The 1,153,433-nt window shown below is 38.0% G+C and overlaps 4 protein-coding genes across 5 annotated transcripts in view; 3 read left to right on the forward strand and 1 right to left on the reverse strand.

The window, feature by feature from the left end:
- The window catches only part of washc4 (WASH complex subunit 4), a 122,184-nt gene extending 310 nt beyond the window's left edge, over positions 1-121,874 (forward strand). Inside the window, exons 2-33 of the mRNA XM_028817659.2 lie at positions 1,321-1,460; positions 20,313-20,366; positions 24,395-24,460; positions 26,629-26,674; positions 31,753-31,820; positions 32,315-32,397; positions 32,532-32,574; positions 36,758-36,861; positions 45,683-45,803; positions 49,860-49,983; positions 53,296-53,423; positions 55,323-55,483; positions 63,300-63,426; positions 67,210-67,335; positions 69,168-69,275; positions 69,642-69,788; positions 70,558-70,637; positions 76,542-76,647; positions 76,811-76,927; positions 77,122-77,290; positions 79,290-79,444; positions 80,639-80,713; positions 80,812-80,916; positions 82,076-82,210; positions 86,759-86,867; positions 90,294-90,360; positions 97,220-97,306; positions 103,381-103,528; positions 108,679-108,775; positions 109,773-109,969; positions 117,728-117,824; positions 120,523-121,874. Of these exons, the coding sequence (XP_028673492.1) occupies positions 1,321-1,460; positions 20,313-20,366; positions 24,395-24,460; positions 26,629-26,674; positions 31,753-31,820; positions 32,315-32,397; positions 32,532-32,574; positions 36,758-36,861; positions 45,683-45,803; positions 49,860-49,983; positions 53,296-53,423; positions 55,323-55,483; positions 63,300-63,426; positions 67,210-67,335; positions 69,168-69,275; positions 69,642-69,788; positions 70,558-70,637; positions 76,542-76,647; positions 76,811-76,927; positions 77,122-77,290; positions 79,290-79,444; positions 80,639-80,713; positions 80,812-80,916; positions 82,076-82,210; positions 86,759-86,867; positions 90,294-90,360; positions 97,220-97,306; positions 103,381-103,528; positions 108,679-108,775; positions 109,773-109,969; positions 117,728-117,824; positions 120,523-120,590 (3,458 nt within the window). The 3' untranslated portion in view covers positions 120,591-121,874. The remainder of the gene's footprint in view (positions 1-1,320; positions 1,461-20,312; positions 20,367-24,394; positions 24,461-26,628; positions 26,675-31,752; positions 31,821-32,314; positions 32,398-32,531; positions 32,575-36,757; positions 36,862-45,682; positions 45,804-49,859; positions 49,984-53,295; positions 53,424-55,322; positions 55,484-63,299; positions 63,427-67,209; positions 67,336-69,167; positions 69,276-69,641; positions 69,789-70,557; positions 70,638-76,541; positions 76,648-76,810; positions 76,928-77,121; positions 77,291-79,289; positions 79,445-80,638; positions 80,714-80,811; positions 80,917-82,075; positions 82,211-86,758; positions 86,868-90,293; positions 90,361-97,219; positions 97,307-103,380; positions 103,529-108,678; positions 108,776-109,772; positions 109,970-117,727; positions 117,825-120,522) is intronic.
- A 1,543-nt stretch (positions 121,875-123,417) lies between these two features.
- Positions 123,418-158,249, reverse strand: samm50l (sorting and assembly machinery component 50 homolog, like). Its single transcript, XM_028817670.2, has 15 exons — positions 158,087-158,249; positions 155,419-155,529; positions 152,795-152,896; positions 151,421-151,508; positions 145,865-145,971; positions 145,422-145,552; positions 142,594-142,681; positions 136,211-136,339; positions 135,803-135,874; positions 134,755-134,841; positions 133,485-133,555; positions 131,867-131,934; positions 129,835-129,981; positions 126,187-126,328; positions 123,418-123,595 (listed from the first exon to the last, which is right to left on the reverse strand). The coding sequence occupies exons 1-15, from the start codon at positions 158,105-158,107 to the stop codon at positions 123,550-123,552; spliced, it is 1,410 nt and encodes a 469-aa protein (XP_028673503.1). The 5' UTR covers positions 158,108-158,249; the 3' UTR covers positions 123,418-123,549.
- Positions 158,250-199,751: 41,502 nt separating this feature from the next.
- Positions 199,752-727,059, forward strand: scube1 (signal peptide, CUB domain, EGF-like 1). Of its 2 annotated transcripts, XM_028817682.2 has the most exons (23): positions 199,752-200,165; positions 212,641-212,763; positions 269,523-269,648; positions 346,570-346,704; positions 420,487-420,612; positions 459,944-460,060; positions 471,054-471,143; positions 514,933-515,049; positions 569,657-569,779; positions 644,854-644,970; positions 658,339-658,461; positions 668,076-668,195; positions 685,216-685,308; positions 704,264-704,380; positions 709,814-709,972; positions 712,022-712,225; positions 712,470-712,631; positions 714,880-715,047; positions 719,204-719,365; positions 720,187-720,384; positions 725,137-725,289; positions 725,422-725,501; positions 725,768-727,059. In XM_028817682.2, the coding sequence occupies exons 1-23, from the start codon at positions 200,078-200,080 to the stop codon at positions 725,918-725,920; spliced, it is 3,054 nt and encodes a 1,017-aa protein (XP_028673515.1). In that variant the 5' UTR covers positions 199,752-200,077; the 3' UTR covers positions 725,921-727,059. The 2 variants fall into 2 exon arrangements, with proteins under 2 accessions (XP_028673515.1, XP_028673522.1); XM_028817689.2 differs by lacking the exon at positions 471,054-471,143 and having other exon boundaries at positions 199,753-200,165; positions 725,768-727,058.
- Positions 727,060-788,428: 61,369 nt separating this feature from the next.
- On the forward strand, positions 788,429-1,142,773 carry mpped1 (metallophosphoesterase domain containing 1). The gene is made up of 7 exons (XM_028817697.2): positions 788,429-788,696; positions 851,609-851,948; positions 890,310-890,491; positions 975,739-975,964; positions 1,130,782-1,130,897; positions 1,138,095-1,138,208; positions 1,141,975-1,142,773. Exons 2-7 carry the CDS (start codon positions 851,794-851,796, stop codon positions 1,142,091-1,142,093), a joined length of 912 nt encoding a protein of 303 aa, XP_028673530.1. The 5' UTR covers positions 788,429-788,696; positions 851,609-851,793; the 3' UTR covers positions 1,142,094-1,142,773.
- Positions 1,142,774-1,153,433: the final 10,660 nt, after the last annotated feature.

The following is a 1,153,433-nucleotide window of genomic DNA, read 5'->3' on the forward strand; positions in this document are numbered from 1 at the left end:
AATTAATGTGTTTAGTTAACAGCCGATCGAACAGTGAGACATTATATCCTTCATGCGGCTTCTTCACTGAAGTGTACAAGTTCTGCACAAGTTCATTCAATATGATCGACTTCACCGCGCTGAGTCTTTACTCGCAGCATCTAAAATCAGTGTTTTTTTTACTTGTTGTCAGTCTTACTATCCTGTTATTTTAACTATATTAACTGAAATGTGTATTTACCTTTAACTGAAAACAGTTCACAATAGATTCCTTGAACTAGAATAAGTTAATAATCAATTGACCATAATAAAAGGTTAGGTTTTGGTTGTGGCTAAAGTAGGAATGAAACACAGTGTTTATTAATACTGTAATACATCTCCATGCGTAAGGTTCTGGCACGTATGTACTGTATCGAAAGATTTTTTTATGTTCTCGGTACGTTTGTTTATCTGCTGTCATGAACTGTCAAAATTCCAATATGACAATTTTGTGAAAGTTATTTACTGTGTCTGTGGGAATGGTGTATGAATGAAGAGATTATCTGAGCCTTTCCTCATTCATTCCTCTAAAGATGAGTTGGATAAGTTGATTCCAACTCAGAGAGGAGCCGAATACTCCAAACGTTTGATGCTGAACAGTAGACACACTCACAAATGAGAAAGGTGACAGTGATCAGTTGGGTGCATAGAGTTTCACAGTTGAAAAGGGAGGCAAATTCAGTGGTAAGAGAAGGATTGATGTGTTGGATTGGTGCTTTGCACAGGTGAAGGAGATGCTAGAAATAAGTGACCAAAAGGGACACCAGTAGGGAAAGAGACTGCAAGGGAGGCCAAGAAAGAGGTAGGTATATTGGTGGTGGTTAATAGTAGCCTTACCCATGAGTTCACCAAAGGTCACTAAAATTAGATTAAGGAATATTGGGAGGCATCCAGCCAATCTGGGTAAATACAGTTAATGGCCACAAAGCTGCTTTTTGTTGTGGTCTTGGATAATTAATTATTTGCTCCTAACATCCACATTTGGATTCATGGATTTAGAAAATATGTTTCCTTCATGTACAGTATCTGTACTCGTTTTGGTCATAGAAAGTGTTTTGAGGAATTGTTCCTGATGAAAGTTTATTTTAGTCTGACTAGTAACTACAGGCAACTGTGGAATTGTTACTATCTGAGCTGTTTAACAATAACACCTTTTTCAGTTTTGCACATTTTAAAATTATTAATAGCTTGATAAAAGTTTGTTTCTGTTTCACAGTTTATATAAACTGATGTGTATTTTTTATTTATTTGTTTTGAGAATATTGTGCAGTGACACTATGACAATTTTCTTTTGACACTCAGAAATCCATGCTGAGGTACAGCTGAAAAATTATGGAAAATTCCTGGAAGAATACACATCACAGCTAAAAGGCATTGAGGATGCCTTGGACGACACAATTGGAGATGTTTGGGATTTTACTCTGGATCCTGTATCACTGAAGGTATTGTAGGCATGATTGTGTGCACCATTTTTGAATACCCAACATTCCTGGAAACCTTTTTGTGTTTCTGTCACAATATGATTTTATTTTTAGAAACATTTTAATATTCTGCTGATCCCACAATGACTAACTCTGGGGCTTTCACCAAACTGCTTAAACTTTAAGTGCTCCAGGTGAAAAAAAATGTGAAAATTTCTCTCCATCCATTTTCCTTTAATAGAATCTAGTTCTCTGTAACCTGTCATCCTAGCAGTGAGATCAAGCCAAAATCCAGTTATAGCTCAGATGTTAGTTGATCATAGGGTGCACTTTCACCTCCAACCACATTATATTATTTTTTAGATTAGGGATTATAATATATTGAATTATTCTTCTTTCATATTTAAACTGGATCTCTGTGAAAATCGATAAAGATTTAGGGCAACAATTTAGCAAAAAATAAAACCTTCCTTTAACTGTATTGCATTTCCTGTTTATATTACCTAGAGCCAGTAAAAGATAATACTGTGTTCTCAACTTAAACATATTTCATTTATACTATGTATTAGTTTAGGCTACTGTAACAATTATGAAACCATATTGTATTTAAATATCAGCATATCAAGGAATATTTTTCAACCACCAGAAAGCTAATTTATGCATGACTTTTCAAAGTAGTCACCATCAACATTGAAGCATTATTTCTCAGGTGCTTAATCAACCGGTATAAGCATGACACAGAATCCTCCTTAGTCAATTGGTCATTTACAGCTTCAATGAGATAATTGTGAGTTTCAAAAACTTCCCCACACAGAAGTCATTTGATTTTTGAAAACAACCAAAAATCGTAGGGTGCTAAGTCAGAGGACTAGGGAGGGACGTCCACCAACTCAACATCAGAAAGTTGAATGGTAGCCATGGTCAACTTGGCAGTGTGAGCTAGCATGTTGTTGAAGTGGAGTAAAGATCTGGAAAGGGGAAACCTCTCTTTATTCCACAGAAAACACAGAGCAGGCAGTTTTCTGAGTACTTCTTGGCTGTCACTTTGGCCTGTTCCTCCAGCATCACTGAAGTGGTGAGATGTTTCCAAGAGGAAAAAAAAGGCGAACCTTGTTTTGCTAGCTTATTTGCAGGGCCTGGCCTTGGCTGGGGCCTTGGAGTCCTTGGGCAGCCACTCTTTGGCTGATTTTAAGTTTCATTCTCAATAAAACTAAGCCAGGCTTCATCTCTAATCGCCAAAAATCAAATTTGGGGAACTGACCCTCTTGAAAGTTTTGAACAAAGACTCAACAGAAAGTTACTCAACACTGCATCAGTTCTTCTTTCAGAAGACGTTTCACCCAGCAGGCAGAAAGCTTGGAAAAATTCAGCTTCATGACTTCCTATGGGGATGAATTTTTTTAAAACTATGGAATAATGGTGCTCTCCTGGAAAATCAATGTGCACACCAGAAAAGCTCAAGGAAGACTGATGGCTCAAGACTTTCTGAAAGCCCCCGTATAGCATTGGTTTACCCATAGAGCCTTGCACTTTCCAGCTCCAACAAATATTGTGCATATCTTACTAAAAGCACAATTTTTCACTATACAATATGTATTTTATGACCTGTTACAGTATATGTTTATTAAACTTAGGTGTGGGCAGTATTATATTTTACGGTTGCAACTGGTACAAAATATGGTGACATTTTGAAAAAGGGAGAGGTTTAGGAAGAGAGAGAGAGCTATTACTTGAATAACCTGTTGTTGACAAGAATTTCAAGACAACGATGCATTGTCCCACATCTTTTAAGTTGTTTTGCTCATTTTTATAGAAGGTACAGAAAGATAACTTTCCATGGGTCAGCAACCTAGCAAAAAGATACTTTTGCATTTCTGCCACACGTACATCTCCGGAGAAGGTATGCAGTTCTGATGCCAATTTTGTCAAATATCAGAAATCATCCCTCCAGACTGAGTGTATAAACAAAGTAATCTTTTTCACTAAGATTTCAATGCCTGCCTGTTTGATAGACTGACATAGCAGATAGAAAAAGCACTATGCATCAGCTTGTTGTAGTTTACTTTAATTCACATTCTAACTAATGGAGGGTTTGTTATTAATGTTAATGTTGGCTTAGAATTTTAGATGCGGAACAAGACTACTAACTTAGAATAGCTCGGTTGGATATGCTTCTCTTTATTTTTGCAAACATTTAATTAATTTACTTGCTATCAATAGTTACATTGCCTCCAAGGAGTCCATCAGCTGTGTTACCAGACACGAGAAATTATCTTGTTTTAGTATTTAAAAAAAAAAAGTGTTGATTTTAAATTCTGTTTTGTTAAGTAAATCATATATAGATGACCAGAGTGGGCGGCACAGTGGCGCACTGGTAGCGCTGCTGCCTCACAGTTAGGAGACCCGGGTTCGCTTCCCTCCCTGCGTGGAGTTTGCATGTTCCGTGTCTACGTGGGTTTCTTCCGGGTACTCCGGTTTCCTCCCACAGTCCAAAGACATGCAGGTTAGGTACATTGACGATTCTAAATTGTCCCTCCTAGTGTGTGCTTGGGGGGTGGGTTTGTATGTGTGTGTGCGCACACGTGCCCTGCGGTGGGCTTGCGCCCTGCCCAGGGTTTGTTTCCTGCCTTGCGCCCTGTATTGGCTAGGTTTGGCTCCAGCAGACCCCTGTGACCCTGTAGTTAGGATATAGCTGGTGGGATAATGGATGGATGACTAGAGCCTCCTTCTATACTGAAGTGGCATTGTTCTTGCCATTTTACTAGCTATTTGTTGTTGCCATGTAGCAGCACAATTGACGGAATATTGGTGACTCTCAGCCATGTTCATTTTCATATAAGTGTGGACCAATGAGCTGGTTGGCTGATGGGAAGCTTTTTATAGTGGGATCCTCTTTTTCATATAGTGAGAAAGATCATTTCATAATGTTTGCTTTAATTACAATTCTGGTACATTAGAGCATAGTTCAGTAATGGATTACAGCACCTGACGAAGTATTCTGGAAAAGGATGTGCTGTTGACTAGAAAAGGAGAGATGTTATATGTATCAAATTTAGTGTGATAGCAAATTCATTTCACTTTTATATTTTTCTATAGGTTTTCCAATCTTACATTAACCTTTAACGTTAATTCGATTATTAGAACAATTTTGACAAAAAGGCCGTTCAACACAAAAAGATAATCAATGCTGTTTATGTAATCTAATATCCAAAATTACATCAAACTGAGTTTTAAAGGTTCTCATTATACAGTATATTATATTTCAGATGTATTTCAGTGACAGCACACACAACATAAAATACACTTTGAAATGATAACTGTCATTTTCACATGTAAAGTTTTAAAAGCGTGAGCTCTGCTGAGTACTGTTTTTTGATTGGCAAATTGTTTGGTAGAGTGCATGTAAATGTACATTTATAGACATATACAAATTCCTGAGAGAATGGGGAATTCTGGACTGCTTGAATTAAAGTACCTGCTTCATGCAGTGATTCTGGCCAGCTTTGTCCTGCACTCTGGTCTGCCACAGACAAGCAGAGTCACAATTTTGAGAGTGTGTTTTACTTGCCTGTGGCTCATCGGCATGTGCAAAGTTGCAACTGTGTGTAACCCCTCCAGCTCAGTACACACTACAGCCCACCCTCTCAGCTTTGCTGGGTGAAAATGACAGCTTTCATTTCAAGGTGAATTTCATTTTGTGAGATGTCACTGAAATAAATCTATGAAAAAATAATAAAATAAAGAAAAACGCTACAGAATGTATTTCATGAAATATATAATTGCTTATGCTAACATCATTGTTTTTGCTTTGCACCCTCCCCCATCATAACCTGTCATCTGTGGGGAGGAGCAAAAGCTTTAGATTTGTCAAAAAATTTGATCTCTGGTTTTTGACAGATCTCAAATATTTAGGGTCCTCTGATACCAAAAACATTTATATCTCGATGATGGGTGTGTCTATGTGTCAAAGTTTCTTGAGGACAGGAGCTAAAATGGCTGGACGGTAAAATACTAAACACGAAACTTTAGCCTGTTATGAGATGACGATGTCTTGATTAGTCTTTAAGCCAAATCGTGCAAGAGAAGAGACACTCAAGAGCAGTGTTTCCCAAACTCGGTCCTGTGGCCCCCCCGTGACTGCAGGTTTTTGTTCCAACCAGATCCCTAATCGGTGACAACACCCGATATCACTGATCTCATTTAATTAGCTGGTATTATTTTTCTTTTATTCTACATTCAGAAAAGCACAGCAGCATGATTTTTACATTTATAAGACATTTAGAAATATTTCTGCTTTTGCTATGGATTTAAAGGCTTAACTCTGTTTTGTTGATTTCATTATATTTTGCCCTTTCTCTGTGCACTTTTTCCCCTTCATTGTATTTTATTAATGACAATTAAAAATGAGCAGAGCAGACATGCTGGCAAACAACACTGAATAATCAAAGGCTGTAACTACTTTAGCATCAGACCCACTAATTAGTAAATGATGGATTAATTACCCCTCCTTTAACCGCCACCTTATCGTGGTGGAGGGGTTTGCATGTCCCAATGATCCTAGGAGCTCTGTTGTCCGGGGCTTTATGCCCCTGGTAGGGCCACCCAAGGCAAACTGGTCCTAGGTGAGGGATGAGACAAAGAGCGGTTAAACAAAACCTCCTATGATGAAAAACAATTTTGGACGGCGTTTTCCCTTGCCCGGACGCGGGTCACGGGGCCCCACTCTGGAGCCAGGCCTGGAGGTGGGGCTCGATGGCGAGCGCCTGGTGGCCGGGCCTGCACCCATGGGGCTCGCCGGGCACAGCCCGAAGAGGCAACGTGGGTCCCCCTTCCCATGGGCTCACCACCTATGGGAGGGGCCAAGGAGGTCGGGTGCAGTGTGAGTTGGGTGGTGGCCGAAGGCGGGGACCTTGGCGGTCCGATCCTCGGCTACAGAAGCTGGCTCTTGGGACGTGGAATGTCACCTTTCTGAAGGGGAAGGAGCCTGAGCTAGTGCGTGAGGTTGAGAGGTTCTGGCTAGATATAGTCGGACTCACCTCGACGCACAGCTTGGACTCTGGAACCAATCTCCTTGAGAGGGGGCTGGACTCTCTACCACTCTGGAGTTGCCCCCGGTGAGAGGCGCCGAGCGGGTGTGGGTATACTTATTGCCCCCCGACTTGGAGCCTGTTCATTGGGGTTTACCCCGGTAGACGAGAGGGTAGCCTCCCTCCGCCTTCGGGTGGGGGGACGGGTCCTAACTGTTGTTTGTGCGCATGCACCGAACAGCAGTTCAGAGTACCCACCATTTTTGGAGGTCCTGGAGAGGGTGCTAGAGGGCATACCTTCTGGGGACTCCCTCGTTCTGCTGGGAGACTTCGATGCTCACATGGGCAGTGACAGTGAGACCTGGAAGGGCGTGATTGGGAGGAATGGCCTCCCCGATCTGAACCCGAGCGGTGTTTTGTTATTGGACTTCTGTGCTCATCACGGATTGTCCATAACGAACACCATGTTCAAGCATAGGGGTGTTCATATGTGCACTTGGCACCAGGACACCCTAGGCCTCAGTTCGATGATCGACTTTGTGGTCGTGTCGTCAGACTTGCAGCCACATGTCTTGGACACTCGGGTGAAGAGAGGGGCGGAGCTGTCAACCGATCACCACCTGGTGGTGAGTTGGCTTCAATGGTGGGGGAGGATGCCGGTTAGGCGTGGTAGGCCCAAACGTGTTGTGAGGGTCTGCTGGGAACGTCTGGCAGAGCCCCCTGTCAGAAGTAGCTTCAACTCCCACCTCCGGCAGAACTTCGACCACATCCCGAGGGAGGTGGGTGACATTGAGTCCGAATGGGCCATGTTCCGTGCCTCTATTGTTGAGGCAGCTGACCGGAGCTGTGGCCGTAAGGTGGTCGGTGCCTGTCGTGGCGGCAATCCCCGAACCCGTTGGTGGACACCGGCGGTGAAGGATGCCGTCAAGCTGAAGAAGGAGTCCTACAGGACCCTTTTGTCTTGTGGGACCCTGGAGGCAGCTGATAGGTACCGGCAGGCCAAGCGGAATGCGGCTTTGGTGGTTGCTGAGGCAAAAACTCGGGCGTGGGAGGAGTTTGGGGAGGCCATGGAGAACGACTTTCGGACGGCTTCGAGGAGATTCTGGTCCACCATCCGGCGTCTCAGGAAGGGGAAGCAGTGCAGTGTCAACACTGTATATGGAGGGGATGGTGCGCTGCTGACCTCGACTCGGGACGTTGTGGGTCGGTAGGGGGAGTACTTCGAAGACCTCCTCAATCCCATTAACATGCCTTCCAATGAGGAAGCAGAACCTGGGGACTCAGAGGTGGGCTCCCCCATCTCTGGGACTGAGGTCACCAAGGTGGTCAAAAAACTCCTTGGTGGCAGGGCCCCGGAGGTGGATGAGATACGCCCGGAGTTCCTCAAGGCTCTGGATGTTGTAGGACTGTCTTGGTTGACACGCCTCTGCAACATCGCATGGACATCAGGGACAGTGCCTCTGGATTGGCAGACCGGGGTGGTGGTCCCCCTCTTTAAGAAGGGGGATCGGGAGGGTGTGTTCCAACTACAGAGGGATCACACTCCTCAGCCTCCCTGGAAAAGTCTATTCAGGGGTCCTGGAGAGGAGGGTCCATCAGATAGTCGAGCCTCGGATTCAGGAGTAACAGTGTGGTTTTCGTCCTGGTCGCGGAACAGTGGACCAGCTCTATACCCTTAGCAGGGTCCTGGAGGGTGCATGGGAGTTTGCCCAACCAGTCTACATGTGTTTTGTGGACTTGGAAAAGGCATTCTACCGTGTCCCTCGGGGAATCCTGTGGGGGGTACTCCGAGAATATGGGGTACCGGCCCCCCTGATAAGGGCTGTTCGGTCCCTGTACGATCGGTGCCAGAGCCTGGTCCGCATTGCCGGCAGTAAGTTGAACCCATTTCCAGTGAGAGTTGGACTCCGCCAGGGCTGCCCTTTGTCACCGATTCTGTTCATAACTTTTATGGACAGAATTTCTAGGCGCAGCCAGGGCGTTGAGGGGGTCCGGTTTGGTGGGCTCAGGATTGGGTCACTGCTTTTTGCAGATGATGTTGTCCTGTTTGCTTCATCAGGCCGTGATTTTCAGCTCTCTCTGGATCGGTTCGCAGCTGAGTGTGAAGCAGCTGGGATGAGAATTAGCACCTCCAAATCCGAGACCATGGTCCTCATCCGGAAAAGGGTGGAGTGCCCTCTCAGGGTTGGGAGCGAGATCCTGCCCCAAGTGGAGGAGTTCAAGTATCTCGGGGTCTTGTTCACGAGTGAGGGAAGAATGGAGCATGAGATCGACAGGCGGATTGGTGCGGCATCCGCAGTAATGCGGGCGCTGCATCGGTCTGTCGTGGTGAAAAAGGAGCTGAGCCACAAGGCAAAGCTCTCAATTTACCAGTCGATCTATGTTCCTACCCTCACCTATGGTCATGAACTATGGGAAGTGACCGAAAGAACGAGATCGCGAATACAAGCGGCTGAAATGAGTTTCCTCCGCAGGGTGTCTGGGCTTTCCCTTAAATATAGGGTGAGAAGCTCAGTCATCCGGGAGGGGCTCAGAGTAGAGCCGCTGCTCCTCTGCATCGAGAGGAGTCAGATGAGGTGGCACGGGCATCTGATCAGGATGCCTCCTAGATGCCTCCCTGGTGAGGTGTTCCGGGCACGTCTAACCGGGAGGAGGCCCCGGGGAAGACCCAGGACACGTTGGATGGACTATGTCTCTCGACTGGCCTGGGAACGCCTTGGGATTCTCCCGGAAGAACTAGAAGAAGTGGCCGGGGAGAGGGAAGTCTGGGCATCTCTGCTCAAGCTGCTGCCCCCGCGACCCGACCTCGGATAAGCGGGAGACAATGGATGGATGGATGGATTAATTAAACAATTGGAACACGTAGAAAAGGAGAATGAAAATCAAGATGAAAATATTGTTAAATAGAAAAAAATACATTATTTCTATATAACTGCTTGGGTACTTTTTAATATATATATATATAATATATATACATTTTTTATTTTATTTTATTTTTTTTCTTACCAAACTTAGTTTTCTAATTTCTGTACTGTTCTCAAAACACAGAACTTGGGAAATAACACATCACTTAATTAGCCAAGGTCGGGGCACAGGACCAAGATTGGAAAACAGTGCTCTAGAGGAGCCCTCAAATACCATAATTCTGCAGTTATGAATTCTTCTCACCAATTGCTATTGTAATGACCTATTTAATGATCAGAAAGATCAGCATCTAGTAAAGAATTACTGAAATGTTATAGAATTGTTTGGGTAACTTGATTCCTAGGGTGCAAAGCCTACTGCCACTTCTGTCCAAATTATTTTAATTTTATTGCTGCAGTTCACAATACATTTATTTATTTACTTTTTTATTTAATTTTTGTCCACAATATTCCTCCTTAGTGTGAATCCTTTTTGTAATGATTTTATTATCTTGCTCAACAAGTAATTATCTCTGTGTCAAAAGAGGTTTGCTAATAATTCCAATTAAAGCAACATGCAGTATGCCAGTGTCTCTCTCTTGTTTTATTTCTTGAAGCCTCCTGACACTGATGTTGATGTTTGCATGTGTTTATCATGTTCAAAAGAATTACTTATGAACTCTTGTCCGGGTCCTTCTCACTCACCAGTATGAGAACATCCCACATATAATATACTGTTCTACATGTCTTGATGTCTAGTTATTAATCATATTTTTGGCCATCTAGACTTGAAAAATCCTTTGTTTTTTAGGACCATATTTTGTGCAGAAAATTAACCCATATGATAGAGTAAACCAATAGGTGTCTTCAGCAAAAATGATCAGAAAGATTTGAAGTTGTGCATCCCTCATGAACCAGACCTATAGGATACAAGAAGTTAAGATTCCTCCTCTTCACAAAATTCAGAAAATGGGAATTTGTAACACAGTATATAGGCATGTGGAATGCTGTTTTGAGGTTGTTGATCTTGAATATGATAAGACCATTAACGGCGCATTGCACGATAAAATGCAGTGAATACACTTGACTTGAGCATTCAGAATTTTCATATTCTTTCTCTGTACGTTTAGCATTCATTTGCTCAGAGGTTGATGTCCTTACTGCTTCCTGAGCAGCTCTTGTTTTCTCCACACTAGCGGCCCGCTTCTTCTCTTCTTTCTTCGGCATCTTTTTACGTTAAGATTAAGTCAGTGTTTGTTTTTCAATTATTTAGTACGTTTTCCTTAATTTTTCATTTAAGCTGGCACTTATGTCTTCAATCTGCCTCAAGAGTGATTTAAGATATGAAGAGAGAGGGGATGTGACGACAAAGGTGGTAGGGAATGAGAACGGCACCCATATACATGCACTGCACAGCCGCCCTGCTGGCCGCTGCCAAGAGTTAATTCTACAATAAAATAAAATAAAAAAGAGGAATAACCTTAAAGATCAACCATCACCCTGAAAGCGCATAGTAGACGTCACATACAACAACAATAACAACATTTATTTATATAGCACATTTTCATACAAAAAGTAGCTCAGAGTGCTTTACATAATGAAGAAAAGAAAAATAAAAGACAAAATAAGAAATTAAAATAAGACAGCATTAGTTAACATAGAAAAATAGTAAGGTCCGATGGCCAGGGGGGACAGAAAAAACAAAAAAAAAAACTCCAGACGGCTGGAGAAAAAAATAAAATCTGCAGAGGTTCCAGGCCACGAGACCGCCCAGTCCCCTCTGGGCATTCAACCTAACATAAATGAAATAGTCCTCTTTGTAATTAGGGTTCTCACGGAAGGACTTGATGATGATGATGGTCATGCAGACTTCTGGCTTTTAATTCATCACTGTTGGAACATCACGGTGCTTTGAGTAGATGCGCCACCACCAAAAGGACCCCGGAAAAGGAAACAGAAGAGAGAGTAGGGGTTAGTACAGATTTTAGAGCCACCATGAATAGTTATTATAATGAATTGGATATCCAGAGTATCAGGATTAAATTACAGTGAAGTTATGAGAAGGCCATGTTAAAATAATGTGTTTTCAGCAGTTTTTTTTAAAGTGCTCCACTGTATTAGCCTGGCGAATTCCTATTGGCAGGCTATTCCAGATTTTAGGTGCATAACAGCAGAAGGCCGCTTCACCACTTCTTTTAAGTTTTGCTCTTGGAATTCTAAGGAGACACTCATTTGAGGATCTGAGGTTACGATTTGGAATATAAGATGTCAGACATTCCGATATATAAGATGGGGTGAGATTATTTAAGGCTTTATAAACCATAAGCAGAATTTTAAAGTCAGTCCTGAATGACACAGGTAACCAGTGTAGTGACACCAAAACTGGAGAAATGTGCTCAGATTTTCTTTTCCTGGTTAGGATTCTAGCAGCTGCATTCCGCACTAGTTGCAAACCATTTATGTCTTTTTTGGGTATTCCTGAGAGGATTGTATTACAGTAATCTAGCTGACTGAAAACAAACGCATGAACTAATTTCTCAGCATCTTTCAATGATATAAGAGGTCTAACTTTTGCTATGTTTCTTAAGTGAAAATATGCTGTCCTAGTGATCTGATTAATATGCGATTTAAAATTCAGCTTACAGTCAACAGTCACCCCTAAGCTTTTTACCTTCGTCTTGATTTTTAATCCTAATGCATCCAGTTTATTTCTAATAGCCTCATTGTATCCATTATTGCCAATCACTAAGATTTCAGTTTTCTCTTTATTTAGCTTGAGAAAATTACTATTCATCCATTCTGAAACACAAGTCAGACATTGTGTTAGTGAATCAAGAGAATCGGGGTCATCATGTGCTATTGATAAATACAGCTGTGTGTCATCAGCATAGCTGTGGTAGCTCACGTTGTGCCCTGAGATAATCTGACCTAACGGAAGCATATAGATTGAGAAGAGCAGCGGACCCAGGATAGAACCTTTGTGGAACACCTTATAGGATATCATGTGTCTTTGAGTTGTAATTACCACAACTAACAAAGAATTTTCTCCCTGCCAGGTAGGATTCAAACCAATTTAAGACACTGCCAGAGAGGCCCACCCATTGACTAAGGCAATTTCTAAGAATATTATGATCAATGGTGTCAAATGCGGCACTCAGATCTTAGAGGATGAGAACAGATAAATGGCCTCTGTCTGCATTTACCCGCAAGTCATTTACTACTTTAACGAGTGTATTTTCTATGCTGTGATTTGTTCTAAAACCTGACTGAAATTTATCAAGAATAGTTGATAAATAGGTTGTGTTATCAGAAAGTTTTGAAAGCTACAAGATCAAAATTTTTTTCTGAAGTTATTGGGTCTAACTCTCACAACCCCGTGTACTTTTTAACACATTGAGTTCTGTACTTAATGTTCATGAACCTGTCTTTCTGGAAGCCTCTAGGGAAACTTGCGATAAATTTCTTTACTTTTTCTTGAAGAAGGTTGTAAGCGCTAGGGACCTCATTTCACCACCTTCTCATGATCCATCCATTTTAATACCCTGTTTGGCTGTGTTTGACCACTTCGAGCCTGTACTTTGTCCTTTTTAAAGCAGCTTGTTTTCAGTATGAAGCTATCTGGCTCCCCCCTTGATGTTGTTCCTCCTCGACTTCTTAAGGAGGTCTTTTCTACCTTGGGTCCTTCTATTCTTACTATTATTAATAGTAGTTTAACCTCTAGTGTGGTGCCTAAAAATTTTAAACATGCTGTCGTGCAACCACTGCTGAAAAAAAAAAAACGGGTCTGGACCACTCTGTTATGTCTAACTTTAGGCCTATTTCCAAGCTACCTTTTTTGTCCAAACTCTTGGGAAAAAGTCATCTATACCCAACTGAAGTCCTTTTTGGACGATCATGCAATTCTGGAAGTGTTCCAGTCTGGGTGTAAAACTCACCACAGCACTGAGTCCTCTCTGTTAAGGGTTTTTAATTATATTCTTTTGACAGTGGACTCTGGTGACTGTGTACTACTTATGCTTTTGGATTTAACAGCTGCATTTGACACGATAGACCATGAGATCCTCATCTCTAGGCTGGAGCAGTGGGTGGGCATCATAGGTTTAGCTCTCCAATGGTTTAGGTGCTATCTTTCAGATAGAAGTTTTTGTGTCAGTATTGATGATTTTACTTCCACCTCTGTTGCCCTCCCCTGGGGGGTACCACAGGGCTCCATCCTGGGACCTCTTCTGTTCTCCTTGTACCTGCTGCCACTCAGCACTATTTTTTGGAAACACAGTATTTCCTTTCATCTTTATGCAGATGACTGTCAGGTGTATTTCCCTCTGAAGCGCCAAGGTCCATGTTCTGTCCAGCCCCTGCTTGATTGCCTTATTGACATAAGTAGTTGGATGGCATTAAATTTTCTAAATTTTAATGACAACAAAACAGAAGTCATGCTATTTAGGCCCAACAGCACCAGTGGGACCCCCTGCATCAACCTTTTCACTGTGGCTCAATTTGAGAAATCCATGATCACAAATTTAGGTGTAAAAATGGATTCCACTTTAAAACTTGATAGCCATGTGAACGCAGTAGTAAAATCTTGCTTTTTCCAGTTGAGGCGGCTGTCAAAAATCAAGCCTGTGTTGTCTAAGCGCAACCTTGAAACAGTGATACATGCTTTTATAACATCTTGTCTAGATTACTGCAATGTGCTTCTTTTTGGAATTAGCCAGGCCTCCATGGCTCGCCTACAGCTGGTGCAAAACGCTGCTGCTCGATTTTTAACTGGCACAAGAAAGCATGAGCATGTTACCCCAATTTTGGCTTCCCTCCACTGGCTTCCAATTCGTTTTCGAATCTATTTTAAGATCCTTGTATTTGTTTTTAAATCTTTTAATGAGTGTGCCCCTCTTTATTTGTTGGAGCCGCTGCACCCTTACGTACTGTCTCGCTCTCTCAGGTCAGCAGACCAGATGCTTTTACGCGTTCCCAAGGCACGATGCAAACTCCGAGGTGATCGAGGTTTTTCAGTTGCAGCCCCAAAACTCTGGAACGATTTGCCATTGCACGTTAGGCAGGCTCCTTCGCTAGCTGCCTTTAAATCCTATTTTTAAAAACACATTTTTACTCTCTGGCTTTTAACCCTGTATAATATGTTGGCTATTTGTATACTTTTTATACTTTCTATTAAGAATCTCTTCAGTTCTTATGTGTTTGTGTTGTTTTCTTTGCACAGCACTTTGGTCAGCCTTGAGGTTGTTTTTAAAGTGCTTTATAAATAAATAAATAAATAGTATGTTTATTGAGGTGGTCATTTAACTGCATAATGACTGCCTTCTCCAGAATTTTACTTAAGAAAGGCAGGTTAGAGATGGGTCTAAAATTTTCAAGAGCAGAGGGGTTGAGGTTATTTTTCTTAAGTAGGGGTTTAACTACAGCAGTCTTAAGACAGTCTGGGAAGACCCCTGTATCTAATGACGAATTTACTATGTCAAGAACATTATCAATTAGCACGCCCGATACTTCTTTGAAAAAATTTGTTGGCATTGGGTCAAGGACGCAGGTGGAGGGTTTCAGTTGAGAAATTATTTTATGTAAATCAGGTAAATCTATCCTAGTGAAAGAGTTTAATTTGTTTATAACGGAATGCTGGCGTTTAGGAGGATCCTTAGTGTTGGGGAGATATACTATGTTATTTCTAATATCATTAATTTTTTGATTGAAAAATACAGCAATAGCCTCACAGGTTTTACTGGAAGTACTTAGGAGGCATTCCTTTGAGTTACCTGGATTTAGCAAACGATCAATTGTCGAGAATAAGACTCTGGGATTACTAGGATTGTTATTTATAATCTTAGAGAAATAGCAGCGCCTCTCAAGATGGACTGTGTTATTGTATTCTGTTATTTTAACTTTTAATATTTCATAGTGGATAGTTAGTTTAGTCTTCCTCCATTTACGCTCAGCTCTACGGCATGTTCTCTTTAAATCAGACACTCTTTGGGTCTTCCATGGTATACCAATACTAGAAGATTTTTTAACTGTCTTTTCAGGTGCAACTATGTCAACAGCAGCTCTCACTTTAGTATTAAATCTTTCCACCTTACTATTTACATTATCCTCGCTATTATAGTTGGCATTACAAATGGACTGATTGCTTAGAATGTTTGTAAGTTTTAAAGCTGCTGATGAGTCAAAGAAGCGTTTTTTTAACAATATGCTTCTCATGAGTGTTTTCTATCATTATTTCTATATTAAAAAGTAGAAGGAAATGGTCTGATAGACCCGTATCAATGACCTGCTTTATATCAACTTTTAGTCCTTTTGTAATCACTAAGTCTAACGTATGACCTGCTTTATGTGTAGGCTGATTAATGAGCTGTCTCAAATCAAAAGAGTCCAGGGGCCTCATGTATAACGCCGTGCGTAAAATTCACACTATAACATGGCGTAAGCACAAAAGCAGGATTGTGCGTACGCACAGAAAAATCCAGATGCAGGAATCTGTGCGTACACAAACTTTCATGTTCTTCCACAACATAAACCCTGATCAGCGTGAAAAGTAACGCACGTGCACGCGCCTTCTGTCCCGCCCCAACTCCTCCCAGAATTACGCCTCTTTGAATATGCAAATCAATATAAATAGCCTTCTGTGAAAAGACAATGGGAAAAGCACAGGGGAAAATATAAAAATTTCAGCGAATACCAAGTGGAGGCAAAGGAAAAACGTACTATTTGTTGGTTTAAACAGTGGTATAATCAACAAAAGGAAGTTGATCGAGTGACAGAGTGTCGGAGAAACTCGAAAGATCAAGTTCACAAAGTCGCACAGTGCCCGAAATAAAAAAGAAATCACATATCAAAGTCGCCGTGAAAAGGCAAGTCGTAGCCCACCGTCTGAGTGTCATATGAAAGCTTATTAGGGTACAGACAAAAAAAATAGGCACACAGTGGGGAAAAAAGCACGAAATGTCAACTTTAATCTCGAAATTTCCACTTTAATCACGTAGTTTATTTTGCCATTAAAGTAGAACATCATAAACTTCATCTTAAAATCGTTTATTTTACTAGTTTCTCAAGTAGCACGTTAAATGCTTTGTTCTGTATTTGATCTTCTATGTGCTCTATGTGTGTGAATCACTACGTGCTTCCTTTCTTTCTCTTTCTCCGACAGGACACAGAATCCATTACATTTGTGATATTACAGCTCTCTGAATAATTAAAATACTGAGATGTATATGTGATATCATTTTCATGATGATAGGAATGAAAGCATGTTATTAAACATGGGAACACGGTGGTGCAGTGATTGTTCATATCTCACGCAAGAGGCTTGCTGGCCATGTGCGACCTTCGATGAAATAATTTATTACAGAAGTACTGTCTCTTTCAAATGTACTAATCTCCAATTCCTGTCCTTACTTTTCTTTCTCCAAATACCCAATCGGCACACAATCAGCTCTGTAATAGACGTTAAGCCATCTGTAAGCTTAGAACGCCGATTCTTCAAAACTTTTAAGGAACATTGAAATATCTTCATAGTACATGTTTAATTATGCTATCCGTCTATCCTTCCAGTGTCGCGTCAGCACGAGCAATAACATAGCGCAAGGCAGGAGCTATCCGTGAACTAGCTAGCGCTGCGGCACCGTGTCCTCATGTTTAATATCTGTATACTATAAGCAACATATTTTGCTGCATTTCATCTTAAAAATGATGTTGTCATCATACGCGCTTTATAAAGTGGCGCAGGTTGTGCAATATTATAACTGTAGTGCAAGTTTACAGTAAGGTGATTGTACTTATAAGTACAAACAGTTCTACAAGGAGCACTTGATGGACTGATTGAGTGCGTTTATAGTTCTTGGGATGAAACTGTTTCTGAAATGCGAGGTCCGTACAGGAAAGGCTTTGACGCTTTTTGCCGTGGTTGAGGTAGTGTGTACTTGAAACTGTATACCGATAATTCTCTTTCCGATCAGCTGCTGCTGTGATTCCCCACTCAGATACAGTGATGTAAATACTCCGAGTAGTGCAGTGAGAGTAATATGGAAAAAGATGATCCGCAGTGGCAACCCTTAACGGGAGCAGCTGAAAGAAGAAGATGCAGTGAGCGTAACAACGCTAAAGCAGTTATGGTGTTTGGAATACTATGGCTATTCCCTGGACCATTATATTGCTACAGGTTAATTACAATCAGATGCATTACACTAATAAACAATATGCAGTTAATTTCAGTGTATTTATAAAGCCGCGTCAGGAACGTGGGTGTAAGAAAGAAAGGGTGACCACACAGGAACAGTAGCACTTCTTTGACGCTGGGTGCCGCCAGTCTGCAAAACCGAGCGGAGAAATTGCTTACGCCAAGGTATGAGGTACCGTGGAAATGTGCGTGGCTTTACGCCAAGTTTAGGTTTTATACATCGCAATTTGAGCGTGGAAACGTTCGTACGCAACATTTCTGTGTGTGCGCACCGTTTATACATGAGGCCCCTGGAGCTTCATAAATTCTTTTACTTTTTGGTCACACTGATTATCTATATGAAAATTAAAGTCGCCGACTATTAAGAGTGTGTCATAGTTCGTAATAGAAAATTGACATTAAGTCAGAGAATTCCTCAAAGAAAGACAAGTTGAATTTAGTAGGTCTATACATGGATAATACTAGAACGTGAGAATCTCCATGGATAACAACAGCGAGATACTCAAAGGACTTGAATTTACCAAAACTGACATCTTTACATTTTAACCGGCTTGAGTAAATGTTTGCCAAGCCACTGCCTCTTTCCTTGGCGATCAGCACAAGTAAAACTGTAATCCGGAGGCGCAGATTCGATTAAAACAGCTGCGCCATCTGAGCTAAGCCACGTTTCACTTAGTGCAATAAAATCTATTTTTCTATCACTAATAAGATCGTTGATAAAAAAACGTCTTGTTAGTTAAAGCTCTAACATTTAATAATGCCATATTTAATGTTTCGGAGAGGCAGAGATGAATACTATGTGCCTTATTGATATTTGGCACAGGAACTAAGTTATTTTTATTAGCGCCGCTCTGTGTGTATTTTTTGTTTAATCTATAGTCTGTTTTTATAGTTTTAATACATTGTTCATCTAAAGTAGTAATTTTAATTTAATTATTGGTGTTTATGCCGTATTGCCTAGATTTTCTATGTGCATTGAGATTGGTTATTTGAGTATTAATTAATTAATAGTATATGTGTACCAAATTTCAGGTCAATAGTTCAAACGGTTTGCGAGCTACAGGTGATTTAAAATCCTCAACAGACAAACGGACAGACATGGTAGCATATTCTATAAGAAGATAGTTGATTATTTATTTCTAAGAGCCACTCTCAGAAGAGTAAAAATGACAAATTTTAAACATAGGCATGATGGGTATGGTTTCAGACAATTTAAATGTCAGTGATTACGAATATGGTGTTATTTTTGATTTTTTATTTAGCTATGCACCTCTATCAGTGCATGAAAAATGAGAAAGTTGTAATAAAATTTAGAGTATTTTGACTTTAAACATCATGAAGTAAATCATTTGATTTCTTATAAACTCTGATTTTCTTTCAAAAATTACTCCTAATACGCAGTTAAATATAATGTTCAGGGTGCATATTAAATTTAGAGGCTTGTTGTTTTGACTTTCCAAATCATGGTGCTTTTTATATTTATTAGTTTGTGTTTTATTTAACATTGATATATGAATTGAATTGAATTTAGTTTTGTCAAGTTTCACTTGCTTGTATGGAATGTTACTTACTTTTAATAAATTCAATAAAATGGAATTAAATCATTGGTATTGTCAATAGTGTTAATATGAAGCAGATTGAATAACTAGAGGAGCAGATTATATACCTAATAATTGGCAAATACTGGTTTCCAGGGAATTGTATCAATTCATAATCAAGTTTAATATTTATTTTTTCTTAGACTGTTCTTAATCCAAAATTTAGTTTCTGTGACCTTTTTGAACCTAGTTCATTCCAAGGTTTTGTGATTGTTGCTTTCTTTTTCTCCTTAACAGTGCAATGCTTGAGGAGGAAATATAAAGCATAGATCTAAGCTTATGGCTGAGCTCTTGCAACATAAAAGGCATCTATGCAACTTATTAACTGAGTGCACACCTCTTTAAGACTTTAAAGTCCATGAGGCAAAAACCCCTTCAGACAAAGCATCAACTGAAGTCAAACCAAGGAATGGGGCATCATCCAGTAGACATATTTGTTGTTAAGTGCAGAGAACCTAATTGGGCCAGAAATGAGTATGCACAGCTTTCCCATTAAAATTCTTTATTGTAACCTAGGTGCTATAAATACCGTACAAAAAGCTCAGGTATTAAAAATTGCTTTAATGATGCCAAGATTAGTGAAACTTCTTAATCTTTAGTAAATGTCCAATAAAAATATTTCCACTTATTTCTAGTTGATTCTTAAATGCATATTTGTAAATCATGACTTGTAATTAATCCTATGAAACATTTTTGTTTCTGTTGATACATTTTGAAAGCTTATTACAAAATACATTTGTTTATTGTATTTTGCTTTCTTTTGTTTATTTTCATGTAAGTTTTGTATTGAAATGTAAACAGATGTCTTATCCCTGATTGTTTATTAAGAAAAATATTTATTCTGTTTCTGAAAGAACATAATTCATTTGCTTAAGTTAAGTCTTAAAGTGCAGATTCCTGACTAATCTAAATATTTTTTAAGCAAAGTGATCATTTAAAAATTCAGCCATATTGATGCTTTTGGCTTGTTGTTGATCTTGGCAACTTAACAAATGCAAAGCTGTAATAATGGTCTTGGCAAAACCATCATAGGAGATGCTGCATTTTAGGATCTTTTTACAAACAGCATGTTTATTTATTAAAGGCATGCTAGAATTAAGGCAGAAGTCAATTATTTCTGAAACCAATGCATTTATTAGTTTTTTTTATTTCTCTTTCAGCTTTTGCCATATGAGCAGTCAGCATTGTTGGAGCTGATTAAGACGGAAAACAAAGTAAGTCAACTTTACTCTGTACCTGTTCCACCACATATCAAATAATAGTGATTTGGGTTTTAAACTATAGTTTTTGATCACATCAATTTCTCTTACATATAGTGGGTGGTGAGGAGTGGGGCAACTGTTTTACTCATTGTTCCCAAAAAGCTGGTATAAACAGTACTGTAGATGCTACTGCATTTTTTTTATTCTTCTTGAAAGATTCACAAAGCCCATTAATTGGGTAAACTTTCTGTTCCACTGCCACTTCACCACCACCTGAGCATGTCATTGCCTCTTCTACTGAAAAACAGTGAGTGTGAAATGAACAGTGCAGTCAGTTGTAACCAGAATAACAGTTTTCTCTTGTCTTGTATGGAAACCATCTCACTTATTTCAGAATGTATCCAAATTGCAGTTCTTTTAAATAGTTATCCTTGGTGAACAAAAGTATTAATAATAAACTGATTGAGTAAGTTATAGTCATTTCTTCTCAAAACTTAAATCCTTTATGAATACATGTCGAGTGTCTTCTACATACTTAACCCAGCTGTTTTTTAAGTTTGTTCACAAATAAGCAGGCCTGGTAAATTGTCTGGGATTTATTCTGAACCCTAATGCTCGTGTTAAAAGACTGTTGTTTGCAGTAATATCCCAGTTAAATTAATGTAAAGCTTTCACTGAAAGAGAAAACTCATTGATGCTCTTCCACAGGTATGTCATCTATACCAATGGCCTTTCCATTCTTCATCCTCTTTATAGCTGTCCTTTCTTCCTCCTTTCTAATCCTTTGCATTTCCTGATTCACTATCTCCACATCATCCAATCTTCTCTCTCTCTCTCATTCTCTTCATTCATCAGTCTCACAAAGTACTCTTTCCATCTTCTCAACACGCCCTCCTCGCCTGTGAGTATGTTTCCATCTTTATCCTTTATCATCCTAACCTGCTGCACATCTTTCACAGCTCAGTCCCTCTGTCTAGCCAGTCCTTTTCTCCCTCCTTACTCTCTAACTTCTCATACAATTCATCATACGCCTTTTCTTTAGCCTTTACCACCTCTCTCTTCACCTTGCGCCTTATCTCTTTGTACTCTTGTCTATTTTCTGCATCTCTCTGACTATCCCACTTCTTCTTCACTATCCTCTTCCTCTGTATACTCTCCTGTACTTCCCCATTCCACCACCAGGTTTCCTTTTTCTCCTTGCACTGTCTAGTTGTCATTCCAAGCACTCTTCTTGCTGTCACCCTTGCTACATCTGTTGTCTTGTAACTCTTCACTGCCACCCAGTGCCGGTCTCACCTAAACTCAACCTTGCAGTCTTACTTTTTCAACTTCCACCATTTGATCCTTGGCTCTCCCCTCACTCTCGTCCTCTTCTTGATCTCCAACGTCATCCTACAGACCATCATCCTATGCTGTTTAACAAAACTTTCCCCTGCCACCACTTTGCAGTCTTCAATCTCCTTCAGATTGACTCTTCTGCATAAGATATAATCTACCTGTGTGCATCTTCCTCCACACTTGTATGTCACCCTATGTTCTTCCCTCTTCTTAACATACGTATTCACCATAGCCATACCCATCCTTTTTGCAAAATCCACTATCATCTGACCTTCTTCATTCCTCTTCTTGACACCATACCTACCCATCACCTCCTCGTCTCCTCTGTTCCCTTCACCAACATGTCCATTGAAATCTGCTCCAATCACCACTTCCTGTTCCTTGGGTACACTGTTCATCACATTATCCAACTCACTCCAGAAATCTTCTTTCTCATCTATTGCACACGCAACTTGCAGGGCATATGCATTAACAACATTCATTATCATACCTCCAATTTCCAGCTTCATAATCATTACTCTGTCTGACACTCTTTTCACTTCCAAAACACTCGACATACTGTTCCTTCAGAATAACTCCTACCCCATTTCTCCTCCCATTCACACCATGATAGAACAATTTGTATCCACCTCCGATCCACCTGGCCTTACTTCCCTTCCATTTAGTCCATTTCTAGTTTATTCAGCAATTTATTAAAATTCCAACACTTTTTAGTTTGAAATTTCCACATATTACATTGTATCGCTAGGAAAAGGCTTTACTTTTAACAGAAGTCTGTTACAACAGATATAATATATACAGTGGAAAATTAAATATTGTGTGCATTACTTTTGATTTTCTGCTTATCTTATGTACTGGCATCTGTCAAAATATTATTTTTAGGCTCATGAAATGAACTAAAAATGTAAGTTAATTTATGGTTACAACAGTCAATACAGTTGTAATTTATACATTGAACATTAGAAAGATTTAGACTTGAAAAATCCATTCAACCCAGCAAAACTCTCCAGTCTCAATTTAACTGTTTTGAAGGTTACTACTGTCTACCACTCTGCTTGGTAACATTATTCCATGTATCTGTGGCTTTCTGTGTGAAAAAAAAAAAATCATAATATTTGTGCAAAATTTACACTTAACATGTTTCTAGCTGTGACCCTATGTTCTTGTTGAAGTCATTTTAAAGTAGCAGTTTCGATTCATTGTACTTATTCCTTTCATGATTTTTAACAATTCATTTATGTCAACCCTTAATCTCCTTTTGCTTAAACTGAAAAGGCCCTGATGTTCTAATCTTTCCTCATAACTCATTCCTTGAATCGGCCTATTTGGTTTTTTTTGGAATTTTCCAAATGCTTCTATGTTTTTTTTCTATCCTGAAGACTAAAACTGTACACAGTACTGCAGATGAGGTCCAACCAATGAGTTATAAAGCTAAAGCATAACTTTCTTTGACTTGTGCTACACACAACAGGATGCTATATAACCCATATATAAATCTGCTTTTAGGGTTACAAGGCTGAGGGAAGCTGGGACCTGTCCCAGAAATATCCAGTGCCAAGTTGAAAATAATTATGAGAGAGATTCCTTTTGACCACAGGACACTCTTGTGCACATTCTGAGTTATTTTTCAAATGTTTGTGAAGCTAACATGCAGAAGTATTTAAGATATGGAAGGAACTGTGCAAACTGTTGCTGAGAAAATGTACTAAAATGACAAAAGTAATAACAGGACAAGGACTTACTAGTCTTATAATATGTAAGACCACAGAAATAGCTACAGCACCCGCTCTATGTGATATAGCCTGTAAATAAAGTTTCAGAAGCCAAACGGGCACCACAGAAATGAAATGCTTCTTTAGAGTACTGTTGTATTTTGCAGACATAAAAAACACTATGCTTCCTGAGGAATGTTTAAAACCTTGATAAAGGTTTTATCTAGTTTTGCACAGAGGAATTTCTGTCTCCTGCCTGTAATGTGAAATTCTTAAATTCCCACCTTATATACCAACACTAAGTTTTTACTCTTATGCACTGTGAACAACATGGTCTGTGTTTTTCCACAAACTCGTGTGAATGTTTTCCCAAAAATGATGCTGTACTTTATTTTTATGATAAATTTGATAAAATTGATGCTTTTAGATAGATAAAATCTATCTATCTATCTATCTATCTATCTATCTATCTATCTATCTATCTATCTATCTATAAAATAAAAATGGTACAATAGGCAGGAGTCAGTTAAAACAAGGCTGAGAAAATACTAATGAACATATTTTTCTGCTTTTTTACAACTTAGGCTACCTTTCCAATATGCTTAAAATTACATACATGAAGTAGATCATAAATGTGTTATTCTTACTATTAATTTCCAAACACTCAAATATAATATTTTGCACAGTTTCCTATTCCTATATTTGTACTTGCAGAGCTCCAATTTCCTTTCTGTGCATCTTAGTTAAAGTAGATAGAATGAAGCTTTTAAGCAGAAGAAGGATACCCTGAAAATAGTTTTATAATTTAATGACTGCATGATTTTTCCTGCCTCATTTCTTCTGAATCTGCCTTCCACAGCTGTTCAATGCACTTATTGGTTAAATTTGTAATCTAATTTTTAAAAGAATAGATACATTTTTTTTTCTTTTAATGAACACACACTTTTTTTTACTTTTTAATGAATATTGCTTTATTTTTTCCTCTTGCAGGTGTTTAACAAAGTAATAACGGTTTTTGCTGCTCTCTGCTGTGAGATCAAGAAATTAAAACATGAGGTAATGTTTAAATGTTTTAAGCTCAATCTTCTTTATAAAACATTTGACAGAAATTAAAGTCATAGTACATTTTCAATCTTAAATTGACACATTTGTTTTATTTTAAATTTTTGTTGATCTTTTCACAAAGTAAAGCACAATTGATCAAACTACAACAGAGTGTTAAACTGATTCCTGTTTGTTTTGTGCCTTGATCCCTTAAATACTTAAACAAAAATCATATAGATAAAGGATGATCACAACTAGGGTTGATTAGCAAAATTTGCCAAAGTGTTTTTTGTAGTGTCGCAGTAGAGGCTGTTATCAACCTCTTGAATCCTCGGGTACCACGCCAAACACCAGGTAAAAGTCCAAGACTTCTTTATTTTATAATAATAACGTGCACAAAGCACCCTCCACTCCACACTACTCATATAATCAATAAACACTACAATAATCACAATTCCTCCACTCCCAGACACTTAGCCACCCTTCCTCTCAGCTCAGTTCAATGTCTGGGCTTTCCCAGAGTCCTTTTATACCCCCTGACCCGGAGGTGTTCCTGCCCAACAGTCCACAAGTCCTTATTACTTCCGGGTCAGGGTAAAAGTCCTTTTCTTCAACCTGGAAGTACGGCATTTCTCCTGTTCATGTGACCAGGACGTACTTCCAGGTTATAGGGCACATAACAGTCCGACAGCCTCCCTACAGCGACTCCTGGTGGCCCCCATGGTATCCAGCAGGGCTGTGCATACAAACTACAAAGTCCATGAGGCCCTGCTGGAATTCGGGGAACTTCCATGCTGTCAGGAGAGCTCCACCTGGCAGCCTGGGGGTGAGGGCCGGAATATTTAGCCGGCCATCCACCACAGTAGTGAATTAAAGCATTTGCCAATGATCTTGTTCGATGAATTATTTCTTGAAATTCCACTGTGTGGCAGGCTTAAATGAACATGTTTGGTGCTTTGCACTATCAGTGTGACTTCACAGAGCTGTAGCAGTGGATAGGGATGTCACTACCTGATCACATATTATACCACTGCCCGATGTGCATTGAGCATGTGTGAATTATTTATGGCATATACACACGTTACTTCTCAAACAATATTCCAAAAAGATTTGTACCCCAGTATTTTCATTTAAGTTGTACTTTGTCAACCATAATGAGAATATTAGGAAAATACTTTTTCTTTGCATAGATTAATTATATGTTGCGACATCACTACATGATTAAGAATGTTATGTTTCTCGCTTTGTTGCACTTTTTGGGGAGTGCCAATTTCTGCATGGCACCGCCGGAAAGTGTCACAAAGGTTGGAACTCTGTGAGCACACAGAGGTCAGCATTATGTACACTCTGTAGCAGTAGTTGACTTCCCTTGAATACAATAACTGCAATTACTCTGTAGCTCAAACAAGGAAGCGATGTAACTCAAGTACTGCCAGCAAATGTATAATGCGGATCCCTGTGTGATCAGAGTTCCAATCTTCAATTTTTTTTTTTTTTTTTTTTTTTTTTTTTTTTAAGTCATGGGTCGAAGTGGCTGGCACTTCTATTTTGTTTCTATTCTATCCGTGTAGATTCTTTGCACATTTATCTTCCATCAGGAAGATAGAAACAACTCGTAAATAGTAATAAATCTTTTACTTTCTGAATCAGAGCTTGGAGGGATCAAGCTCCTTTAACATTTATTTTGACTTAACCTTGCTGTGCCTGCATGGAGCTTTGTGAGCTCAAAGATATATTTACATTTGTTTAAATTTATAGCTAGTGTGTTGCCATTTGTTGTATTTTGTTTGTGGTTATCGTTCAATCAGTGTTTACAACTCAAGTAACATTTTTAGTCATAATAATCCATCCAGTATAGTTGGCAGATGCATCCCTATCCCTCAGGCATACGTAAAAGACCATTACATTACTGTAATCCACTCAAAACTAGTTCAGTTCCTCCTTCCCATTTAACTTCAAAATTCATTTTGGCAAATTTGGCAAAGTTCTGGAATATTCCCACAATTTTGATGAACTTGAGCTAGAATAATTGTTGCAGTGAACCAAGTATAAGCTTAGAAATAAAGAAAGGATCAATGTATATAGTTACTTTTTTGTCTTGTGGTATTTGCAGTTTGATATGTTAATAGCATAATGAGTGAAACTGCTAGCTTATGTGCATCTTTATTATTCTTTTGCAGGCAGAAACCAAATTTTACAGTGGCCTCTTATATTATGGAGAAGGAGGTATTTACTGTTTTGTATACATTTTGGTTTAAATATGACATTGAAAGAAAGAGTCTTATACTATCTTGTTTTCTTAAGAGAACATTTTGCTTCCGTTACTTAAACGGAAATTAATGAGACTGATTTTTTTTTTTTTTTAACCTTTTGTTACAATGCTACTCCTTGGGCCCCCAGCAGCTTGTTGTGCGATTGACCTGGGGCTCAGCAAAGGATGGATGGATGGATGGACTCTGTTTAAATTCAAGCGCTCAAAACCTATACCTGAGTGATAGTTAAATGATGCCACTCGTACCTTGAGGTGGGAATGCAGGTGTGCAGAGCGTAAGTGGGGGAAAAAAAACAAGCATCAGGTGTTATTTTAAAGGACAGTTTGTCTGATTGTCAGAAAGCTATAAAATCTCCTACGATAAAGTACTTTTCAGATATTGGAGTTTTATTTAATACTATTAACATTATTGTTCACCCGTCTGTTCCTACATGTCCTGACATTACACCAACTGTCTGAGAGGTTTTTCTCCAATTTTTTGTTCAAAAAATTACTATCATTAGATCCCACATTACACATTCTGTTGATGACCCATCTGTCCCTCCTACACGCACAGTTATTTTTCATCAATTTGACCAATTTTTCTCCCTTTTTTGGCAGACGTAATTTGTCACCTTAAATTCACAACTTAGTCCAGTAGATATTGTTCCTGCTCCTCTTCTTAATGATGCTTTTGAAGTGGTCAGACCTAGCATTTATTACATTATAAATAGTTTTCTTGGAAAAGGTTCAGCCCTTTGTAAACATGGTATTGTGCAGCCTTTAATTAGAAATCCAAATCTGGATTTTACACACTTGTCAAAATTCAGACTCATTTCCAAGTTGCCCTTTCTTTCTAAAATTCTGGAGAAGGTTGTCTTTCTACAGCTGCAAACTTTCTTAAATGAAAATGGCATTTTTGTTGTACTTCCGTCTGGTTTTAAGACACACCACAGCATTGAGTCTAAAGGATCTAAACAATATCTTTTTAATAAGTGATTCTGAGGATACTGAAGTCTTATTGCTGTTATATCTGAATGCAACATTTTGTACAGTTGACCATGACATCCTTATTGCCCATCTTGAGCAGTATGTGGGTATACAAGGAACTACGTTGGAATGGTTGCGGTCATACCTCACAAGCAGGAGCTTTTCAGTCAGCCTGGCCAATTTCTTCTCATCCTCTGGTCCTATCACCTGTGAGGTTCCTCAAGGATCTACTCTGGGACCTATTCTTTTTTCACTTACTGTAGGATCCATCTTTAAAAAACACAGTATTTCCTTCCATTGCTATGCAGGTGATACTCAGATATATTTTCCACTGAAACAGATCAAAACAAATTCTCTTAAACCTTTATTGAAATGTCTAGAAGACATTAAAACATGAATGTCACTAAATTTTCTTAGTCTAAATTACAAAAAAAAACCAAAAAACAAATAGTGTGGTTTGGACCTTCTGATCATACTTGTACTACAGAAGTTAATCTTGGCCCCTGTACAACCTACTGTAAGCCCTTTGCAAAAAATCTTGGTGTGATTTTTAGGTAATGTGCTCAAATTTGATAAGAAAAAAAAATGAATTCCATTGTTAAAGCCTGTTTCTATCAATCCAGGGTATTGGCTAAGGTCAAGCCTTATCTTTCTATATATGATTTTGAAACACTAATTAATGCATTGGTCTCTTCTCGGCTTGACTATTGCAACTCATCATACATTGTGGTTAATCAGTCATCCCTTGCTTGTCTTCGGCATGTCCTCACTGGCGCACAAACACAGAATCACATTACATCAGTCTTAGCTTCTCTTCACTGGCTTCCTGTTCGCTACAGGATTGAGTTTAATGTTTTATTGTTTCTTTTTAAGTTCCTAAACTGTTTAGTCCCCTTTTATCTTACTGAGCTCTTACACCCTTCACAATCACCGAGGTCCACTTACCAAAAGTTATTGGTTGTGCCAAATTCTAGACTTAAGCTTAGAGGGGACCGTGCATTTGTAGTAGCTGCCGCTAAGCTTTGGAATAGTCAACATTTTTATATTGGGTCAGCACCCATTTTGGTCACTTTCAAATCCCACCTGAAAGCCTATCTTTTTAACCTAGTTTTCTAAACTTGTATACAAGTATTTATTTTTGGTGCATTTATTTACTGTGTACACAAATACATGCACATAATAAATAATACTATACAGTGGTGTGAAAAACTGTTTGCCCCCTTCCTGATTTCTTATTCTTTTGCATGTTTGTCACACAAAATGTTTCTGATCATCAAACACATTTAACCATTAGTCAAATATAACACAAGTAAACACAAAATGCAGTTTGTAAATGGTGGTTTTTATTATTTAGGGAGAAAAAAAAATCCAAACCTACATGGCCCTGTGTGAAAAAGTAATTGCCCCCTGAACCTAATAACTGGTTGGGCCACCCTTAGCAGCAATAACTGCAATCAAGCGTTTGCGATAACTTGCAATGAGTCTTTTACAGCGCTCTGGAGGAATTTTGGCCCACTCATCTTTGCAAAATTGTTGTAATTCAGCTTTATTTGAGGGTTTTCTAGCATGAACTGCCTTTTTAAGGTCATGCCATAGCATCTCAATTGGATTCAGGTCAGGACTTTGACTAGGCCACTCCAAAGTCTTCATTTTGTTTTTCTTCAGCCATTCAGAGGTGGATTTGCTGGTGTGTTTTGGGTCATTGTCCTGTTGCAGCACCCAAGATCGCTTTAGCTTGAGTTGACGAACAGATGGCCGGACATTCTCCTTCAGGATTTTTTGGTAGACAGTAGAATTCATGGTTCCATCTATCACAGCAAGCCTTCCAGGTCCTGAAGCAGCAAAACAACCCCAGACCATCACACTACCACCACCATATTTTACTGTTGGTATGATGTTCTTTTTCTGAAATGCTGTGTTCCTTTTACGCTAGATGTAACGGGACATTTGCCTTCCAAAAAGTTCAACTTTTGACTCCTCAGTCCACAAGGTATTTTCCCAAAAGTCTTGGCAATCATTGAGATGTTTCTTAGCAAAATTGAGACGAGCCCTAATGTTCTTTTTGCTTAACAGTGGTTTGCGTCTTGGAAATCTGCCATGCAGGCCGTTTTTTGCCCAGTCTCTTTCTTATGGTGGAGTCGTGAACACTGACCTTAATTGAGGCAAGTGAGGCCTGCAGTTCTTTAGACGTTGTCCTGGGGTCTTTTGTGACCTCTCGGATGAGTCGTCTCTGTGCTCTTGGGGTAATTTTGGTCGGCCGGCCACTCCTGGGAAGGTTCACCACTGTTCCATGTTTTTGCCATTTGTGGATAATGGCTCTCACTGTGGTTCGCTGGAGTCCCAAAGCTTTAGAAATGGCTTTATAACCTTTACCAGACTGATAGATCTCAATTACTTCTGTTCTCATTTGTTCCTGAATTTCTTTGGATCTTGGCATGATGTCTAGCTTTTGAGGTGCTTTTGGTCTACTTCTCTGTGTCAGGCAGCTCCTATTTAAGTGATTTCTTGATTGAAACAGGTGTGGCAGTAATCAGTCCTGGGGGTGGCTACGGAAATTGAACTCAGGTGTGATACACCACAGTTAGGTTATTTTTTAACAAGGGGACAATTACTTTTTCACACAGGGCCATGTAGGTTTGGATTTTTTTTTCTCCCTGAATAATAAACACCATCATTTAAAAACTGCATTTTGTGTTTACTTGTGTTATATTTGACTAATGGTTAAATGTGTTTGATGATCAGAAACATTTTGTGTGACAAACATGCAAAAGAATAAGAAATCAGGAAGGGGGCAAATAGTTTTTCACACCACTGTATGACCAACACCTTCCAAACCTCACCTCATTAATCCAAAAAAAAAAAACAAAAACCACCTACCCCGTTCTCCATATTTTGTTATATATTGCCTTGGATTCCTGTATGTCTAATATTTTTCCTCTGATGATGACTCCTGAAAGGAATTGAATGCTTAGGAATAAAAAACTATTTTAAGATAAATGATTAACTTTCTCCCTTTGTGGATTTCCAGCTGCAAATATGCAAACTGTATCACAGTCTGTCGCCTCCATATATACTGTATCTACTATATGTATTTGGTGTATTTATGACAGCTGTGCAGCACTTTGGTCAACTTTTGTTGTTTTATAATTGTGCTTTATAAATAACAATTGAATTTGAGTTGACTTTTAAGTAAGTTTTGCAGTTCTTTGATGACTGAAAAATAGGTTGTTTGAAAATTGAGTAGAAAAAGAGATTAAAGGTAAATAAAATACTGAAATCACTTTTAACACCAGTATCAGTACCATTACTGATATTAGAAAGCCACAGATATACTGTGTCAGCAATCTTTTTCTTCCTTGATTTGTTTTCTACCAGATTTGTTACCTTAATTGCAATATCCATGACTTCGCTACAGTTGAGGGCTTTCTTGAAAGTTATGCTTTGTTATAGTATACAGTGCATCTTTGACTTCAAATCTACTCCTGTCACTGATAGCCTCCAATCAGTTACAATTCTTGAAAGTTTATCATATCAATTAAACTCTGTAACAGTACCTTAAACATCTTCACAAATTTAATGTAACAGAACTGATTTGAACATGTCTTAATTTGTGGTAAATTATGTGTAAATTGTCCTTGTGTACATATGAAGTATAAGAAAAAGGCATTTCTACCACAGTTTCTTCAAGATTACTTACCAGAAAGGCAGATATTGGGGCAGCATTTTTAAAATGTTGTGGATGTCAATATCTTTCTATATTCAAAGACCTTTAGTAAGTTCAAGGCAAAAATATATTAAAAAGGTATGAGTGTGTGTGTGTTTTATTTATTGATGAATGCTGGTATTCTTTTTGCAAATTGCTAGATTGATGCTAATGGTTTGTTTGAAGTCTAAAGTGGCCCACAGTGGTCAGAAAGAGAAGAGAAAGATGATTTATTTCTTTCTGCCCCTTTAATTTTAGGTGTCTTAGGCTACAGTAATGGGTGCTTAAAGGGGACTTGCCTAGGCACCTGCAGTTGAGGATACCTGTTTTTAGATGATGAATTGTATTTTTTTCTTTCAGTTTCAGACACTGACGCGGTAGAAGGGGAGAATCAAATACAGATGGGCAGATTTATTGCATTTTTGCAGGTTAGTCTTTATTCTCATCATCCTTGTTCATTTTAATTCCTAAAGATAATTTCTGAAAATTCTGATCATTTTAATGGTAAGAGAATATGTGTTTCAGTATTAATGTTGTTTAGGTCTTTGTCTTTGAATGAGTAAGTATCTAATGCTTGACCAAATAATAAAAATTCTTCTGGTGTTTATTGTTTAGTTAGTTTATTTTGTGAGTTTCACTTTTAAATTAACCAATCAGTGTACAGGTTTGGAATGTCTTTTGGTTTTACAGAATCCAGGGAAAAATGTATCAAACTTGTATTCATGACTAGAGTGTCTGCTGTATATTTCAGAATAACTATGGAAGACCAGAGCAGTAATTTCCTTTATACAGTAACTTTTAAGTCTCAAGGTGATTGTTACTTTGAGAAACATTGCATATTAGAACAAAGTTATTTATTCTTTTTTTCCCCTTTGAATTATTTCATACCCATTTATGTTAAGTTAAATGTTATCACTTGCAGGAGCTATCATGCTTTGTGACAAGATGCTCAGAGGTAGTAGTCAATGTAGTTCAGCAACTGGCATCCCTCTACTGCAGTAACAAGTAAGCCTTTTATATTATAGTGTTAGCATATGTCATTGCACTTCTTAAAATATTCAACTTTAAACCCTGAAAATGTTACTTTTTGCATTTTAAAAAAGCCCTTGATTCACTCTACATCTTCTTATTTTTTTTAGGACTGCAACAAAAATCATTGAATCATCTGGAGTACATTTTCAGGTATATCCCCATATAATTAAGCATCTTGCCTTCTTCTTTTATTATGTGGTTTTCTTTTCCCAATTAAAATGTAAAATACGAAATATGTTTCCTTGCATGTGGTTTCTAAGCTAAAAAGAAGTGATCCCAGGTATTCACTGTAATGCACCATGTGAAGAGAATTGTATGCTGTATGAATTTGTATGATGTAAAAGCAATTTCCTGCTGCTTTAGTTAAGGACATAACATTGACAAGATATTTTAATGTTATTATACGCTAAAACATCTCTAATTGCTTTAATAAAAAGGTCCAAACATTTTAGACTGTCATGAAGGATTGACCATATTCTTTGCATGACTTCCATGTCATAAGCAGAAGCACATTGTCATCTCCATTAGTCCCTAAAGGTGCTTTTAATAGGACTCATTTCTGTTAATGTTTTACTTGACTTTTTTTAGATGTTTTTTAAAGTAGAGCACTCGTGATGAGTAGACCCAGATGTGAGTAGTCATAGTATTCATTTGTAGGATTCGTTCTTTTGTTGCGCTTGCAGGGTGTTTAAGTTTTGTAGATTGGTCCAGAATTTTCACATTTTACTCACAGCAGCCGTAAATCCCAGCTGTATTACTTTTTTCTTCACTGATTATAATATTCGGCCTTCAAGAAAAAATAAAATTATCAGAAATGAATGTCGTCGTCCAAGAACAAAATCGGTAAATATTGGCGAAGTGTCTTCACCTCCAAGTTAGTGAGGTAATTTTAGCTGAGTTCCAACCAAACGTTTGTTTGGATGGGTCTGTATGTATCATACATAGATTAGACAATAATTGCTTGGTGCTCATTACAGAAATGTTCAAGATTAATCAAAATACAAGGTGGAAATAAATGGATTGTGGTATAATGTTTTATAGATTATAAATTGCAGTATGGTTTGGGCTGTGAAGGGGCACTTAAGGGTATTTACTTATGTGTTCTTTAAGTAGGTTAAGGTTGGTTTGAGGAGAGTCATTATTGAAGGTAGATAGATATAATTTCCCCTGGGGAAATTTGGCTTTTTACAGAAAAATTTTAAATAAATGAATACATAAAAAGCTAGATAAATAAATATATACACACAGTATGGTGTGAACACACACCAGAAAGACTAAAAAGCAAGGAAATTAGAAAAACTATGACTTGCCTGTATGGCATTATGCAAGCATATATTTATTGGTATAAAGGAGCCCCAGTAGTGTACCCTGACACACTCTGAATTATTCATTGACTGAAAGTCCTCAATGTTAGTGTGTCAGAGAGAGAATGTACAGCATTGCTGCTACCTCCAGGGGGTCCAGTGTACTATAACTGATTTTGCCCTTTTATTTAGCTTTTTGATTCAGTGGGCTTCTCTTGAAGTGATGTTAGCAGCCCACCACACCACAACATAGAAAATAGAACTGGCCATCACAGAGTTGTAGAAGATGTGAAGGATGTCGCTTCCAATATTAAAGCATCCTTTTCAGTTTCAAATCTGTTGCACAAGAAAACTGGTTTTCATCTTCTAGATGCCCTGGGATGCATCTTCCTGTGGTGATGGGGTGTTTAGGGTCATTCAGCATTAGACACCCTCACCCAGGTGACCAAGCCGGGGTTGATCAAGCCACGACTTGGGTCCCAGTAGAAGCCCTCTTAATCCAAATCTCCTGGTAGCTTTCTCTGTGGCTTCAGTCATTAATTTAATGGCCCTTGCCTGTCCTGTAATGCCCAGGTGATTGAGGACTTAGAGTGAATGCCTTGCAAATCTTCTACATCCAACTTCCAGAGCATCTTCCAGCCTCTGTCCCGGTACTTCTCCACCAGTTTCTGGTACATTGTACGTTTCTTCTCGTTTGCTTCTTCCATATGCTGTTCCCAGGGCAGTGTGAGTTCCACCATGACCAGGTGTTTTGTTACCTCAGAGATGCCTGCTTGCACCTTTTCCTGGATAAGACGGTGTCTCTCCTTGTCCTGGGCTTTGCCATCCTGCATCTTTGGGAGATATCCATCTGTCAAGTGCTATGTTGCCCAGCAGCCCTTTTTGTCTTAAGCGTGATTCTGCCACTTCCACTGCTTTATCTGCCCTTCATATTCGCCCTGTCCTTACTTCAATACCTGCTGATGACACCTTCTGGTCACTGGAGTCCCTGTACTATTGGGTTTTCCTTGTGTCCACAGCCATAAACTCTTCTATGAGGCCACTGAATGGAAGTTGCAAGATGTAGCCACATGTGGAGAAAATGACTGATTTTACTTAGGATTAAATATTGCTAAATCCAAGCCTTAAATCTGCCAGGCAGGCCTGACTTGCTGACCCTGGTGAGCCAGGCTTTATCTCTGATGGCCTTCTGAATGGCAATGTTGTGTTTTAAACTTGAGTGACAGAGCTTCCCTAGCCTCTAGTTGTTCTGTTATGGAGGGGATGGTAGTTCTGGATTCTGAGGAGCGGAATTTATCAACCATCTTGCCCTTTTTCAGGACCATGGACCTTGACTTTGTGGGCTTAAAACTCATTCTAGCCCAGGTGATTTTTTAAAGTTCTTGCAGGATCCACCTACTATCTGGAACTGATACCATTGTTATCATTAAGTCATCCATAAATACTGTAATGTGGGGCAGGCATACACCAAACCTGGTTAGGGGACCTCTGTATTTAATCTCAACTGACTTTGCCACCATGTTCATGGCTAGGGCAAAGAGAATAACAGAGATGGTACAGCCTGTTGTTGTTCCTTTTTCAAACTGGTGCCAGTCTGATGTTTGTGACAGAAGTAATCCTCAGCCTGAACTTATTGCAGTAATTCTGGATCAGATCCTAGATCTTGCTAGGAACATGGTTGTCATGTCGTGCAAGCTCACCCAGTCAGTGCAGAATTAATCTATAGCCATTGGCCTGGTCCAATCACAACACAACTAAGTCTCCTCTGTTTTCATGAGCTTCTCTGATGAGTTGTGTATCTAGTCCAGTGTGCTCCAAACACCTCCAGTAATCCCATCCCTTCTGAACTGAGGAGTCAATGTAACTATTTTTGAGGAGACGTTTGTACAAATAAATGTTGCTTTTGCTCAGCTTTACAGTAGAAGTTGGGCTGTTGAAATCATGTGGTATATTGAGCATTTTGACATTTTTTTCCTTAACTACATTTTTTATGTTGAGTTTTTTAGGCCACAAATTTATCACATGGACCTCTATATAGTCTAAGTGTTATTACTCTATGTTTATGTATTTTACATAGTGACATACTTCTTTCCAGCTTCTAATGCAACTTAAAATTGATTTTGGTAAAGTTTGGAGTATTATAGAGTTGATGACCAGAGATCAGACATTCTTTCTTTCTGATCACTTGTTTATTCTGTAGGAGTAGCCCCATGGAAACAAGATATTGTTGAAGCCATCGAACTTTCTTTTCACAATAATTCTACTTAGTCTTTCATTGAATGTTGGAAGCTTTTTGAACGGTTCTTGTTCTCAATGTGCCAACTAGAATAGCTTTTTTTTTTTTTTTTTTTTTTTTTTTTTTTTTAAATTATTACGTTTTTAGAATGGTTATTCAAAGTTATTGTCTGTTTTTATCTGCATTTTTATTACTCTTTAATATTGTTTTTTGTATCGGTATGCTGCTGCTGCTGGAGTATGTGAATTACTAATAAAGTATCTATCCATCCATCCATCCATCCATCCATCCATCCATCCATCCATCTGCCCCTAGAGGCATCATTGATCCCAGGACTTGTGCACAAACAAAGCAATTTGATGTTAATTCATTCACCTACGATGCCATCCTTCTCAACAAGTACAACTTCAAACAATGAAGCCTGACTTTGGCCGCCAAAAACCTCTTTCACATGTCCCAGGGAGATTTTAGGGTTGCTATAAAGGAAATTAAAATGTTTGTATACAGTGATGAACAATTTTGCTTTCCACTTAACACCTCATGTGGTGTGTCTCAAAATAAATGGTTTGATATTTGAGTTTTCTTAATAAAATTTGAACAATGTCTCAAAGAACATTTGCATGATATCATTAAAATGAATATGCTATGCACAAGATATATGGGAAAGGTTTTCCTCAGAGCTCATTATTTGCAAACAACAGCTATGCTAAACATGAAGTGCATTGTTTTCAGCAAATTGTTCAATTGTGCTTATGGCATGCTATGCATAAAACAAATGTATCTCTATGAGCAGACTATGTATGAACACCTGGGAGAGCTTCTTTGTGTTCTGCTGACACTGGATGAGATCATCGAAAACCATTCCACACTTAAGGATAACTGGACTATGTACAAACGGTGAGAGTGTGATTAATTTCATTCGATTTGTCTTTGTTCCTTTTTTTTCCTATGAACGACTTAATGGTTTGTAATTCAGTTGCTTACAATATAAATAAATATTTGCAGAGTGTGTTAAAAATTTAAGAATTGCTAAAGAAATTGCTTTGGTTATAGCTTTAATACTATGTTTACAATAGGGTTATTTAAAAAAAAATCACTGTTTATTTAGGTGGCAAATAATCAGTTGCAAATTTTTACATTACGTTTAGTTTTTTTCTTTTGTTGTAGTTGATGAAAATTTTTGTAGTTGATGAAATATGTAAACTTCAAGCGTGAAAAACATATTCAACTCTCTTGAACAGATAATGACAAGTAATTTGAATGTTTTGGATATCAATTAGCCCTGGTCCATTAGAAAGTGCTTAATATGTATGGCACACAGCAACCCTACATGACATTTTCTAGAGATCAAACATTCTGTTTTCAAATTAATGATTAGTATTAATCAGTAAAGAGTCTAGGAAACCCAGTCAGAACCATATTATATTTGACCATAGTTGGTCAGCCCGCTATGGTTGTTCTAAAAATGTCACAAAAAAAGTTCAGCATTAGCTTCAAAAAAGACATAACAGTGATAGAAAAAGTTCAGAAAACAGTGCTTTGACTGATTCCACTGCTACATGAGGTGAGTTATGAGAAAATATTAAAAGAGCTGAGCTTTTTCAGTTTAAGCAACAGTAGATAAATAGGAGACATACCTGAATTGTTTAAAATTATGAAGTGAATTAGTACAGTGGATCGAGACTGTTATTTTAAAATGAGTTAATCAAGAACATGGGGACACTGTTGGAATGTTGTTAAGGGTAAGTCTCACACAAACATTAGTGCGTTTTTCTTCACAGATAGACCCATAGAAATGTGGAATAAATTACCAAATATGTTAAGTCCCTCCAAGAAGTTGCGATGTCATGATTGCAACTATTAATGCAAATTAAACCAATCCCCGCAAATTTTGTGCAGCCTTGCAATTCTGTCCAATCAATGTAATTTGTCCTCAAATTTGACCACTCACCTTAGTCCCCCCCCAGGTTCACTTCCTTGAAGCCGAGCCTATAAGATGTCCTACGTGAAAAGATCACATTTGCCATCAAATATTACTGCTAAAGTCTGCAAGTCAATTTCCTGAAGTATTACACGAAAGTGGCAGTAAACTGTTTTATATCATGTGCAAGATTGTGGTAGAACACAGACGAAAGTCATCGTTTGACAGGCACTTTTCTACTGCAAAACATGTCAGCAGAATGGGGAGGACTACAGACACGACAAGTGACCATGACAGAGGCTGTTGCATCCAGGTCGGTTGCAAGTGCTGAAAGAAACATGGTGAGTTAGATTAAAATACACGTTTATGGAATACAGTATGTTAGAGAGGCATGCTTGTCAGTCTGCTTCTCAAATGATGTAGGTGCAAGTGAGCGAGTATGAGAGAAATAAATATGTTTATGGATAAAAATATTAAGTGAGCACATACAGCATGTTTAATGTTTTAAAGTTGTATGTGTGAGTATGTGTGTCATATGTCACTGTTGCAGTGATGCAGAGGATAGAGCATACACAAATAAGCTCACACATATTTTATTAGTGAGGGTAACAGTGAAGTGGGTAACTTATCTTACCCAATTTTATTCCATTTGATCTGTACTAAATACAGATGTACTTTTACTTTTGTAAATTCATTTGTTCTAGCAATGTTATGGAAAAAAAATAAAGCCTCAAAACATCACAACTTCCACTGCAACTTTTTGAAAAAGCTGCCGCAAAATCAGGCATTTTAGACCGCAACAATCACAAAAAAAGCCTCCAAAATCCTGGAGGGACTGGTTAAGTGGATAGGGCTGGTGAACTTTATTGGGCTGAATGGTCTTTTCACATCTAGATTATTATAATGTTCTAAGATTTCTCAAGAAAAAAATCATCAGAATGGTTAAAGAACAAATTTTTACAATTTTAGAATGGACTGGTCGAAGGATAGATTTAAATCATTTTGAAAAATGGTAGCATACCCAGAAATAAACAATTTGTGGTCTAAACTGAGTATAAGTCATTAAAATAGCATTGCTCTTTTTAAGGAATTGTGCAAAATACCTCCTTGGGGAGAATAAACTGCTAAATAATTATTTGAAATGTGTGGCTACAGTAATTGTGGCAAAAAGGTAGCATAATCAGTTTTTCAGTCAGGGAAATGATGTTTTTATTTTGGATGCTGCATTTTGTTTTTATATAAAATATGAACACCTTGTTCATGTCTAACTCTTTTTATTTAACATTAGGTTTTTGGATGGATGTCTAGGTAGTTATTGAGTCAGTCAATAAGAATGTTATTTGTCACAAGAGTAAATTTAGCTTTTGCAGAAGCTCAAGAAATAAAGAAATATTGATAAAAGACAGCAACAACCTCTCAAACACACATAAGCATAACAACAAAAGAAAGCTTCTGAAATGACTAACAATAAGAGAGCAGTCCCAATGCATTTCCATAGAAGAGAAGGAGCCCCAGTAGTGTTTGGTTTTTTTTATTGAATTTATTTGTAACATTTAACATTCCATACAATCAAGTCAAACTTTCAAAAAAAAAAAACTTAATTCGATTCAACCCCCACCCATGAGAAAGAGAGAGAGGCCAACAGGCAGACTAAAACTTTTGAAGGTATTACGGAGGGAAAGGAGTCCTTCACCTAAATATAAGTGCTTATTCTAAAATATTGTTGATTAGATCCGCCAGGTTTTAAAAAAGTTTTGAACAGATCCTCTGAGAGAATTTGATTTTTTCCAGTTTCAAAAAGTATGTAACATCAGTTACCCACTTACTTAACAGACGTGGGTTATGATTCTTCCGGTTGAGCAAGATAAGTCTATGTGCTAATAGTGAAGTTAAGGCAATTACAGTTTGTTTGTCCTTCTCCACTTTAAGTTCACCAAACACAGCTATTAATGGATATGAAATGATTGTGACATCAAGGCTGTCTGATAGGAATTTAAAAATTTTAGTCTAGAATGATGTTAATTTGGTACATGCCCAAAATATGTTGCCTAGTAAAGCTGGAGCTCGATTGCAACGTTCACAGGTTGGATCTTGCCCTGGAAACATTTTGGGCAATTTTAAATGAGACAGATGTACTCGATAAAAGAACTAAGTTGAATACTTGAATGCTTTGTGCATATGGAGCTAGAGTGAATGTCTTAGATGTTTGCACCCCTGTAGCTGAAGACCTGACCAGGTGTGGATTTAAAACACAATTAAAGTCTCTGTCCATTATAATTTTGTGAGTGTTCAATTTGGGAATCGAGAGCACGTCCAAAACAAAACAAGCCCCCAATCAGTGGTGTAGAAGGAGTAGAGTAGAGATATCTATTGTCAATACAGTCCAAATAATATAAACCTAGAATATAATCTTGAACACACTCAAAAAAATAAACCCTCGGAGATGCAGATAACGTATGATAGTACAATCCTATTACAATAAACCAAGGGTGTGATGTTAAACAGTCCTGTTTGGAGAAAAAATGTATATATACACACATATATATAGAATTATAATTAGCTGTCCTGCAGTGGGTTGGCACCCTGCCCGGGATTGGTTCCTACCTTGTGCCCTGTGTTAGCTGGGATTGGCTCCGGCAGACCCCCGTGACCCTGTGTTCGGATTCAGCGGGTTGGAAGATGGATGGATGGAAAATGGATGGATGGATTATAATTAGCAGGGAAGTAAATAAAATGTATAATTATGGCAAAAGTCTCTCTTCAAATAGGCCAAATTGTGGGTACAGTCTTCTTTGCCTTGCCAGGGCACGATGTGGCTCACAGTTATATTTAAAAAAAAAGTCTGGATCAATTTTTTTAGCTCTTTTTCTGATTCATCCGAAGAACTAAAAATGTAGAGCTTGCCTTGAATATCGACTCTTAATTTAGCAGGATACAAGAGGCCGTGTCTAAATTCGGCTTTGCGTAAGAACTGTTTAATGGTGTAAAATATGGCACGTTTAGCAGCTGTTGAAGGTGAAAAATCAGGGAAAATGGGAATGCCATTGTTTTCAAATATAATTTCTTATTTAATTCTGCGAACCAATATCAGATTATAGTCATCCCTCACCTATCACGGGGGTTACGTTCCAGAACCCAATAACGAAAGGTGAAAATCCGCGAAGTAAAAACCATATGTTTATATGGTTATTTTTATGTATTTTAAGCCCTTATAAACTCTCCCACACTCTTATAAACCTTTCCCTCACAGTTATACAGCATAAACCCTTTGTTTTTTCTTGGATATTAGGTAAGATTCGTTGAAATTATGTATGTAAACACACTGTTTATATACAGTAAAACCTAAATATTATAGATAAGATATCGAGCGTCTCTGACATCACATATGTTGCATGTTATGTTACAGCCATTACGATAGACAGGCCACCAGCAATAAATACGTACAATGCAAGAAAAATTTTATACAGTAAAATGTGTGTACAGTGACACTAAACGTACGTACATATACTAAGTACTGTACGTAAAAAATTTAATTATGGTTACTCACCAACAATGACACGACGACTTGTCTGATAACAATGAGTTTAATTTTACTACACAACAAAGGAGAGCATTACAGCTCTTCTAAAGGAGCCTCTTCATGCAACTGTGTAGCACCATCATTGTTCTTCTTCCTGGCAGTCTTCAATCCAAATCCCTAAAGCAGATTCCATCCGGACTACTGCCTTATTACGCCCACTTACAACTCATTTTGCACCCTGGTTAAAGGAAACTACGGCTGTAGATCTTATATTCTTTTCCTCCTTTTTAAATAAAAAGAATCGTGGACTCATTGATGCCGTAATGGCGTCCTACAGCAGTGTAGCTGTTCCCTTCCTTCAACATATCCAAAACTATTACCTTTTCGGCAATCGTTAGCATCTTCCCTTGGCGCTTGCGCATGGCCCCTGAAGCAGTAGCAGGAGCAGATCGTTTTAGAGCCATAACGAAGGGCTTGACTATGCACAAAGATAAACACAAAAGAGCACAAAAGTTAACTCTTTACACAGCGAAACACGTTGATGCTGAATGAGCGAGACTAGTCTTCCTGGTTAACGCAGCAGAATCGAATTCGGCGCTCCGACGCTGAGCCAATCAGCACACAGGAACTTAACTGCATGCTCTGATTAGGTAGCTTTTCAGCCATCCGGCATTAGTGTCTCTTGTATGAAATCAACTGGGCAAACCAACTGAGGAAGCATGTACCAGAAGTAAAAAGACCCATTGTCCAAGCAAAAACCCGTGAAGCAGCGAAAAATCCGCGTTATATATTTAGATATACTTACATATAAAATCCGCGATAGAGTGAAGACGCGAAAGTCGAAGCGCAATATAGTGAGGGATTACTGTAATTTTATGTTGTAATTCATTGAAACGTACAATAAGGCCTCTAGGTTTTGAGACGTTCGATCCACATATGCAGTAAGCTGCTGATATTCCGGTGTTTGATTTAAAGTTCTCTCCAATTATTTGAGAAAGTAGTTCAGCGATGAATTTCACTGGGTTTGGGCTTTCATGGTTTTCATGGAGACTTTCAATTCTGAAATTATTTCTTCTATATCTGTCTTCCAGCACATTTTGTCTGCCTCCAAGCACTTTGTATTCTGATTTAGTAGATGTTGCTTTTTCATCACCGGCAGAAGCCAATTAATTATTCATTTCAATATGAGTCGTGAAAATTTGCTTAACATCTTCAAGCTGAGCATCAAGTACTCTAAATTTATTTTCAGAACTACTTGCATTTTCCTGTATTTTTTCCTCAGTTTTTTCTAGCATACCTTTTAAAGGTTGCCTGAAAACAATTACTTAAATGCTTCTCGGAGTCTTTAACATCTTGAAACAGCTTCACAAATGTCATGTTATCTTTCCTTATATCATTTGTGATCTTCTTTATATTACATTTATTTCATTTATGTCCTACCCGAGTGTGGTAGTTATTGCAGTGATCATTGAGGTGGTCATTACATTCAGCTCGCACGGTGTGTTTTGGTCTTCTCCAAGCTCCGCAAGTGGAGTAGCAAACCCAGTTGGAGTCGGTCGGCACTGGCTCACGGTGGGTAGTTGACAACGTGGAAAATAAGGCCATTTTCGGCTTCAATGCACCCTCCAGAATCGACAAAGTCTCCCGGCCTGACGCGTTCGTACTTTTGCTCTCTGCTGGAGGCGATGCTGTGGCGTCAGGTCCCGTAATATTCACTACAAATATCTATGTATTTGTGTAGATCAGACATGGCAAATATGTCTCTTGATGGTTCTTAAAAGTAACTATACAGACACCTGCTTCAGAATCACTTGCTAATTATTTGGTGCTGGAACATACAGGAACATACAGGTGCTGGCCATAAAATTAGAATATCATGACAAAGTTGATTTATTTCAGTAATTCCATTCAAAAAGTGAAACTTGTATATTAGATTCATTCATTACACACAGACTGATGTATTTCAAATGTTTATTTCTTTTAATGTTGATGATTATAACTGACAACTAATGAAAGTCCCAAATTCAGTATCTCGGAAAATTAGAATATTGTGAAAAGGTTCAATATTGAAGACACCTGGTGCCATACTCTAATCAGCTAATTAACTCAAAACACCTGCAAAACCCTTTAAATTGTCTCTCAGTCTAGTTCTGTAGGCTACACAATCATGGGGAAGACTGCTTACTTGACAGTTGTCCAAAAGACGACCATTGACACCTTGCACAAGGAGGGCAAGACACAAAAGGTCATTGCTAAAGAGGCTGGCTGTTCACAGAGCTCTGTGTCCAAGCACATTAATAGAGAGGCGAAGGGAAGGACAAGATGTGGTAGAAAATAGTGTACAAGCAATAGGGATAACCGCACCCTGGAGAGGATTGTGAAACAAAACCCATTCAAAACTGTGGGGGAGATTCACAAAGAGTGGACTGCAGCTAGAGTCAGTGCTTCAAGAACCACCACGCACAGACGTATGCAATACATGGGTTTCAGCTGTCGCATTCCTCGTGTCAAGCCACTCTTGAACAAGAGACAGCGTCAGAAGCGTCTCGCCTGGGCTAAAGACAAAAAGGACTGGACTGCTGCTGAGTGGTCCAAAGTTATGTTCTCTGATGAAAGTAAATTTTGCATTTCCTTTGGAAATCAAGGTCCCAGAGTCTGGTGGAAGAGAGGAAAGGCACAGAATCCACGTTACGTGAGGTCCAGTGTAAAGTTTCCACAGTCAGTGATGGTTTGGGGTGCCATGTCATCTGCTGGTGTTGGTCCATTGTGTTTTCTGAGGTCCAAGGTCAACGCAGCCGTCTACCAGGAAGTTTTAGAGCACTTCATGCTTCCTGTTGCTGACGAACTTTATGGAGATGCAGATTTCATTTTCCAACAGGACCTGGCACCTTCACACAGTGCCAAAGCTACCAGTACCTGGTTTAAGGACCATGGTATCCCTGTTCTTGATTGGCCAGCAAACTCGCCTGACCTTAACCCCATAGAAAATCTATGGGGTATTGTGAAGAGGAGGATGCAATACGCCAGACCCAACAATTCAGAAGAGCTGAAGGCCACTATCAGAGCAACATGGGCTCTCATAACACCTGAGCAGTGCCACAGACTGATCGAGTCCATGCCACTCCGCATTGCTGCAGTAATCCAGGCCAAAGGAGCCCCAACTAAATATTGAGTGCTGTACATGCTCATACTTTTCATGTTCATACCTTTCAGTTGGCCAACATTTCTAAAAATCCTTTTTTTGCATTGGTCTTAATTGATATTCTAATTTTCCGAGATACTGAATTTGGGACTTTCATTAGTTATCAGTTATAATCATCAACATTAAAAGAAATAAACATTTGAAATACATCAGTCTGTGTGTAATGAATGAATCTATACAAGTTTCACTTTTTGAATGGAATTACTGAAATAAATCAACTTTGTCATGATATTCTAATTTTATGACCAGCACCTGTACACTTTGTTATATTAGAACTTTAACCCAAGTTATGTGTTTCTTTTATGTTACACTACCTTTTAATTAAAGCTGTGTTATCATGGCCACACAAGACAATTTTGTACTGTATCTTAGAAGAAAAATAGACATACACTGTTGACATATAACTTTCATTTTCTTGTTTCTCTCTGCAAGCCCTGTTTCTGATATTATATATACATATTTAATTTTGTGTTAATTGTGTTTGATAGATTTATAGCCTTATCTACAATATTGTAATATTGTCTATACTTGTACTGATGACTTATAAAGGAAACACTTATTTGCAAATGCTTAAAATTAGTAATGAATAATGTACAGTACTATACTTTCTTGTTTACAGGTCTGTCTGTCTTCTAAATATTGATTGCATCTTTGTCTCATTCTGTAATGCAATATTGTTTCAGAATTTTGGTGTTTTTTTTTTATAAAAGATGGTATGAAAAATTTATAATGGTATATTTAAAATGTGGGGAGTATTCCAAACAGAAAGAACACTACTCTGTTTCTTTTAAATGAATGTGACTGAATGTTTGATAAATGGAGAGACCAGAATATATTGGAGTTTGGGTAAATGATACATAAAGGCTTGAGAAAAAATAAGATCAGTTGTCTTAAATGGTTGGTAAATTGACCTGAGGTGGTAAAAGTAGTTACTGCATTTAGAAACCATTAAGTCTTGTTTTGGAGAGAATTTCATGAAGGTTGACAGATGGCTTGTAATATGTTTTGATTTCTGAGCCAGTATAAAAGCCTACCATGTTAGCTGTGCTTGTTGACATGCTTTCCATTTCTTCAGGTTGCTGAAATCTGTTCATCACAACCCATCTAAATTTGCAATTCGGGAGGAAAAATTGAAGCCTTTTGAAAAACTTCTTCTAAAACTCGAGGGCCAGTTGATGGAAGGAATGATTTTCCAGGTGAACAGAGTTACTGCAGTTTATTGATTATTAACAGTTTGTTAAATTTTATTAAGGCAGATCATAAAGTTAATTTTGAGGAGCATTTTCCGACAACTAAAAATGATTGCTATGCATATATTTGCTAGAAGAATGTGAAGAATATTGGACATCATTGTGAAATGGAGGGAATAACATCTTCCCTTAGTCCTTAGAACTTCCCCTCTATTTTTGGGTATTTTCTTGGTTTTTGTACCATTTTAAAAATGTGATTTAGTATTTTTGTCGGAGATGCTACATTCCTAATGTGTTTAATATATAACTTTCAATAATGACCCAGGAAATGGCTTGCTGGTAATGGGATTGAATGATATACAAGGAGGCGCCATTCAGCCCCAAACCACAGACATCGTAATACCCAACACAATTTCAGTTTCAAATAAATGATTTTTATTTGAGAAAGCACCTTCATTTCCAGAACACCAGCAAAAACACCATTTAAAGTTGTCTCCTTCCTTCTCCAAGGGCTCGTTTATACTCTACGCTCAGATCACGTACGAGCAGGCATCATGGCTGCCACGTATTTCCAGCATTCATTTGACGCATCCTCTGAGCAGGTCCTCAGAAATTAATGTGACGTGTGTGCGAGTTGCAGTACTAGCAAAAATCAGAGGGCGCTGTGTGATAAAAGTTGGACTGTGACATCAGAGTCTCTGCTTACTATCTACATGTGACAGAAAGTCACTATGTGGATCCTACGGGATTGATGTGTGCGCTTCTATGTTTGATGAATGGTTCGATATGGTGAAGCAAAATGCCGACATACAGTTGCATTCATGGTGCTTTTATATTTAATCGTCGCATATTCCACATTGTAATGACACAATACATTTTAAAAGTCTCACATACCATCTTTTGTGCCGTCTTTTTTTTTTCCTGGGGCTTCCTCCTTGACAGTAGCGGCAAACAGCAATAGATCACCACACAGAACACATTAAATGTATGATATTCTAACTCTCTGCACATTTAGAATCCTTAGGTTTATACTTGATACCACTTTCATAATGAAATGCATTAAAGTATGTAAGTGTTCATTATATGTGAAATGTAACAGTTAATGATTACACACATGGAGGTGACCCGGTGGCAGAGGGGTAGCGTTGCTGTCTTGCAGGGAGTCACATCCCTGGTGTTCCCTGCCTGGAGTTTGCATGTTTTCCAGCTGGGTTTCCACAGTGTGCTTCGGTTTCCTTCTAAAGATATGCAGATTTAGTGACACTAAAATGACACCAGTGTATGTGAGTGCTTGTATTCACCTTGAGATGAGCTGATGCCCCATCCAGGGATTGTTTCTGCCTCGTGCCCAATGCTTGTTGGAATGGACATATACCTAGATTGATGGATTTAATCATTAAACATCCTTTTCAGAGATATTTTGGCAAGGTGTCCTCGGAATTTAATGGGTGTTTCAGGCAATTCACAACACAGCGAAGCCAAACCTGTTCCCACCGTGATAATATCTCGCACTGCCGCCTGGTGGATTCTTGTTATGAATTATGTAAAGTACACGCGCAAGTATAAACAGTAAAACGCTTGCGTAGCAGGAGCGTCCGCTGGAGCATGCGTTGCGTCGCCTGAAGTATAAACCTGGCCCAAGAGTGTTGCCTATTGCCTCCCAACTCTGACTCATTTAAGTTAGGTGGCGGGCTCCCTATTAAATCGACCCAGGAACTGCATCCCATCTCCTGCCCATGTCATCCGGAGCATTTCTGGGTCACACAGAAACTAGGACAGTCCTCCACCGGCAGCACCTTCTGGTGGGCCCCAAAAGCTCCCACAGAGCTGCGTTTTCGGACTCCAATTCCCATGCCACTCTGTGGGTGTCCTTACTTGGGTTCAACCCTGAGGAACACTGCCACCTGTTGTGTGGGGGAATGATCTGCTCCTGGTAAGCCCCGTTCACCTGGTCCTTCCCTTATGGCCTCCTGGCCCGGTATGAATCCTTCCTTTATCCCAGCCAGGATACCTATTCTTCCTTTCTGGCACTTACATTGGGTAATGATTTTTGACAATAGTCAGGAAAACGTTTGACACACCCTTTATAAATTTGTGTGTATTATTGTGTGGGCCTACAGGGTGCCTGTAAACATTCCCAAACTAACAAGGAAAATAAAGTAATAATTTTTCTTGGAGTGCAAGTTAGTGTTTATGGTCACACACAGTCTTGTCCATGACATAGCTCAGCTGCTGTAGTTATGATGTGAGAAAAGCATGTTCAATTGTGCAGATTAAATGACTAATGTTTTTTTCGCACACGTCATTCATTTTACATTAATTTTTCACAAATGTCCTAAAACATTTACTTACTTTTATCCTAGCTGTGCAGTTACTTTTAATATACACATCAGAAACATTAGTACTACCTTTGTATTCATACATCATTTGTGTCTAGTTACTCTTTGTACTAATGTAAAGTTCATGTTCTACAAACAGACTTGCCCTGTCTAGCTATATTGGCTCCTTCACAACTTTGCACTGTCATTGTCTACTGCAGCTTCTGTATATATGGCACCAAAGGATTAATGATCAGCTAGACCCTTGCTTTAGCAAGCCAGATGTGTTGCCTTTACATACAGTGACTGTTACCTCATGTACATATTGTTGGCTAGGCTGGACTATACAGAAGCTTGCACCAAACCTAGGTATTTGATGGTTGTCTTTCAGCTTCATTCAAGTCCTTTTCTGGGTTTTGTTGCTACACAATTGAAAGCATCCAAAAAGCTGAGGCTGAAAGCAGAGAAAACCAAATGTTTGGTTGTACAAGTTTTAAAGAAAAGTGGTGACAGTTCTTGAATTCCTGGATGAGCCTAAATTAATCATTTTGTGTGGTAATTGGTACATATGTTTGTCCATTATGTTTTACTGAAGTGAGATGACTAGGTCAGTGAGGTGCTTGGGAATCTGTAGGATACTAACTTCTCTGGATAAACACTCCTGTTAATTGCAAGGAATGAGCAGTTTGTACAGCTCACAAAAGGTCATACACAGCATGATCAGAAGCTTCCAGTCAATGCAGCAGAAAACTGAACTATGGTCATATTCCAATACTAGTGCCTTTTTATATAACTATGCAAAAATTACAATTCAAACGTGGAAATTTTTGTAATGTTTGTTCCCCAAGAACAACAAATACAGACAAAACTATACACTTTCTGGAAGTATACGGTATATCAAATATTACAGACACTATAGTTCCAAAACTGTTACTTGAGGTGGAAGGCAACGGCCATGAAAAATTCATGCAGCAACAATGAGAAGCTATAAAGTTCTACCAGAACATTTTTAGGCATTCCCAGAGTTCCTTCCAAAGCTATCTCACTTTTTAACAAAGCTGTAACTTGAATTCCTGGTGGAATATGTAATCTTGCTAAGCAGCTCCCCTTTTTGGACCATACAATGACTTTTGCCTTGATGCCAGCATATACTACTATTTTTCTGCACACCTACTCTTGTTACCATCCCCTGGTGAAATGAATACTTTAGGGTTGAAATGGTATTCTGTTGACTACGTAAAGGTGCTGCTCACCACTATCACAATTACATAGGAAAAGAGAATTGCATTGAGGAGGGCTAACAGGTATAAATGTTGTTTATATGCATGTCAATTGCTGCAATTTCAGTTGTCAAATGTTGATTCTGTATGTACTAAAAGGTCTGCTAATTACCAGTTCTCCAAATAGAAACTCATTTTTTGGTGTAACAAATTAACTTTTACTGTTGGGAGTGTTGTTGATGTTAATTGTGTAATACGATCTTTAGCTTACAGGACTTCAAGAAAATAAGGCCTGATTTGCCAAGTCAAATGAAAGGAGTAGGTGCCAGCTGGTACTGCAATGGATTCAAGATTGAATTTTCCAAATTATTTATATTCTATGAATCTGTGAAGTGCATTTAAGGCGTTATTAGATCATTTTTTTAAATTTAAGACTGATATAATTTTGCATAAATGTAATAGTATAAATTAATGTGGATCAATGTTTATTTTTTGCATCTTATTTTCAATTGTTTTGTAACTAGACTTGTGTAGAACAGCAGTTTGATACACCAGGAAATGGTATAACAGTTTCCAAGAACAGTGCTTTTGCAGAGGAATTTTCCGTCAACATTCGTACCATCTTTACTAATGTGGAATCAAAACTTGGTAAGGGCAAAAATCATCATTCTTTTTTACATTTGATTAGGAAATTGATTGGCTATTTAATTTATTTTGCTTTATGATTTAGGTGTGTATGACAATGCTCCTTTTTTCCAGATTTGTGCCAGAGTGACTTCCAATTTCTTAATTAGAAGTCAATTACTCTTACTAATGAATCGTGTAATTTATTACAAGTTATTTATCTGACTGATGCATTTATCAAAGGTTACTTACAAAAACAGGATACCTTACATTTTTAAACTAGCTTAATCTAATTCAAAGTTGTAGAAAATCTGAGTCCATCTCTGCAACTGCAGTCCAGTTTTAAAGTCAGGAAACTTGACCCTGGACTGGGATCCATTTGAATGCATGGTCCATAATTGCACTCATGTATTGGGGCCATTTTAGAATTGCCAGTTAATTTAACTTGCACATTTATAGGGATCTAGGAGAATAAGTGGATACCTGGAGGATAATCCAATGCAGACACATGGAGAATGTGTGAAAACTACACATAAACCACAACTGGGTGTGGACTTTGATCCAGGATGCTTCCTGTATTAAGCAGCAACACTAGTTACTGCACTACTGTGCCACTATATATGACATTGTTTGAATAAGTTTGAGTAATTTCTTTCATCAGTGGCTAACATTAAAATTTTGCTCTATTAAATCTTATGCATTGTAAGCCACAAAACATTGAAAAAAGTATCAGACTCTGCAAAATCCTTATTTATTGCAGGAATTGATCTCATAAAGCAATATAATCCCAGAGTGTTAATTTTCTGTCGTTGATCAGTCAAATACATTAACTACCCGATGCAATGATAAGTCTGAAACTTTTTTTTCCTCCGGAACTATGTAAATTATTTCTGCATTTTATGGAGAATAAGCTTGCTCATGCAGCCTCATGAATTTAGCATTGGTGACATCACTGTATTAGAAGTTCACCAGTTTATTCCTTGAAACTCCCGTTGAGGTGCTTTGAGCATGTAGATAGAATACTCCCATGACATCCTTCCCTGGGTGCGTTAAAGGTTCAGCTAAATTGTGACATTTGGTAGCCTCTTGAACCTGCCACCGCTGATAACGAACCTGAAGGATGAGCCAGTGGATGAGGACAAAACACACAAGGCAAGTGGTTGGTGTGAAAGTGCTCCAGTGCTTTTATTAAAATCAATCAAAAATTGAAACAGTGTTCAAAAATTGCAGTACAAAAAAAGTTCAATAAATAAATAAATCCATAAAATTAGCGTGCTGGTGGAAGTTAAGAATAATCCAATAAATAATCCAATAAAAGTAAGGTTAAAAACACAGGATGGAAACTGTCCATAAAAACATGTGTCCTGGTGCAACCATTTAAAACCGATGTCTCCCTGGTTTATCCCTATTCGGATCTTGCAGCCTGCAGAAACATCATGCAACAGGTGCAGACATCTTTCTGTCATGCTTGTGCTATCACCACCCATTCCTTGGTGTCCATGGGGCACCACCCAGCCTCCACCCTGACTCTCGGCGCTGTCCTGGACTTACATGTTGAATTCTCTGAAGTAAGTTTTCCAGCTGAGCAGCCTGGAAGCAGGAGCAACCCACAGCCCCCTGAAACAATGGCCACACAGTTCTCTCCCAGGAATCTATTCCCATCTGCCTGCTTCCTGTCTTCTGACATCGGCTCATTTCCTTGCTTCTGCCTTCCTTCTCTCTATCAATTAACCTCTGTTATTTCTCTTTTCTGTTCTCTTTTTTGATTCCTCCTTTTTTTCATGCTTGCTCTTCCTTATATGCCTCCATGGGCACAGCACCTCAATTGTGCACTGCAGACAGCCGATGAAGCAATTGAGACGGACCGGACCCTAACGTACAGGTGCGACTTATTTACCCCACCAGCTTGCCACAGGTGTGCGGATCCCACGCAGATCGAGCTGGACAATTAATAATTTGTTAAAACGGACCCCTAATTGTTAAGCCATGGACCTGCAATACCAAAGGGAGAAGACCCAGAGGCAAACTCGCATCATGCTATAGGGGAATTATATCTCTCCGGTGGGCTGGAAATGTGTGACCTGGTCAGGTTAGCATGTTGCTATTATGACCCACATCAGGATGTGCACAGTGAAAATAATGGCAACTGCTTTGCTTAGATTTTTACTAGTTTTTCAACCTTCTGTGTTTCATGTACTGCTCAAATTAGTAAGATAATTATTTGTTAAAAAAGTGGGCTTAATTCCTCCAGGACCCTGTGCAAGCATCAATAATAAAGTAATGACTTTCAGTCAAAAGCCTCCTCATGGTGTTTTTTTTTTGTTTTGTTTTTTTTGTATAATGTAAATTTAGAATTGCTGGATGGACCTATTTATACAGTATTTATCTCTTTGAACCATGGATGTAGCACAGGTTAGGTCAACTTGGGGTTGGCAACCCCCCCAGACAGACATGTGGTCCAGGTTTTACCCTTCGGAAATGACCATCTATCTGTTGCAGCCAGATGTTACATGGGCATCCCCTTCACATAGTCCAGCCACTCGGGTCTCCAACAATAAGGATCCTGTGATCTGGATCACCCTCAGGGAATCGTGTCACATGGCCATAGTGACATAACTAATGCTCCCTCACAATGCACATAATGTCTTCTGTGGACCAAGCTTGTATTTTCTGCTGAAAAGTTAGAAAAATGCTGCTGAGGGAATTGGATTGCTCAGAGAAAGTTCAAAACTATTTTAAAATACTGAATCAAGATATTATTTATTTTTTAAAAACATATGCTTAGTTCCTAGAGGATACATACTGTCTGTGTGTGTGTGTGTGTGTGTGTGTGTGTGTGTGTGTGTGTGCATGTGTGTCTGTGTATGTATGTATGTATGTATGTATGAATCTGTATATTTATTTTTAATTTTTTTAAATTTTCAATCCAGTTTTTTTTCCAGGCACATACCTCTCTACAGTCACATTCATGATTGGTGTGACTTTCTGGCAATATGTTTTTTCCAAGTGAAATATAAAGAATTATTATATATTTATATAGCACTCTTTTCACTACTCAAAGTGCTCTGTGCTCCAAGCAGGGATGACCCGGGACATGAACCCATGTTCTCCTTACTGCAAGGGAGTAGGGGTACCACTGCGCAACCTGCGAGGATTCATAATAAATATATACTGTATTACTGTTGCAGTTGTTTTTGAGTGCCTGGCACTTGTATTATTTAGTAGACATTCCTTTTGCTGTTACATTATTTTGAACATCTGATACTTCAATATTACTTACTTCAATATTAAGTTAAGTATTGAAAGACTGGAGTTAAGAACGTATTGTACTTTCAGGTGAACCTTCAGAGATTGAACAGAGAGATAAATATGTTGGGGTATGTGCACTGTTTGTTCTGCACTTTCATATCTTCAGGACTGTTGATAAAAAGTTTTACAAAGGGCTACTGGATGTGTGCAAAAAGGTGAGGAATATATATTTAATTTAATATGAAAAGTTATTTGAAAAGAATAGTGTAAAACTTTTTATACTAAATGATTTGTTATAATAGTGGGAAAATGTTTAAAAAAATAAGTCTGCAACAGATGGTCAGTCAGTCATCTTCCAACCCACTATATCCTAACACAGGGTCATGGGGGTCTGCTGGAGCCAATACCAGCCAGCATAGGGCGCAAGGCAGGAACAAATCCTGGGCAGGGCGTCAGCCCACTGCAGGGCACACACACACCCACACACCAAGCACACACTAGGGACAATTTAGGATCGGCAATGTACCTAACCTGCATGTCTTTGAACTGTGGGAGGAAACTGGAGCACCCGGAGGAAACCCACGCAGACACGAGGAGAATATGCAAACTCCACGCAAGGAGGACCCGGGAAGCGAACCCAGGTCTCCTTACTGCGAGGCAGCAGCGCTATCACTGCACCACCATTCTGCCCGCAACAGATGGTTCTGCCTTAAAACATTTTTAACAGAAGGTTTGTCGTATAGATGCATTTGATCATGGGGATGCTACTGATAAATAATGGGGACAGAGTAGAAAGTGATTATGGTGCTTTTCACATTTGTTAGGTGTGCACTGTGCCAGTGTAAATAAGTTTATTCTTCTCCCAAGGTGTTAGCCGTGATTGCTTATTTATTCAGATTTTTCTCAGTACCCTTTAGACTAACTGTATCCTATGCAGGTCTCATCATGAAATTCACACCACTCAGACTCAAGACAGTTCATGCCCAAATAAATCATTTCTTCAGAATGTCTGAAAATGATTCTGCAATACCACAGAGACAGACTTGAAATTAAAAAAAAAAAAGATTCAGTGCTGCCATGCTGGAGACAGACTTGAAATTAAAAAAAAAAAAGATTCAGTGCTGCCATGCTGCTGTTACTAGCATATAACGTCAGACAATAGAACAGGCTGTCAAGACTAATTTCTCTGTGTTTTTTTTTTTTTTTTTTTGCCCTTCCTGTCCTTAGAAACCCAATGGATACATGGACACACATACACAAACACTTGTGCTTTTATTAAGGTGGATGGCTTTTATAATAAAAATGAGCATTTAATCCACTAAGATAGATGTTCTCAGACTACATAAGTTAAGTATTTATAATACTTATAATGGTTAATAATTCGATAATTTAAGCATGATGAGCCCCAAATAAATGTTTTAGAAAATTTGTGTGGCTATTTATTGTTGCTTCATATGTTTTAGGCATCATCAGAACAAATATAACTGTAGACATGCAAATAAGAATTTTGCTGAACTCTGCACCTGTGACAGTATTACTACGGGGGCTTGAATTGGGTCGGTACACTTCCGTTGTTTATATAGTCTACTGGCAGTAAACAGTTGCATACTATTGGTTCCTGGTCTTGTGTTCAACAGACACCTCCCAGCCCCGTTCTCTGATATAATGTAGTAGTATCATTGAGCTTGACACTCTACCCTGACCCACCCCTTGCCAGCTTAAGGCTTCAGGTATAATCAGGCGGACAAAGAAGCTGACAAAAACGAGTAATGGTACATATTTGTTTCAAATTCATCCACTGACCACTATTTCTATTATTACTTTTATTATTATATGTGCTGAATTTAAGTATATATATTTTTAATATAATGGTCCTTTTCATGTATCTAAATTCTGTCTTCCAGAATTATTTAAATAAAAGAACACTTTGGAGAAAGTCAACTCAATGCCTGGAAAAATGTTTAAATGAAAATAAATAAGAATTATTCCAATTTTTCAGGTTCCAAGAAAAATGACAGACTTTCCCAAAAGTTAATAAATTTTCAAAACCACAAACCTGACAGTTCAACTCCCATGTTATTGCATTCTGGTAATCCAAGTGTCTTTTCTCACAGGTACCTGCTGTCACCCTGACTGCTAACATCATCTGGTTTGCAGATACATTCCTGGTAGCAAAAGTGCCAGCCGCTGCAAAGCTCCTGGACAAAAAGAATCTTATTTCTATTCGGACCCAAAGAGAGAGCTTTCTACACCAGAAAGCTCAGACACTACTCAAGTGAGTCTTTTTTCAAGGTAGATGTTTATGGCCTGCAATTACAGAAGTTTGCAAAATTTCGAAATAATGTTTCTTATTCAGGTGTTGATTTATCTGTTTCTTTAAAGTCACTTGACTTATTCTTCCTATCTAATGATACTGTACAGTGGGGCAAAAAAGTATTTAGGCAGCCACCAATTGTGCAAGTTCTCCCACTTAAAAAGATGAGAGAGGCCTGTAATTTTCATCATAGGTATACCTCAACTATGAGAGACAAAATGAGAAAAAAAATCCAGAAAACCACATTGTCTGGTTTTTTGAAGAATTTATTTGCAAATCATGGTGGAAGAAAAGTATTTGGTCAATAACAAAAGTTCATCTCAATACTTTGTTATGTACCCTTTGTTGGCAATGACAGAGGTCAAACGTTTTCTGTAAGTCTTCACAAGGTTTTCACACACTGTTGCTGGTATTTTGGCCCATTCCTCCACGCATATCTCCTCTAGAGCAGTGATGTTTTGGGGCTGTCGCTGGGCAACACGGACTTTCAACTCCCTCCAAAGATTTTCTATGGGGTTGAGATCTGGAGACTGGCTAGGCCACTCCAGGACCTTGAAATGCTTCTTACGAAGCCACTCCTTCGTTACCTGGGCGGTGTGTTTGGGATCATTGTCATGCTGAAAGACCCAGCCACATTTCATCTTCAATGCCCTTGCTGATGGAAGGAGGTTTTCACTCAAAATCTGACAATACATGGCCTCATTCATTCTTTCTTTTACACGAATCAGTCGCCCTGGTCCTTTTGCAGAAAAACAGCCCCAAAGCATGATGCTTCCACCCCTATGCTTTACAGTAGATATGGTGTTCTTTGGATGCAACTCAGCATTCTTTCTCCTCCAAACACGACGAGTAGAGTATTTTTTCATCTGACCATATGACATTCTCCCAATCCTCTTCTGGATCATCCAAATGCTCTCTAACAAACTTCAGATGGGCCTGCACATGTACTGGCTTAAGCAGGGGGACACGTCTGGCACTGCAGGATTTGAGTCCCTGGCGGCGTAGTGTGTTACTGATGGTAGCCTTTGTTACTTTGGTCTCGGCTCTCTGCAGGTCATTCACTAGGTCCCCCCGTGTGGTTCTGGGATTTTTGCTCACCGTTCTTGTAATCATTATGACCCCACGGGGTGAGATCTTGCGTGGAGCCCCAGATCGAGGGAGATTATCAGTGGTCTTGTATGTCTTCCATTTTCTAATAATTGCTCCCACAGTTGATTTCTTCATACCAAGCTGCTTACCTATTGCAAATTCAGTCTTCCCAGTGTGGTGCAGGTCTATAATTTTATTTCTGGTGTCCTTTGACAGCTCTTTGGTCTTGGCCATAGTGGAGTTTGGAGTGTGACTGTTTGAGGTTGTGGACAGGTGTCTTTTATATTGATAACAAGTTCAAACAGGTGCCATTAATACAGGTAACGAGTGGAGGACAGAGGAGCCTCTTACAGAAGAAGTTACAGGTCTGTGAGAGCCAGAAATCTTGCTTGTTTGTAGATGACCAAATACTTATTTTCCACCATAATTTGCAAATAAATTCTTTAAAAATCAGACAGTGTGATTTTCTGGATTTTTTTTTCTCATTTTGTCTCTCATAGTTGAAGTATACCTATGATGAAAATGACAGGCCTCTCTCATCTTTTTAAGTGGGAGAACTTGCACAATTGGTGGCTGACTAAATACTTCTTTGCCCCACTGTATATTCAGCCAAATAAAATGCTTTTGAGGATCTTCAGGTAAAAAAGCTACTAACTAAAACCCCTTGATAAATAAAATATGTTTTCAAAAACAAATGTGTTTTGGTCAAAATAACCTTTAAGCAGTCATCATTTTGGCAATGAGTTTAATTCTAGATTCCACCCCTGGATGCCTGTCCTTCATAGGGTTGCTTGTTTACAATTTTCTGCCTTCTGAACCAGGACAAATTTACCTTTAGTCTTCAATACACAAAGCAATGGCACCTGAACTTTCTGCCCCTTCAAAATCTTGAGTTTGCCTTCAGCTATGTTCTTCTCACTCTATGTGACAGTCAGTGGGCTCTTAACGGATTAGTGTGTCCTCTATAAGCCTTTTTTTGTCATTTTATCTATTTAAAATTTCCATTATTAGGTTATAGTGTTGGTTGTATATGCCATCTGTTGGAGTAAAATATGCAATTCCAAAGCACTTATTTTCTTTCATTATTTAAAACACGCGTACAGATCTCTGCCTCCTCACCCACTCCGTCTACCACTGTTGCTGCAGAAGTTGTAGTAGGAAGGGAGAAAAGAAGAAAAAAACTATTTTGGCAGCTGTTTAAAAAAACGCAACAATTCAGTGAAAGCGAGTCTCTTTGAAAAAGAGATCAAGAGGTATTTGATGATACCTGAGGTAGACAGTGATGTAGAAGTGCATTTTCCTAAATTGGGAAAACTTGTAAAAGGTACCTGTGCATCCCTGCCTCAAGCAGCCCTCCTAAGAGGGCTTTCAGCACTGGAGGAAATGTTGTAGATAGATAGATAGATAGATAGATAGATAGATAGATAGATAGATAGATAGATAGATAGATAGATAGATAGATAGATAGATAGATAGATAGATAGATAGATAGATAGATAGATAGATAGATAGATAGATAGATAGATAGATAGATAGATAGATAGATAGATAGATAGATAGATAGATAGATAGATACTTTATTAATCCCAAGGGGAAATTCACATACTCCAGCAGCAGCATACTGATGCAAAAAACAATATTAAATTCAAGAGTAATAAAAATGCAGGTAAAAATAGACAATAACTTTGAATAATGTTAACGTTTACCCCCCCGGGTGGAATTGAAGAGTCGCATAGTTTGGGGGAGGAACGATCTCCTCAGTCTGTCAGTAGAGCAGGACAGTGATAGCAGTCTGTCACTGAAGCTGCTCCTCTGTCTGGAGATGACACTGTTTAGTGGATGCAGTGGATTCTCCATAATTGATAGGAGCCTGCTGAGCGCCCGTCGCTCTGCCACGGATGTCAAACTGTCCCGCTCCATGCCTACAATAGAGCCTGCTTTCCTCACCAGTTTGTCCAGGCGTGAGGCGTCCTTCTTCTTAATGCTGCCTCCCCAGCACACCACCGTGTAGAAGAGGGCGCTCGCCACAACCGTCTGATAGAACATCTGCAGCATCTTACTGTAGATGTTGAAGGACGCCAGTCTTCTAAGAAAGTATAGCCGGCTCTGTCCTCTCTTGCACAGAGAATCAGTATTGGCAGTCCAGTCCAATTTACTATCCAGCTGTTCTCCCAGGTATTTATAGGTCTGTATCCTCTGTACACAGTCACCTCTGATGATCACGGGGTCCAGGAGGGGCCTGGGTCTCCTAAAATCCACCAGCAGCTCCTTGGTTTTGCTGGTGTTCAGGTGTAGGTGGTTTGAGTCACACCATTTAACAAAGTCCTTGATGAGGTTCCTATACTCCTCCTCCTGCCCACTCCTGATGCAGCCCACGATAGCAGTGTATCATGTAACCGTGCTGTTCTGAAGCCAGATGCTGTGCAAAGACTGGTGTTTCTGTCATGCAACTTGAAGTTTCCTCAGTAGTTTACATTTTTTTTTCTGATGTCTTTGTGCAATTTTGGACCAAACTTGAAATTAGTAATTTGTTTCAAAATGTTGTAGGTTTGGGGGGTTTTTTTGTATCTTTGTGCAGTATATGACTGAACTTGTTTACAAATACTAGTTTTTTTTCCTGTGCAGTATTTGACAGAATTTTGGATTTTTACACTATAGTACAATATGTTTGATTTTTTGTTCTTGCTTAGATGATGCAAAATTCACCTTATAGCAAAGCAGTTTGTGTTTCTCCAGACTGTAGTGTTCATGCCCTGTAGTTAAATTATGATTAGTGTTTTTATTCCCTTTGGATCTTATTTACCGTAAGGCTAAGTGTCTGTTTAAAATGCTGGCCTTATAATTGTTTTGTTGGTCTTAGTGCAATTTTTTGTGTAAATCCTGTAGGCCATTTTGAGATAGTTGCTCATACTTGCACGTTTGATCCCAGTAATACTTTGACTGGTGATTTTAATGTTTTTGTGTTATTTTACTTCAGCTTTAAGTAGATAAATAAGACCTGTTTTCCTTAATGGTTTCCATTAATCTCATTAGTAAACTACAATTAATATCTGAATAAGACTTTTACAGGTGCTTTTTTTTAAAGGATGCAAAATAATATCTAATTATCGTTATCGTAAGTCCCAGAAAATATCTAGATATAATTTTTGGCCAGTATCACACATCGCTATAAATATTTGCAATTTATGTAGATGGACAGAAAAGTATATAAATGAACATAAATATAAGGGAAATATAAAAACCTGTCTCATTCTAATAGAAAATTTGCAACTTCTTTGTGGATTTTAGTGATACAACAGAAAGCTGCAAAGGTTGAGTCGTTATCACCTTATGCTTTTCTAGTGCTAATAAACAACTTTATAATATTAAAAAGAGGAGGAATTGTCTTGACCTGATATTCAATAATAACCAAGACAGCATTATAAAGTTATAACTGGCACAGAAGTTAATGACTTGCCAGTGACTCCATGGAAAGTTTGGATTGTATTAAATAATTTGAAATTTATGAAGGGTGATGAGCTGTAAAGATAACAGGATGACAAATAAATTGCTTAGGACCAAGTGACTCTGGAACCATTAAAGAAGCCTTTACATTATATTATGAATGTTTTAATGGAACCCCAAGTGATTTAAGATGGGTAATGTTACACTCTCGCACATAAAAAGGTGATTGTGAGGAGTTGACCTAGATTAATAGTGCCAGCTTAACATTTGTCATGTTTAAATAAATGCAGGTTATTGTTAAAGAGAGTTTACACAGTGGAGACCCAGTTATTATAATATACTGGAGTTTTAGGAGGAAGCAATTATAAGCCATTTTTATATAAACATTATAAATTATTGAAGAGATTTATTATCTACTTTGATTTTTCAAGAAATGCAGGTTAGGTGCATTGGCAATTCTAAATTGGCCCTAGTGTGCGCTTGGTGTGTGGGTGTGTTTGTGTGTGTCCTGCGGTGGGTTGGCACCCTGCCCGGGATTGGTTCCTGCCTTGTGCCCTATGTTGGCTGGGATTGGCTCCGGCAGACCCTCGTGACCCTGTAGTGAGGATATAGCGGGTTGGATAATGGATGGATGGATGGATGGATGGAAGTTACTGTATAAGTAATGTGGTTAAATACAGAAAACAATATGTTATAGCGTAAGGAATTTTTTTTTTCTGAATTAGGGCGAGTGTGTTCTTGCAATCAACTGTCATCCTGTACAGGAGTTGTTCATGCCTTATGCCTGATGCTTGCTGAGATAGGCTACAGCTTCCCCACAACTCTGGTCAGGATAAGTGGGTTAGAAAATGGATGGATGTATATGAAAATGTAAACATTCTGCAAGGATCATTGCTGTTGTGGCTGCATTGTTTAAATGAGTAAATACCAGAGATAGAAATGATGCAAATATGACTCTCTAAATTCGTTTTCACTTCTTAAATTATAAAAATAAAACAATACCTGCTTCAACAACATATTTTGACAGTCTCTTCTTTGGTTTTCACTTCCCCCTTTATAAAGAACATTTCCTTGTTCCTGCCATGAATACAATGATAGAAACGGATAGTATATATATTCAATTGCATTTTTAAATTTTAGAAATCTGCTTATTATTTCTGCCAATATGTTTGAGAGTTTTAAAAATCTATTTTAGGTCTTAGCAAGTCTTTTTCATCTCAAAGTTATAAATGTATAGCCTGTTTGAAGAAAGCATGTCTTTGCTAGTTGGAAATGCAAACACAGTTTTCACTATGCAGTTTTTAGTGTATGTATGTTTTTTATAGTGCTGTGATCAATTGTACATTTTTACAACAACAACATTTATTTATATAGCACATTTTCATACAAAAAGTAGCTCAAAGTGCTTTACATAATGAAGAGAAGAAAAATCAAAGACAAAATAAGAAATTAAAATAAGACAGCATTAGTTAACATAGAAAGGAGTAAGGTCCGATGGCCAGGGTGGACAGAAAAAACAAAAAAAAACTCCAGAAGGCTGGAGAAAAAAATAAAATCTGTAGGGGTTCCAGGCCACGAGACCGCCCAGTCCTCTCTGGGCAGAGGGGATTAAGAGATTTTAGAGAATTTTAGAGATTAAGCAAAACCTTGCTTACATTTCCATATTTGAAATATTATTAGATATACTTTTATATATGCATGAATTTAAAGTTTTTCCTATGCTAACTAATTAAATATTAATGTCTTTTCCTGAAGTTATTAGCAGATTTGATCAGTTTTACCCCAATCCTAGGCAGCCTATTATTAAGTTGAAGTTGCATTGTCCTTCTTGACAGCTGCCCTGAATTTCCCCTGACACCACTTAGTTTTTGCCTTTTTTTTTTTCTTTATTCTTAGTGCAGCTCTTCTTCACTGACACCAACTTCTCCCCAACAAAGACCACCACCAGACTTAATTACTGGAATTTTTTGTTTTTTTTTTTTTTTTTTTGGAAATCCATCATAAGAATAATGGTGTTTTACAGTGATTGGCTAACAAATTGACATAGCTGTGGGCAGTTTTGCAACTATTGGGCTGTGCTGCTAAAATATAACCTTCATCCCCATCCTCAACTATAGCCACAAGGTCAAGCAACCAGAATGAGAATCCTGTGCAATAAAATAAAGGATGACCAACAAGGTTAATAAAAAAAAATACTGCTTCCTTCGCTCTAGATCACCCACTAAGAATGTTGGGACATGCGCTGCGAGTATACTTGTAGGCACATTCCACAGAAAGCACACCAGGCACTGTCTACAATGAGAATACACAGAGGCACACTTTGCATACCCCAGAGGGTCTAAATCTGAGTGCTTTAAGAGCACCTAAGAAGCATGTGAAGATGGATAAGATAACCTTGCCTGGCCCGGCCAACATGTCTTATTGATGCTGTGACTTTCATCAGGGCAAGTAAGTGGACAGTAAAGTGAAAAGAAGAGTTTGTGCATAACTAGCAACAAAACAAAAAAAGTAAATTAAACATGCATTGTAATTAATTTACTTTCATGGCATTAACTCTCAACTGTAGGAAAAGCTGTACCTACCTTCCCAAACAACAGACTTAAGTTTTTTGAATTGTGCGACAATCACTGAGAAAATCTTCTTAGAGATTGTGTGTTTTTTTTGTTTTTTTTTTTAATTCAAAAGAGAACACATTAGTAACCTGCTAGACGGTGATTACTTTGCACTTGCCATGCTGCTCTCACTAGTTATAAGAGCATAGCCAAGTCACTTCAAGATCCAAGCAGGCTTCTCTGAGATCAGAGATTAGATTTATGCTTGTAGTGTCTTGCCATGGAGGAATGTACTTTTAGCATCTCCAATAGGTGATTGATAGGATCTGCTTCAAAAGATTACAAAAAGGGTACATTTTTCATTTACTGTAATAACAAATGTTTATTTCATGTTTCCCTTTGATTGCTCTTTTTATACTTATAGTGCTCACATTATAAGTAATATTAAATTCTACATTGGTTAAGAGGTATTCTTAGGTAGGTGTGGGTGAAGGTTACCTTTAGTTGTGTAACTCTGAATATACTTAGAAGTTAGTAATGGTCATCTAGCAGTAATAATAACCAATCACCATTTGGAGTATTTTCACATTATGTGTATATTATATTTAGTATGTAGAAATCTCTGAAAATGACAACATGAAATTAAAAAGTGATATGCAATTTGTAAAAACACACTTGTTGATTCTCTGCAGGGATGTACAGTCTTACTATGTGTTTGTTACATCTTGGTTAATGAAAATGGAGTCTATATTATCTGCTGAACAGAAATCAGAGAAGTTTGCTGATCACCTGAGCAATAGATGCAGTATTTTCATTCAGGTAAGCTGAAGCTCATAGCATCACTTGAAAAAAATATATACATTTATGTTTAAAACAAAAGTCAACATGAGAGTTCATGGAGTGTTCTATAAGGATGTGACTACCAAAATTTGATGTTTTGAAATACAGTTTTTTCTCTGCCAGTTTATATACAGTATTTATATATACTGTGTATAAAAGATGTTTTCCCAAATGGATTCTAATCATGAGGCCTAGACAAATCTAGTCACGCCGAAAAAGTTCATTTTAATTGTTAAAGGGTAACTGTAAAAATGCTTGCATTTAATAGATGAAATTGTCATCTTAATTGCAATCTATGGTATACAGTAATCCCTCCTCCATCGCGGGGGTTGCGTTCCAGAGCCACCCGCGAAATAAGAAAATCCGCGAAGTAGAAACCATATGTTTATATGGTTATTTTTATATTGTCATGCTTGGGTCACAGATTTGCGCAGAAACACAGGAGGTTGTAGAGAGACAGGAATGTTATTCAAACACTGCAAACAAACATTTGTCTCTTTTTCAAAAGTTTAAACTGTGCTCCATGACAAGACAGAGATGACAGTTCAGTCTCACAATTAAAAGAATGCAAACATATCTTCCTCTTCAAAGGAGCAAACAAATCAATAGGGCTGTTTGGTTTTTAAGTATGCGAAGCACCGCGGCACAAAGCTGTTGAAGGAGGCAGCTCACACCCCCTCCGTCAGGAGCATAGAGAGAGAGAGAGAGAGAGACAGATAAAAAATCAATACGTGCCCTTCGTGGTTTTAAGTATGCGAAGCACCGTGCAGCATGTCACTTCACGAAGCAGCTGCACAGAAGGTAGTCAACGTGAAGATAATCTTTCAGCATTTTTAGACGAGTGTCCGTATCGTCTAGGTGTGCGAACAGCACCCCTGCTCAATCCCCCTACGTCAGGATCAGAAAAAGTCAGCGCGAGAGAGAGAGAGAGAGAAAAGTAAGCTGGGTAGCTTCTCAGCCATCTGCCAATAGCGTCCCTTGTATGAAATCAACTGGGCAAACCAACTGAGGAAGCATGTACCAGAAATTAAAAGATCCATTGTCCGCAGAAATCCGCGAACCAGCAAAAAATCCGCGATATATATTTAAATATGCTTACATATAAAATCCGCGATAGAGTGAAGCCGCGAAAGGCGAAGCGCGATATAGCGAGGGATCACTGTATGCCGAAGAAAACAAATAGTAGGATGTCCAAGTGCAGGTCAGCAGGATTGTGGTTCGACGCCTGTAATTTTTTTTTTCTTATGTTTCAAATGGGAAAATATGATCAGCCCTCACTTTTGTGCATTGAATAATTAATAAGTTCCCCCATTTAATGGACTGTAGAATGTGTGAAACCATGGGCTGCATGGCTGTTTGGGAGATGCACAGAGACTGCTGTAGGACTGACTCCCTACTATACATCACTGGACATTTCTGATCAGCATTCAGTCATTTTAATTTAAACTTTCTATGTTTGACAACTCTATACTTTAAGTACCCTATATATGAACCTTCAGGTTATGAACTTTCAAAGATGTGAACATGCATGTCCTATAAATTGATTTAAATAAGTGAAAAGTAAAAATTGTACCGTAAGTTCAAATTTCAAGGCAGCACGTATGTTAGGTTGCTTACATTCTCAGTCACATGTGTTCTTCTTTTACAAGTAGTTTTTCTTTTGGCTATATCTGTTTACGTTGAGTTAACATGCTTGATTTCAAGCCCAAGATGTCCAGAATTAAGCTTAAAAGCAGCAGTGATGTACAGCTGTGAAGCACCAGGAAATAGTGATAGAAGTAAAAGTGAAAATAATTGAGATGATGGTTGACGTCACTCATTTGTATAACATGAACCATTCAACCATCTAAAGAACACGGGCAAGATAATAGAACATGGATTATGGAATATATTTTTGTTACGTATGCCAGCTCGCAAGCTGTAATCGAGTCCATTGAGATCAGCTAACTGAAAACATGGAAGAAAAAAAAGAACTTGGTTGTTGGCTTTTAAAATGCATTTGAAATCAATACAAAAATACTGCACATAAATAATATGTGGGTCACAGTCTTGCACAGTAGAGAAGAAGGCGAGTCTAGATTTCTTAAAACAATAAAACTGATTTTTTTTTTTTTTATTCAAAGTTATCCAAACAAGAGCTGTCTCTTCAGCACTCTCAGAAACCCCAGCATGCACAAATTAAGAGTAGACCGACTTCATGCACAAGTGAGAAAACTGCAAGTGACCACATAGCCAAGTCAGTGGCTGGTTTTAAATTTTCCCCGCATCAACTAGCAGGCAGCAAACATGTAATGTGGCGAGCCTCTGAAGTTGCAGTTTCACTGGCGGCGGACAAGCAATCCCTGCCTGCATTAACAGAGTTTCTCAGCACAGAGCAGTAGGAGGGTTCTCAGATTCTCAAAATTCTCACAGTAAAAATATTAACTTTTAAAAGCTATCTGTACTGTATGTACAGTGCAAATAACATTTTCAATAAGAGTTGATGAGAGAGGTATGCTAGGTCTGCATACGTAATATTGTTTGTTAGTAGTAACAGAGTCTATTGTACTTAAATCAGATGGAAAACAATGGGAATAAAAAATAACTTTCAGTTGTTTATTGTTAAAATGCATTAGAAATCTAGAACAAAAAATACAAATACATACTAACTTTTAAAGGCACTTTCTTATGTACAAATAGCTGTTCATGTACATGTTTTCAATAGTAGTTGGAGGTTGGGGGTTAGGGCGAGGGTTGCATTGTGTTCGTTGGGTGCCTAAGCTAACTTTGCTGGACTTTTGAACAAATTGGACTTGCGAACACGCTCTTCAAATGGAATTTGTTCCTATGTATGAAACTTACTGTATTGGCATAATAGCTTAAAGACAGCATTGTTTCATTATGTTACTGTCTTGATTAAGTTTCAACCAACAAGATACAGTAAATGTTACTAATTAGTATTATTCAAACTAGACATGTTCTCTTTCTCTCTACTATATTCTTAGGTATATTTTCTACATTTTTTTGAAAAAGAGTCCAGCTGTAGACACCTACAGGTCCATGCACATTTTTTTGTTTTTTTATTTTTTTCCCCTCTATGTCCTCCATTCTTTCTTATAGTACATGCACAAGTCACAGACAGTATTTAATGCAAAGCCAAGTGTTGATTGCTATTGTGAACTCAGTAACCAAATGCAGGTAGTCAATGGTGTTGGCGAAGATCCAGTTACCTGTAACTGTAATTAAATATGATGCTTAAATGTTTTCCTAGTTTAAGTGCAAGTGAGCCTGCAATTAAAATGGTCAGGAGGGGGCTTTGGAGGAGTATCACTACTGGTTGTGATAAAAGCAGGACATTCCTTCCTTCATGTTTGGGGATATACATTTCCTATTAATTAATTCACAGTTCACTACTTTTGCTGGAAAGAAGCAGAAAAAAGTTGCCAATGTTTTGTTTCTGGTACTCCAAAAAGCAGCAAAGACAAACTCTTGAGTGCATAATAATGCTCAAGTTAAATGGACATACCCCTCAACATTTAGATTGAAGATATGTGGTTGTTTGTTGTGATAGTAATTTATTAAAATTCTGTAAAAAGCTAAATATCCCCCAGGAACTAATATTGATTTGATCAATTGTGTGTGGAGTGGAACAGTACCAATATCTATTTATGCATCTACTGGTTTTCTACTTTTTGCTGCACATAAAAAAAATCTTTTCATGTAAATTGTGTATTTATTCCTTTAGTTGAATAGATGCAATCATCTATGTGTTTTATGTTTTAGGGTATTCTATATGCTTATGGTATCAGCACCATCATTAAAACAACAATGAATCTCCACATGTCACTACAGAAACCTATGACCAAGACATCAGTTAAGGCATTATGCAGGCTTATTGAACTGCTGAAGGTATTCTTTTATGGCATTTTTTTTCAGCCACACTTGCTTTTCAACAAAGCTGGTGCTGTAATTTTTATCATTAGAGTGTTATTGGTTTGTTGTGTATTAGTATGTTATTGCCTTTTTTAATGTGCTTTGCAGGTCTTCAAAAGTTTGTTCTTTAAACAGTTGATGACAAGTAAATATGACATATTTAGAAATGACTTTGTCTTTTTAAAAACGTTTTGTTCCTTCTGCTGAAGTGGTCTTTAGAGTTTTACGTTTGCATGATGCAAGATAATAAATTAATTATTGTTGCTCAAATTTAGCTTATGTATCTAGCAATTGCAAACTTCACAAAGGTATGTTCTTTAAATGTACAGTATATTGTATAATGTATATATTTAAAATATTTATTTTATTTATAATAATTTAATTTATTTTGTTAGTATTTAAATAAATAAGTAAACCTTTTTCTTATTTCTATCTATGTAATTCAGTGTTTCCCAACCTTGGGGTTGTGACCTCATATGTCAACTAATAACAATTGATTTCAGGCAAACCAAAGCACTAAATCAAAGTACAGGTCTGGTCTAAATGTGACTGATGAGGTGAGATGTAGTCTCTCGACAATACCTCTTGACTCTGACAAGCTGCTGCCTGACATGTAGGCACAACCATCTCATTAGACATGGTGATTTCACATGATCATTCTTGACAACATATTATGCTTTGGTTTACTCTTGAGTAAAATAATATATAGCAAGACCTTCACTTATCTGCCCTCCTATAATCCAGTTTCTTTGCTAATCCAACATTAGTGTTTCATCAGTACTAAATTAACTTTATAATTGATACCAGCGTTCAGACCTTAGTACCAGTACCAAATCAGTCCCGAAGCAATTGGGTACCTCATGAAGTCTTGGATGTATCACAGCAACAAAGGGGATGGAGTCCTCTTGTGAACTCCAAATTGCTCTGTACTTTGCACCACATCTCTTTTCATGGTCACTTCCCAGGAATGCACTGCCATGCACCACATTGAACCAATAAGAGGATTGGAGGGACCCCCGTGAAGTCACAAGTACATCAAAGCAATAACGGGGGAGGGGCGTTGGGACAAGTGGCCTGTGTACTCCCGATTGCATTGTAGTTTGCACTACCCCATCACTTTTCGTAGCCACCACGCTGGCACATCATGCCATTGCACCACACAAAAGCAATAAGAGGTTGGGGGTAGTGGGTCCCATGTGAAGTCATGGTTACTTCAGAGCAGGATGGGAGATGAGCATGTTGAGGCAAAAAGGGGTGAGTGTTGTGTGAGCTTGAGTGAGTCAGAGAAAACCCAACATTTACTTCTGGTACCAAAAGTGATGGTACTGTGCAGTTTTCAATTTTGGGTTTTTCATACCTTTCCAGCACAGGTACATTTACTTCGCTGTATCTTTTAATGTTTGTGTTTCCTTTATTATCCATCTTGTACTGATTTACATGATATTTTGAAGGGTGACGAGGTATTTAGCTACTGTTTAGAGCTGATACTTCTTTAATATGGCATTTTCACTAATCTGGCACTCCTCAGGGACCAGTGATGATGGATTAGTGAAGGTGTACCTGTACTAAAATATTCTCTAATTTATACTGTAGCTCACCCTTAAGCAATGTATTGTTAGGAAGGGAATGCCAATATTTTAAACAACTGGGGCTGTATAAAAGTTCAGATTTCAAAATGGGGTCACAAGCCAAATAGGGTGGGGAAACTCTGATCTGATATGTGTTTATCAAATTAGTGTTAATTACATGACAGATGATTTTCATAAGAAAACATATATAGGATAATTTTCTCGCAAATGATTCATTAGGCCGTGGAGCACATGTTTCATAGACGTTCAGTGGGGACTGCGGACTCTGTATCTCACATCATCCAACATCTCCAATATCAAGCGCTGAATTCTATTTCAGTAGCCAAGGTCAGTATGATTTTCTACAGGATAGTTTTAGAGCGATACAAGTAAACATTTTGCTAATATGCACATTTTTATTAAGACTTCTAGAAACTGTTGCTTGAACAGGGATACCTATAGCTAAACATTTTATGAAATGTTGTCCCTTACAATGAGGGTGCAGTTTTAAACAAATTGCCTTCATCTAATACAAAAAATGTTGATGGAATTAAAACTCTTGCAAACTGTTACATTTCCATTTTTTTATCTGTCTCCCTCAAACAGAAAACCTAATATGTACAGGTAAAAATATACCTGCATAAAGTATATACCTAAAACAGGGATAATAAGGTTTGAAACCCATGACCCTATTTTTTTTTTTCTTTATAACAGAAAAGAGTTATTTCTGACAAAAAATACAGCGAGCAGCGACTGGATGTATTATCAGCTTTGGTGCTGGCAGAAAATGCACTTAACGGTCCCAGTACTAAAGAGAGGAGACTAATTGTTTCGCTAGCAATCAGTGTTGGTACCCAAATGGTGAGTAATGAAATCTGTATACTGTGATCTGAATGCCGCTTAGTCCATGACTATTTAGTTGGTGGTCAATTATGGTTATAAACTTGACTGTAGACGCTAGCTTAGTTAAGACGTTTGCTGCACTCATTTATTGGGTTAAGACCCTTTAATGTAAACCTTTATAGACCATGCCTCCAATCTGTAAGGTAATTGGTTCCACTTGTTAAATGTTTTTGGTGTCTATATACATTTCATAGTTCATGTTAAATATGCCTTGAAGTATTTTCCAGTTGTTTTTTCATACAGTTTCAATTAGTTTACTTGAAACTAACATCTAAAAAAATAAATTAGTATATGTTTTATTCACTTTCATGCTTTGAGAACATGCCTAAATTTGTTGCATTTGTAGGTGGTTCATATATAAATCAGTAAGTTCAACATTTATTTCAGATGCATTGTTGCTGCATTCCATGTTTATATAACCAAATCCAGGTTTTAACAGATAAACACATTGCCTTGTTATTGGAAACTACAACATAACAGTGTTGAAAGCACAGTAATTATATCTTAATTACTGTTATTTGTTTTAATAGCTGTCATAATGTTGTGATGTGTGTTTTTGTTCCGAGCATGCATGTAATGTGTAAAATGGTGGAATGATAAACCTGTTACAAGTATTAGGATTTAAAGTTGATAAAAGATGCAGGATTTATTTGAAGTGATGCTGAAAGTGATGGTGAACAACTGTCACTTCAAATATCGTTTTTCATTGGTCATTTTTATTTTTCAGAAAACCTTTAAAGATGAAGAACTGCTAAGCCTGCAGTTGATTCTGAAGAAACTGGACCTTGTAAGTGAACTGCAGGACAGGTAAGGGGTTCTAGAGCGCTAGAGGACTTATACCACATATCTGTTGTTAAGATGTGCAATAGTGTCATTAAATCTACGCTGTTTAATATTAAAGGTATTGTTTTCCTTCAGCTGAGTACATGTGTTCCTTTTTTTTTTTTTTTTTTTTTTTGCCTAAAAACTTGCCGCAATGGTCATATTTTTGGAGGAGACTTGATCATGGAAGTCCCTGAATATTGACCTTTCAATAAAGTGTAATTTCTGCAGAGAGAGCTTGTTCAAAGAGATGTATTAATTTCATAGCCCTTTCAGTAAAAACAACTGGAACCTTGCTGGAATTTAGGAATAATTCTTGTGGTTCCAAAATTTTCAGTTATTGCTTGCACTGTGAAGTATAACTGAATATAGAGATTGTAATCGTGATTGTTTTGTTTTAGTGTAATTCTATGTCTTTACCCTGTCTATTTTTTTTTTGTTTTATATAGGCTTTTTGAGCCTTCACAGAGTAAATGTGTGAGAGGTGAGAAACAGGTGTGTGTGTATGTATGAATATGTGTATGTATAAAAGAAAGTGAGTCTTTACTGTGTCCAAGATGGCCAACAGAAGCACCTAAACTGCATTCAGTATGCGAAGTATATTCACATAGATTGTTCTGTAATATATACCGTAACCGTGATAATTTTTAATTATATTATGATATATTTTAATATTCATCCATCCATCCTCTTCTGCTTATCCGAGGTTGGGTCGCGGGGGCAGCAGCTTGAGCAGAGATGCCCAGACTTCCCTCTCCCCGGCCACTTCTTCTAGCTCTTCCAGGAGAATTCCAAGGTGTTCCCAGGCCAGCCGGGAGACATAGTCCCTCCAGCGTGTCCTGGGTCTTCCCCGGGGCCTCCTCCCGGTTGGACGTCCTCGGAACACCTCACCAGGGAGGCGTCCAGGAGGCATCCTGATCAGATGCCCGAGCCACCTCATCTGACTCCTCTCGATGCGGAGAAGCAGCGGCTCTACTCTGAGCCCCTCCCGGATGACTGAGCTTCTCACCCTATCGTTAAGGGAGAGCCCAGACACCCTGCAGAGGAAACTTATTTCAGCCGCTTGTATTTGTGATCTCGTTCTTTCAGTCACTACCCATAGCTCATGACCATAGGTGAGGGTAGGAACATAGATCGACTGGTAAATTGAGAGCTTTGCCTTACGGCTCAGCTCCTTTTTCACCATGACAGACCGATGCAGAGCCCGCATCACTGTGGACGCCGCACAGATCCGACTGTTGATCTCGCGCTCCATGAACAAGACCCCGAGATACTAGAACTCTTCCACTTGAGGTAGGATCTCGCTCCCAACCCTGAGAGGGCATTCCACCCTTTTCCGGCTGAGGACCATGGTCTCGGATTTGGAGGTGCTGATTCCCATCCCAGCCACTTCACACTCAGCTGCGAACCGATCCAGAGAGAGCTGAAGATCATGGCCTGATGAAGCAAACAGGACAACATCATCTGCAAAAAGCAGTGACCCAATCCTGAGTCCACCAAACCGGACCCCCTCAACAACCTGGCTGCGCCTAGAAATTCTGTCCATAAAAGTTATGAACAGAATCGGTGACAAAGAGCAGCCCTGGCTGAGTCCAACTCTCACTGGAAACGGGTTCATCTTACTGCCGGCAATGCGGACCAAGCTCTGACACCGGTTGTACAGGGACCAAACAGCCCTTATCAGGGGGTCCGGTACCCCATACTCCCGGAGCACCCCCCATAAGATTCCCCAAGGGACACGGTCGAACGCCTTTTCCAAGTCCACAAAACACATGTAGACTGGTTGGGCGAACTCCCATGCACCCTCCAGGACTCTGCTAAGGGTGTAGTGCTGGTCCACTGTTCCGCGACCAGGTCGAAAACCACACTGTTCCTCCTGAATCTGAGGTTCAACTATCCGACAGACCCTCCTCTCCAGAACCCCCGAATAGACTTTTCCAGGGAGGCTGAGGAATGTGATCCCTCTGTAGTTGGAAGACACCCTCCGGTCCCCCTTCTTAAAGAGGGGGACCACCACCCCGGTCTGCCAATCCAGAGGCACTGTCCCTGATGTCCATGCAATGTTGCAGAGACGTGTCAACCAAGACAGTCCTACAACATCCAGAGCCTTGAGGAACTCTGTGCATATCTCATCCACCCCCGGGGCCCTGCCAACAAGCAGTTTTTTTGACCACCTCGGTGACCTCAGTCCCAGAGATGGGGGAGCCCACCTCTGAGTCCCCAGGTTCTGCTTCCTCATTGGAAGGCATTTTAGTGGGATTGAGGAGGTCTTCGAAGTACTCCCCCCACCAACCCACAGCATCCCGAGTCGAGGTCAGCAGCGCACCATCCTCACCATATACAGTGTTGACACTGCACTGCTTCCCCCTCCTGAGACGCCGGACGGTGGACCAGAATCTCCTCGAAGCTGTCCGAAAGTCGTTCTCCATGGCCTCCCCAAACTCCTCCCATGCCCGAGTTTTTGCCTCAGCAACCACCGAAGCCACATTCTGCTTGGCCTGCCGGTACCTATTAGCTGCCTCCAGAGTCCCACAGGACAAAAGGGACCGTTAGGACTTATTCTTCAGCTTGACAGCATCCCTCACCGCCGGTGTCCACCAACGGGTTCGGGGATTGCCACCACGACAGGCACCGACCACCTTATGGCCACAGCTCCGGTCAGCCATCTCAACAATAGAGGCACAGAACATGGCCCATTCGGACTCAATGTCCCCCACCTCCCTCGGGATGTGGTCGAAGTTCTGCCGGAGGTGGGAGTTGAAGCTACTTCTGACAGGGGGTTCTGCCAGATGTTCCCAGCAGACCCTCAGAACACGTTTGGGCCTACCAGGCCTGACTGGCATCCTCCCCCACCATCGAAGCCAACTCACCACCAGGTGGTGATCAGTTGACAGCTCGGCCCCTCTCTTCACCCGACTGTCCAAGACATGCGGTTGCAAGTCACAAAGTCGATCATCGTACTGAGGCCTAGGGTGTCCTGGTGCCAAGTGCAAGTATGACCACTCCTATGCTTGAACATGGTTTTCGTTATGGACAATCCATGACGAGCACAGAAGTCCAATAACAAAACACCACTCAAGTTCAGATCGGGGAGGCCATTCCTCCCAATCACGCCCTTCCAGGTCTCACTGTCATTACCCACGTGAGCATTGAAGTCTCCCAGCAGTACGAGGGAGTCCCCAGAAGGTATGCCCTCTAGCACCCCCTCCAGGGACTCCAAAAATGGTGGGTACTCCGAACTGCTGTTCGGTGCATACGTACAAACAACAGTTAGGACACGCCCCCCCCAAGGGCGGAGGGAGGCTACCCTCTCGTCCACCAGGGTAAACCCCAATGTACAGGCTCCAAGTTGGGGGGCAATAAGTATGCCCACACCCGCTTGGCACCTCTCACCGGGGGCAACTCTAGAGTGGTAGAGAGTCCAGCCCCTCTCAAGGAGATTGGTTCCAGAGTCCAAGCTCTGCATCGAGATGAGTCCAACTATATTTAGCTGGAACCTCTCAACCTCGTGCACAAGCTCAGGCTCCTTCCCCTTCAGAGAGGTGACATTCCACGTCCCAAGAGCCAGCTTCTGTAGCCGAGGATCGGACCGCCATGGTCCTCCGCCTTCAGCCACCACCCAACTCACACTGCACCCAACCTCCTTGGCCCCTCCCATAGGTGGTGAGCCCATGGGAAGGGGGACCCACGTTGCCTCTTCGGGCTGTGCCCGGCCAAGCCCCATGGGTGCAAGCCCAGCCACCAGGCGCTCGCCATCAAGCCCCACCTCCAGGCCCTGGCTCCAGAGGGGGGCCCCGGTGACCTGCGTCCGGGCTAGGGAAAACACCGTCCAAATTTTTTATTCATCATAGAATGTCTGTTGAACCGCACTTTGTCTCATCCCTCACCTAGAACCAGTTTGCCTTGGGTGGCCCTACCAGGGGCATAAAGCCCCAGACAACAGAGCTCCTTGGATCATTGGGACACACAAACTCCTCCACTAGGTGGCGGTTCGAGGAGGGGCCACCTCCCCAATATATTATATATTTTAATGTATTATTTTTAATTATAATTGTAATATAATACTGTCCACCCATGAAAGAACTATATAGAACATAAGTGTGTCAGTCAGTGAGTTTGTAAGAAAAGGAGGTTTTAGAACTTGGAAAGTCAATGGAGACTCTGATGTCAAGTTAACATTATATGTATTGCACCTATGTTAATTCACAGTAGGTTCACGGTCTTGGGTTTCTCTACTGAAATTTCACATATAAACAAAGCATTATTTGGCTGTCTTAAATCAAAAGAGATGAGGGTTTTTGTTTTTTTGTTTTTTTTAAGAGATTTGCCTTTTGATCATAGTACAAAAAATTATTTCAGCTTGCAAAATTATTTTTATAAATATTTTTCCTTTTATTCAAATAGAATAGCTTTTAATATACAGCAAGAACCCGGAATTCATTCCTTAATATTTTTTCAATTCCAGCCATTATAATTGTTGTTTTCAGGTAGTTAATGAAGAATACATAAAGTCTTAATCTATAGTTATTAGTTCTTCATGATCATAAGCAGTGGTGTTCTGTAATTTTAATGACGCAGTTCAGCTCAAGTAAGCCTTATAGATCTTCATGCAGCCTGTGTTAACAGAATAGGGTTCTTTATTTTTTCCAACAAAGTGTTCCATGAGCTCTTCTTCAGCAGAGAGCTTTCTTTGGTGAGCTGTGGGAGTGAATTGAACTTCATCCCTTGAGTTTTTCCTTTAAAGTAGTTATGTGATTGTAAAAGGTAATCTTCTTTATAGTGGTGCTTTCAATGGGTGGGATATAGAGGCTTCCAGTCTCATCATCTAAAGGCAGTAGAGCTTTCTTTAAAGCATTTACAGTTTTTAATCCAATCCAATTTAACCAATTGTATCTCAGAAATTGTAAGTTGCTTTGGATAGTGTGAGTTCCCTTCATCCTGTAATCATGTCAAAAAGTGCTAAGTGAACGTTTTATGGGTCTTCCTTAATGCTAGATGATGTAATGCACTTGACCAAACCTTGTATCATAGAGGTTTTTCACAGTATATGTTATTCTTGGAGTATTCTAGTGTAAACCATATGACAGATTTTGATCACAGACATCAATTGTCTTGGAAGATTTTTCAGTGGTAATGTAGAGTATGCACCACTGTGAAACTATGTTTCAACTTTTAGAAACATGTTACAGAAAAGCCTGAATCAGAGATCTCTAATATCCATGTACTTCGTCCAGGATATGATATACGCAGCATATGGAGGATGAAAACAAGAGTAAAGAAGAAATTGTAAAAGGTTAGAGAAAAGATCACAGTGAAGAAATTACAAATATGAAAACTTAATGTCCAAGTAGTGCAAGACTCTGGAGCAATGTAAAAAGAGGCAGAAAAAATGCAGAGAAGATACATGACTATACTTTCATTTGCCTTTCAGAGTAACTGCTTAGCATGGCTTAAGTAATACAGAGAAAAAGTTATAGCTGAGAGTCATAGAAAAAAAAGCCTGAACATTTTGCAAGTTGATTAAAATATTTGGTTAATATTTCATCAAAAATGCTTTGGTGTTACAAATATAATTTGTCATAGATTATTTTTTCATTTGAGCACTTTCTGGGATGGAGACTGCAGGGGACTTCTACATTTAAGCAGGCCATAGATGATGCACCAATATTTTGTTTGTTTGTTTTTTGTTTTTTTTGGTGTATTTTAGTAATAATAACATTTGACAAAAAAAAGTAATTAATCTTTTTTTGGACATCAAATTTCTAGTTATTTATATCCAGAGTGTAAGGTGCATCTCTATTTGTATTTTTAATCTACCTCTCCTTTGGATTTACCTTTTAATTATTTGTTTTATATTTGTCCATAAATAATACTGGGTTTCTTTATTAGAGTACGGATTCATTGTGACTGCAGTTTTTTGTACTGGCACAGAGCTGTATTCCCCATCTATCTAGATGACGTTTATGATAATGCTGTTGATGCATCTCGAATTCATGTAAGCATTAATTTTCATGTTTGGTTTTTGTTCAAGAAGTTTGTATAAAATTTATGTAATTCAAGATAAAAGGATCAATGCATATTTAAAATTATAACATTATTCATTTCACTTTAGGTAGAAGTTTGAATATTCATATATTTTGTTATTTATTTATTGACAGTACATGTTTAGTGCTCTTCGAGACTGTGTACTCACAATGTTGGGCGCTCGGCACTTGGAGTCTTGTGAGCAGTTGCTGGAGAATTATGATCGTGAAATTATGGATGTTTTCAAACAGGTATTCAGAACTTCATTTTAATTTGGACACTGCAGTTCATTTTCCATTCTTGTTTTTTGTAAGATTTTCTTTATTTTATTAGTGAAAAATCGCTTTATTTTGCCAATAGGTACTTTTTTGTAAATATAGGGGTTATGTGGCTTGTACAGTTTCTGATATGTGAAATCTAAATGTATGACTTGTCATTGCAACAGCACTTGTTAGATAAGCTGTGTAAGGAGATTGAGAAAGACCTGCGCTTATCAGTTCATACTCATCTTAAGCTGGATGACAGAAACCCCTTCAAAGTTGGAATGAAGGATCTTGCACACTTTTTTTCTGTAAAACCAATCAGATTCTTCAGCCGCTTCATTGATATTAAAGGTGATTTTAAATACTTATTTATTAATTGAAGATAAGTTTGATTTAGTGGAAAACTTAAGATTATCAAGAGTAAAACCGTTACATTTAGTACTATCAGTCAGAGGGTAACGTTTATTTGTCTGTATCAATTCTCTGCTGCAGTTTTTTTTGTTTTGTTTTTAATAGTATGATTATATAGTTCAATTGATTTCATTAACTATGAGTCATGCACATATACCCGAAATAATAGTCATTACTGAATTTAAACTCCACCATATTTCTCAGTGCTATGAAAGTACTTCTAATCCATATTACTAACCGAGAATGGTAAACCGGAAGGAATGGACGCAGGTACACGGTGATGGGACCATGAGACATAGTGCGCAGGCGCCGAAAGCGCGCGTCTCATAAACCGCAAGCGCGAAAACGAAGGAGTCACGGCCCAAAACCGAAAGAGCTCAACTAACGTGAATGAGAAATGAAGCAACAACGCGCCCATCGCTAATGACTAACGACACAGCCACACAAAAAAGCGGATTCTGCGCTGCACCCCAGAGTCAAACGGAAAAGGCTACGGAGGCCCCACAGGTACACAAAAATAGTACGGAAGGCGCGTGAAAGTACGAAAGGCGCATGCGCCTACAACGCGCTTCTGAACTAAACGGCCACACTACACAGCGTGGTCCACGCGCTTCTAACACACCTACAGAGGCCCCACAGGTCCACAAAGATAGTACGGAAGGCGCATGAAAGTAACCGAGAATGGTAAACCACGAGCCCGCCTGGATAGAATCAATGAACGCAGGCGCCTACAACGAACTCTCCGTATTAAACGTACAGCATCCTCACACGTCCAAACCATATAGCATATGTAAATCACATTACAGTGATGCAGCATTGCCCCACAGTTACACAAAGAGAGTACGGAAGGCGCGTGAAAGAACGAAAGGCACATGTGCCTACAACGCGCTTCTGAACTAAATGGCCACACTACACAGCGTGGTCCACGCGCTTCTAACATACCTACGGAGGCCCCACAGGTCCACAAAGATAGTACGAAAAGCGCGTGAAAGTAACCGAGAATGGTAAACCACGAGCCCGCCTGGATAGAATCAATGAACGCAGGCGCCTACAACGAACTCTCCATATTAAACGTTCGGCATCCTCACACGTCCAAACCATATAGCATATGTAAATCACATTACAGTGATGCTTCATTAACAGTACAACCACAGAAAACGCTCAGTATTAACAGTATAACAATAAGTGCAATTATCCATATTACTAACCGTGAACAACGGATAACTAATGGAGTCACGGTCACGGCTCCAAAACGATCCAGTTCGACTAACAGAGCTACAAACACGAGCCCGCATGGATAAAGAAATTAAACGTAGGCGCCTACAACGCGCGTCTGAAACAAAACTGTCTCGGCTCCAAAACCAAAGAGCTCGACTAACGGAGCTACAAAAACGCGCCAGCATGGACAAATACATTGAACATAGGCGCCTACAACGCGCATCTGAACCTGCGGAAGCAAAGCAGGCACGGGTTCAAAACGAAAGAAAACGATTCAGCATATTAGAACTCCAAATATTCTAAATATTGTTTTTATATAAGTTCTGAAATAAAAGTGAAACTAATGAAATAGCAACAATTCAAAGAAAAAAAAATCTTAAAAATTTGGATCCGGAAAAACAAACATGAGGGTTGGCGAGCGAAGCCCCCTAGTTATAAAATATGACAGGGAAAATCATTCGTGCTTTGTAACAATTTGGCTGAAGATAATTGTAAACATTTAGTTTAGAATGACCCTGTAAATTGTGCCTCTTGTTTTTTCGATAGAAACAACATACTGTAGTTGCTTCTTAATATGAGCTATATATGCTGCCTTGTGAAGTACTATTATTTCTTTGAGATATTCTCTTGCTAAATCAATGTAATATATATTTTTTAATGAATTTTAATTATTGTTTTCTTGTCATGGTGCTAACTGCTTCTACTGACTTACTGGTTGCAGCCTATGTGACACATTATCTGGATAAAACATTTTACAACCTGACAACAGTAGCTTTACATGACTGGGCCACATACAGTGAAATGAGAAACCTTGCGACCCAGCGCTATGGGCTGATGATGACAGAAGCACACCTCCCCAGCCAAACCTTGGAGCAGGTTAGTTGAGTTAGGAGGGAAATTATAAGTTGATGTCAGTTTTTTTTTTTTTACAGATTAAACTCTTTCCAGAATAAAAGAGACGTATTTTGTTAGTTCAATGTGCATTTACTAATGTGTCCTAACTGTTGGGAGGGCTAAAGCCTATTCTGGTAGCACTGGATATAAAGAAGGAAACGGTACTGGACAGCACAGAATGCCAGTTCAGTGTGGCATACTCAAACCCAAACTCATACTAAGGTCAATTTTCAATTGCTAAGTAACCTAACATGCATGTTACTTAGGATGTGCTACCATGACACCCTGTTTTCATTTTATTGAACATGATTTCTTGGGAATTAAATTAGGATGAGGAAGTATAAATTAAAACAAAAAAAGTTTGATTTTCCACATTATATGCCCTCTGCTCCAAAATACATTGCATATGTGTTTGTTTAGATCCTCTGTACACTGAACCTTAAAAAAGTATAAATGAACACTTTGTGTTTTGGTAGTTAAAATACTGGTAGGGTGTTGTACCATGTTAGCCATTATGGATGCAATGAGAAGTCAAGCAAAATGACACCTTTTATTGGCTAACTAAAAAGATTGCAATTTGCAAGCTTTTGAGGCAACTCATGCCCCTTCTTCTGTTTATAAACCACCTGAAGAAGGGGCCTGAGTTGTCTCGAAATCTTCCATATTGTAATCTTTTTAATTAGCCAATAAAAGGCAGTTAAAATATAAAGAAAACACAAAGTAATGCAAGAAAATGGTTCAGTTTATGTTAGAGATGTGGTCAATCATGCCAAGGTATGACAGGGAGGAGCAGTAAAAAGCATATTAGATGGAACCGGATTGGTTTTTGGTCCCTATGTTTTAAGAGAGAGTATTGTTTATTTAAGGGTATTTTTTCCTTTTGTGCCCAGTTATTTACACCCCTGGTACATATCCCTTTTTAGTCACAGTGTCATCATCAGGTGGCACAGGTTGCAGTCTGACACAGTACCTTGTGCAAAACATACCTTAGTATTCATGGCATCATCACATGCTTCCTTTATGTTTTAATTGTTTTTCATAAATGTCAGATTCTTCAGAATTCATTGACGTATACAAGAGATTTTGGCACACAGTGTTAATATAATTATTCAAAAGTATATGGCATTATGGATTAAATACAATAAAGGGAAAAATTAATAACATTAATTGTTTCAGGGTCTTGATGTGTTGGAGATCATGAGGAATATCCATGTTTTTGTGTCCCGTTACCTTTATAACCTTAATAATCAGGTGAGTAATCATTGGCTGAAAGACTTCATTTCTGTTGCTGTTTTTTAAATTCTTTAAGCAAAACATTATATTCTGTTTTTCATATTAATTAATTGCAGATTTTTATTGAAAGGACTAGCAATAATAAGCACCTGAACACCATTAACATCCGGCATATTGCAAACTCCATCCGGACGCATGGGACAGGAATAATGAATACCACGGTGAGGTAGTTCTTTAATCAAACTCTTCGTTGAGAAAGTAGAAATCTATATATCTAATACTAAATTGTGTTGTTAGTTGCATCATGTTATTATGTATATCTTATTGTCTGCTTTAGTACTTTGTATTAAGATATTCATGAGTGGAACTGATAAAAGCATTTCTTTTCAAACACTTGTGGAACTGCCCATCCACCAGAGAATAGGAAAGATTATGGTTCTTTGAGGACAGGTAGATCGGTCATTCAGCAGATTAGAAAGAGATCCACCATTATATGTAGGTAGGCCAATAAGAGCTTTTTTTAGCTGAACTTTTACACTTTCATTGTTACCTGACCCTGTGTGTTTGTTGTCTTTTTGCTAATATATATGTGAATTTCCCATTGGGATTAATAAAGTATCTATCTATCTATCTATCTATCTATCTATCTATCTATCTATCTATCTATCTATCTGTCTCTCTGTCTCTCTGTCTCTGTCTGTCTCTGTCTCTCTCTCTCTCTATCTATCTATCTATCTATCTATCTATCTATCTATCTATCTATCTATCTATCTATCTATCTATCTATCTATCTATCTATCTAAACTGAGTCCATGCCTTTGGACCTGAGGGGCACAATTAGTAATCATTAACTCACTTACAGTGCCTTCAATATAAATAAGCATTAATTTTTATTGAAGTATATAGTTCCTTGCAAATATAATTTTTGTTAGTAAACTTTGTACATTCTGAGTTCGATGTCAGTGACTATGAGTGGTTGTTCAAGCACATTAACACCTTCTTATTTTTAAAGAATCCAATGTTGCTTTGGGCTGTGGTCCTGCTGAAAAGTAAACTTTTATCCTAGTTTGTCCTATAAACTTTGTCCAGCACTATATAATAAGGATATGCATTTTCTCCTTCAAATAGGTGAGACTTTGCAGTACAATAAGTTTTCTACTGGTAAAGGCTGTGCTTTGAATTTAGCATTCTGATCATGGGAAGCAGTAAAACAAATGCATATATTTGCCTGGGTGATTATTAGTATAATACAGTGTTTATCGAGCTTTATAGTGTCATGTTAATTAAGCAGCCTGAGTGAAAATGATAGAGGGCATTTTGGAATTTGAACTGCCTTTCCTAGAGGTATTTTATTTTTTTAATTATCCATTGTCTTAACAGGTTAATTTCACATACCAGTTTCTCCGCAAGAAATTCTACATATTCAGCCAGTTCATGTATGATGAGCACATCAAGTCAAGGTTAATTAAAGACATTCGCTTCTTTCGTGAAATGAAGGACCAAATTGACCAAAAGGTATGACAAGCATTAGGCCACTGAGTGTTTACTTTAATTCAGTATTTTTTGCTAATATCATCTTAAGATGATATCTAACATATAGTGTTACTGTACATTTTAATGTTTTAGACTGTAGTTTTGATTTGAAGTAGTGGTAGTGGTGCAGAGTGATAGAATCAAGAAGTAAAGAAAGTTGGTTGTTCATATTGATGGCAGTATGATGTAGTGGTTTTGGTCTCAAAGCATGGTACTGAAACTATGTGACCATGAGGAAGTTAATTTGCCTGCCTGTGCTCCAACTGGTAAAACAAAGTGGGGGACTTCAAGTATGTATGTGTGTGTGTGTGTGTATATATATATATATATATATATATATATATATATATATATATATATATATATATATATATATATATAATACACTAAATGTCAGACTAAATCTGACATATATGTATTATAATATATTGGTGAACTTGAACCCCAGACACAGACACCAATTGTCCCAATGCACACACGTTTATTTTCTTTTCCTTTTAACAGCACACAGTGCACCAACCACCAACAATGCTCACAGTCCTTTCTTTGACTCTCTTTTCTTTCTCTTCTGCTACCTTCACTCCTCTCTTGCAAGCTCTGTCCTCTGCCTCCCGACTCCAGCTCTACTATTGGAGTGAGGCAGCCCCTTTTATAGTGCACCCAGAAGTGCCCCAGGGGCTTCCCGATTAACCTCCGGCAGCACTTGCGGGTGTGGCGGAAGCGCTGCCCATGAATCCAGCTCCTCTTCAGGCAGCACTTCTAGGTGTGGTCCAGAGCTGTCCAGGCGCCCCCTGATGTTGGCCATGGACCCCAACAGGTTTGAGCTTCAGAGCCCCAAGCCCATGGCCCCAGCCATCCCATATATATGTATGTATGTATATGTGTATATATACAGGGTATGTGTATATATGTATGTACAGTGGTGCAAAAAAGTATTTAGTCAGCCACCAATTGTGCAAGTTCTCCCACTTAAAAAGATGAGAGAGGCCTGTAATTTTCATCATAGGTATACCTCAACTATGAGAGACAAAATGAGAAAAAAAAAATCCAGAAAATCACATTGTCTGATTTTTGAAGAATTTATTTGCAAATTATGGTGGAAAAAAAGTATTTGGTCAATAACAAAAGTTCATCTCAATAGTTTGTTATATACCCTTTGTTGGCAATGACAGAGGTCAAACGTTTTCTGTAAGTCTTCACAAGGTTTTCACACAGTGTTACTGGTACTTTGGCCCATTCTTCCATTCCTCCTCTAGAACAGTGATGTTTGGGGCTGTCGCTGGGCAACACAGACTTTCAACTCCCTCCAAAGATTTTCTATGGGGTTGAGATCTGGAGACTGGCTAGGCCACTCCAGGACCTTGAAATGCTTCTTACGAAGCCACTCCTTCGTTACCTGGGCGGTGTGTTTGGGATCATTGTCATGCTGAAAGACCCAGCCACGTTTCATCTTCAATGCCCTTGCTGATGGAAGGAGGTTTTCACTCAAAATCTGATGATACATGGCCCCATTCATTCTTTCCTTTACACGGATCAGTCGTCCTGGTCCCTTTGCAGAAAAACAGCCCCAAAGCATGATGTTTCCACCCCCATGCTTTACAGTAGGTATGGTGTTCTTTGGATGCAACTCAGCATTCTTTCTCCTTCAAACACGACGAGTAGAGTTTTTACCAAAAAGTTGTATTTTGGTTTCATCTGACCATATGACATTCTCCCAATCCTCTTCTGGATCATCCAAATGCTCTCTAGCAAACTTCAGACGGGCCTGCACATGTACTGGCTTAAGCAGGGGAACACTGGCACTTCAGGATTTGAGTCCCTGGCGGCGTAGTGTGTTACTGATGGTAGCCTTTGTTACTTTGGTCCCAGCTCTCTGCAGGTCATTCACTAGGTCCCCCCGTGTGGTTCTGGGATTTTTGCTCACCGTTCTTGTGATCATTTTGACCCCATGCGGTGAGATCTTGCGCGGAGCCCCAGATCAAGGGAGATTATCAGTGGTCTTGTATGTCTTCCATTTTCTAATAATTGCTCCCACAGTTGATTTCTTCACACCAAGCTGCTTACCTATAGCAGATTCAGTCTTCCCAGCCTGGTGCAGGTCTACAATTTTGTTTCTGGTGTCCTTTGACAGCTCTTTGGTCTTGGCCATAGTGGAGTTTGAAGTGTGTCTGTTTGAGGTTGTGGACAGGTGTCTTTTATATTGATAATGAGTTCAAACAGGTGCCATTAATGCAGGTAACGAGTGGAGGACAGAGGAGCCTCTTACAGAAGAAGTTACAGGTCTGTGAGAGCCAGAAATCTTGCTTGTTTGTAGGTGACCAAATACTTACTTTCCACCATAATTTGCAAATAAATTCTTTAAAAATCAGACAATGTGAGTTTCTGGATTTTTTTTTTTTCTCATTTTGTCTCTCATAGTTGAAGTATACCTATGATGAAAATTACAGGCCTCTCTCATCTTTTTAAATGGGAGAACTTGCACAATTGGTGGCTGACTAAATACTTTTTTGCCCCACTGTATATGTATGTATGTATGTATGTATATATGTACTGTATGTATGTATGTGTATGTATGTATGTATGTGTATAGTTAATCTGTATATACTTTCAAGGGTACAAATGTACATCCAACTACAGAGGGATCACACTCCTCAGCCTCCCTGGAAAAGTCTATTCGGGGGTCCGTCGGATTGTCGAACCTCAGATTCAGGAGTAACAGTGTGGTTTTCGTCCTGGTCGCGGAACAGTGGACCAGCTCTACACTCTTAGCAGAGTCCTGGAGGGTGCATGGGAGTTCGCCCAACCAGCCCACATGTGTTTTGTGGAATTGGAAAAGGCGTTCGACCGTGTCTCTTGGGGAATCCTGTGGGGGGTGCTCTGGGAGTATGGGGTACCGGACCCCCTGATAAGGGCTGTTTGGTCCCTGTACAACCGGTGTCAGAGCTTGGTCTGCATTGCCTGCAGTAAGTCGAACCCGTTTCCAGTGAGAGTTGGACTCCGCCAGGGCTGCCCTTTGTCACCGATTCTGTTCATAACTTTTATGGACAGAATTTCTAGGCGCAGCCAGGGTGATGAGGGGGTCCAGTTTGGTGGACTCAGGATTGGATCACTGCTTTTTACAGATGATGTTGTCCTGTTTGCTTCATCAGGCCGTGATCTTCAGATCTCTCTGGATCGGTTCGCAGCTGAGTGTGAAGTGGCTGGGATGGGAATCAGCACCTCCAAATCCGAGACCATGGTCCTCAGCCGGAAAAGGGTGGAGTGCCCTCTCAGGGTTGGGAGCGAGATCCTGCCTCAAGTGGAGGAGTTCAAGTATCTCGGGGTCTTGTTCACGAGTGAGGGAAGAATGGAGCGTGAGATCGACAGGTGGATCGGTGCGGCGTCCGCAGTGATGCGGGCTCTGCATCGGTCTGTCATGGTGAAAAAGGAGCTGAGCCGTAAGGCAAAGCTCTCAATTTACCAGTCGATCTATGTTCCTACCCTCATCTATGGTCATGAGCTATGGGTAGTGACCGAAAGAACGAGATCGCGAATACAAGTAGCTGAAATGAGTTTCCTCTGCAGGGTATCTGGGCTCTCCCTTAAAGATAGGGTGAGAAGCTCAGTCATCCGGGAGGGGCTCAGAGTAGAACTGCTGCTTCTCCGCATCGAGAGGAGTCCGATGAGGTGGCTCAGGCATCTGATCAGGATGCCTCCTGGACGCCTCCCTGGTGAGGTGTTCTGGGCACGTCCAACCGGGAGGAGGCCCTGGGGAAGACCCAGGACACGCTGGAGGGACTATGTCTCCCGGCTGGCCTGGGAACGCCTCGGGATTCTCCCGGAAGAGCTAGAAGAAGTGGCTGGGGAGAGGGAAGTCTGGGTATCTCTGCTCAAGCTGCTGCCCCCGCGACCCGACCTCGGATAAGCGGAAGAGGATGGATGGATGGATGGATGAAAGTGTACATGTTGCACAATCATTTAAATCAGTGAATGATTTGTCCTATTCATCTGGTTTTTACATGCAGTAGTTACACAAGTCTTTTGTAACCAGCGCTATGATGCATAACTCAGTTTTATGCATCTCCTCCACATCCACTATTTGAAATCACTTCAGGTTTCAAACCAAGGTCCATATTTGATTTGAAATATTTGATGATTATGGTTACATTAACAGTTACCATCTTTGTTTCAAAGTATGCAAAGTTTGTTTTATTTTTTTCTGATCTGCATACATGTCAGTAGCCTTTCAAAACATTTTAGTGAAATTATAATTTTTATTGTTGCTCTGTATTTAAGCAATTCAATTTTGATGTGAAAACTGAATATGAGCCTTAATTATACGTATAAAATTCATATACAAATTAAAAATTTTATGTGTAAATTTCTTGAAAAAGAAATGTAATGCATGAAGAGTAATTAAAGTACACTTTTCTTGTAAGACATTTGTCACTTGTATTTTCACTGATTATCTTAAGTTAAATAGCAAGGTAAAATACGTATGTGAATAATCCAGTATTTTATGCATGGATTTGTTAAATTACATTTTTTCAGTATCCGTTTGAAAGAGCTGAGAAATTTAACCGAGGAATTCGCAAACTTGGAATCACACCTGATGGACAGAGCTATCTTGACCAGTTTCGGCAGCTCATCAGCCAAATAGGTATGGCCTGCTTTTCTAACCATAGTCTGTTATATGTGGTGCACGACTTTTTCATTGAGAGTATAAGTGCCCATAGATTTTCAATGATTCAACATTTTATGAAGAGAATAGACTCGAATTTAACATTAAAAAGATAAATCCTTCTGAATTTACCTTATTGATTTCTTTTTAAAATATGATAGATTCTTTAAATGTAATAGGTATAAATTATGCTGTAATCATGGCCAGATTCACTGTGAATAAATCACAACTGCTTTTCATCCTCTTTAATAAAACCCCTGTGTGCGTCCAGTGTCCGTGTGTGTGTGTCTTCTGGTGAAGTGCGCATGCGCGGGGCACGGTGCAATGCTTCAAAGCAGATGCTTCAAAGGCTGCCTGACGCGTCACACAAGACAGTGAGGGCGGGACCTATAAAATATCGCGAGGAAGATTCAATCGGATTTCGGTAAATGAGGTAAGACCTAAAACAGAAAACACGAAAAATCCAATCGGGTACTCGAGACGCGGAGACCAGCGTCCCCATTGTTGTGCAAGTGTTCACTCTGAGGATGTCAGATTTGCGATTAAGAAGCTTGACCCAGTAAAGTGTAAAGTAAAAGTAGATTTATTTTCACGTACATTACATCAGTTGCCGGGGAGAATCTTCTGATTGCCCACTGTTGTGACAGAAAATTAAACACATATTACAGACAGCAAAGCCAGAGAAAATTACAGGCATTTTATGGAAAAAATTTAATGAGGTAAAAGGTCCCCTGCCATTTAATATAGACTGTTCCTACTAATGTTTATGGACTACTGTTCTAGCGCCCGTTACTGTAACGGGCTTAATGTCTAGTATGACTATAATTTTGATGGCTTGTCATGTTAATGGCTCAAGGTGAATTATCCTGCATTTGGGAAATCTACCATTATGTTACAATGAAGTGAATTACTCTTAAACAATTCTGTGGTAAGGTATAGGCAGCCATTTATACAGTGCTGCTGGTAGCCTAGGATAGCTAGACAGCTGCACTGTGTAATGAGTGACTGCACTGCCAGATCTAAATACTAGCGTGGAGAATTACTCACATACTGAAGTGACTTTAGCTGTAGGTGGAAGTCCCATTTTACTTATGGTGTGGTGCAGCAGTCTATTAGCCAGTGAAAGTGCTGTGAAGAAGCTGTCTGACGTTACGGTTCTGCCTTTGTCCAGTCTGATAGCAGTCATGGGACATCATATCTTTGACTGCCAGTACAACAAATAATTATGAGCAGGCATCAACCACAGTAACAACTGTGATCATCGCTGCCCTTGTGAAAAGAATGATAAACGGCATGAACTTAGAGATGGAGAAGCAAGTTTGTTGTACCACATGAATGTGACTGAGAGAATAAAACTGAATAATAAATTAAAAAAAGCTCAACTTTTACAAGTAGCAGAAATTTACACTGGGTGTTAGACTCAAATCAAATGTATGCTTTTATTATATTATAATAGTAATAATAATAATAGCAGCTCACTACTCAAAACACGGAGCACCAGAACTCGAACCGGCAACCTTTTGATTATAAGGCAGCACTTCTTACCTCTGCACCATCCTAGAATACGTATTAATTTTCTGTCAATTGATATTTGAGCTTGGGTTTGTAACTCATATTTAAACGCAATATTTAAATTGAATAAGGTTTTTTTTTGCTTTGGTTATGTTCTTGAATACAAGCACACGTGTTTATTTGATATTTTAACTAAAGTTCTTCACACATTATACAGTTCACATTATTATTAGTATAACATGGAAAAAGTTTCTGCTTTAGGTATGTGTTCAGCTTTTCTTTCCTCACATTTCCTTTCATCCTGCACTTACCCAGATCTTTGTAGACACGGAACATACATGAAATGCATGTATTCCAAATAAAGATATACTGTACTATTTGCCCTATACATCTCCAGGCACCTCACATACAGATAAGGAGGAACTTTTTGCCCAAGTTGAGCTCCGTCGAGGTAGGGGATGGGATAGCAGGCTGCTTGCTGTTTTTGTGCTGATCGAAACATTTATAAAACAAGACTCTGAGGGAGAGGTGCGAAGGAATTTAGGGTGGCCAGGGATTACGAATTTTTTCGTAGGCTACAGGGATTCTAGTGTTAAGCAGGTTTATGAATGTTATGTTTTCCATATAGAAGATTTATTTATTTATGAAAGCAGGTTTATGAATGTTATGTTTTCCATATAGAAGATTTATTTATTTATGAAAGTACTACGGGGCTTTGCCCCCTGCTCGCTTCCCTCACCAACACCTGGGCCGGCGCTACATGCAAGCCACTTTACGGTTCTGCTGCTCACATATGGGGATGCGGATGTACAATATAAACAAATTGTTATTTTTATGGGAATTGTTACATATGCATAATAGAACTATATTACAGCGAGTAATTAACCATATTAAAAAATAGTAAAATGTAATAATTTGAAAGTAAATTGTTTCATGTTGCGTTCGAGTTTTTCGTTGCATGATTTCGTTCTATTTGGCTTTGAAATTAACACACAAATATTTTATAATATAATATATAAACTTATACTTTTACTGTAAAACTTCAATAAAAATTTTTTTAATAAAATTTTCATCAATATCGCATTGAATTTTGATTCTGTGTTTGGACTTGCACTGTGAAAATGCAACGTATAACTGCCTTTGAGAGAATTTCATTTCTTTCTCTCTAATAAATAAACCAACTTTTTCAAATGTTTATCTCTGTGATTTGTTAATTATCTTTGCAAAATCTATTCTAATGGGAAACGGTTAACATTTTAATACAAATGGCATATCAAGATCTCCTTTATTGTCTAATGTTATCCAGGTAAGATGTACTACATTACCTTTCTTGGATACATCCTTCTTTCAACAGTAATTTGGGTGGTGGAAGACCGGACGGTTTTAACGGTTGTAGTTATTCTTTGGAATATTTTAAGTTGATGTTTTCATCTTCTGCACAATCACCACCAATTGTTTTAGCAGTGTGTTGATTTGCCATGTAACTGATCTACAATTTTAGCGTTAATTCATTTGACTTAATCATTTCTCGGTGCTAGGATTGCCCGTGTACTCATTTATTCTGTTGATATCCCTTCGGGATGAAATTCATTAATAAGATTTGGACATAATACATCTTTTTAATTGGGAACTTAAAGTGAGGAAAACGTAAAGATTTATAAGAGCTGAGAGAGCAGGAATTGTGTCTGTCATAAGCATTCACACGAATGAGATGTGAGTGGACCATGTGTGTGTTTGAATATGGTTGAGAGGAGGGGTGTGACTTGAAAAAATCTCATGGCCAAAGTCTCGTCTTGCGGGACTTGAAATTATCTCTTTCATAAAGTCTTGTCTCAGGATTTCCTTTTATGATAGAGAGATTATGTATCCTGATTTTCTTTTTTCTCTGTGCAGGCAATGCTATGGGTTATGTGCGGATGATACGTTCTGGAGGTTTACACTGTTGTAGCAATGCCATAAGGTGTGTTAAATTTCATGAAATTTGACTGTTTTTTATAGAAAAAAATGGATACATTTTAAAGTCCTCTAAAAAATGCAATACAGATCACAAATAAATGTTAATTTTCATGTATTTTATAATCTGTATTATCTACATGATCAACAGTAGTCATTTTCTAACCTTTTTTTTTTTTCTTGACTGTCCCCTTCAGATTATTTGTCTAATCATAATAGTGACCTCCACTTGGCCTTAGCCCCTACTGACCTCTTACTGATTACATCTTTTAAGCATTTAGTTTTCTGATTTCTATAATGTACCAATGAGTTTTGGAATGGGGGTGTGTAGCAAGTCATTTTAGGTGCCCTAAGTTTAGTCTTATAAGGCCGGAGTTATACTTCACGTGACGCAACGCATGCTGCAGTGGATGCTCCTGCTACACAAGCATTGAAGTGTTTATACTTGCGCGCGTACTTTACGTAAATCTGGAGGAATCCGCCAGGTGGCAGTGCGAGATATTATCATGGTGAGAACATGTTCAGCTTCTCTGTGTTGTGAATTGCCTAGAACACCCATTAAATTCCAATGACACCTTACCGCAATATCTCTGAAAAGGATGTTTATTGATTAAATCCAGGTATGTGTCCATTCCAGCAAGCATTGGGCACGAGTACACTAGCGTCATTTTAGCGGCACCAAATCCCCAAATCTGCATATCTTTGGAAGGAAACTGGAGCACACTGAGGAAACCCAGCAGGAAAACGTGTAAACTCCAGGCAGGGAATATCAGCGACGTGACTCCCCGCAAGACAGCAGCGCTAACGCTCCGCCACTGTGTCACCCCATGTGTGTAATTATTAACAGTATTCATTATTTAAACGAAATTACCGATTTATCTGTAAAATGTAATATACATACTTTAATGCTTTTCATCATGAAAGTGATATCAAGTATAAATCTAAGGATTCTAAATGTGCAGAGAGTTGGAATATCATACATTTAATGTGCTCAGTGTGGCGATTCGCTGCTGTCAGGAGCAGAGGAAGCCCTAGAAAAAAGAGAGCACAGAAGACGGTATGTGAGAATTTTAAAACATTTCGTGTCATTACGATCGGGAATATGCGATGTTTGAATATAAAAGCACCATGAATACATCTGTATGTCGGCATTTTGCTTCACCACATCGAACCATTTATCAAATATCGAAGCGCGCACACCGATCTCGTAGGATCCGCAAAGCGGCTTTCTGTCACATGTAGATAGTAAACAGAGACTCTGACGTCACATTCCAACTTTTAGCACACTGCGCCCCCCGACTTTTTGCTGGTACTGCAACTCGCGTACGCAGCGCGTTAATTTCTGAGGACCTGCTCAGAGGACGCATCAAATGAATGCTCAGAATGCGTGGTGGCCATGATGCGGGCGCGTACATTTTCTGAACGTGAAATATAAATGAGCCCTAAGAGTCAACAGAGCAGGTGACTCCTTGGTACTCTCATGCTCTTTTTACATTGAGCTCCATAATCAACCAGAAAACGGCCATTTCTGAATTGCAAATTTGGTCAGTGACACTGAGCATTGGCACCTGCCAGAAGGTGAACATCTTGTTTTGTTTTTAAGGGTAGAGCAAAGTAGATTTGTGTTTGGATTTGTTAGTATAAATACTGTAGCTCTGCCTTTCTACAAGATTAATCCTTTAACAAACCTTGCAGGTCTTACTAGAAGGCAGTGGTCTTCTTTTGGACACTGTGCCACCAGTTTACCTCCAAGGTCCTCTTCAAAATCTTTATCCATTCCAGGTGATCACCAAAAGTGCTATCATGTAACGAGTTAAGGACCTCTGGAATGTGAACCTTGGGGACATGAGTTGGCACTTGTCAGCCACGACCCTTGATAAAACACAATATGGAAGCGTATTAGGGCCACGGTGAAAAAAAAATACGGACACAGTGAAGAAAAAAAAAACTAAATGTCGAGATTAAAGTCGACATGTTGACTTTATTCTCGACATTTCCACTTTAATCTTGACGCTTATGACGAGGATAAAGTTGACATGTTGACTTTATTCTCGTAGTTTGTCATTAAAGTAGAACATTGTAAACTAAATTTCATCTTAAAATGAATATTTAATTTAGTAGATCTTCCCAAACCCCGTCATAAATTATGTAGCGCATGAAATGCTTTGTGTTAAGTGTTCCCCGAGCCATGTTAATCACTACGTGCTTCTTAAACTGATTTCCTCTGCACTAAGAGGAGGCGCAGGCAGCAATCACCACACAGAATACATTAATGTCATGATATTCCTGCTCCCTGAACATTTACAATACTAAGATAAATACTTGATATCATTTTCATGATGAAATGCATTAAAGCATGTACTAATCATGAGGGGGCACCCTGCCTTGAGTTTGCAAGCTTTCCTGGTGGGTTTACTCAGCATCAAAGTCATGTAGGCAGTGGGGTTTTGTTATGCTATATTGACCCTGGGGTACGTGTGTGCTCGTATTCACCATGCAATTAGCTGGCGTCCTGTTCACGATTTGTTCCTGCCTGGCACACAATGCTTGCTGGGATGGGCGCAACTCTGAATGGATGGCATATTTAAAAATGTATAACAAAGATTTTTTAAAAGTTCTGAACACTCCGTGGTCTAAGTTTATAACTAGTTTTAATTTCACAAAGACGTTTATCGTGTGGTGATTGGTTACGTGGAGAAAGAAAAAGGAAGGATAGGAACTGGGGGTTTGGTACGTCAGACAGAGACAGCACGCATGCAATAAAGAAAGCCCATTCAGAAGAACATCCATTGAATTCTGTGTTTGTGTCTCCGACAACCAGATCACGAACCCAACATTTACACAATATTTCAGTTAAACCGGTGCGATACCCATTCATACATCCAGTTTTTTGGAGCCTTGTTACACCTGCCATAAACTTCTCTACACTGAACGTACACCTGGAGACCCCTTACTGTGAGGGAGTAGCACTACCGCCACACCACCGTGCATGTTTGATACCTGCTTTAATGCATTTCATCATGAAAATGATGATATCTTAACATTCTAAATGTTCAGAGAGCAGGAATATCATGCAGTGAATGTATTCTTTGCGGTGATCGCTGCCGGCGCCTACTCAATGCAAGAGGAAGTCCGTTTAAGAAGCACGTAGTGATTAATAACTGGGTCGGGGAACATTTAACACAAAGCATTTAATGTGCTACATAACTTATGGCGGGGTTTGAGAAAATCTAGTAAATTAAATATTTATTTTAAGATGAAGTTTAATTTAAGACATTCTACTTTAGTGACAAAATAAACTACGAGAATAAAGTGGAAATGTCGACTTTAATCTCTACATAAACAGCAAGATTAAAGTCGGCATGTCAACTTTATTCTTGTCATAAGCGTCGATATTAAAGTGGAAATGTCGAGAATAAAGCCAACATGCCGACTTTATTCTTGTCATAAGCGTCGAGATTAAAGTGGAAATGTCGAATAAAGTTTTTTTTTACTTTTTTTTCTTCTTCACTGTGGCCCTAATACACTTCCGTAACACAATGTCTCAACACATCCTTTAAGTTCCTTAAGGAGTATGTGATGTTTTCTTGTCTGAGTCTTTCCTTATCCACCCCCAAACAACTCAGAAATACAAGACTGATGGATTCTGCTCAAACATTTTCTAGTGATTTGGGAAACAAGGCTGAGCCCCATGTTGTGACTGTGGCCGCAGATGACCCCACATTCCCACAATTGTTTTGTTAAATGAACTTAAAAGAAATATTGCTTTTAACAAAGAACCTACCCTCTAAGCCTTGACACCATCTTTGGGCAATTAAAGTTGCAGGTCTGAGGATTTTGATGAGATGCTCCTTTTCAGCTGAGGACTGCTTCAGCTCAGGGTTGCGCAATAAACCTTGAGACATGCTAAGACCTTCTTTATCTTCATCATCTTTTACCTGTATCTGGCCCGGTTTTGGATGTTATTGTATGGGATTTTAGCAAAGCTTTTATAAGAAGTGGTGATTCAGGGTGCAGTCTCTAGGTGGGTATAAAATTGGCACAAACGCAGGAACAAAAGGGTAATGGTGAAGGGAACTTTTTCAGAATGATATGGTCAGGTCAGGGAGCATGCACTGGTACAGCGTGTTCTGCACCACACGACAAAACAGCTCAGGATCCTGGTTGGCAACCCCCCAAGCAGACACGTGGTCTAGTTCCCCAAGGAAATCACTCATTGCAGTTGGAGCATACACTGAAACAATAGACAAAGCACCCAGAGTGTGCCTTAATCTGAGTCAGCTAATCCCTGAGTATGACTGCCATCAGAGCGATCAGACCAATAAAAGGTGTATCCACCTACAGGGATCTGACCAGTTCCAGGTCTGCACACTTCAGAGAGTGCCACCGCTGAAATGTTAAGTTTACAAAGCTTCTCCAACAACAGGGGAAGATGATTTTTATGCCGGAGAGATAAGACGTTCCACACGCCTACCCGGTTGGGCTGCCTCAAATTGTGCCCCAAGTGCTGCCATGCAGCAGGTGACGCCTCAGCACCACACCAGTTCTGATCCCTAGACCTGACGCCATTGGCTCTCCAGCATTTTTGACCCTTCTGGGGACGAAGCTCCTGAGGGTTTTCCCCCATCCCCTTCATAATACGAGATGCCTTCCTATGGGCAGCTGCAGCAGACCTACTCCCGTGGAGAGCAGAAAGGAGTCCTGTCTGTCGTTTTGGAGCTGTGTGAAGTTTTACGGTGGCCAGAGTGGCAATCCTGCCACCGACCCCCCAGATTTCCTTGCAAGTTAGAGACCAGAATATAATCAATAAGCTGGTGACATTTGCAGAAGATAGTGTGGAAGGGCAGTTAATGTAGAATCAGAATATTTGTTACAGAGAGGGACTTGGATAACATAGAGGCTTAGGCAGATTTGTGGTTGATGAAATTTAATTTAAGTAAATGTAAGGTGTTAACACATAGGTTGTTGAAATGTTAAATTTAAAGTACACAATTGATGGGTCTAAAACTTGAAAGAACACATTATGAGATGGATCTAGGAGTCATAATGGACTTACCACTATCTATATCCAGGCAGTGTGCAGAAGTGATCAATAACTAATAAATGTTTATGTTATATACCATGATGTGTGGTGTATGTGTTAAGGGAGGTTATGCTTAATTTTATATAATGCACTAGTGAGACCTCACCTGGAGTACTGTATTCAGTTTTGGTCTCCATATACAAAAACGATGTGGTATTAGCAGAAAAGGTTCAGAGAAGAGCTACTATGCTGATTCCAGGACTATGAGTTATGAGGAGAGACTGAACCTTTTCACTTAAAGCAAACAGAGATTAAGAGGACATATGCTCAGAGTGTTTAAATTTATGAAAAATATTAGTACAGTGGATTTAGCCTGTTACATTAAAATGGGTTCAACAAAAATATGGGGACACAGTAGTTGAGGACAGATTTCACACAAATTACATCTTGCCTGAAGAAGGGGCCTGAGTTGCCTCGAAAGCTTGCATATTGTAATCTTTTTTGTTAACCAATAAAAGCTGTCATTTTGCTTGACTTCTCACTACACAAAAGTTAGAAAGTTTTTCTTTGCTTAAAAAACCATAGACACATACATGGAGTAAATGACCAAGTATTACGGTGCAGAGTAGGACTTTAAGTACCTTCAAATCCAGACTTGGAAGTTATTTTGGACAATCTAGGTGAATACAATGGGTGAGTTTCTGTGGGTGAATGGCTTGTTCTTGCCACAATTTTTCTAATAAGTAATTATATCATCAAGGACAATCTGATTTATCTTAAAATGTGCACATTCTGGTGTGGTGGCATCCTCCTGGACATGAACATCAACTTCTCAAATTAAAACCACATCAGGATGTTCCTAGTACTACCGTAACTGTTTTTTTACTTTACAAATTATTACAATGCCAAATTATGTCATTAATATGAAATACGGTTTTGTTTCGCCTTTCGATATGTTCAGTCATTTCATATCTCATTTCCTCAGTTAAAAGAAACTAAGTATCAGTTACTCGAAAGAAAATACTCAAGTTCAAAGTTCTGAACTTGTTCTGCAAGTTGAGCTAGGACTTGTACCCAAAAAGATTAACACATTTTATAGAACAGCTGGGCAGTTTTCTTTGAGTTAACTTTATTTTTCATTTAGAGTTATTATAATATGTCCATACCTAATGGTGTACTAGAAGGTGATCCGAGGTTCCTCCAGCTTAGCAAGACTAGGAGGTGAGCTATGAATGTGACATGGGCCAGTGCATTTAAACATTTTTTAGTGTGGGTGTTTCATCTGGAGACAGTTCCACAAAGAGAAGTTAGTGGATAAGGGTCTGTTGAGGATTCAAAAGCCTCTAATAGATCAGGAATAATGAATATAAAAATGTAATTAAAGTAATGCAAAAGCATATAGTCAAAAAAGAGACTGGTGTTTGGTTATACCTCTCATAGGTAGTATCTTTTTTGGGCTTTGAGCTTAGTTTGAGCTTGATAGAGTTCTTTATGATGCACACCTTAAACTTATATTAGTTCATGCCTGATAAAAAGAATTTAGGAAGAGTGTATCCCTTGAAGAATGTCTTAATGGCATAGGAATAAGTGATTATGTAACTTTTGATGTGATTTTTTTAGATGATTTATTCTCTCTTGATAACAATGACTGTATAGTTGTTAAAGGTGTGGATTATGAATTTCTAAAGCTTGTGAGGTTTATGCTTTGTCCTTCCCAGTCCTCCAGAAACATTTACTGTTATTTTCTTTTGTACATTTTTTCATATATTTGTCTTGTATCCAGTGACTGCAGTTTTAAAATAATTTGAATTTAGTATATTTTGTTTGCCACTCTCTTTACTAGGTTTGTTCCAGACCTTGAAGACATTGTAAACTTTGAAGAGCTAGTGAAGGAGGAAGGCCTGTCTGAGGAGACACAAAAAGCATCCAGGTATGACAGCATCAGATAGGATACATCTTTAAATACTTTTACAGAATATTTTCCATATACAGTGGAACCTCGGTTCACGACCATAATTCGTTCCAAAATTTTGGTCGTGAACCGAAGTAATTTCCCCCATAGGATTGTATGTAAATACAATTAATCCGTTCCAGACCATACGAACTGTATGTAAATATTTTTTTTTTTTTAAGTTTGTAAGCACAAATATAGTTAATTAAACCATAGAATGCACAGCGTAATAGTAAACTAAATGTAAAAACATTGAATAACACCGAGAAAACCTTGAACAACAGAGAAAACTAACACTGCAATAGTTCGTGCACTTTTTTTTTTAATGAATTTTAAGCACAGGAAAAAAAATGAACATTTGAAAAAATATATAATTTAATAAACCACCAAGAAAAGTAACATTGCAACAATGCACGCTACGAACCGATCGCTGTAAACAGAAGTGAAAACAAAATCAAGCCCAGTGGATTCTTTAACTGCCTTCCTATCTATGCTATGCGTCCAGCCCCCTCTCTCTCGCGCTGCCTGTGTGTGTGTGTGTGCGTCTTTCTCTCGCGCTGCCTGTGTGTGTGCGGTGTGTGTGTGCGTCTGTCTCTCTCTGCGCTGCCTTTGTGTGTGCTTGGCTCTGTCTCTCACGCTGCCTGTGTGTGTGCTCTCTCTCTCTCTCTCTCTCTCTCACTGCCTGTGTGTGTGTGTGTGTCGCGCTAACTGCACAGGAAATGCACAGGGAGAGACTGAACATATACAAACCGAAAGGGAAACTGGCTTGTTTGTATACCGAGTGTGTGGTTGTGAACCGAGGCAAAAGTTTGGCGAACTTTTTGGTCGTAAACTGATTTGTACATGTATCGAGACGTTCATGAACCGAGGTTCCACTGCATTTGAATGGCATTGTTTTAAACCAATAAACATCAATAAAAATATGGAGACACATTTGTTGTATCAACTGTTTAATTTCTTTCATTATGATTTTATTGTGATGTAATGTCAAAAGAGTGGACTGTTCTCTTGTTTGCTGTAAATGAAGAGAATTAAAAATACACTGTGGGAAACACACAAGAATGGCATATAAGCTCAGGAAATCTCAACAGTAGCTTAGTTATAGTGAATGAATTGTAAAAGCTTTCCAATCTTGAGGAAGTGACCAAAAATGGAAAATTTTCTTTCCCAACAAAACTTATTCTTCTTGACACAAAATGCTGTCCTCTGTGCAAAACTAGCGCCTTAGTACAGTACACCCCCAAAATTTGCGGGGGTTACGTTCCTAGAGCACCTGCAAATTGTGAAAAACTGCAACTTTTGGATGTGATTAAAAAATGCGTTTTAAATGACTATTTTTATAGTTTAAACCCTAAATACAGTATGCCCCCAAAGTACTTTAATTTAGTTGCAAACTCAGCTTAATACATTAATACATTACCTAAAAAATTACCTTAATACATTACCTAAAAACAGAATGTAAAGGTAAACCCGTATACTGTACAGTACTGTACTGCTATGTCTCCCGCGGTGCTAGAATGTAAAATACCGATGTTACCGCAAGATGTACTGTAATTCATGCAAGCATGTTTTCCTTGGTATGTGCTGTCGTTTTCTTTGTTATAACTAGAGTAAATACATAATAATTTCATTTAATTAAAGTACAATAAAATGTACGGGTACTCACCAATGATGAATGATGATGATGAAGTAGTTGTGCAGTACAATGCAGAGGATTTAAAGCTTTTCGGGTGGCGCCTCTTCTTCAGGCGCTTCAGGAGGAGTCGTATCTTTTGATAGGTCTTCTTCTGGTGTGGTTTCATGCTGGCTTTTCTTTATAGGTTTCAGGAACATTGTGATGGGAAGTTGCTACATCATCTCATGTAGCGAACTGCTGGTACAATTTCCATGCTTTCTCACGGATGATGTTACCGTCCAAGGGGATGTTCTTCTTCCTGCAGTCGGTGATCCACAATGCCAAGGCAGATTCCATCCTGACAATATTTTCATTCCTTACGGTCGTTACGTTTTTGGCACTAGCACAGAAACTTACAGATACGGTACTGCAGATCACTGCTTCATTCTTCTTTATGTAGCGTGCGGTGCTTTCATTAATGCCATAGTGGAGCGCTACTGCAGCATAACTTTTTATTTCCCGGAGCAAATCCAGTAGTTCTGGAGTGTTTTAAACCTTCTGGCACTTAGGCTCAGTGCCAGAAGCCTTAGAAGGTGCAGGGCGTTTCGGCAACATCTTGTGCATTTAAGAATAACAAAATGAATACAATAACAAAGTGGAAAACACGAGGACATTCAGTTAGAGACACGTCACAGGGCAGCAGTCAATCAGCATCAAGTAGAAATGACATTCAGCTAGAGACACGTCACAGGGCAGCAGTTAATCAGCATCAAGTAGAAATGAATAACGCTCTCGGATTGGCTACTTTCACCATCCCCAACCACGTTTCCCTCTGTGGTGGTAAACCCACTCACCTGGAGATGCGTCACAGGGCAGCAATCAATCAGCAGCAAGGAGAAATGAATAACACTCTAGGATTGGCCACTTTCACCATCCCAAACCGCATTTCCCTCAGCGGTTGTTTCCCGTTCTCTCTACAGCACAGTATTGCCACGAAAAAAACCATAAAAAATCGCAGAGGATATTTGTGCTTTCCGGTAACAATTAATAGTTAGGTTCTAAGGAAAGTTTCCTTCTGCGGTAGTAAACCCACTCTCCGGTAGATGCGTCACAGGGCAGCAATCAATCAGCAGCAAGGAGAAATGAATAACGCTCATGGATTGGCCACTTTCACCATCCCAAACCGCATTTCCCTCAGCGGTTGCTTCCCGTTCTCTCTACAGCACAGTATTGCCACGAAAAAAGCCATAAAAAATTGCAGAGGATATTTGCGCTTTCCGCTAACAATTAATAGTTAGGTTCTAAGGAAAGGTTCCCTCTGCGGTGGTAAACCTACTCACCAGTAGATGCGTCACAGGGCAGCAATCAATCAGCAGCAAGGAGAAATGAATAACGCTCTCAGATTGGCCACTTTCACCATCCCAGACCACATTTCCCTCAACGGTTGCTTCCCGTTCTCTCTACAGCTCAGTATTGCCACGAAAAAAGCCATAAAAAATTGTGGAGGATATTTGCGCTTTCCGCTAACAATTAATAGTTAGGTTCTAAGGAAAAATCAGTGAACGACTGAGTCCGCGAACCATGAACCGCGACTTTACGGGGGGTCTACTGTAGTTTGAAATCAATGACCGAGCAGGAAAGTCATCCTCTGATTTCTAACATGAAAACTAAAAATGGCCAGTTAGAGTAAAATCAGTTTAATTTGTTACTAACTTACTTACGTGGCTTTAATTCACCTATTATAGCTTATAAATGCATATTTATTGGCTGCTATTGTCCCTGAATCCTGCAAAAAAACATTTTTTAAAAACTTTAATTAGTCCATAAGCTGACTCTAGGGGGCAGGTAGCCCATCTGACATTGGGGACCTCTAGGTCTCTAGTTAATAGGTGGTTATAGGGGTTCGATAAAGGCTAGGGTGAATTCTCCCACACTGCCAGGTAGCAGCATGGGTGCAATCCTGTGTCTTAATAGGAGTAAAGAAAGGTCAAAGACACCAAGCATGCTTGGCCATTTAAGTGTATAGTAGGACTCAGAAGGTGCTCGTGAGGGATATTTCTGACCCCAGACGTTCTGAGGATTGTCCCAGAACTAACTCCAACCAGGAGCTTAAAGCCAACCCTTGAATGTGGAGTCAGAAGATGAGGGAAACACTCAGTAAAAGAAAGTGTTAGAGAAGAGTTTGAGGTTAGTGAGAGAAGGGAGGGAAAAAATTGGTTTTATTTGGTGATTGTGGCACAATACTTTGTTAGTGGGCAATTGGTTAAGGCATCACAGTTTATAGGCAGGTAAGACTTTGATACCATATGTTCACCCTTTTGGTTACCCCTTGTGTGTGTGTGTTCTTTTTATAATAAGCACCCTTGTCATTTTGGGTTTGGAAAGCACTTCCCTCTCTCACTTTTATTCTGTGTGTATATATTAAATATTAACTTATGTTTACTACCCCTTCAAATTAATTTTCTGTTGTTGTGACTGTTCTTACAGTTGATACTCTTTTTATTCTCATTTTATCTGTCAATAGTTTCTGTATTTTCTGTATCACTGGCCTCCTGCTTGGCTTTGTCCCCACTAGTATTGTGCCTGCAATTTTCATTGAATTATCAGCAAACCTTAGGATTTTACCCTGGAAATCTTTTTTTTTTGTGCTAATTCTGCATACAGTGGAACCTCTGTTCATGAACGTCTCGGTACACGTACAACTCGGTTTACGACCAAAACGTTCGCCAAACTTTTGCCTCGGTTCACGACCACACACTCGGTATACGAACAAGCCAGTTTCCCGTGCTGCTGAGAGAGAGAGAGAGAGAGAGAGAGAGAGAGAGAGAGAGAGCCTGCGCATGCAGCTGAGAGGAGACGGGGGAGGGGGGCTCGTGTGCTGCTGAGAGAGAGAGAGAGCGCGAGAGTGCGCGTGCAGCTGAGCAAGGAGCCTGGGTGTTTGTGTCAGTGTTATTCAATGTTTTTACATTAGTTTACTATTGCACTGTGCATTCTATGGTGTAATTAACTATATTTGTGCTTAAAAATCTTTAAAAAAAATATATTTACATACAGTTTGTATGGTCTGGAACGGATTAATTGTATTTATATACAATCCTATGGGGGAAATTGCTTCGGTTCACGACCAAATCGGTTTACGACCAGAGGTTTGGAACGAATTATGGTCGTGAACCGAGGTTCCACTGTACGTCCATTTGTCATTTACTGTTTAAGTAATGCTCTCTAGTGAGAGAAAAAAAAATCACCAGAGTAATTTTTTGTCATGTATAGAACCTGTTGAACTGTGTGTGTTGTGTTGTTCTGGTAGTATGATGCCCACTTTGCCAGTTATGATTACAGACTTGGCAGTCACGATCCTAATGATGCATCAGATGCAGAATTGATACTTTGTACATTCCTTCTCAGCATTTGGAGTGTGGGTTAGGGTTAACACAGTAGTGTGTGTGTTCATGGGTTTTGAAAGCAATTTTACTTGCTTTCTGCCCCCCCAAAAAAAACCTTTTTAATGAGTTTTGTGTTTCTTGATTGCAAAATTACCTGTAAAACAAATTTTAGTGTTGTTTTCACAAAACTTTATGCAAAACGAAACTTGTCTGTTCCACTCAATAAACTAGTCACTTTAGTGGGTCATCTGTTCACCCTCATTCTTTGACTCCATTTACAACATGATTTTTCGGCTCCAGCTTCTAAAACAATTCAAAAATAATAGAATAATTTGAAAAAATGGGGGTTGACAAAAATCGTTCATTGACCATTTTTTAGTTCAGTGATTCTCATTTATTTCTCTCTGATTTAAAAGTATGTACAGTATCTGTATCCTGACCAGTTTGTCTAGTTCAGGGTCTGTCCTCTCAGCACTGGGTACAAGATGCAAGCCAATTCTGAAATTTGTGACAGTCCATGGTGAAGCATATTCATAATCATATCCAAGTTACCTCACATGGGACAAATTCAAATTCACCATTCAACCTGTGTTGCATTTGTTGGAATGTGAGGCGACACTCGGGAATAAAAGTGAAAACTACACACATGCTGTTCTCAGCCAAGGATTCAAAATAAAAGACCTGAAACTGTGAAGAAGTAGCACTAACCACTGTGTTTACCTGGTTTAGAGGCATCTATCATGTTAAAGAAAATAAAGAGAAACCCAGACTGTACATTCAAAATTCTATAACTGCACATCATACAGTACATATCATTATATATATATACAAATGTTGAATCATTTGTTTGTGTTTTGTCTCCTTCTCCAAATAAACAGAAAGTTTCATTTGTAAATATTACTTTGTACATTACTATTAGTCCAACTTAATGTGTGACATTAAAGGTGTTTTCGTTTTGTTAGTTTAATTCAGTTTTTCTCTTTGCATTTTATAGGCATTTCTTTAAATTTTGCTCCTTTGGATAAATATGTTAATTGCTGATTTTTGTGCTTTAGCATTCTAGATTCTGTTCTGAGTGACCTGACTAGCAATTCTGCAGAAGGGACGGAGTACTTCAAAATGCTAGTTGATGTGTTTGCACCAGAGTTCCGCAGTCCAAAAAACATGCACCTCCGCAATTTCTACATGATTGTTCCTCCATTGGTAAGAATGCATTCAGGGGGGTGTATGTGAAAAGGTTGTCAAGGTTTCAAATTATTGGTTTTGTCCACCTATTGCCATTTATATTTATTTTTTTATATTCTGGATGTTTTACTTCACAAATCTGATACTTAAGAAACATTTTAAACAGCATATTTTCATTGTTCTTTTCAAAGCATTCAGTGAGCTAAAGTAGCCAGGCAATAGTTTTGTATTTATAATAGTGTCTCAGTTCAGTGAGTGTTTGAAAAAACAGTCAACCTGGGATCCTACTGGTGTACTGTAATTAATTTTATTTTTTATTACAGTGTATTTATTGATAGATTTATTATGTATTATCAGTTAATGTTTGTTTTATGTAGTGCGATCCATCACATGTACCATCACAAGGAGCTTTACAGTATCAAATACACTAAGTGATTAGAACAGAGAACACAGGAATATAACAGATAAAAGCAAATATGAGTTAGAACCCCAAAATTCCTACAATTGTTTAAAAAAAAAAACATCTTTGTTATAAAACTTACAATCCCTTTTTAGTAATCTTCAAAATGCTGTCTTTAAGATGCAATACACTTGTCCCAGCACATCTCCCATTTCTGTTAATATTTCCTTTTTTTATATTGAATTTATTAAAAGCAATTAACATTCCTTACAAACAAGTAAAACCCAACAAAACTAAATTCACTTCAACCCCCACCCAAAAGAAAGAAAGGAAAGCCAACAGTCAGAGTAAAACTTTAAGAGTAGAAAAGAGTGAGGAGACTCTTTTTTTTCCCCCAATATAGAAGGTTATTCTAAAATGTAACTCATTAGATCCTGCCAGGTTTTAAAAAGGTTTTGAACAGATCCAGTGAGATTTTGATTTTTTTCCATTTTCAAATAGTATATAATATCGGTTACCCACTGACTTAAAAAAGGTGGGCTAGGATTCTACCAGTTAAGCAAGGTAAGTCTAGATGCTAGTAGTGTGGTAAAGACAATTAGTTTGTTTGTCTTTCTCCACTTTATTATATGGGGGGCTGTGATGCAGCAACCACATTGTTTTTGATTAAAATATTTTGACTGACAATGTGATGTATGCAGGTGCATTGTAATGCTGCTAAATCCAGTTTTGCATGTGACACTTCTCTAGACATTTTTTATACCTCAGCAGTTTTATTCTGATGTCACTAGTTAACAGTTCACAGAGAATGAACTCTTTATGAATAACTGTCAGTGTCAAAAAACAGAATCTTTACTTTCCATTGAAAATCCACCATGAAGGAATAAAATCATCAAAGTCACCTGTACGGTTGTAGAATAAATGTCAGAAATATGCATTTGATCAACTCCGCACAATGCCACTCAGTGGACTAAGCTTGTAATTATATGATACCAAGGAACATAATCAAGAAATACACTCAACTCCCAGTACTCTTGACCAATGTTGGGGAATTTTTGGGCCCCACCTCGTAAACAGCTCTAGCAGACACCAGATAGTTATTCTTTTAACCTCCTTAGCATTAGACCTGAACAGTAAAAACAGTGCTGAAAGCGTAGTCCTAAGTATCACTCAGGCAAAAGTATAGACACGTATCACATAAGACCCGCAGATTACTCGGGCTATAAAAGTGTCAACGGCGTTGGTACAGAGTATTGCTCAGGCAATGGTATAGGCATGTCTAGCGTAAGTGTCAGGCCCGAGCGTTACCCTGGCAAAAATGTAGATGTACCTTCTCGTAGCCTCATAATGGTGTCTTGTAAGAAATACGCCTTGTTTCTTACGTCTTGTAAGAAATAGGCAGTGAAATTGAAACAGAGAAACCGAAACTGATTCTGGTGAATCCGAAAATGACTCTTGTGTCATTTGTATATGTGCAGTGTGCTGTTCATGTTGTTGTTATTATTATTATTATTAATGTCATTATTATGCTTTCTGCACTTTTAACTTTGTACTTTTAGCGTTTAGCAAAGTGTACAAATTTTGGCAGAGGTTGGTTCAAGGGTGTGGATTTGTTTACGAGATATACACACACACACACACACCCTGATTTTGAGCTTTGTATATTAGATACAAAAGAGGTGCCTGACAGATTTGATAGATAAAGCAATAGTACAGGATAAATTGATCAGTTGTCCACATTAGTATGGTACTGATAGCAGTATCCTGGTGAATAGCAGAGATTAGACTGATGGCTAAATAAAAGTGTCTGTGTATGAATATCATATCAAAGAAAATCTTGCTAATAGACCTTGTAGCAGATCTCTAAACAGATGAAGTCACAAAACATACAGAGTGTTATTTAGGAATTATGGATCCACAGGTTTATATGTTGTTGTAATGTCTTTCAAAAACACATGTACTATGTAATCTTTGACAGGAGCTGTGCCTTTATTCATATCCTTGCACAATTGTTCTGAACTTCAGCGGTTACTTTTTTTGGGCTGATACAGTGCATCCGGAAAGTATTCACAGCGCATCACTTTTTCCACATTTTGTTATGTTACAGCCTTATTCCAAAATGGATTAAATTCATTTTTTTCCTCAGAATTCTACACACAATACCCCATAATGACAACGTGAAAAAAGTTTGAAGTTTTTGCAAATTTATTAAAAATAAAAAAATTGAGAATGCACATGTACATAAGTATTCACAGCCTTTGCCATAAAGCTCAAAATTGAGCTCAGGTACATCCTGTTTCCCCTGATCATCTTTGAGATGTTTCTGCAGTTTATTTGTAGTCCACCTTTGGTAAATTCAGTTGACTGGACATGATTTGGAAAGGCACACACCTGTCTATATAAGGTCCCACAGTTCATGTCAGAGCACAAACCAAGCATGAAGTCAAAGGATTGTCTCGAGGCACAAATCTGGGGAAGGTTACAGAAAAATTTCTGCTGCTTTGAAGGTCCCAATGAGCACAGTGGCCTCCATCATCCGTAAGTGGAAGAAGTTCGAAACCACCAGGACTCTTCCTAGAGCCGGCCGGCCATCTAAACTGAGCGATCGGGGGAGAAGGGCCTTAGTCAGGGAGGTGACCAAGAACCCGATGGTCACTCTGTCAAAGCTCCAGAGGTCCTCTGTGGAGAGAAGAGAACCTTCCAGAAGGACAACCATCTCTGCAGCAATCCACCAATCGGGCCTGTATGGTAGAGTGGCCAGACGGAAGCCACTCCTTAGTAAAAGACACATGGCAGCCCGCCTGGAGTTTGCCAAAAGGCACCTGAAGGACTCTCAGACCATGAGAAAGAAAATTCTCTGGTCTGATGAGACAAAGATTGAACTCTTTGGTGTGAATGCCAGGCGTCACGTTTGGAGGAAACCAGGCACAGCTCATCACCAGGCCAATACCATCCCTACAGTGAAGCATGGTGGTGGCAGCATGTATTTTCAGCGGCAGGGACTGGGAGACTAGTCGAGATAAAGGGAAAGATGACTGCAGCAATGTACAGAGACATCCTGGATGAAAACCTGCTCCAGAGCGCTCTTGACCTCAGACTGGGGCGACAGTTCATCCTTCAGCAGGACAACGACCCTAAGCACACAGCCCAAGATATCAAAGGAGTGGCTTCAGGACAACTCTGTGAATGTCCTTGAGTGGCCCAGCCAGAGCCCAAACTTGAATCCGATATTGAACATCTCTGGAGAGATCTTAAAATGGCTGTGCACCGACGCTTCCCATCCAACCTGATGGAGCTTGAGAGGTGCTACAAAGAGGAATCGGCGAAACTGGCCAAGGATAGGTGTGCCAAGCTTGTGGCATCATATTCAAAAAGACTTGAGGCTGTAATTGCTGCCAAAGGTGCACAGACAAAGTATTGAGCAAAGGCTGTGAATACTTATGTACATGTGATTCCTCTGTTTTTCTTTTTTTAATAAATTTGCAAAAACCTCAAGTAAACTTTTTTCACGTTGTCATTATGGGGTGTTGTGTGTAGAATTCTGAGGAAAAAAAATGAATTTAATCCATTTTGGAATAAGGCTGTAACATAACAAAATGTGGAAAAAGTGATGTGCTGTGTATACTTTCCGGATGCACTGTAGTTTACTCTTAAGTCAGTGCTTCTTAAACTTTTTTTTATCTTGGGACCCAATTTTGTGACCCACAATTGCTGCAGAGCATCATCTAGGAGATTCCTCCACCTTGTATAATCACCACTGATTGTTGACCTTATTGTTTGTTCTCCTTGGAAAATCACCTATAATCGTTGTCCCTTGCCCCTTGGTAAATTGTTGCTGATCATTGTCCTGGGTTGGCTATTTCCCCCCCAAAATAGGTTGTGACCCATAGTTTACGAAACACTGCTATAAATTAGGGGAACTTTTTTCCTAGTTATCTTAGGTCACATTGCATTGTTGTCAGCATTATTTTTTTTCTCCTTTCAATGTTTGTTTGCTCCATGACCATTGTGGTTTTGATTCTGTGGCGTAATTTACGACAATCCCACTCTGCTTAGATTATCTTAGATTTGCTTGTTCTGATTGGATCAATTATTTTACATCCCATGCACAGCACCTAAATGGATTTACAAGCCAGTATTGTGATTGTGATTTTGTACATTCAGATTATAAAGTACCCATTTCTTTCTAAACCTCCAAGGTAGTTGTGATATCTTGATTTTAGGTAAAACCCAGCCCAGCAATGTAAATACCTACCAGGGTTAGGAGTACGTGTTATACCAGCACTGGAAAAGTAACGAAAAATCCAAATTTTAAAATGGTACGATACCTGCATTTTATTATTTTGGCACTGGAAGTAAATGTTTGCTGTTCTGTCAATCACACCCCCACACCCCCTTCCCTCTACACTCACTATAGCAGTTGTGAAAAAAAACCCTCCAATTCATAGAGTGATGCAGTCTGGCCCTCATGGGGGCTGTCCGATGGGATGCGATGCCTGGAGCTCCAAAACACTAACCAGGACTCAGACTCAAGTTGTTCTATCAGCATAGTTTTGATGGACTGGGTAGTTTTAATGCAAGTCTCACCAGGTTTCTTTACAACTTGACAGCACACAGTTTAAATGTGGATCACAGACTCTTTCTTTCAGTCTTTCAAAGTTGATTTCTCACTATACTGAAATGTTAAACACTGACGTACCTTATTTGTCTATTTTAAGGATTGTTTTTTTTTTTTAATATTATAGCAAATATGTTTTCTTCTCTTTAGACTGTCAACTTTGTAGAGCATTCCATTGGTTGCAAAGAGAAGTTGAATAAGAAAAATAAGGTGGGAGCAGCCTTCACTGATGACGGCTTTGCCATGGGTGAGCTTTCAGTCACATTCTTTCTGCTTTTCTGAAAGATGATTACTTCTAGCTTGTTAGGATTTGTGTTATCAGCTTATAGTTGATACAGTATGTGTTTCTGGTAGTAAATATGTGTTAGTTTATAAAAATATGGACAATTCAATTCACATGAAAATAAAAATCATGAATGCGTTATTTGGACAGTATTGAACATTTTTGGCCTTAAAGTACACTTCATACAGAATCTGTGTACAGTAGCCTTCGGGTAACCACCTCTTTCGGTCATAACCTTTGGGAAGACTTTGCAGGTCTTTTGAAATAAGAACCAATCATCGTGTCACTAGCTCTTCCCTTCAACAGGCTTTGACTGTCCCATTATAGGACCTTCACTTTTTTGTGCTTTAGCCACTCCCAAAGTTCCTTACACCTTATTTTTGGGCTCCTTTTGCTCAAACTGCTTGAAACAGGTTCTCTTTTTGACTATTCATTGTTCATTATAATTTAATCAGATGTCCAGTCCATGTTGATGAAAAGCAGCCCCACAGCTCGTAATGAGCTACCATCACCATGCTTCATCACTGTAGGGTGGGTGTTTTTGGAGGTGTGTGTAGTGTTACTTTGTAACCATACACATCTCTTTGAATTTTGGTCAAAAAAACTGTTTCTTGGTTCATCTAAGAACACAACCTTTTGTCTGTTTTGTTTATTATATAGCTGTCATAATGTAACCTTTGCTTATTCTTAATATGTAAGTACTGTTAGCATTTCTTTGAACGCTTTGTGAAATTTAAAGTGTGAAATTCATTGTCAAACTTGTATTCCCAAATTTGGACTGTATTTCTTACTTTTTTTATTGACTGTCATTGCATAATTAAAAACAACAGTAATGACTATATTTAAAACTCTAACAGTAGATGATGTATCTAAAATGCAAACGGTAATGCATTTTTATATTTCCAGACTCTGCTAAGGTATATTTTGTTTGTTTTTTTTTTGTTTGTTTTTTTGGCTGCAGGTGTTGCTTACATTTTAAAGCTTCTAGATCAGTACCAAGAGTTTGACTCCTTGCACTGGTTCCAGGCTGTTCGTGAGAAGTATTTAAAAGAGAAGAAAGCGGTCGTGAAGGAGCAGAGTGTCCAATCCAGCAATCAGGATGAGAAGCTCTTGCAGACCATGAATTTGACACAAAAGAGACTTGAAAACTACTTGGAGGTACTAACCGTGATTTATGCAATTAAATAAAAAACTTAAAAGTGTAGCACACTTCCAAGAATGAGAGCTGAGAAAATTTAGTATCACAATGAGGGAATATTGTTCATACCAGATGTAAACTTACTAAAAAATTTATAGAGTTCAGAGCAATGTCTTGTCTAAAAAGAAACATTACACTTTAAATTTGTTGTGCATTTATATGGTTGCTGATATCTAGTTGTGTTGCTTCTGGATAGTTTTCGTTGACATAAGAAAATATGTTATATTTTCTTTGTTTATATCAATTTCTGGCTAAAAGAGATTATGCAAGGAAAGTAAGGAAAGAATCCTATTACTTTTCATACAAGGTGTGTTTAATAGTTTGTCTCTGTACACATGAGCACACTTGGAGTATTTCAAGCAACTTAATTTAAAAAAAAAAAACATTAGCAACCGTAAATAGGCCTACAATGAGCAATAGTGTTGTTCTGCCATGTTGTGGGTTGTCACCGTGTCCAGTGTTAGTTTCTGCTTTCTACAAATGCCGCCAGGACAACCTGTCGCCCATAATGCACCTGAACTGGATAAGAAAGATGTTAAATGGAGGGAAAAATGGAGGTTACTCTAGCCATTATTAGTATAACATTTTATAGCTGTGTAGTGGAAAAGTGGCCCTATGATGCTTTTACTTTTATATGTCTTGCCTTTTATAGGCATTTAGCAAATAGGAATTGACAATTTTAGCTTGGAGAACAACATTACCTCTCTGATGCTTAATAGGATTTAATTGTGGGTTTTACGTAGCTACTTTCAGGCCAGTGTTGCAGTACAGGAGTCGACACCACTTCTAGATAGAATTGTAGCTGGTGACTCTTGCTGCCCCCAAAGCTGCAAAAATTGAATAAGTGGTCAACTTGCTTTAATAAATGTAACATTATGTTAAAATATTTATAGCAAACTCAATTTAGTACTCACATTAGGATTTGTCAGATTTTTTTTATAATATCCCCAATACAATTTATTATTATTTCTTTTCAGCATGATTGAAATTATGTTTTCCCTTTGACCTTGTAATATGCTAGGCGTACTTCTGCTCAGGTGTGCGCATGTGCAGCCTGAACTTTTCAGTTCTTTAGGGCTTAAAGGTTTGAGACTTTTAAGCAACCCATTGATGACTTTTTTTCACAGTTAGCATGAACATTTAGCTATTCTGGAGTAATCATTGTCATATGTCACACTGATTAGTGTTACATACAATATAGCACATTGACCATTGAACAAAAATGAGAAATTCAAGAATATTCATTTGCCTTCCCACTTTCAGTGTTGAGTATTTGATGCTGAGATAGCTTTTAATGCTGTCCTTTGGTTATAGTACAGTGTGTCACAGATCCCACATATATCATGTCACATACAGTGAAAGACTCAATACCATTGAACAGACCTTTTCATTGATGTACAGATGTCTATGTCTGGTCACCTGTACTACGTGGCACAGCTGTATGTGCAAGACAGGAAACATATTGCTCATGTGACATCACTACACACCAACATCTCTTGAGACCGCATGTGGATTGTATGGTTGATGAGCAAGAAGACCCTATGGTACAAAATGTAAGTTTTCTCTCAGTTTAATGAGAACCAGAAATTGCTTCAAGGACAGGCATGAAAAATAATTATAGTTTTTGTATTTATGTGTTGTGTATGTATAGTTTTTGAGAGATTCCATAGGTGCAAGAGAGCAAATGTTTCCAAAAAGGGGCCTCCCTTGTGCCAGACAGTTTAACGTTCCAGTGCAATGGGACATGACATCTAAACCTGGTTCAGTGATAGCTGGCAATTTATTCCAGGGTTGTGCATCATAAAATGTCTCGGTTTATGTACTGTAAAATCCAAATATTTAGAAAACAAATCCCTGACATGCAAAATATTTTGTGTTTTATTTTTAGTTGATATCGGTTTAACCAAAGGTTATTAATGATTATAAATATTTCCTTTAAAAAATGTGGAGTATTGTACTCACTGCTCCTCAGGCATTTCCAGCTCCTTTATTACAGAAGCAAAATAATAGCTGTTCATTTTTGGGTATGCAATTTAGGCACAATAATGCCAAAAACCCCTTGGTACATAAGGAGTTAATTATCCTTGATGTGTCTAGAACTTAATTGGAGTCCACCTGTGGCAAACTGAATTGATTAGACGTCATTTAGAAAGGCACTCACCCCTGTATATATAATTTTCCTTGATTTGCCCCTCTGCTTCACAGTTTAAAATTACAAATCAAAGTATTCAGGCGTGATTAAAGTGCACATTGCAGACTTTAACTTAAGAGTATTTCCATACATTTTGATATCGCCATGGAGAAACGACGAACACTTTTTATACATGGTCACCCATTTCAGGGCACCATAATGTTTGTGACATAGCAATGGCAGGTCTATTAAAGCAGTCATATTTAGTACTTTGTTGCATATCCTTTGCATGTAATGACTGTTTGAAGTCTGAGATTCATAGACATCACAAAGGGCTGAGGATCTTCTGCCAAGCCTCTAATTCTGCCATCTTCAGCTCCTGCTTGTTTTGGAGGCTTATCCCCTGAAGTTTTCTCTTCTGCATATGGAAGGCTTGCTCCATTGGATTTAAATCAGGTGACTGGCTTGGCCATTCAAGAATTTTCCAGTTTTTAGCTTTGAAAAACTCCTGTGTTGCCTTAGCAGTATGTTTGAGATAATTACCTTGTTGTAGGATGAAGCAACGTGCAATGAGTTTGGAGGCATTTACTGGAACTTGAGCAGATAAGATGCTTCAATACACCTTAGAATTCTTTGTGCCATTGTAGTTCAATCATTAGTGAAGAGAAGTGTGCCAGTATCTGTGGCAGCCATACATGCCCAAGTTATAACACCCTCACCACCATGTTTAACAGATGAGGTGGTCTGCTGTGGATCTTGGGCAATTCCTTTTTGTCTCCACACTTTGCTCTTCCCATCACTCAGATACAGGTTCATCTTTGTCCCGTATGTCCACAAGATATCCAAACATGATGGTGCAATGAAATGTAGGCACAATGTATAAAAAGTGTTGTCATTTCTACATGCTCTGACTGAAATGCATGCAAATTCCCTTACATTAATCTCTGCAATGTGCACTTTAATCTTGTCTGAATTGTTTGATTTGTAATTTTAAATCAAGGAAAAATATGTGCATATCTTATATATAAACGTCTACACGTGGAAGTGTCTGTGTCTGTCTGGCCTGGAAGTGAGAGGTTGTGTCAGGGTAAGGGCTCAGCCTCCAAGGAAACAGAAAATTAAACGTCTACGCGTGTTTATCTGGAAATGCGAGGCTACTACAGCATGAAGCTCAGAGAGTTGGCAAGGCAGCCCCAAGTTAACGAGTTGGAAGAAGAAAGCGACTCTGTTGTCAAAGTAAAACCGTTGAGAAAAGAGAGAAACTCCTACGCAAGCGAGACAAGCACATCTGCAAAACGGTATCCCTTTTACTTTTCCTCCCGCCGCTAATACACAAGTGAGGCGAGCGCGTCAGCAAAATGAAACCTAGGAGAGAGACACCCAGAGTAGTTCCTTTCAATTACCTGACATCTCTACATTTCAGTTTTTTTTCTGATGATTTCAATAGTTTCTATATATATATATATATATATATATATATATATATATATATATAATATAGAATTAGCTGTTTATATATATATATCACATACGAATATAAAATATATCACAATTTTCTGGTAACTCTGAATTTTGACAATTTTTCCTTATTCAGTCTCAACTAGTTAAATCTGCATCTCATGGACTTTCTTGACCAGTTAACTACAGTATTTTGCCTTTTACTTGTGCTTTATTTATACTACAGTTAGGGTGGGGCAATAAAATGACAAAGATAATTATCACAAAATAACTTTTCTTCAACAGAACATAAGAGATGGTTGATACAACTTTAATAGCACTCATTCCATCCGTGTTTCACAGAGAACATGAAAAGATAGTGATAATGAGAATAGTGCTGTGCCAAACCAGTCATGTTGCTGGAGGAGAGTTACAGCCACTTCAGGTTAGGTTGACGCGCACAACACTGAGTGTAGGAGTAGCAGCAGCAAACATGCTAATTGGGCTACAGCAGCCTTGCACACCAGTACGCCAGGAGTGGGAGCGACATAACAGACAAAATGAGGACAGGAAATATTAATGAAACCTTGAAAAAAATCAGCGTTACCAAAGAAGATCCCAATGGACACAGCTCAAGACTCAAAAGATGAGGACATTGTTGAAAAGAAAGGTCCGAGGAATTTGGTTGTGTGGAGATATTTTGGCTATTTAAAGTCCAACAAGAAGCAGAATAGCATGCACTGCAAATTGTCTCAAAAGCATGTTCTCATGAAGACAGGTAAATACCACTAATCTATTGTGCCATCTGAAGCAGGGCCATCCTTTAGAGCAGTGGTCCCCAACCTTTTTGACAGCAAGGACTATTATCGTTTTTTTCGTGTCTGCCGTTTCTATAGGAGGGTGACAATGAGTTAAATTCCAATGGATGTTTTTTCAAATGTTGACAAGCAATAAGCAAAAGGAATCAATGAAAACCACAGAAAACAAAAACAGCAAAAAAAAAAAAAAGGGTACAAGGAAAGTTCGAAGAAAGAGATTTTTTTTACAATGTTTCTGTTTGGGGATCATTGTGCAAACGTGCACAACTGAGCTGTGACCACAGATCTAACTGCTCTGTGGATGATTCGTTCAAGCATTTCAAGGTCACTTCGTTGTAATGAAAGCATCTGCTGAATGTACTTCGTAGTAACGTGATTTCTATAGACTCGTGTCATATGGGGAAACTGTCGGGACCGTAACAATACTTTGTTGTAATACTCTGTCACCTCGGTCTCTCTCCTCTCTCTGCGCCGCTGCAAAGCCCCGCCCGCCAAGCGTTCTGAAAAGTCTGAGTGAGTCGCCGTTGCTGGCAGTTCTCTCGCGGTCCGGCTGTCAGACGGCTGCGGACCGGTAGTGGGCCGCGGACCGGGGGTTGGGGACCCCTGCTTTAGAGCACACACAATGGAAGACTTTACAGTTCCAGACCCAAGCTAGTGCTGCACTAATGGAGATTTCATGTGTCTGTTTTTTTTTTGCCTTGGAGCATAAGCTGATGACAAACGAATGAATATGTCAATTTTGTTTATGTTCTTCTTAATTTGTGAATTTCCCCTTGGGATTAATAAAGTATCTATCTATCTAGATTTGAAAGCTGCTTGAATTTGTACTGAGGATATATACAGAATGCTTCTTGTCTATTTATTTGTGGGTTTGTTTCCCAACCATGTAGAACAGTTTGGATCTATACAAAGGAAAGGATACAGTATAGAGGTAGATTCCTGAGATTTTATTTTGTATTAATACCTACTTTATTTTGAATTGGCCAAATAATTTATTTTGTGTTCTCATGTTGCCTGAAGAAGGGGCCTGAGTTGCCTCGAAAGCTTGCATATTGTAATCTTTCTAGTTAGCCAATAAAAGGTGTCATTTTGCTTGGCTTTTCTCTACATGTAAAACATGAAAGCTTTAAGATTTTAGTTTTAGATTTAAGATTTTAGAATTTTAGTGTTCACCTGTAAAACATGAAAGCTTTTGACAGGTCAGAATTAAAATTTCAGTTTATTATATATACCTATTTTATTTATTTGAAATACAGTTGTTTAGTGTTTTTGCACTACGTGTCATATTCAACTTCAAATAGAAAATAATATTTAAACCAAAATTAACCTTATGATATCTTCACATATCAAAGGAACCTTTAAGCTTGACAAAGTTATTTGATTTATATTCTGATAATATATTGATATCAACTGGTACAAAAAAAATTATTGTGAACAATTATTTCCATATTGCCCAGCCCTAACTACAGTATTTTGCCATCAATTTGAAGCCTAACACCACCCCTTACAATATTTCTTTAATATAGTAAGTTTGCTTCAGTTTAGAAGTATGATATTTAATTGTGTGTGTATGTATATGTATATATTTATATATGTACAGTTAGGTCCATAAATATTTTGGACAGAGACAACTTTTTTCTAATTTTGGTTCTGTACATTACCACAATGAATTTTAAATGAAACAACTCAGATGCAGTTGAAGTGCAGACTTTCAGCTTTAATTCAGTGGGGTGAACAAAACGATTGTATAAAAATGTGAGGCAACTAAAGCATTTTTTAACACAATCCCTTCATTTCAGGGGCTCAAAAGTAATTGGACAATTGACTCAAAGACTATTTCAAGGGCAGGTGTGGGCAAGTCCGTCGTTATGTCATTATCAATTAAGCAGATCAAAGGCCTGGAGTTGATTTGAGGTGTGGTGCTTGCATGTGGAAGATTTTGCTGTGAACAGACAACATGCGGTCAAAGGAGCTCTCCATGCAGGTGAAAGAAGCCATCTTTAAGCTGCGAAAACAGAAAAAACCAATCCGAGAAATGCTACAATATTACGAGTGGCAAAATCTACAGTTTGGTACATCCTGAGAAAGAAAGCAAGCACTGGTGAACTCAGCAACGCAAAAAGACCTGGACGTCCACGGAAGACAACAGTGGTGGATGATCGCAGAATCATTTCCACGGTGAAGAGAAACGCCTTCACAACAGCCAACCAAGTGAACAACACTCTCCAGGGGGTAGGCATATCGATATCCAAGTCTACCATAAAGAGAAGACTGCATGAAAGTAAATCCAGAGGGTGCACTGCAAGGTACAAGCCACTCATAAGCCTCAAGAATAGAAAGGCTAGATTGGACTTTGCTAAAGAACATCTAAAAAAGCCAGCACAGTTCTGGAAAAACATTCTTTGGACAGATGAAACCAAGATCAACCTCTACCAGAATGATGGCAAGAAAAAAGTATGGAGAAGGCGTGGAACAGCTCATTATCCAAAGCATACCACATCATCTGTAAAACATGGTGGAGGCAATGTGATGGCTTGGGCGTACATGGCTGCCAGTGGCACTGGGACACTAGTGTTTATTGATGATGTGACACAGGACAGAAGCAGCCGAATGAATTCTGAGGTGTTCAGAGACCTACTGTCTGCTCAAATCCAGCTAAATGCAGTCAAATTGATTGGGCGGCGTTTCATGATACAGATGGACAATGACCCAAAACATACAGCCAAAGCAACCCAGGAGTTTATTAAAGCAAAAAAGTGAAAAATTCTTGAATGGCCAAGTCAGTCACCTGATCTTAACCCAATTGAGCATGCATTTCACTTGTTGAAGACTAAACTTCGGACAGAAAGGCCCACAAACAAACAGCAACTGAAAGCCGCTGCAGTAAAGGCCTGGCAGAGCATTAAAAAGGAGGAAACCCAGCATCTGGTGATGTCCATGAGTTCAAGACTTCAGGCTGTCATTGCCAGCAAAGGGTTTTCAACCAAGTATTAGAAATGAACATTTTATTTCCAGTTATTTAATTTGTCCAATTACTTTTGAGCCCCTGAAATGAAGGGATTGTGTTAAAAAAATGCTTTAGTTGCCTTACATGTTTATGCAATCGTTTTGTTCACCCCACTGAATTAAAGCTGAAAGTCTGCACTTCAACTGCATCTGAGTTGTTTCATTTAAAATTCATTGTGGTAATGTACAGAACCAAAATTAGAAAAAAGTTGTCTCTGTCCAAATATTTGACCTAACTGTATATGTGTGAAGTATGCTATGTGAAGTAAGCAGTCTGTTTTTTTTTTTGGTTTTTTTCTTCACTCTCTCTTTCTGTCTTTCTACAGGAGTTTGAGCTGCTTTATTTTTCATTAAGCAGTGCGCGGATTTTCTTCCGGGCAGACAAAACAGCAGCTGAGGAAAACCAGGAGAAAAAAGACAAAGGTGAGGAAAGTGTGAGAGACTTCGTAGAAAGTGATTAATGACTTTTATATGAGAAAAGCTTCAGGTTCCTTGACTTTTATTGGAAAAAAAAATGTTTTGTTGTCTTTAAATCAGTGCAGTACTATATTAATTACTGCCATTGGTGAATGGTACCCAGGTCATGCCACCATGTATGTCCCACAGGGAGCACAACTGGACTGAAGTGGAATCGGTCAAGGCCCTGAACTTGATGCATGCTGACAGAGTCCCCCATGTTGACAGTGGGTGCTGTAGTTTCCCTGTGAGATACGTCTTGGCCTTTTGGCCTATCTGGAGCCCACCTGTTTATATCTGCAGAAGCACCTGGTGCCCCTAGGGGGGTTCTAACTAATGGACCCAGGGCTATGTGGAATCCCAAAAGGAGTAGACAGAAGTAATTACAGTTTATTATAGATATATGTATGTGCTGATGAAGCAAAACCTTAATGCCACGTGCCTAATATACCGTTTACTTCTCCATGTGCCAGCAAAACAGCCCTGACCTGCTAAGGCACAGACTGTTAAGATCACAGAAAGTGTCCTGTTATATCTTTCACCAGGATGTTAGCCAAAGATTCTCAGACTCCCGTAAATTGCAAGGGGGAGCCACCGCAGATCAGACTTGTTTTTCCAAAATATTCCACAGTTCCTTGATTAAATTGAGATCTGGGAAATTTGGAGGTCAGGGCAATACACTGAATTCTTCGTCATATTCCTCACACCATTGCTGAACAATTTGTGCAGTGCGTCAGGGTACATAATTCTGCTAATAGGTGCAACTTCCATTGGTGAATACTGTTGGTATGAAGGAATGTACCTGATCTGCAACAATGGTTGGGTAGGTGGTACTGTTAAATTAACATCCACATGAATGTGGGTACCCAGGGTTTCCCTGCAAGACAGTCATGCCACTGGCTAGTTGTCTTCTTCCCATAGTGCATTCTGTTGCCCCAGGTAAATGCCATACATTGTCTACACAATGCAACCGTGGGTGGGTCCATGTGGCAAGGCAACCTTCTACTCTTCCGAGACCCAGTTCTGATGCATGTGTTCCTATTGTAGATGCTTTCAACAGTGAAAAGGATTTGGCTTTGGCAATCTGAACAGCCTGGCCTACAGTACGCAGTCCAGACATGCAGCAGGGGCACATGCACCGTGTTTTGTGACAAATTACTCCCCTAACCATCATTAAAATGATCTGTGATTTGTGCCACAGTAGCCCTTCTGTTGGCACTTTTTGATTTTCCCTCCTTAGACTATTCTCAGTAGGTACTCATAGTGGCCGACCTAATGTCAGCTGACCATCTAATATGTCCCTGACCATGACAGGCACAGTTGTTCCAAGATAGTTGATATCTATATAGATTGGAACATGTGTCAGATTAAGTAAAAAAGGCAGTTTAGTGTAGTAGAGACTTAGCTTGCAGAGTTCTCTGCATTTTCCTGTTTTTTATCACTTTCCCATCATTGATTTCTCGCATAAGATACAAGGATATTCTAAACTGATAAATTCTATCTAACCATGTAACATAATTTTTAACTCAGTATGCCATTACTCAGTTGTGATTTGCTTATTGCATTTATGGCTTTGTTTGCTTCAAATTTTGGACTCTCTTCATGTTTGTGGTTTTGATCTAGCTGGCCTGTCAGATAAAGCAGCACATAGGAACAAATATCATATTCTTAATGTCAGGAATTCCCTGGAATAAGAGGAAACCCGTGTTAATGAGCGTTTGGGTAGGGGGTTTGGTATTGGATATTTCCCCAAACCCCAAAGCGTACCACTGGGCAGGTGTGCTACAAACCCAGATGACTTGGCTAACCTTTCCAGTAGCCCAGCATGTTGGGTGAAGTAAGTGAATCAAACATTGTGCTTCAAGTCCATCCTGTTGAAATCTCAAGCCCTTCATTGCACCGCCATCTTAGTTTATGCGTTCAGCATCTGGTGAAGGGTGAACAGACTGTGGGATCCTGCCCACAATGGCACCTTCATACCCCCACTGTCTATAACTCAGCCTTCCATATGTGAAACAGCACTGTGTTATATCCATCAGGTTCTGAGCTGGAATTTTCCACCCTTGGAGATATTAGTTGATGGACGTTTCACTCTGTAAGGTGACACAATGGAGCCCCCTTTTTTTTTCCACATCTCTCCTCAAAGTTTCTGGAATTCCTTTGTTCTCACTTCTTCATTCATCCACTTCTTAATGTTTATGAATTCACTGCTTGTTATACTCTTTTATTGGAGTCGCATTTAGTCCTCCTCCATTCAGTTAGAAGGACCTCACCTCATCTGTACTTTACTTATGCAAGTAATTACGTTCTATTATCAGTTATTTTGGAATATCACTCAGTTACAAAAATATGTAACAAACTGTTTGATAAAGTGTCTAGAATATGTACAAATACTCGCATTTTCAAACTTGCTAACCAGGTTTAAGAACACACCTGAATACTTATGTCATGCAGACATTTTCTTACTTGTTTATTTTTGCCCATGATGTATACAGTATAGACTGGCAGTGGTACTGGGACTGGCTACCCTGGTGTCCCATTTCCACTGAGCACAATTTATTGCATTTTTTTTTTTTTTTTTTTTTACATTTCTTTAAAACAAGACAAAGCCAACACTGAAAAAAATACACAAGACTGAAATTTCTTTCACTTTTATCTCCTCCAGACGAAGCACCCAAAGATGCTGGAGATTCATCTGCTAGTTCGTCTTTCACAGACACAGGCACAAAGTGACGGAGACGGCAGAGATGAGCACTAATCCAAGTGTCCTGTCGGTGCACTAACTGGAAGGATGACTGGACATTGGGACTGCGGGTGGGACACAACACTGTTACTGCCATTTCAGCATTTGGAGCCTCTGGTGCTTCACAGAGCAGACATCAACGTTTCTGGTATTTGCCAGTAGAGGGCACCGTCCACGTGTCCAACTCATTTGTGTACCTGCTGCCAGCCTGTCCCTGCCAGTGACTTCAGCGAGCGAAACGGTTGAGGAAACGTGCTGTTATTTTGCTAATTTGTTCAGCGTTGCTCCATGTGTTTTCTATTCCTGCATTATGGCACCATGTTATACAGGAATTTTCTGTTTCTAAAATGTCCATGTTCATAGTGTTTAATTTACAACTTTGATTATATTAACATTTTTTTAAGAATATTGCACACCTTTAGCTATCCTAATTTCTTTGTGTTCTAACCATTTTCTTTTCTTTGAAGCCGTATGTTTTGTTAATAACAATTGTGGACATGTAGATGATTTTTGGACTCGATATTGGAAGGTAGCCTGGCTGATGGACAGCATCCATCTGCATAGGTTAGAAAATACAAACATTTGTTAGGAGTGTTTAGCTTTTTACCCTAAAAATGTGGCATTACAGGTGGTTGAAAATACTGTGCCCATTTTATGTGGCTTGGTTTTCATTATCTACAAATACGTTATTGTGGCTTAAATAAATGGAACGGCTCCATCAGCAGTCTTTGGTGAACAAGTGCAGCCATGCCAGAGAGGACAAGTGACATCAGACTGACAAAGCTGAGCCAGGAGGACAAATAAAGGTAAAATATCTCCAGCAGTATCTCAATGTGTTATTTGCAATACAATTTTTTCTGACATTTTAATCGTTGAATTGGGTACAAAAGACTTTATATTTGTATTGATATCTACATTTGATTTTGTTTTGTAGTACTCATTTCTTTTTCTTTTTTTTTTAACACGTTGATTACTTTTAAGAATCCCTACTTACTAAAATGGAAATATTTGTGCGCCTTTGTATGAGGGAGGTTAGAAAGTACAGTGCACTGTAATCTGTGATCAGTTGGTTTTGTTTAGGTATTTGGACAGGCTGGCGTACCCCGGACGTTATGACCGCAAAAGATGGCAAGCTGCACACTTGTTTAATTCTGTTCACATTATACACTCAGTCCCCATGGTGGCACAGAAGGTGTACAGTGTCGACTCAAGAGTTATACAAATATATACTTTGTAAAATAGCAATGTAATAAACTTACTGAAGGTACAAAACAGCAACTGCACCCGTGTATTCTATTCTGTTTTTGCAAGGGTAACAATGTGAGGTACAAGAACAGGGGGCAAAAAAAAAAAAATTTGTACTTTTATAAATCTGATTCTAAATAAGAAACCTGCATTCAGCGGTAGCCCCCTATTTCTGGTGGCGGCCACTTGTTTTTGGCATTTTTATGAAAGTGTTTTGTTTTTGTTTTTTTATATTATTGCACCTTGTGTTTTGACAAGGCATACATCCATATTCAAAGTCTGCTCTCTTCATGTAGTGAGTGTTTAAGAATCCGTTGCATTTCTTTGGAATAGCCCCATCTTGGGCTCTTATGTTGCCCATGTCTCGTACAGTTACGGCTGAATACAAAAGTTCTAATTGCATAGTGTTAATATTTATTAGTTAACCCAAAGGTGAACTGCTGTCAGTTTTTATTTGCATTCTTCTCATTATGTCTCCCAAACCGTATTCTCCAAATTAGGATGAATATTTCAGACCAAATTTAAACACTGCAAGTTCATTGTGAGATGTGAACTGTATACTGTAAAACACAATGATAATTAATTTACAGTGTCATAACAATTAATGCTCTCCCTTTTATTTATTTCAGTAAACCTAAAATATGCCTGTCAGAGTCGAGAGGGTGGTCTCTAGTGAGTATTATGTTTTGACTGCACACCTCTAGCAGATATGAGTGCAAAGAAAAAGTTACCCAGAATTACTGCATGAGGCGGCTACTTTAATTCAAGAAGCCCTGCAGTCCACACCTCGAAATGTGACACGTGACGGCCAGAGGGTTATCTCCACTTTGCCAACAATTCACCATTTAAAACCCAGTCCTTCACTATAGCCCACCTTCTCAACTTTGACTTGTGAAAATGGCAGATGTCATTTCATATCGTATTTTGTGTTTGCGAAATAAATGAAAAAATGAGCTACAGCAAACCTTTCATGACACATTGAATTATTTACATTGTTGAATTTCAAAACGCATTTATTTATTAAATTTTGCCCAAGCTATTCCTTGAAGATGCCCCTTTAGTCAGTAAACACATGTACCTTTATGAAAATTGTCCATTTTGCATTACTGTGGTGCTATCACTGCTCTGTAACAGCTGCTATAGTTTAAACTAAGAAGCCTAGGACCCCCCCCTTTTCTTTTCAGCTAGCCCCTCATGGACAATGCCTGCTTTTTACACTCGCTGCCTCAGGTACGTACACAGCCTTAAATGCCCCACCACTCGGACTCTAGGAAAACGCTGGAGTGTTCAGAATATAACCCAGCGCCACGTAGGACCATGCCTGGAGTCCACCTCTAACTATACGGGCATAGAATTTTATTTTCTTTACAGTAATTGTATCTTGTCAATTGAGTCATGACAAGCATTTTCCAAACAAAACATTCATCCTTTCATATTCTGTAATTGGATCTGTTAAGCCGTGGCTGGCACATCTAAACAAATTGTGAACTTGTATGGTAGCTTTGAGATTTAAATTACTTTTTATAAGTCCCGTAATTTTTACTGTTTCATTTTCACACTTAGTGCAAACAGTAAGGGAAAATATCATGCTTTATTCCATATTTCAGAACAGGACATAATTAAACAGATAAAAAAGGTGAAATGGTCTAATTCTGTTTTTGTTGCTGCCACCAGCAATCTTCAGCCTTCATCTGTGGGTATAAATTACAGAAATCGGATTCCTGCCCCAAACTGGACGCCATCACAGATCCTGAAATCAGAAGCAGATTCAAGTTCAGTCACTCTTGAGGTTCTCATCCCACATATCACTAAGCTTACAGCCTCAAACTCCAATACTGCACACCATTTGAAAAGCATTTCTGACTCTCACTAATTTCTTAATTCTGTGCCTTCCTAAATTTTGGGTGTTCAGTTTACTCATTTACTTGTGTCCACTCCCACTCATCCATTAACTTAAATTCCATCCCCAGAAAGGCCAGAAACTGAGCAGCCAGCAGTGCCCATACCATTTCCTACTACGAGCCTGTAAATGTGCATCAGGGTCAAAGAAAAGCCACGACCACCATATTGTGTGGCTTCAGCTCCTGTGCTATGCCTCAGTTTGTGTACAGAAGAGCTACGCGACTCATCCTGACTGAAGGCCAACACCTCACACGTGCCAGCTTCACTTTTCATGAATTTCAGAGGTTTTAGAGAATGAGACACAAAGTAAACATGAACACAGACGTTTTGGCTTAAGCTCAGAATAAAATATGCAAATAAAAAAACAGGTTTCCAATGTATAGCAGGACCAATTGTAAAACGTAAAACACAAAATATACATTCACTTGTAAATACACAATATTCAGCCTCAATTCACATCTTTTAATTAAATAGTCACTCCTTGAACTGTGCACGGTTTTGTTCTTGGAGGCTGTAAAGTAATAAAATATCAAAGATTCTGAATATAGAAACACAACACACCCAATATGTGGAAACTGCAGGTTAAAAGCATTTGCACAACTTCACTTTTTATGATGCAGTCATGTCTGCCAAATGTATTATGAGAGATTCACATAACAATAATCAGCTGTGCTCAAGTTTGCCCCTATTGAGACATTACTGTATTTAGATAACTGACAGATACAAGATAATAAATATCAGGACTGGACTTATTGCCAGAGATTGAAAGTTTACAGTGAGGTTTACTACTCCTTACTGTAACAAAGTTCGATTTGCATACTACATACTACAATTAACGTACCGCAAAATATACATCAAATGTCTTTTTATTTGTAAGCTCAATGACACATGGAATCCATCGACATTGTAAGAAAATTACTCAACCATCACTTATTCGTGTATCAATTTATAATCTATGATTTACCATATAGTTATTTTAAATTCATATAAAAAATAATTAGCTTTATGTCCCTAATTATAGCCCCAGTTCCAAAAAAGTGGAGACAGTATGGAAAATGCTTAAAAAACAAAGGACTGATTTGTACATTCTGTCCAACCAGTGCCTCATTGAAAACATTACATTATCATACTGGAAAAGACAGTGCCTTGATGGCAGCATATGTTACTCCAACATTTGTACATACTTTTCTGCATTAATGGTGCCCTCGCAGATGTACAAGTTAGCCGTGCCCTGGCCACCGACACCCCATTATGACAGGTGCTGGCTTTCGGACTGGACACTGATAACAGCTTGGACTATTTGAAACTTTGACTCGTCAGACTACAAAACACAATGCCACTGTGATAGTTTCCACGTCCGATGAGGTAAGTCGACAGCACTTTTGGACAGTGTTGACGTATGGCTTCTGCTTAGCACTGTAGAACCTTTATTAGCACGTGTGGATGCAGCGATGAATGCTGTTGATTGACAAAGTATTCCCAAGCCCACATCATTATAGACACGTAATGATGGTCTTTAGGACCGTGACATACAACGGATCAAACATAATGCACATTAAGAAGTGGTTTTTTGCCCTGCCCTTTACACACCAAGTTTTGAACAGATTCCTCCACTTTTTTCATTACACTGCGCACTGTAGTGGGTGGAATGACCAACATCTTACGGGTTTGTTGTTCTTAGAGTTCAGGATCATTGAGCAAATTGGCGAGCTTCAACCCATCCTTGCTCTTCAAAGACTAGGCTTTTTTGGAGACCCCTTATATACTAGAGCATAATTGTTTTAACTTGTCACATCACTGTTAGTCCTAAACTACAGTACTACTGTCCCAAATTCTCTGGAATGTGCTGGCAGGCATCAATTTCAGAATAAACAAAAATCTTAAAAAAAAACAATGTAGTTGATTTGGTTAAACGTGAAATTCCATCTCCTTATTTGAATACAAGTCAAAGTAAAATTTACAAATCTCTCCTTTTTGGCTTTATTAACATTTTCCATACTGTCCCAACTTTTTTGGAATTGGGGTTGTATACACAAACATAAATGAATCACGATTGAAATATAAGCAGACAAGTTACTGTAAAAGGACTGCCTATGGCATGCTCTGAGTGTGCCATTATGCTGCACATCCTCTGTCCGACACACTGAGGACATTCAACCAACGAATCAAGTGTGTCAAGAAATGCGACTGGGCCTGCACCATACCAACGACAACACGCCTGCATAATGCTTCATTGCGAGTGCTCCTTTTATCTTTTAGCAAGGCAGAGGTTTTACTTTCTTTTTAGTTATTCTGGTGTGTAGATGAGGAAGGTGGTTGTTGTTATAATACTTGAGGCTCTGAAAAGCCTAAACTCTCCCCTTAGCGCCTTATTTTTCCTATGTACTGTAGGCACTCTGCGATAGTCAAGGTGCTATTAAGACATTCCTGTACTCATACCTGTCCCCGCTCTGTACTCCCATAGGAATGCAGTAGTTTAATTCCAGTCTTGCAATATTTCCCAGTCTCAGTACTATGCCAGCTCCATAAGACCAGCGGATGCATTCAGCCAACTTCTGAAGATGGGCATGTGGCCCTTCACCTAATTATAAAAATAATAAAAAAAAAAGTTTTGTATTTCAAGTTACCATTTATAGTTTTAGACTCCATTATTTCTTTTCATGAGTTATGTAACAAGTGTCATTACACAAAAGTCTACCAAGAACAAAGGATTATACTTCAAACAATCTATATATAAATATTACATGGCCATTTTTTAGATCTAGTCGCTCACTTTCAGTCCATATTTGTTGTCTGTTCCACAATATGTCTCAAAATACAATTGCATCCAAAACAATGTGTATTAATTAGCTCTATAAACGGGTGGACAACTTGTATAAGAGCTATTGGCATAAATCTGTAAAACCAAATAGCTAACCCTGAAGTCCTAAATGAAGTGTCTGCCTCAGACAACCAATGATGTGATTCTGCATCAAAAAAAAAAAAATGATTAATAAATTCTGCACACTTTTCCTAGAATGAAAATCGCCACTGTTTTGGTAGAGGAAGGTAAAGAGAACTCAGGCACATGCAAGCTCTCTCAGCAGTGAAGTGGCAACTGCTGAATGACATGAGGCTCCCCAGCTAGTGATGCTGATTAGGCTTTCAAAAGGTAGGCCCTGGGGTTTAAAAACGGCCTCCTCTGGCCAAGGCAGGTTGTAAGACTTCAACTTGGCTGGAAAGAGAGGACTTGTCTCAGTTGATGGGAGTCAGCAATTCCTATGCTGGTTGTGTGAAAGATCATGGCTAAAGTTTGATAGCCTTTAAAGTTATATGGACTGTAACACCTAATTACTGACAAGAGAGGCCTTTTGGCCATACTGTCTTCCCATTCATACAAATAGTAAGCGGAGTTAATCTAAGTTTGCAGTGCACCATCTATTGGCATCTATTTTGTAATGCATGTAGTAATGAAATGCTTTACATTTTTCATTTCAACAGATGGCACATCACAAACATTAACACTGCTTTTACAAATCTCATAACAAATGGTATATAACAGAAACATAGCAACCGGTCAGACACACAGATACAGACACTTGGCCTTTTATTAATGTGGATTATTTGGTACTCAGTTTGAGAAGGTGATGATCACTGTCCTGAGGTTTGGGGGTGTAGTTTCATCACTTGTTTTCAGAATGAAATACAGTAATCCCTCGCTATATCGCGCTTCGCCTTTCGCGGCTTCACTCCATCACGGATTTTATATGTAAGCATATTTAAATATATATCGCAGATTTTTTGCTAGTTCGCCGATTTCTGCGGACAATGGGTCTTTTAATTTCTGGTACATGCTTCCTCAGTTGGTTTGCCCAGTTGATTTCATACAAGGGATGCTATTGGCAGATGGCTGAGAAGCTACCCAACTTATTTTTCTCTCTCTCTCTTGCGCTGACTTTCTCTGATCCTGACGTAGGGGGATTGAGCAGGGGGGCTGTTCGCACACCTAGACGATACGGATGCTCGTCTAAAAATGCTGAAAGATTATCTTCACGTTGCTACCTTCTGTGCAGCTGCTTCCTGAAGCGACATGCTGCACGGTGCTTCGCATACTTAAAAGCTCGAAGGGCACGTATTGATTTTTGCTTGTTTGTTTTTCTCTCTCTCTTTCTCTGCTCCTGACGGAGGGGGTGTGAGCTGCCGCCTTCAACAGCTTTGTGCCGCGGTGCTTCGCATACTTAAAAGCCAAACAGCCCTATTGATTTGTTTGCTAGAGATTGTTTTCTCTATCTATGTGACATTCTGTGCTCCTGACACGCACTCCTTTGAAGAGGAAGATATGTTTGCATTCTTTTAATTGTGAGACAGAACTGTCATCTCTGTCTTGTCATGGAGCACAGTTTAAACTTTTGAAAAAGAGACAAATGTTTGTTTGCAGTGTTTGAATAACGTTCCTGTCTCTCTACAACCTCCTGTGTTTCTGTGCAAATCTGTGACCCAAGCATGACAATATAAAAGTAACCATATAAACATATGGTTTCTATTTCGCGGATTTTCTTATTTCGCGGGTGGCTCTGGAACGCAACCCCCGCGATGGAGGAGGGATTACTGTACACCTGTATTTCAGTAACCGTGTATAAAAAAAAAAAAAAAAAAAAAAGTTATATTGATTGGGTGAGTAAACTGTAAGTGCAATTGTTTCTATTTCACTTTGTTAAAGCACAGGTTGATTTTGCTTTGTTTCCATTCAGTTCTGCCTACCACAGTGATGCAATGTTTGGTATACCAGTTTAAAAGCAGGGACAAGTCAGTCCCTTTCTTTATTGTGCTTTTTCTGTGTTCGAGTATTAGAACTCCCCAATTTAACATCCCCATATTTAGTGTTCTTCCACATTTAACATTTTTGTATGCTTTTGTAGACATAAAAGAAAACCATGTCTGAAAATGCCAAAGTCTTTTAAGACTATAGTCACTAAAAGTGTACAAATAGCAGTATGGTATTTTAATTGCTTTCATTTTTGGTAATTATTTTCTTTAACTTACAAACACATATGGTACATACATAATTTATTTTGTACTAGCAGCAGTATCTGGTGTTTCCGGGGTAAGTAAGCCTGTCTTCAGTCTATTCTGGTGTTTCATTTGCTATTAGCCACCAAAAGCCACCAAGTCTCACTGAAGTAAAAAGGAAAAAAGAATAAAATAAAGGTACCCCTCCCCACCAAGGGTAAAAATTTTGGGATCCAATGTAGTCTTAGTGTCTCTTCACGACAACTGCAGCTCTGCCCGAGAAATGTTCTATGGCAATGGGCCTCGGTTAGTGTGCCAAGGGTATCGGATTTATCAGATGTACTATGTAAGTAACCGCATTCTTTTCTACACACAATACAGGTTGAATGTCCCTAATCCAAAATGTCTGGGACTGTAAGTATTGCAAATATTGGTATACACATAATGAGATATCATGGGAACACTCATGATCAAGTATGGAAATGCAGCATAACCAGCTAAATGAGGACTCACATGTATAATTCATATCATCAAACCATTGTTATAATGTGCATTGACGTGACAAATATACTAAACCACAAAAATGATGGATGTGATGTACAGACTCTAATATAGTTCCCTTTTAAGAGGACAGACACTACGTACTACCTAAGAATACCCCACTTGCTAAAGCTTCATTATCGGCAAATAACAAGAAATAAACACCACGTGTTGGCTAATTTGTTTGTTTTTTTTTTTCTTTTTCTAAAGCGTTATCAAATTTCAATTACATCTATCACAGCATTTTTGAGATTTTGGAGTATTTAGTTTTTCTAGTGGTTGGTTTTACCTCCACATATTGATATATCAAAATGTCCTTTCCTACCGGATTCCTACTAACTTAGATATGCCATCCTGCCAACGTTTTGTTGATGAGTGAGAGAATGACTCGGTCAACTTTATATTTCATTATTTTATTATCATGAAGTAAGATGGAATGAAAAAACGTAATGGCTTTTGATCTTAAGTACATATTTATTATTCACGTTTAGATAACGAAATCTTAAGAAAAATGAGAGGATTGGGACTAGCTTAATATATTTAATATAACAGACCTACCATAATTCAGATTGCACAGATTTCCCGCATTGAGAAAAAAGTGTGTCCTGAAAAGGTCTCCAAATCCACCTCGTCCTGGCCGGAAAGGAAGCGGAGTATACAGGTGCACACCACCAGCCCAATAAGCTTCACCACCAAGATAATCTCCTGTAAATAAAAGTGTATACTTTAGTAAAAAACAGAAAAGCAAAAGACCTACTAGATATCTTTAAACACAGAATGAGATTATGTTTCGTATTCAAAGTGAAAGAGAGGTAATCTGTTGGTCAAAAGATACCATGACTTTAATCTATAACTTGTCAATATACAGTATTTTCCCTCTCATTTATTCTTATTGTGGGTGACTCTACAAAATCTAGCAAATCAGGGGTCACAGGCAGTAGATAGATAGATATTTTATTAATCCCAAGGGGAAATTCACATACTCCAGCAGCAGCATACTGATACAAAAAAACAATATTAAATTAAAGAGTAATAAAAATGCAGGTAAAAACAGGCACTAACTTTGAATAATGTTAACATTTAACCTAACCCTGGTGGAATTAAAGAGTCGAATAGTTTGGGGGAGGAGCGATCTCCTCAGTCTGTCAGTGGAGCAGGACAGTGACAGCAGTCTGTCGCTGAAGCTGCTCCTTTGTCTGGAGATGACACTGTTTAGTGGATGCAGTGGATTCTCCATAATTGACAGAAGCCTGCTGAGCGCCCGATGTCAAACTGTCCAGCTCCATGCCTACAATACAGCCTGCCTTCCTCACCAGTTTGTCCAGGCGTGAGGCGTCCTTCTTCTTAATGCTGCCTCCCCAGCACACCACCGCATAGAAAAGGGCACTCGCGACAACCGTCTGATAGAACATCTGCAGCATCTTATTGCAGATGTTGAAGGATGCCAGCCTTCTAAGGAAGTACAGCCACCTTAAATACCTTTTCTCATGATTGGACACACCTGTCTATGAAGTTCAAGGCTTAACGAGCTAATCCAACCAATTTGGTGTTACAAGTCATCAGTATTAAGCAGTTTCATGCATTCAAATCAGCAAAATTACAAGGGGACACACATTTTTGCACAGCCAGTTTTTCACGTTTGATTTAATTTCATACAATTAAATACTGCTTCACTAAAAATCTTTGTTCGGAAAACACCCCAGTACTCAGATGTTCCTAGGAAATGAAAGACATACCACAGTTATCTTTTTTTGTTGAAAGTAGTGTATATTATTATGCAGGCTGAGAGGGGTGCCCAAACTTTTTCATACAAGTGTATACGCTTTCAAGGCAACTCACTGCCTGAAAAGTAGGGGCCTGAGTTGCCTCGAAGGTTTGCATATTATAATCTGTTCAGTTAGCCAATAAAAGGTGTCATTTTGCTTGACTTCTCATTGCAGTCTCTAAAATGGTAGACTCGTGCACTTTTGACATTGACAGTGGCAAGAGCTTACTGTAAGTCCCATTATAAAATTCTGAGGTTCTTAGAGACTTCTTTCAGCATAATGGCAGCTGAAGATCAAATCTTAATATGTCCAGATATGTTTATAAAAACATTTCATGAATTGTACTTACTTCTTTGATTTTAAATTCTATTTAAACACTGGAAAGTAAAACACAACACATTTCAGTAGTGGGATATGTATATGCTACAGGCTGTGATGGCAATTTGAAAGACAATTTCATTAAGTTTTTCTAGAACAGTGGTCAACCTGAACATACAATTCAGTCTGGTATAGAAATTAATAGAATCATACTTCGTCATCACCCAAAAGGTGCAGGTATACCATAACATAAATCTGCCACTTGGATTTAAGAACACATTAAAATAAGAATGGCAGAATGCATTATATATATATATATATATATATATATATATATATATATACACATACATACAGCACTCTTGTGACTTCAGATATTTGAAATAGTTCAACAAGTTAGTACTTAAAGTTAGTTGTCTAGATCTGTTCATTTTTAAAACTTTAAACTATGTCTAAATTAATTTTGGTAAACGATTGTTATATGTTTTAGTAAAAGGGCAGCATACCTTCACTTTGTGGTCCAATGCTATACATACTGAAGCCTCTCACACTTGTGGGGCCACCTAAGTAAAACCTAATGCAAAGAAACAGGGACATCAAAATAAGAATACAAATGCAACTGTACAGAATAACATTTACATGAAAGTTCTTTTTTCAACGCAATTTGCATATCTGAAATGCAAAGCACAGTTGTTTCTGATTATCAAACTACAATGTGAAAAGTGTAAAGGTTAAGCAGCTTGTTCAGGGATATTTGATAAGCAACTGCACCAAGCATCTAGACTGAGACAGAAAATTTGCAGAATCAGTTCTGTGCCAGTCACTAAAAGGAAAACTGCAGATTCATTGCAAACTTCTCTGAGCTAGACATGGTTTAAAAATAAGTATGATGAAAAATTACTTTGAAGTTATGAAAATAACTGCCTCTCAGACACGTCACAAGAGACGCAATGCATATCAGTTTAAGACCCACAGTGTACAGAGCATGGCACACTACATATTTTTTAAACCACCCTTTCACTAAATATCTTAATCTAATCTTTGCTTTAAATTGTGGGTCCTATTCAGCTTACTTATATTTTTTACTTAATAACATAAAAAATTTGACAACCAAGAGGAGACCATTCAGTCAATCAAGTTAATTTGGTTAGTGAATAGCTTAGTTGTCCCAATATCTCATCCAGGTACTTCTTAAAGATGATCAAGGTCAGCTTTAATGCTATTTTCATTCCCCCGCACAAATTATTATTGCATTTAACACAAAACAGGGTTCCATACATTAGAGTCATTCAATTCAATTCAGGTTATTTTGTATGGTGCTCTTCACTGAGTGCAGATGTAGAGCGCTGTGACAGGTTACGAGGTAAAATGCAAATACAAACTTGGAGGAGAGGAAAACAAAAACTCCAATCGGCACCATCCTTGGAGAAAATAAACCCCTAGGAGTCCCATGCTCAGTTATAACAGAGAAAGTTAAACCCAAAGTCAGACACTGTCAAAGTCCTGGAGACCTCATTCAACTGGCCACCCAGCCCTTCATGGCACTATATAATACAATCAATGCTAAGCCATCTACTCTAATGACAGTTCTTTCCATTCATTCAATTCTGATTTAATTAACTGTCTTTGCATCACAATTTTTGATTGGAAATTATATTACTTGGAAATTACATCTACCTTTAAAAATAAATATAATGGGGATATTGCCACTGCAGACAGCGAAAAAATTGATAAATTAGTGTTTTCTTATGAGCTACGTGTAACTTTTTCCTACCAAAGCTACAAACCTCAGCCATAGGTCATTAATATAACTGAGCTGAACAAGATCCTACTGAAAAGCGGCATCATAACATTAGCACAGTGTTCAGAGCTCAAGCAACAGCAGAGCCAGCAGACACATACCATGCCTGTGGAGATAAACCTGGGCCAATTGAAACAAAACGTTTTTGAAAATGTGTAGAATTACAATGAAATGAACCTTCCATAACTGCCCAGACTGAGTTGGTAAATGGCCCAAGTAAATAAAAAATAAAATCATAACAATTTCTCTGGCTAATGATGTTTCATATGAATTATGGCTCTTGCACTAACAATATAAATGTGCAATTAAGAAAATATACTTGCCTGTCAGCAATGCATGAAGGCTTTTCGCCAATTGGAATCAGCAATCCACCCCAAAGAGAAGCTGAAAAAACCTGTGATCAGCATAAAAGGATAAAAAGTTGTGTGTGTTTGCTTTTTTTTTTTTTTTGGTTAGGAAGAGCAGCTCATATTGGCTAAGCACAATAAATAAAAATGTCAAATGTTAAAATTTGTTTATAACTTCTTGGAATTAATGCATATAAACTTTAAATTAGGGAAGAGTTTGATTTATTGATTAATAGACTGATTAAATCCGCCTGAAAGTTCAAATGACACATTCACAAAAATCATCTTCACGTAACATTGTCTTGTGCTTGACACTATCAGGCAGTAAAATCAATTAATCAATAGTCTGCTGATAAAACCAAACAGCAATGTAATGTTGAATTCATCCCTACTACAAGATGATATGAAATTTTAAATCACCTGCAATGCAGACATTAGGAAGAAGTAGTGTCAACACTAATCAAGATGTATTATGGAATTGTGTACACAGAGAACAACAGATACATGGAATTATGGGTTTCTATGGTTACGTGTTTTATTACCATGCAGTGCAATAGACACTGACATTTTGTTGTAGTAAAAAACATACTACTAGTAGTCTGTCCCATGTAGCCTGCTCAAACCCCCTATATTAACACATGCTGCATTTACTTGGCACAGTTCAATATATAAACTTTCCTGGTAATGTTTCCTTGAAGAACACATAGTGACATCATTCAACACTAGAGTTTCGTCATTACTGTATTGAGCCAGTTACTATTTGTGAAATACAGTATATATCACAGAGTATATCACTTGTTTATTTGCTTTACTGAGGGCAAATGTGAAAGAAGAATTGTGGTTGCAAAATAACTAGCTAATAACAGATTGAGTATGTATAGGCTAATTTGACAATCAATATCTTACATATTGTATTTTAAATAACACAAATAATTGCTGACATAAAAAAAAACACTTAACTATATATAGGATTAAATAAGAGTTTTTAAAATTATCTGAACTCTAGGGGAAGAGAAGCCAAGTCTATAACTAGTATTTAGAGACCTCATGAAAGCATTAAAGTAAATCTGGTTCAATAATTAAAGAAAAGAAAAATCTCTGAAGAAAAACACCCTTTCACATTTGACTGACGCAACATAAAAAATAGTTTGTGTTATACCAATAGTAACATGTACATAACTACCCTATAAACTTACATAATTCCAAGTATCTCCATTTCTTTTACAACTTTAACAGATATTCTTACCGAGTCCCAAAAAAGGCGTCTGTTCAACTGAATCTCAATATCCTCTTTCAGAAAGCTGGCGTCGCCCCCAGTATACCCTGCAAGTTCCTATTGACAACAGAAGCTTGAGTATTAATTTCAAATAATAAGTCAAAACATATTTTCTTATTTCACATTTTTCCCAAATCAGGTTACTAAAGGCTACATCACCATAAACATATGGTACTAAAGGTTTAAGCTAAGTCAGGATGCTTAATAATAATACATTTTATTTATATAGCACCTTTCCCATGCTCAAGGCACTTGTCTTACCTTACATTATTATTACATTTGTGGGGGAGCATATATTTGCATACTCATAAAAAGTTAGTTTGAAGTCTACAAACCCTCTAAAAGCATGACTAACTCAGGAATGTTTACCACAAGACATGGAGGACTATAGTGGCTGAAAGTTATCATTGTAGCCACTCATAATTGAGACTTGCTTTACTGAGTTATGTTTTATTTATCCTTTTTTCACTTTCTACATCAAGGTGTCTCATTATTACTTCCAGGAAGGCACATTAACTGAATATTTTGCAAGTAATATTTAATTTGGATTATTAGTCCTATACAGTATCTGAGCAGAACTCTTTTGTCACTGAACTGCTTTGTTGCCCTTCAGCTGTAGTCAGTTCAGTTTAGCTTGACTGTCATGTGCGCACAATACAATAAATTCTTACTTGCACATCTCCCAAAGATGAATGATGGTGTGATAGGAGCTTGGTGATCTATCTTAATGGAATTAGTGTGTTACATACTGAGCTCCAGTCTATAAACAGTACTCATCACAGACTCAGAAAGCAATGTGAACACAACAGATTTAAGCAATACAAGCATTATTACTAACTTGTCTTGATACAGAGAAATTGATCTGTTGCCTCACCTGCTTGTATGTTACAAACACGCACACAGTTTGCAATAAAGAAACAAAGCCAAACTGAAAGTCACTATACAGTATATATAGACCCATGTGTGTATATAAATCCCCTCTGCAAGAAAAAAAAATGTTTACATCCTATTTATTTACCTGGTTAACTTTTAACAGGAAGCCTTGTCTAGGTAAAATTGTGGAGTTTCGAGTATCAATCACCATGGCATGCTAGAAGAATAAAAATATTTATTCAAAAAACTAAATTCAAAATTTCAGTCATTTTAAAATTTTTTGGCATAATTAGTTCCTTCAGAACATAATAGCATACAGCATGTTATCATTTTTGTCAAATTTTAATGTCTTTATTGTATTTTAATCTCATCATTTCATCTATTTCTAGCATTTAAAATGTTTTGAAGTACCAAACCAACTGAGCATGCATTACAGTATGCAAGAAAATAAATAACTAGTCGATAATGTAACTTATAACTATAAAACACAATATTAATGTTACTAAAATATCTTGCAATTTTATAAAATTTAACCAATGAAGCAGTTACATACAGAGATGGAGGACTTGAGTGAATGCCCACTTTCTTCTCTTATTGCAAAGGAAGCTGTTCTGGCAAGGCAGCCTAGCTCTCTCCAAACTCCTTCCCATTTAAGCGTGTGGTTGGTTTTCCAGATGGGAAACTAAAATATAAAAAAAAAAAGTTATAAAAAACTAAACAGAAAGCTTACAAAATTGGAGGGAACAGTGCTTACAAAAATCAAAACATCAGCTAGACAGGGAAACTAATGAAGGATTTTTTTCCAACAATGATTGCTTCTCTGTCTGGAATGCCATACATAGGATTAATGGTTTCTAAAACGCCCAACCACCCAGTGTTTCTCTCTGTGTCTAATGGGATAAACCATTTCTACTGCAGGTTTGAGAAAAACCCTAAGTTCAGTTTTCAGTCCTAAATCATCTGACATCTCTCTTGCAGTCCAACTACGCCCACCTAAAATTCTGAGCAGGAAATCCATTTGGCCTTCCAAAGACAGTAATGGCCTAAAGCTCCTGGGTCCAGACAATGTCTCTTCCTCTATAATAAGTCACAGTGCTATCAATTAGCACTAGTATTTACAAACATTTTCACTCAGTCTTTGATTCAATACAATGTTCCTGCCGGTTTCAAATAATAAATATTTATCCCCGAGGCAAGAAGTAAGATATTTCCTGTGTTTTATTATAGGCCAGTGATCTTGTTCTTGGACGTCACGGTGGCGCAGTGGGTAGCGCTGCTGCGTCACAGTTAGGAGACCCGGATTCGCTTCCCGGGTATTCCCTGCGTGGAGTTTGCATGTTCTCCCCGTGTCTGCGTGGGTTTCCTCCCACAGTCCAAAGACATGCAGGTTAGGTGCATTGGCGATTCTAAATTGTCCCTAGTGTGTACTTGGTGTGTGTGTGTGCGCGTGTGTGTGTGTGCGCGCGCGCCCTGCCTGGGGTGTTTCCTGCCTTGCGCCCCGTGTTGGCTGGGATTGGCGGGTGAAGCGACTTGCTCAGGGTCAGTGGTGTGATTTGAACCCACAACATCTGTATTTAAAGTCCAAAGCCTTAACCACTATGCCACATTGCCTGGCCTTAAAATTAAACCTGTTGCCATTAAAGTGGTTCACAAAGAATCCTCACCTTCTCCATAACTGTCAAGTATGGCAACATATCTGCACATTCAGAAGGTAAACTACAGAATGTCATTTGGACAGTAGAAAGGATTTTAGGCCTGAACCTGCACTCTGTTTAGAACCTGTATACATCATGGTCAGATAATATGCAGGAAATATAACTAAAGACTACTAGGGCTGCAACAACAAATCATCATAAATTGATAACAATTGATTATTAAAAACACTAGCAACAATCACATTCATTGATTGATTATGTCATTAGGCTCACTACATCATTCAGTTGTGAACACATTTGAAAAATGCCAGAATGCAAGAAACTGTCAAAAAAAAATGGTGTGACCTAAGACTTCTAGAATTTGTGAGCACATCACTTTGAACGTAAAAAAAAATTGTGAGTTGTACAATGCGTAGGTTTGGCCTTGTATGGCACGAGAGCACATCGGTGATGCATGAACATTTGAAAAGGAAACATACCATTATAGGCTCTGTGTAGGAGGAAGACTCATAGTTAAGGGTGGGCGGTATGACCAAAATTCTATATCACGGTATTTTTCTAAATTATCCCGGTTTCACAGTATTCGACGGTATTTTTTCCCCATTCATGAGTGCATGTTAACCACATTTTCCACTGCAATTACTGGCTAAGAATAACCTATTCCACTGTCAAGAGTATTGTACATTGTACAAAAAAAACATTTTAATGTGCACACAAGTATTAATACAGGTTTGCATTGCCCCATAAAGTGATCGTTTTCAAGGGGGTGGCACTAATGGAGAAGGTATTACATTGCATGACAGATGCAGTCAAAATATAGAACCTTTTTATTGAACAAATTTTGCAAAAACTTAAACTATAATTTTGACAACATATTTTCAACCATAAAAAGAGGCATTTAGACTTAGTAAAATATCCAGCAGTGCTTGTCAAAAGTTGTATTGCACTGAATATTTCTTAGAAAAGGAATAAATAGTAAATATTTTTTGTAAACAAACTACACTTTCTGTTAATGTTAACAATCTCTGTCCACTGACACGTTAAAGTGACTTTTTAAACAACTTTATTATCATTAAACTGCATAATATTTAAACTAATAAATAATAACAATACAATAAATAATAGTATTATTACTGATAGTTGCACTATTACTTCAAGACTTCAAGCCCAGGTGCATTACACAGTATTCACCAAATTAAAATAAAATAAAACAAGTGCAACTTGGTGATGACATCTTTACCAACTGAACCATCATTTAGGCAAACTGCATTAATATGGACCTTGCTTCAAGCTAAGCTATATGCATAAATAATAAATCTGCAACTTGCATTTATAATGCTATTTGTGGTATAGCTCTACGGAATCATATTAGGGCCACGATGAAGAAAAACAAAAAACGGACACAGGGAAGAAAAAAACAAACTATATGTCGAGATTAAAGTCGACATTTCCACTTTATTCTCACCGTTTATGTCAAGATTAAAGTTGACATTTCCACTTTATTCTCGCCGTTTATGTTGAGATTAAAGTCGACATTTCCACTTTATTCTCATAGTTTACTTCATAATTAAAGTAGAATGTCATAAACTAAACTTCTTCCTAAAATCAATGTTTAATTTACTAGATTTTGTCAAACCCCGTCATAAGTTAATGCAGCACATTAAATGCTTTGTGTTAAGTGTTCCCCGACCCAGTTGTTAATCATTAGGTTTCTTAAACTGACTTCCTCCGCACTAAGAGGAGACAGCAATCACCGCACAGAATCCATTCACTTCATGATATTCCTGCTTTCTGAAAATTTAGAATGCTAAGATAAATACTTGATATCATTTTCATGATGAAATGCATTAAAGCAGGCATTACACATGCACGGTAGTGAGGCGGTAGTGCTGCTCCCTCGCAGTAAGGGGTCCCCAGGTGTATGTTCAGTGTAGAGAACTTTATGGCAGGTGTGACGAGGCTCCAAAAAACTGGATGTATGAATGGCTATCGCACAGGTTTAACTGAAATATTGTGTAAATGTTGGGTTTGTGATCTGGTGGTCGGAGACACGAACACAGAATTCAATGCATGTTCTTCTGAGCGGGCTTTCTTTATTGCATGCAAGCTGTCTCTATCTGACGTACCAAAACCCCAGTTCCTATCCTTCCTTTTTCTTTCACCACATAACCAATCACCACACGATAAACGTCTTTGTGAAATTAAAACTAGTTATAAACTTAGCCCACGGAGTGTTCAGAACTTTAAAAATATCTTCGTTATACATGTTTAATTATGCCATCCATTCAGAGTTGCGTCCATCTCTGAACGAGTCGCCAGCACATCGCAGGATGAATACGAGCAAAACATACACTAGCAGGGTCAATATAGCATAACAAAACCCCACATCCTACATGACTTTGAAAGGAAACTGAAGCACGCCAAGTAAACCCACCAGAAAAACATGCAAGGCAGGGTACACCCAAGACACCTTTGCTGCAAGGCAGCAGTGCAACCTCCACGCCGCCGTGCCCCCATATGATTAATGCAGGCTTTAATGCATTTCACCATGAAAATTATATTAAGTATTTATCTTAGCATTCTAAATGTTCAGAGAGCAGGAAGATCATGAAGTGAATGTATTCTGTGCAGCGATCGCTGCCGGCGCCTCCTCTTAGTGCAAGAAGAAGTCAGTTTAAGAATCTCGGAGAACACTTAACACAAAGCATTTAATGTGCTATATAACTTATGACGGGGTTTGAGAAAATCTAGTAAATTAAATATTCATTTTACAATGAAGTTTAGTTTACTATGTTCTACTTTAATGACAAATTACGAGAATAAAGTCGACATGCCATCACACTATTACACAGTACCCAGGTACATTACACTGTATTGAAAACAAATAAAACAAGTACAACTTGGCTTGCAGTATTATCCAGTAGTATAGAAACAGAATTTACACATCTGACCTTTTAAAACTAAAGTATCTCCAGGCAACGGACGCGACTCGTTTTTCTCGGCAAAAGTTCTTCTGTGTCATCATGTTCAACTTTATCGCCGGCTTCAGTTTCGGAATGTTCTCTGTCCATTTTCACCGCGCAATACCTACACCACCACTACCTATTTAGTGGTGTAGCAGTGAAAAAGAGCCCCCGTGCAACAAATCTGTGTTTAGTGGTGTAGCAGTGAAAAAGTTCCCCAGTGAACAGTTTCCCGCTGCGCCACGTTCTGAACGTCGTTTAGGCAATTTAAACCGGTGTTGCGGTATAAGAAAAATCCATATCATAAAAAAAATAATAAACGTTTCGGTATGAACCGGTATACCGCCCTGCACTGCTCACAGTCATCCCAGTAAGTTGAATGTTAATTTAGCGTTTTGTGATATAGATACATGGACACAATGTTTGCTATGCTAGGCATAATGACACTTGAAGAAAGATATAATTCGGGTAAAAGTTCAGCCCTCCACAATGTGAATAAAACACTTTATGCCAGGTGACTAAAAATATGTCTTTAGCCACTAGTTAGTAAATATTTACATTTTCAGTTTGCATATTTGATTTGATTTTATGCGGTCACACGTTTAAATTATGGTGCTGCATAATATGCTTACATATACTGTATGTGTGACATATGTGTGTGCTTACAAAAACTTGTTTTTTTTTCCCCAGCCTCATGTGCAAAGGAAAACAAAGATTCCAGTACCATATAGAGAAAAAAGCAAGTACAGCAGTGAATCCAGCAGTACATCAACCGTGACTGAAAGGCATATGGCTCATTCCGAGTCAAACGATAGGAGCATGGTAGAAAAGTGAAAGTTCCAGACTAGTTGTCTATCAGGCTCTAACTGGCTTTTATATATCTGGAGAGAGATATGATAATGTGCAAGTACTTGCAGCAAGCCTAGTTCAGCTAGTAAACAGATTTTGTAGCAGGATCACAGAGTTTCAAATGTGAAAATCTTACAGAACAATCCCGACAGCAAATGACATGCAGCAGGCTACAACAATGTGTTACCTGCAAACAAATATGCCTGTATCTGAAGTGGCAAAAGGTTTCCAGACACAAAAAATACAAATGATGATGCAAAAAGAACTTTTATTTAAATTTTAATTAAACTGAGTTTCACACAAATGAAACCACTTGTTTTGCTACAAAAGAAAAACAGTCTGGACATTACCCCAATATACACCACCGGCGTTTGTTGTACTGAACTAATTTCAAACATTGCTGCAGATCTAAAAAAGAAGCTGCGGCACCGTGTAGTTAAAGTTAAAGTTTTATCTGTATAATATAATCAACATATTTTGCTGCATTTCATCTTTAAAATTATATCGTAATCATATATAAATATGCACTTTATAAAGTGGCTCAGGTTGTGCAATACTGCGGTGGGTTGGCACCCTGCCCAGGATTGTTTCCTGCCTTGTGCCCTGTGTTGGCTGGGATTGGCTCCAGCAGACCCCCGTGACCCTGTGTTCGGATTCAGCGGGTTGGACAATGGATGGATGGATGGAGGTTGTGCAATATTATAACTGTATCATAAGTACAATTACCTCACGGTAACTTGCAAGTACAAGCAGTTCTACAAGGAGCACTTGATGGACTGATTGAGTGCGTGTATAGTTCTTGGGATGAAACTGTTTGTGAACCGCGAGTTCCGAACAGGAAAGGCTGTGAAGCGTTGGTCAGATGAGAGCAGTTCAAATAGCGAATGGCTGAGGCAGCGAGTGCTTGATGCTGTATACCAATAATTCTCTTTCCAATCGCTGTAGATCTGTGATTCATACTCAGATACAGTGATATAAATACTCCGAGTGGTGCAGTGCACGAGTAATATGGAAAAAGATGATCCGCTGTGGCAACCCCTAACGGGAGCAGCTGACAGAAGAAGAAGAAGGTGCAGTGAGAGTAACAACGCTAAAGCATTATATTGTTACAGGTTAATTACTATCAGATGCATTAAATTTATGAACAATATGCGGTTTAAAGGCACTGAACTACAGTAAACTAAATTGAGAAGGAATCTTAAATTCTGTATATCTCAAACTTCAGACACATTTATATTTCAAGTATTACTGTACTGTTAAAAATGAAAAACTTAATTTTGGTTAGCATTGCTCTTTTTATCATGCATTATCACCCTAGCTTACTTCTTTCAAGTAGTCTACTCTTTTTTCAAATTAGAAAAATAAATAATGAAATATAATCTGTTTCTAAATGTAACAGATGACATAATTATACTTCCAAAAAGAAAGTCATTGTTTTTAAGTGCGCAATTTGTAAAAGTGTCACTTACATTAATTTCAGTAGAGATACCTCTATCAGTCTCGCGCAGCGAACTCCATGGAAACTGTCCAGTTACTTTATAGAGATTAATAGCAAAGCTGGAGGGAAGAAAAGAATTCATTTGAAAACATGTTAAAACATATGAAAAAATTTCATCCAAACATATGACACTACACACTTGCTTAAAATAAACTTAAAACAAATTCAATAAGCATAAACCATTTTTGATGAAGTGAAGATATACAGAAAGTCTCAGACTTATGTTGGGTAGCAGCTTCCCTAGAGTCTGAGCATAAATGCCTGGTTCATTTTCTAACTGCTGTTATTTATTGCTGCATATATTTCAGTTAAGTAAACAGGTCTAATGGATCAATGTAATAAAATGTACACGTCTCCTTTCACTTCTGGGCATTTATTCCTATACTTTATATTTTTCTTCAAAACTTTGTTTTTCCCCCAAACATTTTACTCTTAATTACTAAGAGAAATTAACAAAGCATATTACAATATAAAAGTTAGTATTAAATTGCTAGTTTTTTGCATGAAATAAATGCATCTAGACTCTGATTGACAGTAACGATTAAGCCCTTTTAACGTACAAAGCCTTTATAGGAAATTGTTTCTTTTTCAGGAAAATGAAGAGTCCAAACACTTTGATCTCCTTGGCATTGTGTTTTACCATTCTGCTCCATCAAGAAGCAGTGATAAAAAGGTCTAGAGGAATATTATTATTAACTACTGCTATTACTACTGCTTATTTGGAAGCTGCAAGCTTGAAACCTATAAAAATAAGAAAGAATGGTGTTTATGAATGACAAAAAGAAATACAAAAAAAAGAAAAACAGACAAAAGGATAGGATTTTAGCCAGGTTGACTTGCTAGTCTTATTATGCGCCATGTGCCCTAAATCTTTTTATAATCTTAAACTGGAATGAATTCACTTGAATATAAAACACCTGCAACCTAAACATATATTATATATAGTATAGTATACATTGGTGCACCTTTAGGTTAGATGTAACCCGTCACAGCAGAACAGGTCCCATCTGTTCCAAAAGGAGTCCCAATGCCCCATAAACCTATACCCTTCTACCCTGCACCAAGATTTGAGCCACGCGTTAAGCTTTTTAATCTCCTCAATCTTACCTGGATTGGCGTGTGGCACAGGCAGAACTTCGGAGAAGACTACCTCATCAGTTCTGCTCCTCAGCATGGCACCTAACTCTTTGAATTTGGTTTGCAGAACTGACAGACTACCCTTATGCATGTCATCTGTTCCAACATGGACAATGACAACTGGATCCACCCCCGCTCTGGCCCAGAGCCTATCCACCCTTCCAGAGAGGTCTCCCACCTGTGCTCCCGGAAGGCAACACACCATGCAAGACTCTCTCTCTCTCTCTCTCTCTCTGGAGCACACCTGCGCTTCAATCCCCCTAATGATTGAGTCCCCAACTATCACTACCTCTCTCTTTTTGGGAACTGGTTTTGAGGTGGCCCGTTGGGGCTCCTCATCCCTGCCTACCACCTCAGAATTATCAAGAGACACCGTCCAGCTCCGCAAGGACATGATAACGGCTTGACACTTCTAATTCTGGGGTTGATGACCCCGGACAGTGTGCACCCATTGCCTTACGCCTTGTGACCATGACCCACCTATTTCTACCTGTCTGGTCTGGAATCTCCTCCCGCGCCACCTTGAGGGTGCACACTATCTGTCTAAAGGCCACCTGGGCCAAGTCCGCCAATCCTCTATTACAACGCAGGTCAGCCAACTCCTCCTCCAGTTCAGTGACTCTGAGCACGAGGTGCTGGATCAGCTGGCATCTCTTGCAGATGCAGCCCTCATAGACAAGTGGCTCTTCCAAACCATCATCTAAAAAGTCCAACATCCAACAGGACTTGCACTGCACAAGCCTCATTATTAAAATTTGATGTGGGATTAGTAAAATTGCCTTTTTTTTCTTAAAATTAAATAATTTAACTTGAATGGTAACACTAAGATCTGCTACGGCTGTTTAACACATATTCCCCTCAAGCTCCTGTACTGTTCTCCCTCTCAGCTGCCTGCTATTTGTGTTTCTCGTTGAGGTTAACTTTACTTTTCTCTGTCTCTTCTCCTACGTTTGCGCTCCTCTTACTTATAAGCGCTCCACTCGCACTGTTTGTATTCCCCCATATTAATGAACCCTTACGCTGTCGCCCACTTAACTGCTGTACCTCTGGACCGCTAAGGACTGTTCAATCTAAAATAAACAAATAAATAAAACTTTACTACCTTATCTGCTACTACAGCCCCTTGTGCCTGATCGGCGTCTTAACGATGGCCGCTTACCTGCGCACCGCAGTCTCTGCCTTTTTCTTTTCTTTTAAACTAAGGAATCGCTGTTACGACGATGCGGTTATTTGCTTACAAATGCCGATATCAGTTACTGCTGCTTTCTACCTTGCTTCCTCAATGCCAATTCAAATACAGATAATAAGAACAAGCACACGTACAAATACAAGTAACTTTTCCAAGCACACCTCCAAACACCCAGCTACTTTTGCTCTTGTGTGGGCGAAAAAAAAAGCAAAAAAAAAAACAACCCTTCTAAAGGGAAAAAAAAGCTTTAAAAATTCAAAACGGTTCCTTAGCGGCAACCAAAACACAAGTTTTTAAGAGCAAAATGTATTTGTTTATTTAAATCTCACACCACAGAACAGACCAAAAACTCTCCAACAGCCTCTAGCGTTTGCAAAGCACACGTCAGCACTGACATTAAGTCTGTAATAAGTCATAAAAAGACTACATATAAATCCCGTAATACTCACTGGACGTTAAACAACATGTCTTACTTTCTTTCAAAGTATCCAGGTTGAGGTTTAAAGAAAGATAATCCATAGGAGGTCTCTTTGGTACCATATGAGAACTGAAACGTGAGCTTCTCTGCACGGCCAAAAAGGTTAGGCAGCTTAAGTCCTAGTACCTATACGGGATGGGAGAGGGGGGGAAAAAAACACTTTCTTAAGATTTCCTCAATGATGACAACAATGTTCATGGAGTTTAAAAATAATTGTTTCTTGTATATAAATTGTTAACATTCTGATTAAAAATCAAACCAAGTCAAGTTAAATTTATGAGTAGTACAGATTCTCTTTTATCAGCTATTATTTCTTCAAACAAATTGTGTGTAAATGTTTTTAAATGTTGTCCTTCCAGTAGATCCTTAAAAATCTCAATAGTTTTAATTGCAAAAACTATAGTTTGCATGGCAACCATTACTCTGAGCTGAACATACCATGCTACCTTCATTGTTTCCAACCATTGTATTGTAGCTTCCAGTTAACCTTCTCATTTCCTTAACCTCAAAGGTGACATCTAATCCATTAGGCAGAGCATCTTCTTCTACAAACAAAAAGAAACCAAACATACACTACACTTATACATAGAAGATACTGTACTCAGTTATAAGTTGGTTGCCCTGGCATAAATCTTCATTCATTTGCTATACATAGTTCATTTTAAATAAATGTACATTTATAAATAGGACTGTGTATTAAGAAATGTGCATTTTTCTCTTTAAATATTATTAAACAACACACTAAGGAAACAATTTACATTTTATAAAGAATATACAGTACAGTTTTTTTTCTCCTGAAGATTGTGTTGCCTTACATTTATTTCTAACACATACAGTAATATATCCCGTAAATCCTGTTTTTAGCCTGAAAACACTAAAGTCAAAAGTTAAATATTTGTTTTCCTTGCAAAGCACAGTATACTCCATGACGTTTCTGACAATGACAAACTGATTTTCTTTATTTGGCTCTGTGCTCCACAGTTTTCGATTTATAATTTAACAATTCACATGTGATTAAAGTGTGATTAAAGTGAACACTCTCATTTTTTATTAAAAGGTATTTTTAAACATCTTGGTTTCACCCTATAGAACTTACAGCACTTTTTATTCATAGCCCATCCCCACTCCCACATTTCAGAACTCCTAAATGTTTGCGATATACCAATGGCACAGTATAAAGTATATATTAAAGTAGTCATGTCTAGTCCTTTTCTGTATATCCCTTGTATGCAATTACAGATTGAAGTCTGCAATTCACAGACATCAGCATAGGGTGAGTATCTAATGTAGCCATATTCAACTCCTTCTTGTTTTGGGGGGCATCTCCACTCAAGTTTTCCCTTATGGATATGAAAGGCTTACTCAACTGGCTTTAGGTTGGGTGAATGACTTGGTCATTCAAGAATTTTCCAGTTTTTAACTCCAAAAACTCCTTGAGGCATTTGCTTAAAATTTGAGTATATGAAATATTTCTGTACACTTCAGAAATCATTGTGCTACTGCCATCAGCAGTTAGTTCATCAATAAAGAGAAGTTAGCCAGTACATATAGCAGCGCTATATGCCCAGGCTGACCCCGACCACGTTTCATAGATTACGTGGCATACTTTGGGTCTTTGGGTGGTTTCTTCTCTCCTCTACACTTCCATCTTTGACATCACTCTGATACAGGTTAATCTTGTTCTCATCAGTCTATAAGACATTTTGTCAGAATTCAGCATGCTCATATAAGAACTTTTTGTCAAACTGTAATCTGTCCATCCTATTCTGAGAGCTGACTAGTGGTTTAAATTTTGCAGTATAGCCTCTGTATCCAAACTGTCTGCCTAAAGGGTGTTTCTGATCTGTTGGACAGACATTTGGGGATTTTTCTTCATTATGGTGAGAATTCATCTGTCATTGGTAGTAGATGTCTTCCTTGGGCTCTAAGCCCCTTTATGATTATGAAGCTAACCAGTACGCCTTTTCGTCTTAATACGTTCCACATAGTTGTTTGCGGTAATGCCCAGTTTGGCCAAAGGTCTTTTAGTGAACCGATTGCTTTTCAGCCTCATAATGGCTTCTTTGAATTTCATTACCATAACTCTAATCATCATGTAGAAAAATAGCAATAATAGACTCTAAAGGTGATCAAAAAAGTATTTATAAAAAGTGCTGCAATTTCTATCTGGTGAAACAAAAATGTACAATATAACAATATCATTAAATAAAATCTGAGAATGTGCACTTTAATCATGTGAACTTTTTGATTAAAAATTTTAAACGCAAATCAAGCACAAATATGTCTTTGTTCCAAATATTAGGGAGGGCACTGTAACTTCTGTAAAACATGTATATGTCAGCTAAATAATGTCATACTAAAATAAAAAATGTGCTTAAAACAATATCATTTTTCACTCAAGGAATATGGCAAAAAATACAGACAATTCAAATTAAAACTGGACTCTGGTCTACACCAACTCCCTAGATACGTTGTTGAAATATACAGACTCATCTATGAATAAATACCTTAATTGACTGAAAGCTTTCTTCTCATTTTACACAGTACTTTCTTACTGGGGATAGAATTGCAAGGAATTCCACAATACAATACTATTAAAATACTTGGGTCACATTATAATTGCATTTTTTAAAATGCTAATATATTACATCTAATTACTAATATTACCCTAAGTTCTTGTCTATAAGCCGCGGCTTATCTAAGGAAAAAAGTTGTGAAAATGAAAAAATAGAATATCGGCTTATACAGAAGTCCAGCTTATACAGTAATCCCTCCTCCATCGCGGGGGTTGTGTTCCAGAGCCACCCGCGAAATAAGAAAATCCGCGAAGTAGAAACCATATGTTTATATGGTTATTTTTATATTGTCATGCTTGGGTCACAGATTTGCGCAGAAACACAGGAGGTTGTAGAGAGACAGGAACGTTATTCAAACACTGCAAACAAACATTTGTCTCTTTTTCAAAAGTTTAAACTGTGCTCCATGACAAGACAGAGATGACAGTTCCGTCTCACAATTAAAAGAATGCAAACATATCTTCCTCTTCAAAGGAGTGAAGCAAACAAATCAATATGTCTGTTTGGCTTTTAAGTATGAAGCACCGCGGCACAAAGCTGTTGAAGGCGGCAGCTCACACCCCCTCCGTCAGGAGCAGGAAGAGGGAGAGAGACAGAGTTTGTTTTTCAGTCAAAAATCAATACGTGCCCTTCGAGCTTTTAAGTATGCGAAGCACTGTGCAGCATGTCTTTTCAGGAATCAGCTTTACAAAAGATAGCAACGTGAAGATAATCTTTCAGCATTTTTAGACGAGCGTCCGTATCGTCTAGGTGTGCAAACAGCCCCCCTGCTCAATCCCCATACGTCAGGATCACAGATAGTCAGCGCAAGAGAGACAGAGAAAAGTAAGTTGGGTAGCTTCTCAGCCATCTGCCAATAGCGTCCCTTGTATGAAATCAACTGGGCAAACCAACTGAGGAAGCATGTACCAGAAATTAAAAGACCCATTGTCCGCAGAAATCCGCGAACCAGCAAAAAATCCGCGATATATATTTAAATATGCTTACATATAAAATCACAATTTAAATGACCGCTACGCGCGTGTGTTGACTCGGCGACGCCCAGAGCAGAAAGAACGCGCTCCGGCCGCTCCAACCGCGCCATGCGGGGAGTGAGAGAGACGCCAATATCTCACACTCTCTCCCCACTTAAAGAAATTAAATGGGTGCGAGTGAGACCACTGACCTCCCTCCCTTCTATTAGTTATAGGTTATAGTACGTTCGGCTTATCCATGAGTCCGGCTTATCTATGATACGATTTTATTTTATAAATTCGTATGATTTTTGGTCTCCGGCTTATACATGAGTCCGGCTTATAGACAAGAACCTAGGGTACATCTTGCCTGAAGAACGGGCCTGAGTTGCCTCAAAAGCTTTCATACTGTAATCTTTTTAGTTAGCCATAGTCATTAAAATACTAAGTAATGTGGTTCTATACTGCAATACATTTCAATGTATTACCCCCTTTTATATGATTGAAGGTAAAGTTCATACATGAAAACTATGTTAATTGAGTGAAAAATCTTATTCTCCATTTTTGCGATGACTAATGATTTGCTATTAGGCAATTTCTACTATGTTCTTTGACTTAAACAAATATAGCTTTCATAAATGAATGCTCTCGTGCTGTTTTGTATGTTTGTTCATTTGGTGATTCGGCTATTCATGCTAATATTCTTTTCCAATACTTTTGGACATTTTTCTACTTCTTCCAAGTTGTACTGTAGACTAAAATAGTACCATGAACATTTTTGGTCTCACTGCAACCTCACTCCCTTGACCCAATAAAAGCCTGATGGTTTGAACGCACACCTCTGGCTAATAGACTCAACAATTAATTCAGACTACACATTCAGCATTATTGCGATGTAGAAATGTAGAAAATAACAGCAAGAATCACATATTCAAACATCATAAAGTTCAGGATGTGATGAGCAACACCTGAAAGTATTTAAAATAAAATAAAATGTTGGGGGATGTTTACAGCGCATTTCTTTTTATTTTAATGGCTGATGTGACCAGACTGAAGGTATATTTCGTTACTGCCAACACCACGATTCCAAACGATTTCCGGGCCCATCTAAGCAATGGTCTTCTTTGATTTCTCTTCTTACTTAGACTTTAACACTAACCTATGTTTGAAACTCATCCCAAAATCAGAATGACAAAAATATGTTTATACTTAAATTTGTGAATTACTTGAACTCACAGTTAATACAACTTCACTTTTTTTGAAGAGTAATTTATTAAGTGCAAAAACATCAGAAATTTATAAAAACAAGTAATTTATGTTTCATAGCAGCTATTTTTGCATAGAAGATGTATGCACTAGCAAAGAACTTAAGCAGATAACAGGACTTTTACATGATGCCTGGGTAATTCATATAAACATGGATCAGACAGCAATGAGATGTAAATGTGGCACAGAATTTTCTCTGCATTTTCATACACTGAACTCAAACCTGACTGCATTATGGATGATGTACGGTTTATCAACACTGCTGTAAATAAACACTGAAAACTTTCCTGCCTAGCACAACTCAGCTGAACATTGATCAGTGAAAAAGGACTAATGAATGTGTAAAAGAAGCATTTCAAAATAGGCAAGTTAAGTGGTTTTCTCGGAATATCTAAATGGTGGGGATTAAAACCAAAAATCTAATACTTTCAAGATAAGATCTATGTCCACAGGTGTTTGACAATCATGTAAAATTCTGGAGATTCAGAAAGTCTAATTTTTAAGACAGATGCATACAGTATCTGCGTGACTATAAAAATGTGCAACTCTATACATGCAGCAAGTACCTCAAGCTGTGCTGATTAATCATCTTAACAAATATATCCAGACATTTTTTTTTATCTTCTTCTTTCCTCTTTCAGAAATGGATACTATGATGTAATGTTATTCAAGTTATTTTTTATTTAGAATAACATAACTTTTACATAACAGTCCAGCGTATACAGAAGAAATTGTAATAAAAACACATAACATATTCAGAATAAATTTACAACTGCTTTAGTGGGGATATTTAGTGAAAACTGCAGTGTCCGACTAGCTCATGTATGCCTGCTGTTATGTTCACTGTGATGAGCATGCAAGGACATGATGCATTCCAAACACAGATTTTTTTAGGCATAATATACACAAATAGATGTTATCATAATATGTTTTATTTCAAACATTGTCTTTATTAAATGAAAGTTTAAAATTCATATGATAGTCTGCTACCCCAAATTCTACCCATTCAAAATTATAAATACTGATTTTAACAGAAGTATTTCCTGAGGGCTTTCAACCATGGTAATAGCCACTGCATCACACTAAAAGATGCAAACATGTATGAAGATACGTAACTTATGTGTAAAAGATGTCTACAAATTTAAGAATAGTTTACACTTGTAACATTTTTATTTAATTCTTTAATAAACAAATGGTACCTTGACAGGTATCAATGACAACTTCTACTTGTCGAAAAATACCCAAACGTAAAAGCTTCTCCCTAGCTTCATGAGCCTTTTTCATGACCTAAAAAAACAAAATCAGGAAGAGATCAAAAATGTACTGGAGGAAATTCAGTATAAGTGATAAAAAAAAAACATAAAACACTTTTCATATAATCAATTTACTGTTTGGCTAGAATAAAATTTTCAGAAACATCATATGTAGGGAAATGGTGGCCAGTTTTTTGCTGTTGCTAGTTGGGGGAAAAAAAGGAAAGAGAGAGTGAGATTCCATGTGAACAGTATAAGCTGAAAATACATTGCAGTACAATTAGCAGCACCCTATCCATGTATAGTTTGCACACTCTCCCGGGGTCTGTGTAAGTTTTCCTCCATGTACTTCGGATTTTCTACTACTTCCAAAATTATGTATGTTGTAGGTGGACTGATCGCTCTAATTGATCCTGAATAATTGAGTGAGAGTGGGCATTCATGCCCTTTATGGGACTCTGTATGCTATCACGCATATGCAGCATCTGCTGTATGTACGTACACAAAATCAAAGTTCATGAGCCAAATTTTTACAAAGTTTTTCAGCACTCTAATCAAGGGCAACCTTATTAATTTTAAAAACTTGTGTTCATGCCTCACTTCCCATTTGTGATGTGATGATACTAATTAAATTAAATTTCCTAATAGCTAACATATCAGATTTAACTCGATACGAATAAATAAAAATAACTTAAAATTTTAGTATGGATTAATATGCCTCTTGTGGCAAAATACACTTCATGATATTATAAATTACAGGGTTACTGTCAAACAATGTAGGTGCATCAATTCAGAGTCAGGGCAGCAGCACAGTGCTTAACTTTGCTGTCTAAAGGACACATCATTCTCAATGTGAACTCCATGCATCATCACTTTTTAAGGACTTTCTTCTGACATCCCAATGATGTGTGTGCTACGGTAATTGGCAATTGTAAATTGCAATGTGTGAGAATGGATGTGGGTGTGTGCATAAATGGACTCTGCAATGAACTGTAAACTTAGTGAGTTTGTTCATCATCATGGCAGCAAAAAAAAAAAGTAAAGATCTGAGAATTGCTACTCTGCTACATTCCACTAACCATATGTATTATATTCCCAGAGATAAAAAATACAATTTAAGAATAATCTGATGAGGTATAATAAAAACAACAATGAGACATAAATAACATATAAAACAAGTTAGGCAATTGGATTTATTTCAAATTAAGCAATTGGGTAGGAACAAAATTGTAAACTGAACTTTGGACATTTTCCAAACCCATAGACAATTGCCGTTTTATTTCACGGCAAACAAGCATACACTAAGTAATTAAGACTTACGTCAATAAGGTTTTTTGCTGTAAAGAGTTCAGCAATTTCATATCCAAGGAAATCTTCCTTAGTTCTACCCAGGCCATCAATATGAACACGTTGGACTATAACCTGTAAAAAAAAAAAAAAATTATTATAAAAACCCTTAAGGGTTCAGGTAGTAAAGTGATCTCCTAATTTAGGAAATATACAACTCTGAGAAACCATGTGCAATGCCACTCTTTATTTAGGAGAAGATCAGTTACATAAAGTGCGACAGCAGCTTCCACCAGCAGCTATAGACACTTCAGTATGCGAGCGACTCTCCACGCTAGTGTTTAGATCTGGCAGTGCCATGCTGACGGTGTATATGCCCACAAAATGAAGTCTGACTGCATACTCTGTACCACTGCTCACATACATGTACTTTGTCAACATGCCCTTGTTGATCAAACACAGGAAGCTCTGCAGTCTGTTTGAGACTTTACGCTATAGGAAGATAAGTAAATAAATATAGATAGACAACATTCGATGTGGCGTTTATATAAGTAACATATAAATGTTTTTCATATAAAGACCATCAAGAAACATAATTGCAAACAGAACTTTGCACAATACCCTGGCGAGCTCTGTAGATCCTGCTGTTTCATTGAAGGACATGGGTGTGGCAGATTCACTGGCAGAATGACGCCCAAAATGTTGCTGCATCCAAATGGTGTCATCTTTCACCTTTATACCTGGTGCAGCTGCGTTGTTCTTATGTGTAAGTGGACGTTTCTTGCAGGGAGGGCTTCTGTTCTCTTTCTCTGATGTAGAACCCACATCCTCATCTGAGTTCACCTCTGTTATAGCACGTCTTTATTTGAAAACAGCAGTGTCAGTTTGGGGGGGTGCACAAATGTGACTGTGAGAATAAAACTGAATTTAAAAAGAGCTAACCTTTACAAGTACCATAAATTTACACTGGCTGTTACTGACTCAAATCAAATGGATGTTTTTTTTTCTATAATAGAAACAATAAGAGCAGCTCACTACTCAAAACAGTAAATCTAGGAAGGGCCCAGAATCAAACCCATAACCTCTTGACTATGAGTCAGCAGTTGTTACCGCTGCACCACCCAAGCAGTCGTGTCAGCATCGTACCCTAACCCGATTTCTTTTTCTTTGGTTATATTCTTGAATAAAAGCGCACTTGTTTTGTTATACTTGTACCTTTTGTGAAAGTGTTTATTTGATATTTAGACTTCAGGCTTTACACATTATACACTACATGTCAAAATTTTGTCATTAGTACTATAACATGAAACTTTTCTGTTTTAGCTATGTGTTCAACATTTCTTGCCTCGCATTTCCTGTCATCCCACATTTACCCAGATCATTGTAGACACAGAACACAAATGAAATGCACGTATTTCAAATAACGATATATTATTTACCCTATATAAGTCCAGGCACCTCATACCCAGAAAAACAGACTTGAGCTGGGAGAACTTTTTGTCTGACTTGAGCTTCAGTTGTGGCGAGGATGGGATAGCAGGCTGCTTCCTGCTTATGCTGATCGACACATTTACAAAAAAACAAACAAAAAAGACACTAATGGAGAGGTACGATGAAATTTAAGATGACCTGGGATTACGACTTTTTTCGTAGGCTTCAGGGATTCTAGTGTTAAACATCTGCCTAGTAGCGTGTTGATGACATGAACATCTTAAACTCACTGGATCCTGTTAAACATGCAATACAAAAATGCATCCCACGGCTGTTAAAAGCAGACAGTGATGGAGGTTTACTTGAAGTAGCTCATTCCATCTCATCTCACAGGTGGCCAATCCTTGCTTTTGGCTGACAGAGGTAGATTCTGAATGTCTGTTGTCATATGACATTTGTTGAAATTATTTGTGTTTGTGAATTTTTTTTTTTTTATGTGCTCCACCATTGCGTGTGTCTTGTCATTATGATGTTGCGTGGATAGTATGCCGCTGTATGGCGGTTTAATGAAATAAAAGCCAATTTTCGTGGGGCATTTGCTGCTTGCACAGCAGTGGAAAATATTTCAAATATGCAAAGAAAAAATCAAAACAACTGCGAGTGTAAATGCAGACTCTCACACAGGCACTTTACAGCACAATGAAATCCACCTTATAAATGAAAAACATAAATTTGGTTTCTTTCTTCTCTCAGACCTTCTTTATATATTGTATCAATGACACCCACGTGAAGTCCTGAAAGATACTCCCAACCTTCAACTGTTTGATGAAATAATTAGACCACCCAAAGGACAAGAAAGATTAACTTCTTCTTTGGACATTGTTACGGTGCTTTGGAATTACTTTCTTAATGGTTTTCTAGCTTGTATTTTCCAGAAGCATATCTAAATGTAGAAACTTTTAAATTCTTTGTGCTGGAACAAACAAAAATTAATGTGTGATAAAAAATTGATAACACTTATGTAATGCTGCTTTTTAGCACACATTTCTTCATTCATTCATTTTCAGGTTTTTTAGGATAACTCAATGTTAAAAAATTATATTTGAAAAGTTATATATCAATTATCACTTAAACATATAAGAGGAACCCTTACAAGAAAAAGAAGTAATGTATTAAATGTAAAATATTACATGAGGAAGGATATTTTTTTAAATAAAGTTACTCACATCTTTGTTTTCTAGGACTTCCTGCTTACTTTCAGGCTGCACTTCAACAAATTCAACATCGTCTCCATGAACTCCAAAGTCAGGCCCTGTCATAGGGAGGGGATCCAGACTCTAGTAGTGAAAAAAATTTAAAATATTCCAACAATAACTTAAGTAAAGATTGTACAATGGCAAAATTAACTGTTTTTGTAGAAATACAACAACCTTTACGTTATTCAGCATGAAATACAATAAAACATAAATGTATGTATATATTAATCAAAAATAACATAGGATAAATGTACCCGGTCTTGCCCTATACAGATCTGGTAAGGACAGGGCACCTTAACCATATATACAATACATACACACAAACATATTGTATATACAGATTTTGTACATATACATACACAATATAATATATATATATATATATATATAAAATATATATACTGTATTTCACCAGTCATAGCAAAATCAATAGCCTAGTTACCGGCGAGTAGCAGTGACCATTCCCACCAGCATTCACTCAAACCGAAAGTTGCCATTCCCTCCCGTAACCTTAGATCCTCTTCCTCCATCCATCTGACCGTCCCTCTCGCCCGTCTAACCACCATGGGGAGCAGAGCATTCAGCCGTTCTGCTCCCAAGCTCTGGAATTCATTACCTACCGAGCTTAGAAATACCAAATCTTTATGATCCTTCAAATGTAAACTTAAAACGCACCTGTTTAAAATGGCTTTTTCTTTATGATTACAGTGGCTTTGTTTGGTTTTATTTTTTATATTTTCTGATGTTTTAAGTTGTTTATAATGTGTCTTTTATTTATTTATATATTGTTTGTTCGGTGTCCTTGAGTTCTCAGAAAGGTGCCTTGTATAAATAAAATGTATTATTATTATGTTATATATCTATACACAGTGCCATCCATAATGTTTGGGACAAAATCAAATTTTCCTTGATTTACCCAATCATACTTCAATCATGTCTGAATTGTTTGACTTGTAATTTTAAACTGTGGAACAGCGGGGTAGATCAAATGAAAAAGGTGTTTTTGTCCCAAACATTCTAGTGGGCACTGTATATAAATGAAATGTTAAGAAGGCTGGCTCTCTGGCTCCCCTCTGCCTCTCCCGAAAGTTACTGCTGTGAAATTTTTCCTGCCTACAAGGCATAAAGGACACTGTCTCAGGATTTAGTGAACAGGAAACTTGTGTGTTTTAAGTCAGTTTCTTTCAAACTGTGCGAGACTATACAGTAAGTTAAGTGAGTTATTAAGGGATGTCATGTTCTGCGATGGTGCTGGTGTTAGATTGTTCATTCAAGGATGCATGGTGGCTATGGTTTATGTTTAGGAGCAACGAATAAATGCAATTTCTCTGTATAAGATATGCAACTTTTTAAAATATTTATTCATTTGAGCTTGATAATTTTGTTACATTTAAAGCAGATATGCTAATGTAGAAAGAAAATTGTTAAATTTCAGATCCACGCGTTAATATTTTAAACAAGGACATTCCTTCTGAGCTATTTCAGTAAGGTACATTATCGATCTATTTCTGCCATCTAGTGGATATGAAGGGCTAATAATTTGTTGTTACATCAAATATGTTTGCTTAAGAAAGTTCATTTTCTGCCTTTCAGAAAACCAGGCACTTATTGTATATTTAAGTACATATAAAAGAGAAAAACATTCCTTATTGCTAGTTCCATTAAAGTGTTGAAAGGTTTAAAGAATAAAAGTGTTGATTTCCCACGTCTCGTGGTCTCTACACGGACACGTGCAGTGTGTTCAACTTGCCTGATTCAGCAGTGCATACTTGTGAATGTTGCTCACTGAGCAATACCTTCTGAAGCATCTTTCTTTTCTAGCCACAATAAAAAGCTACAGGACTAATTTGTCAGTAATCGAGTACTGAATTTTAAAGACGGTGTAATTATTTCAGATGGCAATAATAAATCAGAAGCTGCATCGCAAACCAATGGCAACAGAATAAGCGGTCAACGCTCCATCTGTCATCACTCTGCAACAAACAGGAGTCTCTCTGATCTAAGTAAATATATAATTTAACATATATACGTAGCAGAATATTGTGTCTATTTATCACTGAATACGTTGCACCGACTGTATGCTTGCGGGACACTGCCTCCAATGTCCCCTTGACCCTGCTCAGGATATAACGAAAATGGATGGATGGATGGATGAGTGAGTGAGTGAGTAGGTAGCAGCAAACGATGTAGCTAACTTCAGCCTCGTCCAATGGCTAAACTATGCATAGTTTTAACAATTTATTTCAGAAGAAGTTTTTTCACCCTTGGTTTGCTAAATAACGATTTTTGTCGGGGGACAACAGAAAATGATTTGCGGAATACCAGTAGTAAAATATACAATGATTCGTCAAGCAGCTTATGTTTTATCCAACTAGGAAAGTATAATCTCTAAATAACGTGCATTCGTCCGTCATTGTTTTAAACAACCTTGATATCGGTCTGTTCGCATTTTAAAAATACTAGCAATAAATTATTGCTGTCACAAGCTAAAAGTCACAAAACTTTTGCTCTTTGACAGGCAAACCCGCCTTTCGCGGCTGACACCCAGCCACTCTCTGGCCTACTACTGAAAAGGCACAAAGGACAGGCATGTCATATTTTACAAAAGTCACTTTTCATATTCACATCTTTTTCTTACCCGGGCGTGAACTGTCCCCATATTTCTTGGCGCCTTGTCTAATGGTACTTATGACTAAAAGCAGCAGTCTCCTTTCCACCCAGCTCTATTTTTTCAAGAAGAATACGGTCAGCGCCATGACACTACGAAGACCCACCCTTCTGTGCTATCATTGGGCGAACGGCAGTGACGAGTGCTTCAAAGGTTGAATGTCACTTGGTTGTAACGACAATGATTGCGTGACGTCATCATCACAGGCTAGCTTTGGGGGTGGGCGTGACTCACGTGTGGACGTTGGGAGCAGGAAGTTACTGGGTTGGATTTAAGCCAATGTTCTGTCGATTCGTCTTGCTTTGTCGGTAGTTATGTCTGTCAGGCTGTGGTACTGTATTGAAAAATACTACTGCACACAGTTTCGGCAACATTAGCAGCTAAAATTAATCAAGGGTTATTTGTAAGTTAGAGGAAGGTGCTTCTAAATAAATCATATTTTTACTTTAATTAATTTGTAAAACAAACTTGTTAACTATGACACACTAACTTAATTATGTGCGCAATAATCCTGAGCACCACTGTTTGACAAATAGCATGTTTCGATAGAAACACTTGCCGCACATTCGAAACCTACACAAAGTCGGCAAATTCAACAAATGTTAAAAGAAAAAGTCTGGACTCCTTAAAACATGACTTTCGTTAACAGCACTGCCTTGCTGTTCAAAGCTGGGTTCGATTTCAGGCTCGGTTTCATTATTTGTGTGAAGTTTTCCAGTTCACTTCTCCACATATTTTTCTTCCCGCAGATGTACGTTATAGGGTAACTGAAGGACTTTAAAGCGTGTGCTAACTAGTGGTTCCTTTTGGGATGGCCCTGCACTGCAATGGATGTTGCTGCAGTTTCCCGATAGTGGAACGTTTAGAAAAAGGATGGAATAACTTTTCGTGGTAGTAAATTCAAGAAACCTTTCGCCCGTTATTATTTTAACATTAGGGTGTTAGACTGTTGGATCGCCAATAGCGAGTTGTATTAACGGAGCATAATGATTAGAGTTCCAAAATAAGAGGAGCATGGTCAGAAAAAAATCGGTATGGAATGGACCATACAGTACTTCCATGTACATTTCACTTTAGTGATACCACAGGAAATCACTCAGTTGAAGCTTTTACAATACAGTAAAACCGATTGCACAGTAAGAACATTAACTTGTATAAAATTTGTATAAAAATGTCAAGTGAAATGATCAACAATTTGAATCAAGTGAATAACTTAAATATTTAATTTTAAACCAAACACATGACATAAACAAATTGTGTTTTGTTGACTTTTACAGATCTGTTGCGATGTGTTTGTGTGAGTTTGTTTCTTTCTCTTTAAGTCAAACAAGCTCAGTTATTTTCACTTATCAGTTTCTCAGAGTATGTGAGCGTGTGCTTCTGTGTGTTCATACATTGTGAAAGAAGCCCGGACACAGACAGACACAGCCAGAAGTCCAAAACACACGTTTTTATTTCTCCCTGTTCTTTTACAGCACACACAGAGCAGAAATCACCACAAACTCAGTCCTTTCTTTTCTTTTGTCTTCCACTGCCTCTACTCCTGTCCTCGCAAGCTCCATCCTCTGCCTCCTGACTCCAGCTCCCTGACTGGAGTGAGGCGGCACCTTTTATAACACACCTGGATGTGCTCCATGATGTCCTTCCTGCAGCACTTCCTGGTGTGGCAGGAGTGCTGCATGGGTGCCCGGAAGCACCCCGGGTGTACCTGCTTCCTGTTCTGGCAGCACTTCCTGTTGCAGCGTAAGTGCTGCAGCCCATGTCTCCGGGACCACCCGGGTGGCCATGGGCCCCAACAGGGTTGAGCTTCTACACTCTGATCCCGTGGCCTCCATGCAAACCAGGGTGGCTGCCCTTGCGTGTCCCGGGGTAGATATTGTCCCTCTTGTCCCTCTCCCAGTCCTTCCACCTTCCAAGCGTCCGACTGTTCAGGCTCCCCAGCCATCCGCCACAGCATGTATATATAAATATCTCAAAATTATATTATAAGTATATATAAATATGCAAAAATTTCGAAAATTAATGGGTCTGGTCCAATAACTAAATGGAGCAGACTGAAAAAGTCTGGTTACATTAAATGGTTCTCCAATATTTATTGTTGGACATAGGTCAAACCTTTTTTGAAGGATATGGGGGTAAGTACTGCACCACACGACCAAAATCAGACTTGGAGCCTGCGACAAGGCAAACATGATGCAACTTGTCTGAAAAGGTCATATGTTTCCACTGATACACCTAAAGACACTGTGCTAAAATCAAAATTTCTTGATGTTTTGAATGTCATAGAATCATCTAAACTTAACTGAATTGTGAATTTTTGATCACCTCACCAAACATCCATTATGGAAGTAAAAATAATTAGCTGGATTTAAGAGAGGGCATTAAGCTATTATGAAGAAAAGTAGTTATTTTGTGAGAATACCATGTTGTAGTTTCAAAAAAAGAATATTATCTCAAATATGTGCATGAAATGTCCAAGAATCTGACAGGCAGTACAAACCTTTTAAACTAAGAAATTATTGTGGTAGTTTTAGATACTGTACTTTCAGTTGTTGAAGGCCTGTCTCAATTGGGTTTAATAAACAATTAAACTTTCCAGCTATTATATGTGTATAACAGTTGAAAATAGGATTTAACACATGAACTTTTACCAAATATTCTTTACAATCCATTTGTACCAATTCTTTGGAGGTGAGAGACGGAGGCAGGGATTTAGTACTCTAACAATGTTGGTGGTTCTTTAAAGGGCCGTTGGTTAAGGGCCAAGACTGCTATCATCTTCTGTGGCATCAGTACTAACTTTCCTCAGCTCCTTTCATGCAGCTTCAGTTGCTCTTGACTACCTTGTGCCTATCTGTGCATTTACACCACTGGCTTTGCCTTGCCCTTCTCATTTACTCCATGTCTACAAGCGAATCAATCCAGGATTGTTCTTGAGGCTCACCAGATACAATGCACCAAAGGTTATGAATTTTAATAGTGGAGATGCACTGAACCATTTGCAAACACATGCTGTCAGGGTTCCCTTCCTAATGCTGTGTACGGGCTACTTTTATGCCAAATTCTCCAGGCAGCTGTACTCCTTCTGATTGTCTGTGGACACCCGAGTAACATGCCTCTCTCAGGTACAATCCATGGACATGGTAATGTTCTGTATATACAAATTGTAACAAGACTGGAGGAGCACTTGCAGAGACAAAAATGTTCAACACAAGAAATACGTACCTAAGACTAGGGGCCGCATGTATGACACCATGCATAGAATTTACACTAAAACATGGCATATGGACAAAAGTGGAAATGTCCTTACGGACAAAAAAATTCAGATGCATAAAATTAAGCAATATATACAAATCAATATAAGTATCACCTTCCAGTTAGTGTTTGGTTAAAACATAAAAAAGTTGCAATTCTTTAGCAAACTGTCTAATCATTAATGTCCATTTGTATTCTGTGTTCGAGTTCATGATCAAACACATTTTAAGATTTAAAAGTACTGGGAAGAAGATTTTAGAAATTCTTGTAATGTTTTAAAATTTTTGTAGAGATGATCATATCTCTAGAAATATCTGAAGGAACACTTTGGGAAACACTTAAAGTGGAGTGGAGAAACCATTTCAAATGTTTTGCACAAAAGATTATCAACTAGAAGAGCATCAAACTTAATTAGATTAGAATTCTAGGATTGCAAGATTGCCATAGATATATATTTTTTATTTTTCCAAAAAAAGGCTTTCATTACAAGCAATATTTAACCCTTTGACGAAAAGGAAAATAGGGCAACTATTTTTTCATCAAATCATACTTATTATGAGCACAGAGGAAAGACAAATAAGGTTTTTACTCAACAAATGCACAAAAAAGTAAGTTCAGAATATAATTACATTCCGGAACTAAAGAAACAAACCCAAAGAAATAACTAAAATGATGATATAAATTATTTAAGATTATTATAAATCTTTTTACATTGTCACACACATGTGATTGGGAGGCAGCTAGAGGGCCTGAATAAAAGTAACTAACTCTCTCTCTCAATCCGCTGCAGACCATCCACGGGAAATCCCACTAGCTTCCAATGCCATTGATGACATCACTTCCGGTTTCGGCACAATTGATGATATCACTTCAGGTACCGGCGCCATTAAAGATGTCACTTCCAGGTCCAAAGACATCACTTCTGGGTCTGGTCCCGATGAAATCACATCCTGTACCTTTAAAGCCGCCATGTTCTCACTGTCAAATCAGTTCTGTTTTGGACGTTGTACCATTCACAACTCATCAAAATTTCCCATTTTGCAACCAGGGATATGATAAGGGTGGCAGCCCCAAACCTTTGATGTTTCCTGTGTCTTATTGTGACAGTAGTGTAGTCGGCAGGATGGATGCCCAGAAGAAACAGGGACAGACCTGAACATTACCCAGGTGGGAGAGTACCAGGGCCATGTTTCCGAGTGGGGGTGATCTTGTGGTCCAGAACGACCCAGTGCAGTCTCTGCTCCCAATATACTTATCCGGTCTATCAAAGAAACAAAGGGTGAGTATGGGAAAGACACACAGGAATGGGCTGGTTCCTATGGGGGAAGCGAAGGGGGTTAATTATACGCTTTTGGAGGAGAGAGCTGTCCACCCCACAAGGGTCAAGACCCTAGCTAAATGTGGGGCATCCCCAGACCAGCAGGTAGAAAAAATAAGAAACTGGACATCGACCCAGAGTGGCCGACCCAGGAGCAAGCCTTTGCTCTCTGGAAGAAGGTGGCCCTATGGCTAAGGCCATTTGAGTGCACCACAGTCCAGATAGTGCAGCAGACAGCCTGTTTTCTATTGCTAAAGACCCTCTCTGAACATTTCACCCAGCCGGTCTGGGGAGAATTTCAAAACATGGATGAGCTCATCGAGCTCATTGAAACATCTAGCACGGCCTCACAGTCTGGGAGAGTATAACGGTCCTTTAGTGGACCCTATGGGGCTTACGTCCCACAAAAGCCTGTTCCGAAGTCCCTGGATTTATGGGCATGCAACTTACTTGGAAATGAGGAGGAATGCAGGTGAAGAGAGAGAGGAGGGTTGTATGCACTTACAAACCCCCTGACGATATCACACACAGGAGTCGTGATTGTTAATGGATTTAAAGTTGAAGCACTCCTTAATTCCAGCAGCAACGTTTCCATTCTTGATTGCCAATATGTACTATCATGACAGTGGATTAAAGTAAAGACCAGTATTACATGTATACACAGAGAAATCTGAAAATATACAGTAAAACCGCCCTATGTTTCATCAGCCATGGAGGATCGCTAAAAAAATTCTCCATAGTGGTTCTCCCCAATCCACACTTTTCGGTGATTCTAGGGTGGGACTAGTCTAACAATAAATGCAGTGTAGTACTGACTGCTACCAATCATAATTTAAGTATAGTTATAGACTGGAATGACCCAACTCAAGCTGTCTCCACGCTGTGTAATCAGCCAGTGGAGAGAGATATTGAAGTCCAATAGCCGGATGGAGAGATTCCTGGACCGTCGCAGGCAGAAATGTCATCAACCCATGCCTCAACGAGCCAGGAGGATTCCCCGCCCCTTGAGGTTAGACCAGACCCTCTCTTCAGGATGCAATTTCAATTTAGAGAGACACCAGATTCTTTCAAAAGGGAGCAGTGGAACTATGACTCCCTGAAATTTGTTAAAAATGCAGTAGAACTAGTCAATGGCCATCGTACTCATCAGCCCATGCCACAGGGTCCTCACTTTGTAATAGAAAATTATCTATTATATGGTCGCAGAACATGAGGGAGAGGTGCGGAAGCTGTTGTTAATCCCACGAACCTGCAGGCGACAGGTCTGTGAATTGGCGCACACCCACCTCCTTGGAGGCCATCTGGGCTCCGAAAAAAACACTAGAGCATATTAAGCTCCGATTCTATTGGACGGGAATTAATGAGGAGGTTCACTGGTTTTGTATCTTTTGTCCAGAGTGTCAGTTGCGTCAAATTCCTAGGTGGGACCGAGCTCCTCTCATTCCCCTTCCCTTAATTGGTGTCCCTTTTGAAAGGATTGGGGTCGATATAGTAGGATCCCTGGAGCCCTTAGCCCGAGGACATAAATATATATTAGTTCTTGTGGATTATGCAACCAGATATCCAGAGGCTGTTCCTTTGTGCTCAGCCATGTCTGAGGCTATGGCACGGGAACTTGTAGTGGTGTTTATCATGAGTTGACATCCCTAAGGAAGTCCTTATGTATCAAGGGATGTCCTTATGTATTTGGATATTTTAAAAGAAGGATGGGAAGGAGAGGCCCATCCCCTTACAAATATATTAGAATATATCACACAGTTGCGTGATTTATTTGAGAAAAATTCAACCCATATTAAAAAGTCACATGGAATAGGCGCAAGCAGCACAGGCCCACTATTACGACCATGGAACAACTCTCTGAGAATTCCATCTGAGGGATCATGTTATGGTTTTAGCTCCTACCTCTCATTCTAAATTGTTAGCCTATTGACAAGGCCCCTATGAAGTTAAGGAGAGGAAAGGTCTCGTTGATTATTTGGTAAAACAACCCAATTGTCAGCCGAGTGAGTGGGTTTATAATGTAAACTTGCTGATCCCTCCTCCGCTCAGCCCAGCTCATTCTTTGCTCAGAAAAATACCCTTAACTTCAGTGCTGAATGAAATACCAGACTGAGACGAGAACTCGAAGCAGCTATCCTGGCCATCCTGGAGGTAATGAGCGAAAAACCAGGAAGGACCACTCTGATTGTACACAGCATTGTGACTGAGCCCAGGGTTATTGTTCGAGACACCCCTATCGGCTTCCCGAGGCAAAGAAGGCAGAGGTGGAGCTTGAAATCAAGCACATGCTGGAACTAGGAGTTATGGAGTAAAGTCATAGCCCCTGGCCCAGTCCAATAGTCTTGGTTAGTAAGCCTGATGGGAGTTGAAGGTTTTGCAATGACTTCCGTCGACTTAATCAAGTCTCTCAATTCGATGCTTATCCAATGCCTCGAGTGGACAACCTCCTTGAGATACTTGGACAAACAAATTATTTGACCAAGCTTGACATGATGAAGGGGTACTGGCAGGTTTCTTTAATGAACTCTGCTAAGGTTAAGACAGTGTTTAGCACCCTTAGGGAACACTGGCAGTATTGTGTCCTTCCATTCAGGTTACATGGGGCTCCTGCGATTTTCCAGCATCTGGTGGATAAAGTTCTCCGCCCTCATAATGCATATAGTGTTGTCTATTTGGATGACGTTTTCATTTATTCCAGCACATGGAGGGATCGCATACAGCTTGTCCGATCGGTATTGCAGACGCTGGGTAAAGCCAGGCTTCAGATCAATCCAAAAAAATGTTTTTTTGGGTTGAAGGAAGCTAAATATTTAGGTTACCTGGTGGGTCGGGGTACTGTAAAGCCACAGTGCTCAAAGGTAGATGCCATTTTGAAATGGCCCTGTCCATGAAACAAGCTGCAAATACAAGTATTTCAAGGTTTAGCCAGGTATTACAGCCAGTTTGTACCTCGGTTTTCAGAGAGAGCATCGCCTTTGAGTGATTTAACAAAGAAGAGGGCACCTAACAACGTGGTATGGACTGATAAGACAGATGCTGCATTTTGTGACTTTAAACAGCACCAATATTGAAAGCACCTAACTTTTCACTTCCTTTCATTCTCCAGATGGACGCTTCGGACACAGGCCTGGGTGCCATACTAAGACAGAGTGTTGATGGTGTTGAACACCCCGTTATGTACCTGAACCGGAAGCTGTTGGATCGGGAGACCAGGTATGTGGTGGTGTAGAGGGAGGCCCTTGCGATTAAATGGGCGATTACGCAGTTGAGGTATTACCTCTTGGGCCATGAATTCACTCTTGTTACAGACCATGCACCCCTAAAGTGGATGGCCCTACACAAGGAGTTGAATCCACGGGTCACCAGGTGGGTTCTTGACCTTAAGCCGTACAAGTTTTCACATATTCATCGTAAGGGTTCTCTCCATGCCCTTTCTCGAGTTCATGACCTGTCAGTCAGAGCCACACATCCCGATGGGTCTGGGCTGAGGGGTTGGCCTTGTCACACACGTGTGATTGGGAGGCAGCTAGAGGGCCCGAAAAATAGTAGTACCACACCAGACCAGGGGATGGCGAGCTGCACTAACTCTCTCTCTCAATCCTCTGCAGACCATCCACAGGAAATTCCGTTAGGTTCCGACACCTTTGATGACATCACATCCAGCACTGGTGCCGTTGATGACATCACTTCCTGTACTGGCACCATTAAAGACGTCACTTCTGGGTCCGACGCCATTACAGATGTCACTTCCGGTCCTGATGACGTCACTTCCTGCACTTGCTGCCATGTTCTCACTATCAAATCAGTTCTGTTTTGGATGTTGTACCATTCACAACTCATCAAAATTACCCATTTTGCAGCCAGGGATATTATATGGGTGGCTGCCCCAAACCTTTGATGTTTCCTGTGTTTATTGTAACAACTTATTAGAATGCAATGAAGGGGAAGTTCATGGTAACAAATTCCATGAAAAAACAGAAATGCCATGGGTCAATACACATCGAGGAGTTGGTCAAGTTGTTGAGGCTCTCCAAAATGCAATAGGCCATAAAAGCTGCAGGTCCAAATTACTTACTAGAGAAATCTTTTAAAAAAAAAACAGAAAAAGCATGTCCATTAGTTTAATTCCCTTGATTCTAGCTATGTTTACAGACTAATTTTATTACTGGACAACAATATTAATATTCTGGGGAAATCTTTAGCTAAAGAATATAAAAAGTGCTTTATTTTCTAATATCACAAGATCAATCCGCAATTATTAAACGTAGAAAATCATAATCAACTCTTTGTAAAAAAATGCCCCTACAGTATCTGAGCTTCTAGAGGTTCCGATACCCTTTGGATACAGATAAGGGGCCTTTGACAAAATTAAATGTGGATATCACTTTACTGTACTACGCATGTTTAGGTTCAGACCTAATATGGTAGCCCTAAAGCCCCTGATTGTACAAATAATATAAACTGTGACTATATCACACTAGCACATAGAGCCAATCAATGAAGCCAGCTATTCATCTCTGGAAGAAGTAAGGGGTAAAGGGGGTAGGAGCACTTGATCAAAAAATCTCTTTCTCTATGCTGATGATGGTCACGATGTTCTGCTCATTTCTTTTAAAATCATTTTGTTATGATGTAGTGACGAGACTCCAGTGAGGTGTCTTTTTAATAGTTTATATACACTGAGTACTCCTGAACAAATGTTCTTCTGATCAGGCAGACAATTTATTTTTTCTAGTCTTTTTAATACAATCGAATTTTGCTCTCTTTCCTTAAGATTACTTGACACTACTAGCATGTCACTGAACTCCTCAGAGGTGAAAATCTTTCCTCAACTTTATTGAATGCAAATGTTTCTTTTTCAAAGTTTGTATATTCCCCATGTCTGAATGGGTTTTCCCTAGTATATTCTGGTTTTCCTCCAACATACCTAAACACATGTTCTTAAGTAAGAAAAGAAAATCTGAGCACATCTCTCCAGTTTTGATGTCACTACATTGGTTACCCGTGTCATTTAGAATTGACTTTAAAATACTGCTTATGGTTTACAAAGCCTTAAATAATCTTACCCCATCCTATATCTCGGAATGCCTTTCATCTTACACTCCAAATCGAAACCTTAGATCTTCAAATGACTGTCTACTTGTAATTACAAGAGCTGAACTTATAAAGAAGTGGTGATGAAGCCTTCTGCTGTTATGCATCTAAAATCTGGAATAATTTACCGATAGAAATTCACCAGGCCAATACAGTGGAGCACTTTAAGAAACTGTTAAAAACTCATTACTTTAACATGGCTTTCTCATAACTTCATTTTAGTGTAACTCTAATATTCTGTATATGGATTTAATTATCTTTGTTTTTTCATGGCTCCAAAATCCCTACTAATCCCTACTTTCCCTGCTGTTCTCTTTCCGGTTTTCTGCGGTGGCGATCTGTGCCACCACCACCTGATCAAGGCACAGTGCAGTTCCTACATTGATAGATTGAAGGCCAGAGGTCCACATGACCTTCATCGTCTAATTCTTCCACATGAAGCCTGAAAACCATGAGAACTGATTTAGATCATTGATGTTAGGTAGAATGCCTAGTGGGGGCTGGGTTGTGTCATGGCCTTGGAACCCCTACAAATTTTGTTTTTTTCTCCAATCCTCTGGAGTTTTTTTTTTTTTTTGTTTTTTTCTGTCCTCCCTGGTCATCGGACCTTACTTTATTCTTTCTTAATTATCCATCCATCCATCCATTATCCAACCCACTATGTCCTAACACAGGGTCATGGGGGTCTGCTGGAGCCAATCCCAGCAAACATAGGGTGCAAGGCAGGACACAAACCCCGGACAGGGCACCAGCCCACCACAGTGAGCTACATCATTTGTATGAAAATGTGCTATACAAATAAAAAAAAAAATTGGTGACTCTAAACTGGCATTGTGGACTGGCTATATCCGGGGATGGCTCCTGCTTTGTGCCTGATGCTTCTAGGACAGACTGCATTTTCCAATGACACTAAGCTATTTTAAACATATTTGAAGAATGGTATGTTATGTCACATTTTGCTGTCTTTTCTCAGTTAATTTTAGGATTGGTAAAACTACCCGGGGCAATACCGCAGGACTTTATTTTGGGACACATTGTTCACCACATTTTCAACTGCTGTGTTTTTCAGATCTATGTTTGTATTTGTGTTGTGTGCTTTTGTTAATTGTTTGGGGGCAAGGGAGAGTTTTTTGTAAATATTTGTGTTATTATATATATTAATTAGTCACTGGTGTTTTGGGGATAAGTGGTAATTTGCGCACCCATATACATATTTATTTATTATTGAATATTTGTCTTTCATTTTACAATATATCTGTGTTTAATCTGACATATCCATTTACTGTCTCTGGTTATTTTGTCGTGTCAGGAAAATAAGACATCTTGTAAGGAGTACGGCTTGTTATTAGATCAAGAAACCTCAAGTATTCCAGGTTATAGTCTTGGTAGTGTAGTGACTGGTCTGGGTAAGGGGTCGGCCGTTACAAACTAGCACAACTAACAGAAACAGCAAAATTGATTCCTTGTTGCTCTATGCACTTGGATGCATGTGTGTGTGTGTGCGTTTGTTTGTGTGTGTATGTATGACCAACCTGTACTTTCTAGTTTAGCAATGGGGCTTGAAGGTCATCACCCGTATCAAAATGAGGGCTGCCTGTTATTTTTTAATAGGGCATTTATCTTCTGGTTCAAGCTTTTCCCAGTTGAATGTATGTAGCATACATCAGCAAAGAGGAATGAAAAATCAAGTATGATTTGCTCCTTTAAAGGTAGTCACAGTTATTTGATTAAAGGACTGCATCAATCACAAGACATCCTACCTTCTGATTTTCACTTACCGCTGAGGAGGGCCGCACTAATTTGGAAAAGTCACCAAGGAAGCCTGAGTGCTCCTTCCACTTTGTAGAAAAGAAGCCAGCAGTGTGATGCTTCTGTTTTAAAGAACAAAAGTATGGAAAGAACAGTTATGTTTGTAACAAAAAAACAAAAAAAAAACATTTTGTCAATTATTTGTTGGCCAGGTGCTGACAAACAAACACCTGGCTGAATGATGTACCCTGCTACTTTATGTGCAGTTTGAAGTTTGAGTGATGTGTAGTCTGTGTATTCTTTCCATGATATTGTGGCTTGTTCTTTCCACCTCAAAGGTGTTCATTTCTAAACTTGGGGTGCTACCATTTAAATTCAGGCAATTTGTGAGCAATTTATTTTAATGAGCAGTGGATGGTTATGAAGTTCTCACTTCACCTAGCTTAAATCTATATTGCTGTGTGTTGTCAAATGATGAGGCTGTCTGGGAGCAAAACAGTAATCTGATGCCAGTGAAGACAGGTCAGGCACCAGCATCCAATTGTTTGATTGATTTTTTTTTTTGCGATGTGAAAGGTGCGTGAACCTGCATATTTTCCTAGTCATTGGCAAAAGATGAACAGATATTATTAGTTAAGAGTAGGTAACATTTATATTACAGCAGTATACACGCATATGGGACATATGCAATTAGAAGTTTGTAAAGATTGTAATTTCATTTACTTTTAAATGTATTATAGTGCTGATCCTGCAGTCAGTAAATTGTGCTCTAGAAAAATCTACTGAATTGAAAGTAGGAAAATAATGATATGGCCCAACTAGGATTTTCATGCCATTGGTTATAATTTAGTGGTGGGAGGTATGGTGGCATAATGGGTAGCTCTAACTCTTCACAAATCCAGTCTGACTCCTCATCAGTTTCCATTGAATTTTTGCGTCTGTATGGGTTTTCCTCTGGTAGTTTGGCTGTCCTCCCATATCTCCAGAGATGTGCAGTTAACTTAACTGGAAACTGAATTAAATAAATGTGTTTGTGAATAACATTACATTCTCAACTACACTTAATCTCCACACTGATGTACATGAAAAACATTCAATTTTTTATCTTTTCAAGTCAATTTCTTCCCAATTTACTGTGGGCAATGGAATGCTTATTAATGTATAAATCTTCTCAAATTAAGCATAAGCAATATATGATATTTGTATTTTGTCATGAGGACATCAGCTTCTTCTTTTATACTGCTGGGAACAGTCTCCTTGCTGCCTAATTAGGTGGGCTTGTCCCCTGCAGTTCTAAATACAAGAGACAGGACAGATGAAATAATTGAATATGTTTAAAGTTAACATAATACAGTATTCTACAATAACTAAGAAACAATACGATATCAATAAAATCAAAATATTGCAAATAGCATAACGCCTCTGGCTCTGCACCGAAGGACATGCCCCTCAGGTGGCGACAGACTTTATAAGGGGGCAGAAATACTAGGAGAACCTGGCTCTAAAGTGGCCATATGAACAGCGTTTTTCACCACAGATACAACACCTAAAGAACACTTCGATCGGACACATCTCCTGGCTCATGAAGCCCAACAACTTAAATGCGAGCCTCAGATTAGAGTCAGGTCACAGAGAACCTGGGGAATAGTGTGACATACGGATTGCCTCTGAACCCCATAGAGGCAAATCCAGGTGGCATGTTGAGCACCAGAACGGACAAAGCACTTGGGAACTTGTGTCACTGCTGAACATCTGGCAGGCGGAAACATCACTGAAAATGCCAAATGGTCCTTTTAAGAGCCACTTACCAGCAATGTGCATTATAAGAACTAATGTTTCTCCGTCTCTTACACCCCATGGGCCATTGCAATATAGCAATGATAGAAGACCACAATCAAAATTAACAGTTTTAAATAAAAACTACAAAAATTAAATAAACAGCAAATAAAATTGAGTTATGGCAAGAACCCTGGCAGTTCAAGAACATTGTTAAGCAGAAGTTAAACTGCTACACTGTTGCCGGGTTTTTTAAAGGAGTGTACATTTTGAGAGATGGAATTTCATGGGAGGTTTGGGGGGATTTCCACCAATATAATTGCAAATGGGAGATTTTATTGGCTTGGGGTGGATTCAAGAGTAGGGTTTATACTGCAAATAATGATGTGATTATACCTAATTTATTTTTCATGTAGTGAATTTATTCTGTGCCATTTTCTGTCAAGTACCTGCAAAATAAATTCTGCTTGAAATCAATAGTTAAAATGAAAAATTCTCTTAATAATGTATAGATAATGGCAGTAGGTAAAATATGTCACACTTTTGTACAAGAGAGTGTATTATAAATGACCTTATAGACAAAGAGCTTGATTCCTTTTTGAGGTCATGGTTCTTGTAGATCTGATGGCTCAGTTTTATGAAATTGACATTGGCATACCTGATGCAGTTTTGAACTTCCTCCTTGATGGCTGCCTTTTGGAATAGTTGGTTGCCAAAACATGGAAAATCATTAACCACTTTCAAAGTTTCTCAACATATGTTAATTGCTAGAGGTTTGTTTACCCGACCAAGAACAATGTGGTAAAGAAACGTGCCCTTTCTAAATGTTGAAAATCTTTCCTGGACTCCTGTGGGTTTGGCAAAAAAGGTTGAAGTAGTCTGTTGTTCTTCCATGGAGCAAAGAAAAATAGCACATTCATCTAAGTACATAAGGGTGAAGATTATTGTAGCTTTTATTACTCCTCGTGACGTTTCTCTGAGATTTGCTGGAATACAAATATACTTTTCTGTTAAGCTGGTCTTATAGTGTCCCACTTACCCAATAATATCAAAAGGATTCTTCATTCTCCAGGCTAAGCCCTAGAAGCCCTTCTATGTTAAGAAAGAAGCTATTTTGCACCGGGATCATAAGTCCACAGTTGACTTTGTACCCCTTGCCCTTCATATACAATAAATGGTCAGGGTTTAAGGGAAGCCACCCCACTGTGTATTTTAAAAAGTTCCCCTGGCCCTACTTGTCCCAGTAAGACAGCTGGGCAAGAAAGTAACTAGCTTGCTACTAGCCTTCCTTCTTTAATGGACAGAATGGTCTTGGCTTGCCAAACCAGAGACCACCTATTGACTTGGAATCTTTTGGCTTCATTCTATCTTTCCCTACCCCCCATTGCCATAGGTTCTAGTGAGGTAACATTTCTGTGCTGGCAATTAATATGCAAAGTCTTCTGTTCCCATCTCCTATCAGCTGGGCTGCTCACATATGTTTCATTACCATCTCTTCTATGCACATCGTGACTGCCCTCAGCTTGCTGCCAACCAAAAACCCTATCACAGGCAGTAGATTCAGAGTGTTGTAATTTTACACTACAATTATAGATACAGTACTAACACTAAGCTGTGCACTCACAAGGCATTTACAGTATTTGATTCAGAGTTGTAGCTAACAGTATTTAATTTCTCACAAATTCACAGAATTTGCTTAACTAAACTGATGTTTTGTAAATTCCCTTTTTGGGAGAAGTTGAGACAAAGCACAGTAGAATGCAAAGACCTTTTTTTATTATTATTTACGTTATATTAAAATACAGTAGTTATATGTGCTTCTATATGTGTACAATGGCTTTGTGTCTTTATCTGTCATTGTTTATATTTCTAAATCTATTGAAGCAAGTTTTTAAAGAGGAGAAATGTGACAATTAACTGAACTGAACATTCATATTTTGCATGAAAGTTACTGGTATTGTTTTAAAAAGTTATACAGCTTTTATTTTATGTATTGAATTGGCAAACATATTAGTTTACATTCAATTCTAAATTTGCTCTCCTATGTATCATCTCCATGGCATATCACTCAACTGTCAGAAATCTTCTTATATTGTATGTTGGTATACTTACAAAGTCTTCTTTTGTTTCTTTGGGAGCATGTTTGTAATTTTACTTAATAATAATAATTCATTACATTTATATAGCACTTTTCTTAGTACTCAAAGCGCTATCCACACAGGGAGGAACTGGGAAGCGAACCCACAATCTCCTTACTGCAAAGCAGCAGCACTACCACTGCGCCACCTGTGAGGACAAACGATTGTCTAGTTGAATGAAGGACAATATGATATAACATTATGATATATTATTATGAGTTGTAAGTTCCTGACATATCAGGTAAGGTTTGGATCAAAGGAATGGATTTTAATCAAGTGAAAACAAACAGGCAACCACAGATTCTGCTTTATAGAATATTTGCTTAATTAAGAGCAGTAGAAATGAGGAAACAATCCTACAGTATTATAGAGTGACTACAGTACTTAAGTCAGTGGAGGAGATAACTGATATTATAACACCCTCAAGAGACTAGGAGGTTTTCAGTGTGACAGGGGCTTAAGGTGAGGAGTGAAAATATTAAGCAAGCTATAATAGTCATGTGAGAAACAGTAGAAAAGAAGAATGTTTTACATTCAAGTGCAAAATAGAAAATGCATGGAATTAGAATATGGTGGAAGGGTATTACTATTAAATTGATCTACTAATGAAATACATCAGATTATAAAAAGAACAGAGTAATGGAAGAATAAACAAAAATTTGTGGCTGAGATTAATTAAAGTTTAGATCACCTCAAGCATTATATGACAGGGTGCATAGAGAGGAGTTGTGGTATTGTATGAGGAAGTCGGGAGTGGCAGAGAAGTACGTAAGAGTTGTACAGCATATGTACGAGGGAAGGGTGACAGTGGTGAGGTCTGCGGTAGGAGTGACGGATGCATTCAAGTTGGAGGTGGGGTTATATCCGGGATTGGCTCTGAGCCCTTTATTTACAATGTTGATGGACAGGTTGACAGACGAGATTAGACAGGAGTCCCCGTGGACTATGATGTTTGCTGATGACATTGTGATCTGTAGCGATAGTAGGGAGCAGGTTGAGGATACCCTGGAGAGGTGGAGATATGCTCTAGGGAGGAGAGAAATGAAAGTCAGTAGGAAAAGGACAGAATACATGTGTGTAAATGAGAGGGAGGTCAGAGGAATGGTGAGTAGAGTCGGCGAAGGTGGATGAGTTTAAATACTTGGGATCAACAGTACAGAGTAATGGGGATTGTGGAAGAGAGGTGAAAAAGAGAGTGCAGGCAGGATGGAATGGGTGGAGAAGAGTGTCAGGAGTGATTTGTGACAGACGGGTATAAGCAAGAGTGAAAGGGAAGGTCTACAGGACGGTAGAGAGACCAGCTATGTTATATGGATTGGAGACAGTGGCACTGACCAGAAAGCAGGAGACAAAGCTGGAGGTGGCAGAGTTAAAGATGCTAAGATTTGCATTGGGTGTGACAAGGATGGATAGGATTAGACATGAGTACATTAGAGGGTCAGCTCAAGTTGGACAGTTGGGAGACAAAGTCAGAGAGGCGAGATTGCGTTTGTTTGGACATGTGCAGAGGAGAGATGCTGGGTATATTGGGAGAAGGATGATAAGGATAGAGCTGCCAGGGAAGAGGAAAAGAGGAAGGCCTAAGCGAAGATTTATGGATGTGGTAAGAGAGGACATGCAGGTGATGGATGTAACAGAACAAGATGCAGAGGACAGAAAGGTATTGAAGAAGATGATCTCCTGTGGCAACCCCTAACAGGAGCAGCCAAAAGAAGAAGAAGAAGAAATGCAATATTTAAATCACTCATACATATATTTTTAATCTCATTTAGTTCAGTTCTTGAAATTAATGGGATCAAGATGAGAAACAACCCTGAGCAGGACACCAGTCCATTACAAGAAACATTCATGCACACATTCACAGTCACTCCCACTGGATCTAATTTAGAGTTGCTAAATAAAATCTAATGCACATCTTTTTGGGGATTTGGTGGAAAATTGGGAGGATGTGCAAAAGTGTGTTAAAATAAACTGTTCATGTATTTTCACTGAACACACAGAAGGCAACTTATATTCAGTAAAATAAGGATGGTATTACAATAGATCTTGTCAGTGATGCAGTGTTATAATAAAAGCTGACAGTGTTAAAACAACATCCCCATCTGTATCAGCACACACAAAACGCGGTCAAGAGTACACAAATAATGCTCAGTTTTTCTTTTAGAAATTATTATTTTTGCAGTTATTTCCATGACATAATTTCACTTCCAGTATGAAAGATTATTTTTTTCTTGGGTGCCAACTTTTTTTGTGTATTTGCTTTATATAAACATTTATATTTGTGGTGTTGGTTTTAATGAGTGCTGCTGTTTTGTTTTTCTGGTCATGATGATCCTACAAGGTTGCTAGGCATGTGATGCATGTATCATGTGACCTGTGGCAAAGAAAAGAAAAAGTATTGCATTAAACAGTATCCAAACTTAGTTTCTAAATAATGGACTCTTCTGATTAGAATTTTTGGGTTTAAAATATGGTTTTGGATATGACATTAAATTTAGCGATCACCATTTAAATTTGATTAGTAATCTCCTGAGCTTTAGTTTTTTGGGCTTTGGCAATATCTGACTTCCTCTACATATGCTTCTACAAATATCTTCCTCTAGATTAAAAATTTGGTCTGCTTCAAAATTTATTACAGCTTCCAGAGTTCACAACTCAACTTATGGATCGATTTGCCTCAGTCCATTTACTGTTCATGAGATATTACATACAACCCAGTCAATATATAGACATTTATACCTAAAATGTGATGGAAGTAAATTTTTTAACTTCAGCCGTCCATTAAAGGAAGGATTTTTTGCACTCTAGTAATACTGCATATTGTATGTTTTAATGTCTTTTTGTGATCACAAAATTATAGTATACATACAATGGACTTCTAGTTGACATGCAAACAAATGCATGAAAGGCCAAATCTATACATTTAAAACCTATACAAAATAGGGACCAAGTTGTTAAAGGTAATGGGAAATAAGAAAAGAAAATCCAAATTTCTTGGGTTTTTACTAGACAAAGTATTGGCCAAATGTGTCTGTATTGCAGCAGCCTCTTGGATTTTACTTACTACTGTACTATGACTTTGATGATCTATTGGGAAGCCATTCACCCAGGTAATATGTAACCCTTAGGTCCTATTAAGCTAACTTTGAAAAAGTTTATAAAATTGATTCTATGAAAAGTGCAGAATGAATAAGCATTTTCTACCTTCACCAATCAGCAAATACAAGTAGGTTCTTTTGACATCAGTGTTACTAGCTTGTTTAATTTGTTGTTTTTAGTTGTCATTTCAGTTTTGCCCACCAGTGACAATTCATGTTGATGGTTCCTTTTAAAAGGAAGGCTGCTAACCAAAGAAGGGAAACAACAGACAAAGAATTAAACTCAAGGCCCCAGTGATATGACTGGGGCTCAAGGTCTTCTCAAATAGGAAAGTCTAATTTCTGTACACCTACAGAATTACTGCATGTACTTTTGATTGAATGTCTGTAAAGATGAAAAAATCTTATGGTATCCATACATTACTGCACAATAATCAAGGTCTCAAGCCAGAAGAGCAATAAAGAACCAAGTCACCTTAATGTTCAAAATTAATAGAATGGCATACATTGAGAACCTTAATAGAATGGCATACATTGAGAACCTGTAAAATTACAAACTCCCTAATGAAGAATTAGACATTCCATGATAAAAAATGTGAATGGTGTTAAATTTATAAAAAAAAAATGCAAATATAATTTTTATTTCTGCCTGATTTCACATAATAGTCTTCCACTTTCATGTATGTACAGTTTAAACCTGTCACAAAATTTCAGAAATAGATTAAATAGTGTGAAAGTAATAGGGACCAACAAATATGGTATACACCCTTAAGTATGCAGAACAAATCATACAAAATAGGGGTTATAATATAATTGACAATTTGTAAATGGTAAAACTTTAAGCTGTAACCTTGATAACACAAAGGTTTTTAGAAAGGAGAAACACAAAGTAGCAGACCATTTCCTGTGGTTACATAAAATTACATCTTTAATTACACTGACTGCTAAATATTTTCTTATATTCATGGATTTATCCTGTGTATTATGCGCTCCTTTATTCAGTAACATATACTATTGAGTTCATGCATCTAATTGTTTGTTTTTTTTTCAAAACCATTAATACAGTTCAGAGTGGCATGTGGTCAGAACCTACCTTGGCAGCTTGATGCACAAGGCAAAAACCAACCCTGGGCATTCTTTCAGTCCATCAGATTAAACATAAATTACTGAGTTAACTTAAAAATGAAACTTAAATAATATTTGTAAAAGAGCTACTATTATGTTTAAAATGACTTAGCACTTTTCTCTCACACTTACAATCTAAGAGATTTTTGTGACCATATTTGAATGCATCACCCTTACTTTGGTGATACTTACAAAACACTGATTTTTTGGAGAACTCCAACTCTAACTCAAAACTTTAAACTTACTCAGGCAACATTAATCTTATATATTGGAAGGACTAAGCAGGTTGAATAAATTAAGCCTTGTAGAACTGAGCACACCGAAGAAGCTATGTTTTATCTTGCAAACCGTGAGAATGGCATTTTTCTTTGCTTGTTTGATAGCTTAAAAGGCTATTAAGTTGGACAAATGACTGGTTAAACAGCTGGAAATGTAAATAGCAATTGATACAGTTCATTGCTTCTCAATCCAATCGTGGAATGTTTAGAACAACTTCAAAACCTGCTCTCGCTCGTTTTTGTTATATTGTGACTGGTTAGCGGTTTGAGTGAGGTTCCTTTCCCACTGACATGAATGGGGATGTGTGTTTTTGATTCAGTTGTCCTGCTCTCTTTCTGGCGGCGATTGGGGGGGGGGGGGGGGGGGGGGTTTGGTGGGGGAGCAACTGGCTGCATGATTTCCATCCCTTTCACTGCAGGAGAACTCTAGCCTGTCTGTGTTCTTATTATCTGGAAGTAATGAAGTGCTTTCAAACCTTAAGACCTCAGCCGAATCTATTACTTTTCAGATAGTTCAGGCAAAAGGGATCCCATGAAGTTTACTTTTCTTTGTACCGTATAAGGGCACTTTGCAATCTGGAATCACAGAGGTTTTTTTTTTTAATATACTTGTTTCTGTTTTTTAATAAACACTGCCTACATATATCAAAGCCATTGCAAAAATTCTGAAGATATGAAAGATTTATTCTCCATTTCTTAATGTATGTGTCTCCATTATGCATTTATTAACAATTGTATAAATAGTTTAATATATTGTTTTGCAGTATTGTTTGTGTAACACTAGTAGTAATATAATACACTGTAATATAGTATAAAGCGTGGCTGATTATTATAGTAAGGGTGTAGCATCCTGGGTTTGTATCCCATGCTCAGTTGATGTCTGTGGGGTTTGCACATTCTTCACGTATCTGTGTGGGTTTTCTTCTGGGTACTCTGGTTTTCCTCCAACATTCCCAAACACATACAGATTAGGTTAACTGGTGATTAGAAATTTGCCCCATGTACAGTAAGTGTGATGGTGGGTGTGTTTATGATTGCGATTGATTGCCTCCCTATTTCTGCATTGGCATAATATAATATAATATAATATAATATAATATAATATAATATAATATAATATAATATAATATAATATAATATAGGGTAGCACGGTGGCATAGTGGTAGCACTGCTGCCTCGCAGTAAGGAGCCCCGGGTTCGCTTACATGTTCTCCCTGTGTCTGCGTGGGTTTCCTCTGGGTACTCCGGTTTCCTCCCACAGTCCAAAGACATGCAGGGTAGGTGCATTGGCGATTCTAAATTGTCCCTAGTGTGTGCTTGATGTGTGGGTGTGTGTGTGTGTGTGTGTGTGTGCCTTGCGGTGGGCTGGTGCCCTGCCCAGGGTTAGTTTCCTGCCTTGCGCCCTGTGTTGGCTGGGATTGGCTCCAGCAGACCCCCGTGACCCTGTAGTTAGGATATAGCGGGTTGGATAATGGATGGATGGATGGATAATATAATATAATATAATATAATATAATATAATATAATATAATATAATATTCTTAAAACAATTCAAGATCATAGAGGTGCAAAATTCCTCAGATATCTAGATCTGAAGCAGCATACATGACTATATATAATGTGTGGACCAGATATACTCAGTTTTGTCTGTTTGGCTAGATATGACATACATCTTAAAGCACGAACAAGGAAACATGCACTCCATTACTTATTTTCTAATAACTAGTACTGCAGAATACTGCCCTTAACTTTTGCAGTTTTATATTAAGCATATGTTATTTTCAGAGGCCACAGTTTTCCTAGCGCATACAAACCTTATTCAAGATGTGATTTCCCTGTAGACCAATTTAGTTGAAAGCTAAATGGCCATATTTAAAACAGTAAATTAATTAATGGATTGATTTCTGATACCTTCTTGGCATTTATTGCAGGATTTATGGATAAAGATAAAACCATTGTGAGGTTTCATCCAAAAGGATGGAGTAGGAATAGATAATTACAGCGAATAAACATGTATCAAACTTTGATCATTAATCATGCTAGAATTATTTCTTCATGAATATATATTTAGAAACAAAATATTAATTAACTTTTTTAAGGAGTAATTTTTAATTGGCATGAACTATTTTTAAGGCAACCACAATGTGAGGACCTATAAGGCATTTGTTTGTCAAACTACAGACTCTGATGTACTTATTCTCTTATGCAGTTGTCCATCACGGCCTTCTGCTTCATTTTCTGTCCTGGTTAGATCCAGTTTGCTCTCTTATCTCAAGACATTAGTAGACACCTTTGTATGTAATCTTCAGTTTCTAGACCATCTATTGCATGGGACAACCTTAATTTCTCAAAACAACAATAGACTGATGTCTTTAATGAGAACACTGTTAGATTTTGATCATTCTGAACAAGAACTAAACTTTAGGAATGACTGTACATTGCAATGCAAGAAAAAACAGTTTACTTTCTTTACCGAATAGAATAACAGGTTTTGACTGTGCTGTGAGGGATGGTTGGTAGACTTACTCAGCTGGGATGCCCTCAGAATGGAAGGACCAGGGGAGAGAGTGTGCACAGGGCATTATCTCCCTTAGAGCGCTAGATGGAAGTCCCATTGGTTTGCAGGGGTGCCTTGGATTCCCACAGAATAAGAGGAAACTTGGAGTTCTTCAACTCAGCCCTGTTAGGTTCTATGGGTGCCGCCAAGGGGGGCTGTAGGAACTTGGAGCACCTTCTTCATGGGGTTTCTGCCTCACCCAGAAGTGTTTTTGAACCACATGTGTGGAAGACCAGAAGTAGTCCCAGGTGGAAGATAAAAGGAGCTTCCTGCCTCACATAGATGAGCCAGAGTTGGGAGGAAGGTGGACAATGTTTGTGAGGAGGAGTGAAGGAGGTAGTATAAGAGTGACACAGAGAGAGAGAGGACAAACAATGTGCTATCTTGTGTTTATTACGTACACTTGTGGCTGTGGTGATGGGAAATGCTTGCTGAGAAGAGTTAATTGCCTAACATAATTGCAAAAATTTCTCTAATAACCAGTTAGCATTTAAACTTGATTAATTAAGAATGAGCTAAAGAAAGTTTACAATAAGGACACTGGAGTAATGACTGGTAAAAGTGGGGCTTTGCAGTCATAAGTGAATAATACATAAATCAATAATTTCAAGCAGCAATAGCCATTTGTAACATTAGTAATGTCTTGGCTATATTTTTAAATTAATGTAATGGCACTATGATAAAAAATTTTCAGTTCCTATAAAAAATATGGACACTTGTGAGTGATTTTAAACTTTTGAATGCTAGCATGTACAGTAGTAGAATATATTGTTTGGAGGAATAGATATGGAAATGTACAAAATCTGAGTAAATAAGTTTAAACGATACCTTGAAAAAAATTTAATAGGGCTTTAAGTCATCATAAAAATTATATATACAAACTATAGTAAGTTTTTGATTGCTTACACATGTAAATGGAAAGAAAATCCATGGCAAGGCAATAACATTTGGCCATAAAGGATAGCTTGTCTGGTTTCACATTCTGAAAAAATGAAGAAATTATATAACTTACACAAAATGAACTGGGCTGCAATAATAATATCCATGTAGTTTAAAATCTGAACCCAAATTTTCATAATGCAGTGAGTAAGTAACTCCATTCAACTCTATCAGAGGCTTTTTCTATATGAAACCACAGTGGGACCGCAGGGTACTTTGTTGCTGCAAATTAATATATTACATTGAGCACATGTGGGCAATTTTCTGACTTTTGATCTGTTAAAATGGTAGACAAACACTTTCTGTATTATGTTAATGAGGGATTAGGAATAAAACTTAACATCGGTGTTCAGTAGAGAAATTGTTCTTTAGAATGTGCATTCTAATGGACTTTTATTTTTTTGTGAAAGCACTTGATGTAATATTTTAGGTAGGGGCTACACCTGTCTGTCTTCAATAAACATAGGTAACATTAATGGACCTAACTTAACAGGGAGTATTTTTTTTATTTAATACAGTACTGCTAGGTAAACCTTCCGTTTTTCCATTCTTCTGAGATTCAACAGCATCATTTTGTAAAGCCACTCATTTCTCTACATGGATCAACTGCAGGCAATCTTGTATATTTCAGTTTTAAAGATGTGATCCTTATTTCTTTTGCCTCCCGGTTTGCAGTTTATTAAATATTTATTATAGCTTTCCTATCAAATAAGTTTTGAATGTTTAAGTGTTTCCAGAGACATCTGGCAGATGCAATATCTGTAGAGAAGCATAAGTTCCAAGTAAAGAAAGACGATTTTAGTTGGAAACCATACACACCTTTTAAAGATTAGGAAAAAAATCTCTAAAATCTACCTAGGATTGGAAACCACCTGCAAAATGTGCCTTCTATGTTTTTAGATTTAATTTCAACTCAAAATTCTGTAAGTATCAGTTTAAGAAGAGCACCTGGGAAAATATGTGTAACCTGCGGCAAGATTATAAGTTGAGCACAGATGCAAACTAATAGAGTGGCTGTGAAAGGACAAAAAAATACAAGCATCTGCTGTCTTCAAGATAAGAGCTGAAACTTTAGTCAGTAACTTCCACAAAGAATTAGGTTTATAGATTTGGCAGGTAGATTTGGCTTTCTAACCTGCTTATTTAAGAATCCTACAGTTTTATAAGTGCCAGAATGAATGTAAATATGTGTTGTATGCTAATTCCAATTTTTCCCAAACACATTACAGATTGTTTTACCAGTCATATTAATTTTGTTAATTAAGACTTGGTGGAAACCATATATAAATAGATGGATAAAATACTATTAAAATTAAAAATTAGATGTAGGATGTTTCTTTTCATTCAGTTTCATTTAGCCAACTTCACTTGTCTTTCTGGAGCCCCTTGTATGACAAACAAAAACTGTCTGGACAATATAATTGAAATTTGTTGAAGACATCCTGTTTAGTCCAGCCAGACTATATTTATCTTCTAATTTCAAAATTTCAGATGTTTCCAGCAGGGTTTGATTCTGAAGAGCTACGGACAATTAATTCTGGAACTTTTTTTAGTCTTAGTATTATTAGCACTCAGTGCTAAATGTATGTTTTATCTGTTGAGAGCATGTTTGTATGTTGTGTATCTCACAGTATGTAAGGCTTAGGTTATCCTTGGTGACATTACAAACATTTATAGTTAATTTCTTGATGGAAAAAATGTGCACTTTGATGGAACACTTTAGGAAACTGATTGTGATTAGGTAAGATGAATATTGGATCGATAACAATATAAATTTTGTTTTGCTTCAATATGAAGAATGAAAGAAATGTGTCAAGATTCTGCAGAGGGGATGTGGTCTATAACAGATGTTATTCCCTTATTTCCCAGTTAGGCACTTGATGTAAAAAGAAAATTACAACCTTTGTTAATAACTGGGATTATTTTGGGGAAAGACCTTTTTTGTAATAAGAGAGACTGCCTTCATCCAAACTGGAGAAATAATTTATTTTATCCTAAAATATGGCAACAACATTTTCTGTCTGACTAAATAGAGCACCAAGCAAGCTGCAGTCTTGTGATATTAACTAACAAGCTTTCTTTTTTTGGGCGTAGAATTGAAATCAGATTCTCCACTATGGTTTTTGTATTAGTAACTTCCATCCATTTTCCAACCTGCTGAATCCGAACACAGGGGTCTGCTGGAGCCAATCCCAGCCAACACAGGGCACAAGGCAGGAACCAATCTTGGGCAGGGTGCCAACCCACCGCAGGACACACACAAACACACCCACACACCAAGCACACACTAGGGCCAATTTAGAATCGCCAATCCACCTAACCTGCATGTCTTTGGACTGTGGGAGGAAACCAGACCGCCCAGAGGAAACCCACGCAGACACGGGGAGAACATGCAAACTCCACGCAGGGAGGACCCGGGAAGCGAACCCAGGTCCCCAGATCACCCAACTGCGAGGCAGCAGCGCCACCGTGCCGCCCCTATTAGTAACTTACTTTATATTAAAATAAAAAGTATGAACTTGGCCTAAAACATATTTGCAGTTTAAATTGTGTTTAATAAATATTCACTCACTTGAAAATAAACCTGCTATGTTGAATTAAGTTAGTGTTGATTGTTGATCTTAATATTCAGGAATAATGGCTAACACCTTCAGGAAAGGTTTTGCTCGCCTGCTAAATTTGGTTGGGTTTTCCCAGGGTATTAAAGGGCGTACTCATTATCGGAATCATACATTGGATCTAATTACTACACATAGAGTTGAGATACATAATTCTAATATTCCTGCACTAAATTAAATTGTAACCGATTACTACTTAATTATATTTGGCTTCTTCCTACCCTTAATAAAAAAAAAAAAACCAAAGTGACTAGAGGACATAGAATCTCACCCTGGTGTAATGTGAATGTGGACAGACCGTGTTAAAAATAATAAAGAGCTCTTTTTCTGGCCCACTTTGACTGTTGTTCCAGACTAATATATGAAAACATAAATAATCATAAAGTACATTTTAGAACAGTTGCTAATCTGACAAATGGGAATTCTGAACTGCCATGCCACAAAAACCTATTGAAAAGCTGAATCACTTAGCACCCATTCTAAAAGATTAGCAAAAGACTGTTATTGACTGCTACAGTTTATAGTATGCTAAAAGTGCCTGTTATCAGATCACTATTAATAAAATCAGATCTAGAACCAAACATGCTTAATAATTATAGACCAATTTCATATTTATCTTTTTCTTTCTATAGTATAGCAGTATAGTTTTTACACTGGTCACAGCATACAAATTTCAGAAACTAATTTTGAAGGCAACATGTTAATATCTTCTGATGAAGAAAATGTTACATTAATTAAGTTGTTAAGTTTAAGAACAATCTTCAACTCCACTGACCACTGTTACATAGGCTGAAAAATTATGTTGGGCTCCTAGGCATCATTCTTGTATGGTTTAATTCATAATTGTTAAATTAATTTCAGCATCTACAGAAATGTGTTGACAATGATCAATCATTATATTCAGAAGTTACATTTGCTTGATCATAGAATTCTCTACAAGTGAGTGGAGAGCGACAAAGAATGATGTAGCAGGTGCAGCATAAGTAATATGCAGAAGGCGGCAGCTATTGGCCGAATCCTGGCAACATTTAATAAAACCACTCTAATCATAGGTGACATGCAAGTAATGTGCAAACATCTTTGGCAGCAATTACATGTCTGAATTAATCAGTGATAGAAGATGTTAGTTACAACAGCTGGTTTCTTTCCAGGTTAGGAAGAAGCATAATTAAAGCTTAGTTCTGTAGGTACCCTATTGGGAACAGTTGCATTCTGTGATCATGAAATCCAAACACTCACTAAGTTTTAAGAGAGAGAGGAGGGAGTCTAACATAGAGGTTTCATCTTATTTGATTACCTCAGGAAGGTTAGTTTACTTAAAAATGATTTAATATCTGAACATTAAAATTGTTAGTAAATAAGTCAGAGTAGCAATACAAGAATCTGTTATTTATCTCAGAGGAATTATTATTTAATAGAAGCAACTAGTTTTTAATTGTGGAAAGGGATCACATTGGGTAGGTCTTAGAGCCAGCACTATCTGCCTGCATGTATAAGAGATGTCCCTTCAATCTCAGTATTTAAGTCCAGAATGAAAGGTCACTACAATGTTCTGGTATACTCTGATTAGAGCTGCTGATTTTTGATTAATTTTGTTTGCTTGTCATTTGCACAAAAATATAAGTACAGGTTGACATTCAAAAATCCGGCAACCTCCGGACCGGAGGAGTGCCAGGTTTTCGAAAATTACAGATTTTGCATGGTTATATATGCTGTATATATTTAACAGAAAATGACTGCCTGTACAGTCCTTAAACACTAAATGAAAAGCAAATGAAATTTTAATGTTCACCAGCTAAATACAACATCCATCCATTATCCAACCCGTTATATCCTAACTACAGGGTCACTGGGGTCTGCTGGAGCCAATCTCAGCCAACACAGGGCACAAGGCAGGAAACAAACCCTGGGCAGGGTGCCAGCCCACTGCAGGGCACACACACCCACTAGGGACAATTTTGGATCGCCAATACACGTATCCTGCATGTCTTTGGACTGTGGGAGGAAACCAGAGCACCTGTAGGAAACCCACGCAGACACGGGGAGAATATACAAACTCCATGCAGGGAGGACCCGGGAAGCAAACCCAGGTCTTTTTACTGCGAGCCAGCAGCACTACCACTGCACCAGTGTTTCCTCCCACAGTCCAAAGACATGCAGGTTAGGTGCACTGGCGATCCTAAATTGTCCCTAGTGTGTGCTTGGTGTGTATGTGTGTGTGCTCCCTGCGGTGGGCTAGCGCCCTGCCCGGGGTTTGTTCCTGCCTTACGCCCTGTGCAGGCTGGGATTGTCTCCAGCAGACCCCCGTGACCCTGTTTTAGGATATAGCGGGTTGGACAATGACTGACTAAATACAGTAAAATAATTACCATGACGCAATCGAAGCTTTAAACCCCGATGGCGATTCTGCATCCTCAGTTGTTAGAGTTCTTTTTGGTGTACATCTCCAAAACAAGGCAGTCTCGTCAGCAAAGTACACTTGTTCAGGACTTAACTGTTCATCACTAACTAACTTTGCAAATTCATCCACATATGCACTAGCCGCATCTTTGTCTGCTGAACGTTTTTCCCCACACACCGCACGAAACTTAAAGCCATGTCGTGACTTGAAACGATGCAGCCAACCTTCTGAATATTCACACTTGTGTTGCAATCCCAGCTCTTCATGAACCACTTTGGCTTGTTCCTTTAATAAATCACCAGGAATTTCCACACCTTCACTTACATGAAGATTAAACCAGGTTATGAGAACTTGGTCCAGTTCTGAACTTTTCTCCCCATCACTGACTTCCTTACAAACATTTGCTTTTTCGATCCACTGTCACAAAAAAGAACTTTAACAGTTTTTCTTTCTGTTTTTTAATATCATACACCGTTGAAGAGCCAAGGTCATATGTTTCACAAATGGTTCACATAGACACGTCGCTATCAAGTTTTTTTAGCACTTTCACTGCGATCGACAACGCACGATGTTTATGTTTTACGCCACCTCTTTTCTTTGCTGAATCCATAATGGGGCTATACAGCAGCAAATAAATGATATAATGAGAAAGAATGACCAGGAATGGCTGTCAGCAGGTGCAAACAAGACCCAACAACTGTTTATCGACAACAGCGCCATCAAAACACAGAAAACAGTGGCGCACCAACGCGGTAAATTTGAAAATGCGCTCCGAAATCCATGCCGGAAATCTGAAGGAACCGGATTATCGATGGCCGGATTTTTGAATGTCAACCTGTATTACAGTAACTATGAACTGTTACTGACACTTCTATATTTTGTTTCTCCTCTCAATACCCTGCTGTGGTACCATTGCTCTACTTCCAAGCTGTTTTCCTTCTCATGGGAAGAACACCCGAGATGTTGAGAGCCTTTGAATCCAAGGATGAATCCAAGGATTAAATAATTTATGTTTCTTATTAGATGGCCCAGTGCAGAATACTGTGCAATGCCCAGGAACAGTGGCTAGGGCCAGTTACTACTGTACAGTAGGTCTGACTTTGGCTGTGACTTTGCATTTTAATAATGCTTCTACTGACTCACAGAAACGAGAATATACATTTGGGGGCAACCCATTAAGAAGTGTGTAGTGAAGAATGACAAAATCCTTTGCTGCAAAAGTTACATCCACAGGACTTCTTCCTAAAACACCCGCCTCCCCCCAGTCTGCGTTTTAAAATGCCCACCAGGGTATCAGGGAGAGAGCAAAAGATACTGAAGACTTGATGCTGAGAGAAACTAAAAAGCTATAATTGCAGCAGCTCAGTAGCACAAGGTAATAATTCATTTGCACGCAGACACACATAGACCACTGCAGCCACTGGGCTCCACATATTTAAAAAGTCTTTCTGTTTGCTTTGATGTCTTTTTGTCATTTTAACTATTGAATCATTATAAGACATAACAACAGTAAACAGAGTTCAGATAAGCATTGTGGTCTATGGATATACACTGTATTAAAACGCTGTGACTATTTTGTCACGGCATGTTTGCATTTCCACTTAGACAGTAATGCAAATTTCTTTAGTCATTTGTTTAGATGTGCAGTCAGAAGGTGGATACTGTGCAGCCTTCTCCTGATTTTGTCGGTGTCCTTGGGTAGATTTGTTGATTTGGGTGCTTTGAGAATGAAATCTGACGTTCTGTGGCTCTTTGTTGTCAGTCCTTTTGATGGGGTGCAAAAGTAGGAGTGGAAAGGACTTGGATAAGGTTACCTCTAAATGACACAGAGTACTGTTAGAATTATGTACTGTAATGCTGAATTGACAAGTGGAAGTGTAATGTCTGTTTTCAAGTTATGAAAAAATGTATCTTATTTCTTTTTTTAAGATGTATAGTAATATTTGTTTATATATTTCTTCCGCAAATACATTTACATCTTAACATAATTAAGTGCACTTTCGTTCCTACCAACAATTCTATCAATGTAAACACTGAACCTATTGAAAAAAAGACTTCCACTTCTTACTCACTGTAAATTAAGCATAAATAATGTAAAAGGATTTGGGTGGCAGGTCAAATAATCTTCATTTATTGGTATCCTCATCGGCATACAAGTGGTAAACAGTATCCTTTAGCTGTAAAATAGATTAGGTATGCTGAGCTGGACGATTTGCAGTGACAGACTTGTGGGGTGGACAATAGGCAGAGAGTGGACAGAGCCAAATAAGGATCATTCTTCTTCATCCAGGTCTGTGAAAGAAATGGGCACAATTATGATACAACTGGTTTCACATACAACTCCTTCTTGTGTTCCCATTAATGTCACATTCTTGACAACAAATGAATTCTATTACAGGCACTCAAACATGTAAGGATTCAAATTTAAATAATAAAGGTTCAGAACAGCATTCAGCAGTATAGTAGTAATGAATACTCAAATACTTCCTCTTTTAACCCAACAGTGCAAGTAAAATGTTTTCCTGGAAGTAGAACATCTTACGCTGAGGCAATATTCTACATTTTTACTAACAAGGCCTTTATACTGGTTCTGTATGTTGATAATAATGCATTTTTTCAACAATTAGATTTAATAAAGATGTACATCATATCAGAGGATTAAAAATCAAGAAAGTGGTACAATGTATTTGAAAGTGTTGATTTGATGATCCTGTTTAGAAAAATCCCTATAGGTTTGAATATTTCAAATAATTGTAATGAAATTACATTATATAGTACAAATCTGATATTTGCATCTTTTCTACTGTTTATTTTTTTAATTGTTCAAAATTACTCCTCAGAACTAAAAATGTTGCACTTAAAAGCACTTTCTAACTTTCATGTCAATTATAAAAGGAGGTCAGCATGGTCAGGTTGGCAAATAAATTGGTTTGGATGCCCCTGTGCTCATGATTGCCACTACAGAACTTTTGATTAGACTTACCATAAAAAGCCTATAACCAGACAGAGCTAAATTTCTGCTACCTTTTTGGTGTTATTTCTCTGCTGAAACACACCATGAGTTACCTGACAAAGCATTTGTGAGATGTATGAATAAATACTTAATTTTGAGAGGGATAAAACATTAGGTTTTCCTGTGGCCAGGTGGTCAGTCTGGTGTATCTTGACATATTTTGCCTTTACTAATGTCACAAAGTAAGAAAGAAACAACAACATGGAAGATGTAGCATAATTTGTAATACAGCCATCAGAGCGCTTACATCAGTGCTTTCATCCAACAAAGGCACAGTCAGTTACCATGCCATGACTTAAAAGGTTTCTTTTGAATATTGCTCAGTTTCTTACTTTCTTTAAAAGAGGATTAATTTCTTTTAAAATTTCAACTTAAATTTTGACTCATATTAAAAATAAATTTATATTCAAATATATTCAAGTTTATTCAAACTTAATATTTACTGTATATATGCATATGTTTTTTTGAATTACTTTATAAATATTATTAATATTGTACTTTTTTGCTGTGTCTTCAAAGCATGAATTACTAATAATCTGTGCATGGATTAGAACATGAGAACAGTCTAGACAAGAACTGGCTATTCAGCCTAGCAAAACTTGCCAGTCCTATCCACTTAATTCTACGAAAATGACATCAAGTCGAGCTTTGAAAGTCCCTAAAGTTATACTGTCTACCACACTACTTGGTAGCTTATTCCATGTGTTTGTTATTCTTTGTGTGAAGAAAAACTTCATAATGTGTGTGCAAAATGTACCCCTAACAACTGCATCCCTGTGTTCTTACTGAACTCATTTTAAAGTGACAGTCTCGATCCACTGTACTAATTCCCTTTATAATTTTAAACACTTCAGTCATGTCACCTGTTAGTCTCCTTTTTCTTAAACAAAAAAAGTTCTTAATCTTTCCTCCTAACTCATCCCCTGTAGCCCTGGCATGAGCCTAGTCACTCTTCTCTGGACTTTTTCTAGCGCTGCTGAGTCCTTTTTGTAGCCTGAAGGTTAAAACTGCATATAGTACTCCAGAAGAGGCCTCACCAGTGTGTTATAAAGCTTGAGCATCACCTCCTTGGACTTGTACTCCACACATCATTCTATATAACCTAACATTCTGTTAGCCTTCTTAATGGCATCTGAACACTGTTGGGAAGTCGATAGCTTAGAGTTCACTATGACTCAGTCCTTCTCATAAGGTGTACCATCAATTTTCCGACCGCCCATTGTGTATTCTAATCTAACATTTTTACTTCCTATGTGTGATACTTTACATTTACTTACATTAAATTTCATCTGTCACAAATCTGCACAAGCCTATGCTGTCCAAATCTCTCTGTAATGATTCAACAAATTCCATATTTTCTGCAACAAGATTGTCTAGGCACACAAAGTGGCTTAATCAAAGAGAAAACAGAATGGGGCACAATTTACAGTTTCAGCAAAAATGTATTACAGGTGACTTTAAGGTTTATTTTTCAACAGCGCAAGAATGCGTGTGAAATTGACTTTGAAAAGGCTTTTTAAAATTGTGAGCTTTAAAGATATTATAATAATGAAAACAAAATCAAAAATGTGGCAGGTATGTTCCATTGTTTTTAATAAGAAAGAAATCTGTCTTGTTGCAATAAATGATTAAAGATTTTAACATAAGACAGAAAGACAGCTTCACATCAATATCCCTCCTCACCAAACTTCAGCCCATCTGACTGCCAAACAGAGAAACATGATTTGTCACACACATTTCCACCGCATCTGACACTGGGCATTAGAATTGGTGATGTGAGGCTCAGCCATTACATGAAGTTTTTGTGCTTACATTAATGCCAGTGGAAGTTTGGAGCTCTTCAGCTATGGACTCACCAGAGCATTGGCGACTTTTATGCAGCTTAGCAGTCATTGACTCTGCTTTGTGACTTTATCTTTCGCTGAGCTAAGTTGCTGTTGTTCCTAAATGCTTCCACTTTCTAATAATACCACTTACAGTTGACCGTGGAATATCCAGCAGGGATGAAATTTCAAGAACCGTCATTTTGCAAAGGTGGCATCCCCTCACAGTACCACATTTGAAGTCACTGAGCTCTTCAGAACAACTCATTTTGTTTCACAAATGTTTGTAAATGGAGACTGCTTGGCTAGGTGCTTGATTTTATACACCTGTGGCAGTGGGTCTGATTGAAACACCTGAATTCAATAATAAGAGGTGTGTCCCAATACATTTGTCCATGTAGTGTATGTAAATACACCATGAAAGATACTTCGAAATCACTGGTCTAAAGAGGTGCTACAACCTTACAAATTAACCAGAGGTAATAATTTGGTGGTGTTGCAGCACCCCAAATCCCAAACACAACCACACTACACAAGTCCCTCTTTCAAATAAAACAGGTTTATTAAGCAGAGTACCTTACAACAAGGTTCTTAAATGTTGCATCTTCAGAAATGTTCTCTTTTCCTCTCTCTTTCACTCTCTCCTGACTCCAACTCATCTGGATGAAGTTGAACAGCTTCTTTTACCTTAGAACTAGGAGTACTTCTGGTGCTAGGGCACAGCCTGATGGAAGCACTTCCGGGTTAGGGGGCAGTTCCTGAGAGTAGGGATCACAAACCCTCACAGCATCCTCAGAACCCAACAAGGCTGCCCCATTGGGCTACAATTTCCAGCATACCTTGTGGTATACAAGTAGCAATGCCCAGGAATACTGCCACCTAAAGTATCGGCAGAGCATGTAACCTTGACCAGTTGTCTACCCCGGTCCTTCTGTCACACTGAACTCCCAGCCGAATATAGGTATTTGTCATGACCCTGCCGGGAGGCCAGCATACCCAGTCCTGAAGTGGCATCTACTGACATCTTTGTGGCTAAGGCAGGGAACACCCTGTCTTTCTTTTTGACCTTCCAGGTAAGGAATCTTTCTCTATCTCAACTGGGACCCCTACCCTGGATTCTCCGTATATATATATATATATATATATATATATATATATATATATATATATATACACACATTCATCCATCCATTATCCAACCCGCTATATCCTAACTACAGGGTCACAGAGTCTGCTGGAGTCAAGCACAAGGCAGGAAACAAACCCTGGGCAGATGCACCAGCCCACCTCAGCATATATATATATATATATATATATATCTATATATATAGATATATATATATATACTGTATATATATATATATATATATATATATATATATATAGATATAGATATTGATATAGATATATATAAATTTTCGTCAATATCGCATTGAATTTTTATTCTGTGCTTGGACTTACATTGTGACAACGCAATGTATAACTGCCCGTGAGAGAATTTCATTTCTTTGTCCCTAATGCACAAACCGACTTTTTCAAATGTTTGTCTCTGTGATTTGTTAATTGTAATTGCAAAATATTTTCTGATGGGAAATGGTTAACGTTTTAATACGAATGGCATATCAAGATCTCCTTTGTTGTCTAATGCTATCCGGGGAAGATGTACTACAGGATACATCCTTCTTTCAACAGTAATTCGGATGGTATTAACGGTTGTAGTTATTCTTCCGAATATTGTAAGTTGATGTTTTCATCTTCCACACTATCACTACCAACTATTTCAGGATAGCCTATTGATATGGATTTAACCAATTTGCCATGTAACTGATTGATTTCATGTTAATTCGTTTGACTTCATTGTTTGATGCTAGGATTGCAAATATACTCATTTCTTCTATTGATCACCCTTTGGGATGAAATTCATCAGTAAGATTTGGACATAATACGTCTTCTTTAATTGGGAACTTAAAGTGAGGAAAATGCAAAAATTTATAAGCGCTGAGAGAGCAGGAAATGTGCCTGTCATAAGCATTCACACAAATGAGATGTGAGTGGATCGTATGCGTGTTTGAATATGGTTGAGAGGAGGGTGTGACTTGAAACAATCTCATGTCAAAAGTCTCTTCTCGCGGGACTTGAAAAAAATCTCTTCAAAAAAGTCTTGTCTCGTAGCAGGATTTTTATTATATAATAGAGATATATATTGTATTGTTGAATGGTACACAATTTGCATTCTTAAACAATGCACAATTAACTGCTGTTGTAGTACCCTACACACAATACACATCCGGACAGCAACTCAAATAAGCATTCAGCCTCCAAGCGTTCTTTCAATTGTGTGAGAAACCCAATGCAAACAATGAAAGATCATGCAAAATTCACACAGAAAGCACACAAGAGTCCATCAATGTTATTTAACATGCTATTATAGGTTTGCTGCCAAAGACAAAGAAGCAAACATGCACCATAATTTATTTTTATATACACTCACTTTATTAGGTTCACCTAATAAAACACATATCCATTCAGTCAATCACGTGGCAGCAACTCAATGCATTTAGGCAAGTAGACATTGTCAAGACAACCTGCTGAAGTTCAAACCAAGTATCAGAATGAGGAAGAAAGGTGATTTAAGTGACTTAGAACATGGTATGGGTATTGATAGATAGATAGATAGATAGATAGATAGATAGATAGATAGATAGATAGATAGATAGATAGATAGATAGATAGATAGATAGATAGATAGATAGATAGATAGATAGATAGATACTTTATTAATTCCAAGGGGAAATTCACAATTTGATAATATTTTAATTATTTTAAATATTTTAATAAATTAATATTGGTGCCAGATAGGGTGGTTTGAGTATTTCAGAAACTACTGATATACTAGGATTTTCATGCATAACCATCACTGGGATTTACAATGAATTGTCCAAAAAAGGGAAAATGCCTTGTTGATGCCAGAGGTCAGAGAGAATGGCCAGACTGGTTTGAGCTGATAGAAAGGCAACAGTAACTCAAATAATCACTTGTTACAACCGAGGTATGCAGGAGAGCATCTCTGACTTCACAACACGTCAAACCTTGAAGCAGATGAGCTACAACAGAAGAAAGACACACCAGGTGCCACTCCTGTCAGCTAAGAACAGGCAACTGAGGCTGCAATTTGCACGGGCTCACCAAAATTGCACAATTTAAGTTTGGAAAAACATTGTCTGGTCTGAAGAGTCTTGATTTCTGCTGTGACATTTGGATGGTTGGGTCAGAATTTGGCGTCAACAACATGAAATTATGGGTCTATCCTGCTTTGTATCAACAGTTCATGCTGCTGGTGGTGGTGGTATAATGATGTGGAAGATATGTTTGCCACTATCTGGGTGCCTTACCACCAATTTAGCATCGTTTAAAAGCCACAGCCTACCTGAGTGTTGTTGCTGACCATTTCCATCCCTTTATGACCGCAGTGTACCCATCTTCTAATGGCTACTTCCAGCAAGATAATGTGCCATGTCACAAAGCTCAAATCATCTCAGACTGGTTTCTTGAACATGACAATGAGTTCACTGTACTCAAATGGCCTACAGAGTCATCAGATCTAAATCTAATATTGCACCTTTGGGATGTGGTGGAACAAAAGATTTGCATCATGGATGTGCAGCCAATAAATCTGCAGCAAGTGCTTGATGTTATCATGTCAATATGGACCACAATCCCTGAGGAATGTTTCCAGCACCTTACTGAGTCCATGCCACAATTACATCAGTTCTGAAGGTAAAAGGGGGTCAAACCTGGTACTAGCAAAGTGTACGTAATACACTGGCCGGTGAGTGTATATCTGAAAGGGAATGTATATTGTTTTATATGTATATTGTCACAGGCATGCTCATAGGAAATAGTTTATGGGATCTGGTGATGGTAATTCTCCGCTGCTCCAGGGGCTGGTGTTGTGTGATAATGCCTTCTATTTTCCTCCCTGTGTAGAACATAAAGATTGATGGCTTTGCCACCATCAACATCACTTCTGGTGGCTCTTCTGACAGACGTCCACATAACGCAGAAGCTCCGTCATTTTCTGATCAGTCAGAACCAGATTCCCACCTGAAAAGACTTTTTCGTTAATGCAATTAATCATGTTTTTTTTTTCTGAAAATCAGTTATACGGGGTTAACCAATGGGTACCCCAACATTCTTTACTGTGTCTGCTTGTTGTTGTTTTCATAACGAAAAAGTTTGCTTTTTACTAATCATTTAAATTAAAAGAAAATGTAAAAACATGTGCCAAATCCAGTATGTAAACAAACTAGAAATCAAAACTAAAATGAAAGATTAAAAAAGCAACATCTCTGTCTCTGAAAAAGTTCAACACAAAATAAGAAACCTATAAATCAACAGCATCAAGACTTAGAAAAATAATAGCTTACCACATCCACTCAAATAAAAGACAATTTGTCAGAAAAACGAAGTACACCATAATTATGAAAATGCCAATATCAAAGTGTTGCCAAGAATTGATATTTAAGCTCCCAGGTGGACTCGTAAAAAAACAGGTGTAATTATTATACTTTTGGATTATTACTGTTGTAATCATTTTTCCTTAAAGGCTTAGTGAATATAATCATTACACCGTATTTTTATAAGCCTGAATGTCAGTGGCTGAACTTTTATTTGTTTAAAATCTGTTATTATCTGCTATATGTGTCTTTTTTTCTTGTTGGAGGTTATCTTAATGTCTTGGTGAGCTGTAGCCTGACCACCAGAAAATGATATATAGTATGTGGGACCGAGCCATAAACAGAGGACCATTTCTTACAGGTCACGATCACATACTGGGCCAATTTAAAGTCATTACTCAAGCTAAAACGCTGTCTTAGAAAAAGAGCAGCCGTCCATGAAGGAAATAGAAACAAGTAAGCTGTTTAAAAAATCTGCACCTTAGTCTTTCTTAGTGGAAAAGTTACATTCTCTATCACAGTGACACCCAATATGATTTGTATTGCAACAGTGCAATTTTTCTGAAAAATGTTTTTTACAGTGTTTAAGTTTACATCGTAGTATGATGGCCAGCATTCAAATTTGGCTGTAAACATCATAAAATCAACTCTCTATATTTAAAATCCTAAACCTAAGAGTACAACGGTGACGTTTTTATGTCAAGTTTTTTGTCATGGTTTATCTCCTTCTTATTTTAAAACCTACATATACTGTATATGTTTGGTATCATTCTTTTCAGAATTTATTGAACTTTAACGTGATGTTGTTAGATTTTCAGATTCATATATATAAAATATCGAGAACTCATGTCTTGCGAGACGGGACTTTGTACCAAAAGATTTAACCACGCCCAGAGCCGGAAATAAAACACAAAAGTAGGACAGCTGCTGTACAGGCTTTTAAATATTTGAAGCACCACACGACATGCAGATCACGTGGCACGGCAGCAGCTGTCCAGCAGCTGATCGATCAAAGAGGAGGTAAAAAAAAACTATTTGTTTCCCATTGTATCACCGTTTAAGAGGGGGTTTCGGAGGAGTGACTGTGTCTCCTTGGGGATCCCCCTAGTATTATATACAAATGACATAAGTAATTATCTGAAAGAGCTATTAGTTATTGACTTGTAAAATATCTTGATAAATTCATTTTCGAAACCATCAAAAAACACTGACACCAAGCAACAGAAACCAAACATAAGACATTTGTTTGCAATGCTACCTATAAATTTGAAAAATGTTTTCCATTTGGTAAAATCTCCAACCAGATAATGACTAGATTGAGATTCATTCAGATTTCTGGAATTTGAGGCAGTGGAACTCACCATCATACCACCATGATCCCCCAACACTCCCCAGGACATCTAGCCTTCCACTATTCCTCCCATTTAACTGTCTAGTAAGAGAAGCATCAATTATAATATCATAAATTACAATAGAAGATTAACTGCTTTGCACTAATCCTGCAGCCTTGGTTCCTGGATTGAACTCTGTGTTACCAGGGTAAAATTGGTTTATTAGACTTAGTTAACGTTCCAAAGTAAATAATCTGAGGCAAAACTGATATTATCACACAACAAAGTACAGTATGGGCAGTGCAATCACTTCTAAAGTTAGGCAAAGTTTCTTGGAGAAAAAAATGACATTAATATTTCTAAAACTAGAGAGAGCTCTTAAAATAAATGACCAACCTTTACTCAGAGCCCTTCACTAACTTGATTATATAAAAATATATTGTGACTAGTACGGGAAATAGCAGTGCCCCAAATCCCCCAAACACAACTACACAACACAATCCTTGGTTCAAAAACAAGATAGTTATTTATTGTATAGTAACTACAAATCTTTCCACAATAGTACAATACACAATCTTCATACCTCCTTCTATGAATATAAATCTTCTTATCTCCTTCCACACCTCCCACGTAGTCTCATCCACTTTCCTCCCGCCTTTGACTACCCATACAGGAAACTCGGTTACTTTTATGCCAGACCTGGGAGTATTTCTGGTGCTGTCACATCACATCCATGGAGTCCTTCTGGATCATGTTAAAATTCTTTAAAGTGGGGACAAACTGTTCCTGCAGCTCATCCTGGTGGCACCCATGGACCACAACAGAGCTGTCTCATGGCACTGCCTTTCTCAGCCTTCCCTGCAGGTATCCATGTAGGAACTGTAGCTTAGGAAGACTGCCACCTATTATATCGGGGGAGCAAATAGTCCTTTAAACTGGCCTCCCAGCTGGGTAAGAAACACCCATGCCCATGCCTGGTGTCCATAACAATGTATATGTGTATGTATCTATATATATATACATATATATATATATATGGCAACATTTTAGTGTGCATCTATGCATCTATTACTCATTTACTTTATGCAACAAGACCTTAGCAAACATTTCTTTGGGTCTTCATAACACTTACCAAAGCATCAAGAGTGTGTTCATCTCTGCGATGTGTGCTCCTAATAAATTTCACTTTGGAGTGGTCTGAGGTAGCTTAACCGAGACAACACTATTCTCTTGATATTACATATTTAGTAGAAGACTTGTGAATCCTTCATATTAGCAAGTACTTTTACCATAATGCCAATATGCCACACTGCACAGAGCTGAATAACCCAGCTACTAATATTAATAATTTAAGACCAAAAAATGGTCCAACTTCAAAATGTTTCAATTCCTGGAGGTAGTACACCAAGAAAAAAAGGTTGAGAACCCCTACTGTAGAGACGTGTTCCTACATTTGATCATATACTGTATACGCCAATAATCTGCAATAGTTAAGCAGTTGCTTTCTACTATTATCCAGACTCATGATGTGTGACTAATAGATGCATTCTGCAGTACCTAAACTAAATTGTTATACCACACACACACTCGGTATATAAATATAAACTCATAATTGGTGTCAGTTTGATCCTAAATGTTCATATCATATACACGGCTTACTCTTTTTTTTCTGAAACCACATTTTACAATTCAGGGTCACGGAGTGGTGAGGTAGTGAAATATAATCAACAATTAAAATATTAATTAAAAACGTAAATCAAATGAAACAGTTTATTATTATAGACAAAATATTTATGAATCAATATAAGTATTGTAATGTAAAAATGAATGTTAAATTAAAAAATTTTAACTTTATAATGCCCCACTTTGAAAGACTGCTTTTTAAAATCTTTATAACTCAATTTAACTAGCTGTGGGTAGAATGAGATTTGTAATTCAATTAAATGTTTCTTTTATAGCACTTCAAGTGAAGTTGGAAGGTTAATACTAAAGGAGATAGAATATATTATAGGTTTATATGTCATTATTATTTATCTTTGTTTCATATATTGCATATCCCTCCGGTGACTACGCATTTTCTTTGACTTCTAGTAAAAATTACTGTGCGTTAACGTCGCCTTTAAGGTCCATGTTTTTGACGGTCTAGGGTGCTGTCTTGATTGCAGGAGTCTCGTATTGCGTTACCACTGTTTCGCCACTAGATGTCAGACACACCACTCTTCTTATATTTTTGGCCATGCCTGTAAAGTACCTTTCACCATAGCCTATAAAGAATTACGGGTGCTTCCATTGTTCCAGGATTAGAGGTATAATAATGTAATATATCTAGGGGTGGTAATTCATTAGACAGATCCGGAGAAAACAGAATTGGAACTTAGCACAAAGCATTTAAAGTTTAAATCTCGCTCTGGGTAAATGAACTCTATCTATCTATATATCTATCTATATATCTATCTATCTATTGTCCAGCTCAGGACCTTAAAAAAAAAAAGTTATTATAATGTATTATAATATAATATTATAAGTATTTATAATGAAGTACATAAAATCACGGCTTAACTTACAGAAATCATTTTTAATGCACAAATTCAAATGCAAATAAATAAATCTCCAAGTTTAACTAGCAGCGAGTTTGTATTTCCAAAACAGAGTGCAGTAGACAGCAGGGACTCATACGGCGGTCTGTATTCTTTATTGATGAAGTTAGGATCACAGATGAGGTCCCACCCATCGCTGATCAATGGGACTGGCTCTCCTTAACCCCCCTTTTCTCCTCCTTAAATATGCGGCGTCCAATCAGGTCCACCCTTCACTGCTAGTCAGTTTTCTTGGATTATCCGCTGTGCCAGTCTCTATAAACGCTGCTCTTATCAAAGAAACGCACTCAAAAAAAAAGAAAAAAAGGAAAAAAAAGGAAAAAAGAAAAAAAAAGAAAAAATAAGAAAAAAGAAAAAATTAAAAAAGAAACTTTTATTCAATAATAATATTATCATGTGGACTGTTTGTGGTACATGTCATTTGTGTCTTCTTTTACTTTTGTTGGGTAGTTGTCATGGGACAGGAAACGGTGGGACTACAGGTAAGAGAATCCTTTAATAATATTGTCGCGCTGGTGTTTCTACCTTTTCTGAAAATACTGTGCTTAGTTTTTTTCTTTCAACAGTGCTTATGCAGAAGTGTATGTAATGAAGAATTACATCTTTAGAATTCGCACATGTATGTGCTATATTGTGCATATTAAAACAAGTACAAAGCTTTTTTGCGTTAAGTAAAATAAATAACTTTTTCGGAACTGTTGAAATGGTGCGCAGCCTGTATAATCCAATATATAGTCTAAGACATGTTAATCGTCATAATATAAACTGAATAAACATTTTTCCAATTGATTATTAAATAGGTAATGCAATGTCTAGACGTCTCTCGACTCCAGTACAATTCGGATAAAAGTGTCTCTCGAGTGAAATAATAGAGAGAAACAGAATCGCTGTATGTCGCGTGCAACTTTCTGCGCTCTTGTACAGGTACGACTGAAAAGCTCGATTGACTAAAACTCAGGCTGATCCCCTTTTATTATAACTTTGGACAGTTTTTCTTTGGAAGGTGCGTTAAAAGGTATCAACCGATCGTTTATTTAAACAGTTTTAAGTCGAGAGCTAGTTGTCGCTGTTCCTCTAGCGCGACATGCGGTTCTTTTTCTTAATAGGAGATGTCAGGCTGGTATTTTTACGGAGTTCTGTAACTTATCATATTTTGTAAATTGGGAACCCATTGAAGGGCATCATTCTGAAATAGCGGTGCCATACTGTGAAGTCCATAGACTGGACCTATGAGAGTGAGCCTGCTAGTGACCGCGCACTGTGGAAAGGAATCGTTACAAAATATATTCCCCCTAATAATAACGCTGGGAATCAAAGTGGTGCCTTGCTTTTGTACGGAAGTAAACAGTTTAATGTACTGTTTTCATAACTTTTAAGCTGCAAAAGTTGCGCAAGTATTTTGTTATTAAAGTTTTAATTGTATGCCTTTAATCAGAAATTGTATGTCATGCTTTTTTAGATGAGGTTTCCATTTGCTGAAGCGCAAAGTAATTAAGTGAGACTGTCCCTGTAAACTCAAAACAGAGTTTTGTTATCTGCACCCCTAAATTCTGACTATATCTTAAAACCACAGTGAGCTGCATTTTGGGTGAAGTCCAGAAATCGGATATCACTTTGTTCCGTTAGCTAGCTTTATAGTATATGGCTTATAGCAGCTTTCATCTGGTTAATATTAAAACTAGCAACATTTAGAATGCTGTTTAAAAATGCTTTTGAACAAATCTATCTATCTATCTATCTATCTATCTATCTATCTATCTATCTATCTATCTATCTATCTATCTATCTATCTATCTATCTATCTATCTATCTATCTACATTATTCAGAGTAGACTGACCCAAGGTGGGCTTATAGACTAATCAAGTCAGCACAAACTGAGATGCAAAACTAATGTATACTCACATATTGAAAACTTTAAAATGAATGAATATTGGGCAATCATATATATGCAGTTAGACTATTTTAAGAAATTTAAAATGATAAAAAAAACCTATATGAATGTATTTTTGCTGTATTTATTGCTTAAAATTGATTTCACAGTTTCAATTCAAAAATCCATTCTCCGTGAACCCATAGCAAAAATTCATTTCACAGTTTGAATAGCCTAATGTTTTCTTATTTGCTATAGCATTTAGAACAACTGTCAAGGTATAAAGACAAAGGAGTGCCTAGACTTACAAAGAAATAATGGATTTCTGACGAATGAATGTAAAATGTCACCGTATTGATTGCATAATATTCCGTTTCTTTGAGAAGCATCAGATGTGTCTTGAGCATTAAACTGTGAACAAATCAATTATAAGCTAGTTCACAGAATGGTTGTCTTTTATTAGCAAATAGAAATCAATCTTTAACCCTGAGGTGAATAGGAATAAATATAGCAGAATGATTTCTTTAATATCATAAAGAAACAGTCTGCTACCACAAGAATATATTGTTACATGGACAGCTTTACATTAATGCTACCTAAAGTAAGAAAAATCTTTTAAGGCCCTAAGATGTTATTTTCCATTAACAACTTCTTGTTAGTGATATGTAGGATTTGCAGTTCTTTAAGGTTAATTTTAACCCTAATTCTGCCCCATCAGGAGTTTAACTAAAAAAAAGGCATCTAGTTAAAAAACAAATCACAGAAAACTTGCTGGAAATAAAAAAGTAATAACTTTCATTTTTTTACATATATTGAAACACTTTATTTAATATTTCAAATTTCCTTGCTCCACTATAAAGTACAGTACCCATTTGCCATATGAATACAGACAAAACAATCTGATATTTGTTATATTTTAGCTTTTCTCATCTGATGTGGTAGAGAATATGTAATATCTAATACTAATATTAAAATACATCATAATTTTTTGGGGAGGTTCGTGGTAAAGTAATCTGGCAAATAATAGCTAAGAAATGTGCTTTTCTGTGCAGTGTTTAACCCTTTTAATTACAATAGTGGGAAAATCCTAGCATTTTGGTACAATTGTAACATTTCTTTGAAAGATAGTTGATTGGTATCAACTCTGCTACAATTGTAAGAATTGCAAATTTTGTTGGCATTTGTCTTTGAATGTAAATTGTAAAAGACAGCATCACTTTCAAGATGTAATTTCCATTTGTCCGGTCAAACCATTTTTGTAAATTGATTGACTAAAGATATGGTTATAAAGTCACAGATTAGGCCATTTGAGAAAAGAAATTTTGAACAGAAATGAATATATTCTGCAGAAAGAATAATCAAGTTGAATAATGGCAAGAAGATTTAAGTGTTAATCATAAGAAAGTTCAGTCATGCCTATTTTCCAAAATCAAAGTGTTTTCCGACAACATTTCTGACTGTTTTCTATGTAGCTGTCTTTAGGGCTGCTATTTACAAAGCGGCTTACATCAGTTAATGCTACTGTTGCCTGTAGACTTCAGAACACAAGGTTTTCACGGAGTCATTGTTTATTGTACTGTGTTAATAGCCATAACATTTAAATTAAATGGGTCAGGGATTTGGTTTGAAAAAGTGTAGTAATGTGCCAATTTTCACTGAGCAGCTAAGAGATCTGAGTTCATAGTCGCCATGCTGAGCGTTGGTAGGTTGCTGCTCTGTTTTCACGTCTATTGCTGTATTCACAAAGCTGCCTGTGACAATGGCTGTGACATCTGGTCTTATTATAAATGAAAATATATTATAAGTACATCATCTAACCATTGAAACAGTTTTTCATTTACTCATGTGCTTTATTTTAATATTGCACTTCACTAGTTAATTTCAGGTTTTGAAGAGTTTAATTTTTATGAAAAATAAAACCACTTCACTATGTTTTTTAAAATTGGATTGCTCATATAACCCTTTTTTTATTACTTTCCCCTGACAGCTTAAACCAAATGGACTTACAATTCAAAGTAGATTTCATATGCTCTAAAAAACGAATACTATAAGATTCAATTAATCACTAAGGTGAAGAGTCTGTGCAGCATGGTGGCTCTGGTCTTGGCCGTGTTACCTCAGAGTTCCTGTAGAATGACTTTGGATCTCGGCCTGATTGTTGTCTTTGTGGACTTTGCACTTTCTCCCTGTCTCTGTGTGAGTTGTCCTTGGGGTACTCCAGTTTTTTTCTGACATCCCAGCGATATGTGTGATATGTTTGATTGTGGGGCATCGGATGGGCCTGTCCTGTGATGAAATGGCCCACCCTCCAGTATGTTAATGTCCTGCACTCAGTGCTGTTGTGATAATGAACTTCCATGAACTTTACACCTGAGGCCTGTCACGTGTGGTTCAGCTACATGGACATCCAGACCACTGCTTACAGGGGGGTTGAAGGCTCAAGGCTGAGGCTGAGTAACTGAATTGTAATTTTTGAATTGTCTTTCCCCTTGAATCTTCCATATAAAGGTCCTAATAATTTTATCAGCAGACTTCTTTTATTTTCATTTTCTCTTAAGCCTTTAATCAGTGGTTCAGAGAATGTGTTGGATTAATGAATGATTATTATCTGCTGTCATAATGTGTTTGTTTAATTTATAATTAATTAATTAAGCAATCTGTATTTTATATAGCACAATTTGGATCATATTTCATCACAAATTGTTTTACAAGTAAATGTAAATTACAATACAGCAGCAGACTTCTAACACATAAATAAGAATGTATTTATAACATTATTAGTTTTTAAAATGAAAGTAGGGTAGTCATCTAAAATTTCATGTCACCGCAAACACATTTTCAAAATATTGCCTTTAAAAATTTGAAGCTTGCAATAAAGTTTAATATTGGTTCCATCTACCGTATGCATTAAATCAATCATAAAACACAATGCCATATTTTTAATGCTGAATCAAGGTGGTATGTGTTTACAAAAACTGTAAGAGTCTGCAACAATAAAACTATCAGCACAAACCATTTATGTACCCAATGTGTATTTCTTGATTAGACTGTGTTATGTAGGATTTATGATTTAAAGAAAATAATCAATAAAAAAGTCTTTCATAATAAATGTACACTCCTGTAAACAAATGTTTAAATGAAGTTAAGAATTTTATCTTTCTTTGCCTTACAACAGGTTGCATTTACTACAATAAATTAAGCTGAAACAGAAATTCATTGGCTATTGCAAATGATACAACAGACAAATCAATAAAATACAAAACATTGATTTATAAACATAACATTCAATACAATTCTGTTACGGAAAAGCACCGAGTTAACAAATGAATTACAGAACTAAAGTATCTTCTGGTCATTAAAAATATAGTAAGCCAACTCAAAAATGGGGAAAAGGTTGATTTTTTAGGATCTAAATAGTATGACTATCCGTTTAATTATCAAATTTTAAAGGCAATACCTCCAATAGATCTAAAGAAGTTAATAACAGAGGAAGAAAAAAAAATGCTGTAAATTAATAGGGGCATTTTAAGGATATATATGTTTTAAGAGCCTAGCAAGACTAGCAAGTTTGAAATCAATACCTTTAACAAAGTGGACAATGTTAACACAAATTGGTGGAAAAAGTAAATCTGTGACACCAATAGGGACTTCATATTATATGTGCTTAAGTTATCTATACAGACATTAAATAACGACCTTATTCAGCCAGAAACCCAGCTGCTCAAAGCTGTCCTTCATAAAGGTCAGTCAGTCACTAATAGACTCCATAATAGACTGATAGGCATAGCCTGCAGTCTCTCTTAAGTTGCAATTTTAGAATTGGTATTCAAATTTAAAAAGATAATGGAGTACAAAAGACTTATGTCTTATGTTAAATGATTCCCATTTATTAGGCTGATTTTATCTGAAACAGATAGAACTAAAAACAAATCTTTTTTCTCCCTGAGTGGGTTCATTTCTCATCCAGTTTTCGCGGCTAAAATTTAAGTGTATACTGCGTGTCTATTAATGGGTCTTAGAAATCAGAATTGCAATTTTTTGGCAATCCAAATATTGTAAATATAGAGCAAGAAAAGGTTCCTGATGATTATACAATGAGAGTTTTAATGTGATCTTGAATAACTGTTGGTCATTCTGGTTAGAAATAAATTTATGTGAAAAGTGCAAAGTTCAATGTCATTGAAAGTGGAGTTATTAATTCATTTTTATGTTTAATAAAGAGGTAACTTTCATGATTGCTCATCTTTTAGTAGAAACACGTGCAGTCCCACATCCTAAAAATGCCTCATGAATTAATCAACAAGCGTAAATATATGAAAATGACAATGTTTTTATTGCAGCATCACATTTACTATATACATTTAAATCAATCAAGAGCAACCTTACATCAAAATAATGATGAAAATGATCCAGTTGATTTTTTAAAATGATTCATTTATTAGAAACTATCTAGGTGAGCCATGCAGCATTGCCAGTCTAGCTGCCACCACATGTCAATTAGTTCACCTCTGGAGGTCTAACAAAGTGAAGGGCACCCTGCCCCTGGTGAGTGGGGGTCACGTTCACAGATGTTCATTGAAGGAGTCTCCCGGCCCAGTGTAAGACTTCTTAATCCTTTATGAGTCTGAGAGAATATGCATATGTGTGTGTGCGTGTGTGTCACCCTGCAGTTACCCTTAGTCACTCCTCCCCTTTTATGTTAAGTCAGCCTCTCTCTCTCTCTCTCTCACTCTGTATTAGGGCAGGCTTGATGGTAGTTTGGCTCCATCTTTCAGATAAAACAAAAAAACTCAATAGTTGAGTCCTGCAGTCTTATTGAACTCTAATTGCCAGTTTTCAATTAAACTACAATAGATACATAGAGACAGCCCAGTAAAAACTAACAAGGTTTTTATTGTTAATGCCTTATAATTGGGGATAAGTCAATTAAGGATTATTTTATACTGAGCAATAGATTTAGCTGCAACACACTTTAGCCATTTGTTTTAAGTCCTGAATCATTTCACCCTTCCCCAAGATCAAATTTTTTCAGCTATAAGAGTTTGTAAGAAAAAAAAAATCAGAGACTCAAGGAGAAAGTAGAGAATATTATGGCTGTGAGCGATAAGAGAGATATTTAGCCTACTACTACAGCCATGATTGAGCACTCTTGTTTAGACAGACAAAACAGTTACATTACCTTAGATACTCAAAATATGTTAAAATATTTATGTATATTTTACAGCAGAATTAAATCTTTTATGAATGGTTCAGTAGTTCAGCAGCAATACTATTGGTTACAAGGAGAATTAAATACCATAGAAGTGCTTAATATTTTCGGTTTTATGATATAATCCTGGCAATCATTAAGGTTGATGACATGACACAAATCTCACAATCAGAAAAAAGATACATGTGTCTAAATGATTTTTACATTTAGGTGTGCGACTTCCGACTGAAGGGTACATAAACCCTTATGTTTCCTTTTTACATAGTGAAGTGCTACCAGGGTGTTAGAGGAGAATAGCTGCTCACAGTTTAAAGGCAAATATGTGATCCTGATTGTTAAATGACAAAAGCTACAGAGTCACAATGAAATGTGCCAGAAGTCTCCAAAGAATGGATTTATTTCTCTGGTGATGTTAAATCTATAAATGGTTGACTGAGTGAGGGTTTAAAAGAGTGTCCTCAGCTGTAATCCCATGAGCTTTCACTTGGAAGGATGCAGATAATGACTCTCTGCTCGGGTGGTAACAGTGGACATATCACAAGCCATGTGTGTTGATACAAGAAAAAAGAAGTTGAACATTTTGTTTAAGTAAAATATTGCATTTTGGGAAAGCAGGCTAACTGCCTTTTTTTGTTTTTGTAGAAGGGGAATTTAAATAATATTTAGGTCAAATAGCACCCTTACCCTGAGATAGGCTCTGGTCTATGTAAAGCTGAATTGGATTTTTTGGGTTAGAAAGTGAATGAATGGATGGATGGATAGATTCTTGTGATAAAATATGGAGAAAGTATTGTTTCAATTAAGAAAAACATATCATATCCCAACCACTTGTTTTAAATAATCTTTTGAAGATAGGTGTCCTTATTCCTGTGTATATACTGTATGTATATACTATGTTGTAGCCATATTCTAAAATCCTTTAAATAAATTTTTTCGTTCATCATCAAACATTCAATAAACTAGAATGACAAAGAAGAAACTAGATTTTAAATTTTTTTACAAATTTATCAAAAATAAATTTTTCTTTTAATAGATTTTCTTTTAAAGCAGACCAAAGTGTGAAAGTAAAGGTCAGTAATATTACATGCTGCATACTGTGAGATTTGGTAAATTCACACTGTCTGTTGTACTCACATTGTAAACATGGAGAAAGTCACATGCTGGCCACATTAGATTTTTTTGTTATTTTTCATCAATTTGTTTTATACATTTTATTTCTTGCCTTTTTTGACAGTTAATTCATTCTATTACTATGTACTTTGGACTGAGACAGTTAAATACTGTGGATTTCAGAAAGTGAAAATGCATATGGGGAAGATTTTGCTGAGTTTAAATAATCGAGTGTTGCTCGATTTGTTTCTTCAGGGATTTTCATTCCAGATCATTGTTTGTATGATGTGTTTTTCATGTCCGTGTAAGTTTTCACTGGATATCCTTCCAAATTTCAGAGACAAGGATGTTATGTTAGCGAGCAACACAAAATTGCCCATCTATGAGTCAATGTGGGTGTTTATGTAAAAGTGTCCCCCAGTAGGCTGATAGCCTGTTCAGGACTAGTTCCAGTTCCTACCTTGTGGCTTCCTATTGCTCCCTAATTGAGTAATCAGGTTCTGAGAATGGATGTGTTGATGATGATAACTGAATAATTCATCATGGAGTGCCCTCCTTTATTACCTTATCCTTTTATGCCTAAGATTTTTTTCTATTTGTGATTTATGGAATAGTAATTATTCACTCTTCAATATAAAGCTTTTTCCAACAAACACCATCACAAGGAACTTATCGAGTGGCTGTTTCAGATATGTCAAATGTAATATAATCACTATATAATTTGAGGCTTTTTTGTGTCCTGACATTATTACTGGAAAAGCACAGTGAAGTAAATAAAGGTTATAAAACACAGCAAAATAAGGTAGGGGCAGTAGAGCCCATTAGGATACCCATTAATCCAAGTAAATTCAGAGTTTTTTTTCTACTTGATTAATTTTATTCAGAGATGGAGAGGAAGCCTGAGATTATCCTGGCAATAATAAATACAAGGCAGGAATCAGCCCTGAATGTAATGCCAGTCCATCTTAAAGAACACTGATTAATTTAACACGCACACACACGTGCATCTTTATGATGGTGGAACTAGAAAAAAAAGGCAGAAACAGGGAGAACATCCAAGGTATCTGCAGACAGACATTGGACCAGGATTTAATTCTATTCCAATGGAGATGATTCAGGAATAAAAGATTTGAAATGGAAGAGAAAGAAGTTTGCACCAAGAACACACACAACTGTGTTTGTACATTTAACAGGATGCTAGATAAAATAAAGACTTATTTAAGCTAGTAGTATTTTCCCTAAACACAGTGGTCTCAAACTCTGGTCCTAGACGGCCGCAATGGCTACAGGTTTTCATTTTAACCCTTTCTTAATTGGTGACCATTTTTTGCTGTGAATTAATTCCTTTTTCTTTCATTTTCATTGAGTTGTTTTTTTAAGATTTTTTCATCGTTCTTCTGAATTGCTTTATTTCTTTCCTTAAACAGAAATGAAATGTGAAGTGAGTGAGCCAACAGAACACCAACTAAGTCAGGGCCTCAAACTCCAGCTAGTTGCTGAATTAGGCGCAGATTCTTGTTAATTAAACCTGTTCTTTAATTCAATGGCTTGTTCCTGCTCTCATTGTGCAATAGCATAAATTTCTGAAACTGTGGATTTATCTTTCTGAAGAACACTTTGAAAAATGTTTTGAGCAGATCAGCATTCCTGAGACATTCGTCTTTCTTTATTTTCAGATATTGTATGATGGACACAGTTTGCTGGTATTGTTTTGGCTCATTTTATTTCTCATTATTGTTTGACTGCTAATTAAGGAAAAAGAAACAATTGAGGGGTCTAAATCTTCAAGAACAAGTCAATTAAAAATAATTCAATTGATGTTAATTAGCAGCAAAAACAGGTCACTAATTAAGAAAGGGTTAGAATGAAAATCTGAAGCCACTGCGGGCCTCCAAGACCGAAGTTTGAGGCCACTGCCTTAACATTTTCTTATATATTTCAATAGTTATTAGGGTGGTTAAGAGGGAAGTGGCTTTTGCTTCTAGCAACACTTAAATTGGATTGAACAGATTTGGCGAGTGAATAGTTGAACACAAGAGTACTTACAGTGGGTATAGAAAAGAATTACCCTCCTTCAAAATATTTCATTTTGTTGATTTGCAGCCTGAAATGGAAACATACACAAAAATATATTTTTCCAGCTGTATTTACTCAATGCAACTTATAAGAGCCAAGTGAAAGATATAATAGCAACAGTTCAGAAAAAAAAAAAAAAAAACAGAATCATTGAGATGATTAAAGGATCATGCCCTCAATCTGGTGTAACTAATCACCTTCTCCACTGCACACCAAGCTAACTGGCTTCCACCTGTGATCAACCGTAATCATTCTGATTATTTTAGCATAAAAATAGCAATTCCTAGAGCATTCAAGTGCTTGGAAGTGCAACTGAAAGCAAACAATCAACTGTGGGTGGCAGGGCGCTGTCAAAAGATCTTACGGATAAAGGTTTGGACAGGCACAAGTCACGAGATGGATAAAACCAATTCAAAGGCTTTATCAATCCCTAGGAACACAATAAAATCTATAATCAAGAAGTGGAAAGTGTCTGGTACTACTAGGACCTTTTCCGGATCAGGCCGTCACTCCAAACTAGTTGGAAGAGCAAGGAGGAAACTGGTCAGAGAGGCTACCAAGAGGCCTTTGGCAACTATGAAGCAGTTAGAAGTAGTTTTGGCAGAGTGGTCATGGTGTGCATGTGACAACATCATAAATGCTCTGCTAATGTGGCTTATATGTGAGGGTTGCCAGAAAAAGCCACTCCTCAAGAAAGGCCACATCAGGTTTCTATTGAGCTTTGACAAAACGTACCATGAAGATTCTGAGACCAAATGGAAAAAGGTGTTATGGTCAGATGAGACCAAAATCAAACTACTTGGCCTCAACACCAAATGGTATATCAGGTGAAAAACCAATTCAGCTTACCAACTGAAGAATACCATAGAGGTGGTAGAATCCTGTTGTGGGGGTGTTTCTCTGCAGTAGGAACTGGAGCACTTGTCAAGATAGAAGGAAAAATGGATGGGACAAAATACTGTCAAATTCTGAGGAAAACCTGCTGCCCTCTGCCAGAAAGTTGTCAATAGGAAGAAGGTTCACCTTCCAACATGACAATGACGCAAAGCACACAGCAAAGTTGACCACACAGTGGCTGAAGGAGAAAAAGTTGAATGTCATTGGGTGACTTAGTTAGAGCCCAGACTTAAACCACATATGACTTGAAGATTGCAGTCCACCAACGGTCACCATCCAATTTTACTGAGGCTTGATCAGTTTTATAAGGGACAGTGGCCAAATACTGCACAGTCTAGATGTGCAAAGTTGAGAGAGAAGTATCCCAACAGACTGATGGCTATAATCAAAGCAAAAGGGGGTTCCACAAATACTGACACAGAGGGCTAATCCTTTATCTGTCTCAGTGATTCTGGTTTTTATTTTTTTCCTGAACTGTTTCTGTTGTATCTTTCAATTGGCTGTTATAAACTGCATTGTGTAAATACAGCTGGAGAAATATTGCTTGTGTGTGTCTTCATTTGAGGCAGCAGAGCAACAAAATGTGAATATTTTGAAGGCTGAATGGAGGAGTGATTGTTTTCTATACTCGCTGTATAATAAACTGTTAAAAAATAAATAAACAGTTCAGGAAGGCCCAGTTACATTATAAAACTGAAACTAGTCTCACTACACACAGTGACAGAAAAGAGGAAGACGCCATCATAACTAATGCTGCTCATCCAATCCGTTTTGCATTATCCTCAATAGTATGTAATGAAAGGTCAAGCAAAATGACACCTTTTATTGGCTAACTAAAAAGATTACAATATGCAAGCTTTTGAGGCAACTCAGGCCCCTTCTTCAGGCAAGAAGATGTCTTGATGTCTTGATTACATTTTGCCTGAAGAAGGGGCCTGAGTTGCCTCAAAAGCTTGCATATTGTAATCTTTTTAGTTAGCCAATAAAAGGTGTCATTTTACATGACTTTGCACTACAATCATAATGGCTAACACGGTACAACACCCTAGTACTACCTCAATAGTATGCTAAGGGATGCTGCTGGGGCTGTTTTGTTGCCTACGGACACCAAACTCTACTGTGTCCCCTCCTATTGTACCCATTTTTACACTTGCCAATTATGATAGTTGGCAGAGGTACAGTAATGATATTCTTCTCGGGGAAATTATTTATTAAATATACACAAGGTAAATTGAGCATGTAGTTTTGGTCTTGTGCTTATGTAGATGAAAACACACTTTTTGAACTTTGACTTTTTATTGTATGTTGGCGCTGGAGGAATGAAATTTCATCACAGGGGGTGGTAAAGTATCTATCTATCTATCTATCTATCTATCTATCTATCTATCTATCTATCTATCTATCTATCTATCTATCTATCTATCTATCTATCTATCTATCTATCTATCTATCTATCTATCTATCTATCTATCTATCATCTTTATTGCCGTAGACCAGATCACAGAACTAACATATTTAATCTAAACAGTCATGGCACATATATATATATATATATATATATATATATATATATATATATATATATATATATATATATATATATATATATATATATATATATATATATATATATATACTGTATATGGTTCCAATTTGTAATCTGTAATCAGTGCATGCTCCCAACCCTCCTCCTTCTATGGTTATAATTGTCCTTTTTTATCTTTCTACCTTTACAATATTATAAGTTGTATTTTATTGTGACACAATACTGATTTTTTTTCTTCTTTTCAACAGAATTAGATGAATGTGCTGACGCAACAGATGATTGTCACATTGATGCCATTTGCCAAAACACCCCCAAATCCTTCAAATGCATCTGTAAACCAGGCTATAAGGGAGATGGGAAACAATGTGAAGGTAAACTTGACTTGATTGTTTGCTTTGACTGCAGGTTCTGTAAACAGAGCAAATTCCTAAAAGGATTTGTAGATGCATTAGCTGCTTACTCAAGAAAATCATTATGTGTGTTACTTGCTGGTCCCTGGCTGCTTCTGTTAATTGTTTTTATCTACGAAAACTTGATAATGATCTAGAGGAATTTGCAGGAGTACTAGAAAAAGGTTTATAAACTGTAGTCTTCGTGATTTTATCTGTGACGGAAAATGAGAATAAATAATAAACTTACTCCTACTAAGGTTGACAAGTCACAACCAAAACATAATTTTCAAATTTTGTAGCCTGAAGTAAGATGTAAATATGGCACATTTAATAATTATCTGTGCTGCTCTGGGAGGTTGCTGGTAATGCTAAGGGGTCTCAGCCTGGTTGTAAATGACTGCAGAGAAATTACTTTGTGTAATAAACAGCTTTTTGTTTCTCTTGGTGAGCATTCTATGTGGTGTGGAGTGGTGTAGAGCCATACTGTCTGTAAGGCTTCTGTAAATTAGTTCTAAGGATACAGTTTAGCTGTTACTTACTTTATGGTGAACCAAGTTTCTGCCCCTTTTGGTGGGACCCTACTATGTACATTGTTGGAAACATAGCTTTGCATCTGTTCTGAGGGTTATTTCATACGATGCGATACTATACGAATTTCTGTTTAATTTTTAACACCACCAGGCAGAAGTAGACTATGACTTGTGTTTTTCAACTGCTGTTTTTTTCCCCAAAAATTCCAACCAACCATGAGATTTCATATATCTGAAACCCGAGGACACAATAATGATGTGGGAGACACTGAGAGATTCTAACTTATCTCAGAGAGATGAAGAACACATTACTCAAAACATTATCTACTCTGTGTGCCATTACAAACATTCATTTTAATTTTTAGCTTTTATTAGGGCAAGCTCACATGGTTGGAAACTTTTATCCAAATTGAAGTACTGTGTATAGGCAAATGCCATAAAAGTTGGCAGAAGCAGAACTCTTGTCTAGTGTTAAACAGTGACAAAATGAAAATTCAAACAAGAGTATAAAAGAACTGTTAGGATTATGGGCATTTACTCCATGTGTACTATAGGGGTAAGCACCTAAATATCTGTAACTTATGCCTGAATTTTGTTTGATGTCTTGCTTGCAATTGAAAAGTACTTAGGATGAGGCTTTGTGTTCCTGGTTTTTAACAGATAAATAGCAGTTTAGTGATTACTTATGCTGATCTTCATGTTCGCCCTTTTGGTGCAAGCCTACCAAATGTACTAGGTATGGCTTTTTCTTTGCCCTGGTTTATGTTTTATATGCTGCAGAGTTAGGTGGAACAACTTGGAGAGTAGCACTGCCTTTTTTGCTATGCAAGTCTTTAATATTAAAGATATAATGAGTCTTTCTATACTGTGCTTTTAGAGACAATATTGTGTACTTCTTATTACTGTATATTCACATAAAATCCTGTGCAGCATTCTGTTGTGACTGAAGGAAAGGGCATCATCATCATCTTACGTTTCTACCATGAGAAACAGTTTTTATCTGGAAATATGAAAAGTATGCCTGTATGCCATAAATACTGTATATTGCAAACATAGCATATGGTATAGCTGGAGAAAACCAATAGGTTAGATATCACTGACAAGAAGTAAACTAATGGTGAGTGGTAACTAATTGAGCTTAATGCTGCTGGCTCAGAAGTACAACAGACCATTACTATTGATTCTAGCTTGACAGTTAATTCCATTCAATCATTTAGTATAATTTAAGTTGATCATTTTTTAGGTATTGCAGTTTTTTTGGGTGTTTTTTCAGTGAATATCATGTAGATTGTTTAATGTATACAAATTTGTCATTCTTTTCTTCTATCATTCCAAATAAACAACATACTTGTTAAGCAACTTCTATTGTACTGGTAATTTCCTCAATAGTAACAGTGAGTTCTTTCTTGCAGTAGTTAATGACTTAATTCTTTTTTGTAAGCTATCAAAATGAATATATTTTTAATTACATAAGCACACCTGGCCTTTTTCCCTAAAAGTGAACAATGTCAAAAATCAACATGAAAATGTAGGTGTCAGTTTTCTACTCCCTATGCAATGCAAGCCAGCAGACTCAGTGGACTGCTCAGACCAGGGCTGAAATATGCTGTCAAAAGAGTGGTACAGTAAATGTACGACTTTGATACTGAGGGATGGTCATCAGCAACTTTAGATTTTTGTCTCAACAAAAATTTGAATTTCACATCAAGAGAATTAAAAAAATTCTGAAATACAGAATTTAACAAACAATTTTGTACATTTTTATGTACTTATTCATTGTAAAAGTTAAACCTTACGATGAAATATCTGATAAATAATACATTTATGGTTTATTAATTATTGTTTCTTTATTACTAATGTCTTTTCTTACATATTCATAATAATATAACGTAAAATAAATTAAAATTAAAAATTGGATTCAAGTAATAGAGAAGAGCCAATAAAATGAGTACTACTCCCCCAATTAAATATAAAATGAAAATTGCTCATTACCTTGTTCTAGTGTTAGCCTGTCTTTCTTAAAATATTAAACTCACAGATTCATTATGCTCTTTCCACTTGACTGATCATGTTATAATCATGTTTTTCATGATAATCTGTGGAGAGGATATCACTTAAGAAAGCAGCATTTAAAATAGTAAAGCTGCTACGAAAATGTTTCTATAAAAGCATTAATTGATTTCATGTAACAATGTTGATACTTTTTTCCTTAATGAATCTGCTCATCCTCTCCAATGTAAAATCCCTTTTAGCAATGCGGTATACAAAAATGAGATAAAAGCAATTAAATGGTAATATTTATACTTCCAGCGTAGTGGTACATGCATTTTAATGGCAATGTTGCTAACCATAATTTAGAAAAATGACATTTTATTTAATATTTCTTGCCTTACAGAGTAAGAATTTGATTTCATTGTGATTTACATTTACATTTATTTGCTTGGCAGACGCTTTTATTCAAGGTGACTTACAAAAGAGGTAAACATGATCAAGTAACATTAGACTATGGCCTGTTTGTTTAGTAAGTGTAATAGGACAAGTAACAAAAGTTGATTCCCACAAGTGAAAAGATGTGATAACTAATAATTTACAATCCTAGATAATAATCAATAAAACAATTAAACTTAAACAACAAAGTAACCGACAATATATAGGATCACAGAGCAAATGATTTTTCTGTCAATTTGACAGATATTCACAGAACAGATGGGTCTTCAATTGCTTCTTGTAGGTGTGAATCCTGTTTCACCAAGTGAAGGTGGCATAACCAGATGCTGTTCACTGGCAGACCTGAGTGGGCAAGAAGGAGTATAGCCCCTGACCAGTATCTCCATATACTCACTTGCTGACCCATTGACTACTGTGTAGGCAAGCACTGGGGAGTTGAACTTAATGCATGTTGCTACAGGGAGCCAATGTAGCGATTCAAAGAGAGGAGTGGCATGTGCCCATCATGGCTGGTTAAATACAAGACAGACAGCTACATTCTGAACCATCCGTAGCAGTTTGATAGCACATATGGGAACTCCTACCAGAAGCAAGTTGTAGTAGTCCAAATGTGATGAGACCAAAGTCCAGACCAGATGTTGTGCTGCATACTCTGTCAGATTAAGTCTGATCTTGCGGATGTTGTACAGTGTGAACCTGCATGAACGAGAAACAGTAGAAATGTGGTCAGAAAAAGATAGCTGCTCATCAATCACCATCTCAAAGTTGTGTAATGACTTGGTAGGTGTTAGCGATAGTGAGCCAAGCTATATAGCGATGGGGAGTTGAACAGACTGGCTGGCTGGGCTCACAAGAAGCTTGATTTTTACCAGGTTGAGCTGTAGATGGTGGTCCTTCATCCAGGTTGAAATATCAGTAAGACTTGTAGAGACTCTAGCTGATACCGTAATGTCCTCTGGAGGGAATGACAGGTACAACTGTGTATCATTCAAATAGCACTGGTAAGAGACACCATGGGGTTGGATGATGGAGCTCAGTGAAGTTGTGTACACAGAGAAAAGTAGAGGACACAGCACTGATCCTTGGGGTACACCTGTGCATTTCTGGTGTGCCTGTCCTTTGACAACTCTCCTCACAAGGACACACTGTAGGATCTGCCCGAGATGTAGGACTCAAACCATCTGAGAGAAGTCCCAATGATGCCAGTGTCAGATAGGGTGGCAAGAAGAATGTCATGGTTGACCATGTCAAAGGCAGAAGAGATGTCTAGCAGGATCAGGACTAATGACATGTTAGTAGCTCCAGCAAGTCGTAGCTAGTCGACAACAGTTAGTAGAGCCATCTTAGTCGTGCAGTTCCTCATGAAGCCAAATTGGTTGGTATCAAGCATTCCGTTCTGTACTAGGAAGAAAGAGACCTTGTTAGAAACAGCACATTCAAGTGTTTTGGAAAGAAGCTAAAGGAAAGAGACAGGACTGTAACTGTTAACTTGGGATGGATTGAGTATTGTTATTTTGAGAAGTGTGGTTATCAGAGCATGTTTGAAGATGGTAGGAAATGTGCCTGAGATGAGTGAGGTGTTAAAGATTAATGGAAATGCAGGATTGAGTGAGGGGGAGGTGTCCTGAAGGAGATATGAGGGGATAGGGTGAAATGGACAGGTAGTGAGGTTATTGGAGAATGTGGTGAAAGTTTGGTGATGCTTGGAAGAAGGAATAATGGGTGGCAGTGATAGTGAGAACTGACTGCTGAAAGCAGGTACCGATTCCTGGAAAAACGTGCCGAAGTCATAAGCAGACAAGGAGATTGGAGGAGGAGGTGGAGGAGGGTTATGGAGGAAGGTGAAAGTGGAGAACTAAGAGTGTGTGTTGGTTGTGCTGTTAATTCTAGTCTGATAGAACTTTACCTTAACATTAATGTTGGCAGAAGAAAAGGATGTAAGAAGGGAATGATACTTAGCCAGGTCTGTCTGAGCCTTTGACTTCCTCCATTTTCTTATAGCTGCCCTGAGCTCCGTCTGTTGATTGCAGAGTGACAGGGACAGGAGGGACTTTAACATGCAGGCCTGGAAGAGAGTGAACAAACATTGTCAAGATGCCAAAAACAAAACAAGTAATTGACATAATAACTAGATGAAATAAAATTGACTGGCATATTGCAAAATAGCAAACAAAAAAGACTTTAAGCTTACTACAGCTTCTTTCTGGAGTAATAAACTTGATATTTACCTTTATAACTAGAGGCAAAGGGGGGGATTCTTGAGCAAATGCTCACCCAATGCAAAAGCATGGAGGTTAATATAATTTCTCAAACCAATGACATACTCTCTTCTTAAAATAAAGATTTTGCCATTATATTACCTTTACCAAGTTGGCAGTATTACACAGTAGCTATCTTTAAAAGCAACTAAGAAATTTCTTTTTGAATAGATAAAATTTATTTCACAGATATATGACATAAGTCTTTTGTTTTAATTTACAATTAACAAACAATATTTTGAGGTCCGCTTATTGCAAGATAGTGAAGTTATGCTTTTCAATGGTACTGTAATGTCACACCAATTTAGGAGTATTCTAGAAATGTGTTTATTTCATGTTTTTTATGGATGATATATTTTATTGATTAATTATGTTAAAAGAAAGACAATGAAAAAATCAAGTGTTTTTAATTTCAAACAATATACATAATTTGTATGCATTTAGCCTGTATCAGTACTATTTTTTTGGTTTAAGAATGAAAATGGAAAGGAGTACCTTCTATCTGTACCTTTTGTTGTTCTGAAGAATTTTAACAAGCAATTTATATTCAATTTGCATTGAAGTTGCAATATAATTACATACCAACAGAGTTGTAAAAAACAGCAGCTTTGAAGCAAAAGCTACTTTTCAGTAACTGCAAGAATTCCTTGTTGTGTGCCAACATTGAGGAATTCATCTTGTCAACATGTTACAAATTCAGATTCCGTAAGTGTTTTTGCCTGGGACATACTGAGTCTAGTGAGTCCAAGGATAATACCTACAAATCATACGGTATTGAGTAATACACAAGAGAGCCAGTGTGGATGTGAAAATATGTTTTAAATATCAGCATTCATGTTCATTTACACAACTAATGGTCATCCATTATCCAACCCACTATATCCCAACTACAGGGTCATGATGGTCTGCTGGAGCCAATCCCAGGGCGCAAGGCAGGAATCAAGCCCTGGGTAGGGTGCCAGCCCACTGCAGGGCACGCACACCCACAATTTAGAACCGCCAATGTACCCAGCCTGCATGTCTTTGGGAGGAAACCCACGAAGACACAGGGAGAACATGCAAACTCCACACAGGGAGGACCTGGGAAGCGAACCCAGGTCTCCTAACTGCAAGGCAGTAGCACTACCCACTGTGCTACCATGCCGCCCACAACTAATGTCTTTTTTAATAATACAAAAATATGATATTCAATTTATATTTTGGTTAAAAATTAAAATGTATGTTCATTAATTGGTTTCATGAGAATTGTGTGGTCTTGAACAATGTAACATTCCTAACTGGTTAGCAATTAACATTTTTATTGAACAGTGTTGCTCTGAGATTGTTACAAAGGACAATATCTATAGTCTTGTGGTATAAGTAGGTGGTTAAATTCCAGTTGGATAAGGGAAGAACTTTTCTTATGTTTGCAGTAGATAAAATGTAATAAATAAAGTGTAACATATTATATTTCTGGTTTAATCCCCAGCAGTGATTTTTCATATGATTCCATGTAAATCACTTAACCTACCAGGTCACACCCTGAACAAAATGTACTATGATTATGAAGAATTGTGAGGTAAAGTTCACTATGGAAAGGTACCATACACAGCATAGTAATGTTCACTAGGCATGCTGCATATTACCCTAGGGCTTCTAGTGTAGTAATATAGAGACACTTGTACAATGATTGTAAAGCGAGTTACTTAGTCTGCTCATCCTCAAATGGGAAGAACTGTCTACATGAGTGTACCTTCATGATGAGTAAATCATTTTGGAAAAAAATTATTTACAGTGGTGCTGTGGTAGTGCTGCTGCCTCTCAGTAAGGAGAACTGGGTTCGCATCCCGGGTCCTCCTTAAGTGGAGTTTACATGTTCTCTCTGTGTCTGCTTGAGTTTCCTCCCACTGTCCAAAGACATGCAGGTTAATTGAAATGGTAACCCTAAATTGGCTACCTCAACACCTAAATTGGTGTGTTTGCTGTGTGCCTGCGTTGGATTGGTGCTCTGTCCAGGGTTTGTTCCTGCCCTGTGCCCTATGCTAAGTGCAACAGGCCCCAGCACCCCCCATGAGCCTGGTCTGGATTAAGCAGGTTAGAAAATGACAATTATTTACATACATATCATAACATGCTTAGCCATCGTAAATTGTAAAGGAGTGACTAATGTTTAGAGAAGGGGTGCCTAATACGTTGATCGCGATCGACTTGTAGATCGGAAAGGTAGTGCAGGTAGATAGCGTTGCATTCAAAAAAATTTTTTTTAAATGTTAGTCTATCATATATCTTCCCAATGGCATTTGCCACTTGATTGACATACAGGGCAGCCAGTCTGAGATCTCTTTTCTTCTAACACACTGGTCATCCCGCACGCACAATCAAACACACGAGCTACTGCAAAATTCTAAGTCTACGTGATCTAGTTAGCCTTCCAACTTATATCGACTAAAGAAGGGATTTAAAAAAAAAATTTGTTTGGGGAGGGTATGGGCTGGATGTGGAATTGGAAGAGGATTTTTTTTTCTCACAATGTCACAATCGAAGTGCGTTTGTCTGATCTGTCAATCTATCATTGCTATTCAAAAGAAGGAAAATGTGGAAAGGCACTTTTCGAACTGTTCATAAAAACTACGAAACTGACTTCCTTCCGAAAAGCGATCTGAGAAAGAGAAAGGAGAGGGAACTAAAATTGCAGTTAATCGGACAGCCGCCATTATTCACTCGGCTGAATTCAAAAGCAAAGGCAGACACACTGAAGCATCGTTCCGGGTGAGTCACTTGATCATTAAGCATAAGAAGTCCTTCCAAGATGGAGAGATGATAAAAAAGCCTTCGTTGAGGCAGATGGCTAGGGAGGAATTCCTGCAGTGATTTTGTGACCTCTGGCCGAAGATAAAGGAGTTTCTCCCTGGCATTAAACATGCAGTATACAAGTAACAATCAATGGCCGCTAGACTTGGCATTTTTTTTCCGATCTGACCAACATTTTGAATGAGCTTAATTTACAGCTGCATGGAAAAGACAAAACCATGGTTGATATGATTAGCTTAGTTAATGCTTTCAAATGAAAAATGCAACATCTGTTCTCAAAGCTGCAGTGCCTTGATTTGGGGAACATCCAAAACCTTGCGTCAGAGCTGGAGACGCAATGGAAGGCATGTGCGCAACTTGACAGCATACGCTACACAGAGCAGATTGAAAATTGTCTGTGAAACTTTGACAGATGGTTTCAAGACTCAACTTTACTTGAGCCAACCGCTACATTTAAGTGCTATCCATTTAGGGAAGATGTTGAGGGTGATTCACCCGCATTAAAAATTGCAACACTGTTTCACCTAAAACTCCTCTACAGTGGAGGATGAGATTTTGACACTACAGGATGACATTCAGTTGAAGTATGGGGCTCATGGTCAGTTTTGGAAATTACTCACAGAGGAAAAGTACCCAAACATGAGGAAATGTGCTACCTCCTTGACTGCATTATTCGGCTCTACTTATTTATTTGCTCACTTATTTCTTCACAGGTGGTGCAGTGGTAGTGCTGCTGCTTTGCAGTAAGGAGATTGTGGAAGATTGTGGGTTCGCTTCCCGGTTCCTCCCTCTGTGGATAGCACTTTGAGTACTGAGAAAAGCGCTATAGAAATGTAATGAATTATTATTATTTATGCGAGTCAGCTTTTTCCCACAGGAAGATTATTAAATCCAAATACTGTAATGACCATAAATGTATTGAATTGTTATTGTGCCATAAAGGTTATTCAGTTATGCAAGATACGACATCATATACTGTATTTTATGTATAAAGTATACTCAGTATATATATATATATATATATATATATATATATATATATCCCTGGTTTAGAGCATAACAGAATGTGACTTAACCTCAGTTGTGCAGATATACTGGAGACGCTGCTGTAATCAAGACTATGTATTATATGGGATTCCAGCCACCCTAGAAGCAATCTTTATCTTTTATTGTAGACTAGCAGACTGTATGTATACCTGTAGTTTTCTTCACTATATTATACACATTGCATTATGTTGTATTAGTTTGTATGACTACATTTTATGTTTTATTTCTTACTGAAGGATCAAACACAAATAATAATTGTCTTACACTAACTACAGTAGGCAAATAGAACACTTGAACACAACCCAAACAAACTAAACAGGTTAGGTTCAGGGTGAATTTAATTAAATAATTTTAGAAGTAGTACAAACAAGAGTCATCAAGGTTAAATAAATAAAAAGCAAAGACAAGATAGAAACATTACATAACATATAAAGATCTGGAACATAATCAGGCAATGTCATGACCATAGTCATGACCTGAACTTGTGTGTCCGCTTCAGTAAATTAACTGTTTAGTGTTCTGCAAACCAGACACCCTCAATGAGGTTCATGTATGTGCACCACAGCCTCTCAGCAATGACTTACCTAGAAGGTAAACCAAGACATGGAGCAGTAGTGTGGCGCTCCATTCCGTAAAGCACAAAAGACAGTGGCAAAGTCGGTTGGTTTAAAGATCAAGATGAGCAGACTTTAAAAGGGGTGCAATGGAATGAGTAAGATAATCAGTGTTTATGATCAAGTCTGTTATCAAATAAATACTCAACAAACCAGGGAATAGTTTTTCAGATTAAAAGGCAAGGTAATCAGGCACACAGATTCTACAAGGCAAAAGGCAGAATACAAAACAGACTTAAACAGATCAAGACACATGTATCAATGCACCAGGGGAGCTCAAAACAGTAGCTGTTGCAAATGCACAAACTGCATGCTGCTGGAGCAAAGTTATTTACATTCTACATTTTTATTGGCGGGTTTACACCAGTAAGTATATTTGTACCATTTGCTGGATGAAGGAAGATATTCCTTATAAATCTACTTCCTTCGATAGTTATTCAGCCCCTATGTCACTGGACTACTTTTTGTTCATTCAATTCAAAAACATATATTTGGTATTCCCTTTTATCCTTTCAATGAATTATTTCCAGAGTAAAGCAGTCAATGAAGTAAAAATGTGTTCAACAGATTCTGGAATGTCACAATTCTAATGCTTTCCACTCCTTTGTTTCCTAATAACGTATAAATCACAATTCAAGGCTCAATGGCCTATTCTACATCTGCAAATGATAACATCTTATTGGCATATATTGATACATTATTTTATATGTACGGTATAATGTTTTTATATATTAAATATAAATGTCTTGCTTTCGGCCTTTATCCAACTCCTATTGCCATAAACCTCCCACTTTCTCTTTAATAATAGCTTTACATTCTTGATATGCTCATTTCACAAGATTTCTACCATTTCTTTCTTTATAGAATTCTTTTAATAGCGAGTCCTCCATCCTATTTCTTATTACTACAGAATGAGCTTGAAACCATACAAAACTTACAAAAAAATCCTAAGCTTATGTGTGGCTGAACACTAACTTATTTCTATGGATGAGTTTGAACAGAGGATTACATGAGGTAGTTCACTCTCCTGAATTGTTTATTAAACCACTAAAGTATGGAATGAAAACTTTAATCAATTTTTCCTAGGTTTTCTTTTTTTAAAGAAACCGGGCGCTCCGGTTTCCTCCCACAGTCCAAAGACACGCAGGTTAGGTGGATTGACGATTCTAAATTGGCCCTAGTGTGTGCTTGGTGTGTGGGTGTGTTTGTGTGTGTGTCCTGCGGTGGGTTGGCACCCTGCCCGGGATTGGTTCCCTGCCTTGTGCCCTGTGTTGGCTGGGATTGGCTCCAGCAGACCCCCGCGACCCTGTGTTTGGATTCAGCGGGTTGGAAAATGGATGGATGGATGGATATATATATATCTTACCACCTCCAAATAATGTATTTCTCAACTCTCCACAGTCATTATGTCTCATTATTTGACTTTCCATTTTTTATTAAAGGTAAGAAATTGGAATCAAGTAGAGATCCTCTTTAAAATTAAAGAAACTTAAAGCTAAGAAATTCAAAAGTAAGAAACAACTTAATAACAAAGGGATGTATTAATAATTACCTCATCTATATTTTTACTTTTCTTTCTAATACCACTAAATGTAGCCTCAGAATAATGCTTCAAACAAAGAAGCATTCTCCACTGGAAAATCATTTGCCTACTAATTAGAAGAGCACAATAATTCAGATGTAATGATAATCTGAGTTGCATCTTCTATCTCTGTGTCTCTCTCAGTTTTACTTGCAAGGAATGTTACAGAACCACCTAAACATATTTGTAAAACCTGAACCAACACCATATCTAAATAATGTAAAAAATGTTTGCTGCTAATCCATAGGCATTACATCTATAATCTGATATCGATTTTAATAATAATCTGTAAATAATCAAAATAGTAGGTTTAATCTGTACCCCAGTTTTGTTCATAATGTGAAAAAGTATTCTAATAGGAATTTGTTTTTTCGATGTGCTTCAGTTTATTGTGTTTATTCCAGAATAATTTATTATTGAAACATGAACCAAAGAATTAAACAGTTAATTTTTTATGTTAGAACATTAGAGCAATATAGATGAGAACATGCCATTCAGCCCAACAAAGCTTGCCATTCTATCCACTTAATTCTTCCAAAATAACATCATGTCTAGTTTTGAAAGTCCCTGAAGTCCTATTGTCTACCACACTACTTGGTATCTTATTCCATGTGTTGATGGTTCTCTGCGTAAACAAAAACTTACTAATGTATGTATGAAATTTAACCTTAAGAAGTTTCTAATTGTGTCCACACATTCTTGATGAACTCAATTTTAAGTAACAGTCTCGATACCCTGTTGTAATCCCCTTTATAATTTTAAACACTTCAATCATGTCTCCTCTTAATCTTCTTTTCTTTTAAACTTTCCTAATAATTCATCCCTTGTAGCCCTGGAATCAGCCTAATTGCTCTTCTCTGGACTTTTTCTAGTGCTGCTATGTCCTTTTTGTAGCGTGGAGGAACAAAATTGCATGCAGTAATCCAGATGAGGCTTCATCAGTGTGTTATAAAGCTTGAGCATAACCTCCTTGGACTTGTACTCTACACGTCAGGGAACTATATAACCTAACATTTTGTTAACTTTCTTAATGGTTTCTGAACATTGACTGGTAGTTGATAGTCCACTACGACTCCTAAATCCTTCTCAAACATTGCATTTTTAATTTTCAGATCTCCCATTTTGTATTCAAACCTAACTTTTTTATTTCCTTCATGTAATACTTTACATTTACTTACATTATATTTCATCTGCCATAAATCTTCCCAGGCCTTTATGTTGTCCAAATCCCTCTGTAATGATTCAAATGATACCAGATTATCTGCCAATCCACCTGTTTTGCCATCATCTGCAAACATAATCAGCTTGTTGCTTACATTCCAATCTAAATAATTTATATACTGTATTTTAAAAATAACAGCGGCCCTTGTACTGACCCCTGTGGAACACCACTCTCAATATCAGCCAATTATGATAAGGTTCCTCCCACCATAACCCTGTGCTTCTTGTGTCTGAGTCAATTTTGCACTCATCTACACACAACACACTAAACTCCCACTTATTTTAGTCTACTTCCCCATCTCCCTTGTGGCACTTTATCAAATGCTTTCTAATACAATCAAAGGGTCTCATTATTATGTATCTTTGTATTGTAGAACAAAAAATTGTCCTTAAAATGGATTAAATACTTATTGTTTACAGTTCATTGCATGCTATACATTATTTCTACTTTCTTCCGTATACCTATATTTATATAGAAAGAGTAATTTAAACCCTTTTCCAAATATTAAATGTACAATTGAACATAATAACAAATAAAACAAGGCTAATTACAGTATATTACATTATGGATTGCAGTTATTAACTTTAACTCTAGAATTACCAAAGCCTACGAAAAAACTCGTAAATCCGGCCCACTTTAAATCCATTCACACCTCTCCGTCAGCATCTTTTGTCCTGTAAATGTCCCGATCAAGACAAGCAGCAAGCAGCCTGCTATTCCATCCCCCACCGTCGCAGAACATACACAAAGTTCTCCTAGCTCATGCCTTGATTATCTGGGAGTGAAGTGCTGGAGTTTCGAAGTGGAAATAATAGATCATTATTTGGAACACATGCATTTCATGTGTGTTCCGTTTCTACAATAATCTGTGTAAATACATTGTTAAAAGAGAAACGTTTTTCATATTTTAGCAATAAATGACAAAATGTTGGGATAAACTATATAATGTGTGAAGCCTGAAGTCCAAAGATCAAATAAACACTTTCACAAAAGGACAATACAACAGCTTCCGTGGCGTAGCGGTAAGATTTGCTGACTTGTAATCAAGAGTCCCTGGTTTGATCCGGACTGCCAACTATATTTACCATTTTCAGTAGTGAGCTGCTCTTATTGTTAATATTATACAGTACACACATACATTTGGTTTGCATCTGTAACAGACGGTGTACATTTATAGTACTTGTAAAAGTTACAGTTTTTATCACTTTTATTCTCTCAGTCACGATCACGATACATACTATAGCCCCCCCCACCCAGTGATCTGATGCTGTTACTTTTTATCTGAAACTGGGAATAACTGTAGATGTGAGTGGTGTTTTGAGGCAATGGAACTGGACATTCTCTGATCTGGATGGATAAAAGCTGACACACAAAATGCTGGTGACTCTGCCTTCTTCATATCTCACCGTCACTTGATTTTTTTTTATTCAGTTTTATTGAGTGTTGCTGCTCACGCTGAATTAGTATGCACCTTATGGTCCATGATGTCAAGGCCGCACTGACAAAATAACAGAGACATACTGTAGGTATACATGATATTTGTAATAACTCATTTCAGAAAACATTGTGGCATGGATGCAACATTATTCATATTTTTCATATTCATTCGCATAACATCTTGCGGTTGTAATCAGTGACTGCGTGTTCCCCACAACCCCCCTCCCAACCCGATCTTGCCGACAAGCTTCTGTTCCAAGACAGGCGCTTTCACCAAGAAAGTAAACTGAGTCAGTGTTAGGTGCCCTTTCAATATAATAGGAACCAAAGCACAGAGAGAAGTGTGCGCATTGCAACAGGTACACATGTCGTAAATGTATGAAGGATGGACTTTGCGTGTGTGTGAACTGTTAACATTTGAATCTGATGATTGCATATAGCGCTGAACTGACCTCTCTGTACAATTCTTTCCTCTGCATGTCCTGGAGTACAAAAGAAACAGCACCATACAGCAACATGGAAACTGGCAAGATGGGGGGTGGCGCAAAAAACACGTGGTCACTGATTACAATTGCAAGATGTTATGCAAATGAATATGAATAATATGAATAATGTTGCATCCGTGCCACAATGTTTTCTGAAATGTACTATACAGGTCATAAAATGAGTTATTCCAAATATCATATATACAGTACCTATGTCTTTGATTTCTGTCAGTGCGGCTTTGACATCATGGACCATAAGGTGCATACTAATTCAGCGTGAGCAGGAACACTCAGTAAAACTCAATAAAAAAAATTCAAGTGACGGTGAGATATGAAGAAGGCAGATTCACCAGCGTTTGTGTGTCAGCTTTTATCCCTCCAGATCAGAGAATGTCCAGTTCCATTGCCTCAAAACAACACTCACATCTACAGTTATTCCCAGTTTCAGATAAAAAGTAACAGCGTCAGATCACTGGGTGGGGGGGGCAGTAGTATGTATCGTGATCGCGATTGAGAGAATAAAAGTGAAAAAAAAATGGTAACTTTTACAAGTCCTATAAATGTACACCGTCTGTTACAGATGCAAACCAAATGTATGTGTTTATTGTATAATATTAACAATAAGAGCAGCTCACTACTGAAAATGGTAAATATAGTTGGCAGTCCGGATGGAACCGGGGACTCTTGATTATAAGTCACCAAATCTTACTGCTACACCACGGAAGCTGCTGTATAGTGCTTGAACCTTTTGTGAAAGTGTTTATTTGATCTTTGGACTTCAGGCTTCACACATTATATAGTTTATGCCAACATTTTGTCATTTACTACTAAAATATGAAAAACTTTTCTGTTTTAACAATGTGTTTACAGAGATTATTGTAGAAATGGAAAATACATGAAATGCATGTGTTTCAAATAATGATCTATTATTTCCACTCTAAAACTCCAGCACTTCACTCCCAGATAATCAAGACATGAGCTGGGAGAACTTTGTGCGCATCCTGCGGCGATGGGCGGATGGAATACCAGGCTGCTTGCTGCTTGTCTTGATCGGCACATTTACAGGACAAAAGACACTGACAGAGAGGTGCAAACGGATTTAAGGTGGGCCGGATTTACGAGTTTTTTGGTAGGCTTTGGTAATTCTAGTGTTAAATACCCTGTGGTGAGCAGAGGGACTTGTTGGTGTTCTATAGGTCAAGTATGTCTTTTCTTCATTTAATCTTTATGTTATCCTTTAAATAATATTTTGTATGTTGTGTTATTGAATATCTCCTTATTGTCATTTTATCTGTGTACAATTTTGGAATATTATTTTGTTTCTAAATTATTTCGAGTCTTTTCTTATAAACGTATGTTTATGTTCTTTGTCTAGTCTTCTGTATTTGAAGCCTAAGGAGTCGGGTCCACTTAATGATACAACTAGTGAAGTGGCCCTAGTAGTATTAGAAGCTGAAGTTCAGTATTGTTTTAAACTGCAGGTTTTTTTTTTTTGTACTTTCTTTTTGATATTTGAATTTCCAGACTTTGATCTCTCAATTAATGTAAATTTATTATTTCTGGCAGAATAGTATTGGATTTGTTGACTTTTTTGTTCATGCTTAGCTTTTGTTATTTAGTTTTTTCAATCTTTTTTTCAAATCCATTTATTAAATCCTCAAATATGAAGGGACTTTGTTTTCTCTCCTGCCTTTATGGACATTATTAATATTTTGATACTGGGGCCCTAATGGGGCTTTTAGACGGCCTAGTTTGTGGTTAGGCAGCCTGGGAAATGTGAGACTTGCACCTTTGTTGCAGGGTTCTCTGCAAAAGCACGTCATCTGTCTTTTGTGTTTTTGAGGTCTACACTCCTTTTTTGATATCTTTCAGGGGCAGGATTCCAGGCAGTTAGTGTCAAATGATGGAGCTATGGTAGCTCTATTGCTTTGCAATAAAGTCACTAAGGTTCAAGTCTCAGGTGCCCTCTGTGTGGTGCTTTCTTCTACTCCCCATGTCTGAATGGGTTTCCTCTGGGTTCCCCAGTTTCCTCCCACAGCCTAAAGACACGCAGGTTAGATTAATCGGTATTGTTAAATGGGCCCCTAATGTGTGTGTGTGCGTTCACACTAAGATGGACATGTGCTTGCCCTGTGGTATTCCTGCTTTGTGGCTGATGTTTGCTGGATCTGGATCTTAGTTAAATGTAGAATTTTCATATACATTCCATGAATTGTTCCATGCTAGATTATTTACCTAGGATAAGGGTCAGGCAAGACATAGGATGAGTTTGAATATTAAACAACATACCTTGACCATCTTTTAGGCAAACTAGATTACCTCTAGTCTGAACCCGGTGAGAGTTTCTAACCCCAACAACCATTTCAGTATCATTGTACCTGCAGTTGAGTTTTGCCTATCAATGACAAAAATAAGGCCAGAGAAAGCAACTGAAAATACAATCCAAGAAAGTATTTGGTATTGCTTGGGCCAATTAGGAACTCAGATATAAAATTACAAATGATCTTACAACAAATATTGAAAAAGCAAATTAAATGCAAAAGCTGTTTGCCTTTCATTTTTGTGCATTTCCTTGTGTATGTCTTCAAACAAACATAACCTCTGTGAAAGTGTGTATAAGGTTGCCTATGTGAAATGAGTAGAGAAAGGCGCACATCATTTTGCTTATTGTTGTATACTTGACATAATGATTGTGACACTCTACTAATGAGAATTTCAGCATGATTTAATGGAAATTGGAAGTCACCAGCTCTGTCCTGGGGAGTCCAAACAAAATATACAACTTACTGCATCTAAGGGGCCAAACAAATACAAAAAATACATTACCGGTACAAACACTTATGAAACATTTATCACATACAATAATGAAAAATATAGATATAAAAACTGGTCAATTCACATTACAGAAGGAAAAATCCTTTTTAGTTGATCTAAATTGTTTTCTTAGCTATAATAAAATCATTTTCCAAACCTATTTATCCTGAAAAGGGTTGATGGGAAGCCGGATCTATCCATGTAAGCATCAGGTACAAGGCAGGAACAATCCCCAAACAGAGTGCCAGTCCATTTCCAGGAGAACACACTCATACACAAACTCACACCAGAACCAATGTAGTAATCTCCAAATGTGCACGTTAGTGGACTATGGGAGGAAACTGGTGTACCCGGAAGAAACCATAGGGGAGACATGCAAACTCCACCAAGGGAGCACCACTGTGTCACTGTGAAGCCCCAAAAGTTAAATTCTTCCTTTTCAAATAAATATTCTAAGTATTGGATATGGTGTCACTGGTTAGGTTATATGAAAACATGCTAACATTTCCAACTGTCTATGTTTAACTTAAAATAACTTCCATGGCAACAGCAATACAAACATGGTTGTTCTCAGGAAATTTTTCAGGGGGAGCAAAAATTCATGTGAAACTCAACATTAAGGGATATTGATACAAACCAATAATCGTAATATGAAAGAGAGCAGTCTAAAAACTCAAGGTGTGGTGGCAAAAAGATTGACACACAGTCACCAGCAGAGGTTAATATTTGGAATGATCGTTTATTAGTTCTTTTATGATCCCCAGTAAAATCTTGATTTTCCTCATGCCATCTTCGTGTGAGTTATTGAGCATGCTTTTATTCACCTGTATTGCTCATCTTTATTTAGTTAGTTTTTCTCATTTTTTGCTGCTCCAGTACATATTGCTCTGCCCCTACAGACCTTCACCTGCATATTTCCTAACAGGTCAGTGTCACCACAGTGTGCAGTCAGTTGACATCAAATAATAAATAATAGACATTAAACCCAAAATAAAATGTAATTTATTGATTATACTGATTTATCTATAGTAATCATGTCAGTTAGTGATATATAACAATTAAATGATAAAAGTCAAGCTTACATGAACAGCGAGGAAATGTCTGTGTGGTGTGTTATTTAAACTCCTTCTACAAATAAATGCTGCAACATTACCAGGTGAACTCTGTTTCACACATGCAGCTTGTTGCAACATCAGATCAACTTTCCTGGAATTTTGATTCCTTCTTAAGAAATTATTTGTGAATAAAATTGCATGTGTGAAAGGAGTTTTACAAACACGGATGTCACCCTTTTCATAAAATTAACTTGACATTTAGAAGCTGACATTCACTTGCTGTTGCATACATAACATGGTTGTTTAGGAAGCAATGCCATTTTTTGTTGATATTATTTTACACTAATATATATGGTAAAAGGCGATGACATGTGTTTGACGTTTTAATTTTATATATTGAATTCTGCCAGAGGGCGGCACGGTGGGGCAGTGGTAGCGCTGCTGCCTCGCAGTTAGGAGACTCGGGTTCGCTTCCTGGGTCCTCCCTGCGTGGAGTTTGCATGTTCTCCCCGTGTCTGCGTGGGTTTCCTCCGGGTGCTCCAGTTTCCTCCCACAGTCCAAAGACATGCAGGTTAGGTGGATTGGCGATTCTAACTTGGCCCTAGTGTGTGCTTGGTGTGTGTGTCCTGCGGTGGGTTGGCACCCTGCCTGGGATTGGTTCCTGCCTTGTGCCCTGTGTTGGCTGGGATTGGCTCCAGCAGACCCCCGTGACCCTGTGTTTGGATTCAGCAGGCTGGAATATGGATGGATGGATGGATTCCGCCAGACTTATTTTCTTTGCTGCCAAGTTATTTACTTATTGTACTTTTCACAACCACCAGTAGATGGTGCGCAGATGTTGAAAGAGTCATATTAGTAGCATATTTTATTTTATTAATTAAGTTAATCATAATAATGTAATTCAAATTCAATTCTTATAAGGACATAAGAAATTTAACAACCTTCAGTCTCTTCAGTCCGTCAAGCCCGTTTGCTTAGCTAATAGTTAAGCTGTCCCAATGTGTCATCCAGATTTTTTTAAAGGTTGTCAATGTTTCTGCTTCAACTCCATGTCTTGGTAGTTTGTTCCAGAGTCCCACAACTCTTTGCGTTAAGAAGTGCTTTCTGGTGTAAATGCTCTTCCCTTTAAGAAGTATGGTTTCATAAAATATTAGGGCTCAACCACTAACTTTCAAAAGTGGTTGCCAGTCTTGACATCCAGGCATCAGCTTTTAGTTGGTGAAACTGAGTGTTCTGGAGGGGAAAAGAATGTCAGACAGAGTAATGATTATGAAGCTGGAAACTGGTGTGATGATGAATGTTGTTAGTGCATATGCCCCTCAAGTTGGGTGTGCAATGGATGAGAAAGAAGATTTTTGGAGTAAGTTGGATGAAGTGATGAACAGTGTACCCAAGGGACAGAAAGTGGTGATTGGAGCGGATTTCAATGGACATGTTGGTGAAGGGAACAGAGGAGATGAAGAGGTGATGGGTAGGTATGGTGTCAAGGAGAGGAATGAAGAAGGTTAGAGTATAGTGGATTTTGCCAAAAGGATGAACATGGCTGTGGTGAATACGTATTTTATGAAGAGGTAGAGGAACATAGGGTGACATACAAGAGTGGAGGAAAATGCACACAGGTAGATTACATCCTATGCAGAAGAGTCAATCTGAAGGAGATTGAAGACTCCAAAGTAGTGGCAGGGGAAAGTGTAGTTAAGCAGCATAGGATGGTGGTCTGTAGGATGACATGGAGATCAAGAAGAGGAAGATAGTGAGGGCAGAGCCAAGGATCAAATGGTGGCAGTTGAAAAAGGAAGACTGCAAGGTTGAGTTTAGGGAGGAGGTGAGACAGGCACTGGGTGGCAGTGAAGAATTACCAGACAGTTGGGAAACTACAGCAGATGTAGAAAGGGTGACAACAAGAAGGGTGCTTGGCGTGACATCTGGACAGAGGAAGGAGGAAAAGGAAACCTGGTGGTGGAATGGGGAAGTACAGGAGAGTATACAGAGGAAGAGGATGGCAATGAAGAAGTGGGATAGTCAGAGAGATGCAGAAAGTAGACAAGAGTACAAGGAGATAAGGCACAAGGTGAAGAGAGAGGTGGGGAAGGCTAAAAAAAAAAAGCGTATGATGAGTTGTATGAGAGGTTGGACACTAAGGAGGGAAAAGGACCTGTACCGACTGGCTAGACAGAGGGACCAAGCTGGGAAAGATGTGCAGCAGGTTAGGGTGATAAATGATAAAGATGGAAACGTACTTAGAGGCGAGAAGAGTGTGTTGAGCAGATGGAAAGAGTACTTTGAGAGGCTTATGAATGAAGAGAATCAGAGAGAGAAGAGGTTGGATGATGTGGAGATAGTGAATCAGGAAGTGCAACAGATTTGTAAGGAGCAAGTAAGGACAGCTATGAAGAGGATGAAGAATGGAAAAGCCGTTGGTCCAGATGACATACCTGTGGAAGCATGGAGGTGTTTAAGAGAGATGGCAGTGGAGTTTTTAACCAGATTGTTTAATGTAATTTTGGAAAGTGAGAGGATGCTTGAGGAGTGGAGAAGAAGTTTACTGGTGCTGATATTTAAGAATAAGGGGGATGAGCAGGACTGTAGTAACTACAGGGGGATAAAATTGATGAGCCACAGCATGAAGTTATGGGAAAGAGTAGTGGAAGCTAGGTTAAGAAGTGAGGCGATGATTAGTGAGCAGCAGTATGGTTTTATGACAAGAAAGAGCACCTCAGATGTGATGTTTGCTCTGAGGGTGTTGTTGGAGAAGTATAGAGAAGGACAGAAGGAGTTGCATTGTGTCTTTGTGGAACTGAAGAAAGCATATGACAGGGTGCCTCGAGAGGAGTTGTGGTATTGTATGAGAAAGTCAGGAGAAGCAGAGAAGTATGTAAGAGATTTACAGGATATGTACGAGAAAAGTGTGACTGTAGTGAGGTCTGCGGTAGAAGTGACAGATGCATTCAAGGCGGAGGTGGGATTACATCAGGGATCGACTCTGTGCCCTTTCTTATTTGCAATGGTGATGGACAGGTTGACAGACGAGATTAGACAGGAGTCCCCGTTGACTATGATGTTTACTGATGACATTGTGATCTGTAGCAATAGTAGGGAGTAGGCTGAGGAGACCCTGGAGAGGTGAAGATATGCTCTAGGGAGTAGAGGAATCAGTAGGATCAGTATGAACAAGACAGAATCCATCCATCCATCCATTTTCCAACCCGCTGAATCCAAACAAAGGGTCACGGGGGTCTGCTGGAGCCAATCCCAGCCAACACAAGACAGAATACATGTGTGTAAATGAGAGGTAAGTCAGTGGAATGGTAAGGATGCAAGGAGTACAGTTGGCAAAGGTGGATGAGTTTAAATACATTGGATCAACAGTACTGAGTAATGGGGATTGTGGAAGAGAGGTGAAAAAGAGAGTGCAGGCAGGGTGGAATGAGTGGAGAAGAGTGTCAGGAGTGATTTGTGGCAGGTGGACATCAGCAAGAGTGAAAGGGAAGGTCCACAGGACGGTAGTGAGACCAGCTATGTTATATGGGTTGGAGACGATGGCACTGACCAGAAAGCTGGAGACAGAGCTGGAGGTGGCACAGTTAAAGATGCTAAGATTTGCACTGGGTGTGACGAGGATGGATAGGATTAGAAATGAGTACATTAGAGGGTCAGCTCAGGTTGGACGGTTGGGAGACAAAGTCAGAGAGGCGAGATTGTGATGGTTTCAACATGTGCAGAAGAGAGATTCTGAGTATATTGGGAGAAGGATGCTAAGGATAGAGCTGCCAGGGAAGAGGAAAAGAGGAAGGCCTAAGCGAAGGTTTCTGGATGTGGTGAGAGAGGACATGCAGGTGATGGGTGTAACAGAACAAGATGCAGAGGACAGAAAGATATGGAAGAAGATAATCCGCTCTGGCAACCCCTAACGAGAGCAGCCGAAAGAAGAAGAAGATCTTTAACAGCCTTTATTTAGAATAATTAAGATGCAATGAAATTCTACATCAGTTTATTAATGAAACCATAACATAAAAGAATATTTAAACCTTATTGCCCAAGCGAAGTTATTTTTTTTTAACTTTATTTATACATTTTGCATGTTACCAAAACACATCATGAAAAACAACTGAGTGAAAGATGGAAAACAAGGTTCACTCATCCTCTATCTGCACCAAACATTGTCTGATGTAGTTAGGGACTACACATAAAATCCATTTTTGCAAAGTAAGATTAGCATACATATTCCCAAATATAGTTCATATAGAATATTCCCAAATATAGAACATGTGATTGGTGTACACAAGCCCCTAGCACATTAGCACATTTATTCTGGAACTGCCCCACCCTGGGCAAATTCTGATCTTTTATTCTTAACTCACTGTGTGCTATTTTGAGAACAAACATTCAACCAACTGCTTTGTTAGGTTTTCTTAGTTTTGTCCCAGAGAATATCCCACTAAATGAAGGGCATGCTGGTGCGTTGTCTTTTGTAACCCTTTCTGCTAGACGTCTCATTTCAAGATGCTGGAAACAAGCGACTTGACATTAAATTCTCACTACAGCTAAGTAGCTGCAATCTGTTGTGCTGTGCTGATAAATGTTAGCAACTGCTAAACTCAGAATTGCCATGTGTATGTGAGACATGATGAGGATAATGGAGATGTATTTTATTGCCAGGTGTAAATGTAATCCAGCTAAATTATATAAAATCTATATGTGAAATTGACTGTAAAGGGGATCTTTCAGAAGACTAATAGTCATTGCAGACCATACTGTAACATGAAACAGGCCTTGAATACTGATGAAGCAGACAGTGTTTTTGTAGTTTTTAAATATTTTCTGTTTTGGTTTTTATGTTTTAATTTTATTTTTTATTTTTATCTAGTTTTTCAGCATTTTCTACTTTTTGTTTTTAATTTAAGCAATTAACTTATAGCATTTTCCAAATTAGTGTTACAATTTTGCAGGTGTAAAATCAGTCTTGTCTATAGTTGTCAAACTGTATATCACTAATGTTGTACCTGACGTAATACATACAGTTTTAATGTTTGTGACAGAACTCACTTTTTCCTAATAGTGTGACAGTTCAAGGTTTAAGTATAATAAAAAAATACAAAAAAATCAAAAAAGTTGATTGAGTTGATGTCATTTGTTACTTTAACCTTCAACAAGTTGAAGCAAATGGTTATTTAATTTCAAAAACTCTTTATTACTTTTGAGGTTCCCTTTGCGAGCAGTAATATCTCCAAACACATGTATTGTTTTTATTTTATACTATATACATCTATCTATCTATCTATCTATCTATCTATCTATCTATCTATCTATCTATCTATCTATCTATCTATCTATCTATCTATCTATCTATCTATCTATCTATCTATCTATCTATCTAAATACTGAACAGAATTTCAGATCATTCACTTAGTAAGCAACATGCCAAACCTGGGGAGCTCCCTGTGAGTTCTAAAATGGGGGGATATCACATGAAGGAATAAACAGATGTTGGCAATTGAGAGTGCTTAATGACACACTTCTAATATCCAGCTATAAAACAATATCTGAAGTTACACACACTCTGTACACATACACATGGGGAGAACATGCAGACTCCATAGAGACACTGATCAGGCTAACAATCAAACCTGAACACATGACACTATGTAATAATAATAATAATAATAATAATAATAATAATAATAATAATAATAATACATTTTATTTATATGGCACCTTTTCTATACTGAAAGTGTTTCACAAATATTAAAAGGTTTACAATAGGAATAAAAGCAGAGATGATATTAACAACACAGGATACAAACTAAAATTAAATTTTAAACACCAAAAAAATAGATAAATATTTGAAAGGCAAAGTTCTGAAATAGACTGCAAAACAAGCAGGAAAAAAGCCATATATAAAATATATATAAAATAACACAATTTGTGTATGAGTACATGTAGGAATATAAATAAAAATGTTACAATCATCAACAGTGTTAAAAACAATAAACAGGATAAGAGCGGATTTCATTATCAGTTTTACAAGCAAACATCAACTATTCAATGAGTATTCCTTTGCTGTTCAGTTCAGACTTGACAATCTAAGGTAGACCTCCATGATATTGCTAAGCAAACACCCAGACAGAATCAAGAATCCAGAATTTAGAGATGTGGACTATTCAAGTTGTTTTTTTTTTTTTTATTTTATTATTATTATTTTTTTTTGTATGATGTATCAACATTGCAATCTGCAAGGAGTCAGATAGCTCTAGTGCCTTACCACTGATATGTTGAATGTTAAGCATGGTGATGTTAAAGAAAGTTTGATGCACACAGATCCATTCAATATCCATCCATCCATTTTCCAACCCGCTGAATCTGAACACAGGGTCACGGGGGTCTGCTGGAGCCAATCCCAGCCAACACAGGGCACAAGGCAGGAAACAATCCTGGGCAGGGTGCCAACCCACCGCAGTCCATTCAATATTGCAGATTTAATTAATTACTCTTGTTAAAACAAAACTGTGCAGGATAACAACACAATCCCCTGTTAAAAACTTTGCAACACTGCGGAATTCTAAATACTGTATATTAAGAAAAGTGCAGTCTGTTATTAATGGAGCATTTAACAGAGAGAAGTTAATCATGATAATGTGACATGAATTCGCTCTGTGATGTTACATGGCCCATACTAAAACATCAGAACTAATAACCTGATTAAAACTAAATTTATGCATGTAATGTCATCTCGGTTGAAGCTGTACACCTTCCTAATGTGTCACTGTAATGGTGCTGTCAGCAAACAAGCAATATCTGTATGAAATAAGGCTGAAATTCCTACCTGCTTTGACGCATACAGATAACATATTTTTCAGTATTAATACTGACTGAATGTGAAGCATGTGGGTCACTCTTCAAGCTTGACAATTCCCCTATGACTCTAATTGTCAAACTACTTATCTATATCTTCCAAAGCAACATGTGGCATGTTTTAATTTTCGTGCCTCTTAATAGGAGTTTGATTTATGCTATCATTTGCAGGGAACCAGTGGGACATTTCTGACTGATGGTCAATTACGGCAAGTGAAATACATAACAAAAGTTAATAGCTAATTGGGAAGCTTTGGTATTTGTTCTCAGTTCAAGAATAAAAGTTGGCTGACAGCTGAAATGACCAATGAAATCCACAGATTCTGATGCCAGGAACAAGGGATGCTTGCAGAAATCAATGCTAGATCCTAACCAAATTTACAGCTGCGCAGCTTTAAATAATGTTTAATAAATATACTTACAATTACACACTCACATGTGGTGAAAATCAAAATAAAATTACAAAAACTAGTTTATTTTTCATCTTTATTTTCTTGCTTTCATTTAGTTTAAGTTTTCAGAATTTTTTTCATTTTTATTTTGGTTTAAGTTAACAAATTATTTTTTTCATTAACAACATGTTTTGTTTTAGTTTTTATTAATGGGAATGACACTGCTTTAAAAAGAATTCAGGGCTGTGGTCTTTAGTTTAACACCCCTGCTGTAGCTTGGTGTTTAGTGATTTTATTATTTCACTGTTATTTTGTAATTATTTTCTGTCATCTTGCGACTCTGCTGGAAGTTTACTCCAAATGAGAGACACTGCTTTAACGGACTATCACACAGCAGAAATATTGTAGTGGGTGGGGGTTCTGTGGGATTTTTTGAGCCCTTCATGTCTGTCTCCCAGATGCATTCATACTTGGGTGGCTCCAGTTACAAGAGAGAAATTTGTTAAACAGTGAGAGTTACAGGAAACTTTCAACATTCATTTCTTTCATATTTAACTTTAAAAGTTCATCAGAAGAGTATTCATGTGTTGTAGCTATACATTAAGAATGATACATTCCAAATCACTACTTTGTGTAATTGCTTGAAAATGTAGCAACGTGTAATACCAGCATGTGGTATCTTAGTTATTTCATAGATTTTTATACCTCACTGCTCTTACAGAAACTCTCAGCTCAGTTGCTCATAGCTGTGGGTTGGGAGCTGTCCTTGTTAGGCTTCACTGCTGCTGGTGCTGAAGAGATTCTGATTGCATAATGGTCCACTAGATCAGAGCATTATTCTCTTTTTGCCTTTAATAACAATAATAATAATTCTTTACATTTAAATAGAGCTTTTCTCACTACTCAAAGCGCTCTTTACATGGGGAGGATCTGGGAAATGAATGCTAGATCTCCTTACTGCATCTTCATTCTCATAAACTCCTACACCACCACTGTTACTGATGGTGCCATTACTTACAACTCCATTTGAGCAATTAGCTTTCTCAGTGACTGGCTTCAAAGTTTCACAAATCGTGGATAGACACCTACAAGTGGCAAGGAGATCTGTGCTTGGGCTGCTGATGAACTGGGTGCGGCAGTGGCTGGAGTTTCTGGCTGTGGTGTGGTAGACCTACACTGTCAGGTTGATCCATTTCACTCATATGGTGGCAAGGGGCCAGCAAATTGTGGTGTATCACCACTGCTTAGCTTTTTAAACCTATTCACTGCCTTAGAAAACTGGACCAGAATAGTGTAGTGTCCATTCCAATTATCGGTCAGTTTTAGGTGGAGTCCTTTCTTCCACCACTGGCTTTTAAAACAAACTTGGTTGCCAGGGGGTAGTGGGCTTCCTTGGCTACAGCTGTCACATGTCCTCTTTTGTATATCTTTAGTTTTCTTCTTGGCATCTAAAGCAAGGTCATGGGTGACCTTCAAACTTCATTGCAGGTCCCTCACATACTGGGACCCTGGCCACTGGGCAGCTCATGCATAAATAACAACAAGGTGGGTGTGAACCTAATAGAATTCTGGATGTCCTCAGTTGCTCTGATACTCTATGTGACCAAGGCCCTGTTAAACCTCTTCACAGTACTATCACTCTGGGGGTGTAGAAGGGTGGCGCAGGACTTGTGGATGTGGAAGAAAGGCAAACCTCTTTCACCACATTCAACTTGAAATGACACCCTAGTAACTGTGCTGGTTTTCAGGAGTACCAAAACAGACAAACATCTTTTCAGGGAGCTTCTTGACACTGGTCGCCACACTCTGGGCTGGGATCACTTATGCCACCATCCACTTCATAAACTAGTCTGAGGCTACAAGGACATAGCAGTTTCCAGAGTCTGTATATGCAAAGGATTTCCAAAATGTCTATAGCTACAAGCTGCATATAGGCTCCCACCTGGAGAGACCTGTGACTGTGGTGAGGAGCTTTTGTGAATGGCGTACTCTTCATAGCAATGGACAAATAGCTTCAAGTTCTACCTGCAGACTATCCACTGGAACCATCTAAACCACTGCAGTGTTTTTGCAGCTCCAAAGTGTCCCATGTAGACCTTGGTGGACTTGACTCTGAGGTACTTGCAGCTGCCATGAAAGAATAACATTTTACATTTACTGTACTGCCTTTATCCAAGGTGACTTACAACATTTCTGATAGAACTGGTTACATTTCTTTTGGGTTTCCAATTGGAGCACAGGGAGGTCAAGTAACTTATTCAATGGCCACACAGTGTCAGTAGTGGGATTTGGATTCACAACCTCTGGATTTGAAGTCCAAAGCCTTAACCACTACATCACACTGCCTGCCAAAGGGGCTGTCTAAGCAGAGGGTTTTGTCAGTCCAGACTCTCACATCACTGTAAGACATACAACAATTTCATAGCACCACCCACTACTGTTGATTTTGTTGTATATACTACAATATTTTAAGGGTCAATTGGATTGGGTGGAATTAACTTGTTTTACATGCTTTACCTACATTTGTTTCACAAGATGACATTATTGATTTCATTCTCCACAATACTGTTAATAGAGTATCGCTGTGTTTCCAATATGTGATGACCTGCTGGTTTAGTTTTTCCCTCACTTTGATGGCTATAGAGAATGGTGGAGAAAAGAAGACACTGGTGGTTCTTAAAGTGTTGTCTCAGAGCCCCATTCTTAAGAAAATGGGGAGGGTTCCTTAGTCCTATGCTGTGTTTCCAGGTGCTGTAATGGTGGTGCCATTGCCACTCTGCTGCTCTGTTGTTGGCAGCCTGTTTCTTTTGATTCTTTTTTTCTCCTTGGTTTGCTTTAAAAATGGCTAATCTATCTCTTACTTCAAATGGGGCCTCAAGCTTGTGACTTGCTGTTCATGCTGTCTCAAACTTCTTTATTGCTGCCAAAGAATGAATGATGTCAGACCTCGCAAAAATTACCCTCTTTGTCAGCTCTTATAAAGAAATGTCAAAGGGAGCAAGAGCTGTGAGAGTTGGACTTTTGAGAAAAACAAATGTACTTTGCACAACACTGTTTATGGGAGTCCATGTGACAAAGAGAATGAGGCTATTTTAGTTACATGATGAGTTACACATATATTCAAAAAAGTCATTGGTGCTGTCAATACAAACAAGTGATTTTATCAGTGTTATTTAAGAGGCCTTTGACAAGGTGTGTAGATGACACGACAGACACAAGGACTAAGTGCACCTGCTTTTTATTAGAGCCCACACTGATTTCCATCACCACCTTCTATGCCTATTCTAGTTTTTAAACTGGGGGCCAACCAGGCTGCCCCTGGGGGTTGCGGCAGTCCTGGCGAGGTTGGTGTTCTTAAAGAAATCAATTCCAGTTTTAAGGATTGTATTTACGTCATCTCACATTGTTTTAAAGTAAACATAACTCAAAGTGTTCTTCAATTGTTGCATAAAATTAGGCTAATATAAATGTAGTTATAGCTTAGAGCAGTAGTTCTCAACTTGTGTATTGCACAAGCAGCTTCCAGGTGGTGGTATGCAATGGAACATTTAAACACAAACTGGTGGAAAAAGTGGGTTTTAAAATGAGTGGTGATTACACAACTGTCTCCCTGCTCATTTCCACTTCTATTCTGCTCACTACATTCCTGTCCTTTCTCCCACCTGGCCTAATCCTCCTTTTTCATGTCCACCACCTGTGCCAACTGCTCATGTAAGGTCTGGATTAATGGTTTTCTCTCACTCCCCACCTCCTTGAGTCGAAGCCTACCATGATACTGAACACTTGGGAACCACATGCCAAGGCCAATGAGTTTCTGCAAAAGCAAACATCTTAATGGGTATTTGCTTTCTTTCTCACCTCTTTCATCCTTCCATGTGAGCAGTCTGCACAGTGTGTCTTTATCCTTCTCTATCCCTCTCAGGTCCAGCCCATAAATGCTAGAATATATTTTAGATTTGGTATGCTATCTTTTTTAATAAAAGTTTTAGAGAGGTTATGTAAAATAACCTTATACTGTACATTTCATTGGGTGTTCATAACACTTAGAAAGCATCAGTGAAGTGTTTATTCATCTCTGCAATGTGACAAAACTTTACTTTGGAGTGGTCTGAGGTGGCTTAACTGAGGTACATTTTTTGATCTTTATATATAATACGCTAACGTGGCCGTTTGTTTGTCTGTCCAGGTTTTTTAATCAGCTGTAACTTGCAAACCATTTGAGCTATTGACCTGAAATTTGGTACACATATACTATGTGACGTCTACTATCCACTTTCGGGGTGATGATTGACCTCCAAGGTTATTCCTCTTTTTATTTTTATTTTATTGTAGAATGAACTCTTGGCAGGGGCCAGTAAGGCGGCCATGCAGCGCATGCGTATGGGTGCCATTCTCATCCCTACAACCTTCGCCGTCACTTCCCCTACCCCTTCATATCTTAAATTATTCTTGAGGCAGATTGAAGACCAGCTTGCCAGCTTAACAGAAAAATTACGTAATCGTATTAAGTAATTGCAACACAAACATTGACTTAATCAGTTTTAATGCGAAAAGATGCCAACGAAAGAAGAGAAGAAGCGGGCCGATAGAGTGGAGAAAAGAAGAGCTGCACAGGAAGCAGCAAGCGCATCAACCTCTGAGCAAATGAATGCTAAACGTACAGAGAAAGAGTATGAAAACTATGAATGCTCATGTCAAGTGTATTCACTGCACGTTATCGTGCAGTGCACCGTTACTGGTATTACATATTTAGTGTAAGACCTGTGAATCATTCATATTAACAAGCAATTTTACCATCCTGTTAATATGCCATACTGCACAAAAATGAATAACATATCTACTGATGTTTTTAGGTGCTATGAAGACCAAAAGAAGTATTTCTTAAAGTCTTGTTCCACAAGAGTAAAGAAGTAATAGAGGCATTTTTGCAGTTTCAGAAATTGGTTTACACCTTAAGTCTTAAAGTTCAGTTTTTGAATTCACATTTGAAATTTTTTTTGCAAGGGATAGTAGTGGCCAGATATGTAATATATTTTTTATAACTAACTTAACCAGTACTGGATATTTAACCTCCTGCAACTTCCACCACTACAATTGGACCAAGTCAATGTCAATTTTTTCTTTATGTCTGTACCAGTCAACACCTGATTTCATGGAGGAGAGAAACATCAGTGGCTCATCTTCAGTGTCTGATGATAATTTGTGCATTTGCATTTACTTTCAGGGAGGTGCTTCTTGTGTATGTTGGTTGTTATCAAGAAATAAAATAAGAAACAATCAAGCAAATCTGATCCCCGTGACCCGGAACTATTATTAATAAACCTGAATTCATTTGGCAGTACTTCATTAGCAACATGTGAAGCGCTGTTATATTAACTGGTGTGAAGGATTGCCGGTTTTTTACTCAGGCCCTCACCCCCTGGCCGCCAGGAGGAGCTCTCCCAGCAGCGTGGACATGTCCCGAATTCCAGCAGGGCATCATGGACTCTGTAGTTTATAGGCTCAGCCCTGCTGTATACCATGGGGGCCACCAGGAGTCGCTGTAGGGAGGCTGTCGGACTCTTACGTGCCCTATAACCCGGAGGTGCGTCATGATCACATGACAGGAAATGACGTGCCTCCGGGGTGAAGAAGAGTTTTTATATGACCCGGAAGTGTTCCTAGTCATGTGGACAGAGAGGGCGAAATACTTCCGGATCAAGGACTATAAAAGGACTATGGGAAATCCCAGACGTCGAGCTGAGCTGGGTGGAAAGGTGGCAACGCGTCTGGGAGTGGAGGATTGGTTATTGGTTTATTGATTATTGATTTATATATGAGTATTGTGGAGAGGAGGGTGCTTTGTGCACATTATTGTCTAAATAAAAGAAATATTTGGACTTTTACCTGGTGTCTGACGTCTAGTCTGTGGGTTCAAGGGGTCACGGAGACCTTAATCTATCACACTGGATTAATGCATTTAGGGGCGACACGGTGGCGCAGTTGGTAGCGCTGCTGCCTGGCAGTTGGGAGACCTGGGTTCGCTTCCCGGGTCCTCCCTGCATGGAGTTTGCATGTTCTCTGCGTGGGTTTCCTCCGGGCACTCCGGTTTCCTGACACAGTCCAAAGACATGCTGGTTAGGTGGATTGGCGATTCTAAATTGGCCCTAGTTTGTGTGTGTCCTGCCCGGGATTGGTTCCTGCCCTGTGTTGGCTGGGATTGGCTCCAGCAGATCCTCGTGACCCTGTGTTCGGATTCAGCGGGTTGGAAAATGGATGGATGGATGCATTTAGGTGTTGCATTAAAAATATGCAATTTAAGAACTTTTTAAAATGATAGGTGCACACATTAACAGAGATAAGTCTTTTGTGCTAGTGGTGATTATTCATTTAAATGGAATTAAAATGCCAGTTCCTTTGTTTTAATCCTTAGACAATTCTTAACCTAAGACCTCAAATCATTCTTTAAAAAATGGCATCTGCAGTGTTCACAAATGAGCTACAAAGCAACCATGCCCATAGGGATGAAAGGATGATGTGGAGGGAGATAAGCAAAGACGTGAAAAGCTTAGCTGGACTTTTTAAAAACTAAATCTCACACTTTTTTTCCAAAAAGTACATGAATATAGTGTTTTATAATATGCGTGCAATCTGAAAATGCATATCCAATCAATATTATGAGCTTGAAAATGGTTATCAGTTTTAAGGCTTTTGTTTTCACATTTGCCCCAGGGTTGAATATACTCCTTTTTCTGAAAAGCACACAAAGTAATGGATTTATACACAAATCAACATAAAATACTTATTCATGACAAATGCCATTGTTTTATTTTTCATGAGCCCCTACAGTATGTAAATTCACATACTTATTACAGCCTTATTACATACCTGTTTGTCTCATCACTCATAAGCTGAAAGGCACTTTCTGGAAAAAAACAGCTTGAAGTAGTTGAGTATCTGATAATCCGCAGTGTCCACTAGCATGTCGTGTCTTTTGGTGAAGTCCACGTGCCAGTTTGCCCCTCACAGATCTATGTCTGTATAGTCCTCCCAGGGTGAATGTTGCTGGTGGCACATCAGCTTACATGAGTGTGTTCAGCTGTATGACTGGGGGCCGATCAGCCAATGCAGGTACCTGTCTTTCATTTTTGAATTTCCACATCATTTGCATCAAAATCGGAGATTGATAAAAGTCTGTGTAGTTCTCCCAGGTGAACGTTGCCGTGGGGCATCACCTACACAATTAGCTGGGGACTGATCAGCTGATGCAGGTACCTGACTTTCGCTTTTGATCTCCAAATCACTTTCATCAAAATCAGAGTTTGATAAGTCAGACTGATTCGGCATAATACGCATAAATAAATAAATAGATAGTGTGGTGGGCGGCCGGGACGCCCCTTTGACACTGGATCTGGGGGAAAACCCATGGGCTACACCCTAAGTTCCCCGGAGCACTTGGTGGCAGCCCCCCTGGGTTGCATTGGGGCCACAATAGTGGAACACTGGAGCTCATCCCTGTTGGGTTCCATGGCAACCGCCAGGGGGAGCTGCATGGCTTAACGAGCCCATGTGGGCTGGACTGCAGCCACACCCGGAAGTGGAGCCTGAAGTAGGTCAATGAACACCTGGAACACTTCTGAGGGTGGTATAAAAGGAGCCTGCAGCCATTACTCTAGGTGCCAGAGTCGAGAGGAGGAGGATGAGGACGAGGACGAGGATGAGGACGAAGCTGCCTGGGATCAGTAGTGGAGGAAGAAGAGTGTGGTTTGGGGTGATTTACTTTGTGTGCTGTGCTTGGGACTGTGTAGGGCCAGTGGGGCATGGGGAAGATATGTCCCATGGCTGAAGAAAATAAATCCATCCATCCATCCATTTTCCAACCCGCTGGGTCACGGGGGTCTGCTGGAGCCAATCCCAGCCAACACAGGGCACAAGGCAGGAACCAATCCCGGGCAGGGTACCAACCCACCGCAGAAGAAAATAAATTCTTTTGTTTATTTTATCTGTGCCTCTGGTGTCAGTCTGTGTCGGGTCAGCACCAATAAAGTGCCTTTTTTCACAATAGATAGATAGATAGATAGATAGATAGATAGATAAAAAGTACTTTGCTTTGTGAATTTGCTTAGCTCCCTTGTCCAATTTCGATGCCATTCCAGATGTTGTTTACTCTGCCCTACTCATGCACACGCAGGAATTTGATGTCAAGCCAATGAGTTTAACAATCTTTCTTATCAAAGAGGGTCTACCTATAACATAACGGTGAGTTTAATCAATGGTTACAGCTTTTTTTTTTGCCCTCTGCCCCTGAATGCCAATTTTAGTTGACATCTGCCCTCAACCCCTTGTGTCGATAAAAGTTGACATCCACCCTAAAAGAGTTAAACTATTAGAACAGGCATGGATTTTTTACATTTATAAAACTGTTTGACTTAAGATCATTAATATAAATTTAAATTAAGATGTACTACGACGGAGAAAAACTGCAATTCTTTGTCTTCAATAGTTTATTATTTCCTTTTGAAAAATCAAACTTACCTGTAAAGAAATTAATCTTCCCTGTTTAAAATAGACCATATGAACTTTGGTAGAAATTGGCCTCAAAACCTGCATGTACATAGTAATAACATGCAATACACAAATATTGTAATAGTGCAATTTGATAAAATAGAGACGAAAACTTTACAAAGCTGCTGTGAAGAAAATTAACAAACAAAAGTAAAATCGTACCATGGTAAGGATTAATTTTCATGGAATAGAAATAACAAATTAAATATCCAATAAGGATTGAGTAGATCGACACTTAACAAGTATCTCTTGGAAGTGTAGAATATTTTCTGTTTTCTTGACAGAATGACTCCCTAGTGACATAGGCATTCAATTTCCACTACTGACTCACTCAATAATTGAGATTGAAAAAAGCGATATCAGAGCTTGGATATTACAACTGTGAACTTGAGAGATGTAAGTCACTATGGATAGACACATCAAAGTAAATATATGTGTTTTTCTCAAAGGGTTGCTGCCTTTTTCAAGATAGCTATCAGAATGCAAAGAAAAAAGTAGCAAAGAATTTATAAATACACCTTAATTTATTTAATATGTTACTATAGCACTTTCCAGGTCAGATTTTGGAATGAGAGTGAATTTGTGACTATTTACATGTCTTGCTCTGACTGTGAAGTCCTGACAATCTGTAAAGAAAGCAGAAAATTTGTGTTAGAAATGTATAATCAATTACCTTTTCATAGCTCTCCCAGTATATTTATTGTGATTATATGAGAGATGTTAAAAGACATTTGCTGAAGAGGTCAGAAGTTTATATCAATAGACCAAATATGCCAGTTTTCCTTTAGAAAATTGCTTGATTAGCACTTTATTCCTTAGGCTGCTTATCTTTGCTCCCTGGTTGCTTGAGAGTTTATTTAACAGTTTTCAAAGAATGTGAAATAAAATTCATGACATACTCATCAAATGTGATTTGCTCGGCTGCAATTACTTCATATGGTTTTTAGTGAACAATTTTGCTGATTGTTATGATAATTAAGTTGGCAGGCTTTCCAATCGTATAATTTATGTCGCATTCTTAAAGACTGCATTGTTTGCAAACTGGGTTTCTCAAGGATTTGCTTGATGAAGGTCTTAAAGGTCTTCAGAGCAGCATTCACTGTTTCCAGAAATGCTCTTAGATAGAGTTACGCTGATATGAGTAAATTGTTTTGAGTCATGAAAATAAAATTAAGTTTTACAAAGTCTTAATTAAAGGGCTGAGAGGTAGTAATATATTAGTATTTGGGACTAAATGATATTTTAATGCAGATTAGATCTTTACATGCTCTGTGGGATTTAGTGACCATTCAAACAATAACACTTTCTTTTATAGTGCCACTAGTTGCCTACTGGCAGCCTTTCAAGCCTACAAATACTGTATGACTGGTGATGACTAGTTTTATTGTCCACTGAAACTCTTACATTTTTCATGTAATGAGTCTTGATATTCTCTACAGTCCTTTCTTTTCTATAGTGTGCTCCCTCTCATCTTCAGGAGATTCATTTTGAATCCTTGACTAATTAACTGTTTGTGGGAGGTTTGTATGTTTACCCTGGGAATTCATGGAGTTTTCTTCAGGATGAAACTTCACTTTTCCTTCCACAACAAAAGAAATGTGTACATGGGGTGGACCAGTGAAATGGTGCCTTTAAATTGGCCTAGTGTGGATGTGCATGAGACTGCCCTGCAGTAAACTAAAAGAATGTCCTGCATTGGTTCCAGTATTGCTGGAATAGGCTAGACCTGTTTTCCCCAAGACACTGAGGTTGAAAATTAATCAATGATCTTATCATTTTTTTCCTTTCTTCCTTTTGTTGATTTCAAGACGAAAAGAGATGACAAAGTACAGTAGTTACTAATCGTAAACATGATTTTAAGCAGGCAGTGCAGCAAAAGGGTATTAGAGTTTAAAATCTTGCATGTTCAATCCTCAGCTTCTATCCTCCATTAAACCCTTATTTGTTTCATATAACCTTCCTGCAAACCAACAGTAATATGTCTCAAATTTTAAAGTCACATTAGTGATTATTAGTATTGTGATTTTGTAAGTCACATTAGTTAAAGACATCTGCCTAAAGACATTTGTAAGATATCTCTCTATTATAATAAAAAAATCTTGGGTTGAGACATGATCTTCTCGGAAGACACTTTAACGTTCCGTGAGACAAAGCAGTGAGACAAAAGGACAGCTGCTGTACAGGCTTTTAAATGATCAACGCGCAGCGCTATAAGCAGAACATACAGCTCGGCAGCAGCAGCAAGCCAGCAGCTGATCCCGCATCTCCTTAGCATGAGTTCAGCCCCCCCTTCCACCCCCCCCCCATCACAATGCGAGTGGCAGAGACTCAAAGTGGCTGTCCCTTTTGAGCGAAGCGATTAACCCCTACTTAATAAATATTTGAAATATTTAAACAAATGGAAAAAATTAGGACAAATAATAAGCTAAAATTCTTTCATATAAATGCATTGTCACGGTTCACTATGCTTCAACCTCTGGGATGGCAGAAATAAAACACTGAATTGTCTTTAAGAACCTCAGATGCCTTTAAATCTGTCTTTCTACCTCAGCAAGGAGCTGGAAGTACAAGACTCCACAATCTCTTTTTAACTCTTTTATTTCAAAAAATCTGGGAGTGCAGATAGTGCCTTCTTTGAAGTGGCATCCCTGATGATGTGATTGCACATTAGAAAACCAAAAAAGGAAGCTCTGCAATTTGATGATGATCAGGAATAATAATTGGTTTTATCTCATCCTATTCAATGTCTGTATCACTGATGTTGCCTATAATTAGACTACCTTCTTTGATGAAGGGATTAATCGTTTCAAGAAGACTGCCTCTTGAGATGCATTTTTTTTCCTCTGATCCATTGGATCTTTTTACTGAAGATTTCTTCTTGCACTCTTCAGTTAATGACCACTTTGTGTGGCTGTCTATTACACCTGATTTTCTACAGAGCTGCCATCATTTGTAATGTCAAGGACAACTATCTGTCTTCTTCTTGAACAGGCAGGCAAAGTGGATAATGCATGACATAGTATGAATTAAAGATATCCACCTGAAGAAACTATCAAAGCATTGGGATCCACATTGATTTTCTTTTTGTGAGTGTATTACATGTCAAACACCTACATCTTGTGCTTGGTCTACTGAACTATTTTGCATCTTTGTGGTGTGCTGCCTTGACTGATCCTGTATTACGGCCTTTTGGATTATTCTCAGTGGGCACATAATATCATTAATTTGGAAAAAAATGTCTTGTTTTCATGTTGAAATATGTTGCTGATAAAAGACATTCAATTTTCTCCTTCCATTGAAGATGTTCACTTAAGTCAAAGGGCCTTCAAAGATTGCTGAGGCATTAGGTGAACTGTGAAACTTTGACTTTACTCTGACTTTACTGTTTGGTGCAGGAAAGCCTCATTTACATTGTGCAAATGATATGAGTAGCACAAGCATTATCTTAAGTAAATACGGAAGCTTTTGTGGCAACTCAGACCCTTTCTTCAGGCAAAGAAGGGGCCTGAGTTGCCTCGAAAGCTTGCATATTGTAATCTTTTTAGTTAGCCAATAAAAGGTGTCATTTTGCTTGACTTCTCACTACATCCATAATGGATAACACGGTACAACACCCTAGTATTCAAGTAAATACAAAACATTTGTGACATCTGTACAGTAAGGCTCTTTTGTCAAGATGACCTCAAGTAAAAAACAATAAGACAGGTTGGCAAGCTCTCCTTTAATGAGCATTCTAAGTAATATACGCTTAACCTGCACAAACTCTACAACACAATAGTTAAATGAAAATACATGTTCTCCTATCAATCCACTTAAAAGTACACCTTCTCCATGTGATGCGCCTATATTAATGCTGGCTCTGTGTGACCCTATGTACAGATTTTATCTAACCAGGAGTTATGCTGATTTAGACTGCTAAAAGTTAATTATTTTGTGTTTAGTATTACCTTAACAAGGCCATGTTTAAGCTCATCTAACCTTACAGTAGTGCTCACAGCTACATCAGAAGAAATATGACTGCAGTATGCATTATCTCTTCCAGGTACATCAGTTCTTCAGTCTGTAATGACTAAGATGTAGTTTTCCTTTGCTGTCCCACACAGTGTTTGTGCTTTAAGTTCATCCACTAAGCATTCAATAAATTCAGCACATATGTCTTTTTAATATGCCTTCTTCTATACATCAATTTCATTCCTTTTCAATAGCAAGGTTTACAATATATATTATATGAATGATAATTCCTAGCTAGTGATCACATAGGTTGCATTACATTTTATTTTCAGTTCTGTAATAAAGTCCTTCTCATCAGTTTGTTACAGGCATTAGACATGGTTCGAGCTAAAGGTATGTCCTTTGGGGCACACTTCCCATTCATACCCTTTGTGTGTGTGCATGTCTGTGTGTGAGTGTGTGTGTATTTGTTAAAGTGAGACTTGCTGCCTTGAAAAGCTAGGTTCTTCCTTCAGTTAAAGAAGTCACACTACGTCAATTTTTAACTTTATCACACTTAAGTCAAGAACATTTCTAAAGCCACGAACTCTTTTGAATTAATCACGCAGTTTAGATGGTCATTCAGATACACTGTTGTTCATACTCACATTAAACTCGCTATGTGATTTCTGAGATCAATTACAGTAGCCAAACTGCCACTGGGGATTCACCATTACTAACAAACTAGTCATTTAGCCCATTACAATAACGGGCGCTAGAACAGTAGTGCATAAACATTAGTAGGAACAGTCTATATTAAATGGCAAGGGACTTTGACCTCATTCTTTTTGTTGGTCGTATTTTTCTTTCTTTCAGCCTTTCTTTTGTTGATGTTTACTTGCTGAGCTGACCGTTCTTCATGGGCTGCCGCCGTGTATTGTGTGTCTTTAATTTTCTGTGACAGTAATACTGTCTTGTACGTCCGCTGGCTTGTATGTCCGTAATATACCTTTAATTTTCTCTGGCGGTAATACAGGCGTGCGCATCGGTAATATGCCTTTAATCTCCTCTGACAGTAATACTGGCTTGTATGTGGCTGTAATATGCATCACTGTATTGTGTACCTTTAATTTCCTCTCGCAGTAATACTGGTTTGTATTTCTGTAAAACGCCTCTAACTTTCTCTGACAGTAATATCGTGCATCGCACCATGCCCCGCGCATGCACACTTCACCAGAAGCCCCGCGCATGCGCACTTCACCAGAAGACACACACAACCGGACACCTGGACGCACAAAGGGATTTTATTAAAAAGGATGAGATAGCACCCGAATACTTTGTAGAAGCCTGTATTACAGTATATAATGGGAATCCTCCATGTTTACTTATTTTTCTCAAATGGTCACTCACACATTCCGCAATAAAGGGCCGCTTCACCATCAAACATTAAAAACATTATTCTAGCACCATTTATTTTTTAAAACCCACAAGAACAGAGAAAAGAATTAGAAAAAACAAAAAAATGACAAAAGTACTCACTATGAAGTTTCTTCCACGTTAACATTCAATGTTGATCTAGAGGGCCGATCCTCTGCCTGAAATAAATAGGCAGAGGGAGGTCCTCCAACTGAATGCAACGGTGGCCCCTGTCCCCTGAAACTCTGCATAAAGGGGATAGGGCACATAACTAAACACACTAACACAAAAAAAGTACATAATATACACAAAATGATATTCAAAACATAACATTCAAAAGGCCAAAAACATAATATATAAAATAAAGATATGTAAAGAACAATAAAAAAATCACAATAAGTTAAATTAATTTTAGGCCAGGATTAAAAGTTCAAGTTTAAATATAACAGCTACAAGCTTGCGGAAGCTTCAGTATAATATCCTACCCTGTACTGTGTGCTAAGCGTTGATTACTGTCTTTCCAAAGAAAGAAAATACCTTTTAGAATGTACATCTTATGGACATATTTCAATATTAAATAATCATGAAGTTTTTGGCAAAATTTTAGTGAATAGAATACAGAAATTCCTTCATTAATAACACAAACTTAATGTAGTTATATAAAAGATACAGTTCACATCTACTATGAAAATTTCCCATGAATGTTTCATGCATTATATACTCCTTCAGCGTTTGAGCTTTCAGTAGTCTTCGTATCTCTGAATGCAGAAAAAGAGTTTGAAAGAGTGGAAAGGGAATGTCTTTTTGTTGTACTGTGAAACTTTGGGTTTTGGTCAGTTTTTGTGCTTAGATCAAACTAATATATTGTAGCCAAGAAGCCTCTGTTTGAAGCTGAGTGTGAAACCACATAGTCATGTCCAATATAAGCTATGGTTTTTGCAAATGCTATTAAAGTGCAGGTTATCCACCATTGGTGAAAGTCTTTGGACTTACAAATTTGTCAACTGAAGGAGAAATACCCAAATGGACAGAGAATTCTGTGTCTGTTGTGCAATAAATGGTGCATTCTCCCAAAGATGGCAAAGCCCAAGAAGAACTTTGCCTTCTGGAACATTCTGTCATGGTGGTAACTGATAAGTCTTACACCTTTTTTTTCAAAGAGGTGGAACAAACCTTTACGATGGAGCTCTGATAACAGCTCCTAGAAACAGACCGGAGTTAAGCAGCTACACTTTTGTAAATCTGTAAGTGTTGTTAAAGGAAGCAGAAAATATATTCTGCAATCTCTGTTAAATTATTAGCACAAACAGATGCACAAAACAGGTTGAACTTATGTTATCTGCAGTAGGCCATAATATATTAAACCAAATTACAATAATGACTGGTTTACAATGACATAAACATAATATTACAGAAAAACTGGTAGCAATGCTGTTATTGCACAGAGCATTCATTTAGCACAATGAAAGTAATTTTTAAAGGCTGCTGAATGACATTGCTAATATCAGTAATACATGATTTAACTACGAGTAAACCTTGCAATCCATAAGAAGAACTTTTCAAGACACTTTTAAACGATTTATCAAATACATACTTTTAGGCAAAGAGGCACACCTAATTGGTTTAGAACCACTCGGCAAGCACAAAAGAGTATGGTAAACAAAAATAAATTTAAACTAATAGGAAACTGAATCGCTATAATTTGCAATACTCTAATATATTAAAACGTAAAAAAAAGTTTCTACACAATCTCTGGACCTCATCAGTTGTTTATAATAGCTTCATAAGCTACATGTTGTTATACATTCTAGCTGGTGCTATATAGCTAAACCACTTGTTCATTAGAGTGATAGTTACATACTATTATTGAATATTACCTAATAATTTCTCAAGACTTTGTGACGCACTGGGGATCATCACAGAATATGTTAGAGAAAATTTCAAAGAAGCCCTAGTGATTAAACGAGTGTATGCTAACAACAGCATCTAAAGTCCTCTACTGAACCTGACATGGCAGGGTATCAGTGACCTGGAAGCGGTCAACAGTGCACTCAAACCCCTTGCTGAATTTTGCTTAAATAGATATCTGTAAATGTGCTCGATGAAATCAGAAATTGTCTGTTCATGTTTAGGGACTGTATTGAACATGGTATTAAAAAATGATTCATCATGTCATCACTTTATCTTCTCTTACAACTTTGTGACATTACTAACTGTCTGATTAAAACTTACATGTGATCAGTCATATCACGGCTCGCTTAAAGCACACATGAATCTACTTCTGAACCAGCTCTGTAATGGGATAAAAGTTGCAACAGCAAAACCCTTTGTTTGTTTTGGATTTTTTTAATAATAATAATAAAACGAAGAAGCATCATTCCCACCAGCATGCTCTGAAAATCTTCTGCCTTGAACACAAAGCACTTCCAGACTTGACCTCTGCCACTTTTCTTATAGACATGCATTGATGTGGTGTTATATTATCAACACTGTGAGCCATTTTCATATTACGTTTTTACTCATATTATTCTTGTGTATTTTTGTGGCTTCCTGAGTTATTTGTCCACTTGCAGTCACACATGTGTGCAGTACAGACCTTCACTTGCTACTACCGATACTGTAAAAAAGCTAGTATTGCTACATTTCTGGAACTCCGGTATCAACCTGGTGCCAAAGTATTGGTTCTTGTGACATCTCTAGAGTCAACATTACTTACACTTCTCAATTTTTCTGGACGACATTGCAAACAAAAATGAAAGAAATTCATACTTTTTGAAAGATGTTAGAGAGTGGATTCCTAAAAATGTGTTCAGCACTGTTGCCTTTATAGCCATATGATATGAGTGTCTTAGATTCGCAAATACTCTTATGTTTAGTGACTGAATCTGAGATTGATTACAATATTTATTTCCTGTTTAGGGCAGTTTGTAGCTTGAAAATCTTAATCACTGACAGTGTACTGTAGGAGTATTAAATTGGATGCAGTAATTTGCACATTTTGTGATTAGCACATTGCAGCAGTTATAATTGTAATCATGATGAATATACAATTGGGCAACCCTACCTGAAAGGTTATATGTGTAATAAAAAATCCGCAAAAACTCTGGCAACAACTTTTAAGAAATTAGATTTGCAGAGTGCTTATAGTCTAATGCATGAGAAGAATAACGATGAATGGAAAACTAACTTAATGCTTCATGTCATGGTCTTCCCAGGGTTCTGTTCCTGGTCCCATTCTTTTGTTACTTATTTTGTTCATTTTGTTATTATCTGTTAATTATTTTGCAACATCTGTTTATGTTAATATTCTTGTCAGTTTATTATATTTGATAGATTGTTTTGTCTTTATTGCTTTAAAAATTTTTTTTTCTAATTGCAATTATATTCATTTTCTTTGTATTTTTGTTAGTTTGTATGTTGAGCTTAAGGAGACAGGGCCTCTTTACACAACATTGCCTGATACCTATTCCTAGACCCAGTAGGCCTCAGGCAAACTGCTGATGCATTAGTTTCTACTTCTGTTGATTTATAATTTGGGATTTGATTGATTTTTTTAACCCTTTGCTTTCGTTTGTTAGATGAAGTATTTTGGATTTTGGAAAATATTTGTTGTAATAGTTTTTACGTTTAATACTAGATTCATTATGCATGTATGGATTTCTTTAATGCTTTTTGAATTTTGGATTCTTTTATTATTTTAGTTTCCTTTAGTTTATACAGTTTGTTGTTTGTGGACAATTAGTTTACAGTTCTATACCACCATTTTGATGTATAGGTTCCAGACATTTCTGAAAGTATTCAGGATATTTGTTTTATTTTTGTTAGATGTGGATCACAACACTTAATATGTCATCATGTGATATGAGCTTGCCAATGCTCTGGTAGTTTTCCAATCATTTGTTAATGATATCTTTCAACATATTTTAAAAGTATTTGTTATGATATATATTGATGATATTAACCTTTTTTTGCCTGATATGAAGAGAAATATTTACCATGACCATGAGGTTCATTCCTATTTGAGGATAAACCATTTATTTGTTAATCTAAAGCAATGTGAATTTCATCAGTCATGTTTTATTTTTGGGTTATCAAATTTATCATTAAGGATTAAGTATAGACATGGCTAAACTACAAGCAATTTGGAGTTGGTTAGGGTATAATTTGATTATGTGCAGAAAAATCATTAGAAATAGTTTGGACCAGTTAACTGGAGGATATGTTCACTTGAGCTCTGGTCGCAACAGCCAGGTTGCTTTTTTTGCAATTTAAACTATAAGTAGATGTGTCTAGTGTCTATATGGGGGGAATGTTAGTTTCTAGATTCAGGAACACTGCAACCAAGTTCATTCTTTAACAAGAAACAAAATGCTAATGAATAAAACTACAGTGTTGATTACAGTAGCATAGCTAACTTGCTAAAGGCCCCTCCTGTCTACCATAAATGTTAGTAATTTATCCGCAACTAGATCCTAAGGGCCGGCTTGGCAGTGGCATCCACGACCACGACACTATCAGGTCACACTCTGGTGACAAACAAACTGGCTCTCCAAATGGAATTTGTAATAACTTTTTTAATTACTTTATTACAGCAGCTGTAAGTTAGCAAAAATAAAATAAATTGTGGGAATGGAATGTGGGAGGTGTGTGTAGTACACTAGTAGTAGTAGTAGTACATAAAAATATGTAAGATGTGGACACGCTTATTTTTCCAAGAAAACTTTGTGAAGGAAGATGATTAAAATGTAACGTAAGCTAGAAAGTAGAAACTGCTCTGTGCTATAAAATGAAGCCATTTCAATCTGTAACAAATTAAAATGACAACACCTGCTGACACGATGCTACTATACAATCAACTCTGTTTTACACAAGTTCAGAGAAAATGGACATCATAAAGTGAGGTGTCAGTGGTTCCAAGAAATTTGCCTTGTTGGTAGGAAATTGCTTGGTCATATACATTGCTTGCTTGTTTCTCCATTTTTAACGGTTTTAGCAGAAAGCACATGATCTGAAGCCGTTGTATCGCTACTTCCAGACTCGATAGTTGCAGCCATTTCACTCACTGCACTGTTTGCATAACCTGCTTGTGGCCATCGTAATGATTCACCAGCATCAGCATTCTCAGTTACTACCGCTGGCCCTTGCTCAATTTTGAGAAGGGTAGAAATCTAGGTACGTTTACCATTTTTCAATTCCTGTTGCAAGCATGCCTTACGTTTAGCAGCACCACTCTTATACTGTTTGACGGATCTGCTGCTACTGGCCAACATGCTGTCATATGGCAAGAGTATAAAAATCGTCAAATTGTTCAAATATTTGGCATTAGCCGACTAACGGGGACCATAACAACAGAATTGCTATGATTTACCATTTACGAGTATGAATTCTGAAAACTGTTGACATCAAATCAAAGTACAAAAGTAACAATTATTTACGATAATGTATATTTACACTATTCATGTGACGTCATTCAAAACGTCTTCTGTTCATGTTCACTATGGCACGCCAAAGGTTGCCAAATTTGGGAATGTGCACTTCTATGTAAGGTGGACTAGGACATGTTGTGCCTCCAATTAGGCTCCTAAATTCTAAATTCGTGTAAACTGTAGGCCTGCCGAATAAAAATCATCATGAAGTGGATTGGACTTACCTGGTGATGGTTCCAATATGTCACTGAAACTGTGAATTAATTACGCAATGAACTTTGAAAGTGATTTAAGTTATTGAATTTAAACAAAAAATCTATCCGGCCCCGCGTGGGCCCCCAAGCCCGTAGGCCCTTGTGCTTTGCATAATCTGCACAATCCATTGCTAGGCAACAGGTTGATTATCAACAATTATTAGTGATAAATCTGTCTCTGGAGGAATGAAGACATTGGTTGGAGTTTGCAGATTACCCTTTTAGATATTCACTGAGTACATTATAAATGACAGCAAAATGACTTAATGGCTGAAAGCAAAGTGGTCCTTTTTCAGTCATTTTAATATATTATTCTTTTCTTTTTGTCCAGGAAATTAGATTGTTGAATCTGGCACTCTTTCCCATCAGTTTGATTAAAGTGAAATTGACAGAGGGCCAGAGCTCATTAACCAGGTGAAATCCTTAAATAATTGCTCAACAGGTCTTCTTCAGCTGTTGCCAAAACCACATAGACCATGACAGCATCCCTCTTTCTTTCTTATTGGTACTATAGATTTTCAAAAAAAACCTTTTTATATTGTTAGACAAATTACTCTCCATTCAAGAAATGGCTAAAACATTCATAACTGTATGGTTTCTCAAAGTCCATGATGTCTGATCATGAAGCCTTGATTTATTTTATATTTTTCTCAGAGTCTTTGTCCCAAGTTAGGAATAAAACTTAATTCAACATCTGGTTATCATACAGTGACTAAAGAGTAAAAGGAGTAATCCAAGAATTAGAAAAAATATTAACAGTTATTTAAAAAATAGGAATAAGTGTTGAGATTTCCAGAACACAGCAAAGGCAAGGCCTTTGATACAGAGTGTTAAACAGGCCAGCGTCCAACCAACCCTGCCCAGTAAAAGCTAGCTTTCCAGTACCCCAAGGGACCATTTGAAAGAACTGGCTTTGGCCTACACCTGGCTAAATGTCACTTTGCCTTGAAAATATTGAAGAATATGAGGATTGTCCCAAAAAATACTCAAAGTGCCATACAAAGGAGAGAATAACCGTCAACCCCTGGTTTGTAATGAGCATGGCAAAAATGAATCTTTATAAGTGGGAGGCTTTATTTAAAATAACAAAAAGTCTGAAAAAACGAGTAAACCCAGAGAGCAAAAAGAGCATAATATTGACAGGATAGACAAAACCATTTTGCCAGAGCACATAAACTGTAACGGACTACATTTTACAGCGTGCCTTTATTTGCTGGCGGTAGTTCCTTAGAGGGTTGCCCTGCCTTTTGAAGACCCACCCACAAAACCCAAGGAGCATAATCTTCTTCTATAATACGCTACCGTGGCTGTTCGTTTGTCTGTCCAGGATTTTAAATCACCTGTAGCTCGCAATCCGTTTCATCTGTTGACTAGAAATTTGGTACACATATACTACGTGACATCTACTATCCGTTTTCAGGGTGATGATTTTATTACTCTTTTTATTTTTTTCATTTTATTGTAGAATCAACTCTCGGCAGCGCGCAACAGGGAGGCTGTGCGGCGCATGCGTATGGGCGCCGTTCTCATTCCCTGCCACCTTCGCTAATCATTCTTGAGGCAGATTGAAGACTTAAGTGCCAGATTAAGTGAAAAATGAAAGAAAACATACTAAGTAATTGCAACACAAAAACTAACTTAATCAGTTTTAACGCGAAAAGATGCAGACGAAAGAAGAAGCAGCGGGCCGCTACGGTGGAGAAAAGAAGAGCTGCTCAGGAAGCAATAAACGCATCAACCTCTGAGCAAACGAATGCTAAACGTACAGAGAAAGAAAGAAGATGAATACTATGAATGCTCAAGTCAAGTGTATTCACTGCATGTTATCGTGCAGTGTGCCGTTACTGGTAGAACATAATTGCACACATAGAAACTAAATTAACATTAAATAGATAATTAGAAAAATGAATACATAGTGCGTTGTAACACGGGCTGTGATTGTTACATGGGAGGGAGACGACAAATCACAGCTTCCCGCTTTCTAATCGGGCCTGTGATTGGTGCTTTGACGGATGCCCAGATCCCACAGTATGTCCCCTTAGGAGAGGCGTTAGGCAAGTGTAATTGATTAGCGGTGCTGCAAGTTTAGCTTTACACCTGTTTTTAAGGCTTATTGACTGAAAGGGGCTTTCATGAAAAAACTTAGGGCTTTGCTACAGGATACACCCTCCACAAGTTAAGGAAGTAAAAATAAAGGTTAGGTTCGTAGTTTAATCAATACACAGGATTGAAAGATATAATAATTTTTTAATAGACAGACTTTAGAGACATTTACTGTACAAGTTACTAATCGTTCTTTAGTTCACACCCATTCTCCTACTTGCATCGGCATTCACAGGCATTACTAATCATTCTGTAAGTATCCCTTAATAGACCTTACTAATCAACTATCATTACAAAATCCAACGTGGTTTGTGCCCTTCAAAATGAAAACAGTTAGCATTTACCTTTTTAATAAAAGCCTGATTAATCACCCCGTAAATGCACACGTTTAATTGCACGTGTTAATATGTATGCTTACACAGTATTAAAAGACACTCAAAAATTAACGTCATTTACCTTCGTTCCCGCGTTTGACTCGTGCTGTAAATCTCTTCCTTGTTTTTAGTTCAAGTGATTACGTAGGAGGTGTGATGACGCGATACGTGACTCTGCCTCCTCCATTAGAGTATATGGACAAAAAACAGGTTCCAGTATGACCATTACGCGTAGAATTTCAAAATGAAACCTGCCTAACTTTTGTAAGTAAGCTGTAAGGAATGAGCCTGCCAAATTTCAACCTACACGGGAAGTTGGAGAATTAGTGATGAGTGAGTCAGTCAGTCAGTCCAGTCAGTGAGTCAGTGAGTCCCTAATTTAAATATAACATCAAGGGCTATGGAAGTCTTAAATTTTCAATGTGTCTGTAGTTATGAACCGCCATTATTGCTTGACTCCTTACCAGCATCTTCAGTAACTAGTGTGTCTAATTATGCTATTACATTACAGAATGTGGGGCCAAGTGCAGGAGGACCAAACAAAGTTCTGGACCTTCTGCAAAAAATATCTGCTGATTTGCATACAAACGAAGGTTCCTAGTTATAGATATAAACAGAAAGAGCCTCTTAGTAAAGTCTGGTCTGGTTTAGGGTTCTTTACCACAAATCGGTTTATAGGTATATTGGTCCTTTAAGATAATTAAGCATAGTGACCAGTTACCTTTTAGTTCACATTACCAGTTAATTATAAAATCCATGTTCAGGGGTGGGCAAATTGTAAATGCATGTGGTAGTTTGTAGGGCTACCAGTTTGCAAATATGGTGGCCATGGAGTGCTTCTTGGTAGCCCAGCTTTATATGTATATGTCAATTGAAGAGAGTTACCTGCTGTCTCAGTGTACATCTTTGTTTCCAAGTTGTTCTTTTCATATAATCACTCAGCACTATTGTTCATCAGCATTTGTTTGATCTTGCAGGCTTTCTAGTATAGTGAATTGTCTAATATAGTGAACTATCTAATGTCACTGTGCTTCCTCATCTTTTCAACCCGAAAATTAGTTTTGCCTGCATGTTCTCTGAATACAGCAGAGTATATTTTCTTACTTGGTCATGATGCTCCCCCTCCCTCATTCAGTTAATGCTACTTAGAGAAATATCCTCTGTAATCTGCTCTAAAAGGTTTCTCAGTTTCAAACGTTTCAAAAGTTATTCTCCATTTTTTTGTTATAATGCAGCTTGTAATTATGAGTTCTTTCACTTGTAACTGGATTTGAAGTAGCAGTGGAATGGCACTCCTTCTCCTCACCTTTTATTTTTTTTGAAGTCTGAAGAATGCGTTAATTATTACCTTATTTATATTGTGGTAAATGATGAGAGATGTGGTTAACTTTTGTCATGTTTGCCCTCACTGCTCCACTTGCTATATTCCGCTATATTGCTTACTAGTGGGTGTGTGCATGTTAGACAGTGATTACGTCAGTCCAACGAGTTATAAGCCGCTGTCTTCATAACATAATAGCCAAGTTAAGATTGAACTTGAAGAATTGGGTCTTTTGTTTTTATCAAATTGTTTATGATGAGGAAAATATTGCATGGACCAAAGATCCTGGTGCTTCCTGTCTTGCTATATGGTTGCGAGACATGGACACTATCCAGTGACCTGAGACGAAGACTGCACTCCTTTGGTACTGTGTCTCTCCGGAAAATCCTTGGGTACCGTTGGTTTGACTTTGTGTCGAATGAGAGGTTGCTCATGGAGTCCCGAATGAGGCACATTACCTGCATTGTGAGGGAGCATTAGTTACAGCACTACGACCATGTGGCGCATTTCCCCGAGAGTGATCTGGCTCATAAGATCCTCATTGTTGGGGACCCAAGTTGCTGGACCAGGCCAAGGGGTCACCCATGTAACACCTGTCTGTGACAGATAGAGGGTCATTTCTGGAGGGTGGGACTGGACCTCGTGTCTGCCTGGGGGGTTGCCAACTGGGATCCTGAGATGTTTCGTCGTGTAGTGGGTGCAGCAATGCATTGTACCAGTGCATGTTCCACAACTGAACTTGACTTGACCAAAGATCTGAAACATCCTGTAGTCTGCTGGGCTTTGTAAATCTGCAGTTTGGTTGTCCAGAATTAAAAACTAGTAGTCCCGGATATCTGGGAAGTTGATTTGTGCACCCCTGATGTTTCATGTTATGTTTTCTAGTTGAACTTCATGTGCTCAAATACTTATTCTTCTTCTGCTATCACTCCTACTTCTATTACAAACAATGTTGAAATACAGCACAAAATTCATCTTGGTTATTGTCTGCAATTTGCAGCCCGTGTTTAGCATTACTGACATGAAGACTACACTTGGGATCAGGCCAAAGATGTAAATGTTCTCAGGTTACTATAGCAGGTTCATTTCAGACAATTGTTTAAACCTAATGAGCAATTTCTGTGCCATTGCATTGGAAGAGGTGCTCTTTCAGTATTAAAAAAAATGCTCAGTTTTTGTGTTATTTTGTGCTTATTACTTTTGATTTTCATTGGTGCCACTATGTGTTGTGTTTGCCTCCCCAAGCAAATGATGCATGTGCTATGTTGTATATGACATCATGGCGATCACATTATAAGAGATAGCTGTGCAGTGAGAATTTCAACTGAACTTTCAAGTAATGTAGATTGGTCTCTCTGTGAATTGGTCCAGTGTACGAATTGGTGTGTGTTAGTGTACCCACCTGGGTCTGAGTTATTGGTTATTTTTAGCAGAAAGGCTGTAGCTTCATGTAATATTGCGGTGGAAAAAATCCACTAATGGATAGAAAGATTAATAGATTAATCAAATGAAGAAGAATAAACTCCAATCATAACATCAAGAATCATGCATCATGTAAAACCATTAGTCTGCTGCCAGTGTACCCTGCTTAGGTTCAACTATTTCCATCTTTCAGTCAACATGTATTGTTTCCATGCCAAAACAAATTAATAAATTACAAAATAAGGCAGACTACTAGATATTAGGTTACTCAATTACACTTCCAATCTTTTGTTTGTTGAATTCACTCATCACACCTCTTTCACTGTGTCATGTTCTGTGCCAAATGTACATAATTTCTTCCTCACATATTTTTGATTCTATGTCTTTACCCCATAGGAACAGTGTATCCTACTGACATACTTTTTATATGGTGTTCCTGGTGAGGTCATGGTAGCAATATGTTCGCCCTATCCTCAGCACTAGATTTTCCTGGGGAATTCCCAGATATTCCTGGGCCAGTTGAAGGACATAACCCACCCCACCATGTCCTTGGTGTTCCTAGTGTACTTTCATTTTGCTGTACTTGGTAAACCTACCATGGGAAATGCCAAGCAGACAAACAAATATATTTGTCATAACCAAGTTGATTGGCTCTTCTTCATCTGAAAGCAGAAGTTTTACTCTGACGTTGTACTATATTGCTGAGCTCCTAGTCCTGCCATAAACAGCGAACTGATCGAGAATATTTTGGTTCCTTGTATGTGAGATATTATTCATTCATCTGATACCAAGAGTTTATGAGCATAGGTGAAAATGGCTGTAGTATATAGACTAGCCTGTAAATTAAAAACTTTGTTGGGGTGTTTTGCTCCGCTACAATGGACACAAACTGTCACCACTGCACTAATTTGCTGGTACTTTTTTCATATGTGCTTTATTTTCTATGAAAAATAGCAGAAATACTTCATATTTTGTTGAACCCTTCAAAAGCCTAAAATTTTTAATAGTCATATCGATATATATATCTTTAGATATAAGCGTAAGAACTCAAGTTTTTTAAACAACCAAAATGTTGCAATGCTCTGTACCTCTAACAATTGTAATGGATGGCACACATGGACTGGCATCCCAACCACGATTGAACAAGTATCCTTACCTGGCCAGGAGACCACTGCAATAGAAGGAACTGGGGAGCTGAGTACTGTTGAACATTTTCTGCACCAATACACCAGATAGCAATAACCCTGGGTTAGGATTCCCACACAGACACCCACAGGGCATACTGGGATCTGCACTCCTTTGGAGGCAACCCTATTGGGTTTTGTGGGGCCTGCCAGGGGGAACTGCTGGAATTCATAGTACATACTTTCCAGGACTTCTGGTCGATTCGGAAGTTCTGCCAATTGTCTATGCCCTAGCACCTGAAGTACACCTGGATCTTGGCTAAAAGGAGCTGCCCGATCTCAGCCAGGCGTGTCAGAGTTGGGTGGAAGAGGACGAAGCTTGCCTGGAGGAGTGAAAGAATTGAGAAACCAATTGTAAGGTATTTGGATGCCAATAAACCCTTTTATAATATTGGGACTTCTGTCTGTGCAATTGTGTCTGGGGTATGGGGTCACACAATTTACTTTCATGTATGGCTTATTTCAGCTACTTTTAAATATACCTATTTCCTTAAATTTTGCATTGCACTGATGAAAGACTTTTCCAAAAGTAAAATTTTAAGTCAGCATATTTTTTAGTTGAGGTGGGCTGGCACCCTGCCCGGGGTTTGTTTCCTGCCTTGTACCCTGTGTTGGCTGGGATTGGCTCCAGCAGACCCCCATGACCCTGTAGTTAGGATATAGCAGGTTGGATAATGGATGGATGGATGGATATTTTATAGTTTATTTTGGCTTGTAAGTATATAAGGTCCTTTTCTTTTCTGCTTTTATTTTACTTCTTCTCTGCGATTGAAGTAAAAGAGCAGGCAAAAGGCAGGCAGATCGATGGTGGACTTGCTTTATTAAGTTGGAAGTGTCCAATGAACAGTGGCAGGGTACAGTTTTTTATCATTCAGAGTTAAAAGCCAGTTGAAACCTATGGAAATGCTGGATCATCGCAGTATCGGTTAAAAAAAATATTCTTAGCCCGAAAGCGATTTAAAACTTGTGCCAGATATACGACTGGTAAGACTCGACTTTCAGCACTAGCTCCCATGGCGATTGGGTCTTATTGTTAGAAGTGAAACACACAGATAATCTGTAGAACAGAGTGATTGAACTGTTCTTGAGGAAAGAAAAGAGGATGGATTTTGTGTACCAAACAATCAGTATTTTTGGTGAGTAATAATAATAATAATAATAATAGTAATAATACATTTTATTTATATAGCATCTTTCCCATGCTCAAGGTGCTTTACAGAGTTTAAGAAAAAATGGCAGGGTATACAGTATATAGCATTGTACTAAACCAGATAAATAAATAGAGAAGAGTAAGATAGTGAATTCAGAGAAAAGCCTAACAGACAACATAACTGATGGTCTAGCACACGAGCATCTTGACATATAGCAGCGTTTGTCAACCTTTAAGTATTTCGACCCGAGTTTTCATAACAGTTTTAATCGCGCCCCTAATGCTTTTTTGAAACCCTAATAAAATTTATTCCTATATTTTTTGCTGCCGATACACCACTACAAGTTAGAAATTTCCCTACGAATAGCGAAATTACGCCACATATGGCAACATTCGAGCCCCCTTTTTTGTTACTTTGTGTGCCCCACAGTTTGAGAACTTCTGACACAGAGGTAAACTGGAAGAAGGGTAATAAAGTCAGGTAGAGTTAAAAGCCTTCCTGAACACAATGCATTTGGCAATGCATTTTATTTATATTTTTGTCATTTTAATAGATTGATATTGATGCTTCTGCTAGAGATGATGTATGTGGTGCATCTGTGGCTGCAGTGAAATGAGACTTGTTGAATTATGTTAATTGGGTTTCTTGTTTTAGTAATGGCATTCATTCCCGCTTCCTGAGATACCTATCTGTGATGCAATGCCCTGTTATACTGCATTTTTGTACAATATTTTTTATTTTATTATACTTTATTAATCCCAAAGGAAATTACTTCGTTTTTTTTTTCACATACCCCCTTGGGGTCAGAGTGCAGGGTCAGCCATTGTACAACGCCCCTGGAGCAATTGAATGTTAAGGACCTTCCTCAAGGGCCCAGAAGAGTAGCGTCTCTTTTGGCAGTGACAGGGATTCGAACTGGCAACCTTTGGGATACCAGTGCAGATCCTTAGCCTCAGAGCCACCACTCTGCCCCCTATTGATGGTTTCTATAGTCGTGGCATCATAATGATGTTTTTAAGAGGACATGGAGGATTAATTCAGGTAGGACACCACTGAAGGCCTAGGTGTGAAATCCACATACTAAATACTAAATACTAAAGTCAATGTTTCCAGTGTCCAGCAATATGATTGGTCAGTTTGGCTTTGGTGATGCAACAATAGAGGAAATGTGAGTGTGAAACATACAAGGAGGAGAAACAATATTTGAGACATGCAGAAAGTCATCTTCAAAGACGGCAAGTATAAAAGCAGATAGGATCTGAGAAGCAGACTTAACAGGAACACACATGAGAGATGAAATGGCGATGAAGAAATGTTCACACACATATGAATACCGAGGAAAGTAGCTGAAACTTCATGTAGGGCAAGAAATAAGACCTCTGGGGGCCTGTTCTGCTTTTAGACAGTTCAATGCTTCCTCCCATCAACCCATCCTTCACTCGATCCAGAAGACATAGGAAAAGAGTACTAACTGCAATTTACTACTGCTATTTTTAGCATAATATTTATTGTATTATATATTTTATTCTGTTGTCTTATATTATACTTTGAGTCTGTGTATTTTATTTTTTTAAGTGTTTTGTTTTGCTGCAGTATGCATTTGAATTTCCCTTTCGAGATTAATAAAGTACATTAAATCTATTCTTAATAAAGTTTATCAAAGTGCTTTACCTAGACTTTATTACTTCTAGTTTCACATTCAAAGCAGTGGCCTTTTGGCTTTTCTTGGGCTTTTCCAACTGTTTCATGATCTGTTTTAGACCTGTGATGCCCAGGATAATGTGGGAAGACATTAGCAACACACATGACAAGGTGAGTCAACCACAGCACATGAACACACAAGCCACCTCACCTTACTGTGGCTTGCCAGATCATGTCCCATCCCATTTACTATGACACTAAGACATTTTATAAATGCTGAATTATCTGCTGTGAAAGTAATTGAGGCTTGAGGATTGCATGTCAGCAATATTCAGACTTATCCGTCAAACATCTAACTCTACCCTGTTGCACAGATTGAAGCAAGGTATACTTGAAATGACTGCGTAGATGATCAAGTGTTAAGCCACAGAAGTGCACATATGATTTTTCACATGTGCAACGTTTTATAAAGCAGTTGTTCCTAAAGCAGGGGAAACCTGCATCTTAGAAAACTGACTCAGTAAAGCATTGCACGTATTTGTGTGGCCCTATTTGTTTTCTGGCTTAATATTGTAGTAATGAATGTTTGTAGCAAAATACTGTGTATTGGAATAAAAGCAGCCAGATGCATTTGAAAATACAGTAAATGTGAAAATACACAGAAAATTTTGCACTCAATAAATTAGAAATATTTTTAAAACATACTTAAGTACTTTGTTATTATTGTTATATTATATCTGGGGTTCCTTTCCTAGATTAAATGTATTTTCAATTTATGGGCATTTTTTGTTTATTTTTATTTATTTATTTCATGTTTATGGTATTTTTTAAATTTGCTTATTATTTGTGTTTTATGGACTTTAAATATAGTGCCATTTTTCTGTGCTTTGTGGGGTAACCCCATAGCTAGGTAAGGGGTCACTTTGATGTCACTATTGCTGGGTCCTCTTTCTAGTTTTTGTATTCAGTCAGAAAGGAGACTCAGCAGTGGGAGCACTGGGTGGTTTGGAAGGTCTATAAGTAGCATGTTTTTTTTTAATTTACAGGTTTCTAGATTTTCTTGCTCGTTTCTTGATTTGCATTTGGATTTGTGTTATTGAACTTGCTTACCTTTAGATTGCCCTGTAGGCATATCTTTTTTTCCTCCTGTTGAGCATTTCTTTCTGTTTTTGTTAATGCATTTCTTCATTGACAAAGATTATTTGTGGGATTTTATCTCTGTAAGCCAGAAGTGTCACAGTTCTTCTCCCTGTAGCACTTTGGAGAAATATTTTTGAAATTCCTTTATATTTTGTACTTTTAAGCACTGCTCTCCTTTTTGGGCCAAAGCCCAGCAAGTAGTAGTTGGGGACTGGCTGATTTTTGAGGTGGCCGCTTCTGAACAGATTAATGTAAGGTCCTAGCTTTACTTTATGATCATTTGGAAACCTCACAAACCCTTTTCACATATTTGGAACTCCAGCTCACAAAACTATACAACACTGGCATTACAATCTTGACATGTCAGTCTACTGAATATTCCAAGGATTAATAAACAGTGGAATGATCTGTCTGTGTGCTTAAGAGATGCTGATTTGGTCTCATCTTTTAATTCCATTTGGAAGACTTTTACTTTAGTGTATAATTTTGTGCACTGATTAACGGTTCTTATTGCACCTCTACTTGTGAGTAATTTGTAAGTAAATATTACAATAACTATGAATAAGTTAGTAACCTCTGATCTATTTTTCTCGCTCCTGTTCTACTACTTCACTACTTCAAAGCTGCATATGGGAAAGCTGAAAGAAATATTGGGAGGCTAGGAATCCAAGTAGAAAATAATTTTATCTGTGTCTTCTTTATCTTATAAACTTGTTACAATGCTCTAAGCCTGCACTTAGCAAAGAGCACTATACAAAAATTTAACTGAACTTAATTTGTCCAATTCTAACTTTTATAGCCTCCATCAAAAAGTACATTTACAAAATGGATGGGATGATATTCAAGTTATGTTTGATATGAGACCAACTGAAAAAATATAAACATTTAAACTCTTTTGTAGTGTAATATACAATTTATATTCCTTGTATGTATGCATCAAATACTTAGCCTAAGGTCAAAGTTTAAAGGTTGCGTTTATCCAAGGAGTATTATTCTTCACAGAATTGTATATACATGATACTGCAGTAGTGGCTGAGACTCCTGTGTAGTTCCCTGTAAACCCACCCCCCCACCACATGACCTCTCACCCAGCTCTGCTTCTCATTTTGCATTGAGGTGTTATTCAGCTCTGCTCCCATGAGGGCTGTTTGCTGTAGCTTGTTTGTACTATTCAGCTGGAAACTGTGTCTGCTAGAGCTATGAAATACCTTCACTATGGTGTTAGGCTCCAAGCACTAGAGACTGCCCTTTTCCTCCCCTCACGTCTAAGCCTCTCATGAAAACTGTCTTGTTAACTGTCTTTCAGACATTGACGAATGTGATAATGACTACACTGGCGGCTGTGTTCATGAGTGTATCAACATTCCTGGCAACTACAGGTGCACTTGCTATGACGGCTTCATGCTTGCACATGATGGACATAACTGTCTGGGTATGTACTTCTGTTATTTCTTTCTTTTTTTTTTTTTTTTTTTTGCTAATGCTTGGAGAGTTTTTTTTTTTAAATATACTTCCATTATGTTTGATTATAGACATGTTTTCTTGCCCTAACTTAATACTGGTGTATCTTAATGCTGGATCTTTTCCTTAAATATCAAATAAACCTTATATGGATATCCTGTGGATGTTGTTTGATTTCAGGAAATTTACATGTGCTTTTGAAAAAAATTGTGAAATGTTAATTCAGTGATGTTTATTTAGGATGTTAGAAGAACAGAATTTAAAGAATGATGAACTGGAGCACTAGGTGCTAGGGTGACAATGTGGTCTTATGGCCAGCAACTTTGTGGATATGACTTTAGTAATGTTTGTTTGATTTGGAGGGTTTTTTACTTTAATATATGACACAATACTGTTCTATTCTGTTTAGTATTTATGGTACTACTCTCTATGTTTTATGTTGTGTTACATTTAACTATTCAGATTTTATATCTAGTTGTATATTTTCATTACCCATAATCAGATCTCCAGCCAAATCATAAAAATGGATAAAATGAACAAATGACACCAGAGGGAGAATAACTCAGATCTCCAATAGCTACTCCCAAATGTAACCTTCTGTTCCAGTGGTCCTGAAGCCTATGAGTTCAGGTGTCACTTTTGTTTCAAATGGTCACTGATGATGAATAAACTTGTTTATAAGATATCAGAGAAATTCTGTGAATGTAGAAGCCATCCTCCAATATTTCAGTATGGAAGAAAAGTCAATCCAGTAGTAACTAGGCCCACCAGTACAAATTCATTGATAGAAATGCACTGTCAAATACCAGTGAACAATGGACATAGCACTACATTCTAACAGAATCATGGGGAAAGTTGAGGATTGATTCTGTAAAAATAATATTTTTCATGTGTTTGCATGTATGCCTTATCAGGAAGTGAACTTTCTTGGCCATACAGTTCATTCTACACACCACAGGTAATGTCAATATTACAACATAAGGGGTTGGACAAAGGGCATGTGATGGTTCAGTCTAATAGGTTCATTTGTTTAGCTAATTGCAAACTGCCAATATCTCATCCAACTATTTTTGAATACTGTCAAGGTTTATGATTCAACTGCATGACTCAGAGTTTGTTCTTCTGAGCATGTCAATGAGAGCAAGATATCCAATATGTGAGACTGAATTTGTGGTTTAAAATTGCACATGCTAACACATATCCTAAGCTGAGACAGATATAAAGAGAAAGCCTTTTGCGTATGTCTGAATGTTGCATGTATGCATTGTTTGCTTCCATCTCAGAATGAATCATAGACATGGATATGGAGAAGTGCAAACATAATTTACAGTAATTTTGGTGTGCTACTTGGGGAACGGAAGAATCCTGATACCCTTACATCTATTGCTCCCCACCTGACATAGATCTTTTGAGCAACAGCAGATAGCCAAGAGAAAAATATGTGGCAACGCTCTAATAGCAAAGCAAAATCTCACCCACAATGGAAGTAGGGCTATTCTTTTCAGCAGTGTTAAAAAGAATGGCCAGGGAGAATATATACAATTTGTTACATATAGTTTGACATGTGCTTTGTTGTTTCAACAAAGACTGCATGTAGTGTTGCAGTATTCTTCAAGACAACATGAAATTGGCAGACTCTTCTGATGATAAAGGTACTCCTCCACAACAAAGAGAACAAAGCCTATTCTAAACTCATAGGGAAAAGGTGTGTAAAATTTTAATCTTATAGGCACGATCATGTATACTCATAGTCTGCCAATACTGAAGAAAAGAAAATGTTGCATGCTTCATAGAAACCAACTGAACATTGCTAGAGAAGTGTTTTGTTGAGTAATCACACAATGATCCATCCTTGGTCACACATTTTGCACTGTGGTCACCATCAGTGTTCAAAACCCTTGATATCTGAATTACAGAGGCTCTTAAAAGCCTTCCCTTTTTCTGTGCCGTGAGCATTAGAAGAACTTTCATCCTCAGGTGCGTAGAGATACCCTCAAAGCACTGAAAGTGGAGTGCTCCCTAATAATTCCAGCTGAGCTCTGTCTATATTACTCAGTTATCACCTTCATGTACAGCACTGACTCTATTCTCCACTTGTGAACAGAGTAAATCCTGCTGACTACGCCAAGTGTTTTGTGTGGAATCACACCATGATCTATCCCAGGTTGCATATTTTACACTGTGGTAACTGACATAAAGACTCTCAGAAGCAGAGTTCTTTTACTTTAAACCACAGAATAACTTATATGCTCGTGCACACAGGGACTGCCTGCAAGCACTACAACCAGAGTGCTTCCTGGTGATGTCAGCTGAGTTCTCCCTCTCTCACTCAGTCCCTGCATTTTGACTTAGGCATCCAAATCTGGTAGATGGGTGAGATAAAGAGAAGAAGACATTACATTACAGTCAGCAAAGAGAGTAACTGTGCCTTTAACAAATGTAAAAGTATACCTTCTGCAAAGAAGGAGAGCAGCTTGAAGTAAGGAGGAGTGAGAACAAGTTTTTAGCCCAGGAGAACAGTGTTCTGAGTCAACAAGTTGAGGCCTTTCCCTCCATAAGAGTGATGGTATATCAGCTTCTCCACTGGATTAGGAAGCATGATAAGGTTAGTGTGGGGAAAAGGATCTAGTTCTTGCAGACGCACAGTGTCTTGTAACCTTTTAACTGACTGCAAACCCCTAAGTGGGGAAGAATAAACTATCAAAGACATTATTTAGAGTCACCAGATTTACGGACGTAAGGGGAAGCAAGTAGTATCCATTACCTTGTGGGGGCCAAATATGAATCATAATTATTAGAAACCAAGGGGAAACAAAAAATAACAAAGATTGGTAGATTGGGTAGGGTAGTCTTCATGTCAGAAACCCCTTCCAGCACGCTTCCCACCCTCAGGCCAGTGGTCTTAAAAACTAGGGTAGAGATGTCACATTTTGGCAGGAGACCTTGCCAGGAAATATATAATTAAAGACTTTATGCCTGTAACATTTCAGACATGAGCAAGTCAAGGTAGTGGTCCTCCATAGGATAAAATACCCCTGTCAGAATTAAACAATGGCCAGGTCACCACCAATTGAGCAAGTCCAGAGGTGGAGTACAGGTGTTCCTTCCTGGTAGTTTGATTTTCACATGACAGGTATGTTACCTATGGGAATCAGTGAGCAAGAAAGAAGAACATGGAGCAAGGGCTGCTATGAAAGTCACTATGAGATTTCAAGATGAGAGAGGCTGTAATCTTAGTGCTGGTAGGTAAGGGTGATGAGAGGTTATGTAAGGTCTTTATGAACAATTATTTATTAAAACTTCTTTTACAGCTTTTGTTATAGCTAGAAATCTGTGGTATAATTATATTACCACATAGGTCATGCTATATACCAGCTGTCAATCTTTATATTCTTGGACATTGATTTAGATAGGAGATTTAGACTTGTACCGTATATATCAGGTAAGTTAGAAAATTCTGCAGAGAACATAAATTAAATTGCTTCATCTTACAGTGCTTTAAATACACATTGCACTTAAATCAATCACAGATATAATTTCTGGAAAATCTTTGTACCTTTCTGTAATTATGTTAGTGTATTATTACTGTATGTTCCAATGAAGTACTTAGTTTGCATTTCTGGAATTATACATTACTGTGACCAGGGTTCCGCATTGCATAAATAAATTATGAAAACAGTCCTTTTATACGGCACACTTGATTCCAGAGGTGTAGACACAATTGTTTGACCATAACTTAAAAGTACAAAGGAAGTCTTAGTGAATCTTGAGGAACACGTTGACTCAATTTTTGTCTCATCACATTCAAAAAATTTCATACACATCTTCTTCAGAGCAGCTGCCATGCATAGGGATAATATGCTGCTGTCCATGTGGATCTGAAAGACAGAAGCATTAAAGACGGCAAAGAATATATATTCTGCAATAATAAGAATGTTTATGAGACTTGTGCATTGATAAAGATGACTTTGCCTTTTTGTGACTTAGCTAAAGCCTCCCCAGAAAGCAAAGACGCTGCTTCCCGTGGCACAACATCGTATTATCCAGTTGTTGCAGTGTTGCATTCTGACCCCAAGTGAATGGGTACTCTCTTGTTGTTTATGACCCATTACTTGATAAGCTGCTAAAAAAGCCGTGTTTAGTTAGCATTCTGTCATCAAAATGAGAATGATTTTCATGATCAACCAGTCATGCCTTTAATGTACTATAGGAGGGCAGCAGGTTGTTTTCAAGTAACCTTTAAATTTTTTACTGCTTCATTCAGATATTCCAGCAGCACTGGCATTGCTACAATAACTGACTCTTTAGTTCAACCATTGGGTGGGCTACCCCTTAGGTAAATAACTGAGACACATTTTATGTCTTTTTCAGTTAGATAATCCTATTGTCAAGAAATTCTGTGGAATCTTGTCATGGCAATCAAAGAATGATGCGTGGAACATGTCAATGTGTATAGTAATAAACTGAACATAATTTAACCCTTACCTCCTTTAAAAATTATTTATTTTTGCCCTTTAACCTAGATAAAAAAGCTAATAGTTGAGAAAAAATCTTATTAACTCCATTGGGCCTTTTATATTATATTTTGTGGGACAGGCTCTTGCTTTTCTGTGATATTTTGGCTGCCGTTTTCTTTTGGATTCCATCCAGGAAGTTCCTTGGAGGCACTGAAACTCTGACTGTGCTTGACATCTTTATAGTGGAACGACTAAGATATAACGTAAGAAGAACTATAGGGAATTGAGGCCGTAATGGTATGACTCTGAGCCCAGAGCTGCTACATTAATGATCCTGTTTACTTACAATGGTTTCCATTAAAATTAGGCTGAGTGATTTGTGATGTGACATTGAAAAGACAGATATTGGCTACCTGTAATTATAATGAAAAACATTTCATATTAACAATTTCTGTTCTTTTTTATTTACATGAAAGTTTTATTGTACATTGTGATTTTACCCAGATGCTATATACTGTGACAATACTCTACACCAGTAAAAGATTAACAAAGTTACGTTCAAAATGTTGCATTTGAAAGCTAATACAGTTGTAAATATTTATCTAAATTCAGGGCACATTTGGCTTGTGAAAGGAAACTACTAACTTTGAAATCAGCACATACTGTAATTTCATTCGTACTCTATATCTAATTAAACAAGTTAAACCATTTGACAAATAATTAAACATAATGTACTGTATATATTGCCCTTATTCATTTGCCCAAGGAATAATTCAATCCATTTAGTCACTTAATGCAATCTCAGAGTCAGAGAGAGGGACCTCATCACCTCAACTATTCAATTTTTCTTAACTTGTATAAGGTGACTTCAGTGGTACAGACTAAGCTAATTTGAAAATAATTACTAGAGTGGGAACAGGAAAGTGTCACATTAGTGGCTAATCATAAAAAGTGAAATTGTTAAAAAATTCTGGTATATTAACGTCTGAAAAACATTTTTATACATATTAATACATTTTCTGGAAATTAGAACATAATAGAAATTGTGATGAGAATACACCACTCAGCCCAATAAGTTCATATATCCTTGTCCAAAATAACCTCAAGCAGAGATCTGAAGGTCCTTAGAGTCCTGGAGCCCCATGTATAAACGGTGCTTGCGCACAAAAATGTTGCGTACGCTCGTTTTCACAGTCACATCGTGATGTATAAAAACTAAACTTGGCATAAAGCCACGCACATTCTCATGCAAGCTCAAACCATTGCGTATGCAGGTTTTCAGCTCGGTTTTTCAAACTGGCGGCACCTAGCAACAAAGAAGTGCTACTGTTCCTGTGTGGTTTCAGTTTATTTTTTAGATTCACATCTCTGACGCGGCTTTATCAAATACATTGAAATTAATCACTTAATCGTTTTTTGTTTAAGGCATCTGATTGTAATCAACCTGTAACCAATGGTGCACGGAATGGCCAAACTATTCCAAATACCATAGCTGCTTTAGTGTTGTTACTCTCAGTGCACTACTCAGAGTATTTTAACCCACTGTATCTGAGTGTGGAATCACAACTGTACTGCAGCTGATTGGAAAGCTCTATGGCAGATTGTGTCAAGAGCAGAGCGAATTATCGGGATACAGCTTCTAGCACAAGCTGCCTCAGCCATGCTCACAGTTTATTTGAACTTCTCCCATTTGGCAAACACTTCAGAGCCTTTCCTGTATGGACCTTGCGTTACCTTATGGATCAGTTTCATCCCAAGAGCTATGAACGCACTCAATCAGTCCATCCAACCGCTCCCGGTAGAACTGTTTGTACTTATAAGTGCAATTAATTCACTATAAACTTGCATTACAGTTGTAATATTACACAACCTGTGCCACTTATGCTTCCATGTTGTATATTTTTCATTGTTTTTTATTGTATTATTATAATTTTATTATCATTATTATTTTACCATTTTATTGGAAAATAAGTTTATGGAGGATTTGCATATTGAATCTCATTGTACCATACAATAACAATAAAGGAATTCAATTCAGTTCAATAGAAGAGAGCACATATTTACAGATGATGACGACTGGCTTCGATTTTGATTTCCAAGCGCTATATTCTTAGTTGGCGCAATGGGAAGTGCTGCTGCCTCACAGTTAGGAGATCCAGGTTCGCTTCCCGGGTCCTCTCTGTGTGGAATTTGCATGTTCTCCCTGTGTCTGCGTGGGTTTCCTCTGGGTACTCCAGTTTCCTCGCACAGTGCAAAGACATGCAGGTTAGGTGCATTGGCGATTCTAAATTGTCCCTAGTGGGTGTGTATGAGTGTGTGCCCTGCAGTGGGCTGGCACCCTGCCCGGGGTTTGTCTCCTGCCTTGTGCCCTGTGTTGGCTGGGATTGGCTCCTGCAGACCCCCGTGACCCTATAGTTAGGATATAGCAGGTTGAATAATGGGTGGATATTCTTAGAGCTGTTGAAATGCAGTAAAGTATATATATATATATATATATATATATATATATATATATATATATATATATATATATATATATATTTATATATATATATATATTACATTATACAGATGCATTTTTATTATCATTTAAGTAATGTACACTACTAATAATTAAACGTGCACATGATGGACAGTGGTAGCGATGATCCCATTCAGGGATTGTTCCTGCCTCTATATACTTGCTGGGACTATCCACGAAGATATTTCAATGTTCCTTAAACGTTTGAAGAATTGGTGTTCTAAGCTTACAGGTGGCTTGACATTTATTAAAGAGCTGATTGTGTAGCGATTTGTTACTTGGAGAAAGAGAAGGAAGGACAGGAATTGAGGGATAGTACGTTTGAAAGAGACAGTACTGGTACAATAAATTATTTTATCAAGGATTGCGCACAGCGCAGCAAGCATTTTGTGGGAGGCAGGAACAATCTCTGGACAGGGCGTTCACTTGTTTAATACATGCCTTAATTCATATCATCTTGAAAATGATATCAAGTATACATCTTAGCATTTAAATTGTTCATAGAGCTGTAATATCATGAATGTAATATATTCTGTGTCCTATTGGCATAAGAGAAAGCCCGTTTAGCTAGCTAGATAGATAGATAGATAGATAGATAGATAGATAGATAGATAGATAGATAGATAGATACAGTGGTGTGAAAAACTATTTGCCCCCTTCCTGATTTCTTATTCTTTTGCATGTTTGTCACACAAAATGTTTCTGATCATCAAACACATTTAACCATTAGTCAAATATAACACAAGTAAACACAAAATGCAGTTTTTAAATGATGGTGTTTATTATTTAGGGAGAAAAAAAATCCAAACCTACATGGCCCTGTGTGAAAAAGTAATTGCCCCCTTGTTAAAAAATAACCTAACTGTGGTGTATCACACCTGAGTTCAATTTCCGTAGCCACCCCCAGGCCTGATTACTGCCACACCTGTTTCAATCAAGAAATCACTTAAATAGGAGCTGCCTGACACAGAGAAGTAGACCAAAAGTACCTCAAAAGCTAGACATCATGCCAAGATCCAAAGAAATTCAGGAACAAATGAGAACAGAAGTAATTGAGATCTATCAGTCTGGTAAAGGTTATAAAGCCATTTCTAAAGCTTTGGGACTCCAGCGAACCACAGTGAGAGCCATTATGCACAAATGGCAAAAACATGGAACAGTGGTGAACCTTCCCAGGAGTGGCCGGCCGACCCAAAATTACCCCAAGAGCGCAGAGACGACTCATCCGAGAGGTCACAAAAGACCCCAGGACAACGTCTAAAGAACTGCAGGCCTCACTTGCCTCAATTAAGGTCAGTGTTCACGACTCCACCATAAGAAAGAGACTGGGCAAAAAACGGCCTGCATGGCAGATTTCCAAGACGCAAACCACTGTTAAGCAAAAAGTACATTAGGGCTCGTCTCAATTTTGCTAAGAAACATCTCAATGATTGCCAAGACTTTTGGGAAAATACCTTGTGGACTGATGAGTCAAAAGTTGAAACTTTTTGGAAGGCAAATGTCCCGTTACATCTGGCGTAAAAGGAACACAGCATTTCAGAAAAAGAACATCATACCAACAGTAAAATATGGTGGTGGTAGTGTGATGGTCTGGGGTTGTTTTGCTGCTTCAGGACCTGGAAGGCTTGCTGTGATAGATGGAACCATGAATTCTACTGTCTACCAAAAAATCCTGAAGGAGAATGTCCGGCCATCTGTTCGTCAACTCAAGCTGAAGCGATCTTGGGTGCTGCAACAGGACAATGACCCAAAACACACCAGCAAATCCACCTCTGAATGGCTGAAGAAAAAACAAAATGAAGACTTTGGAGTGGCCTAGTCAAAGTCCTGACCTGAATCCAATTGAGATGCTATGGCATGACCTTAAAAAAGGCGGTTCATGCTAGAAAACCCTCAAATAAAGCTGAATTACAACAATTTTGCAAAGATGAGTGGGCCAAAATTCCTCCAGAGCGCTGTAAAAGACTCATTGCAAGTTATCGCAAACGCTTGACTGCAGTTATTGCTGCTAAGGGTGGCCCAACCAGTTATTAGGTTCAGGGGGCAATTACTTTTTCACACAGGGCCATGTAGGTTTGGATTTTTTTTTTTCTCCCTAAATAATAAAAACCACCATTTACAAACTGCATTTTGTGTTTACTTGTGTTATATTTGACTAATGGTTAAAAGTGTTTGATGATCAGAAACATTTTGTGTGACAAACATGCAAAAGAATAAGAAATCAGGAAGGGGGCAAATAGTTTTTCACACCACTGTAGATAGATAGATTCTTTATTAATCCCAAGGGAAAATTCACGTTTAAGAAGCACGTAGTGATTCACACATATAGAGTACATAGAAGAACACACAGAATACAAAGCATTTAACATGCTACTTAAGTTATGATGGGATTAGTAAATTAAATGATTTTAATATGAAGTTTATGACTTTCTACTTTAATGACAAAATAAACTACATGATTAAATTGGAAATTTTTACCTTTTTTCCTCTGTATATTTTCTTTTTTTTGTACCCTAATACGCTTCCATATGACACTCAGACGATGGGCTACTACTTGTTTTTTCATGGCGACTATGATAACTGACCACTTCATTTTTATTTCAGGTACTGTGCAACTTTCTGAGGTTGAACTTTCGAGTTTCTCCACTCGATCAGCTTTCTTTTTTTGTTTATACCACTGCTTAAGCCAACAAATGGTATGTTTTTCCATGCCTCAACTTCACATTCACTGAAATTATTTTTTTCACGTGCTTTTTCCATTGTCTTTTAACTGAACACTGAACAGAAAGGGCTATTTATATTGATTTGCATATTAAAATATGCAAAATTCTTGGAGGAGTCAGGGTGGGGCAACAGTCATGGGCACAAGCGTTACTTTTCATGCTGCTGGGATTTATGTAGCAGAAGTCCGTGAAAGCTGGCTTACGCACAGTTTTTGTGCATCTGAATTTTTTTTGTGCGTAAGAACATTTCCACTTTTGTCAATACGCCATGTTTTAGTGTGAATCCTATGCATAGCATTATACAGGATGACCCTGCTCTCCACAGCATTATTAGGCAATTTATCCAAGTGTCAGTGATTCATATATATTAAAATGTCCTTTCTTAGCAGATACCCACTGTCCTAGATGTACCATCCTGCCAAATTTCAGCTTTTTAACTGAACAGAAAATAATGTTTTTGTTAATGCTTGGGTGAGTTAGTCAGTCATCTTTGCCTTGTTATATACAGTACAGTATATAAATATACATATATAAAGTTTTAGAACACCTCAATTTTTTGCAGTTTTTCTTCCAATTGAGTCAATTGAAATGAATTGAAGGGTTAAAGATAAGCAGTAAACTGTCATGGGTTTAAATTTAAAGTTTAGCTTAGCACAAATTAAAAAAAAAGGAAATCTTAGAATAGATATTATAGATAGAATAAGTGTATATACTGTATGTATTTATATATGTGTGTGTGTGTATATATATATATATATATATATATATATATATATATATTTATATATAGTAGCTTGACCCAAAGGCTATGCCCGCGTAGTAGTGAAACAGGAAAGTTAGGAGAGCCCTGCTCGGCTCCCTACTCTTGACGTCACGCTTCACCCTTCCCTCGGCCCTCAGCCTCTGTCTCAGATTAGCCCGAATATATCGCTCCTGCAAGTGAACTATGCGGGTTTGAGAGAAGTCACAAAATCAACCGAAATGTTCAAGCAAATTATAGAAAAAAAGCCAATCTAAATCTGTTAATTAGTTCTCTCATTCGCATGCTAAGCAGAGGTAAGGAACGCCCTAAGGCTGGCGTGTCAGTGAGGAGGGTCCTGCCCCCTCCCCTCAGCATGCTGCATGTCTCTCGGATTCACACAAATAAATCAGTACCGCAAGCAAACTATGATGTATGGCCTAATGAGAGAAGTCGCAAAATCAACCGGTATGTTCAAGCAAATTATAGAAAAAAACCCAATCTAAATCTAAGTAGTTCTCTCGTGAAAAGCAGACAGACTTACAGACAGACAAACATTGGATTTTATATATATACTGAGAAAATTTCTCCATATGCAGATGATATGGTCTTATATATATCAGACCCAGAAAACACTGTCCCCGCTGTTTTAACAGCACTAACAGAATTTCAAAAGATATCTGGTCTTAGAATTAATCTGAATAAAAGTATACTCTTTCCAGTGAATTCACAAGCATATAATATTAGATTAGACACCCTACCTTTTACCATAGCAGATCAGTTTAAATACCTAGGGGTAAATATCACAAGTAAACATAAAGCTCTTTATCAACAAAATTTTGGCGTCTGTATGGAAAAAATTAAGAAAGACTTGCATAGATGGTCAACCCTTCATCTCACTCTAGCCGGAAGAATTAACATTGTTAAGATGAATATCCTTCCTAAACTTCTCTTTTTATTTCAAAACATTCCAATATATATCAATAAATCATTTTTTAAACAGTTAGATTCAATAATAACCTCATTCATTTGGAACTCAAAACACCCACGTATCCGAAGAGCGACCCTACAAAGACCTCAAGCAGAAGGTGGCATGGCTCTACCGAATTTTCAGTTTTATTACTGGGCAGCAAACATACAAGCCATAAAAACCTGGACACAAATATATGAACATACACAGGCTTGGTCCGCAATTGAAGTAAAATCCTGTAGTACTTCTTTATACTCTCTGCTCTGCTCTCCAATAAATGAAAGTTATCGCAAATATACTAATAACCCAATTGTGCTTTACTCACTCAGAATATGGAACCAAATTAGGAAGTATTTTAAGATGGAAAATCTTTTATCAGTGGCACCTCTGCAAGAGAACCACCTCTTTCAACCTTCGCAAGTATATCCAGTTTTTAATACCTGGAAAAGTTTTGGGATTAAAATGCTCAGAGATCTTTATATAGACAACATATTTACATCTTTTGAACAATTACGTTCAAAATTCAACCTCCCAGCTACACATTTCTTTTACTATCTTCAAATTAGAAATTTTGTTAAACAGAAATTGCCCAATTTCCCCCACCTTGCACCCTCCACAATGCTGGAAAAAATACTGCTCAATTTCGAGGAAACAAACACTTTTTCCACAATATATAAAATCTTATTAGAGTCCCTACCTTTCAAAGATCCAAGAGGACATTGGGAAGAAGATCTCTTAATCAATATATCAGAAAAGGAGTGGAAGGTAGCAAAGCAGAGAATTCACTCGAGTTCTATATGCGCAACGCATAGAATTATTCAACTAAAAATTATATATCGAGCCCATCTGTCTTGCTTAAAACTGTCCAAAATGTTTCTAGGGCAGGATCCAACCTGCGAGCGCTGCAACCAAGCTCCTGCCTCACTGGGTCACATGTTTTGGGCCTGCACTAAACTAACATCATTTTGGACAAAAATGTTTAAGTGCCTCTCAGACAGCCTTAGTATCACAATCCCTCCTAACCCACTAACAGCTATGTTTGGTGTCCTTCCAGATGGACTGGAATTGGAGAAGGACAAGCAAATGGTGATTGCATTCACTACACTTTTGGCACGCAGACTTATTTTGTTAAATTGGAAGAATCCTAATTCTCCTCTTATAAGTCAGTGGGAAACCGATGTTTTATATTATTTGAAATTGGAAAAAATCAAGTTTTCAGTTAGAGGATCTGTACAAAATTTTTTCAAAACCTGGCAGGATTTAATCAATATTATTTTAGAATAAGAGAAATAACTATTATCGCATTTAACTCCCTTCTCCATCTCTTATTTACATAGGTATATACTTCTCCCTTTCTTTTGTTTAATGTTGCCTTATTAAAAAGCCTTAAGCAATTTTCCTTTAGCTAAGCTCTCCTTCTCAGGGGTGGGGTTTGATTAGTCTTCAGATTTGTTGGGTTATAAATTGATCTGTTTGTATGGAATGATTACAATGAAAATTAATAAAATAAAAAATATTAATAAGATTTAGATTGGGTTTTTTTCTATATATATATTTCTATATATATATATATTGCAGTTGTAGATCCACAAAGGGAGAAAAAATGAATCACGTATCACAAAGTAATTTGTATTCCTGAGCTTTCAACCCCTGCCAGGGGTCTTCATCAGAGGATAATGCGTAGACTTACAAGAATCAAAGGCAATATATAGCAAAAAATTACGTGGGGGGGGGTGGGGGGGGGGGGGGTGGTGGCTAAATCAGTGCAATCGGGGGGGTGTACAGTTTATTTATTATGAACATGTTCTTCTTAAGTTTGCATATGCTGGATTTATGTCCAAGTGTCTGTTGATGGCATTCTCATTTGATAGCCAAGATTCGGCCAGCTCTCTGGCACTTTTAGTACTGGCCTTAAATTTTATTTGTACATTGTCCCAGTTAAAAGCTCAGGAATAAAAACTACTTTATGATATTAATTTTTTCTCCCTTTGTGGATCTCCAGCTGCAAATATGCAAACCGTATCACAGACCTTCTCTTCCATATACAGCATATATATATATAGTGACAGATAGCCGCAAACCCTGGACACAAACAGCACAAATTCAGTCACGGATACAAAATAGAGGTTTGTCCATCCATCCATTTCCCAACCCGCTGAATCCGAACACAGGGTCACGGGGGTCTGCTGGAGCCAATCCCAGCCAACACAGGGCACAAGGCAGGGAACCAATCCCGGGCAGGGTGCCAACCCACCGCAGGACACACACAAACACACCCCACACACCAAGCACACACTAGGGCCAATTTAGAATCGCCAAACCACCTAACCTGTATGTCTTAGGACTGTGGGAGGAAACCGGAGCACCCGGAGGAAACCCACGCAGACACGGGGAGAACATGCAAACTCCACGCAGGGTGGACCCGGGAAGCAAACCCGGGTCTCCTAACTGCGAGGCAGCAGTGCTACCACTGCGCCACCGTGCCACCCATAGAGGTTTGTATTATAAAAAATCACACAAATGGTTTATTTCTCTTCTCTGTCTGTTCATCTCCCTCCAATGATGCTGCCCTTCTTCCTCTGGTCTCTAACTCAACAGAAGGAAGGTGGATGGCTCCCTTTTATGTCAGATCTGGGTGTACTTTTGGTGTCAGGGCATGGACTGATCAAAGCACTTCTGGGTCAAATGGAATTCCCAAAAAAGGGATCATGAATCCCCCGCAGCACCCACTGGTGGCACCCATGGGACTTAGCAGGGCTGACTCACAGAACTACCACTCCCATAATGCTCTAAGACAGGGGTGTTAAACTCCGGTCCTGGAGGGCCGCAGAGGATGCAGGTTTTCATTCTAACCATCTTCTCAATTACTGATCAGTTTTTGCTGCTAATTAACTTCTTTTGCCTTTGTTTTAATTGACGTGACTCAGACCCCTTTAGTTGATCCTTTTTCCTTAATTAGCAGCCAAACAATAATGAGACGCAAAACAAGCCGCCACATGACCAGCTAACCTGTGCCCATCGCACAATATGTGGAAATAAAGAAAGGTGAAGGTCTCAGTAAAACAGAAAATCAACAGTTTTGGAAATGTCTGCTGTGGCAGAATGAAAGCAGCAACAAGCCATGGAATTAAATGGCAGGTTTAATTAACAGCAAGAATCAGCTTCTCATTAAGAAACTGGTTGGACTGAAATTGGTTGGAGTTTGAATCTGAATTCTTAAAAACACTAAAGAAAAGAAGTTAATTAGCAGTGAAAACTGGTCACTTATTACGAAAAGGGTTACAACGAAAACCTGTAGCCACTGCGGCCCTCCAGACCTGAAGTTCGACACCCCTGCTCTAAGATATCCCCATGGTTACCGAGGTCCTGGGATGCTGCTGTATAGCAGATGGGGATAAACATATTCCAAAATAGGAGCCTTCCCCCACTGCTCCTTTGTTTTGTTCTGCTGTGCAGGTAAGGGTCCAATACCCATCCCTGATGGGATGCCAGTCCATCACTATCCTTCTATTCCGGCTTTTCTTCTCAGACAAGGGTATACGTATAGATATTATATAGAAAGAGAGAGAGTGGAAAATCACGAGGTCATTCTTGATTTGTTCTATTATTATCAAACCTATGATGATTTTTTTTTAATGAAAAATATGTTCCTGTAATATTGAGTACACCAGTGGTTTGGTATTTCTGGATGCACTAAATAGTTTTGATACAGCTGAATGAGGATATCTGTTTACTGTCTATTTGTATAATGAATATGAATTTAGACTATGTTTCTGTTCATTATCATCAATCCTTCTCACAACTGCAATTGAGCCCCTGGCTAACCACCTCTGCAAACGCCAGGAGAAGTTGGACAAAAATGATCTCTTTATGCTGATATGGTCCTCAATTTTACTGACCCATTTCTTTCTTTAAGGTAAGACTGTACTGTCCGTGTGATGGAATAGTATCCTGCCCAGGACTGTTTCATGCCTGCACCAAGTGCTGGATGGACTTCAGCACTACGTGACCCTGAACCAGATTAAGTGTGCTTGAGAATGTCACATGTTATATTGTGCCTGCTATTACCTTTAGAACTGGATGACTTTCCTGTCTTAAAACAGTTCTAATATTTAGGAGTTATATACTTACAAAAAGCTTAAAACTCATGGCATCCTCATGGCATCCTATTGTCTCACATTAAGTTAGAGAATTAGTATTGTTAAAATGAATATTCTTATATCTATATAATACAGTATATAGTACTGTGCAAAAGTTTTAGGCAGGTGTGAAAAAATGCTGTAAACAAGGAATACTTTCAGAAATATAAATAATGATTGTTTATTGTTATCAATTTACAAAATGCAAAGTGAGCAAACAAAAGAAAAATCTAAATCAAATCAATATTTGGTGTTACTACCTTTTGCCTTCAAACCAGCATCAATTCTTATAGGTACACTTGCACAATGTCAGGGATTTTGTAGGATTATAGTCTGGTGTATGATCAACCAATTATACCAAACAGGTGCTAATGATCATCAATGTCACACGTACGCTGAAACACAGTCATTAACTGAAAAAGAAACAGCTGTGTAGGAGGCTTAAAACTGGATGAGGAACAGCCAAACTCTGCTACCAAGGTGAGGTTGTGGAAGACAGTTTCATGTCATGGCAAGATTGAGCACAGCAACAAGACAAAAGGTAGTTATACTGCATCAGCAAGGTCTCTCCCAGACAAAGATTTCAAAGCAGACTGGTGTTTCAAGATGTGCTGTTCAAGCTCTTTTGAAGAAGCACAAAGAAACGGGCAACGTTGAGGATCGTAGACGCAGTGGTCGGCCAAGGAAACTTAGAGCAGCAGATGAAAGACACATCAAGCTTATTACAGCAACAAGACACAAGGTAGTCATTCTGCATCAGCAAGGTCTCTCCCAAACAAAGATTTCAAAGCAGACTGGGGTTTCAAGATGTGCTATTCAAGCTCTTTTGAAGAAGAATAAAGAAACGGGCAACGCTGAGGATCGTAGATGCAGTGGTCGGCCGAAGAAACGTAGTGCAGTAGATGAAAGACACATCAAGCTTATTATCCTTTGAAATCGGAGATGTCCAGCAGTGCCATCAGCTCAGAACTGGCAGAAACCAGTGGGACCCAGGTACACCCATCTACTGTCCGGAGAAGTCTGGCCAGAAGTGGTCTTCATGGAAGAGTTGCAGCCAAAAAGCCATACCTCCAACGTGGAAACAAGGCCAAGCGACTCAAGTATGCATGAAAACATAGGAACTGGGGTGCAGAAAAATGGCAGCAGGTGCTCTGGACTGATGAGTCAAAATTTGAAATATTTGGCTGTAGCAGAAGGCAGTTTTTTCGCCGAATGGCTGGAGAGCGGTACAATGATGAGTGTCTGCAAGCAACAGTGAAGCATGGTGGAGGTTCCTTGAACATTTGGGGCTGCATTTCTGCAAATGGAGTTGGAGATTTGGTCAGGATTAATGATGTTCTCAATGCTGGGAAATACAGGCAGATACTTATCCATCATGCAATACCATCAGGAAGGCGTATGATTGGCCCCAAATTTATTCTGCAGCAGGACAAGGACCCCAAACATACAGCCAAAGTCATTAAGAACTATCTTCAGCGTAAAGAAGAACAAGAAGTCCTGGAAGTGATGGTATGGCCCCCACAGAGCCCTGATCTCAACATCATCGAGTGTGTCTGGGATTACATGAAGAGACAGAAGGATGTGAGGAAGCCTACATCCACAGAAGATCTGTGGTTAGTTCTCCAAGATGTTTGGAACAACCTACCAGCCGAGTTCCTTCAAAAACTGTGTGCAAGTGTACCTAGAAGAATTGATGCTGTTTTGAAGGCAAAGGGTGGTCACACCAAATATTGATTTGATTTAGATTTCTCTTTTGTTCATTCACTGCATTTGTTGATTGATGAAAATAAATGATTAACACTTCCATTTTTGAAAACATTCTTTGTTTACAGCATTTTTTCACACCTGCCTAAAACTTTTGCACAGTACTGTACATAGAGACAAATCCTATTTAAAAATATATACAATTGTTATCTCATTCATTTAAAACACAAAAAGACCACATATAAAAAAGACTTTTGACAAGATCTAAAGTGATGGGGATAGAGATATTACCTAATTTTCATTTTTTTACTAGGTTTTTTACTAGGCTGAATTTCCTTCCCCTTGAATTTGGTGAACATGTAGATAGGTTTATGAATTTCAACACTTTTAGAAGTTGGTTGAAGAAGGGGCCTGTGCTACCTCTAAAGCCTGTATATTGTAATCTTTTTAGTTAGCCAATAAAAGGTGTCATTGTCAATGGACAATGAGAAACTGAGCTAGTTTTGAATAGATTATAATGTTGCACTGATCTTTTAAGTGTTCCTGAGCAACTATTAAGTGTCGGCCAACTATGCTTGACTGATTATTGCAGAGAAAAATGTGACCCGAGCTGTTCGGCAGCAGTGCTAACCACTGCATCACCATGCCTGCCTGAAGTAAAATTTTATCATGAGTGTTATAAACTCAGGGGGCTTTCCATGTCACTACCCAATCTGCACTACATAGTGCGGAGCATGACATGCTTAATCTATTAGTGAAGATTTCACATACAATGAATCTATTCAGAACAACAAAAGTTTTTCATAATATTCTTTTTATGGTCAACTAATATACCCTCTTAATTGGATATAATGCAAGTTACATATCCACAAGCGTGTTTCAGATTGTACCTTTTTTAAATGCATTCAGGTTGCAATTATGGCTGCTGTACTGATTGGGTAGTTGTTTTAGTTTATCAGAAGGAGAAACCAGAAGATAAATGCCAGGAAACACAGAAACATTAAAACTGAAAGACTTTTATCTTTCAGAATTACCAAATCACTAATCAATAATTAAAATCTATGAATCAGGAAAAAGGGTCAGAAACAATTTACTTTAAAAAAAAACAAAAGGCTTTCATGAATTCTTTTAAATTGTCAGAAAACCCGGATAAAGAAGGAATGAGTGAACATGGGTCAATTATATACTGTACTGTAAATTATTCATACATACACATGAAGCAAACTAGGCAGCACTGCAAAGTGTGAGGTGGAGTAAACTTACAGTTTAGATGTGTGAAAGCCCTATTTATGTGCAATGAAAATCAGGCACATACTGTAGTTCAGATCAGGTAGTGACATCCTCATCCAAAATTACCTGCTACAGCTTTTTGATGTCATGGTGACTTCGCATAACTTAATGGGGTGCTGGGGGGAAAAATTTTGCCGAACCTGGCCATGTGACAAATTTTAAGGGAAAAAAAATCACAGCTAATTCACTGTGAAATTTTGCTAATCAACACTAGTTGTGAATATATTTACAGTACTTATATACTATACACCACATGCTATTGACAAAGATAGAGGCATCATTACCAAATTATCAATTTATTTCAGTAGATGATGTAAGTGTTTTTTTTTTTGGTTTAAGAATTAGAATTAATAACCACAATTCCCAAAACTGAAATTAGTTAAATTGATTTAATTACTTTTTAATCAATCAAAATTACCAAACAGCACAGGGGCCACATATGAAAATGCAGTTTTGTAGAAAGACCAAGCAAGATCAAATGACCAAAAACAAAGACCAAAATACAAAATTAACCAAACAATTCTTAATGGCCAAGCAATATCAAAAACTAAATCACATTTATCTACTTAGACACAAGGTGTGCCGCCTCTGGGACACCACCATATTTCAAAGTTGCTTGTGTATTTTGCAATAAACTCAAAAGTCAATCAAAACCAGTAATGGTATTTTTTCAAATAAATCATAAATTTCCATGTTGTCAACTCTTTTCATTAGTAAAATATGCAATTTATACATGTGTATTGCACATCGCAGTTAACTGAATCTACTTCTATCAAAGATCCCACCAACATCAAGCCACATACAATGAGATACTCGTTACCATTAGATAGTTGAGGTTTTGAGCATTCCAGTGATATGTAATTGTCTGTGATTGGTCACTAATATTTCAGCTGTGTGAAAATGGCAGGAAATAAACTGAGTGTTTGGCAGCTCATCTTATCTCACAAAACTACTGTGAGAGTTCATTGGGGTTGTTCGACAATGTGCAATAAGACTAAGTATGTATTAGGGAAGTGTCTTCTCTAATATATTGTGCATTGTGCCATGCCACACAGTTAAAACATTAAAACAATCTAGATGAGAACAGGCCATTCAGGCAACAAAGCTTGTCAGTCCTAACCACTTACTTCTTCTAGAATAACATCAAATTGAAAGTTTCTAAAGTCCTTTTGCCCACCACTCTACTTGGCAGCTTATTCCAAGTGTCTGTGGTTCTCTGTGTGATGAAAGAAATTTACCCTTAACAAGTTTCCAACTGTGTCCCCGTGTTCTTGTTGAACTCATTTTAAAATAACAGTCTCTATCCATTGTACTAATTCCCTTCATAAATTTAAACACTTCAATCATGTCTCCTCTTAATCTGCTTTTGCTTTAACTGAAAAGGTTCAGCTCTTTTAATCTTAATCTTTAATCTGTGTAAATTGTTGTGTGTGTTCTGTCCAGGGTTGTTTTCTGCCCTGCATACAAGGCTGCCAGTAAAGGCATTGCCCCCAGCACTGGAAGAAACTGGTATGAACTTTGTATGTACTTAGTTTATTCCATGTGTGAAATGCAAGAAAAAAGCAAAAAATATAAAGACACTCTAAATGAGGCAACTTTAACAGAAGGAAGGAGAAGAAGAGTTACATAAGCAGAATAATAAATGTTCATTTTTGGGTATGTAATTTAGGCACAAAAATGCATAAAACCACTGAGATGGACATTAAGCAGAAGAATCCAATCTCAATACCCTAACTTCTCTTGAATCTAATTTTAATACCCCAGCTTCCATTCTTTGATGGTGAAATTTACTGAATAAGTGAGGGGTATGGGGTTAAATGGGGTTAAATAATACAAAGGTTTAGTAATATGAAAGGCAAAGTTTCCAGAATTATAAAAGAAAACTAATTTAACCTTCACATAGGTAATCCAGATTTTAGACCACATACAAAAGGGAAGTCACATGACACTGAGATAAACTAAGTATCTCAAAAATTAATCTATGGCACTGTGATGGCCCTGTCTCTAAATGCTCAACATAAAGAGAAATCAAAAAATTACACACTGAAGTAACATACAGTAATTAAAAGACAAATCTTTACAAGAAAGAGCTCTGTGGAAAACAATTAAATATAAAAAAGAAGGGGATTTGGGCAAGGTTTACGACCTGAACTATTTTTTTAATAGATTTTCCCTCCTACTGCCAGGTTCTTGCAATAACTAGACTCCACACAGAGTCCCTTCTACATCAACAGCTCCTACTACTTCATTAGGAATGCCCAATTATCAGTCCTCCTCTGACCATCACCTCTGTGGTCTGTCCATAACTGAAGACCAAGTGAAGTGACACCTGTGGAAGTTATACATAAGAAAAGCTGTGGGCCCCCTCAAGTTCTTAAGATCTGTGCTGACTAACTTTGTGGTGTCCTCTGAAACCTGTTTAGTTTGACCCTAAGGCTCCAAAATGTGCCACAGCTGTGGAACACATCCTGCATTATTCATATTCCAAAGAAGACAGCCACCTCTTCACCTAATGACTACAGACTAATGGGATTTATGTGTCACATCATGAAGATGTTTGAGAGGCTGGTCCTTGACTATATGAGTCCTCTTGTGGTAGACCACCTGGACCCACTGCAGTTTGCCTATCATTGAAGGACTGGAGTGGAGCATGCAGTTATCTATCTGCCCCACAAGGCTTATTCTCACCTGGACAAAGCTAGCAGCACTGTGAAGATTATGATTTTTGTATTCTCCAGTGCCTTCAATACCATCCACCCTGCTTGTTAAGGTGTAAGCTCAAAGAAAGGCAGGTGGATGAGCCAATGGTGTCTTGGATAATGAACTATCTGTCAGGCAGACTCAAGGACTGTGTCTCTGAAATGGATGTGAGGAAAACTAGAGCACCACAAGGAACAGTCTTGCCTCTTTTTCTTTTCTTTTCACTCTGTACACCTCCGAATATGAATATAACACCAGGTCATACCACTGTCAAAAATTCTCAGGTGATTCTCCACTTATGGAGTGCATTGAACAAGTGGATGAGACAGAGTATAGGAGACAGGTGGAGAACTTTGTTTCTTGGTGCAAAGGGAATCGTCTGCAACTTAACATCAGAAAAACTAAGGAACTGGTTTTTGACTTTCACTGCACCTCGATGTCCAATCACTGTTCAGGGAGTGGATGTAGCGATGATGCACTCCTGAAAATACTTGGGTACTAACACATCAATGATGGGTTTGGCTGGTTTTGGAATACAGAGGAGCTGTATAAGAAAGAGTAGAGCAGGCTCTTTTTTCTTAGGAGACAGAAGTCTTCTTTCTTTTTGAATTTTCTTCCTTTTAGTCATTCTGGTCTGTGTTCAGACCATGGTGTGCATGTGTATATCTTTCTATGTATTTATTTAATGAGCTTCAATAAAAAGCCAAAATTCCCCTGGTGACAAATGAAGTTCTATCTTTCAAAAAAAAAAACAACATTTTCATTAACAAACATAAAAAAATAATTACAAGTATAAGGTAAACAATGGTGAAACCATAACATTAAGACACTGCTGGGAATGGGATCTTTCAAATAAAACCTCTGATTATTAATGGAAATTAGCTGTTGTCAAGATAGATATTTCATCAGTTTGTGCAAAGCATACTGTAAACAAGTAAAAATGATAGATTGTACGTATTTATCTTGAGTAAATTTTGCAAAATGTGCAATGCACAAGGTATTTTGTCCTAGTTTTCACAACAAAGCCTCTTCATAAATTCTAATTAACTTTTCTAGAGTAGTTAGGGGAAGAAGTCAAAGTTAGTGCAAGTAATTCTCTCTGATATTCAGACTCCAATTTGGCAAATGACTTTGTTTCTGCCTTTCCCTTCTCATGAAAGAAACAGCTATTAAAGCACAGGAAGAGAGCACATTATCAGAATAAGACACACAGGAGCACAGGCAAGTTTCTTCTCTATATCGGAGGTCTTGGCTCTTCTGCTACAGCAGCGTCTTTCTAGTTCTCAAACTTTTTTACTTTCCTCAAATGTATTCACAACTCGACTCTGGAATTTTTTTGGTTGTGCAATGGTACGAATAAACCTTATGCATATTCTGACTCGATCTCTGAAATTTACGATAGTATGTGAACACATCTTACTTACATTTTCAACTGTAAGTATTTTCTGACTTCTTTTTCCTTTCTTCTCTACTGTTCCTGACTCCAACTTGCCTTGGTGAGGCAGAAGGCTCCTATCTGGTAACGAATCCAGCGGGTAATAAAATGATTTGACAAAAAAAAAAGGCATAGACATTTCAAGTGTATTTAAGTGCAAGTACTCATGGCTGGGAATAAAGAATAAAATAACACATGGCACTGTAAGAGAAGTCAAGATTAACAACCATACATACTGTATATACAATCAACCAAATGAGTCATTTATGTGAGCATGTAGGCTAGAAGCGCCAAAGATACAGGATAACTGTGCAATGACCAACTTAATGGCATATCTGTTTACTGTGTAAGGGGAATCCTGAATTCAAGGGAAACAATATGTATTATAACACAGAAAGCATACAAAGTATCCTTACCCAAAACTGGCTTGGATTTTATTTGAGGTTGCAGAAATTTACACTGCACCACCAAGAATTCCTTTTTATACTGGTGACATTTTAATGCCAGTCTAGTAAGTTTCATAGCTTATTTTGAAAGGTGCACTGGGTCTTGTTTGAGATGGATGAGGGGGTTAAAAAATGGATAAATGGATATTGGGTCTTTTGATGGAAATGGGCTTCACTTTACCAGTGCATATGTATAAAATCATTTACAAGTCACACTTAGTCTCTTTTCTTACCTCTCTTCTTCTAATGATGCCAACTCTTCACGTGTCTGTTGCCATGCTCATACCTCTCCTCCCCAGGGTTGGAACACAGAAATACAAGTTTGTATCTATAATTTTGGATAATCAGAAAGTGTGTGGCACTAACCTTTAGGCTGGGTTTATAATTCTGTGAACACTTCTGCTACGCAAGCATTGTACTGTTTATACTTGCGCATGTACTTTACGTACATCTGGAAGATTCCACCAGGTGACAGTGTGAGAAAATGTTCAGCTTCACTGTGTTGTGAATTGCCTGAAAATTCCGAGGACACCTTGTCACAATATCTCAGAAAAGAATGAATGTTTAATGATTACATCCATCAGTCCAAGGATGCACCCATTCCACCAAGCATCGGGCGCAAGGCAGAAACAATTCCTGGCCAGGGCATCAGCTCATCACAAGGTGAGTACAAGCACAAACATACACTAGCATCATTTCAGCGTCACCAAATCCCCAAACCTGCTTGTCTTTGGAAAGAAATCGGAGCACATTGTGGAAACCCACCAGGAAAACATGCCAACACCAGGGATGTGACTCCCATTGCATGCCAGGCAACGATACCACTCTGCCACCATGCCACCTCCTGATGTGTAATTATTAGCACTAATCATTTAAACTAAGTTAACGATTATCTGTAAAATGTAACATACATACTTTAATGCATTTCATCATGAATGTAATATCAAGTATAAATCTAAAGGTAGAGAGCTGGAATATCATAAATTTAATGTGTTCTGTGTGGCAGTCATTGTCGCTGCTGTCAGTTCATGAGGAAGCACCAGAAGCTTGTAGTTATTAACAACTGGGTCGGTTTTAAGATGATGTTTACGATGATCTACTTTAATAACAAAATAAGCTATGAGATTCAAGTGGAAAGTTTGAGATTAAAGCTGAAATTTCCACTTTAATCACAAAATAGACCTTTTCACTGTGTCCCTAATTTTTTCTTTGTGGCTCAGATATGGTGCCGTACATTCTGATGCTGTTCGGAAGGTGCAAAAAAAAAAAAAGATGGCACAGAGGATGGTACGTGAGACCTTTACAATATATTGTGTCATTTTGATGGGAAATATGCGACGCTTGAAAAGAAAAGGACCACGAATACATTTATATTTCAGCATTTTGCTTCACTACATCTAACCATTCATCAAACATCGAAGCATGCACCTTGATCCTGTAGGATCTGCAAAGCAGCTTGCTATCACATGTTGATAGTAGTCAGAAACACTGACGTAACGTTCCAACTTGAACACACTGCTCCCCCTGAATTTTTGCCGGTAGTGCAACTCACACAGTCGTTGCGTTAATTTCTGAGGACGTGCTCAGAGGACATGTCAAATGAATGCTGGGAACTCTTGGCAGCCATGGTGCGTGTTTGTACACATTCTGAGCATGAAGTATAAACTGGCCCTTACACTGCTAAACCAATGATGTCAAAGGTGCCAACCACCCTAGCAACAATACATAAAGAGCCTTTGAAATGTTGCTGGAAAAGATACAGATTATTTTCAGTTTTTTTAAAACAAGTTCAGAGCTAAAAATAAATGTTGGAAACGGAGTCAGCATCTCCCCAAAGAAACTTACACATATGAAGTTTCAAATAAAGGCTTAAAATAAAACCAATTCATAATATGTAATTGATCAAAAATTGGCATCACATTAGTGATCAGCATAGACTAAAATGTCAAAAGTGAATTAATCAGGAGTCATTGCATTGCTCTTTGGCCATGGAAGGCTGATAATAAATTCTGACAAATGCCCTGTAGTAGCTATCATTTTAGAGGTTTATTAATGTCTTGTTAGCAAAAAAAAAAAGCAAAGAAAAAAAAAGTTGTTTATACTATTTAAGTTGTTGAATGTTTCAGTGATTTCACTTTCACTGATATGTTCTTCATCTAATTGTTTTGAATATGTAAGTTTGTTTATTTTTTCTGGCTTTAGGAATTTTCATTGTTATAGTCAGGTGCTAAGGTTTCACGTTTCATCTTCTGACTCATCTTTTATTACCTATCAAGTGAGGCAACTAAAATTCTGTGTTTAAAATAGCAATAATAAAAACACCAATGTCATGACCTGAATTTGTTCTTATAAATTACTGAGGAAAACATTGTGGAGTTGAATCAATTACTTTGTTAAAGAAGAAGTCATTCAAAAGTTTGATAATGGAATAGTATTTAAGAAACTCACTTCTGCTGAGCATGGTAATCATTAAAGAGGGGGCTGCTGTTATTAGTGTGGGGAATTGGGACATTATAAATGCATTTGTTATATAGGTTTTGAGCCAAACAGAGAAACTCAATACAAACTAACTGTGAAGTGGCTGGTGACCATAAACAAGATTTAAACAAAGTCATTTTTGGTCCCAGTTATACTAGGTACTCGAGATATTCAAGTGCAAATCAATTCTACAGCAGCAGAAACTTTATCATGACCAGATTAATCACAGATTCGTAACTACCAATTCTCACATTAAACATACATATCACACATATTGTCTGTTGATGGTAAACTTTTGGGCACATAAGTAATTTGCTGAATAGCTCCTACAATTTTTTTCTATGTGATTCCAAGGAAGTATCCTTGAGTTATTCTTAGATGCCTGTGGCTACAAAAAGGAAACCCAATAATTGACTACCAGTTAAAGGATATAAAACAGGGGTGTCCAACTCCGGTCCTGGTGGGCCACAGTGGCTGCAGGTTTTTATTCTAACCGTTTTCCTAATCGGTGACCAGTTTTCACTGCTGATTAACTCCTTTTCCCTTCATTTTAATAGCCCTATTTTTAAAGGATTCAGTCCTCTGAATTGATTTGTTTCTTCATTAGATAGATAGATGAGCTGCTCCTCTGTCTGGAGATCACACTGTTCAGTAGATGCAGTGGATTCTCCATGATTGACAGGAGCCTGCTAAGCGCCCATCGCTCCGCCACAGATGTCAAACTGTCTAGCTCCGCGCCTACAATAGAGCCTGCTGTCCTCACCAGTTTGTCCAGGCGTGAGGCATCCCTCTTCTTTATGCTGCCTCCCCATCACACCACCACGTAGAAGTGGGCGCTCGCCAAAACCGTTTAGTAGAACAACGGCAGCATCTTATTGCAGATGTTGAAAGACGCTAGCCTTCTAAGGAAGTATAGTTGGCTCTGTCCTCTCTTTCACAGAGCATCAGTATTGGCAGTCCAGTCCAGTTTATCATCCAGCTGCACTCCCAGGTATTTATAGGTCTGTACCCTCTGCACACAGTCACCTCTGATGATCACGGGGTCCATGAGGGACCTGGGTCTCCTAAAATCCACCACCAGCTCCTTGGTTTTGCTGGTGTTCAGGTGTATGTAGTTTGAGTCGCACCATTTAACAAAGTCCTTGATTAGGTTCCTATGCTCCTCCTCCTGCCCACTCCTGATGCAGCCCACTAAAGCAGTGTCGTTAGCAAACTTTTGCATGTGGCAGGACTCCGAGTTGTATTGAAAGTCCGATGTATATAGGCTGAACAGGACTGGAGAAATTACAGTCCACTGCGACGCCAATGTGCTGCTGACCACAATGTCGGACCTGCAGTTCCCGATATGCACATACTGAGGTCTGTCTGTATGATAGTTCACGATCCATGCCAGCAGGTATGAATCTACTCTATCTCTGTCAGCTTGTCCCTAAGGAGCAGAGGTTGGATTGTGTTGAAGGCGCTAGAGAAGTCCAGAAACATAATTCTTACAGCGCCACTGCCTCTGTCCAAGTGGGAGAGGGATCGGTGTAGCATGTAGATGATGGCATCCTCCGCTCCCACCTTCTCCTGGTATGCGAACTGCAGAGGGTTGAGGGCGTGGTGGACCTGTGGCCTCAGGTGGTGAAGCAGCAGTCGCTCCATGGTCATTAAATGGCAGCTAAACAGAAATGAGTTATGAAATGAGCCAACTGATGACCCGCTAAGCTGGAACATCAAACTCCAGCTAATTTCACTCCAACCAGTTTCTTAACAAGAAGCCAATTCTTGCTGTTAATTAAAGCCGTTATTGAATATCATGACTTGTTGCTGCCCTCATTCTGCTAAAACAGACTGATTTTCTGTTTTTTCTAAGACCACCGTCAAGATGTTTTGATGACCTGAGCAGACCAACGTGACAGAGACCTTCACCTTTCTTTATTTTCAGGTTAGCTGGGCATGTGGCGGCTTGTTTTGTCTCATTATTGTTTGGCTGCTTATTAAGGAAAAAGAAACAACTAAGGGGTCTGAGTCACGTCAATTAAAACTGAGGCAAAACAAGTTAATCTGCAGCACGAACTGTTCACTAATTAAGAAGAGGCAAAACAAGTTAATCTGCAGCACGAACTGTTCACTAATTAAGAAGATGGTTAGAATGAAAACCTGCAGCCACTGCGGCCCACCAGGATCGGAGTTGGAGACCCCTGATATAAAAGAACTGAGCTCCTTTTGCAAAAGCAAGTGCTCTACCTCCTCCATATTAAACTGTGGGACAATGGAATCATTAGCATCAAATTATCAAGATTTCAGTTATGTATTTAAAAAACAATAATGTATGGAACTTCCCCAGGACTGAACATATGATCCTGGCATTGATTTAATTTTTGGTGCACTCTACCCAAAACAGAAAATGTATGGCCTGTATGGGAGATGCTTTAACCGTTTCACCTGACAGATTTCAGGTATAAGGCTTAAGCTGCAAAGTCTTGTTATGCTGAACATAATTGAAGTGTATGCTGGTAAAGTGGATTTAGGATATTTTGGTTAATTAGAAAGAACAGCTTTAGGTTCCAATGGGAATAGACATTGAACTTGTCTGCTCTGTTAGTGGAAGGAAATCTAGATGCTCACTTTGGGCGAGAAGAGAAAGTGACTGCAATTTATTACACTTTTTTTCAAAAAGAATTTTCTCAGTTTATTTGGAGCTTTGTTGAAAAAAAACGAAGCATCTAGTTCAGTTACTTTCTGACACTTTGGTAAAGACCCCAGTGTGGTTGTCAAAGATGGACACTTGTAAGGAGCCTTTGTCTATCTGCTAACAATTAAAAATGAACCCTTGCAAAGCAGCTGTCTCTTTCAAGAAATCTTTCTTTACATTTTTTAATTAAGGATATATAATCTGTAAGTAAGGAGCTGGATCATCTGAGATATGTCATCTGGGTCTGAATAAATACTGCATGAACCCAATCAATTCATTATATTGATTATATTGATTTCATTTGATGCTATTGGTTATTATGCAAATAAATTATTCTTAAGTGAAAATGTAAACTCAATATCTATGTCTGAATTGCTACTAGCAATGCCAAGAAGCTAGATCGATCATTCCTTCTCTGGCTCCGTTCCCTTAAGTGCAGAGAATCCTTTATGCAGACTCTGTTAGTGGTAAACTGAGGTGAAGAAAAGGAGTGAAAGTAAACATATTCTCATTGAGCAAGCAACCTGCTGGTAGAAGTCTGTAGAGTTGAATAAGCATGGTCCAAAATGGACAGTAAGACAGGTAGGAGGTTACAGGTACAGATATAAAGCTAATTGTTGACATTTTGTTCTGTCCCCCAATACAAAAAATACCTAAAATATAGTTGGTACCTTTCATGTTGTGTGCATATCACAGTAGGATCTTGTAACATGATAAAACATGCCATTTCTTGTCTAAAAAACTCAAACAAAGAACAAATACATAGAACAGAATTTAAAAACAGGTTTTATGCAACCATCCAGTAGTCTAGTAAGGATAGGCATATTTGTTATTAAGAAAAAGGATGGATGTTTGTGTCTATGTATAGATTATAGGAACTTAAATAGGATAATCATTTAAAAAAAGAATTCCTTTACTGTCATTTCTTCTATATTGAATCAATTGAATGTGTCTACTGTCTTAACCGAGTTAGATTTACGAAGTACATACAGTATGATTTAATAGGAATATAAGAAGAAGATAAATGGAAGACTGCTTTTAATATATTTACATGTTATTATGAGTATAAAGTAATGTCGTGTCTTTAGCCACATGCAGCGGATGTATTTCAAAACTTTTTCAATGATATATTCAGAGATTTATTAAGAATTAATGTTTTTGGTATATATATTAATGACAGTTTGATCTTTGTAAATGGTATCAAGAATCATGTGAAACATGTAAATCAGTTATTAAGCAGTCTTAGAGCCAATAAACTTTACAGTATTTAAAACTTGGTAATTGTGAATTTCATACAGAATCTGTTTTATTTTTGGGATTTGAAATTTCTAGAGAAGGATTCGGAATTGGGCAAGCTAAAATATCAGCTTATCTTAATTTGGAAACCTTGAGAAACCTTCAAAGAAGTCAAGATGTTTGTTTAGTCTGAAAATTATTGTAGACATTATATCAAGAATTTTAGTTCAGTTATTACCTATTACCTATCTACTATTAGTGTTAACTGCCTGTTTTATTACCTTACCTCCCTACTTCTTTAACAAAGAAAAGTCACTGAAACATTCAATGGACACCTGAAGCACAACTATCTTTTGAGTTATTAAAACATTTATTTATGTCTGTTTTTGTTTTTCGACATCCTGATTCTTCCTTACAATTTATAGAGAAGTTGATACATCAGGTTAAGTTGTAGGTGCTATACTGTCACAAAAATTAATCGATACAGAAGACATTCACCCCTATGAGTTTTTATTCTAAAAAACTCTCTTCAGCAGAACAGAATTATGATGTTAGTAGCAAAAAATTATAAGCTAAAAATGATGGGTATTAGAAGAATGACATCAATGGTTAGAGTCTAAAATGCTATATCTAATGTACACCTAGCAGTGGGGGGTATGTCCAAGAATTTACTATATCATGATGTAATAAAAAACTATCACAGTTAATGGCACATATCATGGTATGACCTATGTGTATATATTTTTTCAGACTGAATCCAGTGCAATGTTATTGCCTTTGCTACTGTAATTGTGGTTATTAATTTCAATTAATAGAACTACAATGAGACTCATATTTTGTGTTGCCAACTGCATATATTGTATTCAGTGTACACACAGTTCAGTAGAACCTCCATTGTACAGTTTTCTAGGGGACTACTTAAAAATTGTTGTTAAATACTGTATTTTTTTGTAATACAGTAAGAACAGTAAATTTTAAAAACGTAAAAAATAAGAAAATGTTAAATTAGGTTCTGTTGTGTTTAGACAAAAATTTGCATGATTATGTAAAATCAAAGTGCAGAGTAAAATCTTATTTGATAGTAATGCAAGATTAAGAAATTTATGCAAACAACACCTGATAGTTCAGTTATACAGGTATGAAAGTATTAACTACAACAATATTAATATATAACAAGCTCAAGAAGTGTTTAGAGGTTACATGCAACAATAATGACAGTAAGTTTGCATGGTTACAGTTAACAGGGTGAATTTATTGAATGCCTTTGCTTTTGATCCAGACTCCTGAGTTTTGGTCATATAAGCTGTGCTTAGCATTGGTTTAGTATTCAAAGACATTCACGTTAAAGCTAAACTGGGTGTTAAAAACTTTTGAAAACCTTTGATAAAAAAAAAAAACCACAATGACTTCTGTTATCTAAATTTCCATTTGGTAGCCTGCTCGATACTGACATGCATTAGCGTAAATAAGCAGTTAACAGTTATCTTTGTTGTAGACGTAATGCTTTTGGGACTTGGTGCTGCTTGCTTAGCTTTCATGAGTCATGTTGTTGACTTGTAGATGGCTGTATAAATGTATGAGTGCAGTGCACTGTATTCTTTAATCAACATCATTGCTATTGGAAACAAAATATTACAAAAGATTCTCTTTAGTTTGATATGGAAACATCTAAAAAGTGCCATGTGATCTACGTTAAATATTACTTAAACTTTTCAGCATTTTTGTAAGCTTCTACAAGTTTAAGAGAAATAAATTCACACTTTTTAAAATATACTGTTGGTGAATAGATTCCTAAAATTTCACACAGCACAGCCATCTGTACAGTCATATGAATCAAGTCAATCAGATTTGCCAATGCATTCGTGCTTAGTGAATATATATGCAGTTAATTACAGCACTCATTTACCATTTAGAGCATTTCATAACTGGGAAACTTGATCTCTGATAGAGTGAGACTACTAAACAGAATGCGATAATCTGTACTTTTCGTGACTAGTTTATGAATAAATTTGTATATGATATATGGTATTTCAACTTATGTGGATCAAAAGATGTGAAAATAATACTTTTTGTTTCCTCCTTATAAATTTATTTATATTTAAAGTTTTCTCCTGTATTTTCAAAAACTCTGGTGGTGCCCCATTTTCCTTGGTGCCCTAAGTATGTATTTATTTTGCTTAATAGTTAATCCAGGGCTATCATTGTGATAGACTTTGGAAAGTATCTGCATGCTTACATTAAATCACATCACACAGTCATTTTCTGTAGGCAGCACTTTGTCCTAACAACATCTTCATAATTGTCTTTGGTTTATAGTACTTTATTGTCTTAACTTTTCGCGTCTCTGCAGAATTTTTAACATTTCTTAAATACATCCAGTGAGCATACTGCAGAAAGAGTGTTAATGAGTCTGAACTAACTCCTTTAAAAATGTATACTTTTAAATTTTGATAAGAAAAAAATTGTGATGTTGTGGCATCAAGTCATACTGCAGACAAAATACAAAGCAAAACACAAATTTATAACATTAATCAAAGTAAAGTAGCCAAAGCCCTACTGTTAACCAATTCATCTGTCCATAAGTACTTTTATAGACTGCATTTTCTGCAACACACACGTTAATTTAAACTCAGTCACTAAAACGAATACTGTTTCAATTTTAGGACATGTACGATACTGTATATGCTACTTAATTGTATGTGAACATTCAGATTTAGCTAATGCAAGTTGAAACCTGTGTGGACTGAGCGGCACCTTGTTCCTTACCCAGTTCTTCATTTTGTTTATCATGTGGATGTGAGGCAGTGCTCAGTCTTCACCTTCTTTTTCCATTTCGACAGTTGTACTGCCCCATGCCATGTTATATCAGAAGATAACGGAATGCCTGCTCCTCACTATGCTATTGAAGCACTTTTGTGAAAAGTAACAAAGGCAGCTTCCTCATGTGCTAAAATAAAAATTTCTCCCAGTTGAAAAATTGTTGCTGCTGTTTTGTTTCTACTGGTGTACCACACATCACATACACAGTCACAAAAACTTAAAAAATCTGTACCTACAATCAGCTAAATGTTTAAATGCCATACAAGTGTGGTGGGCTTTATTTTGCAGTCACTTTGTTTTTGTTATTTCGTGTAGACCATGAAAAAAAAAAGCAGGTATATTATCCACCATAAATGTTACAGTAGAACCCACTGATATGGCTGTGATGCAGAATCCCCATTATTAATATCAAGAATTTACTCATCCTCATTTCAATAAGTACCAGAAAATGTTACAGTGGGTGAATTATTTGTACCTGCAGAGTTTAACAGGGGTGCCCTCACTTTTTCGGCTTGAGAGCTACTTTTAAAATGACCAGGTCAAAATGATCTACCTGTATTAAAATGCTAATTATATATACTAAGTATACTTTATATATAAAATATATGTTGCCGTACCTTGCATAACTGCATGAACCCTTATAGCACAATACAATTCAATACATTTATGATCACTACTTTACTCTCTGATGACTTGCACTGAATGGAGTCACCAAGGGTTGCATAGTCCAGAGAGTAGCTGCTGGTAGCCAGCCTCAAGCAGGCTTCCAAATGATCATCAGTCATGGTGGAATGGTATTTGAACTTAATAATCTTCATGTGGGGAAAAGGCTGACTCGCATAAATAAGTAGAGCTGAATAATGCAGTCAAGGAGGTAGCACATTTCCTCATGTTTGGGTACTTTTCCTCTGTGAGTAAGTTCCAAAACTGTCCATGAGCCCTGGACTTCAGCTGAATGTTAGCCTGTAGTGTCAAAATCTCATCCTACACTGTAGATGAGTTTTAGGTGAAACGGTGTTGCAATTTTTAATGTGAGTGAATCAACCTCAACATCTTCCCTAAAAGGATAGCACATAAATGTAATGATTGGCTCACGTAAAGCAAAGTCTTGAAACCGTCTGTCAAAGTCTGACAGATAAATTTCAATTTGCTCTGTGTAGCGCACACTGTTAAGTTGTGCACACTCCTTCATTTGTATCTCCAGCTCTGACGCATGGTTTTGGATGTTCCCCAAATCATGGCACTGCAGCTTTGAGGACAGATGTTGCATTTTTCATTTGAAAGCATTAACTGAGCTAATCATATTGACCATGGTTTTGTCTTTTCCTTGCAGCTATAAATTAAGCTCATTCAAAATGTTGGTCAGATCGGTCTAGCAGTCACTGATCATCATTAAGTTGCAAGTTGCTTGTATTCTGCATGTTTAATGACAAGGAGAAACTTCTTTATCTCCGGCCAGAGGTCTCAAAATCACTGCAGGAATTTCTCCTTAGCCATCTGCCTCAACGAAGGCCTCTTTTATCATCTCTCCATCTTGGAAGGACTTTTTATGCTTAATGATGGAGTGACTCACCTGGAACGATGCTTTGGTGTCTGCCTTTGCTTTTGGATTCAGCTGAGTGAAAAATGACTGCTGTTCGATTAACTGCGATTTTAGTTCCCTCACCTTTCTCTTTCTCAGCTCGTTTTTCTGAGGGAAGTCAGAGTCATAGTTTTTATGAGTAGTTTGAAAGTACCTTTACACATTTTCCTTTCTTTGGAATAGCAATGATAGATTTACAGATCAGACAAATGCACTTCGATTGTGACATTGTGAGAAAAAAAGTCCTCTTCCCATTCCGCATGTCCAGCCAATTTTTTTTATATCCCTTCTTTAGTCGATATAAATTGGAAGTCTAACTAAGTCACTTACATCGCTTGGGTTTTGCAGTAGCTCACGCGTTTGATCGTGCGTGCGTGATGACCCGTGTGTTAGAAGAGAAGAGATCTCAGACTGGCCGCCCTGAATGTTAATCAGGTGGTAAATGCCATAGGGAGGATATATGATAGACTAACATCTAAAAAAATTTTTTTTGAATGCAACACGATCTACCTGCACTACCTTTCCGATCTACCGGTTGATCGCGATCGACGTATTGGGCACCCCTGGTTTAGAAGACAGATTGTTAACATAGATATTAAATATTTGGTCAACAAGGTATTACACAAACTCTAGAAATTCTACAAAGATATTTCTTGTAACCAAATATGTACCAAGATATTCAAAATCACATATCGGTGTGTGACACACGTGTAAGAGATAAACCTGAGCATGGCCTTTCTATAAGTCTGTTACAACCTATTGCTCCTCCTGACAGATTTTGGGAATCTGCATGGATTTCACTAAAAATTATTATCACTTTGCCTCCGTCACAACAATTCACCACAAAGGCAAAAGCAGCAGGCCTGAAAGGGCAAGGAATAAGGGAAAGCTACAAGGGAAACATACGAAAAAAAGCCTGAGTCAAAACTATGAAGGCTAGATAGGCAACTAAAACCAAACATTAGGTAAAGACTGAATCCAAAATGCATAAGTTAACAGTTCAAAACTAAGAATTCTATAAGCTTTTAGGAAAGAGGCTTTTGGGTTAATCCAACAATCTAGGATAGTGCAGGTAATTAAACGCCAGCTTGAATATCATCATGCAAACTCATGAACCCTCCAAAGCCACTCTCCTTGCAACATGTCCTGATGAAGATACTGTAAAATGATCCATCCATCCATCCATTTTCCAACCCGCTGAATCCGAACACAGGGTCACGGGGGTCTGCTGGAGCCAATCCCAGCCAACACAGGGCACAAGGCAGGGAACTAATCCTGGGCAGGGTGCCAACCCACCGCAGGACACACACAAACACATCTACACACCAAGCACACACTAGGGCCAATTTAGAATCGCCAATCCACCTAACCTGATTGTCTTTGGACTGTGGGAGGAAACCGGAGCGCCCGGAGGAAACCCACGCAGACACGGGGAGAACATGCAAACTCCACGCAGGGAGGACCCAGGAAGCGAACCCAGGTCCCCAGATCTCCCAACTGCGAGGCAGCAGCGCTACCCACTGCGCCACCGTGCCGCCCTGTAAAATGATGTCCTTGGAAAAAAAAGATGGTGAAGCAGTAGAAGGTAATTAATTATTAACATTGTTACATATTCTTCAAAGAAGGAGTTTAACGTTGGTGTAAAATTTTCCATAGTAAAAAGACCGCAGAATGAATTCCAGAAGTTAGCACAAAAATGTATTTAAGGAGAAATACATTTTCAAATTATGTTGATTCATAACAGGAGTCCTAAATTTATATCTGTGAATAAAAACGGCGCACTTTAAATTTGACATCCAGGTATCCCCCAGAATTCATCAATCAGATAGAAAAGGTTAATAGAGATCTACAGAAGTTCCTACATTGTACTATCGATGCCTTCTAGGACAAACTGGAAAACTATGTTACCCTTGGTGGAACTGACCCACAACCTCTTGTATCATTTCACTATTAAAATGTCACCATTTGATTATTTGTGTGGATACAGACTCATCCTTGAATTGGAATCTGTGTACGCAGTGGGGCCTACTTTGGTACAGTACTGTACTGGGTTCTGCAAGGAGAATCTACAGAAGGCTGGTACCTCAGCGAGGCAGACTGCAGACAGCAAATGTTGCTCATCCCCAGTGTTTTGTTTTCACTTGCCTTACGAGACATTCACCCAAGGGTTTTATCCAAAAAACTAGCTTAACGCTTTATTGGTCCACATGCTATCCTAAAGAAAGTGGGTCCAGTTACTTACAAATTGGCCCTCTATCTCATTTTAAAATGCACTCTTTTTTCATGTCTCTTGATTAAAACCTATTCTTTGTAGCCCTTACTATAATACGTATTTCTCCACCACCTTCTCTAGAAGTATGTTGTAGACAGGGAATGCGAATATGAAATCCAAAGATTTTTGGGTTCATATTGTTGAGGTACAGCTATTGAATATTTAATGCATTGGTGTGGTTATGGCCAGGAGGAACTGCCTGGGTTATCTGTGTGATGTACATGCTGCTAATTTACTGTTAATATTAACATGCTGCCAGAGGAGCGATTTCACAGTCACAGAAAAAAAAACAAAAAAAAACAAAATCAAACTTCACTGCTGCCCAATACAGTTTTTCTTTAATGGTGTCCTGGACTTGACTTTGCTGGGCTACATCTAGTCTAAAGAAACCTCACCACTGAAGTTGTGTTGGATGATGTGGCAATTTATAGCCCAGTGGCAAACAGCTATTGCTGTCCAAGTTGCTGAATTCTGACTTAATTATGTACACACTTCAGGTTTTTGATTCAAGGCAAATGATCTGGCAACTGTGTTTTCAAAGTTCAATTTTTGGCTAATGTTCTGTTTCTGATGAATCATGTGACTGAGTTACTGCTTTTGACCTTAACATGTTTATTTCACTTTGTATATTTTGCCCCTTCTTTTACCACCTTTCTTATTGGCAGTACATTATGTACCAAAAGAATGTAACCTCAGCTGAGTCCACAGCTAAATTAATTAATATGCTCTTTCAGGAGTATAACTCCTACAAATATGTGCTCTGAGCTGACAGGCAAGCATCTCTCCCTATGAAAAATCTATACAAGTTAACTTAGTTTTCATTATCCTCCTGTTTTTACTGTAAAAGTATCAGTAATGAAGCAATTATATTTTCAAAAAGTAATCAAATAGTCCAACAAAATTATACTCAATCTAATGCTGTAGGATAAAACAGATACTGTAGACATTGTAAAATGCATGTAAATCTTTCTTTTTTACATAAAAACACCTCCAAAACAATTGACTTTGTTTATGTGGTTATGCAAAAATTAATTGATGTTTGGAGGAAAAATATCCTTCAGAAAGGGCTGGGAAATACATATTTTTTGTTTTGATTCAATATTTATGATTAATCAATATGCAAAAGCCAGTATCAAGATGTTCAGCACTTTTATTTGATGTTCTACAACTTCTTGTTTCAGCAGTCTTCACGGTTTTCTTTCATGCGATTATTCAGTGTTTATGTATGGGGTAAACGACATTACTTGCCATTTTATTTTTCTTTTGAGTTTGTATTTTTGTTTAGCAGGTGATTTGAGTTTCCTAACTAACATAATGGATACAGAACATTTAGCACATTAATGTTGCATTAACTTTTATAAATATGTTGTCCTGGTGAAATTTGAATCTGTTAAAAAAAAAAGTCAAATGTACAACCATATCATATTGTGAGCAGAGGTTAACTGTCAGTCAGTCAGTCACTACCCAACCCGCTATATCCCAACACAGAGTCACAGGGGACCGCTGGAGCCAATCCCAGCCAGCATAGGGCACAAGGCAGGAACAAATCCAGGGCAGGGCGTCAGCCCACCGCAGGGCACACAAAAACACACACCAAGCACACACACTAGGGACAATTTAGGATCGCCAATGAACCTAACCTGCATGTGTCATTTTACCCTGCATTGGGCTGGTGCCTTATCCATGGATTGTTCCTGCCTGAAGCTTGCTGGGATAGGCTCCAAGTTCTCCATGACCATGCTCTTAGTAAGTGAATGAATAGACAGTTGTGAGATTCTTTGAGTTATTTACAAAGCAGTTTTGGTATGACACATTTGTGATGAATAAAGTGAGTGTGAGCTATACACTAAGTAGATTCAATAATAATGTAAGGAATGGGTGACCTGGAATTTCCATTGTAATCTTTCTTCACTTGGGTCTGTATTTTTCCATAGCAAACAGACTTGTCATTTTGAAATAAAGCAGTAACTGAAAAATCAAAGATGCAGTGGAGCTATTCCAAAATAAAAATTAGAATGATTGTAAAAATAAACAATATACTTGGCAGAAGATGAACTTCCTTTGTTTGCAGAAAAGCAAAAAATAAGGAAAAGAAAATGGAAATAAATTCAACTATTCATCCTCTGATTGTAAATAATGTAAATCTGTGGAGTAAGCTATTTGTTTTGTAATTATTAAACATTATTGGTGAAATGTTTATAAGAGATGATGAATTCAAATATTCTTTTGCTGCTTTGTGTCTGTGTTATACTCATTGTTCCTGGGGTCCACTCTCTAAAGGCTTCCAACATGTTACTCAATATTATCTAATCAATGTCTTTAGATTTTAGGACTTGTGACTTATTTTGAGCTGAACAAGAAATTATATAAAGCAAATTATATGTGCCAGGTCTTACAACATTTATCTTAGTTTATTCACTGTGGAGCTGTTAGTTCCTGCAGAGTGACTTTAAGAAATTAGGAAAAAAAAGGGGGAAAAAGCTCTGCAGCTGGCTCCATTGTGGAGAAAGCTCCTGACAGCATTGTACTAATAGACACTCTATCTTTTCTTGAAAATGTCTATGAAAATTGTAGAATCCTCTTCCTGCTGGTAATGGCCTTCTGTGTGATAAAGCATCTGTGAAATACTGTTCAATTCAATATATAACGGGTTCAGTTTTCAACTGAGCCAGCCTCTGAAAAGTAACCTTCTAGCTCTATGTTTCTACAAAGTAACCAAAAGCAAACAATCATTGTTATTGAGCTGAAAGAATATTGTATTAGACTGAAAAGTATCCTATTAAGTGGCACTTTATGAATTCCTAAATTTTAAATGTTTCTTGGAGCCACATATTCAGAGTAAAGAAAATACCATTAAATGTTTAGATACATACTTTTAAAATGTTATGTCTAACATCTGTTCCCAGGATATACAGTCATCCATTTTTTTTCTAACCTTCTTTATCCATTACAGCCCACACTTCCTATAGGCGTACTTTACAAACAGAACACTATTAAAGGGTATTAAATGCTTCAGGAGAGTTACAGAATTTTAAAGCTAGCAGATATTAGATTCTTCCTTGAAATGAAGACCATTCCTATGTATATAATATTGCGCCTTCTTTTGAGGTACATTCTTTGTATGAAAATGTGCTAAAGAAATAAATGTTGTTGTTGTTCCTATAATGAATGGATTCCCATGAAATGTTACTAGTGTAATATTTATGCAATATTTATAATTAAATGACTGTTTAGAGACACAAAGTGAATCACAGGCAGGAATTAAATATACCCTTGTGGTTTAAAGTCCATTACCTTAACCACTAGGTTACACTGCTAACAGACTTTAACTGTATTATAGACTTCTTCTATCCCACTACTCTCCATTTGCTTGGGATCAGCTGCCTTGATGAGTCTCTTCTATATTTTTCTATCCTTCACATCCTCTACCGTCAACCCCCAACCCACACACATACAGTACCTCCTCCTGTCATCATAGCTTCTGTTCTTCTTCAAACGTCTCCCTGTGACAGGTCTTCTCTACTAGAGAGATAGAATTTTAATTTTATTTTGTTCACATGGAGAAATGTGGATTTCTTACAAAGGTTTTTTTAAAATAAATCATTACAGGATGTGCAGCATTGTTCATAATAGCACTCAGCTTTGTTTTCATTTTCTCCTTTGCTATGACTTCCAGGGGGTCCAGAGTATACCCCATAACTCAGCCTGCCTTTTAATTAGCTTGTTGATTCAGTGGGCCTCTCTTGAAGTGCTGTTACCAGTCCAGCACACCACATAGAAGATGTGAAGGATGTCACTGACCACATAAAAGGAACACAGTCTCCTAAGAAAAGAGAGCAGGCTGTGCATTTGTTATGTAGATTCAAGTACTATTGAGGAAATACAAGCCGAATCTTGGTTAGAGTCAAAAGCCAGCTTCTTGGTTTTGCTGATGCTAAATTACACCCGACTCCTATACTCTGTCTCATCAATACACCCCATAAATGACATGACTTAGTGATATATTTATATTCTGAGGTGTACAGAGTAAAGAGAAAAAGACACAGGATTGTCTCTTGTAGTGTTCTATATCACAGACACACTTCAGTCTTCCAAACAGATAGTCCATTATCTAGACCATCATAGGTTCAACCACTTGCAAATGTCTGTGCTTACCCCTTAACAGGGATGGCTGGATCCTCACAGTTCTTCTGGCTTTGCCCAGGTGAGAATAAGCCTTGTGGAACAGATGGAGAATTGTATCTTCCACTTAATCTTTGTCTGACAGGCAAACTGCAGTGGGTTCACTTGGTCTACCATAAGAGGATTTTTATAGTCCAGGACCAGCCTCTCAAGGGTCTTTATAATGTGAGACATAAGTACCACTGGTCTTACTGGTCTGTAGTCACTAGGTGAAGAGGTGCCTGCCTTCTTTGAAACATGAACAATGTAGGATGCTTTCCACAGCAGTGGTACTTTCTGGAGCCTTAGGGACAGACTGAACAGATGACAGAGGATGCCACAAAGTTGGTCAGCACAGGCCTTAAGAACTCGAGGACTGGCTTCATTAGATCTTGCAACTTTTCCTGTGTGTAGCTTACTCAGTTGTCTCCTCATTTCACATTGAGTTATGGACAGCCCATACTGGTTGACTTATCACTGGCCTTTCCAGTTGAAGCGGCAAGAGTTATTGATATAGTAGCAATAGTGTTGGTGGACCGGTCCTTTGAAGAAAGTGGCAGTGTGAGGGAAAATCTATTAAAAAATTGGTTCAGGGCATTAGTTTGCGCACATCCACCTGAATTCTGGATTGCTTGAATTCAATAATTACAGTATACCCAGTCCATTCCAGACACCTTTCATTTTATGCTGAGTGAGTTTGTTTTCTATTTTAACTTTGTAAGCTTCCATCCCTTCATTCAACTTTTTCTTCAGCCTTTGCTGTGTGTGCTTCAGATCTTCTATGTCACCAGAGTTGAATGGTCACTTATTTTTTCTGGAGACTTTTTAACTCCTTAGTAATCTAGGGCGTGTTTGGAAAGCATCACACTGTCTTTGAGGGTTCCATAGTGTTGAAACAAATTATAATAATTTCAGTGATACAGTGACTGCATTCCTCAGTATCATCCCCATGTGACTCACACAGCATTTCCCAGTCTGTCATTTGGAAACTGTCATTCAGGACCATTTTAGCCTCCAGGCTCCAATTGCTCACTATTCTTGTGATAACTGGTTGGCGTCTAATTCCGGCTTGTAGCCAGAAAAAAGATGAATCAGGTTGTGGTCAGATCTGCACAAAGGTGCCAGAAGTTTACACATAAAGATATCTTTAAGATTTGAATAGAGCAGGCCCAGCTGGCTATTTCCTCAAGCAGAATATGACACAAACTGAAGGGAATTTTTTGGAAATCCATATTATAATTTCAGGGTCAAAATCAGTCATCATTAAAGTGTTGGTGACAGAGTGAATCATTTCCGTTGCTATGTCCCCATTTGCAGAGGGAGGAATATAAACATTAACTAGGATGATGAAACTTGTTCTCCCTGGGCAAATAACATGGACAAATTCCAACAGCCAGAATTTCAATGTCTGAATTACAAACTATAGTTTTAACTGTAAAATTCTCTCTTTTATACCATTCCTCATTCACATAGACGACCAGCCTCCCCCTTTTTTTCTGCACCGCACTGGATCTCTGTCTGCTCGAATAAGATTAAATCCACCCAGCTTTAAAACATAATAACAATAATGTTTTATTTATGTAGCGCCTTTCATACACTCAAGGACACTTTACAATTTAATACACACATTAACAAGGCAGTAGAAATTACATACAGAAAAAAAGAATAATACTCATTGAAAAGATGTGTGTTTAACAGAAGTTTGAAATGAATAATAGATTTTTCCTCACGAAAGCTGAGAGGGAGAGAATTCCAAATTTTAGGGGCTATCACTCTGAAAGCTCTGCCATCCATAGTTACTAACCTGTATTTAGGTACAGTGAGTAACTTAGCGTCTGATGATCGTAATGCACGGGCAGGAGTGTAAGGAAGCAGCAGCTCAGACAGATCATGAGGGGCTAACCCATGAAGGGTTTTAAAAGTGAGAAGAAGAATTTTATATTTGATTCTTGAAGAAACTGGTAACCAATGTAAATCATAGAGGATGGGAGTGATGTGAGCAGATTTTTTAGTGTGTGTAAGTAAACGAACAGCAGAATTCTGAACATATTGCAATCTATTGATATATTTAGTCGGGAGGCAATAAAACAAAGCATTGCAATAGTCCAGGCGGGTAGTGATGAAAGCATGAATGAGTGTTTCAGTATCTTTCACACTGAGGAAAGAATGCAGATGAGCAATGTTGTGAAGATGAAAAAAGTCTGTACTATTGAGCTAATGTGTGATTGAAAAGTAAGAAGCTGATCAAAGATGACACCCAGATTACGGACTGATGCTGAGGGTTCAACCAGGATCCCATTAATGTAAATATTTAGCCCATGAAGGGTAGAGAGGACAGGTTTGGTACCAACTAATAAGATTTCTGTTTTATCAGGATTGAGTTGTAAAAAATTATCTGTCATCCAATGATTGATCTCCCGAATGCAGTCAGTCAGCGTAACAGGATGTTGCAGTTGCATCAACACTTATACAAAGTTGTGTGTCATCGGCATAGGAGTGGAAGCTCAGATCAAACAGTATCAGGCATATCAGGTTTAAGCTAGCTCTCCCTAAAACATAAAAAGCCACTGTACCAGTATACACAATGATCCGCTATGAGAGCAGAAAGTTCATCTGTCTTGCTTTTATTTTTGTACTAGCATGTCACTGTCTCCATTTTTGCACAACAGGTTGTAGTAACCATATGGGAATTCACAGCCAGTCTTTATTCTCACACACACCTCACATACCTTAAGATAATCATTAATATTTTAAAGAATATTCTTCTCCAAAAATATTTGTGGATTTACTTTAACGTTTGTTTGATTCCTGGGTGCCCAAATATTTTACTCTGATAGCCCTTCCAATATTTCCCTATGAAATTCAAAGAGAACGTAAATTCTTCCTTTCATTATCTGATTTGTAAAAGAGTGGGAATTCACCTCAGTGACTTTTTTTTATTAATTCTGTGTGGTTTATCAAGAAAATGATGGCTCGAAAGTGTTCTGGGGGCAGCATATATTCAGGGATGTCAAATGATATATCAGGATCAAATTTACATGATAACACATTAGCCTTACCATACTTTTTTCAGGTGTATAAGAGGAAACAAAATTAAATTGACTAACGAATAAGACACCACCTAGCCAGTCAAGCATTTAAACTTTGTGCTGATTTTAAATATGTTAACTTCTTTGATAAATAGGAATCGAGCACCTCCCAACGAGTGCTGCTGTTCTTTGATGCAAGTTTTATTGCCTTTAACTTCTTATTCCCTAAATCATGATACAATTCAGCTGATGTGTTTGGTTGAAACAAAGGTACAAGGGTTTAAGTTATTAGGTTCATCAGCCTTTTGAGAAAGGATGGCTCATTTCCAAATACTGGAAGCATCAACATCCAAAACAAATTATTTTGTTGATTCAGGATGACAAAATATTGGTCCTGTGGTAAACAATTGTTTTAACTGATTAAAAGACTCTTGAGCTTCAGATGACCAAATAAACTTTTTGTGCACCATCTTGGTTAGAGAGATAACTGGGTAAATATTAGAACTAAAATTAAACTTACAAATCTCTGAAACCATTTTTTATAAATGAATGGATTAGGCTTCTGTTATATTAGGAAATTCTCCAATTTTGCATTGCTGATACAATAATAAATTATTATTATAATTCTTTACATTTATATAGCGCTTTTCTCACTACTCAAAGCACTCAATAGTTTCGATTAAACTTATTTCATCGTGGAAATTTTTTTTATCCCAAAAATAATATTGAGCCTTTATGGAATTCGCACTTCTCAAGCTTAACAATTTATTCTAAGTTGGGCCAGGACACCTTTAAAATGTTGTACATGGCTGTCTGTACTTTTAGAAAATATCAGTATTTCATCAATAAATATCAACACTGAAGTGCCCAATAAGTCTGAAAACGTTTTATTAAAAAAATTCTGAAAGACTGCTGGAGCATTATCTAGACCACACAGCATCATTTTATATTCATAATGACCGCTTGTTGCATTCTTCTATTCATCACCTTCTTTAATACAAATTAAATTGTAAGCAGTCCAGAGATTGAGCATAGTAAAAACTGTAGAAGCATTGACTTGAGTAATGCTGATATTCATGGCAGAAGATATTAATTCTTAACTGATATCTTATTAAGCCCCCAGTAATAGATACAGGGATGAACAACTCCATTGTTTTTGTTTTTCAACCAAAAAATCATATGCCCCTAGACAACTGTTGACTGGGTTTATAAACCCAGTAGCTTGCTTCTCAGAGATATATTCATATCTGACTTTAGGTTCTAGTATAGAAAAGGCATAAAATTTACCTTTAGGTGAGGGAGCACCAGGCAATAACTCAATTGCACAATCATATGAACGGTAAGAAGGTAGTCCTCTTTACTGAAACTGAAGGATTGCTGTCTGTAAACACTTCACAGAGTGGGTGGGGCGAGATGTTTGAGTGTCAGAAAGCACAAACACCGCATTCTTTACATTAGCAGGATTCGATGAGAAAGGTGGCCGAGACTTCTTAAGAAACACATAAATAGGAACGTTCAACAATGTGGGCATTTGCAGTGTAGCTATGAAAGAGAAGTCAAATGAGGACTCAATTATGCAATCGTGGCAGGCACACTGATGAAATAAGTAAAGATTCTAAAACACAGTGTCAACTGGCAGCTTCTGCTTTACGTTTAGTGGTAATGGTAGCCAGTTACTTTTGTTCTTCTATGTAAATTAATCATTATACAGTATTGTGTTAGAGAAAATGCATTCCAGTTACACTAAATAAAACTTGAAATGTACTCATGCCAATGTCAATTTATTTTCATAAGACATAATAATCTAAACATTCAAATTAAAAATAAACAAAAGTAAAGTAATCCAAATGCATGCAAACAAAATACACAAATTAATAGAAAGAGAATGGGCACAAGAACCCAGAAAAGCCTTGGAAAATAAATAGGCCTTAAGATGAGACTTACAAGCAACAACAGAATAATCTTATATAATAAATATGTTTTCTGAAAAGGAATAAAAATGATTTTGTGATGTTGGGTGTTCAGTTCAGTTCTAAAAATGTGATTCTCTATTAAATTTTATGATACATTCTAGTTTGGTATGTAATTCTCAGTATAAAAAATGCTGATCTGCTTAATCTGGGGGATTAGAAAATGACATTATTAATTTTATTATTAATTATGCCTTCATTTGTAAAGGAAGCAAATCAGTTGGTATATCATTGCCAGTTAAATACCATTAAAGTCCAAATGTATGGGTTGCCCTCTGGATTGCAGCAAATTCCCAATTGCCAGATTTTCAAAACTTAAGCTCATTAAAACATACTTGAGGTTATCCATGGCAGAAGAACGTAGAAGCAGCTTGGCTGTCATTCGCACCAACTCGGATGTTTTAACAGAAGCTATTGTGTGATGATCGCATATATGATTTTGCCTTTAGAAAATGTAGATGTGTGCCCTTGTGATTTGGAACAAGAGAATAAAAAAAATCCTAAAGATTCACTTTCAAGTTCTGATTACTTTTACAAAAAGTATTTGTACTTAACGCTAAAAGTTATTAAGTTTGTGATGTCTGCTTCTTTGTTTTGTTGTATTGTATTGAAACCCCAAGAAGACTCCATTTAGTGCCCCTGTTTGGCTAGAAATTGCACTGATTACTGTTTAAAAAAACACATGATTTCAACGATATTTCAACGACTGTTTTATTCTGTAACCCACCCATCAATGTTCTCGATCCATTTAAGAGCATAGCAAAGTCGCATGGGGCAATACTCAATCCCTTAACATGCTCCATTCCTTTTCTTGTCACATGTTACATGATAATGGTCTCATTCACCAACACTCACAGCACAAATTGCTTTGAAACCTCAATGAGTGGGGACTAAACCTTTTTAAACAAGCATTAAAATGAGCACTTTGTACATGTTAATAACCATTTAAGTAAATCACTCCTGTATCATGTCTGTGCAAATGGGAAGAAAATCCTGTATGACATGGGGAGAAAATGCAAACTTGACACCTACGATACCATGCCCATAATTAAATACAATGGGGTTGGCCAATGTGCTTTTCAAAATCCATAATGTTTGCTGCATATCCAATTTGTAGCTATGTAACAAAATATTCTTTAAAGAGCATAAAAGAGCATTGCAAGGTAACTTGTGTGTAACATTATGTTCCTGGGAAAGAATAAAAAATGATGGAGTAACTTAAACTTTATAATATCAGAAAATATACAATTATATTAACATTGATAATGGAATGGAATAACATGTTTAGCTACATTATTGTTACCATCTGTTTACACACTTTATGGTTTTATATTGTAATGTATTGTTGAGTGTCTTGAAAAGCACAATTAAATAATTTACATTATTATTAGTGTTTTAATTTTAATTACCAAAATTTGCTTTGATATTTTAGTTGTGTGGATGGAAGCCTGAAAAACACATGATGTCTACAAAATGCAGCATAATAACACTTTAAAATCAATAAAATGTCTAAAAAGTTTACAAATTAATTCTATATGTGAACAAAGAACACCGCTGATCCTCGATCGAGATTCAAACCCATTGTTTTTCGGTAAAAGCTCAAGTGTTACACCTTCCGCTTCAAGCTTTCACTGCTTCTTCTGGTGCATTTATGAGATACTGCAATGACATTACAGTAGATTTATGAAGGCCTGTTTTGTTTGCAGCCTGTTGCAGCGAATGCACCACACCACAAGATAATGCAGTATTCCTCACTTATTCTACTTGGCTGAATCTGCTATTTTACCATCTGCACATTTTAACTCTCCTTTAGTGTTTCTGATACACTTCACCTCCTTGTTGATCATTCTTTTACCACTAAAATATTGAAAGAATCTTTTTGGGTCATCCTTTGCCTTTTCTGCAATATTTCTCTCGATCTGCCTTTTAGTGTCCCAGGTATCCTTTTTAATGGTTACTCTGATGCTGTCATATGCCCTACGGTTATGGAGTTGTTGGTTTCGTGTGTCTTTTGTAAGCCAGAGCCTTACACTACACTCCCACAAAGTTTATTATTAAGCAATATGAAAACAGAGGTTTTTGTGTTTATTCTGAACAATTGCTTCAAGCTGGGAAGCTTCATTACGCAACAAACACTGAGACAAGCTGCATTTCAATGAAATTCTGAATACATTAGAAAAATACTGCACAAAATTTAGATCTGGACATCTTACTATTTGTACTAAATGAATTTAGTTTGCAGATTTTGTTTTGGGCCATAACATGAAATTGGCAGAATATTCAGAACGTCAGAGTAGAACATATCGTTCTTAGTTGCAAAGATGGTAAAGAATATGTAAAGGTCTGCTCCATATGCAATACTGTGAAATTAATTCACTGCTGCCTATGAGGGCTTCTTCATCCATTTTTCAGTGCCTGGCAAGCCTTGGTCAGAAATTAACAGCTAATGCTATACATCTGTCCATGTCATAGTAGATTTCTGTAAAGCATCTCATTTTATTCTGTGAAAATGATTCACCACTACTGTATATCAGCCCCTGCTATTTTTCTTTCTTTCTTTTTTTTTTTTTTTAAACATTTATTTGGATTTCCTAAATCCACTGTTTCTGGTTATGGTTATTGATTTATTTATTTTTCTTCTGGAAATATTTTTGTTCTAACTTAGGAATTATAGTGAACCTAATTTCCATCACTGCTATAGATAGAGAAGCAACCAGAACCTGGAAAAACATCTAAGCTGCAGTGTTAATGCTTTTCAGAAAATTTGGTCCAGAATTCTTCCTCTGTCACAATTCTGCTACTATATTCATAAATATCCTTTTACTGGAAATATGCCATTTGCATATGTGTGTGAATTTCATTTTTTTCTGTCTTGTCAGTACCTAATCCTATTACACCAACTCCGAGTTGGAACACAATTTAGTGTAAATGACTTGTCTGTTGCAAATCAATGTCTAAATGCTTTACTTTCAGTATGGGCTAAAGGTTATGAGAACCTGAAAAAAAGAGCAAAAATTAAAGCTTTCCTGACTACCAACATTATCATCATCCAACTTATAGAATTGATCAAAGAGTTTGGCTTTTGACTAGGGATTTGCTGATGAGATTCAAACCATGATGGACCAAACAAAATAATAAAATACATTGAACAAGATATATATTTGGTGCCACTTCCTGATTGGTTTTTTATTTATCCTTCTTTTAACTGTTCACATTAAAATCTGTTTATACTAGTAGCCTAACACTCCGTAACTCCGTCCACTCCCTACTCAGAATGGAATAGAAATGACAGCAGACCTTAGATTCATGATGTAAGAGTCTGGTTCCCCAGTATCTTATTTACTTGAAAGATTATATGCTAGATGTGTCTAGGGTTTCCTACAAAAAGTCGCATCCCCTTGCTCTGTTGCATCAGTTTCTAGGAAAAATGGTTATGAACAGTCCACATCTTGGGTGAGTTACTATGGTGCTTTGTTTTGGAATTTTTCCATAATTTATTCTTTTGTAAATTAATTTTATTCATTGTTCCCAATAATTGTCAGTATTTTGATGATGTTATGCAGTGTATCAAACCATGTTTCACATCCTAAGATGCATTCTCATTGCTTTGTTTCTGTTTGCTTGCTCATTTAAGAAACCAAGAACAGCAGTAAGACTTTCACTGTACTGTACTTAAAAATAATGGAAAGATGCTTTTCAAAAAGAATTTAAAATAACACTTCGGAGTATTTCAGCACTCTAGACTACAATTTCTATTTTGACCTTTAAACAAATATTTGATTGATTGTCTGATCCTTGCCTATTCCTGACTGTAATTTCTGTGTAGTGTGCTCAGAAGCTCTGCCACCCATGAAAAGTTTACTAGGAATTTGCAGTTTTTCATGGAAATAATCTCTCACCATGCTGCTTCAGTATCTTCCCTACTGTTATTGTTAGCACCATGGGGAAAACCGCCAAAGCAACTGGACCAGCAGGTCCCTTGCACTTTGTTTTAAGCCCAAGTCTCACTGGTTGTCCCTGCCCTAAATCCCTGTATTCTCTCTCTTTTTCCCAATCACCACCGAACCCCTACCCAATTGGGCTACATCTCTTAGGTTCCCCAATCTCCTCTGAGTTCTTCATCACAAGATCACACCACATACCCTTTTATTTGCCTGGTGTTTTCATCTTTGGGGACTGTGGTGCGGCTCGTGTATATTTTTCTAGCTGCCATATTTTTACAATATGTGTATAAATACTTAACATAGTACCCAGAATTATGTAAAATGAAAATGTGCAGAATTATGTGAAGCGCTTGGTTAAGTAACAATATTTACATGCCAACTTATTTGTCTTGATTCAGATATTAAAATATTATCAAATATTATTTTTTCTGATTTAAATTATTGTTGCTAAATTCTTTTGGAGAATTCAATTTTTAATGACAAGAGCAACAAAAGAGAAAAGAAAACACTCTAAAAGCATAAAATGCCAAGAGCTATAAATGCCTAGAGATTTTACTTATAAAAGCTAGCCAAAAATGTTTATATAGTTAAAATAAATATCTGTCAGGCTAGTGAAGATAAGATCAAAAGATTTAAACAGAATGTCTATATTTGAAAAAAAAACCATAAATGGTCTTAACTATTTCAACAGAAAATTTATTACAAATTACTTCTCTTGTTTTTTAAACAAATAATATTTCAAGGGATTTTGTGGGCGACAACTTAGGTAGCAAATTCTTAGACGATTTTTGCAAACCTAAGTTTTCAGAGATTTATGGTATGCATATTCTCCCACATGTCTATCTAAAACATTAGACTTGTATAGGTGATTTTAATTAACATTTGTGAAATTTTGATGTAAGATGTGATTTTGTATTTTAGTCTGTAGATAGCCTATAGAGAAAAGTAATGTAAGTACTGTCATATATTTAAATAACTATTAGTTTTTGTTCTCTTAACACCCCGGTTTTTCCCTTTTAGGTGCAGGTGCTTTCACTAACAGCCCACAAAGCATCAATGTGGAATGACTGGGTTGATTGCACTTGCATGTGAAAAAGCAATCAGGCAATTCTGTCATTAAACACTTTTGGGGGGCTGCATGGCTTTACGCCAGCAAGCACCTACACCCACAAAGTCTAGGCTGCACTGTTTTTAAAACCATGCACCAATACAGACCCCTAATGAGCTTTGCCATGCTGTCATTAAAGCACGTGCAAACAAGAATTACCCTGCACTTTGTACATATGACAGTAATGACCCTGTAAAACTGTAATGCTGCTGTATATTAAAGAAACTGTATATAGCTCATAAAGAAAAACAAAACACTTTAACACTGCTTGTGTCATCACTGCCATAGTTCTAATCAAGGATCAGTCACTAAAATATGCACTGATAAATAAAAAGATCAAAAAGTCACCTCTCTGGGTTATTTAGCAGATAAATATGCTCTTTCTACAGAATGAGATAATCCTCTTTGAGCCCATTTTCACAGTATGCAGACTTTCAAGCTCAGTTCACTAAAAGTAGGATTATTCCCAGAGTGCATTGCTACAGTACTCAAAAAAGTGACTTAAGAAATCCAATCTTCAAGTGAACATGACAAACTCATCAAGTATAACATAAATACATGGGCCTCATAAAAGCCCATAATGATTGATATGAGGTTTAAGCAAGCAGAGATATTTGGGCAAGAGTGAACAGGTGGCTCTGTCCAGACAGGATTTATGGTAAAGATAATGTTATATCGTTACTTTAATCCAAAATGCAAACTGATTTCAGTTACAAAAAAATGTGTCTATTTCAAGTGTATTGCTACTGCATATTTAAATAAATCCTAATCTTTCTAAAGAATTATTTGCAGCTACTTTGAAAAATTAGCACACACACACTGGACAACTAAACACAACTAAACAGTAGCTCTGCCAAAGTAAAACAGAAATCAAAGATTGATGCAATCTATACCATACCATACTATACCATTTTCTAAGTCCTCTTAATCCTAAGCAGGGTTGTGGGGAGCTGGTGCCCGTCTGAGCAAAGATAGGGCGCAAAGTAGGAACAATCCCCTGCATAGTGCTCCAGTCCATTGTGGTGATGCCATCTGCATTATTAATATTTCTTTAGTCCACAATTGTTTTATACTTTTTTTCTGATTTATAAATGAAATAATCTGTTCTGTCAATGAACCTGCAACAAACATGATAATGTTAGAAGGTTGCTTCAATGCACAATTGTTAGCAACATTTTCATAACTGTGAAAGTATAGCAAAAAAAGTGCTAAAAATGTCAATAATATTGTGGATTTTTGAGAATATTTTAAAAAGACCTTTCCCCCCTTGAGTCACTCAGCAGACTGTAGATAAATGTACATAAAGCTATTGATAAGAAAAAAAAGAAAAAGTAACACAACTTAAATCAGCACCTTGGAGATCTTTTCCTACACTGCAAAAATGCATATACAAAAACTAGACAAAAATATTTAAATGGGAGTTGTTTTGCTTTTATTTAGCAAGAAATCTGTCAATGGGGTAAGCAGAAGTTATTTGACAAGATTTACTAAAGTAAGCTAAATAATTGTAGATAGATAGATAGATAGATAGATAGATAGATAGATAGATAGATAGATAGATAGATAGATAGATAGATAGATAGATAGATAGATAGATACTTTATTAATCCCAATGGGAAATTCACAAATTGTAGATACAATCTGATATCTGATAATATCTTACAATAAGGAAAACAAAATTTAATGTCATGATAGAAATACTTTTCCACTTGTTTAAATTTTATGTTTTGCAGTGTACTTGACAATATTCTTGAAATAATGGATAACTAGTAAATGAAAAATGATGTTAGACTGAATTGATTGTTCTTACGTACTTGGAATTCAGATCCATATACCATGAACAACTTTCACTTGCAATATGATTCCCAATTTCAGATTGTAATCTGTATGAGAAAGATTTTAAAAGTATTTTTCCTATTCTATTATTTCCTACATATCTAATTTGTGCTATAAGAAGTGATTGGCACTGATGGTCCCTGATGTAATGGCTTAGTGACATGTTTATTTTCACGTGGGTGAGGAATGCATCTACATATTGAAGCAAATGTCATATCTGCAGTGCCAGGCAAAGATTAAACACATTTATTGTTGATGTGTGTTTAAGTTGTTGATCACTTGTACATGCCAGTTCTTTAAGGAAGTTGCCTGCTTTTAAAACAGAAGTAGGTGCACCTAAAATATACAGTATGTAAGAACAGTCACAAAAAATCTGATTGAAAAATGAAACTGTGATTTTTACTTCTTAAGTGTAAATACAGGCTTTGTTAAACTTTCACAGTTCAAATGTGCTTCTTTTACACTAGCAATAAATATGTTTTCTTGCCAGCTTAGAATTAAAGCTTAGTAGAGAAACCCTTAATTATATCATAAATGCAAAAAAGTAATTTAGTGATGGTAAAAAGGAGTTTAAAGTATATTCTAGCTGAATTTGGATTTTTTTCACATTTCTCATTTAAAACAGAATCTGTGTCAAATATGTGAAAAAAAGTTAAGCAGGCAGAAAACATGAGAGATAATAATATAATATGCTATTTATATACAGTAGAAAGATAGCTACTTGTGAAAAGCCCCATTCACTTTATGGCTGTCAAAGATAACGTGTCAACGCATGCAATTCATTTTCAAACGCATAATGCTTTATTTTTACTTAATCACGTTTTTCAACACTGTTATCAAAGCCAATTGTTTTCAAACGGAGGGCTGCAGCATCTGCATGGTTGACATTATTAAAAAACTTTCACTTAGATTTTAATTGCCTAGTTTTTTTAAATACAGGTAACTGAAAATGTTCTTCAGTTGTTACATAAACATAGTCATCAGTTGCCATCCCAGGTGGTATGGGAAGGAACAAAAAGATAAAACAATTAAAAGTGTGGCTTTAAAGGACACATAAAGGTCTTTACATGATGCTTCTGCTGTGGCAATCAATTCCTGCCTTTCCAAATTGAACTCTTAGAATGGTCACATAGGCTCTGAGAGAACAGCTTTCTGTTTTTTCCACACCTCGCTTGAAGACCACTAGATTTGTGTCAAAGTGAGCACCTCATGTGAGTGTTTTCTTTCCCAGTACAACCCTCCAGCCCCAGTCTCCCTCTCTCAGGTCTGGCTTGCCAACGTTGCAATCAGTTTTAGTTTTGGTGAACTTGTTTTTTAGAAGTCTTTGAAATTAGCAGAATAAGGCAGTGAAGACACATTTTAAGAACTTTTAATAACAGAATACAGGTATCTAACATAAAATTTTAGTGTTACACATATAAGTCAACAACGGAAAGCTATTGTTTCAGAGAGAGTTGTCAACATTTTGTAGCCTACATCCGTCCTTTAAAAGCAAACACAGGAATAGGCTGAAGTTAGAAGCAGACTTGTGCTTAAAATGATCAAAACTGGAACCTGACAGTGACAATAACGACCCCACAAAACATAAAGAAGCTCAACATTCACAATTGAGTTATTTTCCTCTTTTTTAACCTGGAGTTTTATGTAACTTTAGTTTTTTTCTGCTTCTTTTGATGTGGATTCCTTTATAACTGTATATTTTTTAAAAATTACAAATATGAAAATATCATTTTTATTCTTTATCAAACCACCATACTGTTCTTACACTAAAACATCATAAATTTAAAAGTACTTGATGTGCATAAGAACAACTAAAACACATACACAAAAACTCTTTGTAAATCAACTCTTAAAATCCCTAAATGCAATATTAAGGGGAGTGGTGGGAGTTGGGAAATGACACTATTAGTTGTGCTTAGTTCAGTACTTAACAATTTAAGACATGAAAGAAAATTATATTTCTATATTTTTTTCCAAAAATGTCCAAAATGGAAAAACAAAATTTTGTGCAGGCATTCTGGCAAAGTAAATTGTGAATATCCATCGGAAAAAGGCTAGGCGATGCATTGAACTTTTGTGGCACAATATATTTCCAGCACAGTTTGCCTTGGAAAATATTGACAGGGAATCTTGCAAGTTCTCAGGTAAAATTCAATTACAGACTTTACAAGTGACTAATTATATAATGCATACACAAAAAGATACAGGTTTGTTTAAACCACATGTCTGTATCTGACTTGATGTCTTAATCATTGACACTGCTGGTCTCAAGATAATCCTTCATATTGGGGAACACACTGGGCCAAGTTGGCCAAGTTGAAAAAGGCGGCAGGTGGGGGATTTCTTCAAATCCTTAGTTTTGCAGAGCAGACCTCGTCATTGATAATAATAATTAAAAGAAGAAATAGTGATCTATGCATTGCTGTTTCGAATCCGTTGTACAAGGTTAAGGGTCAGCAGTGTTTGCACCCTGTGGACTCAATTGAACTTTTTCACAGTGAATGTGAACCATTTTATTCATTTAGGCCTAAGTAACATCTTGTTTACAGTAATTTATTTAGTGGTCTTTTCACACTTTTAGTCTAGTTGCTTTGGGCAGAATCAGGATAATGATCACTGAATTTGTTTGAATCTCCAGTTTGTTTGGCTGCATTTCAAACAGCAAATTTTCAAGCAAACCAGAAGTAATAATAAATGCCATGCCGATGTGTTCTTGATTTATTTTATTGGGCAGAAGCAATTTTTTCCAGTGTAAAATAATCATAAGAGCTTGACAAGAGTGGAGCGTGTGCACCGGCTCATTTGCAACAATAATTCCAGTTAAACAGTACATGTAGCAGATGATTTTAGTTTCACTGTGTGATGTTGCATGTTTACTCTACAGTAGCCTAAACATCACCTCACCTGTATGCTGACTTTAGGATTGTAAATATCTGTCAATAATGTCAGTCAGTCATGATCTAACCCGCTATATCCTAACACAGGGTCACAGGGGTCTGCTGGAGCCAATCCCAGCCAACATAGGGCACAAGGCAGGAACAAACCCCGGGCAGGTCGCCAGGGCACACGCACACACCCACACACACTAGGGACAATTTAGGATCTTCAATGCACCTAACCTGCATGTCTTTGGACTGTGGGAGGAAACTGGAGCACCCGGAGGAAACCCACGCAGACATGGGGAAAACATGCAAACTCCACGCAGGGTAGACCCGGTAAGCGAACCCAGGTCTTCTTATTACGAGGCCACCATGCCGCCTCCGTTAATAATGTTCACTTGGGAATATTTGATTCACATAGTATTAAAGTGAATGTGTTTCCAGTGTTCACCATAAGTACAGTAGCAATGGACCCTGCCTGTGCATGTCATTTTGTGGTGTAAGATTAGGGGGTTTGGTCTTTGGTGGCAAAGGTCATTCATTTTTCACCATGTCAATATATCATTATTTTGATCTACATGGTTACAAGCATAATATACATCAGAGGCTGAACTGGTGCTAGGACTGATCTGATTGACTTCTACATATGTCAGTTGTTGTATGCAAACTGGTATGTGTGCATGGATTTATTTATATGCTTAGATTGCTAGTTACTAGTAGAAATATTTCTGATAATGTACAGTATTTTCTGTACTTTGAAAAGTCCAAGGTTAGTTTGGTACCACACCAAGAACACCTTTTCCAAAGTGTCTCAGTCAGGTTGTTTTGCTCCATTCCTCAGTTCAATTGGCATGTTCACATCAACCTCTGTTTCATTAACTGTGCAGTATAAAGACAGACCTATTAGAGCTGGAATTTTAGACTAAGTTAGTATTATTTGGAATGTACAGTATCTGATATTTTAGTAAATGTAATTGAATTGATTTTCATATGCTGTTTGGTTTCATCACTAATAAAGTGGGTTCAGGTCAGTGCTTTTATGTCAGGTCGATGGTCACAGGTTAATTTTTCACAACTATGGAGTGTGTGGGTGTGAAGAAAAGAAAGGCCAACCCATTGATCACTAGTTCCGGTTAATGTGACTGACAACTTTAAATGGGCCTCATGAGTGTTTCTTGTGATGAACCTGCAAGCTTATATACTACTGCATCCCACACTGAATTGCCTTTTTTGCAGACTAATAAAATAAACTTGTGAGTAATGATACGACAAGTTGCTTCACTGAAACAATACAAGATGATGTGACTTTGAATGCAATTTACATTGACAAACTACCTGTACAATATCTATAAATATGTGAACAGACAGCTAAAAACACTCATCTGGAAATTAACATGTAGATTAGGACAGATGATTTTTAAAATTATAATGTATCTCATACATACAGAAAAGTTTTACATACTATAGTATGATATTAGTGTAATATCCATAGTTTTTCACTGTGGAGTTCAAAGCCTTCATGACTTCCAAACTATTATAAAAAAACACACCATACACGCAGGCACAGATTTGTATCTTTGAAGCTTAATCAAATGTAATAAACTCTTCCATGGGAAGTGTCCCTTCTCCACATTCGATTTACTGCTCACCAAATGATTTTGGTTTGTCACATTATACTAATTTTGTCCCAACCAGTGCACAGTTAGAATCTTACAGAATATAGGTTGCTATTATGCACATTAACACCTTTGCACACGCATGTGCTTCCCAACATAACGTAGTTTTGTTTAAGCGCGTTCCTGTTACTTAGCTCCCAGATACCATCTGGTGATGAAAATGCTGCAAATGCATTAAAGTGGCTTGTGTCTTGAACGCCCAGTCTGCCGCATGCCAACTCAGGCCAGAAATGTCCACAAGTTATCAAGTAACTAGTAACTGTATGTCCACATTTGATCACTTCTTGCCTTTTGTGTAGAATCCATAAACAGTTCCTACAAGCACAAATCTGTTTCAGCAGATCTCAAGGTTAATTAGGGGGTGAAATTTGTGTAGGCGTCAGTGGTCCAGGATGCTAGAATACTCAACTGTTGTCTTGTGGAGTGGTAAGGTTGTCATGAACTACTTACCTTTTCCTTTATGGTTTGTCAGGATGTCAATATAGTTGCTGTTTTGTTTTGATTTATTTTCTATCGTGCCTATGGATTCAGTCATGGCCTGTGCCATTTTACGCATCTGTTTCTTGCATTGTATTGCTATTGAATCACTGGATATACAAGTATGTGCACATGGATGTGCATTTTGTTTTGGTATCTCTACAAAGAGGTTATGATGCTTTGTAAATTAGCATCTGAGCATCTGCACTTCAAATTTCAAAAATGTGAGCTTTGGCACAAGAAGACAAGGTTCATGAGTAATTTTATTTGATTTTTAGGTATTCTTTTCTGGTTTAGACTTTTTGCTTATAAATGACTTTCCTTTCTTCTTGTTCACTTTAATTTCTGTGTCTGTGTTTATTTGATGTGCTGCAGATAGAAGAGAGAGTTGTTGTATTATGGAAAAGTCCTGCGTGTTTGCAGTGGATTACTTAATCAGTGTAAAATCTCCTTTAACTTGGAACCCAACTAACTTAGTATCGAGAAAACAAGGATTTCTTTTATTATTTCTTTATTGATTGTGAAGACTCCTGAGTGTGACTGCTGGCCACACAGTAATAATCCATGTTTTAATAGCCTAGAACAGCATTTTCTTTAACTATACAGTATATCACACACATATTTGTGATAGGTTGCCACATGACTTCTTCTTCTTCTTAGGGGTTGCCACAGTGGATCATCTTCTTCCATATGTTTCTGTCCTCTGCAAATTGTTCTGTTACACCCATCACCTGCATGTCCTCTCTCACCACATCCATAAACCTCCTCTTAGACCTTCTTCTTTTCCTCTTCCCTGGCAGCTCTATCGTTAGCATCCTTTTCCCAATATACTCAGCATCTCTCCTCTGCACATGTCCAAACCAAAGCAATCTCACCTCTCTGACTTTGTCTCCCAACCGTCCAACTTGAGCTGACCCTCTAATGTACTCATTTCTAATCCTATCCATTCTCGTCACACCCAATGCAAATCTTAGCATCTTTAACTCTGCTACCTCCAGCTCTGTCTCCTGCTTTCTGGTCAGTACCACCGTCTCCAACCCATATAACATAACTGGTCTCACTACAGTCCTGTAGACCTTCTCTTTCACTCTTGCTGATACCCGTCTGTCACAAATTACTCCTGACACTCTTCTCCCCCCCATTCCACCCTGCCTGCACTCTCTTTTTCACCTCTCTTCCACAATCCCCATTACTCTGTACTGTTGATCCGAAGTATTTAAACTCATCCACCTTTGCCTACTCTACTCCTTGCATCCTCACCATTCCACTGACCTCCCTCTCATTTACACACATGTATTCTGTCTTGTTCCTACTGACCTTCATTCCTCTCCTCTCTAGAGCATATCTCCACCTCTCCAGGGTCTCCTCAACCTGCTCTCTACTATCGCTGCAGATCACAATGTCATCAGCAAACATTATAGTCCACAGGGACTCCTGTCCAATCTCGCCTGTCAACCTGTCCATCACTATTGCAAATAAGAAAGGGCTCACAGCCAATCCCTGATGTAATCCCACCTCTACATTGAATGCATCCATCACTCCTATCGCAGACCTCACCACTGTCACACTACCCTCGTACATTTCCTGTACAACTCTTACTTACTTCTCTGCCACTCCCGACTTCCTCATACAATGCCACAACTCCTCTCGAGGCACTCTGTTATACAGTATGCTTTCTCCAGGTCCACAAAGACGCAATGCAACTCCTTCTGGCCTTCATCCTCTTCATATCTGTCCTTACTTCCTCCTTGCTAATCTGTTGCACTTCCTGATTCACTATCTCCACATCATCCAACCTCTTCTCTCTCTCATTCTCTTCATTCATCAGCCTCTCAAAGCTGCTTTCCATCTGCTCAACACACTCTCCTCGCTTGTGAGTACGTTTCTATCTTTATCCTTTATCACCCTAACCTGCTGCACATCTTTCTCAGCTCGGTCCCTCTGTCTAGCCAATCGGTACAGGTCCTTTTCTCCCACTTTAGTGTCCAGCCTTTCATACAACTCACCATATGCCTTTTCTTTAGCCTTTGCCACCTCTCTCTTCACCTTGCGCTTTATCTCCTTATACTCTTATCTATTTTCTGTATGTCTCTGACTATCCCACTTCTTTTTTGTCATCCTCTTCCTCTGTATACTGTACTGTACTTACCCATTCCACCACCAGGTTTCCTTTTCCTCCTTCATCTGTCCAGATGTCACGCCAAGCACCCTTCTTGCTGTCACCCTTACTACATCTCAGTTTCCCTTCTGTCTGATAATTCTTCACTGCCACCCAGTGCCTGTCTCACCTTCCTCCTAAACTCAACCTTGCAGACTTCTTTTTTCAACTTCCACCATTTGATCCTTGGCTCTGCCCTCACTCTCTTCCTGTTCTTGATCTCCAACGTCATCCTAGAGACCACCATCCTATGCTGCTTAACTACACTTTCCCCTGCCACCACTTTGCAGTCTTCAATCTCCTTCAGATTGACTCTTCTGCATAGGATGTAATTTACCTTTGCACATCTTCCTCCACTCTTGTACGTAACCTTATGTCCTATCCCTCTTCTAAAAATACATATTCACTACAGCCATGTCCATCCTTTTGGCCATCTTTTCTCTCCTTGACATCATACCTACCCATCACCTCCTCGTCTCCTCTGTTCCCTTCACCAACAGTTCCACTGAAATCCACTCCAATCACCACTTTCTGTCCCTTGGGCACACTGTTCGTCACTTCATCCAACTCACTCCAAAATTCTTCTTTCTCATCCATCGCACACCCAACTTGTGGGACATATACACTAACAACATTCATCATCACACCTCCAATTTCCACCTTCATAATCATTACTCTTTTCACCTCTGAAACACTCTTGACATACTCTTCCTTCAGAATAACCCCATTCCCCATTTCTCCTCCAATTCACACCATGATAGAACAATTTGAATCCACCTCCGATCCACCTGGCCTTACTCCCCTTCCATTTAGTCTCTTGCACGCACAATTTATCAACCTTCCTTCTCTCCATCATATCTGCTATGTCTCTCCCCTTACCAGTCATACTACCAACATTCAAAGTACCTACCCTCAGTTCCACTCTCTTTACCTTCCTCCTCTCCTCCTGCCTCTGGACACATCTCCCCCCTCTTCAGCCAACAGTAGCCCAATTTCCGTCAGTACCCTGTTGGTTAACAGTATTGTTGTCCTCATATTGATTTGGCAAAATTTTACACCGGAATTGAAGAAAGGGAATCTTATCATTTCCAAACAGACTGAATCTAGATTTAAATGGTTTATTGGATAAAAAACAATAAGGCCAAGTAATAAAAAATAAGACAAGGGAATGAGGCCAAGAAACACAAAAATGATCCACGAGAAAATAAGGCCAAATAGCATGAAAATCATCTAGAAGAAAATAAGGGTAAGAAATAAAAGATGAACCACAAGAAAAAAAATAAGGCCAAGCAATACAAAAATAATCTACAAAAAGTAAGTAACTCAAAAAATCTTCATAGTAAAAAAGGTCTTGAAACTGAAGCATGCCAAAGGCCAAAATATTTAAAAAGTCTGAATGGCCTAAAATCACTAATGCCTAAATACTATAAACAGCTAAATTCTTAACTCAGAAACTCAAAAATACAAAAAAAGCAAAACTAACCTTAAGATTCAAGAGCAAAAGCAATGTCTTAGCAGTCAGCCCAGGGCTTTTGCAGACTTTAAAGACTGCTGCATCAGAAGTATCCTCTAGGCTCAAAATAAAGAGGAAAGAAAAAAGACTGAACTAACATAATTAAATGACAACAAAATCATTACAAAATAATTTGCAAAGAAGAACAAGAAACAAACAATTAGATATGACAGAAAAGCAATCAACATAAGCAGAATCACATTAGAATAACAGACAAACAATCTAGATGAGAAGAGGCCCTCCAAAGTCATGTTTTAAAGGTCCTTAAAGTCCTACTTTATCACACTACTTGGTAACTTATTCCAAGTGTGTATGGTTCTCTGTGTGAATAAAAACTTTCTAACATTTGTGCGAAATTGACCAATAAGTTTCCGAATGAGTTCCTGTGATCTTGTTGAAATCAATTTTAAGGTAAGAGTCTCAATCCACTGTACTAATTCCCTTCATAATTTTAAACACTTTAATTGGGTCATCTCTTAATCTACTGGAAAGGTTCAACTGTTTTAATCTTTCCTCATAACTCCCCAATAGCCCTGGACTCATACCAAATTGTACACAGGAGAAAGTAGGGTGAAATGACACCTTTTATTCACCCTACTTTCTCCTGTATCAATCTATGGCTAACACGGTACAACACTCTACTGCTACAAATTGTACACAGTACTCCATATCACGCTATATAACCTAACATTCTGTTAGTCTTTTTAAAGGAGTCTGAACACTGTCTGGCAGCGGATAGCATGAAGTTCATTTCGATACCTACTGTAAGTCTTATCAAAATCAGTACTTTCAATTTTCAGACCACCAATTGTGTATTCGAATCTAGTGTAATAATTTCCATTTAATTACAACTGCCACAAATCTGCCCAAGCCTGAATGCTGTCCAAGTCCATCTGTCATGATTCAACAGATTGTAATTTATCCACCAAGCTTGTTTGAGTACAGATTTAACCAGCTTGTTATTTATATTCCTATCAAAATTAGCTATATATATTTAAAAAACTTTCCTGGCACCAATTCCTGTGGGACACCACTCTTAACATCACTTAACGCTGATAAGGTTCCTCAAAACATAACTCTACTTCCTGAGTTTTAATTAATTCTACACTTATCTACACACTACCTGTGCATCCTTAAATCCCACCTCTTTTAGTTTGATGCGCAAACCTCTCATGTGGGTCCTTATCAAATGCTTTCTGAAGATCAAGATAAATATTATCATATGCATCACTCTTATGTTATCCTTGTATTGCTCAATCTTATCCTTCTGTGAATTTACCTGTGATGCATGTTAAGCTTACAGTGCTGGCTCATAGTTACTTAGATCTGTCTGATCACTCTTTTTATATAATGGGATAATATTTGTTATTTTCCAGTCCTTTCATTTCCCCAGGGCACAGTGACTTCTTAAAAATATGCATCAAGGGTTTGATAGTATATAGTATAGGCACTCACTAACTTTCTTAAGATCCCAAGGATAAATATTATCTGGTCCTGGTGATTTGTTTGATTTCAGCCTATTTAATTTGAGCAGTACTTCTCCCTCTACAATTTCAAAATCACTTAGTATCTCCCTAGTAGTCCGTTTTACCGCTGGAAGGTTATCCCCTTCCTGACACGTGAAGACCTCAGAAAAATGCAAGTTTAGAGGTTCTGCTGTTTAAATGTCTGTATATTTTAGTTCCCCTTCACTATTCCTTATACACAGTCTTCACTGACTGTTCTTTTTCTGTTCAAATACAGAAAGAATGGGTTATCTTTGGCCTTGTTTGCAATATTTGTCTGTCTTTTAGCTTCCCTTAATGTTTACCCTACAATTCACATTGGTGTTATTAGACTTCTATATCTTATACAGTTGTTTTTACATTTGCATTTTTTTTAATCTCCTTATTTACCCAGTGCATTTTTTAATTTCCTACTAATTCTAAATTTGAGATGTACCTGTTTTGCATTTTATGAACAATGTTTTTAAACATCTTCCATTGCTCCATGACTTTCTCCATGTCTAAAAGCTTACTCCATTTTATCACTTTTAGACTTTTCCACATCTATTTAAAATTTGCCCTACCAAAGTCAAACTTAGCAGTTTTAGTCTTTGTACCTGGGCTCTTCAAAAACACTGAGAAATGTATAATGTTTTTACAAAATACTAAATCTAGACAGGCTTCTCTCCTTTGTTGGTACTTTAATATACTGTGTTAAAAAAAAAACTATGTATATAAACTCCTGCTCTTGTACTAAGCACTATTCATTTAACTATTTGCAAGGTTAACCCTGTTAATATTCAGGTAGTTAAAGCCCCCATGACTATAATATATTCCTGTAAACTTGCCTGATTTTTAAAAAGTTACTGTCTGCATTGGAGGATCTACAGTATATACTGTAACACACTCCTAAAATAAGGCCTCTTTCCTTAATTCTTTCCTGACAAATCCAGATGTCCTCACTAAGATGTGCATCATTATCCAACTAAAGAAGACTTGCATTTAAATTGCTTTACATAAACAGCAATACCTTCCTTTTCAGTTCTGTCTATCCTCCTATGTTATGCTCATCCCCATCTTTGCTATTTAGCCAGTATTGCTATAATATCACAATTATGCTTACCTATGTACAACTCCAATGCACTTGTTTTATTTTTGATACTTCTAGAATTAAGGCAAGCTATTTTAATGTATTATTTATTTTACTTTTGGCTTAAACTTTCAGGTTAGAATTTATACTACTAGGCATATTTGTTTTTACACCATTGTTCGTCTCCTCATGTACAGTTCTAAACTTAGCTTGTCCTAAACTCCCTGCCACCACATTCCATACTTTAAACAATCCCCAACTAACCTTCTCATTTGCCTCCTCAACACATTGGTGCACAGTCACAGTGGAACAGGTCCCATCTGTTCCAAAGGAAGTCTCAATGCCCCATAAACCTATACACTTCTGTCCTACACCAAGATTTGAGACATGTGGCACAGGTAGAACTTCAGAGAAATGTCTTATCGGTTCTACTCCACAACCTGGCACCTAACTCTTTAAATTGGGATCGCAGAACTGACAGTCTATCCTTATGCATGTCATTTGTTCCATGACAACTGAACCCACTTCTGCTTCAGCCAAGAACCTACCCACACTTCTAGGAGGGTCTCCCACCTGTGCAGCAGGAAGACAAAACACTATGTGAGTCTCTGGAGCAAACCTGCATTTCAGTCCCCTAAATGATTGAGTCCCCCACTATCACAACATTTCTATTTCTGGGGACTGATTTTGAAGGGGCTGGTTGGGGTTCTTCATGCCTGCCTACTACTTCAGTGTCTTCAGAGACATCATCCAGCTCTTCTAGATAGATAGATAGATAGATAGATACTTTATTAATCCCAATGGGAAATTCTAGTCCCTGAAAATGGTTTGACACTTGCAGTTCTGGGGTTATTGCCCCATGATAGTGTGAAGCCTTTGCCTTGCACCTTGGGACAGTGACCAAGCTTTATAATAATAATAATAATAATAATAATAATAATAATAATAATAATATAATATATTTTATTTATATAGCACCTTTCCCATGCTCAAGGCACTTACAAAATATAATTAGGAATTACAGTGTATACAGTATATAGCATTGTACAAACCAGATAAATAAATAAAGAAGATTAAGACAGTGAATTCTGAAAAAAAAAAGAAACAGACAACATAATTGATGGTCTAGCACACACACACATACAGGTTACATGAGCATCTTGACAGAGAAGTAAACTGAGAGAAGGGTAATAAAGTCAAGTAGAGCTAAAAGCCTTCCTGAACAGATGAGTTTTGAGTTGTTTTTTAAAAGAATTCATGGAGTCAGCTGACCTGATTAATTTTGGTAGGTCATTCCAGAGTCTGGGCGCTATACAGCTGAAGGCCCTGTCACCCATGGAGTGTAGATTAGTGAGGAGCACAACAAGATTGCCAGAATCAGAGGACCTTAGTGGGCAGGCAGGCACATAGTGATGGAGAAGGTCACTGATGTAGTTTGGCGTGAGGTTATTTAAGGCTTTGTAAGTTATTAGTAGGATTTTATATTCAATTCTGTATGACACAGGGAGCCAGTGGAGACGGAGCAGGATGGGTGTGATGTGCTCGCTGCTGCTGGTTCGAGTAAGGACTCTTGCAGCTGAGTTTTGAATAAGCTGGAGCTGTGATATAAGATTAGAAGGGGCACCTGCCAGTAGGAAATTACAATAATCGATGCAGCATGTGATAAAAGCATGAAGAAGTTTCTCAGCGTTAGAAAAGGAGAGGAAGGAGCGAACACGGGATATGTTACGGAGGTGAAAATAAGAAAGTTTCTTAATGTGATTTATGTGGGCGGAATAAGAGAGGGAGGAATCAAAAATGACACCAAGATTTTTTTACAATAGAGGCAGGTCTGATGAGATCACAGCCAAGATAGACTGGGAAGGAGCTCATTTTATTAAGTTGCATTTTAGTCCCAATTTGCAGGAGTTCAGTTTTATTGCAATTTAATTTTAAAGAGTTCTGCTCCATCCAGGTTTTAATTTCACTAAGGCAGGTTGTGAGCTGAGAAAGCTCTGATGAAGTTCCACTTTTAACATTGAAATAGAGTTGAGTATCATCTGCATAAAAATGATAACCCAGTCCATAGCTATGGATAATATGGCCAAGGGGAAGCATGTAAATACAGAAAAGCAGAGGACCGAAGACAGAGCCCTGAGGAACTCCTTGTGTGACTGGCGCTGTGCTGGATCTGCTGTTGCCAAGACTAACAAACTCTTGCCTATCAGTCAGATAGGACTTGAACCACTGGAGGGCAGAGCCAGAGATACCCAGCATGTTCTCCATTCTGGACAGTAGAATGTCATGTCTGACAGTGTCAAATGCTGCACTGAGGTCTAACAGAATTAATATGCTGGTTTGTCCAGAGTCTGCTGCCATAAGCAAATCATTGGTTACCCGTAGCAGAGCAGTTTCACAGCTGTGCCGCGCCCTGAAACCAGACTGAAAGGGTTCCATCAAATTATTAGAGGTTAGGTAATTGGTGAGTTGGGAAGCTACAACACGCTCAAGAACTTTTAACAGGAAAGGTAAGTGGGAACTAAGCCGGAAATTGTTAAGATTGTCAGCATCAAGACCAGACTATCTTAACATTGGGGTTACAGAAGCAATTTTAAAAGTGAGCGGCACAGAGCCAGTGTCAAGGGATGATTTTATTATTGTTGTAACAGTCGGGATTATGGCATGAAGGCAGGATTTAAGTAGTGTGGTGGGGATGAGGTCCAGTACACAAGTAGTCAGCCTCATCTTACAAAGCAGGTTATTAACAGACGCAGATGTGACTGGTGAAAACTTAGAGAAGGAGCTGGATGGAGTGGGAAAACAGGGAGAGATATAAACAGATGATGTATTTATGTTAGTTGAATTATTTAGATTGTTAATTTTGTTACGGAAAAAGTGGAGGAATTCCTCACAGACTTCAGTAGAAGAGGTAGTTGGGCCAGATGCGGGTTCGAGTAGTTTATTAACTACAGAGAACAGAACCCTTGGGTTATCGTGGCCACTTTCTATTATTCTGCCATAATGGGTGTTCTTGGCAGCAGTTAGTGCTTCTCTGTAAGCTCTTTGGTGGTCAGAGAAAGCCTGGATGTGCACGGTGAGGCCAGTCTTACGTGACATTCTCTCAAGGCGTCAGCCAGCTGCTTTCATAGATCGCAATTCTGAGTTATACCAAGGAGCTGAGCGTTTAAAGGAAACCTCCTTATGTTTTAAAGGAGCTGTTTTATCTAATGCTGAATGAAGGGCTGAGTTATAGTGGTGAACAAAACTATCTAGTGTTGGTGGAATAGGTGAAGACAGTAAAAGATCAGAAATGGATCCAGAAAGGATAGAGGGACAGATATTTTTAAGGTTTCTGTAAGAAATTTGTCGTTTACAGGTAAGAGGAGTGAAAGGCAGTGAAACAGTGAAAAGTACTGCTTTATGGTCAGAGAGTCCCAAATCAGTGCTGTAAATTTTGGCAACAGATAGTCCAGAAGTCAGTCCAAAGACATGCAGGTTAGGTGGATTGGCGATTCTAAATTGGCCCTAGTGTGTGTGCTTGGTGTGTGGGTGTGTTTGTGTGTGTCCTGCGGTGGGTTGGCACCCTGCCCAGGATTGTTTCCTGCCTTGTGCCCTGTGTTGGCTGGGATTGGCTCCAGCAGACCCCCGTGACCCTGTGTTCGGATTCAGCGGGTTGGATAATGGATGGATGGATGGATAGTCCAGAAGTGCAGATCAGATCCAATATATGACCGCTAGAGTGGGTTGGAAAATCAACATGTTGTGTCAAGTCAAAACAGTCCAGTAAGGATAGGAATTCATTCCTCAGTTTAGATGTGGGGGTGTCAATATGGATGTTGATATCACCAAGTAGGATAATTCTCTGAGAGTAAGAGCTTAGGTGGGTCAAAAGTTCAATCAGATCGGATAAGAAGGATGCATTGTATATTGGGGGACGATAAAGAACAATGAGTGAGACAGGACATGATTTCGTTATTAGTTTAAGAGCTGGGCACTCAAAAGACAATGGACAGTCAATCGGGATTCGTTTAATGTTTAAGTCAGCTCTGACAATTACTGCAAGCCCACCGCCTTGTCTTGAGCTGCGAGGCTCTGTGTGGAAAGTGAAACCAATTGGAGTAGCCTTTGTGAGAGACGCAAATTCGTTTGGTTTTTGCCAAGTCTCCGTTAAACACAGAATATCAAGTTTGGTGTCAGTGATGAGTTCTGACAGCACCAATGCTTTGCCATTAAGAGACCTCGAGTTAAATAGTGCAATGTTAGTTAATGAGGCTTCTTTTTGCACAGAGCCGCAATCAGGGTTTATTTCCACATAATGTAAATTTGGCACACTGACACTTCTATTTCCAGGGTCATGAGAAAGACGGCGTATTCCTGAGCAAATGCTGCCGGTGGTCTTTTCATTCGCAGCCCGGCGGTGGCAGCGACCTGACCCGCGATGTATATATTTCGGGCGTTGCAAAATACCGGCGTCTTTTAGGATGTTCCAGTCAGACCATTTGCTCTGGACAAGCTGTTTAATAAGAAGGAGTTTGTCATGAGAGTATTTCAGCATGGTACTGGGCAATACTTAACTGAATAGCACTGGAGAAGCAGCACAGCACAGCAGAACTGGTAGGACAGGCGGGTGTGGTAGCGTAGGTGAGCGGCGATAGCAAAGCAGCAGAAAGCGTAGCAGGAGGAGGTAGCAGGATTTGGAGGTTCCAATACACAGCCACAAGGAGTAACGCTTGGTAATTTCAGGCGTGATCACCCCGGAGCCAAAAGCCAGATTAATATGAAAATCAGATCAGTTTCCAGTCGTAGAGTACTGTAAGATGAAACGGGAGCAGATCAGCATAGCAAATTTAATATAATCATGGAGACAGATCATCCCGAGGTCCTAGATTGCCAGGTACAAAGAAATTTTCGTAGGTTCTCGTCCCGTGATCCACAGACTCAGCTGTTCCCAGTCAAAGTAGAGTCCATAAAATCTGTAAATATTAAGCCAGATCCATACAATTTGAGTCAGCTGTATCCACGAACTATATGTACAATAAAAGAAGCGTAAGAAAGTGTAGAATTAAGGCGAATTTTGTGAAAAGTGTTGTTAACAGGGAGGAGCGGCAACAACATCAGTGCGCCAGCGTCCCCTCACCTAAAGTTATCTCTACCTGTCTGTTCTAGAGTATTCTCCTGTGCCAGATTAGGGATGCACACTATCTCTCTCACAGACACATGGGTGAGGCTGGCCAATTCTCAGGCCAGCCAACTACTGCTCTAGTTCAGTGTGGTGCTGGATCAGCTAGCATCTCCACCATACATAGCCTTCAACGTGGACTGACTCATTCATGCCATATTCAAAAAAAGTCCAAAATCCAACAAGGCTTGCATTGCACTGGCCTCATTTTTAAAATTTGTCTTTTTATTACTAACCTGCTCAACTTTGTATTAAATTTAAATGTTTTAACTTAAATTATTAAAATTAATAAACTTATAAATTAAAGAACAAATGCAGTTATTTAACCCTTGGGATCATCCTGTATTACTCTCCCCTTCAACAGCTTGTTGTTTATGTTTATTTAAAGATTATTCAATTTAACATTTTGTCCTAACTTTCTACTAGCACTAACGTGTTATTGTTTAAGGGCTATATGCTCTATCCAGTTATTCTTTATATGTCTTAGTATCTTTCCACTAAGGAATCACTGTTAATTTAAATTATTAAATACTACGACTTTGGTTATTAACTTATGGATTTGCCACTTTCAGCTACCACTTTCTGTGCTTTCTGCCCCACCTTACCCTGCTGATGCTAGATTTGAATACAAAAAGAAGCATAAGTGCAAATAACAAGTAACTTTTCGAAACACTCAGCAACCTTTGTTCCGGTGAAAAAATGGCAAAAAAACCCTACTAAAGGGAAAAAAGCTTTAACAATTCCAGCATGACCCCTTATCAGCAACCAAAAAACAAAGTTTTTAGGAGAGCAATTTGCATTTTAAACTCTCACACAGCAGTATCACAATACACTCAACACTTCTTCCAGTTCAACTCGTAAGGATGACTTCAGCACGCCAGGACATCTTAGTCTCCAATCCTCCAATAACAAAACAATTTTCAAAAATTAACGAAGTAAACAAGAAACAAAAAACAAAACTCAAAGAACAGTCAAAGTCCCAAAAACACCTTGACATGAGATAGAGACGATATTGGGTAGTTCCTCTGTTGCATTTCAACCATACATGTGCTCAGCCTTATCTATAGGAAACAAGGAAGGGTGGTTGCCAGGGAAGTAAAAGGAGCAGGCTTCCTGTGTTTTGTGATATGCATGATGGAGTGTTTTTGAGTGCTTAAGTTCAGAAAATATATAGTATGTTGCATTTTTTTTAATAACTCCACTCTTCTGCAATAATATGAACAGTAGTTATAGAGCACAGGTGTCGAGCTCCGGTCCTGGAGGGCCGCAGTGGCTTCAGGTTTTCATTCTAACCATCTTCTTAATTAGTTAACAGTTTTTGCTGCTAATTAACATCTTTTGCTTTTATTTTAATTAACTTGACTCAAACCCTTTTGTTGTTTCTTTTTCCTTAATTAGCAGCCAAATTATAGTGAGACACAAAACAAGCTTCCACATGACCTGCTCACATGTGCCCATCACACAATATCTGAAAATAAAGAAAGGTCTCAGTGAGGTTGATCTCTCAGGTCACTAAAACATTTTGATGGTGTCCTTAGAAAAAACAGAAAATCAACAGTTTTGGAAATGTCTGCTGTAGCAGAACGAGAGAAGCAACAAGCCATGGAATTAAATAATGAGTTTAATTAACAGCAAGAATCGGCTTCTCATTAAGAAAGTGATTGGAGTGAAATTGGTTGGAGTTTGAAGCCCAAATTTAGCTGGTCATCTGTTGGCTTGTTTCATGTCTCATTTGTGTTTGGCTGTCATTTAATGAAGAAAAGAATCACTTCAGAGCACTGAATCCTTAAAAACAGGACTATTAAAATGAAGGGAAAAAGAATTTAATTAACAGTGAAAACTGGTCACTGATTAGGAAAACAGTTAGAATGAAAACCAGCAGCCATTGCAGCCCTCCAGGCCCGGAGTTTGATACCCCTGTTATAGAGAATTGACTTTATTGGTGTGCTATGGATTACTTCCATTGTATGGTGGCGCAAATAATACAGAAATGCAGAAATATAAAATTGTCCTTAATGAAGTTGAATGTGAAAACAATTTACTAGCTCACACATTCGTCGGAATATTTCGATACACATGCTAAAGAAATATGCAACACGCTGTTTGATGTTTGAAGTTTCAAAATGGCTTGGCATGTTAGACATTTGGGCAAGTTACCTCAGGTAGCATCTCTTTGCAGTACAATATCTTCCAAGTATACCAGGCAAGTCTCCCTCTTCATGCCAACCAGGACACAGACCATTAGTTGCTGAAATACAGTAGTTGTAGAGGTATTGCATATCCCTCATGATATGGCATTCTGTCAGAATATTCTGGGTAACAGTTTCACCTGCCAGTAAGCATCTTTTAAGTCCAAGGTGGAAGGCTTTTTGAATGGGGAAAGGGGGGGGGGGGGTATATATCCTTTAACCTATGCTCATTCAGGGGTCAGTAATCCACATAGAATAAGTTGGTTTAATTCTTTTTGTGCACTATCATAGCTGGTGTGGCTAGGGTTGTAGTACTTGAATGTGGTCTTGGGCATGAGTTCAGATTTAAGACTTTTTTTCTATTATCTCAGATTTGTCTTGGTCTTGGCCATTGGTCTCACCATATGTGGTCTTTGGTCTTGAATCAAGACCAGCTGTTTTCCTTAAGATTTTTCTTCTTTTTTCACTGCATGTGAGACAAGTTTGTTTCAGGATTCCATTAGTACAGGTCTGAGCTTGCCATACTTTGACTGCAGGTTTTTTTTTTGCTGCTACTGTTTAGAATCACATCTGAGCCTGTCCTGATTAATTCTATTTAATTTTAGGAATTACCTTTGGTCTCCATTTCTTTATAGTAAACTCTTATTATTACCTTTCATGGGCACTGTTAGCCAGAAGAACTGACTGTGCAAATAACACCACATCTGAAAACAAAGGTGAAGAGCATTTGTATGAATTTCAGTTCCAGTTAGAGTAGTACTTGGAAACTGCCTTTAAATTAGATTTTGGATTAGCATCTTGGTCTTTATTTATTAAACTGTAAGAATTTCAGCCAGACAGACTTGTTAGAAAACTGCTCTCTTGACTTGTCTTTAAAAGAACAACACCTAGATTTGTCCCTCCGTTGCAATAATACCTACAGCTTCATTTGTGTCAAGGAACTTTAGCTGTTAGAAATACAGCTTCATTTGGTTGAACGCACATTTTTTCAGAATTTACATAGTATAAGTACTTATAAAAAAACAGTATTAGGCTTATTCAAAAACGTTTTGACTAACTAGATATGATAAATGCTGTCCATCACTATGCACATTATTTGGTCAAAAAGAAGAAGCCTTTGATTTCAGTCTGTAACAGCTGGTGTAAAGTCAGAATGGTGCTGTCAGATCTAAATACTAGCGTGGCAAATTGCTCGCATGCTGAAGTGACTTTAGCTGCAGGTGGAAGTCCCGTTTTACTTATGGTGCCAAGCAGAGTTGTGTTGTGGTGCAGAGCAGTTTATTAGCCAGCGAGAGCGCAGTGAAGAAGCTATCTGTTGCTACGGCCCTGCCTTTGTCCAGTATGACAGCAGTCACGGGACATCACATCACTGTATGCCAGTACAACAAATAGATCTGAGCAGGTATCAACCACAGCACCAACTGTGGTCATCACTGCTCTTGTGAAAAGAATGGAAATAAACGGCATCAACTTAGAGAGGGAGAGGCAAGTTTGTTGTACCATGTGAATGTCACTGACAGAATAAAACTGAATAATAAAAAAACAAGCGTTAACTTTTACAAGTAGCCAAAATGTACAGACTCAAATCAAATGTATGTTTTTATTATATTGTAGAAATAATAATAGTAATAGCAACTTACTACTCAAAACATGAAGCGTCCAGTCTCAAACACAGGACCTTTGGATTATAAGGCAGCAGTTTTTACCTCTACACCATTCAAGAATATTTGCAAATGCCCCGGTCAATTGACATTTGAGCTTGGGTTTTTAACTCATTGACAGTCACATGTATGTCATATGCTTTTTTCCCCTTTTGTTATATTATTGAATAAAAGCACACATGTTTATTTGATATTTGGACTAAAGTCTTCACACATTATACACTTCTTGTCATTATTAGTATAACATGGAAAAAGTTTCTGCTTTAGGCATATGTTCAACAGTTCTTGAATTTATCATATTTCCTTTCATCCTACACTTACCCAGATCTTTGTAGACATGGAACACACATGAAATGCATGTATTCCAAATAACGATATACTGTATTATTTATCCTATACAGCTCCAGGCACCCCACATGCAGATAAGGAGCCTTGGCTTGAGCTGGGAGACCTTTTTGCCCGAGTTGAGCTCAGTCAATGGCAGGCTGCTTGCAGCTTGTGCTGATCGAAGCATTTACAAAACAAAAGACACTGATGATAGAGGTGTGAATGGATTTAAGCTGGGCCAAGATTATGAGTTTTTTCATGAGCTTCAGGAATTCTAGTGTTAAGAAATATGTTGTTTCTGTAATTTAAAGTATGATCACATTGAATGGTGTATTGTATTATTGCCTCTTATCTGGAGAAAGAAGTAAGAATTTCATTGTACTATGCACATATCACAATAAACTTGAATAATCAATCTATACAATGGCCACTTTCTCATAAATGTTGTCTCACAAAACATCCATCCATCCATCCATTTTCCAACCCGCTGAATCCGAACACAGGGTCACAGGGGTCTGCTGGAGCCAATCCCAGCCAACACAGGGCACAAGGCAGGAACCAATCCCGGGCAGGGTGCCAACCCACCGCAGGACACACACAAACACACCCACACACCAAGCACACACTAGGGCCAATTTAGAATCGCCAATCCACCTAACCAGCATGTCTTTGGACTGTGGGAGGAAACCGGAGCGCCCGGAGGAAACCCACGCAGACACGGGGAGAACATGCAAACTCCACGCAGGGAGGACCCGGGAAGCGAACCCAGGTCCCCAGATCTCCCAACTGCGAGGCAGCAGCGCTACCCACTGCGCCACCGTGCCGCCCCTCACAAAACATGCTGAGCGAAATTTTTATGAATCACTTTATATGTTTTTTTTTAAAAAAATTGCAAACTTTAGCTCAGCTCTAACACCATTATAAGAACTCCTTTGATAAAGCACAATAAAGTGTACAAAAAATTAAGGGCTCTGAATACTTTCAGAATCCACTGTACATCCACACCCTAAAACAGGGGAGCTTCTTTTTCACACATCCAATCATGCTAAGCTACAAGGCCACGCCTTCTATTGGTCAACAAACTGTGCCTTACAAATTGGCAGCAAGTATGTAGCAAGCTAAATTTGAGAGTCGAGTAATGAAGTGTAATGCTAACTAAAATGGTCACACTTTTTAATATTAACACCTTCTAGCACTAAAACCCTACTCAAACGATCACTTAGAGAATTAACTGGGCTGCAATGTCCCATTTAGCACTAGTCACATTCCACAAATATTGAGAATCTGGTTTGATAATTAATTAAAATTTTCAAATTTGCACAAAGTTCAGAAATTAAAATTAGTTTCTATTTAAATTCTACATTTTGGTACATTTATGTATATTAGAATGTCCAGAAGGGGCTTGGGGGTGTTTTGTCCTTGGAAGTACTAGAGATTTATTTTTGGAATTTTTGTTTTCCTGTCCTCCCTGGTCATGTGACCATAGTATTTATTTATTAAAACTGACATTCACTATCTCAGCCTTAAAAACATATAAATAATTTTTGAAACTCTCTTGTTTTAGTAATTATGATATTTAAGCAATTTACAAGCATTTGCATATATGAAAATGTGCTATGTAAATAAATGTTATAATCCAGCCTCGGGCAAGTTCAGGGTCATGCAGGAATGGAGTTTATCCTGGTAGCACTGGGTGCAAGGCAAGAGCGAATACTGAGCAGGAAGCCAGTCAATTGAAATACACACTCACACTCGAGCACACACACAGCTAACTGACATACTGTACAAAAAGTGACTGGGTTAAATATTAAAAACAAAGGGTCCATCAAAAACAACTCTCAGGTTTACTGCGCATAGGATCAAACATTTGAATTGAAGACAGGATTCTGGACCAGTGAATTAGGGGGAGAGGTGGATCTTCAAAAAAGCTTGATCCCATTTAAATATATTTCATGTTTGTGATTTCTCATTTTCCAGAAGTATTTATTTAACAATATTTTAGTAAAAAATCATGACTTTTGGATGACTAAATCAATAACTGTCGTGTTGATTATCTGACAAAAGTAACTTGAGGCTTTTTTTTAATAAATGTTTTAATATTGTTTACTGTTATTCAGTATAAGCTCCTTGAAGGTTCCAATTGAAACCAATTATAAAATGAACTCTGTTATCTCCATTTTCCATTAAAACAAGAGATTAAACTTTTTCACAGCCATCATTTCAAATAACACTGGGTAAGTAACATGAAATAAATGTAATTTTTGGGAGCAGGATTCCTTTAAAGACAATTAAGGACAATAAAGAAGAAATATAATTTGGTTTGATAGAAAAATAAAGTGCCAGATGCATATGAATGAAAATTAATGCAATGTTTTCTAATGCTAGTTCCCAGTTGAAGCATGTATAGTAAAAAAATAAAGGTCTTAGTACTGAGCCCTGCAGGACACCATGTTCATCTTCTTAATGTAATTCAGTAGAGACTGAAATTGACTTGATACATCTAAATGAAATCACTTAAAGATGGTGCCTAAGAGCCCAACAACATTTTCTAGTTTATGTAGTAGAATACAGTTAGAGGTTTGTAACATCATTATTATAACATGTTCAGAGTACATGTGTTGTGACTGTTGCTTTATCCAGGGTAGTCTAGTAGACTGCAGCATAGGCAGTGTCCACTTAACTCTTTCAGTTTCTGCCAACCACATAATTTGCCAACCATTGTGATGGGATACCAAACCAGGAGATCCACTTTAATTCTGGAAATTGTAATGAGGGTTGATATCAAAGGAAAGATAACTATTGTGAAAATGTGGAAAACAAAGCTCTAAACAGTGAAGCTCTGTGACAAATACGGTTTATTTAAAAACTCTTTTCATTACATGCAAATTACACATTTTTTAATTGTAATATACTTGAGTTTCCAAAGCTGTTCCCTTATAACCATAATACATTTATATCAGTGCTTGCATAACATTTTTCCCTTAGATTTAATCAGACAATCAGGAGTGGCTACAGTTCATAGCATACATTCTTGTTCAATCTGTATTAGACATGGAAAAGTGCAAATTAAAGCTGTACATCATACTCATCTAAAATATACCCCAGATGAGACTCGGATTGTTAGGTTTTACTTCACCCCCTTGCAGTCTACCTTCGAAGTAGTATTGTTCTTGTGTCTCTTTTAAATGAGATATTCCATTACTTATTGAATGACCCTCATGCATTTTCAATTAGCAGTAGATTTGCTTTTTTGTATTTGCCTTTAAACACAACTCTCAATGAAGGATGTGCTGATGTATGTTCATTACAAAGTTTTTGTACTATAACTCTAATTGCCATTGCATAGCAATTAATTTTAAATAATTATTGAAGTCAAATATGATCATCAATGTATTGTTTATAATCACATTACATTTTTTATAGTGAGAAATGAAAAGATTAGCGCCATCCTGAAGCCAGCATTCTGAGTTCAAATCACCATAATGTCTTTGTGGTGTTTTCCAATTCTCTCCATGTCTGGGTGGGTTTTCCTCCAGGTACACCCTTAAAAATGTGCACATTTAGGTTAATTGGCAGTTATAAATTGTCCCATAAGGGTGTTTACATAAGTAGGCATATGATGGACTGGCACCCTATCCAGGATTGTTTGCCACTTTGAGGATCTGGCCTCCTGTAAATCTAAGTTAGATTAAGAGGTTGAAGAGTTAAGGTTTGAGAATATATGAATGGTTTTATTTACACTATATGACAAACAATGTGGCTCCGCAGTGGCCAAGGGTTTGGATTACAAGTCACATCTTTTCTGTTCAATCACCATCCGTGACTCATTTTGCAAACCTTGAGCATGTCGCTTTATTTGGTACAGTTTTACTGCTAAATTTGTTTGTCTTTGATGAATTTTAAATATGTGGTTGTTGTTTTATACTGTTATAGTTAATTGTTTAATACTTGAAATAACAGTGACCCATTGCTATTTTCCTGATAAATGCAATCATGTAGATACTCTTATAACGCTTTTTTATTTTTTTTTTTACAAATTCCAGATGTTGACGAGTGTCTTGACAACAATGGTGGCTGTCAGCAGATATGTGTGAATACAATGGGAAGTTATGAATGTTTATGTAAGGATGGATTTTTTTTAAGTGACAACCAGCATACCTGTATTCATCGCTCTGATGGTAAGTAAAAGGGGTTTTACCTTCCATCTATTACAGTTCATAACATTTCATTTAGAGCTTTAAATCACTGATGGAAATCCTATATTCTAGAAGGGTCAATAAGTAATTTTACAAATATCATATATTTCAATTGCAAGGTTTGTATAAGAAATTGATGTTTGAAAATGTTTGAAAATGTATGAAAAGAAGAACAAAACATTTAGTGCAGTGTAAATCAATGTGTATTTATTCACAGTGCTATAATAAATATCAATTTCAGATTAAAAAATTAACAAAAACATACAAAATAGGTATACCAAGCTGAAAGATAAGGTGCATTAAATTGCATTGTATTGTTGCTTGTTAAAAAATGTAAAACTTGCTTAATATAACAGCGATGCTGTTGTAAGCCGGAGACAAAAACAATGTCAATGTTTTGGGGCACTACCCTGGTGACCCCATATGATTGAAATAAGAAAACAAGGAAAAACAAGCGAAAAGTTGCAGATAACATCCTTTCAGGTGAGAGTTCAGATGGCTGAAAATCCGGTCATATGGGTTCCATGCAGGAAGGGGCGGGTCCAAAAGGACAGATAATGGAAGTGTCGTCAGTGGTGGAACAGCTTCCATTCTGCAAAGGAAGGAAGAGAGAAGGCATTAGAACATAGATAGATAGATAGATAGATAGATAGATAGATAGATAGATAGATAGATAGATAGATAGATAGATAGATAGATAGATAGATAGATAGATAGATAGATAGATAGATAGATAGATAGATAGATAGATAGATAGATAGATAGATAGATAGATAGATACTTTATTAATCCCAAGGGGAAATTCACATACTCCAGCAGCAGCATACTAATAAAAAACAATATTAAATTAAAGAATGATAAAAATGCATGTATAGTGTGGGGGACAAACGATCTCCTCAGTCTGTCAGTGGAGCAGGACAGTGACAGCAGTCTATCGCTGAAGCTGCTCCTCTGTCTGGAGATGATAATGTTTAGTGGATGCAGTGGATTCTCCATGATTGACAGGAGCCTGCTCAGCACTCGTCGCTCTGCCACAGATGTCAAACTGTGCAGCTCCGTGCCTACAATAGAGCCTGCCTTCCTCACCAGTTTGTCCAGGCGTGAGGCGTCCCTCTTCTTTATGCTGCCTCCCCAGCTCACCACTGCGTAGAAGAAGGCGCTTGCCACAACCATCTGATAGAACATCTGCAGCATCTTATTGCAGATGTTGAAGGACGCCAGCCTTCTAAGGAAGTATAGTTGTCTCTGTCCTCTCTTGCTCAGAGCACCAGTATTGGCAGTCCAGCCCAGTCTATCATCCAGCTGCACTCCCAGGTATTTATAGGTTTGCATCCTCTGCATACAGTCACCTCTGATGATCACAGGGTCCATGAGGGACCTGGTCCTCATAAAATCCTCCACCAGCTCCTTGGTTTTGCTGGTGTTCAGTTACCAAGCACCAACCCTTGGTAAGTACTATCACCACAGCTTTTAAGCTGTCTCCCATGTGCAAGTAGGTGACACTGTATTTAAAAATGGTATCTGATTATTTTGAGCTGATTTAACTTAACACACTATTTCTCCAAGAGTTTTTAGTAGAGTCTCTACTTTACTTCGCCTTGCTGAAATGTTTATAGCAGTGCAAATAATGTATGCCTGTAAAATGATCTCTGTGAGTACGTTCACATTTCTGGGTATTAATGGCTTATGTGTATATCTATTGTGACAGTACCTTCTAGTCAGTTAAAAAAACTAAAAAGAGGTAAATCCCTGGTATTATACTGTTGACATTGGCAGGATTTGCCTTATAAAGGTACTGCTACTGGGCATAAAGTGGAGTACTATCGTACAGGATTTTAGCGTCAACATGTGTTAGGCTTACAAAAAATTTGGGATGGACTGGAAATTTGTATTCTGCTGTGCCAAAATAGAGTTTGTTATTGACTGAATTGATGGCTAAATTCAAGTGCCAGAGTGCTATTCTCACAGTTTAAAACCTAGCAGTGGTAAACAAAAAGTTTGTGGTGGTTAGAGCAACAGTTTTCTATATAAAACAATAGAATGATCCTTTTTATGATTTTTTTGTTTTAATATAAGACGTTTCTTCCCCTGAGCTATAGGGTTTCTATGTATTTGAAATTTATTTTAAAATTGTAAATTGCAATAAATTCACATATGATAGATTAAGGAAATTTATTCAAAATGATCACGTGCTGTTTCTCCTTATGTAAGTTGTTGCTTACTTTTCTCTTTGTTCTTATGTTCTATCTGTACAAGTAAAATTCTCTATGAACTTAATAACATACCTTAGAAGTCATGCTAACCACCCCTGACCATCTAGTGTTCAATTTTGGATCTATTTATGGGACTTAAGTAATTTTGGGACTCCCAGCTGTTCATGAGATTAAACCCTTGAGGATAAATATATTTGTGGCTCATTAACATTTAGTTTGTGACTTTAATGTTATAGTATGTTATAGTATTAACTATGAGAATGTAAAGGTGATAATGTATGCCCAAGATGTTTGTAATTCTTTAACATCGAAAACCTGTAATCGATTGTTGCTACCAGTGTAGGCATCTCCTTATGCCACTTGAAGTTGTTTGAATCTTGAAAATTTCCTCTTTTACAATCGATTCATTTAGGTTTTTCTAAGCAGTTCTTTTTTGTGCTTAACTTGCATGATATGTCAATGGCAAGTGCCATTTGGAACTGTTAGTTATGGTATAATGCATAATGCATATTGTCAGGAATTTCTTGGTAATTCTTCTGGGTCCACTGCATATTCCATTGGTACTACTGCATATTTGATTTTATAATTATGTGTAACTGTTTTCTTGAGATTGGTTAGATTGGTCTATCTAATTACTATCAGACATTATAAGTAAGACTTTCTGTTACCAGCTAGTTATGTGGAGTTATGGTTGTTAAACTACAACTCCATATGTTACATTAGCTCTCCTTATTTCAAGCACAGTTTCATCCAGAACGACCTAGAATATTGAACAGTGAGCAAAGAACTGGATGTTGTTTGGACTCCTTGGCTATCTCGATTCATGTTTCATGCTTACAATATAGATATTTAGGTCAGGTTAATTCCCTAAATGATGCCATTAGACCATCGATTTATTCCTTTTCTTGGACCTGTTTGATTTGCTCTCAGCAGTTTTGAATTGAAGCAGAAATCAACCCTGATTAAAATGCTTATTCAAACAACACATTCCCACACAAGCATACACACAAAATATCTCCATTAAGTTATGAAGAACCAAATTCAGAGTCACTAGTAAACCTAGCATGAATGTCTTTAGGGTTAGAATTAGAAGGAAGCTAGAATAACAATGACCATTCAGCCTTTGTTTTTTGGAGGCTCACGACCATGCCAATTCTGTAAAATAAATATTTTAATTGAAATAATCATTTCATAAAGTCTACTCATATCATTGTAATTATCCTTTCATTGGAAATCATGACTAAAACTGAATCCCCTCATTAGGCAATGACAATAGCATAGCATGTTATCAACTTTTAAGTGCCACAGTATTGGACTTGGAATGCAATATTTCCATTAATTACATTGTGACACCATTGTCAAAAAGCTCAAAATACTTCACAAAAAAGGTTGTCCTCATTCAGGTCTTAATATCATATACTATTTTTTTTCATTTGAGTGACGATTCAGAATGATTGTTTTTAACATCTGTGCCAATCAGCTTGCGCCAGTGTTCACCATAATACTTAATCTTTCTTTAAGGCAGTATGTCAGACCAGTGTGCTTTAAAAGATCCACCATTGTCCCTGTACCTAAGAAATCACATCCAACCTGCCTAAATAAATATTGTCCCATTGCACTAACACCTATAGCAATGAAGTGTTTTGAGTGGTTACTCAAGAATTACATATGCTTTTCACTGCCCATAGAACTGGATCCATTACAGTTTGCATATTGCTCCAGTAGATCCTTAGATAATGGCATCACATTCATCTAACCAATCCAAATCATATTGTGTGATATCATCTACTGTTGGATTCTGCTCTGTACTTGTAATATTTCTATTGCAGTAGTATATTGTATTGAGGGTTACTTGTGTTCTGTTCTGTGGATTGTATTGTATTTACCCCCTTTTTCTGACACCCACTGCATGCCCAACTTACCTGGAAAGGGGTCTCTCTTTGAACTGCCTTTCCCAAGGTTTCTTCCAGGGTTTTTTTTTGGGAGTTTTTCCCTGTCTTCTTAGAGAGTCAAGGCTGGGGAGCTGTCAAAAGGCAGGGCCTGTAAGAGCCCATTGCGGCACTTCCTGTGTGATTTTTGGCTATACAAGCACCACCCGCCCCACAGTTTCAGAACCACTGTTGTAGACTATAGCTCAGCCTTTAACTCCCTAAGCTCATCACCAAACTCAGGTACTTGCATCTGAACGCTTCACTGTGCAGTTTGGTTTTAACTTAATAATAGGCAGACCCTAGTGGATGGCCACACTTCATCATCCATCACCCTCAATGCATGGGCTCCAAAGAGCTGTTGTCTGAGTCTCCCTCTACACTTATGACTGCATGGCTGTACATGACTTTAAGGTATGATTAGGCTTACCTGGATGAAGTGGAGAGTCTGTCACGCTGGTGTCTTCTCCTGAATGTCAGCAAGACAGATGAACTGATTATGGACTTTGGGAGAAAACAGCAGAAACACTACCACTACCACAGAATTAACAGCTGTCAGATGGTGACAGGGAACAGTTTCAGATATCTCAGTATGCACATTAGAGCACTTGACCATGTTCAAGAACATCAACACCTTGGTGAAGAAGGCACTATAATGTCTTAACCATCTCAGATGTCTCAGAGATTTTAGAAATCTCCATGAAACTAAAGAATTCTGTAAATCCACCATCAAAAGTTTACTGACAGTGCAGAGGTATTAATATCTGGTTTAGAAGCAGCACACTGCAGGACAACAAAGCTGTTCAGAGTGGGGTATGGTCAGCTGAATACTGGGTGCACACTCTCTAACTTCCAGTATATCTACACCAAGTGGTATCAGATGAGGTTGATGAAAATGATCAGAGATTATAACTATCCCAACAATGGCCTCATCTCTGCATTGCATTCAAAGAAACGCTACCGCTGCTTGATGACCTGCTCAGAGAGACTGAGGAAGGGCTGCTTTCAATAGCCCATCCACATTCTAAAAGAGGATGGTGCCTAGAGCAACATCATACTTTGTTGTTTATTATGCTTTATTATGTATTTATTATATTTTTTTTATAATTTTAATATAATGCTGTCATTGTACATATTGATATTTATCAATTAAGCATTTCACTACATGTTATACTGTGCATAATTGTATGTGATAAATAAATTTGATTTGCTTTAATATGATGATGTATTTGTTTGTGATAAAAAGACAAAAAATGAATAACAGTTTTTGTCTTCACTATTTAGTCCCTTTCATTTCTTGTATTTCAATGACTGAGCTTTAAGTCTTAGTGATTTTTGAGAATTTAATTTTAAAAGACTTGTTTATTTACGCAGCTGGCATGGGTCTTGGTAATGAATGCCAACTAACCAATGGATCTCTTTGTTTGATTATATCATCTTGCCAGGCTGAGAGTAGGCAGTACTCTTGACATTTAATACATTTTTGCAAGTGTGTAGTTCGGCGCAGTTACAGTCTGTTTATTGTTATTCTCCAGGAAGCCTTCAGGTTTTTAACTCAAAACTTTCAGGGTCTTTTTTAATAATCTCCATTAAATTTAAACCAAATATGGATGGAGCAGAGCTATATGTAACATTATATAGTGGGAAATTTAACACATACTTATATATCCTATCATACACCTGGTAATAAGTATGGTTTTTGGGCTCTCTCAATCAAATAAAAGTAAACTGTGAAAAATCTATATTAAGGTAAATAGTTTAATCTGGACCAGAATTTTAAATTCCCTTCATTGTTCTTGCTTGTTTACACAACGGTCAAACCAATGATGAGAAATAAGCATTCTGTTCCCCAACTTTAATGCTATAAGTCTTTGAAATCACCCAATAGCTTTTGTACGTTCTTCTCTGTAAGGATGGATAGGCTCTTGGCTGGAGCAGCTATTATTGTTCACGTTGGAACAAATGGAACAGTACATAAGGGAAGGCAATCAGTTCTGCAATCCACATTTAAATAGTGAGGTGCGAAACTGACAACGTGGCCTTCTCTGAAGGTCTGCCAACCAAGGTAAGACTGCGGAGATCAGAAGCCTTAACAATGGCTCAGATCTTGATGTAGGAAAGAGGGGCATAGGTTTATGGGGCATTTAGATTCCTTTAAAACAGATGGGACCATTTCCATCATAACAGGTTACATTTGATCAGAATGGGTACCAATATATTGTGGAGGCTATATAAGTAGGTAAGGAATGGGCAGGGATTTTAAGGAGGGTCAGGTTTAGAACTTCACATAAAGGGACAGGCAGTAGTATAAATGCAAACATGCAAGATAACTTTGAAAGCTATAATATGTTGTTAAAAATCCAAAGTACAGTATGTATTACATCAAAAATTGCTTGCCTTAATGGCAGGGGTATTAAGAATAAAATAAATGAATTGGAATTATATGTAGTTGCACATTACTTTGATATAATAGGAATAACAGAAACATGCCTTATTAATAGAGATGAGCAGAAGTATAACATAGACATGTACACATTATTTAGGAAAGTACAATCAAAATTGAATGGGCATCATTTATGTAAAACAATTTAAATGCACGTCTTCAATTATATGGTGAGCCACAGTTTAGTGAGAATTAGGGTTGTAAGATTTAACGTCACTATTTGTACTTAATTCAAATGTATTTAAAAAACGGATTTATTCGAACATAAAAGCTGACATTCCATCTTAAAAGAATGGTTGTTTGTTTTACTGTCACCAATTTTACCATCAAGTTACTCCAGTTATGCTACGTAAAGCTGCAGTATTCTGCAGATCTGTTTTTACACTTCACTTTCACAATCAACATTTTTGGAATTGGCTTACGCATCTAATCTTAATTAGTATAACTTAACACCAGACTCCTATATAACATTTTCTTTTCTGTTTCTATCCCACTACCCCTCTACTTTGCACATTGACCTAAATGTGTACTCAGAGCAGTTTTTCTAAATGCTTCTCAAGTGTCCTAAAAGTATCATTTTACTTCTCATTCTGTCCCATTCACTTTTAAACCTGATTTCCCTGTCTGCTGTTTAATACTAAATAGAAGATAACAATCATATTTATTTATTTGTTTATTTATAATATTAGTTTAATAATATTATAATTATATAGGTGTATTTAAACACTTTAAAATCCCCACTTTAAAGAGTCTTGACAGTGTCAGCCAACATGCTGTATCCCATGATTAGTTAGGGTATTGGTATGACACATAATGCCTTAAAAAATGAGGTTTAATTTAAAATATTCACGCCATCTTTATTTTTAAAGATGAAGATATTAATCTTTATTAAAAAAAAATTTGCATCTATAAAAGAGAAAAAAGTGCACAGATCTCACGGTCCCTGACTCGATATTATGACAATCCCGCTTTTCCAGGTAAGTCTACTGGTGCTGACTGGCTTTATCTTTTGAATGCCCTAATATACTGTAAATGGTACCTCATCTCTGTCTATTGGACACCTCAAAAATAATAAATCAAGTTCACCTTCCACCTGCCTCCTCTTTTACTTTGCTTGCTGTTCTCTTCATATTTTGGTTTGACTAACTGAACTGTATTACTCCTGATCCTTATCAGGAGCAAGCCATAAAAGTAGCCACGAAAAGGAGCTTAAATTATTACAAACTTGTCATGCTGCCACTGTGCTTCACAACATTATTATTAATATTTTTACATGCGACTGGAAGGCATGAAGCACTTTTGACAATGTTGTTTGGATCCCATTTGTAGCACTCAAATGTACTGTAACTCTTCTTGCTGCTTCAAGGGTAGCTGTCAGGAATAGGAAGCAAGGTTCAGGTGGAGTCTAGGGGAAAGCACTTTTTTGTTGAGGTCAATGTACACCTCCGTAGTAAGAGTTGAGTAACAGGGGTGAGGGTTTAGTAGCATTTCTTTTCTCACCAAACAGACTTGCACACCCAGCCACGAGTACTAAACTGAAAACAAGATGGCGGTGCAAAGGCTTCCCTTTTATGGAGTGCAGCTGCTTAGGAATTTGTTCACTATTACTGTGTTTTGTGTCTTCTTTGCCCACTTCATCTTCAGTACACGACTATCGATGTCCATGGTTTAGGTGAATGCCAGCTGTGGGTAACCCAGGCATCACAATTTGGTCCAATTCTGGAGCACAGGAATTGGGTCACTAGTTTAACAGGCCCACCTACATTACTCCAAAGCATCAAAAACAACACCTTTATTAACAGAAAATGAGACTATAAAAGACATTTCATGGTAAATTAGCAAGGCTTTTAAATTTGTCTTTCTCCTGTGGCAGCCATCTTGTACAGATATGAAGCAAAGAAAGAATATCCTTCCCTATGATGTATATAAAATGCGTTTCAATAGCAAACACAATTTCATCCTATGTTCAAATCTCTAGAATTTACCTTTGTGATTTACACTCCCTCTGGTTGTTTGTGAGGATCCTTTAATCTCAACATTCTGGGTCATGGACAAATTGAATTTTAATTGAATGTGCTTTAATTTTCCCTGCAGAGTGTACTACTCATTCATTGCTTGATTCATTTTACTAAGTTCCTATGCGATTTACTGCTTTATGAAAAAGTCAACATATTTTAAAATGGTGGACTTGTGTTCAGAATTGTTCAAGAGAATCTAAATGAACATGAGCCTGTATCACAAAACTAGTAGAATCTATTAACATCCCCCACCACCAAATATTTAAAATGAAATATTAATTCAAACCATTCACTGCTCTATCACACACATATAACATATAACACATATAACATAACATGACTTCAGAAAAAACTGGCAAACATGTCCCTGTAATTTAAGTTTGGTTTTTGTTTTGTTTGTTCTGTGGTTAGACAGTTTTAGAAATCATTTTTTCACCTGACACTGAAAAAATAAACAGTGTAGTTATATTTTTAAAACTTTATTAAAACAAGAAAATGTTTGTAGAAATCTAACAGACTTCTTAGGAGAATACTAAACCACTTGTCCTGTGCTCTATTTAGTTTCTGTTTAATTTATGGTTTATTTCTGGGGATCTTTTGGTAAGCTTTCTGGGCTTGCTGTAAATAGGTACTAAAACATGCATCTTGGAAAAATGAAAAGTTTGGTTAAGTGATATGTTGATTTACCATGAAAATGTGTAAAGTTATTTAAGAAATTAGTGATTTTGTAAAACAATATCTATCTAACTATATTGGTTTATTAAAGTCTTCATTGTCTAAAGTCTTCTGCATTTTATTCGAAATGTACACTAATTAAATATTTTCAAGGCTTGATTGCATTGAGCGTTCATACTCTTTGTCATTCAAGAGGCAACTTAGCCAAGGTGCCACACGTTGCCACATTATGATTGGATTTAATCAATTGTTAATGAATGAAATTGAAGGTGCATTTGTCAAATCTCACATGGTGCTAAGAGAAAGAAATGGGTTGGCATGCACAACAAAAGAGAAGAGTTTATTAGGCTAAAGCAGTTAGGCTGCTCCCAGTAACTGTTTAGTGGGTTACCAGGAGGCTGTATAACCAGGGGGTGACAGTCCATGATGTGTATTCAGAAATTGAGGGTGTGTATTCAAAGTGTAATTAGGTGTTGGTTGTGTTTCGTATCTACAGGGTTGCCAGTTCAGTTCTAAAGACTCACTGTGGCTATAAGAAAGTCACTTAATCTGTTTAACCGCCAATCGTGAAATAAAGATGTAAATCTTTTTATTGTATCTTAATTCTTTACAGACGTGGTGCCTCACAGGCTGTTTTAGAATTTTTTCTCAGGGAGCAGTATAGTTGGAGGTCTGGTCACAAAAGACTTTGATCTTCCAGTGTCACTAGTATGTGAAGTGGAGAAAGGTAGAAGGGCAAGGGTTTGAGTTGAGAGATAGGAAGTGATATCTGCTGTCCTCTGATGAGACCTCCTCCATTCTGGGGAAAACAAAAATTATGCTCCATGATGCCAGAATTCTTCCTATAACCCTTTTGGACAGACTCAGAACCATGTAACACACCACAAGTTCACATGCCTGACAACATATATATTGTTCAGGAATAAAAAGTACTTCATGATACATGATTCATCTTCTCCCTTTGTGGATCTCCAGCTGCAAATATATATATAGTAAAGAGGAGACAAAACAGTATCAAAGAGTTGGGGTACCATCCTGGTGACCCTGTATAATTAAGAAAGTTGAAAGCATGAAATACATGCAACAACTTGCAAATGTGCCTCTCCAGTCAAGAGCTCAAAATAGAACAGATTTCAAAATGGCATAACTTCTGGTCATTGAGTTCCAGGGATTAAGAGGTGTGTCCAGGAGGGCGGACAAAGTTAGTTACATCAGTGGTGGAACAACCATCAATATTCTGCATTAGCACACAGTGCCAGCAGGTAATTACCATCACTGGAGCCCTTAAGCTGCCTCCCATGCACGTGCATGTGACAATATACATACACACACACACAGTTTCAAATGTTACTATTGTAAAACAGGAGATAAGACAAGTGTTGGGACATCTCGAAGGAGAATCCCATATAATTGGATGGAAAAAAAAAACAACAAAAGACAACAATTTATAAAGTGGTCTTTTCAGACTGCACTCAAAAGCAAGACTGATTCAAAATGGTGGAGCACACTTAAGAGGAAGCCAGATTGGAAAGTGCGGAGCCAGGAAACCATAACCCAGAACTGATGTCACTGGGACTGCCAGTTGTGTGATCTGTAGGACAGAAAGGAGGAGCAGCATTAGGCGATATCGCCAACCCTCAACTCGGGGTGGAATTACCATTAGATAAGCCTTTAAGCTGTCTCCCAAGTGATACTATATTGTATTCTTATGATCAGAGGTGGGTAGTAACGAGATACATTTACTCCGTTACATTTACTTGAGTAAATTTAAAAAAAAAATGTATTTCTAAGAGTAGATTTACTGCACCATACTTTTTACTTTTACTTGAGTACATCTGTGAAGAAGAAACATTACTCTTACTCCGCTACATTGGGCAACACTCGAATCATTAATTTTTTTCCATTATATACGCTATATTTTTGCCAGAGAGAAGCCGCCAGTGGATCTACTGCATGACTGTTTCACCAATCAGACGTAGCAACAATAATCACAAGACTCCGTTTTACCAATCAGACGTAGCAACAATAATCACATGGCTCCGTTTCACAAATCAGATGTAGCCATGCAGTCACATGATCACACACAAACTGTGGCGGCATAGTGGCACAAACTCCTCACAGACAGTGGACAGGGAAAGAAAGAATACGTGAAAAATGAGAGCCAACTCCTGCTGAAGCTTAACCATCACTTCACTGAGTGAAGAACAAGAATGTTTTAACCAAACATGCACAGACAGTCAAGGTAAAGTGAGACTTCTTGTACGTGCACAAGCTGCCTTGTGCTAATGTTATTTTCTATCAGCTGTGCTATTTGGTGGGCAAGTAAATATGCAGTATTATACTGTCAGTGTACAGTGTATCTCGTCACTGCAAGTAGTTTGCACTGTTCAAACATACATGTTACCTACTGTAGGTATTGGCTTCAAAAGCTTTGTTGTGAAAAACTGAGATTTGGAACTTTGTGTTATTTGTGCATCTTTATTTTGTAAAGATGTTATTTAGTTTTACTCATTTTTTATTTTATTATTTGAAAATAGCATAATTTGCACATTATTTTATATTTTTGTCTGTCTTATGACAACATTTCTAAAAAAATAAATCATTTATTATGATCAAGCAGTTACTCAGTACTTGAGTAGACTTTTCACCAAATACTTTTTTACTCTTACTTGAGTAATTTTTTGGATGACTACTTTTTACTTCTACTTGAGTAATATATTATTTTGAAGTAATGCTACTCTTATTTGAGTACAATTTTTGGCTACTCTACCCACCTCTGCTTATGATTGACTGTTAAATCTGGTTTGAAGACCATCCCAAATGTGTGATAGAAGATATGAATTTTAGCTCCTTCTCCTCTAGTTTTTAACATTTTAAATTAAAGAAACCATGAGGAAATAAATCATTACAACATGTATTATCTTACAGTTGAACTGATTCATTAACTAATTTCTCAAATTAGATCAAAAATGTATGTTAAAATATTTATTTTAAACTTTTAATAGATTTACATTTAAAGACTAAAATAAAATATAACCCTAAAATATAATCTTGTGTATATTTTGGTAAATTCACATTTTATTCTGCTCTCATGTTGTAAATATGGATAAAGACTTGTGCTGGTCACATCATATTTTTAAAATAAATTCAGTTTTTTTTCTGGTGTGAGTTATTGCTACTTATTAGACTACACTGTAATATGAACACATCATAATGTTTTTAATATGATTTGCTTATGAAGGGTTATTTCTGCACTACATTGTAAATATATAGAGTTACTCTATGTGTGTATTCTGTTATTCCGTTCACCACCACATCCACTTCTTTGCTTTTTATTGGGTATAATTGCTCCTAGGATGCCCCTCTAATCTGCCTTGGTGATTTAAGGCTTAGGGCCTCTCAAACTACACAACTTTTTCAGTGACTTTCAGTTGTAGACTTTATTTACATAATCTTAGCGAGTAGTTTAACATCCCCAGTCATTTAGTCAGACAGGTCTAAGATTGGCTTCAACAAAATCCAAAAAGTTTGATTTTGTCTTAAGGTGTAGAGGCTGGTTTTCCTATGTGTCCTGAGCTTTGACAACTAAAACTGATGGTTTGGGTTGAGAAAACAGAAGGTTTGTCTTTCTGGTGTGTTTTGTTTGTCATTCCACAACGGAATGGATAAAGGTTAAAGATAGGGTGAACCTTCGACTGAACTCATCATACCTGATGAATATTCATGTACAGTAGTTATTGACACTGTCAGGTAGCGTATCAGATGGCTGCCAAAATGCGAGCTAGCAATACTTAGTTTTAAACAGAACTTTTAGAAGTTGTGAGGCAGTCATGTAATTGATTATTCCTTGAAATTTTTAGTCCTGTATTCTGACATCTTCAAGGCAAAGAGATTCGGCAACTGCAATCATTAAGTCTGACTTGCTCTCCAGCTAGAAGATTTGTAATGTGCTACTGGCCTTACACTCCTGAAAAATATCTAGCTTATGTATCTCTTCATGTGTTTCTTCCTTAAGTTTCCATTTTTACTGACTTGTTTTTTCTCCTTATTGTCCCTTTTCTAGCCAACATTTTTGGTCCAACCTGCCCTAATTTACTATGTTAGTACTTATTTTTGTTAAAACTCTAATACAGCTTTTTTGTTATTGAATGTTATTTTCAGCTCACTGTTAAATTTGCACAGCCATGCAAAGCACACATATGGATTGTAAATATGTTTAGTGAAGGCTTCAGATAAAAAACTAGTTAACAAATAAATGAATAATAAATTACAATTTTCACTTGATTTTGGAAGTCTGAACGTAATATTAGAAAGGTTTCTTAAGTACATAAAATGTTATTTTGACAAGACCATTTGGCCCATCAGATGTTTTATTTACACTATAGCTAATAGCTAAGGTGTCTTATGATCTCATCCAGGTTTTTTGAAAAAGAGTCTTAATTATTTGACTTGGTAGACTTCATAATTCCACCACCTTGAACGTATGTAAGCAAATCCTTGCTATAATTAGAGTTACCACATTTCCAAAGTTTTTCTGCATGTCAGAACGGGTTGTTGTCCCCATTGGAATTTCTAGGGTTTGGGGTTTGCAATTACTTTGATCAAGTCCATAATGTGTATGATAACCACATATCTTTGGCATTGCCATTGTGGGTTCATCTGATGTCTGCTATGAATAATATGGTAAGTAATACTTTGAAACATTGTGATGAATTGAAAAAAAAAGTAAACCTGTATGGGAACGATGGGCCACAGAGTGAAAACCTCAGACAAACTGACAGTTTTATAAAAATCTGCACAGACACTCACATAGGCACCTAAAAAAGCGTATATTTCCTTGGAAACCTGGACATATGGTAACTCTAGTTATAGCAAAGATCTCATACTATATAGCCTTGGCCTCCTTTTTGTTCCATTTTCTTTACACATGTACATTTTTCATGAAGCTGCAGAGGGGAAACTGTAAGTAGGTGTAATTATATACAATTTAATAGAAAGTACAGTAAATTATACTCTATGATTTTAATAATTTGTTGTATTTTTAATAATTGTGCCTAATATGTGCAACCCAGCCAAGTACCCCTTGATAGTTGTTTGTTTGTCAATGCTCAGCTTGTCTTTCTGACTGAGATTTCCAAGCAAGGCAGCCGAGATGCGAGGATGGAGAGCTTATCAATGATCTTTTGCGCTCATTTGGCAACAAAAGTGGATGTGTAGATTTGAATTAAAAATATTTAAAGAAGAATAATGACTAGTAGTTCATAAACTAATATATAAAGAGTAGTTAAAATACAGAAAGGAGATCAAAAACATGGAAAAAGTACTAACAGGCAGAATATCCAAAACACATGCTAAAAGCAAAAAACAAAAGGTGTACAAGAAGTTCAGAAACAGTACGACCCCTCAACTCTGGGATATAAAACATTTTCAAAGCTTGGAAAGACTTTTTTTTACATATTTTGATCTGAATACTACATTGCCTGAAAGTCCTCAGTGGTAGATTTCAGAGAGAGGATGTGCAGCATTACTCATAATGGTTTTGTTTTAATTCTCTCCTTTGCTAGAACCTTCAGGGGGTCCAAAGTGCATCCTATAGCTGTGCCTGACCTTTTAATTAGTTTGTTGATTCAGTAGGCCTCTCTTGAAGTGATATTACCAACCTAGCACACCACTGTGTAGAAAACTGCACTGGCCATCACAGAGTTGTACAAGATGTGAAGGATGTTATTTCCCAAATTAAAGGAACACAGTCTCCTTAGAAAAAAGAGCCTGTTCTGCCCCTTCTTATATAGTTCATCTGTGTCTTGAGACCAGCCCAACCTGTCACTAATGTGGACCCCCAAGTATCTGTAGGAGTGGAACACCTCTACATCCATTCCCTGAATAGTGACCGGACAGAGGGACTCTTTAGAGCAGCGAAAGTCACCACTTTGTTGAAAGTTGTCTACAAAGATATTTTACTTTGTATGCCACAAAAATGAAACAGCTGCATGGTTGAGTGTCACTAAAACACAGAGTTTCCTATCTGGACAATGTTTTGTAACTCTACACTCTCCTGATTTGACACCCTGTGATTTCTGGTCATGGGGTATGGTGAAGGAGCGCGTGTATAGCAGGAAAGTTCATGATATCAATGACCTGAAGGGCAGAATATGGACTGTGGTATCATCTATTCCTTGCGAAATGTGTGTCCTGGGTTTTAAATGGTGCTGTTGCTCGTTGGTTTTTGTGTGTTGAACATAATGGCGAACAGGTTGAGACATTCCTGTATATCATCTTGCACATATGAAGTATGTTTTGTGAATACATTGTTTCCTCCATTCAAATGTTAACATAATTTTGACAGCCTTGCAACCATAATAACAATTTACACTTTTATTCACTGCTTCAGTGAACATTTAATAGTTTTGCTATGCTTCCTTGACTTGGAATGGAACAGGGAGCACTTTAATTACATGATAGGACCATATTCTCAATTTTTTATAAAGCAAAAAATTAAATATTAATATATGATATAAATGTTTCTCATTATGGGATGTCAACTCACATCAGGAAATCCAAGAAAAACATAAATTTCCCAGTAATTTTTGTCTGAAATGAAATCTTGAAGTTAGGAGCACATTATAAGGCAAGGTAGTGAAATGAGGGTACTCTGAGTATACCCTGAGTATTACATTGGGTATTACTAGGTTTACAAAAAGAAGTAATTTACCCAAATGTAGCTTCAATTTCATTCACTACAAGTGGTTAATCACAAACATAATGTGGCAATGTGTGGCACCTTAGCTAGGTTGCCTCCGGAATAATAAAGAGTATGAAAGCTCTAAGCAATCAAGACCTAAAATTACACAAAGAATATCACTGGAATGTATACAGAGATTTTAAACAATAGCCTTTCAGTTAAACTTGACACTATATGACTTGTCCTATTTTGATACAGAATGTTGAGAAATATTAAAAAATATAAATATTGGGTTTTCAATGTCCTGTATACAGGCCTTATACACAAACACATTTTTTGATCATCTATAGGTGTTTGAAAACTGTGAAAATGTAAAATACTTACAATCCTTTTCATCTCTCCTTTTTATGTGGATTTGATAACATTTTCACATGTAATTTCAACTTTCAAAAACATTTCCCATATCAGCATGACTACAACTCATAGCTTTTTATGGGAGAGGGACGAACATGTTAAAAAATATGTGCAGATAACCAGCCAGCATATTTCTTTTTGCACTGGTTCACCTGTAGACACTAGATTTACTGTCTGTTAGGTTCCATCACAGCTTTTAGACAATGAAAGTGAAGACAATATTTAGTTAGATCATCATTATGTTACATACTCCACTGATGGCAGTGTGTCCCCTGATGATGAAACTCCTGCAACCTCTTGGCCACTAAGAAATGAACTAGTGATTTTGGCATGGAAATCATTGTGGGGCCACACAATAAACATATAAGAAATTTGATTATACAATTGCACCTTGGTAATATTAGATTAAACTGATCTATACTTGCACAACATGTCAGAGTGTGAAGGAGAGAAACTGGGCTTCCACATTACCAGTAGATTAGGCTACCAGCAGCAGTAACGATAAAATGTCATTTGAATAATGCCATCAGCAATCACTCAAACAATAACGATCAATAAACATATCTAGTTACACCAAAGCACAATGTTAATATATGCCACAATATCAGACGAGTGACACCATTGTCAATGTAGGGATACCATAAACGCATATTAACATTCATGGAGTAAATGGGACACCTTCAGTACATACATTGCCTATAAAATGAATGGAGGTTTCCAAATTATATCATTAAATAACATTGAATCACATATTTATTTTGACTTTTTTGACCCTGATCAACAGAAAAATATTATTTGATGTCAAAGTGAAAACAGATCTCTGCAAAGTGATCTAAATTAATTACAAACATAGAACACAAAATAACCAATCACATTGGTGCAGCTAATTGTTTTTAGAAGTCGTACAATTAACTCAGTGGAGATCACCTGTCTGTAGTGAAGGGATTTCCATTGATTGTAGCCTAAAAGCACAATATATTGTGGTGAGTCAGTATCATGGCCAGTCTTACACAATAAATACAAAATAGCACCCCAAGCAACTCAGCGTAAAGGTGGTTGAAACGCATAGCTCAGGAGATGAACACAAGAAAATATCCAAGTGACTGAATATCTCTTGAAGTCCATTTAAATCAATCATGAAGGAATGGAAAGAGTGTGGTACAGCTATGAATATGATTAGAGCCAAAAAAAACTGAGTGATCATGTAAGCAGAAGACTAGTGAAATAGTTCACCAAGGGACCTATGATAACCGTCGAGGAGTTACAAGCTACAGCAAATGAGACTGGAGAGACTGCTACAACAGCTGTTTGCCCAAATGCTTCACCCATCATATTTGTATGGGAGAGTGGCCAAGAGAAAGCCAGTGTTGAAAAAAAAAAAACTTAACATGTGAGACTGAAGTCAGGTGGAAGAATGTTCGATCTTCTGATGCATTAAAAATGGAGCTTTCTAGCCATCTGGCTGCACACCCTGTTTGGTGTCAGCCAATTATTGTACATCATAAAGACCACACCATTTCCACCATGAACAGTGGTTGTGGCAGCTTCATACTGTGGGGATGCTTCTCTCCAGAAGGAATTTGAAGGAATATGAAGGAAAAATTAATGCAACAAAATCGAGGGAAATCACTGAGGAAAGCCTGATGTAGTTTGCAAGAAACCTGTGCCTTTGGAGAAGGTTTGGTTTACAACAAGACAATGAGCAAAAGATATACATGAATGTATTAAAAACAACAATGTTAATGTCTTGGGATGACCGAGTCAGAGTCTAGATCTCAATCCAATTGATTATTTGTGGCTAGACTTAAAAAAGGGTGTTCACTCATGAATCAATGCAACCTGAGAAAGCCTGAGCAGTTTGTGCAAACTAGAGTGAAGAAAAACTGCAATTTCCAGATGTACAAAACTGAGAGAGAGAAACCTGTACACATAGACTCAAGGCTGTCATGGCTGCCAAAGATGCATATACTAAATACTGACTTGAAGGGAGTGAATACTTGTGAGATCATTATTTTATGTTTTATATTTGTAATTAATTTACATCACTTTACAGAGATATATTTTTAACTTTAATGAGGAAAATTGGCGAACATTTGTGTTGATCAATGTCTAAAAAATCAAATCCACTGTGATTCCATGTTGTATGCTAAAAATGTGGAAACTTCCAAAAGGGCGAATACTTACTATAGGTACTGTACTAGTCAACATACTAATTGATCCATGAGGAATATAACAATAAATTCATCCGTTGTTTGGTGGACAGTTTGAGGCTGACAAACCATGGAAACACAATTTGTGTAGATGCTTTTTCTTTTCTGAACCAGGATTTTGTGCCTATTTGAAACAAGTGCATCATACCCAACACACTTTTCGAGGTAATTGTCCTTTACTGGCTTTTTTTTCCATGATGTGGAAGCAGTATGTTTATGACGTCTTTGGTAGCTTTTTAATTGTTTTTTGGCAGTATTCCTTGAGAGTTGGTCTCGTCCGTTGTGAGAGATGGACGTCTGAGACAGTGCTCCACTGGCAGTGGTGTTATTTAGTCTATTTTATTATCTATCTGAGATCTATCTATCTGAGATATTATCTATCCTACATTTAATTATCCTGAGAGGATTCAACTACAAGTACATTTGAAGCATAAGTATGTGATCAAAAGGTCAGAAAGAGAAGGAAAATGTAGCTAAAGTTATATCACAGTCTAAGCTGGTCTCCAGTTCACGTTATGGCCTGCCATAGACTGACTTGGTAGAGACAGATGAAGGAATGGATCTGGCAGGACCTTGCTCTGCAGCATCTGCTACAGCCAACAGCAAATGTGTGAGCAAAACTGCGAGTAATGCGGGCAATCTCAGGTGGGATATCGGCAGGGCCGGATTTATATGAAAAGAGGCCCTAGGCTATTCCACTTATGAGGCCCTTTCACCTTCCATTTTTAAGTTTGTAAATTACATGAGAGATAATAAAATACGTAATACGCGTTCATCTTAACCAATATATTTTTATGTTTGTTTATTAGTCATATGCGTAGAATTTCTCCTTATTTTCGGTTCAGTGTTTTAGTGTTCACTGTTTTTAGAATAGTGTAATTTTAATTTTGCTAACAATTTGAATGTAGGCCCCTCTTGATCTTGAGGCCCTAGGCTGAAGCCTAGTTAGCCTATAGGAAAATCCGGCCCTGGATATCGGAACCGAGCATGGCCTCTTTATCTCCACCATCAACTGCTACCAACACTCCCTGTGAGTCAACAGCATCAACTCCAACAGGATACGTAACTCCTCCTTTGCAGCACGAAGAAGATGGAAATGAGCTGTCTGAGTTGAAGGCATTGATTAACACACTCAGGGTAAAGTAAATGGTGCAAAGGAGGATATAAAAAAGAATATACTCAAGAGAAAAGACAGAACAGAGAACAGAACAGACAAGATGTTTCAGGATATAAAAGAAAATAAGAAATGGCACTAATCCCCAGCTTAACTAGAAAGTTCACACAAGCAATAAAATCAACCCCACCAACAGCAAACTGGCCAGGAACACCAGACACTAAGACAATTTCACTTAATAAAAAAGCAATATTTTCTAGGTAAGAAATTGCATTGAGCATATAAGGAAATTGTGAAAAAAAAATAACGAAGAAGACAAAGCTGAGTATACTATAAAGAGTTTTAATAATAATTTATTGAAGGAAACTTACTAATTATTTCGCACAAAAGCCCCATATGGTGGGCCGTGTGTCACTGGCCTTTACCGCAGACATCACTGCTTCACTGCCTTGACCATGTTATAGCCACATGCACCTGGGAGCACAAGACTTGTCCTTTTCTGCAATATTATTGATGAAAGTGCCTGCAATTTGACTCTGACATGACATCTATATCTCCAATAGTTTAAATTTCATTAACTTTCCCAATTTTAAGGGCAACAACACTTCTGAAATACTCAAAAAAAAAATGTCACAAACAAAAGGCGAAAAGATTTACTGAAGTATATATGGCATTTTTTGTATGACAATAAGGATAATGATAAATAATATAAATGATAAATGCTATATAAGAAAAAAAATGTGTGTTCCCATTAATATTTTGAGGTAATAAGTTGTTCAACAGAAAAATGTAGCATGAAATCATAAAGTTGAAAACATATTGTTAGATCAATTTTGTCTACTTTGATTGGCAATTCCTATTTTTGTTTAGATGGTCACTGTCTGATTAAAATCTGCAGATTACTTTTATATCTGCTTGGATTCTTGGGATCCTTCAGCTTTCTTCCAACAACACCCAGGCATGCAGTTGGGTTAACTGGTGACTCTAAACTGGCACAGCATGAGTGTATGCTCTGCGATGGTAGGATTTTTTCCTGGCTTGCTGCAAGTGCTGCTGAGATTGGCTTCAGCACCAAACTACTGTGAACTGAATTAACTGGGTGAGAAAAATGGATGAATGGGATGATTCAAGGTGGCATCATGATGCCACAGAAAGTGTTGCTAAGCTATAGTGCGTTAAACCAGACTTATTTCTCAGCTCGGGTGACTTCTGTGTGAATTTTTATCTGGCATTCCAATTTCTGCCTACAGTCAGAGACACAGCTAACTCTAATAGTTGCTCTAAATATTTCTAGTTTTTGTGAGGGTAGATGCCTTGAGATAAACTGGCACTCTGTTTCAGTTCATCAGAAAGTTTGCCTTCAGAATATGGCTGGATTAATCATTCGACTAACGATACAATCTATGGATGTGTTTTCTGCATGATCATTCGAAAAGTCTTCAAAACCTTTCATATGCTCTTAGAATTTAACTAAGTACAGAAGGCTATCAGTGGGTGAAGAGCCAAACCATGATTCATGACTCTGTCTTCCCACTGTAGTATTTACTGATCAATAAATTAAATGGCAGTTATACCTGGATTAGAATCAAACTTTCAAATTAAGAGTAATGTACTTTTGCCCCAAAGCAGTCTGGAGTAAAAGCAGAAATTGACTCAGATGAGAGGCTTTGTAATTAAAAACGTAAATCTAAGTTGGTTAAATTATTTGTCATGAAGGGTAAATACATCCTTGACTGGTCACTCGTGTAGGTTCACTAACATACTGACACCATGAGAAAATATGTTGCTATGAGCAGAGCTGTTTGGAAGGGAACTCACACACTTGCCCATCTAACTAATCCATTATCAGTATAGTAGTGTAGAGGAGGCACTTTACTTGAGTGGCTGACAATCAGTTCAGGTCAGTCAAGTTTGTTTTCAGTGCATTGAATGTAACATACTGTATGCATGCAAGAAACAATCGTGCATTTACTAGTATGTGCCTATTTAGGATGTCTGTGGTTTTGTGGATTTTTATAATACATTTTGTCTTAGTAAGGCAGCTATGACAGAATCACAACATGCTGGCCTATAAATTGTGTGTAAACCACAAGGTCACTTTCTACCAGTTTCTCACTCTGCTATAGGAAGCTTACAATGTGGACACTGTACAGGTGGAGGTCATCACTATTCAGTTTTTATTCATAAGAGTGAAGGGTCTAGGAGGTGAAAAATACCAAAAGGGATCAGGTAGAATTCTAGTGTGAGGGGCAGCAGGGTTTATTATACCAAACATCTAAAAGAAATCTAATAACCAAATTCAAAAAGCATTAGACAAAAATGGGCAGAGGTCAAAAGCAGACTTTCAAAAAATGCCCCAAACATTAGCAGTTCTGCATTAAGAGCCAGTGGTACACAACCCCACAAGATGTTGTGCAAAATAAAAATCGGCTTCCAACGGTAATTTAACTTATTATGAAACTGTTTATAACAACTGTCAGCTTAGTAATTTTTTCCAATTTCTATAATATACTCATTGCAATCATTTTATCTAGAAAAATATTGCTTCTATGAGAAATGCATCTTTGTGCCAGGTGCTACAAGCCTGTTTCTGGCTGAAAGGCTTCACCAGTTCGCCCTGCAGTGTTGGGTGTATGTGTGCTTGGCAGCCTGAACCTCCCACTTTAGTGATAGGGCTTGAAGATAATCACCTACTTTAAAATAAATGATGCCTGTTTTTGTTTTTTTTAACTGTGTTTTCACTACAAGTTTGAACTTTACCCAGTAAAGGCTATACAGCACGTATCAATGAAAAATGTTAAAAAAGAGAAATGAGATCAATGTTAGGATCACATCGTTCTCAAAACATCATGCAGCTTCTTGATTTTCACCCAATACTGAGGAGGATCAAATTAATTTTGCAAAAGCCCCTAGAATGTTTACGTGTGTTCCTTCCACTTCATGGAAAAGAAGTCAACAATATGATGATTGAGTTTTAAAGAAGTACAGGATCATGGTGTGCAAAGAATATGTATGTAGTGTGTATAAAGAACAGGTATATACTGTAGTAATTTTTTGCTGGCCTCTCATTGACATGTTATTGTGGCTGATCCTTTTTACCACCAAGCCATTTGATTCTAAAATGATCATGCTGCTACTTCAATATTAACAGTTTAAAGCATATTTATTTTCCTGAACAGTGGGTGGTTGTGAGACTTGCAAGCTAATGTTTAAATCTATATAGCCATGGCCATGAAAAAAATGCACAAGATTACGGCAACCAGAAAGTGGTGAGGTCACTAAACACTAGGATAAAAATTAATAACAATACAAAATAATGCTTAAACATGCACAAAAAAGGGCAAAAATGAAATACAGAATAGTATGAAAAAAACTTGAGGTCTTTTCTCCAGGCACTCTGGTTCTCCCCCACATTAGAAAGATAACTTTCTACATTGCATTTAGTGATGCCAGAATAAGCAATGGCGTCATGCAGCCTGGACTTAGTGGGTTAGAAAATGGATTCAAGGATCTTGTTTAAAAGCTAGACTATGAAAAATAATGGAATTACAATAATGTGGAATAGTTCAAGATTTTCTAACTACTTATTTCATTATTTTTTGGCTCAGAAAATGTTTTCTTTAGTTTTGATAAGCCCAAACATGAATATTTTGATGTCACTTCACAGTTCAGTCTCACAGCTGTATTTCATACTGTTTGTTTGACTGTTTTTCAATACACATTGCAACATCCAGCACATAAGATATTTGACAAACGAGAGGTTACCAATCAATCTATTAAGCCCTTTTGTTTAGCTGATAGCTAAGCTGTCCCAGTTAAAGACAAAGATCCTCTGGGATGCAAACTCGAGGCTCTTTAAGGCCTGGCAGCAGCGCTAGCTCTGCACCACCTTCAGTAATACATGTCTCAATTATTAAGTTACCACAGAATATTTACATGAATTATACTAAAGACTTTTATATCAGATAAAGTAAGAACTAATAAATAGAAATCCAAAAATTGATGAACTATATTTAATGGTGATATACAGTATACAGTATTTTCATTTTGACAAATGGAAGGAAACTTACTATGTATCACTGTTTTGCTAAAATCCTCCAAAGTTGGCCTTCTCATATATTTTACAAGACTACATTAAATTTAATATTTAGTGCAGCAGATTATTGCAGGTAATTAAAGACCGGAAAACTGATTTTTTACACTGGTAATTGTTTTCATTTTCTTATTGCTTGTAATTTGCCCTGGTAAAAGACAACATACAGACTTCCTAAGTCTGTAGTGAACTAGTAATTTTCTATTTGTATTGGTTATTTTACATTTATTTGCAGGAGAATACAGGTGATTCATGAGATAAACTAAATAACTATAAATAAATGAGTAAAATGTACTTTTGAGACAAAATTGCAGGCAGCCCAATACTGATAAAACAGTGCTTTGTACTTTAAGCTCCAAAGCATATTTTGGCTGTGAGATTATTGCATAAAATTTAAGATGATAAATGCTCTCTCATTCCACAAAGCAATTCACATGCTTATCATACCACCTGTTTTGAAGTTTTTTTTATTTCTATGATCATGATTTATGTACTAACTAGCAGCAGACTGTAGCTGTGTGCAAAGAAATTAGTGTCTTCTGCTTACTAACCTGTTCTAATGGCAATTCTGAGAGTTTTTACTAAGCCACAAACTAAAATGTACGCACGTTAAACAGTAATAGTGAGATTATATTTGTTTTCCTGCCCACAGCACATCTTTTTGACAAATGCACAATTTCTCACAGTACTTGTTACAAGAGCTGTACATGATTAATTAAATACCCATATTTTTAAGTGTTTTCATAAAGAAAAACCAAGCCTTGGTCGTTGGCTAGATGGAAAAAATAGATTTTGCAGGGAGATTTTTTTTAATTGAGACTTTTTCAGAAAATGTATTGTTTGGGTGAAGTTGCACATCTTACTAAAATCTAAATAACATTGTATTGTAATTGTACGTATTGTAGTTATATGTATTGTATTGCATTAAAATCAAAGCATTTCAATACCAAGCAGTTCATATAATATATATAATTCATACAATCTCATATTTTTTTTATCCTATCCTGGAACTCCTAATGAGTGCTGCACAGGTTCTTTCTCTTGATCAAGAGTTGAGTAAGACCCATTAACAATAGATAACAATAGACAATAGACCCATAGATGGGAATAAGCATAAAAAGAAGCCCGCTGAATCAACAAGCTAATTAAAAGGGCAAGATTATTTATAGGATGCACTCTAGACCCGCTGGAGGTCGTAGCAAAGGAGAGAATTAAAACAAAACTGAGTGCCATTATGAACAATGATGCACATCCTCTCTCGGACACACTAACACTGAGAACTTTCTGCTCACCAATTATTTAAGCAGAAGTGTGACAAGAAACGCTACCGGGGCTCCTTTATACCAACAGCAATATGTCTGCATAATACCTCATTGAGATTGTGACTGTCAAGTCAGGATTCGTTCTTTTCATTTCCCTGCTTTATAGTCATTTTAGTGTGTGTTCAGACTAGAGTGTGTTTATTTATTTATTTACCAATCTACTTATTTATGTATTTATTTATTTAAAGAGCTTCTGTAAAAGCCAAATCCCCCACCGGGGACAAATAAAGTTCTGTTTAGTAGAGGTAATTTGGTTAGAGCCTGTATTAGCAACTATTGGATAACATTTGTAATGGGCAAATCTTAAAGGATGCTAGAATAGAAAATAGACAAGCAGAATCAGTTAAATTATTATACCAGGGACATGAATATTATGGAAGGAAAGTGAGAAAAGCATACCAAAAGTTTATGCAACCCCTACCCTTGTAGTTGGCGATAAAACAAGGCATTTACTGAATTCTCTGCAGGGTTTCTTACACTTTTGGTACTTTTGGGTGCTGTCAGAGGGAGCTCTAAGCAGACAACCTTGGGGATTTTGTAGGTCTATCTCTAGTCTGGAAGTACTTTAGGAGGAGACTAGAGGTGACCTTTAAAGTGTTCTGTGAACCAGACTTTAAAATAGCCACTGGCCATTGCTTTAGTAAACTTAGAGCTGAGAAGAATTAAGTTAGCAAAAACTTTACTGGTGGAAGGAAGAAGTGCCACCTTAACACTAGAATTACCAGAGCCTACGAAAAAACTCGTAAATCCGTCCCACCTTAAATCGCGTCTTAAATCCGTTTGCACCTCTCCGCCAGAATCCTTTGTCATCTAAATGTGCTGATAAAGCTACTAGCAGCCAGCTATTCCATCCCCCCACCGACTTAGAATGAACTTCTCTCCTAGCTCAAGCCTTGCCTTGATTTGATTACCTGGGATTGAAGTGGAGTTTTACAGTGGAAATAATTCTAGCGTTATTTGGAATACACGCATTTCATGTGTGTTCCATTTCTATAGTTGGCTGTGCAAACACATTTTTAAAACAGAAACGTTTTTCATATTCTAATAGTAAATGACAAAATGTAGGCATAAACTATATAACGTATGAAGCCTGAAGTCCATATATCAAAGAAACACTTTCACAAAAGGTACAAATAAAAGAACACGTGCGCCTTCATGCAAAAAAAAAAAAAAAAAAAAAAAGCCGCGTTAGCATGCCACATTGACTTTCTTACTACAACCGCCGTGGTGGCGTAATGGTATCAGCCCCTGACTGGGAATCAGAGGGTGGCGAGTTCGATTCCGCACGGCTCCACTTCGAAAAATTAACTGCTCTTATTCTTACAATTTTAGAATAACAATATAAATTTGATTTCAGTCTGTAACAGGCGGTGTAACTTATGATACTGGTAAAGGTTAGCTTTTTTTTTTTTTTTTTAATTCACTTTTCATTCTCGCAGTCACATTCAGAATCAATCCATACAACCCCATCTGACACAGCTGGTTTCACATAAATAAAAGTGCACTTTTATTCAAGACTATAACCGAAGAATAAAGAAAGCAAGTTACAGTTGGTGGTTGATACAACAGCTTGCGTGGTGCAATGTTAAGAACTGCTGATTTCCGATCCGTGCTATATAAAATCATCACATTCAAATATTAACAGTTCCCACACACCCAAGGTCCGCCATTCCTACATTTACAACATGTGTACTTGTTGCAGTGTACACACCTCTCTGTGCTATGGTTCCTATTACAGTGAATGAGCACCTGACACTGTACTTTCTTCCCTGGGGGAAGCTGAGGTCTTAGAACGGAAGTTTGTTGACGCTGTATCATCTTTTCTTTTTCCATCGCCTTTTCCTGTAAGAAGCGACGACGAAGTTCCTCTGCAAGGTGAGCCATGAACACTCTTCTTTTCTCAGCGGACCCCGTGCATGCCTTATACAGTACGTGTGCGTTCATCGCTGCTAGGTCAAGGATGTTGTACAACACAGCAACCGGCCACCTGCGTGTTCCTGTGCGCACTGAACAAGCACGCACCGTCTGGTCCATGATGTCAACGCCACGCTGGGGAAAAAAGAAAGACAAATATATGTGACATTTTGAAGAAATCATTTTATCACCAGAAGAGCACCAGAGTACTTCGTCACACTAATATTTTTTTCATTAGCATACCTTCATGTGGTTGTAGTCTGTGACCGTGTTTGTTTTTTTTTTTTTTTTATCTTGCCCAATCTCCACATCATGGTGCATTGTGCTGAGAATGCAGACAGACTTCATCTTTTTGGGCACATACACTGTCAGCATGGCACTGGGAGATCTAAACACCAGCGTGGAGAATTGTTCGTGTACTGAACTGACTTTAGCTGCAGGTGGAAGTTCCCGTCGCACTTTATTCATGGTGCCAAGCAGAGCTGTATTGCGGTGCAGCAGTCTATTAGCCAGCGAAAGTGACGTGAAGAAGTTGTCTGTTGTTACGGTTCTGCCTTTGTCCAGAAATGGCTCCATAAGCTTTATGACCACAGACTCGGAAAGTCTTTCTCCCGTGGGACGACTGGGATCTTTTCCTAAATAAGGAGTGGCATTGCACATGTACTTTGTCTCCAAATCTGCCGCAATCCAAAAAGGCAGAACCGTAACAACAGACAACTTCTTCACGTCACTTTCGCTGGCTAATAGACTGCTGCACCGCAATACAGCTCTGCTTGGCACCATGAATAAAGTGCGACGGGGAACTTCCACCTGCAGCTAAAGTCAGTTCAGTACACGAACAATTCTCCACGCTGGTGTTTAGATCTCCCAGTGCCATGCTGACAGTGTATGTGCCCAAAAAGATGAAGTCTGTCTGCATTCTCAGCACAATGCACCATGATGTGGAGATTGGGCAAGATAAAAAAAAAAAAAAACAAACACGGTCACAGACTACAACCACATGAAGGTATGCTAATGAAAAAAATATTAGTGTGACGAAGTACTCTGGTGCTCTTCTGGTGATAAAATGATTTCTTCAAAATGTCACATATATTTGTCTTTCTTTTTTCCCCAGCGTGGCGTTGACATCATGGACCAGACGGTGCGTGCTTGTTCAGTGCGCACAGGAACACGCAGGTGGCCGGTTGCTGTGTTGTACAACATCCTTGACCTAGCAGCGATGAACGCACACGTACTGTATAAGGCATGCACGGGGTCCGCTGAGAAAAGAAGAGTGTTCATGGCTCACCTTGCAGAGGAACTTCGTCGTCGCTTCTTACAGGAAAAGGCGATGGAAAAAGAAAAGATGATACAGCGTCAACAAACTTCCGTTCTAAGACCTCAGCTTCCCCCAGGGAAGAAAGTACAGTGTCAGGTGCTCATTCACTGTAATAGGAACCATAGCACAGAGAGGTGTGTACACTGCAACAAGTACACATGTTGTAAATGTAGGAATGGCGGACCTTGGGTGTGTGGGAACTGTTAATATTTGAATGTGATGATTTTATATAGCACGGATCGGAAATCAGCAGTTCTTAACATTGCACCACGCAAGCTGTTGTATCAACCACCAACTGTAACTTGCTTTCTTTATTCTTCGGTTATAGTCTTGAATAAAAGTGCACTTTTATTTATGTGAAACCAGCTGTGTCAGATGGGGTTGTATGGATTGATTCTGAATGTGACTGCGAGAATGAAAAGTGAATTAAAAAAAAAAAAAAAAAAGCTAACCTTTACCAGTATCATAAGTTACACCGCCTGTTACAGACTGAAATCAAATTTATATTGTTATTCTAAAATTGTAAGAATAAGAGCAGTTAATTTTTCGAAGTGGAGCCGTGCGGAATCGAACTCGCCACCCTCTGATTCCCAGTCAGGGGCTGATACCATTACGCCACCACGGCTGTTGTAGTAAGAAAGTCAATGTGGCATGCTAACACGGCTTTTTTTTTTTTTTTTTTTTTTTTTGCATGAAGGCGCACGTGTTCTTTTATTTGTACCTTTTGTGAAAGTGTTTCTTTGATATATGGACTTCAGGCTTCATACGTTATATAGTTTATGCCTACATTTTGTCATTTACTATTAGAATATGAAAAACGTTTCTGTTTTAAAAATGTGTTTGCACAGCCAACTATAGAAATGGAACACACATGAAATGCGTGTATTCCAAATAACGCTAGAATTATTTCCACTGTAAAACTCCACTTCAATCCCAGGTAATCAAATCAAGGCAAGGCTTGAGCTAGGAGAGAAGTTCATTCTAAGTCGGTGGGGGGATGGAATAGCTGGCTGCTAGTAGCTTTATCAGCACATTTAGATGACAAAGGATTCTGGCGGAGAGGTGCAAACGGATTTAAGACGCGATTTAAGGTGGGACGGATTTACGAGTTTTTTCGTAGGCTCTGGTAATTCTAGTGTTAAGGAGTACTTTGGTCAAAGAAACAAGCAGTGGTTACAAAAAGACAAGTAAGAGAAGCATCAGTCCTATCAAGCACAAAGAATAACATCTGTGTAGTCATGCCCAGGGAGGCAGCAGGTTAGTTGTTTTGCCCACATAGTCTCTGCTTTGTTATCCCTGTAAATCCTTCTTTGTTTATAGTCCATTTTTTTACATAATTAATTCCTCTCTTAAATATCATTTTGGCCTCCTTGGCTATTTTTCAGGTGGATGGAGGTTCTTAGTTCAGTTGTGACCAAGGTTATTATAGTTAACGAAAACTAAAATCAAAACTGAAACTATTATTAAAAAAACATTTTCGTAAACTGAAATAAAATAATTAACAAAACCGAAATAAAAAACTAAAACTAAACGAAACTATTAAAGTAGCTGGAAAAACTAACAGAAATAAAGTAATAATTTACTGAAATATTTTTAGTTTTTGTTTTTGAATGAATATTCTTGCAGTTAGTCTTTAATCCTTGTAAGTTTTAACTCTAAAACAGAAAGTCATCCACCACAAGCCGTCCACACGTATTCATCCAGTGAACGGTGACTGGTGACGGAGGGCGGCTGTTCACACAGCATTTGCAGTGACAGAGCAAGCTGAGTGGGGGTGCGTAAAGCATAAGAAATAAAAAGCGATTTGTGTGCCGCCTTTCTTTGCCCTTGTTGTATATCAAGATGTAATTCAAACGGCTGAAATCAGAATGTGCTGGTCAACAAAAATTTTACCGTATGGACAGAAAAATCACGAGTGAGTAACATTTCAGTTTATTTCTCTGGTGACTGCTTTTTGTTGACAGCAATTCACCTGCCACTTCACACAGGAGAAATCGTTTTTACTTTCTCATATACGAAGTATAGAGAAAGTATAATAATCATGAAAAAATTCGACCTTGATATTTTGATGAATATTGACGTTATAGACCTCCCAAAGTCCAAAAATACTGTTTTTTGGAGTTGTGTGGTATGTGTGCGCATGTGTGTGTAAACACAATAACTCAAAAACGCAACTGGATAGATGGATGAAATTCGGCATGTGGTTGTTACACCACAATTGTAGATCTGTATTAACTTTTGGGCCAAATCCATCACCCGGGAGTGGTACTTTACCTGAGCACATATGATTTTTTTTTTTTATGTAGCTGCAGAGTCCGATTTATTCAACATTACTTTTATAATAATTGTTCAATATATTATTAATTTGATTTGTTGGTGATGGTTCCTTAATGTACATAATATAAAAATATAATCATTGTCTTGCGGTTTACTCCTCAAATATCCATCCCCATATCTGAGTATACAAGTCGAGGGTAGACCACTCCCGGTTTTTGAAAATAAAACGGCAGTGATCGAGAGACTGACTAGGTCATCATACAAGATCAGCATATTGTTGCTGACCAATCACTTTTCCTTTAAAACATCGTTTAAGAACAAATCGATACAAACAAAGGTAGAGTCTAACAAGTGATGAAAAACTAAACATACTAATGGGTTTTTGTATTGTAAAGAAAGAGACAAACTGCGCATAAAGGGTTGGGGTTTTCCGGCCCCGTATACTGTACAGTATGCAGAAAAAAAATCAATCATACATTCCAGAGTACTTTGCATTACACTACTGAACAACAAGATGGCGTGATGGGGGAACATTTATAGGGCGGACCGGAATAAGCAGAGGAATGGTGGGTAATGAGTCGTGTTGCATTCTGGGATCCTGACGTCATCAGAGGGGAGGAGGATGAGGAAGTGAAGGAACGGGGGCCGGCTCAGGGTGTCGGCGTTTCCTTCTTTCTGGGAAAAATAGAGAGAGAAAGGTTAGTTGCCTGCCAGTCCCTTATGGCCTTCGGTTTTGCGCTACTTCCTGGGTCGTTCTGCGGCTCCCCATGCGCACGTGTGTGACAGTATTTATTCTATATTTATTAATTTATCTTTTTTAGTTCATATTCACAACTCAAAATACCTGATATTGTGAAAGTAATCCATTAGCAGAATTATATTTTAAAATATTTGTCTCCCTTTTTTCAATGTTTTTCTCTTTCTCTCTGAAAATAGACAGTTGAAATATCATATTCTTTTTGTTCTTAACATCAGCCTTATCATACATATTGCATAGTAGGGAGTTTTCCTGCCTTACATCCAAACCTGCTGGGGTAGGCTCCAGGTTTCCTGTGATCCTGCAATGGATGAACAGGTTTAGATAATGTAAATATTGTTCTTAAACTCAGATGCTGTCTCTGTTGTTTTATGCCCTATTACCTTATTATGCCCTAACCCTATTACCTGTTCTTACTCTGCTTATTATGGGTTTACTGTCCTTTATGTTGGGCTATTCAAGACTCACCACCTCTAACCTTGACACTACATGCTTGTTGTTCTTTGTTTCCCTCAATACAGCTAGATGAGGTCTGCACACTGATTCAAGTCTAAGAGCCCTGTTCTTCCTAAACCCCCATGATTTTCATGAGAAAATATTTAAAAAATTATAAAATTGTGTAAAATTGTTCATATTCAGTATCTAGTTTTGATTATGCTTGTTTTTATCAGACAAAAACAAAACCAGATAGTAAACCAGGCAGTGTACTTAGCTTCCACTAACATTAAACTCGTATCCAAATCTGTTAAGTGTACAGTTCTGTTTGATTGTGACACAAAACTAACTCCATAGGCGCTCCATGCCATAATTACTAAAACTAAAACTGAAACTAATATATATATAAATAAAATAGAAATGTCTTTGTGAAATAAAAACTAAACTAAAACTAAAAATACATGATGAAGGAAAACTAAAACTAAACTGAATTTCCAAGTAAGGTCAGAAAAAATATAGAAATAAAAACTAATATAAAAAAGCAAAACTATAATAACCTTGGTTGTGACTAATATAAATACATACATACACACATGCACACACCATATTTATATAAATAGTATGTACCTGTACAAACATAAATGCCATAAAAGTCAACATTAAAGTCAATGAGAAAGCTTGCTGAAAAGGATTAGTTTTGAGGTGTAACTTAAAAGCTGAAAAGTTATGTGTTCCAAAGCTTTTGGACCAAAACACTAATTGCTCGGACACCCACAGCATGAAGCTTAGGGGAAGGGACAAAAGAAAATGAGACTCAGAGCAATGCAGATAATATGGTGGCTTATATAACTGAGTGAGTTTACTGATAGGCCAAACCATGAGTAGATTTGAAAATTACTAAAATAATCTAGGACTGCATCTGAAAATTAAATGAATTTGTAGGAGTGTGAGAGTAATAGGTTTAGTATGGCAGAGAATTCTGACATCTGAATTCTATACATACTGCAATCTCCTAAGGCCAGGAGAAGAAGCACCATATAGAATAATTTTAGTAATGCAAACAGGAGGGAATAAAAGCATAAATAAGAGCTTCACCTGCACTGTATATCAGAAACCTATGGAGCTTGATTATATTTTTCAAATAAAAGAAAGCTGTCTAGGTAATAGGCATAAGAGCCCATTACAGAATATGATATTTTCATGAAATAATGGCTGTATGTTTTTTCTGCTTGAAAGTCCTTCTGATCTGTTATCTGTGTGTCCTGCCTGGGTCTATAAAGAACTTGGAATGTTATATTCCTTATTAAGCTACGTTTGGGGCCCCCAACAGAGTGACTAATTACTCTGGAATGGTATAGTTACTAACTGTAAGCTCACCAGTGGACTAATTATTATTCTTTGGTTTTTATTTCATTCTGTACATAGTTGTATTATGAAATGTCTGGTCGGCCATTGTTGATTTAAACCTTCAAGTAAAGAGAAAGTTTTCTTTTCCTTAAACTAGGAGTAAGTGATTTGTTATGTGCTAAATGTTTGGAGATGACTGATATTGTAAAGTCTGCTATTGGGGTGGCGACACCACACTAAAGAACTCACAAAAAGGCCTTAAAAAGGAAGTGTGGTGCAAGGGGGTTACACAGGATATCGCAGATAAATAATAAAAGAATCTTAATATACACCGCTGCCAGCGGAGCACTGTCTCAGATGTCCATTTCTTGCAATGGACAAGACCAACTCAATTCAATTACAAGTATATTAAAAGCATGAGCAGGAGACCAAATGGTCACAAAGAGAAGGGAAAGGTAGGTAAAGTTACATCAAAGTCTAAGCTGGTCTCAACTTCACATTACGACCTGTCACAAACTGACCTGGAAGAGACAGACAAAGGAATGGACAGCCAGGACCTCACTCTACTGCATCTGCTCCAGCCGACAGCGAATGTGGAAGCAAAACTATGAGTGAGGGGAGCTATGAGAATCTTCTAATCTCAGGCGGGATCTCGGAAATGAGTATGGCCTCTTTATCCCAACTGTCAATTACTACCAACACCCATGTGAGTCAAAAGCATCAACTCAAACAGGGTACGTAACTCCACCTTCGGAGCATGGAGAAGATGGAAACAAGCTGTCTGAGATGCAGGTATTGATTACCACACAACAGAATAGACAAACAGAACAGACAAGCTGCTTCATGAAATAATTCATGAAATAACGCACTACTTTTTCTTTTACACATGATTTAAAAAGAATAAAAGTATTCTCTCACCTAACAGGCCTAAATGCTAAGATAGTATTTACTACAGGAGACTCACTTGAAAAGTAAGATTCAGTTTCGATTACAAATAGGTTGGATTGGCCATATTGTTCACTCAAGTTATAAAAAGAAAACTAGAGGTGTGGGAATACATAAAACAGTTTCATTTTTAGCATCAGAAGTAGTATCTGATCCTGCTGGGTGATATGTCATGATGATGGGTAATTTATTCAAATCTAAAGTAATTTTGATGAATATTATGCTAGGTGCATTACACAACCTTATTATGCACATACATTATTATGCACATACATTAGGTATTATTATGCACATACATTAGGTATTATGTACTTTTGAGACAAAATTGCAGGCAGCCCAATACTGATAAAACAATGCTTTGTATTTTAAGCTCCAAAATATATTTTGGCTGTGAGATTATTGCATAAAATTTCAGATTCTAAATAAATTTATAAATAAATTTAATTATGCACATACATTAGGTATGTGGATGATAGGCATTTTATCCAAAATGTATTTGCATCTATTCCCAATTTGAAACCTCAGAACTATAATGGCTGGAGACTTTAATTGTGTTTTAGATCAGACCGGGATAGGTCTTCAGCAATAATATCTAATATCGCAAAAACAATCACACAGTTTGTAATGGATCAAAATTTATCAGACACATGGAGATTCTTAAATCCAAACTCAAGAGTATATTCCTTCTTTTTACCAGTATATCATTCGGGTGGAAATTGAATTCTGTTTTGTTAAGTTCAACTTGATTGTATGTAATGTTATCTTCATCGTTTTATATGTTTGACTTGATTGTATGGAAGATTATTTTCTTCAAATTAAATTAAAAAGTGTATAATGTGTGAAGACTTTAGTACAAATATCAAATAAACACGTGCACTTTCATTCAAGAATATAACCAATGAAAAAAAAAGCATTACACTTCACATCATTATTAGTATAACAAGGAAAAAGTTTCTGTTTTAGCTATGTGGTCAGCAGTTCTTTTCATCCTACACTTACACAGATCATTGTAGACACGGAACACACATGAAATGTATGTATTCCAAATAACAATGTATTATTTACCCTATACAACTCCAGGCAACTCACTGCCAGATAAACAGACCTGAGCTCTGAGAATTTTGCAACTGACCTTAGCTCCGTTTGTGGTGGGGGGAGTTGGGGTTGGGGTTGGGGGGGTGTGGGCTTGGTGTAATAGCAAGCTGCTTGCTGCTGGTGCTGATCGACTCATTTGCAAAACAAAAGACGCTGATGAAGAGGTGCGAAGGAATTTAAGGTGGGCCAGGATTGCAACTTTTTTCATAGGCTTCAGTGATTCTAGTGTTAATAGATGAGAAGGTTTTGGGTGAATTCCAATTGTTCAGATTACAGCTTTTAAAGTTAAAAAATCTTTAAGCTGATACCAACAACAACCAGACCACTCCTCTGAAGTTCACAAAATTTGCAATAGGATAATCAGGCATACCTGACAGATTTTTGAAAACAATACAAGCGGAAAATCTCAGGTTAGGCTTCACCAGTGTGTTATAAAGCTTGAGCTTAACTTCCTTTGCCTTGTACTCTATACATTTTGTTATATAATCTTACATTCTGTTAGCCTTCTTAATGGTTTCTGTACACTGTCTTTATGCACTATAGATGTAGTAATGACAAGTCCACTATGACATAAGGGGTACTTTCAAGTTTCAGACCGCACACTTTGTACTCAAATAAAAATTTTACTTTTTTTTACACTTACCTTACATTTCATCAGCCACAAATCTGCTCAAACCTGTATTATATCTAAGTCTGACTGTAATGATTTGGATCATTCTAGATGTCTGCCATTCCACCTTGCCTGGTATCACCTGCAAACTTAACCAGTTAATTTATATTCCTATCCAGCTCATTTACATATGTATATAATAATAATAATAATTATTATTATTATTCTTCTGGCTACACCCTCCTCTCAGTACACTAACAAATGGTGGTGTGTTTGCCAGAGGTCAACCAGACCACTCAAGCTTTGAACTCAGCTTGTTGTTCAGGTGAGGACCCATCATAAGAATGTGGTCCATGTCAAGAAGTGCAATCTTCTGGATCTCTTACATGCTGACCCTACATGGGAGTTTGCTGAGCTGCTTTTGGTCTTGATGGTTCCCAGTGTGCCTATGACTACTAGAGCCACTCTTTTACTTGTGTTCCACATGTGTCTAACTTCAATTGCATGGTCTTTATACTTGAGAATCTTCTCTGCCTTCAATGTATGGTTTCTTCGTCTTCTTCTTTTTATTATTATTATTATTATTATTATTATTATTATTATGTTATAATGTATTGAGATGAACAGGCTGTGTATAATAATTGTTACAAGAACCAAATGATGAGGCGCTTATTTCAGTAAGTTTTACTTGAGAATCTTCTCTGCCTTCTTCTCTGCCTTCAATGTCTGGTTTCTTCGTCTTCTTCTTTTTATTATTATTATTATTATTATTATTATTATTATTATGTTATAATGTATTGAGATGAACAGGCTGTGTATAATAATTGTTACAAGAACCAAGTGATGAGGCGCTTATTTCAGTAGGTTTTCAGGTGGCACTGCACCAGACAGGCAGTGGTTGCTCACAGGCTCTGAGTATCAATGCATACAAATATACTCTGTGGTTCGGATTAAAGTGCCACAAACCTTAACAGTGACAATAGGAGGTTTACCTACATTGTTACATATTATTGTGTAGAGGAAGGATTTGAATAAACACTTTAAACTGGAATCTGTTATCACTTGAGTATTTCATCTGTGCCAATAAGGAGGAAGCACACAACAGCATTTTGCTTGCTACTACTAGTAGCCCAATTAAGCTAACCCTCACTGCTGTGGATAGTTTTTGTGTCAAGAATACAATGACTCAACTTCATTTCGATACGCATTTAGTCACCTGGAAAAGCGGATAAGAGACACATTTTGAAAGGTTTAGCTACCCTTCATCAATCAAATGCAGCTCATGCCTTAAAGGCAGACAGTGCCCATGCTTTTATTTCAGACTCCTGTCTATTTCAGACTCCTGTTAGACACATTCAGAGATAGTGGCAAAGGAAACTTCTGAGTCAGCAGCTTTTATGATGTCACCATGGTGATGGAGCTGAAGCTGGAAAGCTTATGAACATTTCCACAACAGAAGACTCTGGAACGTTCTGCAACTGTATTAGGTTCTTTAGAGAAAACTTTACTATGTTAGATTTTTAGGCAAAATTATTGTCATCTCTTTCCTATTGAGAGTCGGAAAACAGATTATGATATTGCTTTGAACATGTCTGTTTTTTAAATTTGTTAGTTCCGGATTATAAGGGAATGGTGATTAATAAGAAATTTATGTTTTGTAGTTCTATTCATGATTAATTTGTATGAGACTCATTGTGATTGTTATCTCAATAAATTAAAGAATAAGTATGATGTGACAATTACATACTGACTAATACTGACAATCTATGGTTTAAAACTGAAATATTACTTTCAATGCATAATACATTTGTTATATGTGAATGATTTTGAATGTCAGTCAGAATCATGTAATTTAAAAAATTAATTCTGCTGTCCTTGCTGAAGTGTAAAACAATTATTTGATTCAAATGTATTAATGAGAAGTATTTATTTTGTTGAACTAAGGTAAACTAATATCACTCATCTTTGCTCAGTGTAATTATGATGCTTGCAAAATGTTACGAAATATTTTTATTCATGAACATTTCTAGGCAACTTTGCTTTCTTTTTTTTTTATAGATCCAGGGATAATTTACTTTGATACTGATATTCATTCATCACTTGTTAATAGCAGTGCTGTTTGATTACTCCTAATATTGCATATTCATGCCTTAAGGCCAAAAATCTGTGCATAATCATTTGTTAAACTTTATGGTTATATTACATCTTGATATATCTTTAAAACAGAATGATTTAAGCAGACTATTTCATAGGAAAATTAAATAAGGTGTACCATACAGTACTTTCGTTGACCTATTGTCTGAATCCCTTCTCTATACTGTCATCTTCCCAGCTCCTGTTTAATCTATTCTGCTAGTGCATTTTTACAGCTCAATGCATATTAAACTAAACTCCACCTAAGTGGACTTTTTGTAGTAATAAAGAAGAGAAGATCTTAAGCTGAGCAAATACATGCAGGCATTTTAGGAAAAGCTCTCATTGAAATTCATAGCTGAGAACCTATAGCATTGTGAGTTTAGTGAGGCCCGGACAAAAGATGAACCAGTAGAATGAATGGCCAGATAGACTTCAATTAAAATGGTGTTTGCAAAGCATGAGGGCATAGTGGGGGAGTACTTTTCTTGAAATGAATTTGAAAGATTAGCCCTAACTTCTACTTTTTTTAGTTCACCAGATATTGAGTAGGTAGCGTCTTAACTGTGGCGGAGCATTTAGCAGACTGTCAAAACAAGAACAGACAGTCACTTCCAGGCTTTTCTTTAGTGTATCTCATTCATTTCTGAAATAATGCTTTCATGCTTTCCACTGAAACAGGCAACTGTTTGCTTGCTTACCATTAAATAGGCACATTTTGGGCTCTTTTTTGCATTGTATATAGTATATAATTGAAAATGCTACCGTTGAATCAAAATACAGTAAGTAATGCATAGAAAACTAAGAATGCATTTTCTCAATTAGCAGGTCTTACAAAAAACAATGATAGTTATTAGTGTGAGTATGCCTTAAATTATCTTTTTTAGTATTCTTAGTATTCTGTATAAAGCTGTTAGTGGCTTTGGGCTTTTTTACCTAGAATATATTAATGTCTGTGCTCCACAAATCACAGGTCTTATTATGGGTCATAGAATAAATACATCTTCTGTAAAAGTTAGGCCTTTTGCGGTAGGGCCCCAAAATTGTGGAATGACGTTAAAGTTGTCCCATTAGTCTCAGTATTTTTAAACAGTCTAAAGACTCATGGTGTACCCTGGGAAGAGCTACTGATTCAGCTTTTCATACTGTAAAAATGTTTTTTAGTCATTTCTCTGAAATATAAGTGTTTCATTGTGATTGGTGTTTACTGAGCCATTCTCATTGACTTTTTCTCTACTGCTAAATTCTTTGCCATTTCCTTAATTATGACTTGTTTTGGCAGTTTAGGCAAATGCTTTATGATGTGTAGCCTTTAGCTGATAACTGTATTGAGGTGCTGCACTATCAATAACATATCCAATTATAGTAAAATTCTCATGCAGTCATCTGAAGGGCTTCTGAGAAAATATCAGGCTGAGTACAGCCTTTTGAATGTGCTGTGGTATTGAACTGCTCCTCCTCCTCCTCTTCTTCATCTTTCTAGGGAAAAATCTGTTTCTATTTGTTATCATGGTTGCGGTTTTAGTTACGTCATTGTTATTATTTTGTTCATGGTTATATTTTCGTTGGAAACGGTGATGGCGGGAGGAGTAGCAATTAGGCATTAAAGATTTGATACAACGTTGGGAAAATTGCATTGCAAACGAAGGTAACTATGTAGAAAACTGATGTAATTTGTTTTTGAAATTATTAATAAATAGAGTTAAAAAAAAGTACAGAAACTTTTTGAACGTCCCTTCTACAAATGACTACAGGAGTTTACACGAGGATAGACACATCCTGAAAATTGCAGATAACTTTGTCATTGTAAGTCTTCCACAAGATAAGGAAGACAGCCTTGGACCTATTGTCAATTTGTTTGTGCAATGGTGTGATTACTCTAATTTATGACTTAATATTTCTAAGACAAAAGAGATTTCAGGTGCTCTCTACAATCCACTGTCTCAACTTTAATTAAAGGGGAGAAAATGGAAATGGTAGAGCAGCACAAATATCTGTAAACAGTCATTGATAACAATCTAAACTTTGATCTTAACACATCGCAAATCTGTTAAAATAAGGACAGTCACAACTTTTCTTTCATAGGAAACTCAACTGTTTTAAAGTTGACAAAACCATAATGACACTTTTTTATAAGTCCTTTATTGATTTCATTATTACATGTGCTTTTATCTGTTGATTTGGCAACCTCAGCAATAAGAACATAAATCATCTTAACCAGTAAAATTACTGGTTCACAGCAGACCTTTATCACTGATATGTATCACAAACAGGTTAGAAAGAAAGCCAACTCAGTTCTGCCAGACAGTAGTCATCCTCTTTGCTCTAAATTCTAGCTGTTATCATCAGGCTTCAGATTTAGGTTTATAAAGGTAAAGAGTAACAGAACTCTTTAAGAACTCTTTTATTCCTAGAGCTATACAAATTTTAAATTCTGTACTTGTAGGGATGTTGCTAAATGTTAAATTCTGCATTATTATTGTGTGTACTGTTGAAACTGATTATTCTTCTTTGTATTGATCTTGAGTGTGTGTTTATACAACAATATTGGTTGTCAGATGTTTTGTCTTTGTTTATGTATTGGATCTGTGTAACAATCTCTTCTGTTTTTGTACTTTCCTGCTGCAAACAAATTTCTCTCTGAGATAACAAAGTCTACCTAAACCTAAAACTAAAAGTATTCTGATTGTGCATACCATTTTGATATAAACATTTGAACGTACTACTCTATGACCAAACCTAAAGAAATATGAAAGAGATATGTAAGACTTAAATATAAGTTTCCTTTTCTTGTAATATCAGTTTTAACTCTATTTTTGAGTGAACTGTTCTGCTTTAAAGTTTACTAAAACTTTTAAAACAAAGATACTTGGTTTGTGGGATTATTTGAAAACACATCACACTATTGCCTGAAACATCCTATGAAGCAAACTAAAAGCTGCAGAACTTTGGTCATTTTGGACAAATGCAGCTACAACAATAGAGTAGAGAAAAAACAAAATTTTCAGTCAGCAGCAACACTGAAGAAAATAAATCTCTGAGGTGTCCATAAAAAAGTCATAGACAAAGTTGGGCAAAGCCACAGTTCCAGACTCCCATTCCCTCAAGGTAAATTCAAAAGTATTGCTTTAGTTTAACCCAGAGTGAGTTTTTGTGTGCTGTAGTCAGATTTCATTTAAGGAAGTTTCTGTACCCAAAACACCATTCAGAGAGATTTTCGATGCAGAAATTAAACATATATAGTATGTTTTTTCCATAATTAAATTTGAGTTTCTCAAAATATCAGCCATTTCTAATGTAAATTTGCAATCTAAATGTTATGCTGTCCTAGATTTAATTTTTGTTGGTAAAGTCCAGAACAAATTAAACATAATTAAGTAGTAATCTGAAATAATTGCATTTATTGAAGTACCACTTACATTTTGAATCTCATCTCCATAACTAGTAGATCAGTTTTATGTTTATAACCATTGAAAGTCTGGAAAATCCCACTGGGTTTAGCAGATGACTAATACTTTAGCTATAAGTTTCAGTTGCCACATCTATGTGAATTGTAAAATCCACTATTAACACTATATGATCAGATTTGATAGCCATGTCAGACAAAAGCTATGAAATTAAGGCATAAACAGTGATTATGGCCCTGGTGGTCTGTAAATTAGTACTTCAATTGTGCTGTTTTAATATGTAATATGAGCACCTGAAAGGAATTTTCCTACATTTTTACAAGTGTTATATAGTTCATCACACAGAATTATCCCAAGGCCACTTTTTTGACTAATATATCTTGGTTTTTGAGGGAATGTAAAACAAACAAACATATAGCAAACCATTTATATCCATACAACAAGAATATACTATAATGAACTTTGTGGGTACAAATTAAAAGCAGCTTTAAAGCTATTAAATGAGTGCAGGGATGTATTGAACATACACACGTATATTTTAAACAAGCAAGGATATCCCTGGAAAAGGACTGTGTCTTTAACTATATATAGATATTTGGTAATCTAATTATCATTTATATGCTATCAATTGACTATATCTAATAAATAAATTTTGGATATTCCTGAGTAAGAAATATTTAATTCATCAACTCAATTAATCATGTTCCATCATGATTAAAATTTAGAATAAGTGAACCAAACAAGGTATACTTCATTTGTTTATAAATGCAGAATAGCTTGAATGGCCCAGCTTTACTTATAGATTACTCTTAGTCAAGTAGTCTTAACTATACAAAAGTGCTAATAAATCATGCCAAGATCAATAGAGCCCACACAGATCATCAGAGGAGAAATTGGTGATACTTAGGTGTCTAGCAGGGAGTTGCACAGCAATTTCATTACAATTAAAGTCAGTCTTTCTATAACATAATGTATTATCAAATGAAAACTATACCATACCATTTTCCAAACCTAATGAATCCTGAGTAGTATTGGGGTGGTATGGAGTCTATACCAAAAATCACAGGGTGCAAGGCAGGAACAATCCCTGCACAAGGGCGCCAGTCCATTGCTGGTTGACAACACACACCCAACCTGGGGCAATTCAGCATCGCCAGTCCAACTAACCTACATGTCTTTGGACTTTGAGAGCAAACCGAGGCACCTGAAGGAAAGCCACGCAGACAAGGGAAGAGCCAAGGATGTGAGCCCTGGTCTCCTTACTGTGAAGCAGCAGCAGTACCACTGCACCACTGTGCTGCATTTAAAACAATATTCATGAAATCAACCAAGAGTAGGCTGCTGCTTTGCAGTAAGGAGACTGTGCAAGATTGTGGGTTCGCTTCCCGGTTCCTCCCTGTGTGGATAGCGCTTTGAGTACTGAGAAAAGCGCTATATAAATGTAATGAATTATTATTTTTATTATTATCCCTCAAAATGAGCCCACATACTCAAAGAAGTCTCCTAGAACCATGGGTTACCATCAAAGGTTTTAAACACATTTCTTTCCAATGTCAAAGTCATGGTGTATGAGTCAATTGTCAAAACCACATAGACCAAAACTGACCTACAAGGGAAGTCTAGAAACTATAATCCACTCAATAAAGATAAGTACATGACTAAAGCATTGTTGAGATTATCTGGTTGCAGAATAAGACCTTGGATAGGTAAGTTAAGCTTGAAGTTATTTTCAGCAAATAACAGATGTCATTGTTAGCCCAAACAGTAAACTGTTTTTGAATAAATGGAAGGACCATTAGGAGAGAGTATTAAACATTTGGGGCTGCGTTGCTGGTTCAGGAACTCAGCAGTTTACTCTTACCAATTTAGTCAAGAATTCCAAATTGTACCAGAGATTACTTCAAAAGAAAGGGAAGATATTATAAATTTAAGCACAAGCAGACATAGACCTTGCATGAGTATACTAATCTAAAACAGTAATTTTTAAAACAGAATTGCTCAAACAAAGAAAAAGAATAAAAGCTTTTTGGAGGGCATGGCAGTCAGTATGTGCTATCAGGATTCTCAATTGATGGGCCATTAGTGAGAGCAAATGAATAAGAGAGCAAACAAGTCCTTTTTTTAAATTCAATTGTATTTGAATAGCAATATACGATCTGACAATCCCTACTGCACTCTTTCAGTGGCCACCACCTTGATCTTGCTTGCCATGCAATGTGCTGTGAAAACATAATTATGTGTTTGAGTCAACCACATTCTCAAAAAGTCTTTCCCCAAGATTATATTTTTAGGAAACAGTGTTTAGCATTTGTTTGCTATTTACATCAGCAGCTATCCACAATTTGATGCAAAACCTGACTGGATTGCATTCCATTTGAAAGGGTATCCATATGGTATTTGGGTAAAAATTGTTCATTAATGGTTGTATTCATCATGGCTTACAAGAAATGATGCATTTCCACACAAGAACAGTTTACCTTGTTCCAATAAAGTGGAAAAGCTATCTATATTATATGAGGTGCCATTTAGGAAAACAAATATCAAATGATTTGAGAACCATTGTGTCTGCACATGATTCAATATGTGTGCCAGTCCTGGTGGTATTTGTGTCCTCAAATCATATTTTTTTTTCCAATGCATTGCTGTTGCACATATTAAATCACATAAAGACACAATGTTTTGATAGCAGATGTTTATCCTTATATTTTCCCTTAAATGGCATGCCATTTGGTTGCATCAGTTCTTCTGACTTCACCATGGTACAGCCCTGGTTTGTATTAAGAAAAAGAAAACTGACTTTTTATTGTTGCATTTTCATTGATGAGTCTGCCAAATCTGTGAAAACAAGCTAAGAGAGATGCCTTCCAAAGTTCTGTCCACTCTGTGCCATCCGTTATTTTCTCCACTTGGAAATTAATGCAGGCTTTATACTTTATATTTCAAGTTGTGTAAAAAATAGTGATGTTATTTCAGTTGAGTTTATATTGGGTTTACACCTAAATGAAGTCATAAACTGCAGAATTGGATGGTGGGGAGCTACTTCTTTTTTATTACATTAAATAATACTAGCATACTAATACTAATACTTCGCTGCGGAGAACTAGTATGTTAAAGAAGTTATGAAAAAGAAAAGGAAACATTTTAAAAATAATATAGCATGATTGTCAATGTAATTGTCGTAGGCTTATTTTAGTACTGAGAGTGAATTTGATGATTGTAACAAAAAGGCAGGAGTCACCAGCAGGAAGACATGAAGGAAGGTGAACAATAACTGGCTTGAAGTGATATTTAGTGGTATTGCCAAATAGCACTTCTGGTGCTGTCTCCATTAACTCTTTTAGGGCGGTTGTCGACTTTTGTCAAAAGGAGTGGTTGATGGTGGTAATTAACTGTAAATGGTGACAGAACCCGCCGTTATGTTTTAGTTGGACTCTCTTTGCTAGAAGGAAAGTTGACTTCATTGGTTTTACCAAGATTCCCTGCTCTCACGAGAGTAGCAAGGAGGAAACAGTGGCAAAAATGGCACTGACATCTGGCAAGAGATCAAAGCGAATGTGCAAAGCAAAATACTCCATTGAAGACATTTTGTATAGTAGCACTGAATTGGACTCTGACTTGTCAAACTCTATTTATTATATAAAAAAATCTTGGGTCGAGACGTGATCATTTCGTAGAGACATTTTGAAGTCCCGCGAGACTACTTGCACTTCACGCCCTACTTACAAACAATTTCTCGGAGACAATTTAGCGGCCCACGAGACAAGGAAGTGAGACAAAAGGACAGCTGCTATACAGGCTTTTAAATGATCGTTGCGCAGTGCGACATACAGATCATGCAGCACATCAGCAGCAGCTTCTGTACAGGCTTTTAAATGATCAACGCCCAGCGCGACATGCAGAACACGCAGCATGGCAGCAGCAGCTGCTGCTCAGGCTTTTAAATGATCGACATGCAGCACGACATGCAGAACACACAGTTCGGTAGCAGCAGCTGCAAGCCAGCAGCTGATCCGTCCACAACTCCTTAGCGTTCGTTCAGCCCCCCCTTTCACAATGTGTGCGGCAGAGACGCAAATTGTTGAGCGTGAAGCATGCCCCCTGGGGGATTGGGGGATGGGTGAGCAAAGTGAGTAGGGGGCAAAGCCCCCTAGTGTATATATATATATATATATATATATATATAAATATATATTAATATGGGCGGCACGGTGGCACAGTGGGTAGCGCTGCTGCCTCGCAGTTGGGAGACCTGGGGACCCGGGTTCGCTTTCCGGGTCCTCCCTGCGTAGAGTTTGCATGTTCTCCCCGTGTCTGCGTGGGTTTCCTCCCACAGTCCAAAGACATGCAGGTTAGGTGGATTGGCAATCCTAAATTGGTGTGTGGGTGTGTTTGTGTGTGTCCTGCGGTGGGTTGGCACCCTGCCCAGGATTGGTTCCTGCCTTGTGCCCTGTGTTGGCTGGGATTGGCTCCAGCAGATCCCTGTGACCCTGTGTTTGGATTCAGCGGGTTGGAAAATGGATGGATATATATTAATATATATATATATATATATATATATATATATATATATATATATATATATTGTAGAACTTGACACAGACAGACACAAACTCAGAATGTCCAAAAGCACACACGTTTATTTCTTCTTTAATTCCTGCACACAACACAGTGCACCAAACAGCCACACTAACTCAGTTCCTTTCCTGCTAAGCTTCATCCACCTTCCACCTGACTCTGGCCTCCCGAATGGAGTGAGGCAGCCTCCTTTATACTGCACCTGGAAGTGCTCCAGGTGTCTCCCGATTGACATCTGGCAGCACTTCTGGGTGTAGCAGAAGTGCTGCATGCCCAGACTCTGGAGCTGTCCAGGCGCACCCTGGTGGTTCCTGATGTAAACCAAGGGGGCTGCCCTCTCGTGTCCTGGGTGAGGTACTGCTGGTAGTATGTCTGTTCCCCATGTCTTCTCTTCAAAAGAGTGTCTTGTCCGGGAAAGATCCCCTGCCATCCATCACAATATATATTGTAGCAGTTAAGGCTTTTGTCCACCTCTTGGACCCTCAGGTACCACTCTGAACACGAGGTAAAAGTACAACAATATTTTATTTTGTTGTCACGTGCACAAAGCACTCTCCACACCACACTCATATAAATCACCAACTCTCTCAATAAACAATAAACTCTCCTCCTCGCCCAGACACTTTGCCACCCTACCTCCCAGCTCAGCTCAGTGTTCTGGGCTTCCCACAATCCTTTTATATCCCCTGACCCGGAAGTGGTTCCTGACACAACCCACAAGTCCGTTTCCTTCCGGGTCAGGGCAAACAGTCCTCTTCTTCATCCCGGGAGCACGTCGTTTCTTCCGGACACGTGATGCTGACGCACTCCCGGGTTATAGGGCATACAAGAATCCACTAGCCCCCTACAGCGACTCCTGGCGGCCCCCAAGGTATCCAGCAGGGCTGTGTCACAACACTACAAAGTCCATGAGGCCCTGCTGGAACTCGGGGCACGAATATGCTGTCCGGAGGGCTCCTCCTAGCGGCCTGGGGGTGAGGGCCGGACTGGGAAGCCAGCAATCCTCCACAATATATATATATATATATACACAGTATATTCAAATTTACAAACATACACCACATACGCATCATACTTTTTGGTTTTGGATCCATCCGGGTGGGTTATTTCACTGTTAAATCCAGCACACTGGTAAAATATAACACTGGCATGTTTCCCCTCTTCAGTATAAAGGAGCATTCTCACTGGCTTGGAGACAAGTCTTATCCTGGATGCCGAAGTCCACCTCACCCAGATGTAATGGCGTTAACGTCCCTCAAATGGAAGATGCAAGTGTAAAAAATAAAAGGCAGCGCTGTGCACACCAATGTCCTCCACTGGTCAGCCAGCACTCTTTTTTGTGTGTGCCTGAACCAAGCTACATACGGAGCCTTTATACCTTTCAGAGCACTTCCTTTTTAATCCTGTCTCCCAGCTCCTTCTCCTCTCCTTTTCAAAATGCGCTCCTCCTTTTCTTTTTGAAGATGGTCCCTCGTCTTATGACATACACCAGTGGATTTATGTAATTACCCACAAGCATGGTTTGGTCCCCTGCTCCCCTTAAGAAATATCCTTAAAATACTTAATACCTAGGACATATATTCCAAAGGGAATAAGGAGCAGAAACAGACACAGCACATAAAATATGTAGCAACCATTACAGTATTGACCAGGCAGGGACTCAATAAGAAGCCCACTCCCACCCAACGCCTTTCCCCCCCAGGCAACCCCAGAGTGAAGTAGAGTTGAGCCTCCTTCAAAGAGTTTGGTTCCAGAACCAAGTGAGTAAATGAACGTGAGCCCAACTATATCTAGTTGGTATATCTCCACCTTACCCACCAACTCCTTCCCTCCAAAAGAGGTGACATTCTATATCCCAAAAAACAGCTTATGTGTAAGGGTTCTCGTCCACGCCCTATTCCTCCTGCAAGTGGTGGGTCTGCAGGAGGGCAGTTCCAAGTTGCATTTTTGGGCTGTGTGTAGGCCCAGGCCACCGGTCACTCGGCTGCAGGCAGTAGGAGGAGGCCCTGGTAACCCCATACTGGGTGTTTTTACCTTTATGGAGTTGCATTATTAAGGGCTTTGAATCGCTCCTTGTCTGAACCCTCACCTGGAACAAATTTGCCTTGGGAGGCCCTATCAGGAGCTTCTGCTCCAAACAATCTAGCTCCCTGGTTCTCAAGGGCACTCAAACCTCTGCACCACGATAAGGTAGTTCTCAGTGAGTAGGGTAGCAATCTCATTACATAAATCATTTGAAAATATTAATTTACTTTTGCTTAGTTATAACATGTACAGATGTTTTTAAATGTAGATCTCTCCACAACTATAACTGCTTGCTAGTCACACTTCTAAGATGCTATTTTTTTAAATCTCCATTTATTTATACATGAACCACCATTTCCTTTGTGAATGTCTTTTATATAAACATTTTAAATAAACATTACTAGGTTCATATATGCTCAATTGTGAAAACAATTACAACTTAATTAAAACAACATGTTTAGCACTGTGTTCATTATAGTTTATTTGCTAATTGTTACTTTTATGTTTTCAAAAATTGTTTTAATGTCAACTTTGAAGTACTCTGTGGTTTGACTATGTTATGCAATACCTTTCAAAATATTTTTTTTTTAGAGTTCATTTTTTTATAAATATAACAATTATACAATGGAAAGGCGTATACCAGTGAAGCCTGTCATTTGCTTTCCACCATATTAATCTGCCTCTTAGGAAATGTCTGCATTACTCAGCATAATACTAATATATCTTTGATGTCAGGAAAACAGAAATGTATTAGTAAAAAATGTTGGAACTTAAAACGGCAGCAGATTTTTCTTGGCCAGACCTTACATTGTAAGGTCCATTTACCCTGCCATTTATGAAGTGATAGTGGATCTGTATTTTCAGGGTTTTTTTTATTCTTTTTCCTAAACTGACACCTACTGGACTTCTTTGCTGAAATGCAGCTGTCACTGGTTCAAACTAACACAGTCATACGTATGTAATGTATACTTTTATGTAACTCTATTTAAACGTGTTGCATGTTTTTTACCACTAAACTAAGAATTTTCATTTTTGGAATAATATCCTACTTTTTGAATAAAACAAACAATAAGAAAAGCAGGTTAAATTACCCAATTACGGTCATCCTGTGGTCAGCAGGGGCAAATAAATTGGTGTAGTTTCTTGGGCACCTGGCTATTCTACATTTAAGCTTTGTTTTATGGTTTAGTTTTTCATATGTATTATGATGGATTTCTTTTAAATACTGTACACGCTCCAAAGTCATTCTGAAATGGGTTTAATGTATATGTTTGTTTATTTTATTTCACTGATCTATTGGAGAGTAGCCAGTGAACTCTTCATTCTACTTCAACTATTTTGACTAAACAAAGACATTCCTACAATTATATACAGGTGCTGGTCATAAAATTAGAATATCATGACAAAGTTGATTTATTTCAGTAATTCCATTCAAAAAGTTAAACTTGTATATTAGATTCATTCATTACACACAGACTGATGTATTTCAAATGTTTATTTCTTTTATTGTTGATGATTATAACTGACAACTAATGAAAGTCCCAAATTCAGTCTCTCGGAAAATTAGAATATCAATTAAGACCAATGCAAAAAAAAGATTTTTAGAAATGTTGGCCAACTGAAAGGTATGAACATGAAAAGTATGAGCATGTACAGCACTCAATATTTAGTTGGGGCTCCTTTGGCCTGGATTACTGCAGCAATGCGGCGTGGCATGGAGTCGATCAGTCTGTGGCACTGCTCAGGTGTTATGAGAGCCCATGTTGCTCTGATAGTGGCCTTCAGCTCTTCTGAATTGTTGGGTCTGGCGTATTGCATCTTCCTCTTCACAATACCCCATAGATTTTCTATGGGGTTAAGGTCAGGCAAGTTTGGTGGCCAATCAAGAACAGGGATACCATGGTCCTTAAACCAGGTACTGGTAGCTTTGGCACTGTGTGCAGGTGCCAGGTCCTGTTGAAAAAGTTCGTCAGCAGCAGGAAGCATGAAGTGCTCTAAAACTTCCTGGTAGACGGCTGCGTTGACCTTGGACCTCAGAAAACACAATGGACCAACACCAGCAGATGACATGGCACCCCAAACCATCACTGACTGTGGAAACTTTACACTGGACCTCACGCAACGTGGATTCTGTGCCTCTCCTCTCTTCCTCCAGACTCTGGGACCTTGATTTCCAAAGGAAATGCAAAATTTACTTTTATCAGAGAACATAACTTTGGACCACTCAGCAGCAGTCCAGTCCTTTTTGTCTTTAGCCCAGGCGAGACGCTTCTGATGCTGTCTCTTGTTCAAGAGTGGCTTGACACAAGGAATGTGACAGCTGAAACCCATGTCTTGCATACGTCTGTGCGTGGTGGTTCTTGAAGCACTGACTCCAGCTGCAGTCCACTCTTTGTGAATCTCCCCCACATTTTTGAATGGGTTTTGTTTCACAATCCTCTCCAGGGTGCGGTTATCCCTATTGCTTGTACACTTTTTTCTACCACATCTCGTCCTTCCCTTCGCCTCTCTATTAATGTGCTTGGACACAGAGCTCTGTGAACAGCCAGCCTCTTTAGCAATGACCTTTTGTGTCTTGCCCTCCTTGTGCAAGGTGTCAATGGTCGTCTTTTGGACAACTGTCAAGTCAGCAGTCTTCCCCATGATTCTGTAGCCTACAGAACTAGACTGAGAGACCATTTCAAGGTTTTTGCAGGTGTTTTGAGTTAATTAGATGATTAGAGTGTGGCACCAGGTGTCTTCAATATTGAACCTTTTCACAATATTCTAATTTTCCGAGACACTGAATTTGGGACTTTCATTAGCTGTCAGTTATAATCATCAACATTAAAAGAAATAAACATTTGAAATACATCAGTCTGTGTGTAATGAATGAATCTAATATACAAGTTTCACTTTTTGAATGGAATTACTGAAATAAATCAACTTTGTCATGATATTCTAATTTTATGACCAGCACCTGTAGAAATGGATATAAGAAAGACAATTAACAGTTGAAACATCATACTGTAAAGTATGAAAATTTAATAGAAAAGTCAGAAACTGAAATTAAACAACTTATCTCATGATTCAGCCTATGTTGTTTTCTTGGTGAGGCTAAGAAATCCTTTGCTCCATAATAGCAAAGTGTATACATGAGTATGCAGATGTATAAAATTGTTAGTTTAGGTGCTACAAAAGTGCATCTATTACTCATTTACTACTATGTAACAAGACCTTAACAAACAATTCTTTGGGTTGTCATAATAATTGCAAAGCATAAGTCAAGTATTTCTTCATCTCTGCAATGCAACCTCCTAATAGAACTTTTCTTTGGAGTGTCCTGAGGTTGCTTAACTGAGACTTGTTTCTCTTGATAGTCCATATTTAGTTTAAGACCTGTGAATCCTTCATATTAACAAGTCATTTTGCCATCATGTCAATATGTCACACTGCACAGAGATGAATAACTTTTCTTCTGATGTTTTATAAATGTTATGAAGACCAAAAGAAGTCTTTGTTAAGGTCTTCTTACAGATACATTTTTACAGTGTCTAAATTAAAATATTGCCAAAATCGCTTTAATATCTATCTATCTATCTATCTATCTATCTATCTATCTATCTATCTATCTATCTATCTATCTATCTATCTATCTATCGATACAAAAAATTACATTCCTTCACAGTAAACAACCATCAATGCATGACTATGCATGTTCATTTCCTTTAATCAAATATGAAGTCATTTTTGCTGCTATTTTTTGTGCTATCAGTTTGTCAAATTCTTTTCTTTGACATTATAAAAGTTAAACATAAAAACTATGATGTCATCAACTTTTATTTCCATATTTATTTTCATAAAATCAGTCATATGCAAAACTCATAAATCAGTCTAAGTTTTAAAGGGCCTGCCCAAAGGCCTAAAGCAGGGGTGTCGAACTCCGGGCCTGGAGGGCCGCAGTGGCTGCAGGTTTTCATTCTGACTCTTTTCCTAATCAGTGATCAGTTCCATCCATCCATTTTCCAACCCGCTGAATCCAAACACAGGGTCACGGGGGTCTGCTTGAGCCAATCCCAAACAACACAGGGCACAAGTCAGGAACCAGTCCCGGGCAGGGTGCCAACCCACCGCAGCAGTGATCAGTTTTTACTGCTAATTAAGTCCTTTTCCCTTCATTTTAACAGCCCTGTTTTTAAAGATTCAGTTCTCTGAATTGATTCGTTTCTTCATTAAATGGCAGCCAAACAGAAATGAGATGTGAAACGAGCCAACAGATGACTAGCTAAATTGGGATTTCAAACTCCAACCAGCTTCACTCCAACCAGTTTCTTAATAAGAAGCCAATTCTCTGTGTTAATTAAACTTGTTATTTAATTAATTCCATGGCTTGTTGCTGCTCTCATTCTGCCACAGCAGACATTTAAAAAACTGTTGATCTTTCGTTTTTTTCTAAGAACACCGTCAAGATGTTTTGGTGACCTGAGAGATCAGCTTTACCGAGACCTTCACCTTTCTTTATTTTCAAATGTTGTGTGATGGGTGAAGGTGAACTGGTCATGTGGTGGCTTGTTTTGTGTCTCATTATTGTTTGGCTGCTAATTAAAGAAAAACAAGCAACTAAGGGGGTCTGAGACAAGTTAATTATAAATAAGGCATAAGAAGTTAATTAGCAGCAAAAACTGGTCACCAATGAAGAAGATGGTTAGAATGAAAACCTGTAGCCACTGCGGCCCACCAGGACTGGAGTTCGACACCTGTGGCCTAAAGTATTCCTTTATGGCATGTTCAGTATCAGCAAATTCCACAATCTAAATCACTTTTAAAGGCTTGGCTCTCACATACCTCTTTTGCTCTCCACACTAGTCTATGTCTAGATGGATCTCCATGGTGTATTTATCTTAGCAGTCTCTGTTACAGAGAAGCCCTTTAATCCAGTGACACAATGATTCACCCAATGATATGTGCTTAGGGTTTTGTGTGTCCTACATGGCAGTAGTTTCTCACAGGTCTTTCCTGGGTAATATTTTCTGCTGTCATCCCCAAACTATCATCTTACACTAGGAAAAAAGTGATAGAAAATAGTTTCTCTACAATGGTTAGCACATGCAAGTAAGAATTTCACTGTACACCTTTGAATTTCCAAGTTTGTAATTAACTAAAGAAATGTAATAAAAGTAAGTTTTTCTGGAAGAATGTACATCTTTAAGTATCATCCATCCATCCATTATCCAACCCGCTATATCCTAACTACAGGGTCACGGGGATTCTGCTGGAGCCAATCCCAGCCAACACAGGGTGCAAGGCAGGAAACAAACCCCGGGCAGGGTGCCAGCCCACCACAGGGCACACACACACACACACCAAGCACACACTAGGGACAATTTAGAATCGCCAATGCTACTAACCTGCATGTCATTGGACTGTGGGAGGAAACCAGAGCACCCGGAGGAAACCCACGCAGACACTGGGAGAACATGCAAACTCCACGCAGGGAGGACCCGGGAAGCAAACCCGGGTCTTCTAACTGTGAGGCAGCAGCACTACCCACTGCACCACCGTGCTGCCTTAAGTGTTTCAGGTTGTTTGAAATTAAGGCTACTATAAGTACTCTGAGGATTTCATATGGGTATTGTCCCTGATCTCTTTTGTTATTTCATACAGTCTTTGTCTTGATTGAATATATACACTGTATACATCTATCAACAATTCTTTTACTTGAGTGGTAAATGTATATTACTTAAGATGCTTGAAAAAGTTGTAAGAGTAATATGGAACATGGAAGAATCAGACTTTTAATATCTAGGGGCTAGGCAAAATACAAACAGAAATTGATTTTAGAAAAATTTTTTACTGACAAGAGATGCAACAAAAAATTCTATTTTGATCAATGAAGTCCCCCCCCCCCCAATAAAATTATTTAAAGTTTAGACTATAAGCAGCTTCTTCCTTATATAATAATAATAATAATAATAATAATAATAATAATAATTTATTTACATTTATATAGCAGTGTTTTCACTACTCAAAACACTTCAGTGAGGGGGGAACCACTTCAACCACCACTAATGTGTAGCATCCACCTGGATGATGTGATGGCAGCCATTTTTGCACCAGTACACTCACCACACATTAGCTGTTAGGTAGTGAAGTGGTGAGAGAGAGTTATTTAGAGACATTGGATGATTAGGGGCCAGAACGACTAGGCTGTGGTGGGCAATTTAGCCTGGACATCGGGATGCACCCTATTCTTTACAAAGGATTCCCAGGGATCTTTTATGACTATAGAGTGTCAGGACCTCAGTTTTACTTCTGATCTAAAGCACAGAGCCATTTTTACAGCACAATGTCCCTGTCACTTCACTAGGGAATTGGGATCCACAGGGTAAGCTCCCTCCAAGTACTGGCCAGACCTTAACATGCTAAGCTTCATGTGGATGACTTGTTTTGAAGCACAGGTGGTGTGGCTGCTGGCCAGATGACTTTACCTAATGTCATGTCCAAACCTACTTAGTAATGGGTTAAAACCAAAAAGTGTTAATGTCATTAAAGATTAAGTCAAAAACAGATTAAAAAAGATTCAGCATCAGGTAATCAAGATATATTAATTTCTGAAAAGCCAAAAAGCAGGTTATGCTAATAAATGACAAACGTTACAATTGCTCTTTTAAGATATGATGACATTTTATTGTAACATATTCTGTTATGAGTTTTCATTCATTTTCTGGGCTTTGCCTTGAAGTGTTTGATCTCTAACTCTAACAGCATTATTGTAGTTAGTCACAGGGCTCATTGACTTTTGTTCCATTATTAGTTGTTTTCCTTTGTTGACCTCACTGTTGTTAATTAACATTTTGTTCCTTTATCAACACATTTTTCATAAATGTTTATTTTACTGTCTCTAGTGTCTGTACCGTGGTAATGATTACATTCTTTTGCTTTATCCACAATTGAACTGAATGCTTCTTTATGAATTTGTTAATCTTCATGTTGGTTTAGGTTGATTAACAAAGTGTAAAAGCTTAAATCAATACTGTGCATTCACAGTTCTCATATACAGTATGTGTGCTATCATTGTAACAGGATGTACTTGACCAATAAGAAATATATAAAATCCATTTGAACCAATAGTTAGGGAGGAACAGACCACAATTCCATTCTGTACTTCCATCACATGTTTTATCTCAAATGTAAATTACTTGTGTATACTGTATATCAAAACCTGCAATTTTTATTTTGATCTCAATCACAGACTAAGTGTTGTTCCAATAAAAATAGATTACATTAGATTACATCAGATAATCTTTATGAATGATAAAGGGAAATTTAGATGAATACATTAGCATAAATACCGAAAACAAGAATACAGACTCACAGGGTAAATAATACAGTTATTCAATCAATCGATCGATCAATCCATAAATCGAAATAAAGTTGAGTACATCGTATGGAAACATTGAATTGCCTGATAGCAGTGGGCAGAAATGACCCCCAGATGTGCTTCTTAGCACTCCTTGGTGTAATGAGCCCGTGTCTAAATGTGCTCCAAGACAGCGCACTGTAGAGGGAATGGAGGGGATTTTTCATGATAGTGTCCAATTTTGCCAACGTCCTCTTTTCCACAACCACTTCCATTGTGTCCAGAGTTCACCCTATGATGGAGCAGGTTTTCCTAATAAGTTAAGATATGCAGTATATTAGATATTAGATACTCTCATGCCAACTGGCATTGCTAAATTGCCATGTTCTGCATGCCTGCAAAACATTATGGTTGTAAAATAGCAACATAATACTTTTTTCTTAAATCAGGCCAACACTGGTAGTTACTTTATTACTTCTGTTAAATGTTGAATGAATAGCCCCTGGAATAAAAGAAGCTGGTTATTGTTTTCTGTTTCATGATCTGTAGTTTTTAATTCAGATTTTTTACAATATACACAAAATTTTCTAAGGACTCCCTTTTGAAGATAAAGATGTGTCTTTGTTTTTCTCTTGAGTAGGACATAAAAGATAACAACTAGTTAAATGTTTGTTTTACCTTCAAAGGCTTGTGAAGACTTTAGTCAGTCCTGAATTCTTCATGATTTGTTGTAATTATTCACAGGAAGGAAAAAAGGCCTTTGTTAGTAACAGGCCTCTTGGTGCCTCTCGCAACAGTCTTTTATGATGCTTTTCTATATTATTTTGTACTAATGAGGTGAAAAAGGACCTTTGCACTGCTGTTAAGAAAGAAAAGATAATTGTCCTTTTATATGTTTGCCAAAAAAAGCTCCTTGTGTTCCTTAAGTGTTTAAAGGACAAGGATACCGAAAATGATGTTATTGATGGGGTTGCCGTGGTGACAGTTCTTGTAGTACAATGAATTCTGTGGCATTGTTAGGAGAAGGACAGACTGTGTCCCTTTGAGGTATACCCATGACCTACAGTTTTTTAGTGTTTAGTATTGTGTAGAAACGGCTGGTTTGGGCAAAGTGGGCTTCCTGACATCATGTACTCTTTAATGAATTAGCACACAACAAGAACAAAAGATTGTGACCTTGTGAAATCAAAAAAGCCTCTATTAGACAAAGAAAGAGCACAATAGCTACAGTATTGTATTCTGTCTATCTGTTTATCCCTGAGCCTTTTATTATATATATCTATCTTAAAAAAAATAAAGGCTCTTATTAACCATAGACATTATGAATGCAAAAGTACAATCACAATAGCAATATTGACAGGTCTGAATTTAACAAGACTTAGTTTCTGGAGTTTCATCACAAAGGCGTGCCCAGCGTTGTCCATCAAGAATCTGGAACTTTTCAGTGCTCTTATTATCAGACTTATTTATATTTGTCACCTTATTTTCCTAACCCTACTGGTCCATTCAGGATAGAATCAAGCAAACATGTAAAATATCTGTTGAAGTCCTTCATTAACATCTGCTTGACGCACTCTGTTCCCTAAAAGGAGAGCCCATTGAAAGAGGGGAAGCCAGTTTGATGCAAAACACCATTAGATAACAGATCAAAGAATTTGCACAGAGGACTGTTGCACACCATTTTACTGGTTGGATTTCTAATTTTTTTTGTTTGTTTGTTTGTTTGTTTGTTTGTTTGAAGTTCCTAAAACTTCATTGTAATGAAATTGTATGAATCTTTGATTTAACTAGATATGTGAGTATAAATGATGAATGGTTATTATTTTTTTTTTTTATTTATTATACAGTATTTAAAACTATGTAAACACTCTAGACCTGTCTATTGTAATAAGGAAGAATAAAATTATCTCAACTGAATTATGTTAGAGAGACTGTTTCTTACTGCTTTAAGTTTATCAAGTAGATTATGGATGTTCATGACATTAATCAGAGCGCTAATTTAGATCCTTAAATTGTTATATTCTGCAAAGTATTGGATTATAATTAATTAATGACAAAACAAAACAAAGTCAATGACAGTAGAAACATTTAGGTTTGGTCAAGAAATTTTGACAATATATAAAAATAAAATGTATTATGGAAGTGGATGGGTGTTTTTTATATGTATTAATGTTTTCATGGTTATGTTTAATTTGGGGCAACTTGCATTTACGTATCTAAAATAACACAAAAGGTGTTTTGGAGTAGTCTAAGAGAGTGTGATTGTTTATAAAAGGCTGTGCAAAATTTACATACATTTGAATTTCTTTAAATCTTCTTAAAACATATTAGAATTGAAAACAATATGGTGTGTATACAATGATACAATAATAGTTTTCAATTCAATTGATTTTGTTTAATTAACTGTATTGTTATTTATTTGTTGATGTTACGCTTTTATAAATAATATAAGTCATCAATAAATCTTTGTTTCTCTCACTTAGTATTTATCTATAATGTCTTTCTTTATCTTTTTATGATTTCACTATCTGTCAATCTATTATTAGTCAACCTTTGTCTATCTAGGATTATTTCAGGCTTCCACTTCATCCCACTCTCCAAGTCCATGACTCTTTATTTCAAGTTGTTTTTCTGCATTCCTTACTTTAACAGTGTATCATTTTACGTTTTTCTATTCTGGCCCTAATCTAATCTGCTCAGTTTCCATTTTCTGCCCATGTTCCCCAAATCTTAACTTTTCAAGTATCTTCTGTAATACACATATTGTAAAAGAGACATCTCCATGTTCTACACTAACCTCTACCAAAATGGTAAAGCTGAAAATATACAAAACACAAGGTCAACCAAAGGCATTAACACAATGTTAGCTGCCTAACGGGTGCTAACTAAATACATGACGTATTCCAATCTAAACAGATAGATTGGCATACCCATTTGTTCCTACCCATGAGACTTGTTATACTCTTCATTGTTAAACTTCACTTATGTCTTTTGATGATCTAATGACTGACTGATTTGGCACCAAACATAACTCATCTAAATGAAAAAGCCAACTTCCTATCCACTTCAACCAAATGAGTCTAGTGATCTAAATGACTATTCTGGTCTTTCTCAATGGTGACTGGGACTTCATGGTCATTTTGTTAGAGACTAATATGCCTGAGCTCTGTTACACTGTAACCATGCTAGACTTCTATTGTAATTCCCTTAGCAAGGAGTCAACAGAAAATTTCCTTCTGATTTATTAGCTTTAAACTATGTAATGACTAGTGCCTAGTGGCGTCTAAATACCCATGCAGTCTTAAAAAATAATGATAATTCCTATACCTATCTGCAACCATATATGTAATGTACATATAAACTAAACACACACAATATGGAACTAGTGTAGGTCTATATACTAAGTCAAGTCTTTTTTTGCCCATTAAGAAGGCTTAAGCAAAATGTACATCATATGGGATTGCAGATATGTTTGTTTTTAAATTACCTGACTGCTGACACACAAAATGCAATATACCTGATTACGTGAGTTTAAGAATCTTATGTTATGTTTTTATGTATACATTTGAGAGAAAGAAAAAAACAGTAATAACTATATTAATGCAATTACTGAATTCTGTCATGAATATCAGTATATAAAGTAGTATACAGAATTAAATAAATTTTATGATTTTTAACCATTATATAGTAAAATATGAGCAGTAATTAGCATTTTTCTTAATATACAAGCTCTTTGGGAAGCTTGTTGTGGGTGTCTACTAAATTAATTGATGCTTTTGGAATCTAATTAGAAAATGAGTGGTATAGCCCTGAATATCTGAAAAATATACTAATGATTTAGAGTTTATTATTTGTACTGAATGTTAATGAAAGATTTAATGGCTTTGCACTTCAAAGCATTCCTCAAATTCAGTAAACATCATTTTGTTTAGACAATAGTGTAAATAACAAAGTTTTATTGGATGGCAATATCCCCTCCCCCATCCACTATTCTCTTTGTTTAACAGACATGCTGGGCCTGGTAAATTGTTTGACATCATTGTGAAAATGCATGCATCTAAGTTGTCTGTAGACAGTTACATCTCAGGAAATTATAGCATTACTGAGAAAATATACAGAATTTGCCGAAAGGTTCATACAGTTATTAAGAAAATGTTCACTGAATTTGTTGGTCTGTGAAAGAGGAAAATATATGTATTACTTTATTCAAGTTATTTCATCTTAACCACCTTCAGTTCTTTTTGTTTCTTGATGAAGGGCCAAATATTAAAAAATACAAACAAAACTCTAACTCTATCTGTGTGATATATTCTCGGCGTACTCAGGAATAAGTGGGGTAGAAAATGAGAGACTGGCTGACATTTACTTTATGTTATACCACACTTAAACTGTTGCTCCTATTTCTGTGGTTTATAAATTATCTACATAAATTCAGCATGCATATAGTTCCTAAGCAGCGAAGGAAGCCCAAGAAAAAAATTTAGAAAACTGTTCAACATAAAAGCAGTAGTCCCTTTACAAAATCCAAACTGGAGACAAATTTACTTTAAAAAGTACTTTTAGATAATCAGAGACAACTCAGTAATGATATAAGATAGATAGATAGATAGATAGATAGATAGATAGATAGATAGATAGATAGATAGATAGATAGATAGATAGATAGATAGATAGATAGATAGATAGATAGATAGATAGATACTTTATTAATCCCAAGGGGAAATTCACATACTCCAGCAGCAGCATACTGATAAAGAACAATATTAAATTAAAGAGTGATAACAATGCAGGTATACAGACAGACAATAACTTTGTATAATTTTAACGTTTGCCCCCCCGGGTGGAATTGAAGAGTCGCATAGTGTGGGGGAGGAATGATCTATTAAAGAGAAGTTCATAATTTTTGAAGTCAGATTTACTTTTTCATATACAATATGTGGCATGCACTTTTATTCCTGGAAGCTTGCATTGTTAAGTGAAACACTATTTCTAATTAAAAAAACAGAAGTCTCTCCCATTGGCTTATTATTATTATTAGATTGAACACCTCCCTCTTATCATTGCAGATCAGTTTAAATACCTAGGGGTAAACATCACAAGTAAACTTAAAGCTCTTTATCAACAAAATTTTGCCGTCTGTATGGAAAAAATTAAGCAAGACTTGCATAGATAGTTAACCCTTCATCTCACTCCAGCTGGAAGAATTAACGTTGTTAAGATGAATATTCTTCCTAAGCTACTTTTTTTTTATTTCAAAACATTCCAATATACATTAATAAATAATTTTTTAAGCAATTAGATTCAACAATAACCTAATTTATTTGGAACTCAAAACACCCACGTATCCAAAGAGTGACCCTACAAAGACCTAAGGCAGAAGGTGGCATGGCTCTACCCAACTTTCAGTTTTATTACTGGGCAGCAAACATACAAGCTATACACAGGCCTGGTCCGCAATGGAAGTAAAATCCTACAGTACTTCTTTATATTTCCTGCTTTGTGCCCCAATAAATGCAAGTTATCGGCAATATACTAATAACCCAATTGTGCTTCACTCACTCAGAATATGGAACCAATGTAGAAAGCATTTTAAGATGGAGGATCTTTTATCTGTGACACCTCTGCAAGAGACCCACATCTTTCAACCCTCGCAAACATATGCAGTTATTAATATCTGGAAAAGATTTGGAATAAAATTGCTTAGAGATCTTTATATAGACAACATCTTTGCATCCTATGAACAATTACACTCCAAATTTAACTTTCCAGCCACACTTTTCTTTCACTATCTTCAAATTAGAAACTTTGTTAAACAGAACCTGCCAGATCTTGCACCCAACTCCATGCCAGAAAAAATATTGCTCAATTTCAAGGATTTAGACACCATCTCTGCAATATATAAAATTATCTTGCAGTCTCTCCCTTTCAAAGATCCAAGAGGACAATGGGAAAAAGTCTCTTAATCAATATATCAGAAAAGGAGTGGAAAATAGCAATGCAGAGACTTCACTTGAGCTCCATATGCGCAAAGCATACAATTATTCAATTCAAAATGTATATATCGAGCACATCTGTCTCGCCTAAAACTGTCCAAAATGTTTCCAGGGCAAGATCCAACCTGCGAACGCTGCAATCAAGTCCCAGCCTCACTGAGTCACATGTTTTGGGCCTGCACCAAATTAACATCATTTTGGACCAAAATTTTTAAGTGCCTTTCAGACAGCCTTCATGTCACAATCCCTCCTAACCCTTTAATGGCTGTGTTTGGTGTTCTTCCAGATGGGTTTAAAGTGGAGAAGGACAAACAAACTGTGATTGCATTCACTACACTTTTGGCACGCAGACTTATTTTGCAAAACTGGAAGAATCCTAACTCTCCTCTTTTAAGTCAATGGGAAACCGGTGTTTTATACTACAGTGGAACCTCGAGATACGATCACCTCTGTATACGAGAAATTCAAAATACGAGGAAAGTATGAGCGAAAAATTCAGATCTAAATACGAGCATTGGCTCACGTAACGAGCCACGAGCCAGGCTGTGGGTATAGCTCGCGGCTTAGGTAAGGGGCGTGGTAGCTGTAGCGAGCCGCAGGGCGATCTGCGGTGTCTGCGTTTCTCACCTAAGTGCACAGGTGGGAAACTGCCCACATCCATGATTTGTCCTGTGGCTGATGGGCTGGGCAGGGTTGCCACCCGTCCTTTAAAATACGGAATCGTCCCGTATTTGAGAATGAAATTGCGCGTCCCGTTTTGAATCAATACGTATGCGTCCCTTATTTTTTTGTATTAAAAGTGGTAACCCTAGCAGCTGCCATGTCTTCCCCGCATATATAGAGAAGCGCGAGCCGGTTAAGGGGGAGAAGAAGTAAAAGAAAAGAGAGGAGAGGAGAGAGAACGGAGGTTGCAGGAGGAGGCAGGAATCTGCAGCAGTAGGAAGTCGGTGCGAGCGAGTACAGGCGAGCCAAACAGCTGAAGCAGGACGGTGTAGAGAAGGTCAGCTGCATTAAGTGTCTCACCTATTGCAGAGCCCGCATGGGAGAAGCAGGTGAGACGCTAACAGAGAAGAAGCACCGGGGATTGTCATTTGTTTTTTGAAGACTGCTTCCTGTTGACGTTTTAACCTCGTGTTAAAGGATTGTTATTCTTATGTACTTTAAACCTCCACTTCACAACTGTTTTAAGGATTATTTATTTAAAGATTTATTGAATGCTCTACTGCACTTTGGACACCTGTTTTGATTCTTTTAATAATCAGTTATATTATTCACCAGTGTTATTTATTAAAGGTAGACTACAGTATATATAATTTATCAGTGTTATTTGTTAGGAAAATTTATTTTTATGTTAATATATTTGGGATGCGGAACGGATTAACTGGATTTCCATTATTTTCAATGGGGACGTTTGTTCTAGATACAAGAAATTCGCTATACAAGCTCAGTGCTGGAACGAATTAAACTCGTATCTAGAGGTTCCACTGTATTTGAAATTGGAAGAAAACAAATATTCAGTTAGAGGATCTGTACAGAATTTTTTCAAAACCTGGCAGGATCTAATCAATACAGTGATCCCTCGCTATATCGCGCTTTGCCTTTCGCGGCTTCACTCCATCGCGGATTTTATATGTAAGCATATTTAAATATATATCGCGGATTTTTTGCTGGTTCGCGGATTTCTGCGGACAATGGGTCTTTTAATTTCTGGTACATGCTTCCTCAGTTGGTTTGCCCAGTTGATTTCATACAAGGGACGCTATTGGCAGATGGCTGAGAAGCTACCCAACTTACTTTTCTCTGTTCGCACACCTAGACGATACGGACGCTCGTCTAAAAATGCTGAAAGATTATTTTCACGTTGCTATCTTTTGTGCAGCTGCTTCCTGAAACGACATGCTGCACGGTGCTTCGCATACTTAAAAGCTCGAAGGGCACGTATTGATTTTTGTCTGAAAAACAAACTCTGTCTCTCTCTATCTCTCTCTCTCCCTCTCTCCCTGCTCCTGACGGAGGGGGTGTGAGCTGCCGCCTTCAACAGCTTTGTGCTGCGGTGCTTTGCATACTTAAAAGACAAACAGCCCTATTGATTTGTTTGCTAGAGATTGTTTTCTCTATCTATGTGACATTCTGTGCTCCTGACACGCACTCCTTTGAAGAGGAAGATATGTTTGCATTCTTTTAATTGTGAGACTGAACTGTCATCTCTGTCTTGTCATGGAGCACAGTTTAAACTTTTGAAAAAGAGACAAATGTTTGTTTGCAGTGTTTGAATAACGTTCCTGTCTCTCTACAATCTCCTGTATTTCTGCGCAAATCTGTGACCCAAGCATGACAATATAAAAATAACCATATAAACATATGGTTTCTACTTCGCGGATTTTCTTATTTCGCGGGTGGCTCTGGAACGCAACCCCCGCGATGGAGGAGGGATTACTGTAATATCTTAGAATAAGCTCTTAATGCACCAAGGAAGCAATTATCTCCACATTTCTTTTTCTTCTCTGATTTATCTCTATTGCCCTATTAAACTCATCAATTTAGGTATGTCTACAAGCCTTAAGTTTTACTCTGCTGGCCATGCTCTCTCTCTCACTCGTTGGGGGGGGTTTCAGGGGATGGGGTGACTTGTTTTCAATCCTATCTTTTGTAAAAATCGATCTATTTGTATGGAATGATTACAATATAATTAATTAAAAAAAATTAATGAAAAAAAATTTGATTATTTTTGTTATTCCATTTATATTAAAAAATATTAATATATGTGCTAATTACAAATTTAATGTTACACCAATAAAAATTAATAAGTAAATACACCCACCTCATCACATCAAACCCATCCATCCCACAAGTTAAAGTAGCAGGAGATAAACTCAGAAGAGGGAAGGCACAGCTGAAAAAAAACACACACACTATGCAGACATCAAATCACAACTCAGGTTGCATGTAGAACTGCTGGTTACAAATGTTAGAGCCATCCACAACATTAATTCTTGAAACAGATAATTCAAGTAATGAAAGATCAACCAAAGAGGATTTACAACAAGCTCATCTACTAGGGTTTTGTACCGTGTTAGCCATTATGGCTGTAGTGAGAAGTCAAGCAAAATGACACCTTTTATTGGCTAACTAAAAAAGATTACAATATGCAAGCTTTCGAGGCAACTCAGGCAAGATGTAATACAGAAACTGGAATTCACTATGTTCATATAGACACCAGGACAGATACAGCATTGGAAATTTACATTTTAGATGTAAAAAATTAATAAACCTCATTTCATTTAGCAAGAGAGGAGAACAATATACGATATAGTCAAGATCTTTTGATAAGATAACTGCCCAAAAGAGTCTTTTGAAGTTTTTGATGATGCGTTTTTCCACACAATGTGGATCAGTAGTCAGTTTGTCTGGATCATTCTGAGAGATGGATAGAGAGTCAATGAATTTCAAATGCAAAGGCAGGTGTAACTTTGCATAATTGTGTCTAAAGAGAACAGTCTGTGCTATAAAAAGAGAAAGAGCAGAACAGCCGAGGAGAATGAAGACTTGAATAATTGTGATGTTACAGTAAATTGAATAATGCATTTCAATTTAATATAGTTTATTTTTGTATGCTGCTCTTCTCTGAGCGCAGGTATGGAGTGCTATAATCATTTCATTGATAAAATACAATTTCAAACATTACAAATTGCTAATTACGTAATAAATACAGTACACATATTGATATATTTGAACACAAAGTAACACAAAGCAATTACAAACTGATTAACATAAAATGACCTTATCAATGTATGTCCATTGGTATTATCATTGAGCTATGGCTTAGCTACCTTGTCAAAAGCATCTCTTGAGAAAATAAACTCCTGGGGACTTCACGATCGGTTATAATAAAAAGTCAAGGACAAGTCAAACTCTGGCACAGAGTCCTGGGCCAACTGGCAGCTCACCGCATCCTGGATATTCTGCATTTTGTGTTATTTTACACACTGCCACACTATGTGCCACAGCAGAATATTGAGATGAAAGACAGAGTAGAGGCTAATATTTCTTTTATAGTAATTTTTATTTTTTTTATTATTGTTTCCATAGATTTTTGCTCCTGTAGTTAAAAGCCTGAGCTCTCAATGATATTTTGCAAATGCTTAAATTGTTTATTAAGCTGGTATTTTGAGAACTGTACGAGTGCTGTGGTTTGTATGTAATAATACGTTCTTGTAGGTAACTATGGCCTTGGCCATTTAATGCTTAATACAGTATGTAAGTAGAAGTATTTTGAAATAAGTGCTAAAGTGAACTGGAAGCCAATATAATGGTTTAAGATCAGGCGTTATTGAATGTGATCACACTTTCTTGTTCTAGTTATAATTCATGCAGCAGCATTTTGAATTACTTGAAAGCTGCATATACAGTACAATAGATCTATTTGAACGGCCTGAAAATAACACATTGCAGTAGTCAATTTTGCTGAAAGTAAATGCATGAGTAAATACTATAATCTCCAGCCAATGCCAATTAGCATTGTGTTTATAAGTCTTTGTTCAGTGTGCATGTCATGACTCCTGTCCTTCCTTGACTTTTCCTAAATTCCTGCATTTCAAACTCTGAAATTCTATTCAGAAAATGTCAGTGATGATATTTTTCATTGTTTTTTTTACACAAAAGACACCCTATTACCAGCACAAGCAACACCACTGAATGTTGCTACCCAGGTGTGAATAACTGTCCTCCTCCTCCAGCTTCAACTTGTCTGCATTTCTCCTGTGTATGTTATTGACATTACTTGACATTGTTTCTTAGATTTGAATTGATGTCTGTCTTCAGAAGACAACTATAAAATAGTCAACAAAAAATGGCAGACTTATAATCACTCACATTGTTTCAATATGTGTGATGAAGAAAAAAACAAAATTGAAAATTAACAATGCCTTTCAGGGGAAAAAAATATGATTTGAGTGTAGCTCAATTGAAATGCTGGTGCATATACTGAATTACATACCCACACAATTGCACATATTGAATCACATGCATACATTTGATGGCAGATGTGTACCCATGCAAAGAACCCGACTGTTAATTCTTGTATTTGCATCACTGTCAGGTTGGCCTGTCTGTGAAAACATCGCAATTGAGCTACATTTACATGTGGATTGCTTCATCCACAATGTGCCATCTCGCGTGTTCTCCTTTCCCCATATAAAACTGATTCTGGCTTTGCACTTTGTATACCTACAACTTTGCTGCTATATCAAACACTTGGAACACTTAGTGTGAAGTTGCTTATTATGTTATATGTAAAGGCAAGCATACCCATTGATGATCAGCTGTTCCTGATGAAATGTTGATGCTCTTTCACATAGTGAAAGTTAAACAAACATGACAAGTCTGGAATCAAATTTTGGATAGCTGCTGATGTAAATATACTAGATACTATTCCCTCTTTGAAGAAACATCACACTTAATTGCCAGAGAAAGACATTTTGACTATAGTGATGTGACTCAAGAGCTTTTCACTTGCATTGTGAAAAAAGTCACTGCTCTCTAATGCTTAAAGTGTGCTGGTACACATTGGCACTTCTCTTTTGAGCTGAGGAGTACCGGCAGTATGCATACTACTGCATACCAGCACTTATGACAAATTTTTGCACTACCAAGGAGAACCCTGATACCTATGCATTCTGAAACATGTTATGTATTTCAGCATGCTCAAATCCCCAAGATGGACTGACACCCCACCACCCCATTCTCAGAAGAAACACTATGAAGTACATTCATCATCAGGAATGTGAAGAATCAAAAACAACAGGGAGTACCATCAGTTATTTTATTCATCTCGTGCTGGTGACAATATTTTCACATAATTTTTCATGGCAAATTCTTGCCTTAAAGACAAGTCAGTGCTTTGCACTGGAAACAAAATAAAGAAGGAGTTGCCAGCCCACTGTGAAAAGACACAAAAGATAGTCAAGGAGACAGACACAGATAACGTACAGAGGCAGTAAGAGAAAGCATACAAATCAAAGCAAAAGTGAATACAGTGCATCCATTTTTGGTGCATGAGCTGCTCAGACAGCAAAAATAACATTGGACTGATGATGTGGACAATATTATACTCAGTCCACCATGCTGACTTCCATTTACCTAACTAATCTGTGAAATATGTAAGTAATGCAGTAATTTTATAAACTATAAACTGGATATAGAAAATTATTATTTGACTTAATATAAAACTTTATGCTTCCAGCTGATTGAAAAGTGTAATTTTGCTTTTTACTGTTAAATGCTTAAGTGGTTTTATGCTGAGACCAAGAGCAATTTTGGAAAGCAGCTACTATTACAGCATCCCTGTGGGTCGCTCCTAATAGAACAAAACAGTGCAGAAGTGTCATCATGAAAATTAGTTTCTACTTCATGTATTAATTTATGTGCCCAGCTAATTTAAATGTATTATTTTTATTTTCACTAATAAATACTGAAGCTGTTTTCTGTTCCACGGTTGTACAACCCTAGATGTATTTATATATATATTTCTTTGATTGAAAGGGTATGCTAACATTTAAAGTGAAAAAAAAATATATATATATGCAATATATTCTGTGTGTCAAGAAATTACCTGTTTTCTATTTTAACTCATGCTGTATTAGGCTACTTGTGGTTTTTGGGATTGTGGCAGTAGGAATGCATTATCAGGATACTGGGCAGATTAGCCACTAGTGAGAACAAAAGGAATCAGACGCCACTTGGCGTAGCCTTCTAATGTTAATGTTTTATAAAAGGCACACTTATGTCAAAGATAATGTCTAAGTTGCATGCTGATTTAGACATCAGATCAGATGTAAATGTATGGTATTTGTAAAAGTTACCTTTGTTTTTCAGTTTTATTTTCTCACTCACATTCACGCTCTCCCTCGCCACCCCCCTCTGATCTGACTCTAACTATTCACACCCGACTTGACGCTGTTCATTTTCAAATAATATTGCGTTAGTGTGACAATGTTTTCTGATTGGTGCTATTCAGGTCATAAAATGATTTCTTCAAAATGTCACATATATTTGTCTTTTTCTTTTTTGCCTGGTGGTATGAGCTTATTCAGTGCGAGCAGAAGCAGAGCGAGCAGGTTGCTTGTGCTATAACACGATTGACTTGGTGTTGGGGGGGCACAGAGAAAAGAAGAGTGTTCATGGCTCACCTTGCAGAAGGGCTTCATCATCGCTTTTTACAAGAAAAGGCGATGGATAAAGCAAAAGAGGATGCAACATTGATAAGCTTCTGTTCCAAGACCGCTGCTCCCCCTTAGCCCCTTCAGTGTAATAGTAACACAGCACAGAGAGAAGTGTGTACATTGCAACAGGTACACATGTCGTAAACGCAGAAAGGATGGTCCTTGGGTATGTGGGAACTGTTAACATTTGAATCTGATGATTGCATATAGCGTGGAACTGACCTCTCTGTGGGCTACTATTCTTTCCTCTGTATGTCCTGGAGTACAAAAGAAACAGCACTGTGCACCAAAATGAAGAGACTGGGCATGGGCAAGATCAAAAAAAAAACACGGTCACTGATTACAAGCGCAAGAAGGCATGCGAATGAATATCAATAATATGAATAATGTTGCATCAGTGCCACAATGTTTTCCGAAATGTACTATATCATATATACCTATGTCTTTGTTTTTTTCTCATTGCGGCTTTCACATCATGGACCATAAGGTGCATACTAATTCAGCGTGAGCAGGAACATTAAATAAAACTGAATAAAAAAGAATATAAGTGATGATGAAATACAAAGCAGGCAGATTCACCAGCGTTTGTGTGTCAGCTTTTATCCCTCCAGATCAGAGAATTTCCAGTTCCATTGTCTCAAAACACCACTCACATCTACAGTTATTCCCAGTTTCAGATAAAAAGTAACCGTGTCAGATTTGGGGCGGGGGGTGGGGTGGGGTTTAGGGACGGGACGGTGGGTGATTGCGACTGAGAGGATAAAACTGAAAAAACCGGCAGCTACACACAGAAATCAAATGTATGTTTTTATTGTGTAATATTAACAATAATTGCAGCTCACTACTCAAAATGGTAAATTTGCCAGGGAGCTGGATTTGACCTCACGATTATAAGTCAGCAGTTCTAACCACAACACTACAGAAGCTATCGTATTGTACTTGCACCTTTTGTGAAAGTGTTTATTTGATATTTGGCCATCAGCCTTCACACATTATACAGTTCATGTCCACATTTTGTCATTTATTACTAAAACATGAAAAATGTTTCTGTTTTAACAATGTGTTTACATAGAATGTTGTAGACACAAAACACACATCAAATTATTTCCCCTTACAATTCTGGGTAGCTCACTCCAGAAAATAAATCAAGGCAGGAACTGGGAGAACTTCTTGCCCGTTCTGAGGTGGTGGGGGGGAATAGTATAGCAGGCTGCTTGCTGCTTGGGCTTATCGACAGATTTAGAAGACAAAAGATGCTGACAGAGAGATGCAAAGGGAATTAAAGTGGGCCGGGATTACGAGTGTTTTTGTTGGCTCTGGTAATTCTAGTGTTAAGAAGTGCTCTCTTACAATAAAACAGGTGGGAAGACAGAGGGAATGTTAATTTATTTATATAGGACATTTAAAACAACATAGGAATGCTGTGGCAAAAATGCTTTATAATAAAAGAAGAAAAAAACATACAATTAACATAAATAGAAATAAAATAAATGACCATAAAAAATAAATAATAAATAGAAGTAAGATTATATAATCACAATGAGGAAACCATCAGTATTACTGAAGGTCACGGAAAGCAAGTGAATAGAAATGAGTCTTTAATCTTGTTTTGAACAGTTCAATTGTAGACGACTCCTTTATATATTGAGGTAAAGAGTTCCACAGGCGAGGAGCAGCAGCTGCAAAAGCCCTATCCCCCTTTGTTTTACACTTGGTACGACAGACAACAAGAGACAACTGACCAGAAGATCTAAGCACTCTAGATGGCTGGTGTTAAGCACATAATTCAGATAAATAGGCAGGAGCAAGACCATGTAAAGATTTAAAAACTAGCAACAAGATTTTAAAATCAATTCAAAAACTGATAGGCAGCCAGTGTAAAGAAGTTAATATTGGAGAAACAGAATCAGACTTTCTTGTCCCAACCAGAAAGCGAGCGACAGCATTCTGGACCAACTGTAACCTGCGTATCAGGGATTTGCTAATCCTAGAATGCAGCGAGTTGCAGTAATCAAGGCAAGAAAAGATAAAAGTATGAGTAGCTTTCTCAAGATCCCTAGAAGATAAAAAAGGCTTGATCTTACCTAAAAGATGAAGCTGGAAAAAGCAACTCTTGACTACAGAATTAATCTGTTTCTCAAAAGAGAGGTTACTGTCAAAAATAACACCAAGATTGCGGACTAAGATTGAGGTTTGCAAAAGACAGAGAAAGAGTCGAGAATTCCAAGACCAATTTGGTCTTTAGCTGATGGACCCACTATAAGCACCTCCATTTTATTTTGATTCAGGTCAAGAAAATTATTAGCCATCCAGGATCTTAGTTCAAAAAGACAGTTGTGCAGTTGATTCATTGCAGAGTTGCAGACGGGAATATAAACCTGAGTATCATCAGCATAGCAATGAAAAGAAATGTTAAATTTCCTAAAAATAGCTCCAATAGGGTGAAGATATATAGAGAATAAAATAGGACCCAAAATGGATCCCTGAGGAACACCATATTTAAGAGGAGAAGTAGACGAAAAAGAGGAATTTAAAGTCACTGAAAAGTGTCTACCAGTTAGATATAACCTGAACCAGTTAAGAGCAGCCCCTTTAAGTCCAACAAGGAGGACAAGGACTGCAGCGCTACCTGAGTCAGTAATAATAGAGATGTCATTGAATACTTTCAGGAAGGCCGTCTCAACACCATGATAACGCCTAAAGCCAGATTGGTAGCTCTCAAAATAAATTATTGAAGTTAAGGTGATCAACCAATTGATTATAAATAATTGTTTCTAATATTTTAGCCAGAAATGGCAATTGGGAAATCGGGCGAAAATTGGCTAAAACTGCAGGATCTAATTCTGCCTTTTTTAGACAGGGACACACCGCAGCATGTTTAAAAAATGAGGGCACAACCCCCTCACTAATAGAACCATTGATAATGGCTAGTAAAGGTGTACCCAAAGCATCAAAGGCATCAACTAAGAGGCGTGGAGGTACAATATCAAGAGGACTGAGAGTAGGTTTAAGCTTGTCAATAGTACTTTTTAACTGTGAAAGTGAGACAAGATCAAAAGATTCCAAGACAATGCCATGATTAACAGTAGGAAGTTCATAGCCAGATGGAACAATACCACAGCGGATTGGATTAATTTTACTGACAAAGAATGAAAGAAACTGCTACTGTATTTAATCCCGTCACAAAATGAGGGTGAATGGCCGCATTAATTGAATTAAATAAGACCCTAGAATTCTTAGAATGACGGGATACTAAATCAGCGAAGAAATCATGTTTAGCGTTCTTAACTGCATCCTGGAAGTTGATTAGTGAAGTCCTAAAAATCTGTTTAGAAACAATCAGTCCATCTTTTTTACAACGCCGTTCTGCAGTTCAACTCTTGACTCTTGGGTGAGAACTCAGGAAATGCATATGTAATAAATTGAGACTGGGACTGATTAATTAGACCAAGACTTCACAGAACTTGCAGAGGGAACAGAATGAGTGAGGAAAATGCTCCTACAGCAAGGCAAGACTTATCAATAAGATGGTCCACAAGAGAGTATGCATTAATATCTATACATAGCTTATAGCCATGAAAGTTAAGAAATTGACTTTCTTTATTAGACAGTTAAAATTCTTAATATGCAGTTGGTACAAAAATTCTTGTACTCACAATCTTTTGTGCTCCAAGCACTGTGCACACATAACAAAAGCCACCTATCTTATTTTTCTTTGAGACAATGAAATTGCTTGAAAATCTTGGTAACAAGAATAATCAATAAGGTAACAACTCACTAATATATTCATTAGTGGTACAATATCTAACATCGGCATTTGTTATCTTGTAACATCACTAGATGTTACCCAGAGTAAATTTCAGGGATGCTGTGTAAAGCAGGTATGATTGCAGTCCATCTTCCTTTTGTTTTTGATACCCAGATCTATCTATCTATCTATCTATCTATCTATCTATCTATCTATCTATCTATCTATCTATCTATCTATCTATCTATCTATCTATCTATCTATCTATCTATCTATCTATCTATCTATCTATCTATCTATCTATCTATCTATCTATCTATCTATTTTTTCTGGGATGTCACCACTTAATACAGACCTGATGGTGAATATCAGATGTTTCATGGGCCTTGGCCAGCACATTCTACCTATCATCATATATTAAAAACCCAGAAGATAAGAATATTGGGTTTAGCCAAGTCTGTTTAATTTAATAGAAAGGAAAAACAAAGTAAAAAGAAAATATTTCTGTTTTTTCCTTTTGTTATTGTTGGCTTAAATGCAAGTGTCTCATCCATCTTCTACAAGTTCTCTGCTCTGATAAGTGAATAATTTGTTCTTTTCTGTATGTTTGGATTCCATAATTGACATAACTCTTTGCTGGGTTAAAACCATAAATGCTACTTCTTTGTGTTTCCTGGTTTATTGTGGCTTTGAAATAGATGTTAAACTTCACATTAATAAACTGGATAGCTTGTTAAATAACAGAGTAATTGATATGACATACAAGCTGGGCAAAAATACAAATACACCCTTATTATACCCTACTCCCTGGTGAAATTTTTGAAATGCCATGTAGCCTAGGTTGGACCAATAGCAACCTACATACCAACATGTTATGAAAATCAATTCAGCCTATTTTGTTTGATTGGCAAACTAGATGTGATGTGAGGGTTGAAATAAGGTCCTTAGCATGCAAAATACATAAAAAAAAAAACATTAAACAAAGTCAAAACAAAAATCAAAAGACAGGAAAAATGTATTGATATTTTATTTATATAGGTAATTTTGTGTGTATATCTTTATATATTTGATGCTCAGTATAATAAAAACGCTGCTACCTTCGCCCTGCAAGTAGCAGAAGTTTAATTTAAAGTTGTGAAAATAAACAGCACAATTCTGTCTAAACTACTCAAATGTCAAAAATACTTGGGTCCTGTTATTTACTATTCTACAGTATGAGCCAACCGTAGCTCAGTTTCTTTGTCCTCCCTGCATGAATGCTGTCTTTGGGAATGCTGAACTAATTTACATGATCATAAAAAAGCCACATCACTATAAAAAACATGCGTCTGTGATTTGCTGTAAATTATGATGTTTGAAAACTCATTGCAATTCCCAAGTTGTCACTTATGTCTAGATTTTTTTTTAAGATTTATTTGATTGTTCTGACAGTGGCATAATTGGAATATGTGTTTACGGCCAGTTTGCAATTTTATGTTTCTTTTTGCTTTTTTCCTCTGTTTTTTTCACTTCAGATGGAATGAACTGTATGAACAAAGACCACGGATGTGCACATATATGCAGAGAAACACCCAAGGGTGGTGTAGCTTGTGAATGTCGGCCTGGATTTGAACTGGCAAAAAACCAAAGAGACTGTACACGTATGTTATTATTTATATTTTCTTCACAATTGCAATGTGGATATCTGTTTTTTAGACTTTGAAAATTAAACAGAAGAGATATGTTTATTTAGATACAAATATTTATCAATATTTGTGGAGTATAAATAAATGGATAGCTCACTGTTATTGAACATGCAAATCTATTTTATAACGTGCACCTTAGTATAATCATTTAGACATTGAAGATGGAAAACTTGTAATTGCTTCCCAATACCTACAAAGAAATATTTTTAGCTTATATCATGGTAATAAAATAGGCATGTCTACCTACCCCCTAAACAGCTGTTAGCACTCAGTCCTGAAATAAAGCAACTGAGTACAGACAAACTCCTCAATTTAATTCACTTGACAATCTTGCTGATAGGGATTGGTTACTCTAAGTTCTTCTTTTAACACTAGAATCCTTGAAGCCAACAAAATAACTTGTAATCCCGGGCCATCTTAAATTCCTTCTCACCTCTCCATCAGTGTCTTTTGTTTTGTAAATGTGTCAGCACAAGAACCAGGCAGCCTGCTATCCCATTCCCTCACTGCTGCAGCTCAACTCGGGCAAAAAGTTCTCCTAGCTCAAGTCAAGCAGGGCTTACATAGCTCACCAAGGTATTGTGCAAAGTTTTGTTAGTTATTATGTTTTGTGATGGTCTTGATATTAAAAACATGTATACCTGTATGTTACTTATATAAAAGCCACATTGAATGCTGATTAGTTGTGACTTTACGCTTCCTACAGCATAAAGTCACAACTAGACTGTAGAACTTCCTGTGTTTGATCTTATTCAGGAAAAGATCCCAGTCACCTCATGGGAGAAAGACTTTTTGAGACTAAGGTCACAATGTTTATGAAACGGTTTCTGGACAAAGGCAAAACCGTAACAGCAGATGCGTAGAGTGTGACAGGAGCTTCCACCTGCAGCTAAAGTAATTCATGTACTGAAGTAGCATTGCACATGTACTTTGTCAGTATGCCTGTGTCGATCAAACACAGGAAGCTCTGCAGTCTAGTTGTGACTTAACACTGTATGAAGATAAGTAAATAAGTCAAGGTAAATAATATTCGATGTGGCTTTTATATAAGTAATATATGCATGTTTTTCATATAAAGACCATCACAAAATATAATCACAAACTGAACTTTGCATGATACCTTTGCGAGCTCTGTAGGTCCTGATGTTTCGTTGAAGGACCTGTGTGGGGCAGACTGATGCCCGACCTGTTGCTGCATCCAAACGTAGCCACGTTGTTCTTATGTGTGAGTGGACGTTTCTTGTGGGGAGGGATTTTGTTCTCTTTCTTCGATATAGAACCTTCATCTTCATCTGAGTTCACCTCTGTTATAGCACGTCTTTATTTGAAAACAGCAGTGCCAGTTCGGGGGGAGCATGAACATGACTTAGAGAATAAAACTGAATTAAAAAAAAAAATGCTAAACTTTACAAGTACCATAAATTTACACTGGCTGTTACAAACTCAAATCAAATGTATGTTTTTATAGTGTAATAGTAACAATAAGAGCAGCTCAAAACGGTAATTCTGAAGAGCACCTGGAATCGATCCTTCAACCGCTTGATTATGAGTCAGCAGTTCTTACCACTTTACCATCCAAGCGGTCATGTCAGTGTTGTACCCTAACCCGATTTCTTTTTCTTCAATTGTATTCTTGAATAAAAGCGCACTTGTTTTGTTATATGTGTACCTTATGTGAAAGTGAATATTTGATATTTGGACTTCAGTCTCCACACATTATACACTTCTTGTCAAAATTTTGTCATTAGTTTCAATTTTAGGTATGTGTTCAACATTTATTGCGTTTCTCACATTTCTTGTCATTCTACATTTACATAGATCACTGTAGACACGGAACACACATTAAATGCATGTGTTCCGAGTAATGATATATTATTTACCCTATATAACTCCAGGCACTTCACACGCAGATAAACAAGACTTGAGCTGGGAGAACTTTTTGCCTGAGTTAAGCTCTAGCGGTTTGGGGTAATTGCATAGCAGGCTGCTTGCTGCTTGTGCTGATTGACACATTTACAAAACAAAGATGCTGATGGAGAAGTGAGAAGGAATTTAAGGTGGCCTGGGATACAAGTTTTTTCGTAGGCATCAGGGATACTAGAGTTAAAGCAGATGTTCAGTGTTGTTTAAGCCAAAGTTAATTCTCCAAATATATGGTATATATGCATTTGTCTTGTGAAATTGTGTCCTAATGTTAGACAATGTAACTCCCAGAGTCATTGGAAACATAAATCTTTCCACCATGATAAGGTAGAGATTCCCAATAAGAAACATAAGTGTTTTCTACACATTTTGAAAAACACATATCCAGTCCTTGTGATTAAACTCTTCTTCTTCTTTCGGCTGCTCCCATTAGGGGTTGCCAGAGCAGATCATCTTGTTCCATATCTTCCTGTCCTCTAAATCTTGCTCTGTGACACCCATCAATTTCATGTCTTCTCTCACCACATCCACAAAACTTCTCTTAAGCCTTCCTCTTTTCCTCTTGCCTGGCAGCTCTATTCTTAGGATCCTGTTCCCAATATACCCAGCATCTCTCCTCTGCGCATGTCCAAACCAATGCAATCTCGCCTCTCTGACTTTGTCTCCCAACCGTCCAACCTGAGCCGACCCTCTAATGTACTCATTTCTAATTCTGTCCATCCTCGTCACACCCAATGGAAATCTTATCATCTTTAACTCAACCACCTACAGCTCTGTCTCCTGCTTTCTGGTCAGTGCCACCGTCTCCAACCCATATAACATAGCTGGTCTCACTACAGTCCTGTAGACCTATCCTTTCACTCTTTCTGATAACCGTTTGTCACAAATTACTCCTGACACTCTTCTCCACCCATTCCACCCTGACTGCATTTTTTTTTTCACCTCTCTTCCACAATCCCCATTACTCTGTACTGTTAACCCAAGTATTTAAACTCATCCACCTTCACCAACTCAATTCCCTGCATCCTCACCATTCCACTGACCTTCCTCTCATTCATACACATGTATTCTACCTTGTTCTTACTGACCTTCATTCCTCTCCTCTCTAGAGCATATCTCCATTTCTCCAGGGTCTCCTCAACCTGCTCTCTACTATTGCTACAGATCACAATGTCATCAGCAAACATCATAGTCCAAGGGGACTCATGTCTAATCTCGTCTGTCAACCTGTTCATCACCATTGCAAATAAGAAAGGGCTCAGAGCCATTCTCTAATGTAATCTCACCTCCATGTAGAATGCATCCGTCACTCCTACCGCAGATCTCACCACTCCCGACTTCCTCATACAATACTACAACTCCTCTCGAGGCACTCTGTCATATGCTTTCTCCAGGTCCACATAGACACAATGCAACTCCTTCTGGCCTTCTCTATACTTCTCCTTCAACACCCTCAGAGCAAACATTGCATCTGTGGTGCTCTTTCTTGGCATGAAATCACACTGCTGCTCACTAATCATCACTTCCCTTCTTAACCTATTTTCCACTACTCTTTCCCATAACTTCATGCTGTGGCTCATCAATTGTAGATACTACAGCTCTGCACATCCTCCTTATTCTTAAAAATCTGCACCAGTACACTTCTTCTCCACTCCTCAGGCATCCTCTCACTTTCCAAGATTCCATTAAACAATCTGGTTTAAAACTCCACTGCCATCTCTCCTAGACACCTCCATGCTTCCACAGGTACTCTATGTCATCTGGACCAACGGCCTTTCCATTCTTCATCCTTTACTTAGCAGTCCTTACTTCCACCTTGCTAATCCGTTGCACTTCCTGATGTCCACATCATTCAACCTTCTCTCTGTACCATTCTCTTCATTCATCAGCCTCTCAAAGTGCTCTTTCCATCTTCTCATCACATGCTCCTTGCTTGTGAATATGTTTCCATCTTTATCCTTTATGATCCTAACCTGCTGCACATCTTTCCCAGCTCAGTCCCCCTGTCTAGCCAATCGGTACAAGTCCTTTTCTCTGTCTTTAGTGTCCAACCTCTCATATGCCTTTTCTTTAGTCTTCGCCACCTCTCTCTTCACTTTGCGCCTTATCTCCTTGTACTCTTATCTACTTTCTGCATCTCTCTGACTATACCACTTTTTCTTCAACATCCTCTTCCTCTGTGTACTCTCCTGTACTTTCCCATTCCACCACCAGGTTTCCTTTTCCTCTTTCCTCTGTCCAGATGTCACGCCAAGCATCCTTCTAGCTGTCACCCTTACTACTTCTGCTGTAGTTGCCCAGATGTTTGGTAATTCTTCACTACCACCCAGTGCCTGTCTCACCTCCTCCCTAAACTCAACCTTACAGTCTATGCATTCCTGCTCTACATATGTTTAGAAAATGAAGGGATTGATGGGAAGTTGGAGTATTTTAAATTTTTTGTTTATTAAACATTTATGTCACAGTGGTGTCTCCTCAGATCACCCCCCCAACGCTGTTTGTACACATGGTACATCATTGAAGGATTGTGTGTCCACACGAACACACACACACAAATTTGGGGTAATTTATATAACTCCTTCAGGATCTGTTTTGCCACTATCTGACATGTAAAAGAGGAAAATAATGTATACAAAATATATAAATTGAAATGACCTGTCTCAAACTTAATTTGAATTTGTAAATGAATCCATAATTTATACACAATGTTTCTCTGTTTTAAGGGTAGGTGGAACTCAAAGGAGACTATTTAGGATCAATTCAATTATCAAATTTGTTGATTATTAACATATTTACATTAGCTGTGCCCTTAACACTTTTGAGGAAATTAACAACCTTTAATTTTATTAACATAGTGCATTCATTGGGGGTGATAACCATGCTAAGCATGGTTTAATTCTATGATTTTTGAATCCAAATTACTGAGTTTGGAACAGCAGAACATTAGAACAATCTGGATGAGAACAGGCCATTCAGCCCAAAAAAGCTCACCAGTCCTATCCACTTAATTCTTCTAAATAACATCAAGTTGAGTTTTAAAACTCCCTGAAGCCCTACTGCATACCACACTGCTTGGTAGCTTATTCCAAGTGTCTCTGGTTCTCTGTGTAATGAAAAACGTCCTAATGTTTGTGTTACCTTAAAAAGTTTCCAACTGTGTCCCCATGTTCTTGATGAACTCATTTTAAAGTAATAGTCTCAATCCACTGTACTAATTCCCTTCACAATTTCAAACACTTAAATCATGTCTCCTCTTTATCTCCTTTTGCTTCAACCATAAAGGTTCATATCTTTTAATCTTTCTTCATAATTAATCCCCTGGAATCAGCCTAGTTGCTCTTCTCTAGACTTTTTCTAGCACTATTTTTGTAGCCTGGAGACAAAAACTGCACCCAGTACTCCAGAGGAGGGCTCACCAGTGTGTTATAAAGCTTGAGCATAACCTCCTTGGACTTGTACTCCACACATCAGGGCGCTATATAACCAAACATTCTGTTAGCCTTCTTAATAGCTTCTGAACTCTGTCTGGCAGTTACTAGTGATGAGTCCACTGCAACTCCTAAATCCTTTCATAAGGTGTACTTTCTACTTCCAGATGTCCGATAGTGTATTCAGCCCTAACATTTTTTACTTCCAACATGTAATACTTCACATTTATGTACATTAAATTTCATCTGCCACAAATTCGCCCAAGCCTGTGTGCTGTCTAAGTAATGATTCAACAGATTCGAGATTATCTGCACACTCTCACCTAGCTTTGTTCTATAATATTTTAATTATAGGACAGCCCATCATTTATTTTGATTGAAAATATGATGGTACCTGAGGAAAAATGTTTTACAGTTTAATGGATAATGAGGGGACAACATTTTGAAAAGCATCCATACATTTAGGAGTTTCAAAACCTCTAATAATAATAAAAATCCTGTCTAGTTACTGCTTTATGACACAACAACCAAATGTTACAGTATTCTTGAACAGAAAAACAAAGAGTATGTTGATTGCCAGGGGTAAAATTAAAACCATAACAAATATCATTTGTACCTGACCTCTAAATGTGGAGAGGAAAGTGAAGTTAAATAGTACCGATTACATTATTATCTAATTTAAGAAAATTAAAAGTATGGTTGCATTGAGGTTGCAGAGTGTTGCAGTGTTTAGTACTTCTGCTTCATAGCTCCAGGAGATTGATGTCCCCATATAGGCAGTGTTTGTGTGGAGTTTGCATTTTCTCCACCTCTTTACAAGGGTTTTCTTCAGGCAGTCTTCTTTCCTTCCATATCCTAAGAATGTGCATTTTACATTGGGTAGTGTGCCCTTTAATGGACAGGAAAAGTGTTTAGAGATGGTGTCTGCCTTGTGCTTGATGCTGTTGGGATGCCCCTTTGTAACCCTCAGTTGGAATGAACAGGTTATTATATAAATTTTTTTGACAATTATTTTTTTGAAGGGATGCTGTAATATGAACCTTCCTACTAAAGGGCAACATTTACAAAAATGTTGATTTTATTATGTAAATTAACACAACAAACAGGAATGAACACATCAAGAATAAGTGCTAAAGTAATCAAGAAAAGCAACAAATCTGTAGACTCTCTGGTCTTACCTCAACAGTCACATACATGCCAGTTAGCTGGGTTGCTGAAGTGCCCACTTCTAAAGTAGCAGTAAGCATCCCCTTTCCTCACTACATCTCATCTCTCTCTCCCTCTCCCTTCCTCTCAGTCTTGGAATACAATAAACAAACAAGTCATTGCTCATTGTTATGCACTTTGAAGGGCATGAAGTGCATCTTTACAGTAGGGCCTCACAGGTGAAAACTGCCTGGTTACTGGGCCAAACATCACAATAAATGGAACATGTACATGTTTGCATAGTATACATGTACAGTTAGACCTTCACCATTGCGACCTGAGGAGTACTGGACTAGTGAAAATGCCAGATTACAGAACAATCACCTCTGAACAGTATCTAAACACCTCAGATTTAATAAATCTCTATGAGCCATCCTTTTGTCTCTGAACTCTTTTTTTAAGAATTACATCTGGTGGCATTTACAAATGGCTATCCAAATATGTTTGTACAAAAATTATATTCTGTGCCACGAAGTATTCACATTAAAGTCTAGCATTTTTATATTAGAATTTTTAGTAGCATTTTCTTCGTTGTTATACCAGTTTTTAAAAAGTACTTGTTAAGAGAGACAGACAAATGTTAAGATGTAGAAATTAATGGGGCCAGTGACTGACTTTTAAAATCAGTAGTGTATAGTCTATTTCTGGCTAATGGTACAGAATAAATATGTGGTCATTTGCTTTCATATGAAAACACAGAGTGTAATTTTTTATGATGGCACCTACATTATGTTGTCTTTTTGGAAAAAAAAAAAAGTTTTAACTTTATGTGGCTTATTTTATTAGGTCTTGAAAAAATCAGTATCAGTCTAGCTCAATGATGACTTATAAATATTGTCTGTGCCTGTATTGTTGTGTTGGACCTTTTAGGCCAGTCTCATTGCTGTAGTGGCATCACTATGAAAACAGCTTTCCCACCAGTGTAACTAAAAGCAGGTTCATCTTTAGTGTCTGCCAAGGTTCATCGCCAACATTTATTTGATCTATACCTACATAATTAAAGAGGAGATCATTGTATTAACTGTATCCCTTTTTTGTTTATTTTACTGTTTTCATACCAGTTAATTTGTAAAGGCCAATGGATCTGAGTATGAAATGGCTACTTTTACTTACATTATCATTTACTGTTACTAATGCTAAATATTCATTTCACTCAAGCACACTAAAAAGTTACCATATCTATCTATCTATCTATCTATCTATCTATCTATCTATCTATCTATCTATCTATCTATCTATCTATCTATCTATCTATCTATCTATCTATCTATCTATCTATCTATCATTTCTCTGATCCAATTCACAGAATCATGGGGAACTTATTCTAGCTCTATCAGACCCGGATAAGAGTTAGTACATGTAAATCTCCATTTAGACAGCAGTTTGATGAAATTCTTACTAATATGCTATTTTATACTGATGTACAGAAATTGTATTTACTTACAGTTAAAATAACTAGTCATTTAATAATAAAATTATCAGATTTCATTTCATACTAAAATTGTACCAGCTGTTTATATAAGAGCATTCTCAAACTTGAAAGCTCTGTGTATTTACATTTACAAAGCTTTTGGAAACTCCTAAAGTGAAGGTTAATTAGGAAACCTTACTAACAAGAATGCTACTAATTATTGTCATTTTATCTCTGTTTTTATCTTGCTTTGCCTTTGTTTAAACTTTTTTATGTAGCACTTCGAGATTTACTACTAATGTAAGGTACCCTATAAATAAAATGTATTATTGTTATTATTATTATAAAGTAAACACGAAACTAAACATGCCATAACCTTGATTCTTTACAAAGTGCCATTACATGTACAGCATATTGAACATTTTTCATTTTACAGTCTGTAATGTCAACTGGCTCCTAATGGGATCTCACAAATATTTTTTATTGAGAAGATTGACATTAAAGGGAGTTTTGTTATATCTGTCATATTCTATATAAAAAGCTGACACTAAATCTAAGCACCAAGGTAGGTGTTTAAAATATACTTGTATGTACTTATACATATTTTAACCTTATATATTTACAAAGTCTTACAAACTGCTTTTAGTGCTAGGCACATTGTACTACTACAACTACTACAACCAGGAGCTATATTCAGAATTTTTAAGTCCATATAGGCGCACAACATCAAACACTACAACAACATTTATGTATATAGCACATTTTCATACAAATGATGTAGCTCAAAGTGCTTTACAAGATGAAGAAAGAGGAAAAATACAAAATAAATAATAATTAAAATAAGAGAACACTAATTAACATAGAATAAAAGTAAGGCCCGAAGACCAGGGAGGAAAAACCTCCAGATGGCTGGAGAAAAAATCTACAGGGGTTCAGAGGCCACGAGACCATCCAGCCCCCTGTAGGCATTCCACCTAACATAAATGACCTCAATCAGTCCTCATTGTATTCAGGGTTCACCAGGAAGAGTTGATGATGACGGTCATGTGAACTGCTGGCCTACTACTACAACACTACTCTGCAATGCAACACAATTCTGAGGAATACAAAATTTAAGCAGTGTGTTTAAATTTTATTTTAATTATAATCAAACAACATTACAAAACTAAGTGATTTTTTCACAGTACCAGTATTTTTGTAAGCTGTGTAGTGTGACTTGGGAAATTGCTCCCTTATTGGAGAATATCTTTAAAGTCAGGGATTTACAAGGTAACTACTATAAGTGTTATGTACCTTGTGTTCTGTAAATGCTGACTGGTAATAAAATTCATGTCAGATATTGTGTCTTTATTGCAGTCATTGTTTATGTGTATTCAGGGTAATGTTAAAATAAACATTGTCAGCACAACAACTACAATTCTTCAATTAGTGGAATAATAACTCTCTGGAATATTTACATTCTGCTAACTTTATTCAGTTTATCCTTCAACATTTTATAATTTTGATAAATCAATAGTTTCAATCAATAATGATGATTGGCTGAAATTTGGAAATTAAATGTTCCATTGCCTTGCACGTACTCATCAGATATTATGAGGAAAGAACACATCTCTATATTCTGCACAAACCCCTGCAAAAGACTAAGAAAAAAACATTTTTAGTGTGACACGTTGCTATGAAAAAAATTTTGTAGATTCATAATAACTGTCCTCACTTCAGTCATCTGATAGCACAGCTTTCAATTATGAACAGACATATGTAAAATGCAGTGCTGTTCTTCAAACATACAAAAAAGTCTCTTTGCATGCCATTGCAGCTGCTCTTTCAGGTGTTATTGAAAGTATTTTGAAAATATTAAATCCAGGTTTTTCAATAGCTGTGAAAGTGTGGAAACCTATCTTCACCCCTGGTTTGTTTTTTAAAAAACTGTAATGTTAACAGATCTTCAGTAAAGGTAATGCCACAGAAAAACACAGCTGAGATAAATCCGTTCCATGGGTAGCATTGGCCTAGCCAGGATTACAGGGGTGGGTGGGAGTTGGACTGGAAGAAACAGTGTGTATCCTAATCATCATATTTCTTTTGTAAAGTAAACTGAACATATGCATTGATTTAATCTGTTTTATAAATATTGAGATATATATATATACTGTGTGTATATATATATATATATATATATATATATATGATACAGTACCTACCAAATAATACAAACAGTACACGACACATGTTTGCCCTAATTGGGACCCATCAGGTGTACGCACCTTTGTTTCTCCTTACGGGGATCGAACCTCAGATGTCTGCACCTAAGGTGAAGCCTCTGACATTGCACTATGTTGGCTGGTTCACTTACTTGAGAGGGTAAAGATCGAAGTATTACATTCATAGGTCTGAATCGCAATCTGATTATTTCTATGATTACCTACCAGGTAATGCTTGTGGTTGATCAGCCAGTCAGCAAATATCCACCATGTCCTCAGTTCGATCCCCGTAAGGGGAAGCAAAGTTGCGTGATGAGCCCCAATTAGGGCAAAACACGTGTTGTATACTCTGATCTGTGATCTGCTTCTCCCAAATGAGAAGATGTGGTGGATATATATATATATATATATATAATATATTGTAACAGATGAAGTGTTTGTCCACCTCTTGAACCCTCAGGTACCACTCTTCAGACCAGGTGAAAGTACAACAATATTTTATTTTATTATTGTACAGTAGTGCACCAAGCACTCTCCTCCACACACTCATAAACACAATTCTCTCTATAAACCACAATCCTCCACTCCCAGACACTTAGCCCACCTTCCTCCCAGCTCAGCTCAGTGTCTGGGCTTACCCATAGTCCTTTTATAGCCCCCGACCCGGAAGTGGTTCCAAACCAAACCCACAAGTCCATTTCCTTCCAGGTCAGGGCAAACAGTCCTCCTCTTCATCCCGGGAGCACGTCACTTCCTCAAGTCACGTGACTGACATGCACTCCCGGGTTATAGAGCATACAAGAGTCCATGAGGCCCTTCACAGCGACTCCTGGCGGCCCCCAAGGTATCCAGCAGGGCTGTGTATAGAAACTACAAAGTCCATGAGGCCCTGCTGGAACTCGGGGCACCAATATGCTGTCCGGAGGGCTCCTCCTAGCGGCCTGGGGGTGAGGGCCGGACTGGAAAGCCGGCAATCCTCCACAATATAAATATATATATATATATATATATATATATATATATATATATATATATATATATATATATATATATATATATATATGTGTGTGTGTGTGTGTATAATTTATATTTCTGTAGTGCTTATGATAGGTACATAAGCTAGATATGCTCAAGTTAAGCACATTCCCTTAGTGCAGGCCTTCCTGTTGGAAAACCTGCATCATGGTACCACTGGCAGCATGAACTCCAATTAAATTGCAGTTTGGAATGAGCTATAAAAATACCATATCTACACCAGCATATCAGGAAGACTTTCTTTCACAAGTTAAATGTCTACTGCTTCTATTCCATTTATAAAGCCATGGATTAGCACTTTATCCCATTTTTTAAGTTGAATTTCACAGTGACACTTGATGCAGTCATTACCATCAGAGAGAGAGATTGCTCTCATATATGAGTTCAAGCTAATGTCAAAATCAAACAAGTCTTGTTCTGCTCTTGAAAGGGTAAATTTGTCAGTAGACTCAGCCATGTTTTCAAGAAATTTGTTTCAACAATGTAATAGCCATTTCTGATCGCATGAATGCAAGTCTGTTATTTTCTGGTAGTTTGAAGGGACAGGTTAGTGTTATGAACTAAAGAGTTCCCAAGCATACAGAGTCCCAGAATTACTCAAAATGCTCACTAAAGGGGGGATGGGGACCATCAAACCCTGGCCAGTTAGAGAAAGAACTAATGTGGTATCAACAACATTGCCGCTCAACAACATTGAAGCCCCAAACAGCACAAAAACACAGAAGGCAATGTCTTCTAAATCGGCAAAAGTGAATAAAGTCTCAATACTAAATTCAAAGAATGGTCGAAATCCAGTAAACCACAATAATTAAAGAAGAGCAATAGACACAGGAGAAACCACCACTGCAAGCGCATTCACAATGACCTGCAAGGGACTATGGGTTTTTTCGGTCTTTATAGGGCAGTTCCATGCAGTGATGGGCAGGTGGCCCCGCCTCTTAATGAACCACCCAAAAAACATGGAACATAGCAGAAGATACTTTGACACACAGAAACTAATAATCAACAATGTTAATGTAGGAATCTAGCAAAATAGGCATAAATTAAATTCTTGAACTCCAGCCATCCTGGTTGTGACATGTCAGGGGATGGAATGGCCTTGTACATCATAGTTCATGCTCCTACGTTGATTATTGGAATGTGAGTTCTTCAATACTCAGTACTAGAACAGAGATGTCACTTTTTCTGCCAATTTGTTTGAAAATAGCTGCATCCTTTCACAGCACAATTTTTTCAAAGCTCTTGCATAAAAGAATGAAATACAAATTATTGTATGCTTCTTAACGTCCAGAGTCCAGACCATCTATTACTGAATCTGAACAAGCCAATATAACAAATATATATATATATATATATATATATATATATATATATGCCCGGGATTGGTTCCTGCCTTGTGCCCTGTGTTGGCTGGGATTGGCTCCAGCAGACCCCCGTGACCCTGTGTTCGGATTCAGCGGGTTGGAAAATGGATGGATGGATGGATGGATATATATATATATATAAACACTCAGGAAAATAAATTAACAAAATAACAATTTCATTTAGATAGAAATTTAAGTTAAATTTCAGTATCGTTCAGGTGCAGTGGCAAACCTGAGCTGTACATAAGTGCAATAGTATAATAACAAGGCAAAGAGTCTTTTTGTTTCAGGAAAACAGTTACATACTAGAAGCATGGATTTGATATGATTTTGATGTTTACTAAAAAAAAGCAATGTCACGAAAGTAGTTAAGGGGTTTATGTACACATGTGCATGTGCATACTGTATGTATATGGTGCATTTTAGATGGAGTAAGATGGCACTGAAGGAAATTAAATAATTCAAATAAGACAAAGCAAAATAAGTTCATTCAACATTATTAACATGCAGTATAAAATGTTTATTTTATATATATATAAAATATATATTTATTTATTTATATATATTTTTAAGTGTAATCCCCAAAATATTATATTTACTTTACAAGGTATTGTTTGTAGATACATTTTTCGAAATCTAATTTTTTTTAAATCTTGTAACTATGGAATCCAGTTGTGGGAAGCCAAACATGTTTAGAAAGATTAGCTGGTTTGATCTTACAGAGCCATCTAGTGGATTTTGGCCACACTCATTTGAATTGAAATTTGAAATTCATTTCATAATTTGAATTTTTTTTTACATTTTTTAAACAATAAACTTGTAACTTTTGTATAATGCACTGCGCTCATAAGTAGAAGTGGAAAAGAATGAATTGCGTTGTTGTGGTGAAGCAGGTTTATTATACAATCATCCCTGCCTATGGCCCCACCCCTTTTCTAACACAGATCCTGGCACTAAAATATTATGATTACATAGTGTTCCGTCTAGCAAGATAAATGAATGAATGTGCACAGGTCCTGCCCACTGCATTGTTGCCTTATAAACAAACCACCTAATTGGATAATAAAAAATTGTCAAGCCATTTTACTTTCCCCACAGTAATAATCACCTTAATAAACACAGCAGGATCTGTGATAGCATGCCTGATTGGGCAATGAAATATTGGAGGCAACCCTCACTCAACTAACCACAGTTCTCCATTTCCCAGTACTGGAATCTTTCATTTTAATTTGAAGCGATTGGTGTGTTGGTAGTACTGCACAGGGCTGTGATGGCAAAATGGCATCCCTGCATGTATAAAATATATTTTTGAAACACATTTTAAATAGAAAGACAGAAAAAGATCAATAACATGGTACCACAATATTGTACTTTATTTTACATGCAAAATTAGAAGGCACAGAATTATTCACAAATATCAAAATGATAGTGTATTATTTTAAGGTAATTCCTACTTTCCTTCCCCTGCTCTCCAGGTCATTCTATACCAGCCACATGCTGACAATATTGGGGTAGATCGAGCCATCCTCAAGTCTGAGTCTTCCCCATCGAATATAATATGCTATGTGCTTTTTCATCATTAAGTCATTTACTTTCCAGGCAATTTCACATTGACCCACCTTATTTAACTGTGTTGTGGTGACACAAAAATGACATGCCAATGAAATACCTAAAAACTAACTTATGTAACACAGAATAAAACAAAATAAAAAGCTAACATACTGTAGCCTTTTTCAAACCCACTTAATCCAACTGAAGGTCTCAGCAGACCAGAACCTATCCTGGCAACCCTGGCTGTATGGCAGAATCCTGCCCTGGCCAGAGCATTCGGCCATCACAGGGCCTACTCACGGTCATACACACATTCAGGTTTGATTACTATTACACTCATGCTCACAACCTATCCTGCACTTCTCTGGCAATAAAGGAAGAAAGCTGAAGTATTAGGAGGTATACTTTGAAACAAAATCATGTAGGTAACCACAATTGGTGATTTTCAAACTCAAAACTAATTTATTTGTTAAAATTTCTTAATTGCATCTTTTAGTCTTAGCCAGCTGTATACACTAAATATATTTGCCTCTTGTTTTCTTAACCAGCTGCAACTTAAGAAAGAGATTAAAAATGACAAAGGAACCAGTAGTGCTCCACCTAATTTGGTGCCATTTACACCCACATGTGTTAATCATTAGGTATCTATTTAAATGAAATACATCGGGCAAATGGAAGAGAAAAAGAAAAGTTTTGAGAATCTTTAATCTGCTCCCCAGTCATTTGGATGACGTTCTGGGAAGCTATAACTCTACAATATAAGAGGATACAAAAAAGCAGCATGAACGACATAGATAAAAATAACAAATTCTGTAGTATTCAAGGATTGGACTTTTATTAAAAAACTGGGTTGGAACAAAAATCTGTAGCTACTGCATCCCTGTGGTATAGCTGGTCCGCAACTCAGAAAAGAGGGCCGTTTTTATAAATAAACAAGTGGCCGGCTCCTTCTCCGTGGGTGTGTGCGCTCATGCAGCTGCGGGGAGATGGTGGAGTAACTGGGGTGAGATACACCTGCATGTCAGGGTGTTCTATGTCTCAATTGCTTCATCGGTGCTCTCATCCTGCACTGCACGATTGAGATGCTGCACCCACAACGGCATATAAGAAAGAGCCAGCATGAGAAAAGGAAGAGAAAGAAAAGGAGGTTAAAGGAGGGAAAGAGAAAGCAGAGGTGACAGAGAGCCCGTTACAAGTGGGTGAGACAGAAAGAAGGCAGACATCTGGGAGGAAGTTCCACTGATGGCCAGTGACCTGGGTGACCTGGCAGCTGGAGTGGCAGAAGAGCTGCTCAGTTGGAGAGACACAGCGGAGAGAAGCAGCGCGGCTGTAGGAAAATGAGGCTCAGAGAGGTGTCCTGTGGGTGGTACTATGGACCACAGGGATGCAAGCCTGGCAGCGAGAATCGGAGGCAGAGTGTAGTGCCCTAGGAACAGGTGCAGAAGGTGGGCTGATCTGTGAATGTGCCTTCTCCTCGGCTGCAAGGACCCACTTGGGGTCAAGCTGGAGAGACGGCCGTTTTAAGGTGATGCACCGGGACCTGAATTTTTTAGGGATAGTTTCCTGCCACGTTTTTAACCTCCATTTCAATGGATTATTTATTTACGTGATTTTAGTCTCTCCATGGACATCATTCTTTTTATTGGATTATTTATAGGACATTTTAGAGTAACTGCACTTTTTGAACACTGTTTTGAACTGAATTGTTTTAATAAAAGCACTAGAGCATTTTTACACCATCCCCTTGCTTTGTATGAGTGTCCTCAGCTGCCTGGCTCATTCATGTGGGACATACTTGAGAAGTCCTGTTTTCAACCAGGTTGTTCAACAATATCAAACTATACAAAACAGTGTAGGATAGTGAATTCACACAACATACTGTAAATATATGGGTGGCGCAGTGGTAGCGCTGCTGCCTTGCAGTAAGGAGTCCTGGGTTCACTTCCCGGGTCCTCCCTGCATGGAGTTTGTATGCTTCCTCCGGGTGCTCCAGTTTCCTCCCACAGTCCAAAGACATGCAGGTTAAGTGCATTGGCAGATCTAAATTGTCCCTAGTGTGTGCTTGGTGTGTGGGTGTGTGTGTGTGTACCCTGTGGTGGGTTGGCACCCTGCTCAGGCATTTGTTCCTGCCTTGTGCCCTGTGTTGGCTGGGATTGGCTCCAGCAGACCTCTGTGACCCTGCGTTAGGATTCAGCGGGTTGGACAATGACTGACTGACTGTAAATATATATTGAAATTTTAATATTTTTTAAAATATAACTACGATGCAAAAAATTAAATTAAATCCATCCATCCATCCATCCATTGTCTCCCGCTTATCCGAGGTCAGGTCGCGGGGGCAGCAGCTTGAGCAGAGATGCCCAGACTTCCCTCTCCCCGGCCACTTCTTCTAGCTCTTCCGGGAGAATCCCAAGGCGTTCCCAGGCCAGTCGAGAAACATAGTCCCTCCAGCGTGTCCTGGGTCTTCCCCGGGGCCTCCTCCCGGTTGGACGTGCCCGGAACACCTCACCAGGGAGGCGTCCAGGAGGCATCCTGATCAGATGCCCGAGCCACCTCATCTGACTCCTCTCGATGCGGAGGAGCAGCGGCTCTACTCTGAGCCCCTCCCGGATGACTGAGCTTCTCACCCTATCTTTAAGGGAAAGCCCAGACACCCTGCGGAGGAAACTCATTTCAGCCGCTTGTATTCGCGATCTCGTTCTTTCGGTCACTACCCATAGTTCATGACCATAGGTGAGGGTAGGAACATAGATTGACTGGTAAATTGAGAGCTTCGCCTTGCGGCTCAGCTCCTTTTTCACCACGACAGACCGATGCAGCGCCCGCATTACTGCGGATGCCGCACCGATCCGCCTGTCGATCTCACGCTCCATTCTTCCCTCACTCGTGAACAAGATCCCGAGATACTTGAACTCCTCCACTTGAAGCAGGATCTCGCTACCAACCCTGAGAGGGCACTCCACCCTTTTCCGGCTGAGGACCATGGTCTCGGATTTGGAGGTGCTGATTCTCATTCCAGCCGCTTCACACTCGGCTGCGAACTGATCCAGAGAGAGCTGAAGATCACGGCCTGATGAAGCAAACAGGACAACATAATCTGCAAAAAGCAGTGACCCAATCCTGAGCCCACCAAACCGGACCCCCTCAACGCCCTGGCTGCGCCTAGAAATTCTGTCCATAAAAGTTATGAACAGAATCGGTGACAAAGGGCAGCCCTGGCGGAGTCCAACTCTCACTGGAAACGGGTTCGACTTACTGCCGGCAATGCGGACCAAGCTCTGGCACCGATCGTACAGGGACCGAACAGCCCTTATCAGGGGGGCCGGTACCCCATACTCTCGGAGTACCCCCCACAGGATTCCCCGAGGGGCACGGTCGAATGCCTTTTCCAAGTCCACAAAACACATGTAGACTGGTTGGGCAAACTCCCATGCACCCTCCAGGACCCTGCTAAGGGTATAGAGCTGGTCCACTGTTCCGCGACCAGGACGAAAACCACACTGTTCCTCCTGAATCCGAGGCTCGACTATCCGACGGACCCTCCTCTCCAGGACCCCTGAATAAACTTTTCCAGGGAGGCTGAGGAGTGTGATCCCTCTGTAGTTGGAACACACCCTCCGGTCCCCCTTCTTAAAGAGGGGGACCACCACCCCAGTCTGCCAATCCAGAGGCACTGTCCCTGATGTCCATGCGATGTTGCAGAGGCGTGTCAACCAAGACAGTCCTACAACATCCAGAGCCTTGAGGAACTCCGGGCGTATCTCATCCACCCCCGGGGCCCTGCCACCAAGGAGTTTTTTGACCACCTTGGTGACCTCAGTCCCAGAGATGGGGGAGCCCACCTCTGAGTCCCCAGGCTCTGCTTCCTCATTGGAAGGCATGTTAATGGGATTGAGGAGGTCTTCGAAGTACTCCCCCCCACCGACCCACAACGTCCCGAGTCGAGGTCAGCAGCGCACCATCCCCACCATATACAGTGTTGACACTGCACTGCTTCCCCTTCCTGAGACGCCGGATGGTGGACCAGAATCTCCTCGAAGCCGTCCGAAAGTCGTTCTCCATGGCCTCCCCAAACTCCTCCCACGCCCGAGTTTTTGCCTCAGCAACCACCAAAGCCGCATTCCGCTTGGCCTGCCGGTACCTATCAGCTGCCTCCAGGGTCCCACAGGACAAAAGGGTCCCGTAGGACTCCTTCTTCAGCTTGACGGCATCCTTCACCACCGGTGTCCACCAACGGGTTCGGGGATTGCCGCCACGACAGGCACCGACCACCTTACGGCCACAGCTCCGGTCAGCCGCCTCAACAATAGAGGCACGGAACATGGCCCATTCGGACTCGATGTCCCCCACCTCCCTCGGGACATGGTCGAAGTTAAATTAAATTAAATTAAATTAAATTTTTGTTATATCAAGCCGTTATATTTTGTTTTAGTGACTTACCAAAAAATTTGTATTCCAGGTTATTTAGCTTATTTTAAAAAATCTTTTCAAGTACATTTTGCTTACCTAATTGGCAGATTTATCACTGAATAAAATGTTTTTCTGTTATTTAGCAAATAGATTTACCAATGGGATAAACAAAATTTACTTGACAAGATTTCTTTAAATAAGCAAAATACTCTTAAATTCTAATTTATTGACAAGTCAGTAAATCTTACAATAAGGAAGACAAGATTTAATGGCTTGATACAAAAAAGGTTTTCCCTTGCTTATTTTTCATTATTTGCAGTATAGTGTTTATTTATGCGCAAAGCAACTTAAGATTGCATTTTTCTAAAGGCATATGCTCTCAGTAAAAAGCTCTTTTACAATTGATTTTTTTTTTTTTACTAAAAACTATACTTTATTCCACATTGCCAATTAGCCAGTGACGAAAGATCTAATATCTCATATATAAATATCTAGTATATGTTTGGAAAGCAGTGCATCATGAGGACAAGGCCCTGCAGTTCCCTGTAGTGAAGGCCAGAAGAAGACACTCATTTTGTTTGCACAAAGTCTGACAGGTTCTCCATCTGAAAGTGACTGCATTAAGTTTGCTTCTTAAAACAGCTGTGTAGTTGGGGTGGAGGTCATCAAGTAGGAGACACCAAAAAAGAAAGCATGCTGCAAAATATGTTTATTACCTTATACAGATAAAATGTTAACATCATTTAAATAATCTATATTGTTAATAATTAAACATGTGAGGACACGGTGTCGCAGAGCTAGATAGTTCAGGGATTGTTCCTGCCTCACGCTGTATTCTTGCTGGGGTTGGTGTGACACTGGAAGGACAGATGGATAGAATAATTAAACGTGTACTACGAATATATTTCAATGCTCCTTAAAAGTTTTGAAGAATCGACAATTTTAAGCTTACAGATGGCTTAACATCTATTACAGAGCTGATTGCATGGCGATTGGTTACTTGGAGAAAGAAAAGGAAGGACAGAAATTGCGGGTTAGTACGTTTGAAAGAGACAGTACTGCTGCAATAAATTGTTTCATTGAAGGTTGCGCACGACACAGCAAGCATCTTACAGGAGGCAGGAACAATCTCTGGATGAGGCGCCAGCTCATCACTATCCTTGTGCCACCGTGTTCCCATGTTTAATAACATGCTTTAACTCCTATAATCATGAAAATGATATCAAGTATACATCTCAGTATTTAAATTATTCAGAGAGCTGTAATATCATGAATGTAATGGATTCTGTGTCTTGTCAAAGGAAGAGAAAGCCAGTTTAAGAATCACGTATTGATTCACACACATAGAGCACACAGAAGAACAAATACAAAACAAAGCATTTAACGTGCTACTTTAGTTAAGCTGGTATTTGAGAAACTACTAAATTAAACGATTTAAAGATGAAGTTTATGTTCTACTTTAATGACAAAATAAACTACATGATTAAAGTGGAAATTTCGAGATTAAAGTTGATATTTCAAGCTTTTTTCTCACTGTGTCCCTATTTTTCTTTCTTTTCTCTGTACCCTAATAAGCTTTCATATGACACTCAGACGGTGGGCTATGACTTGCCTTTTCATGGCGACTTTGATATGTGACTTCTTTTTTATTTCGGGCACTGTGCAGCTTTGTGAACTTGAGCTTTCAAGTTTCTCCGACACTCTATGTCACTCGATCAACTTACTTTTGTTGTTTATGCCACTGTTTAAATGAACAAATAGTATGTATTTCCTTGCCTCCACTTGGTATTCACTGAAATTGTTCTGTTTACCCCAGTGGTTTTGCCATTGCCTTTTCACAGTACGCTGAGCTTAAGGTCTATGTACAGTATATTGATTTGCATATTCAAAGAGACGTAATTCTGGGAGGAGTTGGGGAGTGGCGGCAGGCGCGTGCATGTGTGTTAGTTTTCACGCTGACCGGGATTTATGTAGCAGAAGAACGTGGAAGTTGGCAAACGCACAGATTTATGCATTGGATTTTGTTGTGTGTATGCACATTTCTGCTTTTGTCCATATGCCATGTTTTAGTGTGAATTCTACGCACAGCGTTATGCATGAGGCCCCAGGTCTGTTGTAACATAATCCTGCTAAGAGTACATTGGTATAAAATCCTTACTTATTTATCAGACAGTCTTGAAATGATAAAAATCATTTATTCACTTAAATCACTGCTTTGTAACATAATGCTTAAGGAACAATGTATCATTGATAATGTGCACTGTTTTGCTAACATCTCGTCTTGCCAAACTGAAAGAATCCTAACCCATTCACCATAACACAATAGGAAAATGGATAAAATTAAAAAAAAAACAAATTCACTTTATAAGTAACAGTCCAAAAATTGTTTAGAACTTGATAGTCATTTATTAACCCTTTAACCGCCAACTCCCTAAATATTCCCCAAGCCAGGCGAAATCTGAACAATTTTTGTTTTTTTACTTTTTTACATTTTTTTTACATTTTTTACATTTATTCAAGCAGTATTGACCACTAAATGTTGTGCAAGTTGCCAGTGTATACACGAAATCTATAAATGTAACCTGAATTCTCAGCTAAGCAAAACATCTTGATACCAAACCGTGCCCTTTTCAATGGTAGATACTGTCGAAACTGTAAGCGGCCCTTCCACGACAATAAACTTTCATCAACTGCAACTGACGGTCCTGGCATGTAGGGGCAACTGAAATGCTTCAAATAAATGATCAATCAAAGGACGTAGCTTGAACAAGTGGTCGCGGTTTGGATCTTTCTTATCTGGCTCGTTTCTGTTGTCATTCAAATGAAAGAATTTCAGCAGCAAAGAGAATCGGTTACGTGTCATCACAGCTGCAAAAATAGGTGTTGCATACATAGGATCTGTAGACCAGTACATCTCAATATCTGGTTTTCTGATTATTCCCATCAACATCAAAATCCCAATGAATTTTTTCATTTCGTTTTCATCAGTGTCAAACCAAGCACGAACACGGGAATGTGGAGGTAAATTGGGATTTTTCTCAATAAACTGTGCTGCATACAGATTTGTCTGATGAACAAAATGTCTAATCAAATCAGGTGACACAAACAGCTCATAAAACTGCTCAGCAGTGTAATTGTTTACATCAACAATAAAGCCACACGTTCCCTCAAACGAATGCAGAAAAGGTAGTTCACCACGGGCAGCAGCCCAGCTGAGATGCTGGGGATACACCCACTCAGCGCCGTCATCCGATGCGTCTTCATTCACAATATCATGCAGCGCACGTTGCTGCTCATCACTGTCACTAAAATCTTCTTCAGAACTGCTACAATCATGATCAGAACTGTCCAAAATCGCCTGCAAAGCCTCACTTGAAGTCAGTTTACGTTTCGCCATATTCACAGCTGTTACATGCGAATCACGTCACATGACCGGCCAAAACAACCACAGACTTGTCGAAATACAATGTAGTAATAATACCCACGCCAAACCGTCAGTTATACTACTTGCCAGGCATTCATATAACCACAGGCAAATGTGCCGGATAATTCCGGCAGTATGGCGTTAGCATTAAAACAGCGGTGCCGGATATATCCGGCAGAGGGCGGTGAAGGGGTTAATATTGTCTTCAGTTAACTGATCATGCTGAGCTATTGCTATCTTTTTTTAACACTATGTCACCTTCAAATTATAACCTCAAATTAATTCTTCTGAGGGGAGGTGGGTATCTTTTTCTCTTTAGATTAAGATCTACTATTATATACTTTAGTGACATGTAATTTATTTACTTAAAAAAAAAAAACCTTAAACTCAATTACAAAATCCAACAAAAAACAATTACAAAATGTCTGTCTGTGTGTCTGTCCACTTTTCACGAGAGAACTACTTAACGGTTTTAGATCGGGTTTTTTTCTATAATTTGCTTGAAAATTCCGGTTGATTTTGCGATCTTCTCTCATTATGCTAAGTATCATAGTTCGCTTGCGGTACCGATTTATTTGCGCGAATCTGAAAGAACAGCTGCAGGCCAAGGGGAGGGGGTGGGGCCCTCCTCACTCACGTGCCAGCCTTCATTCGATTCACTCTACCTCTTGTCACATGTTGGAGAGTACCTTGCTTGTGCTTAGCTAGCGATACCTGTTTGTTCAAGTCATTATCATCTACAGATTGTTAAGGAGTAATGTTTGATGTTTTTGAGAGAGAGAGATCAGAGCTACATGTGTTTTAGAGGGTAGCTGCTGATTGCCAGAGATATCATGGCCACATGCTTTTCTCCCTACTTGGGGGATGCTCTCCCATCAGAGATGAACACAATCAAATACAGTGCCAACGTTTGACGTTTGAGCATACCTACTTTCTGCTTGGTCAGAATTACATTTTTAAAGTTTGTCCTGTTTCATTACTATGTGGGCGGAGCCGTGGGGGACAGCTAGTATATATATATTTATATCGAAGGAAGAAAGCAGGGTTTGAGGCAATCGAAGGCAAATCCCATATAATTTGAAAAATTTCATGTTCTACAAAATAGCGTTGAGGACGTTTTTTCAGACATAAATCTAAATGTCAACTGCCTAAGAAGGCGGATCTGGTTTTAACCACTTTTGTCAGGAAGAGTCAGGTTCAGCAGGACAGACACCAGAAGTGATATCATTGTTGCTAAGGACATTATTCTTCTGGTCTGAAGATGGAGTTAAAAAAAGGCCAAACCCTGGAGTGGCAGGAAATTACAATCACCATAGTCCTTAAAATGTTCCCTATGTGCACATGCATGACAATATTTAATATATTTAAATTGATAACTAGAATTCACCTAAAATATGAGAAAACATAATTCAAGAGTAATGGTATAAAGTGAGGGGAACATCATTCAAATCTGGCAAGCTAGGAAACTACAAGCCCTTCCACTTACAAACCCAAAGAACTACACATATGTACAAATATAGCAAATGTTAAGTAACATACAAATAAACACATAATATATACAGTATGTATTTTTAAAGGAATATCCAAAAGTATACACAGATATATATAGATTTGGAAAACATTTTTGATCATTGAGTTTATGGGTAAAAACTAAAGAGAAAACTGTTACATGAGTTGATCATCATTTAGCAAATTACTCACGTTACAGAACCCACAGTGAATCCTCGTGACTCAATCATTTACTGTGAATTTATATATGAGAAGGCTGCACTTTTTTTTTTTTTTTTTTAATCAACAAGTTAATATGCAGTTTGTCAGGATCATGCAGGCAATATTTTTGTTTGATTACTTATTAATTATTTTACAGTTATGACAGTGACATCATGATCAGTGGTAATTAGTAAAATTATTGTTTCTTGGGTACCACCATTTTGTAGTGTTGTTTGTTTGGCCAAGACAATTTCCTGAGTCTCTGTTATGATTTGTACTGTAATTGATAACAATATGATATACAATTTGTACCACTTGATACATGACATTATGCTGTCCATGTTACATATGTATAGATATTGATATAAATTTGTTAGAAAATGTTCTTTTTGAGCATATTTTAGTTAGAATCTTCTGGTTTTGAATCTAGTTTAGATAATAAGCTCTTTTCTTAAAATCTTAACAATCTCTTGACCTTTAGTGTTACTTACTTTGTGTATGGCTTACTTTTATTCCATAATGTCTCAAAAGAATTCACTTCCACTCACTAAATAAACTTATTCTGTCAGGGTTTTTTCTTTAGAATCCTAACAGTCACAATATACAGTACATCTGAATTTGATTCAGCAATAATGACTCAGAAATTGTGAGGCCATAAGAAAAATAGCAGCCCTGCAAAACAACAAGATCAATCTGTTAGCAAAGGTCTTGAGGTTATTAACTATGGACCCACAACCCATACTTGAATTGGGTGCTTTGCAATAGAATGTGTGATCTACTGCTGCCACACCACTGTCACCAGTAGTAATTATTAAAGAGCCTCAAATTCCATACCCAGCATGTTACTGGGAGAAACTGAGTGGCTCAAGGGTCTTTCTTAATCACTGGCCGCTAATGATTCACTTGAAACCTAAATCATTCGTAGCAGAAATGCTTAAAGCCGCGTTTATAATTTCACTTTTGTTTGGAAAATTTTGGAATGTGAAGTTTGTAGTTAATAGTAACGGTCACTGTGGTGACATTTTAGAAAGTCTCTTTAGGGGTTTTGTGGAACGTTTCATGCTCCTAAGAGGAAGTTAATGACATCCAGTAGGGTAATCCAAACAAATCAATCAGTTAATATGTATTAAATTTTAAATTTCTGTTGGAAGACTTAGGATCAAGTGTTAGCATGTTAATTTTAGTGTTTAACAGGCTTACTGAAGAACTTAAGGGTTACATATCAAATAATTTTGTAGAGGAAGCCTTGGAGGGAGCCATTAGTCAGACCTTAAAGAGAAAAAGAAGAGAGAGAGAAATAAAGAAATGTTTCGATGTATTTTTCTGTACCCCAATCAGAAAGCTGAAGTAGTTGTCTCAAGACCCATACCCCTAATTGGCTAATGTTCCCACTCTCTATTTAAAACAAAGTACAAATCCTAGCAGTAACTGACTCTGGTGCCATGGAAAATTGGATTAGTTCTGCCTTGATGCACAAGTACAATTTAAACAATAAATTGTACACAACATAACATTAAAATTCAAGCTATGGATGGAAGGTTAGTTACTTCTTGTTTTATTTTCCCACTCCAATGGAAATCATTGCTGGTTGTAAACATCAACAAATGATTACTTTTAAGTATTAAATCAAATTGACCTAAGGTAATTTTAGAATCCAAAAATCAATTTGGAAGCAAACAAACCATAGGGAACAAGGTTTGTTTTTTGTGAAATCAAATATCCGCGTCCTAGTATACATGTTCTTCATATGTGCCCGGGATGCCAGCTTGCTTGCATACTCATCCTTGAACCCAGGACATAAATAACCATAAACAAAGGATGGACTGGGCAACAAAGGACACATAATAACTAGAGGTAGGTGCAAAACAGGGCTTTATGCTTTTATGCAAAACACTGTCAACAATAAATAAAGTGCAGTTCTAAATCCAAACTTCAATAAATAAATATTATTTATTATATTATTATTATATAAAAGAATTAAAAAATCAGCCTCTGTATCTCTTTCCAAATCAACTTCTTTTCTGCTCATACATTACCATCAACTCAGCAAGAGAAAACATCCTTTTGGTACAGTCAACGCTTTATCAGTTTCATGTACCCTCGGCAAACCTTTGGCATCTGTGGGACCTCTGCGAACTCTGCTCCCTTTCCCTACCGCTATCCCTCAGCATTCTGTGTGACTTTGTGGAGTAGTTGGTAGGTTGACTGTTCCTGCTCTCTGGATGCTCAGTAGGAGCAACCCTGCCCCATGACTGCTGTCCTCTCACTCCACCCAGGGCATTGTTCCTGACCAATTGCCTCCTCTTAGCAGCATGGACTCTACAACAATTATGACCTTCCTTTCTTTTACTTTAGATTTAACCTCTGTTTCTTTTCTTTCTTAAATCCCTCTCAAACTCTCTTTCAGGTTCCCCTTTATATTTCCGTGAGTGCGGCAATTTATTTACGACCCACAGAGTGCTGATGAGGAACAGCTGAGCTAATTAATCAGGCAGCTTGCCTCCACACCCGACACCCCACGGCTGCCCATTTTCACAACTGCTTGAACTCCTAAAGCCCAAAATCTACACACCATGATGCACCACCACAGGAGAAATATATTCCAGTTTTACAAAGTAAAATCATTGGAATTACCCCTTTAAAAACATTATGATTTCAATATAGGGATACTGGGTGAAGATTTTACACATCATCAGTCAAGAGCAACACTTTGGAGTATAACATTAAAGAAAATTTAGCAAATGGGTTTGTTCTTACATCTAATTGTCGTATAGAAGAAGCAGGACCTTTCTTCATTGAAAGCAATGTTGCTTTTTGTATGTGTATAATTTATGAGTAAAATAAATAATATTACTTTTAAAAAAGCCCTGCGGTGGGCTAGCTCCCTGCCCGGGGTTTGTTTCCTGCCTTGCGCCCTGTGTTGGCTGGGATTGGCTCCAGCAGACCCCCGTGACCCTGTGTTAGGATATAGCGGGTTGGAATGACTAAAGGAATTAATTCCAGGTTTTCTGGTGTCCTTCATTAAAACAGGCTATTAATGGCTATTTTAAAGCATGTGGTAGGAATTAAATAATCAAACTCTTGTCATACAAAGCTTCTCCAACCATTACCTCCACCATGCAAACCATGGAATCATGTTACCATTGATTTTATGGCAGACAAACTGCCACATTACTTGAATTTGTTAGATTTTTTCAAACGCTTCCAGTTTTGTATCCTTAAAATTATCTCCAACTCCACAATTAGTTGAAGTTTTCATAACTGAAATATTTTTTATTATATAGTTTCCCAAAATTATATGTACCTAAATTGTGGTCCACAGTTTCTCTTTTGGTAAAACATTGCTTCAAGAAATTTTCCACAAACTAATTTGCAAACAAAGAATTGGAAAAGTTTCTTAGATGTAATATTGACAAAGCTTCATTTTTGAGATTGGATTTATATATGAATTTGAAGTTTATTTCAGTTTCTTACATCTTGCCTGAAGAAGGGGCCTGAGTTGCCTCGAAAGCTGGCATATTGTAATCTTTTTAGTTGGCCAATAAAAGGTGTCATTCTTCCTGACTTCTTGCTAAATTCATAATGGCTAACATGGTACAACACTCTAGTATTTCAGTTTCTGAGAAAGATTTTAATCTTCTTTTGTGTAAAACGTACCACTTTATAAGCTGCTATGGGCAGAGAAGGGATTGTTAGGTGATCTTGCTATGTTGCTACAGTCCTCCTCCCAGACAAGTTTCACAAACACTTACTAATAAAGTAAAGGGCAGCAAAGGAGTCCATTTGTTCAAGATATGGATTTTTAATCACTTAACAAGTGTAGTTACATGATTTTAAGTTTCCAGTTTCAGGTCATAGTTCTTTTGCTTTCACTCATTTTCATCTTGATGTTTTGCCTCTGGTAAAGTAGTAGAATTTTGGTGAACGACTCATTGCAATTCATGTCCAACTCCAATTGTGGTTACACCCTCTGGCTTATGAAACAACCCAAACCCCATAGAAAATGCTTTCTTCTGTTTTAACTTTAAGCCTTTGACAAAGACTTCTTTTTTGTTTTTGATTTTTCTTCCAATAAGAAACCAGCATCTTCTGGTTAGCTGGTTTAGTCACTTTTGTCCATGTCTAAATTTCATTTCAGGGTCAAGGAAGTTTTAAGACCACAATACAACTTTTCTTTCTGTTGATTACTTTAAACAACAAGATAGTTTAAATAAAGAATTCTGTGCTAGTTTCACAATGTTAAATTAACACTTCCTCCTTCCATCTAAATAACAATCCATTATCAAATTCAGTGTATCCAGTTCATGGAAATGGGGTCTCAACCTGTTCAGCAGCAAAGCAGCAACTAGCCCTTGATAGACTCCAGTCCATTTAATCACATGGTACTAACACATACTTCTTATTAAAGATGCATTTTAGTCTGCAATTGCAATATTTACTCTGAAATGCATCCAAATTCTTTGTTGAATACACCATAACAATTTTTTTCATTGAATTTACATGAATTATGTTGAAATTTATTTCTTCAGGTAGGAGCAGTCAATTTCCATGTACAAACTAATCTATTATCTCATTCTTTTTATTTGTTTGGTGGGCAATTATTAATTTCTGCATGAACTTCACTAATAGAGATATGATTTGTGCTTTCACAAGACAGATGTGTGAAAAATGAGGCAATAAATACAATATTAAAATGTGCATTATGTTCTTCTGCATTGACAAAAGTTTGACGGGAGTTCTTCAGAATTAAAGAGTGTTCACTGAGTTTTTGCTATAGAGAATGTACACCTAGATTTTGTGGGAAAAAGGACCAAAAAATGAAAGGATAAATGAAAAGAGCAAACTCATAGTTAAATAAGAAACAGAGGAGTCCCTACATTTTTAAGCAAGAGAAATTTGTGACAAGACAAAATGCTAGACTGAATCAAAAGTCAAAAAATTCTGAATTAACGTAAGCCATCCTAATACAGAAATGTAATGATTTCCTTCATGAGGTAGAAGTATATAATAAACAAGAATAACTGTATCAGATATTTGCAATATTAAAATGTGTGCTTCAATTTAAATGTTTAAAGGGATTAATAAAGTATCTATCTATCTATCTATCTATCTATCTATCTATCTATCTATCTATCTATCTATCTATCTATCTATCTATCTATCTATCTATCTATCTATCTATCTATCTATCTATCTATCTATCTATCTATCTATCTATCTATCTATCTAAAGGGTAAATATTCTTGATTGTAATAGAAATGTGTTATTTTTCACCCACTAATAGAGCCCCATAGTAAGTTAGATGCCTAGTAAAGTATCAAAATAACATTACATTTGTAATCACTGAACTTGAAATAGTCTAAAATGATACCCCTACATGGTTGTGTTTGAAATTTGTCATTTTTAACCTTCTGGGAATGTCTCTTAGAGGGCTAGGACCACCAGTAAAGAATCAGATGTCAAAAATGTTATACTCATAATCAGCTACCTCCAAATAGCATAAAACAACATTCCACATGCCTATATTAATGAGACCCATTTTTTTAAAAAGTTTTGTGAAAATGAGTAACTAGATAGATAGATAGATAGATAGATAGATAGATAGATAGATAGATAGATAGATAGATAGATAGATAGATAGATAGATAGATAGATAGATAGATAGATAGATAGATAGATAGATAGATAGATAGATAGATAGATAGATAGATAGATACTTTATTAATCCCAAGGGGAAATTCACATACACCAGCAGCAGCATACTGATAAAAACAATATTAAATTAAAGAGTTATAAAAAGTCAGGGATAACAGTTAACAACTTATAATGATGTATTATGTTACCGTTTACTGCCTGGTGGAATTGAAGAGTCGCATAGTGTGGTGGAGGAACGATCTCCTCAGTCTGTCAGTGGAGCAGGACAGTGACAGCAGTCTGTTGCTGAAGCTGCTCCTCTGTCTGGAGATGACACTGTTTAGTGGATGCAGTGGATTCTCCATTATTGACAGGAGCCTGCTCAGCGCCCGTCGCTCTGCCACGGATGTCAAACTGTTCAGCTCCATGCCTACAATAGAGCCTGCATTCCTCACCAGTGTGTCCAGGCGTGAGGTGTCCCTCTTCTTTATGCTGCCTCTCCAACACACCACTGCGTAGAACAGGGCGCTCATCACAACCGTCTGATAGAACATCTGTAGCATCTTATTGCATCTTATTCCTTATTCTAAGGAAGTATAGTCGGATCTGTCCTCTCTGGCACAGAGCATCAGTATTGGCAGTCCAGTCCAGTTTATCATCCAGCTGCACTCTTAGGTATTTATAGGTCTGTACCCTCTGCACACAGTAACCTCTGACTATAAGTCCCTGTAAGTAATTAGGCGGTGAACCCCAGGGGTTAGTTGATGTGGTATGCACAATTTCAAATCCTTCTGATCGTTTTTGCTGAAGACACTTATTGATTTACTCTGTATCATAAGGGTGTTCTTTCCTGGATAAAAAACTGTATGTTTGAAAAAAAGTCTAAAAATGAGGGTTTTTTGAGGCAAGAGGGCTAAAAATAAGGGTAAATCCCAAAAAGCTTAATGTCTTGCATAACTTGATATCAAGATGACTTAAACGGAATTTCATATGTGCAGGTTTTCTGGTACCAGTAAGTCATTAGGCACCAGACAAAAACACTTAATTGATTTCAAAGTATTCATAAGTAATCCTTATGAACACAACAGGAGAGCTAAGGTCAAGAGCCAAATCAACAAAATGAATTTCTGTAATCAAAAAAAGAAAGCAAAAGAAACACAAGCTACAAGATGAGTATGTAATGTTGCCTTCGTATATGGGGGTGGAATGATGACTCGGTATGTCATGTGACCCTACCCCGTGTTACATAAGTGGCAATGGGTAAAGCAACTGTAAACAACATGACTGTGACCATGCAAAGATGGCCAACAAATGGCAATCACTACCTAAAAAATAATAAAAATAATTAAGATAAAAATAAATGCTTAAAATAATATATTTATGAATAAAAAATAGACATAAACAATCCAGCATTAAAAAAATAATAGGACTTGTTACCGGCAGGGGCCTAAATGAGCATAAAAGACTAAGAGAAACAAAATGATTAATGCAGCCAGTAGTCAAAATCAAAAGCTAAATGTCAAAACCAGGCTAATAAGAAGTTTCCGAAGCCATAGCAAAATGAGAGCACAAGCGCAATTTTTTTAAAAAATTTATCCCAAAGCATGAATACCAGTTAAATTCCATTGCTTTTATAAATAGTAATTTTATGATGATAACTCTGTTCTGCCATTAGATTGAAAAATGGCAGACCACAATGATAATTAGAAAATGACCAGGGAGATACCTGTAGATGTAAGTGGAGAAACCAAGCAAAAAGAACTTTAAAAAAGAGAGAAAGAATATATCCATGGCAACAAATTTAAAAACATATACGTACCACTTGATTTGTTTGCACCTTCATACTGTCACACCAGTAACATGCACTTCCGGTCATCCTATCTTGGGAACCCTTTAACAACCGCTAACCAAATTATCCACAAAATGTTTGTATCTGACATTGCAGGAAAACTCTCAAAACAGAGTAAAAAGTTAGTGTTAAAAGAGGAATTGAAATTAACACCATAAATAACAGTCAGGAACATGACAAAAAATGAATTCAGATTATAACATAATGCTGTTGATCATGTGGTTCAAATATAATCATCATAAACGACAAAATGAATCCAAAAAAGGCGATGGATGATGTTGTCATCATAACGGTAAAACTAAACAATAACAAAAAACAAAATATTAATTTAAACAGAAAAAGAAGATATGCAAAAATGATTCTCACGCTGCCAAAAACAAGAATCATGACAGATTTTAGCAGCGATGAGGAGAGAAAAATCCAAAAAAACGCAATATTTTGTTAAAGCCCAGACAAACCTAAACACTAACCTGAAAAAAGGAGTTAATCACAGAGGACATACTGTATGGTCAGCTCTGTTGCTCACCTGTTCCTGCCTGGGTAGATATGAGTAGCTGTCTAAACATAGACTAGATACAAGAGAACTAAAATAAGCACCATTATGGCAAAATAGCGAGAAGGCAACAACCTTAATAAACAGTGGCATGAAATTGTTCAGTGTGCTCAAAATACTAAAGAAATGTATGTGTATAAGCACAGGCACATGAAAAAATATCCTCAAGTTCAAAACTACAGAGTCTGGCAAATTAAAAAAATCAGGACCAAAGTTATTATAGTTAACAAAAACGTCAAAACTGAAACTATTATTAAAAAAATATTTTCGTAAACTGAAATTGATAAACTAAAACCAAACGAAACTATTAAAGTAGCCTGAAAGACTAACTGAAATAAAATAATACTTTACTAAAAAATATTTTTAGTTTTTGTTTTTGAATGAATATTCTTGCCGTTAGTCTTTAGCCCTTGTAACTTTTAACTCTAAAACAGAAAGTCATCCACCACAAGCCACGTGAATGGCTGCTGGTGATGGAGGGCAGGTGTTCACACAGCATTTGCGGTGACAGAGCGAGCTGAATACGGGCGCATAAAGCATGTGAAATACAAAGCGATATATAGTGTGCTGTAGACAGTTTGAAAAAAAACCCCCTCAAACCTTAAATTTCATTACAAATTGGCACATTCTGGGCAATTAAAGGAAAATATAAAAAGTGCCAGCAGTGAGTGCAGATTTTTTCAGCACAAATGACATAGAAAATATTTTAAAAATTATAAAATTGTGTAAAATTGTTCATATTCAGTATCTGGTTTTGATTATGCTTGTTTTTATCAGACAAAAACTAAACCAGATAGTAAATCATGTAGTGTAGTAAGCTTCTACAAACATTAAACTCGCATCCAAACCCGTTAAATGTACAGTTCTATCTGATTATGACACAAAACTGAAACTCCGTAGTAGCTCTTTAACCTTACCATAATTATTAAAACTAAAGCTGAAACTAATAGATATCTCTCTATAATAAAAAAAAAAAATCTTGGAAGGAGACAAGATGTGATTTTCTCAGAGAGACACTTTCATGTCCTGCAAGATTTTGTCACACACATTTCTTGTAGAGAGAAAGAGACGATATTCAGTTATGGGCCGTTATACGTTGCATTGTCACGATGTAATTCTAAACACGGAATCAAAATTCATTGCGATATTGATGAAAAGGAAAAAGTGAAAAGAGATTGAATATATGGACATAGGTGATATGACAGAAGTGCCCCGCGCAACACGCAGATCACATCACATAGCATGGCAGCTGCAGCAAGCCAGCTGCTGATCGAGCAAAGAGGAGGTTAAAAAAAACAAAACTGTATTTGTGTTCCATTGTACCACCATTTAAGAGGGTGTTTCGGAGGAGCGACCGCATCTACTTGGGGTACGTTCTGCGCCCCTCTTCACAATGCGAGCAGCAGAGACGCGAAGTGGCTACGCACAGGATTGTTGGGGGTGGTGTTGTCTCGCGAAACGAGCAGGGGGCAAAACCCCCTAGTGAAAATAAAATAGAAATGTCTTTGTGAAATAAAAACTAAATTAAACTAAAAATATGATATGAAGGAAAACTAAAACTAAACTGAATTTCTAAATAAGGTCAGAAAAAATATAGAAATAAAAACTAATATAAAAAGGCAAAACTATAATAACCTTGATCAGGACAGCTGACGCACCATACCATTAAGCAATTTTCTTCATAAAGTGATGGAAATCCCCTACAGCCATTTTGGGATCTGTGGGGAAATGTCAGCCCACCAGTGTAACAATAAAAAATAAACAAAAAATTTAAAAAATAAGCAAAGTAAATAACACAAGGCACCAAAACGGCACAAAGATGTGTTCTTACCCTGAAAATGTTTAGCTTTGCCAACAGGACAATAGTAACAAGCAGAATATCATCTTGCTGCTAAAATCTGTCATTATGTTTTGAGCTTGAGCCCCTAGTATGATAAAGTTCAAAGGAGGAGACATCCCCAAAAATGGGAATTTGGCTGCATTGCTGAAGCTTTTTGTCTCCATTTGCCGATAAATGCGTGCCCAATAAATAAACTGGACTGTTTATAAAATCAAAAACAACAAATATGTTCTTTCAGTTCTTGTCCATAACTTGATTATGGCACGCAAATATAGGGGAGGGCAAAACTAGGTTTACAATTGTTTATGTGGAAAAACACATTCAGGTTATGATTATTATAACAGCTTTATTAACTCAATTAACAAAAAAGAATGTCACAATGGCACAGTGCACTTAGGTGCAATCTTGTGAGTGCTCAAATTGCCAGCCTTCATTATTTACACATTCTTCAAGTCTACTTGCTAATAACAATAATAATAATAAGAAGAGGAAGAAGCAAATAAGAACACAAATATTACATATAAATAATATAATTAATTAATAAATAATAATGCAAGAATAAACTGTGTTTCACATACTCACAACTTTAAACCTTCATTTGTCCACTCCTGTTTATGTAGTTGCATAAATATGTATATACATTAATGCCAACAAAAAATTTGCTTTGGTTTAGGAGAGGAAATGGGGAAAATTGTTCTTTATCTGTCTGGTTTTTATAGAAGCATAATAAGTTAGAAGACAACCTCTTTGATGTCAATTGTTTTTTAAGTAAAAATGTTTTTAATAAAATAACCAACCCATTTACAGTATTTTCTGAGCTTGCTTAGTACATCAAAGTGGCATGGGCAAGTTGCAGTCTATCCCTGTAACACCTGGCAAATACTGCACACAACTTGAGAAACACTCACAATGGGCCAATTTAGTGCTGCCAATCAAATAATGTTTCTTTGGGTTGTGAAAGGAAGCTGGACTACCCATAGAAATCCAACCAAGGAACAAGTATAGCATGTAAACTCCACACATTTCTGACAGGAATCCAAGCCCAGGTCCATAGAGATATAAGGCATTAATGCTGAGTATTGTGTTATAATGTTATCACATAAAATTTGGAAATGTCCAGTCCAATATTATCCATCCATCCATCCATTTCCCAACCCGCTGAATCCGAACACAGGTTCACGGGGGTCTGCTGGAGCCAATCCCAGCCAACACAGGGCACAAGGCAGGAACAAACCCAGGCAGGTCCAATATTATCTCATGTTAAATGTCTCATTTTCAAACATATTTACTCTGACTAAAAAGTGTCCTCCTGTGGAGCTTCTGAACATGAAGGTGACATTGCCAGTCTGACTAGTGTCTGTTTTTTCGTCTGTGAATATTGTTAGGCAACTGTTTTTTCTTTTTTCCTTGTACATTCCTCATGCTTCCCTTGTTATATTTTACTGCATACAGTTTTGTTTTGTATTAGTTTTACTTGACTTTAACAAATGCAGTACAATTAGTACAGCCCATGAAATAGAGTGAAGAGCTGATTTGGTTTAGTTTGATTTTGTCCCAGTTTGCCTTTTGTAAAAAGTTAACGTAATTGATTTTTTTATTATTGTTTTCCTGATTCTTTTACATATGTAAATGTGTCATCTCTTGTTTAAAAGAAGTTGGCCAGGCCATAAGATGGCATCATGGTTAATGGTGCTGCCTCACAATTACTGGGATCTGGGATCAGTTCCCACATCAATTACCATTTGCATAGGCTTTGTAATTTCTCCCTGTGTCCATATGGATTTTCTCTGGGTAATATGTTTTTCTGACACAACTCTGAGATGTGGGTAGTAGAGCAACTAAACTGTCCAGGTGTGACTGAGTTTAGTTGTGTGTTGAGTATAAGCACCCTAAATCTATCCACTTAATTCTTTTAAAATAACCAACTCTAGTTTTGAAATTCCATAAAGTTCTGCTATGTATCATAGTAGACTTGGTAACTTATTCCAAGTGTCTATGGTTCTCTGTGATAAGAAAGACTTCCTAATGTTTGGACAAAATTTACCAGTTCTTGATGAACTCTTTCTAAAGTAATAGTCTTGATCCACTGTACTGATTCCCTTAATTATTTTAAACACTTCAATCATGTCTGCTCTTAATCTTCTTTTGCTTAAACTTAAAAGGCTAAGCTCTTTTAATATTTCCTCGTAATCCATCCCCTGTAGCCACGGAATCATGTCCTTTTTGTAGCCTGGAGACCAAAACTGAACACAGAACTCCAGATGAGGCCTCACCAGTGCATTATAAAGATTGAGCAGAACCTCCTTGGACTTGTACTTCACACATCGTGCTATATAACCTAACAGTTCTGTTAACCTTCTCAATGGCTTCTGAGCACTCTCTGGCAATTAATAACATCCAATCTCTCTCTCATGTGGATGGAGTGGTGTCTCTGAGGCTTGGGATCTGTGCCAGCAATCAGAAGGTTGCCGGTTCGAGTCCTGCAAATGCCAGAAGTGACTCTACTCCTTTTTTGCCGTTGAGCAAGGCATTGACCTGAAATTGCTTGGTATGACATTAATTTGCAAGCAGATCCTCCAACTTGCAGAGAAAACCTGAGGGTTGGTGGCAGGATTGGCACCCCAGCTACTGTAAAAAAACCTCACACTGTTCCTGTGTGGTGCTGAGGTGTCACCTGTTGCACTCGGGTCCCAATAAAGGTGGCTCATTGTGTGGTGGGTGTGGCAACGTGTTATCAGCACGCACTTCCAACCTCTCTCGTAAAGGTGTACTTTTGATTTTCAGACCCCCCATTGTAAATTGAAATCTAACATTTTTACTTCCTACATGTAATAGTTTACATTTATTGACATTAAATTTCATCTGCCCAGATCTGTATGCTGTCCAAGTCCGTCTATAATGATTCAATTGATTCTAGGTTATCTGAAAGACCACATAGATTGGTATCATCTGCAAATTTAAACTTACTGTTTACTTGAATTACTGTTCATCTGGAAACTTACTTACTGTTGACATTAAATAGCATATCTTTTACTGATGATGACATTGTCATTTTCTGACCATAACTGGGAATTAGATTTTTAATTACTACATATTTAACTGACAATCTATCAACTAACCCATTATAATTAGAAAGTTCCTTTTTTTCCAAAATTTCCATTTTAATTGAAACAAAGGAACCATTTAAACTATCTGGTGTAACATGTAAAGATTGGGTAAAATTTCTTTAATAATCTTTTTATTTTCATGTAAAAATAAATTGCAAACACAATCTCAAAAATTGATAATGAATATTTAAGTGCTCTACATACAGTAACGTAGTTTATTGACCATGAAAGAAATTGTGTATCTCCTAAGCATGTTAGTCTTTTTATGCGTGTGAAGAAAAGGTTAATAAGAGGCTATCCCATCAAATACATAAAAAAACTTAAGAAAAATTTTACAGTAAGGGTGTGCTGCTACACAAAAATGAAACTCATGCTTGAACCAATCTATTTAAAATGTAAAAAAATGTCTTTACTTCCAATAAGTCTCTACAGCTGACTGTCAAATAAACTTTGGAGGAGCTCTCAGCAATGCTACATGTCTTTCTAGAGGTTTTTCCTAACAACAGCAGCTAATCTACTATTCTGTGGAAAACTTTTAGTGTTATTAGATTTGTCAGTCAGTAAATTACTAATCCCTAGTCCCCATCATAAGGAAGTAGACTATTTGTAACAGAGATTGCACCTACTGCAGGTTGGAGTTCCTCATTCTTGACCAACTAGACATAATCTGACCTGCTTTCTTGTGGGCTGTCATATATTGTCTTCCAAGGTAATATGACCTGACATATCCAATTTGGACCTCACTGGACAGGTCTTTTTTCTTTAGACCTGCGATTTCTGGGCATGTCTTGGCCTCACTGCTTCCTCGATCTTAGCTGATAAAAAATGAAAACGTGTTTTGAGGTGTGAGGTGTTCCTCGGTTGTTTGACATACTTGTGAGTTTTAATGAGATGAGACCAATTTAATGATCTATGTAAAGCTAATTATACCAGTTTGAGGGATAGTGTTATACTAGGTATTATCAACTGGCTGTGCGTTCATCTTACATTATATAGGAGAATTACTGTAACGGTTTAAATGAACGGCCCCAAAGAATATCTATTTTATCACATTCCCATATCTGTTTGTAGCATATTACAATTTAGATCTGGAGATGTGGCTATAGATACCTTACATGCATCCTTACAAAGACTGTTTAGTGATAACATTATTGCAATATAGTACAGGATCACTGTGGTGGCAGTATTGTGACACTAACTGGTGCCTGGAAAATGTCTGGACAAATAGTTAATTCATTCAGATGTTTGAATTAACAGCTTGGAGTGTCATAGAAATCTTTAAATGTTTTAAAGATGACAATCCATTTATGTCACTGAGATCCTATGACAACGGTAAGCTGAGACAAAGATCTATATACTGTATGCTACCTTACCAAACACTAGTTTAATTGGTCTCATATAATAAACTCTGTATAGACACATATTACTACATAATTTTTAAAATACTGCATTGTTATCATAAGCCAAAAAATCAGTTGCTAGAAGCTAAATTTCTGTTTCTAATTATCCCATTGCTGTACTTACATTATGGTCTAATTATGAGTTATATAAGATTTTCTATTATGTTTGGTGTTATGAAATTATAACACTTCAAAGCAACGAAGAAGTAAAATATATTTTAAAGAATGATACATTTATTAGAACGTTCTGGAAATAAATGATCAAATTTATATCATGTAATGATCTATTTATATAGCTTTGTTCATTTATTTATTTTCTGAACTCTTCTATAACAATGCATGGTCATGGAATCACTAGAGTCAATCCTTGTGGCATTAGATAGAAGACAGTAACCAGCCCTGGATGGAGAAGAAGTTCATCCCTGAAGACACTAAAATGCACACCCACAATCACTCAGGTTGAAGTATTTAGGGTTGTCGGTCAGCCTGACACTTAAATCTTAAGATGTAGGAGGAATCCAGAGTTCCCAGTGGAAACCAATATGAAAGCAGAGGTAATATGCAAACTCTAAAAAATTAAAGACGACATTCAGAATGACTGGGCCAAAATTTGAATCTATGAGTTTTGAAGTGTAAGACAGCAACATTAACCTAATTTTATGGAGTGTGGCACACAGCATAATATTTAACTGTACTACATTACTGTGATGTGGGTTCAGTTCATGGCATGGTCACTGTCAGAACTGAGTTTACATTTAATAGCATTTCTAGATGTTCTCGTTTATCTCAGCATCCCAAAAAATCTGCATGTTAGGTTAACAGGCAGCTCTAAATAAGTGGTTATGTTTAAATGTGCCCTGAAATGGAGTAGTGTTCACATCTATGGTTTCTTCCTGCCTTGTACTGAATGTTCCTGTAATGCTCCTGTAATGTGCTTTGACTCCCTGTAGCCATGTAATGAATACAATTCTTTCCAAAATTAATAGATAGACTTCTATTAAAGTAATTATGTCAGTGAAATGGAACACATAGTTTAAAAAGTGATTTTGTGTTAACTGCTCTCCACTATATATCAATAGAAAGTGATTTATAAATATTGTTTATTTAATTTTATCAGTTCTTAAATTAATTATGTGACAATCAAAGGGTTTTCTGTGATTTCATTTTGTTTTTTTGGTGCCTAATGCAGGGATAAAAATTTACTTTTTTGTATACCTTACATTTTTCTGTATGCAATTAGTAACCTGTAACTATGGGAATGGAGGCTGTCAGCACACATGCGATGACACTGACCATGGCCCGGTTTGTGGCTGTCATCAGAAGTACGCTTTGCACTCTGACAGTAAAACGTGCATTGGTAAGTAAACAAGAGTATTTTTTTTTTCATATTCTAAATTTCACTGTAGAAATGTGACATTGGTAAGTAAACATCACTATTATTGTTTATCATGCTCTGTAAAAATGTAGCTCACTTGTTATATTAAACAGTAACAGAAAAGAAAATAGCTAGAATTTCTTTCAGGTTTTCGTCTACTGCATATATATACATTTGTATAAATTTAGAATTATTTATAGCATTTTGAAAGGACTGAGTAGAAAGAACACAGGTGAAAGTAAGGAACAATAACCCCTATGGCTATGTAAGCTCCTGGTAGACAGTTTGTATGCTCTTGCTCATAATCTTATTGTTCATAAGGGTCTTCAAGCTCTGTATCTTTCTCTTCTTCAAAAAAAAATCTCTCCTTCCTTCCCTGTTTACTTTCTTCGTCCCTCATTAGAACACAGATCTAGGATGAAGATTTATGATCTCAATTATGAAGGAAAAGTTTAAATTCTGTGGAGAGAGGACAGGCAAACAGTTTTGCCTTTTTCTGTGTCCCCTTGAACTCATGACATTTTACAGTGTATTAGGGAACAGACGTCTGTACACAGTTTAAAAAAAAAAAGTTAGGTTTTGTTTATTTTTAGATATTTTTAGATTATTAATGGAATAATAAAAAGTAATACCTTAATGAGAAAATCCTGGTTGCTAGAACTGTTTCAAAAACCCCAGGATCTGAACAGTTTTCCCTCTTCATTTGAAATTTCCATTCAGAAGAGCATGCATGCATGTTATTTATTCAGATATGTTTATGGAGGAACATGATTGGTGGTAGGAACATTGAGCAAATTGCTCAGCCATGTTGTTCAAGTGGATAAGCTGTGTGGCTGAATCTTTACACGCAGCTTACCAAATGTGTAAGACAGAATAAATAATTTATGCATGTAGTTAATTAATAATTAATAATTTTGAGTCTTGTTTATAACCTATGTATCGTTTATACTAGTGTATACTATATTCCTACTAAATATATCAGAAATTCAAGGTTGTAGGATAACAATGGGACATTATGAAAATTATCAGTGACTCTTGTTCGTATATTTCTATAATGTCTTTTGTGTTCTGTGGAACATGTTTAGGTTCTTGTGATTTATATTTCCTTTCTTCAAAATCATATGCAAGGTAACAGTCAGCTTTAAATCATTAACTAAAAAAAAGGTGCTTCCAGTGATGCACTTCCCATTTCCAAATCTTAATATGTATATAGCAAATATTTCAAGAGCATTTTAAGAAAGTATGGACTGTATATGAAGAAATTCTGCATTGAACACAGTATTCTGGAATCTGTCTGTTAGGCTGTTTATCTGTTGAATGTATTGATCTCTAACGTTCTTCCATGTGGAGATTAAAAATGGACTGTACTTTCTGTCCTCGTCTTCCCAAAGAGAAAAATATATAAGCTTCCACCATGTGAAAAAGTAAGTACACCTATGATTTTTTAGCATATGTGGTCAATATGAGACTTGGTCTTCATTTAAATGGTATGCTTATATAAAAGTAATGTAATAAATTTGCAATAGTTTACTGAATAAAAAAATGAACACATATACAATTCTCTTGGAAAAAGTACACCCTGCTGCATTGCTGTTTTTGGCAGAAACAACCTCAAGTAATCATTTTCAATAACTGTCTACCGGATTCTGTCATCAACTGGGAGAAGATTTTTCCTCTTCTTCTGTGCAGAATTCTTTCAGCTATACGATGTTTTGGGGATGTTTTTAATTCATAGCCCATTTCAAATCCCCTCGACAGCATCTTGATTTGATTCAGATTTGGACTTGGACATTCCAGAATCTTCCATTTCTTTCTTTTCAATCATTCCTTAGTGGCTCATTATCATGTTGCAAGATCCACTTCTGGTTGAATTTCATTCATCTGACAAATGGTCTCATGTTATCATCAAGCAGCCTCTGCTACAATGAAGAAATCATAGTAGATTCTATGATGGTGAACAGCCAGACCCAAATGCAGCAAAGCATCTCCAAACCATAATGCTTTCATCACCATGCTTTGCAGTTTCTTCTGTCTTTCAGGCACTGCAACCAAAAATCTCTGTCTGAGTTGTCTGTCCAGAGATTATTGTTCGAGAAGTTCAGGCCTTTGCCTAGGTGTTCATGAGCAAACTTTAGTTTTGCTTGGTTCTTTCAGGACAGTTTTCTCCTGCCATACCTTCCACATAAATTTAAATGTGCATCTGATTTATTATGGTAGACTCATGCACTTTGCCATCAACCGTAGTAAGATCTACCTGTAAGTTCTTCAATGAAATTCTGGGATTCTTAGAGACTTCTTTCAGCATCTTGAGTTTTGCCCTCAGACTTAACTTGCTAGGATGCCCTGGCTCGGCTGTTGTTTGAAATCTTGTGAATTTGTGGATAATCTCCTGGAGGGTAGAATGATTGATTTCCATTTGTTTGGAGATCTTTTTAAATCCCTTCCCAGACTTATAGTCATCTAAAACCATCTATTTGAGGATCCGGAGAACTTTTTCGATCTAGGCATGGTGATAACGCACACTTCAACAACCGCGAGCAAACCCAACATAAAATCTGAGGTTTAAGTAAGACAGATATCTCCAAGGTCATCTCTAATGATGTGCAATTCATTTCCGCCTGATCAGGTACACCAGGTTCTAATTTTAGGTATTTGAAGTAGTGATAAATGTAGGGGCTGACTTACTTATTCCACAGGTGAAACTTATATTTATTTTTACTCAAATTATACATTGGACCACAAAATGTAAATAAGGCATTATGTAAGTTATATTATATGAGATTTGTTTATGGTTGCTGTTTAAATGATTTCCAGATCTCGATATGTTCACATATGTTATAAAAAAACATTTCAATGGGTATACTTACATTTTCACATAACTATATATTACAACCATGGACGGACCTACATCTTTGGGGCTCTAAAGCTTGAACAGTTATTATCCCCCATATATTTAGAATATATTTAGAATGAAATATCTTTAATTTTAATGTTTTGTTTTTGTTTATGGCTAGCCTACATTATACTTTTATTTTAACTATTAATTTGTATTGAATTTTGCTTTATCATTAATATTATTTTTTATAAAATCCTGTTTTCATACAGTAGACATCCAAAATTTTTAAGCAATGTGGACTAAAGTTGCCTCTGGGACCACTCAGGGATTAGGCGTCCTGAAGCTTAAGCTTCATAGAAATTATTGCATATCTGCCCCTAACTACAGTAAATAAACATGTATTTTTAATTCTGTCTATGGCTTCAGGAAAATTTTAAATGGTATGCTCTACTGTAGAAAAAGTGTGCATGCATTTAACATAAGGATTTTCTTTGTCATTCTGTGCCAGTAACATGGTGACAATTTGGAAGCTGTGACTGCAGGTTCAACTAGCAGTTTCATACAGCTCTATGCTCTTATTGTTTGACTGAAGAATGGTACATAAGAGCCTTTGTTATGTTCTTTTTTATTTTGAGTTTTCTCTTTTTTCATTTCCTAATGAAAAAGGGGCTTCTTCTGTGGTTTTCAATAGTTTGGACTTACACTTATTTAATGCAACACTCTTTAAATCTCAAATGAATAATGGGGGAAACTGGTAACAGCTGAATTATTTAAAAGAAACTGATCATTTGATAGTATGAACAATCATTCCAATTTTTAAAAAAGGGGCTGAATATTAAATGTGCTTTTAAAGTTTAAGTTGGGTATAAAGTCATTTTGGCTGAAGCCAACTACTGCATACAGTAGTTGTTGAATTAGCTATAGAAGGAGCGGAAAGAAAGTGCGTAAGGCTGTGGCAAGGATTTCTCCATATAACAAGTGTAACTTCTGTTACTGTCTTAAATCAAATGTCCTATTAAACCACACCTTTCCGTTTTTTTCCTAAAGTAGTTACTGGGCAGATATAAATCAGTACATTTAAGTGAAAAATATTCAAAAGAAAAACGTCAAAATGAAAAAATAAATGCTGAATTTTCTCATTATTTTCTTTGGACTTCAACTACAATAGAACATCTTAAAAATTTAAATTACACTCATAAAAATTGAATAAGCTGTCATATGGAAAAATTCCATTTTTCATGAATTGCTCATGCATTGAAATATGTTTGTGCAAGGGGAATGATTTCACATAATTGTCAATATGATCATGTAACTTAATGACAAAATCCAGTGCCACAGCTGAATAAAAGGCCCATATGGTTTTACATTTCAAAAAGACAAATTAGTGGTCAAAGGTAAGTTATCTGCTGCCGTCCTTCTGTGCTGAGATAAACTGTTTTACTTGGATGTGATTGTACCTTATTTTATTTTTGAAGAACTGAAATGACTTAAGAATATGCCAGATGCCTTCCTCCGTCTTTTATAAATGAATGGTTATGATTTACAAAGTGACTTATATTGCAATTTCTAAATGATGTAAATGGGTTTTCATAATCAAGCTTGAAAAATGAATAACTTTTCTTTAATATTTTGATATTTCTAGGTTTTTTGACAAATGCTTGCTAGAATGTTTATTTTCTTGTCTTTCTGTACTTGTAAAGAATATACTTAAAACTATTATGTTTTGCTTTGGATAATTAGATTTTCAAAACAGAAAAGAAGGTCACAAGCACTAAACCATTTTGTCTCAATTTGTTTATTCAATGTGCTTTCTTGTTTTAGTTCTTATAAATTAAGTGACACAACTGTATTCTTTTCACCAGCCAGTAGCTGTTTTGGACACATAAGGTCCTTATTTTCAAGAAAGGATGGGATTTTTTTTTTCTTTGAGAAGTTGCTGTTTTTCAAATTATAAAGTGATCCTTTTTCTTTTGCATCTTTGCTTGGCAGACTGTGAAAGATTAATAATTAATTATCGTTTTAATTTCTACTGCACAAGATTTTTAAGTCACAAATCCTGGCAGCGTGGCCCCTTAGTTGAACTGGTCTTGAACTAAACCTGAAAGGTTGTTAATTCAGTCTCTCACTACCAGCTTGCTGTATGACTCTGAGTGAGCAACTTAAAGTAAGTGTTAACCTGAAATTCTAACCACTGGTCATTTAAAAAAACAAAAAAACTTGTCTTTGTCGCAGAAGAATCTTTGCTATTTATATAATGGACATGATCATTGTATAATGTGAGTTAATGGACCACAAAAGGATGGCATTAGGTACCTTTGCTACCTCACAGATCCAGCATCCTGGATTTGAACCCTGTTCCCAGTCACTCTGTGGTATGCACACATTCACTTCATGTGTTTGTGAGCTTCACTCCATCTACTCTGTTTTTCCACCACATCCCCAAACACATTCACTTTAAATTAATTTGTGGTTGCAAACTGACCCAGGGTGAGGTTGATTGTGCTTGTCAGTGGGCCCTTTAATGGACTGGCACCCACTCTAGGACTATTTCTTGCCTTGCCCCTAGTTCTGTTGAAGTAGGCTTCAGCCCACTGTGACCCAGAGTTGGATTAGGCAGGTAATTATCCACAAAAACATAAATAATTTCAAAATCCAGGTCCTTCAAATCCATTTTCTTTCTGTAAAATGCAGTTAAACTACTCAGGTTAGGCTTGCCCATACCAACAATGTAGATTTTCCAATTAAAGTCATTTTGACACCAGAAACACATATGTTCTACATATTCTAATTAAGCACACTTCCACTTATGAGCCCAGCCGTAAATACAAATAAAAAAGCAAAATGCAACCTAAACAGAAAACATTATTTTGGAGCAAAAAAAATATATACTGTATATACAAGATTGCTTTACATCCAAATTTCCAATCATTATACATCTGCCAAATCCTGAAAGCACTGCTGCTTAATCAAACTGCAGTGTCATTTGAACAGGAGAAATGGTCAATCATATATGATCATCCGAGTCCCACAACAAACACTGAAAACAGAAAAAACAGTTCACTAATGGTAAATCAAAAACAATTGTCCCTATTAATTACTGAGTTAGATAAGATAGTGATATGAAAGATCTTCAACAGTAGCTAAAAGAAGATTGCTCTGTGGTAAAAGAAAATAACGTTCTCTCCACTTGTTACTTTTTGAGTGAAACATTATCACTCCTATCAAAGGCAAATTACCTAATAATAATTCATTACATTTATATAGCGCTTTTCTCAGTACTCAAAGCGCTATCCACACAGGGAGGAACTGGGAAGCGAACCCAAAATCTTCCACAGTCTCCTTACTGCAAAGCAGCAGCACTACCACTGCGCTACCCTTTTGGTGATTTTCCAAAGTAAACACAGCACTACCCCGAAGCAAAATTATTAGGAAGAAAATTCTGCCATGAAATCATGCATAGACTAAAACCATCTCACGTACCTCCATATTAGGATCCTGCACAATATTGGCCTTGCACGGTTGGAGGTTTATGGCAATTTACTTTAGAATGGATTCTTCTGGTTTTAAAATATTGAAGATAAACAAAACAATATAACATTTTAGGTTTTGGAAATTTTCTCCTTTAACTGTGATCTTAATTGTTAAAATATGCAATTAATAGTATGATGATCTCCAGTTTCCCTAGAACAACACAAATTGGCTGTTTCTTCAATTCAACATAGATGACCCAGAGTGTTGGCCATTTTCTGCTTCATGATGCATAGTAGTTATAAATCAGCTGCTGAAAGATAATACTCTAAAAAGAACATTTTGTTTGTACCTTCAAATGTTTAACTATCTGGTGATAAGGAGGTCACTATATTGTCCTAAATTCAACATCCTCTAACTAAAACTTTACCAGTGTAACATATTATTTGAAAAGCCAGTTTTCAGATGGGTGCACTACTTCTTTCAAAGGTGCACCAGAGCATCCTCATATTGTTCTGCTTATATAAAAAGGCCCCAGTTTTGGTCATGAAAAAATCACATTTTAATACACCACCACCACTATACAATTTTTTTTATCATATTCTCATCCTATTATCAGCCAGAATCACCTGTAACTGGGATTTCCTGTCGTTCAGTGTTTAATATCTGTGTTTCTTAGCCCAATTCAAATATATTTTGTTTTTAACTGATAGCTGTTGAATTCAAATGGCAAGGCATACTGTAATAGATTTTTCTGCCTGTTGTGCCTCAGTTGGTGCTCAGATGCTCACCTTTAACACGATCCAAGGCATGTCCTTCTCTACTGGCTGCTTTCATCAACAGTTTGTTTCTGGGCTCATGGCTGCTATTAGCTGAATGTTTTTTGAATGGTAGTCAAGTCTCACTCTACAAAGTCAAGAAGCTTCTCTATTCCTGATACCACCATGCCAGTGGATCAGCTGCTAAGCAACATGCTACGCTCAAAGCCAATTTAACCTTAAGTTTTAAAAAATCTCCCTAACAATTAAACAAACACAAAATCAATTTGTTGTGTGCTTTGTGCTGTCAATACTGTCAACCCAAAGGTTACTGTCAATAATTTGACAGGCAGCTGCTTGATAATGACAGATGAACCAAATAAAGTGGCTGCTTGGTATGTGTAAGCAATTACACCATTATAATTTGATTTAAGTAAAAAAAGAATGTAATGTATTTTTATGACTGTGTTTTTGCAATTGTGGCACTTACTCTGCAGATATGTCTTCAGTTCATGTGGATGTTGCAAAGTGCTTTGAAGGGACGGATGAAGATTTTGGGCTCACTCTCTCTCCTTGTCTCCTCCTCATTTGTGATTTTTTTCAGGTCCAAGGAACATTCATTTCCTGAGAAGAAAGTGCCATTGTTTCTACTCTTACACAGGAACCCCATTTCTCCTTTTTGTGGTCCAAGTCACATTAATTACTGTCTCAGTCTTACTTTTCCATGAAGCTTTGTCCTTTTATCTCTTTTTTCCCCTTCTTTATGCTGTCTGGTGATGGTTACTGATTGCCTGTCTTGTCCATGCATTAATATTTACCATAGAGAAAACAAGACAAAAAAAAAGAAAAGTAGAACGAACTCTTCAATTGCAGCCTGATCTAACTAGAACTGAGTTAGTCTAAAATGTAAATTAAACCAAACTCAGTTAATGTTTTATGCCACAGAAAAAAGAATGAAGCCAAACCACTAACTTCCTTTCTTCCTTTGACTTCCTTTTGTCTCCTGTTTGCGGAGGTCTACATTCTGATTGTCATGGAACAGGAATACAGACCTCCGCAGTGCTGTACTACCAACATAAATTCTGTCTAACCCATTGACATCACACCTTTTGGCCTGCATTTATTCAGTTATTTGCATGACTGTGTGCTGTATGTCTTACACGCTGCCATCTTTTCCTTTTACAATGACAAAAATCATGTTAACTTCTTCATCCTTTCTGTCTATTTAGTTTATTGCATTTTTATTTCTTTATCTTTTGTTTTAATTTTTTTCCTCACAACCACCACTGCTCAATCCATGACCTTCCATCCCTACTGAAAAATTTGACGTATTGATTGCTCTTGTTCTTGGTGTGATGTTGTCAGCTGCCTCCTGCCAAATGCACTTTCCTGCTCTGTTCCCACTTCCTGTCCTTACCCCTTCCAAAGAGTTCAATGAACTCCTATGATCTTTTTTGAGGAAGGTTCAAATATAAACCGGATCTATTCTAAACGATTCTCTGTACCTGCTATAAGGTGTTAGGTTTGTTTTAATCAGCAGTTATCACTATGAGTGAAAAAGTCATTCATTTGGCCAGTACACAATGAGGTTTTGAACGCATTGAAGCAATCTAAAAGGAGATCTAATCAATCAAATCACTTTTTAATTTATACTTCTTCCTTGCAGAGTTATGCTGATTTAAAAAAAAATATTAAATTGAACAATCAGATGATATATACATCCTCCCACGTTTTGAACAAGAGTATTGGATTAAACCAAGTATGAAATGCTGCACGATCCCATTGATAATATGAATCTAGTTCCAAAACATTTCAAGTTTGGTGCTGTTAAAAAATTCAAGAAGGAAAGAAATTTCAAGCAGAAAATAAACTTTAACTATTTAAAGCATATGTGTTAAAATCGGCTGATTGACAACAGTCATTGGTAGAGGAGTAGGGAACAACATATGGAAAATATCTTTCAAACAAAAATTGTGAGAAAATCTGGTTTATATTTGTACTTTTTTGATAAGTATTTCAAAAAAGGTTACTTTGAGACTTGACACAACATAATTTTGGCAGGTGGAAAAACTCATAGGCAAAAAAAAACAAAACATTTATAGTCTTTAACCACTAAAGACTAGTCAGTGCCAGTTCAGCCTAAATTGTTTTACTCAACATAAGTTCTTAACGCTTTCATTTTTTGCTGTCATTATTTTGGTCAGGAGCAGGGCATATGATATTTTTGCATTGAAGAGCATAGTATGAAATACAAGATTCTCAGTTAGCTCAAAACAGTTTAAAAGAACAGAGGAAGGTGTATTTTCAAAAAAGCTCTTTATAAAAGCAACACTCGTTATATAAAGAAATTTGTGAATATTTTACAAAAGCTATGCAACACTCTCTAAATACAGAAATAAGTATAAAAATCTTACAACAGCTATGCAATACTCTTTATATACAGAAATAAGTGCCAAAACAGTTACAAAAGCCAAAACACATTTGTTTTTTGACGGTCTGCATACTTATGCATTAAATATTTTAAAGACATCTTTCACCTCTGCCTAGCTATAACTAGATGGCCACAACACATTGTACCACCGTAGGCAGTATTGTCTTAACCATAGTGTAGTGAAATATCACTTGTAAGAAAAGGTACACTAGAAAATAGCTTGATAGTGGAAAAGGGCTTTTAGCATTCCTCTCTTTCTTTTTAAAAGACCTTATTAGAATTATGGGGTATTCTTCTGTGGCATCCAAGCTATGCCCTTACTGTAAAATTGGAGAAAATGCTTCTAAAAGTCTGTTGTTTCATTGTCCATATTATTTTAACATTGCTACTAATTCGCATGTCCGTTTTAACAGTGACCCGGCTTGGGAGCATTGTTTTAAGCATTGAATGTATAGCAAGTTGTGATGTTTTCCATAGACAAGCAGGCAACCAGCACTGTGCCAGCTGATTTCTTCTTGTTTGCATGCTGTCTGGTATAGTAATTTATTTATTTTTTCATCTATTTACATTTTCTGCCTTATCACATTGTGTGTAGCTATGGGAGATGACAGTCTTCCTTTCTTCATCAATCACTGGGTCCACCAGATTGTAGGTCTTTCCAGTTTTTATCTCTGTCATTTTCTAGTATTTCCTTGCTGATCAAATTCACCTACCAAGTGTTCTGTTTTCATGTCTCTTACTTCAAATTCATCGATTTCTTTTTCCTCAGCTTGTCTTTAATGTGACTGTTCATCCTCTTGTGGTCATTTGTGATATCATTACATCTGTATGTACTAAAAAAAAGATTCTGCAAAGGTACTGTGCATTTGGTGGAGTAGCCGGCTACAATGCTAAGGTGTCAATATTTTAATAGATGTTTTGCCAGCTGGAGTTGCGGAGTCCCTGAGACCTTGTCAGATTGGCTAAGCACTGTTCATTGATGGGAGGACAAAGTCACTTTAACCTCCGAACACTTTTCATTACCTCCAGTGGCAGGCAAGAAATATATTGGGGCCTTCAGCAGATGTGCCGGGGCTCTATGCATCCGAGAGAAAAAAGCACTGCTGGATATTGATGATGAAGAACGGCAGTCGTCATTAGATCTTTTTTGCTGCTGGTACCACAGGATCATAAGTGCTCAGTGAGCAATACGCGTAATTTAAATTGGCCATTTCAAATTGTGGGAAATAAAAGATGACAAAGACAACAAAATATTTTTTTCCTTTGTTTTAAACTTTGAATGTGTCCATCTTCCCCTTCTTTTTTGTTTTAATTTTCCTCTGGGACTTCATATGGGATTAACACTCTAACAGGGGTTTCAGTGCTTCATGGCTTGCTTCTTGGCTTTTGGTTTGCACCATACCAAGAAACTTTCTTAGAGAGCGGAAAATTGGGCTTTTGATTAACCAAGTGCTCCATGTTTGTCCCTTACTTGTGTTTTAGAGAAGGATGAGGCTGCAATTGAGAGCTCTGAGTTCAATGCCACGTCAGTAGCTGATGTGGACAAGCGGGTGAAACGGCGGCTCCTTATGGGTAACTCTTTTCTTCCACTTCCTTTGTTTGTGCTAAAGCGCTTGTGCCTGTCTGTTTTTATTGCCTCCTGATTGCCTGGCTTTACTTCATACATAATTTCCACCCCACCCCCTGCCCCCACCAAAACAGTTTGCTTCATTTGACAGCAAAACGTTTCCTATTAATCTCTCTGTTTCCACTCTTTATTCCTATTAAAACATGTCTCCAACACTAGGTGTCTGTATCCTGTGTCAATTAAATGTGCTAACTTTTTGGAGAGTCATCCAAAACAAATGAAAAACAGAAAACTGCAGAAATGCATTTGTTTGACATTGTCTTGTTGTCTGTTCCATTTCAGTGTATGGTAGATAATACAGAACATCATTTGAGTGCATTTCTGTATCATGTACTTGTAAATGCAGAATTTTGGTCATGACCTGAGCTCTCCAATGTTTCCTTATAGACATCAGATAGTCCTTGCTTATCCCAAATTCAGTGTGTTTGCTCACTGCTTAACAGCTAACCAAAACTGACTTTTTTGTTCTGTTGTATTTATTGGCTGATTGATTATTATAACCCATTCAGCCAGAAACAAGATGTTAAAGAGCTGCCAGTTTTATGAGTATTTCTATATTGATGTTTTCCAAACTGTTTGTCTGCAGCAGGGGCTCAAAGTACGTGAGGGTGAGTATATACTTTGTGTAAGATAGGTTACACATAAATCATGGTGGTTACATTTTGCAGAACAATGAACTAAAATTTTCTGAAGAATAGAAACTTGAGACAGACAACCTGAGAATGTATAATTTGTGATAGGAGGGAAGGTGTAAGGAGGTGAGACAGCCACATCTTCATAAAGGTATACATCCCAAGGAATGGGGATTTGTTAATTTAGCCATCTGCAAAGCAAAAACAGGCTTGACAGATTTAGCAAGTCTTGAGTTTAATTTGAAAAAACAAAGTTCTGGTAAAACTAAAAAGGCCCATTCACTAAATGAAAGTCAATACTTTAATGCCTCAGTGTAGTATCAGCTTCCTATTGGACAGGGCTCAGAGCCTTTTCCAATAGTGAAGCCTTTAACAAATCTTCTGGAGGCGTTCCTCTCTAAATGGGCCCCAGAACTGCAATGCTCAGCTTTTTGTTCTTGGCTTTCTTGTAAATGGTTTCAGGGTGATATGACCAAGTTTATCATCTCTTTCTCTGATGACCTTTAATAGCCGGTGTCACATTCCCATCTGTGGATCTTCTTGGATGGAAGCAGTTTCAAGTCCTGTCCTGAAAAGAAAGTAGAACATGCTTTGTGGCGTCCGGAGTTCTTTGTATTCTCAGTATTCCCAGGGTCCTCCTTCTGGTCCCACTGTAGACGACTTTACACAAAGGCAGAGAGAACTGTGACACAAAGCTAGGTTTTCTCCTGTGCTTATAAACTGAATTTACTGTACTGTTTTTTTTAAATATTGCATTACATTTTTTACATGTCTAGTATAACAAGACAAAGAAAGAAAGATGAAGATTTGGGGGATCCACCCTGTATATTATTGCTAACAAACAGAATCAATTGAGTAATCATAAAAGACTGAGTCAAAATGTGACTGAGTTGGTTAGTGGAGGCTTGGGCTTTATAAGTGCTGGGCAGGAAGAAGCGGGAAGTGAGGTCTGCAGGAGTGTGTGGTCTGGCAGTGGAATTGGGTTGATCTTCCCTTCTGGAGATCTGTAGAAGAGGGCGAAAAGACATTAGTGCAGTCCATTGACCTGTGACTCTGCATCTTACCCTCAGTTAAGACCTTAGACTGCTTTCCATGCGTGCATGTGTCACAATAGGATCTTCAACCCAACAAATCTTATCAATCCCATTCACTTAATTTCTCCAAAATAACATTAAGTTGTGTTTTGAAGGTCCCCAAAGCACTAGTATCTAGGACACTAATTGGCAATGTACCTACCTTATACAAAAACAAGTAACACTTTCGTTTAGGTGCTGCAAAAATGCATTTGTTGTTACGTAACAAGACATAAACAAAGGCTTCTTTTCCTCTTCATAACATTTACAAAGCATCAAAAGTAGTAGTTAATATCTCTGCAATATTGCCGATAACTTCATATTGCAACGATCAGTTAATATGTCACACTGCACAGAGATGAATAACCTATCTACTGATGTTTTATAAGTGTTATGCAGACCTAAAAGCTTTATAAAATACTTTACCTGGACAAAAAGAAATCTTTTCAAACTCAAAAATCATTAGGAAGATGTATGCATTCTGTACCTATGTTTTCCCAATTTTGATTTGGGCTGCAAGATTGTTAAAGTAAATAAAGCCCAAAATCCCCCTAAAGGCTGACATTCAAGAAGAAGTGAGTTTACCGCCTTTAGATTCTCACAATCTACAAGAGACGACATTTGACGTTCTGTATATGCTCAATGCCGACTATTCAGTTGCTGGTAGAAGAGAGGCTGCTTTCATGCATCAAAAGAAAAGAGACATTTGTGCAAACTGCAGATTTTAGGCACACAAAATATTATTAACTGTTTCCAAAAGTAACCAAACAATGGAAAACCATTTAATTCTATTTTTTTCTTATAGTAAAATCACCTTGTATGAGTCTTTAGACATGAGAGTGAAGTGTAACCTTTCAATTGTAACAACTTAGAAATCTTGACATGAAATAAATGAAAGAGTAAAAAGAAACAAGTAAACTGATGAAATTACGCAGACTTTTCCCTTAAAGCTTCCCTTTTTTCCCTTCTATTGGTTCTTTTAATAATGAGTATTAAACACAAAGATGGAATGTGGGAATTGATATTGTAGGAGCAATACCGTATTTAACAATCACTTCATTATGTTTTGTATACTGTATTATGCTTTGTTGCATTTGATCAGCGCCAACATGTTAAAAAGAAGTTTTTACTTTTTGAGCACTATAGTGGCATACTTACTGCATAAATTGAGATGAAACATGGGCAGAAATTTTGGTCAAGGATGTGTATTCTCTCAAAGGAACATTATTTTGGGAAGCTTCCTCCCCTACTTTCATGGGAATGTTTCTGCCGAGGTTGTGTTGGACTGATGGCAGGACTGCCTGAAGTTTAAAAAAGAGTTTTTTTCACTAACTTTAAAGAATTGTGGCTTAATTTATTGTAGTTTGCCCCTTCGCTTGAACTTTCTTCTTTAAAATGCCATAAAAAACACGCACATTTGGTTGTGATTCTTTGATCTTTCTAAGTTTTAACTATTAGTATATTATGAATCTGTATTACAGAATTGTTTCAAAGTATTTTATTTCCAGGTTAAAGGTCAGTTGTTCTAACAAATTTAGTTAATTGAAAATAAACTTCTGTTTTGAACTTTGAGGTGGCAGAGTGGTTACTGCTGGCCTCTCCTCTGCTCCAAATTTGTCAGAATCAGCTTTACTAAATACACATATTAATAAGAAATTACTACTGGTGTGTTTGATTCAAATACAGTAATACGTGCATTTTACAGTAGCTGGCATTCCATGAAAAATACTCCAAATGTTCACACAAGGTTAATAATTAGTCCAAAATTCTAAAACATGTATTAGAGATGGGAGATGTTTACAGTAAGAAAAGCAAAGCCAGAGGATCATTCCTGAATATACTGAAGTAATATCATGATGTTTATTGTTATTACCATGGCAGCCATAAGGGAGGTTGGCTTGGAGGACTGAGTCAGTAATGCAACAGCTCAAGGATAAAAACTTTTTAAATGCTGTGCAATGTTTTGGAGTACGTATTGACATTACCCAAATTAGATAGATAGATAGATAGATACTTTAGAGATTATTAAACAGATGGTGACTGGGATGGGTGGGATGAGCAACATTTTGTTTCTGCTTGCTTCTTTTCTTAGGAGTTGTCAATATGTCAGATAACAGCTGATGACTTTCGTGGCAGTAAAGATGAGTTTCTTGTTGTTTGCTCTTGGAGTGAGTGGATGCTGTGCCAAACCATACCATGACTGAGAACGTGATGTTGCCTAGTAAAACTGGACCAGTATTGGCTATGTGACGTGCATTTGCTGTGATTTACTTGTTTATCCTAATTATACTGTATGATTATCCCATTTTAATGTGGTAACATGACCTGTAATGTCTGCCATATTAACTGTTACCTGTAATCATTCCTACACATTTCCTCCTGATGAAAATAATGAGTATTGTAATATTACAAACTTTAGTAATTAGACTGAGGAACCTCTAAATGTTTGTATATGTGGAGGTTTCAGATTCCTCCTGTGCCCATGTCTGCTTTCTACTTGTACCTTGTGTTCCTCTAGCTTTTCTCCCAGAGATGTGTAGGTCTGGTTAGCTAATGAATGTAGGTTGTTCTCAATAAGCAAGTCAATGTAATCTGCGGTCATTTGGCTCTTTCTTCCACCATCTATTTCTTGAAAGGTCATACATTTTGGAATTAAAATGTAATGTTTGGAAGGATTACTGTAATAGTTACAAAAATGAGTAATAGTCATTATCCGTGATACCTAACAAACAGGACATCATAGTGGTTCAGTAAATAGTATGGAACCCTTATAGAACCTTGATTCTTGGCCGGTATTCCCTCTGGATCAGACTGTAAATCCACCAAAGGTAATTTAGGGCTGTATATTCACAGGTATTGTATGTGTTCATCAGTAATTTATCAGTCTTTATCTGCTTAAATATGGTAGTCATACTACTGAGCAAGGAGCCAAATACTGTTCATTCACCGAAACATCCTGTAAGGTAAAACACTAGAGCTTTTTGAACTGTAATTGTAGTCCTCAATAATAATGACAGAATTAATGATAAGCAATACATCCGTTATACCACATCCAATGGAAATAAGTCCAAATAAGCATTTCTAAAGAAGAACTACACTGAATGTTTTTGGACATTATAGTTCATTTCAAAATTATTTGATAAAAATAAAACTACTTGATATTCTGAGATGTTTTTGTTATTGGAAAAAATGTAGCGACTAATTGGTAATATTTGTTATTTCAGAGTATGATGGGAACAACTTAGTTACAAGAACCTTTTTCTATGTTTAAGAAAGCCCCTTCACAACATTACTTGCATATTGCATATGTGACTGATCACTTTATCCAAGTCACTTACAAGATCAGGATAAGACTGTTTACATATTTTTTGCAATTGGAGAACAGATAGGTTAAGCGATTAGCATTTTCATGAAATATTTTTGGCACAATCACTCTAATGACATTTAGAAAGAGAACAGATGACAGTGGTAGCATTACTGCCTTGCAATAAGGTGCTTTGGCTTCCTCCCACAGTTCAAAGATATGTAGGTTAGGTGAATGCTAGATTAGGCTTAGTGTGTGTTTGGTGTGTGTGTGGGGGGGGGGGGGGGAACGGGTGTTTGTGTGTTTGTACAACCTGCAATGGACTGGCGCCCTGTCCACAGTTTGTTCCTGCCTTGCGCCCAATGCTAGTTGAGATTGGCTCCAGCACCTTCCTATGACCCTGGTTTTGATTAAGCAGGTTAGAAAATTTCATGACAGCATGATAGAAATTGCTAGAAGAAAACAAACAATGTTTGCAACAAATAACATAGTGTAAAGAATATAATTTCAACCTGCAGAGGGTTGGCGCCCTGCCTGGGATTTGTTTTCTGCCTTGCGCCCTGTGCTGGCTGGGATTGGCTCCAGCAGACCGCTGTGACCCTGTGTTAGGATATAGCGGGTTGGAAAATGGATGGATGGATGAATATAATATCAACAGTGTGAAAAAAGTTTAAAGAATGCTTCAGGTTTAAAACTTTGCAATTTATCCTGTCTCTGTTAGAACTATGAAACAGACAATCATAAATCTAGTGTCCAGTTTTAATCAATTACAGTACAATACAATCCAGCTTAGTTTTGTACAGCATTCCTCACTGAGTGCAGGCACAGAGCACTGTGTACAAATTTGTAGGTAAAGTACAAGTATACCGCAGATTATACCAATCTGTATATAAATAAAATCCAACGTCTGTCTGTCGGTCTGTCTGTCCGCTTTCATGAGAGAACTACTTAACGGATTTAGATCGGGTTTTTTTCTATAATTTGCTTGAACATTCCAGTTGATTTTGTGACTTGTCTCATCATGCTAAGTATAATAGTTTGGTTGTGGCACCAATTTATTCACACAAATCCAAGAGACAGGCTGCGGTACGAGGGGAGGGGGAGGTAGGACCTCAGGAGTAGGGAGCCGGGTGGGGTCCTCCCGCCAGCCTCCATTCGAGTTGCTCTACCTCTCACCACGTGTTGGAGTGTGCCTTGCCTCTGCTTAGCTAGTGATACCTGTTTGTTCAGCAGACATTATCCTCTAGAGATTGTTAAATAGTAACGTTTGATATTTTTGAGAGAGATCACAGCTATGTGCGTTTTAGAGGGTACCTGCTCATTGGCAGAGATATGGCCACGTGCTGTTCTCCCCATGCGGGGGATGCTCTCCCATCAGAGCTGAAGATGATCAGATACAGTGCCAACATTTGACGTGGGAGCGTACCTAGCTTCCACTTGGCAAGAGATACCTTGCCAACTTTTTACATTTTTGGCAAAGAGATCACAGCTACATTCTCGCCCCTGATAGCAAAACCAAAAATATTGTATATCAAGAGGCCCTCGGATATGAAAGCTATCAATATAAATTCTTCTCAATACAAATTTTTACATTTTTTTAAATTGATTTTTAAAGTTTGTCCTGTTTCACTACTATGTGGGCAGAGCCACGGGGGATAGCTAGTTCGAAATAAAATAACAAATCAGAACATATAAAGATACAGATTTGTTAAAACACACATAAAAACAAGGTAGAAAACAATTAACATAAAAGTAAACCAACAATATCTTTGTATCAGTTATTTAATAAACTATGGCCAGTTGACAATGAAGACCTTTAGTAACTGGCTACCTACTCCTTCCTGGCCATTCTATAGTGGCTTTTTAATTGCAAAAAATATAAAAAGCCAAATCTCATCTTTGTTTAAAAAAAACAACACCACACTAATAAATGATCCTATCGTACCTTCACCACCTCATCATTACACCACTGATGCATTTGCAAAAAAACATAAATGTGATATTAGCCAGCTTGCAAAATAAATTGTTTTCCATGTGAAATTTTAGTTTATCCCTAAGCTACATGAATAAAACTTATTTTAAAAAGGTGTTGTTGGCATTTATCCTGCAACTGGTATCAACCCATCACAGGGCATATTCATACATACCCACATACATACAGGGCCAATCAACCTAACCATTACATCATTGGCAATGTGGAAGGGAAAACTGGAGTACACAGTGTGAATGCCAAGATGGAAAAATAGCAAATCCAAGGACTAGTCTTGAAGTCGAATCAACAGAAACTTTGGGAACAGCCAGGAGAGTTATCAGACCTCTATCTGAAACCATAATAAACAGAAGAAAAATAATCGTGAGAATTTAAAACTTAAGGCAAAATGTACAGTGTGAAACCAAAGCCCAAACAGTCCTAAACATTTCTAATATCCTTTCCCTGTCTAAATGCTAGAACAACTGCAGTCTTCTTTAGTTTTTATCCTAAGTGTAGTGCTAATCAGAGTGCACCGTTGTGTGGCAGCACAAATAGGTCATGTGACTTTCTATGGCCATCATTATTAACAGCAACATGGTTACAGCTATTAAATTAAGTTACAAAATGGGGGTGCCTCTGACTAAAAAAAGACAAAATGGCACAATGATAATGTCAATTAAATAACATTAAAATAAATAAACATGTAAAAGGTGAAAAATTGATTACAGTAATCCCTCCTCCATCGCGGGGGTTGCGTTCCAGAGCCACCCGCCAAATAAGAAAATCCGCGAAGTAGAAACCATATGTTTATATGGTTATTTTTATATTGTCATGCTTGGGTCACAGATTTGCGCAGAAACACAGGAGGTTGTAGAGAGACAGGAACGTTATTCAAACACTGCAGACAAACATTTGTCTCTTTTTCAAAAGTTTAAACTGTGCTCCATGACAAGACAGAGATGACAGTTCAGTCTCACAATTAAAAGAATGCAAACATATCTTCCTCTTCAAAGGAGCAAACAAATCAATAGGACTGTTTGGCTTGTAAGTATGCGAAGCACCGCGGCACAAAGCTGTTGAAGGCGGCAGCTCACACCCCCTCCGTCAGGAGCAGTGAGAGAGAGAGAGACAGATAAAAAAATCAATACGTGCCCTTTGAGCTTTTAAGTATGCGAAGCACCGTGCAGCATACTTAAAAGCTGCACACAGAAGGTAGCAACGTGATCAGCATTTTTAGACGAGCGTCCGTATCGTCTAGGTGTGCGAACAGCCCCCCTGCTCACACCCCCTACGTCAGGATCACAGATAGTCAGCGCAAGAGAGAGAGAAAGAAAAGTAAGTTGGGTAGCTTCTCAGCCATCTGCCAATAGCGTCCCTTGTATGAAATCAACTGGGCAAACCAACTGAGGAAGCATGTACCAGAAATTAAAAGACCCATTGTCCTCAGAAACCCGCGAAGCAGCGAAAAATCCGCGATATATATTTAAATATGCTTACATATAAAATCCGCGATGGAGTGAAGCCGCGAAAAGCGAAGCGCGATACAGCGAGGGATTACTGTATAATCAATAGAGGTTTCCAAAAGATTTTTACAACACCAGGAGAAAAGTCCACACAGACAAGGTAAGGCCATACACAGACTATGACGAGACACAGAATTTGAAAGCCACGACACTGTGTTCCCCCATCGTTTTACAGTATATATATGGTAAAATAAGCACAAGTAAGGCTCAGAAAGGTTTGAGGTCTCAGGATTAAAGCCTCATTTAATATCATTGTATTGATGTTCTCAAAGGTACAGTATAAAACAAATACTTCTTCATTAATTGTCAAGCAGACAAGCTTCTGAAGTATGACAGTGTCCTTTTAAACAAGAGTTAACTTGTAAAGGGTGAAGAGATAGCTGGAGTTGGTGCTGGAAGATCATGGGATTTTCTGGGTGTAGACACATAACGTAAGTTCTCCGCCATCTTCTACAACTTTCTGCTGTGGTTTCCTTCTCAATGTGAACCATTTTGAAGTAACAATTTTTTCAAGCAATACCTCAAGTGTTTTAAGTTTCTCAAATGCATTTAGACTGGGTTTAAAAACCTGACCTTGACTTAGTTACTATATAAAAAAAAACTGAAGTTCTTCCTCAGTCGTTTGATTGTATACTTGAAAGAATGTCTACAACACTTAGGTCCTGATAAAGCAAACCACCCTCAAAACTATGACACTTTTTTTTTTGTGATGCTTACCGGCTGACATAATGTCATTGTTCTTTAATGCTTTTTTTTTGTTTGTTTGATTTGTTTAACCAAGACTCTACTTGTTTACCCATTTGTTAATGGAACATTCATCAGTAATTTGGCTCAGTTATATATGATTATTATTAATTTTCTTCTGGTAAATCATGGTAAGAGAACTAGAGCTTGCAAATTAATTTTGTGCTTTGTTACAGAAGTAAATCTGGTAACACACCTGTTATTGAGAAGGCTCAGAACTGACCCAGAAATCCTCCTGTTCAGAGTCAATGCCTTTCACTTTGCTTTGTTGGGGTTCAATAGTTTTACAAATAATTTATTATTGCCAAAATAACTGGTATCAGTTTACATTTTTTCTTCACCTTTTCAGGCTTACTTTTTTAATTGGGCCCTGACTTGAGCCTGGAATCTGCACTGCACTGTCAAAATGAGTGGTGTTTCTGAGATCTCCAATGTACTGTATGCAGTTGAGCAGAACTGACTCATTTTAGTGGTGATAGGATACTTGGATATTCATATTGCTGAACCTAGCTGCTTTTTTGTAATATACTTTAGTTTGCTTTTCTTACTTTGTACTTTCTGTTTATTTATCTCGGACCTACATGAAGAGCTGAAGAAAAATATACAAGGGGTCAGGAAACTAAAATGGTCACATAGAGCATGTTTTCATGGAACACTCCACTGTAGTTTCCCTACAGCTTTTAATATGTTAGAGTGTAACAAAGTAATAGGTCATTACGCTATGCACAGTAAAGCAGATACTATAGTATTTTATCAAATTGTGCTTATTCATTTTTTAATTATACACAGAACATTGTGTTATCATTGCCAGTTTTTATTTTGGAAGTCATTGCCCTTGTTTTAACACAGTGTGATGTTAAGTAGTAAGTGGGAGTGACGTAGGCTATGCAGTTTAAAGCCAGGAGCCATAGCCCTCTCCTACAGTATACTGTAGTTGTCATTATGTCATCTATTTGCAATTGCTCATTACATTATCTGTTTAAGGCAACAGGTGTATTTCCTTGTTCAGTATACTGTATTTTAGAATATTTTTTCTAAAATATTTTTCCTCCTTTCATACTTCTTTGGAGATGCATACCCAGGACTTCCAAAGCTACATGGCCAATTCTGTCATGGTACGTAAAACATATCAGACAAACACGCTTCTCTTCTGTTTGTCAGGTCTAAAACACCTTCATTCCTTATTCCTCTCTGTTGCATTATATGCATTGTACTTTTGGATAAACATTCAGTGGTTGTCAGGTCTTATGCACAAACAGCCCTCCTTTCCAACAACTCAAAGCAAGGCCTGTAAGATGTCCAAACCACCTCAATTGGCTCTTCTCAATTTGGAGGGTCAGCAGCTCTACTCTGAGCCTCACCTGCATATCTGTGCCTCTCATCTTACCTTTCAGCTTGCACCTGTCATCTAATCCTTTTGGTCATTACCCAAAGTTCATGATCACAGGTGAGGTTAGGGATGTAGACAACTGATAAACCAAGAGCTTTGCCTTCTTGCTCAACTCCTGCTTCACCACTCTGGATCTGTATAGCAACCGTATAACTGTGCTCAATGCCTTGTTCCATTTGTCAATCTCACCATCCATTTTCCCCACACTCATGAACAAGACTAGCTAGATAGTTTAACTCATCCACTTGTGGCAGTAACTCACCTCCAACTCGGAGAGGACAGTCCACCTTTTTCCAAATGAACTCCAGATCTGGAAGTGCTGATCCTCATCCCTGCCACTTCACAATTAGTCGCAAATTGCCCCAATGTGTGCTGGAGTTCACAGCCTGATGAAGCCAACAAGACAACATCATCTGCAAAAAGCAGTGATGCAATTCTAAGGCCACTGAACTGAATGTTCTCTCTTTGCCAGTTGTGCCTTGATAGCCTGTCCTTGGAAATTGTAAACAGGATATGAGACAAAGCACACCTCTGGCGGAGTCCCACACCTGCTGAGAATGGTGCTAATGTTTTTTTGAATATATGGACACAGCTCTTGCTGTGATTATACAGGGATCGAATCGCCCTTATTAGGAATCCCAAAACCGTACTCTACCAGCACCCCCCCACAGACTCCCTCAAAGAACATAGTCATACATTTTCTCTGATTCCACAAAACACATGTAGACAGATTGTGCATACGCCCATGACAACTCCCAGGATCCTTATGAGGGTAAAGAGCTGATTCACGATTCTTCGGATTGGACAGAATCTACATTGCTCCTCTTCCCAGATCTGAGGTTCCACAAATAGACGAAGTCTCCTTTCCAGTACCTTGGAATAAGCTTTCCCGTGGAGGCTGAGTGTGACCCTCTGATAGTTGGAGTGCACACTCCGATTCCCTTATTTAATGATGGGGACCACCGCCATAGTGGTTTTCCATTCCAAAGGCCTTCCTCCTGATGACCACACAACACAGAAACAGCAATGTCCAGAGCTTTCAGCATTTCCGAGTGGACCTCATCCATTCCTGGTGCCTTGCCACTGTGGAGTTGCTTAACTACCTCGGTGACCTCCCTCAGGGAAATGGACATTGATTCTGACTCTGCCTTAAGCACCAATACCCAACACAACTAAAATGTAAATAACACAGGAATGATATAAAGTGTATCAAGTTTTGAGCTTGACCTGTAATTGGATGGTAGACCAACCAGAGATTTGCTGGATTGCTGCTGAAACAGAAGTTGGTGAGACTAACAGGGGATGCTTACCTAGTAGTCTAGTGCATGGATTCCAAGTGATGAAGAGTAGAATGTACCTTGATGTCCTGGCTAAATTGCTCACCTTTCTGGTCCTCTAATCATCTCCTGTCTCCAGTTGACAAACTATCTGTAATCGCTAGTGTGTGGTGAGTGTACTGGTGCAAAAATTGCTGCCATTACAGGTGGATGCTGCACATAGGTGGTGGTTGAAGTAACTCCCCACTCTCTATGTAAAGCATTTTGAGTGTCTAGAAAAGCTGCTATAAAAATAACTAACTAACTATCAGTTAATGCTTTTTGGTGCAGTTTGTCATGGTGAGGAGGTCCCGGTGAGGTCTGGGACTACATTAACAAGGTCCACACAAATACGTTAATTTTCAGAAGTCATTTTATTTACTATAGGAGAGTTAGAAATTGTCAAAGAAGAAGCATCTGTAACACTGTATAGCAGGCAAGCTCTTCCTTTCTGACTCAGGTCCGTTATTTCTACTTTTATAGGCTATATATTTAAAGTTACAATTCTGCTCTTTCTAAACAACACATACACAGACAATCATACATATTTTTATTTGAAAAAAAAAACTTACATTGATAAAGCATATTTTCACTTCTGTTAGGGTTCAATTTAAAAAGAAAATATTGTGGCTTTACCTTTTCTATGTGCATTCTTTTTTTGTCCATTGGAGTTTTTAAACTTTCAGATTATAATTATCCTATTAGTTTAAAGGAAGAATAACATTTTTGACTTGTTAAAATTTGTTAATGTCTTTTTGCACCACCATTGGATGTAACCCAGAAGTCACATTGTGTGATGTCACTGTGAAAACGATGTAAAGGTCACTGTCATGCACATCCAGGTTCTCCAAGTTTCTGAATACAAACAAAAAGCTCTTGCAGTGTTAATAGTGTGAAACTGAGTTTAGACACAGAAATTCTGCATGTTTTTTTTTTTTTACCTTTTACTTGTCTATTCTTTCTAGTAGCGACCCTCAACTTGCACTGTTTTTTGTTTTTGAGTTTTGATTTGCTCATTTCTTGGTCCACTATCTTTTGTGCCAATATGTTCTTTTCTGACAGAACAATTAGTTGCAGAAGTGTTTCTCTTGCTCTCCCTCACCCTCAACATTAACATAGCCTTGGAGAAAAGAGCCAGAAGTTGGAAATCAGCTACTTTCGAAGTTGGGCCCTGCAACTTATTAACAGTCACAGGTAAAACAGACATTCTTAGGAAAATGGCAACATTTGACTGGGAATGGGCACCTCACAGTGCTGTTACTGATGTGTATCTCATATCCTGGTTTATATGTAACACATGAAAGCCGCTCATTAATGATTTATCCTTTAACTTGTTCACCAGCACAAATTAGGTTTGCTATTTTCTAATGCAGTAAATAGATGTTGCCCAGCATGTACTTGTCATTATCTAACAAGTATGTGTTTTAACTACATTTACATTTATTTGCTTAAAAGAGGTATTAACTCAAAGCAACTTACAACTTAAGAGATCAACTTAATCAACTAAACTTCAGTCTGGGGTACTATTTGGGAACAACTGTTATAGGAAAAGTTTACAAAACTGATCATCACAAGTCAACAATTCAGAATAAAATACAACTGAATTACAATTCCTATGTTGCAAAAACCTAGAAAACAACTAATATCAGTTAGACAAAATTACCAAAAAAATGCTTATTAAACAATGTAAAAATTTCAAATGGCGGTGGGTAGCTCATTTCATCAGTTAGGAGCTACACGTGAAAGGAGTCCGGATTGAGATTTTGTGTCATCACCAGATGCTGTTCATCAGCAGACCTGATTGGCTGAGAAACAGAGGACCTCACAGCTATCTGCGTATATACAGGTGCTAATCCATCGTCTGCTCTGTTTAATTTATAGTCATTAGTCCTATAGATATTATTACCATATTTTAACTATGATTATTAAAAAGACTTTATAACTGCAGTATGAAATGCACTGTTTTGATGCCATAACATTTTTATAAATATGATCTGTTAATAATATCTGGGATATAGTATCTGGCTCTAAAAACTTTGAACAGTAACTGTATCCTCAAACTTTAATCAATAAAAGAAAAAATCTAATTACACACAATGAGTGCTTGGATAAAACATTATCTAAGCGAAACAAGCTGACTGAAAAATATGCATCTAGCACCAAAGAAAACTAACATTTTTACTGAAATCTTACTAGATGGGAAAGAGGCCTGGCAGCTCAGATTGCTTAGCTATCTCTGGATGGCTAACTACAATCCGGGTTGTTTACTTTGGCTTAAATTTGTGGCTAATCTGCTCCATGGCCCTGGCCTTAGCCGCAGCTGAAAAGCATGATTTCTTAGACTGAGCATTAGGTTAAATCCTTAGTGAAACAGTGAATAATTTGTCTTTGTGACCCAGAAGATGCAAAAACAGAGTGAGAGAGAAAATCTGGGCAAGGTAACCGTGGTAGGTGGTTGTTATACAATTTCACTTTAGAGCTAGCTGTAACTGCTACAGTATTAATTATTATAATTATTATGTGACAAGTGAACAAAAACACATCATTTTCTGAAGTCAAGCTTAAGTGAAGGCATAATGTGTTCTTTCAAAATGTCCGTATATAAAGTTAATTTACAATAACTACAATTTCGGTTATTGGCGACCCAAAGAACTACTGAGCAGATTTCACTTTTTTGTTGTAACAGTGTTAATGTTAATGTCTGCATTTTGTTTAGTGGTTTATTTTTATTGAGTTAATTAAAATTTCTAATACAGAGATAGATAGTTAATATTTATCAGATTATACAGAAAATATGTTAGAAAATAATATATAGTTTGTGCTTGCAGAGAACACCAATGGTATCTGAACGTGTTTTTGAAATACACTTTGTAGTACAGTAGTACGTTTTATTGCTGCTATTACTAAAGACAATTTATATCTTCTGTTCATTACTAAATGTGCAATTATGAAGTTTTTCACCGTGCTAGCCTAATAAGTTTTTAATGCGGCTATAACTTTTGATGTGTTCCAGATAATTATGTTACTTTTTAGATCCCAGTGTGCTTACAGCATTACGATCAATTTGCTCGTGTTCAAAGAAAAATAAGGTAACTCAAGCACTGATGGCTCAAAATTGTCTCGATGAAAATCTATTCTGTTTTAAGAAAAATGCACTATGCATGAAAGTGCAGTAAGAAATAAGAATATCATAAAAAACATTTATTTATATAGCTCATTTTCAGACAAATGAGATGTCAAAAAGATGTCAAAGAGTTCCCTTTGTTACAAACTGATATGCAGGGTACAGTTAAAGCAACACACACTTGCTCCATGCCTTTTTCTACACACAGTGGTCCCCTGTTCTTCTTCTAGATTTACCTGTCCCTTGATACAGTCTATCAACCTGTCAGGCATACTTCATATTTGGCAGCGTGCCCTTCTGTGGGTGGTCCTCTAAATGCCATGCCTGTTCCCTCACTAGCAGGTGTCCTGTGAATGCTGCTCCAGTATTCAAGCAACAGATTATTGGACTGCTGCCTTCTAGTGGCATCCAATTCAGGACTGAAAATGTGGGAACCACTTTTTTCCACACCTAAGACACCCACACATGCATTGTGCCACCCAGACAAAACTTTTTAGCACACGTTTTCTTTTCTAGCATGACCTCTCGGGCTCCTTTTCTTATGGGGCCATTTTCTTCTAGTAACAACAGAATGAATCCCAATACAATGTATGGGTCACACTGTAGCAAATAATTAGGAAGTTAAAGTGATTCCAAGAAAAATATGTATATTACTCAAAGTTTACATGTGGTTGTTTTTTTCAGTGAAAGGTAAACAGAGCTTTTTAATTTATACAGTATTTGTTTTATTAGAACATTTAGAACATTCTAGACGAGAACAGGCCATTCAGGCCAACAAAGCTCACCAGTCCTATCCACTTATTATATGTGTATAGTGCATATACATGTTTATTTAATAAAAGTCATGGCAATCCTTGAGGAATATGTGCAAGTTGTTTACCTGTATTTTATCATTGCTAATCTTTGTGATTAAATTAAAAACACAGATTAAGTCATGCTGAATTCACCAGAGAAAACATTCCTATCACAAAAAGTGAAATTATTGTGATATTAACCGCAATAGTGGTACAATACAAAGATTTTAAAATAATTTCATTATACAAAGGGTACTATACATATTATGAATATTACACTACACTATTTTAAAGTAGTTGAAAGCAATGGCATTGAACAATGATGACAGTACTCACATATGCATATTTTTCTTCTGGTTTTTAACAAAACTTTCAACTTTCCAAATCACACTTGCATTTTAACACAGGCGGTCAATAATGAAAGTCATTGGCCTATTGTTCCCTGTAAACAGTGTATCTGCAGGTGAAAGAAATGCTGACTTTTTCAGCCATTTAAATACTACGAAATAAGCTATTTATGCCTATGCTTCATGAGTACCAGGAAAGAAAGGCATAGTGCATGCCCCATGGGAAATGTGGTCTGTAATTGAAGCAAATTGAGTTCAGCAGGTAGGGGATCTGGTCAACATCTCTGAAAGTGCTGCTTTACTAATAGGAAAACAGATAATTGTCTCAGCTTTATGACCACAAAAGAGAAAATGACTTGTATATTGTACTGAGTAAGGTGAGACAAACTTACATTTGTGTTTGTAACTTGTAAAGTTATTACAATTATTCCTTTTTATTAATGTCGTATTTATTTATCGCCTTTAACCATAGGAAATGTACCAAAATAATTCAATATGCATTTAATACCTTTGAGTGTTTTACTAGAAAGTATAAAGTTAATAGGTTATTGAGTGCACAATTTAAGAACATGAAGTTTATTACTATAGATATTAAAAGACTAAAAAAAATTAGGTTTGGAATATTAAACATGTCTAAGAGTTTTTTTTTTGGTGAAGATATGGGTTTTCAAAAAGAGTATAAACATATTAGATTTATTGAGGACATTGTAATTACGATGTATATTTTATGAATAATTTTCAAACATGCAACCATTACAACATTTAAAACATAAATAACAGTATGTGACAGATAGGGGCCTCCGTGACCCCTTGAACCCTCAGACTAGACGTCAGACACCAGGTAAAAGTCCAAATAATGATTTATTAATAATAATAATTGTGCACAAAGCACCCTCCTCTCCACAATACTCAATAATCAACAATACACAATAACCAATCCTCCACACTCCCAGACGCGTTGCCACCCTTCCACCCAGCTCAGCTCAACATCTGGGATTTCCCATAGTCCTTTTATAGTCCTGATCCGGAAGTGTTTCGTCCTCTCTGTCCACGTGACTAGGAACACTTCCGGGTCATATAAAAACTCTTCTTCACCCCGGAGGCACATCGTTTCTTCCTGTCATGTGATCTTGACACACCTCCGGGTTATAGGGCACATAAGAGTCCGACAACCTCCCTACAGTGACTCCTGGAGGCCCCCATGGTATCCAGCAGGGCTGTGCATATAAACTACAGAGTCCATGATGCCCTGCTGGAATTCGGGGCACGTTCATGCTGTCGGGAGAGCTCCTCCTGGCGACCTGGGGGTGAGGGCCGGAGTAGAAAGCCGGCAATCCTTCACAAGTAGTATTGTATAACATTGAATAACTTTTAAGATTAGATTAGATAAACTTTATTAATCCCATGGGGAACGTCAAATGCATACAGCAGCAAAAACAAAAATAACAAGAATACAGACGCACAGGACAGATAATACAGATAATCAATCAATCAATTAATCAGTCAATACATGAATAAATAAATAAAAATAAAGTTAATGAGTACATCTGTTGGAAGCATTGAACTGCCTGATAGCAGTGGGCAGAAAAGACCTCCAGACACACTTCTTAACACACTGTGATGGAATGAGTCTGTGGCTGAAAGTGCTCCAAGAGAGCGCCTCCTGGAGGGGATGGAGGGGATTTTTCAAGATGGTATCCAATTTTTCTGTCATCCTCTATTCCACAGCAGCTTCTGGTGTCTCCAGGGTTTGGAGCAGGCATTGTGCTTCTTTTGAGCTCAGGTTGTTCCCCCGGGAGACTGCAGCATAGCACAACACACTGGCTACTATAGACTGGCTGAACATTAAATAGAAATAGCTATTGATTAAATACAACTGACCTAACTATAGGGGTTTGAAACAACATTGTTATATGTGTCTTCTTATTTATCTTAAAAACTAGCTGTAAAGTATGTCCGAATCTTACTAATAATAAGTAATAAGTGCACAATAGGTACACTTTAAAATGCCTATTATACCATATTAAGATGTTGTTACTTTTGATAGTAAGAGATAAGATGGGATGAGTCCATTCTTCCACCTTAGGGTTACACCTGATACCACGTGTACGGTATTTCCTCTGTCCACAGTGGAGATCCATGTGAATAGAGAAAATACCTGCCACTCACAGAAAGCATCTTGGTTTGAAATGATTTGAGTGCTTAATGACTGTGCAGCTTTTTTCTTGTAGTAACTGAAAATGCACTACTTTAACCAGATGATACAGTTAAAAGAATAATTCACTTAAAAATGGGCAATAGGTGGTTAAATAGAACTAACCTAAGCATACTGCTTAAAATGCAAAGGTAAATCAAGAAGTAAAGGCAATTTGAAAATTATGTAGTAACCACAACAGGTAGAAGCAGATGCAGTGCACCAAGTTCATGGTGGTTTATGGATAATTCAGTCACACACTGTCAACAGTTTAAGTGTGTTCAAAATCAAATGAACATGGACACAATGCTATGGGAAAACAACATTAATGAACAACGATCTGTAGTAAGATTTCTTTGAGTGGAGGGAGTGAAAGCTGATGAAATTCACCAAAGAACGTTGGCTTGTGCAGATCAGTAAGCTGAATGGGTACCCATCTTGTGCAAAATTCAGAGTACCTCAAATCATCATGTACTATGGCATGTGTAGAGCCATAGCTGATATACCTGATCTTCCTGCTCACACAGAGCACACAGAGAAAAGTTCAGAATAAAATCCCTTGTAAACATGTTAAACATAGTCAATAATCATTTCCTCATTGTTTTTTAGTAACTACTAAAAGAGACAAACAAAATGCTGTAGGTGGATGCAACGTGCATTAGCCGACTTGATAGTTTGCACCACAGGTTTCCAGTAAAAGTAAAGTAAAATTAAGTACATTCAATTTCTCATTTTTCTCTTTCCTAATTACAGCAAAACATGTAATAGAAGTGGCCTGAATATTTTATGTTTTATTGATATTGTATCAACTGTTTGCAACTGCTTGTAAATTGTGCCTTAGATAATTCAAATGAACATTATTCACATTGAAAATGCTCTTTAAAAGCAGATGTAATAGCAAAGGAAAATCAGAAATATGGCAGTGATAAAGAATGTACAGTAGTTATTGCTTACTGTGAAGGACATTTGACACTTCTAACACAAAGCAACAGTAGGTCAGAGATCTCAGACTTAAGAAGAGGTAATCTGTCCATTTTATTAATGATGAAGCAAGCTAACAGGTAACTTAAACCATTTTTATCCTTGCAGTTTGTGGCTAACTTTTTTGAGGGTGGTAAATGCTTTTGATTGGTGTTGCAACATTTTCATTTTATGTTTTCTCATATTCTTGTATTATTTTTGTATTCCTTGGGAACTAATTTTTAGAGCTGGATTTGATTTCTGACTTGGCTTTGGCTCTGGTGAATTTGGTGTATTTGATCATGAATGAATTGATGTAAAGAAAATATTAAATGTTAAAGTAAATGAAATAGATTTCTGGTTGGTAGTAATTTTTGCAAGTCCAAAATTTGATGAGGCAGTCCACTCTGTTTTTTGAAACAGATGACAATGCAATATTACAATTGGTAGCATTTTTAAATCAATGACTTTTTAAATAATCTGTTTGTAGGTAACACACTCATTTAAAAAGGTACATGAGCAAGTTACCGTTGCAGTTTTTTTAACTTTAGGATTTAATGTATATATTAATACATTATATGGACTTGGAGTTTAAATAAAAATGCAACTTTAACAAATTCATTTTAATAGGCAGTTACTGCTGATTAAAAATTATATTATTCCCACTTTATTATGTAGCCTCAAGCTGAATCTGTTGGGTTGAGGACTAGGTTAGGTATAAAGGTTAGGTTAGGTATAAAGAATCTTAAGGAATAAGAATGCCGAGTCAGCACAAATGCAACATGACAGTTTGTTGTTATAAAGTAGCTGGTGGTAGATCCCTGAATTCCTTGTTCCATTTTATCAAATGGTCCTAATGACTGTTAAGAATACTGCATTAAAAAGATATTTTTAAAAAAATGCGAAACCATTCCAGACATTCCCTGTCTTTGGAGTGTTGACAGTTATCCTATTACTGATATTTCCCAATCCCAGGCACAATAGGTACACTGCTGTCATGAAGGGATGCCCATGAGTGACAACTAACCACTTATCCTGTGGCATTAGACCATTGAATTATTCATAGCAAGAAATTTAAACCATGCTACAAATACATACATCTTACCATTACACTGCTATAACCAGCAGGTTATATTTATAAAGTTGTTTAGCTTGTAGAATTTCTGCTCCTATACTGCAACTGTACTATATTTTTTAATTTTATAGAATGTATGTCATGACATAACATTTAAATGTACAGTGCATCCGGAAAGTATTCCCAGCACATCACTTTTTCCACATTTTGTTATGTTACAGCCTTATTCCAAAATGGATTAAATTCATTTTTTTTCCTCAGAATTCTACACACAACACCCCATAATGACAACGTGAAAAAAGTTTACTTGAGGTTTTTGCAAAATTATTAAAAATAAAAAAATTGAGAAAGCAAATGTACATAAGTATTCACAGCCTTTGTCGTGAAGCTCAAAATTGAGCTCAGGTGCATCCTGTTTCCCCTGATCATCCTTGAGATGTTTCTGCAGCTTCATTGGAGTCCACCTGTGGTAAATTCAGTTGATTGGACATGATTTGGAAAGGCACACACCTGTCTATATAAGGTCCCACAGTTGACAGTTCATGTCAGAGCACAAACCAAGCATGAAGTCAAAGGAATTGTCTGTAGACCTCCGAGACAGGATTGTCTCGAGGCACAAATCTGGGGAACGTTACAGAAAATTTTCTGCTGCTTTGAAGGTCCCAATGAACACAGTGGCCTCCATCATGTGTAAGTGGAAGAAGTTCGAAATCACCAGGACTCTTCCTAGAGCTGACCGGCCATCTAAACTGAGCAATTGGGGGAGAAGGGCCTTAGTCAGGGAGGTGACCAAGAACCTGATGGTCACTCTGTCAGAGCTCCAGAAGTCCTTTGTGGAGAGAGGAGAACCTTCCAGAAGGACAACCATGTCTGCAGCAATCCACCAATCAGGCCTGTATGGTAGAGTGGCCAGACGGAAGCCACTCCTTAGTAAAAGGCACATGGCAGCCCACCTGGAGTTTGCCAAAAGGCACCTGAAGGACTCTCAGACCATGAGAAAGAAAATTCTCTGGTCTGATGAGACAAAGATTGAACTCTTTGGTGTGAATGCCAGGCGTCACATTTGGAGGAAACCAGGCACCGCTCATCACCAGGCCAATACCATCCCTACAGTGAAGCATGGTGGTGGCAGCATCATGCTGTGGGGATGTTTTTCAGCGGCAGGGACTGGGAGACTAGTCAGGATAAAGGGAAAGATGACTGCAGCAATGTACAGAGACATCCTGGATGAAAACCTGCTCCAGAGCGCTCTTGACCTCTGACTGGGGCGACGGTTCATCTTTCAGCAGGACAACGACCCTAAGCACACAGCCAAGATATCAAAGGAGTGGCTTCAGGACAACTCTGTGAATGTCCTTGAGTGGCCCAGCCAGAGCCCAGATTTGAATCCGATTGAACATCTCTGGAGAGATCTTAAAATGGCTGTGCACCAACGCTTCCCATCCAACCTGATGTAGCTTGAGAGGTGCTGCAAAGAGGAATGGGCGAACCTGGCCAAGGATAGGTGTGCCAAGCTTGTGGCATCATATTCAACAAGACTTGAGGCTGGAATTGCTGCCAAAGGTGCATCGACAAAGTATTGAGCAAAGGCTGTGAATACTTATGGACATGGGATTTCTCAGTTTTTTTATTTTTAATAAATTTGCAAAAACCTCAAGTAAACTTTTTTCATGTTGTCATTATGGGGTGTTGTGTGTAGAATTCTGAGGAAAAAATGAATTTAATCCATTTTGGAATAAGGCTGTAACATAACAAAATATGGAAAAAGTGATGCGCTGTGAATACTTTCCGGATGCACTGTAGCTCATTGGAAAACTGGAACATTTCATTTTTTTAGATACTTTATCAAAATCAGTAATTCTGCTTTTGTAACAGAGAGTCATATTCAAATAGATCAGCGATAAAAGAATGCAATTACATGTGTTAGTAGACTACATTAAATACATGCTTTTTAACAGTACCTTACAATATCGTGTACTTAAAAATGTAGCTCAAATAGGCTTGTGGTGGCCCAGTAGCTTTCATAGACAGCACATTCCAATTCAAGTGATGTAAAAATATCATCAGCTGATGTCCAGTTGTTAGTGGTTCTTTGTGGAAGGTCTATGGCTAATTGTAGCTTAGTGTCCATATTTATCTCAGCTTCTCATAGTAGGAAAATGGTCCTAACTGGTTCAAAAATAAATTTGTCCCTGCTCTTAGAAGTAGGACTTAAAAACATTTTATCAATTTTTGTAATTTAGGAAACTCCTCCTAACTTCACCAGGATTTAGGAGAGCTTATGATTTGTCCTAACTCGCTAAAATCTGCCAGAAGATGGTATTCAAGCAGAGAACGGTAATATGCATCCCGGGAAAGGCTGAATGTTTTGGAAAAGCTGGACAACAATGAACTTCTAAAGAAATATCAGTCTGACAGAGATGGAATAATATTCGTAACAAATCTTGTTCGTTACATGATTACTTTATCTATGTGGAAAAGCCATGCACTTTCAGGAGAAATGAAAGTTTTGGTAACATTATGTTCTTTGGCCACAGGGGAAATGCAGGTTTGCAATAGTGATAATTATATCAATGTTACAACCAACCATTTATCATGTTTTTCACCAAAAGTTGAATGCCCTTACAACTTATGCTAGATTTATACATTTCCCCACTGCTCCACATGAGGTAATGCTAAAACAAGCTACAATCGTGCAAATTATCACGCACATAAAGCCCCAAGTGTGGATGAGCACACATATGTGAATTGCTAGCAAGATCACACTATCAATACACAGGTGTGGAACGGATGCATGGATGCTGGTGGAGACTCCTGGGCCATTGGATCAATAGAGCCTTGCAGAAGATAAGGGGGGAATCACAGAGACAGGCATGGCACGTGACTCTGGAAAACAATCAGGAACACTGGAAGAGTGAATGTAACTTCAGAAACAATACTGGGATAGCCATAGCTAGTTTCAGTAACTGTTAATTTACAAGGTGCCATAATAGTAGAGAGGTGATTCTTATGAAAGTACGGCTATGGATCATTCGTTTTTAAATAAACATACCTGTCATCAGGCTTTACTCTCATTCGGTGCATATTTTTTTGCCTTTCCAGATCAGAGCTCATTCTTGATTTTGTTGTAAAGTGGCACCAATTACATTCAGCTTAGCACAATATTCTACCTTATTATGTTGTCCTTCATCTTGTTCTTTTTCTTCTCCTATTACTTTTAATATTATTATTATTATTATTATTATTATTATTATTATTATTGTCTTTGTGGTGAAGCCTTGGCCTTATCAGAATCAGGATCATTTTTTTGCAAGTAAGTGAAACATACTAGAATTAACTTTGGTTAGGTGCAAAACTTGAGATACAAGACATAGCCATCTCAAGATAATATAGATATCAAATAGTACAAGATAAACAAGTATGAAGTATTTACAAACAGACAAACAGCACAGTTACCAGTTATATGTTGCAAAAACAGTTAGGAGTAACCCTATGTAAGTTTATTTAGGATCTGAATAATCTGAGGAAAGAAGCTGCAGAGATTGTGTGTAGTTCAGGTTGCAATAGACCTGTATTTAATGAACAGTTGGCTGCTGGGGTGAGTAGAAACAGCTGTAGAAAAATACAGATAGATACAGATTATCAGAAATTACAAATAGTCATCATGAGTGCCACATTGCAGCTTGTGGTGCCGTAAAATCATGATGTCATTCCTTATCAAATGTGAACACCTATGTGATTTGATAGTAGCAGTAGGATGTTTCCTAAATACTTCTCACATTCCACTAGTGCAATCCTGACTTTTGACAAACCATCAGAAGCAGCTGCAAAAGATTTAAATAGGAAAATATACAAAATATTCAAGTTAAACTAACCACTCTCAAGGTAAACTAGAAATGGTAAATCAATCTGTAATTAAAATCACACAGAATACTTTTTTTCTCAGTTCTGCCAGTAGTCCTCACCCAAATGAGCCCAAATACTACTGCTAAATATGAGTCCTGAAATCAGTTTGTCTCTTTTCTTTTTTGATAATGAGCAGACACACATTCGGACATGGGCACTCATTCTCATAGACAGCTATAGTTTTAAAATGCATTTCTGGGGTGCAAAGAGCTCAGGTTAATACTGGCTGTGAGCTGTGAAACAAACACTTATTTTATAAACCTCTAATTCTTTTTAACATTGAGGAGTGGCTGATAACTGTAACAAGCCAACATGAAAAGTTAGTTTTGAACACCATGACATCATACAACATGAACAACACACAGAAATTTATTATCAGTTTTATTTACTTATTATCATAAACCATACTTTATTTCCATATGGGATAGTAAACCATAGATTACCTAGTTTTAACAAGGCACAGAGCTTATGGCTGCTTTTTCTTGGTTTCTTTCAAAGAAAAGGAGGCAGACGCTTGAAAGTGATCAGTTAGGTCCTAATGGGAGAGCAGGGCACTTGGGCAGTTAGAAAAAATGGGCAGGGGCTTGAGCCATTGTAGCCACCCCCTCTATGCAGGTACCTTACTGAGAGATAGTAGAGGAATATTGATTTGGAAGGGAAATCAACAGTGACCTCTAGAGGCACCTGGAAGATTTCAAAGTGTAACAACTGCTGGCTTTGACTACTGCAAGTTATAAATAGCTACTTGCTGCATAAGATGTATACGTGAATCTCATGCTGAAGTGTATGGCCATACACTTTTACTTTATACTACATACAAAAACAACCATTTTTTACATGTAGGCCACATTTTAAACTCAGTTATGCTATTTGAACATCACCTTTACATTAAAATATTTATTATATTAAATTATACAGTCTTGTATTTATTTTTACGTCATGTTCTTCAATAAATACAGTCAGTCAGTCAGTCATTATCCAACCCGCTTAAATCCTAACACAGGGTCACGGGGGTGACTAAAAGTATTTGCCTACATTAAATGTAAAAGTACATAATCATTAAAAATGTACTTACATGAGCTCACATATACAATGTGAGAGGTAATGAAAGAACTGCTCAACTGTGAGTGCTTCATAATGGAAGTCAACCCTTTCTGCAGAGACAATGTACTCAGAGGAATTGTAAACATGTAGTGTGCCAAGGATGTGAGGAGCTGAAGAGAAAGTAACTGAATCAAATTTCTTGTGTAAAAAAAAAGCTTTTAAATGTGAAATGAAATTGGAAGAGTTTAGCAAAACCAGCTTTATTCCACTTGAAACAGGAACAGCGTGGTTATTTATTGTAGCGGGGTTTATCATTCTCCTATACGCAGACACAGCAATCAGGCAGGGTCATGGCCAAGTAATATTGTTCCCTGCATTTATAATGTCCCTTGCATCATCCATTGATGACAGGCACTTATAGTACAAACACAATCGGCTCGGATTTGCTTATGCAGCAAGCCGCTACAGCCCCGGGAGCCTGCAGTTTCCCTGGCAACTGATAGACTGTCTTCCACAGACGTCAGCTTCGGGATGCTCTTTGGCATGTCGTCCCCTTAGGGGGAGTCCCAGAAGAGTTGAGAAACCTTACAGGGTATATATTGCAGTATTTCCTTGCACTCTGAATATACATGTTTACATTGTATATCTTGTATTTATCTCAGGTGTGTACTTACAAATTGTGTGTGTGTGTGTCTGTCATGTAACTATACTTGGAGAGTCATCAAAAAACTGGAGTCAAATTCCTTGTATGCATGCATTCTTTGCCAATGAATATGATTCTGATATTTTATACAGCTCAGGTACAAAGCCTAGATGGGAAGAGAAGAAATGGCCTTCCACCCAGCAGAGAAAAATGTTGGCATAACTTAGTTAGGTTCCATCATAGCACCCATTGTGTCTATTATAGGCATTCAAAAAAAGCTGAATTATGAGTTGTTATAAGTGAAAAAACTATACGGCATCCAAAAATTTTTAATTGTTTCGATTCTGCCTTATAAATGTCTTTTTGCCAGGCAACCAATACCACCTTTGTCATCTCATTGGCACAACACCCATAGTGCCTGTAGTTCACTCTTCTTATGGTTGGACCTGTGTTTGTTGGGATGAGGACGTTAAATAGGAATTTGGTTAGGTAATTTTTGGATGAAGTAATTGACTGAAGTCAAGCTGGCCACTGTCTAGAAACTCTGCTTGAGGAATTTACACAAAATCTGCACATGCAAAATATTTTATCTGTAGAATTAACTGTGATAAGTATGACCCTCAAGCCAGTCCAAAAGATAGGTTAGTTACTAAGAAACCTGTTTGACTGTAAACAAGAGAGGGCAACAGAAAGAAGTAAAAGAACACAAAATAGAATGACAAAATAACAGTCATGCCGTTTGGACCTTCTGTATATATTTCTGGTCTGTCTTACTTAGTGGTGGCTTGGCCATGTGTACATTTTATTACTGTGGTTATTTGTTTCCATCCTACCTCCAGTTTCCTTTTATTTAACACTCTGAGTAAGTGGAGGCCCTTATAAACCTATACATGGGAGTCCTTGTGGCCTATAATTTTGACCAGTAAGCACTTTCTGGTTGCCTATAATTTTGCTGATATTTCTGCAATCACCACTTGCCAACTCTCCCTGTAGGAATCTGAACCACTGTAACAGAGTGCTGCTGCTGCAGTCGAGGGGATTTCTGCCCTTTTATTGTGCATCTGCACTTGAGGAAAAATAATATCTCATCAGGCATGTGTAACTTTCTGCAGTTCACTTCATCATCCAAAACAATAAAGCCAATTTGTGAGTGAAAATAGCAATTCATCTTGGAACATGCTTCTAAAATGATCATGCTTAATTCTCCATTACTTCTCATGTCTTGTGATTGTGATGGCAGTATTCTTTAATTGCTTAACTTAATTAAATACAATTTATTTGATTTGATAGTAGCAGCAGCATCCGGCATTGCCCGGATAAGTAATATAAAGCTCTGGTCCTTTTGTCTTCTAGTCTGGCTTCAGTCTGTTCTGTTGTTCCACTTTCTCTTAGCCACCAGGTGGCATTGTCTTAAAACTGTCTGTATTAAAAAGGGGGAAAAATTTCCAAATTAACTCCAGGGTCAACTGTTTAGGTTCCAAAGTAGACTCTGGTCTGTTCTTGACAAAGTGGGATATGTGTGCCAAATTTTGTTGAGATTGGACCAAGAATGTGGAATTGTATAAAGAATACATTGTGACACTAGAGGGCGCTGTCGCTCCTCAAACCCCACAGACAAACGTCCATGACACCAAGTAAAAGCATCAAGAAATATTTTAATTTCTTCTTTCTTTGATATTGTGCCACAGTGCACCACAATCACCCCAATAAACAAATCAATAATCACAATAATATTCCTCCTCTCCTCCCAGCAGCTCTGTCACACTCCCTCCTAACTCCGGCTTGCTTGCTGGGTCTCCACCTGTCCTTTATGTAATTCTTGACCCGGAAGTGCTCCTGTCCTTCTGTCCATGTGATTCATTAGCACTTCCGGGTCAGATGGAGACTTGTACTTTTCTTCAGCCCGGAAGTACTTCTGTTCCCGTGACTAGGGAGTACTTCCGGGCTATATGGGAAATAAAAATCCCCGCTTCTCCCTGCAGCGTCATACGGTGGCACCCAGCAGGGTAGTGAAGCCGAACTCCATCTCCCATGGTGCCCTGTGGGAATCCGGTGCACCGCTATGCTGCAGGGAAGTCTCCATCTAGCGTCCTGGATGTGTCGGCTGGGTTGAGCTGCCGGCCGTCCATCTCAACATACACACACATTGATCTTTATATACTAGATGACAGTGTCAAAGATTTATGCTGGGGAAATCATAGGTACAAAATGATAATGAGGTAAGAATCTATTTATTAAGATGCAGGAATCTCTTTTGCATAAACATGCAGGGAAACTAAATTTGAAGTAATTAAATGTTACAAAAGCTGGTTCCTAAAATCCTTTATTACTACAGGTATTTTGATTCAGGATTTATTTTTTTGTTGAGTGTTTGCCATCCTCTAGATAATATATTCAGAATAATTCTTAAAACTTGAATGAAGCGCCCACCATGACATTGCATACAGAAGCGTTTGTACACACATTTTGCTGGGACGCGCACATCTTGATATTCCTGTTTCTAGTAACTGCTGCGACAGCAAAGTTGCTCATAATGACATAGATGTGTAACACCTAAACCATCAAAACATAAATGAGCGAACAATTATAAATTAACGTTGAACAAAAATTTTAAACAATGGTACACAAATAATACCCGATTGTGCCCTCAATGTGCCAGTCAAAATTTTTCAAATCATCTGTATTGTAGAGTCTATCCTAGCTCTTATCTATGGAGGAAATTGCATTAATAAAAAAGGTGTCCAATAGGTTCTTGAGTTTGATCAAACCCTGTTCTCCTATTAGTATGTCGCTGGAATGGAAAATCACATGTAAACATTAGAAAAACATTTGACCTCCCCACAGCATATAACTATACTGGTGAAAAGTATCGCATATAGATACATTAACGTAAAATAATGTTTTCAAGGCTGCTGTAAAATTAACAGAATTAAATGAACGGTGCACAAGTGGTTGAACAAACAACTTTAAAATATTTCTGTCAGCTGGCATTAGTGAGACAGTTGATCAGACTGAGAAGTCTTTTCCAAGGTAAATAGATATGTCAAAAAGCTTTGGAAAGTTTTTTTTTTAATTTAAAGAAAAATACATTGCCTTTACTTTTTTACCTTAGATATGATATGGAGTCAGGAATACACCAAGGTGCTTAATGTGAGTCAATTCATATTATTTGTCTATTTTTAATATATGCAACTCTTCACATTAAATTTGCATAATATCAGTGAAAGAATGAACAACCAGCAGAAAATTCTATGAGCTTTTTTTATGAATTTAAGTACCAATGTTTTATTAAAGGAGGCAACGAAGAGAACAATACAAGAAAAAAAAAAAGTAAGGACTTTACTAAGTGTGCCAGCTTGTTTCTATAATATTGTTTATATCTTGTAAATATACAATATGAACATACAGATGAAATATTTTGTGTTTCTGCCAAAATGAAAAATGTTAATAGTGAATGCTTAATGTGTACAGACTCTATAAGGCTAGTCTTAAAGCCACATGTTTAATAGCGCTTTCATTCAGTATTTTGGTATGGGACATGAGCACAAAGAATAATGATTGTCAAGAGGGAACCCCTAAAGGCATAGGATTTTATGGCATCTTTTGGATTTTGCTGTGCCAAGAGGCAAACTGTACCTTCTCTGTTGGTGGAGCTCTCTATAGGGACTTTCCGCCAACTTGTGCTAGGGGAATTTTTTAATTAAAATATAAAAAGTGATGTCAGCACCTGAATCTGCTTCAAAACAGGGCACTGAAAGCTTCCTACATGTATATAGAATAATCCTTGAATGGGTTCATTTTTGAATTGTATCAATTCGTTTATTTATTTTTCATCACAATGAAAGGATAAGTCAGTAATTAATGCTAATTATATGTATGCTTTTCCATTTTACAATGAGAGCTTTCATTCAGTATCCTTTCCTTAACAGTTTCAATTTTCAGATAGACAAACTAAGCTTAAAGTATTAAAAATATTTTGAGGGTCTGTCTTGAACAATGTAGAAAAGAAAAAAAACAGCCCACCCTTTCATTTCTCTGACATGAAGTTGCTACAGGATATTGAGAGCAACTCAAAATAAAAGTTCATATGTTTTTTCCCCAAGTCTTTTGCAGAACATGTTTGCTCATTCTTCATTTCATGTGCTCTCCTAGAGTACTGGGAAATTTCAGTGACACAGCTTGGAATGAGTTCAGTGACCTCAGTCCTGCCCTCCCATCCACTTCAAACTGCTTTCAATTTGCAGAAAGCCTTAAGTGGACAAAACCCAGATGCCTTTTGCTGTGTAGATCAGTGAGAACAGGCTGGGCATGTAGAGTCCTGTCAACTTAATAGATACACTTTCAGGCCCTGTTAACCCTTTGTAGGCTTTTTGTGAAACTCTGTCAGTGTTCTGGTATTCCAAGGATGCATACTGGCTAACTCATTCTCCAGGCTTATTGTTGAAATTAGAGGTAACACAATAAACAGTGCTGATTTATAGAAGATTCCAATTTCATTCCTTATGTATACCTTGCATTTTCATTAAAGAGGTATGTGTATTTATAATTTGTAGTAAAACTGTAAACTTATAAAAAATACACAGCATGGAAGAGGTGCCAACTTGGATTGCTTACAGACCTTCCATCATTTTTTGACCAATATCTTATTATATTCTGATTGGCAGAAGTTGACATATAAATTGAAAACACCTGTGTGACTTTTGAACAAATAATTGTGCTGTACGCATCAATTTTCTCTGTATGCCTTCTAGCCCCATGCATGACTTGAAACAAGCAATTGGACCATTAAATACAAGTGTCAATAAACACACAGATAAGAAGCTGAATAATATATTTTAAGTGTCTGAGACCCCAAGAGGCCTCTTGCACATCACAACGTAAGCTAGAAAGCCTTTCTTTTAATGTGACTAACTTTTTAGACTGAAGTTGTGATTAAACTTTATAATGCAAATTTAATCTAATCACCTGGCTAAGTGCACACAATATGTTATTTTTTCTTTTAGATGTCAGTATCATCTAAGCAATGGAGCAGAGTGGTTAGTATGGCGCAACATGGTGTCATTTTTTTGCTCTGGGAAACAATATGCTGCACACTACTTACTATCTCGGGCCCACCACACCCTATCTCGTGCTTACAGTGATGCACATCAGATTGTTTCCCATAAACAAAAAAAATGACACCATGTCCCTTCAGGGGCTCCATAGGTTAACATAACGGCTGTGTGTTAGTTTTCAAAACATTTAGAAGTCTAACAGTTGTCTTTATAGGATACAAACCCCTGGTTAATTTGCTATTAATTCTAAATTAAGGAGTTAAGCGAAGATTACGAGGGCAATCCCAAAAGTAAGGTCTCCAAAGCAGTGGGGACGTAGAGAAACTGTTGTGATTTGTGCTTCCTCCACTCCCAAACAAGCATGTGCGGCTTCGCTGGAATGCTCAATCTTGGCTTGGCAGCCCTTGAAAATGGAGCTCCCGTTGAACGCTACCGCCAAGTGCGAAGTTCGCGCAGGAGACCGTCAATTTCTGATGAGACAGTCGCGAAGGTTGAGGAAAACATGCGTAAAGATCGGCGGTTGGAACTTCATCACCCACCCTTCCTATAGTCCAGGCTTGGCACCCAGTGACTACCACCTGTTCCCTAAGTTGAAAGAACATTTGTCCAGAAGGCAATTCTGCTCTGATGAACAGGTGAAAGATGAGGTTCAACACTTCCTGAAGGACATGGCGGCGAGCTGGTATAACATGGGCATTCTAAAACTACCACAGCGTCTACAAAAATGCATCGACCGAAATGGCGATTATGTAGAAAAATAAATAAGTCTTTAACCTTTAAAATGATGTAAACATTATAGAAAATAAATGGTTGTTTGTATTTCTAAAAAAATAGGAGACCTTACTTTTGGGATTGCCCTCGTAGATTAGATTAGATATTCTTAATTGATCCCCAGGGTTGTTAGCCCCCTTTATGAAAAAAGGTTTTGGATAGAAAAGAAGAATACAAGCAGTGATGAAAAATAGACAGCCTAACAATAAATACAGCACATAACAACAGTAGAACAATTTTGATCAAAATAGGCCATTAGCCCAACATACTTTGGTGTTTCCTTGACGCCTAATGTCTCCAAAATAATGGTGGATCACAATTTGACAGTCTGAAAAGTATTACTTTCAAGTACTCAACTATGTATTGTATCACATGTATTATATAGTGGGTGAGAACTTTCCATAAAAGTCCTTATCAGTGAATTGGTAATAAGAGTGAGGAGATCTTCTTTTTTGTTTTATAATGACGTACCAATTGGATTTTTAGATGAAGCAGAAATCAGTTTGAAGTCATTCCTTTAAATTTTAAGCTTTAAAGTTATTACACTTGTTTAATGTGAGGAACCATTTTATATGTCTCTTAGTCATTAAATTGCAGCATCATAGTGAACAGAGATACAAAATGTCAGAACCTATGAATCAAATGCAAAATGACAGTAAGTCACATAAATAAAAGAAATAAACAATGAAAAATAAAAATTATTAACACACAGAAGCAGATGCCAAAAATATTTTTAAAAATGAAGAATATGTTTCTGATAGTCACACTCATAATGGTAAACATTACAAATAAAAATTAAAAAACAACAAAACATTAACTTATGCAGTCTTTTTACAACCCATATAATAAGGCAGTGCTCTGAATGCAGCCATCTGGCTTTAAAAGATGTCTCAGATAAAATTGATAAATCATCTGTTGAGCATTAATATTTGTAGTTGGTACCCATAAAGCATTCTTAAAACCCTTACAAAAACTCAAATGATGTTTATTATTAATATTTTGGATTTCTTATTATGCTTTTTCATCAGCTATACACAGAATTACAAGAAACATAAACAATGCCTTTGCCTGGTGATTTCAAACTTCTTTCCTTTTTTCGGTACAATGTTCAGATTTTATGGAGACCAATGTATTTAGAGGCAAGACAGAAACATCCATTTATTACTTTTCTTAGGCTTTGTAAATTTTTCCTGAGAACAATTTATTTTTATTAGATTTTTGAATTATAAGTAATTTGTTTTCTCTTTAATTTTAAAACTTGATTTTGATATAAATTTTCTTTTTTTTTTTTTGCTATGCTTATGAAAATTTGCAGCACCATCTTGGTGCCTTTATTTGTGAGGGTTAGTTGCTGTTGTGTGGTAACCTTTTGTTTGGAGCCACGGTCCTGAAAGCCGTGCCATGTTTCATCATCGCTTCTCTTCAGATTCAAATAAATATTAGTCTAGATGTACTTAATTTTTTTTAGGAAATTATAAATAAATGGAGTAGAGAATAACTTTGAAGTAGAGGATATAGAAAGTTTTAAGGGGGTATAGCTATATAGAAATTTAAAAGATTCCTGTATAGAGAGAATTTCTTTCTTACTGACACTATGAATGAATGCCTTCAAACTGATAGCAGAGTGCGTCAGCATTATCGATTTTTTCACAAGGTCTATATGATATTTCAAAATTGGCTGAAGAACAAAAGCTATCTGAACTCATTAACATTATTTACATCGGAAATATTTAATTCCTGATTCACTCCCTTGATTTGCTCTATAGATTAATTGGGTGTCCTCATGATGAATTTCTTTAATTCCTATTTCAAATAAAAACTAGAGAAATATATTGGAGACAATGATAAAATTCTATGGAAGTTGGTAAACCATGCAGTTGGAAGTTTCAGTTATAAAAATGCCTCCTCATACTTGGCAGATGTTATTTTTTTATGGTATAAAATGAAAAAAAAACTTTAGAAGCTTTAGAAAAGCTTTAGAAAACCTATCGAACACCACCAAAATTTCAGTAAAGCCATAAGAAGATCTATAATAAGGAGGTGAAAGTGATTGCAGAAGTCTAACTGGACTGTAATTTGAAGACTTCATTCAACCTTCACATGCCTTCATTTTAGTTTTCAACATCTGAACTAAGTATAGACCATTAAAAATATTTTTAAATGGATTGCTCAAAATTTCAAGAACAAACAATAAACCTTCCCAAACACCTTATGATAAGGAGTTATTTTCTAAGGCACTGGACACCAAGTCTTTAATATCTGTTACTTCTGGTTACTTCACATGTACTGACATCTTTTCAATTGGGCTAATTTGTTCAGACTGACACTCAGCATTAATACCTTCAAACTGAAGGCAGACTGCATCAGCACTATTGTGTTTTTCCACTCATTCTTCATGATATTTCAAAATTGCTGAAGAACAAAGGCTACATGTAGCTTGCCTGCTGTTTAATATATAAGCTTTTTCTTGATCTGTAAAGACCAAAATGGGCTGCTCAACTCTCCAACCTATTCCTACACTTTATCAAGGCTAATTTCATGGCTTAAAGTTCTGGAATTACCAACATTTTTGTCCTGCTGGAGAGAGTTAAAATAATGTGATTTCCCTGAATGTTGCAAGGACTGAGGCAGGATTACATCCATATTGACATTAGACGTCTCCACTTCCAGTTCATTACAATTTGATCTTGGTAATCTTGGTGCAGCAAAACAAGTTCAGTGGTAACCAAAACTATATGTTTATCAAGATATTCTTGAGCTTTTTTGAGTCTTTTAGATGTTAGTTATAAGTTAATTAAAATTCTTACTTAAACATCTGTAGTAGTTGGCAAATCTGACAAAAATCTGTACAGGTATTTACTTTACATAACTGAGTGTATGCCAGTTTTTAATAGTATGAATTTTAATTTGTTCATACTGAGTTTCTGTAATGATATTTAAAGAAGAAAAACCAAAAACGTTTTATTTCTCCAATTTAATGTTTACTTAATTGCAACAAAGCTTTGTGAATATAGGATGATATGCAAGTTTTTAAAGCAGGTTAATAGATGATAGTGTCATTCATATACTGAATGCCAACACAAAAACATTCTCAAAGAATTATTAACAAAACACTGAAAAATGTTTTAAACATTGGCTAACCAAAATGTATTGCAAAGTTTTCATAATGTCTAGAAGGATTATGCACAGTTTTCAATTTATCACAATTTCCACTGCAGAATAAAGTGGATCAACTTCAATAATCTTGTTTTGTGAATATGGCAGACTTACTGATTTGGCTTACAAATGACATGATTAAAGGGAATGGATAATGCTAAATCTTTAATAAAAATGGGAAGGAACAAACTATTTGTGTTTTTGCACTAGAAACAATTACTCTAAGAACCTAGGCACAGGGAGATCTAGTCACACAGCACCTCCACAATAAAAATATTTCCCCTCTTAAATTCTACCTCACCTTTCAATTAAACTGATAATGGATTTTCTCAGTTGCATAAGTGCTTTAGTACATATTTACAGTAACAAGTCTAACTTTGGGGTTTAGCACAGTTGCAGTGTGCCTCAGAGCTGTGGACGAGCAGCAGACCAAGACTAAGACTATGCGCAGTTGCAGTGTGCTTTCTTCAATCAGAAGAGGACAAAGTTGTATTCTAATTTAATTTAATGAACATTAAATTTGGGAAATGATAAAAAATGAATCACACACACATCAGACAGACTGTTACAGACATGAAAAAGCTCAAATATACCATTTTAAAAGTATGGCAATCATATTTTATATTTATTTGGACTGAAGTATAGCATGATGCTGAATCAGATACATTTAACTCAATACCACAGAAAAAAACCAAGTGATGCATAGAAATATTTGTATAACATGATATGAAAAATAGACAAATACAGATCACATTTTATTTAACATTTAAACTTTAGTAAAAAGATGCAGTGTCAATGTCCTTAATTAAGAAATTGCTTGACCACCAGTTTGAAAATGTGCATTGAAAGATGCTGCCAGTTTCCTCCATGCTGTATTCCTTTGGTGTGTCATGGAGGTATCTCCAGATCTGATATGAGTTAATGAGCAATCAGTGAACCAAATGAGTAAACCAAGGAGAAACACAAAACCAAAACAAGACTAGTTGTGGATTATTTAAACTTGGTATTGATCTTGTTGTGCTGTTCTCAACAACAGTATTTCAACCCAAGGATCGCCTCCTCTTAGGACCGTACTACGTGGTCTAGTCTTGGTCCGCAACTAAAATGGTACTCAGTTCTGTCTTGTTTCACTATGTGGTTTTCTGAATATTTTTTATCTTGTTTCAGAAAAAAAAATTTTTGTTAATGTATTTTTAAATAGAAAGACATTTCTTAAGTTAATAAAACCATTTATTTTTTTATAATAAAAAGCAAAGCCTAGATATATTCTAGGAGACTGTAATAGTATTGCTAAAGAGTGCAATAAATATTGTTATATTTTTCCCTAGACATGCCTGAATGGTTTGAAGTAGAAGACCACTAAACTCTGTCAGCCTGTATTTCAAAGTTGTCTTCTATGTTTAGCTTCTTCATGAATAGGTCAAGCTCACTTCAGGAAGATAATGTAGTTTATTTAAACAGTAAAATATATTCATGATTTGGCAGGCTTTCCCCACACATACAGTAACTGTCACAATTTCTGTCTCCTATTCAGAATAAAAAGCCCTGTTCTAGAGATAATGCAAATTAAATATTTTACGAGGTTACAGAATCATAACCACAAGAACAACTCAGAAAAAGCACTAAATCAAAAATAATAATAAAGAAATGTTAGGCAAAGAGAAAGGAAGATTTTTTAAAGTATACACAATGCCTTCTATTTAGAAATTACCCAAAAGAAGAAGGATTTGTGGTCTTGAGCATGTTTGGGAACTTGAGGAAAGAAAAAAAGAACACTATTACAAATGGTATAGTTTTATAAATTTGGTGGGTAGGAAAGTCAAATAATTGCCATCTGATCAGGTGGGCTAGGCATAGCTTTGGTTAAGAATAAAATTGTTCTCAAAGTTTAAATACTGCTTTGGAAAGAGAACTATAAAAATAAAGGTGATTTGACAGATCTCATTAGAAGCCCTTAAATCCATCAATAAGCTGTATTACTGACAAACTAGTCATGCAGAACTGCTGAGTAACATGTAGAAATGTACCTCCTATTAACTGCTCACAAGCATAAATGATGTCAAGAAGTTCTAAATGTTTTCTTTAAACTAACATTCCACTTGACTCACTCCTAGGATTTCAATCCTGCCTGCTCACCCAGATCTGCACTCCCATACCAGAATGAGCTTTGTGTTTAGTGGTAACAGAAATGATCAAGTGGGAAGTGTGTTAGGAGCTTCTGGGTAAACTGAAACCAGGAAGCAAATAGTGAGAATCATAGATAAAAACCCCAGTTGCAGTTGGAAAATAATTTTTTTTCTTTTCAGTACTCTTTTTAAAGAAAAGCCCTGCTCATTTTTTAAGATTTTACAATCATTTTATGCATTGAGTTAAGCCTATGCGCTGGCACTGTATGGAAGATGATTTCCTAGATTCTGGATTTTTCAAAGAGCTTTGTTGAGGGTTTTCTCTAGTTCTTGGTTTTGTTTTGGTTTTGATATGTGTTTCTTTTGACTTCTAGGGATTAGACTAAAGCCTGTCCTTAGACCTTGGTTTTGTTTACATTCATCTCCTGCTTCCCCATACAGTACATAATCTTGGACTCAAATGAAATCAAATGCTGAGATGGATTTTCTCCTGGATGAGCTCAATTTGTTATTGAGTCAACAGAAGAATTTAAAGAAACAATTGGGAAACCTAAGTTCAGGCATGCTATTCAATGTAGAAAACATAATGGAGTTAGCAAAGATGTTTGCAGGAAAGAAAGAAAGAAAGAAAGAAAGAAAGAAAGAAAGAAAGAAAGAAAGAAAGAAAGAAAGAAAGAAAGAAAGAAAGAAAGAAAGAAAGAAAGAAAGAAAGAAAGAAAGAAAGAAAGAAAGAATTAGATTTTTTATATACACTTTATTACTCAGTAACAATCATTACTAAAAACAAAATACATCTTTTCAAAAAGCTCAAATACCGAACTTGTTAATAAAATTACAAACAAAAAATCGTTTCTCATTCCTGATTGTACAAACTACCTCATTCATACACCACTGGCAAATAAAAATTTGCAAGCTAAAATTCTTTTTATAAAATGTATAATCAAAAAATACTCTTGCTATTACTAAGGCAATAAACATTTTACCTAAATCAAATTCTCTTTTAATATTGATTTTGTTTCTTTTCTTGACTTATAAATAGCCATTTTTGCTTGGCCCAACAAAAAATCGACAACCCTGCTATTACTCTTATTGTTCTTCAATATCAGATACTCCACAAATAAATACAGATATGTTAAAATACAAATCCAAAGCATTAAAATAAAATTAAGAACAGTTAAAAGTGTCTGAATTCTAAAACAAAGCATAAAACGGCGAAGGACAGCTTCTCTTTCACAGCAGAAAGGGCACTTATCACATACCCTAGGATCAATTAGACATACAAATGAGTTCACCGCTATAATCCCATGTAGGATTCTCCACTGCAGATATTTATCTTATTCAATGGTGGCCTGTACAGACTTCCCCAAGCTGGGCTGTAATTCTCTAATTCCCCCAGGATGTCCCTCCAAAGTATGTCTAGATTCCTACTGAGCTGACTAAGAAAGAAAGAAAGAAAGAAAGAAAGAAAGAAAGAAAGAAAGAAAGAAAGAAAGAAAGAAAGAAAGAAAGAAAGAAAGAAAGAAAGAAAGAAAGAAAGAAAGAAAGAAAGAAAGAAAGAAAGAAAGAAAATATCATTATCTTTAAGCCCTGCAGAAGGATACAGATGTTTAAAAGATGGTCATTGTTTGTATTGTGAAGAAGTAGGTCATTTCTGTTCTGTTTGTATTAAGTTAGGAGGCATATTGACGCATGATGGAATTATTGTCGGTAGATAAAACCTTTTTCAAAATTCAAGGTTTGGTTCTGGTTACCTTTGGAAATGGGTGGAACACAGGAAGTGGTAGATCCTGGAGAAGATAACTTTATTAGTTCCAAACTTTTAACAGAACATCACGTTAATAATGAACCTTTAATATTCAAACTCAAAAGTCTAGCAAAGGATGGTAATTGTATTAAGAATGGTTTGTGAGTTTATAAAACCACCAATCACACTTCAAATAGGAAGTTTGCATAAAACGTCAGTAAATTCTTTGTTATCTCCAGCTCTTATTCCAGATTAATTTTAGGGTATTCATGATTAAAGAAGCATAATCCCACAATCAATTTGGAAAGCAAAGTGAATACTAAATTATGTAATTTTTGTGAGCCTGTCTAAGTCTAGCAATACCACCCATACCTTAGTGCAGCTTCTTAATATCCTTCCATAATGTTACAGAGGGCTTCAGAATATATTCTGATATATTAAGCAGTAATCCTCAGAACTCCCTCCTAAAAGAGAATACTGCTGTGCAATTGCTCTGTTACCTTAAGGAAAAATGTATGCCTCATCTCATTCTGAGGGTAAGGCAATAAATCAGTAAGCACAAAAAAATCTCCACATTGGATTTATTTAACCATCATCTTGTGCCTTTGGTACTGGTTTGTTTTTTGTGGAAAAAACTATGGAAGGTTGTGACTCTGTATTGATTGTCCAAAGCTTAATAAACGCACCATTAAAACAATATTACCCTCATCCACTAATATCATCTTTGCTGATTCAGGTCACAGGATCTACTATTTTATAAACACAATTTTCAGAGTGTCTATAATTTAGTTAAGATAATGGAGAGGGAGAGAGGAAAAGCACTTTTAACATTACCACTAGTCATTATGAATAAAAGGTTATGTCATATGGGCTAGATAATGCTCAACCGGTATTTCGGACTTTTGTGTATTACATTTTTAGAGATATTCTAAGACAACATGTGTTAGAATATATTGATAACAGTCTGATTTTCTCCACTGAATTTAATTCTCATATCATATGAGGGAAGTTTTGAGCAGGAACTGTAAAAATAATTTATTTACAAAACTTGAAAAGTGCAATTTTTATAAGGAAATCTTGGGGTAAACATTTTCACATTTTGGTCTTAGCATAGACCAGTTCAAAGTCACAGCAATGCTGGTATGGAAACCACCCAAAATGACAATGATTTGTGGGTTCTGACAATTATTACCGTTCATAAAATAATTTTAGTTTGTAAAATCCTCAATTATAGCTTTCAGCAAGAAAACATTTTGTAATTTGTGTAGACCCCTGTGGCCCACAAACACCTTTGAAATGCTGAAGACATAATTGACCTCAGCACCTATTCTAAAACATACTGATATTTCAGCTTATAACGGAAGTTGATGCCTCAAGTATCAGTATGCAGGCTTGTTTAATGCAAAGAAAATTCATCCCTGTCTTTTTCCTCCAAAAACTTACTCAGACTGAACAGAATTATGATGTTGGGTATTGGGATCTACTGTATTGGCCGTCAAACTGGTACTGGAAGAGTGGTAACATTGATCGGACAGTGCTCAGAATCTGGTCTTGAAAATCAAAAAACCTCTTGCTAGACAAACAACTCCCAAACCATCTCCACACAATATTACATTTACAAAAATCTTAGAGGTGAAGTGCTAGAGTGATTATCATTTAGTGATGAGTATGTCGCCATTCAAGTATCTTTATGGTTTTAAATCTTCTCTTCTTTATCCTTTTTCAGTGAACTTCTCACTTCCCAGTTTAACTAATTTCTTGGGAAAGTTAAATAAGATGTGGGTCAAGGTTTGAGTGAACCCAAAGAAGATGAACATCGCTGCCAAATAGCTTGCTGATTTCAAGAGCTGCAATGCTCCTAAATTCAGAGTGGGACACACAATATGGCTTGCCATGACATCTGCGTATAAACTGCCCCCAAGTTTATTGGACCTTACATTATAATCAAACAAGTGGATACAATATCCAATGGATTGACTTTGTGTAGATATTTTAAGAGTCATCCATCCTTCCACATTTCTCAATTGAAACTCTCATTTGTGTCAAAATGCCAGGAATAAAGAACTCCCACCTCCAGTTTTGGTTGATGGCAATGAAGAATTTTGGAAAATTTTGCATTTGAGATGGCGAGAATCCCATCTGCATTATTTAGTTGACTAAAATGGGTACAGTTTGTTCCTAGGATAGTCAAGAAATTTCATTTGTATCTCCCTGAGAAACTGCATGGATATGTCCACGGTCCTCAACTTAGGAGGGGAGGTTTATCACTAATCAGAATTTAGGGAGTTGGTTTTGTTTACCCTTTTTCTGTTTTTTAACAGGTTTTTTCTATTGTTATTATAATTTTGTATATATAATATTTATATTATGGAATGTTATGCTTCGCTTTTGTATTTCACATACTTTTCTACAAAATGCTAAATACATTTGACTGTTTTTTATCATTTGTCTTGCAATGCCATTTTTGTACTCTCATGGTTGTTGGCACTGTGCACTACTGTTGCTTTGACATGGCAGCAGGTTACTATGGTAGGCAAGTGGTAGAAATCACACCAGGTTGTTCTGCCTGTAATGGATGACGAAGCAGTAAATTTAAAATACAGGACCACAAGATGAATCAAAGTCAAAACTGTCAAAATGTGTAACCAGAAAGTCTAATAATCAAAGTGTCAAGTCCAAAACAAAATCCTAATTCTTGGTCAAACAGGTACTGAATGAAGTCTAAATACAAGAAGTCAAACAACAAAAAGCATGAGAGAAACATTTTAGGTGTTGATAAACTTGAATGACTAGGATGTGCATGACACTGACCAATTATACCTTTGATATTTTAGATGTTTGATCCTGTAATGGCATTAAATTCACAATGCCTGTTGATCCTACCCAGCAACAGCATAGTAGAACAGTGGTGCCCTTCAAAAAACAAAATAGCATCGCAGGAGAGCACATTTAATGCTTAACATTGTTAAAAATTACTTGAACATATAAATGTTAAATATGAATTCCATGGTTTTCAAACCTCTACTTTAAATGCATATTTTTAGTTTGAAGCCAAAAAAAAAAAAACAGAAAAAAATGAAATAGAACAACTGATCATAACTGATGTGATGTAATTGATACAACAGTGTGGTGCACCTCTGAAGGTACTTGTCCAAGACTCTGGACTTTTTAAGGAGCTTTCATGTTAGTACGGGCTTCCTAGTGGAATTAGAGCAGACATTACTAAGGAAGAGAAATTATGTTACGCAGGAATGTGCTAATTTATTTGTATAACTTTAATATTAATAGTCAATGTGCAATGCTGAAATGATGCATTGTTGCAATGTAGACTCCTGTGTAAAGAGAAAATTCCAACATGGTCAGGTTAGAATATATTCCTTTTCCAATTTAGTAAGCAATGGCCCTTTTGACCAGGTTTTACCATATACAAGATGTCCTGAAGACTCCAAAGATTTTCACCATGATACGAATTCCTTCCTAATCCTTTAATACAAGCTATAATCCACATGGTTACTTGCAGTGGAACAATGCATCAGTGTGTTTAGAAACCTTAAGCATCAATAATTAATTACACTACAGCAGGTCATAATATTTTACAATACAGTACATGGACTGCAGAATATGGTGAATAATAGTGTTCAATGCCTGGAAAAAAGAGAATAGCCATCTGGTCTTAATCATTCTATTGATGTCTTGACTTGTTTCAAAATGCATTGCCCAGGAAGTTTATTTTCTTAATGATTGCATTATTCTGTAGTTTTTGTTTTCCTTTATTCTGCATGAACTAGCCATATGGTTTGTTAGCTGGTTATTTAACTAGATGTGGGTGTATGTGTATGAACATGGTATGGTTAAGCAGTTCTCTGTTGCTGTGTCATGTCCGTTAATCTTTGTTAGGGCTCTAATCCTGTGCCCTTGTGTAAAAATAAAATGAACTGTATTTAATTGAAACTGAGAATTAATGAGTATTAGACTAATCGGGTTTAGTTTCTACCATTACATCAGCTACATTGAAGGAGATGTCCTGGGCTTAGCCTGTGCTTGCTCATAGTAATGGGGATGTTGTCATGTCTTTTGAGTCCTTTACAACCATTTTCCTTTGTCATCCTCTCTGTGTCCCCTCACCTGTATGGATAAAAGAGTACACAGTAGCTGTGACCATTTCATTCAGGGTCAAAATGTGATTCCAACTGGCCACTGGACAAGCCTGTTTGACGTATCCCCTCCCACACCTGGAGGAAACCAAAATTGGCAAACTCTTTAAGCTGTCCTTCTTCTCATTTCTAACATTTGAATGAATAATTAATATTATTCAAAAATGCATCTGCTTTGTTCTAGTGACCCAGCTTCCAGAAGAATGCATTGCTGCATGACTTTAAATTAACAGTAAACTGAGCTCTTTTATCCTAACTGTAAAGTTTATTTACAAGAATGAATTACAAATGTGGTGCTGAATCTAAAATTAACAACTAACAGTTCACAACATTATTTCATTAATAAATATTAAATAAACATGCAGAGTTGATATTCTTTCATATTTCCTAATTTTAGATTATATTTGCTAAGAAGTGAAAAGATTGTTATGTTGTCTTAAATCAAGTAAACATCACAGAACAAAGCACTGTGTTAATTAACCCAAAAAAGCCCATCTGTCTTATAATGTTAGTTTATATTTTGCAAATGTGAATGTGTGCTCCATGCATTTCCTGCCACAAACCTAATGTTTTGTTTATAAAAGCAAGGACAGATTCTTAATACTTCTATGACATATGTGGCTGCTTATTAATATTTTGCATTTCCCTGCCCTGCCCTGCACCCCCTTCTCTCTTTTTTTTCCCACAGAAACCTGTGCTGTCAATAACGGAGGCTGTGACCGCACGTGTAAAGATACGGCCACTGGTGTGCGGTGCAGTTGTCCAGTTGGATTCACTCTGCAGCCTGATGGGAAAACATGCAAAGGTCAGTCAATGTGTATTACAAATGCATTATTAGCACCTTCCCGTTCCCCTTGCAATGGCTTCTTCAGTAGCTGTATTCATAAGATTAGTTCAGGTTGGCATAGAAACTAGCAAGCAATTGATCACAAAGAAGACCATTGTTTGCACAGTGATTCGTAAAAATGGAAAACCCATTTTGAAATTCTTCTAAATTTCTTCCTCTTTTTGTTAGCTTAGTAACTGCTATATCTTATGCTTTTAAATTTGCCTCCACAACCTCAAGGACATCAAGAAAGCTCTTTGGTTAAAAAAAAAATATATGAAAAAATTAGCTCAGTTTTAGAACTATATTTGATTTTTTGTATGAAGGAAAGTGAAGTCTTTCACTTCATTTATACTACAGTTATGTCATTTGTACAGCCGTAGGGCATAGGAGAGGTCTGACTCTCTTTAGGAAAGAGCCAAGTGTACAAGTTACAAAAGATGTTTAAGTCAAAAGAATGCAAGCATGATTCACGTTAAAAATAAATATGCAGTGTAAAGGTGTAGTTAATTACTCAATTATTCTTTTTTGCAACATGCTGGAAAAAAAATCTTTGCTTAGTGAGCACTTGCTATATATAAATGTATACAGCATATGCAAATATGTATGTAGAAATTAAACATTCACACTTTACAGAATTTTGTGTCACATAGCTTCTTCTATGTGTTAACGTTGCTCTGCTTGGTTTTTGTGTGACTCAGAGTAGGGGATTTCAAACTACCTGTATGTGGAGTGTCATCAACCAGAGGTAAGGACTGTAATTCAGACAAAATGTTGGGGTGCCAACTGGGTTACTCCATTTACCGAAAAAGGCTTTTTAACAAAAATAACCAATGCTTGATGGTACAGAGACAAACAAAATGTAAATAGCCGTTGGTTAATGTAAGGGTGCATTATGCAGTTGTCAAGCTTTTGGTTTGGAGATCCATTGTGCAGATTGTTCGTCTTCCAAATGAAATGCCACCTTGTGGAAGAGCCCTGTTTTTATAGGTCCTAGACTGGAAGGGGTAGGACCAGTTGTTCTCACTGGGTGTCTCCAGAGAGCTGTGGGTGGAAAAGGAGACAAAGTGGTCAGCAAACACAGCCTTTGTTATCTTTGAAACTTTGGAAAGCCCTGAAAGTGACGCTGTGATGTGCATGCGTGACACAAGTTATAATGCAGGTTGTAAAATGGAAATTCAGCACCTTAGAGTTAGGGTGATAATGGGAAAGCATCCAATAAGACAACACCTTAGCACAAATTTGATTCTAAGTTCTAACTTGCATTTATTGTCGCAGGTTCAGAATAAAGGGGCATTCTTATTTGAGAGCAATAATATTCTGTAGACTTATGGTACATAGATTAAATGAAAAAGTGGTTCACTAGCAAGACCAGTGCTGGAGTGGCCAGCAACTATCAGAACACATACAGTCTCAACATTATAAAATATCATGCATATTTACTCCATTACCTGAGTGAATCTGCTTTACCACACAAATACTCAACAATAATGAGTGCATCAGTGCAATTGTTGCCCTTTTCTTAATCTCAGATCATGAAGCTACCTCTCCCTATCATCATCCAGGTGTAGTTCTTGGTTTTCACAATGTTATGTAAGACCTACATAGGTCTTTTTTTTTTCTTAGGTTTCCAGACCATCTATTCTAGGTGTTATTAAGATTAATCTTTTCCACACTTTATCAAGAAAACTGATGTCTTTCCTGTAATATCTTTTATAGGTTAATAGGACATTCATCTTCTTGCTGGTCTTAGTGCCAATTGCAATTGTAAACTTTTTTCACCATTATTATTATTCAGTTGACTTTTGACTTAACACCTCACAACATATTCAAATGCATTCTTTTTTAATAAGTCACCTTGAGAAGTGGCCTGTAATTTAAAAAAATAATAAATATTTTTGAATATAACTTTCATGTATTACCCCAGTCTCTACAGCAATGTCTCATAACTTTTTTTAGAACCTCAGCATTATTGTTTCTTGTTGATGCTCCATTGTTCTGTTGATTTCTTAGATTTCATGATGCTTTCGGATGTTTAATTTATTTGCCCATAAATGCATATACTTTTAGTTTTATCAGTGTTTTACATATACACAGCTGTGAATTTCTATCCTGGATACATATTACCTTACATTTAATAAATAGCACCCATTGCTTTAAAAATATCTGCACTACCATCAGAATTTATTTCACAATCTTAGATAATATCTTTATCAGTCATAAAACCCTACAACCTGATGAGGATTGCATGCAGCAAAATCATTTTGAGGTGATGTCTGAGAAACTGGTAAATCAAGAGATACTAAAAATAAACAGGTGGTGTTGCATCCTGAAAGATACCACTTTATCCACTATATAATAAAACACCAAGGTCTACGTGTCCAGTTGTTCAGAGCAATCTGATTGGTCAGTTTCGCTTTAGTGACACGGTCAAAAGAGCAAGTGTGAGTATGAGACAAACGAGGATAGGAGGCATGCTGACAGGGAGTCGCCTTCAAAGATGGGAAGAATAAAACCACATAGGCAGCAAGAAAGGTGCACTGAAAATAACGAGATAGTCTGAGAAGCAGGCTTTATGGAAATGCAGCTGAGAGAGATGTTATTAAAAGTGAACGGGGCATGCTGAGAGAGTCACCTTCAAGGATGGCAAGTATAAAACTGCACATGGGGCATCTCAAAAATAAGCAGGCTTTACGAGTATGCACTCGAGACAGCGAGCGCCAGTGAAGAGACAATCAGACACACAAAAATAAAGAGAAAAGACACTGAAGGTATACATAGGGTAAGAGATATATTATATTATATTATATTATATATATTATATTGGCAAATGTTTTCAAATTATTCAATTGCCTATCTTTGAAAGGTACCGTGACTAGTTCCTACATAAAAAGAAATGTACTATGCAGCTGATGGATGAGCTTGGAAGGACTTGCTTCATCTTAACAGTTCTATGGAAGTTGGAATTATGCATCTTCCTATTATAAAGTATATGGCTCCTGCCAACAAAAGCAAATAAGAGACCTTGAACAGAACAGATAAACGTTAAAATTAAGACATGAGCAGAGGTCTATGCCATCACTCACACAAAACCAATGATTAAAGCATTGCACCCAACAACATGCTTTTCTTTCTGTAATTGTAAGCAGTAATGACAGCCTATCTTGGGACAAGATCTTATTTATTCAAAGATCAGCCACAGCCAAACCCAGTGGCACCTGTGTCGTTCAGGGATCAAGTGGAGGCAAGCACAACAAAGGGCACAAGGCAATAGATAGATAGATAGACAGACAGACAGACAGACAGACAGACAGACAGACAGACAGACAGACAGACAGACAGACAGACAGACAGACAGATAGATAGATAGATAGATAGATAGATAGATAGATAGATAGATAGATAGATAGATAGATAGATAGATAGATAGATAGATACTTTATTAATCCCAATGGGAAATTCACATTCTTCAGCAGCAGCATACTGATACAATAAATAATATTAAATTAAAGAATGATAATAATGCAGGTGAAAAAACAGACAATAACTATGTATAATGTTAAATATTAACGTTTACCCCCCCGGATGGAATTAAAGAGTCGCATAGTTTGGGGGAGGAACGATCTCCTCAATCTGTCTGTGGAGCAGGACAGTAACAACAGTCTGTCGCTGAAGCTGCTCTTCTGTCTGGAGATGATACAATTTAGTGGATGCAGTGAATTCTCCATAATTGATAGGAGCCTGCTGAGCGCCCTTCGCTATTCACCACTACTAGTCCTACAAATCAGCTGCACAAGCAAACCATTTACAAAACCAAAGGAAAAGATAAATGAACAGGTTCAACTAACAGAACTAACTAATGGAAAAAATTAAGACAACTTCTGAACAAGACATTCGTTAAGAGTGCCATTTCTCCATTAAAGGCCAATGGGGCACAACCCCATAAATGTTGTGCAAAGTAAGTAATAAGCTTCCCCCACTAATTTAACATTATTAAAACATTCATAGCAAACCTCAACTGTCTTCTTAAGCGCATTTTTAGGTTTCTATCATATTCTCAATGTAATTCCTTATCTAGAAAAACATTACTGTTTGCAGTATGTGAAATTGTCTTCAAGTCGGATGCTGCAAGCCTGCTTTCTGCTTGATGTGAGCTAGCTCTACTGGCCCTGCATTGTTCAAGGTTTACTCCTGAGTGTGTTATCACATGCAACCTGAACTTTCTAATTTAGCAATGGAAGTTGAACCTAGAGCCCTTATTCTCGGCTTTAAAATAATAATAAGGCAAACATTTCAAGCTTTTCCTAATCAAGCATTTGCAGAGCAAGTCAGTGAAGGAGAATGAAATGTCCAATACCATTTGCTCCCTTAAAAGTATCCATGATGATTGAAGAAGAAATAAAGTAGATCAAAATCAGGAATGCAAAAAGGACAAGTCATTATGCTGATCAGAATGGGGCTGTACAGCATCTTGATCTCCATACACTGCTCAGGAGGACCAACTAATGGCATTAAATTTGAAAAAGCTACCATCTTGCCTGAAGAAGGGGCCCGAGTTGCCTCGAAAGCTTGCATATTGTAATCTTTTTAGTTAGCCAATAAAAGGTGTCATTTTCCTTGACTTTTCTCTACATTCATAATGGCTAACACGGTACAACACCCTAGTACTAAAAAGTTACCATGGAAGACTTACATGTGATCTTTCCACATTGTTGGAAAGTAGCCATCAGTATGATGCAACTGTTTCAAAGAATTGCCGGGTTCTGGTGCAGAAAGAATGGGTATATAGGAAACAGGTTTTTCAGGTGTTTGCTAGCCATGTGCAAACACTAAGCTGCACAGTGATTAACACTGGTACCAGAGCGCCCTAGAGTCTTGAATTCGAGTCATGTAGTGTATGCTTGTGTAGTCAGTGTTTTCTTTCCATGTTATAGTGACCTGTCCTTTTACACCACAAAGCCATTTGATTCTATAATTGAGGTTTTGCTATTTCAGCTTAGAAAAGTCCATAGCCAATAAATCTCCAGGGCTGTGGTAAGAATCAGCTAGCAGATGTCTTACAGTAATGTATTTTTTTTTGTCTTCGATAACTGTTTTCTGTTCAGCTGTTGTGAATATTGTAAAACCTTGTGTGTTTTAGATGAATTGTTCAGTTTGAGAAATCATTTTTTTTCATTTAATTTTAATTGTGTTACACCACCATTTCGCTCTCATCTGTTTGTTGGTTAGTTGCTACAACGTGCACCATTGTTAATGAATGCTTCCCAAAAAGCACTATGCATCATGCCACCAAAAGTCAGCTCAATGCTTCAGCTCTCTGTTTGGGATGATGGAATTAAACCTTGAACAGTGTTAGTCTTTAGCTCTTAATGTTACAAATTCTGGTTAAACTCTCACAGCTTCTCACATTTCAAGTCAGTACACAGTCTTATTGATTTGGTTTTGGTTAAATTCTCCACATTTTGGAAACAATAATGATTTTGCTTATGGTTTAGCTCTCTGAATTTTGTTCTTGATAGCAATCCTTTGTATTCTTGCAAACTGTTTTTTGTTCCAGTTTTTTGAAAATGTGCATATCTCCTGGTTTGTTTTTAACAACTTTGTGGTTGCTCACAATCCTTTGAGCGAGCTGACAATACAGTGACAATACAAATAGTACTTCTGGAATTTAGAAAAGCAGGCAGAGTGAATCTGTGCTATGGTCCAGCTCAGCTACTAGGAGTATTCACTACTGGCATAACAGAATCTCGGACCTGACAAAAATAGTAACCCTGAGATGACACTTGTGTCATCAAAGGGATGCAGGAGAATTGAAAGATCAGTTGAGAGGAGTATGCATGCCGACAAGATAATCCTCATTTCAACAGTTTATTGTAATGTTTAACTGGTTGAACAACCAGTGCAGAGGGCAGTGTTGTCCAGTTTTTGAACTTAAGCCACAAACTTATGCTTCTAATGTAGCAAAAGTAGCATAAATTAGCTTCTTGTTGAACGATAAGCCCTCAGAATGGGTGTCATTCCATTATGATGCAAATCATCCAAGTTCCTATTCTTTAGACTTGTTCATAAAAGACTTCTAAAAAATCTTTGATCTTCCAGTCAGGTCTGAAGTAGTGATTAACAGATTAAGTTCAGGTTAGTGAAATGTGGACATAAGGGAATATATAAAACATTACAAACATCAGCAGCAGACGTGGGGTTGGAGGAACACACCCTCACATCCTGTTCAAGAAAGGCGTATCTTTAGAAATTAAAGACAACTTGCTAGTATGGAAGTTGGTGCTACTTTGGAAGAAGTGGTAGATTTGGCTTTAAAGAATTATTCTCACATTAAAGAAAGAAGGATAGAACAGAAACAAGAGAGGGCACTTTTTCAAAAGTGCTAGTACAAAGAATAGATGCAGGGGAGTCAATGGACATTGGAAAAATATTAATTACTGACAAAGAGCATCAGAGAAGACCTGTATTTTTATTGTGGAAACTCAGGACATCAGGGTGCTAAATGCCTCAAACAATGACCAGTAAAAAACGGTTACTTCATGTCAGAGTTGGCAAGACAGGTTCATAGGTTTAAATCCTGTAAAAGAACTCCTTAGTGATACCCATCACATTACAAGATTCAATGACACTTGCTCTTTAGATTCAGGAGCAGTCAAAAATGTTATCAGTACTCAGTTAATTAAGAAACTGCTTCTTCCTAAACTCTCATTGAAATGTATACCCAGTTATTTTTTTTATGTGCAAAAGTTTTAGAAAACATCATATGCTTTCAAGTTATGAGTGACAGTTCTCTATTCTGTATCAATGATGACTTTTGTTATCCCAAATCCTCACTCATATACAGTATGGTATACTGGGTATTCTATGACTCCAAAAACAAAATCTAATAATTGCTTGGAAATGGAAAGAAATTTTTAAATGAAATTGTCCATGTCAATTAAACTCTCTAGAAGGAGTTCAGCCATTCTCAGTCAACTTTTGTACAGTTTGGCTGTTGCCTATCAAGACAAGGAGATGTCGTCAGAGCTTTGCCCAGAACAGAACTACTTGTCAGGAGCTACATTTCTAAATTTACACAGTATACTAACCAAAGAGCTTAGCAATAAACATATTTATTTAAGAAAACCTAGTGAATGTTTTTATTCAGCTTTCTCTCAGTCCTTTGGGACAGAGTTCATGTACGTCAAGAAGAAAGGTGTATTAACAATAAAAAGTTCAACAAGATCATTGTGAAACACAGTTACTCTCTTCCTCTGATATCTTTCTGTGGGTACCACAGTGTTTATGATATTTGGCCTTCATTGCTTTTACAATGTAGCCCGAATCAGACAGGGCGATGAATGAAAGGTGGCGTTTAACACATCTGCTGGCTATTACAAATATAAAGTAATGCCATATGTTCTGGCCAATGCTCCCGCAGTTTTCCAAAGTTTTATTAACATTTTTCACAGTCTACTGCAGATTACGGTGACAATATGTATTGATGACATTTTGATTTTCTAAAAGAGCTTAGAAGAGCATACAGTATATCACATTTGAGAAACGTGTTGAATAGACATAGTTAGAGCAAACTATACACAAAGTTTGGAAAGTGCAAGTTTCTTAAAGATTACTGTTTCCAGGGTACAAAATATCAAGAATAGGGTTGAACAAAACTAAGGTATCAGCAATCTTAGACTGAAAACCCCTAGAGAGTGTAAAACAAGTGCACAGGTTTGGAGGCTTAGAGAACTACTGTCAACATTTCATAAAAAATGTTTAGTTCAATCATCATTTCCCCAATTACATCACTAATAATAAAAAGTTTGTTTACTCACAAAATGTGCCAAAAATCTTTAGATCAACTTAAATAACTGTATCTGTACCCTTCTTGTGCCATCATGATTCTACTTAACAGTTCATATTTAACAGTTCATATTTATTTAGCAAACTCTTTTCTGAGTAAATCTATGATGTTGGAAATAGAGAGCTGTAGACAATAAGGATGGCCCTGGAGGTGTGGAGACAGTGGTTGGATGCCACTCAGCATCCCTTTATTATCTATAGCAGAGGTGTCGAACTCCAGGCTTGGAGGGACGCAGTGGCTGCAGGTTTTCATTCTGACCCTTTACCTAATCAGTGAATAGTTTTCATTGCTAATTAACTCATTTCCCCTTCATTTTAATAGTCCTGCTTTTAAGGATTCAGTCCTCTGAATTAATTGCTTTCTTCATTAAATGACAGCCAAACAGAAATGAGATGTGAAACGAGCCAACAGATGACCAGCTAAATTGGGGCTTCAAACAGCAACCAATTTCACTCCAACCAATCTCTTTAACGAGAAGCTGATTCTTGCTCTTAATTAAACCCATTATTTAATTCTTTGGCTTGTTGCTGCTCTCATTCTGCCTCAGCAGACATTTCCAAAACAGATGATTTTTCTGTTTTTTCTAAGAACACCATCAAAATGTTTTGGTGACCTGAGAGATCAACTTACCGAGACCAAAACCTTCCTTTATTTTCAAATATTGTGTGATGAGCACAGGTGAGCTGGTCATGTGGTGGTTTGTTTTGTGTCTCATTATTCTTTGGCTGCTAATTAAGGAAAAAAATACAACTAAGGGTCCAAGTTAATTAAAACTAAGGCAAAAGAAGTTAATTAGCAGCAAAAACTGGTCACTAATGAAGAAGATGGTTAGATTGAAAACCTGCAGCCACTGCACCTCTCCAGGACTGAAGTTCAACACCCGTGATCTATAGGAACCATAAGAATCTTATCTATTTGAAAACAGCCCAAAGAATGAGCCTTCATCAAGAACAATGAGCTCTGTTGTTTTAGCCATTTTATTTACATAATCTGAAATCAGCCAGGAAATAACAATTTCCACATAAATATGACCCTGACCACCCTGAAGAAGTTTCCAAAATTATTATTTCTCATTATAAATTTCTAGCAGCAACTCAAGTCACTAATTTGACAGGGGTGGGCAAAAGTGGGTTTATAGTTGTTCATATGGAAAAAAACATGTTTTTTTATAGGTTATGATTATTACAATGGTTGTATTAATTCAATAGCTTTATTAACTTTATTAACTCAAAAGAATGTCATAATGGCACAGTGCACTTAGGTACAATCTTCTGAGTGCTCAGATTGCTTTGCGTACTCACAACTGTAAACCTACTTTTGCCCACCCCTGCGTATGTTTTTGCTTGTGGAATTTTAGTCATGGCTAAACTTTTACATGATTTCCCCACTGGGGTATTGCAGCCCATCCCATCTCCTGGTCATCCATGTCTACTATATCCTTGTACTTTACTTCTGATCTTCCACCACCTTATATGGTAATTCTACCAATATTTTAGTATCTTTTCAAATGTGTACATTTTGTTTCATTGGAGGAACTACCCTATGGCTCATGAGCTGGCAGACACTTTCATGAAAGAAACTGTTCACTTACGCAATTTTCTTTTATCAGTAATTTCAGACTGTGGTCCCCGTTTCATACCCTGATTGTTGATGTGCCTTTTAGACAAAAATAGGTAATTATTGTAGTTTAACATCGCCCAGAAAAAAGACTCAATGAAGATTTAGAACCATCCATTACATGGTTGAATACAGTCATAGTAATTGGAAGTATATTTTGCCTGTGGCAGAATTTACTCATAATGCTTTATATCATTAAGCGAATAAAGATTTCTTCTTTTGAAGCTTTGTATGGTTTTAAACCTCCTCTCATTATTTTGCCTTCTGTGGCTTGTTCAGTTCCTGTTATGGCATATTACCATCTATTCTCTTTGGCAGTTGGTTCAAATCTAAAGAAGGTGGCCACCTCTACAAAATGTTTTGCCAACGGTTAATGTAAATTGGCTCCAGAAATCTGGGAAGGACAGAAGGTGTGGGTCACTGCTTGAGACATCCACCTAAGGGTTCTGTCACAAAAACTGTCTCCATGATGTATAGATCCAGATATGATTTGCAAAATGGACATTCCTTTGTCCTATAGGTTGGTCCTTCCTGCTTATTTTTAAGGACTTCTTACTTTCTATGTTTCCAGACTGAAGCCTGTGTTCCATAGTCCTTATTATAGACACAATTCTCCTTCTCTTTCTCTGATTCAAGTTAAAATAATGAGAAATATATTTTGGATTCTCATCGTTGTGGATCATGTGTTGAGTATTTAATCCACTGATGTGGTTGTGATCCTGACGATAGTTTTTGGGTTCGCTTGAACCATTTTCATGCTCCCCAGTTGCTGTCTTGCTTTCACTCTCCGTACCCTTTCAAGCCATGTCTAGAGACACTATGACTGGTTGCAGCTATAATGGGCTTTGACTTCTCAGATATGGTATTAAAAAATTGGGTTTGGAAAATAAAAGGATGGAAGATGTGAAGGCTAGTGGGCACCAGTGAACCCCAAACATGAACACACAAGACAGTCCCATTTTTTACAAGTTTCTTCTAATTTTCTCCTCCTCTCTTCTCTCTACTACCACCGCACTGCTCTCCTTCAGGCGAATGTTGCCTTCCTGCCTCTTAGCTCCAACTTGTCTGGACAAGTCAGTGCAGTCCCTTTTACTGAGGACCCAGGAGTACTTCTGGTGGTGTGACATAGCCAGTTATGAGAAAGCCAGGGAGATCCTCTCCCAGCAGCAGCCCCTATCACCCACCAGGGATCCCCACAGGGATGCTCCTCCGGACTCCCAACTCCTATGCAGTCCTGCAGATGTACAAACTGGGATTCCATATGAGGGACACTGCCACCTATTGCTGTAAAGTGGGGGATAACCAGCTCTCTGCCGTGCTCTCCTGCTTGTTCTTGTACTCTTAGGGCATCCCACCCAGGACAGGAATCATAAGGCATCCCAACCAGGTATTGCCCCAATTTATTCCATCCTTCCATTATAGCATCCTGGCTGGGTAAGGACTCCACCTCTGTCCTGGGCAGGACTCCCAACCATCCTCTGGGGTATCTACAATGGATTGTCAATAACTCATTTTGGAAATGTATATGTATTCTTAATTTAATTGTTTAACATTTATGTTATATTCCTGGCCAGCATGGTGGCACAGTTGTTAGAACTGTTGCCTCAGGTCCTGGTGACTGCATTTAAATCCTTATCCATTCACTGTCTGTGTGTTTCCCCCAAGTTAAACCAGTTTTGCATGAGTATCCACAAGTGATTGTACTGTAGATGTGTGTGTGAGTGAGCCCCGTGACGGACTCATGGCTTATTGGATGGATTCCAGCTCCAGCTCAATTTTGAGATCAGAGTAATCAAACTGCAAAATGTATGGCTGTATGATATCTTGATTTCTTTAGTAAAATTTAGGGACTCTACTGTCTCATGTCTACAGTTTGAAGGCACACTGTACTTGGTAGCAAAAGACTGCAGAAACAAACCATAATAAATTGATTTGGATAACAAGTCGGTGATTTTCTTTTATGTATATTTGTAGTATTGGGGTGTTGTACCGTGTTAGCCATTATGAATGTAGTTAGAAGTCAAGCAAATGACACCTTTTATTGGCTAACCTAATCTAAAAAAATGACAATATGCAAGCTTTCAAGGCAACTCAGTCCCCTTCTTCAGGCAACATGTAATCAATAAAAATAATAATTACATCTTGCCTGAAGAAGGGGCCTCAAAAGCTTGCATATTGTAATCTTTTTAGTTAGACAATAAAAGGTGTCATTTTGCTTGACTTCTCACTACATTTTATGTATATTATAATCAAAGACCTAAGGAGGGGCCAAAATATGTAAACCTATAAATAATTTTAAGTGACAAGGTATTATTGGTATATTTGACACTTCAAAACAAGAGATACAGAAAACTTTTTTTTACACTGCAGATTAGAGTATTTTGTATGTGCCTGTTTTAATGTAAAAATCATTTTAAGAAACTTGAGAAATTGCTTTTCTCATTTCACAGCTTATTGACAACTTATGCTAGGCACAGCCTGTTGGACAAAATTATCCTCTGTTCATAGGGACTCTCACCCTAGTTGATATGACCTTGTATATACGGTATGTATAGCAAACAACCTCAAAGAATATAATTGATCTGCCAATGGATAATTCCCATCTTAAAATTGTAAACATGTCAGAAAATATCACAGGATGAACTGATGCATTATAGGCCTATCAGAAGTAATTATCAGGTGGTAATTAAATGTTTTTTCACTGTGAGTTATGACTTTCCAGTCATTTCCTGTCATTACTAGTTTTGCTATACTCTTGAAAATTGCTAGGATGACCATAGATCAAACCAAATCTGGGTTTGAAAAGCTTAGTGTCTACTTTTCTTTGCTTTGCTACCCTGCTTCAGGCATACAACAGTACTCCACAAACCCATTTTCTGAATCTTTTTTCCTTACAGATTTGCAGGGAACCACAGGCTATAATCACTTCACTGTGTTCAGGATAAACCAGTTCTAGATAGGATTAAATCATTTCCAACCCAATAATCAAGCTAAAAACCATCTAAATGTTACTAAATGCATGATTCCCCCTTTCTCCTAATGTGATGACGGTGGATGCAGTTCTTGATAAAGCATCTATCCTTTCATTTACTAAACCTCATAGACCCGATGTTAGGGTAATAAGGCATAAAATGTTAATTTATTTGTTTGGTATTGTACTTGAGGAAAATATTCTTGCCTTGTGTGTACTGTCCAAACTTAATTTAGGAGAAACAGCTGCTGTAAAACATGAACTGAGGATGTGAAGAGTCTTTAGAAAACAATAAGATATATGCTTTTATTTCCATTGCAAAGGAATTAATACAAAATGTTAAAAGAGGTCAGCGCTTAGGACTTAAACAACTGGTTTACTTCAGTTTTTGAAAGCAATAGCATTGACAATTTTTTTTCATTTGCCTTTGTGTGACTTGTAACCTTTTATTAGGTGAGATGGTGGGTGTGAGAAATAGAAAATGGGAAAGAAGATGGATAGACCAGCAGCCGCGCTTTGCAATAGCCCTCTGTGACTCGCCTATGTAATTTAACTTGACTTTGCCAGTGGGCTTAATAAATTGTGTTTGATGTTAGTCATCTGCTGGAGGTGACAAGCAATTTATCACAGACAGTTACAAAAACAGCTACCCCCCCCAGTCTGAAAAAATACATTGAAGCTCTTATCCTGCAGGTGTATGCTTTTTCCTTGTATCTTGTTTATTTATTTATTTATTTTTTTACATTACAGTATATGGCTTTTACTCTAAAATTTATCACAAGGTAAATCAAGGGATTTATTTCAGCGGCCCTTTTATACAGGATATATGGAAAGCACTTTAAATAAAAATAATAAAAATACTAATAAAATACACATTATAAAGACCATAAATTCACAAAATATTGAGATATACTTTAGTTCTTGAATTTAAAATATCCTTATTTTCACTTTTGTGTTCTTGTATTTTCATAACTTTGAATGAAACATTTGAAATTATAAAAAAAAAAAATCCAACTTTTGTTTATTCACATTTTAACATTTTGCTTAAGGCTGTTTATTTTCACCAACAAATCAAACACAGAATTTTCATGTTTTATTGGCTGCGGGTTACATTAAGGGTGATTGCAATAGAATGATTTTTGACACAAGATAGTTGAATTGTAATTATATTAGTGATAGTAACAAGCAAAGAGTCAGGTTCTGATGATGTTTAAACAATATTCATAATATTCATGTGTTTTGAACAATTTGTTTTTATACCTTTATTGTTTCATTTATGTTTTGCATGGCAAACAAGATGCACTGATGAAGTCGTCAGTGATTTGTTGCGGTTCACTTTGATTTGTGGTAAGCAAGATGTCACCGTGCCATATTGTGTAAAAAATAAATGCCTTGTGGCACGCTGCTCAGAGCTTCATATAAACAAATGGAGTGGCTAATTAGAAGGAAACAATGCTTAAATGGTAAGGAGTTTTTTTGGACTTAATTTTTTGACATTTTTCCACAATTTATTTATTATTCTATGTGTGTAATATATAAATTGTGGTTGAGTGAAGAACAACAAGTCTAAGTAATAAACTTTGGGTTGCCATCCTGATAGTTCCCATTTCATCAAACAAAAAATCAAAAGCACAAACAGCTGCTCTGGGACCAAACTAGAAATCAAAAGTTAATAGAAAGTAAAGACTCATCAGTCTTAACAATAAGGTTTCTTGCATTCACAATACAGGAGCTCCATGTGCAGTGTGCTCTGTTCCCAGAGTGACTACTCTTTCTGGCAGCACCATAATTCATAGGTGCGGGACTAGAAAAGCGGGGAATCAGTTGCCCTCAGTGGGAGTCTTCTTGGCAATGCAGAAGGTATGGAAGAGGACATGAATAGTGCCAGCATCCCCTCTCCTCCTGGAGTGATATTATGAACTTCAGATGAGCTCAGAGGGTGATCCACTGACCCACATGCATGACAATATGTATATAAATATATATACTGCATAACTACTGCATGTATTTAGAGTATATATTAAATTCTCTCTGACTTTAGAGTAGCAGAAATAAAGGAAAAGTGTCTAATAAACAAAATTGTAGACATAAAAAGGCAAGACAAATCCAGGAAGTCAGTACCAAACAAAATGTTGCGAGCTAACAGTAGGGCTACAATGCTAGGAATAAACAAAATAAAATGGCCATACACTAGACTTTCCTTTAACTTTGAAAAAAAATGAAACAAATTGTTTCTTTTTTTCTTTACTTAAGTAAAAATGCAGTTGTAGACTTTAAACATGCTGACACAGAAATAAAGTGCTTTCTACCTATACACTACAAAACTATGATGTGACCAATGGCATGACAATGTACCGTATATGCTGTCTGCCCCAATCCTTTGATCAACTGGTGGCCACATCAGCACTGAGAAGTAAATGGGTTAAAAAAAAGAAAAGAAAACAAAAGCAGTGTCATCACTTGTCCAAAAAAGTGCAGAAATGCAGTGAAACAGCTCTTGATCCTGTCAAAGAGAGTCATGAAAAAGCAGCTGAAATATGTACTGTATGTATGAAATTATAAGCAAGTTTTATTTTTGGGAATTTGTTGTAATGGATTAGAACAGTTGTTTTAATTTCATTATGTATATTGTGTGTTATTTACAGCACCAAATATATCATCGTCAGAGAAAGAAGTCACAGTCAGGATCTTTCTATGTGTTAGGTATATACAGTAGTGACTTGCCAACACCAGAGATCCTCTGATGAATCCCCTTTCATTATGTAAAAGTCTTGTCATTCATCTTTCAGCCATTAGTCATTTACCTTTGTGCCTCTTCGTTCTTGGTCAATGAAGCTCCATTTTGTATGGGTGTGCAGTTGTTAATCCTACTGCCTCGCAGTTCCAGGAGTTCTAATCCCTTTCTGTGTAAAATTTACATGATCCACCTGCATCTCAATACTGTTTTCTTTGGGTAGTCAGGGTTTTGACCCGTTCCTCAAATAGAGGAGATTAGACTGATAGGTGGCTGGATGGGTAAGTGTATCCCATCGTGTGCAACAATCTGTCTTGCACTGCTTGGTATTAAAATGTGCTCTAGTCCATTGGCTCTGATTTGGGCAAAGTGGGCACTGAGTAGGAGTGAGTGAATTTTCTTACATACAGCTCATCTTTACTTAACATAGGTAGACTCTTCTAAGCCTTAATTGAATTAAAGTATCATAGTTTATCTTTGTAGCTTTGAGTTGTACTCATTTGATTTGTAGTTTGATGGTTTTCTTTGTGGTTCATGTTATATAAGTAAACTAATTTATTGATTAATTGCAGTACAGGCATAATCCTCAATAAATCAGAAATCGCCACTAAGTGATGTGTGTGCCCTTACACAACTTTCTTAGTGTTTTGCATTAAAAATAATTGGGGCTGAGATGACTCCAGGTACAGAGATAATTGTCTCAGTTTATTCAGCTATAAATAGGAATATCAAACTTTTCATATATCCTATACTAATACCAAATAAATTATGATTAAATGTATAAGTGTCACCATAATCTGTTCAAGCTTATACAGTATACATGCATGACTACTGTATATCAAATATGCCACAGTACAATAGGAATAGTAAGAGTAATATTGTCAAGTGTTTTTCTTTACATGCACAAGTCAGTACCCAAAATGGATTTTTAAAATTATTTTCGGCAACTTTTGTTAGTGTTATGGAAGCTAAAAGGAGCTTCTAACAAAATTTTAGAGTTTGGACCCTCTGTGCCTTTTTGTTTGGACTTCACATTAGATCTCTGTTTTTTCTTCAATGATCATCTCTTCATGTCCTTTGTTTTCCTGACCCCTGTCATTTTGTTGGACTATGAGCTGTTCCATTCCCTTTTGTGCTATGAAATCTGAATGCCTTTAGGAAATCCTTTTTAGATCACAAAATTAACATTTATTGTGTCTGTGTTGTGATTTTCAATTTTTTGAAGTCTTGTTTATCTCTCAGTTTGAATTCTGGTCCTTTAAATAAATATTCCTTTAATCTAAGATATTTTTTGTGGTTACAAGATAGAATTACAAAGAGTGCTACTTCCACTTCTTTAGCATTTGTGTTATTAATTATTATTATTATTATTATTATTATATATTTATATATTATATTGTAATAATTAGGGTAGAATTTAGGGGCTAGAGATGATTAAGCAATTAGGATATTTTTAACATTATTTTGGCAAACCACATATTTGATATTGGGTGGTGCAGTGGGTAGCGCTGCTGCCTCGCAGTTGGAAGACCTGGAGACCCTGGTTCGCTTCCTGGGTCCTCCCTGCGTGGAGTTTGCATGTTCTCCCCGTGTCTGCGTGGGTTTCCTCCGGGCGCTCCGGTTTCCTCCCACAGTCCAAAGACATGCAGGTTAGGTGGATTGACGATTCTAAATTGGCCCTAGTGTGTGCTTGGTGTGTGGGTGTGTTTGTGTGTGTCCTGCGGTGGGTTGGCACCCTGCCCGGGATTAGTTCCTGCCTTGTGCCCTGTGTTGGCTGGGATTGGCTCCAGCAGACCCCCGTGACCCTGTGTTCGGATTCAGCGGGTTGGAAAATGGATGGATGGATGGATATTTGATATTAAAACTAATAAGTAATAAGCTTTACTGGGGGCAAATTTTGACTAGATGTGACAGAATCTAAAACATGTTTAAGTGGAAAATCAGTAGATTTAAAAGCATTTCACATCTAATGTAAGACAAGTTCATTCTTAAATTTAGAATGGTAACAAATTAAAGAGAACTCTTTAGGAAATTAATAAGGAGGTAACACAAAGCTACAGTCTTATAAGATGTACAAGATAAATGATTGCAGTGCTAATGGCAGGGCTTATGTGAACATAAAAGCAAAAGGATATAAATATATTGGAGAAGCTAAAAGACAGAGAGGAAATTTGCAGATAAAATGAAGCATCAATAACACGTACTACCAGGGCAGTATTTAGTGATTTGGAAAATGATGGAGGCATAAGTCCTACTTAGATTGAATAAGCTAAAATCTATCAATACTCTGGGACCAGATACCATTTATCCTGGAGTGCTTAAGGAGGTTAATGATTACATGTAGTATGTAAGTCCTTGAAATTCATTGTATACTGGGGAAACACCTAAGGACTCAAAGTTAGCAAATATTGCTTCATTATGTGAAGGTGATTAGGCTGAAACAAAAACCTATAGGACAGTAAGGTTAACATGTACCCCAGGTAAAATAATGGAAGTAATCGTTAAGTAAAGGATCAAGCGCCAGCTGGAAAGAATAGGTTATTAGTAGACTTACTAACTTGCTGGAATTCTATGAGGAAGAAGGAAAAGCATATGATCAAATAGATGCAGATGATATTAATTATTTTGATTTTCAGAAAGAATTAGATACAGTTCCATATGAGAAATTAATGATCAAACTTGCTTAAGCACAAGAAAGAAAAGTGAGAAGTTTTTGAAAATTTTGTGGTATTAAAAGTGATGGGGCCTCTGCTCTTTAATATACTGTACATAAATGGTTTGTATAAGAATACATAGTAAAAAAACAAGCTAGTTAAGATTGCAGATGATAAAAAACAAGGTGAAATTGTAGCTATTTTAGAATCCGCTGAAGCATTACTGAGAAACCTGGACATAATAATGGCTTGGGTGTTATAAGTTAGCATTTTTCAAAACTTGTTTTGCTAAGAATCTTAATGGGAGTTTGTGTTTTCACATGAAAGCATTGAGTGTATTGTTTGCTGTACCTTTGCTTAGTTTGTATTTTTAGTGCTGTATGAAAATTGTACAAATATATTATTTTTATTTCCCTTTATTTTGTGTTTTTCTATAATGCCTGAGGCACTGCCATTTTGTAAAGCCTTTGCCTAGACACCATCCTCAGTTTTTGGGAAGCGTGGGTTTGTGTGCCACAACGTCTGATGTAATCACTTAAATACCAGCATGACACTTGATCATGTATCCATGATTGGATTTCAAAAACAATTCCTTGTGGTGTCTAATTATCTTGATTCCTTGTGTTTCTTTTTGACTATGATCTTTAGTTTACGATTTGTTTTTGCTGCTATGGTTATTTTGACTCTCAGTTATGACCCTTTCTCAGTCTCCTAACTTCGATTCATTTCCTGGGCCTATGTGTTCTCTATTTTCTCACTATTTAGTTCGCTGGCAGTACAGTTTAGGCAAATGCATGGTGGATGAAATTAATATAAATAAATACACATTCGAAATAAAACGTTAGATTTCAGTACACTATGAGAGCTGTAAAGATGGAAAATATAGCTTATTGGAATAACCTAATGATACATCACTATTTATAACCAGGCAGTATACAGAAGCCATTAAGAAGGTTAACAGGATGTGTATAGTACAAGTCAGACCTCACTTGAAGAAATTTAAAGAGTTTTGGTCTCCATAATACAAAAAAAAAAGACATAGCAGCACTAGAGAAAGTCCAGTGAAGAGAAACTAGGCTGATTTCAGGACTGAGTTATGAGGAAACCTTGAGGGAGATGAACCTTTTCATTTTAAGAAAATGGAGGTTAAAAGGTGGCATGAGTTAAGTGCTTAAAATTATTAAAGGAATTAGTACAGTAGATCCCATATGTTACTTAAAAACAAAATCTTCTAAAAGAATTTGGAGGAACAGAAATACAAAATTATGAAATACTTTGGTAGACTGTGAAAATTTAGGGACCTTCAAAACTCACTCTAAGTTATTCTGAAGAAATAAGGTCAATGCAATTGGTCAGCATATTGTGTTGATTAGCCCTTTGTCATCAAAATTCTAATTTTCTAATAAAGTACATATTTACCCATATTTACCATTAAATTCAGCAAACTATCATAGGTAGAACTATAGAGTGTTAGTACTGCTCTTGGCAATAGACTAAATGATCTATAATGCTGATCCAGACACACACAATACTGAGTTCACTGTGTATTCCAAGAAGTATTCAAAGGTTACTTTTTGAGCAGTTAATATAAGTAAAACACACGCAAAATGCTGCCAAGTCCATTCATCACTAAGAACACCAGGCTGAGGCCAAGTGAACAGTTCTTACTAATGTCAGGGACACATTAATCATTATTAATATTTTTTGTGTTGCCTGGAATGTGATCATTTTTATTTATTTTTTCATTTGTGTTTGCATGGGTCCTGCAATTTTTGTTTCTAGATTTTATGGATACCAATGTTTTCTGTTTCTGGCTGTTGTGATTATGGATGTTATCTAGGCATTTAATGCATGCATCATGGTGACCCATGACATCATGGCAAATGTAAGATATACACGTATAGTGGCCGTTCATATTGAGCAGTATCTGAACTATTGGAAATTAGAGGAAAGACCTCATAATAGACAAGTGGTTGAACAAACTACTACTAATTTAGGGAAAAATTCTGTTTTTGACTTTTGTTTAGTTTAGACTTTGATGTTTGCTTTTGCTCTTAAAACTTGGTGAATATATAAAAGGCATTTGTGTATTTAACCTTAGGTAATGATCAGAACAATCTTTATGTTTTCAAACTTTTTGATCTCTGACACTGCAGAGGACATGAAATATAGCCCATTCAATATTGACAACAAAATATTTGCTGCACTTTACAGTACTTGTGTAATGACTACCACTTAGGGTGTTTTTGCTGTTTTATTTGTAGAAAAAAAATCACGCCATTGCCTTAAATCTTGAGCTTTCTGATCATTTGTATTTCAATTTCTGACAGAATGTTACTGAGTTTTCCAAATGAAATTTTGATTTTATTTTGTCTTGTTTGTCATTCTGCCAAGTGATTTGATACAAATTATTCCACTAAGCACTTTCAAGGATAGTAATTTAATACCTCTGTTTGATTGCTTAATGAAACTTTAGTGATGTTGCATCAGCAAATGCTTATCATTGTCACAGGAACCTAGAAATGTAATGTTGCTAAAGTCACTGATTGTTTTACAACAACTACATTAGGAATTAAATAAAAAAACACTGGCAGAGTATTCTTATAAAACATTTTTAAATAGGCACAGTGGTAGTTTCTTCCAAGATACCACAGTTTGCATCCTGGGTGCACCAGCTACCCTATGATGCTGCCCTGGATAAGGGAATGAGTATTAACATAAAAACCAGTGCTTACACTATTTTTCAGTAGACCTCTGTATACTGAGGTTAGGCTTCATTCTGAGTACTGTGCGCACAGTTTTTGTCTCCAGGCTACAAGAAGGACATAGTAACACTGGAAAAAGTCTGGAGAAGATCAACTGGGCTGATTCCAGGGCTACAGGGCATGAACTATGAGGAAAGAGTAAAAGAGCTGAACCTTTACAGTTTAAGCAAAAGAAGATCAAGAGGTGACATGATTGAAGTGTTTAAAATTATGAAGGAAATTAGTACAGTGGATTGAGACTAAAAAGAGTTAATCAAGAACATGGGGACACAGCTGGAAACTTGTTAACGGTAAATTTCACACAAACATTAGGAAGTTGCTCTTTACACAGAGAACCACAGACACATGGAATAAGCTACTGAGTAGTGTGGTAGGCAATAAGACTGTAGGGAATTTCAAAACTAGACTTGATGTTATAGTAGAAGAAGTAAGTGAATAGGACTGGCAAGCTTTATTGGGCTGAATGGCCTGTTCTTGTCTAGATTGTTCTAATGTTCTAATGTGTAATGTTTTTTTATTTTCTGAACCCATTTATTCCAATACAATAAGTGGGGAAAGTGCAGGACCTTTGCTCATAAGGCAAAAATAAACTCTGGATGGATCCCCAGCACATTTCAAACACACATACCTAATTTACTGTATACTTACCAGTCAACTTAACACCCATTCCTTATAAAATGTGAAAATCGAATACCCACATAGACATGGAAATAACATTCAAAAAGTAACTAGCCTGAAATATCAACCCAGGACATTGGGGCTCTGAAGCACGAAGAGTTCGGCTGCATGTGTTTGAACTACTCATAAGCCATTGCAAACGAGTTTTATTACATTAACTTCTGTCCATTACTTAGTTAATTAGTTATCAGCAATTTGATTTACTCTCGTATGTACTACTTGCTACAACCAATTACAGTTGTGAAGGTTAAAAAGGAGAAAAGATAGGAAGCATGAAGTTGAGACTCAGAAGCTTTGTTGGAAAATACAGAATATCATTTAGTTTTGGTTTATTTATACAATTTAAATATTTGCATGTTCTTTGGTGGTTAAACAGTTAAACACAATCTGTTTTCAATTCCACCATTCCATGTTGCCCATAGTGTACTGCAGAGGTGGACTGTTTACTGCCATTCAGGCCTTAATAGTATTAAGAAAAGTGTTGAGATTCTGTTGGGCTAAAGTGAGTCCATCAGTGATCTTCAGGTAGTGGTGGATGACATTGACCTAGGCACAGTATAATAAGTGCATCTCAAACATCATAGAGGAGATGAGTAATGTACATTAAAAACATAAAGACAAACACAAACCTTTCAGAGACATTGTTAGTGAGTGTGGGTGAACTGAATTTGTTACTGTGGTGTGGAACAAAACCACAAACAGTGCAAATCTTCAACATGAAGGAACATTTCCCTAGGGTTGCATATCATTTGGATGCTGAAAGAAAACAAAATTATGACTTTTATTCAAGAAAGGCATATTTAAAATTGGTTTAACAGATAAGATGGTTTAACAGTTTGTTTCCTCGAAGGCAGAAAGCAGACAAAAATGAATGAAACCCATTGTGTAAGTTCGGGCATCTCTCATTACTGACAAAAACAATATGTAAATATTGAAAAATGATCATGTAAACACTTAAATACAATAGAGAAGACCTTGGAAGAGAGGCAGGTAGAGGATGCAGTGAAGAGGTCATTGAAATCTAATAAAGACAGACAAGAAAAGGCAACAGAAGAGTTTGGCAATAAACACAAAATATGGCGGAGCCATTGGTAAAAGAGATGCAGATAGCTTGGATCTTACAATGAATAATGAAGCTAAATCATAACAGAGATGATAAAGAGTTTTACTGTTTCCTAGGGGGAAATAATTCGTTGTAAACAAGGAGATAGGATTGTCCCTCTTCTACTAAATGAATATATGAATGTTGTATAATAAACATAATAAAATGGTTTCTAAAGAAGTTTTTTTTTACTTTACAATAAAATTACAATAATTGAAACAGAGTTGGTTTAAACTTTATTTTATGTTTGTATATTTTATATTTATTCCTGCTTTCATTTTTGTACTCCTTGAAACATCAAAATGTTTTTTCTAGTCTTTTCATCTTAAATTGTTATTTCCTAACTGACAACTGTCCCTATAATTTTCTTAAGTAATCATATCCTTTAAATAGCAGTCTTCTGGAATCCTAGTTTAAAGACACAGACTGTTTATTGTGGTCAGCTGATCATTCATTTTATTTAGACATTATCTTGTTTAATGTGATGGCAGCTCTGAGTGCCACACAGACTAAAAGTGCAATGGTCGACGGAGTACATTATGTTTAATAATGTAAGTTTTTTACAGATTTAAAAATGCAACAGATTGATTAACCTACAATAGGTGAACAGCATACATATTGCAAATAAAAAGTATGACAAACTAAATCTTTTTTTTACTCCATGTTTCTCAACTATGTTGTCCCTAATTATACAAATCTGATAGTTTTTTATTCAGCAACTGAGGAATTACCTGCCAAGCCCCACAATGCATTTCTTTTTGTCCAGTGCTAATTATACAAATGCCCTCTATGGCACAAACTACACATACTGCAATTTGGCTATTGCTAACTACTGATTTTAAATATAATGTTAGTAAGTCTTTTTGTGTGCACTCTTAGTTGAACAGATATTAAACAGATTTATTTGTTTCAATGCCCTGTTATTTCTTGTGTGATGGTTTCAGTAAATAGATATTATGTTCAGTATAAAAACTTGGTAAAATATGCATTTGAGACATATCATTTCAGAAATTGGGATATAATTACAGGCACATTTTTTGTAATTCACATTTCTTTAAAAAGATCAAATCTATGTTATATAAATGAAAAAATATGTACCACTGAAGTGCAGTATAGATGAGCTTTACTAATAGTAGCTCTCTATTAAACCCACCAGTCTAACAGGTAGTTTATGGTGATGGTGACAGCACAATCACCATCTTATCATACAGCGTGATAAATCAAAAACAAATTCAATTTAGGCCCCTGAGATAAAATTACTAGCCTAAAATAATTACAAAATTAAATTATATACAATAGCAGCATATAATGATTATCTTTAAACATATACCCAAGATTCCTGCTTATACATCTTCTCTGATGTATGCAAACAAAGCAGTATCAACAAGCAATCAATGCACAAAAAGACAGACTAACTTTTTTAAAATGCCAGGAGCAAATGTGAAGTCAAGAAAGGTGAAGAAAAACCGAAAATGATAGTTAATAATAATTCTTTGCATTTATATAGCGCTTTTCTCACTACTCAAAGCGCTCCGCAATTGCAGGTTAAGGGCCTTGCTCAAGGGCCCAACAGAGCAGAGTTTCTTTTGGCATTTACGGGATTTCAAACTGGCAACCTTCCAATTGCCAGTGCAGATCCCTAGCCTCAGAGCCACCACTCCCAGTTGCAGAATTTTAATACAAGTTTTAATGTATAGCCATTTATTTGATGTTTATCCATTGAACTAAATCAGGTTTTAAGCGAAATGTATTCAAAGCTTAGAGGTGTAGTCCTTTTGCCATGCGGATCATTTAATTTTATTTTACAATTCTTGTATCTCCTATGCTACACCAGTTTGCTATTTATTATTAAGGTTCTTAGTGTTCGATTACTATCTATGATGTGGACTATAGTTTTTTGCCCCCTGTAAAGATTATGATGAATTGGCACCCATGTTTTCTCTACATTGCTTTTCTAAATTCTAAACTCTTTTGTTAAGCTTGTAACAAGTATATTTTTTAATTGTTTACCCTATCTATCATAAGATTATTTAAAATACTGTATACCCACATTATTAATATAAACAATTACTTGTCTGTCCTACACTTAGTGTAGCCATTCATACATAAAGATTAGCTTATTTCATGTCCTTATAGAGTTCCAATTCTGCCTAACTTGAACATCTTCAGGGTGAACAAAGAGTCTGGAGTCCACTGAGAAAATCCACTCAACATAGGAAAAGTATGCAAACAAAATATACAAATGTAATGAGGCAAGGGTTTGAACCCAGGACTTTTGAGCTATGAAACAGCAGTTATAACCACTGCTGTACCATTTTCTGCAAACTGTGATACTGGCTCCATATTTTTAAAAAACATTTGATATTTGCAGCAATAAAATGAACAAAAATAATCCCTAATCCAGCAGAAAATATTACTGTAATAAATGGGAAAAGATGTTCACATAAATATGAATGTGCATCATGAAGTTCCTTTGATCACCAGTTACTTTAGAAAACTTGTGCATTCATAAAACATTTACAAGTCTGTAAAACAAATAAAAGTATTGTCAATCTAATTGTTAATTTTTAAACACAAATTGACAATCTTTGACACATTGACACTCATAATAACAAAAATAAAATAAATAAGCATACACACAGATAGTTGTATTTAATTATATATACAGATTGACTGCCAGAGTCTGGTAGGGCACAAATTGTAGAATAGTTTTTTAGAACCAGTTTAGTAATTATTTAGCATAGAGTTAAACTATAAAAAAGAACTCATGATTTAAAGTCAACCAGTCTGTTACTTAGACCTAATGTTTGATAATTACATCCTTGCAGCGCTTCAGGGTCAGTTATTTAAACAATTTAAACTTACCTCATATCAAACTATATGATAAATGGGCCGTCGACTTCTGGTCTTTGACAGACACACTCTAGCACACATTTTCCTCAGCCCTCGTCTGATAGGCACTTTAATAGATAGTTTGAAAACTACCCTTTATTTTAGAGTTTCACATGAAGACTCAGAAAGGAGCTAATTCTGAAATGTTTCCAGATGTATGATTAGAATGAACATCTGCACTCATGTTCCATGGAGATAAATTATGTCTCCCTACATTTCCTCAGAAAGGCTGTCCAGTGTTCTGAAAAGTCTGCATTGGCACCTCAGGCAGGTTAATACTGGTTAACATTCCATTTTCCTTGTTAGGGCATAAATAAAGAAAAATAAGATTTTTTTTCCTTGTGAAATCAGTCGAATGAAAGATAATTTAACATGTCCTGTTTAAATGCATTTAATTTTCCTCTAACCACTGAACTCACTTAATCCAGATTTATGGTAGCAGGGAACCAAAAACTATCTTGGCATCATCAAGTTGAGCAAAAAAAAACAATGTTAGATAGAGTGCCCACATTTCCACAGAAAGGGCAAATTGAGGGTCATCAGTAAATCAAGCAGGCACATTTTTGGAAATGTAGAAGAAAACTGAAGCACCTGGAGAAACACTTAAACAGAAATGAGAAGATCACATAGGTCTTGAACCAAAATCTTTTGGCTAGACCAGGGTTTCTTGTATTTAACCTCATGGCAACTGTTCGAAAGTACATTTAGCTCCACCCTGTTTTGTGCAAGTATTTGAGTTTATACTTTAACCAAAATAAAGCGATCGACAAAAGGGAAATTTTAAGAAACTGTTTTTAACATTTTTTTATTTTAAGTTTAAATAACAATAATAATAGCATATAATAAAACTATTTCACAAAGTAGGCCTACTTCAAATTTTCTTCTCAACTTCAGATTTTTTGGGCAAAGCTATCCCCTGAGTAGGCAAAACTTTACCCCTGGTTTGGAACTCCTGGAATAAGCAGACCACCAAAGAACTATGCCAAAACATTATGCCAAACATCTCTTCTCATCTTATGTCTCTGTCTTACTCACTCCAGTGGTTAGCCTTTCTATGTCTCAACCATTCCAGCATTTGGCCTTTCCTCCTTGCAACTCTTTAAAACCCAGTCTCTGGTCACTTCTAGTATGAAGCAAAGCCTCTCACTTCAACTCCCTCCTGCTTCATTGTGCTTTTAGTTGCTCAGAGACATAGCACAGTCCCAGATATTTCCACATGGTGCCATGTTCCCCCAAAGCAGTCAGAAGATGTTGGCAAATATGACGTTTTCTCCCTAGCTTAACTCTCTCCTGGAAATGGACCAGGCAATGCTTGCAACTGCTGGGTCACTGCCATCTTGCATCCTGTCTCAGTATTATAAACTTTATGCAACCCCAGCATGTACAGGTATCCCATCGTGCTTCCTTTTCAGAGGCAGTCAGCATACCTGCAGGGCTTACTGCTCCCTAGCAGCCCCTGTAATTCCATAGTGGCATAGGCAGAATCTCTCTGTTTTCCTTGGAAGCTACCTGTGGGACATTGTTCTGTACTATGCCAACCATGTGGTGTCCCATGCCTCTTATAATGTAACCTTTTCCCAGCCAGGTAATCTCTCATTGCAACCACATAATTGTACACTATTCCCACTTAAAAAGCAGAAGTTGAAGAAATAAAAATAGGAATCTCATAACACAAGGCCAAGAATAGGTCAACTAATTTATTGGATAACGTATATAAAACAGAAGGCAATAGATCATAAATAGAGCAGCACATGCAAGAGAAAACACATGAGAATGAAAATGGCCATATATCAGACAAACTTGTCTTATTATTTTAAGCCCATAGCTGTACAAAATAAAACAATAGCTTAAAAACTAAACTCATTTATATTTAGAAAAATAAAGAAAATATTGTAATTTTAAAAATGGACAAAATTATTGTACAATAAACTACATTTATGGAGGTATAGAATACTGAAGAAAGTATTAAAGACAACATTTTTACAATAAATAACGTAAGCTAAACAAACAGCAGAATCTCTCATACTATACACAGAGATAGACTTAAATAAATATCTAGAGATGCACACTGGCAACAGAAATACTGTATAATAACCAATTTATAGTGAAAAAATGCATATCTATCTTGTTTCTTTTTAGGTCAAGAAGATATAAATAAAAGTAGAGTGAAAAATTGAATTTCTTAGATAGCCAACACGTTTCAAGCTCTTTGCTAGGGCATTGATCACTACAAAACAAAAGAAGTCATTAAATCTTTAGAACATATTACAATAAAAGTGTGTTTTAATGAACGTACATATATTGTATGCCTGCGGTGGGCTGGCGCCCTGCCCGGGATTTGTTTCCTGCCTTGCACCCTGTGTTGGCTGGGATTGGCTCCAGCAGACCCCCGTGACCCTGTATTAGGATATAGCGGGTTGGATAATGGACAGATGGATATTGTATGCTTGACAGGAACATAACCTACTTCCTAACTACATTAAAATTAATATAAACAAACCCTATTTCCTTCCAAGATAATACATCTAAACATAATTTAAGAAATATTAAAGAACTGTACAAACCAGATAATGGCAGAAATTTGTTCAATGACATTTAATTTTATTTGTTCAGATAATTTAATTTGCTATTTTTTTCTCATGAAAAAAGCCAAACAGAATAAAATTAATATCTCTTCATTGCAACATTATATTTTAATCAAGTAATTGAGTGCAGGTTAGATTTAGAGCCATGCTTATTTTAAAGAGTATCTGATCCCATTCCTAACCCAGATAACTTTTTAATATAATACACTAACAATGAGGATGTGCTCTTCTAAGAAACATTTTTGATATTGGATGTGTGATATTAATGTGTTTTATGCACTAATAATGAGTCTCCGGAGGGAAACTAAAATTCAAGCTGGAAGGAATTGCAATACTTCTCTCTCCCTCCCCCCCTTCTGACTGAGTTTTTTGAAAAATTTAATCCAAAAAAAACAATCATGACAAAGAGTGCTACATGGTTAATTTCTGATTTACACTGAGAGAATATTCTTATGGCTTACTAGCTTCTGTAACTACTTATGTTTTCAGCCTTTTATTTCTATTCAGTTAATTGCCACATCCATCATAATAAATAGCAAACGTAAGGGATCATAATATTTTGATCTTCACTGCTGTGCTGTGTGTTAAATATTAATTTTACTTATTTCAGTTAATTCAGTTTATGTTCTTAGTCCACAGTACATGGTCATGGATTCTAAAAGTAATGGCTGGATCATACAGTTAAACTCAAATTGCAGAATGATGGTTAACGCTGCTGCCTCAATGCTCCAGACTCCTGAGTTCAACAACCAGGCCAGTGTGCCTATGGTGATTCCTACAGGCCCCCACTATCTAAATCTTGCTTCATGTTCCTCAGAGATCTAAAATCCAACTTATCCCCAAACTCAGAATCAGATTTTGGCCTACACAGAGTAGGAAGGGGAAAAAACATATACAGTAATCCCTCGCTATATCGCGCTTCGCCTTTCGCGGCTTCACTCCATCGCGGATTTTATATGTAAGCATATTTAAATATATATCGCGGATTTTTCGCTGCTTCGCGGGTTCCTGCGGACAATGGGTCTTTTAATTTCTGGTAAATGCTTCCTCAGTTGGTTTGCCCAGTTGATTTCATACAAGGGACGCTATTGGCAGATGGCTGAGAAGCTACCCAGCTTACTTTTCTCTTTCTCTTGCGCTGACTTTCTCTGATCCTGACGTAGGGGGATTAAGCAGGGGGGCTGTTCGCACACCTAGACGATACGGATGCTCGTCTAAAAATGCTGAAAGATTATCTTCACGTTGCTATCTTTTGTGCAGCTGCTTCCTGAAATGACATGCTGCACGGTGCTTCACATACTTAAAAGCTCGAAGGGCACGTATTGATTTTTGCTTGAAAAACAAACTCTGTCTCTCTCTCTCTCTCTCTCTCTCTCTCCCTGCTCCTGACAGAGGGGGTGTGAGCTGCCGCCTTCAACAGCTTTGTGCCACGGTGTTTCGCATACTTAAAAGACAAACAGCCCTATTGATTTGTTTGCTTTTCTCTATCTCTGTGACATGATCTGCTCCTGACACGCACTCCTTTGAAGAGGAAGTTATGTTTGCATTCTTTTAATTGTGAGACGGAACTGTGATCTCTGTCTTGTCATGGAGCACAGTTTAAACTTTTGAAAAAGAGACAAATGTTTGTTTGCAGTGTTTGAATAACGTTCCTGTCTCTCTACAACCTCCTGTGTTTCTGCGCAAATCTGTGACCCAAGCATGACAATATAAAAATAACCATATAAACATATGGTTTCTACTTCGCGGATTTTCTTATTTCGCGGGTGGCTCTGGAACACAACCCCCACGATGGAGGAGGGATTACTGTATATTACAAAGTGGCAAAAATAATCAAAGGCAGGCGGCGAACCGTCAAACTCCCAGGCTAAAGTAATGATAACAGCACTGATTTTTTTTTGTTTTGCTTTTCTCTTCATTGTAAACATCGATCAATTTAAATCCAGTGATGGTTACCCAGACTACTTGACAAATCCCCTATGCCTGTAATTTTAAAACTACTTAATTGGATTTTCCAATGGATCAGGTGGCATATTTTTAGTGACTTTTCCTTAAAGTTTGGTAAAAGTTGTGATTCGCTGACATTGAAGAGAACAGCTGTGGCTGACAATCATCTCTGGCCAATGAAATTTTCAGAATACGCCACTGGAAAGTGGTGAGGCTTTGCTATTGGTTCTCAGTTCTAGAAGGAAAGACTGACTAATAGCTGAAAAAGACCAATGAAATCTACAAAATAAGCCAGGTGATAGCTAGGAGCTGGTACTTGTTCTTCACAGTAAAAGAAAATTAAAAATAAATGTGAAAAATGTGAGTTAAACAGTAATAACAATAATTAAGTACATTATTTGTTTACAAAAATATTAGAGGAATAGAAAAAAGTGTTGTTCCCAAAAATTACTTTTAAATGTTAAATGCTTTCAGAAATATACCTAAATATCATTTGCTTATTGCTGATTTTATTTTCTTTATTGAGTATTGTTGCTTTGTTTGATTATTGTTGAATGTTTACGTAAGGAAAACATTAATATGTTTTTTGCCAAATTCTACAGAATTAGACAGAAAATTACAGTATTTTCAACTTTTAAGTGGAAGAGGTCATTTCCCAAATATATTACAATCGGGATGAAATCTTCTCCAATGAAGTTTATAAAAAATGAATTTTGTGCAAAATATCACAACAAAATTTTCACTACACAATTTTATCTTTCTGATCATATGGCAAGCAGTGGTGTGGATTAAGAGTAAAAGTGAGTCCATTACTCTCTGACACATAGGTAAAGCTTTTTTTTTTTTTCTCCATTGTATTCTGAGTGCCACACAATCTCAGAAAATGTCACTGAAAAAGCAGGTACCTGATGACATTGCTAGCTTTCTGTTAGGATCTTGGCCTGGGTATATATTAGATAACCCTAAATAAGATGCGTATGTGTGGTGTACTAATTTAAGCTGAATTACACCATGCTGTGCATTAACTGATGTCAATGGCTGATTTCCATTTCTTTGTCTAACATTCTGATTGAAAGAGCACTTTCCCAACGCTGCCTTACATTAGAAAGAGTGTGGCAGAGTGTGGAAGTAATGAGCAAATTTACTTTATTACAGATAGCATAGTTTCTATCAGTTAAAGAATGCCCAGTAAGTGCCCATTACCAGGCTTCTTCCCGACATTTCTAAATCAATTTATCTCCTACTTACCTCTTTATGCCTATTCACGTTTTCCTTGTTTGTATATTCTTTCTTTGTGTTTTCTCAATTCTTCATTGCAACTGAGACTTTGTGGGTCTGGTGTGTGGTCACTGATATGAACACTTCAACTGCAGAGTAGAGCAAACCAATCTTCAAGTCTTTGTGTAAAGGAAGGCAGACCTGACCGAATCAATAAAAAATCGCCACAAAAACAAATCCAAACAAACTTTAAAGGGCTGTCTAAGAGTCAGAAAACATATCATCCATCCATCCATTTTCCAACCTGCTGAATCCGAACACAGGGTCACGGGGGTTTGCTGGAGCCAATCCCAGACAACACAGGGCACAAGGTAGGAACCAATCCCAGGCAGGGTGCCAACCCACCGCAGGACACACACACACCAAGCACACACTAGGGCCAATTTAGAATCACCAATCCACCTAACCTGCATGTCTTTGGACTGTGGGAGGAAACCGGAGTACCCGGAGGAAACCCACGCAGACACTGGGAGAACATGCAAACTCCACGCAGGGAGGACCCGAACCCAGGTCCCCAGGTCTCCCAACTGCGAGGCAGCAGCACTACCCACTGCGCCACCCGACCCTGTGAATTCAATAATAATAATAATAATAATGAAAGATTTATTACTATATACAAGGTGTTTCTACCATCTGCACAGACCAGAAACAATAAAGATGTGCCAACTGCATGAAGCGCAGCTTCAAAAATCTACTGTGCGGCATGGGCAATCAGTGGCCTAAACATTGGAAATCTGTGATGATTTTTTTGTACTTTTTGATAGTTTGTGAGTCTTTGTTGGTTGTAGCATCAGTATAGGAAGGAACAGCCAAGAGACTGCTACCTCTGCAACTCCAACACAGCTTCTATGCAGAGTGTATCATTCTATGGCCATCAGCTCTGGTGCAAATACGCAATAAACACAAGGCGCATTGTCTTTGCAGCCTGCAGCAGGTAGTTTTGGCAATTTCGAGAGCATTATTACCCTGTTGTTTTCCTATTGCCCTTGTCTGTAAGTAAAAATAGCCTCGACTCGATCAGCCGTAAATCAGTGCATGAATATGCTTGCTTTTATACCCATCTGCACATTATGCACTATTCTCTTTAATTTTGGTTTCTATATCCTCATGCAGTACCTTATCAAAATCTTTTGGAAAAAGTTTTATGAATAATATTATATGTATTCAATTGATTATTATTTTTTTTTTCTTTCATCTAAAATTTAAGTAGGTCTTGTCCAGTCGGTAAGTAGGTTAGTTGAGGATTGTTTAAACTACAGAATGAGGAGGCTGGGATTTTAGGACAGGCCAGATTTAGAATTGTACATGAGGGTAATGAACAAAAGTGTAAAAATAAATATGCATGGTAACTTAAATTCTATCCCAAGGTTAATGTGTAAAAATAAAATAAGTGATGTGTTAAACATTACTTGACATAATGGTAGAAGAATCAAGAATAAAACAATGAGATGGAGTTGTGCAATGAGCTTAATTATGATATAAAAAAACACAGCTAAATAATAAACATAAGTATGACTATAACATAGAGGATCACATATTTTTTAGGAAGGAGAGGCAAAAACAACAGATTTATGTAAAACAGAATTTAAATGTATTTGTTCTTCAGTTGAATGGACATCTGGATTCATCTGGGAAGCATTTGGGACAGAGGCCTTATTTTAGGAGTGTGTTATAGTCTTTTTCTGTGTTATGTGAATGATTCTTTAAAATTAACCCCACAACTATTCAACCGTCTTCATAACTAAAATTTCTTCCCAGTTTGTTTAGTTAAAATTTGGAGCTGGTTTCTTCTAGGACAGACTCCAACATCTCACAACTCCATAATGTGCAAAGTCAGTTATGAAAATGGAGTATTAAGTTGTCAATTTTCTGTAGTTGCATTTTCAGGTTTCAAGGATGCAATGGTGCCATTGAATGTAATGCAAAAGCCATTCCTTGGTGGGGCTCCAGTCAATTGAATGGAGAACTCACTTGTTTGATTTGGATTTTCCAAAGGCAAATTTCACTGGGATGGGAGGAAACAGTAGAGTACCCGGAGAAACATCTATGCAGACATGAAGGGGCCAGACAGACTCGACACAGATGGTGAATTGACCAAGATTTGAAATTTGTCTGCTAGAATGGTGCAACTAGCCATGGCATCACCATGCACCTCTGTGTAAAGCCAAATTTATGAAATGTACTGTAGATACTGTAAGAGGTAGGACAATGGAAATCTGTTTCAGTTTATAATCTTTAATTGTTACTATGCTTTAACTGTTTGAGGGAACAGAATGGTTGCAGTGCTAATATTACTGACATTTCATAGTGCTCAAACCCTAATGTGCCATTTTGCATCATTTCTCTGGCACAAGGAACCCTTAAATGTTCAAAATCCACATTTATTTTGCTCGCAAACTTTTAATAGTCTCAGTATAAGTGTGTGAGCATGTGTTGCCATGTGCTGGAATTGGACCTATGGTGGACTGACCTACCATCCAACGTTGCCCGTCACCTTCCATTTCAAGCTGGTAGAACAGACAGCCAATCCTTATAACCTTATACATGCAAAGGGGTCAGAAAATGGAAGGATGAATGGGTTGAGAGAAACGCTTACTTTAATGATGAATTAGCAGAGGGCTAAATAACAGGACTACGTTAGTATGTGATCTAAGCAGGTATTGGCTATATGCAAAACTTCATTTAGTAAATATTTTAAGGTAAAGACGACACTATTTATCCATCCATCCATCCATTTTCCAACCCGCTGAATCCGAACACAGGGTCACGGGGATCTGCTGGAGCCAATCCCAGCCAACACTTAATCAAATTCAGTAAAAATCAATATAAAGATGTACCATCCATATGCTTCCAATCAATCAAATGTGAAATTGTAAAATACCATGACAAGCATCTCCTCAGAGTGTATCAACTAAAAATGTATCATACTGTATATAAGAAAAGAAAAAAGGAAACTATCCTTTACGTTTTTAAAGCCAATTATTCCAAAACATATTCCAGGGGGCAAGGCAGAGACCTGAACACACTTTTGTCACTTTTGTTTAGTCAGTCATCGTCCAACACGCTATATCCTAGCACAGGGTCGCAGGAGTCTGCTGGAGCCAATCCCAGCCAACACAGGGCACAAGGCAGGAACAAACCCTGAGCAGGGTGCCAGCCCGCCACAGGGCACACACATACACCCACATTCCAAGCACACACACTAGGGACAATTTAGGATCACCAATGCACCTAACCTGCATGTCTTTGGAAACCGGAGCACCCGGAGGAAACCCACGCAGACACGGGGAGCGAACCCAGGTCTCCTTACTGCGAGGCACAGCTGCAGCTACCGTGCCACCCCAGCTTTGTTTAACTCTTTTTTAATGTATACTATATTTTTTGACCAACATGCATAACCTTCATTTGGAAGAAATGGATCTTATTTTACACTTATTTAGTCATCCTCGACATTCTGCTAACCAAACTGGACACATATATGTCTGTGTTTTGTAAAAGAGTGCAAGCAACAACAACATTAAAGACTGGGGCTTGTAAGGAGAGTCACTTGTTATTTGCCACAGGGAAAAAAGCAAAGATTTGCAGAATATGATTCTCAATTGCTGCTCTGCCAAGAACGTTGTTTCCTCTGTGAAGGTGGTCCGTCAAATGATGCTTTCATCAGGAGTGCAACATCTTTACATGCCGTTGAAGCTGAGAGAGGTTGACTCAGTGATTTTTCTTTAAGACCAAAAAGCAAAAATTAGTTAAGGTTTATAACTGGGAGAACCCAGAATGCATTAACACAAATATCTAATCAGCCAATCACATGGCAGCAACTCAATGCATTTAGGCATGTAGACATTGTCAAGACGACTTGCTGAAGTTCAAACCGAACACCAGAATGGTGGAGAAAGGTGATTTAAGTGACTTTGAACGTGGTGCGGTTGTTGGTGCCAGAGGGGCTGATCTGAGGATTTCAGAATCTGCTGATCTACTGGGATTTTAACACACAACCATCTCTAGGATTTACAGAGAATGGTCTGAAAAAGGGAAAATATCCAGTGATATTTTCTCAGAGTGAAAATGCCGTGTTACTTCCAGAGGTCAGAGAAGAATGGCCAGACTGGTTCAAGCTGACAAAAAAAAACAACGGTAACTGAAATAACCACTCATTACAATGAAGGTATGCAGAAGAGCATCTCTGAATGCACAACATGTCAAACCTTGAAGCAGATGGGCTACAGCAGCAGAAGACTACACCGGGGCGCCACTTCTGTCCAGTAAGAACAATCAACTGAGGCTACAATTTGGACAGGCTGGTCTGATGAATCTCGATGTTTACTGCGATATTCATATGGTATGGTCAGAATCTGACATCAAAAACATGAAAGCATGGATCCCTCCTACCTTGTATCAACGTTTCAGGCTGGTCGTTATTAGTGTAACGGTGTGGGAGATATTTTCTTCGCACCCTTTGGGCCCCTTGGTACCAGTTGAGCATTAGTGTTGTTACTGATCATGTCCATCCCTTTATGATCGCAGTGTACCCATCTTCTGATAGCTACTTCCAGCAGGATAACACACCATGTCACAAAGCTCAAATCATCTCCAACTGGTTTCTTGAAAATAACAATGAGTTCACTGTACTCACATGGCCTCCACAGTCAGCAGATCTTAATCCAATAGAGCACCTTTGGGATGTGGTGGAACGGGAGGTTCGCATCATTGATGTGCAACTGATAAATCTCCAGCAACTATGTGATTGATGCTATTATGTCAATATGGACCAAAATCCCTGAGAAATGTTCCTGGCACCTTGTTGAATCTATGCCATGAAGAATTACGGCAGTTCTGAAGGCAAAGAGGGGTCCAACCTGGTACTCGCAAGGTGTACCTAATAAAGTGGGTGGTGAGTGTATATATACATTGATCATGATTATTGTACAGTAAGTAGGATTAAAAACAACCACTAATACATTATGAACTTTGACATTTGTTTGTTTGTATATTGCCCTTTAATTTTTTGGTTGTAGGTTGTCTCGACTTAAAAGTTTTTCTTAAAGTTAATTAATTTTTATATAATACCCTGTAATGACATTATTTACAAAAGGAGAGAGTTTCTTTTTCACCTCTCCATACACCCAGAATGATACCAATAAGACACATAAGGAAGGGATCTGCAAATAAGGGCAAGAAAAACACAATCCAAACAGAAGCAAAATAAAACACTCCTGCCTCATTTATCCTAACCTCACAGGTCTACTTTAACAGACAGAGTGTCTCATCCACATCTTGATTACCATCAAAATACACTCATGGTCACTTCTCATCTTCATCCCCCTTATGCAACCTTCACCTTCTTATCCCACCAGTGAGCACTTAACCCATCTCACCTTCCAACTCTAATGTTATAGGTCCCCTAATAACTTGGGTGACACAAAAATATTTCTTTATAGGTCTCATGAGTTGTCTTAGGAGCCTAACAAAAGAACCTAACAGTAAAAAATATCCTAACAGTAACTGCAGGCCTTATATTCAACCCTGCAATGTCTTGCTTTGCCCACTGACTTACATGATTGCCTGCTAATACAATTAGGTTTTAACACGCACAGTAGACTATAGTGCTGTATAAGGAGGTAAGCAAAATGAAACACAAAAGATGTGACCTAAGGTTTTTGCAGAAAGATCCTAAAAAGCTAAAAAACTTAGCCTTGTACTCAGGTCAGTCAGCATGACATCGTAAGCAACCACTCTTATGGTGTTACATGATAATGCCCACTACATTATATCATAATGTCATATCCATCAAATATTGTATGTGAAAAAATGAGTTAGGAAATAACTGCTCTGAACTGACTGCAGAATCGAATAGTTGTGTCACATGTCTTCTTCTGCGTTAAGTAAACTAATATTAATTGTGTCCCCGCAGGTCACACTTACCTCAATTCTGTATTTCTGCCCATCCGGGGCACTCATTACATCCCCTGGTAATGTCCTTACAGTACTGCCATGTCGAATTAACTGGTGAGTTTTCTCAGTCTCATTGGGCATCACCCTGGTCTGTTCCATTGTTACCTCCCTCGCTACATCTTGCTAACTGCGTAGCTCATTATAGAATTCACAGGGTTCTTGCTGGGCAAAACTATCATGCAGTGGCATGTGGTGTGTAGATTGTATTTAAACTTGTACCCATTACTTCCTTCAGCACTTTTGTGGAAAGGATTTCTTTTCACATTTTCTGTCTCTAGTAGTCTTTGTCACTGACAGAAGTGAAGAAAAAGGAATTACCAACATAGGCTACAGTCTCATTCCCTAGTGTCTTCTTTCTCTTTAGACTAGGCAGCAGCATACAGTGGCTTGCGTAAAATGTTTTCTGTGAAATTAGGAAGAAAGACATGAAAACATTGCAACTGACTTTTACAAGGCAAGAATTATCAGATAATTTTACGTGACCATTTGTCCATATTTCACCTCTTACACAATTTTCTGGCAGTACAGACTTCATTAAGACTGGATGTCCTGCCAAAAACATTATAAAACTCACTCCATCCATCCATCCATTTTCCAACCCGCTGAATCCGAACACAGGGGTCTGCTGGAGCCAATCCCAGCCAACACAGGGCACAAGGCAGGAACCAATCCTGGGCAGGGTGCCAACCCACCACAGGACACACACAAACACACCCACACACCAAGCACACACTAGGGCCAATTTAGAATCGCCAATCCACCTAACCTGCATGTCTTTGGACTGTGGGAGGAAACCGGAGCGCCCGGAGGAAACCCACGCAGACACGGGGAGAACATGCAAACTCCACACAGGGAGGACCCGGGAAGCGAACCCGGGTCCCCAGGTCTCCCAACTGCGAGGCAGCAGTGCTACCCACTGCGCCACCGTGCCGCCCTAAAACTCACTCAGTTATCTAAATTAAAATATCAGCTGGATTTTTTTTATATGTTCTTTAATAGCCATGTAATCTCCTATTGCTTGAATCTTCTCTTTATGTGATCTCTGTTCTATTTTCACCAAAGTTCATGGATATTGTTTTTCTAGGAAAACTTGTTCCTGGCATTCATGTCTATGTTGCTTTAATACATACCACCTACCTAAATAATAATAATAATCCTTTACATTTATATAGCATTTTTCTCATTACTCAAAGTGCTTCATTGAGTAGGGATCCACTTAAGCCGCCACTAATGTGTAGCATCCATCTGGATGATGCAACAGCATCTAATTTTTTTACCAGTGTGCTCATCACACATTAGCTGTTAGGTGGTAAAGGATGAGAAATAGTTATTTCCTTAGTGGATTATTAGGGGGGCAGAATGACTAGGCTGTGGTGAGCCATTTAGCCTAGACATTGGGATGTACCCTGCTTTTTATGAGGGATGCCCAGGGATCATTTATGTTTTATTCGAAGGATGACACCATTTTTACAGCACAGCTTCCCCATCACTACACTAGGGCATTGGGATCCACATTCAGACCATAGGGTAAGCACTCCCTGCTGGCTTCACCAACACCTCTTCCAGCAGCAACCCAAACTTTTCCTAGATACCCAAGTACTGGCCAGGCCCGAACATTCTTAGCTTCAGGTGGATGTCTTGATCTGAAGTGCAAGTGGTAACTGTATTCCCTTATTTTGTTGGCCTCTTTCAGCAGGATAACGCACCCTGCCACACTGTAAAAGTTATTCTGGGATTATTTGAGGAACATGGCAAAGAGTTCAATGTGCTGACTTGGCTTCCAAATTCCCCAGATCTGAATTCAATCGAGCATCTGTGGGATATGCTGCTTAAACATGTCTGATTCATGGATGTCCCAACCTCACATCTTACAGGAGTTAAAAGATCTGCTGCTAATGTCTTGGTGCCAGATACCTCACGATACTTTCAGAGGTCTTGAGGAGTCCATGCCTCATCGGGTTTGAGCTGTTTTAAGGGCACAAAGAGGACCTACACAATATTAGGCAGGTGGTTTTAATGTTGTGGCTGATGGCGTAAGGCTTTTAATATTATACATCGGGATATCTCATAAGAGGTGCTTCAACATGAGTCCACATTCCTTGCATTAAGAAAAATCAATTTAAATTGGATACCTTGTTTTTTCTGCTGTTTTATGAGGGCAATGTCAAGAGGCAGTTGTAGATTGCACAGCATTCAGTGGGATGCGGATATGAATTCTGAATTTTTTGTTTCATCTGACTATCTTCAGTCCTAGATCTGAAGCTACTGCATCATGACTTGAAGAGTATAAGAGTGACTTCAATAAATACTGATTAATAATCTGACCTACTAACTGGGAGTCATTACTAAAACATTCATTTGTACATGAATTTTGAAGGTTACCGTTTTATGAACTACTAATATCAGAAGGAAAAGATTAACATTAACATTAACAGAATCAAATAAGCAACAAAACACAAAACTGTTTTAAATAGATTTTAGGTCAATAGGCAAGTGTGAGATCCATAATGGATAGACTGACTGAGATGAAGAGTGGTTCTTTACCTAGCCAGGAGGCCTTTATGGAAGGACAGTGTGGATGGATGTGCAACCCAGTTGGGATGTTTCCGATTCCTTTTCCCAGTCAAGGAAAAAAACTAAAGGATGGACTGGGGGAAGCTGCCTACCAGAAGCAGTTCATCCCCAGTATAACAGACGGCAGTGCTTCTCTGGCATTGTTCCAGTTTGGACACCCACAGTGCTGCATGAAGGTAACCCTGTTGGGGTCCTTGGGTACTTTCATAAGGCGCTTCCAGGGGAAGACCTCCCGTTTCTGTGTCCCAGCATGCAATGCTGTGTCACTGAAAGTATTCCCAGGTCTAGTATAAAAGAAGCCACCTCACATCAATCTGGGAGTTGGAATCAGAAGGAAGAGGACAGTGCTTGCCTGGAGGAGTGAAGGAAGGAGTGAAGAAAAGAAAGGAAAGGAAAGGAAATGAAAAGGAAAGAACTAATTGGAATTGTCTTGAATGGGAAAAAGCCTCTATGAAGTTATTTTTTTTTTATAAAATTCAGTTAATTTGAACCTGGGACTGCTGGGGCGTAATTGCAACTGAGGTATGGGGCTCAGTGATATCCACTGGAGGCAACACAAGGCAAAGGTTAACATTAACTATTCTTTGTAAAATTGCTAGGGCTAGTTTCAAAGATTTGGCTCAAAGACTAAGCAACTGCCACTTCTTACACACCTCCCTTTATTCTACTGATAATGAGTTATGGTATCCCCTCCACAACTAGTTCCTGCTTTGCTTCTGGAACTGGGCCCAGCTCCTTGTAGCCATGTTCCAGAAAGTGCCGAAATCAAAAATGGGGGGATGTACTTAAAACATGTTAAAACTAAAGCTGTGGTTTCTGAATTAAGTTTTTTTTTTGTTGAAATTATGTTACTTAGCCTAGAGTAATTTATAGTGTTGTACAGCCAAACACACAGAAGAACAGCTGTAAAATGCCATTAGATCATTTTAAAAGGCTTGAAAATCTGTGTTAAGTGAGTGGCTGTGTGGTAGTGTGCTCAGGGGGCTGACACAGCTGTGACTTCCAGAGGCAATCGGTTTTTAATACTGGTGACACTGCTGCATGTTTCTAATGCCCTCATTGTATTTTAGCGTTTATATATTAGATATTAGTAATATTTAAATTATTTTATTATTTTCAAATACAAATCATCAGTTTTGGTTTATGTTTTTATTTGTGGCTTTCAGTAGTTTTGGTAAAATCTTAATTTACATTATCACTTTTATTACTTTTAATACATTCTCTGTTGAGATTTCAGTTTTAAAGATGACTAGTTATTTAATTCCATGTTTTAGCTATTGCGGCGGGCTGGCGCCCTGCTCGGGATTTGTTCCTGCCTTGCGCCCTGTGTTGGCTGGGATAGGCTCCAGCAGACCCCCGTGACCCTGTGTTAGGATAATAATAATAATAATAATAATACATTTTATTTTTATTTATTTTTTTGTTCTTTGTTTCGCCTTATATAATTTCTTGCATTAGGAATTTGTTAGTTTTCGCATACCCCTTGGGGTCAGAGTGCAGGGTCAGCCATTTTACAGCACCTCTGGAGCAATTGAAGGTTAAGGGCCTTGCTCAAAAGCCCAGCAGAGTAGGATCTCTTTTGGCAGTGACGGAGATTCAAACCGGCAACCTTCTGGATACCAGCGCAGATCCTTAGCCTCAGAGAACAGCAAAGAACGGCAGGGTATACAGTATATAGCATTGTACTAAACCACATAAATAAATAAAGAAGAGTATGATAGTAAATTCAGAGAAAAAAGCCTAACAGACAACATAATTGATGGTCTAGCACACACACACACACAGGTTACATGAGCATCTTGACATAGAGGTAAACTGAGAGAAGGGTAATAAAGTCAAATAGAGCTAAAAGCCTTCCTGATCATATGAGTTTTGAGTTGTTTTTTAAAAGAATTCATGGAGTCAGCTGACCTGATTAATTTCGGTAGGTCATTCCAGAGTCTGGGCGCTATACAGCTGAAGGCCCTGTCACCCATGGAGTGTTGATCAGTGTGGGGTACAACAAGATTGCTATAATCAGAGGACCTTAGTGGGCGGACAGGCACATAGTGATGGAGAAGGTCACTGATGTAGTTTGGTGCAAGGTCGTTTAAGGGTTTGTAGGTTATTAGTAGAATTTTATATTCAATTCTGTAAGACACAGGGAGCCAGTGGAGACGGAGTAGGATGGGTGTGATGTGCTCGCTGCTGCTGGTTCGAGTAAGGACTCTTACAGCCAAGTTTTGAATAAGATGGAGCTGTGGTATAAGATTAGAAGGGGCGCCTGCCAGTAGGGAATTACAATAATCGATGTGGGATGTGATAAAAGCATGGACAAGTTTGTCATCATTAGAAAAGGAGAGGAAGGAGCGAACACGGGATATGTTACGGAGGTGAAAGTAAGAAAGGATATAGCGTGTTGGATGATGAATGACTAAACAAAGCTGACAAAAGTGTGCTCAGGTCTCTGCCTTGCCCCCTGGAATATGTTTTGGAATAATTGGCTTTAAAAACGTAAAGGATAGTTTCCTTTTTTGTTTTCTTATATACAGTACGATACATTTTTAGTTGATATACTCTGAGGAGATTCTTCTAATAATAATAATGATCTCATCTACAGCATCGGGTCCCCTCATGGATTCAGCATCCTGGGTTTGAGTCCTGAATTTGGATGTTGTCTGTGTAGAGTCGGCATGTTCACTCCATCTCTACATGGATTTTCCCACCAGAGTTCTGTAGGTCAAGTTAGTTTGCATGACAGATAGCTGTCACCAAGCCCCAAACCATGGACACAGCAAACACAAATGCAGTCATGGGTTCAAAACAGAGATTTTTATTCTAAAAATACCTCACAAAGGTTTCTTCAAAGATTGTAGAAGCACAATTACAAACAAAATCTTCTTCATTCCTTCTCTTGCCTCTCAGTCCACCTCTCTCCAGTGAATGCTGCCTTCTTTACTCCCGACTCTAACTCATTTGGAGGAGCCTACCTTTTATTTAGGACCCAGAACTACATCCGGTGCCAGGGCATAGGTCAATGGGAGCATTTCCAAGTCAAATGAAAGCCCTGAAAAACAGTGATCACTAATCCCTGCTGCAGCGCCCTAGATACCCCCTTGGGGGCTGAGTAATGGTAATACAACTCCCATCATGCCCTGTAGGTGTCCACATGGTTACCAAGGTCCTTGAATGCTGCCGTCTAGTGGACAGGGGATTAACATATTATGAAATAGGAGCCTTCCCCCACTGCTGCTTTGTTTTGTCCTCCCATCCTGGTCCAATATCCATCCGGGACAAGATGCTAGTCCATCACTCTTCTTCCATTGTGGCTTTCCTTTTCTTTTGGGCAGGATGCCAGAATATCCTGCCTGGCAATTACACTGTTCAGTCTAAATGGGCTCCTGTGGGTATGTGTGTTTAAGAGTAGTCCCCGCAAATAACTGAGGCTTTGTCCAGGGCTGCTTCCTACTCCCACTCAATGCTGCTGAGATAGGCTCCAGCACAGTGCAAACCTGAATTAGATTAAGCAGCTTTGAAAATTAGATAAAATGACAATTTTCATCTCTTTCATATTAATCATCATACTCCCATTTCTTTTTTAAAATTAGAATTAGTTTTCAGCTTCTTTGTTCACTTTAAAATAATAATAATTCCTTACATTTATATATAGTGAGTTTCTCACTACTCAAAGTGCTTTACATAGTAAGCGTGGAGTCACTTCAACCACAACTAATGTGTAGCATCTACTTGGATGATGCAACAGCAGCCATTTTGCATCAATATGCTCACCACACATTAGCTCTTAGGTGGTGAAGGGGTGAGAGAGAGAGACAGCCAGTTAGAATAATAGGATGTTTGGGGGCCAGAATGACCAGGCCATGGAGGACAATTTAGCCTGGACATTGGGATATACCCTACTCTTTACGAAGGATGTACAGAAATGTTTTATGACCACAGAGATTCAGGACCTCGGTTTTATGTCTCATCCGAAGGACCACACCATTTTCACAGCACGGTGTCCCCAGCGCTGCACTCGGTCATTGGGAACCACATTCAGATCACAGGGTAAGTGCCCCTGGTGCCCCTGCCAACACCTTTAGAACATTACAAGATTATTACAATCTAGACGAGAACGGGCCATTCAGCCAAACAAAAATCACCAGTCCTATCCACTTAATTCTTCTAAAAAAACATCTATCGTTCTTTGTGTAAAGAAATACTTCCTAATGTTTGTGTGAAACTAACCCTTAACAAGTTTCCAACTGTGTCCCCATGTTCTTGATGAACTCATTTTAAAATAACAGTCTCGATCCACTGGACTAATACCCTTCATAATTTTAAATACTTCAATCATGTCACCTCTTAATCTTCTTTTGCTTAAACTGTATAGGCTCAGCTCTTTTAATCTTTCTTCATAATTCATCCCCTGTAGCCCTGGAATCAGCCTAGTCGCTCTTCTCTGGACCTTTCCTAGTGCTGCAGTTGCTGCTATGTCCTTTTTGTAGCCTGGAGACCAAAACTGCACACAGTACTCCAGAGGAGGCCTCACCACTATGTTATAAAGCTTGAGCATAACCTCCATGGACTTGTACTCCACACATCTCAATATATAACCTAAGATTCTGCAAACGAAGTCTTTTCCTGTTTTTTCTCCCATTCAAGTACTGGCCTGGCCCGATCACGCTTAGCTTCTGAGGGATTACCTTCTCTGAAGTACCTGTGGTATGGCTGAAGTATTAAAAATAGTAATATTTATGTTACTAAATGACAGAAGAAAAAGTTTTACATTCCATGCAGTATAATAAAATGGGTTTGAAATTTAAGGGTTGGTGCAGTGCATTTTATATTGCATTGTAGTTGAAGATGGGGCAATGATTTAGTGGAGACAGTGTTAAGGATCACGCAGCTTTGATTTTCTTTATTCTGAGCTATTGCAATGTCAAGCACTATGTGCTATAAACATGCACCATCCCCGGGCATAGATACAAATTTCTCTCACAACTTGATTGAATATCTCTGCCATTGTTAGATACTTTCTCATTCTTTGTCCTGTTCTCTAATTTATTGCTACAAATCAAATATCACACCTAAGTGGAAACATCTGTTTTGGATTAGTAGAAATGGATGCAGAAAAAATGTCTGGAGTCACACAATATCCTAATATGGTGCCTTCCATTTATCTCCATACTATATTTAGATGTGGTTAAGTATCTTTTACAGTATGACTCTATATTATATTTCTATTATATTTATTGTATTTGTCATTATATTATATTTCTTGTATCTTGGTGCCTATGTCTCTTGTACTACACAGGATAGTAGTCTGTCCTTGGAAATAGTGTGTCTTTAGCATTATTGTTTAAAACAGTTAAACACAGCATATCCAAAGATATTAAGAAAAACATACATACATACATAAATCAATCAATCAATCAATCAATCAATCAATCAATCAATCAATCAATCAATCAATCAATCAACCCATTATTAAGAAATTAAAAGGAGGAGCCCCTGTTAAGAATATGATTAACTATGTAGCTTAGCTCTACAGGCGCTTTATTTAGTCAATTATTATTTGTTTTCTACAATGTTTTTCTCATTATTTACACAGTGTAATAATACCAGCAATGAGACAGTTTATGTTTAGGTTCATACTTTCCTGCCTACATCAATAAGCAAATATGATCAAATGAACATTGGATACTGTGTACTCACCAGGTTTTACTTGAATGCTGTAGTGCTGGTTAAGTGCAAATTCTAATTTATTATCATGTTTACAAAACAGGATTCTTACTTGCATGTCTCTGTACACTGCAACAAAATGTAAATAAAACCTCACAAAGATCAGAAAAGTGAGTGAAGCACATTTGAGCCTTATGCCTTATAACCCATGGATAAAACATGTAATGGTGTGAATCCAAATGGTCCTGAGACTTTTAATGGGACTGTTTGTGTTGCCAAGGCTGCCTATGCTGTGTATGTCTTGAACAGAAGGATGATGAGTTAAGAGTAATATTCTGAAACAATGTCATCACCCTCTGTTGTGCAGCCAGTGTTAATAAATTACAGGTTGTTCTTATAGGATTTGGTGTGCACAAATCCAGACATGCGGGCATTCCTCAGACATCTGAGGGAGAAAAGATGTCAGTGAACCTTATTGACAATAGCTGATTGGTATTTTTGTCCTGTCCTGTTGACCCTGTCTACATCATCCTTTTTTATATAGGTTGGAGTACATTATGTCTTTTTCATGAAGTCGATGTCAAGCTTCTTTTGTTTTGCTAACATTAATGGATAGAATGTTTTCACTTCTTTACATGCTAGACCTTCTTTCATGCCGAAGAGAAACTGCCCCATAGCATGGTGTTGCCACCACCATGTGTAAAAGGGCATATGTTTTTTAGTTGATGGGCTGTATTGACTTATTGACAAAAATGTATCTTTAGGACTTAAAGCCAAAACATTATACAGGTGGAATTCCATTGTAAGATAATTCATGGGATCATAAAAATACTTAGTTATTATGGAAATTTCATTATAATGAATATGGGGAAAATAAGGTACTGTTGTGACCAGGGTCGCCAGTGAATTGCCATCTCTAACGGCTGTGGCACAAAGACAACTCTGTAGCTGCTCTGCTACGTCTGGTAAACAGTAAACCAAGGATAAAGTAATTGGTTGTCCTCTGCAGGATCAGGCTTTTAAAAAAAATTAACACCAGGCTTTAAGCTTCTCTTCCTCATACTCTCCTGGTCTGCCACTGGTGTTCTTCTAATATGAAGATAGGAGCTAAAGCAGGATGATTGCCCATGCTGCAGCTCCTAACAGCTCCTATTTTGAATGAAGATTTGAGACTGTACCTGCCTTCTCTATACAGTATTAAAGTACCTGTGTTTTCTTTTGAAACCTGGACTCAACTTCCTCTCTCTCGTGTATCTCTGTGACCCAAGCTTAACGAAGTACACAATCCATACATGACACAACTACCCACGTGGACAGTCGGTAAGCTTAACGAAGTACACAATCCATACATGACTCAACTACCCACGTGGACAGTCGGTGGAGCACTGACTCAGAATTCAGCTATACCTGTATGACATCACACCAATGCTGTCACCAAGCCTTGCAGAAACTGCCTGAGACCGGAAATTTCTAAACAGGCTGTCACTTTCTTTTGGTCTAACAACAAAGAGACTACCTATTGCAAGGTTCCCAACACTTAGGGAAGGTACAGGCATGGTATTAAGTATTTTTGCGTTGTATTACTATCTTCAATGTCCATTTTTGGTTGAGAAAACATTCATTATACTGAAATTACATTTTGTTGAAATGAAATCCGTTACACATGATGTTGTGTGAATGCTTGACTGGGCCAACAAAAAGTATTCGTTATTCTGAAAATTTTGTTACTTTGGTTTTCACTATAACGCGATTTGACCAATATCTTGATTTGATTAAAATGAAAGACATTTTCCTGTATGATTGGTGTAGAACGAATGTGTCCTCTTGGAAAATGTTCTGTGAAAGGTGAAAGATGTAGTTTTTTTTTGTGGCAGTGGCTTCTATCTAGCCAGCCTACATCACAACTCAGAATTGTGGAGAATTTGTAAAATAGTTATACAGAGCACTGATTAGGAATTTATTCTCATAATTTCCAGAAAATTATTTTAGTAGTACCTTGTGGAATGTAATTACTTCTACATTATACAATCAAGAAACTTTCAGGAACATCTTACAGAAACAACTAGTTGTACTGTAGCCTATATATTGTATAGCTAACCAGAATTACTTCATTTTATTTTAGGTAAAGACAAAATGACCTTTGTACAGATGTGGAAAATTTTGTAAAAGTGCCGTATGCCTGTTGAAAATTAATGAAATGAAATATGATTGTACCCTGTATACCTGCATGCCTTTGATACATTATTGAGTAAAGCTAAGCAAGTGAGAAAAGAGATAAAGTACTGCTTACACTACAAAGATATTCTAAAATGGCCTGGACACATTTGTTGGTACCACTAGAAAATATCATAAATAATTGGATTCGAGTGATTTTTAAAACTATCCCTTTTTTTTCACTAGTATCACACGTCTCCAATTGTGCAATCAGTCATTCAGATTATTTAAATGGAGAAAAGCAGGCACTTTGCTGTGTGGTATTATCGTGTGTCCCACACTGAACAAGGACCAGAGGAAGCAAAGGAGAGAGTTGTCTGAAAAGATCAGAATGATCATTATAGACAAGTGTGTTAAAGGAAAAGGCTACTAGACAATCCCCAAGCAGCTTGATGTTCCTGTGACAACAGATGCAATGTTTTAAGAAGTTTAAGCTTCTTTGGTCTGTTGGAAACCTCCCTGGATGTGGCCACAAGAGGAAAATCAACCCCAGAATGGGCAGAAGGATAGTGAGAATGGTAGACAACAAGCCAAGGACAACTTCCAAAGAGGTATAAACTGAACTGCAAAGTCAAGGCCCATCAGTGTCTGATCACACCATCTATCTGTTTTTTAATGACAGCAGACTCAAAGGAAGAAGACAAGGAGGACTACGCTGTTGAAAGAAAAACAAAAAAGTCAGATCGGAATTTGCTAAAATGCATATTGACAACCACAATACTTCTGGGAGAATGTCCTTTGAATGGATGAGACAAAACTGGAGTTTTTTTGTCAAGTTATATTTGCTCTATGTCCGCAGATGAAAAAAGCTTTCAAAGAAAAGAACACCATACCTACCATGAAATACGGAGGAGGCTTGGTTATTTTTTGGGGCTGCAGGGAACAATGAAATCTCAAGACTATCAAGACATTATGGAGTGAAACGTACTGCCCAGTGTCAGAAAGCTCAGTTTCGGTCAGAGGTCATGGATCATCCAACAGGATAATAACCCAAACCACGGAACTAAAAGCACCCAAGAATGACTAAATACAAAACATAGGACTGTTCTGAAGTGGCCTACTATGGGCCCTGATTTGAATCCTAACAAACATCTATGGAAAGAACTGAAACATGCAGTCTGAAGAAGAGACCTTTCAAACCTGACACAGCGAGGGCGGTTTGCTTAGGAAGAATAGAACAGACCTCCTGTTGACAGGTGTAGAAGTCTCATTGAGAACTACAGGAATCACTTGTTTTCAGCAATTGCCTCTAAAGGTTAAGCAACAAAATATTACGTTAAGGCTCCCATCAATTTTGTGTCGATGTCATTTTCATTTGTTTTATTATCTGAAATATTCTGTTGAATCAAAACCCTGAAGCAAAGTCTGCAGAGCCTTTGTTAAATATGGAATAAATAATAATGGGTGCCAATTACACTTGTCAGTTATTTCAGAGACAATTATGGGTTCTTCTTTTGGAGTACCAGCAAATTTTTCCACGTCTGTACATGATTTAGAATGTGATTGGATAAATCAAGTGACTCCGTGAGAACCCTAACTACAAAGAGGACTATTTCATTTATGTTAGGTAGAATGCCCAAAGGGGACTGGGCGGTCTCGTGGCCTGGAACCCCTACAGATTTTATTTTTTTCTCCAGCCTTCTGGAGTTTTTTTTTGTTTTTTCTGTCCACCCTGGCCATCGGACCTTACTCCTTTTTATGTTAACTAAGGTTGTCTTATTTTAATTTCTTATTTGTCTTTTATTCTTCTTTTCTTCATTATGTAAAGCACTTTGAGCTACTTTTTGTATGAAAATGTGCTATATAAATAAATGTTGTTGTTGTTGTTGTTGTTGAATATTTTAACCAATGCTCATTATAAAGGGCATAAACTCGTAGACTTAAAATATTTTTTACATTTAATTGTTTTTTCTTAAAAGTGATCGATTTTTTTTTCACTTAAATACTGCACCACGGTCAATGGATTCTTTGGTCTTTATATGGCTCTTTGAGGTGGCTCTCTATCCTTAAAAGGACTGCTCACCTTTTACCAAAGTAGTTTCAGACTTCCCAGAGGTGGCAGTCTCTCCGCTGTCTTTCTCCCATACTGTTGCTGGAAACAGCACTCCAAATTATGGATTTGAGCCTCATTACTCTCCAACAATTCCTCTGAAGACCTAAGCAGGTCCATTTTAGGTGTTCAAGGCACCTGATGCTCTGCTAAGTCGAACTGTAGGTCTTCTCATCCTGCTTCTGATGCCAATGCAGTGTCTCCACCGAGCACCGCGATGGATGGATTCTCTGCTCTTTACATGATTCTTAAAAGTACTCCTTGCCTTTTGCCACACTAGTTGGAAAGGCCTGTGAATTTACAGGCTTGCCATTTATGTAGATGTCCCTGCTACTGGTGATGTAATGCCAGCTCATACTTGGGTAACTCATGTAATGTATCAGCACTGTTACAATACTGTTGAATAGAAAATCTTACAAAAATTAAAAAATGTCTGGCATGATTCATCATAAAACAGTATGTTATGGACTGAACCCTGTCACTAACACAACAATGTAGTGCATTTGTTTATTTATTTCACAATGAGATTGGAATCTGTTGTACTGTGTTTTTATCATCAGCAATGTTTTAGAACATACTGTAGCTCATTATAAAACAATGTTATGCTTATTATAGTTGTTCTTTGCTACTAACAGGGTTTCTAAACAAAAAGAATCTGAAAGACAAGATTCTACATGTTTGACACTGAGAAATTCTGGCACAGATTAGCTTATAAAGTAGCAGAACTTGTAAATAGTTAATTTACAAGCCACCATTGCAGTAATTGTGCTGTATCAGACGCATTCTTTAAAATTTAGGTTAATTGATTATTTAATGATAATGCAAAAAAGTCTTCTTATGGTTTGTTTTGTGTAACAACAATTTATACATATAAAGAGTTCATGAATTTATCAGGTTAACTTTACATGAATTTTAACCAAGAATGAATGCCTGCAGTATGTAAAGCAGAGTCATTAAACTCTTCTAAAGAAGTGCTTTTAATCAGATATAAATTCTACCTTTTAATTGAACTTTTTCAAAACAAATGTTGATTTAAAGTAGAGGATTCAAAGTATAATACTAAGGAGAGTCAGACTCTAATGCCTGACTTGCTTAACTTGTCTTCCAACTCCCCACATCACTTGTCAATATTTGCAGAAATACATTGCTTTTCATCTTAAATGTGTAAAATATGCTTTAAGGGTCCTGTACCTTTAAGGGTCATATTAGCCCCAAAATATCAGAATATTACATCATTTGCATGTGTGTCCTAAAATGTGCCTGTCTTGTGTCAGGAGTGGTGGGTGGTATTGGTGGGGAGTGACACCATGAGCTGACATTTGGTCGATTCCCTTCTAGAGTGGCTTCTGTGTGGCTTTTCATATTCTTTCTGTGCTAACTTGGGTTTCCCTTCCAGAATCCTAAGGCGTTTACGTAACTTGACTGGTGAGACTAAATAGGCCCCGTATAAATGAATGTGGTCGCTCATGCAAATGTGCCCTGAGATAGACTGGCAATATATTCATGACTGGCTCCTGCTTTTCCATAGGTTTAAGTTTCGTATTGTATTTAAAAAAATAGTTTAAGGTTCAGCATGGTGGTTCAGTGGTAGCACTGCTGTCTCTCAGGAAGGAGAGCAGGGTTCACATCCCAGCTCCTCTCTGCATGGAGTTTGCATGTTCTCCCCTTTTCTATGGGTTTCTTCCCCCCGTCCTAAGACATGCAGGTTAGTTGAATTGGCGATCCTATATTGGCTCCGGTGTGTGTGTGGATGCATGTGCTTGTTCACCCTGCAATGAACTGGCGTCCTGTCTGGGGTTTGTTTCTGCCTTGTGCCCCATGCTAGCTGGGACTACGCATGTTAGAAAATGACTGACTGACAAACTGATTTAGAAATAGAACTGATAAATATAAGTATCAAATATAGACAGAAATGTGACAAAATGATATTTGTCTTTAAGGAGATATTTAAGTCTGTTTTTTTTTTAAATCGTAGTATATGCTACTGTAGCTTGTAGCAAAAAACAACCGCAACTACTGCCCAACAGAAATTTTACTTTGCAACCCCTGAACTAAAAAAATAGACTACCAGTCTGTTAAAATGATTCTTGTGAGATATTTATTTTAGGCAGTGGCAGAGAGAATGATTATCTCTCTTATGTAGTATATTTTCATCCAGCTGTGAAAAAATAAAATAGAGCTTGTCCAAAGGCAAACTCAGAACACTTGCATAAAATGATTGAATATAATGAGAAAAAAATTTGTGTCACCGTACTTTGATGTGAATACCACAAAGTGTGAAGACAGTTAACACATTTTAGAATGAATAAGACTTATGGAAAACTGCTGCCTGAGAGCCCACCTGTAAAAACATCAAGGCATCCAACAGAATGCATTTCAGGCCGTATTTCAAGTCAAGATTTATACAAAATCAACACATGCTCATATCCCAAATTCTTTAAAAAAAGAAAAACAACTTTTTAAAGCCATATTATGATTATGCGATTTTTCTCTTGTGCTTCTAAAATTAACTGTTTCTTCTCTATTTATCAAACCCTTTTATAACCTGAGCAGGTTTATCTTTAATTATGCTGTTTTAATAATAGGGCTCATTGTGATTTTGCTGCAAGCCATCTATAAGTGATGAAAAATGAGACACAAGTTGTTTTAGCAAAGAAAGTAAATTTTAAATCTTCCGTTTGCCTAACATGCACAATCTGCACAAACAGGGGAATATGCAAACACCCATTATTGGGAATGAGCCCGTGTTCTTGATGATTTCAGGAACTAAAAACTATTGAATCTTTCATCCATGCTTCCTTCTTCCTACTACAACACCCTGCTGATCCAGTTCAGGTGCCGAAACCCATTACAGATGTCTCGGTGAGTGCGTACCACTAAAGTGGAAAACATCCTGCATTGTTCCTTGTTCAAAGAAGGTAGGCTCCTCTTCACCTAATGATTACAGAATAGAGGCTCTTATGTCTCACATCACGAAGACCTTTGAGAAGCTGGTCATGGACTATATGAATCCTCCTGTGGTAGACCACCTGGACACACTGCACTGTGAGGATTATGTTTTTGATTTCTCCAGTGCCTTCGGTACCATCCAATCATCCCTGTTAAGGAGTATATTCAGAGATATGCAGGTGGATGAGCCTATGGTGTCCTGGATAATGGACTACCTGTGAATCAGACAGTAGTTTGTGAGACTCGAGGACTGAGTTTCTAATACGGATGTGAGCAACACTAGAGCACCACAAGGAACAGTCCACCAAGTGATGTCACTGGCAGAAATTCTCTGATGTTTCTGTACTTATGGGGTGTATTGATAAAGGGGACAAGACAGAGTGTAGGAGTCAGGTGGAGAATTTTGTTTCTTGGTGCTGCATCTTGACATCAGCAAAAACAAGGAACTGGTTATTGACTTTCACCGTACCAAAAAGCGTCTATGTCCGGTCACAATTCAAGGAGTGTATGTATAGGTTGTTCACTCCTACAAGTACTTGGGGATCCACATCAATGACAGGTTGGAATGGTCTAGTCACACAGAGGAACTTTAAAGAGAGGGCAGAGCAGACTCTTTTCCCTTTAAAGTGGAAAAGTGATATCCTTCTACAACTATCTGATAGCCACTGTAGTGTTCAACGCTGTGGTGTGCTGGGCTGGTAACATCACTTCAAGAGAGGCCCACCAAATCAGAAAGCTAATTAAAAGGGCAGATTTAGTTATAGGATGTACTCTGGACCCCCTGTAGGTCACAGTATCAAGAGAAGTAAAAAAAAAACTGAGTGATATTATGAACAATGCTGCACATCCTCTTTCTGAAACACTAACACTGAGGATCTTTCAGACAACAAATTATTCTGCAGAAGTGTGTGAAAAAATGCTGCTGGGGGCTCCTTCATACCAACAGCAATATGCCTGCATAAAGCCCTGCTGTGACTGTGACCACAAGTCAGGAGTTTTCTTTCTTTTGAATTTTATTCTTTTTTCAAACCAAAGTTTATCTATCTATCTATCTATCTATCTATCTATCTATCTATCTATCTATCTATCTATCTATCTATCTATCTATCTATCTATCTATCTATCTATCTATCTATCTATCTATCTATCTATCTATCTATCTATCTATCTATCTATCTATCTATCTATCTATCTATCTATCTATCTATCTATCTATCTATCTATCTATCTATCGGACTTCTGTATAAAGACAAATTTCTCCTTGAGGACAAATATACTTTTATCTATCTATGCACAGTATTAAGTGTCAATGGTTATATAGACTACAACTAAATTAAACCATGCAAAATTTACTGATGGAGTTTTAAAGAGTATGTACAGTAGGTAGTGCACCTCAACTGTGAAGAGCAAAGAAACTGGATGTTATGTCATTTCAGCGCAAGTGGATAGTCAAGGAACGCAAACTTTCAAGTGTACAGAATATGCACCTCATAAAGGTTAAATTATGATACAAAGAATAGAAGTACAGATACTCTGAAATTTAATTTAATGTACATATAGTATTCCAAATGTGTGTATAGTCTATGAGTGTAGAAAGCCTGAACAGTATAGAAAAATACAATAATTAAAAATGCACATACATTCATAAGCCTAGCAATGTCCTGTTGTCCTATGTAAGGTGGTTTCTTACCTTACACCTATGTTGCTGGAACAAGGTCCTGATCCCTATGACCCCTACGTGGAAAAAGCAGGGTCAAATAAATAGTGGATATTCAATCAGTCTTTTAGTTTTGCTTTTAAAAATTAAACACACATAACACTAACTCTCTAGGTTTATTAATTCATGAAGGGAACAATAGGATTTCTTTCAAGGTAATCTTCACTGAACATTTTTATTTTCTCACTCATAACTTAAGCAAGCTGCAAAAGCCCATCTATCATTATGGCATAATTTGTATTTCAAGGACTGCACAGCATGCAGAATTTTTTACAATTTATACAACATAAATGCATGAATCAATTTTACAGCACAAGTGATTTTTTTGTTGTTTTGTTGAGAGTTATCTGTATTTTTAATTCTTCTGCTTGTCAAATCAATATCTCATTTCTTTTGACAGATATTGATGAGTGTCTCGTAAACAATGGCAGTTGTGATCACTTCTGCAGGAACACCGTTGGCAGCTTTGAATGTAGCTGTCAGAAGGGCTACAAGCTTTTAACAGACGAGAGGAGCTGTCAAGGTGAGTCAGAACGGGAACACTGCTCTTGTGGGGGTGGGCCTGACAGTCTAGCTCACTGTTTCATGTTATGTTGCTAACTGATGTAAGAAAGTACACCCCATCTCACTAGTATGGGTTGATTAACATCAGTCAAGTATCACGTCATCTATTTGTTAACTAAGCAGACTCACATTAAAAATTCACAATCAGTACACTAAAACTTTCCTGTGACAAAATAATTAGCATTCTTTGATTTTTCTCTTGTCAATTATTTACAGATTTTTGTTCAATATCTGAAGTGTCATGCCTTGAATGCAAACAAAATGTAGGCATATCCATCACTGCAACAACAGAAAACACCTAAAATGTCTCAAAATTTGTACAAGAGGACAGATGTTTAAAAAATTAACAATAAAAGTAACACAGGCTTATTTGTTTGTGAGTTATCATTCATCCATCTTTATGCTTGATAAAGGCCTTGTTACTGGACATCAAGTAACAAACTAAACTAACACACTAAACTGTGCAATATGGATCGAGCATGTAAGCCAAACGCAAACAGTGACCCATGCTTTTGGAGCCATGAGGTGGCCCTATAAACTGCTCTGCCATAGTATTATATAGTAGAGTTTTAGATTATTTTTGTTCAGGTGATATGGTAAATAAATAAGCAGTGCTTACTATACCATCTATCCCGCTTATTCTGGGGAGAGTCATTGGGCAGCTGGAGCCTATCCCAGCAATCATAAGGCACAGGGCAGGAATAAAGCCTGGACAGGACACCAGCTCATCACAGGGTGAACACACTCACAATCACACATACACGCACACACACACATACTGGCCAATTTAGCGATGCCAATTCACCCAACTTGCATTTCTTTGGACTGGAAGATAAAGTGATTTTCACAATGCAACGTTCATACTACATGAGTTCGGACTTCCAAATCTGGTGCTCAACAAGACATATCACTTTCTGATTGCCCTGGCACCATTGCACCCCGACACCTGAAATCCACCTAAATGGTGAAACGTCTTTGTCATGTGTCTTAGACACATTTAGACCATAGTATAAAAGCCCCATACTGGCTACACCAACACCTTTTCCAGAACCAACATGTGCTTTTCCTAGGTAGTCTCCCATCCAAGCAGTGGCTGCCTGATCATGCTTAGCTTCAGGTGCATGACCTGCTCTGATATGCATGTGGTATGGCTGCTAGATGTCACATATTGTATATAGTTGTGGATAAGTTCTCCCACGGATAAGTCAGGATTTGATTTTACCGTGCAATTTTTGCCATTTTATAATGTCGGTCGTATAAGTCAAATGCGGAAAACTCACGCTATTGGTCCAAGTGATTATGATACGCTAACGTCCGCCTGAGAGAGTAACCATGGAGCACACTGGCTTTTTTTTCTATGTGGGTGTGGCAAAGCGTTGTATCAGCGTGTGCTCCTAACCCCTCTCTCTCTCGTGCCTACGTAACCACACTGTAATACCCAAACTATTCCAAAACAACATTTGTACTGATTTGTGTTTTTTGTATCTCACACGCTCATACACCTTTATCGTAAGAGCATCTCTTATCTACGATAGAGCGTTCGATCAGAAGAAAATATGAAGCTGGTTTTAAATTAAACGTTGTTGAAGTAGCAAAAGAAATTAGTAACTGTGCTGCTGCAACAAAATTCGATGCGACTGAGAAACTGATGCAAGATTGAAGGAGGTAAGATGTAAAAAAAAATGCAAATGTCACATTTTTGAATGGGCGTATCAGTCGGGGTCTGATTTTATGATGGATTTTTCGGGTTTCAAGACCCAACTTATACTGTATGTAGGTATATTGGGTAATAATCTTTCCACATTGACATAGTAGACCACTTCTGCATGACACCTGTTTCTATAATGACTATATAATTGACAGTGAGTTTGATCTCTACATGTAATTCGTGATCAGTTTTTCCTCTCTTCAATGACCCTTCTGCCTCTGGCAGCTTCTTTTGGTTAATAGGTTGAATGCTTTTATTCATTTGTGTTTTTTCTTTCTTCTTCTTCTTAATCTTGGCATTATCCTGGGGGTGTGCAGTATCCTCTTTTTGGATTGCAGTATGCAATTCCATGTGATCAAGAGCAGGCTTGGGTGTAGTTGGCTATCCTCATGGGTGCTGGCCATCAACTGTGAAGTGATAGGCGATGTCAGCAACGGTTCCCGGGGCTGTCCGTAGGATGTGTTCATACCACTGAAATCTCCTTTGTTGCATTTTCTTCACAATTGGTGCAACCTCTCCGAATTGCATCATTGTGGTATCAGTCTAGGAGAATCCCATGAAGCATGCACATCTCCATAGCATGGAGGCGACATTGAGTGCTCTTGGTGGCTGGCCAGCATTCAGCTCCATACAGTGCAACTGGACGGACTATTGTTATACCCTTGTATACTGGTATAACCTTGACTTGAAGCTGACCAGTATGCGTTTGTCACATATCACACACAAGGGTGATTTCTTTCTACCACATCCAGGCCGCATTCATCTTTCTCCGCACTTCATCATTGATATTGTTTATTATCCTTTGATACAGAATGTTTATTATTCGTAAAAGTTTATTTTAAAATTTGTTTGTAATTTATATATTATTGGTTGAATTGTGTCATTAAAAGTGAAAAAGCAACAACAATCTATTTTATATAACCCAAAAATCACACAAATAATTTCTCAATGGACTTTATCAATCAGCTTTAATAATTAAAGCTCTTGTGTAAATAAAAGGGGTACACAGTTTTCATGCACCGTGTGCATATATCTACTTTATTTCTATTTGGCTGATATCTTGTGTGTAATTATAGTAATACATTATATATTGAACCTTGGTGTAAATAACTAAGATATGCAGTTTGCATATATATTGTAAAATCTTCTTCTTCTTCTTCTTTCGGCTGCTCCCATAAGGGGTTGCCACATCGGATCATCTTCTTCCATATCTTTCTGTCCTCTGCATCTTGTTCTGTTACCCCCATCACTTGCATGTCCTCTCTCACCACATCCATAAACCTTCGCTTAGGCCTTCCTCCTTTCCTCTTCCCTGGCAGCTCTATCCTAAGCATCTTTCTCCCAATATACCCAGCATCTCTCCTCTGCACATGTCCAAACCAGCACAATCTCGCCTCTCTGACTTTGTCTCCCAACCGTCCAACTTCAGCTGACCCTCTAATGTACTCATTTCTAATCCTGTCCATCCTCGTCACACCCAATGCAAATCTTAGCATCTTTAACTCTGCCACCTCCAGCTCTGTCTCCTGCTTTCAGGTCAGTGCCACCATCTCCAACCCATATAACATAGGCATATATATTGTACATATATATTGTAAAATATAATATATTTTTATTTTTTTATTTCTATTTGGGTGATATCTTGTGTATAATAATAATAATAATACATTTAATATTGAACCATTCCCATGCTCTTTTAGGGTGTAACCTTTTAGATTATGTCTATTCCTAAAAAATTATGTTTAACATTAGTATTAAAGAGAAGATGTACGGAGCCCCTGAGGGAACATGGTGTAATTTTTTTTTCTGGGGATTTTTCTGGTGCGCACCAGATAGTTTCAAGTGAGCACCAGATAGTTTCAAGTGCGTACCAGATAGTTTCAAGTGAGCACCAGATACTTTTAACTGCACAGTAACTGAAAAGGGGCTACCTATACATAATTTCTGATGCATATTAGTTATGTTTTATAGTTGCACTTAGGAAAAACCCATCTAGCACCTTCAATATCAGACAAAAATCTTCCTTCTTCACATGTAAACCATTTTTTTGATATTTTGTGTGCATCCATCAGTAGCCATGAAGCTGACCTGAGCTTTTCAATTGTTGCTGTATATCCCCAATGTTGCCATAGACCTTATGACGAAATAGGCCCTTAGACTTCAATATATGTTTTAAATGCCTTTCAGTGATAATGTATCCATGACAAACTGCAAGAACAAATGCTATGCCTTTGTGTTTAAGATCAAGCTGAAAGAATACTTCTATAAAGTCTCCAATTTCCATCCATCCATCCATCCATCCTCTTCCGCTTATCTGAGATCGGGTCGCAGGAGCAGCAGCTTGAGCAGAGATGCTCAGACTTCCCTCTCCCCAGCCACTTCTACAGGCTCTTCCGGGGGAAAGCCCAGACACCCTGCGGAGGAAACTCATTTCAGCCGCTTGTATTCACGATCTCGTTCTTTCGGTCACTACCCACAGCTCATGACCATAGGTGAGGGTAGGAACGCAGATCGACTGGTAAATTGAGAGCTTTGCCTTACGGCTCAGCTCCTTTTTCACCACAACAGACCGATGCAGAGCCCACATCACTGCGGACGCCGCACCGATACGCCTGTTGATCTCCTGCTCCATTCTTCCCTCACTCATAAACAAGACCCAGAGATACTTGAACTCCTCCACTTGGGGCAGGATCTCATCCCCAACCCTAAGAGGGCTCTCCACCCTTTTCCGGCTGGGGACCATGGTCTTGTATTTGGAGGTGCTGATTCCCATCCCAGCCACTTCACACTCAGCTGTGAACCAATCCAGAGAGAGCTGAAGATCAAGGCCTGATAAAGCAAACAGGACAACATCATCTGCAAAAAGCAGTGACCCAATCCTGAGTCCACCAAACCGAACCCCCTCAACACCCTGGCTGCGCCTAGAAATTCTGCCCATAAAAGTTATGAACAGAATCGGTGACAAAGGGCAGCCCTGGCGGAGTCCAACTCTCAATGGAAATGGGTTTGACTTACTGCCGGCAATGCGGACCAAGCTCTGACACCGGCTGTAGAGGGACCGAACAGCCCTTATCAGGGTGTCCGGTACCCCATACTCTCGGAGTACCCCCCACAGGATTCCCCTAGGGACACGGTCAAATGCCTTTTCCAAGTCCACAAAACACATGTAGACTGGTTGGGCAAACTCTCATGCATCCTCCAGGACCCTGCTAAGAGTGTAGAGCTGGTCCACTGTTCCGCGACCAGGACAAAAACCACACTGTTCCTCCTGAGTTCGAAGTTCGACTATCTGACAGACCCTCCTCTCCAGGATCCCCAAATAGACTTTTCCAGGGAGGCTGAGGAGTGTGATCCCTCTGTAGTTGGAACACACCCTCTGGTCCCCTTTCTTAAAGAGGGGGACCACCACCCCGGTCTGCCAATCCAGAGGCACTGTCCCTGATTCCATGTGATGTTGCAGAGGCGTGTCAACCAAAACAGTCTTACAACATCCAGAGCCTTGAGGAACTCCGGGCATATCTCATCCACCTTCGGGGCCCTGCCACCAAGGAGTTTTTTGACCACCTCGGTGACCTCAGTCCCAGAGATGGGGGAGCCCACCTCCGAGTCCCCAGGCTCTGCTTCCTCTTTGGAAGGCATGTTAGTGGGATTGAAGAGGTCTTTGAAGTACTTCCCCACCGACCAACAATGTCCCGAGTCGTGGTCAGCAGCGCACCATTCCCACCATGCACAGTGTTGACACTGCACCGCTTTCCCCTCCTGAGACGCCGGATGGTGGACCAGAATCTCCTTGAAGCTGTCCGGAAGTCATTCTCCATGGCCTCCTTAAACTCCTCCCATGCCTGAGTTTTGCGTCAGCAACCACCGAAGCCGCATTCCGCTTGGCCTGCCGGTACCTATTAACTGCCTCTGGAGTCCCACAGGACAAAAGGGTCCTGTAGGACTCCTTCTTCAGCTTGGCGGCATCCCTCACCGTTGGTGTCCACCAACGGGTTCAGGGATTGCCGCCACAACAATAGAGGCATGGAACATGGCCCATTCGGACTCAATGTCCTTCACCTCCCTTGGGACGTGGTCAAAGTTCTGCCGGAGGTGGAAGTTGAAGTTACTTCTGACAGTGGACTCTGCCAGACGTTCCCAGCAGACCTTCACAATATGTTTGGGCCTACCAGGCCTGACTGGCATCATCCCCCACCATCGAAGCCAACTCACCACCAGGTGGTGATCAGTTGACAGCTCCGCCCCTCTCTTCACCCGAGTGTCCAAGACATGTGGCTGCAAGTCCGACGACACAACCATGAACTCAATCATCGAACTGAGGCCTAGGGTGTCCTGGTGCCAGCTGCACATATGGACACCCCTATGCTTGAACATGGTGTTCGCTATGGACCATCAGTGACAAGCACAGAAGTCCAATAACAAAACACCGCTTGGGTTCAGATCAGGGGGCCATTCCTCCAAATCACGCCCTTCCAGGTCTCACTGTCATTGCCCACGTGAGCATTGAAGTCTCCCAGCAGAACGAGGGAGTCCCCAGAAGGTGTGCCCTCTAGCACCCCCTCCAGGGACTCTAAAAAGGGTGGGTACTCCAGACTGCTGTTCGGCGCATACGTACAAACAACAGTTAGGACCAGCCCCCCCACCTGAAGGCGGAGGGAGGCTACCCTCTCGTCTACTGGGGTGAACCCCAATGAACAGGCTCCAAGTCAGGGGGCAATAAGTATGCCAACACCCGCTCAGCGCCTCTCACCGGGGGCAACTCCAAAGTGGTAGAGAGTCCAGCTCCTCTCAAGGAGATTGGTTCCAGAGTCCACGCTGTGTGTCGAGGTGAGCCTGATTATATCTAGCCGGAACCTCTCGACCTCACGCACAAGCTCAGGCTCCTTCCCCTTCAGACAGGTGACATTCCACGTCCCAAGATCCAGCTTCTGTAGCCGATGGTCGGACCGCCAAGGTCCCTGCCTTCGGCCACCACCCAACTCACACTGCACCCAACCTCTTTGGCCCCTCCCACAGGTGGTGAGCCCATGGGAAGGGGGACCCACGTTGCCTCTTCGGGCTGTGCCCGGCTAAGGCCCATGTGTGCAGGCCCGGCCAGCAGGCCCTTGCCATCAAGCCCCACCTCCAGGCCTGGCCCCAGAAGGAGGCCCCGGTGACCTGTGTCCAGGCAAGGGAAAATGCCATCCAAAGTTTTTATTCTTCATGGTAGGTTTTCTGAACTGCTCTCGTCCCTCACCTAGGACCAGTTTGCCTTGGGTGACCCAACCAGGGGCATAAAGCCCAAGACAACAGAGCTCCTAGGATCATTGGGACACACAAATCCCTCCACCACGATAAGGTGGCGGCTCGAGGAGGAGTCTCCAATTTCCATTTTTCCTAAGTGCAACTATAAAACAGAACTAATATGCATCAGAAATTACGTATAGGTATGGATCCCCTTTTCAGTTACTGTGCAGTTGAAAGTATCTGGTGCACACTTGTTACTATCTGGTGCTCACTTGAAACTACAGTATCTGGTGTGCATTTGAAACTATCTGGTGAGCACTTAAAACTATCTGGTGCTCACTTGAAACTATCTGGTGCTCACTAGAAACTATCTGGTGCTCATTTGAAACTATCTGGTGTGCACTTGTTACTATCTGGTGCTCACTTGAAACTATATGGTGGTCACTTGAAAGTATCTGGTGCGCACTTGAAACTATGTGGTACGCACGTGTTACTATCTGGTGCGCACTTGAAACTATCTGGTGCTCACTTGAAACTATCTGGTGCTCACTTGAAAGTATTTGGTGCTCACTTGAAAATATCTGGTACACACTTGTTACTATCTGGTGCACACCAGAAAAATCCCCAGAAAAAAAATTACACAATGTCCCCTCAGGGGCTCTGTAAAGATGCCTTCAACTACAAAGAAACAAAGTTATGCTTAACTTGTTAAGAAATAAGCAAAAATCTGTTTGTAAATTAATATATATATATATATATATATATATATATATATATATATATATATATATATATATATATATATATATATATAATATGTACTGTATATACAGTATTTCAGGATAATCTACTGTATATCATCTCACCAAGTCAAATTTATTTTGTTAATGTGTGCTGTAAATAAATATCAGAAATATCGGACAATCAGAAAAATAAAAAACATTCACTGTAGCAATTCAGTAAACACTGTCTAAATCAAAAGAGAATAACACATGTAGTATTCTGGCTATGGTCAAAGGACCCTTAAAGAAAATGGAAAGAATAATTATTTTGCAATTGAAATAATTTTACAGGAGCAATGTATATGGCCAAATGCCAGTAGCCTGTTCGTGTATATTTTAAGAATTTAGTGTAAATGATATTTGCAACAATTCACTACATAAACAATTTTTATATTAAATATTTGTTATACAAATACAGTATAAAATGAAATCTGTAACATTACCTACCATACTTCAAATTTTGTAAATCACATTTTTTGGCATTAATTATAATAGGCAATAGTTTTGATAATTGCAAAGGTGTGTAATGGATGAAAAAATGTGATCCTCAAAAAACTGGCCACTGTGTTTGTTAATAGAGACATTAAACAGCAGACATAAATAAATTAATACACATCAAAAGTTATGTTTGGTTTTGTGCCAAAATTTGAATACAATCTGTTCTTGCAAAATACTGCAACTACGTTCAATTTTACTGTGTATAAAATGGCATGGCATGGGCTTGTCTTTTCTTTGAAATCCTCCACACTTGGCTCTTGGCTCAGTAATTTATTAACTGGAATTTTCAACCTTTTCCAAGTAAGCTTACTCCACAGGATCTGTCCTGTTGATTGTAGTACGCTGTTATTAATGTTTGTCTTATTGTATAATTTCTTAAATTGAATGGAATGATGGTATGTCACTCAATCAGTTAGTTTTATTTTAATACAATACTTTTATAAATGAAATCAACACAAGGCATTTAACAAAGCAGATAAGGTAAAGGGTTACATTAGAAGACAACTAAAGAAGGTGAACACAGACTTCCCAGCAGTTTTTACAGTATGTAGAGCCAAACAGTTTGAAATGACACCTATCAGTAATGCACAGTATATTAAATGAACGTAACATATAAAAAGAAGTAATTATCACTGCCACCTTACAGCACCATAAAAGTCTCCTTACATGTAAATAGAGAAGTTCATCTCCTATATCACAATAAATGTCTGGTACAGTATGCTGCAACTGATGCACTGGTCTCACAACTCCTTCCAATTTCACTCTTGAACATTGTCCAAAGATGCATAGCCAATTACATTTTGGGCAGCATTCTTTACGAAGCAGAGATAAAGTCATTGAGAACATTGACCTCTAATTCTCAGCCTGATAGCTTTAAACCCGGCTGTAGACTGCCATAATGCACAGCAGACATCACAGTCAGAAAGGCCAAAAATAAAAATGAGTGTATAAATACAGTATGTGCATTTCAGGGCACATTGAGAATTTTGAACCCATATTGATGATAACATATATCAAAATTTAACATCACTGGAAATCACCTCAGCTAAACAAATAAATTAGTAAATTAAGATAATATAACAAACTCTCAAATGAATCAACCATCCACTTCTTCAATTTACATTTTCCAAAACAATGTTGGCCCCTTTGTTTTCATTCAACCTTCTGTTGTTTTTAATAGAAAGAACAATTAATGATACAGGACCAAATAAACCAATGCGATGGATATATCTGTTATAAAATAAAGACAATATAATCAAGCAGGACAGAAGATCAAAAGAGCAAAGGTAAATGGTGGGTGCAAGTTGAATAGCATTGATTAAAGTCAGATTAAAAAACTGTGTGTCAAATGCAGATGAAGATAGCTGCATCTTCAGTCTAGAGTTTGCCCCTTTCATATAGTTGACACAGCACTGTACTATATCAGTTGGATTTTTTTATTGTTATCATTATTAATTTACTTGGCTGACACATTTTGCAACATTTGACATACAATAGGTTACATCTTTGCCAGGGCAGATTTACACATTTCTACTCTCTAGTCCAAAGCACATAATTCTGCTCCCCCCCCCTCACAAAGTTGATTTATAATTTTCAATTTAATATGTAATAGTTTATTTTTGAAACATATAAGCACTTAATACAATCTTTATAATCTTTGAACCACATTATATTTTTAATTCAAAACTACACTACTATACTACTTATGAAATTGCATAACATTAACACCTACAAAAAAACTTTCCATCGAATTTCTTCAAATCGTCTTAAATACCTACTAGAATTTCCTCCTTCACACTTTTGTCCATGAAAAGGCTTTAATTGTTTCATTGAAATGGACAGATCTTGTTAAATCTGCTTCAATGCAAAGAAGTGCAAGGGCATGTTTTGTAAAAAAAATCTCAGCCCCCCCTTATAATTTGGCGAACACCTCTGTCAACTTTTTCTGCTTATGGCTTTCAGGCTTACGGCCCTGAGTAAACTAAACAGTATATAAAAGTAGTACTGATATATTTTACGTACCTACTATCAGTACAGTATATATGTAGAAGTCAATCGATATGAGCGTAAAGAATCACTTGGAATCACTATTGTAATGCCAAATCTTGAATTTTCCTTTAACACGTGGTTTATGCTGAGTGTGTGAGAGAGAAATAGAAAATGCTTTTTGCCTGTGACTGAGCAAGATAGCGCAAGCTGTAGAGATGGGCAACGTAAATCTACCACTCAATTTATTTAATGTATATGGATGTAAATTTAAAAATCAGCATTTTGTATGGCCTTTTTTAAAACAATACTGAAAAATCTGTAAATATTTGGTTGTTATTTATTTTGTATATATGCCCCCCCCCCCGACTGCTGCACCCTAGGCAATGGCCTAGGTTCGCCTTATGGGAAATCCGACCCTGATTTCATGCAGTCTTTCACACTGTAAAAATTGAAATCTAAGCAAGTGGAAAAGTATTTATAGAACATTAGAACACTCTAGATGAGAACAGGCCATTCAGCCCAACAAAGCTCGCCAGTCCTATCCACTTCTTCCTTCCAAAAAAACATCAAGTCGAGTTTTGAAAGTCCCCAACGTCTTACTGTCTACCACACTACTTGGCAGCTTATTCCAAGTGTCTATCGTTCTTTGTGTAAAGAAAAACTTCCTAATGTTTGTGTGAAACATATATCATGACATTAAATCTTGTTTTCCTTATTGTAAGAATTATTGTCTTATCAAATAATCTGTAATGATTATTTAGCTTACTTTAAGAAATCTTGTCAAGTAAATTTTGCTTACCCCATTGGAAGATTTTTTTGCTAAATAAAAGCAAAACAACTCCCATTTAAAGTTTTTTTGTGTAGTTTTTGCATATTAATAAAGTATCTATCTATCTATCTATCTATCTATCTATCTATCTATCTATCTATCTATCTATCTATCTATCTATCTATCTATCTATCTATCTATCTATCTATCTATAAGCATTTTTTGCTGTGCAGTGGTTACGTGTGGTGCAGCGGTTAAGGCTTTTAACATCAAACACTGAGGTTGTGGGTTCACATCCCACTACTGACACCATGTGACTGTGAGCAAATATCTTTAAGGACAGAGGTACAATTAGAAGAACAAAAAAGATATAACCAGTTGTATCTCAAATGTTCTAAGTCACCTTTGATAAAGGTGTCAGCCAAGTAATAAAAGTACGTGTTGTTTTGTTTTTCCAATTGGAGCTCAGGCAGATGAAGAGAGTTGCTCACTTTCACAGTAGTGGGGTTTGATGCCACAGCCTCAAGGTTTGAAGTCCAGATTCTTAACCAGTATATCACACTTCTGTTTTAAGAGTACTGCCTCCACTACAGATCCTAGTGTGCAGTAGTTGTTTTAAAGCTGTTAATACAGCAATATACAGTACATGTGACAAGTTTGAAGTCGTTATTCATAGTCTGAAACCCTCCTTGGATATTATCATTATTATTTTTACCTTCACTTGCAAAGCCAAATGAAAGGAAGGCTAAAACATCAATAAATGAATTAAAAATATGCTACCTGCTAACCTAATTTCCATATGCAGCCACCTACTTGTTCATTACAGGCAGTTGTAAGTCGGTTCAATTCCTGGTGCAGCTGACCACTCACCTAAGTGGAAATAACTTAATGCTCCTTGCCACTGCCTCTACATTTTTCTTCAGTATTTTTGGGAACTACAATAGCCACATGAATGTTACTTTTATATCACAACTCATTCTTTTGTATTTGTCTACAAAACATCACCTATTTTTTTTCCCCATGCTCTGTTATTCTGACTAATCAGGTCTGAGATTCTACTCAGTATTTATGTACACCTGCTACAACACTACCTGGACATTTTAATCCTCCTTTATCTCTTTGTTTATTGTATTGCTGCATCATATTTTATCATTTTCTATCTATCTTTTGTATTCTATTCTGTCCTTGTATGTTGCACCTATACTATCAAGACAACTTCCAATACATATTAGTGCACGTGGCCAATACATTCTGATTTTGTCAGAAAGTTTTACCCTTTTTGTTTTATTTTTACCTGCGACTCATCTTTAATATCCCTCCGAAGAATTTCTATGGTTCACCAGATTGCAAAAGAAAGTATGTGAAAATAGGAAATAGTAATGTAAACATTAACTGTGCTTGTGTGGTTATAGTGAATTACTCAATTAATCTGTAAAACGTCTTGTACAGATTCTGATTCACATTCCAAGCCTGGAAAAAAAGCTAAAATAAATCAGAACAAGATTTATTAACTTAAGCTATGTCAGATACTTGATCTCCAGAATCTGTAACTGAATGTTGATTAGGACCGGATCATTATTCTTTCTCATTTGAAGCCTAGGATGCCTGTTGCATTTATAAACATGCAAAATGCTGTTTGTTATTTTTAAACATACTTGTGAATGTTATTAGAGTAAGATAATCTAAAATGAAATGATTATTGAAATAGGGCTGCACTGTTCATGATTATCCGAGTATTTTAGAATGAGCCAGAAAAGCAAAATATTTTCTATTATTGTTGATCATACATTAGATTCTAGCCAAGAAGAACAAATGTCACTAAAATTACAATTTGTGCATATATACTGTATGAAGGTGATTTGTTTATTCAAGATTGTTGTATCACATTTCAACAAGAGACCAGTTGCTATAGTATTTGCACTGATTAAAATTGTTTGAGATATTCAGTTAGATTTAAAGAACAGCTGTAAACAGGAACAGTGTCCCAAAAAATAGAGGAAAAAACAAAAGAGTCCTTGTGTGCATACATCAGAAGAATCCATAAGCATGTTTGATGCCTTGCTGATTCCATTGTGTGACCTTTGTCATTTTTTTTTGCACAAAACATTTAATGGTGCTGCTTTGAGTTATATTCTTCATTCTTATAAAGAAGTACAGTACAATTTTATAACAAAAGCCAGGCATTGGGGATAACCAGAATGCAAGGAGATATTTACAATTATAAAAAGTGCATTGATTATGATGAGGATTTTCTAGAAAAGAGTAGTTCTGATTGACCTAAAGTGATTTCCCACTGATAGCTTTTCTGAATTGTACACTGTACATGTGCAATTCTATTTGGTATGCTGTTCTTATATTTAATTTAATATAACTGGAGAATGTTATTGAAGAAACAAGTGGTCGTTATGAATTTATATCATATAGTTATGTAACAGTGGAATGGTGTTGCAGCAGCAAATGCTACGCATGTATCCAGTATCCCAGGGATGATTTTTTTAGTGCCTAATTGTTTTCTATCTGGAGTTTATATTGATTTGAAGATGAGGTTAATTGGCAATTCCAAATGGGCTGCATGTGAATGACTACTGTGATGAACTGGAGCCCAGTGCTGTCAAAATAGGTTTCAAGCATCTGCAACCCTGAATTTGACTAAGTGGTTTTAGATTGGGATGGCAGCATATGTTCATTGGAACAAACTTGTAATCAACCACATCAGAAAAATTTCATCAGAAAAGTCTTTTCAGTTATTAATCAAAATAGTGCATTTTAGAAACTTTAAAACAGTTTAGTAATGTGAAATTAAGGAGAAAAATGCTAAAGACAAGGCTTTCTGTCAAAGTTGCTTATATCTTTAATGCTTGAATAACACTATAGAGGTTCACTTCTGAGATGTGGAAAAGATGTGAAATGAAAGATTATTCAATATAAATTAGAATGTTACTATCTGTGCATGTGAAAAAGCCCATATTTTGAGTAAAGGAATATTTATGTATATACTAGCTTTGCCCCGCGGCTCCGCTTTTGTAGTAGTGAAAAAGGACAGTGAGGAGGGCCCTGCCCGGCTCCCCACTCCTGACATTACGCTTCCCCCTCATCTTGGCCCGCAGCCTCTGTTATGGATTAGCGCAAATATATCACTCCTGCAAGCGAACTATGATTCTTAGTGTGATGAGAAGAGTCGTAATATCAACTAGAATGATCAAGCAAATTATAGAAAAAAACCCGATCTAAATCTGTGAAGTAGTTCTCTTGTTCGCTAGTTAAGCTTCCGACCAACTACATGTATCTCGGATTCACACAAATAAAATGGTACCACACGTGAACTATCATACATAGTGTGCAAAATCCAGTGGTGTACCTAGAGGGGGGCAAGGGGGGACATCTGTCCTCGTGCGCAGCATTCAGGGGGCGTCGAATTGATGTTCCCCATTGCATTTTGGCAAACAGGAGCGGGCGTGAAATCTTCAGTTGTCCCCGGGCGCTGAAAACCCTAGCTACGCCTCTGGCAAAATCAATCGGAATGTTAAAGCAATTTATAGAGAAAAACCCTATCTAAATCCATACAGTAGTTCTCTCATGAGAAGTGTGAAAATTTTTAAAACAAAACACAGGAATGAGTTGGGGCACAGTACAGGTGAACCCAGTATAATTGTTGGAAAAATAACAAAAGGTTGAAAAATAGCAAGCTGTCTTTTCAGACTGCAGTCAACAGACTGACTCAAAATGGTGGAGGAACCCCTTAAGAAGAACCCACAGCGTAAGGTGCGGGGCCAGGGAACCGTGACCCAGAAATGACGTCACTGATGCTGCCTGTCATCTGATCTTTAGGGGAAGCATTAAGCATCAGGATGGAATTATCATTAGATACAGTGGTGTGAAAAACTATTTGCCCCCTTCCTGATTTCTTATTCTTTTGCATGTTTGTCTCACAAAATGTTTCTGATCATCAAACACATTTAACCATTAGTCAAATATAACACAAGTAAACACAAAATGCAGTTTGTAAATGGTGGTTTTTATTATTTAGGGAGAAAAAAAAATCCAAACCTACATGGCCCTGTGTGAAAAAGTAATTGCCCCCTGAACCTAATAACTGGTTGGGCCACCCTTAGCAGCAATAACTGCAATCAAGCGTTTGCGATAACTTGCAATGAGTCTTTTACAGCGCTCTGGAGGAATTTTGGCCCACTCATCTTTGCAAAATTGTTGTAATTCAGCTTTATTTGAGAGTTTTCTAGCATGAACCACCTTTTTAAGGTCATGCCATAGCATCTCAATTGGATTCAGGTCAGGACTTTGACTAGGCCACTCCAAAGTCTTCATTTTGTTTTTCTTCAGCCATTCAGAGGTGGATTTGCTGGTGTGTTTTGGGTCATTGTCCTGTTGCAGCACCCAAGATCGCTTCAGCTTGAGTTGACGAACAGATGGCCAGACATTCTCCTTCAGGATTTTTTGGTAGACAGTAGAATTCATGGTTCCATCTATCACAGCAAGCCTTCCAGGTCCTGAAGCAGCAAAACAACCCCAGACCATCACACTACCACCACCATATTTTACTGTTGGTATGATGTTCTTTTTCTGAAATGCTGTGTTCCTTTTACGCCAGATGTAACGGGACATTTGCCTTCCAAAAAGTTCAACTTTTGACTCATCAGTCCACAAGGTATTTTCCCAAAAGTCTTGGCAATCATTGAGACGTTTCTTAGCAAAATTGAGACGAGCCCTAATGTTCTTTTTCCTTAACAGTGGTTTGCGTCTTGGAAATCTGCCATGCAGGCCGTTTTTGCCCAGTCTCTTTCTTATGGTGGAGTCGTGAACACTGACCTTAATTGAGGCAAGTGAGGCCTGCAGTTCTTTAGACGTTGTCCTGGGGTCTTTTGTGACCTCTCGGATGAGTCGTCTCTGCACTCTTGGGGTAATTTTGGTCGGCCGGCCACTCCTGGGAAGGTTCACCACTGTTCCATGTTTTTGCCATTTGTGGATAATGGCTCTCACTGTGGTTCGCTGGAGTCCCAAAGCTTTAGAAATGGCTTTATAACCTTTACCAGACTGATAGATCTCAATTACTTCTGTTCTCATTTGTTCCTGAATTTCTTTGGATCTTGGCATGATGTCTAGCTTTTGAGGTGCTTTTGGTCTACTTCTCTGTGTCAGGCAGCTCCTATTTAAGTGATTTCTTGATTGAAACAGGTGTGGCAGTAATCAGGCCTGGGGGTGGGCACGGAAATTGAACTCAGGTGTGATACACCACAGTTAGGTTATTTTTTAACAAGGGGGCAATTACTTTTTCACACAGGGCCATGTAGGTTTGGATTTTTTTTCTCCCTAAATAATAAAAACCATCATTTAAAAACTGCATTTTGTGTTTACTTGTGTTATATTTGACTAATGGTTAAATGTGTTTGATGATCAGAAACATTTTGTGTGACAAACATGCAAAAGAATAAGAAATCAGGAAGGGGGCAAATAGTTTTTCACACCACTGTAAGCCCTCAAGTTTTAGTTTTATCCCAAGGAAACGTGTGACAATATATGTATAATTTTTATTAACATATATTCATTTTTATCCACGTAGATTATATAAATGTTCAATAACAAATTTGATTTTTCCAATAAATGATGTGCTTGCTCAGGGTGTCTGCATATCTTGGTCCTGCGCTGATCATTAGCTGTTTCAAACAGATGTTTGCAGGTGTTTGTTGTGACGGTTTCTACAGGATTGTCAATATGATTCAGTTGGCTGTTCACAATTTTCCAACTCACTTTTGCACCCTCCATTAACTAAAACACAGAGATTCATTCCAATGATCCTGAACTTTTCCATTTGGCAGTGATGGTCTTCATGTTCTTACTCCATTTTAGCCTTAAATACATCTCTGAAGCACATTTCCTACTAAATAATGTAATTAGCTTATTGGAAAAAGCTGCAGATAGTACTATGAAAAAATGTGTTTTATAAGTATTATCTCTTAACATGTTTTTGGTTTCACCATGTTGCCCAGTGACTAGAAACGGTAATCTTGATCCCGTTTGGCTTTATTACCATCAGTCAAACAATGCTGAAAGTTAAAATGTTAGTTTTGGTTGGTCAAGTTCATTTATTTATGAAGCCTTTGTGTAGAAATGATTTGTATACAATAAGTCTTTTTACAAATGCAGAGACCTTATCTTGTTTTATATCAGAAAAGCCAGTTAACACCTTTGCCTGATAAATAAGACAGATATACCCGTGTATGGCTATGAAATGTGAATTTCATAAATGGAGTTGAGAGCGATATTTTCACCATTCAATACAGACCTGTATGACTGCTACAGTATGCTGTTGATCGCTGTTATGGATAGCTGCAGTGCATCATGCACACTTTATTTGACAAATTGCTTGAGAATGAAATGCAGTGTTACATTTTCCATCTGCTGTGTATTTTTCTAAGAAAAGAAGGGCTGAATATTTGATTTTTTTTAGAAGCAGGATCAAGCCAATTTTAACTGTAAATTGAACACACAGCAGCTGCCTTTTTGTGAACAGAAAAATAGAACAGCAAGTTTTTTTTTATAACAAAGGCTTACATAATTAATATAACCCACTATAATCACTTTAGCTAATATTAATAACCTAAATCATGTTTTTATACATACTATAAAAAATCTTTATCTTGAACACAATTTTAAACAGAATGTAGTCCAATTTAGGCTAGTAAAAAACAAATAATACAATGTATTAATAATACTGTATAAGGAACTAAGTAAAGGCAGTCAGCTTAGTGTGCTAAATAGTCAAAGAAAGATATGATGACACAGAAAGAAGTTATAATACAGTAAAACTAGAATTTATTTTAGAAAAAAACACATCCTTATACATCCTACAGGTATGTGGGGGTCCACATTAATGACAGTTTTTACTGGTCTAGGAAAACAGAAGAACTACATAAGAAAGGGCAGATCTGGGTCTTTTTCCTTAGGAGACTGCGTTCTTTTAATGGGTGAAGTGGTATCCTTCACATCTGTCAACTCTGTGATGGTCAGTGCGATTTTCAAAACTGTGGTGTGCTGGGCTGGTAACATCATTTCAAGAGATGCCCACCGAACCAATGAGCAGGGCAGGGTTGTTGGGCAGGCTCAGTTATAGGATGTACTCTGGACTTCCTGGAGGTCGTAGTGAAGGAGAGAGTTAGAACCAAACTGAGTGCCATTATGATCAATGCTGCACATCCTCACACTGACACATCAACACTGAGGACTTTCAGCCAACAAATAATTCTGCAGAAGTGTGTCAAAGAGACGTCACTAGGGGTCCTTTATATCAACACCAATATTTCTGCATAAGGTCTCACTGGGACCGTGACAGCCAGATCAGAAATTTTATTTGTTTTTAATTTTCTTGCTTTTTACTCATTCTTGTGTGTGTTCAGACCACATAGTGTGTGTGTGTGTGTGTTTAGATATATTTATTATATTTATATTATATATTTGTTTATCTATCTATTTATGTATTTAGTTATTTATATAGAGAATTTCTGTAAAAATCCCAACTTCCCCCTTTGAACAAATAGTTTTATCTATCTATCTATCTATCTATCTATCTATCTATCTATCTATCTATCTATCTATCTATCTATCTATCTATCTATCTATCTATCTATCTATCTATCTATCTATCTATCTATCTATCTATCTATCTATCTATCTTTTTAACGTAAATAGCAATAGCTCGGCCACTTTTTGGTACTATGTTCTCTTGTTGTCTGCGTGGGTTCTTCTCTGAGTACTCCCATTGTCTTCCCAGATTACAAAGTTGTGGCACACTCAGTTGATCACGCTATATTTTTGCCTTCATTTTTTGTGTTTTGCATTGTCTAAATGTGTATTTGTTTATTTGATAACTAAAACTGACCCATAAGCTAATCTGGTTTCACATAATTGAGCTTGCCCAGTGTTCAACTGGTGTGCTGCACAGCAGAGGTTTCTGCTGCACTCCTAAAGCTGCTGGGACAGACTCAGAATGTGGGTTTAGCATATTCAGAAAGTGACAGATTGAGAAAAAGATGAATAAAACAGTGAACTCTAGGGAACAATTTCTTTATGCAAGTATCATTTAAATATTTTACTATTTTTTAACAATTTAATATCTCTTGTAACTTACACTTGTAGATGTATTTGGGTATGTAAACCTACTTTTAAAAGAGCTAAGTGCATCTTTTCCTCATTTATGCTTCTTCTTTCTTGGTATCTATATAGTGGACAATGGATTTTTCCTTTTAAGTAATGCTGAAGTTTTTTGTTAGTGAGTGTGTACCTTCTGTAGACTTCAACCCGTATTTCCAAAATACTTAAGTGATAGAAGAGATTTCTGAAAGAGGCACTAAAGCATGATGACTTTTTACTTTAGATTTCAATATTACAATCAAAGTCAAGATGAAGGTGCAGCAGGTGTTACTGCCCACTTGAACTGCTTGAACGTTGGGCTTGACTCTGACAGGGAGGACTTATTCATGGCTTCCTTGTACTTTTGTGTGTACTCCTATGGTCCAAAACTATTTGATATTAAATGTTTCTGACCATTTCAACTTGAGCAGTTTTTGAGATCTGAGTTATTCTTTAAATCCATCAAAATGCCTTTCATCAGAACTACATTTTGTGTGTTTGTTCCATGCTATAGCACAGAACATTTAATGCAATTTAAAAGGTCAGATGGCATTCACCTGGAGACTGGAAATTACATGTTTCTGGAGTCAAGAACGTTACTTTTGAATTTTTGACCTACAGAAAGTGTGCCTTACCTTTGTAACTGGCTAATCATTTTCTTAAATCTTGGCAAAATGTCTTAAATACCTGACCTAAGGGGTAAAGGAATTTGCTTCAGCCCAGCAGCATATCTGATTGAGCACTGAGAGAACAAGTTCCTTTCATGCAATTGGGTAACAGTTATTGATGTTAATCATTGACAGGATGATAAATGCCAGAATATAAATCCTTTATTCTCTGTAGTATGAGTACTCATGTCAGACATATTTTACTTGATACTTTAATTATCATGATAAACCATAAAACCGGCTCCTGTTGGATGTACATAAAAACTTACACAACAAACTAGATTTATGTTTTTAAATAGACTAGTTTATGTGCAATATATTTTGTCAGCTAGAGAGCTGGAAACAATGTGATTTTTTTTAAACTCATACTTTGTAAAAGTCCTCAGACATAATGAAGCCCAATGTCCTATTAAAGCGATTTATATTAATATTTCTGGTTTTTCAATAATTTGAAGTCTTATCATCTTTCTGTGTGCAGCTAACATAATCGATAATCAGTACATCATTGTGGTTTATCTTTTAAGTGATTATTTTGATATAAATACATATATAACTGTACAGTATAGGTTTAGCTTGCATTTATGCACATACAGGCCTATAAACATTTTTACCTTGTACTAGGAAAAGAATGGAAAACTAATACAGTAAGTTTACATGGACGTATTAAGCCATGGGACAAGGGCCTTTCAAATGAAAACATCCAGACACAAACTACAAGAAAAGGAGCCCCAGTAGTGTTTCTTGACACACTTCCACTGAATAACACATTGGCTGAAAGTCCTCAGTGTTAGTATGTCAGGGAGAGGATGTGTGGCATTGTTCATAATAGCACTCAGTTTTGTTTGAATTCTCTCCTTTGCTGCTACCTCCAGGGTCCAGTGTGCATCCTAAAACTGTGTTTGCCCTTTTAGTTAGCTTGTTAATTAGGTGGGCCACTCCTGAAGTGATATTAGCTGCCCAGCACAACACAGTGTAGAAAATCACATTGGCCATCAGATGAGAAGTGTCACTTCTCACATTAAAGGAGCGCAGTCTCCTAAGGAAAAAGAGCCTGGACTGCCCTGTCTTATATTGCTCATCTGTGTTCTGAGACTAGTCCAACATGTTATTGATGTTGACCCCCAAGTTTTGTAGGAGTGGACCACCCCTACATCGACTCATTGAGCAGTGACCAGACATAGTGGCTGTTTGGAGTGGTGAAAGTCAATAAGCAATTCCTTGTCTTAGAAGTTAAAGTGCATACAATCTCTTTTCACCAAGAAACAAACCACGTGACTCCTACACTCTGTCATCCCCTTTATCAATACACCCCATAAGTGCAGAATCATCTGAGAATTTCTGCAAGTGACATGACATTATGTTTATAGTTGGAGGTGTACAGAATGAAGAGAAAAGTAGACAGGACTGTTCCTTGTGGAGCTCCATTATTGCTCCACGACACCTTAGGCTCACCTTCACCTGCATATCTCTGCATTTACCCCTTAACAGACGTGGTGGATGGTAATGAAAGCACTGGAAAAATCAAAAATCATAATAATCATAATCCTCACAGTGCTGCTAGCTTTGTCCAGGTGAGAATAAGCCTTGTGGAGCAGATGGATAACTGCATCCTCCTCTCCAATCTTTGTCCCATAGGCAAATTTCACTGGGCCCAGGAAGAATGAAAGAAAGGTGCCAAGGGTATTGTATCATTGTATCTTGAAACTGCAATTTGAATAAAAAGGTAAATTAATTCATTCAGCTACTACCATACTGTCTCTCTATCACAGTGGATTAAAAAAAACAGTTTTGCGCTGTTGGATTCCATCATGTCGTGCAGGTTTTTTGCTTTTTCTCCAAACTAGGCCACTTCAACACAACTGAAGAAGGAACTCTGAGATAAATAAAAATGACCCTGTGCTCCTGTTGTACCACAGGTTATTTTCTGCCTTTCTTTGCCTTGCCAGCTGTTTGTTTCAAGAATTTAAGTGAGCATTATAAGTCAAGCTAATTATCATTCTACCTCCTCTAATGCTGTGCGTGCTTTGTCCTTCCATAGACAATTATGTGGTGTGTGTGTGTGGAAGGATTAATCAATAAGCAAAGGATAAGGCATAAAAGATATATCTTTAGGAATCATGTGCCCTGTGTAAAATATAAGATCATAAGGGTCTGTGCAGATTGTAAGCTTAGGAAATGCTTTAAAAATGTCTGATGATGATGTTTAATTTAAAAGGTTAACACAAATCAACACAAATCAAAAGTTTATTTCTTTATAGTGCTCTCTACACGACTGCATAATGCCACTGAATGCAAAACTGTAAATGAGTAAAAAGTCAAACACAGACAAACAGATGCAAGATATTGCAAATGATAAAAGCATGAATTCTGGCGGCAACATTTACTGTATTGTAAAAAGGAAATAAAACTTCATTGTAACATGATTTGTAACTGTGTTTATCATAAACGTTGAACACATTGCATGTAACGCCTTTATTTAAGTACTGTAGCAATACAGAAAGAGACCAGTTGAGGCAATCTTGTAAAGGTACATCACACTGGGACTCCATGCCCATATTTAACCCAGGCACATTTTTCATTCCTCACAATGCTTTATGAACACTTTTTTTTTAACAGCATGCATCCTGAGCTTCAAATGACATGCATTGTGGACATCTAGAAAGTTTTGGGATGCCTACCAGGTCCTCCCTGTTAATCCAAACATAAAATAAATTCAAATAAAAAGAACGCTCAATGGCGTATATAACAGCATGAAAACAGAGTAAACTAAAAGAGGTCTTCAGATTCTTTTAACAAAAATTGTGCAGATTGTGTTCGGGAGCTCCATGCTGATTGCAATGTCGCCATTGGGGTGGACTTACTTTCCCTCAATGGGTGTCTTCTCGCTGCTGTGGATGACAGCAGAGACAAGAATGTTAGCGATTGCCCCGCTTCTCACCCTAGGGTATCACTTACCTCCAATAAACCTGAAAGGTGGCACACTGCGTGTCAGCATGCATAGCTTGCTTCTTGAATGGACCTCAGATGAGCCTTTACAGAGTTTTGCAATTCATATTTTTCATTTATTTGTGAATAATTAGAAATAAAAGCATAGCTGTGTCAGGTGGTCCCCTCCCCAGTTTTTATATCACCTTCAAATTACGTGTTGCAGTTACCTAGGCAGAAGAAAAGTATTAGAGGTGCTTGTGTCAAAGGGACTCAAGACTCAGAAGTGATGAAACAGGTCTAACTATTTACCGTTACTCTGAGGCCGCTGTCACTAACTGGTTGTCAATGTGCCATGCCATGCAGAAGGCCAAGATACAAATGGAAATACAGTGAAAAACATTTGACATGATAGTCATATCTATGGTAGAAAAAGCAGATGATAAAATTAGCATACAGAGATGTGCAAGTTGTTTTTATAATAATAATTAATAACTAAATACATTTATATAGCACTTTTCTCACAACTCAAAGGGCTTTATACAGTATAGACAAAGGAGAAGCACTTCAACCTACACCAATGTGTAGCACCCACCTGGATGATGTGATTGCAGCCATTATTGCGCAATACACTCACCACATGTCAGCTCTAGGTGGTGAAGGGAGAAAGATATAGCAAATTAGAGATGGAGGATGATTTGGGGGACAAAATGACCAGGCATTGATGAACAATGTAGCCAGGACATCAGCATAAAACCCCATCTTTTCGAAAGGATACTCAGGGATTTTAGTTGGAATAAGCCAGACTTAGATAGCAGTTCTTCACATTTGGTCAATAATCCTAAAGTTTAGCTGTCTTGAATGTCTATCCATGGTGAACCAATGCCTTATTAAGACAATTTGTGCATCTGTCCTTTATTGTGCAGAGCCGGCACTAGACAATTTCGGGCCCGAAGCAAACCGATACCGAGTGGGGCCCGACCCCTGCAGCTCCGGCCGCCAAGCGATTTCCTGCATTCTGCGCTGCAGAAATGCGTTTTCCCGGCATCTACAACCATCACTTTTTGACGATTTCCGTTTGACACTGACTGGCTTTTTCTTTACGTTTTTGAGCACCTGATTTATATTTCTTTGGTGGTGGAACTGAAGGCATTTGGAATACAATAATTTCAAACTGTGGAAATTCGGCAAGGCCTAACTACTATCTACAAGACGTTCTTTCTAACAAAATAGAAATATATTGATATGAAGGAAAGTGATGGCTTTACGAAGAGAAGGGCCCCTTTTATGCTCTGTCGAGAATGCAGTGCGGCGGAGCGGCCCTGACTGAAGCGTAAGTGGCCGCCTACTGAGGACAGAGGCACAGATGAGCCCTGGAGGCGGCAACAGGTGCGCGGGCCTGAGTGAAGCGTAATGAAGATTGGAATGCCGAGTGGAGATGTCCACGTGGAGTAATTAAGTGATAGAATATGTTGCCGTGAATTATATATATAAAAAAATTAGTAATAGAGGTTGGAGTGAAGGAGTCTGTTGCTCCATTGGACCCTATGCAGGAGCGTCGCATCACAGGAAAAAAAAAACCTTGGGCGCAGTAGGCCCCCTCCAGCTGTGGGCCCGAAGCGGTCGCTTCGTTCGCTTCGCCCTAAGGCCGGCTCTGTATTGTGTCAGTATACCTGTAGGCATATAATCCTTAATATAACTAGATTTTGAATGTTTTATTTAACCAAATTCCAAAAATATTCACCCACCCTTACATTTGTTAAACTTTCAGAAGAAGGTCATACGTAGCCAAAGCTTATCTAGGTAGCAATGTGACAAAGTAAGATGCAACTCCGGCCTCTCATGCACTAGCCATTTAACCCGCTAGCAGTCACACACTGCTAACATATTCCTGCGATTTATAAAACAAATTTGCTTTGGTAAAAGGTTTTGACCAAAAACATAAAAAAGTTAAGGAAGTAAACCAGCTGATGGTCCTGCTCTCCTTGTTTCTCTCACTCTGTAACCCAAAATCTTTCCTCCAATTTGTTACTTTTTTCTCACTTGGCTCTCCTATTTTATATGTTCTCTCAAACCACATATTTTCCAGATAGAAATCTAAACTGCACTGGGACCCACTTGGCTTGGAGAAATTATGATAGATGCAAGCAAACTCCTTGCAGTCAGGAATGCATCTTTTTATGTTTTCCCTTTTTTGCCATAATTTGATACGGGTAACAAGGGATTAATGTTGCACTACTTTTCATATCCATTATGAAAAACTCCAACCGGCTTTCTAAGAAAAGCAAGCTGCACACATATGTGTCAGAGCAGACTGCCAAAAAATCTATGTTGACAAGTAATAACTTTGCACACGATCAAAGAACCAGTCATGTAGAGATTAAGCTAATTTAAAACAAGTGCCAGATTTAGCCCCTTGCACCTAAAATTTGTTTAAATGTTCAGTTTGTGTGACATTTACAATGGTAATTCTTTTTAGTTATAGCAGGTGCTAAATTTCATGAGTAAAAACATTATTCAGGTTAGCTGTAGGTATTTCCTTTTTTCCTTAGCTCATGTAATCTTTAGTGAGTAACGTTTCTCTTGTAGTAATAGTATTCGCATGATTTATTTCCTAAAACGTAAATGGAAGTCAAAGATTAAGGCACTTTATTCATCAGTTTTTTCATGTTCCTTTAGACAGATGTTGCAAGAAGGTTGTGCTTATACTACTGTGAAGGCAGAAGACACGAACCACCCCGAGTAGGCTTCTATTCAGTGTCAGGACACAGGCCTGTGTAGCTAATTATGCTAAACAAGGTGACCCCCATTTGAGATTAGTAAGTTAATATGTGCTGCCAGGGTGTGCTATGTTTAAAGTATGGATGGCGGTGATTCTCTGGCCTGGTCATAATTTAGCTAGCATAAACAGTGCTTTTCTTTTTTCAGATGTAAGCATTTTTAGTGTTAGAGTTAAAAGAAAAATGACGATGCCACCTTTTCTCAGAAGTTGTTACTAAATCCAGAATTAGACCTAAGGATATTTTGTTGTCATAACTTATAGTTATTGTTGCTGTATTGTTTTCCTCCCTCTGGGCAGTTTCTGTGATGTTCCTGCCTGTTTTCATTTATAAATATATTTAGTCTTTAGTGCTATTCTGAATCTGCATTGCTAATCAGTCAGTGTATTGTGCCTTTGCTTCCTGATAGTAGAGTGATTCTATTTTAATTTGCAAAATAGATACTTAAGATGTGCCTAAAGGCAACAGTGTAATTAAGCATGTTGACATCCAGGTGTACTAAATTCAAATTTATTTATTTTAAATCTACCATAAAAAAAGAATTTATCATAATGTGTAAAGTATTTTATCATTTATCACAGATAAAATATTGACATTTCATTTTTATTACCACATTTTTATTAATATATATATACGAATAATCAATACACAGCAGCAAGAAATGGCAATAAGAAATAACTAACCCCATCTCAAGTTGTTCATCGTACCACTTGGAACAGATATGAAGCTGGCTCACCTCTCTGTCATATAAAATAAGGAAGCCAACACATCACCGATTTTTCGGAATAAAGGATCTCAACAGAGATGCTGCAAAATCCTACTTCTAAATGAACTCACTGGGTACATCTTTAATCGGAAACGCAGATAAGTCTTAAGCCAGTACTTCAGACTACTTAATTTAGGAGTCTTCCATCAGGAAGTAAGAATCAGCTTAGCTTGAAGCTTTCCAACAAGATAGCACTCAGATGTTAAACCACAGTAATAGAAAGTCTCTGAGCAAGCGACGAAGCAGTAGCAAGCTCTTTTTACATCTTATCATTTTAAACCATGTGCAGAAGTATATTAAAAGACAAGTAAAATGTTTGATTGTATTGTATAAACTGTTGAATAAAAAATCAAGGAATGTTGCATGCTGTCTGCATAATGTACTAGTGCAAACACATCTGAGGTACTGCGTGCAGTTATGGTTGTCATGTTACAGAAAAAACATAGTAGTACACAAAGCTGAGCAGAGAAGATTAAACAAGTGACTGCCAGGTCTAAATGGCATGTCCTACTGTGACAGGCTCACTGAACCAAACGTCTTTAGTCTCAGGCAGTAGAGGCTACATGGGAACCTATTTCAGGTCTTCAGAATTCACAAAGGTATCAATAAAGTGGCTCCAACACGGACCGAAGGACACCAGTGGAAAATGAGTGTAACTGGATTTAAGTTTGATGCTAGGAAACACTTCTTCATGCAAAGAGTTGTAGGAATCTGGAACAAACAATCAAAGCAGAAATGTTTGACTTTGAATCTTTAAATAGTATCTGGATGAGATATTTGGAAAACTTTACTGTCAGCTAAACAAACAAGGTTGATGGACTGAACAGTCTCATCATATCTGTAAAAAAAAAGTTTCTTACTTAATGCAAAAATTATTACAATAAGATATATAATTGTATATATGTCTTTTCTTACTTCTCTTTCTGTCTGATATCCAGCCAGTTCTTGGCTATATTTTCTGCCTGACCTTCAGCTCTAATCATGTCATCTGGCTTGGTTTCTGGTTTTTTGGTTCATGTAATGAATTCTTTATGTTTATAAGGTTTTGGACATATTCTCTTAGAGAGAATTACATTTTTTTATGATTTGAAATTGTATAGAATGCCACTTGCCTACTGAATTATAGAAGGTGGGTTGGGATTCTTCCAATTAAACATGATAACACACTAGTAATGTGGTATAGGACATTTAAATTAATTTCTCCTACACCAGAAATCACTGTTAATGGATTAGGAGTGAATGTGACACCAAGGCTGCCTGAGAAGTGTGTGAAGAGTTTTATCTAAAATGTTGTTAGTTTAGTGCATTCCCAAAACATCTGGCCTGGTGATGCTCTCAAGTTGGATCTTCCCTTTGTTACATTTTAGACAGTTTTAATGTAAAGTGTATTTTCTTTATAAGGGTGACTTTGTGTCTTTATCCCTTGTGTTTTCCATAGGTTAATACCTGAGTAGGCTTGCGAAGGTTGAAAAAAGTAATCATCGTGTTGCTAGAGTTGCTGAGTGATTTTCTACTTTGAAATGTGGTCTACATTGGTTCCATAACTTAAGTCACTATTTGATGACTGATTGCTGGTAAACTGATGACAATTCGTATTGATTGGAGCACAGAGCCAAGCATACAAATAGGATGTAGAACAAGATTTGTTTTCCATTTCAAACCAGACCAGTGTGTATTTTTTAAATCTTTGCCAATTTCCAAGACTTTATTGTGTGTATACTTGGCACCCAGTAATAAAATTTGAAGGTAGGTAGTGCCATGTCAACTTCTGCTTTAGATCTTCATATAGTTGCCTTTTGAATGTGTGACCATTTTGAATTCCAGTTGAATGGTTTTATGATTGAGTCTAACTTCTTAAAGATTAAGAATAATATTCGGTGTGTACAGAGATGCTCTTGAATAGATATAGCATCTTAGGCAGGATGTTAATTTTAAGAGAAGGTGGGCAGCTCATTCCGGCAACTTGGAGCTACATATGAAAGCGTCTGAACTGAGATTTGATATCACGCTGAGGTGGCATCACCAGACACTGTTCACTAGCAGACCTGAGTGGGTGAGAAGGTGCATACCACCTCACCAGTGTCTCCATATGCACAAGTGCTGACTATTAAGCACTATTAAGTGCTGACCATTGACTACTATGCAGACATGTATCAAGAATGTAAACTTAATACGTACTGCAACATGAAGCCAATGTAGCAGCTTGAATAGAGGACTGACATGTGGACATCTTGGCTAGTTGAAAACAAGACAGGCCATTGCAGAGACTGAGCTGTATATTCAGTAAGATAAGGTTAAGGATTTTGTAATCAAAAACTGTGTGGTACTGACAAAAGAAGTATCTGCATTTATTACGATCTCCTGCAATGTGAACATGACTGCACAAAGCAGTCAGTTGTCCTGCCATTTGGTCATCCAGTTTTTTGTAAAATGTTATTCAGCTCCCTCACTATCTATTGCAGTGAGTAAATAACATTAGTCATTAGGATCAGATGATAGCGCCAACCCCTGGTCTAAGTGAGAAACAACACTATGTAAGTCTGCAATCCGTTTCCCATGCATACATGTCTGACACTGTGATGTACTGGTGAGAAGAAGGACTATTCTCTTGAATTTGATATAAAAATGTACCCAGGTCTAGATTGTGATTCATAATAAATTCTGCAGTTTTCTTTGCCATTTTTGAGTTATAGTTACTGTAGCTGAGGATCTGTCCAAGCCTGGGTTTAAAATGCAATTAAAATCTCCGGACAGTATAATTTCTTAGATCGATAGATAGAGATAGATAGATACTTTATTAATCCCAAGGGGAAATAGTGCTCCTCTTAGGAACTAACATGAATACATTTTGCATTAATTCCCTGTCAGCTATATTAGGTGCATATGTTTACTAAAATTATGTTAGATTTGAGTACGTTCCCCACCATCATGCCAGTTATATCAGGGGAAGAACTCTGGCTAGTATTCAAGTCTTGTTTTTGGTCCTTTATTGTGCCATTTATTTATGTTGATTTTACTTTTATTTAATTATTGGCTGTATTTTCTTTGCCTGTGTTTTGTTCCATGAGTTTTGTTGGTGCCCCCCTCCCAACTCTGGCCTTCTTCCCATGAGGCTTCTTCACTGTAAAGCATTCAGTTCATGCAGGCAATTAGTAGTTAAGAACTCAGTGTTGGCTTTATGGTCCTCTCCCAATATTTAAGAAAAAAATTATACCACAAATTTCAGTGGTTTGGGATTTTGTACTTTTTCAGGTAGCCCATCAATTCTGATATTTTGCCTTCTATATCTAGTCTAGATGTATATCAACTTTTAATATGAAGTACATTGCATTCGGATTCATGGGTAGATGTCATTTATTCTGCTTCTTCAATGCAACATGTGCTTTACTTCTTCCAGATGTTTGATTTTATTCCTAAACTAGCTGAAATACTCAACGTTGCCTGGGAGGAAAATAAAGGTTTTTTTTAATTGTTTGAGAAAAATATAATTTAAAAAAACACAACTTGACAGATTAATTTTTGTTTTGTGGTGTAGTAATAAGTTTTTAGAGGCAGAAATGTTGACAACAAAAAAAAATCAATGAAATTAATATTTTATTAGGTTGATTTAATTCTATTATCACTACAACACTGTTACAATAAGAATAATGCAAGATGAAAATATAGTTAACAAAAACAAATATTAAACGACAAACAAAAAATACTACGGATTTATCATGATTAAATTTGTCGGTTGCTTTTACGGAGCACACCAGAAATGTTCCGAGCGTCAAATGGATGATAACATACATACAAGACCACAAGATTGTTACAGTCTGCTTTATATATGAGATTATGGCTACTTGTTAGAGAGGTGTTTATTGGAAGGTGCTTTGTGGAATAAAAACTCTTTATTGCATTTATATTCTTATATTGTAGACTGTATTGCTGTGTCTGAGGCTCTCTGGCGCCCCCTTGTGGTTCCTAAGCATCAACTGGATGATAACATACACATAAGACCGCAAGATTGTTACAGTCTGTTTGATATAGAAGATTATTTCATTTTTTTCTCAGTGCGTTTGTCCAGATTTGCTAGATTTTCTTTGTATTTTATGACTAAATTATTGCTTAATCATACCTCAGCATGTTATGTCAAAATTACTGCTTAAATATACCTCCTGATCCTTCACATCCTGGCACAGTTTGTCATGGCTCAGTAAGCCGTTCTGCTATAAATTTCATTTATATCCATCAAAAGTTTGATAATCTGTAACTTAAACTCAGAAACCTCATCAATGCAGTATTCCACGCTGTGCTCTGATGGTGTTACGTTCTCAAATGGTTTTGATGCTGTTGAAACACCCACTGTGTTTATGAGGATTATTGATGCAGATAAAGATGCCCTGCCTTATTTAGATTTACCCCTTGGAAGTGGTGATAGTGTTCACTCCCAGCTTCAATCCTACACTCACTTAGGGCCATATTGGATACTACACCGTGAGAGACCAGCTGATCAGGGCCTTCATATGGGTCCTCGATGTGGTAGGCCATAGTGTGACATTGCTGATGGATTAGATTTAGTCAGATCTTTAAGTATTTTTTCTTTTTTTTAATATTTTTTTCTCTTTTGTCTCTTCTTTGTGTTTTTAGTATACTTTGGGCAGTTCCACCCATTTTTTTTTTTTAAATACAGTATATCTCAAATATTTAAAAAAGAGATACAGACACATCTGGCAACAGACAGTGGCAGAAACCAAATCACAAATATTTTAGTTTTTTCAACTGAAAAAACTTGCTAATATAAGGTATAATTCCCTTTCCCTTTTTAGGATTGCATTACATTCTGTGACTGAGCTTATACACATCAAACTTATTGCCAAGTAAGCTATATATATATATATATATATATATATATATATATATATATATATATATATATATATATCAGAGATATATGTATATATAGGCATCACCACTAATCCCCAAGCTTGTGATGGGCAATGAAAGCCCAGTGAAACTTCCAAAGCATCTTCTTGATTGTCCTAGAAATAGATCCAAAGCTACAAAAATAGTGACATCTGGTGGGTTACAGAAATTATAGCTAACATTACCTCAACACAGTACTGCTCGCCCTTGTTGATCACATAGTTGCAATCGAACATGTGCACTAAAACACGGAAAGCCCAAGAACACTCTGTATGTTCATTTTGATTTTATGATAATCATGCCAATAGTCCTAAAGATATAATTTGTTGTCATTATGAATATCGTAGCACTGCACCAGCGCTCCCCTGCAGTGAGAGTCAATGGAGTCTCGCTCTTTGCTCATTTTGGTAGTTCACTGTCCTTAGGAGGACTGCTTACTGCTGCCACACTAGTTGGAATGAATTTGAGACTTTGGCAGGCTTGCTGTTTTTCTAGGCTCCCCTAAAGCTGGCATTAAATCTGCTCATTTGTATGATGGAATGGCAACTAATACTGTTGGCAACTCATCTTCTGGGCTGATGAAACTTGTCAGTGGCGTTACGATAGCAATGTCATCAAAAAAAAAATCCATCTGTGCTTAGAGCTGGAGAGAGGTTATAATACATTATAAGTCACCACTGATTCATAATCATGTGACAACTTTATCACATTGGGGATTTTTGCTGTGAGGCAATGTGAAAGATTAATATTTTTCCATCAGTGTTTGGGGAATAATTGTTCTAAGGGCTACAAGTTCCAGTACAGAATAGAATAACATGGATTTACTTTATTTTCAGATAGCAGGTTCCACGCTTTGGAATATTTTTTGTGTATAAAAGACGAGCGGTAGTTTCGCATGCCCTTTCATAGCATGTGGGACAGCACGAAGCAGTCAGAGTGCTGCTATGCTTCAGATGTCATAAGTCACGTGGCTATTAAGTTTTGGAACACTGAACCTTGGAACATTGGGCCTTGATTAAACAGATACATGCTTCAAAGCCTCCAGGCCAAACAACCCATCCTAACCCAAACCCCAGACACAGTAACACCAACACAGTCCCAGGTTCAAAATAAAGTGATTTTTATTTTTCAAAACAACATATTTGTAGGTTCCGTCTTCCACCACACAATACAAAGCAACAGAATTCTTTTCTCACTCTTTCCTCTTCTCCCATGCAAGCCTTGTCCACCTCCTCAAACTCCAACTCCCAGATTAATGTGGAATGGCTTCTGTTATGCTGGACCTGAGAGTACTTCTGGTGCCACAGCTTTGCATGGTGAATGCACTTCTGACTCATGTGGAAAATCCATCAAGTAGGGAGGTCTTCTCCTGGCAGCACTCTTTGGCAGCACCCAAGGACCCCCAACAGGGCTGCTCTACTGAACTATGAGTCTCATGCAACCCTGCAGGTGTTCAAACTGGGACCATGCCAGTGGAGCACTGCCACCTAGCGTTTTGAGAGATGAACTGTTCCAGGTATATGGGCTCTCTCAGTTCATCCATCATTGTACTACCCTGACTGGTATAAGAACTGGGAATCATTCCAGCTGGGTTGCATATCTGTCCAGGCTGTCCTTCCATTATGGCATTTATGGTACATATAAATGTATGTGTGTGTATATATATATATATATATATATATATATATATATATATATATATATATATATATATATATATAAAAGTAATGTGTTCATCCACGTGAGGATAGGTTGAAAACTGCAGAATTTTTTGGCAATCGCCAAATAATTGGGCAGCTTCAGATTAACTCTGCTTAAACCATCTGCTGATGGTTTCTGTTAATGGTTACTGCTGATGGTTGGAGCTCCTTTGGTCAAGTTGTCTGTGTGATAAGAGACACATCCTTCCAGGCAGTCATCGTTTAAAAGCCCAGGGACCAGAAGGGGTTGGCTTACTTCCTTCACTGGGCAGTTCCTTGAGACTGTGGAGGAAGAAAATGAGAAGACAGTTAGAGACATTGTCCACATTCCTGGGAAGAGCTTGCATGTGCATGTGTGGCTATATATATATATATATATATATATATATATATATATATATATATACATACATACATACATACATACATACATACATACATACATACATACATATATATATATATATATCCATCCATCCATTTTCCAACCCGCTGAATCCGAACACAGGGTCACAGGGGTCAATCCCAGCCAACACGGGCCCAAGGCAGGAACCAGTCCTGGGCAGGGTGCCAACCCACCACAGTATACCCATGCATAGGCCTAGGTAAGTTAACGTATTAATTTTTGCGATTAATGTGACAAGTTTAACGCATTAAAAGATATTGTGAATAAGTTATCTTTGAGTGGCACTAAAAGCAAAAGTGTTTTGGAATGCTTGCACTGCTGACTACCCTAATATAATGACAAAATTCTACAAAACAGAACTGTAATCCTTACCCATTATTCCAGTTTGCAGTATCTTCGTTAATTTTATGCAAAGAACACAACATAACCACCCAAGTAATGCATGGTTTCAGTTTTAGGCTATGGAGAACTTTTTTGTGCCAGAAGCAAAAGTGTACAGCAGTGTTTTCCAACCTTTTTTCTGTAATGGCATATTTTTTATAGCCCAAAAAATTCCAAGGCACACTTTGATTCTACTAACTACAAAAACATTAAATGTCATACATGTGCTAAACTGTCTGAAGGGGCTTGACTACTGAAGACACTGTCAAAAAAATCAGTTTGGAGATTGACCCTTGCAGACACAGCCCTTAATGAGCACTCGTTTGCCCACTGTCCCTTGGGTCTGTGTGAGTTGATGGCGAACATAGACCCTGGAAGATGGACGCCTGACACGTCTCCTGGCTGCTACAGTGCACTCTAAGTGCTATGTATGTGGAGCTGCTTTAATATCGGCTTCTCCAGGTAGTCCCTTCCTTCTCAATCAGGTCTCGACCACCTGAGGAGTGTGTTTCTCTTAGAGCAGGACCCATGGGTACAATTATTTCCACAGCATACCAGTTGAGAAACACTTGTATCATATAAAATATGTTTTACAAAGTTATTCTGCCAAGGTTAGCGCAGAGTTTAGACTGTTGCTTGGTCACTGTTTTCATGAGGTTTGCATAAAGTTTCTATTAATAACATATTGTTGATTTTATTATTGTTATGTTTTGAAGTTTGCTGTATGGCATTTTGTTTTCTGGTGGACGCCACCATTTTGTCTAGTTGTTGCTACCACTAGGGGGCAAGTCCTGGAAGTTGCTCATTGTGATACCATTAGTGCAACACTATTAAATTTTTGCTTCTATTTAAAGGAACTGAACTCGGTATTAGCATTTTGGTTCAGGTGAACAATCGTTTGACTGTTGGGCTTGACTCTTCATTTACTTACTTAATTGTCTTTTCTTTGTCCTGGTCTTCTTTTATTAAAAAATATTCCTGCTCTTTCTTCATAGCAGAACAACTCCATTATTACACAATTGTTATGGCCAGATTGCAAAATAATACAATCATTTACTTAGAAGCTAGCACTTGGAAAACTGTTTTTAATATTTTAACACATTTTAAAAGATTTGCAATAAAAAACATTATTGCAACTTGAAATACAGAAAGTGCATTGATTTTAAAACAATTTACCTACACTGTATCTGCCTATGTGTTTGAAAAAATAAAATAAAGTTGCTTAACCATCATCAGATCTTTCCAAAAACTGAAGGCTACGATTAAGTCTCGTTTGCACCAGAAACACATAAAGTAATGTATTTGATTGCCTGTCTTCCTATGATTGCATTATATTCCTCCAAATGTTATTATTAAGGACTAATGTGCTTTTGCAATTAAATATTTTCCCTTCTGCTCCCCTTGTTATATTGTTTACATCCACTGATTTTTTTTTTACCTTTATCTCCTGGCCTCAAGCCTAAGAAACAGGAGACTGTTCTGCCCTAGTTTCTTAAATCTCTAATTGTGGTTTCCCTTTCACCACATCCCCACCACCAGAAGAATCCTCTGTGTTTAGGCTTGCCTCCTTGGGGATGTAATGATCGCTAACAGCTGCTTTTTGAACTGTAACTTTGGTTCCCCTGTCAACATTAGGCATGTTCAGAATCCTATCTAGTGCAGATAAGAATTAGTCTGTTAGCTTCTTTGCCCACGAGGTATCAAATTATCCTGTGTGGTCAAAGCAGTGTTCTGTGGCATGTACAGTATGTACTTTTTCCCAAAACTAACATTCTAGTAATGAAATCTAAACCATGTAAATGTCTTTATAGAAACATTGAGCTAGAAGATATTCTTACTTTGACAGACTTTTGTGGTTATGCACTATGTAATGCATAAGGTGCATAAGATATAGGAAAGTGCACAGTAATGCTGGCAACATTCTTTCCTTCATAGTGCTAAGAATCACCCATGCAGAATACACAGGGACAGGATGCAAATTTTGCAGTGTCACAAAGGGGCGAATGAGGCTGCAAGTAAGACTACAAAAATAATTGAAATACAATATGCCATCAGGGTTTTACAATACTGTAGACCTGAAAGAGAGAGCCATTTGTTGAAGTAAATTAGTGTTAATGTGAAGTTCCTTTAACTTTATCTTTGTAATTTCAGTTGCTGTTTTTTGTGACATACTGTTGCTGTTCTTATAGATTTTTTTCTAAAAGTTTTTTTTTTAATTCATGGTTATTGACTTCTGCATTAATCTACCCCTCAAATGAATGCATGTCCTTTTAAGAGAGCAGGTAGTCATGCTGAAGCCAGACATATAATATATAAGTCTGGAGACAACCATGAATGAGTTGTGCTTAAAACTGGCTGAGTAACACATTTCTAAACCAATCCAACGCCTCATGAAGGCGGAGCTCAAAGTAGGGGCGGTGATTCTGAATTGCAAAGATCAGAGGTACTCTCATTAACCTGATCCGACAGAGAGCAACCTTCTGTTTACGATGATCTGCCTACAGTCGAAAAGTCTCCTAAAAAAATAAATAAATGTGTTGTGTGTGCAGTGTGCACATTGCGTTTTTTAAAAATAAACAACCTGTTTTAAAAATAAAGATAACCTGAAATAAGGGAAAAACCTTTCTGTAGCATCAGCATGTAAACTGAATTTCGATGGCATAAAGAAAGGGATGAGAAATGTGACTAATATGTTGTTGCAGGTGCTGTGTATGCTGTCTGTTGTTCAGCCTTACGATAGGAATCAATGTAAGCTTGAAAGATTTGGCAGCTATACTGATGAAAGTATGAACTGCAAATTATGCATTCAAAGTAAACGATGTGTCACACCACGTCAAACAAGGTGGAGAAGGTTGCCGTTAAGAGAGTTGATAATGTTGAGCCACAGGAAACGCAGGTTTCAGTTCTCCAAACACCTGAATCAACTAATCCAAACCTTCTAACTGCATGTCTAAATAATTAAGTAAAGAGATTTAACATTAATGTCTAATTGGAAATGCAAACATGCCATGACAAAACAGCCACAGTGTTTTAACATGTTACATACTGATAGACCACAATGCTTATCTAAACTCTATTTGCCGTTGTTATGTCATAGAGTGATGCAATAGTTAAAATGACAGAAAGATATCATCGTAGACAAAGGCAGTTTTCAAATTTGTGGCACCCAGTAGCTGCGGTGGTCTACGTATGTCTGTCTCTCTGTTATAGCACTCATTACAATGTACACATTCATTTTTAAGCTTCAGTTACCTTGTGCTACTGAGCTCTTGAATGGATAAATGCAATTTTAGCTTTTTATTTTCTTTCAGTGTCAATTCTTTTGTTCAGTATCTTTTATCCTCTCCCTGAAACCACAGCAACTGTTTAAAGTGCATGGACTGGAGAATTTGGGGTTTGGTGTTTTAGGAAGAAGCCCTGTAGTTATAGCCTTTGCAGTGCAGGATTTCACCACACTTCACTACACACTTTTTAATGGGTTGTCCCCAGACATGTATTCTCATTTAAGAATCACATCTGACCCCCTGAGAATAGAGAGCAGAATACTTTTGGCTTCCATTCGTAATGAATTTGAAGAGTCATACACCATCCTTCCTTTCCCCAGTACTGGTTTCTTGTATACTGTATGTCACTAAATCAGTGTTGACTGGGGTGACTGTAGCATCGGCCTGTTCCTCTGTGGAGGTAGCCCAGTTGTTGAACATATTCAGCTAGCAGGCTGAGCAATGCTTGTGAAGAGCACAAAGATAAGTAATCTTTGTCAAGTGCTTTGGATACACAGAAAAAGTGCAAAATCACCTGCCATTCATTATCATTTTATTTCTTTATATCTTTGAAGCAATTTCAATGTCAGAAAAAAAATGAATGCGACTGGTTACTTGTTGGCGTGTTTGACTCCTCTCTTAGCAATTCCTTTGAAATATGACTTCTTCTCACCCCCTCTCATTTATTCAGTTTCACTCTGCAAGCTTTCTCCATGTGGACAATCATACAAAACCAACAGAGTTTAAAGTGTGGACGTGAGTTGAGGGTAAAGTGAGAAGCCACTCCACCTAATAGACAGCAATTGCAGTCAGACTGCAGTTAGAGTTTGTTTTATGTTCTGTTTTATATGTTTTGATCTATAGAACAGTTTTGATCTTCCTTAACAATGTATATATATATATATTAACATGGTCAAATGATTAAACTAACTATACTTGTCAGCTGCAATTGTGCTCTAACTACCTGAAATTAAAATAACTTTTTCTGATTTACTTAAATAAAATACTTAATTAAATTGTCTTGAATTAAAAGAGCATGATATTGGGCTAACACAAATTACAATCAAATATAATTTAAAAGAGGTTAGACTAAATATAAATTCCTTTGCCGACTTGAAGACATTTCACCAGCAATCATCACATTTCAAACACATAAACCTTTCCTTGAGTGTATGCAAATATTCTTTAATGTGGGTAACCAAGCAGTAGAATTTTCTACTGGACAACCGAACAAAATGAAAAAAAAGCTGAAAGCATCATTGGCCAAGCAGTTTAAAAGAATTTATAATTAGCTCAATTCAACCATTCATTTTCTGTACCGAAAAAAGCCGAAGTCTTTAATGGTGGGACTGGGCACAGAGCATGAACCTGTGACTTTTTTGTCATAAAAAAGTATTGAATTGCTGCTGTTAGATAATCAAGTATCAGAGGTTTACTTATCACAAACCCAGAAATAGAAAATATTCAACAGACAAGCGGTCAAACAATCAGGTCATAAAGTGGTTAGAGTCAAAATAATCCTCAGTAACAAATAGAAGTCAGACACCTGAAGTTGTGTGTTATTTTAAGTATTTGCCATTGAAGAGAATTGTTCCTGAATTTGTCTTCTAAAGTTAAGATGAGTAACTATGACCCATATTAGTCTTCAACAACATGATTCCTATAACATCACAAATTTACACACACTCTATGTAACAACAACCTATCCTTAGTATGTATTGCACTCAAACAGATTAATGTCATAAAAAATACAGTGACAGTAATAAGAAAAATAAGCATACAAATACAGGAGAACAAAGTTGAGAATGAACACAGCAAATTGTAATCATCTTAAATGTCACTAGGCAGTTACAGGGAAACTCAGTCAAACACCAGTGTCTACGTAGTTTAGTGTCCCCTGTGATGTGGACCTGCACATCTTTGGTATGTATGAAGATACCAAAGAATCGGGAGGAAACCTACATACACTTCAATGGGAAGAAAATCAAAACTCCTCACAGACAAAGCCCAGGGAAAGACTGAAATGCAGGGCTCAACAGCGATGAGGCAACGGAACTAACCACTCTGACCCCAAACTCACATTTTCCTCTGCAGTGTAAACTCTAAATAAAATTTTCATAAAATATATGAATCCACCATAACAGATTTAGTGGGTAATCTCAGTCAAGCTTCATTGGACCAGATAGAGAAATGTGGTATATCTGCTCTTCTGTTCCATCAGTGCTTATTTGTGCATTGAATAAAAAATCAACACTGTAGACAATTTGCAAACTAAAATGGCAATACCCTTCGATAGACTAATGCCCTGTCCAGGCTTGGTTCCTTCCTTTTATCTACTACTGTGAGGATAGAATTCAATGCGCACCCAGGGAGGTGTCCAGGAGGCATCCTGATCAGATGCCCGAGCCACCTCATCTGACTCCTCTTGATGTGGAAAAGCAATGGCTCTACTCTGAGCCCCTCCCGGATGACTGAGCTTCTCACCCTGTCTTTAAGGGAAAGCCCAGACACCCTGCGGAGGAAACTCATTTCAGCCGCTTGTATTTGCAATCTCGTTCTTTTGGTCACTACCCATAGTTCATGACCATAGGTGAGGGTAGGAACATAGATCGACTGGTAAATTGAGAGCTTTGCCTTAAGGCTCAGCTCCTTTTTCACCACGACAGACCGATGCAGAGCCTGCATTACTGCGGACGCCGCACCGATCCGCATGTCGATCTCCTGCTCCATTCTTCCCTCACTCGTGAACAAGACCCCGAGATACTTGAACTCCTCCACTTGGGGCAGGATCTCGCCTCCCACCCTGAGAGGGCACTCCACCCTTTTCTGGCTGAGGATCATGGTCTCGGATTTGGAGGTGCTGATTCCCATCCCAGCCGCTTCACACTCAGCTGCGAACCAATCCAAAGAGAGCTGAAGATCACGGCCTGATGAAGCAAACAGGACAACATCATCTGCAAAAAGCAGTGACCCAATCCTGAGTCCACCAAACCGGACCCCCTCAGCACCCTGGCTGCGACTAGAAATTCTGTTCATAAAAGTTATGAACAGAATCGGTGACAAAGGGCGGCCCACCAGAGTCCAACTCTCACTGGAAATGGGTTCGACTTACTGCGACTTACCGGCAATTTTGGACCAAGCTCTGACACCGGTTGTACAGGGACCGAACAGCCCTTATCAGGGGGTCTGGTACCCCATACTCCCAGAGCACCCCCCACAGGATTCCCCGAGGGACACAGTCGAACACTTTTTCCAAGTCCACAAAACACATGTAGACTGGTTGGGCAAACTCCCATGCACCCTCCAGGTCTCTGCTAAGGGTGTAGAGCTGGTCCACTGTTCCACGACCAGGACAAAAACCACACTGTTCCTCCTGAATCTGAGGTTCGACTATCCGACGGACCCTCCTCTCCAGAACCCCGAATAGACTTTTCCAGGGAGGCTGAGGAGTGTGATCCCTCTGTAGTTGGAACACACCCTCTGGTCCCCCTTCTTAAAGAGGGGAACCAGTACCATGGTCTCCCAATCCAGAGGTACTGTCCCCGATGTCCATGCGATGTTGCAGAGACGTGTCAACCAAGACAGTCCTACAACATCCAGAGCCTTGAGGAACTCCGGGCGTATCTCATCCACCCCCAGGGCCCTGCCACCAAGGAGTTTTTTCACCACCTCGGTGACCTCAGTCCCAGAGATGGGGGAGCCCACCTCTGAGTCCCCAGGCTCTGCTTCCTCATTGGAAGGCATGTTAGTGGGATTGAGGAGGTCTTTGAAGTACTCCCCCCACCGACCCACAACGTCCCGAGTTGAGGTCAGCAGCGCACCATCCCCACCATAAACAGTGTTGACACTGCACTGATTCCCCCTCCTGAGACGCCGGACAGTGGACCAAAATCTCCTTAAAGCCGTGCGAAAGTCGTTCTCCAAACTCCTCCCATGCCCGAGTTTTTGCCTCAGCAACAACCGAAGCTGCATTCCGCTTGGCCTGCCGGTACCTATTAGCTGCCTCCAGAGTCCCACAGGACAAAAGGGTCTGGTAGGACTCCATCTTTAGCTTGACAGCATCCCTCACCGCCGGTGACCACCAACGGGTTTGGGGATTGCCGCCATGACAGGCACCGACCACCTTACTGCCACAGCTCCGGTCAGCCGCCTCAACAATAGAAGCATGGAACATGGCCCATTCGGACTCAATGTCCCCCACCTCCCTTGGGACGTGGTCGAAGTTCTGCCGGAGGTGGGAGTTGAAGCTACTTCTGACACGGGACTCTGCCAGACGTTCCCAGCAGACCCTCACAACAAGTTTGGGCCTACCAGGCCTGACCGGCATCCTCCCCCACCATCGAAGCCAACTCACCAATAGGTGGTGATCAGTTGACAGCTCCGCCCCTCTCTTCACCCGAGTGTCCAAGACATGTGGCCGCAAGTCCGATGACACGACCACAAAGTCGATCTTCGAACTGAGGCCTAGGGTGTCCTGGTGCCAAGTGCACATATGAACACCCCTATGCTTGAACATGGTGTTCGTTATGGACAATCCGTGACAAGCACAGAAGTCCAATAACAAAACACCACTCGGGTTCAGATCAGGGCAGCCATTCCTCCTAATCACACCCTTCCAGGTCTCACTGTCATTGCTCACGTGAGCATTGAAGTCTCCCAGCAGTACAAGGAAGTCCCCAGAAGGTATGCCCTCTAGCACCCCCTCCAGGGACTCCAAAAAGGATGGGTACTCCAAACTGCTGTTTGGTGCATACGCACAAACAACAGTTAGGACTCATCCCCCCACCCGAAGGTGGAGGGAGGCTTCCCTCTCGTCCACTGGGATGAACCCCAATGTACAGGCTCCAAGTCGGGGGGTAATAAGTATGGCCACACCCGCTTGGCACCTCTCACCGGGGGCAACACCAGAGTGGTAGAGAGTCCAGCCTCTCTCAAGGAGATTGGTTCAAGGGTCCAAGCTATACGTTGAGGTGAGCCCAACTATATCTAGCCGGAACCTCTCAACCTCACGCACTAGCTCAGGCTCCTTCCCCTTCAGAGAGGTGACATTCCACGTCCCAAGAGCCAGCTTCTGTAGCCGAGGATCGGACCACCAAGGTCCCCGCCTTCGGCCACCACCCAACTCACACTGCACCCGACCTCCTTGGCCCCTCCCATACGTGGTGAGCCCATGGTAAGGGTGACCCACGTTGCCTCTTCGGGCTGTGCCCGGCCGAGTCCCATGGGTGCAAGCCCGGCCCTCAGGTGCTCGCCATCGAGCCCCACCTCCAGGCCTGGCTCCAGAGGGGGGCCCCGGTGACCCACGTCCAGGCGAGGGAAAACACCGTCCAAATTTTTTATTCATCATAGAAGGTCTTCTGAACCGCACTTTGTCTCATCACTCACCTAGGACCAGTTTGCCTTGGGTGGCCCTACCAGGGGCACAAAGCCCCGGACAACAGAGCTCCTAGAATCATTGGGACACGCAAACCCCTCCACCACGATAAGGTGGCGATGTCCGTCAGGATCCCATATTAAACCCTTCTCATTGAGGCATTCATCACTTCTCGCAAACACAGTTTACACTCCCAGCATCATGAAGTTCCATCACCTGTACAGTCCAAAGATAAACTGACTCTGTTTCTACCAGTTCTCTCATTTAACTGATGAGTATGGGTCATATGGCCAGTAAAGGATTGATACTTGAGTGTCCTGATTGCCATTACAGGGCTGCCCTTGTACTCCATGCTTCCAGAAAGGCTCATGTGTGTGTTTCACCAGCTGGTTTCTGGTCTTCCCATTGGAAAAGAAAAGAACATGTCATGTCATTTCTTAACCTGTTCAGGCCTAAACAGGCTCATGAGAGGGTGCAAGGAATGAATAAACCAAGGACAGGGCATCAGTTCATCGCAGGAGAAAAGAACATGCTTTGCGATATCAATTCTCAACTCCCTTGGATTCTCCTCTGCTCCAAGCCATTACATAACAAGGAAGAAGAACACATTGTGACACTATATAGTAGTTCATCATGTAAAGTGGTTATCTAATGTGCTGTGCTTCCCAGAATATATTTGTCAGTTAGGAAGTGGTTGGGGCTGTGCCATAGCCCTCCCTATTTGAGAATATGCAACAACACCTTCAGATGAAGGAAGGACCAGGACATTAAGTTCTTCAGTTGTCTGATAGTGTTTAATGCACCGGTGAAGGCATGGTGCTTTTGCAATTTGGTTTTGCTTTATTTATACATTATTTTCTAGATAGATAGATAGATAGATAGATAGATAGATAGATAGATAGATAGATAGATAGATAGATAGATAGATAGATAGATAGATAGATAGATAGATAGATAGATACTTTATTAATCCCAATGGGAAATTCACATTAAAAGAAATAAAAAAAAACAAAACACAGAGCTGCTGAAAAGGCTGCCACTCTCGGCGGCGCCGAATGTATCTTACTTCTGTGTATTTTTTAAACATGTTTGGTTGTACTACTGCTTCATCTTTGTGTTTCAAGGCTTTTCCTTTTCAGTTTTGTGTTTTTGTTTTTCTTTGTTTTAGTGCTTATTTACTGGCTATTCAAACAAGACACACCAACCAAGATTTGTGCTGCCAAGCATACACAACACGTTTGTGAGCCATGCTGCACTTTACTTGCTCAGAATTGAGAACTGAGAGGCTGCACCAAGTGCTTGCCTGCCTCCAAGGGTCTAAATTGTGCAAATTATGAGAGTGTGGTAGAAATATAAAGTATAGAATAAATGTACTTTTACAAGACTTCTTTTTAAAAAACAATTAAAATTGCTTCATTAAGTTCAATTTAACAGTCTTAACATACAGTATATTTACGTATTAACATTTCTTTGTCATTACAATTTTCAAAGGATGTAGCAGTGATACTATAAAGAAATGGCTAGTGAAGCTCATGTCTCCCATTCTGACTCTGGAATTCCTATCTAAGATCAGAAGGTGCACGTTAATGAATCTTCAGGTTGTATGCTAAAATTGTTGAAAAGGAGGACTTTACACTCATATTTTAATGTGCTAATGACAGTTCATCTGGAGTATTGTATGCACCATCAATTACCAAACTACATAAAAGAAAAAGCTGTGGAAGCTTTAGACAACTACAACCAAGTACGTCACTTGACTGCAGGGCATGTTCTAATGTGACAGGCTAAGTGATTTATTACCATTTTTACTGATTCTGTAATGTTACAGAGAATAAAACACATAATAAAGGATACAGACATTGCTACATCCAATAAGTTTGTCTTATATCATTCTGCTGTACCCATATTAGCGAACAATTTGAGAATCTAATATGAGGATTTATGAAGAGAAATAGCTTGTTTATTTTAGAATAGCATTAGATAGATAGATAGATAGATAGATAGATAGATAGATAGATAGATAGATAGATAGATAGATAGATAGATAGATAGATAGATAGATAGATACTTTATTAATCCCAAGGGGAAATTCACATTAATAAATTCTTGGCAGATTCTAAAAAAAATTATTTTTAAATTTTTAGCAAAATAATACATCCATTTTCCACTGATTTATATAAGGTAGATTAGGATTCTTCCAAATTAATAAACTATGCTGTGGAGTGAGGAATATACTACAAGATAAAAAAAATCATTTTTTTGTGATAAACGTTGGCCCTATCATGTGCAACCATATGCTCACACTGTATAACGCACTAGTAAGACTGCATCTGGAGTATTGTGTGCAGTTCTGGTCACCACGGTACAGAAAAGACATAGAAGCACTTGAAGCTGTGTAGAGGAGAGCAACCAAATGTACCCCAGGACTTAAGGACATGTCCTACTCTGACAGACTCAGAGAATTAAATCTGTTTAGTCTCGAGCAGAGGAGACTCTGTTGTCACCTAATCCAGATATTTAAAATCCAGAAAGGCATTGATAAAATAGATCCAACAACATTCTTTCATCTTAAGGGTGAATTGAGGACATCAGTGGAAATTAAGGGGAAGTGCATTCAAAACTGAAGCCAGGAACAAAATACCAAGATTTATAGTTGAAGCAGAAACCTTGACAACCTTTCAGAATAATCTGGATGAGATATTGGGACAGCTTAGCTATTAGCTAAACAAATGGGCTTGATGGACTGAATGACCTCATCTCGTTTGTTGAATTTCTTAGCTTTCTGACCGTAATTATGTTTTGTGTTTTGACTTTGATGACCTCATAATTTTAAAATTACAGTTAAGATCTTTCTCCTATTTTCCCTCACCACGTTTCTTTTTCTAGTCCCTTATTAAATAAATCTGCCTTCACTTCCCAGAAGAATAATTTACATTAAAAATAAATTGATAATAAAAATCGTTTAGTATCTTTTTTAGTTGTGTGAAATGCAATGCTATGGTCAGTGGTATCAAAAGCTAAATTCTAAATGTGTAATTATTGCACCATTTCCTGCATCCAAGAGTATTAGTGCATTGTTTACAACATGAGTGCAATGAAACTTAAAATATGAACAAAAGATTTGATTGTTTAGATAAGCTAGAATTTGTGAAGAATTTTAAAAATAGTATTTTGAATTGAAAATATAATACAGTAGAGCAATAATTTTTCAGTCTATATCCATAGATATGCAGTATTTTATGGACCTACTTAGTCCAGTTTAAGATCCTAAGTAACCAGTGGTATTTTTGCTGAACTACTCTTGCATGCAAAACAAAAACTAATCCTTGACATGGGTTAAATGTAGGAAACTTTCATGTTTGCACAAACACACCTTCTCACATTGTACCAGTTTTGGGTAAGTGATCAACCAAATCTACATGTCTTTGGGATAAATAGTTTTTTTTTTCATTGACGTCTAACACCAATCAAGGGTGTGCTTGACATTGCCTTTGCTGGTGTAGCACTGCTACTTCACATCCCACCCTTAGCTCACTATATGGAGTTTGCATGTTGATCCTATAGCCATGTGTGTTTTCTCTGTGTATTCCATTTTCTTTGTCTTCCTAAAGATTTGAGATATAGACCAATGTATGACTCAGCATTTATGACTGTTAGATTGCCGCCATTCCATCCTGACATTTGCCTGATGCAACTGAAGCAGTCTCCAAACATGAATTGACTATGTAGTAAACAAGTAATCTAAAAATAAAATCGGGAGTGGTCTCCCCTAGACTTTCTTGTATACTTGGATATGGGGATGGATATTTGAGGAGTAAACCACAAGACAATGATTATATTTTTATATTACGTACATTAAAGAATCATCAACAACAAATCAAATCAGATTAATAATATATTGAACAATTATTATAAAAGTAAATAGTCAGACTCTGCATCTGCATGAATAGAAAAGTACCACTTGTGGTTAGTGATAATAGCCCAAACCTTGATAGAAATCTATGTTTTGTACCTAATACTTGTATGCAAAATTTGGTTGACCAAAGTGAAAGTGTACTCAAGTTATCGTGTTTATACACACACAGACACATAAACATAATTCCAAAAATGGTATTTTCAGACTCAGGGAGGTCTAACAAGTCGACATTCATTAAGATCTCGAGGTCGAATTTTTGGATGATTATAATACTTTCCCTATACTTTGTATACGAGGAAGTAAAAAGGAATGACAGGATGAATGGACATATCTTTTTTTTGCAATATCTGTTTATTAAAAGATGTACTTTAACAAATTTATTCACCAGAGTGAGACCTATTGCTGTTAGGTAGATATTGCCAATACCAGTATATTAAAATGTAAGGACCAATAATCTTCAATACCAGACTATCCTGTTATTCATTAATCTCTGAACTGGAAAAATCTTCCTCAGGCCTTTATAAATTAATGACGATTTGTCAGAATATACATTCCATCTTAAAACAATTCATGAGTTAATGTTCTAAATAATTATTTAAATTTGTACTTGCATTTCTCAAAGTAAGAGTTGATTTTTCATTTTATAAAAATGTAACTCGACAATACACATTTTGTACCCTATGAAAATACCATGCTGGGTTTTGAGCTTGAAGTCATTCAACTTTGAAAGTTTGTTTAATATACACAAACTGTGTAGAATATGCCAAACCGCTAAAGTTTAAAAATTGCATTACTATTTTGAGAATATAAATGACATTTTCAAAGCAAAAAATAAGCAAATTCTCGGTTGTATAAATATCCAAGGCCTTTGGAATGGCAAAATCAACTGAGGATTAGTGTGAAAGGTCACAGCATGAGTGATAGGTCTCTTCCTCTGCAGTCAAAGTAAGTTTAAGTGTACTTGAAAGTAAAAACATTTGTCTCTGTACATTTTTTCAGTTAAATATTAAATGTCAAGCTCCGTCTGACACAGTAATATGACAAACCAACCATGAAAAATAAGGGGTGGAATGTGCCTCTTACCAAACACTCACTACACGGATCGGGTGACTTTCAAGCTGAACAGGTAGAAAAAGCATAAAACTGAGTGAGGATTTAACACTGAATAGACAAAGAACTCTATGCAGAATATTAGCAACTCATACATTCCAAGAGCAAGATATGTAGTGTAAGTCAGCGGCTACTGCTAGAGTAAATCCTTGTCTAATAAAAAATCCAAAAATGTAATTTCCAACAAGGACAGTTAGCAAACATGAAATTCCAGTGGTATATATGAATGGATTAAATGCAAGAAAATGAATATAACTGAATAGTTCAAATAAGGCACAGACCAAATAATACATTATTAAAAAAGCAATTAGATCTAATAATGATAAAAAATAGTAAGCATTTCTAGCACATGTTCTTAAGCACGTAATTTATGAATACTTCGTTTTGCTGCTTTCAGTTTAACCAACATCTACCAGATAATTTTATCATCAATTTAATTTTATTTCTTACGAAACCACACAATCCCAAAGCACTTAACAATGCACAAGAGTGTGGTTCAGAAGAATGCCAGCGTGCCAGCATTCCCCCTAAGCATGTGGGAAGAAACTGGAGTATTCAGAGAAATCCCACACAGACACAGGGAAACTGTGACTCCATGCAGGCCCCGACTTTACATTTTACAGTACATCTGTAACATCGCGGCTCTAACCACAGCACACAAGTGTTAAACTGCTTCCTGTGGCTAAAGTTACGGCTGGTGTGTTTTGGAAGCCAGTGATTAAATTCAGTTGCACGGTTTCTTATTGCTCTGTTAGTGCTTGAAAATGTTTGACTCCACTGTTAGTGTGACAGCTAGAATACAAGGAACCATCCTTACACATTAATTCACCCATCTAGACATTTTCTGTACTGGCTTTTGTCCAGTTCAGTATCATGACAAGAATCTTTCCTAACAGCATGAGACATAAGGCAGAAACTAACCTCAGAGAGTAACCCATTGGTTCATTTCAGGGCTATGGAATGAGCTTGCTCTGATTTGGTCATTTTACGCAAGAGACCCTCACAGACATGGAGAATGTGTCATTTTCACATGGTGACTGGGATCTGAACCATTCCCCTGAAGCTGTAATGCAATAGCACTGACCAATGTTTAACTAAATGTGGTGTTTTTCCAGTAATCTCCTTAAATTTAGAATGTGACATTCACTACTTTACCAAGAAGAGCAAAAATAATTACTGAAAACTCATAAAGTCTGAATTTTAGAGATTCTGTATGCAGTATATGCTATATCTATTTGACATATGACATGTCTATTTGTTAAGTGTTATGCATATAAACAAATACATTCGCAGTCCTTCTAAAAAATATTCACCCCCTTGGAGATTTTCACATTTTATTGTTGTACCACATTGAATCACAATGGATATATTTTGGCTTTTCATATCAACAGAAAAGTAAATCATATCATGTCAAAGTAAAAACAGATCTCTGCAAAGTGATCTAAATTAATTCAAAATATAAAACACAAAGGAACTAATCTTATAAGTATTCACCCACTTCAAGTCAGTGTTTAGTAGATGCACCTGTAAAGGACAGCCGGGTTCCATGCCCAGCAGGGACGCCTCTGCTGCATCTGTTCCGGGGGAGCCACAACGGGCAGCTCAATACCTCCCCCGGGACGCTTGGTGGCAGCCTCCCTGGCGGATGATGATTCCCCAGCCTGGCACATGACTCCATGGGACATGGAGTCCTCCACAGCCTGGTTGGGGGCTTGGATGGCTGCCAGGGGGAGCGGCATGGACTTTCCAGCCTGGCTGGTCAATTCCTCAGCCCTACCTGGAAATGCAATTAGTCCCAGGTGACCAAGCACCTGGACTACGTCCGGGTGGGGTATAAAAAGGCCAGCCACCACCACTCAAGAGAGCCAGAGTCGGGAGGAGGAGGACTAAGCCTGAGGAGGAGTGGTGGTAAAAGGGATAAGAGAGAGTACTTGTGAGTGTATTTGGGACTGTGTTGGGCCTGTGGGACACGGGGAAGGCGTGCCCCACGGCTGAAGAAGAAATAAAGTGTGTTTTATTTAAGTACGTGCCTCTGTCTCAGTCTGTGCCGGGTCGGGCGCTATATAGCGCCTTTCACACACCTTTGGCAGTCATGACAGTCTTGAGTCTGTATGTGCAAGTCTCCCTCTATTAGTTTTCCACATCTGGACACTGCAGTTTTTCTCCATTCTTCTTTGCACAACTGCTCAAGTTCTGTCAGGTTTCATGCTGACTCAGCCACTCCACAACATTAACATTGTGTTTTTTTGCCTTTCCTGTGTAGTTTTGACTTTATTCTTGGGGTCATTGTCTTGCTGTAAAAGTAATCTCCCAACAGCAGGTTTCTTAGAACTGCATCAAGTTTTCCTCCATGATTTCCCTTTATAATACTGCATTCATTTTACCTTCTGGCCTCACAAGCATCTCCACAGCACAATGCATCCACCTCCATACTTCATGGTGGGGATGGCGTATTTTTGATAATGTGCGGTGGTTGGTTTACATCAAACACCTTTTGGTACCATCAAACCATAGAAACTTCTTCTGGCTGACTTCAGACAAACTTTAGCTGGCATGTCAGGTGTGTTTATTTGAACAATGACTTTCTCGCTCTCCCAGAAAACTGTAGCTGTTGTAGTATTTAGAGCGTCTCCAATCTCATCCACTGTAGCTTGTAACGTCTTCAGAGTTCCAGTCTCTTGGTGGCCCCCCTCTCTAGAGGACTTCTTTCCTGATCACTCAGTTTTTGTGGAGGGCCTGCTCTAGGCAGGTTTACAGCTACACCATACTACTTCCATTTGTTAATAGTTGATTTAACTGGGGCGGCGCGGTGGCGCAGTGGGTAGCGCTGCTGCCTCGCAGTTGGGTGATCTGGGGACCTGGGTTCGCTTCCCGGGTCCTCCCTGCGTGGAGTTTGCATGTTCTCCCCGTGTCTGCGTGGGTTTCCTCCGGTCGCTCTGGTTTCCTCCCACAGTCCAAAGACATGCAGGTTAGGTGGATTGGCGATTCTAAATTGGCCCTAGTGTGTGCTTGGTGTGTGGGTGTGTTTGTGTGTGTCCTGCAGTGGGTTGGCACCCTGCCCGGGATTGGTTCCTGCCTTGTGCCCTGTGTTGGCTGGGATTGGCTCCAGCAGACCCCCGTGACCCTGTGTTCGGATTCAGCGGGTTGGAAAATGGATGGATGGATGGATGATTTAACTGGACTTCAAGAAATATTCAGTGAATTGGAAATTTTCCTCTGTCCATTTCCTGACTTAAGCTGTTCAATCACCATTTCACGGAATTGGTTGGACTGTTCTTATGTCTTCATTGTGTAGGTTAGGCCACCATTCTGACTTACCACAAGCTGAATCTTCTACGTGCAATCTGGTGCATTTATACTACAGTGAGTTGAAAACTCTTTGTTTAGAGCCTGATGATCTCCATTGAACTCATTTTGTAACATCTGAAACCTATTGGCTGCACCAATGAAGATTTAGGTGTGTTACATTTACATGATCAATTATATTGTATTATATTTGTAATTAACTATGCAGAGATGTGTTTTCATGTTGGCATTAAACAGTCTTTCTCTGTTTATCAGTGTCAAATAATCCAAAATAAATCAATTGTGATTCAATGTGGTATAACAATAAAATGTGAAAACTGGTGAATGCCTTTTCTAGGCAATGTAATATGCAACAATTCTGTTTAAAACCTTTAAAAAATATGAGTCATATATGGAGACAGACTGTATACACCTCATACTAAAATATTGTTTGCATTAATTCATTAATTTTCAGATGAAGAAAACCACATAGTGTTAATTATTGTACTTATTTTTTCATATAATGCCTTCTTATAATGAACACTATTCAATAATAATAGTAGTACTGTAACCTCAAACACGAACTCACAAAACAGTCCTGGGTTCAAATAAAGGAGGTTTTATTACAAAAATACCTTCGTATAACAATTACACAAGCTGTCTCTTCTTCTCCTTATTTCTCTCTGTCTTCCTCTTTCCCTCCGCACTGCTACTCCTCCAGGCAAGTGTTGCCTGTCTCCGCTCCCGACTCTGACTCACCTGGACAAGACAGTGTGGCCTCTTTATTGAGGACCCAAGAGTACTTCCGGTGATGTGATGTAGCCAGTTGGAGAACCTCCGGGTTATGAGAAAGACAGCAAATTCTCCTCTGGCAGTGTCCTCTATCATTCACCAGGGACCCCTACAGAACTGCTCCTCCACACTCCAACTCCCATGCAGCCCTGCGGGTGTCCATACTGTTCCCACCCTGGAAAGGGATCATAAAGCGTCCTGACTGGGTATTGCACCCATTTAGTCCATCCTTCCATTATGACATCCCGGCTGGGTAAGGATTACATTTCTGTCCTGGGTGGGATGCCCAGCCGTCCTCTGGGGCATCCACAGTGTGTAACACACTTTTTTATAGTATGATTGTTTCATTTTTTTCACGGTTAGAGAAAAAGCAAAACATGTATCTGGGTACCCCAATGATGTAGAGGTTAGGATTGGACTAGCAGCTTAGGTTTTACAGATACCATTTTATCAACCAGATCACACTCCTTTAACCCAGAAGGAACAACAAGGTGAAGCTACAGAATAGGAAATGGAAGCTTTCTAACGAGCTGACCCTGCTTTGATTCTCCATGTGCCTTTTGTCCACAATTTGTATGGTTTCCTCATGTTCTTGTGGGTTTTTTTTTTTCATTGAGTTGATAAGCTGTCAGTTTAATTGCTGATTGTAAAGTGAGTGTGAGCTCCAAAACAATTTCATGCACAGTGTGTCTTGTTTCCAGGAGTGCCTTTGACTAACCACCACTCCAATTTGGATTGAAGGTATTAAAAGAGAGAGACGTGGAGAGACATGTGAAAAATAATAATGCAGTCTTTTGTTTCTGGAATAAATAATGTTACTCTATGAATTAAAATGAAAAATGTTCTCTTTAAATGTGAGATTACTCCATCCATCTCTCAATTTACTGAATTTGCCTAATTCGGTTTTAGTATTACAGAGTGAATCAGGTGGAAGGCGGGAACAAATCCTGACATGGCCTTAAACAACACAAAAAATAAAAGCATATATCTTAGTCTGTTTACCCAATCTCATTTTAATTTTAATCCCTCATGTTTGAAAGAGTCAAACACTAGCTCAATAATGAGAGGTTTTGCGGTCATATCAATGACAGTTACATATTGCAGAGCTCTGGACAGCTGAAACCTGTAAATCTAACCTGACATCTTCTTTGAGCTTCTGATTAACAGCCAGATTGACCAGTAGCTCTTTTTTTTTTTGTGACTGTTTTAGTGGTGAGTCGCGGCCGAATACTGTCAAGACAGGTACATGATTAGCTTATAATTTTACGACCAGTTGCTAAAGATTTATTTACAATGAAGGTTTTAGTTCCTTTTTGTTACCATGAAGGCATTCTAGATTTACAGCATACAGCTTTCAAAGACCTAATGATATCCAGAAGGAGAATTACACCATTTGCTTGCAGCTAATTCACTGATGTGTTTAGATTGTTTCATTAATTTCATATGACAGCATCTGAATGTTAGAACTTGTTTCCAATTTCCTCCAATTAGTGTCTCTTTAATTGGAAAGAATTATACTTCCTGCACAGCATCTAATTGCTGCCAATGATTCCAATTTCCTAAGGGCTGCCATTCTGATTCTTTGTCCAAATATGCTTTTGTTAACTCCAGCTCCACTGAGGAGATCAGGTCTTTGCAGTAAATGGACAAACACTTTTAAGATTATAAAAAAACTGTTATCCTTCCATCCATTATCCAACCCGCTATATCCTAACTACAGGGTCACGGGAGTCTGGTGGAGCCAATCCCAGCCAACACAGGGCGCAAGGCAGGAAACAAACCCTGGGCAGGGCGCCAGCCCACCACAGGGCACACACTAGGGACAATTTAGAATTGCCAATGCACCTAACCTGCATGTCTTTGGACTGTGGGAGGAAACCAGAGTACCCGGAGGAAACCCACGCAGACATGGGGAGAACATGCAAACTCCACACAGGGAGGACCCAGGAAGTGAACCCGGGTCTCCTAATTGCGAGGCAGCAGCGCTACCCACTGCACCACCATGACACCCTAGACTGTTATCAAAATATTTAAAAAAATGATTATTAATAAGCAGAGTTTGAGCCTGCATGCTTTATATATTTTCAAAATTTCTGTATACTTCTCCACTTAAGTTAAAACAGTTAATTTTTTTAAAGTGTTTTATTTTATCCATTGATTCATTTGCAGAAATTCTTTATCAAGTACAGAAAACATCAGGAACATTACAGAATTGTAAGATAGCCTAATGTGCCTTTCTTTGGGATGCGGGTGCTAATTGATGTGGCCAGGGAAAGTCCGCATAGACATGGGGTGAACAGGTGAAAGCCATATAGGCTTTGGAAATTGAGTCCCTGGAGTTATGACACAACAATGCCAATTAGTGCTCCCTGATTATTTTGTTTTTTATAAACAAGTGTCGTGTTGTGCAAGTGCACGTAAGAATTTCACTTTACTCTTTACATGTGACAGTAATGACCCTGTAAGCCTATTCACTATTCATCCATCCAGTTACTGTACCTGCATAAACGAACACACTAGTCATAAGAAACCAAGAGATATCATTCCATCACAGGTTACACCTCCATACCCTAGTTTCACTAGTAAAAATTTTTAACTAATGTCAAACCAAGAATAGCACACAAGTGTGATTTCTCCAGGAACTAGTGCACTTTACATTGACAGCTCCGCATGGATGAATGGGAGATTGTGTGCGCACAAGTATGACTTGCAAGGGACCGGTGCCTTATCTAGATCTGGTTTTAGTAAGTGACTGGTTTATTATGTTATTCATGTGGAAGTGACAGTAGAGTCTACCTTTAGCTAAGTGGGTTAAAGTCTGGGTTTATGTGGAATTTGTATGCCTTCCAACTTGTTCACGTGTTTATTATTTTCAAATCTCACACATGAGTGTCTTAGGTTAATTGGAAATTGTATATCCTTATCAAGTATGTGAGTGAGTGAACTTTATAGTGCGCTTGGGCTTTTGCCTTGTCCTGTGTTGATTACAACTTTGCTCACAAGATGAATTGCGTGACCTGTGTCAAATAAACAAACCAATGCAAGAGAAAAGGTTTGGGGAAGCCACCCATATATAAGTAAGCAATTAAATGAGACTTGTTTACAGATTTGAGTCCAAAAAAGAACTGATTGGATGGAACAAAATGGCTGTTTTATGGTTAGGCATAGGAAGTGAAGTCAATAGGGCCAGGTGGAATTTCCGATAACTGGTCTGAAGAGGAAAGTGAGGGTTAGTGCACTCCGCCACCTCCTGGGTCCTCATTCATAATGCTGTACGTAGAATTCACACTAAAACATTGCATATGGACAAAGCAGAAATGTACATATGCACAAAAAAATCCAGATGCATAAATCTGTGCGTACGCCAACTTCCACGTTCTTCCACTCCATAAATCCTGGTCAGCATGAAAAGTAACGCACGTGCATGCGCCTGCTGCCACACCCCAACTCCTCCCAGAATTACGCCTCTTTGAATATGCAAATCAATATAAATAGCCCTTAAGCTCAGCATTCTGTGAAAAGGCAATGGCAAAACCACAGGGAAAAACTGAAAAATTTCAAGGAATACCAAGTGGAGGCAAGGAAAAATGTACAATTTGTTGCTTTAAACAGCGGTATAAACAACAAAATGAAGTTGATCGAGTGACATAGAGTGTCAAAGAAACTCGAAAGCTCAAGTTCACAAAGTCGCACAGTGCCTGAAATAAAAAGAAGTTGTCACATATCAAAGTCACCATGTAAAGGTGATTCATAGCCCACTGTCTCAGTGTCATATGAGAGTTTATTATGGTACAGAGCAGAGAAAAGAAAAAAAAAATAGGGACACAGTGCGTAAAAAGCTTGAAATGTCAACTTTAATCTCAAAATTTCCACTTTAATCACGTAGTTTATTTTGTCATTAAAGTAGAACATCATAAACTTAATCTTAAAATTGTTTAATTTACTACTTTCTCAAATACCATCGTAACTAAAGTAGCATGCTAAATGCTTTGTATTGCATGTGTTCTTCTATGTGTTCTATGTGGGTGAATCACTACGTGCTTCTTAAACAGGCTTTCTCTTCCTCCGACAGGACAAAGATTCCATTACATTTGTGCTATTATAGCTCTTTGAATAATTTAAATACTGAGATATATACTTGATATCATTTTCATGATGATAGGTGTTAAAACATGCTATTAAACATGGGAACAAGATATGTGATAGTGACGAGGTGGTTGCTGTGCACAACCTTCGATGAAATAATTTATTGCAGCAGTACTGTCTCTTTCAAATGTACTAACCTCCTATTCCTGTCCTTCCTTTTCTTTCTCCAAATACTCACCACACAATCAGCTCTGTAATAGACGTTAAGCCATCTGTAAGCTTAGAACACCGATTCTTCAAAACTTTTAAAGAACATTGAAATATCTTTGTAGTACATGTTTAATTATTCTATCCATCTATCCATCCAGTGTCATGCCAGTCTCAGCAAGAATATAGCGTGAGGCAAGTACAATCCCTGAACGGGGTGCCAGCTTGTCGCTAGCGCTGCGACAACATGTCCTCACATATTTAATTATTAACAATATTGATTATTTAAATGATGTTAACATTTTATCTGTATAATGTAATAAACATATTTTGCTGCATTTCATCTTAAAAATGATATTATCATCATATGCAAATACACGCTTTATAAAATGGCTCAGGTTGTGAAATATTATAACTGTAGTGCAAGTTTACAGTGAGGTAATTGTACTTATAAGTACAAACAGTTCTACAAGGAGCACTTGATGGACTGATTGATTATATTTATAGTTCTTGGGATGAAACTGTTTCTGAACCGTGAGGTCCCTACTGGAAAGGCTCCGAAGCGTTTGTTGTATGAGAGCAGTTCAAATAGGCAGCATGTGCTTGATGCTGCATACTGATAATTTTCTTTCCAATCAGCTGCTGTAGAGCTGTGATTCCACACTCAGATACAGTGATATAAATACTCCGAGTGGTGCAGTGACAGTAATATGGAAAAAGATGATCCGCTGTGGCAACCCCTAATGGGAGCAGCTGAAAGAAGAAGAAGGTGCAGTGAGAGTAACAACGCTAAAGCAGCTATGGTATTTGGAATAGTTTGGCCATTACATTGTTACAGGTTAATTACAATCAGACGCCTTAAACTAATAAACAGTATGCGGTTAATTTCAGAGTATATGATAAAGCCGCGTCAGGGATGTGGATCTAAAAAAGAAAGGGAAACCACACTGGAACAAAAGCACTGCTTTGACGCTGGGTGCTGCCAGTTTGCAAAACCGAGCGGAGTACTTGCATACACCAGGGATTGAGCTACCGTGAAAATGCGCGTAGCTTACGCCAAGTTTAGGTTTTATACATCACAATGTGAGCGTGGAAACAGGCATATGCAACATTTTTGTGCATACACACTGTTTATACATGAGGCCCCTGGTCTGGCATGGAATTACCCTCATTTGAGCCCTTTAGCTGCCTCCTATGCGCACGTGTATGACACCTGGTAAAGGAAACAAAAGGATTGATGGATGGATGGATAGATGGATGGATGAAAATTTCCTACAATTTTTTTATCCTAAGACGCTTTAACATTGCTGAATAAATGTCACTTGACCTTTTACACAGAAATGTATAAATCCTAGAATTCAAATCAGTTGGCTGGACAATAAAGAATGGTGAATTTACTTTAAAGATCTACAAAATGCACCAGTACACCATCAGTATTTTTCTATACTGGACTGAAATGAATAGCTAATCGAAGTTGCTTCTAGGCCAACTGAAAATAAAATATGATTAATGTGAAAGGATCACAACTGGAAACAAATACACACTTTGATTTAAATGGCACCTCATCAATTTAATAATGTAATAAAGGCTTTAATGATTTCATTACTGTATACATATGCATTCCTTAGGGAAATAATATGGTCACATGTGTTCGCATAGAAACAAAATGCTGCAAGCAATCAAATGCATTGATAGCATTAGTCAGATGAAGACCATTTGCTGTATTGGGTTGGTTTAGAGAGCCCTGGGCAATCACTACACGCCTAACAGGTTTTACAAAAACCTGGTCACCATAGACAATTGCAAGTAAACATGCAACTCATGTGCAAATTTTGCCAGAAATCACCTTACATAAGACTGGCATAGCAATGTGGTGGTTAGAATTCCCCCCTCACTGCTCCATGTTCAGTTTATGAGTCAGTCACTATGAGTGTTTTTTGCATTTTCTCTTCATATCTACATAGTGTTTCTCAAGTTACTTGTAAATTAATAAAAAGCAACAAGTCTGACTATTATGTAATGAATGTGCCCTGAAATAAATTGCTTTTCTGGGGGCATCCAGGCCTTGCACCCAAGGCAACAACCCTATAGTGAATGAAGTATGTTGAAAAAATAGGATATTGAATATTTGATCATAAAATAGGAAACTGAATAATTGATCATTCCGGATTTTATATATTGTACCCCTAAAGAAAGTTACTCTCAAGGCATCTAACAAAGCAAACAAAATCAACAAATGTATGGTAGTCAGTCAGAGTGGAGTACGTAGCAATAAATAATTCCAGTTGCAGTACATACCAAGACTGTTGATGGAGCTGCAAATCACCTTCCACCATGTCAGAATATATAGCTATGAAGAAAATATACTGTAGATTTCCACAATCTATAGGAGTTCATGAGCAGCTCATAGCTCATGAGTAGCTTTTTGACACCCACTGCATGCTCAACCTGCCTGGAAAGGGGTCTCTCCTTGAACTATCTTTCCCAAGGTTTTTTCCATTTTTTCACTACTAAGGTTTTTTTGGGACTTCTTCCTTGTTTTCTTAGAGAGTCAAGGCTTGTGGGCTGTCAGAAGGCAGGGCCTGCTAAAGCCCATTGTGGCACTTCTTGAGTGATTTTGGGCTATTCAAAAATAAATTGTATTGTATTGTATATAAGTTACCATCAGCACATCAGGGTCAAAAGAGTCAACTATCAAATAAACAAATGTATCAGAGCTGATTTGAAATATAACATTGGTATGAACTGAACATGCAAAGGGACAGAGCCTTTCATACTTATATATACCATGTGAGACTTCCAAAAGGTTAGTACTGGAAAACTTTGTCTGACTGGAACAGGCAGGCTTGTAGGTCTAACACAAATACCTGAGGGGGATTCTGCATTACATAAGAAGATAAGTAGCTGAACTGAAATGAGGGTCTGTGTTCTCATTGCAGCAAATGTCTGAAATTACTAATGCTAACTTCATACTGGCCACTAAAATAAGAACTGCAACCTTTAAACTAAAGTGTGAAAACGTATTAGCACTAGTGAGAGGAAGAGGTAGGACTACATGCTGAAAATGTTTCATAGGTTATAGTTTTGATGGCAATGAGGAGAGGTATGTAATCTTTAAGGTACTGTCACAAAACATTTGAAGACAGGAAACTGATGTCCACTTAAAACTTTATCATTATTTATATTATGAATACATTACAGTGTTCCCAACTTCACTACCAACCTCATTCTATGTGGAATAATATGATTAACGGTTCTATCCTTCCACCCCTATATGTATATATATATATATATTTATTAATCAGTGTTTGACATGGTTTGTCCTGGCTTTATATAAAATTATTTACTCCGATAAATGTTTTAAAAATTTAGAAAACTCCAGTATCCATAATATACTTTTTACCAATGGATTTCAGCATGCTATACTAAGCACTTTGTATTAAATGCAGTCATGCACAAACGTATGGCTCCATTTGGGGCTGACCGTTTGGTTGTAAGTCAGTTTGGCTGCATGTCAGTCACAAAGTGTACAGTTCATTGCAATTTTGGCTTTGTGGGTCTGGGCTGGGTCACCGGTACACCGGTACACACAACTGCTGGTACTGAGTAGCACAAACTGATTTTTGAGTCTTGGTATCTGCACACCTCGTTCATGTAAGCCAGTGTTTCTCAACCACTGGGTTGTAGGTTGCTGTCATTGATTCGCGAGTGGGTCATGGTGGGTCACTTAAGTGATTAAGTGATTATAGCGCTGCTCAATATGTTTCACCATTTCTAAGTGAGCTTGTCTCACCAATGGTGTGGTTGGCAATTGCTGCAGTTATTAGTAAATTTAAAAAGGCAAAACAGGGTGGTGTGACCATAAAGTTTGAGAAACACTGGTGTAAGGGAAGGAGAAGTGTGCCGGATGCATAAGAATTAGCCATGTGCAGCTATGCTGATCAAAACAAACCTTAAAGGACCCTCCAAGAGACAGAAAACATAAAAGATTCTGTGAAATAATAATAATAATAGAGAAAAATGTATTACTATTTTTACATTACTGTTTTTGCCTTGATAGGTGGAGTGGTAGTTCTGAGGCTAGGGATCTGTGTCGGCTGTCGGAAGGTTGCCGGTTCGATATCCTGTAAACACCAAAAGTGACTGTACTCCGTTGGGCCCTTGCATAAGGCCCTTAAACTGCAATTGTTTCATCCTGGGTATGACATTAATCTGCATCCAGCCCTGCAAGCAGGTCCTCCAACTTACAGGGAAAAATTTGGGGTTGGTGGCAGGATTGGAGCCTCACACTGTTCCAGTGTAGTGCTGAGGTGTCACCTGCTGCACCTGGGTCCCAATCCAGGTGGTTTGTCATTTGCTGGGCACAGCAACTCTGTCTTGATGGAAGAAAAAAATCCAAACCATCTGAACAGATGAGCATGGACAAATAATTGCCCCACAGATTGGAATTCTGTGAGCACAATTATATATATTTCACTTATTGCTAGTTTGTGGCCATTTGTTGGTTGCAGCATCAGTACACAAAGGAAGACAACCAAGAGATTGCTACCTCTTCAGCTCCACCATCGCTTCTCTCATTTGTTCTAAGCAGGCAGTGCCAACACAATTATGTGATAAACAAGAGGTGTATTGCCTCTGTGGCTTCTAGTGGATGGATCTCACCATTTCTAGAATGTTATTAACCTATTGCTTTCCTCTGGTTGTTGACCATAAGTATGAATGGCCTCAACCTGGTCCACTGTAAATTGGTGCATGCCTGTACTATAAATATTTAGTCCATCCTCCCATTTTGGTTAAGTGTGTATCCAATTCAAAGATGTGAGAAGTTAGACCTTATGTTGCAGTAATGCAGTAAGGCAGGAACCATGTCTGCGTAGTCATACAGGGTTATATAAACATTTTTGTAGCAAGCTATACTACATCCATTCATTTTCTGTATCTACTTTGTCCAGTTCTGCATTATTAGGGTACTGGGAATCCCAGTATGGCTTCAGAAAATTAATGAATGTGTGATTACATTTTTCTGCTTTCCTAATGGAAGAATTAGCCAGTAAGGATTAGTTACTGGTATTCAGTGTTGTGCAAGTTCACACCCCACAAGAACTAGCTCAAAGTTCAGTTCACACAGATTAAAATGAATAAATTCAAGTTCATAGTTCACCATTTCAATTTTGAACTAGTTCATATTCAGTTCATTTTGTATTTTTTAAGGAGTGAGAATAAATGACCCATGAGTATACTTTTTTCAATTTTGCATGCCTTATATTAGGCTATTTCAGTGTTCTTGAATAAAATACAATAATTATGAAGACTTATTTATTTAAATACACTTTATTGAGTTATACCCAGCATCAAACACGTAATATCCTCCTGGTCAAAAAAGAAATTAAATAGATGCAAGTATACATATAACTTACCACTCTATTTCCAATCATGTGACACAAATGGTGACTGTGGAACCAGCGCGTAGGTGAACTAACCTCTTACACTGCCAGTCAAGATTCGAGTCACATATTGCATATCCAACGGGGAAAAATATACAGTGGCCTCACGAAGTACAACATTTTCCTGAAAGCAAAAGCGGAGCTTCACCGCATGCTCGTGTCAGCGGGGGTGCAACTTAAGCACAAGCAGGCAGATACAGACAGTGCCTATTTGATTTTGCGCTATTTTTTTCTGAATGCAAATAAATTGCAAAAAATTTGTACGAAATAAATATTTGTAAAAATCCACTATTTGTGCTTATCTGAATACCGTATTCGGATTTGGCTTCACCCCTACATTACTGGGTAAGGCAAAACGTTTAATCTGGATCTAAACCAGATCCAGAATGCCACATAAAACTGAACTAGCTTATGTTCAATTTCTTCGCTTGCAAATACATTACATTAAGTTCACTATTCTTAGAAAAATTAGCTTGTTCAATGAACGCGCTCTTTTGAACTAGTTCATGCACAACACTGTTGGTATTAACTGAATAGTCAGTTTTATAGTTTAGTAGCAAACCCACTAGAGAAAGACACACACACACTATATACAGTACCTACAGGACAAAGGATACATAGTGAACCCTAAGTTTAGCCTGCCTTTCTGTAGTCATATCAGTTTTTTAATTAATAAGTGTCTTTAGATCATTGTTAATCCGTTAATGGGAAGAAACTGTAAATTATAAAATATATTTATAAAATTATTCTCATTTTGTTGATTTCATACTTTAAAGAAATTACAGTATTCTGAGTAGCGCCTGTAGACATTCTTAATTAAACTATAAACCTCATCAGATTAATGGAAAGACTTTAAGGAGTGCAGTTTCATTCTTTGGCTATGTTTGAGATGAAGCTGCATGGTTTTACTCCTGTAGGTAATGTAAGTACAGTAAAATGCAGGCTTTTCTAAAGAGCCTGAGCTGTGTCAGTGCTGTTTGGGATCATTAGCTTTTGGTGATTTGGGGCCATAGTAAAATATTGTTTCTTTCAATCAAGGGAATGTACCTTCTAATTTTTTTATTTATTATTTTATTTACTTCAGTTATCACAACTATCCTTTACCTCACATGAGAGAGGTGGACTTTGCGCCATACCTTTAAATATGAGATATCAGTTGGACTTTCTTCCACTTAGTGATTGGTTCAGTCTCAGACTCTTGCACACTGCATTTAGCAACTGTCATGCATCACAGTCTTTTAAATTGCTTTGGAGAAAGGTATTTACCAAATACACCATAAGGACCAGTCTTTTCAAGGACATTTATTGCAAAGTTGGTGTGATCTTTGTTTAATGGACTGGCATCAAGGAGTACTCTGTATGCCACAGCAGGGTCCCCTGTTGTAAAGCCTTCTTTCACTTTTTCCAGTGTTTTGCTTTCTCATGAACACTAACACCTGAACAAAGTCTTCCTGTAGTCAAATTTCTGTGGATTAATAAGCCTTGCTGATAGAAAAAATGCTTTAGTGTAGTGACAGGTGCTTTGTTGCTACTATAAAGAGGCTTTAAAAGCCTTATTGTTAGTATGTGAGCACTTGCAAAGCTGTAGGAGAAGGGAATTACAAAATTACAAGTAAGCAAAGTAAGTACGTTTTTAAGTAAATCAACTTATTCTCAGATCTTTGAAGTTGAAAAGTGAGTCAGTGGATTGGTAGAAGTGTGTGATGTGGGTTAGCCATATTATTACTCAGACTGAAATTAGAGGTGTAATAATGTATGCCACTTTGTTCCTGTCCCTGGCAGACCATTAGGGTACCATTTGTAAGGTCCCAAGCATAGGAGGTTTATAAATTGCAGTCACGCACATTCAGGGAAGCCCCTAGGTGTATAGAGGACTGTGATTATTGTTTAGTTTCATGCTCCCTGTCTGGCCAAATTTCAGAGTAATAGCTGGAGAGTTATGCTTTTTCAGATGCACACTGGAGTCTTCAAGATTTGCTGTTTATCGCTTAAGTGCAATATATAGACATTTTATACAAGTTGAGTGTTTTAGAAGGGAAGCTGGTCTGGCTTGGATTTTCATTGTTCTGGCATTGAATCCGAGCTGAAATCAGAAATGGAAAAAACAGTGTATTCAAGAATAACTGATTTGTTTCCTCATTTACAGAAAATCTTACTTTGGGATTAAATTAATATATAATTTCCAATAATAATTGTCTAAGAAAAAAGGTAGAAGATCCACATCAAGAAAGACACACAGTTAAGAAACAGATTTAATATTACTTGTATTACGTTTAACATGAATAGAATTGGTGATTTTAGACTCCATGTAATCTATGTTTCCATCTTTTGCTCTTAGTGTTTTACAGTTCAGGACCATGAAGAGTCAGATCTTATTATGCCAGCACTGTGTACATGTAAACTCCAAGAGTCAGTGGAATGTAATATATACACTTAAACAATGTGAGAGTCACCAATTAACTGAGTATCACACTGAGTATATCTCTGGGTTGTAGATGTAAAGAGAATACCATGTGGATACAACAAGAACACATAACATCTAATCAAACAAGGAGTCAAGCTAGCCCCCTAGTGTTGTGACACAGCAGTAGAGAAGATCAAGACTATTAAAGTTTTAAGGATAATCTGAAGAGAGAGAGAACAGGACAGAGTGAGGAAAAGTGAAAAATAATCTGTTGTTTCCATGATGGATGTAGATTATGAGCTCAGAAAAATACAAAGCCAGAGAATGATAATCCATGACTGGTACACAAAACTGAAAAACACAGTAATGAACAAAGAGTAATGTATCAATAGACTACAGAATGCGAAGAAGGAAGCAAAACCAAGAAAAGTTGTACTTGCCAATGAGAGGATGAGTATGAAGTATGAAGAAGGTTCTCAGAAATCTAAATTATAATAAAATCACAAAGAAACAAAAAGAGGAATTGGTGGTTATGAGGGGCTGACACATGTTAGCAAACGCTGAAGAGATCAGTTGTTTAATGATTGTTTTTCTCACCATCCCTTCATCTTCTAAATTTGATTTTTTCTTTAAAAAGTTGTGGGTAAGTGGAGTCTCTCCCACCAGCATTTCACTGAAAGCAGGAACTGACTCACATGTACAGGCCAGTTTAATTCAGTTCAGTTCCATGTATTGTCTGCTTTTAACACTAGAATTACCAGAGTCTACGAAAAAACTTGTAGATCCGGCCCACCTTAAATCCATTCGCACCTCTCCGCCAGTGTCCTTTGTCCTCTAAATGTGCAGATAAAGACAAGCTGCAAGCAGCCGGCTATTCCATCCCCCCACCGACTTAGAACGTGCACAAACTTCTCCTAGCTCATGCCTTGATTGATTATCTGGGAGTGAAGTGGAGTTTTAGAGTGGAAATAATAGATCGTTATTTGGAACACATGCATGTCATGTGTGTTCCGTTTCAGTAATCTGTGTAAACACATTTTTAAAACAAATGTTTTTCATATTTTAGTAGTAAATGACAAAATGTAGGCATAAACTATATAATGTATGAAGCCTGACGTCCAAAGATCAAGTAAACACTTTCACAAAAGGTTCAAGGAATAGACAACAGCCTCCGTAGCGTAGCAGTAAGATTTGCTGAGTTGTAATCAAGAGTCCCCGGTTCAATCCCGACTCACTCCTACATGTGCCGTTTTCAGTAGTGAGCTGCTCGTATTGTTAATATTATACAGTACACACATACACTTGGTTTGTGTCTGTAACATATGGTGTGCACTTACAGGACTTGTAAAAGATACTGTTTTTTTTTTCATTTTTATTCTCTGTAAATCACTATCACGATACATACTACTGACACCCCCCCAACCCCCAAGGGATCTGACGCTGTTAGTGTTTATTTGAAACTGGGAATAACTGGAGATGTGATTGGTGTTTTGAGACAATGGAACTGGACATTCTCTCCTCAAGTGGCACGTGCCTGTGACTGGGCCAAGAATCAAACCTAGGTACTGGGAGCTGTGAGCCAGTATGCCAGTGTGCATGTGCAGTCTAGGAACATTACCCAGGAAAAATTATTTTAAGCAATGAACATAATTATCCTCCAAGAACAGAGAACAAGTATAGTAGGAGGGCTCATGATGGAAAAATACAGGCACTAGTATGGCTAAATTATTATAAAAGGCAAACAGAAATCATTATGTACGAACTATAGCAGTATCTAGTAAAAGGTAACAGACTAAATTATTTACAGTATTAGTACTGAAGAAAGTTGTGTTAAGGCCCATAAACATCAAACAAGACAAATTATATTTTTTGTAACATAATGTTACTGCATATATGTACAAATTATATTAAAGAATCTGTGAATGAACTGATATGTAATGGAGGAAAAATGAAGCATATTAACAGCAAAACATAAGGGAACTACAAATTGATAAGCCATTGAAAGACAGACAACTAAGAAAACATGTGCCTTGGGCTTGTTCTTAGAGTAGAACTCCTGGTGTATGAGACAAAGTATAAAAACAAGCTGCAGTTGTCATTATCACAAGTTTAATGTTACCAGGGTAGGAAAATGTGGGTGGAAATGGCAATGTATTGTTAAAAAGCTGATATGTAGTGTTCAGATTATACAACATGAAATGATTACTTCTTTGCTTAATGTTTAATGACGCTGCCCACCTATTCATTTTCCTCAACTCCCTTACTGTAATGCATGTAATGTTCTCATGCACACACCTGGTAGATGATGGCAAAATTGGATGCCATTGTGGAAAATCCCCTCCAGAAGGTGCTCTCTTTGAGCAGTTTTAGCCACAGGCTCATTCCACCACAGTGCGCCTCTCTGGGCAATTCAATGCTTCCACTCGACGTATTCGTTAAGTGTATTTTTATTTATTTATTTACTTATCAACTAATAGATCGATAGGCTGTATTTTTTCTCTTGTTAGTTTGCATCCTTGTTTTTTATGTTTCTGCTGATGTATGCATCATATTTTCCCCCAGGGATTAATAAAGTTTATCATAATCTAATCTAGGTGGCGCAGTGGGTAGCGCTGCTGCCTCGCAGTTGGGAGACCTGGGGACCTGGGTTCGCTTCCTGGGTCCTCCCTGCGTGGAGTTTGCATGTTCTCCCTGTGTCTGCGTGGGTTTCCTCCGGGCACTCCGGTTTCCTCCCACAGTCCAAAGACATGCAGGTTAGGTGGATTGGCGATTCTGAATTGTCCCTAGTGTGTGCTTGGTGTGTGGGTGTGTTTGTGTGTGTCCTGCGGTGGGTTGGCACCCTGCCCGGGATTGGTTCCTGCCCTGTGTTGGCTGGGATTGGCTCCAGCAGACCCCCGTGACTCTGTGTTCGGATTCAACGGGTTGGAAAATGGATGGATGGATAATCTAATCTAATCTAAATCATTCACTGATCCATTTGATTTTAAATTTACTCTTTATCTTTCAAGGTTGTGAGGAGCCAGATCTTATGCATGAAGTTTAAAATAACTGTGGACAAGGTGCCAGTTCACTACAAAGCATACTCACTCTCATACACACACACTCACTCATTCCAGTTCTGAATTGCCAGTTGGTCTATGGTACACATCTTTGGGTTTTGCATGAAAACTGAGTACCCCAACAATTTCTATAAAGTGATGTGATTCAAATTCAGGTTCATCAGGCTGTGAAGCACTGGTTTTAACTGCTGTGCCACTGCACTACTGATATTTCTTTAAATAATTCTCTAAAATGTGGAGCTAAGTGTTGAGTTTTCTAAAAATTTACAACACATTTATCTTGTTATGACTACTATAAAATCTACCACCTTGGTGATGTTTGTAACTTGTAGGAAGCAGTGAGGGCAAAACTTTTAAATAAAACTTACTGTATAGCAAGTGGTATAGCAAAAATCACAAATATATTTATTTAAGATCATGAAAATAGAATATTAAACACAAGAAGATGCTCAGTGTATCAGGTTTCTTTATTTACTTAATTTTCCAGATAGGATCCAGCATCAACTGATAGGCATTAGAATGCTTTGCAGTTTTTATTTATATTCACGCAAGATTACGGTTACTGTCTTCTTTTAAAATTGTAGCCATATACCATACGGTGCCTTTGTGGCTGTGAGGGTGTATATGTGTGACCAGTAAAGTGATGTCACAGTGACTCTTTTGGGAGCTATGCATTGATACAGTGTGCCAACAGTTTCCAACTGCTTGAATGTGTAGCTGAAATTCTAGTGAAAACTCCAGAGATAATCTATTTGTATGTTCAGATTTATGTATGTAAGAACAGTTGGTGACTTTATTACTGTTTGTCCCTGTATTGGTGAGCCTATGTGTGTGTAAGTGTGCCCTGCTCCCGTTTCAGTTTGACCATCTTGCTCATAGTACTGCTGGCATAGACTTTGATCCCCTGTGACCCTAGATAAAATTAAATGTGAATGGATGGATAAGTAGCTACCTTTGTACGTTCTGGAAAACTTTAGAATTGTCTGACAAGAAGAATTTGTGTGGAATACAATGTTCTTCTTTTTCATCTTCCCTGAATATTCAAATAAACAACATTTTCCAGGGCAGTACATTTCTTAGAAGAGAACAGAGCAATGGCAACGTTGTCAAGTCGCGCTCCAGTGATGGCACTGCAGACATACTGTAGCTTTCAAAAACAAGCTTCACCACTTTGTCAAGACACTCCAGACTAAAATTCAGCTGTAAGAGACTGCTTTTTTATATGTCACATTTTGTAAAAAAAGGCCATCTCAGATCTATTTACAGGACCTCTCAATTAACATTGATATTTTTAATCATCCTAATTGATTGACTTGTTTGGAGTGTCACCTGTAGGGGGCAAACCAGCACCCCAAACCCCAAACACAACAACACAGACACAAGTCTGTGATTTATTGCACAAGTACCTTCAATACAGGCTTCTCTGCTGAACACACCACCCAATAAACGCTTCTCTTCTTTCTTTCTCTTCTCTGTTTTTCTTTCCTTCACACCTATCCTCCTCAGTGAGCTTTATCCTCATCCACCCAAATCTGACTCCATATGTGAAGAGGAGTGACTTCTTTTATCTTAGACTCACAAGTACTTCTGGTGTTACTGCACTGCATTCAGGAAGCACTTCTGGGTCAGACAGAACCTCCCTAAAATGAGGAAACCTGCTCCCCACAGCTCCCTCTGGTGGCTCTCACGAAAGGCTGTTCATCGGAACTACAGTTCCCATGCAGCCCTGAATGGGTTTATATATGGAAGACCCACCAGAGAGCTGCTGCTGCCACTTGTACTGGGGAAACACAAGACCCCAGGAGGTGGTATGTCTACGTTTCTATGATCAAGTCTTCCCAGCCAGGTAAGGAACCATCCATCCTGGCTGAGATACCAGCCAACCTTTCTATTCTGTATTATAAGTCATAAAATGATTGAAGGAATAATTTATATCCCATGACCTTAGTATATCTACTTGGATTTCTTAGATATTTAGTAGGCTGTATGGCGTTTTTTTTTTTTTAAACTGAATACAGAAGACCTTAAAACAGATCTCTCAGCTTTGGTAATTGATAGCCTTTACATTGCCCCAAATATTGTATTACCTAAGGTCCTTAATTTACAAGATGCCCTGCAAAATACCTCTTTAAAAGTGTTTTCTGAGGAATTCAAAGGTGAATGCATTTTTAGTGTGTTATTTCTTTGGAGAAAGGTATTATTAATTTCCATTAGATGTAATTCAGCCCCATAAAAATGTCACTATGTAGTGGTGATTAATGACTTAAATGACTCTAAATTCTTAAAGTATAGTTTTCTACGAAGGAAGCAAAAATCATTTTTCATTCATCAGTTTGAAGAATTTTAACATTCTTTGGGCTGTTGTGAACACGATATTTCAAATGTCGTGTGTTCAACTCTTTAAAGTGTTGTGCAGGCCCTACACTATACATTGTGAATAGAAAATTGATCATGAGCTCACATAACCACTAAAAGCGTTTTTCTTTTTTGACTTGTCAGATGTTCTTTTTTGCTTTTAATTATTTTAATTATTAATACCCTCCCCTGCTGTGGTTTATTCAAGTTAAATAAACAATATGGTGACTAACGTTAAAATGTGATGTTGTCATTGTTGCCCTTTAACTAAAATTATTTACATAATTCCTTTGGTCAAAGCAGCTTACAAATCCAAATTACAGGATGTCATTTGCAGTTGCTCTTGTAGTATCACTAAAGAGGAGCACACTTAGATGCAATTTGTTTACAAGTTATACAAATGCTGAAATTCCTATTGAATGTTAAACCAAATAATAATAAATGGATATATATTCAAGCAGCATGGTAGCACAGTGGATAATGCTAATTTTGGCTTCAAGTGCAGGCCTGCTTATATTCTCTATTGGCTCTGGATTCCACTTACATCTGAAAGCATTAGGTTAACTTGTACCTGTAAATGTTCCTGATGTGACTGAATGTGTGTCCCAGAGGAATGGCAGACCTTTGCTACTAAGATGAAGACATGGAGCTTATCTGGGTAGGAAAAGGCAAGAAGCAAGAAATCTGCATACACCACCAGGGTATGGCAGGGACCATGAAGACCACTCCCACACTTGTGCGCACTGGACTGGTGTATGCAGCCCTCCATTTACAAATCCATTTTTTCTAATGCCAGTCCCAGCAAGAATGAACCCTCTCGTGGTTGCACATTCATCACAGGATATGGTAACACACAACTACACACCTTCACTTAGGGTTCATTTTGAGGCACCAGTTAACCTAATATACGTGCCTTTGGGATGTGGGAAGTAAACGGCAGTGCCTTAAAATAAATCAAAATAGTGAACAGCTGTACAACCCGGACCAATTCAGAACTGCCAGGTAACCCAACATACACTTCGTTCAAAAGGAGAAGGAACTTGGACACAGGAAGATCATGCTTACTAAAAACATACAGTGACTGGGGACAAGAATTGAACCAAGCTTTTTAGAAATGTGAAATAGCCACAATCGTTGCTGCGCCAATGTGCTCCTGAGAATGTAATTTTACATTGACATAATGTATATCGTAATATTCTCAGACCAGTTACTGTAAATACCAGGGTGTGAGGCGACACAGCTTTATATTGGCAGCATTGTGCACTAGGAAGGAACCACGGATGGATGAGGTGCTAGTCATTTAGTTTGTCATTTATTCTAACATGCCTATCCTTGAGATGTTGGAGTAAAACCAGAAAACCTACTGTACATAGACAAATCCATGCTGAATGTTTAAACTCCACATAGACGGACTCTCCTACCTTTTGCTCTTGTTTACAATTGCCATATTGTAAAGTACACAGAGACATTACATTTACCAGGTCATATTGTGAAAATATTTGAAAACTCGTTGCATTTTTGAGGCTGTATGTACTTGTGTGTGTTTCATCATATGCTTAGTGAACAATAATTCTGTATTTCTGCCACTCTGTTGAAACCTATGCTCAAAGTGTGCAGCTCATATTTTTATAAGCACAGCATTGAAGAAAGGAAGAGCTTGGCACATTCAGTACAGTACATTCGAATATATAAACATATAGCAACATAAAGAAGGTCCTCTATAGTTAGGTAATAGATTTAATTGTCCTCTAGAGCAAGCCTGTTTACAGATGTTGATCTCAGGTTAATTAACATCATAAAATTAGCCTGCTGCTTTCAGAAGAAAGGCATTCTGTAGTGAATCCATGTGGGCAACATGGATTGAAGTTCTTAGAAAAATAATTACAAACCAGTTGTGTTTACAAGTGCAGTGTTACTTGCTATTTGCATTACATGATGAACAAGCTGCAGAAAAGCTGTTTCATGAAGAAACTGGTTGTACCCTTCGAATACAGAGAAACATTGGATTTAATTACATTTTAAAAATAAACCAGCCATGTGTGCTGCAGAAAACTTGATTAAAGACATTGTGGAAACCACTAAATGTTTGTATGTTGCTTGCTTCGACTTTATGGCTCATTTGAGATGAGCATTATCACAAATGAAACATAATGTTCTATATAATGTAAAATGTCATATTGTATTATTATAAATATAAAATATGAAAGATTCACATTAAATGGCAAGTACTAGGAGTGTCACATAAAATATGGGATCCATGAAAACAATTAACTTTATTCAGTTTGGAATCTATAGTATCTCATCTCAATATAGTGTCAGCCACTTCTGGATTCTTACTGTTTAAATGTTTTACTGCATCCCTGAGCTTTTCAGTTTCATACAATGTTGTATTCTCATTTACATAAAAAAACATGCCTGTCATAGCGTATGCTGTGAGCCACATTACGTAAAAGAGATTGACTATATAATAAGGTCCATATGTGTGTATCCAGTCTTCAACAGGTAACATGGTTAGTTAATAGATAACACTGTAAGGAAAAAAGATGGATTGTTCCACCCTGCCTGCACTCTCTTTTTCACCTCTCTTCCACAATCCCTGTTACTCTGTACTGTTAATCCCAAATATTTAAACTCATCCACCTTCACCAACTCTACTCCCTGCATCCTCACCACTCCACTGACCTTCTTCTCATTCACACACATGTATTTCATTTTGCTCCTAGGACTGTCATTCCTATCCTCTCTAGAGTATATCTCCACCTCTCCAGGGTCTCCTCAATCTGCTTCCTACTCTCGCTACAGATCACAATGTCATCCGGAATCATCATAGTCCACGGGGACTCCTATCTAATCTCGTCTGTCAACCTGTCCATCACTATTGCAAATAAGAAAGGGCTCAGAGCGGATCTCTAATGTAATCCCACTTCCACGTTAAATGCATCTGTCATTCCTACCGCAGACCTCACCACTGTCACACTTCCCATGTACATATCCTGTACAACTCTTACATACTTCTCTGCCACTCCCGACTTCCTCATACAATACCACAAGTCCTCTCGAGGTACCCTGTCATATGCTTTCTCCAGATCCGCAAAGACACAATGCAGCTCTTTCTAGCTTTCTCTATACTTCTCCATCAATACCTTCAGAGCAAATATCACATCTGTGGTGCACTTTCCTGGAATGAAACCATACTGCTGCTCACTAATCATCACCTCACTTCTTAACCTAGCTTCCACTACTGTTTCTCATAGCTTCATGCTGTGCCTCATCAATTTTATTCCCCTGTAGTTACTGCAGTCCTGCACATCCCTCTTATTCTTAAAAACCAGTACCAGTACACTTCTTCTCCACTCCTCAAGCATCCTCTCACTTTCCAAGATTCCATTAAACAATCTGGTTAAAAACTCCACTGCCATCTCTCCTAAACACCTCCATGCTTCCACAGGTATGCCATCTGAACCAACAGCCTTTCTGTTCTTCACCCTCTTCATAGCTAAGAGGAAAAGAGGAAGGCCTAAGAGAAGGTGTATGGATGTAGAGAGAGAGTACATGCAGGTAATGGGTGTAACAGAGTAAGATGCAGAGGACAGGAAGATATGGAAAAAGATGATCCGCTGTGGCAACCCCTAACCTAAGCAGTCAAAATAAGAAGTTTTTATCTTTATATTTATGTATTTATGGAACTGAACCCTGTGGGTTGTGTCCAAAGAAATTTTATATCAAATATGATTGACAGCTGTAGTCAATTGCTTAGGGCTTTGCAGTGAATTTATGGTGAGGACCAAACTGAACAATATATCTCTTCGAGGAAGCATTGTCTCGAATTGAAATAAGTAATCTGACACAGATTTTAGAAAATAGTTCTTTGCATGCAGCATTCTAGACAGAGCAAAATTATGCTCTTGCCTAGCAGTGTGTTGAATGAACTGTAAAAAATTCAAGACCTTCAAGTGCATAAAAATAAATTGTTCTCAGAATAGGAATTGACAACAAATTTTAGATACAGTAGATTGGCCTGCCTTTAAAGTATTTTCCAATGTTGCTAATGTCATGTAACATATTCCAGACTGCATTTGGGAGTTCTTTTATATTCACCTTACTTCCATCTTTGATTTTAATTATTGCTTTTCTTTTCTAAATCATGCAAGGAAAGTGAATGAGAAAACTAGTTACTGGCCTGGAGCCTTTATCAGCAGAATTGGGAACAGTGCAGGAATGAGCCCTGATTTGGAATCACAGGTACTTCACAGGCCAAAGTCATACAAGCTCTCTAAATCTAAGCAATCAGCAAGTCTCCAGTTGTCCTAATACACAAGTTTTTAGAATTGTGATTGTCCTTTGCCCTCAGCCTACGACTCCTGGGCATTTTGTAGTTCATGGTCGAGCCCCCAAAGTGAGAGAATGATAGACTCAGGTAACAGTTTTTAGGAAAGTGCAAAATATCAGACCCTTTTTTGTTGTGTGTTCCCTACAAGTAATAAATAAATTGTGCATTTTTACAATTCAACCAGTCCATTCTAGTGATAGAAGATAAACATTTGTAAATCAAGTTGAAAATACTTTAAAAAAATGAATTCCAAGCAACGAACATTCTTTAGTGTTAATAGACATAAAAATAATCTTCGCTAGTAACTGGATTAAGACGTGTAGCACCACCACCATGATTGATTCCACACCTCCCTATCTTGGTCGTCGGAAGCCCCCATTCCAAAACAATTTGTCTTCACCACTATCATTCCATTCCCGATCTCGCTTCCTCTCTGTTGCTCTCTCATTGTTTTCCCATTCTGTCAGACCATGCACTCACCTTTCATCCACCATGGGTACGTTAATCAGGGACTCAACTGTGCTCACTTCTCCTTCCTTCTCATTCTGTGATATTCAGCAGTTCAGAATATAAAGCTGTGGCTTCTCCTCACCCTCAAACTCTGAGGGATTAAAACAAAATCAGTGGCACTCATCTGAGAGACTACTAACCGCCCTTCTCTATCCCCAGACCTAAATTTAAATACTCCTGGCATTAAATACTCCAATGTTGAAGAAGACCAGTTACTCTTAGCTGCCAGTGATTGTCTCATTCCCCTTACAATGCCCCCACATGGTCCACGCAGTGCCTTAGTCAGCTTCTCACCATCTCACCCCTGTGTACCCAAATCCACATTCAACCACCTCTAGCAGTTACCAATTATCAGTCTCAATTTGGACCCCTCTGATATCCTTTCACTCATATTCCTCTCCCCAGCACCCTTTTCCCAAAAGCACCAGGACGCATTTCCGTGCTGCTCACAGCACCCCCTCATGGTACTTACAGGTACACCCACCAAGCTGATTAATTAAAAAGGATCTATGGTATGACCTGTCACAGGGATGTGTCAGCAAAATAGTAATAATAATAATAATTAATGTTTTAGTGCCTTCAAAGTCAGTATTGGTAGTAGGGGTGGAATTCAGTTAATGGTTAATATTGCATAAACATTAGAAAATTTTTCTTTAAACGTAAACATAAATGCAAGGAACATGTTGTCATGTATTATAGTAGATAATAGTGTAAAAGTTACATGAACTGGGGTTAACATGCTATTTTTCCCTTTTGTTCCCATGTCTGTGCAGTGTTTACTCACATCCTGTTGAGACGATTCATTTCTAATGCTAAATTGTCCCAGTACACAGGTGTATGTGTGAACATTTTCTGTAATGGTTTGACTTTCAGGGCATTGTTTGTTCCTGTCATTTGCAAAACGGCACCAGAACAAGAAGTGATTCCCTGTGACACTGCTTTTGTATTAGACTAGGCAGTTTCAGGAATTGTGGATGTAATTTTAAGATTTATTGATATTTTTCCTTTTGAGGGGAACAGAGTTAAATAACATGGAGTATTTAATTTCTATTTTGCCACTCATAAGTAACATTTGTGTTTTTCTCAATGTTTATTTTAATTAGTACGCCGAAAAGTGTAATCCCATACTATTGACAAAATACTAAAGATGCCAAGCAAAGCTTCAAGTGCTGCCTCTGCTTTCAGAAGAAATATTCATGGGCACGTTCTGTCTTCCTATTTTACCTGTTTAAATGTACAATTCTTTTTTGCAGATATTGATGAATGCTCATTTGAAAGAACGTGTGACCACACGTGTATCAACTATCCTGGGAGTTTTGAATGTGTATGTTTCAAAGGTTATACACTCTATGGGCTGACGCATTGTGGAGGTATGTCTTTTATTTATGGATTACTTTTAATATCTCACCATTCCTGGTTAAGCATAGAGCATTTACAAGCATTCTAATTTAATTTCACGTCTCAGTGATTGTTACTTTCTCAGCTCCCCTAAAGTAAGGCCACATGGCAGTGAGCAGACTAGTTGTCTTGTAATAACATACTATTTGCAAACATGTACTGTAAGATAGCAGAAAAAACAAACTTCACTTTACCAATTTGATTGGTTTATTTTCCACAGGGTCTGTCCCCTATTTGGAGTAGTTACTCCCACTTCTGACTGGAATACTTTAGGCCTTGGCAATTTCATTGTTCTTCACAGCTTCCTCAAGACTTACTGTTCATTTTTGGCAAAAATGTGCATTTCATAATCCTATTATTGTCCACTGTTTTAATATGACAAGGGAGATAAACAGCCCTCCATAATGTTTGGGACAAAGACACATTTTTATCTATGATTTACCCCTCTGCTCCACAGTTTAAAATTACAAATCAAATAATTCAGACAAGATTAAATTATACATTGCAGACTTTAACTTAAGGGTATTTGCATACATTTCGATCACACCATGTAGAAATGACAACAATTTTATACATAGTCGCCTGTTTCAGGGCACCCTAAAGTTTGGGACACAGAAATGGCAGATCTATTAAAACAGTCATATTCAGTTCTTTGTTGCATATCCCTTGTATGCAATGACTGCTTGAAGTCTGAGATTCATAGACATCACCAGGTGCTGAGGATCTTCTCTGGCGATGCTCTGCCAAGCCTCTAATGTAGCCATCTTCAGCTTCTGCTTGTTTTAGGGGCTTGTCCCCTTAAGTTTTCTCTACAGCACATGAAAGGCCTGCTCAGTTAGATTTAAATCGGGTAACTTGCTGGCCATTCAAGAATTTTCTATTTTTTTAGCTTTAAAAAACTCCTGTGTTGCCTTAGCAGTATGTTTGGGATCATAATCTTATTGTAGGATGAAGTGCTGTCCAATGAGTTTGGAGGTATTTACTGGAACACCTCAGAATTCATTGTGACACTGCCATCAGCAGTGTTATCATCAATGAAGTTAAGTGTGCCAGTACCTTTGGCAGCCATCCATGCCCAAGCCATAATATGTTTAACAGATGAGAGGTGGTCAGCTTCGGATCTTGGGCAGTTCCTTTTTTCTAGAATTTTGCAGGCTCTTTTAAGTACTATTTCAGCAAACTGTAATCTGGCCATCCTGTGTTTGTGGCAGACTAGTGATTTGCATCTTGCACTGTGGCTTCTGTATTTCGGTTCATGAAGTCTTCTGAGGGTAGTCGGCTCTGGCATATACACATATGCCTCTTGAAGACTGTCTGTGATCTGTCAGACAGGCGTTTGCGGCTTTTTCTTTACCATAGTGAGGACACTTCTGTCCTCAGTAGTGGGGGTTTTCCTTGGTCTACAAGTTCCTTTGTGATTACTGAGCTCACCACTGCAGTCTTTCTTCTTAATGAGATTTCAGACAGTTGATTTAGGTCTAGCTCTTGTCCTCGTGTTGTACAAAGGCAACTACAGACTCCAAAGGGTAGAAGCCAGCTGAGGTATCTTATGAAGGAATGAAACACACCTGAGGAATCACAAACACCTGTGATGCCAATTGTCCCAAACATTATGGTGCCATGAACTAAGGGGACCATGTAGAAAAAGTGTTGTAATTTCTGCATGGAATGACCGAAATGTCTGCTAATACCCTTAAATTAAAGTCTGCAATGTGCACTTTAGTCATGTCTGAATTGTTTCTTTTGTAACTTTAAACTGTGAAGCAGAGGGGTAAATGCTAAATGTGAGGACTGTGTGTGTGTGTGTGTGCATGTGTGTGTGTGTGTGTGTGTATATATATATATATATATATATATATATATATATATATATATATATATAAAATAAACTGTGGTGGGCTGGTGCCCTGCCTGGGGTTTCGTTTCCTGCCTTGCGCCCTGTGTTGTCTGGGATTGGCTCCTGCAGATCCCCGTGACCCTGTAGTTAGGATATAGCGGGTTGGATAATGGATGGATACAGTATATATATATATATATATATATATATATATTTTTTTTTTTTTTTTTTTTTTTTTACTGTGTATGGTGCGCCTAGGATGTGATACCATATTCTAATAACAAATCAAAAATATTCTACTAATTTGATCATTATTATTAATTTTATTATATATATATATATCTAGTTATCAGAATATTTAAATATTGTTTATACTGTAAAAAAGTACACAATCATTTCTAAGAGAAACATTAAATAATGTAAAGAACAAATTAACAAAAATGAAGAGCTAGATTTACTGCTATAGCAATCTCAAATTATTGACAAAATGTTTTACATTCATATATAATAATTACCTTTGACTTGAATGAGTATTTTCATGAAGCTTTAAAGATAATCTTTCACATGGTTCTAAAGACTATATCCAAAGCTACTCAATCATTGTTTGATTTCTACATCTTCTAATAGAAATAATGTAAAATGAATTTCCACCGCTGTGGTCGGCTCTGTCCCTCCTACTTGTCTTATGTCCAGCTAGACCTGGAACTGAATGTGCAGAAGATGGACTTTCAGCACAAGGAGAGTATCAGTCCATGAGCCTACAAAAGAGAACAGTAGTTGCTTGTGGAAATCCAATGTCAATATGGGCTGTTGCTGACGAGAGTTATTGATTGATAATGCTAGCAGGAAAATGCTCTCTGTATAGGATTTGATGATGTTTTTTTCTTGATTGTGCAAAGAATTTAATTTGTTTCTATGAAATTTAATTAAAGATGTGCTATGTATTTTATAATTACAAAATAATGATGTAAATATTCCCTAATGAATAACTGCATAATGTTGTCATTACCTGTGGTCATTTGAGTATCTATGGAGGTCTTACTGCTGTGCTTTATTTGAAATTGCTTCAAGTGTAAATCCCTCAGACAAGGTGTGCTTGATGTCCTGGCTTGCTTTACACAGTTTCTTTCTCATTCTCTTACTGCTCCGCCTTCTCTTTTCTGCTGCTTGCTAATTGTTAACAGTTCTTCCAGAGTCTACCCCCTCAACATTTTAATTAACATGAGGAACCCCCAGCTCCACTCTGACCCTTCCCTGCTCTAGCAGTTCTTTTTAAAGAGTCTCCATTTGCAGTTATCCAGTGTCTTTTTTTCAGTTTGACAATATTGCTTAAGTGGAACAGAAATATAAACCTAGCTGTGCCGCTCGATTCTTCCATAAGCAGTGGTCCTCGTTATTTTAACATCGCTTGTTCTTTCTTTAGCAATATAAAAGCATAAAAGAATTTGCCTAAGTAATAAGCAAATAACCTCCTCACATTGATGCTGATACACTTTATTTTTTAATGATTTTAAAGTTACTTCTACAATTGGTGAAATCTATTTCATAATTTGGTCTTTCCAAAGAAGTACTATTCACCATCTCTTCTTTCAAATTCTTGAACAGACGAGGGTCATCCTACTTTTAGAAAAAGCAAAATTTATTTTTCATTTCTTTTAGATCACAGCAGCCTTCTATTTGAGGTAAAATGAAGCTTTGTAGGTTGCCATGGATGATTCAAAAAATGCACTAAAGAATGTCACTGACTGTCAGTCGAATGGAAACTGTATCATTCATTTGAAATCAGACTACCACATGGCTTGCAGGGTTCACAGAACCTGAGCAGCCTTTTTCATTTTTAGCACTTTCACAGTACACTTCAGTAAATCTGAATAGGGCAATGTCTTTGTCTGTCATGAATTGGACATTTAACTGTTGAATGCTTTGAAGCTGGGATCCGGGTTTTGACATTACTAGCTAAAGCAGCACAAATGATTGACTTCAGTTATGCCAAACTTGACAATAATGTAGCCATACACTTAACTCCATCAGTAAAGGACTAAGCACATAGGGCCTACTCACAACCAGTTAGTGGTTGGGCCTCATGTGTACAGTAGCCTATGTAAGTGCTGTATCAAAGAGCTTAAAGCAGCATTTTCTCTAGCAAAACCTTTCCTTTCCATTTTAAATTCTCTTCCCCTTGAATTACATGTATCCCTTCTTTTGTTTTAAATTCATACCTACCCTACCCATCTTGAACAGTCCACGCTGATTTTGTACACTTCACCTTTTAACGCTGCTATCCCTCTTGATATTTTCTGCTGCTTGAACTTTGGAGCAACCATACAGTGTTCAAAGGAAACCACTTAATCCAGACCAGAGTCGCAGGGGGTGTGGGAAACTTTCCCAGGTAGCACAAGACGGGAACAAACCCTGGACAGGGTGCCAGTCTATCGCAGCACAAATACACACACCAACCACACACTAGGGCCAATTAGGGTCTCCAATTCACCTAACCTGCACGTCTTTGGATGGTGAAAAGAAACCAGAACCTGCGTAGGAAACCCACACAGTCACAGGGAAAACCTGTAAGCAACACATGGGAAAGACCCGGGGCGTGAACCCTGGTCTTCTTACTGTGAGGCAGCAAGATTAGCACTGCACCACCGTGCCACCCTTCACAGGAAAGTAAATATGGAAAATAATAATGCAGTTTTGTGACTGTAATAATTGTAAAAAATACAACACATTAAACAACTAAACACAATAAATTCATAAACACAACGTTTTCCTGCAAGAGAATCTAGGGCTTGCAAACTGTTTCTGTAAAACCAACCAGAGTATTTAGAGTACTAAACACTGATATATAGCTAGAGCCATTAAATAATTGGAGAGAGCATTCCGGGGCTGTTTTGGTGGCTTTAATTACAGTTTTCTTTACTATCCATTATCAAGTCTGCTATATCCTAACTACAGGGTCACGGGGGTCTGCTGGCGCCAATCCCACCCAACACAGGGTGCAAGGCAGGAAACAAACCCCAGGCAGGGCACCAGCCCACCGCAGGGCAAACACACCCACATACCAAGCACACACTAGGGACAATTTAGGATCGTCAATGTTTTCTTTATTATATATATTTTTTATATTACAAGAATGTTGGCTTGTGCAGATCAGTAAGCTGTTTAGATACCTGTTTTTGTGCAAACTTTACGGTGCCCCAAGTCATTATGCACTGTGGCATGTGTAGATTCATAGCTGATATCCAAATGTGGATAATGCAATCCGTCGGTCTTCCCTGATGAAGGCATTCTTCATGTCGATGTGGACTTGCGTATGTAATGTTGACGGCTGACCAGCTAGAGCTTCGTCGGTTACACTTGTTTTTCCTGAGTTAAGCCTTTCTGCCCATTCATAACCTTTTCCAAGAGTCATACTGTTTTCACTTCCATTATGAGCCAGCACCCTTCAGTGAAATTCCACAGGTTTCACTCCTTCTGCCCAAAGAAATCTCAGTACAGCACATTGCTCAATTGCACACTGATGCAATCCCACAGTAGAGCATCCATGTTCATTTGACATTGGCCTCAAATATACTAATAGCAGAGAACTGCACTGTGTGTTCAAACTACCTGTAAGCCATCGCAAACATGTTATATTGTGTCAGATTCTATCTGTTGTGGTTACTGCACAATTTTTCAAATAGTCTTTACTTTCTGATTTGCCCTCGTGTTTATAAATCATTAGGTTATTTAAAAAAACGCACAATGGGATGACTGAGAGAACATCCATGCATTATCCAACCCACTACATACAGAGTCATGGGGGTCTGCTGGAGCCAATCCCAGCCAACACAGGGCGCAAGGCAGGAAATAAACCCCGGGCAGGGCGCCAGCCCACTGCAGGACACACACACCCACACACCATGGACAATTTCGGATCGCCAATGCACCTAACCTGCATGTCTTTGGGCTGTGGGAGGAAGCCCATGCAGAAACAGGGAGAACATGCAAACTCCACGCAGGGAAGACCTGGGGAGAGAACGCAGGTCTCTTAACTACAAGGCAGCGGCGCTACCACTGCGCCACCATGCCGCCCAACTGAGAGAACAACATATCTCATCTCATCTTCCCATTTGCTTGTCCTGACGAGGGTCACAGTGTGAGAAAACATAAAGCATAAATATATATAGAGCACAAAAACCACATTTCTCCTCTGCTATTGTGCTATTCATGAAGTGGCTTCCCTTCTTTCCCATCCTCGCTCTAAAAAGCTTTAGTCACACTGAACCACTAGCATCTCTTCATTTCTGGAAATGACCTTTCTTCAGCTCACCCACAAACCTAAAACTTCTTGTTAGTAGTAACATTTAAAAATCCACAACGATGTTCCTTCTGAGTAGAGAAAGTGGACAGACTGTATTTTTGATTTTGGTGTACAGTTCTATTAAAAAAATATTAATTTGTTCTACAATTTAGATGTCACTAATTTCACATTGCAGAAATGTTTCCAGACATTGCACTGTGCACGTAGGCACTTAACCACCTGTACGTCATTTCTATGAACATGACACAAGATCTGATAAATCAGATGTCTTAAAATGAGAAAGCTTACACCTAGGTCAGCTTGGTTACTAGCTACAAAGTTTACTTTAGCTTTGTATACTGCTAGGTTGCCTCTAGGGAAAGATGAAACTCTGAACTGAGAATGACTGGAGCAACTCCAGATTAAAAAAAAAAGAAAATTTTGCGTTTCTAAATTATAGCACAGTTCTCAGTGACATTATCAGTAACATTGCTAATTGCTTTTGATATAAAATTCTAGATGTTTGTAATAAAAGTTTTGCTGGTTTTTTTTGCCAAACCATTTGATTTGTGTTACTTGTCAAATCCTGCAAACTAACACTGTTTTATTTCAGTGACTTTATATCATCTCCTTCTAGTTTTGTGGAGTTGTTGTATATCTGAACAGTGATAATGTAGGCAAAGGATATGGCTGAGCTTTCTAATGCTGCCATTATAGCAGATAAAGAAAATATTTTAAATTTACTCTATCTATCTATCTATCTATCTATCTATCTATCTATCTATCTATCTATCTATCTATCTATCTATCTATCTATCTATCTATCTATCTATCTATCTATCTATCTATCTATCTATCTATCTATCTATCTATCTATCTATCTATCTATCTATCTATCTATCTATCTATCTATCTATCTATCTACCTATACACTAGCTGTGTAAGCCCGGGGTCCTAGAAACTATTGAAATCATCAGAAAAAAAATTGAAATGTACAGATGTCAAGTAATTGAAAGGAACTACTCTGGGCGTCTCTCTCCTAGGTTTCATTTTGCTGACATGCTCGCCTCACTTGTGTATTAGCGGTGGGGGAAAAGTAAAAGGGATACCATTTTGCCAATGTGCTTGTCTCGCTTGCGTAAGAGATTCTCTCTTTTCTCAGCGGTTTTACTTTGGCAACAGAGTCACTTTCTTCTTCCGACTCATTAACTTGGGGCTGCCTTGCTGGCTGTCTGAGCTTCATGCTGTAGTAGCCTCGCACTTCCGAGCCGGACAGACACACACACTTCCACGCGTAGACTTTTTTATATATATACAAGCTCTGCACACAGCAATGGTACTCAACCATTCACCAAACTCCCCACCCCAACCCGCAACCCAGTACACTTCCTTTATTGGTTCAGGGAGAATCTTATTGCATTACTTCCAGGGTTCAGTTACATAATAAGCAATTGTCCTCCGGTCACAATCAAGATCACCGCATTTCTAAACTTTTTTCTGCTTTAGAAGGGCTAAGATTACAAAATATCTCTGTGGCCTCCTTCCTCCTTAAAAAGGATAAGTGTCTGTGTTTCTCCCTGTGTCCATCTGATTGCTATATCCCTGTCATTGCAATAGATCACAAACATTAACACTGCTTTTACAAATTCCATTCCCAGTGACTAATAACTGAGACATGTGTACTGCATGTGTCATTCCAGCAGATGGTGCTTCACAAATATTTTTAGTAATGCATTTTATTATTGCAAGTGTTTGTAATGGAATGACAAATGTAATGCATTTTATTACTACAGTATATGCGTTACAAAATGCATTTCAGTAGACTGTGCACTACAAATGATAATGCTGAGGTCTACATTGAATACTGTATTAGACAGATAGAGCAGCTAGTCCACCATAATAAAAGGATATGTGTCTGTGTGTCTCTGCAGTTTATTATGTGTCTGTCATTCCAAACGATGGTGCATCGTAAACATTTTTTTAGTAATGCATTTTATTATTGCAAAAGTTTGTGATGTACCATCTGTCAGATAGACAAATGCAATACATTTTATTACTATATGCATTACAAAATACATTCCAGCAGAAGGTGCACTGCAAACGTTAATGCTGAGGTAACATTGTTATTACGAATCCCATACCAAATGGTATATAACATCCATTCCATTGTCTATTTCAAATTCTAATGATGAGAAGTACATGATTACTTAGATTTCAACTTGTCTTAGATGCAGAGGACAGCTAATATTTTATAAAAGGACAGCACAGTTCCCACCATACCAATCATAAGCAGGGAGCTGTCCCCTAGTGGTCAGGAGGTATTTCACTGGCCTCCTACCATTTCCCCCCAAATCACTACCTCCACCAGTTTCCCTTTCTGGGCACACAAAAAAGTACAGGAATGACTAGTGCCCCCTTGACATTACTTCTTACCTGTAGTAGCCTATGTAGTTGTATTCTGACAGCCAACCACTCCTTATTGATTTTGACTAGTGCTTCTGTCTGACACTGTGTATATTCTATGCAATGGACTACTATTCTGCCCTATACCCAGTGCTTCCAAGTTACGCTCTAACATCTTGCCGGGCCAGATTAAGACCTTTAGAGGCCCTAAGCACTTAAAAAAGTTTGGTGCCCCCATACTGTATATATGAGCTGCGCTCACTCTCAGTGAACGACTGAACAGGACGGCCGATATGACCAAGACAAGAACAATCACATGAGCCTCGGTGGTCTGTGTGACAATTACCACATTCTAATTTTGTTTTAATATATATCATTAATATCTATTACTATTTTATTATTATACTAGAGGGCTTCGCCCCCCGCTCGCTTTGCTCGCCAACCCCCCCAGCCTGCCCTGTGCGCCAGCCACTTTGTGTCTCTGCCGCTCGCATACTGTATGTGGATTTCACTTTCACCAAACAACAAATCTTTTATTTCTCATGGATACGCCTCTTCATTGGGAAGAAACACTAATTTTTCCTAATGGCAACACGAATTAGATGATCTACAAGTCTCTGACTTAAAGTTTAAATCTGAACAATATATTTGATCTCTTTTTGCTGTTCCATCATTTCACCGAGTAATAATTTCCGTTTGTTTGCATTAATGCAATCTTTACTATCATTTTTTTGAGACTTTCCAATTTTAGTACTTTCATTATCTCTAACCTGCTCTGCATGTGTATAGCGCCAAGGTTTTTGAATTCTTTACGATGTTCTACTTTGTCATCTACTCTTTGTCTTTTATTTCCGGCCCCAGGCGTGGTTAAATCTCTTGGCACAAAGTCTCGTGGGACGTGAAAGTATCTCTCTGAAAAAGTCTCGTCTCGTCCCAGGATTTTTTTTATGATAATAGAGAGATTTATTATTGCATATATCTGTATGTATTTTTTAAATTTAAATTGGGAGACACATTTTAAGGGACCTGGTTCAGCTGCACCATTTGCAGTTTTGCACCATATGGTCTATGGTAAATCTGGCAATGGAAAATCTTTTGTGGTGCCCCCCTTTCCTTGATGCCCTAAGCAAGTGCTTAGTTTTCTTAATGGTTAATCCAGCCCTGACGTTTTGTGTCCCTCTAACAGAAAGACATTGGTGGATGTATGAATGGATGGATGTGCGATGACATGTATTAGTTAAATTATGTAGCATGATTAATAGGTTATCAGTATTGTAATATATCACATTGCATTCAAGCCCACTTAAACATGGTTTCTGGGGACCAGAGCCTATCCTGTAACACTGGACACATCTCTGGACAGGATGCTTGCTGATTATAAGGCCTACTTACATGCACACCCAGGGGGGCAATTCAGAATAGGCAGTTAGCCTAACATGCAAGCAGGTCTTTAGTAATGTGGAAGTAAAAGTGGAGAACCCAGAGTAAAATCCACATGATATGGAGAGAATGTGTAACATCCATATAAATCCAGGACAGTGGATCTGTGAAATGGCGATGCTACTCACTGAACTACCACACTGCCTTTGTTATCTGCATATGTTTGTGAATATTTTCTATTTCAAGATATGCACAGCACTTTGATGAATCCTGCAGAGGATGATACAACATGAAAATAAACTGAATTAACGAGGATGGACAGGATTAGAAATGAGTACTGTGACAGATTGGGGGCGCTCTCGCTCCCTTGAACCCTCAGACAATGCGTCAGACACCAGGTCAAAAGTCTAATAATTATTTATTATAATAGTACTGTGCACAAAGCACCACCACTCCACAATACTCCAATAAACCAATACAATACACAATCCTCCACTCCCAGACGCTTAGTCACCCTGCCTCCCAACTCAGCGTGTCTGTCTGGGATCTCCCACAGTCCTTTATAGTCCTCGATCCGGAAGTGCTTCTGAGCCCTCAGTCCATGTGATTATCCAGCACTTCCGGGTCAGGTAAAAACTCTTCTTCTTTATCCCAGAAGTACGTCATTCCCTCTGTTGCTGTGACTAAGACGCACTTCCCGGTTATAGGGCAAATAACAGTCCCTGGGCCTCCCTGCAGCAACTCCTGGTGGCCCCCATGGTATCCAGCAGGGCTGTGCATTAAAAGTCCACTGTCCATAATTCCCTGCTGGCATTCGGGGCACCTCCATGCTGCAAGGAGGGCTCCATTTGGCCCGGCCATATGAATGGCCGGCCATATCTCACAGTACATTAGAGGGTCAGCTCAAGTTGGACGGTTGGGAGACAAAGTCAAAGAGGTGATATTGCGTTGGTTTGGACATGTGCAGAGGAGAGCTGCTGAGTATATTGGGAGAAGGATGCTAAGGATAGAGCTGCCAGGGAAGAGGAAAAGAGGGAGGCCTAAGAGAAGGTTTATGGATGTGGTGAGAGAGGACATGCAGGTGATCTGTGTAACAGAACAAGATGCAGAGGACAGGAAGATATGGAAGAAGATGATCCGCTGTTGCAACCCCTAACGGGAGCAGCCACAGGAAGAAGAAGAACCTGGGATCAGAAGTGTTATATTTTAGATGCATTACTGATTATGAAAAGTATATTTAGTTAGAATTTTTAAGTTCCTAATAATAAGTTATTTTACTTTGTGAGAGACCAACCGATGTCCCTGCTGGGATACATCCTGTTCATTTGTCTGCCCTGGAGGCCATGGGAAAGAAAGATTAGCTGGGGAGCAGTGATAATCCACCTCTGTGCCAGGCCATGGACACAGACAAATGCTGGTTCAACAGCTACACTGGGCTTGGTGTCCCAGCAGCCACAGAGGGACACACTGGTTGGACACCCAGAAGTACAGGACAGTGGGTGACTGCCTGCCATGGACAGAATGACCACCTGTACAGTGAGAGGCAGCATCTCATCTGGTGAGCCTCAGTATGGACACCTTCAGGGCAACATGAAAGATGTGGTGCCATGGGACTGCCCTGTCACATTCTGTGGGGTCCACCAGAGGGAGCTGTCGGATATTGATGGCACAAGGACCATGTGGGTCCTGCCTGACCAGGAAGTGTATCCTGGAGACAATAGATTAAGCATTAGAATTATTCCCGGGTATGGAGTTAAAAGAGAGTTGTCCACTTGGCCCAGAGAATTGGATTTAGAAGTGGGGATGGACAACACTCACCTGGGTGGAGTGGAGGAGAAAGGAGCAAATAAAGGAAGGGTTACAGAGTTTGCTGTGCCGTACTGTTGGTTGTTGGAACCCTTTTACGGCAGTGTGGTAAAGAAACATGGGAAAGGTATATTTGTTGTAAACAAAAGACTTAATTTTGAACCCTGGACTGTCTTTGTAGTAGTTGTGTCTGTGATTTTGGGGATCGATGCGCCGCCCCCTGCAAGCCACAACTTATTGCAGTTATCTCCTGTATGTGAATGAGTAAATAAACAGAACATTAAGGTGCCTGTTTTGGAAACCTAAGTTTCTGTATTAGAAGTCACTAATACTGTATTTATTTAAGAACAGCTTAGTTTCAATTCTCTGTGTAAGACTTTGGACAAAGCGGCTGGCTCCCTGGAAGAAGGCGTGCAGTACACCACCTTTAAAGTGTAATTACTTGACAAAGAGATTGCCTGCTATTTCATCCTGGCACTGTCTGCATTTTGCTTTTATGATCAATCTTTTTGTTTTGTTTTGTTTTGTTTTTGATGGGGATTTCCCTCTTGCCATTTGAGCAGGCGTGCTTTTACATGCCGTTCTGCCGTCCGCACTTAATATTTCTGGTGAGTTTAAGGCATTCAGTGCCCTTGGCAAAAGACAATTTGGCTGCCACCATAGGCCAGCTTTGATTTTTGTAATATTCCGATCGATTCAGATCTCTTTCATGCTACTCTCGGAAATCAATTTTAAGAAATTAAATATTGAGTGTGTTGATGACTGGTAAACAATGGAGGTCAAGCAGAAATGTCGAGCATGTTTAATGAATTAGGAGAAAAATACAAAGCTATACAACATGCCAAGATGTGATCAACAGCCAAGTAAAACATTTGACAATTCTAGAAGATGATTGCATAGATTCTGAAAATAACTGCAGCTTTTATTTGCTACATATTTTTGAAATGAATATGTTTGATGGGCGGCATGGTGGCGCAGTGGGTAGCGCTGCTGCCTCGCAGTTGGGAGATCTGGGGACCTCGGTTCGCTTCCTGGGTCCTCCCTGCGTGGAGTTTGCATGTTCTCCCCGTGTCTGCGTGGGTTTCCTCCGGGCGCTCCGGTTTCCTCCCACAGTCCAAAGACATGCAGGTTAGGTGGATTGGCGATTCTAAATTGGCCCTGGTGTGTGGGTGTGTTTGTGTGTGTCCTGCGGTGGGTTGGCACCCTGCCCGGGATTGGTTCCTGCCTTGTGCCCTGTGTTGGCTGGGATTGGCTCCAGCAGACCCCCGTGACCCTGTGTTCGGATTCAGCGGGTTGGAAAATGGATGGATGGATATGTTTGATTGTTCTAAAAGAACAAAAAAAAAAACTAGAATCAAAGTTAAGTGAATTTATTTCAATTTCTGGAAATTGTGGGATAGAAGGGAAGTCACAGGAATTCTCAATTAAGTGGCCATATCTCAATGAAGACATTAAAGGACTTAAATTGCTAGGATCCTTTCACTTCAATCAGTTTGGATGTTGTTATTTTTATTATTGTTTATTCTTATCTAGCAGGTACTTTATCCCAAGTGACTTGGCCACTGTCAGACTGGGTGAGTAATAACCAGAAGCTCTAATTGTAGCCCATTTCTTTTTGTCAATATGTTACAGATATTGATGAGTGCAGCATTAACAATGGCAGTTGTGAACATGGATGCTGGAACACTGTTGGTAGTTATGAATGTACCTGTCCACCTGGGCAGAAAATACACTGGAACAAAAAGGACTGTCTTGGTAAGTAGCTTTGTGTCAGGAGAGCATTTCTCATGTGTTTTTTTTTTTGTTTTAAAAAATGTTTTCCTGCCTCTTCAAAGATTATTTTGAGTAAAAATCTCAATTTGGAAGTTATTCATACCTTCACTATTAACTAGCATAGTCCATAACTTACAAATCCTCATCTATATTATGTTAGTCATTCATTCATACTTTTTTTGTCAGATTAGTTTTTCAATTTTAAGGTCACTGGAAGCCTGTCCTGATAGCATGGGGACAGAATTCAACCATAAACAAGATGGCAGTCAGTTGCTACACATACATATACATTCTCTCATGCTGGGTAAAATTCAAATCACTACATAGTTTAATAGAAATAGAAATATCCGGGAATAAAACTGAACTATTGAGAGCTGGTCAGAGTGAGGCAGAAGAACCACAACCACTGTGTTAATATAGCATTCATGATAAGCACTGTTCAGAATCTGTGAACTCTCCTCCTCTAAACATTTGTACATTTTGTGGATTGGATAATGGTCAGATGAGTAAAGCTACTTATTTACATAACTCAGTCAACTATAATTACCTGACAGGGACATATTTCTTGCCTCTCAACAGAATTTGCTCATTTTTTTGGGAAACTACTTGCTTTAAGCAATCAGATTATTTAATTTTGCAAACAAAACTTTCTTAAAGGAATGGCTGATCTAAAAGATAGATAGATAGAACTTTACTTGTCCCAGTGGGGAGGTTTGGCTTTTTACAGAAGCTGTTTAAAATAAATAAATACATACATAGATAGATTAGTAAGTAAGTAAATAAATAAATAATACACACACTGTGGCCTGAACAAAGAAGAAAATTAAAAAGGTAAGAAAAATTTATTTAGTGACCACACCTGCACTTCATTCCACCCCAGGCAGTATTGGATACAACTGGTAGTGGTGATATATGAAGACAAAAATTCCAAGGCATACTAGCTTCTCCTTCCATTGTAACCTGAAGTAAATCATAGCTAAGGGTATATTTTTGCTGCTTCTCTAATGCTGAATTAATCTTTAACCTTAAAAATTCTACACAGATGCAGTACACTACTTCCAAGGGCAGTAGTGGTCAGTTTAAATAGGTTACACGCTCCCTGACGACTAGTAAAAAACAAAGTGATTTTGCTGAGGCTCATTTAATTCTCCTTGCAGGCCACCGTCTGATTGTCTATGCATAATGTGGTTTATAGTCTTTGAGTTAGTACTCTGTTCATTAAACAGACGACTGTGATTACTGTATAGTTCTCCAGTCTTTAGCAAGTGGCTTATCAAGGTGACCTCAATGAATTTTCATTGACCTAGAGGGGAGGATAATATTTATGATCCCATCTCTCCTCAGCTAGTGAAACAAGAGACCTAAATGTTAGATCGATTAGAACATTAGAGCGTTAGAACAATATAGATGAGAGCAGGCTATGCAACCAAACAAAGCTTGCCAGTCCTATTCACTTTTTTCAAAGTAGCATCAAGTCTTGTTTTGATAGATAGATAGATAGATAGATAGATAGATAGATAGATAGATAGATAGATAGATAGATAGATAGATAGATAGATAGATAGATAGATAGATAGATAGATAGATAGATAGATAGATAGATAGATAGATAGATAGATAGATAGATAGATAGATAGATAGATAGATAGATAGATAGATAGATAGATAGATAGAGAGGCAATTAAAGAGACAGGGTAAAACCAAATGCTTGGGGTTTGAATCAGGTAAAACCCCTTTAATTGAAACAAAAAAAAGATTTTAAAAAATTAACGAAAAATATGCACCTTAGTGAGCCATTTAAAAGGTATAGTCCTTCTCTTAGAATGACATGTTAGCAAGCTCTGGTTTAGATCTGTGCTGAAATGAGATGCTGCTTTCCAGGAGTTTTCCACTTTTATAAAAGGCGGACCAGAAGAGGCGAGGCTTACTTTGGTTTAGTACCCTCAAGGGGTGTTTTTTTGAGGCTGCGAGGGAAAAAAGAGACAAAAAGGAGACAAGACCATTAGCAACAGGACCCCCTCTCGTCCCAGTGTGGAACTACTTATTTTAGGTAATGTTTGTGTAAAATTTACCCTTAACAAGTTTCCAACTGTGTCACCATGTTCTTGATAAACTCATTCTGAAAAAATAGTCTTGATCCAATGTACTAGTTCCCTTTATAATTTTAAACACTTCAGTAATGTCTCCTCTTAATCTTCTTTTGCTTAAACTGAAAAGGCTCAGTTATTCTTCATAATGTGATGCACATTAAGCTTACTCACCTATAGCTGATTGATTTACAGTGACTTCCCAAACATATGTGTCAAGGGCTTATATATGTACTTTCTAACCTCCTTAAAAACTCAAGGGTAAATATTATTTGGTCCAGTTTATTGGTCTGTTTTCAGCTTATTTAATCTAAGTACTTCTCCCTCTACAAATCACTCAGTACCTCATTAGTAGTCCCTTTTACCGCTGGAAGGTTATCTACTTCCTCACATGTGAAGACCTCAGAAAAATCTGAGTTTAGAGCATCTGCTATTTCACTGTCTGTATTTTTTAATTCTCCTTTACTATTCCTGATATACTTCACCTCTTCCTTGACTGTTCTTTTACTATTAAAATGCTGAATCTATTTGGGTAATCTTTCGCCTTATCTGTTGTATTCCTCTCTAAACTGCCTTTTAGCCTCCCTAATATCTTTCTTAATGGTTGCCCTCATGTTCTCTTACACCCTGTGATTCACATTAGTTATTAGTCTTACACGCCTTATACAGCTTTTTCTTCCTATGTAGCTTCTTTTTCGACTCTTTATTAATCCACTGCAAAGTTGCTTAAAATTTCCTACTAATTTCACATTTGGGTATGTACCTGTCCTGCATTATATGTGAAAAGTTTCTAAATCTGTTCCACTGCTCCTCGACTGTCTCCACACTTAAAAGCTTATCCCAGTCCATCCTCCTTAGGCTTTGCTGCATCTGCTCAAAATTTGCCCTACCAAAACTAAATCAGTTTAGTTTTAGCCTTTGCATACATACTCTTCCAAAACACTGAGAACTGTATTATATTATGGTCACTTGGCCCTAGCTGTTCAATCACCTCTACACTGAATTCTATCCTGATTATTACAAAATACTAAATCCAGACAGACTTTACCCCATGTTGGTGCTTTAACATACTGTGTTAAAAAACAGTCACAGATTATTTCCGAAAACTCCTGCTCTTGTGCTCCGCTGTTTGCAAGATTACCCCAGTTAATATTCAGGTAGTTAAAGTCCCCCATTGCTATAACATCTCCATAAACTTGTCTTTTTAATATTACTGAAAAAATATGCAATGAAACACATCCTACAGATGTCCCTAATGCTTTCCAGATGAAGATATGTCCTTACTAAAATAGTGCTCATCATCCAACTGAAGAGGTCTTGCATTTAAATTCTGTTTGATGTAAGCAACCCCACCTCCTTTTCTGTTCTGTCTATCCTTCCTAAAAAGTGTGTATTCCTCTATGTTGTACTCATCCCCATTTTTGTTATTTAGCCAGGTTTCCATTATTGCTATAATATCATACATTAATTATACACCTCTACATACTGTACATACAGTACATACAACTTTAACTCACTTGTTTTATTTTTGATACTTCTAGCATTAATGTAAGATATTTTTAAGAAGGTTGCATATACATTTTTTCAGGCAATTCAGAAAGATATGTGAGATCAAATGTTGTATGACATGGCTGATGTCAAAGTCTGATAGCATATGGAATGTACTCTTGATATTGCAGAAATATCTGCTCAAGGTTGCATTCTGTATGACACTTGGCAGAAAGCTAGTGGCCCAAGAATTACTTTTTCCTTTCACAACAAACATTATTTATTCAGTTTAGTGTCCCTGGTGTTTCATTGTTCTTCAAATCTTTTTGAGATTACTGTTGACCAATACCACCGATATTTTTTTTCTTCAAACTGAAACACATCAGAAGAACAAAATGGAATAAAAAACCTGCATAGAATTTGAACCACAGTATAGTATTATGGCTGAGGCTATAGACTGTAAAATGTGAGGGTTCTTCAATTTGTTCCCTCAAGGTAAATGTAGAAATATGGAAACAATTAAATGAGCACCAATGGACACATGGTGTTATGAAGTGGTGGTTTCTGTGGAAAGACCCCATATAATGTTCAATTGAAATCTGTGGTAAATGTATTTAAACATAAAATTTCAGGTGGCACTCATATGAACAGTAATGCATATGTCATTGAATTTTATGCAAGAATTATGGTTAAGTCAGTCTTGACGATGACATCTATATATGGTGTAGTACACAGCAAGTTACAGAGGATCCTTCTAAATATGTGTCAGCTGATTACTCAGTTAAATGATAAAATTACCAATTAAAAAAGACAGGCGCAACTCCCAGTGAAGTGGACCTCATTTAATGTCTCTCAAAATCAGACAAATCTTTTCAAAGTATCATATCTGAAGTAAATATGAATTATAGATTAAAATCAACGAAGTTATCTGAGTGACATTTTCTTTCTCTCCCTATACTTAGTTGGGTTTTTGACATGTTCTCATTTTCACTGGTGACACTTAACTACCCCGTGACAAACCAGCATAAATAATGGGATCTGTATTGAAGAAGAACAATTAAGGAGAAAGAAAGAGAGCTTCAGTTATCATCACAATCGCAATCTGTTGACAATGGTCCATTTGCTGAAAGCTAAATTATAGCTAATTGGTTGAAAAATTAAGAGGGAAGAATGAAAAGTAACACCTTCATCTCTTTTGCTTCTCATTTAATAAGATAATAATAATTCTTGTAAAATACTCTTTTGCTGTCTGTATTTGGTATTGTGCATAAATACACAACTGTACACACTTTAGGCCCTGTCCACACTACTATATGTTTGTTTAAAAATGCAGACATTTCATCCACACTACACCGGTGTTTTCAACCGGTGGTTCCAGATTATTATGTGGCTCTTCCCTGATTGAGTCCTGCTCATTACAACATCTAATTACCTGATTAGTCACTGCTCATAGAAAAATAAACATATTCACACATAGTGGGCACAGAAGAGTTGCTTTCCATGGCACTTGTTGTGTTGCTTACCAGCATGAATGAAAATTATGTTTTGCTTGATTTTTGGAACTCATGCTCAAGTGACTAGTTCCTTTACAAGATAATCGGCAGTCGCAATTAACAGCAAAATGCTGCGCTGCACACTCACTAAATGTGTAAGAGGGTAGAGCGTTATCCTGTCCTACACGACTCCAGAACAACATTTTGACATGCATGCTGTCACATGTTCGGATCTTGTTTTGGCTTTACACAAAGTTGCATGGTCATGATGAAAGTGTACCCGGGTCCAGAACGTTAAAGTGCAGTGTGAGTGCAGGTAAGGAGGGGACAGTCGCATTTGGGCACAGTACAGAACAAGCATGCCTAGTGTGAGGACAGCTTTTGACTGTGATGTTCATTAGAATAATCTAGAGAATAACAGGCCATTCAGACCAACAAAGCTTGCTAGTCCTATCCACTTAATTCTAAAATAACATCAAATCTAGTTTTGAAAGTCCCTAAAGTCCTGCTGTTCAATCATATATCCTAATAATATCCTGCTTAAACTGAATAACTTTTTTAATCTTTCCTCATAATTCATCCCCTGTAGTCCAGTGCTGCTATATCCATTTTGTAGCCTGGAGACCAAAACTACATACAGTACTCCAGATGAGGCCTTACCAGTGCATTACAAAGCTCCTTGGACTTGTACTCTACACATCATGCTATATAAACTAACATTCTGTTAACCTTGTTAATGGCTTCTGAACACTGTCTGGCAGTTGATATCGTGGGGTCAACTACATCTCCTAAATCCTTCTCATAAGGTGTGCTTTCATTTTCAGACCTCCCATTGTGTATTCCAACCTGACATTATTACTGCCTCAAAATGTACTGAACATGTTATTACACTTCTTAACCGTGCTACCATTCGTTCAAAAATAACACATTGTCCTTGTCTTATGGGATGCTCGTATTATTCTGTTGAATATGTTTTTGAAGAAGTTTATTTTGCCACAAATATGTATCACCAGACAAGAGCACTTTTGAAGAATGGATAAAATCAAAAAATGATAATGTTAATTCTTTGTGATTTTGAAGTCAGGAAGACAGCCCCCTATAAACCTATATTCTCTCATTTAGAAGCTGTCATTCAATTCTCATATTATAATAAAATGTACTGTGCAGTTGATATTTCTCATTGAGCAGCACAATAGTGATGTGGCGAGAGCTGTTGCCTTATACTGTAGTTCCAGCATCCTGTGTTTGAACCTCGTACCTTGTCATGTTCTGTGAGGAGCTCTCATGTTCTCCTTATGTAAGAGTGTATGTATATGTTATGGTTCTCTAGGTTCTCTAGTGGCCCTGCCAAAGATGTTCATGTTAGGTTAATTGGCGTTTCTGAATTGGCTATGCATTTGTGTGGGGGGAGCCATTCATGGTTGGTTCCAGCCTGATGCTGGTCCCTCTGCTTCACTGAATTGAAATAAGCAGGTTTGTGAATATCTTGTTTCATTTAGGCTTTGGGATATATGTTGTGATTGTGAGATTCAGATCTGGCTTTGTGTGACTTTTTTGTGAAATTCCTCTAACATCCATATAAGTGCGGTCAGGGTTACTGCTGACACTAAATACCCCTAGTGTCATCAGTATGAAACTAAGTACTGAAGATGTGTATGCTGACTCTCACATGGCCATGATTAGGATAAAACATTGCTTTTCCAAGTGTAAGAACAAAACCAGAGATATCATGAAGAGTTGGGACACCAAAATGATCCCCATATAATCTTAAGAACTTAAATCAAAAATAAAACTACAAATTAAACATGAGACAGCCGTCTGCAGACAGGAGTCAAAAAGGACTGCCTCAGGATAGGCAGGGAAGAGGAAAGGGAGGGTTCATGTGGCAAGAAACCAGACGTGACATCATTGGTGGTTGGTCTGTCAACCATCCTTTCAGTAAAATGAAGAAGAGAAGAGGCAACAGTGCCAACCCGTGGTTCGGAGTGACTTATACTGGCAGTTTCATGCCACTTAATTTTAATTTTTAGAAGTATGCAATATGAAATGATGAGGAAACAACAAAAAGACACATTTGATAAGTGGGTGAATTAGAATTGAGATTAGTCTTGATCATTTTCCAGTTCTCAGAATCTGACAGGTGTGAGGTCACTCATATTTGAATTCTGAAGCTGAATGTTACACAATGTGTGATGTACTCACTACAGAAAATATAAATGTGAAAACTAAAAAGAAAAAAAAAATACAATGTAGTTTCTTTGCTTTTGTTTAGCAAGAAAATCTGCCAATTGGGTAAGCAAAACTTACTTGACAAGATTTCTTAAAATAAGATAAATAATTTTAATCTTGAAAAGTCATTAAATCTTATAATAAGGAAAACAAGATTTCATGGTTTGATATGAAAACTTTCCAATTGCTTAGACTTTGTTTTTTGCAGTGTTTTAGTCAGAACCAAGCATAATTTTTACATAAAGCAAGCAACAATGGCTGACAAATGATTCATAATATTGATCACATGAGCTTAAGAAAGTTGGCATGGTCAGCTTCAGTTTCATTTTCTTGCTCAATGAATATTGGAAAACTTGCTGAATGAATATTGCAGAAATAAAAGTGTTTAAAGAAATATGCTCATGTCATATGTTAAAAGGCATACAAGTGGTCATATCTGTAGTGCTAATAATACATTTAAAACCTTAAGTTAAAGAATAATGGGCTATCTGACTTTTCAGTTATCACCTTTGCTTACACACAGAATGATCACCTCTACTAACTAATACTTCAAAATATTAATCTATCCAGTTTGTGATACAGTGTTAATCCAGGCAGAAAGAAATCTGGGATGGGGGGGGCGGCAATCCACCATAAGGAACACTCATGTACACAGACACATGGTAACTTTTTTTGGTACACTGTATTAATCCCAGAGGGAACATTATCTTTTCACATGACCTTTGGAGGTCTAAGCACAGGTCAGCCATTGCACAGCACCCCTTGAGCAATTTTCTACTGAAGGGTCTTGCTCAAGGGCCCAACAGGGTGGGATCCCATCTGGCAATAACAAGATTTGAACAGGCGACCTTCCAGATACCAGCACAGATCCTTAGCCTCAGGGCCACCACTCTGAGTTATTAATTAATCAAATGTACACGTTGTATTATTCTAATGTAACAACATTCAGACATCAAGAGTGTCAGTATGACATTTTCCATATTTACTTTTTCATTGACGTTTTTTTGTCATAAGTGGCTGTGAACTCCAGATGTTCACTTTCTTCACCAATGCTGTTGACTGGAATTTCAGTTTTTCTCTCCTCCATTGGTTGAATCTTAAGGACATCAATATATATAGTATATAGATATATACTGTTAGAATTATTTTTTTGTGCTAATCAGATTGAAGTTGTTTTGTTTACTGTTCATTTAAATTAATTTAAATTTTGCATGTGCATTATGTAACTGGTAAAGTTTGCAGCTGCATTTTATCTATGAACTTGTTAGAATGCTGTAAGCCTGCACTCAGTGAAGAGCATAATCTACTCTCTATATACAGTATTTAAAGATTAGCTAAATCGTGTAATGTTTTCATGCAACACTCATTTTTCTTCAGAACTGTATGTCATATAGTGTACATCCATATATCATTTTTTTTATCTTCATTAGGAGGAGATAGTACAGTACAACCAATTTAACATACATATGTCAAATAATATACATTATATACATCCACTCCACCAAGAACTGTAGTGGTTCAGTTGTGACTTAACAAGCTATGCAGATGGTGCAATGGTAGCGCTGCTGTCTGGCAGTAAGGAGATCATGGGTTTGTGTCCCAGGACCTCCACATTTGAAATACTGCAAAAAGTGGTTTTGTTTTTTTTTTTAAATTTAACTAAAAATTCCACTGTGGACTGATAGTGAGTGAAGTGAGCTATCGAGGAGGGGGTTGAGCTGCTGTAGGCGGCCAGGGAGGTACATCCCTCAGTAGAAAAATAAGTTAATTTGATGTGACTTAATTTATACCAGAAGGTAAATCAGCGACTGGCAATGGGCTGGTATCTGTCAATTTGGTATGCTGTATTATATAAACAGTCTAACAAATAATAAAACTTTATAAATGGCTAATGTAAACATATCTTACAAAAGCAAGAGCATTGTGACACTTATGGTTCACCGTAATTTTATTCTATGGCATAAATATCGTATTATATGTACTTTATATTTATTTATATCGTGCACTATAAACATAGCCTAAGCTAACTTGTCATTAGCTGATTATATCATATGTCAGACTCTTCACCAGACTGTTTGAACATCACAACCTTCAATAAGTGTAAACTGAACCATTGCTTCCTTTTTGGCCATGAAAATTATACTGGGTAGTGAATAGATGAAGCACAAGTTCCATCACCAAAGTGTGACTTTCATTGCCAGTGACTGTGCAGAAACTTCCAAAACAGGCTTAAGAGACTGAAATCGCAGTGCTGCCCTGGCATCTTTTGGTGGATTTCCTAACCCTTTCTCTTTCTCAGAGGCAGTGAAGTGTCTCCCAAGCAAGAAGCCTACCCCCAAGGCACAACTGGCATGTGTCAAGAATGGAGGAATGGAGAGCTGCTCACTGTCCTGTCCTGCCAATGCCCTCTTTGTAGCAGGTCAGTGTTTATTGCTTTCTGTTTAGTTTAAACAGGATATGCACTTGTTGAAGTATGAGAAATGAAGTCATACAGTACTGCTCAGGGTGGCCTACAAGCAAACAACTGAATATTTAACCAAATTTTATAAATATCTAGGGGTAAAGCCACATTTTACCCAGAATAATAGTTGCATCAAAATATGTTGTGGTCAGGAAAAGATAATGAATTCATGGTTGAAGATATAAAATGTAAATATTGATGAACTCAAATGGTGATGATGGATATCGGTTTACATTGGTCACACCCAGACGAATGATATACCACTAGAATGTATAAAGTTTTATTGTTTTACTAGCCAGATGACCATAGAATACAGGTAATAATATAAATGTTAAAATATTTGTAATCTATCGCCCTTATGTGTGCCTTTGGTGTCTTTTCTCTGTATCCTTGTGTGCCTGAACCTCTCTTTACCGGCGCTCCCTGTCTCAAGTGCTTTCCAATACAGCCTGCTTCTCAGACTCTGTCATTACTGTCGAGCTGCTTTTCCAAATTTCTATCTGGTTTTATACTTTCCATCTTTGAAGGTGACTCAATTGTGCCTCATACACCTTTACTAATGCCTCTTTATCAGTGATCCCCTTCTCAAGCGCTTTCCAGTAGAGCCTGCTTCTCAGACTGTCATTACTTTTGATGTACCTTTCTTGCCTCCTGTCCTGTATTATACTTCTCATCTTTGAAGATGACACTCAGTGTGCCTCCTACACCTTTATTCCTCCGGTGTGCCTCACACTTACACTACCTCTTGTCATCAAATCCAAATTGGCCAATCGGATTCCTCTGAGTGGCTGGACACACAGACTGTACTGTTTTTATTATTTATTAGATAGATTTAGTCCAAAGACATGCAGGTTAGGTGGATTGGCGATTCTAAATTGGCCCTAGTGTGTGCTTGGTGTGTGGGTGTGTTTGTGTGTGTCCTGCGGTGGGTTGGCACCCTGCCCGGGATTGGTTCCTGCCTTGTGCCCTGTGTTGGCTGGGATTGGCTCCAGCAGCCCCCGTGACCCTGTGTTCAGATTCAGCGGGTTGGAAAATGGATGGATGGATGGATAGATTTAGTTATTTGTGTATTTATTTTATCTTCATTAATAAAAAAAGTTAATCATCATATTTTCCTACTGTTTAAATTTGAGGAGCCTTGCTTTTTTGGAAATGTGTTTTGCTCTGTTTGTCTTAATGCCTTAAATACAAGAGTGGAATAAAAGTCATAAGGAACAAGACAGAAAACATGTGTGTCAATGAGAGGGAGGTCAGTGGAATGGTGAGGATGCAGGGAGTAGAGTTGGTGAAGGAGTTGAAATACTTGGGATCAACAGTACAGAGTAATGGGGAGTGTGGGAGAGAGGTGAAAAAGAGAGTGCAGGCAGGGTGGAATGGGTGGAGAAGAGTGTCAGGAGTAATTTGTGACAGACGGGTATCAGCAAGAGTGAAAGGGAAGGTCTACAGGACGGTAGTGAGACCAGCTATGTTATATGGGTTGGAGACGGTGGCACTGACCAGAAAGCAGGAGACAGAGCAGAAGGTGGCAGAGTTAAAGATGCTAAGATTTGCATTGGGTGTGACGAGGATGGACAGGATTAGAAATGAGTACATTAGAGGGTCAGCTCAAGTTGGACGGTTGGGAGACAAAGAAAGACAGGCCTGATTGTGTTGGTTTGGACATGTGCAGAGGAGAGATGCTGAGTATATTGGGAGAAGGATGCTAAGGACAGAGCTGCCAGGGAAGATGAAAAGAGGAAGGCCTAAGCGAAGGTTTATGGATGTGGTGAGAGAGGACATGCAGGTGATGGGTGTAACAGAACAAGATGTAGAGGATAGGAAGATATGTAAAAAGATGATACACTGTGGCGACCCCTAACAGGAGCAGCCGAAAGACAAAGAACAAGATTTCAGGTTGGATTTGCAGAACAGGTCCTTTATTACTGCTGTTTCCATTTACTTAGCTGTCTCATAATACTACGCATTTTAAATTACCAGTTTTAAACTCACATTTCTGCAGGGCCATATTAGCTGCTGGGTTTAATCATAGTTTAAGCGTTTGTTGAACACCATTATTCTTTAGCCTGTTTTGTTTCCTTGTTTTTAAAGTCAAAAGGCTTGTTTAAAAATAAAAAAGTTTACCATAGCCATTAGGTATCTGTTTCTTCATTCCTTTCACCAGTAGTACAGGTACTCCATTATTACTAATAAGGTTTAAGGCAGGTGTAAGGGAGCCTAAGAAGTCATTATAAATGCCATAAAGAGACCAAAGATGTTAAACAACAGATCAAAGTTGTTAAGTACAGAATATGGGAATAATCAGATTTAAAATATAATATTTTCAGACCTGCATATTAATGTTACTACCTTAAACTCAAGAAGGCATTGTACGTGTCAAAAAAACAGAAGAATGTTTTGGTTCAAAACTATTAAGTACAGAATATGTGAATTTTATTAAAATCAAGAAAAAACATTCCAAACATGCAAGTCAAGTTTAACGAAACTAGTCTGAAACAAATCGACCCACATCCATGAGAAAGAGAGCTAGATCAACAGAGTATCACTTTAATAATAGTAAAAATATAGATTGGACACCTTATCTTTTACCATAGTAGATCAGTTTAAATACCTAGGGGTAAATATCACAAGTAAACATAAAGCTCTTTATCAACAAAATTTCACTGTCTGTATGGAAAAAATTAAGCAAGACTTGCATAGATGGTCAACCCTTCATCTCACTCTAGCTGGAAGAATTAACGTTGTTAAGATGAATATCCTTCCTAAGTTTCTTTTTCTATTTCAAAACATTCCAATATACATCAATAAATAATTTTTTAAGCAATTAGATTCAACCATAACCTCATTTATTTGGAACTCAAAACACCCACGTACCCAAAGAGCGACCCTACAAAGACCTCAGGCAGAAGGTGGTATGGCTCTACCTAATTTTCAGTTTTACTACTGGGCAGCATACATACAAGCTATAAAAACCTGGACACAAATAGATGAACATACACAGGCTTGGTCCGCAATAGAAGTAAAATCCTGCAGTACGTCTTTATATTCCCTGCTCTGCGCCCCAATAAATGCAAGTTATCGCAAATATACTAATAACCCAATTGTGCTTCATTCACTTAGAACATGGAACCAATTTAGAAAGCATTTTAAGATGGAAAATCTTTTATCTGTGGCACCTCTGCAGGGGAACCACCTCTTTCAACTCTCACAAACATATCTAGTTTTTAATATCTGGAAAAGATTTGGGATTAAATTGCTCAGAGATCTTTATATAGACAATATGTTTACATCCTTTGAACAATTATATTCCAAATTTAACTTTCCAGCTACACATTTCTTTCACTATCTTCAAATTAGGAACTTTGTTAAACAGAACCTGCCCGACTTTCCTCATCTCGTACCCTCCACCATGCTGGAAAAAATACTGCTCAATTTCGAGGACTTAGACACCATTTCTGCAGTATATAAAATTTTATTAGAGTCCCTTCCTTTCAAAGATCCAAGAGGACAATGGGAAAAAGACCTCTTAATTAATATATCAGAAAAGGAGTGGAAGGTAGCAATGCAGAGAATTCACTCGAGCTCCATATGCGCAAAGCATATAATTATTCAACTCAAAATTATATATCGAGCTCATCTGTCTCGCTTAAAACTGTCCAAAATATTTCCAGGGCAGGATCCAACCTGCGAACGCTGCAACCAAGCTCCTGCCTCACTGGGTCACATGTTCTGGGCCTGCACCAATTTAACATCATTTTGGACCAAAATTTTTAAGTGCCTTTCAGACAGCCTTGGGGTCACAGTCCCTCCTAACCCATTAACAGCTGTGTTCGGTGTTCTTCCAGATGGATTTGAAGTAGAGAAGGACAAGCAAACTGTGAATGCATTCACTACACTTTTGGCACGCAGACTTATTTTGTTAAATTGGAAGAATCCTAATTCTCCTCTGATAAGTCAGTGGGAAACCGATGTTTTATATTATTTGAAATTGGAAAAAATCTAATTCTCAGTTAGAGGATCTGTACAGAACTTTTTCAAAACCTGGCAGGATCTAATCAATAATATTTTAGAATAAGAAGAAATAATTATTTCCGCATTTCTTTTCCTTCTCCATTTATCTTTATTGCCCTATTAAACTCAACAATTTAGATATGCTTACAAGCTTTAAGTATTATTCCTTTGGCCATGCTCTCCTTCTCAGGGTTGGGGTTTGATTTGTTTTCAATCCTATTTTTTGTAAAAATTGATCTATTTGTACGGAATGATTACAATAAAATTAGTAAAATATAAAAAAAAAATAATAATAGTAAAAATATGTAAATAAATATCAAATCCTGCCAGGTTTTGAAAATGTTTTGTACAGTTCCCCTAAGTGATAATTATCAATTTAGATCATATATAACATCAGTTATCCACTGACTTAAAAGAGGTGAGTTAAGATTCTTCCAGTTGAGCAAGATAAATCACAATATGTGAATTTATTTAAAGGAACAATCCGATGAAAATATCATATTCGCAGACCTGGGTTTGAATCCGTGCCTTGCTTCTTCCCTGCTGAAGTTGCTTAATCTGTCTGTTTTTTTGGCTTTTCTGTGGTTATGTGGCTTCTGTGCAGGTGAAGTTTATTAGTTTTGAAAAATAGAAATGGTCTGTGTGCGTGAGTAGTTCCTGTGATGAACTGATGTCCTTTTTACGTCTGGTTCCAGTCATGTGCCAATTGAACTGGACTAAGCATGTCCAGGTAATGCAGGATTACCACTGATATATGACAGTTAGAATATGCAGTTGTTTACATCACTTGATCCATGTGTGTGGCCTACAGCAGTGGTCCCCAACCTCTTTGACAGCAAGGACCACTTTATTACTTTATTAGATGCAAATTGGGGGGGGGGGGGGCAGTTTTATACACAATTTACATAACATTTCTATTATTATTAAAGTTATTAAGCAGTTCGTAATCTGAGATTTTTCTTGTTTTTTTGCATATAACAAAGACATATGCTTTACATTTGCCAATCCAACAGATTGTACATCACAAACATTAACACTGCAATCTTTTTTTCGTGTCTGCCGTTTCTATAGGAGGGTGACAATGAGTTAAATTCCAATGGATGTTTTTCAAATGTTGACAAGCAATAAGCAAAAGGAATCAATGAAAACCACAGAAAAAAAAAACAGCAAAAAAAAAAACAGTTCGAGGAAAGTTCGAAGAAAGAGTTTTTTTTACAATGTTTCTTTTTGGGGATCGTTGTGCAAACGTGCACAACTGAGCTGCGACCACAGATCTAACTGCTCTGTGGATGATTCGTTCAAGCATTTCAACAACAACAACAACATTTATTTATATAGCACATTTTCATACAAAAAGTAGCTCAAAGTGCTTTACATAATGAAGAAAAGAAGAATAAAAGACAAATAAGAAATTAAAATAAGACAACCTTAGTTAACATAAAAAGGAGTAAGGTCCGATGGCCAGGGTGGACAGAAAAAACAAAAAAAAACTCCAGAAGGCTGGAGAAAAAAATAAAATCTGTAGGGGTTCCAGGCCACGAGACCGCCCAGTCCCCTTTGGGCATTCTACCTAACATAAATGAAATAGTCCTCTTTGTAGTTAGGGTTCTCACGGAGTCACTTGATGCTGATGGTTATACAGACTTCTGGCTTTTAATCCATCCATCATTGTTGGAACATCATGGTGCTTTGGGTAGATGGTGGTGGCACAAGCCACCACCAATAGGACACCGGAAAAGGAAACAGAAGAGAGAGTAGGGGTTAGTACAAATTTTGAATGAATAGTTATTATAATGAATTGGATATACAGAGTGTCAGGATTAAATTACAGTGAAGTTATGAGAAGGCCATGTTAAAGTAATGTGTTTTCAGTAGTTTTTTAAAGTGCTCCACTGTATTAGCCTGGCGAATTCCTACTGGCAGGCTATTCCAGATTTTAGGTGCATAACAGCAGAAGGCCGCCTCACCACTTCTTTTAAGTTTTGATCTTGGAATTCTAAGGAGACACTCAGTTGAGGATCTGAGGTTGCGATTTGGAATATAAGGTGTCAGACATTCCGATATATAAGACGGGGCGAGATTATTTAAAGCTTTATAAACCATAAGCAGAATTTTAAAGTCAATTCTGAATGACACAGGTAACCAGTGTAGTGACATCAAAACTGGAGAAATGTGTTCGGATTTTCTTTTCCTGTTAAGGATTCTAGCAGCTGCATTCTGCACTAACTGCAAACGATTGATGTCTTTTTTGGGTAGTCCTGAGAGGAGTGCATTACAGTAATCTAGCCGACTAAAGACAAACGCATGAACTAATTTCTCTGCATCTTTCGATGATATAAGAGGTCTAACTTTTGCTATGTTCCTTAGGTGAAAAAATGCTGTCCTAGTGATTTTATTAATATGCGATTTAAAATTCAGATTACAATCAACGGTTACCCCTAAGCTTTTTACCTCCGATTTGACTTTTAATCCTAATGCATCCAGTTTATTTCTAATAGCCTCATTGTATCCATTATTGCCAATCACTAAGATTTCGGTTTTTTCTTTATTTAATTTGAGAAAGTTACTATTCATCCATTCTGAGATACAGGTTAGACATTGTGTTAGCGAATCAAGAGATTTGGGGTCATCAGGTGCTATTGATAAATACAGCTGTGTGTCATCAGCATAGCTGTGGTAGCTCACGTTATGTCCCGAGATAATCTGACCTAATGGAAGCATGTAGATTGAGAAGAGCAGCGGACCCAGGATAGAGCCTTGTGGAACACCATATAGAATATCATGTGTCTTTGAGTTATAATTACCACAACTAACAAAGAATTTTCTCCCTGCCAGGTAGGATTCAAACCAGTTTAAGACACTGCCAGAGAGGCCCACCCATTGACTAAGGCGATTCTTAAGAATATTATGATCAATAGTGTCAAATGCGGCACTCAAATCTAAGAGGATGAGAACAGATAAATGGCCTCTGTCTGCATTTACCCGCAAGTCATTTACTACTTTAACGAGTGCAGTTTCTGTGCTGTGATTTGTTCTAAAACCTGACTGAAATTTATCAAGAATAGCATGTTTATTGAGGTGCTCATTTAACTGCATAATGACTGCCTTCTCTAGAATTTTACTTAAGAAAGGCAGGTTAGAGATGGGTCTATAATTTTCAAGAGCAGAGGGGTCGAGATTATTTTTCTTAAGTAGGGGTTTAATTACCGCAGTCTTAAGACAGTCTGGGAAGACCCCCGTATCTAATGACGAATTTACTATGTCAAGAACATTATCAATAAGCACACCCGATACTTCTTTGAAAAAATTTGTTGGTATTGGGTCAAGGGCACAGGTGGATGGTTTCATTTGAGAAATTATTTTATGTAAATCAGGTAAATCTATCCTAGTGAAAGACTCTAATTTATTTATTATGGAGTACTGGGGTTTCGGGGGATCCTTAGTGTTGGGGAGATATACTATGTTATTTCTAATATCATTAATTTTTTGATTGAAAAATACAGCGATAGCCTCACAGGTTTTACTGGAAGTACTTAGGAGGCATTCCTTTGAGTTACCTGGGTTTAACAGATGATCAATTGTCGAAAATAAGACTCTGGGATTACTAGCATTGTTATCTATAATCTTAGAGAAATAGCAGCGCCTCTCAAGACGGACTGTGTTATTGTATTCTGTTATTTTAACTTTTAATATCTCATAGTCAATAGTTAGTTTAGTCTTCCTCCATTTACGCTCAGCTCTACGGCATGTTCTCTTTAAATCAGACACTCTTTGGGTCTTCCAAGGTATAACAATGCTAGAAGATTTTTTAACTGTCTTTTCAGGTGCAACTATGTCAACAGCAGCCCTCACTTTAGTATTAAATCTTTCCACCTTACTATTTACATTCTCCTCGCTATTATAGTTGGCACTATAAACGGACTGATTGGTTAGAATGTTTGTAAGTTTTAAAGTTGCTGATGAGTCAAAGAAGCGTTTTTTAACAATATGCTTCCCATGAGTGTTTTCTATCATTATTTCTATATTAAAAAGTAGAAGAAAATGGTCTGAAAGACCCGTATCAATGACCTGCTTTATATCAACTTTTAGTCCTTTAGTAATTACTAAGTCTAACGTATGACCTGCTTTATGTGTAGGCTGATTAACGAGCTGTCTCAAATCAAAAGAGTCCAGGAGGTTCATAAATTCTTTTACTTTTTGGTCACATTGATTATCTACATGAAAATTAAAGTCGCCGACTATTAAGAGTGCGTCATAGTTCGTAATTAAGATTGACATCAAGTCAGAGAATTCCTCAAGGAAAGACGCGTTGAATTTAGGAGGTCTGTACACGGATAATACTAGAACGTGAGAATCTCCCTGAATAACAATGGCGAGATACTCAAAAGACTTGAACTTACCAAAACTGATATTTTTACATTTTAACCTGCTAGAGTAAATGTTTGCTAATCCGCCACCTCTCTTTCCTTGGCGATCAGCACGAGTAAAACTGTAATCCGGAGGCGCAGATTCGATTAAAACAGCTGCGCCATCTGAGCTAAGCCACGTTTCACTTAGTGCAATAAAATCTATTTTTTTTTCACTAATAATGTCGTTGATAAAAAACGTCTTGTTAGTTAAAGCTCTAATATTTAATAGTGCCATATTCAATGTTTCGGAGGAGCAGAGATGAATACTATGTGCGTTATTGATATAGGGAACCGGAATTAAGTTATTTTTATTAGCGCCGCTCTGTGTGTATTTTTTGTTTAATCTATGATCTGTTTTTACAGTTTTAATACATTGTTCATCTAAAGTAGTAACTTTAATTAAATTATTGTTGTTTATGCCGTATTGCCTAGATTTTCTATGTGCATTAAGATTGGTTATTACAGTATTTATGTTGCGCACTTTTATGGAAGATTTTTTTAAACAATTATCATGACCAAACACAGGAGTGGCATTTCGGAAGGGGTTAAAAGCAGAGATAGATAGTCAAGATAAACGAATTACCTTCGATATGTTTTCGGAGAGGACCCGGGCGCCGAAGCTGTTCGGATGCAGGCCATCTCGCTTGAAGAAACGCGGTCTTTCCCAAAAGAGGTCCCAGTTGTTAATGAACCCGATGTCTTGATTCTTGCAGAAGCCCTGCAGCCAGTTGTTTAAACCAAGCAGACGACTGTAATACTCGTTTGATCGTCTGACGAGAGGGAGTGGACCCGAGATGAATATCTTTGCCGATGGGGTCCTCTCCTTTGTGTCTTTAATTAATGCAGTGAAGTCTGCCTTGAGGATCTCCGACTGTCGGTGCCTTATGTCGTTTACGCCAGCATGTATAACAATGGCTCCAACTGCCCTGTTCTTGTAGATCGCCGGCGCACGTCTCGTCACATCTCGGACACGAGCACCGGGAAAACAAGAAACAAAAGATTTTCTATTAGGGCAAGTGATATTGAGGTTCCTAACAATAGAATCACCTACCACAATTACATCACCAGGAGCTGAAGGCGAACTGGGGACGCTTAGAGGGTCAAACCGGTTCTGGGTTACGATGCTTGCCTGTGCCGATGGAGGTGTTCTGGCCTTGAACCCCCGCCTGCATAGCTGAAATACACCGAGGTCATCATCGGTGTCGCTCCTACGAGGCGCGGGGGTGAAGGTGACTTGCGCGGCACAACGCGGGGTTGATGTTACGCCGATAACAGATGGCGAGGACGGTTTATCCAACAGCCGAGCCTTCAGATCTCTGAGGTATCTTCGTCTGGACAGAAGATTCTGAATCTGTTCATCGAGTGCCTGGAGTTCCTCGACTACAGTTGCAATGCGATTCACCTCACTGTCGGCCATTGTCCGCTTCTGCTTTGCTTCCGCTTCGTGCCCTAGGAAAAATGAGAGAGAGAGAGAAGGTGAAAGACACTATATGATAGACAGATAGATAGCACTTCGTTGTAATGAAAGCATCTGTTGAATGTACTTCGTAGTAACGTGATTTCTATAGACTCATGTCATATGGGGAAACTGTCGGGACCATAAAAATACTTTGTTGTAATAGTCTCTCACCTCAGTCTCTCTCCTCTCTCTGCACCGCTGCAAAGCCCCGCCCGCCAAGCGTTCTGAAAAGTCTGAGTGAGTCGCCGTTGCCGGCAGTTCTCTCGCGGCCCGTCTGTCAGACGGCTGCGGACCGGTAGTGGGCTGCGGACCGGGGGTTGGGGACCCCTGGCCTACAGTATGAAATGCATGGCTCTGGTTTAGAAAGTACCTGCTTATTATAGCTAGAGTGCAAGAATATCGGTTGATCAAATGTTCTTGATGTGAAATAAGAACTTTTTAATTTCTAGTTTTAGAGATTAACAATATACAACCAATTATTTTGTATCGAATGGATAAGAAAAGCACTAAAAAAGTGGGATTTTAACAGTTTCATTTGTGATTTGCTAATAAGCATGAAACTTTCACTTATTATCTTGTTCTGAAAATATTAATTTTATCACATATTCCTGATGCTGTTTTTCATGTAGTAAGGATACATTTTCTGTTCGTTTGTGTGAATCCTCATGCAGCTACAGAAGTTAATCGAAACACAAAAAAGTGGCACAAAAAGTTTACTGTGATTTGGTCTTTCGAGAAGGAACCACGCCCTGCTGGGGAGACTAAGTGCTGAGCTATTGCACACGGCTATTCTTCTTGTACAATGGCTGAATCTCATATTGGTGTTTTATTTTGTTCAAAAATGACATGCATAAACTATTTTACAATGTGTGAGAAATCGCAATATGCAGGTCAGTACTCAACAACTTGGCTAAATGTTTTTCTTCCATTCCCCATAATCCAAAGAGGGCAAGATATTTTTTAGATGTATAGAAAGTTACTTATCCTTTAAGAACAATGCAAGAATTATCACTGGATGAGACACCAGGCAATCGCTGAGCCAGCTTACAATCACTCATTACATATTCATTTAGAGACAGCCAATCAGCCTAACTTATTGATGTGTGGGGAGAAACCGGAGTACTTGGAGAGACATACACAGACATTTGAAGGAAGTGTAAACTGCACACAAGTATTGACTTTGCTGGGATTACAATTGAAGAATCTGAAACAGACTCAGCATGGGTAACTACTATGCCAATTGTTTATAGTAGTTACTCTGAAAATTAATGTGCTAAAAATTCAAAATACTTTTAAGTGTTTTACTAATTTTACTTTTTGTGATACACCAAATAAAACAAAACTATATAATGCTGCATAATGACAATATTATAATATATACCATTTATTAAACATTGTCAGTCTCAAACCTGCTTAATCCAAGCCAGGGTCCCCGGGGTCCAGAGCTTATTTTGGCACACTGGTTGCAAGACTGTAATCAGCCCTAGACAGAGCAAGTAATTAATTATCTCAAATGAGTGGAAGGCATTTATTCTTGGTGTTTATATTTTAAGTGTCCACTTTCTAAGTGGCACTTTCATGGTAATGAAAAGTATTTTACTGTACTGTGATCATTTGGTGCCTTTCTTAGTCAGAAGTTCTATGATCATGTAAACAGTCATTTATTTTTGGATGATCAAAATGCAAAGATAAATAAAAAAATTAAAACTGCCACTTCTTGATTTCTGGGAGGGATGCATTCTGTGTGATTTTTCTGTTCTCCCTGTGTTCAGAGCTGGATTCCTTTCACAGCCCCAAGACAAGCTTCTGTGAGAGTGTTGAGTGTAAATTGGCTGAGGTTGCTTGAATTAGAAGTACTGTTTGGTGCCCCAGCTTGCCCCCATTACAAAAAAAAAAAAAAAACAGAAAATAGATAGGTGGATGGGCATAAAACCTTCATTTTACAACATGAGGAGTGCAGTTCAATTTTCAAGACCACACCTTCCTTGTTTCTTTTTTGTGTGTCTGCTGACCTCTAGGGGAAAGTTTTAAAAAAGATTTTTATGGGATTTTTCACTACATTCGTGATATTTTAAACATGTTTTGAATCTCTTTCCTCTTACTCTGTAATAATATGTTTTCATATCCCTTTATGCAGTTTTTGTTCCAAACAAACTGGGGAACAATAACGCCTGTCCATTTCTTTCTTTACACGTGAACCTTCATCGGTGACCTGTCAGCCTTTGTGTCATCCATCCATTGATTTTCCAATACTGAATCTCTGTGGGCTGGGCCTTTTCACCCTTTTTCTTTCATTTATTTTAAATTAACTCAGATTGTCAAACCACCAATTGATGTATGTAGGCACATTATGAACAGAAATTCAATATGTTTTCTTCTTTCAGAAAGGCACCTTATTAAAATGACACAGTCACCTTATGCAATTTTTAATTAGGTTTTAAGTCATCTTGAGGCTGCATACCTGTGTACGATCATCAAGTCCATTTACCCATTTTGCAGACTATTTGACCACATTGACTTTTTTTACTTCTCTTATTTTTTGCTGGATTTATTTTTGCTTATGGCCTGAAACCAAATCAGACTGAACACCACACCCCACACCCCTCGTTCATATTTAAAAAGAAACCAAAAAAACAACACAGCAGCAGGGGTTTTGATCTCTGTGTCATGTGGCTTGGAAGATTAAACCCAACTGCTGGAGTCAGACAACCTCATTCGGAACTGAAACAAACACAAAAACCACATGCAGAGCAGGCTAAAATGGATTATGTTGAACTGCTACTGATTTTTCAAACAGATGTGCAGTTTATAGTTTTCCAAGGGCAACATGACCTTAGTTGTGGCCTTTCTTTTTGTTTACTTGTCTGTGGGTTGTTAATGTCTGTGTATATACTGAATCTATCTGAATGTGCTTGTCTAGTACAGGTTTGTAGGGAGTGTGTTCGGGGGAAACCAGCCCTGCAAGGATGCTAGTCCATCAGAAGGCACATGTTTACTTATAAACCCATGGAGAGATTTGATAGTTGTAAATGGGCCTTACAGCAGGTTTTTGGGATACTAGAATAGATCACGAATGACGCTTAGTGGCCCAGTGGCTTAGCATTTGAACTGTACTGTAAATCGTAAGCCCTCATGTCAGTCAACTGCAACCAGCTCATTATCAGACCCTGTAGACTTGCCTGTGCTCCATTTGTATTGTAGTAACATTCTTGCAGAATACATTAAGTTGCTTAAAAGCATGCTCTGTAATATAAAGGATGTTGTTAATGAACAAGTATAGAGCTTCTATCCTGGTACCCTGCAGGGTAGTATGCTAAGGCTCCCCTCTTTACTTCAGACACCTCCAGCCCCATAATTAGGATTACCTTGTGACACAATAGTGTGAGGACAAGAAACATTCCCCCAATGTCAGCAAAACCAAGGAGCAGATCAAAACTTTCAGGAAGCAGGAGGTAGAACACAATTCAATCTTCTTTGGAAGGAATGTCATGGAGAGGTCAATGCTGTAAACTTTTTGAAGTCACAACCATTGATGGCCTACAATGGGCATAATGCATTTCAGCTAATTGTCAAGAAGAAACTCCCACACCTTTACTAACCTCAGAGTCCGAGTAAAGCCCTGATGTCTCCATCTATGTTCAACTCACTTTATTGATGCTTAGTGGAGTCTTCTTACTTGCTGCATGACATCCTAGAGTGACACCTGCATAGATCACTACAGAGAGGGTAGTGAAGTTGACAGAGATTTAATTGGTGCCCATCTGCTTTTGGATCCAGGACACTTATAACACTTTCTACATTAGTAGAACAAATTGGATTAATAATGACCTGTGCAGTCACTTTTCTCCCTCATGCATTCAGGCAGATGGTTCAAGATCATTAGTGCTCACACCATTCGATTCATAGACATTTTTTTATCCACATCTCATAATAATGGTGCATAGGACTGCATGGTCAGGTCAGGTCAGGTCAGGTTAGGGAGCATGCACTGGTGCAGCTCGTTGCCGCACCCACCGCATGAAGAAACCGCTCAAAATCCTGGTTGGTAAACTCCCAGGCATACATGCAGTCCAGTCCCACCCTCTGGAAATGACTATCTATCTGCTGTAGCCAGGTGTTACATGTGTATCCCCTTGGCCTGGTCCAGCCACTCGGGTCTTCAACAATGAGGATCCTGTGAGCCGATCTCCTTCGGGGAATCGCACCACATGGCCATGGTACCATAACTGATGCTCCCTCACATTGCAGTTAATGTGCCTCATCTGGGACTCCATGAGCAACCACGCATTTGACCATCAAACCAGTGGTACCGAAAGATTCTTCAAAGAGATACAATCACTGGACAGCATCCATGTTGGGCTGCGTGGGTGCACTATATATTTCCAGATGTTGTGTTCACTGCCCTGTGTTCTATGTATGGTGCTGTAATCTTCCTACTGTCACTAAGCTATGGGGAAACAAGCAAGTGTGAATTTCATTGAACATTGTACAATGTGTACAACGGACAATACATTGGAACTTGAGCTCTTTCTATTGCTTATTTATTTAATTTATTGTAGCGCTTCCTTTTCCCTTTGAAGTTACTCTTTTTCACATCTAATAACACAACATATTAAATCGCTTTTAATAAATATGACAGTTAATCATCCTACATGAAAACTCTTAAAAAGTATTTGCAGTCTTAAGATTTTATTGTTTTCATTAGAGCAACTGGACAATCAAGCAGTATGTTGTCCACAGCTCCTCAGGATCAGTAATGGAGGGCCAGAATAGCTGCAAGCTATTGTTCAAACCAGCTGCTTAACTAAAAGTTAATCCTTGATGATAACTGAACTTAATTTCATTTATTGCTTGTTAATGTTTTCATCTGGCCATGTCTGGTGATTCTTATATCGTAAAGTTTGCTTTATTTAAGATCACCCAGAAGTGTTGTGGCCCAGAGTAGATTCATAGTTCTCAGTCCTTAACTTTTTCTCTTCCATTTCTTTTCAAATGTTTTATTAAAATAGATATCTCACGATGAACAAACAAATATAAATGGGACCAAGCTAAATGTTGAGCTGTTGTTTTTTTTGTCGTTTGCATTGTTTATTACAGCTAATTAAGAACTAAGTTAAACCTTGAAGGCAGTGGTTAACAACTAAAAGAACAAATGAAGGATTTGGAATCTAAACAAGCAAGTTAACAAAAATACATGTCAAAAATGTTGGTCAAACAACAATAGCTGCAATATTTGGCTTCCGATTTGTAAATTAACTTAAAGACAAGTACTGTAAAATGAGTCCTGTATCAGCATAACCTGAAAGGCTGCTCAGCAAGGAAGACACCACTGCTCCTGCACCACCATAAAAAAGCCAGACTGCAGTCTGTAGTGGCACATGGGGACAAAGATCTTATCTTCTGGAGAAATGTCCTCAGTTCTGATGAATCTAAGTTCAAGCTGTTTGGTCATAATGACCATCGTTATGTTTGGAGGAAAAAGGGGGAGGCTTGCAAGTCAAAGAACAACATCCCAACCATCAACTCTGGGGGTGGGAGCACCATGTTGTGGGTGTGCCTTGCTGCAGGAGGGACTGGTGCACTTCACAAAATAGATGGCATCATGAGGAAGGAAAATTATGTAGATCTACTGCAGCAACATCTCAAGAGCTCAGCAAGGAAGCTGAAACTCACTCGAAAAAGGTTCTTCAAAATGGACAATGACCCCAAGCATACCTCCGCAGTTGTGGCAAAGTGGCTTAAGGACAACAAGGTCAAGGTATAGGAGTGGCCATCACAAAGCCCTGACCTCAAACTAATTGACAATTTGTTGGCAGAACTGAAGTGTGAGTGTGTGAGCAAAAAGGCCTACGAATCTGTCCCAGTTACACCAGTTCTGTCTGGAGGAATGGGCCAAAATTTCACCAACTTATTGTAAGAAGCTTGTGGAAGACTACCTAAAAAGTTTAGCGCAAGTTAAACAATTTAAAGGCAATGCTACCAAATATTAACAAAGTATATGTAAACCTGTGATCCATTGGAATTGTGATATAGTCAATAAAGAATGAAATACTCAGTCTGTGAACATGGTTGGAAAAAATTACTTTTGCCCTGCACAAAGCAGATGTCAATTTATAGTTTGTTACTATAAAACCTGTGGAGGGTTTATAAAGTAAGTTTTAAAGAACTCTCCCTAAGTTTATGTAAAGGATTACCTTCAACTGTATTACTGCTGCTCCACAGGTCCGGAGTTATTGATTCAAACCTAAGGCCTTGGCACTGTCTATGTGGAGTTCACATGTTCTTCTTGTGTCTCTGTGTGTGTTTTTTTGTTGGTGTTTTGTTTGACTCAAAATCAAATGAAATCATATATAAATGTATACATAAGGTACAATGTGTAGTGAAATGCTCATCTAAAGATCTAGTATGCTAAGTTAATTGACACAACCAAACTGGCCACATGTGCTTTAAAGTACTGTAGATATTTGGAGGTATCACAGCAAGCTTTGTAAACTGTTATAATCAGAATGTATTTTAAAAGTTTACAGCTTCCCTGTTGCAATATGAAGAAAAAGTTAGACATTTAAAGCAAAAAACATCTAAAAATGTAAAATAACCTGCCACTGACCCTGGTGCTTGGTGAGGCTCTCCATAAAACTTTTCTAATTGCTAAACTAACATACCAAAATATGGAAGCACAAGAAGCACTTTCTGCTGAACCTTTTTTTTTAATCATATGATTAAGTAACATCATTAAAATGTGTTGACAAGAGAAGAGGATGACAAGTGAAGACTGCTTATACATCTGTTGATTCCCATTACCTTCCTCCTTGGCCCAGAGCCCATTTTAACTTTATAGTTCTTTTTATCTTTGTTTTTTGTTTATGTTCTGGTAAAACGTAAGGCTAGACATTCAGGCCCGTAAGAAGCAGACCTGACCCCCTTGCCATGATTTATCTGCATTTGTAGCTTTGAAAGTACTAAGCTTTGTTCTCCTTTTATCAAAATAAATGACTACATCAAATGGTGGCACTAAAAGGGCAAATTACAAATAAATTGCATAAAATGTGTGCTTTTTTTTCATTCTTGCATGGTGCTTTTCACAGCTGTCTCTCATTCACAGATTCGGAGAATAGCTATGCCTTAAGCTGTGGAGTTCCAGTGCAGCCAACGAAATTTTCTCAGAAACGCAACAGCACCATGCAAAGCTGCCCAGGTAATTGTTTTCAAAGATTTCTTTCTTTCATTTCAAAGACATACAGTGCTAATACTTCTATTCCCAAAGAATTTGTTATAAATCACCAAATGTGCATAAATAACCCTGTGAATAAAACATGTAACTGGATCTAAATCCAATCTAGAGACAGTTCATCATTTTATTATATCCTTGTAGTTTTAGCATGTAAATAAGCTGCCAGCTACAGGTCAATGTTTAGTTAGAGGGGTTGAATTAGAGAGTCCCCCAATAAGTGATACCAGGCAAAGCTAAGCCTTTCATTCTTGCCTTTCCAAGTGATGAAGAAACCCATGATTAGTAAACTCTGAAGTCTGAAGGGGTGGAATCAAATCTAAGTGACGTGGTCTCCTACCAGGCCTAACAATAAGGTCATTACCTCATGCACAGGGTACCTGATATAAACTGAGTGGTTGTGACATTCATTTTTAATCATTCAATCTGTGCATTCTGTACCATTTTGTGCTAAAAACAACCAATATTGCAGTATAATACAACCTATTATTTTTAATTACTTTTTGCGATTTTTCCATGGTTTCTTGATATTGCAATGCTTTACAGTTCTTTGTGTGATCATGTGACTATGGCAGCCTCATCAATTTATAGAAGATCCCCTGCTGCTGGCACTGAAGCTTCTCATTTGAATAACAGAATGTCAGCTCACATTATTGTTGACTGAACACTGGTGTCAGCCATGAATGGTGCAAGAGTCGGAGTCCAATACATAGCCTTCCATTCAAGTGGTGAGCTGTCTCAGTTACCACATCCAACTGCTTGCAACGGCACACAAGCTCTTCAAAAAAGCTGGGTGGTCAAAAAAGCAGGGGAGTTGAGTGCTACACCATCAAATAGTTCAGCAGGGGTGTTTGAAGATGCACTTCTGGAAAAGATCTGACCACTATATGTGGGCAAGTGAACCTCCTTGTGAAATGGTGCAGAGGTAGCAGTCGCTTGGCTGACTTTTCTTCCCGACCTCAAGCTTCAACAGGAATTTCAGGCCTCAGATCTCAGCTGCAGCAACACAGAGGAGCCATTTTTTGGGTTTCCGCGGCGCTTGGTGCTCTGCTGGGTTGAACCATAGGTCTTCTGCTTGTCCACCTTCTGACAGCAAAGTAGTGCTGGGAGCTGTTTGTCAGTGCCAGCCCAATGAATTTTTTTAGGTGTCTTGCTGTCTTTAGAAGGACTAATCACTTTAGCCATATTAGAATAGTGATCATATGACTGTGACAGGTGCACTTTTTTAATTGGCTTCACTGTGGCTGACACTGAAGCTGTTCATTTAAATAAAGGAATTCCAGGTCATACTGCTGCTGACTCATCTTCAGCGGATGCAAGAGGCAGTGCTGTTACAAAATGCATGATCAAGATCAATAAAAAACTATAAATATCAATTAATATTTATATGCTTCTTGGGTAGTATTAGTAGTTATTTCCTTTTACTTACTAAGTGAAAGCTAGAACCAGCAAAATAAAAGATTGCAAATTGGCTTCCCCCATAGAGGATAGGCTTAATTTAAACATTTCATTTAAAGTATAGCTTTTAAATTAAGAACAGTATTGAAGACACAGTCACATTTATTTCATTATTGGCTATAAAGATCCTTACCTGCAGACTTTCGGCTTTTTCACATTGTAGTGTATTACATTATGGGATACCGTGCTCATAATTACTTAAGAATGATTTGAAATCACTTCAGTTTCTGGTGTGAGAAAACCTCCAAATATAATATGCAGTATGACATTGTGCTTTTTGGGGTTGCTCCCTGTTTTGGTCTTTGAGAACCCTCATTTTTAGGACATTTGGGACCATGCTTTGGAAATTACACCCTATAGATATCTTCAGCAAAAATGATCAGAAGGACTACTACATGAACAAACCCCAGGGATTCATCCCTTAATAGGATTTTCCTTTTCAAAAACCTTAAAAAAATTGGGGATTGTTAATATGGGCATGCAGAGTGTTGTTTTATGCTATTTTTGAGGTTGCTGATCATGAATATAAATACATTTTTGACATTTGATTCTTTATCCGTGGTCCTAGTCCATCTAAGAATAACTCCCAGAAGAATGACAAATTTCAAGCATAAGCATGTGGGGTATCGTTTTAGACTATTTCAAGGTCAGTGATTATGACTATGATGTTATTTTTGTATTTTTTGATCCTTTACTAGGCATGTAGCCCTCTATGGACCTCTATCAGAGGATGAAAGATTTGGACATGAGTGTCAGTAGGCTTTGTGTCCTAGGAACCAAGTTACCCAAATTAATTATTTACTGCTCTGATACTGATCTTTCTGATCATAAAATAGGACATTACAATAGCAATTGACGAGTAGAGTTCATAATTGCAGAATTATGGTACTTGAGGGATCCTCTAGAGTGCCTCTTTCTCTTGCACAATATGGCTCAAAATCTAATCAGCACATCATCATCTCATAACAGGCTTAAGTTTCGAGTTTGGTATTTTTCTGTTCAGGCATTTTAGCTCTGGACCGTCCTCAAGAAACTGTGATACACAGACATACACTCATCATCCAGATATCAATATTTTTGGTATCAGGGGACACTAAAATGTTGAGATCCATCGAAAACCAGAGATCAAAATTTTTGATGAATCTAAAGCTTTCACTCCTCCCCCATAGAGGATAGGTTATGGTGGGGGGAGAGTGCAAAGCAAAACTGACAAATTTCTATTACAATCAAGAATATTTAGATTTTAAACATTTAAACTAAAACATGCAGTTTAATATTTCGAGTATTTCACAAAACTATTCTTCATTATAATGTAATTCCACTTCATGAAGTAAATTATTACTTTGTTATGAAAACACCAAATTATGGTGGCTTACACTAATTCAGACTTTTTAACATATTTAATTGGTACTTATCCATATTACTAACCGAGAATGGAAGGCACGGATGCAGGTACACGGCGATGGGACCAGGAGACATAGTGCGCAGGCGTCTACAGCGCGCGTCTCATAAACCGCAAGCGAAGTCTGATCCACCACGAACGAAGGAGTCACAGCTCAAAAACGAAAGACCTCAACTAACCTAAATAAGACATGAAGCAACAACGCGCCCATAGCTAACGAATAATGACACAGCCACACAGAAAAGAGGATTCTGCACTGCACCTCAGAGTCAAACGGAAGACACTACGGAGACCGCAAAGGTCCACAAAGATAGTATGGAAGGCACGAGAAAGTACGAAAGGCGCAGGCGCCTACAACGCGCTTCTGAACTAAACGTCCACACTACACAGCATGGTCCAGGTAATAAGAAACCAAGAATGGAAGGCACGGATGCAGGTACACGGCGATGGGACCAGGAGACATAGTGCGCAGGCGCCTACAGCGCGCGTCTCATAAACCGCAAGCGAAGTCTGATCCACCGCGAACGAAGGAGTCATGGCTCAAAAACGAAAGAGCTCAACTAACGTAAATAAGACATGAAGCAACAACGCGCCCATAGCTAACAAATAATGACACAGCCACACAGAAAAGAGGATTCTGCACTTCACCTCAGAGTCAAACGGAAGACACTACGGAGACCGCAAAGGTCCACAAAGATAGTACGGAAGTCACGAGAAAGTACGAAAGGCGCAGGCGCCTACAACGCGCTTCTGAACTAACTGCAGCTCAACTAACGGAGCTACTAACGGGCCCGCATGGATACGTACGCGCCTACAACGCGCGTCTGAAACCGCGGAAGCAAAACTGTCTCTGCTCCAACACCAAACAGCTCCACTAACGGAGCTACAAAAGCGAGCCCGCATGGACAAATACAATGAACATAGACGCCTACAATGCGCATCTGACACTGCGGAAGCAAGGCAGGCATGGGTTCAAAACGAAACACCACAACTGACGGAGATACAAAAACGAGCCCGCCTAGATAAAATCAATGAACGCAGGCGCCTACAACGCGCGTCTGCAAAGCTGGCATTATGGACTGCATTAGTAATATGGATAGTTCATTTGCTTTTGCATCTACCGGGGTAAATATCTGGCCACCAGCTGGCAATGGCCCATACTGCTTTTGCGTATGTGGACAAATATTACATCGGATTGGAACAGTGCACCCTGAACCACATCACAAACGCAAATATGCACATATCTTCGTGTTAGATCCAGATGACGCAATCTATCAACGAATGAACCTCTGACGGAGCTACAGAAACGAGCCCGCATGGACAAATACAATGAACATGGATGGCTACAACGCGCATCTGAAACTGCGGAAGCAAAGCAGGCACGGGTTCAAAACGAAAGACCACAACTGAAATATTCCAATATATCTTTCTAATGTGCCATGCTATGGGTTCTTTACTTCCTTTGTTCGTCATCTACACCTTTACACTCCAATATATCTCATACATACATCAATGTATTTCGGCTTACCCAACACCAGGGGTTGGCGAGCGAAGCGAGCAGGAGGCGGAGCCCCCCTAGTTTTGTTTATAACATCGAAATGAAATTAAAGACCTATAGATGTTTTTTTTTCTAATTGATTAAGAAAATGAAAATGTGTGATAGGTTGCCCAGTTGCCAGGAGTATGGCAGAAAGGAAATGATGACACAAGTGGGGGTAAAATGGCTCTGTGAAATGAAATATAGACTGATGAGTCAGTTTTGAAATAAAGTGTACTGTTAGGGGGCTGTAAGTCCTATAAATATAATGCATGTCTCAGAAAAGCAGGATAGAAGTCACTAGGGCAAAGGTCTAGCATGATAGCTCCACAGCAATAGAGGGGATGACCCTGACACCAGAAATGATTTTAAGGCCTTATCCAAAGTCAACCCAGGAACAAGTTTAAGGCCACTCTGAGCCAAAGGATTTATTCAATTTTGATTCAGGAGTTAAGTTTGAGGTAAGTGCTCACTGTCTCACAGGGGGTAGAAGCCGGGATTGAGAGAAAGACAGGAAAGTAAGAGTTTGATATTTAAAGTGGGCAGCTGAATGAGCAGTCCCACCAGGAAGGCTCAGAGAGGCAGCAGGTTTGTTATTTTCTTTCTGTAGTTTGTGTTCTGTCTTTGTTTTTTCCTTCCTTGTGTGTTTGTGTGTTTTAAATATACAAAACCTTTTTATACCTTTAGTTTCATACTTATTATCTGACATTTGGAGAGATACCACGGGGTCATGCTCTTCTGTTACAACTGATCTCCCCCAGCCCTTTTCCTATGACATAATGTTTATGTGATCTATTGTCTTTTAAAGTCATATTGTTTGAATGGTGTTCACCTACAGTATGTGCAATTAAGGTGTGTCTTATGAAATTCAAGTTTAGTATGGCAAAGTCATGTGCCAGGTAGACAGAAATTAAAATGTATTTTGAGGTTTTTTCAAGCATTTTATTCTTTGGTTCTTCTTATTTTGTGGCTTATTATTTCCATGTTGCCTTCTGGATTTCAGTCATTCCACTTTTTCATTACTGCACATTTGTTTTGTATTTGTTCACTTTGAAATTATTATATTTGTTTAAGTAGGCAGAACTCACATCTGAGCAAAGTAAGCCTTTCGAGAATCTCTTCTAAAACCATCACAATAACGTTTTTGTGGTGTTTTACATCACACAAAGGTGTACACATTAACACATTTAAAATACTATTTGCATTATATATCAAGAGGAGACATATTTACAGTTCCCAAATAACCCCTTACCTGCTGTCACAGTCCACACATTTTATTCACCTTATTTTATTAACAAATAAAGAGCAATGTGTTCAGCACTGTTCTATTGAAATTAATTTCTCCAGGGCAGTTCAGTTGATCTCCAACAATCAGAGCTAACATTGGTGGCCGCCTAAGTGCCCTCATCTGAGGGGTGCCGTTTATGGAAGTTAAATGCTGGGTGGTCTGAGACACCAAGTTGCAGAAGTATAATAATATTGTCCACAATATGTGCACAAATGGGTGCCTTTTGAAACTTGAAAGTTGACAAACTCTGATGATACCGAGTGTGCCCCGCTACTCACTAGGTGCCATTTATGGAAGTAAAAGCACACATGCTTAGTACCCTTTGGCACTATTTGTGCAATAGAAGTGTGAGCACTGTGGACACCAAGAAGGATCACAGGTCGTCAAAGTCTAAAAAAATCGACCAACCACTATGGACAATGAAAAGCAAAGTCCGTCAGCCCAACCTAGGGCTCCAAATGGGCTTTGACCAGCACTGCCAACCACCATCAAGTTGTTAGGTCTTTGAGTGTCTGTGGATGTCTTGTACACATGTATTCCAAGTTTGGATTGTCTCTCATTAATTTGTCACTGCGCAATCCTCAATATTTTGAGACAGATAAAAATAATCCCTTAAACTCTTCTCCAGTATCACTGTAACACTTTACATTTCTATTTCAGTGAAAAAAAACTTAATTCTTTTCTGTGTTCATATCTCTTTGCAGTTTTGATTAAACCAATACCACTATATCTTGTATAATCAATACACATTATATAATTACCAATTAAAATCAGACAATAATTTATCCTTTTTTCTAAAGTAGGTTCTGAAGGAACCAAAACCTATCCACCGTGTCTCAACTGAAAATAAAATTCAGTTTTGAGACAGCAATCTTAATTAGTGTCTGAAATACACTCTGGAGGGTAAGTGGAGGGCATCAGTGTCCTAGCATTTGTTAAACGCTTCAGTCTTGTTCTGTTACTATGGAATATTTTGTGAGGATAATCCATTCCTGAAAACCCCTTTGTAAGGCTAATCTTCATAACATAAACACATTATCATTAATTGAAATGTGGTCCCTGGCTCTAAAAATGATTTGCTCATATAACACTAAAATAAATGAAAATAGACAATTAGTTCAATAATAACAATAGTCATACAAATGAACCCTAATTAGGGATTTTCCTTTTATTAAATAGTATAATAAGGCTGTCTACCTGTGCTTTGTGCTGGGCTGGTAACATCACTTCAAGAGAGGCCCATGGAATCAACAAGCTAATTACAAGGGCAGACTGTGTTATGGGACACACTCTGGACCCCCTGGAGGTTGTAACAAAGGAGGGAATTAAAGCAAACTGAGTGCCATTATGAACAATGCTGCATATCTTCTCTTTGACACACTAACACTGAGGACTTTCAGCCAACAAATTGCTCAGCAGAAGTGTGTCAAAGAAATGCTACTGGAGTTCCTTTATACCAACAGCAATATACCGGCAACCTGTAACGCCTTCTATTAGTTCATTTCCTATGAAAATCTCTGCTGGATCAGTTGTTGACACTCAAGTATCTAGACCTGCCCAGGCTATAAAGCAACACACGGGAAGTTGCCTTCCAGCCTTCTCTGTGAAGACCTGTCTTCTGGCTGCTAGAATAATCTAATCTCTCAAAGCCAGTATTGTTGATTTTTACACCATCACATACAGTATATTTAAGATTTGTTTTTCGGTATCACCCCACCAATTTTGACTTTAGCTTTTTAGAGGATCTGGAGAGTTAATTAGGGGATCTTGTCCAAGCACAATAAAGCCCAATACTAGTAAATTGACTCAGGTTTACATACCTGTACTGTAAATTTTTGTGGAATGGAGAACCCTGAACATCTGACTATCCACACTCTTAAGTGGTTTTTGAGATAAGAAACCACACAGATGTTAGGACTAAAATGTGTTTAAATGACACTTTTTGGTATCTTTGACATTTTACCAACAGATTATCTTATTTATTTCTTCACATCTCATGCTGCAGATGCGTCATTGCCATGTCGTGTGTGTCGTTGTCATTGTGGAATGTTGTAGGTGCCATTTTTTTATTTAATAGAATTGTAGTGAGTCTTTGTCAGAACTTTTGATTTCTATTTCAACAAATTATTATTAATGTATTTAGAAATATTTTTAAGGTTTTATCATTCTTATGATTATGAGTTTACTTTTGGTTTTGATGAATTGGTATTACTATATTTTGGATATACTGTAACATTAGCTGCGGTGGGCTGGCGCCCTGCCCGGGGTTTGTTTCCTGCCTTGCTCCCGGTGTTTGCTGGGATTGGCTCCAGCAGACCCCCATGACCCTGTAGATAGGATATATAGCAGGTTGGATAATGGATGGATGGATGGATGGATGGATGGATGGATGGATGGATGGATGTAACATTAGAAAATTATAATGACTACCGGTTTGTTCTGGAATTTTGAATAGATCAGTCCCTGCCATGAAATATAAAATAAATATTGATATAATTGTCATTTTCAATTAGTTACATCAAGACAGCTATGAAAATAGTCAAGCACAATATGGATAATGTCTGACTGACTGACTGACTGACAATATAAAGGAATTAATTGAACAATTTACATAATTAATTATGTTATCATTTTAATTATATCTTTTGCTATATTATTTTAAAGTCAGACACACAGGCTTGTCTAGTTCTTGTGCTACATGTAGATTATGTCTATGCAATGCTAACATTTGATCCCTGTAATCACAATACACTGCCATGCTATATTTAACCAATAAAACAATGATGATCCTGCTCTCTGACCTCATAAAAGGTTAAGCAAAATCCTTGGATAGTAATAAGTATATCAAAAAAGAGAAAAAAAGACAGAACAATCCTAGATATTTTTAACTATTAAAGTATCTATTCATTTATGTACTAAACATGGCTTTTCTGCTCAAGGTTGTGACACTCAGAAGATGCCTTCCTGATCCTTATAGGACAGATACAAGTCCATTCTGATACACTTACTCACGTAAGACCAATGGTATGACCCAGCTACATGTTTTCTGGCTGTGGAAGAAAAACCAGAGTATTCAATGGAAGCGTACAGTATGTGAGCATGGTGAGAACATGCAAACTACACAAAAGACACTGCAGATGATAAAGGCATGAGAATCCAAGTGCTGAAACTTCCACCCTCTGCTCTGTATGCTCAATAAAATTATTATTTTAAGTAAAAATAAAAAATACCTTTATTTATCTTAGGTTGAACCTGACCTTTCCCATAGCAACACTACCGTAACAGCTGAAGTGTAATAATAATAATAATAATAATAATAATGCATTTTATTTATATAGTGCCTTTCCCATGCTCAACGTTCTTCACAGAGACAAAGAACAGCAGGGATATATAACATTTGGATACAAATAATATCCGCATAGAACACTAAAACAGATAAATAAAGGAGATATAAAGCATTAAATAGAATAAAAGACAATAAACCAGAGTAAAATAATAAATTCAATACTAAAAGAAGAAGCCTGAACAAATAATATAATTTGTGATATACAGTAATCCCTCCTCCATCACGGAGGTTGCGTTCCAGAGCCACCCGCGAAATAAGAAAATCCACGAAGTAGAAACCACATGTTTATATGGTTATTTTTATATTGTCATGCTTGGGTCACAGATTTGCGCAGAAACACAGGAGGTTGTAGAGAGACAGGAACGTTATTTAAACACTGCAAACAAACATTTGTCTCTTTTTCAAAAGTTTAAACTGTGCTCCATGACAAGACAGAGATGACAGTTCTGTCTCACAATTAAAAGAATGCAAACATATCTTCCTCTTCAAAGGAGTGCGTGTCAGGAGCACAGAATGTCACATAGATAGAGAAAACAATCTCTAGCAAACAAATCAATAGGGCTGTTTGGCTTTTAAGTATGCGAAGCACCGCGGCACAAAGCTGTTAAAGGCGGCAGCTCACACCCCCTCCGTCAGGAGCAGGGAGAGAGAGAGAGAGACAGAGTTTGTTTTTCAGTCAAAAATCAATACGTGCCCTTCGAGCTTTTAAGTATGCGAAGCACTGTGCAGCATGTCGTTTCAGAAAGCAGCTGCACAAAAGATAGCAACGTGAAGATAATCTTTCAGCATTTTTAGACGAGCGTCCATATCGTCTAGGTGTGCGAACAGCCCCCCTGCTCAATCCCCATACGTCAGGATCACAGATAGTCAGCGCAAGAGAGAGAGAAAAGTAAGCAATCTAGCTTCTCGGCCATCTGCCAATAGCGTCCCTTGTATGAAATCAACTGGGCAAACCAACTGAGGAAGCATGTACCAGAAATTAAAAGACCCATTGTCCGCAGAAATCCACGAACCAGCAAAAAATCCGCGATATATATTTAAATATGCTTACATATAAAATCCCGATGGAGTGAAGCCGCGAAAGGCGAAGCGCGATATAGCGAGGGATCACTGTAACACACACACACAAATTATACTGAGCATCTGGACAGAGAGAGTAAACTGAAAGAAGGGGCAGAATGTTAGGTTAGGTTTAAAGCCTTCCTGAACAGTTGAGTTTTAAGTTGTTTTTTAAAAGAATGAATCAAGTCAGCTAATCTAATTAATTTTAGGTCATTCCAAAGTCTGGGCCCTATACAGCTGAAGGCCTTGTCACTCATAGAGTGCAAGAATCAGAGGACCTTAGTGGGCGAATAGGAGCATAGTGATGGATAAGTTCTGGTGCGAGTAGTCCAGTGCAAAGCCATTTTAAGTTTATAAATAGAATTTTATATTCAATCCTGTAAGACACAGGGAGTCAGTGGAGGCGAAGCAGGATGGGTGCTATGTGGTCACTTTTGTTTGTCCATGTAAGGACTCTTGCAGTAGAGTTTTGAATCAATTGGAGTTATGATATAAAATTAGAAGTGGCACCTGCCAGTAAATAGTTACAATAATCAATAATCAATGCAGATTGTGATAAAGTTTTGAAAAGGCCATGAACAAGTTTTGAAAAGGACAGGAATGAGCTAACATGGGATATGTTATGGAGGCGAAAGTAGGAAAGTTTCTTAGTGTGGTTTATGTGGGTGAAATAAGAAAGGGAGGATTCAAAGATAACACCAAGATTCCTTGCATTAGAAGAAAGTCTAATGAGATCACTGTCAAGATTGACTGGGAAGGAGCTCATTTTTTTAAGTTATGCTTTAGTGCCAATTTGTAGGAGTTCAGTTAGATAGATAGATAGATAGATAGATAGATAGATAGATAGATAGATAGATAGATAGATAGATAGATAGATAGATAGATAGATAGATAGATAGATAGATAGATAGATAGATAGATAGATAGATAGATAGATAGATAGATAGATAGATAGATACTTTATTAATCCCAAGGGGAAATTCACATTCTGTTCTGTTGAGGTTTAATTTTAAAGAGTTCTGCTCCATCCAAGTTTTTAATTTCACTGAGGCATGATGTGAGCTAAGAAAGCTCTGAGGAGGTTTCACATTTAACACTGAAATAGAGCTGAGTATCACCTGCATAAAACTGATAACCCAGTCCAAAGCTTTGAATGATATGGCCAAGGAGAAGCATATAAATACAGCCGAGCATGGGGCCGAGGACAGAGCCCTAAGGAACTCCTTGTGTGACTTTTTTAACAATGCTTTGTATGCTCTGGACATATTCATATATGAGGCTAAGGATCTGCAATGATATCTGGAAGGTTGCCAGTTCAAATTCCCATTACTGCCAAAAGAGATTCTACTCTGCTGGGCTCTTGAGCAAGGCCCTTAACCTGTAATTGCTCCGGGGTGCTGTACAATGGCTGACCCTGTGCTCTGCAAAAACTATGCAAATTCCTAATACAACAAAAAAAAAGCACTGTGATACATCGGGACATTTTTATGGTCAGATCTAATCATTCACAGCACCGTGGCAGTCCAAGGAAAGGCACTGATTGATCGTTTTGAAAGCATCCAGTCTAGGGGTATACTACATAAATGTATTGCTTGTTTAGTCATGTCACTTCTAAAATTTTCAGCTTGTATGCAAAATCAGAGGCGTAAAAATACAAGTGTCTGTTTTGCAAAAAGCAGCATCTTTTTCTTGTGTTGCAGTCATGTTATGAGTTCAATTGATTTATATTGTGCACTATATGCAATATGTTTTGGGGGCTGTAGCCTCTCAGAATGCCATCAGAAGCCTGTTGCAATGCTCTTAGAGCGGATAATGGAACTCAGGGAGCACATCAGCCATCTGCTTTCGATCTCATCCATTTTTGGATCATGCTGCACACAGGCCTCTGCTCCCATCCTCTCCTCAAAATGTGCTTTTTCAAAGCCTCCCTTGTCACCACAGAATGTTTTTTGTATTATGCTGTTCTGTGATCAGAGCAGCAGTAGACTCTCAGCTCCCACTGTGGAAAAGCAATAGATCCAGAGCATAAAAGAAAGATGGACAGAGCTGGGCTTTTAAATGTGGTGTCCTAGATGATTATCATTTACGTTTCTTGGCTTGTTTTTGTTTTTAGCCTTACCAGGCTAACTCATATGCTGCATTAAAAAGAAGACAGCTACAGTTAAGACCAGTGTAAGTGTGTTTGTGTTCATTTAAAAATAGATCAAGCCGGTATGCAAACATCTCACGCTACACAGAAACTGCTCAGTGCAGTAGGCACTAGCACATGACATTCAAATTAAATACAGACTTGTCCAGGTTCACCTATAACTTCAAACATTGGGGAAATCAAGGCGTCCCGGGGATATTTTTACCTGCTGCTATTTATAGCTTGCAATGTTTTTTTCCAGTGAATGAAGACCTCAAGTCAGTAAACTCTGAATTTGCAAATCATACACAGGTACCCTTTTGCATAAACGTCTGAACATTCAACCACAGAAGAGCATTGTTCATAAATTAAGCCCTGATGTTAGTAAAACTGAGAAAATTTGCCAAAGATAGTATCTTTTAGTCCAGACTTCATTTTGATATATTAGATTAACTAAAGAACAATTAGTATCTTTATTTATTAGTTTAACTAAATCTGATGATGATTTTAGGTACTGCAAATCATAGATACAGCATGGAGCATTCAGAGTGAAGGTTTTTCAGAAATTCAGCTTAAATTATATAATGCAGTAGTGAGACCACATCTGGAGTTGAATGTATAGTTCTGGTCACAACGCTACATAGAATCAAGACATAGAAGTACTGGAAGTTGTGCAGAGCAGATCAACCAAGTGCATCACAGGACGTAGGGATGTGTCCTACTGTGACAGACTCAAGAGAATTAAAACTGTTTAGTCTCAAAAAGAGGAGACCGTGTGGGGGCCTAATCCAGGTCCTCAAAATTCTCAAAGGCATTGATAAAGTTGATCCAGCAGTAGTCTTCCAACTTAAATCATGTATCATGTACTCATGGACATCAGTGGCAATTATGGGGAAGAGCATTCAGGACTGAAGCCAAGAAGTAATTCTTTACACAAAGAATTATGAGAATCTGGAACAAACCAGCAAGCCATGTACAATGAAGCAGTAACCTTGACAACCTTGAAGTATCTGGATGAGACATTGGGACTGCTTAGCTATTAGCTAAACAAATGAGCTTGATGGACTGAATTGTCTCCTCTCACTTGTCAATTTTCTTATGTTCTTAATATTCTATTGATAATATGAACTTAACACTGAAGATGTCTGTGACAATATGCAAAATTCTTGCATTTGTAGGCTAAGAGGAACCCCTTGTGGTAACTTGTCCCTTTTGCAAACCTAGGAAGTCACCTCTGTATGAATATTTAGTCAGCTAACAAGATGGAACCCCTGTGAAAAACCAGACTACAGTCTAGATGGAGTTTTACCCTATTGTTGTCTATTCAATCCTGCCTCTGGAAGCAATTTCTTGGATTGGCTGAATTTAAGTTCCTTCAGGCAACTGCAGTATTCACAGAGCACTGGTCTAAAGTTTGGTGTTTGAGAGAAAGAAGCCAAGGTTACATGGCAAAGAGACCGAGGCTGTAGGTAAAAAATGTGGTATTGTGGTACATGAGAGGAGGGTAAGGGAGTGAGCCACCCCACCAAATAGAATGAAGTTGAAGCAATGCAAATCAAATCATAAAATATAAAAGGCATTCAAAATATGCAAGAAGGAAAAACTGTAATAAGTGAAGTACACTTGAAATACACAAGAAAATTAAAGCCTAGGCTTTAGACGCACATCTGAAAACCACCCGAAAAAAAACAAAAAAACAACACAGCAGTGACTAAATTGTTGAAGCTTGCAAACACTGGTAAATATGTATAAATAAATTATAATGTTGGAGAAGGGAGAGGTCACAAAGGCAACTGTACAGGGAACATATAATGTCTGTCCTAGCAAGAGAAGTGGAAAATTTGCATGATACCTTATTAATAAATAGTACTAAAGGGTCTCAAGCTATACAGACTATAGCAGTGTCACCACATAATACTGGAGAAGACTGCAAAGCTCTGATGTATCTTGTGCAGCTCCTCGCCACTTCCCAAAAACCTTATTTGTAATTAACTTGCTGTCGCAGATGATTTTCCCTTTCAGGGAAGGAAATCCTTTTCTACAAGCATATATTAAAGGCTTGTCAGTTCAGTCCTAGCACATATGCCATTAATAAGACTAATCACACTGTATTTGGAACTCCACAAAAATGTTTCTTTAACTTCTGTGGGCCATGTTAATAAGCTATTGTAAAATGGTGGATCCATTTGATGCTGGTTAGAGGCACAGAGAACGGACATGAACAGATAATCCTCTCAGCAGTTCATTTGCAGCTGCATGTCCACCTTATGATCCCTGTAAAGTTCTCTTTCATTTTACATCTCCTCAATTCCCCCACATCACTTTTATGGAAAAATGAAGGTGCAATTTTAAAGCATGATTTCTACCGAACAGTTCAATATGATAATTGCAAATTTGTAATAACTGCAGAAATAACAATAATGAGTAATTTATCTGTAATATAGTTTCACGTCCTTGGTCTGTACTTGAGAGGGCTACCTGAAGAAGCTGGCCACAATAGCAGCTCATGGCAGTTGGTGGAGTAGTAGGTACAGATAGAGCACTTAGGAGAAGTACTTACAAAAGACCACGCCATTGCTGCTAAAGTACATCAACCTGTACTCTTAAAAAAAATGGTGCCAGAGTAGTTCTTCAGAGTGATACCATAGGGAAACCATTTTTAATTCCCACAAGACCCATGCACATGAAAATTTCAGAAAGAACTTTTATTTATTTTGATTCATTACTGTGAATAGATGGTAACAGATTTGAGAAACCTCATTATTTTAAAAGGACTCTTGCTGCATATGTATGTAACACAAGCTAGGTCCTGGTTTTCTTAATCTTTTATTGTTCTCCTAGGTAGCCAGCCATACATTAAAGATTTCAGTTTTTTATTTCTTCATATTAGGAAGTTTTTCAAAGCACAAAGAGCCAACTTTATATGCAAAAAAAACCCTTTCCCAGAATGAAATTATGCTTTGTCATTTAATAGTTCTACGAAGAACCATATAACCTATTAAAGAATCATAAAATTCCAGATAGGCGAGTTGCCACCAGTAAACATTGGGTAGTATCTAGAGTTTGGATTGGCTCTTGGGCCTGGAAAAGCATACCAGATAGTGTTGCCACTGACCCCAGGCAAGCGATGTGAAGCAGAGCCAGTGTTATGCATGTGCAGGCCTAGAACAAGGCAGCTAGTAGCGCGTGGAGCCATAATACATCTGAACAATGATGCAAAGAGGGATACAGTGTATCTGACTGAGAATGCATCAACAGCCTTTTTTAAGGGCCAGTTTCCACCAAATTTGACAGAATTCTCAGTTCATTCCTCAATCTGTCTCTTCTACACCACATGTAATGGCTGTCAGCTACTTACTGAGGAAGGACCCATTCCTGGTGCTTGTCTTATTATATTATAAAAAGAATTGCTTGCAAGGCATAGTATAGTCTCCACCACTTGCCCTTCTGGGTTTAGGACATGTCATCAAGTTTACTATTTACCAGAGGGATGAAGTGTAAATGTCATGTGATTTTCAAACAATACTTTTTACTGTTGGTAGGCTTTTCAGAAAACACCCACTGTTCTCAATTATATATCCCTTCGTTGTATGTGTTTGAGTTTTACAATAAAAGCACAATTTTCATATCTTTTGATTCCCTGACTTCATTTTGATTGAGATGTAATATTTTCAATGACTACAAAATGCCAACATATCAAAATAACATTTGCACTTAATAAAATAAAGAAAAGAGGGATGACCAACCTGTTAGGTTTCCCTCATTAGAGTGCTAAAATATTTGTGTAACCTGGAACTATTAACTAGTGATTATTGGTATATTTTAAGTCATAGCATAGTACTTTAAATGTTAACCAATTAGAATATCAGAACAATCTAGACAAGAACAGGCCATTCAACCCAACAAAGCTCATCAGTCCTACCTACTTAATACTAAAATAACATCAAGTTGAGTTTTGAAAGTCCCTAAACTCCTATCGTCTACCACACTACTTGGTAACTCATTCCTTATGTCTGTACTTCTCTGGGTAAAGCAAACGTCCTAAAATGTGTGTGAAATTTACTCTTAACAAGTTTCTAGATGTGCCCATGTGTTCTTGATCCACTGTACCAATTCCCTTCATAATTTTAAAAACTTTATACTTTCTTCATAATTCATGCCCTGCAGTCCTAGAATCAGCCTAGTCGCTCTTCTCTGGGCTTTATCTAGTGCTGCTGTGTCCTTTTTGTAGTGCAAAACTGCACAAAGTACTCCAGATGAGGCCTTACTAGTGCATTATAAAGGCTGTGCATGACCTCCTTGGACTTCTAAACTACACATCGGGCTACATAACCTAACATTTTGTTAGCGTTCTTAATGGCTTCTGAACACTGTCTGGCAGTTGATAGTGTCAAGTCCACTATGACTTCTAAATCCTTCTCATAAGGTGTATGTTTGATTTCTAGACCTCCCATTGTGAATTCAAATTTCACATTTACTAAGGTTAAATTTCATCTGCCAACAAAGCTGCCCGAGCCTGTATGCTATCCAAGTCCTTCTGTAATGATATAACGGATTCCAGATTATCTGCCAATCCAACTCTTTTGGAATCATCTGCAAACGTAACAAGCTTGTTACTTATATTCCTATCTAAATCATATATATATATATATATATATATATATATATATATATATATATATATATATATATATATAAATTGCAGTGGCCCTAGGACTAACCCCTGTGGAAAACCACTCTTAACATCAGTCAAATCTGATGAGGTTCCTCACACCATCACCCTCTGCTTCCTGTGACTGAGCCAATTCTGCCCCCATTTATAAACATCACCCTGAACTCCCACTTCTTTTAATTTGATGACCAGCCTCTCATGTGGCACCTTATCAAATGCTTTCTAAAAGTCCAGATAAATAATATCATATGCTCCACTTTGATCGTATCCTTTTGTTGCCTCCTAATTGAATTGTAGCATGTTAGTAAAACACGACCTCCCTCTTTTGAACCCATGCTGACTGTTCAGAATAACTCCTGTTCTTGCCATGTGTTGCTCAATCTTTTCCTTAATAATTAGTTCCATTAATTTACCTGTGATGCACATTAAGCTTGCTGGTTTATAGTTACTTCAATCTGCTTGGTCACCCTTTTTATTTAATGGGATAATATTTGCCATTTTTCAGTCTTTTGGAATTTCCCCATTGTGTGGTGACTTCCTAAAAATATGTGTCAAGGGTTTATATATGGACTCACTAACATGCTTAAGATCTTAAGGATAAATGTTTTCTGGTCCTGGTGTTTTTTTGATTTTAGCCTGTATAATCTGAGCAGTACTTCTCCCTCTACAATTTCCAAATCACTCAGTACCTCCATAGTAGTCCCTTTAGCACTGGGTGGTTATCTACTTTAGAGCATCAATGATTAGTAATAAGAAAAAGAGATCACAGAGAGTGGTTTATGAAATTAAAAAAAGCATCCGATTCAAAAGTAGGGCATAACAAAAGATGACACTGTGCTTCTGCTATTTCTGTCGAAGGTCATTTTTACCGTTCTAGTTTAATGTGCTTCACTGTTTATAAAGGTAACCACAAAAAGGCTGTTACTCTCATGTGACAGCTTAATTACTGGAAACTAAAATGTTTATGGTTGGTAATGTTTATTCACTTTACTGTGTTCTTTTCTGACAACCTGTATTTACCAAAAATTACAAAAAGCAAGAAGGAATATGCGTCAGAGGACTGGGAATAAATAAAACATATACTGTATATAATAGTGAATGCATGTTCTTAAATAAGGATAAAAAGTCTCTTTCAGCCATGGGGTTTCTGTTTCAAAACTTTCTTAAAATACAAAACCTTTAACTGAACTATTAACAATCTACTTTTTATTCCTCTTAGTTAATAGGAAAATATCCATTTTTGAACCATTACCTTATCTTGTTTATATTATGAGTCTTATGAGAGTGCACTTGTTATTAGGGTAAGTTGACGCTGATTTTCCTAATTAATAACTACATTGGAATGTGTGGTGGTAATATTGGCTAATGGAGGTCTTAGGGGCAGGCAAGGGCATGTCTGAGAAGGCATGGGAAGGGGAGATGAATGGAGGTTAGAAGAAGGTGAACTGACTGAGGATATGTTTCCCAGTTTACAATTTAAAGAAGCCAGGAAAAGGAAGCATGAAGGGGGTGGAAGGCACCATTTATATATAAAACCACGCAGGGCGATGATACTTATTATTTACTAAGTGTCAAATATGCATTTGCATTACAGGTGAGTTTCATTCTTTGACAATATATAAGTAGATCATTTGTTTTGGGGAATTTTTTAAAATACCCAGTTATTAGTGTGGCATTACATTTTATTATGTCACATGTGATTCAACTATATGTTTATTCAAAGTTATTTACAAATCAAAATGTATTCTGTTACATCCATATTTCAGCCATGAGAGACTTAGTAGGTTATTTGATAAACTTGGTATCAATAATTAGAATAGAACATCAAATGTTGGGATTTATAGCTAAACATCTTAGGCACAAGGGGGCAACTTATTATAAAAATATTCTACCATCTCCAAGCAGGAGGCTACTGCATTTATTTTTACAATTCTGTACAACAAATACCTATAAACACTGATTCTGTCACTGGAATATAGTTTTTAAATGGTTAGCAATGTGAAGTCTCAGACTCATTATTTTTTCACAGATTCTTTGGCACCTCCAATTAAGCAAAAAGCCAGATTTAAAATCAAAGATGCCAAATGTCACTTGAGACCCCGCAGGAGGGAAAAGTTTCGAGAACTGCCAAAACAGACACCCATAGGTAAGATTTATAATTCGTATTGTTTCCATTATAAAAAAACATTGTTTTTTGTTAAAATATCTACATGCCTAAAAGTGAAGTTTTTGAAAATCATCTTGAGTGATTGTGACTGCATGGCTGTGAATTTGGTAGTGGTGCTGCCTCACAGCCCCCAGCGCCTGGTTTAGTCCTACTTTTTATGTATAAAGTTGCGTGTTTTCCCAATGTCCATATGGGTTTCCTCTGGTTCTTTAGATGCTCCAAACTAGTATCATGATAGCATATACCACAGGATGGATTGATGTCCCATTCAGAATTGGATCCTGCCCATTGTTCATTGCTGTAGGTTTTGATTTTGGCTTCCAATCACCATGGACAGGAGATCCCTCAAAACATGTGTCTCATTTTCAAATATAGTTTGAAAGTCTTATTGTGAATTTGTATCCCAGATTGAAAATATTTCTACAGGCATACATCATTAAAGGCAAAACACAATGAATAAATGCAAGTAAGAAATAAATGGCTCAGTTTAGGATTATTTTACATATTCATAGAAGACACGGGTTGACTGGCACTCCGGCTAGGGTGGATGGTTCCTTACCCAGTGGTGAAGCCATGATAAATGAAAGATATGGATGGACAGGCATCTTGACCGAGTTAGTTAGTGGTACCTTTCCTGTTCGGGAGGCTATTATGAGGGAAAGAAAGAGGGCCAAGGGCTTGTGTGCTACTAGTATGGCTCCCACTTGGACACAGGGCTGCGTGGGAGTTATAGTTTTGTTTGTCAGCCCTATTGGGGTTCTTAGGTGCTACTAGGGGGAGCTGCTGGGAGCGGACTCCCTTTTTACAGACAGGTTCCACTAGACCCAAAAGTGCTTCCACGTGGCAAACCTGTTGCCTTGCAAGTACTCCAGGATTCATGTTGAAAGGCTGCCTCATCCAGCAGTCAGAGTTGGCAGAAGGTGGACAAGGATTGAAGGAGACAGAAAGTAAGAGAAAAGAAAGGATCGCAATAGAATTGTTACTGATTTACCCGGTGATAAAAACCTGTAAAATGTATTTTATTTGAATAAACACTGCTTTCCTTGGTCCTGTGACTGCATGGTTTGGTTGGGTGTGATTGTTTGGGGTCTAGGTGCACCCCTTACAGGTCACACATATAAAACTCACTGTGAGTAAATATGTGCTTTTTGAAATTGAGCATTTGAAAAATATATTTTTGTGGAAGTTTCAGATCGTGTTTTTCCTTTCCTTTTTACACACATTACTCATTCACATAGAATTCCCAAGCTGTTTAAGAGTTAAAAGTTGTTGAAATGTTTACTCATGTTTAAACATAGGGAGTCAAGCCTTATTGTCAGAATGATAGAGTTAAACACCACTTGTGGCGGTCTAGGGGGCATGCTTGTTAATGCGGTCTACATAATAGAAGATTTGGCTGTGTGATGATTGCCATTTCAGAGGACATGGTTGGCGTGCTGATTGCTTGATAACATTGCTTGGATTGTCTGGTCCTCATGATTTTCAATCAAAGTGTGGGAATAACTGTTGCCCTTTGTAGTCCTTTAGCCTTGATCATGGGGCCAAGGTGTAAACATCTGTTTTGTAACATATGGTGATTTTGTTGGCTTAAGGTAATAATTAAAGCCAAAATTGAATTAAATCAACCATAATCACTAGCTAGCAATATGCAAGTTTTTTTTTTTTTTTTGTAAAGAGTGCTTCTACTTCATTATAATATTAAAAACATATACTATATACTATAGTGTATCATTTTAATACATATATGATAAATATACTATACTATATATGTGCTCTATTAGTTAATATTATGTTTAAAAAGTGTTTTCTGCTCACTGTTTTGTTTACATGTGACCCCATGCTGGAGTATTCAAGTAGGAAAAACGTGGCGGGTGGATATATTCTTTTTTTTTTAAAGTCTCTGAAACTGATGTAAAAGAAGTATTACTTTTTCTTGAAGCCTCCAATATATAGATCATGTTGGTAATGACTTTATATTTTAGTATTAGTTTCAGATTTTGGTCATATATTTTGTAATTTTAATTTATTATTATTATTGCAATTTTGATTAAATTTGACCATCAGTATATAAATCTACACTAGGATATGTGGATTAGTGCTATATGAGAATAACAAATAAGATTTATTTGTACAAAGGCTTCAGTTTTTTTAATGTTGTATGTAAACTAGGACAAATTTCCCAGTTATTATTTATCAGTAAGATGACAAAAGATCAGAATCCACCTAATCTCACCAGTCACAGTGCCCATCTGTGTACACTTAACTATTTCAAATAGAAGGTGTAATCTAAGGCTGGTAATGAAAGTATTTCCATAAATAATAAAAATTAATAATTCTCTACATTTATATAGTGCTTTTCTCACTGCTCAAATCACTTTACATAGAAACTGGGAGGCACATCAGCTACCTCCAATATGTAGCATCTACTTGGATGATGCGGTGGCAGCCATTCTGCACCAGTACACTCACCACACATGAGCTATTACATGGTGAAGGGTTGAGAGAGAGCTAGATAATTAGAAACAGGGGATGATAAGTGGCCAGAATGACTAGGACATGATGGGCAATTTATCCTGGACATCGGGATATACCCTGCTCTTTACGAAGGATGCCCAGGAATCTTTAATGACCACAGAGAGTCAGGACCTCAATTTTACATCTCATCTGAAGGACTGCACCATTTTTACGACACCGTATCCCAGTCACTGCACTGGGGCATTGGGATCCACATTCAGACCACAGAGTAAGTGCCCCCACTGGCCTCACCAACACCTAAGCTTTTCCTAGATGGTCCCCCATCCAAGTACTGGAAGATGCTTAGCTTCAAGCGACTGACCTCTTCTGAAGTGCATGTGGTATGGCTGGTGGAGATAACACGGAAACTTTAAAGCAGTAATAATGACTTCAAACTGATACCTTACTGAATGAAAGCAGAAAAGAAAACATGCTGCTACTTCTTTCATTTCAACAAAACCATTTTGTAAACCTTTTCAGACTGACTTTAATTGGAATGAAGGGTTAGATCTTCCTGCAAAGGTGTAAAAGAGTTAGTATAAGGAGGGCAAAGTAGTAAGAACAGAATAAAACAGAGTTTCTTTCTTTCAACTGATTATCTTCTGAGATAAAAATGTAATTAAATTCACTTTGTAACGTACCCTTAATTGAGTACTTCCTTTGGTCACTGTAATAAGTTTACAGGTAAAATGCAAACTACAAATTTTATAAATTACATTATGTACACAAATAAAATTGCAGAGAAGGATAAACATGCAGTAAAACCTGCAATTTCAAATTGACTAACATAGATTTTTCCTAAAAATACATATCAATTAATATTATTGTTAAGATATGGCCAGCAGACAATGGAAGAGGGGGATAAAAAATCTCCCAATCAGCAGTCCATGGAGAAAAAACATCTGGAAGGTCTACAATTCACTATAACACAAAGTCATAGACAAAGTCAGTCATAGTCACAGGTCAGTTGCACCTGGGCATTGAATAGTATAACAAAAGTTTGTGCTGTACACCTCCTTTCCAAGGATTCCAAATGCAAACCTTTTTTTTTCTGATAAATCAAAATGAGATGATGTGAAGTGCAAAGGTCAGATAATATGAGCAACGAGCTATTTTGTAACAGAATGGTTGACAGAAAAATTATATTACAAATAAATTAAATTAAACAGGGGACAATAAGAAGAGACAGGGGGTCAAAAGACCAGCAACATTTCTTAACCAGGAAATCAAATATACAATGTCATCAGGCCAAAAATCGAACCCCTAAATTGTTGTCAAAAATGCGTAGAGAAGATATAACTTTACCTGGAACACTAAATTCCTTTTGTTATTCCTCCTTAAGCTCAGATGAATGGCAAGTGCACAGTATGACCTTAATACCTACAGGGTGATGATGTCACTGGCCACACCCTTCTAGGTTGATTACCTAGCAACACATTAACAACCACTCCACCAAATGGTAGTGCTCTCACACAAATTTGACACAAAAGCATAATTTAACTTTTATTTAAAAAAGGAAGATTTGCAATTCTTACCTTATAAAATCAAATAAGAGGAACAAAAAGTTGACCAGAAAACAAAAAAAATAAATTTGCAACCAAATCATAACATGTGTCAGCTGAAAAGAACTAATGAAATGTTCAACAAATGATGATGGAGAATTGATAGTCACACTCATAAAGAAGTTATTACAGCATGGGTACAGTGAGCCATTTGCCAAAGGCAAACCCAAGGAAATGTATGTTTTGTTTTTTTTTTTATTTGTGACAGTTATCTGCTAAATAAAATTAAAGCCAAAAATAAAATGCTCCAATATTTAGTATTGCAGTTAATTGCTAATAATATACTTGATACCATTCATCCTGTAAACATTGTACTAACATAGTCAGCAGTAGGAAGCAGAATGCAAAATCCCAGGGTTACATATTCATTTGGATGAATAATGGAATGCTTAAAAAATGCATGGATAATTTTATTGACACAAACCTTTAATTGTATTCATGGCATACTTTTTATTTCATTTTTTAAATTAAATTTTAAAATAAATTGACTTCTAGTTGTGTTCTTTGCATCAGTCTACCTGCAGCACAATTTGTGAGTGTCTAAGAAAAAAAAAAATAAAATATTTAAATTGTTAAGCACGTAGACACACAAACATAGAACTCATGGATGGCAAAAACAACTCAAAGTTAATTTACCTTTCCATGCAACACTGTGAGTATATACCTATATAAACTATCCCCTAATAGATATGAAACCTCTTTCCAAGATGTGAGGTGACAAAGTCTGATTAAACTATTAGGAAATTATGGACATTGACATGAAGCTAAATCAAGATTCTCAATAGCAGTACACATTATTTATGCTAAAATCATCAAAGGTATTAGTCAATGTAAGTTTATTTACTAACACCTATATTTGATGGTCAGTATATTCTCCTACTATATAAAATATAAAACCATAATGTTACCTTTGACTAATGTGTGTTGTGTGGAAAACAATGCAAGCAATTTACAAAGACACATAGTAGTGGTGTGGTGCAACAAGTAATGATGTAATCTTCCTGAAATAGTTTTGGTACCCTCTGTGAGGGATCTGTATAGGTTACCCTTCCACAATAAAGTGTTTCTTCCCACTATATAAAGAGTGTGGGTGTGAGCATAAGTGCACCCCTGTAGGCAGGTATTCTTCACATAAAATTCCAAACTGGGCCAAACAATATGAGGCAGCATCTCTACTTGCCTTGCTAGCACATTTTGAATCTGGCAGGAGTGACTGACTTGTCATGCTTGACATTAATATGGTTGTCTTAATTTTTTTTTTGTGATAGCTGGTTCTCATGACTAATCCTGCCACTTGATTTTAACTCCAGTGCTTTGTCTCATTGCTCTCACAAAGGAGTTCAGCTTCCTTGCACTGACAACTGCCAGGTAAACTTTGTGAACTTAAAGTGTGATTCTTCCAAGAAAAGGAGACGGGGGCGCAAATCCCCTTCCAAGGAGGTGTCTCACATAACAGCCGAATTAGAAGTTGAAATTAAAGAGGTAGAAGTGTCAGGTAAGATACATACTCAGCATATTATATGCTTAAATTTCTATCCCTGCTTCTATTTAATATATAATTTCAAATAATTTTGATTATATTTAAATTCCAGCTCAATAGCATCTGCTAAGTTTTATCTTCCTATGCTTGTGTGTGTGTTCATCATTGACCACATCGTTAACAAATTTAGATCAGTTTTGTGTTGGAAATATAGCTTTAAGACTATGATACATAAAACAGGAATAAGTGACACTTTATGCTAAAAATCAAATGAGTACCTTACACAGAGCAAGCAAATTTGAAAATCTCCACTTGGAGTCCAGTAGAGTTTTCCATTTCACCTACTGGACGATTGGAACATCTGCTGTTGCCAGACACCATACCAACCATTATCCAGTCTTTGACCCTCAAGGAGTTAGATCTGTGAGCTCTGTGGTATTTTGAACCCACCATCAGAAGGCAAAATAAAGAGTTTATCCATTCCATTAAACATATATTGTTCTTGACTGTTCTGTTTGTCTTGTGTTATGACTGCCTTTTTTTGAGGCAGCTCGCACTCAAACTTTTGTCTGGATTTGAGTATGGAGTGCTGTTTTTGAATCCCTGACTTTCTAACTCTCCACGATCTTTGTCAGTGCTACTTATCCCTTATCGACCTGTTAGTTTCACAGCTTTTTGGTCATGAGATAAATAATAAATAAACATGAGACACAGTTTCTACCACTGGTTTGCAGTTATCTGGACAGAAAACAAAAGTAGAAAGCATAAGGTATATAATCTCTTATTTCTCAAGGTTACACTGAAAAGAGGAGCTAGTACAGGGGTGTTATTGCTTCGTTCACCTGACCTTACATGATCAAAAGTGAGTGCCTCCTTAGCTAGCTCCTGCTGAGCAAAAAATAAAAACTGACATGCTGAAAAAAGAATACAATAAAGGATTAAAAAGCTTTATTGTATAGATATAAAACAAAGTTCAAAGGTGAAAATAAAAGTAGTGAAACACAACAGGGTAGTGTTTAGCTATATAAATAGGACCAGAAACACTGATAATCTCTGTATATTTCTGAGTCCTTGTTGTTGATAAACTGGTCATAGTGATGTGACATGGAAGCATCTGTGTGTTGTGCAATTTCTCTGGGCACATTTCCTGGTTAAGTTCATTATTCTTACTTTTTTTTTTTACCTTGCATACTGATTCTGAACTTACTGTTTTGTCTACCAGTCCTTTGTGACAAGTCATATAATTGTCTCTTGTATACTTATTGTGGATAAATTTAACCAGAGTGACTTAAAGGATTATTATGCATTAAAATAAATTGCATATGTTTTTACACTTGGGGCTTGGCTAGTTTAAGTAATAATAATAATAATAATAATAATAATACATTGATTAATTAAGACAGATGATGATTAGGGGAGGATGATGATTAGGGGAACAGAAGGAATGATGCAGGCATAGGCAATTTAGCCAGGACATCGGTATAAACTCTACTCTTTTCAAAAGATGCCCAGGGATCTTTAATGACCACAGAGAGTCAGAACCTCGATTTTATGTCTCATCCAAAGGATGGGGCCATATTTACAACACAGTGTCCCCATCATAGCAGTGGAGCATCGGGATCCACTTTCAGACCGTAGGGTAAGCTTTTTGACTAACTGCCCCTAATTTGCAAGTTCTTTGAGAATATCCATTTAGTTTCCTGCATTGGAACTAGCTTCGTATTTAAATCATAAATAAGACCACCAGATTTCATAATAAAAGTACTTATTCAACAACCTGTGAGATTCATAAGTGTAACATTTTGAAGAATTTTCTGCAGTGATTTATTTTTGAAAAATTACTTGGATGTACATTATTGGGAATTGATGATTGCTATTGTGTTGATTACTGTTTCAGTTATCTTGTATGTTTACATTGATGTTTTATTTATATAAAATTCACCTAATACTTTCAATTCATGATGTTATGGAATTACGTACTTTCTTTTCTTGGTTCTTTATTTTATAAAAATATTATTAGCCTTGTCAACTGTCTTGTAATGATTCCAATAAATTTGCTAACAGAATCCTGCAACCTTGACTGTGTACGTGAAAGAATGGAACAGAAGCTGCAGACTCTCATCAAAACTCTGAGGAAGTCTATCAACAAGCAGCAATTTTATATCCAATTATCTGGAACTGAGTATGAAGTCACTCACAAGCCAGCAAAGACATCTGATGTCCAGGAGTCTTGTAGCACTGGGCAAGTTCTGCGAGATGGCAAATGTGGTGAGTACAAAAAATAGTATAAGTGGTTACCTTTAAGTGTTTCACACCACTTAAATTTGCCAGATGTGTTCTCTTCAGTGTTTTATTTGATGCTGTACTTTGGCATTATAGTAAATAGGAGTATTATCAACAGCAGGCCAGCCTTGAATATAAAAACATTAAATGTTTTTGCAAAAAACAGTTTGGAAATTGAGTGAAATTTACTTAACTGAATTTGTTTTTTTATGTCATTTTTTTCTCTCAGTCAGCTGCAGTGTGGGCACTTACTACAGTGGAGAACAAGATCAATGTCTTCATTGTCCCTCTGGAACCTACCAGGATACTGAAGGACAGCTTTCATGTGAACCTTGTCCGACTAATGAAGGGCTGGGTGTCACTGGGGCCAAGAATGTTTCAGAATGTGGAGGTGAGCTGTACAAATATAAAATATTTCATAAGGATGCTTAAATTTATATCTTAGTCTTATGTTATCCTATATCTTATCTCCATGTTAGAGTAATGAGCTAAAATTCCCCACTCAAAACTTTTGCAAGCAGCATGATTTCTCAAGAACAAGTTACACTGTTAAAATGATCAGTTTACATTCATACTGTACATTCAAGTTCTGTACAATAACTACTGTCAGATAATCCTCCTTCACAAAAGGATAACTGTCTGTATATCCGTGTGTCCTTCCAGTTGCTATATCTCTATCATTCCAACAAATGGTACATCACAAACATTTGTAGTAAAAAATGCATCACATTTGCAATTCCAACAGATGTCACATCACAAACATTTGTCATAACACATTTTATTCTACAAATTTTTGTGATGTGCCATCTGTTGGAATACCAAACTTTATGCATTTTATTACTGAATGCATTACAAAATACATTTCAATAGAAGGTGCACTGCAAACATTAAAGCTGATGTCTATGTTGATTATTTAAGTTTTAACCTGTTTTTGATGATTAGCACAGCTAGCAGACTTATGATTTCACATCCTTCTTTAATTTCCTTTAATTTGGACCAGTGTAGGGCACACTCATTCATTCACTCACACTCGCTCACACCAGGACAATATCCAATCAGCAGTCAATCCAACCTGCAATTCAAATGTGAAAGAAACCAGTGTAAAAGTCCATGCAAATATGAGAAAAAATGTCTAAACTCTTCATGGACAGTCAATAGCCACCTGGCTAGTAAAGCAGCAAAACAATCTACTGCGTAGCCATTTTTCATATGTTAGGCTCATGTTGTTTGACTCCTTTGATTCCATCAGGAAAATGTTTTTTGAGATTTGTATTATTTTAACTTTTAAAAGACAAATTTTTGTTTAATGAGATTTTACCTTTCCACTGTTTATTCATGTTTGTGTAGGTGGTGTACAAGTCTTTACATTGAACTGATTTGCAGTGGGAGTTTCGGGAATTTGACCTCACAGTGCAATGCAGTTTATATTTTTTTGCGACATCATGCACTTTGTGGACTACCGGGGCACCTATGGCTGCCCTAAACAGACACAGACAGGCAGACACAAGTTCCAGTCCAGTACACACAGTTTATTTATATCTGGGGAGTGCTTTTCTCTGCTCCCCACACCATAGTACATAAGCACTCAGTCCTTTACTCTTCTTCTCTTCCTCTCTTGTTCTGTCCTTCTGCCTACACTCCCTTTCAGGCAAGCGTCATCCACCTCCTCCCAACTCTGGCTTCCTGAATGGAGTGAGGCGGCTCCTTTTATTCCACTCCAGGGAGTGCTCCAGGTGGCTCATTAGTATTACCTGGAATCACTCCCAGGTGTTATGGAAGACCATTTTAGGGCTATGCAGCTCCCCCTGGCAGCACCCACGGAACCCAACAGGGTTGTAACAAACTCTAAGTCCCGGCGTGCCTGGCAAGAATCCGTGGTGCCACAGCCGTCCAGGAGGGCTGCCCTCTAGAGTCCCAGAGGAAGTAGTGCCTCGGAGATGCTCTCTCCCCGAGTCCTTCTGTTCTGCTGGTGTCCTGGCCGGGTAATGGCCAAAACCACTCGTCACAGCTTGTACCATTCTATCACTGCTTGTAATTTTTGTACAGCTCTTTCATAGGACAACACAATGGAGTCCATACAGCATGCATTATGTGAAGTACCTGTCAAGGGTGGTCCATGCATTTGATTCCATGTTACTGGGATATGAGTTGGTTCTCTATGACCATGTAACTTACAGAGTGGGTTAAAGAAATGAATGAACGTTTTTTACAATTTCTGTGCACAATTTTGTCTTTTTAGCTGTTTTACTGTGGAAATTGAATAAATATTCTGTGTCAAGGGAAATTTGGGTATTCTCCAAAAAATGAATTTGCTTTTACTTGTTTAGCTGTCACCCAGTAAAAAATTTAAAGTAAGAAGGTTTTAACTACAAAATTTATTTCTTTATTAGAAATGAATCAGTGCCATGTTTGTTACTGGAAGTGTGGTGCAGTGATTATGGCTTCGACTTGAAACCTTAAGGTTGTGCATTTAAATCCTGGTTGGAGAATTGTAATCAATCATATCTCAAATGTTGTAAGACACCTTGGATAAAGGCATCAGCCAAATAAAAAATGCAAATGTCGATTTTCAGATATACCAGTAATCAGACTAGAATAAATCTATGGATGTCATATTCAGCTTTTGTGACTTTTTGTAGGTCAATGTGAACCAGGACATTACTCTGTAGATGGATTCAAACCATGTAAGGCGTGCCCTTTGGGATCATACCAGTCTGAGCCTGGGCGTACACAGTGCTTCCAATGTGGAGGAGGCCTCATGACGAAATATGAGGGGGCAGTTTCATTCCAGGATTGTGAGACTAAAGGTAATCCAACAGCAACAAATTTGTTTTTTTTCATTCATTTGTTAAATAGCAATTTTTGTGGGTGGTATTGGAACATCTTTACATGTATTAGTTTTTTTCCCATTTTTTAAAAGTCTTTGCTTTAGCTTTATTAATTTTTTCTAAATGCCTACCTCTAATGTTCTCACAGAGTATGTTGTCTTTTGCACTGTATTTCATTATTGCTTGATTTCAGTTATGACCATATTCTGCTTTATAATTAAAGTGTCCTTCATTCAAGTAGCACTTTAACACTTTCTAGTTTTCTTGTCCCTTAAAATATAAATAAATAAGGAAGGTGTTCATAACAAACTATTAGTCTTGCATTGAGAGCACCATCTCAAAACTCTTGATGTGAGCACTGCTCCATAAAAATAAATATCCCCCAAGTTACATTGCTAAGAGTAGTTGACATTGTCTGAATCACAGATATATTAAGACTTGTGAGACCTATATTTTCAGCCTATTTGCAATTTACTGTTAACACCTGTGTGAGTAACAAGGTTTAAATTTTGACTGTGGCTTTTGTAGGACGCAAGAAAAACAGCAAACAGATCCCCAAACTAAGTAGCTCAGTAGCTCAATGCAATACCTTATTAAATCATGGAGAGCTGCAGCACAATTCAAACTCCTAATTGCTGCCAAAGCTTTAGTATTATTTTTTCCATTATTACTTATTTCCTATTAGACGTTTTTATTATTTGATTCAAAATTAATTTTTGCTATTCTCCTGTTTGTTTGATTTTTTATTTCCAAAAATAGTAAAATTAAATAAACTAAGGGAACTGCTAAATGGAGTAAATAAAGATATAAGTAAAAAACAAGAATGAAAAGATTTCTCTTTAAGAAAATTAAAAAACACCGTAAAAGTCACCCAAATCACACATAGAGGAATACTGAATGCCACAACAAGGAATAAAGAACAGAATTAGAAAGTTTAACGCTACAACAAGGAAATAACAAAAGAATTTAAAAGTTTGAAATACAGTATAAAAAACTTAAAGTGGAATTGCTACTGAAGCTACTACTACAGTAAAAAATTAGACAAGGAGATCTCATTAAAAATGAGAAGCAAATAGCAAATGAGCTAAATAAATATTTTATCCAAACATCTGTAAAAGAAGAAAAAAATTCAGTGCATCTGGCAGAAATAAAAACAAGGTCTGAGTTTGCATAATTTAAAATATAAAAGTCAGATGTTCTTCAAACCCATGGATCTAATGCGATTTCACCTGTTGTTCTTGAAGAAACAAATACCTTATTTATAAACCTTATTAAACATAATAATAATAATAATTCTTTACATTATTAATAGCACTTTTCTCAAAACTCAAAGTGCTTTAGTAATAGGGGAGCTATTTCAACCACCACTAATATGCCACATCCACGTTGATGGTGCGATGGCAGCCATTTTGCGTCAGTATTCTCACCACACATTAGCTGTTAGGTGGTGAAGGGGTGAGAGAGGCAGCCAATTAGAGACAGAGGATAATTTGGGGGGCAGACTGATTAGGCAATGGTGAGCAATTTAGCCAGGACATCAGGATATACCCTTCTCCTTATGAAAGATGCTATGGGATCTTTTATGACTACAAAGAGTCAGGACCTCAGTTTATGTCTCATCCAAAGGACAGACAGTCATTTCAGATGAGGAAAGATAACTAAACATTGGGTAGTTATACATTTTAGTCCAGTTCAAAAGATGTGACACAGAATGGATCCCAGTAATTACAGACTAATAAACTCTTACGTCTACAAGACTATGGAAATTATAATCAGAAATAAGTTAGATTCGTATTTGAAAAGAAACATAATATGCTAAATAACAGTCAGCATGGTTTTCTAAAAGTCAAACTAGTCAGTTAGACTACCAAAAAAACCTTCGATACAGTTCCACACAGACAGCTTATTTTTGTAAACTACAAGCTATTGGCATTGGAGGTAACTTACAGATCTGAATTTCTAGTCGGTTAATTAGCAGAGGACAGAGAGTAAAGATAAGAGAGGAGCGTCTTATGTGGTGTCTGAAATTCCTCCGCTGTTTGTGGTTAGTGTTTCTAATTTATGTTAATAATATAGATTTTGTTACAGTTAGAAAACTGGTGAAATTAGCAGATGACATTAAAATTGAGAGGATAGAAGATACAAAGCAGGCAGCAAAACAAATTAAAAAGCTCTGGATAATCTTCTGGGCTAAATGTAGTTTCATGTAGGAAAGTGAAATGTTTCACATGTTAGCAAAAGGAGTATTAATTATAATAAATCCAAGATAAGCAACACTGTTTTACAGGAAACAAAGTCTGAAAAGGACCTAGTGGTTTACATTGATGCAACAGTCTTATTGTCTAGGCAATGTGCAGAAGCAATTAAAAAGCCAAATAACATGTTAGGTTTTTACTGTAAAAGTTGTTGATGAAAGGACATTATGCTAAGGCTGCATAACAAGCTAAAGAGTCCAAATCTGGAAGGCCATGTGCAGTTCAGCTCACCAGACCACACAAAATACCCTAGAGTCTGCGCAAAAAAGAGCAAGCAAGGGCAACTTGGTACTAACGGACATTTTCTACTCTGACTGACTCAGTTCATTAAATCACTTTGGTCTTGAGCTGAGAAGACTTTGTGAGGACCTAAAATAGGGTCTCCACATACTCAAAGGCATCAATAAAGTTGATCCAGAAGAATTATTTTTATTAAACGGTGAATTTTGTACTTGAGAACACCTTTGGAAATTAAGGTGAAGTGCATTTAAGACCAGGAGGCACTTTTTCATGCAAAAAATCATGAGAATCTAGAAGAAACTGCCAAATCATGTAGTTGAAGAGGAAGCCATAACGAGTTCTAAAAAGTATGTATTTGGTAGTATAATGAAATGTAATGTTCTGATGAAATATAGGAACAACTTTGCTCACCAAACAAGCTTCATAAACGTAACGGTCTCCTGTTGCTTGTAAAACTAATTTTGTTATGTTATTATAATATTATTGAAAGGAAAAAATTTTGATGTCTAATGTGAAATGCTGATGAGCTAAACATGTATTGTATTGTGTTTTTAATGTTCTTGAAAGTTGCACTAAGCCCAGTTCCCATCAGACGAATGCTCCATTTACTGGTAGAAAGCAGTGTGTTATGGCTATGTCTTATAGCAACCTAAATCAACAATTTCTTCGTAGAGTTGGATGAGAAATAGCTACATTATTTTAGAATCTGTCCAAAGTTTACTCAATTTCAAGTAGCAAACTTTGAGAAACAAGAAAGAGCAACCATCTTTGACATGATTGAGCTATTTATTAACTTTTATATGTAATTACCAAGGTCTCTCATGACAGCCTTTCTTGTATTAATATCAGCACATCTTATATGAGGCAATCACAGTTTTCTAGAGATTAACTGCAAAATTATAAGACTGTATTTACATGTAAGATACATTTCCACAAATACTGTAATACTAGGCCTTGGAATGTCCAAGTCAAGCTTCCCAGGAGATTACCCAGGATATTTGACCCCTGCTTTGTTCATATACAGTATGGGCTTGAGTTTGCAGTTCATTGCTAAATTCTTGGAATAGACCACACTTTTGAAGTGGGCTATTTCCCTGTACTAGGCAAGGTTGGAATTTAAAAATAACACAAGGAATAGAACTATTTTCAAAAACGCTTTTTCAACTAATGTTGTTAATTGGATTCAATAATTCTTTCATTCATCATTGGTAATCATACACAGTGTGGCATTTTGTGGAATTGCTGTGTTTATATTGTGATTAGTAGTAGTCGCAGTAGCATTGTAATGTGTGCTGAGTATAGTGAAATTCTAACTTGAATGCTTGTCCAAGATGCAACACGTCACCGCTCTCCGGTTTAACAAGTACAATGAAGCATACATCCAATGAGGTAAGGTATGAAAACATTAAGAAACAAACAAATAAATAAATAAATGGCGTGCTGTTTTGGGATAACACTCTCTGTAGGCTCATCATTCAGTAACCAACTGATTCCTTCATTTGTCTTTATCCAATGTGAGCACAGCGCTAGTTTTAAAGCCTTCTTCTGTCTTGTCTGCAGTGCTACATTTTGATGTGGCGGTTTTATAATAGACCTATGTGATCATTTTTAGTACTTAACCCTTCTGATATCTTTTCTAGTTCATTGTTCTCCTGGTCATTACTATAATGCAACAACACACAGATGCATCAGATGTCCTGCTGGAACATACCAGCTAGAGTTTGGACAGAACTACTGCATTACCTGCCCAGGAAACACAACTACCGACTTTGATGGCTCCACTAATGTCACTCACTGCAAAAGTAAGCAACCAAAAATCATATCATATTCTAAAGAAATATTAATTTCACCGAAGAGACATTTTGTAGCCTCCATTTTTAATTCAAGTCAGCATAAACAAAAGGAAAAAACAAAGAATGTTTTTAGCAAAAACAGTGACAGACAACTTTTACCTTTTTACTTTCTTGTATACAAAGTGTAGGAAAAGTATTGTAAATGACCAAAAATTCGACCTTGAAATTTTAATATATCTCGATGTTTTAGACCTCCCTGAGTCCGATTTATTTTCTCATAGGGAAAGAATTATAATCATCCAAAAATTCAATTTTGATGAATCTCGATCTTTTAGACCTCCCTGAGTCCGAAAATACCATTTTTGGAATTATATCTGTGTGTCTGTCTGTGTGTGAGTGTGTATGTAAACACGATAACTTGAGTATGCTTTCAGTTAGGTCAACCAAATTTTGCATACAAGTATTAGGTACAAAACATAGTTTTCTATCACCTTTTGGGCTATTTCCACTAACCGGAAGTGGTACTTTTTTTATTCATGCAGCTACAGAGTCAGAATTATTCAACTTTACTTTTATATTAATTGTTCAATATATTATTAATTTGATTTGATTTGTTATTGATGTTTTTTTAATGTACATAATATAAAAATATAATCATTGCCTTGTGGTTTGCTCCTCAAATATCCATCCCCATATCTGAGTATATGAGAAAGTCTATTAGAGACCACCCCCGATTTTTCATTTTGGATTTTTATATTTTACAGCCACATTTGTGGGAGCTTACCAATTGGAATAAAATACAAAACAGCATTTTGATTTCTTTTTCACAGATCAACAGTGTGGTGGTGAGCTTGGAGACTTCACAGGTTACATTGAGTCACCCAACTATCCTGGAGACTATCCAGCAAATGTGGACTGCATTTGGAATATAAATCCACCCCCTAAAAGGCGCATCCTGATTGTGGTGCCAGAAATTTTTCTTCCTATTGAAGATGAATGTGGAGATGCTCTTGTCATGAGGAAAAGTGGTATATTCTTCATTTCTTATGCATGTCAGATAAAGTTTGACTAATCCAATGACCAAATTGGTATATTTTGTAGATACTTTAAATCAGTAATATAAGTCGATACATACAGAATCAGCAGTACAAAATAGGAAAATTTGGTAGTCACCTTGTGTAGCAAAATCTGAGGAGGCAGCTTTGTTTTTAAACATTACATATGTACTGTTGTACTCTAACTCAATACAACACAAGGGGGAGCCGTGCTGTTCAAACCAATATAGGTATAAAATGTAAAACTCTAAAGATATTTATAAGGCTTGAGTGTGACATTTATAGCTTCTTCTTGGGTAGCTGGAGCAGGTCCTGTAGCAGCTGGATTTACTATAAGATTAATGTTATTGATATTTTTTAAAATAGACAAACCAGAAACACTTGGTTTGAATGTCAGGTTCATCGCTGTTATTTAAGAATGTATATAAAAATATCAGGGGGACATTCCTACCTTTCCCCACCACCAAGTTCATTCATCGAACTGTGCAACACTGATACATAGTGGAGGAGCCTTCTAGTATTATTGTAAAAGAACATTGCGTTTGATGCAGTCAGCCATTGGTGTGGTGGCTAAAGAGCTACACTCTAAACCACAAGCTCAACTGATGCCACTAATCCTGTTTATGACTTAGAGTGAGACACTTGACTTCTCCATGCTCCACGTAAAAACATGTCTAAGAAGTTGACCTACAGTATGTAGCTACATTTTTAGGGTATCCTGGAATTGTGTTCATTATACAAGGACACCAAATAAAATAAAGGTTATTTATTTGATTGCTTTCTGGACTAGTTTGTAATCATTTTATTGCCATTATATTCTCACAGCAAATATATATATATATATATATTTTAATATTAAAATGATTGAGATTGTGAGATGTTGGAATACATACTAGTGAAGTATGGATTTGTGGAAAAATTGGTAAGAAAGGCATAGGAAATTGGCTAGAAAATTGTTCAGTCTAGATATTATGCTCTTAAGTCACATTTTAGGTGCTTAGTGAAATGTCTCTGGTCAAGGCATAAGATTTGAACAGTGTAGAATGAGGATACCATGAATGAAATGAGTCATCCTACTAGAGTTTGGTATTCTCTTTAAGTACTACTTTCAAAATTATAAATTGATGTTATGTACTTGGTTTTCTAAATACTGCTGTTAGACACACATTAAATATTTACTTGTTGTCACAGGAACAGTATACAATGTTAAGTTGTTTTATTTTTTATTTAACATATATATCACGTTTTTGGAGTGCTATATTAACAATATTTTCCCATTATGATCATTAAACTACAGTTGGGGCTAAATGGAACAGCCAAAGGTAAAGGCAATCTGTGGCTCTTCTATTTAACTCTTGAATTAGTGTTTTGTGACTGACGCAAGTATTGTGCACATTAAGTCATACTTTAGTAACTCTTTAAAAACTCAGTCTTGAAAGGTTAGAATGGTTGCTCCTTGCTAAACTGCAGCTTGGGTCCTACCTGGAATCTTCTTGGCCTTCACATAAATACATTAGTATTTCTTATAACAAGTTTAATTTGAACAATCTATATATATAAAATCCCTATGTGCGTCCAGGTGTCCGTGTGTGGGTATCTTCTGGTGAAGTGCGCATGCGCGGGGCACGGTGCGATGCGCGATATTACTGTCAGAGAAAGTTGCAGGCGTTTTACGGAAATACAAACCAGTATTACTGCGAGAGGAAATTAAAGGTACACAATACAGTGACTCATATTACAGCCACATACAAGCCAGTATTATTGTCAGAGGAGATTAAAGGCATATTACCGACGCGCACTCCTGTATTACCGCCAGAGAAAATTAAAGGTATATTACGGACTTACAAGCCAGCGGACATACAAGACAGTATCCTTCAATAAGGGCGCGCACAAAAAGGCAAGCCTCAAAAGGGCGACCTCAATTGGGCGCAGCGAATAAAGGCGCGCATAAATAAAGATCTGCACCTTTGTTGCTCTTCACATATTCCAGAGCCATTTGAACTAAATTATCTATGAACGCCTTTATTCGCCGCGCTCAATTGAGGTCGCCCTTTTGAAGCTCGCCTTTTTGTGTGTGCCCTTATTGAATAGAGCCGTACAAGACAGTATTACTGTCACAGAAAATTAAAGACACACAATACATGGCGGCAGCCCACGAAGAACGGTCAGCTCAGCAAGTAAACATCAACAAAAGAAAGGCTGAAAGAAAGAAAAATACGACCAACAAAAAGAATGAGGTCAAAGTCCCTTGCCATTTAATATAGACTGTTCCTACTAATGTTTATGCACTACTGTTCTAGCGCCCGTTATTGTAACGGGCTAAATGACTAGTAAATAAATAAATGAATAATAGATATGCATAGATGCACACATCATGAACATAACTATAACTTTTTTATATTTAATAAATGAAGACTTAATTAGTAATAATAATAATAATAATGGTCCAGGGTATTAGTGTGCTATTAACTCTTTGTTTCTTGATATAGCCAACAGAGTATCACCTGTGACAACAGGTACAAAAGCAACCATTTTAATACCACTAATATTAATAGTAATATAAAATATAACAAATATGCTACTACTATTAATGATAAACATATATTAAATGTATATATATATATATATATATATACTTGTAATAATAATAGTAATAAAATAAAAACTACTAATACTACTAAACATGCTTAATAAACTTACTTAATGTAGTAAATACAGTGTCAAAATGAAGCTGATATTCAGATATCCCCTACAATTATGATTTCATCAAAAGTTTATTTTGTCCTTCCAATGACAGCAGCTAGCAATAAGCATTAACTAAATCAGTGATGTTAGCTGCCAATAAAATTAACCAACAATTAAAGTCCATCTGAGCTGATTGTATGTCAAAGTTGTTTGCCTGTATTTCCACAATTCAGCCAATAGCTAACTAGTAAACAAGAAAGCCATTTGTGTGTTGGTGCTCTCTATGCAACAACGCTCAGAGCACTTCATATGTCAACTACCTTTTGCAGCCTTTAACGACATGTAGAGGTCAGAGGTTTATATGGTGGAAATAAATAATCCTCACCTATGTGTCACCCAAATTCATCACATAATATCTGTTAAAACACTCAATATCAAAACTGTTACACATAATGCTAGTTACCCTATTGCTGCTCCAGTAAACTGCTAGCTTTAATGTAGTGACAGTGTAATATTAGCTAATTTACTGGAAGTTGGACAAATTTAGATTTCTATAAACACCTACGAGGGGGGACCCAAAAATAACCAGAATTTTGTTGTTGTTAGGTTGGTACTTGTAGTACGTGGTTGGGCCGCTAGGGTGATCTAGTTACACTCCTCACAAGTCAGTCTGCCAAGTGCCATCAGTCTGGAAGGTTGTGCTTGTGTTCAGTGAATTTTTTGTAAAAGTAGTTTTGTGCAAGCGTCATTTTTTTTACGATGGCCGATTATCGTGAGCAACGCGCGGCAGTGAAATTTTGTTTTCTTCTTGAAAAAAGTGTTGCAGAAACTATTGTTATTGAAACGGTTTGACAACCCTGAACCACCCACCCTACTCACCAGATTTAGCTCCGTGTGATTTCTTTTTGTTCCCTCGGATGAAAAAAGACTTGAAAGGAAGGTGTTTTGCTGACGTCGAAGAGGTAAAACAAGAAACGACCAGAGCATTAATGGGCAGTACTTCAGACGAATTTAAAAAATGTTTCGAACAATGGAACAAATGGTTAGATAAGTGTATTTCCGCCAATGGAGAGTACTTTGAAGGAGACTAGTTTGTACAGAAAATTAAATTAAACACATTTTAAAAATATTTCTGGTTATTTTTGGGCCCCCCCTTGTATAAGTGCAGCATGAGCTGCTTCTCTATGCTTTTGGATTTTTTTCTTTTCTGTGCTCCTTACTGGTGTTGACTCAAAGTCGCTCTTCTCATTAATGGAAAATGATCACAACCAGTCACGGTTAACATTGTTGATGTGTGACGTTAATTGATGAAACACTTATAACACCTTTAGGCTTTAGCCCATATGTAGCTGTAAGTGGTGTCTAGACTGAGCACCCCTTGAATTTTATAAATGGCACCTCTCCATAGTGCACATTCAATATTATTAGTCTTTGAGGAATTCAGGGTCTCCCATGGTGTCCTGATCATGCACTCATTGAATTACCATAATGGCGTCCCTTGGTGTCCATAACAGGATCTGGGCTTGGTTAAATCTCAGAGCATGTGTCGCATGAGTTTCATTAACTATGTACATCGGTGTCCAGAGTGCATGTTCCTTAACTTTGATAAACTGCCTATGCTGCCTAATGGATTGACAGGCTCTACTCCATCTGTCCTACAATCACAGGCCCCATGCATAGTGTGTGATGTGTGTGTAGGAAGGTGCAGCTCAGTGTAAAAGAAAGCACAAAGTCAATTATATTATATTCTGTGTACTGTAACATTTAAATAAAGAATCATAATATTACTAATTAATAATCTTACTATAAATATTATTCTTATAGCATTTTGAAATGCAGCAGACCTCCATTTTGATTTCTTTGATAAGCTGTATGATTTTATTAACATATGAATGAATTTGTTAGTTTTTTAAAATACTGTATGTTGGGCTTTTCATGAAGTTGTTGACTTGCCTTTGAAAAGTTAAGACAATTTATATTGTTCATTAGGCAGTTTTCAGAAAGTATTTTTTATTTTTTTAACTTTTTAATTTTTTTCAGCTTCACCTACCTCGATAACAACATATGAAACATGTCAGACATATGAGAGACCAATCGCATTCACATCCAGGTCCCGTAAACTGTGGATCCAATTTAAGTCTAATGAAGGGAACAGTGGCAAAGGTTTCCAAGTACCATACGTCACTTATGACGGTAATGAATGTATTGCATTTGGGTTTTTCCAAATATTAAGGTAGAACAAAAATGTAGAAGTCATAATGGGCTTGGCTAATAGCAAGTTATTCTAGAAACCTATTAAATATGTATTTATTTATTTTTTAACAGAAGATTACCAGCAACTAATAGAAGACATTGTGCGGGATGGGAGATTATATGCTTCGGAAAATCACCAAGAAATTTTAAAAGTATGTCTTTGTCACTTTGAGCTACTTTTTGTATGAAAATGTGCTGTATAAATAAATGTTGTTGTTGTTGATGTTGTCTTACCTTAATAAAAAGAATGCTTCTGTCACCAGCTATGGTTATCAGTTTGATGCCTTGCATACCACCTTTCTCTAAATTACAAATGAAAATGTGTTTTTGGTCAGTTACAGAAATGAAATTAAAGATAGAGCTAATTTTTAAATGTCCTATCTGTGGGATTTATTTTTTTTTCTTTTGTTTTTTTCAGGACAAAAAATTAATAAAAGCACTTTTTGATGTGTTAGCTCACCCTCAGAATTACTTCAGATACACAGCCCAGGAATCCAAGGAAATGTTTCCACGATCCTTCATCAAATTGCTGCGCTCCAAAGTGTCCAGATTTTTACGGCCGTATAAATAGTTATAAGTTAAAAATTATGTGTGTGTTTCCACTTTGGATTGCTTACATCTTTCCACCACAATAGAAAGAAAACTGTCCTCTTGTCAGTTTCATTCATCTTTATTATTACTTTTTACAGTCTTCATGTTGACTTTAAACATTGGACATTCTTATGTGTCTTATGTGTGAAAATAATATTTATATTTTATGTACTAAAATTTGCAGAAGCCAAATTCATGGATGAGGGTTTTCTTGTGTTTTTTTTTTGTTAGTTTTTTTCTTTTTCTTTTTATGTTTTCTTGAGGGTGGGAGAGTGGAGGCGAGGAGGAGCGTTTTTTATTATCATTTCTGCACATAGCTGAAACATTCCACAGCGGTAGTATATACAGTATGCAGTCTCTCTCTATATATATAGACTGTGAATGACAGTAGATAAGACGGTATATATTTCAGCTCACATACATTTGTTCAGGCACTTCCAGAACTAGCTGTTCCCTTCCCTTCCAATAGTCTTACAGTATAAGCCCCTAACTGAATAGTTATCAGGCCTTCCCAGGATTTGCCCAACCTCCTCGGTTCATCACTTGGCTGCCTCTCCCAACCCCTTAGCACTTCAGGAGTCACCATTTACTTTTTCCTGATAAGAACCCAGTTCAACTCAAGTCAAACTAATTAGCCGGAGAGACTCCTTTGACTTTAGGTGTTTAGCACACAACTGGGAGAGAAAGGAAAATGAAAACATTACTAAGGTGTCTCTGTAAATTACTTCTGACTGTCTCAGAGACAGATAGACTGTTAATGTAGTCATGCAAAGACCTTCTTTTGTGGAACCACTTGATGCTCACACCCTTATACCAATTTCTTTAAGATATCTCTGTATTATGGTGACTTTTAACTTTTGTGAAGGACTTCTGGCTTGAGCTGTCATTGCACCAGAATGAGGGATTTAACACAGCAGTACCTCTGCTTCAGATGTTTGTAAAATGAAAAGTTAAAGCAAAGGCAAAATTATGTGGGGATTGGTATATAGCTGTACTTAACCATCATACAGAGATAACAGACCTTCAATGCACACATTTGTGTTTGTGTACATAGGCCTATGTGGTTGGAGAAGTCCATTGTCAGTAAGTAAGAAACAAAATAGTTAATTAAACACAAGATGATAAAAGTAAAAAATTACCAGCACATTGTTTTTGACTGTTTTTTTATCATAAAATCAACTTTCATATATTTTTCTTTCAGGCTATTTAAATCAATGTGTGTGTGTGTGTATATATATATATATATATATATATATATATATATATATATACAAGGTGGGTCAAAATTATGTTAACATTTGAATGGATGGCAGAAACAATTTATTCACAAAACATACTTCATATACGCAAGATGATTTATAGGAATGTCTCAGCCTGTTCGCCATCATGTTCAACAGACAAAAAACAATGAGCAACAGTACCATTTAAAGCCCGGACACACATTTCGTGGGGAATAGATGATACCACACTCCGTATTCTGTCGTTCAGGTCATTGATATCACAAACCTTCCTGCTATACACGCGCTCATAACCAGAAATTACAGGGTGTGGAGGCCATGGCAATGGTCCAGCATGATCTATCCATCAACCTGGAAAGGTGTGGTCGGGATAAAAATAATCCATTAGTGTTAAAATAATTTTGACTCACCCTGTATATAAATATATATATATATATATATATATATATATATATATATATATATATATATGTGTGTGTGTATGTATATGTGTGTATGTATATATATATATGTGTGTGTATGTATATGTGTGTATGTATATATATATATATATATATATATATATATATATATATATATATATATATATATATATAATATTTATGTGTGTGTGTGTGTGTGTGTGCAGTGGGGTGGGAAAAAGTAAGTTTACAGTTTGAAAAAGACATGCAGGTTATGATTATTACATTACCTTTATTAACTCAAAAGAATGTTACAATGGCACAAACAGTGCACTTAGGAAAAAACTCACAAGTGCTCAACCTGCTGGTCTCATGTACGCACAACTGTAAACCTACCCTCCCCTGTGTATATATATATATATATATATACACTTGTTCTATTTAAAAAAATAAAAAAAAAGTTCCCCCACAAGAAAGTTATATACAGTAGTATTGAAATCCCAACTAATTCAGCTGGTTGAAAACTAAAGAAAGACAGGGACCCCAAAAGTAGACATTCAGACTAAGGTTCATATATAATCCTTATAAAATGCAGAAAGATCAAAAAGTATTAATAATTATCCTAGACTAACAAAAATTCTAGGCCACTTAGTATGGCTCTCTCCACCAGATTGTAGCATGTAGATTGTAAGAAAATTCAACATGGTGTGTAGATTCTTAAATATTACTGGAAAGCTTTGTTAAAAATCAAATTGTCTGAATTCTTTTGGGCTTTCTCTTCTGCTGAATGTATAAACACATGCACTCATATGTGCACACACACACAATTGTATGATGAATTGGTATTAATCAGCAAAGGAATGAAACTACAGTACTTGCTATAACACATTTTACAGACAGAATAATGTATTTGGTGTAACTAGTATTTAAATTTATTTGGTTATTGCACTTAAACTTTGTTAACAGTGTTCTACAGAAAAACAAAGTCTATGTAAATAATAACCTTTATGTTGTCTAACCCATTTATGGGAAATGACATTATGCCAATGTAGCATTTCATAGAATTGCACCCTGTTTCTACAGAGAAAGACATGGCTTCAAAGAACAAAGAGCTGAGCACAAAGGCCAAGGCACTTCTTCCATGTATAGTATGTGTTCTCCATAAAGTAGCTAAATCTCCAATCTTAGTTTGCCTGATTGAAGGCCATATTTGAGACATTCACATGTGATGTCAGAACACCTGCTCATTCTGTACCAAAACCAGACTGAAGCTGGCTTAGCCTGTTTTAAAAAATGTATGTGGTGCTTGAGGTTTTCTTTTTTCTTTGTTTTCTTTAGGAATAGCTTAAACTGTTTCTACTTGTGCCATTCTGCTTTTGCAGTATAAATTTGATTACGAACAGTAAATTAACAAACTGAAGAAAACTTTGAAAGTTTTCCTTCTCAAAGAGTGCATTGTCACTTTTTTTGTCTTTGAGAAATTTGTACTTCATGGGTCAATGCGAGTGTTTCATGGTGAATTGTAGGTATTTAGCTAGGCTTTCTTAGACAAAACATTTACTCGATCATGGATTAGAAGCCACAAATTAATCATTAATAACCAGGGGATACTTGCAGTTATTTTTGGCATTCATTGTAGAAATTCTTAATTAGAAGATGTTTTGTTTAAATTTTAAGGCAATCTCATAAATTAATGTCATCAGGGCAGTTCTGAAACTTTAGTAAAAGTCCTCTTTTCTAAGTCATTCCCTTATGCTAAAAGTGCACTTTCTTTATATGTCAACACAAGTAACTGGAAAGTAAAACACTATTTATAATCTGTATTTTCAGATTACGTATTCTGAAATGTTTTAAACCTAAAGAAGGGTGTCTTCTTAATTTCTTAACAAAATATCACTCCTAAAAAAGAAATTAGCTTCTTTCTTTCATTGACTTTTTTTGCTTTATTCATAAATCTTTTATATTTTGTAAATATTGACTTTTTTACATTTTTTACTTGTTAATTTGATAGCCTAACAGTATATAATATTCTACAAGCAATCTTTTCATAAGGCATCATTTTCAGATTAGTGTAATCAGTGTCATTTACTGTGGTACTTACTTCACGCATTTCTCTTGTGTTTATTTTTTATTTTGGAGAATATATAAGTGAGTGTCAAACAGATAACAGATTCCATTTGAATGTGTCTTCAGTGCAAAGCAGGTGACACTTGAAGTCTTGCTTAATCTTCATATTTTGGTATACTTTTAGAACCGGCCTTCACTCTACAGAACTCATTTCATACTTTGTTTTTTTTAAACTTATGAATTTGTCATATGCAATAGTTTGTAAACCCACATAGTTAACATCTAAAATGTCATTTTTAGGTTTCTTGAAATTAATTGCAGTACACATTTTTCGAGATATCTAAAAACAGTTATCTATTCAGACTTATCACAAAACATTTTCTGCAAAAATTGTATTTCTCTTAAATAAATCTTTCCATTATCATTCATGCTATAAACAGATTAAAAATCCCATTTATTTTATGAAAATTATAGTGTATTCTCAAAATATTTCAAAATGCAACAAACATGCCATAAAATGTATTTCAAAAATCTCAGGTATGCTTGAGATATCTCAAATACATATTACGATATCTAAAATTAATTACATCTAAATTCATTTCATAAAGCATATTTTACATTATTTGAAATATATCCGAGGGATGTTCAAAACGTTTTCGGCACTTTTTTTAACTCTATTAAGAATTTCAAAAACAAATGACATCACTTTTCTACATAGTCACCTTTGTTTGTGATGCAGTTTTCCCAGCTTTTTAACTTTTTAATGCCCAATTACTACTCCTCCTGCCTTCTCCATTTACAACAAAAATATAAAAGTGTGGAAACTTTTTGAATGTCCCTCGTAATTACTTTTAAAATAAATAAAATTGCAATTATTAAAATACGTTTGATAATTTTTAAAAATCATTTCAAGCCTCTGTAGAAGACAACACCAATACATTTTTCACTTGAGATATTTTAAAATACACAGCAAATGCTAGGCACAGGATATTTAAAAAAATAAAAAAAAACATCTGCAGTATTATTAAATACTCTCTTTTAAAATAATTTACAAAGGAAAGGTGCTATTTTAAAAGTACAAGGGCTAGCATTTTAAGATAGCCAAAATTAATTCTAAAACATTTGTTATTTAGATTCCCTAAAAATGTGTATGTCATATTATAGTTAAAGGGATAGCATATGAATACCCTTTTCTTATTTCATGAAGTTAGAGAATATCGTAGGAATTTGAGAGGAGTATTTAATCGGGATAAGTAAAGTAACATTGCAGTTAATGTTCATATTTAACAAAAGTGAAGAAGGTTAATTTTAGCCTCCCATTTTTGCTCCCTTTAAACAGTCAATATGCGGAATATTCTAGATTTGATAATCCCTTCATGATCTCTAGTCAGTTGTTTTGTAGTTGCATGCACTTTTTATTAAAGAAAGAATAAAATGTAGCACAGAGCTCCCATTTTATGATAATACAGTTTATGTGTTTTTGACTGAACATCATTATGCTCACTTGTTCTACTTAGATTTTATATTAAAACAGATTCCTTTCAGGGCGGCACGGTGGCGCAGTGGGTAGCGCTGCTGCCTCACAGTTGGGAGATCTGGGGACCTGGGTTCGCTTCCCGGGTCCGCCCTGCGTGGAGTTTGCATGTTCTGTCTGTGTGGGTTTCCTCTCACAGTCCAAAGACATGCAGGTTAGGTGGATTGGCGATTCTAAATTGGCCCGTGTATGTCCTGCGGTGGGTTGGCACCCTGCCCAGGATTGGTTCCCTGTCCTGGGATTGGCTCCAGCAGACCCCTGTGTTCGGATTCAGCGGGTCGGCAAATGGATGGATTCCTTTCAATAGAAAAAAACTGTATTTTTTGGTTTATTTTTGCAAGGTTAAGAATGAAAATATCTTCCTTTACATTTTTTACTTCTTGAGTTTGATTGCATAGTGGATTGTTAAGGTCAACTCAGACTTCTTACAGCCTGCAAAATGGCATCACATTTTGTAGGACATCATAATATTTAGGTATTTTCTGTGCCTGCATGTTGCGTTGTGCACTTTCTTACATTAAGCAGCATTTTCCAAGATTGTTCAGATTGTTTAAAGAAGTGGTAGATCTTCATCTTATGTGGCACCAAATACAGTAATTTTAGAATATCAAGAGTATTTCATGTGTATACATTTGTAGACGGCTTTATTTTATGAAGTAGGTTGAAAGCATTTGGTCACACTTGGTGCTGTATTTCAAACTTTTATTACACCCTGTTGGTAAACAAACCAATAATGCTTGGTACTCCAGCAGCTCACAACAATAACATTGCTTTGGTTTAATTGCAAAAAAATAAATAAACATCACAATTGTCTGACGTGGCATTTTCTGGTAATTAATATGGAAAATCCATTGTTTCCCAGCACTTTATCAGTTACTGTATGGGAGGAAACAACACCCGAGTGCCCGAAACACACATTGTTAGGAGAACAGAACACAATTTAATTACAGTACAGTACATGTCAGTGTTCAGTAACACAGTCAGGATTTGGACATGTTTGCACAACCAAGTTATCTGCCCAAACAGTTTGTGCCACGCCAAATACAGAAATCACAAGCTCAACAGCATCTGGCTAATATCCATGGCTCGCTAGGCTACTACATGTGAGTGTTAGGCAAGGCTTGAATATTCTACATGATGGCAATCTTGCCTATCAAAGAATGGCTCAGATGGGTATTGTAAAGACAGCAGAAATTGAGAACTCAATTGTATTTTCATTAAAATATCAACATTCAGCCTTTCCCTAGCAAGAAGTATTTCATAATCTCTCTCTGCAGTTATATTTCTACACTTTTCAGACTTATAAAGTAATTTAATGAAGCAGCATCCAGTTTGATGTGGCTATTTAAGTCTTTGGAAAATTATCAAAATAGTTTAGTTTCATCAGTGCCACATGGTTTGATAGAAATGCCCAGGATCTTTGCAACACGTTTACTTCAGTAGCTAATACAGTAGTGTCGCCAGTTCATTCCCACCTTAGATTCACTGAGCAGACAGTTGGCCACTTCTAAAAAATCTACAGAATACCCACAATTATAATGTGTTGTAAAGGTGTCTACTAAATGAAGAAGAACAAAAGTGATAATTATATTCATTATTTCTGATGCTTGGTACCTGTACATTCTATATCCATGGTTGCTTGGTGAGTAATTGTGTTTTCTTTAATTGCATACAATTCAATAGATATGCTAGGTGATGCCAAGTTTTTAGTAAGCTTTTGTTTTCGATAATTGAAAGACTTGGAAGTCAAGAAATAATAAATCAGATTTTTATTGGTATTTACTGAAGTGTGGGTGCAACTGATGTAACATCTTTATTTCTGTTTAATGCTACAAATGAATTATCAGCAGTAATGTGACATCATGAATCATTTAAATCTAAAATTTTTTCCCATTAAGAGAAAGAATGAAAGTACATAGTGGCTGTTTGTTTTGGAAGTACACACACCAGCCTTGAATGATTTTAAAGAACAATTTGTCCTTTGATAAAAAGGATTTTAATTATTACCAAGAACTGTATAAAGTATATGTGGATAATCATTAATAAAAGGCTTTAGTGCATGCATAGTCAGCTCTCAGGTGAGGTATCCAAATTATCCCACCATTCACACCCTTTACTGAAGACCCTTGAAACAAACAGACTTTTTGGCAATTAGCATTCTTGAAGCATAATATTGGAATTTGGTATCCATTTTACATAATGTCCTAAATTTGTACTAAAAAATACCAGCAACGTGTATGGGGCATTAGAAACAATCCTATCTGATAAATTCTATAAAAATATTTATAAATATTCCTTTAATTCACTGATACACATTAGTAGAATGTCTTTTTACAAATGACAACCTATACTTTTTATGTTATTGTAAAGCTTCATTTTTCATCCATTACATAATTTGTTTTGTATGCATAAAAACTTTTATGATGTATATTATTTTATCTTACCTTAGATAATTGTAATGATCCTATAAATATAAATAAATTAATAATTATGATTATTGTTCTTTATTTAGTAGACCCTTAAGCAAGGAAACTGTATGCATTATAAGTGTATTAATTTTGATAAGATAGAAATATTTGTTATATACCAGTCATTCTGTGACACATATTGTAATATGTCATTTACACAGCAAGTAGATGCTTATAATTCACCCACAAATCCTTTTTCTGGGTTGTGGGGAGGTGGAGCCTTGCCCAGTACTGATGACTCTTGTAAAGATGGCATCATTCACATGCCTGCACTGGCACCAAGCTGAATCAGCCTTCACAATCAATACAGTTTGTACCTGTGCACCAGGAAGAAATCCACACAAAAATGGGGTGAGCATGGAGACTTCACCTGACAACTGAGAAAGGGTCTGAGCGATGAGAGGCGGTGCTGTTTCCACCTGTGGAAATAATTGATTTTGTATATTCTGTATGTACACGTCCAACAAAGAGTTGTGAATTCGTATCTGGATATACAAATGACTTGCGATTTGAATAGCTCTTTGTTCATTTATTTGTGACACTTTGGACCTCTTCTGGCACTCATGTGAAAAAATGTGTTTTGAATGGTGGAGAAATACCAATGTAAATACGTACACTTAAAAATGTTCTGAACTTCTGATGTTTGTGTATGTTCTGACTGTAACAATGTGTCACTGCATGTTGCATCTGTAAGAAGTTGTCATTTTTTAATGGTATCACTCTTCTGTTTTAATGGTAAGAAGTCTTACTCTTTCCTGATTATACCTTAATGGTAAGTCAATTAACATTTTCAAAGGAAGTTGGTGATGGTTCCTTACATTACATTGAATGAGACGTGATGTTTAAATGCCAAATGTTCAAGCACTTTTGGAATTTTACGTCTCACTCGCTTTCATTTATCAAGTGGGTCAATGGTGTGTTCATGTTGGATTTGCTCTTTCCAAATGAAATTATAAACTATCATTTACTTTGCTATGAAAGCTATAAAAATGGCCAAAAAAAATCAGATATCTTGCATTTGTCTACGACATCCATTGTGTACTTTGTTAAGGTGCTACCGTGATCACTTTTCTAAATAATAGCCATGTACATATATTGCCGGTTTCATTTTGTACACCTATTGTAACAACAGTATTTGACTTGTATTGCATTAAGAAATAAATATGATGGTAATAAAATAATGGCAAGTTTATATTGATTTAGAAATAGGTGTGTTAGGATTAAAACAAATTTTTGTTTTATTATTTGTTTATTATGAACATGTCATTTCTTCTACATTTTGTTGACTTATTTGTATGAGTACACCATTTTATGTGGCTGGTCTCTATGATGCAGTGTGGTTACTATGTATGTGATGCACATGACCTGTGACATCATGGTGGTCATGTTATTAAAGATGGCTACTTGCTTTAAGACATGTCCAAACTTTGTTGCAAAGTAGAGGAATGATTTAGCAAGAAAACATTTTCTTACATAAGAAATATAACAAATGACAGTAGACCATTCAGTCCATCAAGCCCATTTGTTTAGCTAATTACCAAGCTGTCCCAGTATCTCACCCTGGTTGTCAGGGTTTCTGCTCCAACTACATGTCTCAGTAGTTCCAGAATCCCAACACTCTTTCAGTTTTAGGTGCACTTCCCCTTCATTTCCATTGATGTAATTGAGTACATGATTCACTCTTAAGCTGAAAGAATGTTGCTGGATCTACTTTATCAATGCCTTTGATGATTTAAAATACCTTGATCAGGTCACCATGCAGTCCCCTCTGCTTGAGACTAAACAGGTTTAATTCTCTGAATCTGTCAGGGTAGGACATGTCCTGAAGTCCTGGTTCGGTTGCTCTCCTCTGCACAGCTTCAAGTGCTACTATGTCTTTCTTGTACCATGGTGACCAGAACTGCACACATGAGGTCTCACTAGTGCATTATATAGTTTGAACATAACGTCTCTTGACTTTAATTCAACAGTTTTTATGATATAACCTGACATTTTATTTGCCTTTTTAATTGCTTCTGTGCATTGCTTAGTCAATGAAAATGTTATGTCAACATATACCCCTAAATCCTTTTCAGTGATTGGTTCCTATATGATGGTGTCTGTTCTCTTTAGCACACTTCCAGTTTTGAATTCACTTTCCTTTAGAGGTGGAAAGCAACATTTTTCCCCTTAGTGTTTTGACTTTGGATTCCTCTGATTTGCCTTTACCATCGTCACTAAAATCTCCGTCACTCTGTTAACAAATTCAGTTTGACTGGTGTTTTATGGTACATTTCAGGGATTCTTGAGAGGCAGATGCTTGCAATATTATGTGTTACTTTTATTTTTAAGTATTAATTTACATTCTCTTTACCTGGATGTGTGATGGATTATTAAAGTTTCCTGATGTTGTGATGTTTAGTTGACCAGGAACTGGGAACCAGCCCTGTGCCCTAATGTGCTGTATGGAGCTGCTCAGTGAGTACTCAATGCTGCAATGTCAAGATTCAGCTGGGGCTCATCCGCTGGATGATTTTCTGAACTCTTTTCTTCTTTGTCTGTATTTTTCTTTGTTAATCACTTTCACCTTTTATCTTTTCTGATTATTGTCTTTAATTGTTTTTCATTAGTAAATGTAAGCTGTTCTGTATTAGTTAGAATATTTTGTGTCAATTAGTTTTGTACACATTATGTAAGCTACAGATATTAAAATCTATTTAAAGGGATACTCCATCTAAAAATTGAAATTTTTAATGTTATTTACCTTGTGTAGGTTGTAGTGATGAATAAGAAAAAGTTTGAATCTCATGTTTACATGCAGAACAGAGATAACAAAGCTGCTGATATAGTAAGGATCTATGGTCACTAATATTGGACAATAACGAACAATATCAAAAATCTCCATGGGAAAATCTAATGTTACTCATGTCGCATAATCCACACATTAAGTCATTAAGTGGAATGCTCACAACATCCCAAACACGTGTATTTTTAAGAAAAATGTTGTTAAAAAAAATCCTCCCCTTTAATGAACAAAACTCAAAATGCTCAAAAACAACAAAGCATTTGAATTGTAGACTTGTTTCCTATCTATTATGAAACAGTGAGTAAATTAATTTTCCCTCTGTTTATTGATATTAGTACCTAATTAAACTCCTTTCTGTGTTGCTTTTGCCCAAGGAATCTATTTTTCTTTTCAAAACCTTTCATTTTCTGCAGTTGTATTTTTTGCGGGAGATCCTTTTGAATTTGTAACAACATTGCTTTTACTGGGGACTGTGGTCATGTAATTCAGAACCCCTACGCTAATTTACGATGTGTTAAAAAGTCACCCTTTCTAAGCGTTCATTTCTGAGTTGTCGATAAACACCTTTTGTGTAGCTTTGCTTTTAAAAAAATCCTTCTGAAATTCATGTTTTCTGAACTACAATGTATTTGATTGTCATTTTTACCTCACATCTTGGCTTTGGTTTCCTATATTTATGTTCTACCATTTTTTGACTTTTTGGTGAATTTTGAGCATGTCTTATCATCCGTTCAGTCTCATAAAACAGCCTCTGTTATTTAAAGGTTGGATACAGTTGTTACATTTATATTCATAACGGTGAAACACAACTAGATTATGAATTTCCCCTTGGGATTAATAAAGTATCTATCTATCTATCTATCTATCTATCTATCTATCTATCTATCTATCTATCTATCTAGATTACCTCAAGGTTGTTTATCAGCAGTCTGTGAAATCATATAAGTGAATAGACTTCTGCTTGTTGAATCATCTCAGATATGCACAAGTGTGAGGCATATTGTCTTCCAGATAATGCTGCCATTCACTTTCACTTTTAATCTTTACATTTTATATTTACTTCTTTGGCTGACACCTTATCCAAGGTGTCTTACAACATTTGAGATACAAATTGGTTACATTTCTTTTGTTTTTCGAGTTGGAGCACAGGGAGATGAAATGACTTTCTCTGGTCACTTGGTGTTAGTAGCAGGATTTGAACTCATAATCTCAGGATTTGAGGTCCTAATCCTTAACCTCTATACCACACTACTTGCCATTTTACATGTATCTTAGTGCCACACTTCTTGTTGATTAGCCAATGAAAAAGCTGTTTCTGGACTGGACTCCTGACCAATCAATGAGGTGGGGAGGCAGATCTTTAATGCATATACTTGGGTGTGCCTGAGCAGTGTCATGAAATGGAGCTGATACCATGGCAAAAGTATTGAGAGGCCTTGAAAAGTCTTCACAAGACAAGCCAGGCCAGGCTTACTTTGCCTGCCATCATTAGGTCTCACTCCATGGGATTGACTCCTAACTCCAAAGGCCTGCTTCAACCTAAACAGACTAACAGGGTTAAAGCTTCAAAAGTAAACACCCATCCATCCATTATCCAACCCGCTATGTCCTAACTACAGGGTCACGGGGGTCTACTGGAGCCAATCCCAGCCAACACAGGGTTCAAGGCAGGAAACAAACCCCGGGCAGGGCGCCAGTCCACCGCAGAAAGCAAACATAAATATTCCAAAAATATCCAAGTGCCTTCCAAGAGAAGGAAAAATAGTAAAACCTGGCTTGGAGAGACAGTCTACAAAAAGAATCTTAAAAATTAAGGTATTTATTTAGAAAAAGAGAAAAATAACAAAAGCTCCAAAAAGGAACAAAAAAAGAGCATGCTTAGAAGACAATACTTGGCTAACAAGTTCCAAAATGTGATCCAGATATCTATAAACCAAAAACAAAGCAGTAAAATATCAAAAAGCCAGTAAGTCTAATAACAAAGAGCAGGTATGGTGACATCAGGGTGGCCCCGCCTCTTAAGGTACCACACATAAAACACAAAGGACATAAGAAAACATAGATTTACAAACAGAAGTGTATTAATACATTAATGAGACACGGTAAACATGAAATAATTACTGAATTACAAAAAATATATAAAAATACTCTAATCTAGTGTAACGAAAATAAGCAGGGGAGACACACAAATAAAGGTTTGGGGAAATCCCCATACACTGTCAGGTGGTCCGAGAGATCTATCCAGACTGATACCAGATGAATCAGACATTAGAGACCATGATGCAAGGTTTTAACAGGAGTTTTACGGAGAAATGGCAGGAAGTTACATAGACAAATGAAATGATGTTGAAGATGGAGGACGGAGATGATGACATAATCGAGAGCAGGAAATTAGGTCATCAGGAGTGGACCGGAAGTGAAGTCATTGAGGTGGGACAGAATTAGAAGCACTTGCTGGCAGGAACATGGAAGTGGAACCATTCGTGAGAGTCGAAAAAGGCGTCACCCTGCTTGACCTCCAAAAGGTGCACTCTTTAATCCTCTGCTTTTCTGCTGAATAAGGGAGAGAGGTATTAGTACTTTGTTTTAAATCCCCATTTCTCATTTTGTCGCGCTTCATTGAGCCCGTTGGCTGGCCCCTAATCGCTCATGCGTGACACTAGACAAAAGAGGCGTAAAAAGGAATAAAAATAGGGATCAGGGAACATAATCCAGCAGGCACATAACAAGAATGCACCATTTTCGTTTGTGAGAGTGTTTTCTTGAAGTAGTTTACAATGTTTTAGTAAAAATATATGTTTGGAGCATTGTGAGCCTCCAACTGGATGACCTCATACGAAGGTTATATGACACAAGTAACATGAGACTTTTTTCATGGACAACATTTGCTTATGTCCAATGTTGGTCACCATAGACTACTATTATATTAAAAACTTTATCTCCATTCTACATGAAAACTTGACATTCAAAAATTTTCTTGGTCATAACTACAACCTGAAAATAACATTTTTTGTGATGGAGGATTCCTTTAAGGGCTATTGAATTTACACATGGTTACAGTGTTTTTGCTATCAAATTACAAATTATAATGATTTTCAGTGCCGTTCTTTTTTTCTTCTCTCTCTGCAAAGGCTTGCTTTATATTGTTTTTGTTTTTCTGTTTTTTGATAACATTGAGGTATTAGGATTAATATCATGGAAGTTGGCTCAAATGTTAATTTTGATAACAGTTATTAGTCTCCTCTTTAAGTTAAATTTTGAGTTTTGTATTTGAAATTTCATATTTTGGAATTGTAAGACATTCATACTGGACCTCCTTTTCTGCTTTTGTTAATTTTTCACTGTCTTATATTACTGCAATGTTCACTTTGGCCTATAAAAAGTGCAACCATTTGTTTACTTGGTGTTTTAGTCAAAGGTCTTTTAGATATTACGCACATAAAATCAGATTATAATAAAAGTGGTTAATTATTGTAATATATTTTAGGAAAATAGATGGTGAATATCAACACATTGTTTAAAACTTTCTATAGAGAGATAATGAACCTCTTCAAAACCCATTAAAAATATTTTAAAAATAAAGAGCTCACACTCCGAGTACCCTCAATATGCTACTGATTCAAATTTGTGCTTCTAATCCCTCAATGACTGAATTTCAACTTTCCAATTACACTTCATTTCAGTTCTTACTTTCCAACTATGCAGATCTCTACATCATTTTAAACTTCTCCTGCAAGCTGCGGGCACATATCCAAATTTCTGCATCTGTGTGGAGAGAACATGTACTGCAAACGACCTACATGCACCACATATCTCTCAAAGAGGAACACAAATATGCAGATCCAAACATGTATTCAGAAAGGACTGCCTTGTGTATATGTCTAGGTGTGGAAGCCTGTGCTGACAGCATCAGTGACTAACTATGGGCAGGACACACAACCCTCTTGGAACATGCTCACTCACAGTCAATCCCACACTGGAATAATACAAGTTTGCTGATTAGCTTCAAGTTAAAATCTTTGGGATGTGGGAGGACATCTGAGTCCAGTGTTGGTGCTTTCCTTGCATTAGATAGATAGATAGATAGATAGATAGATAGATAGATAGATAGATAGATAGATAGATAGATAGATAGATAGATAGATAGATAGATAGATAGATAGATAGATAGATAGATAGATAGATAGATAGATACTTTATTAATCCCGATGGGGCAGGAGTAGGCTCTAGCCTATGAAGACAATGTGCAGCGATAAGACTTGGAGTCAAACTAGGATCAATGGACCTGTAAGGCAACATCATAAACCACTGTACCAAAGTGGCATCCTGCAGTGAATACCTTCATGTTAGTTTCACCAGCTTGTGTTCATGCTATGACACTGTGAGTGAAAAAGAGACCGCAATGAAAGGAATCAGGAGAGGAGAGCAGTGTCCAGATACGCAAAGCTGACACAGACCTGAGCACTCTAAATTAAGGCTGTCATGGCTGCCAAAGGTGCATCTACTAAATACTGACTGGAAGGGGGTGAATACTTATATGGACAATTATTTTCTGTTTTACATTTGTTAATAATTTAGATCACTTTGTAGAGATTTGTTTTTTTCTTTGACTTTGAAAAGTCTTTTTATGTTGCTCAGTGTGAGGTAAGATAAGTCAAATCCATAGACACCATACTAAGAACCATACAGAAGTGTCATCACTTGGCACCTCGATGACCAAGTAAAAGGAAGAAGAAAAAGGCTACTAAATTTTCCTGATATGTTAACAGTAAAGATGAACTAACCTTCCATTACAGCTGCCACTGTCCATGTCCGGGTGTGTTCATTCATATCAGGCTACTCTGAAGACTTCAATTAGCCCAACATGTGAATCTAGAGATAAACTCAGAGGAACACAGAGACGCCACACAGACAATACCCAGGCTAGGACTTTCTTTTTTTGTAATCCGATTTTTCTGTAAATATGAAATTTACCAGCAATAAAGTAATTTTGTTTTTTTTGATTAATAAAACATAAAGGAGCTTAGTCGGAAAAAATAATTAGCAGAATGGAGTTGGAAAACTCAAACTCAAACCCCTCCCCAAAATCCCTGTGAGTGCTGCCACACTGTGGTCTATATAAGGTTGTTCTAATCCAGATATGAGATATACATCTGAATATTTGATCTTGATAATTGACTGATTCTCATAGCCATTAGTTCAAGAAACAAAAGTTTATAAAAGGGGGACTTCCACAGATTAATGGACAAAGAGTCAGCCCAAACTGCCAAGATGCAAGGACCCATTTTGGCAGCTAAAGTGCCCAAACAAAAGATTTTCTGCTGGACAGAGCCCAGCAAAAGGGATAAAAGATCCTGTAGGAGATGAAAATGAGGAGAAAAATGAATGTTTATGGCCAGAATTGACCAAAGAAAAGGGGAAACATGAGACCAGTAAAGAGAAATGAAAGGTCATCTCTAGAAGACGAGGAGTAACATTCCAGGAGCTTTGGAGAGACGATCAGGTAATAGATACACAGTCTAGAGCTTGCAGGTGGGGATGTAGACTTGATGCACAATTTGAAGTTGGATTTGTTAATAATCTGGATTTCTAAATCTGCATGTAATGTTTTTAAAAATCGTTTTCAACAATAGGGTATAATTAAGAGGAAGATCTCATTGCCATATTAAATTTAAAGGAGTTGGGTATTCAAGAAATGTTCAGGGTGGACATCTGCACTCACTGGCCATGGGACAATATAGAGTCTCCAGTCATCATGGTGGGACTTGTGGCACACACAGTGAACTCCAGCTGTAATCCAAAAGGTGTCTCAGTGCTATATGGTGGCAAACCTACAGCTGTCCCAGTGGGTCCCTTTGTCAAATTCAAATGACAATAAAAAAGATCAGCTTTATTGCGGACCCTCAAACTCAGAATGGTATGGTGGTGCGAGCCTCCTGGTTTAAATTCCAGCCTGGTTGCTCTCTGTGTGGAGTTTGCATGCTTTTCCATTGTCCATTCCAGTCATTTTGTTTGATACTAAAAAGTTGTGCATGTCAAGTTCAAAGCTGACTTTAAATTGCCCTTGCATGAGGATTTTGCCTGCAGTAGACTACGCTGCTCCATGAGACCCTGAAATTGAACTAAGTGGCTTCAGAAACGAGATGGAAAATTTGACTTTACCTGTTATTTGAAAAAGCTTAGGGACATTTATAGTATCAGCCTTGAGTTGTCAGGTGCTGTGCCTGGATACAAAGACACATCAGTGCTGAGGAGACGAGGCCCTTGCCGCATCAAAGGGGATTCTAATGTTTTTATGGTGACCGCAGGCTTTGGGTGGCCTCCTGTGTAAACACAAGTCACCTTCATGTTGGTCTTTGTCGCCCTCCGGTGGATAGGAGAATTCAATACAAGAACTAGAGAATGGAAAAAGCAAATCACAGATCACAGGATGTCAAGAACTGGGCTTGGCAATGAACCCCAGTCTCAGTCGTGTGACCAGCAGCAGCGCTACTTTCTGTGCTGACTGACTGTACGTTCATTTGGGACTCCTCTAAAACAGGCTTGTTTTACTTTTACTTTACTGTCCTAACAGCACCATCAGTAAGAGATTTGTTTTGGTGTGGCTTATACAAGAAGAATGTCAGCAGAAACATTCAACATAAAGATAAAAGCTCAGTCCTTAAGAGTTTAACATAAGCTCATTCAAATTTCATTAAGTTAGCACTGATGACTCCTTACTGCTTGTGGATACATCTGGTAGTCCTTGTCTATGAAGTGAAAGAAAATGAAAGAAAAGTGACTGGATGGTGGGTGAGGCCATGATGGGTCACAAACATCCCATAATAACCTACACCACATACCTTCAAAATACAATAAAAACATGAAATACTCATTAGCAAAGCCCGTTTAGTCCAATTCAAAACCACAGGGGGCCACAGACTAGGCTGACATCATCATAAGGCCAATGCAGCCCTGGATGGCACATGAGTCAACCACAGTGAGCAAAAAGAAAACAGAGTGTCTGAGAGATGACATCAAGATGGACATGTGCTGATGGCATTCAGCCCACCTGCTCTGGCACCTCCACACACTTGCTAAAGTGACCTGTGCAGTAGCACACTGGGACAGATGGTGACAGAACAATTACACTGTTGGAACCAGCAAACTTCTCAAAATCAAATTAAATGTGAATGGAGTAAAGTGCAGGATGATATGGCAAGAAGACACTCAAAGGAAATTTGGAAAGCAATTGCAGTCACACGGTTGCTCTTGGGACTAAACTTAGCAAACACAAATAGGCAATCAACATATTTAAAAAATACTGCATGTTTATACAAGTTTGGGGGCAATGAGGCTGAGGCTTGTATTAATGATTTATTCAATGAAATAGAAATGTCATCGTATTCACAAACCATTGAGTCTCTCGTAATGCAACATGCTATAATTTCCCTAGAAAGCAAGAAATAAAGCTTTATTGTTTATTACATCATTTATTAATTCAATTATCACTGCCATTAAAATGTATTTCATGATGTTCACAAGATCCAAAATTGTGATCACAGTTAACTTTAGTAATAGCACATTTTATTTTTGCATGCCAGACTACATTAGAATATTTTTTGTAATTAAAAAGAAGATTTCTTCAAATTTCATTTCTGAAGTATGAAGAAAGAATTACGAAAGATGTTAATAGATAGTTACCTGTTCACGTTTCACTTCAACCTGGAGAATTAACATTGCTAAAATAAATATCTTTCATAGCTCCTGCATCTTTTCTGAGGGTCCTTATATACAGTATATTCACAAATACGACTGTGAATGAGTTCACTTGGAATTCAGAAACAACACATCTACAAAGATCTAAATCCAAGAGTGGCAGGGATTATCTTTTAACTACTGGGTTGTGAATACTGTAAAGGTACTTAAAGAGTTTAAAAGGATGGAGGAGACAACAATCTGCTGGGCTGACTTTAGATCAGAAATCTGGTTCAACTTCCCCGCTTGGTGATCCTGTCAGTAGGAACTCTCGCAAATTTACTAACAACATGGTGACTGCTAATAAAACCTGTTATCAATGTAAGAGATACTACTGAGCTGCATGTGGATCATTTCAGTTTCCTTTAAACTTACATGGTATTTAGTTGTTGGAAGTACAGTAACTGGGCATCTGGACCTTTACAGATCTCTGTATATAATAGACTAGCTGTTTAAGCCCATGCTATAAAAAGCCCGGACTCCTACAAACCATGGATTCTGGCACTTCAATCAATCAATCGCATTGGTTGTGCATTAGCGGCTAAGTGAAGTTCTGTTTCGTTTGCGGTTTCATTTTGCTGTCGTGCTCGCTTCTGTTGTCTATCAACAGCTAAGCGAGTTTCTCTCTCCTCGGAGGTTTCATTTTTGTGTATTAGCTTTCTTTGAGCTTCATGCTGTAGCCTCACACTTCTGGGCCGGACAGACAGACACACTCACTTCCACTCATAGACTTTTATATACAAAATAATGAAGATGCATTCATTGAAGATTTACACTTCAAACATAATCTTTCAGTAATATGTTTTTTATGCTCAAAACGTTATCAAAAGAAACATTGCCAATTTCTGTAATACTCCATTGATAGTTAGCTATGAAATTGTACCAATACAGGCCATATTCCCAGCATCTATCAATGTATTTAAAAGATTTCACTCCTGAGCAACACTGAAAATGAGACCATTCCTCAGATGAGAGATGTAATTCAGCCATCAACAAGATACATTCCTCTTCGATCTGTGCACGGCAGGGTGTCATTCAGCAGAACACTGTGCCTCACCTACATCTGTCTCATCTAAAATGATCTCATGACTTCTCAAGGAGAAGATTCAAACTTTGAGCAATATCATTAAACACTTGCCTCCTAAGTCATGTTTTCGGCAGTGACCCACACTCACACCTTTTTGGAAAAAATATTTGCTTTTTTTGTCACATGGTATGAGTTTTAGTAGTACAGGGAAACCCTTAACAGCCTCATTTGGAGTAACATCAAGTCAGAGAAGGTCATTCAATGAGAGAACTACTGGAATGTCCTACGCTGCACTGTACTGCTTGCACGTCAACTTACTTAACTTGAATGGGAGAAATCTAATACAGTCTTCATAACTCAATGAAAAAGTGATGTCTTATATCAAATAGAGCAAAAAATAAAAAAATAAGTTTATCTTTAAGGAATCATAAAAAAAACCTTTTAGAACTTCCCAACCATTCATTAAGGTTGTTCTCAAACAAAGAAAGTAGGTCTTTAGTTAATATTTAATGATGGATGAGTAGATTTGAAAATATACCTTGGAGTGGCCTTTCTGTCCACACAGTTTAATGTACTGAAATATGATTTATAAGATTATAAAACATTAAAGATGTGAGAAACACAGCCCCATAAAACCCTGTAATGCAATGAAGTGGGATCATTATTTTTATTTTGTTCTTCTATCTGCATTCTGGCCACTTGAGGGAGACAAATAATCAAAAGAGATGTGTTGGGGTCTGCTGCTGGTCTGTAGAGTAAGTCACTGCCTGAAACTCTTTAAGTAATGAATAATTGATTGTACAATATTACATCATCTCACAAAAGTCAAGAAAAAATTATATTCTGGACTGCAAATTGTGAAATGAACTTAAGTCACAGCTATTAACCTCACCTGGGTGCTCCGAGCTCCTCCATCAAGTATGTGCCCATCTACTGATCTGGCCAATATCTGTAATATCCGATGGATTGTTGTCAGAGCACAGGATCATTTTATAAATATAAAATAACAGCAAATCAATTTATCTTAAAAAAACAGAGTAAGTCATGAAACAGGAAGCTATGAAATATGGCAGGAAATGGAGAAACAGCAGGATGGATCGACTATACACACTGGCTGTGGCTGTTTACAAGGACTATCCATCTATGCAATTTCTAAATCTGTTTTTTGGTGAGGAATAAGGGATACGTTGAACCATTCAATTACATATTAAATGAGTGTTTGTTTTTATATAGTACCTTTTAAAGTAAGCATTATCACAAGCAAATGGAAAAATACACAAAAAAAAGATCCATGCTGCATGCTATTGACTTTAGAGGAAGGGTTGTGTTTGTACACTTGGCATTAAGTTGGGCAATTTCATGGAGACTGTGAGTCTCCACCAAGAGTGCATCTTCTGCTCTGTCAGCTTGTTTGTCAGTTTAAGGTTATTGTCAAGGTGTGAAGAGAATCCAGTTTGGTGGATTGATGTTTGACATTTCTGGTGTTTGTAAAGGAGTTTTGTCCACTTGGCATTATAAAGAGTCTACGGGATCCTTTAAGTGTGATGTGTGATGAGAATTACAGCCCTGTAAGTCTGAAGTAATGGATCATTCTTATAAAAACTACCTGTTACCCTATGGGCAAAAGATGTTCCCAAGGCAAGCACAGATCTAATCAATATACAAATATAAAGACATCAGAGACCAAGCACGATGTTCAAATTTTTGTTTCTTTAGTGTTTTAAAGCAACATCACCTTGAACCTCAAAGAAGCAGCATTACTGTTTCTACTGAAACTCACCATAACATAATATAAAATGACATTCTCAGAGCTGCTTGATTCAATTCATGACTACTGAATCCCAAAGGCTACCCCAAACCTTGATGAGATGCCAGTCCACTTCCAGATACTCTGATAGACTGAGCTGCATACTTGTCTTTTGGATGTAAGAGTAAAACCCATGCAGTTACAGAGAAGACAGACTCAAATGTGCCAGTGCTGCTCATTTTTTAAATGTTAATTTGAAGTATAAGAACAATTTTATGAGATAATTAATATTTCCTGTTATCCTAATGTTTTTAGAATATCATCAAGCTGAGCTAAGAAGGTCACCAAGGTGCTGTTTTCAACTATTGTATTCATAGCTGACTTCCATTTATGTGCCCGTGTTTTTGCTGACGATAGGATTTTAAACATCTGGCATTCATTTTAATTCCCACATCATTTTAAACGCTTCTGTTATGTATTTTTTTATTGTTCATTTACTTAGACTTAAAGGATTCCACCCATTTAGTAGATTGCATTACTATTTTCTTTATTGCTGTGTATTAAAACATAGCATGGCAATGAAGATGACTCCAGCCTTATTGGTTCTCAGTAATAACTTCAGTATCTACAGGGAGCTTTCCAAAGTGTGGCTAAACCCAATCGCCGACCAACAGCACCTTTGTACCATGCTAGATGCATACGATACATTAAAGCATGACTTAAAATTACAAAATATTTCACACAAATTAAAACAGAACCAAAACATCAGAGGCAGACCTGACTTCAGAAACTCCATGACTGAGCACTGCCCTAGTATGTAATGCGACTAACTCAAACTGGAGCAGACAGCAAAATAAGAAAGTGACGTAAGAGCAAGTTTACACGTCAAGTAAGAAGGCATGGCAAGGACGTACAATGTGAACAGAGTAAAAACAGACTCAGCTTGAACAAGGATGAATAATCAGCATCAGCAACTGCACTCGTTGGATGCAGAAACATAAGAACTGGAAGATCAGTCAGAGCATTAAATACACTTTATTAACTTACTTAATTGTCCATTGATCTCATTCACTCCTTCCTTAAAACACTGGGGAAGAATCTGTTTTTTTTTCAGATTTTCACTTAATAGGCATTGTGGTTAAGACTTTGGACTTTGGAAGCTGCAGGTTCAAATCCTGCTACTGACACTGTGATCATGAGCAAGTCACTTAACATGCCTGTGCTCCAGTTGGAAAAAGAAAAAGAAATGTAACCAGTGGTATCTCAAATGATTTCTTTGGATAAGGGTGTAAATGTAAATATATGCCATGCAGTTGATCAATTTTACAATTCATCGATTGGTCAATGATTTCTAGCCATCATGTTTTTACAAAGTTAAATCCAGAAATACTGCATATGTTCACTTGGGGATCAGTAAGCCCTGTGAATATGAATTCAGTTGTAGAGTCCATATTCCTGCATTGGGCCCAGTGCTGCTGGCTGAAGCTTCATCTGCCTGTGGTCCTTGTCAGAATACACTGACACAGAAAACAAATGGACAAATGCTTGCATCCTAAAATTAGAAAACACCTCACAATCAACAGTCCATCTGAAATGAAATTAAAGAATTATGTGAATTGTATGTGCCATTTCTACTTAGATCAACTACAGTAGTTAAGGCAATATTTCTAGACTGCCTTTTTGCCAGAAACTATCTAGCAACTGCCGATTTCTACCAAGAAAGTACTACTCGAGAGAGAATACCCCATAAAAGAGAAAGATCTTAACAGATAAATCAAGAGTGTTGTACAGACAGGGAGAAAAAATCATCTGTGAAGACTGTAAAGTAGCCAAAAAACAAACCAAAGGTCAAAAACCAAACAGTAAAAGTTCAATCATCAGTGCCACTAACGCTGTCCAAAAAATTGGAATTAAAAAAAAGCAGAAATTCAAAAAATATTAAAGAAAGTTGCATGCAATCACTTCTTCTTCTTCCTTAATGTTTTCCATTTTATGTGTTCTGTATTTTTGACTAGACTTCTCCATGCTCTGCAATCTTCATACTCATTCCTATTTATGTATCTTTCTCCCTCAGATCTTTACTTATACCATCCCTCCACCTCTGCTTTGGTCTACACCTTCTTCTCCCTTTCTTCAATATCCAATCTCATCAGCCTCTTGCCTACAGTGCCTTAGATCCCCTTGAAAGTCATCATAATTTCCTGCATGACAAAAGATTTGTACACATATTTATCCATTCAGCATTTTAATGTGAACTCTTACACAATAAAAATAAATTTCTAAAGTCAAAATAAACAATTTCCTGTAGATATTTAGCTGAAGAAGAAAAACTAAAGACAACTTTGTCTGCTCTTTTCTGTATTCTTTTGTGATATTTTCTGGCTTCCCAACTTCTTTGCATAGTGTGAAATGGCCCTTGGTCTTAAGGTAGTGGGGTCTATGAAGCTGAACTCACTGTGCATTCAAATGCTTTGCCCTTTCAGAAAGCTTCACTCCCAAAGAGCAGATTTATGTAAGGGTAGAAGTGGAGAAGCAGCAGTATGACCAGGGGCAGTTCTGAATTGGCAGTGATCTGACAATGGTACACTCAGCTTTGCACTGGCTGCAGGGTTACATTTGGAGACAGGGACAGCCTGTGAAGATCTTAGTCAAAAACCTAAAGAAATGAAATAGCTTTGACACAAAACGTGAGTAAAAGCAGATTCTTGTTGTAGATTTTGCTTGTAATTTAATGATTTACACAGTGTTGGGAGATTATAATGTAAGAAATTTGTCAGAAACTTGGATGAAAGTGAAAGTTAAAGTCCTAACTTAGTGAAGCCCACACAAAACATTGGCCACTGAGCATTTAAACAAATGACAAGAGATCTTTAGGAAGCCAACTTACTAAACTCATCTCCAGACTTCATGCTGGTAGCTGTTGGTTAAATCTTATTTTGGTGAAATCTGTTTGTCTGCTGAAAACTATTCTGCTGGATATTTTGTGCAGGATGCCGATGAAATCCGAGTCTAACAATCCTACCATCTGTTACTGAAACCTTGTTTTAATGAGAGCTGTTTCATATCCTCATTCTCAAATATGGAATGTTGCCTTACTGGCACCAGGCAGCCCTCAGGGCGTTCATGTCTGTTGATAGGGAAAGCAGTCACTTCTCATCCAAAATCCTTCTAATGAGTGGAATCACAAATATATTGACCCCTAACTGCTTGTTTATTATGTACGAGGGTGGTCTTCATGTATATCATTAGGATTTTCAACTTCTTTAACCGTAAGTGGTCTAAATATCTTGAATCACCTTGATTGTAAAAGGCCATCTTGTGATCCAACCCAAGCTGCTCTCCTGTGTAGCAGGTAAAGAACAGTAGTGGTCAGTTGACCTACAATTGTATTTCAATGGAGAGCTACTGCTTTGTTAAAGGATATGGTACAAAAATCAATACATCTGTATTTAGATCAACATTGTTCTAAAATTGCATTTTATAATTGATGATCTATCTCTGCAATCAATTTCAAATACTAAAATCATTTGTCTTTTCCTCATCAGATGTCCAGAAATCTTTACTGGTTGTGTTATGAATGCTTGAGTGATGCATGCTGCTGTTCAAAGCTGTCAGGAAGAGCACTAGGTGCAAGGCATTTAATTGTGTCATTTACACTACTATTGGAACCTTACACAATGAATTGTCTGTCTTTCTTTTATATAGTTTCTTCCACTGTTTCATTCATCCATTTTTCTACTTTTTTTTTCTTTAAAGAGCTTACAGCAGGGCATTGGATATCCTGGTAACTCTAATAAGAAAGGGGCAACTAACACTGCACACTGGACATGATAGGTTAGCCACTATTGACTATTGATCTCAGCGGGTAAGTCCTTACTATGTAAACCCAAACAGAAGTAAAGGGCATTGAGTTTTCACTTTGGTGGAATTTCTGTAATGCAATGTCTGTTTTACTGTACTGATTATATCTTTGATTGAATGGCATTTTGCTGTATGTGTTTTGATCTTTTAATAACAATAAATAAAAAAGAAACCCCACATGTCTATGGGTGAACATGTAATCACATTAGTGACAGCAAAGAGACTGGGAATTGAACCAAGCCCTTAGGGTTATGTGATAATAGTGCTTGTCATGTTTTCCTCTGGCTCACTGTGACATCTGGCACATTAACACAAGGAAACTCGAGGGACAAAGAGACAGGCTTGAGATTCCTCAAAACACGTTTTCTGTTTTCCTCATTTGAGGATCTGAAGTCAAACGAAAGAAAAGCACCTCTTCCAGTGACATGACACAAGACAACTGGATAAAAGGGAGAACCAGATGATGATGAGGCAGTTAAGAGGGCTGACTGTTCATCTCCTGTTTCTAACAAAGGAGAAACTCAGCTCTGTGGAAGATGTGCCATTTACATTACAGTAGAACCTGAATCATAGAGAGAAAAAGACAAAGACCAAGAGACAAGAGCTAGTACTGCTCTAGAAAACTATTGGTTATTCATGAGGGAGTCTTAAACGCTACTAATAATAGTTCTTAGTTGCTTAATTGCAATAAATGTAGCTCCTGCTTTAGGTACACAGCTTTGGTGTGGTATTTCAAACTGAAGGAAGAGGAAAAAGAACAGAATATTGAATGTGTGAGCATCAAGAACCGGAAAGTCATGCTGCTCTTCTTTCATCAAAGCCAAAAACAAAACTTAAGACATGAAGTCACAACATGTAGCTATAGGGTTGTTGCCAGAATGATGCAAATGAATAAAATCAAAAAATAAAACGTAACAAAGACTTTTGATGCAAATGAATAAAATCAAAAAATAAAACGTAACAAAGACTTTTAACATTTATTAGTCAAACTCAGATAGAAAATGGCTGCCTTTTAACTCTTTCCATTATTGATGATTCGTGTTATAACAACAGGAGCACCAAAACAGCAGCTTGTTAGTCCTGGCAAAATGGCATCCAAAATGCTTTCAAAATAATTATAATATCATGAAATTTATTTTTCATCACAAAATAATAGTGAAAAATGGATTCCTTGTTTTAAAAAGTGAAATGAAATCAAGTTTTAAAGGGTTAAATTATCTCAAAGTCAAATAACATTGAACGTGAAGTGGTCACGTGTTATACACTTTTGGTTTCTGTACTCTCATATGCTGCCCTTCTTCCTATACAATAAAAATTAAAAGAATCAACTCAATAGTAATGATTTTTCTTTTATTTAAAGGAGTGTTTTTATTAATACTATATATGATGTTGTAGAAGTTGCATGCCATTAATGCACTTTGTTCTTCGCATAACCCTCTCAAGGGTTTCTGGATTATTTAGAATTATCCCTAATATAAACATTTTTATGTTAGTGTTAGCCGCCAAAGATTGCAGTAGAAACCTTCATCTTTTTTGGCTACTTTTCAGTAATGCACAAGCAGATTGTAGTATTTGATCAATTTTGTACTTGTGTTTTTGTCTAGTTTGGAGTTGTCATATGTGGAGATTTCATTTCTAACCTTAGTTTCCACTTTAGTTTTTGTTTTAAAGGTGTTGATTTGTATTTATTTATTTATTTCATTCAATCAATGGCATTTTGGGAGTACATTGTCACTCTTCATTTCTTGTTCACGTCGTCAGTAATTCTGATAGAAATATGGTGGTGTGCAGCGTGTTTAGTATTCTTCACTGGATATTTCAAATCTTCTAAAATCTTTAGTGACAGCTTCTATTCCAAGTACGCTCTAGAATAAGATTTCTTTGTGGCTTTGAATTGAGTTCTGTCTTTTGACCTTTGATTTTGTCTTTGCTCTGTGGTAGTCTTTGCTTGATCGTTTGTCTTACTAACTTTGACTTTTGGCTTGCTCTGACTACATTTTTGCCTTGAGTTTAATTCCCTGGAAAATCTTTTGCTTCCAATAACCCTTAGGCTCCTTTTTGTTTACTTAAAGGAGATGATGAGAAAAAATAAAGAAATAAAAACATTTACCCAACTCAAAATAAAAAAATACACCAGTTTAAACCAGTAAAAGCTAATTTTCTGCTAGCTGTTACTAAAAAGAGTTTTGCTTTCAATCCAAAATTGAATTTTGAATGCCACAATTTTAAATACCCTCCTGAAGTCATTGTGACAATAGAGCCATGTTGCTAATAACAAATGAGACAAAATAGTGCACTGGGAGACAAATAAAATGACTGCAAAAAAGAAGATAAACATAAAGTTAACATTTTTAATACTTAATAAACAATAAAGAATACTCACAAAGGTACAAACATGATATTTCTATTGAAAGAAACTTACAAATCATGACCAAGAGCCTGGCTATCCACAATGACAAGCTGCCTGCACCAGGCAATGCCCATAGGAAAATTTAACTTCTCAAAGGTTGATCTTTGATGGCTCACAAAACTTACAAGAAATCCTCATTTATGTTTCATCTAAGAATCAACTTTATCCCAGTGTTTCTCCTAAAAGTCCCTAAGGGAAACAGCTTTAGACATGAGATACAACTGAGGAAAATGGAATCAAAGTTGGAAAATCATGGTGTATTTTGTGAAATCTCTTTCAAGGCTTCATATTTTTATTTATTATTGGAATGATGCCTTTATCCATGAGACTTACAACATTTGAAATATGATTGGTTACATTTGTTTTGTTTTGCTAACTGGAGCACAAGCAGGTGAAGTGACTTGCTCATGGTTACACACTGGTGTCAGCAGTGGGATATGAATACAAAACTTCAGGGTTTGAAGTCCAAAGTCTTAACTATTCTGTCACACTGCCTGCCTATTCTTCCAGGATGAGTGTGATCTAACTGGAGCACAGCAATATGAACTAGAGCAACTAGTAGTATTATTCAGAAGCAAGGACTGCAGTTTTGTAATCATAGTAAAATGTTTTATTACTACCACCCATACATTTCACTGTATATTACTAAGCACACAATGCAAATACTTTCAAACTGCAAGACATTACTTGAAAGCCCACTGTATGACTTTGCCGAGATCGCTTCTGAACCTCAACAGGAGACTCTTGTGAGAATACCAGGGTATTCCTTCTCAGGAGAAAAATCTGAGATGCATGAGACAAAAGAACATCTCCATTTTATTTCTTTCTGATCTCATTGCTGTCAAGGAGAAACCAAAAAGAATCCTTTTGATTTTTCACTCCTTTGAGTAGACATGTTGGCCTCTTCTGTCTCATCCACCAGATCTCCTTTGTAGGTGTTCCTGCCTGTTATTGGCGTAACTCTTCTTTCTGATTGTATCTGGTTTTACCTTAATTTTAAATTTTTTCCTGTGTTCCCACTAGAATGTGACACAATTACAATTTTAAAGTGAATAAATATAGACAGCTGCCACATGCTGCTTTAAAATGACTTCTTCCACAAAAACAGATGTGCCCTCATGCACCTCATAAAATTGGTTAAGGATGCATTTTACTGAAATGTTAATAGTAGGAGTAGCATATTTTTCAGTAGGTTGAACATGAAGCCAAGTCATGTAGCTGACAGTGACATCTTCATATTTCAAGTTAATAATATTGCCAGTTTTTCCAGCATTAGGGAAGAGAATAATGAGCATGATGGACAGAATGATCTGTTTTTATTATTAGGTTTCTTATGTACTTATATATTTGTTTGTTGTATCCTGTTACAATGTACAATATCTGAGTGTCTGTAACCTTGATGACTCTTCTAGATTAGATAACATAGTAACAGGATAGTAACTCATTTAACATTATATTAAGCTTATGTCATTAGCTCATGCCAGTCATATCGCTTGTTCTTTAGTGCTATTAATGAGCTTACACCATCTCCAATCTTACACCTCCTCCTTTTCTAACAATAAAATGTATTGTTATTTGTATTGGAACAGTGTCAGTCAGAAAAGAATAGCACTCTTGGCAAGTCTCTAAGCCCAGAATCATGCTAGGAAGACCAAGGATTTATCACAAGTATGGTGTAAATTCACCTAAGACACCTAAGGGCATAATGATTATAGGTAAAGCATAAAAAAACATATGAATGACAATGCAGCAAAAAAGCGAAATTGACTTAAATATATAAAAAAAATAAATGAAAGTTGCTGTTTTTCTGGAGATGTGGTTTCCTTACCTTACCATCTACTTACTAATTGCTGACATGTATTTCTTCTTGTTTATTTATTTTAATGTCATGAGAGTGATGCCATTTTGGGCCATTTTGTTTGTGTTGGCTATTTTTGTTTTATTTATTTATTTATTTTTGTTTTTGTTGTGCTTTTTGTTTTTGGTCTTTTCTTTTTAACCTCTTGCCCATCCTCAGACTATGAAATTGCCTTTCCTCTAAATGATTGTTCCATCTCCTGATTGTTTACCACCAATCAGTAGAACAATTTTTCCCATAATGCTAATGTAGTTCAAACTGTTATTTCTTACCATAATACAGCAGATGTCTACTAGCATCCAAGCCTTGGTTTCTCGTTCTTTCTGTCAATGAGCTTACTGTTTGGTCAACTCTTTAATACTTGTAAAGGACTTGCTGTCATGAGCTGAGATTATAGAATAAGTTTGTTGTTTTTCAGGTTGAAATTATTTTTCACAGTCAGTCATGTATTCATTTGCCACATTAATTGTGTTCTAAAGTGATGCATTTTTTTCAAATTGTAAAAGTGCATTGTCTGTTCTTGCAACTTACAATGGGGATGAATGGTACCATGGTCCACAGGTGAATGAAAAAGCCTTTAAACTTATTAAATATGTTCACTTTGAAGCAGCAAATGTTTAAGAAAACATTCCTTCTGTGATTATGATAACAAAAGAAAACTGGAAATAATTATTTTATCCTAGATTCTTGGACCTAATTTTCTTGAGGCAAGAATACATTTCCTGTTTGCTCATTTTCTCACAGTCGCCATTGTAGGTGAAGTTTACAATTAAATAAGGAAGTTGATCAGCTCAAAACCAAACATGTATCTGAAACTGTTCAGAGCAATTTTGTCTTTTGAGAAAATAATTTGAACTTGCACTTATTCAGAATGTAAAAAAAAATTCAAAACATAATGCATTTTCAGTTTCCACTGACTTCCTAATGGAAACCATAATGCCTTAAAGTTATGGCTTGTAGTGCTTAGGTTGGATGTGAACAGTCGAATGCAATACCTACTGAAAGTGGACCTGCGAATTTGTTGCAGTCATTTTTTCATGACTAGTACTTGTAGCTGAAAAGGAAAAGAAAATATGAAACTGATTTCCCATTATTGAAGCTCACTGCTTTTCCAGACATTTCTGGTGAGTCATTTCACTGCAGTGGCAAGAGAAGTGGGCTGAAATGTAAAGCCAGAGAAATTTAACAATGCGAATATTGTTCACTTGCAAACTAAATACTGTATAGCTGATTAGCTCTTATTTAATGCAGCAAGGTAGAATAACTGTTACTGGTGCTGTTTCATGGATTTAGCATCATGGATTTGAATCATGTGCCTGGTCCTTTCGTGTAAAGATTGTACGTTCTCCCAGACTTTATGTACAAAGCCATAAGATAATTCAACTCCAGTTTGACATGAATGGGATTGTGCATGGATGTGTGTATGTCACTTGCTCCTGTAATGGACTGGCACCCATTTTTTATCGTTCACTCAGTGCCATAGAAGAGAGACAATCTGCAAGATGAGGTGCAGAGCTGATTTTCTTTTAAAATCGCCAAATTGCACAGTTTGTTTACTGTTTTTGCTTCCTCCTAAAGAAACGTAGATTTACTGTTTTACTGGGCTAGTAACTGAAAAGTTGCTGGTTCGAATCCCGGCAGTGACAGAAGGAATGCTACTCCGCTGGGCCCTTGAGCAAAGCCTTTAACCTGCAATTGCTCCAGGGGCGCTGCACAAATAGCTGATCCTGCGCTCTGCCCCTAAAACTCTGAGTAAGTTAGGGTATGCAAAAAAGAGAATTTCCCCTTGGGGATTAATACATTATACTAAAATTTGTTCAGTCTTAAGATATCGATTCTTGCCTTTAAAAAATGAGAGGTATTTGGTAAGTTTAAACCATTTTTTTTATGTTTGCACGTTGGTACCCTCCAGCCCAATTGTAAACTGTAAGAATTGATAAAGCATTTTTTAAATTGATGAAAAATGGTTCACTTTAGGCCACAGTTTTATGTGATAAACTAATATACACTATTATTGTGAAGAAATAAGTTTAACTTCATAAATACAGAACTTATCTTTTAACATAACATAATATTCTTAAACATGCTTAATTATAATCAGACACAATTTAAATTCCACACATGTGAACCATGAGACAGTAGTGCTAACCTGGGTTTGAGAAAGTAACTAAACAAATAAAGTTTATTATTGGTATCACTATTATTACATATTAAATTAGTAAGGGATAATTTGTGAGGTAAACACAAAGACTTACACACAAAAGAAATTAAATTAATTTTTCACTGAGTACTGTAGAAGAACCCTAGTCTTGAACAGTACTTTATCTTGAAACAAAATTTGAAAATTAAATGAAAATAACTGCAGAGAATTAAGCATAGAATTACAAAACACTGTGTGTGTTTCTAAACATACTGAGCTAAACTTCAAAACTAACCAATAGAGGGTAATCGTAAAAATAAAAGACATTCTTAAAGAATAAATATACACAAAGAATCTTAACTAACCTTAAACTGAACAAAACAGAAGGGACATTAAAACCAGAGCCCTTAAATAAATGCAGACTACTTATGTTGCAAACAGGCAAAGCACAAAAGCACAAAAGCTGAAAGAACAAAGAGGGACTACAGGCAAAGAAGAGCAAATGCCTGAGCATTGATCCATTCCGCCTTGTCTCTTACAGATCGTGCCACATAAGTAACCCTTCATTATTAAACTAAGGACCACCTGGGAAAGGGACAGACCAGGAAAAAAGAGAAATAGTATGGAGTTTAACCTTAAAGATCTAACAGCCCAGTTTTCAATAAGAACAGAACACCAACTAAATACAAAATAAGATGTTACAAGGATAACTCTGAAAATGGTTGAAGAAGAGCCCAGGGCAAGTTATAACAACAATTTTTTAACTAAATTTCATAATTATATGGTCATTTCAAGCTTCAGAATCACTTCATGGGTCAAGGATACTCTGCACAACTACAAAATTGCTAGCTTATGATAGCATCCAGCAGACACTAGGATAACCACACATCGAGTCTAGACAGCCATTTTAAGGTGGTATACAAGGCATACAAGGCGGTATACAAGGCAGAATGCATCCCTTATACTGGACCCCAGAGTGTCGAATTGCACCTCTCTGTTGTCACCTATTGCTCCGTAAAAAGGCAATTAACTCCTGCCTGTGTTATTTGCTTTCTACGAAGTCACAGTAAATAGAAGGTTTTATTGTCTTGCATCCATTTTCCATCTTTATGTACAGAGGAACACTGTCTCTGTTAGATAGTCATCTTTGATAGTTCCTTTCTCTGTCACAGGCCACTGCTGCATAGAGATTTCAATTAATTACAAAAGGTTTCCATAATTTTGTCACAATTTTTATTACTTTCAATGTTGCTAGGAATTATAAAGAACCATCATTTATAAAAATCGCAGTGCTAGGTATACCCTTGTCACGCGCACAAGCCTTGGGAGTAAGCGTGCCTCTAGCTCTGGATCAAGTATATTAGATCAGAATGGATTTGAATTTAACAGTTGGTAGCACATCATGGCTTTGTTTCCCTAGAATGGAGAAAGAGAATACCCCAGACACATGAAGGTGCTTGCATTCAGTCACTGGAAGCCCTGCCAATTCCAGTCCTTTAGATAAGAATGGAAATCGATGTAAGTTCACAAGTACTTCTACGGTGACAACCCTTATTTTGTAAGGTAACTCTTTTAGCAATATAACCTTGGACTTGCAGTCCTGATTTGTTTTGTTAATTTTGCTGGATGTCCATTTAAGTGGGGTTACCACAAAACTTTGACAGTTTCTACACCCGATATTTATATACTGAAGTGGCATCATGAGCTGCTGTACCGCTGGTATGAGTACACAACTTCAGTCTTTCCAGTACTCCTTACAGTCATTTATGAAGTCATTACACTGTCAGGGGAAAATAGTTTGCATGATGGCCAGAAAGTAAAGTCTCTCCATTGTATCCATGGAAGGGTTTATCATTCTCTTGATTCATGCACCAACTTCTTCAATGTTACAATTTAGGAAAATAAATTGCACACTTTTTTAAAGTTTAATAAATTCTGTTTGATGTTAAAATAATTTTGTAAGAAATCTGAAGTTTAGAGAATTATACATTTTTTTGTCCTCAACCAATATTTTTATTTAAGTTGTATTAATATTATTATTGTTATGCTTTAAAAAATACCCCAATGTCATTTTTCCTCATAATGAGTGATGCCATTTTGTTTAGTCATTGCGATGATGAGGTGATGTTGCACGTGATGTCTTTATTTGTGAGACAATACAAATGTCAGCATTGTAGACAACAGTTTACCCAAGACAATTCAAAAGTCTTCAGTTTGTATTTCTTGTGTTTTAAATTGATTAAGGCTATTTCTCTGTGCAGGTTCTGACATTAAAGATTTTCAGGTTACGATTAGGTTTTGGTATTTAGTTTTGACTGATATTGATGCCTTTGCCCCTGTGTGCCTTTTGACTTTGATTTTTTGCCTTACTCGTCTCCCAGTTCTTTTAAAATAACCTCCTTTCTGCACAACATTAGTGCAATTAGTACCTCAAAACTGCTAAGTGTATGTGTATCACAGTTCAATACTTTAACACCACAAACTATATACTTATTAGAAAAAGTGAAATTGCTTTGAATCAATGAATCTGAAAGCTAACTGTGAATACAATGCTATTTGATTTTCTTTCAGTCTTTTCAATGAGATCTAAGAATTTTAAACAAAAGCAAAAATTTAAAGAAAACATTGAGTAGTACCATGAGGGAAGGTCAAAAACACTTCCATTTTTGCTTCATTTTCTCTTTTTTATGTTTACGTTGTCTTCTCTTGTTTCACTTTCTGCTTTCTGGTACTTTATAAGCTGATTAAATGATCTGCAGATACATTTCTATGCCAAGCGTGTATTAGTATTGTCGCACATATGTGCATGGGGGACAGTTTATAGGCTGAAATAGTGTTATTCATCAGACATACCAAGGATTGGTGCTACCACCTTATCCTCTCTCCTCTTGTTCCTATTCAGTGCAGCCGAAGACCCTCCCTCTCAATGATGTCACCATCGGCCCACCCAATGTTGGCATCACTTCTGGCAAACCCTGATGACATCATTTCCAGTACTCAGAATCCCCCTTCCTGCCCCCCAGTTCCTGTTCTGGCCGCCCTGACTTCACCTCTTCCTCCTACCCACCATATTTATAGAGCAGTCTCAACCTGTTAGTCAGTTCAGTTGTGAACTCCATTTATGTAAAGACTTTTTTTTTTTTTTTGATGATTTTTCAGTATACAGGGTGGCCATCCCCAAACCTCTTTTTATCTGCTGCCTAATTTTTTATCACACTATTTTTTTTTTCATTCTGGCTGGAAATGTCTTGATGTTTCATTATATATTTAGTATCAGGAACCTGAAGCTCTGGACTGAATAGGAGTTGTTTGTTTGGTCATTTTGGTTTGTTTTTTTTCCCACAATGTTAAATGAAGGAAGAGCTTAATATGAAACGTGCAATTTGTAAGAAATGTCATATTAAATTCAAGTATGCAGACAGGCTGGGACTATCTTTGCAGCTCTAAATGTTAGGAGCATTCGATGGGTAATTTATATTTATTTGGAATTCATAAACTGATGTAATCAAAGAGAAAGCAGGGACCCAAGAAACCTCAGTTGAAATTGCTCATCAAATTGAAGCTCCTGAGGATGATTTGTCCTGATTAGACAACAGTCATCTGTGTTTGAGCTGCAACTAAGCTCAAGCAAAAATAAATAAAATAAAAAAGGCTTATGTTATTAATTCTAGAAGCGTTGCAGACATTGCCAATGACTGTCATGCTTTTAAATCTTTAATTATTGTAATTCATCAGAGTGTATGTTATGTTTCTGTCCCCTCCTACCTTTTTCTAATTTTGCAGTGCATTATGCCCATGTTGTTGTAATTTTAAGATTCAACTCTGAAAATGTGACTAATACAGTACAATCCCTTTTAATCGGCCACCTCGGGTCTGGACCCATGGCCGGTTGCCGTTTTGGCCGGTTAATCCAACGCATACCTATTTTCATGTACAAAAATATTTCTAAGGTATGTACTGTACCTCTTCGACGTTCCTGAAGAAACCATATCCACAAGGCTTCATCCACAATTTCACACACGGGTTTTTTTCTCATACAACGACTAGACAGTGTGGTGTAGCGGGTCCACAGCTCAAGTCAAAAAGACCAACTTTTTAAATAAATAATCGCCGCACTCGCTGCTTAGCGAGTATGTGTGGCTGATCAGTTCCCTGGGAATTTGTAATGTGGGGGATCCTAGCTTAAGTGCACAGGTGAGGAGTCGTCCACATCCATAATTGTTCCCGGGAACTGCTAATTGCCACATCTGATCCATGTTCCTGTGATAAATAGAAGTGCGAGGCAGCTAGGGGGAGAACAGGAAAGAACGGGAGGTTAATGGAGAAGGAAGCAGATAGAGGAAAGCCAGTGCAGGAGAGAGATAGAGCGAGTGAGAGAGAGCAGAGTCGATGGAGCAAAGGCAGGCAGCTGGCAGGTGAATCCCTGCAGATGAGTGTTTGGCTGACACTCGGTGGGGCTGAAGAAAGCAGTCACTCCAGCTGAGCGATCACAGAGCTGGAGTGACTGGTATTGAAAACGACTGGCCGTCAAAAGGCAGCGGCAGTCGTGGAGGCTTTGGGCTGGTTTATCCCCAGTGTGAGCACCTTGGCTGCTGGGGAATGTACTCAAGTCTCGGTCTGGATGGAGCCCAACATAGCCAGATCGGAGGGCTACTGGGCCAGTGTGGAAGGCAGCTGCACCTGCAGGTAGGGCGATTCCCCTGTTGTGAAGTCCGATGGGAGAAGCAGGGGAGTCGCCAGGTAGAAAGAAGAAGGCACCATGGAAAATTCATAAAGGAATATGCAAACGGAAACCACTCTGAAAGTAGAAGCTCTCTCCACCTACCAGGAAAGAAGGAATAATAATATAAAGAAGAACTCAGGATTAAAAACATTTTTTTTTAATTTTATTTTATGTTAACAGGCCAGTTAATCCGTCAGCCGGTTAATGCGAGGCCAGTTAAGAGGGATTGTACTGTAATATTTTTCACATTATTTTACACAAAGGGCCCACATTACAATTACAAGCAATGACTCTGAATACAAGTACCCAGGTGTGAATTGCTGTCTCTCTCTCTCTTTCTCCTCTGGCTCACACTTTACTATATTTGCAAATCCTTTTTAACTCCATAAATTCTCTCCTGCTGCTATTATCGATATTACTGAGCATTGTTTCCCAAATATGTATACAACAAGATGGTAATCACTGAAAAATATTAACACTTACAGTACGATAACTCATACAGTTACACTTTCACATGAAGAAAATAATATTTAAGTTAAGGAAAAAATAGGGATGGGAAACACCCAAGACATCACATTGTGAATGGAGCAAACCACAAATGAAGGACACAACACAAGAAGGTGGCTTACTCACAATGTTTTCAAGACACAGTAGACCCAACGATGTATTCTAATGTAAGAATAAACAACTGGCATTTGTTTGCTTGTGATGCATGAAGATGCTGACGCTGACACACATCCATGAAAAAATAAATCATTTGATTTTAGTACAGTTATGTTGAAATGCTGGTGTACATGTTTAGATTACATACGCAATCACATATTGATGCATATAATCACATAACCATTTGACAGAAGATGTGTACTCAAAACATATTATTTTTCCCCTTTATTGGTGCCTCTTTCATGGCTAAGTCTCATGTTCCTTCAGTTTTTTTCAGTTTCAGCATGGTACAATCTTGAATGGGTGTCACATACTTCATGACATGAACCAAAGGCAAAGAAAACTGAATGTTTATTATCACATTTGCATACATTGTTTAGTCTGCTGTGTGAATGCTCTCAAAGCCTCATGGCTTTCTTTGTTCATAGTGTGCTATCTCCCATGCTTAAATGGATGATGGCTATATACATTGTATACTGATAGATTTGCAGCTATTGCAGACACTTGGCACACTTTAAGCAGAACTGTTATAAGTAAAGGCAGAACATAACAGTTGTTTAGCAGCTATTCCTATAAAATGTTGACACTCATTCATTCAGTGTTGTTATGATATTAGTGCTCCCAATACACAAAATGATATGAAGCCTTTAAAAGACCCATAATATAGACCAGGACCTTTACCAATCTGCCCATTTATGGCCTCACCCCAACAATCACAAAACTACCACAGGAAGGCTTTGGCCTCCATGGCTTAAAAGTTCAAATTATATCTTATATGTCCCAAGAAAATACCAAAGGAAAATGCCCAAAAAGGGAGAGGAATCTTGAAAACCTCTGGTTTGCAGACAAATTCAACATGGCTTTATGTCCAGGAGCAGCATGACTTTGTCACAGCATCCTTTCATGTTCCTCTCACTCCTAGTGGAACAACACAGTGCCAAGTGTTAAGATGCACACACAATAAAACAAAAGAAAACTGTAAAGTGACACTGTTTTGCATGTGGAAAATAATCACAAAAGATGCCAAGAATTTTTGCTGACTGCTGATGTGGGCTGTTTTGTAATATGCCTACATGCTTACATGTAAACATAGTAAAAATGCCACGCCATGTTTACAAATATTTACAAAACCACAGTAATATGTGAGTGTAATTGTAAACGTTTCTACAATTTTGTACTTCATTGTCATTTGTGTGCCCAGCTGATTGAAATGTGTTGTTTTGCTTTTCACTAAGTAGTACTAAGATAAATACTAAAGTTGTTTTCTCCTGAGCAGCAGCACAAGCTTGGATATTTTTTTTTTTACTGAAAATGTATGCCAGGGGTGTGCAAAGCCATTCCTGGAGGGTCGCAGTGGCCGCGGGTTTTTATTCCAACCCAGTTGTTTAATTAGAAAACAATCCTTGCCAATAATTACATTTCATGGCTTTTTAGTGCTTTAACTCTGCTATGTCAAGTCATTCTCAAATCCTAGATTTTTTTTTCCATTCTAAAGATATCCAAATATTTTGAAGTGTAAAACGGATGGGTAATTCTCAATCCTTGACTTTTTTGTCTTCTCTTTCCTTCCAAGTATTTAATTAAACCAAATAGTGCATGATAAATACACACAGGCGTAAAGGGTAACAAGCAAAATGGATAACTGCTGGTTTCTTTTGTCATTTGCATCTTATTGCTAATAAGGAGCAATTAAAAACCAAGAATGCAGCTGTTTAAGACTTAAATAAGCAATAAGGGTTCAAAATCTTAACGAGGGAGATAACTAAAATGAAGCAGAAGTGTTTCTAGAGCAATTAGTGCTTCTTATTAAGCAATTGGGTTGGAACAAAAGCCTGCAGCCACTGCGGCCCTCCAGGAATGACTTTGCACATCCCTGATGTATGCTAATGTTTTAAAGTGCAAATATATGCAAATATGAATCTGTGTCCCAAAAAAGTATTTTTATGTTAACTTAAGCAGCTTTAGGCTATCTGTAGTTTTTGAGGATGCTCTATCAGTATGTAGAACTGATTGGCCATTGGTGAGAACAGAAGGATTCAGCCACTAGTTGGCATAGTATTGGTGGTTATAGTGTTGAAATAAGAAAACTTACTCTATATAATTTGTTTCTCTTTTTAATTGAGAAGACAGATTTTTTTTTTCATTATTCGAGAACTGAAAAGTGTTCAACATGTGTTATGCGTGTAAAAAAATGTAATCATTTATTGAGAAAAAATCAGGTTAATGGTCTACTGTAGCTTCTGGCAATGTAAATGCCTGCACCTCAAAAATTTTAAACACACATTTCAATATAAGAAATAAATGTATTAAATATGAAACTTCCTAATGCTAGTTACTGTAAAGCTCTACAATAAAAGTAAGGGTTCATTTCATAAGAAGTAACCTAGAACAAAGGTCAGATTAGGTACCAATTCAATATTCCCAGTATTATGATGAAAACTGCTGAGATATCTGAGTTAATTTCCATTTTTATAAAATGGAATGAACTGAGTGAGCAGACCCTTTATGAAAGGAGATTTAAAATATCTTTGGGTCAGAACTCTACTGAGTGTTAGTCTCACAGTGCCAGGCATACCTGGGACTAATTGAGTGTAGATTCAGAAGCAGGGTTGGTGACAAGCATGTGACTGACAGAAAAAATAGTGGCTGGAATTAAGAAAGAAAGAAAGAAAGAAAGAAAGAAAGAAAGAAAGAAAGAAAGAAAGAAAGAAAGAAAGAAAGAAAGAAAGAAAGAAAGAAAGAAAGAAAGAAAGAAGTGACAGAATCAGACACAAAGACAAAGAAAGAAGGAGTGGTAAAGGGGTGTACTTGAGAAACAGATTGAGGAATGTGAGCAAGTCGATGAGGCAGGTCAGGAGCAATTAGAGAAAGCAGATCTACACTAGAAAGGTCAAAAGAGACATTGGGTGTGTGTTAGCTGTCTCTTTGTTACTCTTAAACTGATCTGTACCTTTGTTACAAATTTCTGTTAATATTTTTCAACTAATCTTCATTTTAGTATTTAGAACGCCTTGGCATGGCTCTGGCATTGAAGACCACTATAAAAGCAGGACCTGTCTTACACATTGCATTTAAAATGAATCTATAGAATAGAGAATAAAACAATCAGAAGCCAGTGAAGGCTGTAAGGGACATTAAAGATTGACTGTTAACACCAAACCAATAATTGGCACAAAACAATGATATGAGAAAAATACCCTAGAAATCTTGCATGGGAAAAAGCTAGTACCAGCTCTCTTACGGAACAGGAAAACAAAACTGCTGGACTGATGCTACCTTATTATGAATATAACATCAGATATGCCAACGACTGTTGGCTGCCATTAGATCATACTACCTGTGTTCCAAAAATATTATGTGGTCAAAAAATCTCTGTTAGTAATGAATGGGCATTGGTATACATGGCTGCTATCTGTTAAGATATGATCAAATGGAAGGAGATTTATTATACCAATATAATACCTTGACCACACAATGAACCAGACAAAGTGACTGAGGGATAAGGCTGTCTTTAAAAGCACATCTAGGACTTATTATTATTTATTTGTTTTACCTTCTATTTTCTTGTAACCCCTACAACAGGTCTGTCACACACTGATGCTCCATCCAGAGTTAGTTCATGTCATGTGCCCAGTGCTGCCAAGATATGAAGTCTGTCATTAAATTTTTTGTGACTGATTGACATTAATGAACCAAAAAAAATCCAAAGTGTTGTAACACTATATTGGTGGAAAGAACTTAAGTGTAATAATGTGAAAAAAAATGTATAATGAAATTCTCTTTTACATCAGTATAATTACTAAAATGACATTAAGCTGGTTGAAATGGATGGATAGATGAGTGGACTTACAGTACACTGCCTAATTATTTTATTTTATTTATTTTTGTTCTGTACTTAAAGCACTAGTAGCTAAATTTATTTCCAATCAGGTCACACAGTGAATCAGTCAGAGGTTTTGATCCAGTAAATCTGTGCTTTACTGTGCTTTACCCACACAAGTCTTGCCCTTGAGGCCACAATGTCTAGAAGATCTTAATATCTATTAATACAGATATGGAGTGATGCAGCCAGTAGATATAACTTCATTTAGTAGCAGACATCTTTATGGGAGAGAAAAGAAAGATAGAATCTGTTATTGTTTCGTCCTATAACTTATACTGTACTCTTATTGAAGTATAGTATTATACAGTATCTTGTTAATGGCTGATTTTCAGAAAATAGGTATAACAATAACACCCTTTGAATCTGATAGAAAACTGAACAGCATTTTAGGTGATTTCCCTTATTATTTACAGTATTTTATTTTTGTTGAAAAGTAATATTGCATTTTAATACTTTCATTACAGTTTACATTACTTAACATGGCAATGATGCATATTGGCATTTCCAAATGAACACTTGTATAAATTAAACATTCTTTCAGTTTTATGCAGTCTTTTTAAATGCTCTGACATCATTATATATCAGTGTCAACAACATTCTAAAAATCAGTAAACAATAAATTCAAGGTAATGTTTCATTCCATTATTACCTACTTTTTTACTGTATTAATATTAGACAGATAGATATGAAAGGCACTATATAATGGAAATAGTTAATTAGATAGATAGATAGATAGATAGATAGATAGATAGATAGATAGATAGATAGATAGATAGATAGATATTGATTTCAAACGGAAAATGCATTTTCTCCCTGGGCTGCCCTTTATGCAGAATTGAATAACCGCAATATATTAATATCCACATTACTAACCGAGAATGCTAAACCGGATGGACGCAAGGACATCTGGCCATGGGCCGTAGCCGCAAAAAGACGTACTGCGCAGGCGCCCCAAGAAATGAGGCGCCGCGAAAGGCGGCCGCGACCACAGAAAAGCCGCGACCACAGAAAAAAGGAGTGAGCACAGAAAAAAGGAGTCAAACGCAGGCGACGCACACAGTGCCGCACGAAAGCCATTGCACACGAAACTAGCACACAAAAAAAAGAAGCCGCTCTCTCCCCACAAATCCCACACCCACCTCCAAGCACCCCCCCCCCTCCCACAAGCAACGGATGGGACACACACAAAGAGGACGATTCAACAAGCCCCTGGCACACAAAAAAAAAGAACCTGCAACCCCCCCCCCAAAGCAACGGACGGGACACACACAAAGAGGAGGATTCAACAAGCTCCTGGCACACAAAAAGAAAGAAGACGTGACCGCCACACCAAGCCCATTAGAGACGAAACGGGACAGACTACGGACATGGCACACGAAACGTTCACAACAACGACGATTCAGACCCACAAACACACTAACATCAATAAGAAGTGACACCCAATGCCCCATTTCTAAAGGAACCGTCCGCAGACACCTGCTAAACGATTGCGCCACTTAGTTGACAACGCGTTCGATAATGAGTCCACTATTGAGGAAAATTCATTGGGATTAATGAATGTCATTTGCAATCATTGTCATTCACTTAACTTCCCTGAAGAAACAACTGGCAATACAAGTAATGAATTTACATGTTGTTGTCAAAAGGGTCAGATTAGACTGCCTCCTCTACATTCAGATCCTGAATATCTACAGAAGCTTCTAACTAACGATGTACCTGAAAGTAAAAACTTTATGAACTGCATTAGATCCTACAATAGTTCATTTGCTTTTGCATCTACCGGAATAAATATCAGGCCACCAAAAGGCAATGGCCCATACTGCTTTCGCATATGTGGACAAATATTGCATCGCATTGGAACAGTGCACCCTGAAACAAATCAACAACGCAAATATGCACAAATCTACACACAAAGCCCCATTTCTAAATGAACCGTCCGTATTAAACATACGTCATCTCAACACATTCACACTATGCAGCATAGGTGGATCTCATTACAATAAGGCACTATTAACCGTTCAACCGCAGAAAAGGCTCCATATTAACAGTGAGTGCGATCCTCCTTATTACTTATCCATATTTATCACGCTCAAGAACAAACAAGTCATAAATTCATGATCACAGGTACAAAACGATACGGCTCGGATAACGGGACCAAACACAATTCACACTATGCAGCATAGGTGGATCTCATTACAATGAGGCACTATTAACCGTTCAACCACAGAAAAGGCTCCATATTAACAGTGAGTGCGATCCTCCTTATTACTTATCCATATTTCTAACGCTGAAGAACAAACAATTCATGAATTCACGAACATGGGTACAAACCGATACGGCTCGAGTAACGGGACCAAACACACGAACCCGCATGAAAAAAAACAATACACGTCGGCTCCAACGCGCTTCTGAAACTCTGGAAGAAAAAATGTCTCTGCTCCAAAAACGCAAAGCTCAACTAACACAGTTACAGAAACGAACCCAAATGGACAGACACACTGAACGTGGACGCATGCAGCGCACGTCTCACAGTACTGCATCGAAACAGGCACGGGTTCAAAACGAAACACCTCCCGTCTCAGACATACAGAAACGCCAGCGAGGGGACAAAATAAATAAACGCAGACGTCTACACCGCGCATCTCAAATGCCGGAAAACAAACAGGCAAGGCTCCAAAAAGAGAAAGCTCAACTGACCGACATACAAAAACAGGCAAGGCTCAATACAAACAATGCACGCCGTAAACTACAACAGGCTTCTCACACCTCACAGGCAAATCGATTACAGCTCCAAAACAACACGTCCCAAATACTGGACATACAACGACGCGCCTCTCAAACGGCACAAGCAAAACATACACGTCACGGACATCAACGACAGACACCTGCTAAACGATTGCGCCAGTTAGCTGACAACGTGTTCAATAATGAGTCCACTATTCAGGAAAATTCATTGGGATTAATGAATGTCATTTGCAATCATTGTCATTCACTTAACTTCCCTGAAGAAACAACTGGCAATACATGTAATGAATTTACACGTTGTTGTCAAAACGGTCAAATTAGACTGCCTCCTTTACATTCATATCCTGAATATCTACAGAAGCTTCTAACTAACGATGTACCAGAAAGTGAAATCTTTATGAACTGCATTAGATCCTACAAATTGATATCCACTATGAACATTAACAGTGGCACTGCACATGACATCCGTCTTGCAAAACTGTTAATTATTGATGAATGTACAATGGCATCCACTCACTTACTCAACACCATTCATAAACTTCTACAAACGTTTATCAATAATAATCTTCCCTTTGGAGGAAAGGTACTTTTATTACGAGGAGATTTTAGACAGTGCTTAGCTATTGTTCCACATTCCATGCGCTCAGCTATTGTTCACTGCACCTTAAAATACGCAGACAATTGGCATTGCTTTCAAAAGATACAGTTAGTACAAAACATACAATGTCCACATCCAGATCATAACAATTGGTTATTACAACTGGGAGATGGTACACTCACCAATACAGATAGACTTCACCCAGATATTATTACAATTCCTCAAGCCTTTATCTGCAACAACTTAGTTATAGACAGATTTGGAACAGCAATCTCATTAGACCAAATGCCCCTTTTAACACAACGCACTATATTATGTCCAAAAAATATTAATATGGAAAACATAAATACCCAAGTCATTGCATTACTTCCTGGAGAGACACAACTCTTTCTAAGCTCTGACAAACTTGACTCTGATCACGACAATAACCATCTTCATTGACCTTACAAGTTCTGACCTGGAATTACCTTTTACACTTAAACGGCGTGTACAAAGAAATTTTCCAATAAACCTTTACACTGTGCCACACACTTTATTGTTTGCTTTATATTTGCATCATCTACACCTTCACACTATTCTATATCTCATTCATACATCACGCTCTTTCTCATTCCCAACACCAGGGGTTGGCGAGCGAAGCGATCAGGGGGCAGAGCCCCCTAGTAAAGAAATAAGTGAAAAACAGATTTATTAAAGTGTAATAGCAAATTCACCAAGTTATCAAATACTTCCTGCCATTATTTGTTACATGGCATGGTTAGGTTTTTCTAATGCAGTATATATCCATAAACCACAGCAACTCTTTGAATCTATATTTTTACAGCCTTTTTAGAAGTGTTTACATAAAAAGTAAAGGCACATATTGTTGTGGTCAAGTCTGTCTGTCTGACTGTATGAAACAATGCGGCTCTCAATAAATTGATTTCATTGGAAACTTGTACATTTATTCTTCAAGGAAAGTTGACAGGAATATTCCATTTTTGTTGCAAAACCTTTCATAAAAGTTGCTGTAAATATTTTTGGAAGTTCAAAATTTAATAAACATTGGATATTTTTCAAAAGTGTCAACCTTGAACCATAGAAACATTCTGTGTGATTTCAGTTACTGAGTAATTTCCTTCTTCAAATTTACCTGTAGAGTGGTTATTTCAGCTTCTTTATTTTTTTATTTAATTACCTCTTATCAGAAATGTTAACTCTCTGTCTCGTGCTTCTTTCAAAAACCCTATGTAAATCTGAACTACAATTAGCTACAGACTCACTATAACTAAATAAAAGCAATAGGACATCAGTCAATGCCGCTCTTACTTCACTTGATTTTCATTGTGGTGTCTATAAAAGATCCTGAGCTTGAAGGAGCTCAGTTTTGACTAAATGATATTATCAAGTACTAAAAAAGTATAATTACAACTAACATGTGTAATTATGCTATTATCACTGTTATTTTTGAAATACGGCATTGTCACTGGTGAATGCAGTGGTAGCAACAAGGAAACTGGAGTTGACGTCCCAGGTGTATCCTCTGTGCAGTGTGTATATTCTCTCCATATCTGTGTGGACTTCCTCCAGGTGCTCTGGTTTCCTCTCAGTCTAAAGACAAGCAGGTTAGTTGAACTGGCATTGCTAAATTGTCTCATGTGTGTGTTCGCCCTGTAATGGAGTGGTGCCCTGTCCAGGGGTCTCATGCATAATGGCATGCATAGAATTCACACTAAAACATGGAGTACGGACAGAAGCGGAAATGTGTGTACGCACAAAAAAATCCAGATGCATGAATCTGTGCGTTTGCCAACTTCCACATTCTTATGCTACATAAATACCAGTCAGCGTGAAAAGCAACGCGCTTGCACGCACCTGCTGCCACTACCCAACTCCTCCCAGAATTACGCCTCTTTGAATATGCAAATCAATATAAATAGCCCTTAAGCTCAGCATTCTGTGAAAAGGCAATGGCAAAAGCACAGGGGAAAATAGAAGAATTTCAGCGAAAACCAAGTGGAGGCAAGGAAAAACGTACTATCTGTTGGTTTAAACAGTGGTATAAACAACAAAAGGAAGTTGATCGAGTGACATAGAGTGTCAGAGAAACTCGAAAGCTCAAGTTCACAAAGTCGCACAGTGCCCGAAATAAAAAAGAAGTTGTCAGATATCAAAGTCACAGTGAAAAGGCGAGTCATAGTCCACCGTCTGTGTGTCATATGAAAGCTTATTAGGGTTCAGAGAAAAGAAAAAAAAAAAATAGGGATACAGTGAGAAAAAAAACTCGAAATGTCAACTTTAAACTAGAACATTATAAACTTCATCTTTAAATTGTTTAATTTACTAGTTTCTCAAATACCATTGTAACTAAAGTAGCATGTTAAATGCTTTGTTTTGTATGCGAGCGCAATCTCTTTCTCCCACAGGACACAGAATCCATTACATTTGTGATATTACAGTTCTCTGAATAATTTAAACATGGAGATGTATACTTGACATCATTTTCATGATCATAGGAGTGTGATGATGCCGGTCCGCTACAGACTCACTCTTCCCACATGGGAGTCTGCTGAACCAACACCATCGATAGCTATGACCAAGATGAGCTGACATATAAGGACAATTCACTGATGAGGCCAGAGGATGTTGGAAAAAGTGCTCAAGTGCTTTTATTAAAAACCAGTCAAAACAAAAGTAAAACCAACAAAAGTGTCAATTGTGCAGTGTTCCAAACAGTACATAAGTAAATCCATAAAAATCCAGCAAAAAGTGGGGATAAAACAAAATCAATAAATAAATCCGTTAAAAATCATAGGTTAAAAATGCAGACTAACTTCTTCTGATCTCAGTCCACCTCCTTCTATTTCTCCCCGGCTCACCCATTGCTCGCGTAGCAGCCATGAGCTCCTTTCAGCCGACATCCATCTTGGCTGCCTCCAGGCATCACGGCCAGACCGTTCGAGGTCGGCTCTCCTCCTTCCTCACGTGGTCACACCTCGGAAGCCTAGGGACGGCACCTGCCTTGCTCGCCACACTCCACCTGGATGTTCAGTGGGGCGAACTAGCCCCTAGAGTGTCACAGCTAACACTCCTTCACGGGGCCCAGCTTGTCCTGTCTCCTTCTTCCAGGTGGCCAGATCCTCCTGCTAAGACAGCCTTTCATGTCTTTTAACCTCTTTCGATCCTTCTTTTCTTTGATCTCCCATCCTTGATTTCTCCCGTCTTTGATCTCTCCCTTTTTCCTTGTGCTGACTCGTATATATACACTTGCGTCTCCGTGGGCGCAGTGCCTTAATTACATGCCGCAGGAAGCCAATGAAGCAACTGAGAACAATCGCACCCGCACATGCAGGTGCGACTCACTCCAACTACCTCATTAACTCCCCGCGGTTGTGCAATCGCGCCTACGGAGAGTGACATGGCTCTATGGATTTAAAACTTGCCGCTCTTTTTTGAAGCCACGGACCCGCTATACCACAAAGAGTTAAAGCATGTTATTAAACATGTGAAGAAGGTGTTGCAGTGAGAGTGATGAGCTGGCGCCCTGTCCAGCGATTGTTCCTGCGTCCCACAAGATGCTTGCTGCGCGAACTTCGATGAAATAATTTATTGCAGCAGTACTGTCTCTTTCAAACATACTAACTCCCAATTCCTGCCCTTCCTTTTCTTTCTCCAAGTAACCAATCGCCATACAATCAGCTCTGTAATAGATATTAAGCCATCTGTAAGCTTAGAATGCTGATTCTTCAAAATTTTTAAGGAACATTGAAATATCTTCACTGCGGTGGGTTGGCACCCTGCCCAGGATTGGTTCCCTGCCTTGTGCCCTGTGTTGGCTGGGATTGGCTCCAGCAGACCCCCGTGACCCTGTGTTCGGATTCAGCGGGTTGGAAAATGGATGGATGGATGGATGAAATATCTTCATAGTACATGTTTAATTATTCTGTCCATCTATCCTTCCAGTGTCGCGCCAGTCCCAGCAAGAATACAGTGCGAGGCAGGAACAGTCCCTGAACTAGCTAGAGCTGCAACACCGTGTCCTCACATGTTTAATTATTAACAGTATAGATTATTTAAATGATGTTAACATTTTGTCTGTATAATGTAATAAACATATTTTGTTGCATTTCATTGTAAAAATGATATTGTCATCATATGTAAATATGTGCTTTATAAAGTGGCTCACGTTTGCAATATTATGACTGTATCGCAATTTACAGTGAGGTAATTGTACTTATAAGTACAACCATTGCTACAAGGAGCACTTGATGGACTGATTGAATGTGTTTAAAGTTCTTGGGATGAAACTGTTTCTGAACCGCCAGGTCCGTATAGAAAAGGCTCTGAAGTGTTTGTCGTATGAGAGCAGTTCAAATAGCACATGGCTGAGGCAGTGTGTGCTTGATGCTGTATACCAGTGGTCGCATGCGGCTCTTTAACCACTTGAGGGCGGCTCTGCCACAAATCAATTTCGACTACATGCGGGCAAGCGGGGTGTCAGTCGGGTTGACGTAGGGCAAGCGGGTGCGGGGTATGCAGCACAGAGGAGGCACACGCGACTAACGCACGAGTTGAGCGAAAGCGAGCCAGTCACAGCTTGTCCGTCAGTGTGTACCAAGGTTATTATAGTTAACGAAAACTAAAATCAAAACTGAAACTATTATTAAAAAAACATTTTCGTAAACTGAAATAAAATAATTAACAAAACTGAATTGAAAATCTAAAAGTAAACGAAACTATTAAAGTAGCTGGAAAGACTAACTGAAATAAAATAATAATTTACTAAACATAATTTTAGTTTTCATTTTTGAATTAATTTTCTTGCTGTTTGTTTTTAATCCTTATAACTTTTAACTCTAAAACTGAAAGTCATCCACCATGAGCCGCCCGCACGTATTCATCCAGTGAACGGAGGTTGGTAATAGAGACCAGGTGTTCACACAGCATTTGCTGTGACAGAGCGAGCTGAATACGCGTGTAAAGCATGTGGAATAGAAAGCGATTTACGTGTCACCTTTCTTTGCACTTGTTGTATATCAAGATGTAATTCAAACGCCTGAAACTGGAATTTGGTGCTCAACAAAAACTTTACAGTATGGACAGAAAAATCACGAGTGAGTAACGTTTCAGTTTATTTCTCAGGTGCCTGCTTTTTGTTGACCGTAATTCACCTGCCACTTCGCACTCGAAGTATACAAAGTATAGAGAAAGTATACTAACCATATCCCCATATCTGAGTACATGAGAAAGTCTAGGGGAGACCACTCCCGATTTTTGAAAATAAAACGGCACTGATCGAGAGACTGACAATGTCTGACCAATCACTTTTGCTTTAAAAACATCGTTTAACAATGAAGCAATGCAAACCTTGTAAAATCCCTGAGTTGGCAATGTCTCTACTGAACTACAGGTAGGTGGCGGAAGCGAATCTGCCAAGTGGTGAAAAGCTAAACATACTAATTTGTTTTTGTATTTATTCTATATTTATTCATTTATCATTTTTAGTTCATATTCACAACTCAAAATACCTGATATTGTGACAATAATCCAGTAGCAGAATTATGCTTTAAAATATCTGTTTTTTCAATGTTTCTCTTTCTCTCTCTCTCAAAACAGATAGTTGAAATATCATATTCTTTTTGTTCTTAACATCAGCCATAGCATATGTATTGCATACCAGGGAGTTTTCCTGCCTTGCATCCAAACCTGCTGGGTTAGGCCCCAGGTTCCTGTGATCCTTCTCTGGATAAACAGGTTTAGATAATGTATATATTGTTCTTAATCTCAGATGCTGTCTGTGTCATTTTGTGCCTGCCCATACTTCTATTACCTGTTCTTGCTCTGCTCATTATGGGTTTACTGTTCTTATGGTGGGCTTTTCAAGTCTCACTGCCCCTAACCTTCACACTACATGCTTGTTTTTCTTTGTTTCCCTCAATACAGCTAGGTGGGGTCTGAACGCTCATTCAAGCCTAAGAGTCCTGTTCTTCCTTAACCCCTGTGATTTTCATGGTCACACCTGTCTGAACACAGTAGAAACTCTTTTCTTATTTTTTTATGTCTTTCCAGGCCTGCAGGTTCAAAATTCTGTCTATAAATTGTTTGTGCCTGAGATGGAATCAATATGGCTGATAGAAAATAACACAGCCCAGTGTTTGAGATTTTTGAATGAAATATTGAAGGCATTCATTATAAACACATTGTCGTTGGAGCAGGATATGTTGTGTGCTGTAGACATTTAGAGTAAAAAACACTCAAACCTTAAAATTCACCTAAAGTTCATTACAAATTGGCCCATTTTGGGCAATTAAAGGAAAAGAAAAAAGTGCCAACAGTCAGCTCAGATTTGTTCAACACAAATGACATAGAAATATTTTAAAAATTATAAAATTGTGTAAAATTGTTCATATTCAGTACCTGGTTTTGATTATGCTTGTTTTTATAAGACAAAAACAAAACCAAATAGTAAAGTGTGTTGTGTAGTGTAGCAAGCTTCCACTAACATTAAACTCATATTATATCCAAATCCGTTAAGTGTACAGTTCTGTCTCAATGTGATACAAAAACGAAATTCCATAGTAGCTCTTTAACCATACTACAATTACTAAAAATAAAACTGAAACTAATATATATGAAAATAAAATAGAAATGTCTTTGTAAAATAAAAACTAAACTAAAACTAAAAATACACGATGTAGGAAAACTAAAACTAAACTGAATTTCCAAGTAAGGTCAGAAAAAATATAGAAATAAAAACTAATATAAAAAGGCAAAACAGAGGCAAACCATACACAGACGGTGAGTACATTAAAAGTTGTTTTATAAATGCATCCGAAGAGCTATTCCAGGATTTTAAGAACAAGGCAGAAATTCTTAAAAAAATTAAAGAGTTACCACTGTCTGCTAAAACAGTAAAAGATAGGACAGTCAAAATGTCTTTGAATATAACTAATCAGCAAATCAAAGATCTTAAATTGGTTTCAGCTTTATCAATAGCTGTTGACGAGTCTTGTGACATAAATGACACAGCGCAAGTTTCACTTTTTGTTCAATTTATTTCGTCTACGGGTCCTAAAGAAGAACTTTTAGGATTATTGCCACTGAAAGGTCAAACACGTGGTGAGGATATTGCAAATGCTGTCATTGAATGCATGGAGAAACATCATATTCCACTCGATAAAACTGTTTCAATCTCAACAGATGGGGCAAAAAGTATGACCGGAGTGAGAAAAGGTTTTGTTTCTATTTTGAAGGAAAAAATTAATCACGAGATACTTGTTTACCATTGCATCATTCATCAAGAAACGCTTTGTGCGCAGACATTTCCAGAAGAAATTTGCAATGTTATGGAATTGGTGATCAAGATTGCCAACACAATTGTAGCTAAAGCTCTTTACCATCGCCAATTTAAAGAATTTTTAGTTGAAATGGAGAGTGAATACGCAGATCTTCTGCTGCATAATAAGGTACGTTGGCTTTCAAGAGGAAACGGTTTAAAACGTTTCGGTTCCTTATTATTAGAAATTAAAGCATTTCTCCTTGAGAAGGGTGTTGACTATCCTGAACTAACGGACAATCAATGCATCCAAAAATTTTATTTCATGGTAGATGTTATGTCTCATCTAAATAATCTTAATCGTAAACTACTGGAGAAAGGAAACACAATTTTTTTGATGTTGGAAGAAGTCATTTAATTCGAAAACAAATTATACCTTTTTGCTCAAGATTTTGAAAGAGAAACTTTAATTCATTTTCCAAGCCTGCTGAAACATCGCCAAGAAAATAACTTGGTAATTGACATTTACTATTTCAAAACAGCAATTTTTAAATATGAGGGAAGCTTTTCTACGGAGGTTTCAGGAATTCACAAATAGCATGGCTACGTTAGCCTTTGTTAAAAAAACTCTCAGCACTGACGTAACAGAATTGAATTTTTCTCTTTTTAATATTGACATTGGCGCTTTTGAAATGCAATTACTGGAGTTAAAAAACAAAAAATTAGGAACTCAAAATTTGAACGCCTTAATGCTGATCTGGAAAAATTGGAGAAAAATAAATGTGATTTTAGTTCACAGCACAAGTGGTCTGCTTTGAAAGACCTGGAGAAGGAAGACATGATAATTTTCAACACCTGGAATAGTATTCCTGACTCACATGATAGTTAAAAAAACTAGCATTTGCTGTTCTTTCACTCTTTGGCTTTACATATTCATACGAACAATCTTTTTCAAGCATGAACCTTATCAAAAGTACATTGAGAAATCGTCTTATTGATGAGAACCTGGAATCCTGCTTGAAATTAAAAACAACGACATACAAACCTGACTTATTCAAACTTTCCAAGGAAATGCAAGGTCATTGTTCACATTAAATGCGTGTTTTGTCATATTTTTATTTTAATGTAAAAAATATTTTTTTGTCAATAAATAAGATTATTATTATTATGATATCTGGTTTTATTTAATGTTAGTCTTACTTAGACTTAGTTCCTCCCACGCCAGGTGGCGCATTGGGCGCCAAGAGATTGCCAACGAATTCGGCTTCATCCCATGATATGTCTATAGTGCGTAGGTCTTCGTTGAAAGAACACCGCCATGTTTGTTTTGGGTGGCCATACTTTCGTGTGCCACGGGCGGGTATCCAGGTCATAGCGATCTTTGGGAGGCGATGTATCGGTTGCCGGAGGATGTGGCCAGCAAAACGAAAGCGGCATTCTGCTACAGTGCTCGCTAAAGGTTGGGTAGCTGTTCGTTGAAGGATTTCGTCATTGCTGACGTGGTCCTGGTAGGGGACCTTCAGTATTCGCCATAGGCAGCGTTGCTGAAAGACGTTCAGGCATCTCGTGATCACTGCAGATGACTTCCAAGTTTTGCTCACATATATCGCTGTAGGGATGATGGTCGTGTTTAGCAGTCGTATCTTCGTTGGCAGTGTAATGGTGTTGGATCGCCATATTGATCCCAGTTGTCATATTACTGATGACGCTTTCCCAATACGGCAGGCTACGTCGATGTCTGTCCCCCCGTCAGGCGCCATGGTGCTGCCGAGGTAGGTGAAGCGGTCGACTTCCTCAAGCTGTTGTTGGCCGAGGGAGACCGGGATGTTTGCACGGGCATAGCCGATGCGCATGACCTTGCTCTTGGCCTCACTACTTCGGATCCCGATTTTTGCCGCCTCACGCTGTAGTAGTTCAGTGAGATTGCAGAGGGATTGTTGGGTGGGGCCAAGTAGAGTGATATCATCCGCAAAGTCCAGATCTGCTATTGGTCTCCCATCGCGACCCTGAAGGCCATGGTCGGCATGTCCAAGGGCGTGGCGCATGACGAAGTCAAGTGCCAGAAGGAATAGAAATGGCGAAATGATGCAGCTTTGGCGCACGCCCGTATCGATCCGGAAGGCCTCGGATATGCCATAGTCCGTGCGTATGTAGCAGCTCGACTCGTGATATATATTTCGTAAAATGTTGACGAACTCCACTGGGATGCCATAGACTCCAGCGATTTTCCATAGTGTCTCTCGGTGAATACTGTCGAAGGCCTTAGTACAGTCGATAAAGTTTATAGGCAGTTTTTGCTGCAATTTGGTACTTTGTTCGATGATTGTCCGTAGGACAAAGATTTGTTCGGAGCAGGATCTCCCATTATGGAACCCTGCTTGTTCCTCGCGGAGTTGGTGGTCAACAGCTTGGCGTAGGCATCGGAGCAGGATTTTGCCTGCACTTTGCTTGGGACGGAGAGGAGGGTAATTCCACACCAGTTGTTGCAGTCGGTGAGATTCCCTTTGTTTGGAATTTTTACGATGACCCTTTTTCTCCAGTCTTCTGGGACGGTCGCTGTTTCCCAGCACCTGTTAAGGAGAGATGTAAGACGGTCTATAAATGGTTGTCCTGCATGTTTTAACATTTCGGGAGCGATTTTATCTATGACGGGTGCACGACCAGGCTTGAGGGCTGCAATTGCCGACCTGGTTTCGGCTGACGTGATCGGTCCAACTTCGACTGGAAGGTCGTTTGCCGGTGTTAAGAGATCGTCCGCGAATGTTGATGTGGGTTCTGGTTGGTTCAGGACCTCAGCAAAGTGCTCGACCCATCGTTTTTCTTGTGCTTCGGTGGTTAGCAACAGGTGACCATCCTTTGCTTTGATTGGTACACCTCTCCTGCTGGGCGCGCCACTCAGCTCTTGGACGATCCTGTATAGTGTTTTAGTGTCGTTCCTGTCCGCGGCTTCTTGCGCCTCATGTCCTTTCTTTTCAATCCAATTGCACTTATCTTGGTGGCAGCTTTGTTTGGCCATTCGATCGGCAGCTCAGTAGCACTCCTCTGCCGCGGTGAGACCAGGTCCTGGGGGCTCCCGATCGCGATCTTGTTTCAAACTGCGCCGTGCATCGATTAGGTCCCAGGTGTTATCTTTTATCCAGCGTATGTGCCTCGTCGTCGACCGATTGTAGTTGTGGCACTTTCGATGACAATCTGGTGAAGTTGTGTCCAGTCATCCTCAACCGATTCTTCGCCGTCTGTTTCTGCAAGTATTTCGAAGCGATTTCGGAACTCGAGTTGGAACGGGCTACGGGCGTCTCTTAGAGCTTTGCAACATTGAAGGGTCTTGGTCTCTGAGGTTTAGGCATCAATCGCATAAGTTTTAGCCGGCATTTGGCGACTATTAAATTATGGTCAGAGCCGACGTCCGCTCCTCTTCGGCTTTTCACATCTAGCAAGGACGAGCGCCATCTTTTGCTGACGCAGATGTAATCGATTTCGTTTTTGTATAGTCCTCCTGGAGACCGCCACGTCATCTTATGGATCCTTTTGTGCTGGAAAAATGTATTTCCGATGCATAGATTGTTCGTGGCACAGAGTGAGCACAGTCGCTCGCCATTGTCGTTTGTTCGAGCGCCTAATCCATGCGGACCCATTGTCGCCGTTTAACTGAGCATTGAAGTCGCCGACGACAAGGAGCAAATCGTGGCGTGGTACGGTCGTCAGCTAATATTAGTAGCTAGTTTAAACTGACTCCTAAAAACATAGTTCTTGAAAAGAAATTTGGCTCTCAATCGCTGTACTGCTGATCTTTGGCTCTTTTGACTAATGAGTTTGCCGACCACTGCTGTATACCAGAAATTCTCTTTCTGATCAGCTGCTGTAGAGCTGTAATTCCACACTCAGATACAGTGGGATAAATGCTCTGAGTGGTGCATTGAGAGGAACAACGCTAAAGCAATTGTGGTATTTGGAATAGTTTGGCCATTCCGTGGACCATTTTATTGTTACAGGTTAATTACAATCAGATGCCTTAAACTAATAAACAATATGCGGTTAATTTCAGTGTATTTGATAAAGCCACGTCAGGGATGTGGATCTAAAAAAGAAAGGGAAACCACACTGGAACAAAAGCACTGCTTTGACGCTGGGTGCCACCAGTTTGTAAAACCGAGCGGAGAATTTGCGTATGCCAAGCATTTAGTTGGCGTGAAAATGTGTGTGGCTTTACGCCAAGTTTAGGTTTTATATATTACAATGTGAGTGTGGAAATGGGCTTACACAACATTTTTGTGCGTACACACAGTTAATACATGACGCCCCAGGTGTTGTTACTTCCTTGTGTCTGATGTTTGGATCCTGTTAGGATAGGCTCTAGCTGTACCATAATGCTACCCTGGATAAGTGGGTTAAGAAAACGGATGGATGAACTTATTATTACAAAAATATTTCATAAACAAAAATGACACCTCCGTCTTTAATCTATTACAGGCACAGAAACTTAAAAATGCCCCAACTTTCAGAACAGTTTATATAAGTCCCTAAACTCACCTTAAGGTTACACCATAGGCAAGTAAATAAATTTGTCATTAAGCTCTACCGTGGTCATAACGCATATTTGAATTTGATTACTGTTTAACAGACTTTTTAAAGCTTCCTACTCTTTGTTTGTACACTTTTGCTGAAATTATAAAAGGGTTCAGATTTGTTAATAACAACTGCAGAGACTCGCTTATGACCTAAGACTGATATAATATTCATGCTCATGTGCACCATACACATGTAGGTCACACAGTTCAGTTAAGGAAATGCTTCTGGACCTCAGGCAGCTTGCATTAGTGTTAAGGGTAGGACATGGCTGTCTGGGCAAGGTTAAATGCACGGTGAACCCTATTAATTTCTGAACACCCAGTTTCTGAAAACACTCTGTCCATTTTAAGGTTCTGGGGAGGCTGCATCTATCCCTGCTGCACTGAGTGCAAAGAAGAAACAAGTCTTGCAAAAGACATTATTCTGCTGCATCAGTTTTTAAGTTCATTGCTGGAAAGTCCCTAAGGCTACAGGCTTTAATTTCAACCAATTGTACAATCATTATGTCATTTCTACTTAATTTACCTCATTGTTTAGTTATCATGCCTACAAATATTTGTAAGAAATTCATAGATATTTATATTGTTTGCCATAGCTTTAAGTGCTTGCATTTCTTTTGACAGTTTCCTTTTAATTTAACCTTTAATGTAGTGTTTGTTTACTTAACACTGATGATTAGCAAAGAGCAATACAGACAGAGACACTGCACCAGCTGCTGACTGTCATATTAACTGGTCTACTCATTAACGTAGAAAAGAGCAGACTAGTGACTATGGCTCTGAAATCATTGCTCCCCTTTAGCATTCAGTGTTGCCAACATTTGGGTATAAGTAAGGGAGTAAACTCTGTGGAAAAGGATGAAATAAAAATCAAATGGAAACAGAAATGTAAGCTTTTAAAGTTGTAGGAAAAGTTAAAATATTCCATGTAAAAAGGAACAGTGCACTTAAAAACATATTATTAAATTAAATGTAAAAACTATGCACTTATTGCAAAACTGGATGGAATGAAAACTAATAGCCGCACTGTTTGCAAGACTTGAGATCCACTGTTCTGTTTCATTTAAAAAACAAACACATAGAGAACGTTTGGACAGGCCAGTTAACCTAGCAAGCAAATCGTTGGGCTGTAAAGAAAGCCAACGTGGACTCTGGGAGCATGCAAAAATCTTCCATAGACAAGTCTTTCTGCCCTTTTTCAGGTCAGTGCTCTCTGTACTAAATTCAGAATGAACCTCATTTAATAACCAGCAAGTTCGAGGAAAGCATGAACATACTTCTGCATTTCTGGATGTAGATATGTATGCACCTCACCCATCCTGTTCAACTGAGATTTAATCAAGCTATTTCGCAGACGAATATCCCAAATGAGGTGTTTCTGACATACCCAATTTACACTTCTTAGGGTTAGCTGTCAACCCAGCCTGCCTCAAACTGTCAAGCATTGCTTGTAGGTGGTCCAGATGTGACCACCAATCATTACTGAAAATGATGACAACATTGAGATACACCCCAGAGTACATGGAATGGAGCCATAAAATCTGATCCATCATATGCTGGAAAGGTAAAGGGGTGCCATGAAGACCAAATGGAAATCTGGTAAATTCAAACAACCCATATGGGGTGGCGAATGCGGTCTTCTAGCAAATGGATTTCTCTAGAGGCACCTGTCATTACCCCTTTATGAGATCCAGGATGGAAACATATGAGGCTTGCCCGAGTTTCTCCAGTAAGTCATCAATACATGCCATCAGGTATGCATCAAACTTGGAAATAGTATTCAAGCGTCTGATATCTATGCAAAACTGAATGGAGCCATCCGCATTTGGTACTAAAACAATTAGACTCCGCCATTCACATTTTCTCTCTCAAATCACACCCAGATCGAGAATCTGCTTCACCTCTTCATGTACAACAGTGCTCTTTGCTTCTGGAATACAATATGGGCATATCTGTACCCTAACACCAGGCTCAGTCACAATCTTGTTTTTAGTCTGGCCACGTAAAGATAAAAAAAAAATCAGAGTTCCTTCCAATTAGGGACACTAATTCAGCCTTCGGAGTGTCCGCCAAATCATCATCAATAGCAACCTCATTCTGAGAGACCACATGTAAGATTCACACGGGCTTTCGCCAGCCAGGAATCCTAACCTTATATTTCAAAGGGCCAATGTGTTCCTCCACTACCACATGACCCAGCAATTTGGCCAGAAACTTATGTGGGTAAGACAAGATCAAAACAATGTACCTAATTGCCCTTTTCGAATTTCGGAAGTTTGCTTTTCCTATCATAATTACATTTTTGTGCCTGTTTGCGCTGCTGGTGCTCCACCATTTAGAAATTTGTTTCTGCAGCAAAAGAACCTGATTAACAAATCTCCCCCATGAGTTTCAGTGTGAACCCCCATCCATTCTTCCCAAAAAATGTCTAACACCCCTCGTGGCTACCTGCCAAATAATAATTTGAATGGACTTAAGCCAATAGATGCCTGAGGAGATTCACGAATGGCGAACATGAGAAAGGGCAACACAGTGTCCAAGAATGCCCGGTCATCTTGAGCCACACGCTGAATCATCTGCATTAAGATCTTCTTAAATCATTCGTTAGGCCATTCACCTGACGATGATAACAGTGGTGCTCAGTTGTTTAATTGCAAGCCTCTCACATAGCTATTTCATTACACAGGAAGTAAAAGGTGTACCCTGCTCAGTTAAAATCTTGTGTGGAATGCCAATATTAGTGAAAACCTCCAAAAGAGCCTCAAGCAACAGCCTACACATTAGCCTTCTGCAAAGCGACAACCTTGGAATATCTTGCTGCATAATCAACCAACACAAGCCTATACTGATATATTCTTACTGAAATTCTTACACTTGGGAAATGGACCAAAAATGTCTAACCCAACTCTCTCGAAGGGGACGTCCAAATAGACATTGGTAAAATTTGAGCTCTAGTAGGTCTATGAGCAGAAACAACTTGACAGTCAGGGCAAGACCTACTAATCCGCTCCACATTTTTGCCCATAATCAGCCAATAAAAACATTTTGAAATATGATACCTTGAATTCTTGTGACAAGATGGCCCACCAAGACATGTGTGTGAGCAATTTCCAACACTGTCTCTCTGTGACCACTTGGTATCACTAAATGTTCAGTCAGTTTGCCTCCAATGTGATCAGGAATTACCCAATACAAAAAGCCATTCTTAACTAAAAACTGCAGAGTTTTGGGCCCTTCCGCTCCTCATAGTAACAATCATCTGAGACATGTGCTTGTTCAAATGCAAAATCTAAGCTGTGGTCAGCTCATTTCAAACGTACAAATTCCATATGTGTGTCAGCCCCTGTGTCCCCAGAGCCCAATGCAACAGCCCCTGACTCCTTCTGTGTGTCAGCCCCTGCTTCCCTGGAACCTGTTTTTACAGAACCCGATGCAGCAGACCCATCTGAGGAGGCTGAAGTAGTAAGCATATTTTGCAAAGAGCCCTCCAACTGTTTCATATACTCAGGTGAGGGATCATCCCCATCCTCACTGGCCAAATCAGGTTCAATCTTCAAGCTGGCTTCCTGGCTGACCTTGTCAGCAGTGAGCCCCTCTCTTCCTACTAAAGGAAAGGTGTTTTTCAGGTGGCCAACCTGCAAAATTCCTCCTCCCAACTGAGAAAATCCAGGGTGAAGAATCTGATATTGCAATCTAAACTTTAAAGTACCTTCCCTTATATTTCAGCAGGAGTAGTACAGTCTCATACTCCTTAATATCCCCATAAGCACAGCAAATGTTTACATGCTTCTTGCATGCACAGGGTATGTGTTAGAGCAAGTCGCATCAGATGACTCAGATCACTACCAGAATCCAACAGGGCTGGGACATTACGCCTATCTAAGCCAATCAAGACCTTAAAGTTATCCTTTTCCAAGAACTTGGCCTGAGAGCAATACAATTGGTCAAGTCAACCTTCAGGGACTAAGCAGGTGGGAGGCAACACTCCTTAGCCAGATGTCCAGACTGGTCACAATGAAAACACCTGGTATTGGTCCTGGCTGCAGAATTTCCCTAACAGCATCTTCTGCGCTGGAGAGTTTTGACATTACTCCAAAGCATCTCATCTGAGATGTTGTTGCTTATCACAGACAACACAGCGCTAATAGCTATCTAATAACAAGCTTTTCCACAATAAGCTCAAAGGTGTATCCATAGAACCAGCTTTGGATAAGGTCTACTAAGCTCTGCACCTGTCCCTGGATAGGGTGATCAGGATTGATTTACCACAGCCAGAACTTGTACCCTCTGGCCAAGGAGCTGTATGAAGAAGGATTTGCTGCTACAGAAAATCATAATCATCAAGTCTCTCGGGAGGAAGGCTTTGCATGACCTGTAAGGTCTCCCTGGTTGAAAAAGGGGCCAAGATAGCCATTCAGCCTACCCTGTCCCTGCGCATCAATGTGACTATGCATTCAAAATAGAATAGGAATTATTTTCCTCTATGTTTGAACCATTATCAATAAGGATGTCAATAAGTTTAACAAAATGTTCTCAGTCTAGAGACACAATTAAAATGTCAACAAAATATTCAGCTATACTGTAAAATCTACTACATATAAATCTTAGACAGTACTGTATGCAGTTCTGGTCAGGATACAGAAAACTGACATATGGAACTAAAGTCTATGTGAAAAAAAAAACAGCAAAATTCATTTCTAGAATAAAGGATGTGTCCTACTCTAATGAGTTAGAAGTACATTTATTTAGATCTATAGTATTTATTCATAAAGACTTTGTGTTGACCTAAAAGAATAAAATGCTGAAAAGTATAATAAAATGAAAAGATGTTAATATTCTGGATAATGTTACTGAAAGACATAACCAGGTTTCTCCAGGTGTTGTTTAAAAAACAAAAAAGACACCTTGTAAAAAATCAACAGAAAATCAACAAAATGTTAATTTTTTGGCATATACATAAATATACAGTATATTTTTAACATATATTTTACATTCAGCATATAAATTTCCAAGAACACATATCAGAGTTCAATTATATATGAAAGGAATTTTTGGAAGTATGATAGCCCAATATTTAGTGTCAAGTATTCAGCAAGCTAGATCCAAATTCACTTCCCATTGTGGTCTGAGTAGAGCTGATACATTTCTCCCCATGTCTGACTGAGGCATTGTCTGGGTATTCTGTTTTTTCTACCACCTTGCAAAATATGTGCACTTTATGTTAATGGGTGTTACTAAACTGACCCCATGTGGGTGTGTTGTGTGTGCATTAATGGATGTTGTGTTGGAGGTTGCTTGGATGGGCTCCACACCCTGGCAACACTTGACCAGAGAACAATGTAACGTGCTCTGTGTCTGAAGCTCAGAAGACCATGCTTCTCAGACGGAGGCGGACTGTCCGAGAGGGCGGAAATACCTGGGGAAGCCCGTGAGCAGCGTTTGAGCGGCGCGTACAAAACCCTTAAAGAACATTTCTATCGGACGCGTATCCCGGCTGCTGAAGCCCTTTGGCTCGGATGAGTCCCCGCCGGCGAACCTCAGATTGGACCCTGGAGTTGGGTCGGATCACAGGGAGCCGTGGAATAGTTATGCCTCTGACCCCAGATGAGTTGGAGATAGGATGGGTGCATGAAAGGACAAAGGGACAAGCACCTGGTAGCGCGTGTCGCCGCTGAAGACCTGAGCGCAAACAGCGCTGAAGATGCCAACGGTCCATTTCAGGGCCGCTCACTGCGTTTAAAGGTGAATTACATTCCTCAATTTCCCGCACCCAGTTAAATATTTTGTCATGCTGTGACAAAAAGTTCACCACGCTACTCTGTATCATAATAAATAGGTTCAGTCTCGAGTACAGAAAATGGATGGAAGGATGGATGAAGAAAAGTTGTCCAATAAACCCTGTATTGTCATAAACGCGATCGGTAAAATGAAAGTATAGGTTTGGCAATGCTTCCTACCATTATGTTTAGAATAAATCTATCCATCCATCCATTTCCAAACCAGCTTATCCTGAGCAGTATCGCGAAAAAGCAAGAGCCCATCCTAACAAGCGTCCAGCGCAATATTTTCCTACTGAAGTGACCGTAAAGTGCCATTTAATTAGAGACAGATCAATAAAAAACATTATTTGAGTAACTAATAGATATGATGGGCGTTCGATACGTGATAGATAGATAGATAGATAGATAGATAGATAGATAGATAGATAGATAGATAAGGTGCTATATGACATAATATGCCCATGAGTTTCAAATCATACCCACTGCAAATAATATTGACAGAACCCTCAACGCATATTAAATCCATTTAATTTAGTATATCTTTGTATAGCGCTCTTCACTGAGTGCTGGCTCATAGCGCTATACAAAATTCCTATATTGGGGATCTTTTAACATCCTATCGAAGACTGTACTTTAGTATCATTTTCCAACTGGTCATTCGAACCCGTTTCATGAACACCAAGGTATAGAGACCTCTTGAGCCTTGAACTCCTGAATTCTCCGCTACCGTTTTCCTGATGCTTGTTTCTCGGGCACATACTCTCCGCGACTTTGCAGATTTAAACTACTGCCCTTTCTGTCTGTATTCTTGTTTTTGAACGATGTTGCGAAAATGATCTTAGTCTTGGAATAAGGTTCGGATTTGTCAACGATACACTTGTAATTAAAACAAACACCACCAGCGGCACCCCAAAGTATACCCATCTTCCATCACCCACTCCTCCCGCCCACTGTGTAGTTTTGGGAAGATACCGTAATTGCGGGATGTTGTCCGTCCCCGTTCATTTCTTTTTTCGCCACCGCTTCTGTTCATCTGCATTTAGAAAAGAGGTGGAAAGATCCAGAGAGGAGGGGAATAGCGTGTGTGTGAGAGAGAGACAGAGAGAGTGAGAGAGCGAGCGAGGGAGAGCCAGTTGTAGTCGAAGGGAAGCGAGCCACGGAAGGAGCTGCGCCGCAGCGAGATACACTCGCCACCTTTTTTTCGTGGATCCAGAGGAAGAAAGCGCCCCGAAGCCGGCTAATGAGTAGCCAGTCAGCCGAGAGCCCAGGTAGAGCTGCACAATGCCTCTTTTCTGCTATGAACTGCATCGTGCGTCTTTGGGGAGGTTTCTAACACTCTACTTCTAACTGAGAGGCAGTCACTGCTGTGCGAGGTAAACGCGACAGGCGCCAAGGTCTGCAGACCGGCGCGCTCACAGCGACCAGGCTACACGTCTGCTCACCAAGTGCTTGGATCCGCGCAGCGCAAGGCGACGTTGACATTCCATCCATTAAACAGACCAGTGCCAATTGTCCTCGCGCAATCGGTTCCTGGAACCCGCGTACTTACGGACAGGCGTGTAGAATAGGCACATTTATTTCGTTAGACAAACGCCTTATGAGTGAATTTCAGCATTCTCATGCGGCCATGCATACTCCCGGAAAACTTGATACCTTGAGCAAAAGATGAGACCGCCCGCCGACAGGGAACTTTATTCAGAAGTCCGGCTTTTCTTGTATCTGTTGTTTTTATTAATGGTCTTCAAAGTAGTCTGGTACATTGGCATCTTGGCAGCCATTAATGATTCGTAAGCATCCCGTTACCTGTAAAATTTGGCAAATCCATCATCCGATAAATATTATATATCAGTAGTAACGAGAGCGACCGTAATGGATAGGCGTCCCGACCAGGGTAAGGGGATTCATATTATGGATGGATAGTGTATTCTCTTAATCGCTTTTTTAAGTGTGACAGAAGACCTGGCCGTATAATTAATATCAGCTTTTCCTACTGACAGAAGATTAATAGCCAGACTGTTTTGTGATGGAGTTTGTATGTGCACTTTTTATATAACAATGTGTCATTTGCACATTGCCTTGTAGGTCCTTAAAGTTCGAAGACAGGATGGTAATGTGCGCAGGATTGTAACCCGCAATGCTCTGGCTTCCCGTCAGGGATTGCTTCTTGTTTTCCCCGCAAAAAACCGCGATGACCACGCGCGACATTTTACGGATTGTATCAAGTTCAGAAAGTGTTAGGCGAAAGTCTGCACTCAAGCGTATGATGAACATCTATGTTAAACAGACTTGCAGCATTTAAGAATTATTGATTAAGATGCCGAGATGTACACTCATAACATAAAGGATCTGAAATAGCACTTTACAGGGTTGTGCAGTTGCTCATAGAACCATTGTTGCGAAAGAATCCTTTCATTATGGGAAGGGCGCTTTGCATGACAAAGTAGATCTTTGGGTTTCAGAAAGGTTCCTAATATGTGGACAAAACAGAAATCTTTACTGTATAGTAGTCTACCTAGAAAATTATAATAACAACTTGATCATAAAAACCTTTATTTTTAAGAGTGTTATTCCAGCAGTACTAAAATCTTTTGGATAGGGTGCTGAACATCTTTTCATTTATTTTGTGCTTTGCACTTAATGTATTTTCACCCCTGACTTACCAGCCGTTTGAAACATGATACATGGTACAAATGATGCTTTATTTTGCAAAAGCTGAGGTTTTTAATATTCTTCATTTACCTAAATTCTTTTTATTTTTATATAGTAACCTTTGCAACCTATGATATACTTTAATTGTACATTATAATATTTATGAGATGCATATTGTACATTTAGAGCACTGGGAGAATAATTTAATCAGTATGATACAGTGGTGGAAATTTGTCCTGAACCCTAATGGTTGTTAGTCCAGTTACTTATCCAGTAAGGGACACCGCCTGCCATATGCCTTTTTCAGATCAGATATTCTTAATTATATTTAAGTAAGATCAGAAAATGAATGGATGGATGGATGGTTGGATGGATGGACATCATTTAGAACATCTGAGATTGTGGAATGAGAATGAACAAGATCTGTACCAAACAGTATTTCTTCTTATACAGTCTGTGGACAGAGAATCCTACAGAAAGAGAGGAAGATAAAGGAATGAGGATGAATGATGGAATATGCTTCCTACTTGAGTAAAGTAAGTGGAAAGGCTAACAATGTAGTACATAGAAAAGGCAATGTTGTAGATTCAGCCCCTTTTTGAAAGTGCACATAAGGCACAAAATTAATACTACATTCTACAGGGTTTTATTATTCCCAAGTTTGACTTTTATTTAGTGTTTTGCTGATGAGGCAACTTTTTACTAGCAGAGATTAATTAGGCAAGAATGCCAAATGGTCACAAAAGGTGCTGCACAGTGTTTGGGGAATTATAAGTTTAATATTACATTAAAGTAGGTGGAAATTTGTCAGTTCATCTATCCATCCATTTATCCCTTCACTTTTAAACCCTCTCAATCAAACCTAGTATCACAAAGAGCACAGTTATACTTTTTTGTATTAATATTTTGTGTAGGACCATTACTTTAATACATACCCTTTCTGAAGTGTATTATTCTGTTGTTCCTCCTACAGGGTTTAAACTATAATGTCACTTATTTCATTTCCATTGTCACTTCTTCCTTACAACTCCAGAGTTCTGGTTTCAAGTCCTGTCTGGTCTGTTATGTGTGGAGTTTGCACATTCTTCCTGAATCTGCATGGCCATTTCCAAGGTGCTCCAGTTTTCCTCACAGAGAGATGCATGGTACATTAACTGCTCACTCTGGATTTGCTGGGTGTGTCCATGAGTGTGTCTTGTGATAGAATGTCCCTCCGCTCAGTGCTGAAAGGTTAGACACTAGCTTCCTCTGATCTGGAACTGGATAAGTGGGCTTGAAAATTGAATTATAGATATTTTAATGTGATAGAGTATACTATCTATATATTGAAATATAATGTTGGGCAAGGTTGTTTAGTCAAGTTCTTGGGATAGCTGCAGTGCCCCCAGGGCAGTTTTATCCAGAGACTAATTCCTTGTAGGACAAAATGGCCTAGAAATGCACTATTTTTAGATGTTTCAACGCTGGCCTTTTTCAGGGTTCATGTGCCATGGCAAATATAGGAAATACAAGTTTCCCAATGGAAAATTTCACGTAAACGCTCATCCAACTGATAACTCCCAGTGGGACAATTTGAAGATAACTTTGTAACCCGAGGTTTCCAAGCTGAAACCCTAACCTAACAGTTCATTTCAATATACTGCATAACATGCAAAAATAATATTCAGCTCAGCCAGAAATGGCATGCAGCGGTCGCTTGGTATTTGGAGGGATACAATACCACTTAATGCATTTCCTTTGATTTTTATTTTCACTTAAAAATGTGAGCAGTCATTGAATTGGCTTTTGTGTGAATTGAGTGGCAAATCATCAATAATCTCATGTCTCTTCCAATACTCTGACTGGAAATTTACATGAACTGAATGAACTCAGAAGGTTCATTATCACAAATGCTACCGGTATTAACTATGGAAATTTTCATAGAAGAGGAATGTTACAGTATTTATGATATTATGATGGAGATTGGTTTTCTTTGGCACTCCCAGTGGGAGAAAGAGTGGGTCCTAATTTGGAAGTTATTTGATTGTGGCTGGCATAGGGGAAAAACAATGCTGCTTAAATTAAGGGAGTTTTGTAAGGAGTAAGGATGACACTTTCTAGAATTTATTTTGACTCCAAAAGTCATTCTGGGGATTGCAGTGGAAGTACTTCTAGTTGGGGTTTAAAGACTGCTGCCAAGGAGGGGCCCCTTGTGCTCAAGGGTTGGTGGTTAGTTGGTGAAAAGTGAACTAGTGGGCCAAACTTTTGACAGCTGGAGTGTGGCACGACACAAATGTACATTACAACATTAGCTCGATCTATACAAGAACAGGCCATTCAACCCAGCAAAGCTAGTCAGTGTAATCACAAATTTTTTCTACAATAACATTTAGTATAATTTTGAAAGACCTTAAGGTCCTACTGTCTACCACATTATTTGGTATCTTATTTCATGTGTCAATGTTTTTCTCTGTAAAGAAAAACTTCCTAATGTTTTTTCGAAATTTACCCGTAACATGTTTCCAGCTGGGCTTTCCCTTAAAGATAAGGTGAGAAGCTCAGTCATCCGGGAGGGGCTCAGAGTAGAGCCGCTGCTCCTCCGCATCGAGAGGAGTCAGATGAGGTGGCTCGGGCATCTGATCAGGATGCCTCCTGGACGCCTCCCTGGTGAGGTGTTCCGGGCACGTCCAACCGGGAGAAGGCCCCGGGGAAGACCCAGGACACGCTGGAGGGACTATGTCTCTCGACTGGCCTTGGAACGCCTTGGGATTCTCCCGGAAGAGCTAGAAGAAGTGGCCGGAGAGAGGGAAGTCTGGGCATCTCTGCTCAAGCTGCTGCCCCCGCGACCCGACCTCGGATAAGCGGGAGACAATGGATGGATGGATGGATGGATGTTTCCAGCTGTCTCCCCATGTTCTTAATGTACTCATTTTAAAATAGCAGTCTTGATCCACTGTACTAATTCTATTCACATTTTTAAACACTTCAGTTATGCCTCCTCTTAATCTTCTTCTGCTTAAACTGAAAAGGCCCAGCTCTTTCAACCTTTCCACATAATTCATCCTCTGTAGCCCTGGAATCAGAACAGTTGCTCTTCTCTGGACTTTTTCCAATGCTGCTATGTCCTTTTTGTAGCCTGGAGGCCAAACCTTCACATAGTACTGCAGATGAGGCCTCACCAATGCATTAAATAAGGCTTGGGGAATAACTTCCTTGGACTTGTACTCTACACATTGTGCTCTGTAACCTACTATTCTGTTAGCCTTCTTAATGGCTTCTGAACACTGTCTGGCAGTGGATAGTGTCAAGTCCACTGCAACTCCTAAATCCTTCTCATAATGTGTGGTTTTGATTTTCAGACCTCTCATTGTGTCTTCAAACCTAGCATCTTTACTTCCTACATGTCATGCTATACATTTACATACATTAAATCTCATCTGCCTAGGTCTTTTTTGTTGTCCAAGTCCATCTGCAATGATTTAACGGATTCTAGAATATCTGTCAATCCACTTAGCTTGGTATCTGTAAACCTAACCAACTTGTTACTTATACTTTTATCCCAATCATTTATATATATATATACAGTATTATGAATAGCATTGGTCCTAGCACTGACCTTTGTGGAGCACCACTCTTAATGTTTGCCAATTCTAATAGGGTTTCTTGCACCATAACCCTCTACTTCCATGTCTGAGCCAATTTTGCACCCATCTACAAACAACACCCTGAATTCTCACTTCTTTTAGTTTGATGCCCAACATCTCATTTGGCATCTTGTCAAATTCTTTCCTAAAGTCAAGATAAATAATATCACATGCTCCACTTTGATCATATCCTTTTGTTGCTTCCGCATAGAATGCCAGCATGTTGGTAAAACATGATCTCCCTCTTTGGACCCTATACTGTATGGTCAGTAAAACTCTTGTTCTTGCCATGTGTTGCTTAGTCTTTTCCTTAATAATTCCTTCATTTAATTTACCTGTAATACATGTTAAGGTTACTGGCCTATAGTTGCCTGGATCTGCCCAGTCACCCTTTCTTATATAACAAGATGATATTTGCCATTTTCCAGGCATTTGGAATGTCCCCGGTGTGCAGGGACTTTTTAACACTAGAATCCCTGAAGCCTACGGAAAAACTCATAATCCCAGGCCACCTTAAATTCCTTCATACCTCTCCATTAGCATCTTTTGTTTTGCAAATGTGTCGATTAGCACAATCAGCAAGCAGACTGCTATCCCTCCTCCCACCGATGCAGCTCAAAGTCGCACAGAAGATTCTCAGAGCTCAAGTCTGTTTATCTGGGTGTGAGGTGCCTGGAGTTATATAGAGTAAATAATATATCGTTATTTGGAATACATCCATTTCATGTGTGTTCCATGTCTACAACAATTTATGTAAATGTAGAATGACAGGAAATGCGAGGCAGGAATTGTTGAACACATAACTTAAAAAGAAACTCTTTTCATGTTTTAGTAACAATTGACAAAATATAGACATGAAGTGTTTAATGTATGAAGACTTAAGTCCAAATATCAAATGAACACTTTCACAAAAGGTACAAGTATAACAAAACAAGTGAACTTTTATTCAAGCGTATAACCATAGAATAAGAAGTTGGAGTAGGGTGCAAAGCAGATATGTCTGCTTGGTTGGTGCAGCGGTAACAACCACTGTCTCATTATCAAGAGGTTGTGGGTTCCATTCCTGGGTCCTCCAACATTTCCCATTTTGAGTAGTGAGCTGCCATTTTTATTACTATTATATAATTAAAATATACATTTGATTTGAATCTTTAACAGCCGGTGTAAATTTATGGTACTTGTAAAAGTTAGCGTTTTTATTTTTATTCAGTTTTATTCTCTCATTTACATTCATGCTTTCCCCACTCTGACACCGCTAGTTTTCAAATAAAGACATGCTATAACAGAGGTGAACTCAGATGAGAATGAGGGTGCAACACTGGAGAAAGAGAACAGAAGCTCTCCACGCAAAAAATGACCACTCACACATAAAAACAACGCAGCTGCACCAGGTGCAAAGGCAAAAGATGGCATCGTTTGAATGCAGCAACAGGTTGGGTGTCATCCTGCAAGTGTATCTGATACTCGCATGTCCTTCAACAAAACAGCAGGGCTTAAGAGCTCCCCAAGGTATCATGCAAAGTCCTGTTTGAGATTATGTTTTGTGATGGTCTTTATATAAAAAAAAATTATATGTTACTTATATAAAAGCCAGATCGAAAGTTATTTACCTATTTACCTTGATTCGTTTACTTATCTTCCTACAGCTTAAAGTCACAAGTAGACTACAGAGCTTCCTGTGATTGATCAAAATGGGCATGCTGAGAAAGTATATGTGCAATGCTATTTCAGTACGCGAATGACTTTAGCTGCAGGTAGAAGCTCCTGTCGCATTTTACGCAACTCCTGTTATGGTTCTGCCTTTGTCCAGAAACAGTTTCATAAGCTTTATGAACTCACGCTCTGAAAGTCTTTGTCCTGTGGGACGATTGGGATCTTTTCCTGAATAAGGAGTGGCGGACTTCAAATCCAAGCCTGCTCCTAACTCATCCACTCCCTGCTCATTGTTACAATATGCGTAAATCTCCGCAAGCTTGATTTAGCGATTATTAGCTTTAAATGGACCCAAGAATGAGCAGAGTGTGGTCTGGTGTGATGTAGCACCTGTGAGGTGGGGGGTAGGGGAGGTGGGTGGTGTTAATGTTGTTTGTGAGAACTATTGTGTTACTTGCTTTGGTATATAATTTTGGTTCTGGTACTGAGGTGTTAAACCTGGTATCAGTTCCAAAGTCAAAACTACACACTTCACAGCAGTCTTCCCAGACTTAAAATAGAGTAGTCATAACGTAGAAAATAAATTATTTTTCAGTTTTGCTGACCTTTTATTATTCAATAAGCATATAAAAATACTGTATAAGGTAATTTACTTATTTGAGAGTAGATTTTAATTTGTGACCAAAGATGTGCACGGTAAGATGTTATTAACAACTCTGAATTGTCATTATATGAATGAGCGTATGCATGAGTATGATTTCTGACAGTCTGATATCCCATCCCAGGTGGGTTCCTGCTGTGTACCTGGTGCTGTCAGGATAGGTTCCAGTGCCATAAAAGTGGATTAAATAGGCTCAGCAAATGAATGGATAACAGGACTTGTTAAATTCAGCATATTGCCTAAATTGAGATCATACTCTCACATAGCAGCTGCACCCACTTCAGTTTTTGCTTTTTTGTTTCTTTTGAGGTTTAGAACACTGTTCAACTGCCTTTTACTTGTAAATCTATGGTACCATAAATACAATGGAGAGACTTTGAACATTCCGGAAGGAACTGCAGTTCTTGGCTGATTTTATTTTTTAAAAATGCAGAATTTTAATCATACAGTACATGAATCAATGCAATGTAACAGTAGTTGCTAAGTCTTCTGACAGCTGTAAGCTGCTTTTTGGCTAAAAATATAGGGTTTGATGCATCTGTAAAATAAAAAAGTAACCCACTTAGTATTTCAAGTTTTGTGTTTTTCATTGCTTTGTACAGAATTTACCATTTGATTGTGAAAGTTGCCATACAGTGATGGCTGAATTATTTATCTACTTTGTTTAAGCAACTCATTGTATCAACAGTGGTGACTGATGGAAAAGATTCATGTTTGTGTTTCAATCCAATCTTTTGCAAAGATATCTATCTATCTATCTATCTATCTATCTATCTATCTATCTATCTATCTATCTATCTATCTATCTATCTATCTATCTATCTATCTATCTATCTATCTATCTATCTATCTATCTATCTACAGCAATAGGGCATAAACAGCATTGAACACAAATAATATCATTATGAAACACTAAATAAAAGTAATTACAAAATATACAAAGCTTTGTATTAGAATCTTATTCTTCTTTTTGGCTGCTCCCATTAGGTGTTGCCACAGCAGATCATCTTTTTCCATAAAAGCTTTGTATTAGAATAAGAGACAATGAACCTGAATGAAATACAAAATAATAAAATGAAAGCATTGAACTAATAACATAATTTGTGATACAAACACAATCATCCTGGGTATCTGGACAAAAAGGGTAAACTGAAAAAAAGAGTTAGAATGTCAGGGTAAGTTATTAAATGGCTTCCTGAATGAAAAAGTTTTAAGTTGATTTTTAAAAGAATTAATTTAGTTAGCTGATCTCGTTAATATAGGAAAGTTATTCCAAAGCCTGGACGCTATAGAGCTAAAGGCTCTGTCACCTAGGTTGGTTTAGGGCACAATGAGATTCCCAGAATCAGTGGACCTTTGTGGGCAGACAAATAGATGAAGTTAAAGAATTTTTATACACAGGAAGCCAGTGAATAAGAATTGGAATGGCTGTTATGTGCTCTCTGGCTGAAGCTCTGTGAAAGGACGCTTGCTGCAGAGGATTGAACAACTGGACTTGTGGTAAAAGATTGGAAGGGGCACCGCCAATAGGGACTTACAGTAGTCATTGTGGGATGTAATAAAAGCATTGACAAATTTCTCAGCATTGGAATAGGAGAGAAATGAGCAAACATGGTACATGTTACTGCAGTGGAAGTAAGAAACTTCCTTAATGTGAACTGCCTGCTTTGGAATGCCGACACCTACTTTCTCTCATTTGATTGAGTATAGACAGTGTTAATTTCTGCCTCCTGCCTTATGCCTGATGCTACTGGTGTAGGCTGTGGCTCTTCTGAAATGTAATGGATGAATGATTGGTAAAATGATTATAAAAAGTGATGTGTTCATTTATTTCAGTTCAATTTGAATTTATTGTAAGTGTTAAATTTGACTTGTGATTGGGGTTGTAATTGCCATACCAGGGAATACTGTAACAAAAAAAGTCATATACAAGTTTTTGTGCAAATAAATAACAGAGTGAATAAGGACATGTGCAGCATCAAACTGGGCTGTATAAATGTAAAATTAATCTAGGTAGAGAATAAAACTAATTGATACCCATTTGAACCAAATGTCAAGCCAATAGCAGTCATATCTATCTATCTATCTATCTATCTATCTATCTATCTATCTATCTATCTATCTATCTATCTATCTATCTATCTATCTATCTATCTATCTATAAAAGATAATGGAAGTTGGATTAAAAGGATGTTGAACCAATTGCTCGAAATCCCTGGCTAGTACTTGTGGAAAACTTACCCATCATGAGATGTTTCTTGTGTGACACCTTGGTAGCAAAACACCTTTTTATAGCCCATCAATATGAACTAACCTAGCTGATCTCAATTTGCACAAATAGGAGGTGGAATGACTTTCTTACTACTTACAGATTTCAGCTGGTTCCTTGCCTTTCATTGCCTTGATGTACTGCCTTTTCTTAGTGTGTTCAGTACTTTTTCCCTGTGTGATTCCACTTTATTACACATACCTGATTTATGTCCCTTAATGTTCTGAATTCTTTATATTTGTTTATATTCTTTATATTTCTTGAGTTAATACCAATGTCTAGTGAGAATTTCATGTGAATAGCTTCATTGGAAATATGGAAATGCTGAAAGAAATGTTGACACGTTCAATACTTATTTCCCCCACTGAAAGTTTTAAAAGTTTACTTTGAAAGCCAACATTATCTTATTCAATCCACCTATTTATCGTTAAACCTATTTGATCCGGGTCAAGGTGGGGCCGTAGCCTTTACAGTAGGCACAGGGAGTAAATGATGTCAAACCAGGGTACAGTCACACACACACAATGGCCTACTTAAGTGTCACTAAATAACCACATATGCATGTGGGAACAAAACATCCTTAGAAAATCTTAAGAGGAAGAACATACAAACTACATGCAGATAGCTACCGGGTCAGAATTTGAATCGCAGTCTCTGATACAATCACACTAATGACTGCAGTGCCATTATCTTATTTTAAATGGTACTTGTATTATTTAAGTAATTCACTCTGGCTACACTTACTACAAGATGGAAACAAACCTAGACAAGCCCCACTCACACACAGTCTTACTCAAACTTCCTCCACTTCAGAGTCAATTTAGAGGAAACTCGATGGAGACACGGAAACAAAGTTCAAACTCTACATGGACAATGACTGGGAGAGGGGTTTAAATCCAGGGTAATGGGTCTATATGGAAGCAGTTATATTTACTGTGGCAATGTGGCACCCTGTATATATCTCTCTATTATAATAAAAAAAATCCTGGGATGACACAAGACTTTTTAGCCTGGGACGAGATGTGACTTTTTCAGAGAGATACTTTCATGTTCTGTGAGATGAGACTTTGTGCCAAGAGATTTAACCACGCCCGGGGCCAGAAATAAAAGACAAAGAGTAGATGACAAAGTAGAACGTCGTAAAGAATTCAAAAACGTTGGCGCGATATACATGCAGAGCAGGTTAGAAATAATGAAAGTACTAAAATTGGAAAGTCTCAAAAAAAAGATAGTATAGATCGCATTAGTGCAAACAAACGGAAATTATTACTCTGTGAAATAACGGAACAGTGAAAAGAGATCGAATATATTGTTCGGATTTAAACTTTAAGTTGGAGACTTGTAGATCGTCTAATCCATGTTGCTATCAGGGAAAAGTAGCGTTTCTTCCCAATGAAGAGGCATATCCGTGAAAATTAAAAGAGTTGTTGTTTGGTGAAAGTGAAATCCACATATGCGAGCGGCAGAGACGTGAAGTGGCTGGCACGTAGTGCAGGCCGGGGGGGTTGGCAAGTGAAGCCCCCTAGTTTATTTTAAATACAATATCACATAATATGATTAATTAATGTTACACTAAAATAAAAAAAATAAAATTTTAAAGGCTTTTTGGTAAATTGAATATAGTCAGTTAGTTGAAAAAAATAAAAACCTTATTGAAAATATTAGAGGATGCTTGAAGTGTCAGGACAACCTGATCACTTGCTAAAACCACCTCCACTTGTCTTCCCATCACAATTATCTCCAGTTACAGCTTCTTCGGCTGCGTCATGAGTACTACAAGTCACGTTAACACTCGCCTTTTTCAGCCCGGAGTGTAAATGCATAGTATGAAAGTGGGAATGAGGCTTGTCCATTTAAAATAGTAGCTCTGGCCATGCATTAACCTAGGTAGATATTTGAGAGAGTAAAATCTGCTATCTTCAAAAGCCACTTTAGTCATGAAAATCACTACTGTATGTGACTCATACGTAAAGAGATGCCATATTTTAAAATGAACACTCATTGATTTTTGTGAGCATATTTTCAAAAGGTCTACACTGCACATACTGCCAGTAACTGAAAGCAAAACTAAGCAATAAACCATAACCAATGCAAAATACATTGCAATATCATAATTAGTTCACAATATTAATAGATTAATATTATATTGGCATATAAAAACATGAAAAAAATTTTAAATTAACTATTTTACATTAGCTTGCAGATGAGAAATTAACTAGAAAATGAATATAACGAATATACAACCTAAGCCAAAATAGGGGTTCTTAACTACTGTTCTTTAGGATTGAAATGATTGTTTTTGTTTTAGACAATTTATAAATTTAATATCAGCCATACTGTTAGTTAGACTCCTTGTTTAATCAGATAGCAGACAGATATTTAATCAGATGTGCAGTCTCAGAATTAATGTTATTTTTAGTCCTCTTTAAAATATAAAAAGACACTTAGTGAACAATAGTCTCTTCATTTTCTACCTTATTTTGCTTAATTGCAATTCACTTGCTTGCGAAAAATGTTCTTTACTATTCCTTTTTTTACTAACCAATTAACAATACGTTTAAAAAGAAAGAGAGACAACAGCTAAATGGATGCCATTTTCATCAATGCTCTGTGACTAGTTTTTTTACTTACATCTGTCTAGTACCAGGCAAGACCCCCTTTTGCTTCCAGAACAGCTTGAATTCTTTGATGTATGGGTTTAACATTGTGCTGGAAATCTTTATTTATGTTGACTAGATAACATCATGTAGTTCCTGTGGAATTTTCAGCCACACTTTTGTGCTGTGAGCGTCCGGTTCCAACTCATTGTAAAGGTATGAAATTGGACTGAGGTCTGAGAACTATGCAGGCCACTGGAGCAGTAAAAAGTCACTAACATGTTAATGGAACCATCCTGAAATTATGCTCACTTTATGATATGGTACATTAAATTTCTTGAAATGATAAACTTTGACCATAAAGGGATGCACTGACGTTTAAGCAGACCATGGTATTCAAGTGACACTCTTTTGGTATTAGGAGGCTAATGTGCACTCTGGATACATTTCCCACACTATTGTACCACCAACAGCATATACTGTTGACACAAGGCATAATGGATCCTTGAATTCTTCTTGCCCACTCTACTGATTGGTTGAACAACAAGTAAATATCTTGACCATTTTTGAATGGTATGTATACTGAGTTGTAGCCATATGATCAGTTATTTTGAGGAGGTGGCTATTTGTGTTGACAAGCAGGTATATCTAATAAATTGGCCATTGTGTGCATATGTATATTCATCATTAAATAGAAACTCTTAATAACATATTTTAAACAAAGAAAAAAAGGCTGTACCCACCCTAAAGCATAATGTTCAAGAAAGTATATATGGCTAGCATACTGACATGCAGTAAATGGAGAAGGCAAACTAGAAAAGCTGTGGATGTGTGATAAAGAGGTCTGTGGCACAGTGGCATTTTTAAATAAATAATCATGCCTGGGGAAGTATGGGCTCCAATCAGGTGTGGGAGTGTGAGAGTGCTCCTTGCTCTGAGATTTACTGAATGCCTTGGCTGATAGCGCTCACAATTGCGGAGGTGGGTGAATGGGGTACCTCATTTGCACCTTGAAGGTAGTGTCATATCACACCTACACCCATTCAAACAAAATCGAGCCTGCATGGAAGGACAGAATCAGAAAGAGAAAGAACGACAGAAAGAAGGAAGAAAAAGAGGAGAGAACAGAGGTTAAAATGAGAGAAAGAGCAAGAGGCAGGATTGGGAGATCCCATGTGGAAAATGAGCGAGAGGGAGGTGGCCTGGAGTAAGCCTCAGAGTTAGGAGCCCAGGGTCTGTTTAAGGGGCACTCCTATAGAACAATGCTGGGGAGGAGTTGTGACCCGCTATGGGGTATCTCCCACTGATGCTGAGGGACTGGTGGCGAGAGATGGGTGTGTGGCTTGGTGTGCCGCCCCATGGTTACTGCATGTCTGGTAATGGGGACCCAACCCTGGACTTAAAGATAGACTGCACCTGTCAGCAGGTGTTTCCGCTTACTGCAAGGTTCAGAAAGGATAAGGGGAGGAGATGCCATGTTTTAGAGGGAACCATTGGAGCTCACATTTTTTACAAACTATCTCTGGATTTTAACCCTGTTTTACTGGATTATTTATTTGAATAATTTCCAACCTCCACAGATTTCACAATTTTATGAATTATTTATTTAAAAGAGAAGAATATTTGATTCGTTGCACTAATTGCACTATTTGTTTTTAGATTGGATTTGTTAATAAAAGCACTGACACTAGTACACCTACCCCTTGCTGTGTGTGTTTTTATTTACCTGGCTCATTTTGGACATTGACTATTGATGATTTCAGGTTGGAAAGGTTGTAATCAGTGTCTGCTTGGTGTGTGGTGTCTGTGATGTTCTTGACTTTTACAGAGTGGTATCTGATGAACAAGATGGAGGAAGAGCAGGGAGGGAGAGATTCTCCAAATGAGTCGTACTTGTAATAAAGAGGGGAACCAGAGGTGTGCAGATGGTCTGTGAATGGTGTGAACTGGAATGTGCTTTGGGACTAAGACTTCGAGTGAGCAGAGAAAATGAAAGTGTGGAACTAATCACAGGCAAAGCACTTGTACAGAAGAAAGTGTTGTGAAGTAAAGTTAACAAACAGCGCCTAGTAGTTGGGCTTCTGGGAGTCCTTAAAGAATGGTGTGTGGAACTAATGACTGGAGTTGGGATGAAGTGCTGGGTTACTTGGACTTCCAACTCAGTAGCTCAGTAAGAGTGGATGAGAAGACTGGTTGTATGTTCTTGTTTTAACATACACATAGAGGAATATTCAACTGGACTTTTAGAAATATTTGGATTTGATTTTCCCCTATTCATTCTGTGTGTGAGCCAACACTATATGGAGTGTACAAATTGATAAATTTTGGACATTTCAAGGCACCTATTGTAATAAAGATCCATTTTTTTCACACTATAAAGAATGGTGTTTATAGTTTCTGTGCTTCTTTGTTTGTCACTGGGCTCTCGGTCATGAACTGCAGGATGCCCAGGGCTAGGCATGTGCTGGGGCTGAGGACATGGAGTATCACATTGACATACTGAACTGCCAGTTCAGTTGCCTGTGGTGCAATGAATGAACATCTTTGCAACTTAAATAAGTTAATATCTCTCATAGGCACTGATTATGTTTGTTTATGTAGAGTGAGAAAATATACAAGACTAACATATCTAGCATTGAAATAACAGCAACCACAGGACATCTGCACTGTACTGCTTATAGCTATATTTGCCTCGACTCCCTAAGAAGACAAGAAAAAAACTCCAAAAAAAAAAAAAACCTTGCAGGGAGAAAAAAAAAGGAAGAAATCTTGGGAAAGGCAATTCAGAGTGAGATCTCCTTTCAGGTAGGTTGGGCATGCATTTAGAACACATTCTCAAGGTGATTATACCTACTGAACTGTTAAGACAAGTTTTGACTAGTGATTGCAAACTTAGCTATCTTTCCTGTGTTGTTCACTTCAAGTTAGTGTCACCTTATTGTGTTTCAAGTTCGGCACCTCTCATCATCTTGGCCCCGAGTGCTTAGTTGTTGTATTGTATGTGAAAAGCCAGAAACACAATTCAAGGTTAATTGTTGCATTCTGAAACACATCCATACAATTTGAAAACTATAACATACTGTGTGAATTACTTAAATGAACCATACGGAACAGCAAGCTTTAAACCTGTGTATATATTCAGCAAATTTACTTTGTCTTTCACACTATAGGAGAAATTACTATAATGGAAGCAATGCAATTTACCTGTTTTAGACATTCCTGACCATGACTTAATAATTCATTACATTTATATAGCACTTTTCTCAGTACTCAAAGCGCCATCCACACAGGGAGGAACCGGGAAGCGACCCCACAATCTTCCACAGTCTACTTACTGTAAAGCAGCAGCACTACCACTGCACCACCTGTGAAGACTTGAACTTTTATGGGATTGTATCCATTTTTAAGATTGAAACGGTACAGAAAGGTCATGGTTAAGTTCACAGCTGGATTTGGACATTGAGATGTATGCAACAAAAAAAAGATATAAGGTTGGGTTTCTTTTTATTTATTTTGAACAGACGGCAGTAAATGTTACCATGCACCCTGTGGTAGTCTAGTTGATAGCCTACAACATGTAGTCTATTAAGAAGTAAATGCTTAGAACACGTGTATTTTTATGTATGGCTGATAAAAAAACAAAAGCCAGTAAGTTACAAACTGAAACATCTGTGTTATTAAAACACCCATACTACTGGAGAGTGATTGAGACGGCAGGTAATGTAGGGCATCATTTTACAAACTGGCAACTTTGGTTACTTCTTTATAAAAATAAGGAACTAAAACCTTTTCACGTATTACGTCGTGTAAACTGCAAACAAACACACTCAGCACACACTTACACTTAAATTCATTTGTTATGCTTGCAACATTACAAAACAAATAGCAAAACAGAGCTGCATAACAAAATTATAAATATCTGCGCCATTAACAGCAACCAATCACAATTGGTTACGGTATCAATCCGTTATACACCTCCTCAGTTGTTAATGCCACATCGGGCGCAGTGAACAACAGTTCTGTCACCGCTCGTGTACGTCAGTAAAGTGCATGGCCCACTGAATGGCTTATGTGCACACGGGATGAAATGTTGTAACGAGGCTCGAGCACTTTTAATAAATACCTGAAGCCGGGGTCTTCTACCACTACATATGGCCGCATAGCTGATGGAATGTAAATGCCAATTGCTTCTATAATCTTTTTGGCTTCGTCAGCCGTCGTATCTAGAAGCATCGTGGGTTAGTAATTGGAGCCCATTGCTTATAAAGTCGAATAATGCGTTAGCACGTCTGATGTGTTTCCGCACTTATACTCTACAACGCCGACACACCGTCCCCGTCCGATCTACCGCCCCAATTCCATTGCTTTTGTAATTCACTGGGAACCCAAAATGTTGTCACACAATTGATATAAATCAAGCAGACAGGTCTTTCACCTCATCCCTGGCGTTTACATGAGACGACAATCTACCTAGGGCTAAACTTGCTAAAGGCTTACAGTTTAAGATTTCCGTGTGGAACTCACGCTTGTAAATTCGGTTCCGCATTGCGTTAATCAATTGTCGCATGTATTTAACCGTAACGCCGGTATAGTGGCGGTTCGGTACGAATACAAGTACCGTTACAGCCCCAGCTGTGCATATGTGGCACGTAAAAGTCATGAATGGATCAGTTGATTAGGGTCATAGATGGCACAATTATACAATATTGAATCCATTTGAATATTAACAAAATCTGCCTGAAGAAGGGGCCCGAGTTGCCTCGAAAGCTTGCATATTGTAATCTTTTTAGTTGGCCAATAAAAGGTGTCATTTGCTTGACTTCTCACTACATTCATAATGGCTAACACGGTACAACACGAGTCTAGTACAACAAAATCTATTTGAGGGAACTTACATTTAATGTAACCAGAAGTGACCTACAAGTTATTTTCTTGGAAATAACATTTCAGGTGAAAGTTGTAGAAAAATATGAACGGCACAAATTTAATCACAACCATTTTTTTAATGTGTCCAACTGTTTCCTTTCAGCTGTCATTTTACGTTTACAGAACAGAATGTTTTTGTCTTCTGTGTCGATCAACTTAGTTTCTTGGAAAAATGTTTATCAGCAGTATGTGAATTTTTTTCCAAAGCATTTTGAGTAATGAAGCCTTTAAATCTCTGATGAGATGACTTGCACCTTCAGCTGGTAATATCAATTTTATCTTTAGTCAATTGAAGTTAACAGAGGTTTACCCTGTACTTAGTTATGCCAGTTCAGCAGGTGAAGTTAGTTTTGATATTTGTGAATTTGCAGACTGGAGCATAGATGTGCTGCCAACAAGAGTGATCAGTGCAAGGAGGTTTATTTGATGACACCATAATCATCTCAAAACCCCTAATATTTTTTTTGCAATTGGAATCATTTGTAGAGTACACCAAATTGTACCAGATTTGTTCACAAATCTTATGAATTATAAAGATCTTGAGTCACTGTTTAAAGTGCAGATGCAGTAAAAATGAGGAAAAATTACTTTCACTTTTTGTCTATCTGCATATTTACATTTTTCATTGTAGGCATCATTTAGAACAATACCAGAAACAAGAATAGACAAGAGCATCTCCATTTTAGGGCACTATCACACACTGCTACACAAGTAGTATTTTGTTTAAATTACAGTACACTGTAACAGTATGCGTTGTATGTAAGGGTACCGTTCTTGCAAACATTGAAATCCCTTTTACACTTGCGTAATAAAATGGTTCACTCAGAGTAACTTTTTATGTTCAAATTTTGTGCACTTATACTGCTGAAAGTAGTATCATTCTACTCTATGTTGGTGTTACACTCATAATCCCAGTGTTTTTACTCTCCTGTATGAAGCCAAATTAGCACTTATTCGAGGTGGAAAGTGGTGCGTATTAGCTGCATTTTTCCTTTTATGTTATTCTGAAATGTTTTTACACTTTGTCTATAAATATGCTATGTTCTGAGAATATACGACTTTTCCATGGCACTACTTTTCTCACTGGAGACAAGTTTATTCACTCTGCTGCTACATGCTACTGTGAAGAATGGCATATGTTAACCAACGCCTGTTATTCTGTGAGCATCACATCAGTTTAATAACTTATGCTCACCAATTCAACCTAAGTTAAACCTAGCTATGATCTTAGAATTGTATTGTAGTTTCTTGGAAAAATGTAACATTCAGTTGAAATACATTTAATGAGGTTAAAACTGTGAGTCAGTGGGTAGAATTGCTTTGTCAAATCACATGCATTCTCCATCCATCTCTGAAGAGTACCTCTTGTGTTTATGTAGATTTTCATTTTTTTCACTTTTCTTTCTTAGTTGAACAACATGCTGTAAAGTCAAAGGGCTAAAGGTTGAGTATGAATTATTTAAGTGTGAGAGTAAATGTGTCCTGTGATGTATTAATGTCTAGCTTAACATTTGTGTCTGCCATCTGTCCATTGCTGCTAGGATAGGAGCTGGCATCTGACACCCCTACAGTGGAAGGACAGAATGGATGAATGATATTGGTAGTTAATTGATTGATAGTTAATTTTTTGGATTTATTGTCAACTTCAGTTTTTTTATGTTTTCAATAACAATAATAAATGGCCAGTGATCATAAAAATTTCCTAGTTAAATCTGCAACAATTTAATAATAATAATTATTATTTGCATTTATATAGTGCTTTTCTCACTACTCAAAGCGCTCAGAAATTGCAGGTTAAATTTACATTTGAAAAATTCTATCTGCTCTTCGAGAAAATTGTGCAAACTGCTTGAATGAAATTTTATTTGTGTTCTCTTAGTTGAGGAGATTAAATTTGTGCTGGTCTCATTTTTATGTTAAGAAGATCCTCTGACAGTTTCTGGGAGAATCATAGGGTATTCGTATGTGATGTGATTGCCTTGAAGAGGCTACATTTAATTAATCTGTTGAGTGTGCCCTTTTTCTTTAATTATCAGTTTGCAAAGAAAATGTGATATGAGTTTTATGCTTTATAAATCACTGAATGGGATAGCATTTTTTTAAAGTTTGAATTTTTTCTCTGCTTCATTTAAATTTTTATGATAATATTCTTAATATTACATTTTTAAAAATTCTGTTTAAAGAAGGTTGAGGATATCAGACTGCCTGCTTATATAGAGTGGCAAAACAGGTTTTACTGGTCCTGGTACTTTACTATACAGTAATTATAACTGGTCAGTAGCTAAAGCAGTGGTCTGAAACTCCAGTCCTAGAGGGTCGCAGTGGCTGCAGGTTTTCATTCTAACCCTTTCTTAATTGGTGACCAGTTTTTGCTGCTAATTAATTCCTTCTCCTTTCATTTTAATTGACTTGTTTTTTTAAGATTTGTTCCCCTGAATTTCTTCATCGTTCCTCTTAATTGCTTAATTTCTTTCCATAAATGACATCCAAACAAAAATGAAATGTGAAGTGAGTGAGCCAACAGAACACCAAGTAAGTCAGGGCCTCAAAGTCTAACCAATTTCACTCCAACCAGTTGCTTAATTAGGAGCCGATTCTTGTTAATTAAACCAGTTCTTTAATTCCATGGCTTGTTGCTGTTCTCATTGTGCAATGGCATACATTTCCAAAATTATTGATTTTCTCTTTTCTAAAAGCACTGTTAAAATTTTTTGTGACCTAAGCAGATCAGCATTCCTGAAACATTCATCTTTCTTTATTTTCAGATATTGTGTGATGGACAAAGTTTGCTGGTCATGTTTTTGCTTATTTTATATCTCATTATTGTTTAACTGCCAATTAAGGAAAAAGACACAATTGAGGGTCTGAGTCTTCAAGAACAAGTCAATTAAAATTAATTCAAAAGAAGTTAATTAGCAGTAATAACAGGTCACTAATCAAGAAAAGGGTTAAAATGAAAACCTGCAGCCACTGCGGCCCTCCAGGACTGGAGTTTGAGACCACTGAGCTAAAGTATGCAGTTGAACTGATTGTATCACATACCAAATACTATGATTGTGCATAATTCCCACCAGAAAGAATGGAATTAACTGTATTTTCTAGCTGAAAATTAACATTAAAAAATTAAAAACTATTAGTGCAAAAAACCTATGAATTAAAAGAGAACTGGAACAGAGAGAACAGTGATTAAGTGTCAGTTGGCCTCTAACAGAAACTGCATGCAAACCCACAATTTTTCAGTTTTATGATACAAATTAATAAGCACTGTGCAACAGTTTTATTCTGGACCATTTTAATAATGCATACGTTATATTACACATTCAGTGAATTACACTGAAAACGCTTTTCCCTAGATAAGAAAGCTGCTTTTGAGGTTCAACCTATCTTGATGGGAGAAATTACTTATAGTAAATGTTTCACTGCTCCTTTAAACAATTTATTAGTGATAAAACTGCAGTAGTTATATTTCTCAGAGCTATGTTCCTGGCAATTCTGTGAAAGTGTGAATTTGTGCAAAGTGGGGTGTGAATAAGAAACTGTGTAATTAAATAGGTAAAGAAAACGTAAAGCAAAGAATATGTTTTTTCTTCTACATTTACCATGTTGATATTTATGTATTGAAAATTAATCAGAGAGAGTGAGAGAGTGTCAACAAACATAGAGTTGGGGTAATAGGTGGTGGTCACCCCATTTATTTAGACACAAGACTAAATGTGAGTTGTTTTTTAGTTAGTTAGTTTACCTTCATTTTCGACAAGTGGAAATTTGTTTTGATCCAGTCAGCATCATATAAGAGTTCATTCTTATTTATAAGGCATGCAATAAAATACAAATTAATTACATAGTTTTAGAATAGAATAATGGCTTATTTCAGCAAAACTGAATTTGGGCAATTTAGAAGTTCCATTACTGCTGGTATAAAACTATTTCTACTTCTATTTGTTTCAAATTTGTTCAGCAACTATTGCCACACAGAGCATAAAATTTGGAAACTGTTATTTAAATAGTGTGTCTGGTCCTTTACAGTCTTAACCGCTTTTCTTTTAGCTCTTTTGTTATGCAATTCTTGAAGCCCTAGTTGTGACTGTCCACAGTCACTCACCCATTAATCACTCAGTATGTTTAAATGTACACAAATATCCAGATTTTTAAGGCAGAATCCTGGTTTCTTAAAAACCATGGGCAGGTAATCTTCTGGAGTACTCCTTTGTTAAAACACTCCTATGCCATTAATCTGTGCAGAAAAAAAGACTTAAACTTCATCATCAGCCGCAGCTATTCCTAAAATAAGCACGACACCTGTGATAATTTTCTAGTGTTTTATAAATACGTTAACTCAAATTGACACTTTATTTATAGGTTTCTTTTACCAGAATACATGCAGCAAACTCTTTTCTGCTTGCCTGTGCAATTGAGCCCTGCAATAATAATAGCGCAGGTATTTTTACTTTAATATGATAAGCATTGCATTAGGTGACTCGTTACTTTGAAAAGTAATTTGACTACCTAACGTGCATTACTTTTAACGTGTTATGATACTGCTGTCAAGATTGTGTTACTGAGTTTAGCATTGTACATTCAGCTTATCATCATACATTTATTTCTGAAATATTAAGACAGATTATTTCCGGCCAGAGGAGAAATAATGCAATTGTCTGAACATTTGCCTCCGGAAAATGATTTTTTGAACGCTTTTACCCGTGGCACCAAAGCAAATACAGTACATGCTTATATCATATCAAACAATGCTTAGGCCTATATAGGAAACATCCCAGACCTCAGCAAACAATTGACACTAACCTGCTCTCCCATTCTTCCTAGTAGAGTCTTCCTTATTACGATGGCGTATCAGAAAACACAGCGCATATCCTCTCCAGGTCAGGCATTAAAGTAGCGCAAAAACTGGGAAAAACACTGTGGATTGTTCTTTTTAATGCCAAGAGCAAGAAATCTGCAGCAGAAACACAAAACACAGCATACAGCATACCATGCCTATGTATCTAATTGGGACAAACATACTTCAAGACTAACACCCTCTAACCCTCACTTTACTAATCCACACCACTTAAACCCAACCCCCTCCTTCCTCATTTTCTATATAATGCCTTTGATTCCTGTATGTCTAGTAATTTTCTTCTGATGATGATACCTGATGATGGTGTTGAAAGTTCAAGAAGACTTCTGTAAGATATGTGATTCATTTTTTTCTTTGTGGATTTCTTTATTCCTATCTATCTATCTATCTATCTATCTATCTATCTATCTATCTATCTATCTATCTATCTATCTATCTATCTATCTATCTATCTATCTATCTATCTATCATTAATTTAATGATATTTCAAAAATATGTTTTAAGATCATTTAAGATCTAAATGTCAGTTTGCCTTGCCATAGAACTCATAAACAACATTTATTTATATAGCATATTTTCATACAAATGATGTAGCTCAAACTTCTTTACAGGATGAAGAAAGAAAAAAAAGAAAAAAATTTAAAAATAAAATTAGGCAATATCAATTAACATTGAATAAAAGTAAGGTCTGATGGCCAGGGAGGCCAGAAAAAAAAACTCCAGATGGATGGAGAAAAAAACAAAATCTACAGGTGTTCAGAGGCCACGAGATCACCCCGCTCCCTCTAGGCATTCTACCTAACATCAATGATCTAAATCAGTCTTCATGGTTTTCACACTCCACGTGGAAGAATTAGACGGTGATGGTCATGTGGACCTCTGGCCTGCAATCCATTAATGTAGGGACTGCACAGTGCTTTGATCGGGTGGTGATGGTGAAGATCGCCACAACAGAAAACCAGAAAAAGAACAGCAGAGAAAGTAAGGGTTAGTACAGATTTTGGAGCTATGAAAAAAATTATAATTAAATGAATATACAGAATATCAGTGTTAAACCAAAATGAAGCTATGAGTAAGCCATGTTAAAATCATGAATGTTTAGCTTTTTTTTTAAAAGTGCTTTACCGTATTAGCCTGGCAAATTTATATCTGTAAGCTATTCCAGATTTTAGAAGGCTGCCTCACCACTTCTTTTAAGTTTCGCTCTTGGAATTATAAGCAGACATTTATTTGAAGATGTAAGGTTCCAATTCAGAGTGTAAGGTGAAAGGCAGAGGAGTGCGTTACAGTAATCTAGCCGATTAACACAAAAGCTTGAACTAATTTTTCAGCATCTTGAAAAGTTATAAGGGAACCTAACTTTTGCTATATTTCTTAAGTGAAAAAATGATGTCCTGTTAATCTGATTAATATGTGATTTAAAATTTAGGTCAGAGTCAATAATCACCCCTAAATTCTTTACTTCTGTCTTGACTTTTAAACCTAATGGATCAAGTTTATTTCTAATACCCTCATTATATCCATTTTTGCCAGATTTATCTTTTATCCTTATTTAGTTTGAGAAAATTGCTACTCATCCATTCAGAAACACAAGTAAGACATTGTGTCAGTGAACCAAGAGAGTCAGGATCATCAGGCGTTATTCATAAATACAGTTGTGTGTCGTCAGCATAGCTGTGGTAGCTCACATTATGCCTTGAGATAATCTGACCTAATGGAAGCATGTAGATCGAAAAAGCAGTGGACCCAGGATAGATCTTTGTGGAACACGATATAAAATATCAAGTGTCTTCAAAGTACAATTACTACAACTAACAAAGAATTTTCTACCTGCCAAATAAGACTCAAACCAATTTAAGACATTGCCGGGAAGGCCCACCCATTGACATAGGTGATTTCTAAGAATCAGTTCATAAGGGGTCCCTTAGCAGCAATGATGATGGAAAGTGAAGTCATCTACAAGAGTTGAATGAGCAGGTTTTAAGGCAACACGAAAGTGTAGAATTATTTATGCACAGCAGAAGAACTGGAACAAATATCTAGTACAACACACAATGAAAGTTTTCTACCATTCTTATTTATAATGCACACTGATGACTTGCCACAAATTATAAAAATGGAAATGTGCACACTGTGTCTTGCCTGTTACTACCAGGTCTTCAGACGGTAAAGAGTTGGACAAAAAATGCTGTGTAATGTGCTGCTCAATAATGTGCAGCCGACTTTATGCAGTAAAATTAAATTACAGGTCAGGACAAGCTTCCAGAGATACTGACATGAGGTAAATGAAGAATAAGTATTGTTTTATTAATCCATTTTGTTTTCCAAAAGACATGGTTATTCATAAAGAAAGAACAGTGAGAAAATTAAAAAAGGGCAAGTCCACTGTAAATGTCCCAAAAATGCAAAAAGAAAAGAAAACTCTGGAAGGTAACTGTTATATAGATTTACATGCATGGGCTGTGGGGCCATAGGCAGATGGGTGTACTAAGAGAATGTAGAGTGGAGGAGCCCCAGCTTGTTCCTGACACACCTTAAGGCTGATGCCTTAGTTGTCCGATCTAAGGTTGTATTTTTTACAATGGTCATCTGACAGACATCACTACAACCCTGTGCATACTTTCCTATTGAGAGAAATTGTAATGTTAGCTTTGGAAGAGTTTAGAGAAATGATTACAAAATTAATTTTGTTTAAAAACTGCTAAAGATTACTATTATGATTTGAGTCTGGTTTTTTTTTTGTCTTACTTAATTCTGTGTTTTTTTCTCATGTTTTTTTCTTATTTAATAGGACTTTTGTCTGTTTTTGTCATCAGAAAATTATTTTATATATTTTTTTGTTTATGGGTGCTGTCATTTGGTGGTGTGGCTGTCATGGATAACCTCTGGATAAAGCACAGTGCATGATACCTTCAATATGACTGTGTAAAGGTCCTTCTTAACAGTTTCCAGATAATCAGAGATTACGGATGTATAAAGAATCTGTTTTTTGGTATTGTACTAACTTAAAAATTAGTCAGTTAAAATGTTAGGAGTAATAAAAGATAAACAGGCAATGATCAATACCAGATTTTAAAAAGAATGTTCACAAAGCCAAACTGCTAATCAAAAATCAAAGTCAAATATTCAGAGCTAATTTCTAGAGTCACAAAAGTAAGAATAACAATATTTCTATTTAAATCAATTTTATTAAAAAATAATAAAGGTGTCATTTGTAGCAGGTGTGTGCTTTATATTTATTTTTGTGTTTCTGGTTTCCTTGGTTTTGACAGTTTTGTTTTTGACTGTTTGCTTACTGATTTTGACTTAGAAGAAAGACAGGATTGGCTTTCCGGTTAACAAATCAGATATGACAACGCCTTATGCTTAATCTTCTGGTCACTGTTCTAACAAACATAAAAATTACATCTACTTTTGGCAAAAACTCTTTGTTAAGCCAGACTCAAAAAATGCCAAAATGGCACAGTTTCACACAAGCCAAAAAAATCAAACACTCTTCTATGTGTTGGCAAACATCATAACAAATTGCATTTCGGTTCTATAGTAGACAATCACTGGACTCTTTGGACTCACTTTTAGTCAGTGTGAAAATGTCCTTTCCAGTGTGAAACAACATAATCTGTTGCATTCTTTGAGCTTACTCATGTTCTACGAGCAAAGAATTTTGAATATAGGATCAGGAAAAGTAGCAAAGTCAAAGATATGTGCCAGGGTTAGAACCGAGGAAAGAAATGGATAGTTTGCCAAGCTAGAAATGTAAAACAAAAATCAAAGCCAAAATTTATAAACTAGTCAAAATAATATTAAGAGATCAGAAAAATTGAGCATGAAAGTTTGTTAACAAGCAGGAGAATGGGCTAAGCTGATGGTCAACGATATGTTTCATCGACGATTTAAATGAAAATAGCTGAATGGAAATTTCCTCAAAGTGGCAAACTGCAGCCTTTTTTTTTAATCTTGTATACCTTACAGGAAAGATATCAGGCATTCACATTTGTAGGAGGAAGTGCCTGAGAGTTCTGTGCCTTAGCACAAGTACTGTAGTTTATCAGGAGTGCACCTCATCATGTGAAAGTAACGACGATTTGGGAGATGGAACAAGACACTGACTAAATAGAGTACTGGCAGTGAAATAAACTGGTTACACTATACTGTACATCAAAGCAGTACCATAATTTTTTTTGTAAAGCCAGTGCCATTTTCCGACTGCATGCACAACATACATTGCTTAACTTTAAGCTTTATGTGCTTTTTGCAGCCCTGTTGTTTGCACGCATGATAAGAAAAGGCAAGATTTGTGCTATAGACAAGGCATGATCATACACACTGAAGTATGATTTAATGGTAGAAACAGAATATCTGACACCATGTCTGAGTGAGTAAAGTAATTAGTAACTTCTAGTTCCCTAAAAAGAAAAAAAAAACTTCTGATTTCCTGTGGGTAGACATTTATTCAATTCCATTGTCTGATGAGGCAGATTTCATTTTAGAGTTTCTTCCAATACGGCATTGGGGTTTATAGCAATTTTAAATGAACATGGATCGAAGTACCTCAAAATCATTGTAATTATATTATCCAAAACCACTATGTAAGCTATGTTGCAGCAATTGGTGAGACAGCAAATTACTATGTCCTGTATGTGGAGAAGCTTTAGTAACATTAAAGGGACTATGTCTTATGGGCTTTAATCTGGAGACATGAAAAGTAAAATGTATTTTAAAATGGGCAGGTAAATACTGTCTGTACTATACTGGACCTATTCTTTTCCTGACCATATAAGGACCAGCATATCATGGTGCTAACTTGCAAGATAGAACCTTTAGGTGAATACAGTATCATAAGTGGCAGGCCATACCATCTGCCCCACCTTTAAAACAGGAACAATCTTCCATTTATTGTCTGAAAACATTTTAGCAGAGTCATTCTCTTTCTTTAGATTCCCCTGAACCAGCTGCCATTTAGCCCTTAAGTCAGTAAGATACACAAGCACACTTGGCACAGATGAAGAAATAAAAGGTAATCCAACTATCTCAGATGAAAACCATACCACCACTCAAAAGGTGACATTTTCAGTGCTGAGAGATGTAACATAATCTGTGCAAATTCTGCTAGAGGCAATAGGCCACTCCAATCATCCTACAAAGAACTGATCATACATCAAATGAATTTCTCCTCCCCATTCACCTGTTCAGTCTGTCCATTTCATTTGAGATGATACTTTGAAGCAACATACATTCACACAGAAATCTTCAAGACGCAAATTGAGGACCTCAATCAGAAATAATGTAAGATGGCATACTATGTAGACACACTATGTTTTCAAAAAGACATCTGCCAATTTCTTAGTTGAAGGAAGCTTCTTAAGAGGAATAAACTGAGCATATTTTGAAACTCTATCTACAATTACAGATATAACTGAAACTCCATTAGAGACAGGAAGATCAGTAGTGAAAGCCATAGAAATGGACTCCTGTGGGTAACTAGGCTCAGGAATAGGATTTAACAGTCCAATGGGATACACTTGAGAAGATTTAGCTTGACAACACATCTCACAAGCACCCAAATAATCACATATTTTTTGTACATTTTTTGCCACGAAAATATCTCTTGATAATTGTCATCATTTGATTCACATCAGGATGAACAGATATAAGCAATGCGTGTGCCCACTCCACTACTGTCATTCTTAGTTCAGGACAGATATAATAATTCCCCTTCTGGTATCTTAGTAGAACTGGGAGCACCATCACTGCATGGAAAGTGTAACAACCAATTTTCTTTCTAGTGGTAAGATAGGTTTGGGATCCAATGTGACTTTGTCTGGTTCACATAACCTAAATAAGGGATTTGCCTTCTTATTTCTACCGACCTAGGGTGGTACATAGTCCATCATGCCTGGCAAGCACTCAGTCGTTTCACTTCTCTAAGACATGTGAGATTTTTATGAATCATATAAATCAAAAATGAGAAGGTTGTACCTTCCAAGCAGTGTCTCCACTCCTCTAAATCTAATTTAATAGTCAAATGTTCTCAATTACCTGTGTCATAATCCTGTTCTGCAGGACTGAGTTTTTTTTAGAAAAGAAAGCTGGTTGGTGATTTAAGCCCATATCAGAGAACATTTGTGACAAGATTGTACTGACACTGAGACTTGATGCATCCAGTTCTACTGAAAATGGTAACTTAGGATCAGGATGTCTTATAACAGGAGCAGTGGTAAACAAAGATTTTAGTTTTTCAAATGCTGTAAATAGGTTATGGTTCTTCCTGGTTAGAGAAGAAATGGGGCAATGAAGTAAAATTTTGGATAAAACTACAATAGTAATTGGCAAACCCCACAAATTGTTGACCTGTTTTATACTTTTTGGTTGTTTCCAGTCGAAGATGGCCATAATCTTAGATTTACCCATAGCTAAGCCACTATGGGTCATCTTGTAACCAAAAAATAGTACTTTTTATCTGGTGAAACTCACATCTTTCTTCCAACCATCCATCCATTTTCCAACCCGCTGAATCCAAACAGGGTCACGGGGGTCTGCTGGAGCCAATCCCAGCCAACACAGGGCACAAGGCAGGGAACCAATCCCGGGCAGGGTGCCAACCCACCGCAGGACACACACAAACACACCCACACACCAAGCACACACTAGGGCCAATTTAGAATCGCCAATCCACCTAACCTGCATGTCTTTGGATTGTGGGAGGAAACCGGAGCGCCCGGAGGAAACCCACGCAGACACGGGGAGAACATGCAAACTCCACGCAGGGAGGACCCGGGAATCGAACCCAGGTCCCCAGGTCTCCCAACTGCGAGGCAGCAGCCCTACCCACTGCGCCACCGTGCCGCCCACATCTTTCATGCTTTACAAAAAAATTGATTATTTTATAATCATTGCAGGACCACTTTGCCATGTTGAACATGGCTTTCATAACCTTTTGAAAAAAGTAGTATATCATCGATATACATCCATCCATCCATTTTCCAACCCGCTGAATCCGAACACAGGGTCACGGGGGTCTGCTGGAGCCAATCCCAGCCAACACAGGGCACAAGGCAGGGAACCAATCCTGGGCAGGGTGCCAACCCACCGCAGGACACACACAAACACACCCACACACTAGGGCCAATTTAGAATCGCCAATCCACCTAACCTGCATGTCTTTGGATTGTGGGAGGAAACCGGAGCGCCCGGAGGAAACCCACGCAGACACGGGGAGAACATGCAAACTCCATGCAGGGAGGACCCGGGAAGCACCACCACCGTGCCGCCCTCATCGATATACACTAATACAAAAATGCCCAAAATATCACACAAATATCATTAATAAATGATTGAAATACTAATGGTACATTGGCCAATCCATATGACATTACTTTATATTGATAATGACCCCTGGTCATATTGAATAAGGTTTTCCATTCGTCCCGTTCTCTAATTCAAATTAAATTACACTTGCTTCATAGATCAAACTTAGAAAACACAGGTGACCCAGTGATTATTTAAACCAAGATAATCAATATGGGGTCTTAACACTCCATCTATTTTCTTCATGAAAATATGCCCGCTCCTATTGGACTGTTAGAAGGTGCAATAAATCCATTTGGTAAATTTTCTTGATTATTCTTCTAAAGAGCCACACTCTCCAGCTTGGATAGGGCATATATATTTTCCTATAGGAAGTGATGCATTGAGTAATAGATCAATGGCACAGTCATATTTTCTTTGGAGGGGGGCTGTAATTCTTAAGACAGATCTTTACTATGCACATCTCGAAATTACTCATTCTCAAAAAGTAATTTGTTGATATTGCCAAAAACAACAGTTGTGAAACCTTATGCAGACAGTTTTCTTTACAATGTGAGCTCCAATTAACGTTTTATTTCTTATTCTAGTCAATGGATTTATAATGTAATACCCTGATTTGAAGTGTTAAGGGTGGAGTAATACTGTATGTTCCAAAATACCCTCTCCAATTGGCTTCCCGTCCACTGAAAGAACTTTTGGATAATATTTCAATGGTAACTTTTTACTATTCAATTTATCACAGAGAGAAAAGCGTATTAAATTTTCTGCAGCTGTACAGTCGATTAAAACAGTCATATTACAATTACTCAATACTACGGGGACAGACAGTAAATTACTAGGGACAGACAGTAAATTACAAAAAAAGAGATTTTCAGCCCAAGGTTAGTTTGCCAGTACTGATAGCTGTGTTGAACCACTTATTATTCCTCCCAAAATCCTGTTTGTTCCTTAATTTGTTTGTATCTGTCATTAGAGTTATCAATGAATCAATTAAACCCCCATACAAGGACAAAGCCTATTCACAAGTAAATTTTTTAATTGTTGCTTTGAATGAAACATCTTAAGTCTCTCAACACAATGCTCTGTCTCAAGATCCAAATTTGGATGATCCATGTTTTTGTTCTATGAGCAGAGAATTTTAAATATAGTGTCAGGAGAAGAAGCAAAAGCAAAGTCAAAGATAATGTACTGTAAGTGCCGAGGACAGAACTGAGGAAAGAAACCAATAGTTTGCCAAACTGGAGATGTGATTTGCTTCCTTAAAAACTGCAAAACGCCCCATAATAGGCACAAAAATTCAAAAAATACACTGATCATACCAGATGAAATGTACATGGCAGCCATTTTTAAAAAAAGTTTGGAACATTTACACTTTGAAATCTGGTCTCCCCGTGGCACTGAAACAAGTATTGTATACTTGGCCTGTCTGTTTCAGGGGTTCCTTCTTAGAGCTAATTTTTTACTGCCAGTAAGCAGTAGCTAGGCAATATACTTAAGCAAGAACCAGAGAATAAATCAAAAACCTATAATGAGGTAGTATATTTTTTCAAAACCTGAAAAGATTATGATCTTCTTCTTCTTTCAGCTGTTCCTGTTAGGGGTTGCCACAGCAGATCATCTTCTTCCATACCTTTCTGTCCTCTGCATCTTGTTCTGTTACACCCATCACCTGCATGTCCTCTCTCACCACATCCATAAACCTTCTCTTAGGCCTTCCACTTTTTCTCTTGCCTGGCAGCTCTATCCTTAGCATCCTTCTCCCAATATACTCAGCATCTGTCCTCTGCACATGTCCAAACCAACGCAATCTCACCTCTCTGACTTTGTCTCCCAACCGTCCAACTTGAGCTGACCCTCTAATGTACTCATTTCTAATCCTATCCATCCTTGTCACACCCAGTGGAAATCTTAGCATCTTTAACTCTGCTACCTCCAGCTCTGTCTCCAGCTTTCTGGTCAGTGCCACCATCTCCAACCCATATAACATAGCTGGTTTCACTACTGTCCTGTAGACCTTCCCTTTCACTCTTGCTGAGATCTGTCTGCCACAAATCACTCCTGACACTCTTCTCCACACATTCCACCCTGCCTGTACTCTCTTTTTCACCTCTCTTTCACAATCCCCATTTATCTGTACTGTTAATCCCAAGTATTTAAACTCATTCACCTTCGCCAACTCTACTCCTTGCATCCTCACCATTCCACTGACCTCCCTCTCATTTACACACATGTATTATGTCTTGTTCCTACTGACATTCATTCCTCTCCTCTCTAGAGCATAGCTCCACCTCTCCAGGGTCTCCTCAACCTGCTCCCTACTATCGCTACAGATCACAATGTCATCAGCAAACATCATAGTCCATGGGGACTCTTGTCTAATCTCGTCTGTCAACCTGTCCATCACCATTGCAAATAAGAAATGGCTCAGAGCCGATCCCTAATGTAATCCCACCTCCACCTTGAATGCATCTGTCACTCCTAACGCAGACCTCACCACAGTCACACTTCCCTCATACATATCCTGTACAACTCTTACATACTTCTCTGCCACTCACAACTTCCTCATACAATGCCACAACTCCTCTCGAGGCACCCTGTCATATGCTTTCTCCAGGTCCTCAAAAACGCAATGCAACTCCTTCTGGCCTTTTCTATACTTCTCCATCAAAATCTTTAGAGCAAACATCACATCTGTGGTGCTCTTTCTTGGCATGAAACCATACTGCTGCTCACTAATCATCACCTTACTTCTTAACCTAGCTTCCACTACTCTTTCCCATAATTTAATGCTGTGGCTCATCAATTTTATCCCCCTGTAGTTACTACAGTCCTGCAGATCCCCTTTATTCTTAAATATCGGCACTAGTACACTTCTTCTCCACTCTTCAGGCATCCTGTTACTTTCCAAGATTCCATTAAACAATCTGGTTAAAAACTGCACTGCCATCACCACAGGTATGTCATCTGGACCAACGGCTTTTCCGTTCTTCATCCTCTTCATAGTTGTCCTTACTTCCTCATTGCTAATCCATTGCACTTCCTGATTGACATCATCCAACCTCTTCTCTCTCGTTCTCTTCATTCATCAGCCTCTCAAAGTACTCTTTCCATCTGCTCAACACACTCTCCTCACTTATGAGTATATTTCCGTCTTTATCCTTTATTACCCTAACCTGCTGCACATCTTTCCCAGCTTGGTCCCTCTGTCTAGCCAAACAGTACAGGTCCTTTTCTCCCTTCTTAGTGTCCAACCTCTTATACAACTCATCATACACTTTTTCTTTAGCCTTCACCACCTCTCTCTTCACCTTGTGCCTTATCTCCTTGTACTCTTGTGTACTTTCTGCATCTCTCTGACTATCCAACTTCTTCTTTGCCATTCTCTTCCTCTGTATACTCTCCTGTACTTCCCCATTCCACCACCAGGTTTCCTTTTCCTCCTTCCTCTGTCCAGATGTCACGCCAAGCACCCTTCTTGCTGTCACCTTTACTACATCTGCTGTAGTTTCCCATCTGTCTGGTAATTCTTCACTACCACTCAGTGCCTGTCTCACCTTCTCCCTAAACTCAACCTTGCAGTCTTCCTTTTTCAACTTCCACCATTTGATCCTTGGCTCTGCCCTCACTCTCTTCCTCTTCTTGATCTCCAACACCATCCTACAGACCACCATCCTATGCTGCTTAACTACACTTTCCCCTGCCACCACTTTGCAGTCTTCAATCTCCTTCAGATTGACTCTTCTTCATAGGATGTAATCTACCTGTGTGTATCTTCCTCCACTCTTGTACGTAACCCTATGTTCCTCCCTGTTCTTAAAATACGTATTCACCACAGCCATGTCTATCCTTTTGGCAAAATCCGCTATCCTCTGAAACTTCTTCATTCCTCTCCTTGACACCATACCTACCCATCACTTCTTCGTCTCCTCTGTTCCCTTCACCAACATGTCCATTGAAATCTGATCCAATCACCACTTTCTGTCCTTTGGGTGCACTGTTCATCACTTCATCAAACTCACTCCAAAAATCTTCTTTCTCATCCATTGCACACCCAACTTGTGGGGCATATGCACTAACAACATTCATCACCACACCTCCAATTTCCAGCTTCATAATCATTACTCTGTCTGACACTCTTTTCATCTCCAAAACACTCTTGACATACTGTTCCTTCAGAATAACCCCTACTCCATTTCTCCTCCTATCCACACCATGATAGAACAATTTGAATCCACCTCCAATCCACCTGGCCTTACTCCTCTTCCATTTAGTCTCTTGCACGTACAATATATCAACCTTCCTTCTCTCCATCATATCTGCTAACTCTCTCCCCTTACCAGTCATACTGCCAATATTCAAAGTTCCTACCCTCAGTTCCACTCTCATTACCTTCCTCCGCTCCTCCTGCCTCCGGACACGTCTCCCCCCTTTTCTTCTTCTTCTTCTTCTTCGGCCAACAGTAGCCCAATTTCCATCAGTACCTTTTTTGGCTAACAGTACTGTGGTGGTTGTTGTTAACCCGGGGCTCGAGCGATCCGGTATGGAAATTTGTATTGTTGTCCGCATATTGATTTGGCAAAATTTTACACCGAATGCCCTTCCTGACGTAACCCTCCCCATTTATCCGGGCTTGGGACCAGCATGAAGAAACACACTGATTTGTGCATCCCCTGTGGCTGGGTTAAAAGATTATGATCTATTGCCAAATCAAAATATTAAACACCAAGTCAAAAAGCAGATTTGCAAAATGAATCCTAATAATGCTGGTATTTCATGTCAAGTTTTTTTTCTTTCTTTTGAAGCCACAATCTTAGATGCCACATAACAAGTTACGCTGGCTTATGAAATTTGTCCCTAACAACGATGCATAAAGTTGTCCCAAAACTACAAAATGATGTCATCCATATAACAAAAATATATTGTAAACATAATGTGATTTTGATCTGGTGGAAAAGAATAATCAAAATAACCATACAATCAGAATTCCTGGCATTCAAAAGTACCAAAAAACATTAACCGACTCATAAGTAAAATACAATGGTTAATGTTTCCTGATTCATAACATCTTTTTGTTGAATTCATTGTTTACCTTGACACTTTTGAGCAAAGCGCCCTTCTGAAATGCCCGAAGAACCATACTGAACTTAATAGGAATGTGCTACTCCAGAACAAGCATACTAACAGTCAGCATTGTCAGGGAATCTACCTTTCTTCTGTACCATTGATCATTTTCGATGTTTGGTCTACCTCTGTTCAATATTTCTGTATTACAATTCAGATGTTTGATTCATCAAGACAACCTTATGTTACACTTATACAGTATATTGGTAATATCCAGTTTTATATAAAGTAATTTCTGTGTGCTTGGTCACAGCCATGTGCCAATGTTTTCTAACACTCTGCAGCTGAACACTATCTTAACTGAATTCTTTCTTGGAGGATTTCAAGCTCAGTTGAAGGAGCTGGATTTTTTCTCACAGAGTCTTGGCTACTACAAAATGAACCCACTGTCTTAAACTATCAACCTTGTAGTCATTCTTAACAACACTTTGAAGTTACTATGTTACATCTCACCTACATTCCAAACATCTTTCTGTCACCTCCCATATTCTAATCCTATGTCTTCTTTTAAAACATTGAAATGCTCTATTATGTCTTCATTACGTCATTTTGGATTACTACAATTCATTTCAAAATTGCTGACTTGGACCAAATATAAGGAATACATCATCCCTGAATTTGTTTTATGTGTTTCCAACAGGGAATCAAAGTCATTATTGCTTACTCTGTATCAACCTGCCACATATCTGAACATTAGAATGCAACTCTTGGTGAAAGTACTATTAACTGTCTTCTATCTGCTCTCTGGAAAGTTCTTTCTAGGTCAGGTGTAAAGCTGCTCTAGTATTAAATTTTTGTTGTCTTTGAGATGGCCAGCAGCTCAACTGTCCCTCTTTTGTTATTCCTTTCCTTCTGTTTTATTGTTTTTTTGTGCTTGTTATTCACTTAAAGCATTTGCACACTGTTTAACACACCATTGTGCACTGGACTATGCTCATCAATAATTAATATAGTTGTGGAAAAAGTTGGCACTTAATGTTTTTCAGGAGAGACAGAGGTGGTGGCCCAGAACCTACATGACATAGCATTATTGTAGGGATCAAATGATTTATGATTTAGTTGCTTCCAATTGGGCAGCTAAAGGGTAACAACAGGATATCTGGAAGGTTAGGTACACTGTGATGCAATCTGAGAGTCTATACTCTTAATCAGTGAAGAATCCCAATGTGAACATTGAGAGGCCACAGTGCAATTATCGGCATCAGTAAAGGTAATGTGATGACTTTCTTTTTCCACTTTCTTTTAAGACTAGCTTCTAGATGCTTAGATTATTGAGCTGTACCTTAATCTATCTATCTATCTATCTATCTATCTATCTATCTATCTATCTATCTATCTATCTATCTATCTATCTATCTATCTATCTATCTATCTATCTATCTTAGGCTGTTGTTTTTGATTTTTTTTTCTATAGTATATTTTGTCAGTACACTTGGATTATCTTGATTGTGATGTTCTATAGTATGCATTTATGTTGGTCAGTCTTGTCAGCAGCTGCAAAACTACTTTTAAATGTTTCCAAAATTAATTTTCATTTCTATACAGTAAGGACATTTATGTAATCTTATTTTGTGTTTTTGGTAGGGCTCTGTGATGTTGGACAGTGTGAAAAGCACTGTATAAATCAATATTTGATTCATTCATTGGTTAATCAGCAGACCATACTGCACAGCCTCAATTGGGGTCTGGACTGGGGGTTATTTTGCCTTGGTCTGTATACAGGAGTAGCTCATAACCAGAGAATCTAATAGGAAGAAAGAAAGATGGCAGAATAAGTTTGCCTTTATGATGGCCCACCTGTTTTCTAAAGTAGGCACTGAAGTGATAAGCTTGTCTTGAATCTTCAGCTCCTCCCACCTCTTGAATAGTCCCAATTGTCCCAACCAGAGTCTTTTGAGTAATATCCCATCTTTTTCTCTTTGGATACCTTGTCCTGGTAGATATTGTTGTGGCTGTCATAGGCTTCTTTTGAAATGTGGTCAATTCTGCTGATAAATGGGTCGAAAGTATTGCTTGCCCAAATGGTTTCAGACTGCATGTCTGCAGTTGAGTAGGTACTCATCATGTTTATTGTTAGGCACAAGGATTTCTGGGTTCCCTTACAAATAATCCAGCAACTCAACGCAGCTTAAATACTATTTACTTTTTTCAATATACCTCCAGCAAATATGATACAGTGCCTACTTATGGCTCCATTAATAATAAATAATAATTCATTACATTTATATAGCACTTTTCTCAGTACTCAAAGCGCTATCCACACAGGGAGGGACCAGGAAGCGAACCCACAATCTTCCACAGTCTCCTTACTGCAAAGCAGCAGCACTACCACTGCGCCACCTGTGAGGATACATTTAGGAATGGCCATTTGGCCATATGTCAGATTGACTTTTTATCAGTCACAATTGTAATTGAGGCTCTGTGGGCATGGTGTGGGTAACCGGTATTCATACTTTAACTGCTGGTATGGAATAGCACAAACCGATCTTTGCATCTGTGTAGCCGTATGCTAGATTGATGTAAGTCAGTGTTTCCCAACCACTGGGTCACAATCTGGGTTGCCTCCACTGAGTCATGGGTTTCTATCATTAATTTGCATGTGTGTTGCAGTTGTCTAAACGATCAGCATTCCTATGTGATATGTTATCCCATTGGACCTGCAATTGCACTCCTTTCACCAAGGGAGCAGTTTGCAATTGCTGCTAGTGGGTTGTCAATGAATTCAAAAAGGCAAAAATGGGGTGCAGGACCATAAAGATTGAGAAATACTGGTGTAAGGAAAGCAATATGGGCCAAATACAGAATAATTAGCCATGTGGAGATGCCCCAAAACTTAAAGGGCCCTCCAAGAGTCAGTAAACATATGAGATCTTATGATATCCCTTCTCTATTAAGCATCCTTTGTTAAATTTTACATGAATGATTTTACCTCATCACTTATGCCATTTCTTTTTTCCTTTGGCTATGCATCTTATCTTGAGTTGTTAACCATTGTGGTGGCTCTGTAAAAACTTTCTTTCTCCTGCCACTAACATATAGTCTGAATTTTTTGTAATTATTTTCAATTATTTTCTTTTTTGAAAGGCAGATACTGTAGTTTGGCATGGTTCTTTAACAATATTTGATCTTTCATGTTCAACACCTTTATTTGTTCACCCTTCAGCAGTGCACATATGATTTACAAGATTCAAAACTTTTACTGGGATTAGCACTCATTTATTTAGCTGTGCATTTGTGTAGTCTGCCAGCTTAGACGTGAGTAAACTATTTGAAGAAGACACAGAATAAAATAGCTTTCCATCTTAGTGCTATAAAGGACTGTGGCATTGTTAATTTTTTACCTGGTTGTCCTTGGAAGATTTGTGAATTCTTCTTCATGAAGTTCAATGTTATGGTGTTCTTAACATTGATGTGCTACTCAGTTAAATTCCCTCTTCGAAGCAGTTTGTGTTTAGTTGACACTTAATATTTCCCTATGCATTTCCATTCCCTGTACAAAAAGTAGCATGCACTAATAGATATAGAGAGAAGATAAACTTTGAACTCTCTCTTATTCTAAGTCAGTGCTTCCACTTGAGTTTTTTTTTTTTTGGTTAAGAGTGTTTTTTTCAAAGGGCTTGGCTAATTTTGCCAATTTTGTCTGTGTCTGAAGCATTCACAAAAATTACAATAGTCCTCAATGAATGATTTACACTTAGGCTTCATTCATGTGCTATGGGATTATTTGGAGTTTCCATTTATGGTGTCTGACCTACCCACTTTGGTGTGTTCACATTAATCTGTAGTCAGAATTTTGGGAGAAACATAAGGATACTGTTGATTTTCTTTCTCCAGCTAGATAAGTCCTTGTTCTGATTTATATCTTGACTCCAAGCTCAACAGGCATGTAGGTATCAAGAACAATCTCTATAATCACCTCTGGGGTCAATAATGCCCAAAGGAAGTCCTGTGGTTGTTGTTCTGCTAGAAAACCACAGGTGTTTCTGCAAACCTTTAGAATCCCCCCTAATGTAATGGTTTTAGATACTCTCCAGCTAGCCTGTTCTCCATGATATGCAGCTGTGGTCTATGTATAGTATAGTTAAGCACCCTCTTGCTGTCACATACTGTTTTAGTCTGGGGAATTATGTTGACATGTACTTTTTCATTAGCGTTCTCTAATTTGCTTGTTTATATGCTGTATATAAATGTTGTAATGTTATTATAATATTATAATGTTGTTATATATAAAAATGTTGTTGAACCCTGCCCTTGACTTTTAGGAGACCTTTCGGCACGCAATGCATGACACTAGCAGGCTACTCATTATAATATAGATAAAATTGTATTTGAGGAACATATTAAAATGATTTAAGCTGACTCTAACATATGTTATCTAAACTGACTTTATATTTCTACATATATACTGAATATATATAATAGAATTAAGTGGCTTTGGTCAAGGACACAGTAGCAAAGTCACCCTTTAGGAAACCTACATATGACTTTGTATTTACTTTTTACTGTTCTTAAATAATACGGTGCTACTTATATCCACCTATTTTCAGAACCAGTAAGACCAATACAAGTTCACAAAGAGACAGAATTTATCCTTGGTGCACTGGATGCCAGCCTGGATGGGATGTCTTTCCATTGTACTGTAAATTTACTTATCAGTTTGCCTATAAACCCATCTGTGGATTGGTATAGAATAATAATTGCTAAGTAAAAATATCAAATGCCAAAAATGATGTGGTTAAAATTATTCTTATTAAATGTAACTGAAAAAAGATTCACAATTTAAGGTATCAGAAGCATCAGTGGACATTTGCTTCTGCAAGCAAACCCACTTTCCAACCAAATTCTTTGTGAAGCAAAACAATGCCTTTTTTAGGAAGCTAAGAGGTACACTACCATGCAGATGTCAATAGTGCTAGGGACAGTGTAAACTTAAAAAAAAAAAACATTTTTCATTTCAAAAAGCAAATTAGTTAAGCAAAAATCCAATTGTGGAGAACATAGAATAGGTGCAAGTAATGGCTCATCCATTGTGTGGTGGTGCTTCCTAGTATTACATAACAAGAAGATTCAACAGCTGATCTGTCTCTGTTCGACTATTTGGACATGTTTTTTATGTTAAAAACAAAGGCACTTGTATGATGATAGTTTATGTAATAATCTACCACCCTTTCAAATCTTTATTGCCTTAATGTTCCACCACCAACAGCCTGTTCACAGCTCTCACAGTTCCTCTTCTACTTCTATTCCATCTTTCAGCAAAAAAAAAGAAATGTTGTAATCTCTTCATGAAGCAAAACTGTAGCACAGCTAATTGTTTTGGGCTCAGCTGTTGAAGTACTGTGTCCTTCAGTTATACCTGGTATGTTTATTCAGTCCCAGTTTAAGTACATGCACTTAAATCTTCCCTTATTGTTCTTGTTCCAAACAATGGGAGAATCACTTGCCTCACTGATTTCTCTTTGTTTCATAATAAACACTTCTGAATATTAACCTCATTATAGCCCCCTTCTCTGTTCTCTACAGTTTACAAACAAGACCATCAGGTTAGTGCAAGATTCCTCCCCATCAACTTGCATAATTTGGATTTTTGGTACATGTACACCATGTCTTTATATCAGATTATCCCTACTAAATATTTTCCCACTTACCTACCTGTTAATTTCCCCAAAAAATATCTGTCGCTCTGCTTTCCTGTAAGAAATGGAAAACTCAGAACTACATGTCGTTTCCATTGCTGTATCCCTGCTACATTAATCACTTACCCATTTCACAGATTACTTACGTTTTTGGAAGGCATGCCTTTTGTGATTGAACAATCACTTTGTGATAAACACAATGATAAATTTGGTAATTATAGGTTCTTGTGAACACCCTGTAAAAACTCTTAGACATTTATGATATCACTTCATAACTGTCTAGTAGTTCGAGGTCCTAGGAATTGCTACTGTGTGTCTAATACCAGTAAATAGATTAAGTAAAATCTGGTCTAGTCTAAAACGAACATGTATGGATCTGTGTGTGTGTATGTTCTGCACTCCATCCAGGGTTAGTCCTTGTCTTGGCCACATTCCTACTGGAATAGGCTCTTGTGATACTATAATTGGATTAAGCAGTTTTAAAAATGTATGGCTAAATGTAAAACACCACTATTACACACACTGTATAGCAGAGAATTTAGAACATCCATCCATCCATTTTCCAACCCGCTGAATCCAAACACAGGGTCACGGGGGTCTGCTGGAGCCAATCCCAGCCAACACAGGGCACAAGGCAGGAACCAATCCCGGGCAGGGTGCCAACCCACCGCAGGACACACACAAACACCAAGCACACACTAGGGCCAATTTAGAATCGCCAATCCACCTAACCTGCATGTCTTTGGATTGTGGGAGGAAACCTTAGCGCCCGGAGGAAACCCACACAGACACAGGGAGAACATGCAAACTCCACGCAGGGAGGACCCGGGAAGCGAACGCAGGTCCCCAGGTCTCCCAACTGCGAGGCAGCAGCGCTACCCACTGCCCCACCGTGCTGCCCATTTAGAACATTTGACAGCAAAAAATGTTAACATGAATCAGTCCATGATTGTCCACTTCTACTGATATAAACCATCCTCACTCTGTCTGTCACTGCATAGTATGTAATCATGTCTGCCTTCTCTTGGAACAAACAGTTGTATGTCTCCTGTTCCATGGAGACAGAATTCAGCTTTCAGTTTTACTGAAATGTAGAAGTGCAAAATTACAGGGCAGAGCTACGCAGAAAGAACTGGTGATGATTTTTGTCAACAAGGTCATATTGTTCAGATGGCAAATGTTGCCAGTCTATTAGTACTAGATTATTTTAACATCTGATCAGTTTGTTCTCAAAGGAACTTTCCTGCTTAGCTGGCTCTCCAGGATACTGATATTTGCTATTCCTTCATGTGAAACCTATAAATAATCCAGTGACATCCACCATAAAATAGCAGTCCTGGTGGTTTTCATCAGTGTTAAGATACTTCATGACAATCGAGCTAAGGTATGATGACATCTTGAATTAAGCACAATCCACTTTATTTAGAAAGTGATTGTATAGTCAGATTTTTTGTAAACAAGGGCACAGTGATATTAATTCTCTGTAGCAACATAATGCTCCTGTATAATTTGATCTGCTGCTTCTAGGATTCTTACTAAACCTGGGAAGCTACAAGAATACCATTCCAGTTCTTATATCTTTACACAGGCTTCCAGATAAGTTTAGTGCTGATTTTAAAACCTTCCTTCTATGATATAAAGGTTTAAATGGCCTAGACCTTAATTACTGGAGTGTACATTACTATTTAAAAAAACTGGCCTTCGTAAGGTTCCATGTGGGAGACTGAGCCCTTGGGTACAAGGCTCCAAAGCTGTAGAATGATCAGCCTTCTAAAGGTAAAGGAAACACCCATGATCTTAGTATTTTAGTCAAGATTGAAGACCAATTACCATAGTCTAGCATACCCTAATTAGTGCTGCTGATTAGGATGTTCATATTTCTACTCTTCTTGTTAGTCATTTTCTCAAAATAAAAGCTAGGCTGTCATTATGAACTTTATTGACCCTCTATGATTTTGTTTCTTTTGGTATCCTGTTGTGGTTATTGGTAACAATATATTTATATCGACTACTTCTGCTGTTGGCAATTAATACTGGGAAGTGTACTTAAGTGGATGGTCAGTGATGAGGAGGGCACCCAATAGGTTTAGGTCATCAGACCTGTGACTGTCTGTAATAACTGATTGTGAATACCCCCACAGGTCAAGAGTGGCATTTGGGGGTGGCAAGTGGGGCGACCACCCCAGGCCCCACACCTAAGGGGGCCCCGCTTTTAAGGTCCGCGTGTCCTGTTCGAGCAGATTTGTCAAGTTATATTCTCCAGTATATATATATATATATATATATATATATATATATATATATATATATATATATATATATATATGAGATGCTTCTAAGAGGAACCCTTTTACAATCTCTTTTCAGGGTCAAATTCCATACATGTACGTCTTTGAAAACATTCCATACACTGAATATTAATGCACAAAAACATGTATCGCTAATGATAATCGGCTGACATCACATCAACGTGAGTTATGACTATGACCTCCTGCATATCGAGACAGTTTGGGTACTTTTCTAGAAAGAGGCCCTGCTAATTTCCGCATGACACCACATCGCATTTTGCACTGTATTTTTCTGAATTATGAATTTCACTTTTTTAATAGATTATATCATTATATTTTGATAAAGTCTGCATGTTACCTTGGAAAAATTTAGCTGAATCGAACTTAACTTCAGTAAATCAGGAAGGATAGTCGCTTTGAAAACCCAAATAATCACTCCAGAAATTCCTTTATTCCTAGTGCCATACAACTTTTTAATAAGGAATATCAGAGAAAATGATTAAGCTTTGATATGTAAACATTTTTGTGTAAATATGCACTATCAAATCCCTTACCTTAACTTGTCTTGTCTCTATTTGTTTTGTTTTATTTCTTTCTGTCTTGTTATTAGATGCATCTGAGAAGACAAAATTTACGTTTTTCTTGTGTAAACATGACTAAATAAAGAAACCTTGAACCTTGGTCTGCTCACAATGTTTCATCACTGGCTCACCCTACAGTAGTACACACATTGCAGAGCTTGACTGCAAATATCTCTTTCTTACAGCAAAACCCTACATCAGCCTCTGTTTATTATGACCTTTTGCCTGTGTTCTTTGTATTTGATTTATTTTGCACATTTGTGTTTAACTAATACAGTTTTTTTTTTTTCTAAATTTTAAAATCAATATCTTTCTTTTATTTTATAATTTCCTCAATTTAATTTTAGTTAAATATATTTTGTGTAGTTTTGCCTCTCAGGTTGATACTATGTGACTTGCATCATGTGAAACTTGATGGTATTTAAAATGGTGGGGCACAGTACACAGTGTCCAAATTTTTGGATTTAAATAAAAAGTTAAATTGTAGCATAAACAGAAAGTGATTACAGGCTTCCCCCAATATATGAAGATAATCCGTTGTTCAAAACCCCTTCATAAGGTGAATTTTTGTAATGGGAACACCTGATTACTATTAATTTAAATGGAAAACATTTTAAGCATTCCCAGCCCCAAAAATGTACTTGATTTTTATTAAAATAACACTGAAATACATGACAAAACATTAATTATCAAAATAAACCCTCAAATGACATTGCCCCTAATTAAATACTGTTTAGTAAAGCTGTTTATCGTTTGCTTTTCAAATGATTTGACAATATTTTTAGAACCAGGATAATATGAGAAAACAGATGAGCAACACACGTGACAACATGACTAAACCATAGCATATGAATGCACAAGTACACCTCACTGCAGCCTGCAGATCCAGTTTTGCTCTGTTCTGCAGGCTTCCATGAGGACAGTGTCCTATTGGCAAGGACACTGAAAAGGAAAGTGACAGGGAGAGACACATAGTCAGAAACAGGCAAAGCTCAAAAATCAGGAATTTGAATAAAAAAAACTGTAAAAATACAGAGCACAAGAATGGGAAATAAAAATAGATAAATCACAGGAAAAAAGCACAGACGAGAGTTTTGAGTGGGAGGCCATGGCATCATTTTGGGTGACCTTTAAACCCATTGCCAATTCAGTCACTATCAGTGCCACATCTATTACTGGGAAGTTACCATAGATATGGAGATGCAAATAAAAGAAAATACTCATCGGTATCCAAGATAAGTAAAAACATAACTATCATAAGAGACAGTGTCTGTAAACAACATCAGCTGTGAGAATGTCTGAGATTGGGATTGATCAACACTACTACTACTACTACTACTACTAATAATAATAATAAATTGTATTTATATAGCGCCTTTCACATACTCAAGGCTCAATGTTCAGACCTGCCCTAAATATCCAGCCACACTCTGTTTTGCAGGCTGCAGCAAGTACCTCTCGCAAACTGTGTAATAGGGTGTGCCTAAACATGAGTCGAGTTAAATGTTTAACACTGCCTATAATGCACAGGCATCAGTGCGCCATTCCACATTCTGGTAGTGATCGCTGTCAGACTGTAAGTGCGATTTGTTTAAGATTAGGGTTGTGGGAGGGTTATCTTACTCAAATAATGATGCCTTTTGAGTAAACCAAGTTACATAAATGTGCAATTATCATCATGTCTCCAATGTCTAGCATAGACCTTGGCAGAACCCAAACACGTGACGTCTATGAAATGCAGATGGATTTTAACCCTGCCCTTGTTTAGGCGTGTCCCATTCCACGTGCTGCAGGTAGGATCTTCTCGACAGCAGCAAGTTATAAGGTGAAATGATTGTAAAGATGACCAGGTATTAGTGCTAGTCTCTGAATTGTTTTTCATAACAGAAAATTTAATTTAATTGTGGCTTGTAAGATGAGAAAGGGTACTAACAGACTTCCTTCATACACACAAATTTTTTAAAGCACTTTTAATGTCTCTCGTTTCTTGCCTCTCATTTACTTTTGTTCCCTTTACCACATTTTGGCTTTGCCTATTTATGACTATTAGTTAATATTTAACATTATACATAGTTATTGTCTGTTTTTTCTGTTTTTTTTTTTTTCACCTGTATTATTATCATTCTTTAATTTAATATTATTTATTGTATCAGTATGCTGCTGCTGAAGAATGTGAATTTCCCATTGGGATTAATAAAGTATCTATCTATCTATCTATCTATCTAGTTTGCCTGCCCTCTTAACCTTCAATCACTTGATTCAGTGTTCCTTACTAGTTCTTTTGGACATGCCTATCATTCATATTGTGTTGTGTTCTGGGCCCAAAACAAGCTTCAAGAGTAGCACATTTCAATACACAAGTTAAGAGAGAGACTCATCCTTCATTGAACATTAGCTTTTAATGAAAATATGGATCTTCTGCTGTTTGGATCATATTTCACTGATCAAATGACCTGGCTTGAGATTATTAACTAATCATATTATTTAAGCCATTATTCTTTGAGCCTCTTGGTCTAGCATAGATTTGTTACATTATCTTGTTTAATAACATTATTAAATTAAGACACCAAGTTAGTTATGAGACTTTATTTATTGATTGAGGCTGTAAAAATATCTGTCTAGCAACTTGAAAACTACACAACTTCCAAGTCTTTTGTTTACTCTGAAATGCAGCTTGAGAGATGTGCAATCAACACCTGCCATTTTATTAAATGAGTCTCTAAATGTCAATCTCAACTTTGTTGTGTTAGTCCTAATGTTAATTCAACAATGTAATGTCCAAATGAATATGGCAGGTTTTACATATAAGTTTTATATCTGCATGTGCAGTCTTTTACGATGCTATTTAAGACTGAGTTAGTGCATCAACAGTTCATGTATAAGATCACAGGAACAATTAGACTAGACCATAATTTGTCCTTTTACCTTTTTACCTACCATACAAATCATTGCTAGGTAATGTGTTTCACATATCTATAATTCTCAGTGTAAAGAAATATTTTTTGAGAGAGTCTCTAACATATTGAACTGTAAATCACAAGTCATCAAGTTAATTTTCTATCAACGATTTACAGTGCATCCTTGAATCAAGAAGCTTATCTCTTCAGTATGGAAAATATCTCCTGTGAGGAAAAGTGTTTCTAGAAATCAGCAGAACAGAGTAGGCCAAATTTGCGAGATAAGTAAGGATTATGTTCTCAGGACCCTTGTATCATTTGATTTTTATGGTAATTGGGAAAACTGTGTGTGTGTGAACCCTTTTCAAAGAGGGCTGTCCAATGGTAAAGAAGTGTTGCAAAACAAATGTAGCACCATGATTAACCATGATTCAGGAAGACTATGTTTAAGTGTTAAGGGCTTCACAGTCTTGAACGGCTCAAGTGAGATAAATGTACAAAGGAGAATGCACTATGTTAAAGAAGTACTCCAGAATGAATGGTGCCTTGCTTTTTGGAAAGATAGGGAGTGCTTTACAATTTAGAAAGGAGCAGTGTAGATAGAGATAGGGGGATAGAAAGTATGTGATATAATACACTGGAATGCCCATTGTAAAAGAGGCTCTCCAAAGCTAAAGTGATTCTTAAAGCCGAGGTTTAAAAGCAGAGCAATTTGGCATTTATAGAGGAGCAGTGCAGTGATAGACAGAGAGAAGAAAAACTAAGATGTGACAAATATTACACTGTTGATTGCCAGTATGAAAGAGGTCCTTCCGAATGAAAGTTAGTGATTGATTAAGGAAGACCTTTGTGCCTTTAAGTACAGAGGGCCGACCAATTTTGATAGGAACATTAGAGTAAGAGATAAGGATAGGATACAGATGAAAAGCTTGTGAGAGCTTCATTTGTAATTATTGTGTAAATTTTAAAATATAAGCATGTACTATTTTAATATAATGATCTTTGATTAAAAGCATTTATCAAAAATACTGAGCATAAATATGACATACACGTTGTAAGTTTGCTCCAGCTGGTATAAGTGAACTGACTTATAGACAAGTCAGAGGTGTCAGGTGGATAAAGAACAGTCCTGTAGGTCTGCCCCAGTTTCTCCTCAAATAAAAAACTGTTCAGTGACTTATATATGACTGTGTCTGAGTGCAGAAGCTTATGCAGTCTTTGAAATGTGTATGTTGTATACATTGATGCACTCAGTTTTATTGCCAATCACTTAAATTGTATTCAGAACAGTCAAAATCTGACCAATTAGGTGTCCTTTGATTGTTACACTTGCTAAATGAGAAATCCACTACTCCTTAGTCAAAATATGTGCAATCTGTATCCTTGTGTTTATTCTGCAATTACTTCAAGTGAAAGATCTGTCCAACAGACAGAGACCAACCAACTCAGCACCTCCAACTGAGAAATAACATATTGAAATTCTGCTTTTGTAAATTAGAGTGCTGCTGTCAGTAGCATTGTTGACTGGTTTTGATACTGTACAACCGCAGAGCTTGTGGTTAGTGGTTAACATCCCATTATTATGGTTTTCTTTTTGATTTTAGCACCATTCTGGGTTTTGAAATATTCAAAACTCTAATTTTGAAATTAGTTTTTTCAGGCTGCAGGAATGGCTTCCTCACTTTAGACAGGTAAAGACAAGGACGAATTATGGTGAAACACAATCTCTAACTCCTGTCTGTGTTGTTTTGGATGAGGACTTTTAAGGCAAAACACATAATCACTTCTGCCTTTTCCACCCTGGTCTTATAAACTTTGAAGCCACCTAAAGTTGACATTCACTCTGGACCCTGATTCTGTTAAAGGCACAGTTACCTTACAGGACTGTGGGTCTCTATACTTTTCTGTTGTTGTTTTGGTTTCCTTCTGAAAGAACTTTCACTTCTTAAACAGGACTTCCGCCTTGGTGCCCCAACACCCTGTCTCTCTCTCTGGTCTCTCTTATACAATAGTTGAGTGTATTCAGCATTAATGTTTGTGATACCCCATCTATTGGAATATATTTTGTAATGTATATAGTAATAAAATGCATTTCATTTTTTTTTCTAATGGATGGCACATCACAAACATTAGCAATGCTGTTGAGAATCCTATACCAAATGCCATACAAATGAGGCAACAGAGAAAATAACTCTATACTGTATTAAAGGAAAATTTAAAAAGAAAAATATAGGAAATAAAAAGTATTGCTGGATGGAGTACTAATCATATTTATGTCCATTACATTCTGGTAATTTGCCCTTATTAATGTAGAAAAGTTAGAACATGAATAAATAAACAGTGTAAATAAAAAGGAAGTTCAATTAACAGAAGTATGGAGAGCATGTTGATCTCCCAGGACTTGAGACCTAGACCCCCCGCAGCCAGACCATCAGCTACGTCCTTCCATGTGACAGTTAATGGGCTCCAATGGGATTAACTCTTTATCTATCAGCCTCTGTTTTTCAATCCTAAAAATATTTTTAGGTTATAGTGTTGATTGTATACATCATCTGTTGGAGTGAAAAATGCAAGGAATTTTATTAGTACACATGAAAAACAGCTTAGAGTGGTCATGCCAAGAATGTCCACGAGTAAGCATGTTGCAAGTGATGTTCTTGGTATTGTCATCTGCAATTACACTCTGTTGAATTCATTTCAATTAGGTGACTCTTCTGCGGTTAGATTTAAGTGCTACAACAACAGTCTACAATTTAAAATTTTGATAATTACACAAAAAAGCCCACATTTGACATTCTCTTCATTTCAGCATAGCTGATCAAATTACGCTGTCCACATTACAGGCTGTTTGCAGATTCTCTGTAGTTAAGAGCTACACTGTCATGAGATTCTCCTGTCATGGGATTATAATACATACTGGCAGGTTGCAAAAATACCCATCTCACATAAACCGCCAGTGCCTAGTATATGCCTGAAGCAGAGAAACAATTATGGTCAAAGTTTAAAGCACCTAACAAAGGGGCTCAGTTTGGACATGTTCTGTAAATTTCAAAGTTTCTTCTATTCTCATCCCTGCATAACTGTGTGACTCTGAGCAAGTTATTTAAGCTGCAATTTTACTGGTTTTACAAATATGTAACTGATTGTACAGCTAAATATATAAGCAACTGTAGAGCTAATATGTATTGGCATGGTGTACAAACTATATGAAATATACATTTATTTAATCTTTGCTTGTTTTCTTTGTCTTAATTTAACAACTTATTTTCATTTACCTTCTAGAATCTACATTACCTATTCCCTATTCCCTTCATAATTTTACAAGTCTTCTACTCCTAATCGATCTTACACTAAAGCAGTAATTATTGCTTGATTACCTGGAATGAATGATATAGTACACAGACAAGGCTGGAGGTTTCAGTATATGAAAGCCAAACATTTGCTCAGTGAAGCTGAACTTGTATAAAATTGCATGTGGTAAGAGCACCACCTGCACGATGCTGTGCCTCCAGAGGAAAGAGAGAACAGCATTAAAAAGCCTGCAACTAGACATGCCAGCATTTGAGGCAGTGTCTCCAAGGGAACAGCAAACCCTACAGATGTACTGGTTGTGTTGGAAGAGGATATGCAGTGTTTTCTTAGGATACCTGAGGGCATAAAGCCCAACTGGAAACAGGATTGCCTAACTATTTGTTCAGAAACAAAGGAGGCCAACAAGGCTGACAGTTTAGCTCATGGATGATAGCTATCCTTGTTTTCCATTCAGTAGGAAGCTTGATGAGGCCTGGCAGGTGTCCCTGATGGGCCAGCATACTGTATACTCTAGTCTTTGACCTGAATAGGAGAACTCAAACTTTGCATTAAAGGAATAAAATGCTGAAAGGTTTCCTTAGATACAGAACTCTTTTTGGGCTGGGCAGTAAAGGCACACCAGTGGTCATTAATAGGAACTCTAGTTGGTTGTTTCTTTAGCAAAAGTAGGAATGTCTTCTGAAACTGAAAATGATCTCAGTGGAAAGGTTGAGGTTTGAGTCTGAATTTGTAAAGAGAATTCAGAGTGAAAGCTTAACTGGCAAAAGACAGAGGCCAAAGCCAAGAGTGAGAATGAGATTGTAAGGGAAGGAAGATGGAAGGTGAGCAGAAGAATGTGTTGGTGTATTTTAAAGTGGGTTAGTGGGTATAATGATGGCAAATTTTCTTTTTTCTATAACATCACCAAATTTCTATCAAATCCATCAAGGATTTTGGGGCATTTAGTTTTTCTATTGTAGAGGAGGCTTACCCCTAAATATTGATATATTGCAACGCCCCTTCTTTGTGGATACCTACTTCCCTAGATATTGCAATCCTGCCAAATTTCAGCTTGAATCTTTTTTGGTAGCTGTACTAGAAAATAGTCTGAACACTTAAACGTGTTATAAATTTGCCAGTTCAGTTCCAGTCTAGAACTCACTGTGTGCCCCTGAGCAAGTCAGTGAACTTGTCTGTGCACCAGCTATAAAAATACATGACAGAAACAATGACTGAATGTGTGTGTATGGATGGTCCCCACACCTGATGATTCTAATCTGTATTAAGCTGGTATGATAATGGATGAATGAATGGGATGGCAATACATTTTAAACTTGTAAGTCACCTTGTAAAAAAACCGTGCCTGCCAAATATAAAATATACAGTAGTAAATTGTTTAATGATCAAGCTAATGTTGCACTATTACAAAAATGTTCATTTGGTATTATTTTTAGGTCATTACCACATCTTTCATAGGTATGTGGTGTTAATTGTCTAAATGCTAGTTTAAAAAACAATCCTAAAAATCTTATGATGGAGTAATATTTTTTGAAATATTGTGTCATTTCCAGAATTCAGGCACTTGGTTCGCAGCTAAAACACAAATACAGCCAAAAGCACTAGAAGAAGTGGTTTTGGCCAATGACACAGAATTTCCATTAGCTGGTCTGAAAGGGCTGCTTCTGCAAGGTGGTGGACCACTTTTTGCTTTTTCATAGCTTCATATTGGTTCATCAATGGGCCATTTAACAAGGGCGTAGTTTATAGCCGTTTTGAGTGTGCAGCCCTTTAAACTGAGAGCAGGAAAGAAAGCTGTATTATGGTTAACACCTGTTATACAACACTACAGCCTAGGTACCCTGGTCATTGTAAGATCATAAGGTGCAGGGGTTCACATGAACTGAACTCTATGCCATTGTGTAAACATTCACTTCAAGCTTGTTTTGTTCACTTCCTGGCAACTACATTTGTGAGGTAAAGGACAATAACTTGCTGGTGTAGAGAAATGGTGAGCAGTGAACTGAGACTAAAGAAGAACAAGAAATAAGATCAGGGAAGGGTGTGTATCATGGGAAAAAAAGACTCGGACTTTCCCCAGAGCTAGGAGGGGATCCAAGACACATTTAGTAGGAATGTTTTATATCTAATCTTGAATTTGCTCCCACCTTTATGTTCCCTTACTGGTACTTCTGTGAGGTTTGAGGGACTGAGTAAGTTGCTTCATAATCAAAATTATTGATAAACATGTATTCTAGTGATGGACAAAAAACAGTAGTGTAAAGCAGTGTTTCTTCAACATTTTTCTTGTAACCCAATCTTGTCCTTCTTAGAGTCTTCGAGATCCTTAGGGGCAGGTTTCCCCTTGGAGAATGGCTGCTGACAGTCATTGGTTCCCCGTTGGATCTCGACACAGACAGTCATTTCTCCCTTGGTTAATTGTGGCCCACAGTTGTAGTGGAGCAATGTCGTTTTCTTTAATTGCTGGCAACGACTCATTAGAGGACACTTCACTATATGAAACCCTTCCCCATTAAATAAAGTGTGAGTCATGACCCTGCAAAAGGCTGCACCCCACAACCAAAATAGTTTCCGAAACTACGCAGTAGAGTATTACAATATTTTAAATGTTGTGCATCATTGATAGACTGAGAGCATGTTTGGTGATTTTTTACTTTGTACCATTTGTAGGAATTTAGAAGCATGTTTTAAGTGAATACTCCACTCAAAAATATTATTGTATCAAAAACTTTGTGATGTTCATTCTCCTATAAAACATGAGATTAAAGGTTTTTCACAACTATCACTACAAACAGCACAGAGTAAGTAACAAATGAAAAAATATTTTTGGGTGGTGTATTCCTTTATAAAATATATTAACAAAATTAACAAAAATTATTGCTCCTGCATTCCAAAAAATAGAGTTTGGGTTCATTTGGGTTTTCACATTGTTACTTTGAAGAAACAGCTTGAAATGAAACAGCACACAAGCATTGAGATATGAAAATCAAGTCATCTTACATAGACTCTAGCATTATATGCCTATCTGAAAAAGTAGGTTCAGGATCTAAATCAAGTATTACTTTAATGTGCTGGCACAAATGTTTGTAGTGTTAAAATGTCTGTCAGTTATTTGTCTAAACAGTAATTGTTGCAATCATCATGACTAGCTGTTGTTAACGCCTTCCCATTTTCTGTTTCTTCTTTGTATCCTCCTGTGGCATTTGATGTTCTGCTAATTTAAATAACCTACCCATCCTGATCTGTATTAGAAACTAAATGGCCAAAGGTTTTTGGACACCTGACCATCACACTTACAGTATATGATTTTGTTGGACATCCCATTCCAAAACTATTGGCAGTGATATATAGTTTATCGTCCTTTATGACTATAACAGCATCCACTCTTCTGGGGATTTGTCTAATTCTTCCAAAAGAGTATTTGTGAGATCATCTACTGATGTTGATTGAGAAGACGTGGCTTGCAATCAACATTCCAGTTCATCCTAAAAGTGTTCAGTAGGCTTGAGGACAAGGCTCTGTGCAGGCCACTTGGGAACCTCCATGTTCTAAAGGAACTAGGTTTGTGCACTGGGGTGCAGTCATGCTGAGACAGAAAGTGGCCTTCCTCAAACTGTTGTCACAAAGCTGGGATTGCACAATTGTCTAAAATGTCTAAATTGTTCTTCACTGGAACCAAAGGGCCTAGTCCAAACCCTGGTAAACAGACCCAGACCATTATTCCTGCTCCACCAAACTTTATAGCATCCACTCTGCTGCGCAAGAAGGTGGCATTCTCCTGGCATCTGGCAAACCCAGATTCATCGTTCAGACTGTCAGAAAATGAAGCATGATTCATCACTCCAGAGAACACGTTTCTGGTGCTTTACACGGCTCCAGCCAATGCTTGTCATTTCTCTTAGTGATCTTAAGCTTGTATGCAGCTGCACAGCCATGGAAAGTTACTTCATGAAGCTCCCATTTCTTGTGCTATGTGATTATCTGTATAGCAGAGTTTGTTTTTTGATAACAATTTAACAAATTTTTTTCTTTATGATTAGTTATAAGAGGTGCACTTACCTACATGGTAGGTTCCTGAAATGTGCCAGCAGCATGGAGCCACTATGTAAAAGGATGTGTCTCTGGATGTTTTGGTTTTGAGTGTTGAGGCTTGTCACTTGTATTGAACCTTTGCGTGCTGGCATGCCACAAACCTGCCCTTTCTTTGTGTCTGTCGAGAAGGAAGTCCATTTAAATCAATGTGTGTTGTGGCAGGGTTAACAGCATAAAAAGAGGGTATGCAAGCTGGCTGTGCAAATGAGGAGCCTTAAGAGAATTAAGCAAGATTGAGTTTCGTGCAGCAGCTATAGTGAGAGCATTTTTGTGCATATATACCATATATACTCACGTATAAGTCGGGTCTTGAAACCCAAAAAATTGATCATAAAATCAGACCCCGACTTGTACACGCGTTCAAAAATGCGACACTTAATTGTTTTTTTTTAACATCTTCTTGCCTCCTCCAATCTCGCACCACTTTCTTAGACGCATTGAATTTTGTTGCCACAGCGCAGTTACCAATTTCTTTCGCTTCTTCAAGGATGTTTAATTTAAAACCAGCTTCATATTTTCATCTGATTGAACGCTCCATTGAAGATAAGGGATGCTCTTACGATAAAGGTATATGAGGGTGTGAGATACAAAAAAACACAAAACAGTGCAAATGTTGCTTCAGAATAGTTCAGGTATTACCGTGTGGTCACATAGGCACAATAGAGAGAGAGAGAGGTTAGGAGCACACGCTGATATAGCGCATTACCACACCCACATAGAAAAAAAATACAGTGTGCTCCGTGGTTACTCTCACAGGTGGGCGTTAGCATATCATAATCCCTTGTACCAATAGTGTGAGTTTTCCGCATTCGACTTATCCGCGAGTATATATGGTAGTTTCCACTGAGTTTTTTTTTTTTTTGTCTTTTGTGACTGTGCTATTTTTTCTTCATTCTTTACTTTTGCTAACTATTCTTTTTTGTTCTGTTTGATTTTTTGTTTTATCTGAAGGAGGAATAAAAAGACTTGTTTTTTTGTTATTTTTTTATCACTTTTATTTTTCAAGACACTGTATATACTGTACATATTCACCTTCACTTATTTTTGTTGATTGTTATAAATATTCTGTGTCATTTCAGACGACTGTGTTTTGAGAATTATTATTTTCTTACACTGAAAATAAAAAGCATTTGTTTTTCCACCACTGCTCCATTATGGTACATCTACAGATGCTTGGGTTTTAAAGAAGGATGTAGAGTGGCAGGGCATAGGGTATCACATTTGATTTTTTCGTGTTATTTGCGTCAGCACTCAGCAACCCTGCTCTATTAGTTTGCATGGTCTACCACTTCATGGCTGAGCTGTTGTTGTTCCTATATGTTTCCAAATCATAATAGTAGCACTTATAGGTGATCAGGGTGGGTCTAACAGAGCAAAGTAAAACATTTAAAATCACTGAGCAATTCAATATGACCCATGCTACTGTTAACATTTGTCAATGAAGATTGCATGGTTAAAAAAATGTGAAGGATTTTATGCACCTGTTAATAAGTAGTACACCTGAAACACATAAACTCAACAATTTGCAGTGGTGTACAGTATACACACTTTTGGTCATATAGTGTATGGATTCATGGTGATTTGGTGCCATTGGCAACAACAGTTACAGGCACAGCAGCAGACCATTGTATTGTTAGACCACACATTTATGCTATATTATGTATGTAGGTGGATTGTAGAATTAAAGGGTGTATGGTGCTCTGAAGGTGACTGTGGATCACCTAGTATATAGGATAATAAAGTTACAACTAAGAAGTACACCAAAATGCTCAGAGTAAATCAACTGTTGTCTGTGGTGCCTTGCTCATTCATTCATTGAATGCAGTTTCTGGTTAGCCTTTTGTCTGTATAGATACAACAGCACAAGAAGCACTATAAAGTGGGGGTTGGATTTGATAGACAAGGGACGTACGGTATTTCGATCAGCTTCAAAGAGTAGAAGTTGATGTGCATGTTAGTAATTATTCAGCTCAAACTATAAAAATCGATGTTTGTCTTGACATAAATGATACAGGCAGGCAAGAAACTAAAACACAATCATATATTTTCCATTCTGTTTAGTTATACACAGCAGCTCATTTGTTGTTGACAAACTCACAGCACATTACACAACCATAAACATAATACAGTGAGAATTAAATGTACCATTCAACAAAATCACAAAACAGTATGCAATAAACACCAATCTATGTATAGTGTATACTATATATACAGGGGTGGGAAAAAAGTAGGTTTATAGTTGTTTGTATGGAAAAAGATATGCAGGTTATGATTATTACATTAGCTATATTAACTTAATAGCTTTATTAACTTTATTAACTCAAAAGATTATCACAATGGCATGTTGCACTTAGGCATAAAGTGCTCAAATTGCCAGCCTCGTGTGCTCACAACTGTAAACCTACTGTTGGCAACCTGTATATATATATATTTATATATATATATCTTTATATATAATCTTCATTTGGATCTTGATCTTTGTTTGTCCGCGAATTCACTGCCTTGTGTGGTGTTCCTGCTGTGTTCAGTAGAGGGCAGTAGTGATGGAGGAGGAGAGGAAGTGAGGGGGAGGATCGTTGGATGAGGTTGGAGTGTGGTGATTAAAGAGGATTGAACTAAAGGAGACTACGTGCTGTTTGTACTGGCTCAATACACAACACCTTGGTTGTTACTTTTGTTTACAAACACTTGATAGCACTCTTTGTGTTTAGATCTGGTGTCCACACTGTGCTTTGTGTTTAGATCTGGCGTCGACACCTGCTTCATTGTCGAGACTGTGGTTTTTTGTGTTTCTATCGACCGTCGTTGGCAGCACTTCGTCCAAATCGAATGTTCACCCACTTCTTGGAGTCGGCACTTCTGTGATTTTCCATCAGTCTGCGTTTGGAGTTCAAGAAAGAAGCATTGCTTCTTCCTTACTCTTTGGATTGCCACAAAGCAACCTGCGAGATTGGAGAAAGGTTGGGAAGAGATCGTGACAGGAAACGACAGCGTCATGAAAACGAGACGGACTGTGAACGGAGAGAAGCAGAAATGCTCCTCCACCACCACATAATTACTATTCGAACAGTGATTCTGAGTAGGCCGTTCCTATCGAATCAATGTCCAAGGGTTTTGTTTTCCAATTTTGTTTCCCTTATAAAAAATCATAATGCTGTGCGACGAAGGGCCCAGTTCACGACTGGCAGCCGCGTTTAAACAGGGAGCCCTTCACAGACAACTTTAATACGCACAACGTAGTTGGGCGCACATGGTTAGTGTATATATATATATATATATATATATATATATATATATATTCACGGCATTCGAAGTCTGTGTCACAATCTGTTAGTGTGGGTGGTTACCTACCAGGTAACGCTTTGTGGTTGGCCAGCAATCTGCTAACATCCGCCACGGTGCCCTCAGTTTGTGAAGAGCAGATCATAGAATGGTTGCAATAGTTTACTGTCAAATAAATGCAAAGAGTACACGACACGTGTTTCGCCCTCATTCTGGGCTCATCAGGTGTACACACTCCACTGCACTCCCTCTCGGGAATCGAACCTCGGACGTCAGCGTCAGAGGCGATGCCCCTAACGTTGTGCCACGGCGTGTGGTTCGTTTATTTGACAGCATGTAGATCGGGGTAATTACATTCACGGCATTCGAAGTCTGTGTCACAATCTGTTAGTGTGGGTGGTCGAAACACGTGTCGTGTACTCTTTGCATTTATTTGACAGTAAACTATTGCAACCATTCTATGATCTGCTCTTCACAAACTGAGGGCACCGTGGCGGATGTTAGCAGATTGCTGGCCAACCACAAAGCGTTACCTGGTAGGTAACCACCCACACTAACAGATTGTGACACAGACTTCGAATGCCGTGAATGTAATTACCCCGATCTACATGCTGTCAAATAAACGAACCACACGCCGTGGCGCAACGTTAGGGGCATCGCCGCTGACGTCCGAGGTTCGATTCCCGAGAGGGAGTGCAGTGGAGTGTGTACACCTGATGAGCCCAGAATGAGGGCGAAACACGTGTCGTGTACTCTTTGCATTTATTTGACAGTAAACTATTGCAACCATATATATATATATATATATATATATATATATATATATATATATATATATATATATATATATATATATATTGTGATGGATGGTCGGGTATCGTGCCCAACCGGGAAGCCTGGAATAGCAGGGGACCAGGAGAAGAGCAATTCATACACTGGGACATGAGAGGGCAGCCCACAGGGTTGCATCAGGGCCACAGGCTTGGGCTCAAACCTGTTGGGGTCCATGGCCACTGCCAGGGTGTGCCTGGACAGCTCCGGAAACAAGGTCTGCAGCACTTCCGCCAGACCTGAAAGTGCTGCCAAAAGAGGAGCTGGATTCACATGCAGCACTTCTGCCATGCCTGGAACACTTCTGGGTGCAGTATAAAGGAGGCCACCTCACTCCATTCAGAGAGACAAAGTCGGGTGGAAGAAGACAGACCTTGCAGGAGAGGAGTGGGCTCATCAGGCGTACACACTCACTGTATCCCCTCTCAGGAATCGAACCTCGAACGTCAGCGCCAGAGGCGAAGCCCCTGATGCTGTGCTACAGCATGTGGTTCGTTCATTTGACAGTTAGGACGAAACACGTGTCGCGTACTCTTTGCATTATTTGACAGTAAAACTATATATATATATATATATATATATATATATATATATATATATATATATATATAAGAAAGAGAGAGAGAGAGTAGTGCTCATTATTTAGCTAAATTCCTCACAAAACAATTAATTAAAAAATAATAACTATTAAAGTATATCAAGTAAGGGCCAATTTATGCTTTTGGAAAGGAAAGCAAATCCCATTGTGGATACATCCCAGAGAAAATAAACTCCTGGGCCCATGGCGCATAGGAAAAGCTGAATCACAGTCTTATTTACAGCAATTTTTCTGCTCAGCCTTTCCCTAAACATTCTATATACTTTAATTCTATATGAGTGAAGATTAAAGCCTGCTTTTAAATCCTTCTTTTTATATGTAAAGTGGTAATTGCTTCTTCCCCTCAGGAGACAGGCAATGTTTTGTGTGTTGATCAGACAATAAACTTGTACTTTACCTCACACAAAGCATTAATGCATACACTCCAGGGTGTGCACTGTAATCACAGACATAAGACCTTCTTAAAATATTTAGGAAAGGTACTCTAGGAAACAGAGCCTGTAACTATAGAGTTACCAATATCTGGAATGATCTGCTTTAGATTACAAAGGTGGCTATGAGATTTAAATTAAGTCTGAAGACTAATTAATTGTCCGTAACTTCACTTTGATTTGCTGGTGTGGCCGCTCTTAGTGGTTTTTGTATAAATGTGTCAATTATTTTGAACTTCTAGGTCTTACTAGCTTTTTCCCATTCTCCTTCTCTTCTTGGTGCTCTTTAGTAATGCTTGGAACTACTTCTATTTCATTACTTCATCTCTCCAGACCTTAAAACAAGAAATATGACTGAATGGGTGTAATAAAAAATAAAAATTTTTGTGCATCCATCCTTTCAAAAGAAACACCCTTCCATTCTCACACTTTTTTTTTCGGTACATGGTAATTGGGATATGGATACTGTTTTGGCAACACTGGGTGCAAGGCAAGAGTCAGCCTCAGATAGGTTGCAAGTCCAGGTTTCATGTTTTTAGGCTGAAGGAGTTAAAAAAAATGCAATGTTCTGGGAGGAAATCCCAACAGACCATTAGAGAACATACAGACATCATACAAACAATAAACAGGACTGGGGTTCCAAGGTCAGAATTCAAGCTGTTAGGCAACACATCTAACCACTGTGCTACTTTAAAATAAATACTCCTTTTTTCTGAAATTTGAAGTGTCTACTGTCATCTGGATGTATCTAGGTAAGCTAGAATTGTGGTGAGGGGCATTTTCCTGAACTATTCTTTATCTTAAACATACAGAGAAGGCTGTGTGAACCACGGCAACTACTGTTGGTACATATAATGCTTTAACCTGCCATTACCATCTACTCTACTGTATAATAAAACACAAATGTATATTTGTTTCCAGTCATTGAAAGCAACCTGATGGGTCAGTTTGTCTTTGGTGTAATTATCAGTTTGGTTTTGATAACCTGATCAAAAAATGGAATTACAAGTGTGAGTTCCGTGTGAGGTGGAATAAAGGCATTGGAGGCACACTGAGAGACTCACCATCAAAAATAGAAAGTATAAAACCAGACTGGAGGCGTGAAAGGCACCTTGAAAATAATGATAGAGCCTGAGAAGCAGATTTTACAGGAACATACATGACAGAGGCAGTACTGGTCAAGAGATATTCAGACATATGCGGATACTGAGGAAAGGCACTGAAGGCACATGTAGGCCAAGAGACAGCAAATATTTTGAAATTACCTGTCTTCAACAGGTAGCATGGCTAGTAAACCATAAAATGTAAGAATACAAAAATAGATGGATATCCTCATTGCCTGAGGCTTTTATTTAGTTGTGTTGTATGTTATATATGGATTAGAATGTTAAGAAGTCTGCCATTTTATATAATGCTATATCTGAGCATCTTATTAAACGAAGCACTCTAATTGCACCTGTCCACTGAGATATGAGAACACAACTAAAATGTTCAAATTTTGTTGTGAGATCTTTTAGTCCACCTAATGTTGTAGAATAAAAACATTTTAAAAACTGTTTTAAATCAGAATTTTTTATACAATGAGATACTTTAAAATGTTAATCGTTTTTGCATATTTCCTTTTTTCTCAGATAATTAAAAATGTCAGGATGTACAGTAGCCTAGCAATGACATAGGTAATTCTAGATGATATACATTTTTTCTCTTTATGATATACATCATGTCAAACCTATCCATCCTTCTATCCATTTTACAAACAAGTCTAGCCAAATTCTGGGCTGGGGGACCCAATGTCTGTCTTAGCAGTATAGTGCACAAGGTGAGAAACAGGCCTCCGAGTGCTAAGTTAATTCAGGACACATTAACACACCAAAAAACATATAGTTGTAAACATGTATTTAATTGATGTCCAGGGTTGGTGCATGTTCAATGCAGGTGGTAGAGTCTGTGGACACTGATACCTTGAAGTTGATCAACTGGTTGGATTAAATATTTCATATAAATTACATACAGTATACACTATACAATTTATACTTTCTGTCACAATTTTTAGTTTGCACACAAGACTTTCATCATAGGTCATTAAACACAGATTTTTCTAAACTTTCCAGGTGACATACGTATATCATGTATTAATAATATTGTTTTGTAAATGCTGTAGTTTCTATTTATTTAATTTTGGACTTTAAAAAAAAATAAGTAAAGAATGCACACTGCCAAATAATTTAAACCAGTAAATCAGTGTAAAAATTGCATACTAAATTATGAAAGTCATTGTTTTCAAATAGAAGGTGCCTCACAGATACAGCATTCTGGGTTCAAATTCGTACACTGGTATGCTGTCTGTGTGAAGTTGGTATTGCCTTGCCATGTCTCTATGTAGATTTCTCCAGGTACTCTTCCTTTATTCCACATTACAAAGACAGGCAGTCTAGATAAATTGGCAATTCTAAATTGCCCCAATAAGGCTGAGGTTGGCACACTGGTTAGGACTATTTCTCTGCCTTGTACCCAGCAGTGCTTTTATATACTGTAGCTCCTGGTGACTTTGACTAGAATTAGATGGTTTAGAGAAAGGTCTGTGTGTATGGGTGTGTGTTTGTGGGCAAGAGTATGAGTATATATACTGTATATTTAGCACCTCACAAATCCAGTGTCCTTGGTGTGTATTCTGTATCTGGTCATTGTCTGTGAATAGTCTGAGTGTTCTTACTGTGTTTGTGTGGGATCCCCTCTTGGTACTCCACTTTTGCTCCCACGTCAGAGAGACATGCTGGTGATTCCAAATTTGGCTTGTAAAATTTTTATGAGTTTGAACAAGGGTATGCACAGTATGTGAGTGAGCCAAGGCGATGGACTGATGCTCTATCCAATGCTGGGTTGCACCCACAGCTGAATTGCCCTGAAATGGATTAAGCTAGTTATATACATACAGTAATCCCTCCTCGATCGCGGGGGTTGCGTTCCAGAACCCCCCGCGAAAGGTGAAAATCCACGAAAGTAGAAACCATATGTTTATATGGTTATTTTTATATTGTCATGCTTGGGTCACAGATTTGCACAGAAACACAGGAGGTTGTAGAGAGACAGGAACTTTATTCAAACACTGCAAACAAACATTTGTCCCTTTTTCAAAAGTTTAAACTGTGCTCCATGACAAGACAGAGATGACAGTTCTGTCTCACAATTAAAAGAATGCAAACATATCTTCCTCTTCAAAGGAGTGCGCGTCAGGAGCAGAGAATGTCAGAGAGATAGAGAGAGAAAAAAGCAAACAATCAAAAATCAATAGGGCTGTTTGATCTTTTAAGTATGTGAAACACCGTGCGGGAAGCATATCGCTTGACAAAGCAGCCACATGTAAGCCCAGCAAGGAAGGGAGCAATGTGAAGGTAATCTTTCAGCATTTTTTGAGGAGCGGCCGTATCCTCTAGGGGTGCGAACAGCACCCGTACTCACAATATATTTGAGGAGTTGTATTTAATACGTAATACGTGCTCTGGTTGGGTAGCTTCTCAGCCATCTGCCAATAGCGTCCCTTGTATGAAATCAACTGGGCAAACCAACTGAGGAAGCATGTACCAGAAATTAAAAGACCCATTGTCCGCAGAAATCCGTGAACCAGCAAAAAATCCGCGATATATATTTAAATATGCTTACATATAAAATCCGCGATAGAGTGAAGCCACGAAAGTCGAAGCGCGATATAGCGAAGGATTACTGTATATATGTTATGTATACAGTTTTAGGCGGCATGGTAGTGCAGTGGGTAGCGCTGCTGCCTCACAGTTAGGAGACCCGGGTTCGCTTCCCAGGTCCACCCTGCGTGGAGTTTCCATGTTCTCCCAGTGTGTGCGTGGGTTTCCTCCAGATACTCCGGTTTCCTCCCATAGTCCAAAGACATGCAGGTTAGGTGCATTGGCGATCCTAAATTGTCCCTAGTGTGTGCTTGGTGTGTATGTGTGCGCCTTTTGGTGAGCTGGCTCCCTGTCCGGGGTTTGTTTCCTGCCTTGCGCCCTGTGTTGGCTGGGATTGGCTCCAGCAGACCCCCGTGACCCTGTAGGTAGGATATAACGGGTTGGATAATGGATGGATATACAGTTTTTTAATGTTTTGTGTATTTATGTATTTAAATACAGTGCACCTATACATGCATCTACTATATATATATATATTTATATGCAGTCGTATGTATTAAATTTGTTATTTTATTTCTACCAAATGAGATTTTGACCTCAAAAATTCAGCAAGGCTTTTGGAAGTTTAACTGGAACTCGGGTGGTGTAAAATGTTCCCAAATTCCCCTCTGTTGCTGCTGACAATTACGACGGATTTATTCAGGATTTGTTCAAATAATTATTTTCCCTTCTGTAATGCATGTTCCTGTACAAGCGTTCCACAGCTCTGGAATATTCATCAACCCGCTGAGTCGGAAAGATTTCTAATGAGTTCCCGGGGCTGAAAGTGTATTTTTTTCCCACTGGATCTTCCTAAGTGATATTAAATAAAGCCAATACACACAAACAGATTAGCTGTCAACTGGTTCTGCTCTGTCTCTCCAATCTGCTCACAGGTCTTTGACAAGGAGGGGCACAGAAGGAGAGAAAGAAGGTGGCACAACAAAGACATGCAGTCAGTGAATCCAGGTAGAAAACAAGTTTGGAAGTTGAGTTTGTGAAGTGAAGAGTCCAAATCTGGAAAAGCAAAACAGACTCCACCCTGCCACAGAAAACCCCCTCCCCCAACCCCTTTGCCACCATGGCTTTCACCTTATCGGAGATCATGGCAGCCAGGAGGCAACAACATGGAGGTCGAGTAGCCGTCGATGTGGATGAATACAGCACCAATCCAACTCAGGCCTTTACCTTTTATAATATCAACCAGGGACGCTTTCAGCCTCCACATGTGCACATGTAAGTTCCTTTGCTTTCCTTTACTTGCTGTGTCATACCAGGTTTATTATCTTGACATGCACAGGCCCAGTACAGAGAACTACAGCAAAGATATGGTTTCTTTGACTTATTCTGAAAGGCTGTCAATATGAATTGTGTAAGACTTAGTGACAATGCATATAAATAATTTTTATTTATTTTTTATGACTCTAGTATTGTATTTGAAAAATATAATAAAATAATCTGAACATGCTGAATTCAGAAAAAAACTAAAAAACAAATTCTGTCCAAGGTTTTGCTTCTTGACCTACCTCTTTCTTTTAAAGGAGAATTCACAGAATAACTTTTACAGAATATTTATGTTATATTCCCAGTCTATGCAATGGCAGTGCAACGAATTATCATATATGCTGTGAGAAGTGTGAGTAATCGTGTAACACACCACCATCAAAAAGATCATTGGGTTTTTTATTGTGAGTTATGTAAAAAAAAAGTATCCATTCATCCATGTTCTTATTATATTTAATTTGTTTAAAGAAACTGTGGTGTGATTGGCTTCAGCAGACCCCCGTGACCTTGTAGTTAGGATATAGCGGGTTGGATAATGAATGGATGGAAGCTATGGTGTAGGTAATCCCCAATGGTAGGGATTAAAAGGTGGAAACTTGCAATGAACTACAATGAAAAAGCCACTGAAGGCAGGAAAATTAAAGACATCCCTTTTTGTCTTCAAAAAATGAAAGATGAAAACCCAGAGTAAAGCAAAATGTTGATATTCCTGCACAAATCTTCAACCATTTAGCCCCATATTGGTAGTGTTGTGGTGAAAAATTCAGTAGTAGGTCATGAAAGGAAGATGAAAAGACAAACTTAACCTGTAAACTTGCAGTGTTCAAAAGCTAACAAAGCAAAAAAAAAAAAAAGTAAAACCCAAAAAGGTAACTAAACTAAAAGCTGAAAATCTTTTTTAAAAGAAAGTCTTTATCCTAAAAGGCATCTTATAATGATACTTATTATCCATCCATCCATTTCCCAACCCGCTGAATCCGAACACAGGGTCACGGGGGTCTACTGGAGCCAATCCCAGCCAACACAGGGCACAAGGCAGGAACCAATCCTGGGTAGGGTGCCAACCCACCGCAGATGATACTTATTAACACTATGAAAATTTTTTTATCATCCAAAATCTTAGATGCCTGGAGAAGAACTCAGCCATTTTAAATACATACAGGGTTGCTGGTGTTACTGTGCGTAATTTGCAGACCTCAAGTGGTAGACTGAAATGTATTACTAGCACAACATGGGTGCTGTATCTGAATGAAAACAAAATTATGGTGGCTGCGATAAAACAACTGGTGAAAGTGAACACAATAATAAAATCAAAATATCAAGAAAACCATCAGAAAAAATGTCATAATGTAGAAACATTTTAGCTATTTCCTAAAAGTAATATGTGACGGTGCAGGTTGGCCCCATACTCCTGGGTCCTTCCGGGGAACCTCTTGAACCCACCAGCATCGGTAAGATAACTGAGGATGAGCCAGTGTATGAGAACACAACACACAAACATAGCAAGGGGTAAGTACAAAGTTATTAGTGCTTTGTTAAAATCAATCATAAATCCAAGTGTCCAAAAAGTGCAGGACATCAAAAGTCAATAAATAAATAACCCAAATAAACCGTGTCCAGTGGAGGTTAAAGACAAGCCAGTAAATAATAAAGAATCTTGAATCTTGATAAATTCATTAAAAGCAAAGTTAAAGCCACTCACGCAGAAAACTATCCTTTTAAAAATCTCCGAACCCTGATGCAAACCCTCTATCCTGGCATCTCCTCCCCTTATCCTGACTGGACTTTGCTGGAAAAGAAGACTCCAAACCTACAGGCACAGACAACCTTCTTAAATGGTAGGTCTGGGTGCGTGCTGCTCCGTGGCTCAATATCAGGGCTCTCCGTCCAGACCCAGGCTCAGGTCCTTACTGTCCATTGTTCATAGCAAGGCTCCCAATTGGAGCCTCTGACTCACAATCAGAGCCTTTGAGCCCTGCTGTCTTTCTGGACTTTCACCCCTGATCACTCCAGCTCCTTGAAACGCTTAGCCAGATTCATCCACTTCAGCAGCCACTGAGCATTGGCCTCATGCTCCCCTGAGGAGCTTTGCTCGCAGCTGGCTGCCTCCTCTCTCGCTTGCTGCACTACACTGGCTCTCTTACCTGTCTTCCCACCTGCTTGCTTCTTTCATTCTTTCTTTTCATTTCTCCTCTTTCTGCCATGTCAGCTCCCTTTTTATCTTCCTCCACAGGTGCAGCGCCTTGATCGCTCACTGCAGAAAGTCAATTAAGCAATCAAGAAAGAACTCACCCTCAGTCACCACACCAACCTCCCACAGCCACACAAGCACACACCCATGGAGATTGACCTGGAAATTTATTTATTTAAAACTGGACTTCTGATTGTTAAGCCATGGACTCAGTCTATCACAGAATATAGCTATTAATAAACTGATAACCCACAATTAAAATAGACTAAAGGCAATAATCTATTATTTTACCACTTTAAGTGATGGATTGTCAAGTTTTTGATTGATTCAGACAAACAACTGAATTTAAGGTATCTTATTGACAATAATAGATAGATATGTATAAAATGTAAATTTGACTGACTGACTCACTCACTCATCAACAAAACCACTATTTCCTGTTTAGTTAAAAAATTGAAATTTGGCAAGATGGTATATCTAGGGGTATAGGTATCCACTAAGAAAAGACATTTTGATAACATTAACTGATTTAATTGAAACTTGGTGACATTATAGAAATAAAGAAAATCAGCTGATATGCGTTGTTTTATTTTTTAGTATTTGTTGGAAATAATTTTATAGCCAGTTGGGATTCTTAGGCACCATATCCTTTTTCCATCACAGCACAGAGAAATGGGGCTTGCACTTCATGCAAATGAATGAAGCCAGTACAACAGCTCCACCGACCAGGCTGAGGTTGTAATCATGCAGAGAAATGAGGCTGCACTTTATGCAAATGAACGCTGCTACCAGAACCGAAGGGGAAGAATGTTCAACAAAGCACTTGGAAGACGTGCTTAACAAGTTGTATCACGGGGTTCACACAGTTCTCTGTATTCTGTTAGTTTTCTCTTACTCCTCATGATGCAGTATAAAATGCTTACTAATTCAAGCCGAATTGGATAGTCAAATGCTAAAATACATATGCTTAGAAGAATGCGGTGGGAGAGAATGGGCCCTTGGTGGAGGAATAAATGCAATATTGCAGAGAACTAGGATGTCCCCTTGGATTTCTTACCACAATGTGTTGCTACTCTCTGGTTCACAAAGCAGAATCATTGAAGTTCCAGTACAGTGCTTCATGCTGGGCATAGCTCAGTAAAGGGCTCAAGAACAGAACATTGAGGAGGTAGACATTATACATACTATACTAGTTCGCCATATTAAATCTATTTACCAGGGGCCTCATATATAAACGGTGCGTATGCACAAAAATGTTGTGTACGCCCGTTTTCACGCTCACATCGCGATGTATAAAAACTAAACTTGGTGTAAAGCCATGTACTTCTTCACGCCTGCTAAATCCTTGGTGTACATAAGTTCTCTGCTTGGTTTTGCAAACTGGCAGTGCCTAGCATCAAAGCAGTGCTACTGTTCATGTACGGTTTCCCTTTCATTTTTAGATCCACATCCCTGATGCGGCTTTATTATATACACTGAAATTAACCGCATATTGTTTATTAGTTTAAACTAGAATTACCAGAGCCTACGAAAAAACTCGTATATCCGGCCCACCTTAAATCGCTTCTTAAATCCGTTCACACCTCTCCGCCAGCATCCTTTGTCCTCTAAATGTGCTGATAAAAGACAAGCTGCCAGCAGCCGGCTATTCCACCGACTTAGAACGTGAGCGCACTTTTCCCAGCTCTTGCCTTCATTGATTATGTGGGAGTGAAGTGGAGTTTTACAGTGGAAATAATAGATCGTCATTCTAAAGTAATCTGTGTAAACACATTGTTAAAACAGAAACTTTGTCATATTTTAGTAATAAATGTTACTGTAGCACTGAATGAGCTCACGTGCTCTAACATCACCCCTCCCCCCCATCTGACTCTCTAAGTAACAACAACGCACGTTGATCTTTTTTTTCTTTCAGTACATGTGCCTTCCCTGTTTATTTATATATCTCTGCCTGTCTGTCTCCCTATTACGCAGTGCTCGTCTGTCTGTGTGTTATGGATCTTAAAAATAACAGTTATAAGGACAGTTGTTCCTGTTAATTGCAGTCTCAATTGTTAAAAAAAATATTTTAAAAGGAGCATCCCACATGAAAATATAACGATCTCATTAACTGACAGTGCATACCAATTTATAAATTTTATGTCCGTTTCAGGTTAAAAAGAAAAAAAAAAAAAAAAGCAACATTTCATCCCTAGCGGGGATTCAAACTCAGGTCTGAGAGGCAGCAGAGCTGTTTTGTTCTAAGAGGCAAATCTTAACGCGCTATGCCACAGAAACTGTTGTGTTGTTCTTGAAGCTTTTGTGAAAGTGTTTATTTGATCTTTGGAACTCGGGCTTTACACATTCTATAGTTTATGCCTACTACATTTTGTAACATTTATTACTGAAATATGACAAAGTTTCTGTTTTAACAATGTGTTTACACAGATTACTTTAGAATGACGATCAATTATTTCCACTGTAAAACTCCACTTCACTCCCACATAATCAATGAAGGCAAGAGCTGGGAAAAGTGCGCTCACGTTCTAAGTCGGTGGGGGGATGGAATAGCCGGCTGTCTGCAGCTTGTCTTTTATCAGCACATTTAGAGGACAAAGGATGCTGGCGGAGAGGTGTGAACGGATTTAAGAAGCGATTTAAGGTGGGCCGGATATACGAGTTTTTTCGTAGGCTCTGGTAATTCTAGTGTTAAGGCATCTGATTGTAATTAACCTGTAACAATGTAATGGTCCACGGAATGGCCAAAGTATTCCAAATACCATAGCTGCTTTAGCGTTATTACTCTCAAGTATTTATACCACTGTAGCTGAGTGGGGAATCACAGCTATACAGCAGCTGATCGGAAATAGAATTATCGGTATACAGCATCAAGCACACGCTGCCTCAGCCATGTGCACATTTCTGTTGAACTGCTCTCATACAACAAATGCTTCAGAGCCTTTCAGACATCGCAGTTCAAAAACAGTTTCCTCCCAAGAACTATAAACGCACTCAATCAGTCCATCAAGTGCTCCTTGTAGAGCTGTTTGTACTTATAAGTACAGTTACCTCACTGTAAACTTGCGATACAGTTATAATATTGCACAACCTGAGCCACTTTATAAAGCGCGTATTTACATATGATGACGATATCATTTTTAAGATGAAATGCAGCAAAATATGTTTATTACATTATACAGAAAAAATGTTAACATTTAAATAATAATGTTAATAATTGAACATGTGAGGACACGGTGTTGCAGCGCTAGCAACGAGCTGGCACCCCGTTCAAGGATTGTTCCTGCCTCGCGCTGCATTCTTGCTGGGACTGGCGCAACACTGGATGGATAGAATAATTAAACATGTATTACGAAGATATTTCAATGTTCCTTAAAAGTTTTGAAGAATCAGCGTTCTAAGCTTACAGATGGCTTGACATCTATTACAGAGCTGATTGTGTGGCGATTGGGTACTTGGAGAAAGAAAAGGAAGGACAGGAATTTGGGGTTAGTATATTTGAAAGACATGAAGGTTGCACGTGGCACAGCAAGCATCTTGCGGGAGCCAGGAACAATCTCTGGACATGGTACCGGCTCGTCACTATCATTTAATAACATGCTTTAACTCTTATTATCATGAAAATGATATCACGTATACATCTCAGTATTTTAATTATTCAGACAGCTGTAATATCACGAATGTGATGGATTCTGTGTCCTGTCGGAGGAAGAGAAAGCCTGGAAGCACGTAGTGACTCACATACATAGAGCAGATAGAAGATCAAATACAAAACAAAGCATTTAACGTGCTACTTTAGTTACGATGGGATTGAGAAACTAGTACATTAAACGATTTTAAGATGAAGTTTATGATGTTCTGCTTTAATGACAAAATAAACTACGTGATTAAAGTGGAAATTTAGAGATTAAAGTAAGAGATTTCATGCTTTTTCCCCACTGTGTGCCTTTTTATTTCTCTGTACCCTAATAAGCTTTCATATGACACTCAGACGTTGGGCTACAACTCGCCTTTTCACAGCGACTTTGATATGTGACAACTTCTTTTTTATTTCGGGCACTGTGCGACTTTGTGAACGAGAGCTTTTGAGTTTCTCCGACACGCTATGTCACTCAATCAACTTCCTTTTGTTGTTTATACCACTGTTTAAACCAACAAATAGGAAGTTTTTCCTTGCCTCCACTTGGTATTCACTGAAATTCTTCTATTTTCCCTCTTGCTTTTGCCATTGCCTTTTTACAGAAGGCTGAGCTTAAGGGCTATTTATATTGATTTGCATATTCAAAGAGGCATAATTCTGGGAGGAGTTGGGGCAGGGCAGAGGGCGCGTGCACAAGCATTACTTTTCACGCTGACCAGGATTTATGGAGCGGAAGAATGTGGAAGTTGCCGTTCGCACAGATTTATGCATCTGGATTTTTTTTTGCGTAAGCACATTTCTGCTTTTGTGCTTGCATCATGTTATAGTGCAAATTCTATGCACGGCATTATGCATGAGGCCCCAGTATTTATAGAGGAAGAACATGGAAATTGGCATACGCATAGATTCATGCATCTGGATTTTTTTGTGCGTACACACATTTCCGTTTTTGTCTGTACACCATGTTTTAGTGTGAATTCTACGCTCAGTGTTATGCATGAGGCCCCTGATCTTTTCTTTGCAATGCCTGAAACATTAAATTAATTCCATGGGCCACATAAATTTGCAGGCTGTAAACGTCAATGCTGTAAATAATAATAATAATAATAATATGTTAAATTAAACCATGATTCAGTGTATATTGCTTTTGATCTAAACCCTCCAAAACCTGGTAACAGTATAAGATTACAACAGTACTACAAGATGTACTACAGGGTAAAATTGTGTTTACAGTCATCCCTCACCTATCGCGATGGTTACGTTCCAGAACCCCCCCCGCGAAAGGTGAAAATCCACAAAGTAAAAACCATATGTTTATATGGTTATTTTTATATATATTAAGCCCTTATAAACTCTCCCACACTCTTATAAACATTTCCTGCACAGTTATACAGCATAAACCCTTTGTATTCTCTTAGATATTAGGTAACATTCGTTGAAATTATGTATGTAAACTACATACAGTAAAACCTAAATATCATAGATAAGATATCGAGCGTCTCCGATATCACATATGTTACATGTTATGTTACAGCCATTACGATAGACAGGCCACCAGCAATAAATACGTACAATGCAAGAAAAATTGTATACAGTAAAATGTGTGTACAGTGACACTAAACGTACGTACATGTACTAAATACTGTACGTAGAAAATTAATTACTCACCAACAATGACACGACGACTTGTCCAATAACGATGAGTTTAATCATACTGCACAACAAAGGAGAGCGTTACAGCTCTTCTAAAGGAGCCTCTTTAACCGACTATGTAGCACCGCCATTGTTCTTCTTCCGGCAGTCTTAAATCCAAATCCCTAAAGCAGATTCCATCCGGACTACCGCCTTATTATGTCCACTTACAACTCATTTTGCGACCTGGTTAAAGGACACTGCAACCGTAGATCTTATATTATTTTCCTCCTTTTTAAATAAATCGAGGACTCATTGATGCCATAATGGTGTCCTACAGCATTGTAGCTGTTCCCTTCCTTCAACATATCCAAAACTTTTACTTTTTTGGCATTCGTTAGCATCTTCCATTGGCGCTTGGGCACGGCCCTGAAGCAGTAGCAGGAGCAGATCATTTTGGATCCATAACGAAGGGCTTGACTACACACAAAGATAAACACAAAAGAGCACAAAAGTTAACTCTTTACACAGCGAAACATGTTGATGATGAATGAGCGAGACAAGACTTCTTGATTAACGCAGTGGAATTGAATTCGGCACTCCATCGCTGAGCCAATCAGCACACAGGAACTTAACTGCGTGCTCTGATTGGGTAGCTTCTCAGCCAACCTTTCTATGAAATTAACTGGGCAAACCAACTGAGGAAGCATGTACCAGAAGTAAAAAGACCCATTGTCCAAGCAGAAACCCGCGAAGCATCGAAAAATCTACGTTATATATTTAGATATGCTTACATATAAAATCCGCAATAGAGTGAAGCCGCGAAAGTGGAAGTGCGATATAGCGAGGGATTACTGTATATGCAAAATTCTCTTTATTCCTACTAAGTACATGTTTAAAATTAAAAATAATAAATTTTCCTATGAATTTGTGTTTTCCAAAGGTCCTTCACTAGGAAAAGAACAAATTATTTTACAACAGAAATGTTTTACTCATGTATGCAGCATGTTCAAGAGTAAGCTGCATCATTGCACTAATAATACAGTAATCCCTCGCTATATCGCGCTTCGCCTTTCGCGACTTCACTCCATCGCGGATTTTATATGTAAGCAAATTTAAATATATATCGCTGATTTTTTGCTGGTTCGCGGATTTCTGCGGACAATGGGTCTTTTAATTTCTGGTACATGCTTCCTCAGTTGGTATGCCCAGTTGATTTCATACAAGGGACGCTATTGGTGGATGGCTGAGAAGCTACCCGGCTTACTTTTCTCTCTCTCTCTTGCGCTAACTATGTCTGATCCTGACGTAGAGGGTGTGAGCAGGGGGGCTGTTCGCACACCTAGACTATACGGACGCTCGTCTAAAAATGCTGAAAGATTATCTTCACGTTGCTACCTGCTGTGTGCAGCTGCTTCGTGAAGCGACATGCTGCAAAGTGCTTCGCATACTTAAAAGCTCGAAGGGCACGTATTGATTTTTCTCTGTCTCTCTCTCTCTCTCTCTCCCTGCTCCTGACGGAGGGGGTGTGAGCTGCCGCCTTCAATAGCTTTGTGCCGCGGTGCTTTGCATACTTAAAAGCCAAACAGCCCTATTGATTTGTTTGCTTCACTCCTTTGAAGAGGAAGATATGTTTGCATTCTTTTAATTGTGAGACGGAACTGTCATCTCTGTCTTGTCATGGAGCACAGTTTAAACTTTTGAAAAAGAGACAAATGTTTGTTTGCAGTGTTTGAATAACGTTCCTGTCTCTCTACAACCTCCTGTGTTTCTGCGCAAATCTGTGACCCAAGCATGACAATATAAAAATAACCATATAAACATATGGTTTCTACTTCGCGGATTTTCTTATTTGGCGGGTGGCTCTGGAACGCAACCCCCGCGATGGAGGAGGGATTACTGTATTAGACCCTGATAAAAAGTACAAATATTATAAACAGAAAGTACTCACTCGGGGAGGCAAATCAGGTCTAAATGCCAAGATAGTATTTTTACAGGGGACACATTTAATAAGTAAAGACCAGTTTTGGTTGCAAATTGCATTGCCCAAATCTTTTACTTCATCCATATAAAGAAAACTAGAGGTGTGGGAATCTTAATACATAAAACAGTCTCATTTATAGTATCAGACATAGTATCTGATCCTGAAGGGTGATATGTCATGGTGATGAGTAATTTATTTAGATCTGATTTTAATAAATATCTACACATCTAATGTGGATAATAGAGATTTCATTCAAAATGTATTTTCATCTATTCCTAATATAATAATCTATAATAATCTATCAATTCCATAATAATAAAATTATTTTGATGGGAGGCTTTAATTGTCTTGTAAATTCAGACCAGGATAGGTCTTCAACTACAGTGAAGATAACATCTAATAATGCAAAAACAACATGTCAGTCCCACTGAAATTTTTAAATTAAAAATTTCTTCTTAACATCAGTAGTTATTCAAGAATTGATTATTTCTTTATAGATAATACAGTAATCCCTCCTCCATCGCGGGGGTTGCGTTCCAGAGCCACCCGCGAAATAAGAAAATCCGCGAAGTAGAAACCATATGTTTATATGGTTATTTTTATATTGTCATGCTTGGGTCACAGATTTGCGCAGAAACACAGGAGGTTGTAGAGAGACAGGAACGTTATTCAAACACTGCAAACAAACATTTGTCTCTTTTTCAAAAGTTTAAACTGTGCTCCATGACAAGACAGAGATGACAGTTCCGTCTCACAATTAAAAGAATGCAAACATATCTTCCTTTTCAAAGGAGTGCGTGTCAGGAGCAGTGACTGTCACAGAGATAGAGAGAAAAGCAAACAAATCAATAGGGCTGTTTGGCTTAGGTATGCGAAGCATCGCGGCACAAAGCTGTTGAAGGCGGCATCTCACACCCCCTCCGTCAGGAGCAGACAAAGAGAGAGAGAGAGAGAGAGATAGAGAGAGACAGAGTTTGTTTTTCAAGCACAAATCAATACGTGCCCTTCGAGCTTTTAAGTATGCGAAGCACCGTGCAGCATGTCGTTTCAGGAAGCAGCTGCACAAAAGATAGCAACGTGAAGATAATCTTTCAGCATTTTTAGACGAGCGTCCGTATCGTCTAGGTGTGCGAACAGCCCCCCTGCTCAATCCCCCTACGTCAGGATCAGAGAAAGTCAGCGCAAGAGAGAGAGAAAAGTAAGCTAGGTAGCTTCTCAGCCATCTGCCAATAGCGTCCCTTGTATGAAATCAACTGGGCAAACCAACTGAGGAAGCATGTACCAGAAATTAAAAGACCCATTGTCCGCAGAAACCCGCGAAGCAGCGAAAAATCCGCGATATATATTTAAATATGCTTACATATAAAATCCGCAATGGAGTGAAGCCACGAAAGGCGAAGCACGATATAGTGAGGGATTACTGTAATTTATTGCCCACTACAAATCTTATAAGTACAACGCTATTGTTATCTCTAACCACGTCCCTCTGATCATGGAGCTTAAATCTTTGTGCCGTATACACTCATTTTGTACCTGACATCTTAACCTCATGTCATTAGCTGATGAGAACTGCACAGAATTCATCTCCAAGCAAAGTGATCATTTTTAGAGACAAATGTATTCTCAGAGGTTTCTGTAAGAATACACTGGGAAACTCTGATGGCTTTTTTTAAGAGGACAGATTATTTTGTATAAAAAAAATAAAAAAATAAATCAGAATCCAAGAAGGTATCGGAGTTAGTCAGCTAAATTACCAGAATGGATCAAGAATTTGCCAGGTCACCAAATGAGGCACTTTATAGGAAAAGACAGGTTTTGCAATCATTTTTGAACCTCTGGACAACAAATGAAACCGAATAACTCATCTTTAAATGGCAACATCATTTCTTTGAACATGGTGAGAAGGCTAATAGTTTGTTAATGCAATAACAAAAATAACCAACACAGATGGAGATAAAATCATTGACCATAAAATTGTAATCCACACATTTAGACAGTCCTTATATTCTATTAAGTTTAAAGAAGACACAATCTAATGAGTTTTTTGATGCATAACCACAGCTAATTACTCTTAGTGCAGAGGAATTGGACGAACCTCTGACACTCTCAAAATTACGGGATGCTATAAACTCACTCCAAAGTAGAAAGACAGCAGACCTTGAAGGCTAACCAGTGGAATTTTATAAAATAATTTTCAAATAAGTTAGCTCCACTATATTTGCAACATTTGCAGAAGCAACAGACAACAAAGTCCTACCTCAAACTTTTTCCCAAGCATTAATTATCATCTTTCCAAAAAAAAATAAGGACTTATTACAATGTGGATCATACAGACCAATTTCACTTCTGAATAATGATGCTAAGATATTCTCCAGAGTTCTAGCAAAAGGATAGAGAAAGTGCTTCCTTCTGTAATATCACACGACCAAGCCAGATTTATTAAAGGCAGACACTTAGCTTCTAATCTTTGATGTTTGTTTAATGTAATATACTCACCCATGAAATCTAACACGCCAGAGATCATATTTTCTTTGGATGTAAAATAGCATTTAACATGGCTGAATGAGACTACCTATTCACCACACTGCACAAATTTCGGTTTGGCACAAATATATATGCATCGAAAAACTACTTTATACCAGTTCAGAAGCTTCCATCTGTGTTAAGACAATTATCTCAAAATACTGACTGCTGTAGAATGTGATACTCCACAAGGATACCCACTATCAGCAATGCTTTTTGGAAATGTCATTGAGCCATTGGCCATTCATGGGGATTGCCAGAGAAGGACTTGAACAGAAAATATCACTATATGCAGATGATTTGATATTGTATATATCAGACACACAAAATTCTGTACCAGTAGTCCTTAATGCAATGTCATTAAATTTCAAAAGATCTGGATTTCAAATTATTTTTGAATAAAAGTGTGCTTCTTCCAGTGAACTCTCTAGCACACAATATTAGACTGGACATCTTCCCATTTATTTTAGTAGATTAGTTTAAATACCTAGGGGTAAACATCAAAAGTAAATTTAAAAATCTTTTTCAACAAAATTTCACTATCAGTAAATGATATAAACAAGATATGAACAGATAGTCTACCCTCCATCTCATATTAGCATGGAGAATCAATACTGCCAAGATGAACATCCTTCCTAAGCTTCTTTTTCTATTTCAAAGTAACCCCATATACTGTAAATTAGCAAAATAATTTTTTAAGAAATTAGACTCAAATGTAATCTAATTCTCTGCGGTGGGCTGGCGCCCTGCCCGGGGTTTGTTTCCTGCCTTGCGCCCTGTGTTGGCTGGGATTGGCTCCAGCAGACCCCTGTGACCCTGTAGTTAGGATATAGTGGGTTGGATAATGGATGGATGGATGTAATCTAATTTATTTGGAAATTGATATATCCACACATCCAAAGGGTGACTCTACAAAGACGTAAAGCAGAAGGTGGCATGGCACAACGTAACTTTCAGCTTTATTTTTGGGCAGCAAATATACAAGCTGTAAAGACCTGGAAATTGGCACAAATTGATGAATATACACAAGCCTGCTCAGAAATAAAATCTACCTGTACTTCTTTATATGCCCTGATCTGTCCATCAATCACTTAGAATATGGAACCAATGCAGGAAGCACTTTAAGGCAGAAAAGCTCTTATCTGTTGCACCTGTACATGACAATCACTTTTTTCTACCCTCTCAAACCTACACAGTATTCAATGTTTGAAAAATGTCCAGGATTAAAACACTGAGAGAATTGTATATAGATAATTTTACATCATATGAACAGTTACGCTTCAAATTTAATTTCCCAGCAACACAATTGTTCTACTACATTCAAATCAGAATCTTTGCTAAAAGAAACCTGCCCAATTTTCCTCACATCCCACCCTTTTCTATTCCAGAAGAAATATTGATCAGTCATGTAGACTCAGACAGCATCTCATTCATTTATAAAAACATTTTAAAGTCTCTTCCTTTCAAAGATCCCAGGGTATGGTGGGGAATGGATCTTCCACTGCTTTTCTGAGATGTTAAGTGTAAGGCAGCCATGCATAGAACACACTCTAGCTCCGTATGCGCAAAACATTCAATCATTCAACTTATCATCTTTTATTGTGCACATTTATCTTGTGTAAAATTGTCCAAAATGTGTCCAGGCTAAGATTCAACCTGTGAATGTTGCAGTCTAGCTCCAGCCTCACTGGGCCATATGCTTTTGAAGTGCACCAAATTAACATTGTTCGGGACAAAAATCTTTGAATGTCTATTAGACAGCCTTGGTGTCACAATCACTCCTGACCCATTAACAGCTGTGTTTGGTGTACTCCCAGGTGGGCCTAAAGTGGAGAAGAAAAAATTGAGTGCAATTGCCTATACCACACTACTAGCACATAGACTTATCTTGCTCAACTGAAAGAATTCCATCCCACCAGTTATGAGTCAGTGGGTAATTGATGTTCTATAGTTTTTTAAATTGGAAAATGTGATGTTCTCACTTACAGGATCTGTTGAAAACATTTTTAAAATATGGCAAGATCTAAATAATAAAATTTTAGAGTGAGCATTTATTTTGGGGAAAAGGACATTCTTCCTTCTTTGTTGTTTTTAAAGATTTGATATTGCTGTTAGCTCTCCACAATTTCTCTCGGGCGGCAGTTGAATTCTGGTTTGTTAAGTGCGACTCGATTATATGTAATGCTATATTCTTTATTGTAAATGTTAGGATTGATCATATTAATTGTTATTCTCTTCAAATAAAATTAAAAAAATAAAGAAAAGTACTTAGTCATTCTGATACATCCATTTTAACTGATGGCACTAAAACTAAGGACTATTGTCTTAAGAAATTTCCAGGGCAAAGCTGAGTAATATAGCTATTTATTATGATCAATAAGGGTTTCTGTTAGTACCTTTTCCCTCACCACTTCACCGATTATTTTGTAGGTTGTCATCATTTACCAGAATATTCATGCACTGACTAAACAGCACTGGCATCCTGATTGAATACATCAAATGCTCATCTTTTAACACTTATCACCTGGGAATTAGAAGATTTTCATGGGCATTAAGTGAGACAAATTTAACTAATCAAACTTAAACTAATCAGTATGTTAATATTGTAGTGAACTAAGGAAACCAATTAGTTTTGAGAAATGGGAATTAGGTGGTTAATGTATATGAAATTAAATGATAAAACTAATTAACATAACACAACATGATCACTTAATCTATGTGCAAGGAAAACTGGAGTACCTGGAGAAAAATATATACAGACCCTATGTGATGTGCCAACTCTACACAAGCATTGACCAGTCACAGGACTGAAACCCAAAGACTCAGAAGTCAGCTCCTAGTGAAAGTAAATTATCTTAAAACATGCTGAACAGTGCAGTGAAACATGCAGTTATGCTTTAGCTTCAGAAAGGTAAGGTGAAAGGCAAGCAGTAGCTTAGGCAGCTTTGACACAGTCTGTATTTATTTGTTTTCATATATCTTCCAGACTAGCTGCTATATTGTGGCTTGCTATTTGTGAAGCACCAGTGCATGATTAAGACCTGTGATGGACCCTTTTGTACCAAACACTTGGGCTAGACTCAGCATCCAGTGTTCCTACATTGGATTAAACAATTTCAGAAAATGGATTGATGGATGGATGGATGATTTATATCAATACCAAGTACCTACTGCTGTAAAAAATATATGCATTCATAAGAACTGATCCGCATGCTCATTTTTTCTCTAGCGCATGTGGATTTACTACTAAATTAGCTCAATGAAAGAATTATTAAGATAGCATATTCTAAGAAATTGTTATTGTTATCTTTCCTACAACTCATGTAAATTTTTGCCAACACAGCACATTAGATTATGGTACTAAGATTATTCTATTTTCTGCTGATCTCTTTATCCCAGATGTCTTACAAGATCAGTATTCATTACAGTGGCTTACATGTTTTTTTTTAGCAATTTGAGCAGGGAGATAAATGACTGGCACAAGGTCACACAGCGATCCAAAGGCAGGGATTGAACAGGCAGCCTTGTGGGAATCGGGTAGAGTGCCTTAAGCACTAAACCAGTGGGGAAAAAAACAATAGAGAAAGGACATGTAGCTATTAAAATACACAAAGCTAAAATTAGAACAAACCAGAAAAATTCTCCACTCTAACCAATGGACACTATACATGGATAGTGGCCTGAAAAGAAAACTCATTAAAATTGACTTAAGTAGTTCTGTTAATTATTATATGAAATAACTAATGGGTGTCTGCTATTCCTTCTTGGTAGGTTAGTGGGTTATTGTCAGGGATTATACAAGCAGTAGGAAAGCTGATGCACATTATAGTCAGGTCCAGATAATTATAAATGGAAACAGCAGTTTTATTCTTCTTAGGTTAGTTTTCCATTTCAGCTGCTTTGAAGGAAATACTAATATTGTTCAATGACATGCTTACTCAGCCTAATCATATGCTGCCAGATAGCAATTTGCCACCAAACACGTTTCTGTACAGTCGTAGCCAAAAGTTTTAGGAATGACACAAGTATTGGTTTTCACAAAGTTTGCTGCTTCAGTGTTTTTAGATATTTTTGTCAGATGTTTCTGTGGTATATCCATCCATCCATCCATTTTCCAACCCGCTGAATCCGAACACAGGGTCACGGGGGTCTGCTGGAGCCAATCCCAGCCAACACTGGGCACAAGGCAGGAACTAATCCCGGGCAGGGCGCCAACCCACTGCAGGACACACACAAACACATCCACACACCAAGCACATACTAGGGCCAATTTAGAATCGCCAATCCACCTAACCTGCATGTCTTTGGACTGTGGTATACTGAAGTATAATTACAAGCATTTCATAAGTTTCAAAGACTTTTATTGACAATTACATTAAGTTTATGCAAAGAGTCAATATTTGCAGTGTTGGCCCTTCTTTTTCAAGACCTCTGCAATTCGCCCTGCCATGCTGTGAATCAACTTATGGGCCAAATCCTGACTGATGGCAGCCCATTCTTGCCTAATCAATGCTTAGAGTTTGTCAGAATTTGTAGGTTTTTTTTTGTCCACCCACCTCTTTTGGATTGACCGCAAGTTCTCAATGGGATTAAGTTCTGGGGAGTTTCCTGGCTATGGACCCAAAATTTTAGTGTTTTGTTCCCCAAGCCATTTAGTTATCACTTTTGCCTTATGGCACGGCGCTCAATAATGCTGGAAAAGGCATTGTTCGTCACCAAACTGTTCTTGGATGTTTGGCAGAATTTGCTCTCAGAGGATGTTTTGGTATCCTTCTTTATTCATGGCTGTGTTCTTAGGCAAAATTGTGAGTGAGCCCACTTCCTTGGCTGAGAAGCAACCCCACACTTGACTGGTCTCAGGATGCTTTACTGTTGGCATGACCCGGGACTGATGGTAGTGCTAACCTTTTCTTCTCCGGACAATCTTTTTTCCGGATGCTCCAAACAATCGGAAATGGGATTCATCAGAGAAAATTACTTTACCCCAGTCCTCAGCAGATAGATATAGATAGATAGATAGATAGATAGATAGATAGATAGATAGATAGATAGATAGATAGATAGATAGATAGATAGATAGATAGATAGATAGATAGATAGATAGATAGATACTTTATTAATCCCAAGGGGAAATTCACAAATATACAAAAATACAGTCCGATCCTTGTACCTTTTGTAGAATATCAGTCTGTCCCTAATGTTTTTTCTTGGAGAGAAGTGGCTTCTTTGCTGTCCTTCTTGACACAAGGCCATCCTCCAAAGGTCTTTGCCTCATTATGCGTGCATATGCACTCACACGTCCCTGCTGCCATTCCTGAGCATACTCTGCACTGGTGGAGCCCCGATCTCTCAGCTGAATCAACTTTAGGAGAAGGTCTTGGTGCTTGCTGGAATTTCTTGGGCGCCCTGAAGCCTTCTTCACAACAGCAGTGGAAATTGGTTTTTTGGGATTAAGTTCATTTTCATGGCAAAAAAGGGACTTTGCAATTAATTGCAATATATCTGATTACTCTTCATAACCTTCTGCAGTATATGCAAATTTCCATCATAAAAACTGAAGCAACAAACTTTGTGAAAATTAATATTTGTGTCATTCTCAAAACTTTTGGCCATGAGTGTACAGTTTTTGCAAATGTTGACTCTAAATCAAGACAAATGTCACATGTTGTTTGTAAATGTTGTAATACCACAGCATTTACAATCAGCCTGACAACAATATTCAAATATCCAGTGACACTGAAATGTTCCTTAACTATCATCAAGGGATCCAATGTGTTTACTAGATTTTCACAGTATCCTGGTCTTGTCATCATCATGTGTCCAGACAGTGTTTTTTCAGTGCTTGTGTTGATCAGTCTGTTGCAACTGCAGATTTTTTCCCACAGGAGTGGAACTTGATTTTGTGGCACCTGCTGTATGTACCCTGTCTGTGAGAGGATGTAATAAATTCTATGTTTGATAATGATTGTTTTCAAGTCTTCAAGCAAAATCAAATCCTAGACAAAAGACAGCCTGAATAATCAAATACTTGATTAATTAAATAAATCCATATACAGTAGTTATCCAGCACAAACTATCACTGTGTGAAAATGTAAATCCATCCATCCATTTTCCAACCCGCTGAATCCGAATACAGGGTCACGGGGGTCTGCTGGAGCCAATCCCAGCCAACACAGGAACCAATCCCGGGCAGGGTGCCAACCCACTGCAGGATACACACAAACACACCCACACACCAGGGCCAATTTAGAATCGCCAATCCACCTAACCTGCATGTCTTTGGACTGTGGGAGGAAACCGGAGCACCCGGAGGAAACCCACGCAGACACGGGGAGAACATGCAAACTCCACGCAGGGAGGACCTGGGAAGCAAACCCAGGTCCCCAGGTCACTCAACTGCGAGGCAGCAGCTCTACCCACTGCGCCACCGTGCCTCCCGAAAATGTAAATCATACTGTATAATGCCACATTCTAAGCAAATTCTTGAAGAGATCAGAAAAAATGTATTTTTATTTTTTGGAAAGGGCTACAAAGCCATTTCAATTGCACTGGGAATCCACGGAATCACACTTAGTGTCATAATCTTTAAGTGGAAACATGTGGAACAGTAGTGAATCTTCCCAGGAGTGGCCGGCCTGTCAAAAGTACTCCATGTGCACAGCGTAAAATCATCCAGGATGTCACAAAGGATCCTAAAATGCATCCAAAGAACTGTAAGATTCTCTTGCCTCAGCAAAGGTCAATGTTCATGAATCAAAAAAGGCAAACATGAACTTCAACATGGAGTAGCAGGGCAGAAGCTGTTGCTAACTGAGCACATATCTTTAATTTGCCTGGAAGAGCCTAGTTGATACACAGAGCTCTATGGACAGATGAGACAAATGTGGACTTTTTTGAATGCCAGTGGTCCCATTACATCTGGTACATATCAAACATTGCATTTTACAGTAAGAATAGCATAGCATCAGCAAATGTGGTGGTGATAGTGGGGTGTTGTGGGTGGTTTGATAGTGAGGGGGTGCAGGGATGGTTTGCTGCTTCAGAATTTGGGCATCTTGTCTTAATTAAAGGAACCATGAATTCTGCTGCATATCAAAAATTCTTAAGGGGAAACTTCTGATTATCTGAACGTAAGCTAAAGTTGATCCAAACTACAAAATCAGCACCACATCAGAATGTTTGAAAAGTGGTAAAATTAACATTTTGGACTGGCCTTGGAAAAAATTCATACCCAATAGAGATGCTGTGGTGGCACCACAAGTGAGCAATTCTTGCTCAAATATTCAGAGTTTAAGCAGTTTTGAATAGAAGAATGGAATAAATGCTGATCCACAGTGCTGTGAAAGACCTATGTTAAAATCATGATAATGTTTGTGCTTCCTTAAGCTGCAATGACTATAACCAATCAGTTATTAAATTAAATGGGGCAATTACATTTTATACCGTTCCAAGTGGTATTAGATAACTTTGGTTGTTCACTAAATAATCTAAGTAAATATGTTATTTGTTCAAAAAGGTAGCTTTTATCTAATATTAGAGTTTGGTTGAAGACCTGAAACCATTCACTGTTAAAAAATGTACAAAAATAGGAAATCTGGAATGAGTGAACATGTATTTCAAAGCCATCTAGATGAATTACAGTACAGCTTACAAAACAAATATGAAATTTATATAATTTTCTGCTTGCAGTACCTCTCTCGTGTGTGATTTATTTCACATGCTTTGCATCTTGGATCTTTGTTATGAATGTATTATGGAATACTATATTTGAAGAAACTATTTTGAAGGATCTCAGCTAAATGAATGCATAGTTATAGAGCCAGAAACTTTCTATTAGGCCAAAACACAATTGGTTTTTTCCGTAATTCCAGATATATTATAATAGTGACTATGAACAACACATTTGAAATTGCCTTCACTCTGAAACATTTGCAGGGACTTGGAGCAAGTAACAAAGCAATAGCGTGCCTATACAATTCAGTATAACTGTAATTTTTTTTTATAAAATATAAAACAAATCCTTGTATAGAAATGAGATACATAATTGGGCAGGATGCCCCAGTGATGTAGTGGCCTTTTCTCAAAATGTTTCCATATTGTTTTTATCATGTACCACTATGCCTCCCAGCTATAGCATTTGAATGTATATTTTGTATTGCATTTAATGCATTGTGCAGTACTCATTGAGAGTGTAATTTCTTTTAGTGCAGTGACCTTACTAGAATGCCATTATGGTGTGGGCCACTGGTTATACAGGAAAGGGAAAGAAATATCAAAACAGGCAAAAACTTTTATTGTTACTGATTTTTTTACCCTTTTGGGTGGTAAATGACCACCCCTGCCCTCCCTTAGCCATGCCACTTCGTGTAGATGACATTCTTGAACCTGCAAAAATTTGTATTTTTCAGTATGTAGAATTTTTCAGCTTGCACTATAGCTGCAGACTGACTGTGGTTAAATAACATTGAGCCTATCTTAAAAAAATGTAACTAGCCTCCTCACATCCTCAGGCTTTAGGGTCATAAAGTAATTTAAATTAATTATCAAATTAGAAGAACATGTCAGCCATTACATTTTCAGGGCCATGCAAGATAAAAGAACAAATAAAAATAATGAAAATATTTGAAAAGCCATAGAAAAGCAGAAAGGTATGACACAGTGGCTCACTGATTAGTATTTCAGCCTCACAGAGGGACCTGGATTTGATTCTCAACCGGGTCACCATCAGTGGTGGATATCTGGTAGTTGAGTCATGGCAACTGGACTTCTTTTTTGTTAGGTAGATACATTTCACTGCTAATCCAAGCAGCTTTGTCAGTCTAACGTATTTACCTAACAAGAAAGAAATCCAGTTGCCATGACTCAACTACCAGATAATTTCACCTGAATGACTGAGAATCTTCAAGAACACGTCAGTGGTGGAGTTTACACAATTTTATTTTACTTGGCTTCCTTCCACATCGACAAGATATACAGCTCACAAAATCTTTTACCAATTTACATTGCTTAGGCATATGCCAAGTAGAAGTCACATTTTTAAAATATCACCAACCTTATCGGTATAAAAACAGAAGCATAGTAGTCATTCTAGATTTCAGGTTCTATAAGTAAGATAAAACATTATTAATTAGTAAATATGATTGTGACATATTTCCAAATGGCACATTTTTCAAGCACTTTTTAACCTACAGCAATATTTTTATTCATTTGACTGTTATACAAAATGTTTAAAAACAAATGTTTATAAATTAATATGGTAATGGTAACACTCATGTGCTTTATTCTGTATGGCCTTTTGTTGTCTTTGCTTACCAATGTTCATATTGAAGAATGTTTAAACTGAGCACTACAGGAATCTATTGAAACTATTTATGTAATAACTTTATTAATTCATAATATAAATCATCTGGAAACATTTAAAAAAATGTGCTTAATGACCTCTGAAGAAAGTCATATAGACAAAATGAGAATAGCAACAGAAAATTGTAATTGCAAAATATACACCCATCCATTACAGTGTCCCGCTTCATCTACCGCAGGACCATCATTAGCCTTATTCAACAGACTTAGAGTACTGGAAAGGACTAGAGTAGTGTAACAACTGGCTGCCTGTAAAAGAGTATATTTACTTAACTTATTGCACATATTTGACAAGTACATGCAAGCAGCAATTCCTTGAAATGTTTCCTTTTTGCAGGATTACTGTGTTTGTCTGCAGGATTACTACTGTTTGTTACTTCTCCACCCTAAGGTGATCACCTAATTTTGGGTGTAACAAAAATAGCATAAGATCCTTAAATTCACATCTGAATGCACATTTATCCATCTTATATCTGTAGCCTATTCAATTTGCAAGGTGTAAATTTTATCCTGGCAAAAATAAAATCTAATAAACAGATTGAGAAAGGTGCAAAAGCTTATCTAAACTTTAAAACAAGGTTTGGAGGACCTCATTAATGGAAACCTTTGAATTTTGAAAGAAACTCTCAAAATTCGCAAAGAAAGTTTATACAGTACGCTCACTTAAGGTGGTTTTTCAGGCGATTTGACAAAGGAATAATTTGCAAAATTGCAATGGAAACAGTTTTTTCGCATTAAGGTCACATGACATGAATACAGCTGCATCATGAGGACTTCCACGTAATCTAAAACAAATGTCCCTGATCATTAAACTGTCATCAATGATCACCTGCAGAACAATAGATATTCAGCCTTTCCTGTTAACATGATCCTTATACCCATCACTTGGTGCACAAACAGGGATATGTGAGCCGCCAATTGCACCATACACCAGAGGTATTTTGTGTAACTCATAATTGTGCTGTGAAATCTGCATTGTTTCTTCTACATCAGGTAAAGTGATGTATTGCCTCATTAGTTTGGAGCATATGGCTTGACACACCCCATATACACTCCTGTGAACGATAATTTTGCTCCATCCAAAAGTCTCAGCAACAACCCTGTACTCTGCACAGGTAGCCAGTTTATAAAGAGTGATGGCTATATGCTTCTTGTTCGGCACTGGCTCCCTTGTGTATGCTACAGCGGGGGACACAAGAGGGCCTATTGCACTGCATAATTCCATTAATATTGAGTTGCTTATACTAAAATTTTGTACCCAGAGCTCCTCAGTAAAATCACTGCGAACGATTTCAAAGAATTCCCTAATACATGGCCTCCACCAAGTATAGGGAGTTTGCCTTCCCTTTATTGTATTCACTTTCTGTCATCGCCTCCAATTAAAATCAAACATGGTGATTGTACACCAATTGAAATAGCAGAACTAACACTCATCATATCGGTCGCCATTTTTAATTTCAGGTTATAAAACAAAACTTTATTCACATAAAATCACTCAATGGAAACACAATTGTGTTTTGTCAACTTTTCAGATGTGCTGTTCTATTTTGCGTACAAGTTCAGTGGAAACATGGCTACTGATTTGGTTTTGTTCTTTTGGACTGAAGGAGTCTTTCCTTGATTTCTGCAGTGAATAAAGCACAAATAAACTGTAAAATGCTTGAGGTTCAACAAGAACTGCATTGAAAGTTCAAGATTGAGAAGGCAAAAAAAACATTAATTGCCAGGGTAAAAGGCTCTCTGAATAACTGCATTTTGGGCATTTCATGTAACTCTCAAGATCTAAAAAGGACTCTTCAGATATTAATAACAATATCATTTTTATTTATATCTAGCCATGGTACCCGTCAAAGACAGGTAATATAATAAATAAAAAATATTTGTTATCTCTTGTCCAACATGTACCTTCAGTGCCTTTCCTCTGTATTTGCACATGTAAAATCTCTTACCTTTCGCTTCTTCTCTCGAGCACATTCCCGTAAAGCTTGCTTCTCAGACCCTGTCATTATTTTCGAGGTGCCTTTCTTACCTCCTTTTATACTTGCCATCTTTGATGGCGATTTTCTCGGATGCCTCAAATGCCTTTACTCCTCCTTGTGCAACTCACGCTCACACTTCCTCTTTCGTCACATCACCAAAGTCAAACTAACCAATCACACCATAGCCAAACTGACCGCCAAACTGACCAAACTGACCAATGCTCAGGAGGACTGGACACACAGACCGTAGTGTTTAATTATATAGCAGATGACTTTCCAGTGTTCAAAGCACTTCAACATAGCACATTAGGAATAGAGGCACAGAACTAACTCAATAAATAATGTTGTACAGAAAATATAACACAATTTGCAAACTAAATAAAACATTAATAAATAAAGTACAAAATTCTGGATTCAGAAATGAAGTACATAGTGTTAGGAAACAACAAACAAGATATTTTCTGACAGAGATTATCACCATAAGGATAGAATAGGTGAACTAAGAGAAAAGAAAATGTAAGAGTGGAATAGGGTGGGATGGCTCTGTCACCTGTAGAGCACAGATTAGTCTGAGCCAAGACAACAATGCCAGCATTCATGGGCTGGGATATGCAGACCGGACTGTAGCGATACAGGGGGTTACTAATGAAATCTGCTATGAGGCCCTTTAAAGCTTTGTGGGTTAATAACAAGATTTCAGTCCTAGAAGACAGTTAGTGAAGACTGATCAGAAGAGATCGGAGTCTGAGAGGGGACTCTTGCAGCAAAGTTTTGAACCAGTTGGAGCCGAGTTAAAAGATTAGAGTGTATTTCTTTGATATCAGCAGATGTCAATGCAGGATGTGATAAAAGTGGATAGCAGTGAGTGGACACAGAGTACGTTTTGGAGGTGGGAGTAAGAAACTTTCTTTGTGTGATGTATTTGAATGTAATAAGTAAGTATGTAATAAGTGAGGAATCAAATTTGGCAGCAAGATTCCTTGTAGACAATGAATCTTTAGCATAATGATCTCATCTAAAATGAACTACTTTTCTTACATTGGGCTTCAGTGCCAGTAAGCATGTGTAATGTTTTCTTGCAGTTTAATTGGACAGAGTAGTGCTTCATCCAAAATCTAATTTCTTTAACAGGAGTCATGAGCCAAGAGATGTCTATTGAACATCATCTTTTAACAATGAAATAAATCTAAGAATTAACCACATAAAATGATAACTCCGGCCTAAACAGGAATAATATGGCCAGGAGGAAGCATGCAGATATATAAAATCAGAGAATTAAAGACAGAGCATAAAGATAATCCATGTGCGATTGCTGCTAAGCTGGATCTACTTTTTTCAAGCCTGACTAATTGTTGCCTATTAGTTAAGTAAGACTTAAACCACTGGAGAGTAGTGTTACAGATACTGAGGTGGCTCCTGTTCCTGGACAGTAGAATATTGTGATTAATGGCATTAAATGCTACACTAAGGTCTAATTGAATTAAGACACTGATTTGTTAAGAGTGTACTGCTATAAGGAAATTGTAAGTTCCTTAGAGGAAAGCATTTTCACAGCTGTGCTGTGCCTTGAATCCAAACAGAAATGGAATTCATCACGTTATTAGCAATTAATGAGTTGGGATGCCAGAAAACATAAGTTAGAGGGAGGGTGAAAATAGTTCAGAGAGTCCAGACCAGACATTTTTAATGTTAGGAATGCAGAATCAATTTTCAAAACAGCTGACATAAAACTAGTACTTAGGATTTTTTTTGTCACATCAGCTGGGACTAGTACATGAAGAAAGACAGGATTTCTTAGTCTCTTGTTTTACAGAACAGGACAATGATAAATGAAGATGAATTCAGTGAAAATTTGGTAAAGGAGCTGAATGGGGAGGGAAGACAGCAAGGAATATAAGAGGATGATAAAGTAGCATTGATGTAATTGCTTTGTGTACTGATTTTAGCATGAAAAACAAAGAATGCTTCATATTCTGCAGTGGAGGAACTGGTAATAGACATGTTAATTATATAGGATTCCTTAACAGGAGCAACATTGTTTGTTGAAATAACCCCGATCTAAGACAACCAAGACCAGAAACCCATGTATATGGAAATTTTCAACAGTTTCAGAAACAATGGGAAGTCATTGTAAAGGAATAAAATAACATAGTTTACAAAATAAATCTACCACACTTAGACTGGTAGATAAACATTTAATAACAGGTAGATCAGTTATAAAGTCTACTGGGAAAAACATTTATTTGAATGATAACCCAATACATAACTTGTGACCTATACTATTATGTATAAGTGATTTGCACCTTGATTTAAATTTTTATGGTGAAAGTGTAAATTATAATTGGTATTTGAGTGCTTTTCAGGTCGTACTGTATCTCTAGTTATTTAAAGTTAACTTTTTTCCAGTTAATTCTAAGTTCCAACATCATAATTTTGCTCTTTTGGAAACAATTTTCATAAGGAAAAGGCACAAAGGCACAACTTCCCAGAGTCAGAAAAATGACTTGACTCCCACACTTGACATGTGAACAGCAAATTTAAAATATAGTGAATAGATAGATAGATATTGGAAAATAAAAGTGTACTGTATGTGAAGTGACATTTTAATTGAAGAAACTTAGCTAAAACTCTGTTGAAGGGATTTGGGAAACTAGGCTACTGAAATTTTTATAAATTTAATAATTAGCAAAACCAATGAGTTGTTGGATGTACCTTGTTGAGTTTAACATAGGCCATTGTGGAACTGCTTTTATTTTCGAGGAGACACCTTGTTAGAAAAGACATAATCTAGAAGTTGAACTGAGTATTTATAGAATTCAACTTTTTATTGAGCTGCCGGTTTAGAGTTTCTTGTACATAATCCTTAGTTTGAGCCAAATCATGGGCAAAAAATGAAACACAAAAACTCCTGGCTGTTATAATCTCTAATCATGCTGATGTTTTTTTTGTTTTGGAGTATTTTTTTGTTTTTAATTTTATTGGATTTTGAAATACATATATATTTATTTTGTGCATTCTTTTGTAACATTTCTTTCCAATGCCAACATGGTGTTGCATCAAATATTGAGTCTGTAGACATTTTCTTGTTGCTGTGTGCCATTGTGAATAAGTCTGTTGATTATATATCTGTTGTCATATTATTTAAAAGTGAGAGATTACAATATTATATTGTCAGATGTTCATCTTAAAAATAATGCAAAAGCTCTTATAAAAATAAATAATATAGGACAGTTTTGTTTAACAATTGTGGGTTCATGATTGAGCAGTCTTGCATGTGATTTCTGGTTTTGCCCTTGCCTTGTGGAAACATTTCTCTGGTTAATCAACTTCAACTTGTCCTGAAGTTTTGATGTTTGTTTTATGTTTAGATCGTCCTCATTTCAGTAAGTAACAAAAGAAAACTATTTCTCAGTAATGCATCCTAAATAATATAATTTACAAGTGACTGGAAAACTGCAGGAGCATTTGCCAGTCAAAACAGTACTACTAAAAGTTCACAATGTTTTGAGGAAGTGTTAATTGTAATTTTCCATCTGTCACTTTCATTAAGTTTTAAAAAATTGATTGCACTTTGTAAATCCATTTTTAAACAGTTGAATTATAGACTTGATCAAACATTAAGGAGAATATCAGTGGGGGATTTTTTTTATTATAATCATATTTAGTTCCCTAGACTGTTAATAAAAAAGAAAAAATCTGTATTCTCTTGAATATAAGCTTGTATAGATTTAGGTTCTTGCCTGGACAGAGAATCTTTAGGTAAAGGAGCGCCATTCAGTTGATTAAATGCTTCGTTAAATTCACTTAAAAATCCAGGAAACTGGATTTCTAATATTATACATTAGTAGCACTATACATCTTACACTAGAGTCTATAAGAGTTCTTTAAACAAGGAAGACTCTTTTTACTAGGTCTTTCTTGTTTCTGTCCCAAAAGGGATTATGGTGAGCAAGTCTAGGAGAGTCTAAAATAATCTTAGGGGTAGGTGTGCCCAAAAAACTACTTCTCTAACTCTATAATACTTTAGCTTTCATTCTAAATACCATTGTCCTTTTAGTTAAAATGTGTCTCTCATCAACAATCCATAACCTTTTTTACTGTCATAAAATGTTTGAGAGAGGTCATATGCTGATTAACAGCATGTTGCTGCATCCACCACACGATGATCCACCCAGATTGGGATCCGAGTGCAGTGGTTGACACCTCAACACCAACACTGAACAGTGTGAGGTTATTTTACAGTGGCTGGAGTGCCAGTCTTGCCACCAACCCTCACATTTTACCTGTAAGTTTTAGGAGCCACTTTCAGGGCTGGTTGCAGATTAACGTCATACCCAAGATGAAGCAATTGCAGGTTAAGGGCCTTGCTCAGGGGCCCAATGGAGTAATGTCACTTCTGGTGTTTATGGAACTCGAACTGGATAAAATGTTTGGCAGCTGCAAAATCAGCATAAGCTTAATATTACAAGAGGCCATTCAGTAACCACTTTCTTTCTTTCTTTCTTTCTTTCTTTCTTTCTTTCTTTCTTTCTTTCTTTCTTTCTTTCTTTCTTTCTTTCTTTCTTTCTTTCTTTCAATAGACTATCTCATTTTAAATCTAGCCTTATAACCCCTTCTAGTGAAAAACCGTTACAAAAAACTGAAACCTAGGTAGTATCATTCCAGGCGCTGAGTGCCACTAAGGTGTTAAGTGACTTATTATAATCGCTTATTGATTTTTTTGCAGTGCTTGAAATTTAGTGAGTAGTTTGTACTGAAGTTTCTGTTTTTGCCTGAATGTGGTAAATTCTTGTAAAAAATCTGTGAATGAGCACAACTGGCACATTACATCTGCCTTAACAGTAGCTTATTCTAAGAGCTTTCCCAAAAGCAATAAGACAGTAGCTGCTGTCTACAACATACGTAAGGTTTAAAGAGCAACTGTTAGGTGACACTAACTCAAATTTACTCCAGAAATTTTTGGGTCAGTCAAATAACACTCTGGGTGTTATGATATCTATGGTTCTTTGAGTATTTATAGAAGAACTGCTGTCCTGTTGTCCGTCTCCTAATCCAACTAATGACTAATGCACTTTGTTGTTAATTTATTCACTCAAATCTGTGCACTTTCCACAGTCACCCGCTGCTCTAAAACATTTTTTCTACCTCCAAGTCTTCCATTTTTAAATGTTCTGTACATTTGTGATCAATCTGAAAGTCTTTTTAAAAAAAATGTTTGTGCTGGTGGATTTATTTTTATTTCACAGATGGCAGAAGTAAACTACTGAAACACTGAAACTGTTACCACAAGACAGACAAGGGTCAATTAATCAGACAAACTTTCTTATATTGAGCAAATTGATCAGTCATAGCCAAGGAAGCATTGACTTAATACCAAAAGATGTAAACAAAATAATTGTTTTTATTTCATTTTTTATTTTTAATTCAAGTAGGACGACAATGTTAACAAAGACTAACATCATCATTGAAACAATACAAAGAATGAAAGCAATAAGAAAAATTAATTTTAAGGGAAACTGTGGAAAAATTACCCAACAGGAGCAGCAAGTAAATTTTACCTATGGATGCTCTTAGCAGCTGTCAGCAGATGTTGCTTTTTGTCCTGTGTTACTCTTTCTGACTTTTTCTTTCTTTCTTGCTCACTTGAGCCTTTCTACTGGTATTCTAGTCTGATCTCTTCATGCCTGATCCACCTTACAGCATTTTTGTTGCTCACTACTGAACCTGTGGCTTTTGTAGCCTTGAAATGCTGCTTCTTCTATAGTGCCTGTATGACCCTGATTCTATCAGTTCCACACCATAATTTGATATACTTTGTGTTTTCCCTTTCTTCTCATCTCAAGCCTGCCACTGGCCATTTTTCATCAATAACCATTCTTTGCCTTCACTGGCTCCCTGTGTCGTACAGGATTGAATATAAAATTCTATTAATAACCTACAAAGCTTTAAATGGCCTTGCACCGGACTACATCAGTGACCTCCATCACTCTGCTTCTGTTCGCCTACTAAGGTCCTCTGATTCTGGTAATCTTGTTGTGTCTCACATTAACCTGCACTCTATGGGTGACAGGGCCTTCAGCTCCATAGTACCCAGACTTTGGAATGACATCCCAAAATTAATTAGATCAGCTGACTCCATTCATTCTTTTAAAAAACAACTTAAAACTCATCTATTTAGGACGGCTTTTAACTTAACTTAACATTCTGCCCTTTCCTTCAGTTTACCTATCTGTCCAGGGGCCTCATGTATAAACGGTGCGTACGCACAGAAATGTTGCGTAAGAACGTTTCCACGTTCAAATCGCGATGTATAAAACCTACACTTGGTGTAAAGCCATGCACATTTCCACGGTACCGCATACCCTGTCGTACGCAAGTTCTCCGTTAGGTTTTGCAGACTGGCGGCACCCAGCGTCAAAGCAGTGCTACTGTTCCTGTGTGGTTACCCTTTCTTAGATCCACATCCACGACGGTGGCTCAAGTGCTCCTTGTAGAACTGTTTGTACTTGCAAGTTACCGTGGGGTAATTGTACATATGATACAGTTATAATATTGCACAAACTGAGCCTCTTTATAAAGCTTGTATTTACATATGATGACGATACAATTTTTAAGATGAAATGCAGCAAAATATGTTGATTATATTATACAGATAAAACTTTAACTACACGGTGCCGCAGCGCTAGTGAGCTTGAGCTTCTTTCACGAATTGTTCCTGCCTCGCTCTGTTTTCATGCTGTGGCTGGTGCAACACTGGAAGGATACTGTAGATGGATAGAATAATTAAACATTCTGAAGATATTTCGATGTTCCTTAAAAGTTTTGAAGAATCGGCGTTCTAAGCTTATAGATGGCTTAACATCTATTAAAGAGCTGATTGTGTGGCGATTGGGTATTTGGAGAAAGAAAAGTAAGGACAGGAATTGGGGGTTAGTACGTTTGAAAAAGACAGTACTTCTGTAATAAAGCCTTTTATTGAAGGTCGCACATGGCACAGCAAGCATCTTGCTGTAAGACATGAACAATCACTGCTCCACCGTGTTCCCATGTTTAATAACATGCTTTAACTCATATCATCATGAAACTGATATCACGTATACTTCTCAGTATTTTAATTACTCAGAGAGCTGTAATATTACGAACGCAATGGATTCTGTGTCCTGTCGGTGGAAGAGCACATAGTAATTCAGGCACATAGAGCACATATAAGATCAAATACAAAACAAAGCATTTAACATGCTACTTTAGTTACGATGGGATTTGAGAAACTAGTAAATTAAACGATTTTAAGATGAAGTTTATGATGTTCTACTTTAATGACAAAATAAACTACGTGATTAAAGTGGAAATTTCGAGATTAAAGTTGACATTTCGTGCTTTTTTCACACTGTGTGCCTTTTTTTCACTGTACCCTAATAAGCTTTTTCATATGACACTCAGACGTTGGGCTACGAGTCGCCTTTTCACGCCGACTTTGATATGTGACAACTTTTTTATTTCGGGCACTGTGCGACTTTGTGAACTTGAGCTTTCGAGTTTCTCCGACAAGCTATGTCACTCGATCAACTTCCTTTTGTTGCTTAAATAACTGTTTAAACCAACAAATAGTATGTTTTTCTTTGCCTCTATTTGGCATTCACTAAAATTCCTCTATTTTTCCTCGTACTTTTGCCATTGCCTTTCCACAGAACGCTGGGCTTAAGGGCTATTTATATTGATTTGCATATTCAAAGAGGCATAATTCTGGGAGGAGTTGGGGCGGGACAGCAAGCGTGTGCACGTGCATTTATTTCCACGCTGAGCGGGATTTATGTAGCGGAAGAACGTGGAAGTTGGCGAACGCACAGATTCCTGCATCTGGATTTTTCTGTGCGTAAGCACATTTCGGCTTTTGTGCTTACGTCATGTTATAGTGCGAATTCTACGCACAGCGTTATGCATGAGGCCCCAGGTGTTCAGGATAATTTGTGTGTCTGTTATATCACAAATAAGGTTATTTGTTAGGTTTTTCTTTTAGTATTGAATTTAGTATTTTACTCTGGTTTATTGTCCTTTATTCTATTTAATTTTTTGTTATCTGTTTTATTGTTCTATTCAGGAAAACATTTGTATCCAATGTTACATATACCCTGCTGTTTTTTTCTAAGACTCTGTGAAGCGCCTTGAGCAGGGGAAAGGTTCTATATAAATAAAATATATTATTATTTATTATTATTTCCAGAGTTTGGAGAAATCCTGTTCTTCCCGTTTTGAAGAGAAATGGATAAAAAATGAAACAGGAAAATAGGCCAATGCCAGAAATTTAGTCAAACAGTTGACATGTCTTTCGTTTGTGGTTTTTTAGAGCTATCTTGGGCTAACGTTGTGAGAAATTATAAAAACTAAAAATGACTGCATTTTTAAAGGAGGTCAAGAACTCCTGATTTATGTGAATGTGCACTACTGGAGAATACTTGGCATGGTGAGATTGCAGCCTTTCAAGCGTGCCCAATGTCAAGTGGCAAAGCACAATGAAATGGAGGGAAAGAACTGGGCTGTTCTCAAGTGACAAATAGATACTACATCAGTGGTTTGCTCCCAGGAGTTAGCGAGAAGGTGATATAATGAGAGTGAAGATTCTGTCAAGAAAGGCAACTTTAGAAAATTTACAAAACTGTTTGCAAAGCATGTTCATATCTTGACAGCTCACTTTGTCATTATCTGTGTTTTCTGGAATTCTGGCATGTCGCAGTCCACACAAAGCTGTTTTATTGTTGCTTCTTTGGGAGATAAAGAATGAGGTCAAAATATTTTTTTCCAAGTATATGAGACAGAAGGCATTTCATATCATGTACATCTATCCATTACAATTAGTTACATGAATATTGCTGGATTAATTTAGGAGTATTTTATTGGTTCCTTTCATGTGTGAGATGCAAAAGCTGATGAAGTACTCTGGGATGCTGACAAGATTAGTAAAGTACTTATTCAGATAAGGCAGTAAAGAACAGATGTAGATGAGGTTTGGTGTTACTAATTTGTTTTTTATTTTTATTATTGATAGGCACACACAAAGTAGTTCAACATGTTTGCTAAAGGTTCATATAACATAATTGTAATGTTCACAAATAATGTACTCCTGAAATTCTTTACAGAGTCAGTGTGGCAATTGAAAATGGTGTTTATTCTGTAGCATCATACAATGATGGTGTTCCATTATACCTTGTAAATTCTGTTTTTAACTTACTAATCATGCAGTATAAGACAGGAATGGTGGTGTGGTTATAATGTGAACTCTTGCTGTTAAAGTCCATTTAGTATTCCATTTAATTACATGGGAATTCAGTACCTTTATTTGCTCTTTCATCTAGTTAAGAAGAGTAATGCTAGGAAAATTGAAGTATATGCGCAGTAGAGGGGAAATAGAGTGTTTTTTGATAATCTAATGTTGACTACATTATAATGCCCATGATGTTACATCCACATTTTTAGTGACGTTAAATACACAGAAATAAAAGTAGGCTCTAATATGTGCATTGAAATTAAAACGTTACAAATCTTGTCCTGAAAATGGCCCTATTCCCCTTTGTGAGCCATTTACCACCTAAAGGTCTGTGCACATAACTGCTTAAAATAGATTAGAAAAGTTAACCTCTTACAATAACTTGTACAAAAAACTAAGCTAAGCAAATAATATTTAGAATAATTTGAAACACATTCAGCATAGTTCGACCCACTGAACTGGAAAGGTGAAATGTCACAACTCAGAGCTTGTGAATGCAGCATAAGTCTTTAACGTTTTATTTCTCATCCTCTTGGCTTGGTGTCACTGCCATTTTAAAGTGGTTATCTTTCCTGATCTTGATACAGGACCTTGGAATGAATGTATCATCATCAAGTACAGACCCAAATTCATATTTTTCATTATTTTGCATAGACATCACTGAAATTTTCCTGTCTTGTAATTGAGTACATTGTACATAGATAGTTTCTGGCCCATTTGGTTTTTTTTTTTTTTTTATTGACTGTGGTGTTTACTGACATTGTCTTCGGATTGCCCTGTCCAATCTTTTCTAACATCATTAGCTCCTGCGGCTTACATTAACAATAGGCATTGGAGATGCATTCACATTGTCCTTAGAAAAGAACAAAGGAACTGCCTTGGACATCCAGACAATTTTACTAAAGGGCATATACACAAATTATAGAAAAATGGAAAAAAAACCTTTTTGTGTCTCCAGTTTTCTCTGTTTCTGTCTGTCCTTGCACTTTGGATTCTGTGCCCAGTGCCCCCTGAATCATCAAACTTTGAAATGAATTTAGAGGACAGTTTATTGATGGATAGCTGGACAGAGAAGTATTAGGGTCCAGTGTTGATGTGGTATCTTTTTCACTGGTGACTAATAGTAGACTAATGTCTACTCCGAGACTTCATTAAAGATTACAGTCGCCCATTCACACTTTCTCTTTAATGAAGGGTCTCTCCTGTTTATGGCCATTCATAATCCTACACCTTAATGCGCACAGTACTTTCCTGCATGGTACATAGCAGCCTTGAACGTCTACTTGATTAAGTGTATCTAAGCTTTATGGACAGTGGAATCATTTTTGTCTGTTAAAAAAAAAGTCCCATCAAAGCTAATCCTAAAATTGTTCAAGCATATGTCACACAGTGGTGCACCGCTACCTCACATATCCAGCATCAGGGGTTCAAATCTAGTGCATGGTTTTTGTGTTGAGTTTGAACATTCTGTCTCTGTATCTGCCTTAGTACTCCAGTTCTCCTCCAGTATCCCCAAAGTTGTGCATATTAGGTAGCTATTGATTCCAAATTTACTGTGTACAATCATATTCATATGTGGGCTCTATAATGGTCTAACACCCTATGTGTTTCAAATTTAGTAGTCTGTACAGCAAGGACAGGCCTCCACACCAGGAAGCCTGCATTAGAATAATGCAATCATTCCCTCTAGCACAGAAAGAGGGAATGATTGCTAAATGTAAGAAAAGTACTCAGTAAATATACTAATCATACTAAGTTTTATGATCTGCCCAGGTCTTAATGCTTAAGGTGAGGCTGGTCTCAAAAAGTTTAGCCTTAGGCTTCACTAAGGTCTATTATTAAGGGAAGTTGTACCCCAAATTCAAGACACAGCCTTTGGGCCTCTACATGCCCAACAATAAAAAGGGGTAGGCTTATAAAATTAAAAAGAAAATATTCAGAAAGGGAAAAAAGAGGAACCATAAAAGAAAAACTGGAGTCCAAAAATACAGAAAATGGAAATACCTTATGTTCAATTTTTGTATTTCTTCATATAAATAAGTTTCGTTCAAGATGCAAAAATAGGTTATGCCTAAAAAGCACTCCTCAGGCAAACAAAACCAGTACACAGTCACAAAAATATTTTTTCTATAACAAAACTAAAATCTAAAAACCAGGAAATCAGAGAGAGAAACAATTGAAAAATCAACAACAACAACATTTATTTATATAGCACATTTTCATTTAAAAAGTAGCCCAAAGTGCTTTACATAATGAAGAAAAGAAAAAAAAGAAAAATTCAAATAAGACATTAGTTAACATAGAAAAGGAGTAAGGTAACGATGGCCAGGGTGGACAGAAAAAACAAAAAAAATCCAGAAAGCTGGAGAAAAAAAATAAAATCTGTAGGGGTTCCAGACCACGAGACCACCCAGTCCCCTCTGGGCATTCTACCTAACATAAATGAAATAGTCCTCTTTATAGTTAGGGTTCTCACGGAGTCACTTGATGCTGATGGTCATACAGACTTCTGGCTTTTAATCCATCCATCATTGTTGGAACATCATGGTGCTTTGAGTAGATGGTGGTGGCTTGCACCACCACCAAAAGGACACCGGAAAAGGAAACAGAAGAGAGAGTAGGGGTTAGTACAGATTTTAGAGCCACCATGAATAGTTATTGTAATGAATTGGATATACAGAGTATCAGGATTTAAATAAAAGTTATGAGAAGGCCATGTTAAAGTAATGTGTTTTCAGCAGTTTTTTAAAGTGCTCCACTGTATTAGCCTGGCGAATTCCTACTGGCAGGCTATTCCAGATTTTAGGTGCATAACAGCAGAAGACCGCCTCACCACTTCTTTTAAGTTTTGCTCTTGGAATTCTAAGGAGACACTCAGTTGAGGATCTGAGGTTACGATTTGGAATATAAGATGTCAGACATTCCGATATATAAGATGGGGCAAGATTATTTAAGGCTTTATAAACCAATATAGAATCAATAACCCAGAAACCAAAATCCAAAACGAAGTTGATGACCAGAAATCAAGCCTAATGCCATAACAGCAGTTCCCAGCTGCCACATTAGATGGCACCGCCCCCTTAGGCTCAATATATAGAGAATAATGTGCATAGTATAATAATGCTCAGTACTCATTTGTTCCTTAATGTATAGGGTTGGTATGTTTTAAGTTGACGTTATTTCTTTACAATCATGGTATATATTAATGTGCCATATAAAATTGTGTTCAAAAGTGAGGCATTTTTTTATAAATTTTAATAGTTGAATAATGAACCTTGTTAGCCTCTTTTGATACCTTGCCTGAAGAGGTGGTCAGAGCTGCCTCAAAATCTTACATATTTCAATCTAATCAGTTAGCCAATAAAAAGCATCATTTTGCTTCACTCCTCATTGCATCCGTAAATGGCTAACACATTAAATCACTCTACTACTGCTGTATTTCTCTGAAAATATTTCCTGTTAGAGGTCATTTGTCACTTTACTGAAAATACTTAAAGACTTCTCCTACTTACCTCCAGGGTCCGAACCATGTCCTCTATAACAACGAATCAGTTAGCCCATTAAAACAATAATCCAGCTCCATCCTCTATTACCTTTAACTATAGCCTTCCATTATGGCCTTGCAACATTGCAGTTAATTTCTTACTTATTTTAGAGTGTTCACTAATGCTTTAAATGGACATCACTTGGCACATGGTACAATTTCTCTGTATTGTGTAATCATATAATGCTGTAAATTCTGATGCTTTTTTGTGTAAATAGGATGAAACCTTTATACATTTAGAACCACATCTTTTAGGGAAAGAGATCAAGAGTTGTCTGTTGCCTCTTTATTTTTTACATTGTCATCATACGGTTACTAATCAGAGACAGTAAAAGAAAAAATGTAAAAATATAGATATCTCTTGCCCTACAGGTATACTGTACCTGTAGCATCTTTTCTCTGTGTCCTTATGTGTCCGAACCTCTCTTGACTGGTGCACCCTCTCATGTGCTTTCCTATAAAGCTACTTCTCGGACACTTGTTGTTTTGAGGTGCCTTGCTCACCTCTTTTATGCTTCCTGTCTTTGAAAGCGACTCTCAGTCTACCTTCTATGTCTTTACTCCTCCTCATGTGTCTCACATACACATTTCCTCTATAGCTCTAACAACTGAAAAAATGCAGGAGGGGTGGTTTCTGCACCAATTCTTAGTGGCCTTAAAATGAATACATTATAAATGAATGAACGGATGAAATACTGTCATTTCTCTTCACCAATATTTGAATAAAAAATATACAAGCGAACTTTCTTTCTTGCCAAACTAGAGAATGGTGGTATCTGACCTGCTGTTGCATTGGAATGAATGCTTTATTTCATGAAGCCAGAAAGCATTTCTTTACAAAAATGTGGAGCCATGTATCTGAAGCAGAAACCTTGACAGTGCTTAAGATGTATCTAGATGAGATATTGGGACAGCCTAGCTATTATCTAAACAAACAAGCTTTATAGACTGAATTACCTTTTCTCATTTGTCAAGTGTCTTATGTTCATGTGTTCATATAAGGTGTCTTTATCATTAATACTGATCATGTGATGACATCACATGTCATGACAAAAGTGATCACTTGAATATCAACCAGTATCACCAGTGTGGCACCTTTGATCAAAACAAGAGCTTCAATGGTGGTGCAGCATTATGATCATAACAAAGAAAATAACTAAAAATCATATATCCTGTAGCAGGGGAAAATTAAATATTATGCCATAGAGACAAAACAATAATCAGTTTTCATGTCTCACTTTGCTGCTTCTTATACACTTTCTTTTACGCTTTCTCTCAAATAGAAGCCCAGCTTGGACAAATAGCATGCATAAATACATTGTAAAGATGTACTGAATTTCAATTTGAATCCAAGACTCTGCTATGTATGAAACAAAAAATGACCACAAAAAAAGTTCATGAATCATCACTTACTCTGATCAAATCAAAGCCAACCATTTCAGTTTTGTACAGAAGCATAAGCTAAGGGGTTAGTGATATCTGAGAACAAAAAACAAAAACTTCAACCTGACATTAAATCCTGAGTTTTTAGGATATTTGGACCTTAGACATCAAAACAGTTCACATTATCAGTGGGCTTTAGATCTCTGTAATTTTAATTTACATCATTGACTATACTTGGCCAATTTCTTATAAATTTTGAATGTTTGTGAGGACTAAGATATTCAGGGGAGGTTTTACAAAACAAACAACACATCAAAATTTACAGGAGCTGTCAGAATATCAGCTGCAAAAGCTCATCAGTTTATCCTAGCTGTCAAGGCAGAAATAATGTGCATGTTTTTCTTCTATTGTAGTAGAAAATCTTCCCTTTTCCTAATCTTTTAAATCCCCTGTGCCCAAAATCTTAGTGGGTGTGACTGTTGTAATACCATTTAATCTCTTACAATATTAGATAACTGAATTAAAAGCAAACATAAACCTATTTAAGATTGTGTAATGCACAACAACAGTTTCACACCAGCATCTCTTGTCTTTAACCCTACGTTGTCTGATTTGAAACAGTGGTAAATATTGTTGAAAAATGGAATTAATATTGTATTTGTTAACTTGTCTGTTAATAAGTATCTGTCCCTTCGTCAATGGTTTATTTTTGTCATCACTAGATCCTAAAATATAATGTAATTTGTCTTAAAATAAGCCAGGTAATACACAGTGGAAAAGAGTAATCAGTATTTTTATTTTTCTTCCTTTTCTGAAAGGGTGGATCCTTTGCCTCACGATGCCCCAAAACCTCCTGGATACACTCGATTTGTCTGTATTTCTGACACCCACTCGAGGACTGATACGATTCAGATGCCATATGGAGATGTTTTCATTCACGCCGGGGATTTCACAGAGCTTGGCTTGCCTAGTGAAGTAAAAAAATTTAATGACTGGTTGGGTAAGCAATTTACTGTTTAAAGGTCCTTAATGTCCTAAAACATATTTATTTATATATTTATCAGATAGATTTAATTAATTTTATTGACAATCTGTGAATAAAATACACTCTACAAAAGGGCATCAAAATATTATTTCATTGACATGATATATTTAATGAAGAAAACACATACATTTTCCTTTAAGTCTGTTTGAATATTTATATACAGCATATACCATTAGATTCATCCTCTACATCTCTATAATTTTACTATGATGGTCTACTTTGGAGTGTTCACTATTGTATCATCTTGTAAGGTGAAGGCTGAAAAAGTATGTGTTGTGTGATAACTGCGTAATATAACTTATGAACAGTGAGAAATATGCAGTACTGTCTGTAATGTTTGGGAGAAAAACACATTTTTATTTGATGTACTCCTCTGCTCCACAGTTTAAAGTTACAAATCAAACCAGATGTGATTAACACGCACATGACAGACTTTAATTTAAGGGTATTTGTATTCATTTCAGTCATACCATGCAGAAATGACAGCACTTTTTGTACATGTCCCCTCACCCACCCACCATTTCAGGACTCCATAATGTACAATTGGCATCACAAATTACTCAGGTGTGTTTCATTGCTTCATTAGTGCAGGCATAAGATACACAGGCTTGCTCCTACCTACACACTACCTTTCGAGTCTGTAGCTGCCATTGTTCAGCATGAGGACAAGAGCTGTGTCAATGAAAGTCAAAGACACATAATAAACAAGATTAAAAAAATTCTAGACATCACTAAAACCTTGGGGTTACCTAAATCAACTGTCTGGAATATCATTTAGAAGATACAATGCAGTGGTGAGCTCAGTAAACACAAAGGGACTAGAAGGCCAAGGAATACCTCCACTGCTGATGAGAGAAGAATCGTCACTGTGGTAAAGAAAAAGCCCCAAATGCCTGTCCAACAGATTAGAAACAGTCTTCAGGAGGCAGATGTGGATGTGTCAGAGACTGCTATCCACAGAAAACTTCATGAACAGAAATAGTTAGCCAGATTACAGTTTCTGAAAATGTCCTTAAAAGAGCCTGCAGAATTCTGGAAAAAGGTCTTGTGGACAGACAAGACAAAGATGAACCTGTGTCAGAGTGATGGCAAAAGGACAATGGAGACCACCTTATCTGTTTAATAGAGGGGTAGATTGAGGTACTGTATTATGGCTTGGGAATACATGGCTGCCACAGGTACTGGCACACTTATTTTCATTGATGATGTAACTGCTGACTGCAGTGTCACAAAGAATTCTGAGGTCTATAGAAACATCTTCTCTGCTCAAGTTCCAGTAAATGTCTCCAAACCCGTTGGTTGGCACTTCATCCTACAACAAAATAATGATCTCAAGCATATTGCTAAGGCAACACAGGTGTTTTTTAAAGCTAAAAATTGGAAAATTCTTGAATGACCAAGCCAGTCACCTGACTTAAATCCAACTGAGCGTGCTTTCCATGTGCTGAAGAGAAACCATACCAGGTCAAGTCCCGAAACAAGCAGGAGCTGAAGAAGGCTGCATTAGAGGTTTGGCAGAGCATCACCAGAGGTGATACTCAGCACCTGGTGATGTCTATAAATTGCAGACTTCAACCAGTCATTTCATGCAAGGCATATGCAACAAAGTCCTAAATAATAGACCTGTCATTGCTGTGTCTCAAACATTATGGGGCACTGGAAAGGGGGGACCTTGTATAAAATGTGTTGGAATTTCTACATGATGTGACCAAAATGTCTGCAAAAAGTCTGCAATGTGCACTTCAATCATGTTTGAATTGTTTGACTTTTAATTTTAAACTTTGGAGCAGAGGGGTAATGCTAGGAAAAATGTGTCTTTGTCCAAAATATTATGGAGAGCACTGTAAGTAGAAAACTGGTAAGTCCTGATCCTACATTTAATGATTCTGTGTGGCAGGCACACATGTAAGAGAAAGTAAATGACAGTATTAATTTGTTTTTTACCAAAAAGAATAATATCAATAATAATAACCTTATTAGGACTTAGAATAGGGACTTATCAATGTGTATATATAAAAGAACAAAGTTGGATTAAAGAAAGAAGATATATGAGTAAGGTTAGTCAGTAAATGTAATTCATTTTTGTGCTAGTTTTGTCACATATTTGTAAATATGCATTAGCATTAAATAACAACAAATAACAAGATGTACAGTTGCAAACTAATCGGAAACCCAGTTTAGTTGCAGATATATACAGGATATATGTGTTATTTGAATTTAGGTTATTTACTAGTAAGAGCTGCTGCCTTACGGATTCAGGATCCTGGTTGAAAATCCTGTGTCATGTTGTTGTCTATGTGAGATTTGCACATTCCCCTCTTTCTGTTTGGCTTTTCTTCCACAATTTTCCTCCCACATCAACAAAGACTTGCAGCTGAGGTTGCTGCCAATTTAAAATAGTGACCTATGTGAATGTGAGTGTGGATAAGTAGTGAAGCAAAGAGACTGTGTGTCTGCTGCTACATTAGAAGTGCAATTGGCTACTGCAGCAAACAAAATGAGTTCTCCTTTAGCTTCTCTGGCTAAAAAGGGTTGCATCCTAACTTTGGGCAAGACATTGATGATTTTGTAAGAGGAATGTGAGATGAAACGTAGTCTAATAATGTGCAGAGTTCATAAGCAGAAGTCTAACCAATATTTTTGTCAAGACTAAAACACTAATCAGGAAACTGTAGTTTTTAAATAAGAAAAAGAACTTGAATACACCAAGGATATATGTTAAAGAATATTTAGCCAACAAAAAGAATTACCCTAATCTTAGATGATGTAGAAGTGAACACACTGACCTTAATATGGTTGCTCAGATGACACCACATGCAGCTCACACCAGGACATCTCTTAAGATTACCATAAATGGCAGCACTCATAATCAAACAAACATCGACCTGCTGCTGAGGCTGTTTCTGGGAGGACAGTGCAGCTGAGATGAACTAATTCCTCAGCACAGACAAGTATATATGTGATGAACTGCCACCCTTTCTAGGACTGTTTCCCCAGTTCCTAGGACTGTTTACCCAGTGTTGCCTGGCTAGACTTTGGACCATTCCAACTTTGAACTGGAATAAGTGGGTTTGAGTATGTTATGTTATGCAAGTAGCAGTTAACACAACTTTAGATGTAATATTCCTAATATGTGACATTAATGAAATAATAATAATAATACAGTGATCCCTCGCTATATCGAGCTTCGCCTTTCGCGGCTTCACTCCATCGCGGATTTTATATGTAAGCATATTTAAATATATATCGCGGATTTTTTGCTGGTTCGCGGATTTCTGCGGACAATGGGTCTTTTAATTTCTGGTACATGCTTCCTCAGTTGGTTTGCCCAGTTGATTTCATACAAGGGACGCTATTGGCAGATGGCTGAGAAGCTACCCAGCTTACTTTTCTCTTTGTCTTGCGCTGACTTTCTCTGATCCTGACGTATGGGGATTGAGCAGGGGGGCTGTTCGCACACCTAGATGATACGGACACTCGTCTAAAATGCTGAAAGATTATCTTCACGTTGCTATCTTTTGTGCAGCTGCTTCCTGAAACGACATGCTGCACGGTGCTTCGCATACTTAAAAGCTCGAAGGGCACGTATTGATTTTTGACTGAAAAACAAACTGTCTCTCTCTCTCTCTCTCTCTCTCCCTCTACCTGCTCCTGACGGAGGGGGTGTGAGCTGCCGCCTTCAATAGCTTTGTACCGGCGGTGCTTCGCATACTTAAAAGCCAAACAGCCCTATTGATTTGTTTGCTAGAGATTGTTTTCTCTATCTATGTGACATTCTGTGCTCCTGACATTCTGTGCATTCTTTTAATTGTGAGACAGAACTGTCATCTCTGTCTTGTCATGGAGCACAGTTTAAACTTTTGAAAAAGAGACAAATGTTTGTTTGCAGTGTTTGAATAACGTTCCTGTCTCTCTACAACCTCCTGTGTTTCTGCGCAAATCTGTGACGCAAGCATGACAATATAAAAATAACCATATAAACATATGGTTTCTACTTCGCGGATTTTCTTATTTCACGGGTGGCTCTGGAACGCAACCCCCGCGATGGAGGAGGGATTACTGTATGTCTAGTCTGAAGATTTAGATGTTAAAAGCCATATAAAGTACAGGGAATCCAGCCATTGCGGAGCTCAGCACCAACAGTACAATATAATACTAAAAAAATACAAAGCGTCCTGTTTCCACTTCAGTGTAAATAAATGTAAACTATGATGTAATAAAGGTGTCTGTCATGTTCATCCATCCATCCATCCATTGTCTCCCGCTTATCCGAGGTCGGGTCGCGGGGGCAGCAGCTTGAGCAGAGATGCCCAGACTTCCCTCTCCCCGGCCACTTCTTCTAGCTCTTCCGGGAGAATCCCAAGGCGTTCCCAGGCCAGTCGAGAGACATAGTCCCTCCAGCGTGTCCTGGGTCTTCCCCGGGGCCTCCTCCCGGTTGGACGTGCCCGGAACACCTCACCAGGGAGGCGTCCAGGAGGCATCCTGATCAGATGCCCGAGCCACCTCATCTGACTCCTCTCGATGCGGAGGAGCAGCGGCTCTACTCTGAGCCCCTCCCGGATGACTGAGCTTCTCACCCTATCTTTAAGGGAAAGCCCAGACACCCTGCGGAGGAAACTCATTTCAGCCGCTTGTATTCGCGATCTCGTTCTTTCGGTCACTACCCATAGCTCATGACCATAGGTGAGGGTAGGAACATAGATCGACTTTTTCACCACGACAGACCGATGCAATGCCCGCATTACTGCGGATGCCGCACCGATCCGCCTGTCGATCTCACGCTCCATTCTTCCCTCACTCGTGAACAAGACCCCAAGATACTTGAACTCCTCCACTTGGGGCAGGATCTCGCTACCAACCCTGAGAGGGCACTCCACCCTTTTCCGGCTGAGGACCATGGTCTCGGATTTGGAGGTGCTGATTCTCATCCCAGCCGCTTCACACTCGGCTGCGAACCAATCCAGAGAGAGCTGAAGATCACGGCCTGATGAAGCAAACAGGACAACATCATCTGCAAAAAGCAGTGACCCAATCCTGAGCCCACCAAACCGGACCCCCTCAACACCCTGGCTGCGCCTAGAAATTCTGTCCATAAAAGTTATGAACAGAATCGGTGACAAAGGGCAGCCCTGGCGGAGTCCAACTCTCACTGGAAACGGGTTCGACTTACTGCCGGCAATGCGGACCAAGCTCTGGCACCGATCGTACAGGGACTGAACAGCCCTTATCAGGGGGGCCGGTACCCCATACTCTCGGAGTACCCCCCCACAGGATTCCCCGAGGGACACGGTCGAATGCCTTTTCTAAGTCCACAAAACACATGTAGACTGGTTGGGCAAACTTCCATGCACCCTCCAGGACCCTGCTAAGGGTATAGAGCTGGTCCACTGTTCCGCGACCAGGACGAAAACCACACTGTTCCTCCTGAATCTGAGGCTCGACTATCCGACGGACCCTCCTCTCCAGGACCCCTGAATAGACTTTTCCAGGGAGGCTAAGGAGTGTGATCCCTCTGTAGTTGGAACACACCCTCCGATCCCCCTTCTTAAAGAGGGGGACCACCACCCCGGTCTGCCAATCCAGAGGCACTGTCCCTGATGTCCATGCGATGTTGCAGAGGCGTGTCAGCCAAGACAGTCCTACAACATCCAGAGCCTTGAGGAACTCCGGGCGTATCTCATCCACCCCCGGGGCCCTGCCACCAAGGAGTTTTTTGACCACCTCGGTGACCTCAGTCCCAGAGATGGGGGAGCCCACCTCTGAGTCCCCAGGCTCTGCTTCCTCATTGGAAGGCATGTTAATGGGATTGAGGAGGTCTTCGAAGTATTTCCCCCACCGACCCACAACGTCCCGAGTCGAGGTCAGCAGCGCACCATCCCCACCATATACAGCACAGGTGTCAAACTCTGGCCTGCGGGCCAAATTTGGCCCGCCGTGTAATTTCATTTGGCCCGTGGGGCAATATCAAATTAACATTAGAGCTGGCCCACCGGTATTATACAGCGGCGGTGTTGCTGTAACACCGCATTCACTGCGAATACTACAAATCCCATAATGCTCTGCGGTTGTTTTGGCGCGCCAGCTTTGTGTCAGTAGATTTCTAGCAAGCAGCGTTCTTTCCAGACGTGCTGCGGCCCAATACTACAACTCTAGGTGTCACTGTTTTACCCCTACCAAAAATGACGAAAAGGAAGGGAGAAAACAGAACTTTTCGGGACAGGTGGGAGACAGAATATATGTTTACGTATCTGAAAGACAGACCTGTTTGTCTCGTTTGTGGAGCCAACGTGTCGGTACCTAAGGAGTACAACCTTAGGCGACACTATGAAACGAAACATCAGGACATGTACAAGGACCTGGACACGACTCAAAGGAGCCAGAAAGTAGAGGAGATGAAGAGAGGGTTGGTTTCACAACAAAATATGTTCAAAAAAGCCACAGCACAAAACGAGGCTGCTGTAAAGGCGAGTTATATCGTGGCAGAAGAAATCGCCAAATCAACCCGATCCTTTAATGAGGGAGAATTTATTAAAAAGATAATGCTGAAAGTTTGTGACCAAGTGTGCCCAGAGAAAAAACAGGCCTTTTCAAACGTAAGCCTGAGCAGGAACACAATAGCGGAGCGCATATGTGATCTTGCCACCAATCTGCATGACCAGCTGATGGAAAAGGGGAAAGATTTTGTTTCTTTTTCCCTCGCTGTGGACGAGAGCACTGACGCGTCTGATACTGCGCAGCTGTCAGTCTTCATCCGCGGTGTCGACTCAAAAATGTGTGTTACGGAGGAGCTTTTGGGATTTAAATCCATGCATGGCACAACCACAGGGACGGACATTTTTGAGGAGGTTTGCAAATGTGTAACTGAAATAAACCTGCCGTGGGATAAACTCGTGGGATTAACCACTGATGGTGCGCCAGCGATGAGTGGTAAAAAGAATGGTCTGGTGGGCAGGATGCGTGAAAAGATGCGGGAAGAGAACTGTGCAGGTGAGCTATCGGTTTATCACTGCATTATACATCAAGAGTCACTGTGTGCTAAAGCCCTAAAGATGGAACATGTTATGACCACAGTAACACAAGTTGTTAACTTTATAAGAGCCAAAGGTCTGAATCACCGCGAGTTTAAGTCTTTTCTGGAAGAGTTTGGTTCGGAACACACAGACGTGCCGTATCACACAGAGGTGAGATGGTTAAGCCGCGGAAAAGTACTGAACAGATTTTTCGAGCTGCGTGAAGAAATATGTCAGTTTCTGCAAAGCAAAGGGAAGGACACAGCAGAACTCCAGGAGCAAAAGTTTATGTGTGAGCTGGCCTTTCTGTCTGACATCGCAAGCCATCTTGATGCGCTGAACCTGCAGCTACAGGGGCGGGGCCGCATCATCACCGAGATGTACTCGTCAGTGAAAGCTTTTAAAGCTAAACTCTGCCTGTGGGAGAATCAGCTGCTGCAAGGAAACCTTGGCCATTTCCCCTGTTGCCAAACCATAAATACGCAGATCTCTACCGCCGTGTGCGCACAGTTTGCTGAAAAACTCAGTGTACTCGGCGCTGAGTTTAACCGACGATTTGGCGACTTTGATGGTCAGAAATGGAGATTTGAACTGCTTAGTAATCCCTTCGCAGTCGATGTGGAAAAAGCACCAACTAACATTCAAATGGAGCTGATTGAACTCCAGTGTGATGACACGCTGAAGTCAAAGTATGATGCTGTTGGCGCCGCACAGTTTCCACAACACATCCCTGACACAATGCCTCAGCTCCGCACCCAAGCTGCTCAATTGCTCTCCATGTTCGGCAGCACTTACCTATGTGAGCAACTTTTCTCCTCAATGAAGATGACGAAAACATCTCACAGGGCACGTCTCACTGATGAACACCTTCGTTCGATAATGAAGGTTGCCTCAGCTCAAAGCCTGAGCCCCGACACTGATGAACTAGCATCCAAGAAAAGATGCCAGGTGTCTGGCTTGAACACACCATGTTAGATCAGTGTGTCGCAAACTGAACAGTAAAAAGGCCTGAATGATTGATTTATGTATTAGCCAGTGGAAAAAGTTAATGTTGATATTTAGCAAATTGAAAAGAGGCATTCATTTTTTATTTAAATGTTATTTAATATGCCATTGATGTTTCTTCGTTTGTTCTTTGACAGTTGATTTTGCACTATTAAGTTAAGTTAAGCTATAAGCATGGCTTGTTCCATATTCAGTGTTAAAGCAAATCAGTGTAGCAAACTGAGCAAAAACATTTTATTCATGCACTCTTCTCTTGCTACTTCAAGGCTTGAATGTTTGATTCATTCATTATTGTTATTTTGTTTTCAAATGTATTTATTAGCCTGTGGAAAAAAGTTTATTTTGATATTTACCTCAGAAGGCTGCAAATAGAAAAGAGGCATTCAATTTTTATATTTAAACATGAAACTCGGGTTTGCATGTCATTATAAAGTTATATAAGCCTTGCTTGTTCAATTTTCAACGCAAAACTTGTTTGGGTGCCTATTAAAAGGTAATTTTTTTCAACCTTGGCCCGCGGCTTTGATAAGTTTTAAATTTTGGCCCACTCATTATTTGAGTTTGACACCCCTGATATACAGTGTTGACACTGCACTGCTTCCCCTTCCTGAGACGCCGGATGGTGGACCAGAATCTCCTCGAAGCCGTCCGAAAGTCATTCTCCATGGCCTCCCCAAACTCCTCCCACGCCCGAGTTTTTGCCTCAGCAACCACCAAAGCCGCATTCCGCTTGGCCTGCCGGTACCTATCAGCTGCCTCCGGGGTCCCACAGGACAAAAGGGTCCTGTAGGACTCCTTCTTCAGCTTGACGGCATCCTTCACCGCCGGTGTCCACCAGCGGGTTCGGGGATTGCCGCCACGACAGGCACCGACCACCTTACGGCCACAGCTCCGGTCAGCTGCCTCAACAATAGAGGCACGGAACATGGCCCATTCGGACTCAATGTCCCCCACCTCCCTCGGGATGTGGTCGAAGTTCTGCCGGAGGTGGGAGTTGAAGCTACTTCTGACAGGGGGCTCTGCCAGACGTTCCCAGCAGACCCTCACAACACGTTTGGGCCTACCACGCCTGACCGGCATCCTCCCCCACCATCGAAGCCAACTCATCACCAGGTGGTGATCAGTTGACAGCTCCGCCCCTCTCTTCACCCGAGTGTCCAAGACATGTGGCCGCAAGTCCGACGACACGACCACAAAGTCGATCATCGAACTGAGGCCTAGGGTGTCCTGGTGCCAAGTGCACATATGAACACCCCTATGCTTGAACATGGTGTTCGTTATGGACAATCCGTGACGAGCACAGAAGTCCAATAACAAAACACCGCTCGGGTTCAGATCAGGGGGGGCCATTCCTCCCAATCACGCCCTTCCAGGTCTCACTGTCATTGCCCACGTGAGCATTGAAGTCTCCCAGCAGAACGAGGGAGTCCCCAGAAGGTATGCCCTCTAGCACCCCCTCCAGGGACTCCAAAAAGGGTGGGTACTCCGAACTGCTGTTCGGTGCATACGCACAAACAACAGTTAGGACCCGTCCCCCCACCCGAAGGCGAAGGGAGGCTACCCTCTCGTCCACCGGGGTAAACCCCAATGTACAGGCTCCAAGTTGGGGGGCAATAAGTATACCCACACCTGCTCGGCGCCTCTCACCGGGGGCAACTCCAGAGTGGTAGAGAGTCCAGCCCCTCTCAAGGAGATTGGTTCCAGAGTCCAAGCTGTGCGTCGAGGTGAGTCCGACTATATCTAGCCGGAACCTCTCAACTTCGCGCACTAGCTCAGGCTCCTTCCCCTTCAGAGAGGTGACATTCCACGTCCCAAGAGCCAGTTTCTGTAGCCGAGGATCGGACCGCCAAGGTCCCCGCCTTCGGCCACCCCCCAACTCACACTGCACCCGACCTCCTTGGCCCCTCCCATAGGTGGTGAGCCCATGGGAAGGGGGACCCACGTTGCCTCTTCGGGCTGTGCCCGGCCGAGCCCCATGGGTGCAGGCCCGGCCACCAGGCGCTTGCCATCGAGCCCCACCTCCAGGCCTGGCTCCAGAGTGGGGCCCCGGTGACCCGCGTCCGGGCAAGGGAAAACGTCGTCCAAAATTGTTTTTCTTCATAGGAGGTTTGTTTAACCGCTCTTTGTCTCATCCCTCACCTAGGACCAGTTTGCCTTGGGTGGCCCTACCAGGGGCATAAAGCCCCGGACAACAGAGCTCCTAGGATCATTGGGACACGCAAACCCCTCCACCACGATAAGGTGACGGTTAAAGGAGGGGTTCTGTCATGTTAAATATTGTAATTTTTTTGTCATTCGTAGCCTTAGTTCCACTTTGATTGATAGAATACTTCTCACTTCGACTGTGTTTAATTCATATGATTTTCATCTTTTCACCACCATACTGCAAGCTTCACAGCGAAACCATCTCACAAAATGTGAAGACCATGCGTAATTGTAGTTCTGAAGAAACTGATGTGCTTTTTAATTCTGTCATGTTATATATTGTAATTAAAAAGCACATCAGTTTCTTCAGAACTACAATTACGCATGGTCTTCACATTTTGTGAGATGGTTTCGCTGTGAAGCTTGCAGTATGGTGGTGAAAAGATGAAAATCATATGAATTAAACACAGTCGAAGTGAGAAGTATTCTATCAATCAAAGTGGAACTAAGGCTACGAATGACAAAAAAAAATAGTGGAAAATCGCAAGGCCCAACCCATTGACCCTCACGATTTGCATGTTGAAAAGTTGAAAATGAAAATGCAAAGTGGAAAATTAAAATTCAATGAGCAGCAGGTGGCGTCAGTGCTTAATTGCGTTTTACTTTTCATTTTTGCAGCTTCATTTCAGTTCAGGCTGAAAATGAAATTCCAAATGAGGTTATTTAATTTAAATTTTCATTTTTGCAGCATTCTTGCATGCACACTTTGAAAATGAAATTACAAAAGAGAGACTGCATTTTTATTTTTTAATTTAAATCTTAACCTTTAATGCCACTGAGTTACATCCATTCCAAAGTTAATTACTGTTTTGTGCCCTATGTTGTCACAATAGGTTCTAGCTCCTTGCTGTTCTCTAAAAGAAAATAGAAAAATAGATGACTGGATTTAAAATTTAAGGTGGTTAAATGAGTTGTTTGCAAATTCTAATGGAAATAAAACCCTGCATATGAATAAAGTTTCCTTTTACACCAAAACAGAATGACATCAATTAATGATCATATTGTGCTGCTGTAGAAAAACGTGTCTTTGCAAACATACCAGCACTTGCTTCAGAGAAGATGAAAACAGAGATTATGGTTTGACCTAGGAAATGCGGTGTTCTGTAATTTGAAATTTGAATTGGAAAGAGAGTTTAATAGTGAATACCCCCTCAGCTGCCTGGGGATTGAGAAGACTTCCTCAGCCGTAAAATATTTGAGATTAAAGTATTTAAAATTGTAAATAACATTGGACAGAAAGCTTCAGATATAGGTATTACCTTTAATTCTTGAGACAGTCAGAAAATTACTTGTTTATGGTGTGAACTGTAGGATGTATTCCTGAGCTATTTGCAAACCAAGAATAAATGCCAAAGAAGCAATGCAACACAATAATTGGTCATCTAAAACAAACAACAAAGAGAAAATAGCACAAGAAAGCATAAACTATCAACAAACATATACTGTAGAAACAAATCTATTTTATAAGGTTTGAACTCCTCCATATCAAAGAAAGGCCGTTCTTAATCCCACCTACCAACTTCTCTCACACAATATTGGCCTTTTGTCCTCCTGCCATTCAAACCCTATTCCAAGCTAAATTGTCTAATTAGTGGAATGGGGCTTTTAAGCCCAATGGTCAGGAGCTACCTCTAGAATTATGCTTTTTAGAGACTAATACACTAAAATCCTATGCAGACTGCTGTTTACAAGATACTGGAATCACTATGTCAGTACCAATTATAACATTGTCAAAGATGCCAAGATCAAGTGTCTTACCCATTGAAATGTTTAGTCAATGTCAGTGAAATTTTCTGTGTATGTTTCAGTGTTTATTTTTATGTAACCAAGTCTTCATGTGCCTATCATTTCTAGCATATATGTCATTGAGATGATGAGATTATATAATTCTTTTAATAACTGTAGTATTTATATTGTGGCCAGCGGCTGGATGTGGTACCCAGCCGGGACGCCCAGAAGGACCGGAGGAGGGCTTACGCCTCCCCAAGACCACGAAGGGGCGACCGCCCTGGTGGCTTTGGGGACCACAGGAACAGTGCACAGCCGGCACTTCCGCCACACCAGGGAGGGTCAGCAGTCGCTCATTGGGAGGCACCTGGAGCACATCCGGGTGGGTATAAGAGGGGCCGCCTCCCTCCATTCGATGGCTGGAGTCGGGTGGAAGAGGACGGAGCTCGGAGGAGAGGAGTGGAGGCGGTCAGGAAGAGACAGAACGGCACTGAGAGAGGCCTGGACTGAGGGTGTTTGGTGCTGAGGTACTGGGGTGTGCTGTGGCAATTGTATATAATAGTTGTAAATAAACGTGTGTGGTGAATCAAATGATGTCTGCCTGTCTGTGTACGGGCTGTACCCCACAATATATAAGAAGTTCCTATTCAATGATGAAATTTTAGCCAAAGACTTTTAATCTATCTAGATATTCTGGTGCCTGTATATCAATAAAAACAAGATGCAAGATGTGCTGTGCTATTCTCTTTATTTTGATTGTTGTAAAGTGTGTATTTTACAATTATGTTATGCAAATTACTCTAGCCTTTATAAGCTAAAACATTTTTATATTCTTTAGCATCTGACATTGTGAAACCAAGGAGTACATGTGTCAGTTGTTCCCTTAGATGTGTTGTATAATAAAATATGTTTAGTGGAACAATTACAGTAGTAATTGCAAATGTTATTTAAAAGAAAATTCACCAACTATTGAAAAACAGCTGACCCTCTTGACTGTGTTTATGGTGCTCTATATGTTTAGCTGCAGCCACATGATTGGCTGTTTGGAGGATTTGTGTTAGCAAGCAAATATAGTGGCCAAAAAAGCACACATACTGTATATATCTATCTATTATATAAAAAAATCTTGGGTTGAGACGTGATCATCTTGGAGACAAACTTTGAAGTCCCGTGAGACTACTTGCACATCACACCCTACTTACAAACAATTTCTCGGAGACATTTTAATGTCCCACGAGACAAGGAAGTAAGATAAAAAGACAGCTGCTGTACAGGCTTTTAAATGATTGACACACAGTGCGGCATGCAGATTACGCTGCACGGCAGCAGCAGCTTCTGTATTGGCTTTTAAATGATCGACGCGCAGCGCGACATGCAGAACACGCAGCTCGGTAGCAGCAGAAGCTTCTGTATTGGCTTTTAAATGATTGACGTGCAGCGTGACATGCAGAACACGCAGCTTGGTAGCAGCAGCTGATCCGTCCTCATTTCCTTAGCGTGCGTTCAGCCCCTCCTTTCACAATGCGAGCGGCAGAGACGCGAAGTGGCGAGCATGAAGTGTGCCCCCCCATTCAGCAACCGAAACTCATGTGCAGTTCAGTAGTTTCCCCTCTAGCAAGGGATCTAACTTTTGCTATATTTCTTAAGTGAAAAAATGCTGTCCTGGTAATCTGATTAATATGCAATTTAAAATTCAGGTCAGTCTCAATAATTACCCATAAATTCTTTATGTCTTCTTGACTTTTAAGCCTAATGGATCAAGTTTATTTCTAGTAACCTCATTATATCCATTATTGCCAATCACTAAAATTTCTGTTTTCTCTTTATTTAGTTTGACAAAATTACTACTCATCCATTCAGAAACACAAGTAAAGACATTGTGTCAGTGAACTAAGAGAGTCGGGGTCATCAGGCGCAGTTGTGTGTCGTCAGCATAGCTGTGATAGCTCACGTTATGCCTTGAGATAACCTGTCCTAATGGAAGCATGTAGATCAAAAAGAGCAGCGGACCCAGGATAGATCCTTATTTAACACCATATAAAATATCAAGTGTCTTCAAAGTACAATTACTACAACTAACAAAGAATTTTCCAACTGTTAAATAAGACTCAAACCAATTTAAGACACTGCCAGAGAGGCCCACCCACTGACTAAGGCGATTTATTAGAATGTTGTGATCGATGGATTCAAATATGGAACTCAGATCTAAGAGGATGAGAACAGATAAATAGCCTCTGTCTGCATTTACCTGCAAGTCATTTACTACTTTAATGAGTGCAGTTTCTGTACTGTGATTTGTTCTAAAACCTGACTGAAACTTGTCAAGAACAGAATGCTTATTCAAGTGATCATTTAGCTGCTCAGTGACTGCCTTTTCTATGATTTTACTTAAGAAAGGCGGGTTAGAATTGGGTCTAAAATTGTGACTAAACAGAGGAGTCGAGATTATTTTTCTTGAGCAGAGGTTCAACAACAGCAGTCTTAAGACAGTCTGAGAAGGCCCCTATATCTAATGATGAATTTACTATGTCAAGAATACTATCATTTAGCACACCAGATACTTCTTTGAAAAAAATTGTTGGTATTGGGTCAAGGATGCAGGTGGAGGTCATCAGTTGAGAAATTCTATATAGATTGGGTAAGTCTATCCTGATGAAAGAATTTAATTTGCTTAAAATGGAATACCGGAATTTAATAGGATCGGTATTAGGGGATGTACTATATTATTTCTAATATCATTAATATTGTGATTAAAAAATATAGCAAAAACCTCACAAGTTTCACTAGAAGTTTTTTTGGAGGCATTCCATTGAGTGACCCGGGGATAATCATTTCTTTTTTGCATAGTTTTCTGCTCGGATTAAGCTGAGTTTAATGGTGCAGTGCTAAATTTACCATCTCTAGCAACAAAGAGCAGAACTTTTTAACCCTGGATTGCACATGCACAAGTAAACTAATGGCAAATAAAAAGACCAAAACCTTCAGCAAAAAACTGTAGCAAGGTATTTGTTATCAATAACAAAGCAAAAGGAAAGAACACCTCTAAGTGATATATAAACAATACTGAAAGAGATTGCATATGAACAGCAACAACCAATATCCAGGAACAGAACATCAGCTATGGCAGTGGACCAGATAATCTATAAGCCCTATAATTAAGACTTGAAAATGTTGCAGACATCACTGTCAGGGAGATCATTTACTAAGATGTGAGGTCATCTGCTGGTAGGTTCAGTAGCACATGGAAAGAGCATGACATCTGCAAATAACCAGATAAAATTAACATATAAATAATTGCAAATGTGCTGCAGAAATATCTAAAGCATATTAAACTGTGGACTTGATGTGCAAGTGGGCAACCTGTGGCAAAAATGTTTAGTAAAAAGCCTAGTTTTGCCTAGTTTAGTAGTGTGAAGTTAAATTATTAAGTTAAATGTATTATTCAAAATGACATTTTAAACAACTCACTAATGTGGTGGATTACATTGAATGTTAGTCAAGACAGATTTAAGATTTTTATTGCAACCCTCTTCTCCTTTGGCCCTGGACAGCATAGCATCAAATAATAAACAGTTATATTATAATATTAATTCACTGAAATGGTAATATTCCCATAGCAGAGATTATTAAGAATTTTCTTTAAAACTCAATAAATAGTAAACTTTTGCTGTAGTCATCTGAGAATTCTGGGAAATAGTGACAAAGGAATTTAATGTTTTTTACTCATCCACTTCATCTGTCCTTCAGACATCTGCAGAATTTTCATAAGAACTTAAGAACATTGACAAACGAGAGACCATTCAGTCCATCAAGCTTGTTTGTTTAACTTATAGCTAAGTTGCCCCAATATCTCATCCAGATATCTCTTAAAGGTTGTCAAGGTTTCTACTTCTACTACATACATGTCTTTAGAGTTTGCTTTAGATTCCTGCAACTCTTTGTGTAAAGAAGTGCTTCATGGCTTCAGTCCTAAATGCACTTCCTCTTAATTTCCAGTGGTGTTCTGGAGAGTGTAATTTGCCATTTAGTTGAAAGAATTCATGTGTATCTACTTTATCAATGCCTTTGTAAATTATAAAGACGTGGATTAGGTCCCCACATAGTCTCCACTGCTTGAGACTGAACGGGTTTAATTCTCTGAGTTTGTCACAGTAGGATATGTCCTTAAGTCTTGGGGTGTGCAGTACTTGGTAGCTCACATCTGCACAGCTTGAAGTGCTGCTATGTCTTTCTTGAGTAACCAGAATACTCCAGCTGTGGTCTCTCTAGTGCATTACATAGTCTTAGTATAACATACTTTTGCTTTTTTAACTATTTCTGTGCATTGCTTAGATGATGAAAATATTGTGTCAACATAAACCCCTAATTAATTTCCTGGGGCGGTCGCCTCACTTGCCACCCCTAACCACCTAAGGAGGCCCTACTTTTGAGATCCACGTGTTCGAGCGGATTTGTCAAATTATATTCTCCAGTTATATTTTGATAAAGTCCACATGTTATCTTGCAAAAATTTAGCTGAATACTGTAATGAGAATGAGAATTTTTATTAAATTCGTGTGCAAGTTAATACAGTCTACACATAGAGAAGGCCTCTATTAGTGTTAAACATGGCTGAAGTAAAGTATTAAAAGTTAAGACAGCCCTAGTCAGTGAACAGCACACTGTAGAGGGCCCTATGATTGAATATGCTGGGTACAATACAGGCAGGTAGGTAGCTGCAGGTAACAGTTGTGAGACAGGTAGGTGGTTGCAGGTGAACAGTTATATACTTGGTTTTGACATTTCTCCTTTTACCCAATGAAGAAAAGAACCTCAGAGTTTAGTGTTAGTATCTTTCGTGTTTGGTGATGTGAGAATACCATAAAACGCAGGTGCACACCATGTTGCCTAGCAACACACTACATCAGCAGGCACAATAAGGCAGCGGCTATTGAAAACAACAATATCAAAACAACAAAAATAACAGTTATCAGAACAAGAGTAAAAAAATACTGACGTGTTAATGACTATTGTGTTACTAAATAACAATGACAGGCAATAATTGGAATTAAAATTTAATACATATAAAAACAAAACAAACACAAACATTAACCAACCCCATGCTCCTGACATTGGAGCATTGCAAACAGAACTACTAATGCATATGAAAGGGCATTACATAAATAGTTAAAGGTTATTTCCACACCAAAAAGGAAAAAAGGTAAAAGTCTCAATGTTTGGCTTTATAGCCTTCATCAGGTGTGCAACTTAAAAGGATAGAGCAGGTAAATACGAAAGAGGAGAAGGAGGGAACAAAGTCAGTGCAGATGAAAGGAGAAAAGGTGAGAGTAGATGTGAAAAAGAGTCCATTAGAGAAAACAGGAGAGATTAAAAAGTTTGTTGGTCTTTAAGACCTGGAGAAATGTCTGATCTCAGTGTGAGTATGAGCTTAGCTTCTTCTGTTTTTCTTTGAAAAGAGTCTTTCAAGCCCTGTTAAAGAACAGCCTTGTTCTCAAAACATGGCAAAAATAAATGAGACTTTCAACTAGTCCTAAGTGGGTTTAACCATTGGCTATTTATAATTTTGAAACGTTTTAAAATCTGTAATTTTAACAACTAATGTCTCCATTCCTCTAAAGCATTTTAACATTAAGGATGTCTGATTGATCACCTAATAATGTAAACCTAGAATATACAGTAACAGAGGCAAATCTTAAATCGGCTAATGCACTTTTTATTTTCCAATTCTTACAAGAGCTTCACAGGTAGTAGACAGTTCTGGCTGCTTCAGCAAAGGTGCAGAAGAAAAATATGTATTAAGGGATTTCAGAAACATTTTCTGGAGTCAGATGTCCACTAAAACTGTTTTAGTGATTTTTTTCTTCAAGATTTAATTTTTGCTAATATAGTCCTAAAATTTGTAAAAAAAAATCTTTGTAATAATATGCAAATTCAGTAAACTTTTGCATCAGGTTTCACCGAGGTTGTAAAAGGCCGAATGGTCACTCTGTTTTTTTGTTTCTGTCATTTATCATTTAATAAACCATCCTGGGAGATTTTGTGAAACATAAATTATATTGTGGATACATTCATTTTCTTTTGTTTTAAATAACACAAGATGTCTAAAGAGATCAGAGCAATTTTTAAAAGAAATCAAAGTACCATCAATTTAAACTAGCACAAGCATACTGAGAAATTTCTATGAACTAAAACATAGCAAGTGTTTTCCCCCAGCCATTGGGGGTAGTAATAATGGCTGCATTGAATGACTCCCTAATTCTGGGAGTCAGTAGCTTACAAAGAACTCATTTCTTCATGTAAAACATATACTGCTGTGGTCAGTGGGATGATCTCCTAACCCAGCCTTCGAGAACCCAGTGTTTTATTACTGAGGCCATGACCCATACCTAGCATTTTAATGTCCTGAAGCCACTGAATCAACATAAGATTTATTTTATTACTACCAGGTTTATTTTTATTAAAAGGTACTATAATTCTAACTGATTACAAAAAAGTGTATCAAAATAAAGTGAGCACAGACTTTTCCTTTTAATTCCCCTGCAGCCTTCTTTAAATACTCCTTTTTATCACAGTAAACAGAAACAGAACTGTAGTAACTACACCGGGATAATATTGATGAGCCACAGTATGAAGTTATGGGAAAGAGTAGTGGAAGCTATGTTAATAAGGGAGGTGATGATTAGTGAGCAGCAGTATGGGTTCATGCCAAGAAAGAGCACCACAGATGCGATATTTGCTCTTAGGATGTTGATGGAGAAGTATAGAGAAGGCCAGAAGGAGTTGCTTTGTGTCTTTGTGGACCTGGAGAAAGCATATGACAGGGTGCCTCGAGAGGAGTTGTGGTATTGTATGAGGAAGTCGGGAGTGGCAGAGAAGTATGTAAGAGTTGTACAGGATATGTACGAGGGAAGTGTGACAGATGCATTCAGGGTGGAGGTGGAATTACATCAGGGATCGGCTCTGAGCCCTATTTTATTTGCAATGGTGATGAACAGGTTGACAGACGAGATTAGACAGGAGTCCCAGTGGACTATGATGTTTGCTGATGACATTGTGATCTGTAGCTAAAGTAGGGAGCAGGTTGAGGAGACCGTGGAGAGGTGGAGATATGCTCTGGAGAGGAGAGGAATGAAGGTCAATAGGAACAAGACAGAATACATGTGTGTAAATGAGAGGGAGGTCAGTGGAATGGTGAGGATGCAAGGAGTAGAGTTGGCGAAGGTGGATGAGTTTAAATACTTGGGATCAACAGTACAGAGTAATGGGGATTGTGGAAGAGAGGTGAAAAAGAGAGTGCAGGCAGGGTGGAATGGGTGGAGAAGAGTGTCAGGAGTGATTTGTGACAGAAGGATATCAGCAAGAGGGAAAGGGAAGGTCTACAGGATGGTAGTGAGACTAGCTATGTTATATGGGTTGGAGACGGTGGCACTGACTAGAAAGCAGGAGACCAAGCAGGAGGTAGCAGAGTTAAAGATGCTAAGATTTGCATTGACGAGGATGGATAGGATTAGAAATGAGTACATAAGAGGGTCAGCTCAAGTTGGACGGTTGGGAGACAGTCAGAGAGGCGAGATTGCGTTAGTTTGGACATGTGCACAGGAGAGATGCTGAGTATATTGGGAGAAGGATTTTAAGGATAAAACTGCCAGGTAAGAGGAAAAGAGGAAGACCTAAGAAGAGATTTATGGATGTGGTGAGAGAGGACATGCAGGTGATGGGTGTAACAGAGTAAGATGCAGAGGACAGAAAGATATGGAAAAAGATGATCCGCTGTGGCAACTTCTAATGGGAGCAGCTGAAGAATGAAGAAGAAGATCACAGTAAACAGAAATGCCATGACCAATATGTTTTTGTTGTTTTTGGAAGAAAGTAAACACAGGTGCCTCAGCATTGTGAGACTAAGAATGAAAGTAGCCTTTACTGATCTTGTTTTTGGTATCGACAGTAGGGTTGTCTTAACGCATGGGCACGCTGGGCAGTTGCCTGGGGGCTCCATGAGCATAGGGGCCCCATGCTAATCTATGTATATTGTGACTTGCTGAGTGGTTGTGCAGGTAGAGGCCCTAGTGCACTGGTTTGCCTGGGGGCCTATAATGCTGTTACTACGGCTCTGATCGACAACACTGTTTTTGTAGTCATTTACCTGACTAAACCAACATTTTAACTACATTCTTTAAAGAATTCTCTGAATCATTAAATGAATTAGCTGTTGGAAAGCATACATAATAATAAGAGGTATTCCACTTAGTACCATCTGGTCAATTATTGTATTTTGTGCCCTAACTTGTCCTAATCTGACATAAATGAAGTTATTTCTGTGTCTTTACCACTCACAGCAAGCAGGTTTACTGATCAAAGCTGAAGAATCGCTGCTTAACCCTTAACCTATTAATAACAATAATGTTATGAGGTGGGTGATTTTTGATCATTTGGGAAAAGATGAAGAGATGTGAGTCATCAGTACAGCAGAAACTAACCTGGGGAATATCAGGGTTTGCTTTCTCTTTATTTTGTGTTTTTCTGACTTTCTATTGTTCCCTTTGTGCTTAGTGTTAATTCTCTTAATGAACTGTATACTTTTGATATTTGAGTAACTATTCAGGTTTGAGAGTCCGGATCATGAATCAGGTTAATTCCTGAGTTGTTCCTGCTGTTGCCAGAATAGGCTCTGGCCCCTGCTCCCCTAAACTGGATTAAACAGGCTCAGTAATCTGTACATATGACAATAATGATCCTATAACTCTCTGTGATAGACAGATTCATTGTTGAAGGGACAGAGTGTCTCTCACTGTCACAGTATAAAATGCATAGTCTTACTGTGTTGACATAGTAAGTATGTATTTTCTGTTATTATTTGCATTCTTTTTGAAGTTTTGGGCTTTTATAGTAGCAGATGTAGTTATGCCTCTCTAATACACATTATTGTTTTTTGCATGTAACAAATCTGTCATTGGCATATTCTGAAAGATTTTGATGCAGTGTCATGTCACCACCAACTTTGGATGTGATTTGTGCCTTTGTTTCATTTCTTATTCCAAGCCTATTCTGCTTAACATGAGATTTGGGTATCTTGGCGAAATCTGCTCGGGAAAGTGGCAGCCAAGTTATGCATTGATTATTGTACATGTGAAACTCAGTTCAGAATGTTGGAAATCATGCATTGAAACAAGCCCAGGGCACTTGTATGTTCGTCTATTTAGAGCCAGCACATATGGTGTATATTAGCAAACAGACAATCTTAAAATTTCAAAAAATGTGGATGATATACAGTACATTGTTTAATTCTAATATCAAGATCATTTATATATGAAAACACAACCAAAATTAAATTCTATTTTAAAAACTTGAGAAAATGGTCATATTTACAGTTACAGAAAGATGCATTGCATTTACTTTTCATTGTGAGGTTTGAACAGGCAAGGAATGCATTATCATATGTCAAAGCCTTTGTTCCTCAATTTCTGAACCTGCCCAATTCAGAGTCACCAAAAAGCCTATCAATGTATGTTTGGATTGCAGGAGGAAGTCACATGATCACCAATATAATACACTACTTTGAGGGCTGTGGGAAATAGACACCGTCAGGCAGACAACTGGTATTATACTTGGCATGGTCTCCAAAAAATGCTTTCAGTAGGGAACTGTTAACCTAAGAGTTTCTGTAGTAGTGGTGATAGATAGATAGATAGATAGATAGATAGATAGATAGATAGATAGATAGATAGATAGATAGATAGATAGATAGATAGATAGATAGATAGATAGATAGATAGATAGATAGATAGATAGATAGATAGATAGATAGATAGATAGATAGATAGATAGATAATTTTTAATTTTAAAAATAAACTTTATTTAGCACAATAACAAAAACATGAACACAGCAGTAAAATGCAGTTAATAAACATGTTGCATTACTCCACTACTATTGCCCCGTACACGCCTTCTACTCCACACCTAATATTACAGAATTTCCATAATACATAAGTAATTCATCATTTGTTCATTACACCACTACTCCCTGTATATGCCTCCTAATCCACACATAAATATAAATAATTGTCCCTAATAAGTACACATTTCATAATCAGTTTACTCCCCCTGTACTCGTCTCCTACCCCGTACATCACACTCCATTATACACACAGCACCGTATTCCTCAGGACGTCTCCTGTTCTATGCTTACAACCATCCAGTATGTAAATATTGTGAAGGACATTTGGAGAAGTCACCACCCAGTCACCAACTTGTCCCTCTCAACAGAACATAAAACACCCCTAAGCCCCCATAAATCACAGAAGGTCTGCATGTCTCCAATGAGGTGGTGGTAAGTGAATTCCAGCTTCAATCGGCACTTCACCAGCACTTTAAACATCAGGAGCACATCGGTGGTCTTTGAGGTTTTCTCTTTGTTCCTCCTGGTTTTGAGGATTGAGAGTTTTGCTTGGCCCAGAAGATAACTGCCCAGCACACACTTGTTTCTCTGTCTCAGAGTATACTTAACACCAAAAATAAAGCAAACAGGTGACAATGACAGTCCTATTCTATCAAAGAGAATCTTGAGAAATGTAAAAAATGGTTCGAGCCTTTTGCAGTTAAAAAAAAAGGTGAAAGACAGTTTCTCGCTGTTGACAAAACGGACAACAGTCTGATCTTTCCGGTGAAATAATCGATAAGAAGGAGTTGGTGGCAAGAGCCCCATGAAGAATCCTCCATTGTAGGTCGCCAATTCTTTTTTGCAGTGGGTGTTTGTAAAAAGTTCTCCACGCTGGAATTTCATTCACTCCAACATGCAGTTCTTGTCTCCACCGTGTGTCTGGTAAGTCTCTAAGAAATCTGTAGAAAGTCACCTTAACACACACCTGGTAGAGCTCATTTTTTCCCATCGTGTCATACTGCTTGTCTATTAAGTTGCCAAATCTCAGAATGGAGCCCGGCTGGTTGGTGCAGTCTGTGACGTTGGGCTTGACTTGAATGATGAGCTCCTTCACATCTGAGTTGAAGATCGTATTGTCTGAAGAGACGCTCTGGCACAGTGACCCTGCGCCTAAAGTGACTAAGGCCTCCTTAAACTGGCACAGAAAGTGGTGTATGAGACGTTCAGACCTCACGCCCAGGATCGATGTGAGGTGTGCTGCAGTGTGCCATGTGCCAGTGTGGTTATTAACAAGATGGCCAATCTTCGTAATTCCACTTTTAATAAGGACTGAGATGAAATGATATGAGCAGAGCAGAGGAGATTTCAGCACATTATTCCAAATCAGAGGTTCCTCCAAAAAACAATGAAGATTACCGAAAACAAAACAAGATCTCTTAAACTTACTATGCCAAGTAATCAACATGGACTGATAAAATTTTGGCAGAAATGATAAAGTTAGTTTAGAAACATCTAAGAGGAGTAGCTGTTTGTCAAATTTTAACTCGTTCACTTTGTGTAAAAGTACAAATGCCAAGACTCTCCAAGGCAGGCCTTCTGGACCATAGAACAGCCTCTGCAGCGTCTGGAGCCTGAAGGCCTCGATTTTACTCCGGACGTCAATCAGGCCCTGCCCTCCTTCTGCCACTGGTAGGTGCAGCACACCTCTCTGGACCCAGTGCAGACTGTCCCAAAAAAAGTCAAGGATGATCGTCTGTACAGATTTGATCAGAGCTACTGGTGGATCAGCACACCTGAGCTTGTGCCAAAACATGGAGGCAATCAAGTTATTCAGAATTAATACCCTGCCTCTACATGAAATGTCCCTCAGAAGCCACTTCCAACGGTTCAGCCTTGCTTGGATCAGATCTGTCCACCCCACCCAATTGTCTATAGCGGTGCCATCCGTGCCTAAATACACTCCCAGGTACTTAAAGACATTCTTGTTCCATTGGAGGGTCTCAGGAAGAGCCGGAGGAGATGCGAGTCCCCAGTCACCCACCAAGAAAGCATTGCTCTTCAGCCAATTGACTTTTGCTGACGTCAGTCTTTGAAAAACATCTAAGCAGTTGACTAAAGTGTCTACGTCAGATGAAGAAGACACAAACACAGTCACATCGTCTGCGTAGGCAACGACCTTAAAACATGTAGTGGGACAAACTGGGATGCTGAGGCCAGAAAGACGACACCTGAGCTGCTGTAGTAGGGGCTCAATTGATAAAGAGTAGAGCAACCCTGAGAGGGGGGGCAGCCCTGGCGAATACCCCTCGTGACAGAGAAGGGGGGCTGTCAGGGCACCATTAATCTTCAGAACGCCAAAGACATTTGTGTAAAGCATCTCAATATATTTGGAGAAGGAGGACCCAAACCCAAAAGCTTGTAAAACTCTGAACAGATATTTGTGATCCACTCTGTCAAAAGCTTTTTCTTGATCCAAAGAGATCAGTCCTGCCTTTAAACCAAAAAGCTGTGAAGTCGTAATTAGGTCTCGCACCAGAAATATATTATCAAAGATGGAGCGGTTTGGCACACAGTAGGTCTGATTTGACCTGATGACGCTCCCCATTACCCTACGCAGGCGAGTAGCCAGAGCCCTGGACAGAATCTTGTAATCCGTACATAAAAGGCTAACAGGACGCCAGTTCTTGAGGTCAGACAGATCTCCTTTTTTTGGGAGCAGAGCGAGAACAGCCCTTCGACGTGATAATGGCAGTTCATTGTTCATTATGCTCTCCCTGAAGACTGCTAATAAATCTGCACCTAATAAAGTCCAAAATGTTCTAAAAAATTCAACCGTCAGGCCGTCTATGCCAGGTGACTTTCCCGTATTTAGTCCGCTGAGGGCTGTAGTCAAGTCCTCCAAGCTGAGGGTTGTATCTAGAAGCTCTTTTTCTGTTTCGGGGATTTGTGGCAGGTTGTCTAGGAGACTCCTGGTCTCAGAAGAATCTTCTGTTGTTTCGGCACAGAACAGCTTTTTATAAAAATCCTGAGCTAGAGCCCTGACGGCCTCAGGCTCCTCAATGATGCGGCCATCCTCATTTTTCAGAGCGTGAATCACTTTACTCTGTGATCTTTTTTTCTCAAGTCCAAAAAAATATTGAGAAGGAGAATCCATTTCAGCCAACTCCTGAATTCCTGAGCGCACAAGAGCACCATGCACCCGTCTGTCCAGTAAGTCCATAAGATCTTGTTTCTTTGTCTTTAAATTCTCAAAGACACCATCGCTGAATGAACTTTCCAAAGATGAAGAGAGTTCTAAGATGTCTTCCTCCAACTCTGCCATTGCCTTCCTCATATTCTGAGTTACATTTTGTGTGTATTGCTGACACAGCACTTTGATTTCAGTTTTTGAACAGTCCCACCACTGCCGCAGAGATGAAAAAGAAGATGTTGTCAATCTCCACCTCTTCCAGAAGAATTCAAAAATTTCAATGAAGCGGACATCTTTCAGTAGACTGTTATTGAAGTGCCAGTATGACGGAAAAGAAGATTGAAATGGAAGAGAAACTTTGAGAAGGACAAGACTGTGATCAGAGAAGCCAGAAGGATGAATGGAGCAGTTCGCTATAAGATTGCTGTGGTGATTCAAACAATACACCCTGTCTAGTCGCGCCATGGAGATCGAGCCCGCCGAACCCTTCACCCACGTGTACTGGCGAATTCCTGGGTGTAATGCCCTCCAGACATCAAAAAGGTCGGCTTTACTGAGGACTGACTTCAAGTGAGCCGCGGAGCTGGGGTGAGGCTCCAGGCCATTTCTATCTAACATGGCATCATCGGTGCAGTTAAAATCCCCCCCCCACAAAAACAAGATCTTCATCTTTGCACTGCAAAAGCAAGTCATGGAGCAATGAAAAAAACTGCAAACACTCTCTGCCTTCATTGGGTGCATAAACATTTATAAAGACCCACGTTGTGCCCGCTAAGCTGGCTTCCACTTTCAACAGTCTGCCTTTAACCACCTCTGTCACGCTAGTCGAGTCGGGCGAGAAAAAAGTAGAAAAGAGAATGGCGACCCCGGCACTAACACTTGACCCGTGACTCAAAAACACCTGCCCTTGCCACCCTCTGTGCCAGTCTGCTTGGTTAGCAGGGTCTGTGTGAGTTTCTTGCAAAAACACAACACCAAGCTGTTTATTAAGCAGATAATCAAACACGGCGACCTGCTTGTTGTCATGTCGACATCCATTGATGTTAAGAGTGCTAAAGTTACACAAAGGCATCAAAAAGCAAAAAAGAAAAGCAGTCACCAAAAACAACTTTAAAAAAGACATGGAAGGACGTGTCCAGCAGCGCATCATACTGGCTTGGGATTTAAGGAGCGTTTCACTCTGCTCATAACATTTTTCAGCGGCAGCGCTTCAGTTCTTTTAAGGCCTAAAACTATAGCCTGGCGTAGGACCCCCTTAGCTGAGCTCAAAAACAGTTGAAGGTCAGGGAAATGGTGACTAACATTCATACCCCTCTTGCCCTCAATAAATTTCACGAAGCGGATTATGCTGTCGTTACTGTAGCCACCACGGAAGCTCAGCTGAGGTGACAGACTGGACTTCACTGATGTCCCCGAGCCACCGCCGTCATCCTGACTCGTTGTACCCGTATCTGCAGGCACCTCAGGCTCAACCTGAACATTCACAGAGTCGTCAGCTGCGGAGACTGAGCTCTCAGTTTTATTGTGCTTAACAGCAGCTTTGCTATATGCGGACCCGTCTTTCCTTTTTCTTGTCACGGGCTTTACCCGCTCTGTCTCATCCTCCATTTCTTGAACAGCACTCTCGCTGTTATCCGCTGGGGTGCTCATCTTATCGATCGCACCTTCAGCCCTAACATTCTCCTCAACCCCTCGTATCTGTTGTATGGATTCTGCGTCTATGATCTCAGCGCTGGGCAGAGCCTCGTTATCATGTACGGCAGCCACACTCACAGGCTGCTCAGCGCTGCCACTCGTGTGTGCAGAATTAACAGTAAAATCGTCCGTAGACATTGATCCGGCCTCGGCAGCAGCGTCCTTCTCTGGGGCGCTCTCACCACTCTGCAAGTCTGTAATTGCGGGCTCGGGCTCTGCCACAGCCGCCGGCTCAGCTGCACGTTCAGGTGCCGGCTGTGCCATCATAGCAGATAAAGAACTGCTCTGATCCTGCACACTCTGACCAGGACCCTCCATTAAATCCTCCTCCACATCAGAAAAAATGATGGAAGACTCACTGCCTTCATCGTCATATAATATCGAGTAGTCCTCACGGGTACTTTTTGAAACTACGGGTACTTCTGAGTCTGCTGTTACCTCAGAGCGCTTACACTGGTTAGCCTTGTGCCCCACTTGTCCGCACTTAAAACATTTCATGGACTCTGATGATACAAACACCACATAATCAAACCCATCCACTCTGAATTTGAGAGCCACATCGAGTTCACCCTGTAAATCGTTTAAAATCATGTGAACTTGTCTCCTGAAAGAGACGACATGCTTTAAGTCAGGTGATCGACAGCCCAAGGGAATCATTGAAACTTTCGATATGATCTGCCCATATCTTTCAAGTTCTTTAATAAGAATATCATTTTTTAGAAACGGGGGAGCATTTGAAATAATCACTCTCCGTGCAGGAGTAGAAAGAGGCAAAACAGAAATTAACGTGCCATGAATAATCACACCATTTTGGACAAGAGCATGGACCAAACTCTCATCATTTAGAAAAACAACAACAGTTTTATTCATTCGAGACGCTGAACGGACATTTTTGCAGCCGATTAACTTGCCGACTTCCACTACGCACGTCTCAACAGAGACCATCGGATCAACCAGCAACTTCACGCCATGCCTGCGTGTTAAGTTTTCAAAATTTCACGGCATCAAGCCAGGCGGCGTTTGTCTCGGCGCGGCCATTACGGCCACGCCGCAAATACAATACTGGGGCAAATAAGAAAAACAATATGTAGACAGCAAAAGAACCACTACACTTTAGAAAAAACAAAAATGATAAAAATTAGGAAAAAGAATAGAAAATACTCACAAGACGACTCCGCACACCACCACCTCCCGCCAGCAACCCACAGACACGCCCACGACAGACCTACGTAATCAAACCACAGACGGACAGCGAAACAGCATAGAGATAGATAGATAGATAGATAGATAATTTATTAATCCCAAAGGGAAATTCACATACTCCAGCAGCAGCATACTGATACAAAAAAACAATATTAAATTAAAGAGTAATAAAAATGTAGGTAAAAACAGAAAATAACTTTGAATAATGTTAACGTTTACCCCCCTGGGTGGAATTGAAGAGTCGCATAGTTTGGGGGAGGAACGATCTCCTAAGTCTGTCAGTGGAGCAGGACAGTGACAGCAGTCTGTCGCTGAAGCTGCTCCTCTATCTGGAGATGACACTGTTTAGTGGATGCAGTGGATTCTCCATAATTGATAGGAGCCTGCTGAGTGCCCGTCGCTCTGCCACAAATGTCAAACTGTCCAGCTCCATGCCTACAATAGAGCCTGCCTTCCTCACCAGTTTGTCCAGGCGTGAGGCATCCTTCTTCTTTATGCTGCCTCCCCAGCACACCACTGCGTAGAAGAGGGCACTCACCACAACTGTCTGATAGAACATCTGCAGAATCTTATTGCAGATGTTGAAGGACGCCAGTCTTCTAAGAAAGTATAGCCTGCTCTGTCCTCTCTTGCACAGAGAATCAGTATTGGCAGTCCAGTCCAATTTATCATCCAGCTGCACTCCCAGGTATTTATAGGTCTGTACCCTCTGCACATAGTCACCTCTGATGATCACGGGGTACAGGAGGGGCCTGATCCTCCTAAAATCCACCACCAGCTCCTTGGTTTTTCTGGTGTTCAGGTGTAAGTGGTTTGAGTCACACCATTTAACAAAGTCCTTGATGAGGTTCCTATACTCCTCCTCCTGCCCACTCCTGATGCAGCCCACAATAACAGTGTCGTCAGTGAAGTTTTGCACGTGGCAGCACTCTGAGTTGTATTGGAAGTCCGATGTATATAGGCTGAACAGGACCGGAGAAAGTACAGTCCCCTGCGGCGCTCCTGTGTTGCTGACCACAATGTCAGACCTGCAGTTACCAAGACGCACATACTGAGGTCTGTTTGTAAGATAGTCCACGATCCATGCACTAGGTATGAATCTACTCCCATCTCTGTCAGCTTGTCCCTAAGGAGCAGAGGTTGGATGGTGTTGAAGGCGCTAGAGAAGTCTAGAAACATCATTCTTACTGCACCACTGCCTGTGTCCAAGTGGGAGAGTGATCGGTGTAGCATATAGATGATGGCATCCTCTGCTCCCACCTTCTCCTGGTATGCGAACTGCAGAGGGTCAAAGGCGTGGTGTACCTGTGGCCTCAGGTGGTGAAGCAGCAGCCGCTCCATGGTCTTCATCACATGTGACGTCAGAGCGACAGGCCGGAAGTTGTTCAGCTCACTAGGACGTGATACCTTTGGGACTGGGGTGATACAAGATGTTTTCCAAAGCCTCGGGACTCTCTCCTGTTCCAGGCTCAGGTTGAAAATGCACTGTAGAGGACTCCCCAGCTCCAGCGCACAGACCTTCAGCAGTCGTGGCAATACTCCATCTAGAGCCGCTGCTTTACTGGCACAAAGTCTCCTTAGCTCTCTGCTCACCTGCGCTGCTGTAATTGTGGGTGGGATGTCTCTCCTATGCTGGTATCAGCAGAAGGATGGGTGGAGGGTGTAGTACTCTGAGGTGAGAGTGGGTTAGGGGTGGTCAAACCTGTTAAAGAAGTTGTTCATTTGGTTTGTTCCCTTCACATCTTTCTCAATGGTGGCACCCTGCTTCTAGCTACAGCCATTGATGATCTTCATCCCATCCCACACTTCCTTCATGCTGTTATTGTGCAACTTCTGCTCCAGCTTTCTCCTGTACTGCTCCTTCACCGGTCTGAGCTGGACTCTGAGTTCCTTCTGCACGCGCTTGAGCTCATGCTGATCACCGCCTTTAAAAGCCCTTTTCTTCTGGTTCAAAAGGCCCTTGATGTCACTTGTAATCCATGGCTTGTTGTTAGCATAGCAGTGTAGTGTTCTTACTGGAACTACAATGTCCATACAGAAGTTGATGTAGTCAGTAGTGCAGTCAACAACCTCCTCAATGTTCTCACTATGTGATCCCTGCAGGATATCCCAGTCCGTAGTTCCAAAGCAGTCTCTCAGAGCCTGCTCTGCCTCAGGGGACCACTTCTTGAATGAGCGCGTGGTTGTAGGTAGCTCCCTCACTCTTGGTTTGTAGTGAGACTGAAGCAGAACCAGGTTATGATCTGCTTTCCCAAGCGCAGGCAGCAGGGTGGCACTGTATGCGTCTTTAACGTTTGCATACAGTAAGTCAATAGTCTTATTTCCCTGGGTGTTACAATCCACATACTGGGAGAAGGCAGGTAATGTTTTGTCCAGCGTCACATGGTTAAAAGTCTCCAGCGATTAGCACAAGCGCCTCAGGATGTTGCGTTTGTAACTTAGCAACAGTAGAATGGATGATGTCACTCGCTATCTCCACGTCCGCCTGAGGAGGGATGTAAACAATAACAACAATGACGTGTCCAAACTCTCTGGGCAAGTAATAGGGACGCAAACTTATAGCCAACAGTTCGATGTCCCTGCAGCAAGTGGAGATTTTGACATTTACATGTCCAGAGTTATACCACCTTGTATTGACATAGAGAGCTAGATCTCCTCCTTTGTGCTTCCCGCAGGTACTTGCGTCTCTGTCCGCTCTAACTGTGCTAAACCCGGGTAGCTCCACGTTAGCATCTGGGATGGTGGTAGTTAGCCACGTTTCGCTAACTTATAAATATACTTATAATAGTTGTAGTAATAGCATTATTATATATACAGAGAGTGCTAAGGACTGATTTGTGATAAAATTAAACACAATATAATTTTGGTTATATTGCAGGTACCTTTAGCCTTTAATAATAATTCATTACATTTATATAGTGCTTTTCTCAGTACTCAAAGCGCTATCCACACAGGGAGGAACAGGGAAGTGAACCCATAATCTTCCATAGTCTCCTTACTGCAAAGCAGCAGCACTACCACTGCACCACCTGTGAGCCTTTACACTGTAAAGTACATGTGAAACATTGGGTAAAGGATTTTAAAGACAAGAACACAAACTTTTAAGCTATGTGAATTATGTTTTGTGTATTCTTTTGTTTGTTTTTCTTTTTCTATTTTTGCATCATATAACTGTGGGCAATCACTCTGTGAAAATGGGTGACCTGGGTTTAGATTTTCGTTTAGTGTGTAAGTCACTGCAACAGACTCAATCAGTTATTGGCAGATTGGCTGATTACAAAAACCAGTCTTTTTAGCCCCATTTTTCTAGCTGTATGGCAAATTAGTTCCGGTGTTCCTTTATGTGAGATAATATTGTACTTGACCCATCAAACTTTTTTTGCAGTGAACGTTTTGTAGTGCAAACAAAGAGCAATGAGTCAAGGCTTGTTCTACCAGAGTGAGAGACAACTGGAATATTAGCCTTTATGTTAAAGAATGCGGAGTAATACAGTGAGGAAAAAGAATCCTGTGGAATCAGACAAACAGCAAGAAAAGCTACTTAAATGAACTCAGACCTTTTTATTTTGTCCTTTAACTAAAATGAGACACTGTTTGTCTTAACCTTTTACATTTACATTTATAATTATTTGCTTAGCAGAAGCTTTTATCCAAAGTGACTTACAAAAGAGGTAAACAATCAAGTAACATTAGTCTAGGGCCTGTTTGTTTAGTAAGTGTAATAGGAATGGCAGAATGGTGGAAGCACTTCCAGGTCATGTGAAAGTCCTGGGAAACAAGGAGTTCTTCTCCTCTGGAGACACCCAAGGACCCCAACAGAGTGGATTCCGTGGATCCCTGCAGGTACCCATATTGTGTTCACGCCACAGGAGCACTGCCGTCTATTGTACTGGGAGAGAATTTTTGAATAGACAATTTCTCCTTATCCATTTACTATGGCCAGGAAAGGCACTATTAACCAACCAGGCTATATACAGTGCATCCAGAAAGTATTCACAGCGCATCACTTTTTCCACATTTTGTTATGTTACAGCCTTATTCCAAAATGGATTAGATTCATTTTTTTCCTCAGAATTCTGCACACAACACCCCATAATGACAACATGAAAAAAGTTTACTTGAGGTGTTTGCAAATTTATTAAAAATAAAAAAACTGAGAAAGCACGTGTACATAAGTATTCACAGCCTTTGCTCAATACTTTGTCAATGCACCTTTGGCAGCAATTACAGCCTCAAGTCTTGTTGAATATGATGCCACAACCTTGGCACACCTATCCTTGGCCAGTTTCGCCCATTCCTCTCTGCAGCACCTCTCAAGCTCCATCAGGTTGGATGGGAAGCGTCGGTGCACAGCCATTTTAAGATCTCTCCAGAGATGTTCAATCGGATTCAAGTCTGGGCTCTGGCTGGGCCACTCAAGAACATTCACAGAGTTGTCCTGAAGCCACCCCTTTGATATCTTGGCTGTGTGCTTAGGGTCGTTGTCCTGCTGAAAGATGAACCGTCGTCCCAGTCTGAGGTCAAGAGCGCTCTGGAGCAGGTTTTCATCCAGGATGTCTCTGTACATTGCTGCAGTCATCTTTCCCTTTATCCTGACTAGTCTCCCAGTTCCTGCCGCTAAAAAAAAACATCCCCACAGCATGATGCTGCCACCACCATGCTTCACTGTAGGGATGGTGCCAGGTTTCCTCCAAATGTGACGCCTGGCATTCACACCAAAGAGTTCAATCTTTGTCTCATCAGACCAAAGAATTTTCTTTCTCATGGTCTGAGAGTCCTTCAGGTGCCTTTTGGCAAACTCCAGGTGGGCTGCCATGTGCCTTTTACTAAGGAGAGGTTTCTGTCTGGCCACTCTACCATACAGGCCTGATTGGTGGATTGCTGCAGAGATGGTTGTCCTTCTAGAAGGTTCTCCTCTCTACACAGAGGACCTCTGGAGCTCTGACAGAGTGACCATCGGGTTCTTGGTCACCTCCCTGACTAAGGCCCTTCTCCCCCGATTGCTCAGTTTAGATGACCGGCCAGCTCTAGGAAGAGTCCTGGTGGTTTCGAACTTCTTCCACTTACGAATGATGGAGGCCACTGTGCTCATTGGGACCTTCAAAGCAGCAGCAATTTTTCCGTAACCTTCCCCAGATTTGTGCCTCGAGACAATCCTGTCTCGGAGGTCTACAGACAATTCCTTTTACTTCATGCTTGGTTTGTGCTCTGACATGAACTGTCAACTGTGGGACCTTATATGGATAGGTGTGTGCCTTTCCAAATCATGTCCAGTCAACTGAATTTTACCACAGGTGGACTCCAATTAAGCTGCAGAAACATCTCAAGGATGATCAGGGGAAACAGGATGCACCTGAGCTCAATTTCGAGCTTCACGGCAAAGGCTGTGAATACTTATGTACATGTGCTTTCTCAATTTTTTTATTTTTAATAAATTTGCAAAAACCTCAAGTAAACGTTTTTCATGTTGTCATTATGGGGTGTTGTGTGTAGAATTCTGAGGAAAAAAATGAATTTAATCCATTTTGGAATAAGGCTGTAACAAAACAAAATGTGGAAAAAGTGATGCGCTGTGAATACTTTCCGGATGCACTGTATATATATATATATATATATATATATATATATATATATATATATATATATACAGTTAATGTTTAAAGTACATTAGAGAAAAATTAAACAATATGACAGCTTGTAATTATAAAAAGCATTTTATTTTCTTTTATGCCATATTTATTATGTATGCATATTTTGTAGGTAAAGTATGCATTTTAAATACGTGTTATTTATTTTAGTATTTTTATGGTCACTGAACAGTTAACACATGTTGTCTATATACCACAGTTAACACTTTAACATAGGACATAAAGCATCTGGTAATGCAAGAGCTTGGTGTAAAATGTTTTTAAAGGGATAAATCAGAATTTGAATCGGTGGATCCAGTAGTGTGAAATTGGTGATTAGTGTTGGCCTTAAAAAAACCTGATTAGAGCATCCCTTAATACTACAATTTAAAATAGAAGAAAACATACAACCTGAATGATTCAACTCAGTGACCCAAACTTTGCATCACTAAAATGAAGAAAGATGTCAGTGGAAATTGAAGAGTTCTTTCTTCTTCATCTTCTTCATCCAGCTAAGACATTCTTTAATAGTAGATGCCATTATGCAGGCTTTCGCCTTTTCTCCATCGTGACACACCTTTTCATTTGGTAGGTATTACTATACTTTCATCCTCTGAATTCATTATGCTTCATTGCACCTTCAAAATTGTCTCTCTCTCATACCAAACACTACGTATCTTTTGTATCATAAGCTGTGTGTCATCTGTGTAAAGCCAATATAGGGGTACCTTATCTTATACCATGGTTTGATTTGATTGTTTTTATTAAGGCTAATTTATTTATTTGTTTAAAATGCATTCATGAACAATGAGGGAATTAAAGAAAAAAAAACATCAGCTCTAAAGCTTGATGGTACTAAGGTAGTCGAGTAGCTGCATCGCAATCAGAGGAGCTTGGTCTGGGTTTGTAAAGACAGTAGTGCTTTTGTTTGTTTAAGCGGTTCAGCTGTCAGAATAACCAGAAGGTAATTCAAAATACAGTATCTGGAGCCAGTGTGCTTTCTAGATGAGACAAAGTAGCACTACACATCTCATCCATGGAAAAGAAGAGTAGTTCTTAATAATGAAAGGTACAGTGAAGCCTGTTTTGAATGTAGAATGCACTGTGTTTTCAAAAAACATGTTAAAATCTTGTGTGACGACTACAAAAACTCCTTGAGGCATCCCAAAATATATTTGTTAAATTCCAGCAACAGTACACCATGGAGGTAGTGAATAGTCAAACCAGGTGTGCTAATTAGTGTAATTTTTTACAAATAAATTGTTGTATTGTAGATTTTGAAATGTCTGCACTAACTCACTTTTACAGTCATAGAATCATATTTTTCATATTAAATGTTATAAACAATGAACATTAGCAAATCAACCTGGAATTTCTAACTGTGGTGTTCAGGCTGTTATGACGAAATTTGAAGAAACTTACAAAGCTGTAATCAGAAAACCTATTGGAAGACTAATGAATAGCTCTTATAGGTCACTTCTTCAAGGCACAGAGGGGAAATCCAGTGAAGGGCTTACTCAGTACCTGGCACATCAGTTGCCATCAAACTGCACACAAAATCGATAAAATGATTAGTAGTGCTGAGAAATATAAACTGAGTTTGATTCATCTTGCTGTACCTTTGAGAAAATTACTTATTGGCAAAAACCTTCAGTATGATAATGACCCGACATCCTCTGATTCCTCTAATTAAGAACTACGTGAAGTGTAAGTATGCAGATGGAAGACTGAAAGTATTAGATTGGCCACCACAGAGTTTCAACATCAATGTATGTTTGGGATCACTTCTATAGGGGGACAAATACAGCCAACTTCTGCAAGAGGCTAGTAGGAATTTACCATACAGCTATTTGAAAAAAAATTGCTTCTGTTATGCATTCTTAGAGAGCCATACTAAATATTGAATTGTTTTAAATACAATCTTCTTGTTACTTTTTATTATCAATATTTATTTTTGTTTATTACAATGCCTACATAAATCACAGTAATGCACTAATTATTGAATACATTTGCTGCACATCACAGATGGTACTCATATTGTATTCTTGGATGCTCTGAGAAGTTAAATAATTAAAAATATCTTATTTGTACATAAAATCATTAATCCATAAAACAATTTTCATTTTTTTTTTTGTTTTTTTTGCACAGTTATGGACATATTTAGCATTAAAGGGTCATTGAAAATATTATGAGAAGCTTCAAAATCTGGGCCAAAGTCCTATTTGGCATCTAATTGATAATATCTATCAAATCTAAAACGCAAGTTTTGAAAATGTTAAGAGAGAGGTTAGAGAAAAATACATAAACAATGAATAGTTTGGAATTAAACAGATTAGCTAAATGGTGTCTGTCTAAAGAGAGCTAAAAGCTGGAGTTTACACAATAGAGTGCCTGAACAAGCCAGGAGTAAGACAAGAACCGTCCACATTTGACTCACCCTTTAACTATAATCATCAGAGTTACTAGGCAATTGATGATGCAAATAAAAACTGAAGATGATACGTGGCAGCCAAGGCTGCTTCCCAAAGCCATTAACTGTGTTAGTGGTTTAAATATAGGATGGAGGTCCTCACTGGGTCAGAATCAGTTACCTTCAGTTACCTGTGTTTTGATGAAGTGGAAATCACAGGCTTGAGCATGGGAACATGAGCTATGATCCAGGTACGGCCAGCTGATTAGCCTATGGAATCCAGAGAATCATGAAGCCAGTTTCTTTAATACAGTATGGAAGACACTATATTTTTTACCCACTTTGTGATGAGACAGTTAACAACTTTCCTTTTTTTATACTTTTAAAAGGAATAGCCGATGACTGATCATAGACACACAAATTAGTACAAACTATTTAGCTCTGCCACATAGAAATGTTACATATCTGATTTGAGCCACTTAAAATCAGTTAATTTCTGTATGTTGTGAAAAGAATAAAGACAGAAGTTTAACAGAGTGGTTGCCCTGAGAGAAATACTCCATTTAATAGTCATGGCCGAGTTAAAGGATATGGCAAACATGAAACATGAAGTCATTGCCTTTCAGGAGGTCAGTCTTAGGGCAGAAACTGTTAAAGTGATTTCATACATATATACATGCTTTCTACCCCTTGTGCCCCCTTAAAATATGTCCCTGTTAGGCACTTAACAGAATCACATGCATGAACATGTACAGTATATGGAAAACATGTACACATGTTTTTATATTTCAATGCCTTGGTACACTGAAGAGAAGAGGGTTTGTGATTTACAGTAGTGCCCATGACGAGGAACTTCTAGTGTCACTTTTAGAGATCCATTTTTATGAGAGTCGAAGAGGTAAGTTAAAGTGTATTTACAAAAAGAGATAGAAAAGTGTCAGCTGCATTTAATTTAGTAATGCAATATGTTGCCGGCACATTAATAAATTCACTATTGCTTCATCATTCAACAATTTTTTGTTATCGATTATTTATTGAAATTTAAATGACATTAATGACCAATAGAAATAATAACAACCAACAGATTTCTCAAAAAATAAACAGTGAAAACAAAACAATTATAAAGACAGTAATAACAGTGAAAATATTATCTCAACCCCACTCACCCACAAAATTTACCTGAAGAAGAGGACAATGGCATCCACCAGATATCTAGCTCAATATATTTGGAAATATATTTCTAGCAAATGGCCTGTTGATCTTTGCAACTGAGAGTTCTGGTAGAGTAAGACTGAAAAATGAAGCTAAGCTTACCAAGATGCAAAGGAGATAGGAAGAGCAGATTTGCAGCGGGAAGCTAAGGATGTCTTTGCAACTATTGTGTCTAGAAAAAACAGATTGCGCTGGATAGAAGACAGAGAGAGAGAGAGACAGACAAAAGGTCCAGTAAGAGAAAAATGTAAGGAAGGCACGTAATATTAATATAAAAAATAGTCAACAATAGACAACAATAGACAACAACTAAGCTGAAACTGGGGCACACCACAAAACATATTCAAAAAAGTACCTGTGATCCCTGCCTGGGAGAAAGGAAAACAGGAATCAGTGGACAGGCCCATGGTAAAATGCTTCCAGGAGTAAAAGCAGTGCAATGATCAATCTTAAATTGAATGTTTTAAAGATTGTGGTCATTAGAACACAGAATTGGTAATTCGACATTTTTTTTTTAAAGCCAGCACACCAAATCAAAGAAAAATTAGATGCCTAATTGCCTGGGCTGTTTAGGAGGGACTGTAAGACTGTGCAGATAATAATAAATAAATGAAGTTTATTTATTGAACAGTGTCTTCTTTTTTAAATGCTTTTACCAGCCATTATCTGTTTCAGTTATTACCATCTTATTTCTATAACTACGTCATCATTTATAATAATTACAAAGACTAGGCTGTGTTCCAGGTGTTATTGGGCTTTGTAAGCAATGTGAACATATTGCACTGTTTGTTTGTGTGTCTGGTGATATACTAATACTGCTTTTTTCTCATTGTTATTGTGTTGTTCATTTGTTTGCTAAATATGAAATCTTTAATTTAGATATAAAGCTTGATTTGATGAGGAAATTGATCACAAGAGTGAGTATTACATTGTTTGGCATTGACCTGTCTCACTATGTCCAATGGGTATTAAGATCAGTGAAGTGTTGTAGCCATCCTGATTTATTTGGTTAGGACATGTTTTGTTACAAATAAACTTCAAATGTGCAGCCAAAGCGTCAACTCTAGTAAATCCCCTTTGCACCGGATCTAATAAATAAAACTGTCAAGAAAGTGATGACATTAGCATATTTTATGAAACAGCAGAGAGTCTCTGTTTTGAATTATTCAATCTAAAGTAAGTACCAGCAATGCCTATATATTGGAAAATCTATCCATACATTCATCCATCCGTCCATCCATACAGTAACACATACAGCTTTGATTTAGCATCATAAATGGGGTGCAAAAAGAAGGAAATGAAGGGGAAATTTTAAGAAAAAGAATAATATCAAATCTGATACAGAATATTGAGCTGTGTACATCCTTTTTTCTCTTAAACTTGTTCTGTTTTTGGTAAATTTAACAAATGCGATTTATACTTTTAAATGTGGAAATCATTTTCCAGCTGCTGAATGAACAGGGGATATTTAAGGCTATCAACAATCTACATTTAACAAGTCTGAGATATTACAGATACAGTGAGATCATGCTATTTAAGATGAAAATAATATTGTTTTTTCATGAGCACCATCAATATATTTTATACATTTTATAGACAGATGTAGAATATACAACCGAATATATACCTAATATGCAGCAGGAGATCATTCAAGATTCTGTGTGTAATAGGAGAAAACCTATTGCACTTTTAAGGTTATCCAGGCTGTTAGAGAGTGATGTGATTTATCCTGTCTCATCCTCTCTGGAACACGTCTGAAGTGAGGAAAACATGCAGAAACACCTGGTACTACTAAGGGGAATCCTGCTCATGTCATCTGTCATCTGAACACCTGAAGTGCTTAATATAGGGCACAGTTTATAAAGAGCATTGTTTCATTAGTCTGGTGAGCTTAGATTGAGGAGGAAGCTAATGACAAGGGCTGTACTGGCAAAAGGGACAAAAAGGAACCAGAGTGTTGGCAGGTGAGCAGGGAGGGCAGAAGTATCAGAGTAACTAGGAGTTACTGCTGATTAGCTATGCCCAATTGGCAGAGGTATTTGTTATAGGGGTTTATGGCCATTCCCCTGCATTTCTTATTCCTTGTTTTGTTAATAAACCTCAATGCTATTGTTAGTTTGAACTCCTGTGCTTGCATTTGGGTTTGGACACATCTATATATCTTGCTTTATTCTGTAAACTTCATTTTGTCAGTTATTACCTCCATATATACTGTATGCACCATGGGGGACATAATATTTGGGCATATGCAAATGAAAATATAAAAATGGACATATGGAAGTATTTTCTAATGGAAGTACTTTACGTATCTATAAAGGTCCTTGTGGTTTTGTTTTTCGGCACTGTTTAGAAAATTACAATTAAAATTGCTGCAGTGAGCAGCCTCTAAAATAAGTCGACCAGCTGCTGTTTTTTGCCTTTTTTTCATTTGAGGTATATGTTAAGTACCAGCATTGCTTCACTCACCTTAACATACCAAGAAAACATTGCACATAGTAATTAGAATCTCCTTCTAAAGTATACTGTAGTTTGTAAACAGCTTTCCAACAGATGGTTACCTAAGTATAACTTTTTTTTTTACCACCATTTAACTATTTAATGCATCTTAATTATTCATTATCCTTAGCAAACAACATTAAGAATTTAAGTTTTGTTTTGTATTTTTCACTTTCTAAAAGCATATGAAGCCATAGAGTGTAGCATAGTGGCACCATGGAAGTCATGCTGTTGTCTTACAGCTCCAGCGTCTTCGTTTATTTCCTTGACCTGGTCGCATTTTCCTTGTGCTGCTGTGATTTTTTTTTTCTGAGTACTCTGAATTCCTTCCATAACATGTGCAGTGGTTAAGTGTCATTTCTTTATTTTCAAGATATTGTGTAAATGCAAGCTAGCCGCATGGTGAATTGATGGCATGTCATTCCTGCTCTGTACACAATAGCTTCCCATAACACTGATGAAAATATAGGTAACCTTTTTTATCTAAAACTTTCTTGATAAACTGCTTAATGAAATGGATATCCTAAGGGGAGAGGAATGAATTACAATAAAATGTAATTAGTTTGCTTCTGTTTGATTCCCAGTATGTTGTTCTTTTTGTAATGTGTGGATATGGACTGGAAAGCAGCAGTTATTCTGACTTAAAACACTTAGCCTAAGGTTCCTTCTGTGTGGAGTTTGAATTTTCTCTCTTTTTTCAGATTGGTTTCCATGTTCAAAAATCAAATTTTCAGGAGATTATAAACTGTGCTGGTGTGAGTGAGTATTGCATTGTAACAAAACCCACCTTAGGCCAATTAATGGTTGCAAATGTACATGGCAAATATGTTTGGGAGGACACAGAAGTATGCTGAGCAAACTCAGACAAATTCCACATAGAAGGTACCCCAAGAAGTAGTTGATTTAGGGTTCAAGGACTAAGAGGTGGAAACACTGCTGTCAATCAGTTTGGTGGTCTTTATGCTTAGTATCTTCCATGGTGAGTAGTAAAATGGTGTGCAACAAAGACAGTAACACAGTATTTAGGTAAATTACAAGATAGTTCAAACTCAAGAAGAATGAAACAGAAATATATAGGGTCAGATTAAATCTACACAAATTGTGGCTGATTCATCCATGTAAACATTTATTCGTTTATTCTGGATATGTGCCACACATGCTGAAGAAACCTGGACAGGAAGCAGTCTCTGTGATTGTATAAACAGTTGCTCACACCACCATCATTTATGCATACATTTCTCTGGTTCATTTGCAGAATTAAAATGTAATATGCATTCTGCATAACTGGCAACCAATCCAAGGTTGGCTGGTTCCTGGTTTTACTGCTCAGATAGGTCTTGGCCCCCATAACCCTGAAGTGGAATCATAAATAGATGGATTTCTTCCATGTGAAACAGTTCTACCCATGTTTTGTCAAGGACCACTTATTTCCATCATCTGATACTTTAAATGGCAGTGGAATTAGTTTTCTTAAAATACCAAAATTAAAAAGTGTTGAGCATTTGAAAAATAAACCACAACACGTCTGATATGAAGATAAACCGTAATTATAAAACAACAAAGACAGTAGTTTGGTCTGACTTTATCTTGCAATTTTCCAGTTTACCTCTTAAAATTATAGATGAAGGAATTTTTATGAAAGGTAATTTTGATTGCCTGTGGTGTTATAAATTATAGCAAGCCTCCTGGTGATTTAATGCATTATATTTACTGAAAACATTATGTCAGAGGCTCTTGCAGACCACCTACATATCTACAATTATGCAGGATTTGCATAGTTATTTATATTACTTTCTTTCTCTGAATAAGGCAGTGTTTGATCCATAAAGAATGTGGGCTTTAACTGCACTTCCATCATCAGCAGCAGCAAGTGTGAGCCTCTCATCGTGCCACTGAAGTACTTTCAAAGTTGAGGCTGTCGCAATACTACTAAGCCTTCTTGAAATTCAAGTCATTGCAAGTTGTGGATTTTGACTGCTCCAGAGTGTTCTTCGATTGTGCTGTGTACCTGTCGAAATGATTGTGGTTACTGTATTTATTTCTGCTATACATCAAAATCCTTCATTACTGTCAAAGTTGGACTTTGCATTTTTACCAACAGTTGAATTGAATCTTCTGTATCTGTAAAAAAAATGTAATATCAAAATTAGCAATTTGCAAGTATATCATAGCTATTTTTATTTGTTTATGACCTGACAGTTAAAAAAATGCTTTAAAGCAGCTTATGAAGGCAGAAACCGAACAATTTACTATTTGATTTGCTAGTTATAATCCAGGGGTCAACTGGATTTTTTTTGCTAAGAATAGAGGAGCATGACATTAATATGAACATTTTTTGAGACATGCCAGGGAAAGTATTGCTGGAATAGTTTAGCTTAAATTGGGCAAGCACTGATATTTTGCCTCTTAAATTGGTGAAGAACTATTTAGCCTAGGAATGAGGGGGCAAGTTTTTATATGTATATTAGACAAAGTATCAAAAGAAATTAGCTATAGTATAGTTCACAATATATTTTAATGTTATGATATTGCATGATGTTAGGGTAAGTTTATTGACAGTAATATTGTTGAATATGTGTGAAGCAGATACCTGATGATGACATAAATTGTTAGATTAGATTAGATTACATGAACTTTATTAGTCCCAAGACAAAATTCAGACGCATATAGCAGCAGAAACATAAAAAAAACTAGGACACAGACCCACAGGACAAGTAATACAACTAATCAATCAATGAATCAATAAATAAATAAATAGATATTGTGCAGAAAATTCAAAATGAACTTAAAAAGTCTGGAGGTAGCATTGAATTGCCTGTTAGGGCAGAAAAGACCCCCCATAGGCGCTTCTTAGCACACCATGGTGAAATGAGTCCATGGCTAAAAGTGTTCCAAGAAAATGCCTTCTGGAGGAAATGAAGGGGAGTTTTCATGGTGGCATCCAATTTTGCTGCCATCCTCTTTTCCACAACAGCTTTCAGTGTATCTATGGTTAGCTTTGTGATGGAACATGCTTTCTTGATAAATTTGTTCAGGCATTGTGCTTCCCCAGATGTCTGCAATGTAGAACAACATACTGTCCACTATGGACTGGTAAAACTGTACCACTTCTTCCACCTCCCCTTGAATGGTGAGGGGTCTCAGAGGCACTTTGGCATGCCGAAAGTCTACCACCATCTCTTTTGTTCTTCCTGCATCACAATACGAAGTTCCCTTCTGTACATTAATTTACTTATCTGTAAAATTAACAGTATAATAAAAAGTTTATTCAGGAAAGACACAGATGATAGAAAAGTTAAAAATATAGTCATATCCATTATCAAAGAAACACCTTTCCTAAAGATTACAACAGGTACTTAGTACAACTGTTTATAACTTTTATGTACTGTACAGTAGGTCTGCACAGAGTACTGAGTCACTAAGCAGCAGCCTTATGGTTTACAGCTAAGTTCATTAGTCACTCTCCCACACTACTGCCTGTGTTTCTTTTCCCACCAAACAGCAAGTGGTGAGCGAAAGGTACAGAAGACAGTCATTAGCAATGTGCACTACGTGGTCCCAAGAAGGTACAGTATTTCTTATTAGGTTAGCGGCATGTACAGGATTTGTGTTGAGTTTTTTCTTACACAATAGCTTGTGAAAAACACAAGTTTCCCTTTGGTATTTTTCTCAAAACACTGAAATTGGGACTTGTCCATTGTGAGAGACAGACGTCTGAGATGGTTCTCCACTGGCAATAGTGTTATTCAGCGTTTTTATTATCTATGCAAGATATCCTATATTTAACCAACCCGAGAGCATTCAGTTGCAAGTGTACTAAAAGCATGATCATGAGACCAAGGTGCCAGAAAGAGAAAGAAAAGGTAGCTAAACTTACATTAGAGTCTAAGCTGGTCTCAAGTTCCATACAATCAAGCCAAACTTAACAAAACCAAATTCAATTCAACTCCCCCCCCATGAGAAAAAGAGAAAGGCCAACAGCCAGAGTAAAACTTTTGAGAGTAGTATAGAGGGAAAGGAGTCTTTCTCCCCAGTATAATAATAATATTATTGATTAGATCCTGCCAGGTTTTTAAAAAGTTTTGAACAAATCTTCTAAGAAATAATTTGATTTTTTCCAGTTTCATATAGTATATAACATCAGTTACCCACTGATTTAACAGATGTGGGCTAGGATTCTTCTAGTTCCTTAGAAGGCTGCCGTCCTTCAACATCTGCAATAAGATGCTGCAGATATTCTATCATATGGTTGTGGCGAGTGCCCTCTTCTACGTGGTGGTGTGCTGGGGAGGTAGCATAAAGAAGAGAGACGCCTCACGCCTGGACACACTGGTGAGGAACACAGGCTCTATTGTAGGCATGGAGCTGGACAGTTTGACATCCGTGGCAGACAACGGACACTGAGCAGGCTCCTGTCAATAATGGAGAATCCACTGCATCCACTAAACAGTATCATTTCCAGACAGAGGAGCAGCTTCAGCGACAGACTGCTGTCACTTTCCTGCTCCACTGACAGACTGAGGAGATCTTTCCTCCCCCACACTATGCGACTCTTCAGTTCCACCCGGTGGGGTAAACGTTAACATTATCAAAGTTATTGTCTGTTTATATACCTGCATTGTTATCACTCTTTAATTTAATATTTTCTTTATCAGTATGCTGCTGCTGGAGTATGTGAATATTCCCCTTGGGATTAATAAAGTATCTATCTATCTATCTATCTATCTATCTATCTATCTATCTATCTATCTATCTATCTATCTATCTATCTATCTATCTATCTATCTATCTATCTATCTATCTATCTATCTATCTATCTATCTATCTATCTATCTATCTATCTATCTATCTATCTATCTATCTATCTATCTATCTATCTATCTATCTAGTTGAGCAAGATAAGTCTATGTGCTAATAGACTCTCTTCTCCACTTTAAGCCCATCTGGGAGTACACCAAACACAGCTATTAATGTATTAGGAGGGACTGTATCACCAAGGCTGTCTGAAAGGCATTTAAAAATTTTTGTCCAGAAACCCTAACCCTAACCCTAATTTGGTACACACCCAAAACATATGACCTAGTGAAGCTGGAGCTCGATTGCAACATTCACAGGTTGGATTTGCTCTGGAGATAATAAGATTGACACGAGACAGATGTGCTGAATAAAAAAATTTAAATTGAATAATTGAATGCTTTGCGCATATGGAGCTTGAGTGAATTCTGTGCATGGCTGCCTTACTTTCCTTTTCTGAAATGTTGAGTAAGAGGTCCTTTTCCAACTGCACTTTGGGATCTTTAAAAAGGAAGGGACTTTAAAATGTTTTTATATATTATGGAAATGCTGTCCAAGTCTTTGAGACTGATCAATAATCTGTTCTGGAATAGAAAAAAAGGTGAGAGGTGAGAACAGTTAGGCAGATTTTGTTTAGCAAAGTTTCTAATTTGGAAATAATAGAAAAAATGTGTTGAAGGGAAACTAAATTTAGAGCGTAACTGTTCATACGATGCAAAGACATTATTTATATACACATCTCTAAATGATTTAATCCCATACGTTTTCCAAACATTAAAAAATGTGTAAGTTTGAGAGGGTGGAAAAAGGTGGTTATCATGTAGAGGTGCCACAAATAAAATATTCTCTAACTTAAAGTGCTTCCTAGATTGGTTCCATATTCTGAGTAAATGAAGGACAATTGGGTTGTTAGTATATTGACAATACCTTGTATTTGCCGGTGTACAAAGCAAGGAATATAAAGAGGTACTGCAGGATTTCATTTCTGTTGCAGATCAAGCTAGTGTGTGTTCATCTATTTGTGTCAGTGTCCAGGTTTTTATTGCTTATATGTTTGCTGCCAAGTAATAAAATTGAAAATTAGGTAGAACCATGCCGCCTTCTGATTCAGATCATTGTAGGGTCACCCTTTGGATGCATAGATATTTCAAATTTTAGAATAAGTATTTATATTGGGGGAAAGGACATTCTCCCTTCTTTGTTGTTTTTAAACTTCAGCCCTTGTTGTTGGCTCTCCTCTCTTTCTTGGGGGTTGGGGGGGGGGGGGGGTGGTTGAATTCTGTTTTGTTAAGTTCGATTTGATTGAACTTGATTGTATGTAATATTATTTTCTTTGTTGTATAAGTTGGACTTGATCATGGAATGTTATTTTCTTAAAATAAACAAAGCAAAAAGAAGAACACTGAAGTTTTCCTCTTCACTTTTTTCAATCAAACACAATTTTTTCACTCTTCTGTAATTTTAAACATCTTGTTGCTTCAGGAGATACAAATAGTTTAATTTTTTTTCAGTGTTGTACAGTTTCACTTAAACTTGTGGTTCTTGGGTTCACAGTCTTAGAAGCCCTGGTGGCTGAAGGTTCACCTGAGGCTGCAGCTGGTAGATCACTCCCGAAAGTATTTAAGCAGCACACAGAACGACTGCTTCCATTTTGTATTTATTTCTTTGCATTTGGATTTTTTATTAGAATTGAATTCTGTCTTTCATTAAAAGGTACTTTTTTGATTTTGATTTATTTCTTTTTTCATTTTTATAGTTTTTAAAACTATAAATACATCTTTACATTTTAAAGGAAGTTAACATTGTTTTGTTGTTTTACAATTCCCCTCTCTCTCTTTGTGGATATTTTTGACTTTAAAGCCTTTGCCCCACTTTGGCCCTATGCAGGATGTAAGCCTGCAACTTGAGTTATAGGTTGGGCTGCTTTGGAGTGACAAGAGGTACACATTTGGCTCATACCTTTGTGGGAGTGCAGCTCTTGCTTTTTTTTTTGAGGCCTCTCAACATTTTTGAGCTTTGTGAGTAGGCAGAGGATCATAACAAACTAATTCTCGTAAAGAGTTTAAAACATTGCTAGCTTGATAAATGGGAATTCTAAATTCCCATGCAAATTACCTGCAAAAATTACCAGTCCAGAGTTTGTGAACCTCATTAATGATAAAATTATAATCTTAGATCCCAGATTTCAGCATCATCATGAAAACTATATATTGCAGTGTCAAACCCTATTTCTTTTTGTGCACAATACTCTATTAGTTTTTCATTTAATAATAGGAGATCATAACTTAAATTTCCAAAAGAAAATCTGTCTTTTAGACTTAGTTCAAAAGAAAACAGTTAAAAGCTCAATTCTTGTTCTGACAAGATCTTTTATTAACATTATCAGTCTATTGTAATTGGTAAACACAACTTGTAATGCACTAAAAGTGGCAGTTATCAGGCCATTATTAAAAAAAAGAGATAAACCTGAATATGCTTAATAATTATAGCTCTAATTCAACTTCACCTCTGCTTTTTTTCTGTTGTTGTGACCCAGAGCACCTGGTTAAGTTCTGTATAGCACAGTAATACCCCTGTTAACAAATACGCTCAGAATCAAACTCTTCTATAATGAATTTGCCAGGCATGCACAAGTTTATGTACTTGTCCTCTTGAACGCTATGGAAGTCACTGCATAATATCCCTACATGGAATGGTTGTCTGTCATTAATATTGTGCATACTATAGAATACAAAGTTATTACATGTGAATACTTTATATATTTTTACATACTACAGTTTATTTTAATATTTTTATAAAGAAATAATTATAATTTGCCCAGTATGTCATGGAAACATAAAGCAATATCTATAGAAGCTAAAATGCAGGTTATAAAGAGGATAGAAGCTGGATTAAAGAAATGCTATGAATCAGAATCACTGGTCCATGAAAGGAGTCAGTGACAAGCATGGAAGATGGGGTGCAGATAGAGAGCACTTACATGCAAGCATTCAAGAGGTGCTTCTACTTTGGTAAAATCCATTACCCCAGTGGTTTGTAGTCACTGGTGAGTCTGCTTAAGGCCAGATGGTATTGCTCAAGTGTGGTATGAGACAGAGTCAGTGGAGTGAATGTGCAGGCAGTGTAGGAGGTACATGAAAGCATGAGAAACTCAATAAACAATGTCCATTCCCCAAGGAGTGCCTGAGCTTGCTCTCATTGAACAGTACTATACATTAAAATAATCATAAAAAATATTAGGGGTGTGATAATGAAGTAGTTACAGTATTTTAGAATTAAGTTTCATTTATCTGGGTGTCTACTTGGCTTGTCATTAGTTGTCATTATTAGGACAGAATTAAGAGAACAGATGTCAAAGAATAAAAAAAAAATCAGAAATACTAGTGAAAAGACAAAAGAGAGTTAAATGGTTGAGGTTATGGAATAAATGCACATTTCTGAATACAGAATAAACTCATTAAACCATGTTATCCTTTAGACGTAACATGATTCACTGATTATTGAGACTGTATGGACAAAAACTTGAAGCCATAATGGTTCCTTCAAGATTAAACTTGAAAACCACTGACTTAAGCTAATTTGAAAATAAAAAATACTTGGATAAGAAGTATATTCCCCTATCCATGAATTGAAAAGGATACAACATACCTTTAAGGCCAGTAGAACATTAAGCAAAATTCCACCCAAATTCTTTCTTATCAACTTCCATTACAGGGAACCTAACAAATGTGATGATAAAAGACATGACTGAGAAATGGCTGTCCTGTACAGGTGAATTTGAATAGTCTAACATGCTGGAGATTTCTAAAGAGGTTTTACATTTCCATCCCTCCTTTCTCATAACTTGTTTATGCAATTAAAAAAGCTGAAACCCATCCCAACGGTATGATGCATTTCTAAACAGGGTACATTCACAGATACCATTACTCATAGAGTGAATGTTAAGCTGTGTCTTGGTGGCAAATGTCTCTCTGGTCACTGACAGATTGGAGAGAGAATGAGCACACAATGGGTAGTATGCTGAAGACGTGAGAAATATCAAATGCAATCTCTATGGGTGAACTGAAATGGAGCAGACAAGGAAAAGAAAAGGTCAACTTCAATAATTTCAAAAGGCTAACTTGTTGTACTGTATTATATTATATATCCCAAAAGGGAATACTGAATACATTTTTGAACATAAAAGGAACTTTCCTTGGTTTTTGTGTGGGTGGGTTTTTTTTTTGGTTTTCCTGTCTACCTCTGTGGATATTTTTAACTTTAAATCCTTTTCCCAGTTATTGGACATGTGCAGGTTATTAGCCTGCAACTGGAGTAAGAGACCTGGCTACTTGTAGTGGTGAGGCCTATACTTTTGTCTTAGAACTTTATGGAAGTGCAAAGGCTGAACTGTCATTTCTATATATTGCCATTTTCCATTTTGTTGCTAACTACAGTTATTTTATAGTGATGTAAGCAGAGTGCAGCATGATTCCATACATAAAAATAAAACAAAAAATGAAAATTAAATGTTTTTGAAGGTAGTAGTTTTTCCAGTACAAAGCTCATGCTATGACGCACAGTATGATGGGAATTGGGAGTTAAATTTGAGCAAATGTTAAACATGTGCTTAAGTTTCAAAATTGTGCAAGGACATAATTTATCTCAGTGGCTTAAATATAATTTTGATCAGATGTGATGACAGTCACTTGGTGCACTAATAGATTCATGTTTAAAGACCACACTTGGAGAACCACTATATTTAGGAACACAATTTTTTACAGTTTAGGGTCCTGAGAGCTACAGTCCATCCTGACAGAATCAGATGGCATAATTCTATTGCAGAGCACACACAGAGATCCATATGAAGTTAATTTTAGAATTAATTAGTTTAAAGCATATGACTTTGGATTGTGGAAGGAAAGCATGAGAGAAAACCCCATGCAGATACAGAGAGAACTTTATGCAGACAGTGTCTGGAATTCAGTTCCAGAACTCTACAGCTTTTAAGGTATCAACTGTAATTACTGTGCTGTGCTATTTATTAAATTATGTTGCATGTGTAAATGTGGAGCATATATTACCTATTGTATGCTGTAATAAAACAATTGACAATGCAATTAAAAATATGTAATGTGATATTTAGATTGATGTACAATGTATATTTATTAGTGTTTGTAGTTAGAAAAGATAGGAAATCAGTTTTTTAATATTCAGTAACATGACAATTATGCAAATGTTAGTGGAAAACCTGTTTAAATCAGAAAACTGAACTGATGCTCTCTAAGCTTTATTCTTTCCATTCCTTTTTTTTTATTTTTATTTTCATTTTGATCAGTTATGAGAGGCAGCGAGATATGCAACATGCTCAAGTTTGTTTGAACACACTGTTGAGGCTCGTACAGGGAATTGGCTCCAGCCTGAAGGAGAAACTTTTCAGTGGTACACTTTTGTCTTAAAAGCTAACTGGAGGAAGCTTCAGGGAGACAAGACTGGGCCTGAGATCACAGGATGCTCTCTCCTTGCTTATCCCTTGTGTGCTAGTACAGGATGACAGCCAGGGCTTTTGTTATCAAGCTGTCACTAGCAGGAATACTTTTAACCTTTTCAAAGTTCTTACCATTAGAAGCTCCTCACACATTAGAACAGTGTGGAATTTTGTTCTGCTAAATAAAGTGTCCCCATAGCTCTGTTCATTCATGTTATGTTGCTGTGAAACTGACTGTGAAGAGATGAAAATATTCCTTCCAAAACTGCATATGTGCCACGTATGTCCCAGAGGATGTGCCTTATTATGCAAGTTATTTATCACCAAGCAAGTGAAACTTTTTCAGAAATGACAGAGTTTTTGGGATGAGATGCACTTTTGCTGAGAGGCTGGTGATTAATAGTTGCTGAAAATAATGAAGACTGTGCCCATATTTTTTTTGCTATCACAAAATCCAATAGGATGCTAAATAGACAATCTCTTTGTTAATTTGAACATTTTTAGGCCTCAGATAAAGTAACTAATCATTTGTTAAATTTTAGTCTAAATGCCCTTTGAAGTCATGGGTTCATCTCCCTTGTGCCTTTTTTAATCTCTGGCATCCTGATCTACAACACAGTACCCAGTTCCAGGAACATGTGTTGGTTCTACAGCAGCTATCCACTGTAATAAGCAGCAGAGCCACAGCTTCCCCACCAAATGGTTTGGAGGAACTTGCCTTGCATGACCACCCTGTTGACTTCTCTTATTGTACTGCCTGTCAAGTAATTATTTCCAAGGCCAGTGATGAACAAATTAGGCATATTCTAATCTAATGGCAGTTTACCTTCACTGGCTGTTGGAGGGCCTCTGTGGTTATTAGAGTGAACTCCTTGTTTTACTTAATGACCTTGCTTGGCTTCTTTTTTGTTGTGTCTTTTCCATATGCCTCTTCTGCTTGTCAAAATATATTCTTACACACACACATTGCACACATGGGGACTCTCCATTGAACCAACATACCAACTATTTAGAACATTAGAACAATGTAGACGAGAACAGGCCATTCAGCCCTACAAAGCTCACCACTCCTATCCACTTAATTCTCCTAAAAAATATCAAGTCTAGTTTTGAAAGTCCCTAAAGTCTGACTGTTTACCACGCTACTTGGTAGCTTATTCCAAGTGTCTATGAATCTCTGTGTAAAGAAAAACTTCCTAATATTTGTGCAAAATTTACCCTTAATAAGTGTCTAACTGTGTCCCTGTATTTTTCGTGAACTCATTTTAAAATAACAGACTCAATCCACTGTACTAATTCCCTTCATAATTTTAAACACTTCAGTTATGTCACCTCTTAATCTACTTTTGCTTAAACTGAAAACACTCAGCTCTTTTAATCTTTCTTCATAATTCATCCCCTGTAGCCCTGGAATCAGCCTAGTCGCTCTTCTCTGGACCTTTTCTACCACTTCTGTGTCCTTTTTTTGTAGCCTGAAGACCAACACTGCACACAGTACTCCAGATGAGGCCTCACCAGTGTGTTATAAAGCTTGAGCAGAACCTCCTTGGACTTGTACTCCACATATCATGCTATATAACATTACATTCCATTTGCCTTCATAATGACTTCTGAACACTGTCTGGAAGTTAGTAGCTTAGAGTCCACTATGACTCCTAAATCCTTCTTATAAGGTGTACTCTCAATTTTCAGATCTCCCATTGTGTATTCAAACCTAACATTTTTACTTTATATATGTATGTAATACTATACATTTATCTTCAACTGCCACAAATCTGCCCAAGCCTGTATGCTGTCCAAGTCCTTCTGTAATAATTCAATGGATTCCAATTTAACAGCCAATCCATCTATCTTGGTATCATCTGCAAACTAAACCAGCTTGTTGCTTATATTCCTATCTAAATCATTTATATATATTAAAAATAACAACGGCTGTAGCACTGACTCCTGTGTGGTACACCGCTTTTAACATCAGCCAATTCTGATTAGCATCCTCACACCATCAGCCTCTGCTTCCTATGTCTGAGCCAATTCTGCATCTATTTACAAACATCACCCTACATTCCCACTTCTTTTAGTTTGATGCCCAACCTCTCATGTGGCACCTTATCAAATGCTTTCTGAAAGTCAAGATAAATAATATCATATGCTCCACTTTGATCATATCCTTTTGTTGCTCCCTCATAGAATTCCACTATGTTAGTAAAACACAACCTCCCTCGTCTGAACCCATGCTGACTGTTGAGAAAAAACTCCTGTACTTTCCGTGTGCTGCTCAATCTTATGCTTAATAATTCCTTCCATTAATTTGAACATAAAGCAATTTGAATTTCACCATTGAGAACGGACCATTCTTTACTCAAGCAGTAGTTTTACTGGGATCCTTCTGTCAATTTGTACACTTTCAGCCAACCCAAGGCGGAGTTTCTGTTTATTTTACATCTGAAAGTAAACATGACTTTCTGTCTCAGGTTGTTTATGGTGAGCCTAGGTCACCCAACTGGAACAGACTCTCCACTCTCTCTTGACAATTATCTTTGCAATCTACCTGTGACTTTTGGGGTTTGTCTTCCCAGTAATACAATACAATATAATACAACTTACAGTATTTTTTTTGTATGCAATCTTTACTCAGCCCTGTGAACAATTCCCATTTAAAATTCAAGTGTAGATTATACTAATTACTAAATAAAAAACTGGTATACATTTACGTATATGCAGATTTGTTAAAACACACAAAGTAAAAGATAGAAACAGATTAAACATAAATTTAAATCAACAATATCTGTCCATTAATTAATTCATGAAAACAAAGAAGAGCACATTTGGAGGCATCTGGTGTTCCTTATTATTTCCTTTACAGTTTTTCATGTACTCCTAGCTCTTGACTCATGAGGAGGTTGGCTGAATTGTGACATACTATTTAATAACGGACTGGTTTTGTAATATATTTTTTCATTATTATTATCATTTTTGTGTCAATTATAGAAAAAATGATATTTAATTTCAGTTTAAAACAACTTGAGACTTCCCAGTTCAGTATAAAGTTCCTTTTATATTTTAGTTTACAGTCAAGTCAAAGTCTGGCAAAAGAAGCCTGACACTCAGAGGAACTAAGTAAGTAACATGAAGTAATAAATGAAATATAGATAGATAGATAGATAGATAGATAGATAGATAGATAGATAGATAGATAGATAGATAGATAGATAGATAGATAGATAGATAGATAGATAGATAGATAGATAGATAGATAGATAGATAGATAGATACTTTATTAATCCCAATGGGAAATTCATATAGCCAACAAACATGGTCACATTCTGAATCATAGATAGATAGATAGATAGATAGATAGATAGATAGATAGATAGATAGATAGATAGATAGATAGATAGATAGATAGATAGATAGATAGATAGATAGATAGATAGATTGTTCATTAGCATAATGCAGCTGAACATCGCGCATTTCAACATCCCTGTAACTTTACAGGCTGTTACTCTGCATAAGATGTGTCAACCCCCAACAATCCTATCAATCTGTTCTTAATGAGAAAACCACAGTGAATTGATCAGTCCTTATCACAATTTTATGTGAAACTACAAGGAGAGTCACTGTTCTTGACTAATATTAATATTTTTGTGCCTGGAGCTCACTACCGCACTAAGTTCAGAGCCATTTAAATCTTTAGTCTTACCTATTATCCTTCTGAAATACCTGAATACCTGCTTTAACTTGAATTGGTTGCATACTGTTACTAATCAAGAAATCCGTTGTATGCCAAGAGAAAGTGGAGCATCTCTCTTTCCACGATTCTTTTATTTTGTATAATTTGTAAGCAATTTGAAATCACATAATTTTTTAAGACTACTTAATTTTTTAAAGGGTAATCAGGTTTATAGTAATAGCAAATGAGCAGATTTTTTTACATTTCTGGTTGCAGTGTAAATTAAGTACATTTTTAAGTTCTCATTTTTTTGATGCCATCATGTATCAGCCTTCTTTCAAGCCTGTTTAAAATGCATTTAAAATAGTCACTTATTTAAAATCACTAATACACTTGCTTGTTTTCACATTTTTGGGCTGGAATAGTCTCACTTCCAGGGATGATAGTTACCTTGCACCTGCTTTTACTGATATAAGTCCTGGCTCATGATAACAGTTCGATGAGGAATTAAAGTTTGGAATGTGGATGAGTGAGAGCCATGTCATGTTGATCATGGGTTATACTAAATACTAATTCAACATTTATCTTAGTCTTCTTCTTCTTTATCTTTTCCCACTTTGATCAATTGTAACAATAGCGCTATATAGCTTCCAACCCGGTACAGAATACACTCGGAGGCACATATAAAATACTGTTTTATTTTTCTTCACCTGTGAGCTCACATCTTCCCCGTGACCCACAAGCAATACACAGTCCCAACTCAAGCACTATTAATAAGCAGTAACACAAACACGCCCTTCTGGCAGCACCACTCCTCCCTTGAAGTTTTGTCCTCTCCTTCCGACTCTGGCCACTTGAGTACTGGCTGCAGGCTCCTTTTGAAGCCCTCCCGGAAGTGCTCCAGGTGGTAATTGGCCTAATTAGGCTGCACTTCCGGGTGTGGCTGCATTCCAGCCCACAGAGGTTCGTTAAGCTATGCAGCTCCTTCGGGTGGTGGCCATGGAGTCCAACAGGTCTGAGTCCTGAAGTCCCACACCTGTGGCCCCGATGTAACCCAGGAGGGCTGCCACCTTGCGTTCCGTGGGACGTAGAGTGCATCCCATGGCTGCTCCCCCAGATCCAGTGTTGAAGGGGCATCCAGGCTGGGCATGGGACCCGGCCGCCCGTCACACAATCCAAACAGCTCAGTCCTGCATCTCCTTTTCAGTCAAGCTCTTTTCCTTCAGATCTTCTTCTACTTTATTTGTCTACCTCTGCTTTGGTCTTCCTCACTTTCTCTTCCCATGTAATTCAATTCTATCACTCTTTTGCCAACATATTCATTGTCTCTCCTCATCACATGTCCATATCACTTCAACCTACATTCCTATTCTTCCTTAGGTATCTTTTCCACTTTTGTTGTACTTGAATGTCTCATTTCTTATTCTGTCCTTTTTTGTACTCAACACAGCCATCTCAACATTCTCATTTCTGCCACATCTAACTTCTTCTCCTGTGCTTCCTTTCCTGCCCATATCTCAGCTCCATATATTATTTCTGGTCTTACCACTGTCTTAAAAACCTTACCTTTATTCTTCGCCTTTATTTTTTTATCACACAATACTCCTGATACCTTCTAATTGTTCCATCCACACTGCACTCTATGGGTTATCTCTTCATCTGGTTTTGCATGTCGGGCAACCACTGATCCTAGATATTTAAATGTATCCATTCTTTTTAATAGCTCTCCCAGCAGGTTAATGTCTGAATCCTGATCACCACCAATCCTCATATATTCTGTCTTCTTCTTCCAATTTATCTTCAACCTTCTATCTTCCAAAGCCCTTCACCATTTTTCCAACTTCCTCTCCACTTCCTCTTTACTGGTGCTACACAAAACCATGTCATCAGTAAAATGCATACACCAGGGGGATTGGACTTTTATCCTATGACTCAACACATCCATAACTGCCTTTGTGAGCATCAGTAATAAGGTGTGAGATACCAAGCATCAAACCCAATATTAAAAAGCTCACTCTTTAATTTGAATGTGGTATCACTTTTCAGGCACAAGAGATTCAACATCTTGGCCATATATATTTATTTTTATGCCCATGATGCTACCATAGTATGTATGTCACTAAAAACACTGGAGGAGTTCTTGTTGTGGAGTTGCACTTTTTGTTGCAAATTACAAAAGACAGATGCTGAAGATAGCAGCAGTCGACAAATGAGTTTGCTTTATATGCAAACATTTGCCCAGTTTGAAATATTACATGTAGGCAATCTAGGAATAGGCTCTCTCTATATTTTCCATTAAGAAGTGCGCTCCTCACCCCATCCCCACACCAAAAGGAAAATAGAAATCCAGGGCAAAACATTTTCTTGATTAATGAAATCATTTACATGTCGTCTATTTCAATCCCCTGGAACAAAGCTGTGCTGCCACACTGGCTGACTGTGCCATTATGCACGACTGAAAATAGTTGATGTGGCACATTTTATGCAGTTTAATGGTAAACAGGGCTGGCAAAGGAAAGAACTACATGAAAAACTATTGTAACTCAGAAGATACAATCCTTCACTTAAGACAGGAAGAAAACAAGGTAAGGGCTGAAGATTTGTCTTTCTCATGCAGCCTTTTAGTAATGATAAAGAAGTATGATTTTTTTATATAAGCAAAGGCACTTGCACTCAGGGTACTGAAAAATGGACTCTTATGATGATGTGACTGGTGGAGAGTGCTCATAATACCAGCAACAGTTTTAATAATATTTTTGTTTAATTTATTTTAATGAGCACAGAAATTGTATAAGTAGCATTGCTTCTAAATAAAAAAAGGTACCAAAGAATTAATCATAAATAATGCATAAAAGTAAACAGAAATGATACTGGAGGTTTCATTTCCAATGAATTACTGTTGTAGGGAGAGGTGATGGCACCACCAGGCCTGTGCTATGGAAACTCATTGATATCGATACCTAACATTCAGAAACTCATTTCACTGAATAACTCATTCATTCAGTATTATGTTAACTTCACAAACAAAAGCACTGACTAATTTTATAATCAATATAGTACAATTTGTATTTCTTTTGGATAAACTGTGTGCATTGGGTTTTAAGGGGTTGCTTTATGCTTTATGTTGAGTAGCTCACTCTGTAGAGTTTAAGTTACTGTTTTGCACTGTATGTAATTCTATTTCTACTTTTTACAATTTTTGATTTTTTTGGTACAATATTTGTTTAGCTTTTGCAACTCTTGGTGAGTTATTATTGAATATTTCATCACATTTTTTCTCTTAATAGTGGAAGACTCACAGTTCCTGACATTGATTTTCAGTGTCTTCTTTGTTTCCATTCTTTACCGTTATCTGTTTCAGCAGTGTTGTCTAGAGTGCCCTTATTAATCATTAAATATCTGAACATGTTTTAAATGAGTTTCAGTGTGCTGTCTTTGTTGTTCTGCTTTTATGTCTTGGAATGCCTAGTCTGTACATCATCACATGTGAAAAGCATTGATTCCTTATTGATAGCCCAATATTGACATTTGCATGAATTGTTTTTTAATAGTTAGAAATTTATTGACAATTTAGGATTTTAGCATGTTTTTCTAGAATACTTTTTTGTGACTGTAATGTTCAATCATGTGCACCTTTAAACCTATGATGATGAAATCTTTAACTATATTTCTTATTTCTTCCTGCTATATTTTTAAATTTCGATTTTATTAGTAGTAACCGTACTATCAGGGATACCACTAGTTTCCTTCTTTATATAGTTAATGTGGGGGTTTAGAACAACTGACAATGCCCTCAGAAAAGTTAAGTCACATGTTTAAGTGTAGCATCATTATGGTGACTTGACGAAGTGTGCCAATTAAAAACAGGAAACACTTACAAAAGTGCCATTTTTTACTCGTATTTTTTTCTCAACAATTAACTTCACCAGCACACCTGAGAACAGCCAATATGGTAGTTACTTATATTTTTAAGAAAAGTGTTGTTTGCGCTGACTTAACTGTGAATGAAACTCACTTGTTTGATTTTGGTAAAGAGATTAGTCTCTGTGGTGTTAAGTATTTTGTTTGTTTGTTAGACTGTTAATATCATCAGCAGCACTACTGAATGCAATTAAAGAATATAAAGGAGCTCCCATTTTAAGAAGCTAATAGTGAACTTATGTGTTTTATACAAAAGAAAAATATGTTTGCAATGTGTTTATGTGTCAAGGATGCCTAAGGTATAAATTTCCTGCCCTATCTTCATTTGATTCCTTGATTGGAATGCTTCAGCAATATTTTCTCCATTTTACATATGGACTTTCTGCAGTCTTCTCCTTTAAGATAAGGACATGATGTGAGGACATGATATGAAATTGGTAGACTAAAAGCTGGGAGATTGGAATCCTTACATAAGAACGGGCCACTTGTGGTTAAGGTGTTGAGCTCTAAAACACACAGGTTCATCAGTAACTCACTGTTTATCATAAGTGACTCTCTTAAACTGCCAATTCATAACCTGCAGTTGTTGTATACTGTCAGAGGTCAGAGGGATCTTATTTATTAAACAAAATGTTTTAAAAACATAATTTGTTTACTTTTTACTAGAGCTGCAACAACTAATTCATAATAAACATTTGATTTGAGAGTTTTGGCATCAAACTAAAAGAAGTGGGAGTTCAGGGTGTGGTGTGCAGGTAGGTTCAGAATTGCCTAAAACACAGGAGGCAAAGAGGTAATGGTGTGAGAAACCTTATCAGAACTGGGTGAAGTTAAGAGTGGTGTACTTCAGAGGTCAGTGCTGGGATCACAGTAATTTTTACTATATTTGAATGATCTGGAGGTAAATATAAACAACAAGCTGGTTACATTTGCAGATACCAGGCTAGGTGGACTGGTAGATAACCTAGAATCTGTTGAATCATTACAGTCGGACATGGATGGAACACAGGCTTGGTCAGGCTAGATAGATAGATAGATAGATAGATAGATAGATAGATAGATAGATAGATAGATAGATAGATAGATAGATAGATAGATAGATAGATAGATAGATAGATAGATAGATAGATTGATAGATAGATAGATAGATAGATAGATAGATAGATAGATAGATAGATAGATAGATAGATAGATAGATAGATAGATAGATAGATACATTATTAATCCCAATGGGAAATTCACATTTTCCAGCAGCAGCATACTGATACAATAAATAATATTAAATTAAAGAATGATAATAATGCAGGTGAAAAAAAGACAATAACTTTGTATAATGTTAAATGTTAACGTTTACCCCCCCCGGGTGGCATTGAAGAGTCGCATAGTTTCGGGGAGGAACGATCTCCTCAATCTGTCAGTGGAGCAGGACAGTGACAGCAGTCTGTCGCTGAAGCTGCTCTTCTGTCTGGAGATGATACTATTAAGTGGATGCAGTGGATTCTCCCTAATTGATAGGAGCCTGCTGAGCGCCCGTCGCTCTGCCACAGATGTTAAACTGTCCAGCTCCATGCCAACAATAGAGCCTGGCTTCCTCACCAGTTTGTCCAGGCGTGAGGCGTCTTTCCTCTTAATGCTGCCTCCCCAGCACACCACCGCGTAGAAGAGGGCGCTCGCCACAACTGTCTGATAGAACATCTGCAGCATCTTATTGCAGATGTTGAAGGACGCCAGTCTTCTAAGGAAGTATAGTCGGCTCTGTCCTTTCTTGCACAGAGCATCAGTATTGGCAGTCCAGTCTAATTTATCATCCAGCTGCACTCCCAGATATTTATAGGTCTGCACCATCTGCACACAGTCACCTTTGATGATCACGGGGTCCATGAGGGGTCTGGGCCTCCTAAAATCCACCACCAGTTCCTTGGTTTTGCTGGTGTTCAGTTGTAGGTGGTTTAAGTCGCACCATTTAACAAAGTCATTGATTAGGTCCCTGTACTCATCCTCCAGCCCATTCCTGATACAGCCCACGATAGCAGTGTCATCAGCGAACTTTTGCACATGGCAGGACTCCGAGTTGTATTGGAAGTCCGATGTATATAGGCTGAACAGGACCGGAGAAAGTACAGTCCCTTGTGGCGCTCCTGTGTTGCTGACCACAATGTCAGACGTGCAGTTCCCAAGACGCACATACTGAGGTCTGTCTTTAAGATAGTCCACGATCCATGCCACTAGGTATGAATCTAATCCCATCTCTGTCAGCTTGTCCCTAAGGAGCAGAGGTTGGATTGTGTTGAAGGCACTAGAGAAGTCTAGAAACATAATTCTTACAGCACCACTGCCTCTGTCCAAGTGAGAGAGGGATCGGTGTAGCATATAGATGATGTGGCGGATGAAATGTAATGTAAGTTAATGTAAGGTAGTGAACGTAGGAAGTAAAAATGTTAGCACTGAATTTAATAGCAGGCAGTCGAGGGGGAGAATATTACTGGAGCTCAAGGAGTCAGAAGGTGTAAGTGTAGTAGTTCTTTAATCTAATTTTATTAGCTTAGATTTTTTAGTTTTACCATTTAAGTTAAATAATTTAATTTTAATTAAAAAACAAAAACATTTGATCAGTTTTAGTAATCCAAAGTCAAATTTTAATAATGAGGCCAGTGCAATGCAAGTCTTGTTGGATGATGGACTTTTTAGAGGATGGCTTATAGGAGCCATTATTCTGTTAGGACTACATCTGTGTGTGATGACAGATGATACAGAACCTCAAGCTCAGGGTTGCTAAACTGGATGAGATGTTGGCTGGCCTGCATTGTAGCAGAGAATTGGCAGACCTGGCCCATGTGTCCTTTAGAGAGATAGCATGCACCCCTAAGGTGGTGTGGGATTGAGATTCAAAAACAGATAAGTAAAGATAGGTAGGTCACAGTTACAAGGCACAAGGTAAAGGATGCACACTGTCTGGGGGCAACAACCCCAGAATTGGAAGTGTCAAACCATTTCCAGGTCCTTGTGGAGCAGGATGGTATCTCTGAAGATTCTGAAGTGGTGGGCAGGCATGAGGAGCCCCAACGGGCCACCTCAAAACCAGTTCCGAGAAAAAAAGTGGTAGTGATTGTTGGGGACTCAATCATTAGGGGTATTAAAGGGGAAGTTTTCTCCAGGTGACAGAGTCTTGCACAGAGTGGTGCACAGGTGGGAGACCTCCCTAGAAAGGTTGATAGGCTCTTGGCCAAAATGGGGGTAGGTCCAATTGTCATTGTCCATGTTGGAACAAATTACATACTGTATATGCTCCAATAGAGGCCCCTGGTGTTTGTTTGCGAAACTAGCCTCGGCTCCCAGCACTTAATAGTGATCTGCTGCTATTAGGGATCGGCCATTATTAACAAAAACCTTCAGAACGCAATATTTTTTTGCGCGTGTCGGTACAGGTAGGTACACAAAAATATCGGCTAATATTACAAACAGCTACTTTATTTGAATTTCACATGCTGCATAAGACTGTTAAAGATAAATGGCAATGTCTTTCTGTACCTTTCGCTGCTATTCGTTGTCCGAATCTGCAATGATGGCTTCGTTGTTGTCCAGTTCTCTATCGTCTTCCTCTTCTTCCAGGTTTGTCACAACACTTTGAATTCTTGCCGCCAACAATTTCTCTCTTCCTTCAAAACATGGCTGATTTTCTTTGAGGCAATGAATTAATGAATCCTCACTGCCGTCAGTAGAATTGGTGATGCCACAATTTTTGAAAGATTCCTGATTCATTTAATTTCAAAATGAAGCAGTTTTAGAAACTGGTATATCTGTAGTTCTTATATATGCAACGTGCTGACATGTATTACACACGTCTATAAAGATAGAGATGCTTACAATGTACGCAAGTAAGCAAATATCAAAGACCCGGCTACTGTTAGAGACCGGCTACTATTTGGCCGTGTCCCCTCTGAAGCCTGGCACTTATTAGAGACCAGCGACAATAAGAAATTCAGCGTTTATTGGAGCATACAGTGGTGTGAAAAACTATTTCCCCCTTCCTGATTTCTTATTCTTTTGCATGTTTGTCACACAAAATGTTTCTGATCATCAAACACATTTAACCATTAGTCAAATATAACACAAGTAAACACAAAATGCAGTTTGTAAATGGTGGTTTTTATTATTTAGGGAGAAAAAAAATCCAAACCTACATGGCCCTGTGTGAAAAAGTAATTGCCCCCTGAACCTAATAACTGGTTGGGCCACCCTTAGCAGCAATAACTGCAATCAAGCGTTTGTGATAACTTGCAATGAGTCTATTACAGCACTCTGGAGGAATTTTGGCCCACTCATCTTTGCAAAATTGTTGTAATTCAGCTTTATTTGAGGGTTTTCTAGCATGAACCGCCTTTTTAAGGTCATGCCATAGCATCTCAATTGGATTCAGGTCAGGACTTTGACTAGGCCACTCCAAAGTCTTCATTTTGTTTTTCTTCAGCCATTCAGAGGTAGATTTGCTGGTGTGTTTTGGGTCATTGTCCTGTTGCAGCACCCAAGATCGCTTCAGCTTGAGTTGACGAACAGATGGCCGGACATTCTCCTTCAGGATTTTTTGGTAGACAGTAGAATTCATGGTTCCATCTATCACAGCAAGCCTTCCAGGTCCTGAAGCAGCAAAACAACCCCAGACCATCACACTACCACCACCATATTTTACTGTTGGTATGATGTTCTTTTTCTGAAATGCTGTGTTCCTTTTACGCCAGATGTAACGGGGACATTTGCCTTCCAAAAAGTTCAACTTTTGTCTCATCAGTCCACAAGGTATTTTCCCAAAAGTCTTGGCAATCATTGAGATGTTTCTTAGCAAAATTGAGACGAGCCCTAATGTTCTTTTTGCTTAACAGTGGTTTGCGTCTTGGAAATCTGCCATGCAGGCCGTTTTTGCCCAGTCTCTTTCTTATGGTGGAGTCGTGAACACTGACCTTAATTGAGGCAAGTGAGGCCTGCAGTTCTTTAGACGTTGTCCTGGGGTCTTTTGTGACCTCTCGGATGAGTCGTCTCTGCGCTCTTGGGGTAATTTTGATCGGCCGGCCACTCCTGGGAAGGTTCACCACTGTTCCATGTTTTTGCCATTTGTGGATAATGGCTCTCACTGTGGTTCGCTGGAGTCCCAAAGCTTTAGAAATGGCTTTATAACCTTTACCAGACTGATAGATCTCAATTACTTCTGTTCTCATTTGTTCCTGAATTTCTTTGGATCTTGGCATGATGTCTAGCTTTTGAGGTGCTTTTGGTCTACTTCTCTGTGTCAGGCAGCTCCTATTTAAGTGATTTCTTGATTGAAACAGGTGTGGCAGTAATCAGGCCTGGGGGTGGCTACGGAAATTGAACTCAGGTGTGATACACCACAGTTAGGTTATTTTTTAACAAGGGGGCAATTACTTTTTCACACAGGGCCATGTAGGTTTGGATTTTTTTTCTCCCTAAATAATAAACACCATCATTTAAAAACTGCATTTTGTGTTTACTTGTGTTATATTTGACTAATGGTTAAATGTGTTTGATGATCAGAAACATTTTGTGTGACAAACATGCAAAAGAATAAGAAATCAGGAAGGGAGCAAATAGTTTTTCACACCACTGTATACGGTACATAAGGGTAATGTGTCAGCAGAACTGACAAGGTAGTCTTCTCCAAATTTCTGCCTCTGCCACATGCTAGTCAAGGTAAGACAGAGGAAATTAGAATGCTTAATATGTGACTCAGATCTTTCTGTAGGGTAGAAATGTACAGGTTTATGGGGCATTAAGACTCTTGTTGGACCAGATTGGACCTGTTTAGCAATGATGGATTACATCAGAATCGGAGGGGCACCAATGTGTTGGGGAGGCATATGAGTAGGTTAATCATGGATTGTTTAAACTAGGTTTTGGGGGGCAGGGAATTTAGGACATCTCAGGTTTAGACCTGTACATAAAGGAGAAAACAATAGTCTAAAAATAAAAATGCATAGTAATGTAAATTATAACCCAGGGTTTACAGTAAATACCAAGGTAAAATGAGTAACACATTAAAAATAACTCGCCTTAAAGCTCAAAGTATCAAAAATGAAACAAGTGAGTTGGACTAATACTATATGTAGTGGAGCATAATTATGATATTATAGCAATATCAGAAACCTGGCTAAATAACAAAGATGGGGATAAGTATAACATTGAGGGATGCACATTTTTAGGAAGGATACACAGTACAGAATAGAAGGTGGGGTTGCTGTTTATTTCAAACAGAATTTAAACGTCCACTTCAGTTGGATGATGATCCCCATTTTATTGAGGACGTGTGGCTTCATCTAGAAAACATTAGGGAAAGAGGCTTGAGGTTAAGAGTGTTATAGACAGTCCAATGCAGACAATAATTAATATATGGAGATATCATAGTCATGGGGGACTTTTACTATCCATATATTAACTTTTGTAACCTTGCAAATAGCAAAGCGTAAGGGCAGGAGTTTTTAGAGGCAATCAGTGACTGTTTTTTATCACTGTATGTTAAAGTACCAACACGGGGTGAAGGCCTGTCTGCATTTAGTATTTTGCAATAGTCAAGATAGAATTGAGGGTGTAGAGGCGATTGAACCACTAGGGTCAAGTGACCATAATACAGGTAGTCCCCAGGTTACGGACATCCGACCTACGACATACGAACGGGGCCGCAGCTGCGATGCATGTGCCTCAGTAACTGCCAAGCGGTTTCACTGCCTGCCCACCACACGGCTGCCCCGTTCGTTCTAGGTGGGCGGCTGGTAATGCTGCAAGTGGTGACCCTGTTGTGGCTGTACGGAGGCCATTGAGGGTGAACGGGGAGGCAGGGGGTAGCATTGTAGTGTGCCTCGGATGGCTGCATGTTGAATGGGGGCGGTGGTGCGACGGACACTGCAGGCAGTATACTGTAGTGAAGGTGACTGCGATGTGGGCTGGTGATGAACTGCCCCTCGCTGCCCCCATTCATTCTCAATAGCAAGCCTGTTTGTACTGTTACACACATAGCAGGAAGTTGTCTCTTGTCAGACAGGGTGGTCCAGATCTAATTCTGCAGATGCAGATCGTCTGGATGACTTTGATTTATGCGGGGACGATTCCAGTTCAGCGCGAAGACGATTCTTCGTGTTGTCAGTTCGCACACTTCTCGATGGTCCGGGATTTTTCAGCAGATTTTCTGTGTAATAAACTGAATCAGTTATAGTGTAATGAAATTGCATAATTAGATCTGGACCACCCTATACATCAGACGTGTTGACGACTAGTGCCTAATCTGCTATGATAGCGTGTACAGTGCTGTGCAGAAGAGCTCATCTTAACCTTTTGTCTTCACCCTTCAAGAATGTCTCTGAAACACAAATCTGATGCAAGTGCTGGTGATACAGTAAAGAAGAGAAAAACCATCACCATTGAAAATAAAGTAGAGATAATAAAAAGGTCAGAAAGAGGTGAAACTCCATCATTCATTGGCAGAGCACTTGGTTACAGTCGGTCAACAATAACATTTATTAAAGTAATGTACCTGTTCCGACTTACATACAAATTCAACTTAAGTACAAACCTATAGTCTCTATCTCGTACGTAACCCGGAGACTGCCTGTATAATACAGTTCTGAGTGTTGTGGAAGGGTATGAATGCAAAGACTAAAACTGTTAAATTTAAGTTTGGTTTTGGTACAGCAAATTTTGAGCATATGCTGTAAAGTCTAAGGAGGATGGACTGGGATAAGCTTTTAAGTACAGAGACAGTCGAGGAGCAGTGACACAGATATAAAAATGATTTACATTTAATGTAGGACAGGTACATACCTAAATTTGGAATTAGTAGAAAATTTTTAAAAATTTTGTAGTGGGTTAATAAAGTGTTGAAAAAGAAGCTGCATAGGAAGAAACAGCTGAATAAGTTGTATAAGACTAATAAATTCAGTGTGAATATTAGAGTGTATGAGAACATGAGGGCAACCATTAAGAAAGATATTATGGAGGCTAAAAGGCAGTTGGAGAGGAATACAACAGATACGGCTAAAGATTACCCAAACAGATTTAGTATTTTAGTAGCAAAAGAACAAAGTGCATCAGGAATAATAAAGGAGAATTAAAAAATATAAACAGTGAAATAGCAGATGCTCTAATCTTGCATTTTTCTGCAGTCTTCACATGTGAGGAAGTAGATAACCTCCCAGCGGTAAAAGGGACTACTAATGAGGTACTGAGTGATTTGTAGAGGGAGAAGTACTTAGATTAAATAAGATGAAATCAGACAAATCAGCAGGACCAGATAATATTTACTCTTGAGTTCTTAAGGAGGTTATTGAGTACATATATAAACCCTGACACATATTTTTAGGAAGTGACTGTGCACTGGGGAAAGTCTGAAGGACTGGAAAATTATCCCTTTATATTAAAAGTATGACAAGGCTGATCCTAGCAACTATAGGTCAGTAAGATTAACATGCATCACAGGTAAGTTAATGGAAGGAACCTTTAAGGATAAGATTGAGCAACGCATGGTGAGAACAGGAGTTTTTCTGAACAGTCAGCATGGGTTCAGAAGAAGGAGGTCGTGTTTTACCAACATGCTGGAATTCTATGAGGAACCTACAAAAGAATATGATCAAAGTGGAGCATATGACATTATTTATCTTGACTTTCAGAAAGCATTTGATAAGGTGCCACATGAGAGGTTGGGCATCAAACTAAAAGAAGTGGGAGTTCAAGGTGATGTTAGTAAATGGATGCAAAATTGGCTCAGACACAAGAAGCAGAGGGTGATGGTGGGAGGAACCTCATCAGAAATGGCTGAAGTTAAGAGTGGTGGTCCACAGGTGTCAGTGCTAGTGTCTCTGCTATTTTTAATATATATAAATAAGTTGGATAGGAATATAAGTAAGAAGTCGGTTAAGTTTGTAGATGATGCCAAGCTAGGTGTATTGGCATATAATCTGGAATCTATTGAATCATTATAGAGGGACTTGTATTAGTATACAGTATCAGCATACAGTATTGGGCAGAACTGTGGCAGATGAAATTTAATGCCTGTAAATGTGAGAAGTTAAAATGTTAGGTTTGAGTACACAATGGGAGAACTGATAATCAAAGTACACCTTATGTGAATGATTTAGGAGTTGTAGTGTATTCAAGGCTAGCAGAATGTTAGGTTACATAAAATGATGTGTAGACAACTAGTCTAAAGAGGTTATTCTGAAGCTTTATAACACCCTGGTGATGCCTCATCTGGAGTACTGCGTACAGTTTTGGTCTTCAGACTACGAAAAGGACATGGCAGCGCTAGAAAAATTCCTGAGAAAAGAGACTAGGCTGAATTTTGAGGAAAGAGTAAAAGAACTGAGCCTTTTCAGTTTAAGCAAAAGAAGATTGAGAGGAGACATGATTGAATTGTTTAAAATTATGAAGGGAATTAGTACAGTGGTCTGTGACTGTTATTTTAAAATGTGTTCATCAAGAACTCAGCGACACATTTGGAAACTTGTCAAGGGTAAGTTTTGCACAAACATTAGGATGTTTTTATTTACAGAGAGAACCATAGACACTTGGAAAAAGCTACCAAGTAGTGTGGTAGACTAGAACTTTACAGACTTTCAAAACTACACTTGATGTTATTTTAAGAGACTTAAATGCATGACTGGCAAGCTTTGTTGGGCTGACTTGCCTGTTCTCATCGAGATTGTTGTAATGTTCTAAAAGCCATTAAGTCTCGAGGAATGTTCGGTTATATAGCATGATATGTTGAGTACAAGTCAAAAGAGGTTAGGGTAAACATTATAAAGCACTGGTGAGGCCTCATTTTGAGACATAGAAGTTCTAAAAAAAAATCCAGTGAAGAGCAAGTAGGCCTATTTCCAGGAGCGCAGAGGATGAGTTATGAGAAAAGGTTCAAGAAGTTGAACCTTCTCAATTTAAGTGGTAATATGATTGTACTTTTTAAAGTTATGAATGGAATTTGTACAGCACATGCAGTTTGTTACTTTAAAATTAGTTCAACAGGAACACAGGAGATGGCAGGAAACTTGTTAATAGTATATTTTGCATGAAAGGAAGTATTTCGTCACATAGAGAACCATAGACACATTTGAATAATTTGCCAAGTATTGTGGTAGACAATGTGACTTTAGGGACAGTCAGAACTCGACTTAATAATATTTTGGAGGATTTAATTGGTTAGGATTGGCTTGGTTGAGCTGAATGGTATGTTCCCTATGATATTATAGTTGGAAAGTTATAATATATGCACACATCAATAATTTCATTGATGGAAGAAAAACATATTTGAGCCAGTGGTGGGCCAGAAGCTATAACTGTTGTAAGGCTCAATCCTTCAAAAATACAAAAACGCTTTATTTTGGTTTAATCTAAGAAAACAGTTTGCTACCAAATGTACAAATCTGAAGTTATGTGGTACAGAGAAAGTATGATGGAATTATATCAGAAGACAAAGATAAAGAAAACTCAGAATGATATATCAGTAGTTTTAGCGATAAAATCAATAATAAGTGTTAAACCAAGCATGCCATTGTCTTGGAGTTCTTCATGGGTGTCAGTTTTCAGAACATCACCTACAAAAATAAAGCCACATCGGCATCACAGTCACCAGATAAATGTTATAATGTGTATTACAACTCGCACCCACACACATTAATTGTATTGAATTTGTTAGGAAACAAGTTTATGTGAACTAGAGTTAGAAAGCTATTTGTCAATCTGTACTGAATGTGAAACTAAGAGTAGAATAATACCAGAAACAAGTGTAAAGATGCATAGCAGAAGACATTGCAAAGTAAGGCAAACTATGAAGAAGCACCTAACTTCAGTTTTGTGCTACAATATCGTATCCACCCCTTATGTTGCAGATAAGTGTCCTAAAAATGTAGCATCATTCTGTATTAAGTGGGCACCCAACTTTGGTGAGTATCATACTTTGAAAATATACTTCAAATTTTAAGCATATTTACATAGACAACATTCGGTCATTATTATATATTCTTCTATTGAAACCTTTAAAAGTTGATTACTAATTATTTTGCAGACTTAACTTAAGCATAGAAGCAACATGTACATTTACAACTGGAGAAGGTTGAGCTACTTGCTGAGAATAACATAACGAACCCAAAGTAGGAATTGAACCTGGAACCTAGATATTTAAAGGTAGTCAGGACCTTGGTTAGTAGCCCAAACTCCATATAGTTTAACATTCCTCACAATCTGCAGTTAATAAACATAAGCTTTTGATGTTATAGCTAAAATTTCCCATTCATTCATTGACCTGAGTAGAAGTAGTTCTCCTAGTGATAGTATTGTCAAATGCGTAGAGCAGAGTGAAATTCTTACTAGCATGGTCAAGCACATTCAATTTTTCCCAATTTATGATAGGTCTGATCTTCAGGCTAGAACACTGGATATCTGTGAGTCCACGGTTCTGTAGGCTGATCCTCCAATTAGCTGTAAAGCTCCCAGTCTCACTGAATGGCTGGACCATGCCAAGGGGATGCCCATGTAATACCTGGCTGCTGAAGATAGAGGGTCATTTCTAAAGGGTGTCACTGGACCGTGAGTCTACCTGAGGGGTTGCCAACCAGGATCCCAAGCCGTATGGTGTGTGTGGCAACGCATAGTACATGCTCCCCTACCTGACCTGACCTGACCTTACGATAGCATGCAACATCACTTTCCCACTGAGTTATGGAAGATGGGCTCAGATTTTTACAGTTAAGCAAAATACGTCTTTATGCCACTAGAATAGTGCAGAATATCACCGTAGACTGTTCATTGAAGATAATTATTCCAACTGGTGTTTAATGTTGGTATGGAAACAGGATTAAAGAGTATGGCAAGTCAGCTGCTTTGTGAGTATGGAAGAAACAAAGAAGTTTCATTTTTTAAATCAGCATCTACAACTAACAATTAATACATTGTATTTTCTGTTGCATAAAATAGATACTGGTACAGTGGACCCTTGACTTACGAATTCAATTCGTTCGCGAGGGCTGGTTGTAACTGAAGTTGGTTGTAAGTCAAGACTATTTTTCCCATAAGAAATAATGGAAATGCCCTTATTGTGTTCCGAACCTCCCACAGCAACACTTACTTAACTTTTTTTAATAAAAAAAGGTTGTATAATGTGCATAATTTACCAAAAACACCAATAATTTTTCTAATGTACTAACCAAAAAGTTATAAAAAGTGCCTAGCCTACCAGAAACAACAATTTTATACTGTACTCACCATTTAATTTGACATCTTTGGGTTGCAGGAAGGGAGGAGGAGGAGAATGAAATGGAAGGTGGTTATTGTTTGGAAGGAGCCTCCTTATACAAATCTTTTCTTTGTAAAATTGTCGAGGTGGTGGATTTCGACATGCTGTACATATTAGAGAGATTGGTCACATGAACGCCACTCTCATATTTCCACACAATTTCCTTCTTCGTTTCAATTGTGATCGCTTTCTTTACCTTCGGTACCTTCTCTTCCTTCCTTAGTAATTATCGAAATAAATTACATAAATCACTGCACTGACTGCAATTACGTCCACAAACACATGTATCTGGGCTCTGACTGACGCTTACAAATGCTCTCGGCTGTTTGTTTACAATTGCACAAGCAGATACACGTGACCACATTTGGGTCGTAAAGCAAGACGTTGGTCGTAATTCAAAACAAAAATTTTGGTCGTAAACCAAGTTGTTCGCATGTCAGGCCGGTCGTATATCAAGGGTCGACTGGTATATGTATTTTATAACATTCTTATTTATCGTGGCACCGTATAATTTATTTGGTTCTATATCCTATATCCACACCTTTTTATTTTTTTATGAAGATGCTACAATTACTGCATGAAAGATAGTTATAAATACTAGAGATCACCCAAAACCACTTTTAAACATTTTAACTTAAAAGTTTTTGCTGTTGCATATAAAACAGGCTTAAACTTGTTTACTGTACTTTCAACAAAAGTCTAACATAATGTTTATTCTCTGTTTAGTGCCCTATTTATAGTTTACTTTCCAGTTAAATACTGTATAGTGAGAATGTTATATTTTGTAAATTTTTCAAAGAAAAAAGATGCGTTTTACTGCACATAAAACATGGAATTCATAACATTATCATTTTATTGTGCTACAATTGGAAAAAATATATACATATTTTCTGTTAAGAGTGAAATCTAAATTCAACTGGCATGCACAAAACATGTCCAGCAGTGGTTATATTTGTAAAAGAAACATACACATTTACACATAGTTTCTGACCCTGGGCTATGTACAGTTCACAGTCTTGCAAATAAGAAAGAGTTTCAGACGTTTTTAATTGTTGGAGGTTTTGAAGAAGGTACATCCTCAAAACTTGCAGGTTAGGGTAATTGGCAGGACTAAATTTGGATTGTGAGTATGGGCATGTGGGAAAGTGGGCCCTGTGATAAACTGGTACCCCTTTTCAGGTCTGGGCCTGCCTTGTGCCTGATGCTGCTAGGATTGGGCTCCAGACACCCAGAACCTGGTATTGGATTATACAAGTCTGCATGTGTTATGTTAGATAAATTAAAAGTAGTAACAACTTTACAACAGCATAGTGAGAACTGTAACAAAAATGAAAATGCAGGATATTGGTGAAGTTAATGAACATTTTAATACTGTGCATATTAATTAGCTGCAAAGTAGCACACTAATAATGAACAAGAAGATTATACATATGTGAAGACTTTTACAATGAGGTTTCATTCCTTAAATAAGCATCTAGGATTGTGATATTATTAATAAAAAAATAATTCAAAAAGCAGTTTGTATTTTCTATCAGCAATTTAACAACATTAAAGTACTTAACAATAGGATAAGCTATGGCATTTAATTTTCATGGCTTGGGCAAAATAAAAGACTTATTAAAAAAAAGGCGTAATGAATGTTGTGTATGTGGGTTGGGTTGGTGGTTTTAAACATGAAGTCTATACATGTCTGTAACTGTGTTGAAAGTAAAATGTTTACAATACAGGAACATTGTGCTGCAATTTTTTTACATAATCACTAAAGTTCTATACATTGTGATATTGTTTAAAAGTATGAGCCCCTGTCATGTGCAGATCTGTTGCAACTGCAAAAACTCCCACAAGACGGGATCAACCTTTACCATATGTTGTTCAGCCAGAAGGAAATGAAAGAGATGCTGCTCAGGAAGGGACAACTGGTTTGACCAAAGCAAAGTGGCCCAAACTCTTCTTTACATAAATTCCACTCAGTCCAGGAATACATTTTCTGTGCTGATTAACAAAGTCTTTTGTTCCAAATAAAAGAAGACCCCTTTTCTTTAGTTAGACATAGAGGCTAAAGCACCTGCAGCCTCTGTTCATAACATGTCTCTAGTATACTGCTCTTCAAGGATGGCACAGCAATGCATTCAAAGGTGCAAGTCATTTATTAAATTATTGGTATTGAAACAAATCAAAGAAAATAAAACAAAGACCTTAGAACAATGAAAAGTATGTCAAATGACCCACCAACTGTGAATGTATTGTAATTCAGATTAAGCAAATTTGCAAATTGAAATGGGGAAATACCTTGCATTGCTTTTCATTAAAAGTAGAAATTCTTTATTCACTATTGCAGAATGTTTTCACCATGTTGCTTTGTCTAGATCATTGATTCATATGGCCTGTGCTCTGCCTTGGCTAAGTAATTGGATTCAAATATAATTAGAAGCATTTTAAATATTGCCTGGTGCTTAGTCTTGCAACTTAATTTTGTTCTTGTTCCCATTCCTGATTAGTTTTTTGGGTGCTTTCAGTTTATTTTATCTGTTGTAATGAGCTGTAAAATGTCTGAATGTTCAAAAGGAAAAAGAGACAAAAGGACAAGGAGATGAAATTGGTTTTAAGGAGATCCTAAAGAATTGTCAACAAGTAGGCGGGAGATCAAAAATTGGAGGTTCAAAACTGAACATCAAAACCAAAATGAGCATAAGTATTAACCCTTTCCCTAAATAACTAAATTGCTAACCAAAAAGTCATCTTTTTCTTTGAATTTACATAAACTTGGACACTAGGTGTACTGCTCTGCCACTTCAAAAATTAATTTCTTGCTGACATTACGTGTCTTGAAACACATTTAACCATGAAAACTGCACACAAATTTCAAAGTAAAATGGTGGTGCAAAGACATCATTGTCATAACAATAAAAATACTTGACAAAAAGAAACCAAAATGATATGTCAAAATCATGACAGCTATTTCAAGCAACTTTCTCATAATTCATTTTCCTGCTTCATTGAGTACCAATTTTGGCCTGTTTAAATTATTTTGTAATTATCTGTTTCAGGTTTCTGATCTATTTAGGACTCTGTTCCACTATTCTCAATGTTAGCTTTAAATCCTTAACTAGGGCTGTCAAATTAGGCAGAAATGTAGATTCAGATGTTCATATTAAAAATAAGTACTGTATATATTTGAATGTTCGATATGTTGGTTAGAAATTTGGATAGCTGCATGTACTTACAAGTTTGTACTGTATGCACCATTTTCTATATTTATTTTTATACTTTTACTTTTTTACTGGCAATGCAAAGCATTCCATATTTATGACTCATGTAGTATGTTTTGATATTGTTTGCTGTTGATCAGCATCGGTCCCTTTTGACACCTGTGCTTTGAATAGTTTTGCTAGCTTTGTTTACCATAAAAAACATGGAATTAACAATTTTTTTTCAGCCATAACTACAAACAACATAAGATAAGAAATAAATTAAAAATATAATTTTTAGGTAGAGTATTCCTTTAAAAATTACAACTCATTTATTTAACTCATGTAAATAGATTTCCTTGGGCTCTTTATAAATTCTTTGTAATTTTTTTTTATTCTCTGTGTGCAAAAATATCAAAAAATAGCATTTCACATTTAGAAGAAACTTTGAAACTTGTTTTATTATGACACAAAAACTTTTAATATACTGTATGGATAAGGCTATTCATAAAGAAGTCAATAAAAGGGATGTGGTAAAAAAAAAAGTGTATGTTAGCCAACTTGTCATCTACAGTGTGTAATTTAAATGTTTCAAGAATTTTGAAAAGAAGGACAATGACAATGAGGGAGGGAAGAGAAAATTGTTTAAAATGAAAAGGGAATGTGAAAAGAAAAAACCACACAAGCCCTGAAACGATCAATCAATCTTCATTTTCAATAGTATCTTTTATAATAATCGCTCTCACAAAGCACTTTAAAAAAGCCATTAACATTACAGTACATGATAAATCAAACATTTATAGCATTTACATAAGCGGAGATGTGGGCCAACTGGTAATGTCATTAGAATGGAATATTCAAAGAGGCAAGGACATGGCAGATGGAGGCAATTAAGTATCGCAGGTTAAATAAGCAGGCACAATGCCAGGCTTCGTGTAGTAGACAATGTTAGGACAATGGCAGTCTCACAGACAGACACAGGATGATACTTCAAGATAAAGGGGGCCATGAATGAGCCATTGTTGACATCTACATGGTAAGGCTTTCAGGGCATTAGTATGAGGGTGTTGTACCGTGTTAGCCATTATGAATGTAGAGAAAAGCCAAACAAAATGTCTCCTTTTATTGGCTAACTAAAAAAATTACAATATGCAAGCTTTCGAGGCAACTCAGGCCCCTTCTTTAGGCAAGATGTAATACACTTAGCGATTTCAAACTGTATGAATTTAAGGCTCTTCTGAAGTCGCTCAATAAAACCTTCTTGAAACTCAAGAGCAAAAAATTGTCAAGAACTAACATGTAGTATGACTCCAGAGGCAACTAACCAGACTGGATGTAAGCTATCAGTGCTTTTTGTCTTCTTCTTTTGGCTGCTCCCGTTAGGGGTCGCCACAGTGGATCACCTTGATGCTGGAGTTGTCTTCATCTTCTGTGGCTCATGTATATTCTAAGAGATCCTTGTTTCATTAGCTTGGTTCAGAAATGAAGAAATGATTGGTTCAGTTTGTACCTATTAACTTATGTTAACCTCAGTGCACCTGCTCATTAGCACAAAACTGTTTTTTTTTTTGTATATTTAATAAACAGAGGAATACAATCATTTATTTTCTATAATATGCTTTTTATGGCTGATTTAATTATTCTTTTTTTAACTCTCTCACATTAGCAGTTTAATGGGAGAGTGACCCCTTCAGGTTGGAAGAAGGCTAGCATAATTTTTTCACCCAAGCAGATGAAATGAAAAGTTGTATGAATTCCTGTGGAGGAACACCAGGGCACAGAGAGCCAAATGGGGGAATGTTAAACATTTCCATACATCAAGAGGTTTATACTGTAATGTAGACCTTTCGAGTTTATTGAATGTCTTTATTTCCAATGAATGAATGAATGAGCAGTGCATGAAATAAAGACATTTTGAACTTCTCTTGTAAGCTGATAACAATTGAGGTGTGATCATTTTAAAATCAGGACATTTTCATATAAAATAGCATGTGCTGCACTCATTTTTCTGTTTTTTTGTGTTTTGGTAGTTTGTATATTGTGTCCTTATTGATTTAGTACCAGTATTTACATTATTTTTGTACAGCTTAATGTGAAACAGAATTCTTACCTAGTTATGTACCAGGATAGACGAAAACTGGGCTGCTAGACAACTTGAATTGCTAATGTGAAAATGGCTTAAGATGAATGAGGCCAGGTAAATTATCCATCCGCCTGTCTATTCATCCATTGCCTGCATCTGCTTAGTAAAAATCAAATACAATTTTATTTGTCACATACAAATTATACATACAGTACCATAAACAGTGAAATGCTTAGTTGCTCAACTCCAATGAATGCACCTTGACACCATAACAAACATTACTGTATAAATTCCAAAAATAAATTCATAAATAATAATAATAAACAGATGACTTAAATAACTTAATGTGAGGAAGTTAACAATAGGGCAGCGTATATTTCTGGACACTTTCCTTATTTAACATGAGGATGAACTCATGCAAAAAAGCTCCTCGTCAGTATCCGTACAGCAGTGGCAACAAGGCAGGAACCAACATTAGATGGGCACACTGATTTAGTCACACACCTGTACCCACCAAGCAACATAACACACATGTCTTTGGGATACAGGAGCAACCTCGGTGTGCCCAAAGAGAAAACTACTCAAAGACAGTGAGAAGGTGCAAATCTGTAGGCGGTGACCAAGCTGTGATTTTAACCCAGTGTTCAATATTTAATTCAGCTTAATTCCATTTGCACCACTTTAAAGCTCAAAGAGCTATAAATTAGTTACTTGAAATAATTTGCCAAATTAAAATAATTATAAGTAATGTCAAAGGAACTGTTGTAATATAGTCACAGCTGATACTGTGCTACTGTATGATGAATGTATTTATTTAATTTCTTTTATTATAATATATATTTGGAAACCTCTACTTTAACTAAAATAAATTGGTACGGTGTATGTAGCAAGTTCATTCTAAGAGTGTTGCATGCATATACAATTAGGCCTGAACAAATTATTTGTAACTCATAAAATACATTAAAGGTTTGCCCATAGTACTGCATTGATTGTCAAATTCAACAGCATAAAACGTTTCAGTAAACAGAGAATTTACTGTAACCTAATGTCTATTGTGTATTCTCATAGTTAGGTGTCAGTGAAAGGAAAGGAAGCAAAGCTACTCAATGATGTGAAATAGCAGCCACTATCAATTTTGTATTGCCTGTCTAGTCATTCATATCTGTTTGTCAGTGATGTTGTCTTTCAGTTCTTCACTGGTATTTCATAGTCTTTCGTGAAGGTTTTTCCATCCATCCATATTCAGATCCAGTTCAGGGTCAGAGAGTGCTGGTGCCTATCTTAGCAGATTGTGGATGAAAGGTGCTAGTCCATCACAGAGTATACTTGATCACAAAGCCAAACTCACTGATACCTGGTCCATTACTCCAACACACTCTTTTCAATTCATTTTTGCTATAATCAATACAATACAGCATAACAGACTGCAAACATTTACTATTAAATCTCTTGTGATGCATGTGAAGCAGCTGTTTAAAAAACAGAAAGGTTTATTTTTTTCACTCATTGTTTTTTAGTTGCTGCTGATATTTGAGACTTGATCACTTACTGCCAAGAAGTCGTAACTAATTGTTCCTAGGAAAAATAAAATACATAATTAAAGTCACGTCAGTTGGTTTGTATATGAAACATGAATGTACAGGTAAATAAAGTGAACAGCTAAATTTAAACAAATATAATGAGAAAGTTAACATAAATAAAGATAATGCTTTCGTATTGAAGTATTTGTTTGAGCTTTCAAATGTTCTAAAATTTCAGAAAAAGGATCTAATTTTAATCTAATGTTATTGAACCAGTCAACTAATTGTCTTTCAAACAAATGATTAAATTAAGCAGCATACTTTGGGTAAGGCACAGGGTCTTCAGCACACTTGTCTCCAAGCCGCTTAATGTAAGTAGAACTTTAAAATGCCTATCCAAGGGCTTAGTAGCATGGGACTGACCTGAGAATAAAAATGCTATAAAAATTTTTGGACATACCACTTGTGATATAACATCCCTACCACTTTGTTCTATTCATTTGCATTTCCATTAAAAGTTTTGGGGAAAATTTTAAAACTTTTTAAATTTTCTACTCAATATGCACATAAAGCATTAGAAGTTTAGCTCCAAACATTTTATGAAAATAAAAAGCAAAGAAAAGCAAGCAAGAAAACCAAGAAATACTTTTAGCAGGTATGGCATTCCTACAATTACTGTGTAATTGCTGATTTCCATTTCTGTTATTTTTGTTGTTTGTGCACTCATTTAAAAGGATTATTAATTATGATCAACAAATCCTTTTAGATATGGGAGAACGTATTCAGAATTTAATTTTTAGCATAATAAAAATTAAACTGCTACCATTAGCCATTCTCAGAGAACACAACTGGACATGACTCAACTAAGACAGAATAAAAACAAAATGGGGACGAAGAGGAGGAGTCCATGTGGCAGCAAACCTCCACAACTACTGACTTTCTCCACCCAGAATTTTGACTAACATGAAGTTGATGAATAATAAACTAGATGACTCATGGGGAAGAATGGGTACACTGAAAGGGATCAGACACAGCCATGTTTTTTGTTTCTCAGGATCATATTTAATTGCTAAGACACCAATACAACTAGAGTTAAAGCAAAGAAGGAAGCATTTGTTGTATGGTGAATAACACATGATGCACTAATGTCTCAAAATATTGTTCCCTTGATCTATAATATTTATTGATCCTGTATTATCTGTTTTATCTTCTGAAAGAGTTTGGTGCTGTTCTAGTTGCTGTTTATATTCCTCCACAAGGCAACACAAACAATGTGTTGGACAATCTGTATAACATTTTTACAGAATATAAATGTATATAGCACAACCTGAGGGATTATTTATTTTTGATGGGGACATCAACGAAGCATATTTAAGAAATGTTTACCCAACATTTTCACCAGCATGTCACCTGCCTCACAAAGAGTTATAATACTCTGGATCAATGCTACACCCCCCAATAAAAGATGCTTACCACTGGCTGAAATGTGAAATGTGCAAGAAACTATGGTACGGTGCTGAACTAAAGAAGCACAGGATAAACTACAGAATTTCTTTAAATCTTTAAACTGGGACACTTTTAGAGATTTGTTATCAGATCTGGGTGAGTATGCAGCCATAGTAACTATATTCCTTAAAAAACATGTGAACGGTTGTGTGGCTATGAAAACAATCTGCATATTTTTTTAATAAGATACAGTGGATTACTGCTAACATGAGGAATTTACTGGAGGCATGCAGCAGTGCATTTAGAAATAGTAAAAGAAATGCAGATATGAACTGAGAAAAGCAATCACAGTGTCACAATTAAAGTAGAGATGAAATTAAGCAGCTATAACAATTCGCTGAAACTTTTGCAAGGATTAGGGATGCTTTCAGCTTACAAAGTAAAACCAAATCCAGTCTCATCTTCATTTTCTCTTCCAGACAAAGTTAATGCTTTCAATGCCCATTTTAACTGTTACAAGCATCCTACTAATTGATTTGCTTCAGCACCACATGATTTATCCTTCTTCATTTCTGTACATGATGCAAGAAGGATTTCCTTTGCACTTCGTAATGGCACATCTGGATAATATAAACTGCTATGCCAGTTTGGGCTTTACAGGTATAGATAACAGCTCAACATTTAGCACTTGTGTACTATCAAAACTGACCATCAAACTCCTCAATATAGGACTCAGCACTAACTTCTGCAATTGGATTTTGGACTCAGCATGTACAGATTGTCAGAATCATTTCCTTAATGCTGAATCATTAAAAAGGCACTCCACAGGGTGATATACTGAGCTCCATTTCTGTACTTCTTGTTCACCTCTGACTGCATGGTCAGACACATCTTTAACTTCTGAATGAAACTTGCTCATAATACCAACATCATAGGGTTATCACCAAAAATGAGAGAAAGAAGATGTCTGCCTGCTGACTCAGTGCTGCTAGGAAAATAATCTTGTACTTAATACAAGTAAAGCCACACTTTCATGCTCATCTGTGGAGATGCTGTTGAAAGAGTGAGAAGCTTTACATTTCCTGGAGTGACTATTACTAATGTACTAAAGTGGGCACAACAGATTTCATCTATTGTCAAAAAGGCTTAGCAACACCTTTTCTTTCTGTACAGTTCACATTTCTCCATTTGCATTCACAAAATTCTACAGGTGCACATTATAGTCTATACATACTAGCTGTATTATTTCCTGGTACAGAACCTGCTTGGTGCAAAAATGTAAAGCACTGCAGTCTTGGTGTCATCCATTGTGATTGATGGACTTCTAGGAAGCAGCTCCACTGGTAGTGGTGTTATTTTACCTTTTTTACTATCATTCCGAGGTATCCTGTATTTAGCCAACCCGAGAGGATTCAATTACAAGTATATACAAGTACATATAAGCATGAGCAGCAGACGAAGGATTTAGAAAGAGAAGAAAAAGGCGGACAAGGCTTCATCAAAGTCTAAATTGGGCTCATGTTTCAGTTTATTATATGGCCTGCCAGATTCTGACTTGGAAGAGACAGGCAAAGGAACAGATCTGCCAGAATCTCACGAATTGTGGGTTAGTACGTATGAAAAAGACAGTACTGTTGCAATAGATTATTTCATCGAGGGTCACACACAACCCAGCAAGCATCTGACTGGGATTTATGTAGTGAAAGAGCATGGAAGTTAGCGTACTCACAGATTTATGCATCTGGATTTTTTTGTGTGTACACACATTTCTGTTTTTGTCCGTACATCATGTTTTATTGTGAATTCTACGCACGGCGTTATACATAAGGCCCCTGGACATCAACACAAACTGCTGAATATACACATGCCTGGTCTGCAATAAATCTTGCTATACTTCTTTATATGTCCTGCTTTGTACCCCAGTAAATATACTGATAATCTAATTGTCCATCACTTGCTTAGAATATGGAACCAATGAAGAAAGCACTTTAAGACAGAGAAGATCTTATCTGTTGCACCTTTACATGATAATCACTTTTTTCTACCCTGTCAAACCTACAAAGTATTTAATGTTTGGAAAAAGTCCAGATTAAAACATTTAGTTTTGTATATACATAATGTCTTTGTATCTTATGAATAATTACGCTTCAAATTTAACTTCCCATCAACACAATTTTTCCACTACATTCAAATCAGAAACTTTGCTAAAAGGAACCTGCCCAATTTTCCTCACCTCCCACCCATTTCTATTCCAGAGGCATTACTGGTCAATCTTGAAGACTCAGTCATCATCTCAAAAACATCTTAAAGTCTCTTCCTTTCAATGATCCCATGGTACGATGGGGAAAGTATCTTTCATTTAACATCTCTGAAAAGGAGTGTAAGGCAGTCATGCATAGAATACTTTCCAGCTCCATATGTGCAAAACATTTAGTCATCCATCTTAAATTCTTTTATCAAGCACATTTATCTCGTTTAAAAATAATCCAAGATGTATCCAGGGCAAAATTCAAAGTGTTAATATTGCAGTTTATCTCCAGCATCACTGGGCTACATGTTTTGGGTGTGCACCAAATTAACATCATTCTGGACAAAAATCTTTGAATTCCTATCAGACAGCCTTGGTGCCAAAATCACTCCTAACACATTAACAGCTGCGTTTGGTGTACTCCTGGATGGGCTTAAAGTGGAGAAGGACAAATTGATTGTAATTGCTTATACCAGACTACAAGCATGTAGACTTACCTAACTCAAAAGGAAAAATCCCAGCCCTGTGGGTCAGTGGGTAACTGATGTTCTATACTATTTTAAATTGGAAAAAATTAAATTCTTACTTACAGGATCACTTCAAAACTTTTAAAATATGGCAAAATTTAATTAATCAAATCTTAGAATAAGCATTTATATCGGGGAAAAGGACATTCTCCTCTCCTTGTTTTTTTTTAAAAGATTTGCTCATGTTGTAGTATCTCCTCTCTTTCTCTTAGGCAGGGTTTGAATTATGGTTTAAGTTTGTCATGATTGTAAGGAGTATTATTTTCTTCAAATCATAATTATAAAATTAAATTTAAAAAATAAAGCACCGCAGAAGGTAGTAAAGGTGGTGCAGAACATCTTAGCTGCCTTCTGTTTAAGACATATATAACACTTGCTACCTTAGAAAGTCAAACATTAGTATTATTATTAAAGACCTCAGCCTCAGCTGCTGTTCTCACTCCTCCCTTATAGGTCATGGTACACAACCGTTGGCACTCACACTTCTTGATTCAGGTGCAGTTTCCACTCACAAGTTGTAAGGTTGCTGAACAGTCATAACAACAAATATTGTAACATAACAAACGTTGTGGTGTGTAAATATGTAAAAAAATACAAAAAATATATAAAACTTGAAAATACATATAGTGTATATAAGTTACATATGCGCATCTGGGGGTACCCAGACAAGCTCGACTGAAGCAAGCAATACCACTCTAGGGCAAAAGGGAGCACCGTCGCTAACTGTTCCTTTCTCCACAGCTTGGAGAAGACTTCTGGAGCAAGCTCTGCCCCTTCTGGCCAATCTGCCATATAAAGCAATAGCACGGAAAGGTGTAGTGTTTATGCCGATCTGCACTTGAGTCAGTGTCTTTTAAATTATGAGATAAATTAGGCGGTTGTAACTCTTACATTTCTACCAGCTTCTGACTGCTTCCTGATCACTGGCCACTATAAATATATATATATATATATATATATATATATATATATATATATATATATATATATATATATATATATATATATATATATATAGTATATAAGTATATAATGTTTCATGCCATGTGTACTTTTCATTTGTTTATTTAATTCTATGTCCATTTTTTTTTTTTTTGGTATTATATTTTTGTCAGCTGTTTTGAGGAGACACACAAGTTTGATGTACACATAACGATAATCTTCACTTTACTTGACTTGATCTGATTATGACTTTTTTATTTATACATTAAAATACAATGAGGGCCAGAGTTAGGGCAACATTTTAGTAGATTTAGGAAACAAAGTTACCTTGTCTTGAAAGGGTGTTTATGTGAAATTTCCTACTATAGAGCACATATTTTCCTTAGGACCCAAACACAGCGTATTATTACCGTATACAGTATGTGATATGTGCCTGGTTATGAGATGTACATAAATAATTGTTTCTCTAGAACTACTCCTCCCACATTCCATTGTCTCTATGTTCACAGTCATTCAACATTACCACATTAAAGTTCATGTAAGGCAAATTATGAATGAGCCATGTTAAATTTACTGTAGACTAGATTAAAATGTAATACACCCACAGTCAGCAGGAGGTACTGTGAGAGGACTTGACTGAGAGCAACATGGAACCTTATGTAATAATAACAACAACAACAACACTGATTTCTATAGCACATTTTCATAAACAGAATGTAGCTCAAAGTACTTCACAAGATGTCAAAGAGTTACAAGTAAAGAAAAACTAACTAAATTTCATAAGAATGCCCCACATGATTTCAGCTAATAATAGTAAAAAAATTATTTCTTTATTTCCTGAATAACATTATATTGCAAATACAGAATCCAAACATTTCAGGAGTTCTTTTGATGCTAGTTAACAGCTTCCACAGCTAATTTGCTTCCCATGGCTGTGACAATGAAATGAAATGAAAAAAAAGGTATTTGGTGGTTGTTTTCAGACATTCATTAAAAATCCCATAGGCTGACTGGCAACTTGCAATTTATGCTTATATTCTCTTTTTTGTATTTAAGATTTAATAAAGTCACCCTTGGTTTCTTTCAGTCGTAGGTCTCATTTTCTAATTACCATTAGAGACGTGGCAATCAAGTATTTGCACCGTTACTGGATCAATTTTTTTTTTTTGTTTATCCCTGTAAAAAACTTTTTACACTAAGCTTCTGCATACCCAGACACTTAGAAGCCCTATGTCATGTATTAAATTGTTAACTTTGGTATATTTATAATTAATCTATAGGCCACAGGTGTTAACTGTTTATTTTTATTAACAAAATGGAATTCTGTAGGCATTATGTACATAAAATGTATCCACAACAGTTATGGCATAAAATAAAATAAAATGGTTCTCATAATTACAATAATTACAAGGCTTGACTACCTGTCCTATTGATTCATTTCTTCTGTAATGTACTTATCTGAACAAAGCATAATTAAAAAAAAAGTTGTTTTAACCATTTCTCTAACTATATATATATATATATATATATATATATATATATATATATATATATGTATATATATATAGTGGTAAGACAGCAACACCAGCTGTGCAAAACACACACATTTAATGTTATTCTCTATACAGCACCATACAATGCTCAATTAGCCAACTCATTTCCTTCTTTCTCTCTCTTCTTTACTTTTTCTGCCGTCCTCACTCTTCCAAACGCAAGCTCCGTCCTCTTCCTCTGAACTCTGGCTCCCCTACTGAATTGAGGTGACCCCTTTTATAATACCGTGGATGTGCTCCAGGTGCATCATGATGATCTTCTGACAGCACATCCGGTTGTGGTGGAAGTGCTGCAGTCCAGGGCTCCATAATCCTCCAGGCGCACCCTAGCGGTGGCTACGAGCCCCAACAGGGTTGAGCTTCTAAGCCCCCGTGCAGACCAGGTCCTTTCAAGGGTCCCCACTGGGCAGGATCCCCAGCCATCCGCCACAATGTATAATATAGTTTATAGGGTGGTCCAGATCTAATTACGCTATAACTTATTAAGTTTATTACATAGAGAATTCACAACACCTGCCCTGCACATAGAGATTTTACTTAAAATTCTTTTTGTTGCCAATAGATGGCAGCACCTGCCCTGCATTCCAAAATGGCGGGGAGACAGTTGTCAGTCGAACAGTTGAATAATTAGATCTGGACTACCCTGTATATAAGATCTCATAAAATCAATTCATATTGGCAATTAAACATTGTTTAAATGTAAATGTACATGCACTTATAGGTTTTAATTATTTTTAATCATTAATTGCACTACAGCTTTTTTTTTCTGTTTAACTATACATTTACTATATTTATACAGGTGTGTTTTTTTTCTTCAGTGTACCAGATAGATATTCGTAATTCTTGAGATGCATTCATAAATATGAATTACCATTTTAATTATGCACTACATGTTTCTTACCAAAACTTATGCTGTGTGATATGCATGAACAAACACAGTACAAATATTTTAAAAAGCCGCATATGTATCAAATATTTATAAGATGTTCATCAAGGAGACACCAGGATAACATGCTTATCAAGTTTACAAGTAAAAAACTAATTTTGCAATTAAAGTAATACGCATGTTGTTTATTAATTTCAAATTATTGTTTATGTTTTCTTTTTCTAATTAAAAATGTGAACTGTTGTATTTAACACAAGGTCTGTCCAAACTCAGACAAGTGGTGTCCATTTTTATTTATTTTAATTAAATGACAAAATAAAAAGGTCTGAATTCATTAAAGTAGCTTTACTTGCCATTTTTCTAATTGCACAGGATGACTTCTCCAATTGCCATTTTTCAGTTTATTACTCTGCTTTTTTATGTAAAGGCTGATATTTAAACCTTCTCTCACTCTTTAGTAAAACAAGCCTTGACTTGCTGCTACTTGTTTACAGTACTGGAAGTTCGCTGCAAAAAAAATAAAAAGTCATATGCAGGCCCAACTACCATATAACCTCGTGGTAAAGGAGCACTACAACTAAGTTACCATAAAGCCTAGTAGAGCAGGATTTATAAACATCATTTTTTTTGTGATCGGACAATTTACCGATTACCAATTGAGTCTTTTGTAGGGAAAAGATGGCCACTTTAGATCAGCAGATGATCGATCAGAGCATAACTAATGTACTACAATACAGTAGTAGTACAGTGTAAATTTAAAAAATATATGTTACAATCTAAAAGTATAGTTTGTATATTCACTACATAATGTTGGTTTGTTATCATGGATTGACAAGATTATAGTTTAGACCTACATTTAATCTAATTTGTGCTGCAGATCACTAAATCATATAATTTAAATAACTGGAATGTTGCATATATAAAAAAGCTTCCTGAATACTGTGAATGGTAATTGCAAATAACTTCTTTTTATTTTTGCTATAGCAATGGCCTAACAGTCGCATCTTTCATTCTAGGTACTCTACCATATGAATATAAAATAGTGATTGCTGGAAACCACGAACTGACTTTTGACCAGGAATTCATGGCCGACTTGATAAAGCAAGACTTTTATTATTTCCCATCTGCATCAAAACTGAAGTCTGAGAATTATGAAAACGTCCAATCCCTTCTCACAAATTGCATATACCTGCAGGACTCAGAAGTGACAGTGAGAGGGTTCAGGATATATGGCTCCCCATGGTAAGAGAGAGCTTCAAATGTAATGTCTGTTAAATTGGTTTAAAGTACTCTTGCATTTGTGCAGTTTGTGAAAGGCAGAAAATCTGGTCATTCAGCAGTATCATAATATATCAAAAAGGCTAACTTGGTTCATCACAATTTTTTTTTTGTTTTTGCTGTTCAATACATTTCCACTTCTTGTACAAGCAATGTCCTATGGAAAGACTGGCTTTTCCTTTACAGCTGTTATAATCAGTGTTTTGTTTAGGTTTTGTCTTAGCTTTCCTTGGGCTTTTATCAAAATTTCTTCTTGCAGGATAGGGTTGTGAAGCTCAAAGAACCTATTTGTGACTTTGTTTTGTTTTGCTTTAGATTTGTTTTCATAATGTTAACAATTCCTTGTGTCCTCTTGCAACACCATTTTATTTTTCCATGCACGGAGACATTTTGAGGAAATTCTGTTGATAGGCCATTGTAATGCAAGGTTAACCAGAATTATTTGTATCAAAGATATAAAGTTCAATGTCATAAACTTACTGGTTGTCTAAGATTGCATATATGATTCAAAAAGACCTGTCTGTGCAGTTCTTCTTTACCTGTTTTCCTAAGTAAAAATTTCATCATATTTCATTGACTTTTTGTTTTCTAACTTGACTTGGCTTTTTGATTATGATTCTTCTTTGGAGGCCTCATATGTAACAGCGTGCATAGAATTCACAGTAAAACATGGAGTATGGACAAAACTGGAAATGTGCCTACGCACAAATAAATCCAGATGTGTAAAATTGTGCATACGCCAAGTTCCATGCGCTTCCCCTTTATAAATCCCAATGAACGTGAATTTTAACACACGTTCAAGAGCCTAGAGCCCTTGCTTGACTCCCCCCATATTTTCGCATATTTAAATATTGTCACAAAAACGAGACATACTCAGATGAAGGTTTGGGGCAGCCACTCGTATAATATGGTATCCTGGCTGCAAAGTCGTTTTTTTATCAAAATAAACAGCACTGATGTGCATACAACTGAGTCCAAAACAAGACTGAGGAATTAGGAAAATGGGGAGGGTTTTAAAGGGGAAGACAGGAAGTGAGGTCAGAAGGATCAGGCCCATGTTCTTTAGCCATTGGTTCGAGCCCGGACATGACGTAAGAGGGGCCGGAGCCGGTAAGGTCTCCTTCCATTGGCTCGGTCCCGGAATTGATGTCAAGAGAGCCAGATGGAATCTCCCGGGAATGGTCTATAGGAAAGAGAGAAAAAGAGTCAGTGCACTCTGCCAGCTCCCAGCATGCCTCAGAACTGCCGTCACTCAAGCCCTTTAGCTGCCTCCCATGCGCACGTGTGTGACAATATGTAAATCAACATAAACAGCCCCTTTCATTTTGTGTTTGGTTAAAAACAATGGTAAAAGCACATATATAAAAGAAGAATTTCACTGAATGCGAAGATTAGGTACTGCTCAATGAAGTGCAGGCAAGGAAAAACATACTTTTGATGGCTTAGGCAGTGGTTTGAGTGACAAAAGGAAATTAATGGAGTGAAGTTCAAGCTCAGAAAGTCGCATAGTACCCAAAATAAAAAAGAAGTGGTCAGATGTGAAAGTCAAGGTGAAAAGGCGAGTCACAGCCAACTATATGAGTGTCATACAGAATCGCATTAGTGCACAGTGAAAAAAAATAGGGACACCGTGAAGAAGAAAAGGTTGAAATGTAGACATTAATCTACAAATTTCCACTTTAATCTCGTAGTTTATTTTGTCATTAAACAGATCGACATAAACTTCATCGATGTTTAATTTACTAGTTTCACAAACCCCATCATAACTAAAGTAGTGCATTAAATGCTTCATATTTTATGTGTTCTATGTGTGTGAATTACTATGTGCTTCTTAAATGTGCTTTCTGTTTTGTAGACAGAGAGTGCAGGCAGTTTGCCACACAGAATACATTACATTCATGATATTACAGATTTCTGCACATTTTAGAATGTATGATGTATACTTGATACCATTTTCATGATGAAATGCATTAAAGCATGTATTAAACATGGTGTAGTAGTAGCGACTGCGGTGGGTTGGCACCCTGCCCAGGATTGGTTCCTGCCTTGTGCCCTGTGTTGGCTGGGTTTGGCTCCAGCAGACCCCCGTGACCCTGTGCTTGGATTCAGCGGGTTGGAAGATGGATGGATGGATGGATAGTAGTAGCGATTTGCTGGCACTCCGTCCAGGGATTGCTCTTGTCTCCTCTGTCCAGATATTGTTCCTGCATCCAGCAAGATTCTTGCTGGGACATGCACATGACCCTGAATGGAATAATTTATTGTAATAAATTATTCTGTAATAAATGTAAAACCTGCTGTAAGCATAGAACGCAGATTCTTCAAAACATTTATGGAACATAGAAAAATAAACGATTTAGTTGATAAAATGTGATATGGATATGGATTTCCAAGAGGATAGCTCTTGGAAATCTAAATCAACTCAGAAGCCAGTCATCATCAACTGTAAATATGCGCTCTCTTCTATTGAGTTGAACTGAATGTCTTTATTGTCATTGTATGGTACAATGAGATTCAATATACAAATCCTCCATAAACTTATTTTCCTATTAAATGATAAAATAACAATGATAATAATAATACGATAAAAACAATGAAAAATATACTAGTTGAAAGCATAAGTACAATAAACATGTACATATAGTGCAGATGGTGCAAATGGTTCATAATGTGGCTCAGGTTATGCAATATTATAGTTGTACAGTAGTGCAAGTTTACAGTGAGGTAATTGTAATTCAAAGTACAAACAGTTCTACCAGGAGCACATGATGGACTGATTAAGTGTGTTTATAACTCTTGGGATTGAAACTGCTTCTGAACCTCGAGGTCCATGCAAGAAAGGCTCTGAAGTGTTTGCCTAATAGAGGAAGTTCAAATAGACTGTAGCATGGCTGAGTGGAATCCATGAAGATGTTGGTGACTTTCTTGAGGCAGCTTGTGCTATAAATGTCCTCCAGGGCTGGGACTTGTATCCCGATAATCCTCAACGCTCTTGATACATCCCACCGTAGATCTTTTCGATCAGCTGCTGTACAGCTGTGATTCCACACTCAGGTACAATGGGTTAAAATACTCTGAGTGGTGCACTGAGAGTAACAATGCTAAAGCAGCAATGGTAGTTGGAAAGTGTGGTCATTCCGTGCACCATTATATTGTTACAGAATGATTACAATCATCCATCCATCCATTATCCAACCCTCTATATTCTAACTACAGGGTCACGGGGGTCTGCTGGAGCCAATCCTAGCCAACCCCAGGCAGGGCGCCAGTCCACCGCAGGGTGTGATTACAATCAAATGAATTAAATTTGTAAACGATATGCAATTAATTTCACCTGGAAGCTGCCAGTTTGCAAAACTGAGCAGATAAGTGTGTACGCATGGTCTGAGGCTGCCATGAAAATGTGTGTGGCTTTACGCAAAGTTTAGGTTTTATGCATCTTGAAGTGAGCGTGAAAACGGGCGTACACAATATTTTTTTATACATGAGGACTCATTCAAAAATATATTTGTCTGTCCCTTCAGGGGGCAGAAGAACATCTGCATCACCCTCTTTCTGTCATTCTTTCTTTCTTCATATTTTTATTTATTATCACTTGATTACTTGTTATTGCTTGATTTTGGAAAGTTGTAAGAGTGCTGAATGGAGACAAAACATTCAGTTTTGATGAGGTGTTCTGAGCTTGGCCACTGAACTTAATCAATAACCATACCAGAGAAATTAACACCCATAAAACCTAATAGATTACAAAATCTAGTTATGTGATTATTTAATCATTCTGTGGGAACACTGATTTTTATCATTGCTTTTGGTGAGAAGGAGCATCTTTGTAAAAAGTAATTTCTCTCAGTCTTTTGACACCTGTAAGTTTCAAGAATAAGTTTTTTTTCCTTTTCTAATTTTACTTATTTTTGTAATTTCTCTTTGTTTCTTTCAGTAGTAATATTTTTTCACCTTTTACAAAGCCTTTGGGGTTGTCACTGGTCATCATTTAATCAGTACCCTTTGTCATATATATTAGGCCACTAATGTGAAAGATTTAGTATGTGAAGTGACAGATCCTTCTGATAATTTTGAAAATATAGATAAAGAATATGATAAAGAAACAAGTTGAAAGGTTGTGAGATGAGGATGAAGTGAATATCTATTTTTATATTTTTTATTGTTTAATTTTATAGTTATATTGATGATATTTTAGAAATTTAGGAAATTAATACCAAGAGATAATTTAAACACTGCGGTGGGTTGGCACCCTGCCCGGGATTGTTGGCTGGGATTGGCTCCAGCAGACCCCATGACCCTGTAGTTAGGATTCAGCGGGTTGGAAAATGGATGGATGGATGGATGGATAATTTAAACATTTAATTTGATATCCATGCTGATCAGCAACCTGAGGCCTGATTTATAAAGCACAAAGAATAGTTCAAAATGTGCAAACACTTCATCCCACACAAATGTTTGGATTTATCAAAGAAAACTTGAAGGGGAACTTGCATATCTTTATACATCAACTCTGTCCCATGTGTACACAACATTTTGGAGAAACTGTGAAATGATGACACCTATGATCAAGTAGGGAAATGCAGCCAAACCAGCTCAATAATGACTCACACTCTTAATATTACCTATCACCAAGAAGTTATTTTAAAGTGTGCTGACGTGACAAACATATTACAACTTAAAAGTGATGAATATGGTATGCAGACTGTTTTTAGGTCCCTTTTAGGAGGACCAATGTTGTGTATTTTCACTGAATAATTTTGTTGCTAATTTGTCATTTTGTATGGGCTAAATTTTATCACTTTTTAGAGAACTGGGCAACAAGTCAGGATGAATACCACAGCCAAGCTTAACTGTGTCATGCCTGCTGTGCTGGAAGCCATTAACTGACTGTCAAGGCTCTACATTCACTTTTTGTATGGTGTGGGTGCAGATACATAAACCATAACATGTTTTCTCCAACATTACAAGGCAATTTGCAGCAGTGTCTAAGTCTCCTAACTTAACCGGAGCAATTGACAGCACTCATATTGTAATAAGGGCACCTAGCAATAATGAAGCTGCTTTTGTTAATCATTAGTAGTGATATTCCAATAATGCACAAGCTATCTGTGATGCCAAGATAAGACTGGCAAATATCATGACACAGTAGCCTGGGTCAACTTCTGGTTCATTTAATTTGAGGCAAAGTAGCTTTGGCAGATGCAATGGTAGTGGGCATGGTGGCTGGCTTGTTAGTAAAGTAACTGGCTGAGTCCTCAGTTTTTCATATGGCCTTTACTATTCATTGTAACAGCAATTATGTCATTAAATGTGCCAGTTAATAGTAGCTACCCACTTATACGGTAGCATGTTATGCCTTTCACTGACCCCCAGAACTCAGAGGAGAGATGCTATAATGCCACACGTGATCTTGCTCTAATTGTTGCAGAGCTTAGCCAGATAATCTTGAATGCAGGAGTCTTGATGCCTCAAGCAGCTAATGATGTTCTGCAACATCATGATTTAAAGCATATAAGGTTGATTAGCATTCTTCAGATATAGAAGGTTTAAGGTTTGTTCTTATACATTGTGAGACTTGCTCGGACACCACCAGTCAGAGACCACATTTTTATATTAAAAACACACGTTTATTAAAGCACTAATAAAGTCCAACACAGCACACAGTGCTCTCAGCACCAATCACCCCTCTTCTGGGCTTCAAGCACAATGTCCGTGGCCGCCTTTCCTTTCCTTACGGGAGCTTTGTCCTGCTCCCACTCTTGACGCAAGCTCCTCCATTGTAGGAAGGCGGCCCCTTTTATTCCTGCCTGGATGTGCTCCAGGTGTTCGATAACGCCCTTCCGGCAGCACTTCCTGGTGTGGCGGAAGTGTTGCCCTTTGCCCCGGAAGCACTCCGGGCGTCCCTGGAAGGGTCTTCCTCCATTTTCCCGGGTGTGGAGTAAGTAATTGTTTCCCGGGTTCCATGAGGCTTAAGGCGCCCCCTGGCGGTGGCCACGGGTCCCAATGGGTTGGAATCTCCTTGTTCCTTTCCTGTGATCCTCTCCTAACCCTGGGCAGTTGCCCCCTCGTGACCCGGAAGAAATAAAGGCCACCTTCCGGTCCATCCAGGCATCCCGGCTGGGTCAGAACCCCAGCCATCTGTGACAACATACATTTACAAGGTGATGGTAATTTATAAAGGATAAATTACGTAGAAATTTTCATATGCCAGGTTTTATAAATTAAATTTTTTTGGGGTGTGTGAATTTTTTTTTTTTGCAATTCACATATCTTTTTGCTCAAATCAAATGAGGCCCTAATCAGTAAATTTATTTGGACTAGATATGTTCAAGAGGCTTTAAACCATCCAATCACTATCAGTAGAAACCATTTCCATCAACTCCAGTGTTGCGTTATCCACATACAGTATATCTGTACAGTTTTTTTTTAAATAACCATTCCTACATTAATGTGAGATATATTTTATGAATCTTATAGGTTACATTAGCAGAAGTGGAGATACTCTATGTACTTGAAAAGGCTGTTTGCAATTTTCACTGATCACAAGGACCATAATTATCTTAAGGCAGTGAAACAATTATGTTTTAGATGCACTGGTTGTGCCTTATTTGTTATGTGGTTTGATTTTGTAATCTCATTTAAGACGCAAGAATGAGCAAAATGAAGCCTCATAATGCTGATTTTATTTGATAGAATTGAAAAATACGTTTGAGTCCATCTATTAGTAACAGCAATAGAATGAAACACAGGATTGAATATCAAAGGTCAGGTTTTAAAAGTACAAAGAACTGTCACTATTACTAAGAAAACTCCAACAAGGGCTGTTGCTTGTCTTTGGCAATTTGAGGCAGAAAGTCTTACTGATTCCTTGTAGTTGTGCAGGCTTACTGAAATTTGGCAATGAATCAATTTATTCTGAGACATTTTGGTGCCCACTCTGTTTTCAGATATACAGGTAAAATTTCGTTACAACGAACTGCCAGGGACCTAAAAAATATTTTGTTGTAATGAGATTCTGTATTTGTCAATGTAGTGCTTTCTTTAACTTGTGTCCAGGCATTTGCAATCATTCCAATAGCTTCTTTTACGTTCATTTTAATCTCCTCCTGTCTACAAGTTATGCTGACGAGAATTTTTCGCAGAACGTCCTTGCAATAATACACTTTCAGAGTGCGAATGACGCCCATATCTAATGGTGGAAGCACACTGCTGTGCAATTGGGTGGGAGGAATTCAACGCGAACATTATTTAAATGTGGAAGCATGTTGTGGGCAGCACAGTTATCAATCAGAAGCCGAATCATCCTTTTCTTCTTCTTCATATTGTGAGGTTTCTGAACTCTTTTGGGATCACCCCCACTTCTCACCCAATGGGAATGACATGCTGAAATGTATCCCGTTACACGATTGCTGCGTCTGTGGAAGATTGTTTGTCCATTGCCGGGGCAGAGCAACCGGAGGCTCACAGCGCTGCAGTGAAGTGCCACAGAAGCAAATCATAAAAGATCGGGGTTGCGTTATAAGTCCCTGTCTTGCACCCCAAAACACAAGGCTTAGTCTCAATACTGTAGCAAAACCAGCTTTATTCAGCTTGAAACAGGAACATCAGGCTTATTTATTGTAGTGAGGTCTACCACTCTCCTATACACAGACACAGCAGTCAGGCAGGGTCGTGGCCAGGTTAGTGGCCAATTAATACTGCATTTACAATGTTCTTGCATCACCCATCGAGATATTTTCTGTTTGTTTTGGTGAAGAGCTGTGAGCCTGCTGTTGCACCAGCAATGGATAAACAGTCTTCCACAGACGCAGTGATCGCACTTCGGGATGCTCTTTGGCATTTTGTCCGGTTGGGGGAGGTCCCAAGAGAGTTTAGAAACCTTACATTTTCTTGAATGAGTGCCGTATTAATAGGAATGTTTCTTGAACGAGCATCACTGAACCACATAAAAACGGCTTTTTCGACGTCTTCAAATGCAGCAGTTCGCATACGTTTGCAACCCGAGATTTTTCTTCTTTTTTTGCTCGGTCTTTGAAGAAAATTGACAGTTTCGATGGCGAAATTCCAAATACACTGGCAATGTCTTTTTTCTTTTTGCCACAATCGAGAGCTGCAAAAATGTAAAATTTTTATTTTTCTAATATGAACTGTTATCGTTTTTTCATGTCTGCCGTTTCTGTAGGAGGGTGACAATGAGTTAAAGTCCAATGGATGTTTTTCAAAGGTTGATGAGCAATACACAATACGTATCACTGAAAACCACCGAAAGCAAAAACAGCAACAAAAAAAAAAAAAAACAGTATGAGGAAAGTTTGAAGAAAGAAAAAAAATTACAATGTTTCTGTTTGGGGATCGTTGTGCACCACTGAACTGCAACCACAGAACTAACTGCTCTGTGGATGATTCATTCAGGCATTTCAAGGTCTTTTGGGCACTTCATTGTAATTAAAGTATCTGCTAAATGTATTTCGTAGTAACGAGATTTCTATAGACTCATGTCATATGTGGAAACTGTCGGGACCATAAAAATACTTTGTTGTAATGAAAATTTAATTGTAAAGATATTTGTTGTAATGGAATTTTACCTGTAATTAGTTATCATTAGACATATCTTGGGCTCACATATCAATTGATTTTATTACTGATGTGTCTCCTTCAAGAGAGTTACCCTCTTTTTATTTTGTGACTGACAGATTTTTACAACTGTGAATTTTGTCTCTCTAAATATTGCCTTTAGCTTCTGCTTTTAGTTATATTTTTACTTTTTATTTTCTGCTTATTTCAAAAATTCCTCCCTTGATAGCATACTATTCTAATGCTCAGATATTTAGAGCTATGAGTTATTCACCTTTTAAAGGTATGTATGGTTGTAAAGCACCTGTTTTGGCTATAACTTTGGGATCTTTATAAGTACCCCCCCAAAAAAGTTTCTCTTTGTAGTATTACATTGCTATAGATTAGATTATGTGAGAAGATGAAGCAACTTTGGAAGTGTTTCAAGATAAGCATTGTTGCACACAAGCTGCTTAACTTTTTAAGCAAAGAGTATCATTGTCCACTAAAAGACCTTGGATTTAGGGTTAGGAATCCATAATGGAAGATCTTCCCTAGAATGACTAGTCCCTATCAGATGCATGAAGCAATTTGGCAGTGTTAAATAGTATGTCTGGCTTTTCTGGCACACTCTAGAACTTACTAATCAGCTCTCCCATTTGAAGTCTGTGTTTACTGCAAGATTATCTCCTCAATACATTGCTCCAATTCTAATTATTATGGGTGGTTCTCAGGAATATGAAATTCAGGAAGTGTTGCACAATAAATGCATTACCCTAACTTGATCAAGACTTTATATAGGGATTCATATAGTAAATGACATACAGTACCTTTATAATACTTTCATTATCAGAAAATGCTCTGATCAACTGGATGGATGTGTCCAGTGACTGTGTCCTGGGTTTTGTCTGACATCAATTAGATTTCATTACTGTTTAAAATTTTAAATATTTGGAACTTGTCAATTTGTTCAGGTCATTGCTGCCCATTGCAGTTGGCACTTCTGCCACTACTACTGTGAACAAGTAGGGCAACCTGTGACATACAGTAAGTTTTGCATTCTTACTTAAGGATGAGAGCCACATATGCTTATAGTCTGAAGTTTTCAAGAAAAGAAGGTTAAATCTCTCAAAGTTGTAATTAAATCAAACTAAACAAAAATGTTCAAAATTTTGACTTTCTTAGTCTGTTTTGACTTTGCCTTTTAAAAACAATCAAAGGTATCGATATTTCTGACTATGTTTCTCTTTGACACTGTAGTTATCTAAGACTCTTAATTCAATATACTGATTGTACTACTCCTCGTGGACACATTAATCAGATCATGATGTCTTCAAGCCCTCCGCCCCATCTGTTTGTATTACTGGAAGGACTCCTTTCTATGTGTAAAAGAATATTAGCTCTGTGAGCAGAGAGACATCCAGTGATCCTAGTAGAATAACAACTGTCAGAGTTTTTTCAGCCATTTGAGTCTGGAGGTATAAGGCAGCATTAAAAATAAGCTAAGTCATTTTTTTTTCTTTCTCTATTGCTATATTCCTACTCTACCATGGAGTACGGGAAAGTTTTTACTTTCAGTTTTAAGCAAGTATACAACACTCTTGATGGCTACAAACATATTTTTCACATTTCCAGTATAGAGTTGTCTAAAATTATTGTAGCTAACTTTGTTTTTATTTTTACACATTGCCCACTAGGCCAGTCTTCACCTTTCCTTTGGTATGCAAGAAGAGAAAAAAGAGAAATTATTAACTAAGAGAAAAACATTTGCATTAGTATGAATGTCTTAAAGATGGAAGGTAAAAGCCATGCAATAATGATATATTTCTGTTGTATACTACATATTCTGCTAAACGCCTCAGTAAAAGTTAACAAATAAGGTTGACACAAGAAAAATATTGCCATTTAAAGATACCTTTGTATTAGAGTTTTAAAATATTAAAAGAAATTTGTATGGATTTTCTGAGGTTGCTAGTATTACAGCTATGTACCATCTTTAAGAGACTTCTTCACACTATAAAGATGTATTTAAATATGCAGTAAGTAAGTTGGTGACTTTTTTCTTTTTATTTAATTCAAAACGTTGAAATAGGTTTGTAACGTCTTCTATTAAATGGACTCTGCAATTCTGATTTTATTTTTAATTACATGATTTTTGGCTTATCATCTTTATATTGTAAATAATGTTTACAAATATAATGTAGTGACTTTCTACCCCATCAGTCTGCTCTAACATACTGACATAACTTGTCACTTGTTAATTAATTAAAGGAGTGTGTATTATGAACACAGAAATTTGAAAACATTTAGCAAAGGGTAAAATTAAAAAAACTACTAAAGTAACTTGCAATAACCTTCTTTGTTTAATTATACAGTGAACAGTATTATCTGTTTATGATAATGGTGAGCACCTTTTTCGGTGAAATGTATCATCAGGGCTGTGCATAGTAAAGTCTACATCATTTCAGCAATGCCCATTGAATTAACAGCATCTTTGCTAAGGAAAAACAACTTCAAGAAGACATTTAAGTCTAATTAACACAGGCGGAGCACTTAAGAGTTTATATGTTTATTGTATTGTGGAACTGTGACATTGATGCTTAATGTCAGAATACTAGCCTGGTTTTAATCTAGTGTCACAAATGACAAAGACATATTTATTTCTAATCTGTTTACATAGCTGCTTAGATTGGCAGTTCTTGAATATATACTATTGCATTTACTTGCACCATAGATATGGGAGTAATAATGTACCTATGCATACATTTCTTGCTATCTGAAACTTCCAAGTAGTCATCGCTTGCTTTATCTATTTTTCAAGGATGGCAGATCTAAAATAGGACCCATTCCTGCACATGGTGCCAATCTATTACAGGCAGGCCTTCTGCATTTTTATTATTATTATTATTATTATTTGCTGTTTCTTGCAGCCTTCATTCATAGTCTTTCACTCTTCAACACCTCTTTGTAAACATTACCATAGGTCTCACTACTGCAAATGAGGATTTTCATTTTTATGGCATACACAGTAACAGTTTCAATGTAATTATTGTTTTATTTGGTTAAGTACAGGGTGGTGTTCATATTTTGAAATTTGATAGCTGTATTCTGCGTCTAGGATAAGGGAACTGATTCTGAAAAAGAGAAAAGCTTGACACAGCAGATGTTCTCTTCATTTCTGCAAATTCCTTTTGCTTCCTCTCTGACTGAGAGTTTAACTAATTTTCTGTCCTGTAGAGGACCTACTGTTCAAACCACACTTTTTAAGGCCCTGTTATTTTCTTGAGTTTTATTGAATTACAGTAGTCTAATTATGGGCAAAGCATAGGGAATACAATAATAACAAAAACAAAAGAAGCTGGTCTGTTTAAAACCATTAGTCAATTAAACAAAGTGTACCGCTGCTTGCAATTTCTCCTTTCTAGAATTTTCCTTCATTATTTCTTTCTTTTGCTTAACCTACTTTTTCTTCTACAGGGCCATGTGGCACAAGACAGGAGTTAACATTGGACATGCCTCTTAAGGCTGTTGAATGAGCTCTTGCTATGTAAAACAGACAGATGAGTGAATGAAATGACAAATGAAGGAGTGAATGAATGAATGAAACATGTCTAATAGAAAGACAATCATAATCACTTATTTTTAAAGAAATAGTTTTATCATGATTGGATTTTATGAATCCTATAGATTTATAGTAGGTTGTAGTATTACTTTTTGCCTTAGCTGGGTGTTTTTTTATCCTAATGGATGATTTATTCTTATCAAATCTCTCTCTCTTCTTTAATCAAAAAGAGCTCCCAGTTTCTATGTTTGTCGTTTTCAATTACTTCACATGTTGCCTTTACACAGTAGTTATTTCAGTATGTTTCAGAAATTCTGCCTTAAAGGAACAACATAGAGAATGATCGGTACAATTCAAGTAATGCAACTTTACATGCAATTTGTCATTCACAGATCACCGGCTTTCTATATCTGAATGATAATGTAATCAGAAAGCTCTGAAAGGAAAAGTAAATAGATAATGGTAGGGCTTGGAAATTAAATTAAAATAAAACTACATTTTTAACATCTCAAAATACACAATCACTTAAACTGTAAAAAAATGACAATACTTAATGGATATAAATGAGCAGCTTCCTTTAATTTTATACAGCATAGCATTTAACATTTTACTAGAGTAAGGTTAACTGTTACTTTTCAAACTGAAATTTGAATGCTTATGTGAAAGAAATTGTTATTTCCGGATTTTTTTAAGTAAACTTTTCTATATGTATATACTAGGGGGCTTTGCTCGCCCACCCCATCCCGGGGCGCGCCACGTGCCAGCCACTTCACGTCTCTGACCCTTGTGATGTGAAGGGAGTGGCTGAACGCACGCTTTGGAGATGCAGATGGATCACCTGCTTGCTTACTGCTTCTCCTGCCATGCTGCATGTTCAGCTTCTCACGCTACGCGTCGATCATTTCAAAGCCAGTACAGCAGCTGTTCTCACTTTGCTCGCTTACCCCCCCCCCCCCCCTCATCGGGGGTGCTGGGCTGAATGCAAGTTAAGGGGATGTGGAAGGATCTGCTGCTGAGCTGCGTGTTCTGCTTGTCGCGCTGCACGTCAATCATTTAAAACCCTGCACAGCAGCTATCCTTTGGTCTCAATGCTTTGTCTTGTGGGACGTTAAAAGTGTATCTCGCGGGATGTCAAAGTGTCTCTCGCGGGATGTCCAGGCTGATTATTACTTTTCTTATTTTCTGAACTTGCACATAGATTATTATTGTTCTCTTGTGCATCCTTTTTGCCTTCTTTTCTCTCCAACGCTTTCGTGTCTCATTTCGACGTGCTGCTCTTTCTTCTTTGCTTAGATGTTCACGTACCATCTAGAATGTATAACATTTTTAAGAGCTGGGAGCACATGAAGTGTGTCTGCCAAAAACATTCCAACAACTGAGAGGTTAGATGTCCGTGAACTTGTTTTAAATTGTTTGTGAGTAGGGCGTGACATGCAAAAGGTTGTAATGTCTGGTCTCGCATGACGTCGAAGTGTCTCTCCGAGATGATCACGTCTCAACCCAAGATTTTTTTTATATAATAGATAGTTGTGTATGTTTACACAAATGTATACTCATATGTATATGTTGCTGTTATAGAACAAAATACCACTGCCTGTCTCACCTTAAACATGGTGAAGGTTTGATTATTTGATAAGTTGTGTACTTTTTCTAAGTTTCCTAGTAATTTTCTACAGTCTTTAAGATGATTTACTAGTTTCTAGCTGTGTTTATTATCTATGTCAATATACGTTTAGTCAAACTGGCTAAAGTAGAACAAAGCATTCACTTATTATTCTCAGACAGATGTACTGAATTAGAGAGAATGCAGAACATAACAGCATTTATTTACCAAAGCTCAAAAATGTTTTAGAAATATTTTCAAAAATTACTTTATAGTGCAATTTTGTAGTTTCTAGGAGATAGCTTTCCTAATGTATAGATACAATCTGTTACTAAATAACTATGTTATTACAGTAGTCTTCCTTATTTAGAATTTTGCCACAATTGCCGATTGTCTCAGTAGAAGTTAGGACAAACAAACAGCACTTTTTGGAAATGATATCGCATGTACTGTAAAAGAATGAGTCTCAACACACTGGAAAGGTTTGGGGCAGCCACCCGCATATTGTCCCTGGCTGCAAAAAGGGTTTCAAAATTGGCACAGTTATGCATATGTTGAATTCTAGACTGAACTCATGGTTAATGAAAAAGATGGCAGCTTTATAAGCCGAAACCGGAAGTGATGCCAACAAGCACCAGAACCGGAAATGACATTTATCTGGGTGATGTCAGCCTGAGCACTGGAACCAGAAGTGACGCCGTTGATTTTGAAACAGGCAGGTTTTCCCATATTTGGTCTGCAGTGATAACAGAAGTAGGTTTAGTACACCCCACAGGCTTTAAGAGAGACAGTGAAAATGGGACCCATGTATTTCCAGATTAAATGACCTGTTTAGGTGCACAGATTGATTCATTTGATTGACCGATCTTTAATTGGGTTTTGCACTTAAAGTTCAAAGGGACATCTGGTGAGGCACTAAATCTTAAAAAGTGTTTCTTGTAGATACTTCCTGCCCATGCTGCTTTTATATGTTTTACCATCACATAAATTAATAAATAAGCTGCCATTATTAGCTGAATGTGATAATTCACTGCTGTCCGCAGCATTCCCTGTCATTACAAGTAAAATATAATGGGATTTCATTAGATCTTATTTTTTTAACTTGTGGCAGTTAAGGTGAAAATGTTAGAAATTTAAAAGAATCCAAAATTGAACTTAGTAAAAAGATTTTGATTATGTTGTTGTCTTTTTTTTCTTTTTTGGACGGAAACTCTTTCGAAATTATTGAAGTATGTCACTGTAATTTGTAGAATCAATATTAAAAATTTTTGTTTTCTTAAATCCTGACTCTAATTCATGCATCCAATTTCAAAAAGATTTTTGGAAAATATCCAGTTGTTCTCTATTTCTCTCTTAGCTTCTATTTACTGGATAGCATTTTTTCCTGGAACCCTGCAAGCAGCAGATTATGAAAATGGATAAGTCGATAGACTGTGTTTTTTTCTTGTCTACTCCATCCAGTATGATAGGCAGTAGTGAATATCCTCAGCTTATTTAATTGGTGCTTTACACCACCTTAATTGAGCCACTTTCAGTTCATTTTCAGGAAATGCTTTGTTCTCTTGACATCTGTTAAAACTGCAGACTTTCTCCCCCTGTTGACTTGCTGTGTAGAATCTGAATCCACACAAATATATCTATCTGCGGCTCTGACATGGAAAATTACCTTTTCCGTTACAGGGCTGTCAGTGGCCTTGTCTTTGAGAACAGAGACATATATTCTTTTCCAGGCCGTTCTAATATCTCCACTTTTTCACGCTGAGCTGCATATTGTTTAAAATGATGACACTGATTGCCACTTATTTTTCCTTTCCTTTGTGTTAGTGATCAACTTCCTGTACACCCAGGTGGTAAACTGTGCTATTTGTTTTAATGACGCATAAAAATATTCTTTCTTGACATAGTTCTCCATTGGCTATATATTCAATGTGCAAGGTGTCCAGAAGCTGCCTTATTACTACTGAGACACTACTTTCATTTTTCTTGATGAGAATCAATCAGGTAATGGTAGCTTTTGTCTTTTCTTGGCAAATTACAGTAAATACTGAGTTAATTGTGTAAATGTAGGGTACCTTAGTGTGCCTCCTTAATCTGAAAAAAAAGATCTAGTCCCCAGCTGTTAGGTAAGGTGCTTCAGCCACTTGCTCACTGCCCAAAACCACTCTTCTCCAAGTATCTCTTCTCCTCCTTTTTCATTCAGTCTATTTTCACACACCCACCCACAGAGTTGGGTTTGTTTCACTAAATCAATTCTAGCCTTATAAATTAATTTGGCCACTTGCAAGAAGCAGATTTAATCTCCACCGTGTAGGTTCTTTAAAGCTAATCCTCATTATCATTTTAGGGTGGTCCTTGGGTTCTCCCACTGGATCTTCCTCTAGCTATCTAGACTGTTAGCCTTCCTGAATAGACAGCAGAGTCCTGTCAAGCACGTGCTCACTGACCATGCCTTTAGTGACATGGAGACTGAGGTGCAAGGGATGAGAACAGGATGATGTCATATGCAGTATACAGGCTGCAGACACCAAAGTGTGAAGACCTATCTCAACAAACACAAGATAGAAACAATAAAAAAACAAAATTATATTTACTTTTTTAATCCAAAAGGGAGGCAGTGATTAGATATAGGCACAAGGTCAAGTACACTCAAACATTAGGAAGACGGGTTAAGTATTCAAAAAAAAAACCCCTTTGCTGCAAAGTCACAGCTTTTGGGAAGTGCTACTAGATTTCTGTCACTCCTCATGACCTATTTTGTCACTTCAATACCAATGGGCACCATTCAAACTAATAGGAGTATACATCTACTTGAGGCTTCTGGTTTATTAAACTGATATTTGGAATAGCACTCTAGTCACAAGTCTGCCAAACTGTATAAGGGGTCTTTCCCTAGTTATTTGCCAATCATATGTTGTTTTTGCCCTGGTAACAGGAGAACTTGTTAGATTGTTGCAGTTGTATTTTTGTGAATACATTTCTTTAAGTGTACAGTTTCCAAAATATGTTTTTTGTAGACATTAGAGATAGCTGGTCACATTATAAAAAATTACCTGCAGCTACCTACAAAATATGTCAACTGCAATCAACTGCAGTTAATGTGATTGGCACCACTATGTCGAATGGATGTAATCAGTGTTCATTAGACCCATACAAATGTACCAGTGGTACCTACCAAAGGGTATAGTAAGATTTTTATTTACAGTTTAATGAGTGAGTAACTTGAAGAGCTCTAATTACGAAAGTATGAATTTAGTGTGAGTTAATAAATGTCTGCTTCATAATTACAGTAATTATTGCTTCTCTTTTATGTGATCAAATTTGTATTGAGTTAGAAAATGCAAAATAGAAATAAACAATTACAACCAATTTTGAAAAAGCAATACCTAATGTTCATCAACCCACCACCCCAACAACTTCCTCTCAAAGCCCTGTGGAAAAGATATTAAGTAGAAAAATAAACACATAAAGACAGTGCCTACACAGCCATGAGCGAGAAGCTCAGCCCAATCATTGGGACAAAATTAAAAGTTTACTGATACAGCTTTTCCAAATCACCAGTCATTGGTCTACTAACATCCTACCAGCCGAGGGCAGATATCCATTTCTTAAATTTCTGCTGAATGAACCATTAAGTCCTGCGGTGGGTTGGCACCCTGCCCAGGATTGGTTCCTGCCTTGTGCCCTGTGTTGACTAGGATTGGATCCAGCAGACCCCCGTGACACTGTGTTTGGATTCAGCGGGTTGGAAAATGGATGGATGGATGAACCATTAATCTGTGAGGCAGAAAGCCCAAGAGGTTAAAGTTTGATAAAGAAAATTTTAATAAATTGGCAGAAAGACAATTCAGAAAATTCTACTCAAAGGTGGATACTACTTTTTGTTCCAAAAAATGCATTACAAAAGAAGTATTATAACAATCAAACATATTTGTTAATGAAACAATATTAAGAAATTTTAAAAGTCAGTTTAATCAGAAATATACAGTAAATAATCCCACATATCACAGACATTTAGATAGATAGATAGATTCCCAAGGGGAAATTCACAAATTAATTTGTTGTCATAAATTAATAATTAATTGAAGCCCACTGTGCTATATAACATCATATTAAATAAAAGAGTAGGAGTTTAGCAGAGACCTTAGCAGGAACCCAGGAAATGTATTTTAGAAGAACATTAATAAATTCTTGACAAATTCTACAGGAACTCTGCACAGTTCCATTCAAAGCAAACATGATTTTCTCTAGTTTTAGATAAGATAAAATATTTTCTATTTGAGTTATAGAAGGAAAACAATGATCGGTTTATCACCAGATATTCTAAGATTGTCTGAAATAATTCCTAACACTTATGTAAAAAGATATCTAATGATCATAAATCCTATACTATACAATAGATAAGAAAATATCTCAAAAATATCCCAAGAGGATTTTAATTTTGCAAAGTCACAAAACATATGCCTGCACAAGGCTGTGGAGATACCTGGAATTGTTCATAATTAGGATAAAGTCCCTGATATCATATTTTAGATAATTGTAATTTGGAGAGATGTGCCCAGTGTATGATGTCCAGCTGATTTTGCACGAGTTGAAGAAGAATGAATGTTTTCCAATGTTTTCAAATTCCACTTCTTGACTGAGATATTGATAAAGAGGTGTTTTCCCAGCATTGCTGAGTATTTTTGGAGAATTAAGGAAGTTAAGCAAATTCATTTTTTACAAAGTCCCTGCTTGTAAATAGAAAATTAAGTGTGTCATGATTGCTCATTTAATTTTTAAGGAAAGAGAATTGGAAATGATGGTTCCAAAACCTGTGGATGAATGTAACAGGTGTATTTAGTAAACAATGGCGGCTGTCATTTGGCAGTCCATTGGCAAAATATTTAAGCTGTGTAACATATAGATGGTGCACAAATCTGATTTGAATTTGTTGATGAATGAGGTATTTGGAAGAAAGAGGTATATTGTTAAAGGGGTTTTCCAAAATAGAGTAGTGAAGGATGGGAGGTCATACTGTCAAATTAACTGTGAGGGTAAAGGCTTATATGCTGCTTTATGTAATGTACATGCAGTTTGGCAACTGACTTTGTATGTGGAAATGAAAATAAGAAGAAAATGAAAGAGGATAGCAGTGAAGAAGAGAAGGATATAGTACTCTATATTTCTTAAGGATTGGCCTAAACTAGTAAAAGAAGAAAGAGTGAGAAGGAATAAGAAACCTGTTTGGAGCCTGAATTAGTCAATGGTACTGTATCTAGAAATGTGGTAATACTGAAATGAGCCCCAAGGGACTCATTGTAGCTAGTTAGAGTAGTTATCCCCTGAGTTATGAGTTATACAGTTTACAAGGGGTTTCATTTAAAACTCTCATTCTATTTTCAAGAAATGTGGCATTTTAAATTGAGTCCTACAAGCAGCTGCATGAAAGGAAGGACCAAGAAGCAGAGCAGAGCAGCATCTAAATTCTTTTGTGCAGTTAATCCACTTGCTTCTGCCACTCCAGGCCTCTTTCGACTTCCCACTGTAATAGAAGAGAAAGGGCGTAAGAGGAATGGCATTTAAAGAACTTATCATTGAATTAATGTTTTCTTTCTCATTAATCCTGTCATTTACCAATGCAGTCACCATCCCGTAAATAGAAATGATGCTGCCACCAACCAAAGTGAGTGTGATATTTTTTTTCTTGACTTAACTACATAGTTACTATATTGTTGTTGTTGTTTTGTTTTTTTAAAGGTCAAGTGTTCTGCACATGAACAATGAGTATCACATCTTTACTTTGTTTGTACATTCAAGTGTTCACTTTTTGCTGTGAGCAAGTTTAATTGGGGCTGGTAAACAAATGCATTATTGAGTCAATACTGACAAAAAATTCTCTTTATAGTGTGTGTTTGATAACTACGGTTAACTATTCATTAAAAATGGAATTCAGCATTATTATTGAAAAAAATGTTTTTCAGTTTTTAGAGCTAAACATAATATTTTCTCAATTCAATTTTGAGAGTTTGCCTTAGGGTATTTTTGAGGGGAAAAACCGTACAAGAATGCCAGTATGGAAATGTGTCCAGATGTCCTTTTATCTGACACGGTGCCCCAAATGCATAAGAAGTAAGGACCTTAGGTCTTAAGATGAGAATTTACTTTTAGCTACATGAACGTGAAAGGGTAGAAACAAGTATCAACTCAATGTGAAGCCTTGATGGTTGCTAACCATGATGATCAAACCATCTTCAGGTCAGACTGAGGGTGTGTGTCCAGTGGTTTAGTTATAAATTTGGTTTGTGCAGAGTAATCTGACCTGTCAAGGATTAGAGTGGAGTTCTTAATAGAGGAACTTTAAGAATTTCAGTGACAACAGGAAGGAAAAGATTTAACATCAGACCAATATTTGATGGAAGGAAGGGAGAACGTGATGCTAACATCAATAAAACATGAAACAATGTTAATTTTAGTACCAAATTCCACTTTTTAATAATAGGTACTGTAATTGAGAGGACAAAGGTAGGGGGAAAAGACCAAGAGGAAATAGATTTCTTTACACTCTTTACAATTTGGCAGTAGGTGTAAAGAGTAATGTCCTGCACTCATTTAAAAATGCCTCTGCCAATACTGGATTGATGGTGTGAGAGAGGAGTGGTACCTGACGAGAGAAGCGTGGGTTTGTACAGTGTCCCCAAAGGGTAAAATGCAGAAACCAACAAAAAAAAACTGCAAAAAATTAAAAATCAGTGTGTAATACTTAAAAAATATAAAAAGTAACTAATGCATACAATAAAAAGTAGTACAATAAATAAACATAAACAATGAGTGCATTAAACTAGTAAAACAGGATGTCTGAAATAAACATCAAAAATGAGTGAGTAATATTCATATCAAAAATGACTGGGTGAATGTGATTAATTAAAAAATGAGCATGTAAAAACATCAATGGGTTCATGGAACTGTCCAAAGCAAAATGCAGTTCATTTAAGAAATATAATCTTGAAGATGGAAATGGAATTCACTGTCAGTGTTTTAAACAACTCCCCAAGCTCTTTCATAACTCTTTCAATATCTGTGTTTGATTGCATTTGCCCTCATTTTTGTCACAATGAAGTACACTTAAGTCGTACCTGGAAAGTAAGATGTGTGGACTTATTCGCAGCAACCATCTGCTCAAGTTTACATTTTTTAAATCTTCAGAGAAGGTGGTGAAGGACACATCATCATAAAACCTTCTAACACCAACAATACTGGAACCTCTGATAGCAGAGGACATTATTTATGATCTTTGATGAGCTTTGAGAGGAAATAAGTATGAAAAAAGGAAATAAGTGAGTGATCCTATAGAGATACATTCACTCATCCCCAAATGGCCACCTATTATGGTTTCACTTTTAATATTAGAACATTAGAAAAACTGTGACAAGAACAGGCCATTCAGCCCAACAAGCTCATACATCCTATTCACCTAGATTGTCTAACATAACATCAAGTTAAGAATATAGTATAACATAAATTTTTTCACAGTTAACTGATAATTAATTTAATGTTTATATTGTGCCTCGCAGTAAGGAGACCTGGGTTCTTTTCCCGGGTCCTCCCTGGGTGAAGTTTGCATGTTCTCCCCGTGTCTGCGTGGGTTTCCTCCGGGTGCTCCAGTTTCCTCCCACAGTCCAAAGACATGCAGGTTAGGTGGATTGGCGATTCTAAATTGGCCCTAGTGTGTGTTTGTTTGGTGTGTGTGTGTGTCCTGGAGTGGGTTGGCGCCCTGGCCAGGATTGGTTTCCTCCCTTGCACCCTGTATTTGCTGGGATTGGCTCCAGCAGACCCCCCAGACCCTGTGCTAGGATTCAGCGGGATGGAAAATGGATGTATGGATATTTATATTGTGCTCTCTTGTTTAATGTACTTATATTACTATGTAGTGGGGACACCTTACTACTGATCACTTGTTAAATTACTGATCATGAAACTACAGTGCTGTTGATTATATGTTCGTAAATGCTTAGTCATTCTTTATTTGAATGGACATTGTTATAGCTCATTAAATCATAAACAATAATCATACAAAACATGATACCCGATAACTCATTTCTATAGTATGGCCAGTGTTCATTCTTCCATTAACAACAAGCAGATCGTCTAAACAATGCTACTGTTGTTACTTGAGTTGTTTTTTGTTTTATTTTTCTGCTTTGGTACATTTTAAGAAGTGTTGGAAATGAGGTCCAAAAAGGCATTGTAAGATAGGCATTCAACCATAAAAATACTATTAAAAAATCATTACCAAAAATGCAAATTAATTGTTAATGAAACTAATTTTAATTATTTAGGATCCTTTTTTTTCTTTGCCTAATTAAAATTTTTTATTATAATGGAGTCTTGTATGTCTTACTTTGCCTCTTTTAAATAAATTACTTGCATATTTGTTTATGTAAAAGGCAGCCAGCAAACTGAAGCACAAATTCTTCACCTACTTCAGTGGACGAAAGATGCACTCTGGCAGCAATCTGGCTGATGCTTTTCACAAGGGATGTGGCGATGTGACAAAACAAGCATTTGGCTTATTAATCTTGATCTTAATCTTGTTTCAATGGGTTTAGCGGTCACCTCCTCTCAAGCAACCATGTGTGAGGAATGCTTACTTTTACTAGCAGGTGCCTTTTTTCTTCAAAGCACCTGTCACAAAAAATTGTATGTTATCCAGGCAATATATGTTTAGTGATGGATGGACAATATTTTTTTTAAAACAAAGGGTGGCACAAGGCAGAATCAGGGCCTGCCCATGTCCTAGGGGAAGGAGCATGGAATGGAGAACAGCCAGGAAATAAGTAAGAATGAAATTTATAGAGACAAAGAGTGATGTAGCTTGGGTAGAATAATAAAAAGAGCAGGCATTCAGGTTATTGTTTGCCAATGTGCTGGTCAACCACAGGTTTGAGGTCAGCATCCTTTTAGTGTGACCTTCCAGCCATAGGTTTTGACACATTGGAATGAAACTGTTGGGTGGTGATTGAGATGACACCCTATCTGGTAGAGGAGACTGTACTGTTTATTGATGGATTGCAGACCATGACACCCTGGAAAGGTGAAAGGTATATCAACATGGTAAAAGACAACTGACACTTATTTAGAGTTCATAATTCAAAGATGTAGTCAAAACAGGTAGTATGTAATACATAGGTAAGGCAATTACATCAGGAAAATGTATGCAGAAACAGAAAAAATATTTAAAAGACTAGATTCGTTTAATTTTTCCACCTTTGCATAACTGTGTATATATTCTGTCAATATATGCATATATCATACAGCATCTTGTTCATTTTGTGTTACTTTTTATTATTGTTCTGGTTGTTTGGTAATGCGTGGACACAGTGTTAACAAGTCCTACAAAGTCTTTCCTTTTACATGTTTCTTTTTACTGGACTGACAGCGTCCTCCCATCTTGGTTGTTTATTGCTTTAAGTAACTGATTTAGAACTCTCAAAGATGAAAAGTGTTGCAGAAAGTAATGGGAATTTTGTGAAAGTCAGTGAGTGCTTCAGTTTGGACATATGTTCCAGCTTGGTTTTCAAGTTAACACCGCATTTGCATTAATTTCTTCCATCGTCAGGCTCCTCTCTTCTATTTGATTATTGTACATGCCATTAGATGGTATTCTAAAACCTATTAAGTGCTGTGAAAGGTGAGAGCCTGTTCCAATCAGCATTGCATACAAGGTAGGTATTAACCCAGGACTAAATCAGGGTTGTGATTCTTGAAGAATGAAACACTGTATCTAAAAAAACCAAACAGATTAAGCACAAACTCCACAGAGGCAACAACCTGGCATGGTATTCAAACCTAGAATGCTGAAATTGTTATCATGCTGCCTACAATACTTACCCATTTCACATTTTAACTGGTCCAAATTCAATATGCTTTATCTGAACATTTTTAAAGTTGGAGATCTAGTTAAATATATTTGCTCATGGCATAGTACATATAGTCTACAAGATAATATAAATTATTCAGACTGTTGAAACATGAATAATTTTGAATATTCTCAAATTATATCTTATTAATGAGGTGTCCTATAGGCACAAAGTTGTTTGTGTAAGTTGCAGTAAACCTCCAAGTCAATCAAAAGCAATAATGGTATTTTTTAATACTAAAGGGTGTCTTCTTTCAAATAAATCATAATTTGCTATGTTGTCTGCTTTCTTTCAAGTAGTAGTAAAATTTGTGATTTGCAGATGGGGATGATGAGGCAAGCAGCACGTCACAGCTCTGTGAATCTGCTTTTATCAAAGATTCCACCTACGTCAAGCCATATACAGTGACAGGCTCATTACCATGGCATGGCTGAGGTTCAGAAAATTTCAGTGATGTACAGTTGTCTATGATTGGTCATTCACAATGCATGTCATAGCAGTGCATAAAAGGCAGGAAATAAATTAGGTGTGTGACGGCTCATCTTTATTCATCATAATGCACAAGTGCATGGGGATTATTTGGATAATGTGCAATAACACTTGAAGTTTGTACTAAATGTCTTCTTCTTCAAAAAAGATAACATGCAAGAAAAGTTACAGATGCTAGTAATTGATAATATGAAGACATTGACTCACAGTTTTGACTCTGTCGAGAATGATGTGCTTGCTGAAGGACTCAGTGTTATGCTTGATTTGTAAGTATTGGTTATAGTCAGGACCGTCTTAACAGCATTATAGGCCCCCAGGTAAAGTAGTGCACTGGGGCCCCTACCTACACAACCACTCAGCAAGTCACAACATAAATAGATTAGCATGGGGCCCCTATGCTCGTGGAGCCCCCGGGCAACTGCCCAGCATGCCCCAGTTATAGTGTAATTTTACGCGTCACAATGTGCAGTTTTACAGTTTAAGTGTAATGGGTTCAATTACCATACTCAGAGACAGTCTGCTGCACATTCTCCCTTTGTTAGTTTTCTGAGCAGTGCTCTTTTTATTTCAGTTGAGTGTACTGGAAATATTTCTTAGCATAATGTTCGTTACTGTTATGCTGTCCTCAAACAGCACAAACTTTAATGTGGAGAAGCACCCGTGTCAGTATATCACAGCACTTTCTATTTTCCTCATGTACCCGTGACCCAGCAACAGCCACTTGAGACCCAAAAGTGGTTGAGAAATACTGATTTAAGTGTAAGTGTGGAGTGTGTGTCTAGCTCTTGTGTCGTGTCCAGGGCTGTGTCTTGTCATGTACCCAGGGCTGCTTGGAATGACAGTGTTCCCACCTTGTGACTCAGCACTAGAAGAAGCTGGAACTAAAATGTATGTATGTAATTAGTTTATCTGGGCATGTTCCCATCGATAGACCGCTGATCTAAATTGGATGATTTTCACTACAAAAGACTGGTGATTGATAAATTGCCGATCACAATAACCAATCTTTTCTGCCCTCACTTTCCTAAGCTTTACGGTAAGTTAGTTGCAGTGCACCTTTACTTGAAGTACTGTAATATGGTAGTTGAATGTGTCTTTATTATTTTTATTTTTATTTTTTTTTTGCTGCAAAATTTTTGTAGTGTTAACAAAAAGCAGACAGTCAAGGGTTGTTTTATAAGAGAGCGAGAGTTGGAGTATTAGCCTTTACCTTAAAGAAAGTGGAGTAATAAACTGAGATAAAGGAATTGGAGAAGTCATCCTGTGCAATTAGATGAACAACAAGAACAGCTACTTTAATTAATTCAGACCTTTTTAGTTTTTTCTTTAATTAAAACAGAAAACAGTTTTTCTTAGTTTGGACTGCAAGCTTCTTTCTGTAAAGAAGTTTAAATTCTTAATTAGAAAATGAAAAGATTAAGAAGAATTTGAAATAGCTGCTTAGTAAACAACAGGCTTGCTAGGTTAACAAAAAAATGTGTATTTTACTTATAAACTTGATAAAATTGTTAGCCTTTTGTCTTCTTGATAAACATCTTAAGAACATTTGATACTGTGTTTAGTATTTGTGTGTCATACAGTATGTTTTAATTAGAAACAAGTACTGCATTATTAAAATGATAATCCACATTTATAATTATGCCTCACAAATTATGAATGTCTAGCTGGTCAACTGAATAAATTTAGTAAATGTGCATTTTAACAGCAAAAAAAGCTGTAGTTCTATTAATGCTTATTAAAATAATTAAAAATGTGTAAGGGCATCTATATTTACATTTAAGCAGTGTGTAATTGCCAATATCAATTAAATTATTCTGTGTATATATGCAATATACAGTATATATATATATATGACAGCTTGTAATTATGAGAAGCATTTTGGTTTTTATGTCATGTGTATTATGGATAAATATTTTTGTACATATAATTTTAGTTAAAGTATGTATTTTAAGGAAATTTTATTTATTTTAGCATTTTTGTGGTCACTGAATAAGCCTAAAAAATTGAACAGTTAACAGATGTGGTCAATAGTTCCATCCATCCATCCATTCTCTTCCGCTTATCCGAGGTCGGGTCGCGGGGGCAGCAGCTTGAGCAGAGATGCCCAGACTTCCCTCTCCCCGGCCACTTCTTCTAGCTCTTCCGGGAGAATCCCAAGGCGTTCCCAGGCCAGCCGAGAGACATAGTCCCTCCAGCGTGTCCTGGGTCTTCCCCGGGGCCTCCTCCCAGTTAGACGTGCCTGGAACACCTCACCAGGGAGGCGTCCAGGAGGCATCCTGGTCAGATGCCCGAGCCACCTCATCTGACTCCTCTCGATGCGGAGGAGCAGCGGCTCTACTCTGAGCCCCTCCCAGATGACTGAGCTTCTCACCCTATCTTTAAGGGAAAGCCCAGACACCCTGCGGAGGAAACTCATTTCATCCGCTTGTATTCGCAATCTCGTTCTTTCGGTCACTACCCATAGCTCATGACCATAGGTGAGGGTAGGAACATAGATCGACCGGTAAATTGAGAGCTTCGCCTTGCGGCTTAGCTCCTTTTTCACCACAACAGACCAATGCAGAGCCCGCATTACTGCGGATGCCGCACCAATCTGCCTGTCGATTTCACGCTCCATTCTTCCCTCACTTGTGAACAAGACCCCGAGATATTTGAACTCCTCCACTTGGGGCAGGATCTCGCTACCAACCCTGAGAGGGCACTCCACCCTTTTCTGGCTGAGGACCATGGTCTCGGATTTGGAGGTGCTGATTCCCATCCCAGCCACTTCACACTCGGCTGCGAACCGATCCAGAGAGAGCTGAAGATCACGGCCTGATGAAACAAACAGGACATCATCTACAAAAATCAGTGACCCAATCCTGAGTCCACCAAACCGGACCCCCTCAACACCCTGGCTGCACCTAGAAATTCTGTCCATAAAAGTTATGAACAGAATCGGTGACAAAGGGCAGCCCTGGTGGAGTCCAACTCTCACTGGAAATGGGTTCGACTTACTGCCGGCAATGCGGACCAAGCTCTGGCACCGATCATACAGGGACCGAACAGCCCTTATCAGGGGGTCCGGTACCCCATACTCTCGGAGTACCCCCCACAGGATTCCCCGAGGGACACGGTCGAATGCCTTTTCCAAGTCCACAAAACACATGTAGACTGGTTGGGCAAACTCCCATGCACCCTCCAGGACCCTGCTAAGGGTGTAGAGCTGGTCCACTGTTCCGCGACCAGGACGAAAACCACACTGTTCCTCCTGAATCCGAGGCTCGACTATCCGACGGACCCTCCTCTCCAGGACCCCTGAATAGACTTTTCCAGGGAGGCTGAGGAGTGTGATCCCTCTGTAGTTGGAACACACCCTCCGGTCCCCCTTCTTAAAGAGGAGGACCACCACCCCGGTCTGCCAATACAGAGGCACTGTCCCTGATGTCCATGTGATGTTGCAGACACATGTCAACCAAGACAGCCCTACAACATCCAGAGCCTTGAGGAACTCTGGGCGTATCTCATCTACCCCCGGGGCCCTGCCACCAAGGAGTTTTTTGACCACCTCGGTGACCTCAGTCCCAGAGATGGGAGAGCCCACCTCTGAGTCCCCAGGCTCTGCTTCCTCATTGGAAGGCATGTTAGTGGGATTGAGGAGGTCTTCGAAGTACTCCCCCCACCGACCCACAATGTCCCGAGTCGAGGTCAGCAGCGCACTATCACTACCATATACAGTTGACACTGCACTGCTTCCCCCTCCTGAGACACCGAACGGTGGACCAGAATCTCCTCGAAGCCGTCCGAAAGTCATTCTCCATGGCCTCCCCAAACTCCTCCCACGCCAGAGTTTTTGTCTCAGCAACCACCAAAGCCGCATTCCGCTTGGCCTGCCAGTACCTATCAGCTGCCTCCAGAGTCCCACAGGACAAAAGGGTCCTGTAGGACTCCTTCTTCAGCTTGACAGCATCCCTCACCGCCGGTGTCCACCAGCGGGTTCGGGGATTGCCGCCACGACAAGCACCGACCACCTTACGGTCACAGCTCCGGTCAGCTGCCTCAACAATAGAGGCATGGAACATGGCCCAATCGGACTCAATGTCCCCCACCTCCCTCGGGATGTGGTCGAAGTTCTGCCGGAGGTGGGAGTTGAAGCTACTTCTGACAGGGGGCTCTGCCAGACGTTCCCAGCAGACCCTCACAACACGTTGGGCCTACCAGGCCTGACCGGCATCCTCCCCCACCATCGAAGCCAACTCACCACCAGGTGGTGATCATTTGACAGCTCTGCCCTTCTCTTCACCTGAGTGTCCAAGACATGTGGCCGCAAGTCCGATGACACGACCACAAAGTCGATCATCGAACTGAGGCCTTTGGTGTCCTGGTGCCAAGTGCACATATGAACACCCCTTTGCTTGAACATGGTGTTCGTTATGGACAATCTGTGACGAGCACAGAAGTCCAGTAACAAAACACCGCTCGGGTTCAGATCGGGGGGGGCCATTCCTCCCAATCACGCCCTTCCAGGTCTCACTGTCATTGCCCACGTGAGCATTGAAGTCTCCCAGCAGAACGAGGGAGTCCCCAGAAGGTATGCCCTCTAGCACCCCCTCCAGGGACTCCAAAAAGGGTGGGTACTCCGAACTGCTGTTCGGTGCATACGCACAAACAACAGTTAGGACCCGTCCCCCCACCCGAAGGCAGAGGGAGGTTACCCTCTCATCTACCGGGGTAAACCCCAATGAACAGGCTCCAAGTCGGGAGGCAATAAGTATACCCACACCCGCTCGGCGCCTCTCACCAGGGGCAACTCCAGAGTGGTAGAGAGTCCAGCCCCTCTCAAGGAGATTGGTTCCAGAGTCCAAGCTGTGCGTCGAGGTGAGTCTGACTATATCTAGCTGGAACCTCTCGACCTCAAGCACTAGCTCAGGCTCCTTCCCCTTCAGAGAGGTGACATTCCACGTCCCAAGAGCCGGCTTCTGTAGCCGAAGATCGGACCGCCAAGGTCCCCGCCTTCGACCACCACCCAACTCACACTGCACCTGACCTCCTTGGCCCCTCTCATAGGTGGTGAGCCCATGGGAAGGGGGACCCACGTTGCCTCTTCGGGCTGTGCCCGGCCGAGCCCCATGGGTGCAGGCCCGGCCACCAGGCGCTCGCCATTGAGCCCCACCTCCAGGCCTGGCTCCAGAGGGGGACCCCGGTAACCCGCGTCCGGGCAAGGGAAAACGCCGTCCAAAGTTTTCATTCATCATAGGAGGTTTGAACCGCTCTTCGTCTCTTCCCTCACCTAGGACCAGTTTGCCTTGGGTGACCCTACCAGGGGCATAAAGCCCCGGACAACAGAGCTCCTAGGATCATTGGGACACGCAAACCCCTCCACCAAGATAAGGTGGCGGTTAAAGGAGGGGTGGTCAATAGTTTAATTATAAAAATACCAAAGTTAACATTGTAATATAGGACATAATGCTTCTATGCAGCTCGTTATGCAGGAGCTCAGTATAAAAAGATTTTTAAAGGAATAAATAAGAAAAAAATCAGAATCAGTATCACAATCGATTCAGTAACATAAAATCGGTGATCGGTATCGACCTTAAAACAACTGATCAGAGCATCTCTATTTATTGCAGATGTGAAATGCATGGAAAAGGGAAACAACAATAAATAAATAAATGAATAAACAAATAAAAACACACTAAACTTCTGTGAACCAACTTCAACAGAAGGCAGGAGACAATGGGTGAATTGCAGCACAAAAACCCCACTCTGTTGTGCAAAATGCAAGGTTTTTCTGTGTCTAGTGGTAAGGACTCGCTTGAAAAATAATATTCAAAGTAAAGGTTTCAATGAGTACATAAATATACCTATATAGTTATAAACTGATTATTTGTTGCTTTAGAGTGATATATAGTGTGTTTGTTTGAGTATACAGTATATTTTTTTCAAAAATAAAAACATACGGTAACTGCAACTGCAATGCTTGGTTTGAGGGACTGTTTAGATGTTAAGAGACCAAATGATTCCAAAAATTAACAAATGTTTCCAAAAACGGGGGAAACCTTGTGCCAAAGTGTAACATTGCAATGCTATGGATTATGACATTTAAATTTGGTACAATGGTAGCTAATAGATTAGGGCACAAAAGAAAATTGATTCTAGGGTGATGCATCACAGATTGTGTTGGTTATGTACTATTTTGAAAGAAATTCCTAAAGTATCAATTTGTTTGTTGTTTTATTTAGTTGATGTTAGTGTAAACAGAGATTTTTATTTATACAAATACTTTCTTTATAATTTTGAAGTGTTATACTCACTACTCTTCAGCCATATGTAGTTGCTGTATTAAATAAGCAGAATAATAGCCATTCATTTTTGGGTATGCAATTTAGGCTTAATAATGTCAAAAACCCTTTAGGGTTAAAATATACATACAAATCTTTTTTTGACACTTAAAAAGCAAACATGCCAAAGGCATTTGCTTTAATTAAGAATGCAGCATGAATCGAGGTTTGACATCATGCATGTTTGTTTCAAGGAACCTAACCTAATCTCGTATGTGAACTATATACAAAAAATCCTGTTGTTATCAGATAAGTATGTGCATTAGTAATGAAGAGGTCTGCTTGCTTATAGGTAAACATACATCAAATTCAATAGGAACACACACATAAAGGTGACAATATCTGCGTCTGGCTACAAAATGCTTTTACAGGTTGATATTGTGACTATTGCTCATCCCAAACAAAATCATCAGTTCAGCTAGCAAGAAGAAGTAATAAAAATAGCTACAATTATATCTTTATTTAGCTTTCCAATTCAAGAATTAGTTTTGAGTTTATATATATATATATATAGCACTGCATCGATGAGAACAAAAAGTTAAAAGACACAAAAAAGTAAAAATATGCAGAAAATTTATAAAGAATAAACACATACTGTAGATGACAGAAGTTTGCATAATTGTGAAGAGGAAAGCAAAACTCCATGAAAGAAACAAACATATCGAACCCTCCATAAGTAGAGGGAATGTGAAATTGAATTTGCTGTTTTTGTGGTATACAAGGATAGGCTCAGAAACCCTGGGCCTATAAACTGATTTTAGTGGGCTTGAGAATGTTGGGTTACGTTACATAATGTGATGATGTGCTTTATAGCCAAAGGTATATCGACACCCCTCCAAAGTTAGTCAGTTTGGGTGTTTTCACTGGACTTGTTGTTAATGGGTGCATAAAATCAAGCACATAGCCATGCAATTTCTATTGACCAACATTAACAGTAGAATAGGTTGTACTGAAAACCTCAGATACTTTAAACTTGGCACTGTCATTGGACGTCACATTTACCACAAGTCATTAGGTAAAACCTCTATTCGGATCTGCCACAGTCAACTCTAGGAGCCTCTGGAATCCTCGGAGAGCAACAACAGTTCAGCCAGAGTTGTATCACCGCGTAATAAGTATTGGTGACTGCTAGGGGTGCTGTTTAGCACATAAAAGAGGAAATAATATATTTTTTTTTTTACTCATAGTATTGTAACCATATTATTTTCTGAGAGATAATAATGTTAAATGAAAGTAAACTAAATTAATATGCTCAAATGTGATATAAACGGATTTTTGCCATGCACCACTGCCACTCCCCTAAACCGCTCCATTACATACAATCAACACCCCCAAGTTTGCCCATTGCTACCTGTTCAACGGTGTTGGGTGATTATGTTCAACCAGAGAGTGGAGCTGATCCACAAACTTCATAGTAAATGATTAGCATAATTTAAAAAATAAACTATAAATAACATAAGAGCATGTTAAAAAGACAAAAACCCTCTGGTGCACAGGGAAGAAAGAGAAGAAAGCACAGGATGAAAAATGGGAAAAAGACAAAGGTAAATGTATGGTTTATTTATTTGAAAGTGTCTAACCCTTTAAGCGCAGTACTAGCTTACTTTGTGCAACCATATCATTTTATATAGCTACAATGCCAGTCTCACTAACTTAAATTTGTTAGGGAAAGTTGGAAAAATTATTTGGCTGTTTAGGAGAAAATAAAATTCTCTTAAGGTCAAACTCATTAAAACATACTTAAGATCTACAATGACACAAGAATGTCTCACAGGGCTTTCCATCATTAGTATCAATCATGCTATCTCACTACAGCTTTCTTATGATGATGTTATTGATGACTTTGGTGGAAGAAAGGCAAGATGGGTAAAACTATAGAACAATGCTTAAGCTACTTATACATATTGTTTTGTTGCTTGCATTATATAGGTTTGTGCAGTGCCCTTATTTATATTACATTTTTGTTCTTTTTTGTCTGCACTGTCAGTCAGTCAGTCAGTCATTTTCTAACCTGCTATATCCTAACACAGGGTCATGGGGGTCTGCTTGAGCCAATCCCAGCCAACACAGGGTGCAAGGCAGGATTGTCTGCACTGATTTTTTTTATTATTGTATTTTGTGAACTAGCCTATTTACGTTTTATTTGTTTTTATTGCATTTTGTGAACTACTCTGTTTATATTTTATTTATTTGTTTTATGCTGCTTGCCTCTTTAATATAGCTTTTTCTGTGTGTTTTTTGTTGTTTTTAAAATAAAGGAAAATTAAAAAGACAGATCTATGCAGTTTCTATCTGAATGTATGAGTACAATTATTTATGGTCAGATTGACCATGATGTAAGGGGCACCTGCTAAAATCTTGCCTAGGGCTCCAAATTGGTCAAAGCCAGATCTGAGCTCAGCCATGAAGTGGTAGACCACACCAACTCAAACAACAGGGCCTATGAGTGCTGAAGTGTGTAAACATACCCTATCCTCTATCACATCACTCACAGCAAAGTTCTAAACTGCCTCTGGAGGCAACATCAGCATAACAACTGTGTGACGGGAACTTCATGATATGGGTTTCAGTGACCAAGCAACTGCACACAAGCCTAAGATCGCTATGCACCATGCCAACTGGGGTGATGTAAAGCATTTCTCAATTGGATTCGGGAGAAGTAGAAATGTGTTCTCTGGAGTGGTGAATCACACTTCACTATCCAGCAGTCTGAAATACAAATCTCGGTTTCGTGGATGCCAGGAGAACTCGACTTTCTGGGCTGCCCAGAAGGAGAAAAAATGGTATAGGTGAGCTTTTTAGGGTTTGGCCTAGGTGACTTGATTCCAGGGAAAGAAACTGTTCATGCTATCGAAAACAAAGACAATAGTGTGCTTCCAACTTTGAGGCAACGGTCTAGGGAAGGTCCTTATCTGTTCCATCATGACTGTGCCCCAGGTTCATAAAGACATCGGTATGATGAGTTTTGTGTGGAAGAACTTGAGTGACCTGCACAGAGCCCTGACCTCAATCCTACTGAACACCTTTGAGATTGATTAGAACACCGATTATGAGGCAGATCTTCTCATGCAACATTAGTACTCAATTCACAAATGTTCTTTTGGCTGAATGGGCATACATTCCCACAGACACACTCAGAATTCTTGTGGAAAGCCTTCCCAGAAGAGTGAAGGCCTTTATAGTTACAAAGGGAGGCTTTGTCATGTTTTGCATTTATCTATAATTTTTTCCGGGATTCTCTTCCATCCATCCATCCATTTTCCAACCCGCTGAAACCAAACACAGGGTCACGGGGGTCTGCTGGAGCCAATCCCAGCCAACACAGGGCACAAGGCAGGAACCAATCCCGGGCAGGGTGCCAACCCACCGCAGGGGATTCTCTTTGTGTTTTTAAATTATGTTATAACATGGTTTTGGGGGTTTTCACATGCAGAGAATCTGTTTCTGACATTAATTTCTTCATTGGAAACCTTATATAGAAGTTTATAATTTTTTAATGTAATTCTCAAAATCATTTTATTTGCCAATGGGTACTGCTGTTGAGGGGTTTTCGATATCCAAGATTGATTAAAGCTTTTCATGCAATCTTCATGTTTATTTTGATACTTGACTTTTTGTCTGTTCCTTTTGATTTTGATTTTTAGTTAGCCTTTTGGGCTCTCTTGAAATTGTTTTTTTTCCTGGTTTTAACTTACATATTATATATTATATATCTATAAAACTATATCTACTCTCCCAGGTTTTTCATTTTTTATGTTTTGGTTATGCTTTTGTCCTACCTTATTGTGCTGTTAGTCTTCTTTGAACAATAGGTTTTGATGCCCTTCACCTTTATGGTGTGGAGATTGTTTTTAACTTCAGCTACAGCAGTTCTTCATATCTTTGAGAAATTTCTTGTCAATTATATTCTTCCAGGGCTACCATAGTTGTTGTCAGTTGCTAATAACAGACATTTCTTTCATTTGTATGAGATTTCAGACTGTTGATATTCCCAATTATCAATTTCGGTGTTATGGTCTAGGTTGAGTTCTATATAGTGTTTCCCTTTCTTTTCTATGGAATTCTCTCATTTTCTTGATGATGTAGGCAAACAGCATAAAACAGCAATAACTATGTATTAGTGGATGTACTCTTCCCTTTGTTGTTTTCTTTTAGATAGAAAGTATCTATCTATCTATCTATCTAAAAGAAAACAACAAAGGGAAGAGTACATCCACTAATACATAGTTATTGCTGTTTTATGTAGGCACAGTTTTCTTTCAGTACACAGCATCTGAGCAATAAGAAACACATGGAAGTCATTTGTTCCAATACTTATGTCCAAAAATAGAACACAAAATTTCTCATGCTCGTCTTTTTATCTCAATGTCAAATAGCTTGACAATATAGTAGACACAAAGTTTTTGACTTCATTGCGGTATTAATGCTTGCTGGCCACAAAATTTTCCTCAGACAGACTAGTGATGCATAGGTGAGTTAAGTAACTGAATGTTATGATTAGACGTCTTTAGGTGCCTATCTTTTGTAATTAATTTTTCTTGGAGTTAGTATATTTTTATATGAGACTTCATTTTTTTTCCTAAGGTTCTGAATCATGTAGGTTTTAGTTTTACCTTTGGTTTGTGATTTAGTTTTGTTGAAGACCTGGTTGTTTTATTAAAACTTTATGTATTGTTGTATCATATTGCTTTATAGTGTGCCATTTTTTTTCTAGTGGTTGTCAAGAAACATTTCTCCTGTTGCCACCATGTAACCTGGGTTTGATGCATTGTTTGATATCACTGGGTCTTCTGGTGTAAAATGGTTTTGTCTAGTATAGTCAAGCACCCATCAGTAGATAAAACAAGCCATTTTTAATTATGTGTAAGTCAAGGGAGAGAATCATTAAACTGTGACTTACAAGCAAAGTATCTTTATAAAGAAACTAGTTATTTTTTACAAAAGAGAAACAAAATAAAAATGCTTAAATGGACAAAAAAGGATTTGCTTCTGAATAAGTGACTAAATGCTATCCAAAATATGAATCCAGAAAACAGGCAAGAATATCTGATAGGGAATATAAAGCCAGAAATAGGACCCAATAGCTGTGATATCAGGGTGGTCCCACCTCCTGGGGCTCTATCCTCATGGTACAGAAAATGGAAGCACATTTTAAGTCATAGAACACAAATAACAAATAATAAGCAAAGCTAACTGAAATTGTTTTAAGGTATGAAAAGCAATACAGATGAAATCCTGCTATACTGAAACTAACGGAGCCATAAAAATATTTCAATATAACGGACATTTCGTTATAACAAAATATGGGAAAAATATGTAAGTGTTGTGACTGGGACCACCAGCGATTCACCATATCTAAAGGCAGTGGTACAAGGGCAGCTCTGTAGCTGCTCTACTGCATCTGGTAAACAGTAAACCAAGGGCAAAGCCATTGGTTATCTTCTGTAGGGTCAGGGTTACCGTGTGCTGTGCTTGGCATAGTATGTTTAACATTTAATACCAGGCTTTGATCTGCTCTTCCTCACACTCTCCTGATTTGTCTTCTCCAGACTGCGTCTGCCGTAATGGTGACTCCGAGCCGATGGTGTTACTTAAAATCTGACGATGTGAGCTAAAGCAGGACGATTGTGCATACTCCGGCTCCTAACAGCTCCTATTCTGAATGAAGTATTGACTCATCTTCCTTTTGTTTGTGCAACTCCGTGACCCAAACTCGACAATAACTGTATAAAAAAACAACGCTCTTAAACTGCAAAAAAAATATTTTATTTGAAAATGAAACGATAGATGTAACCTTTTTTTATAGAAATAAAGATATGAACACAAAATGAAAATGAGACATTAGATGTAATTTTTTTAAATATGCTCATAGAAATACAGGTATGAATGCAGAATGAAAATGAGATAGATGCATTTTTATAGCAATACAGGTATGAACACAGAATGAAAAGGAGATGATAGATGTAACTTTATTAATAGAAATACAGGTATGAAAATGAGTCATTAGATGAAGATGAAGCGTGACTCCAAAATGCTTTCACCATATCATTTTTCTTCATTCCGGAATCAATTTTTTCCAGGATTTTTAATTTTTCTTTCAGCATAAACTGACGTCATTTCTCACTTTTCTTTTTCTTCATCTCAAAGAAAACTCTGAGAAGCACCATGAAACTCAAACAGTATGGTAACCGCACATTACACAACTACTCACGCAGACACTCTTTGGATCACTCAGTCAGAATTCAGCTATGTCTATGATGTTGTGCTTACATGCTCGCAAGCCCGTCCGAGACTTTGAGACAGACTGTTGCAGGGTTCCCAAGACTCAGCATAGAAAGTGTAGGAGTGGCATTAAGTATTTTTTGCATCGCATTATAATCTTCGGTGGACAGTTTTGGTTGAAAAAAGATTTACATGTTATTAAAATGAGATTCATTTAACATTATGTTCTATAAATGTTTGTCCCAACCCACAAAAAGTATTTGTTATTGTGAAAATTTTGCTATTTCAGTATTCGCTATAACAGGATTTAACCTGTATTTTAAAATTAATAGCAATTAATAACAAAACATAAAACTAGAAATACACATAAGCCAGGGAAATAAACATGCCTGTAACCAAACAACAAATAAAAAATGCATGGACACAGTTGGAACAGGAGCTGTAAAATTAAGCAAATGTTGAAATGACAGTGTGGTAATTCCAAAAAAACATTAAAAGAATTGATCTTATCATTCTTTAAGCCCTCAGATTTTGGACGCAGTAGAATTATCAATATACAATGCAATTTATTTTTGTAAAGCCCAAAATCACACAAGGAATGCCGCAATTGGCTTTAACAGGCCCTGCCTTTTCACAGCCCCCCAGCCTTGACTCTCTAAGAAGACAAGGACAAACTCCCAAAAAAAAAACTCTTGTAGGGGGAAAAAAATGGAAGAAACCTTGGGAAAGGCAGTTCAACCTACTCACTTCAATTTATTTGGGATAAAACAAGAATTGCTCCCTTCTGGGTATGTGTCATTATCAAACACCATATGTAAGCTTTTCCAACTTCTGTAAAGCAGGATGAGACTACTATGCATTTAACAACAGAAAAAAAAACGAAATTAGTAGTTATGATCCATTTGCACAACTTTTAAGATTCTCACACCTTTACCTTAGAGTGAATGCTACCAATCTATAAATTTTCCAGGTAATCATGGTATGCATGGAATGACTGAATCCCAGGAAATCCCTGCTATTCTTTGTGACAGTCTGGGTTAGCTCCACACTCCCTAGTTACTTCCAGGAACCTCTTGAATCTGGAACCATCAATAGTCATAAACAGAGATGTACTTGGCAAATGAGGACACACACAGTCAGCAAGGGGTTTGTGCAGAAGTGCCAGTTGCTTTTATTAAAACCATTCCAATGTGAACAGTGTCCAGTTGTGCAGTGCAAGTATAAATAACTCATAAAATCAAACATGTCAAGTCAAAGTTAAAATTCCAAAAACAATAAATCCCATAAAAACTAAGTTCAAATCAAAGGCAAACATCCTCTTAAAACTACGAGCCTTAGTGCTTCTTTTTAAAAGCAATGTCTCCACAGTTTACCCTTTGCAGATTCCTCAGCACAAGGAGACTTCCACCAGCAGACGAAGACATCCCTTTAATCCAGCTAGGGCTCATGTTGCCAGTCTGTCAGCATTCACAGGGCGCAATGCCGAGCTTTGCTCCTTGCTGCAGTCCGTTGAGCTTCTGTGGGTGCCTCCCAGAGCACTTAGTCACTCCTGCTCTAAAATTCTCAGTAAGTGCTGCCCTTTTGCCCCCTTCTTGAGTGTTTAGCTCTACACTCCTTTCCTGGGGCTCACTTTCCCTTCTCACATCACACCGGCTATGTCCCATTCCTACTCTATTCTCTTCTCCTTTCCTTTAACACCCATATCTTTCTTTTCTTTATTTTTTGTCTGCTCCCTTCTGTGTCATGCAGGCTCCCTATATATCGCCCTCTGATTGGGTGCAGGTATTATCCTCAACCCCCTCCGAGGTGTGAATATGGCATCTGCTTGACCTAATGACATTCACACGTGGATGTCTGATCAGATAAGTACCCCAATCAACCCTGGAGTGGCGCAAGCAGGCACACACCTACGCCTCTTCGGAGCCTGCACTCTCCAATTATTTATTGTAAGTCACACTTTGCCACGGACCTTTTATTACAACCACATTTAAATTGCAAATGGGACCTTTAATAACAATTTTGGCCTATGGTGATCATTAATTTGTAATACCCTGGATTTTGTTTCGTTATCAACTTTTTAAAACTAAACTAAGCTAAACAATATTTTTGCACTCTTGGATTTCCTTCTTGCAGTCTGTTGTGTCCTTGGGAGATTTGGTGCAGAAAACTGGTGTGGTGGTTGATTCAAAACTGAATCAAATAATGGAAAATACTAGTGAGGATGCCAGGTACTAGTGATTGAAAGGGACACAGTGTATGCATCTTGGTGACTTTTTTAGTTGTCCTAATCCACAAACTATAGTAAAGCCAATATAGAAACAGATGAACGGATGAATATTGCTTTAATGTTGTGTGTTCACAACATTACATATCTCTACATCTATAACAGCTTATGTTTCATTAGTATAAATATTCTGAGCAAGAGACCTATAAATCATTAGGTCATGAAAACACTACCATATGAGTGTAAGTTTTTAGTTAGATGGTAAGTTATGAGGATACCAGAGCACTGGGAACATTTTAAAAAACAAACCCTGGATGGAAGGCAAGTTTATTACAGAGAACACGTGTATTTCAGGACAATTTTAGATCTCCAAATTCAATTTAAAATATGGTTTGGACTGTTGAAGGACTCTGGATTGCACAATGTTATTTTATTATTGTCATTCAAAGAACTAAAAAGAAATCGATCTCTTCATTTTATTTTATTTTTCTTTGATTTTCCTCTCCTACAATTGACCTTGGACCCCCAGACCCAACACTCCCTAAGAGGTTTGCTTTCTCCAGGGATGCTGCTGACTGGAGTTTTTGTTTTTCTGTCCTCCATTGTCAACTGGCTGTAGTTCAACAATTAATTCATGGACAAATGCTGCTGGATTCTATTTATGTTCATAAGTTTGTACTTTTTTCTTTATGTGCAACAATTCTGTATTTGATAATTTAGTAATTTTACCTGAGAACTTGTCAGTGAAGTCACAAAAATTAACTGCATTGAATTAAATTGAATTTTTCAGCCTGCTTAAATCCGTATTGGGTAAGGAAGCTGGAGTCTATCCCAGCAGCAATGGGCACAAATTGAGAGCCACCCCTGGACAGGATATGATTTAAAGATATCTACTTTCATTAAGTAAAATGCATGTAATTTTAGTTATTTTTACTTTGACTAAAATTAGTTTGCCTGGCACTAATAAAATAAAGCTAAACAAAAAAATGTAATTTGATCTAAAAGCTGAAATTTCTAAAATTGGGCCCTACCTTGTGTCTTGCCCACTCAGGACAGGTTTAGTTCCCCTCAACCCTAAAAGTAGATTAAGTAGGTTCAGTGATTGGATGGATGAAATTAAAACAGAAAGGAATCCAAAAGGAGTTGTTCAGATACACACTGATAGAGTGGTATCATCTCAGTTTCATGATATTTAAATAGATAATCAAAGACAACTAACTTACAACTTCAGAATCCTGGGTTTGAATCCTGGCCTGGTCACCATCTGCGTAGAGTTTACATGTTGTACCTGCCTCCAAATGAATTTTTCTAAGTTTACTCGTTTTTCTTCCACATTCCAAAGATCTGTGTGTTAGGTTAATAGATGATTGCAAATTAACATGGCATGAGTGAATGTGAGTGTTGACTTGTGATAGACTAGTACCAATCCTTAATTATATCCAATCTTGCACCCATTGATGCCAGAATAAGAAAAAAGGAAAGCTGATAAGTGGATAGACAAATAACTACATTGTTCAGTGATTTCAATATTTGTGACTTACACTGATGAGTTACCGTATTTTAAATTTATCAAGGCATAGCTAAGCTTGAGTTTAGCTAGTGAGTCCACAAGAAGAATTTATGTTTTCGTACATTAAAATAACAGATAATAGATATAATAAAGCGTTGACATCAATAACACAGAGACTGAATATCCAAGAAGACCTTACCTTAGGGGGATATACTTGTAAAAGATTATGTTTTTAGTATACAACTGATGCATGGAGTTGTGATTATCAATTAAGAATTTCAGTGAGTGCATGTAGATACAGAGTAGCATATCAAGTACTGAACCTTATAGAGCTCCACATGAGAGTGATTACTGCCTGCTTGTGGCTAAGTAGTTAGGAGCACATCTAAGAAAGGTTTGTTTAGATCAGGACATTTCATCTTTTTGAACGTTATGTTTACAGCACACATTTGTGTTTGTTGTGTTTGTTTTAGTACCAGTGGTACTCTCCCTTGTTTCTATGGTAACATTTTGGTCTGGTGCCAGTGGTGCAGGAGGATTATTCTAGTTTAGAATGCTTTATGCCACTTCACTCCTGCAAACATTAATATTTGTGCGGACAGAGATGTCCTCTTGACAATTTTCAATAAAAAGTGGGAGTGGTAATTGGTGCCTCATCTTTTTATGTGAAAGTGGATTTTTAGGTACTGGCGTTTCTTGGTTTTACCGACTGTATTTTGCTCTCACAGCCAAGTTAAATTGCTGCTAAAAGAAGCAGACAGCAGCAAGCTCTTAGTCAACTTTTTCCTCACTGACAAAAATACTAATGTTCCCAGTGAGGAGTGACAAACAAATACTCTATCACCACTGCTACCCTGGTCCTCAGCCAACACACTCTGGCAGACTCTACCCTCGTCTACTTGGGTTTTTCCTTAGTGATTTGGGTAGTATTATAAGGCCTGCTATAACTAATGGCAGGAACAAAAACTGTAAACACTTACTGTATTTATGAAAGCAAGCACTACCCATACGATAGGAATGATTTGCATGTATGTTACCATATGATGTTTTTTCATCATAGAAACAACTGACTGAGAGTGGATGTGTAAGTGAAGGTTTCCTGCAACAGACTGCCGGTTTTACTCTGCCTTGTGCCTAATACTGTCAGTGTAGGCTCTGCCAGTCCTTGTCTCTGAAGTGTTTGGTTACAAATGAACTGAAACAACTGAACAGTCCTGTTCTAATGTTGAAGAACTAATAGTGTATAATTGGGATACGAGTTTGTGTTTTGTCAATGAAAATACATTTCTTTTTAATAGTTCTTTTTTCTTTTTCATGTTCCATTATTGGGTGTGGCAATCTGCTGGGAACGTTCTACCAGTTCTGAGTGTTCATGTGTAATGTTCTATGCTGTGGTCATCCTCGGGGGTAAGAGCAGTTGGATAGGATGGCAAATACCTGAACAAACTGATCAGGAAGGCCAGCAGCTGTATTGCAGGACAGGGCTTGGAGTTATTGTATCAAAAAAAATAATGATAGAAAAATTAGAGGACATTATGACTAGTGCTGCCCTTCTGTTCTGCTATCCCTTAATCACTGGCTCAGTCAATCACAGTGTGCTAAGATCCTGGGCTGTTTTTTCTTCACAGACATTGGATTGTATAGTACCTCTTCCTGTCATGCCCAGCTTGACCTTAGCTGGTTACAATAGACACATTGGAATCAGGAGAATATTTCCATCCATCCACCCTTTATCCAACCTGCTAACTGCAGGGTTACGGGGGTCTGCTGGAGCCAATCCCAGCCAACACAGGGCACAAGGCAGGAAACAAACCCCGGGCAGGGCGCCCGCCCACCGCAGAGGAGAATATTTCTTTAATATTAATTTTATTGTATTTATAATACTGGATCTTTTATTGTTAATTTTACTGTGCTTTTCCTGTTTTGCGCCATGTTTTTATATTCTATGTTACATCTTTAGCAAAGTAGTTTCCCTTCAGTAAACTATAATCTATCTATCTATCTATCTATCTATCTATCTATCTATCTATCTATCTATCTATCTATCTATCTATCTATCTATCTATCTATCTATCTATCTATCACAAGTGACTCTCTTACATTCAGTCTACAGTATAAACTAAAACTTTATATGTCACTAGAATTGTACATGTGTGTCCTGACATTGAGAAATAAATGTGTGGACAGATTCATTTGTTTACATAGAGTATTCTTTTGAAACCTTATTTTTTTGCTAATTTAGCACGCTTTAAAGAAATTTCAGTGCTCATAAAGCAAGCCGAACTTTAGTGTCTAGAATCATCCCTGCTTTGAACAAGTTTGTATTGCATGCACACTGTAGAACATTACAACTTGCTATAAATTGCCTGTGAGAACGATTAATCCAAGGAAACTGATATATTACCGTAGCAGTAAATCCAGTGTTTAGTTTTGCTGGCAACATTACTTCTCATCCAGGCTTCCTGCCACTACTTAGGATCTGGGATGACTAAGGTTGCCTGCAGCTAACAGCTGAGGCTGCTATAGAGAAACACATGGTTGTCAAAATGAAAATGGAAGATCTGATTTCAGCATTGATTTTAAATGGGCTTGTGGTCACCATTTATTGAGTCCTTATATAAACAACATATATTTTAGATGGTGCCATTTCTGTGGTGAACATAATGTCAGGACATTTTATAAGTGCACATATACATGATGATTTTTTTACAGGAGCTCAGGCTGGTTCAGTGATTTGCGCAGGATTGTACTTATGTTAGGGGCAGGAACAAGATATGTAGCCTTGTTATTTAAGCCCATAAGCTCTTCACACCAATGCTCATTAAGTATTTACATTTCATATTGGGTGTAGTGTCTTGAAGGGTTAAATCTCATTTTGGGCATGTACTGTAGTACTTGAGGCGTTCCAAGAAACTTTTGAAGAATTTTGTCTCGTGGGTTTTTACACATTCTAATTTCCAACTAAATGGGACATCTGTTTGAGAAAAAGCTTATTTGCCTTGGTTGTCAAGGAAACTATCACTCTGAAAGAAGAAAGGATCCAACAGCTTTATGCAGGGAATTAGACACAATTCACATATTAAAGTACCTTACCATATTTCATTGAGCTGACACACTGCATATATGATTTTTATACAGTAAAAGCACAAATTTATATAAGCTTTCATTCATCAAAAATTTCTAAGGAGAACTTGAGGTTAAACGAAATTTTTTGCAAACCCATTATCATAGAAAAGTACCCAAAAGCCCAGATGTGATCAGCTTGTAAGCATTTGAACAATATAGCTGGTTAGACGAAGCCTAAAATCTGACATCAAGTAGAACTAGAAAAACAGTTGTTTGGCAAATTAAGGTGAATGTGTAAAAATTAATCGATTTCATTCCAGTTGCCATCTGTGTTTAGCCCAGAGGTTTGCTGTTAATTATTAATATAGGCATTGGAGTGTTGTTTTATGCTACTTCAATGTTGCTGATAACGAGTATGATAATATTTTTGATATTTGATTCTTCACCAGCCGTCCTACCTAGCCTAGGAGGTTAAAAATGACAAATTTCAAACGTAAGCATGTGGGGTTTAATTTTTCAACTATTTCAATGTCAGTGATTACAAATATGATGTTATTTTTGATTTTGAACTTATACTAGGGATTTAGCAATCAGCTATCAGAAGGTAAAAAATGACACACTTCTAGCATTTTGACTTTAAGCATTTAAATTGAAGCACAAATTTTAATATTTCAAATCTTTGCTGCAATTATTCTTATTTGTTATGTACTTCTACTTCATAAAATAAATCATTACATTTCTTATGGACACTCTGAATTAGGATGGCTTGCACTATTTTTTTACTGTTCATATGTTATCACCACAAAGTTAGTTGTGTACCCTTTTGTAATTTCTCCCACTGATTTCTGGAATTGTTAAATAATATTTTGTTACTGAGCTGATGCCCTTATCCATTGTGGATGACAAATAATAGCAGTATAGTTCAGCTTTTGATGGAAGACTATTTAGATTCTTAGGGTCATTATTGTCATTAGTACAGAATAGAGTGACATTCTTACTTGCACTCTCTGGCACCATGATTAGTAAGTATTATTATGTTACCTCAAAACTTCTGTCCTCTTCATATGAAAATGTTAGAATTATAATTTTAAGTCTCTCGTTAATTTAGAAGCCATTTTTCATCCTATGAAGCTATACTTTGTTATTTCATCAAAATTTAAATTTGACTTAACTACATGATGGGGTGGTGGCTTGGTCATTAATGTTGCATCTGGACAGTGCCAAAGACGTGGGTTCATGAAGTTAGCATGTTCTCATTTTTCAATGGCTTACCACTGGGTACCCTGGTTTATTTTCACGTCAGTCGATGATTATTTTATAAAGCACCACTTATAGCATAAACTCAATCACTATCATTGAGATGCAGGGTTAAAACACAAATATTTAGAATGAAACTCATCCCTTGCTGTTTTCCCAAGCTCTTTTTCTACCTTGTGAGAGCAGGTGCTCCAGCAGACGACCCACATGATGTCAAAGGGGAACACCAGAGCCAATCACGGTACTGTGCAACAATCAATCAGCTTGCCTCCCTTACCGAATACCTTCTGGTCCCACAGTTTCACAGCAGGGTGCCACACACCCACAAGCCTGAGCTGAGCCACACTGTTTTTAATAAAAAACGCACAATGCCACATATGTAACTATTGTTATCAGCAGAGCACGTTACAAATTTGAACAGCAAATATCAAAATTAAAGTAAAATCTCAGATCTCAAAAGTAAAGTAATAAAACTGTGAAGAAAACACCATGGGGAAAAGTGACAGAGACAAAATGAAATGGCAGGGCAACTGCTCCATTCTGGGGAGAGTGTTCACAGCTGCTGGTCCTAGTTAACGTACATTGTTGTACTACTAGTCTTGTCTTTGCACGGACACCTGAAACTTATAGAAAAGGGAAGGAAAGTCAACACAACAGGTGAGTCATTTATGTGGGCTGTCATGATGTACATAATAGGCTACCTGGTGACTCTAAATTGACCAGAGTGAGTGGGTGAGTGTGCCCTGTGATGGACCTAATGCTTAGTTTGTCTGTGAAGACTCTGGATGTCCCTGATCCAGCAGTGGAAAATGTGAGTCCAAAAAAGGCATGATTTTTTTAGGATATGCAAAGTCATGTTGTTACCTAACATCACTACCATTGTGATAACATTGATGATACTGTAGTGTTGCTACCTAACATACACCAAACCCGATTACCACCTAAAAACCAAAGTGTTGTTGTAGTTATTTTTCCAACTTCTACTGGACCATTGGGTGTGAATTTGCAGTTGATTTGAGGGTTTTCTACCCCTGGCAATTCAATGATTGCATTCATTTTTCACTTTTAGAGATTAGTTTCTTTTTTGTGAAATATTTCAGCCACCATTTTTGAGCGCCATTGTTGGGGGAATGTCCTTTGAGGTTCTGAACTGTCACTCAATGCGACAGGATGAAAGTCCAAGTATGGAATCGAAATAATAAAAACAAATCCTTGCTTTTCCTTTGGTTAGTGATCTTCTGGCTAAGACCTTTGTCTTGATATTTAGGACTCTGATTCTTGTGATTGTGTTTTGGTTTGCTGTAATTTTTGATCATCTGGCATTCAACCTGTTTTTGTCTTTTGACCACATCTTATCTGCTGGTTACCTTGTTAAACCTTTTTGCACTTTCCCGCATAGCATGATACAAAGCGTATTCCTGTATGAGGTTTACATGTTTTTCTTTTATTTCTGTGTGTTCTTTGTGCAGTCTCTTAGGTTCAAGAACACTGAAGCTTCACATCTAAAGTAGCCATAGTGCTACAAAAATGAATGGCCAAGTGAAAAAACAAGTTTCCTTTTAGCAACCTGGAGGCTGCTGCCTCCCAAAGTCTTTGGTTCAAATTCTTACCTGATTATTGTACCATTAATTTTGATTTGTAAGCTCAATAGCATTTAAACAAGCTGAATTTTAAAAATATCACAACTTGAGAGTGTTACTGAAAAAGAAACCAATAATTAAGTCTTTGAAGGACTGGATGTTTTGAAGGATTGGTACAATTTTTAAGAAGTTATAGTTTATTGCCAATGTTATCTACAAAATTTGATTAATATCATCCTTCTCCAGAGTACCTTGAAAAATGTGAGTACTGTTTCAAATCCAGGGTTAGGTAAATAAAAGAACTTCACCAAGGCAAATAGCAGTTATGTATAAGACCATCTAAATTTTTATATAGCATGTTTTATGGATGGGTGGGTTACATGCTTTCTCCTTTTTAAACACGTCTTTCACTGAATGCATTTGAAATTTTGAATGTTTGCTCTGTATACATTGTTTTTCAATTACCATCTTCAATATGAAAAATGTATCTGCAGTTACAGTATAATCAAATGCAGCATGTAGTGACCCAAAATCTTATCTGACTCCATCAGTCTTCCTCTATTTAACAGTTTTCACAGAATGAACCCTCCCAGACACACAGGAACAAAATACAAGTCTAGTCAACATGCCAAGGTTAATTTTGCAGTCACTCTCCAATATCTCTATCAATAAACCTGCTCAACAAAAAATTGATTTTCATATAGGATCTTAACAGAGAAGATGGTTCTGATCATTTAATTTCTTTTCAGATCTACATATTCCTTCCATTCCGGCTGAGTACCATATAATCCAATCAGTGAACTGAGTGAAATGCTTTCAAAAGCTGTATGAATGCTACAGTTGAATTACAGCCTACCATTTATGTTAGCTTAGAGTGAAACAGAAGGTGTATTGCTTAGTACAGCAGAGTCCTGTATGTCCTGTTGAAATCTGCATGTTCACCCCAGGAACCTGGGGTTTTCTCCAGGTATTCTGGTTTTCCTTTCAAATCCCAAAAAACAGTTTGCTAGATTAATAATTTTGAACTGACCCCCATGCACAGTAGATCTCAGCATGAGTGTGGCTTGCTTCCTAAATTGTACCTGATGCTGCACTGGCTCTTGCAACCCTGACCTACTCTAGATTAAGCAAGTTGCACTTTAATTGACTTAACAAGACACTAATGTCACCTTTTCTTGTTTTTTAATATTAAATTTTACTGTTTTCTCAGTGTTTTATGGCACAACGTGCACTACAATATTAACTCATTGGATGAGTTAATATTGTGTGTGTGCAGCATCACCATAAATTATTAAATCTGACTGCAATTAACACATTTCTGCTTTTGTCACATATGTCAGAAATGGCAAAATGCCCGAGCACAATACTGCCAGGCAGAAAACAGATGGATTCTTTTTTTTTTTTTTGCAAGTTTATTATTATTATTTTTATTTTTTCACATCCCACCTTAGGACAATATTCTTCAGCACCCAAAATGCTGGGATCAGCACAAAAATAATAAAATTGTGCTTTCGTTTTTTTTTTTTTCACACTAAGCAGTCCTCATTTCTACCGATGAGATCGCCTACTTGGGTACATTTCAGGTGTTTATTGTAAGTCTGAAAGCAAATGTTTGTGCGCGGCAAATTTATCTTCTGTCTTGTGCAGAGAGAATTCTTTGTTCTGCTTTTGATCCAGTGAGAACTGTTTGGTCCCTGGAGACCACAAACAGAATGCCTTGTTCTTTAATATCATAAATCATCAATTCTTGCCTTTTTACAGTTTAACAGCCTGCTTGTCTCCTTTTCATTCAGTTTCACTTTTTGTTATTTCATGGATGCTTAAAAAGGGAAACTAAAGAGGAAGCTACAAGTCTTTGTCAGTATAGCTGTGAAACTCTTACTCACCCCAAAAATACCTTCAGAGTTCCACATTTAATACAAAGATGACACCCTTAGACAAGAAGAGGAGAATCATCCTAAAAAAACCAAGCACAACTTAGTCCTCCATTTTGGTTTATTTAATGCTTACCTTGTTTTACAAACCAGCTTGTTCCACTTTGGTATTGCAAAAGCCAGAGTCAATCTGGGCAGCAGTGGGTGCTATGCAGATACCCAGCCCCGCAGGGAGCACCAGTCCATTGAAGGACTTACTCACAGTCACTGACATTGGACCAATTTAGCATTGACAGTCAGACTCACAAATTGATCTTTGGGTTATAGTAAGAGGTATGCATTGTTTTGAGATTTATAGTTAAAGGAAATTGTTATTCATTGGACACAGGAATAGATTTCATAATGGATAGTTAGATATTCCAAAATGTGTTAGCTACACTTTTTTTTAATGTGAAACTGAGACTTAACACCACCTTGGTAGACAACATAGTTGTACACAATGCACTGTTTTATTTGGGCCAAATGTGCAGTGCCACATTTGTAAAATTTAAATGAGAGTAACAAACATAAGGTAAATAATAACTCGGAATGTATGTTATTTTAGTGGAGCCATTAGATTGTGAAATTAACATAATGACATTTTTGTCATAACCTAACAATTCAATCTATGGTATCAGGAGTATGATCTCTGTTTCAGCTGTATTGAGTGCAAGTCTGGAGCCAGTTCTGAGATTTTACTTTAATTTTGATTTTTGCTGTTAAATCTCTAGACACATTAATTGTGAACCACTATAAGAAACACCAAGCAAGGTGCTCAGTCATGCATACACCCAAACATGGCCATTTTCAAATAGCCATGTCACCAAACCTGCACATTTTCGGAATGTGAGGAAAAAACAGAGTGTGTGGAGGATTACTCATATACAACGTGCAAACACCACAAAGATTGTGAATATGCTGCATTACATGACCAGCTTCCTAAAGTTGTGAGGTAGCTGTGCTTATTATTATGCCATCTTTCTGCTATTTCAAGTGAAACCTACATAATGCCCTCAATACAGTAAAATGTGAGGCCATTACAAAATTTAAAAAAGATTAAATGAGTAATCAGATATCTTTTTAGGTAAGATTTTATAAATTTTGAGAATCTACATTATATTGAGCTATAGCTTCCCATTTATGAAATTTCTCTATATTAGATCGTGGACATCCATTTTGTTGTTTTCAGTGCTATGAATTGAATGCAGTTCAGTTCAGAGTTAGACCTTGCAAGCACAGTATACTTTTAATCACTACCCTTTTGAAACACAAAGTTCTTCCCCAGCTCTTTATTTTTCAAGGAAGGGTGAGTTTTCACCCATCTGTTTTAGCTTTTGCCATTTAGAACATTCATAACTAATGTAAGGAACAAAAAGCTTCCAAAGTGGGTATATTTTTTATTGTTGACACATGTCTGTGTTTTGTTTAGATATGTCAAGGAAAAATTACTTTTTTGGAGTTTTCTATGCTTTTTATCCATCCATTTTCCAACCCGCTGAATCTGAACACAGGGTCATGGGGGTCTGCTGGAGCCAATCCCAGGGCACAAGGCAGGAACCGATCCCGGGCAGGGTGCCAACCCACCCCAGGACACACACAAACACACACTAGGGCCAATTTAGAATCGCCAATCCACCTAACCAGCATGTCTTTTGACTGTGGGAGGAAACCGAAGCGCCTGGAGGAAACCCACGCAGACACGGGGAGAACATGCAAACTCCACGCAGGGAGGACCCGGGAAGCAAACCCAGGTCCCCAGGTCTCCCAACTGCGAGACAGCAGCGCTACCCACTGCGCCACCGTGCCACCTATCCTTTTTATATATGTGTATATTCATATGTATTGATTTTATAGAAAAACAATTTCTATTGGCATCACCTAAAAGATTTCATGGATTTGACATTGTGATAACTTGTTTATTTTAACTTTCCAACTAAGTTTTCTAGTAACTTTCCACAGTCTATATGATGGTTAACTGCTCTCTGGCTTTCATTTCTTGTCTATTCATATATAAACTTTGGAATCTCTTTGTCTAGAGAGGACATCTTAAGAAGAACTGAGCAGTTCACTTGATGTCCTCCAACAGATCTGTTGAATAGAGAAAAACAGAGCCCTTGCAGAATAATTTCAGACTGATCTAAAAGAACTCCCCCAAAAGATTTGCTAAGGGAAATCACTAAATAAGGATCAGAATATCTAATTTTAACATTGCAATTGCTATTGATCTATCTATCCATCCACCTACAGTTAGGTCCATAAATATTTGGACAGAGACAACTTTTTTCTAATTTTGGTTCTGTACATTACCACAATGCATTTTAAATGAAACAACTCAGATGCAGTTGAAGTGCAGACTTTCAGCTTTAATTCAGTGAGGTGAACAAAACGATTGCATAAAAATGTGAGGCAACTAAAGCATTTTTTTAACACAATCTCTTCATTTCAGGGGCTCAAAAGTAATTGGACAATTGGCTCAAAGGCTCCTTTAACCGTCACCTTATCGTGGTGGAGGGGTTTGCGTGTCCCAATGATCCTAGGAGCTCTGTTGTCCGGGGCTTTATGCCCCTGGTAGGGCCACCCAAGGCAAACTGGTCCTAGGTGAGGGATGAGACAAAGAGCGGTTAAACAAACCTCCTATGAAGAAAAACCATTTTGGACGGCGTTTTCCCTTGCCCGGACGCGGGTCACCGGGGCCCCACTCTGGAGCCAGGCCTGGAGGTGGGGCTCGATGGCGAGCGCCTGGTGGCCGGGCCTGCACCCATGGGGCTCGGCCGGGCACAGCCCGAAGAGGCAACGTGGGTCCCCCTTCCCATGGGCTCACCACCTATGGGAGGGGCCAAGGAGGTCGGGTGCAGTGTGAGTTGGGTGGTGGCCGAAGGCGGGGACCTTGGCGGTCCGATCCTCGGCTACAGAAACTGGCTCTTGGGACGTGGAATGTCACCTCTCTGAAGGGGAAGGAGCCTGAGCTAGTGCGCGAAGTTGAGAGGTTCCGGCTAGATATAGTCGGGCTCACCTCGACGCACAGCTTGGACTCTGGAACCAATCTCCTTGAGAGGGGCTGGACTCTCTACCACTCTGGAGTTGCCCCCGGTGAGAGGCGCCGAGCAGGTGTGGGTATACTTATTGCCCCCCAACTTGGAGCCTGTACATTGGGGTTTACCCCGGTGGACGAGAGGGTAGCCTCCCTTCGCCTTCGGGTGGGGGGACGGGTCCTAACTGTTGTTTGTGTGTATGCACCGAACAGCAGTTCGGAGTACCCACCCTTTTTGGAGTCCCTGGAGGGGGTGCTAGAGGGCATACCTTCTGGGGACTCCCTCGTTCTGCTGGGAGACTTCAATGCTCACGTGGGCAATGACAGTGAGACCTGGAAGGGCGTGATTGGGAGGAATGGCCCCCCTGATCTGAACCCGAGCGGTGTTTTGTTATTGGACTTCTGTGCTCATCACGGATTGTCCATAACGAACACCATGTTCAAGCATAGGGGTGTTCATATGTGCACTTGGCACCAGGACACCCTAGGCCTCAGTTCGATGATCGACTTTGTGGTCGTGTCGTCGGACTTGCGGCCACATGTCTTGGACACTCGGGTGAAGAGAGGGGCGGAGCTGTCAACTGATCACCACCTGGTGGTGAGTTGGCTTCGATGGTGGGGGAGGATGCCGGTCAGGCGTGGTAGGCCCAAACGTGTTGTGAGGGTCTGCTGGGAACGTCTGGCAGAGCCCCCTGTCAGAAGTAGCTTCAACTCCCACCTCCGGCAGAACTTCGACCACATCCCGAGGGAGGTGGGGGACATTGAGTCCGAATGGGCCATGTTCCGTGCCTCTATTGTTGAGGCAGCTGACCGGAGCTGTGGCCGTAAGGTGGTCGGTGCCTGTCGTGGCGGCAATCCCCGAACCCGCTGGTGGTCACCAGCGGTGAAGGATGCCGTCAAGCTGAAGAAGGAGTCCTACAGGACCCTTTTGTCCTGTGGGACCCTGCAGGCAGCTGATAGGTACCGGCAGGCCAAGCGGAATGCGGCTTTGGTGGTTGCTGAGGCAAAAACTCGGGCGTGGGAGGAGTTTGGGGAGGCTATGGAGAATGACTTTCGGACGGCTTCGAGGAGATTCTGGTCCACCATCCGGCGTCTCAGGAAGGGGAAGCAGTGCAGTGTCAACACTGTATATGGTGGGGATGGTGCGCTGCTGACCTCGACTCAGGACGTTGTGGGTCGGTGGGGGGAATACTTCGAAGACCTCCTCAATCCCATTAACATGCCTTCCAATGAGGAAGCAGAGCCTGGGGACTCGGAGGTGGGCTCCCCCATCTCTGGGACTGAGGTCACCGAGGTGGTCAAAAAACTCCTTGGTGGCAGGGCCCCGGGGGTGGATGAGATACGCCCGGAGTTCCTCAAGGCTCTGGATGTTGTAGGACTGTCTTGGCTGACACGCCTCTGCAACATCGCATGGACATCAGGGACAGTGCCTCTGGATTGGCAGACCGGGGTGGTGGTCCCCCTCTTTAAGAAGGGGGATCGGAGGGTGTGTTCCAACTACAGAGGGATCACACTCCTCAGCCTCCCTGGAAAAGTCTATTCAGGGGTCCTGGAGAGGAGGGTCCGTCGGATAGTCGAGCCTCGGATTCAGGAGGAACAGTGTGGTTTTCGTCCTGGTCGCGGAACAGTGGACCAGCTCTGTACCCTTAGCAGGGTCCTGGAGGGTGCATGGGAGTTTGCCCAACCAGTCTACATGTGTTTTGTGGACTTAGAAAAGGCATTCGACCGTGTCCCTCGGGGAATCCTGTGGGGGGTACTCCGAGAGTATGGGGTACCGGCCCCCCTGATAAGGGCTGTTCAGTCCCTGTACGATCAGTGCCAGAGCTTGGTCCGCATTGCCGGCAGTAAGTCGAACCCGTTTCCAGTGAGAGTTGGACTCCGCCAGGGCTGCCCTTTGTCACCGATTCTGTTCATAAGTTTTATGGACAGAATTTCTAGGCGCAGCCAGGGTGTTGAGGGGGTCCGGTTTGGTGGGCTCAGGATTGGGTCACTGCTTTTTGCAGATGATGTTGTCCTGTTTGCTTCATCAGGCCGTGATCTTCAGCTCTCTCTGGATCGGTTCGCAGCCGAGTGTGAAGCGGCTGGGATGAGAATCAGCACCACCAAATCCGAGACCATGGTCCTCAACCGGAAAAGGGTGGAGTGCCCTCTCAGGGTTGGTAGCGAGATCCTGCCCCAAGTGGAGGAGTTCAAGTATCTCGGGGTCTTGTTCACGAGTGAGGGAAGAATGGAGCGTGAGATCGAAAGGCGGATCGGTGCGGCATCCGCAGTAATGTGGGCGTTGCATCGGTCTGTCGTGGTGAAAAAGGAGCTGAGCCGCAAGGCGAAGCTCTCAATTTACCAGTCGATCTATGTTCCTACCCTCACCTATGGTCATGAGCTATGGGTAGTGACCGAAAGAACGAGATTGCGAATACAAGCGGCTGAAATGAGTTTCCTCCGCAGGGTGTCTGGGCTTTCCCTTAAAGATAGGGTGAGAAGCTCAGTCATCCGGGAGGGGCTCAGAGTAGAGCCGCTGCTCCTCCGCATCGAGAGGAGTCAGATGAGGTGGCTCGGGCATCTGATCAGGATGCCTCCTGGACGCCTCCCTGGTGAGGTGTTCCAGGCACGTCCAACCGGGAGGAGGCCCCGGGGAAGACCCAGGAGACGCTGGAGGGACTATGTCTCTCGACTGGCCTGGGAACGCCTTGGGATTCTCCCGGAAGAGCTAGAAGAAGTGGCCGGGGAGAGGGAAGTCTGGGCATCTCTGCTCAAGCTGCTGCCCCCGCAACCCGACCTCGGATAAGCAGGAGACAATGGATGGATGGATGGATGGATGGCTATTTCATGGGCAGGTGTGGCCAAGTCCGTCATTATGTCATTATCAATTAAGCAGATCAAAGGCCTGGAGTTGATTTGAGGTGTGGTGCTTGAATGTGGAAGATTTTGCTGTGAACAGACAACATGCAGTCAAAGGAGCTCTCCATGCAGGTGAAAGAAGCCATCCTTAAACTGCGAAAACAGAAAAAACCCATCCGAGAAATTGCTACAATATTACGAGTGGCAAAATCTACAGTTCGGTACATCCTGAGAAAGAAAGCAAGCATTGGTGAACTCGGCAACGCAAAAAGACCTGGACGTCCACAGAAGACAACAGTGGTGGATGATCGCAGAATCATTTCCATGGTGAAGAGAAACCCCTTCACAACAGCCAACCAAGTGAACAACACTCTCCAGGCATATCGATATCCAAGTCTACCATAAAGAGAAGACTGCATGAAAGTAAATACAGAGGGTGCACTGCAAGGTGCAAGCCACTCATAAGCCTCAAGAATAGAAAGGCTAGATTGGACTTTGCTAAAGAACATCTAAAAAAGCCAGCACAGTTCTGGAAAAACATTCTTTGGACAGATGAAACCAAGATCAACCTCTACCAGAATGATGGCAAAAAAAAAGTATGGAGAAGGCGTGGAACAGCTCATTATCCAAAGCATACCACATCATCTGTAAAACACGGTGGAGGCAGTGTGATGGCTTGGGCGTGCATGGCTGGCAGTGGCACTGGGAAACTAGTGTTTATTGATGATGTGACACAGGACAGAAGCAGACGAATGAATTCTGAGGTGTTCAGAGACATACTGTCTGCTCAAATCCAGCTAAATGCAGTCAAATTGATTGGGTGGCATTTCATGATACAGATGGACAATGACCCAAAACATACAGCCAAAGCAACCCAGGAGTTTATTAAAGCAAAGAAGTGGAAAATTCTTGAATGGCCAAGTCAGTCACCTGATCTTAACCCAATTGAGCATGCATTTCACTTGTTGAAGAATAAACTTTAGACAGAAAGGCCCACAAACAAACAGCAACTGAAAGCCGCTGCAGTAAAGGCCTGGCAGAGCATTAAGAAGGAGGAAACCCAGCATCTGGTGATGTCCATGAGTTCAAGATTTCAGGCTGTCATTACCAGCATAGGGTTTTCAACCAAGTATTAGAAATGAACATTTTATTTCCAGTTATTTAATTTGTCCAATTACTTGTGAGCCCCTGAAATGAAGGGATTGTGTTAAAAAATGCTTTAGTTGCCTCACATTTTTATGCAATCGTTTTGTTCACCCCACTGAATTAAAGCTGAATGTCTGCACTTCAACTGCATCTGAGTTGTTTCATTTAAAATTCATTGTGGTAATGTACAGAACCAAAATTAGAAAAAAGTTGTGTCTGTCCAAATATTTATAGACCTAACTGTATTTGCAGAAATCTGTTAATACTCATTTTAGTTCAGGTCACACTTATATTGGCCCACTCGAAGCCACAGCAGCAGTGTTGGGGGCATCAGCCCTTTTGGCTCAACATTTTGAATACAAGGTGGACAACTAACAGAAATAGCTTAATTCACAAAATATTTAAAAACCTATTTAAAACACATAATACGGAAAAACAACTGACAAGACTGAACAAAAACATGAACCTAAAAAGTAACCACAAATAATCAACAAAAAATAACAAAATCCATCCATCCATCCATTTTCCAACCCGCTGAATCCGAACACAGGCTCACGGGGGTCTGCTGGAGCCAATCCCAGCCAACACAGGGCACAAGGCAGGAACCAATCCTGTGCAGGGCGCCAGCCCACCACAGAAAATAACAAAATATGCAGACTTAACAAAAGAAAGCAGTAAGGAATATTTTCACATTCTTGTCAGGTCAGTTTGTAGTCTCCATTCAGTGTAATCATGTGTTTTGGCTTTAAATTAATGTACCTGCAAAAAATAATAATAAAAAATAAGCAACTGTACATAGACAGTGACCATGCCCCAAATCAGACCTGCTAGGCAGCAGCACATACCTCTGTACTGCTTGCAACACAATACATGTCTACTGTAAAGGCATGTGTTGATAACAGTGCATTTAAATAAATATTATCTTTCATGTATAAATAGCTTCGGCCATCTATGCATTCAATCAGTTTTTATCTTTTAGCATATTTAATAGCGATCAGTGTCAATAATTACATTTAAAGTAATCTGCAGTAAAAAGGCAAATTAACAAAAGCATTTCACAATGCAAAGGCTTACATAATTGCTCACATACATAACAATGTCATTCATTGAATAGATGCATATAAAAGCAGAAATTTCTTTTTTTGAGAGATTTGCACATCAGATATTTAATTCGAGTGACACCTTTAACATTCTAACTAAACCGGTGTCTGGTGGCATCTTCATTGTTTGTGTACTTAGTAACTATGGAAACACCAACGTTGTATTCTGACACTGCCTTTGGGCTGATGGTAAGGGTCAGTGAATATTTTGTATACATCAAAATTGAAAGACCCATGTATGTTCTGCCAGGTGCAATATATAGGCATATATTTGGATTTCTTACTAAAGGTTCAAATCTCTTTTAAAAAAATGGAACTTGGTCTTCAGTAGTATTTACTGTATTAGAAAACTGCATCATGTTGCCAATGATTTTTAATACAGTATACTTTCTAAGGTATAATTAGTGATTATTTTGAATTAGCTTCAAGCAGCAAAAAGATGCAATTTTGCCTGCAATCTGTGAGTAAGGTGTTTTAGTAGTCAATTTTATCTTCAAGTTCACATGTTTTATCACTTGTACACAGTTCAATGAGATTATTACTTACAATTAATACAGCACCATACAGTAAATAAGACTTCAGGCAATACATATAAGACCATCACATTAAAGGTACGTAATGCAGTTTTCTGTACACATGGCTCTTGAGTAGCTTTATCACCCAAGGATAAAAGACATCCCTGAATCTACTGGTGTGAGTAGTACAGAAAAGAGGAGAGAGAGAGAAAAATGAAAAAGAGAGAGTTTCTCTTCCTACGGCAGCATGTGTTATACTATATATGTCCTGAAAACATGGGAGCTGTGTGCCAGTGATGTTCGTGTCCAAATTCATAATGCTGTGACCAGTGTGTACCAAGATGTTATGCAGCTACTAAGCATGTGCAGCTGTAGAAGTTAGAGAGCATAATAGGGGATAACCAGGCTTGCACATTTCTGTTTTGCTACCTTCCAGAGGCTGGGATCCTGAATTGGATTTGTACGAACACAAGGGTGCTATCAGTGTTAGCCAGGTTCAAAGTAACGGTGAGGGCAGTGAAAATCACAGGTTCATACAGTAAGCTGGAGCTCTGTTATTAAGAAGTATGGTATATAAATATTCACAGAACATATTATTTGATAAAAGCTAGTGATTTGCACAACTTATAGGTTTCTATTCAGTTTGTAAACTGAGGAGAGTTATACTGACGCAAGTGAAACAGACAGAAATAATTAGAGATTGTTTTTTAATTACATAGAGCTTATTGTCCAAGAGCACATTTTTATTGCTTATGATATTACATTAGCATTAATAGTGAAACTCCCATCTTCTTGCTAAACTATAGACCTTCAAACTATAAATGTCATGCTGGTCCCTAAGGATTATTTAGCCTCATTTCCTCTGTCATTTAAGAGCTACAAATGCTGAGATGAGTTCCTTTAGATTTCCTTGTGGATCCCATTTTTAAATGAAAACTCAAAGCAACAGTCTGATAAAAGTGTACCGACTATAAGAGAAATAAAAAAATATGTAAAACATGCTGCAAAAAATATGTATTACAAGAATTGCAATATTTGGGACCAGGCAATGTCATGAATATATATCTAATGCAAGCTGGCACTTTGGCTATGGGTATTCCACAGCAGAATTGTCATAGGAAATTTAGATTTATAGGTTTTTCTACTTGGAGTGATTGCAATGAAAGATCATCTGAAGCTATCGTCCTCACAGCAGCAAGGTAATTTGGAACTCATGATTATGGAGAAAGTCAGCAAGGTTTGGCTCATTCATGGGAAAGTTTTTGCATGTTTTATATTTCAAAATTCTGACCCAAGTAGGTCAAATAAAGAGGAAAGTGGAGGAAATGAAAATCAGAGACTGACTCTCAGCACTGCTTTAAATTAGACGTCCGTGGTAATTACGCGAGAAGCAGGACCCCCTGCTAGAGTAACAGTAGGCAGCATTGGAAAGAGATCCGTCGATGCCAAGATGACAAGTCTGCCTCTTGCTGATGCAGGGGGTGAAATTTCTAAAACCTGTTCTGTGAAAATGATTTCTAACAGGGCAGTCTTATAACTTGAGATGACTTGCCCCATATATTTGATGAAGGAAAAAAGGAAGAAAGGCTTTCTGACTGTAAGAGTAGTACAAGGACATGACCATTCAATTTCATTGGAGTTCTCCCTTCTATGTAAGAGAATGTGGTGCGCCTGTGCTCAATATGTGTTTTCAACATAAAAACACAAACACATTGCATGTTTAATTTGCTAAAGAGCTGTATTAGATAGATAGATAGATAGATAGATAGATAGATAGATAGATAGATAGATAGATAGATAGATAGATAGATAGATAGATAGATAGATAGATAGATAGATAGATAGATAGATAGATAGATAGATAGATAGATAGATAGATAGATAGATAGATAGATAGATAGATAGATACTTTATTAATCCCAAGGGGAAATTCACATTCTCCAGCAGCAGCATACTGACACAAAAAAAAACCAAAAAAAAACAATATTAAATTCAAGAATAATAAAAATGTAGGTAAAAACAGACAATAACTTTGAATAATGTTAACGTTTACCCCCCGGGTGGAATTGAAGAGTTGCATGGTTTGGGGGAGGAACGATCTCCTCAGTCTGTCAGTGAAGCAGGACAGTGACAGCAGTCTGTCACTGAAGCTGCTCCTCTGTCTAGAGATGATACTGTTTAGTGGATGCAGTGGATTCTCCATGATTGACAGGAGTCTGCTCAGCGCCCGTCGCTCTGCCACAGATGTCAAACTGTCCAGCTCCATGCCTACAATAGAGCCTGCCTTCCTCACCAGTTTGTCCAGGTGTGAGGCATCCCTCTTCTTTATGCTGCCTCCCCAGCACACCATCGCGTAGAAGAGGGCGCTTGCCACAACCGTCTGATAGAACATCTGCAGCATCTTATTGCAGATGTTGAAGGACGCCAGTCTTCTAAGGAAGTATAGCCGGTTCTGATAATTCTGATTATTACTGGCCTGTCATTCTGCTGCACGTACTGAATTGTATCATCAGTTTTTAAGTTGTTATTCCAGTTTACTATGAAAGCAAGAAATGCATCCAGCTTGTGCATAATATCGACATCAACACACTGACCCTCCATGGCGGCACTCAATAGGATAGTGTGCAAAGCCTGTACTGCACTACTTGTTCAACTTCAACAGCATGGCAAAATTAAATTCTGACTCCATCATTAAATTTGGTGATAAAATTGCCATCATAGGCATACTTGCAAGCGATGAGTAGGCTTGCTGTTTGACACAATGATGGTGGTGGAATAACAATCTCTCACTTAATTTTATCAAAACCAATCTTAGACTTCAGGAAACTGTAGGCAGACCATATTCCCATCTCTTTGAGAGAGGAGATTATAGAGAGAATTGAAGCTTAAAATTTCTTGTTGACATTACCGATGAACTGAATTGAGCATATTATGTCTCAGCTACCATTATCAGGAAGACTCACTTTACTTTGTCAGATGCCTGTGGAAAGCCTGGCTATATTCAGCTATACTTGTACAGGTGCACAGAGAGGTGCATCATCAGTAGATACATTACAGCAGTTGCTTTACTCGGGACTGCAAAGCACTACAGTGGATGGTGAAGTCAATTTGGAACAGGAGTGTCGCCTACTCCTCTGTTCAGGGAATGTAACACACACTGCCTGAGACAGACTAGCCATTTTATTAAAAACATTCTGCACAGTTAGTTTTCTCTCCTCTCCTCCTTTCCAGGAAACAGTAAAGGGACATTTTCACTTACACTACTAGACTCTGGAACAGTTTTTATTCACAGATTATAAAGCAACTCAACAGCTATCTATACTGATAAATGCTTGATTGTTTCTTACAGACTTTTATATATGAGATACAGTGGTGTGAAAAACTATTTGCCCCCTTCCTGATTTCTTATTCTTTTGCATGTTTGTCACACAAAATGTTTCTGATCATCAAACACATTTAACCATTAGTCAAATATAACACAAGTAAACACAAAATGCAGTTTGTAAATGGTGGTTTTTATTATTTAGGGAGAAAAAAAAATCCAAACCTACATGGCCCTGTGTGAAAAAGTAATTGCCCCCTGAACCTAATAACTGGTTGGGCCACCCTTAGCAGCAATAACTGCAATCAAGCGTTTGCGATAACTTGCAATGAGTCTTTTACAGCGCTCTGGAGGAATTTTGGCCCACTCATCTTTGCAAAATTGTCGTAATTCAGCTTTATTTGAGGGTTTTCTAGCATGAACCGCCTTTTTAAGGTCATGCCATAGCATTTCAATTGGATTCAGGTCAGGACTTTGATTAGGCCACTCCAAAGTCTTCATTTTGTTTTTCTTCAGCCATTCAGAGGTGGATTTGCTGGTGTGTTTTGGGTCATTGTCCTGCTGCAGCACCCAAGATCGCTTCAGCTTGAGTTGACGAACAGATGGCCGGACATTCTCCTTCAGGATTTTTTGGTAGACAGTAGAATTCATGGTTCCATCTATCACAGCAAGCCTTCCAGGTCCTGAAGCAGCAAAACAACCCCAGACCATCACACTACCACCACCATATTTTACTGTTGATATGATGTTCTTTTTCTGAAATGCTGTGTTCCTTTTACGCCAGATGTAACGGGACATTTGCCTTCCAAAAAGTTCAACTTTTGACTCATCAGTCCACAAGGTATTTTCCCAAAAGTCTTGGCAATCATTGAGATGTTTCTTAGCAAAATTGAGACGAGCCCTAATGTTCTTTTTGCTTAACAGTGGTTTGCGTCTTGGAAATCTGCCATGTAGGCCGTTTTTGCCCAGTCTCTTTCTTATGGTGGAGTCGTGAACACTGACCTTAATTGAGGCAAGTGAGGCCTGCAGTTCTTTAGACGTTGTCCTGGGGTCTTTTGTGATCTCTCGGATGAGTCGTCTCTGCGCTCTTGGGGTAATTTTGGTCGGCCGGCCACTCCTGGGAAGGTTCACCACTGTTCCATGTTTTTGCCATTTGTGGATAATGGCTCTCACTGTGGTTCGCTGGAGTCCCAAAGCTTTAGAAATGGCTTTATAACCTTTACCAGACTGATAGATCTCAATTACTTCTGTTCTCATTTGTTCCTGAATTTCTTTGGATCTTGGCATGATGTCTAGCTTTTGAGGTGCTTTTGGTCTACTTCTCTGTGTCAGGCAGCTCCTATTTAAGTGATTTCTTGATTGAAACAGGTGTGGCAGTAATCAGGCCTGGGGGTGGCTACGGAAATTGAACTCAGGTGTGATACACCACAGTTAGGTTATTTTTTAACAAGGGGGCAATTACTTTTTCACACAGGGCCATGTAGGTTTGGATTTTTTTTCTCCCTAAATAATAAACACCATCATTTAAAAACTGCATTTTGTGTTTACTTGTGTTATATTTGACTAATGGTTAAATGTGTTTGATGATCAGAAACATTTTGTGTGACAAACATGCAAAAGAATAAGAAATCAGGAAGGGGGCAAATAGTTTTTCACACCACTGTATATATGCATGTTTATGTTTGTGTGTGTACTGTATATATATACTGTATATATAAGGGGGAGAGTTCCAAAAGTCTATTCGCTTTAATAGAAACCTTATTCATTCTCTACTTCTCCACATAACCACCTCCAACCTCAACACACAGTTACAATTTGAGGATCCATTTGTCAAAATTCTCCTGAAAACCATCTTTTTTTCAGCATTGCCAGTTCTTCATTCACTGCCTTGGTCACATCTTCTCAGTCCTCAAAGCATTTGCCATGCAGGTTGGCTTTGGTTTTGGGTAAAAGCCAGAAATCACAAGGGGTCAGGTCAAATGACTAGAGTGCAGCATTCAAAATGTTAATCCCAGAGGCACCAATTAAAAGGATTGTCTTGGTGGCTCTATGAGCCAGAGCATTGTGGTAATGATCAACTTGGGGCAGCAACTCTTGAGATTTTTGAAAATTTCAGCCAAACATTTCTTTGTAGACATCTAATGACACAATCTGGCCTTTGCCAAATGGGATGGCAGCAATGATTCTCTCATGAGAACAGAAAATGTCGAACATTACCATGCTCTGCTGTATTGTCTCAGGATGTGAGGCAATGTGTGTGCCCTGCGGTGGGCTGGCGCCCTGCCCGGGGTTTGTTTCCTGCCTTGCGTCCTGTGTTGGCTGGGATTGGCTCCAGCAGACCCCCGTGACCCTGTGGTTAGGATATAGCAGGCTGGATAATGGATGGATGGATGGGAAAACTTGTGATTGATGCTGTCATGCGATGGAACAGCACATTGGAGATGCTAGAAAGGTTTTTGGAACAAAAGCCAGCCATCTCAGCATCGAGGTTGCTCCCGGTTGTGACTGGCATGCTGCACTCTTATCTACAACACATCCATCACAGGTGTCCAGTCATTTTCTTGTAGCGATAAGTGATTGTCATGTATGAATCTGCTGCCCTGGATATTCAGCTGTCGCAAGTTAGGGCTGCTGTCTCTGTTTACCTGAGAGATGTGGTGATGCTTTGCTTAAGAACTTCATAAAGCCTAGGTTCAATAACTTCACTCTTATGCTTTCTGGTTGGTATAGAATATTTCTAAAAATTGTATAATTTGTCAAAAGCACTTGTTTTCAAAAATATTGTAGGGTCTCTTAATTTTACAAATAAAAAACTGCTATTGATTCTGTTATTTTTTGGGCATGAGGCAAATTAAATGGAAGCTTGGACCTATATGCCATCTCCAGTGAAGATGTAGGCTCTACTCATTTGGATGTTGACTGAAGTTGTTTATGGGTGATGTCAGGATAAATGATTTCTCAAATTTAATGTGTTACAATAATGCTTAACTCTTGAGTTGCAAAGCTTATATAAGGCTTTGCTTTTATCCATTTGCTCTTTACAGATACACTGTTTGAATCTATATTTAGTCCACACATCTGACTTTAAGTGTCAAAGAAGCTGATTTCAGTTAAGGACAACACACTATTTTATGCAAAGTAGTAAAGTGCTTTTCTCGTAGAAAGTTTTAGCCGACACATTATCGACATTTACTGGGTTGGAACACCAAAAATGAAGATAAGCAAAAATCTTCATATAGGAATTGAGCAGGTTAGTGATTCACAAAATTGATCTTGAGACTTTAAGAATCAATATCAAATCTTTTAAATGAAAAGTAATGATTAATCAGAAAACTGATATTTTTACCCAGGTTTACTTGTTGATATTTTATTGTATTACATTGACTAGTAAGAATTTCATTGTACTATGAACACGACCGTAAACCTGGAAGCAATCCATCAGAGATAGATAAACCTCTCAATATGAGTCTGAATCTAAGTTTTCCTTCTTAATTATTTTATCTTTAATTAGGTGTACAGACTTATATCATTCTAGAAATTTCTAAACAACCCCACTACCAGTTGTGAGGCCATTGTACCTCGAGCTTTTCTTGTATTTTCCCTATTGCTTCTAGATTAAAATCATGATTCTTACTAAATGCACTGTCCTCTTCATCATCTCTCCATACATCCATTTTCTAATGTGTCTGTCCAATTCAAATCCAGTTCCTTTATCAACTTCTTTGAATTTTATATTATGCCTCACACAGTACTCGCCTTGACAAACCATACTTCCTTAATGGAATCTATAATGTAATTTAGATTTTGCTAGTACAATGCTAGAAATGTGGAAGACACTAAATAGCCAAGACATGAATATAGTCAAAACATGGATACATCATACACTGCTTCTAGAAGGATCAGGAAGTTACTGTACCTCATTACAATGAACCAAATCTTATACATCAGGCTCACCGTTAATTTTGAACACTTGCAAGACACAGTGAGTCTCTCTTGGGGTGTGATCCCACAACCTCGTGCTTCACATTGCAAATTTTTAGCCATTAGAAGGGGCGTAGAAAAATTAACTTCTCTCCATTACACTGCTATAACTTATGACATTCTTTAACTGCTTTTGACCACAAAAGTTATAAAACCTATAAAATAAAAAGATTAAAATAAATTAAAATAAAAATGAAGTTTTTAGAAGATACAGTCTAATTCATTCATTATGCCAGATAAAACTGAATGAATAGTCCTAAAAATCTCAAAAGAGATGAGTACTGTGCAAATGAGCCTTGAGACTGGATACAGTTTAATGAGTCTTAAAGGTTTTAGCACACAGTAGCCACTGTATCTAACTTTACTGACATTTTTTTCACTAACCCGTGACTCATCTGTTGGTAATGATATAGTTGGCATCATTTCTCCTGGGAATTTGTTTTATAGTCTTCGGGATTAAAAATGTAACAGTGTAATTAAACATCAAAGGCCAGATGTTGGAGTGTGTTAAATATTGCAGAGGTGGAATGGACATATAAATAATACTGAAGCTGATAGATGAATTTTGAAAAGTAGCTTCTTCTAGTTAGAGAGTCAACCCAGTCACTTACATGAATACTTAATGAGGTGACTAGCTTGTCCTTTTTGAATAACTCCTCTTTATTTATTTATTTATTTATTTAACAGTTTTACTAAGTGATGGATTCTGTGTTTCCTTTAAATTTTAATTTATGAGTTGCCATGGACAAATGTGGCAGCAGGTACTGAAAGACAAAGCCACTTGATGCTAAAGCATTCCTTTTGTGACAAACAACTGCAGTGACAAACTGAATGCTACTCCGCCTTTAGATTGCAACACATCTGATGGATTTATACTGCAGTCTTCCTTTTATTCGTTCTGAAGTGAACTTAATGCTGCGGCACGTTTGCGTAAATTAACAAATGGAGGGCATTTCGTAGAAAGTGCAGACTAAGGACTGGTTGACAGATGTTTGCAAATAAAACTAAGAAGCACTTTAGAACAAAGCTGTACAGCAGTCAATTGCCCATAAAGGAAATTTAAATTAAGGAAAACTTAATAGCAAGGCGATAAACACAAAATATATACTGAGTATAGTATCTTCAATAACTTGTCATGTCATCATTTGCAAAACACAAAATGTTTTAAATATTTTTGATTCTGGTGATTCTGCTGGTGTCTTCTTAGATTAGTTTAGCATAGTAGTCTTTGTGTTGTTATTTTTTCTTTAATCTATTATACAATCCAAATCTTTTTTATCTAGCGCCTTTCTTTGTGAAGAGCAACTGAGCACACTTAACTAGCCAAATACCAAAACACATTAAATACAATGAACTTACTATATAAATCTAAATCAAATTTATTAGTGCAATTTCTTTTATTAGTCAAAAAATAAAAAAACATGTACATTTTTATCAACACACTTTCATTTCTTCTCTAAGTATTTATTACATCTGTTGAGATCTGTAGGTGTTTAAACAATTTTGTGTGCTATTGCGGTTATTTTTTTATTCAGTTTCAATCAAAAAATTATTTTAATTTGTTCCTTTTATTTATATTTTGCTGTCAAATGTGTGCCACTAACACGTTCTGTGATCAGTAACTGTTCTCACTGGGGCTCTGCCCCGGGCTTTGGTTTTGTTTCATGTTATTTATTATTTTGTTTTTCTTTGTAATTTTTTTTTTATTCTTTTCGTTAATAAAATCATATGTGTTCATTTTGTTTAGCATTTAATTACTTTCAATTAGTTATCTTCTCTTTTGTTTTGTAATGACCTCCCTTTTGTTTTGCAATTGTTCTGTTTTATTTTGCCTGTTGTCTTCTCCTTTTGTTGAATCTGAGGGGGCTGCCATTGACCCCTTTATAAGGCATTCTCACGAATTAATCTGACTTCTTCAGCCTAGAGTTCCAACCTCTGTCTCTGGTACCCCTTTCTGAGATGTTTCAGTTGTTTTGTATCTATCTTTAAAGATAAATCTTAAAAATTTTTAACTATTGAAAATATCTTTTATTTAGATCATTGGTTTATGGATTTTCCTTGTTTTGCAGTGGCCTTTTGTTCTTGTTGTTTTTTTCTACTTGGTCTTGGTCTTTTTTATTTGAAGCATGATTTTGAGAATTTCACCATTTTTATAAGTATTTTAATTATTTTTAATTTACCCTTTTACGTTGTATTTCGGCGGCACGGTGGCGCAGTGGGTAGCGCTGCTGCCTCACAGTAAGGATGACCTGGGTTTGCTTCCCGGGTTCTCCCTGCACGAAGTTTTCATGTTGTCTGCGTGGGTTTCCTCCGGGTACTCCGGTTTCCTCCCAAAGTCCAGAGACACGCAGGTTAGTTGCATTGGTGATCCTAAATTGTCCCTAGTGTGTGCTTGGGGTGTGTGTGTGCGCACCTTGAGGTGGGCTGGTGCCCTGCCCGGGGTTTGTTTCCTGCCTTGCACCCTGTGTTGGCTGGGATTGACTCCAGCAGACCCCGATGACCCTGTAATTAGGATATAGCAGGTTGGATAATGGATCGATGGATGGATGTTGTATTTCGTTCATTATCGGGTTTAGTTTTTTCTTTCTTACTTATTACCTTTTAATGGTAATTCATTCATTAAGCATTTAAATTTTTTAGCCAATAAAGTATTTTCTTAAAGTATTTTTTTGGAGCTCACAGTCTTTTCCTTTCACATTGAAAGCAAATCATAACACTACTAAGATGTTGTAGCTGTTATGCTGATAATACAGTCAGAATTGCTTACAGTTTTGATCAAAAACATTTTTCGATTTAGTGGCTGGGTTGTTTTATTTGTTTTGACATTTTGATTCAAAGATATTTTATCTGGTTTTCTTTATTGAATAAATAAAGAATAAAATCTTTTTTGGGACTTGAATTCTCTGTCCTTGCGGCTCCATCATAAGATCACTTGGGTTTGTCTGTTGAATGACAATAATGCTCTCTTAAGAAAAATGGTTCACTGCTCAGCTTTGGTTAATTTTGATGAAGGTGTCTTCACATTTTCAACAGTCTGTGTCAAATATACTTTACCTGTTACTTCCCAGGGTGACGCTGGTTCACACCCTGAGGCATTGCTTACAAAGGGCCCTTTGCCCATGAGACAAAAGAAGGAGCATAATAACAGGAAAGGGTCAAGTTTTCACCAACACAACAGGCACTCACAAAAGTGCGCTGTCCAGCACAAACCCCTGCCCACTTCGATGTTTAAATTTGTAAACTTGTTCAGTCAAGCCTAAATAAAAAGCTTTTAAAAGAAAAATACAAGGGAGTTGAACACAATCAGAGCAGATGTCTTTTTAGTCACTTTTATGAGATCTTACATTTGATGGGATACTGTGCCTCACAATAGAAAAATAATGGTCATTTAAAGCAAGAGCCCAGTTATGCCGCAAAGAGAGAGAAGCAGTTTTAAAATAATATGAAAAACAACTCCAAAAAATCTTACATTATTCATTGCATACAATCCATAAGTCAGTTATCAAGCCATTTACTCACAACATGCAAAGCACATGCATTTATTTTTTAAATACTAGGGGGCTTTGCCCCCTGCTCGCTTCGCTCGCCAGAACATTTTGCCCTACGCGCCAGCCACTTTGCATCTCTACCACTCGTGTATGTGGATTTCACTTTCACCAAACAACAAATCTTTTAATTCTCACAGATACGCCTCTTCATTGGGAAGAAACTCTACTTTTCCTATAATGGCAACATGAATTAGACGATCTACAAGTCCCCGACTTAAAGTTTAAATCGAACAATATATTCGATCTCTTTTTGCTGTTCCATTATTTCACCGAGTAATAACTATCATTTGTTTGCGCTAATGCGATCTTTACTATTATTTTTTTGAGACTTTCGAATACTAGTACTTTCATTATCTCTAACCTGCTCTGCATGTGTATCTTGCCAACGTTTTTTAATTCTTTACGACATTCTACTTTGTCATCTACTCTTTGTCTTTTATTTCCGACCCCAGCGTGGTGAAATCTTTTGGCACAAAGTCTCATCTCGCGGGACGTGAACGAATCTCTCTGAAAAAGTCTTGTCACGTCCCAGGCTAAAAAGTCTTGTCTCGTCCCAGTATTTTTTATTATAATAGAGAGATTGTTTAATAAATGCTTGTGGAAAATTTGACAGACATCCTAAACAGGAAACATGATTCATATGGAATAAAATTTATTGTCTCCCATACTTGTGGAAATATAAAATTGTCACACATTAAATATTTGAAAAATCATCAGAAAAAATGAAATGTTTGAGTCTTGCTTTGAATATTAAGACTGAAGAAGTTTCACAACAAACTTAAAAACATGGTTTCAGGGGTTCCCCACAAGGATGATCCTGTCTTCATTAGCTGAACACACTAACACATTTGTTCTATTCTGTCTTGTTATAGTGCATTGCTTCAACTTGTTTTCTTTGTGTTTCATTGTAGTACTCACTCTGAATGTCATGAAACAATATCACAATTGATTGTTTCAATGATGTATTGAGTTTGAATTATAATGGAGTAATGGCTGCTGTACATTACACATCTTTAATTCTACCAGTTCTCTTCCACTGAACATTACACAGTGTTGTGCTTTGTGACCCAGGGACCTGAGTTCAGTTCCGAGCCTAGTTGCACATTCTTGCCTCTTTTCTCCAGTTTCCTCCTAATGTAAAAGGTTTTTATGTTAGGTTAATTGTCAGCTCTTGAGTGCTGGGTGTATTTATTTACATTATATGCACACAAGAAGAATTATGTGCACAGGAATGTGATCTGCATATTTTTACCACCCAGTTAAAGTTTCAGACTGGCCTAGTCCCCGATTTTGCCAGGATGGGCTCCAACTCCTACATAATCCTGTAATGATAAGCAGGATAAAACAATGAACAGATTAATACTTCATACTTTTTTCTATTTCCACATTAACAGTACGTACAGTATTTGCATTTTTAATCATATCAGTGCATTACATCTAAAGGTCTTTTTGCACTAATTAATCAAGTACTTTTAAATCTGTTTCCTATTGTAGAGTTAGCTTTGTTGTGTTTTCAGTAACTAAAATTTGGGTGATTGTGCTGACCGAGTTCCTCTTACAAATAATACTGGCACGCTAAAACTAAAGCGTTTACCAGAATTAGTCATTTTGCCACTTATTTACTAATATAGTACTCTAAATATAATGATATGCAGTCATCTCTATTCTGTGTAACTATCTGGACTTGGTTTATAGAAATCAGGCAAAATGTGTTTTGTTTGTAACATATAGTATTATTCAGGCTTTTGATTAAAGGCCTCATAAATACCAGACACTGTGGCATAGATTTCAGGGATTTTCTCTGTTTTATTCTTAAAAAGAGGATATTTAAAGCCTAATAATGACCTCTATCTGTTCTACAAAATCACAAGAGGCAATGACAACCTTACATCATTATAATTGAAAGCTTTCTCAGTTCAAATCACAATGCATTAAATCTTAAAGCACAGGGAAATTTTTGCAAGGACCGTAATCATAAACTCTTGATGAACGTGACAGCTATTCCCGACAGCATTTTATAATATCATTTTCAAATTCTGTTTGTCTTTTTGCCATTATATATGTTAGTAACAAGAAGGCACAGAAGCAACCTCTGCTGATTGTGTTGTCACAAGGTTTTTTTCTTTAACGAAGATGATAACAGTGTCATAACATTTTCAGTTTTCTTCATTTCAGCAGTAAACAACAAAGGTGCTTTGGTCTAGTTTGATAATAGACAGGAATGTAGGAAGTGATTTACTGTTTGTTTTATCCACTGTAAAGAAAAGAATCAGGGTATTCTCTCGTGAAACAAAGCACCTGGAAGCCTCTTAGTTAACTAAAACCACCAAGCACACCACCAAGGTAAATAAGCTTAGGTTGTGAGAAAGACTGAATAACAATGCTGTTTGTGGCTACACATGACCTATACTCCACATGTATGGCATTTGGGGGGCACTATGAAGGATGGTGTCTTTAGTTAAATAGAGAAACATACTCCACACAGTGTCTGAAAGTTGCCTTAATGGTCATATTTTCTTTTGTTTCAGTACCACTATATCACAACTGCTTGCTATTTAGATTAATAAATTCAATAGTTTCATTTTGGTAATGATTCCATTCTTGATTTAAAAACCCGGTATTAGGTTTGAAATATGCACCTCAGAACAAAAATGCAAAAGTTTCCTGTTCATTATAACATTCCATGTGTACAATTTAATATGACTTATTTTTGTATGGTACTGTTCACTGATTGCAGGCTCAGAGAGCTGTGAACACATTCTCAGGTAATGTATATTCACATGTATATGTTGTTCATTTGAGAGCAAAGCACAAAAAATAGCTGAATGTGAAAATCTATCTTCTGTAGACAGTCTGTATTAAAGATGTTTTGCACTTAATATCGTGGGCACATGAAAAATTGATACACTGGCCATCCCAAACATTGTACATTTGAGAAAATGTAAAAAATGTTATGATTGTGAAACAACAATGTGTACTCGGCAAACTTAATAATAATAATAATAAATTATGTTTACATAACACTTTTCTAACCTACTCAAAGGGCTTTACGTAGAGAGTGGGGAGCATTTTAACCAACACAAATGTGTACCATCCACCTAGACAATGTGACGGCAGCCTTTTATGTATCAGTAGAAGGTTAGAATAACTAGGCCGGGATGGGCAGCTTAGAAAGGACATCGAGAAATGTTCTGTTATTTTTGAAAGACACCTAGGAATCTTTTATGACTACAGAGAGTCAGGACCTCAAATCACATTTTAAAAATGGTACTAATTTTTTCTCATCATATTGGGGTCCACACACAGACCACAGAGTATAAGCATCCCCTAATGGCCTGACCAACTCTTTCTGCAGCAACCCAATCTTTTCCTAGATAGACTCCTATCTAAGTACTGGCCAGGCTTAAACGTGCTTAGCTTCAGGTAGTTTAATTGTTCGGGAGTGCAGGTGGTATTTGTATTTGAAAGACTGAGTTCTCACTACTGTTTGCAATAAAAAGACTTCAAACTTTTTACTGCATATAGAACATTTAAAGCGACAAGCATTGAAATCACTGCACTCATAACACTGACATTCAAAACACTTTGAATTCAAAACATTGAGCATTTAAAAAAAACTGTTGCTCAATACATTGTTGAATGACTTGTACACTTGATACACTGAGTCCTTGGTTCACTAAGCGCTCAAAGCACTGATAACGAAATATACCAAGCACTTGATATACTGAAACCTGAAAACCCTGATCACTAGTACACTGAGTTCTGAAAACTCCGAGCACTGAAACAATTGTGCGCTCAATACACTGAATGTTCATATCACTGAGCAGTTGAAAGATTGAGTGCTCAGAGAACTAAAAACACCGCTCACTTGGTACACCAAAAGCCAAAACAACTGTGCTTCCAAAAAAGATACAGTGAGAACTGAAAATACTCGAAGCACTGAGCTTCCAGATAACTCAGATATTCTGAGCACTGGGTACTAAAAGCATGACCAGAGAACACTATGCGTGCAGTACAACTGAGCATTGAAAAACTAGGCATTCGATACACTGAGAACGCAGACAACTGAGCACTGAAACCCTGATGACACCATACACTATGTCTTGAAAACTTTGAGTGCTGAAAACACTGTGCACTTACTGCAACCAAACATTCAAAACACTGTGCACTGAAAATGCAGAGTCCTCTGTACATTGAAAACTTGATTTTATGAGTATTGAACATAATGTACACTCAAGAAACTGAGCGTTAATAGTTGATATCCTCTATTTCTTTATGTGTGTGTGACTTTTTGTTGATTGTTATCACTGTCATTACTTTGAGGCGACATGCAAGTAAGAATTTCATTTTGCTACGTACACATGACGAATTTGAACTTGACATAGATGTACTGAGCATTGAAAACATTGAGCATCTGAAATACTTCATGCAGTGAGTGTTGAAAACACCACCACCACTTGTGACATAAGGATGGACTTTTAAAACGTTGTTTGGTTTTGTTTGCTAATATTCAGACATGTATCTTTGTAGTGCTGAATCTTGAATTAGAAAAACCTAAGTAGGCAGAAAAAAAATGGAATACATGAAATCTTGCTGTACCTACCCTCTGCATTCCATGCCAGAACCAGAGGCCTCTACATGCATATTAATCAAAGTCTGTGACTCTGCAAGGTTTAAAACATACACAGCTAGCATGAAACGTTGAGTTGGTAGAGGGTCTACCTTAGTCAGGACAGACCCAAGGGCATAAGGTCTGATCATGAACAGGGAGTTGGTCCCTACAGTGTGACAGGGTGTGCAGCAGGGAAGAGCAATACCAGCTGTAAAAAGGTGGCCGCTTGGTGGCGCTGTTGCTCACCTTTACCCCTATCAGACAGTACGCTGGACACCGGGTAAAATCACCAAAGGTATTTTAATTCCTTTAATCCTCTTTAGTGTGCCTTTTAAAGCACCACAGCCACAATCAACAGGCAATCCAACACACAGTAATAAATCTCCTCTATTCACTACAACTCCCAGCAAGCTCCATTACCCTCCTCCCAACTACATCCCTCTTGCTGGGTCTTCACCAGTCCTTTATATATTCCTTGACCCGGAAGTGCTCCTGCTTTTCTTCCGGGTCAAACGGTGAATCATCAGTCCTTAAGTAGCACGGAAGTACAACTGGCTTCCATCCTTCTGACTCTGAAGTACTTCCGGGTTGTAGGTGAAGTACAAGTCCCCAGTTCCTTTCTGAGCTCCCCCTGGCGGCACCCATGGCACCCAACAGGGCTGAGAAAGCAGACTCCATATCCCAGGATGCCCTGAGTTGATCCGGGGCACAGCTGCCATCCAGGGGAGCTGCCATCTAGTGTTCTGGGGGAGGCAGTGTCCTGGAAAAGCTGCCTTCCTCCATTCTTCTAGTTCAGGGATGTCCGCGCTGGATTGAGCTGCCGGCCGTCTATCACACAGCATAAATTCAGAGCTCAGTGTTTTCCTTCCACAGACCTTGCTGGATCAAAAACCAATCAGCTTAGTACATAATGTAAAGCAAACAGTCACCTGGACATCTAGGCACTTTAAATGCCTAGACTTCTAGCAATAAGAGCTATGGTATGATTTGTCACACACATTTTGCTTTGCTTCTGCTTTGGACACATTAGGAACCTTAACTTAGAGCATGCTAATCTGTAATACATGAATTAAAGTGTACACCTTTTCTCTTTCTTGTTTTGATGCCCTATATTGCCTCCTGGGGTCATGGATATTAGAGAAGTGGGAAGTATTTAGATGTAGTAGCAGTCAACCCTGAGGTTGACCATAAGTGGAGTAGCAGATTGCAGCAGCATTTTTGTGACAGGCTAGTGAGTGTAACCATAGAAGGACTATAGTGGGGATTTGAGACACTCTGATCAAGTCTGTATAATAAAGAGTCTGAAAATGAGAATAGGGTCACAATAAGACCCTTCCACAATAAAGCAACTGAGTATTCAATATGCACAGTGGTTATTACACTGAGTGTTGAAAGTGTTTTGCAGTAATACACAGTGTATTAAAAACAATACATGCTGAAAAGACTGTCCTTGTCTTTATTGTGTATGTTAGGAAAAATTGAGTAAGTATGTATGACTTAAAAGGAGAATTGTAGAAATGGAGATTACTATATTTCATTTTTGTGCAGTTCAAAAGAGTAGTGGATGGTGCAGGCTGCAGTTAATACATGCAAGTTCTTTTAATAATAAACCCAAACCAAACCTTTATGTAGAAGCTGAAGTCAATATTCAAAACAGAGTCTTTACCTGACTTAATCTAAATGTGTGTCTTTAGAATAAAAGCTCCAGGGGGAGTTTTAGTTTGAAAGAACCATATTTCAGACCAAAATGTATATAATGGCAGTGTGAAGACGTCACACATGATGTCACTGTCATTACGAGACACATAGTCTCTTGAGATTATTATGATTTAAGCAGAGACCATAAAATGAAGAATGTGAAACAGAAATTTTAGCAGAGGACGGACAGAGGTCGTACCTGAGAAACAATATGAGTTTGTGTAAACAAAAATCAAAGTCAGTCAGTCATTGTCCATCCCGCTATATCCTAACACAGGGTCACGGGGGTCTGCTGGAGCCAATCCCAGCCAACATAGGGCACAAGGCAGGAAACAAACCCCAGGCAGGGTGCCAGCCCACCGCAGGGCACACACACACACACACATGCACACACCAAGCACACACTTGGGACAATTTAGGATTGCCAATGCACCTAACCTGCATGTCTTTGGACTGTGGGAGGAAACCAGAGCACCCGGAGGAAATCCACACACACACAGGGAGAACATGCAAACTCCACACAGGGAGGACCCGGTAAGCGAACCCAGGTCTCCTTACTGCAAGCGCTACCACTGTGCCACCAAGCTGCCCGAAAAATCAAAGTGCAAGACCTAAATCAAAGTCAAAGAACAGAAAAGTATTTAAAAATTTAGAGCTAGTGCCTACTTGTTTAGAAACCATCACAAAGTGTTCAGAAAAATAAAACATGCATCCACCAAGGAAAAGAAAGTGTTGTGACTGCTGCCATATTTATAGGGTCACTTTCCATGATGCTACTTGGAGAGTCACATCTCTCTATTATAATAAAAAAATCTTGGGACGAGACAAGACTTTTTAGCCTGGGACGAGATGTGACCTTTTCAGAGAGATACTTTCATGTCCCGCGAGACGAGACTTTGTGTCAAGAGATTTAACCACCCCCGGGGACGGAACTAAAAGACAAAGAGTAGATGACAAAGTAGAACATCGTTAAGAATTCAAAAACATTGGCGTAATACACATGCAGAGCAGGGGCCTCATGTATAACGCCGTGCGTAGAACTCACACTATAACATGGCGTAAGCACAAAAGCGGGATTGTGCGTACGCACAGAAAAATGCAGATGCAGGAATCTGTACGTATGCAAACTTTCACGTTCTTCCACTACATAAATCCCGATCAGCGTGAAAAGTAACGTACGTGCATGCGCCTTCTGTCCCGCCCCAACTCCTCCCAGAATTACGCCTCTTTGAATATGCAAATCAATATAAATAGCCTTCTGTGAAAAGACAATGGGAAAAGCATGGGGGAAAATATAAGAATTTCAGCGAATACCAAGTGGAGGCAAAGGAAAAACGTACTATTTGTTGGTTTAAACAGTGGTATAATCAACAAAAGGAAGTTGATCAAGTGACAGAGTGTCGGAGAAACTCGAAGGCTCAAGTTCACAAAGTCGCTCAGTGCCTGAAATAAAAAAGAAATCACATATCAAAGTCGCCGTGAAAAGGCGAGTCGTAGCCCACCGTCTGAGTGTCATATGTAAGCTTATTAGGGTACAGACAAAAAAATAGGCACACAGTGGGAAAAAAGCACGAAATGTCAACTTTAATCTCGAAATTTCCACTTTAATCACGTAGTTTATTTTGCCATTAAAGTAGAACATCATAAACTTCATCTTAAAATCGTTTAATTTACTAGTTTCTCAAATCCCATTGTAACTAAAGTGGCACATTAAATGCTTTGTTCTGTATTTGATCTTCTATGTGCTCTACATGTGTGAATCACTACCTGCTTCTTAAATGGGCTTTCTCTTTCTCCGACAGGACACAGAATCCATTACATTCGTGATATTACAGCTCTCTGAATAATTAAAATACTGAGATGTATACAGTACGTGATATCTTTTCATGATGATAGGAATGAAAGCATGTTATTAAACATGGGAATACGATGGAGCAGTGCTTGTTCATGTCTCACGCAAGAGGCTTGCGGCGCCATGCGCGACCTTCGATGAAATAATTTATTACAGAAGTACTGTCTCTTTCAAACGTACTAACCTCCAATTCCTGTCCTTACTTTTCTTTCTCCAAAAACCCAATCGCCACACAATCAGCTATATAGACGTGAAGCCATCTGTAAGCTTAAAACGCCGATTCTTCAAAACTTTTAAGGAACATTGAAAAATCTTCGTAGTACATTTTTAATTATTATATCCGTCTATCCTTCCAGTGTCGCGTCAGCACCAGCAAGAATACAACACAATGCAGGAACAATCCCTGAACTAGTTAGCACTGCGACACCGTGTCCTCACATGTTTAATTATTAACAATACAGATTATTTAAATGAAGTTAAAGTTTTATCTGGTTAATATAATCAACATATTTTGCTGCATTTCATCTTAAAAATGAATACCGTCATCATATGTAAATACGCGCTTTATAAAGTGGCGCAGGTTGTGCAATATTATAACTGTAGTGCAACTTTACAGTGAGGTGATTGTACTTATAAGTACAAACAGTTCTACAAGGAGCACTTGATGGACTGATTGAGTGCGTTTATAGTTCTTGGGATGAAACTTTTTCTAAACCGCGTTTTGCCTTGGCTCAGGCAGCGTCTGCTTCATGCTGTGTACCGATAATTCTCTTTCCGATCAGCTGCTGCTGTGATTCCCCACTCAGATACAGTGATATAAATACTCCGAGTGGTGCAGTGAGAGTAATATGGAAAAAGATGATCTGCTGTGGCAACCCTTAATGGGAGCAGCTGAAAGAAGAAGAAGATGCAGTGAGAGTTACACCGCTAAAGCAGTTATGGTATTTGGAATACTATGGCTATTCCCTGGACCATTATATTGCTACAGGTTAATTACAATCAGATGCCTTACACTAGTAAACAATATGCAGTTAGTTTCAGTGTATTTATAAAGCCGTGTCAGGAATGTGGAGCTAAGAAAGAAAGGGTGACCACACAGGAACAGTAGCACTGCTTTGACACTGGGTGCCGCCAGTCTGCAAAACCGAGCGGAGAAATTGCGTACGCCAAGGTATGAGTTACCGTGGAAATGTGCATGGCTTTATGCCAAGTTTAGGTTTTATACATCGCGATTTGAGCGTGGAAACGTTCGTACGCAACATTTCTGTGCGTACGCACCGTTTATACATGAGGCCCCAGGTTAGATATAATGAAAGTACTAAAATTTGAAACTCCCAAAAAATAATAGTAAAGATCACATTAGCGCAAATAAACGGAAATTATTACTTGGTGCAATAATGGAAAAGCGAAAAGAGATCGAATATATTGTTCGGATTTAAACTTTAACTCGGAGACTTGTAGATCGTCTAATTCGTGTTGCCATCAGGGAAAAGTAATGTTTCGTCCCAGCGAAGAGGTGTATCCGTGAGAGTTAAAAGATTTGTTGTTTGGTGAAAGTGAAATCTACATATGCGAGCGGCAGAGTTGCAAAAGTGGCTGGCGTGTAGCGCAGGCTGGGGGGGTTGGCGAGTGAAGCAAGCAGGGAGCAAAGCCGGCTAGTAAGCAAAAAAAACAAGACATTAAAAAAATAAAACTTGTAAAAAAAATGTAATCCTGGAACTAAAAAAAACACAAAGTAAGCCTATATATATATAATTATAAATAAATTATACAAAATGATGTTGCATGAAAACAATATAATGATAAGAATAAAAATCTCAAAAATTAAATGAAAAACTAGTGAGTGAGTGCTGAATGAACTTTCTAAAAATGTACAGTCAATGTCCTGTGTGTCCAAAATACTGAAAATTAAAAACACTGTGTACTTGATTTAGTCTTCTTCTTCTTCTTTCGGCTGCTCCCGTTATGGGTTGCCACAGCGGATCATCTTCTTCCATATCTTTCTGTCCTCTGCATCTTGTTCTGTTACACCCATCACCTGCATGTCCTCTCTCACCACACCCATAAACCTTCGCTTAGGCCTTCCTCTTTTTCTCTTACCTGGCAGCTCTATCCTTAGCATCCTTCTCCCAATATACTCAGCATCTCTCCACTGCACATGTCCAAACCAACCAATCTCGCCTCTCTGACTTTGTCTCCCAAATGCAAATTTTAGCATCTTTAACTCTGCCACCTTCAGCTCTGTCTCCTGCTTTCTGGTCAGTGCCACCGTCTCCAACCCATATAACATAGCTGGACTCACTACCGTCCCATAGACCTTCCCTTTCACTCTTGCTGATATCCGTCTGTCACAAATCACTCCTGACATTCTTCTCCACTCATTCCACCCTGCTTGCACTCTCTTTTTCACCTCTCTTCCACAATCTCCATTACTCTGTACTGTTGATCCAAAGTATTTAAACTCATCCACCTTCATCAAATCTGCTCCTTGCATCCTCACCATTCCACTGACCTCCTTCTCATTTACACACATGTATTCTGTCTTGTTCCCACTGACCTTCATTCCTCTCCTCTCTAGAGCATATCTCCACCTCTCCAGGGTCTCCTCAACCTGCTCCCTACACCTGCTACAGATCACAATGTCATCAGCAAACATCATAGTCCATGGGGACTCTTGTCTAATCTCGTCTGTCAACCTGTCCATCACCATTGCAGATACGAAATGGATCAGAACCGATCCCTGATGTAATCCCACCTCCACCTTGAATGCATCCATCACTCTTACCGCAGACCTCACCACTGTCACACTTCCCTCATACATATCCTGTACAACTCTTACGTACTTCTGTGCCACTCCCGACTTCCTCATACAATACCACAACTCCTCTCGAGGCACCCTGTCATATGCTTTATCCAGTAACCATTCAAAACTCTTTTTATTTGATGTACTGAGTGCTCTGTGCATCATGCCCTTAAGTATTTATATTTTGACAGTTTCTACCTGCCGGTTTGCTTAAAAAAGGAACACTTATCAGTCTGGTTTGTTCAAGAACACCATTGTCAATGCTCAGTCCGAGAAAGAATTAAAGCCATTGCTAGAGATCAACAGAAATCATGCCAACAAGTAGCAGGATTATTGACTGTTGTCAGTTTACATCTCTACTAGCCTGGCTGACCACCAATCTGAAATTGTACCAAGTGGGCATTTGCATGACCATCACCTAAAGAAATTCTGTACAGAGATTATCCCTTTCATGGTCAAGTGAAGTAAACTTATTTTACATGTGATTATATCCCGGACTTCAACTTTTGTTGGTTTTTTATTTTTTTGGCTGTAAGCATGTCACTTAATGTGCTTTCCAGTCCACTACTTTCTGATTTGAGAAGATTTATGAATAACCTTTTGTCATTCGAATACAATAAGTGCTTTCAAGTCTGTTTGACTGGATTATGTCTTCTCAAATGATAGCATTTTTCCTTTTCATTCCTTTGTTTCTGTAAATCCCTTCCTGAGTTGGTTCTAAGAGAACAAAACACAGAAGTAGTGCAAGACAATTATTGTACTTCACAAAAAGAACAGCTTTAGTATTACTTTTCAGGATAACACTTTTACTGTCTCTTTTATTTTCATCCAAGCTTCTTTTCACAGCTACAAAATAATTTAGTGGGCTTTAAGCCACAATGATGTTGCTTCAGACACCATACACTTATCACATTGTTAACTCTGATCAAGTCACAACCTGCCTGCCATTCATTAAAATGTATGTCTAATCATCTCATTTGCAAACCCACTTTATGAGACCTGGACCTTTCTCCATTAGCATTGGGCACAAGACAGAAATAAATCCTGATGTCAGCCTAGCACGTAGTTCATTCACTTTCAGTTTTACTGCATCAGTTTGGTTATGAGCACTGGTCTTGGAAGGGCAGACAGGTCAAGTCCAGGCGGAAGCAGAGATATCGTTTTACTGTGAGGCCATGTAGGTGCCTAAGAGTGGAAGAAGGCAACAGAAGAGCTGCCCTTTACTAGCCACCTATGAATCAGGGGTGCAGGAATCCCTGGAGTCAGCAAAGAAAGTTTGATCTGTTGTCCCTGTGGCAAAAGAAGCAGATGCTCACGTCCATTTATGAAACGGATGTTGGAAAGCTTGAAATGGGTGTAATGACATTTTCTGTAAAGTTAGAAATCACAGTATTTTTATTCAAATACAAATGTGACTATCTCTACATAAAGTTTTCTTGTCTGCCTAGATCCCCTTAGTGATTTGTAATGGAGTGAATGACTGAACTTCCCTTTGCATTCACTTATCTGCCTTTTTATTAAGTGATGAGTAGTAAGGTTTTGGGTAATGATTCTGTATGATAAAAGTACACCAACATACCTGTCCACTTGCTGAGGTTAGAATTGTCAGGTAAACATTCAATAGATGTCAAAACTAAATATTTTATACCACTTTCATTTTTGCATGTAATTAAATCAATATACCTCTGATAAATGACAGACATTTTTCTCTATAAAGGAATGTCAGAAGGTACGTTTTCTGATTTCTATTGGAAATGTTTTTGGATATTGTTTTGCTTCTGCTTTTGCAACACTTTTAAAATCATTTTGGCATTTCACTATGGAAAGGTGCATTCAAAGTTGGTGCATCTGTTATTTTGTTTCTTCTGTCTTAATCACTAATCTGTTTTTGTTTCATCCTTTGACATATAATGCAAACCAGTCTTGTAATATTAATTTTAAATTTGTTTTTAATGAGACATTACAGAATTGACAATCACAACAGAAGGACACAAGATTAGTTATTTTTTTCTTATCTGCAAAGAACCTGTCATCAAATCCATTATCATCTAGAGAGTTATTCAAAGCTAAATTGTCCTAGAATGAAGAAATCATCGTATGTGTGACGGTGACTTGTGATGGAGTGTGTTTGGAGACATTCCAGAAAGTGAATGGTTGGAATGATGTACAGTATTTATTACCTCTTCCCAATTACTCTTATAATATTCCACAGCCCTATTACAATCCTAGTTTTTTTTTGTGGAATTAAAAACTTGATGGCTTCACCTTATGCACTAGTGAAAGCTTAATTATGAATCCTTTCATATTGTTGTTGACATTTCATTTCCTTATACTTATTGCATACGTTTCTGTTGCTTTCCCTGTTGAAATTGACTTTATTCATACAAGAACATCTCTTTTTACAGATCTATATAGTGTTTATAGGGTCATTATTGTCACTAGCTACTGTTACACAGACATTATAGCCTTGTAACAATATTAATGGTTCACCAGTTCTCTTGACAGCAATATAACCCTGTGTGAATGTTGCATGAGCATTATAATGTGACAATACTCATATTTTGTTGGACATTCAAGGAACGGAATTCACTTTTGTTCCATGTTTGCCACACACCTATTGTACTGTACTTTTGTCGTTCCCATGACAATTCATGCTTTCCTCCCCTTCCTGAAAAAGCTTCAGGACAACCAAGAACTACAAATAAATGAAAGGCTTGGGGTACCCATCACAGAAGATGATTGTTTTCAATGGAGTACTTAATGTGCTTTATCTTTATAGCTTGCACAAAAACATAAATCCACCAACCTTTTAAAAATGATGTTTATCTTAACACCTTTAGAACATGATGGTGATAATTGACTGAGAGATGTAAAACAAAAGCACCCAAGTTTTAAAAGTACCTGACAGATAAGAAAAAGGAAGTTTGTTTTGTTTTGTGTAAATAAAAAGTAGGGGATTAATACAAGATCAGGATTGTAAGCTTCTAATATACTGTAAAAACTGTCATATCTGATATTTATTCTTAATCTAGCAAGTAGTACTAAATGGCTTTTGCAAGATGGTCCCTCACATAACAGAAGTGAATCCATAACGCCGTCAGTGTGGGTGCTACTTGTTGTCCCCTTATAGTCTGCCATGGCTGGAAATTGCAATTTTTTGGGAGTGATCCTGTTTCTCAGATAGGCACTTTGTCATGTTTACTTTTTATTTGCCATTCCAACAGTTTGCTGTGGCCCAGCAGGAATACACTTCCGTAAAGTAAAGCTTCTGGTTTACTCTTCCTTTTTTGTCATTTTGGGGGCCTGCTCTTTTCCACCAGTTGAAGCCAAGAGGACAGTTCTAGTGCCATTTACCTAATGCCGTGCATGTCTAATTCAATAAAATGCATTGTTTGGTTGTAGTACTTTTTAAATTTTAGGGGATGGTTGTTTCGAAAGTAACTTAGCAGCACCCCGTGTGGCTAAAGAGCCCTTTCTAGCCTTTTATTAGCGGACCTGTTCTGGGCCCTCATCCCTCTGTCTGTGGGTTGGGCAACAGTCGCAGCAGATCATCAGCCAGCCACTCTTGTTACTTATATCAAGAAACACGTGTGTTAGAGGAAGATTCTGGTTTGGGTCACTTAGATATTCAATACCCAAGAGAAGGAGAAAAGAAACACACTCTGGTGACTGAAGAAAATGACAGAATAGGAGCATAAAGAGGAAACCGGAATCAGTAAAGCAGGTTGAACTGAAATTAGAGAAACGTAAGAGGTAAGGAATGTGAGGGAGAAAGTCAGTAGGCAGTGGGTGAAATAGTTTCATGTTTGTGATCATAATGTTTTAATAAGACATTACTATTTGTTTTCCCCATTTAAATGTAAAATTTGCTGGATTTATTTAATCATTTGTTACAGTGCAGCCAGACAAGGACCATGTACTTGACTCATATGTTTTATACAATGCACAATAATCAGTTAATGACATTTAGAGAAGGAAAATTATTTGGTTCTAGTGATTGGCACAAAAGCTGTGGTATAGTTGGCTTTGTACTTAACTTACTTATTATTATTGTTTTTGTCAAAAAGGTTAACTGTGAGTTTGATACGTGCACTACATTGAAGCAAATAACCAGTTTATACGTTCCATATTTGGCACTGGATTCTGGGTATCCTAATCTCATTGAACTTCCTAAACTTTTTCAGTACCTTTGAGGATTAAACACTGAAAGTTAGGACTGTGGAAAATATTTAAAATTTTGCAGAATGATTATGATTGAAGACGTTCATCCTGAATGAAAAATGAGGCTATCCAGTTCCCTCCTTCTTAGACACGTTGTTGCTGCTGCTGAAGTGTTGGTGATAACAAAAACATAGCTGAGTACCTGAGGGATGGCCACTTTACTTAAGAGTGATTGATTACAGAGTTGTTCTTCCTTTCGCCCTGTCCATTCAAGTTTAAAGCACACTGAATTGCTGTGTCATATGTGTACATAGTGTATCTTGTAAAAATTTGTTAATAAAAAATCAAACAGGATGCATTTAAGCATACATACTGACTTCATCTCGGATATGGCATAGTCTTCGGAAACCTGACGCTTAATGCAGAGATATATCTAAATCAGATTTTATAACTCTTGGGAAGCTACTGGTTTAAATGTGTGAAATCGACATGTTCTCTAAGGGAACTGGCTGTGTAAGGCATTTGCTTAGTTTTGATTGAAAGTATATTTAAAAATTAATATTGCATTTAAGTTGAAGATTTCATTTTAACTTCTGTAGCAAGTACTATTGTAACAGGGGGCATTAAATATAAATGTGATGTGTCTCTTGCAATACTGCAGCTATTAAATTAATCATCTCTTATTTGATGTATTGGGGCTGTTGAAGGGCACTTAATTTTAACTTTGAATTTAATAATCATTGTTACAGCTTCATTTACAGTTTCAGACACCTGAGCATTATACCTAAATCAGTCTATATTTATCTGATGTATGGTATGCACAATTTGATTAGCGAAAAGTGAACTTAACTTGATGGTTGCACAGTAAATTTTAATAATACATTAAAAGAATATTGAATATCTTCAGCTTTCCTCCTTAAAGACTTTGAGCCCTCATGCCGAATGCAGAATGACAGCATTGTCAGAATAAGACTATAGTATTATGCACAGTAGGGAGTTCTAAAAAGAGTCGGTTAAAAATGCTAGAAAATTTCAAGTAACCAATGAAGGTTAATAAATTAAGAAAAGTTGAGAATATTGGCTGTAGAAAATTGTTTTTAAAATGTATTCATCCATGCCTCATCTTGAAAATTTTGGTCAAGTTCACATCTTTCATCTTTCACAGACTCCAGAAAACATCACACTAATTTGAAACACGGACATCATATCAGCAATATCTCCTCAATTTCAAATATACTTGCTTTTTACTATATAAGCAGCATGTTTTTCCTTGTGGTCTATTTTCTCAATAACAAAAAACAAATGGAACTTGTGATTGCACAATCTACTAACCAAAACAAAGTACAGAAAAGCAATGCAGTATATAATAATTCTAGCAATGCTTGAATAGTTTACATTATGTAGAAGCACAAGTGTCAATGTTTATCAATAAGACCACCGTCACACTACAGGAGTCTTACGGCTTCTAGCTGTGTCTGATTTAATTACTGCCATTGCTGATTCTGTTTGCCTATGAGGAGAGCAGGTCCTCGCTATGATATGTGGGGTGGAACAAGGTCAGATGTCAGATACTTACCATATAAACCATAGAAACTATATTTACATTTACATGTATTCAGTTTGCAGATGCTTTTATCTAAAGTGACTTACAAAAGAGGCCAACATAATCTGTCTAGGGGTCTCTGTCACTCTCTTTGGTAGATTTTGTACTCTACTTTGTCACCACTGCAACGCATAGGATGAGTAATATATAAAAAACATCATTTCTTGATCTTTGAGTTTCTGCCTAACACATAATGACTTTTAAAGGTTCTTGTAACTATTAAAATGTAACAAGCTTTTTACTGTAGATGATCAGTTTTGTACATTGAGGGAGTCAACAGTTCGAATGGAGGTGGGCAGCTCATTTCCACCAGCTGGGAGCGTCACATGAGAAGAATACGAATTGAGAATTGATGCCATCTAGAGGTAGCATCACCAGACACTATTCATCATCTTACACACTAGTAAGGCCTCACCTGGAGTACCATGTAGACTTTCGGTTTCCATGTTAGGAAAAAGACATAGCAGCACTAAAGAAAGTCCAGAGAAGGGCAACTGGGCTGATTCCAAGAATGGATGCACAAAGAAAGATGAAGAAAGTTGAGCCTTTTTATTTTAGGAAGTGACATAAATTGTTTAGGAATAGTGAAGAGAATTAGAACAGTACATGTCTATCTACTGTTATTTTAAACTTAATTCTATAACAATAACACTGGGCCATAGTTGAAAACTTTTTAAGGGTAACTATTACACAAATGTTAGAAAATGTATTGTTCATATAAATAACTATAGACACATGCAATAAACCTCCAAGCAGAGAGACAGAGACCACAACTTTGGGGACCTTCAAAACTGGACTGGACTTATTTTAGAGAATTTAGGGGAATAGAATTGGCAAGCTTGCTGAGTGGCCTGCTTTTATCAAAATTGTTCAAATGTTCTAGTATAAGAGATGGTCTTTCTTATGGGACACAGGCTAGGGCAGGGACTGATTTTAATTTTTTACCTTGTAAAGAGGTCTTCCTATTCATTGTACAGTAAGCAGCAAAAACTGCCTTATAAAGTGATGCATAAATAAACAAGTTGCAATATAATTAATGTGTGTATTTTTTAAATTTATGAAATAACAAGCCCACATGTCATCTGCACTCAACACAATCAAAAATTGATGGATAGAATATCATAACATTCATTTATTCTTGACCCAAACTCAAGTGAAGTCAGCCAGCCACTCAGCTTACTTATATCAAGAAACAGCAATAGCTAAAGGCACACGTGTTAGAGGAAGATTCTGGTTTGGGTCACTTACATATTCAATACCCAAGAGAAGGATACAAGAAACACACTCAGGTGACCGAGAAAAATGACAGAATAGGAGCATAGAGAGGAAACCAGAATTTACATTCATTTATTCTTCACCCAAACTCGAGTGAAGTTTTCTGCTCTATACCTTGTAGAATATCAAGTAAACATTACAAATGACCATCCCCACAAATGCAATTAGTGGATATTTTGGTAGGATTGTGTACACTTAATTAATATCAACCTGGTCCTTTATTTGCCCTCAGAACAGTGTGAATTTGGTACTTGTGTACTAAGCGGACGACTAAATGGCAGTTCCTACCCATTCTAATGCTGGGCTCCGTGGGGGAGGTCTTTTTTCTAATATCATCATGCAAATTATTAGACTGACCTACCCCAACCACAAATACTAGCCTTAACGTTAGTGAGTTTGGAGCATAGTTGCCTATAGGTCCCTAATGTTAATGTCCCCTTTGGGTGCCTAATCTTAAAAACGAAAATCTGATTTGCGTCACGATAATAGAAAAGGATACTAGTCATCCCCTTGAATTTACTGACTAAGTCTAGAGGCAATACCAGGACTTTCTTTCAAGAAAGAGGATCACCTAGGCTGAACAAATTAAATGTGATGATAGAATAGCTACCAGTATAAGACAACAGCAAACAGGAGGTGCAACAAGAGGTTTAGCTACGCGTGGTGGGTGTGGCCATGGGGATCAGCATGTAGGAGATCAATGTACAACTCAGGAGGGTATGTACAGGTATGTTCACACCCAGCCTAAAGCACGTAAGTGGCAGCCTCCATGGCCAATGAAATGTGCATGGGAATCTACAATGAGCATTGTTTTCAATATACTGTATGTCATAATATAATATTGATATGGGCAAGTTTCATTTCAAATTTCATAAAGGCAAATAAATATATGAATGAATATCATCTGCCCCAGTAAAGAAATACCCTTCACTAAATATTTTCTGTACCACACCACTTAATCCTAAGCAGGGTCGCAAGGAGCCTACCCCAATAACCATAGGGCACAAGGCAAGAAGATTCCCTGGACAGAGCACCAATCCATTGCAGGGTGAAAATACTCAAAACACATACATGCACACACCACACTTTCTTTGAAATATAGTCCAACACTGGTTTCAGATAACCAGAATGCTACCTAGTTACTTAGTTTGAATATTTTTGCTTTGAAGAAACATATTATTGGACCACCCAAGAATATCACCTTTATTACAATTATTTTTGCAGCTATGAACCAAACATACAAAGTTATAAACATCTGACTAAATATTCTGCGGAAGAGGGGGAAACTCATTGCTGTGTTAAGCAAATATGAAGTAATGCATGTTGAAACATCTAATATTATATATTGCATACCAGTGCTGCAACTCAATCCCTGATACCACCCTATTTGAGACCTAACCTAACCCACATAAAATTCTTTTCAGTTTAATTTTCCACAACAAAGAAAAGTATTTGAAACAAAACAACACAGCAGATACAGATTACTAAGCAGAACAATGACCTCTTATAATGGTGGTATAGCTATTGTATCTTTTACTTCTGTAACAGGAAGGACTTTTATTTTGTATTACAGTTGTCTTAACTGTTTTTCCTTAGTAGCACTGAAGGTAAACTCACTGTGGTGTAACCCGAAAAGGCTAAATTACAGTAGAGTTAAGAATGTCATTTGGCTGATTAATTAATTTTTTGCTCAATCTTTACTTTTTTTTACATATTTTAATGTGGTAACTGATTGTTGTTATTGGAAACTACTGTAAGTACATTTAACTCTGATTGTTGTTATTGGAAACTACTGTAAGTACATTTAACTGTTCTGGCTTAAAACCCTTCCTTGCTCTTTGTAAACCTCTTCTTTCACTTCTTTTATGCTTGCTAAATTCAGAGTTTGTTAGTTCTCTATTGTGTATCTGGGAGACTGTACACACACATTACTCTAATGAGTGAGTCTATGAGTACTCGGCTAGTAGATTTGGCCGTCAGCATTCAAAAGACTGTTCTCGTTATCAAAGGATCATGGGGACAGTAGAGATAGAGGTTCTGATCACCTTAAGCTCAGCAAATCATTTAAATATAAAAAATAAAACTGCCTTAGTCCTTGTTGGCTTTATTTGTATTTTGAAAATACCCTAGGATTACAAAACGTATCTGGGACTGCATGTGTGCAGTGTAGTTATGTTGGCCATTATGCTTATACAGCTTTATAGTGGAATATTGCTCTTCTGTAGTTTTTGGCAATATTTTATTGGTATTCATGACTGAAGCTTGACAGTTTGGTGCTGAAACAGAAAAAGAGAGATATTATTTAAGTACTAGTTCACCCATTATTACAAACATATTTTGTAAGGTGAGCTGGATGGGAATGTGTTTAGAACGTGTGTCCCATCTGATGGTCATTCACTTCCATCCCTCATGTAAGCCTTATACCATTCTTACTCCAATAAATTGAAATACTGAAATTTATGTAAATATTTTAAAAGTCTAAAAGTCCTAATTGTCTGATAAGTGAGTAGACTGATATAATAATAGTCATGCATTAAATGCCATTCTCCACCACACTGGAATATTCCTGAGTTAAGTTCTGGGTTTAAATGTCTTTTGTGTTTTCCTTCTCCACTGGTTCTAATTTCACAGTCCAAGGTCATATTGCCAGATTGACCAACATCTTCACAGTGCCCCAGTCTGACTGTGTATGTGTTTTGCCTTGTAATGGACCAGAGCCACTGTCTTTGGTCTATTGCAGCCAGTGTAGTTTGTTGCCATGTGACCCAGAGTCAAGTAAGCAGATATCTACAGTGTGGTGTACTGGTTAAGAAACCCTGACTTTAAATGAGGCGGTCATAGGATGAGTCTCTACATCTTTCTGACTCCAAGCATGCCACTTACCCCTTTGAAAATCACACTGGGTACAGGTATCTACCAAATATATAATAAAAGTAGGATGCATAGATGGAAGGATAATAAAGACATAGTAGTAAATCTGACATGATTATGTAGTAAATGAGCTGTTATTTGGATTATATTTTAGGTTTCTTTGTAAAGGACCTTATGATTGCATGGTTTGTGAAGGGCACTTTGTAAAATATAGGTTAAATTACTGATTAAATCGCCACGAGGCTATTTCCACCCATTTGTCTCCCAGCCTATCCATTTCAAAGCCTGCTCAATCCAGTTTAGAGTCATAGAGGACCAGAACCCATCCAGTCAGGACCAGGCACAAGACAGGAACAAACCAAAGGCTGGACTCATATAGTTGTCCATTTCACTGTAGCAAATACTGATATGCCGGGATTGAAATTTGAACTGAATGAATGGGCTCCTTCTTCTGAAATCTACCGTGTGGTGTGTTTGTTTCTTTGGCAGAGTATATATTTCTGGCACTTAAAAGTCTGACAGAAGTGTTACAAGACAACCGAAACAGATGTCAGGCAAATAACGATCTGCTAAAATCTCCTGTCGCTGTGCCCATGATTAAATTTACTTTGAGGGCCTAACAGTAGCAAAGCAGCTATTTCACTTTGTTTTTCTCATATCTGTGAAATAATATGTTTCTTTTTCAAGAGAAGAACAAAAAAAAAGAGATCAAAGAGCTTTTGTTATTTATTTCTTGCCAATTATATAAACAGCTGCTGGTGGAGGGATTTTCAGTAATGAGGAGCTGCTTTCTGTCAACTCAGAGAAAATCTGGGTGAGACAAAAAGAGAAGCATTCACTTCAGTCAGTACTCCTCTCACTGGAATACATGCCGACAAGGAGCTCCTGGCTCCCTTTGTTGTAAAGTTTGATTTCTTGGGTAAAACAGGTAATATTTTCAATGATATGCAGACATAGTTTGTTACAACATTGTTTCCATTATATAAATATAATTAATTTCAATTCAGTTTATTCTTGTCAAGCTTACTATCTTCTATAAACCCAGTGTGTTACACACTGTTATAAACTTTAATAAAACACAAATTGACACGCCAAAACAAACACGAATATGCCTTTAAACAGAAAAAGAGCATACAGTTTTTTACATAGAAATATATCTACATATACCATCTTTCCTTATTTTTAAACACTAACAGGGTCTTATGAAATCCATTTTATTTTTTCTAATTTTTTTTTTCCCCTCTTAATTTTTGCTTGATTTGAATTTATGAGTTTTTACCATTTTTTTTACTGTACGAAAGTAAAAACAGCTAAAATAAAACATAAAATAGTTTAATGGAACTTTGCATTCCTTTTATTGAAACAGCACACTAGCACAACTGTATCTTATTGTATCTAAACATAATGGCTAGAAATTAAGGACGTAAACTAATGAATAAATAAATGTTTATGGCATAATTGAAAAACACACACACACACATATATTCTGTATATGTAAGAGCATAGTTGTAGAAACCAAATAATGTCAGTGAAAATATGCAGTAGCTGAGGGCAGGTATCAAGTCAAGTATTTAGTACCACTTTTTAACAACTGAAATATTAAAATAATTAGCAACGTACCAAGAAGAATCAACCAAGCTAACCAAAAGAATACAGAATATATGGTCAATAGGTGAGTAATCAAACAAAACAAAAACCCAGGGTAAGACAAACATAGAACCAACAAAAAGAGGGTTAGGTTTAGAATTTATTTCTCTCTATTATAAAAAAAAAACTTGGGACGAGACTGCGACGAGATGTGATTTTTTGAAGAGAGACAGAGAGACACTTTCACTTCCCGTGAGACGGGCAAGTCACGTCATACTTACAACCTTTGGAAGCAAGTTCCGTGATACACATGCAGAGCAGGTTAGAGATAATGGAAGTAGGAAAATTTGAAAGTCTCAAAAAAATGAAAGTAAAGATCACATTAGTGCAAACAAACAGAAAATATTTCTCGGTGAAATAACGGAACAGCAAAAAGAGATTGAATAGTGTTTGATGATTTCTGGGGGAGAAGAGAGACAAAGCAGCGACTTTAAAATGTTTGAAGCACTGCACTAAATGCAGATCACGCAGCACGGGAGCAGCAGTAAGCCAGCAGGTAATCGAGCAAAGAGGAGGTAAAAAAAAAAAAACAACTGTTATTTGTTTCCCATTGTATCACCATTAAGAGGGGTTTCAGAGTAGCGACCGCGTCTCCTTGAGGTGCCTTCAGCTCCCCTCTTCACAATGGCATGTAGCGCTTGGCCTTTGGCGAGCAAAGTGAGCGGGGGTGAACCCCCTAGTCTTAAGATTAAGATTTGGAGCTAAATAAGGTATATGCTCTCTTATAGTGTCTTTTGTTGGTTAATGCATTACACTTGCTTTTCCATACTAGCTTGTTCTGTTCAACTTGGTATTTATTGCTACCCACCAGTACTGTACTTCTTGTTATTCTTTAATTCTGGGCTGTATAGGGATGAACAAACCCCACAGAGCACGTTTCATGAAATCACAGAAATGTTTAAGAACCACTCCAGACTTTGCAAAATGCATTACAATCAATGGGGAAGAAGGAACTCAATGTCTTTGAGTGGGTTATAACAGTGTAATGGTTTGTAAGTGTACCAGTGGGCTAGGGTAGCGTCTATTAAGTCTGCTGGACAGATTATTATTAGTTGTGAGGCAGCAGTGCAAACCACTGCCCCGCCATACCTCAAGCAACTAAAAACCCAGAATGATATATACAAATAAAATGCAAGAAAATGTCACAAACAACCAATGAGTAAAAAATAATATATATCATTCTGCTCAAAGATGTCCAATCTTGTGACATATATACTGGTGTGTCAGGAAGCTGCAGTGTAGAATTGGCAGGTTCTGTTGTTTGAAGATGTGGCTCTAGGGCAGATGAAACATCTGTTTTGTTTCTGGTTTATCTGTGAAGATACTTTGTACTTTTTTCTTCAATCAGGAAAAAAATAGTAATAAATCATTTGTTTTTATTATTATTATTATTATTTCACAGGATTTCCTGTATTTTGTGAGGAGGGGAGAGGGAGGGCCACTTTAAAGCTTGTTCAGTCTCACATGGCTAATTATGCATGCAAATTAGCCATGTGGTGCTGATAGACTGAGGGAGCTCACAGGAATCAGCATTATGCATCCATCCAGTATTCATAATATTCTCATTACAGTTAGCTCTCTGTCCTCTTGAAATTATAATGCTGCAAGTTTTTTTTTTGTTTTTTATGCATGCTGGTACAAATCTAGCTGAATCCAGTCCTTATTTATGACATAACACAGGCAGTAGACATACATAATAAAAGTTCGGCACAAGGCTGCTACATCTCTGTGATGTCATGCTCGCCTTGCAAAGTATCATGGAGTGCTGAGGAAAAAAAAATTTGTCTAAGCTAGCTGCTTGGAGAATTTCCAGGAAATATTTGTCAAACAAGGTCAACAGCGAATACATCTTAAATTCTTTGACAAATTTGGCCTATCAACACTATATATATCACAAAAAAACAGCTAGGAGAGTACATGTAAATAGGCTTTATTCTTGAACTTGAAGAAACGGATTTGGAGCCTTTATGTAAATACCCATCAAACTTGAAAACTTCTTCAGTTTTCTGCTCCAGTGGCAGATTCTTCAGATTAAAAGCACTCAAAGGCATCTTCCTTGGAAGAATCCAGTTGAAAGGAGGCAGAAGCCAAGTTACAAATCATCTGAATGAGACAGAGAACAAATTACCCGTACTGTGTTAGTAACCTGACCTAAAAGCTTCCTTATACTGTGAATTACTATAAATGGGTTTACATGCTGTCACTTTAGGTTTCTTAATTTGATTCCATACAGGTTAACTCTAAGTGATTTGAAAGAGTGTTTTTCCTGTATTTCCTTACTGTTTGAAAGTGTGTTTTATCTATACTTGAACCAGCCTTAGAAAACATAAGCACAGTGCGACTACTTACTCCATATATACTTTTAGCGCTTTGAGTACTGAGAAAAGCACTATATAAATGTAATGAATTATTATTATTATTTATTATTATAGTGTATAATTTGTTTATACTTTCACCAGATTTAGTGTTAGTTCCTGCTTTGCACCTGGTACCAGAATACTCTCCAGCCACCAGACCTCCTGTCATTGGATTAAACAGTCATAAAGCAGTGGGGTGAATAACTACAAACTGTATCAAGATGGACTTATACAGTATTTATATGATTGGATTTATACTATTTGAAACAAATTAAAAAATATACCCAAATGTAGAAATAATGCCATATTTTCTTGCATGACTTTTACTCTGATGTTTTCTGTAACTGGTAAGAATTATTAATTGAAAATTCCCTGTGCTCAACGCCACCCCATCCAAAGATGGTTCTTGCCTGGTGTCGCTGCTTCACAGATCCCGTGCACCAGATTTGAGTTCTGTGTCCAGTTGTTATTCCTGTGTCCCTATCTCCACATTCTCTCCATATGTCTATGTTGATTTTCCTCTCCCATCCTCAAAGGCATTAATTTTTAACTCCAAACTGGCCTCTGTTTGAGGGTGAGGGTGGACAGAGTAATGGACTCCCAAGATGGCCAGGCCTGTTTTCTTCCTTGCACCCAGTTCTGCCAGCGTAGGCTTTGGCCAACCACAACCCTAAGTTGGATTACGTGTGGTTGATAATGTTAATTTTTTCTTTCTATTGTTTGTTTTGAAAGTTTATACTGTTTTAACAAATGTAGTGCTTTAATGGATTTAGTTAGCTTACATTGCAAGTTCATAGTTTTGGTTTACTAATTTAGGTTTTATTCAAGGAAAACAGACCATTCAGACTGAAGAATCTGTGCTACATTTTAAATAAAATTAAGATTTTAGATAAATTAGACAATTTAGGCAGGATGCTGTATTTCTATTTTGAGCCATTCCGTATATAGATTTTGTTTTTTTTTTTTTATAATTTAAGCCAACAGTAATACTCAATCCATCCTTTTTCCTCAATTATTTTAATGCCAAATGCTACTTTTTCTTATATCTATGCAATTACTTTAAATTTTAATTGACTTTTTGAAGCCTAGCATGGTAACATCTTCAGCATTTTTTATGTTTTCATTTTTAATGTCCTTGCCTTTTGAAACATTTACAAATTTCTCAATAAGTCATTGGCTAAGATAAAAGAATGAAAAAAATGCAACCTTTCAATTCCCAATTTGTTTTATTATCACAAAGTGCTGCATGTGAAGTCCGAATTTAAAGTAGAATTTCAATAATACTAATTAATAGGCAAGTAAGAAAAATTTCACAGCTTTTTTAATTCAAAATTATTTAAAATTTTATTTTTTGTAAGTGTTCAGGGGCACACAGTTGTAGAAGCTAATCTTACAGCCTTGTGCTTTAGTCTTAGTCACTAGAACACTTCAAGAGGAATAACAACAACTGATTTTCATTGAAATATTTTAGCCTTTTCCTGATTTGTGACACTACATGTTATTTTTAGGTTTATTGGTACTAAGTGACTGATAATTTATTACACTTTTTTTAATCACATCACCAGAACACAGTTGCTGGTTTTCTGCTTGCTCATTCTGTTGTTTTTAATGCTTTGGTGATTTCATATTTCCTGTCTTGTTCGACTAGTGTTATACCCTGAAGTGGATGTGCATCGCATTTTAGGAACTGAACTGTGTTATCTGTAATTGCATTTTTTTCCATGGGTTTGTCCTATTTATATTCTGTTCTGAAGTAATTGATGGAAAATTTGAAATCTACAATAACATTTTCTTTGCAACACCCCTCTCATACTGGGGATGCACAGCTCTAAGCAGATTCTCCATTCTGTCATATTTGCTTCATTTCTTTGTAATTGAGTTTACTGTACTTTGAGTATTTTATTTTTCTTTTGCCCTACATTGACTGGTTCTTTTAAATATAATGGCTGATTGAAAAGTAATGAGACTGATTTTTTATTCAAAATCAGATGACTCCAAAGGCTCAGAACACTTTTCTTTTTTGAAGTAGCGTCCTTCACATTGAAGTGTGAGTAAAGTGAGCCTTTTGTGTTATTGCAATAATTCTTTAGCCTTGGTAATGTTGACAATGGCAATGTTCGGTGGATGCCCTCGCCCATTGTGCTTCATCATTCTTTTACGTGTTACTTTCACCACTGAAATACAGCAGCACAGCTAATTGTTTCATCACAATTTCAAGGTTTCATTACCGCACTTCCCATGCTTAATTCAAAATTCAATGACACACCTCTGCTGTACTCTCACAGGGATTTCTTCTTCATCTGCCATGAAGATATATACAGTGCAAGGTGCTTCCACTCGCTTTGACAGAATGCTGAAGAATATGACGGTCCAACTGAAAGCTCACACATGTAGATATATGCCATTTACAAACACTTGCACAACATTGCCATGTCTACCTCCATGACAGAGAAACAGGAACAGTCTCATTACTTTTCAATCAGCTTTCGTAACTTTATACTAGTTTTCATTTTTTTAATGCTCCTTCGTCTTTATGTCTTGCTCACATTCTCCCCCATTGCCCATGTGTGGTGATTATTTACCTCTTTTTAGTGGCAGTTATACACCTGAGGTGAGGTTTGCTTTTAAATTATTTTCTTTAAAGAAGCTTGCACTGGTCAGCAGGTATTTGTTAAGTTTTTTTTGTAATTTATCATGCACTTCTGTCACTTATTTGACTCTGCTTGTTTTTTCTGACATTCCCTTCTCAATTGTTCATACTGTTTAGCAACAGTTTGTCTAATGAACTCTGTTATACATTGCTGCAAGGAAGGCCAAAGTTGATGTGGTTAGAGGTGCTGTCTAATGTTATAAAAATAAATGATATGGAAAAAAACAGTCTCACTCAGCAGGATACAAAGACCATGACTAGTGGAGGAAAACGATCTTGAGAAACCCATTAAACCAGTGATGATGAAGTGTAGAGTGATAATAGGCAGTCTGATACTAACCAACTTTGGGGCTTCCCATACACTGATGCATTTAGCTTTGGAAACAAGCATGCAGTTTTTGTCTAATTGTATAACAGAAAAGAGAACATACAGATGTTATGATCGGTAGTTGTTTATTTGGTTTGTTTTGAGTTCTTTTTTATTCCTTCTGTAGCGTTTATTGTTTTATAAGGGGTTTTAATGCCCTAGAAAGTTTTTTTTTGTTTCATTTAATTTTGACATATTGAAAATTAATTCACTTTTAATCATGACGCCATTTTGTTTTTTGAAGGGTGTCGCCATTTTATGTTCATTTATCGTTTCAATGGCACTGCTAGGTGTTGAAGATATAAAGGTTTATATCATGCACTTTCTGCTTGACCAAGATTATGAATAAAAGCATACCTTTTGCCTTGTGCTTTCTTTGCTGAATTAATATTTGCCATTTGATTTAGTACTGTGAATATTCTCAACAACAATTTAAGGTTTTCCTTTGGTTATTATTTGGTTATCTGGTTACAAACTGCATCTTTCTCTCAGTCATCGCTCAGTCCTTGAATTTAAAATACTTTCAATTTCTACCTTCTGGCAAAACAACAGAATCAATCATATTCTCCTGTTTATTTGTAATCTCAGTTCAGATCCTGGCCCATGTCATTATTTATGTGAAATTTTCACCTTCACGCATAGTGTTTTACAACATGCTGCATTTTTTGCCCCGCTTTAATCATTCTTTATTTATACTTCTGGCCTACCTTTTAAGAGTAACAACAAAGTACAAGAATGTTCAGAATACTACTGCCAGAGTCATGAACCAAAAAAAATATGGTGTCCTTGTGTACCCCTCATTTAGAAAATCCATACTGGATTTCTCTCAAAATATTCAGTCATCTTCCAAGCTCTCCTACTGATTTCCTGATACAAATTCTTGTTTCATAACTTTCTGTAAGCACTCACTCAACTTTGTAGCTTTTCCGTCTGTTACTTTCTTCTTATACATATTGTTGTGACAGTACCAGTTCTTGACATTCAAATCCGGGTTCTTTCTGACTTTTTTATCGCTTTCACTTCATTTATGAATGTGAGGAATCTATGCTGAGGCTGTACTGTCACAATCTCTCTCTGTGTTATATAACTTGGACCATTAGCTTTGAATGCCCTTCCCAAGATTTTTCCATAATATCCTTTTTTGTTGTTGTGTTTGTAATGTGACAGTTTTCTATGTAATGTTCCTTTTGCTATCTAATGTTTATGACTTGGTCAAGAATTCTTTCAAGCCCTTCTTGGAAGTTGTTGGTCTTGTCATTTTCTAACCCACTTAATCCAGACCATGTTCAAATTTGTAGTGCTGGAGCCTATCACAGCCAGCATGGCAGGACCAAACCCTGGACAGTGTGCCAGTCCATCTTTGGGTGAACTCACAATCACACACCAAACACACACTAGAGACAATTTAACATCACTAATTCTTCTTACCTGCATGACTTTGGACAGTGGGAGATAACTGGAGCCCCTGTAGAAAACCCATACAGACACTAGTAGAACATTCAAACTTCACACTGGTATATGTACCCTGATCTCTTTACTGCAACCACTGTGCGACACTGGATCCTGTCGGTAATCTCTTTTTTATTCATTTTCAGCATTCATTTTACTATAAAAAACAGTTTTTGAATTTCTTACTGTATCATAATATGGTGTGCTCTTTGAAGCATCTCATGATTCGTTGACTGATTTATTGATACAAAGATAATGGGTTGATTATAGATTGAAACAGAAAACAGTAATGACAACTGAGCACCAGACTAAAAAACATTTTGACAAAGCCAATTATTACAGCTTTTAAGCATTATGGCAAGAATACACCACAGGCTCATTTGTTTCTCTAATGGATATGCTCACTCAATACCCAATTAACCCTTTTCACAAAATTTGGAAGGAACCCTTTGATGAGTAAACCTGCTTCCTGTTAGTTAGCCAGCATTGGATTGTGTTCATTCCAGCGCTCTCCAGTCACTTAAAAATTAATTTTAGCAATATAAGAAATGTTGAAAAGCACTCTACAACGAAAGTATTAAAACTGGGCAAATGTGATAATTTTTTATTTTGGTATTAATTTAATGACAGTGTTAGTTTCAGCTAACCATTCATTTATATTTAACATTAGCTTGCTCATGTTCAACAGGAGTCATTATATTGAAATATAGAGTAAATGAGGTAGATTTGTTGTAAACTTATAAATTGACTATACTGTATTTGATCTAGGTTTAGCTAGCAGCCATTTATTTCTCTATTGTTTCAAAAGATTTATCTTGTTTATTGTATATGTGTTATTAAGCCACTGCCATGAAACATGCAAACATACAGAATTCAATATAGTTTTAAACTTACAGTTCATACTGCTTGCTATTCAGAAACAAATTACTTTAATCATATCACAGATACATTAAGTTGTGAATACTAATCTGTAGCAGGTACAGTTGAATTGTTAAGTTCCATTGAAAATCAATCTATTGTGCTGTTTTCCAACAGTGCAGACTCTCAGACATTAACTCTGTGATGAGGATTTACCCTTTTAAAAGATGATTCCCGTGTTGGTGGGTCATCCAAGTTTTTCCAGCTGAAATGTCTCCTCCCAGCATCAGTCTCAAGCCAGCATGTACTCTTCATGTATTCATCCGCTCTAAAGTGCCAGCAACAAACATGCAGTATGTTTTGTTATGGCATATAACAAAATCGGTACTTTGTCTCTTTTGAAGGTTTGGATCCATTTTCTTTTGTTTGTTTCATCAGTGGGAATGCTGTGGTAACTTAGGTGAGGACTTCAACATCTCTTGTCTCACCATTTTGCTGTTGTTTTGGGTAACTGGAGTTTACCCATTAATCACAACTCCCCAAAAAATAAAAGTGTCCAAAGGCCTATCCAGCTTTCAGTTGAAAGCCATCTGAGTCTTTGTTTCAACAAAATGATTTGGTAGTTTCTTTCAAACTCCAGATTCCACAACCCTCCCATTATTTTCCACTGGTGTCTTCAATTATGTGATTTATTGTTTAGTAGAATGCTAAAACTCACAGCACTTTTTCAACTTTTCAGCAAAGATACTGTACATGCAGTAATTAACAATCACCAGCAATGGCTTGTCATAAACATTGGTTTGTGTACAAAATGATAGGCTACAACATCCACCTCAATATAGGGGCATGTGTCTGTGTGTCTGTGTATCTGTGTGTCCATCTGGTTGCTTTGTCTCTATTATCCAACAGATTGTGCATCAGAAACATTAGCACTGATTTTTATGAATCCTGTACCAAATGACATAAAACATTAGCGCCTTCGGTTGGAATGACAAATGAAATGCATTGCATTACAACAAGTGTTTGTGACGTCCCATCCATTGGGAAGACACGTGCAACACATTTTATTGCTACATGCATTATAAAATACATTCCAACAGATGGTGCCCTGCTAACGTTAATGCTGGGGTCTACATTGATTAGATTTCAAGCCATCTTAGATGGGTAGCACAGCTAGTAAATAATTATAATTCAATTTGACTTTATTCAATAGCCTACCATTGATAACACATATTGATGGTGTTTAGAAATTGCTCATTGGTACTGAATGATACAGCAGGAGTGGACCATAGAAATGCCTTTATTTAAATGAAGCATTAAAAACTCAGATATGTTTGAGCAGCCTGGTCTTCGAGATGCAATGTACTGGAGTTTTTGAATACTTGTTGCAAGGCATTGTAAACTACTTTAAACTTTTGTTTCCTTCTTTATTATCGACTTATAGCAAATCTGTATGCTATTTAGTTACATTTAATGAATTACATTGTTTTTTTATAAAATAACAACAACAATACTAATAATAACAGCTCTTCAACCAGAATAGCAAAGGAGACACAGACACAGTAAAATGTTTGCTGTGAAGGCTTTGAATTCATTACTAAAGAATAATTTGAATTCAGACACAAACTTTAAATTTTTTTTGTAATTCTTGTTTGTTTGAAAGGGGTTGTTGTTTGTTATAACTTTTCTATATGTCTTGAGCTTCTACAGAGCTACATTTTCTCTTAGGACAAATGAAGTATCTTTCTATCTATCTATTTTAAATCTGAAGAGAAAGTCAGGAAAGAGGTTGAGGCTCTGGGGACATCCTATTTAATGTACAGGTGCCAATAAGAAAATAAAGTAAGAAAAAAACAAAAATGAAGGCTGGCAAGTACTGCCAGTTTTACAGCTCCAGTCAGTGTCAATTTTAAATGATTCCTGGTGGTGAAACTCTGTCCTCTTTAAAAGCAGGTTCCCTTTCTTGATGGTGGCTGATGTATTGTCAGCAAGGGGGAAGGGGCAGGGCTTGCGTCTTAGAAACAGAAGTGGTGTTGGCCATCTTCCAGGTGTATGTCCGCCATTCTAAAGGCACAAACCAAAACTGCGTTAGTGGATGTACGTCACCTTGAATCTTTCTCCTTGGTTTCCCTTCTCCAAGACCCATAAAACACTCCCCAAGTTCTCATGCGTAACCATAACTGCAACCATCTGCCAGATGGGATTCTATTAAAAGTTTAATTCAAATTTGACATCATTTGATGTTCACTATTGTCTTCAAACTGGTGAATGAAACTCCTCATATTCGTTTCTGCCTTGTGAAAATCTCTACGGTCATTCCCCATTTGAAAAACTCCCTGACATTACGTATTAATCGGATGGCAATGTCGCATTCTCCGTATACCCTGGTGTGGACAAAGTGAAGACGAATCCCAAATTGGTAATATGGTTCGATTTCATTGAATTTTTTTATTCATCTCAGGGTGCATTTCAGGGACCTAAACTAGGGTGTTGTACCGTGTTAGCCATTATGAATGTAGAGAAAAGCCAAGCAAAATGACACCTTTTATTGGCTAACTAAAAAGATTACAATATGCAAGCTTTCGAGGCAATTCAGGCCCCTTCTTCAGGCAAGATGTAAGCCTGATGAAGGGGCCTGAGTAGCCTCGAAAGCTTGCATACAGTATTGTAATCTTTTTAGTTAGCCAATAAAAGGTGTCATTTTGCTTGGCTTTTCTCTAGGGACCTAAACTAAATTTGTCTATTGTGTATACTGATATTCCAGTAAGATTATGATTTTGCTATCACTTATGCAGAATACCTGTTATACTGAAGTACATAATAAATGTATAGATTCTCATGAATCTGGTACAAACATTTCAATTCAGTTTTACCATCACAGCATTTCTCTAGCATTGCTCCAGTATTTAGTTGATGGATTAGTTGGACAATTGACCACTGTCCCATCTATGCTCACAATTCATGTTCAACACTCTCTCTCTCTCTTTAAATAGTAAAATATGGATGATTTCATAACATGGCAATTTTATCCCCAAATAATTGCATTTCTGCTTGAGTTACCTTTGATCTCAAGTTTAATCATTTAGAACTGCGGCACATTTTTTTCTGAAGGAGGCCTTATGTCACAGAAACATACCAATTTAGTAACAGTGTTAAGGTAATGAAATTTAAGGTGTTGCTGGGCTGATTCAACAAGTTTCTTTTAAATTTGAGAAAACACTGATAATTCCTGAGATCTAACAATCACTTATGTTAACTGGTAAGTTGATTTGATTCCTTTAAAGGAGTTTTTTTTTTAATCACACAGTACTGGAGATAAAAATCTTAACATGCTGGGGTCAATTAAGTTGTTGCTCAATCATAGTACCTGCCATTTTGCTAATGGTCACCTGCTGAAATACAAGAATTTTGTGCCAGACACACTCACTTCAATCAGACAAGGATTCCAAATGCTTCCAGAATTTTTAATTTTTTCTCTTGCATTCTAAAGTCTTCAGAGCTTCATTCTCCTTCCCCTCCCTGTAACTGCTATCAGCTATCTCTGGCTTTCTTAGTGTCACATTTTGCTAGTGTGTAGCAGTGTTTTTTTGTGTTATACAGTATTTGATTTCTGTTTCGTGTTGGTGTGTTTAACCAGGATGAGTATAGTCTACTATCAGACATTTTGTTAATAGGGTCAGAGATCAAATAAGGTCTTTCTTTAAGGGCTTTTCAAAAAGGATAGTCATGACATAAGCTAGTATTGGCAGACAAAGGTTTTACATTGGTCACCTCAGTGTAAAGGACAAAACCAAGTTGAAGTCAGAATGCAGCAAAAATGAAAACTTTCCCCAAACTGTGTGTGTGCTCGTGGCACAAGTCTCTCACAAGCTTTCTTTTAAAGTCAGATGTTGTTTCCAGCACACAGCCATCTTTTATAATGTTACTATCATGACATGACATGCAATGAGAGCCTCAGTTACCTAGAAGAATAATGCTAGAAAATGGTGATTCCCCTCATGAGAAAAAACATAGAAAACGTCATTTCCAATTAAAAATAACTATATGCAATGGTAGCAGGATTAGACTAAAATAACATTTTAAATGTTGTTGTCAGTTGATGGTAAGGCAGGAGTCAAAAGGAAATGTTGGGGTGCCAACCGGGCTGCCCCGTTCACCCAAACTTATAAAGTGATTTAAGGTAACAAGAGCTCAGTGGCATGGTAGAAAAGCTAAAGTAAAATATTACCATTGTCTGTGGTTTAAAGACTCTGCAGAGCAGTTAGGCTTCAGGGTCAAAGCTGCGTAGCGCGGGTGGCTCATCTCCCAGATGAGATGTCTCCTTTTATAGCCACTGGACCAGAAGAGGCAGGGTCAGCTCCCCTCAATGGACATCTTTTCAGTAGTCAGCACTCACGCCACCTGGTGTCCCTGTGTGGTAATGCTTATCTCTGACAAGTCCAGAAGGTAACCCTCTGAAGCCCACGCATGACAAAGAAAGCAATCAGAAAACATATACAGTATTAATATCACCTTCCTGTTCATACATAAACATTAAAAATGAGGTGTCGCTCTTTTATGATAACATCATTCTCCTCACTGTCAAATTGGTTGCCATTCTTGGGTGTTAAACATGTGCACATTAGCGTACAACTTCACCTCAGATATTCTTTAAATATTTTTTAAAATATATTTTCCTTTCAAGGGAAAAAGGTTTTTCTTATGAATTTCATTCTTAAAAATATTGTTTAGCCCCTTTCTTTTCAACAAACTATCTCTAACTCAAATTCTCAGAACTCTTCCTGATTTTTGGCCACATTGTTTGTCTTGAAGTTAAAATTTCAACGGTTGATCTCACACTCACAAAGTAAACCGCACCATGACAGATCATTAGGCTTTTGCAAATGTACTGAAACCCGACTCAAGGCAGTATTTTGCAGCATTTGCATGTTTTCTAAATGTGCTTTTACAATGTACTTTAGGTTACTTAGCAATGTGGTTAAAGTGAACACCTTTGCAGCCTTCAACTGTTTTTGAAAAAAATCTGAAATTCACAGAATGTACAGAATAGCCTGTTCTTGTCAACTTTTTTTGTAATATATATACAGTATATTATATGAATATCCCTCCCACTTCATAAGGGAATCTTGGTGAATATTTCAAACACTTATCATGTATCTGTTATTTTGTTCTGGTATGTCTGTTTGGGTTACAGCATTATGCTTAATGCATACGAGTGGGTAATGATTATTTTCATTGTTCATGCTTGCTTTATGTTTACACTCCAAAATTCAACCTGTCTGGTCTTAATAATTCTCCTGAGGAATACTGTGGAGTAAAAACACTGCTTCACGAGGAGCTTCAGTTATATATTTTGCATTAATTTGTGCAACTTGTTAGACTGCATTAACTGCACATTAACATATTCTGTTTTAGTTTAACACCTTTAATAAGAAAGTGTATAAATTAGAATTGTAGTCATCTGTTTTCTTGCTGAAAACATGGCAACACTGCTCTTCTTGCGTAGGCTGCCTAATGCCACAGGGGATCTACAAAGATATAAAATACATTATGTTCCTGTTTGCTTTGCATCTATGTATTAGATAGTCCTGTAATACGTTCATAAAAAGGGATTTTTGTCAGACCTACAGAGACCATCTGACAGATGCAAGACAAATAAAACCACAACTGTGATGGATTATACAGATCATGTATTTATTTTTATACTTAAACTGCCTTTATAGCAGCAATTCACATAATTGCACAAAGATGGTAAATTAAGGAAGCATAGTTTTCAAACTGCTTGTAATCTTTTTTCTCTTTAGCAGAATTTCAAATGGAAATTAATGGGTGGGTTTCCTTGTTTAAGCCACCTAAGAGTCACATATGCTCATTATTAGTTGTTTTTTTTTTAAATTACACATTTTCTTAAACATATCAGTGGCCTATTCTAAATCTCTTTTTTGTCTATTCAAGTATTCTTTTCTCTAGATCTTTGTCATTTGGGATTCCAGTTTTTTCCTCACAGTGCCTAATCTGTCCCAGGCGCACAAGCCATCTGCAATGGCGGTGGTATAGGCTGTGACCCAGTTTCAGGCCTAAAATTGAATTAAGGAAGTTCCATAAGTGAAAGGATAGACAAGCCTTCATCGGGTTTGTGGGTTCTTCTCACAATTTGAGACATTCTGTTTAAATTGTCCCCAATGTATGAGTATGGGAGGGGGTTATCACAGAATGGACTGGAGCTTTCTGCCTGACAGATTCCAGCCTTACATAACTTGCTATCATGATGGGCTATGACTCTCCCAGGACTTTACCCAGGAAAAATAAATTTAGGGAAATATTGGTTGGCTGATTTTCCTGCTCTGTGCTATGAAAATAATTTTTATTCTGCACACACTTTATTCACCATGTAACAACCTTCCACACTTATAAAATGGAATATACAGTTTAAGTAACAAAAGAGAACATGGATTTTATTACAAGTCCTTGACAACAACACTATATATTCTTTAAAACTCTTAAAGCCATCTGCATTAATGACCATTCTATTGGTTTGTCATGTGGTGGGTGCGGCAACATGCTATATCAGCACATGCTTGTAACCTCTCCTTCTCTCTCCTTTTGGAAAAGGTTTCACACAGTTTCATACAACTGCCAAAGTAGGGCGGCCGAATTACAGGATGCATTCCCTTTTACATTGCATTGTAATATCTCTTTATATGTTTCACTTAGCTTTCAATGATGTCATCAATACTTATAAGATGGATATAATTTTAGTGCATTCATAAGCTATTTTGTCCAGAACAGGCAATTTAACCCATCATAGCTCATCAATCTCTGTTCACCTGTTTCTTGCAAAATATCATCCAGACACTTCTTGATGATCCCCAAACTGGTTCTGTCTATCAAGTTATCCATATCTGTGGTTCTTCTGTAACAGAATGTTTCTAATACACCGTATGAACAAGCCTTAACCAACTTCCATCTGGGCCAGAGTGTGCCTGTTGAGGAACTTACAATTATGAGTTTACTCTCATTCACTCAATGAATCTTACCAACGTTTTCAATGATTTGGTCAATTTTTAGGTGGGGCCTGTTTTTAGCACACACTAAAAACACTCCTAGAATGTGACACTTATTGTATGCAGCCATACACAGCACAAGGCAGGTACAGTCACTGTGGTGTACATTTCATATTTATGATATGAAATGGATTTCAGGAATATTTCCAACCAAAATAATTCTGAACCCATGGAAATGAAAAGTCTAACAATTAATGTCTTGTTAATAATCATTTTCCTAGAACCAATAATATTATATGACTACTTTACTTGTACTCATTTTAGACTTCTTAGTCATAGCCCTCCTAAGATAAGGGTTACACACAGAAGACCTAAGAAGCAAGAACATGTTGAGACCATAGGCTGTATTTGCATCCATCCACAATGCTTTTTGTTGACACTAAAGGTTTGTTTAACATTAACATTTATCAAGCTTCTCGGAGTAGGAAAACAGTCCTAAATGGCTCAAAATTCTCAGAGTGATGCCAGTTTGGTTCTTCTCTTAAGTGTAGAAGTAAAAGGATTTTAGCAATTGTCCTAATGCAGGAAACTCCTTCTAACTTCAGCATGATTTTGAAGAGCTCCATCAACGCAGAGCAGCCATGCGCTGTCAGCCAAAGTTAAAAATTTGGTTACCATTTTGGCTACAGAGAAAAATGCAGCTTTACAACAGAGATGGTTTGGGTATGTCATAACCAACCATTTCTCAACTTTTGCACCATACTTTGAATACCTTTACAATACCAAAGGTAATATCAAGTCAAATTGGGGAGAATGCACTGGTACAGTGCGTTGCCACACCCACTACACAACGAAACAACTCGGGACCCCGGTTTGCAACCACCCTGGTGGACACGCGGTCCAGTCTCACCCTCCGGAAATGACCCTCTATCTGCCGCAGCCAGGTTTTACATGGGTGACCCCTTGGTCTGGTCCAGCCACTCGGGTCCCCAACAATGAGGATCTTACGAGCTGGATCACCCTCGGGGAAACACGCCAAATGGCCGTAGTGCCGTAACTGGCGCACCCACACAATGCAGGTAATGTGCCTCATTCGGAACTCCATGAGCAACCGCTAGTTCAACACAAAGTCAAACCAACGATCTTCAAGGATTTTCCAGAGAGACACAGTACCAAAGGAGTCCAGTCTTTGTCTCAGCTCACTGGATAGCATCCATGTCTCGCAACCATATAGCAAGACAGGAAGCATCAGGACTCTAAAGACCTGGACCTTCTTCCTTTTGCATATATATCGGGAGCGCCACACACCCCTTTCCAGCGACCTTATGATCCCCCCCCCATGCTCTCCCAATCCATCTACTGACTTCATAAGAAGAATCACCAGAGACATGAACGTCACTGCCAAGGTAAGTAAACCTCTCAACAAGGTCAACACTCTCTCTGCAAACAGACACACTGCTGATGGCTGTACCCAAGAGGACATTAAAGGCCTGGATCTTGGTTTTTATCCAAGACACTCGCAAACCCAGACACTCAGACTCCTCGCTCAGTCTCTCGAGTGCCCCGATCAGAGCCTCCATTGACTCCGCGAAGATCACAGCGTCGTCAGCAAAGTCAAGATCCATGAACCTTTCTTCACCAACAGATGCCCCACAGCCGCTGGACCCCACGATCTTGCCCAACACCCAGTCCAGAGTAGGAGCAAGAACACACCCCTGACAAACTTCAAAATCAACCGGTAAAAACCCAGAGGTCCTGCCTCCACTCTTTACAGCACTCACAGTACCAGTGTACAGGCCGGCCATGATATCCAGCAACTTCGAGGGGATGTCCCACAGGGCAGCTCGAGTCGAACGCTTTGCAAAAATCGACAAAGGCTGCAAAGAAACTCTGCCGATATTCACATTTGCGCTCCATGAGAACCCTCAGTGCCTGGATGCAGTTGATGGTAGACTTCTTAGGCATAAAACCAAACTGTTCCGGTCGCTGGTAGGTGAGCAAGTGATCACGGATCCTATTGAGGACGATCCTAGCAAGGACCTTACCTGGCACCGAGAGCAGTGTTATCCCCCTGTAGTTGCTGCAATCCACCCTTCCCTTTCCAGATAGGGACAACAAGTCCCGTTTTCCAGTCAGTTGGGATGATGCCAGTCTCCCAAATGGAAGCAAAGATTGCTTGTAATGCCAGGAGGACAGCCTTACCACTAGCCTGGAGAAGTTCACCCCGGATACCACAGATCCCTGCAGCCTTACATAATCCCCAATTACCCCCCCTTAGCTGGTTCACCACCTGTGCAATTTCAGTGAGATTCGGTGGTTCACAGCTAATTGGAGAATCAGCCTCAAGAACCATGGACCCAGAGATATCCAACATCCTGACCGGAGGATCAGCTTTGAACAACTGCTCAAAGTAGCCAGCCCAGCGGGTCACAACTGCAGTGTCATCTGTAAGGACAATTCCATCAGCTGCCCTGACTGTGACTGTCCGAGGAACAGATTCAGATGTGCGTAATGCTTCGATTCCTCTGTAAGCAGGACGTGGGTCGCTAGACCACAGATGGTGTGTCACTTGCTCACAGATTCCGCTAACAAACGCCTCTTTATCTGCCCTCAGAGCCCTCGCAGCTGTCCCTCTCAGTTCCCGGTACAGACCAGAATTGCCATTGAGCTGTGTGCTGCAACTCCTTTCAGTGATATCCAGTGTGCCCTGCGAGATGAACACCTCCTTCTGGGAACACCGGTAACACCAACTCAACCCTCAGCAACCTTCAGGGTTTTGTCACGGAAGGTCTCCCACATCACATTAGGATCGGCAGTCGTACCCAAATCTGCAAGTTCCTCACACAAACTGCGTGTAAACTCATTAGAAACTGCCTGGTCTTGGAGTCTGGCCAAGTCCAGCCTCATTTTCCTAGTAGGTGGTAACCTACTGGACCTAAGCTGGATCCTAAGAGTAGCAACAACAAGTCTGTGGTCAGAATTCACAAACTGGGCACTTCTGTGGACCCTGCAGTTTTGCAAGAGCCTCCAGTGTCTGCCCACGAGGATGTGATCGATCTCCTTCACCATACCACCAGTATTGGAGTACCAAGTCCAACAATGCGGTTCAGGGCGCAGCAATTCGCAGCCCCTGACCTTTTGTAAAGTCAAGGAACATGGAGCCACTTTCACCAAAGTCACCAGACCCATGGGGACTTAGACAATCCTCATAGCCAGCCCTGTCAGTGCCAGTGGCTGCATTGAAGTCAGCCATGACCAGAGGAGTGTCACCCCGTAATATGCAGAATACAATATATAATGTGTGTTAATACTGAAGTAAGCTGCATTCATGCAAATCAACACACACATAAAGATCATTGCCCCAAGTATGGATAAGCACACATATGTCAATCACAATCACAATATCAACACAGGCCATCTTAGATGCAAACTGTTTAGCAGTAGCCAGTTTATTTTACCCTGAAGGTAAGCAGGGCTGGATGGATGATTGACAGTAAAATATCACACAAGTACACATGAACCCCTGGAAAATGTGTGTTACATATTACAAGCTCAGGAAAAAGGGAGCAAGGGAGTCCGATAACAAAAATAAAAAATGATCATTCAAAGGATCTGTCCAAAACTTTTTTAAAAATGTGGCAAGACTCAATTAAAAATAGATAAAAATTAGATTAAGCTTCTATATAGGGGAAAAAGATGTTTTTTTCTGCTTTGGCTTTATGCTGTTAATCTTTCTCTCAGGTCGGGGTTGAATTCTTATTTTGTTAGGTTTTGTCTCTGTTTTCTTTCTTATCTTTGTTTATTTATCTGGTGTTCTTTCTGGATTGATTTTGAAGTAATTGGTTGTGTAAGTTCTGCAAATTTTATATGCCTGGTTGTATACTATGTTATTATCTTGAAAGAAAATAAATAAAAAATATTTTTAAAAAATGAGTTCTATAAATTGAGCCTACCCAGACTAGTACAAATGAGCAGAGCTGACTCAATAACAGAATTTATAAATTTCCACTTAATTGAGAATAATAGCATAAAATTGCCATTAATGAAAGTTGTAAAGGTATCGATTGTAAGAAAAAAGATTATGAGTTGGTGCACAGTAAGGTCAATTACATATATTTGATAGAAAAAACAACAAAACAAATTTTCAGAGCGTCTTTTCAGAGATGAGTCAACAGTTAGACTAACCCAAGACGGAGGTGGAACTGCTTACAAGGAAGCCAAAGCGGAAGATGCAGGTTCAGGGGGTTTATGACCCGGAAGTGATATCACTGCTGCTGCCTGTCATCAGATCTGTTAATGAGAGAGGAAAAGAAGCTTTAGGCAACCCTTGACTCAGGGTGGAATTACAATTTGATTAGCCCATAAGTTGTTTCCCAAGCGCACATGTATGACACCATCCTTCAGCATCTGCTTCCATTTAATTAGACCAAAGTTATGAAAATGTAGCAGCCATGTGCCTCTGTATTAAAATGGAAATACAGGTGGCTTTGTAAATCTTACACTTCAAAAACATATGCAAGTACCCTGCTCTTTAACTCAGATATGCCTAACAATTTTTACACACATTTTATATAACCTGCGGTGGGTTGGCACCCTGCCCAGGATTGGTTCCCTGCCTTGTGCCCTGTGTTGGCTGGGATTGGCTCCAGCAGACCCCCGTGACCCTGTGTTCGGATTCAGCGGGTTGGAAAATGGATGGATGGATGGATGGATATTAATATATTATACGACACCATAAAAAGTAAGTTTGAATTTGAGTAGTTATCTTAATTCACTACTTAATTCACTTAATTCACATTTAACTTAACAAGTAATTACAGTAGGTAATCCATACTCAAATGAGGCAAATACTCAAATAAATGCCTCCTATTGTTAAAATAAAAACCTTGTAGCAGCCTCTGTCCTTATAAAGTTACTTGTGACTTTGCATTGTAAACTCATCTTCCATCAACTTACTTCGGCAGTAAGTTTCAGTTGCGTTTTTCCACCACAAGGTGGCATGCCAGTGTGAATTCAGCACCTGTGCCATGCTGCATGTTTTTCCATCCACTTATAGGAGAATCTTTCAGAACCTTAGCTCTAATAAGCAGTTTGTTCAAAAACGTTCAGACTAAGCCCTTAATTGTTCCTATGAGCTTTGACCATTTCCCTATCTGTGGGTTTTTTTCACAGTGCCTCCAAACTCCATTGTCATCACTTTTCCTTGTATATTATTCCTCTAAGCATTCTTTTACTTCAGTGTGCCTGCGATAAACACTAAATAAAATAAACAACCCAAAACATTTGCAGAGCAACCATTTTCTCTTTTCTCTGTGATCTTTGTTTTTTTTTCAGCCTTCAAAAACTAAATTTTACTTGATTGTTTTAAGTATGAGATCCTACTTTGCTTTTGATGGATGACATCATTTTAGAGTTTTCTGTTAAAGGGATGCACTAGTATGTCAAAAAGACAATGGTACAGTAAAAGTTCTACAAAATATACATCATTGCTCCCAAAATAACGTTTTAGATGCTGAGTTATATTTCAGTTAAGTATTTGTTTTCTGGCTGGCATAAACAAGCACCTTTCTGTAAAACATGGTACTTCTAGATCAATAATGACTCCAAAATGTCCTTACATTAGTCAAGAGGGTTACCAGTTATTTGATATTCACTAAAAATGCCAAGTCCTACAATTCACCTCTTTGCCACATTTTCTGCATTTAACGGATGTGTACACAACCTGAAGCAGTATTCTAGCTTACCAGATAGTCCAACATATCCATGTGTAGTGGCTGTTTTCTGTAAAGATTCTGAAAATGCTGTGGTATACAGTATATTTTTACCCAGTTTTCATGTAGTTGGAAACTCTGCTCCAATTCAAAAATTGAATCTGTTGTAGTAGTCTTGATTGGTATAATATGGTATAACTTATAATATGGTGTAACCTAGGGCCTCATGTATAAATGGTGCACATGCATAAAAATGTGGCATGTACCCATTTCCATGCTCACATCAAGATGTATAAAAAGTAAACTTGGCATAAAGTCGCATCCATTTTCACAGAAGCTTCAGACCATGAGTATGCATGTTCATGTTCGGTTTTGTAAATGGGCAGCACCCAGTGTCAAAGCAGTGCTACTGGTTTTGTGTGGTCTCCCTTTCTTTTTTAGATTTGCATTCATGTTGCAGACTTTGTCAAATACACCAAAATTAATTGCATATTGTTTACAAATTTAATTTTCTTGATTGTAATCATTCTGTAACAATATAATGGTGCACGGAATGGCCAAACTACTCCAACTACCATTGCTGCTTTAGAAGACATCGCAAATGGAAGAATTAGAAGAGACAGCGCTTATTTAGAAATCACACTGATTTCCTGCCCCATGATGATGATTGGCTTCTAAGTCGATTTAGATTTCCAAGAGTTATCCTCATGGAGCTATGTGGTGTTAGAATACTAGGATGTATACTTGATATCAATTTTTTGATGAGGTTAATTTAAGTATGTGTATTATAGATAAATTGTTAACTTTATTTAAATAATGTATACTGTTAATAGTTAAACATGTGGGGGCATGGTGGCACGGCGGAAACACTGTTGCCTTGCAGTAAGGAGGTCATGTCCTGGGTGTCCCCTGCTTAGAGTTTGTATGTTTTCCTGTTGTCTCTCGTCCGTGTGCTTCAGTTTCCTCTCAAAGGCTTGCAAGTTAGTAAGTTTGGTGATGCTAAATTGACACTACTAGTGTATGTGTGTGCTCTTATTTACCCTTTGATAAGCTGGCACCCCGTCAAGGTATTATTCCTGCCTCAAGCTCGATGCTGGCTGTGACAGGCATGGCCCAGGATGGATGGCTTAATGGAACATTTAAACATGTATAATGAAGATTTTTCAGTGTTCCTTAAAAGTTCTGAAGAATCGGCATTCTAAGCTAACAGCTGGTTTTAAATTTATTACAGACACTTATTGTGGGGAGATTGGCTACATGGAGAAAGAAAATATAAGGACAGGAAATGGGGGTTGGTCATTTTGATAGAGACAGTACTGCTGCAATGAATTATTCCATCCAGGGTTGCACACGTCACAACAAGCATTGCACGTGAAGCAATAACAATCCCTGGATGGGTCGCTGTCTCATCACTACTGCTGCTTTAATGAATTTCATCATGAAAATGATATTAAGTATACGTCTTAGTATTCTAAAATGTTCAGAGAGCTGTAAAATCATGAATGTAATGTATCTTTTATGGCAATCACTGCCTGCATGCTCCTGTCGACATTAGAGAATGCCAGTTTAAGAGGCACACAGCAAAATGACTGTTATGTTATACTTTAATGAAAAAATGGACGAAAGTGGAAATTTCGAGATTAAAGTCAACATTTCGACCATAATCTCGACATAGACCTTTTTTTTTTTTTTTTTTTTTCTGACGGTGGGTTGAGACTCACCTTTTCACGTGGACTTTAATATGCAACTATTTCTTTTTTATTTCTGACACCGTAGAACATTCTGTACTTGAACTTTTGAGTGCATCCACCACACTGTACCACTGCTTCAATTTATTTTTGTTGCTTATACCACTGCTTAAGCCACCAAATAGTACGTTTTTTCTTGTCTCCACTTCACTGTGCATGACCTCCATTTTGAATTTCTGGAAATTATTCATTTTTATACATGTTTTTGCCATTGTCATTTAACAAAACACTGAATGGAAGGAGCTATTTATATTGATTTGCATATTCAAACAGGTGTAATTCTGGGAGGAGTCAGGGTGGGGCTTTAGGCACATGCATGTGTGTTAAAATTCACATTGATTGGGACTTGCACACAGTTTTATGCATCTAAATTTTTTCTCTGTACGCATATTTCTAGTTTTGTTCGTACACCATGTTTTAGTATGAATTCTATGCAAGGTGTTAGACATGAGGCCCCAGCTGTGCAGATAGAGAGTATGCAGAGAATGTGTTGGGTGCTGACCGAGGAGCGACACCAACTGAATAAAATAATATAATTATTCAACAACAATTCAGTCTATAAAGTGATATGGTAATAGTGAACCTAGATATTGGCAATTGATGTATGTTCAGATTTTGACTCGTATGAATATTTTACTTTTTAAAATGCCTGCAGAATAAAGGCCTTAAAACAAATCTTGCATACAATCCTCAAAACAGCTTTTTGCGCCTCTTAGTGTAATGTGTATTGTTTGAATGTTCTTCTTTTAGTCTTGAGCATTTTCTTTCAATGCTCAAACTGTTATGTTACATTCTTTGGCTCTTCTAAATTTTCCTTGTGTATTTGTGCACTTCCCTTAATGGGGTGGTAGCATAATCTCTTGCCTAGTTCCACCCAACAGAAATTAATGCATTCATTTAAAGAAAACAGAGTGATAGTTAATCTATCCAGAGCTGATTTCTGTCTTGCTTCAAATGCTTCTTGGATTGGTTCTGGTTCTGTCTGTCTCTAATGCTGATCAGAAATAAGCAGGATTTTAAAATCAGTGCTTCAATGAAAGATGGATGAATGAATGAAATCACATGTTCCAAAAATATACCCAGCTTTTACAACCATCTTCCTCTTTTTCATTTTGTTGTCATCAACATTTTGGGAACATTTTTAAGAATGTTAATTATATCCTAAATTAATCATTTAAGTGGAAAAGCTTATTTGTCCTTGTGAAGATCACAAAGGGACTCCACTAATGAGCTCACCATTCCTGTCTGATCATTAGCTGTGCTCTTTTTCATCATTACTGATCCCTAACAAGTTATTGTATTCTTGACAGTGTCACTTATTCCTTCAGCAATACTTGTAAAGTTCCAGGTTTTATTTGGGGGGGCATAACCCTATAACAAATACTCTTTCTTCTTTTCTTTGTCAAGACCCTACGTTAGATACTCTTATTTTTTGTGATAAATGAAGCACTACAGGTGTTGATTCTCTAGTTCTTATTACAATAACTAGGATGTTTACAGCAGCTTCTTACAGCCACAGCAATTTTATATTAAACATACTATGTTTTTATGTTATATTTTTATATTATTTGTTAACATTATAATGAAAGTTGTCAGAGTTGAGGCAGTGTTTTTCCTTTTGTACAGTATAAGCTACAAAATATAGTAAGAACATACAAAATCAATGTCTACTGCCATGCTATAATAGGCTGCCAAAGTATCTTGGAAGAGCTTAAAAGATTCCTTTTGCGGCACAGCATATTTACTTTAACGGGGTTCAATGTACTGACTTTCCCAGATGCAGACAGAAAAAGCACTCAGAGACTGGAGAAACTCAATAGAAAACTTTAATAACTTCTATCAGGGAGAGAGAGACAGAGAGAATAACAAGAAAAATCAGTGACAAGGGGTTCTTTGGCTGGGGACAGTTTCTCTCTCTGAATCTATAAAATTATGTATTTTTATTAATTTAATTAATGTTACATAGGCTTGTAATTTAAATTGCAACAGTTCTGTAAATCAATAGAGCTTCAAACCTATAGGTGAAAAACAATAGTTTCAATCATTTAGGGTGACGAGCAGCTCTGAGCTCATTAAAATACACAAATGGTTGAGTTCCTGGATGTTTCCTAAATACTTTCCTTTTTAGAGTGTTCACCTAGGTCCTAGGTGGTCAGTGCCAGGAGGCAACCACATTAAAAACTCTGAAGTATTTGAAATTGCCCTATAAATACTATTGTGAAAATGGAGAATATGGAGCAAACCTCCAAAGAGGAAAGTCATGACTCTTCTAGCATCCCCTTTCCTGTAAGGATTTAGAGTTTTATACAGTATACAGGTGCTGGTCATAAAATTAGAATATCATGACAAAGTTGATTTTTTTCAGTAGTTCCATTTAAAAAGTGAAACTTGTATATTAGATTCATTCATTACACACAGACTGATGTATTTCAAATGTTTATTTCTTTTAATGTTGATGATTATAACTGACAACTAATGAAAGTCCCAAATTCAGTATCTCGGAAAATTAGAATATCAATTAAGACCAATGCAAAAAAAAGGATTTTTAGAAATGTTGGCCAACTGAAAGGTATGAACATGAAAAGTATGAGCATGTACAGCACTCAATATTTAGTTGGGGCTCCTTTGGCCTGGATTACTGCAGCAATGCGGCATAGCATGGAGTCGATCAGTCTGTGGCACTGCTCAGGTGTTATGAGAGCCCATGTTGCTCTGATAGTGGCCTTCAGCTCTTCTGAATTGTTGGGTCTGGCGTATTGCATCTTCCTCTTCACAATACCCCATAGATTTTCTATGGGGTTAAGGTCAGGCGAGTTTGCTGGCCAATCAAGAGCAATGATACCATTGTCCTTAAACCAGGTACTGGTAGCTTTGGCACTGTGTGCAGGTGCCAGGTCCTGTTGGAAAATGAAATCTGCATCTCCATAAAGTTCGTCAGCAGCAGGAAGCATAAAGTGCTCTAAAACTTCCTGGTAGACGGCTGCGTTGAGCTTGGACCTCAGAAAACACAATGGACCAACACCAGCAGATGACATTGCACCCCAAACCATCACTGACTGTGGAAACTTTACACTGGACCTCACGCAACGTGGATTCTGTGCCTCTCCTCTCTTCCTCCAGACTCTGGGACCTTGATTTCCAAAGAAAATGCAAAATTTACTTTCATCAGAGAACATAACTTTGGACCACTCAGCAGCAGTCCAAAGGTGAGACGCTTCTGATGCTGTCTCTTGTTCAAGAGTGGCTTGACACAAGGAATGCGACAGCTGAAACCCATGTCTTGCATACGTCTGTGCATGGTGGTTCTTGAAGCACTGACTCCAGCTGCAGTCCACTCTTTGTGAATCTCCCCCATATTTTGGAATGGGTTTTGTTTCACAATCCTCTCCAGGGTGCGGTTATCCCTGTTGCTTGTACACTTTTTTCTACCACATCTTGAACTTCCCTTCGCCTCTCTATTAATGTGCTTGGACACAGAGCTCTGTGAACAGCCAGCCTCTTTAGCAATGACCTTTTGTGTCTTGCCCTCCTTGTGCAAGGTGTCAATGGTCGTCTTTTGGACAACTGTCAAGTCAGCAGTCTTCCCCATGATTGTGTAGCCTACAGAACTAGACTGAGAGACCATTTAAAGGCTTTTGCAGGTGTTTTGAGTTAATTAGCTGATTAGAGTGTGGCACCAGGTGTCTTCAATATTGAACCTTTTCACAATATTCTAATTTTCCGAGATACTGAATTTGGGGCTTTCATTAGTTGTCAGTTATAATCATCAACATTAAAAGAAATAAACATTTGAAATACATCAGTCTGTGTGTAATGAATGAATCTAATATACAAGTTTCACTTTTTGAATGGAATTACTGAAATAAATCAACTTTGTCATGATATTCTAATTTAATGACCAACACCTGTATGCCATATTTTGACCATGTTGGTGTTATTTGCCTGTATATTTAGTTGAAGGTTGCAAATACAGCTCCTGGTTTCCTTCCCTCTCATGCTCTCCATCTTGGCTAACTTGCTCTCTCTCTCTCTCTCTCTCTGTCTCTGACAGGAGTAGCCAGAAGCAGGTTACTTCAAGACCGCCACAGTGAAGGCAAGTGCTGCCTCATGCAGCTGCTAGGAAGCTAATGTGTTTTCCAATAAAGAACTTTTTCTTCGTCCTAGTGTCTTTCTGCGTTCTGGACATTACCATCACTGTGTAGTGCCCATATTGGCCTCCACTTCTCTTTTCCAGTAAAGAGCAAAGTCAGAAAAAGGCACTTGGTGAAGAATATGTTGAACTGCCTTTATTAATGCACACTTATACGTTTGACTCAGCTTTTTAACAGATGCTTGGATCTTTCTTATTACAGGGCTTAGAAGAACCCTATAAGAATCTCACAGTGTATTTTATGTATCTCTGCAAGCAATATGTAGCATCAACTTTGCTATTTATTTGCATCAGTATTTACCCAAATAGATTTTCCATTTTCAAATAAGCTGAGGTTCCCTCCATTTCTTCCACCCCTTGATCTATATTTACCTTTTTTCCAGTGTTGCCTCCACCACCTTTACACATAGTCTCCCCCTCACCAGAGTCAGCATGCCCGCTTTCTTGGTCTCAACTAAAAACAAAGATTACCGAACGTATGGTGCAAAAAAAAAAAATCCATCCATCTAATAAACCTACATAATTCTACTGTAGGTTGGCAGAAAAACAGGATATTCTGGCAAGGTGTATCAAACCTGAAAAAGCTGCTGGTTCCACTCTTACACACACATGCACATTTGATCATGCAGTTTCTGTTTAGAGTCACAAGCAAACCTAACTGTTCCAGATGTCAACAATTTGTCTTCAGACCTTATTTTGTTCTGTCATCGAGTATCTGCACAGGTCACAACCTGCTTATAATTAGCTCCGCCCCTTTTGAAAACCATGACCCTGATGAATTTTGTTCAGTATTTTTCCAGAAAATCAGCAAATTTATTGCAGTGCCATGCTGGTAGGATTGTAAGTCTTTTGTTTATTTGAACCTCTCTTTGGCTGGATATACTTTTACTGTATTTTAAATTGTTCCTGGATGTTTTTCTTTTAACATTGGTACTCTCCAGAAAGCTACACTTTCAAATTCATCACAGACAAAACAACCATCAACTCAAACTTTTGTGTGTCCATGAGAACAAGACAATGGGCATATGTAACTGGTAATTCACTGAATTCTGAGTGGATTAGATGTGTATATTTTAAAAAATAATTATTTGTGGACATCATCAACTGTTCTTAGCAAAATACAAATTCAATAAGGTACTGAGCTTAAAGCTTCAGCAAGGTCATAAGTTTAGGTTTAATTATTCAACACTAATATCTTTGGGGTTTGAGGAAAAACCTTGCTGATGCAGGAAGAAAGGGCAAAAAAGGAATTAATCTCAAAAAACTTGAGTTATGTAGGAAAGTGTACTTACTCTGTGCCACCATTACATTAGAACATTAGAAACATATTGACAAGAACAGGCTATTCAGCTCAGCAAAGCTTGCCAATCCAATTCACATAATTTATTCAAAATAATATCAAATTGAGTTTTGAAGGTCCCAACAATCCTGCTCTCCACCACACTACCTGTTAATGTATTCTATGTGCCTGAGAAGAAAAACTTTCTAACATCTCCTTAACATATTTCCAACACTCTCTGATCTTGTTGAACTGATTTTAAAATAACAGCCTGGATACACTCTACTAACTCCTTTCATAATTTCAGAAACTTCAATCATGCCACCTCTTAATCTCTGTTTCCTTAAACTAAAAAGACTCAGCTTCTTCAATCTCACCTAATAATTGGTCCTAGAATCAGTCTACTTGCTCTTTTCTGGTCTTCTTCTAGCACTGCTGTGTCTTTCTTTCAGTCTATAGGCCAAAGTGGCATGCAGTACATCAGCTTATAAGCCTTAAGCATCACCTCCTTGGACTACACATCATGCTGTTAAACTTAACCTTCTGTTAGCTTTCTTGATCGCTTCTCTATACTGTCCAACTGTAAAGAGTGATGAGTTTATTATTACTCCTAGGTCCTTCTCATAAGGGGTACTTTCAATTTTCAGACCTCTCATTGTTTATTCAGATCTAACCTTTCTACTTCCTATGTGTAATATTTTACATATACTTACATTAAATTTCATCTGCCACAAATCTGCCCAATCCTATATGCTTTCCAAGTGCTTCTGTAATAATTTGGCTGACTCTTGATTATCTGCCATTATACTTTAGTTTGGTCTCATGCGCAAACCTAACTAACTATCTTATTGATTATATTCTTGTCCAGGTCATTTATATATATTAAAAAGAGCAATAGGGACACCACTTTTAACAAAATCCAATTCCATGCTGCCATTATGCATTTAAACAAAAGTAAGATAAAAGTTTCATGTTTGTGTTTAGAGGTTTTGGCTGGATTGGAGGAAACATTCCCCAGTTTTGTGTTAATTATTAATAAACTCTGATTTAAAACTAAACGTCTTTCTCCAAGTTCAGACCAACAGGTCTCCATACAAAGAGATGAAATGCTTTAATTAGTAAACCTTTGAATAGCCAACTATGCCAGATATATTGAAGGACTTTGTCTATGAATTTGTGTATGTTTTTATGCAAGACTTTAACAAGAATGATAGTTACAAGCGAAATAACATCAGAAATCTCTATTGTTTGGCTCATTATTTTTATCATACAGTAACAGTATGTATGGCTTTCAGGTAGTGCATCGCATACTCAGAGCTACCAATGAAATTATGGAGAAACGTGATCAAGTTTGGAATCAGAAAGCAATTTCTCTATAAAAAGGTTGAGTAAATCGGAACTAAACTACCAAGTCATTTAGTTTTAGGAAGAGAACATGCATCCATCCATTATCATCCTGCTATATCCTAACTACAGGGTCACAGGGGTCTGCTGGAGCCAATCCCAGCCAACACAGGGCGCAAGGCAGGAACCAATCCCGGGCAGGGCACCAACCCACTACAGGACACACATACACACACCTACACACCAAGCACACACAGTAGGGAAAACTGAGGATCGCCAATGCACCTAGCCTGCATGTCTTTGGACTGTGGGAGGAAACCCACACAGACACGGGGAGAACATGCAAACTCCATTCACGGAGGACCCCGGGAAGCAAACCCAGGACTCCTTACTGCGAGCGCTACCACTGTGCCACCATGCCGCCGGAAGAGAACACGACATCTTTTAAAAAGTATCTGTGGCAACATTTTTTACAGCATGGCTATTAGTTAACCAAATGTGCCTGATGGACTCATTGGTCTCCTCTCACATGTAAATTTTTTGAAAGATTTATAACTTTAAAAGATTTACTTTTGTTAAGATAAATATATATATATATATATATATATATATATATATATATATATATATATATATATATATATATATATATATATATATATATATATATACATTGGCTATGAGCCTGCAGTTGGAACTTTACCAAAATGTTGCAGATTAGGAATCAGGATGCTAGATGACAATATGTAATCTCTGTTTTTCTCTTGCAAAATGCTTTTTACTTTGATGCACTGACGGCTTTGAGATAATGCTCACAGTTACAACTGACTGCTTCAGAAAAATTAAAAAGCCAGTTCATATAACAGCTAACAACTGACAGCTAAATGCTTAAAATGAGCATGAAAGATGGATCTGAAACAGAATTGTAACTGACATGTTAATTTCTACACTGTCAGTCAAAGTTGTTGCCTATGTAATCAGGATGATGGCCAAAAGTCTAGCCTATTAAATGGCTTCTATTCACCCTAACATGTTTTACAGGGGTATGCATATGGGGGGGGGGGGGATGTTGAAGTGTGTAGGAGTACCTGAAAAAAAAAATCTGCACATGCAGTGAGAAAATGTCCAACCTGAACAGGCTGGGGACTCAGGGCTCTGGAGCTGTGAGGCCTTAAGCACTTACTACCATGCCACAAAGTAAATCTGAATTTTCCTGTTTTTTTGGGTAGAATTAATGGTAGAGCTATGTGAATTATGAAAATGGCATAATAACTCAATTTTTCAGCACCTGTCAGTCTGAGGAAAAACGCTATGTATACAAAATGTTCTTGATGTTGGTAGTTAAAACTTACAGGTAATTGTGATAGTAAACCTTATTGTTCATGTGGCTGACTAGTTAAAGGCCAATGGTTTTAGCTACCTCCCCATATCCACTGCTGCAAAGACAGTGATAGGACATGGAGAGGGACTGCAGGAAATGGAAATATGTGTGGAAAAAGCTTTATTATTTTGAAAGTTGCTAACCAGGTTACATATTAGTTAGAGGCCTACCTCTGGAGTCTGCATGTTATTCCAGTATCAAAATGGGTTTGTTTCAAGTACTTTGATTGATTAGCAACTCTGAAATACCCCAGAATGACTGAGTGTGGCAGTATGTATGAGTATAGCATGTGATGCACAGGTGCCCCATGGTAGGTTGATTCCTGCCTTAAGCCAGATGCTGTAGGCTGCAGTCCCCTAAGTGTCTTCATGTGTAGAGATAGAAAATGCAAAATTATGGAAACAATAATAAGAAAAAATTAGAAAAGTACCACATACTAAATAACAGTCAGGGTTTGTGAGAGGAAGATCTTGCCAAGCTAAACATTTAGATAAAATGTTTTGAACAGACAACTACAATAGTTGACAAAAGCAAAGCAAGACTAAGGATTTTCAAAAAGCCTTTGCTACAGTCCCACACCAAAGATTAATTCTAAAACTAGAAGCTGTAGGCATCAGAGGTGACCTATAATCTCAAGTTGGTTAACCAGCAGGAGACAAAGAGCACACATAAGAGGAGAATGCTCCATGTGGAGTGAGGTCATCAGTGGAATCCCTCAGGAGTTTTTCCAGGGTCTGCTACTTATTCTGATTTATATTAATGACATAGATTTCGATATTGTTGCTAAATTTGTGAAATTTGCTAAATACTAAATACTTAAATTGGATGAATTGCAGACACTGTTCAGAAAGACCTGGATAACCTTCAGCACTGGGTGAACACCTGGAAAATGCAGTTTAATGTAGAAAAGTGCAAAGCACTACACTTGGGCAAAAATAATGTCAATTATAAATGCAAGAAGGGAGACGTTGTATGAAGGAAGCAACCTCTGAAAAGGATTTAGTAGTTTATGTTGACACAACATTTTCATCATTTCAGCAATGTTCAGAAGATATTAAAAAGGCAAGTAAAATGTTAGGTTATATCAATTGTGAATATAATCTGAGGGCTGTCATGCTTAGACTATATTATGCACTAGTGAGACCACATCTGGAGTACTCTATGCAATTCTGGTCACCATGCTAAAAGAAAGACATAGCAGCACTTGATGTTGTGCAGAGATGAGCAACCAAATGCATCCCAGGAGTTAAGGACAACTTGGACAGATTCAGAGAATTAAACCTGTTTAGTCTTGAACAGAAGAGAAAGCATGGAGGCCTAATTCAGATCTTCAAATTCTCAAAGACACTGATAAAATAGATCCAGCCAAATCGTTTTAACTTAATGGTAAATCAGATATTCAAGAACACTACTTGGAATTAAGGGGAAGTGCATTTAAGACTAAAGTCCAGAAGCACTTCTTAATGCAGGCAGTTGTGGAAATCTGGAACAAACTATCAAGTCATGTAGTTAAAGAAGAAACCTTGATCTAGATGACATATTGGGAGAGCTTAATTATTGGCTGAACAAACAAGCTTGAGGGACTGAATGGTCTTCCCTTGTTTGTCAGATTTTTTATGCTCTAAAACCATGTAGCACAGGCCAAAACAACATGGCTCTATTGAAAAAGAGGGAGCAGCCATCCTACAGGTAATAGCAGCAATCAAACTACTGCTCAATCTTTTAAACTAATGGTGTGAGTTTTTTAGTCTTGTGCTGCTGGCAGCCTACCTTTGTGTGATCTGCCAAGTCTGATGTTTTCTATTCTGTCTCCCATACTGGGTGCACTATAAAGATGACAAGCTGCTATATTTCCTGTATTTTTACTTCTTAGTAAACCACATGTGAGTATTACTTCCAGATGCCTTTGAGAGTTCCGATTACTGATTTCCCTTACTTATTATTATTTAAAGACCAATGGCATGTTACCATATTTATGATATGTACTAGCAAAATACCCGCGCTTTGCAGCAGAGAAGTAGTGTGTTAAAGAGGTTATGAAAAAGTAAAGGAAACATTTTAAAAATAACGTAACATGATTGTCAATGAAATTGTGTTGTCATTGTTATGAGTGTTGCGGGCAGAGAGAGAGAGGAGACAGACAGAGACACAGGAGAGAAGGGATAGATGGATATATATATATGTATTATATATATATATATATATATACACATATTATATATATATATACACATATTATTTAATAATAATAAAAAATTCATTACATTTATATATATATACACACATATATATATATACACATATATATATAATATATATATATATATAATACACATATATATAATATATATACACATATATATATATAAAATATATATATATATACACATATAATATATACACATATATATAATATTATATATATATACACATATATATAATAATATAATATACACATATATATATATATATATATACACATATATATATATATAATATATATACACATATATATAATAATATATATATATACACATATATATATATATATATATATATACACATATATCTATACTAATAAAAGGCAAAGCCCTCACTGACTCACTCACTCACTCACTCACTCACTCACTCACTGACTGACTGACTCACTCATCACTAATTCTCCAACTTCCCGTGTAGGTGGAAGGCTGAAATTTGGCAGGCTCATTCCTTACAGCTTACTTACAAAAGTTAGGCAGGTTTCATTTCGAAATTCAAAGCGTAATGGTCATAACTGGAACATATTTTTTGTCCATACACTGTAATGGAGGAGGTGGAGTCACGTATCGCGTCATCACGCCTCCTACGTAATCACGTGAACTAAAAACAAGGAAGACATTTACAGCACGAGTCACACGCGGGAACGAAGGTAAATGACGTTAATTTTTGACTGTCTTTTAATACTGTGTAAGCATACATATTAACACATGTGCAATTAAACGTGTGCATTTACGGGGTGATTTCTCAGGCTTAAAAGCTCACCTTTTATCAAACGCGGGAAGAAAGGTAACTGACGTTGTTCACTGTCTTTTAATACTGTGTAACCATACATATTAACACATGTCCAATGAAACGTGTGCATTTACGGGGTGATTTCTCAGGCTTAAAAGCTCGCCTTTTACTAAAAAGGTAAATGCAAAACTATTTTCAATCAGTTTATTGAAACGCTCCCGTTAAGGATATGTTATTGCAATCCGCAGCGGGAGCGTTTCTATAAACTTAATTTAAAGTTACGTTTTACACCGTGCTTTGTTTCCCTTATGAACATGCTTGTATGCTTAACTCGCTCCGTTCTCAATTGTTTAATTAATTTTTTGCTGTTCGCTGTTTGCGGCTGTTCCTCCATTTCCCCTACTTCGTTCTTTTCTCTCTCGAATATGTTATTGCAATCCTTAACGGGAGCGTTTCATAAACTGATTGAAAATAGTTTTGCATTTACCTTTTTAGTAAAAGGCGAGCTTTTAAGCCTGAGAAATCACCCCGTAAATGCACACGTTTCATTGGACATGTGTTAATATGTATGGTTACACAGTATTAAAAGACAGTGAACAACGTCAGTTACCTTTCTTCCCCGCGTTTGATAAAAGGTGAGCTTTTAAGCCTGAGAAATCACCCCGTAAATGCACACGTTTAATTGCACATGTGTTAATATGTATGCTTACACAGTATTAAAAGACAGTCAAAAATTAACGTCATTTACCTTCGTTCCCGCGTGTGACTCGTGCTGTAAATGTCTTCCTTGTTTTTAGTTCACGTGATTACGTAGGAGGCGTGATGACGCGATACGTGACTCCGCCTCCTCCATTACAGTGTATGGACAAAAAATATGTTCCAGTTATGACCATTACGCTTTGAATTTCGAAATGAAACCTGCCTAACTTTTGTAAGTAAGCTGTAAGGAATGAGCCTGCCAAATTTCAGCCTTCCACCTACACGGGAAGTTGGAGAATTAGTGATGAGTGAGTCAGTCAGTCAGTGAGTGAGTGAGTGAGTGAGTGAGTGAGTCAGTGAGGGCTTTGCCTTTTATTAGTATAGATTATTCAGCTTTGGTAACCCAGTTATCATGCCAAAGATGGTCATGTTAGGTGAACTTGTGACTGGCTGCATGAGTGTGCCCTACAATGTCTAATTTTCATCCTGCTTTGTAGCCAATGCTGCCAAGATCATGAACTGGATTAGGCAAATTCTAAATTGTTTGGATGGAAAACATTTTGATAAGCCCAGTGGAAGTGTTTTGGCCTGTTTGATTGACAGTAGGTACTGTCGTAATGCTTTGTTCCACCTAGTACACTCACATAAGTGTCATCCTCACTAATTCTTGTGGCATGCTTCTATTTGTTTTTTGGACTGTTCACACAAGGAGGTTATATGTAAAAGGGTGTGTAACAATGCAATACACTGAGCAATTAACTAGAGGCAACTGAAAGTGCCAACATGCAACACAAAACTCCTGTGTCTGAGCTGAACTTCAATCATCTTTACTGGATCGATCAATCAGGTTAATCTCTGTGTTAAGTGGGACATTTACAGTGTGCATTAATAGATTCTGATTATGTGCCATCAGGTTGTCATACAAGATAGATTTTCTCCAAAACAATCTATCCTTAAACTGTTCCTTTAATTCAGGTGCACTCATAGTCTCTATAACTCAGTGAATCCACATTGTTTCTGGTAGTCCTCTTCCACTCTTTCTTTCTACCTTTGCCAGCATTAGGGTCTTTTCCAGAAAGCTAGGTCTTTGCATAATGTGTCCAAAGTAGGATAGTTTGAGCCTGGTCATTTCTGTCTCAAGTAAGAACTCTGGACTGAGTTATTTGATGATCCATTAGTTTGTTTACTTTGCTGTCCACGGTATTCTCAGGAGTCTTCTTCAATACCAAAGTTCAAAAATGTCAATACTTTTCCTATCCTGTTTCTTTATAGTCCAACTTTTATTTCTGTAGAGTATCACAGGGAATACTGTGCCTTGCACGATTCCGATCTTTGTAAGTATAAACATGTCATAGCATTTGAAAATCTTTTCTAAGGCCTTCATGGCTGTTCTACAGAGTACTAGTCTGTCACTTCTTGTCCTAATACTGTTGATGATTGAGCCTAAAATGCAGAAACTATACACTACTTTAATATCTTCATTATCGATTCAAAGGCTGGCTGTTCTATCTATTGTCATTAGTTTGGTCTTCTTTACATTTAATTTTAGCCCAATTGTTTCACTGTGTTTTTTGAGTTTTATTACTAGTGCTTGCAAATCCTTTTCAGGATGGTGTCATCAGCATAGCGCAGGTTACTGATGTTTCTTCCTCCAATTTCAAAACCACGCTTATCTTCTTCCAATCCATCCATCCATACATCCATTTTCCAAACCGCTGAATCCGAACACAGGGTCACGGGGGTCTGCTGGAGCCAATCCCAGCCAACACAGGGCAGGAACCAATCCTGGGCAGGGTGCCAACCCACCGCAGGACACACACAAACACACCCACACACCAAGCACACACTAGGGCCAATTTAGAATCGCCAATCCACCTAACCTGCATGTCTTTGGACTGTGGGAGGAAACCGGAGCGCCCGGAGGAAACCCACGCAGACACGGGGAGAACATGCAAACTCCAAGCAGGGAGGACCTGGGAAGCGAACCCAGGTCCCCAGGTCTCCCAACTGCGAGGCAGCAGCACTACCCACTGCGCCACCGTGCCGCCCTCTTCCAATCCAGCTTCCCTTAATATATATTCCGCATGTAGGAGAAATAAACAATTGGAAAGTATACAGCCTTATGTCACTCCTTTGCCAACCTAGAACCAATCTGTTTCACCATGTTCTGACCTTACTGTGGCTTCCTGACCTGTATATAATATACTCATGAGGACAATGAGGTGTTCTGGGATTTCAGTATTCCTGAGCCCATTTCAAAGCTTGATGTGATTGACAAAGTCAAAGGCTTTTCTATAATCGTTGAAGCACATTCTGACTTCTTTTTGGTATTTGTTTGCTTTTTCAGTTGTCCACTGTGCATCAGCAATAATGTCTCAAGCCTCCTTGAACATCTTACTTTTCATTTTACATGTAGGGGTCTCATCTATGCTGTATGATTCTAAGAATTTTTTGGCTAGTGTGAGGAATTAGGAATATTGTACGACAGTTTGCACACTCTGTTAAATGTCCATTTTTTGTATTTGAATGTAGATTGACCTCTTCCAATCCATTGGTCACTATGTCGTGGAATAGCTTTGTTAGAATGTATGTATTAATAGTAGCAACATTTTTTATTTACCTCTTCAGTGCATATAACAGGTGTCTTGTATGTTTCATGCCCAGTGAATGAGAGGCAATTGAAAAAGCAGTTTGTGAGGAAAGAGACATGTGTTTAAATCGTAGTCCCATCAGTGCCAGTGTGGAGTTCTGCCTGATACTGCTCTGCATTCTTGTTTCCTCCACTTTGCAGGTCGAACTGACTAGCAACTCCAAATCCACCCTGTGTGTAAACATGCCTTGTGATGGACTGGTGACCTGTCCAGGAGTGCTTCCTGTCTTGATTATACTCTCCATAGCTACATATGCAGTTTTATGTGCTTAAAATATATCTTGTAAATCTTTTTACTAAAATAATGACATATTGCTTGCTCGTTCAGAAAGACTCTATTTAAGTGAAAGTTGATGGATTGGCAGCAGCACAAAGGGATCCCTTAATTCTATTTCTATTTTTTTAGTATTTCTCCTTAAGCTGGAAGCTCTGTACAAGACAAAGAATAATGCTATTCATATTTAGGGAGACATGCATGGATGTAATGAGATTAAATTGACAAGACAGGCTTAATATCTTGACAAGCAATTAAAACAATAACATTTCATGTAAAGAAAATATGGAAAATAGCAACTAATTGACAAATCCTGCAACTGTCTCATGCTTTAAGGGTGCGTCTTTGTTTTTGAGCACCTTGTTCCGCCTCATGTGAGTTGCCATCTTCACTTTAAAACTCGACAGCTAACACACACAAGCATTTCTTGCACTCCCAAATCCCCAAGAAAATACAACTGAGAAAAATTTTGACAGAGAAAAAGACTGGAATACTGCTTAGAGTTAAGTGGTCAGAACGAAACAATAAAACGAACGTTATAGCAAGAAGCTCATAAAGTCGGTGTGTCGATGAGAACAATGCTTCTTTAATCAGGTAAAGCAGACTGCCAAAATAAAATCGAAACAGAATAATGAATGTGTTTTGCATTCCCAGATGAGCAGACAGCAAATTGCAAATTGGACTATAGCAATTTATTGAAGGTTTAAATCTCAAAAGAAAAAGGAATACATATAAATGCATTCTATGTAGCTCAACATAGATCTGAACATTTCAGAAAAGAGATTTTTGTATTACATGTCCCTAAAGATATTTGTGTTAGGCAACAGGCCTGCCTCATACCCAGTACTGCAGGGATAGGCTTCACCCCCACTCCCCAGACAATTCTGAATTGGATTAAATGAGATTAAGAAAGTAGTGTTACTTTTGGTGACAGCACAGCACTTAATGTTGCCTATGAGTTTCATGTAGAATTTGCATTTTCTCTTCATGTTCACATGGCTGTTTTCCACATCACCCATCTCCCTCCCCATGATGCTGTTTGCTGAGTTGTGGATTGTAAAACTGGTCTGGTATTAATGGGTGTGCCCATGATCGACCAGATTTGACAACGTGTTGACTCCTGCTTGAAAACTTGATGTATATTTTAATTAGGTGTCTTTTCAAAACTCATTATGCTATTGCTAGGGTAACTCACTCTAGAATTCTGTACGCTCGGTATATAAAATACCAGGCAATCGGAAAGGACGATAATTTTTAAAATAAGTTAACTAAATACAGTTAATGGCATGCCAGTGAGTTTAGGAGAAAAGTTTCACTAGATTCTTCAGGCTTTTGGTTTTAACAAAATGGACAAGAGCTGGTGGGATAGTAGCGAAGGCTGTAAAAAGCCAGTGTGTCACATCTTTCATTCCAGCACTGTTATGATATTTATATTTTATTGTATATTAATATAATGAGAACCTTGACTCTACTTTGTTGGGTCCTTGAGCAAGGCCCTTAACTTGCAATTGCTCCGTCCTGGGTATGACATTAATCTGCATGAAGGCCCTCCAACCTGCAGGGGAAAACCTGGGGGTAGGTGCCAGAATTGGCACTCCAGCCACCGTAAAAAACCTCCCAGTGTTCCACTCCATCTGAACTAGTGTGGTGCTGAGGTGTCACCTGTCACGTGGCTGCACTCGGGTCCTAATCTGGGATCCTGAGTTGGCTCGTCATGTGGTGGGTGCGGCAACGTGCTGTATCAGCGCGTGCTTCTAACATTTCTCCCTCTCTTTCAGAACCTAATTCGTTTTAAAAAAATATCTACATATATATGTATAAGTGTGTTTATTTCTGTGTGAATATTACATGATGATTTTACTGTGAATGTATATGTGTTCATATGTACAGCATTATATCAAAGTACTGTACATTAAATGGAACTAATTGAATTTCTGTTTTCCATAATTCATTGATCCCTTTTCCTGGTGTCAGGCTCATCTGAGGATCTGCCGATATTATATTCTTGTTTGTGTATATATAAGAGATTGAATTTAAGTCTTCTCATAACAATGTTAGATTGATGTTGTAATCATTATCGTCATATAAATTGCTTTGTGGTTTTAGATCATGTGAATGTTGCTTTATAAGTCTAAAAAGTTTGTGTGCTTCATATAACATTTCTGAGTCTGTTACAGTTTGATCCAGTTGACTTCTAGTGTGGAACAAATGAGCACATAACGCAGACTGTTAGTTGAGCCTGTTGCTTAGTTAGAGTAAAGTCTAAAGGTAGAGTGCTCTTAGCTATATAGATGGAATACCAGTGTCAAACCAGGATATGAGCCTCTTGTTGTGTCAAAAGAGAGACAACCGCATGAAAACTGTGATTCAGTTATGGCGTGTCGCTTCCAAATGTTGCTGCAGTGTGACAGATGCTACTGACTTGTAGCTCCAGATTATTTCCAGTGCTCAAACTGTAAGGTGCTATGAAGCACAGGCGCTGAGGATTTCAAAATAAACAGCCCTGAAATTTCTTCCAGATTTGTAAAGATATGATGTTAAGCCATTTAAAGAGGGCTTCGGTAGTGAGTTTAATTAATGCAATCTGCTGATAGTTATTGGCATCTAAATATGCCATGTATGTGTCTCAGTAGGCAACAGCAATAATATATTTCACACATTGAATGCAGCTTGTAATTTACACAAAAATAATACCTATTACTTTAAGATATGTGCATAAAGTTAAACATAAACTAGTAGAATGTTTTGTTGCTACAATCTTTTGTAATAATAATAATACATATTATTTACAGTATATACGTTGTAGAATTTTTCCCTTGCTCAAAGTCTAGCCAGCTATCAGTTTTGCTGACTTTTTCTATAGAACATTAGAGCAATCAAGACAAGAACAGGCCATTCAGCCCAACAAAGCTTTCCAGTCCTATCCACTTAATTCTTCTAAAGTAACAACATGTCTAGTTTTGACAGTCTCTGAAGTCCTACAGTCTACCTCACATATTGGTAGGTTATTCCAAGTGTCTGTGGTTTTCTGTGTGAAGAAGAACTTCCTAATGTTTGTGTGAAATTTACCCTTAAGAAGTTTCCAACTGTGTCACTGTGTTCTTGATGAACTCTTTTTAAAGTAACAGTCTTGATCCACTATACTTAATTCCCTTCATAATTTTAATAACTTCAGTTATTTTTCCTCTTAATATCCTTTTGCTTAAATTGTAAAGTATCTGCTCCTTTCCTCATTCCTCATAACTATCCCCCTGTAGCCCTGGAATTAGCCTAGTTGTTTTTCTCTGGACTTTTTCCACTGCTATGTACTCCAGATGAGGCCTCACCAGTGCATTATAAAGCCTGAGCATAACCTTCTTGGACTTGTTCTCTACACATCATGCTATATAACCAGTGGTTCTCAAACTGTCGGGCGCGAATGTTGCCATATGTGGCGTAATTTCGCTATTTGTAGGGAAATTTTAAACTTGTAGCAGTGTATCGGCAGCAAAAAATATAGGAATAAATTTTATTAGGGTTTCAAAAAAACATTAGGGGGGTGCGATTAAAACTGTTATGAAAACTAGGGATACAAATACTTAAACGTTGAGAAACGCTGTTATATAACCAAACATTCTGTTGCAGTGGATAGTGTCGCGTCCATCACGACTCCTGAATCCTTCTCATAAGATGTACTCTCGATTTTCAGACCTCCTGTTGTGTATTCAAACCTAACACTTTTACTTTAAATTTACTTGCCTCAAATTTCATCTGCCACAACTCTGCCTAGGCCTGTATTCTGTCCAAGTTCCTCTGTAATGAGTCAACAGATTCCAGATTATCTGCCAATCCACCTAGCTTGGCATTTTTTGCAAACTTTTTCAGTTTGTTGTTTATATTCCTGTCCAAATCATTTATATATATTAAAAATAGCAGCAGCCCTAGCACTGACCTTTTATGGACACCACTCTTAACATCACCCAATTCTGATAAGGTTCCTTGCGCCATCACCCTCTTCTTCCTGTGTCTGAGCCAATTCTGTACCCATCTACAAACATCACCCTGAACTCCCACTTCTTTTAGTTTGATGCCCAGCCTCTCATGTGACACCTTATCAAATGCTTTCTGAAAGTCAAGATAAATAATATCATATGCTCCACTTTGATCATATCCTTTTGTTGCTTCCTCATAGAATTCCAGCATGTTAGCAAAGCACAACCTCTCTCGTCTGAACCCATTCTGACTGTTTAGTAAAACTCCAGTTTTATTCCAGACTCCAGTTTTTCCCCTCACACAGTCACATGGAGCAAATGCCTATTGCTGTAAAACTGGGCCAGTAAAGTTAACATGAGAGAATGTGTGCAAACTTTATACAGTCACACACTCCAAATGTCGTATTTCAGGGTATTCAAGTTACTAGTGTGAAGCATAGAAGGAGTCTGACCCATGTAGAAGTGGGAGCACAGGCAGCACAGCCCCTTAGCACTGGCTTTCCCGTAGCACTGCAATAGTGTATGACCCTGCAAAGACAGGCAGACTCTTCATACATAGATGATGGTCCTGATTTGAGCAAGCCAATAACAAAACAGGCTTGATGGAAAGGTAAATCAAATGTTATTTGTAGATCCAAGAAGATATACATAAGCATAAAGAGAGTTGCAAAATAAATTCAAAGGGCCAAACCACAGAAGATCTGAACAAGAACAAAATCAGTAGCTCAAAATAAGGCATTGATAACAAAAGCAATGAAAGCATCAGAACTAACAAACTTCCCATGGGCTCAGCACCTATGGGAGGGGCCAAGGAGGTCGGGTGCAGTATGAGTTGGGTGGTGGCCGAAGGCAGGGACCTTGGCGGTCCGATCCTCGGCTACAGAAGCTGGCTCTTGGGACGTGGAATGTCACCTCTCTGAAGGGGAAGGAGCCTGAGCTAGTGCGCGAGGTCGAGAGGTTCCAGCTAGATATAGTTGGGCTCACCTCGACGCACAGCTTGGACTCTCCTTGAGAGGGGCTGGACTCTCTACCACTCTGGAGTTGCCCCCCGGTGAGAGGTGCCGAGCGGGTGTGGGCATACTTATTGCCCCCCGACTTGGAGCCTGTACATTGGGGTTTACCCTGGTGGACGAGAGGGTAGCCTCCCTCCGCCTTCGGGTGGGGGGACGGGTCCTAACTGTTGTTTGTGCGTATGCACCAAACAGCAGTTTGGAGTACCCACCCTTTTTGGAGTCCCTGGAGGGGGTGCTAGAGGGCATACCTTCTGGGGACTCCCTTGTACTGCTGGGAGACTTCAATGCTCACGTGGGCAATGACAGTGAGACCTGGGATTGGGAGGAATGGCCCCCCCGATCTGAACCCGAGTGGTGTTTTGTTATTGGACTTCTGTGCTCGTCATGGATTGTCCATAACGAACACCATGTTCAAGCATAGAGGTGTTGATATGTGCACTTGGCACCAGGACACCTTAGGCCTCAGTTCGATGATCGACTTTGTGGTCATGTCGTCAGACTTGCGGCCACATGTCTTAAACACTCGGGCGAAGAGGAGGCAGAGCTGTCAACTGATCACCACCTGGTGGTGAGTTGGCTTCGATGGTGGGGGAGGATGCCGGTCAGGCCTGGTAGGCCCAAACGTGTTGTGAGGGTCTGCTGGGAACATCTGACAGAGTCCCCTGTCAGAAATAGCTTCAGCTCCCACCTCCGGCAGAACTTTGACCACGTCCCGAGGGAGGTGGGGGACATTGAGTCCGAATGGCCCATGTTCCGTGCCTCTATTGTTGAGGCGGCTGGCCGGAGCTGTGGCCATAAGGTGGTCGGTGCCTGTTGTGGCGGCAATCCCCGAACCCGTTTGTGGACACCGGCGGTGAGGGATGCTGTCAAGCTGAAGAAGGAGTCCTACCGGACCCTTTTGTCCTGTGGGACTCTGGAGGCAGCTAATAGGTACCGGCAGACCAAGCGGAATGTGGCTTCGGTGGTTGCTGAGGCAAAAACTCGGCCGTGGGAGGAGTTTGGGGAGGCCATGGAGAACGACTTTCGGACGGCTTCAAGGAGATTCTGGTCCACCATCCGGTGTCTCAGGAGGGGGAAGCAGTGCAGTGTCTACACTGTATATGGTTTGGGATGGTGCGCTGCTGACCTCGACTCGGGACGTTGTGGGTCAGTGGGGGGAGTACTTCGAAGACCTCCTCAATCCCACTAACATACCTTCCAAAGAGGAAGCAGAGCCTGGGGACTCGGATGTGGGCTCCCCCATATCTGGGACTGAGGTCACCGAGGTGGTCAAAAAACTCCTTGGTGGCAGGGCCCCGGGGATGGATGAGATACGTCCGGAGTTCCTCAAGGCTCTGGATGTTGTAGGACTGTCTTAGTTGACACGTCTCTGCAACATCGCATGGACATCAGGGACAGTGCCTCTGGATTGGCAGACCGGGGTGGTGGTCCCCCTCTTTAAGAAGGGGGACCGGAGGGTGTGTTCCAACTACAGAGGGATCACACTCCTCAGCCTCCCTGGAAAAGTCTATTTGGGGGTTCTGGAGAGGAGGGTCCATCAGATAGTCGAACCTCGGATTCAGGAGGAACAGTGTGGTTTTCGTCCTGGTTGCGGAACAGTGGACCAGCTCTACACCCTTAGCAGAGTCCTGGAGGGTGCAAGGGAGTTTGCCCAACCAGTCTACATGTGTTTTGTGGACTTGGAAAAGGCATTCGACCGTGTCCCTCGGGGAATCCTGTGGGGGGTGCTCCGGGAGTATGGGGTACAGGACCCCCTGATAAGGGTTGTTCGGTCCCTGTACAGCCAGTGTCAGAGCTTGGTCCGCATTGCCGGCAGTAAGTCGAACCCGTTTCCAGTGAGAGTTGGACTCCGCCAGGGATGCCCTTTGTCACCAATTCTGTTCATAACTTTTATGGACAGAATTTCTAGGCGCAGCCAGGGTGTTGAGGGGGTCCGGTTTGGTGGACTCAGGATTGGGTCACTGCTTTTTGCAGATGATGTTGTCCTGTTTGCTTCATCAGGCCGTGATCTTCAGCTCTCTCTGGATTGGTTCGCAGCTGAGTGTGAAGCGGCTGTGATGGGAATCAGCACCTCCAAATCCAAGGCCATGGTCCTCAGCCAGAAAAGGGTGGAGTACCCTCTCAGGGTGGGAGGCGAGATCCTGCCCCAAGTGGAGGAGTTCAAGTATCTCGGGGTCTTGTTCACGAGTGAGGGAAGAATGGAGCGGGAGAACGACAGGCGGATCGGTGCGGCATCCGCAGTGATGTGGGCTCTGCATCGGTCTGTTGTGGTGAAAAAGGAGCTGAGCCGTAAGGCAAAGCTCTCAATTTACCAGTCGATCTATGTTCTTACCCTCACCTATGGTAATGAGCTATGGGTAGTGACCGAAAGAACGAGATCGTGAATACAAGCGGCTGAAATAAGTTTCCTCCACAGGGTGTCTGGGCTTTCCCTTAAAGATAGGGTGAGAAGCTCAGTCATCTAGGAGGGGCTCAGAGTAGAGCCGCTGCTCCTCTGCATCGAGGAGTCAGATGAGGTGGCTCGGGCATCTGATCAGGATGCCTCCTGGACGCCTCCCTGGTGAGGTGTTCCGGGCACGTCCAACCGGGAGGAGGCCCCAGGGAAGACCCAGGACATGCTGGAGGGACTATGTCTCTCGGCTGGCCTGGGAACGCCTCGGGATTCTCCCGGAAGAGCTAGAAGAAGTGGCCGGGGAGAGGGAAGTCTGGGCATCTCTGCTCAAGCTGCTGCCCCCGCGACCCGACTTCGGATAAGCGGAAGAGGATGGATGAATGGATGGATGAACTAACAAAATCACAAGGGGAATCTTAACTGGTGACTGTCAAAAAGGCAATGCCCCTTTTTATTTCTCCTGCCCTACCATCACATGACTGCTACATAATAAGCGTTGGCATAGTAACAGGTACAGCTGGGAGGGGCCAGGGCAAAAATTTGGAAAAAGGAAGGGTTGCCTGACAGAAGGCTTCTCACTTTGGTTGTGTACAACAGTAACTATCATGATTATCTATGGTACTTGTTTTAGTTGTGTTAATGATCAGGTGTGCTAAGGGATAAGAATAATAACTCGCTTCTGCAGATCTGATTTGAGTGGACAAAGCAGTTGCTTTATTTACAAAAAAAAACAAAACATCTTTTTGATAACACATTGATTCTTGGGATGTGAGTTCTCTCATGAGCTCAATATTAGACCAGTAACATCACTGGTACTTTGTCCCCCACTGATTTATAAGATTTGTAAGATTTATTGAAAGATAGAAAACTTAACTGTTTTCCTTTAATAATAAACAATTAGAATGCTTTGCAATTACTGTCTCACAACTTTTTCAATAATTTCCCATGCTACGTTTAAATTATCAAGTGCTTTCTTATTTTAGGTACATTCTAGCTCATTCTTCTATACTATTACACTCAGTTTCCTTGGTGTCTCCTACTTCATGACTAATTTCTTTCCTCCATATTTTTAGGTTAATTCCATGCTCTAGGTTCTGTGTTCAATTATTAACTCTCACATTTCTGGAGGAGGGCCATATTCACTTTCTGTGTGGTGTTTGAACTTTCTTCTAGTTTTACCTTGGTACATCCCAAATGTTGTATTACCTGGTGACTTTAAATGCCCTGCATGAACGGCAGTATGTCCAAAGTTCAACCTTGTCTTGCATCCAGTGTTACAACAATGAAAACAGAAAGCTACACATTTATTATTATTTACACCCTTTCGTTTTCATATGGTTAATTCCATATTCTCACATTATTAGTTCATATTGCATAGTCAGTTTTGTATTAATTGATAATTACACAAGTATAACCAGTATGGAGCGCCACTGAACCCCCAAACCCCAGACACAGTAATGCCCAACACAGTCCCGGGTTCAAGTAAAGGATTTTTGATTTATTGATTACCAATTTCTCCACAATTGCAAGACAAGTAGACTCTTTCCTCTCCTTCCGCTGCACCCTGACTCTGACTCCACAAGGTGAGGCAGTGGTCCCCTTTTAAGCAGAACCCAGGAATGCTTCCGGTACCATTGTGCATCCTATTGAAAGTATTTCCAGTGTGAGAACTGGTCCGAACACCATCAAACAGACACCAGCACAAGTACAAAACACACGTTTATTTATATTAAAGTTCACACAACACATAGTGCTTCCAGCACCAAACAACCTCAACCACGGGCCTCTCCAACGTCCGTGGGCCGCCTTTCTTCCTCCTGTCGCTGGAGCGTCATCCACCTCCAGCTTCTGACTCTCGCTCTTCGACTGTAGGAAGGCGGCCCCTTTTATATTTGCCCGGTTGTGCTCCAGGTGCTTGATGATGACCTTCCGGCGGCACTTCCTGGTGTGGAGCACCTGGAAGCACTCCGGGCATCCCTGGAAGGTTCTTCCTCCACCTGCCCAGGTGTGGCGGAAGTGCAGATTTCCTGGGCTCCACGATACTCGGGGCGCCCCCTGGCGGCAACCACGGGTCCCAGTGGGTTTGAGCCTCATGGCTCCATCCCCATGGTCCCCTCATTATCCAGGGCGGCTGCCCCTTCGTGGTCCAGGGGGCGTAAAAACTGGGTCTGCCCCCCAGCCTCCTGCCACACAAGCTAACATGGAAACCATGGAGGTCCTCTCTCTCTAACAGCACCCACTGACCTCAACAGGGCTGCACATCCAGACTCCAACTCCCATACACTCCTGTGGGTATCCAAACTATGATGTCTCAGGAGGACCACTGCCACCTGTCATATAGGGGATGGAACTGCTCCTGGCCTCTAGCTTCTGCTGGTCCATCCCATATATCCTTCCGGTCAGGCAAGAAATCGTTCTCTTGTTCAGCCAGGATGCCCGTCTGTCCACCATGGCACTACCACAAGTCACATTCAACGTCATATTCCGGTCTCACCTGTGTGCGTTTTGAATGTTCTTCCATTGTCTCTAGATTTCCAGTCAGTATTCATATATAATGTTAATTTATGACTCTAAAGCACTGATTCTTAACCTTTTCTGAGTCACGGACCCCTTTAAGAATCTGATGAAAGCTATGGACTTACCTTCCCTAGAAATATTCACATAAACACAACTTTGCATGTAATGAATATAATGTATTTTATTTATCAAGATTTGATTTTCTCATGCATATATGGCAGTGCTCCGCAACCTTTTCTCACCTACGACACACCAAAGTTCTTCCTAGAATTTCCGCGGCACGTCAAAAGCTAAAATATATAGCAGTGGCATCTTGCTTGCTTTGGGGCGGTCCGCTCCGAGCGCCAGCTATTTAGGGGCATCCAAACTACGGTAGTTTCCTTTTTTTTTTTGTTCCTTGAGGCGGTGCAAAAAAAAATTTTTCAGCTTTGGGGCGTCAAATTTTTCACTGCCCCGGGCAACATGGTCTCCAGCTACGCCACTGATATATAGATATTAATTTAATATAAAAAATGAAAATTTATTGTAAAATTTGTGTAAGTATACATTTATTATAAGTATACATACATAAAAACTATACTATATTTACTTTTATGCAATCTTAATATAATTATTATAACATAATGACTGATTAATGTGATACCTGCGTTTGTTTCAATGAACACAAAAGTTTTATATTCGGCTCAATATTTGACAGCGCAACCCAAAGTTCTTGGTCAAGATCTTTTAAGCATGACCGCTTATTATTTTTAATTAACACAAGAGTTGTTTGTCTTTTTTGGCGTAATTGGGATGGTTTGAATTTAGATGGCGATTTAGTTTACTGGGTGCCATTGCCTCGTTTGATAGCTGATCGCCGCAAATGATGCATTGTGGCTTTGGAGCCGTTTCGTCACCACACCACGAGAATCCATATCGAATGTAGTCTTCGTTGTACTTCCTTTTCACAATCTTCTTTGTTTTTTTTTTTTGCAACACTTGTGCTGGGTTCTTCATCATCTGTACGTGAAGACGAATCTTTTCCACGTAAAAATGTATCCATATTTAAAGGGGTATAAAACTAAATATGAATCACACGAAGAACATTAACCATACACAATTCAGCAACACAACTAATAATAATGAATGATAACTACTGTCGCAAGATGAGTGAATGCGACGTAGCACGACTAATACGTCGGCTTGAATTGAATCTAGGTGAGGGCACGGAGCGCTCTGGCTATCAAAGCATACTACGGAGTTGTCTGGCGACTACGTAGGGCCTACGTCGTAGGCGACAGGCGCCAGGAGATTTATCATTTCAGAGAAATGACACATAAAATTATTAAACCTTTAAAAGGCTATTTACGCGAATATTTCATTGCACGTATTCTCGTTATTGTGTTTCTAAGGAGGACCGTTGAAATATTATTTAGTTAGAAAATTGTCTTATTTGACAATACGTCACACCTGTATCGGCTCAAGGCACACCAATGTGCCGTGGCACACCGGTTGCGGAGCACTGATATATGGCATACACAAAGTATTATTTAACTTTAAAATAAACAATCTAAAAAAAAAAACAAAAAGTAATGGCCACTCATTATAATTATGAAATAAAATCCTCTAGTCTAAATTAAAACAAATCTACTACTACTACGTTTTCTACTACAATTACTACTACTATTACTATATCTACTCTAAATCAACAGTACCGGGCTGTATAGTGAATATAAATGTTAATTTTTACCTGACCTTCACAGACCATCTGAAACCCATCCATGGACCTCCAATGTAAACCAATATGATTGTGTGTGGATGCATGCATGACTGCACTCTGTAACAGACTGGTGCCATGTGTTGGGTATTGTTAACCAATGCTATTGGAATAGGTTCTAACTCCTTGTGACCATCAAATAGGATCTGATAGGAGGTGAACGTTCAATTACAAATGTTTAAGGCTTAAACATTGAAACAAAGCTGTAGTTTTCTATGGTTCACATGTACTTTGTGTGTAACATCTCAAGTCAAGCCTCACATATATTGTAGACATGATCCTTAATTGATAGTCTCAGTGCCTAAAGTTTATTCCACATTACTACAGTTCACTTCATGCCATAAAGTTACGTCAACAGGCTTTAGCCAGCTGTTACATGTAAGCCTTACAATGCATGCAGGGAGTTCTACATTTAAATTTTTATTGATTAAACTTGACTTTAATACAGTAAAACCTCAATTATCCATAAAGGCCGTGACGGATAAGAGAAAAGATGGCTAACACAACTACTACTTTAAAAATGGTATGCTGTAGATGTAGCGAATAATCATATTTATTTACAAAACAAAATATAATATAGAATTAACAAAATGAATTAATTCATATAATATTGTAACGACCAGCGTAATAACAAAACACAACTCAGATGTACTGAAGTTTTCTATTGTGGGGAACAGCCCGGACACAGACAGGCAGACACGTTCATGTCACCCAACACACGTTTATTTACAACTATTACTATTTACAATTGTGCCAAACAACCCACAGACTTCCCCAAAGTCCAGGCCAAACCACGATGCCTCACTCTTCAGGCCACCTCCTGTCTCTCCTTCCAAGACCTCGTCCTCTTCCACCCGATTCCAGACTCGAATGAAGGGAGGCAGCCCCTTTTATCACTACCCAGATGTGCTCCAGGTGTGCACCGGCCACCCCGCGGACACGCCCCAGTGTGGCGGAAGTGCCGGCTGTCCTCCCGGAAACACTCCGGGTGTTCCCTCTCTTCTTCTCCCCAGTACTTCCTGGTGTGGTGGAAGCACAGGGGTCCAGGGTCCTTCAGGTAGGGGGACGCCCCCTGGCGGTGACCACGGGCCCCTACAGGGTTGGGCTTCCAAGCCCTGTACCCGTGGCCCCCAATACAACCAGGGCGGACGCCCCCTTGCAGTCTGGAGGAGGAATGAGCCCTCCTCCTGTCTTCCTGGGCGTCCCGGCCGGGCATGAGCCCCGTCCGGGTGCCACACTATGTTTTACTTGGCATCTTTGTTTCATAACAGATGGTGCCCTGTCTTTTACCCCATTATCTGGGTTACAGAGCACACCTCCGAAACTATAAAAGAAAGCTTTCCCTACCAATCAGTTTATCTCCTGCCACTCTTATTCCTTTTTCCTTTTTTTCTCTATACCACAAACACTTTTTCTTATTGTCTCCTGACTCTCTACTTAAAACTTCCTTCCGCCGCACCTCCCTTTTTCTCCTAACTTCTCCTATCACTCATCTCCTAAGAGGCATGTCCGCCCCTTACAGACCAGAAGCCCTTCACCAAGTCCCATTATTTACAGCATTCATTACACACTTTCTGCTCCCCAACAGTGCATCACAAGCTGCCTGCTCATCACAATATATTAACAAAACGTAATATAACAGAATTTAAAAAGAAAATTACAATATTGGAGAACTTTAACATTAATACATAATAACATTACCGTCAGTGGTTTCGATTTCCAAAACATATTTCAATTTTGTCGGCATCACGCTTTATATCATTTACTGTTGTTCTTCCTACTCCGTAAATTGAAGCAGTATTTCCAGCACTTTTGCAGTTTTGTAAATGTTTAATAACTTCTGTTTTTTGTGACAATTCCAATACCACACACTTACGTTTATCAACCATAACAATGTATAGTATATTAATTACTAGCAAAATACCCGCGCTTCGCAGCGGAGAAGTAGTGTGTTAAAGAGGTTATGTAAACATATATATACATATACATATATATACATATCTACATATACACATATCTACTGTGACAGATTAAGGGTCTCCGTGACCCCTTGAACCCTCAGAATAGACGTCAGACACCAGGTAAAAGTCCAAATATAATATTTATTAATATAAATAAGTGCACAAAGCACCCTCCTCTCCACAATACTCAATAATAACCAAACAATCAATAATCAATCCTCCACACTCCCAGACACTTTGCCCTCCTACCTCCCAGCTCAGCTCAGTGTCTGGGCTTACCCAGAGTCCTTTTATAGCCCCTGACCCGGAAGTGGTTCCTGGCCAAACCCCCAAGTCCTTATCCCTTCCGGGTCAGGGTAACCAGTCCTTTTCATCCCGGGAGCACGTCGCTTCCTCCAGTCACGTGACTGTGACGCACTCCCGGGTTATAGGGCATGCAAGAGCCCACTAGCCCCCCTACAGCGACTCCTGGCGGCCCCCAAGGTATCCAGCAGGGCTGTGTCACAACACTACAAAGTCCATGAGGCCCTGCTGGAACTCGGGGCACGAATATGCTGTCCGGAGGGCTCCTCCTAGCGGCCTGGGGGTGGCGACCGGAGTCCATAGCCGGTCGTCCATCACACTACATATACATATATATACATATATACATATATATATATATACATATACACATCCACATATATATACATATATATATATACACATATCAACATATATATACACATACATATACACAGACATACATATATACATATACACATACATACATACACATACATATATATATACACACATACATACATACATACATACATACACACATATATATATATATATATATATACACATACAGACACATATATATATACATATACATATTTACATATCTACATATATATATACATATATATATATACATATCTACATATATATACACATATATATATACATATCTATATATATATACACATATATATACATATCTACATATATATATATATATATATATATATATATATATATATATATATATATATATATATATAGACATACATACATTCACATACATATATATATCCATCCATCCATCCATTTTCCAACCCGCTGAATCTGAACACAGGGTCACGGGGGTCTGCTGGAGCCAATCCCAGCCAACACAGGGCACAAGGCAGGGAACCAATCCTGGGCAGGGTGCCAACCCACCGCAGTACATATATATATATATATATATATATATATATATATATATATATATATATATATATATATATATATATATATATATATATATATATATCCAAATCCCCGCGCTTTGCAGCGGCAAAGTACTGCTTTTAAATTTTTATTAAGAAGAAAAGAAAACCTTTTTAAATTGAGGGAAAATATACCAATAACAATTTGTTAAGGATTTGTTTTTTTGTGAAGCTGCCTTTACACAGCTTTTCCGCTGTTTTATAAACGAACGCCATATAAGGTCTTCCTATTTCCTTGCTTCGCCAAGGAAGCAGCCTTTTTATTTAATCCACGGGTTCTCCGCTGTTTTTTTTTTCTTTTTTTACGATTGTTATAGTTCTGTTTGTATACCACGTTGTCAGTTCAGCACTCCGGTTGTAATATGACCAAGCCGTGCAAGCTTACTGTTAAGAATGCAACGTATAGTTGTACAGGAGAAAAGCAATCTTGCCTCAAATCAATGGCAACCTTTTGTAGGTCTATGAACTTAATTTAAACTTTAGGTTTACATGGTGCTTTGTTTCCGAAGTACCTGCACTCATGAATATGTCTGTATGCGTCAGTCGGTCAAATCCCCATGCTTCGCACCGGCGAAGTACTGCTTTTAAATTTTTATTAAGAAGAAAAGAAAACCTTTTTAAATTGAGGGAAAATATACCAATAACAATTTGTTAAGGATCTTTTTTTTTGTGAAGCTGCCTTTACACAGCCTCTCCGCTGTTTTATAAATGAACGCCATATAAGGATGTCCTTTCTTCTTGCTTAGCGGTTCTGTATTCTTTTATTGTTCGTTTATTACAATTGTAATAGTTATTGTGTAGCTATTTGAGACTCACTTTTCTGTTCAGGTACCCATTTCCTTTATGTAGTCCGCGGATTCTCCGCTATTTTTTGTTCGTTTATTACGATTATAGTTATTTATTGATTCCCTTCTTTAGCTGACTGCCTGCTCATATAAGGCGCTCTGCTGTTTTTTTGTGAAGCAGCCTTTACACAGCTTTTCCGCTGTTTTATAAACAAACGCCATATAAGGTCTTCCTTTTTATTTGCTTCGCCAAGGAAGCAGCCTTTTTATTTAATCCACGGGTTCTCCGCTGTTTTTTTTGTTCGTTTATTACGATTGTTATAGTTCTCTTTGTATACCACGTTGTCAGTTCAGCACTCCGGTTGTAATATGACCAAGCAGTGCAAGCTTACTGTTGAGAATGCAACGTATAGTTGTACAGGAGAAAAGCAATCTTGCCTCAAAGTTCAGTCAGTTCACATGAGCCGCTGTCTTGTGTGATGTTGCAATGTCCACGGCTTAATTTAATGTTAGCTAAGACCCGGCACTTAAAAGTTTCTCGCTACAGCAATTTTAACTCCGTTACAAAGTGATTCAAAGTCTTGTTTATACCTCGTGTCTTCTCATTAAACTTGTATGTTGGGAATATGGTATTGCAAACGGTAGTGGGAGCGTTTCTATAAACTTAATTTAAACTTACGTTTTACACCGTGCTTTGTTTCCGCAGTAGCTGCACTTATGAATATGCTTGTATGCGTCACTTGCTCGCTTCTTATTGTTTTGCTGCCTTCTCAATTGTGTAATGAATGTTTTCTTCAGCGCTCTTTGGGGCTCTTCCTTGTTTTGTACGTACTTTGTTCACAGTCAATTCACGTGATTACGTGGGAAGCGTGATGACGCGATACGCAAGTCCGCCTCCCACGGCCATCGAGGTGCACTCTATTACAGTATATGGACAAAAAAGAGGTTCCAGTTATGACCATTACGCGTAGAATTTTGAAATGAAACCTGCCTAACTTTTGTAAGTAAGCTGTAAGGAATGAGCCTGCCAAATTTCAACCTTCCACCTACACGGGAAGTTGGACAATTAGTGATGAGTGAGTCAGTCAGTGAGTGAGTGAGTGAGTGAGTGAGTCAGTGAGGGCTTTGCCTTTTATTGGTATAGATAACGAAAGAGAATTGCTGTGCAACACTAAAACTGAAGGTACATAACTGACACTGTGATTTCAAAATGTGGCCTGACATGTGGCATTGGGGAAGAACAATACGTGCTAGCAGAAGGGAGAGTTGTTCCAATTGCGCAGCTCACAGCGTACTGGAAGGGAATAGTAGTACAGTAATCGGTAGGCGCTGGCGTAAGTGTTGTTTTTTTTTTTTGGCCCAGATGGTTAACAGAGACTGATGGTTAATCGAATGATAGATAATCAAGGTTTTATTATATCTAGTAAGGGTGCCCATACTGTAACATGATATAAAAATCTGTTTGAAAGAGTATCACACATAAAGCAATAATTACACCTTTGTAATTATAGCAATGACAACTTATGCCATTGCTTTAACTCTCACGTACTATTTGCACATAGCTTTTTTGTCTGTGTTTGACTCTGTATTTTTAGAAGTTTGCATAAAGCATTTACACGACTCAGAATTAAGATTTGTTTAAGATTAAACTAGAGTATAGGCAAGTTAGGTGACCAGACTAAAGCCAAACCCACATATAGGTTTCTCCTTTGAGACACCTTTTGGAAAAGCTGATAGCATGGTACCCTGATGACTTGGGATGACTTGGTAACAGTGGCAGGAGGCATCAGATGGCCTTTCTAACCAAGCAAGGCTTGGACCCTTGTAAGTGAATCAGGATAACTTATTAATAAACTTAATTGCTGGTCTGTGAAAGCATGCTATAGAAAATCCTGAAAGGTCTGCATCAGCTTGAAATGAAGTAGCCTTCCTTGTATTTGAAGAGATTTTATTTTTACGTCAACTATATCAGTTATGTCTACTGTCTTATTTTATATTTACTTGTAACCCTTTCTCTAGACCAACTTACAAAAATCAGTATCCATCGCAATGTCCTTGCTAACGATCTGTTGGTTTTAAACATATTCATCAATAGCTATCAGATTTGTAGTTGCAGAGATCAACCTTTTCTCTGCTATTTATGCAGCCTGACTAGTTCATTTAAGATTCTTCAGGGAGAGTATAGTGCTGATCGCCTTAATTGAAGGAATCTGCAGACTTTTTTTTTTTATCAAGTAAGAACTCATAACTAGGCACCTAATGCATAATGCATGTTGGAATGGAGAGTTTTAACATTTACAGATTGTTAATAACTTTTAAACATTTTCCCTTGGTGTCTCTAATGCTGCCTTTATATAGAAAGTTTATATATCCAGCTCCGCCAAGCCTTAGTATTATTCATTAAATAAGTGCCTCAAGTGTTCCTCTGACACTGGTTAAGATTCCTGTACCTAAATTAAAAAGGTGGAAAATTCAGTATTTAAATTAAGAAAACTGAACAATTACCATAGACACTGGGGACCTTTGACAGATCCCAGCTGCTTTACCTTTTTACATTTTTTGTGAGGGGGAGTTTGGGTTGGGGGAAGGGGTGATATGTCTCAGAAAACAAATATTTCATTTAACCAAGAAATCAGCTTGGAAAACTGGCATTTTGCACTAAACCTACTGTATGCAGTTTCATTTCTTTTAAATGTTCAGCCATACATAATTGAATAGTTTGAATAATACATAAAGTCAGCATAATAGGTAAGTCTCTAACTTTGGCATATGCCAGCAAACTTCAGATACATACTGGAGATTGGGTTTATTTTAATTTTTTCCTTCTGCTAGTTGCACATATCCTATTAGCGCTGACTGTCTTTCTTTGTATGGAGGCAACCATCAAATATGCACTATATTTTATAATAAATACTGTATGTGTGTATATATCTATACTTTATATTAAAAGTGCCTTTGTGAAGCCAACTAAATTGCATTCTTGGGTTTGGAAGACCACTCATAAAAAGCTTGTATGTGGTGTCCCTGTCAGCACATAAAGTCTAGTGAGTGTGGCACATGTGAGAATTTGTAGCTAAAGCAAAGTAAATCCGTTTACACTTGCATTGCCATGTTTGATGATTGTATGGCACTTGACAACGTTAACAAAAACTTGCGCACGTGCTGGTGACGGATCACACAGATCACATTTAGAGTCAGGAATGGATATTGATCACATTTAACATGAGTGGAAATGCAAATGCAGTTTCTATCCACATACAACAATAAAGTCACCAGAAAACCGCAAAAGGGTGGCCAGCCCTGACACTGTTACGACTAGGTCCCAAGCACTATAGATCTAAAGCGCGTAGTCTGAAAAATGCCCACTACATTCAGAAACCATCCGATCCAGCTATTGAAAAAGGTTAACAAAGACCCTTTGTTTACAAAAATATGTATTCTTCACCAGAGAAATTCTCTGAAACACAGAGGAGCTTAAATACAATATCTAAAGAGTGGTCAAAAGACACAGCAATAAGGTTTAAAGCATCCAGAAAATTGGAAAAGGCACAATCACAGCAAAACCCTAAGAAACTTGCACATTCAAAATGAACCGCCAGGAACTGTGGGAGAACCTCCAGATATATAGGGTGGAGGGCTGTCCCTGGTAGTGATTGACAGTTGGCTTTGCCTCTTGTGAGACCACCCACAAACCATACCCCAAAATAATAAAATGCATCAGTATCATTAAATTAACTTAAACAAATGATTCAAACCTGAACAAAGACAACATAAAACAAAGATTAGAACCCCGGCGAGGGGAGAAGCCTTGGCTAAGATATAACATACACCTGTGCAGCTTTAAACAGTGAGCACAGTGGCGTGTGTGAAGTCACACAGCCATCTCCTTCATGAAACCATCACATCTTTGCCATCATGCAAAAACAATAAAGTTGCTTATGGCAATAGGGCATTCCACTTTCTTTTCACTTTTTCAAGTCAGTTTCTATTCTAACTACAAGTTAGCAGCTGTGGATAAATGCAAGTGCACATGGAGATGTGTTTTAAGGTGTATTTTTATATTATATACTGACAGTCTATGTATTAAATGAACATTAAAAGGCTGGGCCCTGTGATGGCCCTGTCCTTGCCTTGTGTTTAATGACAAGTTCACCAAGAACCCCAGTTAATATCTTCTATCTGCAAAGGCCTTGTCATGTAATCCTATCTACATTTTCTCTTCCAATGCATAAGACTCACTTGCACAAGCATGCAAAGCATAGTTTTTACATGTGCAAAGCTGTTACCTAGTATAACAAGGATCCTGGATTTAAACCCCACACCTGGCTGTTTTCAGTTTGCACATTGCTTTCATCCATATTAGGCTAAATCGTGATTTCAAATAGGCCCTTTGTGTATGCCATATAATAGACCGGGGGCTTCTTACAGCCTGAGCCCCCTCAACCCCATCATTTTTAATAGGATCAATTGATCTTGAGATTCTTAAGTAGTTATTAAAAGACCTTCTTCCAGATAAACAATGAGCTGGAATTGATAGTATAAAATACGCAAACTGACATATGAATTGGATTATTTTATTGAGATTAAACAAACACAGATTAATGTACTCAATAGGATGTCCTCATTAACTTTGTTGCAGCTGAAAGCCGTCTTCCTAGTTGACCTTGCTCAAGCGTTCTCTTGCTTTTCATGCCCAGAGACTGCTGCTGTTTGGTCAAGGTCATTTGTAATTTCCTCTCGTAATGACAACATTTGGAGAATAAGATAAGAAGAACACAAAGGTTGCAGAAGTATCATTTCTGCATATCCATCCTCGGCTTCTACATTGCACGGATGATCCCAACCTTACGCTTGTGTCACTGGGAAATCTTGTAAAAATAATGAGCACAAAGAACCCAATCCCACTGTGTCAGCTGTGACAGCAGCAATATGAAGCTGAACATGTAAGCCAGCGTGGGGCCGCCCTGAGGGCTTTGCATTAAATTATCTGCCTTAGTGTCTCGGCGTGCAGGGCTCGAGCATCAGTTCACAGAGCTTGACAGCTAAGGTTTCAAAGTTATTCAAAAGTGAGTCTGCTCTGCTCTAGAACAAAAGTAAGATACCATTTTAGTCATTAAAATTAGGTCTTGTTGCCCCGTCTTTAACAGTTGATTCCATTGTGACCAGTAAACAGCTTAAGTACTTAATAGAAATTTTAGAGTTTAATTCAATTTTTGGATTTGCTCAAGCTGTACTGTACAATATTGCTTAAACTATATCTTTCCTTTCCGTGTATATTTAAATCACACGCGTAATATTTTTACATATTTACTACGAATTCTTCAAGTCAGAAGATCTTACCAATTTCTCCGTCAGCAAATCCGTTTAATCCAGTTTAGGGACTTGTGGAGCCAGAGCTTGTGTAGGCAGCAGTGGGTGCAAGACAGGAAGTAATTCTAGACCAACTACCAGTCGATCTCACAGCTTTCTGTCACAAACATACCCACAAGGATCCACTTTAGGATTACCAATTAAATAAACACACATATCTTTGGAAATGTGAGAGGGAAATCAGGGAACCCATAGAAGACAGCAGCCAAGAGCCCAATTTGAACCCATGACAGTGACTCTGTGAGACAGCAACACTAACCACTATACTACCAACCAACTAATATCAATAAGCTAGCTGTATAAAGCTGCATGTCCCTGCCTGCCTGACTGACTGGCTGGCCAACTGTCAGGAAATTTGTGATTATCTGCAGATAATCTGGTATAAACAAAAATATTAGTTTTCACTGATGGATCGATTTTGAGGCCCAAAAGCTCATAAAAATCCAACCTCATCGATAAGTTATTTTAAGCGTGTGAAAACTGCAATGATGTTTCCCATTTTAAATAGAAAGATAGCACGTTACCTGTCCCCGTTAATAAATATCGCTTTTTACAGAAACGGAATAAATATATAAATCTTATATTCTGACAAACAACAACCCGCCTCTTAAATACAGAATGACTAAAAAGAAGGAAAAGTAACATGAAAGCAGTGCCAGTCCCACTATAAAGTTGTATTGCCATTGGTATAAAGGAGCCCCAGTAGCGTTTCATGGTACACTTCTGCTGAATGATTTATTGGCTCTGCCAGAGAGAGGATGTGCAGCATTGTCCAGCAATGTTCATTGTAATGTAAGTGTTAATGATAGATTGGCCATCTAGCTCTGTCAAGAGGATTACTAGTGTTCTGTTTTGTGTATTATGTTTACCCCATTTTTTGACACACATTGCACAACCAACCTACCCAGAATGGAGTCTCTCTCTCTCTGAACTTTCCTTCCCAAGATTTCTTCCATTTTTTCCCTGCAAGAGTTTTTAATTGGAGAGTTTTTTCTTGTCTTCTTGGGAGTCAAGGCTGGGGGGCTGTCAAAAAACATGGCCTGTTAAAGCTCATTGAGGCATTCGTTGTGTGACATTGGGCTACACAAGAAATAAATTGTTGTTGTTGTTCATATTGGGCACCACTACAGGCAGCAGGTGTATAGAGTGAGTCCCATATGTAAGGCTGCCTTGTGAATTCAGTGGTCCTCTCTTGAAGTAATGATAATATATTCAATAAATAAATGGGAAGGGTCATTGTAGTTTAAGTGCCGTTTTTATTCCCTTTTTAATCTTGATCTTATTTTATTTTGGTTTCTCATAATTTCAATAAAACCAGAACATTTTCATAAATACAATATTTACATGGGTAGTGGCATAATCACAATTCTTGCATAACTAGGGGGCTTCACCCCCTGCTCGCTTCGCTCACCAACCCCTTTCCCCTCCAGCCAGTGCTACACACCGTTGTGAAGAGGGTGGCTGAACGTACCCCAAGGAGATGCAGCTGCTCCTTCCAAAACCCCTCTTATATGGTGATACAATGGGAAACAAATACACTTTTTGTTTTACTTCCTCTTTGCTCGATCAGCTGCTGGCTTGCCGCTGCTGCCATGCTGCATGATCTGCACTTCGCTCGCCTACCTCTCCCCCTGCAAGCGATACGCACTGTTGTGAAAAGGGGGGCTGAATGCACCCCAACGAGATGCGGCCGTTCCTCCGAAACCCCTCTTAAACGATAATAGAATGGAAAACAAATAACACTTGTTTTTTTTTCCTCCTCTTTGTTCGATCAGCTGCTGGCTTGCTGCTGCTGCTGCGTGATCTGCATTTTGTCGCTCTTCTCCCCCAGACATCCTCAAACACAATCCTATCTCTTTTCGCTGTTCCTTTAATTCACTGAGTAATATTTTCCATTTGTTTGCGCTAATGCGATCTTTACTCTTCTTTTTTTGAGACTTTCAAATTTCCCTACTTCCATTATGTCTAACCTGCTCTGCATGTGTATCATGGGACTTGCTCATCTCGCTGGACGTGAAAGTGTCTCTCTGTCTCTCTTCAAAAGATCACGTCCTGTCGCAAGTTTTTTTTTTATAATAGAGAGATATCTCTGCATGTAATGTTGAGCATTTGATTCACTATTTTGCGTGGACTGTAGAGCAGACCATTTTTCATTGTATGACAGCCTGCAGTGTTGCTAATACATGTGATCATTTGTGGACTGTGGATAACTGCAGACTTCGCTAGTAACTAATGTACTGAATGGCATGCAGGGACTGGCATCCCTGCCAGGATGGACTCCCTTCCCTTACCTGGTCAGAAGGCCAAGGTGGCAAGTGGACATGAAGAGTGACAAGGTGTTCCCCACCTTAGCCAGGAGATTGGCAGAAGATGCCAGTGTGGAAATGGCTATGCTGGCGTCACACCAGGGTTGGACTGAGGAATAACACCAGGCTGAGAGGCTAGTGTGATGGAAGGACAGGGGGAGACAACCTTTCAGGACTACATGCTCCCCCAACACTCTCCCAACACTCTAGGCAGCAGCATACCTGGATGATGCTACCTATATAGATTTCAGCAAGGCATGCTGGAAACTGTAGTCACATGGAGCAGCCTTGGTATTTAAAATCCTCCAAGGCATTGATAAAGTAGATCCAGCAACATTCTTGCAGCTTAAGTGTAATCATGTACTTGAGGGTATAAGTGGAAATTAAGGGAAAATACATTTAATACTGCAACCAGGAAGCATGTCTTTACACAAAGAGTTATGGGAGTCTGGAACAAACTACCGAAAGGTAGTGGAAGCAGAAACCTTGCCATCCTTTAAGAAGAATCTGGATGAGATATTGGGCCAGTATAGCTATTAACTAAACAAACAGGCTTGATGGACAGAATGGTCTCCTATTTTGGGTTCCAGGGGTACCACCAGGGGGCACTGCTGGGATGTATAATCTCTACTTTCTCAGATTTCCATCTGACCTAGAAGTACTTCCAATGGGCAGTGCCCTAGCACACAAAAGTAATCAAAGGTCTCTGATAAAAGTAGCGCCTCCTCATCCAGGAGAGCTGGAGTTGTGTGTAAGAGGACACAGCTCATCTGGGAGGAGAGGAGGAAAAGACAATACGAGAGTTCTTGGTTTTTGTATTGTGCTTGTGCCAATATGATAAAGAAGTCTTTGTAAAGGTAATTATTAGTAACAAAACACTTTATTTAAAATCAGGATATTTGTTTGTGAGGTTGTGTGTGGGGTTTGGGTGGTGCAATGCCCCCTACAGGTCACACCAATTTTTGGGCCATTATGCTTAATTAATCAACGTGTACTTTTTGTTATGAAAGACATTTGTTATTTTTAAAATTCTGATGAAGATTTTGCTCTGTTTGCTCTGGGAATTGAAATGTAATTGAATTAGGGTGATTTGATAAGCATATAACATGTTTGGAATCAAATGTTTTAAAGAGGTGGCCTCCTTTATGCCTCTGAGGTTTGTATTCTGCCTTGTTCCCAAGGCTCTGGGCTATGCAATGACCCACAAATTGGTTTGTACAGATTCATTAAGCAAAAGGATGAATAAATGGCATTCTTCCAATATGAACAATTGCCACCATGAAGCTATTTACTGAACTCACTTTCTTCAGTTTTAGAATCTCACATGTTGACTTTTGTTATGGTTAGGTACAGGAGGCCTTGGGTGAATACAGATGAGTGCAGAGGCAATTTGCCTGAGACAAGATCATGATATCATGTAGTTTCCATTAGGTTAGATAAATCTTTTCATGAAGTGAAAGATGGAAAAAAATGTTGTACCCTGCTAAAAAGAAATGGTGCTTTGCTCACCTGCCAATCCCATCTGTTCTTATTCTTTACATCTTTGCCTTTTTTTGGTTCTTTTTCACCACCAATCTTTTCGTCAAGTCTTTTTAAAGTCTGTGTGCTTGCTTTCTTGCATGTCAACCTTTTTCCTGTCTTTGTCAGGACCACATGGAATGAGCAACTCACGGTGCAAGTTAATGAAGCACCCTGCAAGTAAATGTCCTACAAGAAGTAAAGAATAAAGGGTGTTGGTAATAATAAAAAGAGAGCACTTTCATTGAAATACAAGAATCCATTTTTAGACAGCTATCTACAATTTTGACATTTTTTTTCTGTGCTTTGTATTAATCAAACTCTAAGCCTGACAGCATATTCACTGTTGATATCCAGGAGTTTGTGGGCTTGTACACACTCCATTTATGCATCTTCTTCTTGATATTGGCAGGGACCATAGGTGTTGTCTTTGAAGATAATTATGGTAACTGCCCTCCAATCCTGAAGTGGCAGGACAAAGCCCCTCTAATTCCCAAGTAATATTAGGGAGAAGACACAATGGCACCAATAAGTTGAAAACTCTTTCAAGGCTGAGCTTTTTGGTTGACTGTTTAAATTAATTTTTCAATTGATTCAAATTCAATATGACTGTGTATTGATGTCTGATCTGAATCTACAAAATTAATAAAAAAGTAATTCATCATACAGATGCAACCTAACTGACAACCATGAATACCAGCTACATGCTGATTGCTGACATGCTGAATTCAAACAATTGACATTCATCAGCTCATGATGGAAAGTGCTTAAAGATGCTTTGAGGAACCATTGGACCCTACATGGGGCCAAGTTTGACGCATAAGATGAGTCGTCTAATTGAATCCACAGTTTTGATGGCCAACAGCCTTTCTTTCCTTATTTCTGTCATATACTGCCACAAATGGCCGAGCAAATCAACATAATACTGACCAGTTATATGGACTGTTTGAGGCATGTAATCAGTACAGTGTTGTGATGACCGGTTTCCCGTGGCCATGGGCATACTCTTCAGTTGTTCAGTTATCATGACTGGGATGGCTTGGACAATGAACACATATAAACACCAAAATTGGTAAAAGAAGTGCATTGTGTAGTTTATTCAAACAATCAGTGTCCAAAATAAGGTACAGTGCAGTCTCCAGTAAATAAATAAATAACCCATGCTGTGTTTTGGTGGGAGTTACAATCAATAAATGAATAAATCCTAAGAAGAGTTAAAATCAAGTCTGAAATCTCAGACATAGGATCAGTTCTTTCATTCTCTTCCAAATGTAAGCCTCAGTGCTCCTCTCTCTTCTACCTTCCCACTTACCCCTCACTTCTTTGCCAGAAATGTCAGTACGTGCAATCCCCACTCTGGCTCTCATCCTAGTCATCTCAGTCAGTAATAACTCAGAAGGTTAGAGACGGTCTCCATCATTCTGTCACCTGCCTTCCATCCAGCAGGACCCCTGGAGCACTCCATTGCTCCTGATTCTCTGTTTTGCTCAACCGGAGTGACCAGTTACTGGAGCATCATTCCCCTCACTTTCTTGCAGGGCCACCTGACCACCTGATGCACCGCACTGTCTCACACTCCCAATCCACTCTCTCTGCTCCAATCTGTCTCTCTTGATTTTACTCCCTTAACTCTTTATTTTATTCTTTCTTGTTCTTTCTTAATTCTTCCCCTTTTTTATCCCTACTTTTATACGTTTGTGGGTGCAGGTGGTTTGCTTAACGACCTGTGGAGTGTCAATTAGAAATAGTTGAGCCAATTGCTCGTGCATGTAATTACCCATTGAACACCACGGATGTATGTCATTACTGCGGCACACACTAACATCCATAAGCCTGAGCTGCTCTGTTTTTCTTTAAAATCTTTAGCTGCCATGGACCCCTAATGTGCAGCACCACCAAACTACACCCACAACATCTAAAAAATAAGTGCACATGGTCTTGTTAGATTTGGCTCAACCTTGTGTTTCATCGATGTTCTCTGCTTCTGATGCTTTAACTGTTTCTTGGACTCTGGTTCCTTAAATTTCTTCTGGACTAAATGCATTAGCTCGTTGGATTCTTCATTTCAGCCAACATTCCAAAATGTGCACCGACTTTGCTCAGATTGATAAAAAATGTATCAAGCTGATCCAGTACTAATCACTATGGTTTGTGCTATTGCAACCATTATTCTTTGATCTTCCATTACTATTCATTCCATGGTGACAACACTTTCTTCTGTTGCCAGTGTTGATGGCTGGCCAGATCCTGGGTCACCTACAAAAAGCAAATGAACTATGCAGCCCTTTTTTGTGTATGTGGCATATGAAGAGGACTGGCACATATTGACTGCGCATGAAAGAATCTCCAAAAGCTTTTTGCTCCCTAGCATTAGAAAGTCAGTGATAACACAATATTCTATTTTGCATTCAGCATCCATTTTGACTTGATTCTGAAGCAAGAAATAAACATTATGAAGAACAACTGCTAGAAACTTGCAATTCAAGTGTTTTTTTTACACATTGCCTAATCACAAAATCAGCACTGTACCTTACCGCCTCCAAGTTCAGACTCAAACCTATTTGATCAGATGTCAGAATTATTATTAACCTGCCGTGGCCAGTGGACTGCTCTGCTGCTGTATTCATTTCATGCTATGCCTGTGTATGTGTGCTGTAAAATATGAATTTGTTTTTTAAGTGGATTTGAGATGGTACTTTCTTTTAACAAGTATACAAAATAAAGACATATTAGTGTACTTTATCAATTGGGATTGATAGATGAGCCATGATGCTATGTCAAAAAGTTAATTTTAATTCCTTTTCTTCTTTGATTCTGAGACAGGCAGCCCTGGTATAACGGCTGGGGCTTTAATCTCCCGCGAGGTCAGGCACTGCTGGACAAGTGGAACTTAATCCCTGATGGCACAGATGTGCTTATCACACATGGGCCTCCTCTTGGTAAGTGCAACCTTTCTGTAGTCCTCCTCACAGGTCAAATGAAAGCTTGGGGGGGGAGGCTGTTTTGTTTACACCTGTGCTGTTTTGCTGTTTGAGGAATCACCTCTGCTGTAGCAGCTGGAGTCAAGGGACACCAAATGATTTTCAGTTTGATTTAGTCAAGTGTTTAGAATGAGCTGTTTATGAAATTTGGGCATATGGAGAAGCTTCAAGTGGCTGATAATGCATGCAAAGTTGATAGCTTGTTTTGGAAGAAATGTTTCATTTTGGTGTGCACTCAATCACTGTGAAAATTCATCTTTTGTCGTAATTTAAAGTGGAAAAATGAGAAGAAACAGTTATTTCTATATTTTAAAACATTTAAATATGGAACAAAAATGTGCGGTTTTTAGTAGAAAATCACAAAACTAATGCCATACCTTATTTGGTTTTGATGTGAGTGTGACCCTTTTGTCCATTTAACCTACAACCCCCTTATTTCAATTGTAAGGTTATGGGGGTTCAGTGCCTATTTCAGCAGCATCAGGTGCAACTGAAGAACCCATCTTGGAAGTCATTAGTTGTCTCGACCTTTAGAGTTCTTTGATCAACTCCTTTGGAAATGTGGAGTTTCCTCAGCACACTTCGTTTTCTATTTACAAGTCAGGAACATTTCTAAAATTACCTAACTTCCCTAATACGCCATCAATATCTACATGTGATAACAGCTAGTGATGAGAACAAAATTAGTAGTAGTGATGAGCAAAGCAGCTAAGTCTTGTTTCACATAATTGGCAACATTTGCTCCTAATATGTGTTTTGCATGTAATTTTACAATTGCTGGCCTTCAATGTGCCTGCTGCTGCCCCACCTTGACAGGGCGCCTTCCATGCAACTTCACACACTCTCATCTGCTTCATGCACTGACTGCTAGCACCCCAGCTACACATCACACTGGTCACATGGGGTTTGAGCTAACACCATCATCAGTCATGTTCGACAATTCTATAAACAGTTTCAAGTGAGGCTTTTTTCCGGCAACTCACAGACTGTTGCAACTACTACATTAGGGGTGGGTCTATGGGGAAGGATAACTGTCAATCAAAGTCCACATCAGATAATCATGTTATTGCTAGTGCATGTCAATCAGATGACTTGTTACCAGTGGTCTGTAATGGTCTGTCTGCCCTGCCTACTCTACTCCAGTCTGATGCATTACCCTTGTCCACACCCACGCCATTGGATTTGAGTAGCTTGCAGGTAAGTGCTGTTTAGCCACACCCCCTTTTTAATGCTCTGCCCAGAGTAAATATTCCAATACTTTTGCACATCTAGAAAAAGAGTGTAGAGGAGATGAACAAATATGTAGTAATGTTGCAAATTTCTGTTTGTGAAAACAATTTATTTTGCAAAAAACTTTTTGCAAGGCCTTATCTGAGAATTCAGTTTTATGTGAATCATTTTGCTCATTAATAGTATTTCTAGACTTTATCGACTATTTTCACTGCACTCACCGATAGACAGTTTTAAACAATACTGGGAAAGAGACGTCTCTATTAATATCTCAAGCTAGGAGTGGAATTTGATTATTCACAACATTCAGTCTTCATAAATATCTGCAAAACATGCTATCATTGATTTTAAAATTACACATCAGACACACTTCAAATTATGTAAAATGTAAGCCAAGGATTGGACGGTGCCATGTAACTGCTGTCTTGTTAGGCCATATGTTTGTTGACTCTCCTAAGTTAAGACCTTTTTGGATGAAAATCTGTTAGATATTGTAGGATTTTTGATCATTGCAAATCCCTTTACAGCAGTGTTTGGAGTTATTTCAGATAGAGTTTAGACTATCTAGACTTTCCTACACTACATTGTTAGCCCATCAACTAAATTTTTCTCAACTGGAAGAATCACAGTGCTCCCTATGACTAGAAAAAAAATTGAATCTGGCAAGAATTCATTAATGTTTTTCTGGAATAAGTCTGCTGGGCTCCTGCCAAAGTCTTTGTTTAGCTCCTGTGGTTTTAATCAATATGATGGGCTTTTAGTTACTAAGTAGCTGCCCAACTAATGTGTGGTTGAAAAGTAAGAAGCTGATCAAAGATGACAACCTAACCTGCATGTCTTTGGACTGTGGGAGGAAACCCATACAGACACGGGGGAAACATGCAAAACTCTACACAGGGAGGACCCGGGAAGTGAATCCAGGTCTCCTTACTGCAAGGCAGCAGCGCTACCACTGCGCCTCCTGAATTTGATTATTGTATTTAAATTTCTCCATTGTAATGCATGCTTCTGGAAATAAATGCAATTTTATTGAAAATAAGAAGAATCCCTGGATAGAACATCAGTCCATTATCGAAGATTTACCCACCCAGTTCAGAGTTGATATTAATGCTGATCTGCACAAATTTGGGATGCAGGGATACAAACAGAATGCTTGGAGAATGAAACTCAACAGGGCAAGTATGTACAAAGTTAACAGCTACTGCAAGAGAATTTAAAATCTGGGAACTGGAAGGCAGTTGCTCTTTCTGCTGAATCAGGCTAATATTCTGTTCTATGCTAATGCACTAACTACAAACCCTGTTTCCAAAAAAGATGGGACACTTTCTAAAAATGCAATAAAAACTATTCTCAGTCAAAAATTATGACCATATATCAAAGTTTCTCTACTAACTTTTCCTCATCTCTGTCAACTGATTATACTTCTAAATCTACAGTTTATTTATCTAAATTTAACTCCACTACACCAACTGAAGTAATATCTAAATTAAATCAATCTACCAGCCACCTAGATCCTGCCCCTACTTTACTGATTAAGTCTTGCTCTGACAAACTTTCTGCCCCCATTTCTCACTTTATCAACTGAAGTTTCCCCACCTGTGTTGCTCCAAGTGATTTAAAAACTGCTGCTGTAACCCGTTTTAAAAAAAACCTGGCTCAGATCCCTTACAGCTCACATTTTATCACCCAATTTCTAATCTTCCATTTATGACTAAGATCTTAGAAAAGGTTGTTGCTGCTCAACTCCATGATGTTTAAATTTGCATAACCTGCTTGAGCCTTTTCAATCGGGATTCAAAGCCCTGCATAGCACTGAAACTGCTTTACTTAAGGTAGCCAATGACTTACTTATAACTGCAGATTCTGGGATGGCCGCTATTCTAGTTCTTTTTGACTTGAGCGCATAACATTTTATTGTCCCGACTTTCAACTATTGGTATCTCTGGAGCTGCTCTTTCTTGGTTCACATCATACCTCAGTGATCGCCAGTATTACGTCTTCATTAGGGAATACAAATCTGCCACTACTTCATTCACACAAGGTATCCCTCAAGGGTCAGTTCTCGGTCCAGTCCTCTTCAACATCTATATGCTCCCATTAGGTGAGATTATTCGTCGGTATGGTCTGAGCTTCCACTGCTATGCCTGTGACACACAACTTATGTAGGTGTTGATGCAACTGCAACATCTTCACCTGTTGCGCTGACTGACTGCATTCGGGAAATCAATCATTGGATGACAGATAATTTTTTACAACTCAATCCTGATAAAACAGAAATCTTATTAGTTGGTACCAAATCTGTCCTCTGTACCCTTCGTGGGCTAAAAATTGACATTGATGGGATCCTGGTTCAACCCTCAACATCAGTCCGTAATTTGGTGTCATCTTTGATCAGCTTCTTACTTTTCAATCACACATTAGCTCAATAGTACAGACAGCCTTTTTTCATCTTCACAACATTGCTCATCTGCATTCTTTCCTCAGTGTGAAAGATACTGAGACACTCATTCATGCTTTCATCACTACCCGTCTGGACTATTGCAATGCTTTGCTTTATGGCCTCCCGACTAAATATATCAATAGATTACAAGATGTTCAGAATTCTGCTGCTCGTTTACTTACACACACTAAAAAATCTGCTCACATCACTCCTGTCCTCTATGATTTACATTGGTTACCAGTTTCTTCAAGAATCAAATATAAAATTATTCTTCTCACCTTTAAAACCCTTCATGGGTTAGCCCCTTATTATCTGTCAGAGCTGCTGCTTCCTTACAATCCTGCCCGTGCATTACGATCATCAGACGCTAAGTTACTCACTGTACCTAAATACAGATTAGTAACTATGGGTGGCAGAGCTTTCAGAGCGATAGCCCCTAAAATTTGGAATTCTCCCTCTCAGCCTTCATGAGGAAAAATCTTTTATTAAGTACAAACTTCTGTTAAAAACACATCTTTTCAATGAGTATTATTCTTTTTCGTGTATGTAATTTCTACCGTCATGTTAATGTGTGTATTGAATTGTGAAGTGTCCTTGAGTGTATGAAAGGCGCTACATAAATAAAACATTATTATTATAAAACCTGTAATTTGGTAATTCACTTGAGCCTTTATTTAACAGCCAAAGGGACAAAGAAAAGACTTGCATTGTTTTCACCAACAAACTTCATTCTATTTGTTGATTAACAAATTTCGAAAACTGATGCCTGCGACACACTGAGGCAAGTTTACCACTGGGTCACATCCCCTTTTCTTTTAATTGCAATTCTTAATCGTTTGGGAAACTAATTCTTGCAGTTTTTCAAGTGGAATTTTTGCCCATTCTTGCTGTATATAAGACTTGAGCAGCTCAACAGTCCGTGGCCGCCGTTCTCTGATTCTCCTCTTCATGGTGTCCCAGACATTTTCTATAGGAGACAGATCTGGACTGCAGGCAGGCCAGTCAAGCCCACGTATGGACTCTATGTCTACGAAGCCACACTTTTGTAATTTGCGCAGAATAAAGCCTGGCATTGTCTTGTTGAAATATACATGGAGTTCCTGGAAATTATTAATCATGGAAAAAGTCCTTTTTGGCCGGTTTTACATGAACCTCAGTAGCACATCTTTGTCAAATAGTTGAACAACTATTAATGGCAGGTGCCGCTGCAAAACTGATGTTAAATGATCCTAGTAGTGCTGTAGAGTCACAGGATCTTGACCCTACCAGTGTGAAGCAACAGCACATACGTGGTCCATGCAATTCAGCCTCAGACCTATAATTCAGTGCTTATAGCACATCTCCTACATCATCCTTATAATGAGGTAAGCAAGGCAGCATATGGCATTGTAAGTGAGGCCACTTTATACTCGAATGAATTCTTGGCTGTTCACAATATGGTGAAGAATGACCTTCTAGTGATCTTCTTAGTACACTAACATGACTATAAACACTCTCCTTTACAATAATGTTGCCCTAACCACTCTTTAGCATATGTTGATATTAGTTGCTATCTGCCATGTTTGAGTCCTGCTGCTTTTTTCAATCATTTAATTTTACAAAACAGCAAGTAAATATGGTAGATGAATCCTTTAAATAAAACATAACTCAGCAAGTCCCCAGACAATTTCATCAAGATTTAACCCCACTTGACATGAATTTAATGAGATTTGCTTTGTTTTTCATGTTTCTTTCATCAATATATTACAGTATATCATTTATTGAACTGTAGTTTTCTTTCATAATTCACAAGTATTTCTGGCAATCCAAATCTCCTGCCAAACTACAGTTGAAGAGTCAGTGTAGACTTATGACTGTGACACATACTGCTTTCTCTCCTTCAACCAGCAGAATACTATATATTTCACACAAACATTACAAAGTTTTTCTTTACACAGAGAACCACAGTGGTGTGGTACACAGTAAGACTTTAGGAACTTTCAAAACTAACTTGATGTTATTTTAGAAGAATTAAATGGATAGGAACGACGAGCTTTGTTGGGACAATGGAGAACCGTTTGAACCACTTGTGACCAGATGGGAATGCTAGTGAGCCCCCAAACCCCAAACACAGACAATCCAACACAACTATGGGTTCAAATAAATGGTTCTTTAATCCACATTTCTTCGAATAACAATCCAACCAATACACAGACTTTAAATGCATGCTTTCCTTCGTTTCTCCTTCCCTTTCCTCCACCAATGGTTTTGTCTGCTGCCTCCCGACTCTGACTCCCTGAACTATGGCAGCAGGCTCCTTTTAAGTAGACCCAGGAGCACTTCTGGTGACATGACGTGGCCAGTTGGAAATAATTCCAGGATATAAGAAAGCCTGGGAGGTTCTCCCCCGGCAGCATCCTATATTATCCTTCAGGGATCCCTGTGCACTTCCGAACTCCCAACTCCTCAGCCCTGCAGGTGTCCAGACTGGGACTCTATATAAGGGACAATGCCACATTAGTATAATGGGGGATGAATTGGTCCCTTTTATCCTCTGTTTCCATTTCCCTTAGCCTTTCCCTTAGGACGAGAATCATAAGGTGTCCCGGCCGGGTAATGCCTCTGTTTAATTCATCCTTCCATTATGGCATCCCAGCCAGGTAAGGAATTCACCTCCACCTTGAGTGGGACGCCCATCTCTCCTGCTGAAGGAGTGAGAGAGTTAGTTAGCCAGTAATAGTTAGCCAGTAAGGGACAGGGGATGATTATGGTCCAGAATAAGCAGGCTGCGGTGGGAAATGTAGTCAGAACATTGGGGGACACCATATTCTTTTCAAAAGTTGCCCAGGGATCTTTTATGACAACAAAGGGTCAAGACCTCAGTTTTACATTTCATTTGAAGGACTCCCTGTCACTGTATTTGGGACATTGGGATCCCCACACAGACTACAGGGTAAGCACCCTGAAATGGCCTCAACAACATCTCTTCCAGCAGCAAACCCAGCTTTCCCTAGATGGTGCCCCATTCAAATATTGGCCAGGCCCAAACATGCTTAGCTTCAGGTGGCTTACCTTTTCTGAAGTGCAGGTGGTATGATGACTAGGTTAGGATTTGAACCAAATTTCCTACAGCTGTACAGCAATACTACTAATTCCCGCAATACCATGATGGCCCTTAGAACTCTCCTACTGCCCAGTCTAATACTGTATAGTTTCTTATTGTCACCAATACTGAACATTGTGCATTTCAACATTTGGTAGCATGTTACCCACAATAGACTGGCTTCTACTCCAGAGCAGTTCCACCCATTATTGCTAATGGTACTCTTTGGCACCCCTGACTCTGGACAGCACTAAAACCAATTTAGGAGATGTAAAATATTTTAATCTTTATATGTTGGTGTCCATCCTGTTCATAATGACTCAATATTACACAATTTTTTTTTATTTTTTGAAAGCATAGAAACCATAGTGAGACTTATCATCTGAGGTTTTATTTTTCATAGGATTCTTGGATTGGGTTCCAAAGCAGATGCAAAGGGCAGGATGCATGGAGCTTCTCAACACCGTGCAGAGACGGGTGCAACCGAAACTTCATGTGTTTGGGCACATTCATGAAGGTACCCTTGAGTTTTTTTTGTATATACTAAAACAGCCTTCCAAAAATATACTCATGATGTGTAGACCAATTGTTCTAAACTGCAAGTAGTATGTTTTCATTGAGTAACCCTTCACTCATAAAAGTCAAGGAAAAAATGGATGTACAAAATTTAGGAGGAAAGAGGTATTTTGGGCCCCCTGTAATGGGTGTGAGACTTGGGAAGCCTCAGCATCAAAGTGCCTACCACATTATGTCCGTCCAGAACTCTAGAGAAGGCATCACCAGCAGGACACAGGCATAAGGAAGATCGGAAAGGAGTGATGACCATGTTGTTAAGGTAGCATTAAATCAATTATGCACAAGTTTATTGCATCTATGCTGGATGACTGCCTAGGTTCCATGTATAGTGAAGTCAATATTAAAATGTATCCCTCCCATTATTAGTTATTGAAGAATAACAAATGTTATATTATGCTTGCAAAGTTATTTTTTATTTAATTATTTAAATTAGACAATGTTATTATGTTAGTGACCAGTTTAAAGGCTGTATTGAAAATGGTCTCCAGCAACAGCATTGCAAAGTTCTGTGAACCATAATATGTTAGTGAATACGGACCTCAGTTTGGCTGTTGTGATAATGGCCGTGTCAATTTATGTGGACTTCTGTCTATACAATATACAATGTTGGAGTGGAAGGTTTTCTGCTCTCATTATATTGCTTACAGAGTCAGTAGCACACCACTTTTTCACCAGTTTCTGAATTATTACAGATCCTGTAACAGAACTAACAAAACAAACTGTACTTGACTACAGTATGTCTGCTGCCACTAACCTTGTTCCTTACTGTGCTCGGGGCTACTTTTCATGCCCATGTTGAGCAGCTGTACATCCTGGCACATTCCTCTGGGAGCAGACAGGACCACCAAGCAAACACTGTGATGGACAAATGGCACCAAACAGTGAGTTACCTAGATATAGCACATCTTAAAAATGAAAGATATACTGATAACAGAAAAGAGAAAACTAGAAACTCCAATTTGATGTAACATTCATAGAATAATCCTTGGTGGAGCACAGTCTTTGCAAAAAGTGAATGTGTGGCCAATCTGTTACAACCTTTTTAGTCACCCATCCCACCATGCCCCAGACCAATCTGTGAAGGCAAGGTCTGGTGGCTTTGATGGTGCAGTGTCAAGTGACAGAGTAGGACTAACTCTAGAATCAGGATAAAGTAAATACATAAAACCCTTACTATGTCATTTGTAGCATAAATTAAGTTTACTCTGGATTCTGGGTGGTAATCTCTTCCGTCAACAGAACAGACTGCTTGATTCTTATCATTCAGGATTCAAGAGGGAACAGTGTGTCTGAAAGATGTCCTAGATCGAGGAAAGAGAAACCCCTATGATCCTCTTAGCAGCCATCACAATTCGCTGCAGGGTCTTGTGCTCATGAGCTTTGCTGTTCCAAAACCACAGTGATGCAGTTTGTCAAGATGCTCTCCACAGTTCCTCTGTAAAAGATGGTAAGACTGGGTTGTGGCAAATCAATCTGCTTCAGTCTCTGAAACAAATGAATGTCCAGGAGAGGTTATCAGAGATATGCACACCAAGAACCTTGTTGCTACTGACTCTCCCTACAACCGCTGATGGGCAGTGGGGAATAGTCAGCTGATGTTCTCCTGAAATTGACAAACATCTCTTTCATCTTATCAAAATTTAGAGACAAATTATTTTCACTGCACACCTCATAAAATGGTCAGTCTCCTCTCTGTAGGATGTGTCATCATCGTTGCTGATGACTCCCACTATAGTTCTGTCATCCATGAACTTGACAATGACATTGGACTCAGACTTAGCAGTGCAGTCGTGAACAATAGTGGGCTCAGTACACTGCCTTGGGGGGCACCTGTGCTCAGCCTGATGGTGCCAATGCAGTCAGTGCGCTTCTTTATCAAAAAGTCTAGAATGCAGTTACACAGTGGAGTGTCAAGGCCAAGCTGGGAAAGTTTCCTCACCAACAGTTTGGGGATGATTGTGTTGAATGCCAAGCTGAAATCAACAAACAGCATTCTGACATACGTCTCCCTGGTGCTCAGTTGAGATACTACAGCATACAAGGTTTAAGAGATGGCATTTGAACGGTAAGAAAACTGGAGAGGATCCAGTGAGGCGAGGAGGATGGAGTTGATGTGTTTTTTGACCAACTGCTTGATGCACTTCATCAAAATTGGAGTCAGTGCTACAGGGCAAAAGTCATTAAGACACATGACCATTGACTTCATTGGCACTGGAATAATAATAGTATTTTTGAAGCTCATGGGGACATCAGCCTAGATCAAATTAATGTTAAATATGTCTGTAAGATAATCAGCCAGTTGGTCAGCGCAGTCTCTAAGCACACACCCTAAAATGATGCCTGGTCCTGCAGCTTTCTGTGTATTAACTCTGGAAAATGTCCTCCTTATGTCGGCAGGGTCCTGACGGAGCACCTGTTCCTCAGGGGTGGCCTGGACTTATATGCCTGCGTGTTGTTTTGAGCCTCAAAATGTGCATAGAACTTATTAAGCATGTCTAGGAGGCAAATATCAGTGCTGTTGAACATGGAGTCCACTGCTGAGAGTCTTACCAGAGGTAGCAGTGTCTAGCTTTCCTTCAAGGACCATGCTGTTGCTGTCTCTCAGTCTTGCAGATTCATTCTATACAGCATCTGCAAGACTAGACCATTTCTTACAGAGTATGCAGCACAACTCCTGGCCAAAGCTTTGGCCAAACTCTTTGCTGGAAGGAATACCAGCGTGCATCACCAAGCCTTTTCAGATGATTCTAAATGTAGTGGCATAACTAGTGTTCAACCAGCAAATGTCACTTCAATTTTCAGATCACTACATTGGCATTATGTAGTGGCACATTTTAAGTTGATTATGATGATCTGTTTTGTAAATCTTTTTGGAAAAAAGCATCTGCTAAGCAAATAAATATGAAATATACAAATGGCGGGTTCTTTTACAAAAAAACAACATAAAGATTAAAAGGTTTTAAGCACAATAATGGAACGTCAGTTGTCTGACTGAAAATGACCAGATAAGGCTAGTTTATAAGACATATGTCCTGTTTTTCTTAGACTGGTATACAGACAGACTGGATATCCCGCCTGGTCAGCCAAACCTTCTTTGGTGACCAAACACTTAGATAGAGGTATACACCATCAAACAGTGGAATCCACTTCTGAACAGGTGGTCTTCTACCCTGTAATCCAATTATTCTTCAGATTCTTTAACTAACACAATTAGTGATTAGATCTATAAAAGATATTAAAAGGAGATATATATTTTGAAGTAGATTTCAAAACATTACTAAAGAGTTCTGCTACAGGCAACAAATCTGACCAATTTCAAAGTGTAGAATCAACTGTACGCCATTAATATTTTAAATTGACTTTCAGAATGATGTCTGGAGATGAGATTTCAGTGAATACCTACCACTAAAACAGCAATAGTTCCAGAAATCAGGCAGTCTGAAGCAACGGGAAGTTAATTCTTTAGCTGTGAGAAAGTATAAAGTGATAACATTAATTAAATCAATCCACAATTATTAATGTAGTAAGATAATCTTAAGGGATGGAAGGCCTGAGATTAAATGTCCTCCCAAGGTCTATTAGGCAATGGTAAAGGTTGCAACAAACCAATTTGATAGCCAGAATGGTATTTCTTTCTATTGCTAATAAGGCTGGCAAAAATGCTTAAACCTTAACTTATAACTTCTTATTCTTTTCTTCTTTGGCAGGCTATGGTGTGATGACTGATGGAGGCACAATTTACGTCAATGCGTCTGCCTGTACAGTGAATTTTCAGCCTATGAACCCACCAATTGTAATCGATTTACCGACTCCTAGGAGCACATGATTGTAAAAGCCTAAACACCTATTTTTACAAAACCTGAACAGTGGACACCCTGTACATAGACACGCAAGGCTTTCCTTTCACTTTATGAGGTTTGCGTCAATTCACTAAGAACTTATTAAAGAGCCCTCATCGTGAGCTATTCAGCTGTTCCGCATGAGCTCAGCCTGACAGCGAAAGAGGCCAGAAGCAAGACTTTTTTTACATGAAGTCTTATACTGATTTCTTTTCTTTTTTCTTCTTTTCTTTTTTGGTATTTCTCTTTGCTACTATTATATACCTTTTCAGCAGCCTTTTTCAATTGCAAGAGATTTTCCCAAGTGGTTCAGTTTGTGTGTTTGCCAGCCATTGATCCCCTCTTCTCATACACCTTATTCATTGAACTGTAAGATATGTGGTGCTTCTGTGTCTAACCAATGGATTGTAATATTGTTCACTAAGATTGTTGATTTCTCCTCTACTGTGCATCAGCTTTTATAAGCGCAGCCTCAACTTCTTATTCTCTAGAATAAATTCTGTGTACGCTTCAAGACTTGAATTCTCTTGTACAGTCCATATGAAGCTGAGCAGAAGAAGTGCTTTACTGCTCTCCATGAGAGGCTGCCACTGGTTTTGACAGCCAAAATTTTAATTGCTTGTTGTTTAAATAATATTGACTTATGAAAAAAAAAATTAAAGCAACTCAGATGGTAGCTTTCGTAGTTTGGTGTGATGTTTATGAAATGTTATTGAACACAGCAATCCTAAATCTACAACAACCTAAATGTAAAGTAATAATTTGAATACTTTTTCCCAAAATATCTGTAGCATCTACTGTCCTGAAGCACACACCGATGTTCTGAATCACTTGCACTGGAAAGGCCAAACTGGACCTGTGAAATTTACCGACTTCAGGTAAGTCAAGAGGTGGAGCAATCTGAAGCAGGAGATGAAGATGCAGGAATGTGTGGGAATTAAGGATACATTGTGAAATGTTCTGGCTAATCTGTGTTGTTGTTTTTTTTTTCATTTTCAACACCATTTTTTTATCTAAAGTAATATAATTCTGAGAATTCACTAGGTGCCCATATTGTTGCATGTTGCTGACATTACACAGCTTTATGTCTGCTTACTTTTCATAATAAACAAGGGGTAGTAGTAGAAGCGGGATGGCACCTTGTTTGGGCTTCTTTCTGAATGCCACTAAAGTATCCCATGGTTTACTGCCTACTTTGTTAATGTCTTTCAGACTAAAACAACAGCTGGAAGGGAATAAACGTGAACTGATGCGTAACGCTAACACCCACAGCTGCAGATGCCATATGCATCCTGACTACCATTCATTTGGCAAAGATTCTAATGTTGAAGTTGATCAGAACTGCTAAACAAACACAAACACACACATACACATATGTATTAAGTAGTTTTTGTGATCCTTGAAACAATACACACTCAAGATTTCAAGCAATTGAAATTATATTTAATGAAAATTATCGTAGATACAATGTTTTTGTTAAGCAGCTATGACAACCGGGACTGCACTGCCACAGAATAAATAGAAACATCGATGAATTGATGGATTATTTCTGCAGAACATACTTGTAAGACATGTATTGATATGATTTTACAATTTTAATATTGTTCATTCTGTCTTTTTATGAATTTATCTATATTGGTCCGTCATATGTTGAAATATTACAGGAGTTCCATTAAAACCCAAAAAGGAAGACCCACGAACCAAAATGATCCATCAGGTGTTATGAAGCTATTTTCTCAGATTTTGACTTCTGTAGTGGCACTTCCCAATATCTCATGTGTGGACGTTGTGGCACCCGGCTGGGATTCCTACCCTGCCGGGACGCCCGGGGAGACAGGAGGAGGGCTCATGCCTCCTCCAGACCACGAGGGGGCGACAGCCCTGGTTGTATTGGGGGCCACAGGTTCAGGGCTTAGAAGCTCAACCCTGTAGGGGCCCGTGGTCACCGCCAGGGGGCGTCCCATTGCCTGTTGGACCCTGGAACCCAGGTGGAAGATTGCTGGTGCACACCTGGAGCACATCCCGGTATGGATAAAAGGAGCCGCCTCCCTTCATTCGAGGCTGGAGTCGGGTGGAAGCAGGACGAGGTCGGAGAAAGAGAGAAGGAGGCGGTCCGAAGAAGGCAAAGTGTGTTTGGCCTGGACTTTGGGGGAGATTGGGGTTTGTGTGGCACAAGACTTTGTAAATAGTAGTGTAAATAAATGTGTGGTGGTGCAAATTAACATGTCTGCCTGTCTGTGTCCGGGGCTAGTTCCACAACGTGTATGACACTTGTCGGAGTTTCCCCAAGATTCTCAAGAAGCTCAGAAATCCAATATAAAGAACAATCCAATATAAATGCATTTACATTTTTAGAAGTGTAGCTAGGTCATTAAGGTCGTGCCAGACGGACAAGACCTTCCACGTGCCTACCTGGACGGGCCATCTGAAATTGGGACCCAAGTGTTGCCATGCAGTTGGCAATGCCTCATAACCACACCAGTTCTGATCCCCTAACAGGCCTGACCCCAATGGCTCTCAGATGGATTTGACTCTTCCGGAAATGGGGCTATCGAGGGCTTTCCCCCATCCCCTTCATAATTTCAGCTACCTTCCTATGGGTGGCTGCAGCAGAGCTACTCCCACAGAGAGCAGAAAGGAGTCCTGTATGTCATCTCAGAGTTGTGTTTTTTTATGGTGGCTGGAGTGCCAATCCTGCCACCACACCCCTCCATATTTTCCTTGCAAGTTGGAGGACCGCTTGCAGAGCCGGATGCAGTTTAACATCATACCCAGGACCCAGGCCTTTAACGACCTCTTAGGCACAGCCATCAGCAGTGTGTCTGTCTGCGGAGAGAGTATCAACCTTGTCGAGAGGTTTACTTACCTCGGCAGTGAGATTCATATCTCTGGTGACTGTTCCTATGAAGTCAGTAGACAGATTAGGAGAGCATGGGGGGTGTCGCTGGAAAGGGATGTGTGGAGCTCCCGATATTTACGCAAAATGATGAAGGTCCAAGTCTTTAGAGTCCTGATGCTTTCTGTCTTGTTATATGGTTGCGAGGCATAGATGCTATCCAGTGACCTGTGACGAAGACTGGTTTGACTTTGTGTCAAATGTGCGGTTGCTCGTGGAGTCCGAATGAGGCACATTACCTGCATTGTGACGGAGGGTCAGTTACGGCACTACGGCCATGTGGTGCGATTCCCCAAGGGTGATCCAGCTCACGGGATCCTCATTATTGAGGACCCGAGTGACTGAACCAGGCCAAGGGGACACGCATGTAACACCTGGCTGTAGGAGATAGATGGCCATTTCTGGAGGGTGAGACTGGACTGTGTGTCTGGCAACGAGCTGTACCAGTGCATGCTCCCCAACCTGACCTGACCTGACCTGAAGTGCAGTAGTGACTGTGATGTTATAGCCACACAAGTCGTAATAGTGATTTTTTTTATATTATCATCTTGGGGAGGATGGGAAAAGATATCTTTTAGATTGTTTGCCCCTTTTGAGTTCTTTTGTAATGTTGTTACTATAGAAACACTTCTTTTTATGGTACTCTTTATACAGATTTATAAATGTACTTGTAAGATATCTGCTGTTATGATGCAACAATTTTAAACATCACTAGTACTGTCTTTGTGAATATTTTGTATTTTTATCTTAATTTTAACAATGTTATTTTTTACATTTATTTAATGATTTCACCACACCACATTTTGTACAGCAGGTTTGATCATGGGTCCCACAATATTGTTTTTTTTTTCTTGCGTAGCCATATCCATTTTGATATGACTGGCATATGCACAATGTACAACATATTCACAACAACTCTGTTTTAGATGGCCTTGCCCAAGTTCTGATCTCCAAGTTTGTGGATTTTTTTGGCAGGAGATTGATGAAGATAATTTCTATTCTGGTTAGTAGGAACTTTGTTTTTGATTTTATTTTATGATTTTGTCTTGGTGTTTTTGGCACTTTGATTTTTTTGGTTTATCTCCATAACCTTGGGCCTCATGTATAAATGGTGCATACGCACAAAAATGTGCGTACGCCCGTTTCCACGCTAACAAAGCGATGTATAAAAACTAAACTTGGGTAAAGCCACGCACATTTTCATGCCAGCTCAATCCCTTGTGTATCTCCACTTGGTTTTGCAAACTGGCGGCACCCAGCTTCAAAGCAGTGCTACTGTTCCTGTGTGGTTTCTCTTTATTTTTTAGATTCACGTCCATGACGCGGCTTTATGAAATACACTGAATATCGCTTGTTAGTTTAAGGCATCTGATTGTAATCAACCCATAACCGTATAATGGTGCACAGAATGGCCAAACTGTTCCAATTACCATAGCCACTTTAGCGTTGTCACTGCCCTTGCACCACTCAGCGTATTTTAACCCACTCTATCTGAGTGTGGAATCACAGCTGCACGGCAGCTGATTGGAAAACTCTACCGCATATTGTGTCAAGAGTGGGGAGAAATATCAGGGTACAGCTTCTATCACACGCTGCCTCAGCCATGTGCACAGTCTATTTGAACTTCTCCCATTCAGCAAAACCTGATTCAGAAACAGAACTATAAATGCACTCAATCAGTCCATCAAGTGCTCCTGGTAGAACACTTTGTACTTATAAGCACAACTACCTCACTGACAACTTGCATTACAGTTGTAACATTGCACAACCTGAGCCACTTATGCTTTCATATTGTATATTTATCATGTTTTTTATCCTATTATTTATTATTATTATTGTTGTTGTTGTTGTTGTTATTTTACCATTTTATAGGAAAAAAAAATATGGGGGATTTGCATATTGGATCTCATTGTACCATACAATAACAATTAAGGAATTCAATTCAATTGAGAGCACGTATTTACAGATGATGACGACTGGCTTCTAAGTCGATTTAGATTTCCAGACGCTATTTTCATGGAGCTCTTGATTACATTTAAAAGATGAAATGCATTAAATATATATATATATTACATTATACAGATACATTTTAAATGTCAGTTAAATAATGTATATTGTTAATGATTAAATATGCAAGGACTCTGTGGTGCAGTGTCAGCGATGAGCTGGTGCCCCATTCAGGGATTGTTCCTGCTTTGCACTGTATGCTTGCTGGGGCTGGCGCGACCCTGGATGGATAGATGGATGGAATAATTAAACATGTACTGCAATGATATTTCAATGTTCCTTAAAAGTTTTGAAGAATCTGTGTTCTAAGCTTACAGATGGCTTGACATTTATTAAAGAGCTGATTGTTTGGTGATTGGTTATTTGGGGAAAGAAAAGGAAGGACAGGAATCAGGAGTTAGTACAGTACTGCTACAATAAATTATTTTATTGAGGGTCATGCACAGGGCAGCAAGCATCTTGCAGGAGGCTGGAACAATCTCTGGAAGGGGTGCCAGCTCGTCGCTGCCAACGTGCCAAAGTGCCTCAATGTTTAATATATGTTTTAATTTCTATCTATCTATCTATCTATCTATCTATCTATCTATCTATCTATCTATCTATCTATCTATCTATCTATCTATCTATCTATCTATCTATCTATCATGAAAATGATATCAAATATACATCTTAGTATTTAAATTGTTCAGAGAGCTGTAAGATCATGAATGCAATGTATTTTGTGTCCTGTCGGCGGAAGAGAAAGCCCGTTTAAGAAGCATGCAATGATTCACAAACGTAAGAGTACATAAAATATGAAGCATTTAACATGCTACCTTTGTTACGATGGGATTTGAGAAACTATTAAACGATTTTAAGATGAAGTTTATGACGTCCTACTTTAATGACAAAATATACTACATGAATAAAGTGGAAATTTTGACCTTTTTTCACACTGTGTCCCAGTTTTTTTCTTTTCTCTGTACCCTAATATGCTTCCATATGACACTCAGATGGTGGGCTACGACTCGCCTTTTCTTTATTTCTGGCACTGTGTGACTTTCTGAACTTGAACTTTCGAGTTTCTCCGCCACTCTATCACTCGATCAACTTCTTTTTGTTGTTTATATCAATGCTTAAACCAACAAATAACATGTTTTTCCTTGCCTCTGCTTCGTATTCGCTGAAATTCTTCTTCCCCCATGCTTTTGCCATTGTCTTTTCACAGAACGCAAAACATAAGGGGCTATTTATATTGATTTGCATATTCAAAGCGGTGTAATTCTGGGAGGAGTTGGGGTGGAGCGACAGGCGTGTGCACGAGCGTTTCTTTTCACGCTGACTGGGATTTATGAAGTGGAAGTACGTGGAAGTTGGTGTACATACTGATTTATGCATCTGGGTTTTTTGTGCCTACGCACATTTCCGCTTTTGTCTGTACGCCTTGTTTTAGTGTGAATTCTACGCACGGCATTATGCATGAGGCCCCTGGTCTGTTTCAAATACATTTTGCCTTTGCACCATTCCTATGCTATCTTGGCAGAACATGTACCACTTTCTGTTTGTCTTAGTATCCTTACTTTATAACTCACATGAGTCAATTTTTACTTGAATTATAGGTCTTTTCCAGCAGAATACAAATTTGTGCATGTTGGTTGGTTTTTAGTCCCTCTTTTAACATTCACACACTGTGTTTTTTAGTTATCTTATCACTTTCCTACATTCTTGTTTTCTGTTCTTTTGTAACGTTGGTAAGTTTATGCAACATTTCTTGTAAACCGAGCCCACGATGTGACTTTCTCTCTCTTTAAGCAAGTCTAGAAAGTAGAAGGGCCGACACCAGTACGGCCTTTTGGCTAATTTCTCACTGCATAGATAAGCACTGTGACCTGCTGTAGGTAAGCAGGTTTAGAAAATGGAGGGATGGAAGAATGGATGGATATATCTCTGGTAGTGGGTTCACTTTGTAAGTTTGGGTTTATCGTTTGTTATAATATTTAATTCAATATTGCCATTTATTCACAATGTCTATACCTGTTAAATAGCCTAATTTCTTTATTGGCTTCATTCTATTCAAGTCTTTTCAACCATTTAGTAGTGAAAGATGTTCTTTGGTCTTTTAATATTATATGAAGAATCTTAATTTAGTAAAGAAACTAGCTGAAACTTACATTCAGTCACTTTAAAGCACTTATCCTTTTATCCATTTTAACCCATTTATAACTGGGCACAAGGCTGGAACCAACTGTGAACATAACAGGAGGGGGAATCTACAGGTATATAGTGCCACATGAAATAAGGCCAAAGAGACCAAATGAAAATGAAATGGTGCATTTAGTAAAAATACAGTTTAGCACAATAGGGAGGAATTAACACACAATCAACACCAAGAAAAAAATTACAAGCAATAAAAAAAGTTCTGCTTTAACTCTTGGGCCAACCTTTACCTTCAAACTACCAGAGTCATACCTCTTCCAACCTCTCTCACAATTCCACCTGTGAAACAATGCCCCGGTTCTTCTTAAGACTCAAGACTTAATCTGCCTCTGCCTGGAGGTACTTTTAAACCTTTTGGGATCAGGATGACACTTTTAAGGACATCATGCTAGATCTGCCCCTATGGGTTCCTCACATCTGTACACCTCTGAGCTTTCAGGAGCTCTTGAATGGCACCATGACATCTTTCTTGCTTCTTTCTAGTTTGTGTGCCTCCTGCCAGTCCTCACTATGCTCACCCTTGAATTGACAACCTGGTCCCACATTCCCCAGTAATGAGGCTGCTAGATCTTGGGTCCTTTTATCAGCCCTCCATGACTTCACAAAATTCTCTGGCCACCCTCTAGTATCCTGATATTCCCATCGAGAAAAAACAACTCTCTGGCCCTTGAAGTGGTGCCCCTGCTTATAATCCATTCAGGGCACCATGACTACGAGGATCTAACGTCTTCATCAGCTTCTGCACTCCTATGGCTGCTTGTGCCACTGTTACCTGCTTGCCAGCCTGGGCTCTCTCTCTCTCCCATTCTTGTAACACTTTAGTTTAGGTACTGCAAAACTACATTATTACTAATTTACTCCTATGTACCAAGACATTAACAAACACTTCTTTGGGTTTTCACTTGCAAAGCATCAGTAAAGTGTTCATTCATCTCTGCAATGTGACCTCCTAACAGAACTTCACTTTGGAGTGGTCTGAGGTGCTTAACTGAGAGTTGTTTCTTTTGATATTCCATATTTAGTTTAAGATCTGTGAATCTTTTATATTAACAAGTCATTTTACCATTATGTCAATATATCAAACTGCATTGAGATGATTATTTGATGATTTATAAGTGTCATGAAGTCTTTATTAAGGTCTTGTTACAAAAGACTAAGTGAGTTATAGATGCATTTTTGCAGTACCTAAACTAAAGTGTTACCTTTTCCCTCTCTCCATCTGCGAAGATCCAGGTTGACTCCATGTTCCCTGTCGTCAATAATTATAACCGAGATAAGCCAGGCAAATGAGGACACAAACATCCAGTCAAGGGGTAGGTGCAAGAAGGAACAGTGTTTTTATTAAAAAAACAACAAAAAACAAACTGTATCTAAATAAATAGTGCAGTTCTTCCAACTCTTCATATAAATAAATAATTTTAAAAAAAAAGTCCTTGTGGAAGTACAAGTTAAAGTAACCCATGATAAATAATCCCTGAAAAACAAGGTTTAAATCCTAAGGCAGGATTTTTCTCTTTAAAATCGTGTCCCAGGTGTAACCCTTTAAAATCAACGTTTCCCTTGCTTACTCCGTATGGGACCTCACTGCAGAGGAGACGCCCAACCAACAGTCACAGCCAATCCTCTTTTACAGGCTCTGGTCCCTGGCTTTCCAGCAGGGCTCCCCATCCCTTGCCTCGCCTCGCTCTGTCCAGCTCCTTTTTCAGGCCCGGGACCACTGTTCCCTCTAAGCTGTGCGCGTGTGCGCGCGCACACGACTTTCCGAACCCGCGCACACAAATTAAAATAGCGCGCACAAAAATTACATTTTTGCCTAAAATGATTTTTGGCATTAAAGTGAAATGTTGCAGAAGGCCAGCTGTTCCGATTTCCCATTTATCCCATTTATCGAAGCGCTATAATCAGAGTTGACTGACCTAGATTCCTGCGTAGCAGGCTACGGTCGGCGCTATGCGGTATCTTGCTGCCTGCGGCAGCCTATAACATCTTTGTACGAAACGCGCTAACTTTTGATTCTTTGACTTCCGTTGTATTGTTTATTTCGTGGAATCTTGGTGTTCAGCCTGGTACTTTGTAGCTAGATATAATTTTTTAAATGTCGAAACCGCAAGCGATGAAAGGTGCAAAACGCAAGAGAGCTGCAATAGCTTTTAAGTCTGAATGGCTTGAAGAAGTTGTTGAAACGGAGACACCAGAATCTCGAAATATAATGCGTGTTCAACTGCGTGAAATATTTACGTATGACGAAGACGACGGAGTTGTTTGCTGTTATTGTCGAGATGCCAAAGCAACTGGTGATTTCTCTACGGGAAAAGTGTGGAATGACGTCTGGAAACTGGACTTTCTGAAACGCCATCTATCAAGCAAGTCTCATACCGACAGTATTAGGAAACTCAGAAGTAAAAATCCAACTTTAAGAGGGGGACTGGTTCACATGTTGCTTGAAAGCCCAACCAAAAAAGAAAACAGGCAAATTAGTAATGAACGGAAGCGTTCCAGTCCTGATGAAATTAAGGTTCTTATCGACAGTGTTCTGCTGGCCATTAAGATGAATATCTCATTGCTCTCTGTTCAAGATATGAATGAGCACATGGCAAAGTATGTTAGTATACCACATAGCTGGAGGAGCAAAAACTATGCGTTCAAATTTCTTGGAATTCTTAATGGTATCGTGCAAGAGGATCTTATGGCTGACATTAAATTAGCAACGTATCATACGTTAACTGTTGATGAAAGTACAGACATTTCTGTCAACAAGTACTTAATACTCTACTTTAAGTATCGGCCAGTTAATTCAAAGGAGTATAGAACATCATTTGGTGGGATGCTACAGTTGGAAGCATGCGATGCTACATCAATAGTAACAGCAGTCAGGGAATTCTATAGGAAACATAAACTTGACCTGAATAAAATGGTTATGTTCACTTCCGATGGTGCCTCTGTTATGTTGGGCAAAATAAATGGTGTTGCAGCACAGCTGAGAAAAGATGTTCCTCATTTAGTGCAACAACATTGTGTTGCACATCGGGAAGATTTGGGACTTTCTGATTCATGGAAAGAAGTGAAATTAATGAAAGAAGTAGAAACTTTAATGAGAACTGTGTACACCGTGTTCTGTCGGTCTTCTACTAAAAGATACAAATTTCAGGAAATAGCAGATGCTTCTGAATGTGAATCAATTGCTTTCAGACCTCTGAATGAAGTGCGCTGGTTATCCAGACACTTTGCACTTCAAGCAATTATTCGAAATTATGATCCCCTATTAAAATATTTTGAAGAATCCAAAGATAATGATCCTATATCAAAGTACTGCTATAAGAAGCTGAAGAGTGAACAATTTCATATAACATTGGAAATTTTGAATGATGTCTTATCAGAAATGGCTTCTTTAACTATGGCATTTCAAAAACGTGGTTTGACGGCATTGGAAGCTTATCATCTTGCACAGGGTAAACTGAACAAACTTCGAATGCAGTACCTTGGTGAGAAGGTTAAATGGAGTGATAAAGTTAACAGTCTTCTTGACAAGGTGTCTGGAAAAGAAGTTTCAGTGGATACTAATTCCATATTAACCTTCATCAACATCCTATGTTTGCATCTGGGTGAAAGATTTCCTGAAAATGAAATTGAGGAATGGTCTGCTTTTGACTGTACAGCAATAGCACAATGCGACTTTGACTTTGGAATTGAACATATCCAATCTCTTTGTTTAAAGTACAAACAATTTCTTCAGGAGGAAAGTGTCATTATTCAACAATACAATGACTTTAAATTCCTTGTTGCAGAAAAAATCAAAAGCAATCTGATAAACAGCTTTCCAGAGATGACAAAATTTGCATTTCAGAATGATCAATTTGCAGAATTAGCAAAATTGATGGACATTGGTGCCACATTCTTAGCTTCGAGTGCAGATTGTGAGCGTGGTTTTAGTTTAATGAACAATCTGAAAACGAAGCAAAGGAACCGTTTACAGTTAGAACATTTGGAAATGCTGATGCGTATTAAGAGTAACTTCAAGATGGAGGCACGATAGATCTTGACAGAATTTATTCAGACTGGATAAATATGAAAGATCGCAGAGAAAAACTTAGAAAACTAAATTACTCTTATTTTCGAAATGCTACCTATAAAATATAATTACACATTATTAATAGGTATAGCATTTAACAATGAAACTTGTTTGATATTGATAACTGAAATAACATCGTGTTTTTGTAACTTGATTTAG

Source organism: Erpetoichthys calabaricus, chromosome 1 (genome assembly GCF_900747795.2).
Source record: "Erpetoichthys calabaricus chromosome 1, fErpCal1.3, whole genome shotgun sequence".
NCBI lineage: Eukaryota > Metazoa > Chordata > Cladistia > Polypteriformes > Polypteridae > Erpetoichthys > Erpetoichthys calabaricus.

Coding starts and splice junctions, on each gene's coding strand:
- mpped1 (XM_028817697.2), top strand. CDS start 851,794: ATGGCTTTCACCTTATCGGAGATCATGGCAGCCAGGAGGCAACAACAT. Junction 851,949..890,309: donor CAGCCTCCACATGTGCACAT/GTAAGTTCCTTT, acceptor CTTTTCTGAAAG/GGTGGATCCTTTGCCTCACG. Junction 890,492..975,738: donor AAAATTTAATGACTGGTTGG/GTAAGCAATTTA, acceptor CTTTCATTCTAG/GTACTCTACCATATGAATAT.
- scube1 (XM_028817682.2), top strand. CDS start 200,078: ATGTGGACTGTTTGTGGTACATGTCATTTGTGTCTTCTTTTACTTTTG. Junction 569,780..644,853: donor AGACGAGAGGAGCTGTCAAG/GTGAGTCAGAAC, acceptor TCTTTTTTGCAG/ATATTGATGAATGCTCATTT. Junction 725,502..725,767: donor ATCACCAAGAAATTTTAAAA/GTATGTCTTTGT, acceptor TGTTTTTTTCAG/GACAAAAAATTAATAAAAGC.
- samm50l (XM_028817670.2), bottom strand. CDS start 158,107: ATGGGGACAGTTCACGCCCGG. Junction 152,897..155,418: donor AAGTCCTAGAAAACAAAGAT/GTGAGTAACTTT, acceptor TTTTTTTTACAG/GTTATAGTCCAACGTGTTCA. Junction 126,329..129,834: donor TCTGTGCAATCTGAATTATG/GTAGGTCTGTTA, acceptor TTTTATAATTAG/GTGAAGGGCCACATGCCCAT.